Here is a 1153433-nt window from a genome sequence, read left to right on the forward strand (position 1 = left end):
CACAAAAAACAGGACAAATCCAGCCAATTACCATTCCATCAGACTACTCTCGGTCATCAGTAAAGTGATGGAGGGTGCTACTAAGCACCTGCTCACTGATGCCCAGTTTGGGTTTCACCAGAACTATTCCGTTCCTGACCTCATTACAGCCTCAGTTTAAATATGGACAAAAGAGCTGAATTTTGGAGGCGAGGTGAGAAGGACAGTCCTTTACATCAAGGCTGCATTCGACTGAGTGTGGCATCAAAGACACCTAGCAAAACTGGAATCAGCGAGCAACTCTCCTTTAGTTGGAGTTGGACCTGGCATATAGGGAGATAGCTGTGGTTGTTAGAGATCAGCCATCTCAGCTCCAAGACGTCTCTCCAGGAGCTCCTCAGGGTAGTGTCCTCTGCAGAAACCATCTTCAGCCACTTGAGCAATGACCTACTCTCTATCATATGCTCAGAAGTAGAAATATTTATCAATGATTGCTCAATGTACATCACCATTCATAACTCCTCAGATACTGAAGCAGCCCATGTTCACATGCAACAAGGCCTGGACAATATCAATGCATCAGCTGACAAGTGGCAAGTAACATTCATGTCACACAAGTGTCAGACAATGACCATCATCAATAAGGGACAATCTAACTTCCACACCCTGACATTCAATGGTGTTATCATCATTGAATCCCCCAATATCAACCTCCCGGGGGTTACCATTGACCAGAAACTCAACTAGATTCACCATATAATCACTGTAGCTGTTAGAGCAGCTAAGCGGCTAAGAATACTGCAGTGAGTAACTCACCTCCTGACTTCCCAAAGCTTGTGCACCATCTACAAGACACAAGTCAAGAATATGGTAGAATACTCCCCACTTGCAGCTCCAATAACACTCAAGAAGCTTGACTCCATCCAGGACAAAGCAGCCCACTTGATTGTGCATGTATTGCCAAACATCCACTTGCTTCACGACCAATGTTCAGTAGCAGCAGTGTGTACGATCCACAAGCTGCACTTCAGAGAGTTACAAAGATTCTTAGACAGCACCTTTCAGATGCAAGACCACTTCTATCTAGGACAGGGGCAGCAGATAAATGTGAACACCAGCGCATAACAAAAAAAATTGTGGTCTCTTCACTGTCGCTGGGCGAAAATTCTGGAATTCCCTTTCTGAAGGACATTGTAGGCCAATGCACAGCATATAGACTGCAGTGGTTCAAGATGGCAACTCACCACCACCTTCTGAAGAGCAACAAGAGATGGGCAAAAAATGCTGGCCAGCCAGCAATACACCCAAGCATGAATAAAAAAAAACGATCTCACCTGAGATCCCAGTGTGGTTGAATCCATAACGTACTGGCTCTGGTTTGGGGTTTGAGTAGAAAGTTACCAGTCAGGTGAAGTAACTTTTTAATTTAGAAAAAGGAACAGCCAATTTGCTGACATCAATCCTGCCAGATCTCAAAATTGTACAAAGCGTATTCTAAGAATAGGAAGTGCTGTGGGCAGGGCTTAAAAAAGAAATGTTTGCTTTAAGCCAACTCGTTGTTTTGGCTTAAATCTTGCAGATTATTTTTTAACCAGAATATTATTAGGTGCCGTGAGTTTTTTTTCAAACAAGTGCATGAAAGCCGTGTTATATTTACCTTGGGGCTTTGATACTACTGCTTTTATGTTCCAAAATTCTGATTTTTGTTTTGAAAGGCTTTTAATTACAATATAATCCAGGATTAATAGAAAACTTACTGAATTTCTTAAAGATAAGTTATTCTAAAATTGCAATGGCTTCAAACTATTTTTGCCATTTATCAATGACTACACGGGTATAGACTCCCACCAGAAAATTGTACCAGACCCAACAACTAAGTCACAATCCACTGAATAACAGCTGCATACATAATGTTAAGTATAAGTGACCCCTTTCTCAAAAATAAACATTGAAACAGATTTGCTTTAGAACTGAGCTCCAGATTCTCAGAATGGGAATCCAAAAGAAATTAATGTGTTTCTAACAGTTCCCTGTAGAGGTTGCTGTGGGACTGGCCATAACCAAGTTAGAAGCAGAGGGCAACAAGCAAATAGAAAACACTCAGAAAATGCAGAGTAGCTTACACTGCTGGCAACATCAATCCATCAAATGTTCTATTTATCAGGCTACCCAATATGGTGAACTTGTTTGGACACAGATCAAACAGAGAACATAAAAGCAAAGGAATGCATTGTGTAGTCACTGGGATGTGCCTGAGGATGAGGGAAGGTTCCCTTTTCAACAGAGACTCGAAGACTCTGTGCTTTCAGCAGGTTGAGAAGCTCAAGACGTGATCTGGGTTATGACAAGACAAAGCTTCCAAACTACATATTCTCACAGAAGTACAGGGCAGAATTTAGTTGAGCACATTGAGGCAGACAATGAAAGTGAAGGGGTGGGGGGAGAATTGGGTTGGGGGGTGGGGGTTTGGACAAGTGCATCTGATCCCACCCTGGGAAAAATGGTGTCCAACATTCTGACACTGGAAACGTGCCTGCTGGCAGCAGGATGCCAATGAAGATATTAATAAACTACATGACACCAATTGTTCATGAGCCTACTGGAATCCAGGTTTTTATTGGATTCACATTACTCTCCTTTAGCTCTTGAAGGCAAACTCAGCAAACTCTGTTGGGTAGATCACCAGGAGGATCCCTTGATCTCAAAAGCTCATCTTGCCTGTTCATACGTAGGGTTCGAATGAGGATCCTCAGGCTAGGATCCCAATGATACTGCCAGGAATGAAGAGCTGCTGGCTTTGGACTGAGTGGCTGGTAGAATTCTCACCACCACAGGGGCTTGACTGCATGGGAGGCTAAAAGTTCCTAAGGGAACCTAAACAGCATTGAGCTTCCTTACACAGATTAAATATGGGGCTCCCACTGGATCTCCAGTCTTTAGAGGGGCACTCCCATCACTGGAATTAAATGTCGGCCTGAGAGTCATTTTGGTACAGGGGACCATTCAGCCCAAAAAATTAATGCTTACAGTCCATGCAGCATTCCAGTCATTCCTATTCTCCTGTTCTATCCCCAGTAAATCTGCACATTTTATTTCTCTCATGGCCACCCAATTTCATTTTTTAAAATCATTGATTGTTTCCAATACAACTGTCCTCCTTAGGCAGCAAGTTCCAAATTATTACAATTCACTGTGTGAAAATTACTTGCATTCTCCCACACCTCTTTCCAAAAAGTGGTCTCTCTTGCTCCCCCTCTCTCTCCCATTGATCCATGTTCTTCAAGATATTTGCACAATGGAGCATACTACTTTCTCTTTCCCAAAGTTTCTGTCCAAATATCGTCCCTCTGACAGTTTATAACTTCCTCGGTCCTTTCTTTTGAACAGCCCAACAATGTTCCTCTGGTCCATGCTAAGTTCTGTACTCCCTGACAGTCTTTCTGATTGTGCAGCATTTGCTCAAATCTGTCGCTCCAGCAGCACAGTACACTGCCCTGCTTACACAGTAGGGCAGTGTACTCTGAAACATGCGGAGATAGCAGGAATTACAGATCCTGGGGTCAGACACAACACAATGTGGAGCTGGAGGAACACAGTAGGCCAGGCAGCATCAGAGGAGCAGGAAAGTTGATGCTTAAGGTTGGGAGCATTCTTCATTTCTGAAGAAGAGACCTGACCCGTAACATCAACTTCCCTGCTCCTCTGATGCTGCCTGGCCTGCTGTGTTTCTCCAGCTCCACACTGTGTTTTCTCTCTGAAACATGTTGCTATGGTAACTGGAACAACAGTACCTCAGTATGGTCACTCCAACAGTCCAGCACTCCTTCAGTATTGTCTCTCTGATAATGCAGCATTTCTTCGGAATTCTGCACTTGAAAAGCCAATGATGGATGACTGGCCCTAGTTGTGGGATTTGAAGCCAACACTTTCTTGACTTGAAGACAGGAGTGTTGCCCACTAAGCCACAATTGACACTTTCAAGATGTAGCAAAGCAGATTCAACACAAATGCTTCTATTAAATCGTGACAAGGATCCTGAAATTTGGCCAATTCTTGATGAAGACTCCATAAGGTCTTGAAGTGAAATACAAGGCCAAGATTTGGTTTAAGATGCATAATCATAATGATATTTTACTTGGTTCATTTCTTGTGCCTTTAATCTTGATACAGTTGGGACTTAGTGCTTCCCACGAGTTTCAGACAACTGAAGGCATAAAACCGATGTGTTCTCAAAAGGACACTTCTCTGAAACATGTTGCTATGGTAACTGGTGCTGAGAAATCCTTAACTGAAATACAGTGACTAAAATACATTTTCTGTAACAAACAATCTGTAGTTGATCCTGTGTATAATCATTGAAGGGTTTTGAAAAAGATCCAAGAAGGCATTCCAGTCAATGAGCAATTATCCAAATTCACTTGAGTCACATTTCTTTTAGATCATTTCTTTTCATTACCCAAAGTGTCTGCTACAACTACTTCCAAATGCACTGTTTAAAACATAATATCAGTGAGATTTTTTATTGAGCTCTTCATTCAGTGAGTAATTCATTGTCCATAGAAATTTGTAAGTGCACAATACAGGATGAGGTGATTCTGCCGATCATGCAGTTCGCGAGAGAAACAAAACAAATTTCCCTGCTCCTGCACTTTTCTCTGCTTATAGTATTTATCTAATTTTCTTTTCTATGGACTCATTTCTAAGGGCAATTATTCAATTTTCAAATTCCATCCTAGCCTTGACTCACTGTCTAAACTTTTACCACCTCCTGCCCTACAAAGCTTCAAGACCTCTGCTCTCATTAAATTCCAGCTTCCTGCTCATCTCTTGGATTTAAATTGCTATCCAATTGGATGCCGTTCTTTCAGATGTTTGGCTGTTTGTAATAAAATTCCTTCCTTTAACCTCTCTGAAACCTATCTCTTGACCTAGCTTTTGATTAGTTAGTATCTTATGTAGCGAGGTATCAGATTTTGTTTGATAATGACTGTATGAAATTTCACCACTTGGTTCATGTGACTGGTTTGCATTGCAGAGTGACGCCAACAGCATGAGTTCAATTCCTGCTTCTTCCCATGAAGGAATCTCCTTCTCAACCTTTTCGCTCACCTCAGGCACGGTGACTCTCAGGTTATACCACCACCACTCATCTCTGTTTAATGAGAGAGCAGCCCTATGGTCCTCTGGGCCATGGGGCTTTACCTTTTATCATGCAAATTTTGTTCCCCCATTTCGTTCTCACACCAAGACTCCACAAACAGCAATGTGGTAATGAATTTGAAAAAATACTTTCTAATGACTGACAACTATTAGCTGGGATAGCTGGGGAAGCTTGTCTGATCTTGTTTAAGTTGTTCTGCGCACCTTTTGTGTCCAGCTAAGAGTGTTGACTGGGCCTCAGATTAACATGGTCAAAAGGCACACAACACCAAGTTATAGTCCAACAGGTTTATTTTAAGACACCTCCACATCAGATTAACATGTGAAAGATAGCAGCCCAACTGTGTAATCTTCTTTCAGTGTGGTCCTTCCAAATGCCTCTATTAATACTGGAATTGTTAATGTTCTAACAGTGCAGCACACACTGCTTTTCTGACAGTGCAGTGCTACATCATCATATTCTTCTGTCAGTATGGCATTGCTACAGTACTGACTCTTCGATCATGCAGCACTTCCTCAGTACTGAGTCTCTGAAAGAGCACCCTCCCTTCATGCTGACCCTCTGACAGTACAGTGCACTCTCAGTATTAACCCTTCAACAGTGCAGTGGTCCCATGGTGTGATCTCTGTGGCAGCTCTTTGTTCCCTCAATAGTAACCCTCCAGTAGTGCGATGTTCCTTTAGTATTAGCACCATGACAGTGTAGCACTTCCTTGGTACTAGCAATAGAACAGGTACGCAAGTGATGAATAAAGGAAAAGTTTCACTTCTATCTTTATCTTTGTTGTGTGTAAAATTCTTATATTACTTCTATTTTCCAGTTTATTTTTAACAAAAACCATAACTTGTATTCAGGTAGTGCCTTTATTGTAATTAAACATCCTGATGTCTTCAAAGATAGTAGGAATTGCCTGTCTGGTTCACTGATGTGTTTTGGAGAAGGAATTCTACCATCCTTACCTTGTCCGGCCTACGCAACGCCAGACCCACAGCAATGTGGTTGACTCAACTGCCCTCTGAGCAATTTAGGAATGAGCAACAAATGTTGGCTTAGCCAGTAATGCCCAGATCCTGAGAATGAATAATCATAGAATCTCCTACAGTGCAGAAAGAGGCTATTTGGCCCCATTGCATAACCCTACGAAGAGTTTCCCACACAAACCCGACCACTGTCCCCCACCCTATTGCTGTAATGCCGCATTTACCATAGCCAATCCACCTTAACTGCACATCTTAGGACTGTGGGAGAAAACTGGAGCACCCAGTGGAAACCCGAGCAGACACAGACAGAACAAGCAAACTCCACACAGGCAGTCACCCCAGGCTGGAATCAAGTCTGGGTGTCTGGCACAAGTGCTAACCACTAAGGAAGGTTTTGGTCATCTGTCCTAATATCTTTATGTGACTCGGTGGCAAATATTGTTTGATGAACACTCCTTGAAGACAGCAGGGATAACCAGGTGTAGAGCTGGATGAACACAGCAGACCAAGCAGCATCAGAGGAGCAGGAAGGCTTACGTTTTGGGTCTGGACCCTTCAGAACCCTGTAGGAGATTCTATGATTATTCATTCTCAGGATATGGGCATTACTGTTAAGCCAACGTTTGTTGTCATTCCTAAATTGTTTAGACAGCAGTTGAGTCAACGACATTGCTGTGGGTCTGGCGTTGTGTAGGCCAAACAAGGTAAGGATGGTAGAATTCCTTCTTCAAAAGACTTTAGTGAGCCAGATGGGTATTTAAGACACTCAACAATGGTTAGATGGTTGTCATTAGGCTAACTTTTTCGTCCAGATTTACACTGAATTCAAATATTACCAATAACCATGACAGGACTCGAATTTATGTCTCCTGAGTATTGGCCTGAGGTTCTGGATTAGCAGTTCTACATCACTGTCAGTGAATATCCATATTTTTTATGATGGAGGGAAGGCCATTGAAGCAGCTGAAGATGGCTAGGCCTAGGACATTACCTCAAGGAACCCATAGAGTCATCGAGTTGTACGGCACTAAAACTCCTCAGTCCAACTCCTCCATGTCAACCAGATGTTCCAAATTAATCCAGTCCCATTTGCCAGCATTTGGCCCATATCCGTCTAAACCATTTGTATTCATGTACCCATCCAGATGCCTTTTAAATGCTGTAATTGTAATTCCTGAGGTAATGTACAGTCACTAAGATAATTAACCTTAAACAAACATAACTATCTTCCCTTTATATCAGATATGAATTAAACCTGCAGAATGTTTTCACCTTGATCCATATTGCCTCCTGGTTTGCGAGGGCTCTCTAATGCCACAATCTGCCAAATGCTGCCTTGATGTCAAAGGCAGTCATCCTCACTTTCCCTCTTGAGGTCAGCACTTTTGGACAAGGTCATACACTGAGCATCCCTGACAGAATTCAAACTAAGTGTCGGTGAATGCATTATTGCTAAGAATCATTTGCTGGCACTGTTGACGACACCTGTCTTCATTTGATTGGTTATTGAGGTAGACAGATGGGATGATAAATGTTGGGTTGAATTTGTCCTGCTTTGGGAGTACAGGACATTCCTGGGCAATTTTCCATATTGCTGGGTAGATGTCAGTGCTGTAGTTGTACTGGGGTAGCCTGGCTAGGGATGTGGCCGGTTCTGGAGCATGGGTCTTCACGACTACTGCCAAAATAATGTCAGGTCCATAGCCTTTGCAGGCTCCAGTGCCTTCAGCTGTTTCATAACAGCACACAGGAGGCGCTGAGGATGGCAAGGGCACAAAATGAACTCTGGGAGTGGGATTTCATGTTCACCACCAACAGTGGCTCGGCAGCAGTACGACTGACCAAGCTGGTCGGGTCTTCCAGGACACGCCTGCTAGACTGGGTCTGCGGCAGGTGGTGAGGGAACCAACAAGAGGGAAAAAACATACTTGACCTTATCCATACCAGTCTGCCAGCTGCAGATACATCTCTCCATGACTATATTGGTAAGAGTGACCATCACACAGTCCTTGTGGAGATGAAGTTCCGCCTTCACATCGAAAATAACCTCTATTGTGTTGTGTGACGCTATCACTGTGCTAAATGGGACAGACTTTGAACAAAGGTGGTAACTCAAGACTGGGCATCCATGTGGTACTGTGGGCCATCAACAGCAGCAGAATTGTACTCCAGCACAATCTGTAACCTCATGGTCTGGCACATCCCCCACTCAACCATTACCATCAAGCCAGGGGATCAACCCTGGCTCAATGGAGAGTACAGGAGGGCAAGCCAGGAGCAGCGCCAGGCATAGCTGAAGATGTGGTATCAACCTGGTGAAGCCACCAAACAGGATTACTTGCACACCAAACAGCAGAAACAGCCAGTGATAGACAGAGCTAAGAGATCCCACAATCAATGGATCAGATCTAAGCTCTGCAGTCCAACCCCATCCAGGCATGAACGGTGGTGGACAATTAAACAACTCTTTGGAGGAGGAAGTTCCACAAATATCCCCATCCTCAATGATTGAAGAGCCCAGCACATCAGTGCAAAAGATAGGGCTGAAGCATTCACAGCAATCTACAGCCAGAAGTGCTGAGTTGATGATCCATTTCATTTTCTTCCAATGGTCCCCAGCATTACAGATACCAGTCTTCAGCCAATTTGATTCACTCCATGTGATACTAAGAAACAGCTGGAGACACTGGATACTACAAAGGCTACAGGCCCTGACAATATTCTGGCAATAGTACTGAAGACCTATGTTCTAAAACTCTTTGCTCCCCTAGCCAAGCTGTTCCAGTATGGTTACTATCCTGGTATCTACCCAACAAAGTAGAAAATTGTCCAAGTATGTCCTGTACAATAAAAGCAGGGCAACTCCAACTCGGCCAATTACTGCCCCATCAGTCTATTGTCGATCATCGGTAAAGTGATGGAAGGTGTCATCAACAGTGCTATCAAACAGCACCTGCTCAGTAATAACCTGCTCAGTGATGCCCAGTTTGGTTTCCACCAGGGCCACTCAGCTCCCGACCTCATTATAGCCTTGGCTCAAACATGGACAAAAGAGCTGAATTCCAGAGGCGAGATGAGAGTGACAGCCCTTGATATTAAGGCTGCATTCAATTGAGTGTGGCGTCACGGAGCCCCAGGAAAACTGGACTCAATTGATATCGGGGGTAAACTCTCCGGTGCTTAGTCATACCTGACACATAGGAAGACTGTCGTTGTTTTTGGAGGTCAGTCATCTCAGCTCCAGGACATCTCTGCAGGAGTTCTTCAGGGTAGTGTCCTAGGCACAACCATCTTCAGCTGCATCATCAATGACTTTCCCTCAATCATAAGTTCAGAAGTGGGGATGTTTGCCAAAGTTTGCACAATGTTCACTACCATTCACAACCCTTCAGACACTGAAGCATTCTGTGTCCAAATGCAACAAGATCTGGACAATATCCAGGCTGCGCTGACAAGTGCCAAGTAATATTTGCGCCACACAGATGCCAGGCTATGACCATCACCAGTAAGAGACAGTCTTTCCTTGACATTCAATGGTGTTACTATCACTGAATCCCTTACTGTCAACATCCTAGGGGTTATCATTGACCAGAAACTCAACTGGACTCACCACATAAACACAGTGACTACAAGACCAGGTTAGAAGCTAGAAGTACTGCAGCGAGTAACTCACCTCCTGACTCCTCAAACCCTGTCCACCATCTACAAGGCACAAGTCAGGAGTGTGATGGAATACTCCCCACTTGCCTGGATGAGTGCAGCCCCAACAACACTCAAGAAGCTTGACACCATCCAGAACAAAACAGCCCCCTCGATTGGCTCTACATCCACACAGCATCAATCCCTCCACCACCAACACTCAGTACATAATGCTGCTGCTATCTACAAGATGCACTGCAGAAATTCACCAAAGATCCCCAGACAGCACCTTCCAAACCCACAACTACTTCCATCTAGAAGGACAAGGGCAGCAGATATATGTGAACACCATCACCTTCAAGTTCCCCTTAAAGCTATTCACCATCCTGACTTGGAAACATATCCCCGTTCCTTCACTGTCACTGGGTCTAAATCCTACAATTCCGTCCCTAATGGTATTATGGGTCAACCCACAGCAGGTGGACTGCAGCGGTTCAAGAAGGCAGCTCACCACCACCTTTTCAAGGGTAAGTCAGGATGGGCAAGAAATGCTGGCCAGCCAGAAGGTGTCCAGAATCCACAAAAAATGAATTTAAAAAATTGGATTTGATTGAGGACTGGCATCTTTGATTCGTGAGATGGAAGCTGATCGATTTGACAGTTCTGACTGAAGATGCTTGTAAATCCTTTAGCTTGCCCCTTTACATTGATATGTTGGGCTCTGCCTTCATTAAAGATGGTGATGTTTGTGGAACCTCCTTCTCCAGTGAGTTTACTAGTTGTCCACACTCATTCAAGACTGCAAGTGGCAGGATGGCAGACCTTAGATTCGATCTCTTGGGTATAGAATCATTTATCCTATCTCTCCGTTTGGTAGACAATAATTCTTCAGTTGTGGCATCACTAGGCTAACACCTCATGATCATGTATGACTAGAACTAGCCCCTGGTATGCCCTCTACACTGTTCATTAATCCAGGGATGATCTCTGGCTTTTGATCATGGTAGAGTGAGGGATATGCTGGGCCATGAGGTTACAGATTGTTAAATGCAATTCTGACGCTGCTAATGGCTTACAGTTCCACGTGGGTATCCGGTCCTGAGTTGCTATGTCTGTTATAAGTCTATCCCATTTCAGCCTGGGCGTAGCACAGTACAATAAAGAATATCCTCCGTTATGAGGGCAGAAATCATTTCCAAAATGTCTATGCAGTAGCCATTCCTACCAGGACTGACAGAGACAGATCATCTGCTGCAGGTAGATTAGTAAGGGCCAGGTCAAGAACTTTTTGACTTCTTGTTCATTCCCTTGCCAACTTTCCACAGACTCAGTCTTGTTGCTATGTCTATAGAGTTTGTCCACCCTGATCAGTCGAGGTACAACTGAACCACTCTTGATATCTGATATTGAAGTTCCCCAATCAGAGTATATTCTGTGTCTTCACTATCTGAAGCATGTCCCTTTTTAAAGCGATGTTTGTGGAGTAGTACTGATTCAACAACTGTGTAAAGGCGTGACAGTGCAGAGTAGATAGTAATCCACAAGAGATTTCACTTCCCATGTTTGACCTAATGCCGTGAGACTTCATGAAATTCAGAGTTAATACAGATGACTCCCAGAGTAACTCCCACCCAAATGAATACCACCAACTCTGCTGATGCTGTTTAGGATAATGTCTACAAGATATGATTCTGTGAAAATGACGTTCACGCTGTTGCCAGTCTATGGAACACCTCTCCCCATTTTGGAACAAGGTGATGGTCATTAAGGATCCGGATCAACAGGGCTGTGTGCTGTTTTCATTTCTGGTGCCTTGGTTATTGCTGAGTTGTCTGTCCATTTTATTCTTTTTGTCACACCTTATAGTAGCTACAACTGAATGCTGGCAGGGCCAAGTAAGCATCTAAGTGCTGTGGAATGGAATCACATGTAGACTATTCAAGGATAGCAGATCTTTCTTCCCTAAAGGACATTAGTAAATCAAATGGGCTTTTATACTAATCAACAATGGTTTCATGGCCACCACAATTCCAGATTAATTTCTTGGGAATTGCACCCATGTTCCTAGATTTTGAGTCTTTGGAATACTATTCCAGTGACATTATAACTGGGTGCCTCAATCAAAGGAGCAAGATTTAATGAAGATCTTAAGTCAGGGCAGTTTAGAGAAGGAATTCCAGTTTTAACAATTCCAACATGATCATGTCAAATGGCAGAGCAGGCTTGAGAGGCTGAGTTGTCTATTCCGACTCTGAGTTCTTGTGTTTCCTCCTTTAAGTCATAAAGCTACCTCTGACCACATTTGCACACCTGTACTAATATCCCCGCAGAGCTCAATGTTGAGCTTTGTTTGCTTGTGCCCAATTGTACTTTACACTATTGAAAGCATTGAATAAATGGATTGCTTTACTCACTGTGGGGAGGCACAAATACAATGACAGCGGCTGTTAAAGAGGATTGTGACTGGTAATTATGCAGCCCCAGTCACTGCCACATGCAAAACATATAATTGATCACATTCTGGGTAGTGGAAAGCTATAAATCACTCTACTCCCAAATAATCAAGGCTGGATTTTAAGTTTGTGATTGATAGGGGTTTATTGTATAGGGGTATTCAGTGTTACTGATTCAAGCTGGATAAATCAACAAGCAATTCAGAATAAACTAGAGTGGTGAGAATGTGGAATTCACTGCAGCGGTGAATTTAAAAGGAAACCAGATGTGGGAGAAAGGAACAATTTCTGTGATCCCTAAAATGCCACTGACAACATCCCAGCAACCAATCATTCAGCCATAAGTGTTTTTCAGGCCTTTTCGGTTCCTTGTCTCCAGTGATCAGATGGGCTCCTGGGAGTTTCATGGGATCATAAAATAGCTCTGGTTAAGGAAAGCCATTCAACCAGTCTATTCAGAACAAACCCTGCCCACCTGGTGCTGCATCCATTTGTTTCTTAAATGATATAGCACAGAGGTCTAAGTCCATACTTTGTGTAAAAGAATATCTAGGCATCGATGCTACATTCTACTGGGTTGAATCTGGTCCCCGCATTGTACCTGTACAATTTAAATTAAAGTAGATTCCTGGAGAAATGTAGTTGCTCATCAACTCCTTCTCGGGACAACTATTGATGGATAATAAATGCTAGCATTGCCTATATCTCTAGAACCACGAAAAATACAATCCATCCTTTTTGTGATAAGTTGGAGATGTATAAATATTGGATAATTTTATCCTAATGCCAGTGTGGAATTTGATCCTGTCTTATTACTGCAGTTACAAGGTAAATGGAATGACTATATGCTTTCAGTTGTTAGTCACATTCAAAGGTTATGCCTTCCACTCAGCAGGGGAATCTGATTAGAGACAATGGGAACTGCGGATGCTGGAGAATCCAAGATAACCAAATGTGGGGCTGGATGAACACAGCAGACCAAGCAGCATCTCAGGAGCACAAAAGCTGACGTTTTGGGTCTAGACCCTTCATCAGAAGAGCAAAGTTAAGACGGGGTTGAGCCTGAGGAAGTGTATGCGTTCACAAATATGGACCACCTCTGGTGGTCTCACTGTGATATTCCACAAAAATAACAAAGTTCATGGGGAAAGAGTTATTAAAATTGTCATCAGACCAATGAAACAGGGGATACCTTTTCTGATGAAAGATCTAGGCCCGAAATGTCAACTTTTGTGCTCCCGAGATGCTGCTTGGCCTGCTGTGTTCATCCAGCTCCACACTTTGTTATAGGGGAATCTGATTGACTACTTTGCACTATACTGGAATGGTACCTCCTTTAAGTCATTAAAGATGGTCCATTGATGTTCGGCACACTCCTGAAGCAAAGGTTGGAACCCAAACTCAACATCAGGATTTCCTTGAAGCTGCTGGCATCTGAGTTTCTGTTCTGTATCAAACCACTATAAGAAATAATGACATGGCCTATAAATTCAATGATGTAAAATGGGTTCTTGAGCATTGGCTGTTGGAAGGCAATGTGAGTGCTAATACAGGAAATTTACCCCCTGTTATGTTAGTCTGATGACAATTTTAATAACACTTTCCCCATGAACTTTGTTATTTTTGTAGAATATCACGGTGAAACCACCAGAGGTGGTCCATATTTGTGAACACATACACTTCCTCAGGCTCAACCCCTTCTTAAGTTTGCTTGTCTGTCCTTGATGTATTTTTCAGAGTGGCTGAGGGGATTGTATGGAACATTTTCTACTCCAGTATTCAGTTAAGTGATGTAGCATTTTATTGTCATTTTTCCTGCATCAAAAATCAACAATTTTCATTTGAGCTCAAACTAGACGAGAGAAGAATTTATTGGAGAGATTTTTACACCTACATGGGTTTTATTGGCTAGATGTCACTGATTTGACGAATGGGGTCACTTCACCAAACTATTCACTCACCCACATTAAAACAGATGTTTTACATCAATACATACTAACATGATACCCATTATAAATATTGTCCATTTGTCATGTGTCTATTTACACATAGAAAATATTTAACTATTTTGTCTCCAGCTTGATCCTTCCGACAAACAATTATCTGCAAATCATGTACAACTTAATTCTAAATTATGAAAAAGAAATTCCTCTTTACCCATACACAAACCTGAGACATGAAAGAAATGTACAACAGAAATTTGCAAAATTGTGCTACACAGTAGCATGGAGAGAATGAGAACAAGGGGTGGAAGGAGCAAAGGTTCATTAAGAGGATGTCTTCTTTAAGACACTACTGATGGTCCAGCGTTGGCCACTACACTTCTGAAGTATAGGTTTGAACCCAAAGTCATTGTCAGGACTTCCTTGAAGCTCCAGGCACCGCTTAGATTTTCTGTTCTGTATCGAACCACCCTAAGAAACATAAGGTCAAAACATTATGGCCTATAGATTCAATAATATATCCAATATTGAAGGGCAGTGTGACTGCTATATTGGTCTGGTAACAGCTTTTAACATATGAAACACTCCATGGTTTTTCACAAACCAAGTTTTGATCAATAAAGCAACTTTTAAAAAGGACAGCCTTACAAGGGGGATATTGAGGTATAGAGACTTGGAGGGTGGAGGAGAGAATTCCAGAGCTTGGGTCCTAGCCAAATGAAAGCCTTGCCACCAATGGTTGAGTGGTCTTAATTGAGAATACACAAAAGATCAGAATTTGCAAGTACCTCAGAAGTATTTAACGCTGGTGAAAATTAGAGATAGGGAGCACAAGGCCATGGAAGGAGTTGAAAACAAGATCAAAATTTTAAAACCAAGATGTTTGTTGACTTGAAGTGGATCATCATCAAGCTCAAGGGTTACTGGGCAATGAAAATATCTGTGAATGAACACACAATGAGTTTTGAGTGATTTCATGTTTATAGGGTACAATATGAGCAACTAACCAGGAGTGTAACTAGTCTGGAGGTATTGAAGGCATGAATGAGGGCTTCAGGAAAAGATGAGCTGATGACGGTGACGTCAAGAGAGTGACTGAGGGTGGAAATAGACTGTCTTGGTGAAGGTGTGAACACGCGTTTACAAGCTCAAATCAGGATCAGATGTGACAGTTTCATCCCAGATAATTGCTGGGAGAGGTATGGAGTCAGTAGCGAGAAACATGTTGTAGGGATATCCAGAAACAATGATTTCTGTCTTCCCAATACATAACTGGAGAAATTCAGAAAAAGAAGCTTCTAGGGACCACATTCGGTACTTTCTATTGAGAAGAGACAGCTTTTCCATATTTACCCTATCAAAGTGATTTTCTTTTAAACAATGCAATTTGTATTTACACAAATAATTGTCCACTTGGCGATCAATCAGAACACTTACAGAAAGTGTGGAGCAATATGTTTATACCATGGAAAGAAATGACTGTTGGCCCATCATGTCTATACTGGTCATCCATCATCTAGCTGTTCTAATCCCATTTCCCAGCACTTGGTATGTAGCCTCGTAAACTATGGTGTTTCAAGTACTCATCCAAATGTTACATAAATACCGCGACTAAATCTAAATACTACTAATGCAGCTGCCGTCCTTTCAGGAAGTGAGTTTCGGATCAGCTTTATTGGCAACCTTGTAACTAGAACGCAAACCATTTGAGTGCCACGCAAGCCTGACGCTGAAACAGGGCACATCAAAGCTTTCCTGTGAGATAATGTTTACTCCGATAATCATGCCTTTCTGTATATTGTGCAAACTCATGAATAGGCCCTAAGATTTTGTTTTTTTGGTACTTAAAAAGTGCCAGTCTATCTCACATTACCCTGAAGGTTAAAGTATCTCAAACGTTTGAGCAACAGGAGAAGTTAGTTGTTTCACACTGCTACTGTGCAGTAGCAACCCAAGTGTGTTTGCCACTAACAGATGTTGCCATCAATCCATAAAGACATTCTACCTATTACATGAACAAGTAATGTGGATTGTGAATGTGAGTGGCAGTGTGATACTATTTATGTGGGCCAGTGCTTCAAAAAACATTTTGCCACTGTGACCCTATTGCAAGGCCTAAAGTGTCACAACCCATCAGAATAAGGGCCTGTTAGAGCAGTAGAATGGCTGTTGTTACTTGATCCAAACTACATGGAAATCATTACTGTCTCCAATTTTATAGCCACAAAATTCTAGCTTGTAACCCCACATGGCATCCTGACACCCACCTTATGAGCCCCTGGTGTAGGCTGGATATCCCAAAGATCACTTCAAATAGCTGATTTTATTCAATCAGCTGATCACATCAAGATACCGAATGTAACCAACCAGCCTGTGACTGCAAAACACACAACACTGTCCAACTTTTAATGAAATTCATCAATTGGACAACATTTACTAAATAGTCAGCAGTGTGCTAAGAATTGTGCTGATATCCAATTTAATATTGTCAGTAAGGCTTGTAGTGTTTGTAATGGAAACCAAAACAATTATACACAAGGATAACAAGGTGTAGAGCTGGATGAACACAGCAGGCCAAGCAGCGTCAGAGGAGCAGGAAAGCTTTCCTGCTGTGTTCATTCAGCTCTACACCTTGTTATCTCAGATTCTCCAGCATCTGCAGTTCCCACTATCTCTGAAGCAATTATACACGGTGATTAGTTGTATCCACATTATGCTTAAATGAACAAACAGGTGATAGCTGGTTAATTTCTCAGGACACTGCATTGACAATCAGAGTCAAACTGCTCAATTTAAATTTAAGCAAAACCTAAAGTTAAATGTTATCCACTGCTATAGGAAGGATCTTATTAAATTGGAGAGGCTTCGGAAAAGATTTACCAGGATGTTTCTGGGAATCAAGGGTTTCAGTTATAAAAATAGGCTAGAGAGGCTGGGATTTTTTTCACTGGAACATGAGAGGTTGAGGGGTGATCTTATAGATGTTTATAACATCATGAGAGGCACAGGTAAGGTGAACAGCAAGAGTCTTTTCTCTATGGTAGGGGAGTTCAAAACTTGGAGGCATAGTTTTAAGGTGAGAGTAGAAAGTTTTCAAAGCGACCTGAGGGCAACTTTTTTAATACTGAAATGTGTGGACTGAACTGCCAGAGAAAATGGTGGATGCAGATACAGTTTCAACATTTAAAAGCCATTTGGATAAGTACATGAATAGGAAAGATTTAGGCAGATATTGGCTGATCACAGGCAAGTGGGACCAGTTTATTTTGGGAACATGGTCAGTGTGGATTAGTTGGACCGATACACCCTGACCTGTGAAAATAATTGAACAAAACTCCAAAATATCCACGAGATAATGGGAACTGCAGATGCTGGAGAATTCCAAGATAATAAAATGTGAGGCTGGATGAACACAGCAGGCCAAGCAGCATCTCAGGAGCACAAAAGCTGACGTTTCAGGCCTAGACCCTTCATCAGAGAGCTCTCTGATGAAGGGTCTAGGCCCGAAACGTCAGCTTTTGTGCTCCTGAGATGCTGCTTGGCCTGCTGTGTTCATCCAGCCTCACATTTTATTATCCAAAATATCCACAGCAGGTCAAGCAGCATCAGAAGAGCAGGAAAGCTGGCGTTCCGGGCCTAGACCCTTCATTAGAAATTTCTGATGAAGGGTCTAGGCCTGAAATGCCAGCTTTCCTGCTCCTCTGACGCTGCTTGGCCTGCTGTGTTCATCCAGCTCTACACCTTGTTATCTCAAATTCTCCAGCATCTGCAGTTCCTATTACCTCCAAAACATCCAATTATTTTCAGACAAATTCACAATTCCACTCTAGCTAGCTGCACCACAGATCAGAATGCAGGAAAGCATCCAAAATATTCCTGTTTGCTGTTTCTGGGTTGAAGTTTTGGCTGATGTAAGCACAATCTTAGTAACTCTGTCCATAATTCGATACAATCAGGTTAGTAGTTTCATGGGAAAAGTCAATAGCTCAGGCAGTATGATTTCAGGCCGGACTAATGTCAAGGGTTGAATGTCAGAGTCAGTGCAGCAAGGAACTAGTTCAAGGATTCAGTTTATTATCTTGTGCATTATTTACACATTGCAGCCACTTAAATTTAAAAGATTGTTTGCTTGGTGTTTTTTTTGTCAATTACATCATTCAATTACTAGAAAAGTCAATAGTCCAGCCTTTATTTATTACCTTTTCACAATGGTATAAATGAGTACTGGATTGGGTTGCAATTGAATTCAGAAAGCTTAATATTTGCTGAAGAGCAGAATCTCCTGTACAATTTACAATAAATAAGGGTAGGTTTTATACAATTAATGGTAGGGCCTTGGGTAGTGTTGTAGAACAGCCAGTCCTAGGGGTGCAGGTACATAATTCTTTGAATTTCATGTCACATATAAACAGGGAGGTTAAAAAAGCATTTGGCATGCTTGCCTTCATTGCTCAGTCCTTTGAGTAAAAGAGTTTGGAAGTCATGTTAAGGTTGTACGGGGCATTGGTGAGGTCTCTTCTGGAATACTGTGTCCACAGTTATATACTGATCGCACAGTTACAGAAAGGATATTTTTAAGCTGTGGGAGGGTTCAGAAAAGATTTACCAGGATGTTTCTGGATATGGAAGGTTTGAGTTACAAAGAAAGGCTGGTTAGGCTGGGATGTCTTTCTAATGGAGAGTAGGAGGTTGACCTGATGGAATTTTACAAAATAATGAGAAGTATAGGTACTGGGATGGGGGATTTCAAGATTAGGGGACACATTTATAAGATGAGAGGAGAGAGATTTAAAAAGACATGAGAGGCAATTTTTTTACATAGATGGTGGTTTGTGTGTAGAATGAACTTCCTGAGGAAATGGTGGATGTGGGTACAATTATGACATTTGAAAGACATTTGAAAAAGCACATGAGGAAAGATCTGAAAGGATATGGGCCAGGAGCAGGTAGGTGGAACTAGTTTAGTTTGGAATTATGTTCTTCATGGACTGGTTGGACCAAAGGGTCTGTTTCTGCGCTGTATGACTCTAAAATTTTTACTTTAGCAGCAAGACCACCTCAATAACATCTCACATCTCCATTGCTACAACAGCTCCTCTGTTGCTAGAATCTTCACGCGTGTTTTTGTTATTCTCATACTTGACTAGTTTTGCATGCTCTTGACTGTTTTCTCATTTTCTATCTATGTGATCCTCTATGCCCTTGTGCTCAAGCTGACCTTTGACATTGGTCACATGCAGGATCTAAGAATGAGCTTGATTAAACCCAGTAACTGGGGCCTGGTGTTGTGCAGGGAGGGTCCTGTGCATACATCTGGTGAGGGACCACTGTGTTCAGGTCAGAGAAAGGCCCTGTTGTGCCCAGGTCATGGGACAGAGTCACTGTTTGGGTCTGTGTTCAGGTTAAAGGTGGGGTGACTTACGGGGATTGAGAATCAGAACTGGAAATGGGCCTCTAGGCCAATTGTAGCTCCAGAGCCCATGATTTAATTTCCTCAGCTCCTTCATCAGCAATGTGTCAGTGTTAACATTCTTACCTTTGTTTACAAAACCCTTCATTGCCTCAGCCCTATTCCTATTTCTGTTACACAAAGCTAGCTCCACAACCACCCAATCTCTGCATTCCTTCAATTCCTGAACATCTCAAATTTTAATTGCACCAACACCAATGGTCACCATGTTTGAGACTAAGGTCCAAAACTGATAAGGGCCCATTTAGGCTCTGTATGGGTAGGCAATACAAAGGTGGCAGATTGAGGTTCAGGAGAAATAGGTTTTTTTAATGCCTGATTTAAACAATGGAGCTCCTATGTTTCTCCTGAGAGAGTAAGAGTGGGTGAAAGGAGGGGGGTTGAGGGAAGCCATTGCAAACGGGCTATTCTCAGGTGGTCTGTAGCTTGAACAGCTGACGCTTAGCTCTGTTATTGTTTCACAGGGCATGACAGTTGCTGGGTTGGCTAGCATCCGTGCCCATCCTTAGGTGTCCCTGAGAGGGTGAGAGTAAGCTGCCTTCTTGAGCCATTAAAGGTCTTGCGGTGTTGATTAGGGAGTTCTGGGATTTTGATGCCATGACAGTGAAGGAGCAAGTCAGGATGACTTGGAAAGGGAACTTGCAGATGACGTTCCTAAACATCTACCCTTGTCCCTACAGGTATAGAAGTTATAGGTTTGGAAGGTGCTATCAAAGGAACTGCGCACGGTTAACTAGTAGGGATAAGATGATGGCATAATGGACTGGATCTCTGCAGCACAAGTGGTTCAGACTGCTTCGCAGGGGACATTGGTTCAAATCCCATCATGTGGAATTTAAATTCAGTCAGGTAAAATCTGGAATGTGAAGCCAGTCTTGGTTTAATGGTGGCTAATGTTCATCATAAAAGCCGATCTCTTCCCATTCCCTTTAGGGAAGAAAATTTACCAACTTTGCAGTGGTCAGGTCTCCATGTAACTAGAGACACTGAAATGGAGTTGACTCTTAACTGCAGTAGAAAGTAGGGATGGCTAACAAACCTCGGCCTCAATGTCTATATTCCATGAAAGAATAAACATGGATACAAATGGGACACACTGCTGTTACTGTGATGGAAGGACAGCAACTCACACTGAAATCCCTAAAAGATTTAGTTTGGTGTCTGACCTGCAGACCTTAAAACTACTCATTTTGCTTTTGATGCTTTTCATGTACTTTTAGGATGCAAGATATCAGCCTTCTAAAACTGTGCATCTTGCTTCCATTTTAAGTTGGTATAATAGTATAACATTGGATAAAACCCTTCTCTCCCCAATCATTTTTACACGACTCAGTCTGATTGTGAGGACCCAACTAAATGCAATCAGGCAAGATTTTAGATTTTCATGGGAATACATCAAAGTAATTTGGCATCTTCCTTAATTGCAATCAAGTTAGATTTGCATGTAAAGTTTTTATATAAATAAATCAGTGTAAGCTTCAGCTAAGGAGGGATTGGGGGCATGGGCAGTGGATAAAGTTCAATCACTGCTGTGAAGTCCAGGAGACAAGCAGCTGAGGTAGCAAGGCATATAAGCGAATTTCTCCATCGTTTCGTCAAAATCTATGACAACGACATGACTAACATGCAATTATAAAGACCCAAGTCGCGTCATGAGTTTTCCCAAGCACTGAGGAATTATTTCTGCTGAATAGTCACTCCTTCTTGTAACGTAAGAAAGAAGGCAGCTCATCACATTAAGATTCCACAGGCATGAAGAGATCAATGACCAGTTAGTGTCCTGCTCAGGAATGGAAATGCCCAGAGTCTGCACCCACTCGATATTATGTCTGTTTCAGATGTGAGTAGTAGGAGAGCTGTAGTGTCCTGCTGGATCTCCTGCTTACTCGCTGAGAGCATTTCAAACTCATTCCGTTGAGAACACACTTAGGATGAAAATGGGAGAATTACAAGGCAGCACTTGATTGGTGAAGGGACAATACAGTGATTAAATTTAATATTTTGGAAACAGGAGCACGTTCTGCACAGCCTCCACCATTCTGTAGAGAACAATTCTTGAATGCATAGAATTAACTGGCCAGTCAGCAGTTTGCAGCAAGGCTTTGTGCCCCTTATAGGTCCCCACTGTGTGCAGAGTTACAACCAGTCCATTTTGGTCTGTATTGCGGAGTAAATCATCCAATTCCTGCCCTGTTATAATATTCCTCCAACCCTTTCTGTTTCAACTACCTATCAACTTGAGAAATCGCCTTCAAATCTTCTTTCATATAAATGAGAAATAATCATTTTACAGTATTATTCTGTAGAAAGTGTGCTAAATTTTACAAATACATAAATAAATTTAAAATGTTATGCCTACCAACACATTCTGTTAATTGTTTCCAATTTAAATTTCACTGTATTTACACGGTCCTGTCAGTGGCGGAGCTGAAGCACATTTGTACGTGACATGTTGACATAGGCTACTTCTGTTATAATATGGGCACAGAATCAAAGGCATAATCATCGACAGCACACATTCTTTACCAACAATTTATAATAAAAATATGGAAAGAGAACATCAAATTTTAAAGTAGCTACTAGATGAAATCTGTATCTCCTTAAATTAGTCTATGTTCTCTCATCCTATTGCCTCCAGAATGTAACACGAGAGAAGACTGACAAGTTTCAAAATCATTGTACTAATAAAAGGTTGCATGTCAATTAAAAATGCCAAAAAATTATGCTAAACCTTCATAAACTAATGGCTAGGTCTCAGCTGTTGTATTGGGTTAATTTCTGGGAAATGGAACAAGAGTGCAATGAAATTTATAAGCGCAGGGATAAGGACTTGGTTGTGTAGTGAGGGTGAAGTAGATGAAAGGAGAGACGTTTGAGAGGAGATTTAGTCGACACATTCAAAATCCTGGATAACAAAGTGTGGAGCCGGATGAACACAGCAGGCCGAGCAGCATCTCAGGAGCAACAAAAGCTGACGCTTCGGGCCTAGACCCTTGATGAAGGGTCTAGGCTCGCAACGTCAGCTTTTGTGCTCCTGAGATGCTGCTTGGCCTGCTGTGTTCATCCGGCTCCACATTTTGTTATCTCAGATTCTCCAGCATCTGCAGTTCCCATTGTCTCATGTTCAAAATCATGAAAGGTTTTGAGAGCATAAGTAAATGGAAACTCTATCCTGCCTCAGAAGGATGGGAACAAGAGGACACAGATTTACTGTGATTGGCAAAATAATCCAATGAAAGCAGAGTGCCAAGGCTTTTACTTTCCCTTTCTTTCACCCGAATAGTCAATAGCAATACTTTGCTGCCAATACTAACTGTCCCATAGCCGTGCTGCAGTCTAACACCAGTAATTCAGTGGCACTTACAGTCACTTGGGAAGATGTTAGTCAGGAAGGTTTGATTAACCAGCATCTCTCTCATCATCAGCAGCAGCACTAGAGGTTGCAACGGACTGGATTGGGAACTGCAACCAATCCCCAGAGTCAAAGGGCAAGAGTCGAAGGCCAGGTAATTCTGACAGTCTTGCAGCAGGGAGAGGAGTTAAGGACTGGGAGGGTGATGGTGCTCGTTAAGAGGACAGGGTAGAGGCAACAGAGGCAGGGCCCAAAACCTGTGCTAGGGCATATGGTGTTGAAAGGAGGCCACTGATGGAGGGGACCCCACCCTCCCTCCCACCCATGGCCAAGAAATGCCACTTTCCCCACTAACCATCGCCCACTCCTGAGCCCCTCCTACCGAGCTGAAAATTGAGAATTGCCAGGAAATTACCCTTTAAAGGGCAATAAATGGGCTGAGGTGAGTGGACCAGCTTAGGCCTCACCTGTCCTAGTGCAAAATGATGGAACATCAGGGTGGACAGGAGCTTATTGGGGAGGCTACTCAAAGAATTTTACCTGCAAAGCCAGCTGAGGCTTGTAAAATTTTGTCTGAAGAGAATTTTTTTTGAAGGCAGTGAGCTGTTATGATCTGGAGTATGATAACTGAAAGGATGGAAATATATTCAAGATTAGATTTTTACCTGAAATTTTAAAAATATGCAGAGCTATAGGGAAAGAGCAAGGAGAATGGGATCAACTGGGTTGCTCATTTAGTGCACTAGCACAGACATGATGGGCCAAATGTCTCTACTTATCCTCCATCTGTCCATGGAAATAAAACATCTCAACAGCAGCAGCTGCTCGCTGTATTCTTCCAATCTTTCTGCTTGCTCAGAATTCTGAATGAATAATTAAGCAGGCTGCACAGTAGAGATTTGTGGACTTATGGTCTTGTGCGTATTTACAAATGGAAACAAAAATTGATTCAGAAAGACACAGACGAAAAGAGTTTGTTTATCTCTTGCTCATCACTATCTCCATGTCCCAAACAGCCTGGCAGCCAATCAATTGTTTTTTTTTCAAAGTGTTGTCACTGATGTTATTAAAATACATTAAAAAACACTCAAAGTATCAAGAGATTTATCACATCTGTGAATCCCTGTAACCTTGCTACATGTTTTGAGTAATAAAATTTGCTTCTACATCCCATACCTCTTTAGAAAACTGAAAAGAGCCAAACAAGAGTTTGCTTACTGAATATAAATGACTCCATAAGTGAGTGAGTGACGCATATAGTCATTTCTCTGCTATGGCTCTTTCAGCCTCATCAGATTTACATTTAACTTTCTCATGTATATTCTTTACTGGGTTTTATTCCGCTCTGCATTCTCCTGCATGTGGGTACCAATTCAATTAATCAAAGCCACCCACACATCCAACACCTCGTCACTGCAGCTGCCAAAGACCAGCAATGGCCCTGCTAACGTGGATAAAGTCTGGTGTCTCCTGGGAAAATCAGTAACGCTTTTTTGCTTTATTATGGACCTAGAATGCCTGGGATGACAACAAATTCAGCAGGGCTAATGTCAGTGTCCGTTCCAAGCCAAAGACGAGTTATGTCAGGGTAATCTGAGTGACAAGGTAGAAACAATTGAAGTGACAGTGATTCAGAGGTCCAGCTACACAGATTGTTAAAATGTCATGAGCATGTGTAGAAAATAACCAAGACACTTGAATGGAATGCTGATCTTTTCCCTTGGGAACCAGAATACAATGTGTCAGAAGGCATTCTACAACAAATCCATGTTTAAACACATTTAGCAGATCTCAGCACCACACCTTTGGAAGGAAATATTAACCTTGCAGTGTAGCTTAACTTTAACAGAAAGACATACCTGTACATCAAAGGTTAAAGTCCAAGGAAACAGTGGACCTACTGGAGTTGTTTTCCATGCAATTTAAAAGATTAAGAGGTGACTTGACTGAAGTTTGCAAGACATTGAAGGAACAGATGGGGTGGATAGACAAAAGCTGGAGCATTTAGAAGGGTGGGCAGGGAAACTTAACAGGGTGGAAGGCATCTCTTCAGTTTCCTGATGGCAAGCTAATGTTTTGCTGTTGTGTTCTCAGAACCTTTCAGGAGGGGTCAATATTCCTGGGGTAATACTGTTAGCCAAAAAAGAGAAACAGATGCATTCACAAGCCTGACTGCGTTGAGGTAGGTACCCAGTGTGCTAGGCACCTGCCTCTTAGCTCTGGTAAGTACTAACATCTTTGCCTACTTGACTCCTTCATATCCAAGGCACATATTCTGAGTGTTAGGGATACAGTCTCAACCTCTCAACCTGCTTATGAGAAGTTTTAATGGTATGCAGTGTGGTTTGTTGTTAAATGTTCGCAATGTTAAGGTTAAAGCTTGACCAGGCCCAAGAACCTGCTCAAGAGAGGCAGCCAGACTGACTGATCTGAACCCCTAATGGGACTATAGTCAAAAAGTTATCTTTTGTGCCACTAACTTTGTCCCATGCACACCCTTGAAAAGCTATCAGATCTGTATATCTCCTCCTAGTTTGGGAGAAAGGTTTGTGAGCTGTTGAATGTTACTGCTCTTTATATTTTGAGTGTAGACACAGGCAGACATGCAATAGGCTGCGGACGCCATAGTGTTACGTTGATAGCTGCGTTGAAATGACAGACTTTGATTGCACTTTGGATGCAGAAATACCTGGCACCAAACTTTTTGTGTGACAATGCTGTGTGGTGCCAATCTTACAATGTTAGCTTACACTCAGAGGAGTTTGAAGCATTGATTAGACAGTGATAAATATTCTGGCAGGGCACAGCAGAGTGTTTATCCTCTTGCAGCATTGGAGCTAAGTTTTCTAGAGATGCTTGTAGGCAATGATCTCCACAGTCACCTCTGCCCAGGATAACTTGGCTAGTCAGGGTGAGCTTTCTTTGCTATCCATAGGGAAAAATGTGGTATTGTATCTCAGTTGGTACGTTAGTCCACCTTTTAAGAACCATGCTTGTGAAGTCATGCGACCCGAAGTCACCAAGATCTCAAACTACATCCTACCTCTGATATTTGAAGCACGATACCGTCCTGAAAGCACGCTCCTCTGGTGTAATCTAATACCTTAATTCTATCCAGACGCTTATGGACAAAACACTATATTTCTCAGGCACATAAGTTAGTTGTAGTAAAGGACTGTTGGATTCTTCAATTCCATGATATCCTTGACTAGTTTCTTATGCTAGGGGAGAGGATGTAAGAATTGTTCAATCAAGTAACATATCCTGTTGAAGGCAAGCATATTCTGGTGACCATCTTGAAAAGACTCCAAGATCTTGGAGCCAGACATTTGGAAAATTTAGTAGGACACTAATTGGACAACACAGAATTAGGACAAATGACAAAGAAGGAATTTGTTAGACTGCCTAATTAAAAGAGAGAAAATAATAAAGTGCACCTTTGAGCTGCAACACAAAGTTGGTTCAGTGCAATGTAGAAGCTGGAAGGACACTCTGTTCTTGATGGTTGGTACATAAGTAACAGTATTCACAGCAGCAGCTGCAAGCTGTATAACTAAACAAGGAGAAGTTTTTAATCTATGTTGATAAAGTCAGGAAAATATGACTTAAGATAGTACAGACGAACATTTTTAAGGAAGAATTATAGGTAGCAGAAATCTCATGATGGACTTGTCCAGTGACAACTTTTACTGAATTATAACTGTTCTATTTTACAGATCAAGGCAAATGATCCCAAAATGCGCTCTAAATATGTTGCTTACTATGGGCAAGTGGAGCCTTCACGGAATGATCACATCTTGTCTTCCCATGTTTGATCAGAAAGACTCAGAAAAGATTGAAAGGTTCTCAAAGACCAGCTAAAGTTAAGAAATGCCTTAAGGATAAACAGACTCCAACTCCTGTCATGCACATAGTAATCTCAAGAGTCCATTGGTCAGTTTGCCAGAAGATGCTGCAGCATAAAACATGACTGTGACTTTTCAATACAGTCCCTTTGGTCTGACTCATCCGCACCAACCAGATATCCTAAACTGATCTAGTCCCAGTTGCCAAAGAGGAAATGTCAGGGAGACTCATTAATGTGAAGACAATATCAGAAACAAAATTGTATCAGAAATGATATGCCACAATGATGCCACCCGAAGGTTGCAGGAACAGCAACTCATATTCCGCTTGGGAACCCTGCAGTCCAGTGGTATCAATGTGGACTTCACAAGCTACAAAATCTCCCCTGCCCCCACTGCATCCCTGGACTGGCCTATCCCCTCCCTACCTTCCCGCCTATAGTCTCCTCTCCACCTATCTTCTTTTCTCTCCATCGTCGGTCCGCCTCCCCCTCTCTCCCTATTTATTCCAGAACCCTCTCCCCATCCCCCTCTCTGATGAAGGGTCTAGGCCCGAAACGTCAGCTTTTGTGCTCCTGACATGCTGCTGGGCCTGCTGTGTTCATCCAGCTTCACACTTTGTTATAATGTGAAGACAATGACTAGTTCAATTGGAACTGTTATGCGGCATCATTTCGACACTATGGTGGATCAAACCATTGACTTATTAATTGAGGATAGATACAAGTATGAAGTCATAGTGACAGGCCAGTAATAATTACATGTTTTAGCCAACAATTTTGTTATCACAGAATCAGCAAAATGCACCAAGCAAACAAAAATCCCACTACAGATGCAGTTTGTCGCACCTATCAAAAATCTTTCTCTTGGTATTTGAAAAGCATGAAGCACCAAGGAACATTGGAAATATATATATGTAGGAAATCTGGTTCCAAAGGACCAGCTAAATCCCAGAACAAAACATAGTAATCAACATGATGCTACAACACCACAATGCTAGCAGCAAGGCAAGTGTATAAGTACGCACACAATGAGATTCAGTCAACCATGTAAGATGACTAAGTTTTTCATATTAACCTTACGCACCACGTTGATAGTGTTAGTTGGTCAAAAGCTTTTAAACAATTACGCCATATGTCCTGAAATGGTAGGATTACAGACACTAAAAACGAAAATCAACACAGGAGCTAATACAAACATGTTACCACAATGCATGACTTTAGCAAGCGGGACTCTGTGACACAGCATATGAGAGGCCGTCTCACAGCGTACAACAGATTGTCAATGTCATTCATTGACAGGATCACACTGCAGTGTCAATAAAACAAAAGCTCATCTTGGCTTCCTAAAATCTTCTCCTGGTAGATACCAAAGATCCAACAGTGACAGGACTACAAATATGTACAGACTGTGCAGAAATGATTCAAATCACACCTGCAGGTGATGCAGTCGAATCAGTCAGCAATCTCAAACACTTGTACCCAGGTGATTCGATGCCTTGTCCTGGTTCTGACTGTAACACAAAGTACCAGGTCAATGTCAGCCCGAAAAACACCTTTGAATCAATTTTCTCCACCTATGGAATCCACCCAAATCCGAGTATGATCAAGGATGTTGGCAAATACTGGCCCTACAGGATAAAGAGGATCTGCCTCAGATTTTTAAATTTCCTTTTTCCATACATTCCCAAATTCACAGACAAGGTACCTTCGCTGACTGATGTGTTCAAGAAGAATGCCCCCTATATGCACCAAGACAATATTTGATTCCGCAAAGCAGGTCCTGCCAACAAAATCTGCAGGACTATGACTCTAGGAATGTCACAAATCTTGGAGTAGGCATATTGCAAAATTTCCTAGGCATGTTCCAATTGCAAGGCAGAAAACCTTGCCTTTCATTGGAAAATTGTGTCATTCATCTGCATTAGCCAAGCATTCCAATCGAGGGTACGACATTATCTCCAGTATTTGGCATCATATAGTTTTGCACATCTACTTATTTGGCAGGAAATTCACCTCTGAAACAGATCATAAACCATAGGAAATTATATATTGCAAACTGCTGAAGAATACGCTGCCATATTTGCAACATATATTTGTCAAAATGCAAAGATATGACTAAACTGAGATACAAGCCAGTTATCAGGATGATGATGTCTGACATGCTGAGCTGATTATCAAACCCATTCAAAGACAAAGATATTCTTCTTGATCTATACTTTTACAGTTAGGGGAAGCAGTGACCCGGTGGTATTATTGCTGGACAAGGTAACATTCCCGGGACTATAGTCTGAATCCCATTATGGCAGATGATGGTATTTGAATTTTTAAAAAAATCTGTAATTAAGAGTCGAATGATGACCATGAAACAGTTGTCAATCAGTCTATCTGGTTCACTAATGTCCTTTCCATAGGGAAGGAAACTGCCATCTGGTCTATACGTGACTTCAGATCAATGAAGCAATGTGGTTGACTCTTAACTGCCTTCTGGGCAGACAGAGATGGGTAATAAATGTTGGCCTGGCCAACAACACCCACATTTTGAGGATGGATATTCAAAAAAGAAGATGTTCTCAAAGGTTGATCTGTTCCGCTTTGGAGCCAGTGTGAACAGTTGCAATCAGCTTCTACTGAAGATGAACACAACGAGAGAGTTCCAGGGAAGAAGTGACAGTGTTGAAGATGTAGCTGAGACATTTGTTTCATTTTGACCACTTGCTATATCATGACAAATCATTTTCAAGGGCAAAAAAAAACCTAATACCGAAAACATTATACTAAGATATCATGTCTATGTTAAACCAGGGATCCATGTGCACTAAACACCCAAGATGGCTAGCACAAGAATCTAGACCGAATAGGGATGCATCAGGATGTATATTTAATGACTCATGATTACATGTGAGACATGAACTGGCCTACCAACACTGCAGCAGAGGGAACCTCTACGCCCACACAATGTTCAAACCATTTCATGTACAAAAATAACTACAGTTCTCTTCACAGTGCATGGGAAAGGTTACATTCTTGAGATGGATTACTTCATAAATTTTCCATTATTCAACGACTTAGTAGCACAACAAGTGGGACATGACGAGTGCTATTTTGAATTTGTTCAGTGTCCCAGATCAAATGGTGTCTAACAATGGTCGCAAAACACTTGCAGACCATTTCAAGATGTCTGTACTTGGTCAGGAGTGACCCATATCACATTGTCATCCCATTATCTACGCTCAAACAGTCTAGCAAAATGCAGGGTACACATGACCAAATAAATGGTCACTAAGTGTTGAACAGCAAAACAAGATTTTTGTATTTCCAATAACGAATGGATAACCATCAGCGCAACATGTGCTCACAAGAAAGTGTGAATGATCTTGTTCAGCAGCTACTTGTCTAACCATTCTGAAGTAGAAGTCATTCTTCTTCATAGACAGAGCAGAATGAAACAGAAACATGACAAGTGAACAGGTAGAGAACTATATAAACTGTGCACGGGGCAGAGAGTGTCAAGGAGAAACTGGGGAGGTGGGGGTGACTGGCCTGGGCTGGAGAGGTTGTATGCAAGCACAGAAGGTGCAGGATAATGAGGAGAACTGTATAAAAGACCTATCTTAATGCTGTGACACTTTATCTTAACTATAACAAAACCATTCAGGCCACTGGACCTCACCCCTCACCCTCACTCACTTTCCTTGACACAGCCATATCCCCAACACTTTCCCGAAGACCCGCATGTCAAACGAGGGAACATCCATGTCTTGCTTCACCTACTGTGTACAACCAATGAGTCTTATTGTGCAATAGTGTATGTTTAAAAAGCTGAGAGGCTCCCATGACCAGCATGTAGAGTCTTTGTGCAGTCATGTCCCATTTTTTGCTGCAATATTGGGTTCCACACACATTTTGTAAAATTCAGCTAATTGATGGGCATTGATGGCTGTGATTAATCGATAACTTCACAATCATCATACCCCTCAATACCTGGATGGGAGAAAGTGAATGAGATGGACATTAAGTTTTTAGCAAATATATCTCACTTGGCAGATACTTTGACACTATCCTCATCTTTGTAACTATACTTCCTTATGAGACTTTGTAACTAACCCAACTATACCTGTACTACAATTAGAACAACATGCAAAGGCTTAAACCCCACCTCTTTCCATTCACAAATTAATGTGAAGGGAATTAAATATTTGGAAGAACAATTTGATTCCCTAAATTTTTGTCATATGTATTATGCACAAATATATATCACAGAATACAATTTAAAACTTGGAAATAATAAGCCAGTCCCAGTCAAAGTGACAATGAAACTGTGAGGTTGTCTGGAAACCTAACTCATTTTCAAATCAGCTTTAGGAAGAGAAACCTCCCACCTGTGTGCTGTCTGGGCCTATATGTGACTCCCATGTCACATCTACGTGGGTGACATTAAACTGCCCCAAGGAGTACCTCTCAAGACACTTAGAGTCACAGAGTCATAGAGATGTGCAACATGGAAACAGATCCCTTGGTCCAACTCATCCATGCCCACCAGATATCCTAAACAAATTTAGTTCCATTTGCCAGCATTTGACCCATATCCCTCTAAACCCTTCCTATTCATATACCCATCCAGATGTCTTTTAAATATTGCAATTCAACCAGTCTCTACCACCTCCTCTGGCACCTCACTCCGGACATGCACCACCCTCTGCATGAAAAATTTCCCTCATAGGTCCCCTTTAAATTATTTCCCCACTCACTTTAAACCTATTCATGGATCCCCAATCCATGGGAAAAGACCTTGTCTATTTATCCTGTCCATGTCACTCATGATTTTATAAACTACTATAAGGACACCCGTCAACTTTCGACCCTCCAGGGAAAATAGCCCCAGCCTACTCAGCCTTTCCCTATAGCTCAAACCCTCCAATCCTGGCAACATGCTTGTATATCTTTTCTGAACCCTTTCAAGTTTCACAACATCCTTCCTATAGCAGGGAGATCAGAATTGCATGCAATATTCTAAATGTGGCCAAACCAATGTCCTGTACAGGTGTAACATGACCTCCCAACTCCTATACTTGATGCATTGACTGATAAAGGCAAGCATAACAAACGTCTTCTTCACTCTCCTATCTACCTGTGACTCCACTTTAAAGGAACTATGAACCTGCATTCTGAGGTCTCTTTGTTCAGCAACAGTCCCCATTACTTACCCTTAGGTCTATAAGTCCTGATCTGATTTGCCTTTTCAAAATGCAGCACCATACATGTATCTAAATTAAACTCCATCTGCCACTCCTCGGCCCATTGGCCCATCTGATCAAAATCTTGTTGTGGTAACTTTCTTCGCTGTCTACCACACGGTCAATTTTGGTGTCATCTGCAAATTTACTAACCATACCTCTTATGTTCACAGCTAAATCATTTAGATAAATGACAAAAAGCAATGGACCCAGCACTGATCCTTGTAGCACACTGCTGGCCTCCAGTCTGAAAAACAACCCTCCACCACCACCCTCCGTCTCCTACCTTTGAGCCAGTTCTGTATCCAAATGGTTGGTTCTCCCTTTATCCCTAACCTTGCTAACCAGTCTACTATGTGGAATCTTGCCAAATGCTCTATTGGAGCCCAATAGATCATGTCCACTGTTCTGTCCTCATCAATCCTCTTCGTCACTTTTTCAAACAGCTCAATCAAGCTAGTGAGACACAATTTCCTACGCACATGTTGACTATTCTTAATCAGTCCTTGACTTTCCAAATACACGTAAATCCTGTCCCTCAGGAGCCCCTCCAACAATTTTGCCACCACTAATGTTAGGTTCACTGATTTAAAGTTCCCTGGCTTTTCCTTACAGCCATTCTTAAATAATGGCACCACGTTGGCCAAAAACCAGTCTTCTGGCACCTCACCCATGGCTGTCAAAGATACAAATATCTTACCAGTGGGCCAAGTAATGTCTTCCCTAACTTCCCACAGAGTCTGGGATGCACCTGATCTGGTGCCAGGGATTTATCTATTGTTATACATCTTAAGATCACCAGCACCTCCTCTTCTGTCATATGGAATTTTTTAAGACGTTGCTATTTATTTCCTCAAGTTCTCTATCTTCCATAACCTTCTCCATAGGAAACACTGATGCAAAATACTCATTTAGTATCTCCCCCATCTCCTTTGGTTTCACATATAGGTGGCCTTGCTAATATTTAAGAGGCCCTATTCTCTCCCTAGTTACCCTTTTGTCCTTAATTGTGGAATTCCTTTGGACTCTCCTTAACCTTATTTGCCAAAGCTATCTCATGTCCCCTTTTTGCCCTCCTGATTTCCCTCTTAAGTGTATTCCTACTGCCTTTATACTCTTCCAATGATTCACATGACCTCTGCTGTCTATACCTGACATATGCTTCCTTCTTATTCTTGACTAACACCACAATTTCTCTAGTCATCCGGCATTCCCTTACACCTACTAGCCTTGCCCTTCATCCTATTGGGAATATACTGACTCTCGACTCTTGTTATCTCATTTTTGAAGGCTTCCCATTTTCCAGTTGTCCCTTCACCTGCCAACATCCACCCCAATCAAATTTTGAAAGTTCTTGCCTAATAACGTCAAAATTTGCCTTCCTCTTAATTAGAACTTTCACTTTTAGATCCAATCTCTGCTGTTCCATCACTATTGTAAAACTAATAGAATTATGGGCACTGGCACCAAAGTGGTCCTCCACACCTCAGTCACCTGCTTTGCCTTATTTCCCAAGAGTAGGTCAAGTTTTGCACAGTGTATCCACATACTGAATCAGAAAATTTTCTTGTCCACACTTAGTTATACACAGAGTTGTGTCGTCTTCAGAAACGAGGGATGAGCAATAAAGTATTGGCATTTTCAGAAATGCGTACATCCTGACAAAAATCAGAGATTAATTGCAGATGATGCATTTTACTTTTGAAGGGATTCCAGAGAGAATAATGATAGCGGAGAAATCCATGCTGTATTTAATAAACTCACAAATATCCACAGACCTTTCCATTCTGTGTAGAGTCTTAACGGTCTTTTACAATAGTGGATAATGAGCCATTATAAATCAACAACCCACTTTACACCCAGTCTAAATTTCTTACCCATCACCCATCCTCCTCCCAAAATGCTGACAGTTTCTGGACAGCGTCTTGTGGAGTATAGCCTCTGTTCAATCCCAGTTTCAGTGGCTCATGGATAATGGATGTCAATTGGCTCACAAAGGGGCTAATTGATATTCTGCTGTTGCCAGCCAGAATCTGGTGTTGATCCCTTCCGCCTTCTGATTTAACTATGAGAGGTTTCCTCACTGAAGGAAGACTGACAAGGGGTCTTGTCCCATGATTGCGCTAGCTCATTGCAACGTGCTATACAAAATCCAGCACCTTGATTCAGAGCCAACATTATGGCAAAGCCTGTTTTTCAATTCTTCATTGCAAACAGGGATAGTTTAATATTAAGTCCCTAAGTCCCTTAGCTTCAGGCAGCTTATTCATCAGGGAATTGGTGTAAAGGTGTATGAATTGAGCAAAAGCATGAAAAAGTTGATTGAAGAGATGTTGAGTATGTGTTTTTTTACTGTAGGGAGCTTGTTTTTACTGCTAGGAATGGCTGTTCAAGCATATAAAATGTAACATCAATGATTATGAAAACAAATTCACAAATGAATCAGCAAAGCTAAGCAGGTAAATGATCCAACTGAGAATATTGCTTCAGAGTTGACACTGGTATGAACATTGTTTTACAGCCCATTTTATCAGGTGTATATCCTGTCAAGCAGCTCTACAACAAGGAATAAAACCATTGAGCCTGCAGAGACTAATGGCAAACAAGGAGAGACTGAAGAACAGAATTTGTTCTTAGGATGTTTTACTGGCGCATCTATATTTCTTAACCAGAGGATATTTCACACTTTACAGAGACAATACAGCAGAGAAATGGGTCATTCAGACCAACTAATTACAGTCCAGGCTAGTTTTCTTTTTTCTTTCATGGAATGTGCAACGCTAACACTTCTTGCGCACCACTAATTTCCCTTGAATAGAGTGACCTTCTGAACAATTTCGGAGGGCCTTCAAGAGTCAGCGTTATTATGGTGAGTTAGGTGTCATATGTAGGGCTGACTGTGTAAGAATGGTATATTTCTTTCCTGAAACAGCAAGAGTGAATCAGATGGGTTTTTACAACAATTGTTAATAACTTCCACAATCATTCACTGACTTTCAATTACAGATTTTATTAATTGAATTTAAAGCTCACCAGTCATCATAGTGGGATTTGAACCCATTTCGCAGAGTTTCTGCTTTTCAGTATCACTTTCTATGCCCCTCTCCCTCTTATGTCCTCATTTAGTTTTCTTGTAAAAATCACGAGCTATATACCTGAACTATTTTCTAGAGCAGCCAGTTCCACATTCCAGCTGCTGTCTGAGTGAGGAAATTTCTCCTTGTTTTCCTATTGGATTTATAAGTAACTATCTTGTATCTATGACACCTACTTTTGAATTCTCCTACCAGTAGGAACGTTCTCTTTCTATCTCAGGTGCCCAATCTATTCATAATTTTTAAGATCAATATCAGGGTGGGTCGAACATTGGGTTCAATTTTTCCTGACAGCGGTAAGCTTTGTCTGTTATGTTCTTGTGAAACTTAATTTGCACTTTTTCCAGTTTCTCTGTGTCCTTTTTATAGTAGAGAGATCAGGACTGTACACAGTGCCCTGAGTATGTCTGACTAGGGTCCTATATAACTGTAAACCTTGGGACACCATTGCACAATCCTGCCTATATACTTTATTGATAGCATGAAACCTGCAATCTAACCTACAACTCAGCATCCTATCTGACACTGAATTGATCTTCAGACTCCTTATCCTCTCCTTCACAAGGACCATCTATGTCTACCTCAAGAACATTGACCATTTCTAACCTTCCCTCTGCTCATCTACAGATGAAATATTCAGTCAAACTATTGTGACCAGATGATCTCCTGGCTGGTCTCCTATTTTCCATCGTCCACAGAATCATAGAAAATCAGATTGATGAAGCACAGAAGGAAGACAGCTGGATCTTTGAAAGAACAGGCAATTAGCTACTGCGTCCAATTCCGGTCTCTCTCCTATGGGAAAGATGTTGTTGTTCAACTTGAAAGGGTTCAGAAAAGATTTACATCAATGTTACTGGAGTTGGTGATACAGGGAGAGTCTGAATAGCCTGGCGCTATTTTCTCTGGAGTGTCAGAGGCTGAGGCGTAACCTTATAGAGGTTTATAAACTCATGTGGGGCATTGATGGGATGAAAAGCCAAGGTCTTTGTCCCAGGGTAGGGGAGTCCAAAACTAGAGGGAATTGATTCAAACAGCATGAAGATGGGCCCTTCAGTCCAACCAGCCCATGCCAACTATAAATCTCAACCAAACCAGCTACAGATGCCTGTGCTTGGCCCATATCCTTCCAAACCTTTCTTTTTCATGGATTTATCTAAATGTCTTTTAAATGTTGTAACTTTATTTACATTCATTACTTCCTCTGGAAGTTCCTTTCACAAACAAACCACACTGTGTAAAAAAATTGCCTCTCATGTCTTCTTAAGTCTTACTCCTCTCACCTTAAAAATATGCCTCCTCGTCTTGAAATCTCTCATCCTAGGGAAAAGGCCCCTGCCACTTACCTTACCTATACCTCTAATCACTTTATAAACCTCTATAAAGTCACCCCTTAACCTCCTACACTCCAGTGAAAAAAAGGTCCCAGTCTATTCAGCCTCTCCTATAACCCAAACCCTCCATTCCTAGCAACATCGTCGTAAATTTCTTCTGAACCCTCTCATGCTTAACAATATTCTTCTTATAACAGGGCAACTAGAACGGGACACAATACTCCAGAAGAGGTCTACAAGGCAAGAGGGGAATGTTTAAAAGGGACCTAAGAGGCAACTTTTTCACACAGAGAGTGGTGCGTGCATGGAATGAGCTGCCAGAGGAAGTGATAGAGGCAGGTACAATTACCACACTTAAAAGACATCTGGATGAATACATGAATAGGAAGCATTTAGAGGAATATGGGCCAAATGCTGGCAAATGGGACTAGATTAATTTAGGAAATCTGGTTGGCATGGATGAATTGCACTGAAGGATTTGTTTCTGTGCTGTACATCTCTACAATTCTAGTCCCACTTTTCCTGCTTTCATCATAGATTTGCAATTTTGCTTTTTCTTTCACATATTCTTGCTTTTGCAATTTTCTACTGAATCTGCCCCTTTCAGATATGGATGCAAAATGACAACTCAGTGTTAAGTAAAGTTATTAAGTATTTTTCTGAAGAAAGGTCTCGACCCGAAACGTCAACTTTCCTGCTCCTCTGATGCTGCTTGGCCTGCTGTCTTCATCCAACTCTACACCTTGTTATCTCAGTGTTAAGTAAAGTGTTTTTTTCAAATCATCTGTCATGTTCACAAGGCATGAAGAAAGGTCATAAAATGTTTTAAAAGCTATACTTTACTGTTTAATTTTAGACTGGACCTTGCTGGATTAAAACATGGCCATCACTGATCACATGATGCAAGTTGACGACAATATCTAGAAATTTCCAACCAGCAGTTACCAGGCTAAAGTTAAAACCACCATCCTCCTGGAATCTCATGACATTGCACTGTATGAATTTTGCATCAACAAACATAAAAGAATGGTTTCTACGTTGTCTGCCAATAAAGGGAAGCTTTTGAAACTCATGAGATAGCAAAGACTGCAAATGTTAGAAGACAGAGTAATAAAATGTGGAGCTGGAGGAGCACAACAGGTCGGAAAGCATCCAAGGAGCAGGGAAGTTGGGTTGGGAACCTTACATCACGACTTGAGAGTCCTGATGATGAATCCCGACCCAAAATATCGACTTTCCTGCTCCTTGAATGCTGCCTGACCTGCTGTGCTCCTCCAGCTCCACGTTTTATCGACTATTGAGACTAATTATGTATGAAGTGGCGCTAACAGCTGATCATTTGTCCCATACAAAGAATAATGGGCTTTGACTCAGGGCATAGAAGCTTAACCTTGTATATTTGTGGAGATTCCAACAGTCTCATTTCCCTCCTATGGTGTATACTGATCCCTTAGCCAGCTTGTTAGCAATCAATTGTTGCACTGAAACTGACTCTTTAATGACTCCATCACATGAAAACAAACTCCTCTGGCCTCTAGAGAGATTTATTCTAACTTTTGAACCATATTGCATCAGTCTGGTTAAAATCTAGCTTATTGCTTCCATCTGTTTTGCCCTATTGATATCCTGTCTGCCTACAAAACTCCCTACATTAAACCAGACTCAAGGCTGCACTAAGTCTGCCTCAAGTCCAAACCTCCTTCTGAGCCTATTCTGTGGAAGATGCCTGTTATTTCTCGAAACATGGTCCAAGTCTATGCAGAAGCATTATCTCACTGAGACTTTATCAACTTCAAAAGGAATTCTAAAACTTCAGCCAACTGCACCGACGCCTCTATGAGCTTTTACATGAAAGAAGTCTTGCTGATACTGGACATTGAGTTTCCTGAGTCAGAGAAAAATCATGTGAATTAAGTCCATATCTTTGATGTATAAGTTATTTTTAAGTTGAAGAGTTGTGGTGGAAGCTGAAGAGCCATGAGGCCGTCAGCAGTCTTCCAAGGAGAAAGATGAGACATTGCACAGTTGAAACATCACCTTTAGCATGCCACAGTGGTAGTGTCAGAACTTAATTGGCACTAGGTCCCAATAGATGTGAGCTAGGAGCAGTGCTCGCTCATTGACAATTTGTTGTTGCTCAAAATGCATGGGGTCCCTGTTTGATCCTATAAGCAAATGCTTTCTTTCAAATTAACTTTTTAGGTCCCGACCTGCTCCTCTGGTGCAGTTTGGCCTGCTGTGCTCCTCCAGGTCTACACTGTGTTGTCTCTGACTCCAGCATCTGCAATTCTTGCTAAATCTGCCTTATTTTTGTTGTCTTTTTCTCTTTGATTTTGCTATTGCTCAATATATTCAACCATTTGAAGGCTTTCCAGCATGTGACGCTTGTACAATGAACAATGAGAAGATATGCTACACTGACAATTGTGGAAAGAGTAGCACTACCTTAGACAGACTTCTTACATTGTATGATGCTGAGGATGGCTAACCTTAGTGGCTGGATTCTTGTAATTGCAGTTACACTGACTGTCAATCAGACAGCTGATGAATGGGAGTTTGTGTTTGCAATGACGTGTCACCCCTACGTCCAAGAAGCCTACAGAAGCTATTCGTTCTCATTTCCTTCCTGCAACATGAGCTGTAAAGTGCTGATTGTGGCTAGCAGTGCTTGACCTGCTGCACAGCTGAGCTTTAAGTATGCCAACACTAAGTCCCAGCAGTGACAAGTACATCTGCCCCTGGTGAACGTATGAAAGCCTTGTCGAGTCATGGTGTATACATAATGAGGTGAGCTCTGTACAATTGCCTGAGAAAATGTAGAGTTCTATGGAGAGTGCATCAGATGCCTTTGCCTCTATGTTCTATGTCCTAAAACTTGCTAGAGGTCACCGTGAAACCCTTCATGAAACTCCCTGAAATTCAGCCCCTTTTTGTTTTCTAATGCTGCTAAGATGATAGTTGGACATTTTATTATGTTAAAGGTGTTACATAAATAAAAAAAATGTTACTATTGTGTTATTTTCCCCTAATCAGCTCTTTTTTTTACCTTTTCCTTTCACCTGTCTGGGAAATTACCTAGTGAGTGTCCATGTCCTGGATGAGTCAATTTAATTTTTAGGGGACAGGATGGGTGAAGCAGAGGGGCATTGACAATTTAATATTTTTGTTCACTTGTTTTCTCCACATCTTTGTTGAGTTTATTTTTAAATTAGAAGCAAAAGGGATAGAGTAAGTATATCAACCCACCTAGAGCAGGAATGTTTGTGTATGAGTGGTATCTCAATGCATAACATGCCGTTCTACTGAAACTTGAGTACAAAAATCAAGGTGATGTTTTATTGTTGAGCTGAGAGACACTATAGTATTGGAGGATCAACACTGTGCGCTGTCATTGAGACAGCATTGATGGAGCATTGCACTGTCAGACTACCAGTACAGTGGGAGTGCTGCTCTGTCAAAGGGGCGATGCTGAGGGAGCACTGCATTTTTGATGGAGCAATACTATGGAGCACTACGTTGTTTGAGTGACCATACTAAGGGAATATTGCATTATTGTTGGTACTGTCCTTGGAAAAGAATGTTAAAGTAGGGTCTGTCTAAGGTGATTGCAAAGGTCCCCTGGCTACTCTTTGATAAACAGCGTTCTCCCTGCCATTCCTATCAAATTCACATTGTTGTTTGTGGGATCTTGCTGTGCACAGCTTAACTGCTGGCTTTCCTAATAAGTGCAGTGACTGCACTTCAAAACTACTTGGTTGTGACATAGTTTGCAATGTTCTGAGGTCATCAAAGGTGCTGAGTAATTGCAAATCTTTTGTTTTCAACACGAGGATCAATCTAACTGTGTTCAGCTTTTACTGATATCATGCAGGCCATATTTTTGGCTGTAGCTATGGATTCTTTAAGAAAGAAAAGATAGTTTAGCCATGACAAATCAAGAAATGGTGAAGATAGCTTGAAAAATTGGCTCCTGTTTTGCTGAAACAATACATTTCCACTGAGTGTGAACAAAATTTCTGAAGAAGGGACCCAACCCAAAACATCAACTTTCCTGCTCCTCTGAGGTTACTTGGCCTGCTGTGTTCCTCCAGATCCAAACTTTGTTATCGTTACAATAATTTTTTTCTTTAAACAGACTTGTGAGAAAACAAATACTGAAGAACTCAACATTTACTTACATTCATTATGTCCTAACATGCTTCACAATGAAAAATGAATTAATTTTGAAGTGAGCAGTGGAAGTTGATTTAAAAACCTCCATGAGTTACAACGAATTAAACTGTGAAATATTTCTTTAGCAAACGCTTCCTTTCCAAAATGGAACAATTAGAAGAAAAAGAAAAGACTTGCATTTTAATAGGACTTTTATAACCTCAGGGTGTTCTGAAGTGTTTATCAGCCAATGAGTTACATTTTGAAGTGAAATTATTGATGTATTCATAGAATCCCTGCAGTTTAGAAGCAGGCCATTCAGCCCATAAAGTCTACACTGACTCTCCAAAGAGCATCCCACCTAGACACACACCCCTACACTACTCCCATAATCTTGCATTTCCCATTGCTAATCCCCCTAGCTGCACATCCCTGGACAAAATGGGCAGTTTAGCATGGCCAATCCACCTAAACTGCACATCTTTAGACTGTGGGAAGAAATCAGATCACCCAGAGGAAACCTATGCAGACACAGGGACAATGTGCAAACTTGACACAGGCAGTCGCCTGAAGCTGGAAATGAACTGAGGTCCATGGATCTGTGCAGCAGCAGTGTTAACCACTGAGTCACCGTGCATGTAGGGAACATTGTAGTTAACTTGCGCACAGCAAACTCTGTCAAACAGCAATGTGATAATGACTAGATAATCCTGCGATCATCAGATAATGAGAGCACAGAACTCCCTCAATCCTGCACTGAGTGTTTTTTTTTATTTCAGACCCCTCTCCCCATCCCCCTCTCTGATGAAGGGTCTAGGCCTGAAACGTCAGCTTTTGTGCTCCTGAGGTGCTGCTTGGCCTGCTGTGTTCATCCAGCTCCACACTTTGTTATCATTAGCACTGAGTGTGACAACCTGGATTACTTGATCATGTCTCTGAAGAAGGCTTGAACTCATGACCTTCTGACGCAGAAGCAAGAGGTATAGATACTCACCGAGTCAAACATTTTGCATTCGGGTCTTCCATCCCACATGCAGTCAGCATGGTTTTAAAAGCCAAATCTGACTGCGTTTTATCGTTCGTTATCTCTTTCCTTATAATTCCTTCCTTTTGTATGTTCTTGCAACCTCACTGCTGCTACCCTACCTAAATCCTTCACTGGATTGCTCAAGGTAATAGATCAATGCTTTCATTTCAGTTTGCCAATCAAACTTTCACTGCAATCCAATACAAACAGAAAATACTACAGACGCTGGAAATGCCTTCCTGCTAAGCAAGGTCTAAACAATTTTTCCAAGTGATTTAAGTGTGCTTTTCAACTTCATATTCTTGGTTGGATTTCATGGCCACGGGTTAGATGGGCCGTCCCTCCACACTGTCCTGTGTGAAGGATTACTTTGGGTCAGTAATGCAATATCTTCATGCTAGTCTTTAAAATCACAGAAGATGAGGAGGCACCAAAATTTGAAGCACATCCATATACAGATGGATCATGGTTTTATAGAGCAATTGCTCTGCCCAGGACTGTAAGAAACTACAGAGAGTTGTGAACACAGTCCAGTACAACACATAAGCTAACATTCCATCCACTGACTCCACCTATACTTTTCGCTGCTTTGGAAAGGCAACGTAATCAAAGAGCCCTGCCACCCCAGTTATAATTTCTTCCAACCTCTTCTCTTGGGCATAAAATACAAAAGCTTAAACACATGTAGAAACAGATTCAAGAACAGCTTCTTCCCTGCTGTTATTAGACTTCTGAATGGGCCTCTGAAATTTAAATTTAACTTTGATCTTGCTCTTTGTGCACCTTGCTGCAACTGTAACATTGTATGCTTCACTCTATAGTACTCTTATGCGCTCTGTATTATATGATCTGCTTGTACTGCACATGAAATAAAACTTTTCACTGCACCTCAGTGCTTGTGACAATAATAAATCAAACCAAATCAAAAGCAAGACACTAGGCTTGTTTAAAGCCACCAGAATACAACTTTTCATTGTCTGCTTCACTTTGCAGTGGTGAAAGGGAGGGGATTTGGGAATGGCTGATACAATGAGGCAGTTTGAGAGCAGAATAAAAGACGTGGCACTGGAATTATGGGGTGCAGAAAGCTGCTGATACTGCAGTTATAGGTGGCAGCATCTGTATGATTTTTGAGATTTTTTAAGCCAAGAATTTTGAGAAAAAGCACGAAAGACACATTCAGACAGCAGGTGACATGTACATTTTTAACTGCTAACAACTTCCTGTTCCAGAATAACCCATCTGCTGTAAAACACCATTCTCTAGACTTCCAGCTGGCTGTGGAGCCTGCCATCGCATTTCTAATTAGCTGTCTTCCTGCTGGGCAGCTCCTAATGTTTGAAGGAAACAGCCATCAGTGATGCTGTAGGAGATTCACGATTGATTAGCCACACATAGGCAAAGTGTGAAATAGTTGGAATCTAGAAAAAACTAAGTCTGTTAATATTTATTTTAAGCGGTACAGGTCCATTCTATTACTAAGTTGCATTAGTGCACTCAGTGGTGGTAAGGAGATGCCTCAACTGAAATCTGATATTTAACGAATTAAATAAATGGATAAATAAATCGACGCATAAGGAATGGCTGGGCAGATGATGTGTCACGACTGCAGAGTGTGGGATGTTCTGGATACCAGTGTAATCCAGTACAAACATGTCTGTAGTAAATGTCTGTGATTTGACAAGTTTCAGCTCTGAGTCATTCAACTCAAGGCTGAGTCACTGAGAGTGCGACACATCAGGGAGAGGTGAAGTTACTTTTGTTTAGGGGCTTCTGATTTGGTCAGTGCACTATATTCCAATCCCAATCAGGGAGCAGCTCGTTCTAGACCTGGTAATATGCAATGGATCAATAACTTCATGGTAAAGGACATGCTTGTGATATTATCACTATATCATAGTATGCGACCTGAAGGTTTTAAGGTCTCAGACTGCATTTTAAGAGAGGCAACTTGGAACATGACCCTGATGAAAGCATGCTATCATTTGTAATCGAGTAGCTTCATTTAGCCCAGATACCCAAGACACCGTGACTGTAAAATCTGTATATATCAGAAGCTGTAATAACGTCTGTTGAATCTTTCAGTGTAGTGTTAGTAAGCAAGTACAGCAACTCATTAGGAAGGCAAATGGAATATGGCCATTTATTGCAAGGTCAACGAACATACAAGTAGGAGGCTTTTATGAAAAATGCACAGGGTCCACATTATGGAGTATTGTACATACTTTTGGTCTCTTTGAAAAAGGATATAAGGCAGAATTCTTTAGGGGTCTGAGCAATGTGGACTATGACTCAATGGAGAAATCTGTGGCAGAATTGGGTGACAAGTAAGGTAAGGCCAATCTCAAAGTCGTGATAATTTTGCCACATCTTTTATGTTCTACACAAGATTCTTACTAGGCGGCTGTGAGATGCCAATTGACAATTATTATTGTTTATTAAATATCTTGTTAACAACCCAACTCTGCTCAATAATATTCACCTTCCCATGTTATTGAATGCATTAAACAATCTCGACTTTGGGAAAACTAGACAAAGAAATCAGTGACCAACTGGCAGATTTGGCTTACCTCCTGCTCTGGACAACATCCATGTTGGACACCAGCACCAATATCTCAGGGCACACTCAATGGGCACCAGCCACATGCACCACATGTCCACGGTTGTTGGCATCAGATGTGTGCCAACCTCTAACAACACTCATGGCACATCTCTGACCCAAACACAGGAAGCTTCTGCACTTCAATACCCAACCCAGGGCTGCACTAACAACTCTCAATGGCAATGCTGCACTAAGGATACTCTGCATTCAGGGACACACATCCAGCTCATGGACTCAACCAAGCTGCACCTCCAGGCTCTTTGCTCATTCTTATAGTGCCCAATTTGTGCTTTGTGCCTTCATCAAGAGATACCAGTGTCATATTACTGTGGTCTTGCTTTGCCATTTAGCACAGGTGCAAAGCCACAAGCTTGTCATGGTAATCAGCAGGTCTCAGTCGAGTCAAGGAGAATAGCCTTCACTCTGGGAAACTCAGGATAGGAAGACAAGGGAAGCCACTGAAAACAGTCCAGGGCATGCTCAGGGAGGGCAGAGACAGGATCTTTGCCACAGATGAGGTGTAAAGAGCCAAATATCAGGCAGCCACCCGTCTTGACTCTTTCTGCCCTGTTGGGAAGCTTTCCTCTTGGAATGAGAGCGAGGCAGGTATTACAGGGGATACAAGAGGGTAGCACACCGGTGTGTGGTGAGGAAGTGTCCTCAGTGAGACATTAGGCAGTGCAGCGAGCACACAGGGTAAGTGACATTGGGGGTTGCGTGGGTGAGAGCCAATGGTCAGGCAAGAGTGAGCATAGTAGAGCATGACCCTTAGTGGGAGACAGGTATAGCAGCAAAGACAGAGCGTGAGGTATTGGAGAGAGGATAGTGGCATTTACCCTGGCAGCATGGGGAAGGACATCAAGCTTCATCTTACAATGCAAGCACTACTCCAGATAGCTGAAACTGCACTGACTCAGGTGGCATCCTCAGGCCAGACTGGCAATGGTCTGGTGTTATGGCCTCCACTGCTGGTCCTAGGGGAGAAGTGTGTCCCATCTTCGCACTACCTTATCCAGGAAGACCTCCAGGTCCCTGTCCACGAAGAACAATGTTGATTTCTCCCAGTCTGCTATGTCTGGAACAACTGTTAGGACTGTGCAGAACAATTCTGGACTGACAGGGCCTGTTTGGGCATACCACAGGCTTTAAACAATGATGGCAATCTTTTAATGCATGTCTACTGAGTGGGAAATTATTCCAGGGACAGCACATGGTAAGATGAGGCGGGGTGGAGGGGATGAAATCAGATATGAGAGACACCGTAGGGGTTTAATTGGTAATTAGTGAGACGACTTTGTTAAAATACAGGCAAGTGAACAAAAAGATTTGACATCACTCGGACTTAGCCAGGATTCAACCATAATTACTATCGAAGCAGTTCAGAGAAGATTCACTCAACCCTCCTTCCCCAATAGCCCCATCCTGTCAACATTTATCAGACTCCAGAAACTAATGATGATCCCTCGCTCAGTTCATCTCTGACAACAGCAACCACTTCTGATTGTGTTGGCAGTACTGAAGAGAGAGTGAGAGAGATGAGCAGCTCTCCAGGGGGATTCCTGTCTGACTGGGTCCTTGATCAGGCATGAGATCCAGTGCTGTCCTGGAAAATACATGATTTCACTTTAATAGTGTTGGGCCTCCCAGAGAAAAGCTTTAAAGGGTTTTCAATTGGTAGGTGGGACCCTTGTCACCAACAGTAAATTACACCCCATGTAAGTGGTGATAAAATTCTTAATTTCTGCTGAAGTGCAAACTTACTCCAATTTTAATTGACCCCCCATCAGTGACCATGCCCTCAATTGCTTAGACTCTAAGCACTGGAATATATATGGTCTACAAACACCTCAGTCTCTAAATCTCTCTTTTCTTCTTTAAAGCATAATGGTCATTGATCCTTTTATCTCCTCAGGGAGCTCAGAAGTGTCTTGGAATGTTTCATTAATTTAATGATGCTGTATAAATATAAATTGTCAAGAATAATTCATCCATTACTGTTGTATTCTCAAACTGTGTCAATTTGATAGCATGGTATTTTTCTGTCAAGCTTTGTTCTGTTGAGTCAAGTGCAGACTGCAAGACAATATTCCTGCTAATGTGTTAACATAGTATCTGCTGAAAGCTGGCATTAGATGCTAATTTAATGTTTGAGGTGCAATTCCATGATTAATTTAGTCTGTTGCATTTCAACCACTAAGACCTGATTATAGTAAACAGCATTCACTCTGACTGTACAGTAAGGATGTGTTAGTGACTGATCTGAAGGGACACTTCAGCAGCAACAATAATGGATATTTATGAGCTGTGAGCAGATTATTCAACAGAATCAAGGCATGTAATATGAAGGAAAATTCATAAAATCATAAAAGGAACTACATATAAAAGCAGAACCAAAAAGGTAATAATGTCTGGATTACCACCTCATCCATGAGCAAATTGGCACAGGGTCAACAAGATATGCAAAACATATGGCTGAAAGATTGAAGTGGGAGAAACAGGTTCCAATTCATGTGGTATTGGCTCCAGTTCTGGGGAAGGAGGAAGCTGTTCCAATGGGATGGGCTCCATCTGAACCACACTGGGACCAGAGGCCTGTGGATAAGATGCGTTTGGTTGCATGAAAAATTATGGAAAAACTTAAAGCGGGGTAGGACTCAGCGGAGGTCAATGAACTTTACAGAAGAAGCAATAGGGCAGAGAGTATGGAAAGGGTCAAAAGTCTAACATCAGGAACTGCAGATAAGGCGACAACTATGAGAAGGGGGCAGTCACCGCTGGACTGAGGCTGTTGTACTTAAATGCCTGCTGTATATGAAACAGAATAAACGAGCTTGCAGCAGAGATCTTCTTCAGGTTAGATGCTGCTTGGCCTGCTGCGTTCATCCAGCTCCAAACTTTGTTAAATGAGCTTGTAGTGCAGGTTGAAATTGGCAGGTATGATGTTGTGGGGATCACAGAGATGTGGCTGCAAGGGGATCAAGGCTGGGAGCTAAATAGCCAAGGATGCATGTCCTATTGAAAGGACAGGCAGAATGGGACAGGTTGCCTTATTAGTCGGAAATGAAATTAAATTGATGGCAAGAGGAGATATTTGAGTTGGAAGATGTAGAATCTGTGTGGGTAGAGTTGAGGAACCACAAAGGGAAATAGACCCCCATTGGGAGTTGTGTACAGACCTCCTAGCATTAGTTAGGATGCAGGAAGAAAATAAATCAGGAGATAGTTCCTTTCTTACATTCCTTTTCTATGACAATTATTATAGGGGAATTCAATGTGCAGGTGGACTGGGAAAATCAGGTTGGTAGCAGATCCCACGAAAAGGCATTCATGGAACGTCTGCAAGATTGCTTTTTGGACTGACTATAATATGATAGAACTCACCTGTGGTTTGAGAGGGAGAAGCTGGAATCAGACGTAATGGTATTAGAATTAAACAAAGGTAACTACAAAGACATGAGGGAGGAGCCGGCCAGAGCTGACTGGAAGGGGAGCCTAGCAGGGAAGACTGCAGAGCAGCGATGACAGAAGTATCTGGAGGAAATTTGAGAGGCACAGCAGAAACGTATCTCAAGGAAGAAGAAGCAGACTAAGGCGAGGTTGAGGCAACCATGGCTGACAGTGGAAATCAGGGACAGCATAAAAGCTAATGAAAAGAATATAATGTGATGAAAATGTGTGGGAAACCAGAAGATTGGGAAGACTTTAAAAACCTGCAGAGGATAACTAATAGAGCAACAAGGAGCAAGAAGATAAAATATCAGAGTAAACTAGCTAGTAATATAAAAGACGACTGGAACAAAGTGTTTTTAAAGGTATCTAGAAGGTAAGAGGAAAGTCAGCGTAGACATTGTTGTGCTGGAAAATGAGGCTGAAGAAGCAGTATGGGGAACATGGAATCGGCAGTGGAACTGAATAGATAATTTGAATCAATTTTCAGCGGGACACAATAGAATGTCAATGCGGTCAGAGGGCACAGGTGAGTGTACTGACCATCACTATGGAGAAGGTGATGGGAAAACTGAAAGGTCTGAAGGTGGGTAAAGCACCCGGACCAGAAGCACTACACCCCAGAATTTGGAAGGAGATAGTTGAGGAGATTGTCGAGGTGAACTAGACTTCCAGATTGTTCAACATGGAAGTGGAAGTGGGTGCTTGTGGATTTCAGTTCACTGGTGGTCACAAAAAGCCTCCATTTTGACCACCACATTTCAGCATTTCAGGACACAATCCATGGCCCCCAATCTTGTGTCCTCCTTGTCCATGAACACTGGCATCTGCTTTTTGCCAACTCCTCAGGATCTTCACAGCACCTCTCCAATCCATTTTCAGGAAGGCTTAGGAAGTATAGACCTACATCGCAGGTTACACTGGCAACTAGCATTGGAAGGCTGCAGCAGGGACACTTTGTGTGCAAGGACATGCACCCAATGGATTGGATCAGGCTCTATCTTAGGGCTGCTCACTAGCTGTTCTGGCACTCATTCACTTAGCACCTACCTGCTTGCTTGCAGCATCTCTTCCATTGCCATACCTAATAATATAGTCACACTGCCAGGCAGCTTGACTTGTTGGTCAGCATTTCTCGGTCAAGTGGCAGTACTTCTTGATGTAGTGCACTATACAACATCAATCTCATACTTACACTATAAGGTAGCAGCTTAATATGGCAAACACACAGCAGGTGTAGCAAGCCATGTCTCAAAGCCTTTTGGGAGTAGTACTCCCCCACGGAGCAAGATCCCTATGGCAGGCATCAACCTGCGCCAATGGAGGTAGCTGTGCCCCTAGCATGGATCCTCTTCTGCAGCATCTGGGCTAAGAGGACCATTACCTCCCAGGATCCCGCTGCTCCTGTTTCTCCCTTTGCATGTTGATGAAGTCTCTGTTTGCTGACACCACAGAGTCCTCTCCTGTCTGGGGTTGAGCAGGTGCCTGGCCTTCGATAGTCCTCCAAATGCTGGCAGCACTTTCTTCCTCGCCAAATGTGGGGCTGATGCAGTGAGCTGCTCACCAAATTGTATCCCCCGACTTTCTCGGTTCCCACCAACGGGTCAGTATCTGAGCTGGGAACGCGTGTAGAGGAATGTCTAATTCTGAGGAAGGGTCACCAGACTCAAAACGTTAACTCTGATTTCTCTTCACAGATGCTGCCAGACCCACAGAGCTTTTCCAGCAATTTCTGTTTCTCTTTGTGAAGAGGAACTGTCTTTCTCACAGATCGGAGATGTGCTTTGTAGCAGAGCTGGCCATTTCTCCACAAGTGCTGTGAATATGCCTTCACCTATCCTGGCTCTTCCTGACTCAGAATATGCTATTTGCTCCTGGAAAGTGAGAAAGGAACGGATTGAGGGAGATGAAAGCCAATGGTCTTGCTGTTAGTGCTGGTGGAAGTGGTTGATGGGCAGCAGAGGTCATGCAGGGCTATTGGTGTGGAATGTTGCTGGGATGAGGGCAGATATTGCAGGAAGAAGTGAGAATGACAGACCGTGAGCTTTAGCGGGAGGTTGGTGCTTGTCGCAGGGTTAACAAGGTAGCAGAGGGAAGAGTATGGCACTTACCTTGGCAGAGTGGGGACGGTTATTGATTTTCTTGCAGCACTGTTGGCCATTCCAAGTAGAGGCCTGCATCTTCACAGTCTCACCAGTTTGTTAACAGGGTCTCCTCCATTTTCTGTTGTATGGCTGATTGCTCCATTTGCACTAAGATCATTGCTGGAAAGGAATACTTTCCTAAGATTTTTTTAAGTGTTTCCAACATTCTAGCTATGTATGTTTATCTGCAAATTTAACTCCTGTCAAAACCAGAAGTCCGTCCTGACTTGGTATTTGGGCACAGTCTAATAAATTAAATGCCAGATTAGAGAATTCCAAATGAAATTTCTGTAGTCTTGTGTATAATTTACTGAATTCCATTATACTATTGTACAATACTTAGTCTATCTAAATCGGTCAAAATCTGACTAAGCCTGTGAAGGAATCAATAAGCCACTTATTATTAAATTTTACCCATGTAAGTAAACAATTTGACCAAACCTTCATCTGTGTTTAACTCTTCAGGTATCAATACTGAAAAAAAAACTTTGTTTCTTGTCTTGTTTCTTCATGGTAAGTAAAATACTAAGGCCACACTTTGTTTCATCTTTGATAAAGAAGTAACCCAGATCTTCATGGCTACTTCATTCTTCCATTGATCGTAAGGTTCTTTCACAGAAAACTGATGGGTAATCATACCTCAAAACTTTACACTTCATTTAACTATCCTCTGCTACCAATGTGCTGAATACGGTATATTAGCATGGATGGAGAATTGACCAACCAACAGAAGACAGAGAGTTGGAATAAAGTAATCAGTAAAGTGCCACAAGGATCTGTGCTAGGGCCACAATTATTAGGTTTGAAGGCAAGTGGTGAGGATGAAACAAGGTCTTCAGGATATTGATGGGTTAAGCAATTGGCAAAGATTTGTCAGATGGATTATAACGTGGGAAAATGTGAGATTATGCACTTTGGCAGGAAGAACAAAGGAGCTGAAATATCATTTAAATGAACAAAGTCTGCAGGAAGTTGCAACATAGAGGGGTTTTTGTGCATGACTCACACAAAGCTAGCATCTAATTCAATGGGTAATAGGGAAGGCAAATGGAATGTTGCCCTTTATTTCAAAGGTAATATTGTATAAAAGTTGCGCAAAACTTTAGAGGCACTTAGTCAGACCACAGCTGGAATATTGTGAACAGTTTTAGTTTTATCTAAAGAAAATATACTGACAATGGAGGGGATTCAGAGAAGGTTCACTTGGCTGATTATGGACGGACAATATTATAGGCACTGGTTAGATAGGATCGGTCTGTCCTCATTGCAACTTTAGAAGAATGAGAAACTTACCTCTTAGGGGGCTTGAAAAGGTAGTTGCAGAAAACTTGTTTCCCCTTGTCAGAGAGTCCAGGATCAGAGGACACATCTCAGAATAAGGTGTCACACATTTTAAGACCAACAAGGAGGAATTTCTTCCCTAAGAGTTGTGAAATAGTGAAATTTCTTTACCTCTGATACTGGTTCAGTATATTCAAGGCTTAGATGGATAGATTTTTAATCAGTAATCAACGGATATGGGGGATATGCAGGAAAGTAGAATTGAAGGTTATAAGATCAACCGTGATCTCATTGAATGATACAGGTGACTCATGGGCTGAATGGCGTACTTCTGCTCCTGTATCTTATGGTCTTAATTACACTCCATTAAAACCACACAGGAATAACTAGCTTTCATTTTTATACAAACAGTTCACATCCAAGTCAATTTTAATGACTATATCCATCATTTATTTCCTTGTTCCAATGGTTTGTTTCATTATACCTTCAGGATATAATAGATGGTAACCATTTAATTAGAATGTGATTGGACTTCTGTCCATTTCCTGGAGGAAGTTCCAATTCATAGCAACTCACCAAAGATTCTTTGACAGCACATTCCAAACCTGTGACCTCTGCCCCTTAAAAGACAGCACATACTTGGCAACACCACTATCTGCAGGTGTCCCTCCAATCCTGACATACGTAGCCATTCCTTTGCTGTCATTGGTTGCAAAATCCTGGAATTGTCTTCCTAACATCATTGTGGGTGCACCTACATCACACGCACTGCAGCAGTTCAAGAATGTAGCTCAACATCACCTTCTAAAGGGCACCTAGGAATGAGCAATAAATGCTGGTCGAGTCAGTGATGCGCACATCCTGTGTATAACAAATGTTTAAAATAAAGTTGGATTTCTGTTTGTCTCCTGGAGGAAGTTGTGCCTCAGAGCTGCCAGCTAGTTGGAGGTCTGTGGCTCTGCACCAAATTAGGATTATTATTGCCAGCTGCCTTGTATTTCAGGAGGCCCAGGAGGAAGAGAAACCATGAGACCCAGGGTGCTGGTTTGGCAGGACCAAGTGAGATGGTGAGACAGCATGGTGGATGTGACAGGGGACAGATTGGAAGGGGACAGCCAAGATTGAGGGGCGAGGGGTGTCTGAATGGCACAGGGGTTTGAGGAAGAAGGCTGCTTTCCCTACCCAAATTTCACGAATCAGCAACTGGTAGGGTTAAACCTGCTGCACTGCACCGAGGTCACAGATCTTTCCTACTGCCCGTTAAATCACAGCAAAGGTAGGATATGGCCTATAATTGGGAATTAATTGCCCATTTAAGAGCCTGAATTGGACCCAAGGGCAGGTGACCCAGCAATCTCTCCACCCCTACCCCTGTAAAAGCATGATGGGTGAAGGTGGGTGTGTGATTGGCACTGGGCCTCCAATAGCACATCGCCCTAATTTATAGGCCTGTCCATTTGTTTCCCACCCATGGGTGGGGCCTGCACATTCAGGGCCCAGAGTTAAAACTGGACCCATTGTGCATACATCCATTCACATTGGCAAACATTTCAAATGATGTAATTGTTCAGACTGTTTATGTATTCACATGAAATGGTGCAATTCATTCAATTCTCCCAGTGAACTAACATACAACTTCTCTTTGCTCCCTTAGCTACAATGAGCCAGTTCAAGGATTTTGTAGAGCCTGAAGATATTGTGGTAAAATCTCAAGTTTGAAAAATCTAAGGTAATGAGATTCCTATCTTTAAAAATTGAATTCACCACGGAATTGTGGGTTCGTTCACACAGTATTAAAATTGGGGATTTTAGAATTAGGTGAAGCAGTGTGTTTTTATCATATATATCATATCAACATCTTTTCACTGTCACTGGGTCAAAATCCTAGAACACCTTCCTAGCGGCATTATGCTTGAACCTACATCAAAAGAAGGTGGCCCACCATCACTTCTGCAAGGATAGTTAAGCTTTGGCAATAAATACTAGTGTTGCCAGCAAAGTCCACATCCTGACTAAAATATTTCTGAATCACTTTCTTCTTACTTCCATTAGCAAGAATTTCTGTGGTCCCTTGTTCTGAGGCAAACTTCTTGGAAGTTATGAGCTGTTAAATTTACAAATGGAGAGATGAGAAGCACCTTGTATTAAACTTGTGCTGGAATCTAGCCTGAGTCTCAGAAGTGAATATGGACTTCTCCCAAAGAATTCCACCCAATGACGCAGTAATAAGCTTCAATCAGCAATATTATGCAATGTTCGAGACAGTGCAAACCCTAATTGTAACTTTTTCCTTTCAAATTTATTGTTTGCGTAGCTATGAAAAGTTCTGATTACTATTGATTCTCATTGATTTATTGACATTTCCTTTCATATGACTGAATGTAATTCTCATTTCACCTCAAACTGGTAATGCTACTCAGTTACATCAATCATGAGCTAATTCCATGGAACATATGAGCATACGGATTAAGAGCAGAAGTAAGCCATTTGAGCTGTCAAGCCTACTCTGCCACTCAATAAGATTATGGCTGATCTGTTTGTGTTCTAAATTCCTCATTCCCATCTGCACCCAATATCCCTCGTATCTCTTGCCCCCCTCGTGCCCTAAAAATATTCCATGCTCCTGCTCTCTGTGGCAGAGACTTCAAAGCTCATGTAGCCTCAGAGAAAAATTGCCCTCATCTTTATTCTAAAAGGGCAACCCCTAATTTTAAGACTGTGTCTTCTGTTTCTAGACTCACCTGCAAGTGTAAAGACCTTTCTTGGTTCACCTTGTCAACAGTATTCAGGATCTTGGAAACATTAATCAAATCACCTCTGAGCTCCAATGAAAACAAATACGCCCTGTTCTACCTATGCTCATAAGACAGCCTGCTCGTTCCAGATACAGACCTTGTTTTCCAAGTATCCAGTTATAATTTTCAATGATTGGTCCTAATAATTTCCAACTGACAGATGCCAAGGTAAATGGTCTACAGTTTCCTGCTTTCTCCCTTCCTTGAATAGAGGGATCAAATTTGCTATTTTCCAGCCGAATGGAACTTTTCAAGAAGCTAAAAAACTTTGGAAAATTAACACCAACAAATCCACTAGCTCATTAGACAACTCCAAAGTCTAGGAAGAAGACCATCAGGACCCAGAGATTTATCAACATGCAGTTTCGTCAGTTGCTCCACAGTGACTGTAATTTTACGAAGCTCCTCTCTTCCTTCAAACTTCTAACTTAAAGTATTTTTTGTATCCTCTATGGTGCAGAGACAAGCAAAATATTTATTCATTGCATCCGCCTTTATTATTAACTATGATTACCTTTCCACTCTTACCCTATGCAGGACCAACACTCTCTTTACTTAGTCTTCATTTTTAGATAAACTGTAGAAAAACTTTGCTACCTTTCTTTACATTTCTAGATAGTTTACTCCTGTGCTCCAGTTTATTAGTCATGATTAATCTTTTAGTCACTCTCTGTCATTCTTTGTCTTCTGATCAGCCAATTGACTTGTCACTCACCTTTGCACAATTATATGGCTACTGTCTGGATGCTGGTAGGGTCACTCCCATCAGTGACTTCTTTTCTGTGTTATTTCTCATCTCAACCCAAAAAGATTCTATATTCTGATCTCTTGGAGCAAGGTCATCTCCAATTTTTGCATCAATATCATCATCAATTAAGAATGCCACTCCTCCAGTCTTACTCAACTTCCTATTTTTCTTAAATATCACCCCTCAATGTTCAGAGCCCAATCCTTATCAGCCCGAAGCCAGGTTTTCATAGAATCATAGAATCTGTCGGGTGTGGGTGGAAACAGACCATTTGGTCCATCGAGTTTGCATCGACTCTCCAAAGAGTTATTCCACCCTATCCCTGTAACCCCACATTTACAATCACTAATCCACCTAGCTATAATCATAGCATCCCTACAGTGCAGAAAGAGGTGAAAATCTGAAGCTTGAACAGATTAACAGAACTAAAAGAAAATAATCAGTTCCTGCAATTGTGTCATTTTCATGAATATAAGTTGACTGAGTCCAAAGTGAGAATTGATAAAGTAATAATATAACATTAACAATCCTTGCAAACACAGCCACATCTATCACTTCATCAGAATTACAAAATTGATAGTCTGTCTAAATCACAAATTAAACACCCCCACAGCCAATAACATTAGTTCATTTTAACATTCATTTGTAGCATATTTATTATCTCCATAGACTGGATGCATATGACATTTTAGTTTCACGATGAGGTGGCTTTGAATGAAAAGTCTTACTGCAAAACAAAACTCAGTTTGTGTTTCAAAGCAGAACTAATGGTGTTTTAGAACTTAGTACGGCTGACTAATATCAATTGAAAACAGTAATAATGTTTACATCTGAAATAGAGGGCCCATTTGGCGCAGACTTCAAAATTTAAACCAGTGAAACCTAATAAATATATAGAAATAGGTCTAAAGTTAGAAATGAGACATGAATTAATACAATGTTTTTTATAAACACCTATCATCAGTAATAAAGAAAATCACTGAGCTGAAATTTGTCAAATGTTAACAGATACCCTTTACTGCTATTAACAATGCATTAAAGCTTTTTCTGGGAGTGTAGAAACAAACAGGAGTGTATTCAAAGAATTTAGAGAGAAAGTTTCATTTACGTTTACCCTTTCAAACACAGGATAAGACAACATTTATTGCAAAGAGAGGTGTGAATAAATCGCAACATGCAATAAGAGGAGGACATCTACATATTGGCTATCAGACCATATTATTCACTTCAATATGGAATATCAATTCATAAAATTTGGTATGAATGCTATGTGCCTTTAGCTTGTCCTTTTGTTATCTGTTTAACATTTAGTTTTGACTGTTAATATCTTGTACTTTGTATCTCTTTGTCCCTTCCTATCATTATCTGACCTTCATTTTTCACATTATGATTTTGTTCACTTGCCTCAACTTAAAGCTCAAGCTGTGAAAATTACCCAGGCTTGATCCCTTAGTCTCATTATTTATTATAAAGTCCTCTCTAGTTCCCTTGTTATACAATTCATTAAAACTCCAGTCCCAGCATGGTTCAAGTATAGAAATCAGGGGAAATCAGCTGAATTTAACCATTGAAGAAAAGCAAAGATTCAGCTCTTCAATGTCAATTCATTTTGCTAGTGCCAGTTTCTGAGCTATCACAGTCTCATAAAGCTAAACACATAACATCCTACCAACATTGCATCAAGAAAGTGTTCTGACTACATGTTAAAATACATTGTGACTCATTGTCATATTGATACTTTTTGTAAATGTATCAAATAGCTACTCACTCCTACTACTTCTCCAGTGACACCTGTGCAGTGATTATGGCAATGTCAACAAGGCGCTTAGTATATGAATTCCCTGATTGGGGCTGTTAATCTGGTCTAATCAGGGACCCCTGACTGACTGATAAGAACAGGAGTGTCAGTCACCCTGTTCACTCTGAGGGCTGGCTCTGTGGGAACTGGATCAGTGTCATATTCTCACCACATGTAAATAAAGGGTGACTTGGTGACAGCATGCCACTCTGTGGAGTTATTTCAGCTCAGCTCTCTCATTCCAGGAGGCAAATGGCCCCCTAGAGGACAAAATGATGTAAAGGTGTGTTGTGGACTGCCCGATGTTTAGCTCCTCACCTCTTATGCATTGACCATCCTTATCCTGACCGCCCTGATTGGCTGACTGACCATTTCCAAACCTTAGACTGGTATCAAAGGTTGCTGCTGTTGTGCTGTGCCAGGACTCCCTAAGCCCCTACCAAATACCTACTCACCCTTACTTTGTCCTGGATGGTGTTAAGCTTTTTGAATGTCATTGGAGCTGCACCCATCCAGGCAAGTGGTGAGTATTCCATCAACATCTGACCTATGCCTTGTTGATGGTGGACTTTTGAGAGGCAGGAGATGAGTTGCTTGCTGCAAGATTCCTCACCTTTGACCTGCTATTGTAGCCACTGTATTTATATGATGCGTGCAGTTCAGTCAACGGTAACCCCAGGATATGTGGGGTTTCAATGATGGGGAATGTTAAGGAGTGGTGGTTAGATTGCCTGTTATTGGAGATGGCCATTGCCTGGTATTTGTGTGTTTTGAAAGTTGCTTCGCACTTTTCATCCCACTTTTCTGCCACAAATCTCACAATAGCCCATCACTCCAAGCTCTATAAGAGTCTGCCAATGGTGATTCGAGCTAGATTTCATTTTGGGATCTGAATTGTCCAGAATTCACACCAGCAGGGACCATAACAACAAGAAGAACAAGGAGTCCATAAGCTCCCTAGAAAATAAGATTCTAAATGGTGTAGATGAATAGGCAGAGCAAGATGTACAGATATACAAATCACAGAAAGTATAAGTTGAAGTAGATGCAGCCTTATGAAGGTAAGTCAAGCCCAGGGATTCATTTCTAGGGGGGTAGAATTGAAAAGTGGAGAAATAATGTTGAACCTTGGTTAGACTACACTAGGAGTATTGTACTTGCAGTGTAGCCTCTAAAGAAAGATGTGCAGACGCTGTAGTTGGTGCAAATCACAAGGATAGTACCATAACCAAGAAGGTAACCTATTAGCAAAGATTGGAAAAGCTGGCATTTTGTTCTCTACAAAAGAAATAGCTGAGGGACACTCTTAAAATTACAAGGTGTCTTGATGGGGCAAATGGATCAGAGATGTTTCCACTTGAAGGTAACCAGAAGTAGAGGCTATAAACAGAGGATCATCACTAAAGGAATTCAAGAGAGACGTCTTTACCCAGGGAGTGATAAAAAGTGTGAATCTCACTACCACAGGGAAGGGTTGAGTTGAAGAGTGCAGATAGATTTAAGAGGAAGTTGGATAAGCACAGAAGATAGTAGAAATTTCTTTCCCAATGGCTTTTGAGTCAATTTTCAAGACTGACACAGATTATTATCAGGTCAAAGAAGTGGAATAAAACTGGTGAATGAAGTTAGGGGAAAAAGATCAAGCATGATCCATTTGAATAAAAGTATACATTAGAGGGACTGAATGTCTTGTCCCTGTTCCTATGTGAATTATCCCTGTTCTCCAGTTGAAATGAACCTGGGTAGAGTGATACCCATTGGAGGTTCTTAACCGTACAAACACATAATTGAAGCAGCTTCTGGCTCCAGGAGCAAATGTAGGATTTGATGGTAGCTGTTCAACAAGGCTTGCAGCTCCCCAAGTCATATTTCGAACTTTGATTTAAGAATGGAAAAGCAGAATATTTTTGAAAAATGTGAAGCTCATAAATGTTGATGTTCACTGGGAATCGGTACAAGGAATACCAGAGGTTAGCATGCAGACACAAGAAGCAATCAGGAAAGCAAATATAACATTAGGCTTTATTGCATGGGAATTGAGTGCAAGAACAAAGCAGTCTTGCTTCCGTTGTAGGGGCTTTGGTAAGATTATTATACAACATGCCATTTTGGTCTTCATATTTCAGGAAGATGTACTTGCATTGGAGACAGTGTAACAAAGTTTCACAAGATTGGTTCCTGGAGTTAGAAGGTTTTCTTGTGATGAGAGGCTGGCTAAGTTGATTTATATCCTCTGGGGTTTTAGAAAAATAAAGGTTTATGTAACCGAAAAGAATCAAGATTATGAAGTGGCTTAACATTGTAGATTATGCTGTTTTCCCTGGCACAGCCTCAGGGGAAGGGGCTAGTCATTCTGGAGGCAGGTTAAGGGGCCAGTCATTGAGTCTTTACTCAAAGTACTTACTCAAATACTCAACAATATTTGAGGGAATAAGGGCACAGGGGAATGGGGCAGGTAGAAATGTGAGTTAAAGCCCAGATCAGCATTGATAACACCAAGTGATTGGGTGAGCCATGTACACTACTCCTGCTCTATTTCTTATGTTCTTTTGGAATAATAGCCTGTAGCCACTCACCAAGCACATTGCGTGGGACTTTAATCCCTTTGGAATGTTGGCTCCCTGAATGGCATCAGGTGGCTCCAGCTGCCAATTCTGACAGTGAATCGGATCACTGTCTATGTTTACCAGCACAACCCACCAAGCTCCCTTGCTTTAATTATGCTCAATAAAAACCAAAAGAACTGCGGATACTGTAAATCAGGAACAAAAACAAAGTTGCTGGAAAAGCTCAGCAGGTCTGACAGCATCTGTGGAGGAGAAAACAGAGTTAACATTTCGGTCCGGTTATGCTTACCCTGGCTCAACCATTCTGATCCCAAATATTGTACCAGTTTATTTACATGTAAAACATCTCTTGCTGTTTCCTTTAGTTTTAGACTAAAATGAAACAAGGTCTCTATCTGTCTTTGTCTGTCCGTACAAGAGGGGGGAATTTAAGTTAAAGTTAAGAATTTAAGTCATATAGATTTATATGTTAGTAATTAGATTCTTACCTAAAACCAACATATTTGCAGTAAACAGCTATTTTCTTATTCAGCTTCGAAATCTGGAGAGTGCTTTCTTTAAATGAGGGTTTATCAGTCAGGTCAGTTGGTGACTTAGGATAGTTTTTTTTTCCAATTTGTAAATACTCTGGGAATAGTGAGGCTTGATTTCCAGTGCACTACCTCAGTCTGTCATGACAACAGTTCTTGGGGGAAAAAAGATTGGGGAGTACAATTAATTGAATAGTTCTAACAAAGAGCTGGCATGGACACTGAGATGAATGATTTCCTTCTGTGCTGCACTATAAGTTAGGGTAAATTTTCCGTGAAACTGTTTTGTCAAGTGAAATTGATGGCAGCCAGTCTGGCGTACCTTAGAGCGACTTCTCTTACAAATTCTTCTGATCTTTACTTCATTATTCATAGACTTAGGTTCTTTTTAAAAAAAAAAATCATACAGGATGGGGGCCAGCATTTATTGCCATCCCTAAGAGTCAACCACATTGCCGTGGGTCTGGAGTCACTTATGGGCTAGACCAGTTAAGGATAACAGATTTCCTTCCCTATAGGACATTAGTGAATCAAGTGGATTTGTTGTCACGACCGATATGGTTTCATGCTCATCATTAGACTCTTACTTCCAGATTCTGTTTTTTTATTGAATACAAACACAAATACAACCATCTGCCATGGTGGGATTTGATCCCAGGTCCCCAGAACATTGACTGTCTTTCTGGATTAATAGTCCAGTGATGATACCTTTAGGCCATCATCTAAGGTGCTCCTTTTGGGTGCCTATCTCAGGGAATTGCTCAACTGGAGAGGTGGAAATATTTCCAGTTATGGGACCTTCCCGTAGTCATGTCACCGGTGCCATGAGTCCACGTGCATATCACTTCAGACACTGCAAATCACAAACCACCCCTCATACTGTGGTGCTTGACCATTATCTACAAGAACATGGTACAGAGGGAAGGACAGCACACTCCCTGCTTCACAGGCACAGACCTACAGATGTTGCTGGATGGGGCGGTAGAGAGAAGGGAAGTCCTTTTTCCTGAAGACCACCACAGGAGACTAGACCAAGCCAGCCTGGACCCAAACTGCAGCTAAGTTCAGTGCATGTCCTGGATGAACTGGGACATGCAGTGGTGCACGAAGAAGGTAAATGTATTTCCTGAGGTTAAATGCCACCATCTTCTCTCTGGTGCCTACAATCACACAGCCTCCACTCACCCTAACTCTACCTCTGCACTTGCCTCTCACCAAGGCCCATGAACTAAACTCTCAGTATTGCATGATCACAGCCACTCAAGAGCTCTTACCTATCTTATCCTCTCAAACTGTGAACCCTTACTATTCTGCTGCCCTTCTTCCTCACTCACTCAGCACACCTTACCATCCCATCCTTGTCAGGCCTTTGTCTCACTGCAGAAGACATTGGCTCAATACCAGATTGCAAAGGCCCAGATCCCTGGACTCTGGTAGGACTAAGCGCGTGACTATGGCCAACACTCAGGACTGGATTAGGACATACTCCTTGAGAGACTGCAGCAGTATTTTCAACTGACCACTGTCTCTCTTCACCCCACTGAGAACTGTTCCCCTTTGAATTTCACACACAGCCATTTGCAGTGTTTTCCCTGTGCAAACAAATGGCACATGCTGCAGGTGTGCTGTTGATGGAGTACAGCAATACGTCCACCCTCAGGCAGTGCCTGCCTCTGCCTCTACTCTAAAGAGCAAAGTGAACGCTCAAAGGTTAGAGCCAGTGCTGACATCACCAAGTGAGAGCAAAGGAAGCAATGACAAGTAGACCGAGGCTGGCAGCCTCCAAAAAACTACAAAGTGAGTGAGTGCGTGCTAAAAAAGAAGACTAAGAGCCATAAGATGCATTCTGTGCAAATGCTTGAGATGTATATGTGTCCCCTCGCGCAAAGTGACCTGGTAGAAGTGCACAAGGTGTCTCTGAGCTCCAAAGTAAACTGTTGAAGGGCTAACATGGCCTCCAAGTTAGTCCAAAAGCAGGTATAATGGTTCTGGTTGAAGCCTAAATGAACAAAAGCTCCAGGGTATTCATACATCAACTATAGTCATTTTCTAACCAAAGTATTTATGCCAAAATACTCACCTGAGTAAAGAGCCAGTAAAGCTTCATGCGCTTTGCTTTAGCGTAACTGCACTCAATCAGTCTAGGCTTGTTGTTCACATCCACCAGGCACTTGTTGTCATCGTCATCAATAGTGGGACTCAGTATCCCCACACGGATCTGCTGGTTGCTCAGGTAGTAAACATTCTGAAAGAGGAAGATCGAGAAACATTAGCTTCCACGGCCACACAATCAATGCATCCCTAAACATACTCATTTCATTCATTCTCTTGTTGCCCAACCCTTGTTGGCCCTGGAGACGTGGTGGTGGGCTTTCTTATTAAACCATTGATTGTGAGTTTGTCATTTCAGAGCTAAAGTAAGAGTCAAAGCCTGGAGTCACAATAGACTGAGTAAGGATGACAGGTTCTTTCTCTGAAGAACTGGATGGACTCATTGGATACAGTCAAGAGACTCACCTCAAAAACAGCAGGCTGACCTAAGGTGTCTCACTTCAACTGATTCTATAAGTTAAAATTACAAAAAGGTTAAAACAGTAGATTCAACAGGAAATAAAACAATGAACCCTTGTGGTATACATTACTGATAGAAGGCTTTAACTGAATCAGGGCATACCATAAAAGAGACCCATTTTGTAATTTCTCCAATGAAGCTTGGGCTGGGAAGAATCTGAAATGGCTTTGAAATCTTCATTTTCAAGAAACAGTGTTGATATTCAGCAATGGAGGAAAGGAGCCTGGAACTGGATATTGGTCATCCATATCTCTGCCAGACTTTGAGACAGGGTTTCCTGATCTTCAGCTGGAACAGCCCAGTCTCTCACCTGGTCCTCAAGAATGATCTCTCTGAACCTCAAATGGAGTTTCACAGATGAACAATGACATGTCTTCGGCATCCCTACCAGAAACTCCCTCCCTAAACCTCTCCAACATTTTCCCTGACATTACTCCTTTAAACATTCTTCAAAACCTGCCTCATTGATCAAAACTGTGGTGGCATGCTCAAATCTCCTTATGCTACTCAGTGTCAAATTTTGTCCAAGAGTCACTCCTGAGTATTTTTACCACTTTAGAGGCCTTACACAAATACAAGCTTTTGCTAAATGCAGTCAATATATTGTCTACCAATTATGATAACACATCTATTTAACAAAACTTTATTTAGTCAGAGCTGCATCTGAAAGGGTGAATGCTAATTGGGAGCACCCACTATGATGTTATGATGACTGGTAGTGAGAGTAACAAAGGATCTTGAAGGAGTTAGAGCAAAGACCACATCCTCCTAAGAATGTATATCATATCCTCACAACGTGTAAATAATTGCAGAGGACTGAATTTTGCCATAAACCAGCTAAGTCTCAGGCATCTACCTGACAATGTGTAAATTTGCCCATTTATGTCATGTACACAAAAAGCAGAACAAATCCAACCCAGCCAGCTACCGCAGTATCAGTCAATTCTTGATCACCAGTAAAGTGATGAAAGCTGTAATCCACTGAATTATCAAGCAGCACCTGCTCAGTGATAAACTGCTCAGTGACACCCAGTTTGGGTTCTGCCAGGGCCACTCAGCTCCTGACCTCATTACAACGTTGGTTCAAACATGGACAAAAGCCTGTGACTTGACTTCAAATCCTCACATGACGCAGTGGTATCAAGGAGCTCTACCAAAACTGGAAGCAATGGGTATCAGGGGGCAAACTCTCCAGTATTTGGAGTCAGACCTGGCACATAGGAAAATGGTGGTGGTTGTTGGAGGTCAGTCATCTCAGCTCCAGAACATCTCTGCAGGAGTTCCTCAAGGTAGTGTCCTAGGCCCAACCATTTTCATGTGCTGCATCAATAACCTTCTGTCCATCATAAGATCAGACGTGAGGATGTCTGCCAATGATTGTTCAATGTTCAGCACCATTCATGTACTTTGAACTAAGATGGCACCATGTGTGGCAACATTGTAAACTTTTCACTGTACTCCTGTACTTGAGTACATGTGGTAATAAAGCAAATTCTAATTCTGTTGCACATGGAATAAAAGTGTGGAAGTTTCATTGTCTAAGGGTGTGAATTGAGAAGTTCCTGTACTTGTGGGATCTTGGAAAGTGTTTGCCACTCTGCTAACTAAGGTGAATCTTTTCAGGCTGCAAGGCATTACTTGTGCCTCACAGCCATTAGTGGGATTGATTTAGAATGTTGAATGTTGTTGTCAAGAGTGTTTAGGGCCAGGAACTTTAGTAAATGTCAATGCATTAGGTGCTCACACAGCATTTTATGTAGCAGATTCTTTAATATGTGGGTGTCTGTTTAAAGCCATTGCCCCTTGTAGGGCCTCACATCACATGGATATTGAAACTCCTTCCTCAGGGAATGAAGCGCTTACTCTGCCCACTCCAAGCTTGGTGGCAGCCATTTTTACTTCCATTGTGCATTTATGGATTGGATAATGGTGGAAGGCAACAGCAGCCGTTCTGAGTGAGTCACAGGCTCAAACTCTGGTTGTGTGACTCTGGTTGGTCCAATCAAATATCACATTCTTCTTCGCTGCCCTCTATGTCAACTCCATCCACACCCCTATGTTCCCTCCCAGCTCTTTTATTTAACTGTCCAGCTCCCTACTTTACCTGCTGGGCCTCATGCGTATGGAGGAGTCATGGCAAACATAATAACATACTGTCCCCTCATCGAGACCAATACAGTGATCATTGTTGACGACCCCCTCCTGCAATACCCTTTGTCCTCCCATGATCTATCATTTTTACCCCCTTACATTTTTGAGTTGTTCTCCCCACATACAATTATTATTCCCTCTCTATCCCAGTGGCAACCTCTAATCCCCTCAACTTCCCTACTCCAGGAGTGTTCCCTGATAAAAACCCCCATGATTTTCTGTAACAGACCACCAGGACTTTGGGTTCCAACCACTTTGATCAACTTTAAGAGACAGCCCCAAATGATGAACGAACATGATGAGTAATGAATAATTGTGTAGCTCCCAAAATGACTGACCACGAATCCCCAAGCTGGTTGAACTGGACTTGAAGGACTGTCTGTGGTCAATTCCCCAGACTGTAGAAGTAGTAGAAGAATACTACCCACTGACCATATTCAAGCCCCTGGACTGATACTGGACAATACCCTTGACTTACTTTGCTGGTACCCTCTAACTGAAGGTTGTCTCCCTTAGCCTGACTGTGGAGACTTTGAGACACGGCCATTTGGTGGAAGCATGTGTTGCCACATAAACTGTTGGCACATGGTGCAGGTATGACACAGACGAAGCACAGCACTGTACAGCAACAGATGCACCCCTTGTTTGATCACTCCTTACAACCCACAACCACAACAAGCCCTTTGGCTTTGTGTCAGTGCTAAAAAGCAAGGTAAGACAGAAGAACTGTGAGGTTTTAAAGAATGACTGAGGAGACGAAGCTCAGAATGTTAAGGCAAGGCAGGAATGCTGCGAGCATCCAGGCAGGTATAAAGTGACTGAGCACTAAGAGAGTATCTGAGGAGCTCTGAGAGATGCCCTGGTTGAATCCATCAGTTGGGTGTCTGCCCCATGTGCAAAATGGCCTAGTGACAGTATTATAATGAATGGTGCCAATGCACTCCAAAGTGCAGCATTGAAGGGTAGAACTATATTGTAAGTTGGTTAGAGATATGCCATGATGAAGCTGAGCCCATGTTCAATGCCAATTTCAATGAATGGGAGGTGTAGGCAGATGCTGCTGCTGGAGGGTGTGCTTGGAGATATTGCTGACTGTTATTCAGGATGGAAGCCCAGAGGAGCTATCAGTGAGCTGGATCCACCAGGTACATGCTATGACTTTTGTGTTGGGAATGATCACCATCCGGGACAGCATGTTGGCTCAGTGGTTAGCACTGCTGCCTCAAAGCATCAGGAACCTGGGTTTGATTCAAACCTTGGGTGACTGTCTGTGTGGAGTTTGCACATTGTGCCCATGTGTGGGTGCTCTGGTTTTCTTCCCACAGTCCAAAGATGTGCAGGGTTAGGAGGATTGGCCATGCTAAATTTCCGATAGTGTCCAGGGAAGTATAGGTCAGCTCGCTTAACCATGGGAATGCAAGGTTTTAGGGATAGGGACAGGGGTTGAGTCTGGGTGGGATGTTCTTCTGAGGGGTGATTTGGATTTAATGGCACAATGGTCTGTTTCCACATTGTAGGAATTTCTATGATAGTTTCTCTCCAACATATGGGAGATAACAAAATGAATGTCAAGGGGGCAAGATTAAGTACGAACGGTATTCAATTTTTTTCTTTTCCTTTATTGTAGAGGTCAATTATTGAATATACTCACAAGAGACTGCCAAAATACTTTTAACGAAATAACATAAAAGTTTGTTACACAAAATAAAAACACAATCTACAAGACACTATACAAGAGCTCCTTGAACAAGCATATGGACGTACATGGAATAGTGTAGATTAGATGGGCTTCAGATTGGTATGACAGGTCGGCACAACATCGAGGGCCGAAGGGCCTGTACTGTGCTGTAATGTTCTACGTTCTATGTAATATCACAACAAACATCATAAATAAAGATTCATCTCTTTTACCCGAGCACTACCCTCATAGACACACAAACTCTAGTGAACATAGAGCATAGAACATAGAACAGTACAGCACAGTACAGGGCCTTCGGCCCACAATGTTGTGCCGAACTTTTACCCTAAACCTAAGGTCTATCTAACATCCACCCCTACCTTATATTATCATCCTATGCCTATCTAATAGTCGCTTAAATGCCCCGAATGAGGCCATTACCCTCTCCGGCAGTGCATTCCACGCCCTGACCACTCTCTGAGTAAAGAACCTACCTCTGACACCTCCCCTATATCTACCTTCACTCACTTTAAAACTATGCCCCCTCGTAATAACTACCTCCACCCTAGGAACAAGTCTCTGGCAGTCCACTCTATCTATACCTCTGATCATTTTGTACACCTCTATCAAGTCACCTTTCATCCTTTGTCATTCTAAAGAGAAAAGCCCTGGCTCTCTCAACCTTTCCTCGTAAGACCTTCCCTCCATTCCAGGTGTAGAGTCACCTCTATCTCCACTCTAAAGCTGCTTGCTCAGCTGGTATGGCTGCAGTTGGTTTCCTAATTCTATGTATTCACTTGGTGCTATTTTCTTTACCGAATGTCTGTCTCCAGACACTCTTAAAAATAGGTTGTTAACTCAATTTACTTATTAATTAACATAAGTTCCCTAAAGCATGCCTTCACAAACTTGTATCATGTCTTCCTTTCTGACACATCCCCTCAGTGTTCTGCTTCTTGAGCTTTCTTCTCACTGACTTCTAGGCAACTCAAGGGTTTCTCCCCAGCCTTAACAACTTGGAACTGTTAATAACAGCAGCTTTGCTACTATGGGCTTTGTTCCCCAGGATCAGCCTGTCTCTCTCTTTCTCACACTGTTCAGAGAATGTGAGAAACAGGGCGGCAAACACCTCAGCAATGATCTCTCTAGGTAGTTTTCCAGTTACTAAGCCAAAATCACTTAACTTCTTGTAAATGTTGTTTTGGATTCAAAACTCAACATTATTTTCTGAAATGAGGTCATATTTTCACAGAAATGGAAAACTCACATCCATTTTTCTACCTCAAATTCTCAAATAATAATGGCATACTAGGAGCCTTCATGATGTCATTCAGAATCTCTGGAGTCAAAAACTAGGAAATGAGTTCAAAATCCCACCAAGGTCATTTCAGAATTTGAATTCAATTGTCAGAAATCTGGAACCGTACAAATGACCAAGAAATGACTAGATTGTCATGAAAACCAATAATGTCCCTTTAGAGAAGAAAATCTTCTTCTGTTACCTGGTTTTGGCCGATGTGTAACTCCAGTGCCACATCAACCTGATGATTCCTAAATGCCCTCTGAAGTGGCCTGGAAAGATACAGTTGTACAAGGGATGAGCCTTAATCACCAGCCATTCTAGTGACACCAATATCCGTCGAATAATTATTAAAGCAACACTTTTCATGGTTTTGCTGTTTGAGAATTCTGAATTATATCAAAAATCTTCCAGAAGAATGAACTAAACTCTTGGAGCCATAGAGATGTACAGCATGGAAACAGACCCTTCTTGTGAATGAATGTATGTTGTATTACATACAATTAAGTTGCTTCTTCCCTACAGAACAAAGATCCCACCAATTTGACTCTTATCAGTACCCATGTTTTATATACTTGTCATTAATTACATGGACAGGATTGTCTCGGAAAGATTTTCTTAATGTCTGAAATTTACACCATGAGTCATATCATTTCACACCAATGAAACTAATTTCTGTCAAATTTTGTTTGACAGTTGTTCCTGTGGAAAACCTTAAGATATTTCACAATCGTAAATGCATTTTATAATTACAACTATCACTATTGCTGGCCCTGGTTAGAGATCAGAAAAGTTATAAGTCGGGAGATTGAAAAGGGACAACCTTGCAAAATTCTTGGAAATTCCTCTCTCTAAATCCTCTCCTATGACAGCCATTAATAGATGCCACAGAGCAAATCAGACTGTCAGGCTACTGTAGAGATGTTAAGTGACTGGAATAGAATAGAATAGCAGGGCAATATATTGTCATGTGTACATTCACAAATAAATTACAGCACAAACTTTTATACATCACTACATCATGCTTGCCTAAATTAATGAAAAGTCATAAATAAGATGGAAAAAATGTAACAGTTCATCACAGTTGGTGGCACGGTGGCTCAGTGGTTAGCACTGCAGCCTCACAGCGCCAGGGACCTGGGTTCGAATCCAGCCTTGGGTAACTGTCTGTGTGGAGTTTGCACAATCTCCCCGTGTCTGCGTGGGTTTCCGCTGGGTGCTCCGGTTTCCTCCCACAGTCCAAAGATGTGCAGGCTAGGTGGATCGGCCATGCTAAATTTCCCGTAGTGTTCAGGGGTGTGTGGGTTATAGGGGGATGGGTCTGGGTGGAATTGCTGCATAGGGCGGCGGGGATTTGTTGGATCGAAGGGCCTGTTTCCACACTGTAGGGAATCTAATCTAATCTAAGTTCAATTAATGGGTTACGTTTGAAAACTGGGCTGAGAACGCCAGCAAAGCAAGGCCGAGACCTCCATGGTAGGACTAGACCTCCACACTGGGCCATTGAAAGACCCAGATGCTTTCTACATAAGAAAGGACAAGGTTTCCACGCCAAGATGACCCCTCCATACCAAGACTAGACCTTCATGACAGGCTGCTGCAATAGCCGGAAGCCGCCAAAGATGACTTCCATAACAGAATGAGAGCACCACTCCAGGCCGAAACTGCCTCTCCTGGAGAAGACCGCCACACTGTGAGATTGTCATACCGGGAGACCACCACGCCAGGCCTGTACTGCCATTCTGGGACATCAGAAGCTATGTCATCACTGGGCCTGAGCTGGGAGAAGACACCTTCTGCCAAAGTCATTAAAAGAAGTTAAGCTACCATAATAAAATGAAACATTAAAAATGAGCAGAGAAAGAAATGAAACTAAAGTGGATGGAGCCAATGAACTCCAGGTTTGTGGGGTGAGGAGCGCACATGTTGCACTGGTGCTCTGTCGTCATATTGAATAAAAGGCTATTTTGCATCTTCCTATACACCTGCAGCTATTGCTTATGTTCTAGTTGAATATCACTGATGAGTATTGAGCAACAATATCAATATCCTAATATTAATGATTTCTTGGAGAGGTCATTAAAGAACAAAATTAATCGAGTTCCAGGTCCATACAATAATCATCCAAAGGTGATAAAAAAAATGGTGCTCAGCAACGAATAAACTTTTCATATTCTGCTTCCCACTTTTCCCACAAATACACAAGAAAGGGTAAAACTCGTGTACATGCCACTCTCATTTGAATATTAAGTACACCATGACCAGTGACAGTGTCTATTAGCCATTGCAGTCATCAGAAATGTAATTAGCGACATCCAACTTCTTAATTGGCTACTTGTATAACACTTAGACAGCACTAACTTCACCTGTCAGAGATTCTATACTTAGATTGTAACTGAGTGTTCTGATAGTAACTCAATGCCGTTAAGATTTGCAAGAATGGCAACTTGCTGCAGACTTTCAATTTACACAATATTCATAATAAATCTGAAAATAGATTGGTGCAAGTTAGCCTGAACAGTAGCAATCATGCACATTTGCAGAAACATAAAAACACTTGTTAATGATACTGCAGAACCCTCTCCATTAAGCAATTTGTACAATTGAGGTTTCCAGTCTCCGACAAAGGCTGACTGTTCGTTTCTTTCTACGTGTACAGATGTATGCAAATCTAGGTGTGCGAGCATATTATCAAGAAAGCAGCTCACACACACCTTCTCCAGGGAAATTAGGAATGGGAAATAAATGACGGTTTATCCAGTGACGCCCATGAATGAATTAAAAAGCAATTGTATGTATCTGTGTGTGTGTGTGTGTGTGTGTGTGTGTGTGTGTGTGTGTGTGTGTGTGTGTACATGTGTGTGTGTGTGTGTGTGTGTGTGTGTGTGTGTGGCGTACTCAAATATACTGACAATTGCTTGGATCTGTGTTAAGTACAAAAGTGCTTTGGTGTGTACTTGTGTTCACACCTGTCATATTTCAAGTATCATTGACCATTTTCCATGGAAAGTATTTTAACTTAAATGTTTGACTCAGCAATATAGTAGATCATTACAAGGGGAGAAGAAAAGTCAGTGATGGACCAAAGATTGTTAAGTTTCTGAATTAGCCTTTTGGTTGTGCTCTTACAATCAGTAAATAATAAGCAATATAATATTGTTTCATGGAAAAGCATTTTTAAATTCAATATAAACATGAGAATAAATCTCATATTACCACACTATTTTCAGTCTTTATTTTCAAAAACTGAACCGTTCTTTGCTTTCCAAACATTTTTGGCCAAATCTTGCTTTTTACAAAAATCGCATTTTTTATTGCTTTACTTTCAAATGAAGTTCCCAGCTGCTCTGAATAAATGGAAGCCTTTCTTTATTGACTTCATTTCTTGAGGTGTTTGTACCTGATTATTATGTTTCCCTGACTCCAAATAACTGGATTGGATATCAAAATCATGGCTATAGTGATTTCATTTAAAATGAAGCACCACCTTGGTAAAGGATCTTGAAAGCACCTTATTAGGGTCAGCCATGAATCTGTTGATTGGTGGCGAAGGCTCAAGAGGCCAAACAGCTGAGTCTTGTTCCTATTTCTTATGGTCTTAAATGTCTTTTGTAAGCTATAATCTTAGGGCGCACAAGGAAGCTGTTTGACCTATTATGTTTATAATGGCTGTTTTTGAGGCATTGCCCATTAATCTCACTTTTCGTTCTGCAATTTCACTCAGCCACATTCATTAATGAGAATACAATTTAAACATTGCCAAGCGATTTGCTACAGGAAAACAAGGGAAAGAAACGATTAGCTAAATTCACAAATTGAGATTAGATAAATATTCACAACAAAAGATTTTTATACGATGATGTTATCTTTGGGGTCCCAATAAATTCAAAACTGCTTCCAAATATTTCCGAACAATGAAAGGAACCAGGTGGGGGTACAGGTCCTGGAGGGTACAATTCTCCCAACGTTACCTCCTGTTTGTGACAACACCATTCGTGTGATCTGTTTCAATAAGCAATAATACTAATGCAACTTCACTGCGGTATGTGATGCTATAATAGCAAGTTTCCTCAATTGTGGTTGATGCATTTTTGTTTGATACATGATACATTTAATATTATTTCCCCATTTATAGCAAAACAGCTCATGCACTTTCCTTCAATGCGCGATACTATCTATATGAGTTCCTTGTGATATGTGATATTGTTATTGTGGTTTTACTATGTGACAAAAAAAAACTATTAAACTGAGTGAGTCCTCTCTTCAATCTCACTTGAGAGCCCTCATCTCCTCGGTATTAGCAGGGATTGCAGAATTTCATCACTGGATCTATCAATCTAAAAACAAGTCAAAGCCCTCAGTTTGGTTGCAATCAGCAGATCTTTTAAAGTGCAGGATAATAAAACAAAGACAGCAAAATAAAACAGAACTGCAGATGCTAGAGATCTGAAACAAAGCAGGAAGTACTGAAGAAACTCAGCAGGTCTGGCAGCATCCATGGTGAGAGAAACAGTACTAACATTTCGAGTCTGGTGACACTTTGTCAGAATTGAAACTCGCTGGGAAATGGTGATATTTACACTGATCATGGGCTAGGGTTGTGGGGAGGGAAGGGATGGTCAAATAGATGAAGATGATGCCTTCTCTTTCTGGGCTTTTCCATCTTTTCAACCCACTCAATTGCAAAATAACTCGGTTAGCTTGTCCATGATCATAACATAATGTTACGTTCCAATCCAGAATTGTGACAGACGTAACAGCTTTTATTCTGTTTTCTCTACCAAAGTCACTAACCATCTTGCAAGTCTCTATTAGGTCCCCTTGTACCCATCCTTGACAAAATCTATCAACAATGACTTGTATTTACATAGTGTATTTAAACAACCCAAGGCACTTCACATGAACATCATAAAACAAAACATAACACCATGCTACATGAGGAGACACCAGTGCAGATGGCCAAAGTAGTGTCAAAGAGGTAGAAGCATTGTAAAGGACAAAGCAAGATAGAGAAAGGGGGAGAAACGGGGATACTCAAGGAAAGAATTCCAGAATTTAGGGGCCAAGGCATTAAAGGCATAGCCATCATTGGGTGGAGTAACTAAAATTAGAGATGCTGAGCAGTAATAGAGGACCACAGAGATCTAGAATGTCAGTAGGACTTTGGGAGATTACATCCTATCAAACTTCATCTATACTGTTTCAAAGTCCTTTTGAAACCAGAAATGTTGGTGTCCATAAAATCCCAGCCCAAGCTAACAAGTGGTTTGTGACATTCTATTTACTTCTGAAGGCTTGTCCACCATCTACAAATCAGTAGTGTGATGGAATATTCCCTACTCGTCTAGGTGGATGCAGCTCCAACAACATTCAAAAACCATGACACCACCCAAGACAAAACAACCAACTTGACTGGCACCCAATCCGTAAGTATTCAGTCCCTCCACTTTTGACATTCATTAGTAGTAGCGTGTACAATCCAGAAGACACACTCCAGAAATTCACCAAAGTTCCTTCAAAAGCACCATCCAAACCCCAATCATCAATGTTTAGATGACAAGGGCAGGAGAAAAATGGAAAAACCTTCAGTTTTCCCTCCGAGTCATTCACCATCCTGGCTTGGAAATATATTCCCGTTGCTTCATTGTTGCTGGATCAAAATCCTGGAACTCCTCTCTATTGGCATTGTAGGTCTGCCTTCAGCATGTGGAATACAGTGGTTCAAGGAGACAGCACTCTTCCAACTTCTCAAAGGAAACTAGGGAATGGCAATTAATGCTTGCTCAACCAGTGAAACCTTAATCCCATGAATTCATAAAAAAATGCCTTGGCACTTACATGTTTTTGTCTGTCCATATATATAAGTGTTGGTGTGCATATGAGTAAAAATTAGCACATAGCTGGTTTTATTCTCATTTGTGGGATTGAAGCTGCTGAGAGAGAACAATGCCCCAATTAATTGATGGGAACTGTGCCACTGATCAAGAATGTGAAGAGGGGGAAAAGCAGGGAATGCTCTTAAGAAATTCAGAAAAATAAGAATAATGTGTAACACACTCAGGAATAATACACAAGAAGAGATGAATGGAAATGAATAAGAGGAAGAATAAGAGGAATTGATGGATAACAAAACCGTGAAGGCAGAGAGAGAGGAAGAATAAGAGGAATTGATGGAAAACAAAACCGTGAAGGCAGAGAGAGAGGAAGAATAAGAGGAATTGATGGAAAACAAAACCGTGAAGGCAGAGAGAGAGCCAAAGAGGGTAAAAAAAGTGTGCAAGAACAACACCAGCAAAAGAAAGGCTGAGAGAAAAATACAAATAGAAGTCAAAAATAGTAGGAGACAGATCTGAATATAAATGAACTTTATAATTCCATGTAGCAGAGGTTGAAAATTATGTCTTCAGATGCATAATTCGTTAACATTCAAGAACAGTGATCACAAATGATTGAAATACAATTTGCATTTTTCATAAATTTGCATTAATTGAATTGAGTGGTGAGTGCACACTGCATTTTAATTACACCAAGCTCTGTCTAAGACTTCTTACCAAAGCTAATAGACCTTTAATATTCTTCAATCAATATCACTAGTTTTAATCCGTGCGGGCTTCTGGTAAAAGAATGGAGGAGCAGAACTAATTGGATATCTATCTCAAAGTGATAACACTGATACAAGGGGCTGAATGATCATCTCTGCTGTATCCTTTATTATATAGTGGACTATTTCTCAGACATCACATGAACTGAGTAAACTGTCTGATTTGTACTCACATGGAAAGATTGTATTCCTTGGGAACCTGGATTGCAGAATTAAAGTAGAGCGCTATCCAACATCTAATCTTGATTTTATTTGACTGAGACTCCCAGCTGGTGGCAGTGGATTCAACCAGTTTGATCCACTCCATATAATACTGAGATATGGCTGAAGGCACTGGATACTGCAATGGCATGGCCCTTACATAATGATACTGAAGACTTGTGCTCCAGAATTTGCCATGCACCTATCCAGATGCTTTAGTACCGCTACAACATTGGCAACAATGTAAAAATCTGCCCAAGTGTGTACTGTACATAAAAGTAGGTTAAATCCAAACCAGCCAATTATTGCTTCAAAAATCTACTCTTGATGATCAGTAAAGTAATGAAAGAGATCATCAACATTACTATCAAGCACTTGCACTGCAATAACTGCTCACTGTTTCTCTTTTTGACTCAATAATCAGTGGATGAGTGAGTATAGGTCCAAAATTGGACACTTCAAATTGATCCACAGCCAGAGAAATTGGGCCCAATGGAAAATTGGCCAAACTAAATTAAATAGCAGCCAGCTACAGAGAATAATAGAAACTAAGGTCAAAGATCACATAATCCCTACAGTGTGATAACAGGCCCTTCGGCCCAACAAGTCCACACTGACGCTCAGAGCATCCCACCCATTCCCAACCCCCTGTGTCTCACCTAATCTACACATCTCTGAACACTGTGGGCAATTTAGCAAGCCCAATCCACCTAACCTGTACATCTTTGGACTGTGGGAGGAAACCAGAGCACCTGGAGGAATCCCATGCAGGCACAGGGAGAATGTGCAAACTCTGCACAGACAGTCGCCTGAGTGTGGACTTGAACCCGGGTCCCTGGTGCTGTGATGCAGCAGGGCTAACCACTGAGCCACCATGCCGCCACAAGCCACCATGCTGCCATTTACAAAGCTTCAAGGAGAACAAGTTACAACCCGCCTGAGGGTTGTTGACTGGAGAAGTATCAATCAGACTTTCTGGCACGTTGACCACCTGAGTATGTACACTTTACACCTCCCAGCAAGGCAACAGTGAAGGGTGTTGACATGACCCCATTGGATGATTTGAACCCAGTTCATAACCCCATTGGCCAAAAGGGACAGAGCATTCTGTAAGTTCTGGGCCTTGGGGATGAAAACACACACCTAGAATCCACCTCCTCAACGAAGACCAAAGAAGACTCAAAGAAACCCAAGAGAAGATCCACCACGACCTGGTGCAACCAGTCTATATGAAAGAGAGCCAGTACAATGTGGAGATGAAGGAGATTCCAATGGCCCAGCTTAAACACACGAATCATCCTTTCTCAGATGGCTAGTGCTAGATAGAAAGAAAATATTGTGAGAATTTGTGAAATTTGTAAATTTGTGGGACTTAGTGTGGCTCAACCTGATTTTATTAACAAAATATTCCTTATTAAAAACACGATGCAATAATTTGTGAAATTCTCACATGGTGTTTCTAATGAAGAATGTTTTGTTAATAAAATTGAGTTGAACTGCAAACTGAATACCTCTGTCCCTTTATCCACCTCACCAACAAGAGCACTTGGGTAAAGTGTTTTTAATACATAAATTGGTAAAAGTGTCCAAAACAAGGACAACAGGTTCAACCAGGTCCACTCAGCTCCTGACCTCAATGCAGTCTCGGGTCAAACATGGACATAAAAGCTGAATTCCAGAGGTGAAGTGAGAGTGACAGCCCTTGATACCTAGACTGCATTTGATTGAAAATGGCAACAATTAACAAAACTACAATCAATGGGGATCAGGAGGAGCTTTCCTTGTTTAGAGTCATACTGAGCACAGACAAGGTGGTTGCGGTTTTTGGAAATCACCCATTCAGCTCTGGGACTTCACTGCAGGAGCTCCTTAGGATGATTTCCTAGGCTCAATCATCTTCTGCTGCTTTATCAATGACCTTGCCTTCATTATGAGATCAGAAATGGGAATTTTTAAAAAATTATTGCATAATATTCAGCACCATTCACAAATCCTCAGATACTGAAGCAGTCCATGGCCAAATACACAAGACCTGCATATAAGTAACAAGTATTATTCATGCCCCACAAGCGTCAAACAATAACCATGTTCAACAAGGGAGAATCCAACTACCATTCTTTGTCATTCAATACAATTATCATTACTAAATCCCACAATATCAAAATCTTGGGTGTTACCATTGACCAGAAACTTAACTGGTCCAAGCATAAAAATACAATGCAAATCAGCAGCTAGAAATTCTTTGGTGATTAACTACTTAAAACCTGTTTACTATCTAAAAGGCACCAATCAGGAGAGTGACAGAATACTCCCCACTAGCCTAGATGAATGCAGCTCCAACCACACTCAAAAGGCTTGATACCATTCAGGATAAAGCAGACAATGATTGACACCACATCAATAAACATTTACTCTCTCCTCCATCAATGCTCAGCAGCAATGTGTGCTATTTACAAGATGCACTGCAAAATTCACCAAGGCTTCTCAGTCAGCGTCTTCCAACCCACAATAATTACCATCTAGAAAGTCAAGGGAAGCTACAACTTGCAACTTCCTCATCATCCTGAAGTGGAAATGTATCACTATTTCTTCACTGCACTGGAACAAAATCATAAAACTCCCTTACTAAAAGCATTGCACCTACATCAAATAGGCTGCAACAGTTCAGGAAGGCAGCTCGTCTTCTAACATGACAACTAGGAATGGATAACATTCCTGGCCAAACCAGCGATGCATCCAATCCTTGAACAAACAGTCAAAAGTCCTGTTGGGAAACAGCACAGAGAGTGGGTGAGGAAGGTAGGATGCAAATGGATGAGGGGGTAGAATGGCAGCGGGGTGAAAGAGGGGTTAGGGTGCCAGATGATTGAGGGGGGTAGACTGGAAGATGAGTGTGTGAGAGTAAGCGTGCCAGGCGTTTGGGGTTAAATATCCTGTTGTTGTGCCATAGACTTTATGAATTTCACTGAAAAATTCCTTCCTTGCAACATATGCCTAAGGCTCCTCCTTTGAACTGTGATAATTTAGTGTGACATATTTAGAGAGAACTTCAAGCACTGGATTCTGATTCTCATTAACTGCGGGATAATGTCAGGTGTGCAGGAGAGAAGCAATGTCAGCTCTTTCTGTTCTGTCTTATCCATAATGACTGGCCATCACCATGGAAACCAGCAATCCAACCAAGGTTGGCGTTTACTGTTCTAAATAATTAACTAAGAGAATACGGCCTGTGGGATGATTTATCGCGGCTCTGTTCAAACAGTGCTGTGTGGACTTAAGCACACAAACCTGTGAAGTCTGTTAATGATACAAAGAATTCATATGTTCCTACACTTCAATTATGCATAAGATGCTTTAACTGTTCAAATGTTGCTTTCAATGAAAACTTGTTTCACATTTAATCTCACAGAGTTACAACTGAATTGCACTTTACTTTAGGTATAATAGATGAGAATGTGATCGATGAGGTTTTACGTCACTGACCCTTCTCAATGAAGCTGTTGGTTGTACAGAAAGTTACTGACAATCCAATATGCTGGTGCAGATTGCTGGAAATTCTTAATTAAACAACGAACCGTCAATGTATCTGTCACACTAGTATATCCCTTTCTCATACTCAATCATTCAATAAGCCATTTTTCTTCCAATGCATTCCAAACCTTCTTTCGTGTTCCTTTCTCCACTGTCTCCTTTCCCTGCCTCAATCTGTACCAGTTTAAAACCTAGTACATCTCTTATTTCTTACTGTTCTGATCAAAGGTCATTTGTGAGAGAGGAGGATGTGTAGCATAAACGTCACCAGTCCAATAATCCAGAGCCCACGTTGATGTTATTGGGGACTTGCGCTTAAATTCTGCCAAGGCAGATGGGGAAATTTAAACTCAATAATTAAGGTAACATCTTGAATAAAAAAACTGGCCTGATGGCTATCGTACAACCACTATCTCTGCTGCCAACATCCCAGAGTTACTGTCAACCAGAAACTCCCTTCGGCTCACCATATCATTGCAGCGGCCACAACGGCAGGTCAGAGGTGAGGAATCCTGCAGCAAGTAACTGACCTCCTGACTCCCCCAAGTCTGTATACCATTTACAAGGCACAAGTCAAGAGTGTCATGGAATACTCTCCCACTTGCCTGGATGAATGCAATGCCAACACTAAGAAGCTTGATACATCCAGCCTACTTGATTGGCACCATATCCACCACCAACTCTCAGTACCAGCTGTGTTTACTGTCTATAAGATGCACTGCAGAAATTCACCAAAAATCCTGAGGCAGCACATTTCAAACTGTCAGCCACCTCCATCTAAAAGGACAAGGGCAGCACAGTTATATTTTACACTATCACCCCATGTAACCTCTTTCCGAGCCATTCACCATCCCGAAGTGGAAATATATTGTTGCTGCTTCATTGTCGCTAGGTCAAAATCCTGGAATTTCCTCCCTGAGGGCACTATGGGTCTATCTACAGGATGTGGGCAGCACCTGTTCAAGAAGACAGCTTACCACCACCTTCTCCAGGGCAGCTAGCAACGGGCAATAAAAACTGACCCAGCCAGCAAGTAATTAAAATAGTCATGTCAGTTGTTATAAAAATCCAAGATAACAAGGTGTAGAGCTGGATGAACACAGCAGGCCAAGCAGCATCAGAGGAGCAGGAAAACTGATGTTTCGGGCCTAGACCCTTCTTCAGAAATGGGGGAGGGGGAGAGGGCTCTGAAATAAATAGGGAGAGAGGGGGAGGTGGATATTTATTTATTTCAGAATCCCCTTTCCCTCCCCCATTTCTGAAGAAGGGTCTAGGCCTGAAACATCAGCTTTCCCGCTCCTCTGATGCTGCTTGGCCTGCTGTGTTCATCCAGCTCTATACCTTGTTATCTCAGACTCTCCAGCATCGGCAGTTCCCACTATCGCTGTTATAAAAATCCATCTTGCTGACTAATGCATGAAAGAGATAGAAATCTGTTCTGGCCTACTTGTGAATCCAGAAGAACAGCTGCATCATTGACTCTTAACTGTCCTCTGCGTAATTAGGAATGGCCCAGCAAGTGGCATCAGCAGACCATGCACAAATTAAAGTGAAGTCTGAAACATGAACAGTTGCTTTCACTAGAGGGGAGTAAGACTAAGACTAAGTACTGTGGGTAAGCTCAGTCACGTATGTTTCACAAACTGCAGTATGAGGAACCTTTGTACATGCTGTATAAAACTCTGAGTTTATAACTTTAGGAGCTCCTCCCTGACTTGATGAATATTTCCAGCAATTTCTGTTTTGATTTAATCACCCAACTATTTTGTAATAAGCGGCTGAAATAGAGAAATTCCGATCTGCAAACTTCTCCCATCCAGACCATTAGATATAGGAGCAGAAGAAGGCTAATCAGCCTGTCAACTCTGCTCTGCTATTCAGTGATATCAATGCTGATCCGATAATCCTCAATTCAATTTTCCTGCCTTTTCCGCATAACTCGCTGATTCCCTTGCTGATTAAGAATCCATCTTGGCTTTGAATATACTCAGTGACCCAGCCTCAACAGCCCTCTTCGGTAATAAATTCCACAGATGAACTATCCTCTGAGAGAAGAAATTCCTCCTCATATCTGTGTTAAATGTGTGACTCCTTGTTCTGAGATTATGCCATCTGGTCATAGAGACCTCTGCAAGGGGAAACAACATTTCTCCATCTTGCCTGTTGGGTTTTGTATGAATCTTACGTGTGCACCATATGTATCTACACCACATTAAACTTAAACTTATAATAACACATGCCCTGAATATAGCAAAATATCCACAGGCAGCATGTATGATACCGAGATGGATGCTGAATCACGTAAGGAGCTATTTGGCAAGTGCCCAAAATCTTGATCAATGAGGTAGGTTTTAAGCATCATTTGAAAGGAGGAGCGGGAGACAGGTTTGAAAAGAGAATTTCAGAGGTTTGTCTTTGTCGCTGCATAGCTGAAGTCATTGTCCCAACAATGGAGTTATCAAAATCAGGTATGTGCAAGATATTAAACTTACTGGAGTGGAGAGATCTCAGAGGATGGTTGGGCAGGAGGGAGAGCCAAAGCCATGGAGTGACTTAAAATCATGAATGCACATGTTCAAATCAAGATGGTTGGGGGTTTATACAAATCAGTGAGTTTACAGTTAATGGGTGAATGGGACTTGAAATAGGACTTGGAGTTAGGATACAGGCAACAAGCAATGATGAAGGCAAAGCTACAACTCAAAATGAAATTGTTGCACCATTTGACATAGGAGCTACCTCCCAACATGTCTCAGAGTGTAGCTGTTTAACAAGTCTGCAATTATTGCTCATATCTTGGTTCCCTGAGGACATTCAGTGTTGGCTACTTAGTTTGAATGGATTTACAGGTAGGTCAGGATAGGTAAGTGTCCCACATTGGTGAAACATTGATTTTAACCACAATCTGGCCCTTTTATGCCACTACAATTCACACAGTTCCAGATTTATTGAAATCGATTTGGCAACAATGTAAAGGGTGTGAAATATGAAAACAAATGACTTAGCTCCCCATGTTGTAAAAAAGTCATAAGGTGATACAGTAAGAAGATATTCACAGAACACACAGAACGCAGAATAGCCCATCATTCCAATTGCAGCTCTTTGAAAGAGCAGTCAATCAGTCCCACCGCCCAGAATTTCTCCATGGTCCTGCACATTTTACAAGTATTTATCTAATCTTCTTTCAAAGGCTACTATTGAATCTGCTTCCATTGCCCTCTTGGATCGCATATTCAAGATCAGATCAACTCACTGTGTAAAACAATTCTGCAACATCTTTCACTCCAGTTTCTTCTGCATTGTCCATTTGCCTGAGGGGTGTGGGGGGAATTGGTTGCTTTCAAGATTCAGATTTATGCTCTCCCTATCGGAAAATTTTCAAACCTTTGCTAATGTTGTGTGAAATATTCGCACTGCTCATATTTCTTATGAAATGACTTTCTCCTTTCAATTCCTAAAGAGCGCATTGACAGAGTCACTACAAGATGGTTGGAAATCCTGCAGCAACTTTTGTGAGTGGCCAGTAAGATCATGACAAAAAGGGGAGGGAGAGAGCAATTTCCTGGTTTTACTTTCCCAAATTGGCCCGAACCTGGTTTACTTTCACCTCTGTCAGAAGGTTACCTATTGTCTAGTGGATCAACCACATTTTGCAATAAATGAGAATTCAGTCTTGTGAGACAGGTTGCACAGACCAGAAGGTCTTTGATAGTCCCACGTTGTAGACATATGTATATTCCGTGTGTGTGTGTGTGTGTGTGTGTGTGTGTGTGTGTGTGTGTGTGTGTGTGTGTGTGTGTGTGTGTGTGTGTGTGTATGTTCCATATGTTTGTTTGTTCCTATGCGCTAATGTTCACACCATGATCAGACACACAGCCCTCTCACAGTGGCCACTGATATTACGGGCTTGTATCTCCATCATTCATCGCACATACCTGTGACACCATTCCATGGCAAACATACATAATTGGAATATTGTCCGTGTCCGGTCCCCGATCAAGGCACAAATCATTTTTCAAGGCATTTTTGAGCTGTAATATATAGAGAAATAAAACATGCTTGTATTAGGTGAGATTGCTAGGATTTACCACTGAACAAAATCAGAATTATTATAGAGCAGAAGGAGGCCATTCATCCATCATGTCTACACTGACTCTGAATGAACAATTCACTTAGTGCCATTCCACTCCCTTCCTCTCATAACCTTTCACATTCTTTCATTACAGATAACGGCCTCATTCCGTTTCGAAAGTATTGAGTGAACCTGCCAGCATCACACTCAGGCAGTGCATTCCAGGCCTAAACTGTGTGTAAAGGGTCCTTTTTCCTCACATTATTTGTGTTTCTTTTACCAATTACTTTAAATCTCTGCCTTCGCATTCTCAAGTGGGAATCGTGTCTCCCTGTCTAATCTGTCCAGACTTCTCAAAACAGATCTCTTAGCTTAGAGATAATAAGGACTGCAGATGCTGGAGAATCCGAGATAACAAGGTGCGGAGCTGGATGAACACAGCAGGCCAAGCAGCATCTTCTGCTCCTAAGATGCTGCTTGGCCTGCTGTGTTCATCGAGCTCCACACCTTGTTATCTCCTCTTAGCTTGTTTTTTTCAATCAAAACAGTCCTAACTTCTCCAATCTACCCTCATAAATGAATTCCTTCATCCTTGAGTCTTTGATGAATCTTTTCTGCATCCTTTCCAATCTCACATCCTCTCTAACCTGGGATTAAAACTCCAGCTGAGTCCAAATAAGTTTTTAATACAGGATCTTGTAGTCCATACTGCAGTTAATAAAGACTGCATGGTTTATTAACTGCTCTCACATCCTTGCTTTCACATTAAATAACATATCCATACAGTCCCAGGTCTCTTTGCCCAGCTTCCTTCTCAGAATTGTGCCAAATATTTTGTCTTGTCTCTCCATGTTCTTCCTACCAAAATCACATTTCCCATACCCTTAACTGTGAATTCACTACCCTCCCATTCATTGCCTCCCTCCCATTTGGTGCCTCTTTCCTCAACCCTTCTATTCAGTCCCTCTTTCCCTCGAGCCCCTTGGCAAGGAGCAGGTAAATCAGGGGTTTCGGTGAAGGGACGAGGAAGTGATTGGGAGGGTCAATGATCTGGAGGGTCGGGAGAGGGAGCAGTGGGGACGGACAGAGAATGGTCAGTGAGCTGGAGGGTTGAGAGAGGAGGCCGAGAGAGAAAGGGAATGTGAGGGACAATCGGGAGAGGTGTTGAGTGGGAGGTAGAAGTCAAAAGATAAACCAAAAGAGACAGTAGGTTATTAATGGCTTTTACATTATTAAAAGTTAGAAAGTTAAGATCATGGCAACTACTAGGTTTTCAATATAAAAATTACAAGTCAGGAATGGGACTTATTCTCATAAGGTATTTTCTTATAGGAAAGTTATTTTTATTTAGCATGTAGTTTTTTGAAGGAAAGCTCCAACTCAAAATGGTGTGAGAGTTGAAAGGCACCTTATAGGTGGTGGTGTTCCCATGCCTTTATCCTTCCTGGTGGTAGAGGCTGTGGGTTTTGAAGGTGCTGTTGAAGAAGTCTTGTTGAGTTGCTGCAATGCATCTTGAAGATGTTGCACACTGTTGCTGCTGTGCATCAGAGTTGGAGGGAACAAGTATTCCAGGTTGTGGATGGGTCGTCAAAATGTGGGCTACTCTATCCTTGACAGTGTCAAGTCTCTTAAATGTTGTTGGGGCTGCACTCATCCAGGCAAGTGGAGAGCTTATAGAATCCCTACATAGTGGAAACAGGCCCTTTGGCCCGTCGAGTCCACACTGACCCTCCAAAGTGCACCCCACTCAAACCCACCCCTGTAACCCTACATTTTGACTAATTCACTTAGCCTGCACATCAGAGGCAATTTAGCATGGCCAATCCACCCAACTGCCACATCTTTAGACTGTGGGAGGAAACCAGAGTATCTGGAGGAAATCCACACAGACGAGGGGAGAATGTGCAGACTCCACACAGACAGTCACCCAAATCTGGGATTGAACCCGGGTCCCTGGCAGTGTGAGGCTGCAATGCTAACCACTGAGTCACTGTGCTGCTCCACACATTCCATCACACTCATGACTTGCACCTTGAAGCTATTGGACAGGCTTTGGGAGGTCAGGATGTGAGTTTCTCATTGCAGATTTCCCAACTCTTATTTGGTGTTCTAGTACAGTGGTTATATGGCTGGTCCAGTTCAGTTTCTGCTACCTGTAACCCCAAGAATGTTGATGGTGGGAGGTTCACCTATAGTATTGCCATTTCTGTCATGGGGCGATTCCCTCTTGTTGGAGTGATCATTGTCTGGCACTTCTGTTTTGCTGATACTATTTTCTAACGATAATGATTGTTTTAAGTTCCACCATCCACGTTATTCCTGGGTTTTCTGTCATTCTTGAAATACTACTTGTCTTTTATCACAAAGATATAAACAAAATACTTGTTCAAAGGGTCTTCTATTTCCTTGTTTCCCACTAATTCCTCCAGTCTTATCCCTTACGAGATTGTTTTAGCTGCAATCTTCTACATTTTATAATTTTATATGCTCTTATATTTCTTGCTGGTACAGACTGGACTCCCCGCACAACCCTAATCCCTATCTCAGCATATAGGGAAGTAACCACTTTAGTGCAAATTGCTACAAGTTAAAGCCCAATTTACTTGTCTTTGTGTTTAGGCTGCCTGTGACACAGCCACTCATCCATTGACTAATGTTGACAACATTACATGGAATTCCAACTCTGGCAGTACCTTTAAAGGAAAAATTGAAAATTAATTTATTACTGCCAGCAAATGTGATTGTGCGCAGAAAGCTCGTAATTCCAGGAATAGTATGACTCATGAGTGCTTCAGAGAGTTTTAATAGAAGTGAAAAGTAGAAGAACAAGATAAATATTTAGGGGTTACTCTCAAAACACTATACAACTAATGAACTGTTTGGGAAGCTTAGTATTCATGTAACGTGGGAAACATGGCTGATAACATGCACACAGCAAGAACCCACAAACAGCAAAATCTCAATGACTTAGGTGAATGTGAGATAACAAGGTGTAGAATTGGATGAACACAGCAGGCCAAGGGGCATCGGAGGAGCAGGAAGGCTGACGTTTCAGGTCTGGGCCCTTCTTCAGAAATGGGGGAGGGGACGAGGATTCTGAAATAAATAGAGAGAGAGTGGGGGAGGCAGATGTAAGATGGATAAAGGAGCAGATCGGTGGAGAGGAGGCAGGCAGGTCAAGAAGGCGGGGATGGGGCCATTAAGGTGAGTGTAGGTGGGGTGTTAGGGTGGGGGTTGGTCAGTCAAGGCAAGATGGACATGTCAAAGAGCCAGGGATGAGGCTGTTAGGTAGGAGGTGGGGGTGGGGGTTGAGGTGGGAGGAGCGGATAAGTGGGAGAGGTGAATTGTGTTTTATATAATGTAGCTTGTGTTGTAAATATTGGCCAGGAACCCAGGGATTAACTTCCATGCCTTTTAGGGACAAAAGTGAGGAACAAGAAGGTAATTAATTTGTTAAGAGAAAATACTGAATAAATTAATGAGTTTAAATGTCAACAAGGCTCTAGGACTGGAGGGTCTGTACTCTGGCTACAAACCTAGTGGATCACTAGTTTGACCTTGCAGCATTCCTTAGATTCTGTGACAATCCCAGTGGATTGGAAGGTTACAAATATTTGCTATTAAGGGAGAGAGTGAAAACAGGGAACTACAGGTCTGTTAGCCTGATGTCAGTATTAGAAAATATGATATGCTAAGAAAGCACTTGGAAAATCATGATGTGATTAGTCAGAGTCAACATGGCTTTAAGAAAGGGAAATTTCTGGACATTCCAAACCTGTCTCAGGAGTACCCAAATGGCTGGAATTCTGTTCAGGGCGATTGTGGGAAGATGTGAGTTGGAGTCGGACCCTGGAAACAGTGTGGGAGCCTGAGGCAGGCTGTTTAACAGGGCCACCTTGATGTTCTGGGATTTTTGCATCAGGTGTATACCCCTCTAGCCTTCACTTCTCACCCACTCTCCCCCACACACCCCCAATCATGCCACCTTATATCCTTCACCCCATCACCGGCTTAAGTTAAGACCCATGAGTAATAGAAGGCTGTCCTTACCATACCATAGGCCACTGTATCCATGTATGTTCTCATCTCGGGGTACACATTGTGTAGATACCATCCAAAGCTCTTGCACTGTAATCGCTGCCTCAGAGCTTTTCTGTCTGAAATGTCTCCAATATCAATCCCTGAATTCTGCAGACACAAGAAGAAAAAGAACAAAGCACTCAAGTGTTGAATCCTCGCTGATAATTATAACTGGAAGAACTGCATATTAAAAAAATACGTTCCTGAATGACAGCATTTAGACAGTGTGACAAAACAATTAGCATTTATGTGCATCATAAAATGCTCTGAGACGCTTCACAGGAGTGTTGTCAAACAAAAGTTGACATCAAGCCACTGCAGATATTTGGACAGTTGACCAAAGGCTTGGTGAAAGTGGTAGATTTAGGGAGCTCTTAAAAGAGGAAAGGGAAGTGGAGAAGTTGCAAGTTTTAAGGATGGAATTGCCAACCTCAGAGCCCAGGTGCTTAAAACGTCTGCCACCAATGGTGCACAATGAAAATTGAGAGACCTAAATTAGAGAAACACAAATACTTCAGGGGGGTTAAAAGTAATAATAGAATAGGAAAGGAATGAGACCATGAAAGGAATCAAAGCAAGGATGAAAATTGTAAAATTGAAACATTGCTAAACTGGACGTCAGAGCTGTCAGTGGGGTGATGTGTGAGCAGAATTTGGTGTGAGTTAGCTAATCAAATCATTTAAAATAATACTTAAAGCAATGTTCAGATACAGGTTTGATTTTGTAATCAATGATCAGGGCTTAGTATATGACTGGTTGATGGATTCTTATAATTTGACAACATAGAATTACTTAATTCATACAATTGCTTGAAGATATCTAAATTGCAGTGTAGTGAAGAGTTAAACAAAGAGGTTGTGGCTTCTCCAATAATCTGCAGTTTCCTCTCTCTCCCCTCCCTCTCACCTCCTTCAGGGCCACCAATTAGATCATCCTTTTAACCTCTCTTTGGCTCATTAATCACTTTTCTTCATTGTCTTTGTGAAGCTTTGTGATATCATTCTGTACATTCAAGATGATATATAAATACAAGACTTTATTGTGGGCAGCAGGCTCGGTGAGATGTAGGGATGCTGAGTCAGTCATCTCTAATGTGAAAGCGTCGCTGCTTTAATTCATTTTTAAAGGCCATTTTAAAACTTCACCAACGTTATAAAATTGCAGCAAAACAATGAAAAAAAACTCCTTTACCTGGAAAACAAGAAATCACTTATATAGCATGCTTCATCACCAAAGTGCTTTACAGCCAATTCCATCCTTTGGAGGACTACTCACTGTTGTAATGTCGGGCAACCAATTTGTGAACAGAAAGCTTCGACGAAGGGCAGTGCAACAACAGCCAGATCATCTGTTTCACTGATGGTGACTAAGGGATAAACATTCACCCGGGATGCTGGGCAAATTTCCACTGCCTTTCTTCGAACAAGTCTCACTACATCTCTTATGGTCATCTGAGGGGGCCTACAGGGCCTCAGTTTAATGTCTGAAAAATGGCATCAATAACATTTCCTCAGTACTGGCACATCATCAAAAACGACAATGGGTTGGCTTTTGAATGGCACCATGGTGCCACTGCACCACTTCTCTCAGCAAAAACCTCAAGAGAGAGTGGCCTGTCCAGGCAAAGAATAGTGCCCTTGAGTCCATTTAACAGCCGATTGACTGTTAATAGGATGAAGACAGGATTTCCATTCCTCATGATGACAGGTCTCACAGAAAATCAGAGCAACCAATCAGCGGATGGCAGCTATGCAGTATTAGTGCCACTGGGAGCAAAGGCCACTGCTGGTACTGCGGTCACAGGTTGACCGGGCAAGTTATGCTCAAACACATTGTATGTGGTTGGGGTTGTCTCTGGGTGCCATTCTGGCGGGGTTGATGGGGGTAGTGTGGTGCTCACAGTTTGAGAGGAGGAGAAAATTGGAGGGAGGGGTGGTGTGGAAGATCAACTCTCTGGTGCTGGGGTAGGGGGTGCCTGGCCACATGATTTTAATTTTTTAAAAAATTTAACCTATTTTCCCAACTAAATCAGTCCAGAGCTGTTAGTACACACCTCTGGGGTAGGTGGGACTTCAACCACAATCTCCCAGTCCAGGGGTAGGGAAACTACCAGTGTGCCACAAGACAGCCACTCAAATGGGAATGCCGCCCAGCTGACTGCTTGGCATGGGCCTTTCCTGGCACCACTGGGAGCAGAATGAAGCTTTTAAGTGAACATTAATAGCCCAAATGATGGCTTCAATTGGCCAATGGTGTGTAGGCTGTTCAATGCTTCTTCGCAGTTGGTAAAATTGGGGTGGGGCGAGAGCAGATAGCCATGCCAGGTTGGATTTTACATACCCCTTCTTCTGTCAAACTCACTGGCAGAGGAGCACAATGGTGCATTCAAGTGACTGAACTAAAATTTGAACAGCGCGATGAGAAGCATTGCACATCCACTGAGCCGTGGCTTCCCCTGTGGTGATTCGAATCAAGACTTTGAACACTTCACTCAACCTTAATCCGCTTCAAATTACTTGTGCATCTCCTAAAATAATCCAGTGAATTACTGCTCAATACGTCTACTGTTCCCCAGTTATTTTATTGATAGGTGAAACTCTGATTAGGCAAAATTAAGAACAATGCACTCACAAAGTTGGAAATGGCTTTACATTAGGTGTACGTACACATATATGGCCTTCCGAAGCTATGTACGCAATTTCCCAAGGCTGGCGTAGCTCAGTCATGCCTGGCCTGATGCTATTAAACAAATTTATGTGCATCATTCAGGAGGAATTAGAGGCTTTTCAGACACGACGAGTATTTAAACTGAAAGATGACTTGCCCATTCTCAAATAGCCAAAGCCCTCACCACCTGACTCTCAATGGCACTTTGTAGAAGTGAAACACAGGTAGGATTCAGAGGAGCAGCAGACATGGGAGTTTTAACACCAAATAATCAGTGAGTTTGAGTTGAGAGTTTAAAGTGGGGTTAGGGGTAGGGCAAAGGGGAGTTCAAATCTTCAAGTTTGATTTCTGGCATACTGTCAGAATGCAGGGAATCAGATCCATCAAAGGAAGTAAATGGATTTGCAGATGTCTTCCTATTGACCCACCTCAATCGGAATGCTCCAGGCCATGTAGACATGACTTCTGAACTCGTCCATCCACACCTCTGCTACTCTCAGTGCATTTCTACGGACATGCACAGTCAGATCCTCAGTGTAGGGCTTGTGAGCTCTCTCAATATGAGCGAGTCTGGAACAAGGGAGAACCTCAACACTGCCCCCACACTGCCAGACCTGCAGAGAGACACACACACCAATCATTAACTCCTACAACAGAATTACATACTGCTCCAGTACACAATGCTGTAAAATATTAGGTTTTTATGACGATGCAGAAGCCATGGGATGACAGAGCCGGAGTTATCTGGAGAGATGCTCAAAGTTCAGGCATTTTGTTTCACAGGAAGGTTACTGCTGAACCAAAGCCTCACTCCTGTGTGGAGAATTAATAAATTACATTTCAAATGGAAGGACATTGGTATAATGGTAATATCACTGGACTAATAATCCCAAGGCTTGGGTTAACTGTTTGTGGGCATGGGTTTAAATCTCATTTCAAGGCAGCTGGTGGAATTTAAATCCAAATTATGAATAAATCTGAAATAAAAGGGAAATAACAAATAACTATCAAATTCTTGTAAAGACTTTGGTTCTAATGCCTCTTTGCAAAGAAAATCTGCTATCCTGACCCACTCTGAGCTACATACTGACCCCATACCCACAACAATGAGGTAGATTCTTTGAACTGATCCACCCAATTCCGCCACCCAATTCAAGAATATTAGCAATAAATAAGTGAATAAATAGATCAATACACCTCATGATCAATAAATGTTGACCTTGCCAGGGACACTTACATCCAAGAATAAATAAATAAAATCATGGTTACAGTAATAGTACCATGATCTCACACACTATTGCCAAGCCACATCAAGAACTTGTTTTACATAAACTGGTTACATGATAAGTGGAATGAACAGTCCATTAGACCCAATACATTTCTGTTCCATGTATGCTTTCTTCAACACTTCCTCATCTCCTCCATCAACATGTCATTTTCATAGAAACGTTAAATCACTACAGTGTGGAAACAGGCCCTATGGCCCAACAAGTCCACACTGACCCTCACAGCATCCCACCCAGACCCATCCCCCTAATCTACAGATCCCTGAACACAATGGGCAATTTAGCCTGGCCAATCCACCTTAACTGCACATCTTTGGACTGTGGGAGGAAACCCACACAGGCACAGGGAGAATGTGCAAACTCCACACAGACAGTTGCCCAAGGGTGGAATTGAACCCAGGTCCCTGGTGCTGTGAGGCAGCAGTGCTAATCACTGAGCCACCATGCCACCCCCTTCCTCCTGTACTTATCTAGCTTCCCCTGAAATGCATCTTAACAGCTCAGGTGCAAGTGAACTCTGTATTCTCACCAGTCTCTAAGTAAAGAAATTTCTCCCCAATTCCCAATTGGCTTTATGAGTGACAACCTTAGATTGATAGTCGCTAGTTCTGGTGCTCTATAACAAATGGAAATATATTCTCTACACTGACCTGATCAAATTCAATCATGGATTTAAAGGCCTTTATAAGAGTCATCTTTCAGCCTTCTCGTTTCGAGAGGAAAGACTTATAGCCTGTTTAATCTTTCAAAAATCAACTCAGGCAATTGCTCAGTCTGCCTTCAAGATGATTCTGTATTTGGAATGAATGCCAGAGGCTGCTGATTTAGGGTCTAGCTAAGACAATGCTGACATGCCAAAGCGAGTTTTCCTTTTTCACTTTGTAAACATGCCAGCCCTTAGAAGCACAACTTTCTGAACCTCGCTCATGATCTCCTGTTGGGGCTTTCAAATCTTACAATAATTGTTTTTCTTCTACACACAAACACACTGAGTGAGCAAAACAGGGAAAGAAACCAAAGGGGGTGGATGAGGACACAAAAAAAAGGGAAAGACAAGCCTCCCACTTGTACAATTGAACTGGAGTTAGTGCTAGACATGCATACATTACTAACAAAATGCCTATGCCTAAAGCTCCTGAAACCTTGGTTTTCGTGTTGGTGATGGGTACATCAGGTTTCCAGCAACAAGTCTCCCAGTTACAGTCACTCAGAGGGGGAGGGTCAGAAGCTCAGATACTCAGCAACAGTCCATTTGGACTCACACAGTGAGCAAGCTGTCTGACCAGCTCAGTTGTTTCCAGAAATTTCTGGACATTTTTTACTCATTCAGGAGGTGTGGGTACCGAAGGCTGGGCCAACATTTTATTGTCCAACTTTAATTACCCTAGACAAGTTAGTGATGGTGAGCTGCCTTTTTAAACTGTTTATAGTCAGTCTAATCATCGCTTGTTGGTTTAATATTTATAATCATGGAAAAGCTGTCAATTTGTCTTCATAAAATCTTTCACTGTGCTGTAATAATGTAAATTCTTCGTAGGGTTGAGAAACTGAGTTTGGTTTGGACATGATTGTACAACACACCTTAGAATCCCACAATTCCTGTACATTCTCAGTGAGGGAATTGGTGGCAAGGAAATTCATGTACTTCTGCAAAGTTATTTGTTTTAATTGAATTGAAAATCTCTTTTGAGCCTAGAGCAACAGACAGTAATCATGCCACATCACGTTGTCTGGGAAATGCACAAGTGATTCTCGGTGACAAAACACTGATTCTGATATATCAGATACACACAATCTCTACCATCTAGAAGGTAGATGCAGATCAGGTGCAAGGGGACAACATCACCCTCCAGTAGCCCTTCAAGCCACACACCATCCTGACTTGGAACTATATCGCCATTCTTTCATTATCACAGGGGTTTAAATCCTGGACTCACTGAGTAACAACAGTGTGGGTATACCTGTACCTCAAGGGTTATAGCAGTTCAAGAGGATAAATCACCATCACCTCCTCGAGGAATCAATGATAAATGTTGGTCTAGCCATTGGCACCTATATCTTAAATATGTAAAATATAAAATAAATATGTATCTTCAAACAATAGTTAGCTTGTTAATTGCATGTCATAAGTAACATCAAGTATCATTTTGATTCTGCCACCTTTTCTAATTTTCCAATTCCCTACCTCCAGTGTGCATGCATTGTGTAATTGTTCCGCTCAGTGGGATTGTTATTCCTAATGAGGCAAGAAGGCTGAATCAAACCCTGTTCAATGTCATCTTGAAGCGAACTTTCAGAAATGATTCATCTATCATTTTAAACATATGTTGTCAGAGTGTTAATGTCACATCCAGCTGCCTCAGACAGGATTAGACAGGAACAGAAAGGCCACAAACAGTCTGTTGTGGATTTGTAGAATTTTATGGCTGAGAATGAAACCATTCAATCCATTGACCCTGTGCCAGCTCTTTGAAAGGATTATTCAATAGGTCTCATATCCCTGCTCTTTACTCATAGCCCTGCAAATTTTTACTTTTCAAGTCTTTATTCAATTCCCTTGTGATTAGATCAATTTACACTGCTCTTGCAGGTAGCACACTTTGAAACAGAACAGATCTCTGTCTGAATATTTGGATCACTCTTAGGAGGTGAAATTTGACCTCCTTTCACTGACACATGCAATGTTGTCTTCCCCGGCCTCACAGAGGAAAGAAGAATACTTTTCTCATCCTTTTCTGTGTTGGGCTGGATCTTGTATGGAAAACCACACCTCGGGCTTAATTGTGGCTGAGTCCAGGCATATCGACAATTTGCATTTATAAAATGCCTTTTATATAGGGGCTTTTCACTGGGTGGGAAGGTGTTTATCAAACAACATTTGATGCCAAAGCACATAAGGACCATCTAAAAGAAGGAAACAGAGGCAGAGAAGTGGAAAGGTTTTGGGATGAATTTCCAGGAAGCAGTGACAAGGGAGATGAAGGTACAGCCAACAAGGGCAGAGTGATTAAGATTAGACATGTTCAGGGGATCAGAATTGGAGGGGTGCAGAGACCTTGGGCAGAGTGATTTAGATTAGACATGTTCAGGGGATCAGAATTGGAGGGGTGCAGAGACGTTAGACTGTTATGGGACTTAATGAGGTTATAGGCATGGGACAGAGTGAGGTTATAGAGGAATTCACAATTTTTAAACAACATGGTGTTCACCTGGCTTAATGTAGTTCATTGAGGACAGAGGTGATTGGTGAACAGGAGTTGACACAAATTGCGATATGGGCACTCAAATTTGCAATGATGTGAAGTTTATGGAAGATGGGAGATGGGAGGTTAAACAGGAGATTGTTGGAATAGTCAAGTCTCAATGTCCTAGAAGCACGGATGAGGGATTTCAGCTTCTACAGCCACACAATCTGATATCAGTAATCTGCCAATGTGTAGTTTTTATGATGAATATAGCTAACAATGTAACATTGACCAGATAATCTGTTTTTGTAATCTGTAATGTTGATTCAGGGATCGATATTGGCCAGGAGCAATGCTCCCTCTAAGCTGCTTGGTTGCTTAGAGTTACCATGCGCACTAATTGGCATGGCAAAGGCATTCCCAGCATGCACTACTTCTTCTGGAATTGGCTGCTGCGTACAGGCCCTGCACTCCGAGCAACAGGAAAAATAACTAGAGGCAATCTTGGCCAGAACACTGGTGATAACACCCAGCTCTACTTTAACAAAGCATCATGGAATCTAGCTGAAAAGGCCGGTGTTTAATGTCTCATCTAAAAAAGGAGCGTCAATGGCAGTGCACTGTTCCTTCAGTATTGTACTGAATGTCTCTTTGGATATGAACGCATAAAGACATGATCAAAGAACAAGAGTAGGCCACTCAGACTTTGAGCCTGCTCCACCATTGAATAATTTCAATTCTGATCTAATTTTTACATCAAGTCTATATTCTCGCACATCCCCATTAACCTTTCATCCCCTTGATAATCAAAAATCTATCTACCTCTAAAAATATTTACAGATTCCACATCACTGTCTTCTGAGGAAGGGAATTTCAAAGACTCTCAGCCCTCAGAGAGAAAATGATTTTCCACATTGCCGTCTTACATGAGTGAGCACTTATTTTAAAACCATGACTTGCTAGATCTATGTCCCCACTACAAGATGAAACATCGTTTCCATATCCACTTGGTCAAGTCCCCTCATGTCTTATATGTTTCAATATAGTCACCTCTGACTCTTCTAAGTTCCAGAGGATAAAGACCTAGCCTGTCCTTAAAAGTCAGTCCGCTCATTCAAGGACTTGATATGCTCAAGCCCTGGAGTTGGAAATGAACAACTGACACTGTGGTTCAGAGGCAAGTGTGCTGCTAAAGCCAGCTGATGGAGAATTATATTGTCTAGCATTGGCTGCATATGCTTTGATGTCTGCTCAGGAGATCTCATTGCAACTAGTTCCTGCAGGATTCTGTAGGATCCACCATGGGTAAGTTACTCAGGCTGTTTAACTTTGTACTCACCTGTTTAATGTGCTCCCATCGTTTAAACTACAAATTCATTGGATATGTACTCAGCTTAAATCAGGGGGCACTCTAATTCAGTTATGGCTCTATCATCTCATTGAAGGCAGTTCAGAGAAGGTTATCCGGGATGATCCCTGGTATGGAGGGATTGTCTTGTGAGCAAAGGTTAAACAGCTTGGGACTGTACTCACTGAAGTCTAGAAGAATGAGAGGTGATTTCATTGAGACATAGGATTCCTCGGGAGTTTGACCGGGTAGATGCTGAGAGGATGTTTTCCTTCATGGGAGCGTCTAGCACCAGACAGCATAGGCTTTGAATAAAGGGGTGCCAATTTAAGACTGAGATAAGGAGGAATTTCTTCTCACAGACCAAAGGACGTCTTTGGAGCTCTTGCCACTAAGACCTGTGGGGCAGATCCTTGTGTATATTTGAGGCTGACATGGATAGATTCTTGATCAGTAGGGGAATTGAGGGTAATGGGGAAAAGTCAGGAAAGTGGATGTGAGGAATGTCAGATCAGTCATGGACCTAATGAACAGCTGAGCAGACTTGAGGGGCCGAATGGCCTATTCCTGTTCCTATTTCTTATGATCTTATGGTCTTAGTACTTGTAGAGGGGGTACCACAGGATTTCCAGAGATGTCAAAAGTAGGCAGTTTACAAGGAAAACATACATTTCTAACTCACTTTCACAATTTTAGCAAGTCTCCAAGCATTTCACAGCTAATTAAGTGCTTTTGAAGCATAGAAACCAGAAGAACTGTGGATGCTGGGAATCAGAAATAAAAACAGAGATTGCTGGAAAAGCTCAGCGGGTCTGGCAGCGCCTGTGGAGAGAAATCAAAGTTAACGCTTCGGGTCCAGTGACCCATCCACACGACTTTTGAAGCATAGCCACTGTTGCAATGTAGAAAATGTTGCAGCCTATGTGTGCACAGCAAACTCTCACAAATAGTAGTGAGATGATGGTCAAATCACATTTGTTTAATGATAATGGTTGAGGGATAAATATTGGCCCAGGTCACTGAGATAAACCAGGCACCCCTTGTCTGCCACATTGCTCTTCTTCCATGGTATCTTTTATATCCAATTAACAGGTCAGATGGAACCTCATTTTAACATCTCATCCGAAGATGATACGTCTGACAGAGCAGCATGCCCTCAATCCCTGCCCCTCCAACAATGCAGCACTTCCTCATTAAGGTTCCTCCGACGTACAGCTTTCCTTCATACTGACCCTCTGATAGTGCAATACGTGCTCAGCAATGACCCCCTACGCCAGACCATGTGAGGATGGCAGAGTTTATCTCTCTAAAGTGAGCTAGTGAACATTGCAACAAACAACATTTCATTAGCTTTTTAATTCTGGGTTTATCAATATAATTCAAATTCCACCATCTGTCATGGAGCATTAACTTGGGTCTCTTGATTATAAGACTATGGCACAATCATTGTAATAACAGCTCCCCTTAATTCACTTCTCTGTAATGTCTAGGAGTACTTTCTTATAAAGTGCTTGACAAACACAGATTTTCATTTTGAAATGATATAGTCCAAGTTGATTTATATTTGGACACTAATTATGATATTCTGTGTGTTACTATGCTACTTTGTTGCCATTTCATTTTTGCTGGGACCACTTTAAAGATAAAATGAGGCCATATTAGGAAATAATTTGGGAATCCGTGACTTAGAAGGACAAGGGCAGCAAAAGCATAGAAGCAGCATCTCTTGGCACCATCTCCTCCAAGCCACAAACCATCCTGATTTGGAATAATACTGTCGTTCATTCACTCCCTGAGTCAAAATCCTGGAACTCCCCTCCTAACAGTACCATGGGTGTCCCTAGGCCCCAAAGACTGGAAGAGTCGAGGAGGGAACCATCATATGCAATTAGGGATGGGCAATAAATGCTGACCTTGCAAGCAATGCTGACATCAGAGATTTTTTAAAAATAGTGCACAGCAGTCTTCAGATTGCCTGCCTAACAATCAAACATTAATGACCTCATCAGTATCTGGTTGTCATGGAGAGCTGTAATGTACAGCTCATTCCTGAGAGCAGAAAAATGTCCTTAGTATTGTCATCAATTTCTTCACAAAAATTCTGAATTTCATTTGGTATGATTGATTAGCAGCCCTGCTTCAGGTACACCACAGGGTCAGCATTTTAAAGAAAATGTCCAATATACTCTTTCATTTGAAAAGTCTGATTCGATTCACCAAAAGCTCTTCAATATTTTTTGATGAACCTGGATTTTAAAGGCGGATTATGGTTTTAACATAGTCATGTCTCACTTGATTCGTCAGCTCTGAGCGATATTTAAAACGCAAGAAATCAGAAGCAAAAACAAACTCAACTTTAATCTTCAGTGTAAACATTAGTTTCTGCCTCAACCTCAATAATAGTACAAATGAATTGCACTTCATCACAACTGTATAAAAAAGATTCAACTACCCTTGCTTCTGAATCTTTTATCATTTAATCTTGTATCTCTGATTCCTCATCCTAAAGCAAAACAGCACCCAGTACATCAACCAGCACTTCATTGAGTTTTACAGGATATACCAAGAGAAAACATTTGAAAAAGAATTCAACAATAAAACTGTCAGGGTGATCACTCATTTGGATTGCTGCAAGTGTTTCCCAGGCTTGTATTGGGGCTGTGCTCATCTGAATCAAAGCACGAATTTCTTTCTTATTAGATAGATGTTAGCACATCTACTCAAAACAGTTAAAACATTACCATTTAGAAAAGAGAATGGTTTATTAAAATATACCTAACAGGTAGCCTAATCTTTCCTCTAAGCACAGCAACAAAGCTCTTAGTACAGTAAATGTCCCAAGGTGAATCACAGGAGCAATTATCATTATGACACTGGGCCATGAAAGGATTTTCAAGGACAAGGTAAATTTTAAGGAGCACGTTGAGATGAGCAAGACACAGACAGATGAAAAAGTTTAAGGAGTAACTTCCAGAATTGAGGAGCCAGATAGTATAGGCACCACCACCAACAGTGAAATGATTAACATCAAGGATGCAAGAGTTCAAAACTGGAGGAGCACAGAGACCTCAGAGGGAAACAGAGGAAACAGAGACAGGGAAGGGTAAGGCCTTGGAAGAACTTTTAAAGAAGAATGGGGAAATTTTGCATTGAGACGTATCTTAACCAGATACAAATGTTGGGCAGTGAGCACCAAGATGATGGGTGAATGACCTTTGGTTTGAAATAGGAAATTGGTATGGCTTAGCTGAAGGTTGTAAAGTGTGGAAGATAGGAGATCAGCCAGGAAGGAATTGAGATAATAGACTTTGAACAGTGAGACTTGCAGCGGATAGAACATAACACTTAACATGATACTTCAACAAACTTATGATTCAGAAAACACTTTCAAACAGTGGACATTAAGATTGACCATCCAGAGTTCTACAAGTTCATGATTAAAACAGTAACCAAATCTTTCAGTGAAGAGAAGAGAGTATTTTTTGACATGTCAGTTAGAAATCTCTCTACATTGAGCTGGAGAGTCCCCTGATGCAAAGTGAAATAAAGTAGATTGCAGAGAAAGCAGATTCTGAACAGCTGAACACTAGACATTTGACGTTCAATATTACAACAGCCATCAAAAACCTTTCTGCTAAAGCAGCACATAGTCTCAATAGATGTATGTTGTATTCCATACAAATGTGTTTGCATCAGATCTCTTTACTTAATGATAAAATGAAACCTCACTGAAATGTCTAATACACCATGCCATCTCTGTGTTTCTTCTGTTGGCATCTATTTCTTCATGGGATGAAGCCCTGTTTGGCTTTGAATTTGTTATTTGTTTCTCCATTATGTCAATATCCAAATACAACAACAGTTTTGGATATCTGTAGCAAAAAAAGGATTCAAATTATTCACTTAAAATGTAAATGTGTAACTCTTTCTTTTCAATTAAGACATTCCTTAAAACCTAGTTCTTTGATCAAGCTTTTAGTCACTTGTCCTAGTGCCTCTTACATGGCTTGGTATCAAATTCTGTTTGATAATATTTCTGTAAAGCACCTTGGGACGTTTTATTATGCTAAATATGCCATATAAATGTAATTATTTTGTTTAGGCTGATTAATTTATGTTAAGTAACAGAATAAAGTCAACGGGTGAGTCTGGAAACTCCAGCGACTGAAGATTAATTACTAGGTCACTGTTGTGTAGAAAAACCCCCAAGATAGGTCATAGAGAAGGCAAGCAACATTGTATGTGTTTTTAAATTTCCTTTGAAGGCATCTGTGTTACTAGTTTTAAAAATATCAGAGATGGGGAAAAAGCATAGCTGTGCTACAGTTATGAAATATTCATTTGGGTGTTGAAGATTCTTGGCTAGTAGAGGGGAGACCGTTTGGATAAATGATATTCAGGATTTGCACCGTCAGGAAGGAGAGATCAGACTGGAGTAAGATACTACCTGAGCGAATATATAGTTCAAGGACTTTGGGGGCAACATGGGAGTAGGAGTGGTGATGTTTTCTTTCCTTTCTCTATTTTAAAAGTTTAGAATTCAGTAATCTAGTTGAAAGGTTAATGAAGTAGCTGACTTGGCTGACTGAGGGGCAGTTATCTGCCTGCAATCTGAAGACTAGATAAGGATGCAGGAAGTGCCGATTTCTATTAAAGTTTAATAGTGTGAGTCATCTCAGGCTCACCTCAGCTTTATTTAAGAGCGGGCTTGTTGAAAATGCACAATCAGTAAGCTTTGCACACCTAGGAAGGAGAGATCAGATCCAAGTTACACAGCCCGAGTGAGTATATATTTTGGGGACTTTGGAGGAAGCATGAGAATTCGTTGCAAAGGAAGAGAGATGCATTTTGTTTGCTTTTCTGGCTCAGAGTTTGTAAGTTTTTGTTAAGGCTAATTGAAGCCCAGGGTCAAAGATCCCAGCACAAAAGAAAGAGTGACATCACAGGAAAAATGCAAGTTCATTGGTTGGCAATGGCTGCTTATTTATCTATTATAGGTTACTTTGAGATTGAAGGGAAATAGGACAAATATGTACAGATTACACACCAACACACCACTAAAAAATTAAATTAAAAATTGAGAACTAAGTAAACAAAAATAGAGATGCAGGGCCAGGCAGTGTGCTGTGCCTGCATGATAGGTGTGGTCCACAGAACACAACCTGGGTTTCTGGATTAATAATCTACCAATAATGCCACTAGGACATTGGCTCCCCTTTAAAATAACTTACAGTGACCATATTTGTAACAAGTGTTGGTTGCTTGAGGAACTTCGGCTCAGAGTTGATGAGTTGGAGCCTGAGTTTTGAATGCTGTGACACGTGGTGTGGGGGGTGTTATCTGGATGCTGTGTTTCAGGAGATAGTCACACCTTTTTGATTAACCACCTCAAATTCAGTCAATGGTGATGGATGGGAGAGCATGACTAATAACAAAGCAGGTAGAGGGATCCAGAATGTAGTACTAAAGGAGCCTCAGCCCTTGAGCTTCTCTAACAGGCTTGAGATTCTTGCTGTCTGTGTGGATGAGCATGGAGGTTGTAGGGAGGATGAACAAACTAACCATAGCGTCATGGTACAGTGAGCTATTCAAGAATGAGGGAGATAAGAGAAATGTAGTTGTAATTGGGGATATAGTGTATTCAGGAGAGTAGATGCTGTCCTCTGTTGCCAGGATCGAGACTCCTGAAGATTATGCTGCCTGTCTGGTGCATGGGTTCAGGATGTCTCATCTGGGCTGTACAGGAACTTGAGGTGGGAGGGGAAAGATCCAGTTGTCGTAGTCCACGTAGTGCCAACACTGTAAATAGAAAGAGGAAAGGGAATATGTGCAGCTAGGGGCTGAATTAAAAAGCAGAATCAAAAAGTTAATAATCTCTGGATTACTACCTGAGCCTAGGATAATTGGCATTGGGTCAAAGATTGGTGTGGGAGAAATGGTTCAAAATCATGGGATATTGGTGTCAGTACTGGGGAAGAAGAGAGCTATTCCGATGGGACAAGCTCCAACTGAATCATGCTGGGATCACAGTCCTGGAGAATCGCATAGCTAGGGCTGTGGGTAGGGCTTTAAACAAAATAGTAGTGGAGTTGGTTTCAGTTGCATGGAAGATTATGGAAAATGATCAAAGATGGGGGAAGGTTCAGCAGAGATTGACTCCCTACCCCACAGCCTATGCCACCATCAACTAGACACAAGTCAGGAATGTTTAGGAATACTTCACACTTCCCTGGACGGGTTTGGCTCCAACAACACTTGAGTAGCTTGACACCTTCGGGGACAGAGCAGCAACCCCTCCCTCCCCCATCCCAGCCCACGCTCAGTCGTCACCTCATCCCCCACCTTCAACATTCACTCTCTCCACCCCCGATGCACAGCAGCAGCAGTGTGTACCATCCACAAAACACACTGCAGCGACTCGCCAAGGCTCCTCCAACTGACAACACCTTCTAAACATGCCACCTCAATCTCTCCTGGAAGGATGAGGGGCAGGGTCTAGACCCACTGGAGGGTGCATGCTTCTCACTCCTTGCATTAAGCTCTGAACTAATCGGTTAGACATTTGTGTTTTATTTAGGGAGTACATATGAATAATGTCAGCAATCCTCGCTCTCCTGCTCAAACCAGTTTGTGGTGTTCCGGGTGGTCATCACTCTTTACTGTTCAGTCTCTACGCTAGCTTCCTGTAATTTGTTCTATTTTAAGAAAAAAGAAAATACTGATTAATAAAAAGATTTTGTACACTTCAGTCACCTCTTATTAGGACTTACAATTGCCACTCATAACCCTTGTATCCATCCATTCTCAATCTGAGGGATCATATTCCAATACTATGGAAATACTATATTGGGGCCTGGTGGCACATGAAATTTCCTAAAACTAAGTTCTGATAATCACTAAATACTCATCTGGGCTTCCCCCACACTAAGGAAGTCTGAGCAGACAGAGGCTGAGGAGCAATTTTTGGTATGGCAAGAGTGAAGTATGAGAAGAGATTAGCTCAATCAGGATGGACTAGGTTGCAGACTAAGTGCAGATAAATGGGATTGGTGGTTGACATAGACATGATGGGGTGACAGGCTTGTTTCTATGCTACACAGCTCTATATATCTGAGAACAAGTAATAGGGAAGGGAGTATGGAAAGGATCAGGAACCTAACTTCAGGAACAGCAGATAAGGAGTCAACTATGAGACGGAGGAATGCTCAGGACAAGATTGAGGGTACTTTACTTAAATACACACAGTAAATGAAACTAGGTAAATGAGTTTGTAATGCAGACTAAAATTGGCGAGTACAATGTTGTGGTTATTGCATAGATGTGGCTGCAAGGGGATCACGGCTGGGGACTAAACATCCAAGGATATATATTCTAACGAAAGGGCAGGCAAATTGGCAGAGAAGGCAGGGTTGTCTTGCGAGCACAGAAAGTAATTTAATTGATAGCATAATGTGATATAGGGTCAGAAAGGGTAGAATCGGTGTGGGTAGAGTTGAGGAACCGCAAAGGGAAAAAGACCCTGATGGGAGCTGTGTACAGGCCTCCTAGCAGTAGTCAGAATGTGAGAAAGAAAATAAATCAGGAGATGGGAAAGGCATGTAAGAAAGGCACTACTACAATCATCATAGGAGACTTTAATGTGCAGGTGGACTGGGAAAATCAGTTTAGTACTGGATCTCAAGGAAAGGGAATTCAAAGAACATCTACAAGATGGTCTTTGGAGTAGCTTGTGGTACACTCCACTGGGGAACAGGCTGTTCTGGATTTGGTGATGTGTTATGAGGCAGACTTGATTCGGGAACTTGGGGTGAAGGAACCTCTCGGGGGCAGTGACCATAATATGATAGAATTCAACATTCAGTCTGAGAAGGAGAAGCTAGAAGCAAATGTATTATAATTGAGTAAAGATAACTATAAAGATTTGAGGGAGGAGCTGGCCAGAGCTGATTAGAAGGGGAGCCTTGCAGGGAAGATGCTGGAGCAGCAATATCAGGAGTATCTGAGGGTAATGGGGGAAGCACTGCAAAATTTCACCCAAGGAAGAATAAACATACTAAGAGGCAGACGAGGCAATGGAAAAAGCATACAACGTGGTTTGGGAAGCCTTTAAAAACTAGCAGAGATCAACTAAAAAAGCAACAACATGGAAAAAGATGAAATATGAGGGTAAGCCAGCTTGTAATAACAAAGAAGTTTGCAAGAGTATTTTTAAATATATTAAAGGTAAGAGAAAGGCAAAAGTGGATACGGGATGATGGAGAATCAGGCTGGAGAAGCAGTAATGTGGAATAAGGAAATGGTGGAGGAACTGAACAGATACCTTACATCAGTTTTCATGGTGGAAGACAGGGGAAGAGTTAGGGCAGAGGTGAGTCTGGTGGCCATCACAAAGGACATGTTGCTGGGTTTGAGAGTTGTAGTGATCTGAAAAGGTTAAACAGGATGGGGCTCTTTTCTCCAGAGTTTTGTGGGTGAATGTTTCTCAGATACATTAAGGGAAAGTAAGAGAAGTACACGCATGATCTATTAACAAGTTGTGAATATTAATTGTTGTGAATGTTGTACTTCTTTTTGATATGAAGCAAACAATGTCATAACCAATAATTGGGCAGTGTGCCAGGAGATTGGGGTCCTTTGAATGACTACAGTGAGATGGTTACATTCCTCATGTGTAACCAGAATGTGAACTACACTGCAGAAATGAATGGAGAATCCATCTAGTGTGGCTGTTCTTGACAGATGCATTTGAAGTGGGATTTGAACTTGACTTTTGTCAGAAAATTGCTACTGCCAAGGCATGTTGACATTGTCTCCAGGGAATAAAATGATGCAGCTGAGTAGCTATAACACAGACAGACTGATCTCCTTTATGGCCTGGGTATTGACAGAGGTGCTTTATTCAGGTGGAGTTTTGGAGGAAGGGAGAGCAGATTCTGATTTTTTTATGATGGGAGCCTCACTCATATTTCCCTGAGTGGGGCAAAGGTCTGTAACCTACAACTCTAATATTTCAGCTGTGATAGCAGACTGTTTCCAGTTCAGTCACATGAGGAGTAACACTTAAAACTATTGTATCAAAAGAAGAAAGAGTTGTATATTTCTTTAGTTGTGGGAGAAAAAGCTGCTCATTTTGCTGCAGTTATAGCTTCAAATGGATATTTTAATGAAAATCAGTGCTCGAAATAAACTCATTTCAATGGTACAGTGGGACTATGATTATAGATAATATCTTAGATTTAAGGGCAAGTTTTATGATTGTATCCATTATTATTTCTCATATACCTGATACGATTCATTACTCTGATTGTGCTACTAGAACTTAGGTTATAAAATCAATAACTCAAAAATTACCTCTCTTAGGACTTAAAGATAAATGTTTTGGGAGCCACTTTGAGCAAAATTCCGAAGAATCATCAGACCTTGAATGTTTGCATTTATTGTTGCAAATTGAGAGATGCAGGGGTGGATGGGTGGGGGTGGAGATGCAAATAGGGCAGGTTGACCAGGCAGGCAGTAATGGATATGAGAGGTCAAGTGATGAAGCTTCTAGGGAACCATCCAATTGGAATTGGCCATCCTTGCTCTGATCCATGGCTGTCCAAAAACCCGGAGCACGAATGGAGCCCTGGATAGGTAGCCATGTATTTATACAATGTCTTTCAAGACTTCAGAAGGCAGATGGAGCCTAGATTTGGCATCTCATCTGAACAGCAGCACCTGCAACTTCAGCACTCCAATATTACTAACCCCCTGACAATATACATCCCTTTCAATACATCCCTTTTAACAATGCAACACGCCCTCAGTACTGTCCCTCTGACAGTGTGACACTCCCTCAGTACTATCCCTCTGACAGTGTGACGCTCCCTCAGTACTGCCCCTCTGACAGTGTGACACTCCCTCAGTACTGTCCCTCTGACAGTGTGACGCTCCCTCAGTACTATCCCTCTGACAGTGTGACGCTCCCTCAGTACTGCCCCTCTGACAGTGTGACACTCCCTCAGTACTGTCCCTCTGACAGTGTGACGCTCCCTCAGTACTGCCCCTCTGACAATGCTGCACTCCATCTGTACTGTCCTTCAGACTGTGCGGCACTCCCTCCCTCTGCCCCTCTGATAGTTTGGTACTCCCTTAGTACTGTCCCTCTGACAGTGCAGTAGTTCCTCTATATGCACTGGGATTTAAGTATGTCAAGTTCATGCCAGCTCTCTACACTCCTGCCTTTTCCCATATCCCTACAGTTTGTTTCTGTTTAGATAATTTCCTTTTGAAATCACAATTGAATCAGGAAGTGCTTCTCAGACTGTAAACACTTGCTACGTAAGAATGTATTTCTTCACTTTGCCTTTGGATGTTTTGCCATTTTCCTTAAAATGCCATCCACTAGTTCTTGATCCTTCCACCTACAGCAACACTCTGGTTCCTCCGATATTTACTCTGGCAAGACACCTTACAATTTTGACACCACTATCAAATCTCCTGTCTGCCTTCTCCTCTCCAAGGAGAAAAAACCCAGCTTCTTCAATATATCTGCATGACTGAAGTCTCCATCGCTGGGACTATTCTCACAAATCATTTCTGCAGCCTCTCCAATGGTTTCTCATCCTTCATAAAGTGTGGTGCACAGTTGAGGATGAGTTAGTGTTGTACAAACATTCATCGTAATTTGTAATTTATGTCTCTCTCTAAAGCCTCCACTTTTGAGGAACGTAGGAGCACAAGTAGGCCATTTGGTCCATCAATACTGCTTCACCTTCAGTGGGATTACAGGTTGACCTGGTTGTGGTTCCAGCTCCAGCTTTTTCTATGAATCCAAAAGCCTTGACTCCCTTTTCTAGTGACCTATAGGCCTCCCACTCTCTCCCTATTTATTTCAGAACCTCCTGCCCCTCCCCTATTTCTGAAGACGGGTCTAGGCCCGAAACATCAGCTTTCCTGCTCCTCTGCTCCTCTAATGCTGCTTGGCCTGCTGTGCTCATCCACCCCTACACCTTGTTATCTCACCTGTATCAGCCTGCCTGGCTGAAAGCAAAGCAAATAATTACTGGTCAGATTTTTCCATTTGTTTGACAGCTTTAAATCTAGTGTTTGCTTTTAGCATCCATCTAGCTCTCACAGAAAATTCTGTTCATTCATCAATAACAATAAGTAGCTGAATTGGAGTATTTTGGGCCAATCAGTGCTGGACTTTTGCTGAGGCACCAAAGGTTTTGTTAAACAGCTGGATAGCTGCTAAGACTGGCAATGAGTTTTTAAGGAAGTCCTGCCAAACTTAATGTTAACCTGACGTTAGTAAAGTTACTGCTGAGCTTTGCCTGGAATGAAGAGGGCAGGGACAGCTGCCTAATAATCAAATGGGCAGGAGCTCTTCAATTAGGCAGCACCATAAAATGTGACTTTGCTGTTGTATGTAAGGCGCCAAGGATGGCAGGGGACCAAGGTGTAAAGTAAATGATTTGTTGGTACAGGAGGGGCTTTCTAGGTATGGGGCTCGTGGGGAGAGGATGTCAGGAATTCAGAAGCAAGCACAGAGATGTGACGCTTAGTGGATTTTAAGACTGAGCTAGATAGGTTCTCGATTACCAACGAGATCAAGGGTCATGGGGAGAAAGCTGAAGAATGGGTTGGGGAACTTATCAGCCATTTTTGAATGGTGGAGCAGACTCGATGGGCTGAATGGCCTAATTTCTGCTCCTATGTCTTATGGTCTTACGGATATTCCTCAGTTCCTCGATCTGGCACCAAATGCCTTTGACGGAGGGGCCTGTACTAGCCCCTTCCCAATTCAGCTGACAGGTTTTTCCAGTCAGGCATGTGTAACAGCAACAGGCCCACTTGCAGATATTCCCAGTGGTGTCAGAGTAAGGCCTATGTGTTGTCCTTATGTAGCCATTTAAGGACCTCAGTTGGCGATTGCCAGGAATGCCCTCACTACCTGATGTCAGTGCTGATGGACCGGGGAAGACTTTGGTTATAACATCATCCTCCTTAATTACTGGAACAAAAACAGAAGTTGCTGGAAAAGCTCAGCAGGTCTGGCAGCATCTGTGAAGAAAAAAATCAGTGTTAATGTTTTGGGCCCAGCGACCCTTCCTCGGAACTAGACACTGTTTTGGATTCAAAGCGTCAACTCTGATTTTTTTTTCTTCCTAAATGCTGCCAGGCCTGCTGAGCTTTTCCAGCTACATCTGTTTTTGTTCCTGATTTACAGCATCCGCAGTTCTTTCCGTCCTCCCTGACTGCATGGCTATCCTACCACCAAACCCACCACTGCCAGGAGTACAAGGTTGTACCATGTCTTCATAATCAGAGCTGAACTTAAACTAATTCCAACACTTGCTCACTGAAACACAGCAAAGATCAGAAATTGGACACCAGTGTCCCATTAAATTTTAGTGTTTGCTGCCCAAACTTCAAATTTTAAATGCACTTAAAAAGGGAAGCAGGAAATATTGGCAGATCAGCTTTGTGATAATTACCCTGACACTGAGTTCCACGTTCTCCCCTCCATAGATCTCCATGCCTTCATCCAGTAAGCCAATCTCCTCAAAGTATAGTCTGTCTACCACAAAACATCCAATCAGTGCAGGGCTTCTACAAAACACACAAAGAAGGAAACAAAGCTGTGTTTAGATTCTCCTGCTGAAGATTTAAGATTATAAAATTTGTGCTGAGGTCTGACCAGCTCCTGGTCAAATGAACAAGAAAAAATTGAACATTTTTCATTTCATAAACATGTTGCAGATGTAGGTAAATCCAACATCAAATTCAGATTTGTAACATATTCAATATGCGCAGAGATGTTGTTCATAAGATTGTCATTTTGTCATCGACAATACAGCCAAAATAAGCAGGTGCCAAGTTGAAGCATGTAATTTTCAAATCGCACAGTGTTCAGATCAGACACAACTGACAATGAATCCAACACTTTGACTGGGAAATGATAAGTAACTTTCACATGTTATAATTGCCAGGTAATGACCACTTCCAACAAGGCAGAATCTAACCACCCCTCCGTGCTGTTCAGTGGAATTACCATCACTGAAGTGTCTGACATCAACATTCTGGGTGTTACCAATGACCAGCTCTATAAATGCTGTGGCTACAAGTGCAGGTCAGAGACAGGGAATTCTGCGGTAAGTAACTCACCTCCAGTCTTTCCAAAGATTGTCATCCATCTACAAGGCACAAGACATGAGGGTGATCGAATATTCTCCACTTTCCTGGATTCATGCAGTTCAAACAACATTCAAGAAGCTTGACATTATCCAGGACAATACAGACCATTTGAACAACATCCCATCCAGTACCCCAACACTAAGCCCCTCCAAAACTAGTGCATAGTGGCAGTATACTCTGAGCTGGGTATATCAGTGAAGTATGTATCCTGAATAGGGGATATATGATATGTGGTGTAAACTTCAAATGAAGTATATCAACGAGGTGTGTACTCTCTGTAGGGTATACTAATGATGGTGACTGTGTGTATGAGCGTTCGTGCATGTGTGGGGAGGGGTGGGGTTTGGGGCAGAGACAGAGAGAGACTGACTGGAGTAAGTTGTGGGTTGACAGTTGTATACTCTGAATGTGGTATAAGAATAAGGGCGTATAGCCTTAATGCAGGCAACAGTAATTGTTATTAAGTCTTGCTGTTTTCTACTATAAAACTGTCAAAAGCGATCTAATGATCCTGTCAATTTTATGTTAGGGAAATGTAGTCAGAAGTCACACAACACCAGGTTGTCCAACAGGTTTATCTGGAATCACACAAGCTTTCGGAACAGAGCCCTTTTGTCAGGTGCAGCGAGACAGCAGCACACACAGACACAGAGTTTATAGACAGAGAGATCAAGGGCAGAAAGATCAAAAGATCATACAACTAGTGTAAGTGCAGTGTCAAATGATAAGTCTCTGCAGGTGAACAAGTGTGTTAGACAATGCGTAAAGAGTTCAGAAAGTCAATGTCAGTGCTGTGCTGTCATGACAATCAGGCAGAGCCGTAGGAATATACAAAAGGTCACATCTCAGGTCAGACACTGAATTGTAGGCGTGAGGTCTTGTACAAAATCTGTCTCGGAGTTTTAACCTGGAATCAGGCTTGTTTTATTTTGAAAGCTGGAATTTATAAGATGCCACACTGCCTGGCTGTGACTACAACTTCAGTGTTTATTTTGAACAAAATTGAATGTATCTGCAAATAAACAAACATCTTGGAAGAAATGATTAAGGCCATAGATTTATATGTGTGTGGGGAGGGAGCGTGGTGGTGGTCTTTAGGGGAGTGACAGAGGCAGACTATAAGCTGGTGTTGCGTGACTTCTGACTTTGTCCACCCCAGTCCAACACCAGCACCTCCACATCATGGGGATACATAATTAGATGTTGCTCTGAATTTAAACAAAACAAGTGAATTTACTTTCCCAGGCTAACCATTTATCTGGCAACACACAATTTTTCAGATGTCCTCATTACATTAGGTTATGGCTCTGAAAGAATAAATTTTGAGAAACTACATTAAGCTTCACCCAATGATGTCAAAAGAACTTGGGTAAGGAAAAGCTGAACATTGCAGATCTTGTAAATGAAGACCTATATCTTTGGTCTCCTCATAGACATTGTTATTAAGACTATCTTACCAAAGGAATTTGTACCTGATTGCTATCATACAATAAACTATACCTCGATTAAGACAAGATCCTCTTTTTGTTCATGCTCATTTGTAGTTTGTGGCTATCGCTGTAAATTAAGTAGATCCTTAGACCCATGCAAGGAATCAGAACGGCGGCAACAAACTAGTGTAACCATCTGATAGTGGTTATCAATTGCAACATATAAACCAGACCTGATTTGTGCCCTGTGGATAGTGGACAGGACATGAGATGAGTTACTCATTTCAGAATTTTCAACTCCTTACCTGGTCTTGCGGCCACAGTTCCAGTGTGCCAGTTCCAGGCCCAAAGGAAATCTGTAAACATGTGAATAACAAAGGACACCAACCCAAACTCGTTTGAACTTAGTTACCTGATCGGAGCAGTCACATTTCCCAGAGTCCACCATTCTTTGGGAGGATTTAAGTAACGACACCATAATTCCCAGTCAAAACCTTGGGCCGATAGCGGATACTCTTCAATCTCAAAATTATCATACTTGATATTATCAAAGGAAGGAGATATGATACGTGTTCTGTCTTCCTTTATTCTTGAGAGTATTGGCTCAGCCCTTGAAAAGTAAAGAGATTTTGAGTGGGATATTTTATCCGTAAAACACCGGTGACATTGGCAAGGCCAGCTTGTAACTACCCTTACAAGCATAGGAACATAGGAACAGGAGTGGGCCATTCAGCCCCTCAAGTGTGCTCCCCCATTCATTGTGGCTGATTTGTGGCCTAACCCCATTTCCAGCCTTGGGGCCCATTCCCTTCGATATTTTGGGTTAATAAAACTTCGTCTATCTCAGGCTTAAATTTAACCATTGAATTAGCATTAATTGTTGTTTCACTTTCACTACTCTTTATATGTACAAGTGCTTTCTAACATCTCACCTGAATGGCCCAGCTCTAATTCTTAGATGATGCCTCCTGGTAATAGAATATTCAACCAGTGGAAATGGGGTAGACAAAGAGACATAATCTTTCCCGATTAATATCCTGAAGATCTCAATTAGATCACCCCTTAACCTTCTAAATTCCAGAGAACAAATGTCTCCTCATATCTTGTCTTTGAAGCTCAGGTATCATTCTTAAAATCCTGCTTCGATATCCCTCCAGGGCCAAAACATCCTTCCAAATGTATGGTGTCCAGATCTGCACATAGCATTCAGTACAGGATAGTACAGCACACAGCACAGTGGGGTATAACTGCATCATAACATTTACATTCTCATACTCAACCCCCTTAGATACGCCTTCTTGACTATTTTCTGCACTTTCTCATTGCACTTAAAGAGCTATGAATCTGAACTCCAAACTGCATTGGACATCTAGTGTATTTAACTTAGTGCCTTCTTTAAAAAGTACACTGATCTATCCTTGGTTCAGTACAAAATAGACAACCTCACACTTGTTTATATTAAAATCTACCTTCCACAGTTTTGCCCATTCATCTAATCTATCAATATCCTGTTGTAATTTCATGCTGTCGTCAACCCTGTCTACAATGCTGCCTAATTTTGTATCATTAGCAAATCTGAATATCACATTTTTTATGCCATTATCTAAGTTGTTAATGAACATTGTAAATAATTGAGGCCCCAACACAGATTCATGTAGGACACCACGAGTCATGTTATGCCAATTTGAGTACAAATCCGTAATTCTAACTCTGTTTCCCGCCACTCAACTGTGCATGTCAGTAACTTGCCCTCAGTTCCTTGGCCTTCCACCTAAGCTAACAGTGTCTTGTGTGGGACATTATCAAAAGCTTTCTGGAAGTCAATTGAAACAACATCCACTGACTTCCTCTGTCCACCACCTTTGTCACCTCTGCACTCATCCTTCATGAATCCATGTTGACTCTCCCAGATTAACTTAATTTTTCTGAGGTGATCAGTTTTTCTATCCTCAGTTGTAGTCTCCAACAATTCCCGCATGGCACATGACAAGGTCTGTAATTTCCCGGTTTCCCTCTGTCACTCTTCTTAAAGAGCAGAGTGACATGAACAACTTTTGATTCCCAGAGGTACACTCCCTGAATGAAGGGAACAATGAAAGATTACAGTTAGGACATCAGCAATGTGCTCTCCTATCTACTTTAACACCCATGAATGGAAACCATCAGGTCCTGAGATTTGTTACTCTCAGTTCCATTAATTTCTCCATTATTGATGATTTATTTAAGCAAATTTTATTTAGACACTGACCCTGATCATCTGTTAATTTCTTTGAGACTTTTGGCAAACTAGTCTCCTTTTCTGCTGTGAATATTGAGTAAAAATAATCATTTAGCGCATCTGTCATTTCCCCAAGGTCATTGATAATATCCCCACTCTCAGCCTTCAGTGGGCCAATACGACTCTTAATCATTGTTTTGCCTTTTCATAACTATAAAACCTCTTCTTATTGTCTTTTATGTCCCTTGCAGGTTTCCTTTCATAATCTTTTTCTGTGGGATCTGTACTGTTCTTTGCATTTTTGTCAGTCCTTTCTTTTAATTTTATGCTGTTCTTTGCCTCCTTAGATGTCGATGGCGTTTTTTGTGAGGCAGAGATTTTCTTTCTGATGGGTACAACTGCTTCTGAACAGCATTAAATATTTCTAAAATTTTAGCAAAGATTCATAGCTCGGGTTGAGGCTGAGGTTGTTGACTTGCTCACCAGGCTGGCTTGTTTTTGTTCAGATGTTTCGTCATCATGCGAGGTAACATTATCAGTGAGGCCTCCAATGAAGCAATGTTATTCTAATCTGCTTGGAATTTATACTATCTATTCCGTTGAGGTTTTAGTGTCATTTCTGGTTTTGATCTGTATGGGTTTGTATATGGGGTCCAACTCTATATGTTTGTTGATTGTATTGCGGATTGAGAACCATGCCTCTAGGAATTCTCATGCGTGTCTATGGGAATTTGACTTGGGCTACTATGGTTACCTTGTCTCAGTTAAATTGATGGCCTTCGTTGTCTGAGTGTACTGATAATAAGAAGAGTTCATCATGCAAGCTGACGTTTGTGTATTCTGATGGCTAGTTTCCTTCCTGCCTGTTCGATGTAATGTTTGTAGCAGTTGTGTGGTATACTGTAAGCCATGTTGATTCCGCATGTTGTGGGGAATGGGGTCTTTAATCGTTATGTGTGTTTATCATAGTGTAGCTGTGGGCTTGTGTGCCACCATGATTCCTAGTGGTCTTAGGAGTCTCGTTGTCAGTTCTGAAGTGCACAAATTTAGAAGGCCAGTTAAGAGTCAGTTGGCATTATGCATAGGGCAGATATGGTATGATCAGAGAGTTCCTTCCCTAAGAAAACCAGATAATTTCTTATGATAACTGAGTCATTTCTTTGCCACCAATGACACTACCTTTCAGCTCCAGATTTTTATTTAACAAATTGGTAGTGTCTGGCTACCTTAGAGGGATTTGAATTTATTTCTCTAGGTCTTCAGTCCAAGCCTCTGGATTATAGAGTCACAAGAGTCATAGAGTCATACAGCACGAAAACAGACCCTTTGGTCCAAACACTCCATGCTGACCACAATCCCAAACTAAACTAGTCCCACCTGCTTGCTCCTGGCCCAAATCACTCCAAACCTTTCCCATTCATGTATCCATCCAAATGTCTTTTAAACATTTTAGTTGTACCCACATCCATCACTTCTTCAGGAAGTTCATTCCAAACTCGAATCACCCTCTGCGCAAAACATTTCCCTCATGTCTTTTTTAAATCTCTCCTCTTTCATCTTTAAAATGTGTCCCCTAGTTTTGAAATTCTCCATCTTTGGGAAAAGATAACTACCATTAACTCGGTCTATACCTCTCATTATTTTATAAACTTTTATCAGGCCACCTCTGAACCTCCTATGCTCTAGTGGAAAAATGTCCCAGCCTATCCAGCGTTTCTTTATAACTCCAACCTTCTATTCAAGGCAACATCCTGGTAAATCTCTTCCAAACCCTCTCCAGTGTGATGATATCTTTCCTACAACTGGGCAACCAGAACTGGACACAGTATTCCGAACAGGCATCACCAATATCCTATACAACCTCAACATAACATCCCAACTCTTGTACTCAAAGGACTGAGTAATGAAGGCAAGTGTGCCAAATGCCTATTTAACCACCCTGTCTATATGTATTGCAGACTGTAAAGAATTATGTACTTACACCCCTAGGTCCCTCTGTTCCTCAACACTACCCCAAGACCCAAACATTAATTGTGTAATCCCTACCCTTGTTCTTTTGTACCAGAGGTAGAATGGCACGCTGATCTCTACATCACTGAAGCCAGATGCAAAGTCTATGACACTTCCTCCTACCATCCTGTTGAGCATGACCCCAATGATCACCAAGGCATCATCTCCCAGACCATCAACAACCTCATATCTTTGGGAGATCTCCCATCCACAGGCTCCAATCTAATAGTTCTCCAACACGGCACCGCCTGTTTCTATCTTCTTCCCAAAATCCATAAACCCAACTGCATCAGTTGACCCATTGTCTGTGCCTGCTCCTGCCCCACAGAACTCATCTCCTCCCTCCCCAACTCCGTTCTTTCCCCTTTGATCTAAGAGTTCCCTGCCTACATTCAGGACATAGCCCGCATCTTCTTCCTTTTCCATAACCTTTTCCAAAACTTTCAATTCTCTGTTCCTGAACACCTCTTCTTCACATGGATGTTCAGTCCCTGTACACCTGTATCCCCCACGGAGATGGCCTAAAAGCCCTCCGCTTCTTCCTTTCTCATAGCCCCAACAATCCCCCTCCACTGACACTCTCATTCACTCAGGGGAACTGGTCCTCACCCTCAACAGTTTTTCCTTTGATTCCTCCCACTTCCTACCAACCAAAGGGGTGGCCAAGGGCACCACATGGGCCTGAGCTATGCCTGCCTGTTTGTGAGATTTGTGGAACAGTCCCTCTTCAACAACTACACCAGGACCATCTCCCACCTCATTCTCCGCTACATTGATGACTGTATCGGTGCTGCCTCGTGCTCCCGCAAGGAACTCAAACTGTTCATCAACTTCAACACCTTCCACCTCACCCTCAAATTCACCTGGGCCATTTCTGGCACCTCCTTCCCCTTCCTGGACCTCTCTGTCTCCATCTCCGGTGACTGACTCACCACTGACATCCATTTCAAACCCATTGACTCCACAGTTACATAGACTACATATCCCATATTCACAATTGTTTCACTTCCGCTGCATCTGCTCCCAGGGTGCGGCTTTCTAATCTAAGATCTCCTAGATATCCTCCTACTTTAGAGAGTATAGTTTCCCCTCCGCTGTCATTAAGGATGCCCTCAACCACATTTCCCCCATTTCCTGCACTTCTGCCATCAAACCCTCACCCTCCAACAACAATAAGGATAGAGTCCCCCTAGCTGTCACATACCACCCCACCAACCTCTGAATACAATGCAACACCCTTTGACATTTCCACTACCTAGAATGAAACCCCACGACCAAAGAGATATTTCGCTCCCAACCCCTGTCTGCTTTTGGCAGGGACCATTCACTCTGTGACTCCCTTGTCAGCAACTGCTCTGCCCAGTGCCGTAAGAAACTACAGAACGTGGTGTGTACAGCCCAGACTATCACAGAAGCCAACCTTCCATCAACAGACTCTACTTACATGGCTTGCTGCCGCAGAAAGGCGTCAACATCATCAAGTACCCATTGCACACTAGTAATGACCTCCTACAACCTCTTCCGTCAGAGGGAAGATATAGGAGCCTGAACACATGCATGACCAGGGTCAGAGACAGCTTCTTTACAGCTGTTATCTGACTGTAAACTGGACTCTAGCCTTGAATAACGTAGCCTGCAATGTGACCTGTCTGTCTCTCAATCTTTCTGATCTGTACATCCATTGCTTGCTGTGATCTGCCTGTAAAGCTCAAAAGCAAAGCTTTTCACTGTATTTCAGTACATGTGACAATAAAATCAAAAAATCAATCAGCCCCTCCACCATACCCAGTGCCTTTCCCTCCAGCCGCAGGAGATGCCACACCTGCCCTTACACCTCCCCTCTCACCTCCATCCAAAGCCCCAAAGAATCCTTTCAAATCAGGCAGTGATTTGCCTGCATTTCATCCAACCTGATATATTGCTCCCAATGTGGTCTCCTCTATATCAGGGAGACTGAACGCAGACTCAGGGACCGGTTTGCAGAGCATCTGCACTCTGCACGCACCAACCATCCCGATCTTCTGGTTGCCATCCATTTTAACTCCCCCTCCCACTCCCCTGGTGACATGTCCATCCTTGGCCTTCTTCACTGTCAGAGAGTGAGGCCAAACATAAACTGGAGGAGCTACACCTGATATTCCACTTTGGGAGCTTACAGGCTGAATATTGACTTTGCCAGCTTCAAAATTTCTCCTCTTCCAACCTGTACATCTTCTGATTCACCTACCTGCTCCTCCTTTCCCACTGACCAACAATAATAAACTCCTACCTGCATCCACCAATCTCCATCTTATACCATCCCCCCAGCCCCAAACCCTCCCTCTATTTATTTCTGGGCTCCCCTCCCCGTCCCCAGTCCTGAGAAAGGATTTCGGCCCAAAATGCTGACTTCCCTGCTTTTCAGATGCTGTCTAACCCGCTGTGCTTTTCCAGTTCCACATTTATTGACTTGAACTGCGCCTGCCATTTTCCCACCCATTAACCCATTTGATCAAGATCCCTTTGTAATCTTAGAAGACTTTCTTTACTGTCTGCAATATCAACAATTTTGGAGTCAAGAGGGGACCTAGGAGCGATCCCAGAACTGCTCCCTGTGGAACAGGGACACAGGCCTCTCGTCCAAAAAGTAACCCTCTACCATCACTCTGTCTCCTGCCATTAAGTCAATTATCTATCCAATTGGCAAGTTCACCCTGAATCCCATGTGACATTACTTTACTAATTAGTCTACCATGTGGAACCTTATCAAAGGCCTCACTAAAATCCAAATAAACAACGTCTGCTGCTGTATCATCATCAATGTTTTTGGTAACTTCCTCAAAAAACTCAATCAAGACAGTGAGACACGATTTTCCTCTCACAAAACCGTGCTGGCTATCCCTAATCAATTTTTGCCTCTCGAAATGTCCATAAATCCTATCTTCTATAATCACCTCCAAAAATTTGCCTGCAACTGAAGTCAGACTCTATAGTTCCCTGGTTACTCCTTACAACTTTCCTTCAACAAAAGGTACAACATTAGCCACCCTCCAGTCATCAGGCACCTCACTCATAGCTATAGATGATGCAAATATTTATGCAAGGGGACTCGAAATTTCCTCCCTTACTTCCCACAACATTCCAGGATATGTTAGATCAGGTCCTGGAGATTTGTCCACCTATCTATTCTCTAAGACCTCCCGTACTTCCTCTTCTGTGATCGTACAAGTGCGATGCTAGAAACCAGAAATATAAACAGGAAATGCTGAAACACTCAGCAGGTCTGAAAGAGGAGAGAAGAACAGAGTTAACATTTCAGATCTGTGGTGTTTCATCTAAACTCATGTTTTTTTTCAACTAGTGTATTCAGCGAAAGTACCAATAACTCAGTTCCACATCTGGAATTATCTGTCAGTGTATAACCAGCAAGTTTGCCCAAATTTATGCCCATGATATGACAGCTTGTGAGGTAAGGAATCTCAGTTTACGTGGATTGGCATCAGGTGAAATGATCTTGGAAGTTTTTGGATTGCTGTAAAATCCTAACTGGCTCACAAGTGCCCTTCAAAGAAAGAAACCCCTGCTTGCTTTGGGCCTCCATGTGACTTCTGTCCTACACCACATGGGTGTCTCCTAAACCCCCTCAAGCCAACAAGTAACGTGCATTGAAGACAACCTGGTCAGAATCACCAAAGGCAAGAGAAAAAAAAATGTAAAATGAAAGTTGAATTTCAGTTTAGATTTTAAAACATGCTTGTTTGTGGAACCTTGCTGTGCAAGAAATTAGGAATCTGGTTCTCTGAGTTACTGCAAAAGTACGCAATCAAAAGTTGCTAGATTCTGCAGCATACCAGGCAACCTGACACACTCAAGACAGAAAAGTACTGAGAGAGTGCTGTGTGCTTGAAAAGTCAATACAAAAAGCGCAGTGTACTGTACGAGGGGACATACTGTGGGAGGGCTATGCTGTAAAAGGGATAGCACTAAGTAAGTGCTAAACTATGGAGTGGCAGTGCCTTACTGAGACAAGGTAGCTCAGAGAGGAATGCTGCAATGCAGGGTTGTAATATTGAAGGAGTGCAATGCTCGAAGGAAACTGCTGAGGGAGTACTCCACTGTTATAGATAACCAAGTCCCTTCTGTCCACTCAAGTTGATATGAAAGATCACACAGCACTGATCCTTTAAAAAGGAGTTCTTCCTGTGTCCTTGTCAATTTTAGTCCTTTGAACAACCACACTTTCACAAATGATTGTGTCATTACCAATGTTGGTAATTATGGAATCTTACTGTGTAAAAATTGATTGCTGTTATCCCTACATCTCAACACTACACTTTAAACTGTACTTCAGTGGGAGCAGACTTCTTGGGACATCTTGAGGTCATGAAATATATAATGCAAGTCGATCACTTTCTAAATTAATCCCGCAGTTAGGATCTCAAACAGAGCCAAGATTGTAATGAAAATCGAACAGCTGATGAAGGGTTCACTGACTTGAAACTTGAACTCTGTTTCTGTCTCCAACAGATTGAACTTGAACTGCTGAGCATTTCCTGCATTTTCTATTTTTATTTCAGCATCCGCAGCATTTGTAGACAGGTTTGTTCCTGAGTCTAGCTTCATGACACAATGCCATCATTCTGTCCGACAAGAGGATAAGTCGTTCTTTGAAATGGGCTGGAAAAAAACATCCTAAAATTAAAGAAATTATGGATGGCAAGCACATAAATAGGGCATGAATATATGAAGAGAACACCCCTTGGATTCATCCTAAATCCAATGGTAGGTTGCAATAGCTTTTCCTGTGAATAGTACAGTCCTCTCCCGTTTGCTCAGTTCATGTTAATTCATCAGGCTGCTCCATGACAGCAATAAATGAATATGTCAGCATCTCACAGTCTATTACTCTTTAGGCAAACTGATGTCACGTCACTGATATCTGAACAACTTTAGTTTCCCTACTCCATCAGCAACAAAAACAATTATTTTGAATTGATGCTATTTAAAGCTTCTATTTCACTTCAGATCATACAAATAGGATCAGTATTTGGCAGGATTTATTGAGTGTAGAATTTGAGAGTCCAGCCAGCAAAGCAGTGAACAGTCTGGAGCTAACAAATGCATGTGTTCCAGTAGCTGATGGGGCAGGACTGAGCCTGTTTTTCTGTTTCGCATGACAAAAATGTTTTAAGATGTGCAGCCTCAGTGTAAGCATGACAGAATAACATTGTTGCTGTGAACTCCTTTTGTTTAAGTGTAAGGTGATGGATTTAACGGATGTGGAACCAAGGAAGGTAGAAGGGGTTCAGACACATGTCATCTATGAAATGTATAACATCTAATTGGGCCTGATAGGATAGATGCTGAGAGGATCATGGAATGCCCTACAGTGTGGAAATAGGCCCTTCGGCCCAACAAGTCCACGTGGATCCTGCCTTTTGGCAGCCCCTTCCAAACCTGCCAGCTCTCCAAACTAAAGGACAGGGCATCAGATTTATGGGGCTATAGCCAACTGAAAGTTTCCTCCAAGATGATCACTATCCTGATTTGGAACTATAACACTGTCCCTTTGTGTCGCTGGATTGAAACCCCAGTGAGCCCTTCTTAAGATCAGCATGGATCATCCAATCAAATTGTCCATATAGCACTCAAGAAAGAGGTTCATCATCACAATGTCAAGTCTAGAAGTGAAATAAAAGAGGAGAAAGAAATATTGGATTAAAAGAGAGAACATAAAAGCCAGAAAGAAAAAAAACATAAGTTTTTTTAAAATATCTGACTATAGCAAATATCTGATGGAATGAGATGCTGCACTTAGTAAAAGTTCAATTTCTGTCTGAAAAGTTTTAATTGCTGCAAAAATAAACTATCACGATGAAAAGAGGCAGGACCCAATGAAGGAGCAGTGCTATGAAAGCTTGTGATTTCAAATAAACATGTTGGACTATAACCTGGTGTCGAGGAATTTCCAACTATAAAAAAAAGGGCTTAAACTGGATCAGACAAACTTACACCTTCTGTAGGAAGGTTCGTCTATGATATTCACTGAGGACTGCACAATGTTCAGCATCATTCACAGCTCCTCAAGTACAGAAGTTGTCCATGTTCAAATGCAGTAAGACCTGAACAATGCCCAGGTTTGGGCTGACAAGTGACAAGGACAGAGGAGTTCAAAACTGGTGGGCATAATTTTAAGGTGAGAAGGGAAAGATTTAACAGGGACCTGAGAAGGGCACTACCTGTGAGATCCTACATGCATGCCCACTACACACTGCCCTCAAAGCAGCTATGGGGCGTAGAGACTATCACACATCTCCCTCTGGAATGTGCCTTTCCAAAGGAAATCTGGTGAAAGATCCAGTGGTTTTCGTTGAAATTTATCCTGAGCAGCTCCATGACAAAAGACTCTGCGCTCTACAATCTGTTCCCCAAGATGCGCATCGAGACAACCTCGACTGTACCTGGAAGACCATCAACTCAGTGAAAGACAGTCTTTGGTCTAAAAGGAAACTTGCGGTCTTCCAGTGCAAGGGGTTAACCTCAACTGGCACATTCTAAGGCTTAGGATGATGAGCTGAGGGACACAAAAGCTTGGGGCAGCTGCCTCCAAAGTTCAGTGGGGAAAGGCCACCATCTAAGTTTTTTGGTCAAAGTATAATGGGTCCTGATCAGTTATCGGACTCTCTCGGTGCCTGAAATATATGTAAACAACATCTTGCATAAGTAAGGAATGCCTTGGTGTTTGTTGGAACAGTTGGGAAAGTCAAATTCCAATGTTTGTTTGTTTCTCCATATGCTAAAACTGTACAGAACCAAACTGCTTTAGTGACTGTGTATGTATATAAAGATTATTTATGAATAAACTATATATTTGAAATTTTAAAAAATTGACCAGAAACTGAACTGGTCTATAAATGTAAACATTATGGCTACGAGAGCAGGTCAGAGGCTAGGAAGTCTTCAGTGAGTAACTCATCTCCTGGCTCCTCAAAGCCTGTCCACCATCTACAAGGCACAAGTCAGGAGTGTGATGGAATACTCCCCACTTGTCTGGATGAGTGCAGCCCCAACAACACTTCAAGCTCAATTTGATTGACATCACATCCACATTCACCCCATCCACGACTAACACTCTAGCAGCAATCAGTGCGATCTACAAAATTTGTCAAAACTCCTTGGACAGCACCTTTCAAATGAACAACCTCTACTATATTGAAGGGCAGAAAATATATGGGAGAACCGCAAACCGCAACTTTCCCATCCAAGCCATCCTTCATCCTGACTTGGAAATACATCGCTGTTCCTTCAATGTTGCCAGGTCAAAATCCTGGAATTCCCTCCCTAACAGCATTGTGCTTCCACCTACGCCAAATGAACTGCAGTGGTTCAAAAATGCAACCCACCACCACCTTCTAAAGGGTAACTAGGGATGGATAATAAATTCTAGCCCATTCAGTGACCGCCATTAATGAATATTTTAAAAATTGCACCGTGACAGGAACTTAATGCCATTCAATGTATTTTAACAGGCAACGAAAATGTAAGGTACCCTTTTCAGGATGCACTTTAGATGCAACCACAGACATTTTGCAGTTAACTTTGATTACTTGAAGTTAGTGTCTGGTTTTCACCTAAACAATGGTGAGTGCCTGAGCCTCACTGTTGCAGGCAGACAGGAAGATGAAGCACCGTTTAACCTGTACTGACAGTCAGGGAAGGTGCCTGAGCTGCAATCTAACTGAATATGCTCACCTTTTCTTCGCATATCTTATACACTTCGTTCCTGTAATACTTAATACCTCTGGTTAACAAATTATCAATCAAACGCTTTTTAAATTACTAAATGACCTCACATGAATTGATACTTGCACAAGAGAATTCCAAATACTTCCTATCCTTTGTTGACATTTTCCAATTTCATTCTTAAAAGATATGGCCTTATCTTTCAGATGATCTGCCTCAGTCCTTGACTCCTAAAAACAATACAAATAGTTTCTCTTTACTTACCCGATCAATTATTTGGTTTCTACTAGTGATTTTTGGGCCATTGTATATTTTGCAGCAACTCAGATCTGCCATAAGGCACACCTCTACATCAGATTATGATTCATTAAACTATTAATCGACTCCACTAAGCTACTTGTCAAATTCACTACTCTTATTATGACTTATTTCACTGCAGGGAAAATTTCAGCAATTAAACTTCAGCCTCTCTCAAGAACATGTTGAAAGTGGGTGACATAATTCTTTGTCAGATGTAATTGCATCAGGCAGTGAGACTGATTGGCATCATCCATTAATGGATTGAACTCACCGACAGCTTATCAGCTTCACAGCTTTATTTAATTTTCAGGTCTTTCATCAACTAGTCCTACACTTGAAAAAGAAGTCAACCCCTGAAAATCTTTTTGAATCAGGTAGACACCTGGGCTTGCTATCCTCTGGGAAGAATTTAGGCAAGTATCATTCCTATAAGATTGTGGGGTTGAGCAATCTGCTTCAAAGCTGCTGTGTTAACCTCAGGGAATGTGCCAATCATTCAAAGGGCTTTCAACAGCAGTTTGTATATACAATAAAGATGAATAAGCAGCAAGGTTATGTTATCTATGATATCCATTGCACGTATAGAAAGTAAACTAAGGAATCACTTTCAGTAAAAAAACAAAGCAACAGAGAAAAAAAGTCTTGAACTTTTAGAGAGCCTCAACAGAGTAAAGCATTCCAAGGATTTTCATAAAAACAATGCATTTCAGTGTACCACACTGTGTGGAGCTGGAGGAACACAGAAGTTCAGGCAGCAGAGAAGCAGGAACATTGGTGTTTCGGGTGAAGAAGGGTCCGGAACCCAAAGTGTCAACTTTCCTGTTCCTCTGATGCTGCCTGACCTGCTGTGTTCCTCCAGCTCCAAACTGTGTTGTCTCTGACTCCAGCATCGGCAGTTCTTACTATCTCCGACATTTCACTGTAAGAAATATTGGGTCAAAGAGACCAAAAACTTCATGGTCAAAAAGGGAGTCTACTAAGGAATGACTTAAAGGAGGGGAGAGAAGTTTTGCTCTGCCTGCATTATTTATTCTTTAACTACTACGTTCTCAATCAGAAATTAAAATGTGTAATTAGAAATGGGAACAGCCAGTCTTAGACTGTATACTGTAAAGGATTAACTTCTAAACGTATACATGAAAGTTATTTTAATGATTAATGTGATAGATGATATGATAATGGCAAATAAAGAAAGAAGCAAAGGCCTAGATTTTGCACTAAACTGACTGAAGCTATTTAGTGTGATGTAAATACAGCACTACTTTGAGAAATCCTCATATTTTAGTAACATCCCTTCACTACACACATTGTCTAAGTCTCCACAGAGCAATAGAAACTGGATAAAAACAGTCTGAGAATTCCATCAATTAACGGCATAGAATGATATTTACCATTGAACATTGAATTCAACATGTGCGTCAAAGAGAGCAACAACAGGAGCTGTCGCTGCTCTCCAGCCACTGACCCGTGATCGGATTAACCCTTCTTGCTTTGTGTGTCTGATCACCTTTACAAAGCCTGGCTGACGTGTGTTTGTTTCATCAATGTAAGCTTGCAATTTCTCTTTGAGTTCATCTGCAAATTGAAGAAATATCAGTCATTATTAACATCATACTCAAGCCTCCGAGCCAACTGGAACTGCAATTTGCATTTGTATAGTGCCTTCAGCATTATAAAGCATGTAAGCCTTCTCCAGAGATGGTTCAGTTGCAAATTGCCATTGAGCTATTTACAGTTGCACATCGGGATAAAAGTTACATGCTCTGGGTATTGGAAACCTGAAATAAAAATAGAAATACTTAGAAGTACTCAGCAGGGTTGACAGAATTTGCACATTCCTTTCACCATCACTCCCTTCATCCTGTTATCTCACTCCATCATGATATTCCCTAACTTCTTCACATCCTTTGCCTTTGTACTTGCTTAAATCCAAATAATTATTTAATACTTTTCAGTCCTGGTTAAGGTCATCACCTTGAAACATTAGCATTGTCGCTCTATCCAAAGGTTTTGCTGGATCTGCTGTGTATTCTTTTTTCTATTGGTTTATGGGATGTATAGACATTGCTGGCTGCACAAGCATTTATTGTGCATCCACAACTGAAGAAAGAGATTCCTGATTTTTATTCATTGAATTTAAATATCACTATCAGGGTTTTAAACTTTAGAATTTTAACTTGGGGTTCTGGTATACGAGTACAGCGACATTTCCACTACTCCTCTAACGTGTCCCTCATTTGTAATACTTCTCGTACTTATGTCAGAAAATGTTAGGACAGATGACCAAAACACCTGCCAAAGAGGTAGGTTGTCAACAGTATATTAGAAGGAAAGAAAGACATGGAGAGGCAAGGAGGTTTACGCAGGAATTCCAATGCTTAGACACTAATATTTGAAGGGGAGAGAATTGAGAATGTTTAAGAGACCAGAGTTTGAAGCATGCAGAAATTTCAGGGGTTTGTAGAGCTAGAGAGGTTGCAAAGATAGAGAGAGGCTGAAGTCATGGAAGGGTTTGTAAACAAGACTGAGAATCTTATTCTAATTGGTCTCCCATGCTTTGGTCTGCAATGCAATGACTCTGTGTTGGTCTGAAGTATGATTACGGATTTCAGGGGATACTGAATCAACAGTATCTTTTATATCCTGCTCAATTTTTAACTCCCAAGAATGGTGTCATCCAATTGCTTCTCACTTTTCCTGTTTGTGACTGTGACACTGCTGTCCTATAGAAAGGTCATTTATCCTGTTTTTATTTAAGGGGGATTGTAAAGGCAGAGATGTCAAGGAGTCTAGGGAGCTAGGAAGCTAAAACAGTTTAACAATGGAAGGGGAGCAGCCACTTATCCCAGTGAGGACTTTCTATATTTTTTTAAGCTGTAGCAGTCACAAAATGTTTTGGGTCCAGAAGAATTGCAAGCTTCAGGAAAGGATTCCGAACTAACTTTATCTGAAATCTCTCTAGATGTTGTTCCCTACCGACTGTAAGAATCTGTGTTTGAATTTACCTTTTTGCCAAGTGGTGTGTTTATGGGATGTTGCTATATTGGAAGAGTTAATTAGTAAAGTTGCTGTATTGGGTTGGTTAAGTTTTCCAATAATTAAGTTACTCTAAATTCCTATTTCTTTTGTTTGTGTCTCAACTGTAGTGTTTAAATAAATTCTGTTTTACTTAAAGCCAAGTAGTTTGGCCAGTTCCATCACACCTGGAACACCCACTTCACATCTACCCTTAAAATAAGAAAAAGTTAGGGTCTAGGTTACCTTCTTAAAATATTTTGAGGTGGGGGGGGGGCGTGGTCTGGCTTGGTCCATAACTGTAACCAACAAGTAAATCACAACATTCAGTAGATGCAGAAATGAAGCTGAGAAATTATTATAGGTTTCTCAGTTTATTTATTCGTGTATCTCCCCCAAAAGACGATGGTAAAACAATTCAATCAGCAAAACTGTCTTCACCACACTGACTCTGTAAACAACGCCATGAACCTGTTTATTGTATGGGAGTGCGAGGATAGTTAGACAAGAGCTGAATACATCATTAATCAAATTTTTTCATTGTCTTCAGTGAATGATGACACCAGAAAACATTCTCCATGGAAGAGGCAGCACTAGTTCAATAGTGCAGCGTCAACAATTTCTTCAGTCAGCATTGCCTTTCTGTCACCCCTTACACCATTTCTGCTGGTCAGAATCCCCACAGGTAACAATGCAGTTATACAGCACCTTTAATGTAAACACTAAATGGACAAATTATCAAACAACATTTGACACGAAGCAACATGGGGAGTCATGGGGGCAGGTGGCCAAAGCTTAGTCAAAGAAGTAGGTTTTAAGAAGCATCTTAAGACAAAATGGAGACATTTAAGGAGAGAATTCACAGTTTATGACCTAGATGTGCATGTAACATACACTTGGGTCCTAAAACCTTAAATAGTAGATACATTAAAAATACATGTCATGTTTACAATGTAACATTAAAAGAAAATGATGTAAGTGAAAAGGGATAAAGAAGGAAGGGATGGAAAATTAATGGGAGAGGGGGTTGTTGAAAGCGTAAGCATAAAATAAACAGTTCTGCACACTCAGTATTTTCAATGGTGTGGAATGATAAAATGATAGATGAATCCCACTTTCCCAACACACGGCATGATCCACTAAGAATCTACAAATAACAAAAAATGAGTGCTCAAACTGATCAAGTTCATCTCATCTCTATGCTGTTCATATCAGGAAAGCTCATTGATTGTCCAAGAGACAGAGAGAGCTAACTGAAGGGGATCTGTCTGACCTGTCACTGACACTAAATGATTGTGTGTTAGAATGAGAGCAGTGGGCAAATCGCTTCCTTAAACAGCAATTTGTATTGATCCTGCACCTCAGTTAACTACTAAAACATTGACAACTTAAAAACTCTAACCTCTTTTTGAGACAATGCTGGATCATACATTCCTTTCTGATGATATTTTCAACTTTAGGTTGACAGACAGGCTCTAAAGACCTAAACAAGCTAATCTACCTCACTGGCCTTGGTGGAATTATTTTATCTGCTAATAAGCTAGCCCTTCACCATAAGTTTTTAATTTCCACAATGATACTGGATGTGGTAGTAGAACAAATGCCTTCTAGAAATTTAAGTACAGTACATCCACTAGTCCCTCTTTATCCAAGCACCTGTTAACTATTCAAGATGTCCAATAGATTGACAAACATGATTTCCCTTTCACAAAACCATGTTGACTCTGCCTGATTACCTTAAGTTTATCTAAGTGCCAGTCTTCAATTTTTTTAATAATACCTTCTGCTAACATTTTCCAGCGGTAGATGTTAGGCTAACTGGCCTGTGGGTTCCTGCTATCTATCTCCATTGCTTTTTGAATAAAACAGTTGAATTTGCCTTCTTTGAATCTAATGAGGCATTCCTTAAATCTAAGGAATTTTGAAGAATTAAAGCAGTGCACCAAGTACCTCGCTAGCCCCTTCTTTTAAGACCCTGTTATGAAGTTCATCAGGATCCAGGTACTTTTCAGCTCATAGTTCCGACAATTTACCACTTCCATCTTGGTAATCCACCACAAACCAATTCTCTACTATCACCATGTCAGCCCTGATCACTGCAAACCATGTATCAGGAAGCAAACACTTAGAAACCATAATCCCCAATTGTGGATTCCAAATGTTACAAGGGACTGTTGTTAATACAACTACCCTAGGGGTACAGAGATAGTAGGAACTGCAGATGCTGGAGAATCTGAGATAACAAGGTGTAGAGCTGGATGAACACAGCAGGCCGAGCAGCATCATAGAAGCAGGAAAGCTGACGTTTCGGGGCTAGACCCTTGTCCCATCAATTTAGGAGGGTAATAATGAATAAAAGCAATTTAACATGGGACAGTGAGGGGAAAGATTAGGAGGGAAATTAATGCCTTTCCACAGAGACTGGTTGAAGACACCATTGTATATTTTAGGGGAAAGTTGGATAAAATTTGTTGCAAAAAAATACAGGATTATGAGGAAGGGAGGAACATGATGGGGTTAATCTACTGGAAAACCAGCACAAAGCCTATTGGATGAATGGCCTCCTTCTTTCCTGATTCTGGGCCAAAATGAGAGCTGAGAAATTTCATCAATAAAATATTATGATAATGTATTTTTTGAGTTGTAATTCTGTTCAAAGAAATAATTCTTTAAAGGAATGTGGCTGTTGCAGGTGAGGCTAACATTTCTTACCATTGCCGGTGAACCACCTACTGGAGCCACAATATTCATATTCCACAGGTACACCCAGTGTGCAGGTGGGCAGGGAATTGTAGGAAACCTGACATATTACACCTCCTGCACACTATAACGTAACCCATCCCTGCCTCACCACCACCAGTAGCAAGCACACAATTCTGGCCCAAGCCATTCTGAACAAAGAAAACTGGCCATTGTTATCTGCTCATGCCACCAGGGACCGCCCTTACCCTTACTTACTATTTAAACAGAAGTCATTTCTACTCCAGAAAGTATTCACAAGCAGGGGGGGGTAGGGGAGGGATTGAGAGTAGAATGAATGAGCCACACTTCTCTCTATCCTTCAGTATGTTTGGCCCCAGGGCTCTGCTCTCAAGGAACAATCTTTAATTCTATTGACTGGCAATCACACAGAGCACGTCACTCTGTGAACTGAAAGTGGTTCCACAATCTTCCACAGACAGACACAAAGCTGGAGGGGTGTAAGCTGCTCCATGTTTCGTGTGCTGTGTGCAAGACCCAACTAAAAATAACAGCTACAAAGCAGATTTCAGTCACCGCAAGACCCTTGTCATGTGTTTTTCTGCATCAGAATCACCTCTTGGTGGCTCAGATGTTGTCACACTGGAGTGATTTTAAAAACACCTTGCTCGCCTGTGCACTACAGAATGTGAAGATTTTATATCATACACACCAGAATAGACACAGAGCTATTACTGGTAAATACTGAATCATCAGAACAGGAATAGAACATTCTCTCCAATGATTCACCATTTGTTAGTTGTGGCACTTAAAATAACTCCACAGAGGCTGATAGCCCATCACCAAGTCAACAGTTTTTTTGATTTAGAGCCCCAATCAGGGAACTCCCATTCTATCAAGCACTTGATGCACTGCTTTAATTCTTCAAAATTCCTTAGATTTAAGGACCTCCTAACAGTCATTACAGCACAGTCTTTAATATATTCAGTTCACTTTCCCTCTTCTTCTGTGTATTCATGAAAGGATAAGTTGCTGCCTGAATTTTAAATACCTGATTGATCTTGTGCTGCGATTTAGAATAAGTGTTATTCTCGCCTACAACAGCCACAATCCTTGAAAGAATTATTTCATTGAACAGAATTACAACCCAAAAAATACATTCTCGCTATACTTTATTAATGAGATTTTTCAGCTCCTGCTTTGTCCAGAATCAGGAAAGAAGGAGGCCATTCAGCCAATAAGCTTTGTGCTGGCCTTCCATGTTGTTGCTCCATTCATCATAATCCTTTATACTTTGAATCAAATTTTATCCAGCATTCCCCTAAAAAAAATGGTGTCTTAACCACTCTCTGTGGTAAGGCAATCTATCCCTCCCAGTCTCTCCCCTCACTGACCCAGTGACCATCTTAAATTGCTTTTTTTTTCATTGTTACCCTCTTAAATTGATGCAAAATAATAAATGGTAACTGTGCAGACCACAATTGGGGGGTATGGTTTCAAAGTGATTGCTTCCTGATACGTGGTTTGCAGTGATCAGGGCTGACATGGTGACTCAGTCCCTGGTGAGACCATTGTGCCAGCTAGAATAGGCATTCACATCCAAAATATGATGCTTGACAATGACCATTAAAGTGTATCAGCCACAATAATCAAATAATCTCTCATATGGTCTGCTCTTTATCTCATTATTTGCATACCCACTGCAGAGTTCCCAGCATATGAGCCATTCTTGTAGCTCCAGTATTTAGACGGCTGGACCAAACCAGAAGCTGAACCAGAACAGCCATAAAAGTCACAGGCTCAGAATTCATACAATCATAGAGACAGAGTCATACAGCATGGAAACAGACCCTTTAGTCCAACAAGTATGTGCCGACCATAATCCCAAACTAACCTGCCTGCGATTGGCCTATATCGCTCCAAAGTCACTTACTTATTTAAATGTCTTTTAAATGTTGTAACTGTTTGTGTATCCGTCACTTCATCTGGAAGTTCATCCTACACATGAACTACAATTAAAAATATTGCCGCTCATGCCTTTTTTAAATCTTTCCCCTTTCACCTTAAAAATATGGCCCATAGTCTTAAAATTCCCCACCCTAGGGAAAAGAAACCTGCCATTCACCTTACTTATACCCTTCATGATTTTATAAACCTCTGTTAGGTCACCTCTCAACCTCCTATGCTCCAGTGAAAGAAGTCCCAGCCGATCCAGCCTCTCCTTATGGCTCAAACCCTCCATTCCTGGCAACATCTAGTAAATCTTTTATGAACTTTCTCCGGCTTAATAATATCCTTCCTATAGCATGGCGACCAGAACCGCACCCAGTGCTCTAGAAAAGGCATCACCAACATCCTGTGCAACCTCAACATGACGTCCCAACTCCTATACTCAAGTGAGTAACATTCTGACTCACTAAAGCCTGCCCATCATGTACAAGGCATATCAGGAGCATGATGGAATACTCTCCGTTCACCGTACAGCTTTGCAAATACTCAAGAAACTTGGCATTATCCAGGACAAAGCTTGATTGTCATTTCATCCTCCACATTTGGCATTCACTCTCCAACTCCAACACATTGTCCACCACTGGCCTTATAATGCAATACACACTTTGTTGTAACTGTGCGTAACACCACAGGAGGTCAAATAATATTTATAGAATAGAACAAAGGACAATAATCACCATTGTAATTTACTCCAGAAGACTTTGAAATAAATAGAGTAGATTTACAGATGGATTTATTGAGATAAAGGAATAGTTAGAAGGAAAGATTGAGAATTCTACTAATGATTAGCTGGGCCTAATTAACACATGATGTACAATAAAAAGCTGTGATACATTCCAACCACAAACAATTACCACCCACTTACCATTGTTACTGTGGTCATCGACTAGCACAATCTCCTTGAGAAGGTGAGCTGGGGTTTTAGATATCACTGAGTGCATAGACCGTAGAACAACAGAAGGAGCTTCATTAACAAAGATAAAGACCACGCTGATTTGAGGGAGGTTCACTGGGTAGGTGAGGTTGTTGCATCTAAAACAACACAATCAGAAATAAAAAATTAGTCTTGTGGAATATAATTTAAAAACTTCTCTCTTTTTCACACTAAATTCATGTTCCATCTTGAAACTACAAACTGTAATGGAGTGTGAAGGAACTTTATTTCATCTCAATACTGAAGATATGAGCTTGATTCAGAGTCACATGTGGAAGATTCTCACATTGCTTTGCTCCAAAGTTCAGAATTGGCAATTTCAATTGAATGTTGCCATTTTAAAGAGTTTGTGAGAAAGGAGAGAGTCTGTGCAAACATTTTTTTATAGGTGGTAGGACGAGTTGAAAAAGCTTGGTATTGTAAGTAGAGACAATGAGTATGCAAGGAAAAAAAATGTAAACCTTTATAAAAAGATTGGTTAGTCCAGATAAAATATTGCATATAATTCTGGCAACTGCACTTTAGGAAACAAGTCAAAGTATAGGACAAGGTGGAGACTAGAATACTGAAGGGATGAAGCACTCCATTTAAGGCAAAAAGCTGAAAAAGGTTAAGGGTAAATTTGTCCTTTAAGGAAGGAAAACCTCACCTATAACCAGTCTGGGTATGTAGGTGACTCCAGTCACATATCAATGTTGACTATTCACTACTTTCTGAAATGCGTTTCAGCATCTCAGTTATACTAAGCCTCAGGTAGAAGACTCATCACGAACTTCTCAGGACAACTATTAATATTCTAAGATATCAACAATGCCCACATCCCAAAAACAAAGGTAAAATCAATTCACACAGCATCAAAATCATCAGGCCACTTTTGTCAGACCATTTTAATCCTTTCTCCATTTCATTGCTGCATTTTCATGCACTGGTGTGAAGAGCTTGCTTTTGTATCTTGCTGTCTGTGTGACATGAGTTGTAATCTCTTCATTCTGGAGTTACTTATTATTTTGAACCAGTTTTCACGAAACATCCAGAACTTTTCTGGATCTTTCTAATTGTCCATGGGAAGACCAGATGCGATGATCTTGTGAAGCCTTCCCTGGCAGAAGGCAAGCAAGGTTTTCAGAGTTACTTTCTCGGGATAGCTACCTGACCTCCAGTGGCTTTACTCAGAATTAGGTCAAGGGCTGGGTTGTAGTTATTTCAGGATATACAGCACCCTCCCACTTCCCACCTCAGCACTACATAATTAAATAGACAGAGGGAATGTTGTGAAAGCTCAGAGGTGGACACAGTAAAACTTTCACAAGATGTTAACTCTCACAGAGGCAGCCTTTAAACCAAATAAGCAATTAATTCTAGCTGTTCAACTGTGGACAATCTTTAGGTGCCAGAGCTTCAGGCTTCTATCCAGTCTTTACATACTCTGCAGGCAGATCATACCACACATCAGGTAGCAGAACAGAGTGCAAAATATAGTGTTCTTGCTGCAGAGAAGGTCCAGAGAGAGAGGTCAACTCTTGGGTTTTCTATGCCTGTTCACCCAGTATAACAACATACAGAACTAATAAATGTTACAATAACAGTGGCACATGTGAAACCACGAACAGCAAAATCTTCGTAAAAATTCTTCAAAAATGTTAATATAATGGATCATTAATGAATCGATAACAGAGACATCAAACACTTCATATCTCTTAACTCTGTGCAAATGAACAGTAAAATATCGACAAAAGAAATGTCACAAGGAATCACTTACTATAACTGCTTAAAGATGACAATCAAGCAAGCTCAACAGTTCTCTCCAGCAGCCAAAACAAACTCACACACAGGTAATAAAATGTGAGGCTGGATGAACACAGCAGGCCAAGCAGCATCTCAGGAGCACAAAAGCTGACGTTTCGGGCCTAGACCCTTCATCAGAGAGGGGGATGGGGGGAGGGAACTGGAATAAATAGGGAGAGAGGGGGAGGCGGACCGAAGATAGAGAGTAAAGAAGATAGGTGGAGAGGGTGTAGGTGGGGAGGTAGGGAGGGGATAGGTCAGTCCAGGGAAGACGGACAGGTCAAGGAGGTGGGATGAGGTTAGTAGGTAGCTGGGGGTGCGGCTTGGGGTGGGAGGAAGGGATGGGTGAGAGGAAGAACCGGTTAGGGAGGCAGAGACAGGTTGGACTGGTTTTGGGATGCAGTGGGTGGAGGGGAAGAGCTGGGCTGGTTGTGTGGTGCAGTGGGGGGAGGGGATGCACTGGGCTGGTTGAGGGATGCAGTAGGGGAAGGGGAGATTTTGAAACTGGTGAAGTCCACATTGATACCATATGGCTGCAGGGTTCCCAGGCGGAATATGAGTTGCTGTTCCTGCAACCTTCGGGTGGCATCATTGTGGCAGTGCAGGAGGCCCATGATGGACATGTCATCAAGAGAATGGGAGGGGGAGTGGAAATGGTTGGCGACTGGGAGGTGCAGTTGTTTGTTGCGAACTGAGCGGAGGTGTTCTGCAAAGCGGTCCCCAAGCCTCCGCTTGGTTTCCCCAATGTAGAGGAAGCCGCACCGGGTACAGTGGATGCAGTATACCACATTGGCAGATGTGCAGGTGAACCTCTGCTTAATGTGGAATGTTCCCACACCTCCTCCCTCACCCCCATCCCAGGCCCCAAGATGACATTCCACATTAAGCAGAGGTTCACCTGCACATCTGCCAATGTGGTATACTGCATCCACTGTACCCGGTGCGGCTTCCTCTACATTGGGGAAACCAAGCGGAGGCTTGGGGACCGCTTTGCAGAACACCTCCGCTCAGTTCGCAACAAACAACTGCACCTCCCAGTCGCAAACCATTTCCACTCCCCCTCCCATTCTCTTGATGACATGTCCATCATGGGCCTCCTGCACTGCCACAATGATGCCACCCGAAGGTTGCAGGAACAGCAACTCATATTCCGCCTGGGAACCCTGCAGCCATATGGTATCAATGTGGACTTCACCAGTTTCAAAATCTCCCCTTCCCCTACTGCATCCCTCAACCAGCCCAGTGCATCCCCTCCCCCCACTGCACCACACAACCAGCCCAGCTCTTCCCCTCCACCCACTGCATCCCAAAACCAGTCCAACCTGTCTCTGCCTCCCTAACCGGTTCTTCCTCTCACCCATCCCTTCCTCCCACCCCAAGCCGCACCCCCAGCTACCTACTAACCTCATCCCACCTCCTTGACCTGTCCGTCTTCCCTGGACTGACCTATCCCCTCCCTACCTCCCCACCTACACCCTCTCCACCTATCTTCTTTACTCTCCATCTTCGGTCCGCCTCCCCCTCTCTCCCTATTTATTCCAGTTCCCTCCCCCCATCCCCCTCTCTGATGAAGGGTCTAGGCCCGAAACGTCAGCTTTTGTGCTCCTGAGATGCTGCTTGGCCTGCTGTGTTCATCCAGCCTCACATTTTATTATCTTGGAATCTCCAGCATCTGCAGTTCCCATTATCTCTCACACACAGGTAATCCTTTTATGAGCCTGGGCTCTCAGCCAAGCTACACTGTGCATATCTGGCAGTGATTTGTGTGCCAGGATCAGTTGATTAAATTAAACATGTTTCTCTGGTTATTCATAATCCAGAGAATTCAGAATGTACTCAAGCAGCATACATTTGCAAAGTGCCAAACAAAATGTCTACAGTTCAGAGATAGACGCTGGAGAATCTGAGATAACAAGATGTAGAACTGGATGAACACAGCAGTCCAAGCAGCGTCGGAGGAGCAGGAAAGCTGATGTTTCAGGCCTAGAATCTTCTTCAGAGAAAGTGTTTGAAGAAGGTTCTTGGCCTGAAACATCAGCTTTTCTGCAAATGCTGCTTGGCCACCTGTGTTCATCCAGCTCTACACCTTGTTGTCTACAATTCAATGTGTTTCTGCTATTGGTCCACAATTACGAAACAATACTGAGCGCTCCAAAAACTTCACAACAATCATTTTAAACAACTACATTCATAGACAAGGATCCATTTTCTGAAAACAAAAATGAATTTGTTCAAGCCGAGTGTCTTTCTGAATTACCCAGAAGCCTGGGGAACTTAAAGTGCCTCATTGCTTTCTCCGTGGCAATGTCTTGGTGAATCAGTCCTGAAGAAGGGCAATACCTGAAATGTTGACTACTCCTTTCCTCCAGATGCTGCCCAGCTTGCTGTGTTCTTCCAGCCTCCTGTTTGTCTACCTTGGTCAATCAGAGTTAACTCACTAACCCATCAGAACCCATAGTACACATCGTTGTGGTTGTTTGAAAATTGACATTCTTCTGTCTGCCCTGAGAGTATAAAATGATGAGTTTCAGCAAAACATGCCTCTTTTCAGCAGTATTCAATCCTTGTTTTAGCAGATGCAGACTAATAGTTTGAATGATTAGTAGAAAGAACCTTGGCATTTTTTGCATGGAACGGATTAACATGCAGAATATGGTGCTTATCATGGAAGGGCTGATTCCTTTCTTGTTAAATATGTTGCTTGCATTTCCAAACTATAGTCATTGGAATCCCATTAATCACTCCATCACATTCAGGGCATTCAACCTGTCTGTTTAAATATACTCACCTTGCCCATTTATTTACCAGGCTGATGCCAAATGAGATGAACTTGCATCAGGAACGTTTCAACACAACAACAAACTTGCATTTCTATATTATCCTTAATGTAGAAAAGCGTCCAAGGTACTTTACAAGGTAACGGTCAAACTAAATTTGATTCCAATCTTATAAGCAGATATTTGGTCAGGTGACCAAAAGTTTGGTCAGAGGTTGGTTTTAAGGATGGGCTTAAAGGAGGAGAGTGGGGTAGAGAGTTTTAGACAAGAATTCCAGAGTTTAGAGTTCAGGCAGGTGAAGGCACCCATGTTAGAGCGGTTAAAGTCAGGGATGCACAAGAGGCCAGGATTAGAGGAGGCCTGAGATCTTGAAAAACCCTATACTATTAATTGACGATAATTACATGCGCACTCTGTCGCTGTTTGGATAGAACCTGTGTAACAGGAACTGAGTGGCTCAATAATTTATGAGCTCATTAGTAGTTTCTCTTTCCTTTATACATTCACAGGATGAGGGTATCGCTGGCCAGGCATTTACTGTCCATCCCTAATTACCCAGACGGCAGTTAAGAGTCAACCACATTGCTGTGGGTCTGGAGCCATGCATAGACCAGACCAGGTAAGGATGGCAGTTTCCTTCCCTAAAGGACATTAATGAACCAGATGGATATTTTCCTGACAATCAGCAATGGATTCTCAGTCGTCATTAGATTCTTAGTTCCCAGATATTTATTGAATTCAAATTCCACCATCTGCCATGGCAGGATTTGAACCCAGGTCCCCAGAATGTTATCTGGGTCTCTGGGTTAACAGTCCAGTGATAATACCACTTGGCCATTGCCTCCTCCACTAGTAAATAAAAAGAGAAGATGCAGAAAATACTCAGCAGGTCAGGCAGCATTTACGGAGAAAAAAGGTAGAATTAACATTTCAAGTTGATGACCTTTCATCAGAGTAGAACATCAGAAAGCTCCACTCCAAGCCAAACACCATCCTGACTTGTAACTATATTGCCATTCCTTCAATGCCAAAATCCTAGAACTCCCTTCCTAAGAACACTATGGATGTACCTAACACACATGAATGGCAGCAGTTCAAGAAAGCAGCTTTCAAGGGAAATTAGGGATGAGCAAGAAATACTGATCTAGTCAGTAACACCCAGATCCAGTGAATGTATACTCAAAAATTATTATTCGGAACCAGCATCCATATGGAAGAAAAAGACCAAGGCTGGTATTAGCTGGTGGCTTTGTGATATGTTCACGGAATCCCTACAGTGTGGAAGCAAGCCATTTGGCCCACTGAGTCCACACTGCAAACAGCATCTCACTCAGACCCACCCTATCCTTGTAACCCTGCATTTTCCATTCAGCTAACCTGCACACCCTAGGCAATTTAGCATTCCCAATTTACCTAACTTACACATTTTTGGGCTATGGGAGGAAACTGAGGCACCAAGAGGACAGACAGTTGCCCAAAGTTGGAATTGAACCCTGGTACCTGGAACTGAGAGGCATCAGTGCTAACTACTGAGCCGCAGTGGACAGTAGGTTAAGATAGTGGAGTTTCCCAGTTCCAGAATAAATAAATAACTGTTTCTTTTTTAAACAGCAACCGATCCACTTTCCGATGACCATGTAGGGTTAAAATCAATGTCTTGATTGGGAGCAGGCAGCCTGAAGACTGGCTACCAGTAATCCTTTGGCAATATCCCTCTAAATATGAGCTATCCAAGGAAATAAGCCCACATCTAGGAGAATTTGTTCTTTTATAGTTTGAATCAATATGTTCCCTTGATAAGTGCACTGATTAGCAGCAGAGCTGCAGTAATGACTATTGGCTTGTGTGTCACTGTTGGTTTTGTAGAGCTGTTAAGTGCTGGCTTTGGAAGAGGTACTGAGCTGTAATCCTATCCCTTCCTGGAACAGAGCTGTTTTGATTTTCGAGCACACAAATTGTTTCTTTCATTTAAAGAAATGCTTGGAGAAAAGAGCTAGTATCAAAGCATTTTGTTGTTTTAATTGAAAAGGGTTATGTTGCCAATTTCTTGTTTGCTTCAACCCAAAGCTCCTCTTTGGAAGGCATTTTTAAAATCAATTAACCTTCAGGATGAAAGAAATAGTTCCAGAAACACACAAATTAGACAGACCTGCATTTCTATAGCGCCTTTCATGAGTTCAAGACATCACCAAGTGCTTTGCAGCCAGTTTTAAGGTATAGTAACTGCCATAATGTAGCAAACTGAGCAGACAACCTGTACATAGCAAGGACACAGCATGAGAGAATAACCATACGATCTGTTTTGAGTGATGTTGGTTGAGGGATAAATATGGACCATGATATCAGGAAGAGCTCTCCTCCCTATGTCAATTTTATGCCTGTGGGATATTTTACACCCGTCCACCTTCAACAATTCACCTCCGTGATTGTCATCTGTCAACAGTACAGCATTCCGTCCGTACTGCAATAGAATAGACATGAACCCAAATCCTTCTGATTCAGGCAGTGCTTTCCAGTGAAGCGCAACCGACATGGGATTTGTTTCAACTGGGAAAGTCCATGATGTGGAGGTGACTGTTGGAATGGGGTGGAGAAGGCCAGAAATTGTACAACACCAGGTTATAGCCCAACAGGTTTATTTGAAAACACAAGCTTTCGGAGCCTCGGTCATTCTTCGGGTGCTAGTGAGAATTGGGAAAGGCACTGGGCTTGATTTTACCACCCAGGGATGTGAGCCCACAGGAGATGTGCTGATGGTAGCCGGGTGGGGGTGGGTGGAGACACAGCAAAATGAGAATCTGTCTGATCTCAAAATAGGGAAATTGACACCAGAGAGTCAGACTCCAGCTCTGATTTAGCACTCTTCCACACTAATTTGCAATTCTGGCTGCACACTTCTTTTTATCTAGAAAGTAATATGTTATTAAAAGGTGCTTTCTGCTGGTCATGTAGGACTAAATCTGGTGTTGAAACTCCAGTCCATGCCTTTGTAACATTCAAACTCAAATTACTTCTGGCTGCCTTCCTAACTTGCCTCCCTCCAGAAATATAAGCTCATTTAAAACTCTGCTGCCCATATTCTAAGTCACACCAAGTTGTCTTCAATTCTGCACCAGCTGTGCATTGAGTCCTTCAATTTTAAAATTCTCATCCTGCTTTTGCGGAGTAGACTTGATGGGCTGAATGGCCTAATTTTGTTCCTATATCAAATGGTCTTGCATTCAAGCATGCAGAGGGAATCAAATTTACAAAGAAGTACAAAAATTCTTAGAACAACATTGATATTCACCTATTTTCTGGCTCAGCTAACTCCACAATGTCACCTCACTTGGTCTGGGCCATCAGATCATGCTGTGGGCTCCTGCTTGACATAGAAGAGACAGCGACCCAAGATGAACTGGCACCAAAAGATCTCCAGCTGGACCAAAGACACAAGAAACATGGAATACTTTCTTTGCCATTAATGTCCCTGGAAGCAGGGGTTATGAAGTCTAAGTAAGTCTTGAGTTGGTTTTATTAGTTTTCAGGAAGTTTGGGAAAACCATGCCAAGTATATGATATTACATTGTAAACAATGTGTCAATATTGCTGTGATATCAGTCTAATAGAAATCCGAAACTTGTCTTTCCTAAGGAACCTAGCTATCAATTTGCACTTGCACCTTACTGCTATTATCCAACTCAAATTTAGTACCTCTTATTAGGACAAGAGGTGATACAGTTTCCAATTTTAGGATTCAATAGAACTCGTGATAACATGGAGCATGACAAACTATTCCAGGATGATGTTATGGACCAGACCAAACCCCCTCAAAATATATTAAGAAGATAGCCCAGATCCTAACAGTTTCATATTTTACAGGCAATTACCAGGCATTGCATTCTGGATGCCATTTGATTGGTCGAGCTATCAGATTTGAAGCAGAATACACTTTATTCATACACTATATTTAAAATACAAAACAAAAGAAAATGGAATAACTTAGCCCTACTGGAAAACTGAACAGAATTATAGATTATCTAACTATGAAACAATAACTGTTTTAATACAGTAACATCCCATAAACAGTCCCTTGACAAATGCAAATCCAGCAAAATTCTCAGGCAATTCTCTGGTCCAGGAAGAAAACACCAAGAGAAAACTCTGAGAGAGAGAGAGAGAGAGAGAGAGAGAGAGAGAGAGAGAGAGAGAGAGAGAGAAGAGAGAGAGAGAGAGAGAGAAAGAGAAAGAGTCAGGGAGAGATGTACTGCATCTTCCAAACCTGGCTTCAAGACCCCAATAACTGCTACTACTGAAAAACCAAAACTAAAAATCCTGGTTCTGTGGGAGCTTGCCCCACCCTTCATGCTGCTTCTATTGTTCCTACTTTAAAAAAAAATTCCCAAGGCCTCACAAGCTGTTTGTTTTATAGGCTTACAATAGACAACTTTGTACCTCTATCTCAAACCTCTCTTCAAAACAAAACAGGGCAAAGTACACCTCTTAAAGCCAAAGGATCGTCACATTAGTAAGACCAGAGGACAGGGGTCAGTTTGAAATGAATAAAATCAATCTACTCTGTGAGAAAAATATTTCAGTGATTGACGAGTCATTCGAGAGAACAATTTCCAAGGGAGATTGGAACTGTTTATTCAATGACCTCCAAGACTGATTGGTATCATTCAGCAAATAACATGTAACAGTGTCATGAGCAATTTGAAACATGACAAATGTAACAAGCTGGGAAGGGCCAGCTGATTTTGGACCTATACTTTTCAAAGATCTCCATCACTGAGGGTTTGCCTTACCTCAGATCTAGCTGTTTTGTTGACTCACTGACAGGTACTGATTAGTGTAGGTAACTTGTAAAGGAATGAGATAGTGATCTATATGATGCTGTACCAGTGACAGCAGCAGTCATGTATTCAACTCTGAGAAGACAACAAAGGAACAGTCTATTGCCAGAGGCCGATTTACCACCTCGCTGTCAGGTACGTATCACAATGTAAATAAAACAAAATCTGTGAGAGTCGGAATAGTCACTCTTAGGCAAGGAAACCTTCCCAATATATACCATACCATAAATTATCCATGGAGACATCCAAATAAGGTCCAAAAGTGGAACCAAACCAAGTCCATTATCATCTGACTACAGGGCTAGATGGACCTTGGACATTATTGGCAGCCAATTTTATTGTTCCAGTTGGGGAGAGCCTACTTCTTTCCTGTGGGAGTTCTGCCAACATCACACAGGAGTTAAGGCAGATGGTTTAAGTGGATCACCCCTCACAAGATCCCAGGAAATTCACGGTCACCTCTGTTCTGCTACATGCTGGAAAACCAAACAACTACACCATTGTTCTCCATACAACATACCCATCAGGTCGAAGGTCAGGGATGGACCTGTCCAATGGCAGCCGGTCGCTGAGGTAGCTATTGTAGCCATAGTATTGGAACTTCTTCAAAGCGACCCTCCGATTTTCAGGGGAAAGGTCGTGGCCCCAGTGAGTGAAGAGTAAGGAATCAGTAAAGGCATCAGCAGCTATGTTCTCCTCTAGCTTCTGTGGAACCTCTGGAAAGAAAGGGGAAAAAATTTACATTGATATAACGCTTTTCATGTCCTTGGGCCCTTCCAAAGTGTTTGCAGCTTTGAAGTGTGGTCACTGATGCACAGTGGGCATGTCTGATGGGTAAAATGAGGTAGTACATCAGAAATTTTAATGGCAAAAAGATGCTTAAGCAGATAAACAAGTTATTTCACAACAATGTGAGCATTGTTTATTCTTAAGCTGTATTTCTGGGTAATGCCACCAATAGGTGGAGCATTGCAGTCCCCGAGTGATGTGAGATGCTCGTCGACAAAGTGGCTAAATGACTTTGAGACTGAAAATCATTGGAAGCAGGGAACAAGTAACCAGTCAGCAGCAATTGCTCACATTAAATTTTAATCTAGCTATAAAATCCATGAAAGCATAGCAACAATTTATAATCAGTCTGCAAATTTCTTTGTAAATTGTTCTTCTGGTGACTGATAAGAAGTTTTGTCTCTGAGAAGTTGTAGTATGATGTTACCTGACCATTAATCAGCTTTCTTTTCACTGAAACTAGGGTCTCTCCTGCCAAAGAAATGTATAGACTATAAATACGATTTGTGTAATTGCTGCTGTGATTCCCTGGACCTGACAACTCATTTAAAATTTAATGTTGTAATGGCGTGATATCACAGGTGCTATTGGAATACAATGTCCGTTTTTGTTGTCAGGAACATACACTCCATTATTCTCAGCACACCAGGGTTAAATAGCATTTCTGCAGTAAAACTTCACCAACCAGACAGGCAGCATGGAAATGTAAACACTAGGATTTAAGAGTTAGAGACTTTGGACCCAAATTCCCACAATGTGGCTCTGAAAGCTGCAGATCCAGCCCATATGGGAAGTATAAATATTTGTTGAATTGTCCTTTTGTAAATATCACATTTAAACCCTTTGCTGCATCACCTTCCCGAGGTTATATGAGTGTGGGGTCTGAGAGTTATTGAAGAAGCATCAAGCAAAAATGTTCCAGTCACATAGGGAGGACTTTGGTTCTACTCCTGGCCATCAATTTGATTTGCTTGACTAAAACTTGCATTTCACTTGCACTTTTCACAGCCCTCCTTAAAACTCTCTGCATCTCTACCTTGCTCTCCTTCTTTAGGATGACCTTTAGAAACTACTTCTTGATCACATTTGATACCTGAAGTTCCTGTGAAGTGCCTTTGGTTGTCTAAAATGTTGAGGACAATGTATTGAGGAATATCATTTCTTACCATTCTGAGTAAAGCACTATCTCATCAAAATCAGTTGATCAAAGGGTGGTGGAAGGAAAGGTTTCAGCGTGGAACTGGGAGTTGAACATGAGGAATGGGGGGTGATTGGAGCGAGTCAGGAGCAGAAGAGCAGCGCTTGTTAGCAATGCTGCCTCACAGCACCAGAGACTCCGGTTTGATTCCACCCTCGGGTGACTGTCTGAGTGGAGTTTGCACGTTCCCTCTGTGTCTGCACGGGTTTCCTCCCACAGTCCAGAGATGCGCAGGATTGGTAGATTAGCCATGCTAAATTGCCCGTAGTGACCAGGGATGTGTAACTTAGGTGGATTAGTCACGGGAAATGCAGGGTGACAGGGAATAAAGTTGGGGGGGAATGGGTCTGAATGAGATGCGCTTCGGAAGGTCAGATGCAGACTCAAAGGGCCAAATGGCCTGCTTCTGCAGTGTAGGGATTGTCTGAGGATTTTGAGGTTGCAGTGAGTCGGGGGATGATTGAGATGAGTTGGGGGACTGAGACAGCAAGAGATTGAGAATGGGACTGTTGATGTAACTAAAGAAAAGGTGTCTTCTTTCCCTACTATAGCAATTGCACAATCCTAATCCATCAGTTTCCCAAATAAAACATGGCTTCTGAAAAAGCAAAACAAGACCTGAAAGGAAAAGCTTTAAATTTCGGCCTGGCCTTTCTGAAATTCCAGCTAAGATACTCAACTGCACCAGAGTGGGAATCTCACGTTGCAGCAGGAATTCAAGCTTTTGTGAACAGAGTCAGGAGACTGAAACTTTCTGACCCAAAGCCTCCCTCAGTCAAGATGTCTGTTACCGAGACATTTGCAAAGCTTAAAAACTAACAGCTCCTCAGATGTTGGATCAGTTAACAACAGGATATTTCTGACACAAAGGAAGTCTGGGTCAAGGTAATCCACAGCTGAAGGCAGTCTACTTTAATTAATTGTATCTCTGTTCAATGGGTTCATTGTGTGATCAACCTGATGCAAAGTGAATGAATTTAACATGAGTCGTATTCCCAACACCACAGTCAAAGCAAATCCTTCCCAAAATGACAAGGTAAATACCTGACAAGGTCATTATTTTAAATGCTGGGGAATGTAACATTCCTGTGCATGCATCTTGCAAAGAGGCTGCAGACATGTAGAAAACAAAATCAAACATAACCTTAGCTGAAGGAAAGTAAGGAATGAAATCATAAACTACCTCTCTGACTGTTCTGCATCCTACATCCACTCGAGAGAATTCACAGAAACTTTCTGTAAAGGTCAGTAAAGAGTAATGGCAAAGGTTAAACAGAAATTTAAAGAAAGGCTAGTTGAGGCTTAGTGGCTCAGTGGTTAGCACTATTATCTCACAGCACCAGGGATCTGGGTTTGATTCCAGCCTCAGGTGATTGTCTGTGTGGAGTTTGCACATTTTCCTCAAATCTGTGTGGGTGTGCTCTGGTTTCCTCCCACTGTGCAAGATGGGCAGTCTCGGTGGATTGGCTGTGCTAAATTGCCCATTGTGTTCAGGTATGTGTAGAATAGTCGAGTTATGACAGATGGGTCTGGGTGGGATGCTCTGAGGGTCAGTGCGGACTTGTTGGGCCAAAGGGCCTGTTTCCACACTGTAGGGAATCTATGAAGAGTGCTGACAGCTTCATGGTCACATTTACTAGGGCAGATTTTTAAACAATGAAATCTAAATTGTTAAAAGCCGACAAAGGATTTGAACTGTCAGTGTTCTGGTTACTAACACTGGAGTTTGAATGAACGCGCTGGTGAATGAATCACTTTAGCACTGCACCAGAAATCAACCTCCACTTCCATCTTTGTTCATGCATTGAGAACACTTTGTTTTTATTAGGTGAGTCCTCAAGAAATAGGACTTCAGTTACTTCAAATTATCCATAGCCTCAAATGATCTGTCACTTCAAAAAACATTGAATTGATCTAGCACCTTTCACAACTTCAGAAAGTTCCAAAACACATCACACAAATCAAAAGCCTCTTGAAGCCTAGTGCAAGAAATATCAGTCAGTTTACACATAGCATGTTCTTGCAAATAACAAACTGGTAATGATCAGATTATAAATATTTTAATTCTGTTGACGGTGACATAAATATTGCCCAGGCCACAGGAGGAAATGCCCTACACTACTTAAAGTTCATTAGAGAAGGCAGACAGAGCCTGGATTTTAGATTACAAGGTGTAGAGTTGGATGAACACAGCAGGCCAAGCAACATCAGAGCAGCAGGAAGGCTGACATTTTGGGCCTAACTTAGGTTTAAGTTCCTTCCAAAAGACAAAACCACTCCAACTGTTTACTTCCTGAATACAGCCTCTCCAACAGTGTCGCACCCCCTCAGTGTGGGCCGCTGACGGTGCAGTGCTCCCTCAGCATAGCCCATCTAACAGTGCAGCACACCCTCAATATTGCCCCTCTGACAGTACAGCAGTCCCTCAATACTGACCCTCTCACAGTGCAGCGTTCCCTCAGTACTGACCCTCTGACAGTACAGTGTTCCCCCAGTACTGACCCTCTGACAGTACAGCGTTCCGTCAATACTGACTCTTTGACAGTGCAGTGCTTTCTCGGTACTGACCCTCTCACAGTGCAGCGCTCCCTCAGTACTGACTCTCTGACAGTACAGCAGTCCCTCAGTACTGACTCTCTGACAGTACAGCGGTCCCTCAGTACTGACTCTTCAACAATGTTATGCTCCCTCAATTCCTTCTCTCCGGCAGAGCAGCTCCCTGGTACTGCATTGGAAGTGTCAACTAGATTGTAACATAAATATTCATGACAAAAAAATATTGCCCTCAAGTTAAACTGCAAGTTTCTCCTTACGTGTGTAGGAGGATGTAAGCTCAGGAGCTGGATTTCTGCAATGAACATGCATATGTTTGTATCAACAACTCTGCAAATGCGATCATGGATATCAACACTCAATTTTGGATCTAATTGTAAGCTGTACCAAAATATAAGACAACATCTGTTTTCCTCTAAAGCCTGCACATAGATGGAACGAACATGTTTCTGTTGCCAGCTGTTCATAGAAATGAGACATCACAAATGACAGCTGTTATAGGGATTGTAGTGTAATGGGAATGTTATTGGGTGTTGCTATGAACAAGTGAGGAGGGATGAATCAGCTTGCTTCTTTTTAAACTGCTTAGTCAGCCGCAACAAAGATATTTAACTTTTTTTTAGCAGGCAGCTCTGTTACATTTCAGAGAGTGTTGTTCCTGGATCAGTAGTTGATCCATTGGTGGTCAGAGTTGTTCTATTTCTGTTGTTTGGTTGCTGGGGATCTCTGGGTCTGATGGTCGCTGGCTGTTCTGTGCAAGTGGTGTGTTCAGCTCTTCATGGTCAGTTGCCTGCAGTTGAGGAGCCGCTCCTGCAGTCGGACTTAGTTGTCTTGCAATTCTAACAATGTAGCAATATGTTCACTCCCACTGAGTACTACCGAAGTGACAATTGCCCCTCTCAGGTGCCAAGTTACCACATGGGCTGGCCTTTGTTGAGGTGGTTGAATGCTTGTACCCTGACTGGGTCTCTTGTCCTCAACTCTGACAATGGGTTCGTCAAAATGAAAATGCAATGTCAAAGTGAAAATGAAATTTGGGTTGCTGCTATTTCACCTGAGTTTTTCCATTCACACAAGTCACTACTTCCAGCTTTAGTAGCATTTTTACTATTGGAAGAATAGTATGCCTTCAGTATGTGTGTTTCCTCATTCAAGAATTGCCTTGTATACATCTGTGTAGGATTTATCAGGTTTCCTTATGATCCCTTTCGTAATTTTTACTGCCACCTCAGCCTTTCCATTTGACCAGGGATTGTGTGGGAATGATGTGTCATGTTCAATTTCCCAGTTTTTCATGAAGTGACTGGAACCTTCTCCTCCTAAACTGAGGGCCTTTGTTGCTCATGACAATGTCAGGTATGCCATAAGATTGAACTATGCTTTCAAGCATTTGACAATCCTAGCAGTCGTCCTTGAAGTCAATTGGTCCACTTGCCAGCAGAATAGTAGTCAACTGTGACAAGTTCATCAATTCCTGAGAGAGTGAAGGGATCTTCTGTTATCAGTGTCCCTCAAGCTTACTTAGCTTGATACTCATTGTAAGCACTGCGCTGGCTGATGTGATCCTTGATTCTGTTGCTCATGTTCGGCCAGTAGAATATATCTTTTATTGCCTTCCTGTTCATTGCTGGCCTGCATGGATGAGCTTCGGCATCTCTCCTCTCAGCTCCTCCTTCAGGACAATGACTCTATTTCTTCTATACAACATGCCACCTTGTGCTGCCAAATCATCTCGATATGCCTAGTGTGCTGTTATAGAAACTGGTGTGTACTTGATTTTGTCTGGCCACTATTTTATCACTACTTCTTGTAACACTTGGTGATCTGTATTTTCTTGGGCAGCATGTTTAATATGGGCAATGTGCTCGTCTGTTAAATTGTCTGCTGGGTTGGGTTGATGACTTCCACAGTGTGATGAGCTGTAGCTTCACCTTGAGTCTGGAAGGTTTTACAATCTGTTGTAGCATTCTCCACTTTTCTCAGTGGGAGGGCTGCTTTTGACGGCAGTCTGCAATATGCATCTGCTTTCTTCACTTGTATGTTACATCCAAATTGTATCTCTGTAACTGGAATCACATTTTTTGCAGATGCTTTCGAACAGATGGTAATGGCTTGAGGAAAATACTCTGAAGTGCCTTGTGGATGGACTTGATTATCACTTTGTGTCTTCGAAGCAGCTATTGTTGAAAATGTTCACAATTTAGGACAGTGGCCAGGCACTCTTTCTCAATCTGGATATAACATCTTTCTGATTGTGTTAGCGCCCTGGATGTAAATATAACTACTGGACCTTGCTGCTTGAGGTTCAAGTCCTGCAGTCACTGCAGGGTGACTTCATCATTTCCTTTATTGTATTTCAGCATTGGCACTGCTATCACTAGTTACTTGATTCTAATGAATGCTGCTTCTTGTATTATGTCCCAATATCCCTGCACTTACTTGGCTGTCACTTAGTGTAATGGTTCACATTCCAATGATAAGCTGGACAAGAATTTTGCAAAATAATTAATGAATCTAACAAATCATTGTACTATTTTTTACAACTGTTTACAGTTGTATCACTGATACAGCCCTCACCTTTCTGGGGCAAAGATATTTTGCTGTCAGCACATGGCATACATACTCGACTTCAGGCATCTTGAATTATAATCTTTTCCTTGTCCAACTTCAGATCCAGCTGACAAGTTCAGTTGAGCAGTCACAATACATTTTGATCATGATCAACAATGGGTCCTTCTATTGTGACTCCACACCTATAAATTAGCAGATCATCCATTAGAGATTCCACACTGGGAAGATCATGTCTGCATTCTTCTGGAGCTGTGGATATGCCAGATGGCATGTGCAACAAGTCGTATCTCCTGCAGAATATCCAGAACACAGATGCTGCTTCCACCTAGCTTCATTTGTAAGAAATCAACCTTCACATCAGAGTGGTGAAGTTATTTGCCTTTGCAAATTGTGGCAAAATTCCTTCACTAGTTAGTGTTGATGGTGAGATCTCTTCGGGGATTTAGTTAGTTTTTTTTGGATGACTGCATGCTCTCAGCTTTCCACTGATATGATGCTGCTCATCCATTCTGTAGAATCTGTCACTTCCTTGATCATTCCTTTCCTTTTCTAGCTCTTCCATCTTATCTTTCAATCTGGCCTTGAGGGCAGCTGGAACTTTTCTCAGCAGATGCTAAATTGGTCTTGAATTCTCATCTACTTCAAGATGACATTCTCCTGGAGGTATGCAAAGCCTGTGAACACAAATGGTATAGGCCCGAAATGTCAGCTTTCCTGCTCCTGGGGTGCTGCTTGGCCTGCTGGGTTCATCCAGCTCCACACCTTGTTATGTCTTTGTGCTGATCTAGGATGTGTTCTAGGACCAGTGGTTTAATGTGCTGGAACACATTGCTAATCTTTGACGCATTAAGAGACACCAATTCAAGCTTTAGAGTCACTCCAACTCAGGTGAATGACATTTAGTAGCCACATGGGACCCCAGATCCTCATTGGCGTTATTACAATTGGCTTAAAGAGTAATCTATCCTCTTAGCATGCATATGGTGCCGTCATATATGTTTAACCTCACTTTCAAGGATTTCATTTTGAGATTGTCACTTTGCTCAGATCTATCAAGGTCATAGTGTTGCATGACTGTGTCTTTATGACATTTTATGTTCACCTGATGTTTACTCTGCAGTCCTTGTTCCAACAGTCACAAGACTCTGGCAGTCTGGACATTCCTCCTTCTATTGCATGATATTTTCTGAGACATTTACAACCTTCCCTTTGTTTGCGACTGTTCCGCTTTGTGTTGCTGGAGCATCTGTCAGCACAATGCTAGATGTGGTCTTCTGCCATGAATATGGTCAGTTAATTCACCGCTTCCATACTTTTGCAGACATCAATTGGTCTCCTGCCTGTAAGTTTGTCTTCTTGCAGTGGGTGTGTTTTTACTTTTGGATCTCTTATTTCATATGTAGTCCAGTCTTTAATTAGTGCATTCTTTAATTATATAAATTCATGGGTTTCTGCAAGCAATGCTGATCAACAGACTCTTTTTCATATTGTTCCCTAGTAATGAATAAACACTGTTCATAAGTAACAGTGTCAAAGTGTGTCCTCAAAGCTTTTATAATTTCTGCTGTTTATTTGTTCTGCTCTTCAGAGTGATTTTGGATTGAATTTTTGAGGAATTTTAGATTTAGGGAGGCAACGGCCTATTGGTAGTATCAATGAACTGTTATATCTAGAGACCCAGGTAACGTTCTTCGGACCTGAGCTCAAATCCTGCCTCGGCAGATGGTGGAATTTGAATTCAATAATAATTTGGAATTGAGAGTCTAATGATGATCATGATATCATTGTCAATTCTTGGGGAAATACCCATCTGGTTCACTCATGTCCTTTAGGGAACAAAACTGCTGTACTTACCTGGTCTGGATTACATTTGGCTGCACACCCACAGCACTATGGTTTATTCTCAACTTCCCCCTGGATGGGCAATTAGGGATGGGTAATAAATGCCCACATCCCATTAATGAATAAAAACAAAAATATATTTTGAAACAGTGTCCTCCCAGTGATAAAAGTGTAATGACTTGTACTTGTTCAGGTTTTCTCAACAAATCCATGGCTATTGTATAATTCTGCTGTTACTCATGGAAGGTCTCTCAGTTCATTTTCAAACCCTCACCCAGTCATTTGATCAGGAGATAAGGGGGAAAATCTGTAACCATTTTCTTGACAGTAATGTTTTCACTTTGATCTTCATTTTATTCTCCTTTCAGAGGCAGATCACAACTCTGTGACTGTGCTTTTTATTTCAGCTCTGGATATTCACCTCAGTACCTCTTCTGACGCATTGTTTTAAGTGTCAAACATATCAATATGTCCAACACAAGGATTTTATTGAGTTTATGGTTAAGATGACCTCATAAAGGGTGTGTGTCTCATGTTAGACATCACATGTCTACAGCAAGCTAGAGCAGACATTTGTGCATGATTGCATTTCAACCCAAACATAGTTAGTCCTCCTCTGCCCTTCACACCACACCCCCAAACCCTACTTTTTTCCTAAAACTGTTTTTTTAAGCTTCAAGGATCTATCCAATTCCTGTTTGAAAATTCTTACTGAATCTGCTTCCATGTCCTTTGCAGACAATGTATTCTTGATTAAAGTGTATTATTGTTCAAAGCAAATGTTTCACAAATCCCCATTTTTTTTCTTTAATTTGTGATTAATTTAAAGCCGCTCTCCTCTGGTCACTGACCCTCCTGCCAATGGGCTCACTGATTGGAATGGATTAACATCTCCAATCGGGGAACTCATGTTCTTCAGGGCCAGCTGACCCCGTCACAGTCATTACAAGTTGTAAATTCCTGAGACAAAATGCTTCTTTATTTTTGTCAGACATGACTCAGTGGAGACACTCTCATCGTGGGTTGAAGACTTAGTCCAGAAACTCAGTGCAGAACTGAGGGAGTGCCAACTGTAACAACATTAAATGGAGACCCTGTCTAGAATAGTACCATTGCTATAGTCACTGTTGTCTGTGCTCTGTCTCTGTTTTTCACACATAGGATCTAACAAGTATTTCAGTTTGACCTGCCACCTCTAAAAACTTGTGCACTGACTCCTCCAGCTCTCTCTGTTGCTGAATCCATTTCTAAATTGCATAATCTAGTTTACATTGCATCTCTTTATTTTTTCTACTAAAATGAGTCACATCACAATCCTCTGCATGAAATCTCATCCACTCTGTGTCTAGCAGTTCATCTGTTTATGTTGCCTGAAGATAGTTTACTACATTTCTGAGTTTAATGTCATCTGCACTCTTTGAAATTATACCTTGTCTATCCAAGTTTGAGTCATTAATATATAATGAAAAGAACAGTAGTTAAACTTCTGATCTTTGAGATCCCTCCCTCTAGTCTGAAAAATATCCTTTCAGCGCTATTCTCTGCTTCCCAAGTCCTAGTCAATTTTATGACAGTGCTGCCACAATCCCTTTAATCCCATGGGCTTTAACTCCACTAACAAAATTATTATGTGGTACTCCAGCACTTGCAAGTCCATATACATAATATCAATTATATTACATTCATCTATCCTCTGTTGTACTTTCAAGGATTCAAGTTAGTCAGGAACGGTTTGTGATTCACTAACCCAAGCTGGTTCTCTTTTATGAACGTATGCTTAACCAAGCAGCTACTGATGTCCTCCTTTTTCTTTGATTTGGGTGGAATATTTATAATTTCCAAACTCTAATTAAAGTGGGGGGGGGCGGGGGGGGGGGGAGTGGAAAAGTGTCTTTAAGCAAAGTATGGTTAGACAGTGGATGTTCTGTCACAAATTATTGCTGAAGAAGAATTCATCAATTCTTTCAAAAGGGAATTCAAGTTTTCAATTAGTCGAGGATTACAGGAGCTGAGTAGTGATTTAGGATCAAATCAGGTGGGGTATTAAACAATAGAAAATGAGATAGAGAATGCAATTAGTTTCGCTGTAACAATAAATAGTATGGGAAGTGAGCAGGAGAGTGGGATTAGATTAGTTGGGATAATAAAAGAAGGAAAGTAAATTGAAGAAGGGGATTAGGGTCTGTGGGATATTAAAAGGAATACTTTTTCTTGGTTAGTTCTGTTCAGGAACATTCCATAATTCATTCAGAGATAATGGGAACTGCAGATGCTGGAGAATCCGAGATAACAAGGTATGGAGCTGGATGAACACAGCAGGCCAAGCAGCATCTTAGGAGCACAAAAGCTGACGTTTTGGGCCTAGACCCTCTGATGAAGGGTCTAGGCCTGAAACGTCAGCTTTTGTGCTCCTAAGATGCTGCTTGGCCTGCTGTGTTCATCCAGCTCCACACTTTGTTATCTTCCATAATTCATTTTCTTATTACCACAGTGCTGTTATTTTTGCAAAACATTTTAAAAAGAATGGTGGGAATTTAGGAATAAAGTTTTGCAAGAGTGGAATTACTGGAATTACTGGAATACAGATATAAAGAGCTGTAGTTTGATAAGGTCTAGTGGCAAAGCTTTCATTAAAACAACCAAATAACACGCTGTTCTTGTTAAATAATCTCTTTTATAGTTTTGGCATCTGGTCAAATCTGCCACAGGAGATACAAATGCTTCATTCAGACAGGTTGATCTCATTTGAGCTCTCACCTGCACTCAAAACTTGCTCACATGTCAAGGAGGAAATGAGGAATTCAGACAAAGTGACTCAGTGTTCTGTGAGTTCAGTAGTGACAACACTATTATCCAAACTCCTCCAACAACTTCTTAAGCCAGTGTAACTTAGGAGAGAGAGTGCCTGTGTATTTAGATAGTGTCTGATTGCAAAGCATGGGTCATCTCAAAGCAACCTCACACAATCGCAATTCTCAAAGTGCAGAGAGCACAGGAAGATCCCACAAAATCTATTGAAAACAGAAGTGATTGAGAAACAAACAATCCATTCTCATGTGGAAAGAGATGAATTAATGTTTCATTTGTGGCATTGTATTTACTGTGAGGATGTGAAAAGCAGTATAAGTTAATTCCAACAGTTATCTCTAGTTTTGCTGATCATTGAGTAGCTCGCTTTATCGATTCAGCTAATCATTTTCATGTAGGATTGGACTCACAAATATCACAAAATTGGGTGAGGATGGCAGTTGTCCTTTCAGGAAGGATACTGGTGTCCTAACTAGTTGCTGAGTTGTATCAAACTGCTATAAAATGTCCAATAAAAGGCCGACAGTCAGCTTCTCAGAGCAGACAATGAAAGTGGTGAGTGTTTAACTCTCCTATATTTTGTATCAGAACTGAAGCTGAATTTTATACCCTCAGTGTTCATGCTTTACGCAATGGTCCATGACACTGAAGGGTTACTGCCTGCATTGTTACCAACTAGACAAAGGGAAAATAAAAATACGAACTGAACAAATCACCTATGGTCAACAGATGTGCTCTAATCAATGGGGAGTCAAGATTAAGACTGTCTGAATTCATATACCACGTCAGAAAATGAGCCATACTGATTCACTCAGCTCCTCTGGCTGGGGAGTCTAGGATACAGGTAACAGTATCAAGGTAAAGTGTTGACCATTTAAGACTGAGATAAAGAGGAATTTCTTCACACAAAGAGTTGGGAATCTTTGGGATTCTCTCCCCAGAGAACAAAGTTGTTAATTATATCTAAAGCAGAGGTGGATCCATTTTTGGACTCAGGCAATTAAAGAATATGAAGATGGAGTGAGAAGTTGGAGTTGAAGTAGAAGAACAGCTAATATCTTACTGAACGATGGAGCAGGCTAAAGGAGCTGAATTGCTATCTCCTGCTTCTAGTTCAAATGTTATTTACATTCGGCCAGTCAAACATTCAAACTTCCTAGCTCAGAATTTAAGACTCCGGCCTCTTCAGTGTAAATCCCAATCATTTTGGGAAGTCTGATTCGTCCTGTATCATAAAGTCTGGTGCAGAAATGTCCCACACCCAATAATATAAACACAAAACATTTTGGAGACAAAAGGCATGCTTGATTTCAAGATAAATGTGTAGTAAATTTTCCAGGCCTAAGATTTTACTGGCAGGCAATTCAAGACAAAGTCTAAACAATGCTCATTTGACTTTTGCATTTGCCACTTTGGCAGAGACAATTCACCATTCTAAAACAAAATTGAACATTTTGGCTGGACAAGGAGAAGTTTTTGATGAAAGTCCTGAATAGTTTCAAATCCATTTCCACTTTCCCTTTCCACTTGGTTTTAAAACTGAACAACAGCTGCGTTTGGTGATGAGCAGTAGTTACAATCTTCACAGCACTTTTGAAAGAGTCATAGGACAAAATCTTCCCGGCCACAGAAAGAATTGGAAATTGACAGGCTAGTTGGGAGAATTGTGGCATACGGCCAGGGAGGAGCTTCTTGCTGTTAAGAGCAGTAGTCCTGCTTTCAAACCATGTGCTGACTGATGAACTGAGACTCTTGCTAATAAATGGCGAGGGACCTACTTGCATGCATTAGCATATATTAATATCCTCAGTCTGACTTATCTCAGCTTATTGATATGCAGTTTCCATGGAACAAAATGATTGGCAACAATTTCCAATGTGAAAGTCAGAGGGGTACCTTGCTCCCCACTTGCCCCTCTGACCTTTGCCAATCACTAAGATCTCAGAACACGCTCCATGGACAGCAACCACATGCATCTCTGCCCACCAGCACCCGATCCAGGTCCCTATCAGCAAAGCAGTGTGCCAATTTGCCTCTTCCTGAGACGTCTAGGGCAATTGACAGGAGCCGTGCAGGGCAGCAACGCACTGGCAGCACTGGACTGCGTTCATGGCTGGGCTTTAAAGATGGCACTGGCTACAGGAAACCTGAGAAGTCCCGTCAGGAACTAATACTTACACCTGTGGCAAGTGGGAGAATATGATGAATAGGGCACAAAGGGGCATGGTGTAATGAGTTGAATCTGGTAAGGCAACATGTGAAAACTTGTAAGGCTGACAAAAAGAAAGCCTGCATGAAACACTGCCAAAAATTAGACATGGACAATTTCTCATAAGATTAAGCTCATTGAATTTTACAGCAGAGGGGGAGGCTACTCTGCCCATTATTTCTTTTTTAGCTCTTGGAAAGAGTTATCCAATTAGTTCTGCTCCACCTACCCTTTCCCAATAGCCCTATTATCTTCCCACACAAGTATTTATCCAATTGCCATCTGAATTGACTTAGCTTCATGAGCCTTTTAGGCAGTGCATTCCTGATTTCTCCATTTCCAAAATACAATTAGTTTGCCAACTGAAGTGCAGTGACAGATTGAAGGTAATTACAAAGTAGTGTTCCAGTTTGAAAAGCAGAGCATGACGAATTGGCTTTGCTTCTGTTGTGGTCACCACAGTCACAGGACACATAGGGCCACATTACAATCTCTGCTTTCAATCTGAAGGAACCTTCCAACTCAGAAATAATCAGGGCTTTTAATAAGAAAGGAAATCAACCTTTAGTTTTGGCACCAAATCTGCATCTCATTGGTTTTCAAGATGCAGGATAAGGAATCTACCTTGATTATCACAGCAAGCACACATACAGCCAACATTGAAACTTTACCTCAAAAGACCCAGTGAGCTGTCGGCCTTAAAGCTTCAGTTATCTATTCCACCCCATATTGCCTGATACATGCCTTGAAGTGTTTGCAGGATCAGCAAGAAGCCATTCGGCCCCTCAAATCAATCCTGTTATTCCATTATCTCATGGCTGATCTGAATCTTAAATCAATTTTTCTGCTTTGAACTCATAGCCCTTAATACATTTTTCTCACAAAAATCTAACAAAACAGAAATAGAGTGCACATTTCATCAAAGGCAAAATGTTAATTCTGTTTCTTTCTCCACTTGCTGTCCTGTTGACATTTCCAGCATTTCCTATTTTGATTTCAGATTTCCAGAGTATTTAATTTATTTATTTATCTCGGTTTTGAGATGTTAAACTGCCTTCCAGCCTCAGCAGATTTCATAGGGAGAAAAATCCAGATAATGACAGTTCTTTGTGTGTAGAAATACCTCACCTCCAAACAGCCCAGCTCTAATTTGGAAGACTTGTTCAAACTTCACCACCAGATAAAAGACTATTCAGAAGTTGAAATACCGACTCTGAGAATTAATTTAACCATTTTAAGTACTGTAATTAGTGCTTAAACTTGAAGGGTTTCAAGAAAATAAACAAAAGACACTTAATACTGTGCTTTTCACAATTACTCACTATCACTATTAAAGTCTTCTTTACAGCCAATTAAGTAGTTTTGATGTATAAATGATAATGGGAACTGCAGATGCTGGAGAATCCAAGATAACAAAGTGTGAAGCTGGATGAACACAGCAGGCCAAGCAGCATCTCAGGAGCACAAAAGCTGATGTTTCAGGCCTAGACCCTTCATCAGGGAGGGGGATGGGGAGAGGGTTCTGGAATAAATAAGAAGAGAGGGGGAGGCAGACCGAAGATGGAGAGAAAAGAAGTTAGATGGAGAGGAGAGTATAGGTGGGGAAGTAGGGAGGGGATAGGTCAGTCCAGGGAAGACGGACAGGTCAAGGAGGTGGGATGAGGTTAGTAGGTAGGAAATGGAGGTGCGGCTTGAGGTGGGAGGAAGGGATGGGTGAGAGGAAGAACAGATTAGGGAGGGGATGATCTGGGCTGGTTTTGTGATGCAGTGGGGGGAGGGAACGAACTGGGCTGTTTTTGGGATGCGGTGGGGGAAGGGGAGATTTTGAAGCTTGTGAAGTCCACATTGATACCATTGGGCTGCAGGGTTCCCAAGCAGAATATGAGTTGCTGTTCCTGCAACCTTCGGGTGGCATCATTGTGGCACTGCAGGAGGCCCATGATGGACATGTCGTCTGAGGAATGGGAGGGGGAGTGGAAATGGTTTGCGACTGGGAGGTGCAGTTGTTTATTGCGAACTGAGTGGAGGTGTTCTGCAAAGCGGTCCGCAAGCCACGGCTTGGTTTCCCCAATGTAGAGGAAGCCACACTGGGTACAATGGATACAGTATACCACATTGGCAGATGTGCAGGTGAACATCTGCTTAATATGGAAAGTCATCTTGGGGCCTGGGATGGGGGTGAGGGAGGAGGTGTGGGGGCATGTGTAGCACTTCCTGCGGTTGCAGGGGAAGGGGAAGGCCCACCGACTCCCACAGCTACCTAGAATACACCTCCTCCCACCCACCCTCCTGCAAAAATTCCATCCCCTATTCCCAATTCCCCCGCCCCCACCACAACCTCCCCAAGAGGATCCCCCTCATTCTCATACACCACCCCAACAATCTCTGGATACAACGCATCATCCTCCGACACGTCCACCATCTACAATCCGACCCCACCACCCAAGACATTTTTCCATCCCCACCCTTCTCTGCCTTCCGGAGAGACCACTCTCTCCATGACTTCCTTGTTCGCTCCACACTCCCCTCTAACCCCACCACACCCGGCACCTTCCCCTGCAACTGCAGGAAGTGCTACACATGCCCCCACACCTTCTCCCTCACCCATATTCCAGGGCCCAAGATGACTTTCCATATTAAGCAGATGTTCACCTGCACATCTGCCAATGTGGTATACTGTATCCATTGTACCCGGTGTGGCTTCCTCTACATTGGGGAAACCAAGCGGAGGCTTGGGGAACGCTTTGCAGAACACCTCCACTCGGTTCGCAATAAACAGCTGCACCTCCCAGTCGCGAACTATTTTAACTCCCCCTACCATTCCTTAGACGACATGTCCATCATGGGCATCCTGCAGTGCCACAATGATGCCACCCGAAGGTTGCAGGAACAGCAACTCATATTCTGCTTGGGAACCCTGCAGCCCAATGGTATCAATGTGGACTTCACAAGCTTCAAAATCTCCCCTTCCCCCACTGCATCACAAAACCAGCCCAGCTCGTCCCCTCCCCCCACTGCAACCCAAAACCAGCCCAGCCTTCTCTGCCTCCCTAACCTGTTCTTCCTCTCAGCCATCCTTTCCTCCCACCTCAAGCCGCACCTCCATTTCCTACCTACTAACCTCATTCTGCCTCCTTGACCTGTCCGTCTTCCCTGGACTGACCTATGCCCTCCCTACTTCCCCACCTATACTCTCCTCTCCACCTATCTTGTTTTTTCTCCATCTTCGGTCCGCCTCCCCCTCTCTCCCTATTTATTCCAAAATCCTCTCCCCATCCCCCTCTCTGATGAAGGGTCTAGGCCCGAAACGTCAGCTTTTGTGCTCCTGAGCTGCTGGTTGGCCTGCTGTGTTCATCCAGCTCCACACTTTGTTATCTTAGTTTTGATGTATAGTTGCTCAGCAGGATCCCATTAAAACACATTGTGACAATGACCAGATAATGTGATTTTGTGATGTTCGTGGAAAATTAGTATTGGACAAGGTAGCAAGCAGAAATTCCCAACCATCTTAAAATTATTGCCAATCCAACAGGCAGGAAGGGCCTTAGTTTAACAGCTCGTCATCAATTGATGATTGATTGATTGATTTATTGTCACGTGTACCAAAATACAGCGAAAAGCATCGTTTACAAGAGGTACGGGCAGATCAGAGTAAGCAAAGGATGTACAGATCAAAAAGGCAGACAGAGTCACACAAGTAACACTGCATAGGGCGTGTGCTAGATGAGATCAATTTTAACCTAGCCCTAACCCTAACCCTATCGCAGGTTGTCAGTTATTGTCAATCTGAGGAACTTGACGCTCTCCACCCTCTCAACCTCAGTTCCATTGACGTAGATGGAGTCGAGACCTCCTCCCTTCTTTCTGAAGTCAATGATCAGTTCTCTAGTTCTGCCGACATTGAGAGAGAGATTGTTTTCATTGCACCATGTCACCAAACCCTCTAACTCACTTCAGTATGGAACTGTATTCAAGATGAAAATTCTGACAGTACAGCACTGAAGGGATAGTATTGATATTTGAGCTTAAGATCTAGACTGGAACACAAACCCGTGACTCTCATGGAAAGTGAGAATGTTCCCAACTGAGCCAAAACCTAGATGACATATGCAGCCCTTGTCATTTCAACCTCTTCGCCTTGGTACCATTCTGGTTCATTTGTGCTGCACTCTCTACCAGCTCAAATGTCTCGTTCAATGCCTTCTTCAGTATAGTGGTTGTTAATCACAACTCAATCTCTATTATCTGTCAGCTGCATCAACATTTTTCCATAAATTCCTGCCCATTTTTCCCTTTACATTCACTCCATTGCATATTGTTCAAGGCTGCCTGTTCCCAATGTTATTATCACACCTTAACAGCCAGTTGCTAGGGTAATATAAATCAATACCCAATTGCCCCTCAGCATCCAACTTCAAGTGGAATGAGATACCTGTCCTTGGTGAGCTGGTTATGATGGTAATGTGGTTGATGTACACACTTATAACAGGCACTTGATTAAGAGCTTTGAAGTGAGCAAAATTGCAGCCCATAGATTAAAAGAACTATAGTAGTGTAATTATAAAATTGGCTAAGAACCAGACAATAGAGAGTGGTGGAATACTGATGTGAATTTTTAAAAATGGAACGGAAGTTAGAGTGGGACTCCCAGGAGTCCATGTTGATGCCACTGCTAGATTATACTCTCTTCCACCCTTTTCCATCGGGCAGAAGATACAACAGTTTAAAAACACTTACCAATAGATTTAAGAGCTGCTTCTTCCCTGCTGTTATCAGACTTATAAACTGGCCTCTCATACATTAGAGTTGATCTTTCTCTGCACCTTTTTTGTAGCTGTATATTTTGCATTCTGTTCTAGTACCCTGATGTACTTGTTCAAGGTATTATTTGTCTGGTTGGCACTCAAAACAGCACTTTTTTACAGTACCTCATTACATGTGACAATAGTAAATTAAATTAAGAGGGAAAGTTTAATTATACATAAATGAACTGTACTTGAGTTTCAAGGACATAATTTTCAGGGTTGCAAAAAACAAAACCCAGAAAAGTAGTAAACAATGAAATATCAGATTTCTTAAAGACTTAGGTAGACTTGCAACAATGGAAAATAAACATGTGGTAGTGCAATTTAACTCAGATGGATGAAGTGATAGATTTTGGAGAATGATGACATAAACCAAAATACATTTTGAAGCAGTTCACAGTCTGTGTTAAAATGGAAATTATACACCAGTTCGACAGTAACTAGGACTGACTACAACACCTTTTTGTTTGTGCCTGTCTCGAGCCATGTACAATGCATCTTTGAAGTTTCCAATTATCTTTACTCCTGCTCTGCTTAATGGTCTCTCTGCCTTTGATCTCTGATCCACAACTGCTGAGCCGATGACAATGTCAGGTCAGTGGGACTCCTAGTGTTGGATATGTCATGGAAGGTTATGCAGGCACTCTACACTGTCTGCACATTTACTGGAGGGAATCACTTTTTCTTGGAAGATTAATTGGGTGGGAACAGGCACAATGTTAAAATAAGAACTGCAGCATTGTGATTATGTTAACTGGACTAATACCAGTAGTGCTACATTACAATGGTGAGTATACTTCAACAAAATGCTTCATTGGATGCAAAAGGCTTTGGACACATCTTGGAGTTGCAAAAGGATCAGTGTAACCGTAAGTGTGTCACTTTTCAAGTTCAAAAACTTTGTACAATTGTTTTTCAATAAGATCTGAGAATAAATGGCCTGTAGTTTTTTTTATTGATTCTTTCTGCAGATCCAACAGAAATTTCAAACAAAAAAACTACAGCTAAGAAATTTCTGACACTAATTGGACACATCATTGTGCCTGCGATTCTGCAGCAGAGATTAATCAGCTCTGTGCGCTGGTGAACAGCTTGTAACCCAAGTGAGCAATCTCTTCATGTTGTAAACCTAACTGTGTAGAGCCAGTGCACATAGGGGGTTTGTGTAAAACAAGTCCTATCTTCAAAGCTGCTAATTGAATAGGAACTCAATTATTTAGTTATCTTTTGAACATAAACCACTATCTTTTTCACATTGCGACTATATGCCAAATTGCAGCCAGTTACATGGAGTTGAAAACTGATTGAAGTCTGACCATTACTCGGGCCCTTACAAATGGAGTATGGTGTACGTAGGCGTGTGTGTGCACGTGTGTGTGCGTGTGTGTGTGTGAGAGCACATTCCTGTGTCCATTCGTAAGTCCCAAACCTAAATGCCAGCCCTATACCCTCAGTGAATAGCACCAGACATTGGCAACCAGATGCCATTCAGTGTTCAAACCAGAAATAGCTGGAAAAGCTCAGCATGTTTGGTGGCACCTGTAGAGATAAAACAGAGTTGACATTTTGGGTCCAGTGATCCATCCTCAGAACTGCACTGAGGAAGGGTAACTGGACCCAAAATGCCAGCAGTGCTGTGCCTGCACACAAGCTATCAGACCTGCTGAGCTTTTCCAGCAGTTTCTGCTTTTGTTTCTGATTTCCAGCATTCACAGTTCTTAGTTTTTTTTGCCATGTAATGTTCTGCTCGCTGTACCTAAATCCAAATAAAACCTTCAACTTGACTTTATCTGAAAAACCAAGGCCTAAATCTCACTAAATGCCCAGCAGATGGATTCACAGTAAATCTGTAATTCCAAAGTTTGCTCATTAATAATACTAAAAACCTAAAGAAAAGCCTGATTTGCTACTGACCCTATCACCATCGAAGGACTCGAGAGCCAACTAAATTCTTGGGAGGTAATGTTGTGGGATTTCAATGTAGGATAAGAAACAGCCAAATTGTGCACAGAAAGCTCCCGCAAACTGCAAGGTGATAATAACCAGTTAACCTGCAGTTAATAATTTAATAGAGAGATAAATATTGGCCAGCACCCCAAGGATAACTCTGCTGGTGTTCTTCAAAATCACATGAAGAATTTGTTTTACATCCACCTCAGAAACCAGGTGGGTACTTGATAGAATGCCCAAGCCAAAACAATTGGTATCTTCAATACTGCAACGATCCTTCAGTGCTACATTGGAAGTTCAAAATAGATTAAACTTGCTGGAGGAGGATTTGAAGCCAGGACAGTTGTGCCAAAAGGCAATCCTTGTATGTCAGTTTACACCATTGAAGCACTGACTCAAGATTGAATAAACGCTGCCCACATTTAATAGTTATACAGACTGTATTATCACAGTCAACCAAGCATAAAATGAGAGCGACACTCGGCACTAACCAAAAAGGCTGTTGAGCAGAGGTTTGAGTTTTTCCTTTGCATTAAATGTGAGCTGCTTTCTATTTTAACACAAAGCCCAAAATTACATTGAATGCTGGAGTAGCCCCTGGTGGCACAGACACAATGGGCTTAATGGATTCCCACTAAGCTTTAATTTTGATGATGCCTTGATTTCTCCCTCTGAAGATCATTGACACCGAACTGCAGGTGAAAATGTTTCTGATTGAAACACATCATTTTATTTCAGGTACTGGGCAACTGAGCCAAATTGCACTCGGAGAATGGGTGTTTTGGCCATTAAAGGTCAGCTCTGAACATTCACTTGTAAGAGAGAGTCCTCAATTGTGAAATGAGTATTCAGTAAATTCATTGCAGAGGCTGACAAACTAAACAAAGAGGAAGACATGCAATAACACTGGGAAGAAAGCTCATTAACTAATTCAGCACCTTCAACAGCCAGAACTCCAGCTTAAACCGGTGAAAATATTCCTGCAATGAGGATTAATTAAAATGTTCAAATTCTTGAATGATGGCCATTTGTTTCTGGTCACTTAGGAAACAAAGAATCTTACAACGAAGGAAGAGAGAAAGAATGGGTAGTGCGGAGGAGGCCAGGCTGAATGCCTACATCAACCTTCCTTTTTACAGTTAGTTGTGATTTAGTCAGTAGCTCCCTCATCTGAGTCAGAACTATAGAATCCCTACAGTGTACAAAGAGACTATTCGGCTTATCGAGTCAACACCAACCTTCTGAACAGCATCCCACAACATCAGTCACCCACTTGATCCGCATAACCCTGCATTTACCACATCTAATCCACTTAGCCTGTATACCCCTGGACACTATGGGCAATTGAGCGTGGCCAATCCACCCTAAACTGCACATCTTTGGAGTGTGGGAGGAAACTGAAGCATGTGGCAGAAACCCAGACAGACATGGGGAGAACATGCAAATTCCACACACATTTACCCAAGGCTGGAATTGAATCAAATCCCTGGTGCTGTGAGGCAGCAGTGCTAACCACTGAGCCACTGTGCCGCCCTGAAGAACATGAAATTTTCGATCCATGGATTTGAACGCAATATTGGGTTGGCACTTCCCTAATGGTATTGTTGAGACAAGTAATCCAAAACCCCAGATAATGTTCTGTGACTTGGGTTCAAATCCCACATGGCAGATTGTGGAATTTGAATTCAAGAAAAATCAGGATGACCACGTACTCACTACCATAAAAAGCCCATCTTATTCTCTTCCTTTGGAGAGGGAAGTTTGCTGTCATTACCTGGTCTTGTCTCCACGTGACTCCATGTCCACAACAATGTGATTGACATTTAACTGCCCACAGAAAAAGCCTAGCAAGACTAAAAGGGCACCAGAAACAACACGGGGAAAATAAACTCCGTTGATGCTGCAAAGTCCCCCTTGCTGAAATCTGAAAGCCAAAGGCAAAATTGGGAGAATCGTCTCACAGACCAGTCAAGCAAAAGCCTAACCATCATACCCATGGATTATATCTTACAGACAATATTAAACACAACATCACTAACATCCTGAGGTATGTCCTGTCTTGTTTTACCCGCAGACAGGCCCAGTGCAGTGACAGAATTGGTGGGAGTGACCACCTCACCTGCTTGTGAAGGTGAAGTCCAGTCCTCACATTGAGCATATCCTCCATTGTGTTGTATGGCTCTGTCACTGTGCCAAATGAGGCAGACTTTGAACAGATCTAGAAAATCAAGACATGGCATTCATGAGGCACTGGAAGTCATCAGCAATAGCAGAATCATACACAGAATCTGCATCCTCATGGTCTGGCATATCTCTAACTCTACCATCGCCATCAAAAGTGATTCCTCAACCAATGGATCAGATTTAAGTTGTATAGTCTTGCCAACTCCAGTCATAAATGGTGGTCAACAATGAAACGACTCTCAGGAGGAGGAGGTTCTATACATATTCCTATCCTAATGATGGGGAGCTCAGCACATTAGTGCAAGGATAAGACTGAAACATTTGCATCAATCTCCAGCCAGAATTGTAGTATGGATGATCCATCCCAGCCTCCTCCAGAGGTCCCCAACATCACAGATGCCAGCTTGAGCCAATTCAATTTACTCCATGTGAACCTGAGAAACTGTTGAATACATTGGGTATTGCAATGGCTATGAGCCCTGACAACATTTCAGGAATAGTTCTGAAGATGTGTGCTCCAGAACCTGCCACCCCTCACTAAGTTGTAGTTCAGCTACAACACTGGTATCAACCCAACAATGTGGAAAATTGCCCAGGTATGTCCTGTACACAAATGAACCCAATCAATTACTGCCTTATCAGTCCACTCTCGATCATCAGTAAAGTGATGGAAGGTGTCATCAACAGTGCTATCAAGCAACACCTGCTCAGCAATAACCTGCTTAACAATGCCCAGTTTGGGTTCCACCAGGGCCACTCAGTTCCTGACCTCATTACAGCCTTGGTTCAAACATGGACAAAACAGCTGAATTCCAGAGGCGAGGTGAGAGTGACAGCCCTTGCCATCAAGGCTGTATTCAACCAAGTGTGGCATCAAGGAGCTCCACAAACCTGGAGTCAATGAGTATCTAGGGGATAAATATCCACTGGTTGGAGTCATACCTGACACATAGAGGAATGGCCATGGTTGTTGGACATCAGTCATCTCGGCTCCTGGGCCTGTCAGGAGTTCTTCAGGGTTGTGTCCGAGGCACAACCATCTTCAGCTGCTTCATCAATGATCTTCGTTCCTTCATAAGGGTCAAAAGTGGGGATGTTCGCTGAAGATTGCACAATGTTCAGCACCATTCACAATTACTCAGATACTGCACTGTCCATGTTCAAATGCAACAAAATCTGGACAATATCCAGATTTGGCTGAAAAATAGTAAGTATCATTCCCACCACATAAATGCCAGGCAACCACCATCTCCAATAAGAGACAATCTAATCACCACCCCTTGAAATTCAATGGTGCTGCCAACATTGAAGGCCTACTTTAAATTTGCTGGGGTTACCATTGATCAGAAACTCAATTAAACCAATGATATAAGTAGTGTGGCTACAAGAGCAGATCAGAGGTTAGGAATACTGCAGCAAGTAACTCACCTCCTGACTCCCAAAAGCCTGGCCACTATCTTCAAGGCACAAGTCATAAGAGTGATAGAATATTCTCCACTTGCCTGGATGAGTGCAGCTCTAACATCATCAAAAAGTTCAACGCCATCCTAGTCATGATTGACAGTACATCCACAAACCTTCAGTTCCTCTATCAGTGATGGTGAATAGCAACAGTGTCTGCCATCAACAGGAAGTACTCCAGAAATTTACAAAGATTTATTAGGCAGAACCTACTAAACTTTACTGTATAGAATGAAAAGCATGCTGATACATGGGAACACCATCACCTGCAAGTCGACCTCTGAGTTTCTCATTGCACAGACTTGAAAGGTATCAAAAATAAAACAAAGATTTGTGGATGCTGGAGAACTGGAGCAAATTCAAACATAAATTGCTAGAGGGACTCAGAGTTTCTCCAGCAATTTCTGTTTTTGTTGGAAATATATCGTACTTTCTTCAGTGTCGCTGGGTCAAAGTCCTGGAGCACCCTCCATAATGCTATTGTGGGTCTATCTGTAACAAATGGACTGCAGCAGTCGATGAAAGCAGCTCCCTGCCACCTAATCAAAGGGAAACTAGGATAAGGACATAAATGCTGGCCCACATCCTGTCAATAAACAAGAGAAAAAAAATTAAGCTGACACTCTGGTGCAGTCCTGAGGGATTATTGCACTATTGACAGTGTCACCCACGAATTAGCGTTCAATTGATGGCTCTATCAGATGAACATAGAAGAACGCTCTGCCGCTATTTCAAGGAAGGACAGGAGAATTTCCTCCTAGTGTTCTGGCCAATTGTCCTTTGTCAAACAGCATTGCTTAAAACAGATTATTCTTGTCTGACCCGAAACATCAACTTTCCTGCTCCTGGCCTACTGTGGTCCTCCAGCTCCACACTATGTTATCTTTGACTCCAGTATCGGCAGTTCTTACTATCGCTATTATCATTGCAATGTTTGCATGTGTGCGTGTGGCATGCAAATTTGTTGTTGCACTTCCTACCTTTTACCAGTGACTGCAATTCAATAACGTACTCCATTGGCTGTAAAGTACTTTGTGGTACTTCCTTGGGTTGTACAACCAGTTATATTTACTGATAATAAAATGTGAGGCTGGATGAACACAGCAGGCCAAGCAGCATCTCAGGAGCACAAAAGCTAATTTTCACTGATAGTCTTTTTTACTGTGTCAATTTGGCAATCACTTTAAAAACAGCGAAGGATTGAAATTCCGAACTGGGAACAGTGGTGAAAACAGCATTCCTTTTCACATTAAAAAGGGAGATAGACAACAGTTTGAAGGAAAGAATACAGACATTTTTAAATCATCTGGTTCAGACTTGCCTCTGGAGCTGGTGGGATTTGAACCTAGGTTTCTAGTCCAGATGGCAGGGGCTCTACTACACACGACAATGGCTTGCACGAGCAATACATTCACATTCCCTGGATTGCATCAGTGAACATGTCAATACATCCCGACCTGTCCACCAAGCAAGGTCACAGTAGATATTTTAATCTTTAACTACAAATATTTCTATATCAACCTGTTCAGGCATGTTATGACATCTGGAGCAGATAAGACTTGAGGTAGCCACCTTGCCGTCTGGCCCAGAGGTAGTGACAAATCCATTGTACCACAACAGCACGCAATGAATATTTATGCAACATAGCTGATTGCAATACTGTCAGGAACTAATTAAACAATCATTTGGTTAAATAGTGCAACCATGAGCTCGATTAAGATTAAATCAATGTTCACATAGTTGATGAATCATTAATGGTGAACAAAAACAGAAATTGCTGGGAAAACTTAGGATCTATGAAGGAAAAGCAGAGTTAATGTTTCAGATCGAGTTACTTTTCTTCAGAACTGTCAGTATCAGCAATTTGGACTTTTGTTTGTTTAATATTAAATGGTGATAGCTCTGAAGAACCCGATGAACTTGTTGTAATTGGTTACATGAGGAGTTTGCCTAAATAAAGAAGCTGACTGACAAATATTTCTAATCTTTTGAAGTAAAAGTATGGTCTAGCATTTGTGCTTAAATCTTCAGGTTCTTTTTCTAAGAACTAGCTTGTTACGTATAAGATTGAGACAAATGCATTAAAACTACAAAAAAGTGGGGATTCCTTAATATCGAGGAAGGATGCTAGTGTGATTTAATTAACATCAAGACAATACAGATATTAGCCTGGGTAATATGTTATCGCTGTAGCATATGGAAGCAGCTGAACATGAAGGTGATCCACAATGACCACATCTGTAGCAATTGCTTGACACTTAAGCAACTTTGGCTCTGAGTTGAGGAGTTGGAGTCTAAACAGCAGACTTTGTGCCACATATGGAGAGGGAAAGTTACCTGGCACATTGGTCCAGGAGGGGGTCACAGTGTGTGATTGTAGGTGAGGCTGGCATCGGGACACATGGAGTGGCTCTCAGATAGCCTCCATCCCTTAAACGGTCCAATGGTTATGAAGTTCGTGCAACTTGTGTAGAAGAGATTTGGGATTGTCGGAGGAATAGGTGAACTCATTTTGACACTATGTACACAGCCATTCGAATGTGAAGAGGAAATAGGAATGTAGTAGTAGTAGGGGGAAGTATAATTAGGGAAATGGATGATGTTGTCTGCGGTCGTGAGTGCGAGCCCTGAAATTTTTGTTGCTTGCCTGATGTCAGGGTTTAAGACATCTCCTCGAGCTGGAGAGGAATTTGGACTGGGAGCAGAGGGATCTAATTATCACCATTCATGTTGCTATTAACAAAATTGCTAGGTCTGGAAGGGAGGTTCTGCAAAAAGATTTTGAACAGTTTGGAGCTAAACCAAATAGTAAAATTTCCAAGAGTAATGATATCATGATTAATACCTGAGCCACAAGCAAACTAGCATAGAGTAAATAAAGGCAAAGAATTAAATACATGGTTTAAAGATTGGTGTGGGAAGAATAGACATTAATAGTGCAATAGCACCAGTATTGGGGTAGCTGTTTTGGTTGTCAAGTCAGGAAAATATCTAAGAGAGAATGTAACCATTAACATTGGAATGTAAATTAATGGACTAGGTTGTAAGATCCCAAGGCCTGATGGTAATGATGGCTGGTAAACATTATGAGTTCATGGGGAACCTAGAGCTGTCCATAGAGATGTTCATCATTGATCATGTGTTTACAGGATTGGATGTACAGATTGAGGGAACATGGCTAACAATGATATTGACGTTAAACGTAATTATTGTAACACAAAACATATAAAAATGCTGCATTTGACCGGGGCAGCCAGTGTTCAGTGAATATTGTTCCTGGAACCTCTCTCCTGCTGCATGTTAAGAAAAAAACTCTGAATAAAGATCAATTGTGGTTTGTCTGAACTGTGCTGAGACCAGTGCTCTGATGAATCAAATAACAATGTCTACAGAGGGGGCATTTAATTAATGGGGGTGAGGGTTTGAAAAGGGGTTTATAAAGCACAAGGCTCTGATGACATTGTAGGGCAATATTTGGATAATTATTCCTAGAGTGGGACAAGAAGGGACAGTGGGTACAAGCTTAATACAACAGATGCAAAACAGTGTCTGTTGGAGCAGCCAACAGGAAACGGCACAATATAACTGCCTGTGGTGTTGGCATAAAAATGATGGAGAAGATTTTTAGCAGTAGCAACACATGGTTTATTCAGTTTGACATTATGGTGAGATCGTAAGTTAGGACAATGGCAGCTTTTGAGAGTAAGATAAATTCAAGGTAACAAGGTCTAGGTGGAACAACGAATCTTAAATTAAAATACAAGGAGCTCTGTACAAGCCCACAGCTGCTGACAGTCTGATAAGATGATGTTTGGAACAAACAGCCCAAAGTTTGTAGTTAGGCGAGAATTAAAGGTAAAGTATGATTCCACAGCAATGAAGACTCTTTAGGTAACTGAGTATTGAGAAATTAAGAAATGCACTTTATACCTAACATTAAGAAATGAGGCTAAATTCCTTTTAAACTAAGGGCTATAGATAGGGGAGAGGAGTCCTCATCCTGTCAACAATGGGGACTAAATGATAAATGGGGCAAACACCCTCTTAAAGAGCACCATCATGACTTTGAGAAAATAAACAATGGCAGCTACATAACCTGAATAAGCCAACCTAAATAATAATGATTGAGACATCTCAAATGAATTTGTACATCCAAGGATCAAGGGAGGAAGGACAGAGACCAATGATAAGGTAAAAGGTTTGGGCGGCACGGTGGCTCAGTGGTTTTCACTGCAGCCTCACAGCACTAGGGACTCAGGTTTGATTCCAGCCTCTGGTGACTGTCTGTATGGAGTTTGCACATTCTCCCCGTGTCTGCATGGGTTTCCTCCAGGTGCTCCGGTTTCCTCCCACAGTCCAAAGATGTGCAGGTTAGGCGGATTGGCCATGCTAAATTGCCCATAGTGTTCAGGGGTGTGTGAGTTATGGGGGAATAGGTCTGGTTGGGATGCTTCAAGGGGCGGTGTGGACTTGTTGGGTCAAAGGGCCTGTTTCCACACTGTAGGGAATCTAATCTAATCTAAAAGGGAAATAAGAATACATCTTGTAAAGCCTTAGGAGTTCAGACAAGTTTACTGAGCTCTGAAAGTGATTGAGTTTTTTTTATTAATGGAATTTGAATTGATGTTGTCTTATTAAGTGAGAGCTAGTATAGAAATATTTAAAGTAAGGACGATAAATTTCTTCTTAGAAGCAATCTCCTGCTTAAAACAGACTTACACACGGCAAGTGAGTAGAAGGCATCATAGTTGTAGCTGCAAGCTGGGGGGGCAGTGTTTACCTCATCTTCTAAGGTCAGGTGAGACAGAAGTTGCTCACTACATGTTGATTAAAGAATTCTAATGTCAGGTGTAATCATGTAAGTTTATTTATAGCTAATGTTTTATTATAACTGAATATGAATTTTGTAGCAATTAGGAATTAGCATCTTTTGGATCCCCTGTGATTAGGATAGTAGGAAATAGAAGATGAGTAACAGAATTTAATACAGATAGCCACGAATAACAGAATTTGAACAGTGATTAGAGGAAAACAAGGCTAGCAAATGCCTGAGAGAAGATATAGCCGTTAACATTGGAAAGTAAATTAATGGGGTATGTTGTAAAATCCCAAGGTCTGATGGTAATGGTGCCTGACACCACAGGGAACCTAGGGCTGTCCATAGAGATGTCAATCATTGATCATGTGTTTACAGGGTTGGATGTACAACATGGAGGGACATGGCTAACAATAACATCAATGCTGCACATAATTATTGTAACATGAAATGTTTAAAAATGCTGTACTTGACTGGGATGACCAAAGTATTCCTCTAACATTTCCCATGCTGCATGGTAAAAGAGCTCTGAATAAAGTTCGATTGATTGTGCTGCTAATCACAGAACTCAACACTCCTCTTTGACATCCCCAACAAGGTCAAAGGATGCAAAATGGTAAAAAGGCAAAATTAATGGTTCTGAACTTAAATGTGCGGAAGACTCAGGACAAAAATAAATTATTTAACAGCACATAGAAGTCATTGATATAACCTAATAACGATGGAGGCATGATTATAAAGGAAGTAAAAACTGGGAACCAAATATTCAGAGATATCAGACTTTTGAAATGGACAGGGAGAAAAGAGAGTGGTGGGATATATTTGCTTTCACAAGATGGATTGTGGATTGGTTAATGTAGAATCCACATGGGTCGAGGGAAGAAAACAATGGTGGAAGTAATCTATAGACTTCTAATAGTAGCTGTTCTGTAGGACAGAGAATGAGTCAGAAGTTAATGATTTTTTTAATAGAATGGATAGTATTAATGGATTACATTAATCTTGGATAATATTAATGGATGACATTAATCTCAAAGCAGATTGGGAAAATCAAACTAGCAAAGAAAGCCGCAAAGAACAATTCATCGTATTTTCAGGATAGTTTCCTAGAACAATGTGTTGTGGATCTAACCAGGTTATTTTGAATTTGGTAATGCGTAATGAGACAAGTTTAATAAATGGTATCTGAGTAAAATATCCCCTGGAAACAGTGACCATCACATGTAGAATTTAATGTTCAATTTGAGAGTGAGAAACATGGGTCAGAAACAACTGTGCTACATTTTCATGAAGGGTAAATACCATAAGGTGACCAAAAATGGGGAGATAATAATCTGCAGGAAAACTAGCAATTAATAAGCTTTTTTAAAGGGAGAGAGGCCAAAGTGAACATAGCTCCCTTGGAGAATGAGGTTGGGAAAACAATAATAGGGAGCCACAAAACAGCAGCGGGAAACACTAGGGAAACTAATGAGGTTGAAGGCCAATACATTCTCTGGATCAACTGAGTTGGATCCTAGGATATTAGAGGAGCAGCTGCAGAGATAGTGGATACACTCGTAGTAATCCAAGGATCATTAGATTCTGGGTAAAGTCCCTGAGGGTTGGAGAACTACCAATGTAATACCCTCATTCGAAATTGGGGTGTGGGAGGGGAAGAGAGATAGAAAAGAGGTAACTATACATTTACCAGTGGGGAAAGTATTAGCATGCACCACAAAGAAGTAATAACAGAGTATTTAGAAATACATGCCTAATCAAGCAGAGTCAGCATGGCTTCGTGAAGAAGAAATTAAGCCTGACACACTTATTAAATTCTTTGTGGAGGTAACAAGCAGGATAGATAAAGGAAAACCAGTAAATGTAATAAGTTTGGATTTCCAAAGGGTGTTTAATAAAGTATAGCCCATAAGACTACTTAACAAAACAGGAACCCATGTTGGGTATGTGTACTGTCATGGTTAGAGGATCGGTGAATTATTAGAAGACAGATTTGGGACAAAGGAATGGCAACTTGTAAATAATGGCATGTTACATGGATCAGTGCTGGGGCCACAATTATTTGTAACATGTATATTAATGACGTGGATGACAAGGGAATGTACTATCACTATTTTTGTGGGTGATACAAAAACAGGTGGGAAGGCAAGTGGTGAGGATGATGTAGAGTATATGGAGGGATACGGACGGGTTAATTCAGTGGGCAAAAATGTGGCAGATGGAACATAAATGTGGGAAAATGTAGGTCATGCATTTTGGTAGGAAAAATAGAAGAGATGAATGTTATTTAAATGAAGAATGACTACAGAAAGCTGCAGCATGGAGGGATTATTAAAAAGAACTTGAAGGGTCTGGACAGATATGATAGACAGAAACTGTAGCCATTGGCAGAATAAGCAAGAACTAAAGGACAACAATTTAAGGTGAATGGCAAAAAAAGCAATAATGATGCAGCAGTTGTGGAAGCAAGGTCATTGGGGTCATTTAAGAGATTGCTGGACATGCATATGGTCACAGAAATTTGAGGGTGCATACATGAGGATCAATGGTCGGTACAACATTGTGGGCTGAAAGGCCTGTTCTGTGCTGTACTGTTCTATGTTCTATGTTCTATGATATGAAACAAAGCTTTCTAAATACAATGAGTGGTCGGGATCTGGAATACAGTGTCTAAGAAAGCGATAGAGGCAGATTAAGTTGTGTCTTTCAAGAGAAAATTGAGTGAACACCTGGAGGACAAGTATTTGGAGGGCTCAGGGAGAAGGCTACGAAAGTTGAACTAGCCAAATTGCTGTTGCAGAGCGTAGCATGGGCATGGCATACTGACTGGCCTCCTTCAGGCCTGGAACAATTCTATGATCTGCAAAAATGTTTTAAATTGTTCAATGTCATATTTTGCTCTTTAATCCCTCTGTAAGAAATGCCCTGAAATGTTTTATAATGTTAAGGAGCTGTGCAAGTAGTTGTTGTTGATGTTCAAGTATAGTTAAAAATGTAGGAAATGGGCATGCAAATTTCACATAATGAGATCAAATGAGAATGAAAGAAATGAGCAGTCACTCTGTTTGAGTTTTTTTGGTAATATTGAGCAAGACTGTAAGGAATAAAGGAACTTCGCTTAAATATAAGTCATGGTTCATTGGGACGTGCTTTCATTTCTTAAACAAAAGTTTGTGAAATCTGCTCCAGCGACTTTAGCTCGTAATTCACGCTGACAGCCCCAGTGCAGTTCTGAGTAAGTGCTTCACTCTCAGAGGGTGTGTACTGAGAGAGGTTTGCACTGTCAGATGGATAGTACTGAGGAAGAACTTCACTGCTTAAAGTTCCTTCTTGCAGATGAAAAGAAGTTGCAAGATGACCAGGTGAGTTCTTTCTGGTGTCCTAGTCAACATTTATCCTTTTAAAACTGATGACCCTGCGACTACTATTTGTCTGGTCATTGTTTGCCAATTACATGTTTCATGCTGTTCTGCACAAATCAATATTGAAAATATGCCAATGTCACATCTATGGTCAGTGATTTGGAATGGGAATCACTACAGCAAAGGATGGAGGAAATAGATTGACTGCATTCTATGAAATTGGTAGGAATTGACAGAAACAAGCATGTGGTGCCCTCTTGTAATGCCAAAACATGAAATAATCATCCACATAATCTACAAAGACCAATTGTTCCCAAGGCGTCTATCAATAATCCTTCCCAATGACAATCACACATTGATTATTTCCTTTGGCATCTAGTTCCACACCCCTATCACTTCAAATCCTCAAGACACATCTTGAGAATATTTCCATTTAAAAGCTTTCATTATCCGCACTAACACTTCAGCAGGTATAGCTAGGGCTACCCACATACATGTTGGTAGAATATGCACCAACACAACTAAAGCAGAAGCCCTCCCTACCTCCCCACCTATACTCTCTCCACCTATCTTCTTTACTCTCCATCTTCGGTCCGCCTCCCCCTCTCTCCCTATTTATTCCAGAAACCTCTCCCCATCCCCCTCTCTGATGAAGGGTCTAGGCCCGAAACGTCAGCTTTTGTGCTCCTGAGATGCTGCTGGGCCTGCTGTGTTCATCCAGCCTCACATTTCATTATCTTGGATTTTCCAGCATTTGCAGTTCCCATTATCACTGATGCAGTTTAACATTGGCTACATTAACAGCACTGTGTTCAGCAGTTCAAGAAGGTATTTGACTACTACCTTTGCAAAGGGGTTAGAGATGGGCAATAGCTGCCATCATTACTGCTCCTCCTGTGCAGTCCGCAGCCAAGTCATTGCACTCCAAAGTCCATGGATATGTGCTAAAGAATGAACAAAACAGGGGGCAACCTTTTTAAAAGATGCAATGAGAAAAGGCCTTTCAATTATAAAACACTAAGGGGGTGGAAATTGGGGAATACCCCACAGCCTGTATATTTGGCATGTAATGAACCTTGCAATGTAAACCATTATTGTGAATATAGTGACAATCATACTCAAAAAATTATTTTGGTTTGCACTTTATGTAAATGTTGTTTGGTCAAGTAATGCAATTGACTAAATTTTATGAATAAAGTATATTTTTGGGAAAATAATACTGCCTTTGCCGGGAATTATTCTAAGAATGAAAAATAATAAAACTTCAAAACTGTTACATTGTGCAGGATCTTGTCATGTGCATCTTGGCTGCTACATTACAAAATGAAGAACTCTTTTAAAAAAACTCTCATTGGCTATAAAACGCTTTGAGGTGTCCAGTGGTCATGAAAGGCATTATACGAATGCAAACGTTTCTTTTTCTACCTCTACTGGTTCCTTATCTTTTAATATGCTTAACTTAAAATGTTATCAATCTCAGTTTTCACATTTTTTAGTTACTTCTTATCCCAGATGTTTTATGTGGGAAACAGTCAGTTTTCCAGGAATCTATGTATTGTGAATTGAGTGGCCTAGTTTGAATTTAGGGTTCCGTTTCCACCAAAGAAAATCTAAGCTATCAATTTCTTTAACTACCTTAAACATTTCAATCAGATCGTCCCTTCTATGTTCAAAAGGAATACAAATTTCATTTGCACGACTTGTCTTCATAATTTCAATCCTTTTAGCCCTGATGTTACTCTGGTGAACTGTAATGTACATCTTCCATTGCGATCATACCCCTTCCCAAGATGCAGGCCCAGAACCGAATGTGGTTCCTCCAAATAGGGTGGAACTAGAGCCCTGTGGAACTGTAAAATTACTTCAGAGATAATGGGAACTGCAGATGCTGGAGAATTCTAAGACAACAAAGTGTGAAGCTGGATGAACACAGCAGGCCAAGCAGCTTTTGTGCTCCTAAGATGCTGCTTGGCCTGCTGTGTTCATCCAGCTTCACACTTTGTTATCTTGTAAAATTACTTCTTGAAAGGGCAACATTCTATTAGATTTTTTAAAGTGTTCAAGCTGTCCGATAGCTTTTAAAACATTTCTTACTTGGAGACCTAAATCTTTCTGCTACTTCACAGTTCCTGGTTTGTAGAACACATTCTGGTCTATCTTAGATCTAAAATGAATGACCTCATACTGTCCCTTAATGAACTCCAACTGCGCAGTTTTGACATTAAATTAACTTCAGGGTCAATTTGTGCTCCTATCTATGCTACTCACTCTGCCACCTGGTCTAAAAACATAATACAATCTCGATAAAAGAAAATTGAATAGGTAAGGTTTTGTAATGAGAGGTTCATTGCTTTACGAATAAGTAACACCATCATAGTAATTTTTTTTCATTGATCTTTCTCAGTACTGGGGTTTCAAGCTGTTATTGGCAGATTAGGAAACCTAATCATTGTATTGTAGTTCACATTGACCAGTCAAAAAATCAGTTCCTTGATTGAACAAACTGCCAAGAAGCTGCCAGTTCAGCTATGTGCAGAACATATTTATATATTGTACAATAGGTTATCAAATAGGAAGTTTCAGTCTGTTAACTTTTCAATACTTGTCAGTTTAATGACAGCAGTTTGATTCACTGCCTATTATTAAGAAAAAAGAAAAATAACCATGGATGCTGGAAAGCAGAAATTGCTGGTAAAACTGTGCAAGTCTGGCAGCAGCTATGGATCAAAAATAGAGTTAATGTTTCACTTCCAGTGACCATTCTTCAGAACTGAACAATTATTTACAACTAGGTTCCCCAATTGAACCTTCCTTATCAAATCTGTTTGATTATCGTTCCTTGAAGTGTTTGTCTACATTAATGTTGCATATAAGTGCAAGTTGTCATTCAATTTTTGACATATTTAACAATAGCTCAGTGGATAGTATTCCCATCTGAGAAGGTTGTGACTTCAAGTTGTAACTCCAACTCCAGGTCTTAAGGACAAACAACTAAGTTGATGTTCCCAGTTGCCTCACTGAGAGAATGCTGCACTGTAAAAGGAGCAGCTCTGAGGGAATACTGCACTATTGGAGGATCAGTATGCAGGGAGTGCTGTACTGTTGGAGGACTGGTATTCAGGCAGTGTTGCATTATCAAGGGGTCAGTACTAAGGAAATATTGGGCTTTCAGAAGTGTTTCAGCTAAGATGTTTCTCTTGGTGGGTGTGAATGGTTCCAAGGCACAATTTCAAAGAAGAACAAGGAATTTCTTCCTGGTATCCTAGTAAATACTTATTCCCCTCTAACAACGCTTCTAAACACGGATTAACTGGTCATTATCACATTGCAGTTTATGGGAGCTTGTAGTGTGCATTTTGGTTGCTGCATTTTGTTCATTACAGCAGTGACTACACTTCAAAAGCCCTGGAGTGGGACTCAAATCCAAAATCTTTTGACTCAGGCAATTGTGCCAAGTCAGGATGCACAAGGCACTTGGAGAAGTACAGAGGTCTCAGAAGCTTGTCAGTCTGCAGGAGATGGAGAAATAAAGCAATGGAGGAATTTGATAACCTGGTTGAAACTTTCAAAGAGTGAAATCAAACAATTCCCTTATTGTTTCCACATTGTGTTTGTTATATTAGGTTCATTTTAAATAAAAGTGTATAAATATCTGTAGCAGTTCATGAAGTCCCATCAATACTTTTTCACAACAATGAGGAACTGACAATAAATGCTGGCTTTGCCAATGTTCCTCATATAATGTTCCTCATATTGAATGAACAAATTAAACACGTTAACTACAATGCTCATCTTCAGTTCAAATAAAATTCTTGTTGTGTGGTTTAGGAGAATGAGATATGTAATTCCAAGTGATCTTGGCTGGATGGATGCTGCGAGGTTATTTCTCCTGGTTGAAAAGTCTAGAATACAGGGGCACAGTGTCATGATAGTGGGTTGGCTAACTAGAGTAGAGATTCAAATAAATGTTTTGAGTTCTGAATTTTTGGAATTTGATATCCCAGGGAGTTGTGGATGTTTAATTGTTACATATATTTAAGTCCAAAGTCAATAGATTCTGGGGCACTAATAGAATCAAAGGGCATGATGGTAGGAAAGAAAGATTGAGATAGAAGATCAACTACACGTTACCAAATTGTGGAGCAGGCTCAAAGCACCAAATGCAACTCCTGCTCCTACTTCTTACCATCTGTAGAAGAACTCGACAATGGTTGGAATATGCAAGCTACAGGAAGGAGTTGAGGAAAATAGAATAGTTGTATCTCCAGGCACTCTAAATAAAATCACAAGGGATTAATTAATAAAAGTATAAATTGATGGTATGAGATAAAACAGTTGGAGAAGGATTGTGTGGATATTAGTATGTACCATTTGGATGGAACTGCTGGAGATGCTTTCTATGCTGTAGATTAGCTATAACTCAAACAAATCCTCTTAAGATTTTGAACATTTCTATCAGCTATTCCTTTAGTCTTCTGTTTCCAGGATAACAATCCACCTTCTTAAATAAAGCATCATCTCCCTTTTGTGCATCATGATTAATTTCTACATCTCTCTAGTGTTCTGGAATGGTGTAATTTTGTAACTGTTCGTGCAAAGAATTTGGTTTCTCAAGAAAAGAGGATTGTAGAAAACTCCCAAGCAGTTGACTTCAACTGGATGCATTTTTCATCATACGTGAAGCAGATTGCCTCTTGCTATGTTGTTAAATCCACTCAAGCATTCACTTTTCAAAGTTTTTGGGTTTTGGGTTGAAAACCAACGGCTTAAAAACTTAGATAACAATGTGTGGAGCTGGATGAACACAGCAGGCCAAGCAACATCTCAGGAGCACAAAAGCTGACGTTTCGGGCCTAGACCCTTCATTATCACTGGCTTAAAAACTTGAACTGGACGGTTTATAACTGAACCATAATTGTGCTCATTCTGTTCTTTAGACGAAGATAGATTTCCCAACAATGTTGAGGAAATGCCAATTGAAACTAAAAAGAGAAGGGATTGTCATCGAGAATGAGTGTCTCTTCTTACATCCAAACTGGTAATTGTGAACCAGAACAAGCCACATTGTGTTACTGCCTCATTACAGCAAGAGCATTAATATGTTAAAAACCTGTTTAAGAAGGACAAAAGAACCGTTTAAATAAGTTTGGATGGAGGGTTTAATTTAACCACAGGTGTTGTAAGTTTTAAAAAGAGCAGAGCTGATCTTCTGGGTAATCATCATCAGTTATCACCGTAAGACAGTATTCATTAAAGCCCAGTGAGTCTTGCAGAAACAGAGGAGCTACTAGCCCTCTGATTAGATTAGGCATCTCATGGAGCAGAACCATCTACTGCAATGAGCAAGGGCAGGTGGAAGTCAACTTGTCCCCATCAGTCCAGCATCAGGTGGGGTCAAATGCCCTGGTTAAATCCAGGCCTCAGTTCTCAATAGAGAGAGAGAGAGACAGAGACAGAGACACAGACAGATAGACAGACAGACAGACATAGACACAGAGACAAACGAGGGGAGGGAGGGAGGGAGAGAGAGAGAGAGAGAGAGTTGGATAGAGAGATACAGAGACACAGAGGCAGAGACAGATAAGGGGAGGGCGAGAGATAGATAGATAGATAGATAGAGAGAGAGATTGCCACATTGCCAAATTTGCATTGCGCTTTCAACATTTTCGGCAGTTTTAAGGCATTCGATCCTGTGATACAATGGTGTTTTTCTCGTTTCCAGGATGTCACTGGTGAGGCCAGTATTTATAGCCCATCCGTATTGTTCAGAGGTCAGTTAAGAATTGACCACATTGTGGGTTCGGAATAACATGTAGACAAACCACGCAAGGATGATGGTTTCCTTACCTAAAAGCCATTTGTGAAACATTGGTTTTTTTCTGACAAACAACAATAGTTTCTCAAACATCATTGGACTCTTAACTTCAGATGTTTTTGTGGAATTTAAATTCTTCAAGTTGAGCAGGATTTGAACCTGGGTTCCAAGCTCATTTTCTGGATCTCTGGAATTATAGTCTAGTGAATGAGAGTGATCTGAGTGGGATGCTCTTCAGAGGGTTGGTGTGGACTTGTTGGGTTGAATGGCCTGTTTATGCACAGTGAGGATTCTATGATAATACCACAAGGCCATTGTCTCCTTTCATAGGGTCATATGCCAATAAATCATAGTGCTGTTTTGCTTATGGTTAGCATTTATTTATTTTAATAAATAGTACTGAGTTCCAAGAATGACCACAATGCAAAAATGTTAAACAACAGAAGCTTTACATATTTCATATTGATTTGTAGCAACTCCAGTTACACTGCATTTAATGTACAGAAACAGACCATTTGCCACAACTGGTCCATGCTGGTATTTATGCTCCATACAAGCTAGCACCTTCAATCTTCCTCATCTCATGTCAGAGTCCTTTCTCCATCATATGGTAACCTGTAATTCTGGTCTTTCACATTATTAGAAACACCTTCTCCACAGCCTCACAGTGTCAGGGGCCTGGGTTTGAGTCCAGCCTTGGGCAACTATGTGGAGTTTGCGCATTCTCTCCATGTCTGTGTGGGTTTCGTCCAGATGCTCTAGTTTCCTCCCACAGTCCAACGATGTGCAGGTTAGGTGGACTGGCCATGCTAAATTGCCCATAGTGTTCAGGGATGTGTAGGTTAGATAGATTAGCCATGGAAAATGCAGGGTTGCAGGAATAGGGTAGTGGGTGGGTCTGGGTGGGATGCTCTCTAGAGGATCGGTGTGGACTTGATGGGCTGAATAGCCTGATTTTACACTGTAGAGGTTCTACAATTTACCATTTTAATGATTTTAAAGGCGTCTATCTAGTCAACTCCTTTTGAGAGAATGAACTCCAGCCTGTTCAATAGTTTTTGATAGTTATAACAGGGGAGGCAATGGCCCCATGGCATTTGATTTGATTAACCCACAGACCCTGGGTTCTAATCACACTATGGTAGACAGTGGAATTTCAATTCTATGAAAATCTGGAATTGAGTCTAACAATAACCATGAATCCATTGCTGATTATTGGGGGAAATCCCATTTGGTTCACTAATGTCCTTTTAGGGAAGGAAACTGCCATCTTTACCTAGTCTGGCCTATCATGTGACTCCAGACCCACAGCATTGTGGTTGACTCTTGGATGGAGTGTCCAGCGACACCCTCATCCTGTGAATGATTAATTTTTAAAAATTCTCAATTTCATTATAATCTTTGATCCATGTCTTTATCTTTTTTAAAACTATACTGGGACCAGAGGACTGAGCGTTCCAAATGTGCGGTAATGAAGATACACTTCACCTTTAACATAACATTTCTGGATTTCAATTCCTTCCCTCTGGAAATAGCTTCAGAGCCTTGCTTTGCTCATTTGGAATAGTCTTACTTATCCATAATTGCAACTTTTAATGACTTGTAATTTTATTTTAATCTGATAATCTACCGGATGAGCTGTAAACACAACATGATTTGGAACCAAATTCCCCAGAGTTGCTGGCTGAGTTACCCTTTTTCTCCAGTCTGGTTGGCTGTCAAAGCTTGAGAGTTGGCCTCAGTTTTTCTGGAATGCTCTGGATTTGGTGTTTGGGCAGGGTAGAAACAAAAGCAAAACCAATTGGAATTGATTCCAAATCCAGTGGCTATGTACACACATATAATTCAGGTGAGGGCAAGATTTCATGGGACTGCAATGCCACTAAGAGTTGATTAGTCTCCTGGCACTCAACATCTATGGTTCACAGCATGTCTACTTGGCTGATTTATTGGAAGATCACCCATCAACAATAAAAGCCATCACTATTATATTCAGGGGACAGATGGAGACTGGCCAAAAGAGAATGACCTATCTTCTGAGAATCAGGGATTGGAGTAGAACAGGCAATCTCAGTGAGATTGCGCATCTGATTCCAGCGAAGCCTTTCTACAAAACAAAAACTGCTCAGGCCCCAGTTAGAGTATTATATCCATTTTGGAGCGCCCAGCTCTAGGAAGAATACTGTGGCCTTGGATGGGCTGCAGAGGAGATTTAATGGAATAGCATAAACCACGAGGGATTTCCGTTTATGGACACACAAGACAGCTCAATACCAGATTGCGAATAAGACATTTGATCAAAGTCAAAGTAATGAGGATTTTTGATGAAGAAGTCAAGGAAGACATGGTTTTCAGTGACAGGATGATCAGTAACCTGAGGCCACCATTTGTAAGGTATTTGGTAAAAGAAACAGAAGAAAAAGACAAGGAGGTTTTATTTTCAAATTCAGCAAATTGTTATGATCTGGCATGTGCTGCATGAAAGGCCAGTGGCAGCAGATTCAACAATAACTTCCAAAAGAAACCTATGTGTGCTTGGAATGTACTTTAAGGGCTGTTAAATCCTGAATAGGACTTGACCTGAAGCATCTAACTCAGAGGCAGGAGCACTACCCACTGCACCCAAGACTTTCAATTGCTATGCCTATTCTTTGGAGTAGCAACTAGAGACCTACACAAGTAGTCAAAGGCACAGACTGCTTTGATCAACAAGGCTTTAAGAAAAATATTCAGTTTGTTGTGATTTATCTTTCTTTAAAATACTCTGTAAAAATCCATGAAATGAGTGCAAGGAGAGAGACAATGAGCAGGAGAGAACAAGGCTTAAGCAGAGAACACGAGAGAGAAGGAATGTGACTGACAGAACATGAGGGAGGGTGCGCAGAAGGGAAAGAACTCAAGGGCAGCTTCAGTTTTAATTATGAGCTAGGATTCCTTGCTGATGTTTGGCTGCTGGGGCCCAGGACATTCTGTAATAATACTGAGGAAAGAACAGGCTGACTGTATAATCGGCAAGAACCTACACCTGTTACATCAACTCACCAGGATTTTTGCAGACCGCTGTTAAAACATACACACACCTGTACTAGATACAAATACACAAGAGACACTTTCTGCTCTGCCTCAGTTTATTTTTAACGGGTCATAATAATCTGCTTATTGCTGTGGATTATTTACCAGCGAGGCAAGCAAACCACTCAACCCATTGTACCAGCAGCTAACTAGTCAAACCAATGACAACCTGTGCTGTCATGATTAAATTAGATTTTTCACCAATGGAGATCTGCTAACAAGTTTAACAATATTACAAATAGTGAAGCGCACAGGAATGTATGGCTATATGTGCACTGATGCTAAAGCAAACTGTCCACCTCAACCAACTCCACATCAAGTGTACACCCTGACATTTCCTTTTTGTTTTGCTGTATACTTTTACCAGTGCCCACAATCTCAAAAAAAGGCTAAAGTTCTGACGAAGGGTCACCAGACCTGAAATGTTAACTCTGTTTTCTCTGTTTTCTCCTTCACAGATGCTGCCTGACCTGCTGAGCTTTTCCGGCTACTTTGTTTTTGATCTCAAAAAAAAGGGTTGGGGGTTCAAGACATAAAGCAGTTTTAGATCTTTTCCTGAACTGTAAAGAGACTTTACCTGGTTTGTTCCAAAATGCTAATAACTGACAATTGTAATGTAATCTGAGAATGAATCTTCTGAGTTGGACTACACCCAAGCCAATATGATAATTGAACCAACCAGCACAAAATGCAATAACGCCCATCATTCTGGGTGAGCTCTTTGAAATATATATATTAATCCCAATTCCCCCGCTCTTCTACCATAGTCCAACTACCCAATGCATAAATACCACATCATTACCACTCCGGTTCTTATGTTAATTATCTTAAATCTAAATCTTCCAATATTGAGCCTACTGTGACTGAAAACAGATTTTTCTCCTATATTGGCTCTCAAAGCCTTCATAATCTTGAATACCTCCACCAATTGACTCATGGCACAGCCACCAGTACAGCTCATGTTTATTGATGGGTCTAAGCCCAAAACGTCAGCTTTTGTGCTCCTGAGATGCTGCTTGGCCTGCTGTGTTCATCCAGCCTCACACTTTGTTATCTTGGATTCTCCAGCAACTGCAGTTTCCATTATCTCTAGCTCAGTTTTATTGACTGACTGACCCAGGGCCAAAAGCTATTTCAATCATTGTAGTCACTGTTGCAGCAAGCAAGCAGCAGCAAACAATTAGCTGAGCTCTAGCAGGGACTAATGGGTGTGAAGTTAGTGAAGCATGTTCTTCTGGGAGTAATTAACACCCAGCCTGTTACAAATCAGAAAATAAGTTGAAGTTTGGATAAAGCAACAGAGGAGCTGAGTACAATATTCTGTCAAGGGTCTCTGCTCAATTGAAAAGCTTATCATTACAGAAGTTGAGCCCCAATCTTTTTAATTGGTTATTCCCAAGTGAAAAGTTGTTTAGCTGCTAATCCAGTATCAACATTGCGTTCTTCTCTTCATCAATGTCTGGAATTGACTCTTGTTGAGGTGTCATTGATACATATGCACTGCAATATTTAATTCCCAATACTTGTTTTGCAAACATCGGCGCTTTCTGGAATCTAATAGAATTTGAGACCTCTGAAGAGTGGAGCAAGCTTTTCCCAACCTGTAGTTTCCAACACTTATGGATTTCAGCAAGGCGTTCGATAAGGTTCCCCACAGTAGGCTATTGTACAAAATGCGGAGGAATGGAATTGTGGGAGATATAGCAGTTTGGATTGGAAATTGGCTCGCTGAAAGAAGACAGAGGGTGGTAGTTGATAGGAAATGTTCATCCTGGAGACCAGTTACTAGTGGTGTACCGCAAGGGTCGGTGTTGGGTCCACTGCTGTTGTCATTTTTATAAATGACCTGGATGAGGGCGTAGAAGGATGGGTTAGTAAATTTGCAGACGACACTAAGGTCGGTGGAGTTGTGGATAGTGACGAAGGATGCTGTAGGTTGCAGAGAGACATAGATAAGCTGCAGAGCTGGGCTGAGAGGTGGCAAATGGAGTTTAATGCAGACAAGTGTGAGGTGATGCACTTTGGAAGGAGTAACCAGAAGGCAAAGTACAGGGCTAATGGTAAGATTCTTAGTAGTGTAGATGAGCAGAGAGATCTCGGTGTCCATGTACACAGATCCTTGAAAGTTGCCACCCAGGTTGACAGGGCTGTTAAGAAGGCATACAGTGTTTTAGCTTTTATTAATAGAGGGATCGAGTTCCGGAACCAAGAGGTTATGCTGAAGCTGTACAAAACTCTGGTGCGGCCGCACTTGGAGTATTGTGTACAGTTCTGATCACTGCATTATAAGAAGGATGTGGAAGCTTTGGAAAGGGTGCAGAGGAGATTTTCTAGGATGTTGCCTGTTATGGAGGGAAGGTCTGACGAGGAAAGGTTGAGGGACTTGAGGCTGTTTTCATTAGAGAGAAGAAGGTTGAGAGGTGACTTAATCGAAACATATAAATTAATCAGAAGGTTAGATAGGGTGGATAGGGAGAGCCTTTTTCCTAGGATGGTGACGGCGAGCACGAGGGGGTATAGCTTTACATTGAGGGGTGAAAGATATAGGACAGACGTCAGAGGTAGTTTCTTTACTCAGAGTAGTAAGGGAATGGAACGCTTTGCCTGCAATGGTAGTAGATTCGCCAACTTTAGGTACGTTTAAGTCGTCATTGGACAAGCATATGGACGTACATGGAATAGTGTAGGTTAGATGGGCTCGAGATTGGTATGACAGGTCAGCACAACATCGAGGGCCGAAGGGCCTGTACTGTGCTGTAATGTTCTATGTACTTACCAACATTAGAGATTTCCTCATCTTTGATCCGGACCAGTTTACTAATTGAAAGGAAAAACAGTACCTTCAGCTTTGTGGACATTTTGCAGAATTTGGGGCTTCAGTCCTTAGAAAAGAGGATAAGCAGCAATTCAAAGTATTCAAAATTGTGAGGAGAACTCCACAAATAGAAATTGTTCCCATTGGCAGAAGCACTGGGGAACAAAAGGCACTAATTAAAGGTGATGGTAAAAGAGCCAGAGGCCACAAATGTAGCCAGGATCTGGAATACACTGCTCAGGAGATTTAATTGTGACTTTCAAGGATGAATTGTCTAATTATCTGAAGAGAAACTTTTGCAAGGCAAGGAGGAAAGTATTTGCAAGGCGAGGAGACTGAAACAAGCTGGATTGGTCTCAGAGCCGGCATGCCACAACAGGCCAGATGTCCTTTTACATTGTAACCTTTCTGATTCTCTGAATCATTGGTCCCTTAAGTCATGTTCTGCCATTTGATTGAACACAGCTGATCAGTTTCTGAGCCCCATTTATCTACCCTTGCATCATGTCACTCCAATAGTTGTTAAGAAAATATCCATGTCAGTGTGACCGCTCCAATTGTCAGCAGAATTGTGGCCTGAAAATTATGTAATTATCATGTGTCTGCGTGGATTTTCCCCCACAGTCCAAAGATGGGCAGGCTAGGTGGATTGGTCATGTTAAATTGCCCGTAGTGTTCAGCAATGTGTAGATTAGGTGGGTTATAGGGGGATTGGTCTGGGTGGGATGCTCTGAGGGTTGGTGTGGAGTTAGAACATAGAACATAGAAAAGTACAGCACAGTACAGGCCCTTCAGCCCACGATGTTGTGCCGTGGAATAATCCTAATCCAAAAGTAAAATAATCTAACCTACATTCCCCTCAATTCACTGCTGTCCATGTGCATGTCCAGCAGTCACTTGAATGTCACTAATGACTCTGCTTCCACGACTTCCACTGGCAAAGTATTCCATGCGCTCACAACTCTCTGGGTGAAGAACCTCCCTCTGATGTCTCCTCTGTACCTTCCTCCTAACACCTTAAAACTATGACCCCTCTTGGCAGTCAATCCTGCCCTGGGGAAAAGTCTCTGGCTATCGACTCTATCCATGCCTCTCATTACCTTGTACACCTCGATCAGGTCACCTCTCTTCCTCCTCTCCAGAGAGAAAAGTCCAAGCTCAGTCAACCTCTCCTCATAAGACAAGCCCTCCAGTCCAGGAAGCATCCTGGTAAACCTCCTTTGTACCCTCTCCAAAGCCTCCACATCTTTCCTATAATAGGGTGACCAGAACTGGACACAATATTCCAAGTGTGGTCTCACCAGGGTTTTGTAGAGCTGAGAGCTTTTGTAGAGCTTTTGTAGAGTTGCTGGGCCGAAGGACCTGTTTCCTCTTTGCAGGGTTCTATGATCTTTGATCTTTGATCTAACTAGATGGACTTTTGGGATTTGTCCTTGCAGCTCACCCCAACATTCAAAGGAAATCAATGCAGTCAATTGATCAATTATATCCATCGATCAGAGATAATTTTCAACATGATTTACTTACACATCAAAAGATCTCACATTAACTTCCATTCTCATAATCTAAGAATGACACATGCTGCTTGACAATGTATACTCCTTTGGCAAATGCTCCAATAAACAAGACTCAGGAAATCTGTTAATCATTTTGATTTTGGATAATTAGAGAGCCATTGGGTTAGTTAAATAACTGTACATCAGTTGGTGCCCAGGTGTACCACGCAAATGCCCTATTGATTATGAATATAAGAAAATTCTGTGTCTTTCCCCTGCAGATGGCTGTAGTTTATTCATACTTTTGAATTCGAAGCTTGTTCATTTTTCTCTCGCAAATCTTCCTTAAGAAAGTTGCACATTCTAGCATCAATTGACACAAACTAAATTAAGACTCTGACTCTCCAGGATCATGGAAGCTTAGGGCATCAGAAGTTTTTGCTATTGTTTGCTCCCTTTATGCTCTTGCTTCCTACCACAGTCCCCAAGGGAAATAAGAATTTAATTAAATGTGGCATATCTGCAAACCATTACACGTTCACTGAGTTTCCTTGAATAATAAAAGCAGAAACTATTAGAAAGATAATAAAATGTGAGGCTGGACGAACACAGCAGGCCAAGCAGCATCTCAGGAGCTCCAATTGTGCTCCTGAGATGCTGCTTGGCCTGCTGTGTTCGTCCAGCCTCACATTTTATTATCTTGGAATCTCCAGCATCTGCAGTTCCCATCATCTCTGAAACTATTAGAAAGCCTTTGTTCTAAACCTGAAACCTTGACTCAGTTTCTTTCTCCACAGATGCTACTTAATCTGCTGAATACTCCCAGCAGTTATATTTATTTCAGGGATTTTCTGCTTCCACAATGTATTGTCCACTATTTGTATTTTTGTTCAGTTTGATCAAATATTTATCTTGACTTCCTTCTGACACAGTTACTCATCTTCTGATTCCACTTATAATATCCAGAATTCACTGGTACAACATGAAATTGGTATGCCAAATTTAGCTTGAATATTAAACTACTTATCACACTCCAATACATCAGTACCAAAATATAAAGAATGACACACAATCATATATTAGAGAACCTGAATATATGAAAACTGAAAGAATATAGGTCAAGTTAGATAGAAGTTAACAGTTCCAGTGACCATGCAGTCTAGAATGAAGGATGATGCAAAAAAATGCCAAGGTGAGATTTAGAAGAGAGAGTAAGGGAAACTTCTTCATATAGAACTGCAAAGTTGTGGGATTTTCTCCAAGCAGAAACTATCAGATTGAAGTGGTGAATGAACAAAAGGTTTTCAAAGAAATCAAGAAACAGGGAAGGTAAATCTGATTAGAAGGTTGCCCTGTTGGAGACTTCAGGCCAACCCTGACTGGATGGGCTCAATGGCTTCTTTCCACATCTGTTTTTGTGTATTTCTACCTGTTTATTTTAAACAGATATGAAAAATTGCAATAGATCTAGTCACAACTATTGGTAATGCTGTTCAAAAAGTAGAACTGATAATCCAGGTTCATAATGAAACGAGAAGGCAGATAAACCAATCCTCTGCAAATAAAGATCAAGACAACTCGGCCAGATTCGATCCTTTCTGATTTGGAACCTTTCTCCTTGGTCTGTTCTGGGTCAGGCAGCTTGTGGAATTACATACCTTTCCCAGCGCATTCGATCTAGCGAATCCCAGAGGAGCGAGAATCTATGATGTGCTCCCATGATCAACCATCACTGTGACCATAGGGGGTCCACATAAATTGCATTTACTTTTTAAAAAGTTCCTTATGAAGTTATGCTCCTTCTAGGACTTCCTTAATTTGGGCGTCCAATGAAATTTTCAAATTCTAGCTCTTTATGTGTGTACAAGTATGTGCTAATTTCACTCCTGAAAAGCCTGGCTTTAATTTTATACTCCGCCCCCCAGTCCTATATTATCCAATCAGCAGACATAGTTTCCTTTTATTGGGGATCAGTTACACAGCTGGCTGGATTGAAATCCATTTGTCACAGAGTTGCTGAATCGTTTAATCTGTCAGTATTTCTGTGTAATGTTATCCTTCTGTTTATACATTTTTTGGTATATCACTTGTGGTGACTGCATTGAGGTCAGCCAGCTGGACCTCAGAATGAGTTCCCTGATTGGACCAAGTTACCAGCCCCAATCAGGGAGCCTTGGCTGACAGATAAAAAAGAAGAATGTCAGACATTCTGATGTTGAGTACAGGCTCTGAAGGAGCTGGACCAGTGTCAACAATTTTCCATGTGTAAAATAAAGGGTGACTTGTTGATGGGATACTGGCTTCTGTGGAGTTATTATAACCTATCTTTGTGTCACCGGCAATATGGATGTCTAGCTATCACTCCCATTAAAAAGGTGAGTGATAAATATGATGAGTAATTGAGGCCCCAGTACAGATCCTTGCAGGAAACCACAAGTTACATCCAACAAATTTGAGAATCCCCATTCTGTCTCTTGTTGTTCAGCCAATTTCCAAACCAGATCAATAATTTCCCTTCATTTCCATAAGTTTCAACTTTAGTTGATGGTTCCTAACAGGGGCTTCACAAAATGTCCTCTGAAAGTCTACATAAAAGGCATCCACAGATGTTCCCTGTCCACCACTTACATCACCTGTTCAAAAATATTTGATTGGGTTTGTCAGACTCCACTGACCATTTACATGTCCAAGCTAACAAAGTGTGAAGCTGGATGAACACGGCAGCCCAAGCAGCATCTCACGAGCACAAAAGCTGACGTTTCGGGCCTAGACCCTTCACACTTTGTTATCTTGGATTCTCCAGCATGTGCAGTTCCCATTATTTCTGATACAAGTCCAAGCTGAACTCTTTGATCAGCTGAAAATTTAAGGTGTTCCATCATACCATCCTTAATTATGGACTCTAGAAATTATGCAGCAATAGATTTTAAGCTAACTGATCTATAACTTCTTAGGCTCCTTCCTTCATCATCTTAAGCAGCAAAGTGAAATGTGCAATTGTTGAATTTAAAACACAGTACCTGAACCAGAGTCCTTATTATAGTTAGGATATCTGCAATACTGTCACTATTTTGTTTGACATTCTGTGGTGGAGACTGTCTAATCCACATCTTGTGAGCCTTCATTTTCTTCTTTTCTATTAGTTTGCTTGTGCTAATTTTTATGAGTCCTTAATTCAATATTAGCTTCATTGAGATGTTCAGGACATCTACTATAAATAGTTAAACTCACTATTTCCATACTTTCCTGAACAACAACACTATTCAGTGTTCCGGGGGCCCACGTTGCTGTTAACCAAGCTCTTTTTCCGTTAAGCATTAATTTGCTTGTATGCAATATATTCAGGGGTGGCATGCAGGCTCAGTGGTTAGCACTGCTGTCTCACAGTGATCCAGGTTCGAATCTAGCCTCAGGCAACTGTCTGGGTGGAGTTTGTGCATTCTCCCTATGTCTGCGTGGGTTTCTTCTGGGTGCATCCCACAGTCCAAAGATGTGTGGGCTAGGTGGATTGGCCATGCTAAATTACCTATAGCATTCAGGGATGTTTATGTTAGGCGTGTTAGACATGGGAAATGCAGGAGTATTAGATCTGGGTGGGGTGCTCTTTGGAGGGGTGCTGTGGACTTGTTGGGCTGAATGGTCTGTTTCCACACTGTAGGGATTCTATGAAAAAAAACTTAAAAGCTGCCTTCCTTATACTAATATTCACAGGCCTTACCCAACACTGCTCTCTTGAGATCTTCTAGTCTTTTGTTAGAAGGAGATACAGAGTTTGGTCTTTCAGGGCAGCGGTGATTCACTGATGGGAAGTATGCTCCTGATTTTTAAATTACAGTATTGCATTTGGGTGGAGGAGATGTGGGCAGGCAATGACATCTCAGATGGTTGAACATGATTTAAAAAGTTTCAGCACATCAAGAAATTTCAGGACAGTCTCTGTGGACTGTTATCTCAAGAACTAATACTTTAATCAAACTTGTGTAGGGAAGATGTAGAAGAAAATATTTGTACAATAAAGCACAAAATGAAACCATGCAGCCCATCATGTCCATGTCAGCTCTCTGCAAAAGCAAGTCAGCCAGCCTGACACAGCCATCTTCTCTCTGAAGGCCTGTAAATTGACTATTAGAAGAGAAAAATGTCCAAAAAGATCTAGTATTTGATAGACAATAACCCTTTCACTCACTATATACTGTAGCAGATGCCAAACTACCTATGTACACTTAGCCATGAATAAATAGACTGGAAAATGACGTGGCCTTCATTTCACCCCAAATATGATGTGAGCTGCAGGAAGACGATTACATCTCTCATCCTTCATAGACACAGTGATTTAACTTGGAGATGGCTAATTCCTTCAGAGCACTGAGCCTTCAGTTCTGCTACTTGAATATCCTCTTGTCTGTCGCTCTAATTCACAATGTTGGATTAGCGGCAGATACAGATTAACAGGCTTTAAAGTTGAAAATGATTTTGCACTCCGGCAATTCAGCTGAAACTTGAAAAAGCACAGCAAGCAGTAAATTTTTAAATACTCACTTCAGCATGAATGCTAAGGAGCACTGACTGTACCAGTACTTATTTACCACTTTGGTTAAATATGAACTGTACACTTGCGTTTTTATTAATTCTTTAGATGTGGGTGTTGCAAGCAAGGGGCAGTATTTATTGCCATCCCTGCTCAAAGAAGGCTCAGTGGATTTCCTTCTAGAAATGTGTGGGACAGAGGTTAGTGGAAAACTGGTGCACTCTGTTTTAAAAAGCCTGATGTTAAGCACTATTTGAAAATTTCAAATTCAAGGTTGATAGACTTTTTATTTGGTCAAGGGTATTAAAGGATTATGGAGCCAAAAATGTTGCCTTCCCCTGGCTGATGAATGTGATTTGGAAGAAGCACTGAGGACAGAAACACAACAATGTATTCTGGGTAGGGGACTTCAATGTCTACCACCAAGAGAGGCTCTGTAGCGCTACACTGATCAAGTCCTGAAAGACAAAGCTGCCAGGCTGAGCCTATCATAATGTTGAGAAAAGCAACAAGAGAGGAAAACCTCTTTGACCTAACTCCCACCAGATGCTTCTATCTGTGGCAGTATCAGTACAAGTGACCACCACACAGCCCTTGTGGAAGAGATTTTACTTCACACTGCAGTACCATTCATCTTGTGAGGCCCTATTGTTATATATTGTTGTACAGCTGTACAAATGTGTAACCTTACAGCCAGGAGCTGAAGTGCTATCTACAACTGATTCAATCAGAAACATTTCATAGCTGCAACTTTAAAGCATATAATAAGGAACAGAGCCAGTTGGAGTCAATCTGATGCAGCTTGAACCCAGGGTCTCTCTGCTTACCAGCAGCTGGCAGAATTAAAGATGATATAGTTCTCTTTATTTGAAGCTTTAAGTGTGATTGTCCAAACATTACTGATCTATAAACATATCATGTTGGCAGTGTGTCCATGAATAAAGCAAATTGAATTTACTGCTGATTTGAAAAGGTGATTTTCAATATAGACACTGCAATGAGTGAGAGCCAGTTATATCCTTCTCTGGGTGGGAGATATTAAATTAATTTTATTCAACAAGTGGAAGTAATTGAAGAGGACAGCAAAATTCCATACAAGAATTTTGAAAGATCTAGCCAAATCTGAGTCACCTGATCTGGCAGTATGAATTTAAAGGCCTCAGACAGGATAGTTGGGCCCCATTTAGAGGATTGGGAGGAGATCTGGGCACCACACCGTAAGGATGCTTTGGCCGTGGAAGGAGTTCAATGTGAGTTTACAAGGATGATACTTTGACTTCAGGTATTAAATTATAAGGAGATACAAGACAAGTTTAGGTTTTTATTTCTCTAGAATTTAGAAGTTTAAGGGGTGATCCAATTCAGGTTTTCAGGTTATTAAGGAAAAAAAGACATTGTAGATAATGATTAACTATTTCGACCGATTGAAGATTTTAGAACCAGGAGACATAGTCTAAGAATTAGGGTCAGGCCATTCAGGAGAGACATTAGAAAACACTTCTACATGATAAGAGTAGTACAGGTTTGGAACTCTCTTTCTTACGAAGTTGATGCTAATTCAATTGTTTAATAAAAATCTGCCTATCTCATATATAAATTTATCAAGGGACATGGACCCAAGCGAGGCATATGGAGTTAGGCCAAGGATCAGCCAAGGTCTTATTGAATGGTGAACGACGCTCAAGGGGCTGAATGGTCTACTCCTGTTCCTATTCTCCTGTGACATGAATGAAGCTATAGGTAACTTAGTTAAAAGGTTTGAAAATGCACCCAGTCAATGTATGTTTAAGGACACCATTCAAAGGTAATGGGTCTAGGCCCGAAACGTCAGCTTTCCTACACCTCTGACGCTGCTTGGCCTTCTGTGTTGATCCAGCTCCACACCTTGTTATCTCCCATTCAGAGGTTGATAGTTTATTTAGTTTGTGGTCCGTGCATCCTGAAATTCAGCAAGGATTAATTAAATTCAGAAAGAAAAGGCAAGCTCACAATATTACAGGCTTTAGGCACTGTCAAAGCACTTGAAGCCACAAGCTGACATATGAAGACGCTGACTGCCCAGACAGCCAGCCTTTAGTTCAACAAGAGAAGGGCAACAGAGTTAATGCAGTGAAACTGAAGCAAAACTAGGTTCACCAAGCAAGATAAACACAGTAAATCACAGATAGAAGGAAATGTTCTGCATATGGAACAATCTGTAGAACTTGTGGAACAATCAATCTCTGGGAAAAGATGTGAAGAGCAAAGGAAGAAGTAATAAAAGAGTCACTGGATCCTGCACAACAAGGAAAAGGGTAAAAAAAAAACCAAGACAATTCATATCATGAGAAATGCCAGTGAGATTGAGAACATAGTAGACACGAGTACCAAAGAATTGCATGAAATGGATGGATGTTTCCACAGAATGAGATGCACACAAACTTTGTGATCACGGACAAACCAACTTGAAACAATAAACCTATAAGTGAAGATTGATACTGGTGCAGAGACTAACATCATCCTGACTGTAGTTCTTAGGTCTAAAGAGATCAAAGAGAACATGGTGAAATTGAGAACAGGGAACTGAGTTCGAAGGTCAGCCATTATCACACTGAATGCTGGAGCAGGCTGAAAGGGCCAAGGGCCTATTTCTGTGCCTATTTTCTATGCGTCTATCCTGCTCAGACTACACACCAGAAGATCCTTCCTGAATATTTGTTTTAAAAAAAGGTTATCCAAGGCCATGGCCTGCAACCAAACAGTGTCATTCCAAAAGCAAATGAAGGAACTGAGATTCAACAGATTGGAACAGCCCAAATCAGGGTTGAGACACAAAAGAAAAGAAAGTTAACTGTTCTTTCTATATTGCTGAAACACATAGTTCTTGCTACTCTGAGGTTGAAACATTGTAAGGAACTGCAGGTTATCACAAAAAAACGATGAGGTGAAGGAAGCAACACTGAGGTTTATAGATGGTCTCTCCTCTTGAAAAGCACCCTGCAAAGAAGATCTCGTGCAAATGAGCCGACACATTTTAATGAAATTGTTAGATAGTTTAAAGATTTTGGCTTTCAAGACACTATTGACCTGACAATGAAATCAGTGAAGCATCCCCAACATAAAGTACAATTAGAACTTAAAGGAAAGCTTGAAAGAAAGCTCCAAGAGATCAGTAAGGCATCTACCGGGCAACAAGTCCTGCTGACACCATTGCCTATCATCCCATAATATCCCTATTCATTCATGTCCAAAAGTGTTGGTGTGAATGAAGTGATCAGCAATGTCTGAGGCACGGAGAAACACAGCAAACATTTAGGATAGCCAGAGATTAGAGAGCCCACGTCCTGTACAGTACATGGGTCTGTGCCTAATGTTGTTTCACTTTTCAAAACACTGGATCCTACAGTCTCCTCCCTCACAGGAGGAGACACTTACCCCGCTCACAGCCATTTTATTTCCCAGTGCATATTTTCGATTTCCAGCATGATAGAAAGTGACAGTGAGCATTCCTCAGCCAGTATATTCCAAGCTCCACCTCTACGTGTCAGTGAGGCCACAAACATCTGGATCTCCTTCCTAACAGCGCTTTCTGTGGACCCAAATAGGCTGTGTACCTCCCTCAGTCCTCACCTGAGCTGTCCACAGGAACCTGCCTCTGTGCACCTGGAATGAGATAACCACTTCAAATGTGGTCATAAGCTGTCTCCCATCCCTCAGAGAAGATGTAAAGTTAATCAGATTTCGGGGACTGAAAGGTTTTCTGCTGTTTCTGTGTTGCTACCACACACCCTTCAACTCCCTTTCTCACCATTTACAAAATGTTATTGCTTCATTCCATTTCTCACTCATAATAGCCACCATCTGATGAACTCTAATCAGTCTTCAACAAAACAAATTTTCCAGTTTCCACTACAGCAACGTGAAAATCAGAAGTTCTCAATGGTATACAAAGTAGAATTAAACAAACAGATATGAGCTTAGCCTTTCCTGTTGTTTCAATAAATTGTCGTTTGGCACATTTCCAGACTTATACTGACCCCACATGCCATTACCAGCCTCTGTCTTTTGTGTTTTTATTTATAAAAGAGGGGTTTGATATTTCCGCCAAAGCAACAGATTTTACACTAAATTTACAGGTCATTCAATCAAAAAGGTCCATGTCCCACAGAAATCTCTTTATATTTCTCTTTATCTAGATCCTGTCAGCATATCCTGCTTTCATTTTTTCAACAACAATCTTCATTTATAAACACATCCCAAAGGCTCTGCTTGTTAGTTTTCAAACAAAATTGGCAATCAAGCCACACAGGGCAATGTTGCGACACATGACAAAAACTTTGGCTGCAAAGTAGGCCTTAGGGAGCGTGTGGAATTCCAGAGCTTTCCATTGGACTTGCAGCATTGGGAACACACCCAGCATCCCTGACTGACTTAATCCTGCTCCTTGGTCTTTAATTGGCTAGAGCATTGCAAAGTTCAATGGACATCCTAACTCTTACGTCCCCTCAAATCTGCCTGGCTGCCAAGCACAGAATGAAACTTCAATTCAAGATATCACTGACAGACACTGGAAACAACTTATCTCCCCAGACATGTGATCCAAGAGATAGTAGGTTATGTCACAACGTGCTCCAGGGTAAAGGGACCAGTAATGAAATGAAAGGTAGTAAGAACTGCTGATGCTAGAGACAGAGACAACACAGTGTGGAGCTGGAGGAGCACAGCAGGCCAAACAGCATCAGAGGAGCAGGAAAGTCGATGTTTTGGGTAGAGACCCTTCTTCAGAAACCAATGACCTTTGATTTCAGAAAACCTGCTGGAGTTATCATCTATAAAATCTCTACAGATCACACATTCACGAAATTCAGTTCAGCCATGAAGACAGATCAGAAAGGTTAAGACTGTTTTCTTTTGGGGGAAAGAAAGGCAGAGATGAGATTTTACAGAGGCATTCAAAATTGTGAGGGCTCTGTGCAAAGTATATAGGGAGAAACCATTCCCACTTCTGAAGCGATTGACAATGAAGTGGCACAAATTTAAATTAATTGGTAAAAGAAACAAAAGCAACATGAGAAAACAGAATTTCACACAGGGAGTGTTGAGGGTTTGGAATGCAGCGCCTTACATTGTGATGGAGGCGGATTCAATTGAAGCATTCAACAGAAAGTGAGGCTATTATCTGAAAGGGGGAGCATGCAAGGTTACAAATAAGGGGCAAAGGAATTGCAGTGGGTGAATTGCTCATTCAGGGTGTCAGGGCAGTAAGGATGGGCGAAATGGCTTCCTTCTGCACTGTTACAATTCTGTGGCTCTTTGTCAATCAATCCCTCCTGCTGAAAATCCACATTAACATCCAGCATTACTGCATCTGCTATTAAAGTGCAAATATAATGCAGTTAAAGCTTCTCACTCAACATCATAACAACTGTTAGCAAGGAACAATGGGAAATATGAGCTGATATGTGTTTGGGAAATTCACAAAGACAAACTAAGACCCTCAGTTTTTTAGTCCTGGGTTCATGGATCTGATGTAAAACTGCACAATATGCAACAACAATAACTTGCATTTATGTAGTATCCTTTTATGGGAGTATCCCGAAACAAAATTCATCACAGAAACATATTGGGAGAAATTACGACAGATGGTCAAAAACATGACAAAGAGATATATTTTAAAGGCAGAGAGAGAGAGAGAGGCGGAAAGTTTTAAGGAGGCAATTCCAGAGCTTAGCTTCCAAGCAGCTGAAGCCACCGCCATCCTAAAAATGTAATAAATAGGAGAAGGAGTAGGCTATTTGACTCTTGAGCCTGAGCCTGATCAATAAGGCAATGACGGGTCTGATGTGGCCTTAACTCCGTTTGCCTGCATGCCTCCTGTAACACTTGATTCCCTTGTTAATCAAAAATTTACCTCAAGCTTGAACATATTCAGTGACTCAGCCTCCACTGCTCTCAAGGAGGCAGAATACAAACACTAACAACTGAGGTAAGGAATTCTTCATCTCTGTGACGGAAGAAACCAGCATTGTTTCACATGTAGATTTTTGCATCTAAAAACTGATCATCCAAATCATTAACCTGTGGCTGTGGAACTTTGCAGCTTACTTCTTCCAAACATCAGCGTAATTAGTCACTGATGGAATACCCTCACCTCCTCTGTCATGCTGTGAGCTGTTGTGTAAGGGCTTCAGGTTCCTGGAACAACCTTGTAAAAATATCACTAAAGTATAAATAACACATTGCGGGAGAAGTTAAAACAGACTAGATCACTCTGCTCTAGAGACTACACTAAATTACACTGAACTACACACAGTAATCCAGAAAGATTGAGACAGTGTATGAGAATGAACGCAAAGGTTATGATTTGACACTTGTATATCTAAGATTTCTTCATGTAAAGCAGCGTTTAGTATGAAAGCATAATAAATAGTGTTACTTAATTGTCTAAGTCTAAAGAGAGTTCTTGAATTTGCCTTCTTCTTGGCCAGTCTGTCTTATAGCCAAACTCACTGTAAGGCACCAAAAACATGGTAAAAGATAACCATCACGTGCTGTATGTGTGTGGCATCCGTCAGTCTCAAAAGACCATGGATCTGTACCTGAAGAGTTTTGATTCAGCTGCTGGCGATAGCGCAGTGTCTGTTGTGGCTATACAGGCCTACGTGGGAGTGACAGTCTCAGTTGCAGCGACTGCATTTGAAGACACTCTCCTCCAGTGTTGCCATGTTGCTTTCTTTCCGTCGAGCTCATTTTTCCCCCAGCGGCAAGCCTCAGTTTCTTCTCTCCTCGCTCCAGCCCCCTGTGTAGTTCTCATCTCCAGCGTGAACGATCTTTTGATGTCCAGGTCCATTGACTTCATATCCCTTTGCAGACGTACTTGAAACGAAGATGAGGTCGTCCCCGTACAGCACATCTTTCAGGATCCTCCCGTCTGGCATATGGTGTACGTGACCCAACCAGCGGAGGCGGTGTTGTTGGCGTAGGGTGAAGAGGCTGGGTACCTGGGCACTGGTGATGTGATGTGATGCAAAATAACAAGTGTATGTCTGTGTGTGCTTCCATGTGCGTTTGTGTGTGCGTGTTTGCACTGATGTAAATGAAGTTACTATTCTCACCATGCTCATTTGTACCACTAATGTTGCTAAGACAGACTGGGCATTCTCATTTCACTGTTGGAAAAAATTCAGCAGAAAAAGCCAAACAGTTAAGGCAGCACTTAACGATAATAGTGGTGTTGTGCTAATGTAACTGGACCAGTAATCTATGACACCAGGAAAATGTTCTGTGGTTATAAATTCAAATCCCACCATGGTAGGTGGTGAAGTTTAATGTTTCATTCAAAATGTGGCAACTCGGATGTTGCAACAGTCCTGAAGTATCATGCTGGGAATGTCAGCCTAGATTATTGCGCACAGGTCCTGGAATGGACCCAAATGGAGGATTGCTGAATTTTCGCAAGTGGTCAGAGGCATACACCAAGATCACAACATTCCACTAGACAACACAGTGCAGAGCTGGAGGAGCACAGCAGGCCAGGCAGCATCAGAGGAGCAGGAAAGTTGATGTTTCAGTTCGAGACCCTTCTTCAGGCTTGCTACTTCCTCCAGCTCAATACTGTATTGTCTCTGACTCCAGCATCTGCAGTTCTTGCTATACCTGAGTCCACTAGACCAGTCTGTCTTGTCATCCTTTACTGGTGTTCCTTTCTCAGGATCTTCAGTATTCTTTCATCTCTCAGTGTAAGTAATTCAAGGACCAGGACTTTTTGACATCTAATTAATAACCTTTATTGATAAACAGAGCAGCACAAGATATCTACATCACAGTGTCCATGAGATTGGTGCATGCTCTCAAGGCTGATGAATCTCCAACATTCACTGTAGTTCCAAATCAGATAACACTGAGATCCTAGAGTGTCTTTGATACAATTCAATGTGTCAGGTTAGTGCAAGAACAGTCATGTTGAACAAGAAAGGGAAGTTACCATGTGCACTATAACTCAAGCTGCCTATTGTGCTCCAGACATTTCACGAGGTGAGACCTTGTGTGATTAATATTTCCTCTGTTATACTTCTGTATCCATAGCAACTCCAAGTAATTATATAATTAAGTAATTAAATGTAAATAAGGTATTGCAATTTTCATCAAAGTGTCTAATGTCTACAAGAATATAATTAACTCCATCAAAGCACCTAATCTCATTCAGACTGTTCTTGGAGAGATACCTGTGATAGAAACGCTCTCTCAGTCTTTTGTTATTTTTGTTCTTTTGCTCTCTCTCTCTCTCGTCTACGCACTTGTCACTTTCACTATACTCCCGAATTAAGCATGTGAGGTTAAAGGTTAAATCTAACCTGGCCATGGTCTTACAATCACTCTTGAAGGCTACAGTAGCTGCAAACAATGAACGTGATTCTGAACACAAAGCAGCCACCAAAACCATTCCCTGCCCCTACCTCCATCTCTCCAAGAACACTAGCAAATCCAGACCTTAGTTATATCTTCAGTTTGAAAGCTGTTTTAATTACACAACTGAACCTCCTCAAACACCTTCCCCCACTTACTCTATCAATGTTTGCACCACTCCTTTCTTTTAAGACCTTTGTTGGTTTCTCGACCTTCCTGAAAATCTTCCAGGATTTTAATTAGGACTACATTGTGGCAGCTACTTTTTAAAGCAAAAACTGTACAGCCAATCAAGATGAATCTTTCTCAACCAATTTTACACCATCAAGCCTGGGTCCAAGCCTTTTTACTACAATCAATGGTAATTGAACCAACTGCTTTTCATTAGAGACCAGAACTGAAGCTGTATCCTTAATCTGTAAATGTTCCTTCGTATAGGTTCTCAATCTAGCCAAGATCTTGTGCAAACTTAAGGGTTAGAGTCAAGAGCAAATTTTGTTAAAGACTTGTTTTGCGATCACTGAAATGCCTGCGCCAATATTGACTTCCATCAGAACTGGCCAACCGTTCAATCAGATGTTTGTTTTTATTGGTTCTGCTTTGGATGTTGCTAAACAATTTAACTGCTTCAAACCAGATATAGTTGGACTCTCCAGGGTGTGTACTCTGCTGGGTACCAACCTAGGAGTTGTCTTGCTCAGTTCAGGCCTCGTAGGACTCTATTGCTGTTGAGTCTGATACAAATTCCCCAGTACTCAAATTGTTGAGTGTAACCAATTGCATCTCAGAGTTGGAGGACTTTTGGAGTCATAATATTCCTTAACTAAATCCATCAAGTCTTGAAAGGTTTTGATATCTGGTCCCTCAGGAAAAGTTAGGTTCTTAATAACCAAAAAAGCTGTGGGTCCACAAGCTGTCAGGAAAATTACTGGTTGCTTTTCATCTGCCCCAATGTCATTTGCCCAGAAAAAAAACATTTTTTCCACACATTGGGGCCAGTCTTCGATAGCATAATCAAACAAGTTAAACTTCCCAAATAAAGACATGATGCCAGAAAAGCTTACCCCAAATCAAAGATGAATGTTGCAAACAAAATTCTTCAGGAGCATGCTGTTCTCTTGTCACCACTGAAATAACTCCACAGAGGCCGGTATCCCATCACCAAATCACCCTTTATTTATATATGGTGAATCTTGACATTGATCCAGCTCCCTCAGAGCCATTTCTCAGAGTGAACAGAATAGCTGACATTCTTGTTCTTACCTGTCAGCCAGGGCTCCCTGACTGGGGCTGTTAACCTGATCCAATCAGGGAAATCATATTCTCTGAGATCCACAAGCCTGACGTTGTTACACTACACGAAGAATCTCCAGTCCAATGAGCTTAGAGAATTCTTAAGCATTCTGGTGGATATGATTCCACTTCTGCATCAAACATGAATTAAATGTCACTTGCAAAAAAAATCATCAAACACTCTTAAAGGTCAAAGTGTATGGGAAGACAAACTGTCATCTGGTGTCCTTTTCTGTAAAGGTCCCTCTGACTCATCACAAACTCCATGGGTAGTTACAGCATGCTCTGAAGAAGTCTTTGTATTCAACTCCATGTTAACTCCATGTTCTCTCTCTATAGTTGCTGCCAGATCTTCGGAAAATTTCAAACACATTCTGCTGTTATTTCAGGAACAGCACTGGTTAAGTACAGAGGAAAGTTCCTGTTGTTTATACTGTCTCATCAAAGTTTTCCAGGATAGGTACAGCAGGTATAGGGTAAAGCTTCATCTACAATGTAGCTATCAAATGCTGGGTGGGCAGGTAAAGGGCAAGTTGGATGTAAGATAAAGCGGCCTCTGCACTGTCCCCTTCAAGAAGGGTGGATGTGAATAACATGTTGTGAGTTGAGGAATAAATAGTAACATTTCTCTCCCTTCCAACAGAGCTTTTGAGATCATTTACATCCAATAATTAGGCAAAGGTTAACATCTCAACCAAGAGACACCATTTCTGACATTGCAGCACTCCCTCAGTAACATGATAATAAACCCAGATTATCACACTCAAGTCTCAAACATTAAACCTCCTGATCTGGAGGTAAGTGAGGACACAATCCCATGAAACATCTTTCTACATGACCCACTCAATATAACCGGCGCATAAAATCCTCACTTTTAAGCATTTCATATGTTCATAGTCATTTTCATACCATAGTCTTACAGACCATTGGGCTGTATTAGAGAGAGAGAGAGAGAGAGAGAGACGGCTGGTGGTGGTTTGACCTGAAGTTCTCCATACCCCAGGCAAGGGGTAAGGGTGGGAAGGAGAAGTCTGCATGGTAACCTCAGCTAATGCAGAAACCAACACTGTTGCTGTCACTGTGCATTGCAAGCCAGCAGTTCAGCTAATTGACCCCATTATCAAACAGAACTAATTTAAAATAAAATGTTTTAATTTGCTGTCTGTCAATTTTAAACATTACAAGCTGGTTTCTGAATTTTCCAGTTCGACAGATGGAGAAGCATGAAAGGAATCAGCACAATCTGGATTTTACCCAGTAAATCAGTCCTCTCTGCATTGACCATTTTGAAAACAGACTGGTAAATGTTGCCTCTCCTAAGAGATATTTGCACTTTTTTTGAAAAATAACTACAACATCAAACTGTAAAGCACAAACAAATAGCCGCAAATGCATCAAACAGGCCAGTTAAATTCCTCTTCATGATTGCCTGTGAAAACTGATTGTTTGTCATCCAAATAAAACATGACCTCTCACACAGGAAACGCAAGAGCAGCTGTATACAAGTCAGATCTGTCCCCTCTCACTCTCTCTTTCCCTGAGTTCTCTGTTTCTGCATGTCACTCTCCATACATGTATCTCTGCCCTTTCATCTGCCTTTGTCTTCATATGCACATTCCTCCACCTGCTCCTTGTTTCTATCTGTAAGTCTTTTTTGCTCTCTCCCACCTTTCAGTTTACGTCCCTAATTTTTCTGTTTGTATGTCTTTCCATTTCTCTGTCTTTGTCCCTGTGTGTGTGTCTTATCTCTCTGTTACTGGGTCGTGTGCTTGTATGTCTTTCTGTAGGTGTGTGTGTGTGTGTGTGTGTGTGTGTGTGTGTGTGTGTGTGTGTCTGTGTGTATCCGTTTTTCTATCTCTATCTTATGTAAGCATTGTATGAGTTTTGTCCCTCTGTCCTCATGTTTATGTATTTCTGTTCTCTCTCTCTCTTTCTCTCTCCCCCCCTCTCTCTCTTTATGACAATTTCCTTGATAAGAGTAATCTGATTTCCATAAATATGGAACAATCTTTGAGGATGTAGTGTGATCAAGCATAGCAATATGTCAGTATTGATAGCAGAAAGATTTTCTTTACTCCCATCAATATTGAAGTCTAGGGTAGCCCGTTGTAGAGATATTTCAGCAGATTTGCTTTTATCACTGCTTCTAGGGAGACAGCCAACAACATTAAAAATGAAGATCCTGGGTTTTAAACATATCTTCCCACATTGTAAGTAATGATCCTGACAAGTGTAATAAAATGTGCTTTACAAGACTGATCCCACACTGTGATTTCTGGAGGAGAATGGCCAAGGAATTAAAGCCCACAGCATTAAGGAACCTTTCCAAATCTCTCACAGAACCCGTCTCTGAAACACAGGAGGGCACAAGTTTAAAAAATCCTCTCCACTTCAAAGCTAGTGATATCTGGACAGTTGACACTTGCATACATCTTAGGAACTAGACATTGTAAATTTAACTGCTGTTCCACCAGAGTGAGAGGATATGTGTAACAGGCTGAAAGTAACAAGGTGTTTTTATACAGCACTCTTAATTTGGTGAAACATCCCAAGATGTTTCACGTGAGTCCTACATGAGAATTCAACTCCATGCCACTTAAGGAGACACTGGGATTGGTAATCAAAAGCTTGGTCAACAGGTTTTGAGGAATGTATTAAACAAGGAGACTGAAATAAAATGACAGACAATGCCAGGGACCTTAGGTACCAGCTGTCTGAAAACACAGTTAAATCAAGGATGCATGAGATCCAGAGGAAAGTTATAAAAGAAGCAAACGGTCCATGCTGTGATAGATTTGAAAAGCTGCAGGGGAGGTTGTACAGGACGGCACTGTCGAAGAATCAACATGAGCACAATGAGACAAATGGGGCATACCCAGGTGCATCTGCACTTACATTCACTTTAGAAATACATCCCACAGTGTCTGCCCTCATTTTTCCCTTGACTGCACTGCACTGTTGAGGGACAGTACTGTAGGAATCTTGCTCTGTTAAAGGGACATTGCTGTGAGAATCCTGCACTGTCAGAGGGACAATGCTGTGGAAACCCTGCCCTGTCAGAGGGACAATGCTATGGGAATCCTGCACTGTCTGAGGGACATTGCTGTGAGAATCCTGCACTGTCTGAGGGACATTGCTGTAAGAATCCTGCACTGTCAGATGGACAATGCTGTGGAAATCCTGCCCTGTCAGAGGGACAATGCTATGGGAATCCTGCACTGTCAGCAGGACAATGCTGTGAGAATCCTGCACTGTCAGAGGGACTGTACTGGAGTCCTGAAACATTGAAATGGCGTGACTGAAGGAACACTGTTCTCTCAGAGGGGTACTACTGAAGGGGTGTTGCGCTGTCACAGGAACAGTACTTTGGGAGCTTTGCATTGTTGGAAAGGCATTACTGAAGGATTACAGGCTGCACTTTTGGAGTGAAGGTATTGAGCCAATTCTGCGTTGTCAGTAGGATCCTACCATACGGGGTCCCACTGCGCTCTTGGAGGGGCAATGCCAAGGTAACGTTACGCAGTTAGAGTGACATTACATAGGGAGCACAGCATCGTGGAAGACAGTACTAAAGAAGCACTAAAGAAAAGGACAAGACGTTAACTGAGGTCCTAGAAAATCCAATAGCATGATATCAAAGAATGGTAGTTGAGTTTTCACCAATGTCCTGGCATACCTTAAATCCTTAACCAACATCACCAATCATTATCTCATCACTTTATGTGGAATCTTGCAGTGTGCAAGTTGGTTCCATGCTTCCTACATTATAACAGCGACTTCACTTCAAAAGTGCTCATTGCCATTAGAGCCATTACATACACCTTGGGATATCCTAAGATTCTGAAGGGTGCTATAGAAATGCAAGGATCTTAGTCTGCCATGATGTTGGACTGCCCCTTTTACATTCTCAGTCACTTTCAGTGAACATTTCTAAATGGAGCTGCATCAATCCAAATTTTAGATATGTAAGTATGTAATTATGCTCTGACACACACAGGAGATTTAACATCTTGCACTATGTTCAGTTTCCCCACTCTGACTTCAAAAGGAGAGTCTGTTCGCCTGCGATTTAACTTCACCACTGGGCTCTGAGTCAATTCCATTGAAGGGAGCCTTTGATTTTTTTTGCAGGAATGGGGTAGTTTGAAACCACAGACACCTGTGCCCGTTTCCAAGTCATCCCAAGACAAGATAAGGATCTCATACTCACAGTAATGAGTCATGCACAACTGCAGAACCACTACATATTTGGTGGTGATGGCAGAACAGCTAGAAGTTTAGAGGTAAGGGCTGCTTAGGATCCTACAGGAAGAGGATTTGTGTTTCCTTTAAGGACACATGAGGAGGGCCATTTAATGTGGCCACTTCATTCCTCGATTGTCTTTCTCACTGAAGTTGAAAATGGGAAGCTGTCGCAAACCATGAAGGTGGAATGTGCCAGATCATTTTCTGTGGAGAAACGAGTAGAGGGCTTACCCCTAATTGATACTGTAGTAATTATAGGAAATATGGCAGCCAGTTTGCATACAACACAGGAAGAAGAGTTATTCACGCACTTTTTCTGCCACACTGACCCTCTGTAATTAGAATAAATACCACCTTTTCTGAGCTGTTATCATTTCTGAAGAAGGATCTCTGGACTCAATGTTAACTGTGTTCTCTCTCCACAGATGCTGTCAGGTCTGCAATTTCTGTCGTCCAAAGAACTTCAAGTGATGATGACTGAGGGATAAACATTGATGGGGTTAGTGTTCTTACTTCCAAAATCACAGCCACAAGATCCTTTACAAGGAACATGAGGGGGCACACACGATCTCAATTTAACATCAGCATCTCTGACAAGAGATCTAACAATGCAGTGCTCCCTCAGCACTGTCCCTCCAACAATTCAATGTGCCCTCAACTCTGCCTCTCTGACAGGGCAGCAGATTCTCAGTACAGTCCTGAGGGCTTGTTTTCATCTCAAGTACCGGGGTAGGGCTTAAACCCGGAACCTTACATCTCAGAAGCAAAGTGCCGCTATCTGAGCTAAAGCTAACACTACATCACAGAATCAAATGTTCTTCCATTCACTGCAGAGTGTTTGTGCTGGGTCTCTGAAATTACAAACAGAATACACAGTCCAAAGAGTCTGTGTTGGTGTTTGCATTCCAAACTGCTCCAATCTGAGATAACAAAGTGGAGAGAGCAGGAAGGCTGACGTTTCGGGCCTAGACCCTTCAACAGAAATGGGGGAGGGGGAGGGTTCTGAAGATTCGCTACAGTGTGGAAATGGGCCTTCAGCCCAACAAGTCCTCGCCGCCTTTTGAAGCATCCCACCCAGACCCATCCCCCTATAACCTGCACATCCCTGAACACTATGGGGCAATTTAGCACGGCCAATCCACCTAGCCTGCACATCTTTGGACTGTGGGAGGAAACCGGAGCACATGGAGGAAACCCACGCAGACACGGGGAGAATGTGCAAACTCCACGCAGACAGTTACCAGAGGCTGGAATCAAACCCGGGTCTCTGGCGCTGTGAGGCTGCAGTGCTAACCACTGAGCCACCATGCCGCCCTGAAATAAATAGGGAGAGAGGGGGAGACAGATCGAAGATGGATAGAGGAGAATTTAGGTGGCGAGGAGACAGACAAGTTAAAGAGGTGGGGATGGAGCCAGTAGAGGTGAGTGTAGGTGGGGAGGTAGGGAGGGATAGGTCAGTCCAGGGAGGATGGACAGGTCAAGAGGGCGGGATGAGGTTAGTAGGTAGGAAATGGGGGTGGCGCTTGAGGTGGGAGGAGGGGATAGGTGAGAGGAAGAACCCTCTCTGATGAAGGGTTTAGGCCCGAAATGTCAGCTTTTGTGCTCCTGAGATGCTGCTTGGCCTGCTGTGTTCATCCAGCTTCACACTTTGTTAGCTTAGAGAGGAAGAACAGGTTAGGGAGGCGGGGACCAGCTGGGCTGGTTGCAGTTCCTATTATCTCTGCTCCAATCTGAAGTGTTTTACAACTGCAAATGAGGGATTTCAAGGAACTGAAAACTAAAACCAATTTATTAGGAAGAAACATCGATGAGTATTTCTTTCAGTTACACATGTAATCATTATTTTACAGTACAGAGGAAGCTTATTCATCTCATTGCTCCATGCCTGTGCCTCTGAAAGGTTTTTTCTTTCCTTTTTCCTCATGTTCCTTTTTTTTCTAACTTTCAGTTAACCTTCTGCTCCAGAGACATTTTTATTTTGTTGCTTATTTTCCTGCCCCATTATACTTTCCTTTGGCCCCGGAGGACAAACTTATGTTGTTCAATGTCTCCAGACTTGGCGCTCTGTTCCAGCCTCTCCTTATGTCCTTGTCCCCGCTACCATTTGCTCATTTCTACGTTTTTATAATTCTAATAGAAGGTAACAGATCTCAGCCAATGTCTGTTTTTCCTTCCACAAGTAGTGACATAATCTGCTCAGCATTTCCAGCATTTTCTGTTTTTACTTCATGTTTCCAGTATCCACAGGTATTCTCCTTTTCAAATAATGTTTCTAATGGGCGTTTCGCTTTGTGAAAATAAACCTGCCCTAAATTGGCTTCACATTCTAGGTCGTTGGGGGCTTAACAATGCGAATGAGCCATTAGGATTTTGCTTTGTTAGTGTTCTGATGATCTGGAATTGGGAGGGTGGGCAGAAATCAACTGTTGTGCAATTCCAATTGGGGTGAATGAATTTTGATATCAATCTGTCAAATAAAATATCAATGCACAGATCCCAGAACAAAATCTGGAAATGTATGCCTGAAGTTGTCAAAATTAAATTAATTATGACTTCATGTGTTATGAAGGATTAACTGAATGTTGGGTGATTCCAAACCTTTATTGTGGTCAAGTCAAATGGAGGCTGTGTAAAGAAATAGATCATATAATATTTACAATGTGGGAGTTCTACAGATAGAGCATTGCACTGGACAGTGATGGCATAATATGAAGTAGTAATAATATTTGGTTAAAAAATACCTTTCAAGAAAATTCACAAACATATTTAAACAAGAGTCAGAAAAAGCTTGCAAACACAATCTGTTTAACTCCCTTCACAATAATGTGAATTCACTGATAAGGAAGCCCACACACAATACAGAAAATATAGTATTCTATGGTCCTCTCTATCATACTGGCATGTCAGCATCCAGTGCCAGCCCTAATAATTAATATCTCCATCGGATAACAGAAGATTAGGCCCCAATAGTAAGACAGTCTCTGTTTTGACTCTGGCTGTGTGGTGTGTTAACTAATCCATGAATGACATTTGGCAGCAATGTCTGTTTTGGATCAGTGTTAGAGCCTGAATAATGTAAATTTATTTTATTACTGATTTGGATGCAGGAACTGAATGCATGGTTGTTTAATTTGCTGATGATACGAGTAGGGGGAGTAAAGTGAATTGTGAAGAGCTCATAAAAAATCTCAGAATCAAACAAGTTTGATGGGGCAGAAGGAGGCTATTTGGTCCATCATGTCTATACTGGATCTCAAAGGAACATCGTGATTTAATACTAATCTCCTGCCCTTTCTTCATAGCCTTGCACACTATTCACATTTCTTTCTTTATTCATGTGATGAGGGGATCACTGGCTAAGCCAGCAGTTATTGCTCATCCCAGAGGGTGGTTAAGAGTCAGCCATACTGCTGTGGGTCTGCAGTTACATGTAGGACAGACCAGGTAAGGATGTCAGATTTCCTTCCCTAATGGACATTAATGAAGCAGATGGGCTTTACCAACCATCTGCAATGGATACATGGTCATCATTAGTCTCTTAATTACAGATTTTTAAAAATTGAATTCAAATTCAATCTGCCATGAAATTTAAATAGACTGAAATTACAGAGTTCTGAGGTATCAAGGGGTCTGGAGTTGCAGGTACATAAATCACAAAAAATTGTAGGTACAGCAAGTGATTAGGAAGGCAAAATGAGTGTTGTTTATTTTAGAGGTAATTGAAGATAAAATTAAATGTGTATTGTTCATTGGTGAGGCCACACTGGGATTGCTATGTGCAGTTTTGGTCTCCTTATTTAAGAAAGGATGTATATACATCAAAAGGAGTTCAGGGAAGGTTCACACAACTGACAGCTGAGATGAGAGGATTGTCTTACGAAGAAAGATTGGACAGGCTATATCCACTGGAGTTTAAAAGAATTAAACATATCTTACTGAAACATATAAAATCCTGAGGGGACTTGACTGGGTGCATGATAATAGGATGTTGCCCCTTGTGAGAGGAGCTAGAACTAGCGATCATATTTTGACAAATAGAAAAACTCTGATGAAGTGTTTCTTTTTAACTCAGCCAATCCTGAGTCTTTAATTCTCTTTGCACAAAGAGAGGCAGAGTCATTAAATACTTTGAAGGCAGAAGTAGATAGATTCTTGACGAACAATGTTTAATGGGGTTAGGTGGGAATGTACTGTTAAGGCAACATTCAGATCAGCTGTGAATTTTTTGAACACTAGAGGGGCTGAATGGCCTACTCGTGCTCCTGATTCACATGTTCCATTGCTTATTGTTTGCTTATTATCATCATTTGTCAATGTTGACTAGTTATGCCTGAGTCCAGAGTTGATGCAGAATTATAGGTAAACACTACCTTTTATTGGACATTGTCCTCTAAATATGTAAGACAAGACTTCGCACAGTTTCTAGATAGTTTTAGTAGCCTTGTGGTCTTACTGCACAGATGGTTTGGAATATCTTACCTACATATTAATGTAGGGATAACAAAGTGTGGAGCTGGATGAACACAGCAGGCCAAGCAGCATCTTTGTAAACCTTTATATTACAACCAGTGCCCTATATCCTTTGGTCATTGTTCCCTCTTCATGAGTACCCCGTATCCATGCCACCTAAAATTCCACAGGAATGCAAGAAAAGCACATGGTGTTCAACCTCTTGAGCGCAGTTCATTACTAAATGAGATTTTAATTGATCCAAGAAATAACTGTCTACTTTTGGCCCATAACTCATAATACCTAGGTTAAACAAAAATATCTCAATCTTAGTTTTAAATTTAACCATTGATCTAGCATAGTGCATGTGGAAAGCCAGTCCACCCCTGCTTGGAATACTCACAGGTCAGGGACTGCAGAGCCCAGCAAGGGTCTGTGATTACCCACTGTTCATTTGAAGCAAGCTACATTAAAAGGCTTATCTAGTGAATTAAATATATAATTCTACTTGGACAGAGGTGACATTTGAAGCGTCCCCCTTCTGTGTGTTTTGTAAGAAGGCAACGGTGCATTAAATAAGTTTTTTAAAATTCATTCAAAAGACGTTGGTGTCTCTGGTAAGGCCAGAATTTATTATCCATCCCCAACTGCCTTTGAGAACATAGTGGTAAGTCGCCTTCTTGAACTACAGCATACCATTTGACAAAACTGTGTCCATAGTGCTGTTAGAGAGAGGTTTTCAGGATTTTGACCCATCAGTGAAGAAGGAATGATGATATTCTGGAACGACAGGAGATGGGTGCGATAAAGAAACAAATATTTTGCATCAGTATTTACTGTGGAGAAGAACATTGAAGCCAGGGAACTTGCGGAAATAAACAGTGATGCCTTGAAAAGAGTTTGTATTACAGAAGACGAGTGGCTGGAGGTCTTAAGGGCATAAAGGTAGATAATTCTCTGGGACCTGATCAGGTGCATCCCAGAATTTTGTGGGAAGCTAGGGAAAATATTACTGGGTCCCTTGCTGAGATACTTGTATCATCGTTAGCTGTGGGTGAGATGCCAGAAGATCTGGGGCCTGGGATGGGGGTGATGGAGGAGATGTGGGGACAGGTGTAGCACTTCCTGCGGTGGCAAGGAAAGTGCCGCGTGTGGTGGGGTTGGAGGGGAGTGTGGAGCGGACAAGGGAGTCGCAGAGAGAGTGGTCTCTCCGGAAGGCAGACAATGGTGGGGTTGGAAAAATGTCCTAAAAATGTGGAACAGTCCCTCTTCCGCACCTACACTGGCCCTAAACACCACCTCTTCCTCTGTTACACTGATGACTGTATTGGCGCCACCTCATGCTCCCAAGAGGAGCTCGAACAGTTCATCCACTTCACCAACACCTTCCACCCCAACCTTATGTTCACCTGGACCATCTCCAACACATCCCTCGCCTTCCTGGACCTTTCTGTCTCCAAGTCAGGCAACCACCTACAAACCGATGTCCATTTCAAGCCCACTGACTCCCACAGCTACCTGGAATACACCTCTTCCCACCGACCTTCCTGCAAAAATTCTATCCCCTATTCCCAATTCTTTCGCCTCCACCACATCTGCTCCCAGGATGAGGCATTCCACTCCCGCACATCCCAGATGTCCTTGTTCTTCAAGGACCGCAACATCCCACTCTCAGTGGTCGAGAACGCCCTCGACCGTGTCACCCACATTTCGCGCACCTTATCCCTCACACCCCGCCCCCGCAATAACCGCCAAAAGAGAATCCCTCCAGTCCTCACATATCACCCCAACAACCTCCGGATACAACGGATCATCCTCCAACACTTCCGCCATCTACAATCCGACCCCACCACCCAAGCTATTTTCCCATCTCCACCCTTGTCTGCCTTCCGGAGAGACCACTCTCTCCGTGACTCCCTTGTCCGCTCCACACTCCGCTCCAACCCTACCACACCCGGCACCTTCCCCTGCAACCGCAGGAAGTGCTACGCCTGCCCCCATACCTCCTCCCTCACCCCTATCCCAGGCCCCAAGATGACTTTCCACATCAAACAGATGTTCACTTGCACATTCGCCAATGTGGTATGCTGTATCCGCTGTACCCGGTGTGGCTTCCTCTACATTGGGGAAACCAAGTGGAGTCTTGGGGACTGCTTTGCTGAACACCTACTCTTGGTTCGCAATAAACAACTGCACCTCCCAGTCGCAAACCATTTCAACTGCCCCTCCCATTTCTTAGACGACATGTCCATCCTGGGCCTCCTGCAGTGCCACAATGATGCCACCTGAAGGTTGCAGGAACAGCAACTCATATTCCGCTTGGGAACCCTGCAGCCCAATGGTATCAATGTGGACTTCACAAGCTTCTAAATCTCCCCTCCCCCACTGCATCCCAAAACCAGCCCAGCTCATTTCCGCCTCCCTAACCTGTTCTTCCTCTCACTTATTCCCTCCTCCCACCTCAAGCCACACCTCCATTTCCTACCTACTAACCTCATCCCGCCTCCTTGACATGTCCATCCTCCCCGGACTGACCTATCCCCTCCCTACCTCCCCACCTACACTCTCCTCTCCACCTATCTTCTCCTCTACCCATCTTCGGTCTGCCTCCCCCTCTCTCCCTATTTATTTCAGAATCTTCTCCCCATCCCCCATTCCTGATGAAGGGTCTTGGCCCGAAACGTCAGATTTTGTGCCCCTAAGATGCTGCTTAGCCTGCTGTGTTCATCCAGCTCCATACTTTGTTATCATGGCTTTGTGTCTTACTAACTTGACTCAGTTTTCCAAAGAGGTGGCAGGAAGATTGGTGAAGGCAGAGTAGTATACATTGTCTCCATGGATTTCAGCAAAACATTCAACAAGGTTCCACATGTTAGACTGGTTAGCAAGGTTAGTTCACATGGCATCCAGGGAAACTACCTGATTGGAAACAAAATTGGCTTTTCAGACTGGAAGTCTGTGACGAATGGTGTACCGCAAGGACTGGTTCTGGATCAACTGCTTTTTGTCAATTGTATAAATGATTTGGGTGTGCATATAGGAGGAATGGTTCGTAAGTTTGCAGATAATACTAAGATAGACCATGTAGTGGTGGGTGCAGAAGATTATCATTGAATACATAGGATCTTGATCAAATTGGGCTAAGTGGCCAATGAATGGCAGATGGAGTTAAATGTGAGGTGTTGCATTTTGGTAAGGCAAATCAGGGAAGGGCTTATACACTTAATGGTAAGGAACTGGGAGTGTTGCCAAATAAAGAGACCTTGGGGTGCAGTTGCATAGTTCCTTGAAAGTGGAGTCCCAGGAAGACAGGTTGGTGAAGGTATTTGGTATGCCTGCCTTCACTGGTGGGTGCATTGACTGTAGCAGTTTGGACATCATGTTGCGGCTGTACGGGATACCCGTGAGGGCACTTTTAAAGTACTGCATACAGTTTTGTTCACCCTTCTACAGGAAGGATATTGTTAAACTTGAGAGGGCACAGAAAAGATTTACAAGGATGTTGGAGGGTTTGAGCTAGAGGGAGGAGCTGAATAGGCTGGGGCTTTTTCCCCAGGAGTGTCAGAGGCTGAGGGGTGACTTTATAGATGTTTATAAAATCATGAGGGGGATCAATAAGGCAACTAGCCAGAGTCTTTTTCACAGGGTGGAGGTTTAAAGTGAGAGAGAAAAGATATAAGAGGGACTTGAGGAGTAACTTTTTCACACAGAGGATGATGCGTGTGATGGATTGATCTGCCAGAGGAAGTGTTGGAGGTGGGTACAATTACTGCATTTAAATGTCACCTGGATGGGTATATGAATAGGAAGCATTTAGAGGGATAAGGGTCAACTACTGACAAATGGGGCCAGATCAGATTGGGATGTTTGGACAAGTTGGACCAAACGGTCTGTTTCCATGCTGTATGACTCTAGATCATGATTTTCAACATAAAGGGAAGCAAGGAATAGGGAGGAAGAGATAATAGGAACTGCAGATGCTGGAGAATCCGAGATAACAAAGTGTGGAGCTGGATGAACACAGCAGGCCAAGCAGCATCTCAGGAGCACAAAAGTTGATGCTTCGGGCCTAGACCCTTCATCAGAGAGGAGGATGGGGAGACGGTTCTGAAATAAATAGGGATGGAGGGGGAGGTGAACCGAAGATGGATAGAGGAGAAAGGAGAAGATAGGTGGAGAGGACAGTATAGGTGGGGAGGGGACAGGTCAGTCCGGGGAGGATGGACATGTCAAGGGGGCGGGATGAGGTTGGTAGGTGGGAAATGGAGGTGCGGCTTGATGTGGGAGGAGGGGATAGGTGAGAGGAAGAACAGGTTAGGGAGGCGGGAACGAGCTGGGCTGGTTTTGGGATGCAGTGGGGGGAGGGGACGAGCTGGGCTGGTTTTGGGTAGTGGTGGGAGGGGAGATTTTGAAGCTGGCGAAGTCCACATTGATACCATTGGGCTGCAGGGTTCCCAAGTGGAATATGAGTTGCTGCTCCTGCAACCTTCGGGTGGCATCATTGTGGCACTGCAGGAGGCCCAGGTGGATCTCAATAAACAACTGCACCTCCCAGTCGCGAGCCATTTTAACTCCCCCTCCCATTCCTTAGATGACATGTCCATAAATACTCACGAGTAAGGAAAATGACAGAAATAAACTTAGCAGCTTGCATTCTTTAAAAAGGTGTATCAAATGTACACATAAACCTTCTCAATCCCTAAGAGTTTGCTCCCGGACTACACTTTAATTTTGGAACGTTCACAGAACTGAGTCTGACAAGGAAAATACAATAGGCTGTACAGGTGATGCATATATGAATCGAAATCATCCAACACCACTCCACCCCCCATTTTCAACTCGGATTTGAGGAGTGAGGAACAGACACGGCAAACGCAAAGCTGAAGTGTTTGTAATCATCTCCAGCCAAAGGTTCTGTGTGGATGGCCCATCTTGGCCTCTTCCTGATCTCTTCACCATCACAAATATTTATATTCAGTTCACTACGTGATTTCAAGAAATGATTGAAAGCACTGGGCATTGCAATGACAATGGGCCTTGACCACGTTTTAACAATAATACTGATGTCTTATGCTCCAGAACTACCTAGGTCTTAGGCCAACACGTTCCAGTACATTGGCACCTGCCCAGCAGTGTGGGAACTTCTTCAACAATATCCTTCTTAAAAACTGCAGGCCAAAACCAACCTGGCCAGAAACGGACAATAGTCATTGGCCTAGCTGCTGATAACCACTTCCCATGAATTAATTTTAAAAAGACTGAATTTGAAGTGTTTATAGTCTAAATGAGTTGATTTGTTTAAATGTTTTGTGCAGGATTTGAATGGGTGTGGCTCAATATAACTGATACCAGCTTTTATCTTTGACAGCCCCGAATCCTTGTTTGATAGAAATCGTTGACATCACCACTTCTTAAATACAACACCCATGTCTTCTCCTGCTGAAATTGCCACCAATTAGTTTGTTTTCACATTTACATCAACAATTACTTCCCTCACTAATTCCAAACTCTCCACAACACCCAAGAGAGAAGCAAGATAACTTTTTAAAAATAACATGCGTTCTTGACATATGTTTCTCCCTGCCAATGGACTCATTTATTGCCCATTTCTAGATGGTCTTGAGAAAGGTGGTCTTCAACTTTAATATTGACTTCCTGCCTTCAATAGTGGGTCCGCAGTACTGACAGTGAGGCGGTTCCCACATTTTGTCAAGTTTTACCAAAGGAACAATGATCACTTCTTAAGTCAGTGATAATGGGAACTGCAGATGCTGGAGAATCCAAGATAACAAAGTGTGGAGCTGGATGAACACAGCAGGCCAAGCAGCATCTCAGGAGCACAAAAGCTGACGTTTCGGGCCTAGACCCTTCATCAGAGAGGGGGGTGGGGAGAGGGAACTGGAATAAATAGGGAGAGAGGGGGAGGTGGACCGAAGATGGAGAAAAAACAAGATAGGTAGAGAGGAGAGTGTAGGTGAGGAGGTAGGGAGGTGATAGGTCAGTCCAGGGAAGATGGACAGGTCAAGGAGGCGGGATGAGGTGTTAGGTAGGAAATGGAGGTGCGGCTTGAGGTGGGAGGAAGGGATGGGTGAGAGGAAGAACAGGTTAGGGAAGCAGAGACAAGCTGGGCTGGTTTTGGGATGCAGTGGGGGAAGAGGAGATTTTGAAGCTTGTGAAGTCCACATTGATACCATTAGGCTGCAGGGTTCCCAAGTGGAATATGAGTTGCTGTTCTTGCAACCTTCAGGTGGCATCATTGTGGCACTGCAGAATGCCCATGATGGACATGTCATCTGAGGAATGGGAGGGGGAGTTGAAATGGTTCGCGACTGGGAGGTGCAGTTGTTTATTGCGAACCGAGCAGAGGTGTTCTGCAAAGCGGTCCCCAAGCCTCCGCTTGGTTTCCCCAATGTAGAGGAAGCCACACCGGGTGCAATGGATACAATATACCACATTGGCAGATGTGCACATGAACATCTGCTTGATATGGAAGGTCATCTTGGGGCCTGGGATAGGGGTGAGGGAGGAGGTGTGGGGGCAAGTGTAGCACCTCCTGCGGTTGCAGGGGAAGGTGCCAGGTGTGGTGGGGTTGGAGGGGAGTGTGGGGTGGACAAGGGAGTCACGGAGAGAGTGGTCTCTCTGGAAGGCAGACAAGGGTGGAGATGGAAAAATAGCTTGGGTGGTGGGGTCAGATTGTAGATGGCGGAAGTGTCGGAGGATGATACATTGTATCCAGAGGTTGGCGGGGTGATATGTGAGAATGAGGGGGATCCTCTGGGGGCAGTTGTGACTTCTTAAGTCATGTTGGTATGTATGATTCAGAGGAAATTTAGAGTAGATGGTTCCCATGCATCTGCTGTTCATGTTCTTCTAGCAATCAGAAGTTATGGGAGGTTTTGTCACAGAACCATATGATATGTTTGGTGCAGAATTAATTTGTGAAAATACTTCAGCGTTTTTTTTAACTAAAGTACTTAACTGATTTGTTATCACCAGAGTAGGTCATTGTTGCAATGCAAATGCCGTGGGATTTGACTGCTTAAACGTTGAGAGTACAATGGTTTAATTCATCTAGCTCTGTCACCTTCATTCATAAATTTTCAGTTTGTGATCCTATCTTGTGACGAGTGTAGTGAGTTAGGGAGGAATATATGATTTTGGCCCTTTAATTCTCAAAGTTCTCAACCACTTGGAGTTTTCCACATCTTATATCTGGGTCTGTGCTGGCTTACTGATTGTAGAGAGCAGCCAACAACGTCCTTATCATTCGATTATATGACTACAAGGATGGTAGAGATTAACAAGATGCCTCTGGGTTTGTTAATGTCTACATGCTACACATCACAACATAAATACCTCCTCTGCGCCATCTCAAAATGTTACTTTCAAGAAGAAATCCATTTGGAGCGGCACAGTGGCTCAGTGGTTAGCACTGTAGCCTCACAGTACCAGGGACCTAGGTTCGATTCCAGCCTTGGGCAACTGTCTGTGTGGAGTTTGCACATTCTCCCCGTGTCTGCATGGATTTTCTCCGGGTACTCCGGTTTCCTCCCACAGCCCAAAGATGAGCAGGCTACGTGGATTGGCCATGCTAAATTGCCTGTAGTGTTCAGGGGTATGTGGGTTATAGGGGGATGGGTCTGGATGGGATGCTTCAAGGGGGGGTGTGGACTTGTTGGACCAAAGGTTCTGTTTCCACACTGTCGGGAATCTAATCTAATCTTTACCACCTGCGGACAATTAATGTGGGCAACCTGAATTTGGCATCAACAGGTGAACTTTAAAAAGAGTAGGCAAGGATCAAATTAGAATACTTCCCGGGATGAGTAGTCATCCTTTAAACATGTGGTGTGAGGGCGCGGTAAATGATAATGATTCCTCTGTGAATCATCACAGTGTGGCGTTCAGACTTTATAGCAATACACAATCAAACAGGAAGCCAAGGACTGTGCCAAATGCAGGGGACTTTTTCCTCACTATAATGCAATCAGCTGGTGGCAATAGGGCGGATTAAATCAAAATGTACTCACCAGGATTAATAACAACATTGAACACTCAATTCCCAACTGCAAGTCTTTTACTGGAAGTGGCAAAATGCCTTTAGTTTCAGCAGAATGAATGACCATTTCATAAATTCTGGGCTTTTAAAATAGCAGTGTAAAATTACCATATGTATCCAATTAGTGCACTGTTGTTTCAGGATTTTTCTGATCACAGTGTAAGCAAGTTTTTTTATTCCTTCCTGGCAATGAAATAATTTCATCCTATTTACATTTATGAAACTCCCTCATAGCAGCATAAGTGAGTCTACTCTGCTAAAATAAACGTGTACACCGTACAGAAATGATACGGCCTGATTTTACCCTATTCCGAACTCTTTCACCTACATAGAGTTCAAATTAGGCCCAATATACTTATTGAGAGCTTGCAGCACTAAAACAAGCTACTTGGTGTTTATATTCCATCCCAGCTCCTGCCCTGACTATCAACAAAACCTTCTATTCTGTTTCCCTCTTGTATTTATTCACCATTTTTAATCTACCACTCCTGCCTAGCCCTCTAAATAAAGAAGTTATTCCTGAATTCCTTTTAAATTTATTAGCCATTATCATATTGATGGCTAGTCCTGGCATTGTTCACAGCGAAACATTCTTTCTATGATAATTATATCAAACATTTTCATAATCATAAAGACCTCCACCAGGTCACTCCTTAGACTTTTATTTTCTAAACTTATATGGAATATGATGAATGCGTTATTGAGATATCAAACTAAGGGTGTTATTATGCATGTTAACTGAATAGAAAAAAAGTTTAAGGAAAACTAAGTTATTGAGAAGGGGATAAGTTGATTACATTCCGCTCATATGAAATTGGCGATAGCCAGAGGATACTGATTTAAGGTGCTAAGTGAAAGAACCAATGGCAACATGAGGAAAATCTATCTTAAGCAGCGAGAGGTGGAGTTATATTTAATTGTGGTTTTTGAAAGGAAATCGGATTAGCTCTTGAAGAGAAAACTTTGTAAAGATGTAGGAATAGGGCCGAGGAGAGGGGCTAGCTAAATTGCAGTTGCAGAGATCCGCAGCAATGGAAGGCATTGGGGATCTTGGGTCTTTCGTCACCTGAGCAGCCCCTATCCCTAAGTGAACTCTTAAATCTAATTTGCAGTTAAATATTCAAGATATTGGTTTCAGTTCCTTCAGCATTACATGGGCAAGCGTGACTGAGATCATATTTGTTGCCTGCTGTCTCTGTCTCTTCCAAGACTGAGAATGGTGTATGTCAAGCATTCTGTAATACCCGTCTCAATCCAATATTATGGAAGGCATTGTACATGCATCATCCTTAGAGATAATAGCACAACAACAATGCATTGATAGTGCATCACTAATGAAGCCTCATTATCTGACAGACAGTGATGAGAACTAAAAGAAATGAAGTAAGTAAATGCTACAGGAAGCTATTATTAGTAAGGGCAAAATAATCACTAATTTTTCGTCTTCCAACTGCTGTTGTTAAATCAGAGAATACATAGGTTTGAACTTTAACCAGCAATATTTCATACTGTGCTCATTCAAATCCAGTCTCCAAGGCTCCTATTAAAAATAGTATTTTTGCTAATAGGCTTTTAGACTTGCTGCCTTATGATTTCCAGCCCAGTTCCCAGGCTGGAATTGGAAACAATTCCAATGAGAGTTAGTAAAGTTGTGTGCACTCCAGAAATCTAACTTAAATCCTTACAATCTTAAAAATATATAAAGCCAACACTTGTGGGACTATAGATTCAAACTTTTGATACTCAGACACTATGACCAGCTATTTCCACCACCCCTCCCCCCCACCTCAACTGCATTAGAGCCTAATCTGTATTGCATGCCTCTTCACTCACTCTGTTATCCTGAAACCAGCAGATCAATTCTGGTTACATTGAAAAGTGCAGGAGAACATGCCAGGAACTGCACCAAGTAATACCTAAAAATGAGGCACAAACTTACTAAGCTGACATACAGGAATAAATACATGCTAAGTAGTGGGAGTGGCACACCACAGCATCCCACAACCAACAGAACAGATCAGAGTGCTGCAGTTCTGCCTCATTGAGTAGTGAATGATTATGGACAATCAAGCAACTAACTAGAGGAAGCGACACAAATATGATGGGGAAGTGCAACATGATAGTGAAAAATGCAAGACTGAAGCATTTACAACTATCTTCATCCAGAAATACTGAGTAGAGGATCCATCTTGGCCTCCTCTTAAAATTCCCAGCAATACAGATACCAGTCTTCAGCTAATTTGACTCAGACAGTTAGTATCAAAAAAATCACCATATTTCCTGGCAACTTGCTGGCTGCATTACTGGGCTCTAGAATTGACCATGCTGCTCCAGTAAAGCTACAATACGGGCATCAAATGGACTAAAACAAAAACCATGGAAAATTACCCAGAAATGCCCAAGCCACAAAAACCAGAATAAATCCATTCTGGCCAACCACTGCCCCATCAATCATCAACAAACTGATGGGAAGTGATATCCTCAATGCTGTCAAGTGGCACATACCCAGGAACAATCTGCGCAAAGATTTGGGTTTTCCAATGGCCACTTGCTCCAGACCTTGTTAGAGTCTTGAACCAAGCATGGACAAAGGAGCTGATTCCACAGTTGACTTTAGAGTGACTGTCCTTGATATCAAAGGGGCATATGACTGAGTGTGGCATCAATGAGTCAAAGTGAAACTGAAGTCAATGAGAACCAGAGTGAAAACCTTCCACAGCTTGGAGTCATTCGTAACACAATGTGATTATTGAAGGGCAATCATCTCAGCCCTAGGATATCACTGCAAGTCTTCCTCAGTAGTGCCCTGGGCCAAACTACCTTCAGCTTCATCCAAGACATTCCTTCCATCGTAGGGTCAGAATTAGGGATGTTCTCTGACAATTCCACAATATTCTTGGTTCCTTAGATAATGAATAAATCGATGCCTGCGTGCAGCAAAGCCTGGACAACATTCAGGCTTGGCTGATAAATGACATTCATACCACATGAGTGCCAGGCAATGATCATTTCCAGCAAGACAGAATTCTATCCATCTCCCCTTAATTTTCTACTGCATTTCCATTGCTGAATTCCCACCATCAATACTGTGGGGTTATCGCTGTCTCGAAACTCGATTTGACCATATAAATACTGAGGCATTGGACGCTCGCCAACATAAAGCTGTGACCTGACTTACAGTGTGTGATTCAAGCTCCCAGGCAAACTTGTTTAATGAATTTAAACTCCACCAGCTGCAATGCCCAGGCCTCAGAGCATTAGGCTGTGCCTTTGGACTAATAGTCCAGTGACATTATCCAATAACTCAGCAATGCCCAAACCCGATTTTGCTATCATCTCACCAAACCGATAACATATCACTAACTCACGGTGAGTCAATGAGCTCTCCAATGCTGGGTAACAGGTTTGTTGTTGTCCTGTTCAACACAGAAACACAATACGCTTATTACCACAACACAAACAGTTAGCAAAGATCTGATCTGATACACCATAAAGGTATTTTAATTTGTCGTACCAAGACTTACAGGAAGGTGATTGACTAGTTGTGGTCAACGTTCTACTGTTAAGAATGATACTACTTGTTAACACCTATAAGTTTGTGTTTACACATTCTGAGGATTATTCAGTATTCTCTACTTCGGTTGAGATCACAACAAACAGATCAACCCTGATCTCACTGAATGGTACAGCAAGTTCAAAGGCTTACATTGTCTACTCCTGCTCAAGAGACCTATGTACCTAAGGGCAAATATCTCCAATCTCCATGAATTGACCATGCTCCAAAATATTTAATTCTGGTGCCAGTATCCTAAAGCCTTTTTAAAACATGCAACTCATAATGTATCGAATTATTTAATACATATGTTATAAGGCAGACTGAAGTAGAGAATACTAAACAATCCCCATAATGTGTAACCACAAACTTACAGGTGTTAACAAGTAGTCACAATGGGATTTTGATCAGATGGACCAATGGACCAAGGAGTGGCAGGTGGAGTTTAGATAAACGTGAGCTGCTGCATTTTGGAAAGACAAATCAGCAAGGACTTATACACATAATGGTAATGTCCTGGGGAGCATTGATGAACAAAGAGACCTAGGAGTGCAGGTTCATTGTTCCTTGAAAGTGGAGTCACAGGTAGATAGGAGAGTGAAGAAGGCTTTTGGTATGCTTGCCTTTTTCAGTCATTGCATTGAGTATAGGAGTTAGGAGGTCATATTGCAGCCATACAGGACATTGATGAGGCCACTTTTGGAATAATGTGTTCAGTTCTGGTCTCCTTGTTATAGGGAAGATGTTCTAAAGCTGTAAAGATTTACAAGCATTTTGCCAGGGTTGGAGGGTTTGGGCTACAGGGAGAGGCTGAATAGACTGGGGCTATTTTCTCTGGAGCATTGGAGGCTGAGGAGTGACCTTATAAAGGTTTATAAAATCATGGATGGCTTGGCTAGGGTAAATAGACACGGTGTTTTTCTCAGGGTGGGGGAGAGTAAAACTAGACAGCATAGGTCTAAGGTGAGAAAGAAAAGATTTAAAAGGGGTCTAAGGGGCAACTTTTTCATACAGAGGGTGGTGCATATATGAAATGAATTGCCAGAGGAAGTGTTGGAGGCTGGTACAATTACAACATTTGAAAGTCATCCGGATGGGCATATGAATAGGAAGGTTTTAGAGGGATATGGGCCAATTGCTGGCAAATGGGATTAGATTTATTTAGGATATTTGGTGGACATGGACAAGTTGGACCAAAATGTCTGTTTCCATGTTGTATATCTATACGACTCTATGTCTCTCTGACCCTAATAGGAAGCAGAGAGATTATACTAAACCTACATAGGGCACTGATTAGAATTCAGTGGAGTAGACTTGAGAGCAGCTCTGGGTGCTTTATTTTTGGAAGGACGTGAATGCATTGGAGAGAATTTGGAAGATGTTTATGAGAATGGCTTCAAAAATGAAACATTATGTTTATGAGGATAGATTGAAGAAGTTAGGAATGTTTTCCTTGAATGTTTTCCGAAACTAAGAGAGATTATTGAAGTTTTCAAAATCAAGAAGATTTTGGACTAGATAGGGAGAAACAGTTCAGAATTGTAAAAGGATGATGAACTGGCGGGCCACGTTTTGAAAGTAGTTTGCAAATGAAGCAGGTATAAGATGATTAAAAGCTCTGACACAGTGAGTGGTTTGATCTGGAATACACTGCCTGAGAGTATGGCGAAAGCAGGCTCAATTGAGGCATTTAAGCGGGTCCTGCATGATAATTTAAATAGGATCAATGTGTGGGGTTATTCAGAAGAGCCAAGAGATTAGCACAATGTTAGGATGCTCTGACAACTGGCCCTCTTTTGCACTGTAACAATTTTGTGATTCTGTGATCAAGGCAATAATTGGGTAGTCCCACAGTTAGTTCACAATGAGGTGGTGCATTGGGCCCAATAGTTAATACAACATATACAATTACCTCATCTAGATTAGAAGATTAATGTAATTATTAGTGACTGCCTGGCTTGTGTTCGGAAAGTCTGCAGGTCCTTGGTTAAAATGTCCTGTAGCCATGTTATAATATCTATTGTCATAGAAACATTGGCAATCTCACCAGATACTGTATGATAACCAGTACAGTTTATAATTGACAGGACCATTATTCTATTGAGAGGATCCACTGCTATACAAACTGTAATGGCTTTAATTTACTGGAGCTGATAAAACAGAACTAAGGTCAATCAATGGATGCATTTTCCTGATCAGGTCACAAAGAGATACTGAACACAAGATCCCTAATGTCACATCTATTTATTCCCGGGATAAGACTGCTAATACAACTAGGAACTCTGACAGTTACAGGGGGCATTCCTTCAATAACATGACCCCTGGGAATGAGTCAGTACACGCAAGGTGATTCCCAGGAATGTGTTTGTAGTTCCTCTTAAGACAAGGTTTGAAGTTCCTGTGCTGCAGTTTTAGTTGGTATTGATATATTATAGACTTGAGATCATTCACCTGCTTGGATGAGGTGAGATGAAGTAAGGGTAGGAGGAAGCTTGTGTGGAGCATAAGCAACTGTACAGAGCAGTTGGGCCGAATGGCCTATTTCAGTGGAGTAAATTTCTTTGCAATCCTACTATTTTAAGTTGGGTGCCAATGCATGGTCAGAGCTCAGAAGCCCCAGGACCGGGACTGGTTCGATATGTAGCACTTACTCCCTGACTGAGACATACTTAATGGGAAACAGGTCATGTCAAACAAAAGGGCTGTTTAGAAGCAGGGGAGCTGCAACACCAGTACCTCATAAATCAACTGCTGGCTGAAGCAAGAGCTAAAATAACTTGAGCTCATGTTTAAGAATTTTTTCTCAATTTGATTGATTTTGTTTCATACATGACCAACCATGCCCTCAAACTTTTACAGTGACATCTGTTCCTTTATGAGTTCTTGCTGCTGAAAGCATTATCAAACTATTTATGCCCTGAATAGGTTTGACAAACTTGCAAGAGTAATAGCTTAACCTTAAGGACTTTGCAGCAAGTAAAATACTAGAAAACAATTCTAGGAATTTTGAAATAATTGTCTGGACACTTATTTTTTGGTGTTCAATGCTTCTAATGGTCAGTAAGAAACACACTGATGATTGGGAAGCGATAGCTGTTTGACCAGGAGATATAGGATAGAGTAATGGAATATGATACACTAAGCTAGATCTCAAGAATCATCTCATCAGGAGATCCCCAGCTTGCATCTGGCTTCATGGACACTTGAGCAAGTCCTGAAAAAAGAAAAACTTTTCACCCTATATCTTCAGAGAATTGGTTCTGGTGTCCGAGAAACAGAATTTTTATATGTATTGATTGATGTACAAAATTCGAAAGGCAGAAAAATAGCTTTGAGGAGTACACAAACAGTATAAAATTCTTTTTTCATTATATTAACAGTTTAAAGTATGTTGATCAAAAGTTTGCTTCCTTGGTTTGCAATGGGATGAAACACTGGAGTCAAACAGTGACTCATTGGGGTAGCTTGTCTTAGTTCAAGTGCCACTTCCACAACTTCAGTGGTTTTGGTCTCAACGTTTCTCTCTAAATCAGTACCTAATACATTTTATTTGATCATTTATTTCATTACAGTACCTTGGACCTTACTGGGTGATGTGTCTGTTGCATTTCCCTTCATTACAATGACTAACCTCAAAAATATTCAATTGGCTGTAAAACACTCTGGAACACCTAGAGGTTATGAGCAAAGAGGTACAAATGGAAGTCCCTCTTTTCTTCAATTATAATTTAAATATGCTGCAAACAAGAAGGAAAGGTTTGATCAATAATGCTCTGTAACTGCTGTGTCCTTTAGTTTTCAGCTTATCCCTGGTTGAGATGGTGATTCCAGTCCAAGAGAGACACTCACTGTTGTTGCATCTGAAAAAGTATTTTAATTAGTTTGTTGTATGAGCACACAAGCTCATTACACTTAATATGCTGCGGGTCATGATGAAAGTTGCTGCCATTATCCTCTTTAAATGTAAGAAACTGTGGGGCCTGCTTTGTCTTATGGGGGGCAGGTAATTAACAAATATAATTTATTGCAATGTTAGCAACTAGATACATGTTACATTGATAGGTAAGGCATTGTTGCAGAGACTTTGAGGAGGATCAGATGTGAAGTAAGCTGCTCTTCCCATAAATCCACACAGCATCATCATGGTGGGCAGTGCTAATGACACAACTGAATATTAATCCTTTCCGACTCATTCACAACAATAATTGGATGTTTTGATTTTCAGACCCTCAAGATAAAAACCATTAAAAAAAAGTACAAGAATAATGTCAAGAGGCTAATCCAAACATGTGGCCATCTAGTGTTCAGATGACAATATGCAATGACTGTTAACGTTAATTCATCATTTGCAATATTTGGAGATTTAAAATGGAATAGCTGATTATACTTGAAGAAGAAAAGGGATTACATTGAAAGTGCTCAGTCTGGAGACAAGGCTTAACCACACACTGACAGCAGAATCACCAGCTGGTGTTTAGCTACCATTTTGGAACTGTTGGGAGCGGCTTCTCAGGGGCTGGCAACAGCAGTAGCTAGAACTGTGGTACTACAGCTGGCTCTGTTGTACAGTAGCGAGGGCTAAAGTGCAGCCAAGCGGTGGTAGTCAGGGACTCTATATGTGTTTCTGTGGCTGCAAGTGAGACTCCAGGATGGTGTGTTGCCTCCATGGTGCTAGGGTTAAGGGTGTCACTAAGTGGGCACAGAATATTTGATCAGCCAGATGTTGTGGTCCAGGTTGGTATCATTGACATAAGCAGAAAAAAAATGAAGTCCTAAAAAAGGAATTTAGGGAGTTAGGCAGCAAGCTAAAAAGCAGGACCTCTAAGTTTGCAATCTTGGGATTACTCCCTATGCCACTGAGGCCAGAAATAGGAAGATAGCAGCTGAATATGTGGCTAAAGAGCAGATGTAGGAGGGAGGGATTCAGATATCTGGATTATTGGGATCTCTTCCAGGGCAGGTGGGACCTATATTAAAAGAATGGGCAGCACCTAAACTGGAGGAGCCCCAATATCCTAGTCGGAATGTTTGTTAGGGAAGAATTAAACAATATGGCAGGAGGCTGGGAACCAGAGCAGCAGGTCAGCATGTGAGGGGATGGAAGAGGTTAATAGGATGAACAAATTGGACCAGCTTAATGAACAAGGTGGGACTAAAAAAAATGTATTGAGTAAGCCAGGAGGGAGAAATAATTTTAAAAATGCTGAAGGACAGCATAGCATGTACAGCCAAAATGAAATTTATTTACATAAAGGCACAGAATTTAAGGAGCAAATTGAATGAACCGCAGACACAGGTTCAAATTGGAAACTACGATATAGTAGCCATTACAGAGACATGGTCGCAGGATAGTCAGGGCAATGAACTAAACATACAGGTTAGAGATAATGGGAACTGCAGATGCTGGAGAATTCCAAGATAATAAAATGTGAGGCTGGATGAACACAGCAGGCCAAGCAGCATCTCAGGAGCACAAAAGCTGACGTTTCGGGCCTAGACCCTTCATCAGAGAGGGGGATGGGGTGAGGGCTCTGGAATAAATAGGGAGAGAGGGGGAGGCAGACCGAAGATGGAGAGAACCAGCCCAGTTCGTCCCCTCCCCCCACCGCACCACACAACCAGCCCAGCTCTTCCCCCCCACCCACTGCATCCCAAAACCAGTCCAACCTGTCTCTGCCTCCCTAACCGGTTCTTCCTCTCACCCATCCCTTCCTCCCACCCCAAGCCGCACCCCCATCTACATACTAACCTCATCCCACCTCCTTGACCTGTCCGTCTTCCCTGGACTGACCTATCCCCTCCCTACCTCCCCACCCATACTCTCTCCACCTATCTTCTTTACTCTCCATCTTCGGTCCGCCTCCCCCTCTCTCCCTATTTATTCCAGAGCCCTCACCCCATCCCCCTCTCTGATGAAGGGTCTAGGCCCGAAACGTCAGCTTTTGTGCTCCTGAGATGCTGCTTGGCCTGCTGTGTTCATCCAGCCTCACATTTTATTAAACATACAGGTTAAAAGGTTTACAAGAAGGACATAGAAAACAGCAGAGGGGTAGAGGAGCATTACTAATTATGGCAAGGGAGGATGTAATGAGGGCAAAGCAGCCAGTGGAGACCTTGTGAGGAACTGAGGAACCTTAAAGGAACTAAAACCATAATAGGTTTATCATACAGACCACGTGGCAGCAGCTCAGAAACGCTAGATCGTATAAATGATGAAATTAGGCAACTATGTAGCAAAGGCAAAGAAGTATTAGTGGGGGATTTTAATCTTAATATAAACTGGGAAAGACAGAAAAGCATCTACCAGAAAGGTTGTGAACTCCTAGAGTGTGTTGATGTAGTTTACTACGGCAGTATGCCTCGGATGCTACATGGCACCAGGTTATAGCTCAACAGGCTTATTTGAAATCACACAAGCTTTCAGAGCACAGCCCAATTGACAGGTGCAGTGAGAGAGAAGAGCACACAGACACAGGGTTTATAGGCTGCGAGATGAAGGGCAGAGAGATCAAAAGATCATATAAATGGTATGAGTGGAGTGTCAGATAATAAGTCTCTGCAGGCGACCAAGAGTGTTAGACGGCGAGTAAAGTGTCAACAGCTGAATAACCAGCGAAGGTCATGACCTATAATTCTATTAAATGAGGCAGAGAGATGATTACAAAAAATTTAAAATAAGGTGGTGCTGGAGACAAGCCAAATGACTGGAATAACACGACGGGTATAACAGTCGCATGCTGAGGGTCTATCCAAAGTCACAAGTAATTCAAAAGTGTCCAAACTAGTTAAGGTAGAGAAATCACAACAATTTATCAAGGCGATGGTGTCAAAACAGGACAGTGAGGAAGATTTTATAGATATAGAACAGTGTGGTGGGGTCACATGTAGCACGACATGACCCCAAGATCACGGTTGAGGCCATCTTCATGGATACGAAACTTGACTATCAGTCCCTGCTCAGAGATTCTGTGTTGTGTATCGTGAAGGCCGCCTTGGAGGACACTTATCTGAAGATCGGAGGTTGAATGTCCTTGACCGCTGAAGTGTTCCCTGACAGGGAGGGACCATTCCTGTCTGGTGATTGTCGCCTTAACTGGGAGAGACAGAAAAGCATCTACCAGAAAAGAATTCCTAGAGCGTATTAACTTATTACCTTAAATTACCTTAATTATGTTTGTAAAGTTTTGAATTACTTATTACTTTGGTTAAACCCTGGGCATATGACTCTTATACTTATCATGTTATTCCAGTCATTTGGTTTGTCTCCAGCACCCCCTTATTTTTAACTTTATTTCATTCTATTGTAAATAACATTTCAGAAACAAAAATGGCCTGGATTTTTCACTGGCCAGACCATCATTTTTCCAGTATAGATAACAGTTGCATGTGGAAACCCTGCAGAACTCCCATCCCAGAACACCCCAAAGGAATTGCCCAGGATATCCTCTCGGATTAAGGGTCTAGGCCCGAAACATCAGCTTTTGTGCTCCTGAGATGCTGCTTGGCCTGCTTGTTCATCCAGCTCCACACTTTGTTACCTTGGATTCTCCAGCATCTGCAGTTCCCATTATCACTGCCCAGGATATCGAATGTTCCACTAGGTGATTTCTCCATGCCTGGAGCCCTCTGAAAGTATCCATTTAAATCAGAGTCTTTAGAGGGTGCCAACTAAAGTAAGTAAAATAGTTACTCAGCAAAAGTTAGACTGTTAAATACATGGTGTATTGCCTGAGTGACTAATATCTATTAACACTACCCTGAGGGACTCCTGCAGAGATGTCATGGAGCTGAAATGAATGATCCATAACAAACATAACGATTGTCTTTTGTGCTAAGTATGACTCAGACCAGAAGAAAGCTTTTCCTCTGATTCCCATTGATGATAGTTTTGCTAGGGTTTCTTCATGGCAGAATGTGTCAGATGTGACCTTCATATCAAGAGCAGTCACTCGCAATTCCCCTCTGGGGATCACAGGACATTATTTACAGCATTAATGTACCAAGACCACATCGAATGTCCACCACATGCTTAAGTACAATGTCAGAGGTCTTTAATTCCAGATTGAAACTGGTAATTAAATGTATTTATGAATAAAGTGGCACAGAAGCAGAGAAATATTGTACTTTATCAATAGCACAATTTCTTGGAAAACTATAAAAGATGAAATTAATCCACAAGAGATCATACAATCTTTTACATTCTAATGGACTGCATTTGGAAGAAGTAGTTTTTCAAAATTTTTACTTAATTTCTTCAGTGAAGAAACTTCACAAGAGTCCATGTATCAATTCCAAAAACTATAACAAGAGCTAAAACTCCAAAAATGAAAAATTGAACCATAACATATGTTCATCATCCACTTTTTAAAAAATTAGTTACTCTGACAATCTAAAGAGAATACAAATGTCCTCTTCTTTGCCACAAGATTTATTTTAGTTCTCAAGCCAGCATAAAATAATGCCTTATCGAATGTACTTGCAGAGGCAGAAAAATGCTTTTATTCTCTTTAAAACAATTCAAGTGCAAGGGCTAATTTAAGTACACATGAACACAAAAGTGTGAGCATGTGCGTGCACACACACACACACACACACACACACACACACGTATTTTCATAGATACTTGCATGTTCTGTGTCTACACAACTGCTTTCACACACATGTAGAATGCATGTTCTAGGGTAGAAACTATATCATAGGTTACTCTGAATGATGTAATTGCTGCTGCACAGCAAACCATATTCTGGGTATTTGGGTGCACAGAATTCAGGAGTCTGAAACCTTCAAGTCTGCAATTCAAGCAGGATACCTGCAGGCAATGTTGGTACAGGGTTGATTCCATGCTGCATTCCAAATACTTAAACTGTTCCTGCATTATTCTTGCAGATGGTCTGGTTGCATTTAAAGGTCGCATAAGGACTGTCTGGTCACATACCTTGGGGATATATTGTACAAATGGAACACAGCGATAACATTCCACCTCTAGCACACAAAAATATTAAGAAACTTGACAAAGGATGCTAACATGTAACACTAGACTTTTTAGGAGTTGCTGTTATTGTGTTTAGCAATTGTAAATGAAATAACTAGGAATGATAAGTTTTTAGTGTTAGAGAGAAATCAGTAAAGGTCATACAGCTCTCAGACTTGGACAACAAAGGCTGGCGATAGATGGCGCTTTGTAAAATATTTCTACTGTTGGCATTTTGCCAACTGATTATAGTTAATGAAATATAATCACTATCATACATAAAATTAGAAAGTCAATGTGGAATGATTTAACTGCCCACGCTCCAACACATTAACATGATTAAATCTTAAAATCTTAATCTGCAGAAGTCACAAAAAGGCTATCTAGAACTACAGCAGACGATGATGTGCATAATTGCTGGAAGACTTCCTCTTGTGCACCAATGATTCTCACAAAGCATTATCATGCTGGAAATCTGACTAACAAACCTCGGCTGACAGATTTTGACCTCTTAAATCAGTGCGCCAGTGGAATTATACACCCAGTGCTTGGTTCCAGCATCCCCATGTCATTGTGTTTTCAACATCCATTTACCCAACACCGATGCCCCCCCCCCCCCGCCCCCCGCACCATTCCTCACCCAATTCCCTCCCCAGTGTCCAGGAATTGACAATACATCACTTTTTATTCAACACAATGGATAGTAATTAAACCCTTACACAAACCCAGCAGGCAGGCACAGCTGAGTGTATTTCCCATTCAATTCATTATTTTCTTTAAGAGAGCAAAACTCAAGCTGGTGTCTACTTTCAGTTCTTTCCTATCTGCTTGTTCTAACCCATTTACTGTACAGAGCAGATGCAATTTCATTGCCCTATTGGAATGCAGTCAGTAATTGAAATTGTAATCTGTGCATCATGAGCAAACAAATTAACATCTTAATACAATTTCTAGGCAGCAATGTAAGGTGTCTTAAATTCCATGTGCAGGTAAGTGTGATACAGCAAATGTAATCATGATTGAAACTGTTCCTTGTGACATTCAAAAGCTAATCTATTATTCAGAGCAGCCCGTTGAGAGCTCTAAATTTTCTTCATTAGCTTACATTCTACACAATGTTTATCAGGAATGCTGAAATAATCCATCACAAATGAGTTTTATGTACCATCCAAAAGTTCTCAAAATACCAAAAAGCAAAGACTAAATCCTATGAATTAAAATTGTGGTATTGATAATAGCCACTGTGATTTGTACCTGGGCTCTGATAACTGGCTAAATATAACTTGCTTAACTCTTCTCTCCTTGTACTGATGGCTATGCCCTTGATACAAAATATGTTGAGCTGTAGCTAATCAAGAATGTGATGAATGAATCCCATGGATTCTTTTTTGGGCTTTGAATAAAGGGCTGTGAAATAACTCCACAGAGGCCAGTCTCCCATCACCACATGGCCCTTTAATTTACACATGAAGAGGCCTTGACACTGATCCAGATCTCTCAGGGTGAGCAGAATATCTGACATGCTTACCCTTTCCACTCCCCCTCCCATTCTCTTGATGACATGTCCATCATGGGCCTCCTGCACTGCCACAATGATGCCACCCGAAGGTTGCAGGAACAGCAACTCATATTCCGCCTGGGAACCCTGCAGCCTAATGGTATCAATGTGGACTTCACCAGTTTCAAAATCTCCCCTTCCCCAACTGCATCCCTAAACCAGCCCAGTTCGTCCCCTCCCCCCACCGCACCACACAACCAGCCCAGCTCTTCCCCCCCACCCACAGCATCCCAAAACCCGTCCAACCTGTCTCTGCCTCCCTAACCGGTTCTTCCTCTCACCCATCCCTTCCTCCCACCCCAAGCCGCACCCCCATCTACCTACTAACCTCATCCCACCTCCTTGACCTGTCCGTCTTCCCTGGACTGACCTATCCCTTCCCTACCTCCCCACCTATACTCTCTCCACCTATCTTCTTTACTCTCCATCTTCGGTCCGCCTCCCCCTCTCTCCCTATTTATTCCAGTTCCCTCTCCCCATCCCCCTCTCTGATGAAGGGTCTAGGCCCGAAACGTCAGCTTTTGTGCTCCTGAGATGCTGCTTGGCCTGCTGTGTTCATCCAGCCTCACATTTTGTTATCTTGGAATTCTCCAGCATCTGCAGTTCCCATTATATCTGACATGCTTGTTTATATCTGTCAGACAGGGCTCCCTGATTGGGCCGGATCAACAGCCCCAGTCATATTCTATGAATTCCTCCTGGCTGACCTCATTATAATCACTATAAGCATGCGAAACTGCCAATTCCCTGAGGAATAGGTTCCTGCATGGGCCAGTTTGGAGGTGAGAATAAAACTATCTGTGACAAATAAAGGTAATTCAAAGCTTTTTCTGTTTCGGGACCCTGCAGCTTTCTGGACTCAATAATTGAGTTCAACAACTTTAGGGCTTGAGCTTTCCCATGTCCTAACCCCAACCCCAGTCTGCTATTATACACAACCCATTAATAGCTATTCAGCCTCCTAGCTGGGTCGTTATCCATTCCTTTATCTGTCCAACAAAACAGAAGTTGCTGAAAAAGCTCAGCAGATCTGACAGCATCTGAGAAGAAAAATTAGAGTTAATGTTAACTCTGATTTTGTTTTCTTCACAGATGCTGCTAGAGCTTTTCTAGCAACTGCTGCTTTTGTTCCTGATTTACAGTATCCACAGTTTTCAGTCTTTATCTGTCCAACTGCTTTCTCTTTTGGGCTCTATCCCCACCTACTGTTTACTCCTTACCCACTTCCCCTACTCTTTCTTCTGGATATAAACCAACATTTTCCTAGCTACTGTCAGTTCTGAGGAAAGGTCACTCGACACGAAATGTTAACTCTCATTTCTCTCCACAGATCTGCCAGTGCCAGACCTGCTGATCTTTTCCAGCAATTTCTGGTTTAGGTGGAGAAGCTGCATGGTCAGACAGCACCATGCAGCAAAAATGCTGACATATGACACAAAGGTTGGAGGTGTCGTTGATAGTATCGAGGGCTATTTCAGGCTTCAGCGTGACATTGACAGTATGCAGAGCTGGGCTGAGAAATGGCAGATGGAGTTAAACCTGGATAAATGAAAAGTGATGCATTTTGGAAGGTCGAATATAAATGCTGAATATAGGATTAAAGGCAGGATTCTCGGCAGTGTGGAGGAACAGCAGGATCTTGGTGTTGAAGTGCATAGCTCCCTCAAAGTTGCCACCCAAGTGGATAAGGTTGTTAAGAAAGCATATGGTGTTTTGGCTTTCATTAACAGGGGGATCGAGTTTAAAAGCCGTGAGGTTTTGCTGCAGCTCTACAAAACCCGGGTGAGACCACACTTGGAATATTGTGTCCAGTTCTGGTTGCCCTATTATAGGAAAGATGTGGAGGCTTTGGAGAGGGTGCAAAGGAGGTTTACCAGAATACTGCCTGGGCTGGAGGGCTTGTCTTATGAGGAGAGGTTGACTGAGCTCGGACTTTTCTCTCTGGAGAGAAGGAGGAAGAGAGGTGACCTGATCGAGGTGTACAAGGTAAGGAGAGGCATGGATAGAGTCGATAGCCGGAGACTTTTCCCCAGGGCAGGATTGACTGCCAGGAGGGGTCATAGTTTTAAGGTCTTAGGAGGAAGGTATAGAGGAGATGTCAGAGGGACGCTCTTCACCCAGAGAATTGTGAGCACGTGGAATGCTTTGCCAGTGGTAGTCATGGAAGCAGAGTCATTAGTGACATTTAAGGCAACTGCTGGACATGCACATGGACAGCAGTGAATTGAGGGGAATGTAGGTCAGGTTATTTTATTTTTGGATGAGGATTATTCCACGGCACAACATCGTGGGCCGAAGGGCCTATACTGTGCTGTGCTTTTCTATGTTCTATGTATGTTCTTTTTGTATATTATGTCCTTTCATAACTCCCAAGGGTCACACAACCTTTTGGCAGTGCATGTAGCTGCCCTGACCCTTAGTCTCAATATTTATAGTCAGCCACGTAATACTTTAGAAAGCCAGGTGAAAAAGTGCCTAATCTTTAACATTTTAAATGACAAAGACACACATGCAAGCATGCGCTTCCAAACCCAGCAACTACAGTTTCAGATGTAATGTACCATATATGCTGGAATTCTGAAATAAATGTGAATGAAGGAAATTCATTAAATGGGATATGACAAATAAACAGGCAAATAAATATCATTAGAGCTATTTGCTCATGAAGATAGCAAAAGGTCAACATAGCCTAATTGGACTGATTTCTCTGTTGTAGCTTCCATACATAGCTATTAAAAAAATGAGTTTTCATGATAAAATAACTGAGCACTGTTCAAGAAGCAGGGAAAGAAACTTTCCCAGGGCCCTTAGTCAACAAAGACAACCAGATTTTCTTTGACTTAAGAATAATTCATTGTAGATATGCATGGAGAAGTTTGTGAGAAAGATAATGAAAATCATGAGAAATTCTGAGTCTGTGACTCAAGGGTAGCAGTCTCACCAGATGGTAAGATTATCATGTTTGAAGTCCCAATTTAGAGCTGAAGCATAAAATTTCAGCTGTCATTCCAGCATAATACTGAGGGAGTGTTGCACTATCAGAAGTACCATCTTCCAGATGAAACGTGGAGCTTGTAAACGTTGGTATTCGGTAGGACTTGGATGTACTCAAATAACAAGCAGACAACATTACTGTCCATCTAAACCAAGCAATTAGGAACTCAAATCTTGTTGTTCTAAGCTGGAATGGGATTAGAATACAAGAAAAATGCATTGCTACAGTTGTACAGGGCTTGTTGAGTCCACATGTGCGATAGTGTGCAGAGTTTTGCTCTCTATATTGAAGGAATAATGTCTTTGTACATGGTCAGTACAGTGAAGGTTCACTAGATTGCTCTCTGGATAGAGCTTTCCGAAGATGAGAGGCTGAGGAAATTGTATTTGTGCTCTGTTGATACAGATGAATGAGATGTTATCTTATTGAAATATATAAAATTCTGAAAGGACTTGTTAGAGTAGACACCAAGGTGTTGTTTTCTCTAGCTGAGTGATTTAGAGCATGGAAGTTGATCATTTAGGACTGACATAAGCAGAAATGTCTTCAGCTACTTACTATTGCAGAACTTATGGCCGAAAAGAGAGGCATCTTTCTGAAGATTTTCTTCTTGATGACACAGGGATAAACACGAGAATACCAAATCTTAAGCAACAACAACAATGGAAACATTGGTTCCCCAAGCTCCCTAGCAGGTTGTGCATCCTAAATCAAACAGCATGATCTTTTGATTATTTGTAATAGATAGAGTAAAGAGTTTACCTCATTAGTCAGTGTTTGCCAATCCAAAACATAGGACCTACTGTTAGATACAGTTCTCTAACCAGTCAGCAGTAGCTAAATATTCTTGAGTGTGCTGGTGACACACTAACAAGCAGTTTAAAATTATCGGTCATGCTTGTAATGTGGCTCATTTACACTTGCAAGAAGTTACATATATTCATATGGAGGGACCCATTCTCCACAAAAGAAAAGGAATATACTGAAGCCTTCCATCTTTTCTGAATAGCTTGTGTGTCTATAGTTCCCATTGCCTTTTCATAACAATGCCACAATCAATGATAACTCGCCAATTAATCAGCAACCATTTTCTCCTGGAGTGTAAATTGCTGTACTCATTTGAAGTGTGACATTCTTGAATTTGTTCTGATCATTGCAGGATGAAAATCTTTCGCAACATAAATCCCTATCAGCAATATTCAAAATGAATAACACTTTGTAAAAAGGGCGCAGACATAGTGGAAAGGAAGGTTGGACTCTCTTAATTTATCATTATTTCTTATCTCATTTTAGGTTAATGTGAATGGCACCGTGTACATATGGTAAATGTACACGCTTTTCACAGTATTTTTACATTGAATACATGTGACAATAAATGATTCAAGTAGACTGAATTACCAAGTCATGGTTTCAGAATAGGACAAAGACTATAAAGGTAAGCTTGCCACAGTTTTGCTCTCTCATTAACAGAAGAGAGACAATTGGTGCCAGTTTAACCTGAGGGTCACTATGTCCTCAGGTGAAGATGAAAAGCAAAGTCCTTCATGGTAACCCCAGCTAGTGTAGGAATTGAACTTGAACTGTTGATGTTACTGTGTCACAATCCGGACATCTAGCCAAATGATCTAACCAATTTCCGAACGGACATATATGAGGAGAATTTCAATCACACCAAAAGTTGCATGCAGTTGTGTTTTATTACTTCAAAGAACTATGGATGGTGAGTCATTGAATGTCTTCAAGATAGAGATCAATACATATTTGGACAGTAAAGGAATTGAGAAGCATGAGGCTAGGGCAGGAAATTATAGCTGAAATCAAAGATTGGCCATGATATTGAATAGCAGATCCAATTTACTGGACTACATTGTCTGCTCCAACTCCTAATTCTTAAACATAGAGTTTGCTCTGGCAATGATAAAAATTGATTAAACTCTATCACCAAATGTTTCACACCAAGAGTGAATTATAATATTGAAACCTTTGGAACTTCTTGGTTTGGGATGAATAATTTACAGAGTCTGTTGATCTGTTTAAAGAGCAACAGTAATGCTTCTCCATCACGTGAAAGGACTATTTTTTCCTGTTCTAATACAGTAGTCTCCCTCCATCAAAGCAAACTTGTGATCAGTTTACTCTTAGAGACAGTACAGATACCATTTACAAAGAAAACTGGGCAGTGCATTCAGTCAGATATGGTTTGCAACTTTGCTTTTGAAAGTCTTGGGTTTTGTGCATGTTTCAATTATTGGATTACATTCAATTTGGACTGCCTCAATTGAAACCTGCTGTGGGCTAGAACCACAATTTTTGACCTGGGCAATATCTCACGGTCACTCATTCACTGTCAATTTCCACAGTCTGTGTTGGATTTTATCAGTTCTATCCAGTGTTCTTCACCACAGATACCACTTTGATCACAGGTGGGGCTGGCACCTCAAAAGCCCACAAACCACAGGAGAGAGGGGAGCAAAGGAGTCAATAAACTGTTTGCATTTAATGCTTCCCCATTGTACAGCTAGGAAAAATGACCAAGTTTGGGAGGACAAACAAACTTTTGGAATCCATATATCAATTGTCAGGACAAAGAAAGACTGGAACCAGGAAGTATTGGAAGAAAAGGCTAATGTGGCACTAAAGGGACAGACTGATGGGGCATTACGAGGACAATCTGATGGAGCTCCAGACCGATGGGGCATTGGGGGAACAGACAGATATGGCATTAGGGAAATTGACTAGGGCATGAAGAAGTCAGGGAGCGCTTTCGGGAGAGAGAAAGATGGGGCTTATAGGGGACAGAATCTGGGCATTGGGGCAAACAGATAGTGCTTTAGGGAGACAGACAAATGGTGCTTTACAGGGATGGACGGATGGGGAATTGGAGAGACGTGCTGATGGACATTAGAGCCAGACTGATGCAGAATGAACTGGTCCCAGAATTAAAAACACAACCTGGGTTATTACGAAATGGTCATGGGCCAAGGGTTTTTCATTAACATGAGACTTTCAGAATTGAATCAAGCTGGTCCAGGCATCTAGGTTATAGAAAGGGGTGGGATAAGAGAGTGAGAATGCGGAGAAAGGGAAGTTGCAGGTCACCGACTCTGCAGAGTGGATGGAGTTAAATCTTACCTTGTAGGTGTTGATTTACAACGCTCTCCAGTCGATCTAACCTTTCCCTCAGCCTTTGGTTCTCCCTCTTGTCCTCTCCCAGTTTAAGTTCAGGTAAGGGCGGCTGCACTTTGATGTATCCGCTGCCCTGGTAGTTGGTCATCCAGCCGACATAGATGAGGCACAGCAGATTGCTGACTCCGCTCAGGATCACACAAGTGGAGACCAAAGTTTTAGTTTTCCTGCCACAGTAACCCATGTTTGCAGCAGTACGGAGATGGAGCGACCTCTTTCTCTCTCCAGTCTCCTGGAATTTCACAGGTCAATTTCCGCAGCCAGGAAATTCCCAATCAGCTGGAAACTGACGCGGGGACATCCTTCCAGACCAAGATTGTTTACATTCTGCTGTAAATGTGGATCAACCCAACTCCTGCAGCGGCTTTTATTGTCAGGCTGCGAGTTCGGGGGTTCGGTTTCAGAGAGACTCAGTCTCTCTCTCCTTGTCTATCTCCCGCCTCCTTCCCCAATGCCTCTCGGAGATTAATCCGGAGGAGAGCAAGGTAGACCGGCTTGCAGGCTCGTGATTGCCGGGGAGCAGGCTCCCTCTGTTTCACACCCAGGTTTGAGGGTGGGTTTGGGATCCCGGGGATTTGGGGGTGGAGGTCCTGGGTGCGGGGGGGGGGGGGGGGGGTGAGCTTCCCCAGGCGGTAGTTCTCGGTAGGCAAAAGGCAGAGAGTTTAATGTGGGGAGAGAGGCTGACGACCCGACTCTAACACTGTCTCCCGCCGCCTCTAATCTCTCCGGCTGTTTAACTGGCTCCATCTGCGGGTTGAATGGACCATTTACTCGGGGTAGCAGAGCCCACTCCACACACACATCCATTTGAACACAGTGCTGTGAATGACGGTCTGGGTGATGGGTGTGGGGATGAGATTGCTCGGGAGCTGTAAACAGGGCATGAATCGCTTGAGCATTGAGCAACACTGAGGAAGGTCTCCTCTCTGAACATCTTTAAATTTGTGCCTATTATGTGGCCGGTTTTAATACTTTCCGTTACGACTCTATAAGTTAAAATCCACTCCGTGTTGGTGTTAACCATGTCATGTCATTGCAGAAGCCCAGTGTATCCAGAGCTCATCCTTCGAGCCTACAGTTTATTCTTCACACCATATTTGACTCTGTTAAAAAGTCAGTTTAATACATTTAGGATCAGTTCGCCCTCCTAGTGAAGTGACAACAATGCTCATCAGCATTTTACATATTCCAACAACCATGTTGTCCTTCCTTTGAATTCACTGCAGCAAAATATCCTTTACATTAGTCCGGATATTCAGTATAATCTGAAATAAACAAATGCAGATGGTGGTCTAAAACCTTCATCAGAAGAATCACTGGACTTGAAATGTTTGCTCTGCTTTCTTCCCACAGTTGATGCCAAGTGAGCTGAGTTTCACCAGCAATTTCTGTTTTTGTTCCAGATCTTCAGTGCTGCGTTTATAAAGATTCCAGCCTCTACCGCTACTGTGCACTGCAGTCTCCATCTAAACCAACAAGTGAAGATTTAATAAGTATGAACTATTGGACAGAGAACTGGAGAAGGGACAAGAATATGGCAAAAATATAATCAGATTATCAACACATATTTATATATCACTTTGATGAAACATCCCAAGATGCTTCACAGGAACATTAAATAAAATCCTGATTTTGAGACCTCTTGGTCAGCTGACTAATAGCTTGGTCAAAAAGGAAGGCTTTTAAGAAATGTTTAAAGGAGACAAAACCGAAACGTCAGCTTTCCTGCTCCTCTGATGCTGCTTGGCCTGCTGTGTTCATCCAGCTCCACATTTTGTTATGTCTAGAGAATGGAGAGGGTCAAGGGGTTAAGTTCCATAATTTAAGATCAAAGCAATTGAAGATATGGCAACCAAGGGCAGAACAATTGTGATTGGGAATGCACAAGAGGAACACCAAGGTCTCAGAAAATTGTGGGTTGGACAGGATCATAGGGATAGGCAGGGATGAAGCCATGGAGGGATTTGTAAACAAGGTTGAGGGGTGGACTTGTTGAGAGTCAGGACATGGGCAGCAAAGTTGTGATTGACCTCAAGTTTTAAAGAGAGTCAAAAAGACCAAAAACTACTATAGGTCAGGGTAACTGACAATACAACTGCTGCAAAACAAATTGCTGTGATTCACTAAACACACATCAGGCAAATACTTCATGATCCTACATAATAAATGGAGGATTATAAATCCATTAGCTTCCTTTAACAGTGGATTCTCTCGAGAGATGGTGTATTAAGAAAATACGTACGGACTTGCATTTCTATAGTAAAAGCAAAATACACTGGATGTTGGTAATTTGAAATAAAAACTGAAAGTGCTGAAGAAACTTATTATGTCTGGCAGCATCTGTGGAAAGAGAAAAAAACAAAATATTTCAAGTCCAAAATAACTTCTTCAGAACTAATATCTAATATCGAAAGAATTCTAAAGAAGTATTAAATCAAGCTTGAAACAGTAACTTGTTCCTCTTCAAAGTTGCTGCCAGATGTTTTAATTTCTTCCACTAATTTTTGTTTCTATTGAATTTTTGTGGTACCTATCACAACTTCAAGCCCCCAAATGATTTATAGGAAGTCCCTGATTTACAAGCATACAACTTACGAATGCTTGTACTTGGAATTATATTTTAATTTAAGTACAGATGACATGAATACAGTGAAAATTGTTCAATATTGACATTCCCTTTACCATCTTAGGTACAAAGCTACCTAGATACAAAATATTCGGTACAAAGCAGAAAAACAAAGAAGCAAAGTTAAAGGTTAAACATTACAGTCCTTTTTAGTATTAAGTGGAAATGCAAAGAAATAAAGTTAAAAGTTCAATAGTCTTTCTAAAGTGCTTAGCCATGCTTGAACTTACAAGGGTTCAATCTCCTCCGATTTGGTCCCCTCTCCAAGAGACCTCAGACTGCCTGCCTGCCGCCACCACTGCCACAAATGTCGGGGGAACGTCCCTTGCTGCCACCACAGATGCCAGGAGAACCTCCCTCACTTCCACCACAGATGCGAGGAGGATCTCCCTTGCTGCCTCCACAGATGCCAGGAGGACCTCCCTTGCTGCCATCACAGATGCCAGGAGGACCTTCCTCACTACCACCACAGATACCAGGAGGACCTCCTTCACTGCCACTGCAGATGCCAGGAGGACCTTTCTCACTGCCATTTTGGGCTCGCTCTTCCGACATTGGGCTTGATCTCCAATGTCAAAGTCCTGATCCAGGCCCCCAGCTGCTGCCACGCTCTGGACCCAACAAAGCCTCGATGCTGTTGCCACTTCTGCCTGCACAACCGAGCTCTCATTTAATTACATCTTGGCAAAGAAGCTGTGGCAGTCACATCCAGTCGTCAGCAAATTAGTCCGAGGCTCTACGATTGGGGATCCTGATGAATACAGAAAGTAAGCCCCATACAAACTACCACCATCTTGGTGCTATCATGAAAGAGTGAACTCAATTCCATACAGCAGTGTTTTAACATTAATTTTGAAGATCTGACATGCAAACATTTCTTCAGACTTATGAACAGTTATTATGGTCTGACTTACACACAAATTGACTTGCAAGTATAGTCAGGAAGGGACCTGTTTGCTACCTGGGGACTGCCTGTACAGTCAATAATGTATTTGGACGTGTTGTCACTGTGATAGTGTAGGAACTGTGGCAGCAAATTCACTCACAGCCTTGAATACTTAAAGACCTAGCATTGGCAGCCCTCTGTGATAAAGAATTCCATGGATTCACAACCATCTGAGGGAAGAAATTCCTCCTCATCTCTGCCTTAAATGGGTGACTCCTTTCTCTGAGATCATGCTTTTTGGTCCCTATCCCAGAAAGGGATAAAAACCTTTCCCTATATTCCCTGTTTAGCTCCCTAAGAATCTTACATGTTTCAATAAAATCACCTCTCATTCTTCTAAACTCCAATAACGACAGGCTCAACCTACTCAACTTCTCCTCATAAGACAGTCTCTTCATATCTGGTACCAGCCTGGTGAACCTTCTCTGCCAATATATTCTTCCTTAGATACGTGGACCATAACTGCTCACAGTATTCCAGCTATAATTGACTAGTGCCTTGTACAACTTCCTAAATTCTATATGCTAGTCCTTTTCAAATAAAGGCTAACAATCCATTTGTCTTCCCTATTTTCAGCTGAACTTGCATGCTATCTTTTTGTAATTTATGCACACGGACTCTTAAATCCCTCTGTCCTGGAGCTTTCTGTTGTCTTTCTCCAATTAAATAATATTCAGCACCTCTCTTCTTCTTGCCAAAGTGCACAACCTCACATTTTTCAGCATTATATTGCATCTGCTAAATTTTTGCCCAGTCACTAAACCTGCAATATCTCCCTATCAACACTTTGTGTCATCCTCACCTCTTGCCTTCCCATCTATTTTCATGTCATTCACAATCTTGGCTACAGTACATTTACTTTTCTCATCCAAATCATTTTTATATATTGTGAATAATTGTGGACCCAGCACTAGTCATTATGGCACTTCACTAGTTGCAGGTTGCCATCCTAAAAGTGTCCCCTTATCTCAACTCTCTGGTTTCTAATAGTTACCCGATCCTCTATTCATACAGATATACACCATGGGTTCTTATTAAATAGCCTAATGTATGGTACCACATCAAACACCTTGTAGAAATCCAGATACATTACATCCACTGATTCCCCTTTATCCAGTTTATTACTTCCTCAAAGAATTCTAGTAAATTTGTCATGCATAATTTCCCATTCATGAAGCTATGTTGGATCTGCTTGATTACAGTATGTATTTCGAAATGTACTGATAGCACATCCTTTATAATAAATTCTAACATTTTCTCAATAACATTTGTTAATCTAACTGGCCTACATGTAGCTATTAACCTTGAATTTGTTGGGTTAGCTGAAATAAAATGACATATGAAATGAAAACAGATGAAAGAGATAATGGGAACTGCAGATGCTGGAGAATACGAGATAACAAAGTGTGGAGCTGGATGAACTCAGCAGGCCAAGCAGCATCTTAGGAGCACAAAAGCTAACATTTCAGGCCTAGACCCTTCATCAGAAAAGGGGGATGGAGAGAGGGGGAGGCGGACCGAAGATGGATAGAGGAGAAGATAGGTGGAGAGGAGAGTATGGGTGGGGAGGTAGGGAGGGGATAGGTCAGTCCGCGGAGGATGGACAGGTCAAAAGGGCGGGATGAGGTTAGAAGGTAGGAAATGGAGGCGCAACTTGAGGTGGGAGGAGGGGAAAGGTGAGAGGAAGAACAGGTTAGGCAGGCGGGGACGAGCTGGGCTGGTTTTGGGATGCAGTGGGGGAAGGGGATATTTTGAAGCTGGTGAAATCCACATTGATACCATTGGGCTGCAGGGTTCCCAAGCAGAATATGAGTTGCTGTTCCTGCAACCTACGGGTGGCAACATTATGGCACTGCAGGAGGCCCAGGATGGACATGTCATCTAAGGAATGGGAGGGGGAGTTGAAATGGTTTGCGACTGGGAGGTGCAGTTGTTTATTGCGAACCAAGCGGAGGTGTTCTGCAAAGCGGTCCCCAAGCCTTCTTGATTGGAATGCTAATCAATTTGATGGTGTTCTAATGATTAGAAAAGTCACTGGTTGTAATGTTTCTGAAACAATGCGTGTGTTTAATTAGTGTTTAAACTCAGCTGTAATGGACTAAACTGTCACAGTAACTCTGAAACAAAAACTGAGGAAGGGTCACCAGACACAATACATTAACTCTCTTTTTTTCCTTCACGTATGCTGCCAGACCTGCTGGGCTTTTCCAGCAAATTTGGTTTTGTTCCAGTAACTCTGAAAGTCTGGAGTCCTGTTTTAAAATAGAAATAGTGAATCAGATGTGATAGTGCGACTATTATCAACCAAAAAGCGAGGGCTTGATCAGAAGAGATAGTAGGAACTGCCGATGCTGGAGAATCTGAGATAACAAGGTGTAGAATTGATGAACACAGCAGGCCAGGCAGCATCAGAGGAGTAAGAAGGCTGACATTTGATCATAAGATAGGAGTACTGCAACAAGTAACTCACCTCCTGATTCCACAAAGCTTGTTCACCATCTACAAAGCACAAGTCAGGAGTGTGGTGGAATACTTGCCACCTGCCTGGATGAGTGCAGCCCCAAACAACACTCAAGAAGCTTGACACCATCCAGGACAAAGCAGCCCACTTGATTGATACATCCACAAGTATCCACTCCCTCCACCACTGATACTCAGCAGCAGCAGTGTGTACTACCTACAAGATGCTCTGCAGAAATTCACCAAAGATCCTCAGACAGCACCTCCCAAATCCACGACCACTTGCGTCAAGAAAGACAAGGGCAGCAGATATATGGGAACGCCACCACCTCCAGTTCCACGCCAAGTCACTCAGCATCCTGACTTGGAGACATACCACCATTCCTTCACTGTTGCTGCTTCAAAATCCTGAAATTCCCTCCCTAATGGCATTGTGGGTCAACCCACAGCAGGAGGACTGCAGCGATTCAAGAAGACAGCTCACCACCGCCTTCTCAAGGGCAACGAGGGCTGGGGAAGAAACGCTGGCCCAGCTAGCAATGTCCACATCCCACAAATGAATAGAAAAACAATTGTGCTGTGTAAATATTAAACAGCAGATTAAATGGCATAAAGATGGCAACACCAGAGCAAGCTAAGGCTGAGTCTGAAGCTAGTTAAAATTAAGAGGTGAGCCTCTTCCAGAGAAAAAACAAATAAGTCCTAATTAATAATGGATCAAACTGATAGTAGAAAACATGGCACATTTGGACACATTTGTGATTTTTGCCAGTGGTCACACTGATCAAATTGCTGCAGACTGGACAGTGCCAAAGTTTGATCACATAGTCTTGCTTATATGGAAGAAAGTTCAACCAAAGCCTGCCAGATAGCAATGGTTAGCTAGTTCGGGACAGAGTCACCTGAGTAACGACTGGAGGTTCAGACAGAGCAGATCCTCAGGCAAGTCCACAGAAACCGGTTCACTGGTGCTTGTAAGCATTGTGCAGGTAAGTTTGTGATGAATGACTATTTTTCCAGTGTTTTGTAGTGTGCTTTGCTTTAATAAAGAACATTGGGAATATTCCGTTGTTAGGACTGCAGGGTTATTGATTTACAGGATAAACCCAACTGACCTTGGAAAATGGGGACAGAAGCCTGCCTGCATATATAGTTACACTTCTTTAGTCTCTTTCCGTTTTGAATAAATGTATTACATTGGAAGTTTACCAATCCTCTGGAACTTTTCCATAACCTAAGAATTCCTGGAAGATTACTACCAAGACATCCACTACCTCTGTAGCTACTACTTTTGATATCCTAGGATGTATTCCGTCAGGTGCAGGGGATTATTGGGGATTTAGCCTTATTAGTTTTCCTTGCACATTTTCTCTAGTAACAGTTATTGCATTTATTTTGCCTTCCTTTTTTGCCCCTTGAATGTATAGTATTTTTGGAATGACAGTCATGTCTTCTACAATAAAACCTGAATCTGTTCTTGTAGTTTTTCTAAGCTGTTAAACAGGGATCCAGGATTGTATTGGCCTTGCAACAATGTAAAACATCTTCTGTTGGGGTGAGAGTGGTTCAATGGGAGGAGAAGAAGGCTCCACAGTAAGCTGTAGGCATTCTGTTCCTTTTCTTTACAAACCAGTCTCTTTAGAAAGTAAAATCAAAAACAGGTTGTGACTGAAATCTCAAAATTCTTGAATTTGAATTTTAAAGACTGCAGGCCGACTGGTTACAGATGTTTGGCTTTGGCTCTGTCCTGCAGTGCCATCTGCTGTCGCTCCTGGCTTGTCCAGTTTTCATTAGATAGAGGAGAATTTGAACATGCAGACAGACAGACAGACACACACACAACACGCACACACACGCACACACACATACACACACACATACACACACGCGCGCGCGCACACACGCGCACACACGCACACACACACACATACACACACATACACACACACATACACACACACACACACATACACACACACACGCATGCACACACACAAGCACGCGCGCGCACACACACGCACACAAACACATACACACACACGCACACACACACACATACATACACACACATGCGCACACACACAAGTGCGCGCGCGCGCACACACACACACACACGCACAGACACACACGCACAGACACCAGAGTGAGACTGGATATTTTTCCATTTTCCCTCCTTTACTCAAAATTCACCAATCACCAGTCTCCACCAGCTCCAAAGATTTTCACTTTTGGATGTATTTTGTTTATGTCAACAACAAGTACACTGGAAAAATACTTCTTTGGCTGTAAAGTGCTTTGGGATGATCTGAGAGAATGCAGGCAATTGTAGAAATTAAAGTTTGGTTTTTTTAAATTTTAGAATCCTGCTGTTCATTTACAAATCCTTAGTTTCTCCGAATATGAAAATTTTACAGTAAAGAAGGAGACCATTCACCCTATTATGCCTGTTCCAGATCTTTGGAAGAGCTATCCAATTAATCCCAGTCCTCTGTTTCTCCTCTGCAAATTTCACTTCCTTCAAGTAATTGTCCAATTTTCTTTTGAATAATATGACTGAATTTATTTCTAACTCTTAACTTCTAACTGTTTCTGATTTACAGCATCCGCAGTTCTTTCAGTTTTCAAACAATTCATCAGTCTGTCTCACACCATGCTGACAAGCAACTGATAATTATTGGAGACTTTCTATTGTGCATTTCTTATGTCTCTCTTCCCCTTCCCGTCCAAACATCTCCATCCCCTGCCCCACCTCTCAATTATATAATCACCCAGAACAGGCAAAAAAGCAAAAAGACCCAGACCCAAGCATGAAAAGCAAACAATTTCTCACAAATTCTCTCAAGAAATCAAAACAAAATCCTGGAGATCACATTGTCTAAGCATTACCTATCAATTCAACTAAGTTTGCCAGAGTAGATCTCTCCGCTAGTCAGGAATTGGATGAAGTCCTTCTTGAAGCTGTAGAGAGAGTCAGCATCAGCTTCCATCCTATTCCAAACATTCATTATTCCTTGAGAAATGTTGAACTGCTCAACATCCAATGTATTTGTGCTTTTGCACCCTCACCCTACCCCTATTGCAGCTGTTTGCACATTTGTAGGCCTGCCTATCTGAATATAGCAATAGGCATAAGTGTATCAAAATAACAATCTCGACAGTCTAGAAAAAGAAGATAGCAGCATACACATATAGGAATGCCATTACCTGCAAGTCCGTCTCCAAGCTGCACACAATCCTGATTTGGTGCCATTCCTTCACTGCCACCAAGCAAACATCCTGGGGCTTGCTCATATGCAGCAAATATCTGACTCATTGTTTTATTCCCCAAAATACCCTAGATTTGGAGAAGACTCCATTAGACTGGAAAATAGCAATTGTAAACTAAGATAATAAAGTGTGAAGCTGGATGAACACAGCAGGCCAAGCAGCATCTCAGGAGTACTAAAGCTGACGTTTCAGGCCTAGAAATGTCAGCTTTTGTGCTCCTGAGATGCTGCTTGGCCTGCTGTGTTCATCCAGCTTCACACTTTATTATCTTGGATTCTCCAGCATCTGCAGTTCCCATTATCTCTGAAGCAATTGTAAACTCTTTTATTTAAAAGGAGAGGGAGACATAAAGCAGGAAACAACAGGCCAGTTAGTTTTAATCCGTAATTCGGGCAATGTTAGAAGCTATTTTTAAAGATATTATAACAGGGTACTGAGAAAAATTCAAGGTGAGCAGGCAGAGTCAACATGGTTTCGTGAAAGGATTTAACCAATTTATTGTAGTTCTTTGAGGAAATAACTTGCGTTGTGGATAGAGGGGAACCAATAGATTTACCATCTTTGGGTTTCCAGAAACCATTTGATTAGGTGCTACTTAAGAGGGTCTTGCAGAAAATAAAAATTAATTGCATATAAGGTAACATATTGGCATGGATAGAAGATTGACCTGCTAACAGGAAACAGAGAGTTTCCAGTTGATAAGATGTAATAAGTAGTGTGCCACAGGGATTTACAATTTATATAAATGACTTTGTAGAGAATAACTAAAGAATGCTTAGTAAATTTGTTGATGACCCAAATATGAATAGGCAAGTAAGTCATGAGGAGTACATGGGAGGCTATAAGGGGATATAGCTAGATTGAGTGAGGTGGCAAAGGTCTGGCACAAAGTATAATGTGGGATAAGATGGAATTGTCCATTTCTGCAAGAAGAATAAAAAGGAAGTATATTATTTAAGTAGAGAAGGATTGCACAGCTCTGAGATGTAGAGAGATCTGGGTATCCTATTGTATGAATTGCAAAAGGTTAGACAGGGTACAGCCAATAATTAGGAAGGTTAACAGATTTTTTATTTAATACAAGAGAAATTGAATAAGAGGGTGGTTATACTCAGTCATAAAGGGCATTGATGAGAGCTCGTCTGTGTAGTATTGGTCAACTTACATAAGCAAAGATTTAAATGAATTTTGGAAACAGTTGAGAGAAGGTTTATTAGAATCATAACTTGAAATGGAATTGACTTATGAGAAAAGGTTGGAAAGTCTAGCTCTGTATCTGTTGGAGTTTAGAGCAGTAAGAGGCAACTTAACAGAAGCATTCAAGAGTCTGAGGATGCTTGACAGAGTATCATGGAAAGGACTTTCCCTCTTGGTTTGTCATAATTTAGAACTAAGGGTCATTGTTTAAAAATAAGTGGTTGCTTGTTCAAGACCAAGAAAAGGAGTTTTTTTAACAGTTTCATGAGTCTTTAGAAGACCTTACCTCAAACGCCAGTGGAAGGAGAGTCTTTGCATATTCTCAAGGTAGAGGTAGATGGATTTCTGATAAGCAAGTGATAAGGATTATCGTGGGTAGGTGGGATCATGGACTAATCTAATCTTATTCAATGATCTTATTCATTACAGGAACAGGTATGAGGGGCTGAGTTGTCTACGCTTGGTCCTATTTCATATGGTCGCCTCCAATAATTAACAGTTTCTGGACATCATAATGTGAGACAGACTGAATTACCTGTTTATTTTCTATGTTCCCAAAATAGGGATTAGATGGTATAGTGTATCACTTTCCTATGATCACAGTGATTGCATGAATGGAATACCCAGGGCACCATGAACAATTTGTAATATTGCCTTTCATACAGATATCTAGACAAACCTGTTAGATTAATAACCTTAACTCACCATATGGTGGTGCCAGGACCTTAGAAATTAATGCAATAAAAGCCCATCGGAAGTACTACTCTGCACCAACTACAACAGTTGAAGTGGTGGCTCACAAATACCTTCTCAGGGTGATGTATGTTGATCTGGTCAGTAAGATCCACATGTTGTGAATAAATTACAAAATGATAATACGAGCATTTCTGGAGCACAAGGCACGCTGCCTTGTTTCTCTTGGTATAGAAGTGGCATGTTCAAAATACCCTGTCTCTTAGTAAGAGAAAAATGGGAGGCCGTAATTTGTCAGAATTACAACAAGACAGAAAGCGGAGAAGAAAATATCTGTGAGAAAGACGGCCTTTCCTCAGCTGGGGTCAGAGTGCATTCAACTGGGTAAGCCAGCCTGTTGATCCTGATTATAGTAAATGGGATTAATAGCTACATGCTAACAGCTAGATTGTCTCATCAGCGATGTCGGATCACATGGATTGGGACCAACCCTACCATTCCTCAATGCAGAGTGTAAATAATTCATAAATATTCATCAATTATACTATTATAGTGTCCAGCCCTCAACTGTTCCAAGGCTCCCAGCGCCTGCTTGTGATATTAATACATTGACTGGCCTACTGTCCTCCTACAGTCCAGTATTTCCTCAGCATTGCCCATCCAAAGTGCCTCACTTTCTCAGTACAGAGGAACAAAGGAACAGGAGAAGGCCATTCAGCCCCTTCGACCTGTTCCACCATTCAATAAGATCATGGCAGATTTGTGGCCTAACTCCATATACCTATATTTAGCCCATGATCCATATACCTTTACTTAATAAAAAATTGTCAATCTCAGATTTAAAATGTACAACTGATAAAATGTGCAGCCCTTCTTCAGAATTGCATCTCACAGCTTAATCTTCTGCTATTACTGACAGATTTGAAAGCGCAGTACTCAGTTGGTATTACCTATCTGACAGAGCAGTGGTCACCCAGTACGGGCCTCAGACAGGTACAGATCTCCCTCAGTATTGACTGAATGTCAGGTTTGATCATGTGCTCAAATCTCTACAGTAGGGATTTGAAAGGATCAGAATAGCCAGGCAAGTTCCCTCCCCCACACAACTCATCCAAATCCTCAACCTGTTTCAAACAATCTTTTGGCCAACATTTTTTCAACGCTTTCACTCACTCTGTCTGCAGCTGCTCTCTGTGAGTGCCAGGACCTGGGGCAGTGGGAGAGTTAACATGTCAGGACAAGCTGAAGGAGGCAGCTGGATTTAGTTTAAATCATTTAAAGACTCAATCCTCCAAAGCCACTGCACATGCAAGAAAATCTTACCATGAAGCAAAGCAACTACAAACTTAAATATTAGCCATGTTTTTTCACCTTTTGACAGCAATTATAAAACACGAGAACATAAGCACAAGAAGAGGTATTTTAATCCATTGAGACTATTCCACACCACAAAGAGATCCTGGCTGTTTTGTGACATAACAAAATATATTAATCTTTCCCAATAGTCTACCACTCTGACTTAAAATTAATAATGAATCCAACTTCAAATGCTATTTGCACAGGAATGCCAAATTTCAATGTAAACATGTCAAAGTGTTTCCTACTTTAATTCCTGAAAGTTCATTCCAAATCTTTAGACTCCGTTGCCTAATCTGACGCAGCAGAGACAGTTTCAATTTATTGATCAATGCCCATTAATAACTTGAATATCTTGATCAAAATAATGCTTAAATGTATAAGCACAAGTCTAGTTTTGCATAATATATCTATATGCCATGAGCTTGCAAGACAATTGTCTGTTTGTCATATATCTTTACTGAACTGCTTATAAAATTGATGCCTGCCATAAGTATCTCATGGTAAAGGTCACATGACTAAGGTTAGTCAGGGGAATGTTAATACAGTATTGAATTTGTATCCCAGACATTCCCCTTTTCACACAAAGAAATTTGCATGCATTATTGTTTACATTGTGAGTTACCCAAGTTACCAACAATGCACACAATTTTTCTCTCACTTTAGCAGATTGATACTCTCATTAATGTCTGCACATGCATGACACACATTACTTTTTAAATCATGCTGGTCTCTTAATGCTATGTGTGTATGTTGTCTTTGGCTGTTCATCTGAGTGATGTTTCTTCTCTGGGGATTGTTGTTCCAATGTCACTTGTTGTGGCAATACATATTGTTGCTGGGATATTGTGGAACTCTGGACTTGGCGGTTAATCGGTAGTAAGTGCAAATGGCCACTTGCAGTGATGGAACAGCCGCTCCAGTTGTGCATGTGCAACTGTGCTTTTGCGATGGCATATGTGGATGACTGGTAAACAGTGATGCGCCAGAATCTTCTGCTGATATCTCGCCAGCATGGGTCTGTAGCTGTTTGTTGTGCCTCCTTCTAGTCAAACACTTACGTATAAAATGATTTGTTTCCATGCAGTAAGAATACTGCTTCTCCAATGTTGGACTTGCCTCCTTTTCCTTTGATGAAGGCCTTTACAATATTTACGTCCTACCTTTTGTTCATGATATTACTGCCCTAGCAGCCTGGAATGATAATGCACATCTTGGGCTGTCCTGCCATGAATATGTTCCAGTTGCTGATTTACAGCCACGTCACTTCTGCACATCAATTGCTTTCTTGGGAGTTAGTTTCTCCTCTCTCAATAGACATGCCATTACTGTAGGATCTCCTACGCCTAACACTATGCTGTATCTAATTAGATTCTTTAGTCATGCAATCACAGGATTCTGTCAGTGCAGCTACATATTGATCAATGGATGGTTTTTTGACTTGGAAACTAATATTCATCAGTTAGATTCACTTGGAATTCAGAGTGTGCTTTTCAAAACTTCCGGCGGTTCAGAACTTTTTTGTGTTCTTTGGAGCAATTTAGGATGGAATAGATTCAAAAACAGTCTGTTCTCAAAAGTGATAAAAGTATAGATGTCTGGCTTGTTAATTAAATCTGTTGCAATCTTGAAATTTAGCCATTGTGCATGGAAAAACTGCCAACTCTGTTTCATATCACTTTTCATTTAGGCCACACCAGGAAAAGAAAGTTTGCAGCCTTTGGGTCTAACCTAGTGCTTTCAGCTACATCTTGCTTCTTGTTTTTCTTTCCCTGTAGCTTTCAGCAACTCTAAATATTCCTATGTTCTTCTTTTAGTAGCTGTGCTTCTACATAGTTCTTCAACAGTTAATCACAGTTCCATTCTGACCTCCTGTTACAAACTTATAGATCAATAGACCACCTTGGATAGTGAATGTAATTTACTGTCTTTAAGATAGATACTTGCAATGCATATCTCCTGGTAGAGGTTACATGGCTATGGAAAGCCAGGTAATACTATAGCATAATAATAAAATGTGAGGCTGGATGAACACAGCAGGCCAAGCAGCATCTCAGGAGCACAAAAGCTGACGTTTCGGGCCTAGACCCTTCATCAGAGAGGGGGATGGGGGGAGGGAACTGGAATAAATAGGGAGAGAGGGGGAGGCGGACCGAAGATGGAGAGTAAAGAAGATAGGTGGAGAGAGTGTAGGTGGGGAGGTAGGGAGGGGATAGGTCAGTCCAGGGAAGACGGACAGGTCAAGGAGGTGGGATGAGGTTAGTAGGTAGCGGGGGGTGCGGCTTGGGGTGGGAGGAAGGGATGGGTGAAAGGAAGAACCGGTTAGGGAGGCAGAGACAGGTTGGACTGGTTTTGGGATGCAGTGGGTGGGGGGGAAGAGCTGGGCTGGTTGTGTGGTGCAGTGGGGGGAGGGGACGAACTGGGCTGGTTGAGGGATGCAGTAGGGGAAGGGGAGATTTTGAAACTGGTGAAGTCCACATTGATACCATATGGCTGCAGGGTTCCCAGGCGGAATATGAGTTGCTGTTCCTGCAACCTTCGGGTGGCATCATTGTGGCAGTGCAGGAGGCCCATGATGGACATGTCATCAAGAGAATGGGAGGGGGAGTGGAAATGGTTTCCCCTACTGCATCCCTCAACCAGCCCAGCTCTTCCCCCCCACCCACTGCATCCCAAAACCAGTCCAACCTGTCTCTGCCTCCCTAACCGGTTCTTCCTCTCACCCATCCCTTCCTCCCACCCCAAGCCGCACCCCCCGCTACCTACTAACCTCATCCCACCTCCTTGACCTGTCCGTCTTCCCTGGACTGACCTATCCCCTCCCTACCTCCCCACCTACACTCTCTCCACCTATCTTCTTTACTCTCCATCTTCGGTCCGCCTCCCCCTCTCTCCCTATTTATTCCAGTTCCCTCCCCCCATCCCCCTCTCTGATGAAGAGTCTAGGCCCGAAACGTCAGCTTTTGTGCTCCTGAGATGCTGCTTGGCCTGCTGTGTTCATCCAGCCTCACATTTTATTATCTTGGAATCTCCAGCATCTGCAGTTCCCATTATCTCTAATACTATAGCATTATATTTCTATCCCAAATATTTTTCAAATAGGATTGTAGTTATTTTACCCAATATCTCCTTTTTTAAAATTCTGGAATGTGAGCATTATAGTTAAAGTAATCATTTCTGCCCATCCCTGGTTTCCGCTGAACTGATTGATTTTCTAGGCCATTTCAGAGAATAGTTAAACTTCAACCATATCCTTTTCATCTTTGTGGGTCTGAAGTCACATGTAGGCCAAACCAGGTAACAACAGAAGATTCCCTTCCCTAAAGGAGATGACTGAACCAGATTCGCTTTGAGAAGAATAGTTACCTGGTCAGCATTAGATTACTTTTTAATTTCAGATATCATTGAATTCAGATTTCATCATTTTCCACAATGGAATTCAAACCCATTTCCCAAGAAAAGCTTGGATCTATGAATCACTGGCTCGGTACCATCAGCACTATATCACCACCCACTTTGTGACTCATTAACATACTTTGTTTTATAATGCTGCTGTGAAGGGGCTTTGTATATTTTCATGTTCAACTCACTATATAAATGGAACAAAACAGAAGTTACTGGAAAAGCTCAGCAAGTCTGGCAGCATCTGTGAAGAAAAAAATCAGAGTTAACATTTCAGGTCTGGAGACCCTTGCTCAGAATATCAGTTTCAGGTCGGGACCCTTCAACAATCCTGATCCAAAACGTTGACTCTCCTGCACCTCTGATGCTGCCTGACCTGCTGTATTCCTCCAGCTCCACACTGTTTTTACTCTGACTTCAGCATCTGCTGTTCTGCTATGTCCAAGTGACTTAAAACACACAGTGCTGTTAGGAAGAGAGTTTGACCCAGGATGATGAAGGAATGGTGTACATTTCTAAGTCAGGATGGCGAGTAGCTTGGGCGAGATCTTTCAGGTGGTGGTGGTCGAGTGCATCCTGTAGTTTGTACACACTGCTGCATCTGTGTTTTGGTGCTGAAGGGAGTGAATATTGAAAGTGGTGATTGAGGTGCCAATCAAGTAAGCTGCTTTGTCCAGGATGATGTTAAGATTGTGCGTTATTGGAACTGCATCCGTCTAGGCAGGTGAAGAGTATTTCATCTTACTTGTTATAACCCATTTAATTCACTAGTTCCCTTTAGAAGAGGTAATTCTGCTGTCTTAATGTAGTCTGACCTACATGTGATTCCAGATGTGGTCGACTCTTAACTGCACTCTTGAATGGCTGAGCAAGCCATTCAGTTCATAGAATCATAGAATCCCTAAAGTGTGGGAACAGGCCACTTGACCATCAAGTTCACACTGACTCTCCGAAGAACATCCCACCCTGACCCACCTATCTACTCTATCCCTGTAAGCCTGCATACCCCAAGGCTAATTCACTGAATCTGCACATTCCTGGACACTATGGGCAATTTAGCATGGCCAACTCACCTAACCTGTGCAACTTTGGACTGTGAGATAGTAGGAACTGCCGATGCTGGAGTCTGAGATAACAAGGTGCAGAGCTGGATGAACACAGCAGGCCAGGCAGCATCAGGCAGCAGGAAAGCTGATGTTTCGGGTCTGGACCGTTCTTCAGAAATAGGGGAGGGGAAGGGGGCTCTGAAATAGAGAGGGGGGAAGGCAATGATGGAAGGTGGATAGAGGAGGGATAGGTGGAGAGAAGACAAACAGGTCAAAGAGATGGCGGTGAAGCCAGTAAAAGTGAGTGTAGGTAGGGAGTTGGGATGGGGGTTGGTCAGTGAGGAGGGAGGAGCGGATAGGTGGGAGGGAAGATGGACAGGTCAAGGAGGCAGGGATGAGGCTAATAGTTAAGAAGTGGGATGGGGGTTGGTCAGTGAGGAGGGAGGAGCGGATAGGTGGGAGGGAAGATGGACAGGTCAAGGAGGCAGGGATGAGGCTAATAGTTAAGAAGTGGGATGGGGGTTGGTCAGTGAGGAGGGAGGAGCGGATAGGTGGGAGGGAAGATGGACAGGTCAAGGAGGCAGGGATGAGGCTAATAGTTAAGAAGTGGGATGGGGGTTGGTCAGTGAGGTGGGAGGAGCGAATACGGTGGGAGAAAAGATGGACAGGTCAAAAGAGATGGAGACAAGATGGGCTGGTCTTGGGATGAGGTCGGGGGTGGGGAGATTTTGAAGTTTGTGGAGTCCACATTGACACCATTGGGCTGCAGCATTCCCAAGTGGAATATGAGGTACTGTTTCTGCAGCCTTGCGGTGGCATCGTTGTGGCACTGGAGGAGGCCAGGATGGACATGTTGTCCAAGGAGTGGGAGGGGAGTTGAAGTGGTTCGCGACTGGGAGGTGTTGTCATTTGTCATGCACCGAGTGTAGATGCTCCACAAAGCAGTCTCCAAGCCTCCACTTGGTTTCCCTGATATAGAGGAGGCCACATCGGGAACAGTGGATACAATATACCACATTAGCAGATGTGCAGGTGAACATCTGATTAATGTGGAAGGTTTTCTTGGTGCCTAGGATGGATGTGAGGGGGAGATGTAGGGGCAGGTGTAGCACTTCCTGCGGTTGCAGGGGAAAGTGCCAGAGGTGGTGGGGCTAGTGGGGAGTGTGGAGTGGATGAGGGAGTCAGGGACAGAGCGGAAGGCAGATAAAGGTGAGGAGGGAAATATATCGTTGATAGTGGGGTCAGATTGCAGGTGGCAGAAGTTGCGGAGAATGATGCGTTGAATCTGGAGTTGATGGGGTAATAGTGAGGACAAGGGGAATTCTGTCCTTGTTGCTATTGTGGGGAGGGGTGTGAGAGCTGAGGTGCTGGAAATTGCGGTCCTTGCAAAAGTTTGGACTGTGGTAGGAAGCGAGTACCCATAGGAAACCCGTATAGACACACAGAGCATGTACAAACTCCACACAGACAGTCGCCCAAGGATTGAATTGAATCCAGGTCTTTGGCACTGTGAGACAACAGTGCTAACCACTGAGCCACCATGCCATCTTCTTCATATCTTCATATAGGTCACTATGCCACCCTGGTTCAAGGACAATTAGGAATAGGTAACAATTGCTCACCTTACCAGTGACACCAATAGCCCATGAATTAATAAAACAGACTTATATTTATATAATTCCTTTCACAAGTATGGGACATCCCAAAGTGCTGCTTCACAGCCAATTAATTATTTTTGGAATATAGCATCCACTTTAGCATAGGAAACACGACAATTTGTGCACAGCAAAATTTCACAAAAGCTAATGCGTCAATGATGCTGTAACTCTTATACGTCGGATGGATGAGTTTTCGTCCAAGGCATGCAGGAGCGTTTCCCGACACAGTATGTCGAAGGGCCGACAAGAGGGGAGGCCACACTAGATCTGGTACTTGACAATGAACCAGGCCAGGTGTTTGATTTAGTGGTAGATGAGCACTTTGGAGAGAGTGACCATAATTCGGTTACGTTTAGTTTAGCAATGGAATGGGAGAGGAACATGCCACAGGGCAAGAGTTACAGATGGGGGAAGGCAATTATAATTGGGCAAGACTTACGAGGCAAAAAATCGGGTAGCCAAATGCAGGGGATGGGGACAATTGAAATGTGGAGCTGGTTTAAGGAACAGATATTGTGTGTCCTTGATAGGTATGTCCCTGTCAGGCAGGGAGGAAGTGATAAGGTAGGGGAACCGTGGTTTACTAAAGAAATTGTATCTCTTGTTTGGTGGAAGAGGGAGGCTTATGTGATGTTAAGATGAGATGGGTCAGTTGATGCGATGGAGAGTTACAGGTGAGCAAGGAAGGATTTAAAGAGAGAGTTAAGAAGAGCAAGGAGGGGTCCTGAGCAGTCATTCGCAGGTAGGATAAAGGAGAGCCGTAAAGTTTTCTAAAGGTATGTGAGGAATATAAGGATGACTGGGGTAGGAATAGGGCCAATCAAAGACAGAAGTGGGAAGTTGTGTGTGGACCAGGTAGAGATCGGAGAGGTGCTAAATGAATATTTCTCATCTGTTTTCACTGAGGAAGAGGAGAATATCATCGAGGAGACGACTGAGATACGTGCTATTAGACTTGAAAGGATTCAGGTTAGTAAGGAGGAGATGTTATCAATTCTAGAAGGTGTGAAGATAGATAAATCCCCTGGGCCTGACAGGATTTTTCCGAGAATTCTCTGGAAAGCTAGGGAGGAGGTGGCGGAGCCCTTGGCTTTGATCTTTGAGTCCTCATTGTCTACAGGTTTAAAACCAGAGGACTGGAGGATTGCAAATGTTGTGCCCTTGTTCAAGAAGGGCAGTAGAGATGACCCACGCAATTACAGCCAGTGAGCCTTACGTCTGTTGCAGGAAAAGTTTTGGAAAGGGTTATAAGAGATAGGATTTATAATCATCTCGGAAGCAACAATTTGATTGGAGATAGTCAACATGGATTTGTCAAGGGCAGGTCGTGTCTCACAAACCTCATGGAGATTTTGAGGAGGTGACCAAGCATGTGGATGAGAGAAGGGCAGTTGACATAGTGGACATGGACTTCAGTAAAGCCTTTGATAAAGTTCCACATGGTAGGCTATTGGAGAAAATACGGAGCCATGTGATTGAGGGAGATTTAGCAGTTTGGATTAGAAACTGGCTTTCGGTAAGAAGGCAACCAGTGGTGGTTGATGGAAAATATTCAGCCTGGAGTCCAGTTACTAGTGGTGTGTCTCAAGGATCTGTTTTTGGCCTACTGCTGTTTGTCATTTTTGTAAATGACTTGGACGCAGGCATAGGTGGATGGGTTATTAAGTTTGCAAATGACACTAAAGTCGGTGGAGTGGTGGACAATGTGGAAGAATGTCGCAGGTTGCAGGGAGACTTGGATAAAGTGCAAAATTGGGCAGAAAGGTGGCAAATGGAGTTCAATGCGGATAAATGTGAGGTGATTCACTTTGGGAGGAATAATAGGAAGGTACAATACTGGGCCAATGGAAAGATTCTTGGTAGTGTGGATGTGCAGAGGGACCTTGGGGTCCATGTACATAGATCTCTGAAAGTTGTCACCCATGTTGATAGTGCTGTGAAGAAGGCATACGGTGTGTTAGATTTTATTGGTAGAGGGATTGAGTTCCAGAGCTGTGATGTCATGCTGCAACTGCACAAAACACTCGTGCGACCTGTTCTGGTCGCTCCATTGCAGGACGAATGTGGAAGCATTGGAAAAGGAGCAGAGGAGATTTACCAGGATGTTGCCTGGTCTGGAGCGAAGGTCTTATGAGAGAAGGCTGAGCGACTCGAGTCTGTCCTCATTGGAGAGAAGAAGGCTAAGAGGGCCTTTAATAGAAACATACAAGACGATCAGAGAAAGATGAGTCAAGGTGGATGGTGAGAGTCTTTTTCCTAGGATGATGATGTTGGCTTGTACGAAGGGGCACAGCTACAAATTGAGGGGTGATGGATTTAAGAAAGATGTCAGAGGCAGGTTCTTTACCCAGAGAGTGGTAAGGGTGTGGAATGCCCTGCCTGCCAATGTAGTTAACTCAGCCACATTCAGGGCATTTAAACAGTCCTTGGATAAGCATATGGATGATGATGGGATAGTGTGGGGGAATGGGCTTAGATTAGTTCACAGGTTGGCGCAACATCGAGGGCCGAAGGGCCTGTTCTGCACTGTATTTTTCTATGTTCTATGACCTGATAACTTGTTCTTATGATGTTGAAGCAAGTGTCCTCCCTACTGAGCCACTGCTGACACACAGCTAATGAGGGTGGATGACTAAAGATTTGGTCAAAGAGATAGATTTCAAACAGTCTATAAAGATAAGGGAGTGGAAGGTAAGGAATTCCAGCCCTTAGGATTCAGGCATCTGAAGGCACCGCCACCAGTGGGGTAGTGATTTAAGTCAGAGATGCTCGAGAGGTCACACTTGGAGAAACTCTGAGATGTTGGCATACTTTAGGGCTGAAGGAAATTGCAAGAGATAGAGAAGAGTGAGAATCTAAAAACAAGGATGAGCATTCTAAGTTTGAGGTGTTGTCAGACTGTGGCTCGATGCAGTTCAGCAGGATCCAGGGTTAGAATTAACCGAAATTGATGTGAGTTAGAATATGAACTGTAGAATTTTAAATGCTGAGCTCAAGTTATATTGAGGGTGACAAGGTTGTGTTGGAATGATCAAACCTAAATCAAGGTAAAAAGACACCATTCGTGCTTAAGCAACTGAAGAACAGAGGCAGGTGGCTGTGAGCTGAATATATGTAGTCTTGGTTTTGAAGCATTTGGAGGGTAATCATGGGTTCAAATGGCATTGAGTTTAACCTCAGCAAGTGGTCACAGACAGCCTTAAAAATCAGAAAACAGGATTTGTGACATAGATTGAAGAGAGTGGTGTCTGTCCTTTCAAGGCGGTTTTAGAGGAAATGTCTGATAATCCAGTATTAGAGATGGTGAGAAATCTGATGCAGTTGACAGGAGGGAAAGCTGGGTATCTGCAGTGCAGATGTGTATGACACAGATTTTGCTGCAGTTTGGTACCTAATGGCACTTTTAATTGATTGGAGTCGCCTTTATTCGTTCAATTTCTGGAACAGCATCTTCCTGAAAGTGAGTGAGCTCTACAATTTACAGCAGCATTTGCCCTTTTCAATGGGGGTGAAAGGTGGAGGGGGCGGGGCTAGTGCTTTAGCCCGGATGCGGAAGTGTTGGTGGTGAGTCTGGAGTTTCGGGTGGGAATGATTCGGGTTGGGTACGGGTCTCGCATCCGGGGAGCGGCCCGGAGGCTTCTGCATCTCTCCCGGGCCAGGCTGTCAGGAGAATCGGTAACCGGGGAGGGAGACAGGAAGGCTGCTCTGGACCCGACCCTGCTCCCGTATCTGGTGTGTCCCCTGTCCAGAAAGCAGCTCAGGTTCGTCCTTGGGGAAGGTCAGAGACTAGGACAGGGGAGATATCCTATGTCTAGCAACAGGAGAACGAGTCGCTGAAAATAACTAGATTGCTGTTAAGAAGTGCTAGCACATTCTTGATCGTCTGAATGGTCTCCTCTTCACAATTCGGGATGGCGGAGCGGAATGGAGGCAGAGAGTAGGAACAATGAATTTGATTTTTGAGTTGAAGGGAACTGGAGCGGGTTCAGGGAAGGGATTGAACTGGCCTCAAAGCAGGATTTTGCAAAGTGAAAGACCGTTCCGAGGACCTTTAATGGAATCTGGGTTTCATTGTGGCCCTGGAGGAAGGTGGATAATCTCAGAGCACCTAATACTGCAAGGAGAGGACTCCCATCAGCTCTGTGGATGTTTCTACTGTGCAATGCCAACACAAAATGTTCTCTAAAATAATGCAAACAACTAGTATTTATATAGTGCCTCTCATTACCACCAAACGTCTGAAGATGTTTCTGAATTAGTGAAGTACCTTTCCACTGTTGTAATGTACAGATATGCAAACAAGGATGTGATATTGACCAGCAGTCTTTTTTCATGATGGAGACAGATGAACATTCTTATAGAAGAATGAGGGGGATTTATAAAAAACTTTTACAATTATGAAATGAGTCAATAGAAGCAAGGAGCATGTTTCCACTGGTGGGAGAAACTAGAACAAGAGGACATAGCCTCAAAATTACAGGAAGCAGATTTGGCACTGAATTGAGTTGTGAATTGGCAGAATTCTCTGCCCACTGAAGTAATTAAGGGTTAGAATGAGAGGGTGGATAAGTGGAGCTGAGGCCATGAAAATATCAGCGATAATCTTACTGAATGGCAGCTGGTCTACTCCTACACCTAGTTCTTATGTTCTGTGAATACCAGACAACTGTCCAGCTTTTTCTTTTGAATAGTACAGCAGTCCTTCTGTATTGAATTCCTGTCCCCAGATAGTGCCATGTTCCCTTAGTACTGTAGTGGCTGTATCCACCTAGGTTTGTAGACTCACATCTCTGGGGTGAGACTCAAACACCTGGTTTCCTGATTCTGATGTGAGTGTGCTTGCTAAGTGATGGGTTGTCAGCAGATTGACTGAACAAAAGCAGGATGTCTTGATGCCTTTAGACTGGAGGAATTTTTGTCTTGATTGTACACCAGAAACATTCAGAGTATTCAAATCAAAGGAAGTGGCTTGTGGGAAGTAAATAGATGCAATGGTTCTGCCTCCTTGATAGTATTGCCATTTATGTACTGTAGCCAGAGCAGGAATGGCTTTTTGGTTTGGGGCTGTTCGTTCTTCATTTTAGAAGCTCAGAACTGTTATACAATTGACTTCAATCCTGTTTAGTTAGAGGAGAGGGATGAAACGCCTACATGGATTCTTCATCCTGAAGATTTAGCAAGTATGTCTATGAGTGTCTTGACTGCAACACCATTCTCAATCAAATAGCTTACCATTTGCTTTTAAGATACTTGTGTAAATAATAATTTCCTTGTTGAGTCTAAGCTACAAATGATTGAAGAACTCCATCCCATCAAAAAGTAAACATCTTCAGGGAAGTGTAGAGAGAAGAATGGAAATACATACAAGATTAACAGTATCTGAACCAGAAAAGTGGGTTTGTTTAGCAGATCAATTCTGATCTCTGTACCAAAGGAAGTTGAGTTTAATAAAATTATCAGTTTGTTGTTAAAGATAACAATTTCCCCACATTTATTTTTCATGTTTTGTTTTGTTTTGTTTCTGTCCTGGCTATGTTTCACCTTTTAAATCAGTCAGTTAGCAACATACCCTCCCAAAGCTACAATTTTGCACAACAGCTTGGCAGTTCTCCCCACTGACCCTCGACCACAACACTTGTATTACATGCAATCAGCTGATGAAAATATCAGGTTTCTTGAGCTTGTGAAAGAAACTGTGTAAATGCAGAAGTGTTCGCTTGTCTTTCCAACTCTTTTGAAAATTGGAAATGTTTTGAGAATCATAGAAAGATATTGCCTTTTGAAACATAACATTTTCAACCAGATTAAAAGGGCAGACTCCAGTTCCAACTCATTTTGAATGAGCTGCAGTTTAATACTTTGCTTCTGTCACCTTTATAGATATGATGAATCCTCCAATCAGCTGATCAATGATGAGTTGGGAATAGCCTATCCTGTTGTCGATGGAATTCCCAACATGATCCCTCAGGATGCAAAGTTAATTCGCAAGAGTGAAGACACACCCAAGGCGGAAGAACTTTCACAGCAGTAAACGGATCACACATTGCTTCTGGAAGTGGTGGGGAACTCTGGAAGTTTGAGATTATTTTAAAGGGAGGGAGCTTATCTTGCGTATTGCAAGATAATGACAATCTATCTGTCAACTCTCACAGTGCTGGTTCCCCTGTTCTCTTTAGCTGGGCTGTTGTACTCAGCTGCATTTGACAAGGATTTTCCACAGGGCTGCACTAGTATGGCCAGCTTGTGTTTCTACAGCCTACTACTCCCCATCACTATCCCAGTGTTTGTATTTTTTCACCTATGGAGCTGGATGGGGATTAAACTTTTCAGGCATAACTAATTTGAGTTCAAAAGCTATTGCGTATGATGATGTTTGTGGTGACCTGACGGCATCAACCTCTCAAATGAAATTTAGTTTCAGTAACAAGGTTTTTCCATTGGCTTGGAGGTATTTAGAATCTTGAGTGTATTATTGGTGGAAATTGGCACTGTTTTGGTTAACTTGTTCCTTACACACAAAATGCGAGGCATTCACTTTTGCCTCATCATGGTACATTTTTCTGGTAATGTTCAGTTCCATTGGCTTCATTCCCAGTGACTGCAATGCAGGAGACATTAACAGGCAGTCCATTTGAACCAGTTCGATACGGATTTCTGTCTTGAAGAAACAGTGTAACCAAAGTCACATCAAATTCCACCACAATGTCAGATGCAAATAAACCATGGAAATTCATTATAACAAAGGTTTAGTTTTGGTGCTTTTGACCTTGCTTTCGAAGACACTTGCTGTTTGCCTGGGTATTTAGCCACACTTGTGGTCTGTATTTGAGTTTCCTTGCCTGTATTCTGTTACTTTCACACGTTGCTTGGTAGGTAGTACAATGATTTCTTGATTCAGAAGGTTGTAGTTTAAGTTCCATGTTTGCTGATACTCCAGTGTAGTACTGAGAAAATATCACATTGTCAAAAATGCTCTCTTTTAAATGTTAACCAAAGCCCTGTCTGCTCCCTTGTGTAGAAGTAAAAACTTCCATGGTGCTATTTAAAAGAAAAGCAGGGGAGTGTTCATTGGCTATCTGACTAATGTCTGTCCTTCAAGCAACAACATTTGAAAAAATAAACATGTTATCTGGCAAATATCATATCGATGTTTGTGGGAACTTCCTGGGCATATGTTGGCTGTCACATTTTCAATGGTTCAACCATGACTTCACTTCAAAAGTACTTCAGGATGGCCCAAAGTGTATTATAATTAATGAAATGCCTTATCAGGGGGAAGTAACAAAGTGCTGGAGGAAGCCTGGCAGCAGCTGTGGAGGGGGAAACAGAGCTAACATTTCAAGTGTAGAATGACTCTTCCTGCACTTGCAGTATTTTGCTTTTATTAGGACTGGGAGCCCTTCCTTTACTGAATTTTCTTCAGAAGAAGCTGGGCATAGAATAGGCTAGAATCAGTCTAGGTCAGAAGTTGCTGAAAACTTAATACAACCATGGAATGACCTGTCATTGTAAACTAAGTTACTGGTAATGAGCAGTTCGAGTCATCTACATGTTGAAAGCAGATGATTATTTCCATACCATGCAGTTTGAGTTATCTTTAAATAAAGCAATTTGAAGCAAATGTTTCATCTCCATCACTAGACTGTCTGGCTGTAGACTGGATATTTTTTACCTCAGTTAAGATGGGGTGAAGTTGACCAGAGATTGCAAATTCTGCTTCAATGGGATGCAGTGGGAGGAGGGGAGATATTGAAGCTGGTGAAATCCACATTGATACCATTAGGCTGCAGGGTTCCCAAACGGAATATGAGTTGCTGTTCCTGCAACCTATGGGTGACATCATTATGGCACTGCTGGAGGCCCAGGATAGACATGTGCATCCCAAAACCAGTCCAGCTTGTCCCTGTCTGCCTAACCTGTTCTTCCTCTCACCTATCCCCTCCTCCCACCTCCATTTCCTACCTACTAACCTCATCCTGCCCCCTTGACCTGTCTGTCCTCCCCGGACTGACCTATCCCCTTCCTACCTCGCCACCCGTACTCTCCTCTCCAACTATCTTCTCCTCTATCCATCTTCAGTCTGCCTACCACCCCCTCCCTATTTATTTCAGAATCCTCTCCCCATCCCCCTTTTCTGATGAAGGGTCTAGGCCCGAAACGCCAGCTTTTGTGCTCTCAAAATGCTGCTTGGCCTGCTGTGTTCATCCAGCCCCACACTTTGTTATTTTGGATTCTCCAGCATCTGCAGTTCCCTTTATCTCTGTTTATAAAAAGGAAATTGCTTGACAAATTCAAGGTTTGTTTTGATGTAACCAATGGTATAGACAAAGAGGAGCCACCTTGTTCTAGAAATCACCAGAGGAAACAATTTTTGTCTATCTCTTTATCATCTTAAACATTTCAATTCAACCACCCCTCAAATTGTTTTAATCAACCTATTCTGACGTTATCACCTTTGGAGCAGACGGGACTGGAATCCAAGCCTCCTGGCTATCGGCACAACCACTGTGCCAAAGGAGCACCTTTCTTAATTTTCTATAACTTGGCCAATAGTGATGTGGGAAACCTCATTTCATAATTTAACCTTCTATGTACTGGTTATCATTCTGAGGAATCTCTATTGAGTTACTCCAAGGCCAATATAGTAGAGGAGACAAGTGGTGTAATGGTACTGTCACTCGACAGATGGGTCAGAGGGTCAGGTTACTGTTTTGGGCACAAATGTTAAAATTTTACTACAGTGGCTAACATAAAACTAGCCTCCATAATGCTTTGTCAATTGTCATAAAGTCCCATTTGAACAAAGAATAAAACCACAGGAATGGAGCCCTTCGGCCCTCTAAACTTGTGGCCACTACATTTTGCTCTTCCATACTAAAACTGTCTTCACTTACAGGATCCATATACTTCTATTCCTTCCTATTCATGTATTCGTCCAGGTGCTTCTCGAATGCTGCTATTGTGCCGGATTCTACAACCTCCTCTGGCAGCACATTCCAGCCACTCACCACCCTTTGTGTGAAAAACGTGCCTCGCAAGTCTCTTAGAAAGTCCATCTCCTTACAAACCATCCCCCCCCCCCACCGACCACCACCACACCATGAACATGTGAACCCTTGTAACCGAGCCCCCACTCTGGGAGAAAGCTTTGCACTTTTCACACTATCTATGCCATTTACAATCTTAAAATCATATTGGGTCACTCTTCGACCTCCTTCATTCCAGTGAAAAATAAACCCAGCCTAGCCATATTTTCTTCACAGCTAGAATCCCCCATACCAGGCAACATCCTGGTAAACCTTTTCTCTATCCTCTCCAAAGCATCAACATCCTTCTGATAGTGTAGTGATCAGAACGATAAATAATAGGTCAAAGTGTGGCTTTACTAAAGTTCTGTAAAACTGCAGCGTAACTTGTCTATCCTTATACTCAATCTCCCTACTAATGAAGGCAAACATGCCATAATTTCTGAAGAAGGGTCCCGACCTGAAACGTCAGTTTTCCTGTTCCTCTGATGCTGCTCGGCCAGCTGTGTTCTGCCAGCTCCACACTGTTATCTCTGATTCCAGCATTGGCAGGTTTTACTATCTCTGATGCTATAAGCTCCTTTTTTTTTCAAAATTACCTTATCTACCTGTGCTGCCACCTTCAGTGATCTCTGGAACTGCACACCCAGATCCTTCTGCCTATCAATACTGCTAAGGGTTCTGCCATTCACTGTATAATTTCCACCTGTTTTTGACCTTACAAAATGCATCTCACATTTGTCCAGATTAAAACCCACCTGCCATTTTTCTGCCTCTGCCTCCATATCCTGCTGTATCCTCTGACAATCCTCATTATCTGCAACTCCACCAAACTTTGTATCGTCTGCAAACTTACTAATTAGACCAGCCACATTTTCTTCTAAATCATTTATGTAGATCACATCAGCAGAGGTCCCAGCACTGATCCCTGTGGAACACCCTGTCACAGCCCTCAATTCAGAAAAACATTCTTCCACCACTACTCTTTGTCTCCTCTGACTAAGCCAGTACTGGACCCATCTCGCCAGCTCACCCGATACCACGTGACTTTGCCTTTTGTACCAGTCTGCCATGAGGGACCCTGTCAAAGACATTACTGAAGTCCATGTAGACAACATCAACAACTTTTCCTTCTGCAATCATCACCTCCTTAAAAAACTCAATCAAGTTAGTGAGGCTTGACTTCACCGGCACAAAAACATGCTGACTATTGCTAATAAGTCCATTTGCTTCTAAGTTCATATACATCTTGTTCCTGAGAATCTTTCCCAATAATTTCCCTTTAATGATGTGAGACTTGGGCCTGTAATTTCTAGGATTATCTCTGCTATCCTGTTTAAATAATGGAACAACTTTGGCTATTCTCCAGTCCTTTGGGACCCTTGTGGCCAAAGAGGATACAAAAATGTCTGTCAAAGCTCCTGGTTCACTAATATCCTTTAGGGATGGAAATCCATCAATCTACACATGACTCTTGGTTCTCATGAATATGGCTTTCTCTTAACTATCCTCTGAAGTAATCTAACAAGTCATCGAGTTCAAAGGCAATTGACAAAAAATGCAGCTCTTGTCTTACATGGCCACATCCCACAGAAAGAATGAAAATCTGTTCTGAGAAGCAGTGCCCAGGGAGAACACTAACTTCAGAGATGAGAATGATGTCAAACTCTACTGAGCAATATTGTAATTTTAAATTTATTTTCAATATGTGGGTTCATTTTCTCGGACTGGATGCGGTCCTAGCGAAATTATTCCAAAGAATCATCTTGTTTCTTGTGCTCTGGAGGAATGACAGTGTTATATGGATGAACAATCTGAACTCCGAAGCCAGGTGAAGGTGACTGTTCCTGACACCCAGACAATGTGTGGCATCAAGAAGCCCGAACAAAATGGGAATCAGGGGCAAACTATCCACTGGTTGCCGTCATACCCAGCACAAAGGTTGTGTTCTTTTTGATAGTCAATTATCTTAATCCAAGAACATGACTGCAAGACTTCTTCAAGGTATTCTCCTAGTCATACTGATCTTTTGATTCTTCAGCGATCAGAAGTGGGGATCGTCATTAACGATTGCAAAATGTTCAGATAATGTGCAAAAATTCCTCAGATGTTGAAGCAACTTTTGTCTACTTGTAGCAAGACCTGGACAACAACCAGACTTGGGCTGATAAGTGGCAAGAAACACTCATGCCACACATATCAGGCAATGACCATACCCCACAAATAAGAATCCAACCATCTTCTCTCAACCATATCTGAATTCCACTGCTCTCAATACGCTGGGGGCTACCATTGACCAGAAATTGAACTGGACCAGCCATATGACTACTGTGGCTACAAGAACATGTCGGAGTCTGGGAATTCTGTGGGAAATATTTCACCTTTTGACTCTCAGAAATGCTTCCCAATCATTTAAAAACAACAAGCCAGGACGGTTAATCATGGGATGAGGCCGGGTGTGGGGAGATGTTGAAACTGGTAGAGGCCATGTTTAGGCCAATAGGCTGTAGGCTCCTGAGGCGGAATGTGAGGTGCTGCTCCTCCAGATTGCAGGTGGCATCATTGTGACACTGGAGGAGGCCCAGGATGTTGTTGTTGTTTGTCGCATACAGAGCACAGATGCTCTACAAAACAGCCTCCCACCTCACTGACCAATCCTGACCATTGCACTCACCTATTACTACCCCACCCACCTTCCCTAGCCCCCTCCCCATTTCTGAAAGGTCCTGACCCAAAACTTTCCTGCTCCTCTGATGCTGCCTGGCCTGCTGTGTTCCTCCAGCTCCATACTTTGTTATCTCTGTCTCCAGCATCTGCAGTTCCTGCTATCTCATAAAATTAATATATTTTTAAAATCTTGACTAGGCCTTGTAGTTATTGAAGAAGGTCATTCCTTCATTACAGTTCATGGGACCATACTCTAGGCAAACAGACTGCTCCATTTTCTAAATTACAAGAGTGATCACACTTAATATGTACTTCCTTGGCTATAAACCACTTTGCCATGTCTTGAGGCCGTGAAAGATGTTCTGAAAATACAAGTTTATTTAGAAGTACAGAAATTAATTTCTATTCCATGCTGCAGAAAACAAAACTAGCATTTTGTTGTCTTGGGGCATTCTTTGTAGAGCGAGGTGATCGCCAAAGGATCAAAGGTGACATGAGGAATTTTTTTTAACATTTTGAGTGGTTAGGATCTAAAACACATAGTCTGGAAGTATGGTGGACAGAGATTTATTTAGAGCTTTGAAAAAGAGATCAAATGAGCACCTGAACAGAAGAAATGTGCAGGGTTACACAAAAAGGTCAAAGGAGTAGGAGTTGCTAAATTGCTCCTGCAGAGAGCTGCCACAAACATGATGTGCCAGAGGCAGGTGTTCAAATCCCACCAGAGCTGCCAGAATTAGAATTCAGTTAAAGAAATAAAGCTGGAATAGAAAGCTCGTCTCAGCACTGGCGACTCTGAAACTACTAGACTGACATAAAACATTACCGACTAATATCCTTTAGGGATGAAAATTTGCCGTCTTTTCACCAGCCTGGGTCTGGAGACACATATATGCCGGACTGGGGAAGGATGGCAGATTTCCATTCCAAAAGGACAATGGTGAGAACCAGTTGTGTTTTATGATAATTCGGTAGTTTCAATGTTGTCACTTTCTAATTACAGCTAAGCTTGCTGTGCCATTTCAGAGGGCAATTATGAATTAATTGGGTCGAGCAAGCTCAGTTGTATTTAAGAAAGTGATGAGCTATGCCTTTCTCAAGGGTAGAGAGATAGAGACATGTAATAAATTCTGTCCTTACCGACGATGTTTATATCCTTTGAATGAATAAGACAAAGTTTGTATCAAGAATCTGGGGTACTTTGCTATTAAATTATTTTATTAAACTTGTGTTGTGACAGTATTTTTAGCTTTGGACACCACTAAAGTAATACCTTGACAAGTAGGAATTTAATTAACTTTTGCATTAATTATCTAGCTCTTCTTTGACATTGCTTTAATTAAATATTTTAAATCCAGAACACTTGCATTGCTTCTCTCTTGAAACCAAATCTAACAAGAGGGTGATAATTATCCTCAGTGGATCACAATCAGATCCAATTACTTTCAGAAGGAGGGAATAATCAAGGATAACAAGTAGCTGTCTTGAGGTTTTGCTCACAGATAATCTGGAGTCTGGTCGTAATATTCAGTAACAAAGGTGAAGCACTCCCCTCAGACTAAACCCAGATAATTACATCTGGCTGTAAACATCTGGAATGAATTGTAGCTATCTGCAAACCTACTGCCCATCCCCAAAACCCCTCTTGTGGCTCAGTGGTAGTGTCCCTATCGCTCAACCAGGAGGCCTGGGTTCAAGTCCCACCCGCTCCAGAGGTGTGTAATAACATCTCAGAACAGGTTGATTAGAAAAATAGGTTAATCAAATAAAAACCTATTGTACCCTCTTCAATGGCTACATTCATGCCTGGAAGCCCTTAGAGAGGGAGCATGACGATACACCAATTCTCTTGATTATTTTAGAGAAAGTTGGGCACTGCAAAATGCTTCATTTCCTCTTCCAATTCCATTTTGATTTAGCCCCTCCAACTCCTTTGTATTTTATGGTCTGCATTGCCCTCAATGGGCTTTGTACATAAACTCACCAACTGAAAAATATGGGTGATTTACAGATGGTGGTTAATAGCTGAAAAAGTACCACAGGTGAGGTTGTTGACTTGTTGCCAAGCTGGCTTGTTCTCGTTCAGACATTTTGTCTCCATGCTAGGTGACATCATCAGTACAGCCTCCAATAAAGCGGTGTTATTCTACTCTGTTTGGAATTTATACTGTTTGGTCTATTATGGTGAGTAGTGTCATTTCCGGTTTTGATCTGCATGAGTTTTTATATGGAGTCCAATTCCATTCCTGAGAAAGAAATCATAGTTTCACAAATTTATTCCTTGAAGGAGTTGTGGATGAAAGAGAGCCTGGAGACATACTGCATTTGGATTTCCAGAATGGGTTTCATAAGGTCCCAAAAGGATATTGTAGAAAATAAAAGTTTATGGTGTAAACTCAGAATGGTGAGCTGACAGTAATCAGGATGGATAAACTGGTATTTTTCTGATTGGCAGGATGAGTCACAGGAGCCTGTGCTAGGCCCGCAACCTTTTACAATTTACATCAAAGACTTAGATGAGGGGTCTAAACGCATGGTGGCTCAATTTGCAGATGCATAAAAATAGGTAGGAAAGTATGTTGTGATGGATGTAGATAAGTTGAATGAATAGGCACAAATCTGTCAGTTGGAGTATAATTTGAAGTTGTGGCAGGAAAAATGGAAAAGCATAATATTCCTTAAATGAAAGGCAATCATGGAATTCCATGGGGCAGAGGGATCCAGGTGTTCTAATACATAAGTCACAAACTATTATGAGGTATAGCACGTAATCACAAAGTGTAACAGAATGCTATGCTTTACTGAAAGAGGCATTGAACATAAAAGTAACATGTTACACTTCATTTAAACAGGACGTTGGTGAGACTATGTCTCAGATACTATTTGCAATTTTGGTCTGTTTATTTAAGGAAGGATCTATATAATGTTGGAGGCAGTTCCAAAGCTTCCTAGACTGATACCTGGAATGAATGGGTTGACTTTAGCAGATGATTTGGTCAGGTTGGGCTTGTTTTCACTGGAGTTTAGAAGACTGATATGCAATTTCATTAAAGTGTACAAGATCCTGAATGGTATTGTCAAGGTGGATATGGAAAGGATTTTTCCTTTTATGGATGAGTCCCGAGTCCCAAGTCCAGGGTATGTTGTTTTATCAGGGGTGGATGAGAATATGTAATTTTAATTTTCTTTCCTTACTTAGCAGATTGTGAATCTTTGGAATCCTGCAATCTAGAGAGGTGGTGCAGGTTTAAGGTCCACTCCTGATCCTAGTCACTCCTATTGCTACTTTGGTCTCCTTCAAATTTAATCAAGTTGGATTTTTTGCAGGTGTATTTATATGAATACAATGTTCTGTCTCATGAAGTTGTGTTAAAAGATGTGACATCAGTTTGGGAACAAGTTTTAATTAATACAAGATAAGCTGGAGGGTGAATGTAACTTTAAATAATTTCATTGCTATTGCTTTAAATTTTGATTTGAACTTGCACTGTGGCATTTGGAGTACAGCTCTCACACAGAAATCAGATAGTTGAGAGTTCAAGCCACACTACAGAGGAATCCTTGACAGAGTTGCTTTGATTTTTGCAACTAAAATCAAGCATTCAAGCAGAGTTAAGTGTATTAAGAAGTGCTGTGGAAGTAACTCAAATTACAAACAGCAGCCTCCAACTGTTGTGCATCTATTTGACTTCAGCTGTCAGTATGCCCTCAGCAGTACCTCAGGAGTGTCAGTATGAATTTTTACTTAAGTCTCTGTAGTAGAGCTTGAACCCTTGCCCTTCTGACTCAGTGCTGAGGTACTACTCACTGAATACTGCCTCTAATCCATGCCTCTCCTCTGAAAACAAAACACAGCCATCACAGTTCACTTTCACTAAATTTTAACAAGAACATCTGCCAGCCATTGAACAATCGGAACACCACATGAACACTTATATAACTTCCCAACAATATTTAGATCTGACTGCCTATGTCACAATCACTGTTTCACCATGGCCATCAATCAGTACAATATCCAGAATGCTTTTAGCAAACACCAAATAAGGCACTGGAACATTCGAGTAAATATGCAACATTCAACTGTGTAAATTCTATATTCTTGGCAAAAAAAAAGTGTCAGAAAGTGAATTAAAGGCTGTTATTTAACTTAAGTTGATGATTATAAAATGATAGAATCTCACTGCTTCAGTTTATTTCATGCAAATCTCATTGCAGCCTTCTGACACTCTTTGCCAATATAAATTGGTGCATGACTGAGTTTCATGTCTGCCATATTATTTTTTTTTATAAATGATCATGAGCTGTCACCATTGAAAGACACTTTGTATCAGCTCAGGGCTTCTTGCAGTGGAGGAAGAATTGTCCAAGGGACTGGCCAGCTCTAAAGGTGACACTGATACCTGCACCAAATCCCCCACTAGTTTCAAGAGATGCATAGCGTCATTCTGACTGTATGGATTCAATGGCAGAAAATAAACTTTAACAAAACCAAAACACTGTGGCTGCTGGAAATTTGTAATAAAAACCAAAAGATGATTGGAAAACACAGCAGATCAGGCATCATTTGTGGAGAGAAACAGAGCTAATGTTGGAGGTTGATGATATTTCATCACAATCGAAACTTTAATCTTCTTTGTGATAAAGCAGATTAAATATTCATGACATTGTAAACTCCTGCAATGACCAATTACATCGCTTTTCACTTCCTTTGTTTTTTTCCATTTTTTTTAAGCAATGGCATTCGGGGGTTTCTGGGTTTCCCCTGCCCTTTGACCTTAAAGAAGTAAGACTGGTTCAGAAAAGTCTGCACAAATTTCCCATCATAGTATCTTCTGTTATGTTTCTGACCATCTGAATATGGTAAGAATCTCAGTAGTTGACAATTATGTTGGCCCTCAGGTGGGGACAGAGGCAATGTAATATGTCGGCAGGAAGGGTTGATGCTATTTTCTTGGACATGTGAAATGTCAAGTATGGTTTTTAAATCAGTGCTATGCTTGGCTCTTAGTCTGGAAGGAAGACTAAGGTCAAGTGGCTCTTCACAGCACTGCTCCTCTTTCAGCCTTTGGCAGAACTGAGCAGTAGTAGCAAATGCTGGTGAACTGAAGAAGTCATCTGTTTGTGTTCCTTTCTCAGCTGATCTGCTTTTGGGTGACTTCGATCCACAGCAGTATAAATCAGTCATCCTTGTGTGTGGAGGTGAGCAGAATCGCGACCGCCTTCCATCCAGAGACCTCAGCTGCTCGCCGTGTTCTTCATCCACCATCTCCTCCACTGAGTAACTGCTGTTGCTGTTAGATTGCACAAAGGGCAGGAATTTCTTTTGTGTAATAAAGAGGTCTTGGCTATTGCCAAAATCCTCGATCAATTCAGGACTTGTTTTCATCTCCTGGTCATCTTTGCTGGTCTTCAGACAAATAGGTTCTCTACTTTGATGGACTGCAGTTAGATTGCAATGAGATGACTTTAAGCACCCAAGATGCCTGAGCAATGACTTATCCAGAGGTGCTGTTGGTGTGGAAGTGTTGGCACAGGATAGACAAGAAGGATTATGAATTCCATAATGAAGACTGCCAGGTGATCCTCCCTTCCTCGAAGCATCCTGCTCTATCATCTTGGTACATGAAGCTTCTTCCCAGTGCCTAAGAGTCTTTCCATCCTGTTGCATTTCTTTATCTTCTACTGGACTGCAAAGACTTTCCTGAGAATTTGGGAGGCACGAGTATTTATAGACCATTCTACCTTTAACTTGAAGATTGTTAACTGCTTCAGTGGCTTTGTCTTCCTCCTTGTGTTCCTTGTGCTTTGTTCCCATATAATGTGCATCACTAACTCTGACTGAGGTACAATACTTCAGATGGCATTTTTTCATTTTCACTTCAGCTGAGTCAGTGGATTGAGGGAGAGACTGGGGAGTCCATTGCTGCCAAAGCTTTCCTAGTTTTTGCAGTTCTTTCCTTTGGCTGCATTTCTCTTTCCTTTTAGATTTTTCCTTATTCTTTTTGCTTTTCTTGTGCTTCTTCTTTGATGAACTTTCTCCATTGCCTTCAGTGACGCCTTCAGTTAGAAGAATCACAGCCCTCCCAGGTTGTTCATTCTTCTCATTGGGAGGTAAAATACGAACTCTCTTTGAGTTTTTGCTTCTTTTGCGATGATTAGATTTTGTTTTCCTCATTTCGCTTTGGTCCAAGTCAACCTCCTCGGTGTCCAACAGTTTTACATACTCTGACACCTTATTTGGCATTCGTTCTGATGATTCAAAATGTGGCTCCTGTGAAAGAGATTAAAGATCATTGCTTCAGGTATTGCACTGTTGGCTAGGGAGGAGTTAGTAACACATAGGCAATAACTTCATATATCTTCAATTCTGTATCACATGCATATAAACATGTAATTCCACAATGCCTCAACCTTCCTCACCAGACTTTTATCCTTTGTTACAGCTATATCCCAGGTGATATAGATTATTGATGATATTCAGGGACTTTCATTTATTCTGTGACTTTTCATGATTTTCATCCATGAAGACTTTAACAGTACACCAGTGTTTCCCAAACATTTACCCAACTGTGACCCAATTTCAGGCTTGAAAATTGTCACAGTCCCTTCGTGAAAACTGAGAGTGGTATGGGGACTCCCAGGTTGGAGACTGCTACCTTGTAACTCACATTCTTCAATTTGGGGTCCTGACTCTTACTTTGGAAAACTCTGCAGTACATCCTGTGAAGAAACTGAGAAATTATTTACAGTAACATTTGGATTTCTGTGTTTAATCGAGTATGTAAGGAGTCTAGAAATCACTGTCAGTTTCTCAGAGTAATGATGCTAAAAACTGACAATTTCTTGGTCATTGCAACTGCAAAGTCTTGGCTACTGTACTTTTAAAATTCCTCAATATTTATCATTAAGGATTGCCATCTGCTGAAAGCTGCAGGTTCCCTTTTTCAGAATTAACCTGCTGGAGCTCAATAATTCTCAATCATTCATATATATTTCTACACATTCAAGGCAATGAAAGATAGCTCACCAAATCTTCCTGAGCTTCCTCCTTAATCCATGATAAAGGTGCCACAAGAGAAGTGCAACTAGCTTTTCGCTTTTTCTTCAAATGTTTTGGATTCATATTGCTGGAAAATTAACAGATTTTTCTATTGCATTCTTTATGACCTCAAAGTCCCAAAGCACATTAAAGACAACAAAGTACTTAGGAAGCATCAGTACTGTTCTACTGAATGAAATGCAACAGTCTGTTCATACACATCAATTCACCAGATAATCTATTTTAGAAGTGCGGAATAAATATTGGCCCTGGACACTACGGAGAATTCCCCTGCTTTGCTAACAGTGCTGTATTCCCTCAGTACTGCAGTAGACTATTTCTGAACTTTTTGAAGAGGGACTTGAATTCCACAACTTTTTGACTCAGACAAAACAGGGCTACTCACTTGGCCATGTTTGACTTTTTGATGATAATCAAATAACACTAGAATCAGAAAAATAAGTTGGTTCTGTTACTCAACAAATGACACAAAGATAGAAGTTCAATTTCCATGAGTTGTAATTTAACTTCAGTTACTTAGTTAAATATTTTTTATTCACTCATGGGACATGGGTGTCGCTGGCTGGCCAGCATTTATTGCCCATCTCTGGTTGCCCTAGAGATGGTAGTGGTGAACTGCCTTCTTGAACTGCTGCAATCTGATCCACAATGCTTTTAGAGAGGGAATTTCAGGATTTTGACCTGTCGACAGTGAAGGAGTGGTGATATATTTCCAAATCCGGACAGTGAGTGGCTTAAAGAGGAGCTTGCAGTGGTGTTGTTCCCATGTATTTGCTGTGCTTATTCTTCTAGACGGAAGTGGTTCTGGGTTTGGAAGGAACTGTCTAAGGATCTTTGGTGAATTTCTCGAGAGTATCTTGTAGACAGTACACAGTGCTGCGACTAAGCATCGTTGTGGAAGGAGTGGATGCTTCTTGATGTTGTGCCAATCAAATGGGTTGCTTTGTCCCAGATGGTGTAAAGCTTCTTGAGCGCTGTTGGAGCCACATTCATCCAGGCAAGTTCTGGCAGCCACTGTGTTTATGTGGCAGGTCGAGTGAGTTTCTGGTCAATAGTAACCACACGGATGTTCAGAGTGGGGGGAAATCAATGATGCTAACACCATTGAATGTCAAGGTACAGTGGGTAGATCATTTCTTATTTGTGATTGTCATAACCTGACATTTGGTTGGCACAAATTTTACTTGCCACTTCTCAGCCAAGCCCTGGATATTGTCTAGATTTTGTTGTATTTGCACATGGACTGTGAGGAGTTACGAATAGTGCTGAACATTGTGCAATCATCAGTGAATATCTTCTGATATTAGAGGGAAGATCATTGTTAAAACAATTCAAGATGACTGTACATGGGACACAATCCAGAGGAAGTCCTGCAGAGATATCCTGGAGCTGAGATGATTGGCCTCCAACAACCACAACTTTCTTATTCACCAGATATGACTCCAACCAATTTGCCCTTAAAGGTCAATTAGTCCCAGCTTTGCTAGGGCTCCTTGATGCCACAAATCGGTTTAAATTGGCCTTGATGTAAAGAGCTGTCACTCTCACCTCACCACTGGAATTCAGCTCTTTGTCCATGCTTGAACCAAGGCTATAATGAGGTCAGGAGCTGAGTGGCCCTGGTGGAACCCAAACTGGGCATCACTGATAGATGCTGCTTGACAGCACTGCTGATTAGACCTTACAGCACTTTACAGATGACCAAGAGTACATCTCTGGGGCAGTAATTAGCTTGGTTGGACTTCTCCTGCTTTTTGTGTACAGGACATACTTGGGCAATTTTCCAATTTGTTGGATAGATGCCAGTGTTGTAATTGTACTGGAACAGCTTGGCTAGGGGACTGGCAAGCTCTGGAGCACAGTCTTCAGTACAATTGCTGGAATGTTGTTGGGGCCCATAGTCTTTGCAGTATGCAGTGCCTCCAAATACTTCTTGATATCATGAAGAGTGGATTGAATTTGCTGAAAACTGATATCTGCAATGCTTGGGACCACTGGTGGAGGCCAAGATGGATCATCCCCTTTGTGCTTCTGACTGAAGACTGCTGTGAATGCTTCAGCCTTATCTTTGCACTGACGTGTTGAGCCCTTCTATCGTTGAGGGTGGGGATATTTGTGGAGCCTCCTCCACCAATGAGGTCTTTAAATTGTCCACCACCATTCACAACTGGATGTGGCAGGACTGCAGAGCTTAGATCTGATTTGTTGGTTGCAGGATCACTTAGTTTCGTCTGTCAGCTTTTGCTGTATGGTACACAAGTAATCCCGTTTGGTTGCATCACCAGGTTGACAATAGTGCTGCTCCTGGCATGCTCTCCTGCACTCTCTATTGAACCCAGAATTGATGCCTATAATAATTGAGTGGAGAATATAACAGGTCATGATTTTTTTCTATCATTTTTTTGGAATGTGAGCATCTCTGGCTGGCCAGCATGTATTGCCCGTTCCTAGTTGCCTTTGAGTCCAGCTCCCTTCTTGAGCTGCCTTCTTGAACCATGCAGCCCATGTGATGTAGTTTGACTGACAATGCCATTACAGAAGAAATTCAAGGACTGTGACCCAACAACAGTGAAGGACCAGCGACATAGTTCCATGTCAGGATGGTGAGTAGTTTGGATGGAACTTGATGGTACTGGTGTTCCCAAGTAACTGCTGTCCTTGTCCTCTTAGATCAAAGTAATTGTGGGTTTGAGGTTGCAGATTGTGCTGAAGTACAGTTCTGCTGCTGCTGATGGCCCACTTCACTTCAGGGATGCCCAGACTTGACTTGCTAGATCTGTGCAAGGTCTGTCCCATTGAGCACAGTGACAGTGCCACACAACACGATGACAAGTATTCTTGATGTAACAGCAGGACTTTGTCTCCACAAGGACTGTGCAGTGGTCACTCTTTCCAAGATTATCATGCACAGATGCATCTGCTGCTGGCAGATTGGTAAAGACGAGGTCGAGTATGTTTTTCCCTCTTGTTACTTCCTCCTGACCAGTAGGTCCCCAATAAGAAGTTTTTCTCTGTAATGGCAATCATCTAGCTACCAGACTGGTGTTAAAAACGCAACAGGTTTAATAACAGCCTTTAGAGAAGAAAATCTACAACCCTTAAGAGGTCCATTCTTTAAGTGACTCCAGACCTACAACAATATGGTTTATCTCTCTGAAATGCATCTCATAAGACACTGCTATATTCAAGTATGTGGCTCATCACCACCTGCTTAAGAGATGAGCAATAAATAGTGGCCTTACCAGCAATGCCCACATCCGGTGATTAAATCTTCTTTTAAATAAATTCAAAATCTGGGGAAAGTTGGATTTTCATTGGCTGACACAGAGTGATGAAGATTGGACGTGGTGTGACATCTGATCAGTCTGTCTTTGGCAAACTCCAAGCATTTTCAAACTGACAACTTTGTCACTAACTCTTCTGCTGAAAGAAGGAATGAAATCTGTAACAATGTGAATTTATTTGGATTGAGTTTAGATAATGAGTTATGATTAGGAATACATTGAATGGATAGAGGAAGCAGATTGAATTAAACTTTCCAAGGGTCTTGGATAAATACTTGAAAGGGAAATTTGCAGGGCTAAAGGAAAAGGGCAAGGTGGAATGGGTCTAATTGGATTGCTTTTTGAAAGAAGTCAACACAGACATGATGAGCTGAATGACCTCCTACGGTGTATGATCTAGTAAAACATTTACAATCATTACAGATACATAGGAAAATTAACTCTGAGCCAAAGGAAGCATGATCAGCTGGGATGCCCTAAAAGCTCAATCAAAAAGAGGTGAGATTTTTGGAAAATCTTAAGTTAAAGAGAGAGACAGAAATGGGAGGGTTTAAAGAGGAAATTCCATGATGGGGGAAGTGGGAAGAGAAAGAGAGGAGGAATGCAATGAGTCCCTTTGTGGATAAAGGTCCGGGAAGGTTATGGAGTGTTGAGATCATGAAGGGATTTGGAACCAATAAGAAGTTTAAAAATGAGGCATTGGAAGGTTTGGAGCCAACACGTAAGTAATATCTGAAGTGATGGGTGACTGGGGCTTTGTATGGAAAGGAAACGAGCAGGGTAAACTGAAGCTTCCAGGGATATAGATTGAAAGGCCTGTCTGGAACGCGGAACAGTAATCAATTCTTTTTATTCATTTGGCTGTAAACAAATGACTGACGAGCAGTAACAGGTGATGATACCTAGGTGGAGATAAATGTCTTTGTGCAGAGGAAAATGCAGGTTCAGAGAGTTAGCTCAGAATCAAGCTGGTCACTGAGATTATGAGCTGTCTGATTCAGCCTAAGAGTGCCCTGAGGAAGCAAGCTGGAGCCATCTGCAACAATTGGTGGAAGGAAATCAAGGTACATCAAAGACTTTATGCCAAATAAATAGGGTTGAATATTTTCAGCCCTGAGCAAAGTAAGAAGTGGCTGGGAAAACATTGCAAGATCTGAAAGATGAGATCCTTGATATTGAGAATATTAAGCTCGATTTTTCACCCAAGAATTGGACAGCAAGATGAGATTCTCATGCACGAGGATGGAGAGGCCAGTTTACCTTCTCCAACCTTCATGTGATCCTATTTCCTCTTACACACTGCTGGCGGCAGTGCCTTTATATTGTTAGTACCTAATCTTGATTCTTGTATATACAATTTTCTATTCTCCCATGTACTAGAGAGAAACTACACAATGACAATTACCACCCTGAAAGTCAGAGAGGACGCCTGATGGCTCCAGGTAGCTGCGTACACCTCTGAGTCTAAAAGTTGGACAGGAGTGAACAATGCACACTGCTCCCTCCACCGCCAACCTCCACCCCATCCACATAATTGGCATCAGACATGCATCAACTTCACCACTTCACGGCACATCTCAGACCCACTTACAATATAGTTCTTCACTTCAATGCTGCATTTAAAGATACAACATATTATTTAATCAGACAAAGAAAGGAAATGTATGTCTTGTGACAGGGAAGAATGTTTTATTGATTCTGGAGCCATCCGACAGAACAAAGGAGCAAAAATGAACAGGCCCCAACCCCACCTCTTCCTCCGGTACATTGATGACTGTATCGGCGCCGCCTCTTGCTCCCCAGAGGAGCTCGAACAGTTCATCCACTTCACCAACACCTTCCACCCCAACCTTCAGTTCACCTGGGCCATCTCCAGCACATCCCACACCTTCCTGGACCTCTCAGTCTCCATCTCAGGCAACCAGCTTGTAACTGATGTCCATTTCAAGCCCACCGACTCCCACAGCTACCTAGAATACACCTCCTCCCACCCACCCTCCTGCAAAAATTCCATCCCCTATTCCCAATTCCTCCGCCTCCGCCGCATCTGCTCCCACGATAAGACATTCCACTCCCGCACATCCCTGATGTCCAAGTTCTTTAAGGACCGCAACTTTCCCCCCACGGTGATTGAGAACGCCCTTGACCGCGTCTCCCGCATTTCCTGCGACACATCCCTCACACCCCGCCCCCGCCACAACCGCCCAAAGAGGATCCCCCTCGTTCTCACACACCACCCTACCAACCTCCGGATACAACGCATTATCCTCCGACACTTCCGCCATTTACAATCCGACCCCACCACCCAAGACATTTTTCCATCCCCTCCCCTGTCTGCTTTCCGGAGAGACCACTCTCTCCGTGACTCCCTTGTTCGCTCCACACTGCCCTCCAACCCCACCACACCCGGCACCTTCCCCTGCAACCGCAGGAAATGCTACACTTGTCCCCACACCTCCTCCCTCACCCCCATCCCAGGCCCCAAGATGACATTCCACATTAAGCAGAGGTTCACCTGCACATCTGCCAATGTGGTATACTGCATCCACTGTACCCGGTGCGGCTTCCTCTACATTGGGGAAACCAAGCGGAGGCTTGGGGACCGCTTTGCAGAACACCTCCGCTCAGTTTGCAACAAACAACTGCACCTCCCAGTCGCAAACCATTTCCACTCCCCCTCCCATTCTCTTGATGACATGTCCATCATGGGCCTCCTGCACTGCCACAATGATGCCACCCGAAGGTTGCAGGAACAGCAACTCATATTCCGCCTGGGAACCCTGCAGCCATATGGTATCAATGTGGACTTCACCAGTTTCAAAATCTCCCCTTCCCCTACTGCATCCCTAAACCAGCCCAGTTCATCCCCTCCCCCCACTGCACCACACAACCAGCCCAGCTCTTCCCCCCCACCCACTGCATCCCAAAACCAGTCCAACCTGTCTCTGCCTCCCTAACCGGTTCTTCCTCTCACCCATCCCTTCCTCCCACCCCAAGCCGCACCCCCAGCTACCTACTAACCTCATCCCACCTCCTTGACCTGTCCGTCTTCCCTGGACTGACCTATCCCCTCCCTACCTCCCCACCTACACCCTCTCCACCTATCTTCTTTACTCTCCATCTTCGGTCCGCCTCCCCCTCTCTCCCTATTTATTCCAGTTCCCTCCCCCCATCCCCCTCTCTGATGAAGGGTCTAGGCCCGAAACGTCAGCTTTTGTGCTCCTGAGATGCTGCTTGGCCTGCTGTGTTCATCCAGCCTCACATTTTATTATCAATGATATAGCCCTACTGTTTGGGATGGTGGTGTGATTATTCTTGATGTTTCCATCTATGGTGATACTCCTTGTTCTTCTCTTGAACTCTTGATGTTCTTCAAGAGATGATAGTTCATTCACCTGAATGCTTTTTTTCAATGCTGTATCATTCACCTGTCTGAAATCTTTTGGCCAATAGCCACGGGCACCTACTTGTGATACCAGATCAACCACTGTCTCCTTGTCCACCTTCACCTGAGTGATAGTTCTCTAATCTGAGGTCAACACTTTCTATTTTCCCAAACACTGCATTGGCAGTAGGATATACATGCTGCTGGATAAATTGTGGGCATCATTTCATTGGAGCAACATGACCACAGAGATCCTGATGCTTCTTGTGACTTTTCCTTTTATATGAAGATTTGAAGATCTAGTTACGGCTGCAATAGCAGCTAAATGGAATCTTATGTTACACAATAAATGCAAGGAAAATGTAGCTTTAAAAGGGACTCAATTTTCCAACAGAATATTTGAACCTGTTCCTTGGCCACTTTGGTCACAGGGATAGATACCCATCTCATGCATCAAAGCAGAGTGTACCTTAGGACTTTTTACTGGATACCCGTTACTTGGATGCTCGCATCACCTCTGTCTTGCCTTGCTGTTTAGCTAAGATACAAAGACAGGCAGCTGGTCATGGTTATCAGCAACAGCGAATCAAGTGAACATGTTAGCATATGGCATCATGCTACGTCAAACTATGCCAGCAATAAATGTGTCAAACATGCTTCATGTAGGTCAACCAAGTAGCTAAGCCACAAAGTGTAAGGAAGCAATCCTTGGTCAAGTCATTGGGCACTGCCATCAGTCAGGGGTTCCATCATAGTTAGTGAAAGGCAGCATCTAATCTACATTCAGGGGCCTGGACACTGTCAGTTAGCTGTTTGAGCAGTCAGAATCAGGGATTCCATATCAGTATTAACTAAGGAGTGGGCCAAAGTCAGTCCTGCAGATCCACTCCATTACAACCAGCCGCAGAAATCCATGGAACATAAGTTGGGGAGTTGTACAGAGATTGGTCAAGGATCTGACCACTCATTACTTGGAGCTTTCTAACCAACTTGCTTTGGGGATGGGCCTTGGTTATTCCTGGTATCCTGCTCACTGAAGTCAAGGTGGGGTATTGGGGCCATTGTTGTCATAGGGAACCTGTGAAGTCAATTATGGGATGATGAAGGGCTGGGACAGTGATAATAGTCATCCCAGGAGGAAGGTGAGGATATTGAGCAGGAGAATCATTACCTTCAGCTTATTAGAATGCTACAGTACCAGGTGCAACAAGACAAGCGGCACTTCACTGACATCCTGTTTCAAAAGATGTTGAGATGGTGCAGTAAATTTGTTGCTCAAAAGTCAATTGGTCCCTGTTTGTTCCCAGAAGCAATTGATTTTTTTTTAAAAACACTAACAACAACAAAAGTGGACATTTTCAATTATCTTGAGGCTTCTCCGCGTGTAATGCTCCCACATGAATAAGATACCGTATTACGCTAAATTGGGTAAGGGCAAGTGTTTCTCTAGGCTGGCTTCGAACACAGTCCGGTGCTAACCATGTAGTCTGTGTAGTTTGATTCTCACAGTGGCAGTTATAATGGCTGTTGATCAGACAGGTGGTGATATGAAAATAACAAGACATTTAAAAACAAACATTCCTCAGAACTGAGGTAGGGTCACCGTACCTGAAACGTTAACTGTGTTTTTTCCCTCACAGAAACTGCCAGACCTGTTGAGCTTTTCCAGCCACTTTGTTTTTGTTCCTGATTCACAGCATCCGCACTTCTTTTGGTTTTTATTTAAGACATTTACAGATGTGAGCTTGTGTTTGCAATGAGGTTTTACCCACGCCAACTGTTTTCAGAAACATTCCTTTTCCATTTTCCTCCCATAGCATGTCCTGTGAATGACATCTGGTGCAGCACTGTGTTTTTAAACATGGCACTGGAAATCATGGAAGGTCCTACCAGTGGTGACTACTTCTGTCACTAGTGAGCTCAGGATAGTATGCATACTGAGGTGCGCAGTGTCAAAATACATAAGAAAACTCATTGGGGCTCACAGAGGGATATCCTGTATGAAACGCCCCGAAATTGGCGTTTAATCAATTTTTGGTAAAATTCAGCTTCTGGTTTCACGAGAAGCGAGACTGCATACGAGGAACAGAAAGTGAGCTGATGGAGGTGGAACTGGTTTTCATCAATGTTTTTGGATGACCTTGGAATGTGGGCATTAATCGACAAGATCAGCATTTAACATCAATTTAAAACAAAGCTGACTGAAGAGTGCGTTGTCCTATTTCAGAGGTCAGTCCAGAGTTACCAACTCTTGGTGCAAGTCTTTGCATGCGTCAGGAGGAGGTGGGACTTGAATCAGAGCCTCCTGGCTCAGAGATAGGGACAATGCCATTGCACCACATAGCCCTCTGGAGTCACTTACAGACCCAGCAAGGACCTAGTGAATCCAAACGTTTCTTAGAACAGTCTAATAGCTTCACGGTCTCTTTAGCTGAACTAAGTGTTTTGTTCAAATCTCAACAATAATACACGAAGTCACATTTTACCTGACTATTAATCCAGATTCCTAGATTACTGGTCCTATAATGTAATCACTACTCCAGAGAGTTTACAAATGATATCACCAAGGTAAAACATCGAATTCAGGAAGAGGTCACGATTGATGTCTGAGGATGTTTCAGAGGCAATAATTCTCAGCCAAAAAAGTAGCATATGGAGCAAAACATTGGAAAATCATTACCAAAGAAATTACTTTTCTTCAGCCTATAAATCAGGAATGAACTATTCAAGCAACTGTTACTGTTCATTTTTCTACTGGAACTGTCTTCTAATCCCAACTCTATGAGCTTGCATTACATCTTTTCCATTCTTCAGTAGTTTACACTGGAGGATCATAAGTCAGGTCTCTCATTATAGAGACAGTTGGTGATGAATTTAACCTGAGGGTCACCATGTGAGGGGTGAAGTCGAGGCCTTCATGGTGATTTCAGCCAGTGGAAATTGAACGTCCACTGTTGACATCGAAAACCAACTGTCTAGCCAACTGAACTACGAGTAAATTACTGCAGATGCTGGAGTCTGTACTGAAAACAAAAGATGGTCAAATTCACAGGAGGTCAGGCAACATCTCTGGAGAAAGAACAAGCTAATGTTGAGTCTAGAGGACTCTTCAGATCTCTAACTGCCTCTCTGCATCTTTTTTTTAATAGATTAACCTAAGCCCCTTTTGCACATCCGAGTGGACAGCAAGCTGCATCCTCCCAGTCTTCTGGCTTTTGTTTTATTTCTCAACCAAAATTAAATTGTTTTGGCATGCCTCTTAATACAATTATTGGTCCTTGTGTGCAAATTACTTGCAAAATACAGAAAAGAATAGTCCACTCCAAAAGTTCCTGATGCTAAAATGTGTAATTTTAAAAAAACTCAGAATGATCGTCCTCTTACTCAAGATCAATCCAAGTGGACAACAAAGCAGAGAAATCTGGAATTAGGTTAACAGGTCAGCAATAATCTCACTGACTGATGGAACAGGTTTGAAGGTCCCAACACACACGAAAAAGGGAGAAATTCGAAAATAATGGCATTTTTTAAAAAATAAAGACGTATGTATACACACACACAATAATTACGTCCGGGTCGTGCATGAAACTATTATGTTTAAACATTAGTCAGATTTTCGTTGCAGTTTACCCTAAGAATTAGAATCAAATGAGTGGTTTATAACATTTGAAATGAATGATTTATCTTCTAAATAGCAGATATGTTCTTGGCACAGCAACATAATCCAGGCTGGTCATCAATTTAGCAGCATACAGTCAACTACAGGATTACACAATTTTTTTTAAAAAGTCGTTATTTTACCCAGAAGAGAAATAACATCTCATCGTTACAACTTATCTTGTTCCCTACCATCACTGTTTGATACACTGCAGGTCTCGAACCCTCTCTCCCCAAATTACTGTAACCAACAGACCACAGGCGATACAATATAGCCCAGAAACTCCCGCCAAAACCTTCCCTGGGTCACGCGGACGCCCGCAGCCCACAGTGCGCATGCCCAAAGGTGGAGCCCGGGCGCAAGTTCAATTGAGCGACTCTGTTTTTGATGTAATTGTGGGCACTGAAAAGGTGCCAGCTATTCTTGTTATTGGGGACTAGCTGTGGCGTCAATCGTCATTATAACTTGGGTTACCTATGGACGCAAGTCTTTTGCTCTTACTGGGGAATCCCAGTAAGTGCGAGATGTCGTCCCAACAATGGGAACCACGTAGAACTGCAGGTAGTTTATAGCTGAGGACTATTGGTGTTGCTGGGAACACCCGATGTGCAAATAGTTGTTGGTCATGCAAACACCGTACTAGATGTGACTTCTGTTACTTCTGAATACAGATGGGTGCAAATTGCTGGGTGAATAATAGGTAGAAGTTGTTATAGTGATGCTCTTCTCATTACAGTTGCAAGTACTCATTAATTTGAGGAATTGAAACATTTTCTGTCTTAACCATGGTGAGATCACACTTGGATTATTTTGTGCAATTTTGTTTTCTTTGATCAAAATATATATTTGTCATAGGGGGAATGTAGTGAAGGCTCACCCGACTGATTCCTAAGATGGCTGGTTTATTGCATTAAGAGAGTAGGAGTTGACTGGGACTGCACTCATTAGAATAATGAGAAGAAATTGTATTGAAATGTATACAATTTTGGCAGGACTGAACAGACTGGATGAAAGGATGATGCTTCACTGTCTGAGAGCTTGAGACAAGCTGTCTTAGGGTGTGTGGTAGGCTGTTTTAGACATGAGTTTTTTTCATTGAGTGGTGAATATGTGCAATTCACTATGATAGAATACTGTGGAGACGAAGTGACTAAATAAATTTAAGAAATAAATAGAATTGTAGAAACTAAAAATATCAAGAGGTATGTGGAGACAGTGGAATGAAGCATTAAGATAGAGAATCTTGATGATGGAGTGAGCTTGATGGGCTAAACAGCATATTCCTGCTCCTATTTTATTTTTATTCACTACTCAACTGAACATTTTTTCCATCACTAAGTCACGTTATTTTTTCACCTATTAATCACTTATGTGGTTAACCCCCTATGTTTTTCAATTGACTAATTCACCTGCAGAGCCTAATTAAGGGCGATACAATGATAACAAAGGTGAGGGACAAGCAAGGTAATAGAGCTAGCTAATCAGATTAAGGGAAACTATTTTATGTCCTTTATCAAAGTGCTAACGTAGAAACTAGATAGAAATGAGCAAGAAAGGAAGAGAAGGATATGTTTACAGGATGAGAGAGGATTTATGTGGACATAAGCACTGACTTTGACCAGTTGGAACAAATGGCTTTTTTGCTATAACTTCTAATAATAATTTCATTGTCCAAAATGGCGGTGGAGTAGCCGTGCTGCTTCTGAGCTCCTGGCTCAGGGCTAACTGTGCTAAATAGCTGCATCTCTTGTCCAATTTATGCAAACGTGCAATCTATAAGTGCCAGCTTGTCCATTGAATTATTTCTACGCAGTTCAATTCACCCCAACTTGTACAATTATAAACCAGTCACTACCTTTGTTACAATATGAAGGGCCAGTAGGGGATAAAATAAAGTACCCAGCAAATGGTCAGAGTGCTCTACCATTTTGAAACTCTCTCTCAATATCCTTTTCATCTTGCAAAATTTCTCCCTATGTTCAAAAATCTTCAAAAATAAACAGTTTAGTGGACAGGCTGGCACTTTGTAAGTTGTACATTTTGCATAAATTCTACTACAGAGGTTGAGCTATTTAGACCAGACGGTTGGAATGGTTCTTGATGTCAACTGCATAGTTTCGTCTCTGCACCAGGGATCTGCCTTTACTAGTTGCCATTATGCTAGTGATATTTACTCTGCTTTTGTAAACCGGTAGTGTAAACATTTTTCAATTAACACTAAATTTAACAAAACATTAGTTTTAAATCACTATTCCAGAAGGACACTCTCACCTGTTGTAACCTTTCACAGGAGAAATCAACATGCACCCGCGCTCTCTTGAAACCCAAATTCCAAAAATGGTATCAATACATGATATGATATGTATAATTTATCATATGTATAAGTTATCATTTATAAATTATGTGCAGTAATTTATCATGTTATCAGAGTGCCTGTGGGTTTGAAGCCCCACTTCATGGACTGATCAAAACTTTACTGCGCTAGAAACAGTGCATTTATTTTACATATGATTTATTAAATATGAGTTACAAAGACCAAGAGAGTGTGTTCTGTCTCAGTATGTTAGTCAACATTGTGCCCTCCACTAACACAAGCAATAACAGCAATTTGTATTAATAAAATTACTCTAATGTATTAAAATATCCTAAAGTGGTCAAACTCAACAGATTTGGCACCACCTGTGGGAAGAAAGTAGGGTTAACATTGAGTCAGTGATAATGGGAACTGCTGATGCTGGAGAATCCAAGATAGTAAAATGTGAGGCTGGATGAACACAGCAGGCCCAGCAGCATCTCAGGAGCACAAAAGCTGACGTTTCGGGCCTAGACCCTTCATCAGAGAGGGGGATGGAGTGAGGGTTCTGGAATAAATAGGGAGAGAGAGGGAGGCGGATGGAAGATGGAGAGAAAAGAAGATAGGTGGAGAGGAGAGTATAGGTGGGGAGGTAGGGAGGGGATAGGTCAGTCCAGGGAAGACGGACAGGTCAAAGAGGTGGGATGAGGTTAGTAGGTAGGAGATGTAGGTGCAGCTTGGGGTGGGAGGAAGGGATGGGTGAGAGGAAGAACAGGTTAGGGAGGCAGAGACAGGCTGGACTGGTTTTGGGATGCAGTGGGTGGAGGGGAAGAGCTGGGCTGGTTGTGTGGTGCAGCCCAGTTCGTCCCCTCCCCCCACTGCACCACACAACCGGCCCAGCTCTTCTCCTCCACCCACTGCATCCCAAAACCAGTCCAACCTGTCTCTGCCTCCCTAACCTGTTCTTCCTCTCACCCATCCCTTCCTCCCACCCCAAGCCGCACCTCCATCTCCTACCTACTAACCTCATCCCACCTCCTTGACCTGGCCGTCTTCCCTGGACTGACCTATCCCCTCCCTACCTCCCCACCTATACTCTCCTCTCCACCTATCTTTTTTCTCCATCTTCAGTCCGCCTCCCCCTCTCTCCCTATTTATTCCAGAACCGTCACCCCATCTCCCTCTCTGATGAAGGGTCTAGGCCCGAAACGTTAGATTTTGTGCTCCTGAGATGCTGCTGAGCCTGCTGTGTTCATCCAGCCTCACATTTTATTATCTTAACATTGAGTCTGGTGATTCTTCAGAACTGATCTGATTCTCTGATGAACAGTCACTTCGAAATAAACTGAATTCAAAAGTTGGGAGGCTTCATTTATTCAGGGCATTGGTGAGATTGCGTCTGGAGTACTGTGCACAACATGGGACACCTTATTTAAAGAAGAATGTAAACGTGCTGGAATCGGGTTGCAGAGAAGATTTACCAGATTAATACCCGGAATAGATGGTTTTCTTATTAGGACAGGCTTATCTTGCAGAAGTTTAGGAGAATAAATCTGATTTGATTGAAATACAGTCCTGAGGGACCATCACAGGGTCAATATGGAGAGGATGTATCTTTTGGGAGAATGTAGAATTAGGGGTTGCCCGTCTAGAACAGAGATTAGTGAAACTTTGAGGTTCAAAGTCAGAAGTCAAACAACACCAGGTTATACTCCAACAGGTTTTTTTGAAATCACACAAGCTTCATCCGGTGCAATGAGAGAGGAGAGTATATTTTACGGTCAGAGAGATCAAGGGCAGGGAGATCAAAAGATCATGCAACTGGTGTGAGTGGAGTGTCAGATAATAAGTTTCTGCAGGTGACAGACAGTGTTGAATAGTGAGTAAACTGTTTATAATGCCACTGTTAGTGCTGTGTTGTCAAGACTTCACACCTAAAATTTAGTGTCTGATGTAACCTTTTGTATGTTCCCATCACTGTGCCTGATTGTCATGACAGCATGGCACTGACATTGACTTCATAAACACTTTACTCATACTTTCTAATGCTCTTGGTCACCTGCAGCGACTTATCATCTAACACTCCACTCACACCAGTTGTATGATCTTTTGATCTCTCTGCCTATAAACCGTGTCTGTGTGCTCTCCTCTCTCACTGGACCTGATGATGGGGCTGCGCTCCGAAAGCTTGAGATTTCAAATAAACCTTTTGGACTATAACTTTGTGTAGTGTGACCTTCTGACTTTGCCACCCCAGTCCAACATTGGCACCTCAGCATCTGAGATTTATGAGACTAGAAACTGCTTCCACCATCTTTTCAGGAAGAGAGTCCTTGAATATTTTTATGGCGGACTTTGATATTTATGAAGTTAAGTGTTATAGGGTGCGAGTGTCACCTCAAAATGACAATTAGATTATTCATTATCTCAGAATTACAGAGACAAGCTTGAAGGATTGAATGGTTTTATGCCATTGAACAAATCTGATGCATGAGTGGCATCTTGAGATAGGCCTTCCATTTGTTTAATTGGATGTGATTTCTACTTGCCCAATTCTGAAAGGTCTAATTGAGAGGGAAACAAGGGTCCAGTGAGGAGGTGGTGAGGTACAGTTGGGTGTAGTAACATTGTAAAAGATCAGGAGTGCTGCCATCACGATAGAGATGTATAGCATGGAAGCAGACCCTTGGGTCCAACTTGGCCATGCCAACCCAGGTATCCTAAATTAATCTAGTCCCATTTGCCAGCATTCTAACCCCTTCCTATTCACATACACATCCAGCTGCCTTTTAAGTGATGTAAATGTATAGCTCATTCCATATATGCACCACCCTCTGTGTGAAAAGGAGGCCCTTTAAGACCCTTTTAAATCTTTTCCCTCTCACCTTAAACCTATGTCATCTAGCTTTCAACTCCCCCACACATGGCTTTTCACCCTACCTATGGTCCTCATGATTTTGTAAATTTCTATAAGGTTCCGAAGATCTAGCAAAATAGCCCTAGCCTATTCAGCCTCTCCCTAAATATCCCACCCTCCAACAGGCAACATCCTTGTAAACACTTTCTGAACTCTTTCAAGTTTCATAACATCATTCCTATGGCAGAGTGACCAAAATTGCAGGCAGTATTCCAAAGGTGGTCAAACCAATGTTTGCGGCTGTACAGGACCTGACCTCCCAACTCCGATACTCAATGCAGTGACCAATGAAGGCAAGCATACCAAATGCCACTTCACTATTCTGTCTACCTGGCCCTCTACTTTCAAGGAACCATGAACCTGCATTCGAAGGTCTTTTTATTCAGCAACACTCCCCAGAACCTTACCATGAAGTGTATAAGTCCTGCCCAGATTTGCCTTTCCAAAATGCAGCATGTTGCATTCATCCAAATTAAACTCCGTCTGCCACTCCTGGGCCCACCAGCCCATCTAGTCAAGGCCCCGTTGTGCTTTGAGGTAACTTTCTTGGGTGTCCACTACACCACCAATTTTTGTGTCATCTGCAGACTTACTAACCATACCTCTATGTTCACATCAAAATCCTTTACATAAATGACAAAGCAGTGGACTTTGCACCAGTCCTTGTGGCACACCACTGGTCACAGGGCTCTAGTTTGAAAAGCAACACTCCGTCTTCTACCTTTGAGCCAGTTCAGTATCCAAATGGTTACTTCTGCATGTGATCTAACTTTGCTAACCAGTCTACCATGTGGAACCTTGTTAAGTGCCTTACTGAAGTCCATATAGATGACATCTACTACTCTGCCTTCATCAATCTCCTCCGTTACTTCTTCAAAAAAACTCAAGTTAATGAGACATGATTTCGCACGCAGAAAACCATGATGACTATCCCTAATCAATACTTGCCTTTCCATATACATGTAAATCCTGTCTCTTAGGAACCCCTCCAACAACTCGCCCACCACAGATGTTTGTCTCACGGGTGTACAGTTCTGGTGTATTTCCCTCCCTCCCTGCAAAAGTTCTATCCATTTCAGCTGCCACTGATGCATTTCCTTATTTGCAAAGCTCTCCTTCCAGCCAAGGATCCCTTGTGTATGTAGTGGTGATAATGGGAACTGCAGATGCTGGAGAATCCAAGATAATAAAATGTGAGGCTGGATGAACACAGCAGGCCCAGCAGCATCTCGCTTGCTGCTGGGCCTGCTGTGTTCATCCAGCCTCACATTTTATTACAAGATAATAAAATGTGAGGCTGGATGAACACAGCAGGCCAAGCAGCATCTCAGGAGCACAAAAGCTGACGTTTCGGGCCTAGACCCTTCATCAGAGAGGGGGATGGGGGGAGGGAACTGGAATAAATAGGGAGAGAGGGGGAGGCGGACCGAAGATGGAGAGTAAAGAAGATAGGTGGAGAGGGTGTAGGTGGGGAGGTAGGGAGGGGATAGGTCAGTCCAGGGAAGACGGACAGGTCAAGGAGGTGGGATGAGGTTAGTAGGTAGCTGGGGGTGCGGCTTGGGGTGGGAGGAAGGGATGGGTGAGAGGAAGAACCGGTTAGGGAGGCAGAGACAGGTTGGACTGGTTTTGGGATGCAGTGGGTGGGGGGGAAGAGCTGGGCTGGTTGTGTGGTGCAGTGGGGGGAGGGGATGAACTGGGCTGGTTGAGGGATGCAGTGGGGGAAGGGGAGATTTTGAAACTGGTGAAGTCCACATTGATACCATATGGCTGCAGGGTTCCCAGGCGGAATATGAGTTGCTGTTCCTGCAACCTTCGGGTGGCATCATTGTGGCAGTGCAGGAGGCCCATGATGGACATGTCATCAAGAGAATGGGAGGGGGAGTGGAAATGGTTTGCGACTGGGAGGTGCAGTTGTTTGTTGCAAACTGAGCGGAGGTGTTCTGCAAAGCGGTCCCCAAGCCTCCGCTTGGTTTCCCCAATGTAGAGAAAGCCGCACCGGGTACAGTGGATGCAGTATACCACATTGGCAGATGTGCAGGTGAACCTCTGCTTAATGTGGAATGTCATCTTGGGGCCTGGGATGGGGGTGAGGGAGGAGGTGTGGGGGCAAGTGTAGCATTTCCTGCGGTTGCAGGGGAAGGTGCCGGGTGTGGTGGGGTTGGAGGGCAGTGTGGAGCGAACAAGGGAGTCACGGAGAGAGTGGTCTCTCCGGAAAGCAGACAGGGGAGGGGATGGAAAAATGTCTTGGGTGGTGGGGTCGGATTGTAAATGGCGGAAGTGTCGGAGGATAATGCGTTGTATCCGGAGGTTGGTGGGGTGGTGTGTGAGAACGAGGGGGATCCTCTGGGGGCGGTTGTGGCGGGGGCGGGGTGTGAGGGATGTGTCGCGGGAAATGCGGGAGACGCGGTCAAGGGCGTTCTCGATCACTGTGGGGGGGAAGTTGCGGTCCTTAAAGAACTTGGACATCTGGGATGTGCGGGAGTGGAATGTCTTATCGTGGGAGCAGATGCGGCGGAGGCGGAGGAATTGGGAATAGGGGATGGAGCCTCTCTGCTGCCACCTAGTACTGGAAGTGGCTGTGAAGCCTGGGTGGGGGCGGGGCGTGCGTCGATGTCCTGTGTACGGGGGACCGTGATGACGTCTGTGACGGCAGGCGGCGGACGCAGCGCGCAGGGGCCACATCCACCATTTTGGCTGTTGCCCGGGCGCCCGAACTGTGTGAGTTAGGAGGCAGGCCCACTGCTCTTTCGTATCCCATCGCGAGGGACACGGTGCGTTTTGGTTCAGATCATTTTCGGATCCGTTTAATCCCCACCGTGGCCGGCAGTCCGAGTTTCGCAATGATGTGTCCATCCTGAGAAGTCCGGCCCACCCCGGCTGTCCCTCTTCCCCTGCCTCCCCTCCCTTACCCCCCGCCCCCCCAAAACCTCGTCTTCGTCTCCAAGACATGGTGCCCAGTGAGGAGAACCAGCTGCTACCCACAGAGGTGAGGCCCGGACAGCTGTTGCAAAGCAGCTTGCGGCGGGGACCTGGTGATGTTATACTGTCTTCAAGGCACTGTATGAATGTTGAAGCTTGTGTTGGCGAGGGGAGCAGTCTCAGCCTTTGCTGCTATTCTCCCACCACACAACGCCTGAGCTGGCTTGGAAGGCAGGTAGCGTAGGTGACATATATCACCCCACAACCTTCGGGATCGGGGAGAGGGCTTTTGTTGCCCGCAAAGTTTAGAGCAACGATACCCTGCTATCCCTGTATTTGGGAGAAAGGGGGAATCAATTGCTACCCCCTTTTAAAGTAGGATGAGGGACCATTTGTATTTGTCGGTTTGGGGTGAGGATGAAGAGGTAGTGCTGAGGAATTGCTGACATTGAACTCCTCCCACAAATCCACAGGGAGCAATGATGATCTAGGGTGCAGGGGCTGATGCCCATTCCCCTGGATTTGGGTGGAGAGGGCAGATGTCATTTCTCTTGGATTTGGTGTGATGGTGGACTGATGCTGGTCCCCTGGATTTGTGGTTCGATTTGATGGGTTCGTGGGTGGGTAACTGATGTTGCTACTCCTAGAATTGTAGTAGTTGCATTGCTCTATCTTTATTTAGGAGTATATCTATGCAGCTATCGACTGCACCAGACTGGGCCACTGCTGACCTACACCGTCGCTCCCCTGCAGATGTGTTGGGCCCTATGCTGCTCCTGACTCTTGTGGATGAAGTGTTGTGGGGTGTTCTTTGCTGCTTCTACCAGTGTTTATACACTGCTGACTTTCTCACTATTCGTGCCCGAGTATAGATATGGCTATACCACTCTGCTTGAGGGCCAACTTGCTGCCCATGAGTAGAAAGGCAGTGGAACTCTCTTCTTCATTCCAGATGTGAGATGGGCTCCACTGTTCTGTCAAATGATTAGAAGTAGTTACTCTGTTACACCTTTTTTAGAGGAGCGGTGATGTTTCTCACCATGTGTTTGGATGTGCTAGTCACTGTTTGGAGGGGGGAATTGGTATGCTGTTACCTTTTTGATATAGGGCAGGGTTATGCTGCTTCCAGTTGGTTGGGGGTTTCTGTACAGTTGCCCCTCAGAATTGGAGGGGTGTCAAGAGGTGGGGGCACGGGAGGGTCCCCTGCTGTCTCGGAATTAAGGTTGTTATACTGCTGTCCTTGAGTGTGTGCTGGACTTACTACTATGGGCAGTTGAGGGCTATGCTGTAGCCCAAGGTATTGGAATTCATGAGCTCAGCTACTCTCGTGTTTTTGAAGATGTATATTTTAAGCGTAATCAGACTCTTTCAACATGTGGAATGCCATCATTGTGCGAAGATAAGCACTGTTACAAAGTGGTATGCTATTCTATCTGTTTCTCCCTGTGCATATGTATATTTATATCTAAAGCCAAGAGAGTGGACTCTGAATGCAACAAGCTTTTTGACTGGCATACCTTGTGTACTTTGTTCTGAGGGGTGCAAGAGAAACGCAGGCTCTTGACATATGGGGGAGCCCTTGTGTCAGGTAATGATTGTCTGTTAACAGCCGAGGACGCGTTTGCTTGAGTTAATTTGCTGTGTACCTTGTTTTTGTTCCCATTGGCTTGTAATGTTATCAGTGTATATGAAAGTTTGCCATATGCTTTTCATCTTGTGCTACTTGTTGAGCCATCGCTAATGCTTTTGGATTCTATTCTTCAGTGTGGTGCAAAGTGCTGTTGACTAAAAATTCTAATATTTTATTTCTTGCTACATTGACACTGTATATTAGATAATATGGTACGAGCTCTGTGGTGTTCAAGCACTTGATGTTTCATCCTTTGCATTGTATCTATGCATAACTCATTTGTTCCATTGTAACTGTTCAGATATTTGCTTCATAAATTCAGAATTAAGTAGTAATTCTTAAATGCAGGCTTTGTTTTCCACTTTCTCAGTCAAACATACTTTTGCATTTTCCAAGATTTCAAATCAAGGACAACTGCAGCTTCCTGCTGATTCATTACTGGACATACATGTGCCAAGAATTCTTTCTGTCACCAGCTGCATCCATATTTACTCCTTTTCATTTATTGATCTTTGGTCTGCTGATTCATCTTGCTATTTTTTTTACTGAGTTTGAGAAGACCTAGGATGGACACTGTCCTAATGAAACCAGCATCCTTTCCCTACATTACACCACATGGTTGATCAATCTATCATGCCTGTTCCCTCCTGGTCACCATGACTAACAGATGGAATGGCGAGCTGTTATTTTATGTGCCATAGCCTGTCTGTAAATGAGAATCTGACCATGAGCTAAGGTCATACAGCAGCGTTCCGCTTGAGCTATTCATAGCTAGTGTGAAGTTAAGCAAATAGAGGTTATTTGACCCACTATGAATGCTTGTTCCCCATCCCCAAATATTTGAATCAGTATACTGCAATATGCATTTAGACTTAAAGTTGTGCAGGAAAAGATGCTGTTCACCATGTCTGACATCAATCTCATCTCTGAGAAAGTGTTGTTTAGATAGAAACATCCCTTCAGAACATGGTTACATTATAAACTATTCTACTTGCAGAGAGTAATTATTTGCCTGCTTTGGTGGGTAGCGCAACTCTCCATTATCTATGTATATTGTAGTTAACAACAAGTAAGATGTTCCTAATACAAAATCTGAAATGGAATGTGTCGGAAAGACTCAGCCAGCCATCTCCTCCTGTGACCTTCAGGCTTCTCTGCCAAGGGTCACTGGACCCGAAATGTTAAACTCTGTTTTCTCTCTGGATGCTGTCAGATCTGCTGAATAGCTCCATAATTTCTGTTTTTCTTTGCTTTGGGGGAACCTGTTTCGCATATTTGTTTCTCTAATATTAGCTGTAAAATGCATCCTTTGGAGAGATTTATGCTCATAGTGCTGCTATAGCCTGCTGTTAAACTAATGTTGTAGCTAAAGTTCAAAAATGTTTGTCATTCAAAATGAATTTTGACAACTGCAAATGTTGCTTTTTGAGGTTAGCATAAGGATAAACTATTTGAATTTTCATGCTTCCAGTCTGAAATTCTCAGGTTGCATTATGTGCTGATTTAATATCTCAATTTCTAAATTTCAACCCTATCATATGTTGATTAAACTTCGATATCTTTGAAGCGTATTGAGCAAATTAATTGGGTTTATTGCTTAATGTTTTGTGCACTGTCATTCCTTCTTTATGGATTCAGTGTTTCAGCAGAATAAGCTCTCAATGTGATTTAACAAGCTGTCCTTTTTAATTAATGCATTGCATTCCATGCTAGCCTTGCTGTTTGTTGATGTTATTCATGATTTTGGATTTTAAGGCAGTTTGGATTAATCAATCTTACGATTAAAATTCTGCCTCTAATGGTTTTAATGAAACTTCTGCCTTTAGGTCTTTCACACTACAAAAAAATTGTTTTGTCTGGGTGTTTCTTGTGACATTTCCCAAGTCTATTTCTGTTTTACGTGCTTACATAAGTTTCCCTTTATTAATATTAAATACTTAACAAAAGTTATCTCAGTTTTATCAACCTGTTTAATTTTTGCTGCCTCAGCTTCATTCTGAGAAAAAGATTGAATACATGATTGCACTGTTTCTGTTTGTAGTTGGTTAATGTGCAGCATGTAGTACTGACTACACAAGCTAATTAATTGGCTAGAAGCCCTTAACAGTGATTGCTGGTCAATTTAATAAGTAACTGTCTCCATGTGAGAACTCACTTTATTTTTCTTTTGATGTAATTCAGCCCAATACTGCTTATTGCTGGAATGCAAGTAGTGCTGACGAAAGTTAATTTTAGATGGCGACCAATTATTTTACATCCATGCATTCTTCCCACTTGTTTTATTTTATTTCAGTTTTAAAGTTCAGGTTAATTACTTTTGCAGTGGCAACTTTCCATCTTGTAAGATATAAGCTTTCCCTGTCCTGGTCTATCATGTTCGGTATAACCTGGTGTTGCTTAGTGACCCAGTCTCATGATAGTCGCTGCATTATCTGCAGAAGAAAACAGTACACTCAGAATATGGTTGATTCACTGGCCTCTTTTCTCTGTCCATCTCTGCAACTAGCTGAGTTTTTAGTTTCTGCTCACCTCTTTCAGTCAGCGTCCAGATGTCACAGCCATCAGCAAATGTCCTGCAGTTGTCATTGTCAATACCTGCATTTTCATAACTCACTTGTAGATGACCATGGAACAGGGCTATGGATGCTTAGGAAATTTTGACCCATTTATCAGTTCACCATATGAAAGCTGTTTGGATATATGGTTGTTATCTGTCTGATGAGCGTGGCTGAGCTGGTGAAAATGAGTTTGACTCAGCAATGACTGTACGTTGTTGAATCATTGCACTGCAGGACCTCTGAGTTGGTGATCTTCTTGACCTAGAGAAGGTGTGTATATGTTCAAGACAGCGCAGGTGGAAACTGTTCAGCTTTTCCTCATGCCTAGCAAATGTTATCCAGTCCTTATTACTATAGAGGAGTATGCTGAGGACGCAGGCTTGATATATTCGCAATTTGGTATTCTCAGCCCAATTGCTGTGTTCCGCACTGTTACTTGGTTTTGACAAAACAGCTGTAGCTGCTTTTATGCATGTGTTGATTTCAGCATCAAGTGGCACGTCTCTGCTGATTGTGAAGCCTAGATATCAACAAATTTCAGTGTCACATTTTCAATACTGATTGGTGGTATGGGTAAATCCTGGTCCATGATATTTGCTATGTTGATGCTGTTTGAAAAGCTCCATAAACCGGAGAATCTGTCCATTTGCTGCTGAAGATGTTCCTTTGTTAATGCTAGTGCAGCACTATCAACTCCGTAACTTTCTGATGATTACTTGGCACACATTTGTCTCAAACGTTAGGTGAGTTGAGCAGAAAAGCCAACCGTCTGTTGTGCTGAGATAGTAGAAATTGTCGATGCTGGAGAATCTGAGATAGCATGGTGTAGAGCTGGATGAACACAGCAGGCGAAGCGGCATCAGAGGAGCAGGAAAGCTGACGTTTCGGGTCGAGACCCTTCTTCAGAGATGGGGGAGGGGAAGGGAATTCTGAAATAAATAGGGAGAGAGGGGGAGGCGGATAGAAGATGGATAAAAGGAGAAGATAGGTGGAGAGGAGATAGACAGGTCAAACAGGCGGAGTTGCAGCCAGTCAGTGATTGGTGCAGGGGTAGGGAGGGGATAGGTCAGACCTAACTCTCACCTACATTCACCTTCAAAAAAATAGGGGCATTATGAAAAGTACCCCCTCATTTTATTCCTACAAAATATTAGCAAATATTTTAAGAACTTTATGGAATGATAATTATGCAGATAATTTCTGATACTGTCAGTATTCTGGTTTAAAAGCTGCTTTTACAGTAAATGTTTAGGTGCAACCAGATCACCATTTTATAATGAGGATATATTTGTATGTAGTATGCACTCGACCATCTAAAAACTGTAAACCTAGATGTTTAGATGTGAGGAAATGAATAGCTAAATATATGAATTTGTACAACAGGAGTCAGATGTTGGCAGTTTGGGATGAGACAATAAGATACCATACACCAAGCTGTGTGAAAGCTGATGATGTATGCATACTGTTGGATTTTGTACGGTTTTGGCTTCCCTACTTTATAAAGGGTATTTATATAAACGACTGGGTTTGATCCTTAAACTTGAGGAAAAACAAGTGAAGAAAAATTGATGATCCTGAATCTTTTCATTTCTCAAAAATATGTGGAAGGGGAATCGCCCCATTACAGGAAGGATGTGGAAGCATTGGAAAGGGTGCAGAGGAGATTTACCAGATGTTGCCTGGTCTGGAGCACAGGCCCTATGAAGAAAGGCTGAGGGACTTGGGTCTGTTCTCATTGGAGAGAAGGAGACTAAGAGGGGATTTAATAGAGGCATACAAGATGATCAGAGGATTAGAGAGGGTGAACAGTGAGAGTCTTTTTCTGAGGATGATAACTTATGCTTGTACAAGAGGGCATAGCTACAAATTGAGGGGTGATAGATTTAAGACAGATGTCAGAAGCAGGTTCTTTACTCAGAGTGGTAAGGGCGTGCGACGCCCTGCCTGCCAATGTAGTTAACTCAGCCACATTAGGGGGATTTAAACAGCCCTTGGATAAGCATATGGATGATGATGGGATAGTGTTGGGGGAGGGGGCTTAGATTAGTTCACAGGTCGGTGCAACATCGAGGGCCGAAGGGCCTGTTCTGTGCTGTATTGTTCTTTCTATAATCACTTCTACGGAAGATTTAGAAAGGAAAATAATTTTTGAGAGGTTTGCCATGCCAGAGTGTGTTTTTTGTCAGATGCATGTTCGTGAATGTATCCAGCAGATCCATTCTAGTGTTTATGTTCCACACGAGTCTTCTCATCACCCTTCTTCCTCTCCATATCAGAATGCTGTTTTATTTATTTCTCCTTTGTGTTTATGTAGCTTTCCCTAAAAATTTACGCAATTCAGTTGAATTACTCCCTGTGGTAGCTCATTCCACATTCTTGCCACTGTCGGGTGATTCTGACAAATTATCTTTTGAATTTATTAGTGACCATCTTGAATATATGACACTTGATTTGCCTCTTAGTCAGCCAAGTCAAAATGTCTCACTGAAACTTATTTCCAGCATTTGTAATATTTCTGAGCACAACTACCAGCAAATTATTTGTTGCCTCACACTTTGTCAATGAGATTAATGTAACAATGTTATTGTGAGTCAAAAAGCCTGCAACTTTCTTTTCAGATTCAGTGTTATGTGGTCTCATCCCTATTTGTGTTCTGCAAATTGTTTCCAGTTTACGTTTTCCCCCCACTCTTCCCCTGAGCCCGTAGTTAAAATTTTAAAATAAGATGACTGAACAAAAGAATTCAATTCTTGTGATGGAGTTGTTCTATAAGTTGAGGTTAAGCAGGGTTTTGCCAGTGTTCATTGCAATTTAGAAAGATTGGAGGTATTTTTATTAGAGCGCAAGATTCTGCGGTAGCTTGACAGATGCTAAGAGCATATTTTTCCTCATGGAGGAATTTGTAATTAGAAAAGTAATATTAAAGTTAAGTTTCTCATATAAGACAGAGAAGAAGAATTCATATTCGGGATCTCTGGAATTCGCTACATGATAGAGCAATATAGGTTGGGTCATTGAATATATTTAATGCTGAATTGGATTGTTGATTTACAGTATAAGGGAATAAAAAATTAAAAATGATAGATTGGAAAATCAAGTTAAGGTCACAATTAGGTGAGCAATTATATTGCGAATAACAACCAGGTTTTATGGGCCGAATGACTGACTACCCTCTATTTCTTATGTTCTTACGAAATAAATGTTGATCTGAAGTTTTGACATTTCTACTCTCTCTCACTCTTACACTCTCTCTCACACACGCACGTGTGCGCGCACGCACACACCCCCCTCTGTGACCCTCCACCCTCAAAAAAAAAATTCATTTTAAAAGAAAATCTCAACCCATCATTTGGTGCAAGTATTGGAGGTTAACACTTGTTTAAATTTAAATTTTGGGGTCATGCTCACTTGCTATATTTGAAGACGTCATCTAGGATGGCAAGGCGATGTAGTTCTGAGGGAATTGTCTCGTTGCAGGTGCTGGCTTTCTGATGACCAGTTTGACAGTTCAGGTGGTTGTAAAAGTTCCTTCGGTACCACAGGAGGCAACCTCGCAATGTTGTCAGTAAACTGATCGGCATTTGTCTGTCATTCAATTCCACAATAAACAAGTTCACTGAGTATTTGTGGAGCACCTGTGGTGGATTCGCAACAAACAACGACACCTCCCAGTCATGAACCACTTCAAATCCCCCTCCCACTCCCTAGACGACATGTCCATCCTGGGCCTCCTCTAGCATTACAACGATGCCACCCGAAAACTGGAAAAATTGGAAGAACTCATATTCCATCTTGGAACCCTACAACCCAATGGTCTCAATGTGGACTTTACAAGCTTCAAAATCTCCCCACCCTGACCTCATCTTAAGACCAGCACCCCCCCCTTCTTCACCCACCTCCTTTACCTGTCCATCTTCTCTCCACCTATCTGCTCTTCTATCCACCTTCTTTCATTGCCTCCCCCCTCTATTTATTTCAGAACCCCCTTCTTCTCCCCTGACCTCTGAAAAAGGGTCCAGACCTGAAACGTCAGCTTTCCTGCTCCTCTGTTGCTGCCTGACCTGCTGTGTTCGTCCAGCTCCACACCCCATCATTGTGAGAAGGTACTGTGTACCATTACAGCACTGATTACATTTAAACATTACAGCATTTTGGGATTTGCAGCTAATCATTTTTAATATTTAAGCTGGGAATTTTATGTTCTTGTTGGGGAAATAAGGGCTGTTAAGTAGCCCAAATTTGGTCAGTGCTGTATTTATTCTGCAGATGTTTCTTAAAGCTGGGATTAGCGATAGGACACCAAAATTTGCCTTGTGTACAGCAATTTCAATGTTCCTTGTATTTTTTTGAAATGTTAAAGATTGTTGGAACATAATTTCAGCTCCCACTGTTGTAGTGATTTACTGCAAAATTTTTTTTCAGAAAGTGGCAATGTTTAATGTGAGCACTGGGGAATTGAAGCCATTGGATGGGTGCCATGTGATTGTCATTTGGTGGAACTGCTGCTTAATGGAATCACTACTTCCAGAATTGTTGATATTTTCTTTCAAGTTGTAAGATTACATACCAATATAACATTTGAATTCTTCATGTGGAAATTTTAAGTATTGGTAAAGTGATAAATATGCCACTTGCACATCACCGGCTTTTATCATTACTGTAGCAATTGCCTAGGTCCTAAACTCTAGGTTCTGTTCGTAAATCTCTTTCTGCCCCTTTCCCCTCCTTTTAAAATGCTCCTTAAAACCAACTTATTTTACTGAGCTTTTAGTCATCTTCTCCTAATGTATAAAAGCGGAAAGAACTGTGGATGCTGTAAATTAGGAACAAAAACAGAAGTCGCTGGAAAAGCTCAGCAGGTCTTGGCAGCATCTGTGAAGGAAGAAGTCAGAGACCCACACTGTTAACTCTGACTTTTTTCTTCACAGATGCTGCCAGACCAGCTGAACTTTTCCAGCAACTTTTGTGTCTTATTCCTAATATATCTCTGTGATCAGTGTAAAATTGAGGCGTTTTAGAATATTTTACTTCTCTAACTGCTGTGGAAATGCCATTTGAAGGCTTGGTTGACACTTCTTTTAAAATTTCAATATGAGTGTTTGGCAACATACTGTCACTAGGGTTTTGTTTTATGCAATGTAATCTTCCTAATTTACCATTTTGCTTTTAGTAGAAAAGAGCACTGTTGGACATTTGCACAGTGTGATATATTTTTGGGCCATGGTGAAAAGCTTTGCCAAATGTGTTTCTGACTTGATGTACAGCTTGACATTTTTGCTGCTTGTAATCAGTGATTCAGTGCTGCGTTTGACGCAATCTGAAAGAGGTCTAAAGTTCCATAAGCTAATGATTACCTTAAGTTTCTTGTAATGAAAAAATTAAAGGGAATTTTTGTAAGACTTGTTTAAGTGATGTTGTAATGCAGTGTACCCAAAACAAGTTAGTTGTTTTAATGAGAGATAATGGGAACTGCAGATGCTGGAGATTCCAAGATAATAAAATGTGAGGCTGGATGAACACAGCAGGCCAAGCAGCATCTCAGGAGCACAAAAGCTGACGTTTCGGGCCTAGACCCTTCATCAGAGAGGGGGATGGGGGGAGGGAACTGGAATAAATAGGGAGAGAGGGGGAGGCGGACCTTTAATCTTGTATATAGTATTAAATCTTTCCATACACTCTTGCAATGTTAAACATGCTGTGCGTTACAGCAAAAGTCTTTAGGGCCAGTTGCATCTCTTTGTAGGGACTACTCATTTGTGCTTTTGATACAGTGTATTGTCTCCACTGCTTTGAGCAGGTGTGTTTTCTTGTTCTGAGTTATCTTGGTATTGTATGTAATAAGCTGTGGTAAATCTGCCTGTCAAATGAGTTAATCAAATAAAACTTATTAAAAATGAGTCGCAGATGATCGTGACCTGTTGGTTAGAAGATGGAGCACTTTCTAACAATGTGTAAATGATTTGGACAAGCTAATTGTGTGGACAAATTCATAGTGCATGCAGTATTGTTTGGATAAATGAGTTTATTCAATTTAATAGCAAAAGCAAGAAGGCAGATTATTAACTGGCTATAAATTGAGAGAGGGAAATGTGCAACAGGGCCTGTGTTTCCTTGTGTGCAAGTTGTAGGTAAGCATGTAAGTGCAGTAGGAGGTAAAGAAGACTGATGGTATGTTGGCTTTCATAGCAAGGGAATTTGTGTACAGGAGCAAGGATGTTTTCCTGCAACCATACAGGGTATTGATTAGACCACACCTGGAGCATTGTGTACAGTTTTAGTCTCCTCATTTAAGGGAGTGCAGCAAAGGTTTGTTAGACTAATGGCAAGTTTGTCATATGAGGAAATATTGAATCAGTTAGGATTATAATCGCGAGTTACAAAGAATGAGGGACTCTCATACAAACCTGTAAAATTCTAACAAGACTAGACAGGACAGGTGAAGGAAGGATTTCCCAAAGATACGTGATTATTTACATACAAGGAGAGGAAGATCAGGTTAGGGAGGCGGAGACAGGCTGGGCTGGTTTTGGGATGCAGTGGGGGGAGGGGGTGAGCGGGGCTGGTTTTCTGATGCAGTGGGGGGAGGGGATGAACTGGGCTGGTTTTGGGATGCGGTGGGGGAAGGGGAGATTTTGAAGCTTGTGAAGTCCACATTGATACCATTGGGCTGCAGGGTTCCCAAGCGCAATATGAGTTGCTGTTCCTGCAACCTTCGGGTAGCATCATTGTGGCACGCAGGAGGTCCATGATGGACATGTTGTCTAAAGAATGGGAGCGGGAGTTGAAGTGGTTCGCGACTGGGAGGTGCAGTTGTTTATTGCGAATCGAGCGGAGATGTTCTGCAAAGCGGTCCCCAAGCCTCTGTTTGGTTTCCCCAATGTAGAGGAAGCCACACCGGGCAATGCATGAGGTAAGTTGGCTTTGGTCTTGATGGCCACAAACAACTTGTGTTTTTAGGGTGATGGCTTGTTTTGGCACAAAATCTTGTAATCTGCTGTGAGTAAGAAGTGATGCTGTTGTACTGAACATTGAACTGAAGGGATCTGTCTCTACTGTTGGCTGCTCACTAGTTCTGGGCGGTGAGCCAAGTCACTAGGTCTGCTGATGACCTGGAGAGCTGAAACCATTTTTTTAGCATTAGGTTAGTCTACAAATACTGCCACCCAGATTTGTGAAAAGATCATTAAAATCTCACATATACAGAAGTGAAGAAGATATTGTCTGTTCTGTATCTGGTTGAAATTATGTTTGTAGTATTAAATGGGAGACCCTTATTTTAGTAGTGATTTGGGAGGATCGTAAGATAATGGAGCAGAATTAGGCCTTTCGGCATATCGTGCCGCCTCCTCCATTTGATCATGGCTGATATGTTTCTTGACTCCATTCTGTTGCCTTCTACCCGTAACCTTTGATTTCCTAACTAATCAAGAGCCTGTGTTAAGCACATTCAAAGACTTGGGTGCCACAGTTTCTGCAGCAATCAGTTCCACAGATTTGCTATCCTCTAGCTAAATTTGTCCTCTTCTCTGTTCTAAAGGGTCAACCCTTAACTTTTTTTAAATGAATTCATGGTTGTGGGTGTCAATGGCTGGACCAGCACTTATTGCCAAAAGTGCAGTTAAGACTTAACAGAACCAAGTTACATGTAGGCCAGACCAGGTAAGGATTGCAGATTTCCATCTCCAAAGGATGTTAGTGAAACTCGATGGCCTTCCCCCCGACAATTGGTAATGGTTTCGTGGTCACCATTGAACTCTTCCTGATTATTATTGAATTTCATCTGCCGTGTGGGATTCAAACCCTGGTCCCCTAAAGTTTACCTGGCACCACGGATTAATATCTAGTTCGGATTCCCCTACCCTGCTGCTTCTAAGGCCATGCGCTCGAGTTCTAGTCTCTCCCACTAGGAGAAATATCTTCACCTTCATCACTTTATCTCGGCTTCTCAGTATTCTGTAATCACCTCTCATCCTTCTAAACTCCATTGATTGCAGTCCAAGAGTCCTCAATCGCTCCTCACATGACTCTTCATCCCCGAGATCATTCTTGTAAACCTCCTCCAAGGTTAGACCTCTTTCCTTAGATAAAGCCCAAAAGTGATCAAAATATTCCAGATACAGACTGATTATAGCTTTAAGCTTTAGCCTCAGCAATGCATATCTGCTCTTGCATTCGTTTCAAGGGACTAGAATACAAACATTGTATTAGCCTTCCTAACTGCCAACTGAACCTGCATGTTAACCTTGAAAACATTGAATCCCTTTGTGCTTCAGATGTCTGCAGTCATTCCCCATCTATAAAATAGCCATACTTCTCTTTTCCCTACCAAAAGACATAACTTCTTACTTACCCACATATACCAATTCCACATATTTTCCCACTCAGCTAATGTATCCAAGTTCTTCTGCTGCCTCCCACTTCCTCAACACTACCTTTCCCTCCATCTGTCTTTTGTGTCATCTGCAAATGTAGCAACATTCCCACAATTCCTTGACGTGGATAGTTGATGTACAATATGAATAGTTATGGACTTAACACTAACCCCTGCGGAACTCCAGCTACCATCCTGAAAAAGGCACCTTTATTCCCACTTGCTGCCTTTTGCGGGTGAGCCAGTCCTGTGTCTGTGCCGGTACCTCGCCCCTAACATCTTATTTTGTTTATCAGCCTCCTGTGTAACACCTTGTTAAAAGCCTTCTGAACATCCAAATAGATTGCATTCACTGGCTTTCATTTGTTTGACTTGCTCGTTACCTCCTCGAATAATTCTAACAGATTTGTTAGGTATTATCTCTCGTGCTGACGGGAAACCGTGCTAACTTAGCTCTATTTGAGTATGCACCTCCCTGCGCTCTGCAATCTCATCCATAATGGACTCTCAAATCTTATCAACAGCCAAAGTCAGGCTAACCAGACAAAATCTGTTTCCTGCCTCCCCAAAGTAGGGGTGTTATGTTAGCCATTTTCCAGGCCTCTGGGACCCTCCTTGACTCCAGTGATTCTGGTCTGTTCCCCAGGGTTCAGGAGTCTAAAATCACAGGGCATAGTTTTAAGGTGAGAGGGGAAAAATATAAAAGGGACCTAAGGGGCAAGGTTTGACAGAGGGTGGTCTTTATGAGCTGCCAGAGGAAATGGTGGAGGCTGGCACAATTACAACATTTAAAAGACGTCTGCATGGTTATATGAATAGAAAGGGTTTAGAGAAATATGGGCCAAATGCTAGCAAATGGGACCAGGTTTACATAGGAAATTTGGTTGGCATGAACAAGTTGGACTGAAGGGTCTGTTTCTGTGCTGCGTGCCTCCATGACTCTGTGATTAATGCCTCCGCAATCTCTTCAGCCCTCGCCTTCGTTCATCCAGTCTGGGTGATTTATCCACCCTCAGACCTTTCAGCTTCCCTGGCATCTTCACTTCAGCAGCCACATCAGTCATCTCTGTCCCCTGACTCTCTTGAAGGTCTGGTGTGCTATTGGTGACTTGCAACTTAAAGACTGTTGCAAAATACCTATTCCATTCTTCAGCCATTTCATTGTTCATTACTGCTTCTCTGTCCTTGTTTTCTTGCGACCCAGTGTCCACTCTAGACTGTCTCTTGGCTTTGATATATCTTAAAAATATTCTCCTTTTATATTACTTTATAAAGGAGTAATAAAGTATATATATATATAGAATATAGAACATAGAACAATACAGTGCAGAACAGGCCCTTCAACCCTCGATGTTGTGCCAACCTGAGAACTAATCTAAGCCCATCCCCCTACACTATCCCATCATCAACCATCTGCTTATCCAAGGACTGTTTAAATGCCCCTAAAGTGTTTACTTTAATATTTCTTCTCGCTTATTGCTATTTTAGTTGTCCTGTGTTAATTTTTAAAGGCTTCCCAATCCTTCCTCTGCTGGTTAATGTTTCCCAATCATTGCGATTTGTTTAGGACCAGTGTTGGATAAGCACTGAAATAGAACACTGCAACACACAAGGAGACTGTTTAGCCTATCAAGTTGGTGTAGGTTCCCGAGAACAAATAATTTCATCCCATTCTGTCCCTACATGCTTGCAAAGTTTTATTCTTATACACTACAGCTGTCATTATGTTCAAGAAATAACAATGCCAAATTAGTTGTTTTCATGTTGGCATATTTTGAAATTGTGAAGAAGTGAATAATAGATCTACTCCAAAACCTTGGAATAACGGAAGTTGTGGGCGCAAGTTGTGTACTGTTATTTTTATGTAAAAACTATTCCAGTAATTGCTGAACTCCAGGTTTGTACTGGCATGTTATTACTTTGGTATTAAACAATGAACTAGTTATAAATAAAGTACTAAGTAGTGTACAGATTCTAACTGAAGCTTTATACATCAGCATCCCTTTTATGCAGCTTCTCTGAGATAGAAAGTTGTCCTTAAATTGCTGCACAGAACTGTGTAATCAAGCAGAACTTGAAACCAAACCAAAGGAGGTATTAGGAAATGACTAAACACTTGGTCAAAAAGGTTGGATTTAAGCAGGGTTTTAAATATATAGGACCTGTTGGAAGTTTAGTGACAGAATGTTGGAGCTTTGGGTTTGGACGGTTGACTTTACAGCCAAAAGTGTTTAGAGGAATATTTAGATTTACTAGAAATAGAAATATTCTAGCATTAAAGAACAAAGTTTCTTGAGGGTTTTACGGCTGGATGTCTGGTTGCAGATATTCTAAGGGACAAGATGAACAATGATTTCTAAAACCAGGGTAATGGTTTCGTTAGTGCATAATCAGAGGCTAACTGAGACAGGTGTCCTGGTGGAAGTAGACAGTCTTTGTGACAAAGTGATTGTAATGCTCGAAAGTTAGAGTGGGGTTGAATAGATTCCATAAACTGTCTGATAAACGGATTAACAAAGTCTGAGTTTTAAATGACAGGTGTATGTGCTTCAGGAATTCTGCTGTCATTTCATTCAACCAGCACCTCTCCATGAGCTGCAAGTTACCAATTTGAAACCCAATTATTAAATAGTTGAGAGATACTTCCTCCACAGCTCAATGCAAAAATGAGGAATTCTTGACATCAGTTCTCAATTTTATTAGTGAACCTTTTATGAGTGATATTTTATGGATAACCTTGGGTTCCTTGTCCAAAAGTAATTTATTTTGATGGTGTGTTCCAAATCACCTCTTCGTAAAGCTTTATTTTCTCCGTTTCTAGCTTAATCTCTGTGGAAATACTCTTGCCTGAGACGTGAATTTGTGGCCACAGGCTTAAGCTTTATTCCAAGCTGGCATTTCATTCTAGATCTCAGTGTCATCTTTTAGATGAAACATTAAACTGAGGCTCCTATACTGTAAAAGATTTCACAATACTATTGGACGAAAAGGAGGAGCATTCCTCTGGTATTCTAACCAATATTTATTCTAAGCACCAACAAAACTGATTATCTGTTCAATTTATCTTGTTTTGTGGGACTTTGAATAGTCCCAAAACATTACCTCTACTTTCTTACAGCATACGCTGCCAAACCTGAATTTTGCCAACAAGTTCTGTTTTTCCTCCAAAAATTACTTTTTTGGGGTGTGAAATGTCTTTGGAGATCCCAAGAACATAACTGTTACGTAAATGCAAGTTATTTGAATATCTGTCTAGGTCACTTCTGTGGTTTCAGTTGAAAACAGTAACTTGCATTTATATAATGATTTCAGAGTATGAACGTACTCCAAGATATTTAGATGTTTTAAAACAAAAGAAAATTATACTGAATCACAAAATGAAATATGGGGTGAGGTGTTGTAAAGCATGGCTGAATGGTTAGGTTTTAAAAAAGCATTGTAAAAACAAGCAGGGAGGTGAAGGATTTGAAAGTTGAAATTCTAGATTGAGAGGTTTAGACCGTGCCTACCCAAACATTTTGCGACTATAACACCATGGCTTGAAAATTATTGCAACCCTTTGGTGAGTAGAGTGAAGGGTGGGAGAATTGGAGATGTATGAGAGCAGGGGAGCAAGACCATCCATTGAAGTGCAGAGATTAGGACCCCAAAATTTCAACTTGCAATTTTTCTCTGGGTACAATTCCCCACTTTGGGAAACCTTGGTTTCTATGGCTAAAACCATATTACTGTAGATGAAGGAAAAGAGGTAATGTGCCGAAATGATTTAAGTAAGTGGAATGGAGGGGATGTGGGAAGGGGGCTGGTGAAGGGTACAGACAAAGGATATTGAGATTTTTGGCAAAGCTGAGTGCGCTATCAAAAATACATAGGACAGATGGCCTGCAGAAAATAAACATGAATACTACAAACAAGAAGTGAGTTTCTTGAACTGTAACGCAAACAGTTAATTTTCCATTAACTGCTGCTCTGCAATGAGGGCTTCTCATACAGTCTGACACGTGCATTTATGTTGACAATGAAAAATATTTTTGCAGTGTATTCATATTCATTGCGTTTAGGCATTTACCAACGTTTGAGGATAAAATTGAGCTGCAGCGCAAGTCATTGCTAGAACACTGACAAAAATAGAAATTACTGGAAATGTTTTAGCAGCGTCTGTGAAGAGAAATCTGAGATAACATTCGGGTCGGTGACCCTTCCTCAGTACAGGCAGCATCCACAGTTCTTTCGGTTTTCATTGGTGGAACAAATTTGGGTATGGAGTTCGCTTGTGGGTGTTTTGGGGCAATGGCCATGTCCCTATTTCTGAATCACGTGGCCAGGGTTCAAGTTTGAACCTGTACTAGAGGTGTTGAATAACAACTGAACAAGTTGATTAGAATATATCTACTTGTGTTTTTGTCGGAACTATAAGCCATGAAGTTTTCTCCCATTTAGTTTTAAAAAATCAATTGTGCAAATGCTAATCTGCTTTTCACTGTGTGCATAAGTGTGTTAGATTGTAGTTGAAGGGATTGCACTGTAGGAAAGGTTTTTTTCTCAGCTGTCGCATTGTGCTGTAATAAATTATTGATTTCAGTGCTAATTTTGTATGTATGGGGGAGAGAATTAGTGCTGACTGTTCATGTTTTCAGAGCAACGTCTTGGCACATGGCACCCTCTGATAAAGTGCATAATTTATAATTGCTTACAATGCAACTTGCAAGTTTGAATTTTAAAATGGACACTACAGCTTGTCCATGTGTGCTTCAGAAATTAGTGGAAAAGTGATCTAAATAGAGCCTGAATGGAAGACATGCTGAGTTTGGGCCTTTGAAAAAAAGTCTATGTTTTTGGCTCAGCTCGGACCAAAGGGCCTGAATTCAGCTGTCTGCAGGCCTGATTTTGAGATAGGGCTGTTGAGCTAGATAAACATAGCAGGCCAAGCAGCAGACTAGGAGCAGGTCGCTGACATTTCAGGCCTAAACCCTTAGGCCCGAAACATCAGCCTTCCTGCTGGAATAATGCTGCTTGGCCTGCTGTGTTCATCTAGCTCTACACCTCGTTATCTCGGATTCTCCAGCATCTGCAGTTCCTACTATGTCTGATTTCATCTGCTTTTGGAACGATCTTCAGCTTTTAGGCTTTTTTCATTTTGGGATGTTTGGAGAATGGATATCTGACTTAGGTTTGATGCTTGTATTAAATTTTGGATGTAACTATAATACTGCCTGGGTGATAGTCCTACCGTGTATTCCTAGTGGTAATGCAGTAGTTATGAAATTATAACTGCAAACTTTAAAATATTTATATTTAGTTGAAACTTTCCAAGTATACATTGAGAATGCTATAAATTTTATTGCTTTGTTCTAACAATTGTTTTAAGGGGTTTTTAATTTTGAATTTTTTTTCTCACATCCCTCTTTGCTCAGCGGTTGTGTTCTCTGATTCTCCTTCATTTGTTTTCAATTGTTTGTGAACAAATTTCAACTTGTTTGTTACTGATTTGTGATTATGCATCCCTTCTATTATGCTTTGAGGTAGTGACCCTTGGCTTTCTTGTCACTGTTAGCCAACAGAATCCTAGTGTTTTAAATGATCTCTCTCATTGTAACTCACAACCACCCAACTTCATTACTACTATGCTTGGGAGAAACCACAGATCTCCTGCTAAGTTAACTTTTACCCACCCGGAAGTATGACTGTGTATAGTGCTTTAATGCTGCAATACTGTAGCGGTTCCTTTGGTGAGCTCCCTGTTCCACTGCTATTTATTCTTAATGCTATTCCTGATTTACATTCTTTTTGGTCATTCCTCCCTGCGCAACATTTAACGGCAAGCCCTAAGTAAACCTCACTATTTGAGTGCATGCAATTATGTGAATTCTATTTTTGATTTTTCCTTCAGCTATCAGCTTTCTGAAGTGAATACTTTTCTGAGATTTGCCACACTTATTTCTGGCTACGAAATATTTATATTTAGGTTTTATTCTTTTAGGACTTAAAACAGAAATCATTGACCTTACTGTCCATATTTTTAGTTGAGCAATGTACAGAAATTCCATTCTAACATCTGCCTATCCCACAATTCATTCCAATAGATTATTTCAAGCCCGTAAAGTTCCCATTTATGTGGTATTTTGTATTGGTGAAACAAAGCTTTTGAAATTATTGTTTTACTTATTTTTCCTGGTGAAGGTAGACTTATTTTTAACGCATACTGATGTTTAGAGTTTATTGGTTAATTAGAATTATTGAAATACTAGTTGGAAAAGATCAAATGTATTTCCAAAGGACAAGCATATAATGTTAAGGAAATGTCTGCATTTTTACAAGTAGTGAGATTTATATTCTGGCGCATCAGTCATGTATGCATGCAATAACCCTGTTGTCTTTAGGACGTAACTTTTCACTAGATCTTAAGGTGCTGTTTTGGCTTTATCCACTAGTGTGGAAGCATCACAAAAATCAGTGGTTTTCAAACTTCAATTTGGGGAGTTTTTTTGAACAAGATTCAAATAGACCAGAAAATAAGAATCACTGGAGTGAGGAGGGACACTTAAGTTGGCACAGGTATAATAGTCAGAATGGCCTTCTGCACTGTAAAGTTCTCTAAACTTATGAATCCAGCCACTCCTCCACGCCTTTGGGATTCCTCTTCTTAGTAAAAACATCAACAGGCTGTTTTAAAACTCCTTTATTAGCATAAATTAGAGATCAGCAACCTTATGGAATGAGGAATTTCTTTGGCCTGCTTTCTTTTTGAATGTTTCCACTAACTTAGCAATCAAACTACTAGGTGCTAAATTATTCTTGAAATGGATAACAAATTGTTCCTCCTTTCATGTGAGTGTCATTGGCATGGACAACATATAGAATCAGAGAGTCATACGGCATGGAAACAGACCCTTCGGCCCAACTTGTCCCCATCAACCAGACATCTCATTCTGACTTGGTCGCATTTGCTAGTGTTTGGCTGATATCTGTTTAAACCCTTGCTATTCATTTACTCGTCCAGATGTCCTTTAAATGTTGTAACTGTACCCACCTCTACCACTTTCTCTTGACAAATCGTTCCATACAACCACTAGCCTCTCCGTGAAGAGGTTACCCCTCGGGTCCTTTTATAAACCTTTCCATTCTTATCTTAAGCCTATGCTGTCAAGTTTTGGACTCCCCTACTCTGGGGAAGAAAAGACCTTGACTATTTACCTCACCTGCTCTCCCCACCCCTCTCGTGACCATAAACCTTTATAAGCTCACCCCTCAGCCTGTGACGCTCCAGGGGAAAAAAGGGTCCAGCCTATTCAGCCTCTCACTGTAGCTCAGGCTCACCGGCCCTCGCATCATCCTTTTAAATTTTTTCTGCATCCTCTTAACTTTAACAACATCCTACCTATAGAAGTGACCACAATTGTATGCTGTATTCTAAAAGTGGCCTCACCAGATGTCCTGACTCCTATACTCAACGTTCTGATCAATGAAGCATTGCAAATGCTGCCATAGCTACTCTCTCTACCTGTGACTCCACTTTCAAGAAACTATGCATCGGCATCTCCAGATCCCTTTGTTTGGTAACGCTCGCCAGGATCCTGCCATTAAGTATATAAGTTTTACCCTGGCTTGCCTTTCCAAAATTCAGAATCTCACATCAATCTAAGTTAAACTCCATCGGCTACTGCTCACCATATTGGCTCATCTGGTCACCGTCCACTACACCCCCTATATTGGTGTTATCTGCACACTTACTGACCATACCTCCTATATTCACATCCAAATTATTTATATATATGATGAAAGGCACTGAATCCAGTACTGTAGATCACAAGCCTTCAGTCTGAAAAGCAACCCTTTACCCCCTACCTTCAAGCCAATTTTGTATCCAGTTAACTAGCTCCCCCTGGATTCCTTGTGATCGTTACTAACCAGTCTGCCATGCAGAACCTTATCAAACACTTTGCTGAAGTCCGTATAGATATTGTCTACTGCAGGCTTCATCAATCGTCTTTGTCACCTTGTCAGAAAATCTCCAGTCAGGTGTGAGACATGATTTCCCATGCACAAAGCCATGTTGACTATCCCTAATCAGTCCTTGCCTTTACAAATGCATGTAAATCCTGTACCTCAGAACTCCCCCCCCCCCCCCCCCCCCCCCGGCCAAACCCCCTCAATAACTTAACCACCACTGATGTAAAGCTCACTGTATAATGGTTTTTCCTTATTGGCCATCTCTAAATGCCTTTGAACTGAGTTATTCCCTAAAGAACATTACTACTCTTGGCTAATTATTTCCTCTTTAAGATTGAACTGCCACTGTAGCTTCAGTCATTTGATTCCTTCATTCCCAGTTGCCTCAGATGTCAATCGCGACATAAACAACAATCAAAAAGCAATTCTTTGACATGGATAGATACTTTTAATATATTTTATTTTGGATCCTTATGGGCCAGTGTTTATGACGCAGGTCCTGCCCTTTTTGGTAAATCTCTGCAAATATGATCTTATTAAACGCCAGCTAGTATCCTAACATGCACAACCTGTATTTATCCATCACACTGAGATAACTTACGTATATTGGTTTTGTTCTTATTTAGTAATCCCTTTGTGGCCTTATTCTTCTATATCTCTGTAAACCCTTGTGGTCCTATAAGTTTTCAAACATCTCTGCATTTTTCCAAATCTTGTTCCTTGTATGTATTTCATTTCCATTCTTGGACTGGCCTTCAGCTAACTAAATTTTTGGCACTAGAATTTTTTTACCCTAAACCATCTACACTGTCTTGGCTTGGGCCTCACTCTGCTGAACGTTTTTGGCTATTCAGTAAGATCATAGCTGATCTGTTTACGTTTATACCCCTAATATCTCTGATACTGCTCAGGTAAGAAATCAATCTACTTCTACCTTTAAAAGACATTCAACAATGCTGTATGCGTTGCCTTTTGAGGTTTTCGCTGTACATCTTTCTCCAGCTGTGTCGCTGGGTCCCCACCCCTTTTTTTCTAAATTCTGGACTCCTCTTTTAAGGATGCAGGTTCTAATCCTCCTGGATCCACGACATGTCAAACTATTGTAGCACATCCAAACGTATCTCTACAGATTACTGCATATTTTCTTGGTAGTCTTGCAAAATCATCTCCTGGACCTGTTTTAAAAAAAGAGAACACAGTATCTAAAGGTCTTAATATTTTTGTTAGCGAAGCGAGTTGAATTTTAACTGTAAGAAGTTGTCTTTGAGAACTATCTACCTCTCCTTCTATCTCACTATCAGATAAGTCACTTTCCTAATTCTTCTAGCTACTTTGCATCCACCATTGAATTTTGGTTTTGGGCTTCACTGTGTAAAGACGGCAATGTCAGTACTCTACGGAAACAGGTCCTTCAGTCCAACTTGTCCATGCCAGCCAGATATCTTAAACAAATCTCGTCCCATTTGCTAGCATTTGGCTTATGTCCCTCTAAAACCCTTTCTATTCATGTACTCATCCAAATGCCTTAAATGTTGTATTTGTACCAGCCTCCTCTGGCAGCTCATTTCATACATGCACGCACCACCCTCTGCATGAAAACGTTGCCCCTTAGGCTTCTTTCTCCTCTCACCTTAAATATATGTCGTCTAGTTTTGGACACCCCTGCTCCAGGGAAAAGACCTATTCATGCCCCTCATGATTTTACAAACCTCTGGAAGATCACTCCTCAGTCTTTGATGCTCCTGAGAAAATAACCCCAGTCTATTCGGCCTCTCCCTGTAGTCCAAACCCTCCAAAGGTGGCAACATCCTTGTAAATCTTTTCTGAATTCTTTCAAGTTTCCCAATAACCTTCATATAGCAAAGAGTCCAGAACTGCATGCATTATTCCAATAGTGAGCTAATCAATGTCCTGTGCAGTCACAAATGACTTCCCAACTCCTGGATGCAATGCATTATATAATAAAGGCAAGTGTGCTAAACACTTTGCTAAATACTTACTACCTGTTCTTTCATTTTTGCCTGTGAAACTTGAAAATACTCTTGTGCTACCTTAGCACGTTCCTGTAAGTCTCTCGAAACATGGAACAGATAATTCAAAGTTGAGGATTGACCTTTTTGGTTGTAAACTTCTCCCTAATCAATTTTAATGGGCATCTAATCTCACGACCATAAATCAGTTCAAGCCCAGTAGAATCATTTATGGACTTTTACGTAACATGTAGTAAGTAATATAATCCTTTGTCCCAATCCTATGGATGTTAATGACAATATGCATTAAACGTGGCTTTGAGAGTCTGATGGTATCTCTCCAAATCTCGCCGTGTTCGCAGATGGTATGCAGTTGGCTCCAGTTGTTTTACACGCAAACTGCTAAAGATTTCCTGGAAAATATTAGACATAAAGTTAGAACCCTGATCAGATTGTATCTCAATTGGTACTCCATAACAAATAAAAACAAAAACTACGTCAACTTTTCCACTGCTCCCCTAGCTGTAATTGTCCATAGACGAATAGCATCTGGAAATTGGTTTGTCATAGATATGTAATGCTTTTGTTTTTGGTAGTGGTCCTACACAATTTACCAACACTCTGTGATAGCATCATACAGCACATCACTTAAATTGTTTTTCATAAACTGGTATGGGTCTTAAAAGTGCTGGTTTGATTACATGTTGAGGCTTTCCTGCCAACTGACGTGGGTGTTTTACAAACCTATACTACACTTTACCTTTGAATTATTGAGATTTCCCATTAACCCCTGCATCCTTTATTATAACTATGGGCTTAGTTGTTGTGATTGAAGGAAAAGGGGTTTTCTTCCCTTTAGGTAGAGATGCTTCATAGTGGTCATCCACCCTATCTACTACTTCTGCAAACTCAGCAGTGTTTACCTCTGGTTTCTTTTTTGTTACATCTAAAATCCATTCCATGCTGTTTTCCTGTTAAGTTTCCTTTTTGAAATTGAGTCTTAGAAACACCATTAAGTACCATGGATTTCCCTTGTCCTTCCAGCGTTCTGAATGAAACTGTCCCACTTGATAGAATAGATATACCACAGCTCCTAATTTCCACCTCCATCCACAGGACTTTCTCCAGTTCTCTCCATTGGGACTGTCTCCAACATGTGACATTTCCTGTTTCAACTGCACAACCTTAAGCTTATATTTAATGTCTGTCTGCTGGTGATTCCCCTTTGTAAAAGTATAGAGACTGGTGTTTTCATACACTTATGTTATTGATACTGCACCTAGACCTTCGTTACCTTTGCTTCAAAGAAACCCCTGATGTGCTCCCAAACTTTGACTCACTGGGGTGGCAAGTTGTAAATTGAGACCTGCCATTCCCCACTCTTTACAGAAGTTTAAAGATGTTATAAAGTAGGCAGAATTCTCCAATTTTCCTGACTTTTAGACGTAGGTTGACAGCATAATCATGGTTTCATATTTGACAAGAAATATTCTTTATTACAAATAAATAGATACCAACTACAGGTAAACAATTATGAACAGTTGACATATAACCTTACTAGTTAAGAGTAACACCTGACAAAATTCACCACGCACGCACGTGTGCATGCACGCCCAGACAGACTTAAAAAAATGTTATCAGTGCGGCAGGGGAAAGACTAGGGAAACAGTTCAGTGGTCTCTGTCTGCAGGGTTTGTTGAGATGATCACTGCTAATCAGGGCACTGCTGCTTGATCTTCCTTCTCCAGGTAGTTTCCCTTTTTTACAGGAGGCACAGGATGATTGGTTTATGCTTATGAATGTCCCCGAACTTACTAACTAAAAGACATGGCTTGCAATATCTGAAGAATCTAAATAGACTGGATATCAGGCTTGAGATGCTTTTTGTTTCAGAGCAAAAACAGCTCCTTTCCTCTGAGGTCTGATGGCTTTTGCTCCAACATTCACATCCCACACTGTTCACCTACCTGGGAGTCAGTCTTTTAGTTAGCAGACCACGTGGTCGTTTTCATTTTTGTGTGGACAAGTCACCAGTTATCAATTGGCTACATGTCAATAAATGTGGAGACGGAAAATCACAGCAGGTCAGACAGCATCCAAGAAGCAGGAAAATCAACGTTTTGGGCCGAATCCAGCTTTTCCAGCTCCACGTTTATTGACTATAGTTTCCAACATCTGCAGTCCTTACTGTCTCCAAATCAATTGGCTACTTGTTGCTGGCCAAATCTCCATTTGTGCACAATCGCCAAGCTCCAGCTTGTCTGTAGCTGGGCTTTAATTGTTGCTTGAACGAGCATTTGCAATAAGTGCCAGATAATTTGCTTTTAAACAGTGCACCAGTCCTGCTTTTTAAAATCCTATTTAAATCAACAATAGCAAATATAGAGAAATTAAAACAGAACAGAGAAATACCTTTACGTGGGGAATGCTGGGAATGGAACTTAAGGAGAGTGAAACTTGAGCAGTGTGTGGATAGGTTGGGACATTTTTCACTGGTGTGTAAGAGTTTGAGGGGCAACCTTTATAGAGGTTTATAAAATCATGAGGGGCATAAGTAAGGTGCGGGGTTTTCAAGACTGGGGCGAGAAGAGAAAAACTTTAAAAGGAGCAATTTTTTTATTCAGTGTGTGGTTCTTGGGTAGAATGAAGTTCTAGAGGATGTTTATGGTTACGGTGTTTAAAAGACTTTTGAATAAGTACATGAATGAAAGATGTTTGAAGGGATATGGGCTAAGTGCAGGCAGGTGTGACTAGTTTAGTTTGGGATTATGGTTGGCATGGACTGGTTGGACTGAAGGATTCTGTATGACTCTCTGACTCTGTAACTTAACTACTGCAGAGAGTATTTGCAACGAATGGCATAGATGGTTTTATTGAAAGCTAGATCATTACATAAGATAGAAAGCAAAAGGAGTTGGTGGAGCTTTGTCATAAAATCCCAGGATTACTACCCAGTGACTAGTGAGGCATACAAATGGCCTACAGGTAACTATGTTCCTATTATGTTTTTACTTTTATTTGATGGTAGAGGTCACAGAGCTGAGAGTTGTTGTGAAAGTAAGTTTCAAGCTTCTGTTTGTGTTACATTTAATGACAATGTGATAGTGGTGAGAAGGCTGGATACTGAGCTCAATGGTACGATTGAGTGAACTGGGATAAAATGGCTCTAATCTCCTCTTTTTGTCAACTCTTTGTAATTTCCTCAAGCCCCACTCCCGGCCATGGCTACCATCCTCTCTCAATTAGTAAATTGTCTTGGTGCAACAAAGCCATCTTTTCAGATTTTCCTCTCTAGCTTCTGTTTTAGTGTTGGATTCAGGATATGGCCCCTGCCTTTCTGTCCTATGCCCAAAATTTAGGCTTGGTTCCTCCATCCACATTTAGATATCAAAATGCTTTACTCAGTGTTAGTGTTGACATCTTGCTAGATAAACATGAATGAGCTCATGGTTTCAAAACGCTTGTATTTTTTAGCGGCTTTGCAGCCTTCAAGTTTGCCAAAATTATAAGTATAATTGAGAAAACAGTGACATTTATTACTACACGACATTCCAGAACTTGCAACATTTCTCTGTGTATAAACATGTTTCCTGATGTCCTCCTTTGGAACAACAATAAGTTGGCCAATGGATCTAATAGTCACTGAGTGGAGTTGCTGGCAGAGGGGCAACCTTGTTACCTTGTCAAGAATTGGCTCCAGATTCTGGACCAGGTGTTTTCTGCATCTAGCAAACTTTGTTTAAAGATTAATACGAAAGCACAATACTACAGATGCTGAAAATGTTGGAAGTACTCATCATGTTTGGCACCGTCTGTGCAGACCTTTTGAAAACTTGACCAACTTCTCACTTGACCTTTTACAAAGACAGTGACTGACTTGGGTTTTTTTTATTTTTCCACGGGATAAAGGCTTCAATAGTTACACTAGCATTCATTCTCCGGCCTAACTGACTATGAGAAAGTGGTAGTGAGCCACTGTTGCATGAGCAAGAATATGATAGTCATCTAATTGGCTTAGCACACCCGCAGTGCTATTTGGATGAGAGATCCAGGATTTTGAATCTGCTGAATGGATGATGTAGTTCCAAGTGAGGCTAATCTCTAACATGGAAGTGAGTGTGCATGAGAGTGGGCTCCAGTGTCTCTGATGTCTTTGTCAATCTGGTGGTACAGTTCATGGGTAGGGAAGGCACGATCAAAAGACGTTGTGAAGTGCTGCACAGTCTCTTATAAATGATTGCTTGCTGTCATCTTGTGCTATTGGTGGAGGAACTGAATGTTTTAAGATGGTGGAGGAGGCGCCAATCTAGTGGATTGCGTTGTCCAGGATAGTGGTGTTGGAACTGTAGCCAGGGGTGTTCCATCACAATCCTGACATGTGCCTTTATAGATAGTCAACAGCCTTTGGGGATGTTGGGCAAGTTACTCAGTGCAAAGTTCCCAGGCTCTGACTTGCTCTGATAGCTACAATATTTGTGACTGGTCTAGTCAAGTTTATGATCAATGGGTGTTGGGGATAGTTGGTGGGGTTTTAGTAATATCAGTTCCTTTGAATGCCAAGGATGAGCTGTTTAGATTCTATCTTGTTGGAGGTGCTCATTGCCTGGCATTTATGCTTCGGATCTTTCTTTAGCATTTATCAACCCAAGTATGAATGTTGTCCAAATGTTGCAGCAGATAGAAACTGTTTGCTTCAGCGTATTAGCAGTTCTGAATGATGTGTGCATTTCCACTTCTGTCTTTGTGATGGAGGAATTGTCCAGTACCTGCCATGAAAATCTCTTGCAGACCTTTCCTGGGGCTGTATTAATTGGCAGCCGACCACTACCATGATTAGCATAACAATGACTTGAAAGTTTACCCCTTGTTCCCGACTGACTTCAGTTGATGCCACACTCTATCAATTGCTACATTGTCAAGGGCAGTACACTCTTCAATTCTGAGAAAGTTTGGCTGTGCGTACAATTCATTCCAGAGCACAAGCCTTTAGTACTATTTCCAGAATTTTGTCAGGGCTCATAGTTGAAGAAGTGGACTGAAGACTAGCATCTCTGATGGGGACCTCAGGAGGAGGTCAACATGGATTATTCAGAAGGTGTCTCTAGTTGAAGATGGTTGATTCAACCTCGAGTTTTAAGCTCTGCTTTTGGATGATAGCTATGTTTAGGGAGATGCGCCCTGTGTTTGCTTAATTATCCACTATCATTTATAAGCCCATTAGCAAGACCATAGAACATTAATCTGATCTGTATTTAAGGAATCATTCTGTTTTGTAGCATATAGTTATATGGGCAGGTAATAAGATGCATTACAAATCCTGGTATTTGTCTTCACTGCAGTTGATTATTATTGCGTCGTGTAGGTTTTCTTTTCTAACACCTGTCTTTGTTATGACCAGTGTGTGTTCCACTCAAGTGATTTGTGATGATATTTTCATTTCTACTTAAATTACTGATATGATCCAAGGAAGTGCAACAAATTGTGATGAAACTCTAATGATATTTAGCCAGTGTACCTGAAATTGGATACATGCACACTACTGTTGCATCAGTTGTGCAGTAACTGAAAGGCAAAATTAATTAAGCCTGCGCCATTTCAATTGAAATAGAGGAGTGAAAACAACAACTATGTACTATTCATACAGAAATGTCCAACAGATAGTGAAAAATATAACCGATTTACGTACAGTTTATTTTCTGACGATATTGATTTGTGATAAATTTTGGCCTCTGTAGCCGAGTGTACCATTCACCCAACTCATGGCTGGCCTGTGCTTTTGAATGTTCGACGTCTATAACTAATGCATCTTGCGTGTCTCCCTTCTTTCCCTCCCAAGCTTTCACGACCACCCCTGCCATTTCTCTCCACCCCACCCAATGCACCCACTGCCTCCTTTCTGACTATATTAGTAATTCATGTCTGGTTGTAACCCACAATTTTATGACTTTGAGGCATGCTGTTATTTTAAGCTGGTGCTGACGTCTTACGCACTGCATCAGAGTTCTAAGGTTAGTTCCTCTTTTGTAAATAGCAGTATAAAAAAAGTGAGCAAACACTGAAACAGAAATTAGCTATGGTTCTTGTTTTGATTGGTTGTATGCAAATTAGCAGATTTCTATTGGTTGAGAGACAGGAAGTGGCCAAAGCAACAATTCATGGTATGAAACAAGGAAGTTAATTGAGTACATTGGTTTTAGTTTTCTTAAGGTGAACCAGTCTGGCAGCTGTTTCAGCTTACTGTTTATGATCTCCTACAAAGTTCTAGTATCGCTTCCCTTACCAGTGCTGCTGAAAAGGAAATGGATGTTCATTTACTTATTATGAAACGTTAAATGTAAAGGCTGTTTTGTGGCAATAACTCCCCCGTTTCTTCTTTACATTGATTCTGAAAATTATTACTGATGCCATCCAACTGTCGAGACTTTGTGACCTTCAGCAGCAATCAAGGCATTCTCTGTTGTGCAAAAGACTTGTAGGTCACAGTTTCTCTTACATTGGCAGTGTGGGAATCCATAAGGAAGCTCACTGTGTGGACTACTGATGTTCAAGATCTTTGGAGATGTTTTAATGTCATTCAGAATCAACCGAAAGAAGTGTCGTGTTCTGGATTCTCTGGTAAGTCTAAGGATTAGGAGGGAAAGTGAAGGGCAAAGGCCTGAAATGGTCCAGTTAAATTTGTATTTGGCCCACATTCTGACAGTTTTTTGTTCTGAACTTTTTAAAGAAAGATGTTCGTTGGATTCCATTTGGAATTAGTGATTTGTTGCATTTTAAAACTTCCCAGAAGTATTCAGCTGGATTTGCAAGGCGTCTAGACTGATGTTCTTTTATACATGGGAATCCAGAGTAAAGAGAGTAAAGAAAGTAAAGAGATTAAAATCTCTGTAGATCCATTTAGTATTAGGAAAGCTTAATTAAAACGGAAAATGAGTTAGACATTTTCATTAGACCAGAATTTCAATAAATTAGAAATGAACTGCTACGGTGTGCAAAGAGGCCCTTCGGCCCAACAAATCCACATGACCCTTACAGTATCCCACCCTGACCGATCCACCTATAACCCACCTAATCTACATACCCATGAACACTATGGAAAATTTTAGCATAGCCAATCCACCTGTCTTGCATATCGTTGGACTGTGGGAGGAAACTGGAGCACTGGAGGAAACCCATGCAGACGGATGGAGAGTGTGAAAACTCTACACAGACAGTCATCCGAGGGTGGAACTGAACCCGGGTTCCTTGTGCTGTAAGGCAGCAGCAGTAACTGCTGTGCCTCCCAAATGTTACCTAGCAGGAAATGTAAGATTCTGTGAGATATCTACTGATGGATGGCAAAAGCTATGGAAACCTCGATGTTGAAGTCTTTCTCCTCAGGTACCATGTCCTGTCACCAAGTAAAGCTGCTTGGACTTATTCACCTGAAAATGTCAAAAATGAAACTGACAGACTTTTGTTAAGCAAGAGAAAGAAGGGCAATGAGAACCTTTTGATTAAGGTACATATTAGCTATGATTTAACTGAATAATGGAGCAGACTTCTATTCCTGCGTTTCTACATCCAGACAAAACTTTCTCCTACATTAGCAGTGTCCTAGCAGTGGTTTGCGCCTTCTCTCATAATGGTGGAACAGTAATTGTGTGAGCAGCTTGATTTAAGGTCATTTTATTAGACGTTTTGCTGCGGTTTTAAATGAAGTAGTTTCACTTCATTGTATTGGTACCATCATTTGTACTTATTTTTGTGGGCACTACTGACTAGGCTAGCATTTATTACCCATCCTAGAACCATTGCAGTCCACTTCACGTAGGCTCACCCAGGATTTTGACTTAGTAACACAGCAATTTTATTTCCAGGTCAGAATGGTGAGTAGCGTAGAGAAATTGTTGATAATGTTCCCAGGTATTTCTTGTTGTTGTTCTCTTAAATGGAAGTAGTCATGGATTGTCATACTGTACTTAACACCTTGTCTTTAACAGCTGCTTAGAGTTGCATCTTTCGCAAAAGGCTGTTTTTAGCTTTTCTTCGGGCTCTTCACAACGTGTGTACTCCTTACCAATATGACTAGATATTTACAGTTCACTTATAGGCAACTGTTTTTGTGAAATTAATTGGATGATAACCATTGGTTTAATATCCTTTGAGTGTGCACTTAGGTAATATACTCTGATCAATTTCTAGTAATTGTATTGCAACTTAATCCTCCCCTCCCCCTATAGTTTGTGTTCATCCCATATTGCCAACTGTGCCTTCAGCCACTTGAACTCAACACTTCAAAAATTTCTGTAAATCAGTCTGTGTTTTTGTATCTCCCTCTTCCTTTGTATTATTCACCTCAGCTTTTTGACCAAGCTTTAGTTGCTCTTTTCAGTTCCCTTTTGACTCATCATTAATTTCTCTCACTAAGTAGCTTTGGATGTTTCTGTGTGTTAAAGGTATTATGAATAAAAGTTACTGCTGGATATATGCTGAAATTGTCAGTCTAAGGAGTACATAATTTTGTAAATAAGTATGAATTTGATCCAGATGATGGATCTGAAACATTTGTTATTCCTACGTTTGTGTGGCTTCTAAAAGCAATGGCTTGCGTATTCTGACTTGTACATTATTGAAGCACTAAGTATTTGCCATTGTTGAATTCTTACAAATGGCCAGGTGGATGACATTTAGACAATTGTCTAATTTTGGTGGAATTCTTTTCAACTTGTGTTGATCTCTATATATCTCACTCAATGGAGATACTTTCCATTCAGAGTGAAAATGAACCAAATAATACAATCTTATAGACCTGAAGGAGGTTATTCAACCATCATGTCTGTCCCAACATGTTGAAAGGTTTCATTTAGTCCCATTTCCATTGCTCTATCCCCATGGTCTGCACATTTCCCCCTTTTTAAGCATTAATCTAACTGCCTTTTGAAAGTTACGGTTTTCATCATACTTTAAACAGATTATCAAAACAAGTTTAAAAACGAATCCTCATCTCTCTCTCTCTCGCTGTTTCTTCGCCAATTATTTAAAACTTCTGCCATTTTGTACTGACTCTTTTGCTAGTGGAAATGTTTTCTCCTTATCTATTATTTCAAATACCTTGATTATTTAGAAAACCTTATTAAATTCTCCCCAACCATTTTGTTCAAAGTTGAATTATCCGACTTCCCCAGTCTCTTTGGTACTTTGAAAACTGTGAAGTATTTTCATTTTGCAAGGCAGTTAAGGGTAGCAGAACCAAGACGGTAGATAGTAACAATCCTGTATTGATGTACCATACCATCATCAATGAACCGTACTGACTGAAAACAGCATTGATAGAAGCTGTAAGATGTAAGAGATGAATAGAGTCATGATTTTTATTGTCACTCGTGTGTGAATAGTAAAACACAGACCTCCTCTCTATAGAATCATGTTAGTTCTAACCTATATGAAAATTTTCCTTCTGTTTTGAAGTAGGCTGATTTGATCCTGTCTAGGAAGCAGTGATTTTTATTTTGAAGCCCCTCAAGGTCAGACTTGTTTCTTCTGGAAAGTGTAATTTTTTTTCACTGTAATATTCATAATGTTTGAGCATCAAGTTCTTTCAGGTCAGTTGTTGCACAGCTACTTGCAGAACAGCTCTCCACTTCACCTCGCCAATGTTCCTGACCCAGCCTAACCTCAGTTTCCTATTAGTGTGATGTTTTCTGGTTACTTGTTTTGAGGTTACCATATGCAACAAATGCTGATATTTATATAGTACCTTTTAAAGGCTGATGTGAGTACTTCACAGAAATTCAGACTGAACCCTGAGGTGAAAAGCTTGATTGGAACTCAGGGAGTACTAGAGTTTAGAACCCAAGCAGTTGGGGAAGTGATTAAAATTGGAAATATTCAAGAGGTCAGAATTAAAGAAGTGCAAAAATCTACAAAAATAATAGTGAAATGGTAATATTACAGGACACAATACAGAGGTCTGTCGTGATGGATCTGTGATGTGGAGGTGCGATTTGGAAAGGTGAGTTCAAAATCCCATCATAACCACTGGACCTAACTTAATTCATAAATCTGAAATCGGAGAGTAGTCCCAGCAATCGTGGTCATGAAGTAAGATTGTGTTTAAAGACTTCTGGTTTGCTGATATCATTTACTGAAGGAAATCTGCACCCTTGTTTTTTTTTTCTGACATGCATATCACTCCATGCCCCCATGGTTTTCTTTTAACTGTACTCTGAAATGACCTAGCAAGACGCTTACCTATATGAAACTGCTATACAAAAGAAACAAAAAAAACTGAGCAAGCCATTTTGTATTGACCAAAACACTAAAAATAACACAAACATAACCTGCCTAGTCAACACTACAACATCCTTCTTGCTAATACTGGGGGCTTGTCCCAAAATCAGCAGAAATGCTGCATAGATTAGTCAAACAGTGACCTGCTGTTGGTGTAGTTATACCTTGCAGCCAATTCCCAGATTTTTCTATCAGAATCTCAGGATATTTCCTCCCCTGATAGCTGTTCATTATCTTGGGAGGTGGTGACATAGTAGTATACGGTCAAGGCGGACTATTCCTATGCCTTTTCAGCATTGAACTGCAGCAAATCTTTTGGCATGGAAGTGAGTTAATGCATTTGAAGTTGTTCAGAGGAAGTTTACCTGCAATGAATGGGTTCTTTTAGGAGGAAAGTGTGGACAGGGCGCAGTGTGTTTCCATTAATATTTTGACGAGAGAATGATGATTTGGTTGAAATTTTAATAAGATCCTGAAAGATCTCAAAGGTTGACCTAAAAATGATGTTTACTCTTGTGGTTCAGTCCAGAACTAGTGAATGCGGTTTTAGAATTAGTGTCTCTTTGAGGACAGACGCAGGCAATAGCATGGCAAAGAATGAGATAAGACTGATAAATTAAACTGCATTTATTTCATGCAAGAGGAATAACAGGTAAGGTACGTGAACTCAGGTCTCGACCCGAAACATCAGCTTTCCTGCACTTCTGATGCTGCCTAGTCTGCTGTGTTCCTCCAGCTCCACACCGTTAACTCTGACTCCAGTATCGGCAGTTCTTACTATCGCCGAGGATTTTTGGTGTCGTTTTGGCATTACAGACTCCACGCTCTGAAAGGCTGCTTCTGTACTGCATGATCCTGTGAACATCTACAAGTCATCCACCATCCTGACTTGCAAAAATATATCACCACACCTTCATTGTCACTGGGCCACAGTCCTAGAGCTTCTAACAAGGGTGTGCATCTACATACACCAAAATACTATAGCAGTTAGTGAAGGCAGTTAACTCCCACCTTCTCAAGGGCAGCTGTGGATACGCAGAAAGTGTTGGTCCTGTCAATGAAGTTCACATCCCATAAATTAATTTAAAATGTCAAAATTTGTCTGGTTCTGCACCCATCAGAAGAATTTTTAGAACATGTTGAAGGCACTACATTTAGGTTTTTGCTTTTGTAATTGTAAAGGCACTCAACTAGCATGCAAGAGATGAGCCACAAAGAGGTGCTGTTTTCGCTGCAGTAATTTAGTTAAACCCAAACTATTCTGAGATTGATTTATTGCAGTTAGCTAATAACGTCAGTTCTCCTGTGTTTCTGCAACTAGAAATGCATTTCAGAAAAAAAAGCTTCTTTAATTTGCATGAAAATGTGACACATATTGTTGAAGTGAGAACTCTTAAGTCAACAAACGATGTACAGGTGTGTGAACTGCATCATGCTTGCTTCAGCAATATAGAACTATTATCTGTTGTTAAAAATATGCCTAATCTGATAATACTGTCAACTTCATGGTACAAGAATTAAAGCTATAAGTGAAGCTGAAATACTTCTAATGTAATGCATTGTTATTTTTAGGAAGCTTATTGAAGAAGCCTGTAGCTTTAGTGATTTGTTTGACTGTTTGAACTGGGCAAATCTACTGCTTTATACCTGTGTTATGGAGTTAAGAGAGCAGAAATACTAAACAATGTAGCAAACTTGATAATTGTGAATATTGTGTCCAATCTATAGCTGAAGCCTTACTGACATCCTGATTAGCGTCTGCAGCATAAGCTCCCTTAAAAGCAAAAGAGCAGCACACACTTAAGATGGGAGTCTCTTCTGTCTTGCTGAATCCATGATTAGAATTGGGGTCATTCTGCTTAATATCTGTTGGGAGTTAGAGTAATGGAACTACAGCGCTGGAATCTGGATGATTTAGCAGTAAAGGAAAAACACCTAGATGGATATGTGAAACACAGACTCTTTTTCAGTGGAAGGCATACATTGGTTGCAATTATTTTCTCAAGTGATCTTTTCTGCATTGTAGTTAATGCTGTGAATTAAGAGATGCAATAATTTCAGACTGGTGTTTGTGTATGATTCAGCAAGAAGCTAATCTGCCAATACCACTAATCCACTTCAGACAGAAGTATTTACAGTTCAAGTTGCTTTCAGAACTGCATATGTGAAACCTGCTCAGGGAGATGTAACTAAGTGATCTATAATTCATATGGAGGCCAAAAAAAAGGATTTGAATGGAAAACATTTTTTCAAGTATGAAATATCTACTGGTTACAAGTGACCCCAATGGTCTCCATTAGAATCCTGTAGAATTTGAGTAGGGGGACATTCATTGGGCTACTTGCAGGTTGCCAGTGGTGGGAGATCTGAAAATTGGAAGAAACCATCAAATTCTGATGTGCAAAAATTGAGAGACCTGAGTTGGGGAAATATGGAAAATGTTTGGGAATATTTAACTAATTTGGTGGGATTCTTTGAGGACATTACTTGCATGGTGGACACTGGGGAACTTGTGGACATGGTGTATCTGGGTTTCCAGAAAGCATTTGACAAGGTGCCACACCAAAGGCTGCTACAGAAGATAAAGTTGCACGGTATTACAGGTAATGTATTGACATGGATAGAGGATTGGTTGACCAGTAGAAAGCAAAGAGTAGGTGTAAATTGGTGTTTTTCTGGTTGGCGATCAGTGGCTAGTGGTGTGCTTCAGGGAGTAGTGTTGGGACTGTTTTTAAGGCAAGGCTGGTTTAAATTTTTGTAAGGTAAAGGAATGAAGGGTTATGGTGAATGGGTGGTTAAGTTGAGCTGAGTCTCAAAGATCAGCCATGATCTTATTAAGTGGTGGGGCAGGCTCGAGGGGTCAGACGGCCTACTCCTGCTCCTAGTTCTTATGTTCTTATTTCATGGTTTTTTGCTCACTTAATGTCGAAGGAGTTTATAGTGTATCTGAGATGGTTTTTAGAATTATCTCATAAAACCTACTGAAGTATTGTATTCTTTTGGAACAGTTACTCAATGGGTATAATCCTGGAATTTCAAAACGTACTTGAAAGCATTACCAAAAGTTTAACACTGTTAGTGCTCATTGGCAATGGCTACTTTCATCAATAGTCTGCTTTGAATCCCCTGATATGCAGTTTACTCTTAGTAATATTAAATACTGTTCCAACAGTGTAGAAAATGCTGATGATAATTCTCATTTCTAGTTGATTAGTGTATAGGTGATTAATAACTAGTCCTGGTCTCTGGATGTTAAGTGAGTGGGCCAGTATATGAGAGATTATTGTGGCTACATACAAGCAAATGAATGACCTTGAATAAAGATGAAAATCAATGGGATATAATTTATTATCCACCAAAAAAATTTCTAAGCAAAAACTGAATGAACTGCAGATGCTGTAAAGCAGGAACAAAAACAAAGTTCTTGGAAAAGCTCAGCTGATCTGGCAGAATCTGTGAAATAGAGATCGAAGTTAACGTTTTGGGCCCGATGACCCTTCCTCAGTTCTGCTAAGTTCCTAAGCAACTTTTGAGACTGGCATCTGCAAGCTAGAGAAGTGTTGAAGCTTGAGGCAGGTTATTTTGATGTACCCAACTCTTATTCATCAAAACTATAATTGCTTTGAAGAAGAGTGACTTGTTTTCATTGGCTCTGTTAGGAGTGTTGTTCGCTCTTTAAAACAAGAAAGATACGGATAACTTAAATGCACGTTGGGCATTGAATTTGCCTCTTGGAACTGGAGAACAGACGTGATTAGGACTTCAATTAACATTTGCCTATTATGTTTTAGATAAGAGTTTTGCCATGATTAATTTTTTTGATTAGCCATCCCCTTTTGTTAAATGTACATGGTGCAAGCTGCTTATAGTCATCTCATCTGCTCTGATTGGATTCATTTTGTTTACAAATGTTTGTTGCAAATGGAAAACTTTATTTGACCGATGGTTCCAACATGTATACTGTAAGAAAAACCAAGTTGCTGGAAAAGCTCAACAGGTCTGGCAGCATCTGTGAAGGAAAAAAACAGTTAATGTTTCAGGTCCTGTGACCCTTCTTCTGAACTGATGGTAGCTGGGAAAATGTCAGTTTATATGCAGAAAATAGGGAGTAGGTGGAGTAGGAAGTAAATGATCAGATAGAGCTCAAAGGCAGTTGGACAGACAGAGGAGTTGCTAATGATCAGGCTGGGTGGGTGAATAGTTGGTAATGGGGACCGTTGGTGACTAACAATAGGGATATTCCGCTTGGGAACCCTGCAGCCCAATGGCATCACTGTGGACTTCAGCTTCAAAATCTCCCCTTCCCCACCGCCTCCCAAAACCAGCCCAGTTCGTCCCCTCCCCCCACTGCACCACACAACCGGCCCAGCTCTTCCCCTCCACCCACTGCATCCCAAAACCAGTCCAACCTGTCTCTGCCTCCCTAACCTGTTCTTCCTCTTACCCATCCCTTCCTCCCACCCCAAGCTTCACCTCCATCTCCTACCTACTAACCTCATCCCACCTCCTTGACCTGGCCGTCTTCCCTGGACTGACCTATCCCCTCCCTACCTCCCCACCTATACTCTCCTCTCCACCTATCTTCTTTTTTCTCCATCTTCAGTCCGCCTCCCCCTCTCTCCCTATTTATTCCAGAACCCTCACCCCATCCCCCTCTCTGATGAAGGGTCTAGGCCCGAAACGTCAGCTTTTGTGCTCCTGAGATGCTGCTGAGCTTGCTGTGTTCATCCAGCCTCACATTTTATTATCTGTGAGTAATGGCAGGCTATGTGGTAACAAGGCCTGGTGTGTAGGGTAGGGGACTGGAACATGGAAGAGTTTAGGCCCTAAAATAATTGAACTCAATATTGAGCGTGGATGTCTGCAGCAGAAAATGAGGTATTGTTCCTCCAGCTTGCGTTGAGCTTCGCTGGAACACTGCAGCAAGCCAGAGACACACATGTTGGCCAGGGAGCAGGATGGTGCGTTAAAGTGGCAGGCAACAAGTAGTTCAGGGTCTTTTTTGCGAGCAGAACATAGATGTTCTGCAAAACGGTTGCCAGGTCTACGCTTTGTTTCCTCAATGTAGAGGAGACCATATTGTGAGCAGCGAGTGCAGTAGACTAGATTCTGGGAAGTGCAGGTGAAGTGTTGCTTCACCTGGAAGGTATGTTTGGGCCCTTGGAGGTAAATGGGCAGATGTTACATTTTCACTGGTTACAGGGGAAGGTGCTGTAGGGCGTGGGGAGATGTTTGGGCTGAAGAAGTGTGGATCACGATGTCCTGGAGGGAACAGTCCCTGCGGAAGGCAGTTAGTGGGGTGAGGGGAATATGTGTCTGTCGGTGGCATCTTACTCGAGGTGGCGGAAACGGCGCCTGATGATCTTCTGGATGTGGATGCTGGTGGGATGGTAGGTGAGGATAAGGGGAACTCTATATCGCTGATATGGGATGGAAGAGAACGGATGAGGGTGAAAGTGCGGGAGATGGGTCGGACCTGGTTGAGGGCCCTGTTGACAACAGAGATAGGGAATTCTCGGTTGAGGAAGAAGGTGGATGTTTCGCAGGTTCCCAAATCTTAGTTGGCCTTATCTGAACATGTGCGATGGGGACAGAGGAATTGGGATGGAGTCTTTATAGGAAGCAGGGTGTGAGGGTGTATAGTTCTGATAGCTGTGGGAATCAGTGGGTTTGTAATGGATTTTAGTAGCCAGTTTATCCTTAGAAATGGAAACAAAAATGTTCAGGAAAGGTAGGGAGGAGTCAGAGATAGACCAGGTGAAAGTGAGGGCAGGGTGGAAATTGGAGGCGAAACTGAAATTTCCCAATTTCAGATGAGAGAGGGAAGCAGCCCCAATGATTTCATCAATGTATTGGAGTGTACTACTAGTGACTTAGGTTTTTTGGCACACAACAGAAGAAATTTAGGTCAAAAGACTAATAGAGAATTTTCAAAAAAGCTGCCATGGGATTCTAACTCCATATAGCCAACAAACACTTTTGCGCTATTCCCAATTAAAATTGATTTTGGGAATTATTTTCACTTGTCTGAGTATGCGCTAATGGAAATTGATGCCACATACCTCACATTGTGGTCTTTTTTGAATCCTATGTCCTTAACAATGAACAAAACCAACAAAAGTGATCTCGACTTGCATTTCGGTAGTTCTTTTCACAATTATAGGATGTCCCAAAACAATTTACAGACCAGGATTTATACTGATGATTAAATGGTGTGGATCACTTGATAGTATGAGGGGAATTGCTTCAAGAGCTACAGCATGATGCATGTCAGGTCAGTCTAAAAGCAGTAAACAATTCAAGTCTGGAAGAGCCTCCAAACCAAATTGAACTTTAGTGAGCATATTTGCAATGGAAAAAATATCCTAATTTCAACCTAGTTTGCTTTTATAAATTGTGTAAATGCTATTTTGGTTGTGCGTAAGTGATCTCCTTTCACCAGTAAACTTATTGTGGCTGACTGTCTGAACTACCGAATGTTGTTGGTATATTTATATTCCCAACAATGTGGAGAAGGCAGCACTATGTGACAAAAGTTTTGTGTTAAAAATTTATTTCCCCAATAAATTTGTTTTTCTTAAATTATGTAAGCATTTCTTAGCTGCTTAATATACAGATCTTAGAGATTTGTAGATTATGACTAGGGAAGGGTAGGGTAAGTTCCTATCGTTAGGTGAAGAATTTTCAAGTGCAAACCCCTTTGCCAAATAGAATTGTTTCAATTTGGAAGCATGCATACTCTAAGCTAATAGGGCTTTCTCAATAAAAACTGAAAGAACTGTGAATATTGTAAATCGGAAACAAAACCAGAAATTTCTGGAAAAGCTCATCAAGTCTACCAGCATCTTTGAAGAAAAAAATCAGTTAATTTTTCGGGTCTGGTGACCCTCCAGGCTCACTGGACCTGAAACATTAACTCTGATTTCTCTGCACAGATGCTGCTCGACTTGAGCTTTTCCAGCAATTTCTGGTTTTGTTTAGGCTGCTTCAATCTAGAGATTAAATTTTGAAGAACAGTCCAGATTCCGGTGCTATGTTCTTTTGCATATTGCCACTTATTTTTCATATTTCACTTTGCTTATTCTGTTTATCCTGATCTCAATCACTTGTATGAATTTGTAGTAAACATACCTTACATGGATCTAAATTGAGCAAAAAACACAATAGGTATCAGAAATATGGAAGTCAAACTGGGAATTTAACGGGAAAAGCTTGGCATCTTTGACACCTTCCCCTACCCACAAGAGCTAAAGTTGTTTGATCTGAAAAGTTAATATTACTTAACAGATGTTCTTTGACATAATCCCTCCCCAAACTATTCAGATTTTTGTTTTAGTTTGGTAATTCCATGTTGTTTGTAACACTCAGTTTTCCATTGTTAGCATTTCTGTCCTCCCTTCCAAATCATTATCGACATTGTTTACAATGAAGGCTTTAACACATCACTAAACTTTTTTTTCCCCAATCTAATGAGTTTGGACCAAGTGAGGTGTTTTGTTTTGCCGAGGATGGAGGAGAGTTTGGGGTGGGGGGGCGCGGGGTGTGTGAAAACTTAGATCTGTACAAGCAGATAACATTTAGACACATAGAAATTTCAAATATCCTTTGGTATTTCTATGTCAGTGTAAATGTATGGTGCAATAATGACATCCTCTATCTTGTGCTGGTGTTGTTGGACATTCACTGTGGTCAATGTATTTCTAGTTCAGCAGAGGTAATTTTCATTATGAATGTAGAGATAAAGTTTGTAGTGAAAGTTCATGGAGTCCACACAGATATTTGAAATCTTTTAGGAACTAAAGTAGGCCTTTGAGCTGTTTAAGCCTCTTTTACCATTCATAGAGTCATACAGCACGGAAGCAATCCATACCAACTATGTTCCCAAACTAAACTAGTCCCACTTGCTTACATTTGGCCTGTATCCCTCCAAACCTTTCCTATTCGTGCACAAATTGTCCAAATATCTTTTAAATGTTGTAACTGTACCTGCATCTACCACTTCCTCTGGCAGTTTGTTCCACACAAACCTAACGCATGAACCATTCTCTTTGTGAATTGTAGAGCAAAAGGGTCTATTTTGTATAATCTATCCTCATAACTTAACCCCTGCAGTCCAGCAAAGACTCTTGAGGTGCAGAGGTAGAATCCCTCCTGCTGCAACTAGCGACCCAGATTCAAGTCCCACCCGCTCCAGAGGTGTGTAATAACCTCTCTAAACAGGTTGATTAGAAAAATAGATTAAATGTTTTAAAAAAACCCTGAAGTCCAGATATCATTCTTGTAAATCTATATTGTAGTCCCTCCATGGCCAATTTTGCTCTTCCTAAGGGGTGCCCAGATCTACTTCTCTGAAGTGGGGTCTAACCATGGCTTTGTGTAACTGCAGAATGTTTTCTGCATTCTTATATCCCAGCCCTATAGATATAAAGGCCAGCAATCCATTAACTTGCTTCATTATTTTCTGCACCTGTTTGTGATGTAATGTTTTAAATATAGGCAGCTGGGCTGAAGGGGTGGGGTTGCCTAATTAGCGTGAAATGAAATTAAATCTGTAGGAAGAAACGAAGTAGGATCAGATGGTGTAGAATCTGTGTGGGTGGAATTGAGGAACCGCAAAGGTAAAAAATAATAGTTGAAGTTGTATGCAGGCCTCCAAGAAGTGGTCAGGAGCTGGGGCTCGAGATAAACCAGGAGATAGATAAGGTGTGTAAGAAAGGCAAAGTCACAGTGATCATGGGGGATTTTAATATGCAGGAAGACTGGGAAAATCATGTTGGTAGTGGATTGCAAGAAAAGGAGTTTGTGGAATATCTACAAGATGGCTTTTGGAGCAGCTCGTGGTGGAATCCACAAGGGAACAGGCAATACTGAATTTAGTGTTGTGCAATGAAGCAGACTTGATAGAGCTTAAGGTAAAGGAACCCTTAGGAGGCAGTGATCATAAGAGAATTTATGCTGCAATTTGAGAGGGAGAAGAGAGTTAGAGGTTACGGTATTACAGCCGAATAAAAGCAACTACATAGGTGTGAGGGAGCAGCTGGGCAGAATTGACTGGAAGTGGAGCCTTGCAGGAAAGACAGTGGAACAGCAATGACAGGCTTTTCTGGGAGTAATTCAGAAGACACAGCAAAATTTCATTCCTAGAGAAAAGAAGCATGGTACAGGGAGGATGTGGCATCCATGGCTGACCAAGGAAGTCAGGAATAGCATGAAAGCATATGACGTGGCAAAGGGCAGTGGGAAACCAGAGGATTGGGAAGTATACGAAGGCCAACAAAAAAAAGAAATAGAGGGAGAAGATTACATATGAGGGTAAGCTAGCCAGTAATATGAATGAAGACTGAGTTTCTTCAGATATATAAAGGGCAAAAGAGAGGCAAAAGTGGATATTGGACCACAGGAAAATGACGGTGGAGAGATAGTAGTGGGGAGCAAGGAAATGGCTGAGGTACTTAATAATTACTTTGTCAGTCTTCACGGTGGAAGGCACGAGTAATCTCCCAAAAATTCGAGAGAGTTGGGGCAGAGGTGAGTATGGTGGCCATTACCAAGGAAAAGGTGCTAGTAAAACTGATTGGCCTGAAGGTGGACAAATCAACTAGACCAGATGGACTACACCCCAGAGTTCTAAAGGAGATAGCTGAAGAGATAGTGGAAGCGTTAGTGGTAACCTTTCAGGAATTGCTAGAGTCAGGGAGGGTCCCAGAGGACTGGAAAATTGCTAACGTGACACCCCTGTTTAAAAAGGGAGTAAGGCAAAAGACAGGAAATTACAGGCTGATTAGCCTAACCTCTATTGTGGGTAAGATCTTAGAGTCCATTGTAATGGATGAGATTTCTGAATGTTTGGAAGTGTATGGTAAAGTAGGGCAAAGTCAGCATGGTTTCAGTGAGGGGAGGTCATGCCTGACAAATCTGCTAGCATTCTTTGAGGAAGTAACGAGCAGTGTAGACCAAGGAGAGCCAATGGATGTTATCTACCTGGATATCAAGAAGGCCTTTGATAAGGTGCTGCACAAGAGACTGCTGAGTAAGATAAGGGCCCATGGTGTTAGAGGCAAGATGCTAGCATGGATAGAAGACTGGCTGTCTGGCAAAAAGCAGAGAGTGGGGATAAAAGGGTCTTTCTCAGGATGGCAGCCAGAGATAAGTGGTGTTCTTCAGGGGTCAGTGTGGGGACCACAAGTTTTCATTTCATACATTAATGATCTAGATGAAGGAACTGTGGGCATTCTGGCTAAGTTTGCAGACAATACAAACTAGGTAGAGGGACAGGTTGTATTGAGGAGGCGGGGAGGCTGCAGAACGATTTGGACAAGTTAGGAGAGTGGGCAAAGAAGTGGCAGATGGTGTACAATGTGCAAAACTGTGAGGTCATGCACTTTCGTAAAAAGAATAAAAGCATGGACTATTTTCCAAATGGGGAGAAAATTCAGAAGTCTGAAATGCTAAGGAGACTTGGGAGTTCTAGTCTAGGATTCTCGCAAGGTAAACTTGCGAGTTGAGTCAGTAGTCATTGGCATTTATTTTGAGAGGACTTGAATATAAAAGCAGGGATGCACTGCTGAGGCTTTATAAGGCTCTGGTGAGGCCACATTTGGAGTATTGTGTGCAGTTTTGAGCCCCATTTCTCTGGAAGGATGTACTGGCCCTGAAGCAGGTTCAGAGGAGGTTTACAAGAATGGTCCCAGGAATGGAAAGCTTAACATATGAGGACTCTGGAACTATACTTATTGGAGTTTAGAAAGATTAGGGGGGAATCTAATTGTAACTTAAAGAACGCTGAAAGGCCTGGACAGAGTGAATGTTGGGAAGGTGCTTCCATTGGTAGGAGAGTCTAGCACCCCAGGGCACAGCCTTAAAGTAAAGGGAAGACCTTTTAGAACAGAGATAAGGAGAAATTTCTTCAGCCACAGAGTGGTGAATCTATGGAATTCACTGCCACAGGAGGCTCTGGAGGCCAGGTCATAGAGTATATTTAAGAATGAGATAGATAGGTTCTTGATCATCAAGGAGATCAAGGGTTATGGGGAGTAGCAGGAGAACGGTGTTGAGAAACTTATCAGCCATGATTGAATGGCAGAGCAGAGTCGATGGAATGAATGGCCTAATTTCTGCTCCTGTGTCTTATACTGTTATAGCCCTAGCCTTTGCTACACACAGTCATAGATTATAGAATCTGGCACTTCAGATCTGCCTCCAGGGACTTTTGTGCAGCACCTGTTACTGTTTTAAAACTGTTCCCCAGTTCCAGACATACAATCTCCACTGAGTGCTTTCCCCTCATTACATCCTGCCTCACCAATGAAGTAGTTTTCTTTCTAATCAGTCTGGCTACTTCACCTTCTTTGTCATTTTCCCTCTCTGTCCTGTTAACTTTATAACCTAGTAAATTTAATTCACAGTCCCAATCATCCTGCAGCCATGAGTAGTAAACTCACCAAGTTTGAAGCCATTTAAATGACCATTGGATAAACGTAGGGATAATAATGGGATAGTGTAGATTAGATGGGCTTCAGTTTGGTTTCACAGGTCAACGCCATATTGAGGACCGAAGGGCCTGTACTGCGCTGTCGTGTTCTGTGTCTCAGTAATGGTTACGATATTGTAATTTCCAATTTGTCTTTGTGCTTGTATCTCCTTTGAATTTATTCCTTACACTACATGCATTCATATATAGAATCCTTATGCAAGCCACAAACTAATCTTTCAGAAACTCCTATCTGTCTTCTGAACCACTCTTAGTTTTCGATTAAGAAGTCTTCCATCCTTGAAACATTGGTTTCCTCCTTTTTCTCCTATATTTCTTTATCATTAGTTTGATCATTTCTTTGGGATGTATTACTTGGTGTTTAGGTCCCTTTTAAATGTTAACTTGCTGTTTATATCTCAATTTTCTGCTCATTTTACAAAAAAAGCTGTCCTGTATTTCAGAGTCCTGGTTGTATTAGCTTCCTCCTGTGACGTCTAGCCTTTGTCATCAGTCAGGAAATGGCTATCCCAAAAGGAGAATTTAACTCTCTCCCATTTGTGTTAAATAACATTAACATTGCTGAATTCTCCACCAACCAGGTGGTTACTTTTGACCAGAAACTTAACAGGGCCAGCCACATAAATACTGTGATTGTAATATCTTGTCACAAGTTATGAATTCTATGTTAATTTGCCTTCTATCTCTTCAAAACCTGTCCATCATCCCCAAAGCAGCCCAGGAGTCTAATTGAACAGTTTATACTTACCTGAATGAGTGCAGCTCCAGCAATACCCTCAAGGCTCTGTGTCATACAGAAAAAGCAGCTGCTTGATTTCCCAAACTTCAGACCCACAGCCATGTGGTTGACTCTTAACTGCCCTTTGGGATGGGTAATAAGTGCTGCTCTGGCTAGTGACATCCTCGTCCTGTAAATAAATAAATAAATAACCACCTGCAAGCTTTCCATACCATCCTGATTTGAAACTGTATCATGGTTCCTTCACTGCTGATGTAAAAATCAGGAACTCCTTTTGAAAATTCGTTCAGTGAGCCTGTGCCATCTGGACTGTGATTCAAGAAGGTGACTCATCACCACTTTCTCATGAGTAATTAGGGGTGGGTAACAATTGTTGACCTTACCAGTGAGGCTGTCATCCCATTAAAGAACACGAAAAAGACTTTTATTAATCAGTTCTGAGGAAGGGTCACCAGATCCAAAATGTTAGCTCTGATTTTCTCTTCAGGTCTGGCAGCATCTGTGAGCTTTTACAGCAACTCCTGTTTTTGTTCTTGATTTACAGCATCCACAGTTCTTTCAGTTCTTATTTTGTTAATCTAACCTGACCAATCATTGATAGTAAGACCAAAGCAAAATACTATGAATGCTGGAAATCTGAAATTAAAAACAACAATAAAAAAATTGGAACTACTCAGCTGGGGCGGTGTCTTTGGAGAAAAGCAGAGTTAACATTTCAGGTTGATGGCCTTTCCAAAGATGATGTTCTGAGGTGTAATTTTCTATAATTTTGTATGAAACTTGAGGATCTGGGCTGTTGAGGTCACAGTTTTGGAAGATACTGTCAGAGGATGCTTAGTGAGTTGCTGGAGTGCAACTTATTGATAGTATATACTGCTTTTGTAGCATCACTTGGGCTATTTCTGGTGAAGATGGGACTTGTGTAAGTGGGACAGTCTGCATCTGAACCAGATTGGGACCAGCATCCTGTGGATGTGTTTGCTAATGCTGCTGGGAGGAATTTAAACTTGTTCGGCAGGGGAGGTGACACAACATGCTTCAGTGAGGGAACGAAGGCAGAGGTGAGGCTGGATGGCTTCTACTTAAATGCTAGGAGTATGATGGGTAAGAGAGATGAGTTAAGGGTATGGATTGACACATGGAATTGCGATGATTTTGCCATCACTCAGATCTGGTTGAGGGAGGGCCAGAACTGACAACTCAAGACATCAGAGTATGTAATCTTCAGGCTGGACAGGAGAATGTATAGAAGAGGTGGTGGTGGTGTCACATTTATTAATTAGAGTCGCTTGTTACAGTGAGGGATTTTGGAAGGATCTTCAATAAAATTTTGGGGTTAAGCTTAAAAAGGCACAATGACCATACTGCTGGGTGTGTATGGTAGTTCTCCAGTCAGTCAGCAGATAATGGAGAAGCCGATCATGGTAATTGAAGGTTCCTAAAAACAGTAGGGTAGTTTATATTTGGGACCTTCAGCTTCTGTGAGATTAATAGGAATAGTCATTGTGTAAGAGGTTTAAAGGGCAGATTTCTTAGTATATCCAGAAGAGCTGTTAATATATAAGCATGTGGATGGTCCAGCAAGGAGCATTGCAGTGCTGGACTTAATTCTGGGGAACAAAGCTGGACTGGTGTTCAAGGTGACAGTGGGAAAGCATTTTATTATTGGCAACTGCAACAGTACGTTGTAAGTTTGTTTTGGAAATGGAGAAAGACCATCTGAAGAAAAGGTTTTTGGACTGGAGGAATGCAGATTTTACTAATCTAAAGTAGGATCTAGGAACAGCTACTCCTGGATAAATCTGCAAGCGAACATTCAGAGCTATTCAATATGGAATTGGTGAGAGTACCAGCCCAATATGCTCCCTGTAGGAGGACGTCTTGGAGCAACAAGCACAGAGAATCTGGGATGTCAGTGAATATTCCAGACTGGATAGAAAGGGAAAGAGGTCAACAGATACAAAGGGAGCAAATCAGTGTAGACCCTAGCGTAGTATAAGAAGTGTGGAAGAGGGCGGGGACTTCAAATAATTAGAAAAGCAAAGAGTGAGCATCAAAAAATACTGGCAGATTGTCTTGTCATTCTCAAATCTTTCCATGAGTATCAAGAGGAGGAGGGTAACCAGGGAAAGAGTAGGGCCCCTCAGGGACTAAGAGGAAAATATGTGTGGAGCTGGAGGACAATGGTAGGGTGTTAAGAGTACTTCACATCTGTCATCACTTTGGAAAAAGATGATGTAGATCCAGAATTCAGTGACCGTGAGATTCATGAGCAGTTTGACATGAGGAGCAAGGAGGTTCTGGCAGGCTTAAAAGTAGACGCCTCTAGGTGCGGATTATTAAGGACCAGGCTTTTGTGGGAGATCAGGATGGAAGTTACATGGCTCTGACATTTTTTTATTTCTCTCTGGCCACAAGGTTAGCCCAGAGGACTGGAGTATAACTAATGTGGCTCCACTTTTCAAGAAGGGTGGTAAAGATAAACTAGAGAAATACAAACCAATGATTCTCATCAGTGTTGGGGAAACAGTTGAGGAAATTCAGAAAGATAATTAATCTCCACCTGGAGCAGCATGGTTTGGTCAGGGAATTGTCAGAGGGCTGTCACTCGTTACAAATTTCACTGAATTTTTTGATAAGTGACAAGGAGATGACAGTAGTGCAGTTGATGAAATACATACGGATTGCAATCAGACTTTTAACAAGTCCAATATGGGAGACTGATAAAGAAGGTAAAAGCACCTGGGATTCGGAGTAACTGCACAAGTTGGATCTCTGGTTACAAGTTGGTCAGAGAGAGAAGACAGTGGTAGAAGTCTGTGAGACTGGAGACCGGTTTGCGGTGGTGCACCACGGGGATCAATGCTGGGTCAGTTGTTGTTCATGATCTAAAACATACAGACGATAATATGAGGGGGGGGGGGGGGGGGTGGGGGCAATAAATTTCTGGATGACATGAAGATTGGCCCGGTGATTGACAGTGCAGAAGATGATCTTGGGGTTCAGGTGGATAAGGAAAAAGGGCAATAGGATACTTGATGAATAACAGTATGCTAGGAAGCTCAAAGGAGCAGAGGAGTTTTGGGGTTCTTGCCCACAGATCTCTGAAGGACAGGTTAAGAAAGCATAAGAGACGCTTGCCTTTATCATTTGTGGCATAGATTACAAAAGCAGGGAGCTTATTTGGAGTTGACCTTGGTGAGATCACAGCTGAATTATTCTGGGCAGTTCTGATCACTGCGCCATAGAAAGGATGTAATTGCACTGGAAGTGCTGTTGAGATTCACCAGGATGTAGCTATGAAAAAAGGCTCAATAAGCTCGAGTTTTCTTTGAAACAGAGAAATCTGAGCAGAGACCTGATTGAGCTGTATAAGATTGAGGGGCATGGACAGCATGGATAGAAAGCGCTTTTTCCCCGAGTTGAAGGCTCAGTAACAAAGTATAATTTTCAGGTGAAAGGCGGGAAGTTAGGAGGGGATTTGAGGAAAAACATTTTCACCTTGGGGTGCTGGTACTGCCTAGTAGGGTAGTCAAGGTGGGAAACCTCAGCCTTTTAAAAAGTACTTGGATGAGCACATGAAATGTCATAACATTCAAGGCAATGGGCCAAGTGCTGGATAATGGAACTGGCAGCACAGACTTGATGGGCTGAAAACCTACTTCTCTAACTGGTTTCAGTGATTTTATGATTGAGGTGTACTGCCTGACTCTGTATTTTGAGCATTTTGTTTTTACCTCCGCCATTGACAATGACTTCTGCAACTTGAGTAGCCTTAGTAGGAGTATTGAGGAAAGCATTCCTGCATGCAGATCCTGAATCCCTTATTCAAATTAACTTTTAAAGTTATCGACAAATTTTCCATTAACCGACAGCCACCTAAAAGCGTGACCGCAGTGTGCAAAATGGTTGAGAGTGGCACTTGAATGTGGTATGTGAGCATCCTGTGAAGCTGTCCTAAGTCAGCTGAATAGATTAGTTCATAACAGCTTTGAAATTGGAAAGAGTACTTGCAAGTTTTTAGTTTTATCCTAAATCAGTATTAAAAACTGGTAATTCTGACCTTTCATATGAAATTTGGTTTTATATTCAGTTGTAGGAAGAGAATGGCAAATTTTTTAAAGAATCCTTTGATACCAGTAACATTGTTAAGGTAGTTCTTTATCGGTGACAGAGCACCTGACACTTTGTAACCTAACATGCAGCCTCACTGAAAAGGGGTTTTAGTTCATTTGTGGACATTACAAGTTGTGAACTGTCGGCTTTCATCCCGAGTTTATGGATTCAAATTGTGCAAATGCAATCCATACTTGATTCCGTAACTATCAGCTCCATGGTACAATTTGACAAGTCAAATACTGTGAAATCCATGTTAAATTTCATTCCCTACTTTCAGACTCGTGCTTGTGAAGAGGGATGAAACAAAAAAGAGCATTGAAATATTGCAGGTGCATAGATTTGTTTTTGCATGCTTTATTTGAAAGTTAAATATAGATTCACAGTCTGAACAGTTGGGTTGCCATTAAATTTGATCTAAGAACTTTCAATAGAAACAAGACAATTAAGTTCTCAAATTTTTGATACACAGCTTTTACAACTTCAGAGAGACATATACTTTTATACTTGGTGTTGACAAATAACAATCTGTAATTTATGAAACAATTCTAATTGTCATTTGTTTGACCATTTCTTGTCCTTATTTATTGTTTCCAGGGTTTTAACTTGTGTGTTGATTTCATTGACTTTGTTTTGATAACCAGAATAAATTACAAGGTTAATTATTTTGCTGTTGAATGAGTTTTAATTAAGGCAGTCTAGTGCGGCAGAAGCTTCATCTTTACAAAAGGGGCTGAATCATCCATTTTTTTGCAATAACTTGACTTTAAGAAATTGCACTGTGCTATGTACTCTTTACTTTCTTTTAAAGATTCTTTTTTATTTAAAAAATCCTGCCATGTGTTTCCTATTGTTTCCTTTTCAAATCAAAACTACATTTTTTAAAATTTAATTTCATCAGATTTAAAATTTATAACACTTGTGCATCTTAGGGAATGTTCTGGAGTTGCAGACAAAGTATCTTTGATGAAATGAAGAAGAAGTTATCTCAGGTAGTATTTGAGTTGTATTGGATGGAAACTGAAAGCAGTATGTGAATAATTAGCATGCCGCAATGCAATTTTGGCTATGACGGGCATGGTCTCAGATTCATGGTTGCAGTGACAATACTAACAAAAACGCTGTATCTTAAATGTATGTGTAATTGCTTAATCTTGATTGAAAAAGTAAAGATTGTGTGTTCACTGTCCATTTCTTTAAGAATAATTATTGTGTCGATTAGTGATATCCTTAATCCTTAATATTTAATTTCCTATTCCTGCCTTGCATAAATCCCTGAGGGCTTTCACAATAGTGGTAACTCCTTAGCCGTGGCATTATTTTTCTGACTTGCTATTGCCAGACTGCCTTGTATGACGTCAAATAAAGCTATTAATATAACTTTTGATGATTTTTACTGTCCTATTATATTTTTGCTCCTCTTATGTGTACTTGATGTTGGATTCACAGGAATGCAAATAATAGGCAATGAAAATGTGGATTTTTCAATGGAGAACTTGAACGAGAACATGTGCACATGAGATTAGAAGAGTTCATTCTCAGTTGACACTCACAACTCTTGGTTCCGGGAGAGGTGCATCACGCCCTTTGGTGTCCCTCCACTTAATCTCTTAAAGGGATCCCAGAACACCATACTCTGAATATTTTAAGGGCTGCTTTTGGTGTAATTTCTGATTTTATTTTTACTGCTTCGATGCAGTGGTGCTACTTTTGCATTGTGTTCCTTTTGGGTTCAGCCTTTCAGCTGTAATAGTATGGACTGCTTTGAATCTAGTATAGGAATATTGGCTGTCTGGTGCCAAAGTTGTCTCTTGGCTTGGCATTCTGCTACTGATGCAATTTCTAAGCCACCATGATTAGCCACTGTTATAAGTAGATCCAACGAACCTTGCATGCTCGATTTGACATGCAGTACACCCAGTATTTACCTATATGCCAGGGTAACCCTAGGACATGTGCTTCCCTCTGCACCAACTACACGCACCTTGCCCCACCTCTGCTGCTGTCTGTCCATCTCTCTCTGTGCCTTTGTCTCCCCTGTTTCTCCCCCACAGCCCCCAGTGTCTGCCTCTCTCTCGCGCCTCCTCCCCTCTCTCGCGCCTCCTCCCCTCTCTCGCGCCTCCTCCCCTGTCTGCCCCTCTCTCGCGCCTCCTCCCGCCCCCACCTCCACCCATCCTTGTTGTCTCTATACCCCCCTCATCTGCTTTCCCTCTGTCTACCTGTCATCTCCACCACCATCTGAAATGCCAAGTTTAGGTTATTAAATTGATAACTGGACAGAAAGCTTGATTAATTTCTCCCTCCTACTGTGTGGATATTTAAAATTTCTTGGTCAAGACAATGCTATTCTGTTTATTTCCTGAACGATTACTTGAATGTGATGGACTCTTTTTATAAAGCAGCAATTTGATATTTCCTTTGAATGTTTATCCAGCTGTTTAAACTGTTGTGACATGTTTTATTTCTTCGGGATGATGAACTAAAATAGAAGTTGTCTTAAACACCAGATGTACTTTGCAACTTAAAAACAATAGAGATCCATGTATTCTTTAACTGTAGAATGCAGTTCTGCATTTTGAAGTAGAGGGAAAATTTGAAACTTGACACCACTGCGAGTCTTGAGTTATGAATATTCTGCTAGACCACGGCCATTTAGTTGAGCTGCAGGGAGTTATGAAGCTGTAAGTGCCAGGGCAGGAGAAAACCTCAAAAGTCTTCTAACAGAAAGGATCCATTTGCAGCTTCACATGCGCACGCGCAAACAGGGACTTTTGATGTTTGGAATTTTATTTATGTTATCTATACTGATTTTTTTTTCCAACGATAGTGTGTATAAAGTGTTTGGGATTCATGAAAGACTGGTTTAAGTTGCATAGTAGCTTAATAGAAATTGATTCTTCCCCTTGTTCTTGTTAGTTAGGTGCTATCCTGCATGGTATAAGTGTTTTTACATGGGTAAATGGGTATCTTCAGTCATACTGTTCCTATTATTGAGGACAGGTTTTAAGTGGACTCTGATGTAAAAGTGTAGGTTATTCCTGCCTTCCATAAAAGGGCAGCATTATTTCTAGTTACTCTGTGAAACATTGCAAGAACTGTTATATCGAAAAGACAGCTGTGACGTGATTCAGAGCAGGTAAGGAGTGGGGAGCCCTTTGGAATGTATTCAGAGTGGTGTTTTGCTTCACACTCCTAAAGTCTAAAGGCATTTTCACAAGGTTTATGTCAGAGCTTTTCCGAAATAGTTATAATCTCTTGTTGCTACAGCACTAAAAGGCCATTTGGCCCATCGAGTCTGCAACAACTCTCTCTTATACAGTGCTGTATAAGAGGAAGGTCAAAAAAGAGAGAAAATCCTATGGAAACACCATGAGGAGCAATGATCTCCATGTGGACTATACTAGCTTCAAAATCCACCCCCCCACCTCATTGCATGACCAACCAACCCCCCTCATCCCCCACCTTGACCCGTCTGTTTTCACTCTCATCTATCTGCTCCTCCCACCACTGCCTACCTGCATTCACCTATCACCATCCCGCCTACCTTCCCTAGCCTGACCCCGCTGCCCCCTCTAGTTATTTCAGAGCGCCCCCCCCCCACCCCACTTCCATTCCTGAAGAAGGGTCCTGACCTGAAACATCAACTTTGCTGCTCCTCTGCTGCCTGGCCTGCTGTGTTCCTCCAACTCCACACTGTTATCTCAGACTCCAACATCTGCAGTTCTTACTATTTCTGAGAAGCGTCTTCTTTGGTTTGGAAAGAGTCTTGGACCATTTTTGTGATTTGGGGTTTGAAAAGTGGACAGTCCTTGGTAAGGAGAGCTGTGAGATCAGAAAACATGGGGCTTGGGGATAGATCTAGCTCAACTGTTGCCATTGCTAGTTTGAGGCAGAACTGTTCCTTGACCTCTCTATATTTCATCCCACAAGTGGTGGAAAAGCTAATGATGGAGATTCCTTACTTGATTATCAAGCACTCTAGATAAGTGGGTGTGGATACAGGGAAACATTTGATAACATTTTTGGAAATACCCATGCACTAGGTCACTTGTGAGAAATAGAGCAAATACATGAATCTATGGTAAGATTTCATAGAATAATTCAAGACTAATATGACGTTTGATGAGAACTCGTCTACTGAGGTAGTATGGGCTGAGGTTAGAAACAGGAAAGTAGAGGTCACCCTGCTGGGAGTTTTCTACAGGCCTCCAAGAAGTTCCAGAGATGTAGAGGAAAGGATTGCCAAGATGATTCTGGATTGGGGTGAAGGTAATGGGGTAGTTGTTATGGGGGCTTTAACTTTACAGATATTGACCAGAAATGCTGTAGGTTGAGTACGTTAGATGGGTCAGTTTTTGTCCAATGTGTGCAGGAGGGTTTCCTGACACAGTATGTAGATAGGCCAACAAGAGGTGAGACCACTTTGGATTTGGTTCTGGGTAATGAACCAGGCCAGGTGTTAGGTTTGGAGGTAGGTGTGCATTTCAGTGATAATGACCACAGTTCGGTTACATTTACTTTAGCAATGGAAAGAGGTAGGTATATACTGCAGGGTAAGAGTTACAATGGGGGAAAGGCAATTATGAGGCGATTTAGGCAAGATTTAGGATGCATTGGATGGAGAAGGAAACTGCAGGGACTGGGCACAGTTGAAATGTGGAGCTTGATTGGGGAACAGCTAATGCGTGTCCTTGATGATAAGTGTGTACCTTTTCAGGCAGAGAGTAAGTGGTCAAGTGAGGGAACCATGGTTTACTGAAGAAGTTGAATCTCTTGTCAAGAGGAAGAAGGAGGCTTATGTAAAGATGAAGCGTGAAGGCTCGGTTAGGGTGCTTGAGAAGTACATGTTAGCCAGGAAGGACCTAAAGAGAAAGCCAAGAAGAGTCGGGACCGGACATGAGAAGCCTTTGGCATGTAGGATCAAGGAAAACCCTAAAGCTTTCTATAGGTATGTCAGGAACAAAAGAATGACTAGAGTAAGATTAGGGCCAGTCAGGGACAGTAGTGGGAAGTTGTGCGTGAGTCTGAAGAGATAGGAGAGATGCAAAATGAATATTGTCAGAATTCACACAGGAAAAAGACAGTGTTGTCAAGGAGAATACTGAGATACAGGTTATTAGACTAGACAGGATTGAGGTTCACAAGGAGGAGGTGATAGCAATTCTGGAAGGTGTGCGAATAGATAAGTCCCATGGGCCGGATGGGATTTATCCTAGGATTCGCTGGGAAGCTAGGGAGGAGATTGCAGAGCCTTTGGCTTTGATCTTTTATGTCGTCATTGTCTACAGGAAAAGTACCAGAAGACTGGAGGCTAGCAAATGTTATCCCTTTGTTCAAGAAGGGGAGGATGGACAGACCAGTGAGCCTTACTTCGGTTGTGGGTAAAGTATTGGAAAAGATTATAAGAGAGAGGATTTATAATCATCTAGAAAAGAATGATTTGATTAGGGATATTCAACACGGCTTTGTGAAGGGTAGGTTGTGCCTCTCAAACCTTATTGAGTTCTTTGACAAGGTGATCAAACAGGTGGATGAGGGTAAAGCGGTTGATGTGGTGTATATGGATTTCAGTAAAGCGTTTGATAAGATTCCCCACGGTAGGCTATTGCAGAAAATACAGAGTCATGGGATTGAAGGTGATTTAGCGGTTTGTATCAAAAATTGGCCAGTTGGAAGAAGACAGTGATGTTTGGGAAATGTTCATCCTGGAGTTCAGTCTCAGGTGGTGTACCGCAAGGATCCATCTTGGGGCAATTGCTGTTTGTCACTTTTATAAATGACCTGGATGAGGGCGTAGAAGGATGGGATAGTAAATTTACGGACGACACTAAAGTCGGTGGAGTTGTGGATAGTGCGGAAGGATGTTGCAGGTTACAGAGGGACATAGATAAGGTGCAGAGCTGGGCTGAGAGGCGGAAAATGGAGTTTAATGCGGAATAGTGTGAGGTGATTCAGTTTGGAAGGAGTAACAAGAATACAGAGTACTGGTCTAATGGTAAGATTCTTGTGGATGAGCAGAGTGATCTCGGTGTCCATGTACGTAGATCTCTGAAATTTGCCACCCAGATTGATAGGATTGTTAAGCAGGCGTGTGGTGTGTTAGGTTTTATTGGTAGAGGGATAGAGTTTCGGAGCCATGAAGGTCATGTTGCCACTATACAAAACTCTGGTGCGGCCGCAGTCGGAGTATTGCTTACAGTTCTGGCCGCTGCCTTATAGGAAGGATGTGGAAGCATTGGAAAGGGTGCAGAGGAGATTTACCAGGATGTTGCCTTGTATGGAGGTAAGGCCTTATAAGGAAAGACTGAGGGACTTGAGGCTGTTTTCGTTAGAGAGAAGAAGTTTAAAAGGTGACCTAATAGAGACATACAAGATGATCAGTGGATTAGGTAGGGTGGACAGTGAAAGCCTTTTTCCTCGGATGGAGATGGCTGGCATGCGGGGACATACCTTAAATTGAAGGGAGATAGATATAGGACAGATGTCAGAGGTAGATTCCTTACTCAGAAAGTAGTAAGGGCATGGAATGCCCTGCCTGCAACAGTAGTAGACTCATCAAGTTTAAGGGCATTTAAATGGTCATTGGGTAAACGTGGATAATAATGGAATAATGTAGGTTAGGTGGGCTTCAGTTTGGTTTCACAGGTCAGCGCAACATTGACGGCCGAAGGGCCTGTACTGCGTTGTCGTGTTCTATGTTCTATGTTCTAAAGGGACTAGATGGCATATATGAGGAAGAACTGGCAAAATTACAGCAGTGATATGAACAAACATGAAGATGTGACCTGAAATGCACTGTCCAGGTGGATGAAGGAAGTACACAAAGTTCTTGTAGTGACTTTCAAAGGGGAACTTTATAAATACATGAAGGAAAAGCACTTGCAAGGTTATAGGAAAGAAAGGGAAAGGAAGCAGGACTGATAGGAAAGCTCATTCAACGAGTAGGCAGTAGTGTGGTGTCTCCTGTACGATACTTGGATTCAAGGTTGCATCAGCAGTACAATTTCTGCAAAGATTCTGATCTGCCTTTGCTTTACAATTGATCATGTAATTTGCTTGCTCAGAATTTGTTTTTGTAATCCTGACTGTGTATTTTATTTGAATCCTGATTTTATTTTTGTTTTTGGGCAATGTAATTTATATAAGTAAGGTTTAAGTCTTCCAAGTCCTACCAGACCAGTGGGCTTCTCTTTCAATGGAGAGAGACAACTGGTGGTAGGTTAACCTGAAGGCTACCACATTGAGAAACAGTCTTTATAGTAACCTCAGTTTCAGGAATTGAACCCATGCTATTGGCATCACTCTGCATCACAAACCCAGCTGTCCAGTCGACAGAACTAACCATCTCCCAATTCGTATAGATATGGTGCTACCAAATGCTGCAAATAAAATATGTTGTTCTAAAAGGGCTTGGAAGATTAGATGTCCCAGCCAAGAAAACAGAGTTTGGAGAACTGCCTCAGAATAAGAGGCTAATTGTTTCGAATTCAGTTGATCTGAAATTTCAGAAGGTAAGTAATCTATGGAACCTCATACTCCAAAGGTTTTTGAATGTTCCATCATTAAGCTGAGACAGTTTTTTTTTAATTTGGAGGGAATCAAAAGATATGAGGAGAGGTTGGGAAAACAAGATTGGAACAGTGATCAACCATGATTGTATCGAATAATAGAGCAGACTTGAAGGGCTGGATGATCCATTCCTGCTTTTAGTTCTTATATTCTTATTGTAAATCTTTGATTCTGTTCACTGATATGTAATGACTGATCTTTGTTAAAAAACACAAAATTTCTCCATAGTCAGAGACTGCAGCAGATGAACCACGGGTGCTGTGCATTGTTCAGGACACCACCAATGCCAAGGCAGTTACTCAGCGGCTCACCCTAAATCTTCCTGCATCTACTCCGCTCAAACGGCTGTTTGATGACGTAGCATCTAAAGCGGGTTACGTTACTGGCACCTTTGAATTAGTCTGGACCAATGGTCTGAACAACGCTGACCAGGTGAGTTTAAAAATTAACCTTGGGCAAGGGAATCAAAAGGGTTTGTCCTTGTTGCATTGACATATAGTGCTGCTAAGTTATTTAGACTGGCACATTCACATTTGGGAAACCTTGTTTAAAAACTCAAATAAAAACTCCTTCATAGACATGTAGGCTGATGGCCGACGTTTGCATGCAGCGACCAATTCAGCGATAGTCATATGTGCCTGTCTCTCCATTTATATATTTTTCCACAGTAGACCAATTATTTTGCCATCTAAATTTGCCTTGTTAGCTTTGACTTATGGTGCTTCCTAACTCTCCTTCCCTTGTATAGCTTTGCTGTCTGACCTGTTGTCTGTTTAGGCTTGTTTATTTTTAGAGGACGTGAAGATCAATATATAGCTTGCTACTTAAAAGTTTGCTGGAATTCCTAAAGAATATCAGGTCCGAGTTTATTTTTTATCCTGTCTGTATATGTTTTTGTACTGCATTCATTTTATTACAAATTTTCTTTACTTTGCTGGAATTTTAGTGTATCTTAGCTTTTTATTTCATTAACAAGAAGTGGATGTTTCTGGCAAGGCCGTCATTTATTTGCTGTAATTGCACTGTTGTGTCTTTGACCACCGCCTTTGTTTGATGTTTATAAAATGTAGGCACAATTGGGCTGCTTGTTCGGCCATTTGAGATTGTTATTATGAATCAAGCATGTTGCTCTGAGTCTGAACTTGTACATAGGCCACACTGAGAAGGTTTTTCTTCCTAAAGAAGTGAGAGGACTAGATATGTTTTTGATAGTCCAGTAGTTTCATGGTGAACATACACTAATTTTTTAATTCGCAATTTTATTTGGTCAAAATAATTTAAAACTCCAGCACCTGTTGTGATTTGAAATCTAACCACTGAATTAAGGTTTTGGAGTAGATCTGTAGCTCGGGTTGTTTGGTGTTGAGGCTGGTTGACTCGCTGAGCTGGTTTGTTGTTCCACAGACGTTTCATTACCCTGCTTGGTAACATCCTCAGTGCAGCCTCTGATGAAGCGTCAGTGTGTTTTTCCTGCCTGCTTTTTAGGTGGGAAAACACACCAACGCTTCAACAGAGGCTGCACTGAGGATGTTACCAAGCATGGTAACAAAACGTCTGCGGAACAACAAACCAGCTCGGTGAGCCAACCAACCTCAATAACCACTGAATTATTAACCAAATTACTAGTTCAGCAATATTACTACTATGCTACCTCACTTGTAATAATTTTTAAATATTTTTTATTTTGATTGGCTTCCTTATTCTGCATTTTTTTAATTGCTTGATTTTTTTTCTTTTTCGGCATCTCTTCACTGATAGTGACTATGAATTATGGATAAAATAAGCATTGGCTATGGTTTTATCTTGCTGTTACAAATAGCTGTTCATGGGAATCCCTTGCCAAATGTAAAGGCTTTTTTTAAAAACTGTAGTAGGGAATATTGGAAAGGATGGAGATTGTGATCTGAGAGAAGGAGAAAAAAAAGATGATTTATTTCATTGTCCTAGCTCCTCCAGGCTGGTAGATCTGAAAATTCTTAAATCTCAGTAAGACAACATTACTGGTAGCCTATGCATCCATCATTGCTCCTCAGGTTACGTATGTCCAGTACTCTGTTCTACACTTTCCGTCTACCCTGATGATTCCGAAATTACTTCCCTGTGCGTACAAGATACTGAACAGTATTGTTTCCTTTTTATGGCACCAGTGTCTCCTAAATGACACTCAGTCCCTGGAGTGGTCTCCAAGTAATCCCAAAACTCGGATTGTTGTTCATTTGAGGATTCCATCTGTGCACTGTATGGTTAGATGGTGATTTCCTTCTTTTGAATGAACAGTACTTAGAATTTTTTTTGTTTATTCATTCATGGGATGAGGCCGTCGCTGGCCAGGCAATATTTATTGCCTATCCCTAATTGTCCAGAGGGCGGTGAAGAGTCAGCCACATTGCTGTGGGCCTGGAGTCACATATAGGCCAAACCAGTTATGTTTCCTTCCCTAAAGGGCATTAGTGAACCAGGTGGGTTTTTTCCAAGAATTGACAATGGATTCACGGCCATCATTAGATTCTTAATTCCAGATATTTTATTGAATTCAAATTCCATCATCTGCCATGGCAGGATTCAAACCCGGGTCCTTAGAATACTATCTGGGTCTCTGAATTAATAGTCCAGCGATACTACCACTAGACCATCACCTCCCTGTCTCTGTTGGATAAAGCTCACAGTAGAAATTCACTGGTCAGATAGCCTAGTTTAGTGCTTCACTATGGTGTCTCAGGCCCAACAATCTTCAGCTGCCTAAACAATAATGTTCCTTCCATCATAAGGCTGGAAGTGGGAATGTTTGTTAATAATTATGTAATGTCCTCCAATGCCAAATAAATCCTTGTCTAAATTCAGCATCACCTGGACAGCAAGAGAAAACGGGAAAAAGATTTATTAAGTTAACTCTTTCTTAAAAAAAAAGACCTCTGACCTCTGGGAACATTCTGACAAAGAAAGATCCGAGTACAATCCAAAACCCAGTGTCGGGCTGTTTAAATTTGTGCGAGCGCTCCCGAAGTTTAGTGAAAGGTATCCTGAGGCCATTTTGATTTTTTTCTATTGAAAAGATAGCTAAATAGATGAGGTGGATGAAAGAAAACTGGGCATTGCTCATTTAAGGCTGGTTGACAGAGCTTGTAAAATTTAAGCCGTGTTTTCTGCGTAGGCTTCTGAGAGGCCTGTAGGCAGAAGGCTCAGAATATTTGGAAGTAGCCTGGTCAGACTGTGTAGAATTTGAGAGGATTTAAAAAAAAATTACTTTTGGATGCATGCATTAAATAAAGTGATTATATATGAGACCCTTAGGGAAGTACTACTTTTAGAAGAGTTTAAAAATTCACTCCCTTCATTAGAATGAACCCACATAAAACTCGCACAGAAAACTTGCAAAGTAGCAGCAACAAGACAGTCAGTTGAGATGACTGATAATTACAAGGTAGTCCACAAATGTGTCACTCTCGCCAACCTGAGAAGAACAGATGGTGGAAAAGTGAAAGAAGGTCAGGTGGCCAGGGATGAAAAGGGACAAAAAGGAATGTTCCAGGATATCTCTGTTGAGCCAGAGGAACGTGCTGAGGATGGAAGAGAGTTTGAAGGTCTAAATATTTCCATCGCAAGCAGATGGGACACCTTTGTGCAGATAATTGAAAGTTCTCGGGTAAATCTACTGAATTTATTATCAAGGTCAGTGCAAAGCGAGGTACTGTCACTGAGAAGAGAACAAGTTATAGAGCATAGAACAGTGCAGGCCCTTCAGCCTTCAATGATGTGCCGACCTGTCATACCAATCCGAAGCCCATCTAACCTACACTATTCCATGTACATCCATAGCTTCGGCTTCAGCTGTGAGAACAAATTTAAACCTTAGCGAGAGGCCCCAGGTAGAAAGCAACGTACTTCAGAGTTGTAGGGAGTTTTGACAAAAGGAAACTTATTTGCTATTTATCAAATGAGACAAGTAAATTTACAGTCAGAGATACATAAGGGACTTAAGTTCTTTTATTGGTGAAAGGTATGAATTTTCCACCAGAAAACGACAAGCATGCCAAAGTTCTAGTAAACAGAATTAGCAAAAAGTATGACCTAATGCTTGGGATGTAAATGTCGGGGTTGTCCATAGTTTACCTTGGTCGGATTCGAATCACTCCTGCGCTATGAAACAAAGGTGGTATCTTTTCTAGTAGTAACACAAAGATCAAATGAAGTTAAGGAGACAGCAAATACACGAAAAGGATGTAGGAATTGTTCCTTCATGTGTGGTGACTTGAGCAGTGGCTAAATAAAGTCTATCATTGGAATTGACTTGATACTGCAGACAGATGCATAATTACGTTCTTTGGGATTTGGATTATCTGAAGGAGGCAATCAGTAATTCTTCTCTGAGGCTCAGCAGACCAATCTAGAGTTAAGTAAAGTAGCCTAATGAGCAGAAATGGAAGTTAAAATTGCTGGATTTCTGGAATGTTAGTATGTGAGAAATACGAGAAATGGAGACCTGCTCATGGACATGAGGATGAAGCGTATGTGGTAGTTCACCAAATAGAGCTTTTCTTTAAAAATACATTCGTGGGAAAAGGGAACCACTAACCAGGCCAGCATTTATTGCCCATCCCTAATTTCCCAGAAGGAAATTCAGTGTCAGCCACATTGCTGTGGGTCTGGAGTCACATGTAGACCAGACCAGATAAGGATGGAAAGGTGAGTGAACTGTATGGGTTTTTATGGCAATCAACAATGATTTCATAATCATTATTAGACTCTTAATTCCAGATGTTTATTGAATTCAAATTCCATAATCTGCCATGACAGGATTCAAACCTGCGCACCCAGAACGTTACTAGAGTCACTGGATTAATAGTCTAGTGATTATACCATGAGGCCAACACCTCCACTGCCTAATAATTGTTGAGAAATGTTGAGGCAGCACTGCTACCCACTGAGTCACCGTGGCTCCCTTACAGGGAAGAATACAAGGAAGGCTTACCATGTCTAACAGAATATGCACATGTTGCATTCAATGTGCAAGTCCTGGCATTGCTGTCAAATAAGTGACTTTCCTTAACTACCTCCTTGAAAGTCGCATCAAAGGCAGACAGGATGGTGAAGAAGGCATTTGTTACACTTGCCTTCATTAGTCAGAGCCTATGAAATTCTTATGGAAGGACATGTACGAATTTGGAAGATCCAAGCACTTAAGTCAACATTTTCACTGGACAGGTCTTCATAAGGGTGTATACAGTTCTGCAGAATGTGTCCTGCATGCTACCTGATGGGAAAACTATAACATGCAATGAAGTCAGCATTTTTCCAGTACCAGTTTTGTTTTGAGGAATTAAGTTAATATGGTGTTCATGGGTTGCGTGGAAACTTTACTGAAAACAAAAGCAAGATGCTGGCATATCCTTATAGCCTGGACATGGCTGCTTGATTTACTGAGGCACTGCCCTTAAGAATAATTACTGCTAAAGCAGGAATGGAGAAGCTAACTCAGGTTATTTTTTCATGAGTCTTCCTAGAAATCTCACAACATTAATTATATGTTTTGTTCTATTACCTTGATAGAGCTATTTGGAAAGTGAAGGAAAGTGCTTTGGTGATAATGGGAACTGCAGATGCTGGAGAATCCAAGATAATAAAATGTGAGGCTGGATGAACACAGCAGGCCCAGCAGCATCTCAGGATGCTCCTGAGATGCTGCTGGGCCTGCTGTGTTCATCCAGCCTCACATTTTATTATCTGAGAGTGCTTTGGTATTTGGCCTTAAGTTAAGGGAGGAGAAGCATGTGAGGCAGGGTTGTCAAGTTGATCTGAACAGAAAATCCACAAGTTCAGGATAAAACTTATTTTTTCTTTTGAAAGTGTGATTTAATGATCTTTGCAGTATTGTATCTCTTGAGCAGGCAGAGTTTAAAAGATTTCAGAAACAACTGTGCATGATTAGTGACTTGACTTGACATGCCAGAATAACAGCGAGCGACTTATGCACAGTCTTCACTTTATCACTTTGTCTTGAAGAATAATCTATTGGCTGAAGTGTATTTTTCAGCAGGCCAATCTACTTTTTTCCCCCCATTTTCACTTCACCTGAAGACAGTGTTTTGTGAATGTTTGGAGGCCTAGGGCAGTATTGTAGAACAGAGACACTTAGGGGTTCAGGTGCATAATTCTTGGAAGTTTGCATCATATATAGATGAGGTGGTTAAGGTGGCATTGAGCCAGCTTGCCTTCATTGCTCAGATCTTAGAGTATAGGAGTTGGGATCTTATATTGAGTTTGTACAGGATACTGGTGAGGCTTCTGGACTTCTGTGTCCAGTTCTGGTCACCCTGTTATAGGAAGTATATTATTAGGCTGAAGAAAGTTCAGAAAAGATTTACCAGGATGTTGCCTGGAATGGAGAGTTCGAGTTATAAGGAGAGCTGGATAGGTTGGGACTTTCTTCACTGGAATGTAGGCAAGAGGTGACCTTTTATAGAGGTTTATAAAATAATGAGGGGTATAAATAAGTTGAATGGCAGGTGTTGTTTCCCAAGGATGGGGCATTTAAAGATTAAGGGGCATATTCTTAAGGTGAGAGGAGGGGAAAAAAAAACTCAGATATGTAGGGAATTTTTTTTTTACCGAGAGTGGCTCATGTATGGAATGAACTTCCAGAGGAAGTGATGGATGCAGGTGCAGCTACAATGTTTAAAAGGCATTTAGATAAGTACATGAATAAAAAATGTTTGGAGGAATACAGCCGCAGACAGGCAGGACTAGTTTAGTTTGGGATTATGTTCGGCATGGACTGGGTAGGACTGAAGGGTCTGTTTGTCTTCTCTGACTCCGTAAGAGTATATATATATATATATATATATATATACTACTGAGTATTGATGCATATTCAATGAATACTACTTTTCTATTAAACCAATAATTGTGTTTCTTGAAAAAATTTGGTTGTGTTTTTATTGAAAAAAGTTAAAACCTGATTTGATAAAGCATTTATTTTTCCATTTTGGTATCTGGAAAAAGTATTTTTATTTTCATCGTGACACATTGAATTGTGGGACTAGAGCATCAGTGAACTCCGAGAGCCGAGGCCATAACACGCTGCATCCTACTTCATCAGGTTGGAGATTCCAGTGTCCTTTTAAACAAAATTACCTTCACTCAATTCTTTGAGCAGAACGAAATGGATTGCATGTTGTCATCTGCTGATTCTTAATCTTCACAGTCCTCAAGGAGGCGTGAAGTTGTATTCAACATTCAATTGGTTTGTATATGAGGAAGAATGTTTTCATCCAGCACGTAGTTAAGATCTTGAATACACTGCTTAAGATGTGGTCCAGGTGGCTTGATTTGAGACATTCAAGCGAGAATTGATTCGTTTTCTGATAAGGTAAAATATGTATGGCTACAAAGATCCCACAGGAGGTTGCCTGCTCCAAAGCTCTGCTTTATCTTGAATTTAAGAAAACAGTCTAAACGTAACTATCTTACACCACCCAGTAGCCAAAACAATGGGAATTGAACAGGGGTCATTTCACACAGAAGTTGCAGTAGTCCATAGGCTCCATAATATTCAAATCAGCTCCGTTAATTATTTTTCTGACTCTACCAAAGTCTCTACAATCATGCAGTTGTTGAATTGTACAGCAGCAAAGTTTGCCTTTCAGTTCTTTGATTCTGCTTTGGGCTTTTCAATGAGCAAATCAATTATTCCTACACTCTCATGCTTTTCTCATATCAGTGCCGTTTTCTTTGCTTGAAGTATTTATCCAGTATCTTTGAAAAATGCTATTGAATTTGTACCGACCTTGTATCAGGCAGTGCTCATTACATTTAAAAATAACCATTTATCCAAAGGATCTGCCTCTTTTGCCATTTTCTGGTGATCAACCGTCCATCCTTTGCATGCAGTTTACCTTTATTTAGTCCACATAAATCTTTCATGAGTTTCAAAAAAACCTCTATTCAGTTACCAGGTGTTAATAGACTGTGGTGTTGAACTGTTAAGTGTTTCTTTACCTGTTAGTAAGAAGGACTGTAATGTTGAACTTTTTAAACTTTGTTTTCCTTATTTTTCTATTTTGTATCTGTACCTAGGTACCTTTGTACCGAAGACAACGCTGTTAATGGCAACTTGTAAAATTTTCACTGTACTCCTGTGAGTACATGTGACCATAAACTTTTAATTCAAATCAACCCTTAGTTATCTCTTCCCTAAGGTGAGCAATACAGAGTTTTCCAGTTTTCCCACATAACTATTATTGCTAATCATTGGGACCATTGTATAAATCTTTTGTACTTATTGCAAAACTTTCACACCCTTAAAGAATTTGACACAGTTTTCCAGTTGGTGTATAGTTTTAAAATCTAGGCTTAGCCTTATCTTCTGGGCTTTACGCTGTGTGCCTATAATGGTGAAATCCCAGATTGCATACATTTTACTTCCTTTGTTCAGACATCTCCAGGTCGGTTAGTTTGTGCACCCACTTCAAAGTTATATCATTTAACAAGTCTTAAGTCTAAACCTAAACCTAATTATGCCCTGTTTCAGAGTCCCCTGGATTACTCTAGTGAAAAATCTCTTGCTGATTCTGGATTTGAACCAGGAAAGAAAAATTTTCTTCATCTCACTGATAAAGATGGCGAACAACCCCAGTTTGCATCGGTAGGTGGACTCTCTGTGATCAAAGCTTGTCCTAGGTGACATTTAGAATCTTGTTCAGCTTTCCCATTTGCTTCTCCAGTCAAAAACTGTTGACCTATAATTTGATTTTTTGAGATTCCTCGGGGGTGTGAGTAATTTAAAATAAGTCTTCAAAGTGTTCATTGAATGCACAGCACTTTAAATTGGAGAGGTTTTATAATGCCTATTGCTGATATTACTCAGCCTAAGTGATATATTTCTGTTCTTCTTTCAATCTCTAAAAGATGTGGATATAGGAAAAGAGGTGGGGAAAGAAATCTACTTGGCAGCTGCTGTTTTCCTGAATGCACACATTCTTTTACGTGGGGGTCGGAGGAGGAGGAGGAGGTGGGCAGGCAGGTGCAGGTGCAGGTGATGGTAGCAATGTCCCCAAAGCAAACTTAACAGCTTTTGTTCAAGGCACAGGATTTATAACTACTGTTTTACTTACTGTCCTTGGCATCAAAGTTATTTCATTAAATCTACTATGATGTGTTTGCTTGGGGAATAGAAAGTGTATCTGATAGTTGAAAGGAGCTGAATTACTGCTCTGTTAAAATGCTCATGAGTGATCTTAAAAAGTAGATATCTTCAAATAACTCTTTGAACCAAATGCTAGAAATTCTGTAGATTTAATGAAATAAGTGTGTTTTGACTTTATACAGTGGTGGTTTGTTTTCTGTAATTTACTAATTACTATGCATCATCCTTATTTAAGTTTTGTTTCTATGGACTTGGTTGTTTGGTCATAGAAAAGTATATCACTATATCTCTACAGGATGAGTCTGGTACAGCAGAAAGCAGTGGACATGATGACAGCGCTCAGGAAAGGATTATTGGCCCTCAGCTAAGGGAAAACACTGTGGGTTGTGGAGAGTACAGTAGTCAGAACTACTCCTACTCTTCTGTCCTGGGAAAGTCAGAAACTGGTGAGTGATTGGACAGCAAATATTTGAAAGCTTTTATTCCACAGTATGTTATCTGAAAAGAAATTTGGAAAAAAAAAGTGAAGTTTAAATGTCTTGCTGAGTAATTCTTATTAGATGAAAATGCTGTGTGAAAATTATATGGGGGGTTCATTAAGATATGAAATCTTGAGTTTCTGGTATATGTCACTCATGAAAGATCCTAGATTTTAGGCTGTTAAATATTTTATCCTGTTCTCCTTGGATTTGCTTCGTTGTAAAGTGATTATTTTGCTTGTTCATGTGTCGTTGACTTGATTCCTCAAGCATTTTTCAAAGGCATACTATTTAGTTGGTTATAAAGTAGAGACATGGTTTGTACCTGTGCCAGTTGGATTCTGTTAATATATACAGTGAGTGAAATTCTTTACATGTAGTAACCTGGCAATTGTATTTCTGTTGTGAGAGAGCGCAGAGATCAGAGTCATTCATTCAGCCACTTGAGTCTGCCCACCATTCAGTTAAATCATGGGAGGATTATCTGCCTTAGTGCCACTGAGGTAGGGGGAGGGGAGATTTTGAAGCTTGTGAAATCCACATTGATACCATTGGGCTGCAGGGTTCCCAAGTGGAATATGAGTGTACTTCACAAGCTTCAAAATCTCCCCTCCCCCTACCACATCCCAAAACCAGCCCAGCTCATCTCTGTCTCCCTAATCTGTTCTTCCTCTCACCTCAAACCACACCCCTATTTCCGACCGACTAATCTCATCCCGCCCCCTTGACCTGTCCGTCCTCCCTGGACTGACCTATCTCTTCCGTACCTCCCCACCTACGCTCTCCTTCACTGGCTCCATCCCCACCTGTTTAACTTGTCTGTCTCCTCTCTACCTATCTTCTCCTCCATCCATCTACGATCCGCCTCCCCTTCTCTCCTTATTTATTTCAGAACCCTCTTCCCCTCCCCCATTTCTGATGAAGGGTCCAGGCCCAAAACGTCAGCTTTCCTGCTCCTAAGATGCTGCTTGGCCTGATGTGTTCATCCAGCTCCACACCTTGTTATCTCGTATTCTCCAGCATCTGCAGTTCCGATTATCTAAATGGGCCACATTTGTTCTAGGTGAACATTTTTACATACATGAAGAAGTTTTTGCAGTCTGCCTATGTTATTTGGCTGGCATTCATATTCCCTTTTGCTTTGTTATTCAGTTCTTTGACATCCCTTGCTGGTTTCTAAGTTGCTCCCAGTCAGTAGCCTTACACCTTGTAAGTGACTACCTTTCATCTTATGCAATCTTTAACCTTCATTAGCCAGAATTGATTCACCTTTTCCTTTGGATGTTTGTGCCACAGAGCATATACATCTGTTGTAGATCATGGGATCTTTAATTACTTGTCACCGGCTTTTTCATGCATTCCCCGATCTTTTTTAGCAAACTTGCCTCTGCATTGTCATAGTTTCCTTTGTTCAGAGCATATTTATATTTAACCTAAGTACCTAACATTATTATAGTCACTGTTTGCCAAAGGTGGCTTTGCAGTAAGATTATTAATTAACCCTTTCTCATTGCACAATGCTAAATCTAAAATAACCTTATTTCTGGTTGGTTTATAGTGCCGTCACTGAAGATACGGCATCTGCGGAATAGCATAGTTTCCTGTGTCTTACTACACAGCCTCAACTACTTCCTGCTTCTCAATTACTCTATAAAGTTATAAACCAGATCATTTGTTTTTGTTTTGTATACCACTGTGACTATATGTAGACACTCCTTACTTCAAACAAGAAATTTATAGTTCCACCTATTGCTGCCTGAATTTCCATAAAATAAACTATGGCTTATTAGTATTACTGCATTTTGATTTAAAGTTCACTGAAATGTTGTAGGTCATGAGAAGAGAGGCCCAGATTTTTCAATGACTGGATGATCATTTTTGAGGCCTTGTTAAAAGCTCTCTGCCTGGAGACCCTGTGGAATCCCTGGTGTAGCAGACTCTAAAGGAAATGTATGAGAAATTGATAATTCAGCTGGAAGGTTTCCCGGCACCTGGAATCCTTTGAAAGTATCTATTTACATATGAAAATTTGGAGTGTTCTGTTGAAGTTAATTAATTAGCTATTCAGGAAAAGTTAGACAATCAAATACCTAGCTTGACTCCTGAATAACAGCCAACCTGACCCTCAAACTACCTCGCACACCCCCAACTACACCTCCATCAGGAGCTGTACACTGACCTGGCAGTCCTCCCTTCCTCCTTTATGTACAGGACATCACTGTCGCCAGCAACACATCACCAGTCATGACTTTTTCCCACTACCTCCCTAGAACCTGACCACCTCAGGGCCTGACCCTCTTTTCCTGTCACTGGACCCATGGTCCCCATCTCACCAACTGCTGCCGATGTGACTGTCTTGCCCACTCACTGGGCCTGCTGAACACTACAACCCTCCAATCTCTCATGTTTGGCTGGCCCTCTATTTGCTGGACACCCTACTCACTTGCCTGATGTGCTTGCCGCTTGACAGTGTCTGTCACTGTTTCTGGCTGTGATACTGGACCTTTAAATTTTTGAAGACAACAGCTGACTGCTGTAAGAAAGGAGGCATAGTTTCCCTTTCCATGATAGTTCTGTATCACAAGCGGCCTGTCAAAATAGAAGTATAGCTCTGCATTTCTGAAGGAATCCTGATTGAAATCTCCTGTCAGAAATACAGAGCTCTCTTTTTGTGCAGAAAAGGAAGACTAGAGTGACAATCTGCATTAAATTACCACTCCTTTTGCCATCTCATTTACTCTATTTTAGAATCACAAGTTCATATCATAAGTGGATAGCACATTGGCAGAATAATGAAGCAAGATGCATGCATTCAACATCTAGCCTTTAGCTTTTCTAGGGATTCAAGCGCAGCAAATGGAAGTGAGCCTGATCTTTTTTGCGTTGAAATTCTGATTGAATCAGTAAGGTTTTTACTTAGTCTGAGGTAAAATTGGGACAATACTGCTTAGGAGTCAAATGTGTTCGGGTGACTTTCTGGATGCTTGATTTGCACAGAGAAATGCAGTCTATTTTGCCCCTCAATTGGCCATAAAAAAAAATCCGCAGCCACCATATCAAATAAGAACAGAGGGATGTTCTCCGTTGCCCTGGCTAATATACTTGTCAATCAATTAACATCACAAGAAGAGATTATCTGGCCATTGTCACTTTGCTGCTGGGGCCCAACTATGTAAAACTGCCTAGAGTAATTTGCTAAATTACAATGGCTGCCCCTCAAGTAATGTGCTACTGGCTGCAAATTGCTTTATGGTCATGAGTGTTAATCTGTTGTTGTTTAGAACTAAGCTAAGGGTGTCCTGTTGAATGCCTAGACCCAACTGTATATGGATGATTTATCATGCAACTTAGTGACTATTTGATTTCAGTGAAAGATGCCAAGGTTCCAACTAAGTTGGAACAGTTGGCATCTCTATGAGTAATGTGATTAAAAATAGTTCCAGTAATAGAACCTTTCAAAGTATTTTTCTGGTGCTCTTTAAGTATATTGCGTAGTATAGAATTTATGAAGAATCATAGCATCATCTAGTGGTTGAAGGGTTTTGGTGCCTGTAATTATTTTAAGGTAACCTTAAAGGGGCAGCACGGTGGCTCAGTAGTTAGCACTGCAGCCTCACGGCGCCAGACACCCGGGTTCAATTCCCGCCTCGGGCAACTGTCTGTGTGGAGTTTGCACGTTCTCCCCGTGTCTGCGCGGGTTTCCTCTAGGTGCTCCGGTTTCCTCCCACAGTCCAAAGATGTGCAGGCTAGGTGGATCGGCCACGTTGAATTGCCCATAGTGTTCAGGGGTGTGTGGGTTATATAGGAATGGGTTTGGGTGGGATGCTTCAAAGGGCAGTGTGGACTTGCTGGGCTGAAGAGCCTGTTTCCACATGGTAGGGAATCTAATCTAATCTAATCTAATAACCTCATCCCAAAGTTAGAAGCATTTTTAAAAATGCTATTGACTTCCTCCTTAGATAATAACAAACAGGTGTATTAATTCATTGTTTAGCTGTTAAAACTATATTATTATAGTGCTAAGGTCACATCTCTTCCCAGCTGTGCAGTGCCAACGTAAGTAATTCCTGCTTCTGAATTATTCGAGGTTAGTTTTATTTTCATGTAGACTTTTAATGCATTCCTCAGCTTCCTTGCTGTGGAAACTAGTGCTACAGAGAAGGTCTCTACTGGAAGAATAAAAAATATAAATGGAGAGAGATTGCAGAACTTGATGGAACAGAGGAATCTTGGTGCCTGACACGTGAATCAAAAACAGTTTGTGTGCTGGTATAGCACGTGATTAGGAAGCATTTAGAATTAATGGCCTGCTACTGTTCCTAAGTCTGTCTTGTGCTGGATGACACATCAATTGCCACATGGTAGTGCAGTTGGCAGTTTCACTGATTGCTTATGGCAGCCAACTGCTACATATTTGGACGGTAGATTATTTCCCGTGATTGAGCAGCTCAGGAATGACACTACTTGAAATTACAAGTTCCCATAGAAATCAGTCATCTGCTTTGCAAGACGACATCCCCCAACCTATATCCATGGAGAGGTCAAAGAGGAAAATAAGGTGACATATCAATTTGGACAGTATTTTCTACATGCTGGAATACTAAAACTTCAGCTTGACCACCAGCTTTGTATTTTACAAATAAAAGATGATGAGATACTTCGTATAAATGTGATAGTTAAAAATTTGCCCTTTGAAATGCATTCTGTTGAGTTTTAACATAGCCTCAACTCCTGGTGAAAGAATTGCATTTATATGGTGCCGCTTTTAACTTTTGAACCAAAGCACTTGCAAATAATTAACTACTTTTAAAGCATAATCAATCAATGTTGTAGTGTAGACCATTTTATCAAATAATGCCTTTTCATTGAAGAACATATATGTATGTTGTAATTGTGCACAAATATGAATTAATGTTTATAGATTAAAATGCTGACTTTCTAGCTGTGTTCACATCCTGGGAAGGAAATCAAAAATCTGTTGAGGGAAAACCTTACTTGTAGTGAGTTAGGCTAAAATGATGCGTTGACATAAGGCCATAAGACAAAGAAGTGGAAGTAAGGCCATTCGGCTCATCGAGTCCACTCCGCCATTTAATCATGGCTGTTGGGCATTTCAACTCCACTTCCCTGCACTCTCCCCGTAGCCCTTAATTCCTTGTGAGATCAAGAATTTTATCAATCTCTGCCTTGAAGACATTTAATGTTCTGGCCTCCGCTGCGCTCCGTGGCAATGAATTCCACTGGCCCACCACTCTCTCTGGCTGAAGAAATGTCTCCTCATTTCCATTTTAAATTTACCCCCTCTAATTCTAAGGCTGTGCCCACAGGTCCTAGTCTCCCTGCCTAACAGAAACAACTTGCCAGTGTCCACCTTTTCTAAGCCATACATTATCTTGCAAGTTTCTATTAGACATGTCGAGCATGACTGACTGATGAAATTCTGTATTTTGCAGGATATGTTGGATTGGTGAATCAAGCTATGACCTGCTACCTGAACAGCTTGCTGCAGACGCTCTTCATGACTCCTGAGTTTAGGAATGCACTGTACAAGTAATGATTGACATTATTATTCTCATATGCATAACCAGAAATAGAGTATGATTAGATATTTAAGTTAGACTCATAGATATTTACAGCACGGAATGAGGCCATTTAACCCATCCTGTCTGTGCTGGTCAGCAAAGATCTGGCTATACTGATCCTGTTTTCCAGCATTTGGCCCATACCCCAGAGGCTATGGTCGTGCAAGTGAATATCTGAACACTGCTTAAAGGCTTTGAGTTCCGGATTCAACTACCCTTTCAAGCAGTATATCCAGATTCCCAAAGCCCTCTGGGTAAAAAAGAAGTTCTCCTCCGTTCTCCTCTTAGTGTTTTACCTCTTAAGTTAAATCTGTGCTCTCTGATTGTTAACCCGCATACAAACATGCCTTCCTACTAACTTCCTACTAACTAACCTCTGACACTTCAGCCATCTACAATCCGACCCCACCACCCAAGACATTTTTCCATCCCCACCCCTGTCTGCTTTCCGGAGAGACCACTCTCTCCGTGACTCCCTTGTTCGCTCCACACTGCCCTCCAACCCCACCACACCCGGCACCTTCCCCTGCAACCGCAGGAAATACTACACTTGCCCCCACACCTCCTCCCTCACCCCTATCCCAGGCCCCAAGATGACATTCCACATTAAGCAGAGGTTCACCTGCACATCTGCCAATGTGGTATACTGTATCCACTGTACCCGGTGTGGCTTCCTCTACATTGGGGAAACCAAGCGTAGGCTTGGGGACCGCTTTGCAGAACACCTCCGCTCAGTTTGCAACAAACAACTGCACCTCCCAGTCGCAAACCATTTCCACTCCCCCTCCCATTCTTTAGATGACATGTCCATCATGGGCCTCCTGCAGTGCCACAGTGATGCCACCCGAAGGTTGCAGGAACAGCAACTCATATTCTGCCTGGGAACCCTGCAGCCTAATGGTATCAATGTGGACTTCACCAGCTTCAAAATCTCCCCTTCCCCCACCGCATCCCTAAACCAGCCCAGTTCGTCCCCTCCCCCCCACTGCACCACACAACCAGCCCAGCTCTTCCCCTCCACCCACTGCATCCCAAAACCAGTCCAACCTGTCTCTGCCTCCCTAACCGGTTCTTCCTCTCACCCATCCCTTCCTCCCACCCCAAGCCGCATCCCCATCTACCTACTAACCTCATCCCACCTCCTTGACCTGTCCGTCTTCCCTGGACTGACCTATCCCCTCCCTACCTCCCCACCTATACTCTCTCCACCTATCTTCTTTTCTCTCCATCTTCGGTCCGCCTCCCCCTCTCTCCCTATTTATTCCAGTTCCCTCTCCCCATCCCCCTCTCTGATGAAGGGTCTAGGCCCGAAACGTCAGCTTTTGTGCTCCTGAGATGCTGCTGAGCCTGCTGTGTTCATCCAGCCTCACATTTTATTATCTTCCTACTAACCCTTTGCTTTTCCTTTGATCTTACACATCCCTATGAAGGGATCTATGGTTATGCACAAAAAGGGGTCCCTCTCATCTTCAGTACTTTTCAGGGTCTATCATTTACAGTGTAATCCTTTACCTTGTTCGACCTCCTCACGTGCATTACTTCACGCGTTCTGAGTTGAATTTGCAGCTGCTGTACTCACCTGACTCCTGTGTTACTATTTGCCTGCAGTTTATGGCTGTTCTCCTCATTATTTACCCATTCTAGCAATTTTTATGTCATCCACAAGCTTTGTTCCTACGCTGTCGCCACCCTAATCACCCTTTTTAAGTTCAAATCATTAAAGAACGTCATGAACAACAAGGGTTCCAGCCCTATGGAACTCTACTGGAAACAAACTTTCAGTCGCAGAAGCATTCCTCTACTGTCTGCTCTGCTTACTGCCTCTCAGACAATTTGGATCCTACATGCCACATTGCCTTTAATTCTGTGAGTTCTACGTTCTTGACCCGTATACTTTGAGATCTTGTCAAAAGCCTTGATAAAGTCCACAATAGACCACATCAAATGTCGACCAGTATCAACATTCTTGATTGTCTGAAAACATTTGGCCACACATCTTTCCTTCAAGAAATGCATGCTGACTACCCCTGACTAATCTGTGATCTCTGTATCTCCAAATGCAGATATACCGTGTTCCTCAGAATTCCTTCTAAAAATTTCTGTAGCCAGCAACTTTAGACTGACTACCTGTAATTTCATGGTCTATCCCTTCATCCTTTTTTTTTTAAACAGATAAATAGTCTTCTGGTCCTAACACCTCACTTGGGGACAGAGAGTATCTGAAAATTACTGCTAGAACCTGTGCTAACTCCTCCCTTGTTTCTTTCAATGGCCTGGGATACATCTCAACCAGGCCTGCAGATTTATCCACTCATATGGCTGCTAAACCCACTAGTGCCCCTCTCTATATTCACTTAATTTCACAGTCCTCCACTTGATGTCTATACTTGTTTCATCCTTTTCCATTAGACCTCAAGGCAGGACACTGAAGAATTGACAGTTTATTTCTATGTCTGACTGTGTTAAGATTTGCACTGGGACAGAAGTATCCAAATATTTGCCATTACTTGCTCCCTGAACGTTTTCTACAGAGCCTCGGGGCTATATATTAAGTTGATCTTTTCATTAAGGCGAGAATATCCAAAGCTATCAATTCCAACAGACCTCCATATTCTGTTTCAGGAATTTTACACCAGAGACTGTAAAATGAAGCACAATCCTTTCCAAACCTCTGAGCCTATAAAATTCACGCTTGAGAACTAGCACAATTGTTTACTGGGACCTGAGGTACCTTTTATAGAGATGCAGTTTGGATACACTTCCTTTACCCTGCATGTTTACCAATGTAGACCAAACTGAAATACTGGATTAGGAGAAAATCTGCTTGGGGAATGAACTATTTCACTTCCCACTGGTGTTCAACCTGTTGAGGAAATGTAATTTGTAATTTTATAATATTGGATCTCAAAAAACTGACTTATTTGTTATATTAGATCAGACCCAAAGGCAGCCATCCTAGGCTATATACTTTAAAACAGTATATATTATTTAAACACATTTATCAATCAAACTATTAATTTTTTAGCATGAATATTATACTTTTAACACGTACCCAGAGCTATATCTTCTGTCAATATCCCTTTAGTCAGCAGTACTTCAAGCTTCTTGGTTCACCCCTTGTGAGTGAATGAGCTGAATATGATTTTTAAATGTTAATTTTTAGATGGATGCATGGAATTGTCTTCTAGTATGTTACAGATTATTCCTGTGTGAATATATTCACAGGTGGGAGTTTGAAGAATATGAAGAGGATCCAGTGATCAGCATTCCTTATCAACTCCAAAGGTTGTTTGTGTTGTTACAAACTAGTAAGAAAAGAGCAGTGGAAACAACAGATGTGACTCGAAGCTTTGGCTGGGATAGCAGTGAAGGTTAGTTGTATTTTAAGGCTATTTTGCTCCTTAGTTGCAAGGGTAAAATATACTCAAAAGTTGTTCAATAGCTGAGCTTTTAATGTTGATCTTTCTGTTACTGTTGATTTTTTCCCTTACCAGCATGGCAGCAGCATGATGTTCAAGAATTGTGCAGGGTTATGTTTGATGCATTGGAGCAGAAATGGAAGCAAACTGAACAGGTAACTCCATATTAATTTTTCTTTATAATTTCTTGGGTGTCACTGGCAAAGACAGCGTTGCTGCCCATCCCTAATTACCTTTGAACTGAGTGGCCATTTCAGAGGACAGTTAAGAGTAGACCATTTTGATGTAGGTCTGCAGTCAGATGTAGACCAAACCAGTTAAAGATGGCAGGTTTATTTCCCTGAAGGACATGAGTGAACCAGATAAGTTTTTATGACAATGAATGATTGGTGACAATTACTGATGAGATTAGCCTGAGTTCCAAATTTGTTAATTGAATGTAAATTCTACCAGCTGCTATGGTGGGATTTGCCTCTGTGTCCCCAGAGTATTAATCTAAGCCTCTGGGTTAATGTTTTGGTAACATTACCACTACATTGCCACCTTTCCCTTCATGTTAATATAGTAACATTGACACAGCCTGGCCTTCCTCAAAGAGAATCCTGATCAAACATTTTATTTTTATTTCCTTCCACTCTTATTGTGACAGGTAAAGTTCAGAGCAGTGTTTCTTCATGTAATTGCAAATTAAAAACTGTGATACAGCCATTGTATGACTTTCAATACTTTGGCATTGCTGTTAGATATTACACTATTGAGTTAAAGATAATCAAAGCTTCAGTCTAGCTTTGAATGTGTTACTGTGGTTTTATCTGTTCTTTAACCATTTCTTTTGGGTTTTGTGATTTTGAAAACCAGAGGGAAATGCATGGTTTCTAATCTACTAGAGAGAGAATTTGTATTTATAACAAAAAAATATATAATCACCACACAAACTCTCAAGTCATTTCACACCTAATTAAGTATAACAGAATTAATGTAGTGCACAAAATACAGCAGCTAATTTGTGCACAGCTAGGTCCCACAGTGTCTCTTCTTGATGTTGGTTGACCTGGACACCACCTCTGTTACTCCTCAAATAATTTTCATTGGATGTTTGCATATTTGTGAGCGATATCCAGGGCTCCACTATCAGTCAGTGTTGACTGAGCAGCAAGATTATGTGCTCAAGTTTCCGGAAATGAACTTGGAGCCCAAAATCTTCCAACAACAATCTGATCTGCGAAACCATTTCCAATTCAGTTTATGTACCTATGCCTGAATGAGGAAGCAGAATTTTGGCACAGTATTTTTTATGGGTTACTGCTTTGTAGAAATGTTTGATTTTTTTTTTGAGTTTGTAAAGGTCAGCAAAGTTTTGTATTTTCAAAGTCTATTTGCTTCACCTGTTACCACTGAGCTTTTCAAATTAAAATGTTGCTTGCCATCAACCTTTCAGAAGTCTTTCTAAAATTTAACTTTTACATTCATGAAACCAGGATTCTGATTGTACTTTGTCATGTACCACAGGGAAGCATTCATCTCAAACCTCCCACTGTAATTTGTTGTACATCAGCATCAAGTTTTAGAATGTGTAGCTGCGTTCTACTAAGTTTCAGCTGTGCCCTTTACTGCTTTTCCAAGATATCTTCAATAGTGATTTGTGTTTCAGGCTGACCTCATCAACCAACTGTACCAAGGAAAGTTGAAGGATTATGTCAAGTGTCTGGAATGTGGCTATGAGAGCTGGAGAATTGATACATACCTTGACATCCCACTAGTTATCAGACCATATGGTTCCAACATGGCATTTAACAGTGTGGTAGGTGTTTGACTTCTGTTGCCCAAAGTGTCTCTTGATAATAAAACCTTGTAACAGTTGTAAGGATTGCCTATTGAAATTTCTTAATTCAGCTGCATTTTTTTGGTTGTAATTTTGGGAAGGCACGCAGTTGGTGTCAAAACCAGAAGACTTTATCTGCATGTGTTTAATGCTATTACTACATGTTATAACAAAAAGGCTGACTATTCCTACAGGGTAGTAGCAGCATAGTGGTAATGTCAATAGTAATCCAGAGAAGGGTCTAGGCCGGAAACATCAGCTTTCCTGCTCCTATGATGCTGCTTGGCCTGTTGTGTTCACCCAGCTCTACACCTTGTTATCTCAGAGAGACAGGCTGTTGTTCTGTGATAATGGTCTTGAATCTCACTGTAGCTTGTGGTGAAATTTTAATTCAATAAAAATCTGGGATTAAGGGCTAGCCTGATGTGATTCAGTAATGTCCTTTACAGAAGGAAATCTGACATACTTACATAACCTGGCCCATAGGTGACTCCAGCCTCGAGCACTGTTGACTTTTAAATACCCTCTGAAGTGGTCTGTTAAGTCACTCAGTTGTATCTAACCATACAACATCTCAACAAAGGAATGAAACTGGCTAGACTAGAGATCAGCAAATGATGCCATGCAAATGGCAATGACAAACAACCCTGTTGATCCTGTACATTCTTCCTTGCTATCTGAGGGTTGTACCAAAATTGGCAGAGTGGTCACATGGACTTGCCTAGCCCGACACAGTCATACTCATGGGATCATACCATCAACCATTTTCCAAACATCACTATCCCTTGGTGTATTCTTTCAGTGGTAGGACACATCTACCAAGGATGATAGCACCATGATATACAATCAGGAGAGATTGCCCTGAGAGTCCAAAACTCTGGACCCATGAAATCTGTTGTGATCACGTCATGCATATGTAGCGATGTCTGCACATTGCCACTGATAGCCCTTGGGTTGATGAATCCTAACGAGAGGGCATGATTATAGATTTAGTCTTCAGAACTACAGCTGGGAAAATTAAGTAGCAATGAGTTACTGTTTTGGAGATAGTGTTTGATTCAGCATCGTTATTGTAAAGTGATGAAGACAAAACTGAAATAAACATTCTAAATTTTCAGATGGCAAAATGTATGTAGCTGAGAGGTCATCTGACAAGTAGACTGGTTATATCTACTTGAAGAAAAGTTGGTGGAAAGTCTGAGAGGCATTGAAAAGCAAGAGTTTGAGAGTGCAGTATACTGCCAAATCTAGAGTCCCCTGGTTATTCAGAAGCATAAGGGGTAAGATGAAGCCAAACAGTGATCTTGTGACAATCTGAGAAAAGTAATACTTCAGGAAGCTTGGAGTATAGAAAGTGCAGGAGTAAAGCAAAGAGAGGATATGAAAAAGTGTTGACTGTAAAATTAAGGAAAATGCAAAAATATGTTGTATATTGAGTGCAAGAGAATAACTAAGGAAAGGTTTGGAACTATTAGTGTCGTACATGGTAATTCGTGTGTGGATGCAGGAGATATGGGCAGGATTCTTAATGAACCTCTTCTCTATGGCTTCACAAAGGAGGGGAGTGATGCAGATGTTCCACTTGAAAAGAAGTGTGAAATATTAGATAAAATAAGTGTACTGAGGTGGGAGGTACTGAAGGGACTGACCTCCATGAAGGTGAATAAATCACCAGGACTGAAAAAGTTGTATACTAGGTTGTTAAAGGAATCCAAAGAGGAAATAGCGGGTGCTTTCAGGATAGTTTTCCAATAGGCATTAAATACAGGTGAGGCACCAGATGCTTAGAAATGTGAATGTTGTACGATTATTCAAAAAGAATGAGAGGGATTAGTCAAATAGGCCAGTTTACATGGGTGGACGAATTACCAGAAGCAATCCGAAGAGAGACAATCAATTGTTACCCAGAAACGCATGGGCTAATCTAAGTACATCAGCATGGTTTTGTTAAGGAAAGATTGTATCTTAAAGTTTTTGTGGAACTAACAAAAGTGGATTAATGAATGTTGTGCAGTCAGAATTGGCTATGTGGATTTTAGTATGACAAGGTCACTTGGCAGATTGATCTATAAAACAGCAAAAAAATTCCGGGGAATGTAGCAGGCTGGATCCAAAATTGGCTCAGTGGCTGGAAACAATGCATAATGGTTCACAAACATTTTTAGGAATGGAAAGCAATTTCCAGTGTTATTTTGTAGGATTTTAATACTGCAAAAAAATCCAATAATAATTACTAATTTGGACTTGAATGAGAGGTGTGGTTGAGATATTTGCAAACCAAGAAAGTCATTGATAGAAAAGAGGATGGTTGTTGACAGCAGGATGATATCAATGGTTTGGTTGAGTGAGTAGAAAAGTGGCAAATGAGGTGCAGTCCAGAGAAGTGCAAGATTATGCACTTGGGGAAGGCAAGCAAAGTTAAGGAAGCCATTGTAATTTTTAAAAAAATCATTCATGAGTTAAGGGCATCATCAATAAATACTAGGCCATTTACTACCCATCCCTAATGCCCCAATGAGCAGTTCAGAGTCACCCAAATTGCGGTGGGTCTGGAATCACATCAGCCGGACCAGGTAAGATGGCAGTTTCCTTCTCAGAAGGACATTAGTGAACCAAGTGGGTTTTTCTAACAATCAACAATGGATTCTTGGTCATCATTAGGTTCTTAATTCCAGATTTTGTTTTATTAGCCATAGTGGGTTTCGAACTCATGTTCCCAGAATATTACCCGGGTTTCTGGATGAACAGTCCAGCGATAATACCACCAGGCCATTGCCTTCCCCTCCAAATAGGTTTTTGAGAGGGATTGAGGAAGTGAGACACCTTGGAATGAATGTCCACAGGTCCCTGAAAATTGAAGGGCAAGTACTTAAGATGGTAAAGAAGGCAAATGTATTGTTTTCCTTCATTGTATGAGGCATTGAAAACAAAAGCAGGATGTAATGGTAAGACATTGGTTAGGCTACAGCTGGAAACTTCTGTACTGTTCCAGTCACATTACAGGAAGGGCATAATTGAGTTATACGGTGTGGAGACAGACACTTCAGTCTAACTTGTCCATGCTGAACAGTTATCCTAAACTGAACTAATCCCGTTTGCTTGCATTTGGCCCATATCCCTTTATACCTTTCCTGCTGATGTAATTGTCCAAATGCCTTTGTGTTATAATTACACCCATCTCTACCAGTTCCACGGCAGCCCATTCCAAATACGCAGCGTCCTCTGTGTGAAAACATTGCCCCTCAGGTCCCTTTTAAATCTTTCCCATTTTACCTTAAACCAATGCATTCTAGTTTGACTCCCCTACATTTGGAAAAAGACCTTGGCAATTTACCTTATCTATGCCCCTTATGATTTTGTCAACCTCAGTAAGATCACTCTTCATCCTCCAAAAAACGCCCCAGCCCATTCCATCTCTCCTTATAACTCAGAACCTCCAGCCCTAGCAAAATCTTTGTAAATTTTTTTCTGTACCCTTTCTAGTTTAACAACATCCTTCCTACGGCAGGGTGACCAGAATTGTACGCAGTATTCTAAAAGTGGCCTCACCAATGTCTTGTACAACCGCAAGATGATGCCCCAACTCTGACACTAAATGCTCTGACCAATGAAGGCAAGCATGTTAAACCCGCCTTCAGCATCCTATTTACCTGCATTGCCACTTTCAATGAACAAAGTACCTGCACCTCTCGGTCCGTCTGCTCAACAACGCTCCCAGGGCCTTCCCATTAACTGTGTAAGTACTATCACGGTTTACCTTACCAAAATGCCACAGCTTGCACTTACCTAAATTAAACTGTATCTGCCCCTTGTCACCCCATTAGCCTATCTGATCAAGGTCTAACTATACTCTTGGATAACCTTCTTCATTGCCCACTATGCCACTAATTTTGGTATCATCCACAGACTTATTAACCGTACCTCCAATATTCTCATTCAAATCGTTAATGTAAATGATGAATAACAGTGGATCCGGAAATGATTCTTACAGCGAGAATCCACTGTGAATAACAACCCTCGAGCACAACCCTTTGTCTTCTACTGTCAAGCCAATTTTGTATTCAAATTGGCTATCTCTCCCTGGATCCATGTGACCTAACCTTATTAGCCACTCTGTCAGAGTGAGGGTTTTTCTAAAGTCAGTGTAAACAATGTGTCCTGCTCTGCCTTCATCTGTTTTCTTTGTAACCTCTCCAAAGAAACTTGATCCAGTTTGTGACACAATTTCCCATGTGCAAAGCCTGCACATGATACTGAGAAACAGCTGAAGGCACTGAATACTTAAAAGGCTATGGCCTCTGACAACATTCTGGCCTTAGTGCTAAGAATGGTTCTCCATAAGTAGCTGTGTTCCAATATATGTACAACACTGGCATGTACCTGACAATGTGGTACACACAAAGAAGGACAAATGCAATCTGGCCAATTGCTGCCCTATTGGACTGCTTTCAGTCATCAGCAAAATGGTGGAAAGTGCCATTGACAATGCTAACAAGCAGCATTTTCAAAGAAATAACTTCTTAACTTAATCTTAATTTGGGTTCTGTTAGACCACTAAGCTCCCCACCGTATAGCCTTGGTCAAAACATAAAGGAGCTGAACTTCCGAGGTGAGGTGATTGTGATTCCATTGATGTCAAAGCACTATTCAACCAAGTATAGCATCAAGGAACCTTAGCAAAGTCGATGGAAATTGGCTACTGCTGGATAGATGGAGTCATGCCTAGTACAATGAAAGATGGTTGTGGTTGTTGGGGGTCAATCCTGTCAGCCTGTGGACATCATTTCAAGAGCTCCATGTTGGTGTCCTAGGTCAGCTATCTTTAATGATCTTCCCTCAATCAGAAGCGATGGCATTAACTAATCAAGGCATATTGTTCACTATTTGCAACTGCTCAGACACTGAAACCATCCATCCCCTATGCAGAGAAACCTGGCCACCATTCATCTTTCAGTTGGGAAGTGAGAAGTAACATTCATGCCCATAAACAGCAATCAATGACCTGGCACAAGAAAGAATCTAGTTACACCTTGACATTCAATGGCATCAACCTCTAAAGCCTTCACAATCAATATCCTGGGGATTATTGTTGACCAGAAATTAACTAGACCAACCATGCAAATAATGTGGCTACAAAAGCAGGTAAAAGACCAAGAATCCTGTTTTCTGAAGAAGGGTCCAGGCCTGAAACGTCAGTTTTCCTCCTACTCTGATGCTGTTTGGCCTGCTGTGTTCATCCAGCTCTACACCTTGTTATCTAGGAATCCTGTGGTAAGTTCCTCACCTCCTGCGTCTGTCCTCCATCTGCAAGGTCCACGTCAGGAGTATGATGGAATACTCCTCCCTTGCCTGGATGAGTGCAGCTTCAACAACACTCGAAGTTCAACATCGTCCAGGACAAAGCAGCCTGCGTGATTGGCACCCTATACCACTTATAGCATTCATTCCTTACATCAACAATATTCTCAGCAGTAACACACCAAGACTCCGTAGACATCACTTTCCAAACCTATCAGCTGTGCCTCGTAGCAGTCTGGGACAGAAGATTTATTGGGACAACACCAGCTGCAAATTCACCTTCAAGTCACACATCATGAATCCGTTATGTCATTCATTCACTGTCACTGGATCAAAATCCTGCAACTCTCCGAAAAAAAAAATTATAGATGTCTCCACGCTCCAAAACTGCAATGGTTCATGAAGGCACCTTATCATTATCTTCTGCAAGGCAATTAGGGATGGACAGTGAATGAAAGACACATCCCAAGAATGAAGAAAGGAAAATCCAACTCTTGGTAAATGAAATCCTCACCATCAGCATGTTGACAACAACATGAATGCCAGTCATAAAAAAGAATATGAAGTCAATCAATAATAAAAAAAACGCATGCTTGCATTTATGATGTTTTTCCTGTCTTCTGATCATTTATTTCTGTTGCTAAATATAATCACCATTGTCATATGGACAAATATATCAACTTCATGTCAGCAAGAACCCCAAATAGCTGAGGGATAAATGATCAGCTAACCTGTTTGGGAAATTTTTGTCAAAGGATAGATGTCATCTGTTGTTGGATATCATGGTCTTATTCAAATATGCTTGGGAGGTTTAATTTAGATTTGAGTAGCCAAATATGTCCTTGGTTTAACATATCCAAAAGGTGGTAATTTCAGAGAATGCAGCATTTTTGTAGTACAGCACTACAGTATTGGCCTAGATGCTCAGCTCAGGCCCTACGTGGAGTCCAGAGCGCACAACCTCTTGGTCACAAGGACCCTGTTAACTGAGTTGAAGTGTCATGTAAAGAAAAAAGATCGTTATTTAAGGGCATTGACAGAATGAAGTGTTTCAATGGTGCTTCATCAAACACAATTTGACTTCAAGCAATATATATATATATATATATATATATATTGAGGGGCTAAGACAGATGACAAAAAACGTTTTCAAAGAGAGAGTGTCAAAAGGATTAGAGAGAGCTAGAAGTGGAATTCTAGGGCTGAGGACTAAGGCAGCTGATGACAGGGTCATCAATAATGATGCAGTTAAAATTGGGAGTGTTCAGGAAGCCGGATATCTTGCAGTTTTGTAGATCAGCAGGTGACAGATTAAGTAGTATTGTGAAGGTATTTCAAATTATGGATGAGAATTTTAAATTGAAACAAGGCTTATCTGGAATCTGCTGTAATTCATTGAGGTCAGGAATGATGGATGATTCATGATTGGGAGACATGGTTTGTGTTGAGATGTGGAGAGCAACGATTTGGATTACCTAAATCTATGAGGAGTAGGGCATGGTATATTGGTCAGGATTGTGTTAGAGTATTTTAAGTCTAGCCGTAACTGTGTAGTTATTACATCATGTAAACTAAGCTGAGATAGATTCTGCTAGGGATCTCACCAAGAATCAAATATGAGGAGAGCCATGGGTGATTTGATTAGGTATGTATTACTATGAATGTCTACTTATGTAGGTTGGTCAGTATTAACATGTGAACAATGACTGAGGAAAAGATCCTTTGCTGTTAGCAGCATTTTCCGCACTGCTGTGATACCATGTACATCACATTTTATATGTTCCCCACACTGCCCGAGACCAGTTAATCTTGTTGAAGATGTGAAAACCGGATGAAGATCTTGGCCAATTTTTTTTTGATTCCCTTGAGTGATCAAACTAGTCCAGAATATCACTGCCCCAGAATTCCCAGCTGTATCTCCCTCTTGTAAAGTGGAAATGTACATCCAATTTAGACGTGCCCAATCCTAATTCAAACCCTAACCCTCCTCAGGCGAGAGAATTCACCGCATGAGCTGGCATCCTGTTTTGAGATTTTCTATTCTGTAGGAGAAGAAGCACCTACTTGCATCTCACCTAGATTTGGCCCTCCAATAAACCGAAACGTGAGACTCCCACTCTTTAACCTACATAATAGAGAGTAGCTGTCCGCATGAGTAGAACTTAATTTCCTTTGTTGCGTATATTTCATTCATTGTTTGAAGAATGTCCAAGAAGTTTTGAAACTGTGGAACTCCCACGGTGTTGTCTATATTTATTTTTCTTTTTGATGGTCTCACACTAGGAAGAGGCGTTGCAAGCATTTGTTCAGCCTGAAACTTTGGACGGCCCCAATCAGTATTTCTGTGAACGCTGCAAGAAAAAATGTGATGCACGCAAGGTAAATGGTTTCTGTGATGAATACTGGCCAGTGTGATTTTAAAGCAAATTGAATCGTAGGTGACTTGAAATCTCTTTCTACAGGGGTTAAAGTTTCTACACTTCCCGTACTTACTGACACTGCAACTGAAGCGCTTTGACTTTGACTATACCACAATGCACAGGATTAAGCTGAATGACCGAATGACCTTTCCAGCTGAGCTCGACATGAGTCCTTTCATAGACGTGGAAGAGGAGGTATGTGCAATAATGCTGAGGGCCCAGATATTAGACACAGCCCAACAGTTTCAAAGGTCTGATCCTTCACAATGACACTGTGATGCTGACTGCAGGAGCTATAACTGGGATAGAACAAAGAGCATAAAATAAAGATACTAAAGGTGGAACAAACTGGCTTTTCTGTAGTTGCTTTCAAGACCTGTGGATATTCTAAGGCATTTTGTAACTTTATAATGAACCACTTTTAAGTGTAGTTATTATTGTAAGGTTGGAAATATAGATGCCTAAGTATGCAGAGCAAGACTGCACTAACAGCAGTGATAATCACCAGATAATCTGTTAAATTATGGTGATTGAATAACTTGAAATTTACAAATAAGGAAGAGCATTTATGTAAAATAATATCTCCATTCCATAATTTATGCATTTTGTTTTATTTTGAAGAAATCCCCTTAGATGGTTTTGTATCTAGAAGAAGCCAGGATAATTATGAATAATTTGGTTCATTAAAACTTTGTAAAAGCACTTTTCAACTTTTAACAAAACTTTGGGATGACTTAATAAATCTTTTTCTGAATACTATGCTATGTGTTGAATGACCTCCTTACCCAGTCAATGGTAAGAATATGGAACTTGGTTTTAGAAGGAATAGTTGTGGTGCGTTGCATGGATTATTTGAAAAGAAACTAGATAAATACACGGGAGGGAGGAATAGAAGGATAGAGTGACATAAAAAGTGGTGGAAGAGGACTTGTTGTGGAGTATGTCTGAACAGTCGCTCTAGACTCAGGACTATAGGACCAGTCATTAATTAGAGACAAATGACTGCTGGTAGTTTAACCTGAGGGGCACAATGCCTGGGGCAAAGGGCCAAGGTTGAGAAAGCAGAACTTCAGAACTAACCAGAGTTGGTGCAGGAATTGAACCCACTCTGTTGGCGTCACTCTGCATCGTGAGCGTGCTGTCTATCCAACTGAATGGACCTTCTGCCACCAGTCATTAAGATTTGCTTGACCTCAGGAAATATTCTATTTTCTGACTCATTCCAAGTCTTAAGATGAAGAATAATGAGTCATGGACTTGCCCACCATCGTCGCAAAAGCAAAATACGGCAGAGGCTGGTCAGACAATATGCAAGAAGGAAAAATGAGAGTTAGTCGGTTGAATTTCCCAGCACTATCATGGCAGCTCCTGACCTGGGGATGAGGAAATATCGGAGGGAGTCATGTGGAAAAAGCTCCATCATGTATTCCAGCCACTGACAAATGTTTTTGAGGGGTCTGGGAATAGAAATGGCTGGCTGCTCCCAGCAACCAGCTACGATGTCTAAAACCCAGTTACAAGAACCTTTACAGCCTCCTGCCATTTGTTGATGATAGAACAATCCAAGCTGCAGCCACATATGAAGTTGGTACCTCAATGGAGACAGCCTGGCAGTTTGACCTGGAAATTTGTTGTCCCATTGACAGGGCAATGGGCTTTAAAGGCCCCATCTATAGCCAAAATTGTTAGAGTTCTGCATCATGGCAAAAGGTCCTTCGGCCTATAGAATCTGCTTTGGTTAAAATTAACCACCTAACTGCTCTAAATCCCATTTACTCTATTCAACTAGAGGTATTTCCCCTCTTTTCTGGGGATCTTAATGACTTCACCTGTTATAGTTATTTAATTTAATTTCTTTGAATTTAATCCATGTCTCTGAAGTTACCTCCATTTTGAGGTGCCCTTATTATCTCTGATCTACCTATGCAGCAACAGTCTCAACTAGTAGAGCTGACAAAGCTCAACACAATTGCCTGCTCTCTGACCCTGTACTAAATTAGGATAGGGAGCATGTGGACCAACAGGAGGATACTTTCTGGAATAGTACACAATTGGTCTTGATCGATCAAGTGTGGAATTCTACACATTAACCAATGTACTAATGCGGTATATTTTTGCTGAAACTTACAAAAATATATTTTGATCCTGCACAATCCACACAATTTAATGACATTTCCAGTATTAATAACTTGCATTTATGCACATATATAAATGCAGTAAAACATCATAAGGTACTTCTTGGAAGAGTTATCATTTAAAAATGAGTACTAAATCAAAAAATAACATATTAGAAGAGAGGTGACCAAAAGATGGGTTTTCAGAATAAGCCCTAACAGAGAAGAGAGGGGTTCAAAGGAAGAAACTGTGGTGCATGACTTGATGATTGAAGGCATAGCTACCAGTGGTGAAATGTAGGGAGTGGTTTGGGGAGGCAGAGGAAGTCAGCAGATGAATTCTGCTTAACCTATCCAAGAAATTCTCTTTCCACAGAAATCTCCTCAGACTGAGAGCTGCACAGACAGTGGTGCTGAGAATGAAGGAAGTTGCCACAGTGACCAGATGAGCAATGACTTCTCAAATGATGATGTTGTGGATGAAGGAATATGCCTGGACAATAACAGTGGAGGTGAAAAATCCTTAAAGGCAGGGAATGAAAAGGTACATGTTGCTATGGGCTTGACTTTGATAGGAGTGAAGTTTGGGTCTTTCTAATTTTTATACAGAAGATTAAAACAAAAGTCACGTTCTACTCTTGTCCACGGCTTTTTTTAAACTAAACATTCCTGCACCACCCTTCGTCAAGCAGGATCTTTGCCAGCACAAACAACCCACTTGATTAATAGACTAATTTCTGCTGAATTATGTTCTTGGGCATTTTGGCACAGCCCATCTCCAGCTTTTAAAAAAATCCTCAATTATCCCACCTACTCCATCTTCTGAGGCAGCGAGTTCCAAAGTCACACAACCCCAAACAGGGAACAAGAAACTTCTTATCTCTGCCCTAAAAGGGTGACAACTGATTTCTAAACAGTGCCCCTAGTTCTGGACTCTAGCTCAAAAGGAAACATTATCTTGGCAAAACTGTTCAGGAACTCTGATATACTCTCAGTCCCCCTATCAATTTTGTGAACTTCCTGTGCCTTCCGTGCATTTGTATCCTCCTTTCAATAAGGAGACCAAAACTGCATACAAATGGTTGTACCAATACATAGCATCCTGAGTCACAACATCTTGTATGTTCCATTTTGTCTTGTAATAATGGACAGCATTTCATTAGCCTTTTTTATTGCTTGCTGTACTGCGTAAATACTTTTGTGACTCATGCACTGGAACATTTAGATGCCTCTGCACCTTGGAATTCTGCAGTCATTCTCCATTTATGTAATACTTTGCTCTTTTATAACTCCTGCCGGAGTGAGCAATTTCAAGTTTCCCCACGTTTGCACCATCTGCCCATTTAAGCTTACACACTTGGCTTATTATTTGCAATCTCCTCTTTACATCATACTTTTCTGCTAGTCTTTGTGTCATCTGCAAATTTAGCTCCTATGCCTTAACTCCCCTCATTCCATCATTCAGTGAATTTCAAAAAAACTGAGACCCCAGCCCAGACACCTGGGGAACCTCCTTTTTCACATGCCTGCAATGTGAAATAAGTCCATTTATGCTTACAGGCTTGCCAGTAAGCTAATCTTCCATCATTAAGAGTATGCTACTTCCTATACCATGTGTTTCTGTTTTTTGCAATAATCTTTATGTGGAACCAAAACAGAAATTGCTACAGAAACCCAGCAGATCTGGCAGCATCTTGCAAAGAAAAAAAGAGTTAATGTTTCAAGTCCATTGACTGTTCTTCCACATCTTTGTGGAACGTTGTTAAATGCATTCTTGAAATCCCAAACACAGTACGTCAGCAGGCTCCCACTTTTCAGTGGGAACAGTGCATGTCATTTTTTCCAACAGAGGCCAATAAATTGGGTAAACATAATCTCCCCTGCATAGAAATGTTGACTCTTCCTCATGTGTTGTGTTTTCATAGGCACAATTCTTAACCTCCTCAAAAGACTGATGCTGACCCCTTCAGCATGATAGATGTCAAGCTGTATGGCCTTCCGTTTCCTGTTTCCTATCTCCTAGCTCCATACCTTATTGAAAACTCGTTACTTGCACTCTGATGGAATTCTTTCCAACATCTAACAGAATTGGAAAATTAACCCCAATGCATAAGTTACCTCATTAGCCACTTCTTTTAAAATCCTGGAGTGCTGTCCATTGGATTTGGAAACTTGTCAGCCCTTTGCCTCATTGTTTGCTCAGTATCTTTTACCTGATGATCATAATTTCATCAAGTTCCTTTCTTCTTCTTTCCAATTCCTGAAGTATCAATACTGCTGAAAAGATTTTTGTATGCTCTCATGAAGATACTGTCCTAATCATTGTTCATTTAATTTCCATTGCCATCTAACCGACTATCAACTCCCCGGTTTCATTCTTTTGAGGACCAGTGATTATGTAATGTAATCCATTGTCTCAACTAGCTTTGTCTCATATTCTGATTTCTTTTCCCGATTAACCTTTTAGTCCGTCATTCTTTATATTCTAACCAATCATCTGCAATGTTCCATTTATGCTGTGGGTCCGCACGTACCCATTGGCATGCCGAAGTATTGACTTCTAGCTTTGGAAGTCGCTGCTACGCAGTGACCTCAGAGTTCCGTGCAGAAGAAAAGAAATGTAGTGGGAATGTAAGTCATCTGTTGTACTACCTAAGTCTTTGTAACCCCCTCCAACCAATAGTCTTACCATTGCTTTATACTCTTCCTCATCCCTGATTTTAATTGCACCATATTTGGGCGTGCCTTCACGTGCTTAGGCTTTGGAATTACCATTTCCTTATTTAAATTGCTTGTTAAATTTTATCTTTTTGACCAAGTTGTTGATCACTTTTTGGGCAACCGTGTCCTGCTCATTTGAGAGATTTTTTTATAGGCATTGTTCATGTGAAGCATATTAGGCTATTTTGTGTGTTAAATATGTGATCTAAATTAAAAAATGTTTACTTATTTTCTTCTCCTTTGCTCAGTTTGTTTGTTAATGATTTGTACTTCCTCAGGGTGCCTGGATTTATGAGCTCTTCTCGGTTATGGTTCACTCGGGGAGTGCTGCTGGTGGACATTACTATGCCTGTATTAAATCATTCAGTGATGGACAGTGGTACAGTTTTAATGACCAGCATGTTAGCAGGGTATGTAAATATTTAAGTGTCTCGTTACATGTTTAATTTCAAGTTGTTTTTATAACTGGAACATTCCTCCTAAACGTGATTGTGAATTTTTTAATCATATATTTACATTGTAGTAGCTGAACCCTTCCCCGAATGCAAAATCCTGGAACTTCCTCCCTAATAGCATTGTGGATTGACTTTAACTAACTGGACTTAAGTAGTTCAAAAAGCAGCTCGCCATCACCTTCTCAAAGGAAACCACAAATGGAAGATAAATGTTGGCCCAAGCAACAGTGCCTGCATCCCATGAATTAATGAGAAAAAGTTATAAATTTTGTTCAGTGGATAAATTTTTTTTGAGGTTAGTCAGCTGTCTGTCTCTCGAACCTGAGCCTCCAGCTTTAGATAGAGCCTTAAATTATAGATTAGCTGTATTCAAGTGCAGTTTTGTTTTGTGCACCCTCCTAATGTGTTTATGTCCTTCCTAAATACATCAGTTATGGCCAAACCAAAGTTTTCAAATGAGAATTAAGTGTTTGAAAAGGAGAATTTGCAGAACCAAGTCAAATGTAAACGAGCAGGATTAAAGATAACTATTACAGTCAAAGTAGTGTCTAAATGACCTTATTCTATATTGTTTGATTCAATGATAAAGAGAGAGGGAAATGTGAATATACTGGAAGCTAGGGCAGTTTGATGTACGTTTCCCATTTTCTTCCCTTCATTCTTATCTGCCTATCTGCTAGTTCTCCTTGGAAAAGCTCCATTATTTGTTCAAGTTATGGTTGCCAGTGGTTAGGCTAACATGTATTGCTTATACCTAACTGCCCTTGAGTAAGTGATGGGCAGCTGCCTTTGTGAACCACTGCAGTACATGGGTAGAATTGATACACCAAAAGTGCTATGGGAAGGGAGTTGATTTGTAACACAGTGATGGTATGTCACCATAGGAACAGACTGACTAACCAGATTCTACTTGTACAGTTTGTTTTTTTTCAATGCACTGAGCTTGACAATCAACAGTTCCTATTTCAAGCCCATGCCAGCCAAAGTCCAATCAATCATTATCTTTTTGTAATGCTGAAAAAAGCTTCAATTCTGAAAAAGGGTCACTGGACTCAAAACGTTAACTCCATCTTTTCTTCATAATGCTACCAGACCTGCTGACTTCCTTGAGCAGTTTCTGTTCTTGTTTCAGATTTCCAGCATCCTCAGTTCTTGGTTTTATTCTCTGCATAAATCACTGTTCCCTTCCCAAGTTTGTTTTCTTGCATCTGAGTCATGATGCATGCAGGATGACAGGATTTGACATTTGTCTCTTTTTAGCAATATTGGTAGTTATGACTCCAACCCAATGGCTAGTTTTGCGCCCCCCGCGCCCCCCCCCCCCCCCCCCCCCCCCCCCCCCAATTACCATTGACTCCTGTTTTACTGGGCTATTTGATGCCATATTAGGTCAAGTTCTGCCTCAATGCCTTTCTACACTTTCCTCTGGAGTTCATCTTTTTGGTCTGTGTTTCACTAAGGTGGTAATGAGCTTAACAGCTGAGTAGAATTGACAAAATGCAAACTGAGGATCAAAGAGCAGGTTATACAGGAGCAACAATTGCTTGATATTCTGTTGTTAACATCTTTTATGATTAGGAGTAGACTGAAACGGCAGTAATTCACTGGATTGGATATGTCTTGCTGCTTTTTGGACAGGACATTCTTAGACAATTTTCCACAATGCTGAGTAATTGCAGATTATTAGCTGTATTGGTGCCTTTACCATCCTGAGTGCTTCTTTCAACTGGTGCTCAACACAGGACTACTTATTCATTAGCTGAGGGTGAGTTGGGTAAGTAGGTAGCTATCAGCCAGAGGTCTCCTTGCTCCTGTTTGAACTCAGCCATGAGACTTACTGAATCAGAAATGAATGCTGAAGTTTCCCAGGGCTGCTGTCTTCCAATTCTGTACCATAGTGCTGCCATCTCTGTTGAATCTGTCCTTACTGTGAGACAAGACAATCCCCAGGATTGTGATGGTGTCTGGGAAGTTTTTGTGAGGCTCTGATTCCACAACTTTGACTATTTTGGGCTGTTGCTTGATGGGCCTTTGGAAAGGGTTTCTCCATTTTAATACAAGCCCCCAGGTGTTGGTAAACGGGGGCCTTGAAGGGTTGACAGATCTGGGTTTGCTATTGTTGTTTCCAGCATGTAGGTCATTGCCAGGTGGCCGATCTGAGGTCTCATTTTGTTAGACTTCAAAACAGTTAAGTACGACTGAGTATCTTGCAGGGCCATTTCAGGGCATATTTAAGAGTCAACAACATAGCTATTAGCTTGGAGTTACACATATTTGACTGGATTGATTTATCATCATGAGTACCTAAGTACAGTGAAAATCTTTGTTTATGGGCAGTGCAAGCAGATTATAGTAAGCAAGAAAATACACATCATAGCGCGAGAAAGAAAACTCATCAGGCTTACAGATTACATTGCACAGGGCACATATTAAGGATGGTAGATTATCTTCCCTAAAAACATTAGTGAACCAGATGGGTTTTTACAGCAATCGATAATGGTTTTATGGTCACCATTGATTAGCTTCAGTTCCAGGTTTAATTGAATCTTTAATTTGAATTTCCATCTACTACATTGGGATTTAAACCACAGAGCATTAGTGTGGCCTGTGGGATTGCTAGTCCACTGACAATATTACTATGTCATTCCCTCCGCTATATTCATGATAAGAGAGTAAACAGCTTTCACATGATGGCAGAATCGGGGACTGGTATGAGTGCAGTGATGATAGTCAAACCCATAACAGTATTGCTTGAAACCCGTAGCTAATAGAAATTTAACAGAAACGGCATATTGATGATCAGACATCCATTTCAGCAGGGCAGAAATTATCAAACGTGTTGGGGTGGTGAGTAAAGAAAGAAACAATGAAAAGAAAAGACAGCAGCCAGAAACCAAATAAAAGAATAAAAGCAACTTCAGTTAGTAGCGAGTTAAAAATTCTCAAGTGCGAATATGGGTATATAAAAAGCAGATGTATATCAATCAGACAATTAAATCACTTTAAATGCTTATTTATTCTCAGGTCTTTTTGTGTTTTTTGTTCACAGAAAATACTCAAAGGAATGAATAATTGAGGAACAATATTGTTGCCCAGGATTTAAGAGTGCTTATTCAGCAGGTTGTGTAGTTGTAGCTTGTATTTCCATTATAACCGGTCCATGTTAGACCTGGTCTGCCTTGAAAATACTTCTGCAAATAAAACACTTTCTGAATTGAATTATTTGCTGTGTGACTATTAAGTATGACTTGTTCAATTACTTTTATGATTTAAAATTTTGGTACCATCTTAAAAGCTTTTCTTATGAAATGAAAGTGAGAATAAAGCTGTTTCTTTTTCAGATTACTCAAGATGATATTAGGAAGACGTATGGTGGCTCTACAGTAACCAGAGGATATTATTCCAGTGCTTTTGCCAGGTAATCACATGGCACATTCTAAATGTAAATCACTGGGATCTTTGACACTGTCGTCGGTTTCTACTGATATATATTAATTCATTTGAGTTTCAGCAAAAAAAAATCATTTCTGTAACCCTAGGAGCTGGAGGAGGCTATTGAGCCTCTGTCTTAACTCCACCTTAGATCTGTAACCTTTAATGCCCTCACATAACAAAGCAATGTCTATAATTTGAAATTTTTAATCAAATCTAAGTGTAACCATTGTTTTGGGAAAAGAGTTCCATACTTTCAGTCTCCTTTTGTGAAGAAGTACTTGACACACATGAACAGCCTGGTTCTGATTCTGAGGTTTTTTTTTAATTCCTTCTTTTTCTGAGGAAATAGTTTCTCACTATCTATGCTATGAAATCATTCACCCATCTTAAACCATACATTCAAATGCAATCTAGCCCATATATTTGACCCTACAGTTTAACCTTCTAGTGCTGTAGCTGACTTAGGGATAGCGAGTTTTGAGAAGATTTGTAGCTTAGGTTGAGGTTCTGGATGTGAGTTTGCTCGCTGAGCTGGAAGGTTAGTTTTCAGATGTTTCGTCACCATTCTAGGTAACATCATCAGTGAGCCCCCGACGAAGCGCTGGTGTTATGTCCCGCTTTCTATTTATCTGTTTAGGTTTCCTTGGGTTGGTGATGTCATTTCCTGCGTTGGTGATGTCATTTCCTGTTCTTTTTCTCAGAGGGTGGTAGATTGATTTGGAGCTAATGTGTTTGTTGATGGAGTTCCTAGGATGGATGTGTTGTCCCAATCAAAGTGGTGTCCTTCCTCAAAATACCTTGCAAGAACTGTGACAAACACTACATTGGACAAACGGGCAGAAAGCTAGCCACCAGGATACATGAACATCAACTAGCCACAAAACGATATGGCCCACTATCACTCATATCCTTACGTACAGATGAGGAAGGACACCACTTTGTTTGGGACAACACATCCATCCTAGGACAAGCCAAACAGAGACCCGCATGAGAATTCCTAGAAGCATGGCATTCCAACCGGAACTCCATCAACAAACACTTTGATTTGGAGCCAATCTACCATCCCCTAAGAAAAAGAACAGTACATGACATCACCAACCCAAGGAAACCTAAACAGATAAATAGAAAGCAGGACATAACACCAGCGCTTCGTCGGAGGCTCACTGATGATACCTAGAATGGTGACGAAACGTCTGAAAACTAACCTTCCAGTTCAGTGACTTAGGGATCTTCTCTCTCTTCCATTCGCTCATTTCTGAGGCCACTCTGTGCCACACCTGAAGATGGACAGTGTTGCTTGCACATGGCATCTAACTTGAGCCTCTGTAATGTGCAAAATTCCCTTGAACTGAAGGCTAGTATTACAGTAGCTTTTATTTTTAAATCTTTCCACCATTTAATGATTTTCGTATTGTACTTAAATCCATAAGCCTCCGTTCTTCCCCAGTTTCCAGCATCTTTCCGTTTCTTTAAGACATTTTGCAACTGTTTTTAGTGCAAAGTGAATTGCCCAACACTTCATCTGTAAATCGATCATCTCAAGTTTCTTTCAATACACGTGTATATTAAATAGGACTAGATATTTTTGCTTCTGCTAGTCGAGTTGCAGGTTTGGGTCACGGTCTCCTTTTTAGTCGGGCTATGATATTGCTTATCTCACAGCACAGTCTGTTTTCACATGGGCACTATGCAATTTAAACCAAAGAAGTTAGTTAAATCAAATGCTTCCACAACAAAATATACACTTTTTTTAGCCTATCTAAAGTACACAGCAGCAGAATTCAGGCTGAATGTAGTGTTGCGCTGTTGAGAGGGCAGTGCTGCACTGTCTGAGCACTATACCATTGGACAAGCTATCTTTCGGATCTGGCACTGAACTAACTTCTGTTAGTTAAAATGAGGTGTCTAAATTTCTCTTTAGATATTTAAGGTGCCTGACCAAATTGTAACTCGAGTCTTAGTTTTAGGAGGACCTGCATTGTGAAATGGTCACAAGCGTGACTATGTCTGAAAGTGTAGTGCTGAAGTGTGAAATGATATATATTGGGGAGAAGATTAAGAAGGGGCAACTTTAAATGGTGGTGTAACTGAGAAACCTGGAATTTATGTATTTAAATGTATTCTTTAAAAAGAGTCTTTAAAAGCAGCTTAGATCCTTGGATTTATAGATAATTTCTATAATTAATTTTTGTTTTTGCATTTAAAATATCATAAATTGATGCAGTTAATATTGAGTGGAGGAACTATTTTATTGACCTCACTTTTTAACTTTGTGCAAGACAAAGTAAATAATGCAAGTGAATGCTGTTTTTTTAAAAGAAAAATATAAGTAAAAAGTGTTTGATAGTTTGGTAATAGACTCAGTATTAACACCTGTTCTGTGTGGCAGCAACAACAATGAACTGGTGTATTTTTCTCTGCATGATGTAGGCTTGTGTTAACTTTGCAACATGTGGGGTGAAATGGAAGGAGCAGAAGTTCTCCTTGTGCACCTGCTCCTGCACGTGGCTAAAGTGGTCATTTAATAGGTCCATGCAGCAGGCCATGGAGTGGGTCATTGTGCCTGACTATCTACCCATATTTTGTGGTTACATCTGCATTTGGATGTTCTTTGCGAAGGAGCATATGGTGTCCACTGGAGCAGTAGAGGTTTTTAGAGAACGGTGCATGCAGCAGGAGCTGGAATGTGTCATTACCCTGGATAACTTTTTTTTCTTTTATAAGTTTCTCTTAGCCATTTTGATTTGCTTTTGTTACAGTGCCTCATTAGGGGCTGTCACCCCTGATTAAAGTTTCATTTGAAAAAGTATCACAAAATATTGTTTGGCTTAAAGGAGCTATACACTTAGTCCTATAATTGTGTCCTTTCCTGATATCCTTTCAAATATTTCCTTTTCAAATACTTACCTCTTTTTCTTTATAGAGTAATTATGAATTCTACTTCCACTGTTATTTCAAATCAGGGTTCTGTGCTTAAGAGAAAAATTCATTTGTTCTTTCTTTCAATTGACTGCCTTGCATCTTCTAATAAAATCTAATGGATGAAATTGTTCCTCCTGACATATTTGATCAAAGCCCTTCATAATTTTGGACCCTGTTAGATCTGAGATCTGAACTGTTAATTACAGCTAATATAAATAGAGCAGAGTTCCTTATATATGGTAATCCATTAAAAAGACGTGTTACAGTGCCAGTCATTCAGCTCCAGTAGCTTTATTTCTGTGAACGTATTGTTTTAATTTATCTGTTCTGATGAGTCACTGGACTCTGTGTTAGCATTTGCTTGCTTCCAACAGATGCTGCCAGAATTGCTAACTTTCTCCAGTAATTTGTTCTTATTTCAGTTCTCCAGCATCTGCATTTCTTTTTGTTTTTGTTTTAATTTTATCCTTTCTCTGTGCTGTAATTGGAAGTTCATTTTGCCATGACAGTGTATATGTCTCAATGGCTTGACATCATAAATGGCTTGTGTATGTGTTAATTTTGGTATGGAAGTCTGAAATACTAAAATGGCAAATACGTAGATATGAGTAAAACCGAGATTTTGAATTCATGTAGTTAACTGACTTTTTTCCCCTTGCCAGCTCCACCAACGCATATATGTTAATTTACAGACAAAAAGAATCTACAAGAAATGCAAGTGAGTACTTTTGGGTATGTTTGTAAGTTTTTTTTTATTACAGCATCAGTGTTGTTTTGCTTTGCAAGAGGAAGACAAACATTCCTTAATAATTTAAAATTTGGCAAAGATTCGTAGCTCTGGTTGTGGATGAGGTGGTTGACTTGCTCACCGTGCTGGCTTTTTTTTGTTCAGACGTTTTGTCACCATGCTAGGTAACATCATCTGTGGAGCCTCTAATGAAACATTGTTATTCTACTCGAAATTTATACTGTCCCGTCCATTATGGTGAGTATTGTCTGTTTTTGATCTGCATGGGTTTGTATATGGGGTCCAATTCTATGTGGTTGTTGATTGAAGTATGACTGGAGAGCCATGCCCCTAGAAATTCCCTTGTGTGTCTGTGTTTGGCTTGGGCCACTATGATTGCTTTGTCCCAGTTAAATTGATGGCCTTCATTGTCTGAACCGATATGAAGGAGAGTTCGTCATGCCGTTTTGCTGCTGGTTGATGTTCATGTCTCCTGATGGCTAGTTTCCTTCCTGTCTGTCCAATGTAATGTTTATGGCAGTCATTGCATGGTATTTTGTAAACCGCATTGGTTCTGCATGTTGTGGGAATGGGGTCTTTACTCCTTCTGAGTATTTGTCATAGAGTGGTTTCGAGCTTGTGGGTCACCATGATTCCTAGTGGTCTTGGGAATCTTTTTGTCAGCTTCAATATCTTCTTGATGCATGGCAGTGTGGCCAGTATGTTAGGTCACACTCCCTTCATCAAAAATGTACTGGAACTGACAGCAAGACTCCCAAGACCACTAGAAATCATGGTGGCCCACAAGCCCACGGCCACTCTTATGACAAATACTCAGAAGGAGTAAAGGCCCCATTCCCGCAACATGCAGAACCAATGTAGTTTACAAAATGCTATGCAGTGACTGCCCACAAACATTATATCGGACAGACAGGAAGGAAATTGGCCCTCAGAATACATGAGCGTCAACCAGCAGCAAAATGGCACAACAAAATCTCATTAATATCAGTACACTCGGACAATGAAGGCCATCAATTTAACTGGGACAAAGTAACCATAGTAGCTTAAGCGAAACATAGACACGCACAGGAATTCCTGGAGGCACAGTTCTCCAACCGTACTTCAACAACCACATAGAATTGGACCCCATATACAAATACAAACAGATCAGAACAGGAAAAGACAGTTCTCACCATAATGGACCAGAATGTATAAAATCCAAGTGGTGTAGAATAACATCATTTCATCGGAGGCTCCATTATTGATGTTACCTAGCATGGTAATGAAACGTCAACAAAAACAAGCCACCTCGGTGAGCAAGTCAACAACTTCATTCCTTAATAATTTGACATGATCGTACATTAACTTGTGCAAAAGTTGTGCTACCTGCCTGCGGACAACCAGCAACATTTGGGCATTCTTAATCAGGCAAGATCCTGTGGTACTTCCATCATTCCATTCAGTAGACAACCTTTATGAATAGGCACTTATGTTGTGTGATGTCATAACTCCCTGGCATTGATAAATGCCTGAAATATTCATAAATTGGTCTCTTTCAGATGAAATGTTATAGTGGGTGATTTAAATTTCTCCCATTATTGAGTGAGACTCCCTTAGTGCCAGGAGTTTGGATAGGTAGAATTTATTAGGTGCATCCACGAAGTTTTCTTGAAATAATGTATTGGTAGTTCATCTAGGAAAAAGGCTGCAGTAGACCTTGAATTGGGGAATGAGTTTAACCATATTATCAAAGTTCAGTGGGGCACCATTTTGTGAACGATCATCATAATTCCGTAAATTTTAAGATAGTTATCCTTAAGGATAAATCTGGTCATCAGGTGAAAGTGATAAATTGGGGGAAAACTAATTACAACACTTTTAGATAGGAACTCTTAAAAATTAGATTTGGGGAATCCACATCAGGCATTTGCGAATCTTTTAAAGGCCGGTTGATCAGATATGAGGAACGAACATGTTCCTGTGAGGATGATGGCGAGATTTGGGAACCCTGGATGACAAGATTATAAGGTTTAGGCAACTGAAACTAGAAAATGTCCTTGAGGAATATAATAGGAGCAGAAAAGAACATAAAACAGGGAACCAGGAACCATGAAATAATTCTTGGCAAGTAGAATTAGAGAATGCCAAGGCATTTTATATGTACATTAGGAACAAGAAGGTAGCTAGGGAAAGAGTAGTCCAACCAAGGAGAAAGGAAGGAATTTATACATGGAGCCAGATGAGATCCTTAATGAGTACTTTGCATCAGTATTTACCAAAGAGAAAAACGTGGATAATGGTAAAATTAGAGAGAGAGCTATGTTGAAATTCTAAGGCATGTCACTGTTTAACGAGGAGGGGATGTTGAATGTCTTGAAAAGCATTGTGACAGACAGAACTCCATCTCCTGAAGGGATCTATCCCAGGATACTGACCAAGTCAAGGGAGGAGATTGCTGGGGTGTTGCCAGAGATCTTTGCATTTTCTTTAGCCATAGGAGAAGGTCCCAGGAGACCAGAGAATGGGTAATACTGTTCCCTTGTTTAAGATGGGCAACAACAGGGATAATTGTGGGAAACGATAGGCTGGTGAGTTTGGAATCTTTTTGAGAAGATTCTTGGAGAAGAATGAAATTTCTTGCATTTGGGGAAGAATGGACCTATTAAGCAAAGCATGGCTTTATTAAAAACCACCTATCTCTCACATTGATTTGAGTTTTCTGGGGAAGTGACAAAGATGGTTGATGAGGGTAAGGCAGCGGATATTATCTAAATGGACTTTATTGAAGCATTTCACACTGGCAGGCTGGTCCAGATAGTTGTAACTTAGGATCCATGGTGAGTTGATAAGTTTGATTGAAATTGGCTTGGTCACAGAAGACAGAGGGTAGTTGTGGAGGGGTAGTTTTCTGACTGGACGTCTGGGACCAGTGGTGTTTCCGCAAGGATCAATGCTGGGATCCCTGTTGGTTGTAATATCTATAAATGACTTGGATGAAAATGTAAGTGGTCTGAATTACAAGTCTGCAGATGAAGTAGAAATTGATGTAATTATGGTTAGTGAGGAAGGCTGTCAAAGGATAGAGATCAGTTGGAAAGTTGGGCCAAAGAACTGGCAGATTGAGTTTAATCCAGGCAACTGCGAGATGATGCATTTTGGAAGGTTAAATGCAAGAGCAAAATATATAGGAGCGTTGATACATGGAGAAATCTTGGGGTACAGGTCTATAGCTCCCTAAAAGTGGCAGCAGTAGTGGACAAGGATGTGAAAAAGGTATCTCTTGCCTTCATTGGTGGGGGCAATGAGTATAAAAGTTAACAAGTCATGTTGCAGTAATATAAAGCTTAAGCCAGGCTATATTTGAGATATTGCATGTTGTTCTGGTCACCACGCTACCGGAAGGATGTGGAGGCTTTGGAGATGGTGCAGAATAGTTTTACCAGGATGTTGCCTAGTTTGGAGATTTAACAATGAGAAGTTGGACAAACTTAGATTGTTTTTGCCAGAAGATCAGAGACTGAAGGGTGACATGGTAAAAGAATATAAATTTTTGAGAGGCTTGGCTAGGGTGGATATTTGGAATCTTGTTCCCAGGGTGGAAATGTCAAATACTAGAGGACATATGTTTAAGGTGAGAGGGGAAGAGTTTAAAGGAGATGTGTGAGGAAAGTTTTATTTTACACAGAGGGTGGTAGGTGCCTATAACATGCTGCCAGGGGAGGTGGTTGAAACAGGTATGATCACAATGTTTAAGAGGCATTTAGGCAGACACATGAGCAGGCAGAGAATAGAGAGATATGGCCCATGTACAGGCAGATGGGATTAGTTTAGAATGGCATCATCGCCAGCACTGACATGGTTGGCTGAAAGGCCTGCTCCTATGCTATACTGTTATATTTTCATGGCCCAATCTGCCTTTGTTAGGTGGACATCAAAGATTTAATGTCACCGTTTGGTGAAGAGCAGGGGAGTTCTATAGATAGCCTGACCAACATTTATTCCTCAATTAACATCACTAATCAAATGATCTATTCATGATCTGTACTGTTTTTTGGAGCTTGCTGTTTATAAATTGGCAGTCATATTATTTTACAATACTGTAATTACTTCATTTAAAGTATTTTAGGCTGCTGCAGTCTGGAAAGGCACTGTATAAATGAAAGTCTTTTTAACTTGCCACATGTGTAAATGTTGATCAGTGCAAACCATTGACATAAATAGTAGCCAAACCTGGAGCTTGAAATCCTTGTTGAGGTTTTGAAATTTATAATATGAAAGTTGATTTTCACTTCTGCCTTTTTTTAAAATTTGAACTACAAAGCTCATGCAGATTGGAATCGAGATGAAAGATGCAAGAATGAACTCCAAAGATGCTCTGTTGTATAATTCATGCTGAGCCATAGTTAGGAAGGATACTATGAATTGATTTTGGGTATCTCCGTGACTTGATTCAGTTATAAATTATCACTGAGATTTAAACTTTGGAAAGGACAGAATCAGAAAAGATCCCCCCACCCCCCACCAACTCCCAACATGCTATTGACACTCTGGAGAGTCCATTCAGTGTATTCACCACCTCTGCATAAAGAAGTTACATCTCGGCTTTATGCTTTTCTTCTTGTTTTGCATCTATCTCCTGTTTATAGAATGAGCAGAGTTCAGTTTATCCATTCTTTTGAGGACCTACACTGTGTGACTAGTCTGTACTTTATACAGTCTCATCATATGAAGCTATCGAGTTTTGAGAAGATTTGTAGCTCAGGTTGAGGTTCTGGATGTGAGTTTGCTCGCTGAGCTGGAAGGTTAGTTTTCAGACGTTTCGTCACCATTCTAGGTAACATCATCAGTGAGCCTCCGGTGAAGCGCTGGTGTTATGTCCCGCTTTCTGTTTATCTGTTTAGGTTTCCTTGGGTTGGTGATGTCATTTCCTGTTCTTTTTCTCAGAGGGTGGTAGATGGGCTCCAAATCAATGTGTTTGTTGATGGAGTTCTGGTTGGAATGCCATGCTTCTAGGAATTCTCGTGCGGGTCTCTGTTTGGCTTGTCCTAGGATGGATGTGTTGTCCCAATCAAATTGGTGTCCTTCCTCATCTGTACGTAAGGATATGAGTGATAGTGGGTCATGTCACTTTGTGGCTAGTTGATGTTCATGTATCCTGGTGGCCAGCTTTCTGCCTGTTTGTCATCGTTCTTGCAAGGTATTTTGTAGATGACGTTCGTTTTGCTTGTTGTCAGTGTAGGGTCTTTCTCAAACTTAGTATTCTCTCTTAACTCTATTTAAGCTGGATACAAATTTACTTTGCTATGCCAGCACCACCTCTAAGGTGGTGCCTCCCAAGCACTGAACTGAAATTTTGAAGTTGTGACCTTTTGAGACCACAGTTGGAGTGGCGGACTCTGACCAAATGTTACAACTCTACTCCCACGCTAGCAGTAGTCTGAGGGGTGTTAACAGTATCCAGGTCTTGAAATGGGGTCATAGAGGGAAAACGTTTGAAAGTTGGGGTTAGAATTATAGATGATAATTCGTATATAATGTCAATAACTTGCATTGGTATAGCCCATTTAACAACGGAAAATATTCTACAGTGCTTCACATGAACAAAATCAAGCAATTTGAGACTGATCCAGACAATGATCAAGTCAACCAAATGACTCAAATCGTTCTTTTAAAAAAAGCTTCGTGTTCACAAATTGGCTGCGGTCTTTCCTACTTTGCAGCATTGACTACGCATCAGAAATATTTTGTTGACTGTAAGGCACTTTGGGGTTTCCCAAGATTATGAAAAGCATTATACAAATGCAGGTTTTTCTATTTTTTTGTGTATATGTTTGCCAGGTCCATTATCATCTCTTGGGATTTGTGCTTTATCCCTCTAGTTACGTACCTTTAGGCCCCAATATCTTCCCATTCTTCCACACTGCATTTTTTTTTGTGAGCAATCATTAACTTGATTTAAATTCTTAAATTTTTCGTGCATTAGTGATCCAGAATGTAAACCATGAATTAAAATATTTATCTTTCTGTTTTCCTTTGGAAGTATAGCGGCTAATTTTTGTTCATTGATAGAGTTCTTGGAGGTCCATGAATTTCCTGAGCACATCAAGCATCTAGTCCAGAAGGAGAAAGAAACAGAAGAACAAGAAAAAAGGCAGCGGGAAATTGAACGTAACACTTGCAAGGTATGATACATAGTTGGGATCAAATATAACCCCTCCTTTGGTTCATATGACACAACTATCATGTTTTGTGGTATCTTGTGCTAAATTACTGTATTGCTTCCTAGTTACACGATGTTGTGTTTTAGGTATAATTGTTGATTTGAGGTGTGATTTGAGTTGTCATGACTTCAAAGTTAAGTACAGCAACAACTACATAAATTTAGAAACTGCCTTTAATGTGGAAACGCATCCCAGTGCACTGGAGTGGAGCTTTATCAAACTAAAAACTTTGCCTCATAGTGTGATAGTAGAGCAGGTTGCTAAAAACTTGGTCAAACAGAGGGGGCTTTAAACAGTATTTAAAGGTTTAGGTTGGGTCTTGCGAAACGAATGCATGATGACCAATGATGAAACAATTAAAATTGGGAATATGCAAATAAACCAGAATTAGAACAGTGCAGCAGAGGTTTGTAGAGATGGGTGAGATTACAGATGCCTGCTCACCGATGTCCACACAAGCCTGAAAAACATGTGTCTCTATGACTGTTGTCTGCTTTAGCATCTGATTCTCAATTAAGTCAACCTTCTTTCATCAGATTAGATCTAAACTCAGCAGTGTTGTAACATGCAGTCATGAATGGTGATGGACAACTAAGCCGAGGAGGTGGCTGCAAAAGCACATTCTCAACGATGGGTCAGCTGAACACCTCAGTATTAAAGAAAAAATGCAAATATTTACAGACCTCTTCAGTCAGAAGTCCAGAGTGATGGTCTATCTGTGCCATCTCCACAAGTCCCCAGACAAATGCTCTGTCTTGTCTCTTACAGTTACACAGGATCAGGAATGACTTTCTTAGGCTCTGAAGTGACTAAAATAGTCCAGTGTTGGGACTGCACACTCAGCCACAGCTTGGCAGGTGATGTTTGGTGGGTGGGATGCTCACATTTTGCTTTCCCTCTTTGTCAGAAATGCTGAAAATAGTTGGCACCTTACGATTCTTCTTCTGTTTTGGTGGCCTTGAGCAAGAGGTTTCCCTGAATTGGTAAGAATTCTGATTTTTTTTATTCAGGGAGGCCAACTCTGCATTCCTACCAATTCAGGGGAAAACTCTTGCTCAAGACCACCAAAACAGAAGAAGAATCAGAAGGTGCCAGCTGAGCTGTTACAGCCAAGATATTATTGGAGATCATAAGCTTTGCTGTCTATTGCCCTTAGGTATTTCTTCATATAGGGCAATAGACAGCAAAACTTATGATCTCCAATAATATCTTGGCTGTAACAGCTCAGCTGGCTGGTTTGTAATGTAGAGTAACATCATGTACAGGGTTAATTTCCCATACCGGCTCAGATTACCATGAAGCACTTGCCTCCTCAGCCTCACCTCTTACTTGAGGCGTACAACCTTCAAGTTTAAACCACCAATCATCTCTTTTTAATGAGAGAGGAACGCAATGGTCCAGTAGGGCAGTGGTGGGTTTTACCTTTCAATCCTGAAGACCTGCTCTCCAGAAATGGCCACATTGTTAGTAAATTGTTCAGGTATAATTGCAACCCTGGCATTTACCAACCAATCTGGAAAATTTCAGGATATACTGTCTACAAAAAGCAAAAAATATCCAATCTAGCCAGTTAAGAGCTCAACAATTTATTCCCAATCATCAGCAAAGTGACTAAAGGTGTCGTTTATAGTGCTATCAAGGACTACTTTTCTTTGTTTGTTCAAAGGATATGGGCATCCACTGGCTAGGCCAGCATTTATTGTCCATCCCTAATTGCCTTGGAGAAGGCAACATTGAGCTGCCACCTTTAATCGTTGCATTCCATTGGGATGTACCTCTACCTAAAACGATGTTAAGAAGTGAGTGCTCAGATTTTGACACAGTGACACTGGCAGAACAGTCATATAGTTCCAAGTCCGATACTTGTGTGACTTGGAAGAAAACTTGCGGGTGATGGTGTTCCCATGAACAGACCACCTGTGTCCTTCTAGATCTTTGACATGGAAGTTGTTGTCAAAGTAACATGTTAGTCCAAGGCACTTTATAATGATGCACATTGATGCCACTGTATGTTGATGGTGGAGGGAGTGAATGTTAAAGGTGGTGTTTGGGGTGCCAGCTAAATGTTTGTTCTGTATGGTGTACAACTCTTACAAAGAAGGACAGCAGTTTAACTGGGACAACGTACCAATACTAGGACAAGCAAAACAAAGACAAGCACAAGAATTCCTAGAAGCCTGGTTTTCAACCACTGGTACCATAAACAAACATGTTGAAATAAACCCCGTTACCATCCCACTACAGAGCAAAACCAGGAACCGAACTACCCTCCGTAACAGACTGAACCATATAAGTTCAGAACGGAGCAGAACAACAACGCTTCGAAGGAGGCTAGACAGCGCTGAGGATGTCACCTAGAAGGGGGACAAAATGTTTGAACATGACCCAACCAACAACCCCAGTGTACAACTACTTGTGTTAATATAGAACATAGAACATTACAGCACAGTACAGGCCCTTCGGCCATCGATGTGCCGACCTGTCATACCGATCTCAAGCCAATCTAACCTACACTATTCCATGTACGTCCATATGCTCATCCAATAACGACTTAAATGTACCTAAAGTTGGCGAATCTACTACCGTTGCAGGCAAAGCGTTCCATTTCCTTACTACTCTGCGTAAAGAAACTACCTCTGACATCTGTCCTATATCTTTTACCCCTCAATTTAAAGCTATGCTTCCTCGTGCTTGCCGTCACTATCCTAAGAAAAAGGCTCTCCCTATCCACCCTATCTAACCCTCTGATTATTTTATATGTTTCAATTAAGTCACCTCTCAACCTTCTTCTAATGAAAACAGCCTCAAGTCCCTCAGCCTTTCCTCGTAAGACCTTCTCTCCATAACAGGCAACATCCTAATAAATCTTCTCTGCGCCCTTTCCAAAGCTTCTACATCCTTCTTATAATGCAGTGACCAGAACTGTACGCAATACTCCAAGTGCGGCCGCACCAGAGTTTTGTACAGCTGCAGCATAACATCTTGGTTCCGGAACTCGATCCCTCTATTAATAAAAGCTAAAACACTGTATGCCTTCTTAACAGCCCTGTCAACCTGGGTGGCAACTTTCAAGGATCTGTGTACATGGACACCGAGATCTCTCTGCTCATCTACGCTACTAAGAATCTTACCATTAGCCCAGTACTTTGCCTTCCGGTTACTCCTACCAAAGTGCATCACCGCACATTTGTCTGCATTAAACTCCATTTGCCACCTCTCAGCCCAGCTCTGCAGCTTATCTATGTCTCTCTGCAACCTATAGCATCCTTCGTCACTATCCACAACTCCACCGACCTTAGTGTCGTCTGCAAATTTACTAACCCGTCCTTCTATGCCCTCATCCAGGTCATTTATAAAAATGAAAAACAGCAGTGGATCCAACACCGACCCTTGTGGTACACCACTAGTAACTGGTCTCCAGGATGAACATTTCTCATCAACTACCACCCTCTGTCTTCTTTCAGCAAGCCAATTTCTGACCAAACTGCTACATCTCCCACAATTCCATTCCTCCGCATTTTTTACAATAGCCTACTGTGGGGAACCTTATCGAACCCCTTGCTGAAATCCATATACACCACATCAACCGGTTTACTCTCATCTACCTGTTTGGTCACCTTCTCAAAGAACTCAATAAGGTTTGTGAGGCACGACCTACCCTTCACAAAACCGTGCTGACTATCCCTAATCAATTTATTCTTTTCAAGATGATTGTAAATCCTATCCCTTACGACCTTTTCCAACACTTTACCAACAACTGAGGTAAGGCTCACTGGTCTGTAATTACCAGGATTGTCTCTACTCCCGTTCTTGAACAGGGGAACCACATTTGCTATCCTCCAGTCGTCTGGCACTATTCCTGTAGACAATGACGAGTTAAAGATCAATATCAAAGGCTCCGCAATCTCCTCCCTGGCTTCCCAGAGGATCCTAGGATAAATCCCATCGGGCCCAGGGGACTTATCTATCTTCACCCTCTTTAGGATTTCTAATACCTCTTCCTTGTGAACCTCAATCCCACCTAGTCTAGTAGCCTGTATCTCAGTATTTTCCTTGACAACATTGTTGTTTTCTAGAGTGAATACTGTTGAAAAGTATTCATTTAGTGCTTCCCCTATCTCCTTTGACTCCACACACAACTTACCACTACTATCCTTGATTGGGCCTAATCTTTCTTTCGTCGTTCTTTTATTCCTCAAATACCTATAGAAAGCGTTAGGGTTTACCCTGATCCTATCTGCCAACAACTTCTCATGTCTCCTCCTGGCTCTTCTGTGCTCTCTCTTTTTAGGACTTTCCTGGCTACCTTGTAGCCCTCAAGCGCCCTAACTGAGCCTTCACAGCTCATCCTAACATAAGCCGCCTTCTTCCTCTTGACCAGAGATTCCATCTCCTTCGTAAACCGCGGCTCCCACGCTCTACAGCTTCCTCTCTGCCTGACAGGTACATACTTATCTAGGACACACAGGAGCTTTTCCTTGAATAAGTTCCACATTTCTAATGTGCCCATCTCCTGCAGTTTCCTTCCCCATCCTATGCTCCCCAAATCTTGCCTAATCTCATCGTAATTGCCTTTCCCCCAGCTATAACTCTTGCCCAGTGGTACACACCTATCCCTTTCCATCACTAAAGTAAACATAACAGAATTGTGATCGCTATCACCAAAGTGCTCACCCACTTCCAAATGTAACACCTGGCCGGGCTCATTACCCAGTACTAAATCTAACGTGGCTTCGCCCTTTGTTGGCCTATCTACATACGTGTCAGGAAGCCCTCCTGCACACACTGGACAAAAACTGACCCATCTATAATACTCGAACTATAGTGTTCCCAGTCAATATTTGGAAAGTTGAAGCCCCCCATGACAACTACCCTGTCTGTCTCACTCCTATCGAGAATCATCTTTGCTGTCCTTTCCTCTACATCTCTGGAACTATTCGGAGGCCTATAGAAAACTCATACTACCTCAGTTGACGAGTCCCCAAACTTCCTTTCTGCATCTGTAATACTGTCCTTGACCAACAATGCCACACCTCCCCCCGCTTTTACCATCTTCCCTGTTCTTACTGAAACATCTAAATCCCGGAACCTGCAACAACCATTCCTGTCCCTGCTCTATCCATGTCTCCGAAATGGCCACAACATCGAAGTCCCAGGTGCTAACCCATGCTGCAAGTTCACCCACCTTATTCTGGACGCTCCTGGCATTGAATTAGACACTTCAAGCCAACTTCTCGCTTGCCGGTGCCATCTTGCGTCCCTGAAACTTTATTTCGGACCACCCTACTCTTAACCTTTCCTATAGTCGAACTACAATTTTGGTTCCCATCCCCCTGCTGACTTAGTTTAAACTCACCCATGTAGCCTTAGCAAGTTTTCCCCCCGCCAGGATATCGGTACCCCTCTGGTTCAGGTGAAGACCATCTTGCTTGTAGAGGTCCCACCTGCCCCAATTATCCATGAATTCAAAACCCTCCCTCCTGCACCATCCCTGTAGCCACGTGTTCAACTCCTCTCTCTGCCTATTCCTCGCCTCACTAGCACGTGGCACGGGCACGTTGTGTTGTTGGTGTTGTACCAATCTAGGACTTGTAGAGTATTCCATCACACTCCTGACTGGTGCCTTGTAGGTAGTGGACAGATAGTGGGAAGATGGGAAGGAAATTAGGCATTCCTAGCCTCTAACTTAGTCTTGTAGCTAAAATATTTGTATGGCTTTATCCAATTCAGTTTTTGAACAGTAGTAATCCCCAGAATGTTGATTGTGGAAGATTCAGTGATAATAATACCATTGAAAGTTTAGGGCTGATTTATAATCTCCCTTAATGGAAATTGAATTGTTGCCTGATGCTTGTGTGGTGGGTGAATATTACCTGTCACTTAGTAATATAAGCCTGAACGTTGTCCGTCAGCAGCAGGACCTTGACGAACTACTACTTTGAACTTATTATGGAGAGAAAGTCATTGATGAAGCATCTGAAGCTGGTTTATCTGAGGATTACCTTGAGGAACTCCTGCAGAGATGTCCTTGAACTGAGATAATTGACCTCTAACAGCCACAGCTATCTTCCTTTGTTTTAGGTAGATCTCCAACCAGCACAGAGCTTTGACCCCGATTCCTACTGACTCCAGTTTTGCTAGGCACCTTGATGCTGTGATCAGTTAGCTGCTCCCTTGATGTCAAGGACACTTACTGTGCCCTCACCTCTGGTGTTCAGCTGATTTGTCTATTTTTGTACCAAGACTGTGGTGAGGAGAGGATTGTGTGGCTCCAAAGTGCATGTCAGTCCACGTATTACACCTTTGTAAGTGCTGCTTCACAGCACTTTGGACAACTTTTTCCATCACTTCCCTGATGATTAAGAATAGACTTAGTGGGTGGTAAGTGGGACTGGGATAATGTGAACTGCAGATGCTGGAGAATCCAAGATAACAAAGTGTCAAGCTGGATGGACACAGCAGGCCAGGCAGCATCTCAGGAGCACAAAGCTGACGTTTTGGGCCTAGACCCTTTATCAGAGAGGGTAAGTGGGACTGTTGGATTTGACATACCTGCTCAATTTTCCACAAGTTTGGGGTCGTTGCCAGTCTTGTAACTGTATAGAATAGTTTGGCTAGGTGCGCAGCTAGTTCTGGAACACAAGTCTTCGCAAATGTTAGAGTCTTGTCAAGGCCCATTGCCTGTTCAGTGATGTTAGCTGTTTCTTGATAATGCTTTAGAATGACCTTAGAATGTTGGCTGTTTTGCACATCGTACAATTTGCAAGTGGAGATCTTCAGAACTGTCTTTCTATCACAGATCAAGCTGTTCTGCATGCATCCTGTGCGGCAAGTAATGATGGAAAACAAACTGGAGGTCCATAAGGACAAAACATTGCAAGAAGCGGTGGAGATAGCATACAAGGTATGTGGATTTGAATGAGTATTTCTAGATGACTAGATAAGATTAGCTGGATAAGACTAAAATCGGGGAAAATATTTCCTGTCTGTAGTTCAATTACTAGAGATTATGGATCCAAAAGATTGGGAAGGGAGATGAGGCCAAATTGTTCTATTTGGGTGTCAGAATCTGGAGTCCTTGACTGGAAATTGACTCCAATAAATAATTTTAAAGGGATTTGGTACGGGCTGTTAAGAATGAAGAAGTTAAAGGCTTGCACATGTAAAGATAAAGGTTGTGGGACTATATCCAACTGCACTCACAAAAAAAGCCAGCACAGACATGACAGGGTAACTGGCCACCTTTTGAGTCTACTTATTAAGACTTGTTATAGTTTGTTGTAATCCTTTTCTAACAGATAACAATAGTAACATTAGCATTAATTATGCATGAATAGTTAGTAACAGCCTCTGTTTCTGTGTCCTCATTGGAAGCTGATGGATTTAGAAGATGCAGTTCCAATTGACTGCTGTCGTTTGGTCAAGTATGACGAATTCCATGATTACTTGGAGCGTTCTTATGAGGGAGAGGAGGATACCCCAGTTGGGCTACTTCTGGGTGGAGTTAAGTCGTCATATATGTTTGATTTGCTTTTGGAAACAAGACAACCTAATCAAACATTTCAGCCTTACAAATCTGGGGGTAAGTTACTTTCATGAGTGGCAGGAAGAAAATGTAATTTTAATTAGAAAAAAATGTTGATAATGTATTTGGAGCCTGCGACTTCGTAGTTAAAATACAATTTTATGGTGCCACCAACAAATCAGTCTGAATACCCTCCGACATAGCAGCACTTCCTCAGTGCTGACCCTCTGGCAATGCAATGTTCCCTCTGTGTTGTCGCTACAGTGGTCCAGCTCTACCTCACTGCTCCCTCTCTGACAGCCAGTGTTCCCTTGGTGCTGCCATCTTGACAGCATGGGGTTCCCCTGGTGTTGCATCTCTGTCAGTGCAGCACTGTCCAATCAGTCCCTCTCTGACAAGGCTGTCCTCTCTGGGCAGTTCTCTAATTGTGCAATAGCCTCCTGACACTACATCCTCTGTCAGCACAGTGACATCTAGGCGTTGCACCCCTGCCTGCTATCCAGGTGCCATTCGTCCAACAGTGTAGAGTTGCCTGGGCACTGCTTCTCTGCCCCAGGAGCAAGGCACTATCCTCTACCCCAAGACTGGCCTTTTTGTTTGGATCACATGCTTGAGCCTGTAGTGCACCCAAAGCCACTTGATAAGTTTTGTCGAATAAGTGAAGCCAGGACCATGACTCAGTACTCAGGCCACAAAACAGTGTGATCGGTGTCAGAAGAAAGATGTTATTATTGTTTTGTCCATCTCACTGATGCGTATTTTTTGTTTTAGAAGTGATGGTGAAAGTACACGTGGCCGACCTAAAATTGGGAACTCTGCTTCCACCCATCAGCATCCGTGCTTACCTTAATCAAACAGTCACAGAGTTCAAGCAGCTCATTTCCCAGGTAGGAACACAAGCAGTGTTGTTTCATGTGCCGACTCCGTCAGAACTGAAAGATGAAAAAGCAAAACTCCTCAAGTGAAGGCAAAGTTATGAGTGTTGTAATTGGAAGTTGCTGGCCATTGATTTGAATGTACTGACCTGTTCAGTAGGGAAACAAGAACCTGGTAAACAGTGTAGGTTGTGGGAAAGCAAATTAAAAGAACGTGACAATAGGGTAGTTTGAAAAAACAGATTCGTCTCAGTGAAAAGGCCAAACAAAAATTACAGGCATAGAAGCTCTGAAAAGGAAGGCAGAATGCCTTCATTGCTGCCTAAAAGTGCAAAAACACAGGTCAGCACAGCAATTTTCTAGCCATTTAATCCATTAATGTATTACTTTGGAATTTTATCCTATATGTGGTGCCTGAACACTAGTGTTTGGATTTCTATTTTCATTTTTAGTGCTGACCAATATGGGAGTTGAAAAGTTGCCTGCCTTTTTCATTTCACCTTTCCCAGAGCTCATTGAGAGTGGACTGTAAACAGAATCGACTCAAATCCAGCGCCAGTGTGGGCATTAACTGTAGTATTGCTGCAAACAAAAGTGCATTTTTCACTTTTTAATTGACTCTTTACATTTTCTTTGAAAAGATTCGTGCTTAAGTTAGTTCTGAGGGTTGAGAAAAATGATTGAAATTGCAAGTACTTTTAAACAGGAGCTAGCATATTTACATTGCTTCCTCTGTATGATTGAATTTATCTAACTAGAGCACAAGTGCCGGGTTTTGGTAAGTTAAAGGAAGATGGATATCTTTCAGTTTTGAAACGTTATAGAAAAGCCTTCAAAACTCGGACTGCCATTGCCTTTCTGAAAAACAAAACATAATGACATACCTTTTCAGCAGTGTCAGATCTACTCGCGCTCTTGCGCGCTGTCGCTCTCTCGCGAACTAGTGAGTAAGCACAGCTGTTACTGCTTGGAATAAACAGGGAGACGGGGCGAGTAGCTGGGCGACGGGGCTGCTAACCGAATACCATTTAGTTTAGATTACTCACTAGTTTATGCCATAAGGTAATCATGTTGAGGATTTAATTCATTGCAAGTATATTCTGTATTGGAGTCAGAGTTGTACAATGTGGAAACAAACCCTTCAGTCCAACTTGTCTACTCCAATCTGATACCCTAAACTGTGTTCTTGGAAAAAAACACACCATTTGTCGGAGCAAAATTCGGAAGGAAAGTCAATGTAAATGGAAGGCAAATTTTTTTACTGAATGAGAAGAGAATACTGATTTGGCTAGCTAGTGGACTGTACTTGATAGTCTAGTTGGTAGACGCCAGGAACAGCAGTCTGTTCTCCCTGTAACAATGTCATGCTAGAACGATCTTTGTCCAGTGAGTGGCGCTCTGAGCATTCACATCACCAAAACTCATTAACAAAATAATTTATCCAGTGTTTTGATAATGATGAGCTTAATTTTGCTTTGATATGTCTCGCGTGATAAATTAAACTTTTATATCTCAGAGAATTTGGAAACTGACTTGTACATAGGTCCAGTTTTATCAGCCTGATCAATTACTTGTGCAATTTCACTGTGACTATACCTAAATAATTTCATAAGCAATGAATGTTTCTCAAATGATTATCTAACCATAAATTTTCCTTCTAATTTGAATCATGTTGACTAAGATTAATAATATAATGCCAATTTGACAATGATCTTGAAATATCTCCTGAAAATGCATGAATCTTGGAACTTTTTGACCCCCATTAAAATAGCAATCAGCTGCTTTAATACCTCCTGCTGTTGGTTCTCTAATGAGTAACTCTTAAGCTTAATAGTGTTGTGGTTGAACATATTCCTTTTGACCACAGAACAATGTACTGGTGTGGATCAGCAGTTTTATTTTTAAGTATGTTAAATATGCATGATTGTTTGTGTGACTGTGGCTGTTCACATCTCATAAAGGTCTGTCAGTAATGTGATCAGTTAAGGTTTACAGTGTAATTTCCAGGATGTCATTGCATTGTGTAGTATATAAGAATAAAATGTAAAGTTTTCAAATAATAAACCATTTTGTCACTTAACACCCCACAGGTGGGGTGAGGCTAAGGAACAGAATTTCTATATTACATTCCTTGACTGATAGCATTCCTGTAATGACACGCCAAAGCATGATAACAAGAACTTATGGGATTTTCCTCAGCTTTAAAAGAATGTGCTGTTGTGAAAAACTGTTGTTTGATAGGGACCATGTCTTCTGTTTGATCCTAGGCCACAGGGCTCTCCTGTGAGACAATGCGTATTGTACTGGAACGTTGTTGTAATGATCTGCGGTTGCTTTCTGTACCTAACAAAACACTGAAGGCAGAAGGATTCTTCAGGAGTAATAAGGTGAGTTTATAAAGTGAGTTTTGCAATAAATGGGTCAATTGCCTGTTGCAGAACCAACTGGAGGGAGCTAGAGTGTTGCAGTTGTTCTGGGTGGTGAATCAAAATTTTAAACAATTTAATTCCGGCAGGAACAGGTACAATAACTTAACTTATCAGAATCTCATAAACCTTACAGCACAGTACAAGGCAATTTACCTCATTTTGTCTGCACCAGCTCTGCGAGTGAGCATTGATTTAGTAGCATTCTCCTGCCTTTTCCTCCTACCTTCTCTCATCATTTCTATTTAAGTAATCATCCGATGCCCTCTGGAATTTCTCAAACAAACCTGCCTTCCGCAAGCTTCCAAGGAGTGCATTCCAGATCCAAACCACTCAAGTGTTTTTCATCACAGTTGCTTCTCTGGCAAATCACTTTTTCATCTTTTTACAAGCAAGGATAGCTCTCCCTATCTCATCTCTTCAACCCTCTCGTGATTAGAAGATTTCTATCACATATTAGCCTTTCTCTCTCCAAAGAGAACAGTTGCAACCTGTCCAATCTATTGTCATAACTAAAGTTTCTCATCATTGGGACCATTTTTGTAAATGTCTTCTGTCATCTTGCCAGTGTATTCACATTCTTCCGGTAGTGTGGCACCCATAACTGTACACAATATTCCATTTGTCTTGTACAAGCATTATCTCGGAGTTAGCACTGAGTTCCATGAATTTTATTGCGTTCCTAAACAAAAAAGTCATGGGACTGGATGTTGACATTGCTTCTGTTTGTGTTTCCCCAACACTTTGTTTTTATCTCAGAATCTGAAGTATTTTGCTTTTATTTCACACCATCTCCTTGCACTTGTATTCTAGGCATTATTAATAGAGACCTGCTGTATGCTTCACGGTCTGCTCTTTCCACCTTAAAAGATCTGTTCTTATATGCACCCAGGTTCCTCTGTTCCTACATCCCTTTAGAATTTTAGTCCTTACTTTATATTTTCTGATATACTTATCAAAATGCATCACCTTACACTTATGTGCAATGAACTTTGTGCCACCTGTCTGCCCATTCTACCAACCTTGTCACTGTTGTTCAGAAGATCTGCACTATTTTCCTTCCAAGTTTTGTATCAATTGAAAACTTTGAAATTGTCTCCTACACAGCAAAATCTAGGTCATTAATATAGATCAGGGAAAAGTACAGATCCCAGTAGCCCTGGGGAACTCCACTACAAACTTTCCTCCAGCCCAAAAATGTTCACTGAACATTATCCCACATCCTAACAGTCAGTGAATTTGTATCCGTATTGCTACTGTCCTTATATTCCATGAGCTAGACATTTTACAAGTCTGTTAGTGGTATGGTTTTGAATTCCTTCTGAACGACTACATCTACCACACTAAGTGTTATACTGTCATTGCCCCTTTGTTACCTCTTCAAAAAAAAATACTCCTCCAAGTTAGTTAAAATACTGTTTCCCCTTTTAGAAGTACATGCTAGCTCTTCTAATAAACCCATCTTTTCCATGCGACTTCTAATTCTATACTGAATAATTATTTCTAGAAGCTTCTTTCCTCTGAAGTTAAACTGATCTGTAATTGCTGGACCAATCCTATAACATTTTTACACAGTATGATGTTTGTAACTTACCAGTCTTTTGGCACCACCTGTAGACTAGGAAAGGCTGAAAGTTTGTGGTAGGTGCCCCTTCCAATTTTGCACCATTTTCAATGTCCTTGGCACGTGATTTTAGTTTCATAACCAAAAAGTAAAATTAAATTGTGAAATGCTGTTTGGCTAAAGGAAAATATGATATTTTAAGATAAAACATTGTTTAATTTAGTTTGAGATTAAGTTGGTTGGTAGCTAATGCACTGAATTATAGCCTGTATTAATGTAAGATCATCCACAATTCCGAACACATTTCTATTTGGGGAGCTTAAATCAAGTGTTTTCAACCTCTACTTAGATATGTTTCGAAAGGATTGAGCGTTACCTTGAAATATGCGTTGTGTAGACCAAGGAAAAGCAGAGCATTTGGTATCTTGCTGAATGTACCACAGGCAGCATCCTAGTGTGGAAACGAAGACTTGCATGTTATAGCACCTTCTCATGACCTCAGAGCATCTCAAAGTGCTTTACAGCCTATAAAGTAGTCTTAGGTGTAATCACTGTTGTAGGAAATGGGGCAGCCAATTTGTGCAGTGTCTCTCTCAACTCATTTCAATGATGACTAGATAATCAATTTTAATATTGCATAGATTAATGTCAGCAAAGAAACAGTTTTCTTGTTCTTTAAAATAACAGCATGGGACCTTTTACCTTTGAAAGGCAGCACCTCAGTGCACCACTCCCTCTGTACTGGCACTGAGAGTATCACCCTGGATTTTGTGCTCAAATCTTGAGAATGGTGCCTGAGCCCGCTATTGTTCAAGTACTTTAGATGGGTCAGTTTTTGTGCAATGTGTGCAGGAGCGTTTCCTGGCACAATATGTGGATAGGCCAACAAGAGGTGAGGCCACATTGGATTTGGTACTGGGTAATGAACCAGGCCAGGTGTGAGATTTGGAAGTAGGTGAGTACTTTGGTGATAGTGACCGCAATTTGGTTACGTTTAGTTTAGCAATGGAAAGGGATAGGTATATATTGCAGGGCAAGAGTTATAGCTGGGGGAGAGGCAATTATGAGGCAATTAGGCAAGATTTAGGATGCATACGATGGGGAAGGAAACTGCCGGGGCTGGGCACAGCTGAAATGTGGAGTTTGTTCAAGGAACAGCTACTGCATGTCCTTGATAAGTATGTACCTGTCAGGCAGAGACGAAGTGGTCAAGCAAGGGAACTGTGGTTTACTAAAGAAGTTGAATCTCATGTCAAGAGGAAAGAAGGAGGCTTATGTAAATATGAGGCGTGAAGGCTCAGTTAGGGCACTTGAGAGTTACAAGTTAGCCAGGAATGACCTAAAGAGAGAGCTAAGACGAGCCAGGAGTGGACATGAGAAGTCTTTGGCAGATAGGATCAAGGAAAACCCTAAAGCTTTCTAGAGGTACGTCAGGAATAAAAGAATGACTAGAGTAAGATTAGGGCCAGTCAAGGACAGTAGTGGGAAGGTGTGTGTGGTGTCTGAAGAGATGGGAGAGGCACTAAATGAATATTTTTCATCAGTAGTCACACAGGAAAAAGACAGTGTTGTCGAGAATATTGAGATACAAGCTATTAGACTAGACGGGATTGAGGTTCATAAGGAGGTAGTGTTAGCAATTCTGGAAAGTGTGAAAATAGCTAAGACCCCTGGGCCGGATGGGATGTATCCTAGGATTCTCTGGAAAGCTAGGGAGGAGATTGCAGAGCCTTTGGCTTTGAGCTTTATGTCATCATTGTCTACAAGAATAGTGCCAGAAGACGAGAGGATAGCAAATGTTATCCCTTTGTTCAAGGAGGGGAGGAGGGACAGTCCTAGTAATTACAGACCAGTAAACCCTTTATTTTGGTTGTGGGTGAAGTGTTGGAAAGGATTATAAGAGAGAGGATTTATAATAATCTAGAAAGGAATAATTTGATTAGGGATATTCAACACTGCTTTGTGAAGGGTAGGTTGTGCCTCACAAACCTTATTGAGTTCTTTGAGAAGGTGACCAAACAGATGGATGAGGGTAAAGCAGTTGATGTGGTGTATATGGATTTCAGTGAAGTGGTTGATAAGGTTCCCCACAATACGCTATTGTACTAAATGCAGAGGAATGGAATTGTGGGAGATATAGCAGTTTGGATGAGAAATTGGCTTGCTGAAAGAAGACAGAGGGTGGTAGTTGTTGAGAAATGTTCATCCTGGAGTTCAGTCACTAGTGGTGTGTACTGCGAGGGTCTGTTTTGGGGCCACTGCTGTTTGTCATTTTTATAAATGATCTGGATGAGGGCGTAGAAGGATGGGATAGTAAATTTGTGGATGGCACTAAAGTCAGTGGAGTTGTGGCTAGTGCGGAATGATGTTGCAGGTCACAGAGGGACGTAGGGAAGGTGCAGAGCAGGGCTGAGGGGCAGCAAATGGAGTTTAATGCGGAAAAGTGTGAGGTGATTCAGTTTGGAAGGAGTAACAGGAATAGTGTGTTCTGGTCTAATGGTAAGGTTCTTGGTAGTGTGGATGGGCAGAGAGATCTTGGTGTCTGTGTGCATAGATCCCTGACGGTTGCCACCCAGTTTGATAAGGTTGTTAAGCAGGCGTATGGTGTGTTAGGTTTTATTGGTAGAGGGATTGCGTTTCGGAGCCAAGAGGTCATGTTGCAGCTGTACAAAACTGGTGCGGCCGCACTTGGAGTATTGCGTACAGTTCTGGTCACCGCATTATAGGAAGGATGTGGAAGCAGTGGAAAGAGTGCAGAGGAGATTTACCAGAATATTGCCTGGTATGGAGGGAAGGTCTTATGAGGAAAGGCTGAGGGACTTGAGGCTGTTTTCGTTAGAAGATTAAGAGGTGACTTATTAGAGACATAGGAGATGTTCAGAGGATTAGATAGGGTGGACAGTGAGAGCCTTTTTCCTTGGATAGAGATGGCTAGCACGAGGGGGCATAGCTTTAAATTGAGGGGTGATAGATGTAGGACAGATGTCAGAGGTAGATTCTTTACTCAGAGAGTAGCAAGGGTGTGGAATGCCCTGCCTGCAACAGTAGTGGACTTGCCAACTCTAAGGACATTTAAATGGTCATTGGATAAACATATGGATGATAATGGAATAGTGTAGGTTAGATTGGCTTCACATTGGTTTCACAAGATGGCACAACATCAAGGGCCAAAGGGCCTGTACTGCGCTGTAATGTTCTATGAGCCCATAACCTTGCACCTCAATGGTGCGAGTGCATCTGCTTGAGTCACAGCTGACATCCCAATGTTAAGCATGCGGAATGTACCATCTTAAAAAGAAATCCATCTGATTTTAAGAGTTTTCTGAACTGTTGTGTTGCCTTAATTTTATTTCAGGCGTGCTTGCACACCAGTGATTTTAATCCATGCTAACTTTAATTTTAATGTATTCTAGATATTTGTTGAAAGCTCAGACATCCAGGATAATCAAACGACTTTCACTGAGTCGCAACTGTGGCATCTTCTAGACCAGCATGCCAATACAATTCGACTATATGTTTCATTGCCAGTACAGTCACCGGGGTCCCAAGGACTAAGGTATCATCACCAAAAAGCTGCAGGGGATCCAGGCAGCCAAGAGGACAGCTATGAATGTGCAAAAGCGTCTCCAACCCACAGGAAACCTGTGGAAGCCATTTTAGAAGAAAGCACAGAGAAATTGAAGAACTTGTCATTGCTACAGCAGCAGCAGTCATCCTGCGCTCCAGGGGAAAATGGTGACGGTCTCAAAAGTGCAGAAGGCAGTGATTTTGAAACCATTGAGTCGCCATCACAAGAGGCTGACTCTTTAACCTCTGTGGACAACAGGGAACTGGAAAACCGGATTCCCTCCTCTGGTCCAGAGACCCCACTCCAGTCAGAAGAACGGTCAGATTCTGATGTAAACAATGACCGGAGCACGAGCTCCGTGGATAGTGATATCCTCAGCTCTAGCCACAGCAGTGACACTTTGTGCAATGCAGAAACAGCCCCTATGCCCCTGACAAACGGGCTGGACTCTCACAGCATCACATACAGCCGCCGCTCAAAGGCCAATGAAGGGAAGAAGGAAACATGGGATACGGCAGAGGAGGATTCTGGAACAGACAGTGAATATGATGAAAATGGGAAGGCCAGGGGATTGACACGGTACATGTACTTCAAAGCAGACCAGTGCACTTCTGAAAATGAATCAGGTGATGGACAAAAAAAGCATGTTGTGTTTCATGTAAGGTGCATATTAAAGAAACTTTAATATGTTTATCTTTGGTGGTAGAATTGCTAACAGCATACTTTTTTATCACTGTCAACCTCTAAATATTTCATAGTTTGATTTCAAAAAGACTGAAAGTTCTATTAGTCACGTGACACATGGGCATCTTGCTGTGTTTTCCAATTGCTCCGTCCTGCATAGCATGTCAGTACTCAGCACAATTCAACTCAACTGATATGTTGGTGTTGAAATTCCACATCACCTACCCACCACTGTTATCTAATTCCATCATCAAATTCTCCTCATCCTTGCTCCAGCATGCATTTATCAACTCTGAAGAAGAGTCATCCAGACTCCACATTAGCTTGCCCTCTCTACCTGGATGGTGCCTGACCGGCTGTGATTTCCAGCATTTTTGTTTTAAGCACAAATTCCAGCATTTGTAGTATTTTGCTCCTGCAATGTGTTAATCATGCTTCCTTATGTTCTCTAAAGTTCAGAAGAACAAGACCTGACTTCATTGTAATATAAATGCTTAAGGGTCTGGCAGGGTGAATGTTGGGAGTTTGTTTCCTCTAACTAGAGAACTCAGAGCTAGGGTCTTTGGTCTCAGAGTAAGGATTCAGCAATCTTGGGCTGAAGTAAGGTGAAATCCATTTACTTACAGTTGTGACTAATTAGGATTCTATGTCCCTAAAGATCAGTTGTTGAGCACATTCAAGACTGATGTGCATAGGTTTTTGGATTTGAGGGGAGTCGGTATATAAAGTCCAGAATTGTTGGGGAGAACTGAAAGATTGCAATAATCTTTGTGATTGATTCAGGATTGAAGGGCTGAATGGTGTACTATTTTGTATTCTTGAATGCATTTCTGCTGTTAGTCTCAATTGTTGTTTACGGTTGCAAATTCCATATTCACACCACACTCTGGGTAAAAAGGTTTCTTGTGAGATCTCAGTTAAAATTATTGGTGCCCATCTTACAGTAATGACCTCTATTTCTGGGCTTACCAATAGGTGGAAATGCATTCTTTGCATCTACTCCATCCAAACTTTTCATATCAGGTTACTCTTCGTCTTCCCTTTCCTGGAGGTGAATGCCTCACTGTTTCCTGATGGTATATATGAGTATCATTCCAAAATCTTTTTTTATATATGCCTTCTGCTATGTGTCAAAATAATGCTATACTTTGAAGATCAAGACTGTTCACTGTACTCCCTGTGATCTAATCAAAATGCAATCCAAATTTCATGTAACTTCTGTTTGTTTTTAAATTGTATCCCCCTAGATGTGAATTCTTTTTTTTTTGTTTGCTTTTCTCTGCCATATTAATCTGTCACTTTGGGATTTATGTATCTGTACTGCCAATTTCCTCCGATCCTACCAAAATAACACCACATCGCTCTTGTTTTAAAGTCAATTTTCCAATTGCCCTTCCCAACCTGCAAGTTAATTTGAACTGTTTTCTGAATCAGTTTCTGTGGCAATCTCTCTGAAGCCTTGTGCACCAAGCAGGACTTAAACTTCATTTTTGAAATCATTTGAAATTAAATTTGTCTCAAGTTGAAGGCTGTATTCAGTAAAGCTTGATGGTACTTTAAATATTCAGTAAATTTGTATTACAGTTCCTTTAATACTTTAAAAGAAGTACATGTCACTCTCTTTACAAAAGGGTTTAATTTATATTTCATCCTCAGGTTATGCATCATTCCCAATCAAGTGCTTGGTGCCGTTTGATGGATGCTTGTGTGGCTGACTGAGTATTATATCATCTTCGAATTTATGGCCTGTAGTTGTATGTTCCCACAGTGGGGTGCCTGACACCAGTAACTTGGAAGATGCAACCGCAAGCACATACAGACATCCTACTATTTTTTGCATCCCCTGCACCCCTGATGCTCCGTACATTTTGTCAATTAAACTGTCTTTGCTGTAACCATTAGACCACTATTATTCCCTATTCCCTATTATTTCTTCAATTGTAATACAACAAGCAACTTGCCATTGGGCGCAAAACTGTAATTCTGGCCTCCTGAGAGAGGAAGGGCTGCTTTTACAGGTTGGTTTCATTCTCTGAACATGAAACATTTTCCATAGAGTGCCCCACTCTGTGGCCCAGATTGCAATTGTATCTTTTTTGAGCTTTTAGTCATGTGCAAATTTTGTTTTTGCACCAGATCACTAAATTTAAGGCATGGTGTGATGGGGTGTGTTTGGAATATCAAAGTCTCCCATTGTGTCAACATAAAGTAGGTACATTTCAAACTGTTTTAGAAAGATCATACTCTATTTGGAATGATCATAATTTCTATTATTTTCGAAAATCCAATTGAATAATTCTCACAGTATTTCTGAAAAGTACAGAATACTGTTTCAAATTACTGAATTGTAAATCATTATTAAATGAGCAGTATATTTCTGACAGCATCCACAGGCTCCAGATGACTGATGGTCCCTACAGCTGCATCTGCTTTCTAATCTGGTCTATACAAAAGTGCAACACCTTTAGACTTTATACTTCAGACAAAATGTAGTACGCACACGCAAGCTATAAATCTTGTCTGTGTGCCCTAAGGTTTGTTATCACATTGTTGGTACTTATGTCAGTATAAAAATTGAAAGGAGTATAAAGTATGTTATTTTCTATGGGTTTCTCATTTAATCAAGGAATTGAAGCCTTAAAAGCAGTTGCAAGTCCAGGGACAACTCTCCTAACAACAGAAGATATCCAATAATTAAGCTTCTATCTGCTCTATGTTCTATTTGCAACAGAAAGTGTGTTAGACTGTGAAGTCTTTGAAATTGACTAGATCATATGTTTTGGTAATAGACTGCACAGTATTTTGCTCCTGTCCTTATAAAAGTTAAGAAAGCCAATTCAGTATTTTCCCTCTATAAAATTCCTATACAATATATTGTACTTTGAGGTTTTCATACAATCTCGCCTCTATGTTGAAATTGTGCATCAACATGGCTATTCAAAAATAGTTTATAATTTACATAAATTATGTTACCAGTTCTGCTGGAGTAGATACAGAGAAACCTTTGCGCTACCAGAATGTCAGTAACTAGAGGGCACAGATTTAAGATAATTGGCAACAAAGTCCAAAAGAGAGATTTGTTAAAAATGCATCAAGTTATGGTGATCAAGAATGTGCTATTTAACGGAATGATGGAAGTAATCAGTAACTTACAAAAGGATATTGTGTCTCTATGAAGGATGAGCAAGGGGAATGAAGCTAAGCAGATAGTCATTCAAACTATTTTTGAAATACTTCGTCCTGTGCTATACGAATGGCTTCACAATGTTTTTAACTGGTTTTACCCACTTTTGTATTGAGAATTGCTATCAGGATTAGTCTGTTGGGCTGAATTGTGTTTCTGTGGTTTAAATCTAATATAATCCCATACAAAATGCTGCCAAATTTGTATGGAAAATGGTACGAATGCTTGTCCTATCCAATCATATCTATTTGTTATTCCAAATACTTAGTGAAATTTACATTTATTTAAAGCATCATTCCCCTTTTAATTCAAGTTTCATTGACATCAGTTCTGATTTATTTAAAACCATAGAAAAGTTATGACAGAAGCCATTCAGCCCATCATATCAAACAACTCACTGGAGGACGAAGCTCCACAAACATCCCCATCCTTTAGTAGATGAGCCCAACACATCAGTGCAAAAAGTAAAGGCTGAAGCACTCACAGCAATCTTCAGCCATAAGTGCCGAGTGGATGATCCATTTCTGCCTCCTTCAGTAGCCCCACTCATTGCAGGTGCCAGTCTTCAGCCAATTTGATTCATTCCACATGATATCTAAAAGGGTGAGAGACACTAGATGTTGCAAGGCTATTGACCCCAATAACATGCTTGCAATAGTACCGATGACTTGAGCTCCAGAACTTACTATGCACCTAGCCAAGCTGTTCCAGCACAATTACAACCCTGGCCATGTGGAAGCTTACCCAAATTTGCCCCATACACAGAGCAGGACACATCTAACCTGACCAGTTGTCACCCCCATCACTCAACACTTAATCATTAGTAAAGTGATGGAAGGTGTTGGCAACAGTGCTGTCAAGCACTTGCTTAGCAATAACTAATTCATTGCTCATTTTGGACTCCATAAGGACCACTCACTTAATTCGTGACCTCATTATAGCCTTGATTAAAACCATGGACAAAAGAGCTGAGTTCTAGACACGAGAACAACTGCCCTCAACATCAAGGCCACATTTTACCAAGTGTGACATGAAGCAGCTCTAGCAAACCTGGTGTCAATGGAATTGGAGAAATATTCTTCTATGGATGGAACCATTAAGTGGCACAAAGATAAAAGGTTGTGTTATTTAAGGTCACTAGTCTCCGTACAGAGCATTTCTTCAGGAGTTCCTCAGGATAGTGTTCTTGGCCCAACCAGCTTCAGCTGTTTTATCAGTGACTTTCCCTCCATCATCACATCAAAAGTGAGGATATTTGCTGATGACTGCACAACATTCTCAGATACTGAAGCAGTCCATGCCCAATGGCAGCAAGACCTGGATGATACCCAGATTGCTGTTCCTGAAGTGTTACTGGGTCAGAATCATGGAACTCCCAAATAGCATTGGTTCAAAGAGGCAGCTACTATTACCCTCTCAGTTGAAATTATCGATGAATAATAAATCTGGTGCAGTAAGTGACATCTACATTCTGTGAATGAATTTAAAAAAGCTTTGTTTATGTTCTATCCCTCTTTCTGTTACTGCCTCATTCAAAAAAGGACAGCATTCCATGTATTTTCTTTATCATCTTATCTACCTATTAGTAACACCCTCTTGGACTTATGGACATGCATTCCAAAATTACTCACTCTCTCTACCCTATTCAAAATCCTGTTTATTACATATTGTCAAGCTTTGTTTGCCTTTCCCAGATGCATTACATCACTTCTCTGGATTGAATTCTACTTGCTACTTTTCTGGCCACTATTAGTGTAGAAGCTACCAAATGTAGAATCTTTTTGGGAATTTTTTTGGGGGGATGGGAGGTTGTCATTTGTTTATTTTGATCTATGGTTCCCCACCCAGGGAATACAAGAAGACTGTAGGCCTGTCCGGGATTGATTTGATCTGAGTTTGCCTCCAACATGGTGTTTCTACCTAGTGGAGCAATGCTTATGAAATAAAAACTAAAAGAACTGCGGATGCTGTAAATCAGGAGCAAAAACAAAGTTGCTGGAAAAGCTCAGCTGGTCTGGTTGCATCTGTGAAGAAAAAAAGTCAGAGTTAACGTTTCTCAGAGAAGGGTCTGAGGAAGGGTCACCAGACCCGAAAAGTGAACTGATTTTTTCTTTCTTCTCAGATGCTACCAGATCCACAAAGCTTTTGCAACAACTTTGTTTTTGTTTAATGCTTATGTAACGTCTGATAAAAAAGAAAGCGAATGTAAATATTTTGGTATTCAAGAATCCACTTGATATCTGTTTTCAGTTAAGAATTACATACAAATGTTACATTTTTCAGGCACATCAGTGTCTTAGCTAACCTGGAGATGTTAAGCTACAGCATGCTTCCAGTTGCATGTCAAGCTTCTGGAGGTCTGAGGCAAGGGGGAATACAAGATCTTTATCTTCTCCGCTCATGTGCAGTGACGTAGTAATGATGATGTAATCATGTTTCTTAAATGCACATTGACAATAAAACATAGCACCAACCCTCCAGTTTAAATTAGTTTAAATTGGCTGATAGAACAGTGGACCGCGCTGCTCAAGGTATTTTGTTAGGAAAGGGCTTCACAGGGTGTGCTCAACACTCTACAGAACACTAATATAATACAGAACTATAATAATTGTATTTAACAATTAGAGGTACTAAGGTGGAAATGTATAATTGAAGAAAGGAAACTAGCCATACTACTATAAAATTTGCATTTGTTAAACATTTTGATGCCTCACTAATACTATCCCAGTGTTCAGACTGCATAATCCAGTATAGATTTTAATAAATAATTAAAGGGTGCAAAGCCAAGGTACTGCTGTACATAAACCACAGCCCTGTTGATCCTGGGAAAGTTCAGAACCAAGAAACATGGCCTGTTTAGCCTCTACTCTTAAGTTGCACATGTTGCCAGCTGAAACAATGTGATTGTGAACTCTCAAATTTAGAGAAGGATGGAAACAGTGTCTTAAAGCTAGATTTTATAAGATTTCCGAATAACACTGTTTGTGCTGAGGCTTTTTTGTTTTGTAAATACGATGCATCATTGTTTCCTGTGTAATACGTGATGTGCCAGTTGTTAAAATTATTTTGTTGTCAAGAACTTTTGAGTGTTATTGTAAAGAAAAATATAGCTCAGTATTGGTAAAGCTATTTTCCAAAATGGGGTGGGGAGCAGCGTGATGATCTTTGTTTCGGAAGCAGCACAATAACGAGAATTTATATCAGTTGCAAACAGTACAATTGTACTTTTCTTGGCTGTTAGTAAATAATGGTCAGTGTGACGTGGCAACCCTTGAACTTAAACAATGCCCAACAGAAAGGAGTAAACAAAAAACGGGAACCTGATGTTGCAGCAGAGGAAATGCACGAAACAAAAACAAAACTACTACTGTAAAATTGAAGAGTGCGGCAACAGTGTCCTGCTATCAAACTCGTGGTGGATTTAGGAACAGAGTTCTTTCCTATCTGACGTACTCTGTGATTAATGAAAGGAATAATGTGGAACTATGGAATGTCATGTATGCTGAAGGGAATGGTTGTGTAAGATACATTTGTGGTGGGCCATGTTAAGTGAAATTTTCATTCTATATATCAAGTAATGGTTGATTTTGTGGAAAAATTGATCTAACTTTTGATGAAAAATCTAAACTCTGTTTACCCCTTTCTCACTGGTGAGGTCACATTCAGTCAAGTTTACCACCTCAATAGTGTGTGCTGCATTCCCACCGATCCTACCTTCTAATATTTGACTAAATGATAAGATTGTGCAGCAGCTAGAGAAGACATGATGTTGGGACAGACTGTTAGCAATTGGAGGAAGTTTTCAATGCTCAAGTAAAGATAAGTAAACAGAGGAAGGCCTACCAAGTGGCCACAGTTGGAAAATGAGGCTGCAAAAATACATCAATAACTATTGCCAGAATAGACTTTCCACTTCTTGCAGATATATCTGAATCTTTGGCTCAAAGCAAGCAAAAACAAAGGCATTGCACGTTTCAAAGCCATCCAAGCTGACATCCTAGATCGATGAAGAGAAACAACAGAAGACCAAAATTGCACAATTTTAATAAAATTTCAGTCATAGGAATATTATTAATTTACTTTCATGCTTCTGGGGTGGATTTGGCAAGAATAGTCTCTGACCTAAGAATGAAGCTGGATTTCAGCCCCTTGCAAATACTACTTGGGCAAAAGTCAACCCTCTGTTTTGGCCAAACATTCACTGTTACAAATGTGATTTTTACCAGTAAATATGATTTGTCTGTTAACACTCAGTTTGTTCATTTGAATTCTTGTTTAAGTTTAAAAACTACAGTAGGTGGAGTCTTTGGTAATCTCCTCTTTGGAGTTATTTGGTAATTTTGATTATTTTTCTCTATGATTGCCCCCACATAGATTGTAACCAAATAGGCTGGCCTGACATTTAGTAAGGTTGCAGGTGACCTCTTGTGTTCACAGTGCTGAATTAGCAACTTATAGGACAAAATGTTTTTGCGCTGACGGGTTCTAAAATGGCACTCAGACAAAATCTGAATTAATATTTTTGTAAAACTGTATTTGCCTGATGCTAACTAGTGCACGTCATCGTGTTTATTTTGTTCTTAATACTGACCAGGGTGAGACCAGGTAATGCAAAATAGCAGTGTGAGTAATGTTAAAAGTTTCTTTAGTGATAAAAGATCTCTGTTGCAGTACTAGTAGTTTTATTGCAATGTGTTGTGCCACTGGGATTCTTGTAATTCAGCTTGATGAAGTTTAGCAATGTCTACTTAACTGTAAATAAATGGAAATGATTTGAGCAAATGTGTTAAAGTGGGATTGGAGGATCACCTTTCCTGTACCATGTTTTTATATTAACTTTATTCTTACAGGTTTGTTGGTGTTTGTTGATAAACGCATCACGTTGGCTGCCTTTAAGCAGCAGTTGGAGCCATATATTGGAGTTCCATCATCCCAGTTTAAAGTCTTCCGGGTGTATGCTAACAATCAGGAGTTTGAGAGTGTTCGATTAAACGAGACTCTTTCCTCATTCTCTGATGACAACAAGGTGAGACATGCACGTTAAGGACACATATGATCTGATCATAAAAATGAGGTTGAGTGAATCAAAGACTGTCCAAAGTGACCAACTATAAATATTTTTTACAAGCAAAATACTTGGGACCGTTAACACTTCAATTTAAAAAGAAAACAAGGTGGTGGAAGTTGTAGTCATTGGTATAGAGAGACATGAGTTATTGGTTCAGGCTCATGACCATTCAGGAAACTTAGTGGTTTTGGAAGTTTCCTTTAAATCAGAAATGTCAAAATCTCTGACCTCGAGCCTACAGATTAATTAAGGAAATAATCAGTGATGCTGTTTACTGAGACACCAGTTCCTCAACATGATTAGTGTATAAATAGTTAAGGGTATCGGTTAAGAGATAACAAGGTTTAGAGCCGGATGAACACAGCAGGCCAGGCAGCATCAGAGGAGCAGGATAATTGATGTTTCAGGTCTAGACCCTTCTTCAGAAAATAGATCCAAATCATCAGTTTTCCTGCTGCTCTGGTGCTGCTTGGCCTGCTGTGTTCATCCAGCTCTAGACCTTGTTATTTCAGATTCTCCAGCATCAGCAGTTCCTACTATCTCTATAAGGGTATTGGTTAATGTGCTACAGTATTTTGTAAGTTTAATATTTCTTCAAAACGCAGTAGCTCATCTTTTCTGAGATATTATCCCAATTTACTACTGCTGTTGTTTTTTCTTTGTCTCCCTCTCCCTCTCAGTCACTTTTATAAACAACTCCTGAGCTCCTGATCATCTGCACGTTGCACAAATCCACGACCACAATGGCTTGGAGGGGAACCTGCAAGTAGAGGTGTTCCCATGTATTTGTTGCCCTTGTCCTTTTAAATGGTAGTGGTTACGAGTCTGAAAGGTGCTGCCTATAAAACATTGATGAATTTCTACATTGCATCCTGTAGAAGTGCATCAATGCTTCCTAGACACAGCCTAACAAGACAGAAGTTGACAGCATACATGGAATCATTTTGAACTGTCATTGCTGTCCTGGATCTTTGAAAGAGCAGTTACAGTCTGGAATTTCCTGCATAAATCTCTCTACTCCTCTATTTCTCTCATTTAAGATGCTCTTTGAAATCTGTCTTTTGAGTCCAGCTTTTGGTCAGCTGCAATAGGATTGTCTTCTGTGTTAATTTTTGTTTTGTAATACTCTTGGAAGCACCTCAGGATGATTCATGAAGTTAATGGTGCCATTTATATTCAGTTCTTGTAGTTCCAGTGCCCTGCTTTTTCTCTATAATATTGTATGTTCCTCTTTCTGATGTATCTGCCTAACTCCCTTTTTTAAAAATTATCTATAAAATCACCTCCAATTATCCCAGTGGAGTTTTCCTTAGCTTGGCATCTGAGTCAACAAATTCTCCTTGAGCTTTTACCAGTGACATGGCACGTTCTTGGGGATATTTAGAGATTAGCAGTAAATGCTGGCCCATGACATCCACATACCATGAATGAATTTTCAAAAATCACGAGCCACTTCCAAGCAGTAACAGACTTTTCTCCCCATTTCCATATTGAAATCTTTTATCTTGAAGTCTCTTAACTTGAAAAGGTCTATTAGCTACCTTTTTAGCCCTTCTTAGCATTCTTGAAATCTGTTTCTTCTTATTCCATGCATTCAAAGCTTAAGATGTTACCTTGGCTTTTACAGATGCAGCAGATGCATGTGAGTAGATTCCTGACTTCCCTCCATCCCCAAATTTGCCAAAAGCCAGATCAGAAAAGGATAGAATAAAATTCAAATGCTGTGAAGAGGATAGTTTTTCCTATAGGGAAAACATGTCATATGCATTGCTTTAATGCATTCATTGTTTAACTGTTCAGCACTTTCATAGAATGCAGAAAATGGTTGTTAGATAAATTTATGAAGTGTAGTGATTTCATCCTGCTTCCATCTTAAAACATTTCAAATATCACAAAACTTTTGATAGTATAACTGGGCTATATTAAATTGACGTATGATCCCAGTACCATATTGTATCAGTAAAGATTATCATTAATGGAAACCACTATTCTGCATCACAGGCAGTGGTGCCTTTGCACTATGCTTCCTAGCTGAAAAAGCTAGAAGTAAGAGACCTTTAGTTCATTCGGGAACCCTGTACAAAAATTTCTGCGCTGAAACCTCAGACAGTCAGGAAATTCCAGAAAGCACCGACCTGCCAGTAATGAGCAAAATCATATTACTCCTTCAGTTGCTTTTCAGAAGATCAGCAAATATCTTGAAGGAGTTCAGACACTTCTCATGCTCTTGGAACCCTGCCACACAGGTTAGTTTTATTCGGGAAAATATGCAAACTTCCAACCATCGAGCCTTGCCCAGTAACAGTTTTCATTTATAGAGTACGTTTAATGCAGTAAAAGCTTTTCACAAGGGTGCAAATTTGCCACTGAATCATATAGACATTGAGGCAGGTGACCAAAAGCTTGCTCATGGAGATTGCTTTTCAGCAGCATCTTCAAGGAGGAGAGAGAAATGGAGAAGTTTAAGGAGGGAATTCTGGAGTTTAGAACTCCAGAGAACTGAGAGTGACTAAGAAGGGATTTGAAAAGAATTTTTGAAATTAAGTAATTGATGGAATACAGGTCAGTATTATGGACATGAGAGTAATGATGGACAGTCCAGGCAGCAAAGTTTTCATCTGAAGTAGAAGAGTTCACTACCCTCCGGACTTTGCATATTGTCAATTGAACATTTATTGAGATAAAATCATGGACAGTTTCACTTTTCCCTCGAGGCCGAAGTGGCAGGCAGATCTCCATGTGTTCATGCACAGAATGGTGCTGTCTGTAGTTACATACATTATGTTCCACACTGAAGTGAGGAAAAACAAGACCACTCTTCACTTGTTTCACTACTCGTGCAGCCAGTTACAGATGAGCATGAACATTAGCTGTACCAAAAACAAAAATTGCTGGAAAGACTCAGCAGGTCTAGCAGCTTCTGTGGAGAGATATTAGAGTTAACCTTTAGGGTCAAATACCCTTCCTCGGAACTGGTGGTACCTTGGCAAATGTCAGCTCTGAGGAAGAGTCACTTGATCTGAAACAATTTCTCTCCACAGATGCTGCCAGACCTACTGAGCTTTTCCAGTAATTTCTGTTCTTGTTTCTGATATACAGCACCTGCAGATCTTTTGGTTTTTATTTAACATTTAGTTGTATTTTTTTTAAGGATTTTATACCCATATCAAGTTGAAATTAATATTTAAGAATATATCTACAGGTGACTATTCGACTTGGAAGAGCTCTACGGAAAGGGGAATATCGTGTGAAAGTGTACCAACTACTGGTGAATGATCCAGAGGTAATATTGATTACTTTGACTCAGCCACTTTCAGTGAATAATAATACATTTGCATTTAGTCTTAAATCTGTGAAAGCATTGGGAATGCTTGGCTTAGATTCTGTGTTTCAGTCTCTGCATTGGACTTGAGCATAATATCAGAATCAACTGCAGGAGTTTCACTTTTCCTGTTTCCTTTTCAATACCTCAACCTTCTGTCTAGGTTGAGAACGTGACCCATTGAGCCATGATGGACACCTTATGTCAGTTAGGTATAGGTGAAGTAATTTTCAGTTTTCTGGGAAAAAAGCTGTTTTACTGCTTATTCGGTAGTTTTAATTATCATGGCAGTTGATACTGTCAGATTAAATGTTCGATAAGGCTGATAAAGATGTGATTTCTGTCTTGTGGTATTTTTGGCCATGCCTTTGTCCCTCATATCTTAAATTTTGCTTGAGTTCAAAACATTTTGACTTGTGTACAAAATCACAGCTCAATGACTACACAAAAGCAATACTAACTAGTTCAGTTAGTTCGTGCCATTTGATAACTAAATTTGAAATAACATTCTATTGTCACAAATTACTAAATACTGTAATGAGCTGCACATAGTAGCTGAACAGTATTGACCAACATGCACACATTAAAACTCAACTGAACTAGAAGGCTTCTGGTGAACATTGTCTGCTACATCTTTGTCAGTAGACATCTCCAAAAATTAACTTACCAATGGATCAAAAGCGGACATATTTGGTGAGTGATTGTGTAGATACCATGGGACTGGGTGATCTCCTTCCATTCCGTAAATCCTTTTGTTCTACCAAGGAAGACAAATCATCCATCCCCTTGCAAATATCTTTTGCTTTACTTCAAGTGTATTTACAGAATAACCTGTGTGACAAAGGAGCACAGCAACCTGGTTAAGGAGTTAGGCACCTAACTAGCAAAATATGATTTCAAATTCCACCTGTAAATCTGAATTATAGAAGATCATAGAATGACCACAGAACAGTACAACAAAACACAGCACGGGCAAGCCCGTTGACCCAATATGTCTGTGATCACCGTGATGCCATTGTAAACTAATCTCATCTGCTGGCACGTTGTCTGTATCCATCTATTCCCTGCCTGTTCGTGTGTCTGTCTCAATTCCTCTTAAACATTGTGACTGTATCTGCTTCTACAACCTTTCCTGGCAACGTGTTCCAGGCACCTACCACCCTTTTTGTTTTTAAAAAAAATCTTGCCTGGTATATCTCCTTTAGACTTTACTGTTCTCACCTTAAACGTCTATCCCTTAGTATTTGAGATTTCCACCCTGGGAAAAAGCCTTTAACTGTCCAAGTCTCTCATAATTTGATATACCTCTATCAGGTCACCCCTCAGCCTTCAGTGCTGTAGCAAAAACAATCCAAGTTTGTCCAACCTCTCTCGATAGTTTATACACTGGAAATCAGGCAAGATCCTGATAACGAAAACAGAAATTGCTGGCAGATCTCAGCATGTCTGGCAGCCTCTGTGGAGAGAAATCAGAGTTAATGTTTTGGGTCCAGTTTCCCTTCCTCAGGACTGATGATAGTGAGGAAGAGGTTTTTTTAAATGCAGAAGATAGGATGGGAGCGGGGATAAGGAGTGAAAATAGGTAGAGCTACAGCTCAAGGAGAGAGAAAAACAGTTGGACGTACAAAGGCATGGACAACGGTCAGTGGGGGAGAATAAATAAATGTGAATGGGAACTATCAGTGGCTGATAATGTGTAAAGTGTAGCAACAAATTTAACTGTATTTGATGAACTTGAAAAAAGTCCCTTGATAACTGAAGAAGTTAACCTGGAAAAACCTAAGATTTGTATACTTCTAACCTCCAATAAAATTCCAATTCTAGAATTATGTTTGAAGAAAAGACTGTTATGACTGTATTCTGTGTACTCTTGTATTGCAGCCCTGTAAATTTCTGCTCGATGCTGTGTTTGCTAAAGGAATGACAGTGCGCCAATCAAAGGAGGAACTCCTTCCTCAGCTGAGAGAACAGTGTGGGTTAGATCTTAGTATTGACAGGTAGGAATTGACATTGATCTATATTGTAATAATCAATTGAACACCGATCAGCACTTGCTTATAGAATAACTAAAACCTGGTCACAGGAGGTGACACCACGATTGAAAGCCATTTGTCCCATATTGTCTTTTCCAGCATATCATTATTCGTTGTGTCCTCTGTTGGATTTACATATAATCTTTAACTATCTGAATTCTATTTTAAAATTGCCTTGCCGCAATACCAGCAGAGCTAAAATTTCAACCTAAATCTAGCAAAGAAAACAAAGTGTGAATGAAAGATTTCAAATTCCTTTTGTCATTTCTGGCTGAGGCATGGAGATAAGTGTAACTGTCTAGATTGATATTTTGATCTTTCATTTGAAATTATATTTGTTTCAGAAAAGAAATGAAATTAAGTAGCAACTTAGATATAACTAACCTAAATTTCACGTTACCACTGAGAGATTGTGAACACTACAAAGCATTTGCTGAAAGGACAGGTCTCTTACTTTATTAAAATAGTAGTTAGATTATTGTGAAGAAATTGATTCAATATCGGACTAAAAGTTGAGAATTTGCATGTGTAATCTTGCATCAATTAGAGCATCATTTTTACTTAACTTGCTGAATTTTGTATCAGTTACCTGCGTCTCAGATTGGAACAAAATTTCATTCCTGGTTGTAATGGGCCTACTGACACTAATCAAAGAAATATTTTCTCTTCTGCAAATAAAAATTGGCTTTATTTTATATTTCCTCGCCTTTCAACTCCACTTTACTTTAGTGTGCAGATTTGATCGGTGAGGACTGTTCTTATGTTAAACATTGTACAGGAAACTTCATCTGAGACTTTTTTTTTAAAAGCTGTAGCAGTCTCACTTACAATTTAACTGCATTAAATCTCTGCCAGAGGACTGAAGATAGGGTTTCTTTTCAAATGCAGCCTTTCAGTTCTGTGACTACAGATTTTGTAAACATCTGTCTGTCTTCCACGCTGTTTAGTTTTTGTTTTTAAAGCACACAATGCTTTTTGCAAATGCAGGTATCACTAAACACTTTTTTATTTACAATTTAATTCTTTTACAAGTTGCTGATGTGACTGAATAAGACAGCATTTATTGCCCATTCTCAGTTGCTGTTGAACAAGTAATCTCATTGCTTTGAAACATTACAGTCCATGTGATGTTGATACATTTTCAGTGCTAATAAGGCAGAAGTTCAGGATTTTTCCCATTGAATGTGAAGGAGTAATGATATAGTTCCAAGTCAGGATGATATTTAACTTGGAGGGCAACCCATAGGAGATGATGTTTCCAATGCATCACCTTCCCTTCTCTTTCTTGGTGGTTGTAAGTGTTGCTGAGAATTAAGTAATCATTGGCAAACATTCCCACTTCTGACTGTGTGATGGAAGAAGGTCATTGACACAGCTGAAGCTGGTTGGATCTAGAACACAACACTCAAGACTCCTGCAGAGATGTCCTGTGACTGAGATTATTGTCCTCCAACAACCATGTTATCATCTTTCATATTTGGTCTAAGGAAGTATTTGCTTCCATTTTATCTTGCCTTCTGTTGGACCACTTTTCCTTGAGAGATATGATGTAGCTCGGTCAAACAATTGTCACTTTGAATGATTGGTAGCAAGCTCCTCCACTCAATGTTAGTACTGCTATGCTTAAAGGGAATTTTAAGTTTCTTAGCATTTCCTTTCACCTTGCCTGGAATGCTGACAATGAGAATTAAGAAAACTGATCTGTTGGGAGCGATACATATTGGCTGTTGAAAAGGTATTCATCCCATTGAACTGGATTCTGCAGGAGAATTGTCTGAATTCTTGTGGAGCTGCCTTCAAGAAGAGCACTAGTATTTGTTTGACAGCCCTCCTATTGAATCCAGGGAATGCAGCAGAGGCACTGCCGATTTCTGTACCACTCTGATGTGCTGTTACTGCATAGTAAATTTCTCTTCACCAACTTAATATATGTGAATTATTAATCCACAATTGTGACGTGACTGTTAGATTCTGCGTGAGATCCTCTTCACATTGACATCAGGGCAGGTCTTATACAGTTTATGGTAGGGCCCTGGGTGGTGGTGTCAATCAAGACTAGAGCGCTCAGGTTCATAGTTGTTTGAAAGTTGTGCCATGGGTAGACGGTTAAGGCATTTAGCACGCTTGCCTTCATTGCTCAGACCTTTGAGTACAGGACTTGGGACGTCATGTTGAGACTGTATAGGACACAGGTGAGGCTATTTTACAAGTACTGTGTACACTTGTTGCCACTCTGCTATAGGCAGGATATTATTAAATAGAGGGTTCAGGAAATATTTACTGAGATGTTGCTGGAACAGGAGGGTTTGAGGCTGGATACGTTGGGACCTTTTTCACTTGAACGTATCAGGTTGAGGGGTGACTTTGTACAGATTTATAAAATCATGAGGGGCATAGATTAGGAGAATAGCAAAGGTTCTTTCTCTAGGAGTGGAGACTTCAAATCTAGAGGGTATATTTTTAGGGTGACTCAAGAAAGATTTAAAAAGGGACCTGAGGGGCAACTTTTTCCACACAGATGGTGGTGGATATATGGAATGAACTGCCAGAGGAACTGGTAGAGGCAGGTATTTAAGTTAAAGAACACAGTACAGTACAGGCCTTTTGGCCCACAATGTTGTACAAACCTGTTATCCTTCTAAGATCAATCTACCCTGCACATGCCACATTTCACTATCCTCCATGTGCCCATCCAAGAGTTGCTTAAAAGTCTCTAAAGTATCTGACTCCACTACCACTGCTGGCAGCACATTCAACATGCCCATCACTCTCTGGGTAAAGAACCCTACAACTTCCTCCAATCATCTTAAAATTACGCCCCCTCGTAATAGTCACTTCCGCCCTGGGAAAAAGTCTCTGACTATCCACGCTGTCTATGGCTCTCATCAGCTTGTACACTTCTCACCCTTCTTCGCTCCACTGAAAAAAAGCCCTAGCTCCCTCAACCTTTCCTCATAAGACCTGCCCTGCAGTCCAGGCAGCATCCTGGTAAATCTCCTCTGCACTACTTCTAAAGCTTCCACATCCTTCCTGTAATGAGGTGACCAGAACTGAACACAATATTCCAAGTGTGGTCTAACTAGGGTTTTATAGAGCTGCAGCATAACCTCACGGTTCTTAAACTCAATTCCCCTGCCAATGAAAGCGAATGCACCATACACCTTCTTTACAACCCTATCAACTTAGGTAGCAACTTTGAGGGATCTGTGGACCCAGACCCCAAGATCCCTCTGTTCCTCCACACTGCCAAGAATCCTGCCATTGCAAGAGTGCAGCACACTTCTACTCTCAATTGAATTTAGCCTCGTGTGCGGTCTAAAATCAGCTTGCAACATTGAATACAACGGTCCAATAAGACAACATTCCCAGCTACCAACAATTACAACTTAAACAGGTTCAACGCCGACCCAATATGTTCACTACACGTCTTGCAGCAGAGGGCTGCATATCAACACAGTGGGTAACTCCAGGGGAGAGGCAATGAAACTTCAAGAGGTTTGGGGCAGAGAAGCAGGGAGAAGAAACTACACTGATGTGGCATCTTTACCGTGATGGTGTGGAAATGCGGTCCAAAGACATTTGGATGGGTACGTGATTAGGAAGCTTCAGAACAATATGGGGCAAATGCAGGAATGTGGGAGCAGTTTAGTTTGGGGAAAGTCGGTCAGCATGGACGAGTAGGACTGAACGGTCTATTTCTATGCTGTATGACTCTGATTCCAACTGGTGGAGAGTTTTCTACCTGATTTCCAATTACTTCAATTTTGTTTGGGCTCCTTGATGCCATACTTGGTCAAATGCTGCTTTGATGAGTTTCAGTCCCATAATGAATCGGTGTTGTTATTGGGTCTCCAAGGTAGTTTCCACTGTTTGTTTGGAAAATGAAGAACTCCGATGTCTGTGACCTGGGAAAGAAAGTCATAAAGACAAGTAGGGCAGCCAGTTTGTACGCAGTAAGTTTCCACAGGCAGTAGTATAATAGTGATGTTGATTGAGAGATAAATATTAACCCAGGATGCAGGGGATATCGTTTATGCTCTTTAGAACAGTGCCTTGGACTCTTCTATACCCACAGAAGATGATAGATAGGGCCTTGCTGTATTGAAAGCTAGCGCCTTTGACAAAAAAGCACTCTCAGACCTGTACCAAGATGTTAGCCAAGATTGTATGCTCGAGTCGCTGGAATGATTCAGATCTGAAAGTATCAGTCACTGAAACTTGACTGACATAATTATAAAGATCATTGCAAGCAATCTTACAGTGATATTAATAAATTATATGGAAACAAAGTGGTATGCTTTATTTCCTTGTTAAATATTATATGCCTCTAAGTTAATAATAACTAATGCAAGATTTATTGGAAAACACTGAGCTGGTGAGACCAAGCACTTTAATTGATTTGAATCGTTTTTCAGGCTGCCAAACACAATACTACACTGTCATTGCATTAACACAATATAACTTGACTGATATAAGGCTTCCTTTAGCTGATGATGTGCATTGTTTTTTAACAGGTTTAGACTGAGGAAGAAAACCTGGAAAAATCCTGGGACAATATTTCTGGACTACCATATCTATGAGGAAGATATCAACATATCCAGTAACTGGGAGGTTTTCCTTGAGGCGCTCAATGGTAATGCTTCTTCAAGAAATTTTATATAAAGGAACTTTATTATTTGAACAAAACTCCTGGTGCTTCACGTAAACAAACATAAATAAAAAATAACACTGCACCACTTAATGAGATATTAGAGCATATGATCACAGAGGTAGATTTTAAAGAACTTTGAAAATAAGGATAGAGGTGGAAGAATATAAGGAAGAATTCCAGAGCTTAAGCTTTCAGTAACTGAAGGCACTGCACAGATGGTGGCATAATGGAAATCAGAGTTCATGTATTTCAGATGGATGTGCAGTTGAAAGAGGCTACAGAGGTGGAGAGAATTGAGGCATTGGACAGATTTGATTAGAGAGAGGATTTTAAAGTCAAGTTTTTGGCAACTGGAAGTCAGTGAGGAAGTCTTTAGTACAAGTGCACAAGAGGATAATGGGGTAATTGACACAAGGTAGGATGCCGGCAGTAGAAATTAGGTCCAAATGATAAATGGGAGATCAGCCAGGAAAGGATTGGAAAGTTGTTTCTAGAAGTGACTGAGGCATAGTTTAGAGTTTCAGTAGCAGGTGAGTTGTGGCAGAAATGGGCAATGTTACAGATGTGGATGTAGGCAGTCTTGTTGGCAGAGCGGGTAAAGGAACCTCAGTTCATGATCACATAGCATGTTATATTACAGGAAGCATCTCAGGAGCACAAAAGCTGACGTTTCGGGCCTAGACCCTTCATCAGAGAGATGATCAGAGAGCTCTCTGATGAAGGGTCTAGGCCCGAAACGTCAGCTTTTGCGCTCCTGAGATGCTGCTTGGCCTGCTGTGTTCATCCAGCCTCACATTTTATTATCTTGGAATTCTCCAGCATCTGCAGTTCCCATTATCTCTTATATTACAGGAAGTCAGGTTCAGTCTCAATCCATGGAGAGAACTGGAGTCGGTGACTAGTAAGCGGTTTGTGCTGGGTACAGAAGGCATTGGATTTGGTCCTTCTAATATTTAATGATTTGATCATTTCCTAAAATAATTTGAAACAATGATGAGATGTGGAAAAAAGACTGCATTGGTTAATCACTGACCTTTTTTCTGTCTACCTTTCCAAATGTCCTGCATTAACCCTATGCCTTGGGACAGTCATTGGAATTGTAAGGTGGAAGAGGTTACAGAGATGAGGATTAGTAAGCCTATGATGGGATTTGACTATTAGAATATGAATTCTTCAACTACAGGCTTTGAGGGACCTGACTTCCTGTGGGTCAGCTGGACTCAGTGCTGGTTACCGTTACCTTGCAAAGTAATTCTGTGGGCCAGTGGCCTCCTTAATTCTACAGACAGTTATAAGTAACGTACTGCTTTATAGCCACTTAGTACTGTGTGTGCTTCACATCTGGTCTGGGTTTGAATTACTTATTTGGTTTAATATTATCCATATGTTTATGCTGACATTGCTTGTTTTGCTTGTCACATGCTCAAATGTCTCTAACCTTAAGGTGAAGGAGAAATTGACAGCATCTGGTGCCATTGATATAATGGGATCTTTTTAATCTCTCAATTCATTTTGGAGATGTGCATATTTACTGGCTTTTATATCCCACCCCCAGTTGGTCTTGAGTCACCTTGAATTGCTGTAGTCATTAGGGTGAAGACGCTCCTGAAGTATCAGGGAGAGACTACATGTCAGGGTGACAGGAGACTTAGAACATAAATAGGAGCCATAGAATAGTTCACACGATCACTTGAATCTGCTTCCCTGTCCAGTAACATCATGATTGATCTTCCTTGTTAATCTCAATTCCATGCATGCACTCAGAAATGTGATTCCCTGTGATATCTTTGCTCACCTTCAATACATGCAGTGACCCTGCATCTAGTAAATGAATTCCAGAGATTCTCAGTGTGAAGAAATTTCTTAGTCTCGATCCAAAATGCTTTGACGACATGCTAAGATTTTTTTTGACTCTGACTAGTTGGGGGAAAGAAAGAAATGAAAGCTGTTAAATATTAAAATAAACCAATGCAAGTGGAAATGGGATTGGAAGGAGAAACCCAAACTGTAATAATAGGCTTAGCATTTAAAATGGAAATTGGGACACCAAGAAACTGCATTTACAATTTTTTGACTAATTCTTGGGAAGCTGGCTGTGCAGGCAGAGTTAGCATTCATTGCTCATCTCTTGTTGACTCTTGGGAAAGTGGCAGTAAGTTGCCTTTTTAATCCATGGCTATGCTTGTACTAATGGTGCTGTGGCGGTAGGGAGGGATGTTTTTGATAGGGTGAAGGAATGGTGCTATATGACTTGATCAGAATGAATAGGGAAGACTAGGAGGTACCTGTGTATTATCTTGTTTCTTGTATCCTTCTCAGTGAGTTGTCAGGCTGGGAGATGATGTATTAAGCTTGGGAAGTTGCTGCTTTGCTTCTGGTAGAATATAGTATACCCATAGTGATCCAATAGTGAATAAGAATGCATTGGAAAGGCAGCCAGTTTAGGTGCACTGAAGAATGATAACCAAGTCCTGTAGCAAGTTCTCATGTTCTTTTTGGTCTTTGCCTCAGAGCCTGAGAAGATGAAGTCTCTGTCACAGTTGGCAGTGTTGACCAGACGGTGGAGGCCATCCTGCATGATGCTGGAGCCCTTTAAAGAAATTGTCCTGGAGAGCAGCAGTGTTGAGGAGCTGAAAGAGAAGGTTTGTCACTTAAGCAGCCATTTCATTTTTTTAACAAAATAAATTTGATGAGATACTTCATTAGACACAAATATTTTCTAACTGCAGGGCTGCTTTGATAATGAGCTGAATCTTCTTTGAAGAATAATGGTTAACAATTTGTGCTGTTTTTAATGCACAGGTGGACCAGCATGTTCAGGTGGTGGAGATATGCCACTTGTTGCAAATCTCCAGCACTAACTGGTAGATTTACACAACTCCCTCTTAAGTTTACACAAATGGAACTTCTTCGATTTATCAATTTAAATCCTCATTGAACATGTTGCAGAAAACTAGTGCTTCTGATTAACAGTGCAAGTACCATTTTAATACCATGTCGATTCTTGTTAATTAACCTCCCTGGCCTACGAAGTTAATTTAATTGATCAATCTCATTTCTGTCAGGTAATCAGTTAATAAGATTCAGAAGATTTTACAAATTTTGAACTTGCCCCTTTGTGTCTTTTTAGCCTGTTAATCTAATTTTTATCCCCTTTCTCTTTAGTACTTTTTCTTAATCTGATTTGACCCTAATTAACCCTGACTGTCATTCCTGTTTCTTTCTCACTCCTTTGTTCTCATTAGCTAAACTCGACCCCTCACCAAACTTCATTATCAGCTTGTGTTCTCACCAAGTTATGCCATGTATTGTTTCATGTTTACATTGGGCAAATTGGTGAATGAACAATACTGGACCTTTAGGATAAGTCTAATGTCCTTTTACGAAAGGAAACTGCCGTCCTTACCTGGTCTGGCCTACATGTGGCTATAGACCCATAGCAATGTGGTTGACTTTTAACTGCCCCCTGGGCAATTAGAGTTGGCAAATACTGGCCTAGACACTGATACCCTCATCCCATTTTAAGAAAAGTAATTGGTGCAAAAGATGATAAATCCTGGTTATGATGATCAGAACTTGATATTGGAATAGGGATAAATGCAACATCTCCCTTTAACATCGCAAAACAATATCAAAACCCTTAGATATTTTTGCTGCTTTTGTCTGTGAAGCCAAGTCTATTCAATCTCTAAAATTCCTTCTCTTCATTTTGTCACTTACAAGAATATTTTTGAAATAAAACTCAGGAGAAATGTAGAGGCTGTAGAGCTCTAATGAGAGTATATGTGTGATAAAGGATAGGAGAATGGCCAATGTAATGCTCGTTTTTACAAAGACCTCATTTAAGCGACCTTTAGCCATTTTAGCATCCACGATAAGAAAGATTTTAGGAAATAAAATTTACTATGTATGTCACCTCGTATGTCCGGTTAAAGAGAAAATAGTTTTCTAAAGGAGAAAAGTTAACATGAATTTCAAAAGGGATCATTGAGCTTGACAAATCTGGTGCCATTGCATATGGTGATGAGACATGGGAGATGAGAGAAATGGATATAGAGTACGTGGAAGTTAGAAAAGACCAAGGTTTAGGCAAATAAGTGCCAAAATGTGCATATATTTGCATAATTTGTGCTTTCATTGCTGTTGAAGGCAGTGTTTTCTCATTCTCCAAAGACGATGAAGCTATAAAAGCATGTTTGAAATTTGAGGAAATTACTGAACTGCTCTTGAAAAGAAAAAGATTAAGTATTTGAAAGAACAAAAATTTTAAATGGATGAGATGCACGAAAGTTGGACTAAAAGGATTGCTCTTTCAAAGAGCCAGCACAGATATGTTGGACCAAACATAGGAAGGAAAAGGGAAATTGTATTAAGTGGAGTACTTAAGAGATCTGTTTTGAGTGCACTAAACTGAATGGTTGACCGTCTGAGGTGCAAAATTGAGATTCGAGAATTGATGTTCACTTTGAGCTGCCAGTTATGGCCACTGCTGTTCCAAAGTGTTCAGGCAAACTATATGCCCTAACTACTAAAAGGGAAGGAAAAATGTTTCAGCTTACAACTGTACCATTTCGCAACTGTTGCTTTTCAAAAGAGGATGATAACTGGTACTGCTTTGGCATTTAGATATGATCTCCTGTTGGCAAAGATAATCACATTGAAAATTGATTAGACCAGTTGTGGGTAAATTTTTTTGTAGTAATCATGTATTTAATTAGAACTTTTGATCTGATCTTTTGTATGTTTTTGTTTACCAGCTACACACAATCAGTGAAATTCCTATTGAAAACATAGAATTTGCGAAGGTGAGTAGTTTAAAAAGAATGGCTCAAAGTAATCATTCAGTTTGTGCAAACACAATTGTAGAATATAGTGTCATTTTTAATATTATTTGGAATTTGAGTGTGAACCCAGGAACACACTTGACAGGCCTTTGCTGGCTTGATTCTTTTTTACACTCTACTTCATCTCATTCTAACAACGTCTCATATTTTAATGCACTAGTAGTTTATTCCTAGTCTTTTGGGTAATCCATTCTAAAGTCATGCAGAAGGTTGTAGACATGTTTGCCAAGCCAGTGGGTTTAGTTGCAAAAGTTTCATTACCCTCCTAGGTAATATCGTCAGTGCGCCTCCGGTGAAGGGTCGGTGTTCTATCCTGCTTGTTATTTATGTGGTATTTTGTGGAAAAGTTAGGCACTAATTCTCGGTAAACATTTCCTTTCTCTTTTCCCCTACTTTGTCCCCCTCACTTCCCAAATCCCCAGTCTTCTGCAACAGTATGCTTTTTCCACAAATAACACTTCTGCGAGTCAATCATTTAATTGCTTCTATTAGCATTAAGGGAGCGTCACTGGTAATTCACTAACATCACTGCATATTATGAATTGTGCAGGGCCGGGGAACATTCCCATGTGATATTTCAGTACTGGAAATTCACCAGGATTTAGACTGGAATCCTAAGGTCTCAACTCTGAATGTTTGGCCACTTTACATCTGTGATGATGGAGCAGTCATCTTTTACAGGTAAAAGAGTTCACTAACTGAGCAGGGCATTATAACATCTCATTTTAGTTACTCCAGATTAGTTACAGCTATAATTGTTGAAATAATCCCTTTCTGGATGAATACAAGACTTGTTGTATGGTGAGTTTTGCAACATCCATGTCTTAAAACACTTTAAGAACTTTTGAAATGTAATGACTGGTTACAGTGTTGAAAATGCAGTAACCAGTTTCCACTTAGCAAGTTCTTCTCAAACAGCAGTGTAATAATGACCAGGTAATCTGTTATAGTGTCATTTAATTTAGATATAAATATTGATCAGGACATCAAGAACTTCCTCCTCTTTAGCATGGTACTGTGGGATCTTTTATGTCCACCCAAGAAGGCGAACAGTGCCTCTGTTTAATGTCTTCCTAAATGACAACATTTCCAATGGTTCAGCACTAGCACTTTATTGAAGAATGACAGCCTGGATTTTTGTACTCATGATTCAGGGGTGGGACTTAACCTCCTTTGAATTTGAATTAGAATGTATTGGCGAATCTCCACAGAGGGCCTTCTAGTTCTTCTATCTGGTTTAAATTCACTTGTTCATAACAATACCAGATAAAATGTTTTGTGTTTGGGCTCAGCTATGTAGAATCAAACCCACTATAAATTCTTTAATGCATTACTTTAAAATGGCTTTTACATTGTATTGAGTAAGATGATGACAAGAGAGAGCTCAGAAGAGCCAGGAGGAGACATGAGAAGTTGTTGGTGGATAGGATCAGGGTAAACCCTAACGCTTTCTATAGGTATTTAAGGAATAAAAGAATGACGAAAGTAAGATTAGGCCCAATCAAGGACAGTAGTGGTAAGTTGTGTGTGGAGTCAGAGGAGATAGGGGAAGCACTAAATGAATATTTTTCAACAGTATTCACTCTAGAAAACGACAATGTTGTCGAGGAGAATACTGAGATACAGGCTACTAGACTAGGTGGGATTGAGGTTCACAAGGAAGAGGTATTAGAAATCCTACAGAGTGTGAAGGTAGATAAGTCCCCTGGGCCGGATGGGATTTATCCTAGGATCCTCTGGGAAGCCAGGGAAGAGATTGCCGAGCCCTTGGCATTGATCTTTAACTCGTCATTGTCTACAGGAATAGTGCCAGACGACTGGAGGATAGCAAATGTGGTTTCCCTGTTCAAGAAGGGGAGTAGAGACAATTCTGGTAATTATAGACCAGTGAGCCTTACCTCAGTTGTTGGTAAAGTGTTGGAAAAGGTTATAAGGGATAGGATTTATAATAATCTAGAAAAGAATAAATTGATTAAGGATAGTCAGCATGGTTTTGTGAAGGGTAGGTCGTGCCTCACAAACCTTATTGAGTTCTTTGGGAAGGTGCCCAAACAGGTAAATGAGAGTAAACCGGTTGATGTGGTGTATATGGATTTCAGCAAGGCGTTCGATAAGGTTCCCCACATTAAGCTATTGTACAAAATGCGGAGCAATGGGATTGTGGGAGATATAGCAGTTTGGATCAGAAATTAGCTTGCTGAAAGAAGACAGAGGGTGGTAGTTGATGAGAAATGTTCATCCTGGAGACCAGTTACTAGTGGTGTACCGCAAGGGTCGGTGTTGGGTCCACTGCCGTTTGTCATTTTTATAAATGACCTGGATGAGGGCGTAGAAGGATGGGTTAGTAAATTGCAGACGACACTAAGGTTGGTGGAGTTGTGGATAGTGACGAAGGATGCTGTAGGTTCCAGAGAGACATAGATAAGCTGCACAGCTGAGTTGTGAGGTGGCAAATGGAGTTTAATGTGGACAAGTGTGAGGTGATGCACTTTGGTAGGAGTAACCGGAAATTAAAGTACTGGGCTAATGGTAAGATTCTAGTAGTGTAGATGAGCAGAGAGATCTCGGTATCCATGTACACAGATCATTGAAAGTTGCCACCCAGGTTGACAGGGCTGTTAAGAAGGCATACAGTGTTTTAGCTTTTATTAATAGAGGGATCGAGTTCCGGAACCAAGATGTTATGCTGCAGCTGTGCAAAACTCTGGTGCGGCCGCACTTGGAGTATTGCGTACAGTTCTGGTCACCGCATTATAAGAAGGATGTGGAAGCTTTGGAAAGGGTGCAGAGGGGATTTACTAGGATGTTGCCTGTTATGGAGGGAAGGTCTTATGAGGAAGGGCTGAGGGACTTGATGCTGTTTTCATTAGAGAGAAGAAGGTTGAAGGGTGACTTAATTGAGACATATAAAATAATCAGAGGGTTAAATAGGCTGGATAGGGAGAGCCTTTTTCCTAGGATGGTGACGGCGAGCATGAGAAGGCATAGCTTTAAATTGAGGGGTGAAATATATAGAACAGATGTCAGAGGTCATTTTTTTACTCAGTAGTAAGGGAATGGAACGCTTTGCCTGCAACGGAGAAGATTCGCCAACTTGAAGTACATTTAAGTCGTCATTGGACAAGCATATGGACGTACGTGGAATAGTGTAGGTTAGGATGGGCTTCAGATCGGTATGACAGGTCAGCACAACATCGAGGGCCAAAGGGCCTGTACTGTGCTGTAATGTTCTATGTTATCCTGATGTATGCCTTATTTTTACCAAGCAATGCAAAATCCCATTCTAGTCAAGGGTTCTAATTAGTTTTTCTGCACTCCTTTGCAGGGACAAGTCAGAGGCCCAGATGGAGATGAGCGAAGAGCAACGCAACGGGCTGCTGAAGAAAGAAAGCAGCCGGCTGCAAAAATCAGGTCACCGGGTAAATTATTCACCTCGCAAAGAGAAAGCACTGAAGATCTATCTGGATGGTGGCCCCAGCAAAGACTCCAACCAAGACTGAGACTTGGCTCAGCCAGGCCTAGTTGGGTCGTCCCTGGAACTGAAATTTGATTCACCACTGCTGTGTAGAACTCCTGTGGCTGTCCCATTCATCATTAGGTTGTCCTAATGACACCAGCACTGATTGGCTTATTGGCCACCAATCAGAAGCCCAGTGCCCCGTTGGGGATCACTGTCTGACTTTGAATCATGTTGTGCACTATAGTCTATTGTACTGTAAAGTTAAAAGGGAAGTGCAAAAAATGGGGTTAAAATGATCGAAGATGATGTGGACTCTGCACATATTTGCTGGAAATACTCGACCCCTGTGCCCAAAGGGGATTTTGTAGCTAAATAAAAGCTGTGCACAGTCCTAAGAATTTGTCATTTATTTTATTCATAAGTGTGCACATACCTTATAAATTTAAAAAAAATGCGTACTCTATATGGGATAGGGATGGGAGGTATTGATGGTTGATAAATGGCGATGGAGCACCATCAGCAGTGTAGAAAGAGGCAATTCTTGATTATAAATGGAATGAATACTATCTGCAACTTTGACTTGGCCTGGAATTCTGTGTGTTTTATAAATCTGCACTCACTCATTTTGTCTAGGAGTGACTGTGACAGGTTTACTTTTGTGTGCCAGGTTGTAGATTTTGAGGTTCCAGCCCTTGTAATGTTTCTGTGAATATACAGGCATTGAAGTAAGCTGCAGCTTGGCATAAGTTAAGAGTCCTGGGTGAAGGTGTTGAAGATTATTTGCCTCCAGCGTCTTGGAATACGCAGATGCACGTGTGAACATGGCAGGCATGACATCGAACCACGAGGAAAATAACATTCACACCACATGTCCAGACACACACTTTGTGCACGCGCACCATGCAAGTGCTGCACACAAGATATAGTGTTAGAAGGCTGCTTGAACTGTTGCATTATAGGTGCTTTCTTTCTCATCTGTTCTGTTGGTATCTGGGCATTAATTTTATGCCTTTGCTCAAACTTTGATTTTTACCAACCTTAGAGGCATCTCGCTTCGAATTATGTATATTATATTGTGATCCAGTATCAAAGTTTAATTACTTCGTGAATCTTGTTCCATGAAGAAGCAAGGAAAGGTTTTAATTTTCTGCTGTATTTAATTGACTTGACCTAAGAGGTAAATCATCTTAAGTATGAATTTATTTTCAGCAACTCAAAAGAAAGCACATGGGATGACAAGCTTGTTTCATGGTGAGATTCACTTTACATACACAACTGAAGAGCATTAGGAAATGGAAACTTTAACTGCTGCATAAACTCCATCGCCATTTTTCCCCCTCGGATTTCCCAGGTGGTCTCAATTTTTAATGAGACAGTTTTCTTTTTGGTTAAAGTATTTTTTCATGGCCAATGCTGTTCACAATTGAGTAACATGCCAATAAAACATTTATTCATTCTATTTGGATTCTGAAGTTTACATTTTATGTGGGCAATTTTGAACTGCCTTTCACTAAGGTTACTTTTTTGCTAGTATTTGGATGTTGTGGAGGGTCTCAATATAGTTATATCTCTATCAGTATTAGACTTTGTGCAGATAGTTTGGGATTTAATGTAACTGCAACACCAATCATTTACACACACAATTGTAAATGCACCAAGTAATTGTGGTCTGGATTTTTTTTAAAAGTGATTTATTAAATCACTTTTTATAAAACACTATTTTAGGTCTCATCTGGAACGTTGTCTCTAATTCTGGGCACTACATTTTAGGAAGGAAGTCAAGACCTTAATGAGAGTTCAGAGGAAATTAACCTGAATGGTACCAATGAGGAATGAGGGATTTCTGTTCTGCTAAGATCAGAGAAGGTTTGTCATGGTTATTAACCAATATATGGATTTAAAATAACTGGCAGGAGGGTTAAAAGGGAGCTGAGAATTTTTTTCACTTGGAAAAGTGGCCAGCAATCAGCATCACAGGGAGGCAGACTCTGAGAAGAGTGGCCTATAGTCAGTTCTTGTTGAAAGAAACAAGTGTCATCACAAGGTCCATTGACTTGTATTGGAAAGGGAGAATTTGAAGGCAGGAATATTTAAACAGAGCATCAATTCAAGAGTTGATTCAGATGCTTGTTTATCAGAAATGTGTCTATTAATTGTTTGCTTATTTTATTCTCAACCTTGGGCATAACTTACATATTAGTGGTAAAGTTAATATATAGAAAACAAGTTAAATAATATTAAATAATTAAGAATGGCAGTACAGGTGCTGTCAAAGCTACAGTACATGGGAGCTCAAGAATACTATTCTGATCCAGGGCACATCAACTGTATTAAGTGAAGTTCAAGCAGCTTCAGCTCAAGAATTTAAGCTGGAAGTTGAACTACAGGCACTGTGATACATCATGGAGGGAGAAGGTTACTTGAATTCTTTACATCAAGAAGCAGTCAGACCACTTAGTGTTTTGATAAGGTGAGGGACAAGAAGGTGTGACTGCAAGTGAGGCAGGGTCAGTCTCTGTCTCTGTAAGTATCCAATAGATTTGAGGTTCTCTAAGCTTGTTTGGATAGGAACATAGGCTGTGCGATGGATGAGTAATGACACAGTGAGGTAGGAAATTGAGTTGTGTAGAGGACAATAAGCAGCCTCCAAAGGGATATAGGTTGTCAGTGGGCAAAGATCTGCCAAATTGCTTACAGTATTAGAAGGTGTGATCTTGTCCATTTTGGCAGAATAAAATGAAGCATAAATGGTGACTGGAGGGCTTTAGTACATGAATCCCAGAGGGTTAGTATGCAGTTAAAGTAATCAGGAAAGCTCACATTATTATGGTTTATTGCAAGGGGTATTAAATACAGATTAGGAAGGTTATACTCCAGTTATACAAAGCATTAGTGATCTCATTTGGAGGACTATACGGTACTGATCTTCGTACTTACAGAAGGATGTTGATGCATTTGAAACAGTTCAGAGAAGGTTTTGTAGAATAATGCTGGGATGGAGTGGATTGCCTTATGAGGAAAGGCTAGTAAAGGCTCTGGAGTAAAGCATAAATCATACAAAAACTCTGGAGTAAAGAAGAGTCAGAGGTGACTTAGTTGAAACAAACCAAAATGTAGAGGTGAGGTTAAAATATGATCAGCTATGATGTTATTGAATGGCAAAGCAGGCTTGATGGGCTGAATTGTTGCCTCTTGTTCCTTGTTCCTATGGAAGTTGAGAACCAGAACTTACTGCTTGAAGGGGTGGTAAAGTAGAAATCATCGTGTCTAAAAATAATATTTGGACATGCGGTACCGTGGCTTTAATGCTGCCTCGTAGTGCCAGGAACTCGAGTTCGATTCCAGCCTTGGGTACCTGTCTGTGTGAAGTTTGCACATTGTTCTGCTGTCTGATGTTTTCCTTCGGGTGCTCCAGTTAATTCACAGAATCCAGGTTAGGTGGGTTGGCCAAGGTAAAATTGTCCTGTAGTGTGCAGGCTAAGTGGATTAGCCATGGTAAAAGGATTATGGGGTTAGGGTGGCATGTTTGGAGGGTTGGTGCAGACTTAATGGGTTGAATGGCCACTTTTTGCACTTTAGGGGTTCTGTCATGTCTTCTATGATGCACTTTGAGATGCTGTAGCATACAGGTCTACGGACCAAGAGTTTGAAAGTGGGCTTCAGATTGCTTTTGGATGAGTCAAAGGCCACTTATTGTGCACATTGAAAAGTTGGAGATTTAGTAGAGGCATTTAAAAATAAGTGGTTATGATTGAGCAAGGAAAATCTGCTTTCAGTGGAAGATGGTAATGAGGATATACCTTTAATTGCCCCACAAAACCTGGAGAAGGATGAAGAAAGTTTTTATGCAGCATGTTGAGATCTGGAGTGCATTGCCTGGCACAGCATGTATGAAGAATTGAAAAGGAAATCTTTGAGGACTAGTGGGGAATAAAGCAAAAGTAAGCAAATTAGAAAGCTCTGTCAAATAATCTCCCTTTGTATTGAATAATTTTATGATCTAGTAACCTCTTCCTTGATTACGTCCCTAGAGCAAGAGCAAGATTTGTTTTAATGCAACGTGCCAAGCATAATTTCTGTTTAGCACCTCGGTTTGTTGCAGGACATAGGGGTGGCCATGGTGGCTCAGTTGTTAGAGATAATGGGAACTGCAGATGCTGGAGAATTCCAAGATAATAAAATGTGAGGCTGGATGAACACAGCAGGCCAAGCAGCATCTCAGGAGCACAAAAGCTGACGTTTCGGGACAAGATAGGTGGAGAGAGTATAGGTGGGGAGGTAGGGAGGGGATAGGTCAGTCCAGGGAAGACGGACAGGTCAAGGAGGTGGGATGAGGTTAGTAGGTAGATGGGGGTGTGGCTTGGGGTGGGAGGAAGGGATGGGTGAGAGGAAGAACTGGTTAGGGAGGCAGAGACAGGTTGGACTGGTTTTGGGATGCAGTGGGTGGAGGGGAAGAGCTGGGCTGGTTGTGTGGTGCAGTGGGGGGAGGGGACGAACTGGGCTGGTTTAGGGATGCAGTCGGGGAAGGGGAGATTTTGAAACTGGTGAAGTCCACATTGATACCATTAGGCTGCAGGGTTCCCAGGCGGAATATGAGTTGCTGTTCCTGCAACCTTCGGGTGGCATCATTGTGGCACTGCAGGAGGCCCATGATGGACATGTCATCTAGAGAATGGGAGGGGGAGTGGAAATGGTTTGCGACTGGGAGATGCAGTTGTTTGTTGCGAACTGAGCGGAGGTGTTCTGCAAAGCGGTCCCCAAGCCTCCGCTTGGTTTCCCCAATGTAGAGGGAGCCACACCGGGTACAGTGGATGCAGTATACCACATTGGCAGATGTGCAGGTGAACCTCTGCTTAATGTGGAATGTCATCTTGGGGCCTGGGATAGGGGTGAGGGAGGAGGTGTGGGGGCAAGTGTAGCATTTCCTGCGGTTGCAGGGGAAGGTGCCGGGTGTGGTGGGGTTGGAGGGCAGGCTCAGTTGTTAGCACAGTTGCCTCACAGCGCCAGGGACCTGGGTTTGATTCCACCTTTGAGCGACTGTGTGGAGTTTGCACATTTTCCCCGTGTCTGCATGGGTTTGCTCCAGGTACTCCAGTTTCCTCCCATAGTTGAAAGATGTGCAAATTGGGTGGATTGTCCATGCTAAATTGCCCATAGTGTTCAGGGATGTGTAGATTAGGTGGGTTATAGAGGAATGTGTCTGGGTGGGATGCTTCAAGGGTTGATGTGGACTTTTTGGGCCAAAAGGCCTGTTTGCACACTGTAGGAATTCCATGATTTATGCTAACAGGGTGGGATCTGTACCATTGGGATCAGATAGTTGTCAACGGCCATAGGTTGGTGACTGAGAAGAGAAAGAAATCACAGGAAGAGGATGACAATTGTTAAACACCTGATTCCCACTGACCTGATTACCTTATTTCCTGAATGAATTCAATGTCACTATAGACTTACCAGAAATGGGGCTGCTTTCATTAGAGACACAACTGGTGATCATTAAACCTGATGATTCCCATGCTGTAGGCAAAGGGAGGGATTGAGGACAAGAGTCCTACATGGTGATCTCAGCTGGTGCAGGATTTGCACCTAGACTGTTGGGGTAAATGTCCATTGCAGATCAGCTGTCCAGCCAATTGACCTAACAGGAAGTAATTGCATGGGGAATGAAGCTGGGTTGTGGATATTGGTCTTGATTTGCAAATCTACTGGAAGCAGATCCTATTCTGTTATTGCATAGGCCTATGTGTGTTCACTGAGGACAAGGATATAGCGGTCAAGATTTCTAGACACTTCATGATTCTTAACATATCTATCAAATTTCTTCTCAAACTTCTCTTTATATTGTATTGAGCCTAAAAGATTCGGGTGAGGTGATCAACCAATCCAAGTTCACTGACAATACAAAGCTAACCAGAAAAGTGCACTGTAAGGAAGGAGAGGATTGTAGAGATATATAAAGTGATTGAACATTGTTGTGGTAGATAGAATACTAAAGTGAGAAGACATTGAATAATAATGATCAACTTTGGATAAACAGAAAAGCAGAATTTTTTTTTTGAAGATTGCAAGACTGATTTTAGTAAGGCTGATTTTCAGAGGATTTTGAGGGTTCTGGAGTGCAAATTGGGCACTCGGCAGATAGAGCAAGCAATAGGAAAGTAAATGTTATCCTGGCTTTTACTGAAAGTGTGACAAGGTAGCCAGCTAAACCAAATCAGCCTTTCCATCTCTATTTACAGCACAATAAAACTGAAATCTTTAAAGACCTGTATAAAATGACCAGAGATAGTAGGAACTGCCGATGCTGGAGAATCTGAGATAACAAGGTGTAGAGCTGGATGAACACAGCAGGCCAAGCAGCATCAGAGGAGCAGGAAAACTGACATTTCGGGTCGAGACCTTTCTATAGCAAAAAAATGAAAATCACCCCAATGTTTCTAAACCAGACTTTCTGGAATCCAAGTTTGAAGTAATCAATTCTCAAGTGGTTTGTAGCTTAAAGAAAAGACATACTAAAAGTTACAACATTGTTAATAAATTACTAATGCAAAATGATCTAATTGATGTCTGTGTTAAACCCAATAACCTTTGTTTTCAGCCGCATTCTCTCAAAAGACAGACGAACAGTTAAAAGATAAATAATAATAATGGCTAGGTTACTTGTGGTTTTCATGATGCGTTGTTCCACAGGCATATATGATTGTTTCTTGGTTGATTTTCTGACAATGTTGGTCAGCACCACCTTTGTTCCTTCTGAGGAAGTCAGTGATACTTAAACTGTGTTTTTATTCACTAAACTTCCAATAGCTGTGTTCTCTGGTTCCTCTTTAAACAAGTTGCAGACAACTCTGACCAGAATGTTATGAATGAATTCACCCATGTGTCTCACAATACCAAAGCAGTCAAATCAACATGGACATAAGGCAGTATCAAAGCAAAACATTCCCACCTCACTAGGAACAAAATTACAATAAATTTTAATACTAAACATGCTATCCCTAATCCTATTTGGCCCTTACAGTTACAATACTTCCCAAGTCTCTTGTAAATATAAGACGCTCTGTCTCTGGGTCTGCAAAGCTGCCTTCTGCCTCTGGATGGTCAGCTAGTCTCCTCAGACTATCCCGAGAGAGGTATGCAGGAGGACTCTGTTTTTATATCTATTACATGGTCTTCTGGAATTTACTGTAATTCTAACCAATCAGGAAGATAGACTTAATAGTTTGAAACAAGAGACATTTAGACATAACAAGAACTGCAAATGCTGGAGTTAGAGACAACAAAGTGTGGAGCTGGAGGAACACAGCAGGCCAGGCAGCATTAGAGGAGCAGGAAAGTTAATGGGGGAGGAGGAAGGGAGCTGGGAAATAAATAGAGAGGAGGGCTGGGTACGATATGTGGGATGGTGATCGGTGAGTGCAGGTAGGGAGTTGTGTGAACTGGATAGTGAGGTAGGAGGGGGCAGATAGATGGGAGAGAAGGTTGACAAGTTGTGTCAGGTCATGGAGGTGGGGATGAGAGGGAGGGTTGGACATGGGTGAGGCCGGGGGTGGGGAGATTCTAAAATTGGTGAATTCTACGTTGAGGCCATCAGGCTGTAGGCTGTGAATGTGGACTATGAAGTGTTGCTCTTCCAGTTTGTGGGTGGTGTCATTGTGACACTGGAGGAGGTCCTGGATGGACATGTCACCTGTTGTGGGGGGTTGGGGGGAGAGTTAAAATGGTTGGCGACCAGAAGGTGTTGTCATTTGTCATGCACAGAGCGCAGATGCTCTACGAAAAGGTCTCAAAGTCTACACTTGGTCTCACTGATGTAGAGGAGGCTGCATTGGGAGCAGTGAATACAGTAGACCAAATTGACAGATGTACAAGTGAACCCCTGTCAGATCTGAAAGGTTTGCTTTGGACCTTGAATGGAGGTGGCGGGGGAGAGGTATAGGGGCAGGTGTAGCACTTCCTGTGGTTGCCGGGAAAGGTGCTGGGTGTGGTGGGGTTGGTGGGGAGTGTGGAGCAGATGAGGGACTCCTGGAGTGAGCGGTCCCTGCAAAAGCTAGAATAGGAATAGGGAGGGAAATATCTGGTTGTGGGGTTGGATTGTAGGAGGCAGAGAATAATACGTTGAATACAGAGTTTGATGGGATATGTAAGAACAAGGAGGATTGCGTCTTTATTTTTGTTGCAGGAGGAAGTTTGAGGGCAGAAATGCAAGAAATGAAAGCAATGCAGTTGAGGGCATTTTTGATCAGTCGAAGGGGGAGGTTTCGGTCCTTGAACTAGGAGGATATCTGGGATGTACAGGAGTGGAACACTCCATCTTGGGAGCAGGTGCGGCAGAATTGGGAGCACTGGATAGCATTCTTGCAGGAGGGTGTGAGAGGAGGTATCAGGTAGGCGCTGTGGGAGTCGGTGGGCTTGAAATAGATGTCATTTTTACGGCGATTACCAGAGATGGCGACAGAGAGGTCCAGCAAGGAGAGGGAGGTATTGGAGATGGTCCAGGTGAATTTGAGGTTGGAGTGAAAAATGTTAGTAAAGTAGGTTAGGCAGGGAGCTTGTTGCATCAACAGCCAGAATCCTTTTCACAGAAAATACTGTCTGAAATTTAGGTCAAACTCTGGTGCCTCCCTTTCAGACTGACCATCTCCCCACGACATTCCAGTTACCATTCAATATCTACCATCTGCATGAGCATAAGGTCTCCCCTGCTGCTGAAGCATCTGTAGAACACTTTGACCAAAATCCAAACTGCTATTAGCTCCCAGGCCTGGCCTAACAAACTACAGTTTGTTTGTTACAACACTTTGAAGAAGGGTCCCAACCTGACATGTCAGCTTTCCTTCTCCTTTGATGCTGCCTGGCCTGCTGTGTTCCTTCAGCTCCACACTGTTGTCTCTGACTGCAACATCTGCAGTCCCTGCTATCTCACCGCTTGTTTGTTTTCTTTTTAGAACACAACCTGCTGTTCAGTTGAAAGGTCACTTTTAAGTTCTCACTTCTAAAGTCACAGCCCCAAACCAAATTGATAAAATAAAAATGAAAAGTCAGCAAGGGTTCCAACAAAGAAAGGATTGCAGTTTAAAGGTAAGCAAATCTTTCCTGTGTTACACAGAGCTTTGGTTCGGCCACACTTTGGTTTCCTTAGCTAGAAAAACATATACTTGTCTTAGAAGGGGGACAATGAGCAAAAGGCCTTTTGCAGTATTTTGCAAACCTTTTCCTTGGTGTCATCCCATTTTATTGCCTTAATTTGACTTGATTTATTATTGTCCTATGTACTGAGATAGTAAAAAGTATTATTTTGTGTTAACCAGATAAATCATACCTTACAGAAGTACATTGGGATAATAGAACAGAATGTAGAATATGGTGTTACAGTTACAGAAAAAGATCAGTTCAACTATGAAGTCCATTCAGAAGTCTGATAACAGTCAGAAGAAGCTGTACTTAAATCTGTTGGTATGTGTTTTCACATGTTTGTGTCTTCTACCTGATGGAAGAAGGTAGAAGAGAATATGACTGGGGTGGGAGGGGTCTTTCATTATAGATCATTTGGCCCATTTCCCTGTAAACCCTTCCTATTCATACATCTATCTGGATGTCTATTAAATGTTGTATTTGTCCCAGCCTTCACCACTTCCCTTGGCAGCTCTATTGGGCCACACGTCACTTTCCGTGGAAAACGTTGCCCCTTGGATCCCTTTTAAATCTTTCTCCTCTCACCTTAAACCCTGACTTTAGACTCCCACAGCCCAGGAAAAAGACTTTGGCTATTTATCCTATCCATTCCCCTCATGGCTTTATAAACTTCCATAAGGTCACCCCTCAGCGTTCGCCTCCAGATAAAATAGCCCCAGTTTATCCCGATAGTTTATACCCTCCAACCCTGGCAACACCTTTGTAAACCTTGTCGAAACCTTTTCAAGTTTCACAACATCCTTCCTTATAAGAGGGTGACCAGAATTGCACATAGCATCCCAAAAGTGGCCTAACCAATGTCCAGTACAGCTGTAACATAACCTCCCAACTCCTATACTCAATGCACTGTCCAGTAAAGGCAGGCATACCAAATGCCTCTTTCACTATCTTGTCTACCTGCAACTCCACTTGAAGGAACCTGCACTCCAAGGTCTCTGTTCAGCAACACTCCCTGGGATGTTACCATTAAGTGTATAAGTCCTGCCCTGATTTTCCTATCCAAAATGAAGCACTTCACATTTATCTCAATTAAAATATCATGTTGGCTACTTTCCTGTGGCAGCAAGAAGTGTAGACAAAGTCATTGGAAGAAAGGCTAGTTTGCCTGATGGACTGGGCTACATTCACAGCTCTCTAATTATTTGCAGCCTTTGGCCAAGCAGTTGCCAAAACAGGTTGTAATGCATCTGGATAGAGTGCTTTCTTTGTTCCATCTATTAAAATTGGTAAGAGTCATTGTGGATATTCCAAATTTCCTTAGCCTCCTGATGAAGTAAAAGCATTGGTGTGCTCTCTTGACTATAGCAGCAATGTGGATCTCCAACAAGACAGAATCTAACCATTGCCCCCTTAACATCTAATGGCATCACCAACACTGAATGCCTCTCTATTAGTAAGCTGAAGTTACCATTGACAAGGAAACAATTAATCATATAAGTACTGTGGATATAAGTGCAGATCGGAAGCTAGGAATCCTGCAGTGGTTCTCTCACCTCCTCACCATTTTGAGATTCACTGGTGGTTTGTTTGCCTTATTTCACAGGCTCAGGACTTATGGGTTAGAGTTTCAGTGTCCATCTAGAGTCCACAATATAGTTCCATATATTAGCTCCTGCCCTGGGCAGGGGGGGGGGGGGGGGGGGGGAGTTCAGCACTTGTGATGGTGAACTTGGTGCTGTGCTAGCCAAAATCACATTAAATAATCTTATTATCAATCTTCTTTGAGTTCACTGCACAAAGAAATTTGATCAGAATAACAAATAACAGGGGTGATGAATGTTTTAACAAGGTAATTTAAAACAAACTTTTTTCATTGAGGGAAACAAAATTGAAAAGTTCTGTTAAACTTGTTGAATTTTGATTACAACTGTTTTATTCCTCTGAATGTGTTCTAAATTCCATATTACGAAAAGGATATGGAAGCACTGGAAAATATGCAAGACCATATTTAAGGATTAAACCAGAACCAAGAGGTGGTACTCCAGCAAAAATTGAACCTGCTGAGTTAGGTTCTTTCTCTGGAATAAACCAATATTGATTAGAGATTATAAAGAGGTTGATATGGTAGGCATGGAAATGTTTCCATTTGAAGCTGTAATCAAACAAACCAAAAAGGGCCACATATAAAGCAGTCAGTAATAAATCCAACAGGGAATAAAAGGGAATCTTCCTTATCCAGAGAAAATGTGCATCTCAGTAATATAGGGAGGAGGAGGGGGAGGTGGTGAATTAATTAGACTGTAAGACCACGAAAAGTAACAACAGCAGTAGGCCATTCAACCCCTTAAGCTGCTCCACGATTGGATTATGGCTAACCTGACATTCTTCACATCCACTTTGTTGTATTTTCCCTGCAAACCGCGGTGATCACGAGTCACTCTCAGCCTTAAATATACACAATGACTCCGCCGCCACAGCTCTCCGTGGCAAGAAGCTTCGAAGACGTGCAACCCTCAAAAGAAATCCCTTATCTCGGTCTTGAATTGGTACCCCTTTAATCTGAGTCAGTGGCCTATGGTCCTAGACTCTCCTATGAGGGGAATCATCCTCTCAGTATTTATTCTGTTCAGCTCCTGAAGAACAGATTTGTTTCAACAGTATAGATGCACAAGGGAAAAACAAATAGAAGGATATGCAGATGGAATCAAAAGGTGCTAGGAAGCTCACGTGGTGCATAAACCTTGGCAGGGTTCTGTTGGCCAATTCCTGTACTGTTATAAATAACACGCCAACACATTATCCAATGTCACAACTGAAAAGGTGTCTTTTTATTGATTAATACAATCAGTTACGTACTTAGAAAATATTTTAGCGAGGAAAAGCCACAACCTGCTGATTATTTGCTGTTTTCTGGGCACATATTTCAAAAGAATGGAGCTGACTTGAGACAGCAGAGCAGATTTCACCAGTGTTCAGTTCTCACAAAAGGTAAACAGCTTGTATTCTGCAATGCTCCAAATATGATAAACCGTACGACATGTAAAACCCCACAGCTCAAGAACACTGACATGCTCAGGACAGAGTTACAGCCTGCATCACTAAACAAAGCTATCGAGGGCACAGTGTAGATAGAATGCCCATTAGAACTACACATCATATTGTAAAAATAACCCACTATTAAGCCTCTAGTTGCTTTTGGTTTTCCTTGCGCACAGAAGGGTGACTGAGGCGTCATCAGACACCTGGTTTGGACGACAAAGAAATGTTAGCGTTTCCAATGGAATCCTGCCCTCTTAGTCTGCCGCCCTCTCCCTGCGGAATCCCTCACATGTGTCGGGATCATCGTGTTCATCTGGGCTCCCCTTGTTATAAAGATCAGTCAGTGAATCCAGCCCTGTGGCCTGCAACTCTTCCCCATCTGGCACTGTGTAGGTGTAGTTCTCCACATCACCAGGATCTTCCAAGGCTACAAGTTGGAGAAATGGAGCCTCTTCCATTTCCATGTACTGAGACAGGTCTGCAGAGATCACCATCTGCTCAAGATCAGACTCCTTACACACTGACAAAAAGACGTTACTAAGGGAAGGGGGCAGAAAGAGTGACAGAAAAATATAATTCAACAACCTGCTCCATCATTTCTGTAACCATTTTCAATCATTTTATACACATGTACATGCAGGATAACATCTAGTACACATCTGTTACACCCCAAGACATGAACAGAACGTGATTATTCAGCACCTCAAACCTACTTCTCATTCAGTTGCATCAGTTATAGCTGATCTATACCTCAGCTCCATTCACTTGCCTAATTACTGTATAATCAGTAATTATTCACAACACCGATTACAAGTTAAAACACAATGTGCCAATTGATAAACAAAGAGAATGAACAAAATTTCCAGTCGTCTCCCAAATTTCTTTAGACAGTACCTACCAAACCCACAACCATTACCAACACATAAACACCACCACCTCCAAGATCCCTGTGAAGTAACTCACAATCCTGACTTGGAAAATATATCGCTGTTCCTTCACTTTCCTGGGTCAAAATCCTGGCATTCCCCCCCAACACTAAGAGCATAGTGGGTCAACCCACAGCACATGAACTGCAGCGGTCCAAGAATGGCAGCGCACCAGCACCTTCTCAAGGGCAACGAGGGATGGGCAATAAATACTGGCCCTACCAGTGACATCCACATCTTGTAAGTGAATTTTTAGAAGTCACCTTTGTGAAACGTCAAGCCACTTATCAGTTAGCAATGTTATATAAATGCGCTAAACGTGGAAGTTCTCATTGACAAATGCTTTGAAATATTTAATCCAGAGAAACTGCACTTAGCTAACCGCTCAGAGTTTTAAATTAATTCAATTTTTAAAAAAAATCAGAGTGAAACTTTAGGATGAAATTTATTTTAGTCAAAAGCTTGAATTTTCTTTTAGAGAAACATTTTCTGCCTGTAGCCAGAGTCTACATTAGTAAACTTTATGTGGTAATATTTTAAAACTGACTCTAGGTCATTAGCAAGGCCGAGCACTCGAAATTCGAGGGGCTTGCCAGGCCACTTCACAGGATAGTTAAGAGACAACTGTGTTGATGTAGGACTGCAGTCATAAACAGATCCAGGTCAGGAAAGGATGGCATGTTTCCTTACAGAAATACCGTTGTTAAACCAGCCAGGTGTATATGATAATCCAACGATTTCTCCTGCCACCAGCTTTTTAAGTTTCAGATTTGTTTAGAAACAAACTGATTTCAAGCTTCCAAACTGGATGGTGGTGAGATCAAAAAGGAGGCAAAATTAAAGGCAAGATTCGGGTCAGCACATTAGGGACAGAGTTCATGGTGCAAGATTCTAAGCACAGCATTCAGTCCAGATAAGGTGCTGCTGCTTAAGTTTGTGCTGAGCTTCACTGGAAATGGTAGAAATGTGAATGGGAGAGCAGGATGTGAAATTAAAGAGTCAGGAATCCAGATGGTCAGGGCCATGCTGCAGTTTGAGTGGTGATGTCATTATCGAATAATGATTACCCCACCGTGCTGCTCTACCCAGCAAATACCTGCTCTAACTGTTGGGTGTGTATAAAGCCTTGGATTATAGGGAGAGGACGTTAAAGGGTTGGCATTACACAGGCCGCGAGTGTGCAATAAGATGGTGTGGAGGGAGCTAAAGTGTTAGGGCTGATAACGAGTAGACCCAGGTGCCACAGAGGGAAAGTATCAGAGATAATGCGAACTGCAGATGCTGGAGAATTCCAAGATAATAAAATGTGAGGCTGGATGAACACAGCAGGCCAAGCAGCATCTCAGGAGCACAAAAGCTGACGTTTCTGGCCTAGACCCTTCATCAGAGAGGGGGATGGGGAGAGGGTTCTGGAATAAATAGGGAGAGAGGGGGAGGCGGACCGAAGATGGAGAGAAAAGAAGATAGGTGGAGAGAGTATAGGTGGGGAGGTAGGGAGGGGATAGGTCAGTCCAGGGAAGACGGACAGGTCAAGGAGGTGGGATGAGGTTAGTAGGTAGATGGGGGTGCGGCTTGGGGTGGGAGGAAGGGATGGGTGAGAGGAAGAACCGGTTAGGGAGGCAGAGACAGGTTGGACTGGTTTTGGGATGCAGTGGGTGGGGGGGAAGAGCTGGGCTGGTTGTGTGGTGCAGTGGGGGGAGAGGACGAACTGGGCTGGTTTAGGGATGCAGTAGGGGAAGGGGAGATTTTGAAACTGGTGAAGTCCACATTGATACCATTGGGCTGCAGGGTTCCCAGGCGGAATATGAGTTGCTGTTCCTGCAACCTTCGGGTGGCATCATTGTGGCACTGCAGGAGGCCCATGATGGACATGTCATCTAGAGAATGGGAGGGGGAGTGGAAATGGTTTGCGACTGGGAGGTGCAGTTGTTTGTTGCGAACTGAGCGGAGGTGTTCTGCAAAGCGGTCCCCAAGCCTCCGCTTGGTTTCCCCAATGTAGAGGAAGCCACACCGGGTACAATGGATACAGTATACCACATTGGCAGATGTGCAGGTTGAACCTCTGCTTAATGTGGAATGTCATCTTGGGGCCTGGGATAGGGGTGAGGGAGGAGGTGTGGGGGCAAGTGTAGCATTTCCTGCGGTTGCAAGGGAACGTGCCAGGTGTGGTGGGATTGGAGGGCAGTGTGGAGCGAACAAGGGAGTCACGGAGAGAGTGGTCTCTCCGGAAAGCAGACAGGGGTGGGGATGGAAAAATGTCTTGGGTGGTGGGGTCGGATTGTAAATTGCGGAATTGTCGGAGGATGATGCGTTGCATCCGGAGGTTGGTAGGGTGGTGTGTGACAATGAGGGGGATCCTCTTTGGGCGGTTGTGGCGGGGGCGGGGTGTGAGGGATGTGTTGCGGGAAATACGGGAGACACGGTCAAGGGCGTTCTTGATCACTGTGGGGGGAAAGTTGCAGTCCTTGAAGAACTTGGACATCTGGGATGTGCGGGAGTGGAATGTCTTATCGTGGCAGCAGATGCTGCGGAGGCGGAGGAATTGGGAATAGGGCCTAGCTGAACTCGTCCTCACCCTCAACAACTTCTCTTTTGACTCCTCCCACTTCCTACAGACTAAGGGGGTGGCCATGGGCACCCGCATGGGCCCCAGCTATGCCTGCCTCTTTGTAGGTTACATGGAACAGACCCTCTTCCGCACCTACACAGGCCCCAAACCCCACCTCTTCCTCCGGTACACTGATGACGGTATCGGCGCCGCCTCTTGCTCCCCAGAGGAGCTCGAACAGTTCATCCACTTCACCAACACCTTGCACCCCAACCTTCAGTTCACCTGGGCCATCTCCAGCACATCCCTCACCTTCCTGGACCTCTCAGTCTCCATCTCAGGCAACCAGCTTGTAACTGATGTCCATTTCAAGCCCACCGACTCCCACGGCTACCTAGAATACACCTCCTCCCACCCACCCTCCTGCAAAAATTCCATCTCCTATTCCCAATTCCTCCGCCTCCGCCGCATCTGCTCCCACGATAAGACATTCCACTCCCGCACATCCCAGATGTCCAAGTTCTTCAAGAACCGCAACTTTCCCCCCACAGTGATCGAGAACACCCTTGACCACGTCTCCCGTATTTCCCGCAACACATCCCTCACACCCCGCCCCCGCCACAACCGCCCAAAGAGGATCCCCCTCGTTGTCACACACCACCCTACCAACCTCCGGATACAAAGCATCATCCTCCGGCACTTCCGCCATTTACAATCCGACCCCATCACCCAAGACATTTTTCCATCCCCACCCTTGTCTGCTTTCCGGAGAGACCACTCTCTCCGTGACTCCCTTGTTCGCTCCACACTGCCCTCCAACCCCACCCGGCACCTTCCCCTGCAACCGCAGGAAATGCTACACTTGCCCCCACACCTCCTCCCTCATCCCCATCCCAGGCCCCAAGATGACATTCCACATTAAGCAGAGGTTCACCTGCACATCTGCCAATGTGGTATACTGCATCCACTGTACCCGGTGTGGCTTCCTCTACATTGGGGAAACCAAGCGGAGGCCTGGAGACCGCTTTGGAGAACACCTCCGCTCGGTTCGCAACAAACAACTGCACCTCCCAGTCGCAAACCATTTCCACTCCCCCTCCCATTCTCTAGATGACATGTCCATCATGGGCCTCCTGCAGTGCCACAATGATGCCACCCGAAGGTTGCAGGAACAGCAACTCATATTCCGCCTGGGAACCCTGCAGCCATATGGTATCAATGTGGACTTCACCAGTTTCAAAATCTCCCCTTCCCCTACTGCATCCCTAAACCAGCCCAGTTCGTCCCCTCCCCCCACTGCACCACACAACCAGCCCAGCTCTTCCCCCCCACCCACTGCATCCCAAAACCAGTCCAACCTGTCTCTGCCTCCCTAACCGGTTCTTCCTCTCACCCATCCCTTCCTCCCACCCCAAGCTGCACCCCCATCTACCTACTAACCTCATCCCACCTCCTTGACCTGTCCGTCTTCCCTGGACTGACCTATCCCCTCCCTACCTCCCCACCTATACTCTCCTCTCCACCTATCTTCTTTACTCTCCATCTTCGGTCCGCCTCCCCCTCTCTCCCTATTTATTCCAGTTCCCTCTCCCCATCCCCCTCTCCGATGAAGGGTCTAGGCCTGAAACGTCAGCTTTTGTGCTCCTGAGATGCTGCTTGGCCTGCTGTGTTCATCCAGCTTCACATTTTATCGTCACAGAGGGAAAGGCCACTTTGGACTGCAGACAGAGGAGGGAAGAGGGAGTGAGGTGACGTGGCAGGAGCATGCTGGATGGAGATGGCAGAAATGACACAGGATGATTCACTGAACTGGTGGGATGGAAACAGGGAACAAGGGACCTCTGCCACAGTATTGGATAGGAAGTAAACAGGGTGGTGACCTTCCAGAAGTGCAGCAGCAAATGAGCTAAGCATGTAGCACGCATAACATAGTATTCGTAAGTGATTTTAATCTGTATACAGATTTACTTAAACCATTTCAGCACTGAACGCATGGAGGCCAAGTTTCTGGATGTGTCTGCAAGATGGTTTTCAACAACTATATGTTAAGGAGACAGCTACAGGACATGCTATTTTATATGTAGTATTATGTAAGGAAAAAGAGCTAAATCTTGTTGTAAAGGGATAAGACCACGATATGATAGCGTTTTTCATCATGTCTGAAAGTTGAAGGAATTTGTTCTAAAGCATGAGAGTTAAATGTGAATAGGACACATTGTGAAGGCATGAGGCCCAAATTGGCCAGAATGGATTGGGAAAATAAATAGGGAATTATACATTCCTTCCAGGTGCAAAAAAACACAAAAAACTCACTGAACCATAGCAAACAAAGCAATTTCAGGATTGTACAAGATTTTAAAAGGCCAAACACATTAGTGATAGTCTTAGAATTGGAAAGTTTATCAACAACAAAGGAAGATCAAGAAACTTGTAAAGAAATGGAGAATGGGCTATGAATGTAAATAAGCAAAAAACGAAATTGGACTGTCGAAGTTTTGTAGGTATGTAAAAAATAAATATTTGGCTAAATTAAATGAGGACCATCACAGGCAGAGTCAGGAGAACTTATAAAGGGGGAATTGAGAAGGGGCCGAGAAGCTGAATAATACCTTCATTAAAAACTAAAAGAACTGCAGATGCTGTAAATCAGGAACAAAAACAAAGTTGCTGGAAAAGCTCAGCGGGTCTGGCAGCATCTGTGAAGGAGGGAGGTGGGTGGGATAGGGAGGAAGCGATAGGATAGAGCCCAAAGGGAGAGAATGACGGATAGACAGACACAGGCGTTGCTGACCATCAGGCTGGGAGGGTGAATAGCTGTTAATGGGGGATGGCAGTGACCAACGTGTGTGTGTGTGTGTGTGTGTGTGTGTGTGTGTGTGTGTTATTGAACTCAATATTGAGTCCGGAGGGCTGTAGGGTCCCCAAGCAGAAAATGAGGTGTTGCTCCTCCAGCTTGCGCTGGGATTCACTGGAACACCGTAGCAAGCCAGAGACCGAGATATTGGCCAGGGAGCAGGGTAGTGCATTGAAGTGGCAGGGAACAGGTAGTTCAGGGTCCTTTTTCGTGAGCAGAACGTAGATGTTCTGCAAAGCGGTCACCAAGTCTGAGCTTCGTTTCCCCAGTGTAGAGGAGACCACATTGTGAGCAGCAAATGCAGAAGACTAGATTCTTGTAAGTGCAGGTGAAGTGTGGCTTGACCTGGAAGGTATGTTTGGGCCCCTGGATGCTGGGGAGGAAGTAAATGGGCAGGTGTTGCACCTTCGCCGGTTACAGGGGAAGGTGCCTTAGGGCTGTGGGGAGGTGTTGGGGGTGAAGGAGGTATGGACCAGGGTGTGCCAGAGGGAACGGTCCCTGCAGAAGGCTGACAAGGGAGGGGAGGGGAATATGTGTCTGTTGGTGGTATCCTGCTGGAGGTGGCGGAAATGGTATCTGTGCGGGAGTGAAATGCCTATTCCCAATTCCTTCACCTCCACCGCATCTGCTCCCAGGATGAGGCATTCCACTCCCGCACATCCCAGATGTCCGTGTTCTTCAAGGACCGCAACATCCCCCGCAGTGGTCGAGAACGCCCTCGACCGTGTCTCCCGCATTTCCCGCAACACACCCCTCACATCCCCTCCCCGCAATAACCGCCCCAAGAGGATCCCCCTCGACCTCACATGCCACTCCACCAACCTCCAGATACAACACAACATCCTCTGTCACTTCCGCCATCTACAATTCGACCCCACCACCCAAGACATTTTTCCATCCCCACCCTTGTCTGCTTTCCGGAGAGACCACTCTCTCCATGACTCCCTTGTCCGCTCCACACTACCCTCCAACCCCACCACCTTCCCCTACAACCGCAGGAAGTGCTACACTTGCCCCCACACCTCCTCCCTCAGCCCTATCCCAAGCTCCAAGATGACCTTCCATATTAAGCAGATGTTCACCTGCACATCTGCCAATGTGGTATACTGTATCTACTGTACCCGTTGTGGCTTCCTCTAAATTGGGGAAATCAAGCGGAGGCTTGGGGACCGCTTTACAGAACACCTCCGCTCCGTGTGCAATAAACAACTGCACCTCCCAGTCGCGAACCACTTTAACTCACCCTTCCATTCCTTAGATGACATGTCCATCCTGGGCCTCCTGCAGTGCCACAATGATGCCATCCAAAGGTTGCAGGAACAGCAACTCATATTCCGCTTGGGAACCCTGCATCCCAATGGTATCAATGTGGACTTCACAAGCTTCAAAATCGCCCCTTCCCCCACTGAAACCCAATACCAGCCCAGCTCGTCCCCTCCCCCCAATGCTTCCCAAAACCAGCCCAGCTCGTCCCCGCCTCCCTAACCTGTTCTTCCTCTCATCCATCCCCTCCTCCCACCTCAAGGCGCACCTCCATTTCCCACCTACTAACCTCATCCCGCCCCCTTGACCTGTCCGTCCTCCCCACACTGACCTATCCCCTCCCCATCTATTCTCTCCTCTCCACCTATCTTCTCCTCTATCCATCTTCAGTCCGCCTCCCCCTCTCTCCCTATTTATTTCAGAACCCTCTCCCCATTCCCCTCTCTGATGAAGGGTCTAGGCCCGAAATGTCAGCTTTTGTGCTCCCGAGATGCTGCTTGGCCTGCTGTGTCCATCCAGCTTCACACTTTGTTATCAAGGAAGATGTGAATTGGCTTTACGATTTGGATTTGGACAGGTTTATTTCATAGTCAAGACATGGGAGGAAAATGGGAGGCTATCCACTTTGGTAGGAGAAACAGACGTGCACGGTATTTCTTAAGTGGTAAGAGAAAATATGGATGTACAAAGTGACCTAGGTACTCTTGTCAATAAATCACAGAATGCTAAAATGCAGGTTCAGCAGGTTAATTGAATGTCCGCCTTTACTGTAAGGGAGTTTGAGCACAGGGGTTGTGAGGTCTTGTTTCAATTGTATAAGAGTTTATTTGGACTGCACTTGGAGGTACTGTATGCAGTTCTGGTCTCTATCTCAGGAAAGGTACTATTGCCATAGGGCATGCAACGAAAGTTTACCAGACTTGTTCCCAGGATGGAGGGACTGTCCCATGAAGAGCCTGTGGGCAAACTGGGTGCATATTCTGCAGCGTATTCTCCAGAGATTCAGTGAGAGGTGAGCTCATTGAAACTTACTAAACATTTAAAAGGATAGACTAGGGTAGATGCGGATGTTTCGCCTGGATGATGAGCCTGGGACCCGGGACAAAGTTCAAAAATAAGAGGGATTTGCTTAGGTCGGAGATGAGCAGAATTGTCTTTTTTACACTGGAACATTGTGAACCATTCTCTACCATCGAGGGCTGTGGAAGCTCAGTGAGTACATAAGATAGAGATCGATAAGATTTCTGATTATCAGTGATGTTAAGAGTTTATGCGGATGGGATAGGTAAATAGCACTGAAGTTCCAATAAGACATGATCTTACTGAATGGCCTACCCCTTTATCAATGTTCCAATGAGAGTACTGAGGGAAATGCTGCATTATGCTGAGCTTGGATTGTGTGTTGAAGACACTGCAGTGGGACTTGACCTTCCTGACTCGGAGATCAGAGAGGTGCCCACTGAGTCAGGCTGACACATAATTTTATTCTAACCTCCATCAAACATTAAGCAGTATTTCAGATATAATTTACTTCCATTCCCTCTTGACAAGTAGAGCTGCTAGGAGGTGCCTTTTCATTAGGCAGAGTCAGAGGTGGTAGGTTTAACCTTACAGTCACCACACCCCAGGTGAGGGGAGACACCAAAAAGCAGGATTTTCCTGGTAACCTTAGCTAGCGCAGGATTTGAACTCATGCTGTTACCATTGCTCTGCGTCACAAACCAGCCACCCAGCCAACTGAGCTAACCGACCCAAAGCATACTCATGGCAATATTTGTGCATTACTTAAAAGTCAGAGAAACCAAAATGTGACTTACAAATATGAAGTGCAGGATTAACATTTTAAATTATACCATAAAAAGGAACAGCACAGAAAACTCAGCAGGCCTGCAAACAGAAAAGAGGATTAGCATTTCAAGTCCAGTGACCCTTCTTCACAATCATCACTGGACTCAAAATGTTAACTCTTTTCTCTTAACACTTGCTGTCAAACCTACAGACCTTCTCCAGCTCTCTGGTTTTGTTCAGATTTCCAGCATCTGCAGTTCTGTGTTTATTACTGTGAAATAAAAAGAATTGTTGCTGAAAAATAGCAGGTTGTAGACTGGTAGTTGCACTGTCGTGTGATTACAGCCAGTACCTGACCTCCAAACATGCCCACTAGCACATGCCAAAAATGGGAGACAAACCCACTAAGATGTTTACTCTGCAGATGTGATCGGATTTTCAGTGAGTTAAAGTCAGACCCATTCTTTTTGTTAAAAACTGAACAACTAATCATTCGAAAGCAAGAATTGCAGATGCTGCAGTCAGAGTCAACATCAGAATTCTGAAGATAGTCCCAACCCAAAACGTCGACTTTCCCATTCCTCTCATGCTGCCGAGCTTGCTGTACTCTTCCAGCTCCTCACTGTGTTGAAGCCAACCGTTATGCACAGTCACTTACCCTTCAGGTTGGCACACTAGCCCCTTCAAGCAGGGACAGCGGTCTAAAGCTCCTTCAGGCTCCATTTCCCAAGTGATGAGGTCCAAACTTTGGAGTGTGGGATCACGGCAGGGTTGGCCCTTGGTGGGCAGTGGGGTGCACACAGGAAACAAGAGATCTGAGTGAAATTAATAGAGACTTTGTGACAGCAACACCGTGTCTGCAATGTCAGTGATGATTCAGTACAACAGGCTCTTTCACAAGTGTTCCAACCTCTCTCAACAATGACCAAACAAGCAAACTTGTTCTTCCACAGTGTATCCTTAAGAGCAGATGAATGTTTTCAAACATATCCCATTTTTCTTCACAACAGGTAAAACTGTAGGAATATAGGACTAGGGAGCAGGAATAGATCACTCCCTTCTTTACTGTTCAGTAACATCATGGCTGATTGGATAGACTTCCTTCCTGCTTGGCTCTCATAAATGACAACTCCCTCAATCTATCAGAATTCTGTCTCACTCAACTTTCAGTATATTCAATGACTCTGCCTCCATTCATTCTCTGGGAGAGAATTTTGCAGATTAACAACCCTCACAAAAGAAAAATCCTCATCGCTCAAAAGGGAAACCTCATTGTTAAACCGTATCTCTTAGTTCTAGTCTCTTTCATAAAAATATAAAAGCAAATATATTTGCTTGGCCTGTCTCTCTCTCACCACTGTGGTTAGTCATGATGTGGAGGTGCCAAAGGGGCTACACTCCAAAAGCTTGTGATTTCAAATAAACCTGTTGGACTATAACCTGGTGTCGTCTGATTTCTGACCTAAGTTAATGTAAGTCAACCCAGTCTGGGGCCAGAATTCAACTATACAGCCAGTGGCTGATCAGAGCCAAATTATTCCAGGTTGATACAGCCAGAGACCTATTGGAATTTAATCACTATTTGGGGTGAAAACTTCACAGCTTCTTGAACACTTGTATTTCTAGGTCTGGAAAAAACAGCTCTAAAAGGCTTTTTTAAACTATATGAGAGAAACAGGCTCATTGAGACTTGCCCTTAGTAACAGGGCCATTTTCCAAGCTAAGCTGCATTTTGTATATCATGTGAGTTATTAAACTGATACCTGTTAAACTTGACCATATGCCCTCACACTTACACATTTTAGAAGCCCAGCCTTAAGAGCTTGGGAGGGGGAGGGGTTAAACTAAATCATCACGTTACTTTTTGTAACTCACAGGTATGGAAGGCACAACATAGCTCCCCACTGCAGTCATGCTGCTTATCACAGATGGAGCCCGTTTCTCCTTTTACGGCACCCATTCTGCATTGTCCCCAGATACACAAAGAATCCGAATTACATTCTCCATCTCGAGTACAATTCTAAAGAAATTCAGAACAAAACGCACAGTCAATATCCAACTCAAAAAGCTTCTAGGACAAAAAGCATTCTGAATATAGACAACAAACAATTCATTTTTTGGTTGTTGCTGGTAATATCACAGTTCAAAAGAAAATCAGGTGAATGAGGAGAGACATAAGGATGGGAAGATGTGATGAAAAGCTAAAATGATGTAAACAGAATGGAAACAGACTAATGTGCAGTGTTCACATCAACAGTGAATAGTTGGGCTGAATGGCCTGCTTCTTTGTTTTATAAAGTAGTTACGTATTCCAGGGAAGATGATTCCAGGACAATATAAAAATTTAAACTTGTTTTAATAAAATCTGGATCTAAAAACAAGTGAACCAGATGGGTTTGCACTCAAACTGGAAATGTGCTGTTCCTACACAGTCCAAGCCTGTATGTAACCCCAGATCGACACCAACAATGCTGACTCCAAACTGTTAACTAGCTTACTGCCAGCAGCACAAGAACACCCACCATCACCTTTTCAGGGCAACAGAAGGCTAGCGACATCCATCCAGATCCCAAACTGAATGTGAATGAACCATAACTCACCTCCTCCTGTCCTCTCTGGGGAAGGCACTTCGACTCCAAGACATCGACCCAGCAGAAATGGTCTTTCCTGCAATCCTCATCAACAATACACTCCTACGAGAAGCACAGTCCATTCAGTAGGATGTTAATTAACAACTTCTACTGTTCTAAACACAATTCACTGCTCCTGGGCAAGGAAGTACTGATGATGGCCTTTCTACAGCGTGTTTGTTTATACAGCACCTTAAACATCCCGCTGCATTAGCGAGGAAAACCTGATACTTATCCACCTAAGCAGGTACATCAGGACAAGTAGCTGAAAGCTGGTTAAACAGACAGCTTTGAAGGAAGGGAGGTGGAGAAATTTATGGAATTTTGGATTTTAAGACTCAGGTAATTGAAAGCACTGATGGATTAATATGAATTAACGATCCTTAAGAGGTAGAATTGGAGAAACATTCCACGTGAGCTGTGGGATCTGAAGGAGGTGATGGACATTAGGAGGGGCAAGCGACTTGAAAACAAGTTTGGGTGTTTGTCTCTTTCTTACTCAAGTTAGAAGGTTGTGGGTACAACCCCACTCCAATGACTGGAGAACAAAGTCCAGGATGGCAAACAAATGCAATACCAAGGTGCCATTTTTCAGTCTCCTTGGCCACGTGGTCATCATAGATCTCATGGTACTACTCAAAACAAAACTGGACCAGTGTCCGGGCCACTATTTAATGTCAACCAATACAACTACAAAATTATGTCATCACGTGTCAAATTGCTGTTTGTTGGACCTTGCTGTGTATAAATCAGTTGCTGCATTTCATACACCCCTCCACTTCACAATGCACTTCACTGACTGAAGTATTTTGGCTCACCCTCTCAATGGCCCTGTTTCTCTGAGGATATGAAGTGCAAGCTCATCCATCCGTTACAGCTAATCTTGTCATGTAGCCACCGTTGGAAAGCACAGAACACAGGCGGCTGATTTGTGCACAGAAAGATCCGACAAAATGGCCACAAGTGTTTAGAGATGGGTTTGGCAGAGAGTGGAATGTAGACCAGCAAGGTTCCTTCAAAAAATTTTAGGGAATACTTCACGTCCAGCTGAGGAGAGGGGGCTGATTTTGGTTGAACATGTCAGAGTAGCAACACGTCCAACGCTACAGTTACTCCTTCAATGCAGGGTGGAAAAATGGCTCAAACCTCATGGTGGAATTGAACCCACGGCCTCCAGCCTCACAGAAAATATGACAACCCACTGAGTGAGCCACATTTTCCATTCAGAATTCTGCTTTAGGTATAATAGGACAACATTATCTTTTTTTAAAAGATCAGATAGGGCCCATTCTCAACATGCTACTTATTCTTCACCGTTAACACAATTTCTTCCGCTGACATTTTCTCTAATAACTCCATTCCTTACTGACACCAGCCCACACAGGCTTGTGAAATTCCAGGAAACTGAAGATTAAACACCACGACATTGCTTCGAGCAAAACCTCAGCTGAAACCCACAGAGTGAAACTGAACTGTTTTCATCTGTCAAAAAGTTACTCTGAACACTGTTTGTGGGAAAAATATCCATGATGCAGGAGCGGGGAGGTGAGAGTGCGGGGTTGGGAGACATCGTTTGATTCAGTTAACAATCAGTAAATGAAAAGCCCGTGTGCTTTTTGATCAGCTATGGGGAGGTGGGCGAACACCTCAGACAACCAAAGACAGAACAGTAGAGAGGTAAAGCCTCTCATAGCATTTGGCGACTGGACACTGGGTTTGGTTCACAGCCTCCCTCTGCACCACCTCCAGTATCCGGCTGTTTCAGACAGCAGACGGAAAGCAAGATTCAAGGCAAGGGGTCCAAACAAGATTCCCACACAGCCCCACGGCAACTTCAGACTCAGAGTCAGCCAATACGTTCTTATGGTTGGGCAGCGAAATAACTGGCAGCCTTTGAAGGAAGATTAATCCAACATTTAAAAGAAAAAAATGAAGGCAGTTGGCTTTCCCAACTCACAAAACCCCGAACATACCCCCTTCCATAACAAAGATATAGTTAGAGATCAAAATTCTCCTGACGTTAACCTACTCAGCAGGACAATGATAAGGGAACTGCTTACTTCTTGTAATTACAGTAAAATATTTTCTCCCCAAACCTGACATTATGTCAGTGAGAGGGGGAAAAGGGTGAGGTAGCAGGTAATTTTTACCATGAGGCTCTATTTAAGGCAATGTTGGAACAGTTACATTATATTCCAGTTCTGTGTGGTGTACGCTTTTCAAAGGATCACCATCTTGGAAACTTGCACACTGAAATGCACTGGCCAATGAGTTGTCAGCATTTCACAAGTTGGACTAAGGTTCTTAGAGAGAGATCAAGATGGAGTCTACAACATCCACTACATTAGAAACTAGCTGGCTCTTCTGGAGAAGCTGGCTGCAAGCCATTTGCCGTACTGCTAATGAAGAACGGAAGGATTACACACGAATGCAGATGTACTAATCTGACGCAGATGCAACTCCTTAAAGCTACAATGTGTAGCTGCTTTTGAGTGTTATTTAGGAGAGGTTAATCATTGTTAGTTACATCAAAGTTATTTTAAGGACAAAATTATGCAACTGCTAAAGAAACCGATTTATTGAGCTTCAATTATTCAGTTCTCTATCCCTTAAAATTCTTAACAGAATCTCTCATTTATATTTGGATGAATCAGTCCTCGTCTCCATCAATTCCTAACAGAGCCCATTTTACAGATTGATCACTCAGTGGAATACTGTTAAGTTAGGAGGAGGTCATTCAGCCATCCTGCTCCACTATTCAATGAGATCATGGCTAAACTTAATCCCAACTTCCCCTCCTCTCCGTCTCCCATGATTCTGTTGCTCACCCCAAAAAACATTGATTGCAATCTTCAAAACTCCAATCAATCAGGCCCTCCATCACCTTCACACTGCTCCCCACCTCAACTTCATTCACACCAAGTTACAAAAGGAAGAATTCCAGCTTCCTACTTCCCTGTATGTGAAGAACACAACTTTTTCACAAGTGACCTGGCTCTAATTTTAAGATCATGTTCAATGCTCCATCTGATTTCCCTGCACAATGCACAGTCTATTTGATGCACTGTTCAGTATCAGAAAGGTGCCAATTCTGTTTATTTGCTTGTCTTGTGTCTGTTAAGGTCTGGACTGCTGCTGTCAACACCAGAACAACTTGAGGGGAATATTAATTATGTCCTGTTGTTTAAGATTCCTCCAGTGGAGGAAGTAATCTGTCATCCACCCCACCGAATTGTTTTAACATTTTAAATACATGGCACAGTGGCTCAGTGGTTAGCACTGCAGCCTCACAGCACCAGGGACCCAGGTTCAATTCCACCCTTGGGCAACTGTCTGTGTGGAGTTCGCACATTCTCCTGTGTCTATGTAGGTTTCCTCCCACAGTCCAAAGATGTGTAGGCTAGGTGGGCTGATCATACTAAATTGCCCATAGTGTGCAAGGATGTGTAGATTAGATGGGTTACAGGGGGACAGGCCTGGATGGAATGCTCTGAGGGTCAGTGTGGACTTGTTGGGCCAAAGGGCCTGTTTCCACACTGTAGGGATTCTATGGACTATGATTCAGATAGCCCATAATCCTCTGAGCTCAAGGAAATACACTCTGGTTTCTACAACACATCCTCACAGTTTAACTCTAAGCTCTACTATCAATCTGCTACAACCATCCAAAGTCAATACCTCCTGAAATGTGGTGCCCAGAAACAAAGTTACTTCAGACAGTATCACAGCAAAGACCCCACAGCTGAATGGTGAACTTGCTACACTTTACATTCCAGTCCCATTGAGATAAAAGGCAGCATTCCTTAAGTCTTCTTGATTGTATTTGTCTACTGCCATTAATTACTGGATGTAGCTAGAACAAAGAAAATTACAGCGCAGGAACAGGCCCTTCGCAAGCCTGCACCAATCCAGATCCTCTATCTAAACCTGTTGCCTATTTTCCAAGGATCTGTATCCCTCTGCTCCCTGCCCATTCATGTATCTGTCTAGACACATCTTAAATGACGCTATCGTGCCCACCTCTACCACCACTGCTGGCAACGCGTTCCAGGCACCAACCACCCTCTGCATAAAGAAATTCCCATGCATATCTCCCTTAAACTTTTCCCCTCTCACCTTGAAATCGTGACCCCTAGTAATCGAGCTGAGCTTCCATATTTCTCTGATCCTGAGCAATCCTTAGTTTGTTACCGTTTAGATCATATTCCAATTTATCTGTTCAGCTCTGTGATAACCTCACACTTCTCCAGCTTGAATTCAGCTTGATATAACTTTGTCCACGCAACCTGCTGCTCCCATCTACACCAATGACCCTCTTAACTTAGTGTTATTTCCAAAAGTCACGATACAACCTTGCGTTCATTCACACAAGTTATTAATAAATATGGTAAAAAGCTGAGATCCCAGTTGAGATTCCAAGCAAAACAAAAATCACTGATGACTTTTTATGTATTCCTAAGGGAATCAAAAGGATATGGGGATAGTGTGGGAAGGTAGAATCAGGTACAGGATTCGCCACAAATATGTTGCATTCCCAGCAGGTCTGAAAGGTTTTGAGATAACAAAGTGTGGAGCTGGATGAACACAGCAGGCCAAGCAGCATCTTAGGAGCACAAAAGCCGATGTTTCGGGCCTAGACCTTTCTCTTGGCCTGAAATGTCAGCCTTTGTACTCCTAAGATGCCGCTTGGCCTGCTGTGTTCATCCAGCTCCACGCTTTGTTATCTCGGATTCCCCAGCATCTGCAGTTCCCATTATCTCAGGTCTGAAAGATTCAGTGGCTAGCTTCAACAAACAGCAAATCCATCTGAAAGAACCTGCTGACAATGTTTTGAACAGCACCAAACAATGAGTCAGTTCAAGCGTAAGTGATTGGGAAGGCGGGGTGTTTTTGTGCAGAATCCCTTGGAATCAGGCTTTCAGTTCAGTCTGAATCAAGGGAAATGGAATTCTCAATCTTTTGGTTGCTGCTGTGTGGCCCGACATCAAACAGGAACCCTCAGTCCCCAGCCTATGAATCATAGAGCTACAAATAAGAACAAGATGCTGATAAAAAAAACACACACACCATGACCAGCACAGATTATTATGCTTGGAACAAATGGGTTGTGGGGGTTGGGGTACATATTCTCTGGACTGTCCTCACCACGAAACAATATCTACTTTGACTGTTATTTAAACGTATTACTGGATGAGGGTTCAATCCTTCGAATGCAGGGATCCACATGGAGTTGGGCACCAAATTTCTTTTTAAAATTGTACACCTAAGTTTGCTGAAAGTTGGGAGGCACAGCAAGTTATACAGACAAATGACGTTTGACGATTACCAGCTTCCAAAACACACCCAGTTAATGTGCACTGCTTAATTCTACTGATGTACATCAGCAGCAAAATATTCACCTTGGATTTTTCTTTAAATTATAGGTTCCTTTGAACATCCGCTCTGTTTGTGAACCCGACTGCAAGTTAAGGCAGCAAACTTGCAACAGCCTTCCCCTTGCTGATTACATTTTAACCAAAGCGTTGGAGTTTGCTGTGAAAGTCTGCCACATGTTCGAGACTATCCCTCCTCACGGAACAATTTAAATGTGACATCACTTGGTTGGGATGGGAGCAAGAAGTTACGAAAGAGGCAGACGCGCACAAAGAAACAGTCGAAAAACAAGTAGGAGTTGATTGTAGCGAGGTTCAAAATCACCCAGACTGAGCTGAGCCATCATGTTTAGTTGTGTGTTTGGGGGGGGGGGTGCAAAATGAGTTGGGTACAGATACATAAAATCACTACGGAGGATAATCATCTTCAGTTGTACAGAGCTTTGGCCAAACTCCAAGTGAAGTCACTGCTCTGTTCTGGGCACATCAGGAAGGATAAATTAGTTCTGGAGAAAATACAGCATAGATTCGTTAGAATGTAAATGTTTCATCTCCAGATTTTCAATAAGACAGGTTACATTAACTAGGCTTGCATTCTGTGAAGGTTAGAAGGTTGAGTCTAAACTGACCAAGTTATTTAAAATAATAAGTAGATTGGATAGGATACCTAGAACAGACAGATAAATTATTTCGGTTGGCAGGGAAATCCAGAGGCAAACAAAAACAGAACAATGCTAGAAATACTTTGCAGCTCATACCGTACTGTGAAGAGGCAAAAATCACAGACTTGAAACACAAATTCTGTTCATCTCCCTCAATCTGCTGAATACTTCCAGCATTTTATACTTCTACTTCAAGCTTCTAGCATCCACAGTATTAGTGGGTAAATGGAAATGAGGCACAGATCAGCCATGATCCAGTGGGTGGAACAGAACAGGGGCTGGAAAGGACACTCCCGCTCTCAAATTTCCATTTCTGTTGAAGTTGCTGATATGAACAGACTCTGTGGTTTGTAAGTACTCAGGTAACACCGTGAAAAACAGCACTTTCCAAACTTCTAGAAACATAAATCTCAAACACAAATAGAACAAATCAATAGCTACAACAAGGACATAGATAAAAAAAGAGTAAATTCCAGTTCTGTGTTCACCACAGGGCTTTGGGTTGAAACTGCATTCTGTAATCCTGAATCCAGACCAGTACCTCAGGACTGCTGCACTGTCCAGGCTGTGAAGAGATTTGGTCTGTCCTGAAGTAGCTGGGAGAGGTTTTGTTTTCAAATGTACCTTTCTCAATAAAAAAAAGTTAAACCAAAACACTTTGGGGTCGATGATGCAGATGGCCACAGTGTGGCCTCAGGCTGGAATGGAGAATGCAGAGGAGGTTTGCTGACTTTTGTGGTCACTGACATGCTTCTGCAAGTTGGCCTGGGGCTGTGCTTTTTTTTAAAACTTCATTTTCTAAAGGAAACCACGGTGGTCTGAATCACAGTTTCCAGACACGGGCAGCAACAAGCTGAGTTTGGGAATTCTTTCCACAGTCCGAAAGAGAAAAAATTGTTCAAGCAGAAAAATTATTTTGTGTTAGTTCCCCTGCTCTTGAATGTTTCCAATCAGAGATGGCAGTGCGGGAGCAACAGAGAGTGTGAGTCTAGCCTAACGTTCCGAGACTAACGACTGCAAGATTGTGTAAATTTACTCACAAGTTGGAACAAAAAAGAAACTTTAATTCCTTTAGTGCAATTCATGATTTCAGAATGTCCCACAGCTTTTTTACAACATATGGAGTACTTTGGAATACAGTCCCTGTTAGAATCTAGGAAATGTGACACAGCAAGCTTGTGTAAAAGGTAGCAAGATTACAAACAGATCATTTGTTTCTGTAATGTTGATTAAGGGATAAATATTTAACCTGGCAATCCCATCTCAAGGATGGCTCCTCCAAACACTTGGCACTTCTCCCTCCAACCAGGCAGTATTCCCTCAGGACTGTAGTTTGAACCTCAACCTGGGTTATGCATTCAAATAAGTGGAGCTGGATTTGAGTACCATTTAATGCCTTAAGAGTATAAAAACTGGAATCACACTGCACGTAAAGAGTTACGTTCTTCAGAAATCTGCCCTGGTGCTGATAAGAACAAAGAAAAAAGCGAATCATCATTCTGGGTCAAAGGAATTTATCTGAACCAACCTCCCTCCCTCACTGCTCCACAGACACACACACACACAGACATACAGTCTTGAAGAGGTTGTCCAGTTAGTGCATGCATAGCAAGATAAATGGAATCAATTTACTCTATGAAGCATCTGTCAGCAGGGGAAAAGGAACATACTTTGAATATTTTGCCTACAGCAGTAGAATCAATTAAAAACCTCACCTACACAGAGGTCTGTATTGGAATCACTGGTCCTCTTGAAATAGAGTAATGACCCAGCTTAAACACAACATAATTTCACACCTGGCAAAGACACGAAATCTGTAAAAAGTGGTAAATTATGAGGAGGGGAGCAGCAAGTTTCTGAAGAAAAGAGACAGACCAGTGAAATTGGCTGACGTGTGGTCAACAAAATTTAAGAGAAAATTGAACTGAGGTAGCTTTATTGACACTTGCTCTCAAATGAGTACAGTGAAAAGTATGTAATGCAGCCTCTGGTACTATCTTAGGTACAGGGTAGCTGGGTACAGCAACTTAATATGTGTTACAGGCTTGAAATTATCATAAATAAATGTTCAGCATAAGAATAAGGACTTTTTTTTAAAGTGTACTCAAGTTTTAGTATTTTCACAAGTCTATGCCAGCACCAAACCTTCACACTGCCCAGGCCAACTGTCTAGATCACACTGGGCTTTGAAACTCAAGGTCTCGCTTCCAGTAAATCTGAAATAATACAATTTGGTCAGAGGAATGGAGAAAAGCAACTAAAAAAAAATGAATTACACAATTTTAAAGGGAGTATAGGAATGTAGGAATAAGATCTATAAGGGAGTGAGCACCGAATAGCCCGAATGGAGGGACCAGTACTATATTAGGTAGGAGTGGACTGAGGAGGACCATGTGGCCAAGGTTAGAGCAAAGACAAGAATGCATGCATGTAAACGCACAAAATGTGGTGAATATGGTTTATGAGCTACAATCAGTTGCCAGGTGGGAATATGATGTTATAGCAACAGAAATGTGTCCTAAAAATGGAGCAAATTGCACACAAAATAGTCAAGGAGATAAAGTATTCATAGAAGATACAGAAGGAAAACAGACTGCTGGGTTGTCAGAGATAGTGGGAACTGCAGATGCTGGAGAATCCAAGATAATAAAATGTGAGGCTGGATGAACACAGCAGGCCAAGCAGCATCTCAGGAGCACAAAAGCTGACGTTTCGGGCCTAGACCCTTCATCCTAGGTCTAGGCCCGAAACGTCAGCTTTTGTGCTCCTGAGATGCTGCTTGGCCTGCTGTGTTCATCCAGCCTCACATTTTATTAGCTGGGTTGTCAGCATTGTTTAGGTAAAACATTGTAAATGTTGAAAAGAAAATGCCTTGAAAGTGAGGACAGAATTCATTTGGTAGAGTTAAGAAGCAAAAGCGAGTGCTGCATCGGTATTCAATAAACGGAGAGAGATGGATGAGCAAAGCTGCCGCAATATCACAATGGCGATGCACAAGAACAAGGGAGTGGCAATACCGAAGGACTTAATTACCTTAATATTGTTTTGGATAGTGTTAAAGTAAAGGGAAAGGAGGGGGAAGGAATCTCTGAAATGTGTTCGGGAAAACTTCCTTTATTGACTTATCAGTGATCCATCTGGAAAGGAACCATTGCTGAATCTGCAGCTTCTGAATGTAGTAAGCCAAACAGACCAAATACCATTGGGAGACTGCTGAGTGAGAGGGATCATCGGGTTTAGATTAGTAAAGAAAGAATCAACAAAATTACAGAATTTAAAATGGGTTAACTGCAGTGGGATGAGAAGCAATTTCACCAAGGGAAAATGGAATCAAGACTGACAGAAAAGACCGATGGGTGACCTTTGCATGGGAGGTGTTTTACATACTGGCTAGGTACACTTAAGTAGTAAATCAAAGCTAGGGCACCTTGGATAATGACTGACATACACAATATCTTGAAACAAAAGCCGAAAAAGGCAGAGTGTATAAATCACTCAAAGATAGCAAGAACTGCCGATGCTGGAATCAGAGACAGCACAGTGTGGAGGTGGAGCAACACAGCAGGCCAGGCAGTATTAGAGGAGCAGGCAAGTTAGCATTGTGGGTCAGCTGAATGATCTGCTCGCTGCCCCTGAAACTTTAACTTTCTTTCCCTCCACAGATGTACCAGGCCTGCTGAGATCTTCCAGCAATTTATCTTTTTGTTTCCGATTCCCAGCAGTTCTCTCGGGTTTTTTGTGTATGGCAAGCGTCTGGTGGTGTCTTCAAGTGAGAACTGGGCCAAATTTAATAAGCTGAGGGGGGAAAAGAAAACAGGACTGCCAAAACGGAGAATATAACAAGACAGAAAGAGTTAGCCTAAAGGTAATGCATACATGTTCTATTAGCATTAAATAATAAAGTGGGTAACAGATGGGTATGAATTATTAGGCGAAAAGGAAGCCAAGTACATTTAGAGGTGCAGTAGAAAGCTGGAATAGTTACTGTACTTTGGAATCAGCATTTACTAAGAGAAGAGAATGCTGACAAAGTGGGAGAAAGTAAAGGTATTGGATAGAGAAATGATTTCTCTTCCCAACTCCTCAGCTCCCTAAGCAAGCTGTCAAAATATGGAAAGAGTTGTCTGAAAGGGCAATGCAAGAAAATTCAACAGTGACTTTCAAAAGGGAACTGGATAAATATTTGAAGGACAAGTAGAGAGTAGAGGGAGTGGGCCTAACTAGACAGCTCTTTGAAAGAGCTAGGACAGACAAAATGCACTAAGGGGCCTCCTCCTAAAAATGATGACTTGCATTGATAAAGTGTTTTTCAGGAGCACCTGACATCCCAAAAGCAAGTTGAAGGGAATGAAGCATTTATAAAATACAGCCATTCAGAATATAGGAAACACAGCAGTAATGTGCTGCACAGCAAAATACCGCAAACGGTAACATGGTGATTATTATATGACTGGTTACTGTGATGGTGACCGAGGAAGAAATATCAGGCAGCCATCAGGGGTAATTCCCTTGCTATTTTACGAAGTAGTGCCACAGCTTCCTGTACGTCCAGTCTAGCAGGCAGATGACAGGCCATTAACATTTCATCCAAAAGCTGGCACTTCCAACAGCGCACTCTCCCACAGTGAGACCGTGAACCTACATTCTTGGAAGTTAGAAATGAGCTCAGTGCCAACACAGCCAGAATCAGCACAGCGCTGACTCCTGTATTGCACGTCTCTTCACTTCGTCACTGCGCCTCACCTCGCCACAGCTCGTTATTTTTTCTGCAGAACGGAAACAGGCCTTCAAAGGAAAAGCCTTCCTGTGAAATTCAGCAACAATCTGTCAGAAGCTCTGTCCTATCGAGGAGGCTGGAATTTCCAGTGAGCTTACCTTCTTGTTTTCCAGCTGAGTGCTGATTGTCAGGTTTCTCGCCCTGGAACGCGTGTTGGATTTGCTGTAATTGGCAGATACACTCTCCAGATCACGTAACATCCTCCCTTGCTTCAGCTCCATCTGTGGTTACATTTAGAAAACAAATCCCTACTTTTAATCAATTGAGAAGACTGGTGAGGACAGGCTGCATAGACTTGGTTTACATTATCTCGAGGTTAAAAGGCTGAGGGATGATGTTACTTCTCTTGTCTAGAGTACCCTCCTGTATTGAAAGGTGCCATATAAACAAGTCATCTTCAACAGTAATGTGCATCATATAACAGAACACCCATAGCCCAATAAGCCACCCCAATCAACTTCAGAAAGGTAATATAAGACAAAATGTAACATCAAGCCACTGAACGGCATTAGAACAGATGGCAAAAACTTTGATCAAACAGCTAGGGTTTAAGGTGAAATTTAAAAGGACTGAGGCAGAGGCTGAGAGATTAAATGACGAAGACGTAGAGTTTAGGAACCAGGTAAGTGAAAGAATGGCCATTATTACTGGAGTGACTGAAGTCAGGGAAGGTCTAGAGACCAGAGCTGGATCAGTGCAAACATCTCAAGAGTGTTGAACATAACCTGCATGAAAATCAGAAGAATCTATTAACACTGGCACAGAAGTTAAAAACTGCTGAATTTTGCCTGAGGTTAGAAGATTAAGGGTAATCTGATAAAGGTTCTGAATTAATGATTTGATTGGGTGAATACTGAGAGTCCTGAATAAAGCGTCATCTCAAACTTAGTGGTAGGCAGCACAGGGGAGGGATCAAAAACACTATTCCACTCAAGTTAGATGTGGAAATCTAGATCCATCTCCCAGCTAGGGGGCAATTTCTGATTTCAAGACTGACAGATTTATTCCTATTGATACTGGTATGAGGACAATGCTGAATGGCTTCCTTCTGTTCCCATCAATGACTGGCTTTCACTAAGTCAGCATGCATTTGCTTCAGCACAAGGTTCCCTGTTGTTAACAGATAGCTACAAAAGCCTTAGAGAGTCTCATGTAGAGACGTTAAATGATGACTGCACAGTATTCAGTACTATTTTGACTCCTCGGGTCCTGAAGAGCTTTGTGTCCACACACAGCAAGGCCTGGACAACTTTCAGGCTGGGTCTGTTAAGTGGCAAGTAACATTTCCAGCAAGAAGTAATCCAATCATCTCACTTTGACATTCAATACAGGCACCACCACTGCATCCAACCTAACGATATAGTAAGGATTACCATTGACTAGAAACTTAACTGGACCAACCACATAAACACCTCGCCTGCAAAAGCAAGTCAGAGGTTTGGTATTTTTCTGCGAGTAACCCATCGAGACTTCCCAAAACCTGTCCACCATCCATAAGGCACAAGTCCTTGATGTGATGGAATTATCCCCTCTTGTCTGGATATACACAGCTCCAACATTACAAGAATCCTGACACCATCCAGGGCAAGGCAGCCCATCCCTTCCAGCAATTAGAACATTCAATCCTCCCACCACTGACAGGCACTATATTATTTCCAAAATGCACTGCTATAACTCCAACAGGGCTCTTTCAACAGAACCTTCCAAACCCACACGGGTTCACCTGGGATGACAAAAATGCAAAGAGCATGGGAACGCCACGACCTGCAAGTTCACCTCAAAGCCACACACGTTCCTGACTTGAAACTGGATTGTATGCATCACTGTCTCTTGTCAAAACCCTGGACCACTATCCCTTGCAGCAGTACAGTACCTAGTGCAGGGACCGCTGTGGTTTAAGAACGCAGCTCACTACCAGCTTTTCAAGGGTAATTAGGAATGGACACCACATTTCAGCTCAAACAGAATCTCCAGTTTGCCTTTTTAGCCAATTAGATTTAAGATTAGAAAAAGAAACAGCACATGCAGGAAATTAGATAAACCAGAGCCAAATGAAGCACAAAAAAAGAGAAATAAAATCAGAGAAAGCCAAGAGAGTAAAAAAGGGAAATAAGTGTTTACATTTTAAGCGTAAGGAAGCTTTTGAGTAATTTAGACTTGGAGGAATGAGACTCCACAGTTTCAAAGGCTCTCCTTCTGGGCGTTCAAGTTATATGTGAGGGCTATACAATCACGTCAAAAACAAAAACAAATTTGCTGGAAAAGCTCAGCAGGTCTAGCAGCAACTGTAGAGAGGAAAAAACAGAGTTAATGTTTTGGGTCCGATGACCCTTCCTCAGAAGGGTCTGTCACTCAGCCGGGTCTGTATCTGTGCTGTTACAGTCCCTTTTATTCCATGAGTTCTAACTGTGCTGTCAAACCTGTTGTGTGGCACCTGATTTACAGCAGCCACAGTTCTTTTGGGGTGTTTTTCACATCATTGGGAATCCTTACATTATGAAATCACAACTCTGAATTAAACGGCAGAAACTTTAATTTTTATTGATACCATAAATCCAGCAATTTGTGGATAAAGATAGATGATTGACAGAGAGATTTCACTTGTGCCAAGTCAACATCAGACTGGTGCAAAATGCCCTTCAATTTGAGCTGATTCACAACTTGCAATGTTTTCAGTTTTCACAGTATGGATTTTTATTTGTACACAGATAAAGGCAGTCATTGTCCAGGGCAAAGCTATCAGCTGCTTCTATGGCCTTCACACCATCAAAATCAGATGTCTGTAGATGAATGCACAATGTTCACTACCACACATAACAACTCAAAAATTATGCTATACAAGAACAAGAATCTAACAATCGCTCCCATCATATTCAATGATATTATCAGTGAACTATCCCACAATCAACGTAGTGTGGTTACCACTGTCCAGAAAAAGAACTGTAAGTGGCCATGAAAATATATAGTTACAGAGGAGGAGCAAATTGTTGCAATTGCAGATTCTGACTTCTGTACTGAAAACAAAAAATTCTGGAAATCACAGCAGGTCAGGCAGCATCCATGGAGAGAGAGCAAGCTAATGTTTCGAGTCCAGATGACTCTTCATTGGGGAAGAGGGGCGGAGGGAAGGTAGCAAAGTGGAGTTAATGCCACAATCAGACCAACCATGATCATATTGAATGGTGGAGTGCATCAGATGGGCTGAATGGCCTAATTGTGCTCCTATTTCTTATGTTCTTATGGCCACAAATGCAGAACCACCTCCCCTGAATGGAATAACAAAACAAACGCAGGTTGGTTCAAGTATGAGTATGCCTGGCGATGGTTTATTTAGAACGCTGACTAATCTGAGGGTATAACAAATAAACATAATCAATGCAGCAAGATTGGAATGATTACAGGTTGGAAGGAGCTTGTCAGGTCAGCCAGATACCTGTAACAGTGAATCAGCTTGTTCCACACATCAGTCTTTCCTTGTAGCTTTGTCAATTTTTTCCCCTCACGTGCTTATCCAATTCCCTTTAAGGCCATGATTGAATTGGTCTTCACCAATACCTTCTCAGTGTACTCTAGATTCTAATTACTCTCAGCATAAAAACGCTTTTCCTCATGCTGTTATTTCAGGTGTTTGCCAATCACTTTAAATCAGCATTCACTTGTTCTCAATCCATCCATCTTTAGAAACCATTCTCCCCCATTTAATCAAATCCCTTGTGATTTTAAACATCTTGATCAAATCTCCTTGCAGCCTTCTCTACTCAAAGGAGAACTCTTTCCAAGTAACTGAAGTCCCTCATCCCTGGAATCATTCTCTTGAATCTTATCTAAACCCTTTCCAATGCCACTGCATCCTTCCTAAAGTGCAGTGCCCAAAGACTGGACTCAATTCTCCAGTTCAGGCCAAACCAATGGTTTATAAATATTAACTGCAACTTATTCTATGTCTGTTCTCTATTCTTACACCACTTTTAGAATTAAATGTTTCAATCTGTGTTGCTGCGTTCCTCCTATCTTCACATTTCTCTTTATTAAATTTAATCCACCATACGGTAGAATTTAGAAACAGGCTACATTGTTCAAATTTAGCATTAACTTCCTCACTATTCATGAGACTTTCATGTTCTGTCTCATCTGTAAATATTAAAACAGTGACCATGACTCCCAATTCTACACAATTAATATATAACGAATAGTGATGGTCTTGATGCACGCTCATGAGCAACCACAGTATAAATTTTCACCCTGTTTGAAAAACAGCAACAACACTGGTTTTCTGTCACTCAGCCGTGCCTGTATCTTGCTGTCACCGTCCCTTTTATTCCACGAGCTATGACTATGCTGTCAAACCTGTTGCATGGCACCTTACTAAACACCTCTTGGAAGTCACTCTACACCATCTCCGCCATATTGCCTTTTTAGCTGTCCCCCACTTCTTCTCACCCCCATCCCCAGCCCACCGTTATCTCAAACGACTAAGTCAAATGAGCTAAACTCAACCTTTTTAACAAATCTGTGTCGGCTTTCCTTCAATAATTCATACTGCCACAGTCACTGTGCTTACCCCTTACACCCCTTATGTAACAAGTGTAATCCTCCAGTCCTCTAATAACATTCCTGTACCTAAGGAGGTTTGGAAAATTATGGCAATCTGACCTTAGCTTCTACTCTTGCTTCCTTCAATATCCTTGGACACATCCCATTCAACCTTGGTGACAGAGTACAGTTAGCCTCCTCTCTTTCAATTTTCAGCTTATCAAGTTTCTCAATTCACCCTCTTTCATCACAGGTTTGACAACACCTTCTTTGGGAAAGGTCAATGCAAAATACCCAGACAATTCAGGATTAGAAAAACCACTTGGAAAGTTTTAAATTTAACAAGATGAGTAGCTCCCTCATGTTGTGGCTTGTAGTTGGTAAGACCTGCAGCACAGTTGGAATATTGAGCTGTCTAATCCTTTCAAGACTATAATTCAAATGGAATACGACATCTTTCTACCCTACAGACTGCGTACAGAAAGTCGGCAAGTGAAAAGCAACACTATAGCCATTGTACTTATGTGGCTAGTCCAGTGAAGTTTCTGGTCAATGGCAGCCCCAGGATGTTGACAGCAGGGATTCAGTAACAATGATGCTTTTAAATGTCAAGAGGTGATGGTTAGGTTCTCTCTTGTTGAAGATGGTCACTCCCTGGCATATGTGGCATGAATGTTACTTGCCACTTGTCAGTCCAAGCCTGGATATTGGCAACATCTTTCTGTACTTGGGCTTCAGTATCTGATGAGTCGTGAAAGCCGCTGAACACTGCAGTCAGTGAACATATTCACCTCTGATCCTTATGATGGAGGAACGGTCATTGAAGCAGCTGAAGATGGTGGGGGCAAGGACATTGGGATCAGGAACTCTTGCAGGGCTGAGATGTTTGACCTCCAGCCACCACAACCACCTGGCTTTGTGCCAGATATGACTTCAACCAGTAGAGAGGCTTCCCCCGATTCTTACCGATTCAAGTTTTACTACAGCTGTAGACAGAGAAGGAATCAGGTTTATGAGGAAAGGCAGAAAAGTACAGTTGAGGATTATCAAATCAGGCATGATCACATGCAATGATGGTGTAGATATGTTGGCCAAATGACCTACTTCCGCCCCTACCTCCTCTAATCTTACCAGGTCCTGATGGACTTCATTCAAGACCAGACTGGTCTATGCTGACCATGGTGCCCACTCAGCTATTTCCAATTACCCACATTTGGTCCACATCCCTCTAAACCCTTCACATCCATTTACCTATCCAAATGTTTTTAAAAGTGCTGTTGTACCAGCCTCAACTACTTTCTCTGACAGCTCATTCCATATACGCACCACTCTGTGTAAAGAAGTTGCCACTCAGGTCCTTCTTAAATCCTTCCCCACTCACCTGAAACCTATGCCCTCTAGTTTTCAATTCCCCATCCCCAGGAAAAAGACTACATGCATTCATCCTATCTTGGATCGGAAATTGACTTGCTGAAAGAAGACAGAGGGTGGTAGTTGATGGGAAATGTTCATCCTGGAGACCAGTTACTAGTGGTGTACCGCAAGGGTCGGTGTTGGGTCCACTGCTGTTTGTCATTTTTATAAATGACCCGGATGAGGGCGTAGAAGGATGGGTTAGTAAATTTGCAGACGACACTAAGGTCGGTGGAGTTGAGGATAGTGACGAAGGATGCTGTAGGTTGCAGAGAGACATAGATAAGCTGCAGAGCTGGGCTGAGAGGTGGCAAATGGAGTTTAATGCAGACAAGTGTGAGGTGATGCACTTTGGTAGAAGTAACCAGAAGGCAAAGTACTGGGCTAATGGTAAGATTCTTAGTAGTGTAGATGAGCAGAGAGATCTCGGTGTCCATGTACACAGATCATTGAAAGTTGCCACCCAGGTTGACAGGGCTGTTAAGAAGGCATACAGTGTTTTAGCTTTTATTAATAGAGGGATCGAGTTCCGGATCCAAGAGGTTATGCTGCAGCTGTACAAAACTCTGGTGCGGCCGCACTTGGAGTATTGTGTACAGTTCTGGTCACCGCATTATAAGAAGGATGTGGAAGCTTTGGAAAGGGTGCAGAGGAGATTTTCTAGGACGTTGCCTGGTATGAAGGGAAGGTCTTACGAGGAAAGGCTGAGGGACTTGAGGCTGTTTTCATTAGAGAGAAGAAGGTTGAGAGGTGACTTAATTGAAACATATAAAATAATCAGAGGGTTAGATAGGCTGGATAGGGAGAGCCTTTTTCCTAGGATGGTGACGGCGAGCACGAGGGGGCATAGCTTTACATTGAGGGGTGAAAGATTTAGGACAGATGTCAGAGGTAGTTTCTTTACTCAGAGAGTAGTAAGGGAATGGAACGCTTTGCCTGCAATGGTAGTAGATTCGCCAACTTTAGGTACGTTTAAGTCGTCATTGGACAAGCATATGGATGTACATGGAATAGTGTAGGTTAGATGGGCTTGAGATCGGTATGACAGGTCGGCACAACATCAAGGGCCAAAGGGCCTGTACTGTGCTGTAAAGTTCTATGTTCTATGTTCTATGTACGCCCCTCATGATTTTATATGCCTCAATAAGGTCACCCTTCTTTCTCCTACTTTCGAAGGAATAGTCCCATCCTGCCCAACATCTCGCTATAATTCAAGCCTGCTAGAACTGGCAACATTCTCGTAAATCTACTTGGCACACTTTCCAGTTTAACTAGATCTTTCCTGTAACAGGGTGACCAAAATTGTACATAATACTCCAAGTGCAGTCTCACCAAAGACTTAGACAACTGTGACATGACATCCCAACTCCGAGACTCAATGTCTTGACTGACAAAGGCGAGCCTGCTAAATGCCTTCTTCGCCACCCTGTCCATCTGTGACGCTGCTTTCAACAAACTATATACTTGTACTCCTAGGCCCCTCTGTTCCACAACACTCCTCAGGACCTTGTATAAGTTCCACCTTGGTTTGACTTTCCAAAATGCAACCCCTCACACTTACCCGTATTGAACTACATTTGCCAATTCTCAGCCCACTTCCCCATCCCAATCATTTATGTAAATACGAAATAACAAAGGTCCCAGCACTGAGTCATGACACATGGCCAGTCATAGGCCCCCAGTCCAAGAAATAACCTTCAACCATCACCCTCTGCTTCCTACCATCCAGCCAATTTTGAATCCATTTAGTGATTTAACTTCATACTGTCTAGAAAGTTCCCTGATCTACTCTTTTCCAGTCCAAAATGGGTATCCTTATGCTTGCTTACACTGAAATCAATCTGCCAGTTTTGCTCATTCACCTAGAATAAACTTACAAAGGGATGTTAATGGATTATCTACATTATCTACAGTGTTGCCTAACTTTGTGTCATCAGCAAATTTGGACACATTACCTTCCATGCAATATCCAAGTCATTAATAAATAACATGAATAATTGAGGCCCAAACACAGATCCTTACAGGACAGGACAGGACAGGTCACATCCTGCCAATTTGTTTAGCTACCCATTATCCCTACATTTTGTCACGTACCACTCAACCAGTTTTCCAGCGACATCAGTAATGTTTCTTCAATTCCATGGGCTTCTACCTCAAATAACAGTCTCTTATGTGGGACTTCACCAAATGTCTCCTGGAAGCCTACATAACCAACATACGTAAACAGTCCCATATCGACCACCTTAATCACCTCTTCAGAAAAAAATCTATGAGCTTTGTCAGCTATGACCCACCTGTCAGGAATCCATACTGGTTCTCTGTGATTAACCAAAGATTTTCAGGGTGTTCAGTTACATCATCCTTGATTTTTGACTCCAAAAGCCTCCCCGACACAGATGTTAGTCTGACTGGTCTCTCGTTTCCTGGTTTTCCTCTCTCACCCTTCTTAAAAAGCAGAGTGCAATTTTCCAATTCAGAGGTTCAACTCTTGTATTTGGGGGATCTCAAACTGTAGCTAGGGCCTCTACAATGTCCTCCCCTATTTCCCTTCACAACCTCGGGTGGAAACTGTAAGGTTCTGGGGATTTGTCATTCTTTAATTCCATCAAATTTCTCATGACCAATGTTTACTTACATTAATTTCATTCAGTCCCTGTTCCCAATCCACTATTAATTTCTCAGGACTGCCATCAAGCTATTCTACTTTTCTGCTGTAAATACTGAGGCAAAGTAATTATTCAACATGTCTGCCATTTCGCCACAATCATTGACAATATCCCCACTTTCAGTCCTTAATACAGCAAGATTCCTCCTGGTCACCTGGCTTCCTTTCATGTAACTATAAAAATTTTTCTTAGTGATTTTGATATCCCTGGCAAGTTTCCTTTCATTATCCCTTCTACTAGTTTCTATAAGTGGGGAACTACACGGCACCTTAGAACATAGAACAGTACAGCACAGAACAGGCCCTTCAGCCCACGATGTTGTGCTTTGTTGAGGAAATTAACTATTGAAATGAAGGAAACTGTGTAGTTACTAAACTTCAATGGTGATGAAGTGCTTCGGACACCCACTGTGATTGTGAATGGTGCTGCAGAAGTGCAAACTTGTATGTTTTTTGTATTATGATCACCTTCTCAACGTGGAATGGCTTGATTAACTATACAAAGTGAAGCGAGTTTACACGCTCTGATTCCCCATGGTATGAAATTTCTTCCAGGATTTTTTGGCTTACTGCCTGGAGTTTCACGAAACCCTCTGCTGAAAAGATGTCTTTGTACACAATAACATTCCTGTCTGGCGCAACTGATTTCGGTTAACTTTTTAACACCTCCAGTTGAAGTATACATTTTCCACCTTATATTTGGTGAGTTAACCAATTTTAAAATCAATGCTTAAAGCTGGCTATCTTTACACAGTAATTACAGCACAGAAACAGGCCTAAGGGACCAATTTTTTTTATACTCCCCATGAGCCTTTTACACTCAACCTCACCTCAAATTATCAACATTCCTTTCCATTCCTTTCTCCCTCACGCATTCATCCAGCTTCCTCTTCAGGACTATTGTATTCAATTCAACCACATGCTGTGGTAATAAGTTCCAAATTATAAACACTCTCTGGAAGAAAAAATAGGTTTCTCCTCAATTCTCTATTGAATTAATTAGTGCCTATTTTATATGTCTGATTTTTAGTTCTGATCTCCCAGATAGTGGGAGAGATCTCCTCTATTCCCATGTTAAAGGTTTCGATCAGGTCACCAACCAGGTGATTCTCTACACTACAGAGAAGGACCACCAAGGCTGTTCAATCTTTCCTGACATGTGTAATCTCTTAATCCTGGAATCAGCCTTATAGATCTTTTTTGTACCTTCTCCAGTGCTTCTCTATCGCTTTCGGCAATTGACAAACGTGCTTAGGACTCCACAAGAGATCAAACCAAGGCTAGATACAAGTTTAATACTACTTCCCTGCTTTATAATTCGATTCCCTAGAAAACAGACTCTGGGTTTTTGCTTTTTCTTAAATGATCTCATAACCCTTAGCGATTTGTCTACCTGCACTACATAACAGAACTGTTCTCTACCCCATTTGGGCACTAATTTCTTTGGCATATATGGTTCTATCATACTGTAGTAATGAAGTGCCTAAACGCATGTCTTCGGCTCATTTCTCCATGCTTTGAACACTTATATTTCTAAGAACCTTCCATTTCCAACTTCAAATGAACAACATAATCAGGGAAAAGAATGGGACCCTTTGCTGGGTCTGGTTTAGCTTGCAAAAGGACACAGACTATCAGAGAGATAACTGGTGGTTGTTTAAGCAGCGGGTCTCCATCTCTCAGTTAAGAGGAGAGGTTGTGGAGAGTCCCTCATGCTAACCCCAACTAGTGTGGGAACTGAACCCCAATTGTTGGCACCACTCTACATTACAAACCAGCCATCCAGCCAACTGAGCTAACTGACCACCTTAATTTTGCTTTTAATTGAATTTATGGCTGAATCCCCTGAGCACTACTTGTGTTTTGGTATTCTAGTGATAACACCACTTTGCCATTGCCTCCCATCATCACACTTAGAGTGTCTAAATTGAAACTGCTTTGCATTAAAAGAGAAAAATCATTCCAAAAGACAGTGAGCAGTAACTGAATAAATTACCCCCAAGGTGTGTTTTCAGTCTCTCATTAAAATTATGATCAGGATTAACAACTACTACTTACCATAGCCAGGCAGACTACTCTTTAGCAATGAAAGGAACCGATTAAACTTCAAAGGTTAGATAAAAGATCAGTTTTTTTTGTTAAAAAGAACAAAAATTGCAATCCGGAAACAGCTGCACAGATTGCAAGCACCTCCAGGGCTAGAAACAATCCACCCACTACCAACAATATCTCTGCCCTTCAAAGTCGGTTTTCTTGGGCACCCAATTCCATCTCCCATCACTTGTGCCTTCAGTCGTTGGGGCCACAGGTTCTGGAATTTCCTGGTTAAACATCGCCCATCTTTACAGTTACCACCTGAAAGGTCTACCACTTAACATCTCCTGAAGTGATGTGGTATTAAATTGTAAGTTTAAAATCTACAAGTCTAAAATCTCTGAAATCTCCAAGTGCTATCCGTTGATTAGGGTTGAACTGGTCCAGCCATGTCAATATGACTAGTAAGAGGATCAAGGGTTACAAGACAGAGGCAGGAGAATGGAGTTGGGAAACATATTAGCTATGATTGAATGACAGAGCAGACTCAATGGGCCGAATGGCCCAATTCCATTCCTAGATCTTATGGTGAGAGGCTGGGAGTTCTATGGTGAGTGACCAACTTCCTGTCTCCCCACAAGCCTGTCCACTATCTCCAAGTCTGAAGTCAGCAGTGTGATGGAACAGTCCCCATTTGCCTGGATGAGCGCAGCTCCAACAACATTCAAGGAACTTGTCATCATCCAGGACAAAGCAGACCGCTCGACTGGCATGCCATGAAAAAATCCTCAATTTTTACTTCCACCACCACCAACAAACTGTGGCAGCGATGTGCACCATTACAAGACGCACTGCAACAATTCACCAAAGCTCCTTCAATGGCACCTTCCGAACCTGGAACCTCTACAGCTCCTTCACTGTCACTGGGGTCAAAATTCTGGAACTCCCTTCCTAACAGCCTTTTAGGCTTACCTACCTACCTCCCCTCCCCCAACTATTTACTGCAGTAGTTCAAGAAGATAGCTCACCACCACCTTCTCAAGGACCATCAGGATCGGACAATAAATGGTGATCTGTCCTTCATCCTGTGAAATGAATAAGTATATATATTTTTGAAAGTGCTGGAGAAACTCAGCAGGTCTGGCAGCATCTGTGGACAAGGACATAGAGTTAATGTTTCTAGTCTGATATGACTCATGTCCATTTCTGAAGAATCAAACTGGATTGAAGCTATTAACTCCCTAACATTTCTCTCTCCACAGATGCTGCCAACCTGCTGAGTTTCTCCAACATGTTCTATTTGTTTCACTTTTGAGGAGTTGCAGGAGATTAGAGATGGGGATGGAGTATGACCATGAGAGATTTGACTAGGAGGAAGATCAGAGAAGTTTAAAGTTTGAAAAAACTGGTCAAGTAAGACCCATTGCAGATCATCCAGGTTGTTCATCTCATTTTTTTAAAAAGACAGCCAATTGCGTTTCCAGGAAAAACACATCAAAAAATCCCAAACCAACAATTACAACTAAAGCATTTACAGCTTTACTTCATTGGGAGAGTCCAATGGACTGCATGAATAACCAAATTTGTTTGACAGGGAATCACTTTCGAGTATTTTTTTGAAAAATCACTGGATGGTTTGGAGACAAGGACCGCAGATGCTGGGAACTAGAATCAATGAATGAGGAGCTGCAATAGCACAGCAGGTCAGACAGCATCGAGGAGTGAGGACTTCCCTGTATCTCGGATGCTGTCTGACCTGCTGTTCCAGTTCCACATTCATTGATTCACTGTGAATGGTATTAGGGGAAAAATACTAAAAACATGAAAACGAAGCAAAACTTTGGACACTCGAGCGTTAAGTCCGGACCACTTTCTAAAACTGCGCCGTAATTCTCTTCTCTCCTAAAATCCATTATCCAAAAGCAAACAGCTTCGTGTAGAAGAAAGCCAAAAATATCAATGTTATTGAGCAAGTTGTGTAACTGGCAGGTTCTGATTTCTCCACTTAAAACTGCAATGGTTTCCTTGCAACAATTTTTTAACTTATTACCTTAGTCTTATATCAATGGGGTGACTGGCTTCAGAGCCATGAATAACCTGAAGATAGATCCAACAACTTCCTTACACAAGTTACACTATCTTGTGTAAAGAGTCGGGAGATTGAACTTTACAACGTAATTTAGTTACAATAATAACTCACATGTAATTCACAATAGGGATATATGAGTAATTGGTCTGACAGCTGCAATGCAATAGAATTCAGAAACTACAAAAGATAGACTTCCTCGACAGAAAACGGTAGCGGTACATTTCGTGAGTTGCACTGACTCAGAGACGCGTTCAATATGAAATCGTTTACCTCCCGAGCGGCTCCTTGTAGCTTTTGTTGTGTGTCCTCCATCAGCTCTTCCACCTCCTTAAACATCTCCCTGAGACTCGTTTGGTCCAAGCTGCCTGTCGCATCTTCCTGGGGTAATTCCCTGGGCAAAGGGGGGATGCAGCGAGCAAAAGGGGCCAGGGACAGGAACAAGAGGAGCGCGGTGCTCTGCATACTGCACGATGCGCCAGACCGCTGTTGTAGATCCGTAAGATGCACCGCCCCAATGCAACAAATCTTTGCGAGATTCACTGCTCCTCTCTACTACACCATGCACCGCTTCCCTCGTTTTCCCGCAGTCCCTCACCGTGCACCGCCCTCACTCTCTCCGCTGCACCGTGCACCGCCCCTCACTCTCTCCGCTGCACCGTGCACCGCCCTCACTCTGTCCGCTGCTGTCCCTGCACCTCCCCTCACCCTCTCTGCTGCAGCCCCTTCACCTCCCCTCACCCTCTCTGCTGCAGCCCCTTCACCTCCCCTCCCTCACTCTCTCCGCTGCTGCCCCTGCACCTCCCCTCACCCTCTCTGCTGCAGCCCCTTCACCTCCCCTCACTCTCTCTGCTGCAGCCCCTTCACCTCCCCTCCCTCACTCTCTCCGCTGCTGCCCCTGCACCTCCCCTCACCCTCTCTGCTGCAGCCCCTGCACCTCCCCTCTCTCTCCGCTGCAGCCCCTTCACCTCCCCTCCCTCACTCTCTCCGCTGCTGCCCCTGCACCTCCCCTCACCCTCTCTGCTGCAGCCCCTGCACCTCCCCTCTCTCTCCGCTGCAGCCCCTTCACCTCCCCTCCCTCACTCTCTCCGCTGCTGCCCCTGCACCTCCCCTCACCCTCTCTGCTGCAGCCCCTGCACCTCCCCTCTCTCTCCGCTGCAGCCCCTTCACCTCCCCTCCCTCACTCTCTCCGCTGCTGCCCCTGCACCTCCCCTCACCCTCTCTGCTGCAGCCCCTTCACCTCCCCTCCCTCACCCTCTCTGCTGCAGCCCCTTCACCTCCCCTCCCTCACTCTCTCTGCTGCAGCCCCTTCACCTCCCCTCCCTCACTCTCTCCGCTGCTGCCCCTTCACCTCCCCTCCCTCACTCTCTCTGCTGCTGCCCCTTCACCTCCCCTCCCTCACTCTCTCTGCTGCAGCCCCTTCACCTCCCCTCCCTCACTCTCTCCGCTGCTGCCCCTGCACCTCCCCTCCCTCACTCTCTCCGCTGCTGCCCCTGCACCTCCCCTCACCCTCTCTGCTGCAGCCCCTTCACCTCCCCTCCCTCACTCTCTCCGCTGCATTGTCTCCTGTTTCCGATCCCCGGGAGTTTCGCACCTCCGGGTTCCTCTGGGCTCCGCCAAACTGCGGCTTCACTTCACCGTTCCGTGTACTATTTCTTCCAGAGGCACAGGGTAACAAAAACTTTCCAGGAACGAGTTTGCAGGAAAATGTTCCCACATTCTAGCAGCACATAGTGAGTTTACACCTGCACAGTTTCGTGGTGATAGATAGTGGCTAGGCAGTAATAGATAGCGAGTTAGCAATAGTATGTATTAAGTTGACAGTAATAGGTAGTGCGTTGGAGTAATATGGACGGAGTTTGCAACGTAAACCTTTCCTGATGTGAGTCTGAATCTGGTAGCAAGTTGAGCAGAATGCTACATAGCAAAAAGTCACGCTGAAGTCTTCTCACAGGCAACAAAATGTAAATGCCCTGTATTTGTGTTTTCATTTTAAAATTTCAGTGAAATACATTATAATGATTGAGGTAATGCAGAACTGAAATAATAATAAACAAACCTAAATATATCTGAAATCTGTGGTGTTTTGATCATAATGTTTGAGAGCCAGTAAATGTAAAATTAGCTTCTTGCTATCACTGAGGATGAATAGCTAATTATGAAGTTACTCGCCATTCAGTCTAGTGGGATATTATCCAGGCACCCTCTAGAGAAATCGAGACAGCCACATTTCCACAGAGTCTGAAGAACTGAGTGGGCTGAGAAGGGGTGCTGTGATGGAGGCCTGTCACCAGCTGTGTTCCACAGGAGTGGGGACTGGGTCCACTGTCATATAAATGGTTTCGATCAGAATGTAGGAGTATAAGTTTGCAGATGACACCAAAATTGTTGGTATAGTGGATAGTGAAGGAGCTTATCTAGGATTATGAAGAGATCTCGATCAGTTTCAATGGGCTGAGGAGTGGCTGATGGCGTTTCATTTCAACAAATGTGAGGTGTCGCATTTTGCTAAAACAAGCAAGGGCAGGACTTGTTACAGTTAATGGAAGGGCCCTGGGTAATGTTGTAGAACAGAGATCTATGGGTTCTGGTATATAATTCTTTGAATATTGCAACATGTAGACAGCGTGGTTACGGACCATTCAGCAAAATTACCATCATTGCCCAGCCCTTTGAGCGATTGTACAAGGCATTGGTAAGGCTTCTCCTGAACTATTGTGTGCAGTTGTGGTCACCCTGTTATGGCAATGATGTTATTAAACTGGGCCGGTTCAGAAAAGATTTACCAGGATGTTGCTAGGAATGGTGGGTTTAAGTTATAAGGAGAGCCTGGGATAGCCTGGGACTTCTTTCACTGGAGTGTAGGAAGTTCAAGGGTGACCTTATAGCAGTTTATTAAATCATGAAGGGCATATATAAGGTGAACAGCAGAGGTCTTTTCCCAAAGTTTAAAACTAGGAGGCATATTTTTAAGGCAAGAGGAGAAAGATTTACAAAAGATCCGAGGGGAAATTTTTTCTTATATAGTGATTCGTGTGTGCAATGAATTACCAGAGGAAGTGGTGTGCAGATACAGTTACAACATTTAAAAGATATTTCGATAATATATGAATAGGAACGGTTTGGAGGGATATGGGCAGAATGCAGGCAGAAGGGACTAGTTTAGTTTGGCAACATGGAGAAAGTGGATTAGTTGGACCAAAGGCTCTTTTTCCATGATATATGACTCTGATTCTACGGCTCCAAAGTCATTTAAAATTTGCAAACAGGACAAGATGCTAAGATTCCCATTCCATTCTCATTGCCACCAGTTTTTATTAATAAACATGCAAATAGTGTGTTCACACCCTCCACGTTTGAATTGACTGGCTCCATTGTGAGATTTGCCATCTCCTAATCAATGTCCATTTCATGGAATTGGACCAGCTTCGCCATCAGAAGTCATGAACCAAAGACTGGATTTGGGAAGCTTTTGGAAAATTGAAAGCACAGATTCTTATAAAACCAGTGTGTGAGTGTAAACACAGGTGCAAAGAAATGTTGACAAACAGGAGGCTGAAAATACATAGTAAGCCAGGCAGCATTTGGAGGAAAGGAGAAGTCAATGTTTTGGGTATTACTCTTCTTTAGGACTAGAAATGTTGAGTTTGCTTGATTTATATCTTTATGACATTATAATAAGCTTTTTCCCCCCAGTGATCCTTTGGTCAATGTTTCATTTAACTTAGTTTTCCAATCAACATGTCCAGAGATGTAATTACACACCTTTGGAGCAGGCAGGATTTGAACTTGGGCCTTTTGGTTCACGGGTAGGTAACACTACCACTGTGCCACAACAGAGCCCCGTTTCATTGCTTATTTGCACAAGGTTAAACGTTGTCAATTGTTTCAAGCCTCTGTTAATGATCTGCTTCATTAATACTTTTACAGGGTTGTAGGAACAGAATACAATCATGAGTAAGTACTTTGTTCTCCTATGCTGTTCATGTTATCATCTAATATGGTTTGAAGAAATGCCTAGGACCTCATGGAATGAAAGAGCAGATAATGGATATTCTAATTAAAAGGTAATTGAGTTTGAATTGGTTGTTTAATAAAGCAATCTCATTATCATTTTAGGGTGAGTTTTATGGACTGTGGTTAGCTGAAATATAACTCAGGTAAAAGTTTGAGCTTCAATGCTGTTTAAATACAGTTGTCGTTTGAAGTAAAATGTTGGTAGCATAGGATGCTTGAATCAAAATGTAAAGTTTGCATATGATTACCCATCTGTATTCTCTGAAAATGAGTCTTATAACCTGTGGAAAAACTAAGTTATGATGTGGGCCTGGGTTACTTCTTTGCCAAAGACAATACGAGCAATTTTGTTTCCGTACAGAGTTTCATTTTGGAATTAGAGCCTGGTAATTTTAACACAGATGAAGGTTCGGACAGATTGTTAACTCACATCAATAAAATTTGTAAGAAAGCTGATCGTTGACTGCTTTTCAGGTGTGATCAGGTTTTGACAAATTTGGAGAGACTGATGACAGTATTATGGAAGTTGACATCATTAGAATTTAGGAGGTTGTATGCTAGACTGCAGAAATGTCATTTGGAAAACCCCCAATCTGTGCTGCCATTTAAATTGTTGGACTGTCCCAAAATATCAAGAATGGGCAGTTTTGATGCAATTTAAATTAGTAGATGAATACGCACTGTTAGAACAAATGTTGGAAACACTAAGAAAATGTCCAAGGAAAGCATTCCTTCCCACCAGCATCCATAGCTCAAAGGCAGCAATCAATGATACAACACAAAATGGAGGGTACACTGTTAACAAACTGGCAAAACCATTTAAATACGGGTTGTAGTCAACAGTACAAAAGGAGAATTATAACACATAGAAATGAGTTCAAAAGTATTGTTGATAATTTTGATAAGTGAAGTGGATTTTGGAGTTGCAATAAGTAAATGAACCCCAGAAATGTTCATGATGTAGTCAACACATCTTTCAGGAATTCAAAGTATCACAAGACCACGAACTGTCCTAAATGCTATAATACACAAAACCAAATGTGATGTGGTGGATTCTGACAAAGATGCAGTTACAAAGCAAACAAAAGCCATTGTGATGGTCACAAGACGTTTCAGCCCAGTGATGAATACATTGTGGCAAAGTCTTTCAGTTGTGCGTATTGGACAGGCTACTGTCTGTGAAATAGAGACAGGAGAAACTGGCGATGCTGGAGAATCTAATGTAACAAGGTGTAGAGCTGGATGAATACAGCAGGCCAAGCAGCATCAGAGGAGCAGGAAAGCTGATGTTTTGGGTCTAGACCTTTCTTCAGAAATGTGGGAGGGGAAGGGGATTCTGAAATAAATAGGGAAAGAGGATGAGGTGGATAGAAGATGAATAAAAGAGAAGATAGGTGGAGAGGAGACAGACAGGTCAAAGAGGTGGGGTTGGAGCCAGTAAAGGTGATGCTGATTTGATTAAAAAGCTCAAGCCCCACCCCCATTTCCTACCTACCAACCTCATCCCACCTCCTTGACCTGTCTGTCCTCCCTGGACTAATCTATCTCCTCCCAAACTCCCCACCTAAACTCACCTTTACTGGCTCCAACCCCGCCTCTTTGACCTGTCTGTCTCCATTGTGAGATAAATGATAGATGTGAGATTTGTAAGAAATATTAAAGGATCACATCACAAGGTATAGTAAGTCTTCCTTTAGCATGAGATCTCCTTCTCTTTCTCTTTTCATCACTTTATCTCATTTTATCCCTCCCTCTCTCTTTCTCTCTCCCCCTACCCCAACAACACCATCAACATAAATTCCACCTTTTCCTAGCTGCTTCTAGTTCTGAAGAACATTCTCTGGACTCAGTGTTAATGATTTATCTCTGTAAATGCTGCCAGACCTGCTGAGATTCTCCAGCAATTTCTCCCTTTGTTTATCTAATGTATATGTATTGCTCACTACCAGCAGAGTGCAGTATCAACAAGTTGCACTGCAGAACTTTACCAAGGCTCCTTAGCACCTTCCAAACTCTCAACCATTTCCATTTAGATGGAAGAGGGAGGAGATACATGTGAACACCACTGCAAGTTCCTCTCTAAGCCGCTCCCTATACTGACTTGGAAATATATCAGCATTTCTTCAGTGTCACTGGATCAAAACCTTGTAATTCCCTCCCAATAGACCTACAATGGACTGCAGCTGTTTACACATTTTTTCTTTGTATATTTGTTCATGGGATGTGAGCAACACAGGCAGTGCAGCATTTATTGCCCATACCTAATTGTCCTGGAGATGGTTGTGCTGAACTGCCTTCTTGAATTGCTGCAATCAATGGACTGTAGGGACATCTGCAGTGAAGCTAGTAAGGGAGTTCCAGGATTTGACTCAGTCACACTGAAGAAATTTACCAGATTTCTCTAAATAGGAATGAAATTACCACCTTGATACTAAAATATATCTCATTGTAGGTATAGTCCTCTGCGGGAGCACTGGGATAAGACGATATTAGCTTTCTAACTCACACAGTTAAGATAATTGTAAATTCTAATTAAAGCTGGATTGACCCTTAGTGTTTAATTTGTGAAAAATGTTTAAGCACATTTCTCAATCCTGCAAGAATGAAGGAAATGACTGTGCAGTGCCAAGATTCCAAAGAGTGGGGCAGCATGACTGAAGTTTGGACTTTGTGTCATTAATCTTAATTTTTATTGTTATTTGATGACATTTTTCTGGAGATCCCGAGTCCTCGAATATTTAAGATTATCTTTTACGAGCATGTGTTGTTCCTTCTCTCCGAAGCTGGTATGCGACTCTTCCTCAAAAGGTAGTGGAGCAGAGTCTTTCAATATTTTTAAGACAGAGTTAGATAGTTTCTTCATAGCCAAGGGGGTGAAAAGTTATTGGGAGTAAGTGGGAATATGGAATAATCGTATCATGGTCCCATTGAATGTTGGAGCAGGTTCGAGGGGTCGAGTGACTGAATTCTGCTCCTAATTTGCCTGTTCATATATTATCGGCTTGCGTGCATGTGCACAGATTCCACAAACAATTTTGAAGGAAAAGAAATGGACAAAAATGTGGTGAATTCAAAGATTTTTCACATTGTCCATTGAGTTTGCTCTTAGACACTTAAACGATCCAATAAACATTGCTCACAAACACCTAGCACTAGGGACTATGAATGCAAAAATCAGGAAGAGTGTATAATCTGCTGCTGGGATTGCAAACGCCCCAGCAATATCCTGGATTCTTTAGTATTTGAGGAGAATCTGGGGGACCCATGAGAAACTTCAAGAATGTAAAACTCCCGACCTGAAGTGCTTGAGGGAACAGGACAGATTCATCTAAAAGTGAAAATGTTGTCTGTCTGAATACTGGTTGAATCTTCTGCACTTGATTGTGATTAAAATTATACAAACATTGAATGTTTTTGTAGTGGTGTTACTTAAGTGGCTTCCATGTTTCCTGCACAGTGACTACACTTCATTCAGTGATTGGGGAATCTCTGGAATTCTTTGCCTGGGGTGGCTATCGAGGCTCCATCGTTAAATATGTTCGAGACATAGATTGATAGATTTCTTGATGTTAAAGACTTCAAGGGATAACAGGGACAGTGCAGATGAAGTATTTCATTGGCTGTGAAGCTCTTTGGGAGATCTAATGGTTGCAACAGGTGCTAAGGAAATGCAAGTCTTACACTTTTCACAATACAGTGCCTCCGACTGACTAATGCCTCTCTCTGGGAACGACTTTTCTGGGATGGAACTTGTACTCAGCTGGTGAGATTCTGATGGGTCGAATGACCCATTGCACACCTCTACACAGGAAATTTTGAGGGGCAAATGGATCTCTGGTGGAAAATAAGAAAGCGGCCCAGAGAGAATTTGCTGGTTTTCCTCCTAATGTGGACTCTGTTTCTCAACACTGACTCTGACTCTGTTCACAGCGAAACCACTCCACCTCACGATGTCCCAGCCTGGACTGCCAGTTGGATGCAGGTCCCCTCTACATTGGGGAAACCAAGCGGAGGCTTGGAGACCGCTTTGCAGAACACCTCCGCTCAGTTCGCAACAAACAACTGCACCTCCCAGTCGCAAACCATTTCCACTCCCCCTCCCATTCTTTAGATGACATGTCCATCATGGGCCTCCTGCAGTGCCACAATGATGCCACCCGAAGGTTGCAGGAACAGCAACTCATATTCCGCCTGGGAACCCTGCAGCCTAATGGTATCAATGTGGACTTCACCAGTTTCAAAATCTCCCCTTCCCCCACTGCATCCCACAACCAGCCCAGTTCGTCCCCTCCCCCCACTGCACCACACGACCAGCCCAGCTCTTCCCCTCCACCCACTGCATCCCAAAACCAGTCCAACCTGTCTCTGCCTCCCTAACCTGTTCTTCCTCTCACCCATCCCTTCCTCCCACCCCAAGCCGCACCTCCATTTCCTACCTACTAACCTCATCCCACCTCCTTGACCTGTCCGTCTTCCCTGGACTGACCTATCCCCTCCCTACCTCCCCACCTATACTCTCCTCTCCACCTATCTTCTTTTCTCTCCAACTTCGGTCCGCCTCCCCCTCTCTCCCTATTTATTCCAGAACCCTCACCCCATCCCCCTCTCTGATGAAGGGTCTAGGCCCGAAACGTCAGCTTTTGTGCTCCTGAAATGCTGCTTGGCCTGCTGTGTTCATCCAGCTCCACATTTTATTATCCCCTTTTGTGGCTCTGCTTTGCCGTGCTGAGACAGCTGGGCTGGGTGTGAGCAGATTACTTACCTTCGATTCTTCATCCTTGCTGAAAACTGCCAACCCCAGCTCAGTGAGGCTGTCTGTTTCCGTATCATTGTCCCACTTCACTCCAGCCGCGGTTTATCGACTCTGAAACCATACTTCACGTCTTTGTTACCTCTAGACTCCGCTTGCAAACACCTTTGGCTAAATTCGCATCTTCCATCCTCCTGAATTTGAACTCAACTAAAACCTTGCCTCTAACCCAGCACATACCAAGTCCCTTTCAAGCACCACCCCTTCATTTACTGACCTACAGTGGCTATCAGTCCAGCAACATCTCAGTTATATGGTTCTCATCTTTGTTTTCAAACCCCTTAATGACATCTTATTCTTCCTATCTCTGTAACTTCTCCAAATCCACAACTTTCTGAGATATCCGCACTTCTCTAATTCTGGTCTGTTTAGCAACCCTGATTTTAATTGCTATATCAATGGCGTCCATGTCTTCAGATGGCTAAGCCCTAAAAATTCTCTCCATTACTTTTTTAAGTTTTACTAACTTTCTTTCTTTAAGATTTTTTTATTTCCTTGATCTTATTCAAACTTGCAGAATTTGTACAGAGCTTGAATGGGTGGGTGCTGAAAGGACATTTCCTCTGGCTTGGATCAGGGGTAGGGTTGCATGTCTAGAATCAGGTGCCACACTCAGAATGAAAGGGAAACCATTTGGGGCTAAGATTTCTTCATTCAGTGATTGGGGAATCTCTGGAATTCTTTGCCTGGGGTGGCTATCGAGGCTCCATCGTTAAATATGTTCGAGACATAGATTGATAGATTTCTTGATGTTAAAGACTTCAAGGGATAACAGGGACAGTGCAGAAAATGGTGTTGAAGATTATTATGAACCATGATCTCTCAGAATGGCGGAGCTCATATGATGGGCTGAATGGTCTCATTCTGTTCCTATTTCTTCGATATTTAATGGTCTTTGACCAAGTTTTTGGACATTTGATTTTGTTTGGCTTCTCATGTGGCTGACTATCAACTGTTTCTTGGGTAATGATCCTGTGAAGTGTAATGAGATGTTTTACAATAACATGCTATGTAAATGCATGCTTTTTTGTTGCATTTGTATTTCACTTTTCACAACTTCAGGACATTCCACAGCACTTCAAAGGGAATTAAGTAATTTTGCTAAGCAACAAAGTATGGCTGCCAATATATACAAATGAAATCCCACAAACAGTGATGAAATCTAATTTAAATCGAACTTAATGATATTGTTTCAAAAAATAAACATTGGTCACACTTCCTGTTTTTTGTTTTAAAGTAGTGCCCTAGAAATTGTACACCTACCTGATAGCTTACGTGAACCCATTGTTTTGAAAGACAGCCACCCAATAGTACTGTCCACTCGCAGTCCAGTGTTCTTCCCATTTCTCCATTGATAGGGCAGCAGTCCTAGACTCATACAGCGTACAAACAGAGCCTTCGGTCCAATTATCCATGCAAATCAGACTTCCCAATCTGACCTCATCCCATTTGCTGTCATTTGGCCCGTATCCCTCTAAATGCTTCCCATTTAGATCCCCATCCAGGTGCCTATTAAATGTTGTAACTATACCCATCTCCACCAAACTTCTTGTGGCAGCTTGTTCCATACATGCACCGCCCTCTGCGTGAAAATGTTAACCTTCGGATGCTTTTAAAATCTTTCCCCTGTCATCTTTAACCTATGCCCTCTAGTTTTGGACTCCCCTACCCTGGGAATGAAGACCTTGGGTATCCACCCAATCAATGCCCCTCATGATTTTATCGATGCCACTCTAAAAATGCAGTGTTGGCCCAGTGCTGTCTCTCTGATGTTGAATACACACTCAGCACTCAGCCTCCATCAGTTGAGCAGTCCTTCAGGACTGTGCCCCTGACAATGCAACACTCCATATGTACTGCCCCTCACACTGCTAAGCACTCCATCTATATTGCAGTGCAGTGCAGTAATCTGTTAGTCTTGCCACTGATAATGCAGTAGTTTAAGATACTGGATCATGGGATTCTGGGTAAAACTGTAGCAGAGAGTGAGGATTGCTTAATGGACAGGATGCCGAGAGTAAGATAATACAAGATGGACTATGATTAGTGGAATGACATAAGAAGCAATACTACAGCTTCAGCTATTTACAATCTTTATTAATGACTTTGACAAGGCGATAAAGCGTTACATATCTAATTTGTTGACAATGCAAAGACAGGCAGGAATACAAGTTGTACAGATGATCGAAGATGAAAGAGATGTGGAGAGGTTAAGTGAGCAGGCAACATGGGAAGATAATGTGGAGATTTGGTATTAAGAGTATTTTGAAATGTTTCAAACCTTTAAATGTTGTTGTTCAGAGTGACTTAAGTTTACTCAGATACAGAAAATTACCATCAAGCAAACGATGAAGGAAATTGTCATATTGGCCTTGATTGCAGAACAAGAAAAAGCAAGTCTTGTTACAGTTGGACAAGGCTTTGAGACTGACCACACCTGAAATACTGTTGCAGTAATGGTCTCCATGTTGAAGGAAGGATATATTTGCACTGGAGGCAATTCACGTAATTGATTCCTCGGATGAGCAACATCTCGTGACAAGCGAGCTGAGTGAATTGGATTTGTACTGTCTGGAGTTGAGAAGAAGGCAAGATGATATTGGTTGTACATTGATATGAGGAACACGGATGATGCTAGTTTACGAGTGTGCAACACGTTATTTTGTGAGCTTTAAAATAGTTTCAATAATAGTGACCCTGTATGTTTTGCCATAATACCCACCCAGTTGAAGGCCAGTTAGAAATGGACGACAGATGCCAGCTCTATCAGCAATGCCCACATCCCATGAAAGAATGGATCACGCTTTTCCCAACTCAGGCTTTGAGCAGCATTTCTTTTACTCAAGCTCTGAGTAATAGACCTAACTGATCACGCACAGAAAACTGTACATCAATTCCCAGACTCTCATAATCAAACACTGAACAATTGAACCCTACATTTTAAGTAGTTTGACAGCACTGCCCCTCAAAATGAAGCATTCTTTCAGTACTGCCCTGAGAGTGCAGTACCCATCCAGTTCATCACTGCCCCTCTGAAAATGCATCATTCCCTCAGTACTATCTTCGGAAACACAGCCTGGTTTATCTGCCCACATCTCTGGAATGGGACTTGGACTAGCAATGTTGTGACTCAGAAGTGAGAATATTAGGCATTGAGTCACAGTTTGGATAAACAGATGGGGGGGATGTTGACATGACCAACATTGAAACAAGTAACACTTTCAGGATAAGGGAACGTAAAAGGAACAGCTTCATTGTGAAGTATTCCTTAAACAGATGCTACCATCTTGTGGGTGTTTTGATATACTGCATGCCTTTTAATCTTTTCTGGCTCATGGAGTATCCCGGAGCTCTGCCTGCAAAGTTGTGATTTTGGAAGCCGTTTTATACATTTTTTTAAAACAAAACTTAGATTGTCTGTTTTAAATTGTAAAGCTATAGTTATCATGAAATGTTTTCTGTGTCCACCTTTGTAACATTGTTCAATTTCTCCCCTCTCTTAGTTCATTTGCCACTGCACATCCTAATTCAGGCCTTACACATTATTCTGATACTCTCCTGCTTGACCAGCTACATTCTATCCTCTGTAAACTTGTGGTCATCTAAAACTCTGTACTTATCTATGTCTTAAGTCTGAATCTCCTATCATCTATGTATTCACTGATCTACATTGACTCTTGCAAGACAGTGCCTTGGTTTTAAAACTTTCATTTTTCTTTTCAAATGTTCTCAAAGCCTACCTCTGTTATTTCCTCTGGTCCCACGACCCTCGAATATACTTGTCATGTCAGATATTCTGTCCTTGAAGGCAGTTTCTTATCTTTGTCACTGAGACTTCATCCTGAACTGTTACCTTGGCAATTTTATGTCAGTGAGGGTTTGCCATTGCATCCCATTCTCTCAGGGGCAGGGTGAGGAGGCAGGGTCCCAGGATAGGCAGGATGGAAAGGGCGATGGGGTGACATTGGTAGTCAGAGCAAGTAGTAGTAATCAGTGCAATAGCAAGGAATGACCTTGAATCAAATGATGTAGAATCCAAATGAGTGGAGGTGAGCAATAACCAGGGGCAGAAAACATTGCTGGCAGCAATCTATAGGCCTTCTAACAGTAACCAGATTGTAACACTGATAATAGATCAATAGGTAATGCTAAGTCAAGAGAGACTTTAAACCTCATGTAGATCAGGAAAAATCAACAAATGTAACCATGACGGAAAATTCATAGACTGTATTTGGGACAGTTTTCTAGAACAAAATGTTGTGGATTCTAGGGTTCAGGCTATTTTAGATCTGGTAATCAAGGACAACAAACCAAACTAAATCAGCCTCATTATGAAATTAAAATATTCAATTGTTCACTTGATCCTAACCAGACTTTAGGATTGACTTATTTTCAGACATCAAGTTTATGGCTTAAACAAAAGTTAACATTTTATTATCAATACTGTAACTTTAGCAGAGCAAAGCTAAACAACAAAGTAATTTAATTTACCTCTGTGATTTAAACCCAATCGTGTTTCCTTGTAACCCTTGTTCACTCACATGCAGACCCGAACAATTCAGCAATAAATCAGAAAGAAAATAAGAGTTGTAATTTTCCAGTTCAGTAACAATTAGACAATGCCATTTAGACAATGAGTTACCGGGTTTTTATGGAGGCGAAAATAAACTGAGGGGAAACTAGCATGAAGTATCAAAATGGGCAGCTTCTCGAAATACATAAAAGAAGGAGAGAGGCCAAAGTGAAGGTAGCTACTGTAAAGAATGAAGTTGGGGAAATAATAATGGGACTGGGAAATGAGTAATTACTTTGCATCAGACTTCACAGTAGAAGAAATTGAGTCTTTGGAGGCAGTGTCCTTGTGTATATGTAGGGCTGAGATAGATAGACTCCTGATCACTCGGGGAAATCAAGGGCTTTGAGGAAAGGGCAGCAAAGTGGACATGAGGAATGTCAGATCATGATCCCATTGTATGGCAGAATAGGCTCAAGGGGCCAAATGGCCAACTCCTATTCATTTTTCTTATGTTTAAAGTCTTATTAATGGCATTCCAAGCATACTAAACAATCAAAGGCAAAATTTGGAGCTTATAAATAAAGTAAACATTCCTCAGAGCAAAGGTACTAGGTAAAGTAATAGGTCTAAAGGCTGATAATCTGCTGGACCTGTTGAGCTGCAGTAATATTCCAACAATCTTTAGATTCTGGAAAAGTCCCAGCCAATATAATATTCTTATTCAAAAAGGGGAGGAGACAGCAAAACGTAGCTATAGGCCAGTTATCTTAACACCTGTCATTGGTAAAATATTAGAATCTATCATAAAGCCTGAAATAGCAGACCATACAAGACATAATTGAGCAGAGTCAGCATAACTTTATGAAGGGGAAATCGTACCTGACAGATTGATTAGAATTCTTTGAGGAGGTAACAAGCAGGATAGATAAAGTTGGTGGATGCAATATATTTGGATGTCCAAAACACCATCATTTCAGTAAGATGAGCACTGCATGTAAGGTAATTGAATAAAATACTTGCCATGATGCTGTGGGTGGATAGAGTGGGGATGTGTGGATAGAGGATGGCTAACTAATGGAAGACAGTAAGTTGGGATAAGGGGTGCAAATTTGTGGACAACACAAAAATAGGTGGGAAGGCAAGTGGTGGGAATGATAAATAGGGTCTGCAAAGGGATATAGACAGGTTAAATGAATGGATACAAACTTAGTAGATGGAATATGGGATGGGGAGATGTAAAGTTAAACACTTTGGCAGGATGAATAGAGCAACTGAATGTTAACTTAAATAGAGAAAGTCTGCTGAAAGCTGCAGGACAGAGGGATTGGGGAGACCTCATGTATAAATGACAAAAAAACTAGCCCACGAGCTCAGCGGGAAATAAGGAAGGCAAATAAAATGTTGGCCTTTATCTCAAAGGGAAAGGAGAGTAAACTACAAGGCAGTAGTTAGATCATGAGATAACACAGTGTGGAGCTGGAGGAGCACAGCAGGACAGGCACTATCAGTGGAGCAGGAATGTTGATGTTTTGGTTCTGGACTCTTCTTCAGAAAATGTGGACAACTCAAAAATAGGTGGGAAGGCAAGTGGCGAGAATGACAATTAGAGTCTGCAGAGGGATATAGACAGGCTAAATGAATGGGCACAAACTTTTCTGAAGAAGGGTCCTGACCCAAAATATCGACTTTCCTGCTCCTCTGACGCTGCCTGGCCTGCTGTGTTCCTTCAGCTCCACATGATGTTGTCTCTGACTCCAGCATCAGCAGTTCTTACTATCTCTGAGTAGTTAGATCATACTGTGAACAGCTTTAGTCTCTTTTATCTAAGGAAAGAAATACTGCCATTGGAGTCAGGCCGGGGCAGTTTACTGTATTAATCAGATCACAGAATCCCTACAGTGTAGAAACAGGCCCTTTGGCCCAACAAGTCCACACCGCCCCTCGAGCATTCCACCCAGACCCATCCCCCTATAACCCCCACATCCCTGAACACTATGGGGCAATTTAGCATGGCCAATCCACCTAGCCTGCACATCTTTGGACTGTGGCAGGAAACCAGAGCACCCGGAGGAAACCCATGCAGACACAGGGAGAATGTGTAAACCCCACACGGACAGCCACCCGAGGGTGGAATTGAACCCAGGTCCCTGGTGCTGTGAGACAGCAGTGCTAATCACTGAGCCACCCAGGCACTGATTCCAGGTATGGAGAGATTTTCTTGTAAGGGGAGGCTTTGTAGGTTGGGCCTTATTCCTGGGTGTTTAGAAGAATGGAACAGAAGATTATTTGGGGGGCTAGACAAAGTAGATGATGAGAGTTTGTTTCGCTGTTTGGGGGCACCTTGGACCAGAGGCATAATCCCTGAGTAAGGGGTCGCACATTTAAGACAGCGGTGAAGTGAAATTTGTTCTCTCAGAGGGTATTAAATCTGCGGAATTATTTACTGCAGAAGGCTGCTGGGGCTGTGTGTCTCAGTAAATTCAAGGATGGGATGGACAGATTTTTAATCAGTAGAGAATCAAGGGTGTGGGCAAGAGACAAAAAAGTGGAATTGAGGATTATCAGATCAACCGTGACTCCCATCGAACGGCGAGCAGTCACAATGGACTGAATAATCTATTTCTGCTCGTATTGGCCAGCACCTGCTAAACATGCAGCCAGTTGAGTTAACCTGTCCCAACCTGAAGGTGATGCCTTGTAAGACAAATCATTTTCAGCCCTCTCTAAAGTTTTCCGCAATTGAACTTCTAGAAGTTTGGCTCTTAGGCGAATTTGAAATTGTAACTTGAGATTGGAGGAGTCCTGACTCTTATTTTCTAGTGCAATCTCTTGCTTTCAAGGTATTGCTATTAATTATTTTGCCAGCTTGGATTATTTGGTTTTTGGTGCAATTCTGTCTGCAATGTAGATTCTAGCCGATATTAATAGCAGACAACACCATGGGTCCCTTATCATGTGACCCTTTTCTTAAAGAAAGTTACTTATGTTGGTTCCGACTTCCTGTGATGCTGATTTAATATCTTGAGAGTTTGAGGCACATATCATCTTTGTTTTTGAATTACCCAGTTTGATAATATCTTTTTAAATTGCTTTCAGGTAGATTTGCCCAGAATGTTCCTTCTTGAGATAGGAAAGTGGTTTCGATCTGTAATAGAAGTCAGGTGACCCTTGGGCATCCATATTTTTCAGCCTTTTGTGTGCAGTTTTAAAATATAGCAGTATTGACTGAAAGCTCATCATATACTGGGAAAAGATTTTGTGCACAAATTGGTTGCCATGTTTCCTACATTGCAAGAGTGATTACACTTCAGAACTACTTCATTGACTGGGAATTGTTTTGGGATGTCCCTAGGTGGTGAAGAATACCGTTGAAATGCCAATTATTCTTTCAACACATAGTCTGCATTTATTTGCTGGGTCAGCATTTAAAATTCACCTTCTTGAGAGCATTGCTCCTTTGTAGTTCAAGAAGAAAAATAATAATTCTTCAGAAATTTGAAGGTGATCTGCAGTATTTCCTCACTATCACCATGAAAGTCCCGCTTTCTCAACCTTGCCCCTGAGGTGTGATGACCCTCAGGTTAATCCACCACCAGTTTTCTCTTTCTCTCTCTCTGTGACAAAACAGCCCTATGGTGCTCTGGGGTGACGGTGACTTTACCTCCTCCTCATAAACATCTTATTAACTACTGCTTTCATACGTCTCTTTAACACACTAAGGGATTTGGGCATACCGCTTGTGTAATTGAGCCGAAAACCACAAGAATTCATTTTAAGCCCTCAGTTCAGGCACATGTTCATGAGATCACAGACGCAGAATCCCAGACACAGTTAAGTCGCATCAGTTCATCAATCCGTTCCCATCACTGTAACTTTACCCATCCAAGATCTCCCAGCTCCTTCAATTTTGGCCTCTTACACATCTTCAGATTTGTTGCTTTGCTGCTGAAGCATATGCGTCAGCTAACTGTGCCCTAAGTTCTGGAATTACTTCTTCCTCTCTCCCTGTCGCCCCTCCTGAAGATTTTTCTATCCTTATTTTTGGCCAATTGCCCTATGATCTCCGTAAGCGACGCAGCATCAAATGTTGCTTTACAACAGTCATGTGAAACTCCGTGGGGTGTTTTACCACAGTTAAAATGCGTGTAAATGCAAAAAGTAATTGATGTCTCACTATGCCAGCATCTTTCCTCCTGAGTTGAGTGGGAATCTTGGGAGAAGTGCGTCTGGGTTTTTTGTTCCAAAGGATTTTTGGACAGAATCCAATCATCCAGCCCCTAGATCCAGCCATGTGTGCAGCTGAGTGCTACACTAGGCTGTTGAAAACACTTGCCTTAGTTCTCTTGAACTTTTATCAGTTGTTTCATCAAATATTATGGTCCCTAGCCCTCAATTCCTCATTACCCCACCACCCACTTCTAATCAGCCCATTACAACCTAATGCCGACTCGTGCTAGCATTTTTAAACACCTTGATTAGAGAACCCTTCAATCTTAAATTATTAAAGGAATAAAAGCTTGTCTGTGCAATCTGACCTCATAACCTGTGCTTATTTTAGACCCAGTGGCTCAATATCACATTCTCAAGCACAGCTAGGAATGGGAAGAAGGGACTGCTCTAATCAGCAAGCCCCACATCCCCCATGAAGAAATAAGTCAGGAAAAAAAGCATTGTGAAATGTGAGATGAGTGGAAGAGGAGTGGCTATGGGGCATCAGTGAAGTAAGATGATAGGATGCCATGGAATTGTTTGAATGTGGGGCTAAGGTCCTGAAAATCATTGGAGCAAGAGTTGGAATGCAGTGTAGTTTGTTGAGGATGAGCGTGCAGTTGAATGAGCTAAAATTTTTTTGGAATCCAATTAGGAGAGTTTAAGAAAATCTAGCTTCAAGAGAATTGTCTTTTGGAACCTCAGAATGGTCTATAATCCTTTGCAGCTCTTGATGTGTGGGCACTATTTTAGAGCATAGCAAGCTCCCACAAATAATGACCTGATTAACTGCCCTTTTTGTTGATGTCCAGTGTCTTCATATTGGCTTGGGCATGGTGAGAATCCTCAGCTGTTCTTCAAGTAGTGGCCGTGGGATCTTTTTACATTCAGCTGAGAGGATAATTGGGGCATCAATTTAACATTGCACCTGAATGACAGTACCTCTGACAGTTCAGCACTCCTTCCATACAGGGAGCGTCCATCACAGATTCCTCACTCAGAGGCAAGCTTGCTTCCCACACTGAAAAAATTTACATTCAATTCAATCACTAGGCAGAGTTTTTTCAGGGTCTGTAATCCTGTGACCTGTCAATTGTCTCTAAGTTACTAAAGTGATGTGAATGTATACACTTGGGGAATTTTCTTACAGGTAGCTATGAAGTGTTGACATAGTAGACTGTGGGGAACTGTTTAAATCATCTGTTTTCAACAGACCATGACAGGCTAATCTCAACAAAGATCACCGTTCCCCCCCCCCCTCCCCCGCCAGTCCTGGTCAAACAGGAAATGCTTCTCTGTCACATGATGTAAATAAATCATAGACATTTTTAATTAACCTGATGTCACACACCTTTAGAGCAGGTGAAACTTGAACCCAGGCCTACTGGTTCAGAGGTAGAAACACAACCACTGTACACAGAGCCCTCGGTACCAAAGTTTTATTTTTACTTCTACCAAGAAGCAGGACCAACACACGCTTTATCTATTTCCAAGGATACAAAAGTAGTGTCAGTGTTTATCCTGAGTGAAGGCAGATGCCCTAAACAAGACAGCGGCTTAAAGAGGAGGAACAATGGTATAAAAAGAGAAATTACTTTTCTAGCTTCTCTTCCACATGAAGATGATTGTCTCTCATTTCCCCCTGGACTTTCTAAGGGTTGCGTTACAAATTGGGTTTTCTATCTGTTCAGCGCAAACGCACTTTCAATGCTTCTTTTTTCTTGCTCCAAGGTTGATCAACGAGGGAAGCGATGCTGCTGTTGATGGTGAGTTATAAGTGTTTTTTATGAGGCAGACAGCAGCTGTTTCTTCAGTTTGCCAGGGCTGATCTGCTGAGGCATGTCTCCGTGTCTCTCTCTTTCTCTCTTCAGTGTGAAGACTTGCACACCTCTTGGTTGGGACATACTGTCCTCCTGTTTGATGGGTAGCACACTTCTTAGCTCCTGCCAATATCTGCTCGCCTCCAGCTCTATCCCCGTTACCTCAGATTATGTAGGGTGTTCTTTGCGTGCTTGACCCTGAGCTCAACTCCATCATCACAGCGACATTTTCTTGCTCTAAGTATTGTGCGTTCTCACAGTATTGTAGGTTTGAGCTTCTGTAACTGGTGAGAAGCCTTCAATTTCTTTTCCAAATCATTATAAACAGGAGGCAAAGAGAATTGGAAAGAAACATCTTTGCACAAAGAACATTGGAGCACCGAACGGTTAATCACAGGGAATGATGGAGGCAAAATCCACATATTTTTGAAGGGTGTGATGAGAGAGCAGAGACTGCTACAGAGCTGTGTAGACAGTACGAGGCAGTGGGATTAAGTTACAGGGAAAAAAGAAGAGAGTGGGGCGATAGGATTAGTTTGGGATTGATACAGGAGTGTAGGGAGAGTACCAGACAGGGGTATTAGGTTACAGAGGTCACAGGGATATAGGAACAGAGTGGGACAGTGGGATCAGTTTGGGATTTATACAGGGCTCTGGGGAAAGAGCAAGTAAAAGGACTGGTATGGCTGTGATTCGGAGCTATAGGGAGAGTGTGGGGCCAGCAGGGCATACGTGAGATTGATACAGGGTGGCAGAAATCAGTAGGATTAGTTTGGGATTGCACTAGGGAGCCAGCCCAGAAATGTCCCAAATGTCAAGGGTCTCTGAGTATGGGAGGAAAGGTTTTTTGTAAAACATTTCTTTGTCCACTCATCTGAAATGGGTGTTTTTTCAAAAATATTTTTGAAAGGATGTAAGGCCAGCATTTGTTGCCCATACCTAATTGCTCTTGAACTGCATATCTAGGCAACTTCAATGGGCAGTTAAGAGTCAACCAGATTGCTGTGAGTCTGGAGTCACACGTAGGCCAGACCAGGCGAGGATGGCAGATTGCGGTGGGTCTGGAGTCACATGTAGGTCACAGTAGACAAGGATGGCAGATTGCGGTGGGTCTGGAGTCACATGTAGGTCACAGTAGACAAGGATGGCAGATTGCTGTGGGTCTGGAGTCATAGGTAGGCCAGACGAGACAAATATGGCAGACTTCCTTCCCTAAAGGCTGTCAGTGAGTCAGCTGGGTTTGTACAACAATTAAGGATATTGCAATCCTTAATCCCATCTCCTAAAGAGTAACTAGGGATGGGAAATAAATGCTGGCCTAATTAGTAACACCCACGTACTGCGAATTAATTAAAAAGACCCATTACTTTCAGATTTATTGATTGAAATCAAATCCCACCACTCCTTCGTGGAATTTGACCCCAAGTCTCCAGAACATTAATCTGGACCTTGGGTTTACTAATCCAATGACATTACCAGTATGCTACCATCTCTATATGTTGACCCAGTTACTTATATAAATGAAAATCTCTGAGGAAATGCAATGTGAAATGAAATTGTTATTTATTGACCTGATATTTAAATAATAAACAAGTTGTGAATTGCAGCTTTGAATGGAGTACGATTCAAACTCTGTGTGTGTGTGTGTGTGTGTGTGCGTGTGTGGACCATCAGTAGAGGGAGCTGGAGATGCACTCCTGCTGAGACTGATCTTTCCATAACTACCTGTTGACCATGTGGAGAGTGACTATGTACGTCAATATCAGTTTATCAAATAACACTCTGCTCGCTCCCACAGAATGCCTGATCCAGGAATATGTCTCACGTCAGGTAGAAAATGTACATAACAAACTGGGTGGTGTTAATCCAGCCCTTTAATTAAGATAGCAGCATTTTGGAAAGGCTAATCTTTCAGGCATGTTTTCATTTGTAGACGATACATCAGGATCAAGTGGAATCCTGGTCCAAGTTCATCATAGCTTGGCAAACTATTAAGTGGATGAGCAGATCTGATTTCTCTTCATCCTTAACTGTTCCAGGGTTTTCTCAGAACGAGGTATTTAGTGCAGGGGGTATAAAATTACACTAGCTTGTTGTCATTAACCCTTTCAGTGTTACTTGATTGTAGAGAGAAAGGCACGCTCTTCATTTCTGTGGAGCCTCTGAACTTCCCGAAGTACTTTACAGGCAATGAAGTATCTTTGAAGCTGTAGTCACTGTAATGTAGTAAGTGAAGGAGTGAATTGTGTACAAGTTCCCACTCACAGCAGTGAGAGAGTATGTTTTAGTAATGTTGGTCGAGGGATAAATTTTAGCGCAGGCCACCAGGACCCCCTGCTCTTCCTGGCAATAGTGTCTTGGCCACTGACCTCTCAGTCAGAAATCTCACCTAAACCTACTGTCCTGTACTCTCCTTTAGCAACTTGAGAACATGATCTGGGGTAACTCATGGGGCAATATTGAGGGAGTGCTACACTGCCAGAATAGCTGTTTTTTGAACGTGAGATTAAACTCAGGGCTGTCATGTCGCTGCTATTTGAAGAAGCGTGATCGTGAAGCACACTGGATGTCCCAATCTCAGGAAAGCTGCTAAGTAATCACTCTGCAGTTGGTGTCTGCGTCTTCATCTGTCTAGCCTCTGAACTCTGGAATTCTTCTCTTCCAAGCGACTCAGTCTCTTTCTTCCTTTAGAATCCGTTTCTTTGAGCAAGTGAATGGGTTAGCGGTCCAAACATCACCTTATATGTCTTGGTGCCAAATTTTATCTGATCATCATTTTTCTGAAACTCCTTAGGATGTTTCATTAAATGCAATAGGTCAATATATGGTGTCATTAACAACTTTGCAAGATCTCTGAGGAGTCTAAGAGGTTGTGGATTCCAGTACAGTCAGCATTGGATCAATGTCATGACACAAGATTAGGAGAGCTATTTACTTGGAACCACAGAAGCTACAACACCGACAGTCAATTCATGCATTGTGGCCCCTCCTTAGAAGTACAGCCTTATTGGTCCCATTAAATATCCAATTCCCATTTTCCATCATCTTATTGAATGGTGGAGCAGACACAGAGCAGTCTGCTTTTCCTCCTAATTCGCATTTTTATATGTTATAATTGAATATGCTTTCAGCTGCGTATTGCAGATCATAAGAAATCACTTTATGGAAAACATGGTTCTGTTGTTGGGGACGAGCTGGGCCGGTTTTGGTTTTCGGTCTTCTGATTCTATGATCAATCATCTTTGAATCTGCATCGTTAAGATGAAAAATCTCCTACACTGGAAACAGTTTTTCTTGACTTACTGTCTCAAGACCCTAAAACCTCTGGTGATTTTGTTGATTGTCGATAAAACCCATCAGGTTCACTAATGTCCTTTAGGAAGGGGAACTGCCATCCTACTGGGTCTGGCCAATATTTGACTCCACACCCACAGCAATGTGGTCGACTCTTAAGCCCTCGGGCAAAATGGAAATGCAATACATTCTGACCTTGCCAGTGAAGCCTTTACCCTGTGAATGAATAAAAAAAAATTAGAGCATGTTCGTCAAATCTCCTTTTAACCTACTTTACCACATGACGTCTTTATTGGGATGTTTGAACTGACAACAGCACCAAATTAAGTGTCGCAGTTCTGCTAAGATGCTCTTTGACACCTTCTGTCACTAGAGCTGGCTCTGTCAAAAAAAACAAGTGCTTCCAGCTTGCATATCCAAAGTTGTCCCTTTAATTGCTTGTGTCTATTTTTGCTTTCAACTGTTAATGTAACACTCAGGCCAGAACTGCTGCTATTAAAGATAATGCTTTGACCTTCTCGCAGGGCCTGTGAAGTCAATGTGACATCAACAGGTTTGTGAAGAAAAGGTACAAGCTGTCCTTTTGGGGGGTAAAAGTCCAGGGTTTGTGGTTAGCGTACCTGACAGCAGCCTGGAAGACACAGAAAATTCACTAAGTGTTTCGGAAGGTGACGCACCATCTTTCTCCCAATGACACTCCCACAACATTTGTCAGAAAGCACAGTCTAGAAAGGCTGGGATGAGGCACCGAAAGGGGTTAGCATGCACCATCCCAGATAACAAAGTGTGAGGCTGGATGAACACAGCAGGCCAAGCAGCATCTCAGGAGCACAAAAGCTGACATTTCAGGCCTAGACCCTTCTTCAGAGAGGGGGATGGGGAGAGGGAACTGGAATAAATAGGGAGAGAGGGGGAGGCGGACCGAAGATGGAGAGTAAAGAAGATAGGTGGAGAGGAGAGTATAGGTGGGGAGGTAGGGAGGGGATAGGTCAGTCCAGGGAAGATGGACAGGTCAAGGAGGCAGGATGAGGTTAGTAGGTAGGAGATGGAGGTGCGGCTTGGGGTGGGAGGAAGGAAGAGTGAAAGGAAGAGCAGGTTAGGGAGGCGGGGACGAGTTAGGCTGGTTTTATGATGCAGTGGGGGGTAGGGGACGAGCTGGGCTGGTTTTGGGATGCAGTGGGGGAAGGGGAGATTTTGAAGCTGGTGAAGTCCACATTGATACCATTGGGCTGCAGGGTTCCCAAGCAGAATATGAGTTGCTGTTCCTGCAACCTTCGGGTGGCATCATTGTGGCACTGCAGGAGGCCCAGGATGGACATGTCGTCTAAGGAATGGGAGGGGGAGTTAAAATGGTTCGTGACTGGGAGGTGCAGTTGTTTATTGCGAACCGAGCGGAGGTGTTCTGCAATGCGGTCCCCAAGCTTCCGCTTGGTTTCCCCGATGTAGAGGAAGCCACACTGGGTGCAGTGGATACAGTATACCACATTGGCAGATGTGCAGGTGAACATCTGCTCAATAGAACATTACAGCACAGTACAGGCCCTTCGGCCCTCGATGTTGTGCTGACCTGTCATACTGGTCTGAAGCCCATCTAACCTACACTATTCCATGTACGTCCATATGCTTGTCCAATGACGACTTAAATGTACCTAAAGTTGGCGAATCTACTACCGTTGCAGGCAAAGCGTTCCATTCCCTTACTACACTCTGAGTAAAGAAACTACCTCTGACATCTGTCCTATATCTTTCACCCCTCAATTTAAAGCTATGCCCCCTTGTGCTCACCATCACCATCCTAGGAAAAAGGCTCTCCCTATCTCCCTAACCCTGTGATTATTTTATATATTTCAATTAAGTCACCTCTCAACCTTCTTCTTTCTAACGAAAACAGCCTCAAGTTCCTCAGCCTTTCCTTGTAAGACCTCCCCTCCATACCAGGCAACATCCTAGTAAATCCCCTCTGCACCCTTTCCAAAGCTTCCACATCCTTCTTATAATGCGGTGACCAGAACTGTACACAATACTCCAAGTGCGGCTGCACCAGACTTTTGTACAGCTGCAGCATAACCCCTTGGTTCTGGAACTCGATCCCTCTGTTAATAAAAGCTAACACACTGTATGCCTTCTTAACAGCCCTGTCAACCTGGGTGGCAACTTTCATGGATCTGTGTACATGGACACCGAGATCTCTCTGCTCATTTACACTACCAAGAATAATGTGGAAAGTCATCTTGGGGCCTGGGATAGGGGTGAGGGAGGAGGTGTGGGGGCACGGGTAGCACTTGCTGCGGTTGCAGCGGAAGGTGCCGGGTGTGGTGGGGTTGGAGGGGAGTGTGGAGTGGACAAGGGAGTCATGGAGAGAATGGTCTCTCTGGAAGGCAGACAAGGGTGGGGATGGAAAAATGTCTTGGGTGGTGGGGTCGGATTGTAGATGGCAGAAGTGTCGGATGATGATGCGTTGTACCCGGAGGTTGGTGGGGTGGTATGTGAGAACGAGGGGGATCCTCTTAGGGCAGTTGTGGCGGGGTGGGGTTTGAGGGATGTGTTGTGGGAAATGCAGGAGACGCGGTCAAGGGCGTTCTCGACCACTGCGGGGGAAAAGTTGCGGTCCTTGAAGAACGTGGACATCTGGGATGTGCGGGAGTGGAATGCCTCATCCTGGGAGCAGATGCGGCGGAAGCGGAGGAATTGGGAATAGGGGATGGAATTTTTGCAGGAGGGTGGGTGGGAGGTGGTGTATTCTGGGTAGCTGTGGGAGTCGGTGGGCTTGAAATGGACATCAGTTACAAGCTGGTTACCTGAGCTGGAGACTGAGAGGTCCAGGAAGGTGAGGGATGTGCTGGAGATGGCCCAGGTGAACTTGAGGTTGGGGTGGAAGGTGTTGGTGAAGTGGATGAACTGTTCGAGCTCCTCTGGGGAGCAAGAGTCGGCGCCGATACAGTCATCAATGTATCGGAGGAAGAGGTGGGGTTTGGGGCCTGTGTAGGTGCGGAAGTAGGACTGTTCCACGTAACCTAAACCATCCCCTTCTGTTGTGACAACAAGAAGGTTGAGAAAAAGCCAATGTTGCTGTTTAGGAGAGAGTGCAGCTGTGTGGGGTGCGGCAATTTCTGGCCATGCACTGTGTGTATTTATGGTTCACCAACTGACACATGAAGATGAAAGAGAGAGAGGAAAAATACAGGCTTGGGAAAAATAAGGTTCAAGTCACCACACAATTACCGTCTTCAACAAGAAAGAATCTTTCCAACTACTTTCTTTTGCCTTTGATATTCAACAGCGTTACCATCACTGAGTCATCCAGTGTCAGCATTATGCAATTCAGTAAGGACTAGAAACCTAAATGGACCAGCTTTATAATTACTGTGGCTGCAATAACAGGTCAGAGACTGGAAATTCTGTGAGTCACATATCTCCTGACTCTCCATAGCCATCTGGAAGGTATTACCTAGAGCTGGCACAGACACAGTGAGCTGAATGGCCTCCTTCTGTGCTACATCATTCTGTGATTCTAAGAAAAAGTCAGGAGTGCAGCTCCAATAATATTCAGGATTCTTGACACCATCTTGAGCAAGGTGGCACACTTAATTGCCTTCTGAACAGCCACCTTAAGTATTCACTCTCTCTGATGCACAGTGACAACAGTGTGTGCCCACTGGAAAATTCACAGCAGCAATCCACAAGGACCTTTTTGACCACAGCTTCCAAACCTCCCATCTTGAAGGTCAAAGGTAGCAGATGCATGGAAGCTTCATTCACTGCAAACCCCTTTCCAAGCCACGCACCATCCTGATGTGGTATTATATTGTTGTTTCAAAGAACAAAGAAAGTTACAGCACAGGAACAGGCTCTTCGGCTCTCCAAGCCTGTGCCAATCGAGATCCTCTGTCTATGCCTGTCGTCTATTTTCTAAGAGTCTGTACCCCTTTGCTCCCTGCCCATCCATGTACCTGTCCAGATACATCTGAAAAGACACTATCGTGTCTGCGTCTACCACCTCCACTGGCAATGCCATCCAGACACCCACCACCCTGTGTAAAGAACTTTCCATGCATATCTCCCTTAAACTTTCCTCCTCTCACTTTGAAATCATGACCAGTAGTAATTGAGTCCCCCTCTCTGGGGGAAAAAACCTCTTGCTATTCACCCTGTCTATACCCCTCATGATTTTGTAGACCTCAATCAGGTCGCCCCCTCAATCTCCATCTTTCTAATGAAAATAATCCTAATCTACTCAATCTCTCTTCATAGCCAGTGCCCTCCATACCAGGCAACATCCTGGTGAACCTCCTCTGCACCTCTCCAAAGCATCCACATCCTTTTGGTAATGTGGCGACCAGAACTGTACGCAGTGTTTCATCAGTGTTGCTGGTCAAAATCCTGGAACTCCTTCCTTTACAGCACCATGAATGTTCCAATGCCACGTAGAATGCAGTGGTTGAAGAAGGCAGCTCCCCACCACCCTTGCAAGGGCAGTTAGGGTAAGGCAACAAATGGTGGTCATTTTGACAATGCCGACCACCCATGACCAAATTTCAAAAATCACAAAGTTGGAACGAACAATCAGCATCTGAACTCAAAACAATGGTTGACCTTTCATTGGGCTACAAGCCCTGAATTTTGCCTGAAAATAGATACAGATAAGCAGGATCAAATTTAATGGGGGAGCAGGCTTGAGAGGCCGAATAGTCTCATGTTCTGGTGTAACAGACGAGCAGCAAGTCATGATCTGGGATGTGCTTCCTGAAGGGCGGTGGAAACTAAGTTCCAACACAGAATTGGATTAAACACTGCAAAAATCAAAAATAATAGGACTTTTGGGGAAAAAAAGCACAGGTAGTGGGACCAATTGGACAGCCCTTTCAAAGAGCTAGCACAGACAGAATGGAGTGAATGACCTCCTTCTGTGGAACATCATTCTGTGATTCTAAGAACACACTGTTCATGGCCAGATGATAGCAGATGTTTTCATTCAAGTATATTTGTCCTAGAGTTATTATTTTTGTTTTTGAGACTGTTACAGTTTATTGACTAAGAATCCCACAGTGTATTGCGTCAGCTCAGCACCCATTTTAGATTTTCCTGTGGGATTTGTTGCAAGGTAGAAAGCTCTCACTCAGTCATGTATAAAGCAGCAACATTTCTTCCAATTGTCCTCTTAACCTGGTTGTTTTTCTTCACCAAAAGCAATTTACCACATTTATTCGTACTGGAGTTGCTACATTATGACTTCTTAAAAATCTATACGTATTTCCCTGAAAGTGATCTCACACAATGTCGAATTAATCCCCTTTTTTAAAATTTTAGCAGATGTTTTGCCTTTGGCACTGCAAGTAAAACATAAACAGTTTGCTCTTGACTTCATGCCTTGTGCACACTTAAGAAATCCACCGTGTATGAAAGGAATAATGAAACTAATTCAATTCTCGCATGTACCGTTAAAATCTGGCAGTTTAAGAAAAGATCAGCCTTTGGATGGGAGGATCATGGGTTAGGGCAGCATTTATTGCCCATGAGAAGATAGTGCTGAGCCACTGGGTTGAACTACTACAGTCCGTGTAAATTTTGAAACAGCAACTTTGATAAGACGGTGATATAGTTCCGGGGTCATGATGATGTGTGCCTTGGAGGGGATCTTCTAGGTGGTAGCGTTCCCATGTGTCCACAACTATTGTCCGTCCAAATCGGTGGTCTCCAACCTTTTTATCTTAAATAAGATCACTTTGTTTGAATATGTGGAACCCAGGATCTACACCTAAGAAAATAGCGAATAGATAGTTTATTTGAGTTCTATATAAGTCCAAAATCAAGTATACATTATATATCTATTTCTGTATAATTCATTTTGTTTTCTCATGTAACACTTGTGACTCCACATTATCTGCCAGTGTCCTTAAGCCTGGGTTGCACCTTAAGGTTGCTAGTCACAGAGTCCATCGAATGGGTATCTGAGGCAGATGCAATATTTGGACTTAATAACCTTCATTTGGCAGAAAGCTGTCACAGACAAATGTGGAGTCAAAGTAAACTTTCACTTTAGAAGCAGTTATTTTTCACTGTCCCTTGATCTGACTTTCAGTTCAGTATCATTTTCTATAGTAATTACCTCCATATCTACTCAATTGCTTTGTAAATCAACACTTTGATGGTAAACTCAAAGTTTACTCAAAGGAATGGATTTGATACAACGTGACTATCTGCACCATCACAGTGAATTCCTGAAACCTCCGGTTGAATTCCTCTGCTAACTTCCTCAGGTGTGTGTGGCGGTTTTCTAATTGGATCCATTTTCCTTTGTCTCTGATGTTTTCATCAGATTCAGGAAGCGTTGCAATGTTTTGTTATTTTCATTTGGGAGGGCCAGACTCAGTTTCAATTTTAAAGCCTTTACAGCACTGAAGATGCGTGCTAATTCTCTGTGCTGTTTTTCATGAAGTTTACAATTCAGCTTGTTCAGTTGTCATTTAAGACCATAAGGAACCTAAATTCAAACAAATGAACATTGACTGCCAGCTCAGTGCGTGCCTGATTTAACAAAAGTGGCTTATTTGGGCCTCAGATCTAAAAAAATGTTTCCTACAACTTAATAAAATGTGAGGCTGGATGAACACAGCAGGCCAAGCAGCATCTCAGGAGCACAAGATGCTGCTTGGCCTGCTGTGTTCATCCAGCCTCACATTTTATTATCTTGGAATCTCCAGCATCTGCAGTTCCCATTATCTCTTTCCTACAACTTAACCACCTCACACCAGCATGGCACACAAGCTCACTATAGAAGCAGCATCTAGTTCAGGAGCTTTCAGCCAGTGTGATATGGCAAGGAGAGAAATGTGCCATGAAATGTTTGGGAATCAGTGCTGCTTTATGTGAGTGCCAAGTCTACGTCTATGCTTCTGATCTCCTCGGTGTCTATTACTGAAGGCAGAACGAGCTAACACTAAGTGAGCCTAGCACCCAGAGGAAAACCAACAGGAAGGAGTGCTGGTCAGTGGAGCAAGAATTGTAGGCAGCCCTCTCATCCGAATCCTGTTCAGATCAAAAGACTCTGTGCCCTCCAGCAGGCCTCGGTTTCCCACTAACAAACTAAATTGCAATTTACTTCGCAGTTTGCTCTGATCCACTGATCATGAATAGTTAGAAATAGCTGAGCAGATTTTGAAAATATGCCTGTGCTTGCAATCAAAGACAGTGTGTTTTTGCTGTCAGATTTGATCCTCCACCTGTAGTTTGTTGCACACACAATTAGATTGGATTAGATTAAATTCCCTACAGTGTGGAAACAGGCCCTTCGGCCCAACAAGTCCACACCGCCCCTTGAAGCATCCCACCCAGACCCATCCCCCTATAACCCACACACCCCTGAACACTACAGGCAATTTAGCATGGCCGATCCATCTAACCTGTACATCTTTGGACTGTGGGAGGAAACTGGAGCACCCGGAGAAAACCCACGCAGACACGGGGAGAATGTGCAAACTCCACACAAGCAGTCGGCCGAGGTGGGAATTGAACCCAGGTCCCTGGTGCTGTGAGGCTACAGTGCTAACCAATGAGCCACCGCCCACCCATGCGATGTTGCATGCCTCTCTAATAAGGCCATAACCATAGTAAATGGAGGTAAATGTGATGTTCGTGAGCAATCAATTTAGCTGCAATATGTGGGTGTGCCTTGTTATTAAAAAGGTTGGGAATCACTGATAACACAGTGTGGAGCTGGAGAAACACAGCGGGCCAGGGAGCAGAGGAGCATGAAAGTTGACATTTTGGGTCAGGACTTTTCTTCAGAAATGAGGGAGGGGAAGGGAGCTCTGAAATGAATAAAGAGAGGAGGGGTGGGGCTGGGGAAGGTAGGTGGGACGGTGATAGGTGAGTGCGGGTAGGGAACGGTAGGGATTGGTCAGTGAGGTGGGAGGGTGGATAGGTAGGAGAGAAGATGGACGGGTTGTATTTGGTCAAGGAGGTGGGGGACATGGGACGAGGCCGGGGGTGGGGAGATTTTGAAACTTGTGAAAAAACAAAGATCTGGTTTGTCAAATAAGGATTTAAACACGCGAAGGTGCCTAAAATTTGAATCAAATTTAAAATCTGAACATGATGAGAGAGGTCCAAACCTTTTGTCATCAATGCTTACAGGTGGATTATACAGTGGTAATTGACAGAAGAGGAAAAAAAACAGAATCATTTCTGCAAAATGAAAGAGAGACTAAATTTTGTGCCAAGCATGAGTGGTGCACCATTACTTGTTGAAGGTGTTGATTGGAACAATTTGCTCAGGCAAGTACTTTTGGCCACCCTTGTAGATATCCTTACACTTGTTTTTTTTTCAAAAAAAGGAGCAAAAAGGGTAAGGCAATCCTTGTTAGCTGTTTTTGTATACGTGGATTTTTAAGGACATGACAACCATCTGAACTGGAGGTCATGTTGATTGATTCATTGAACTTCAGTAAGAAGTATTCACAGACCTTCAGGTTGCTGCTGGAAGACATCTTTGCAGAAAGATCCCACTTGCTATTGTTGAAGCACCAAGTTCCAGGCTTTAAAATGCGATTATTGTTTCCTCTGTTCCTTCAAAGTCTTTGAATGGAGTGAGTTATAGCTGCTTAAATTAAGCATCTGTGAATGATTTCTTGTGTTTTGCCAGAAGATGGTAAATACAAATGGATGATTACTTTTGTCCTGCTGGTTTGGGGAAAAGAAATACTGTTGAGTTTCCAAAATGACCTTCAACTTTCCGCATCTGAGCCACATTGTTTGAAAAAATTATTTTACTGTGTGTCATTATGTGTGTTGTCATGTTAAATTCCCTTTTCTACTTGGCAATGTACTTTGTCATAAGGCAAGTGCTCTTCTCTTTTGTGGTTGTGAACAGAAATTTATTTTCCCATTCTGCGTGAAAGTTGTGGTTTTTTAATTCTTTATCGTGGTCCAGGTTCATCACTCATCATTATTGCTTCACCTCTGGACCTGCACCTATGCAACATACCAAGTGATGCTGGCTGCTTTTAAGCATCGATGCATGGCACGTCAGAGCTGTGCTCATGATTTGTTTCCAAGGTCACTGGCTGGCCTTTGCTGCTTGGATATTGGATGTGGGGCATAGCTGCATTTCCTGTAACTTCTCTTCATCCTGCATGGACTTTTTAGATAAGCAGGGGAAGAAAGAAATTGCAAGCCTACGGAGAATGGGCAGTGGAGCAAAACTAGCCAAGCTCCTCTTGTAGAAATTCGACATTGGGATGATGGGCTGAATAGCCTCTTATGTTTCTAATACTGTAATATACTGGTTTCCCTAGTTTCTTGTAAATTTCTTTGTGTTGCCAACACAAAACTCACCTTACCATGTAAAGATAGTTCATCTGGGCCAAATTCAAACAGGATGCAACAAGCTGGTAAAGCCTGTGAAGCACATTTCTTTGGCCATGCTGCTTTCAGATGCAGAGGCCACTGCAGTAGCATGATGACCAACATGCAAGCAATATGACAGGATGCAGGCAAGCCGTCAGATTGACTATCAGATTCTGTGATTCACCAATTGATTGCAATGTATTTGTTGGAGACAGTGGGATGAGGGTTTGGAAGGTGCTATCAAAGGAGATTTAGTGAGTTACTGTTGTGCACACTGCTTTCACTGAATGCTGATGGTGAAGAGAGTGAATGTTTAAGGAGTTGAATAACATGCTCCCTAGTTAACATTGAGCATCATGAGTGTTGTTGGACCCGCATCCATCCAGCCAAGTGGACGGTATTCCATCAAACATTTCATATTTTCTACATATGACCCAAATGCAACTTCTCTGACAAATGGGTCAATGGGTAACTTGCTCATTTCAGAGTCTAGGAGTTCCATCCCAGAGACTTCAGTCCAAAACCAAAGCTAATACACTTTGAAGGAGTGCCGCACTTTTGGCAGTCTGACTTCCAGGTCCACCCTGATTCAGGAGGATGTTTAAAACTCCACGGCAATATTTCTGAAGAAAAACAGGGCGTAGTTTGTCCTTGGTCTGATGTTTCATGTTCGAAATATAACAGGCTTGTAGTTCCAAATTAGAGTGGATTTCCATTTAGTGTTTACAACCTACCCACACATGAAAGGAATTAATTCACTTTCACATCTCCAAGTCAATATGTGCTCAAGGAAGCCAAGAAAGAGAGTTTGCAGATAGATAATTAAATGGTTAGGGATTGAGGCTGATGTTTCATTACACAAAGGCTTACAGAGAGGTGGCATTCACTACCTGGTTCATTCTCAAGGTAGAAATTGTCAATATTAATTCCTTCACTGTGACTGGCTCAAAATCCTGGAAATCCAATCCAAGTTTTATGGGCTGCAGTGGCTGACCATCATAGAGTCAGAGTCATACAGCACAGAAACAGACACTTCAGTCCAACTCGTCCCCACCGACCAGACATCCCAATCTGACTGAGTCCCATTTGCTAGGCATTTGGCCCATATCCCTCTATTCATATACCCGCCCAGATATCTTTTAAATATCATAATTGTAATTGTACCCACTTCCACCACTTCCTCTGGCAGTGGCGCTTCCTCTGACCCCACCTTCTGTGAAAGTTACCCCTCAGGTCCTTTTGAAATCTTTCCCTTGTCACCTTAAACCATGTCCATCCTTGTAAATCTTTCCTGCACCCTCTCAAGTTTAACAACATCTTTCATATAGAAGGTAATTTAGGGATGAGCAGTAAATGCTGGTTTTGCCAGTGACAGTGACATTCTCATTTAATAAAATGAATCAGTTTAAAAAAGTCAGGTCTAAATTGGATCGATGATGAAATAAAATGGTTGATTAGATAGAGGGAATAAGATTGGTAAATGTGATCAATACAAATTTCACAGGTGGAAGGTAGACTGATCTAGACTGGTGGGGCCAAAATGAACAGTTTTGTGTTGTCCCATTCACCATCATCCTTATGCTTTTTGGCATTGGGTTATGTCCCATAGTATATCAGTATACTTTGAGACATGCTTATGATATCACTGATAGGACATGCGAGTACAAAGATCTCAAACTCTACCACATCTTAGGTCACTTGAAACATGGCACTCTACTGGAAGCTCAGTTGCAATGTAAAGTTCGTATATAATCGACAGCAGTCGTAAATGTCTGTGGTATTGAATAATTCCACAATGTCCAGGTCTAGTTTCTTAAATAGACCATTATATATTCACAATGATGCCTATTGCATGCTGTTGCTACATCAAGTAAAATATCCTGCTGAAAGCTAAGTCATATCATGTTTAGCAGTTGTGGGTATCTAAAAGTCATGTTGGTAGATGTTTGAAAAGCTAATTAGAGACTATCTGGTCAGCAGCTGTGCAGATCAGAGAATTTGGATAATCAACAGCATCAATTTCAGTGATTACATGCAGCCATACAGATCTGTTGATAGGGCATTAACCTGCAAGAATATAGAGATAATTTCCTTTTGATCATAATATAAATTCTTTTCAGATACAAGAAACTCTCAAGTATGTTTCACTTAAAATAAAAAGGCTGCAGGTACAAATATATTCAAAGCTAAAAGCTATACAAATGTACTAAAGCACAGTGAGCGCTCTAATTCTCTTTTAAAAAAGATCTGAATTGGGAGAAATAAAGCAACTAAATGCTCCTTAATCACAGCTCCAAAGCACTCTTGGAAGAAAGTGTAGCCTAAAAAGTGCTAAGAAGCACCTTTGAAAGGCCTTACCTGTGTTTGTTGGTGTCACCATTTTCTTCATCCAAATCAGTGCAAAACTTAAAAAAATACACCACATTATGGCCACCACCCCTCACTAGAGACACCATCTCTCAGAAACCTGTTCCTAAAAGCCTGCAATTCCTATCAGAGTTAAAAGGACCAAGGCAAGTGGAGCAGCAACTGAGGAAAAATATAGAAAAACAAAGCGACCAAAAAAAGGAAAGTAGAAGGAAAATATTCTGCCTGGAAGTCAGTGGTGAGTGGTGTTCCACAGGGCTGTGTCCTTGGGCCTCTACTGTTTGTAATTTTTATTAATGATTTGGATGAGGGGATTGAAGGATGGGTCAGCAAGTTTGCAGATGACACGAAGGTTGGAGGTGTCGTTGACAGTATAGAGGGCTGTTGTAGCCTGCAGCGGGACATTGACAGGATGCAGAGATGGGCTGAGAGGCAGCAGATGGAGTTCAACCTGGAAAAATGCGAGGTGGTACAGGATTAAGGATAGGAGTCTTGGCAGTGTGGAGGAACAGAGGGATCTTGGTGTGCAGATACATAGATCCCTTAAAATGGCCACCAAAGTGGACAGGGTTGTTAAGAAAGCATATGGTGTTTTGGCTTTCATTAGCAGGGGGATTGAGTTTAAGAGTTGTGAGATCTTGTTGCAGCTCTATAAAACTTTGGTTAGACTGCACTTGGAATACTGCGTCCAGTTCTGGTCGCCCTATTATAAGAAAGATATGGATGCTTCGGAGAGGGTTCAGAGGAGGTTTACCAGGATGCTGCCTGGACTGGAGGGCTTATCTTATGAAGAGAGGTTGACTGAGCTCGGACTCTTTTCATTGGAGAAAAGGAGGAGGAGAGGGGACCTAATTGAGGTATACAAGATAATGAGAGGCATAGATAGAGTTGATAGCCAGAGACTATTTCCCAGGGCAGAAATGGCTAACACGAGGGGTCATAGTTTTAAGCTGGTTGGAGGAAAGTATAGAGGGGATGTCAGAGGCGGGTTCTTTACACAGAGTTGTGAGAGCATGGAATGCGTTGCCAGCAGCAGTTGTGGAAGCAAGGTCACTGGGGACATTTAAGAGATTGCTGGACATGCATATGGTCACAGAAATTTGAGGGTGCATACATGAGGATCAATGGTCAGCACAACATCGTGGGCTGAAGGGCCTGTTCTGTACTGTTCTATGTTCTATGAAAGAAAAACAAAACCAGAGCAAGAGATAGACAACACTGCACTGTCTTAAAAAGAAATGTCAGAAGTCACATGATACCAGGTTATAGATCAACAGGTTTATGTGAAATCACAAGCTTTCAGAGCATAGCCCAGTCACCAGGTGAAGTGAGAGGGAAGCACACAGGCACAAAAATTTATTGGCAAAAGATCATACAAATGGTGTGATTGGAGTGTTGAAACATAATAGGTCTCTGCAGGTGATCGAAAATGTAAGACAGTGTGAGTAAAGTGTCAACAGCTGAATAACAAGCAAAGAGGTGACCTGTAATCCGATTAATTGAAGCAGAGATAATTACAAAAAAATTAAAAGTGGTGCTGGAGACAAACCAAGTGACTGGAATAACATGATGGGTATAAGGGTCGCATGCTGAGGGTCTAACCAAAGCCATTAGTAATCCAAAACTGTACTAACTAATTAAAGTTGAGAGATCATAACAATTTATCAAGGTGTCAAAACAGGACAGTGAAGAAAGATTTTATAGATAGAGAACAATGTGTTGGGGTCACATATAGCGTGACATGAACCCAAGATCTTGGTTGAGGTTATCTTCATTGATTTGATACTTGACTATAGTTTCTGTCAGCGATTGTGTTGTTGTGTATCTTGAAGGCTGCCTTGGGAGGACTCTTACATGAAGATTGGAGACCTTCAACCGCTGAAGTGTTGCCTCACTGGGGGGGGGGGGGGGGGGGGGGGGGGGGGGGTGGACCGTTCCTGTCTAGTGATTGTTGCGTGCAGTCTATTCATCAGTTGTCATAGCGTCTGCATGGTCTCACCGATATACCATGCCAGGGGGCAACCTTGCCTGCAGGATATGAGGTAGACAACGTTGGCCGAGTCACATCAGTATCTGCCGTGTATGTGGTGGGAAGTTGGATTGCATTAGATGCAAAAGGAGGCATATAAATTGGCACGAAAACACCATAGACCTGAGGTTTGGAAACAGTCTAGAAGTTAGCAAAGGAGGACCAAGGCATTGGTTAAGAAGTGGGAAATGGAGCATGAGGGTTAGCTTGCAGGGAATGTAAGAATTGACTGTCGAAGTTTCAATATATAGAGAGAAAAAAATTGAAAGCTAACATAGGTCCCCTACAGTCAGATCTGGGGAACAAAGAAACAGCTGATGAGCTAAATTCATTCTCCACTTTTGTCTTCACAAAGAAGGAAACAAATAACATATCAGAAATGATGAGGAACACAAGGTTTAGAGAGAGGGAAGAAATGAAGCAAATCCTGTATTAGTAGAGAAATGGTGCTGCAAAATTGATGGGATTGAAGTTAGATAAATCCCCAGAACCTGATAATCCACATCACGGAGTAGTTAAGGAAGTGGCCCTAGAAATAATGGATGCATTGGCAGTCATCAAAGATTCTTCAGACTTTGGAACAATTCCTACAGATCAGAGAGTAGCTAATGTAACTCCACTGTTTAATGAGAGGGAGAAAAAAAACAGCATTTATAGACCAGTGAGTCTGATGCCAGTAATAGGGAAGGTACTGGAGACCATTATCAAGGATTTTAAAGCAAAGCACTTAGAAAACAAAGGTGGAACTGGACACACAGTCATCATGGATTTACAGAAGGGACATTATACTTGACAAATCTACTGAAATTCTTTGGAGGATATAACTAATAGAGTTGATTGAGGGAGCCAGTGAATGTGGTTTATTTGGATTTTCAGAAGCTTTTGACAAAGTCCCACATAAGAGATGAATTAATGTGTAAAATTAAAGGGCAGGGGATCAGAGGTAGTGAATTGAGATGGATTAAACAAAAATTGATTAGCAAATGTGGAATAAGGCATAAGAATAAATCAGTATTTCTGAATGGTAGGCAGTGACTAGTGATACTGCAGTGATTAGTACGGGGACCCCAACTTGTTACAATGTATGTTACTGATTGAAATGAGAGAACTAAATGTAATATCTCAAAATTCGCAGATGACACAAAGTTGGGTGGAAGGGTGAGCTGTGAATTGTGCAGAGATGTTGCTGTCAAATTTGGACAGTCTGAGTGCAGTATAATATAGATTGGCAGCTAAAACAGGAGAGCAGATTATTATTTGAATGGCTGTAAATTGAGAGGGAGAGAGGGTGTCCTCACACACCAATTGCTGAAAGTAAGTACGCAGGTGCAGCAGGCAGTGAAGAATGCAAACTATACATTGTCCTTCGAAATGAGAGGATTTGAGTGCAGGAAAAAACATGTCCTGCTGCAATTATACAGAGCATTAATGAGGCTACACCTGGAATATTTTTAACTCTCTCCTGTTACACTTCGATTATCGTTGCCTCTTTACTATCCTGCACATCCTCTGTCTCAATCCTTTTTCAATTTTTTAAAAAAAACTTTTCTACAATTGAACCCTCTCTGACTAATTAGAAGGAAGCCCACAATCCTAGCGATGTGATCCATCCAGACACTGGTCCCAGGACTGTTCAAATGAAGCATATCTCAACAAAACAGCTCTCTCCTTCCCCAGTACTGGTGCCAATCCCCCATAAATCAGAACCCGTTTACATTCATACAGCATGGGGACAAGCCCTTCGGCCTAATACATCCATGTCAACCAGGTTTCCTAAACCAAACTAGTCCTATTTGCCTGCATTTGGCTCATATCCCTGTAAACCTTTCCTATCCATGTATCTGTCCAAATATCTTTTAAATGTTAGAATGTACCAGCCTCCACCACTTCCTCTGGCAGTTCATTCCATACACGTACCGGCCTCTGTGTGAAAAAGTTGCCCCTCAGGTCCCTTTTAAATCTCTTCCCCTCTCACTTTAAACCTATGACCTCTAGTTTTGGTCTCCCCCACCCTGGGGGAAAGAACTTGGTTATTCACCCTGTGACCCTCACAATGTTATAAACCTATTCCACATATGAACCACCCTGTGTGAAGAGGTTGCCCCTTAGGGAGAAAGACCGAGAGAGAGAGGGAGCGAGAGACAGAGGGAGAGACTCAAAGAGACAGACAGAGACAGTGGCACCATACTAATCTAGAGAAAGACAGAGTGAGACAGAGACAGAGATGGAGAGAGAAAGAGCGAGACAGAGACAGAGGGAGAGACTCAAAGAGACAGACAGAGACAGTGGCACCATACTAATCTTTCTCTTCAGGCCAAAAAAGATGCGTTTAACCCTGTCACCTGACATAGCAACAGAGTCTTTTTTTGAAGCGAGAATAGTCTTGCTCAGTATGCTGTCCCCGATTACTATCCTGCACTTGAACAGTGTTTTGGACCCATCGTGCTGTGGTCAGTTCGCTTTCCCTCTCTGCTGTCTGTGTCCTTGCCTCCACTCGGAGAAGGAACCATGTACCTATTGAATAAGGAAACTGTCAGAAGCTTATTCACCGCTAAATTCTGGATCCATGTCTGTAGATTCCCTACAGTGTGGAAACAGGCCCTTTGGCCCAACAAGTCCACACCGCCCCTCGAAGCAACCCACCCAGACCCATCCCCCTATAACCCACACACCCCTGAACACTACAGGTAATTTAGCATGGCCAATCCACCTAGCCTGCACATCTTTGGACTGTGGGAGGAAACCGGAGCACTGGAGGAAACCCAGGCAGACAAGGGTAGAATGTGCAAACTCCACACAGACAGTCGCCCGGGACTGGAATCGAACCCAGGACCCTGGTGCTGTGAGGCTGCAGTGCTAACCACTGAGCCACCGTGCCGCCCCCAAAAAACAAGACTTCCCGAGGCTCAGCCCTAATCTGGGCAGGAAATAGGCTGCACCCAGACTTGAACTCGGATCGCAGGGTTCAGAAACCAGCCTGCTGACCATTACACCAGGGAAACCAGAGCAGTTCTTGCTTCACTCACAATTGCTGCTCCTGTCACTGAACATTGGGCAATTTAATTTAATTAATCCAAAGCAGTTGAGGCATGACTGTTTCAGGACAGTGTTCAGGTAACTCTCCCCCTCTCTGTGTTGCAGTGTCCGCACCTTGGACTCCAGCTCATCAACTCTGACCCAGCCAAATACTTGTTGCTGATGTGATCGCTGGCATTCCAGTGGATTGTGCTGGCATTCTGCAACTCCCTCGCAATACAGCTGGCAGACATTGCCCACTGAGCTCTCTCTATTCCAATTAATTAACTTGGATGTCAAATGTTTTAAAAGTGATTTTTTAAAAACTGCTGTTGAGCTTCATTCTCCTCTCCTGATTTAAACTGCTTGACCAATTACAAGAGGCATGGAAAACGTACCAAATGCCTCCCTACTTTCCTGCATCATCGAGATTTGGCTGTCATGGCAAATGTAGGTTGCAGGTGCTATTTTTTAAAAATTATCTTCTACCACTGCTGCCCTTCCACATTTCTCCTTATGAAGCTGCTGTCCCTGTACGCTCACTATTTCGGAAGCACAGGGTCATCATCTCCCTCTCTCTCTTTCTGGTGCTGGTGAAGGACTCCAGGTCCTTGACTTTTTCATTCCGTGCTGATTACCCGACCCAAACAAGGACCAAGTTATTCTTCTTAGTTAATACACTAGACTATGAAGTTGATGTTTTGAAGGTTGATTTGTTCCACCATGTCCCAAGCCACTTGTGTCCCAGATCAGACAATGTTAGCCGACAGACTTTCAGTACAATGACAAACATTTAAACAGGCGATGGCCTAGTGGTATTATGGCTGGACTGTTAATCCAGAAAGCAGGCAACATTCTGGGGACCCAGGTTTGAATCCCACCGTGGCAGATTTGAATTCAATAAATATCTGGAATTAAGAATCTAATGATGACTGTGAATCCATTGTCAATTGTCAGGAAAAATCCATCTGGTTCGCCAATGTCCTTTAGGGAAGAAAACTGCCATCCTTAACTGGTCTAGCCTACATGTGACTCCAGACCCACAGCAATGCAGTTGACTCTTAACTGCCTTCTGGCCAGTTAGGGACAGGCAATAAATGCTGCCAGGCCAGTGACACCCTCATCCCATGAATGAATAAAGGGAAAAAATATGCAGTATGGAGTAACACTTGGACATACACACCCCTTATCTGTGACAGATAGTCTAGCAGCACCTATGGAACACACCACTGAATTAATGATCACTACGTGTCAGCAAAACAAGCCAGGTATTTTGCATTTGATAGTTGCATTTCTTTGTAAAAGTATTCAAGATGGGATTACGACCCCCAAGTTCATCTTATATTTGACAGACAAGTGTGAATAGTACAGCCCAATAAAATTCATAAGCATTGTCACATCATGTAACGTATTCTGTTACCACACTTGAAAGTAATATCGCATCAATTGATCAACATTGAATCATGCTCAGTTTCCGCAGATATCATTAGATAATGAATGAGAACAGAAATCCCTGATATTTTCCTATTAACTTGAAGAATGGAGAGCGAAGATGTCAGCTGCAATTCAATGGGTATTGATCTCAACTGTGAATCAGTAAGTTTTTTTGATTCAAGCTCTGCTCAATGTAATCATAGAATCTAGGCTGACATTCCCAGGGGAATACTGGAGGATTGCAGTATTGTCAGGGTGCCATTGTTCCTATGAAAATTTAAAGCAGGTTCCTGTCTACTCTGAACACAAAAATTCCCACAGTTCTTTTCCAAAGAAGAGGAAGAACATTCTCCTTGGTGTTTTGGGCCAGTATTTATCTCTCAACTAATATTGCTATGACAGATTATCTGGTTTGTGGGGTCTTGCTGTGTGTAGTTAGGATGCCCAGTAACTACTCTTCAAAAGTATTTCATTAGCTGTAAAGCACCAAGACATTCTGAGTTTGTGATAGGCGATATATAAATGCAAGTCTTTCTTTCTTTAAGCCAGCGGTGTTTTGGGCTGATGGGGCCTTCGTGACACCAGCTTTGGAAGCCTGTCACATCACCCACCAGGAACTGGAAAGAATTCCGAACAGTAAGGACACAAGAACACCGCTTTCTGCTTTGTGCATCAGCAGATGTTTTGAGATTTATTTTCAGCTGAAGGTTGGCAGGGGTTGTGGAACAAATGACAAGGTACCTCTCATTTTCTTGGTACAATTCTGGCCATTCTGACGGGGGTGCTATCTGCCTTGGACGTGTTAATCAGAAAGTGAGGAGCAGAAATTTTCAAAATACACACAGTGTCAGCATTATCCACAGGACATTTAATGAAACAATTAGCAGTGACCTTTCCACTTTCTCCCTAAACGTTAGCAATCTGGTGCAGCGCCCAGCTGTTTGTTGTGAACGAGCAGAGCAGCGACGAGGGAACACTGGAGGCTGTTTGTACAAGTGGTGACATCATTTGCAAGCTTGTGAATCAGATTCCTTAGAAACGTTCTGGAAACTTCCACTTTACAAAGTATATGGACAAGGCTGTCATGCAATCAGGACAGAAAGTTAAAAGGTTAAAAAAAACATGCATTACTCCTACCTTGCCCACGACAACTTTTAACTTGCTGGCAGAGTGCGGGCAACGTCAGTTGTAATACTCCCTAGCTTCTGATTGGGCACTGCTCTGTGATTAGCCATGCCCAAAGCTAGTCACACACAAACTGTGATAAGTTTTTTCAAACTTGTTTGTTTGTGTGTGTGTGTGTACATGAGGAACTGATGATTTTTCGTACTGGACTGGGAGCAAGCTCTCCCGGTTCAGTGGTTCCCCCGCAAGGCTTCAGTTAGCTGCCAGCGCTGCAAGAGAAATGTGCTAAAACGTGCTTCATCTTAACAACTGTTAAAAACCATCTGCTCCTTGAAAGTATCAGCAAATAACAACGAGCAACCCTGAGGCTCTGCTGATGTAAGTACACACACAAGCTTATTTTTCTTTGAAAACTCAGTTCAAAGCAAGTGTCACTCAGTCAAGTCTGGCTAATTAAACTCTCAGTTTCATCTCCATTCATTTTGCAAAGCGATTTTATTCTTTAAACTGGGGAGCAGCTAAGTTTACAAGCAGCTTTGAGTTTCCAGGCTGTGTCAGGTTCCCAAAGTATTGTATGGATTTGCTCAGAGCCAGACTTAATACCATGTAAAAGTGCAGCTGCTGTTTAATAATTAACTCTCCGAGCTACCTTATCTTGCTTCTTTTTACACCAGAAATGAACAGCTCAGCATTGCTATTTATGGTGTCAGCTATTAATACACCAAATACGCTGGAGGTTTTATTTGGCGATGGGCATGGGGAGAGAAAAAAAAAGCTGATAAATTGACTCCAGTACTATAACTGCCAGTGAGAATCATGCAAAACCTCAGTGGAAAGAATCTGCATTTCTATAGCACCTCTTCCCAATGTCAGGTTGTCCCATTGTGCTTTACAGCCAATGCAGTGCTTGTAAGGTGTAGTCACAATTTAGGAAAATCCGCAGCTAATGTGCACGCTCCTACAACAGTGACATTGACCAGTTACACTTTTAAAAAAATGATATTGGTTGAGGAACAACTATTAGGAACGTAAGAACTGCTCTTAGTTCTTGCTCAAAATAATGCCGTTATCAGTTTTTTAACATTCACCGGGAGGGCAGAGTAAACTTTGGTTTAATACCTAATTTAAAGGTCACAATGCCTGACAGTGCGGCACTCCCTTGGTACTGATCCTCCGGCAGTGCGGCACTCCCTCGGTGCTGAACTACAGTACCTCCCTGCAATATCTGCTCAAGTCTCTGAAGATGTTTTGTGCTCACAATGTTCTGTCTCAGGTGAGGTTACTACCACTGATTTTTCCTTTTGCAACTTCTGTCAGAGTAAACATGTCTGATCTTCTCTGTGATGCCAAATAGCCAGCCACAAGCATGTATGTGATATTGAATGATCTTGACAAGGTAGAAATGGAAAAGATGTTTCGCCTTGTGAGTCAGTCCCGAAACTGGGGACATTGTTTTAAATTTAGTGTTGCTTTTTGTTAGAGGTGAGGAGAAATATTTTCTCACGGGGGAATGTGTGACTTTGGAACTCTTATGTCAGAAAGCACATCAGGTGGGGTCATTGAATGATTTTAAGGTGGAGCTAGATAGATATTTGTCACGCAGGATAATTAGGCGGTTACGAGCTCTGGCTTGCAGACATATTTGCAAAGTGAATATTGTGGGGTGTAAGATGGAACAGTGTATTGTCAAATTCAATGCTGTAATGGACTACATTATAATGAGTTTCATCCTATAGAAGACCACAGTGTACTGAGTTCCACGCTACAGTGAACGAAATTACACTGTATCAGACCATATTAGACCAAGGACAATATTATACTGTTTGTAATCACAATGTTTTTTTTGGAGAAATTCGGGTTAGTTGGGTGACAGCACAGGCGTGATTTTGCTTCTGTGTTTGTAACTTTGTTCATCCATGAGACCAATTGCTGTAGGAAAAAAGAGCACTTGTAGGCAATGCTGTTCAGGGAGTGACTAGCTGGATCATACGGTTTAGCAGTCAATGCTCAGTGTTTTAGTAAAGGAATTCACAGGTTTGGGCTGGCATCCTTCCATCTATGTACACTGCTGGAAGATAATTCTAATCACACTGTTCAGATAGTTTTGATACATTTGAAGCAGGTGGGACTTGAAGCCAGGCCTCCAAGCTCGGAGATCAGGACACTACCACTGCGCCACAAAAGCCCTACAAACACTAATGTGGCAAACAAGTCCTTTTCAGGCGAAGCATTTTCATTCAACTCTGACCTTAAAATGTTGGAAAGTCAGAGAGAAGGCTCATACTAAGGCTGGTACTAGAAGGCCAAGATGCCTCAAAGGTGACTTCGTCAATGGTTTCTGCAGGAATACAGTTATAGAAAATAAGGACTTGTATTTTTATAGTGCCTTGAGTGACCTCAAAATGTCCCTAAGTTTCTCCATGCCAATGAAGTATTTTTGAAATGTGGTCATGTAAGGAGTCATATATATGAAATAGTTGCAAACACTGAGTTCCTGGTATAAGAGATAACGGGAACTGCAGATGCTGGAGAATCCGAGATAATAAAGTGTGGAGCTGGATGAACACAGCAGGCCAAGCAGCGTCTCAGGAGCACAAAAGCTGACGTTTCGGGCCTAGACCCTTCATCAGAGAGGGGGATGGGGAGAGGGGGAGAGGGGGAGGCGGACCGAAGATGGATAGAGGAGAAGATAGGTGGAGAGGAGAGTATAGGTGGGAGGTAGGGAGGGAATAGGTCAGTCCAGGGAGGACGGACAGGCCAAGGAGGCGGGGTGAGGTTAGTAGGTGGGAAATGGAGGTGTGGCTTGAGGTGGGAGGAGGGGATAGGTGAGAGGAAGAACAGGTTGGGGAGGCAGGGACAAGCTGGGCTGGTTTTGGGATGCAATGCGGGAAGGGGAGATTTTGAAGCTATCAATGTGGACTTCACAAGCTTCAAAATCTCCCCTTCCTCCACTGCATCCCAAAACCGGCTCAGCTCGCCCCTCCCCCCACTGCATCCCAAAACCAGCCCAGCTCATCCCCGCCGCCCTAACCTGTTCTTCCTCTCACCTATCCCCTCTTCCCACCTCAAGCCGCACCTCCATTTCCCACCTATTAACCTCATCCCGCCTCCTTGACCTGTCCATCCTCCCTGGACTGACCTATCCCCTCCCTACCTCCCCACCTATACTCTCCTCTCCACCCATCTTCTCCTCTATCCATCTTCGTCCGCTTCCCCCTCTCTCCCTATTTATTTCAGAACCCTCTCCCCATCCCACTCTCTGATGAAGAGTCTCAGCCCGAAACATCAGCTTTTATGCTCCTAAGATGCTGCTTGGCCTGCTGTGTTCATCCAGCTTCACACTTTGTTATCTCGAGTTCCTGCTACAACACAGCCTGCAATAACCCATAACATGGTCTACTATAGTTTTGATCACAATGCAATTGGGCCAAATGTGACATTGTCCATTATAGGGCATAACGTAGAATAATGCAGTGTGCTATAGCATAGGCCTTGGTATAGTATCATCTGCTGTAGTACAGGACCCAGTGTCACTTGTTCCATTATTGCGTGGAATTCAGTGTAACAGTCTTCTGCAGAGTGCAACTCAATACAATTTGATCTTTAACTTGGCATAGTGCAGTTCTGTCTTGGACCCCAAAATATTCATTTTGCAAATGTGTCCACAAATAGCCTCCAACTTTAACACAGCCACCTAGTTTTAAAAGATTAATATAGCCATTTAATTATTTAGTTGATTTTACACAACACCTGTGTTATCCATTAACTCTGGAGTCCTAAGATTGGAAACTGTAAGGAAATACCTGGAATATTGGCCCTGACAGTGACAAGATCAAGCCGGAGCTCTAGGCACCAGCAATGAAATACCACAGTTTCACATACAGCACAACATACAGTTATAAACCACAGACTACATTACAGTGGGGTTTATGTGCAATTCCAATAAGAAATAGAGGAGAAACATCTTTACTAGAGAGTGGTGAGAGTGTGGAACTCACCACCTTAGGGAAGCAGTTGAAAATCTTGAAGAGTTGTAGGGCCCAAAGAAGTTATGGAGGTAGGGAGAAACCAGACTCTGGAGCAATTTTGAGCCTAAATAAAACTGAATCATTTCCCATTTCAGGGTCATCATTTTGCAGCATTGCTGGAATCTTTCATCAGATGAAATTGGAGGGGTGAGGGAGGGAAAGCTTTCTGCTGTTTGATCCCAAAATATGAAATATACTTCCAAAAGAGTCACGTCAAAAAACTTTCAACAATCCTGAGATAGTGTGAACTAGTTAGATTCTTCATAAGTGAGGGATAAACTTTGATTAATGCCCTCACCACCTAGTGTACCACCTGAATTAGTTACATTTGATTTCTCATGATGGATAATGTGATTTCCTGTGGGATTACTGTTGGAATGTAGTGTGCATCTCAGTGTCTGTGACAATCCACTTTTTCTCACATTGGCAGTTAGCATGAATGTGAATGCAGAGCAGACCAAGTACCGGGAAGCCTTCTCCACTTTGATTGGGCATTTGGCTAAGGATGAACTGTGGATTTATGCCACTCAGTGCAACTGTTGTATACTGACAGTATGATGGGTCAGTGACTTTCTTCAGGCCTGACTGCACTTTGACCCATTGTTGTATTGTTTATGAAGAGCTAGGAATTGATTAGTCAAGAACCAATTACATTAGTAAATCAGAGATAATGGGAACTGCAGACGCTGGAGAATCCAAGATAACAAAGTGTGAAGCTGGATGAACACAGCAGGCCAAGCAGCCTCTCAGGAGCTCAAAAGCTGACGTTTCAGGCCTAGACCCTTCATCAGCTTTTGTGCTCCTAAGATGCTGCTTGGCCTGCTGTGTTCATCCAGCTTCACACTTTGTTATCATGTATTTGTAAGCATTCCAGTGGGGCCACATTCATGGTTGCACTGAAGAGTTGGGATTGTGTAACATGACACAAGCCTAGGCAGTGTCATCTAGCCAAGCATTACTTAAAGAGGAGATAATGGGAACTGCAGATGCTGGAGAATCGGAGGTAACAAAGTGTGGAGCTGGATGAACGCAGCAGGCCAAGCAGCATCTTAGGAGCACAAAAGCTGACATTTCGGGCCCCCACCTTTCAACAGCAACTCATATTCCGCGTGGGAACCCTGCAGCCCAGGGTTCGCAAGCGGAATAGGAGTTGCTGTTGAAGGGTCTTGGCCCGAAACGTCAACTTTTGTGCTCCTAAGATACTGCTTGGCCTGCTGCATTCATCCAGCTCCACACTTTGTTATCTCATTACTTAAAGAATCTCTACAGTGCAAATAGAGGCCAGACCCTCCAAAGAGCATCCCAACCTCTACCCTAGCCCCATAACCCTGCATTTAAATTAGCTAACATACCTAGCCTGCACAACCCTGAAAACAATTGAATTAAAGACAAAAGCTTTCAGAGTATGACATGATTATTTCAAATACGTGGGAGCCAGGAAACAGACAGATACTGTTGGAAGTTTTGTTAGAAATGGCAAGGGAAACGGTCAGTGATGGAGTGTTTGGTTCAGTGATAGATATTCCTTCCTGGAGTCAAAAAGTCTGAAATTCTAACACAAATAATCCAGTAAGATCAAGTGTTTGTGGGTGTCCCATTTCCAATGCATAGACTGTAGCAACTCATAAGCTCTTCGTTAATCGAAGTAGAATTAAGCCCCTTGTTCTAAATTGACTGCTATATAGATGGTCATGGCCCTAGAAGGTGTGCTGTCAGAGTGTTAATTACCCTGTGAATCCTTCCAGTACTGGACTCAGCTCTCCAAAAAGCAGAAATCCAAGAGGTAAGGACAACAACATCAAATGCAGAAAGTTGATGTTCTGAGAGAAACCCTAACATTCCTTGCAGGAACACCAATAGACAATTGAGATTCTCCAATATGAAAACCCAGCATGCCACTCTGCCTATTGTATACCAATTCAATGTGGCTTTGAGTCATGTATTCATGACTGTGTATTCAGGTGTGACCTGACATGACTACCAATCTTCAACATTGTTTCAGCTTGCCATCTGAACATACTGTAAACAGACAGACATTGCATCATGTCATTTTGCTTCTGTGAGGCATTAGATTGGAATTATTGTCTTCACTGTAATCTGCCTGTCACATTCATCTTTTCAAACTTGCCATCACAATTAGAAGTGTGACTACGTGTGTGTGTATAGATAACCCCGAGCAACTAGAGCATTCGATTCCTGTGTCACCTCAACTCTCTGCTGGTTGCAGCGACTGGGAACTTTATAAACTTTATATTTATAATGTGGCATGTTAGCTCATTCTCGACTTAAGAGTTAATGGATATGTTGTGACTGAGTGCATTCTTCATGCTTAGATATGGACAGTTATATAGTTCAGATTTGCCGAAGTGCTACTTTGAAGAAGGCTAACCCTTAACTTCAAGTTTAATTCTATTCACAAAATCAGATAGAGCTGTGTGAACCTTGACCTTAATATCACATCAGGCCACATTGAGATTAACTAGTTATGTTGGAGATTGCTAATCTTTGGCAAACCATCTCCACCTATTTCAGTGCTTTTTGGAAACTTACTGTATACCACAATGTCATCTCAGGTACAAGCTGAAGTGGCTAAGTGTGGAGCTGGATGAACACAGCAGGCCAAGCAGCATCTTAGAAGCACAAAAGCTGACGTTTCGGGCCTAGACCCCTTCTAGGCCCAAAATGTTATCATTCCTGCTCCCAAGGATGCTGATTGGCCTGCTGTGTTCATCCAGCTCTACATCTTGTTATCTCTATCAATGCTCGTAGTCCACCTCCACTCCATGAACCTGGAGCATGTGTCACACTTTATTGAATGCAATCCAAATATGCTGCATCATCTGATCTTTATTTATCTCCATAATTGTTCCTCAAAAGTTGTAATAAATTTTTTAAGCACTATTTCCCTTCTATGAAACCTTGTTTATGAAATCCTTCACTGAAAGGCTGTGAATGCATTAAGCTGTCTAGATCATACTCTGAATTACTGAGCACGTTGTTAATGTTTCTTAATAATAGATTTCAGGAGTTTTCCAACATCTGATCTAAATCCAACTTGACCTGTATTTAACTTGCTCCGTTTTCCTCATTTGTTTTTAGAAACACCAGTGTTCCATTTGCTAAGAGTGTTGCAGAATTTAAGGCCAAAATTTTATAATTGCAAGGATCACGTTAACAGGGGCTGTAGCCCGAGATTAGGCCTAATGATGTGGGTACACCTACTTGCCCCAGCCCTGACCCCACCACAGTTTGAGTGTGGTGAGAGAGAGGCCACAGGTGAGCCACCTACACTTGGCTAATTCAGATGGTACATTTGCATTGGCAGACAGTTGGGCGGCGGGGGCGGGGAGAAGGGGGGGTGGGGGAGGACGGGGCAGCTCATTTTGAAGACCGACAGGTTTCACATGTTGTAATACTGGCAGAAAAGGGGTGGGCACCTCCTCTAGGTGCCACCCTGGTATAAGAGAGAACTCCTCCATCCCAAGGTCTCGCTCTATCCCCAGACTTTTTCCAGCCCACCGTCACTTCTTTTCGCCACTTTACTGAGACCTCATGTCTTAGCCAAAGTGATAACCCCATCCTCCAATGAATTACCTCCCCATCTGGCTTCAAAAATGATCTCTACTGGGGACTGAATACAGCCATGACAGTAGCCACTGCTCCTGATGGAGCTCTGGGACTGGAGAGCTACTGACCAGTTGATTGGCTGGCACTCCAAGAGATAGAACATCCATCTCCGATTTTGCCCCGAGTGTCTTACCATTCCTCCAAATGCAGGTCAGGCTCACTGATTTTCATTGGGGAATTAGGGAATTATCTGTCCTTGGAAATTTTGGGAGACTCTAAACTGTGGCTCTCCTGTACCTGCAAGTACCTCTTTTTAACCCTAGGATTTAGCCTCATCAGGTCTTCGGAATTTATCAATTTTAGTCTCTTACGTTTCACCAATATTTTCTCTCTGCTAATATTAACTGCCTGTTCTACATGTGTGTAGAATGTGAATATGTCTGTGTGTAGAGTATCAGATATCCAGATCAGAATATCACTGCAGTCGGACAGCATTCACTTTAGGTTCTCACGCATAATTGCATTCACAATTCTAACACCACTGGGAAAGGTTTATAATTTATGAAATGGTGTCAGTCTCTCAGCATCATATTACAGTACATGGTGACTAATGTGAGGTAATAAAAGATTAAAGTACTGCTAAGTAGTTTACTTTAAGACCTAACAGATTTTAATAAACTTTAGGGAAATTGACAGAAGTTTCCTTTTAAAACTGAAGCCAAGTATAACTGTTTAAAATTTAAAAAATGACTTTTTTCCCTGAAGTGATGCTGAGATGGAGAGTCAGCTTTTTTCCACAGACATCATGTGGTCAGTGAACTGAATGAGTTTTCTCTTTGCTATAGCACTGAACTGTTACAACTCCTATAATGTTAAATAAATCTTTATCTTTTGCACACTGTTCCTTGTGCAAAATAGGATAGGTTTATAAGAATAAATCTTACATTTATCGAGCACCCTTCACAATCTCAGGATGGTCCAGTGTGCTTCACAGCCAATGAAGTTTGCTCGCCCAAAATTAAACTTTATTTTCTGCACTTTATTCAGCTCCTCAAACTTACCTCAATGCAACCTGTGTTGTCAGAATTTATAGATATTTTCTTATCAAACTTCTATAACATAACTCTGGAGAAATCCAGACCATCTGGCCTAGAGGTAGGGATAGATATTTTCAAATCAACCTGTTTGAAGATGTTTAAATCACATACCTGGAGCCAGTGGGACTTGATTCTGGGACTCATTGACCAGGGGTAGGAGCACTACCAGCACACCACCACAGCCCTATTGGGCAGAGTTTGTATCAGCAACTCTGTTGATTTTTTAATATCCAGAAATGGTCTTTTGTACAACGGAACATCTTTTATTCCCCATCAACATTTAATTAATTCAAACTGTTAAACCCATTTATTGGTGGTCGTTAAACTTGAAAGAAGGCCATTAAGATGGACCTGACTCATGATCATGAGTGAATTCATAAGTTTTATTCCACAACTCTGTTCTAAGTTAAACCCAAACTGCAGGGAGAAACTGATAACCTGGGGAGTAGCAACTGATGTTGGGTGGTAAGTCTTCATACACAAGAGGTCAATTTTCACTCCTACCTGTCAATTTTAAAGATAAGAAATGGCGTCAAAGTGGTTTGGCCCATTTAACGGCAACAAAGAAACACAAGTCCTGCCTGTTTCGGACCCTAGGAGCCTTTAAATGTGCAATTTAGGAATCATAGCATCGTACAGAACGTAAGGAGGTTATTTGGCCTTTTGTTTCCTTTCACCTCTCTACAACAACAACAACTGTGCTACTTCTGCTCCCCATCTTGTTCCTGTAACCATGCAAACTTGCTCTCTTCAGATAATTACCCAATTCCCTTTTGAAAGTCACAATTGAATCTGCCTCCACCAAGTACGATCTAGAATCATAGATACCCTACAGTGTGGAAAGTGTCCATTTAGCCCATCGCATGTGCACTGACACCCCTCAAGCATTCCCCACCCATATCCTGCCCCACCATCTATCCCCGCATTTCCCATGGCTAATCCACCTAGCCTGCATGTCCTTGGACTGTGGAAGGAAAGCAGAGTACCTGGTGGAACCTCATGCAGACACAGAGAGAACATGCAAGTGCCATGGAATTGCACCTGGGTCCCTGGGCTGTCAAGCAGCAGTGGCTAACCACTGAGCAACTGTACATTTGAATGTTTTACCATTTTAAAGGCGCTATGAAAATGCAACTTGTTGCTGTGGTCTCTTCGTACAGCAAAGGAAGAAATTTGAAGTTTTTCAAGTGGTGGGCAGGGGCTGTAAAGGAGGGAATCATTGGTTTGTGCAGTAAAATTAAGTAGATGGGGCAAATAGCTTCCCTTATCTGTATTTATCTCAGCAAAATACTTTTTTGTGCTTTCAGAGAGTACAGTTAATGTCCTTCATGTTCTTGTGCGGTGACAGTACTGTTGGAGAGAGAACAGACTGTAATCTTCCCTCCCCTGTTCCCATTTAACACAGTAACCTTTACTTATGTTTTTGAATGCTAATCAGCCAAACTCAAATGGTGAGAGAGATGAATCTGTCCACTTAAAAAGAAATTTCCACTGAGAATGACGACAGTTTTGCAATCCACTCTGCCGTCAAACGTGTTTCTACAGCAAGAGTGGCATCTCAAAAAGTTTATCCCAAGGAGGTAGCTATGTAATTGTATCTCAACCAACGAAACAGAAGGTCATCCATTTATGCATCTCACTCCACTCCCGGTCATGACACCTTGCAGTGTGTAAATTGGCTGCTATTGTAGATTTTTGAAGTGGTGACTACATTTCGAATGTCAGCAATAAAAGCACTTCTGTATACCAGAACGCTGAAGGCAACTTCCCTGTTCTTCTTCAAATTAGTGCTATTATTTACCTCTCCCTGAGAGGGCAAACAGGACCTTAGTTTGACATGTCATAGGAAAGGAGGTACCTCTGACAGTGCAGCACTCCTTCAGTTTTGCATTGGGAATGCAAGTTTTGATTCTATCCTCGAGTTTTTGGATTGGGTCAATGAGTGCCTTTCCATCTGACTTTAGAGGCAAGAGAGTGTTACCCCTTAGGGTACTGCTTATCTGCAGTTTGTGGTGTTTGAGTATGAAATCCTGGAGAGACTGTTTTAATGTAGTGTGCAGCCTTTCTCATAGATGAAAATTGCAGTTGAAATATGAGCCCTCCCTTTAATAGGTAAGATGAGGCTAGATTTGACTTGTATCACAGATGTTGGCACATATTGCACCCATCATTTGGGCAGACAAGGATTAGCAACTTGTTTTTTTGTCTGATGGATTAAGCAGCAGCTGTTCAGACCAGACCCATTGTTGTTTTTGATTGTGGTTTGTGGGTAGGAAATAAAAAATACATCTACATGTTTTCAGAATGAATAAAAATTGAAACAAAATCAAACATCATCAGCAAGAAATGGATAGTCAAAGAGCAAAAAGAGAAATTTCAGGCAAATATATTAAATATTCACGTATTGATTTCTTGTGGCATAACTACAAACCATTATCTCATCCAACATCTGACACTCTTATTGTATATTCTTCTCTGAATAACGTTCTTCAGTTTTACAACTTAACATGCTGGGGTTTCAACTCTAAGGCTGTGAAGACCACAATAGCATTGTAATACAGAAAAGTATGAGGTGATGCATTTTGGCAGATGGAATATGTGGAGAGACAATATTTACTTAATGATGCAGTTCTAAAGCGTGTACAGGGTACAAGGATTTTAGAGGGGGGAGGCCAAGTGCATAAACCTTTGAATGTGACAAAACATGTTGACAGAACAAAGTAGCCAGCAAAGCAGATGGAGATCTTTATGAATTGACATAGTGAATACAAAAGCAAAATGTGTACCTTTTGTAAAGTTCTGTTCAGTCTAAAACTACATAGTTGAGTCCAGTTCTGGTCATAGTTTATGAAGGACGTGAAGGTCCTTGAGAAGGTGTAGAGGAGATTTACCCAAAATATGAAAGGTTTAGGTGACAATGTCAAAGAGAATCAGATAACACAGGACCATGGATGTAGATTTAAGGTTTTGGGGAAGCAATGCACAGGAAATGTGGGGAAGACCTTTTCACATCAAGTGATAATCTGGAATTTATTGCTTCCACTTCCACCTCCCACAGCAGCGTTCAAAGATTTCTAAAGGGAATTGGACAGGCATTTAAGCAAAATAAACTGCCAAGAGCTACAGGAAGAGAGTGGTGATATTGGTATGGACTCGATGGATTGAATTCCCTGCTTCTGTGTCGTTATGACCCTACATTTCTCATACTAAATATTCCATGGTTTTAAGAAAAATCAACCATGCTTATTGGATTTGCCATGTTACATGAAGTCTTACTTTTTGTAGTCCTGCATTTTTACTTATCCAGGTCTTCTATCAATCTACAAACGAATTGAAAATTTCCATTTGAATGCAATTACACCCTTCCAACAATGGTGGTGATGTTGTACCAGCTCATTGACCTGCACTGCAGTACAAATTTATAATCCACTCTACATTCTAGGGATGTTAAAGAGCTTCCACTTTTTGACCACTTCTATGACCAGGTAAAGAGGGCTGAATAAACTCCCCTGTTTTTAACGTACCCACCCCTCCCGTCCTGGTTAACTTCAACAAAGACTTTAAATTCTCTTTTGCAGCTGTAGTTCCTCAGTTCAAGATAAAAGGGGTTATTGCAAAGTTTTCTTTAGTAAAAGAAACAGGAATGTTATTGTTTAATAACACAAAGAACAAAGTAAGCTATGACATCAAGCACACCCACAAACACTGTTATAAGGTTTAATCAGGGGAGTGTGTCTAGTACAAAAAGGAAGATCAAAGTATGCAGCTTAGAAATGTCCTTAGAGTTAGAGCATAGAACAGTACATCTTGAAGTGTTAGGTTTTAACCTGAGATCATGGTTGGTCAATTAATGACTGGTTTCCTCAGCAGTGACAAAATTTGTAGATATTATTTAGTTCACAGTAAAGGTATTTCCAATTTGTTTTATCATCTGGTGTTATTTTCAACAGGCTGAGAGAAAACTGGAAGAAAGAGAATCTACCGGTTCTGCTGTTATATATTTTCTCACTCTCTCTCTGTTCTGCCCCAAACGGTTATCTGCTATACAGCACAGTTGTATATTTCTGTGTCTAGTTTCAATGTTCTTCCACACTGTGTAGTATTTGTGTAATTTTTTAATACCAATACGGGTAGCTCCTCCTATAACGCAATGGTTGTGTTCTTGTGTGACTATACAAAATCGCCATAGAAAATCGCTTTATCGTGAAATCACTGTAGAAAATCGCTGTACCTGCCCAGCTGAAAGTTCACGTTACCCAAACAGCATCCACTATTCACCAATCACGTTATAGTCAATTCGCGTTAACGAAACACGCATATAGTCAATTCGCGTTAACGAAACACGCATAGTACCTGTATGTGAAAATTTCACAAGGGTATAAATCAGATAGGAGATAGAAATCTGAATGACTGGTTTCAGTCATTTTGATGACATACTCTTTTCAATTTAGACACTGTCTTATTATTGATGCTTTCATTAAGCTTGTCTCAAGCTGTGATCATGTGAACACTGAAGCTACCTTAAGGATTTTTCCTCAAAATCTGATGCCACAAAAAATCCTGAATATTAAGTATCAGATGTTGGATATTGAAAATTAGTTGTTCATTTTTACCACTATAAAAATGCTATAAATAATTATGTTGCAAAATATTATATAAAAATTAGAACAGAACATAGAAACTGGGACTGAATTATATCTAAGAGCCTTATTCTAATCCTTCAACAGGAATCTACCCTTGGTCAACTTTCCACACCATGCAAAATTGATTGCCTCTATGTCGAAAAAATGTCTGTTATAGCATCAAGTCAGGTTCAGGCGTGGCACAGTGAGTTTGAGCATATAATCTACGGGACCACTGCAGTGCAGTGCTGAAGAGTTGCTGACATTAAACCGAGAATCAGTTTGCCAACTTACATGCATATAAAAGATAACACGTTGATGGGTAGCAAGGTCTCCTTGGCGTCCAGGTTTATACATCAATCAATGCCACTAAAGCATTTTAAGTATAATCACGTGTTGTTACAGTTTGGGTACAAATTAGTTACTATGCTTCCTGCATTGTAACAGTGAACATGCTTCTGAAGTAATTCATAGGGTGTAAAACACTTTGGAACAACATAAGGTTGTGTAAGGTGCTATATAAACGTAAGTTATTTCTTTTTGTGACATTTTCATGTTAGATTTGCCACAAATTGGGGTTTATATGTCTCATGTCGAAAATGTCAGTCCTGCAAGTCCAGGAGAATATTCAACACTTGAGAAGGACCAAGTTGTTTCCCTAGCACTTTGCATATCACTCTTAAGTAATGCTATTTTAAGCTGTTTGATGGGGGAGATCGAGGCTGTATGTTTTGCCCTGTGTATGTTGTAATAAGACTGCCTTGAACTTGCTATACAGTATCCTACAAAGACTGTATTGTCTTAACAATAATGCTATCATCACAGCATTTAAGTACAGTCTTCAGCCGTTTCTGAACATCTCTACTCCACTGCCCCATCTATATTTGACCCCATTTGTTTCCACAAATCTATTAACATCCGTGTCAAATATACTCAATGGCTGAACATCCACATCTCTCTAGGTAAAGAATTCCAGACATTCACCCTGATAATTTGCAGCTTGGAAAATAATGCAAGTCTTCCACTCTTGCAGTTAATATGTTGAATATTATTTTAAGAAACGATGACAGGAAAACGCAGGATGTTTTCCATTCAGTTCAAGCTACTACAGATCTGGGAATGCGTATGTGAGCCATTTGAACTATTTTTGAATTTGAATTAATTTAAAATTAAATGAAGGGTATTGAGTTAGTCAATGAAACACAATTAAGTGATTGATGGATGCATGTTAGCAGTAGTTAAAACTTCTTGCTCAGATAAAGCATACATTTACATGTGGAATAAAAACTTGCTGAGAAATTATTGTTCTTCTTGGTATATTTAAAACATTCCTGTGGCATTCCTTGCATCCTGTGTTTTAGTGTAGGCAGTGACTCAGTTAAAATAAATAGATTAACGCCCTCGTTAAAAAATAGGAACATCAGTCACAACTTATATATTTCTTCATTAATATTTGTGACATTGATTTTGAGGCTTTCGTCTTTCATTAAATGACAATAACAATTTGCATTTGACAGAAACAAAATACAAAACAAACATTGAACAGAATGAGAAGTTGTCTGAAGGGATAACCAAAATCCTGTTCAAAGAGCTGGATTTTTAGAAAGATCTTAAAAGAGAGGAAAGGGAGGTGGAGAGGATAGGAAGGGAATTACAAAGCGTGAGATCTTATTTATCTTATGCAAAATAACCTGAACACAGATATAGAGCCGTAGAATCATACAGCACGGAAACAGACCCAGTCCATGCTGAACATAATCCCGAACTAAACTAGTCCCACCTGCCTGCTCCTGGCCCATATCCCTTCAGACCTTTCCTATTCATGTATCTTCAAAGTGTCTTTCAAACACTGTACTGTTAAATTATGGAAAAATGCACAAAGAAATCAGAACGACACCATGTTGAAGGAGGACTTCGGAGCAGGCAGCTGAAGGTAATGGTGGAGCAAAGGGAGTGAGGGTGTAACCCATGCAGCACCACAGCAGCAGGAGGCCATTGGGCCCATTGCATTGTTGTCAGCTCTCTCAAATAACTATCTAATTAGGGGCCACAGGTCCTGCGCCTTCCCCACAACCCTACAATTTTTATTTCCTTCAAATACTTCTCCAATTCCATTTTTTTTTTACTAATAGATCTATTTCCACTGCTATTTCACGCAGCGCACTCCAGATTATTAACAGCTCACTGTGTGAAAAGTAACCTCCTCCCCGATGGAAATTTTGCTAATTATTTTTACTCTGCGCCCGCATATTCCCTCCCCGGAAAATTACTTTCTGGAATTACTTTACCGAAACCCTTCCGAATTTTGAACTCTTCCTTCAATTTTTTTCCTTCACTTTTTCTGCTCTGAGCTTTTCAGTTTCTTCACAGAAGTGAAATTCCTCAACCCTTGGGCAGTTTCGTACATTCCTTCATCAGCCCCTCCACACGTTACCTTGGGGTCTTTGCTGTCAAAAATCTCTGCGTTAGCTTTTGGTGAAAAATTAGGTTGTTATTCGAGAGCTGCCAATAAAATGTCTGATAATGGTGAGTAGGGTGAATGTAATTCACCAGTCCCTTTACTCCTGATGTCTGAAATAACAGTGTCATGACTCATAGTCATACAGCATGGAAACAGACCCTTTGGCCCAACTCATTCATGCCGAACAGGTTTCTTAAACTGAACTAGTCCCATTTGCCTGCATTTAAGACCATAAGACATAGGAGTGGAAGTAAGGCCATTCAGCCCATCGAGTCCACTCTGCCATTTAATCATGGCTGATGGGCATTTCAACTCCACTTCCCTGCACTCTCCCCGTAGCCCTTGATTCCTTGTGAGATGAAGAATTCATCGATCTCTGCCTTGAAGACATTTAACGATGAAGACATTTGACCCATGTCCCGCTAAATCATTCCCATCCATTGATGTGTACAGATGTCTTTTAAATGTTGTAATTGTATCTGCCTCTACCACCTCCTCTGGCAGCTCTTTGCAGATATGCACCCCCTCTCTGTGTGAAAAAGTTGCTGTTCAGGTCATTTTAAAATCTTTCCCCTCTCATCTTAAACCTATGCCCTCTAGTTTTGGATTCCCCTACCCCAGGGAAAAGACCTTGGCTATTCACTTTATCTGTGCTCCTCATGATTTTTTATAAATATCTATAAGATCACCCCTCAGCCTGCGATGCTCCAGGATTCCTACAATTCTTGTGTAGCTCTTCATATTGTGTTAACTCGCTGCTTACCAGAATCACCAGCTGTGACCATGTTTTGCTTTGTTGTGGCAGTGACAGATACTTTCTGCTACTCCTTCTCTGACTCTTTTGTATGTTCAGGTATAAGGGGCAACATCTCTGCTCTGAATCAGAAGATCACGATTTAGCTCAGGAGACCTAAGCAAGATATCTTATGGCACTTACACCACCAGAACTAAACTTAACTAAAAGACAACACTTCTAACAGAACTGCACTGGGACGGGTCAGCCTGGCTTTTCAACTCCTGGAATCATCTGAAACAACTCCACAAGATCTTCCCAGAATGTTGAAATTCTAGAGAATGCTAGTCTACTCTGTGCAAGTTGCCTGCCAAATTCAATCTTTTTGACCCTGGTGTTAACCTGTTGAAGTCCTGATGACTAATATCTCACTTGGGAGGAGTTTTGAGCCTCAGTCTGGTCCAAGTCAGAATGCTGGACAGCTTAGGGGAGCCCTCAGTGTGCCCAAGTGCACCACATTTTATCTGGATAACGGCTGAGTCCTGTGGTTTGGAAGAGGAAGATGTGGTAACTGGGAAGAATTGGATCAGACTAGTTTACTGTCACACAAATTTGGTTTCCATAGAGTTTTAAACAAAGTAGCGCTTAAAGATTTTTTTTTCACTTGAAGAACCATGATTGGTCTCCCCCATTACTACTGGTCTTGTGGAAAGACAGACCCTTCAAGCTTACAATGAACTCCAATAACAGTCCCAAGCTTGTTAAGTATCACCATTCAAAATAATTATGCTGAATATCCTGAAACATCAATAAGATCCAGCAGAGATTGTACCAAGCATTAAATTTATTCAGAAACCTTCAGTATATATTGTGAGAATTTCAGATCACAAATGACCGTAAGTATGAAAAACACAGTTTGACAAACTGCACTCACTTTCCCAGTTAAATGCTCTGCACTGCCTGCCAATGATCCAACTACCTGTTGTGAGATAGCAATGTGCTAACCCAGCGCTAACTTACTGGTGAGCTCACCTTCAGCGTGAGAACCAACCTTTCAATATGACTGTGCATGTGTATGTACGTTTGTGTACACGACATAGCATTGCTGCTCTGCCTGTGGTTCACTGAGAATGATAATTTGGCTGAGAGGATTAAATTATGAGACTTAAGCTAATTTACCAAATTAAATATTACGTCAAGATTCCAGTGTGCTGTCACTTCAGTGAGGATCTGTAGCGTGCTCAGTGCCTGTAAGATCACAGAGGAATAGGAGTCACTGTTCTCATTTAACAATCCCCCAGCAGCTCTGGAGACGGTGAAGGTGATCTAGTTTTTATTGACAACTGAAATAGCAAGTAAACCAAACAAATTGTAATGGGTCTAGCAATGCAGCAGATATTTTTTCACTAAAACTAAAAGAACTGTGGAAGCTGTAAACCAGGAACAAAAACAAAGTTGCTGAAAAAGCTCAGCAGGTCTGGCAGCATCTGAGAAGGAGAAACCAGAGATAACGTTTCGAGTCCGGTGACCCTTCCTCAGAACTGGTGGTGGCTGGGAAAACGTCAGTTTATGTGCAGTTCATATGGGGAAGGATGTAAACAATAGGATAGACCCCAAAGAGAGAGAAAGACAATTGGATAGATAAAGGAGTTGCTAACGATCTGGCTGCGAGGGTGAATAGTTGTTTATGGGGACTGTTAGTGACTAACAAGAGGGGGTGTGTAGTGGCAGGCTATGTGGTAACAAGGCCTGGTGTGTGGGGTGGGGGGCTGGGGCATCAGGGAGTTTAGGCCCTAAAATTATTGAACTCAATATTGAGTCTTTTTTGCAAGCGGAATGTAGATGTTCAGACATGTACTTCCCTCCCCTCCCTTGTCCGCCTTCCGCAGGGACTGTTCCCTCCGGGACGCCCTGGTCCACACTTCCTTCACCCCCAACACCTCCCCACAGCCCTAAGGCACCTTGCCCTGCAAACGGCAAAGGTGCAACACCTGCCCATTTACCTCCTCCCTCCCCAGTATCCAATGGCCCAAACGTACCTTCCAGGTGAAGCCACACTTCACCTGCACTTCCCAGAATCTAGTCTCCTGCATTCACTGCTCACAATGTGGTCGCCTCTACACTGGGGAAACGAAGCATAGACTTGGCGACCATTTCGTAGCACATCTATGTTCTGCTCGCGAAAGAGACCCTGAACTACCTGTTCCCCGCCACTTCAATGCACCACCCTGCTCCCTGGCCAACATCTCTGTCTCCGGCTTGCTACAGTGTTCCAGTGAAACCCAACGCCGGCTGGAGGAACAACACCTCATTTTCGGCTTGGGGACCCTACAGCCCTCCAAACTCAATATCAAGTTCAATAATTTTAGATGCTCCCAGCCTGATCATTAGCAACTCCTTTAACCGTCCAACTGTCTTTCTCTCTGTTTGAGGTCTATCCTATCGTTTACTCCCTGTCCCACCCACCTTCCTATTTTCTGCATATAAACTGATGTTTTCCCAGCCAACATCAGTTCTGGGGAAGGGTCACCAGACTCGAGATGTTAACTCTGTTCTCTCCTTCACAGATGCTGCCAGACCTGCTGAGCTTTTCCAGCGACTTTGTTTTTGCTTTTTTTTTATAAATTTATTTATGAGATGTGGGCATTACCATTGAGAAGGGGCTGCCTTCCAGAACTGCTGCAGGCTATTCATCATTAGGGAGGGATCGTCATTATTTTGATCCAGAGACACTAAAGGAACAGTGATATATTTTCAAGTCCTGATGGTGTACGGTGTGAAAGGCAACTTGCAGACAGTGGTGTTCCCATTTGCTGCCCTTATCTTTCGATATGGTAGTGGCCATGGGTCTGGGCGGTGCTGTCCAAGCAACCATGGTGGATTTCTACAGTGCATCTTGTAAACAGTACACACTGCTGTGACTGAGTGTCATTTTGGAAGAGGGGCTGAATATGTGTGGATGTGGTGCCAGTCAAGTAGGCTGCTTTGTTCTGAATGGCTTTAAAAGACTGTTAGCAAGCTGCTTGTGGTTTTACAATAATTTGATAATTTTATCATTGCTGTTACTGAGGTATTTAAATAGAATAGAACATTACAGCACAGTACAGGCCCTTTGGCCCTCGATGTTGTGCTGACCTGTCATACCGATCTCAAGCCCATCTAACCTACACTATTCCATGTACATCCATATGCTTATCCAATGACGACTTAAATGTACCTAATGTTGGCGAATCTACTACCATTGCAGGCAAAGCGTTCCATTCCCTCACTACTCTCTGAGTAAAGAAACTACCTCTGACATCTGTCCTATATCTTTCACCCCTCAATTTAAAGCTATGCCCCCTCGTCCTCGCCGTCACCATCCTAGGAAAAAGGCTCTCCCTATCCAGCCTATCTAACCCTCTGATAATTTTATATGTTTCAATTAAGTCACCTCTCAACTTTCTTCTCTCTAATGAAAACAGCCTCAAGTCGCTCAGCCTTTCCTCGTAAGACCTTCCCTCCATACCAGGCAACATCCTAGTAAATCTCCTCTGCACCCTTTCCAAAGCTTCCACATCCTTCTGAGAATGCAGTGACCAGAACTGTACACAATACTCCAAGTGCGGCCGCACCAGAATTTTGTACAGCTTCACCATAACCTCTTGGTTCCGGAACTCGATCCCTCTATTAATAAAAGCTAAAACACTGTATGCCTTCTTAACAGCCCTGTCAACCTGGGTGGCAACTTTCAAGGATCTGTGTACATGGACACCAAGATCTCTCTGCTCATCTACACTACTAAGAATCTTACCATTAGCCCTGTACTTTGCCTTCTGGCTACTCCTACCAAAGTGCATCACCTCACACTTGTCTGCATTAAACTCCATTTGCCACCTCTCAGCCCAGCTCTGCAGCTTATCTATGTCTCTCTGCAACCTACAGCATCCTTCGTCACTATCCTCAACTCCACCGACCTTAGTGTCATCTGCAAATTTACTAACCCATCCTTCTACGCCCTCATCCGGGTCATTTATAAAAATGACAAACAGCAGTGTACCCAACACCGACCCTTGTGGTACACCACTAGTAACTGGTCTCCAGGATGAACATTTTCCATCAACTACCACCCTCTGTCTTCTTTCAGCAAGCCAATTTCTGATCCAAACTGCTATATCTCCCACAATTCCATTCCTCCGCATTTTGTACAATAGCGTATTGTGGGGAACCTTATCGAACGCCTTGCTGAAATCCATATACACCACATCAACTGGTTTACTCTCATCTACCTGTTTGGTCACCTTCTCAAAGAACTACCCTTCACAAAACCGTGCTGACTATCCCTAATCAATTTATTCTTTTCCAGATGATTATAAATCCTATCTCTATAACCTTTTCCAACACTTTACCAACAAATTCCTAAACTACCAAGGTGGGATTTGACCTCATATCTTTGGATCATTAATCCAGACTTTGGGATTATTTGTCAGTAACATAATTGTTATGTTATTATAACCTCATTTGGGGAGGCATGAACTTGGTCACTGTTTGATTATGGCTGGGAATTCAGACACTTAAACTGGACACCATGGTGGCTCACTTGGTCGTACTTTTGCCGCTAACTTGCAACGTGCTACGTTCAAGTCGAAACTTTAGGGCTTGTTTCAGCTGCAGGCGATCTTTTGGCTCTCAGGTGAAATGATATGTCAAGTCCCAATCTGCCTACCAGAAAAAAGCTGCAGATGACTTGTCCCTATTCCTCCAGCCAATATTTATCCCTCTATCGACATCACAAAAAACAATTATCTGACCATCACATTACTGTCTGAGAGTTTCCTGCGCATATAATTGCTGCAGTGTATCTTACAGTACAACAGTGACTACATTTTAGAAGTACACAGCAGGCCAAGCAGCATCTCAGGAGCACAAAAGCTGACGTTTCTAGGCCCGAAACGTCAGCTTTTTGTGCTCCTGAGATGCTGCTTGGCCTGCTGTGTTCACCCAGCCTCACATTTTATTATCTTGGAATTCTCCAGCATCTGCAGTTCCCATTATCTCTGATACATTTTAGAAGTACTTTGGCTGCAAAGTGTTTTGAGATGTCTACTCGTGGAAAGACCTCATAATATTTAAATAATGAGTTTTATGATTTAGTTATTGGCATTCCTGTTGGTTACTGTCAAACATCAGAGCAAATGGTTTAAAACAATGCTGTCTTTTTCACATAAAGTTTCACATTAGTCAATGCTGATTTATATTGCTGACTATCATATAATGAATCTAAGAGAGTTTGTACTGTGAGAGGGTTTAAACAAGTAAGTGCATCCATTTCAGAAACATGGGTTAAGTCCATTTACTTCCAGTCAGGAATCTATGTTTCTGGATATGTGAGGCAGCTGGACAATAATGTACCGTTTATTTCAATAAATGAACAAAGTTTTATCCAAGTTAATTTCAAACCTGGGTCCAAGGGGTTTATAAAATTAGCTTGCATTTATATAGTGCCTAGGTCCTTAACAGGAGCAATTTTAAACAAATTTGAGTTAGAGGAAAAGAAAGTGATATTAGGGCAAATGACCAAAATGATCAAAGGAATTGTTTTAATTAATTTAAATGGAGAAATGTGTATTGGAGAGGTTTAGGGAGACAATTGTGTAGTTAAGGCCTAAACAGTTGAAGGCATGGTTTCAAATGGACCAATTACAATCTGAAATTCGGTCAAGGCCAGAATTGGAGCAGGGCAGATATCTCAGAGGGTCGAGGGGCTAGAGGACATCACAGCGGTCAAGAAGGGCGAGGCTATGAAAGTATTTTTTAAACGGAATGAGAAACAAAAAGACGCAATCAACCATGGCTTACACAGCGTCTTCTGATAGGATAGGGACTCGCGTTTGTTTTTTACAAAGACTGTTTTGGAACACCACTGGTAAAGTACAAAAGAAGAAGAATGTAACACATGTCATGGCAGAGAATAATTGCCTCCTGATCACTGCTCATTTTTAACAAGTTCTTCCGTGTGTACCTGGGAATGAATTGATCTATCATCCTGCACTCAGTGATGAAAGCTCTGGTGTTTCAAATAACATGAACGTTTACTCACCATTTTCACCAGTTTGCCACTTGCTTTGTGCTGGGAGGACAGAATCGCTGGCTGTAGTATCATAGAAACATATAGTGCAGAAGGAAGGCTTTTGGCCTACCATGCCTCTACTAGGTTTCTAATTAGTCCCACTCCCTTCATTTTTCTCCATATTTAACGATGACATTGATAGACTCTTGATCAGTAGAGGAATCAAGTGATGGGGAATAGGCAACGAAATGGATATGAGGAATGCCAGATCAGCCACAATCCTATTGAATGGTGGAACAGGCCTGAGGGCTTGAATAGAACATAGAACATAGAAAAGTACAGCACAGTACAGGCCCTTCTGCCCACGATGTTGTGCCGTGGAATAATCCAATCCAAAAATAAAATAACCTAACCTACATTCCCCTCAATTCACTGCTGTCCATGTGCATGTCCAGCAGTCGCTTAAATATCACTAATGACTCCGCTTCCACGACTACCACTGGTAAACTGTTCCATGCACTCACAACTCTCTGGGTGAAGAACCTCCCTCTGACATCTCCTCTATACCTTCCTCCTAACACCTTAAAACTATGACCCCTTGTGGCAGTCAATCCTGCCCTGGGGAAAAGTCTCTGGCTATCGACTCTATCCATGCCTCTCATTACCTTGTACACCTGCTCTTGTTCCCAATTCTTGTGGCCTTTACCCTTAATGTATTAAGTATTTATCCCATTCCCTTTTGAAAGCTATTATTGAATCTGCTTTTACTGCCCTTTAAGTCAGAACTTTCCAGATCACATTGCTTACTAGGTACAATCTCACTGTCCCCAACTCTTCCCAAGTGCTTTTGACAATTAACTTAAACGTATGACATCTGGTAGTTTTCTTTCAAACAGCCCATCCAACGCATGATAGCACTTCTCTGGTGCAAAAGAGACATGGACTCAGGGATTTGGGCCAAGAGGAAGGGACACTACCTCTGGGCAACAGCAGCTCTTGCCCTCCAGTTACTGACCCTGTCGCCACTGGAAACATCTGCTCCCTTTTTATCCAAATTCTTCATCGAGTCTGACATGCTCAGGAATATCCTGAGGTTCTGCAAGGCAGTCACGAGCTAGAGCCTGTTTCTATCAGATTTTGTAAGCTTTTGTTTAACTTTGTTGTGCTGTCTGCCGTGCCATTACAAATTGCAGTCATTTTACACTTCCTTGTTTTGCATTGTTAATTGACAGTCAGGGAGAGTTGCCATGGCTCCCCAGACAGGGTGGAGCGAGGAGGGAATGCCTGAAGTCTTCCGTGTCAAACAAATGACAGTCTCTATCTACCTTCTCTGGTGGATTCACATTGTGAAAATGTGGACAGGAGCCAAGGCAATAGTGGAGACTTGGCTTCCTGCCTGTCAGTCTCAGTTTGCAGGTATCGTTCAGTGTCAGACTGAAATAGCAAGTAAATATTTTTGTTGATTTCTTCACTGACGTTAACTTTCCATTGACCTCAATCCCAGACAGGAATAGCCGTGCAGTAAAACAAAGAGACAATTTTAACCATCCCTTTTCCCCATCCAGTGAGAGTGACGAAAAATGGGGATATGAACATGTGACAGTCTGTCCTAGTGACATCACTTAAGGGATTAATGTTGGTCGGATTGCCAGAGAGAATTCCAGTGTCAAGTCTGTATAACCATTGTGTCAGTTGCATCTCAGTCAGGAGCACTTTTGACCGGAAGCCTGAAAGATTTTGGGTTCAAGTCCCAATGTTATATTTGAGTGTAAGAGTCAAGGCTGACAGTCCAGTGGAACTCCACACTGTCAGAGATGTGATGTTAAACTGAGGTCCCAATGGCCGTAGAGTCACACAGCATGGAAACGCACTCTATGGCCCAACTCACCCATGCTGACACTCTTCCCAAAGTAAACTGGTGCCACCTGCCCACACATGGCCCATATCCCTCCAGACATTTATTATGAGATATAAAAGATCACATGGCACTATTTTGAAGAAAAGCAAGGGAGTTATTACTATGTCCTCATTAATTTTTTTGTCAGTTAACACAATGAAATCTTCACCACACTGACGTTTGTGGGAGCTTGTTCTGTGTAAGTTTGCTGCTGCGTTTCTTACAATTTAACCGTGACATTAAAAGTACTCCATTCACCGTAAAACTCTTTGGGATGTCCTGTGGTTGCAAATGACACTACATAAATGCAATTTATTTTCACCTGAGGCAGCAGGGCAGGCCTTGGTTTAATATCTCATTCAAAACACCGCTCCCACGATGGTGCAGCACTCCTACAGCACAATAAAAACCGCAAGAACCGTGGATGCTGTAAATCAGGAGCAAAAACAGAAGTTGCTGGAAGAGCTCAGCAGGTCTGGCAGCATCTGTGAAGGAAGAAACAGGGTTAACGTTTCGGGTCCGGTGATCCTTGCTCAGAACATTCCTCGTTCTAAGAAACGGTCACCGGACCAAAAACATTAACTCTTAAAGCACACTGGGACTTTCAGCCTAGGTTGTGTGTTCAAGCTTTCAGAGCGGAACATGAATCCATAACTTCATCGCACAGAAACTTACAGTGTTACCAATGCAGACCAAAAAATACACCAACTAAAACTGAAGTCAGGGCACCCTATATTGAAACGCCTCTTACAGGGTGTGAACGTATCACTCAGTGAATGTAAATTGACCATTTTGCTTTTACTTTTGAGCTTTACTTTAATTGCAGATTACTTGACCGTTTTCTAAACCATGGGCAGAATTCTATGAGCTACCAATGTGAAGCAGGATTTGTTTAATATAATTGCAAGATTGTAAGATCAGCCAAAAGCTTAATTAAAACAAAAAAAAATGTGCAAAGTCGATTCTGATTCCTCCTACTGAATCTCAGCAAAAAAAGATTGGTATTTAAGAGATTAGAATTCTGTCTGCGCTGTAGTTAATTCTTCTGAGTTTTGGCACAGGACAGAGAATTCTACAACAACAAGTAAACACATTGTTTTCCAACAGTCATGTGTTTGTCCTGGTATGTCCCCCTTCCTTCTGCTTTAGGAGTTATTAAGGCCAGGCATGAGTAGGTGCCAAATCTAAGGAGATCTTGCTCTAAAAAAATAGTACGGGTGTTTAAAGAGTTTTAGGGTCATGACACATACCCATCATTGTGAGGTTGGGCACTGTGTGTGTGTGGGAGGCCACCCTGTGTAATCTCCAGTCAGCCATAGCTCAATGTGTACGCCCGCCTCTAAATCAGAAGATTATGGATTTTAGCACAACTCCAGTGACTTGTACACAAAATATAGGCTGATACGCCCTGTGCAGTACTGAACAACTGCTACATTGTTGAAGCTGCCGCCTTTCTGATGAGAGGGTAAATCATGGCCTCATCTGAGGTCTCCAGTGTACATAAAAGACCCTGTAATACTACTCAACACAGAGTAACTGAATTGTCTCTGGTGTGCTGGCCAATTTTTTTTTGGCCTAAATTAACATCATTAAAACAGATTATCTAGTCAATTGACTTTGCTGTTTGTGGGACCTTGCCATGTGCAAGTTTAAGAACATAATTCCTACATGATAAAAGTGACTATTATTCAGAAGTGGTTAATTGTCTATAAAACACTTTGGGACACCGAGAATTATGAAAATTTTCTTGTCCCATTGGGAAGATGGCATCTCCTATAGGGCAGCATTAACTCACTTCTGACCCTCCAACAAAGCAGCAATTTTCTCTATACTGGCCTTTCAACAGTGTAATACTTACGAGTGTGAGCCTTCCAACATTGCAACACCCCCTCAGTACGGACCCTGTGACAGAAAATGGCTGAGGGAATACCGATCCTCCCACAAATTACCCTGTCTCAGTTTTGTCCCTCTGATAGCTTATGCTTCCTCAGTACTGACCCTTCAACAATGCAGCACATTCTCAGTACTGTCCTCTGACAGTTCAATGCTTCTTCAGTATTGACTTCCCCAACACTGCAGTGCCCACTTAGCTCTGACCCTCTGACAAGGGCTCACACAGTACTGATCCACAGGTTCGTTTTTGCTTTGCTAATGGTTGAGGATATCGCTGTCTACACAAGTATTTATTGCCTCTCCCTAATTGCCCTTGAAAAATTGGTGGTCAGTTACTTTCTTGAACTGCCTTAGCCTATAACCGTTAACTGCTCCCTAAGTAATGTTAGAAATGAGTTCCAGGATTTTCACTGAGTGATAATGAGTGAGCAGTGATATCTTTCCAGATCAGGGTGGCATGTGGCTTGGAAGGGAACTGGCACGTCCGGTGCTCCTATGCTTTTAGGTGGGAAAGGCCTTAGATCTGGGAGGTGCAGTTAGAGAAGTGCTAGGGAGTTAGTGCAGTACATCTTGTCGATGGTGTATACTGCTGACACTGACCATCAGTAGTGGACTGAGTGGATACTTAAGATGTTGGATTGGTGCCAATCAAGCAGGCTGCTTGGTCCTGGATGGTATCATGCTTCTTGAGTGTTGGTGGAACTACAGTAACCCAGGCAAGTAGAGCGAATTCATTAGACTACTGACTTCTGTTTTGTAGATGGTGGGCAGACTCTGGGAAGTTAGAAAGTGAGTTGTTTGCCACAGAGTTCCTAGATTCTCATCTGTTTTGTAGCCACAACCTTGTACGACTGGAGCAGTTCAGTCACTGGTGGAAGGTAACTGCCAGGATAACAAAGTGTGGAGCTGGATGAACACAGCAGGCCAAGCAGCATCTTAGGACCACAAAAGTTCTCCTAAGATGCTGCTTGGCCTGCTGTGTTCATCCAGCCCTACACTTTGTTATCTCGGATTCTCCAGTATCTGCAGTTCCCATTATCTGTAGTAACTGCCAGGATGTTGGTATTGTGGGATTCAGTGATTGTGATTCCATTCAATGTCATGCAGAGGTGGCTTCATTCTCTCTCGTAGGAGATCATCATCACCCACCACTTGTGTGGCACAAGCATTACTTGCCACTTATCAGCTCAAGCCTCAACGTTGCCCTGGTCTTGGTGTGGACATGGACTACTCCAGTGTCTGGGGATTCACGAATGGTGCTGAATATTGTGCAATCATTAGCATAACATCCCCACTTCTGATCTTATGACGGAGGGAAGGTCATTGATGAAGCAGCCGATGATGGTTGCCACGCCAACATTACCCTAAGGAACTCTGTCCCACAGTGCAACACGTTCGTTCAGTGCACTGGGAGTCTCGATCTGGATTAGGTGTTCAAGGTTCTAGAGTGGGCTTTCAACCCACCATTAATGATCAGGGGTGAAAGTACCACCCAATGAGTTACCTTTTAAATATACTGCAAAATTCCACAGTTGAAGTTGAAACAATAGAATGAGTGTGTCAGGTGATAGGAGACACTGCCAGAATAAACTAATGTCATTCTTGGTGTAGTAAAACAACAACAACTTCCTGCCTGGAATACTGCCGGAACAGGAAGTAATGTAATGTGCAATGCAATATTTGAGTGTAATACTGAGTCATACAAGCCATCATGGACCTACTTTACCTCCTGAGAACAGAGAAAGTTACGGAGAGATTTGATAGTGGCATTCAAAACCATGAAGGAGTTTGATGATGGTAACTTTTAGAAGAGAATTGGATAAATACACGAGAGGCAAAATGATTGCAGGGTTATAAGGAAGGAGCAGTGAAGTAGGACAATTTAGATGGCTCTTTCCAAGAGCTGGCACAGGTGCAATGGGCTGAATGGCATCCTTCTTGCCATGAACAAGAATTGGGACATCTAGCAATGGAAAGAACACAATGTCCCACCAGCCCCAAAGTTGCTCCATGTTATGTTTATCTTGATTTGAATTAAACAAAGATTTGAGCTCACATTGTAATCTTCATGATCATGAGACTTTGAAAATAACTTGCCAGCAAATGAAGATTCTACACACCACAATGTGATACTCACAAAGTTAGCATTAAACAATGTTGGATGGGACAAATATTGGTCAGGAGAGTGGCAGAGATTCAATGCTCTTCAAAATACTGTCATGAAATCTCTAGAGGCCATTTGAGAGGTTAATTGGGGCTTCACTTTAATGAGCCATCTACAAGATGGTATCTTTGAATTGCAGCAATCCCTCATTACAGCACTGAATGTCAAAGTGGATTATGTGTTCACATTCTTGGAGCGGTAGTTGATTCCTCAGCCTTCTAAATCAGAGGTGAAAACATTACCCACTAAGCATGGGCTCACATCTGTGTCTATAGGGGGAAAATCCTAGATAAATGTCACGCTGTAATTACACCCTCCTGGCAGTGGGACTGCTTTGACAACCCTTGTTATGTCTTCTAGCTCCTCACTTCACAAACAAACAATGAGACCATGATAATCTCTACCTCTATGCAAAGAGTAATTTTTATAAAAGTACAGAACAAATTCCTGTTGCATTCCCTGCCCAAAGACATGTCCAACTATCAGCATCACCGATAGGGTAAGCAGACAGGTCCCAGATTCAGCCTAGCCAAAATGGGGTAAAAATCCCTGCTGTTAACACCAATCTGATCCTCACCAAGCTATCCAGTAGCCAAAGGAGTCAAAGTTGTTGTGGAAACATATACAGTTTAGTCTGGAGTTACATAGTGAAAGTAGATGCGCCAATTTCTTTCTATCACATGGCTAACCAGGAATTTCACCAAATTTTACTGTGTGCCATTACAAAATGTTGAAAGCATTTATGAGTTGACACTCAGCCTGGTTGGCTGTGGTATGAACATACCTTCCTCAGATGTCAGGACTTAGAGTGGGGCTTGAACCCAGAGCTTCTGACTCAGAGAGCTGAATCCTACCAAAAATCTGCTCAATGTCACTTTCATCGAGTTTCATGGAAGATTTCTGTCTGTGAAGCTTGAAGAGTTTCCTTGTGCAATTGGCTGAAGTTCACCCTTCTTCATTGTACAGCAGTTAACTGTATAACTGTGGTGCCTCTCTCATCTAATGCTAGCCTGGTTCTCCCTTTGCTGGAAGCACTTACTGCTGATACCCAGGTTCCCTGGTGCTGAGGCTAACATATATCACCAGCTGTGCATCTGGTCAAGAATCAGCAGTCTAGAGTTATTGTTCACCAGGAATTCGATCCTGATGACTGCAACTCTTCTGTTCCATGTCGAAGAAGACCATTTCATCCTAATTTTCACATTCTCTCAGAACTGCCTATGTCATTCAGGCCTGGTAAGATTCACACAGAGAAAGGGACTCTACCACTGCACCACAGACTACTAATTGATAGATTTTATGGCTTTAGAGTTGGAACTGAATTCCATCCGCAAGTCTTCCATCAGCAGACCCTAACTGCTGTTCCTATTTCTTCTGGCCTGAGCAAGGGAATCAAGGGTTTTGGGGAAAATTCAGGGAAGTGGCCACGAGGAATGTTTGGATCAGTTATGATCGTATTGAATGGCAGACAAGGTTTGAGGAGCAGAATGGCCTACTCCTGTTTCCATTTCTAATGATCTAATGGTCAAGTTCCCTTCCCCTATTTCACTTGAAGATTACACTTGCTCTTCATTATTCATATGCAATGCTATGGAAGATGCATCATTAATCTTGATTTTAAAGTTCTCAGTTTTGTTGTCAAATCCTTCCCTCCCTATCTCTGTAGTCTCTAAACCCACAACATCTGCACACATTTGAATCTGGACTCATGAACACCCTTGATTTTAAAGGCTTCACTATTCATGGCCACACCTTCATCTGCTTGGAACCTATGATGTGGAAATCACTCCTGAAACCTTTCCACATTTCTGTTCTCCTTTAACACACTGGTTGACTCAAACCTCCCAGACCCAAAGTATCCTTATGTGATTTGGCGTGTGATTTACATGCTGCTGTGAAGTGTCTTGAAACAATGTTTTATATTAAATGTTATACAAATTAAATTCTGAATATCATGGTCGTCACATACACTCCCTACAGTGTAGATGTCCCACCTCACTCATAACGCAGACCCACCCATTATGAGCAACATTACAGGAGATTTGTCTGTACTTAAGTTAATTTATGAACTCAGTCAAACATAACAGCAATGATCTTTCAAAAAACAAACTATTTTAGGAATCAAATTGGGAGTGCCTTGGGTTGGACAAAAGATAATTATCTCTTTCAAAAATGATTCTGGAGATACTAGTATGTTGACTTCCTGGAAATATTTATTGTTGAAGAGAAACTGCTCGTGTATTCTTGTTTGCAAATTTTGTTTACCGCAGGTAGGGCATTCCACCGACAATTGCAGGCTTGTGCCCCAATGTTTTTTGATAATACTGTCATAAAGACTTAAGTTGCCAGTATTTGAGCTTTGATTCGTTAATGTACATCTACCCTGTTAGTTTAGATCACTCTGCAGAGATGATGGACCAACATTTCAGAGAAAATCTTGATGCACGAGCAAGTTTTTTTGTTCTCAGCCCTTTGCTTTTGACCTTGCACAAGTAATGGATGTTCTGGGGTAAAGCTGATGTAAAGATTTTGCCATCTTTTCAGGGAAGGGTTTGTATGAAGTTCAGTCCAACAGTAATTGTGGTGGAAAGGGTTAACTCCACTTATATTTTAATAATAGCTACTGAGCATATGCGTGAAGAGCGACATTAACGTTGATGTCAGAATAAGATTGGATTGGGACCTAAGTATGTCGGGTCTCATACAGAGCTGTCTCTTTACCAACTTCAGTACCTCGTGGTCAATAAAACCTGATAATATTCACAGAATTGAATGCAGACCTAATCTTACACTAAAGTCTCATTAACAATATTATCATGTCAATGTTTTATGCATTTCTGTCAGTTCCATCCTTTGCTGTTCGATGGAGGCATAAGTCTGTTTAAATGAGCTTACAAACAGAAAATGCTAGAAATACTCGGCTGATCATCACTGGAGAGACAGAGAAACAAAGTGAGCCTCCACCTGAAATGTCTCACCTGCTAGATGTTCTTGGCAATTTCTGTTCCTAATTCATCCTTCTAGCATCCATAGGCTTTGTTTTCAAATTAAACAGCTTGTCAGCATGTTAAACTAGTGGATTGAGGATCACGACGCAGTTGCACATTAACATCACCCACAGTCACTCCAAGTCTTACATTTAACGTCATAGATTCAGAGTTATAAAGCACGAAATAGACCCCAGAGTCTAAGTTGTCCATGCTACCCAGATATCCTGCATTGATCTAGTCTCATGTCCCAGCATTTGGCCCATATCCCTCTAAACCCTTCCTCTTCATATACCTATCCAGGTAGGCAGAATCCTGATGAAGGGTCGTGACCCAAAAAGTCAGCTTTCCTGCTCCTCTGATGCTGCCTGACCAGCTGTGTTCCTCCAGCTCCACACTGTGTTATCTCTAACTCCAGCATCAGCAGTTCTTCCTATCTACCAATGTTGGTATCATCTGCAAACCTACTAACCATACCTCCTATATTCACATCCAAATGATGTCAATAAATGAAGATGAGCAGTGGACCTAGTACCGATCCTTGCAGCACATCATTAGTCACAGGCCTCCAGTCCAAGAAACAACCCCCACCATCACCCTCTGCCTCTCACCTTCAAGCCAATTTGTATCCAATTGGCTGGTGCCCTCTGGATGTCATGTGATCTAACCTTGCTAACCACACTATCATGGGGAGCCTAGTCGAATGCCTTGCTGAAGTCCATTTGGACAATGTCTACTGCTCTGTCTTCATCAATCTTCTTTGTTACTTCTTCAAAAAACTCAATCAAGTTAGTGAGACACAATTTTCCATGCACAAAGCTACGTTGACTATCCCTAATTAGTGTTTTCCTTTCTAAATGCATGTAAATTCTGTCCCTCAAAATCCCTACCAACAAATTGCCCACCAATGATGTCAGGCTCACTGATCTATAGTTCCCTGGCTTTTCCTTCCTAGCTTTCTTAAAGGTGGCACCACATTAACCAACCTCCAGTCTTCTGGCACCTTTATGTGTGGCTATTGATGGTACAAATATCTCAGCAAAGTGCCCAGCAATCTCTTCCTAGTTTTCCACAAAGTTCTGGAATACACCTGATCCTGGGGATTTATCCACCTTTATTGTTTTAAGATGTCCAGCAATACCTCCTCTGTAACAAGGACACTTTTCAAGCTATCACTATTCATTTTCCCAAGTTCTCTTGCTGCCATATTCTTCTCCAAATAAATACCGACACAAAATACTGGTTTAGTATCTCCCATATCTCCTATGGTTCCACACATAAATGGCTTTGATTATTTTTAAAGGGCACGATTCTCCCTCTAGTTACTCTTTCATCCTTAATGTATTTGTAGAATCTCTTTGGATTCTCCTTAACCCTGTTTGCCAAAGATATCCCATGTTGTTTTTATTGCCCTCCTGATTTCCCTCTTAAGTATACTCCTACTGCCCTCGTACTCCTCAAGGGATTCACTTGATCCCAGCTGTCTATACCTGACATATGCCTCCTTTTTCTTGACCAGAGCCTCAATTTCTCCAGTAATCCAGCATTCCCTACATATTCCAGCCTTACCCTTTGCACTAACAGGAGCATACCATCTCTGAACTCGTGCCATCTCATTTTTGAAGGCTTCCCATTTTCCAACCATCGCTTTACCTGTGAATAGCCTCTCCCAATCAACTTCTGAACGTTCTTGCCTAATACCATCGAAATTGGTCTTAATCCAATTTAGAATTTTAACTTTTAGATCAGTTCTATCCTATTCCATGACAATTTTAAAACTAATAGAATTATGATCACTTGCTCCATGGTGCTCCCCCACTGACACCTCAGTCACTAGCTCTGCCTTATTTCCCAAGAGTAGGGCAAGTTTTATTCCTTCTCTAGCAAGTACATCCACGTATTGAATAAGAAGATTTTCTTCGCGCAGAACAAATTTCGCTCCATCCAAGCCCTTAACACTATGGCAGTCCCAAGTCTATGTTTGAAAAGTTAAAATCCCTGACCATTACAACCTTGTAGAGCAGGAATCCCAGCGTGATCTGACCAGTTCTTGTCAGAAAAGGAAGGACGGTTTGTGTTATTGTTGAAGGGCATGTATTATTCTGCAGGCAGGGCGGGGAAGCTGCTAGGACTGGAGTGAGAGGCAAAAATTCCCTCCGGTTAAAGGGAGTATCTCAAGCAAACACAGCAAAGAGTTTAACTCTCACCAAGTTGGTATCCAGCAGCATGGAGAACTTGACGGAATGCAGGAGGGGGAAATCTGGGGGGAAGCTCTGCTTTGTTAGGGCACGTTTGGGTAAAAGGGGCGATCAACATTCCAGGAGAAATCATCGGTCAAACCCTCCCCCCATCCCCCGCCGCCGCCGACACCCCTTCCCAGTTGAAGGGCTCAGTCATCCCCATTTAAACTGCCTGCTCCAGGGAAATTTTCAGACAGGTTGAAGGGGAAGGTGAGATTTAAACCTCATTCTAGGTGACCGAAAAAAATTCACAAAAGTCCGAAAACTAATCTTCTCGAAAAGAACTGAATCAGAATAGCTGCTGAGGCATGACAGATGTTCGGGGGAAGATTTTGATTTTTTTTCCCCACATTCTTATTTCTTTTAATATTAGGAAGCCACTGGGATTTATCTGCTTGCATCTTGCTTTACAGTGCAATGCAGATGGATGCTAGCATGTCACCTGAAAACGGAGAATTGGACAAATTTCTGACGACGAACAATTTACAAGGTTAGGCAGAAAGAGGGGGAAATAATTGGATAGCTCTTTCAAACAGTTCACACAGGCACAAGGAGCTGAATGGCTCCCTTTAACGCCTGTCTTGACCTTCCACTTTTGTAACAGCAAGGTTATAGACTTGCTAACATTTGTAGCATTTGCAAGGGCAGCACACCTGACAATAAATTTGTTCCACGAGTTGTGTGACAATTTCTAAAAATTCTTTCACAAATTGCTGGCATTACTGGATAGATGACCCTTAATTACCCATCTCTATGTGCTCTTGAGAAAGGAGGGGAGGACCTACCTTTTTAAACCTCTCCAGTCCAAGTGGTACATACCCCAGCATCCCCCTGCTCTCGGACAATGGGTGTTGTTCATCAAGCATAGAGTTGGCTAACATTCTTAGTGGTGTTGACAGAGACTGGAAATCTGAAAACTTTCCACACCGCAAAATAAGACTCTGCATGCCATGGACGAATTAAAATCATTGGACAGTTGGGACAGATTTTTGTTCGGCAAGGGTTTTCATTGATATGGATATAAAGCCATATTGAGATACAGATGACCCATTAGCTAACTGGATTGCGGGATAGGCTTGGAGAGCAGAATGGTCTGTTTGTTCCCTTGTGTTTGTTAAGGTCATCGTAAATATTGACTATCAAGTTTTAGTTTTCATCATCTCATTACAATACCTGAGACCTATCCTTGACTGAAGCTGTTTTTATTTGAAACAAGGACAAATACAGATCTAAAATGGCTGCTGTGATTGCTTGACCAACAGACTGAGGCAAGTCCATGCTCCATTCTACCTAACAACATTGAAATCAAACATCTGAGTCAGGAGTCAAGAAAACCCGATTTGTATCTACTGTTTTCATTCACACTTCTGTGAGAGTTTCATGCATTGGGAATTGATAGGCCTCCATTCATGGTTTGCTGGGTTTGAAAGACAGTGTAACCAGGCTCATGAATCCACACTAAACTATATTTCAACAATTGATTTGCAACAGCAGAGCAGAGGGAAAGAACATGGATTTAGTAACGCAAGAATTGAAAGATTCTCTCTGTCTCACCATTCTGGGTAAAAGACAACTGGTTACCCAACCATAAGTTAGGAACTCAAAGATATCCGCAATAGGACCATAAGATGTAGGAACAAAAGTAGACTATTCAGCCAATCAATTCAATGAGATCATGGCTGGTAACCCTCAATTCCACTTGGCTGCCTTTGCCCCATACTCTTGTTCCCTTACTAATAAGTTTTTTGTCTATCTTAACCTTCAACATTCTTAAAGATCCAGCCATGGTAGCCCTCTGTGGTAAAGAATTCCATAGATTCACCAACCTTCAGGCAGAATAAAGTTTTCCTCTTCTCATTCTTAAATGGAGGTCCCATCCTCTAAGATTATGTGTGTTTCTAGACTTTCTCACAAGAGGAAATAACTTCTTTCCATCTATACTGCCAAGTCCACTAGGAATATTTTATATTTCAATAAGGTCTCCTCTCATTCTTCTAAACTCCAACCTACTCAACCTCTCCTTATGAGAAAATCCCTGCATACCTAGACTGAAACTGGTGAACTTCCTCCGAACAGCCTCCAATGCCAGTATATCTTTCCTTAGACAGGGGGCCAAAACTATTTAAAGCATTTTAGGCATGGTCTAACTAGTGCCTTGTATATTTTAGTGAGATTTCTCTCTGTTTATCCCCCGCCCCTTTGAGATAAAGGACAACATTCCATTTGCCCTTCCTATTACCATTGAACTTGTATCCAAGTTTTTTTGTGATTTCATGCATGCGGACCACCAAACCCCTCTCTACTGCTACTTGCTTCAGTCTTATTACAATTAGTTTTCCCTTTCCCTATTCATCCCTTCTATTATTCCTTCCAAAGAGCATAACCTAACAATTTCCCACATTCTATTCCCTCTGCAAAGTTTTTGCCCACTCACTTGATATGCCTATATCTCTTTGCAGACTTATTGACATCCTTACCACTTGCCTTCCCACCTATTTTTGTGTCAATGCAAATTTGTCAATAATACATTCAGAGATAGTAGGAATGCAGATGCTGGAGAATCTGAGATAACAAGGTGTAGAGTTGGATGAGCACAGCAGCGCAAGAAGCATCACAGGAGCAGGAAGGCTGTCATTTCGGGCCTAGACCCTTCTTCAGAAATAGGAAGAAGAATTTCTGAATAAGGGTCTAGGCCTGAAACGTCAACCTTCCTGCTCCTCTGGTGCTGCTTAGCCTGCTGTGTTCATCCAACTCTACACCTTGTTATGAATAATACATTCACTTCCTTCATCTCAAGTCATTAAAGTATGGGTCTTCTGTAAGTTAGACGTCTCTGCATGCTAGGTCACTACTTCCAACACCATCTTATCTTATTAAGTACTTAATATAGCCTTATGTGCATCATCTTATCAAATATCTCTTGGAAATCCAAATAAATTATATCTACTGATTCTGTTATCTATTTCGCTTGATACCTTCTCAAAGATTTTAATAGATTTGTCGTGCATGATTTTCCCTTCGTGAAGCCATGCTGACACTGTGTAATTATATTATACATTACTAAATGCTATTACACCCTTTATAACGGACTAACATTTTCCCAATGTTACGTAAACTGCCCTTTGCACCTATTCTAAACTTGGTCGTTGCTGGGGATATCAGTCAACAAGTAAACAACTGTGGACTCAGTTTAAAGATCTAACACTTGACTCGAAGAAATTTTAAACCCGTTTAGTTTTCCTATTTGGGCCGAACTTGCTGTCCTTTTCAAACGTAATAACTTTGTGTGTGCATGTCATGTTTTATTACGATGCTTCTTAGAGTAATAGAATCTTTGTAACTGGCTCCTTTAATTTTGATTAAATTAACTACCCCTTGAGTTGAAGTGTGATAGCTGTGTGCTAAATAGAAATGTAAAGATTATTGTGACTCACAAAAGAGAGTTAAAAGGAGGGGAGCCAAATTACCTCTCCTCACCTGGTTGTAACATTTTGCAGACAAATTGATGAACATCATTGCCATGTAACAACAATGGTTGCACTTCATTAGTATTTCATTGACTGAAGAGCTTTTACAATGTCCGTAACGGGTTAAAATGTATCCCAGAGGGGTGTAGGCGCTTAGTTGTTGTGTCTATTCAAGATTGAGATTGCCAGATTTTTGGGTAGTAAAGGAATGAAGGGATCTGGGGATGGTGCAGGAAGGCGAAGTTGATGTAGAAGATCAGAAGATCATATCGAACAAAGGGACAGGTCTGGCAAGCCATGTGAACTGCTCCTGCTTCTGTTTCAGATTGTATGTAAGCAAACTCCTCCTTGTTGGCAGCGTGAGCAATGGAGAGGAAGCAACCTGCTAGAAATGACTCTTCATGTCATTTCACAGGAAACGCTGTTTTAAGAGCAGATTAGTAGCAAATCAGTGGGGCTCAACCACTAATTGACATAAGCAGTTCCAAAAAGTCTCTTTTTCTAAACAGAAAGATTTTCTTTGTGTTTAATGAACTCCTAAAGAAAATCAATCAGTTTTTTCTTAATTGAATGATTGTGGAAACTTAATATCCAAACTTGTCACTGCACAGGTTCAAAATAATTGACTTTGCCTGTAGATACCTTCATTTTGTACTCTCCAATCATTCTTTTATTTATTTCCATTATTTGCAATTGCAGTACAGGCATCATACTTAATGCAAGACCTATTAAATACATGTAGAACTATTTCAACTCCAGTCTGTATTTACATAATGTGATAATAATAGCTGGAATATTTTTGTCTATTTATTTAGAAATTAAAATGTGGAGCTGGGAGATACAATGGATCAACCACTGACTTTTCACCTTCACTCCACAATATAGAGACAGGAAAAGACCATTCAGCCCCTCAAGCTTGTTCTGTCCATCATTCAGTTTGATAAATGCTAACCTGTATCACAGCTTTTTTTTCATCCACACCATCTAATAACTGTACCCAAGCAAAACCTAACAGTTTCAACGTTAAACATTTCAGTTGACTCCTGAAACTTCTCAGGGAATAGAAACATAGTTTATGCAGCCAGTAGCATGATGCAATTTTTTTTTAGCCCAAATACCCTTCCGGTGAATCTGCGTTGCACCCTCTCTCATGCCAATACTGTATACCATTTGAGAGATCTGGCTGACCGACAATGGGCTAATACCATATTGACAGTAGATAAATGGAAGAACATTTGGAATTGCTCTACTTCATTTCCAGCACCCTATCTACATAGAAATAGAAGAAAGACTTGCATTTGTGAAATGCCGTTCACAAACGTGGGACACGTCAAAGCTTTCCATTTGTCAATGGAGTATTTTGTAAGTCTCAAAATCAGAAATTGCTGGAAAAACTCAGCAGCTAAAGCAGCATCTGTGGAGAGAAAGCAGAGTTAACGTTTCAGGTTGAGTGACCCTTCAGAACTTTTTAAGGGTAGTGACTGCTGTAACGTTAGAATGTTTTTTGAGTTTGAGAATGCCGTGCCTGTCCTGCTGTCATCATATCTGCATAAGTGCCATATGTTTGAATTTCAGAAAGTCTTTGTTTCAGCCAAGAGCACTGTGCTATTTTGCTCCTGTATTAGTAACTATATACTGGGTACATCTAAGGCAGGCTACTGCTCAGAGGCTGGGGGGCCCTGTTTCAAATTCCCAGCTTTGCCACAAAAGTTTTCAAATATTTCTGTGGACTCTGGAAGTTTATAAAAAGGGGGTTCCAACTATGAAGTCTGGCTCATGACTGCAGGACTGGAATGCAGGGTCTTACAATGCAGTATTTAACTCATAATTGCCGGATTAAGTGTCACATATTTCTCTTGAGTTCTAAAAAAATATTTCTCGCACTATACTGTTTCAATCATTGCAGATGTTTTGCAAAAAATGCCTTTCATGTCATAAAATCATGCAGCACAGAAGAAGGCTATTCAGTCATTGTGCTTATTAAATCCCACCCCACGGCTGTTTCTAGAGAGGCCCACAATATTTCTTTTACCAGTATCTATCCAATTCCTTTTTGAAAGCTCTTTTTGAAACTACTTCCACCAGCACATTTCCACGTCTCAACAAGCTCACTGTATAAATAAAAACTTGCTCCTCTGATTCTTTTTGCAATGACCTTAAATCTGTGTCCCTTTAATTGCAACTTTCCTGTCATTGGAAACAGTTTATCTTTCTCCTTATCCACTCTTGTAAATGCCTTCAAGACTTTGAACACCTCTGTTGAACCTTAGCCTTCTCCGCTCTGAGGAGAACAACCTCAGTTTCTCCAGTCTCTCCACAGAGCTGAAGCCTCTCTCATTGTGAAAGTGGTCCTGGAGAATCTCCTCTGCATCCTCTTCAGAGTGGCCATTTAAAGTCCAATCTTCTTGTGTATTATGTACTCATTTCCTCATTGTCCCTGAGCTTAAATCCTGAAACCCATTGAGGCCATCCTCCACCCACTCATTCCTTGTGCTGCAATGACTCTATAACTGCACTGTGAGAGTACCTTCACCACATGGGCAACAGCAGTTCATGAACGACTCACTGCTGCCTTCTCAGTAGAGATTAGGGATGAGAAATAAATGCTGACCTTACCAGCATTGCTGAAATTTTATGCAGGTGTAAATAAAATTCTTGCCTCACTTTGAGTGGTGCAGCCATTAGTCATTCTGGAGATGTGTGACTTGGCGTACAACTATTACTCAATCTTTATAATGCTTTTGAACAGGGCATTCCCATATTGATGTTATTGACCTTCATATTAATCATTCACATAAATGGCTCAACCACTTCAAAGGGTATTATGATTCAACAGTGCAGTCACATGTAGGTCAACGGAAGGCCTCCCTTCCCTGAAGGATTGCATTGAATCAATTGAGTATTTGTAGCATCCTAAATCTTTTGAACCAGCCTTAAAATGAGCCTTAAGTTGATTGAATTCAGTTCTATAAATGGCTGTGTTGGGATTATAAGTTCATATGCTCTGCGTACCCAGTAATTGGCTCATGCATCTAGAGAGGTCCTGTCAATTCTGTCATTCTGATGTTAAAGAAAGATTACTGAACTTGAAGCTCTTTTGGAATGAAGTTGCTGTTGTAATGTAGGAAATGTAGCAGCCAAATTGTGGGCAGCAAGATCTCTCAAAAAAAGCAACAAGATATTGATTTGATTTATTGTCATGTGTACCTAAGTACAGTGGAAAGCTTTGTTTGCGAGCAGTACAGGCAGATCATAGTAAGCAAGAACATACAGATCGTAGGGTGAAAAAACTTGGACAGAGTAAAACATAGAGGTTCCACTGTACAGGATGAATGCAAGACATGATCAACATTAACAAGATCAGCATTATTGAAGTTAGAGAGCTCATTCATCAATTTAACAATGACAGGGAAGACACTGTTCTTGAACCTGTAGGTTTGCATGTTCAAGCTTCTGTATCTTCTGCCTGATGGAAAGGTTGGAAGACGTCATTACTAGTGTTAGATGGGTATTTGATAATGTTGGCAGCCTTTCCAGGACAATGAGACATGTAAATGGAGACCATGGATGAGAGTTTGGCTTCTGTGATGGTCAGGGCTGTGCACACCACCTTCTGTAGTTTCTTATGGTCCTTTACAGAGCAGTTGCAGTACCAGGCTGTTATGCACCTGGACAGTATGCTTTCAAGGGTTGGTGAGGGACGATATGGAATGCCACATTTCCTGAGCTGCCTGGGGAAGAAGAGGTGTTGTTGTGCCTTCTTGACAGTCGCATCCACCTGGGAAGTCCAGGACGTGTTGTCAGTTATCATCACTCGTAGGAACATGACGGTCTCAACCCTCTGAAAGTCGACTCCATTAATGTAGGTGGGAGCATGCTCTCCTCCTTTCTTTCAGAAGTCAATGATCAGTTCTTTAGTTTGGTCGATATTGAAAGAGGTTGTTATAATTGCACCATGTCATCAAGCTGTCTATCTCCTTCCTGTATTCTGACTCATCGTTGTTTGATATCCATCCTACCACAGCGGTGTCATCAGCAAATTTTGTAGATGGTGCTCATTCAGAATTTGGCAACACAGTTGTGGGCGGAAATGGCATCCGCTGTGGACCTGTTACGTCAGTAGGCAAATTGCAGGGGATCGAGACAGGCTGGGACACTAGACTTGATGTGGGCTATGAGCAGCCTCTCAAAGCACTTCATGATTATGGAGGCCAGAGCCTTTGGGTGGTAGTCATTAATGCAGGTAGCATGTGCTTTCTTAGGTATTGGGATGATGGTGGTCTTCTTGAAACAGTTGGGAACTTTGGCTTGTAGGAGGGAGAGGTTGAATATGTTGGTGATTACCTCTGCCATCTGGTCAGATTAGATTCACTGTTGTCAGTTGACAATAGACAAAAGACAATAGGTGCTGGAGTAGGCCATTCGGCCCTTTGAGCCAGCACCACCATTCATTACGATCATGGCTGATCATCCACAATCAGTATCCTGTTCCTGCCTTATCCCCATAATCCTTGATTCCACTATCTTTAAGAGCTCTATCCATCTCTTTCTTGAAAGTATCCAGAGAGTTGGCCTCCACTGCCTTCTGCAGCAGAGCATTCCATATATCCACCACTCTCTGAGGTTTTTCCTCAACTCTGTTCTAAATGGCCTACCCCTTATTTTTAAACTGTGTTGAAGGAATAATTGAGGAATAAACATTGGCCAGGAACCAGAGAACTCTCTGGCTCGTCTTTGAAATAATCCGTCAGACCTTTTACACTGTAAGTAGAATGGAACTAAATGCGATGGACATTCCCAATCTTGTCTGGCCTGAGACTAGGCCCAGATCCTTTAAGCATATAATCAAGGCTGACACTTTTCAGATGAAACATTAAACTGAAACCTTGTCTGCCTTCTCTGGTGGATATAGAAGATCCCACCCACATTAGGTTGAAGAGTGGAGAGTTATCTTCTGTGCCTTGGCCAGTAGATTTCCCTGAACAAACATCATTAAAACAGGTTACCTGGTCATTACTACATAGCTGTTCATCGGAACTTGTAAAGTGCAAATTGGCTGTCACACTTCTTTCATTACAATAGTGACTGTATTTCAAAAAAGTACTTTATTGGCTGGGAAGTATCCCCTAGTTGAGAAAGATGCTACAAACATGCAATTTTTAAAATATAATTCTCCTTGGGAAAGCACATGCATTCAATGAAGATGGAAAATGGTACAATCAGAAACGAAACCAAACCCCCAAATTCTATATATACACCCCCTAGTGGCTTCCTGTTGCTTTTCCATCACATAGTAACCACCTTATTCCTAGCTCTTTTTGTGAGTAGGGTTCCTCCTATTGGGCAATTAGCCACTCCCACTGTGCCTTTGTGCTTGTGCAGCAATTTAGGGTGAAAGTGATGTTGCAACATGGCCTCTTCCCCCTAATACCTTCCTCAGGAGAATTGTGCAAAATGGAACATCTCTCTTGCAGATATAGAAGCCCCCTTCCCAGTCTTGGTGAACTGTGACCACTGGACAGGAAACAGGTTAACGGTATTTACAAGTGTAGGATGGGAGTGTAAGAGTGTCAGGGGACATCCAGCATCCTGTATAAACGTTCCCTGAAAGGAAAGCTGCAATAATCCTTTGCATCATTCTGAGATTCAAGACTGTGCCACTCTTGCTGACAATATGACTGATTATTTATTTTCAACAGGAAGAGATGTTTTGACAGTCAGGAAGTAGTGAAGAGTTTGCCTCTGGCTGTGAACTGTGGTTGGAGAAGGTGCTTATCAAGCTGTTCTTTGAAAAGCAATGATTCATTATATCCAGTACTTTTAAGTTAGATGTGGGTTTTCAGTTGTGATCTTTCCTGCATACTGTGTTCCTGGGCAGCAGCTGTGTCACAGGTCCCATGCTTCCGAGAGGAAAATTCAAAGGAATGAGGCAACCTGGTTCGATCGGGAAAAGATCAGTTCACAAAGTTTCTGTCTCAAAGGCCGTGTAAGTCCAAGATAGAACTTGGCCTGTATATAAAGCCTTCAAGCGTTTTGCATCTAATTGTGTCCCTTTGAAATGTAGTGACTGTTGGAAACGTGGCAGCCAGTATTTAGATAGCAAGCTCCCACAATCAGCAATGAGATAAGGAGCAGACAACCGATTGTAATTTGCCGGCCTGGGAACAAATATTTGGAGAGACTTCCCTGCCCTTGTTCAAAATTATGGGACCTCCTACATCTACCTGAGAAAGCAATGAGTTCAGCACATTATCTGGAAGATGACACCACTAAGAGTGTAATAGTGTGTTTGTCTGATCATGGACTTACTCTGCATTGAGACTTGCACACCCGGATTTCTGACACAACGTTAAGAGTGCTGCCCTTAAAGCTAATGTTGATGTCCAAACTGTCACAATCCAATTCAAAGTGAACTGTGTCACAGAGTTGTACAGCGCGGGAACGGCCCTTTCGGTCTAACTCCTCCACACTGACCGGGACGTCCCCTCCCAACCCACACCACCCCACACCACCCCAGTCCCCCACACCACCGCATACCAGAAGCCCCCCAACCACATCCAACATACCATTCACCTCACCCCCCCAACCCCCCACATACCGCACCCCCCGACCCACTTCACCCTGCCCCACACACTGCCCCACCCATCCCACCCCATGTACTGTGCTCCCCATCCCCCATACCACCCCCTTCTGCCCCACACGCTGCGTCTCCTCACCCCACTCTACGTACTGGACCACCCCAAGCCACATACTGGTCACCCCCGCCTCCCCCCCCCCCCCCCCCACCCCACCCCCTCAATTCCATCCCACTTACCTCTTCCTAGCCCAATATTTGGGTACCCTACTGGCCTGCTTGTGTCAGACCTATGGAAATGACTCAAGATCTGGGTGAGACTGATAAATATTCTGAATAGAGAGAATAGGAGAGAGGATACGAAAGACCAGGGTGTAGCTATCTAATTCACCTTCTACAGTTCCAGTAGCTCAATGATCAATTCAAAAGGATTTGTTGACCAGTCACAGCAAAGAAAATTTATCTATCAATTTACAAAAATGAAGTGACAAAAATCTTCCAGGTTGGAGAGCTTTGAGAACTGTGTATGCAAAGTCATTTTGAGATATCTGCACTGATCCAATTCTGGTATGTTCCACATCTCTGATTTGAATTGCACCATCATTAGTGGTTGTGTTTTCGGATACCTGCGCCCTAAGCTCTGGAATTTCCTTCTTATACCCATTTTTTGATGGTCTCCTCCTTTAAGCTCTTAAAATCCATCTCAACCAATCTTTTGGTCATCTGCCCTAATATCTCCTTACGTAACCTGATGTTGAATTTTACTTAATAATAAACTTTTGAAGTTAAAATTATACAAACACGTTGGTGATATTGTTGCTGTCATTCCTTAAATTACTAATTTTTGATATTTCAAAAAGATACTACCTACTTTTCATTTAGATGAATCTTTCAGTCACTCTGTCGACTTTCCTGTGTCAATCAGTTATTGGTTTAAATTGAGGTGTGCAGCATGGAGTAGTTCAATCATGTTGTTTTGATATGCAGGCTCTATATTTAGTACAGTAAACCTATCTGAGCAACATGCCAAGTGAGATTTATGTGCCCTGCTATTAGACAGGACAGTGTCTTCAGTCTCAAGCTATATGGTTATCACCTTTGTAATGATTTGCACCTTCTGGTTTGTTTGTTTACACAAATTAAAGCTGGAATGCCCCAGGCCATTAAAAGGATAACGACTATCTATATCCGTCCCTTGGAGACTACTATTTCAGCTTTGATCACCTCACCCAGCCCAGATGGCAATTTAAATTGCTGGAGAGATTTTGTAATTGGAAACAACACAACTGACTGTGCTTTACAATTTGCTGCTACTTGCGTTGGTCCCTGAATATTCCCCTCGAGGGCTGTTTCCCTCCCTCATGCTCTGTCTCGCTCTTTCTGTTATGCCCCTTCTAGCAAATGTGAAACTGGCTCCTGTTACAGGGGCTTATTGCAGCTGGCATCATAAAAGTAAGATGGACACATGAGACTACCACCAGAAATCATGTCAGACCACTTGGAGTGCATTGGATGTTTTCCTTGTGTGTATCAGCCTGTTTCTTTCTCTTGCCATTCTCACTAGTGAGACCGTCATTTCTTGCCCACCCCTCTGAGAAGGTGAGGTACTGGGTCTCCTGAGCCACTTCACAGTGTAGTTAAGAATCTCACACATTGGTAGATTCTGGAATCACTAATCATCCCAATCTGGGATGCAGTGTTGGACCCAAAAAGACGTGAGTGAGCCAATTAGTTTTTGCGAACAAATTACTGCAGATGCTGGAATCTGTGCTGAAAACAAGTGCTGAAGATCACTGCAGGTCAGGCAGCATCCATGGAGAGAGAGCAAGCCAATGTCTCAAGTCTAGGTGACTCTTTATCAGATCTGAGCCAGTTCTGATGAAGAGTCATCTGGACTTGAAACATTGGCTTGCTCCGTCGCCATGGATGCTGCCTGACCTGCTGTGGTCTCTGGCACTTGTTGTTTTCAATTAGTTTTCAGACTAGATTTTTATTCCCAGGTTTTGTAAATTAAATTAAATTCTCTAAGCGATATCCCAATTAGCTGATAAGCAAATAAAGTTCAGATTTGTCAGTATAACTAATCCTAACCATCAAATTCAAATTCCTTCAGCCACCAGATATAGCCAGCTAACAACAATTATTGTTGAAATATATTAGTAGTTAAATTACTACAGAACATTTCCATTTGTATCTTAAATTAGTTAGAGTTGTGTTAAGGTTTAAAATATAATGTGGCTGTCCTGCTGAATGTGATGTTTGAGTGGAGGAGGTAACTTTATATCAATAATACAGACTTCAATCTTGTCCCTTGCTCAAGCCACTAGGTATTTGAGAATAAATGGTCATTTGGGAAGCAACAACAACCTTATGTATCTCTTTTAATATGGAAAACCTCCCGAGGTACTTCAGAAAGAGAACAAGTCAAAAATCAACATCGAGCCAAAGAAGGAGAAAGAAACATCTTGTATTTACATAGTGTCTTTCAAAGCATTAGGACATCCCACAGCATTTTAGCTCTGCTGACAAGCTTCTGAATTGTTCGAGTTTGGGAATGTGTCAACCAATTGTGTCCCTCACAGCCCCACAGAGATATGGGAAGACCACATCAACTGTTTTTTGATATGTTGGTTGAAAGATTCATACATCTGGATACTATTCAAGGTGAGAGAATTTCATGGAGGGGACCCCAATGCTTAGTGCCTTTATGTTAAATGGAGGGAATGGGTGAAGTACGATGGCACTGCCCAAGGTACAGTGACTTTAGTGGAGAAGGGAGGGTGTGCGTTGCTGGAGGAGAACAGGAACATTGGACTGGGCATGATGATAGGGCTCATTGAGTGGAAATGTGATCTGTCAAGCTTTGTTTTAAAGACAGCGTGCAGAAAATTAGAGGCTGCAATAGAGCAGAAACCAAAGGTCCAGGACAGCAGAATCCAAATACACTTGGTACCTGATTTAACAGAACCTGCGACAAAAAGAATGTGTGCCACCAGGAGAGAAGTGAGGCCGGTCAAGGCCAAGGGAAAACAATGGGCTAATAAGACCTACATATGTACATGTTGGTGATGACAATGAGTCTGACTGTTAGATGCTAGGTTTGTTGATGTGCTGAGAGATATAGCTAGGGTTGAAATATACTATTAGTCTTTGAGCAAAAAGTCAATTTAGAATCGTTGTTAGGTAAGGCAGCAAAGATGTAGAGTTTGGGCTGATTTGTGCTGCCTGGGAAGGAAGAGAAATTGTGACCTAGATGATAGCCGATCTAATGGATCCTGAGTCAGAAAGGCTCAAAGTGCCACTCTGTTAACTGTAGCCCTTATCCTAGCTGACACTCCAGCACCACACTATGGGAGCACTGAACTGTCCGATGTATCATCTTTCAAGTGAGGCATTAAACAGGAGCTCAGTCTGTCTTGTGATATGAATGCAGAAAATTCCCTAGCCACAATTGGACGAAGAGCAGGGAGATAGCCCAGTGCCCAAGCCAATGTTTTTCTTCAACCTGCGTCATAGAATCAGAGTATTTAGTGATTCACCATAATGCTGTTTTTCAAAACTTTCTGTACACAAAATAGCTGATGCATTTCCTGTGGTACAATTGTGACTTCCCTTCAAATTTACATCACTTGTTATAAAATGCTTTGCAGCAGCTGATGTTGTGAAAAGCACTATATAAATTGAGTCTTTCTTTCATTCGTGTATAAATAATCTGGAGTGTGTTCTGAGGCTATTAGAGTAGAGGAGTTCCGATAGCAAAAAGGAGATTGTTTAGGCTCATTGGTTCTTTGTGATAAATAGACCACTGTGTTTCTTACACAATAGACACTGAGGAGGTGATAAGTGCTACACAAATGCAAGTTCACTCTTTCTCACTGGAAGTGGTTAAATATTGAACAGTATGTGCTGACATTGTGCTGAACAAGCAACAACTTGTGCAAACACGTTGTTCATCAGGCACAGATGTCACTCGGTCTATAGATACAAACCTTGAACTAAAGGGTCATTCCTTTTGTTTACTTCTGAACTGATATTTCCAAGCTTCTGCCAGCCAAAAATCTGAAGCCTGAGTGCTTGATAGCAGCTAGTCATGCTTTTGCTGCCGTGAATAATGCTTGCCTAGTTTGTAATTACTGCTTCCGATTGTGAGCTTTAATTATATCTTTTAATTGCACTCTGGGAGGGAGGATTCACGAAGCATTACACAATGTTTGCCTAATAAGCTTTTTTTTCATTAAGATCTCTGAAGTTAATCCTGCGATCTTTTTTACATTTCCTCGCTCCAGTTTTTGTTGTTTGAAATTTCGTCTCCTCCTCCTGTAGCTCTTGACTCCCCTAGCAGATTAATTCCCTCAATGGTTGTCCCGATTGGATCCCAATGTCACATGTGGGATATCTCATACTGTTTTGCAAACAGTTTGCATGAATTCATGATATATAATCGAATTGCTCACGCTGTCAAATAGTTCTCTGTCAGATTCATTGAAACAGCTCTAATCCATGCTTTTGTTCCATGTTGCTGGAACTTTATTGGCTAAGATTAAGCACCCACTATACTCAATGTGGGTAGTGAGGAGCTGGGAGAGATCACAGGGAAAGGTGGTATAGGTCAGTACTATGATAGGATCATGTGCCCAGGATTTTGTTGGAGTGCGGTATCTCATGGCTAATGAGACACTTTTGATCAGCCTTCAACTTAAGTAATTATTTGTCCCGTATCTTGCTGGGATAATTAGCTGATAAATGTGTGGCCACAGAACTGGGGACATCTGGGACCTTAGTGAGTGATAACACCAATTGTCTGTCTCCTAAGTCAAAGGCATTTAAGGATTGAGAAGGATATCAAGTGATTTAGAATTGAATCGGATTCAGAAATGAGAGAGGGGGTAAGAAAGTTGGAAAAGAAAGTTAGGAAAATAATTAATAATTTAAAATAATTCAACCTTTTAATCTTTTGGGTACCGCTGACAACAATCTTCTACTTGCAGGGATAAAATCAGATAGCTTAGATGCTAAATTGTTCCCTTCCTCTGCTGAGAGATAATTCACAGTAATAATTATCATGTCAAAAAACTGCTTGCATGGGGGTGGGGGCGTGGCCAGTTAGCTCAATTGGCTGGACAGCTGGTTTTCAATGCAGTGTGAAGCTGACGACATGCGTTCAATGCACCACCTCGCCCCTTGCATGCTGATTCTCTGGTTAAACAACTATTAGTCATCTCTAAGAAGAGCGCAGTCGTTTGGTCTGGGAGGACAATGGCAACTTTACCTTACTTGCACTGCTAATTATTAGTTGTAACTTTCTTCAGCATTAAATGAGAAATCAAGTTGCAAATTCAGTCTTTTTTTAATATAAATGAGGTGACCAAGGGTAAGAAATAATCTGTGTGAAGGTAATGATGGAGCAGGCCAAGCAGAAAGTGATGGTGATTCTTAATGTGAAATGCATCATCTCATTTGTTAAACTTGCTGTCCAATTTACCCATTAACAATGGTGCGTGTGACATCAGTTACAAAGAGATTTGTCCAGGATAACACATAGCTTTCTACTTTGTTTTCATTGCCCTAATATTTTCATTTTGCCTAGGGTCACTGGCCCAGGAATTCTCTGCAGCCAACCCATCCCAGGATAGTCACAGTAATCCTGTAGCATTGAGGATTCAGAATGACCTGGCCTCCTATTATCTCCCCACATCCTGAGAGAGATCACACGAATTCTGCTCAGTGTCTCCCCAGACCAGTTCAGTAGAGACTGAGGCTCATGGAGGTGTCGTCAATACATGGTACAGTGACAACACCTCATTATAGAGGTCAACTATTTTAATTGTTTTAAGGTCCCTTTGGCTGCTGAGGACATGTAAGCATGTGTGTTTTGAAAAGGTAAACCCTTTTCTTTGTTCTAATTCAGGTTACAGGTGTTGCTGGTAAGACTGTCCCCAATTGTCTTGGAAGGTGAAAGTGGCCCACCTTCTACAACTGTTGACAACTGAGTGGCCACTTCAGAGGAATTTGTTTTTGGACTGGAGTCAGGGGTCTCGGCCCAGATAGGGAAAGGATCGCAGACTTTCTTCCCTAATGAAATAGAAGTGGCCCTGTTGATTTTAGTGTCCGTCCAATAGTTTAGTCACTTTATTGAGGCCACCTTTTAATTTCCAGGCATGTTTGGAAATTAGTCTGTGAGCCTGAAACCACTGTATTCAGTTCAGTTCCATAACCCGATGCACCAGGGTACCTATAGCTCAGATCCCTCACTCCTTCTCTGCTCTCTCCCTCTTCAGACATTGACCTGGACTGGTTGATTCCCTGATGAGGTGAAGTGTTATTTGCAGTTCTGTGAGCTTTGCTGCAGCCTGTGTGATGGAAGTCCAACATTGCAAAATCAGGCCACTGCCCCCCACCCCTCCACACCCCCATCCCCCCAACCTCTGGGTTTTAACTTAACACTGGAATCGCTCGTCGGTGAATTAAATTTATCATGCTGAGTTCAGGATACAGAGGGAGCCAGAGTAGTGAGTAACACACCCATCCCTACTCAGTTATGAAACTTGAGATGACTAACATGGTTCTGTGATCAATTACCTCAGCTAATAACAATGTGCCATATTACAACTCAGGCTGCCTTTGGCCATTCACAGGACAGCACATGAAACGTTTTCTGAGCCTGGCTGCTTTATGACGTTTCACTTTTGGAGCTCTTTACAAAGAGGCAGGGGATGCTTAAGTTATCCAAGTTGGCTGAAGCGAATTTAATTGGCAAAAATTAAGGTAAGAGTAAGATCTGAAACCTGAGGGGAAAGGAATGCTGAACTTTAGAATCTGAATTTTGTTTTTACAACGAGATAAGTCCACAGCTTTCTTTGAGCAAGTGAGTGATTACGAGGCATAAGGATTGTTGTAATCTGTTTCTCATTTTATTGGCATGATCCTGTATATTAACAGCTGTGGTAGTTCATTCAAGGAAGACGTTAGTTCAGAAGAGGCTTGCATGAAAACTGTAGTTAAACTTTTACTTATTGATGGCGGATTGTGTTGTCAGAAAACATGAACACCTCAACCAGGAGACAGCTTGTTATGTGTGGCTTCTGGGCAGGTGTAGAAGTCCAATACTTTGTGGTTTAAATATATCACGGTGTTGAGAGGGCGGATGACACTCTTCAAGTGCTTGTTGTTTTCAGAATGAACTGTACCTTAGTTCAGAGGAAAGTCTGAGGCAGTTTAACAGGAGACTTTCCCAACCCCCCCACCCCTCACTTTTTAACGAGACTGTACATCGTGTTCCAGTTTTAAAAGAAAGACTCATACTGTGGTCGACCTTTGGCAAGTCCCGAAGCATTTTGTCAGTGATACACCTTTAAAGCTTAGTCACTGTGGTAATATCGGAAACATGACAGTTGGTTTTTGCAGAAACTAAGGGGGCTCGCAGAGTCAGCAATGTGACAATGGCAAGATAATTTGTTTTACATTGTTGAGGGATCCGTATTGATTCGAGGAATTTGGGGTGAGCTCCCTTCCTCCTTGTTATCGCGGCTAGGTTAGTTTTTATATCCATCTGTGTGGGCAAGCAAGATCTTGACTTCAAGCCTTCATAACAGTGGCAGCTTTGGTTATTTGTGGAAAGACTTCTGAAATGTACAAACATAGCCTGAAGTTCTTGAGTCCAGAAGTATACATTGTAAACTATGATGACAGTTCAACAGTTGATTAGCGGCAAAGCATTTTGGGATCGTTCTGTGCCTGTGCTAAACAAACGTGAGATTTCCCTCTTTCTGATATACATCCTTAGGGAGGGAGAGTCTTTGTTATGGCTGTGTATGATTGTTTACACAACCGTTTTAGGTTGCTGAGTGTTCTTTGAGTTTAAGGTACCTTTTAACTCTGCTTAGATAAAGAAGCAAGTTGAGGAAAGAGTTAATGAGCCAAAGGAAGTTACTTTGTAATAAGTTTCCTTTAGCTGAAGTATGGTAACACGTTCTTCAACTCTGGGAGACGTGGGGTGAGTAGCAGGCACTTTTCAAGTGATTTCAAAGGAAAGTTACATTAAGCTATCTTGTTAATGAACGTGTGATATCTCAATTCATCTGAGCTGTTGGATTATTTGAGGAATACTGTTCAGGAAAAATTCTCAAAACTTAACATTATGTTATGGTCGAAGGTGCAGCGCTAAGACACTGCAGTGTTGGATGGATAATACTTGAGTGTGTTTGCACTTGGAGGGTCAGTGCTGAGGGAGTGTGGCGCTGTGGGAGAGTCAGTGCTGAGGGAGCGCTGCACTGTCGGAGGGTCAGTGCTGAGGGAGCGCTGCGCTGTGGGAGAGTCAGTGCTGAGTGAGCGCTGCGCTGTGGGAGAGTCAGTGCTGAGGGAGCGCTGCACCGGCGGAGAGTCAGTGCTGAGGGAGTGTGGCGCTGTGGGAGAGTCAGTGCTGAGGGAGCGCTGAGCTGTGGCAGAGTCAGTCCTGAGGGAGCGCTGCGCTGTGGGAGAGTCAGTGCTGAGAGAGTGTGGCGCTGTGGGAGAGTCAGTGCTGAGGGAGCGCTGAGCTGTGGGAGGGTCAGTGCTGAGGGAGCGCTGCGCTGTGGGAGAGTCAGTGCTGAGGGAGTGTGGCGCTGTGGGAGGGTCAGTGCTGAGGGAGCACTGCGCTGTGGTAGGGTCAGTGCTGAGGGAGCGCTGCGCTGTGGGAGAGTCAGTGCTGAGAGAGTGTGGCGCTGTGGGAGAGTCAGTGCTGAGGGAGCGCTGCGCTGTGGGAGAGTCAGTGCTGAGAGAGTGTGGCGCTGTGGGAGGGTCAGTGCTGAGGGAGTGTGGCGCTGTGGGAGGGTCAGTGCTGAGGGAGCGCTGCGCTGTGGGAGAGTCAGTGCTGAGGGAGCGTGGCGCTGTGGGAGGGTCAGTGCTGAGGGGGTGCTGCACTGTTGGAGGGTCAGTGCTGAGGGAGCGCTGCGCTGTGGGAGAGTCAGTGCTGAGGGAGTGCTACACTGTTGGCGGGTCAGTGCTGAGGGAGTGTGGCGCTGTCAGAGGGTCAGTGCTGAGCGAGTGCTACACTGTTGGAGGGTCAGTGCTGAGGGACCGCTGCGCTATTTTGACAGTCAGTGCTGCATCTTTTCAGAGAATCGTAGAATGCTTCCACTGTAGAAAGAGGCCATTTGGCCCATTGAGTCTGCATCAACCCTCCAAAGAACATCTCACCTACCCAAACCCCATAACCCCACATTTCCCACAATTAATCTGCCTAGCCTGCATGACCCTAGACACTGCAGATAATTTAGCATGGCCAATCCATGTAGCCTGCACATCTTCGGACTGTGAGAGGAAGCCGGAGCACCCAGAGGAAACCCAGGCAGACACAGGGAGAATGTGCTCACTCCACACAGACAGACGCCTGAGGGTTGAATCGAACCTGGATCCCTGATGCTGCGAGGAAGCAGTGCCAACCACTGAGCTACCATGCCACCCAGCTTCAGGGGGATGTAAAGGATTCCATGGTAATTACGTTGAAGAATTTAGAGCCAGTTAGGCCTGATCAAAGTCCTTTAACATAATTATAATCAAATATCTTGTAATTTGTCTCATTGCTGTTTGCTGGATCTTGCTGTGCACAAATTGTCTGCCATGAATCCTACATTACAAAAGTACCCACACTTCAAGGCGTACTTAGTTGGTGGTGAATTGTTTTGGGTGTCCTGAAGTTGTCAGAGGTACTATATACATGTAAGTTCTTGATGTAGAGTGGTTTGATTGTCAGCACACAGTGAAATGTCAGCGTAAAGACAATTAACATCACTCCAGGCACCTTGCTGAATTTGAGGTGCAGCTTAAATCATCAATGAGGATTCTTGGGCAGACTCCAGGGGTGTGAAATTAAATTCACTGTATCTGCTCCTTGTGGCGAGTCACACTTTGCAGGGAGATTTGCTCAGAAAATTATTCGAGGAGCTTGAAAGTGAAAAAAACTTCTCCTGCGGATATTAAAAAGCTCCAAGAAAATTTTGGAAGACGTACAAAGTTAATTTAACTTGGCTATATTGACTGAATAAGCAGATCCCACTCACTGTGAATAGTTTGTTTTAATATGTGATAAGAGATTGAAAATGTTTTCTCTTCTCTTTAAACAAATGAAAATAGTATTCAGCATGCCGAAAGCCCTGATTTAATCACTTGTAAGATCGTCTTACTTGAGTTACTTTTTGCTGGATTAATTGTGCCTTTGTTTTGGAAACTTTTCAGGTTCGCAATGTCTGAAAATAAACATTAGTGCGTCCTGTCGATTTACGAGTCCAACGTTCTTCTCTTGAGTGGGGGCCACAATCAGACCATGGGTGAAAATGATAACGATAAAAACAGCCAAGCTGGACAGCTGTTTGAGAACTTTATTCAAGCCCCGACATTCAAAGGCACACTGCAGGCATTTCATATCCTCTGCCGTTATCTGGACCTTGACCCTTTGGATCATCAGATGTTCTACTCCATGCTGAAGTCAAAGGTCAACACGTGGAAGGCAAAGGCATTATGGAGCAAGCTTGACAAGCATGCCAACCACAAGGAGTACAAGAAGGGCAAGGCTTGCTCCAACACACAGGTGAGCACAGTTTAACCTGACCAACCTCGAATCACCAGTAGGAACACAAAAAATAGGAGCTGGAACAGGCCATTCAGCTCTTTAAGACTTCTCCGCAATTGTAAATAAATCTTCCTTCAAGTACTGAGCCCTAATCATTCAAATCTACATTTTTAACCTTCTGCCTCAGAACAGAAAGTCCTCTCTCTGCACCATTGGCTGATGGCTCATCTTCCACAGCAACTTTACCTTTCCACAGCATCCTCTAATTTCCTTCATATCGGTATAATCAATCGACTCTGTCGGCACACTGTCCAAGCTAGAGAATACTGAGTGAAGGTATTTCCGCTCCCCTCACTCCTGAACAGCTAACCAATGATCCAAACAGGTTGACAGCCCCTTTTCTAGATTCTCCAGCTAGACCGATTATTTTCTCAGCAATCCACTCTGTCAAGCCGCTGAAGAGTTTTCTGTGTTTCTACTCAGGGCGGCACGGTGTCTCAGTGGTTAGCACTGCTGCCTCACAGCATCAGACACCCGGTTCAATCTCAGCTTCGGGTGATTGTCTGTATGGAGTTTGCAACATTCCCTCTGTGTTAAGGTCTGGGTTCTCCGGTTTACTCCCACAGTCCAACAATGTGCAGGTTGAGTGGATTGGCCATGCTAAATTGCCCATAGTGCCCAGGCATGCATAGGTTAGCTGATTTGGTCATGGGAAATGTAGAGTTACGGGTACAGGGTGGGGGGACTCGGTACAGTTGAGATGCTGATCGGAGGGTCAGTGCAGGCTTGATGGGCTGAATGGCCTCTTTCTGCACTGTAGGGATTCTGTGATTCTAAATGCACTCCTGAAATCCAGGTAGAAAACATTTGCCGCTGCATCTGTATTCAGCAAACTTGGTGAATCTCCAAATTTGCCCAATAATCTGCCCAATAACTTTGTCCTTCGAAACCCTTCTGCAGTCAGCTCTGAGGAAGGGCCACCCGACCTGAGATGTTAACTCTGTTTTCTCCTTCAGAGATGCTGCCAGACCTGCTGAGCTTTTCCAGCAACTTTGTTTTTGTTCCACTCAGACCCGGCCTTTCAACACCAGTCTTTCAATGAAATCCTATACAATGTCCCCACCCTCAGGTTCACTAATCCATAAGTTTGCCTGTGTTTTTAGGAAAGGGGTGAACCACATTTCTACTTGTGGGATGTTGTTTGATTTCAATGATCTCTGATGAGAGGCTGCTCTGTGTGAACCCCTCTAGAATTTTTCATCATCTTGGGAAGTGTTCTGGGAATGTGATAGCAATAAAACATTTCTGCACTGACTTTGTTGCCTCACTCCCCTGAGAACTGAGTGCCAGAAGTAATCAATGCTCAGTTCACTCATTCTGTCGTTGAACTCAATCCAGCTTTTTCTCTTCCAAGTTCGTGGTCAGTGGGCAAAGGTTTAACTGCTTGTTGCTTTTGAGAACTTTGCTGCATTTGCTGGAATTAAAATAGCAGCAATCCCAGAGATGAATGCATTTCCTTGGAAACTATACTTATTTCTTCAGACCCTCCTTAAAATCTACCTGTTTGTCTTTTGGGCTTCTCTTCATATCTCCTCATTGCTGGGATTTTCTGTCTGGTTATGCTCCTATGGGGATGTTACATGGCTACATTAATGGTTCTACATAAATGCAAATCTTCGTGATTCAGAGGGGTGGTCTGGGAGTACTTAAAAGTTGTTGGTGAGAACTGGAGAGGATGCAAGTGCAGAGCCGTTAGCTGTCTTCTCCTTCCTTGTTATTTTCTTAGTCACTTCCTCTAAACAATGCATCAGTGCCAGCTGTGGTGTTAAACTATAAACAGGCAGAAAGAGGAAGCTACCATCAGTTCTCATTCTTTATGTTATAATCCAGACCTGGACTAGCAATAATAGATCCTTCTGAATAAGGAAGTTATGGTAAACCATTATATGTCACCGGCTAGGCCTCAGGCGGAGTGTTGTGTTCAGTTGTGGGAGCCATACTGAAGGAACAATGTGAGAGGGAGCAGAGGAGATTGGCTGGGATGGTACCAAGAATTGGAGAATTCAGTTACGCAGGGAGACCGGAGAAACTAGGATTATTGTCCTTAGAGCAGGGGAGATTAAAAGGAACTGCTCTGAAGAAGTTTTACATTTTAAAAAATATTAACCTATTTTTCAAACCAACCTGTTCAGAGATGTTAGTACATACCTCTGGAGCAGGTGGGACTTGAACCCAGGAGTCCTGGTCCAGGGGTAGGGACTCTACCACTGTGCCACAAGAAGGCCTGAAGAAAGTTTGTCTTGATCTGAAATGTTAACTTTGTTTCCCTCCACACTGCCTGACCTTTTGAGCATCGCTAGTATCTTCAGTTGTCATTTAAAGTTTAACAGAGGTGCTCAAAATTCAGAATGGTTTCAAGGGAATAAATGATGAGGAGCTGTTTCCAATGACACGAGGGTTAATAAGCAGAGGACGTAACTATCAGGATAACTGATTAAAGAACCAGAGGAGAGATGATACAATCTTTTTAACACAGTGAATTGAAATCTGGAACATGCTGCATGAAAAGAATGGTGCAAACTGATTCAATAGTAGTGTTCAAATCAATGAAATACCTGAAAGAGAAAAGTTGCAGGACAGTGGGGAAAGAGCAGAGAACACAGTCATGATGAGCTGAATAGCCACTTTCTATTAATGTGATGATGGAAGGAAATATTTAATTTGGCACACACAGAGAAAGTAGACCAGAATTGTTAACTTTGTAATAGGGATGGCTAAAGTCAAAGAAGTTAGAATCAGAATAAACCCTGGACTTCAGCTAGTGGATGCAATAGAAACCGATTTAGACACAAATTCCTGAATCTTGCATTGGTCCTTAACACAAGGAAGAGTGCAGGGGTTCTGTGTGAAGAATGTAGAATTGATAGAAGCCAGATTTACTTATGGAAAAAGAGTGCAGTGATCCTGCAAAGTGGTGTGATAACCCCTGCATTCTGAGGATATGGATTAGCACCTTAAATGGGCACAGTGGTAGAGTGGCAGTGCTGTAGGGTTAGGTCCTACCTTCATTCCTTACATTCTCAGCTCTGTGCTATTTCAAACCGATAATGACTATATTAGGGGCTGAGTTCCAAGTAACCTTGTACTGTGGGGATTGAGAAATGAGTGTCAGATGATGATGCAGAGTAAACAGCACCAGATTGGGACAACTCCCTCTGCCTGCCAATGAGCCATTTATCATCATTAGAAAGAATGAAAGTCTCAATTTGCCTTTTACAACCTTGTGACATCCCAAAGTGCTTTATGTGCTAGTCATGACTCAGTGAGTAGGAGTCTCATCTCTGATTCAGGTGATTCAAGCCTCACTCTAGAACCTGAGCAAAGTAATCTAGACTAGCAACTCACAAGGGCTGAATGGAGGATGTACTGCACACTGAAGTAGACAGAAAAGGTTCCATGGCTCTATTTCCAAAAAGAAACAGGGTAATTTCTCCCAGTGTCCAGACAATATTTGTTCCTTATCAATATCACTTCAATGAATTGTTCAATCCCTTCAGCCTGCTTCATCATTCAGTTAGAACATGGCTTCACTTTTATGTTAACTTTTTTATGTAATCTACCTGCCTTGCTTCTGTTTCCCTTAATACCCTTACCAGCAAACATATATCTACCTTGGTTTTAAATTTTCTGGTGAGTCTCTTGCACCCTCTGCCCCCTCCCTCTCATAGTTTTAATGCTTTTTGTGAGATTGAGTTGTAGATTTCCACTTTGCAGGAGAAGGTGTTTCCTGACATCACTGCTGAATGGTGGAACTCTAAATTATAATATCCTGTGCTGTTGTTCCATACTTTCAGAGGAAGCGTTTTAATGTAGTTCACTTGGGATTCAAGCAGGAAGCAGTAGGACAGAGAAGATGGCTCGCTGTTAATGCTTAATACCACAAACTGGCACGTTACTCCTGTTACATAGATCTATAGAAAAAAGGACAGAAACAGGCCATTCAGCCCTTTGAGCCTGCTTCTATTTATTGTAATCACAGCTAATCACCCACTCAATAACTTGTTTCTCAACTAACCTTTGATTTCCTTTCACACCAAGTGCCACATCCACCTCCTTCTTGAAATGATACAATGTTTTGGCCCCACTGAGTTCCACAGGCTCACAATGCTGTGGGTGAAGAAATTTCTCCTTATCTCAATCCTAAATGGTTTACCCTGTATTCTTAATCGGTGTCTCCTGGTTCTACATTCCCCTGTCATCGGAATCATCCTTCCTGAATCAACCTTGTCTAGTCCTGTTAGAATTTTATAGGTTTCTATGATATCCCAACCCCCTCCACCCCCCATTCATCTGAACTTTAGTGAATATAACCCTAACCAATTAAACCTGTCCTCTTACACCAGTCCTGCCATCCCAGGAATCAGTCTGGTAAATATTCACTGCACTCTTCCTAGATCAAGAACACCCTTCCTCAAATAAGGCAAACAAAACTGCACACAGTGTTCCAGGTGTGGCCTCACCAATGCCTTGTATAATTGCAGCAAAACATCCCTACACCTGTACTCAAATTCTCTTGCTATGAAGGTCAACATATCACTGCCTTCTTTATTGCTTGTTACTCCTGCAAATTTACCGTTGGTGACTAGTTTATGAGGACACCGAAGCCTCATTTCATATTACCCCCACCCCTCTCAATTTATAGCCAATCAAATAATAATTCACCCAACTCTTCTTCACATAACCTCACGTTTATCCACGTTATACTTCATCTGTAACGTATTTGCCCACTCACTGAGCATTTCCAAAGCACACTCTAACATCTCTGCATCCTCCTCATAGTTTTGTGTCATATGCAAATTTGGAGATATTTAGTTACCGGATCTAAATCATTCATACATTTTTGAAAAGCTAGGGTCATAGCATCAATCCCTATGATACTCCACCCATTACTGCTTGCCATTCAGAAAAAGACCTGTTTATCCTGCTCTGTTTCCTGACTGCCAGCCAGTTTTCTATCAATGTCAATACACTGCCCCCAATTCCATGGCTCTTAATTTTACACACTGATTTCTTATGTGGGACATTGTCAAAAGCTTTCTGGAAGTCCAAATGAACTGCATCCATTGAATCCCCTCATCATCTCTGAGTTACATCCATGAAGAATCCCAGTAGATTTGTCAAGGCAGATTTACTCCGGGTAACTGAAAAGTTACAACACCAGGCAGTAGCCCCGGAGTTTAATTGAAATCACAAGCATGCAGAGTGCTAGATAACAAAATGTGGAGCTGGATGAACACAGCAGGCCAAGCAGCATCTCAGGAGCACAAATGCTGACATTTCGGGCCTAGACCCTTTATCAGAGAGAGGGATGGGGAGAGGGAACTGGAATAAATAGTGAGAGAGGGGGAGGTGGACCGAAGATGGAGAGAAAACAAGATAGGTAGAGAGGAGAGTATAGGTGAGGAGGTAGGGAGGGGATAGGTCAGTCCAGAGAAGATAGACAGGTCAAGGAGGCGGGATGAGGTGGTAGGTGGGAAATGGAGGTGCGGCTTGAGGTGGAGGAAGGGATGGGTGAGAGGAAGAACAGGTTAGGGAAGCAGAGACAGGCTGGGCTGGTTTTGGGATGCAGTGGTGGAAGGGGATGAGCTGGGCTGCTTGTGTGATGCAGCAGGGGGAGGGGACGAACTGGGCTGGTTTAGGGATGCGGTGGGGGAAGGGGAGATTTTGAAGCTTGTGAAGTCCACATTGATACCATTGGGCTGCAGAGTTCCCAAGCGGAATATGAGTTGCTGTTCCTGCAACCTTCGGGTGGCATCATTGTGGCGGGCAGGAGGCCCATGATGGATATGTCATCTGAGGAATGGGAGGAGGAGTTGAAATGGTTCGCGACTGGGAGGTGCAGTTGTTTGTTGCAAACCGAGCGGAGGTGTTCTGCAAAGTGTTCCCCAATCCTCCGCTTGGTTTCCCTAATGTAGAGGAAGCCACACCGGGTGCAATGGATACAATATACCACATTGGCAGATGTGCACGTGAACATCTGCTTGATATGGAAGGTCATCTTGGGGCCTGGGATGGGGGTGAGGGAGGAGGTGTGGGGGCAAGTGTAGCACTTCCTGCGGTTGCAGGGGAAGGTGCTGGGTGTGGTGGGGTTGGAGGGGAGTGTGGAGCGGACGATGGAGTCACGGAGAGAGTGGTCTCTCTGGAAGGCAGACAAGGGTGGGGATGGAAAAATAGCTTGGGTGGTGGGGTCAGATTGTAGATTGCGGAAGTGTCGGAGGATGATATGTTGTATCTGGAGGTTGTTGGGGTGATATGTGAGAACGAGGGGGATCCTCTGGGGGCGGTTGTGGCAGGGGCGGGGTGTGAGGGATGTGTTGCGGGTAATGCGGGAGATGCAGTCAAGGGCGTTCTTGACCACTGCGGGGGGGAAAGTTTTGGTCCTTGAAGAACGTGGACATCTGGGATGTGCGGGAGTGGAATGCCTCTTCCTGGGAGCAGATGCGGCAGAGGCGGAGGAATTGGGAATAGGGGATGGAATTAGGGAGTCCATACTACCAACCAGTCCATACTGACCATTATCCTAAACTGAACTAGTCCCACATGCCTGCTCCTGACCCATATCCCCCGAGACGTTCAGTATTCATGTATTTGTCCAAGTGTCTTTTAAATGTTATAACTGTACCCTCCTCCACCATTCCCTCTGGAAATTATTCTACCCACGAACGACAAAGTTGCCCCTATGTCTTTTTTAAATCTTTCTCCTCCCACAGTAAAAATATGCCTGTTAGTCTTGATATCCCCCACCCTAATTTGCAGAGTACTGCTCCTTCGTCAACTGGAATGGTAAATTTGGTAATTCCTTTGGTCTCTTTTGGTAAACCCATGCTGACTCTGCCCAACTCCGTCATGGTTTTCCAAATACTCCCCTATTAACGCCTTTATAATGGATTTCAGCATTTTCTGTACTGCCGTTGTCAGGCTGATTGGTCTATAATTCCTGGTTTTCTCTCTGCCTCTCTTTTGAAACAGTGGGGTCACATTACCTATGCTCCGATCTGTAGAAATTCTTCCAGAATCTCTAGGATCCTGGAAGATAACCACCAATACATCTGCTGTTTCTAGGGCCACATCCTTAAATATTCCTCAATAAAGATTATCACTGGAATTCCTATGGGTCAGAAGGTCACTACATAGAGCACACCCCCTCTCCAGAGAAATAATCCAGACAGTTACCTGCAGTGTAGGACTAAGCTTCGCCATCTTTCAGCTGAGCTGTTAATCAAGGCCCCATCTGTTCTGTTTAAGATAACATGGGATATCTTGAAGGAGAGCAGGAGAGCTCTTTCTGGGCCTTGGACCAATATTTATCAATCACCTAATATCATTTTTAAAGAGGTAACAAGATGTAGAGCTGGATGAACACGGCAGGCCAAGCAGCATCAGAGGAGCAGGAACGCTGATGTTTTGGGCCCAGATTGAAGCCCTAAACATCAGCTTTCCTGCTCCTCTGATGCTGCTAGGCCTGCTGTGTTCATCCAGCTCGACACCTTGTTATCTCTGATTCTCCAGCATCTGCAGTTCCTACTCTCTCTGAAACTGTCACTTTTAAAACCAGATTATCTGATCTTTAGTGATAATGGGAACTGCAGATGCTGGAGAATCCAAGATAATAAAATGTGAGGCTGGATGAACACAGCAGGCCCAGCAGCATCTCAGGAGCACAAAGGCTGACGTTTCGGGCCTAGACCCTTCTTCAGAGAGGGGGATGGGGTGAGGGTTCTGGAATAAATAGGGAGAGAGGGGGAGGCGGACCGAAGATGGAGAGAAAAGAAGATAGGTGGAGAGGAGAGTATAGGTAGGGAGGGGATAGGTCAGTCCAGGGAAGACGGATAGGTCAAGGAGGTGGGATGAGGTTAGTTGGTAGGAGATGGAGGTGCGGCTTGGGGTGGGAGGAAGGGATGGGTGGGAGGAAGAACAGGTTAGGGAGGCAGAGATAGGCTGGACTGGTTGTGTGGTGCAGTGGGGGGAGGGGACGAACTGGGCTGGTTTTGGGATGCGGTGGGGGAAGGGGAGATTTTGAAGCTGGTCAAGTCCACATTGATACCATTGGGCTGCAGGGTTCCCAAGCGGAATATGAGTTGCTGGTCCTGCAACCTTCGGGTGGCATCATTGTGGCACTGCAGGAGGCCCATGATGGACATGTCATCTAAAGAATGGGAGGGGGAGTTGAAATGGTTTGTGACTGGGAGGTGCAGTTGTTTATTGCGAACCGAGTGGAGATGATCTTTATCTCACTTCTGCTTGTGGGACCTTTCTGTCTACAAAATACCTGTCACACTTCATGTGTTACAATAGTGACAATGTGTCAACAGCATTTTGTCAGCTGTAAAGTGCATCAGGAGATTGAGCAACGAATGCTGAATAATTTTTTTTCCTCTCATTTAGAGTTATAGAGGCGTGCAGCACAGATACAGACCATTCGGTTCAACCAGTCCATACTGACCATTGTACTAAACTGAACTAGTCCCACATGCCTGCTCCTGACCCATATCCCCCGAGACATTCAGTATTCATGTATTTGTCCAAGTGTCTTTTAAATGTTATAACTGTACCTTCCTCCACCATTCCCTCTGGAGATTATTCTACCCACGAACGACAAAGTTGCCCCTATGTCTTTTTTAAATCTTTCTCCTCCCACAGTAAAAATATGCCTGTTAGTCTTCCCACCCTAGGAAAAAGACACCTGCCATTTACCTTATCTATGCCCCTCATGACGTTAAAAACCTCTATGAGGTCACCTCTCAACCTCCTATGCCCCAGTGAATTTACCCAGCCTCTCTCTTAACTCAAACCTTCCAATCCCAGCAACATCCTGGTAAATCTTCTACAAACCTTTCCAGTTTGAAAATATCATTCCTACAACAGGACAATCAGAACTGGACACAGTACGCCAGAACAGGCCTCACAAATGAATCCTACAACCTCAATGTGACTTCCCAACTCCTCAACTCAAAGGTCTGAGCAATGAAGGCAAGTGTGCTAAATGCTTGCTGGACCAACCTGTCTAAATGTGATGCCAACTTCAAAGAATTATGTACCTGAACCCCCTAGGCCTCTCAGTTCTACAACACTGCCCAAGGCCCTACTTCTAATTGTGAAAGCCCTGCCCTTATTTGTTTGAACAAAATGCGATATTTTGCATTTATCCAAATGAAACTCCATTTGCTACTCCTTAGCCCATTGACCCAATCCATCAAGATCTCTTTGTAATTTTAGAAAACCTTGAAGTTATCTTGAGAAGAGAAAATAAGCCGGGCTTTTCAATGGCACTTAGGCACTGGTTCTATAAAGAGACTGTGGCAGGTGTCCCGTACCAGGGGGTTTCAGCTATGGTCACCCAGTCTCTGTTATTGTTAGACAACAAACATTCCATGTTTTGTAGAAAAATTTGTTTCCCTTTGTCTTCACAAACATGGTGACCCACTCTGGAATAATGAGAGCATACCCATTTGAGATGATTGAAAGACAAACCAGAGGGGAGATGGGAGTTTAACTTTAGTTGCAGTAAGTTCTTGTGATTTGAATTGAACTAATTGCAAGGGCAAAGGAAGCAGTTTAAATTGTAACTTTTAAAGAAGAATTTGATACATACTTGTGAGAAAAGTATTGGGCTGAGATTTGTTCGCAATTTGTGAATCCTTGCTTTCCCTCAATATCCCCCTGATTTTCATATAGTACCTTAATTACCCGTTAAACCAGCCACAGGAAGATCAGGTAAGTAATTTACAGAGTAATGGTTGTTCAAATGCAGTCAGATTTATCAATGGTTGCCAAGTAATCTCCCTGGCCTAGGATATGGAAAAATTAAGAGAGTAAAATTTCATTCACTTAGTCATGTTTGTCATTTATATAAATGATTTGGAAGTAAGTATAGGAGGTATGGCTAGTGAGTTTGCAGACAGCACAAAATAGGTGGCATAGTGAACAGTGAAGAAGGTTATCTCTGAGGACAATGGGACTTTGATCAAATGGGCCAATGGACCGAGGAGTGGTAGATGGAGTTTAATTTAGATAAAAGTGAGATAATACGTTTTGCTAAGACAAACTAGGGCAGGACTTAGACAGTTATTAGTAGGGTGCTGGGGAGTGTTGCTGAACAAAGAGACCTCAGGGTGCAGGTTAGTAGTTTTTTTTTGAAGATGGAGTTGCAGGTAGACAGGCTAGTGAAGAGGGCATTTGGTATGCTTGCTTTTATTGGTCAGTGCATTGAGTATAGGATTTGGGATGTTGCAGCTGTACAAGAATTTGGTTAGGCCACTTTTGGAATATGGCATTCACTTCTGGTCTCCCTGCTATGGGAAAGATGTTGTTAAACTTGAAAGGGTTCAGAAAAGACCTACAAGATGGTTGCTAGGATTGGAGGGTTTGAGCTGCAGGTAAAGGCTGGAGATAGGCTGGGACTATTTTCCCTGGAGTGTTGGAGGCTGAGGGCTGACCTTATAGAGATTTATAAAATAATGAGGGGTGTGGATAGGGTGAATAGCCAAGGTCTTCATTCCTACAGTAGGGGAGTCCAAAACTTGACGGCATGGGTTTAAGTTGAGGGCGAAGATTTAAAAGAGACCTAAGGGACAACATTTTCACACAGAGGGCAGTGAGTGTAAGGAATGTGCTGCCAGGAGAAGTGGTGGAGGCTGGTACTATTACAACATTTAAAAGTCATCTGGACGGGTATATGAATAGGAAGGGTTTAGAAGGATACAGGCCTATTGCTGGCAAATGGCACGAGATTAATTTAGGATATCTGGTTGGCATGGACGAGTTGATCCAAAGGGTCTGTTTCTGTGCTGTATAACTATAGTTTGAAGCTCACTTTCTCTTTACTTTTTTTTAAACTTCTCTCAATCCAATCTTCCTGTCTTTCTTTCTGAATTGAATTCAACCATAGTTAATTCAATTTCCTCCTGCTGTATCTTTCTCAGTTGAAATACCTTCACAGAGGCTGATATCCCATCACCAAGTCACCCTTAATTTACTTGCGCACAGTATGCGGCCTGTGGCCAGCCAGTCCCCTCAACTGAGGAAATGCTCAATCTCCTGGTTATTTTTTTTAAACTGACAAGCTTCTAATCTCCTGCTTATTTTAGTCAACCAGGGCTTTCTTGATTGGCCCAGGTTAACAACTCGATTCAAGTCTCTCGCAGTCAACAACATCCAACTGTTTCCAATCACTACACCAGTCTTTGAATCTCATTGGTTAAAGAGACAGTTCATCACATCATTCACTGAGGTTTCAGATGTACCATTACAAATGTGCTGCGTGGTTACCCGCTCCCACACCACACCAGTTACATTACAAATCATACAGGAGATGAGAGTGATGGTAGTTACTAAACTGGCTGGTTGATGTACATAATGGCCCAGTGTGTATCATCTCCTGCACTGCTACCCTGGGGTCCAGTGGAAGAATTTGTTTTAATAACAGATGGTAAATGTTTTGATTGTTTCCATAGGACAGTGAACTATGTAAATTTGTGGAAAAACTTGCTACACAGTTGAATGGTATTTGTTTTTTAGAAAACCGGATTCCGTTGGGTAATATGTGATATGTGGTTTGTTGACTTTTGAAACAGGAAGAAAACCGTCTCATGTTTTATGTCAAGTCTTAAATTGGCAAGTGATACTTGCACCTTCTGAGTCCAGACCCATGCTAATCTTCAGCATATAAATAACCTTTACAACTGTGAATATCCCAAAGCTGCGAGTTTTAATCAGTAAGGGAATTGAGTGTTATGGAGAATAGGCAGGAAAATGGAGATGGGGATATCGGATTAGCCACAATTTGATTGAATGGTAGAGCAGACGTGATGGGCTGAATGGCCTGCACCTACTCCTATTTCTCATGATTTCATATATAAAAGAAACTGAAAAATTAGTGGTCATTTTGAATTCTTCATTGTGTAGACCTTCTCCTGTCTATTTATTTATTGTGTGTGTGAGTGATTAGTGAAGCTGCTTGTCTCTCCCGCCTCCTTGCATTGAAATCCTATGTTTAAGACCTGTCTGAATTAAACTCTTGTGTTGCCACCTTGTCTGTGAATAATTCTGTTTATCTCACTGACCTTTTTTGCCTTGCAAACTAATAGAGATTTTCGATGATTAGTCAGCAGCTGATGGCTTAATTAGATTGGCTACATGAGCTGGCTCCATTCATCCCTACTCTAAATACCGCTTGACCGCAGACTGAAAGAAACAAGTACATCTTGGTGTACGTCTTCACCCCGGGATTCTTGTACTGGGGAAGTTTACAAAACTATTCAGCGCACATTCTTTCTCAAAGTGTCGGTTTCAGCTCTGATTCAGTGGGCAGCACACACTCACTTCCAGATCAGGGGGTGTGGGTTCAAGTGAGGAGAAAGTAGAAAAGTCACTTTGACTCTGAGTCCTGGCCACAACAGGGGAAAGGGAGCCAGCTCCAAGCCCTTACTGAGGGAGGGGGGTAATTTGCTGATGGAAGGTACCATGTGACCAGCTCTATTGAGGGCAGGATTTAATGATGGTGACTGGCCCCTGACATCAGGTGTCTGAAGAAGGATCATTTGAATAAGACACTGCTGTCGCATTGATAATATAAGAGGTGCTGGTACCTTACAAGCTGACAGTGGGACCCTCCCCTGACTGCTTTCTCCATGGACAAAGTCAGAAGCCACACGACACCAGCTTGGAGTCCAACAGGTTTACTTGAAATCACACTAGCTTTCTGGGTGCAGCTCCCTTGACGAAGGGACCTTGCTGTGAAAGCTTGTATGATTTCAAATAAGAGGTAGTAAGAACTGCCGATGCTGGAGTCAGAGATAACAGTGTGGAGCTGAAGGAACACAGCAGGCCTGGCAGCATCAGAGGAGCAGGAAAGCTGATGTTCGGGTGCGGGCCCTTCATGAAGCCTGACTCATGAATGAGGATGACAGTTGCTCATGGCAGGAATCTGCATGGAATCTTTTCACATGGTGAGGGTGTTGCTGTGGGACCAACCTGTCACCTTAGCTGACCAGTATTCTCCATCAGAGTTATCAGAAGGGTTGCAGACTGATAATTGACCTGTTTGACACACCTTCCCTAGCCATGAATTCCTGAGGTGGGTCTTGAACCTGGAGCTTTAACCAGACTTAGCAATATTTCCGCTGTGCCACAAGAATCTGCTTAGATTGTGTAGACGTTCCCCACTCACTCCACGATCACTGTCGTGGCTGGAGTTACACTCTCAGTGAAGACAGTGTGGCTAGTTATAACAGTTTATAGTTACACAGCACTGGGAGGAGTAGGCAAAGGAACCCTCTGGAGATGTATACTTATTGTTAGGTAACTGTGCTCTGGAATTTTCAAAAGTAAATTGTTTAGCATGCCTTTTTAAAAAAAATTCTCTAACGATAGAATGGCTCTAACCATCTCACCCACAGAACTTTGTCAAATAAAACTGTAACGAAGCATAGTATTACACAGCACAAAATAGACCATTCAGCCCATCGTGCTGTGCTGGTTCTCTAAAAAGTGATCCGTTAGTCCCACTGTTTCCTTACAGCTTTGGAAAACTGCTTTTAAAATGTTGTCGACCATAGCCGGAAAACTGAGAGTTCTGGTCACTGCACTGTTAGGAAGGATTGTTTGTCCTGGTGGATGTGCAGAGGAAATTCACCAGGATGTTGCCTGGGTTGGGGTTCTGAGGAGCGATTACACACAGACACAGACACACGCACACGCACACACAGACATACACACACATAAAGAGGGATCAGAGTGCCAACTGTGTTCCATACCCTTATGTTGTGCCCAAGCCCAGGTTTAGAAGGAAACAAAATTCACCCCAAAGGGTAGTGGGAATCTGAAATGCACCACCTGAAAGGGACGTAGAGACAGGAGATCTCACAAGTTTTAAACAGTAGTGCATGAGCATGTGAAATGTCACAACATTCAAGGCTATGGGCCTAGTGCTGGAAAGTGGGATTGGTACTGATAGGTCATTGCAAACCTGATGGGCCGAATGACCTCTTTTGTGTTGCCTGACTCTGACTAAATGTTTTCTTTTGAAATATTTATTCAATTCCTGTTTGAAAGTTAGTTGTGGAAGTAGATTCAATTCTGTTTCATGCAGCTCATTACAGATTATAACAACATACTGTACAAAAAGTATCACTTCATCATCCACCTTGTTCTCTTGCCAATTACTTTAAATCAGTCCCCTCGGGTCACTGACACTCCTGCTAGCACAGACACCTTTTCTTTGTTCCCGATTTTGGACACCTGCTTCATATAGCAATATAATTGCCTCTGGCCCCAGGAACAGTCTCAGCCTGTGCTTGAATGCCGGAGAATTCCTTGAATTTGGACTGGGGTCTAAATCACTTTGTTCATATAACAGAAGGAGTAAAGGGGACTTGGCGCTGGACTGGCAAAATAGTGAATTACCAGGGAAGCATTGTAAGTCCTTACCTCTTAGAACTTACTCCCTAAACCTATCCCTCTTCCTCTGCCCTAAGAACTTTAAATCCTACTTCTGTGACCTTGTATTGCTGTTTCTGTTCAGTTTTGTATCTGAAGCGTGTTCTATGAATTGCCGTGGAGCGTTTTAACTAGCATGAAGATGCAATATAAAGCTGATCTGCTCGTCTTAAATTCGGTGTCCACTTTTTCACGATCACACATCTGTGAACTGCCCTGGAATGTTTTATTATGTTCAAGATACAGGTACTTACTACATGGTTGAGACCTCTGGGAACTATGAAATTCATGTTGTTTGTTTTATTGGTGGAAAAGGTGAATCAGCTAAGATAATTCCTTGTCTATATCCACATGGCTCACTGGTCTGAAGGATTTCCTCAGGCTAATAATATTTTTGTTTCTAGTCGTTGCATGATTTGAGATATTAAATGGAATTTACATGGTAGCTTGGGCAGACTGGCAGCATCTGTGGACAGAGAAACGGAGTTAATGTTTCAGGTCTGATATAACTCTTCTTCAGAACTGTAGAATGGTAGTATTCGACTTAAAACATTGACTCGGATCCTCCCGCCTTGGATGACAGCAACAACCTGCTGAGTTTCTTCAGAGCCTTTTCTGTTATTATTTCAGATTTCCAGCATCCACAGCACTTTGTTTTTAACTGGCACCTACCATCCCACTGTGCCTCCATTTTGCGAGCTGCAGCAGTGATGTTGGGTGGTCCGCTCACCTTTTTGAGTCAACAGAGCCCTTGAAGGAAAAGCAAAATCAGCAGATGCTGGAGATCTAAAACAAGCACAGAAAGTGCTGGAGGAGCTCAACAGGTCTGGCACAATCGCAAGTTAATGCTTTGAGTCAGCTGTGACCCTCTTTTCCAAAGAAGAGAAATCCTGGACTCGCCATTAACTCTGTTTTTATCTCCATGGGTACTGCCAGACCTGCTCTCCAGCATTTTCTTGTGTTTATTTTAGAAATGGCTTAAGTGGCCAATTTAAGACCACAATGGTGTCCTCGTGCCACCTCTTGAATATAACCTATGATGGGAAAGGGTGAAGGGTGATCAAGGGTCACTTATCACCTCCTTTGGGGCAGGTCTGCCATATTACTTGACAGTTGAGCTTTGAGTGGCCCGTGATTGCCTTCCCCTGGATTGCAGAGGCCTGTATGGCCACTGCCAGAAATGCATCAGCATCTTAGGCCACACGTCACTGAGGGTGCGAAGTGCTTGCAGGTGGAGGGATGCAGCTCTCAGCAGTCACCTTCACCTCTTGCAGCCAAAGTGCCAAGTCCTCTGATCAAGTGCTCGGTGCCTTTGAATGAGTGCCTTCTCCTTCTAGGCTTCTCAGGTGGTGATAACCCACAGAAATGTGGGCAAAGTACCAATCAGGGACATTAATTGCCCACCTAAGACCCTCAGCTGCCTTCGAAGCCAGAAGGCTAAATATGACCATATCTGCCCTGGATTTGCTTAACCCAGAGGCCTGAAGGTGTTGGATTTCCCAAATGGCACTGTTCCTCCCTCCCTATTAAATTCCAAACCCACCTCACTGGAGGACATTATATCCCGCTCCAAGTCTTGAGGCCAGCAAGTTTCACCTATTGCGCTGGGGCTGGGGAATTCGTGAGTTTGTCTCCTTTATGTGCCCGTGTGCCCAATAGAAGGGACTCGACTCGATTTGCTTTGTTTAATGTTAGTACCTCTAGCCCTCAAACCTCAATCAAATCATTAATTCATTGTTATTTGTGAGAGCTCACTGTGCGCAAATTGGCTGCTACATTTCCTACACTAAATGCTGAAAGTACTTCATCGACTGTCAACTACATTGGGTGTCAGGCTTTATAGAAATGCAAGTAATTTATTTTTCTTCTTTTAATCTCCATCCAGGCTCTGTAAATCTCGTGAAAGATGCACAATGCCAGTAAGGGAAGTACCCTGGGAAATTCCTTCCTGACACCTTAGGCAATTGGATACAGTTTAAGAGATCATACTTGTGTGTTCCCTGTAAATATCAAACACAACATTGAGCCTACCGTCTATGTCTCTACTTGCTGCAAGTATGAGCCTCCCCAGTTTAGCACTAGCACTACATCCTTGTAGCCAGAAAATGGTTGTAACTATAATGCAGATTTAACTAAGGAGATTTAATTGTGAGCAAATCGAAGTCATGGAACTACACAGCACAGACCTTTGGTCCAACTTGTTTATGCCAGCCATGTTTCCCAAACTAAACTAGCCCATATCCCTCCAAACTTTACGTGCCCAAATATCTTTTAAATGTTCTAACTGTACCTGCATCTACCACTTCCTCTGGTAGTTCATCCCACACACACACCACCTTATGTGAAAAAAAAATGCCCCTCCATTCTTTCTTAAATCTTTCTCCCCTCACCTTTAAAATTATGCTCTGGAATGACTCCACAGAGGCCGATATCCTGTCAAAAAGTCACCCTTTATTTACACATACGTAGTACACTGGCACAGCTTCCTCAGAGCCAGCTCTCAAAGCAAACACAATGTCTGATGTTCTTGTTTATATCTGTCAACCAGGGCTCCCTGATTGGGGCTGTTAATCTGGTCCAATCGGGGAACTGGCATTCTAGGATGTCCACCTGGCTAATCTTGTTACAATCACTACACCCCTTGTTTTGAACTCCCCCACTGTAGGTAATAGATCTTTGCTATTCACCTGATGTATGCCCGTCATGATTTTATAAACTTCTGTAAGATCAACTCTCAACATCCTACGGTCCAGGAAAAACAGCCCCAGACTATTCAGCCTCCCCCATAGCTCAAACCCTCCAATTCTGGCAACATCCTTGTAAATCTTTTCTGAACCCTCTCCAATTTAGTAATAACTTTCCTATAGTGGGTAGGAGGGTGGGGGTTGTGCAGAACTGCACACAATAGTCCAAAAGAGGCCTTAACTGTTTTGTACAACATCACCATGACGTCCCAAATCCTTTACCCAATAGTCTGTGCAATGAAGGAAGCGTGCTAAACGCCTTCTTAACTACCCTGTCTACCTGTGATGTAGCTTTCAAAGAACTATGAACCTGAACCCCAAGGTCTCTCTGTTCTACAACACTACCCAGGACCTTGCCATTAATCGTATAAGTCATGCCCTTGTACCAAAATGCAGTATCTCACATTTAACCAAATTGAACACCATCTGCCACTCCGCAACCCATTGGCACAATTGATCAGATTTGTAATCTTAAATAACCTTTTCCACTGCCACTAATTTTTGTGTCATCTGCAAACTTACTAACGATGCTTCTATATTTCCATCTAAATCATTTAAATAACTGTCAAACAGCTGTGGACCCAGCACCATACCTGTGGTCACAGATGTCCAGTCTGAAAAACAATTTTCAACTTCTGACTCCCACCATCAAGCCAATTTTGAATGTGTCTATACATCGAGGAACAAAATCAAAGCACTAAGAATATCCACAAGGGGATCTGTTTCATATTTCTTTTTAAACAATTTATTTGTCGTCTTAGGTTGTGGGTTCTATCCTACTTTTGGAATTTGTGTATTGTGCAATGATGAGGGAATGCAGCACTGTTGGAAGCTCAATTTTTCAAATGCGATGCTAAGCCAAGGCTCTGACAAACCCTCTCTGGTGTTATAGGTCAATATTTGCCCCTTGACAAATTCCTTTAAAATCAGTGGTCTAGTTATTAACACATTGTTTTCAGTTATGTGTAAATTGGTTAACGTATTTTATGCCATATAATGATGTAACATGGAATTATAGAACCCTACAGTGCAGATAGAGGCCATTTGGCCCATAGAATCTGCGCTGACCCTCCAAAGAGCATCCCACCCAGACTCATCCCATCCCAATAACACTGCATTTCCTATGGCCAAACCACCTAACCTGCATATCTTTGGACTGTGAAAGGAAACTGGACCTCCGGGCAGAAATCCATGCAGATGCAGGGAAAATATTCATAGTCCATAATGAGAGTAAAAACAGCAGCTAAGAAATGCAGACATTGAATCATGTTAAAAAATTGAGGATGACATCGGAAGACTCAATACTAAAGCTCAACTCAATCAAACAACTCAATAAAATGCTCAACTTTTCTATTCATTTGTGAGATGTGGGCATTGCTGCCTGGCCAGCGTATCTTGCCCATCCCTAATTGCCCTGGAGAGGGTGGTGGTTAGCTGCCTTATTGAACTGCTGCAGTCCTCCTGCTGTGGGTTGACTTACAATGCCATTCGGGAGGGAATTCCAGGATTTTAACCCGGCCACAGTGAAGGAATGGCAATGTATTTCCAAGTCAGGATGGTGAGTGGCTTGGAGGGGAACTTGGAGGTGGTGGTGTTCACATATGTCTGATGCCCTTGTCCTTCTAGATGGAAATGGGTTTGGAATGTGCTGTCTGGATGATCTTTGGTGAATTTCTGAGTGCATCTTGTAGATAGTACACACTGCTGCTGCTGAGTGATGGTGGAGGGGGTGGATGCTTGTGGATGTAGTGCCAATCAAATGGGCTGCTTTGTCCTGGATGGTGTCAAGCTTCTTGAGTGTTGTTGGGGCTGCACTCATCCAGGCAAGTGGGGCGTATTCCATCGCACTCCTGACTTATGCCTTGTAGGTGGTGGACAGGCTTTGAGGAGTCAGGAGGTGACTTACTTGCTACAGTTCACATAATTTCTGACCTGCTCTTGGAGCCAATCTGTTAATGTGGTGAGTCCAGCTGAGTTTCTGGTCAGTGATAATCCCCAGGATGTTGATAGTGGGGGATTCAGCGATGGTAACACCATTGAATCAAGGTGTGGTGATTAGATTGTCTCTTATTGTAGATGATCATAGCCTGGCATTTGTGTGGCATGAATGTTACTTGCCACTTGTCAGCCCAAACCTGGATATTGTCCAGAGCGCGTTGCATTTGAACCACTGCAAGGAATCCAGGCTGAAACTGTGTTATGGTACAATCAGTCAGAGTGAGGTGTCAAGATGCGTGTTGAAAGTCATGCAGAGGAGAATCTCTCAGAGAATCTCTCTAATGTCTATATTTATCATTCTGAGCGATTGGTAGCAAGTTCCTTGTGATCATTGGGATCGTTGCTACTGCATTTTGATTAGGGAGGAAGGGTGCGCTGTTGAGCGTCTTTGAAGTGTTTCTTTGTCCTCCCCTGCAACATTTGACATTTAAGAATTGATTAAACAGGACCTAGTTGGGGATTGAAATTGTATCAGTGATAATGGGAACTGCAGATGCTGGAGAATCCAAGATAACAAACTGTGGAGCTGGATAAACACAGCAGGCCAAGCAGCATCTCAGGAGCACAAAAGCTGATGTTTCGGGCCTAGACCATGGATGAAGACTTTGTTATCCTAGTTGGGGACATTCTTTGCAGCTATCCCAACACAGTGTCCAGCCCATCAAAGTTTTACAGGAGTTTAGCCCACATGTTATTGGAGCTGCCTTTTCAGAAGAATGCTAGTGTTTATTCTGCAGTTATTGAATTATAGAATCCTTACAGTGCAGATAGAGGTCATTCAACCTGTCAGGTCTGCACCAACTCTCCAAAGAGCATCCCACCCTTACCCTGTACCCCCACGTTTATCATAGTCAGTCCATCTGGGGTGCACTTCTCTGAACACTGCGGGCAATTTAGTATGGCCACTTTATGTAACCTGAACATCTTTGGACTCCAGCTGAATGTGGGATGTGGCGGAGGCGCTGCTGTGTTCCAGTCCAGGTGCTCCTGCAGTACAGGAGCATGGTTATAACAGCTGTTCTGTACATGACACCTTCTGGTGAATTGTGGAGATCTGTAGTGTCCGACACTCCCTTCTGTAGACTGAGAAGGCTCAGCTGACAGTTGACCTGGTGTTGGATTTCCTCATCCAAGGTAATATTTGAAATATGCGGCTGCCAAAGTATGGGTTATCATAATCCTAAATGTCTCTTCCAACGTGTGAGGAAAGTGAAATATGTAACTAACCAAATTGTGAGCTGCAGTTGGGATTCTTCAGTCAAACTACACTAGCATTGAGAAATTGATTTTCTTCCTCTTGAACTTTGGACCTTGTGGTAGCTTGGTACTTTCTTGTCAACTGAATCTGTCCAGCAGGTATCAGACCCCACATGGGTTGAGGATGAGTAAAGCTATTGCAGCTCTGGTCAGGAATAAAAAAGGAAGCATATGTTAGATACAGACAACTGGAATCAAGTGAATCTCTTGAAGAGTATAAGGGGTGTTGTGGCATTCTTAAGAGAGAAATCAGGAGAGCAAAAAGGGGAGAGAGTTCAGTATTACAATTAGTTTGGATCATAACAATATGCTGACCCTGTCCTTAATAAAGTTATATTGTGTATATATATTTATAATAACTATCCTTTTACAGATATTCAACTCCAGAGAAATTTCACACTTACCTGACCTCTTCAAATTTTTACTTAACTAACTCTTCTCAGTTCCTTTTTCTTGGACTATGTAAGCAATTATACATTTTTTCCCAATCCTCTGGCTTGAACCTTTCACAATTTTGATGGCCTAAATTTCTTCAATTCTAAGAAATGGAAGCTTTCTGTTCAAATCCTCCTCGCTTAGAAGTACCACAGACCTGGAACGCTTAGGCTAGCATGATTGGTTATTTTAAACTAAAAGCTTCATTCTCTGACAAGGAAAAACTCTTCTCTCTTCTGAACTGAATTCCAAGCTGAAACAGATGTCTTTCTGATCTGTTGTAAACTCAGCAGTATAATCATTTCACCTATTATCAGTGCAGGGGTCCCACCAGTCTCGTGCATTCTTGGAATTAATGCCTTTAGTTCACTGTCCCAAATTTCTTTGACTGGTTTAAGAAAAAAACCTTTGTGGAACTGACCCACATCCTTCTGTCTCGGTTTTAAAATCCAAGTTTCAAAATAAATATATATATAATAACACACATTGGATATATATTTATAGTACACTTTATGTCACAATATGAGCACAGAAGATGTTGGCATATTTGGTGCAGTTGAACTGCCATGAGACTTCTATTATTAATATTGTGTTGCTTGGAAAGTCTAGTCAAAATTTTATTCCTGATGGCAGAAGAAACTCCACGGATAAAAGGATCATTTTTCTTTTCCTGTGGAAGATGTATCCCCACTGCTTGTTCCCTCAGCTGCCCCACCCCATTAAAATGGATCCCACTGAGGATGACAGTATCAGTTTGGAGCCTCAATAGTTCACATGGTACAGTTCCAGTTTTTCTTTCTGGATGTTCATTCGTGAGATTATCCATGATTTCTTTCTTTCAATTTCCTTTCCTTTCTTTGATCACAGAGGTGATAATCCCACTGTGAGTGAGTCCCCAGCCACAAGGGCAGTCTATTTCTGAGGTGTCTTTTTTCCAGCTCCTCCCCTACTGGGGATGACAAGGAGGATTCAGTCAGGAAGGTTGTTCAGTTACAGATGCTATTGCCCAAGGGTAGTGCCATCCCACCATGGGTGTTACACTGCAGCCTCATGGCATCAGGGACCTGGGTTCGATTCCAGCCTCGGGCAACTGTCTGTGTGGAGTTTGCACATTCTTCCCTCATCTGCGTGGGTTTCCTCCGGGTGTCCAGTTTCCTCCCACAGTGCAAAGATGTGCAGACAGGTGGATCGACCATGCTAAATTGCCCTTAGTGTTTAGGGCTGTGTGGGTTATAGGGGGATGGGTCTAGGTGGGATGCTCCAAGGGGCGGTGTGAACTTGTTGGGCCGAAGGGCCTGTTTCCACACTGTAGGGAATCTAATCCAATCTATTCTTCATGATTCTTTCAGCCATTTGCTAATTCTTAATGTTATCAAGGTTCTTAAGGCTCCTAGGTTCAGAACCCTGTCCCCATTATAAATTCTCAATCACCACAGAACCTGGCAAATGAACCCTGATAGAAGCTTTCATGTGACTTTATTTAATGTGGAGACCTTGGGCAGCTATCACTGTCCATATGATCTCGATGGGTTGGTAATCAGGTTTTGATGACATGTCAGACCGTGGTGACACCAGCCACCATTTTTAAAAATTATTTATTCATGGGATGAGGATGTCATTGGCTAGGCCAGCATTTATTGCCAATCCCTAGTTGCCCAGAGGGGAATTTAAAAGTCAACCACATTGCTTTGGGTCTGGAGTCACACGTAGGCCAGACCAGGTAAAGATAGCAGTTGGTGAGCCAAGTGGATTTTTCCAACAATCGACAACGAATTCATGGTCATCATTAGACGCTTAATTCCAGATTTTTTTAAAAAAAAGCTGAATACAATTTCACCATCTGCCATGGTGAAATTCGAACTCAGGTCTCCAGGATATTACTTAGGTCTCTGGATTGACAGGGTAGTGATAATACCACTAGGCCATGGCCTCCCCCTGCAGCCTAGCTGCTGTTGGGATCGACAGTTTGTCTGTGCCTGTTGGGCCATTGAGAACCTTTTGGACTACACTTTGTCTGGTTCCTCTTACTCTGACCAGCCACCGTGGCTGACCCTACAAGGAGCTCCTGACAGTGTTGCTCAGAGAGTGGCTGGAGACCACAAACCTCTCAACCATGTCAAGGTAGCAGTCCGCGGAGAAAGTGCACCCTTCATAAGGACACAACTGTGTGGATGGGAGCTCAACTCATGATTTGATGTAACGTAAATTTGTGAACGGTCAAACTTAGTGGCTAGGGGACAGAGTTTGTGGTTGGGGTCAATCACTTTTCTGTTTGTCAACTCTTGGATGTTGGACATGAACATGGGTACATGGATCAGGTAACAAAGGATTAGTATCCATAGATTATTTACCCAAAGGGCGATTGACTTGGAATACACACAAGATGGGACAATCGGGGTGAAACCTCTGGAATGATTTCAGTAACTGTTTTTAGATGCTGCAAGAGAAAAAAACATGTGATTCTGGACTGATCGTTCTGCGTATTTATGGCTATCTTGTGATACTGTTAAAGAAATGGACTGGGTGAATGGTTATTTCAAACCCGTCAGGAGTTGCCTGAAGGATATTTAAATGCAAGTAAACTTTCAAACTCTATGAATAACATGTTTTTAATTTTTTGTAGCTGTCGTGAATGTTTTTCATCTCAATGTGTTTGAAGACTGATGCTGTCCTACAACACACACCTCATGACAGGGCAGACACAGTACATTTCCTCACTAGACCATCACTTAAAGGAAAACAGCTTTGTTACAGGGCGAGAGATAGTAAGAACTGCTGACGCTGGAGTCTGAGACAACACAGTGTGGACCTGGATGGTCACAGCAGGCCAGGCAGCATCAGAGGAGCAGGAAAGTTGACATTTCAGGTTGGGACCCTTCTTCAGGCTCCCGACCTAAAGCATCAGCTTTCCTGCTCCTCTGATGCTGCTTAGACTGCTGTTTTCCTCCAGCTCTGCACTTTGTTATCTCTTATTTGTTACAGGGTGCATATTTACATTGAACAAAGTGAATGGAGAGGGGAAGGGTTTGAAGACACTGTCAGGAAGTAGAGTGTTCAATAGCTTTTAGAAAGCAGCCAAAGAACAAGTTCGAGGGAAAACAGAAATTGCTGGAAAACCTCAGCAGGCCTGGCAGCATTCGTTGAGAGAGATCAGTGTTAATGTTTTGGGTCCAGTGACCCTTCCTCAGAACTGATTAATTGTGGTTAGGAAATGTTTGGTTTTTATGCAGACAATAGTGGGGGGGGGAGAGGGTAAGCAGTGAACAATAGGTGGAGATAGTGCCCAAAGACAGAAAAACAGTTGGTCAGCCAAAGGAATAGATAATGATCAGGCGAGGAGGATGATTAGCCACTAGTGGGGACAATTAGTGGCTAACAATGGGATATGTGTAATAGCAGACTATGTGATAACAAGGCCTGGTGTGTGGAGTGGGATAAGGACAAGGGAGAAGGTGCCTCAAGTTGTTGAGTCCATTTAGAGTCCAGATGGCTGTTGGGTTCCCAGGTGGAAAAAGAGGTACTGTTCTTACAGCTTGCGCTGAGCTTCATTGGAGAACTGTAGCAAGCCTGAGATCACTTGAGGCCACCTTCTCAGGCGATCCCACAGATGCTGCCAGACCTAATGAGCTTATCCAGCAATTTCTGTTTTTTGTTTATCATTTCCAGCATCTGCAATTCTTTCATTTTTCAGAGGGATTTTGGAAAAGAATTGAATGGAGCAAAGACATATGGTTGAGTGCATAGTTAGGCACAAACGCAGTGTCCTCATTAGCAATGTGTGCAAGAGCTGGACGTTACATTGAATTTGAGAAAACCATTAAATCAGCTTTAGCTGAAGAATTGCATCCAATTTTGGTGTCATGCTTCGGAAAAATGTGATGCCTTTGGAGAAAGCACAGAAGAGATTCATAAGAATGGCTTCGGGATTAAGGAACTTCAATCCTGATGATAGATCTGAAAAATTAAGGTTTTTATTTTGGAGAAAAGGCTGAAGGACAATTTTTGAAAAAAATATGAAAAATCATAAGAGGTTTAGGCAGAGTAGAAATAGATAAACTGTTCCCATGTAAGTCCCTGGGGTCTGATGGCCTGCACTCTAGTACATTGAAGGGAGTGACAGCAGAGATATTAAATACATCAGCTATGATATTCCAAAATACTTGGATTCTGGAAAGCTACAAGTGGATTGGAGACATGCTAAAGTGACAACCTTATTCAGTAAAGGAGGTAGTCATAAAATGGGAAACTACAGACAAGCTAGTATGATCCCCGTAGTGGGTAAGTTGCTGGAGCCAATCATAAAAGAGGAGATAACTGAAGTTTGGAGCAACAAAGCTCAATTCACCAGTGCCAGCACGGTTTCATGAAGGGTGAGTCATGCTTGGTAAACGTTCTGGAGCCCTTTGAGAACATAACCAGCAAAGTGGACAATGGGGATCCAATGGATGTGTGTATCTAGACTTCCAGAAAGCATCTGACAAGATGTCACATAAAAGACTAATCAGAAAGTTAAATCCCAGGGAGGTTAGGGGTCAAGTATTCGCTTAGAGGATTGGCAGAGCATCAGGATAAATGTGTCCTTCTCTGGATGGCAAACTGTAACTAGTGGGTTGCAGCAGGGTTCACTTCTCAACCTCAACTATTTATAACTATATCTGTATAAATGATCTGCAAGCAGGGACGGAGGCTAACAGCAAAATTCATGGATGACACTAAAAGGTGGGAAAGCAGGCTGTGATGAGGAGATAGAGTTTACAGATGAATATTGATAGGCTAGGAGAATGAGCCAGAGTCTGGCAGATGGAGTTTAATGTGGATAAGTGTGAGGTTGTCCATTTTGGCTGGAAAAATAAAAGAGTGAATTATTATTTAAAGGGGAAGTAGATTCAAAGTGCATCAGTGCAAAGGGATCTGGGTATCCTTGTGCAGTATTCGCAGAAGGTGGGTATGCAGGTGCAGCATGTAATAAAAAAGGCAAATAGAACATTGGTATTTATTGCAAAAGGACTGGGTTGTAAAAGTAAAGAAGTATTGTTACAATCATATAAGGCATTCGTGAGATCAGACCTAGAATATTATGACCAATTTTGGTGGTATTCTTTGAGGAAGGATACAGAGGCACTAGATGCAGTTTACAGGCGATTCACCAGGTTGATTTCAGGGATGAAAGGGCTGTCATATGAAGAGGAGTTGTATACTTCAGGCTGATACTCAATGGAGGTCAAAGGAATGGGGGGATATTCTGATTGAGGTGTCTAAAATGCTAAAAGGAATTGATAAGGTGGATGTTGAACAGATGTTCCTCTTTGTAGGACAGCCTCAAACAGAAGACACAGATATAGAGTGAGAGGAGGTAGGTTCAAAACTGCGATGAGAAGAAATTACTTCTGTCTGAGGAAGGGTCACCAGACCCGAGACTTTAACTCTGATTTATTTTTCTACACAGATGCTGGTGGATCTGCTGAGCTTTTCCAGCAACTTCTGTGTTGTTTCTGTCAGGGCTTGTGAATCTGTGGAGCTCTCTTCCCACAGAGGGCAGTGGAAGCAGAATCAATCAATAGATTCAAGAAAGAAAATAGATATGTCTCTGAAGACAAACGGGATAAAGGGCTTTGGGGAGAAATCAGGAAAGTGGAGTTGAGACCGGGATAAGATCAGCTATGATCATGTTAAATGCTGGAGCAAGCTCGAAAGGCTGAATTACCTACTCCCGCTCCTAATTCCTGTGTTCCTGCATAAAAGGATCAAGAATGAGAAGACATGGATTTAAAGTAATTGATAAAAGAATCAAAGGTGACATGAGCAAAAAGAAATGTATTCATGCAGCAAGTTGTTAGGATTTGGAATGACTGACCGTGATGACAGTTGGGAAACTGAAGTATTCAGAGGAAATTATTTTAAAAAGTAGAATGTGTTAGCATACAAGGAGAAGTTGGGGGTGCAGATTAAGTAAAAAGCTCATTTGGAGAGCCCCTATAGATAAAGGGACTGAATGGTCCACTTCTGAGTTTTGATAGTTCTGTGAATAGGAGAGCTTCAGAGAAAACACCTCCTCCTTCAGTTATGAGAAACAGAAAGCACTGGCGAAACTCAGCAGGTCTGGCAGCATCTATGAAGAGAGAAACAGGATTAATGTTTCAATTTTTATGTTCAATTCTGAAGAACAATCAGACTTAAAACAGTAACACTCTTTCTGTCTTTACAGATGCTGTTAGACCTGTTGAGTTTCTTAGGCATGTTCTGTTTTTATTTCAGATTAGGCATCTGCAGTACTTTTCTTTTATGCTGCTTTAATTAAACGGACTGATGAGAGAAACTATTCTTCTTCAAACAGGGAAGGTTAAGAGGAGATTTAATTGAAGTGTTTGAAGTCATGAAGGGGTCTGATTATAGTATGTAAAAAGAAACTTTTAATTGGCTGGTGGATTGGAGACTAGAGGATAGTTTGAAGATAATTAACCAAAACCAAAATGGGAGAGGAGGAGAAATCTTATGCGCAATGAGCTATGGTGATGTGAAATGCTCTGCTTGAAGGGATGGTAGAGGAAGATTCAGCTTTCACTTTTCAAAGGGCTGAGTGATCTTCAGCAGTTGCAAAATTCTATCATTCTCTGCCACTCCATATTTCCATTTCTATGTCACTTTCTTTTAGATGTATTTTTATTTGAGTTAACTGGTCAGTTTTGCAGTGCATTTAGTGCTGAGTGTATGATGAAAGATCCTCTCCACCAATAAGAGTGGGAAACCTTGAAGCCTGTCTGACTAGGCCGAATTTGAACAAATTTTTTAAAAAAGTCAGTGATTTCCCCAGCTGTCTAGCAATTTTCTTTAAAAGACATGCTACTCAAGCAGATGGTATTTGTTTTTTGTCAATGTATTTTAAATTTTGTGTGTACATTTGTTTTGAAAAATAATTATCCATCTGTGTAATTCTAATTCTGTAATTTCAATGGAAGTTGAGTAGGATGTCTCATGGGTTCCTGTATATCTTTTGTATGTGGAGATAATGACTACAGGAAATTTATGAGGTTTGTGGGAGATTTATTTGGCATAGAAGGAGCTAGTATTGAGTTTCAGTTTCTGAATGAAAGCTGGAAGTCTACCTCTGAACACAAGCTGATTTAGCACTGGGACCACTTTTCAAACATCAGTCCTGAAGAGGAGGGCATTGTTGGCCAGATTGATATATATTGTCCACCTCCTTGTTGATGTGAGGGGATGATGATGTGGTTTCTTGTTGAGCAGTCATTCTGTGTATCTGCTTTGACACAACTGTGGGGCTTACTAAGGGCTGGCATTTAAGAATCAAACACTTATGACATGGGACTGTGCCATACCAAAGGTGTTTGACTCTGAAGTACCATTTAAGTTGCGTCAATCTGAATTTGTGGTCACTTCTACTGACCAAAATGTTTTATGTTCAGATTTTTAAGTCGGACTTCAAATTCTGAGATTATCAGAGTGGGATTTGAATTTGTTCATTGGCTTCGAGGACCAGGTCAAGGTCCAGCAATTACACTGAGGATATTTCAGAGCAGTTGCAATGGAGCACTGCAATGTCAGCTGGAGGTGATCTCAAAATTTTTCTGGATGTTTTAAGACAATTGTTTGTTTTAAGACAAAGATGCAGTTTTGTTCGGACCAAGTTATTACAGGATGAAAGCACTGTTTCGAAAACGACAAGAACCTTAACAGGAGCAGAAAGTCTTTCTATCAGTAAGGAGTAAGAATGAGTTACATGTGAACATTTAAACCGTTGCTGGGTGTAGCCAGGAGCCACACTACAAAACAAGTGGAAACTATTTGCTGTGGGCACTGGGAAATCTCCCAAGCAAAACCAGCAATGCTAAATTTGTAAAAGTTTGCAAAGATTTATGAGCTTTGTTCCAGTATTTTCTTTTTTTTGTAACAAATATTCACTTGAGAACATTCCTGTCTGACCCATGAATAACTTTGCAGCTACATGGCGCTTACAAATCTTTTAAATGATTCATTCATCATTCTGCATTAAGAAATCGAGCAGATACGTTGGGATTATTTTCTAATTAATCAACACTAGTCAGGGCATCTCACAGAAAACCCTACATCTTCCTTATTGTAACGATTAAAATGATGAATTATTTGAATGCTTTGTTCATTTACTAACTATGTGGCACACATAATATTACAAGCTATTTAACACCACAGAAACCAGACCAATCAGCAGAACTGATGAAGGGTCTAGGCCCGAAACGTCAGCTTTTGTGCTCCTGAGATGCTGCTTGGCCTGCTGTGTTCATCCAGCCTCACATTTTATTATCTTGGAATTCTCTAGCATCTGCAGTTCCCATTATCTCCAATCAGCAGAACTGCTGTGTGCCAGTGTGTTTGTACCACAGAACCTCCCGACACCTCTTTTCATGTTACCCTATCAACATTTCCATGGTGTTTATCCAGTACCCCCTTAAATGTGTCTATGGTTTTCACTTTGGTGCTCTCTGCAGTATTGATTTCCACATTCTAACCTCTTCCTGGGTAAGGAAGATTCTTCTGAATTCTCTATTGAGCTTATTCGTGAATGTTTCATATTGCTGGCTGCTACAAATTGCATTAACCTTCCCGCTAAGCAGTAAGGAAGTGATTCATTTTTTTACCCCAATGGATGGCATTCGTTGGTTGATATATGTTTTCTGACTCTGACAGGCTATGAAACAAATGCGTTTCACAGTGAAACTCAGTTTTGCATAAGAGTCAAGTATTGTGGATCCTAAATCCGAAACAAATACAGAAGATGCTGGGAAATCTTAGCAGGTCTGACACCTTTGGTGGGGGTGAGAAAGTGAGTTACCATTTCGAGTCCAATTTGTCCTCTTCAAACCGAAGAGTCATACCAGACTTGAAACGCTAACTCTATTTCTCTCTTCACAGATGCTGTCAGACCTGAGGGGTTTCTCCAGCGTTTTCTGTTTTTATTTTCAAGTTTTGATGTGGGTTTTGTGCTGCAATCATAGCTCTAATCTTGCGTGACACTGACATTGCAGTGATAACATGACTCATTCTGCAGTCTGAAGCATAGTTGTGATATTGAATGACTAACCTGGCTTGTCCCTTTTAAGGTCAAAACCGAGATATCCACACCAAGAAAATTGTCTGAATAAGTCCAGAGGTTATTTTAGGGACTGACTACTGTTCCTATTAAAAGTTTCTTTGTAGAGTTGTCTCACATGCAAACAGATCCTTTAGTCCAAATCATCCATGTTGTTACCTCAATTTCTACTTTTCACTCCTGCTTGGAAGGTCTTCAGGTTATCTCTAGATCACAAAAAAAAACAAAGTTCAGCTAGTTGATCACTAGATTTTGTTCCCAGTTTTGGTCAACTACTTTTTTTCTCAAGAAATATTGTTCCATGGTTATTTTGTTTGTGTTTTAGAATACTGTCTGAGCTGTGTCTATTACAACTTCCATATAAATATTAATGGGAGCCACATTTTGCAAAGGATGCCATGGCCTTGGAGAACCTGACTAGAATGGTTGCAGAGATGAGGAACTTGAACTGTATGAAGAGACCAGACAAGCTGTGTTTGGAGAATGACAAGAGAAAATTTACTGGAGGCATTCAAACTCGGAACCTGTTTAATTGCGATAGTAAAGAAAAGCTCTTTTTACACTAACTGAGGGATTAGTGACCCAAAGATGTACATTTAAAATAGTAGCCAATAGGACCATAAGGAAGATGAGAGCCTGCTTTATGAAAAGAGTTATGGTCTACAATGCAGTACCTGTAGGGCCAGTGGAAAGTAACCGTCAAAAGAAATTGGATAAGTGAATGGGGGGTGGGGAATGGGATAAGTAATGCTTTTTTTTCTCAAAAGGCTGAAACAACCAGGATGGGCTTTACAGCCTCCTCTGTTGTTTCATTTCATGAAGGCCATTCAAGGGGAGCTGATGGCCTGCTGGTATTATTGCTGGACCGTTAACCCAGAGACCCAGATAATGATTTAGGCACCTGGGTTTGAATCCCACCATGGCAGATGATGGAATTTGAATTAAAAGAAAAATCTAGAATTAAGAGTCTAATGATGACCATGAATCCATTGTTAGTTTTTGGCAAGGCGCACCTGGTTCACTTATGTCCCTTAGGGAAGGAATCTGCCATCCTTACATGGTCTGGCCTACATGTGACTCCAAATCCATAGTAACATGGTTGACTCTTAACTGCCCTCTGTGTAAATAGCGATGAGCAATTAATGCTGGCCTAGCTAGTGATGCCCACATCACGTGAATGAGTAAAAATAATTCCTTTCCACACTAGTTCATTTAATCTAAATCTGGAGGAATGATGGTAATCTGAGCAATGCTCTGTGCTGGGTTGACTTCTCCATTTCAGTCAGCAAAACTCCAACCTTGAAGTCACTGTGCACTCTGAGGAACTGTAGGCTTGTGTTGTGAACGTGACAAATAGGACCAATTTCTTCAGGGCTACATAGAATTGAATGGAATACACAACACAAACATTTAGCCATTTGGTCCATCTGCTCCTTGCAGTAATTGTGCTCCATGTGAGTTTCCTTCTACTTCCTCTGTCACACCATATCACCATATCCTTTGCCTCATTTCTCCCCCAGGGAATTATCTGTCTTCTCCTCAATGCAGGATAAGTGGTAAACACTCTATATTATACTCTTCTGTTATCCATTTCTCAATTAACAGTGCCAGCCACTCAACCAGAGTGCCAATTTGTAGAAATAATGACACTGTCACTCTGTTTAATTTTCTCGTGAATCCTCCCTTTGCTTCTCACTACTTTGCTATGCTAAGAAAGAGTATGAAAAATAGTTTGATTTGGAGACTAGTGATGTCTACCCACGAATGATAGGCACTGGTTTACTAAAAGGAGAATTTGATCTCAACTGGAGAAAGCTTTGAATTGAAGAGAGCTCTAAGAAATAGTTGTTGCAAGTTTCATAAAACAAGTTGATTTAAAGGATAAGGAAGGCTCTTCCTTTGGGAGTTTGCTCTCTTTAGAATGGAATAGCAAGCAAATAATAATTTTCAGTGCAAAGTATTTCCGTATGCTGTGGCCAGCACTGATTAGTTTTCCTGCTACCTAAAGCTGGGAACAGGAACGGGCCAATAAAAACAGGATAATCAATTATTCACTTCCTGTGGAGTTTGTTGTAAAGATGATGTCACTAAGCTCCTAGCAAACTCTCTCATTTTAAAACATGCCCCACAGACACAAGAATATTTACAATTTGAGTAGAGACCTAAAGTCTTCCGGTACTCGAACTTCTCAGTTCCCAATCTGTAACCTGCTGTCTGCAGTGGGTTGTAGAACGTTACCATTGCTGCCTTCCCAGGCAGATTAGAGATGGGCAATAAATGCAGGCCTTGCCCACGTCCTGAAAATGGACTTTGTTCACAGTTAACCTCTCAGCAAGCATTAAGCTAATGTGGACAGCTGTGCCTTGGTAGTTTAGAATCCAATGATGCCAAGCATGCTGGCATCTCCATGACGAGCGTTTGACACCATCAGAACCACAGAACATTCTAAAATCAGCTGAAGCAATGTGATGGCATGAAAAAGCAGTAAACGCATCAGAGGAAATTATGTCAAGTTACTCTAATGAACTCAATGAAACAGAATTTGATGCCCATCGTTTGTTGTTTATCCCTAATTGTCCTTGAGAAGCTGATGGTGAAGAAGAAGATTAACCCTAGCAGAGTTTGCATCTCACTATGGTGTTTGTTTAGCTCTTTAGGTAGCAATCCAGCCTATGGGTCAGTAAGTCCTTGGTTCAAACCTCACCACCAACACATGAGCAGAAAATCAAAGTTAATGTTCTTGAGCAGTGCTGAAGAGGTGTGTTGTGAGATGTTAAACTAAAGCCAGTCTTCCCTCTTAACTAGACATGACTGATTCCTGTACTGCATTGTAATGTACTATGTAATGTTCATCTTTCACCTAAAAATCAGGCTGTCTTGTTTTTAATCTGAGTTGTTTATGCAAGCTTGCTGCCATGTTTCCTGCTTTACAGCAGTGACTTCACTTTAAAAGTAATGTGAGGTGGTGAAAGGCACTATAGAAGTCAAAACTTTATTCTTTTTAAAACAAATGCTGTTTACCTGGCATTCAACCCAAATTCACCCAGAGACTCCAATGGCATAATAATTGCCCTTGCTTTACCCTGGGAGACTGATTAAGCTTCAGAAAATAAAGTTAAAATGTATCAAAAGTATACAGTGTACAAGTCTCAATGATTTTTTTCAATCAATTTATTTAAAAAAACTGAATCAAAAGCATAGCATTAATCAAATTGCAATCACTAACAAACAGTTTTTAATTTTAGTCTTGGTGTGAGCATCGCTGGCAATGTGATTATTTAATGCCTGATGCTAACTACCGTTGAGAAAATGGTGTTGGGGTTTCTAGTTGAAATAAGCCACTCACCAGGTCATTTGGGAGGGGAGTTCAAGACTTTTTGAACTATCATTTGGAATATTGGTAACAGTAGAAAGGCGATTGGACATTATTTATTCCAACCGCACTCTTCTGGAAGGAGTGGAAGGGCTGTGGATAAAATTACTCAGTTCTTCCTGAGGTTTCAGTGGGAACAAGTGGGAATGGTTTTGGGCTATGATAGGATGCAAGGAAGAAAGGGGTTGGTTCTTTAGTGAATTGATTTGAAGCCAGCAAAGCTCTTGGTGAGGTTAACCCTTCATTAAATAATGACTGAAGACTACACTTTGTTACAGCCAGTTAAACTACACCATCTCTATTCATAGTTGCCCCTCTCAAGCCGACAGTTTGCCCTCTTTGTAATCAACAGTAGAATTACTGCGGCGAGAATGAGGCTGATTATAAAAGAGTGAGGGGCAGGGAGTGACAGAATGAGAATGAATGAGTCAAAATGAGAGTGTGACGGACAGCAAGCTACAAACTAGCAGCGAGAATGAGATTGAGAGACAGAGCAAGCACCCAAACTCAGAACACTTCATTTGCTTTTGAGTGGGATGACAATTTTACACTCATTCAGTAGCAGGGTCACTACCTGCAGATTGATGCCTAGATGGAACCTGACCTGCTTTTCCCCTCCTCCACCTCCCATTCCCTCACCTCCATCCTAAACTCCCCTCTTAACCCCTTTGGAATTGTGAACTTGACGTAGAACTTCCGATGTGAACCTTTCCACAGCTGAGAGAATGGCATGGCCAGACAGTTCAAGATGAGTTCCCAAGAAAAGCCATATTGAAACATTAACTTTGCTACTCTGTCCAAAGATGCAGTGTGGCCTGCTGAGTTTCTTTAACATTTTCTGTTTTTATTTCATATCTGCAGCATCTGCTGTTTTTATTTTAGTTAAAGATGTCAGTTGATTTTGAAAAAGAATTAAAATTCAAATGGCATTGATGTGGAATTTGTGTGTGTGTGTGTGTGTGTGTGTCTGTGTGAGTGTTGGGAGATGTTTATACCATGAGATGCTTTGATAACGTGTCTGAAATCCTGCACGATTATGTCATTTTCTGCTACATTTACTAACTCACCAAAAAAGGCAATAACCCCCCTCCTGCTCACAAGCTGGATATTTGGCAATTCCATATGGTTCTTAATGAATCAGTAATACAGAATTAAACAGTGCATCATCCACTAATCTTACAATCCTGGACCAGCATACTTTCAAATCACTTCATCCTGCTAGGGGAGGAGGCAGAAAACAATATTTGGGAATAAGGATGAGGCGACACTTCTTCAGTCAAAGGGTTGTGAATTTTTAGAATTCCAAAGCGCTGTAGATGCCCAGTTGTTTAATATACTCAAAACAGAAATTCATATATTTTTGTGAACCATGGGAATTATGGAATATGGGGATGCTTCAGATAAGTGTACTTAAGATAGAAGAGCAATAACAGTCTTACTGAATTGCAGATTTGGCTCAGAAGTTTGGATAGCCTATTCCTGCTCTTCCTATGAGCAGGAGGAAAGTGGGAAAGGGCATTTGGCTCTACATTTCCTGCTTTGCAGAGATGGAGGTAATTTGAAGGGGAAAAGCAAGGGAAATGTAGCAGACTTGCATCAGGATGAATCCCTGGTACATTCTGACCTAAGGGATCCTTTTCCATGGCAGCTGGGAAGAGTTATGTGCCCACTACAGGGCTGCAGGCAGCCAGTTAGGGTAATTGAGGTCCCACTTAGGAGCTAACTTGCAAATAATGATGGTGCAGAGTCAGAGTGGGCCCTCAATGTGTGTGGAGGCCCCTAGTTAAGTTAATGTGGCCTCAATGGTAGGCCAGAGGTGCTGTCAGATCTGGAAAGTCTGTGCCTTCTACAGGGGTGTCCCTTCACCCCCTTGGTCTAGCATTGTCAGGCCCCTTCATTTGCTGACAAATATGCCTCCATGTTTCTGCACCCTGTCGTCTCTGACCTGTCTCAGCAACATCCGTCCCCCTCAGTAAGCCAAGGCCTCTCCTTGGGCATCTATTCCTCTTTATTGGCTGAGGCTCCTGAAAGCTGTTTCTCAGAGATTTGCAGTGGAGCATCCAATGACAGCCACTTCCAAGTTTCTGATCCAGGAAGTTGGGATCACAACCCAATCTGGAAAATCTAATCCTTTGATTCACAGGCATGTCTCACCGAACACCCACCTCCCTCCAGATTTCAACACTCCCAACAACTATGGGGTCCAGATTTAGTGGAAGGAAAGAACTTGCATTCACAACGCCTATAAGGCTGTCACAAAGCAATTTGGTCAATAAAGTACTTTTGAAGTGGAGTCAGTGTAGTTGTGTAGGAAATGTGGCGGCCAATTTGGACACCAGCTCCCATAATCAGCGAGTGATAGCGACCAGATGACCGCTGTTTATCATATTGATTGTGAAGTTTTGTCCAGGTCCCTGGGGAGAAATCCTTGCTCCTGCCTGCTCTGTCAGAGGGTCAACACTGACAGTGTGTTGAACTGCGAACTGTCTAAAGAGACTTTGAACCAGAGTCTCACGTGCCCTCTGTGTTGAATGTAGAGGACATCATAATGCTGTGATGGGGAAGAGTAGGGGAATTCTTCCCAATGTCCTAACCTGTAGTTAACCCTAACCGCTGTCACTCAGAAAAAAAAACTGTGCTTTTTGTGGGATGTCCTTGTGTACAAATTAGCTTCTTCAGTCCCTACCTTCCCACAGGACTATATTTCAACAAAGTATTCATTCAGTGTAAGGGATTAAATAAATGCATGTCTGTCATTTTCTTTTATTCCTCTTAGCTTGTCTCTTTTTCTTAAACAATCTCTTCTTTCCTCTCCCTTTTTTCCTCTCACTCCTTTTTTTTCAATCATTCTCTCTTTCTCAATCTCTTTTTGTCACTGCTTCCCTTCTCTCTCTATCTTTCTGTTTATTTCCCACTGTGCTTTTCTCACATAATTTTCTGTCCCTTTTGATCGCAGCAGACCTGCCTTGCTTTTTTTTAACTGACGGATCTCTGTTTCTGTTTCTAGTGTTTGGTTATCGGAGCTGGTCCTTGTGGCCTGCGTACCAGCATTGAACTGGCTTTCCTGGGCTGCAAAGTCGTGGTGATAGAGAAGAGGGAGACCTTTGCCAGGAACAATGTCTTGCACTTGTGGCCGTATACCATTCAGGACCTGCGCTCTCTGGCTGCAAAGAAGTTTTATGGCAAATTCTGTGCAGGCGCAATAGATCACATTAGTAAGTACCTTGCAGAACTCCTACTTGATAACTAAGCTCTTGCTCCCAACTTTTGAAACATTGGAAATGATTTAAAGGGAAGCCATTGGATGATGCAGCACAAGAGGAATGCAGTTCACCTATTACATAGAATCACTGAATCGTTAGTGTGGAAGCAGGCTATTTGGCCCATCAAGTCCATGTTGCCCCTCGACAGAGCATGCCACCCTCTGACCTATCCCTGTAACCTTGCATTTCCCAAAGCTAAACTATCTTGCCTGCAATTCCCTGTACATTGTGTGCAATTTAATATGGTCAATCCACCCAACCTGCATGTCTTGGGACTGTGGGAGAAAACCTGAGTATTTGTAGAATGTGTAGAGTTTGCACAGAGCATTGCATGAGCTTGGAATTGAGCTCTGCTGTCTGGCGCTGAGAGGCAACAGTGCTAACCAGTGAGCCACTGTGCCATCCAGACATCACTGGCAGACCTTGCAAAGAACTTTTCGCATAATTCCATCCAGTCTGCTCAATTCCCATAGCCATCTAATGTTGTACCTGTTTACTTTTGCATTGTTTTAACGAACAGAGCATTCGGAAAATAAATTCATAGTTATTTTTCCGATCAGATGATTTTCATCTTGAAGTGTGTGTTTAGTTTTGTATTTTTACAGATGTAATATTTTGCTGATAGGCATTCGGCAGCTACAGCTCATACTGGTTAAAGTTGCATTGTTACTGGGTGTGGAGATCCAAGTGAATGTGGAGTTTGTGCAGTTACTGGAACCCTCCGAGGATCAGGAAACCCCAAGTGAGTTTGCCATTTCTCATTCTCTCCTTCTGCCTCTTTTCTTTCCTCCCCCGCCTTTCCCTCATTCCCTCCCTGTTCCGGAAAACACTAACCATCTCCCTTTCAGCGCTGCAAGTGGCAACTAGTATCATAACCCCAGGTCCTTGCATCGTATGCTTCCCAGACTTCGCGAGCTACTTAACCACGGCAGGTCTCATCCATTCATCAGCTGATAGATTTCCACAGGACCCCATCCTAGTTGGATTGGTCAGGTCGCTCACATGCACTGTAGTAACATTTCCTATGGCCCACAATGCACTGAGGCTAGCTACCAATCCCCTACGGTCAACCTAATTGAATTGCAGTAGCCCATTTGCCTCTCAAACACTAGATTGTGGGTTTAAGTCCTACTCCAGATTCTTCAGTACTAATGTCGAAGCTGACTCTCCCGTGAGAAAGCACTGCTCTGATGGTGATCTGGTTTTCGGTACCCTCATCTGCCTGCTTGAGTGGACGTACAAGATCTCGTGGCATTGTTTCAAAGAAGTTATTCCTGGCCCACATAGCTCAGTCCATCTCACAAACCGATCTCCCATCTTTGAGTTTATCTATACTTCCTACTGCATTGGGAAAGCAACCAACATAATCAAAGAGTCCTCCTGCCCTCATTATACTCTCTTCTGTTGGGAAGAAGATATATAAGTTTGGATACATGTACAAACAGATTCAACAACAACTTTTTCCCTGTTGTTATCAGACTTTTGAATGGATCTCTGATGTTAACATTGATCTCTCTCTGTACCTTCTCAGCAGTTGTAACGTTGTATCCTGAAATGTGTTCTGTTATCCTGATGCACTTTGTACATGATCTGCCATGAATCATGTAAGACAACACTTTGCACTGGGCCTTGGTACATGTGACAGTAATAAGTCAAATCAAGTCAAAGCAGCAAATTAGCTGGCCATTATCTCATTACTGTTGTCACTGCTTTGTGCAGGTTGGCACGTTTCCTGCATTACGACATTTGGCTATGCCTCAGAGGTCGACCTTGAGATACCAGTCTTTAGAAATTTGTTTTTTTTATTACCCTGCAGACCCAGAGATCAAAGTTTGCTCTCGAAGTATGGGAGAATTAATGACCTTTGTCTCTAAATGTTGCAGTTTTAACATGCTACACTTCAAATATGTGAACTTAGAATCATAGAATCTTACATTGCAAGAGGAGGCCGTTTGGCCCATCATGACTCTACTAGTTTTTTGAAAGAGCGATTAAATTAGACCAATAATTTCCTTTCTGAATATTTATCCAATTCTTTTTTGAATGTTTTTATCGAATCTGTTTCCATTGCACTTGCAAGGAACACATCCCAACTATTAACAACCAGCAGCATTAATGAGTACTTTTCATTCTCTCCCAGTTTTTTTTTTGCCAATTACAAAGTTCTCTTCAGTTTGGATTTCAGACATTCGCTACTCATGATGGAAAATGTAATTGGACTCTATGGAGTTACCAACGTTATGTGAGGACCATGAAAAATGATAATGTGGTTCTGTGTCTGGCAATCCTGTATATCCTCCAAATCCTGCCAAGGTCAGCTTGCCAATATTGCCACATGTACAGTGCTAAACGATTTGAAGAATAAGAAATATAAGGTTAACTTGTCTTCCTCAAAAATCTGATACTAAGTATGCTTGATCATCTAGTTGAAGACTTGGTTAGTCAGATGACCTCTGGTTTCAGGGTTATCCCAAGCAAGGCTACTGTCTTAACAGTGACTGACATATTTAGCTCCTGTTTTAACTCCATCAGGTCCCAGAGTCTTTGGTGTACAATAGCAGCAACTATTGTGTTTCTGATATAAATAAGTGATCCAATGTGCTAAATAAATGCAAAAACATCGAGTCAGAGGGCAGATTTACAGCACAGGAAACCTATGTTTTGTTAAAATGATTCCCGAAACATGGGCCTAACAGACAAAGACAATGTTTGTTTATTGTCTGTCCCTAGTCTTCCTGCAACTGTGAGCTGCCACTCTGAACTGCTGGTTAAGAATTTAATACACTGAGTGTCTTTCCAGGGAAGTTTTATTTTTAATTTTCAAAACTGTATTTTTATTTATAAAAATATCTTTGTATACATAGTAACAGAAGCAGCTCATTTCTGTACAGTAGCATGTGAAGAAACAAACAAACATGGGAGTTTAACTGTATCCAACAAACAAACGAAAGGCATTTTTTGTACAAAATACTATTTAAATATGGATGAGCATATGGACATACATGGAATAGTGTAGGTTAGATGGGCTTCAGATCGGTATGACAGGTCGGCACAACATCGACGGCCGAAGGGCCTGTACTGTGCTGTAATGTTCTATGTTCTATGTAAATACGCTTGAGGCACTGGAGGGCCCAGTAACTGAACAGACTCCCATTTAAAGATAATAAAATGTGAGGCTGGATGAACACAGCAGGCCAAGCAGCATCTCAGGAGCACAAAAGCTGACATTTCGGGCCTAGACCCTTCATCAGAGAGGGGGATGGGGAGAGGGAACTGGAATAAATAGGGAGAGAGGGGGAGGCGGACCAAAGATGGAGAGTAAAGAAGATAGGTGGAGAGAGTATAGGTGGGGAGGTAGGGAGGGGATAGGTCAGTCCAGGGAAGACGGACAGGTCAAGGAGGTGAGATGAGGTTAGTAGGTAGATGGGGGTGCGGCTTGGGGTGGGAGGAAGGGATGGGTGAGAGGAAGAACCGGTTAGGGAGGCAGAGACAGGTTGGACAGGTTTTGGGATGCAGTGGGTGGAGGGGAAGAGCTGGGCTGGTTGTGTGGTGCAGTGGGGGGACGGGACGAACTGGGCTGGTTTAGGGATGCAGTAGGGGAAGGGGAGATTTTGAAACTGGTGAAGTCCACATTGATACCATTAGGCTGCAGGGTTCCCAGGCGGAACAGTCCCTCTCCCGCACCTACACAGGCCCCAAACCCCACCTCTTCCTCCAGTACATTGATAACTGTATCGGCGCCGCCTCTTGCTCCCCAGAGGAGCTCGAACAGTTCATCCACTTCACCAACACCTTCCACCCCAACCTTCAGTTCACCTGGGCCATCTCCAGCACATCCCTCACCTTCCTGGACCTCTCAGTCTCCATCTCAGGCAACCAGCTTGTAACTGATGTCCATTTCAAGCCCACCGACTCCCACAGCCACCTAGAATACACCTCCTCCCACCCACCCTCCTGCAAAAATTCCATTCCCTATTCTCAATTCCTCCGCCTCCGCCGCATCTGCTCCCACAATAAGGCATTCCACTCCCGCACATGCCAGATGTCCAAGTTCTTCAAGGACCGCAACTTTCCCCCCACAGTGATCGAGAACGCCCTTGACCGCGTCTCCCGCATTTCCCGCAACACATCCCTCACACCCCGCCCCCGCTGCAACCGCCCAAAGAGGATCCCCCTCGTTCTCACACACCACCCCACCAACCTCCGGATACAACGCATCATCCTCCGACACTTCTGCCATCTACAATCCGACCCCACCACCCAAGACATTTTTCCATCCCCACCCTTGTCTGCTTTCCGGAGAGACCACTCTCTCCGTGACTCCCTTGTTCGCTCCACACTGCCCTCCAACCCCACCACACCCGGCACCTTCCCCTGCAACCGCAGTAAATGCTACACTTGCCCCCACACCACCTCCCTCACCCCTATCCCAGGCCCCAAGATGACATTCCACATTAAGCAGAGGTTCACCTGCACATCTGCCAATGTGGTATACTGCATCCACTGTACCCGGTGTGGCTTCCTCTACATTGGGGAAACCAAGCGGAGGCTTGGAGACCGCTTTGCAGAACACCTCCGCTCAGTTCGCAACAAACAACTGCACCTCCCAGTCGCAAACCATTTCAACTCCCCCTCCCATTCTTTAGATGACATGTCCATCATGGGCCTCCTGCAGTGCCACAATGATACCACCCGAAGGTTGCAGGAACAGCAACTCATATTCCGCCTGGGAACCCTGCAGCCTAATGGTATCAATGTGGACTTCACCAGTTTCAAAATCTCCCCTTCCCCTACTGCATCCCTAAACCAGCCCAGTTCGTCCCCTCCCCCCACTGCACCACACAACCAGCCCAGCTCTTCCCCCCCACCCACTGCATCCCAAAACCAGCCCAGCCTGTCTCTGCCTCCCTAACCGGTTCTTCCTCTCACCCATCCCTTCCTCCCACCCCAAGCCGCACCCCCATCTACCTACTAACCTCATCCCACCTCCTTGACCTGTCCGTCTTCCCTGGACTGACCTATCCCCTCCCTACCTCCCCACCTATACTCTCTCCACCTATCTTCTTTTCTCTCCATCTTCGGTCCACCTCCCCCTCTCTCCCTATTTATTCCAGTTCCCTCTCCCCATCCCCCTCTCTGATGAAGGGTCTAGGCCCGAAACGTCAGCTTTTGTGCTCCTGAGATGCTGCTTGGCCTGCTGTGTTCATCCAGCCTCACATTTTATTATCTTGGAATTCTCCAGCATCTGCAGTTCCCATTATCTCTGAGACTCCCATTTAACTTTGGCAGAAAGACCTTGGTGCTGTGGGGAAAGACCACTGTCTTTGGTGGAAGCTGCCCCAAGCTGTAGTGCATCCCTCAGTGCCTTGTCCAGGAACTTGGAGTGTGCCAGTCTGCAACACGCGGTTGGGGGTCAACTCCTTGCTCTGGAAGACCAACAGGTTTCGGGCAGACCAAAGAGCGCCTTTCACCAGTCAGTGTTTGTCTCGGTGTGTGCCCTGGGGAACACCCTGTAGGGCCCTGCTTGGGATGAACATTGACAAGCCCCACTGCACCTTTCTCCAGACCTCCTTTGCAAAGGCAGGCACATGTCAGAAGGGTATGTGTGGCAGTCTCTACCCCACCACAGCCACCTCAAGGGCAGTGTGCAGTGGCACAGACAGACAGGTCGTCCAAGAAGGATCGCACAGGTAATGCCCTTTTCACCACCAGCCAAGCGATGTCTTGGTGCTTGTTGGAAAGTTCTGGTGATGAGGCATCCTGCCAAATGGCTTTGACCGTCTGCTCAGGGAACATCCTAACAGGATCCAACCACTCCTTTCCCTGCAGGGTCTCAAGGATGTCACATCCTGATGACATCCTGATGGCCTTGTAGTTAAAGATGTTTCTCTTTGCAAATTTCTCCGCGAAGGGCAGGTGATACAGAACGGCCCAACTACTTGGGGCATTTAATGGCAAAGATCCCATCCTAAGCAACACCAGGGACAGGTAGAAACTCAGTACAAGGTGACAGTTGGTGTTTGCGTCCTGAGGGTCTAAGCACAGTTTGCTGCAGCCACACACGCCACGTACAACAACAGAGAGGAAATGGAGAGTGAGTAGCGCTCTCAAAAGCCCAATTTTTGCCTCACTTTGGCGATGCACTCCTCCCTAGACTTTGTGCATGCCCTGGACCCTCCGAACCATTTTCCCAGCTCCTTCAGGTAGTCTGTCCTGATGGTGAAGCAGATAAAGGATCGGTCAGCCCAGCTCCCAAAGAACAGGGTCTTGCTCTTGCATCATTTTATCTTGGCTCCCGAGGCCAGTCTGAACTGGTCACCGATGCTCGTGAGTCTGTGCACGGACTGCGGATCTGAACAGAAAATGGCGACATCATCCATGTACAGGGAGGCTTTGATCTGCAGGCCTCCGCTGCCTGGAATAGTCATCTCTCTCAGACTCACATCCTTCCTGATGGACTCAGCAAAGTGCTCTATATAGTACACAAACAAAGGGTGTGATGGAGATGACTGGTTTCTTTCTGTAAAAGACCACAATTGAATCACTTGTGTTTTGATGATGATCTGACAGCTTCACAATCACGTTTACTGAAACCAGCTTTTTATTTCCAGATTTTAGTATTCCTGCAAAAAAAACAGGCAGTTTGCCAGAGATTTATGCCTGACACTCCTTAGGACAATTCTCAATAAATATAAATGGAAACGAAAACATCGTTTCTACTGTATGAGAGAAAAAGTGATGATTGATTGGCAAGTGGACTCTTATTAGTAGAGGCATTGTCATGGAGAATCTGCCATTTAGATAATCACTGGCAGTTAATTGCTAATTAGTTTAAGTTTTGAGACAGGCTGATTGACTCTCTTGATGAAGGCATTACCCTGGAAAATTAACCAAAGAACATTTATTCACCTAATTCATTGAGGTGAAACAGAATGTCTGAATATGTACTTGCTGTTTGCAAAGAAAATGGCCCTGTCCATTAATATATGTAGCTTTCATTATGTACATTGTGAGCCTGACTGACATCCTAGAATGGTTGCCAGTATAATTCTTTACATGCTCAGGCTTATTCAGCAATTGTTGTTTAGTTTCAGAATCATGCTATATTGAGCACTGTGCTTTGAGTTTTGCACGCACATGATTGTGCTTGGGCAAGGGATTAGATTAGATTCCCTACAATGTGGAAACAGGCCCTTCGGCCCAACAGGTCCACACCGCCCCTTGCAGCATCCCACCCAGGCCCATCCCCCTATAACCCACACACCCCTGAACACTATGGGCAACTTAGCATGGCCGATCCACCTGGCATGCACATCTTTGGACTGTCGGAGGAAACCGGAGCCCCCGGAGGAAACACACGCAGACACGGGGAGAACGTGCAAACTCCACACAGATAGTCACCTAAGGTGGGAATCGAACCCCGGGTCCCTGGCGCTGTGAGGCTGCAATGCTAACCACTGAGCCACCGTGCTGCCCAATATGCTTTTTGATCTAATCCTTCTCCTTTGCAGACAAAAAGTACAGGTACAGACACTGTGACCCCACCCCACCTTCCCCTGTTTATGGCTGCTCTCCATCAACTCTGATGAATCCATTATAATCTTGAAAGCCTCAATTTGGTCACTGTCCTCTCACAACCTTCTAACTTGAAGGAAATATGAGCCCAGTCTACATATTGAACAGAGAATTCCAACTTGTGTCTGGAGAGGATGTTCAAAAAAAAACCTTGTCACCATCTCTCCTTGGGCATTTATTGCCTTCTGTAAAGAAATTGTGACGCACACCAGGGTATCTATTTCATCGTCTGTGCTGCTAGTGTCATCTAAAACCCTCCATTTGTTACATTGAATCACAACAACAAGATGCACTAACGATCACGTACACATTAACCTTATCCATGCATGTTAATTATGCTCAAAAACACAGTGCTCAGAATATCTTGATAAACCCATCAAGAGTTCTTCAGTTATGCTTACATTTTTTTTGTTTAAAAGTGCTGCATGTTTCTCAGTCCCTGGTTAGGCATTTCCCTTACTGACTCACTTCTCTCTGGAGATAAAGTCTGGACAAACCCAGACAGCTCCCTTCGACAGCCAGCCTACTGCACCTTCAGTTCAGGCAGCAATCTTTCTTCATACAAATTCACTAGAGCTATCACTTTCTCTGCCATCCACTATCCCCAAAATAAGGAAGAACTTGCAATTTTGTACTCCCTTTCAAACCTTCGGACACCTCAAAGTATTTTATAGCCAATTAAGCAATTTTTTAAAAATGGAGTCTCTACTGGAAGAAGTAGGTTGATTTGTACATATCACGATGCCACAAACAGCATTCTGATAATGGCCCAGATAACCCGATTTTACTGATGCTGATTGAATGATAAATGTTGGCTCAAAGCCTAACAGAGAGTACGCCTACTGCCTTAACATTTTCTCTGGGTCTTCTACATCCATTTGATTTTGCAGACTGTTTAATGTTTCATCTGAGGATCACACCTCTGAACGCAACGCACACTTTTAAAATGGCACTGGGAATGCTGGCCTAGATTTTGTGCTTGAATTTTGGGATTAGGACTTGAACCGACCACCTTCTGACTTTGGAGAGAGTGTTAGGAGAAAGTCTGGTTAAGAACAGTGGATAAATATAGCAAGGGGAGAAATTGGGACAGAACAGGGCAGAATGGCACTCGGTGAATAGTTCTTTCTAAGAGCTAGCTTAGGCATGAAATGTCAAATGCAGTCTTTTGTGCTGAATGGTCCTCTGAATCTGAGCGTTCTACATCCTGGTCATGTTGTATCTGCAGTGTAATGTCTAGGTTTGCTCACTAAAATGTAAGGAAAATATTCAAGCCCTAGAGATTCAACAGAGATGAGTCATGAACATGATTTCTGGAGTTGAGTGATGAGGAAAGATTGGAGAAACCAGGGCCCCTTGGCCATAAACGGAGAAGGGATTGATTGTCTAAATCACCTAAAATTTCTTGACAACCTCCTCACCGCTCTCATAGTTTTGTATCATCAGCAAACTTGGAAATATTTTCATAAAGGATTTTACAAATTGGTTTAGCTTGAAGACAACCCAACGTCTTCATGGTTACTTTCACTTAGCCAGATCATGAATATGATCAGTAAATTAATGACTTACAGCATTTTGGGGTTTTTATGTGGGATTTCTAGTGTGCACAGTATTTTCAAGGGGTAGATAGTTTAGGTTTTATACTCTACTTTTGGGGCTTTTGAAGAGACTGGTTAAATGGAAAGTTGGAGTTGGAGTGTCTTAGTGGGCACACGTTGGAAGATTTTATTTTCAAACTTTATTGAAGTACATGGAGCTCAGTAATAATGTATATATATTTCTCCGGGAGTAATTTGCATACTATTCAATAGATATGTGGCAGTTGCCTTGCCTGTGGTACTCAGATGTTTCTAAATATTTCACGCCAGGGTTTTCCCCACCCCAAGAAATGATGGGAAAAGTGGCAGGAAGGCCAGGCAGTCAGGTGGGGAGATACTTCTTTGTTCCTGCCACGTCAGCAATTAAGTTCTGGTGGAAAGATTGGGCCTTCTAACCCACTGCTAATTGAGGCCTTTAAGTGTTCAATGAACAAGCAGTTAAGGGCTAAAAATAGAAGTAACTGGAAAAGCTCAGCAGGTCTGACAGCATCTATGCAAAGAAGATCGGAATTAACATTTTGGTTCTAGTGACCCAAAATGTCAACTCTGATTTTTCTTCACAGATGCTGCAGACCTGTTGAGCTTTTCTGGCAACTTCTGTCTTTGTTCTTGATTTACAGCATCCGCGGTTCTTTCAGTTTCACTTAAGCAGCCAAGGGCCCCTTCCAGTCGCTGCCCCAACAGGGCTCCTGTGGTATAGCTGTAGTGTGCTTACCTTTAGGCTAGGAGACCAGAGTTCAAGTCTCATTTGCTCCAGAGCTGTGTCGTAACATTTCTGAACATGATGGTTTGGAAAATATCTCCACTGCCCCAATTAGCTTTGTTCCTGGCAGGCCAGAAACGTGGAAGCTGCTTCTTCTGAAGAAGTAGTCATACTGAACTCAGAGCATTAACTCTGTATCTTTCTTGACAAATGCTGAGTTTTTCCAGCACTTTCTGTTTTTATTTCAGATTTCCAGCAGCTGCAGTACTTTATTTTGAGTTCCTAGAGCACTAGTCTAGTCCTCAAGATGACTAGTCCAGTGAGATGACAACTACACCATTATAAACACTTAGAAAATCAAGAGTGCATAAAAAGAATGAGCTGTTTTAGTTCAAATTCTTTTATACATATTTGAAATCCTAGTGTTTTTAGAAAAAAGCTTTTGCACATCCCTAATACCAAAGGCACTGGTGTGCCAATTTCTCGAACTGCTGCAGTCCATTTGGTCTAGCTACGTCTAGAATGCTACCAAGAAGGGAGTTCCAGAATTTTATCCCAGCAGCTGTGAAAGAACAGTGACATAGTCCCAATTGTGGAAAGTACTTCTGATTGAGTGGGGGTGGTGTTCACCTGCCCCTCTCCTTGGGGTGTTTTCAGATGCTTTGCTGAGTTTGGTGCTTGTGTGACTATTCAAGAATGTGTGTTGTCTGACTGGGGATCTGCAAGAAATTTACCCGGGCTGCTTGTCTCAATTTTTTGGTGTGTTCATCTCCAAGTGGATAAATATAGTGCATCGCACGTCTGCAAATAGGAGCCGGGCTTATCCCTTGTTGGGTCCAAAGTGGTCAACTGAACCCTGATTATAACTTTCTCAAAGATAATAATAGTCACTGCCTGGAAAGTATTTCTGGCATGACAGGAATGTCAGCCAGCAGCCCATCCAATCTGCCTTGAAGTTCTGAGTGGCCACTTCAAGTTTGCCTGAATGTCTAGCACGTACTTCAAGTTAGTCTGACACTGTGTGCCCATAAGTCGTCACTGCAATAACTGCCCAGGAGACCATTCCACATAAACACTTGTCATAATCTAAACAAAGCTATGAATAGAAGCACTGCTTCCCTCGACTAGTTAACCTCTTAAGCCTCCTTTACTCAGTTTGCATTAGAATGTGACTTCTTTGGAAATGAGAAAAGATTTAACTATCAACTGTCTGCTCACTAAGCAAAGGAAGAAATTTCTACAGTTCTCAATCTGCTGTGAAAAACGTTAAAGCGTGGTGAATTTTGCCAGTTTTTGAAAATAATTCTCAGGATGTGCCTGTTGCAGGCAAAGGTGATGCTTATTGCACTTTGCTCAATGTCCAGAAAGCTGATGGTGGTGCAGAGGGAAGCTGCCTTCTTGAAGTGTTGATTGCAAATTTGATGCTGCTGTGTGTATTGTTAAGTCACTTCAGAAAGGGCAGTTACGCAGAATGCCTTTTGATATAGCACTAGAACCACATTAAACCCAGAATGGATAAGGACAGTGCCTCTCCTCTAAACTGACTTGAGTGATCTAGTTGATTTTTTTTACATCAATCTAGCAGCTCATGGTCACTTTTGCCAATATCAGTTTGTTATTCCAAATTTTATCAACTGGTTGCAAATTCTTGAAATGGTAGAAGGTATTTCAACTCCAGTTCTCTGCATAAATAGTCCAGTTACATAGATCGCTACACTATTATACAGTTATTTATTTTTTATGTTTATGGATCAATATTAAGGACTTGCAAAAATATCTGCTAAGATTTGATCGCTTTCGCGTGAGAATTCTGAGAAACTGCTTTAATGGCTTTATTTATTTACGAAATCTAACAAGAACAGATTTTATTGCACACCACTATTTGCTCTTGAGAAGGTGGTAGTGAGCCACCTTCCAACTGATGTACGTCAACTCCCACAGTGCTGTTGAGGATGGACTTCAGGTTTCTAGCCTAGCAACAAAGAAGGAATGGCCGATATTATTTCTAATCAGTGCGTTATGATATGATTGTCCATGAATGAATTTTGTTTTAAAAATCTGCTGAACGATTTCAGGTTTCTTGAGTGTTTTGGAGCTGCACTTGTCCAGTCAAATCGACAGTATTCTATCTCACTCCTGATATGTCCACTGTCTGCAAGGGTCAGGCTTTGGGAAGTCAGATGGTGTTACTCAGAGAATTTTCAGCCTCTGTCCTTTGTCGCTGCTGTATTTACAAGGCTGAGGAAGGGTCACTCGACCCGAAACTTTAACTCTGATTTTCTCTTCACAGATGCTACCAGATCTGCTGAGCTTTTCCAGCAACTTCTGCAGTTCTGTCAGTTTTGACTTTGTCTTTGGTAACTCCCAGTTTCTGTGCATCTTTCCTTACAAAAATAAGTTGGTACTTTTTAAAAATTTTATTGTTTTGCCAACTAGTCATTATCAAATATATTTTAAATTTCCATGGAGCATTTTAATTTTCAAGCATTTGAAGATGTCAACACAATGACTTATAAACAGGAACAACTGTATGTTGATGGGGTTAAAAATTACAAACATATTGAAGTGTAAAGTTCTCTCACAGTGGAATATTGCATTTGCCAATGTAACTAATTACCCCATACTATAATTTAGGACCAGGATGGCGAGCGGAGGTGCGACCCAGTGATCACCCTGTCTCAGACTTTACCTTTGATGTTATTATTGGTGCAGATGGGCGAAGGAGCAGTTTACAAGGTGACAAAACTTTAACAAAGATTGCTTGCTATCACCTTTCCCTTCATTTTCACTTTTTCCCCTTTTCTCTATATCTATTGCTTTCTGTCTGTCTTTTTTCTCCCCCTCTCTTATCTCCTTCCTTCTCTCTTCTCTTCTATATCTTTTTTTTTTGGCCTGGTCTCTCCTCTTGTCTCCCTTTCTCTGTCTTTTTAAATACCCCCTCCTACTCCTTTCCCATGATGTCAGTGGAATAGAGGAGAATAAAATGGAAACATTGACATTGAATGATAGTGATATTCCATAGGACCTAGCCTATATGAAGAGGCCCTCCTTATTGACAGTAAATTTCCTTTGTTTAAAATGAGGGATTTGATGGTGTAATAAGAGAAAATATTTCCTTTAGGAAATCTGGAATAACATCAGTAACATCACACTTTTAACATAATACAATGTGCCAGGATGTTCCATAATTGTGCCATCAAACTGGTCACATAAGTAGATATTAAAGCAGATGCTTGGTCGAAGAAGTAAGTAAAAGGAGCATCTTAAAGAACAAAAGTGAGCAGACAGGTTTATGGAGGCAATTCCAGAGCTGAGGTCTCAGGCAGGCAGGCTGCCATTGGTGAAATGATTAAAATGCAGAAATGCTCAAAAGCTGAGAAATAAAGGAGTGCACCTAACTCAGAGGGTTGTGTCGCTGTAGGGGATTATACAGATAATGCTGAGGGAAACCATGGAAGCATTTTTTTAAAAAAAAAGGACCAGAACCAGTGCAGGTCCAGAAGCACAGTGATGACAAGTGAGTAGGATTTGGTGTGGGTTAAGATGCAGGCAGGAGCATTTTAGATGAATTCCAATTTATAGACGATTGGAAATCAGCCAAAAAAATGCTGGAATAGCCAAGCTTAGTTGTAACAAAGGCTCAATGAGAATTTTAGTTGTGGGTGGAATAAGGATGGTCTGGAGTTGAACCATGTTACAGGAATAGAGAAATAGGAGGTCGTGGTGATGGAGAGCATATGAGGTTGAAAGTTTATCTGAAGGTCAAACTGTATGCCAAAGATGTGAGCATTTGTTGATTTAACATTAAAGTACACCTATTTGTGTGAAATCCGGAAGCATTTCTTCAAATGAAATGTCGATCAAAGTTTGGAACTATTTCTGACAAGTTGAGGGGTGGCCAATTGAAGCTTTGAAGAATTAAATAAATAAATTTCATGTAGAACAATTACAGCATTTAAAAGGCATCTGTGCGGGTATATGAATAGGAACAGTTGAGTGGGATATGGGCCAGATGTCAGCAAATTGGACTAGGTCAGATTGGGATGTCTGGTGGGCGTGGACGAGTTGGACAGAAGGGTCTGTTTCCATGAAATAAATATCCTGATCAACTTCATACCAAGTATAAACTTTTAAAAAGAAATGTTTCATCAACTTTAAGCAAACAACGTTTTCTCTGAAAAGAAAGGAATTAAACAGTTTGTTCATCTTTGGGTCTGGGAGATGCAATGATTAGTTGTGGAAGAACAACTGAGAATTCATCTCAAAAGGACTGCTGTGGTTGGATGAATACAGTGCTGTAGACTGTTCAGTTCCCTAGTTATTTCAGATAAGTTCTGCAGTTAACCTTTCCAATGACAAACCCCGACTCGATGTTTAAACCCATTCCTCACTCAAATATGAAGAAATACTGCAGATGCTGGAATCCTGTGAAAAGAGAAACAGAAAATGCTGGAGGAATTCAGCAGGTCTGTCAGCATCTGGGAGAGAAACAAGAGTTAATGTTTCCTGTCCGAAGACATTCGTACTGAATATAGCAGGAAAAGATGATCTTTGTGCTGTTGACAAAAGTTGGAGAGGAACTAGTGAAACAGATAGTAAGGACGCCCAGAGCAAAAGACAAATGGAGTGATAATGGTGGTAAAGGAGTGATTTATCTATCAAATAGATGTATACTATAGGCATGAAAGGAGAAAATAGTTCACTTCTGCTGAGAGCAAAGTCAACAAGACAGAAGCAAGATGAGAGTTGGAGAGGTGGTGTGGTTGGGGCTGTGGTAATCAAAATGGAGGATAGTGTTTAGCATGTTGTTGAACTCAATGTTTGTGTTTTGAAAGCAGTAAGGTGACTGAATGGAAAATGAGGTGCTGTTCCTCCAGCTTGAGTTGAGCTTCCCTGCAGCAGATCTAAGGCTGTTGGCATGGTGGTAAGGTGGTCAACTGGAATGGCAAGGAACTGTCATTTTTATAGAGAGAGCAGAGGTGTTCCACTTAGGAAAAAAGCCTGTCGGGAACAGAGTGACCTAAATTTGAACACATGAAGTTGCAGTAGATTCAATGTTCCAGGACACAGACTAATTATAACGTGGTGCAAAGTTCAACCCTGTTTGGGCTCTTGCTGATTCATTGCTTGCGTCTGGGTTTCTATCTGTCTCTCAGTCACTCCATGCTGTTTTTTTTGTCTCTCACTGTTTTCTTTCTGTGATTCTCTTCCTCATGTTTTCACACTTATTCTCTCATTTTTATTTTCACTCACATTCAAACTCTCAAACTCACACATGCACGCAAACAAACTGTGCAACTGGAACCTAACAGAGAATGTGAAATTGGGTTTCAGATTGCATTATGGAACCTGTAGCTCTACAGTTAATACACTCTGGTCTAGAGATGCTAACATCAGGTGACAGCAACAGGAAGTGTTCAGCTTCCTAGTGTCACATGGACAATTACAGATTAATCAAAATGAAGCAAGTCAAGCTGCTGTCCAAATTTGATTTTAAAATATCTGCTGTTGCTAACAGTATCAAGTACGAATGAAAGTAGTCTATCATAACACACTTAAGACAGCAACAAAATAAAAGCATCTGTAAAAGTTACGGCATAGGGCTTGTTTCTGTGATCATGGTTGAAACAGCTGTGATAATATATTTCAGGATTTAGAAGGAAAGAGTTCCGTGGGAAGTTGGCCATCGCCATCACTGCCAACTTCATCAACCGCAACACAACAGCCGAGGCGAAAGTTGAGGAAATTAGTGGCGTCGCTTTCATCTTCAATCAGAAATTCTTCCAGGACTTGAAAGAGGAAACAGGTGGGTGTTGATCTGCCTCACTAGGCACTCCAAACCAAACAGTCTTGTGAAAAAACACAAGACGATACTTCCGGTGGAGTGAAGGTGAAAGTTTCAGTTCTCTGGCTGCACAACACTCCTGATGACAACAGCAGTCTAGCTTTCTACACCGGTCTATCAGCTCCATATCTCACAGTCCTTAACACAGTGAAAACCATCTGTCATCTCTGCAGCAGAATGATGGAGTCAATGGAAGGCATATTGTATGAACAAAGAGCAAGAGCGGGCCATTCGGCCTTCAAGTCTGCTATGCCATTCAATATGATCATGGCTGATCTGGTTGTAGCCTCAAACCTGCATTCTTGCTTTCACTCCCTTAGCAAGAAAAGCTTCACTGCTGTCTTAAAAATATTCAAGGACTCTGCTTCCATCATCTTTGCAGGGAACGAGTCCCAAAGATTCTGAATAAAAACGGAAAGAACTGCAGATACTAGAAATCAGAAACCAAAACAGAATTTGAAGGAAAAGCTCAGCGGGTCTGACAGCATCTGCGGAGATGAATCGGAGTTAACGTTTTGGGTCCAATGACTCTTCTTCAGAATGGTTCTGATTTCTCTCCACAGATGCTGCCAGCTTTTCCAGCAATTTCTGGGTTTTTTTTGGTTCCCAAAGATCCTGAACCTTTTTGAGAGAAACAGAATCGTCCAGTTTCTGCTGTAAATGGAAAACACCTGATTTTTAAACAGTGACTCCTAGTTATAGATTTCCCCCATAAGAGGAAACATGCTGTCCACATCTATCTCATCAAGTACAACCACCGCCATCCCCCCACGATCTTATGTTTCAATCAGTCAGTCACCTCCTAATCTTCTAAGCTCTAATGGCCACAAGCCTAGCCAGTACAAATAAGACAGCGTGCACATTCCAAGACTGAGCTTTGCAGCTAGGAGAAAGGAGTAAGACTTGGAAATGAATTAAACAAATTGCACAGAAACTGACAAAGGCTGCTCAGTACCTACACTGCACATGAGCCTCCAGCCACTCAAACAGTTTCCTCCCACTGGATGGAGAGTCCAGGACTAAGGGACATTTTCTAAGTACTTGGAACCAAACCCTTCAGGAAGGCAATTAAGTAGCACTTCTACACATGAAAGACAGTTGTAGTTTGTAACTCTCCTGCAAATAGCAATTAATGCTAGTTAATTTTAAATCTGGGAGGAGTAGATTTTTATTAAGCAAAGGTGACAGATCAACTGTTGCAGTTGGTTGGCTCGCTGAGCTGGTTTGTTGTTTCACAGATGTTTTGTTACCATCCAGGGTAACATCCTCAGTGCAGCCTCTGAAGCATCGGTGTGTTTCCCCACCTGGTTTTTAAACTCTGGCGTCCGTTGCAATGGATTGCCTCACTTCCAGGTTTCCTCCTTAGTATAATGCACATGGGGCCGAGTTCAATGTGTTTAGTAATAGCATGCTTCATGGAGTGCCATATTTCCAGGTGTTCTCATGCTTGTCTCTGCATAGCCTGTGCCAAGATCTTGGTGTTGTCCCAGTCAAATTGGTGGTTCTCCTTGTCCATGTGGATGGAGATGAGTAAGTATTGGTCGTGTCTTTTTGTAGCCAGTTGGTGTTCATGTACTCTTTGATGCAAAGACTGGAAAGGACCACCCTTCCGCAAATGCAACCTACACTATGGATACGCAACGTAGACCACACCTTTGTCATCATTAAACGGACCAAATTAGAAGAGACACACAAACTCGTAAACAACACCCTCACTGAAATAAACTTCACCAGAGAGGAGGAGAAGAACAAACAACTCCCATTCCTGGATGTCTTGGTAGAGCTGCAAACGAAAGTACACTGAAAAGCCACAAACAGAGACCAGGTATTGAACTTCAATAGTAACCATCCCAGCACACACAAATGAAACTGCGTGCAAACACTGTTTAAAAGGGCAACAACACACTGCAGCAACACGGAACTACACCAAGAGGAGAAGGCATACCTCTTCCAAGTGTTCAAGGATAATGGATATCCAAACAACTGGGTCAGGAGATGCCTACAGGAACAGCATCAGAAAGATTCTACATGCCCCTTTTATTTTGGTGAGGGTGTTGTTTATTGGTTTGTGTGTCTCTTCTAATTTCGTCCGTTTAATGATGACAAAGGTGTTGTCTATGTAGCGTATCCATAGTTTAGGTCGGATTTGCGGAAGGGCAGTTTAGGTTGGATTTGCAGAGACTGTGAGAAACACTAGATCGGACAAACGGGAAGGAAACTAACAACAAAAGTACATGAACACCAACTGGTTACAAAAAGACACCACCATTACGCACTCATCTCAATTCACATGGACAAGGAGAACCATGACTTTGACTGGGATAACACCAAAATCCTGGGACAGACTAGACAGAGACAAGTACGAGAATTCCTGGAAGCATGGCACTCCATGAAGCAGGCTATTAATAAACACATTGAACTCGACCCGATATATGTTCCACTGTGGAGGAAACCCGGAAGTGAGGCAATCCATCGCAATGGACCCCAGAGTTTAAAAACCAGCTGGGAAAACGCACTGCTTCATCAGAGGCTGCACTGAGGATGTTATCAAGCACGGTAACTAAACATCTGCGGAACAACAAACCAGCTTAGTAAGCCAACCAACCTCAACACCCACAACCCGAGCTGCAAAACTACTCCAAAACCTGAGAGACCACCTATTGTGAAACAATACAAATTTGAGGGTGTGAATAATTTTGAAATATGGAATTAAGCCAGTAAGTGGAGTTATGATATGAGTCGCTCCAAGTCTAATTGAATGTTGGAACAGATCTGTGGGCTGAGTAGCCTCCTGCTGTTTTTGTGAGCAGTTTCAGTGGTGAAATTGATCTTGAGAGTGATTTGATTGGTGAAAAATTCTACATGCTTCTAATGTTGAATTTTATGTTTTTTTCAGGAATTGACCTAGAGAATATTGTTTATTATAAGGATAACACACATTACTTTGTAATGACAGCAAAGAAGCAGAGTTTGCTGGACAAAGGAGTGATTGTCAATGTAGGTATAAGCTTTCTTTAGCGGAAATGGTGTTATGTATGAAGAATGTAACGGTGTTCCTATTTTCCACTAATAACGGGGGCTCACTGTCCAAAATTATCAAAGATTTCACTTATCCTCCTGACTGATCCCACAACTGCGCAAGGCTCACTACTCTATCCAACTTGACAGTGGAAATACTGCTCCAGGCAAAGCCTTGTTGATCCCAATGCGTTAAAAAAAATTAGCTATATTCAGAAACCCCACCTCACCCCACTGTGAAACTACCAATTACAATCACAATAGAGTGCTACCTCTGACTCTCATTGGTTTACACAATGTTTCTGTCACTCTTGCCTAGGCTTCACACTGTATTGCCTTTTGCTTTTTCCCTGACTGATGGGCTTGTGTGAATTTTTTCTTATTTTTGCTCCTTTCTCTTTCTTTTCATTTTCCTTGTCTGCATCTCCTCTCAGACAAAATATAAACTGAAAGAACTGCAGATTCTGTAAATCAGGAACATAAACAAATTTGCTGGAAAAGCTCAGCAGGTCTGGCAGCATTTGTGTAGGAAAAGACAGAGTTAATGTTTTGGGTCCGGAGACCCAAACTCTTCCTCTTTTTTTTCTCTCTCCTCTCAGACTGCCCTGCCCAGCCTCTCTCTCCCTCCCTCTGTGTCTCTGTCTCTGTCTGTCTGTCTATCTGTCTGTTTCTCTCTCTCTCTCTCGCACTCTATCTCGCACTCTTTCTCTGTCGCTCTTTCTCTCTCCATCGCTCTTTCTCTCTCCCTCTCCCTGTTCTCCCCCCATTCCCCTCCTCCTCCCCAACCCATCCTCCTCCTAATCTTGCTGTTGTCTCCACCGTTGCTGCTCATGTCCCATCCGACAGGTATCTTAACTCAATCTGGCCACTTTGGTTCTGAAGCCATTGATTCTTTTCCCCAACAAAGCTAAATCTCTGATAATGGGAACTGCAGATGCTGGAGAATCCAAGATAATAAAATGTGAGGCTGGATGAACACAGCAGGCCCAGCAACATCTCAGGAGCACAAAAGCTGACGTTTCGGGCCTAGACCTTTCATCAGAGAGGGGGATGGGGTGAGGGTTCTGGAATAAATAGGGAGAGAGGGGGAGGCAGACCGAAGATGGAGAGAAAAGAAGATAAGTGGAGAGAGTATAGGTGGGGAGGTAGGGAGGGGATAGGTCAGTCCAGGGAAGACGGACAGGTCAAGGAGGTGGGATGAGGTTAGTAGGTAGGAGATGGAGGTGCGGCTTGGGGTGGGAGGAAGGGATGGGTGAGAGGAAGAACAGGCTAGGGAGGCAGAGATAGGTTGGACTGGTTTTGGGATGCAGTGGGTGGAGGGGAAGAGCTGGGCTGGTTGTGTGGTGCAGTGGGGGGAGGGGACGAACTGGGCTGGTTTAGGGATGCGGTGGGGGAAGGGGAGATTTTGAAACTGGTGAAATCCACATTGATACCATTGGGCTGCAGGGTTCCCAAGCGGAATATGAGTTGCTGTTCCTGCAACCTTCGGGTGGCATCATTGTGGCACTTGCAGGAGGCCCATGATGGACATGTCATCTGAAGAATGGGAGGGGGAGTGGAAATGGTTTGCGACTGGGAGGTGCAGTTGTTTATTGTGAACCGAGCGGAGGTGTTCTGCAAAGCGGTCCCCAAGCCTCCGCTTGGTTTCCCCAATGTAGAGGAAGCCACACCGGGTACAGTGGATGCAGTATACCACATTAAGCAGAGGTTCACCTGCACATCTGCCAATGTGGAATGTCATCTTGGGGCCTGGGATAGGGGTGAGGGAGGAGGTGTGGGGGCAAGTGTAGCATTTCCTGCAGTTGCAGGGGAAGGTGCTGGGTGTGGTGGGGTTGGAGGGCAGTGTGGAGCGAACAAGGGAGTCACGGAGAGAGTGGTCTCTCTGGAAAGCAGACAGGGGTGGGGATGGAAAAATGTCTTGGGTGGTGGGGTCGGATTGTAGATGGCAGAAGTGTCGGAGGATGATGCGTTGTATCCGGAGGTTGGTGGGGTGGTGTGTGAGAACGAGGGGGATCCTCTTTGGGCGGTTGTGGCGGGGGCGGGGTGTGAGGGATGTGTTGCGGGAAATGCGGGAGACGCGGTCAAGGGCGTTCTCGATCACTGTGGGGGGGAAAGTTGCGGTCCTTGAAGAACTTGGACATCTGGGATGTGCGGGAGTGGAATGCCTCATCGTGGGAGCAGATGTGGCGGAGGCGGAGGAATTGGGAATAGGGGATGGAATTTTTGCAGGAGGGTGGGTGGGAGGAGGTGTATTCTAGGTAGCCGTGGGAGTCGGTGGGCTTGAAATGGACATCAGTTACAAGCTGGTTGCCTGAGATGGAGACTGAGCGATCCAGGAAGGTGAGGGATGTGCTGGAGATGGCCCAGGTGAACTGAAGGTTGGGGTGGAAGGTGTTGGTGAAGTGGATGAACTGTTCGAGCTCCTCTGGGGAGCGAGAGGCGGCGCCGATACAGTCATCAATGTAACGGAGGCAGAGGTGGGGTTTGGGGCCTGTGTAGGTGCAGAAGAGGGACTGTTCCACGTAACCTACAAAGAGGCAGGCATAGCTGGGGCCCATGGCCACCCCCTTAGTCTGTAGGAAGTGGGAGGAGTCGAAAGAGAAGTTGTTGAGGGTGAGGACGAGTTCGGCTAGGCGGATCTCTGTTTTGAAGCTTTCGAGTAACACCATCCTCCATAGTACTTTGATGGAGAGAGTTCCAGATTTCCATCCCACACCCCCACCCCCACCCCCAATGGTGAAGACATCTCTCTGAATCTTAAGGAGAGGAGAGCTTTTCTAATGCCTTTTGACTCTTGTGTGTTCTTCCTGCAGGATTATGTCGATACAGAAATGCTCCTGTGCAGTGAGAATGTGAATCACGAGGCCCTCTTGTCCTATGCCAGAGAGGCAGCTGACTTTGCCACTAATTACCAGCTACCTGCTTTGGACTTTGCAATGAACCATAATGACCAGCCCGATGTGGCCATGTTCGACTTTACCTGTATGTATGCTTCGGAGAATGCTGCATTAATCCGGGAGAGATTTGGCCATCGGCTGTTGGTAGCTCTTGTTGGAGACAGCCTCTTAGAGGCAAGTGGTTTGTAAACTGCTTTTTGCTTTTTTTGGACGGGAAAATATGCTTTTTCTTTTATGGATCTACACTCGCAATAATGGGCTTTCCAAATCAGGAGCACATGGGTTAGAAATTCACTGCAGGGGTAGTTTCCTGGATACCTGAGATTTATAGAGCAAGATAAAAATTAATGGAACACAGCTTTAGCAAGGCACAATCAGTTGCCTGAACCTATTAACCGTTTCAACAAGTATTGGCTGGTCTGTATCTCAACTCCATTTATCTTAATAGTCTTTGACAAGAAAATAATGTCAAAAATACAGGGGACCAGCAGCAAGGATGAGCTGATGGTCATAACATCCTTATAATGCACTCAACACTGCCTCACCCACAACACTGACTTCTCAAGGCCACGTGCACAAGACAAAGGCAACAGCACCCCAATGCCAACCAAGCCAGACAAAGCAGCAGGAGTTGACAAGATTTACCCTGAATTCCTGAAGAATATGAGATCACTGGGAGGAAATGACTAGCAAGGCTGTTTGCCAGCATTCACACAGCAGACAACATTCCAAACATCTGACACCAGTGGCTAATTATGTCCGTTGCGAGGGAAGCATGCTGGGTGCAGTAACATCGCACTTAAAGAGATGGACTAGCAATCAAGGATCATGAATTCAACTGGAAGTAGTTCAAATGAAACTTAGCAAATTACAGGTGTAACATGGTACCAGGAACGTTAATGCTGAAACCCTACAAATTCATCATTAAAAACCCAACCTTTACTATCTGTAAGGGAAATGAATCTCTTATCCCTGTCTGTTCTGACCTGCAGATGACTCTGCCCTGACTATGTAGTTTGGTCTGAAGTAACTGAGCCAAAGTCTTAGCAGAAGAAACAATTGCTTTTCAAGAAGACACAATGCGAATAGGAGGAATGAACAATAAATTGAGCCTTTACTAGCAATGTTTACCTCACTTGAATGAGTTTTAAAGTTATGCTGGAGACATGGATTTAGAATGAACACCTGGTCACAATTTTCCATGCTAGAATAGGAAACCTGTTAAGACCAAAAAATCCTGCTTATTCCTACCCCCTTCAAAAAAGCAAGACAAAAGTTTGCTTACAACTTCTTGCACAATGCAAGGTTTACCTACTTGCTTTACCAGCTAATTAAGCCCTTTTGAAGTGTAGTCATTGCTGTTTTGTGGAAGATTAGTAGCCAATAATGTACAGCAGTTCCAGGAACACGCCCTCAGCCCTGCATCATGTGCTAAAGTCACTTCAACCCATAACAACTGCACCTCCCAGTCGCAAACCATTTCCACTCCCCCTCCCATTCTCTTGATGACATGTCCATCATGGGCCTCCTGCACTGCCACAATGATGCCACCCGAAGGTTGCAGGAACAGCAACTCATATTCCGCCTGGGAACCCTGCAGCCATATGGTATCAATGTGGACTTCACCAGTTTCAAAATCTCCCCTTCCCCCACTGCATCACTAAACCAGCCCAGTTCATCCCCTCCCCCCACTGCACCACACAACCAGCCCAGCTCTTCCCCCCCACCCACTGCATCCCAAAACCAGTCCAACCTGTCTCTGCCTCCCTAACCGGTTCTTCCTCTCACCCATCCCTTCCTCCCACCCCAAGCCGCACCCCCAGCTACCTACTAACCTCATCCCACCTCCTTGACCTGTCCGTCTTCCCTGGACTGACCTATCCCCTCCCTACCTCCCCACCTACACCCTCTCCACCTATCTTCTTTACTCTCCATCTTCGGTCCGCCTCCCCCTCTCTCCCTATTTATTCCAGTTCCCTCCCCCCATCCCCCTCTCTGATGAAGGGTCCAGGCCCGAAACGTCAGCTTTTGTGCTCCTGAGATGCTGCTTGGCCTGCTGTGTTCATCCAGCCTCACATTTTATTATCTTGGAATCTCCAGCATCTGCAGTTCCCATTATCTCTCTCAACCCATAACCTTCTGGTTTGATAGTGAGGGTGCTACCCATGAGCCAGAGCCACATTGTGAATCAATGAGTGAGACTGCTTGTTATTGCATTTCCATTGCTTAACTGGTCCGACATTAAGTTTATTGATGCTGATTGGTGTGTAGCAGAATCCACTCTTCACTACTTGTGGACTTTGCATTTCCAAGGACCCTGAGAAGCCATGTGGACATTCTGACTGAAAGTGAATGCTATAAGTGCTTGTGTCTCATTATGTTTGATAGCCAGTGATGATGCGGACCTTACTGCTTACATGACTGTATGTGCTCTCCAATTAATTGTAGCCATTCTGGCCGATGGGAACTGGTTGTGCCCGTGGATTCCTGGCAGCCTTGGACACAGCATGGATGGTGAAGAGGTGGGCAGAAAACATACCATCGCTGGAGATCTTGGCAGAGAGGTGAGAGAAAGTATTGTCTACCAAGTCTGTTGTCTGATTCTAGCAGAAACTTCCAAGTTTTTCCATACAGCAACTCTGCTAAAGAATAGAGTGAGGGATGATCCGAAAGAGACCTTTCTGATTATGGAGGGCTTCAGATTTTGTGGAGGGCCACAAATATAAGACAGTCACTAGTAAATCTCAGAGGAAATTTAGAAGAAACCTCCTTACCCACAAAGTGGTGAATGTGTGAAAATTGCTGCCAAGGGATGGCTGGGATTAATCAAATTTGCATTAAAGAGGAAACTGGATGAATATATGAGAGAGAAAGGAAAGGAGGATGTTCTGATAGGGTAGGATGAAGTAAGATAAAAGGGAAGCTTGTGAGGGAAATTTGGGCTGAATAGTCTCCTTCTGTTAACTTCATGCAGTTTGATGTCCGTTACAGAGTGAGTGGTTACTAGGTGGTAACGGAATGTTTTGAACAATAATCAGTGCATGGGCTTTGCAGTGTTATTGTAAGGATTGCCAACTGGGAAAACAAACCGAGAAGAATTATTACAAACCAACACCAAACATAGACTGGAATTTCGTTTGCTAATCTGTACTGTTACAGTGATGAAGTTGGATAAACCCTTAATATCCAGACTGTGAGTCTGAACTAATTCCTGGGGTTTGGTGTGCCAGTTAAGTGAAAGGAGCAGGACTCTTTCACAATGACCTGTTTAAGGTTTTCTATGCTGTGTTGTTGGGGTGTTCAGGGAGGGATTGAAGAGTCTAGTACTTAGGGGGGGAACCTGTGCCACTTCAGTGGACATTAGGTATCAACTTTGTAAAGTGGGTCCTTGGAAAGGTGACAGGTCCTTTTCTATGGAGAATATTTGTGTATCAGTTAGATTTTTAAGGGAAGCGATATAAGTACATGAAGAAGAAAGGAATAGAAGGCAAGAAGAGATGAAGAGTGTAAATACGAGGCATTAATGATGTCATAAAATTGTTGGGCTGAATGGCCTGCTTCTGCGCTGCAAATTTTATGTAGTCTATGAAAGTTCAGTAGTTTTGCTTTCTTTTGTAATCTGAATCCAGTTACAAATTGTGTTTGACTGAATTAAGATTAATTTAAGTTTGCTCAGGTGCTGCATGAATTTAGAGCATCATAGACTCTGCATTATTATGTCAAGTTCCATCACAATAGCCCAGAACCTGTTGTTGGCACCACCAGCACCTAATGTAACTGAAACTAATATCTTAACCCATTCATGTCAGTCCTAGCCTTCTTTTCCAGCAGAACTATTAAGCCATTCTAATTAAAGTGACCAGGGCTCAAAACAGGTGAGGGTTATCATCTCAATAAAATGATTGCACGTAGTAAAAGAGAATTTATTTCCTCCACATGTGAGGGGAGCCTAGAACCAGGTTATTCAGGGATTGTGTACAAAAGTATTTAGAAAAAGGAAGTAGTGACTTGCATTTGTATAACATGTTTCACAACCTTGATGGCCCAAAACGCCTTACAATGAATTAGTTTTGAAGGGTAGCCATTGTTGTAATGAAGGAAGCACAGCAGCCATTTGTGCACAGCAAGATCCCATAAAACATGGTATTGAACGGGTAATCTGCTTCACTGGTGCTGGTTGAGGGATAAATATTTGTGAAATTATTGGAAATTATTTCAAAATATAATAGTGGAATTATGTCACCTGATGATCCCCGCCTGCTTTCTCAGATGGGCAGGGTTTACCATCTCATCCAGTTGACCATATGTGTAATGGGACTGCATTCCCAGTGTCGCACTGGATCATTAGCCTAGATTTTTGCACTTAGGTTATTAGAGCATGAATTGAGGCCACAATCTTCTGATTCAAAGAGAGAGCGCTGCCCATCGGGCTATAGCTGGAATGATTTATTTTCATCCACAAGATGATAAAAATCAAGATCCTTCTCCCTCAGAGCCCTCGAATATCATAGAACTTTTGTTGAAATTGGTAGATTTATTGTTGGATAAGGAGATTGAGGAATGTGGGCCTAAGGTGGGGAATGTGAGGAACAATTCAGGATCTAATCGAATGGTGGAAAAGGCTAGGGGTCAGTGGGTGGGGAGGCTCAATGGCCTCCTCCAGTTCTTAAGTGAATAATGGTATTTGATTGCTATCAATGTTGGCAGTAACGCAGTGAAACTTCCTCACAGTCCTGATTTCGGCTGCAAGCTCTGAGCTGAGAATGCAAGGAATGAAGCCGTATCCAAGGATCCTTTGGATTGGAGTGGGACCATCAAGACCAGGAGGGAGTCCAATATGGCTCCTGACCCTTAATCAGGCAGAACACAGGAAAACACTCTGTTGTGAAGGCTCAATTGTGTTCTTTGGACAGTTTCCAGGAATGAGCTTGTGATCTACAGAGTGTGTTATTTGAACTGATTCTAGTCAGATTCCAGATATGTCAAGAATTTTATTCTTAGCAGAAGTTATGATAGATTTTTGAAATGAAACCTCTGTTATCTCCATTCCAATTATCTACGAAGATTTTGAAAGCCTCGAGCAAAAAGTTAAATCTCCGTATGTTTTCATTGGCATCTCCCAACTGATCTATGATCTCACAACTAGGACTGATGCATTGTACAGACAAGCTCAAATGTTGTACAGAGAGAAGGGGAAATAGAGAGAAGATGAGGGGTGGGTGAAGGAGGAAGGGAGAAGAGAGCATTCTTTAATACAAATGGATCTTGCTGTAAGTATAACAGTCCATTAACAACTTAGGCTGTTATTAATGCATAAATCAGTCAGCCAGTTATGGGAATGAAGTGATTTGCCCTGCCTTGTGAAGCAGAACTTGCTGGTAATTTGTACTGCTCCACACGTACCCTCTGAGAACATCCTAGCTGTCCTGCTAAAAGTTTGTTGGATTTGCACAAACATCACTTAAGGCAGCTGGAGATAGTTAGGGCCTGTTTAGACCTGTTATGACACAATTCCATGGTCTTCACATGGTGACTTTGGGCTGGACCTTCTGGCCTAGAGATAGCGATACTACCCTATATCACAGGATCCTCAATTGGGGCTGTTATTCGCCAGTTTATGTGACATGATAATTGTTAATACAATGTCAATCAGTTGCTAGAAATTGAACACCACAGCACAGGAACCACCACAGGCACCATGTCTGTGCTGACAACGATGCCATTCTAAACTCTCCCGCACGTGGACCACGTCTCTCTATTCTCTGCCTTTTCATGTGTCTGTCTAAATGCCTCTTAAATGTTGCTATTGTATCTGTTTCTACCACCTCCCCTGGCAGCACGTTGCCACCACCCTCTATGTTTTAAAAAAAAACTTGCCTCACACATCTCAGAGTCATACAGCACAGAAACAGACCCTACAGTCCAACTAGGCCTTGCTGACCATCATCTCAAACTAAACTAGTCCCACCTGCCTGCTCCAGGTCCATATCTATCCAACTGTTTCCTATTCATATACTTATCCAAATGTCTTTTAAACGTTGTAGTTGTGCCCACATCCACCACTCCCTCAGGAAGTTCATTCCGCACATGGATCACACTCTGTGTAAAACATTTGCCCCTCATGTCTTTTTTAAATCTCTCTCCTGTCATCTTAAAAATGTGCCCCGGTCTTGAAATCCCCCATCCTAGGGAAAAGGCAACTACCATGAACCCTATCTGTACCTCTCATTATTTTATAAACTTCTATCAGGTCACTTCTCAACCTCCAACACTTCAGTGAAAAACAACCCAGCCTATCCGGCCCTTGTGTGTAACTCAATCCTTCCATACCCGGCTCCCACCTTAAACCTCTGCCCCCTACTATTTGATATTTCATCCTGGGATAAAGACTCTGACTATCCACCCTATCCATGCCGCTCATCATTTTATATACTTCTATCAAGTCTCTACTCGACCTTTTCATGCTGTTGTAATACAGTGCAACCTCTCCTTTATAGCTTATACACTCCAAATTGGGCAGCATTCTGCTAAAGCTTTTTGTTGCACCATCTCTAAAGCTTCCACATCCTTCCTTTGGTGTGATGACTAGACTACGCACACTACTCCAAATATGGCAATTGAACTTGCAGAACATCAACAGTCATAGACCTCCAGTTAGAAAAACATCCTCCGCAGCTATCCTCTGCCTTCTATGACCAAGCTGATTTTGTACCCAACTTTACCAACTCACCATGGATCCCATGTGACTTAATCTTCTGGACCAGCCTTTCATGAGGGACCTTTATCAAATGCTTTAGCAAAGTCCATGTAGATGCTATCCATTTCAAAAACCTTTAATCAAATTTGTGAGACAAAATCTACCCCACATAAAGCCTCACTGACTATCCCTAATAAGTCCATTCTTTTAAAAATATGAGTAAATCCTGTCCCTAAGAATCTTCTCCAATAATTTCCCTCCCCACTGACTCATTGGTGTATAATTTCCTAGAGTATTCCTGGTGGCACGAGACCCAGGTTTGATTCCAGCCTCAGCCTCTGTCTTTGTGCGAGTTTCATGTTCTCCCCATGCCTGTGTGGGTTTCCTCCAGTGCTCGGTTTCAACCCACAGTCTAAAGATGTGCAGGTTAGGTGGATTGACCATTTTAAATTGCCCCATAGTGTCCAGTGATATGCAGGTTGGGTGGATTAGTTATGGAAATTGCAGGGATAGGGTGGGATGCTCTTCAGAGGGTCAGTGCAGATTCAATGGGCTGAATGGCCTGTTCCCACACTGAAAGATTCTATGAGGACAACCTCTTGAACAAAGGAACAACATTCGCTTTTCTCCAGTCTTCTGGGGCCTCCCCTGTCACTGAAGAGGTTAAAGATCTCTTTCAAGGCCCCAGCATCATCTTCCTTGCATCCCTCAGTATCTGGAGTAGATCCTATCAGGTCCTAGGGGCTTGTCTATCTTAATATTTTTCAAGACACACAACACCACCTCCTTAATATCGACAAGCTGTAGAGTAACATCTCCCTAATCTGAGCACCATCCATGTCCTTCTCCTTTGGTAAATACCAATGCTAAGTACTCATTAAGGGTCCCACCCTCTTCCTCCCGTTCCAAACGTAAATTCCGTCCTTTGCGTTTGAATGGACCTTTCACAAGTGACCCTCTTGCTCCTAATATGAGTGTAAAATGCCTTGACATTCTCCTTAATCCAATTTACCAAGGACATTTCATGGCCATTTTTAGCTCTCCTAATTCCTTCTTTAACTTTTCCCTGCTTCCCCAAAGGCCTTGTCTAATTTCAGTTTCCTAATCATTACATATGCTTCCTTCTTCTTTTTTGACTGAACTTTCAATGTCTGTTATCATCCAGGAATGTGGCCATCCTTATCTTTTATCGTGACAAAAATGTGCTAGCCCTGAATTCCTATCAACTGGCCTTTAAATGAGTTTCAAATGGTGGATATGGGTTTTCCCCTCAAACAGCTGCCCCCAATCTAATTTCTCCAGTTCCTGCCAAATACTGTAATTAGACTTGCCCCAATTTAGCACTTTCACCCAAGGACCAGTCTTTATCCTTGTTCTTAAAGCTTCCAGAATTATGATTACTGTTCCCAAAATGCACCCCACTGAAACTTCAATCACTTGTCCAGGTACATTCTCCAATACAGGGTCTAGTATGGCTCGTTCCCTATGTGAGCTATTTACATATTGTTTCAGGAAGCCTTCCTAGATGCACCTAACAAATTCTGCCCCATCTAAGCCCCTGGCACTAAGGGAGTCCCATTCGACATTTGGAAAATTAAAATCACCCATAACAACAACAACCCTGTTGTTATTACATCTTCCTGCAATCTATCTACATAATCTGTTCCTCTGTCTCCTACTGGCTTTTGGGAGGCCTGAGGTGTAACTCCATCATAGTGATTACACCTTCCTTATTCCTGAGTTTGACTTAGATGGCCTCGCTGGAGGAGCCCTCCACAATGTCTTCTCTTAGTTTAGTTGTGACATTCTCCTTAACCAGTAATGCAACTCCCCTCATCTATCCCCCTTACCCCGCCCGTAGCACAGGGTGGTATGTGGGGAAGGTGTGAAAGTTTGTGTATTGGGTCACCTCCCTAACATGATATTGCCTCACAGCAATCTCCCTTGAGGAAGATTCAGGATGTTAACGGGTAGCCAATTGTTAGCAACTGAGTGCCTAATTGGAAGCAGCATTGTCATATCACTAGGATCTTCCTGACAGCAGCTGAAACTCAGCAGTTGGCTGGAGGTGCCCTTCCTGCTGGAGTCGAGGGGAATGGGATGGGTTGGGGGTGCAGTTACCATTGAGGCCTCTTCTAATTTTACCCACCTTACCGTGGAGCCAGGACTTAACGTGGCTGTAGGCCGTGCTTTGGAAAGTTTCTCCCTCCTCATTGATAACTTGCTATGGTATATGTTTTTTTTAAACCAATTTTTAAAAAATGAGTTGCTTAGAGAGTTCCTCCATCTTAAAGCATCCTTGTTGCCCCCTTCCTATGTTGGTGGGGCCCATTTCACTTACTCTCACTTCCCTCTCTGTCTCTCTCGGTTAAGCTGCCAGCCACCAAGGCCTCGAGGTGCCTCGGGGAGGCGATGGCCTAGTAGTATTATTGCTGCACTGCTAATCCAAGTTATGTTCTGGGACCTGGCTTCGAATCCTGCCATTAGTTGTTGAAATTTTAATTCAATGACAAAAATCTGTAATGAAGAGTCTAATGATAATCATGAATCCACATTAGGAAATACCTATCTGCTTTACAAATGTCCTTCAATGAAGGAAGCTACCATCCTTATCTGATCTCCCCTCCATGTGACTCCAGACCCACAACAATATGGCTGACTCTTAACTGCCCTTTGAGATGGCCAATAAAAGCTGGCCTATCCAGCAACCCCCCAATCACTTGAATGAATAAAATAAAATCCAATTGGCCCATTCAGCCTGCAGAGCCCATCTGATGGCCCTCATTGGATGGGGATTCTGGTGGTGTCCTGGTACTTGGCCACATGGGAAACTATGTAGGACTCTGGCCTCATCACAGTCAGAACTATGTCTGATTTGGTTCTAATTCATTCACTTTCCTTTATCACAGACCCTTTCTTCTTTCCCAATCCCAAAAACTTGTTGCTTAAGGGCCTGTTGTTTCCTGAAGTCTCAAGAGTTTCATTGTCCGCAACAGATCATTACTGGCTGCCACTTCCTTTAAGTTAAAAACGGGCTGCTCCCGTTTCCTCCCACAGTCCAAAGGTGTGCAGACTAGGTGGATCGGCCATGCTAAATTGCCTGTAGTGCTTAGGGGTGTGTGGGTTATAGGGAGATGGGTCTGGGTGGGATGCTTCAAGGGGCGGTGTGGACTTGTTGGGCCGAAGGGCCTGTTTCCACGCTGTAGGGAATCTAATCTATTCTAATGAGACTCATCATTTCAAGCTGATAGATGTGGGTAGTAATCTAAGATGCACTAGTCCAGCCCAGGCACTGTAAAATGCTGCTATCTGTTCGGATATGTTAACATTTCTAGTTTGATTCCCATTCAGTATGGAGTCCCTCCAGGACTAGGATTAACACTGAACATTTCACCCTTCAGCTGTTAGCCAGAGAAAGCCTCACATAATTTAGGCCAGCGCAACCAGTGCATTACTGAGGGAGCATTGTACTGTCAGAAGAGCTCTTATGGATGAGGCATTAAACTGAGGTCCCGTCTCCTTTCTGAGACAGGTGTATGAGATCCCTTGGCACTACTTCTAAGGAAAACAGGGAACTTTTCAATAGTACCTTCATCAATACTGATCCCTCAACTAACATCACTAAAACCTGATTAATTGGCCATTCTCTCGTGGCTGCTTGTGGGCTCCTCTTGTGAGCAAAGTGGCTGCCACATTTCATATATCACAATAGTGATTATATTAGAAAAGCACTTCTTTGGCTGTTAATTGCTTTGTGGTATCCTGAAGGGGCTGCAGGTGCAACAACAGAAATACAGGTTCTTTGCCAGAGTTTAAAAAAATGTGTTTGAATTTTCTGTGCCTCACTTTCCAGAGAAAGTATTTATCGACTGCTACCTCAAACCACTCCAGAAAACATCAACAAGAACTTTGACCAGTACACAATAGATCCAGGAACGCGGTACCCCAACCTCAACTCAAATTGTGTACAGCCTTACCAGGTACGACCACAGTGACACACACAGACTGGGTAAAACCTTGTGTTCACAGAATGTTACACTGTACGTGGACGCCATTCACCCCTTCATGCCTGTGCTGACTTTCAAGTAGTGTCTGTCCCACAATCCAGTTCTTTGTCAATAAATTTGTGAGTACTTCCCTTTTATTTGAAGGTTATTATGGAATTGACTTCCATTACCCTGTTAGGCAGTGCATTCCAGATTACGCTAGCTTGCTTTGGTTTTTAAAAAAACCACATTGCTTCTGCTTTTGCTACTCACCAGAAATCTGGGCCTTCTGGTTAATAACCTGTCAACCACTGAAGACAGTTTCACCTTATTTGCTCCATTTAGACCTTTCATGATTTTGAAGAAGTCTTTTGAATCTCCCCTTAACCTTCTCCTCTCCAAGGAGAACCATTTCAGTTACTCCTGTCCATCTGTATTATTGAAATCCCTCATCTGAGGCATCATTCTCATATGTATTCTGTGCAGTCACTATTTTTTTCACACCTGGCATGTGAATGTCACGGTGAAGCCAAGTGTTTATGGCCTTTTCCTAACTGCCCTTGAGAAGATGTTGCTGAGACAGCACCTTGGACCACAGCATTCTGTGTGGTGTGGGGATGGCTACCATAACTGTTTATAGGGAAGGGCCTCCAACATTTAATCCCGCAGCAATGGAGCATCCACAATATTGTTCCAAGTCAGGATAGAGTGTGCCCTGTTGGGTTGGTCGGGTAAGTACATAGAGATGGTACTGTTCTAAAGAGAATAAAAGGAACCTTTGTTTCTTAAACGTCCTTCAGGTTCATGAGCTGTACATCACAACAGATCTGAAGAACTGCCCACTAGAGAGAGTAAACTCCCTGCGAAAATCTATCAAAGTGTCACGTCATGGTGAGTCACATTTACCAGTCTTTGGTGATCCCCTGTACACTGGGGAGAAGAAACACAGACTGCTTTGACTAACACCTCCGCTCTCTTGGTTAAAAAAATGACCCTGAGCTTCCAGAGTACAACAGGACCTTGATCAGATGGGCTGGGCCAAGGAGTGGAGTTTAATTTAGGTAACTGTGAGGTGTTGCATTTTGGTAAGGCAAATCAGAGCAGAACTTATACAGTTAATGTTCAGGTGCTGGCAGCGTTGCCGAACAAAGAGACTGCGGGGTGCAGAGTGCACAGCTCCTTTAAAGTGGAGTTGCAGGTAGGCAGGGTGGTGAAAAAGGTGTTTGACGCGCTAGCCCTCATTGTCAGTGCTTTGAGTGTAGGAGTTGGGATGTCACATTGTTGCTGTCCAGGACATTGGTTAGACCACTTTTAGAATACTGCATTGAGCTCTGTTCTTCCTGCTAGAGGAAATATGCTGTTAAACTTGAAAGGGCTCAGAGACAATTTACAAGAATGTGCTGGGACTAGAGGGTTTAAGTTATAGGGAGAAGCTGAATATGATGGGGGCTTTCTTCCCTGGAGCGTCAAAGGCTGAAGGATGTCCTTATAGAGATTTATAGAATCATGAGGGACCTCGATAGGGTGAACACCAAAGGTCTTTTTCCAGGGTAGGGGGTTCCAAAATTACAGGGCATAGGTTTAAGGTGAAAGGGGAAAGATTTAAAAGGGACTTAAGGGACAACATTTTCACACAGAGGGTTGTGCATGTATGGAATGAGCTGCCAAAGGAAGTGGTGGAGGCTGGTACAATTACAACATTTAAAAGGCATTTGGATGGGTAGATGAACAGGAAGGGTTTAGAGAGATGTGGCCAAATGCTGGCAAATGCAACTAGGTCAGTTTTGGATATCGAGTCAGCATGGACGAGTGGGACTGAAGGTTCTGTTTCCGTGCTGTATGTCTGTATAACCTCCAGAGATCACTAGTGTAGTTCCTGCCCTATCCTCTTGACTATTCGTGTATTTAGAACTGAGGGTGCAAAATGTTTGCACTTAAATGGTTTCTTAGAATCTTAGAAATTTGCTATCCCAGTGAACAGTGGCTGCTTTGAGTTGAGGATATTTTTGTCCACTAAGGGAATCAAGAATGATTCAGGAAAGTAGAGTTGTGACAGAAGATCAGCCATAATCTTACTGAATGCTAAAACAAGCTGAACGGACCAGCTCCGGCTTCTAACATTCTTATATCAGCAGTTTTACTTTCATTATTGTATCTGGTGCTGCAAAAACATTGCAGGATTACAGAATTGTTCTGGCACAAGAGACCATTCAGTCCATTGTGACCATGTCGGCTCTCCGAATGAACAGTTTACACTGTGTCATTCCATTGCCTTCACCCGAAAACCTGTATGTTCTTCCTTCTTCAGATCATAATCAGTTCGCTTTTGAATGCTTTGATCAAATCCACCTCTCCCGTGCTTTCAGACAGAGCACACCAGATCTCAACCACTTGCTGCATGAAACTGTTTCTCCTTAAGTCTCCATTGCTTCATTTGCCAATCATATTAAATCTGTGTCCTCTCATTCTCAGCCTGTCCTTAGGGAGAGTTTCTTCCTATCTACTGCGTGCGGACCCCTTTTAATTTGAAATATCTGTATCCGTTCTCCTCCCAACCTTCCCTTCCCAAAGAAATATGGTCCCAACTTTTCCAATCTATCTCTGTAACAGAAGCACCTCATCTCTGGAACCATTCTTGTGAATGCAATTGCTGTAATTTTACTGAAGTACTGACCTACAATTATTCATACTTCAGGAAAAGACTAAAGTGATGATCCCACACATTCAACTTCTGATTCTAGAAAAGCGAATAGAAGAAAGTCTTGGGAGCTTACAGTTTTTGGCATCAGTGCCAGCCCTTTGCAGATTACCTGTTTTACAGAAGGAGGTCTTTAGGACAGGTTGACAGTGCCTTGTCTCTGCGCCAGAAACTCTGGTTTCATGTTCCACTCAAGGACTTGTTAGCAATGGAAGGAACATTTATGAAAAGGTTCAATATGGTTGGTTAAAAGCCTGTTCATCCTTGCAACTTTTCCCCAATACTCTCCAAAGAGGAAATAGAAGTTCTTTGAGATATGAAGCAAAAAGACATATCACGAAGTGTTTATAGAGTAAGACAGGCCTTCCACCTAACTTTTCATGTTGCTATTTATGAAGTACACAAGCTTCCTCCCACCCTACCAATGTATATGTAGATTACATTTCGTCTAAGGATTTTCAGTCAATTTCCTAATATACCTCAATGTGTAACGCTGGTCTGTGCTCTACAAGAAGAATGTTGAAGCCGTGGTGAAAAGATTTACAGCTACGTAAACTACAGTTGGTTGTTTGTAGCTTTCTGGGCAAGCTGGCGCTCACTACTCAGGGAAAGAGGTGACTTGATACAATCTTAAAATTTGCGAAAGTTTTCGGTAAGCTGAACCTGTAAGTGAACCCAGAGAAGGGAGTACAGTCATTAACATCGATTAAGTTCAGGAGGAATTTCTTTATGGGTAGAGTGGAGGAAATATCAAACTCTGCAGCATGAAGTTGTCACGTGAATAGCATTGGTGCCTTTTAAGAAAGGCTTGATGTGTATATATAGAGCCATACACCATAGAAACAGACGCTTCCCAAACAGACCATGTTCCCAAACTAAACTAGTCTCACCTGCCTGCGCTTGGCCTATATCCCTCCAAACTGAAGAAGAAAGAAATATACAGACAGAGTGGGAGGTAAGAATTAGAATTAGATTTTATTGTCAAATGTACTTGACTATAGGAATGTAGGAGTGCAGTGAAAAGTGATACAAAGTCGCAATTCTCCAGCACCATCTTGGTTATGGACTTGATTGCAAAACCAAATTAAAAACCCAGTAGAAATAAAGGAAACAAAGTCAAAAGGAATGAGAAAGGACTGTTATGTTATCTCCATGCAAGCACCAGTCCAAACCACAGCTGGGAGTCTTGTGAGAAGCTGAGTGCTTGCTGCTGATGTTATCTCTCTCCCCCTCACACACATACTCTCTCTCACCCCCTCTCGCACACAGGCAACACACACATTCATACCAATGGGGTAAATCTGTATTTGCAGGTACATTCTATTTTGTTTAAAAAGCACACAATTTATAGACAGTCAGCCAATGTGGCGTTTTATGAATTCCTACTCTAGAAATAAAACTAGTCTGACTCCAAACCAAAACACGCACAGATTCTAAACAAGGCTTCTCACCTAACATGCATTATTTGACCTAAAATGTCATCTCTTCTTTACACTAATAAAACCTTTAGTTCTCTCAAGACTGTGACTTGAATTTGGGGATTTACAAATACGTACTGTTAACTGATTAAAGATTTAACAGCATCTTAGATTTGTTTAATATATCCTCATCAGTGTTGTGACCTTTTGATCTTTTACTTATAAATTCTGTGTCTGATATTATCTCTCTCACTAACACCTGTAGGAGGAGTGAGGCTCTGAAAGCTTGTGTTTTCAAATAAACCCCTTTGGACTATACTTTGGCGTTGTGTGATTTCTGAACATGTTACCTGAAGAATCTCATGGAGCCTAAGCACAAGTGGGGCTGACTGGCTTATTTCCTGTAAATGTATGATCTGGAAATGCTGATTGCGCCTTTGACCAACCTGCTTATCGATTGTTTTGTCTTATCTCTCAATCCTAGAGTCGGAGGTTCGTCCCAATAGGCTTTTAACCTGGTGCCAGAAGCAAACCGAGAGCTACAAGAATGTAGCAGTCACTGACTTGACCAGCTCCTGGAAGAATGGCCTAGCTTTGTGTGCAATCATACATCACTTCTGTCCACATCTAATGTAAGATTTACTTCTTGCATCATCTGTAAGAGTCGCTTGATGCTAGGAACTTGAACATTTTGGGATCCAGCCAAAGTCCTGCTGACTTTGTTTGGTTCCTGTATATCTAGGAGTCTGTTGGAGAGGACTGTTGGAAATACAGGGCATGAATGTGTCTGTTTGCCTTAAGAATGAAGGCATGAGTTCGCACTCTCCGAATCATAGGCTGAAACAACAGTTTCAAACAACAGAGGCTGGTCATTCAGCCCAGCATGTCCATTCTAGCTACTTCATACAATGGGCCCTGGTCTTTACCCATTGTGCCAATTCCGACTGCTTGTCCATCTCTAACACTCTTTATTCCATCACTAATAGTGATGCTTTCTCCTGTCTTGCTCCTCTAACCTCCTACTCCTCCCTGATGGCTCTGCCTCCTCACCTTTCTTTCCTCCTTTATAGAAAAATACTCCTTAAAACTGGCCTCTCTGACGAAGTTTATAGTTACCTGGCCCAGTAACTGTTTATGTAGCTCAGTGTTAAGCTTTCTATTCTGATCATGTCCCTGTGAAACATTATGGCATGTTTTATTCTGTACAAGATTCTATGTTAATGTAACTTGTCATCTTTTTTGTAAGTTTTGGGTGTGTTCCACTTCTATGGTGCAAAGCGTTTTGACCATGCTGCTGAATGTTCAGTATTATTGAAGCCTGTGATTTGGTACCACAGGAAATTTACTTCCAGCCCCCAAACCCCACACCCACCCCACCCTCCAGCCCATCTTTCACTCCCCTACCCTGATGATATGATTATTCTTCATTCATCCCCAGTGACTTTGATGCACTGAATGAAGAGGATGCTGCCAAAAACAACCAGCTGGCCTTTGATGTAGCAGAACGTGAGTTTGGGATCTCTCCAGTCACCACAGGGAAGGAGATGGCTTCAGTCCACGAGCCCGACAAACTCAGCATGGTCATGTATCTCTCCAAATTCTACGAGTACTTCCGTGGAAAACCACGCTCAATTTCCTGTGAGTGTTCCAGAGTGTGTCAGTGAACATTTGATAAGCTCCAGTATTGATCATAATGTCAGCCAGGGCTCAAATGGCTCAGAGCATTGTGGGTTCAGTGTGAGTTCACAACAAAGACTTGAACACCACCAGCCCTACACTTCGTATGCTGTACTGAGGGAGCGCTGCGCTGTTGGGGAGTCTGTACTGAGGGAGCGCTGTGCTGTTGGGCGTTCTGCTTTTCAGAGGAGATACTTAAACCAAGGCATCAGCAGCCATCTTAGGTGTATGTACAAGTTACCAGTGCCAGTATTTTGGAGAAATAAGGACATGGCTTTTAAAACTTAACATTTGACAGCTGGTATCGGTCAGCAAGCACAATGGTGTTTGTGCTTTCTTGGAATATGAGCAATGCTGACAGGACCAATACTGGTCCATTGAGTAAGTGGTGGACCTAAAGGAGGCTGGTGAGTGAGTGGATATGTCAGGCTGGATGACTGTGGAGAAGGGCTGCTGAGTACATGTGTGGAAGGAAGGGGACTGAGATATGTGCCTCAGGGGACAAGGTGCATTAATATGATTTATTGTTGTAAGTTGATCTATAATACATGAACTTTAACAGTTATCATAGAATCCCTAGAGTGTGGAAACAGGCCCTTCAGCTCAACAAGTCCACACCGACACTCAGAGCATCCTCCTCATCTGCACATCCCTGTACACAATGGGCAATTTAGCCTGGCCAATCCACCTTAACTGCACATTTTTGGACTGTGGGAGGAAACCCACACAGACACGGGGAGAATGTGCAAACTCCACACAGACAGTCGCCCAAGGGTGGATTCGAACCCGAGTCCCTGGTGCTGTGAGGGACCAGTGCTAACTACTGAGTCACCATGCCACCCTAACTGTATACCGACTGTTACTAATCTGCTTTATTGCTAACTTGTTTTTTATTGGCATCTGGGGTTATGTTAATTGTCACATGTTAAACTGAGGTTATATTGGAAAATACTTTGCAAAGTCTTGTGGTAGGCCATTTCAGAGGCAGGTAAGAGTTGATAGAGGTCTGGAATTACATGTAGACCAGACCATATAAGGTTGGCAGATTTCCTTTCCTAAAGAATATTCATGATTCAGATGGATTTTTTTTCGTGATAATGTAGGAGATTCATGATCATAATTGACGGAACTAACTTTTGGTTCCAGATATATTGAATTAATTATTTTCCCCAGTAAGGGGACAAAATGTCCACAGTCAAGCCTCCCAGCTCAGCAAACACACCAACATCTACAATTAATTGATGTTTAAGTTCATTTGCTGTCTTTTTGGAATTTGAATTCTTGTCAAGATTGTTTGCTCTGTTGTTAATGTGCTGGCTGTTTGAAAAAGCTTTACCATTATTGCTACGCACCCCACCTTTTCCGTAACCCTCTAAACATTCCCATTCATATGTTTATCCATTGTTGAAAGTTGCTTTTTACTTTGCTGCTATATCCCTTCCAGGCAATTTTATTCCCAATCATAAGGCCCCTTTAAAATGTCTTCTCATTTTTTTTTTGTCAATGGAAAGAGTTTAAAGTAATATTGACACCTTTAGTTTGTCTTTTTTGTCGTTTTCCAGCAGCATTATTCAGACAGGATAGCAACAAAATGCCTGCACCTTCAACCAGGCAAACAAATTCAGTCTTCAATGGTGTCAACTTGTTGCAGAGGAAACGGACACCAAAGGTAAGGAAATTGCGTTATTGGATGCGTAGAATTATTGGAATTTGATATAAGAAAAAGATCGCAGACATGGAACAGATGTTTTCACTTGTGAATCAGACTAGAACTTGGAGACATAAATACAAAATAGTCGTTAATGTATTTCATGGGGAATTCAGAAGAAACTTCTTTCCCAATAGAATTAGAAGGTGGAATTCACTACCAGAGGGAGTGACGAAAGTTATGTAGATTTAGAGTATAAGGGCAAGGAAGTGATGCTACATGTCTACATTGGTCAGAGCACATTTGCAAAGCTGTGTTCTGTTCTGGACACTTTATTTAAGGAAGGATGTTAAAGCCCTGGAGGGAGCTCAAAAGAGATTTGGTAGAATGATACCATGAATGTTAGATTTTAGAGGGATTTTAGATACAAGGAAAGATTGGAAAGATAGAGCTTATTCTCCTTGGAGTAGAGAAGATTAAGAGATAACCGTGTTGAGGTGTTCAAAATTATAAACAATTTTAACCAGGTAAAGAAGGATTTTTTTTCCACTAGTCAATATGTCAGCAACTAAATGTTACAATTTCAAGACTGTCAGCAAGAGAGTTAGAAGAGTGATGAGGAGAAACTTCTTTACCAGAGAGTTGTTGGGATTTGGAATGTGCTGCATGGGAGAATGGTGGAAGTGGATTCCAGAAGAGGTTCAAAGAGAGTTGAATATATATTTGCAAGTGATGAATTTAGAGGGCTACGCAGATAGGGCTGGAGAATGGGACTAGCTGGGGTGGTTGTTTTGGGAGCTGGTACTGACATGATGGGTCAAATGGCTTCCTTGTGGACAATAAGATTCTATGATTCTAGATACATTTAGGGGAAGCTAGATAAACTGATAGAGGATAACAAAGAATATGGTCAGTATATGAGTTGAAGAGAGATAGGAGGAGGCTCTTCACAAGGTACAAGTAAGGATAGGCCACACTACCCAGTGAGACTGCTCCCTCAGTCAGTACAATCATGCAGATCTGGGTTCCAACTCCATTGTTCCATCTTCTTCCTTTACCTCTCAATTCCCTAAGAGACCTGAAATCTTTCTATCTCATCCTTAAATAGAATCAGCGCTGAAATATTCCCAACTCTCATGAGGTAGAAAATTCCAAAGGTTCCCATCTGAGAGAAGAAATTGTTTCTCATTCCCAGTCCTGAATGATCAGCCCTTATCATGAGATTTTGATCCCTTGGTCTAGATTCTACAGGCAGCAGAAACAATCTGTGTCTACCCTGTCAAGCCCCTTCATAATAGGCCAAATGACTTGCTGTTGAGCTGATATTCAATGTTACAAACAGCTGGAATGTTTGCACAGCAGCAGACCCATCTGACCTATGTCCCATAATTCTGGTCTCCCCCCTTCCTTTCGGTCCCACATTTGCACAACTTAATTTATGTCATTTTTAAAAATATGTCTAGCATCTCTTCATTACCATTAGCAACCTCCTTGTCTTTAGCTGTAAACAAGCTTATGGTCTGCTGCACTCATTCATCCTGACCCTCTGCCTACAGCATTAAAAAAACCCAATATTCCAACTCTTTCTGTTCTGAAGGCAAGCCACATCAGACTCAGTGTTAACTCTGTTTCTTCCTCCACAGAAGTTGCCAGACCTGCTGAGTTTCTCCAGCAATTTCTGTTTTTATATCGGACTTCCAGCATCTGCAGTATTTTCCTTTACATCGTGGAAGTTTTGGTTTTCTGTAATAGAAAGTCAGCACTGATGTGATGGGCTGAATAGCCTCTTTTTGAACTGTATGCAGCAGTGAAACAGATGTTGGTTTAAGTAGTTGCTGAGTTACAATGTAATTGTGAAAATATCAGAATATCCACCACCCTCCTGTGCAAAGTGTGTTTAATATTTATCTTCCTTTCCAGCATGAAAAGAAAAATGAAGACAGTGATGCCACAAGTAAGAGGAGGAAAAAGACTGGCATGCTGTCTCAAGAGGTTAGTGAGATAATGACTATTGCATGACAGTAACAAACCGAAGGAGGGTTTTAAACAGACAAGATCTGATTGTTTTCTTCCTGAGCAAGTTAAATCCTTCACTGGTTCAGTGATGTATAAGATTGGCCCTTTCTGTGAGTGACAGCCCTTCTATTCATGGTCATCTTCAAAAGATGAGAGGCAAGAACCCACTTGTGTCGAGTCACTTCTGGCTTTGTGCACAGTTGTGTGCCTGGGTGTATCCAGATATGTAAAACTGGTGCTTTCCCATCCTCACATGGCAGACGGGATATCTAGGTTGAGTTCTACAGGTCCTGGTGATGCATGTGTTGTTATTAAGGAGAGAAGAGGCATGAACCAGCAAGTACTAGTGTCATTTTATTACCAAGTTGGTTAGATTAAATGTATATAACTGTAGACCTGTTCGAAAGTGCAGTAGGATCGTTTTAGGGGTGCTTTCACGTATTTGCCAGAGAGGTATTTACTACATGTTCATGATGGGGAAGTAGGTTACTCACCAACACAAAGCCTGCTCCAGCTTTCGCAAGGTGTGTTGCTGCCTCTGGATCTGTAGGAAAAGTTCAAGTTCTTTGCCATCCGCTTGGTTAACTCAAAGCCAGGCTCATCCTTGCTCCCTGACAGCAGTAGTAGGCTGCCAGGCAATGCAGCAAGTGTATGCGGCATCTTCCTATGTGTGTGTCATTTCATCCGAAACCCATATGCCACCCCCATGGAGGCTCTCATCTGAGTCCTCTGCAGCAGTACTGTCTGCCACCTGATCCTCCAGGTAAGATGGCAAACAAACCATCTGTGCCCCTGGCATGGCTGCCTGGTGACTGAGCATCTCCTGATCCCAACTTGAGATACATGCAGTTTCCGTATCTGAGCTGGTGGCAGTGAGAGTCTGTTCAAGCGATGGGCTACTTCACTAGGGCTGCTATTCCCTTTGCATTCTCCTGGGACCAGTGTGTCCAGGCCGGTGGCAGTTATTGGGTGTCTGAAAGCAAGTCAAGAGGGAAGGGGAGTGAAACTGAAGGGTAGGAAGCAAGAAATCCATGGTCAGACCATCAGCAACTTGCTCACACAGCAGGATGAATGTAGGCTGGGAGTTCAAGAGGGCCTTTAAATTGCTGTAGAAATGCAGATAGCATTGTGGAGCTGGAGGGGCACAGTAGGTCAGGCAGCATTAGAGGAGTCCTGCTGAAAGTTGTCTGTAGAAATGCCAATTGATTCTGTTCCATTTTCACCAATCCATACCTTCCCCACATTTTCCTGACATTCCCGTCTTGCTGGTGACATGTTTCGTTTGTATTCGTTCGGGTTTTCTTGGAGGACTTGCCTCTGATTGCTTTCAGTACAGGTCTGATCTTTCCCGGGCAGGAGGCGAATCCCAAAACAGATGAAACAAAAAGTGCTGGGAACCAAAACAAAGTGAAGTCGATGGCTACCCAGTTGTTAGCAAAGTTTGAAGAGAATGCTCCGAGCTCCTCACTCCGGAGACAGGTGAGAAATTCTCGAGATGGGCCCTCAGTTTGGAGCGCCGTACAGGGGTGAGCAGGATTCTGTTGTCCAAACACTGGATTCTACCCGGCTGTGAGTGCAAATGTGGGATGAGTTATTGCAGTGAATGGGATGCCATCGGCCAATTGGGGGATCCTGTGCTGGTGTGAGTGCGAGTCATTTGGCTGGTCATCAAACCCTGTGCCGTAGTCAGTGGGATTCCATTATGGATTATGGATTCTGAACCAGTATGAATGGGATTCCACTGTCGGAATGCTGGATCCTGTGCAGATGTGCATGCACTTCCATTGGCTGGTCATGGGATGATTTATGGATGTGAGTGGGAACCCGTGGCTAGGCAGTGGATGATGTGCAGGCATGAGTGCAATTCCATTGGACGATCACCAGATCCTGTGCTGTTAAGTGGGAATCCATCAGCCAGTCACAGGATCCTGAGCATGTGTGGGTGGAATGCTATTTTATTCCAAATCCAATAAAATTTAATAAGAAGTGATTCTTAGTTTCTGGTGTGCGCACAACAAATAGCGAACTGGCGTAAAATTGCTCCTACATTAAGACAATAATTATTCCTTTTAATAAGGAATGTGTTTAATGCTCTTAAATAATAGGAACTATTAACAATGTTTTGGTGTTGGTTTAGGTATAATATCGGAAAACAATTAAAGAAACCACAGAATCAGTCTGATTTTAAACACCAGGATGGAATGAACTACTTTAGAATCAATGATATTCTACTGAGGTGTAGACTCTGTTGTAATCAAAGAAGCATTGTTGCCAGTCTGTGCATAGCATGTTCCCACAAACAGCAACATTAAAATGAACACCTAATCTATTTGAGTGGCGTTCATAGAACATAGAACATAGAAGACCACAGCACAGTACAGGCCCTTCGGCCCGCGATGTTGCACTGACCAGTGAAACAAAACTGAAGCCCATCTAACCTACACTATGCCATTATTATCCATATATTCATCCAATGGCCATTTAATTACCCTTAAACAGTCTTCAACTGTTGCAGGCAGGGCATTCCCTGCCCTTAATACTCTCTGAATGAAGAACCTACCTCTGACATCTGTCCTATATCTATCACCCCTCAATTTAAAGCTACGTCCTCTTGTGCTAGCCATCTCCATCTGAGGAAAAAGGCTCTCACTGTCCACCCTATCTGATGTGATAATAAATCTAATTCTAATTCTCAACTTATTCTGCCAGTGTTGGTTCACAGCCTAGCTGAAATCTTGCACAAGTTAAAGGGCTAGTGTCCAAGTGAATTCTGTTAAAAACTGGTCTCGCAACCGCTGATATGGCGGCTCCGGTATCATCTTCCATTTGACCCAGCTGGCCATTTAACCAGTTGTTCATCTTGATTGGTTCTGATTTAGATGTTGGAAGCAATTTAAATGTTCCAAACCAGATGCAGGTGGAATTTCGAGAGTATGAACTCTTCTGGGTATGCTCCCAGATACTGTCCTATGAGTTTTGTTGCTCTATTTAAATCTGGTAGAACTCTGTTACTATTCCAAATCTGCAAAATGACTACAATTAACAATGGCTTTTTGGGCAGGATCCTGAAGAAAATTCCAGCTATTTGGCAAAGACTTGGCTTTGTTTTGGGGTTTTACAATAGCCAAGGCAATCTACAGTTACTCTCAGCAGGATAATTCCTGATCAAGGCTGTGCAGCTGCACTCAAGTAGTGTTCCCCAAGCTCAGGCAGACTTGTGAGGCTGTCCACTTCCATCAGAATACCTCACAGGTCAAGTGTTACACTTATTGCATTTTTCAATGCTAAGGCCAGCTGAAACGCCTGTTTGAAGTCCAGTTGAAACAGTAGGTATTTTTGCACAGTCACACGTTAATCACACTTACTAGATGGTCTCTAAGCATTTCATCAAGGGTTAAACCAAATTTACACACTTCTGCCAGTCGTTGGGATTAGAGGAGGTGTGGGGTCGTAATATTCCTTAACTTTGTCAGTCAATTCTTGAAAGGTTTTAGACTCTGGTGCCTCAGGAAAAGTCAGACTCCTAATGACAGAAAAAGCAGCTGCTCAACAGGCTGCCAGGAAGATTGTCATTTTATTCTGTCTGCCACAATGTCATTGCCCAGAAAAAAAATGTATTCTTTCTACATACTGGGCTATGTCCTCAATGGCAGGATCAAACAATTTGGCTTCAAGGTGATCTCCCCTGCTTTTCTCCAGAATACTGCCATGTCATCTTTTATAGCCACCTGAGAGAGTGTATGGGACAATGGTTTAACACCCCATTCACAACACAACGTCTTTTGACAGTGCACTCCCTCAACAATGCAATGGGAGTGTTGAACTAGATTTTGCATTCAAGTATCAGGAGTGGGACTTGAAACCAAAACATTCTTACCTGGAGCTGAGAAGCTAACCAAAGCTGACGGACAGCTGACCTTTAAGGTAACTGTATATCAGACCAAAGAGGGAAGAACAGAAGGGGTAACTAATAGCATGGTCAAAACGGTGAATAATTAAGGAAAGGCATTAAGACAGTGGAGATGGTGAGGTTTAGGGAGGGAATTACAGCGCATGGAGCCTAGGTAGGTCAGGGTGAAAATCATGCTGAAATCCAAGGAACTTATTGTTTCATAGATGGAGTGTAGAGCTGGTGGAGAGTAGAGATATGGAAGATTGTCGTTCATGAGCTTGTAGACATTGGTGACAGGGCTGGCATCTCCTGTTCAAAGGAAGGTAGAGGATGGAAGATCAATGAGGTCATTGAGGCAATTGAGTTTGGGAGATGATAAAGACATGATTGAAGAGTTTTGAGGCCCCTGGGTTGAAGTGAGTGCACAGGTGTTGAAGTAAACTTTAGCCTCCAAACACTTTCATTTGATTTGCTGTTTGAATTTCCTGGTCCAGAAGGATCACATGAAGTTTGATTCATACTTTTTGTCATTGCTGGATGAGCCAACAACCAAAACACCAGAATCAGTAGGTATGAAGTAGATGGGATTTAATGGTATTCCATCCTGTGTTTAAGCACCCTTAATGATGCAGTAGAATTATTCAACAACATTTTCTTCTAAGTCAATAAGGACATATTAGGGATGCTGAATTAAATGCCTGATCAAAAGATGTAGGTTTTAAACTGCATCTTAGATGATAAATAATAGGTAAAGAAACATGAGTTAGAGGAGCAAAGAGACCTCAGAAGGCTGTCAAGATGGAGGGGTTTATAGATAGGCCCTGGAGAGATTTGAAAACAGGGTGAGAATCTCAAATTAAAGGGATTACTCATCTGGGATCCGGAACAGGTTAATGGACACTTGGGTGAAATGAATTTGGCAGAGTTTCGAACACAGATGACAAAATTTTAGATGAGCTCAAATTTGGAAAGGTGTGAGGTTGACCAGGAGGGCATTGAAATAGTTGAAACCAGAGGTAGTGAGCGGTGTGGATGAAGATTTTAGGAAGGTGAGGTGGAAAAATGCAGGTTTGCAAATTAAACTTCTGCTGCCGCTCCAAAGGTCATCGCTGTTAAACCAATATAGATGCCAAGCTTGAACTATTGACATCTCAGACCAGCAGTGAATCACTGTGCATCAACCTTTTTCCTTCAATGCTAATATCTTTTCGTTTTCTCACAATTGTAACAATTGCCAATTCTCTCTTGTTTGCTTTCCCTTCCTGTCCTTTCTCAATGTTTCATCGTTTCTCCTGTCTATTACCTGGAATGTAGATATCTGTGCCTTCCTGTGTTACAAAACCACCACTGCCCGTGTCTCCCAAAGGTCACACAAACCCTCGCTTTCTTAAACCTGACGACCAAGGTGGGGCTGTTCTCTGTTCACGGAAAATGAAGGTACGAAGATTTGTGATGTGTTATTAGTCATGAGAAATAAATGAGTACCTCACACTTGATATTTCAACATGAATTGCCAACGTGCAATGCAAGTTTTAAAATAAATCTCAGTGACAACAGCTTTTATTCATGACTGGCTCTGTAAGAAAATCAAACCAGAGATGGGAAAAAGATTGTCAAGAATAATTTTAAAAGTGCTACAGTGGATTGTAATCCAAATTTTTAAACTGGGACTGTGTTACTCTGCCCTCGCTGGTGGAAGCGCTACCAAAGGTGTGTGTGTGTGTGTGCGTGTGCGCTACACGTGCCCACAAATGTAATTTGTACTGTAAATGTGGACACTGGGAATCTATAAGAGAAATATAAATAATAGACCTAATGTACAGATTTTTTTAATGAATTTTAAATGAGATCTGCTCATCCAGTACAATTTAACTCTGTGGTTTTAGGCCATTTCACCTTAAAAACTAGCAGGCCCATGTTTCCCGTGGCAATATACAAGATCGTCGACGCTGAGGGTGTATTAAATTTTCCTGTGAATTTACTGGCACATGGTGTAAAAGATCAGGTGACCACAACACGAGTGTGTCATACAGTAATAGTGATACATTTGACTTCCCTTACACCTTTTACACTTGTCTACCCCGTCCCTGTCCCAGCTCATTTTAACTGCTTGGTGAAGTGACAAAGTGTAGTTGTATCCTGACCCCTCTCTTCTCCTTTCTGTGATGCCCACTTGAATAAGGGCATACAATTAAATGCAGGATTTAGGTTAAGTAGGAATCAACAGTAATTGAGGTTTTGCTGCAAGTTTTTAAGCAGTTTTATTTTTTTTCCTCACTGAGATCTGCTCTGCATTCCAGTTTTGATCAAATCCAGCTTTATGGTACACTGTGTAAGTCACATTAAAAATTGAAATGTTTCCCAGGTTACAGATTCTTAAATGTGCATGGATAGTGGTTAATTGGCTAGAATCTTTTAAAAGTAGGCATATATAGCAAGTTCCACACATGCTTCAGCCCTGATTACTTACTTTAATGTTTATGCCCCTTCATTAATTAATGAGATCGGCAACAAATTTCTGAGCATTTTGACGGTGCGAAAATTGGGGTAGAATATTGGCCTTAATTGTCACATAAAATTCCAACCCTGCACAAAATGTTCCTGTTAGAAATTCCTACGTCCACATTTATCATAGGAACTGTCAATGTCAACAAGCCACACTGTACTTACACTTTCCTGCCAGTCGAGGCACTATAGCATCACATTGGTGGGAAGTTGGAAGTAGTGATGACCCCATTTGGATGGATACTTTGTATGATATGTGGGAATTTGGGAAATTTTATAATGAAAATGTTGAAATAGGTATTGTGGTCTGAAAATGGCAAGTGAAATATATTGACACGTTCTAGCCCAGTTGTCTACTGCTGAATTAATCTGCTTCATCAGAAGACTACAGTATGGTCTTGAACCCCCATGAGCATACCACAGGAGACATACATTATACACTCATATTTACTTGTTTCCCTGTGGTGGTTTTATTTCGCCTGTGTTAATCCTGTTGTGTCTTTTCTTTTTGTAGTCTGACCTGGTGGTCAATGCTGAACAAGTAATCAGAGAAGCAAAATACATTAAGAAAGTTGAGAGTCAGGCAGGGGCTTCTAAACGTCTGAATGTATCTCCTCACTCCGCTTTTGCTCTTACTGGGGTTCTCCAGCGCCTTCAACGTTTAGAAGAAAAGCTCGATCAGGTGCTGTCTTCTCTCCCTCTCTCCTCTTCCTTCCTTTCCCTACCCCTCTCCTTCCCTTCCCTTCCATTCCTCCTACCCTTACCTGTGTTTGATGCTTCGTACTAATCATTTTGCTTAGTGCTGGCAAAAGAATTCAATTTTAAACAAAAAACAGCCACACAGTATGAGTCCATTCAGCCCAACCTGCCTGTGTCAGAGAGCTACCTCATAAGTCCCACTTTCCTCTTTTCCTATTAGGCATTGAAACATTTTCATTTCAGATATTCATCCAGTTTCTTCCAAGTTACTTAAGATTCCTTTGCTCTTTCAGGCAGTACATTCCAGATCATAACAAATCAATAGTCTGCTTACCTCCCCTCTGTCTGTTTTACCAATTGCCTTAAATCTGTGTCTTCTAGTGACCTTCATGCTACTGGAAACAGTTTCTCCTTAATTAGCCTCTCCAAGCTTTCATCATTTTAAACAACTCAATTGAACCGCTTCTGAATTCCCCACTTTTGAGGGTGACCATGCATTGTTTTTCCAGTCTCTCCATATAATTGAATTACTGCAGCTTCTGCTTTCTGTCATGTGACTGCAGGAATGAGATTTACAGGAGACTGCAACTGTTGCGTTTTTAATTCTGCCTCCACTCATCTTGGAGTATCAATGTGGGCCTTTTAGTTGGATAATCTTAATCACTGAATTTAGGGATCCCTGTTGAAAGAAATTTGTGTTTTTTGTGAATCTGATATTTGGTTGACTGAGAGTCTAATATCTGTGCACATGAGTACAGATATGTTAGAATGTTATGCTCCCAAGGAACTACACCAGGTAGCTAGTTTACAATAAAACAAATTGTGTAATCATTTTTAGTACTAATTCCCAGCTTTATTAGCTTGTCCCCTAATTGTCCTTGAGAGAGTGGTGGTAAATTGCGTCCTTGAACTCCTGCCACCCACAGTGCTGCCATGGAGGGTGTTGCAGGATTTTTGACCTCCACGTTGGAAGGTGTGTAATTTGGAGGGAAATGTGCAGTTGGGTCTGTCCATGCGTCTGTTGTCCTTGTCCTTTTCGGTGTTGAAGGTCAGTTTTAGAAGGTTCTGCTGAAGATATAGATGGGGAGTTGCAATCGGTACTAATTGTGGTGTGGTGATGATTTGACAATGCTGCTAAGTTCAAGGAATGCTGCTCTTCTTGCATGATCTCCTCTTGATAATATGTGGCGGGTGTGCTGATCGGTACATTGTTTGTTTTCAGTGCCTGGACCAGAATCTGGCAAAGCAATCTGTGACTTCTACAAGCCTTGCTGCCACTGGGAAAGAATTTATTTATTCTTCCAAAGTGTTCATAAATTTTGAAATGCTCAAGTCTTCTAACCACCTTTGCTGTAAGGAGAATAATCCCAGTCTCTCCACAGAATTGAAATATTTGCTTTTTGTCCTGCTTGGTATTCCATTGAGATCAAAAGGATGAAAATAAGTTGCACTATAGGACTAACCACTCAGGTCTGGAGACAGCACCTTGAGGAAGATATATTGATATTGAAAGGTTTGCAGCACAGAATAAAACAGGGATTTAGAGGTTTATGTTGTGAAAAATGGATGTATGGAACAGTGCTGGTTATAGAGGTTTAAGGGATTGAAAGTTTAAGATGCTTAAGGGATTCATAAAGTAGGTTAAGAGAAATGATTTCCTCTGGTGTAGAGAACAAATGGATATAACCTTAAAATAGTTTTGAGCTATAAATCAGTCACTCTGTTCAATTCATTTCAAATTCAGGTTATTTGTGTGTAAACAGTGGATATATTAAATTTGTATAAGATATCGCTTATATCATATCAACATCCTGATCATTACAGTATGTATGGAGGCACTGGAGACTGTGTAAAAATAATTCACAAGGATGATAGCAGCAGTGCAGGAGATATACCCATTGGGAGAGCAGACAGACTGGGCTTGGTGGTGATGACCAAATGGAGAGCTTTATAGTTATGAGAGATTTTGATGCAGTGGACGCAGAAGGATTTCATTGCTGGGGAAGAACTAAACAAAATGCTATTAGTATAGGATAGATCCTAGGAATTGGGAATTCTAAAGAGATTTTTTCACTCTGAGAGTGGGAACTTGCTTCCACAAGGACAGGTCAGAGCTGAGGAGTATAGATGTTTTAGAGGGGCAACTAGTTACTGGGATGGAAATAAAGGGTTAAACTGATAGGGTGAGACAAGAAATAGCAGGAAATAGCTTGGGTGGAGCATAAATGGTTTTGCATCGGCTGGTTGGGCTGAATGGCCAGTTTCTGTGCAGTATATCCTATGTATGTGAACAGGGTTAAGAATTTGCGTAGCCTCTTCCTATGAGTTCTACAATGAACAGGAAATTGCTGTGCCAAATAACTTCCAGCCTGGAGAATTAAGATGTACCTTATTGAGTTTGACCTTTTACTGCTGATAGTTACCAGTGATTTGCCAGACTGTGGGTCCTACGTTGGCAGCAGCACCACCCACTTCCCTCAGTTTACAATCGGTACTGCAGCTGTCCACGTCTGACCCACTCTATCACCACCTCCTTTTCTGTTCTGTTTCTCTTCTGTGTCTTAAATATCTCTTGCCTTCTGCACCCCAGAGGAAAGCTCTGTCTCTTGCACAAGGTGATGTCCCCTTTAGCAGGAAGAGCATAAAGGAGAGAGGAGCTCATCTGACTGCCCTCTTTGGGGGCAGGACTCTCAGACAGCAGGTGTGTGCTTTCTTGGCTAATCTTTAATCTCATTTGAAATGATTACACTGACTAAGCGCTCCTTTCAGAGCAACAAGATATTGCAGCCTCTGCATTGCAAAGTTAAAACTGAAGTTTACAAGCAAACGCCAGGGTACTAAGAATCAAAAAAGTGAAAAGAAAGTCCTTGAAGGTGTACAGCAAGGGCTAAGTCCCAGGACAAGATAAATGTGGGGGTCCTGGGCGAGGGAGGTGGTGGAGCACTCATAGGGGGCAGAATTTATGGGCAGTACATGCGATGAAGAAAGGAGGCTGTTGATGCTGTAACATTATTCCTTCCCACTGATGGTTACTTTCTGAGCATCTCCCCTGCTCCTGAATACCCCCCTCCAGCCTGAAAATTAAGGCCGCATGAGAAACGTGCCATAAAGTGGACATTAACTGGTTACTGAAGAGTCTCAGTTGAGGCAAAGGTAGGTGGAACAGCCTCCGCCTTGCTCATCCTACAATAACGTAGCAAAGGACTTGGTGTTAGGTGGGACGTTGGTGAGAAAGATAGCCAGAGAACTTTACAGGCTCCAAAAACCGCCAGGAGGGAACATAATGTTCTGCCCCTTACGAGCCATTTAGTCCATCATGTCTACATAGGCTGGAGAGGAAACAAACTTGCTGCTGATTGCAACCTAATCTGTCGGCTTGCAGGTTGCAGGTGTAGCGTTTAAGTACCTTTTTAATGAGTTAGATGCTTCTGCCAAATCGGTCAGGGAATTCCAGCTACTCACCGCCCTCTGAGTGCAAAGACATTCCTTATGTCCTATCTATTCCTTCCACCAGTCACTTTAAACCTCTGCCCCTGGTAATTGATCTCTCCACAAGTTGAAACAGGTCATTCATATCTAATCGACCCAGACATCTCATCATTTTGTATACTTCAAATGATTTATCCCTCAGATCTTCTGTTCTAAGCCAAACAACTTTTCAAGCTGTGAAATATCATTGTAAATCTCCTCAGTACTCTCACCAGAACAGTTTTACCTTTTCCGTAATGTGGTGACCAGAACTATATACAAAGTTCCGTGTAGCTGTGACCTCACCAGCATTAGAACATAGAACATAGAACAGTACAGCACAGAACAGGCCCTTCAGCCCACGATGTTGTGCTGACCATTGATCCTCATGTATGCACCCTCAAATTTCTGTGACCATATGCATGTCCAGCAGTCTCTTAAATGACCCCAATGACCTTGCTTCCACAACTGCTGCTGATAAGCCCTCCAGTCCAGGCAGCATCCTGGTAAACCTCCTCTGAACCCTCTCCAAAGCATCCACATCTTTCCTATAATAGGGCGACCAGAACTGGACGCAGTATTCCAAGTGCAGTCTAACCAAAGTTTTATAGAGCTGCAACTAGATCTCACGACTCTTAAACTCAGTCCCCCTGCTAATGAAAGCCAAAACACCATATGCTTTCTTAACAACCCTGTCCACTTGGTGGCCATTTTAAGGGATCTATGTATCTGCACACCAAGATCCCTCTGTTCCTCCACACTGCCAAGAATCCTATCCTTAATCCTGTACTCAGCTTTCAAATTCGACCTTCCAAAATGCATCACCTCACATTTATCCAGGTTAAACTTCATCTGCCACCTCTCAGCCCATCTCTGCATCCTGTCAATGTCCCGCTGCAGCCTACAACAGCCCTCTATACTGTCAACGACACCTCCAACCTTCGTGTCATCTGCAAACTTGCTGACCCATCCTTCAATCCTCTCATCCAAGTCATTAATAAAAATTACAAACAGTAGAGGCCCAAGGACAGAGCCCTGTGGAACACCACTCACCACTGACTTCCAGGCAGAATATTTTCCTTCTACTACCACTCTCTTCTTCTGTTGGCCAGCCAATTCTGTATCCAGACAGCTAAGTTCCCCTGTATCCCATTCCTCCTGACCTTCTGAATGAGCCTACCATGGGGAACCTTATCAAATGCCTTGCTGAAGTCCATGTACACCACATCCACAGCTTGATCCTCGTCAACTTTTCTAGTCACATCCTCAAAGAATTCGATAAGGTTAGTGAGGAATGACCTGCCCCTCACAAAGCCGTATTGACTGCATTTAATCAAGCCATGCTCTTCCAGATGGTCATAAATTCTATCCCTCAGAATCCTTTCTAACACCTTGCAGACGACAGACATGGGACTTACTGGTCTGTAATTGCCGGGGATTTCCCTATTTCCTTTCTTGAAGAGAGGAATTACATTTGCCTCTGCCAGTCCTCAGGTACGACTCCAGTGGAGAGCGAGGATGCAAAGACCTTCGCAAGTGGCGAAGCAATTGCACTTCTCGTTTCCCAAAGAAGCCGAGGACAAATCTGGTCCGGGCCTGGCAACTTGTCAATCTTAATGTTGAACAAAATTTTCAGCACATCAGCTTCCTCCATCTCTATCCATTCCAGCATGCACACCAGCTCTTCAAAGGTTTCATTCACTACAAAGTTTGTTTCTTTCGTAAAGACAGAAGCAAAAAACTCATTTAGGGCGTCCCCTACCTCCTCAGACTCCACATACAAGTTCCCTATGCTACCCCTGTTTGGCTCTACTCTTTCTTTGACCATTCTCTTATTCCTCACATAAGTGTAAAATGCCTTTGTGTTCTCCCTAATCCGTTCTGCCAAGCCTTTCTCGTGCCCCCTCCTGGCTCTCCTCAGACCATTTTTGACCTCCTTCCTCGCCTGCCTATAATCCTCTAGAGCTGAGCTTGACCCTAGCTTCCTCCACCTTATGTAAGCTACCTTCTTCCTTTTGACGAGAAGCTCCACCACTCTCGTCATCCAAGGTTCCTTTATCTTACCCCTTGCCTGTCTCAGAGGGACATATTTATTCATCACTCGCAACAACTGTTCCTTAAACAGTCTCCACATGTCTATAGTGCCTTTACCATGGAACAATTGCTCCCAGTCCATGCTTCCTAACTCATGTCTAATTGCATCATAGTTTCCTCTTCCCCAATTAAATATCCTCCCATTTTGCCTAATTCTCTCCTTCTCCATAGCTATGTAGAATGTGAGGCAGTTATGGTCACTATCACCAAAATGCTGTCCCACCACAAGATCTGATACCTGCCCTGGCTTGTTTCCGAGCACCAAGTCTAGAATGGCCTCTCCCCTCGTCGGCCTGTCAACGTACTGAGTTAGGAAACCCTCCTGAACACACCTTACAAAAACAGCTCCATTCAAATCTTCTGCTCGAAGGAGGTTCCAATCAATATTGGGAAAGTTAAAGTCACCCATTACAACAACCCCACTACGTCCACACTTTTCCAAGTGCTTTTCGCAACACATCCTGCTGCTTGTATTCTGCACCTCATCCAATAAAGGGATATATTCCATAGCTTTCTTTATACGTTTCGTAGACTCGCTCACCAAGGTCTTTGCCTTCCTCTACCCCTCTCAATATCCTACCATTAATTGTTTTGTTTGCCCTCCCCCAATGTGTAGCCTCACTCCTCTTTGGACTGAATTTGATTTGCCACCTTTCTGCCTATTCAGCCAATCCATTGAAATTATCCTACAGTTATCAGCCATCCTCTTCAGTCGCAATTAACTGCAAATATTGCACATTTTCCAATCGTGCCAGTCACGTTTAAGTTTTGTGTGCAACAGGCAACAAAGAACCCAACAATGAGCCTTCTGGAACACCACTGGAAACTGCTTTTCATTTGCAAAACATCCAATGACATCACCTTTTGTTTTGGGCCAATTTTCAACCAACTCACCGCATTCCCCTGCATTCCTGGGCTTTTACTTTTCTGATCAATCCGCCACTTCGATCCTTGTCAAATGTGTTTTGAATTGATACCTTTCCTTTGGAAGGGCAGGTCAACTTGATACTGTTGCCAGTCACAGTGACACGGCCAGAGTAGAGCATCATCTAACTCTTGCTCACTGTTTACAAAGGGAAGCATCGACTCTCCAACTCATTCCTAGCCTGTGATGTCAAGATGAAGAGCAGCAACACGTGTCAACACCCCCTGCCTCTTGCCACCCCCCCCAAAAAAAACACAAACATGACCACCCCTGCTTCCTGCACCAAACCCCACCTCACTGTGACTTCCTCCTGTTTTGGCTCCCCATACTGTGGCACACCCAACCTCACATAGAGACTCCAACCACTATCCCACACCAACTCATCCCCTTTTTTTGGATTCATTCATGGGATGAGGGCTTTGCTGGCTAGACAGCTTTTATCGCCCATCCCTAATCGCCCAGAGGGCAGTTAAGAATCAGCCACATTGCTGTGGGTCTATGGTCTCATGTAGGCCAGACGTAGTAAGGATGGCAGCTTCCTTCCTGAAAGGAGATTAGGGAATCAGATGGATTTTTCCTGACAGTTGACACAGTCACCATTAGACTCTTAATTCCAGATATTTAATGAATTCAAATTCCACCATCTGCCATGAGGGGATTTGAACCTAGATCCACAGAACATTGTCTGGGTCTCTGGGCTAACAGTCCAGTGACAATACCACTCGGCCATTGCTTTCCACGTAATAGGGCTCTCCCCACCACCCGAAGCACTTGACATTTTCTGTCACTACCATTTTCTTGACTATATCCCATAAATCAAAGTTTTGGATGTTAGCTACGGAACTGCCTCTGTTTTCTGGCTTATAATATGTTGGCAGCTAACATGGATTCCCATATCATTCCAACTTTGCTTTGAATAGCAGATTTAGTGAACATTTTCATTCCTGCCTTTCCGCCTGTGGACACCTTGGCAATTGTCGTGTAAACCAGTGCAGTTCATTGATTTATTTCTAAGGAAGGCAATGTGCTGACTTTAGTTGGTTGTGACTGCAAACCCATGGTAATGTGTGTGGCCTCTTGAAATGGCAAAGCAAGTCAGTCAATAGATGGATAATTGGGGATGGACCACAAATACTGGCCTTTCCAGGGACACCCATATCTCATGCTGACGGCATTGGTTACCTCAATCTATCCTATCAGTCACCACTATTTATTAAATAATTTTATAGAGTAAATTCAATTGCTTTAGAAGGAGAATTAGCAGTGAAATCCTGAATTACATCTGTGTTTGATTTTCAAGTACTGGTCATATCAGGTATTGCAGTGTTCTAAATAACTCTCTATGGCTTTTTGCATCATTCTGATAACACAATGCTTATTCAGCTTTGGTCTTGTTTTATTTCTTCCGGGCTATTTTTCTTCCATATTTCCATCATGTGTTTCAACGCTGGCCCTAAACAGGTGCCTCTGTCCGATGCAAGCTCATCCCATTCTCTGTCCAACACCTCTCGCTCTACTCATGACTCTGCTTCTTCTTCGCTGTCTACCATCGCTCACCTAGCCGATCCACCAACACAGGTATTGCCTATCTGGATCTGTGTGCTGCTGATGCTGAGCAACATTGTGCAACTTTTTAAATTGTCCTTCTGGCGTCTTAAAAACAGAGGATATGTGCGCCAAAACTGAAACTTTTTGAAATGGGTTATTAACGTTAACTAGAGTCCGTTGGCACTTCCTAAACTAATGATGGAAAGTTACAGATCATGAAGCAAGTGGGGGGGGTACTCTACCTATCATACCTGTGCTAAAAGTTCTGTCCAATTCGTCCCCCCTTCTGTATTTTACCTTTTAAATTATTACTGACAATGAGTTATCCAATCCTTTCTGGAAACTTGTTATCAAATCTGTTTCCACTGTTACTTAAAGGCAGGACATGTCATATCATAGTAATCTGCTGTATAAAAAAAGTTCTCATTTCTGTCTTAATTTCTGTCAGTTTTAGTCAGGTACATTTTAGGGGTTGTGTGTAGAAAGTTAAGCAGATTTTAAAATCTTTTCTTAAAATAGCAAAAAGAATTATCAGATGGAGACATTAAGCATTCCTTATGCTAATATTGTTAACTCCTAATCTTATTCTTTACTGTGTTTTTGCTCTTCATATTGGTACTTTACATATCTCTAATTTTCTTGGCCTTTTTCTCTGGTCTTTCTCCTTTTTCTTTCTTTCAATCCTGCTTCTGTTCTGCTGTCCATGACCTTTGTCCTCTGAGATCAGCTACGCAGTGTGAAGGCGGCAGCTATTAACTTGGAAAAGATGTTTTTAAGCAGTCAGAACCAATCGAGTAGCCAGATCAAGGCTGAAGCAGAGGTGAGTAGTCCACCTCGGTCTTTATGATCATGCAATAACATCAAAGAGAAGTTCAAGAATAGACTCAAGTAGGACTCAAGTAAGCAGTGAATAAGGAAAAGTCCTTTCACTCCATGTTTTATTTACAAAACAAAGGAATTTGTGCAGCTTAGTTGATACCAAATTACTATTCTATTCCTTTCTCCCTCCTGTTTATCCAACTTTGCCTTAAGTGTGTCAGTGCTATGTAATGGAATCAGTCCATGGAGTAGCAAGTTTCACATGTTAGCCACTTCCTACTGGATTTAGTAGTAACTATCTCCTATTTCAGGCCCCAAGTTCTCATCTTGCCCATAAATGGAAGTGTCTTAATTTAAATCTACTTTATCAGGGCTTTTAAAACTGATGATTTGTCAGGGCACTCCTCAATTTTATTTTCTTATCTGTAGGGACGAGTCACAGCTGTTCAACTTTAGCTTCTGTTAGCATTACACATCTGCTTCTGGCGTTGTCCTCATAAATTTCCTTTGCATCTTTTCTGATGTCTTGATAGCCTCTTTTGTCCTTTCAAACACAGTACAGTGAAAACACTTTTCTTTTAAATTACTAAACTATGTAGTTTTCTAAAGAACGAATAATAAGTCTCTGTTTGCCCACGTGGATAGAGCTTTACTTTGTAATTAGAAGACCATGAGTTCAAGTCTGCTCCATAGGTGAAGCTGGCATTTTACTGCCTCGCAGGACTGTATTGGGCTGGATTGCCCTTTTTGAGCTGGATAGTGAGAGTCAAGAGTTTACTCCTTGGTCTGCCAGCTACAGGGTAAAGTGCCCATAAGGGCAGGGCTTCCATTGCATTTAGAGGGTGCTGGGCAGTGGGTGGCAGGAAAGGGCTGCATTTGGGCCAGCTGGACCTGGAAACTGTTTGGAAGTTGCCACTGGGGCTATGAGTACTGATGTGGGTTGTTCAAATGACCCATCTTGGTGCTGTGGAGATTCATCTCAGTTTTAATAATTATGGCCATCACACATCAAACCTCCTCACATCCACACGCACTCCTGTGACCAATTTATACCACCTCATGCTTTCATCTAGCCTCAGTGCCTCTCCCCTCAATGCCAAGCTATAACCCCAACCACCCTGTATGCCAGCCTGTGGCATTTTCATGCCCTTTTAACTGCAATACACTGTAGAAATAATGTTCACCATTTTCACAGTACCATGTTTCGTTTCTTTTAGAATTGACAACATTACACTCTCTTAAAGTCCATTTCCTTACAGAAAAATAAGTGTCAGTCATCTGGATCTTTTTATCAATAGTTAAAACTGCACGCACTTGGAACATCTTAACCTGTGTAACAAAATAGTAAATTGTGAAACCAAATTTAATTCATTGGCTAGCAGTAAAATGTCAAGGAGAGTAAAAAATGCCCCATAAGAGAAAGGAGCATGTTCCCCCTACAGGATCTAATCCTCTCTTTAATGTTGGCTAGTATCCTGCTGGAGAGACCCATATTACAGTCAGCCACTGCACAGTGATTCACCTGTTCAAAACATCGCTAACAAAATGCTGACCTTCCTAGTGTCAGCTACACCCCCTAGCAGATGTATTTTTAGATGTATCAATATTGGTTCTCTAATCTGTAATTATGCAGATATAGGGATGTTGTGTTAAAGATTATAGAATCACTAAGTGCAGAACGAGACTATTTAGCCCATTGTGCTGATGCTGCTGTCTTTAAGAGCAATCCAAACAGTTGCACATCCTCTGGTCCTTCCCCATAGCTGTGCAATTATGTCGTGTTCAAGTACTTATTCCCTTTCTTAATGATTGTATTAAATCTGCTTCCCCTCCTCCCAGCATCACCACCTCAGGCACAGCTGTCCAGATGACAGCAGCTCAGTAAAAAGTATTTTTATATCTCTCCCTCTAGATTTTTAGCCAATTATCTAGAATAGATGTCAGTCAGTTTCTAACCTGCCAGTGAAAACAACTTCACCTGATTCACTCTCTCAAAACATTTAATAATGTTAAACGCTTCTATTAAGTTTCCTCTTGGTCTTCTCTAGTGTAAGAAGAACAATTCTAATTTCTCCAGACTCTCCACGAAACCACGAGTTTTCCCCCAAATGTCAAACGAGCTTTTAACTCAAATGATAACACTGGAAAGAGGGAAGGTGTGCAAGCTAAGTCATATAATGGGGTCTAAAAATACCCATGTTCCTGAAGCCATGAGTGCTGTGTATTCTGCCCTCTTTTAGGTATCTACACATGATGAGCCTCGTGCTGTAGTCTGCCATTCAAGTGAAAGCAAATCTTCTCAATCTCCAAACTCTGGCCAGCACTGTCCCACTCAGGTAGATCAAACCTGAGGCACAGGTCATCTGCTGTAGTCAAGCATGTCCTCCCTGCACCTGCTGAAGGATGCATGACGAGCTACAAAGTAAAAATGTCTGCAGCACCTCCGAGAGAATTTCGTGTCAGTGAGAGCATGTCAGTGCTTGATGCCTGCTTTGTCCCAAAGAATGAGGTTTGCCATGTCCAGCATGCCGATGTTGTGCACTATTTCAAGAGACAGCAACAGCTTGTATTTGTATGACTCCGTTCAGCTAGTAAAGTGACCCAAGGCACTTCCTGGAAGACAGGACACTTTATTAGGACAGGGATCAAAAGCTTAAACAGAGAAGGGGCTTTTCAAGAGCATTTAAGAGGAAGAGAGTAGGTAGAGAGGTGGAAACACGTAGCGAGGAAATTTCAAAACTCAGGCATTTAGTTACAAGGTTGTGTTGCCCAACTTGTTTGATGACAAGAAAACCCTTTGGATCTGAAATGTTACATTTCTTCTTTATTTTGTAATGGTTTTAAAAGCAGCTGGTTGAAACTATTTCATTTATTTGTATCAGAGAGAGAGAGAGGGGAAAAGTAGGCAAGACTAGAGAGGGTTGGATAGGATAGATAGAGACAGAGACATTAGAGGGGTAGATCAACCAGGTTAAAGAGGGAGAGTTAGGGGGATATGCAAAGAGGTTGACAGACAGACAAAGAGAGAGACAGACAGACAGTCAGACAGAGGGAGAAAGGAAAATCGACAACGCAGAGAGCAAGGAAAGAAATAGCAGAAACTGACAGGGGTAGAAAACTCAATGGCATGATGGGCAGAGTAGGAGTGAACAGAATTGAGGTAAATCCTGAAGGACTGTACCACCATACCGGCAAGGAGGGCAGGACTGGATGGACATTACTCCAGGTTGACTTGGGTGTGTAAGCCAAACTGTTTGCTAGTATTAAACATTCATATAAATAAGGTGTTTTGTGAAGAAGGAAAGAACGTAATTGGATCCATAGACCATCAGTCATTACCCTCTCCCTCTCCAAGCTGCAGACAATTCTGTTATGGAGGCTTTCTGTGTGCAATATCATCATTTGGTAAATAGGAAGAGATCATTTGCATTCCTGTAGCACTTTTCAGAATCTCCAATCATCCTAAAATGTTTGCAGCCAATGGAAGTACCTTCTGAATTGTTGTCACTGTTGCAATGTGGCAAGTGTGGCAGATAAATTGGATATTGGAAGATCCCACAAACACTGATAACCAGATTATTGTTTTGGTGATGTTGATCATATATTTTAGGAGTCCCCAACAACAAGCAGTCTAAAAGAATTGTCATCACCAGGACTCAAAGGTTTAAAAGACATTTCACCACCACTGCTTTTCAAGGGCTGCAATGGACAGAAAACAGATGTCAGCCTTGCCATCATCATTCATACCCAGACAGCCTAATGAGCAAAAGCCTCTCTCATCTGCTGAAATGGTGTGTCAGTATTGTGGGCAATCTGATGATACAAGGGTATCATAGCTTTCTGTGGCAGCACCAATGTCAACTTACTGAACTTGTTGAAGCTGGTGATATTGAAGTGACATTAGCATAGTATAAAGCATCTCCTGGCTCTGAGAGTTCTGTGTGAATAAAACAAATAATGTTTATTGGTGCCAGGGTCAGGAGCCAGTTCATGGAATGCCAGTTTCTTCCAGAGCTGCCATCCATTAAATATTAGCCACCCGTTAGCTTCTGAAGTAGAGGGGCCGGTTTCTGAATGGCCAATTTGGAATTGCTCAGAACTGCAGAGATGAAGAACCTATGCTCAGTTTTGAATAGAAGCCCCATCTTTCCTTAACTACAATAACTTGCATTAGTTTTCAGTACCTTGTCAGCAGATTGTCAAGATTCCATGATCCCTACCCACCCCATTCCCAGTTTACTACTCCCCCCCCCCCCCCCCCCACCCCATCTCCTCCTCTAATGATTCTTGTTGGAATATTCTTTATCATCTAGGTAGAGTCAGAGGTTTACAGCGTAGAAACATGCCCTTCAGCCAAATTTGCCCATGTTGCCCAGTTTTCACAATTAAACTAGTCCCATTTGCCTGCATTTGGTCCATGTCCCTCTGTGCTTTTCCCATCTATGTACCTGTCTGAATGTTTCTTAAATGACAAAATTGCATTCGCTTCCACTGCTACCTCTGGCAGCCCACTCCAGACACTCGTGAAGTAGGTGTAGTTAACATTTCCAACCAACTAGAAAAGGCCAAAGGTTGCTGCATCTCTTCAGTCATGACAACTCTTCAACCTCAACTCTCAATTTTTTCTTGCCTGTCTGAGCTACCTTGACACCCTGGCCACTTAGAGCCAAATATTTGCCACTTAGTCCTAGCTGATGCTGTAGTGCATTGTCTGAGGGATTGCTGTGCTCCACTATACCTTATGCTCCATCGACCTGTTCAATAAAAAATGCTTTTACAAAAGAAATCACACGACAGTCTTTATGGAAGAACAATGAAATACTCTTGTTGTCATGGCCAAGGCTCATTGTCTTCTAACCAATAACACCAAGACCACGTGATCTAGTCATTCACCTCATTGGTACTTGTTGGAGCTTACAGAACACAGATGGGTGTCACCTTTGCCCAGCTACAGATGACTTCATTTAATGATTGACTGACAAATGTTCGGGACCTTTCTCAGAGACCTGAGCTGCTCTATGTTACAAGTCTTTCTAATTCTTAGTGTACGAATGACTTTGTAAAGAATTTGGTGCTTTGAATTGTGTCCAGCTATGTAAAATTGAGGTTCCGTTGAACAACCTTTAAATTCAAGGAACTGGACCACTAGATTTTGCCTTCTAATCAGAAGATCCCAAATCTGAACCCTGTTTTGTGGAGTGAAGCCAATAAAGATCAGAGCTTTTTCTCTGAATTCCTGATTCACACCCAGTGGATCCTCACTTTTTTGTAGTTTTATGGGTTACCCTCTTTTCTCATCATACAAGTTGTTGACGTTTATAAAACCCCTCTCCGCTACATAGGACTAAACTCTTCAAATTACCCAGTGGTGATGCAGTGGTAGAGTGTTGATATTGAGTCTGTCAAACCAGGTTACAGTGTACTTGAGCAAACAGTTTTTATATTTTCACACCATGTTGCGACAGGCTACTGTTGTTTGACCTACATTGCTGGTGACTAACAAGCACCAGTAAACATTTAAGTGCAAACAATAACAGATGAGCGAGATGTGTTATTCTGGTTAAATGAAATGGTTTCTAATCAATTACTCAGCTGCTAAACTGGAATGATTGCTTTGCTTCGGCAGTGAGCAAAATGTATTTTTCTTTGCTCCTCCTCTCGAAGCTGAAGCAAAGGATAATAGCTTTAGAAGCGACTAAACAAAATGTGAGCAGAAAATAATTGTACACAAAGCAAATTGAAGCCCCTCATTAATACAGAAATTGCTGAAATTACTCGGCAGGCCAGGCAGTTTCTGTGGAGATAGAAAGCAAACAGTTGACCTTATATATAGCCTGCTGAGCAATTTCAGCAATTTCTATATTAATGAGGAGCTTCAGTTTGCTTTGTGTACAAAGCAATCATTCCAGTTTAGCAGCTGAGTTTAAACCCATCGTACAGGGAACCCCCAGCTTCTGTCGCGACACAACAGGTTTCTTACAGGAACCCAGCACCCACAGACCAGTTGAGCCAGGAATGTTCCTAGTCACAATGGACGTTTCGGCACTCTACATTCACATCCCCCACAATGATGCATCACCTCAACAGCCTCAGTACCCAATGCCATGAACTGCCAATTTCCAGATGCCATCCTACAACTCATCCGCTTCATCCTCAACCACAACATCTTCACTTTCGACAACCAGTTCTTCATCCAGACGACAGCCATGGGAACCCCAATAGGCTAACATTTTCATGCACAGGTTCAAACAAAACTTTTTTGCTGTACAGAGCCTCCGACCAACCCTATACACCAGATACATTGACAATATTTTCTTCCTTTTGGACTCATGGCATAGAATCACTGAAACAACTACATAGTGATATCAACAAGTTCCATCCCACCATTAGACTAGCCACAGACTATTCTGTAGAATCAGCTTCTCCAAGCATCTCCATCAAGGAAGGACACTTCAGTTCCTCACTCTGCTGCGAGCTCACAGATAGCCTCATGATGCTGCGCTTCTGTAGCTTCCACCCTAAACATATTAAAGAAACTATCCCCTATGGACAAGCCCTACACATACACAGGATCTGCTCAGATGCAGGGGCACACGATGGCCACCAGAAGGTGTTGAAGGATGACCTCATGAGAATGGGATGCGATGCTGAACTCATTGATTGCCAGTTCTGATGCGCCACAGCGAAAAACCTGTAATGACCTCATCAGAAGACAGACACAGGGTCCAATACGTCCAATAGGATGCCCTTCATCGTCCAGTCCTTAGAGCAGAGAAACTACATGTTCTTTGCAGCCTTCAACGCATTATCGATGACGATGAGCATCTCCCCAAGCGTCTACTTCTCACCTTCAAACAACCACTAAACCTCAAACAGACCGTTGTTCGCAGCAAACTACCCAGCCTTCAGGACAACATTGACCACAGCACCACACAACCCTATCATGGCAACCTCTGCAAGGCATGTGAGCTCATTGACATGGTGACTACCATCACACGTGGGAGCACCACCCACAAGGTGCACAGCAGATACTCACGTGACTCGGTCAATATTGTCTATTTCACATGCTGCAGGCAAGGATGCCCCAAGACATGGTATATTGGTGACACCATGCAGATGCTACAACCACAGATGAATGGACACTGTGCAACAATCACCAGGCAGGAATGTTCACTATTAGCTGGGGATCACTTCAGTGAACAAGGACATTTAACCTCCAATCTTCGGGTAAGCATCCTTCAAGGCCGCCTTCAAGATACACAACAATGCAGAATCACTGAGCAGGGACTGACAGCCTAGTTCCGTACCCATGAAGATGGCCCCAGCCATGATGTTGGGTTCATGTCGTGCTACAGGCGACCCCACCACCCTATATACTTTTGCGAGCGTGCGTGCAGACAGACAGACACACACACACACACACACATATATATACACGCGCACACATACACACACGCGCGCGCGCACGCATACATACACACATATGCGCGCGCACACACGCACTCATATGCACATGCGCGCGCACACACACACACACCACACACACACACACACACACACACACACACACACACACACGTGAATTATTTCATCCAAGATGTTTGTGTATTTGCAGACACATTCTATTTTGTTCAAAAATAACCCAACCTGACTCCAGAGTAAAACACAGACAGATTCTAAACAAGGCCTCACTTCAAAAATGCATTGTCTGACCTGAGATGCCTCCCCTTGTGTACAGTGATAAGACCTTTAATTATCTCAGGGCAACGCCTTGAAAGAAATTCTTGGATTTACATTTTGATCAATAGGACCCTGTGTCTCCTTTCTAACTGATTAAAGATTCAACAGAAGGCAGTCAGTGAGCCATTTTTAGTGTTGTTACCTTTCTGCTCATAAATTCTACATCAGTATACTTTCTCTTCCATGAGCAGAGATTAAAAATCTAGTGTTTTCAAGTAAACCTTTTTGACTATAGCCCGGTGACGTGCGATTTTTTGACCTGGCTAGAAAATGTCCAGTTACTCAGCCTCCACAAATTTTGCTCCAGGTTTGGTGCAGTTCACAACAATTTAGTGCACTGATGCACTTTCCACAGTTTGCCTTGACAGAGTGTGGAGAATGGAAATCTGCAGTAGTGTTAATGTGATTATTTCCATCATTGTCATGTCACTAATCTTGTGTCGATTTCCCATTCCTCTCTGACATGTCGCTCTGGCTTTACAGGTATAATTTACAGCAACTCTTTTGAGATGCTTGTGTGTAATTTTGTGTTGTTGTTTGTTTAAGTTCATGACATGTTTAAGTTCATGACATTTGCTTCCCAGGCCAATGTCTCAGAATGCCAACCTAATCTTAGGCTGTGATCTCTGCCAGGGCAGCAACAGGGCTGCTTCTGTTTCTTTGAAATCATGTGGGAACGGAATGGAGTGGATCAGACCCCCTGCTTCTGTTGCTGCCCTCGTAATCCTTTGTACATGAGTCAGAACTTGATTTCTGTATCAAGTGCCCAACAAACCCAATGACAAATGCTGCGTAAATTCTCCAGTATTTTGAAGGGCTCGGAGGAAGGTCCACTATATTCCTACTTAGAAACCTCAATTGTCAAAACAGTCTTGGAAAATTAAGAACAGATGCTGGAAATGATCAGTTCTTTCTGTATAACATTCTGTGACGGGCAGAAGAAGTCAGAAGTCACACGATACCAGGTTATATTCCAACAGGTTTATTTGAAATCACAAGCTTTCAGAGCGCAGCCCCTTAGACAGGTGCACTGAGAGAGAAGAGCACACAGACACAGAGTTTATAGACAGAGAGATCAAAAAGTCTTATGAATGGTATGAGGGGAGCGTCAGATAATAGATCTCTGCAGGTGACCAAGAGTGTTAGACGGTGAGTAAAATGTCAACAGCTGAATAACCAGCGAAGGGATGACCTATAATCTGATTAATTGAGGCAGAGAGATAATTACAAAAAAATTAAAAATAAGTTGGCGTTGGAAAGAAACCAAATGACTGGAATAACATGATGGATATAACAGCCGCATGCTGAGGGTCTAACCAAAGTCACAAGTAATTTCAAACTGTACAAACTAATTAAGGTGATCATAACAATTTATCAAGGTGATGGTGTCAAAACAGGACAGTAAGGAAGATTTTACAGATACAGAATAGTGTAGGTGGGGTCACATGTAGCGTGACATGACCCCAAGGTCATGGCTAAGGTCGTGTTCATGGGTATGAACTTGGCTATCAGTCTCTTCTTGGTAATTCTGCATTGCTGTGTATCTTGGAGGATGCTTACCTGAAAATTGGAGGCTGAATGTTCTTGATATGTTTCCAACTGGGAGGGAACATTCCCATCGAATGCATGTTGCGCGGTGTTAACAAACTCTGGCAAACTCCCCTCCAAATTCCAGTGGTGATCGAAGTTACATGAACCAAGTGTTAGAGGCAAAAAGTCTCATTGCTTTTTTAATCAGATTCCATCCCAGCCCTATTGTAACTGTAATTAGGACTGCTGTCACCAGTTGAGACATTGTGCCTCATGAAGGAGTTGAGAACTTCAGTGGGTAGGAACTGATGAGAATTTCGAAGAATAGAAAATTTTCCAGTTGTTTCCCTTGGAAAAGTTTGCCACTTGTTTCCGTTGTGTGTCCAACCGCGGGCTTTGCCTTTTTGTGAAGTTGTGTGTTCTGTTGTGCTCTTTCTGGGCCTTGCTGACTGACTATTGTGAAGTCAGTCAGACCACAGTCTAGTGTATCGTGTAGTCTTGATTAGTAGTCTCTAACTCTTTCTTCACTTGATTTTCAGATAACCTAAACCCTCTCTTACTTTCCTTTAACTGATCTTTGTCTCTTTCTTTCTCTCTCTCTCTCTCTCTCTCTCTCTCTCTCTGTCTGTCTGTCCATCTCTTTATTGACACTGTGATGGTTAGATGACAGTGGGGAAAGTATCATCTGTAATCGGTGCAATGGCAGAAATTTTGGTCACACTTTACCAAACTGATCACAGGCCGAAAGGAGCAGTAACCTCATCTGACTTGGTAAGCTTCAAAGTAGATGTATTCATCAGTTGAATACGACTCTTGTTCAGAACTGGAGGAAAGTAAAAATGTAATAGGGTTCATGTGTTGAAAGGGGGAACGGGATGAAGAACAAAAGGCAAGGTCCAGAATTGGTAGAAGGTGGGAGAGATTAACTGACAAAGTGTCCCTGAGAAAAAAGCAGAAAGGGAGATAATGGGTGTAGCAAGAAAAAACAAATCATTTTTCTGGAGTGTGTGTGAATAGCAGAACAGTTCTGACTAAAAGCAAGATGAGCCCCGACACAGGGCAGAAAATTAAAATCAATAGTGGGGAACAGAATTCATGGTCTGAAATTGTTCACCTCACTATTGAGTCTGCACAGCTGTAAATGCATAACTGGATTGTGAGATGCTGTTCTCTGCATTTGTGTTGTGAGCTTTTCAGGAACATTGCAGCAGTCTGACAGTAGCCTGGACATCAGAGCGAGGTGGTGAGTTAAAATGACAAGTGACCGGAAGCTCAGGTCCGTGCTCGGGGCTTTGTGGAGCTGCACTGCAAAACAATCATCCAATCTGCTTAGCTTCAGGTTTCTTGTGTTTAATTCACTGCCTTGCTCCCTCACTGCTGTTTCTGATCTTTAATTTGTCATATTAAGGGGTTCAGTTGGCAGTTGGGCAGGACGGTTAACCACGGGATTTCCCATCCAGAACGAAACTCTGGCAGAGGCAGGAAAGAGCCAGACTCAGGGAGAAGACCACCCCACCCTCATTAAGTGGCCTTTCCACTTCCATGTGTACAGTCATTGAGCACCAAAGTTCCTGCTCACACTGCATAATGACTTCAAAATTTTCCAAGTTTTTGATGATTCAGGAATGGATTATGCAACATGGATAATGCTGAAGAGTTCTTGTTTCTCTGTGAAAGATTCTTCTTTAATGGGACTGTTGATTTATACAATTTTAATCTAACAGTACAAATTACTTTGGTATTAATCTGATGATATAAATTACTTGTAATTATGTTGTTGTTTAAATGTTTGCCAAATTCATTTCAACAGACGTTAGATTCTTTAAATAACAATTCCAGTAAGCTTGGGCTGAGACAACTTGTAATGAGTGGATTAAAGTTTTGTGCAGTAACAACTAGGGAAATATTTTCAACACACATTGTTGAACAGCGTTTGACTCGACCAGAGAATTATATTTCGTCCCCAAGCCCCATTCCGAGCTAGTTTAATGTCCCATTCCAGAGATGTCAGTCTTCAGCCTAGGCTGACGCTCCCCAGTTTCAAGTGAGTGCTACACTATTAATGCTGCTGACTTGCAGTGGAAAAGTTAAACAGAGATCCCATCTATCAGGTTAACGTCTTATGGACATCGAAACTGCCATGATGGAAGTCAGCAGAGACTTTTGGGATCTTTGTAGACTTGTATCCATTTGGGAGCGATACTGTTCAGGAGCACTTCATATTCTTGCAAAACGTTCTGTTTCAACCTCTGTAATGTTACACCTGTCTCAGCTCATCTGAGCTTGAGACCTCCATTCATGCCTTTCTGTCTAAGCTCAGCTATTCCACAGCACTCCTGGTAGATCTGCCATGTTCTGCTCTCTATGAAAGTGAAACCATTCAAACTTCTTGGCCATGTTTTGCCTTGTAACAAGCACCATTCTTTTTTTCCACCTTTTGCTCTCGGACCTATTTGATCCTGGTCAAGCAATTGGTTTTAGAATGCTGTTATCAAATCCCTCCATGGCCTCACTGCTCCCTATGTCTGTAAAATCTGCCTGCCACACAACCCTCTGAGCTATCTGCATTCATATAATCCTATCTCTAGGAGCATCCCTGATTTAAATTGCCCTACTGTTGGTGGCCACACTTTCACTTTTCTAGGCTCCAAGCTTTGGAATTCACTCCCCACACCCCTCTGTCTCTCTACCTTACTTTCCACCTATAATTCATTCCTTAATTCTTATCTCTTCTGCCCTAATATCTTGTGATGTGGCTCAGTGTAAAACCACATTCGATAGTGCTCCTGTGAAGTCCTTGGGACATTGTAATATGTTAAATCCGCTACATGTGCAGAAGAGATCCCATGGTATTTTTCAAAGAACAGCAAGAAATTCCCCAGGCAGCCTGACCAAAAATCCACTCTCAGCCAGAATCATCAGTCATAATGTGGGATCGCTGGTTGCCCGTCTTCTAAGCTGCTTCTAGATTGTTGCTATACAAGGTTTGGCTGTGCAGTTTGCTTTCGGTCAAGTACCGTTAACATGGTGAGTCTCAGATCTGACACAGCTGCAGTGAAATATTCCTCGTGATAACTCATGTGAAGCCAAGGGTGTCACTGAGGGACCGTAATTGCTAAGATTACAATGGTACCCTGGCCACACAATAGCAAGAGAGAGGTGGAAACTGGCTGGAAAAGGGGGTTTTGGTGGATTGACAAGAATGAATTAAACGCTGGTGCATTTTTTTGTTTTAACTTGCTTGGAATTATTTTTTCCAATCTTGTAGGGGTCACTGCGGAGAGATTTCCCCCAGAATCTCGGAGGCAGTGACATCTGCTACTTCTGCAAAAAGCGAGTTTATGTCATGGAGCGACTGAGTGCAGATGGTAAATTCTTCCATCGAGAATGCTTCAAGTGTGAGTTCTGCTCAACTACGCTGCGGCTCGGAGCCTATGCTTTCAGTGTTGAGGAAGGTAATTGCAACCTGTTTCCTCTTGACCCCACAGCTCCGCAATCTCAACCGCTCGGCAATTATATGCTGTGAAAGGTTCCATTATAATGATTGTTTGCAAAGGCTAGGATTACATTTGCTGCAAATAAAGAAGATTCAGAGGATATACAATTGGGACTGTTAGATTGATGTTGCTAAAGGGTATGGTAGTATAGGTGGGAAGGGAAAGTATTTCTTTTGGTCTGATTGGGGACGGGGTGGGGTAGTCCAAAACATAGTAACAAATCACAAAATTAGTGCCAGGCTGTTCAGATAGCAAGTCTTCACATGAAGATTAATGGAAATCTGGAATCCCCAAATCCAGTATACACCACCACTGCTCCCCAACAGCACCACCAAAACAAAGAGCTGCTGAGGTTAGAGATCAACTGGAAATTCAACTTAGAGATTATAGATTTTTTTTCTGGTGAGTGATGGAATGGAATTTACAGAACCACTTGTGAATAAATGGAGATAAGATGTGGACCTGCCAGTGAGCATGGAACCATCTTGTGGACCTCAATGGCCTCTTGTGTTTCTGTGTTCCTTGTCTCCCTTGAAACTTCTTGTTCCTCTGTTCGAGAGAAAGCACACACAATGGTCTTATTTCTGGTCCCAGTATTACTCCAAACAACAGTGTATGGAAAATAAATCTCGAAGCATTAGAGAGAAATTTTCCATTTGGCAATTGGACCAAGGAATATTTTACAGAATTGTGGAAAAATATTGATGAATAAGGCTAATTAGATGGCTGTTCCAAAGTGTTGGTACAGGAGAAATGGGCTGAATGGTCCCATTTATACTGCATGATTCTATGATTCCTTCTTTAGCCCTAAAACTGTGTTAAATTCAAGGATAACACTGTGTGGAGCTGGAGGAACACAGCAGGCCAGGCAGCATCAGAGGAGCAGGAAAGTTGACTTTTCAGGTCAGGACCCTTCTTTGGAAACCTCCTGACCCGAAATGTCAAATTTTCTGCTCCTCTGATGCTGCCTGGCCTGCTGTGTTCCTCCAGCTCCACACAGTGTTATCTCAGACTTTAGCATCGGCAGTTCTTACTATCTCTATAAAGCCAAGGATCTTTTTATTAACAGTATTTTCAACTGGTCACGTCACTTCAAAGATTCATATTGATAAAATTCAACCCCCTTTAAAACTGGACTAATTTGTTTACAATATTACCCCTCCTAGTACACTTCTTTTAAAGCTCAAAATTGTTAAATGTGTCTGCCCCTTTCACCAGTCTGTGTGCCCGTCTGAAGTCTGTTACTATTCTCCAAACGTTTACGACATTTCCAAGTGTGATTTCGTCTGAAAACCTCGAAGTTTTGTTCATGTTTCTGTGTCCAGATCATTAACAGAAATCTTCTACACTGTTCTCCCCACACCCCCACCCCCCAAAAAAAAGAGACCTCTGTGGGTCACTTCATGTTTTCAACATTGGAATTGAAGGATTTCTTTTCAACTTGTTGAGTGGGATGAAGGGATTTGGAGCAAAGCCAGGAAGTTAAATAGTGGAACAAACTCAAAGGACTGAATGGCCACAAGGTTGACATGAGAAATTTCTCCTTCCAACCTTCTACCCTTTAGACAAATCTATTCATTTTGGACTAGCATCTGTTTTTGAGCCTTCCTAGTGTAGCGCTCTGATTCCTTCTCGAGTCGACAGTCATTCTGCACTGTAATCTATGAAACTTTGTTTGTTGTTTTACTGTAACCTACTCTGATCTTTTGTTCACTCAGGAAAGTTTTACTGCAAACCTCACTTTACTTACTGTAAACTGAATAGCAAGGCCAGGAAGAGGCGGAATCATCCGACAATGTCAACAGACAGAAAGGTAGGCACCATCTCGGCAGTGCCCTGCTGTAATAACAATCTTGTGAACAGAGGATGTTTTGCCACTGAGTGCACTTTCTACCATGCTCTCATTTTTCAAAGTCTAAATAAACATTATCTCAAATTTGGCAGTGTGGAAACACGTGCAAATGTTTATCTTATCCCGGGGTCTCCTGCTCTAATTATTGACAGAAACCACCCCCCCCCCCCAGGCTAGATTGAGAAATGCAATGGGATTAACTATTTCCACTGAAGCAAGACTCTAGGACCGGAGGATATGGCTTTAAAATTAGAATCGGGTTATTTTTCTATTATTTATTCATGTGCTGTGAGCATTGCTAGCAAGGGCAGAATTTTTCACCCATTCCTGATTATCCTTGGGAAGCTGGTAAGGAACCTTCCTCTTGGTCCTCTGCAGTGCACATGGCATAGGTACAATCAGTGCTGTTAGGGTGTGAAGTCTAGGATTTTGACCCAGCAACAGTGATACAGTTCAGGACGGTTGGAAGGGAACTTGCAACTACAGGCACAAGCATGGGCTGAATTTTGCAATTTTTTTTGACTTTAAGTCCAAGTTGCCTCAAGTTTTTTGGACGCTTGCTGTCTCAGTGACCTAATTGGTTTTCTTGCCATATCGTACCAAACTCACCTCGCTAATTAACTACCCCATGGCATTTCTCGTGTCCACTTTTTGCCCCATCTTATCATGCACCATTTCTTGAATAACTCACCGCTCTCAGCAGATATCCCAGAACTCACCAGGCAACATCCATTGTGCATGGGTCCTCTTTCCGATGTCATTGTGCTCCTGGCCAATCACTGTGAGCCTGAGCCTAGCATCTCTGACTGAGATGCAATGCAATGCAAGGCAGAGATACTTTCTTTTTCACTCATGACCAGCATTTATTGCCCATGCCTAATTGCCGAAAGAGAAGTTAAGATTCAATCACATTACAGTCACATGTAAGCCAGACCATATAAGAATGGCAATTTCCTTGCCTAAAGGGCATTAGTGAACAGATGGTTTTTCTAACAGCAGACAATGGATTCATGGTCATCATTTGACTCTTATTTCAGATTTTTATTGAATTCAGATTCCACCACCTGTCATGGCAATGTTCGAACCCAGATCCCCGGAACATTAGTAGTCCACCGATTAATACCACTTGGTCACCACCTTCCCTGAGGTGTAAGTTTCAATGTGGCATCTGTGAGGTAGTGCTATGACAATGAGCAAAAAGCCCAAAGATACAGCCTGGCCCAGTCCAGGAACTAGGTGTGTGTCCCTGAGTGTCCTTGCTGCAGCATTACATCAGTAGTTGCCAGACATCTGAGATATGCCATCAGGGTTCTTAAAGACTGGCGTATGATGAATGCCAATGTCCATTGATGTGGGATGTGTGTGCCTGGTGCCCATAGAGCATTCTCTGAGGAGGTTTGGAACTAGCAGCAAGCTGAATCTGCCAGGTGCTCCCTCTAGTTTTCTTGTCAAAGTTTCCCAACATGGTGCTTATTTGGCAACAGGGGGGTCTGAATATTAATGAGACAAGTTATACCATTAACAAGCTGTTTAATAAGCATTAATCCCCGTCCATCAGCGTTTCACCACTGCCTAGCAAGAATTCACGGTGCCCCTTGTGAAGAACACGATAAAGATGGAACGAGATTATCTCAGCGCTGAGATGTCACATGATTCTGCCACACATTTCATGATACACCCAAATGATAGGCACTCAAAGCCCCATAAGATTCCATCTCATGTGCCTGCTGCCTGCGTTCGTTCGAGGAAGCTCTGGGCTTGCAAGACGCCACTGTCTCACAGCACCTGGGACCAGAGTTCAGTTCCAACCTCCGATGACTGTCTGTGTGGAGTTTGCACTTTCTCCCCGTCTCTGCGGGGGTTTCATCTGGGTGCTCCGGTTTCCTCCAGGTGCTCCGGTTTCCTCCCACAGTCCAAAGATGTGCAAGTTTGATGGTTTGGCCATGCTAAATTGCCCAAGGTATCCTGGGATGTGCAGGTTAGGTGAATTAGTCTGGGAAATTTAGGGTTTCAGGAATAGGATTTGAGGGTGAATCTGGGTGAGATGTTCTTAAGAGAATTGGTTTGGACTTGTTGGGCTGAATGGCCTGTTTCCACACTGGAGGCATTCTATAAGTCTGAGTCTTGGCACAGTGCACTGCAGCAATGTGGAGGCAGCGCCATTACAATGAGATGAGGAGCAGCTAAATATTTCCCCTCTCCTCCACTCTTCGGTTGACTGCAACAGGATTTGTTTTAAAATGATATGCTTGCCAACTCAGTGAGTGTTTGACTGTTCTTTACTTGCTATGATTGTAAAAGACACAGATAGGTTTCCTTGATATGTTTTCAAAGGAACAGAATAGTATTTATCATACTTGACCCAGTCAAACAAAATGATAAAGTATTCGAACTTTCACAAACTTACTTGAAGTTCTCTCACACACAACAGATTACAGAGCGGAAGAATAGTTTAAGTAGTTTCAAGTCCCATAATGTAAGATGATATATGACTCTCGAGGTTTAGTCACTTGGCTGGCTTCACATTGAACTTGATGGTCCTCCTAAATTCGATGTTGAGTCAGCTTAAAGATGTAGACACAAGATTTATCTCATCTTTTGAAATTAGCAAATGTTGATTTGAGAAGTTTTGAAAGCCTGCAGCAAATAGAAAGTAAAAAAACAGGAGACAGAGTTCGAAATAAGCTAGTTATCTGGTCAGAAAGAACAATTCACCCTTCATCAGCACCTTATGTACTTTCCCCAACCTGCAAAGATGACATATCGAGTTTTGAGAAGATTTGTAGCTCATGTTGAGTTTCTGGATGTGAGTTTGCTCGCTGAGCTGGAAGGCTAGTTTTCAGACGATTCGTCACCATTCTAGGTAACAGCATCAGTGAGCCTCCGGTGAAGCGCTGGTGTTATGTCCTGCTTTCTATCTAAACCTAAACAGATAAATAGAAAGCGGGACATAACACCAGCGCTTCACCGGAGGCTCACTGATGATGTTACCTAGAATGGTGACGAATCGTCTGAAAACTAACCTTCCAGCTCAGCGAGCAAACTCACATCCAAAAAGATGACATACACTTGAAAACACAAGAGGGTAAACTAGTTTGTCACGAGACTCCCTCTCTTCATGTGCCCAGTTACACCAGTCTCTTGGTGATATAGTGATGGTATAGTGGAATGCTGGTGACTGGTTTATATGATTTGAATTCCATCTGAGCCTATTTTATTTTCAGAGAGAGAGTCACAGTGTCTAAATGACTATTTTAATGGCTTGTCTCCACCCAGTTGAGTATGCAGGTGATGATAGCCTGAATGTTTTGCTAATGGAATATGATATAGCCCCCTCTTATACTCATTCAAAACAAATGTTCCTGGTGAGGCTTTGTAGATAAAATTCATGGCCTTGAAATATAGAAGTTACAGTGATATTAATGTGCGCCCATCTTTGACAGTGATTTCAAGTAATTGGAATGTGACTTTTGTCTTTCTCAAAATTCAACTAAAGCTTTCCATTCAGTAAATTTGTAAATTTCATAAAGAATTATTTCACAACATTACACACAACTGCCACGATGCATTGATGGTCATGGGAGCAAATAGGGAAGATAAAGATTGAAGCACAAGTAAACCATGCAGCTTGTTGAGTCTGCTGTGCTGCTCAGTATGACAATGGCTGGTCTAGTCATTGTTCCACACTATCCCCATATCTCTTCATTCCCTGAAAGACTAAAAAATCTGATTCAGCTTTGAATATAGTTAATGCTGGAGCATCCATTATCCTCTGAGGTAGAGATTTCCAAAAGTTTGAAATCCTCTGAGTGAATTAATTTCTCCTGTGACCGTACTAGATGATTGGTCCCTTAGCCTGTGATGGTGTTTCTCAAATTTTAAATTCCTCAGACAGTGGAAATAACCTCTCAGTGTCTAACCTGTCAAATCCCTTCAGAGTTTCATACTTTTCAACGTGTATATCTCTCATTCTTCTGCATTCCTGAGCATATAGACTCAAGATCTCACTGCAGGACCACTCTCATCTCGGGGATCCGTTCAGTGAACTGTACTGCCCGCAGTGCATTTGTATAGATTGTAAACAGCTGATGGCCCAGCACTGGCTCTTTATTACAATCCTGACTCGGATGACGAAAGGGAATGTGCTATCGCTAGTTTTGTGGATGACACCAAAATAGGTGGGAAGGCAAGTGGAGAGGAAGACGTCGAGTCTGCAGATGTTAGAGATAAGACAAGTGGGCAAAGACTTGGCAGATAGAATATGGTATGAGAAAATGTGCGGTTATGCACCTTGGCAGGGAGAATAGTGGAGCTGACTATTATTTAAATGGAGAAAGACTGCAGAAAGTTGCCATGGAGAGGGAATTGCGAGTCCTTGAATATAAATCATAAAAAGCTAGCATCCAAATTCGGCCGGTAATGGAGAAGGCAAATGGAATGTTGGCCTTTATTTCAAAGGGAATGGAGTATAACAATAGGTGAGGTCTTACCAAAACTATACATGGAACTAGTCAGACCGCCCCTAGAATTTTGTGAAGACATTTGGGCCCCTGTTAGAAGGAACAATACACTGAAATTGGAGGTAGCCCAGAGTAAGTTCACTGGTATGACACAGGTATTTCTGCTATTATGCATGGCTTGTTTACGCAAATTAGTTTTAGCGCAATTGATGAATGGTGGATGCCGTTTGGATAATGTGAACTTTCTGCTGTACAGGTATAATGATTTTCTGCAGTGATTTCCTACAGCATGATGTTCTATGGTGATTTTCTATAGCACAAGGTCACGCAAGAACAGAACTATCGTGTTATAGGAGTACTACCTGTACCAGTTATGGAGGACTGTATCCTCCAGAAATTAAAGTTGAGAATAAATTTCTTAGCTGAGGGTTGTGAATCTGTGGCATTCTTTAGAACAGAGGCCTGTCGAGGCTCAGTCATTAAGTATATTCAAAGATGAGGTAGATAGATTTTTAATGAATGAGGGAACCAAGTGTTTTGGAGAGAAAAGCAGGAAAATGGAGCTGAGGATTATTGGAATCAGTCATGATCTCAGTGAATGGTGAAGCAGACTCAACAGGCTGAATACCCAACTTCTGCTCCTACGTCTTATGCTCTGACTGCAGCCTATAAACTTTAAACTAGCCAATTATACTTACATTTTGCTTCCTGTCCATTTACCAAACCTCTATCCAGGTTAAGATATTTCCCCTTGCTCAATGAAACATTGCCTATTAACTGTTTCTGTGATACCTTACTGACTGCCTTTTGGAAACCAGGCATACATTAACTGCTGCCCCTTTATCTACCCTACTAGTTGTAACCTTAAAAACTCTTAATGCTAAACATAATTTCCCTTTCATAAAAATCACATTGACGTTGTACTATTGTTATAAACCAGACCAAATACCCTCAAAACATGTCAAGGAGATAGCCTCGGCTCGAACATTTTCTTATTAGATTGGCAAGCACCAGGTTCCATTCTGGATGCAATTTGATTGGTCAAACTATCAGGCTTGAAGCAAAACATGCTTTGTTCATACACTATAATTAAAAAAACAGACAAAACGCAATTGAAATGCTGAACAAAATAATAATTTGTTAATCATTAACTGTTCCAATAGTAACATCCATTAGGCACACCCTTGGCAACGGCAAATTCAGTAAAATAGATAGTCTCACAAGCAATTCTAGCTGTGGACGGAGAACCCCAGCTATCAGCTCTAACGGAGAGAGGAATAAGAGCTTCCACATCTGGCTTCATGCCCCAGAAAGTGCTGCTGAAAGCTAAACTAAAAAAACTCTTGGATAACCAAGTGTGGAGCTGGATGAACACAGCAGGCCAAGCAGTATCTTAGGAGCAGGAAAGCTGACATTTCGGGCCTAGACCCTTTTCTGATGAAGGGTCTTGGCCCGAAACAACAGCTTTTGTGCTCCTAAGATGCTGCTTGGCCTGCTGTGTTCATCCTAAAAAAAGCCCTGTTTCTGTGGGAGTTTGGCCCCACCCTTTCAGGCAGCTTCTATTGTTCCAACATTAAAAAAAACCCCAAGGCTTCACAAGCTGTTTATTTTATTGGATTTGGAGCAGATTGTTTGTTACTTTTTTCACAACCTCTCTTCAAAAAAAAGGACAAAGTACTCCTCTTAAAGCCATAATATTGCCACACTATGAGCGATGTCAGGTTAATTTACCTGAAGTTCCCTGATTTCTTTCTACATTCTTTCTTCAATAGCAGTATTTCTCTGATGAGCTGCAAAGATTGTTCCAGAATCTGGGAATAAATGCTTATTTTAGTAAAAGACGGTGCCTAAAAAGTGATCAGCTTTGCCCTGGATGGTGTTGAGATTTTTATGAAAATTGTTTCATGGGATCTGAATGTTGCTGCATGGCCCTTCCCTTTATTGTCGTTAAATGGAATGGCATGCTAGGTCATTTCAGAGGGCAGATGGAGTCAGCTACATTGCTGTTGGTCTGGAATCACATGTAGGGTAGACCAATTAAAGGTGGCGTTGTCCCTTTCGTAAAGCGAATTCATGAGCCAGATGAGGTTTTTAAGACAACGGTCCCATTGTCAATATTATTGACACTGGCTTTATATTCCTGATTTATTGCATTGAATTCCAATTCCACCAGCTGCTGTGTTGTGGTTTGAACACATGTCCCCCAGACTTAGCCTGGATCAAAGGTTCCTGTCCGTCAAGAAAGCTGCATTCTTGCAGTCAAATATAGAGCATATCATCACATTTCTGAATTGCTGCATGTTGATGGTATAGAGGTTTTGGAGAGTCAGAAGCTGAGTTAATTGCAACAGAATCCTTGAACTCCAATCTGTTCTTGTAGCAGCAGTATTTATATGGCTGGTCCACTTACTTTTCTGGTCAGTGGTAACTCTCCCAAAAATGTTATATGACCATAAGAAATAGGATCAGGATAGGCCATTCAGCCCTTCGATCGTGGCTGATCCAACATTCCTCACATCCACTTTCCTGTATTTTTCTTTGAAAACGCTCCATGTTGATAGTGTAGGGGACACATCCACATATTTTAAATTAAGCAGACTATACAAAGTGCTAGCTGCAGTTGTAAAAATCATGTTTCCTGGAGCACATTGTCAGTGCTTTTACAATGTTATTTTCCTTGGAACGATGGGAGCAAACACAGATATACGTAGAGCCACATGATGCTGAACTAGGAGGCAATGTCTTGCAAATCACCTGTTTAAAAAGGAATAAAACACCTGCTTGGACAGTGGAAAGACAAATTCACAACCAGTGGAGTAAAAGGGAACATTGATATCTAAACAACTTTGTCTCAACAGCAAACCTCGGAAAGGAAGGAACTGAAAGAAGCAGCTCTTCAGTTCCCATGGTCCAGTCACTTGCTGTCAAGCTGTTTGTCTGTTTCATTTTCATTTGCTATCCTTAATATCGTCTTTATCTTTGTATACCCGTTTGCAAAGTGAAAAAGGGGGATGAATTTCAGAGAGATAAGTTAGTAACTCATATTTTATAATTGCCATTGATTAAGTATAAATTGCTTATAATAAACAGCCATTCTCCCGGTAAGTACAGAAAATGATAAGCGTTTTATTTTAACCTGAGTTTGTCAGTTGGGTAATCTGGGGACATTGAACAACTTAATTAAATTTTTACACATTTGTTATGGTTCTGGAAATGGTGAGACTTGATTTCCAGGGAGTCATGATAGTAGCGGAGGATTCAGCAAAGTTCATAACTGTGATGGGAAATGGCTAGATTCTCTGTCACTGGGGATGGTCATGCCTATGAATTGTGTAGTGGAAATGTTATTTTCTGCTAGTTCAGCTTTTTCTGCTTGTGACACTGTATGAACTCAATGTCTGGAGAAGTCATGAGTGCCATTATCAGTGAACATTCCCATTTCTAACCTTGAGGTGGAGGGAAGGTCATTCATGAGCAGTTGAAGATAGTTGTAAATAGGACACTACCCTGAAGGACACCTGCAGCAATATCCTGGGGCTGTGGGCTCTTATGGCACAGTAATACTGTCCCTGCCTCAGAGCCAGAAGACCTGGGTTCAATTCCCACCTGCTCCAGAGGTGTGTCACAATGCCTCTGAACAGGTTAATCAGGAAAATATATCCTCAGCTATTCCGGTCTTCAACAACCAAAGTAATTTTCCTTTAAACTAGGTATGACTCAATTCCCATTAACGTTAGTTCTGCTCCTTGAATCTACACTCATTCAAATGCTATGTCCATGTCAGGGGCAGTCACTCTCACCTTATCTGTGGAGTTTAACTCTCTTGCTCATGTTTGGACAATGGCTGTGTTAAGATCTAGAGTTGAGCTGCCTTGGTGGAATCTAAACTGACCGTAAGTGTACTGCGTGTTGCTATGTAAGTGTCAATTAATAGTGCTGTCAGCTGGATCTTCCATTGTTTTGTGATGATGGAGAGTGGACTGATAGCTGCATTGGATTTCTCTCCCGCTTTTTGTGGACCTTTCAGGAGTGAAATTCGGAAACACTTTCCCACACAAAGGCTGGAAGAAGTGCAAAACTCTTCTGCAAATGGCAAGTGAGGCTTCATCAGTTTTTAATTATAAATTGAAGGTTGACAGGTTTTTGTAAACTTGAGGGCTGTTGTAGACTCCTCCCAGGTCGTGTTTTCCTATTTACACATTCACAGAGCTTCTTTCTACAACTATTGGTCCTCAAGTCAGCAACAGTGTTATAATTTCACTAGATCCATTGAATACAACGTCAGTTGCTCCTTTTTATTTTTCAGAGTGAGACTGGGCCTCTGAATAAATTGGACAGTGAGGCTTTGATGAGTGCCGAAAACACTTGCTGCATTAGTTCTTCATCTGACAAGCCCCCAGGTACCGTGACTTCATTGCCTCGGAGAATCCTAAGCTGGCCTCTGCAGGCCACCAGGGTGCTGCTTGACGTCCCCAGGCGCCTATCTAACTGGATGCATGGTGTTCTGCATGCCACTAGCTGCCACTTGAGGGACAATGCATACAACTACAGCTACCTGTATGAGTTACTAAGTTTGAGCGTGCCTCTGCTGTATGTGCAATATGAAGTCCTCCTACACATGTGCCAAGAAGCAGACTCCTCAGCAGATCACCTGACTGAATGGGTGCACAATGCCCTCAGGTTCAAAACGAATTGAAGTGGCGTTTACTTAACGTAATCCCACCTGATATTCGTGTCAGATTTTGCAGGTTTGATTTTAATATAAGGTGACAAAATGCAATCGTACTGAAAGTTATTTATTTAAAATTAAAACCACCAAATCACTGTATTTTGCAGCATTGGACAATCAAACAGTGTATCAGGTACACAAGGATTTTTGCAATATTGATATATAATTGCAGCAATAATGTTTGTGATAATTGTGTTACCAAAACTCCCACAGTTTTGTACAACATTCAAGCTGATATTGTTCTTCATTAAATTGTTTACATTTTTACATTAGGGGCCTTTGTAGAGAAGGATGTAAAGACATTTTTATTCCATGACTGAAATGTAAAACCAGAAAACAAAATTGAATGACTATAAATTTCTTCATTGTTTACTAAGCTAACTAGTAAGAGAAGTGAAAGTACCTCTAATGAACAATATCAGTTTACCTATTTAGGTAGTTATCATCACTAAAACTAGTACAAGTTCCAGAGCAATTAGATTAAGGTTTTAGAATTGGCAAGTAGTCCAACTGGCGCATTATACAAACGCTTGACATTTTAATGATGTTCGACATTAGCTACAGGTTACAGAGATTTATTGATGTGTGTTTACATTGCAAGCATACTGTTGGTGTGAAGCAGTTTTCACCCACATTCATGCTGAAGTGGTGGAAAGCCACGCTGGATTTGGGGACTGGCTGGGAGTCGGAGTGATTTAGAGTGAGACTCCTTTTCCATCCAGCTAGAATGCCCAGAGGGTCATTTCTGACCCTAGATTTTAGTTTAGTTTAAGTTACAGCTGCAGCTTCACCTGCAACATGAATCCACTTCTTGTCAAGTGCAAAAGTAGCAAATAACTTCTATTTTGTTGGTAAACAATGTGACACTTGTGAATGATTTTATTATTGCTGTGTAGCTTTATTTCAATCAACTATAATAACGTGTTCCTTGCGCCTGATACTGTGGGTGCTTTTTAACTGATCAAACCCTCGAGGTCTGTGCAATCATTTTTAAATTGTTGTTACAAGTTGTTTTTGCAGAGTCTGCCAGTAGAACACTTGATCAGTATTTGATTGCTGGAATGTTGTGTGAAAGGACTACTCAGCCAACACACAAAGCAAACCAAAATCTCACAGTCGTGAAATTGATCCGTTCAAAGTGTGGGTTGAGCTGCCTGGAATCCCTCTTGTTGCTATAGGGTAGGCAATGAGAAGCTGGAATCCCTTGGTGGGAATCACAATAGGATCAACATGTATCTGGAATATTTGGTAACAGATCGCAATCAGAATTTGCACTGACTGGATCTGCAGTAGATATGTTTTTGAAGACTGTATGATCACGAGAGACGAGATGTGTTCTATTATCAGTGCCCTCCTGTTTACTAAGACTAATTGAGATTGTACTGTGTTTTACAATCCCGTTCTCTTTGTTTCTTTCTTTGCCTGCCATCTCCTATTGCTTGCAACTTGTTGCATCTCCCTCCATGCTGCAAGGTTCTGAGTAGATTTGCTTCTTGTTGTTGGTCATTGGCCATGTTGTGGACTTTCCATCAAACCTGCATAACTCATTGTACCCTGTGCCACCAACCAATGCATGAGTCTGACAGTCTTTTTCTTTCCTTTCTAACCTCTTGACATTTAGTAATTGTGGCCTTAACCAAAAATAAAATGAATAACTTCCAGCCCTTTTTGAAGTTTCAAAAATAAAAAGAAGACTTTGTGAATAATTGGCCTAATTACAGATTGCCTTTGGATGCAAAAGCCAATTTCAAATTCCTGTTACCACCCTGTTCGTAAAATTTAATAAATCTTTTCAATAGACTTTTTAATTTTCTTTAAAAAAAATCAGGGGAGTCTACCATCTTCTTTCAGAAGCATGTAAAATACTAATCAGATGCAAGACTTAACTTGTCTTTTAATAGTAACAATGCTTAGCTACAACATACTTTTAATTTCACTACATTACGATAGAAATGCAGGACTAAAAAAAGCTCTGTGTTCTAAATCAGAAGAAAAATTGTTTAAAAAAAAGTTATTTTCTAAATTTGAAGAAAAATTGGAACAAAAAATACTTTACCCAAGATTTGCATCCTGAACTTGAGGAAAATACAATAAAATGGTGGGGGAGAGGTTAGGTGTTTTTTGCCTCCTAAATGTACCTTGTTGCTTCTGAGCAGTGTTTTAAATTTAATAAAACATTCGAAACTCCACCATATGATAGTTAACCATACGAGCATTGGGTGAAACGCCTTGTTTTAATTGCAAATATTGTTAGTTAGCTCCCTCCGCTGATTACTGGAGTAAGGAATTTAAGACATCCACATTGGATGCACTCATGCTAACCAACTTTGACTCCCCTTCCTCCAGACAGTGTGATTTCAGTGATCTGTGACTCTTCCTAACTTAATTACAGTCAACCCTGTGATAAATATCTTCCTGAGCGAAAAGAATGTACCAAAACTCCATTTGCACCTGGGAAAAGATCCTGTTTGATTTTATTGGGTTTAGCGATGAGGAACATTTTAACAGCAGAAGCACTGTTTGTACTAACTGACTAAATGAGCTTGCATTATCCCATTGCATCCCTTTTAATTTATTGCATGATATGCAAAATGCTCATCTTCATTTACAATTAAACTTATTTCCACTTTCAAGCCAATGCACTATATATTTTCCTGTGTCTTCTGTTACAGACTCCACATACCTTTAAAGGATGAGAATCAAAGGATATTTTAATTCCAATTCATCTGAAAAAGGTTTAACAGAAGGGTTCCTATTTCATAACAGAATGCAATTAAGGCAAATGTTTGTGAATACATTTTTTTAAGAAAAGTGTATTTTTTTTTAAGTTTCACAATCAGTCCTGTATTTTGCACATGACGGAATGTGTAAAGATTTATTTATGAAACCCAAGCCTGTAAGCGTATAATAAATTAAAATAGATGCTTTGTAAAGTACGCTCTGTCTCTTTCTCTTCTTTCCTGATGAATTTGTTCTCCTGTAAGTTACCCTCCACACCTTGCTCCTAAAGTCATGGGTGAGCTCTCAATTCCAAACCATGGACAGCCATAAAGAGTTTTTTTTGTATCAGACTTCACCTAAAGAGTCACTAAACTGTGTAATCGTAACCTGAGATTCAGTCATGACTTGATATTTGTTTAGGTAACAAATATGTAATGTCACTGTTAAAGCTGTTTGTAAATGGGTTAAAATTGGCCAATGGTAATTTGGTGCAGCCAAGGTCCTAAATTTAATTTGAGGTGCATTTCAGCATCCCCCAGCAACTTTGCAATTTCAACCCTCCTGTCCCACTTTGTTACATTTGAGGAAGATTCCTTGTTACTCTTGCCCAACTTGGATTGATCCATTCAGTCTTAACATTTTCAGTTGAAGTTAATTAATTACTTTACTGAGGAGAGAGTGCCATGTCTTGGCTACCCTACGATTTCAGGATCAAAAGACAGACTGATGCTTCAATTTATTCATCCCATGCCCACCAGTCACCAGATGCCCCCTTGGTTTTCATGTGTCTGTCCTCAGCACAATATCAGTCTTTCTGTTTTCAGCTGAACCATGAACTATGGTTCACAATTTTTTTGCTAGCTCTTGACCTGCCAAGAAGAAACAGAATTGAAATTGAACAAAAGAAAGGCCTACATTTCTATGGCACCTCAGGACATTTCAAAGTGCTTTACAGTCAGTGATGTAGTTTTGCGTTTTAGTCATAGTCACTTGCCAGTGTAGGAAACACAGCAACAAGTTTGCGTAAGAAATGAGATAAATGACCAATCAGCTTTTACAGATATACTCTGTCAAAACCAGCTGCAAAAAACCAACTCCAAGAGACAATTGACCCAAAGGACCCTGCCTAAAGTCAGAGGTGGCCTCAGTCCAAAAGTTGCTGGATTTGATAGTGTTTCCATAGTCATACAGTCATAGAGATGTGCAGCATTGAAATAGACCTTTCAGTCCACATGTCCACGCCCACCAGATATCCTAAATATACCCAGTCCCATTTGCCATCATTTGGCCCATATCCCTCTCAACCCTTCCCTACCCATCCAGATGCCTTTTAAACGACACAATTGTACCAGGCTCCGCCGCTCCTTCTGGCAGCTCATTACTTGCACTCACCACCTTCAGCATGAAAACATTGCCGCCTGGATCCCTTTTAAATCTTTCCCCTCTCACCTTAAACCTATGCCATCTAGTTTTGGACTCCACCACCCTGGGGAAAAGACCTTGTCTATTCACCCTATCCATGCCCCTCATGATTTTGTAAACCTCTGTAGGGTCACCCCTCAGCCTCTGACACTCCAGGGAAAATAACCTCAGCCTTTACAGCGTCTCCCTATAGTTCAAACCCTCCAGCCCTGGCAACATCCTTGTAACATTGATTGAGTGATAAGTATTGGCAAGAATACAGGTACAAAATCTTCTGCCCTCCTTTCAATTAGTGGCTGTGATAGCTGTTAAATTCACCCAAAGGGCAGAGAGGATCTTGATTTTATATTTCATTTGAATAGCATAAACTACAGTGGTTCAAATTTTCTCACACTGTTCTATCTAAAGTGCGGCACTCCCTCAGCACTGCCCCTCCCACGGTGCAGCGCTCCCTCAGTCCTGCTCCTCTCACAGTGCAGCTTTTATCAGTACAGTTAACACTCCTTCGATTGTGCTCCAATGATGATGTAATGCTCTGTCAATACTGCACAGAGTTTGTCAGGGCAATTCTTCTGAAAGTGCAGCATTCTGTCAGTACTGCCCTGCAACTGTGCAATTTCTCTCCCAGCTCCACCACCCACAGGGCAGCGTTTCCTCAGTAATGCCCCTCAATGCGGTGTACCTTTGTTTCTGCCTCTCCAACTTGCAGTGATCCCCCTTAACAGTACAGTATTCCTTCGGTGTTGAACCTCCGACAGTGCCATCCCACGAATGTAATGCTGCCTTAGTGCTGCACCTCGCGATTGCCTCAATAGTGCCCTCTGACAGTGCAGCACTGCCTCGATGTTTCCTATTAGCGTGGATGTTCCCACAGCAGTGCACTCGCTGTACTGGCCTGTACCCTGTGCTCAAGTCTTGGAGTGGAATCTAATCAGGTTTTGTTTTGAACCCTCATCGCCCCTCCTAAAGATGTGAGAATCCAGGATTTTAAAAAATACCCAATCGTCTTAACACTTTTACCTATAATTGGTCTAATTTGACAAGAGAAAACAGCTGAACAATGCCTTAGACACAGGCCAATCTTGCAGCTAATCCAGTCAGCAAGTAGACCTGATAACGTTATCAAATGTTTAGAGCAAAATCCTTCCAAAATTGTCACATGTTGAATATGAGTCATGGCTGGATCTGAAGCTCCCCTTGGTTGGTCACTTTTGTGACTATGCCAGAACTAATTTGTGCTCACTCACGTCTTCTAACAACAGTGACCAGGAGTCCTCTGTTGTTATTAATCTGCGTTGCTTTCCTCTTGAAGCAGGTGACCTTGGTGTGGTGTGCTGCATGAGATCCCTCCAAGCGGCTCGGTACAATGTTTTTACTGATACAGCTCTGTTCAATTCTTGCTTCTGGTTTGGGGATTTTTCTTCATGAACTCCCTCTGCTGTGTTGAGAGCCACAATGAATCTTCTCCAAGTAGCTCTGTGCACCGTAGGTTTACCCTTGCACCAATGGTATGACAAGAGACTGTATGTGCAGGTTGTAAAGTCATAGGATTGTGCCCGTATCAGCTCTTTGAATGAGCTACCCAGTTAGTCCCATTCTCTTTCTCTTTCTCCTTTCCACAGTTCCACAAGCTACAAGTGCTTTATCCAGATTATCATTGAATGTGCTTCCAACTCTGTTCAACTTGTATCGCAGATTATTGGAACATGCTGAGTATAAAGATTTAACCTTCTCTCTCCTCCAGTATACTGTGTCCATAATCCCTAATTCTAAGTCCTTACTTTTCTCTCTATCTTGTCACTGGAAACAGTGTCTCCTTATTAACTCAATTAGGCAGTTGGTCACTGTATTCACTAGACAGTTGCTTTGCAATGCAGAGTGCTGCCAACAGTGAGCGTCAACTCCCACACAAACTGAGGTTACCATGAAGAATTCTCCTTCTCAACCTCTCCCCTCACCTGAGGCCTGGTGACCTTCAGGTTAACTCCACCAGCAGTCATCGCTCTCTGATGAGAGAGCAGTCTATGGTCTGGTAAGAAAATGGCAACTTTACCTTTATTTACTCTATTGCAATATTGAACAGGTCTATTAAATCTCTCCTCCTTCCCATGGAGGTGAATGATTCCAGCTTCTTCCGTCTTTCAACATCGCTAATGTTCACTGAAACCCTTACAACAAATCTCCTAAGTACCCTCTCTAAGGCCTCAAGCTCCTTCTAGATTTCATCCATTACCTTGTACAATGGTTCCTTAATTATGATATTGACCACAAGAGATCATGAAGGCTCATGGCTCAAGAAGTAAATCCACCCTGAAGACTCAGGGTCACTCAGAGTGGGGAATAATTGTTGACCTAAGCAGCACTGTCCACATTCAATGAGGAATATGAACAAGGTTCCCACATGATTGCAAATAATGGATTTATTTGTGAACTTAAGGAGAATAGTGGAAGAACAACAAATTCCAGAAGGTGGAGCCTCAAAATCTGATAAAAGCACAAGTGGTTCACAGGAGTTGAAAATTAAATATTTTTAGGTTAGTCTTTTGGCAATATTAATTAACGATAAGGCATTCATGTGATAAGGTTTGTGTAGACTTTCAATACATAACTTGTGAATTATGCAATTCTGAGTAAACCTGTGGAGTCTGCGGCCGATGGAAACGTTTATGAGACTGAAACAAACTGATAGATTAGGAACCATTCCTGGTGAATCCTCCTTCCTTAACTTCCAAAAGAACTGGTAAAAGGATTTGAAGGGAGTTGGAGTGTTTTTTTCTGAACATTCAAAGGTTGGCATGAGTCTGAAACTCACAGCCCAAGTTGCAAACTGAGGCAGAAATGCACTTCATGTAAGAATAACACTTGGAAATGCTTTTGAAGTCCAAGAGCTAGAACGTGGGATTAGGCTGCATAATTTTTCAGATGGCACAGAAATGATGTGCCAAATGGCCTGTCGTGCTGAAGAAAAGAAATTCCATGTTTGTTATTGGCACCACCATAACAGTTAGAACTAGAGAATGATGCAGCACAGAATGAAGTCATTCACTAGAATGCCATTGCCAACTCTATGTAAGACGTTTCTAATTAATCTCATTCTCCTCCAAATTCCTCATCATCCTGCCTCTTTTTTCCTTTCTTTTGAAGAATTAATTCAGTTTAGTTTTGAAAGTTATTGTTGAGCATGTTTCCACTGCCCTTGTAGAGGCACAGAAGATTTTATTCCTCACCTTTGGAGGGTCAGTGCAGACTTGATAGGTCGAATGGCCTGCTTCTACAGTGTAGGGATTCTATGATCTCCCAAAGTTACTTTCACCACTCACCTTTAATCTGTATCCTCTGATTTTTGGTGCCCCAAGTAATGGGAATAGTCTCTTTTTGATTTGTGCTTCTAATCTGCAGCCTGCTGAGCTTGGCTTTTATAAAACTCTATTGAAGAACTAAACTTTAGCAGGAAAGATTGGTCAATTGGTTACTAAGGAGTGGAAGGATAGTTTAAGGATTAAGTAAGATGTTTATAATGTTGCAAAGAACAGCTTATGAGATTGTTTCTATTGTCTGGGGAATCTAAAACATAAGGTAGTTGGGTTACCATCTCAGTATTAAGGCCCTATCATTTAGGGCTGAGATGAGGAGAAATTCCTTGCTCAAAGAGTTGAGAGTTTTTGGAAAAGCAGAAGATTATAGGTGCTCCATCACTGATAAGCCTGAGGATGGGGAGTGTTTTTGAAACCAGCAAAAAGACTATAAAGTTCATTTGGAAAATACACTTGAGAATATATCAGTTAAGAGTATTAAAATGGATTATGAAATTTAAACAGATATAATAAAATGAACAAGACAATGGTTAATTAGAAGCAGAGACGGAGAAAAATGTATGAACAAATATTTTATGTCATAATGGAAGTCACATGTATCATGCAAAAAATAGTTGGCAATATGAGGAGCGCACAAGTGAGGAAATTAAGGGAATCAACATCAAAGAAAAATAAGGGACTAATGTCTGACAAATTCTCAAAGCCTGATGTCCTCAATTCTCAAGCTTTAAAAGAAAAGCTGCAGAGATAGTAGAAGGTCTGGCTGTAATTTTCAAAAATTCCTTGGAATCATGAAGGATCCCAGCAGTTTATAAGTTGACAAATGTATCTCAACTACTTAAGAAAAGAGAAAGGGAGAAAACAGACCAACATAGTTGTCAGAAAAGTGATGAAGCCTGTTGAAGGACGTTTAAACAATGTATGTAGAAAATCATTGCATGGTACAATAACACAAAATTACATCGTTTTATAAAAGGTTAATCACATGTCCGACAAACACATTAGCATTTTTTTTGAGGATGTGATTACTGGGAAACAGCGATGCACTATATCTGGGTTTACAAATAAGCCACAACCAAACAGTAATTTACAAGTTAGGGAATCACGGAGTTGGGGTGATATATTGACGTGGATAGTGACTGGTTAATGGACAAGAAGTAGAGAGGATGGATAAGAGGCATTTTCAATTCGCCAGATCGTGACATGGAGTGTCATAAGGATCAGCATTGGGGGCTCACTATTACAAACTGTATGAATGACTTGGACAAAGAGGCAAGACTTCTGTGCCTAAATTTGCTGATGATGCAAAACTAAGTTGGATTGCAAGGTAGATATAGAGAGGTTAAGTACTGCGTAACATAATATGTGGATTTTTGCATTTTGGTCAGAAGGATAGAAAAGCAAAGTATTTTTTAAAAACATGAAACTTGTAAATATTGTTGATCAGCGAGACTTGAATGTACTCATGCATGCAGCCTAAACTTCCATTCGGGAACAGAAATCAACTAGGAATTCAAGTGCCATGTTTGCTTTGTTGCAAAGATTGCACTACAAGAGTAAACTACAAGACTACAAAATGTCTTGGCATGATTGTACAGGGCTTTGGTGAGATCACATCTGGGACGCTATGTGCAGTTTCGGCCTCCATATTTAAAAAAAAGAAATATGCCTGCATTACAGGGAAATTATTCTAGATGATCCATGAAAAGAGGATGAAAGGTTGAGTAATTTGGGCCTATATTCTCTAGAGTTTAGAAGATTGAGAGGTAAACTCACTGAAATATGCAAAATTCTGAAGCAGCTTGGCATGCTAAACATTACGAGATTGTTTCTATTGTCTGGGGAATCTAAAACATAAGGTAGTTGGGTTACCATCTCAGTATTAAGGCCCTATCATTTAGGGCTGAGATGAGGAGAAATTCCTTGCTCAAAGAGTTGAGAGATTTTGGAAAAGCAGAAGATTATTGGTGCTCAGATAATAAAATGTGAGGCTGGATGAACACAGCAGGCCAAGCAGCATCTCAGGAGCACAAAAGCTGACGTTTCGGGCCTAGACCCTTCATCAGAGCTCTCTGATGAAGGGTCTAGGCCCGAAACGTCAGCTTTTGTGCTCCTGAGATGCTGCTTGGCCTGCTGTGTTCATCCAGCCTCACATTTTATTATCTTGGAATCTCCAGCATCTGCAGTCCCCATTATCTCTGAGATTATTGGTGCTCCATCACTAAATATATTTAAGATTGAGACAGATAGGTTCCTTGTGTCTCAGGGAATAAAGAGATAAGAGGTGCAATCAGAATTTGAATCCAAAGATTAGACCTGGTTGTATTGGATGCTGAGCGGGATTGATGTACCTCAACTCTCATTACCTTTCTTCCTTCATTCTTTTTATTATTAATGGCAGTTCATTTAATAAGAACCTGGAAGCTCTTGAGCAGGACATTCTGGGATTCAGCACCCTAACATCAGGGTTAATTGTGGATGAGAAACTCACACTGTGACAAAAATCGGTGAAGAATTTATTGATAATAAAGGGTATTCAGTTCTATTCTAAGTAGAAGCTAGTGGTTTGCTTAGACTTTCAGTAAGGTTGCAGAGAAGAGATTTCCATGTTAAATTAAAGGTGTAGTGTATTACATAGATAGAGATGTGGTTGGCAGACAGGAAACAAAAAGTAGAAATAAATGGGTCTTTTTCGGAGTTGCAGCCAGTGATGAGTGGGGAGCTGCAGGGATTAGTGCTTGGATCCCAGTTATTTACAAAATGTATTAAACTAACCATAATATTTCCAAGATAACTACGTGTCAAGCTGGATGAACACACCAGGCCAAGCACGATCAGAGGAGCTTCAGAAAATTTTCTGAATAAGGGCCTAAGCCCAAAACGTCAGCCTTCCTGCTCCTCTGATGCTGCTTGGCCTGCTGTGTTCATCCAGCTCCACACCTTATATATCTCAGATTCTCCAGCATCTGCAGCTCCTACTATCTCTGTAATATTTCCAAGTTTTCAGACTGGACCGGAGGGTGACCTGTAAGGAGGATGCAAGAGATGCTTCTGTGTTTTAGACGCAATTGAGTGAGTGGGAAAATGCATGGTAGATGAAGTATAATATGGATAAATGCGAGGTTATCCACTTTGACAGCAAAAACAGGAATGTAAATTATTACCTGAATGGTCCTAGTTTGGGAAAAGGAGAGGTGAATGATATCTGAGAACCTTTGTACACCAGTCTCTGAAAGTAAGAGTGGAAATGGCAGTATCTTGTTCCCGCTTTATCCCCAGAACCTTTAATCCCTTTATCCACAAGAAATAAACTAACCCCTTCTTGAAAATGTTTAATGTTTTGAGCCCTACCACTTTTTGTGGCAGAGAATTCCACAGGCGCATCATCCTCTGGATGAAAATGTTTCTCCACATCTCAGTCCTAAACCGCTTACCCCTGTGCCCTTAGACTGTGATCCCTGGCTATGGACTCACCAGTTATTGGGAACATTCATTGTTCCTGTTTCATTGAACATTCATTGAACCTGCATTGATCCTGCTCAGTCCTGCTAGAATTTTACAGGCCTCTATGAGATCCCTGTGCCCCCACCCTCCATTCTTCTCAACTCCAGCGAATACAATCCTAACCAAAATGGTCTCTCTTCATACCCTAGTACTACTGCCCCAGGGATCAGCCTAGTAAACCTTTGTTGTGCTCCCCCCACAGCAAGAACATCCTTCCTCAGATAAGGAGACCGAAATGAGGTCATGGGGTCATTGGGTCATAGCCAGTTTTCCACCAATTCCACCTTCCAACACTGCGCTGATATCCCTTCATTCTCAGCAACCCATTGAACTTCCTCTGAAAGATATCAATTGGGTGGAATCTCATGGAGGTGACTGTGGTCTCAGCTGCCAGTTGGAGAAGCTGGTGAGGCCTCATGGTGCCTCTTTGTAAGAGGTTAATCCCCAGGATCGAGGATCATGAATTTCCACCCACTGAGCACTAGCAGCTTATCAGAGACTGGCAAATCCTCTGTAGCATGGGCAGGGTGGGAGTAGTGGAGCCAGTAGTAGATTAATTACTGAATCAGGGGGGCTAGATGGCTTATGAAATGTCTTTTGGGAAAAACAACAGAGGTGATGTCGCGTGGTATCAGCAATGAGCTGGTAAGATGGATACAGAGCTGACTTCGTCACAGAAAACAGGGGGTTGCATTGGAAAGGTGTTTTTCTAACTGGAGATCTGTCACCAGTGGTGTTTTGCAAGGATCAGTGCTGAGACTCCTGCTATTTTTACTGCGTATAAGTGATTCGGAGGAGAACACAGGTGGCCTGATTAGTAACTTTGTGGACAATGCAAAGATTGAGCTGCCAATAGTGAAGAGGATGCTGGAGGATACAGCAGGATATAGATAGGCTGGAGACTTGGGCAGAGAAATGGCGATGGAATTTATGCGAGGAGATGCATTTTGGAAGATCTAATGCAGAAGGTGTACAGTAAATGGTAGCACACTCTAAAGCGTCAACATAGAGAGGGATTGAAGCGTATAGGTCCTCAGTTCCCTGAAAGTGGCAATACAAGTGGACGAGGTGGTCAATAAGACATGTAGCATGCTTGCCTGCATTGATTGGGGCACAGAATATAAAAATTAGCAAGTCAGGCTGTAGCTGTATAGAACGTTAGTCAGTCACATTCGGAGCATTGTGTACAGTTCTAGTTGCCACACTACGAGAAAGTCGTCGAGGCTTTGGAGAGGGCACAGGATGTTTACCAGGATGTTGCCTGGTATGGAGGGATTTAGGCTGAGGGATGACCTGATAAAAGTTTCTAAAATTATGAGAGGCATGGATAGAATGGATAGTTGGAGTATTTTTCTCAACATATAAATATATCAATTACTAGGCAATGTAGATTTAAGGTAAAAGGATGTGAGAGGCATGTTTTATACCCTAACATGAAACATGGTGGTAAATGCCTGGAATGTGCTGCTAGAGGAAGTGGTAGAAGTAGATGTAATTGCAACATTTAAGAAGTATCCTGACAGATATATGGTTCAGAGATAGTGGGAACTGCCAATGCTAGAGAATTTGAGATAACACGGTGTAGAGCTAGATGAACACAGCAGGCCAAGCAGCATCAGAGGAGCAGGAAGGCTGACGTTTCGGGCCTGGACACTTCTTCAGAAATGGGGGAGGGGAAGGGGATTCTGAAATAAATAGACGGGGGGGAAGGTGAATGGAAGAAGGTGAATAAAGAAGCAGATAGTTGGAGAGGAGAAGACAGGTCAAAGAGACGGGGATGAAGCCAGTCAAGGTGAGTGTAAGTGGGGAGTTAGGGTGGGGCTAGGTCAGTCCAGGGAGGACGGACAGGTCAAGGAGGCGGATGAGGCTGGTAGGTAGGAAGTGGGGGTGGGGGTTGAAGTGGGAGGCGTGGATAGGTGGAAGGAAGGACGAACAGGTCAGGAATGCGGGCATGAGCTGGGCTGGTTTTGGGATGTGATTGGGGGAGAGGAGATTTTGAAGTTTGTGAAGTCCACATTGATACTATTGGGCTGCAGGGTTCCCAAGCGGAATATGAGTTGCTGTTCCTGCAACTTTCGGGTGGCATCATTGTGGCACTGTAGGAGGCCCAGGATGGACATGTCATCTAAGGAATGGGAGGGGGAGTTGAAATGCTTCGCGACTGGGAGGTGCAGTCATTTGTCATGAACTGAGCATAGGTGTTCCGCAAAGCGGTCTCCAAGCCTCCGCTTGGTTCCCCCAATGTAGAGGAGGCCACATTGGGAACAGTGGATACAGTATACCATAATTCAGTATCCTATTCCCCTTCCCCATCTCTAAAGAAGGCTTCAGACCTGAAACATCAGCTTCCCTGCTGCTTGGCCTGCTGTGTTCATCCAGCTTCACACCTTGTTATCTCTGACAGATATATGAATAGGCAGGGAATAAAGGATTACAGATTGCACAGAGGCAAAAAGCTATTAGTTTAGAAAGACACTGTGTGTCAGTGTAGTCTTCGTGGTCAAAGGGCCTGTCTCTGAGCTAAACTGTTCTTTGGTCAATGATGCCTCCATCATTGGTAAAAATTTCTGCCTATCTAGACTGCGTATGCCCCTTGTAATTTTATACAGCTCAATCATGGCCCCGGGTCTCCAGTACTACACAGACCCTGAGGCCTTAGACTGAGGCCCAGGAACAGTTGAGTGATGATGGGGCAAGAGGATTGGGCAGGGGTTGGGGGATCACAGCAAAAACAGGGGCAGTCTTTCAATAGCCCCCTCCCAGTCCACAATACCATGTTCTTCTATCAGGCACTGAATGAACAAGGGACCACATTCCATACTGGCAAAGGCACCAGGAGTTTATTTATTATTCTCCACAGCACAGGGACACCTGGGTTAATATCTGGCATGGCAGAATGAAGCCCTTATGCAGGTATTCAATTCCCACATAAGAGATGGTGAGATGGGATAGCCATCCTTTTTGCCTGATTAAATACCCGCTGCTACAAAGCTGGCGAGGACCAGTTCATAGGATTCTGCCTAATGGTTGAGCATAGTGCAGAATTTCAAAGATTCACAACCCAACAAGGTATCTTTTCCCATCTCAATCCTAAATGGTCAAGTCCTTATTCTATGCAACCCTTTATTCTAAATTTTAGCATGTGGAAACATTATTTCAGTATTTATGCTATCAAGTCCTTCAAAAGCATAATAATTTCAAAGTAGATCACCTTTCATAATGGAATACTAAATATTGGTGAATGACATGTTCCCAATACTTCATTGAATGGTGCCATAGTTTAACATCTCATCTGACAGCACCTTCAACAGTGCTGCATTTCTTTTGTACTGTATCAGGAGCGTCAAATTTTGATAGAGTGGGTCTTGCACCTCCAACCTTACAACCTGGATGTATAATCACCGAGCACTGATCCAAGTCTGACACAGTTTTTAACAACTGAAGTCTGTGTAGCATGACAGAATTTGATTATGTTTCTACAAAGATTGTGGCATAGCAAGAAACCCTGAGTTCAAATCGCGTCATCAATGGGAAATCTGGAAATTTATGGAGTGGCACAAAATTATTAAACGAACCGGACAGAGGAATCTGCCCACCCATATTCTGACCTATCCACAACATCAATACCAGCACAAAGGGTTGACTTTTACCATCCTCTGAGGTGGGTGAGCAACACACAGTTGCAAGGGCCATCATCCATAGCAACCAGGCGTGAAGATTCCCCCCTGAATTATGAATGTAAAGGCTTACACCCGTGCTCTAGATCCATTGGCTTTAAAACAGTAAAGCAGCACAAGGCACTTCACAAAAAAGTGACTCCAAATCATTTTAAGAGATACAAAGGTTCCAAAAGCTTGGTCAAAAGGTAGACTGTAGGGAGTATTTTAAAGAAGAACAAAAGAAAGAGAGAGATGAAGAGACACGGAGAGGTTGAAGAAGGGATTTCTAGAGCTTAGGGACTTTACAAATGACAGCACAAGCACCAGTGGTAGAGCTATGAAAACTGGGAAAATCAAGTGGACTGAGATGGTGAAACACTGTGTTCTTGGAGGGATGGAGGAAGTCATGAAGATACAGAGGGATGAGGACATAGACACTTTTAAACACGAGGACGATCATTTGAAAATGATGCCAGTGTGGGTCAGCAAGCCTGGGGATGAAGGATATTTAGACTTAGTGCAGTTAGGAGTCATTGGTCTTTGTCACTTCAGGAACATAGTTTCAGCTACATGGAAACTCGAAGCAATATGCTCTGAGTAACCTTTCAATGTTTTAACGATGTCGTCTGCTGTATGATATCGATTGTTACTCAAACAAATGCTGACTCTTCACAAAAGTGATTTTTTTATGTGGGTGTGGTTACCAGATGTATAAATCCATCAATGTTAGTTTAAAGAGGGAGGGAGCTGAATAATCCCCACTCCATCTTGGAGAATGGGGATTGATGATGCAGTAAAATAGTGCATTTAAATGGCTCCCGGGCACATTCCCACCTCTAGGGGCAAGTGAGAAGAAAGGCAGTACTCCTAATGAGGTAGGAAGACCTTTACACCTTTAAGAGCTGAATTAAAGGCCATTTTCCAATGGAGATGACATATACCTGGCTTTGGAGCAGCACTCCCATCCTGGATGGAGCCTTCCAGCTTTGGAAACACAGAATCCCATCTCTGAGGTGGAGTAGCAATTTGTATAAGGACCATCACTGAGGGCAACCACTTCCTTCCGATAGTAGGTGGAGCCTGTAGACACAGCATCGTAGAGTCAGAACAAGGAGCTATCAGAGGCAACGGTGCCATACACCAGTAAAGCCAACAGCAAGTCAAAGGCCACCTCCAGGTCCAAATCTGGTCCTTTAGAGAAGTTGCCCAGCTCCAGTGGGCCTCTTCAATCTGACATCTCTGGAAGGCATCATAGCGCACACCCATGTTGAGATGCCCTTACAGTCAGTGGTCTCCCACAGCAGCATCCACCTCTCTTGCCAAGGCTGCCAGCCTGATATCACTTGGGCCACACTTGGGTTTCCCGATTTCCTGGTCTACCTGCCATCCCTAATCAGATGGGGCAGGCTTCCAGAGACCCAATGCGCTGCTTCGACCATTTCCCAGTTCATGACTGCAAATCAAGACTTATTTCAGGATTGTAACTTGACCGAGAAAATGCAACTCCAGAGCTGTGTTTTATATTAGATAGAGACGATTTTCATCAGGGAAAGCAAAATCTGATCTAAAAGACAGCTTAAATGCTTCACCAAACTATGAATAATACAGAAACTCACCATTCAAGATAAATGTGTGAAATGCAAAATTTTTTTTGTGTATTTTCAATCACACAGTGTTTATGCCCTTGTCTAGTTTTAACAAGTTGATATGTTTGATGTGGCAGTCAATGCCCAGTGGGCTTTTCAGAATTAGAAAGTAATCAGTTTAGAATGGAGCACAACATCTAGGCTGACACTCTGAGGGCAAGGCAAAGGGAATGCTACACTGTCAGAGGTGCTTCCATTCAGGTAAACAATGCTAAACTGATGCCCCACCTTCTCAATCAGGAGACAAAGATCCCTTGGCATCTATTCGAGGAAGAGCAGAGAAGTTTTCTGACTTGTCCTGACCTATATTTATCCCTCAGCTAGCACTATAAAGACAGATAATCATGCTGCTCTTTATGGGAGTTTACTAAGCACAAATTGGCTCCAGTGTTTCCCACATTACAACACTTACCACGCTTCAAAATGATTTCATTCACAGTAACAATACTGTGTAATGCCTTAAGACCACCACAGATGCTCCAAAGATGTAAGTCTTTCTTTTAGACATTACTCTTAATTATAAACCAAAAAGAAACAAGTATCTTTTTTTTACCACTCGTTTCAATCACTGTTCTCCTGAATTCTTGTTGTTGAACCGTTCCATGAACATTGTCAGACAATACTGTCTTGCTCACTTGGCTAATTTTCACATCTGTATTCAGATAGTGAGTGTTAGCATTCCGGCCAAATCAGCTCCTGTGGGCATTGTCTCCAACTTGTCTCTGATCAGCAGCCTTTCGAAATGCTGTTGTGGTGCTTTGGTTGTTTAACTCTGTGCCAAAGGTTCCAGGTCTGGATCCAATGCCAAGATATGTTGGCCATGGGGGGTTTGCATTTGCAGTGTGGCCAGACAAGTGTGATCATCAGCTTGTACATCTTTCCAATTCACCTGAGGTAGGTGGTAAGTGAGGGAGAGTCTGCTGGTCAACTATTCTGCAGAAGGCAATGACAGGCCACTGCAGTACTTGTAAATGTGGCCCAATCCAACAGACATTTGTAACCTAGCCCTTAGCAACAAGGATGAGAGAGAAGAGCCATATTGTCCAGAGGAAAGGACAGCACTTTACAAAATACTTGCAGTTTTACAGATTTGGAGTTGGTTTTATTTGATTTGACAGAAAATTTGCTGTTCCAATTATGCTAATTAATTTTAAAAATCTATCAATGTGAGATAGTCACAAACAATTGGCCTTGAATTTGCAACTAATGTAAGCAAGACGTTAAACGTGTTCACGCTTATTAAGACCAATATACTTTGTGATGAGGATGAGATTCCCTGTGAGTTGCAAATGTTACTGTATGATTTGCACTTCTCCACATGTGACTCTATTCTCACAGCAATATAGTTGATTTGTAATTGCCTTCTGAAATGGCTGAGCAAGCCATTTAATTCAATGATAATCAGAATGGACAATAAATTCTGGCCTTGCCAGTAATGTTGTCACAGAAAATAGAACATAGAACATAGAACTGTGTAGCACAGTACAGGCCCTTCGGCCCACGATGTGGTGCCGATCTTTTACCTTAAACTGAAGGTCTATCTAACCTCCACTGCTACCTTATACTATCATCCATATGCCTACCTAATAGCTGCTTAAATGCACCGAATGAGGCCGACTTCACTACCCTCTCCGGCAGTGCATTCCATGACCCTACCACTCTCTGAGTAAAGTACCTACGTCTGATGTCTCCCCTGTATCTACCTCCACTCACCTTAAACTTATGCCCCCTCGTAATAGCTACCTCCACCCTAGGAACAAGTCTCTGGCTATCCACTCTATCTATACGTCTGAAAATTTTGTACACCTAACATTTTGTCATCCCATTAAAGAGTTTTCTTTTAAAAACTCATTGAAAGTTTGAGTCTATGCTTTTCTCCTTTTTAATGCAATTTTTCTTTCCCTGTCTTCATTTTTCTTTCTGATCCAGCCTTACTTTAATCCCATACAATTTCCTTCTTTATTATTTCTAGATCTTTCTTCGTCGTTGAGACTCTGATTAAGGATGTACATGTTGTACCCCATCTTTTATGGGAGAACCAGATATCCTGTAGCCCTGTTATCAATTTTCATGCCCAGCAAATTACAGGACATTAGAAGTTCAGCTTGAAGGGTGAGGGGGCAATGTCCAAATTCCAGGTTGCACAGCAAGACGTCCCATTCAAGCAAGATCTAGACCAGTGTAATAATAAAATGTGAGGCTGGATGAACACAGCAGGCCAAGCAGCATCTCAGGAGCACAAAAGCTGACGTTTCGGGCCTGGACCCTTCATCAGAGAGGGGGATGGGGGGAGGGAACTGGAATAAATAGGGAGAGAGGGGGAGGCGGACCGAAGATGGAGAGTAAAGAAGATAGGTGGAGAGGGTGTAGGTGGGGAGGTAGGGAGGGGATAGGTCAGTCCAGGGAAGACGGACAGGTCAAGGAGGTGGGATGAGGTTAGTAGGTAGCTGGGGGTGCGGCTTGGGGTGGGAGGAAGGGATGGGTGAGAGGAAGAACCGGTTAGGGAGGCAGAGACAGGTTGGACTGGTTTTGGGATGCAGTGGGTGGGGGGGAAGAGCTGGGCTGGTTGTGTGGTGCAGTGGGGGGAGGGGATGAACTGGGCTGGTTGAGGGATGCAGTGGGGGAAGGGGAGATTTTGAAACTGGTGAAGTCCACATTGATACCATATGGCTGCAGGGTTCCCAGGCGGAATATGAGTTGCTGTTCCTGCAACCTTCGGGTGGCATCATTGTGGCAGTGCAGGAGGCCCATGATGGACATGTCATCAAGAGAATGGGAGGGGGAGTGGAAATGGTTTGCGACTGGGAGGTGCAGTTGTTTGTTGCGAACTGAGCGGAGGTGTTCTGCAAAGCGGTCCCCAAGCCTCCGCTTGGTTTCCCCAATGTAGAGAAAGCCGCACCGGGTACAGTGGATGCAGTATATCACATTGGCAGATGTGCAGGTGAACCTCTGCTTAATGTGGAATGTCATCTTGGGGCCTGGGATGGGGGTGAGGGAGGAGGTGTGGGGACAAGTGTAGCATTTCCTGCGGTTGCAGGGGAAGGTGCCGGGTGTGGTGGGGTTGGAGGGCAGTGTGGAGCGAACAAGGGAGTCACGGAGAGAGTGGTCTCTCCGGAAAGCAGACAGGGGTGGGGATGGAAAAATGTCTTGGGTGGTGGGGTCGGATTGTAAATGGCGGAAGTGTCGGAGGATAATGCGTTGTATCCGGAGGTTGGTAGGGTGGTGTGTGAGAACGAGGGGGATCCTCTTGGGGCGGTTGTGGCGGGGGCGGGGTGTGAGGGATGTGTCGCGGGAAATGCGGGAGACGCGGTCAAGGGCGTTCTCAATCACCGTGGGGGGGAAGTTGCGGTCCTTAAAGAACTTGGACATCTGGGATGTGCGGGAGTGGAATGTCTTATCGTGGGAGCAGATGCGGCGGAGGCGGAGGAATTGGGAATAGGGGATGGAATTTTTGCAGGAGGGTGGGTGGGAGGAGGTGTATTCTAGGTAGCTGTGGGAGTCGGTGGGCTTGAAATGGACATCAGTTACAAGCTGGTTGCCTGAGATGGAGACTGAGAGGTCCAGGAAGGTGAGGGATGTGCTGGAGATGGCCCAGGTGAACTGAAGGTTGGGGTGGAAGGTGTTGGTGAAGTGGATGAACTGTTCGAGCTCCTCTGGGGAGCAAGAGGCGGCGCCGATACAGTCATCAATGTACCGGAGGAAGAGGTGGGGTTTGGGGCATGTGTAGGTGCGGAAGATGGACTGTTCCACGTAACCTACAAAGAGGCAGGCATAGCTGGGGCCCATGCGGGTGCCCATGGCCACCCCCTTAGTCTGTAGGAAGTGGGAGGAGTCAAAAGAGAAGTTGTTGAGTGTGAGGACGAGTTCCGCTAGGCGGATGAGAGTGTCGGTGGAGGGGGCCTGGTCGGGCCTGCGGGACAGGAAGAAGCGGAGGGCCTTGAGGCCATCTCCATGCGGAATGCAGGTGTACAGGGACTGGACGTCCATGGTGAATATGAGGTGTTGGGGGCCAGGGAATTGGAAGTCCTGGAGGAGGTGGAGGGCGTGGGTGGTGTCACGGACATAGGTGGGGAGTTCCTGGACCAAAGGGGAGAAAATGGAGTCCAGATAGGTGGAGATGAGTTCGGTGGGGCAGGAGCAGGCTGAGACGATGGGTCGACCAGGGCAGGCAGGTTTGTGGATTTTGGGAAGGAGATAGAAACGGGCCGTGCGGGGTTGGGGAACAATGAGGTTGGAGGCTGTGGGTGGGAGGTCCCCTGAGGTGATGAGGTCAAAGATCTAGACCAGTGCTTGCTTGAGAGAAAGGGGTCTACACACTTAAAAGCTCATAAGGAGAAACCTGTAATAAAAGTCAAACTGTTGCCAAATTTGTTCCTTGCTCTCTCCTGCTTGAGGATTTATGTTTCCTTTTTAAGTTAAGTTTCCCTCTTGGGACAATTTTTCATAAGTTGTAACATGCAAAAGTGTAATTATTATTGATAAAGGTCTAAGGGTAGAGCTGTACTGAAACGTTTGCAGAACAACTTGTACTTGTACGACAAGGCCTTGAAATGACAAATCTCCCAGAGCCATAACTTTATTTATGTGTGGGATGGGAGACAGGGAGAAAAAAACTTTTGTTTCTTGACACGAGTTGTCTGAATTGCAGAGTTTATCAGTGGTTGCCATCTCTCTTTCATAATCTCTCGCTATCTTTTCTAGGACAAACATTCTTCAAATTTTAATCATTCTGGAATACTGATCAGATTGTGGCAGCTAAAATTCAAAGAGACTCCTCTTTCATTTCTTCCTGTAGTGTTATGGACCCTTCCATTTTATTTTAATTTCTTGTTAATTCATTTAGATTTAGGATAGTGCTCACAGGCTGTGTTGTTGAAGGCGAGATCTTTCAAGGAGGACTTTTTAAATAAATTCTCTATCTGCTTCTTATGTGGAGGCAAAAGGTCCCATATGAGATGTTTCCTCATATGGTCCTAAAGGGCCATCTGCTCATGTTTCTCATTGCTGTATCTGGGGTCTTGATGGGACCAAATTGGCTGCCATTGTCCCTACACAAAAGTGACAACTCTTCAGAAGTAATTCTGAAGCATTTTGAGATGTTGAGGTGCTGTAGAGTTGCAAGAATTGTTTTTATAAAATTTCAAAGAGCAATGTAATTGTCACGGCCTTTCCCTTTTAATGTGCATACCTCTGATCTTTAAATCACTCTGTCGCGGTTTCTATCTCTCCCAGTAACTCCTCGTGGCAATGTTAGTTTTGGCAGAAGAACAGACATTCCAGGGTGACTGACTCAGTCACTTTATCTCTCAGAGAACACACTTGTGGTATCCAGCCAGACCATCAACAGTATAATGCAATGATTTGGACAGACAAAGTGAAATCCTTTGACCCAGTTTGATGTGCTGGTCAACACCAGGTCGTGCAGTCATTATTTTTCTGAAGTAGTAATCAGAGGCCTGAGACAACGATCCAGAGAGTGAATTCAAATTTCAAGTTTGAGAATTTAAATTCAGTTTAAAACTAAAATCTGTGTATAGAAGGCTGGTCTCAGTATAAGTGACTGAGGAGCTGTCAGATTTCTGCTAAAAAAAACCTAACTGGTTCACTAAGGTCCTTTTAGCAAAAGAAACCTACTCATACAGTCTGGATCTTAGACAAAAAATTCAGAACGCCACCAATGTGATCAGAGTTTTAACTAGCCTGGAAATGACCCAGAAAGATACTGAGAAATAACAAACCAGGGCAGATCACAATGGGCTAGTTTTATTAGTGATAATCACATGCCAAGAATTAATAAAAATTAAATCACTTGGAGTCAACAGCAAAATTGCCTCTTCTGTATGTAATATCACGGTCTTGCAATTGCTAGTTCATGCTCACGTTATCATAAAATCACGAAGAGAGAATTGTAGAGAACAGAAAGCAGTTCCCTAGCCCATTTTGTATGTGCTGGTGCTTTGAAATTGCTGAGCTTAATCCTAACCTTAACCCACTCCCTGCTTTCTGCCAAAAGCCATAAAAATCTACACTTTTTCAGTGGTTTCACTGAAGTGCAGAAGGAGACCATTTGGCCCGTCAAGACTACACCGACCCTCCAAAAAGCATTTCACCAAGACCCCCAATCCCACATTTACAATGGCTAGCCCACCTAGCCTGCACATCCCTGGCTATGAGGCAATTTAGCATGACCAATCCGCCTAACCTGCACATCTTTAGACAGTGGGAGCAAACCGGCACCCAGAGGAAACTCATGCACACACAGGGAGAATGTGCAAACTCCACACTGACAGTCACACAAGGCTGGAATCAAATCCGGGTCCCTGGTAATGTGAGGCAGCAGAGCTAGCCACTAAGTCACCATGCCACCCTGGTTTATCCAGTTTCCTTCTGAAAGTTATTATTAAATCTGCTATCACAGTCCTTTCGGGCAGCGAATTACTCAAACTGCAATGAGATAAGGACCGGCTAACCTGTTATTGTTCAGGGATAAATATTGGCTCAAAACACTGCAAAAAGAGGATATAAGATAGCCTTGGCAAATAAGGCTAAGGATAATCCAAAGAGATTCTACAAGTATGTTAAAAGCAAGACAGCAACTAGAAAGACACAAGAGACTCTTGAAGATCAAAGGAGTCGTCTTCACGTTGAAACTCAGGAGATGGAAGAAATGTTTTCAGGCGATGAGAAAGATATTTTCAGGAGAGGGGGAGATATTTAATTAATATTTTGCATCAGTATTTTTAATGTAGAGAAAGGAATGGAGCCTCGAGAACTCAGGGAAATAAATATTGATGTTTTGAACACAGTTGATATTACAGAAGAGGATCTAAAGGTCTTAGAAAATATAATGGTGGATAAATCTTAAAGACACGATCGAGCATATCCCAGGATTTTGTGGGAAGTTAGGGAGGAAATTGTGGGACCCTTTGCAGAAATATTTGTATCATCTATAAATACAGGTGAGATGCCAAATGACTGGAAAGTAGCTAATATTATGCTCAGAGATAATGGGAACTGCAGATGTTGGAGAATCCAAGGTAACAAAGTGTGGGGCTAGATGAACACAGCAGGCCAAGCAGCATCTCAGGAGCACAAAAGCTGACGTTTCGGGCCTAGACCCTTCATCAGAAAAGGGGGATGGGGAGAAGGGTGTAAAGAGAAGCCCGGGAGCTAGAGACCTGTGAGCCTGACTTCAGTGGTGGGTAAGTTGTTAGAAGTGATTCTGAAAGATAGGATTGACAGGCATTTGGAGAGGCAAGGAATGATTCAAGATAATCAGCATGGTTTTGTGCGATGGAAATCATGTCTCAAAAACTTGATTGAGATTTTTGAGAAGTAGCTAAGAAGGTTGATGAGGGCAGAGTGATAGATATTGTTTACTTGGACTTCAGTGAAGTCTTTGACAAGGTTCCATATGGTAAGCTAATTAGCAAAGTTATGTCACATCGGACTTAGGGAGGGCTTGCCAGTTGTTCACAAAATTGGCTTAATGGCAGGGAGACAGAGAGCACTGGTGGAGGGTTATTTTTTGGACTGGAGATCTGAGACCAGTGGTGTTCCATAGAGTTTGGTGCTGGGCCCACTTCTGTTTGTCATTTACATAAATGATTTAGGCGAACATTTAGAAAGCATAGCTGGTATATTTGTGGATGACTCCAAGATTAGTGGTATTCTGGACAGTGAAGAAGGTTATCTAAGATTATAAAGAGATCTTGATCAATTGGGTCAACGGGCTGAATAGTGGCAGATGATGTTTAATTTGAATAAATGCGAGGTATTGCATTTTGGTAAAACAGACATAGGCAAGACTTATACAATTAAAAGTAGGGCCTTAGTGTTGTACAACAGAGAGACCTAACAGTTCAGGTACATAATTCTTGGAGGTTTGCATCACATCTAGGTAGGGTGGTTATGAAGGTATTTAACATGCTTTCCGTCATTGCTCAGATCATTGAGTATGGGAGTTGGCACATTATGTTGAGGTTGTACAGGACAGTGGTGAAGCCTCTTCAGGTGTACTGCGTCCAGTTCTGGCCACCCTGTTATAGGAACGATATTATTAAGCTGCAGAGAGTACAGAAGAGATTTACCAGGATGTTGCCGGGAATGGAAGGTTTGAGTTGTAAGGAGAGGCTGGATAGACTAGGACTATTTCCACTAATGTAGGAGGTTGAGAGATGACCTTATAGAGATTCATAAAATAATGAGGCATGCAGATAGCATGCTGAATAGCAGGTGTCTTTGCCTTAGAGTGGGGAATATCAAGTAGGGGGGCATATTTTTAAAGTGAAGGAGAATGGCTCATGTGTGGAATGAACTTCCAGAGGAAGTGGTGGATGTGGGTACAGTTACAACATTTAAAATGCATTGAGATAAGTACATAAATAAGAAATGTTTGGAGGGATATAGGCCAAGTGCAGGCAGTGGGACTAGTTTACCTTGGCATTATGGTCAGCATGGGCTAGTTGGACCGAAGGGTCTGTTTCTGTGCTAAATGACTCTATAACTCCACTGCTGTTCCTTGATTAGTTCCATGGGATCTTTATCATCAATATGAAAGGGCAGTTGAGACCTCAATTTAACATCTCCTGTAAAAGACAATGCAGTCCTCTCACTCTGAGAAGTCTGTATCTTGCTCCTGTCATAATTTCCTTGTTGGTGACTGGTTGAGAGTTCCTGCAGTTTTTTCTCTAAACAGTGCAGTTTGCAACCATCCTAGACTCTCCTATATCTTTCTATAAGCAGTAAGACATGGGAGAATACTGACTGTTTCAGAATTGTAGTCACTCAATGTTTGGAATCTCACTCTACAGGAGTTTTAAGTACAGGCCTGTCTGGGAATGACATTCTTTGTTTTACAGGCTCTGATTTATAAAGCATTCAGAGTTTGAATTTCTTGCCTCTCACTTTGTCCCATGAAGGAGAGGTTACAGGGATGAATTGAATTTGCAGTAAAACAGAGCGTGTAAAGGAAAAGATATGAGAAAAGACTATTCTGTCCATCCATTCTCACCTGGCCACTGATTTCTGCTTTGCCCATTCCTCTCTAACTTCAGAGGCTGATGCTAAAGTCCGTAGATATTGAGGAGCCATTTGTTGACCACAATGAACTTTCTGCTTGTGGTGTTGCTTTGAAGTGTTCAAGGGCCACCAAACAAAACTAATCCTCAGTCAGAAAACAAGAAATGACTGCAATATTAGACTTCAACAACAGAGCAATTCTCTACAGCATTTCACATTTAAATGAGGTGGCTGGATGAACCCCCTCGTGGAAGGTTTGATCTCTATTCTGTATGTCTGGGGCAGATTAAGGAGCTGACTCCTTGCTCAGCCCACAAACGCCCATAGTGGAATTTGCAGTGCTCTTTATCAGGCCTGTCTTCAGGAAGAGAAGAAAGCTTAAGAAAAAGCAGGCAACAGGAATATACCGTATAGATAGAGAACTAAGCTGGATGGTGGGAGGTTTGCCTGTTTGTCGAATATTGCTGGGCCTTGGAATAAGTTTACAGCTCAAAGCTTCACTGCAGACAGAGCATAGTGAGCCAAATAGGTTCCGAGCAAAGATTATTATTACAAATTACACAAGATGGCACAGTGGCTCAGTGATTAACACTGCTGCCTCACAGTGCCAGGGACCCAGGTTTGATCCCAGCCTATGGATGTCTGTCTGTATGGAATTCCTACATGCTCTTTATGTCATCGTGGGTTTCTCCTGGGTGCTGTGGTTTCCTCTATAGTCCAAAGGCGTGCAGGTTAGGGGGATGGGTCTGGGTGAGATGCTTTTCAGAGGGTCAGTATGGATTTCATGTGCCAAATGGCCTGCTTCTATACTATAAGGATTTTCTTCTAAGTCTAGCTAGATGATGTACCTCACAATGACTGTTGTCTGCTGGAACTTGTTTCCATTGCCTTTGGAGTGGGGGGAGGATTTTCCCTGATTATTCCCCAAAGGCTTTATTTCCAGCTGTTTTTTGCCTCTCCTTGCATATCGTGTGACTAATAAACGGGATCGTTGTTATAGCGGTGGGGAGTGGGGATGTTGTCACAATGGAACATGATATTATGGGACATAACTAATGAACCAACTACTTTTTCTGTGTATCATTTTCAAATTTTCATAGGTACAGTCCAGCATGAAGAGAATATAAGGAAGCTGGGCAAAGCGTGAAAAAATGTTTTCAAGGATTAAACCACAATTGTTTATCAGGCAAGGCTGAACAGGCTGACGTTTTATTCTACAAGAAAGAGAAAGCTAAGGGGTAACTGGAGTTAAGACTGAAAAGTGTGTAGACGTAGAGGAGTTACTTTAACTTATGAATGAGACCAAATATGGTGCGTAAATGTAAGATGAACATAAATACATCCAGCAGGGATCAGGAGAAAATTCTATAGGCAGACAGGAGTAAAAAGGTGTAACTCATTAGCAGGTCGAACGGTTGAGGCGAATAGTGGATGGGCAATAAATCCAGTAAATAAAAACCGCAAGAACTGCGGACGCTATAAATCAGAGAAAAAAAACAAAGTTGTTGGAAAAGCTCAGCAGGTCCAGCAGCATCTGTAAAATAAAGGTCAGAGTTAAGATTTCGGGTCCGGTCACCCCTTCTCAGAACAACTGAAATATTAACTCTGATTTATTTCATCACAGACGCTGTCAGATCAGCTGAGCTTTTCCAGCAACTTTGTTTTCCCTTTCCTGACGTATCCAATGACATCCTGATCACATGAATGAATTTTTTAAAAAGTACAGATACAGAGACCACGAGGCTCCTATGACCACTGGGCATCAGAGTGGCACACAAACCCACATCAACCCTTTGCCAACTGCTCACCCAAACCAAAGACCCATGACCCATTCTGGACAGGACCAATGTCACATATAAGATTCCTGCAGAGACAGTGACAAACACTACATTGGACAAACAGGAAGGAAATTAACAACAGGGGCACATTAAAATCAAATGGCAACAAAAAGACACGACCAATACGCACTCATCTCTATCCACATGGACAAGGAGAACCACCAATTCGACTGGGACAACACCAGGATCCCGGGACAAGCAAAGCAGAGACAGGCATGGGAATTCCTAGAAGCCTGATACTCTACGAAGAAAACCATCAATAAATACATAGAGTTAGACCCCATATACACTTCACTAGGGAAACCAGAAGTGAGGTAATCCATCCCAACAGACCCCAGTGATTAAATAACAAGTGGGAAAACACAATGGTGCTTCATCGGAGGCTGCACTGAGGATGCTACCCAGCAAGGTAATGAAATGTCTGCGGAACAATGAACCAGATCAGTGAGCCAAGCAACCTCAACATCCGCAACCCAAGCTACAAATCCAATCCAAAACCTTAGTACAGATACATTGACACTTAACTGTCAGACTTTGTTTAATATTTTAACAGGGCAGATTGACTCTGATTATTCAAGGTATTGCTGTCAGAAATGAACAAGAGAACAGCTGCTAGTTGTTTTGTTGAATTGAAACAGGCACAGTGTGTGTACATGCATCTGTAAAGACCAGGGTACTGTTTATTAATATATGTAGCTTCCACCAATACACACAAGTGCACCACAATGTGAGCCCAACTGACCAGCCTAACCTCATGTTCAGCCTAATTCTTCACACACTTAGTATTGCTTAGTTAATGTTGTCCAATTGTGGAATCACATGGAATGGTGGACATCATGTTGTGACCTTCGAGGGTGGGCTCAATGACCTAGTTCACCTCCTACATCTCATGGTCTTATAGGTGATGTGTTCCACAAATGTAGTGGTGTCCATGGGGAAGAACTGTATTGACATTTGAGAATGACAATACCAATGCATGGAATCTCTGACCCATTAAAGACAGTGATTTTGTCATGTAGGTTTCACCACATATTGTCATTTGCATGCATATTGATCGTCTTGGATGTGTAATGGAATAAGGTGAGCATTCACCTTTATGTTGACATTGATGTGCAATTCATGCCGTCTGTTGTTCATCAGAGGCACAACCTGACCATAGTAGATGACCTAGCTCCTGTAAAGTTGAAAATATGCTTTGTTCAGATAGACCACATGTACAGTTTGATTTAAATCTGGAAGTTATTATGTTACAGGTGCTTCCTGAACTTCATCCACATGTTTGTGCTTTAAGGGTGTAACCTTGGCAAAATTCTTTGCATTGGACTTTGGCTGAACCCTTTCAATATTTTGTTGTTAAACTTTATGCTGCATCTTGGGCTTTTCCTGAGATTAAAATGGCAATGTTTTGCCATTGCCCGTTTGTAGCACACAGTTTGCATGTGTCATAGAATGCTGGACACTAATTCAGTTAATGAGATAAACTGCACTTCACGCGTGACTATTATGGATTTTGTTTACAGTTGCTATTGTTGTCGAGGAGTCAAGAACTTTGAGGTGCTGCTGACCTACTACAACAGCAATGGCTTCAAATGTTCATCCATCGTCCATCCTTTTCACATGAAACAATGTATCATTTAGCTTTATCTTAAGAATTTTTTGAATGACTTTATTGTAGAAGCAATCACCAATTCCTCGAGTCTTTCAGCCAATTCTCTGCTGACATTACACTCTGTTCCTTTGCACCAATATATGCCTATAATTGGTCAATTGTTTCACTTGATTGCTGCCTGTAGGACGTCAGTTCAATTCTAATGTTCTAACAGTTGAATTCTACAATTTTCCTCATCTCTGAGCCGTTGAGATTAAAGATCTTTTCAGGGTTTTTCTGAGTATTGCCAAATAAACTTGAGGAAGTAACTCATCTCAGACCTTCATTTCATTGACCAATGAAGAAATTAACACTTTTCTTTTCTTGGTCAACTATTTGGTGGTCATGAAAGTGAAATATCATCCTTTGTTTGAATAATTGGAACTCTGCTATTAGGTCAGTAGTTTGTCACCGAATGTTGAGAATTTTGTTCTGTTATGTGTAATATAGTATATGGTTGCTCCATCTTTACTGTGTTTGAAGACGTTTCTGTGGAACTGCTTCTGAATGGACGTTAGCTGAAATGAACCGTACTGCTTTACTGCAATGGCAACTGTTTCTTGTCACTGTGCTGAAAAGACTGGATATAATGTACAACTCAGTGATTGTTGCTATCTGTGGCTTGCAATCTCATTGACTTCAATGGGACTTAAGATGGCCAACATTTTGTGTGTCTTGCTCGATTTCATGCTTCTTTCCAAAAGTCAAAAAGGCAGAACTGAGTGACGATTCATTGCAGAAAAGCCTTGAAAAGCAGGATAAATACTCCTGCAGCCGTGTTTGTGCCGTGGCTGAAGCTTACTTACTGCAGCAGAGTTAGATTGCACATTCATATAAACCGTCGTTTTTATGCTGTTGGGTCTGAATCAATACTGCACTGCTCATTTTTTCTAACTAGTGGGTCAGTTCCACTGAAGCACTTTAATTAAGAAGTTGGTCAAATGCACTCATATCAGATAGGATGACTTCACAAATGAGGTTGCTATGCTGCAAAATGAGTACAAACACTCTAAGTTGACTCTTAGATAACAAAGTGTGGAGCTGGGTGAACACAGTAGGCCAAGCAGCATCTCAGGAGCACATGAAATGGTTCGCGACTGGGAGGTGCAGTTGTTTGTTGCGAACCAACTGCACCTCCCAGTCGCGAACCATTTCAACTCGCCCTCCCATTCCTCAGACGACATGTCCATCATGGGCCTCCTGCAGTGCCACAATGATGCCACCCAAAGGTTGCAGGAACAGCAACTCATATTCCGATTGGGAACCCAATGGCATCAATGTGGACTTCACAAGCTTCAAAATCTCCCCTTCCCCCAATGCATCCCAAAACCAGCCCAGCTCGTCCCCTCCCCCCACTGCATCCCAAAACCAGCCCAGCCTGTCTCTGCTTCCCTAACCTGTTCTTCCTCTCACCCATCCCTTCCTCCCACCTCAAGCCACACCTCCATTTCCTTCCTACCACCTCATCCCACCTCCTTGACCTGTCCATCTTCCCTGGACTGACCTATCCCCTCCCTACCTCCTCACCTATACTCTGCTCTCTACCTATCTTGTTTTCTCTCCATGTTCGGTCCGCCTCCCCCTCTCTCCCTATTTATTCCAGTTCCCTCTCCCCATCCCCTTCTCTGATGAAGGGTCTAGGCCCGAAACGTCAGCTTTTGTGTTCCTGAGATGCTGCTTGGCTTGCTGTGTTCATCCAGCTCCACACTTTGTTATCTTAGATTCTCCAGCATCTGCAGTTCCCATTATCACTAAGTTGACTCTTTCTTACTTGCAGACTTCTGCCTTGGGCTAAGTAACACAGCTAGCTTGAGGATACTGGTCTTCTTGAGTTAAGCCAGGGAACTTTCTTTGGAGCATTAGCTATGAAGCAGTCTTCTAAAAACAATGTTCCAATGCTACATGTAAGCTATCATCACAGCTGACTCTAGGTTTTAATATTCACTTGGCTTTTGTAACATGAATACTGAGAGTGGATTCATAATGGAAAGAAGTATCTGAAGATTTATTTACAGACCATTTACCACTTTATCACAGATGTTAGTATAGCCTGGGCTGTGTCACTTAATAGACAGCTGGACTTACTGACTTCCCTGATGGATTATGCAGCACGGCAGCCAAAGCAATAGCTATTTAAGATGGATTTGATATCTTTATGCAAGATTACCAAATGGCATGATGTAACACAGCATCTCTGAACTCTCTTAATGGTCTATACTTGTCTGATGATGGATGCACGCAACAGCACGACCCTCTCTCCAGATGTGCTGTGCTCGTGATTCCTGCTCTCTTGTCAGACTCCGCTCTCCAGATGTGCTCTGGGGCTCATGCTCAATATGCATAAATGTGACTTACTAAATTCCTTCATTAACCCAGATGGAGTTTCACTGATCAGAGACGATACACTAGGCACTATTTTGTTAATTAACTTGCACATTTCTACCTCATGGTATGTCACTTCTAAAAGCCCCTAGCCCACCTGACTCCTCCCATTAAAGGTCATGACCTTTCTCAGTGAAATCCCACTCACCCTCACCACTGTCAATTGCTCTCAAAGTGCAGAATTGGTATGCAAACGCAAAAGAAAGTGACTTGTTAGGACATAGGATGACACAGCGGCTCAGTGGTTAGCACTGCAGCCTCACAGCACCAGTGACCCGGGTTTCATTCCATCCTCAGGTGACTGTCTTTATGGAGTTTGCACATTTTCCCTGTGTTTGCGCGGGTTTCCTCCAGGTGCTCCAGTTTCCTCCCACAGTTCAAGGATGTGCAGTTTAGGTGGATTGGCCATGCCAAATTTCCCATAATCTCCATGCATGTGTAGGCTAGGTGCATTATCCATGGGAAATGCAGTGTGAGGGGGTTAGGGTAGGGGATTGAGTCTGGGTGAGATGCTCTTTGGAGGAATCAGTGTGAACTGAAAGGGCCAAATGGCCTGCTTCTACGCTGTAAAGATTCAATGGTTCAATGAAAATGAGAAGATACTGGTCAGGGTATGGCTGTGGACATTAACAACAGGCCTATAGACCTGAAGATTGCTGCTCCTTTAATAGTCACTGCACTAGCCAATTTGTTCCAGTACAGCTCAGCACTGGCATTTACCCAACAATGTGAAAAATCGCTCAAGTACGTCCTGTCCTCAAGAAACAGGACAAATCCAATCTGGCCAATTGCTATCCTATTGGTCTTCTACTTTCAATCGTCAGCAAAATAATGCAAGGCATCATTGATATTTCTGTTAAATAGCATTTGTTCATCAACAACCTGCATCCAATGCTCTGTTTGGGTTCCACCAAGGCCACTCAGCTACACAGCCACAGAGCACATTCTAATCCTTGTTTTAACATGTACAGAAGAGTTGAATTCTAAAGATGAGATGACAGTATCCCTGACACCAAAGCAACAATCTAATGAATAGACCATCAAGGAGACTTGGCAAATTTCAAGCCAATAGTAACCAGAGTGAAACATCTCACTGGTTTGAGACATAACTAACACACAGGAAAATTGTTGTGCTTGTCGGAAGTCAAATAATCTCAGCACCAAGACTTTGCAATAGAACTTCCTTAGGATAGTGTCCTAGGCCCAGGCGCATTCTCTAGAAACAGAATTAACACTTGGAGTCCAAGAACTTTTCTTCAGACATTAACTTTGTTTCTCTGTCCGTTGATGCTGCCAGACCTGCTGGGTTCCTTCAGCATTTTCTGTTTTAATCTCAGATTTCCGGCGTCTGCAGTACTTTGCTTTTATTTGAGTATGATGGAACGCTCTCCGCTTGACATGATGAGTGCAGATCCAGCAACTCACAAGATGTTCAACACTGTGCAGGACCAAGCAGCTCATTTGAATGGCACCCGATCCACAACCCTAAACATGAATTCCCTCCACTGCCAGTGCACAGAGTCAGAAATGTATTTCATCCTCAACAGTGTGTCTTGAACCTTTTCCCACTGTCGTCCCTGTTCAAGGCTTGGAAATACTTGGTGAACAATGAAGGAGGAGGAGAAGACCTATTCGGACAAAGAAATGTGGGATGGCCACTTCTGACGTGCAGCCTATGTCCCCATTCTTTCAGCTCGTGGCTACACTTGAATCCACCCCCGTCCCCTTTCTACATTGGAAATCTTGTTTTGAAAATGTTGTATGGCTACCTGTCAAGGTTCCTTCAGCAGTATTTTCTAAACCCATGATCTCTGGCTCCTAAAAGGACAAAGGAAGCAGGTGCATGAGCACCATCACCTGTAAGTTTCCCTCCAGGTCACACACCATCCTGATTTGGAACGTTATGTCCATTCTTTCATTAAGACTGGATAAAAGTCTTCTCTCCTTAACAGCACTGTTGGAGTACCTACACCACCAGGTGTGTAGCAGTTCAGAACAAGAGCTCACCACCGCCTTCTCAATGCAAAATATAGATAAGCTACAAGTTCCGTTCTTACCAATGGAACTGGAAAAATGTTTGCAATAATTAAAGGCTCTGAGGTAGATCCTGTTCTATTTAAGGACGAGCCACCTTTATCTGCCAGAGAGGTCTGGTTTCTTCCATTGAGATACTTCCAGGTGGATGAGGTCATCTGACCCTGAGTCAACGCCTTGATTTATATTGAAATAACTTCAGTCAAGAACTCAGTCAGCTTGCACCTGGGGAATTGGCGTCCTTTCCAACCCGAGATGTGTATCAGCAATTGTTTTCACTGACCTCAGAACACTGCAGCAGCTGTGATTTGGGTTAATCCTTTGAGTTGGGAAATGAATGGGAATTACTTAACCATCTCCAGGGCAACATCAGCAAACAGTTTGACTGGCTGGCCTTCTGAACACATTCGGTTTCCTGACCTCCATGAAAAGGCTAGTTACAAACCAAAACATTTCACTATCTAACTAATCAGAGAATGATGCTCCACCTGGTTGGCAAGGGGCAGCATGCCTTCCTCCACAAGTGATCTCAGCTGGAAGCTGGAAGGAACCAGACATCTGAGGGGTGTCCAGAGGAGAACTCCTGAACTTCCTGTCCACCAGGGCACATCAGAACAGTGATTGAAGGTTTCTTCCTGCTTCTCCTCTGGATTATATAGAATGGGTCTGTATTCTCAAGATGGAGTTTAGGAGGGTGAAACATATGAAATCCTAAATAAGCTTGAAAGATATTGAGAAATGTTTCCCTGGCTGGGCAATTTAGAACACAGGGTCAGAATGGCCATTTAGGTGGTAAATGAGGAAGTTGTGAATCTTTGAAACCCTCTTCCCCAGACAGGGGTGGGTATTTAGTCATTGAGTATAGTCGAGATGGAGGACAATACATTTTTTTGGACACAAAAGGAATAAATGGGCTACAGGGATATTGTGGCAAGTTGGAATTAAGGTAAGATCAATCATCATCTTACTGAATGCTGGGAGTGTCATGAAGGGCCATTAGCTTATTCCAGCACTGTTTCTTATGCTCCCCCTTCCCTTACTATTTCTCCATTTTGGATCTTCAGTTAACATAACAACTCAGGCCTGGGAGACGTCCAACATGGCCATTAACGTGTGTGTGTGTGTGTGTGTGTGTGTGTGTGTGTGTGTGTGTGTGTGTGTATGTCAGCAAGTGTGAGCATGTGCGTGTGAATGTGAGCATGTTTGTTTGTGTGTGTGTGTGTGTGTGTGAACCTAAGCATGTATTTGTGCATGTGTGTGTGTGTGTGTGTGTGTGTGTGTGTGCTCATGCCTATGTAATTTCCCCTCCTGTAGGTGCTCAAAGAGGAGGTGAGAAGGTGAGAATGGGAAAATACTGGGTGAGTTGGTTCTGGAGATATCCTCCACCTTGTGCCCTCAACCCGATTTCTAATCCCATGAACCCTGTCACCACTTGAGCAACTAAAAGCTGGTGAGCACTTTCATGGGATTTTTGACTCACCAGCAATTAAAGCCCTCAACTTGTCACATGCCTGATCACCTGCCCCCTTTAATGGAGAGGAAACGTGGCTAGCTTTCTGACTGGGAAACCATGGCGATGCGCCTGCTGGCCTTTGATGGGGTAGCTCCCTTTGGCCCGGCGTGTGGACAACTGGAGTCAAGGAAGGAGGGCAAGGTGGTGGCCCCTCGGAAGTCATATCCTGGATCTTGCATGTGACCTACCAACCTCAGCTCCCTGCAATTCCCTACCATGCAAGAAGAAGATAAGCAGATTTAACTTCTTGCAGCTGCAAGGCCTGGGAGTGGGCCTTGACTATTTGCTGAGATGGCTGAGCCAATGGGTTATCTCTTTGGTGTGGGGTCATCTAACATGCTCACCCCCACTTAGAATAAAAAGAGGGGGAAATTACACACCCCCCCCCCCCAGTGTGAGAGGGAGAGTGTGTGTGCGGAGGGGTTAAGTGTATGGTTGTGTATGGTTGTGTGTGTGTGTGTGTGTGTGTACACGTGTGTGTGTACATGTGTATGTGTGTGTGTGTGTGCGTGCGTGTGTGTGCGTGCGTGTGTGTGCGTGCGTGTGTGTGTGCGTGCATCTCTGTGCATCTCTATGCACGTGACAGTGTGTGCAGTGAGTATTTAGAGCAGGTGACTGAGTCCTCACCCATGAAGTTGACAGCCCTGTGTTGCACCCTGTCCACAAGGACCACTGGGCGCCAGCATGGCACATCGGTGTTAGGCTTTCCGCAGGATTGAGCATTTCTGCCATTGGAGACTGGCAGCTGTGCGCTGCTCTGGGTAATTCACTGACTGGAGACTCAGGCTTGCCAAGGTTTGGTGAGTGTTGGCAAGTGGTGTGGAAGTCATGAGAGGAGTTTGTGGCTTGAGCGGGGAGTTTGCCCTCAGTAGGTCACCCCTTTCCTAGTGCCCACTCCCTATATCAAGCCCTGGTGTTTTTGAACGTGGAATCCCTCTAGGTGTTGGAGTTCAAATGCTTTTAACACTTCCTTCATGGGGAGTCCCTTTGTCCATGGCAGCAGGGGGTAGCCCTTTGGTTGGCATTCGGAGCCTCAGTAGGCAAGTGGATGAGAAGGTAATTGTGGGTTTCCTATCGCAGACATAATTGAGAAAGAGGCAGAAAGGTGATTGGGTCCCTGCCTGACACCTACCCACTTAATTAAATGCCCCCAGCCACAAGCCCAGCCTCAGGGGAGAATATTAAATACGCACCGCGTGTGTGTGTGTGTGTGTGTGTGTGTGTGTGTGTGTGTGTGTGTGTGTGTTCATAAAGCCTGTTGTTGAGAAATAATACATCTCCCTAAAAAGTAGCACAAAAATACTGAGGCTAAAGGTTGATAATCTGGGAGTTATTGCTAGTCTGCGTTTAGGAATGAGCTCCGTTATCATTGATAGTGGCTGACGAATCTCAGAGAGTTGTTGATGACTGTATTTCCTTTTCATTGCTCCAGCAGTTTCTCTGCTCCAATCTGGGTCTGTTGACTGTAAAAGAACTAAATGTGCACCTGGAGACTTCGATCTGTGTGAAACACTCGCCACCACGGAGAGACACTCACCTCAAAAATCACCCGATAACCTCCTAGCAATCCGAGTCATGGTGACTAGTGATGGCAGCAGGTAATTTTGACGTTAATCTTCCATTGTATGAAGGTTCCTTGCCTCAGCGATCTGCTTTGCCCTGGAAGCCACTTCCATGTCTATTCTATAGGCCCAGGAATAGAACCTATGTGTTGGAGGGTAGCTACTGCAACCCCACTATTTAAAAAAGGTGGTAGAGAGAAAACAGAACTGTAGTCCAGTTCTCCTGACATCAGTAATAAGGAAAATGCTGGAGTCCATTTACTAGCAGAGCATTTGGGAGATTGTGCCAGACGTGGACAAGAAGTGAAACGGTGCTTGTCAAACCCACTGGAGTTCTTGAGGATGTAACCTGCTGAATTGATAAGGGGGAACTGGTAGATGAGGTTTATTTAGACTTTCAGAAAGTATTCAGTAGGTCCCACGTAAGAGATTAGCTAAAACATGAAAGGGCATGGGATTGAGGGTGGTGGTCTGACATGGATGGCAGGGACAAAACTAAGAGTACGAATAAAGGGGTCAGTTTCTGAGTGGCAGCCACTGACCAGCTGGATACCGCAGGGATCACAGCTTCACCCTAGCTAGTCACAATAATGATTTAGGTAAGGGGACTAAATGTAATATCTCCAAGTTTTCAGACAACATGAAGCTCGAGGGAGGAACAGAACTTTTTCAAGGTGGGCATGCCTGGAAGTGATGTGGCACTGAGTTAAACACAAAGTAAAAACTGAAAGAACAGCAGATGCTGTAAATTGGGAACCAAACCAGAAGCTGCTGAAAAAGCTCAGCAGGTCTAGCAGCATCTGTGATGAAAACAATCTGAGTTAATGCACCGGGTCCAGTGACACTTCCTCAGAATGGAAACAGCCAGCGGTCGTAGAATGTGTTGGCACTAATAAAAAGGGATAAGGCCCTAAAAGCAGAATATAGAGAACTAGGGAGAAAATATGGGACTCAAAGATAGTTATGTCAGGATTACTGCCAGTGCCACAAGCCAGTCAGAGTAGAAACAGCAGGACATATGGGATTGACATGTGGCTGAAAAGATGTTGTGAGGGGGAGCTTTGTGGGGCATTGGGACTTGTTCTTGGGGAGGTGAGACCTGTGCAAACTGGATGGGTTACACCTGGGCAGGACCAGGGCTGATGTCATCATCATCATAGAATTCGCACAGTGTGAAAACAAGCCCTTCAGCCCAATAAGTCCACACCGACCCTTGCAGCATCCCACCCAGACCCATCCCCCTGTAACACGCCTAATCTACACATCCCCGAACACTATGGGCAATTTAGCATGGCCAATCCACCTAACCTGCCTATCTTTGGACTGTGGGAGGAAAGTGGAGCACCTGGAGGAAACCCATGCAGACATGGGGACAATGTGCAAACTCCATACAGACAGTCACCTGAATCAAACCCGGGTCCCTGGTGCTGTGCAGCTGCAGTGCTAACTACTGAGCCACCATGCCATCCCAACCACTGAGTCACCATGCTGCTGTATCCATGGGCGTGCGTGGGGTTGGGGGGTACTTGGGAGAGTGGTTGGGGAGGGTTTAAACTGGTGTGGTAGGGGGTTAGGAAGAGTAGGACAGTAAATGCAGAAATTGAGAGAGTGGGAGAAGCCAAGGCAAAAATTACCAAGAACAAGAACGGGCAAGGAAATACTACTGAACAGTGCAGGGGAGGTGCACTGAAGTGCACATGTTTCAATGCAAGAAGAATAATAGGCAAAGTGCATAAACTCGGACCATTAGTTAATACTTAGAATTGTGATGTTATTTTGAATGCAGAGACTTTGCTGAAAGAGGGACAGGACTAGCAGCTAAATGTCCCATGTTTTAGATATTTCGGGTCTGATAGAAAGGGAGGTAAAAGGGATGGGGGGAGTTGCATTACTGGTAAAGGAGTATCTCACAGCTGTACTAAGGGAGGATACATCAGAGGACTCATATGGCAAGGCAAATGGGTAGAACAATAGGCAATATGGGTAGAAGCCAGGAATAGGAAAGGTGACATCGCAATGGTGGGAGTATACTACAGGCCTCCCAACAGCCAGCAACTGAGAGAGAATACATGGACAGATTTTTTGAAAGATGGAAAAACAGCAAGGTTGTCGTGCTGGGTGATTTTAACTCCTCTATATTGACTGGGATTCATTTTGTGCTAGGAGCTTGGATGGGACAGAATTTGTAAGGACCATTCAGGAGGGTTTCTTGACACAATATGTAAACAATCCAACCAGGGAAAGTGGTTGTACTGGACCTGGTTTTGGGACATGAGCCTGGCTGGATGAGTGAAGTTTCAGTGGCAGAGTATTTCGGGAATAGTGACCATAATATCATGAGTTTTAAGATACTCATAGATAGGGACAACAGCAGTCCTCACATGGAGATGTTAAACTGGAGGTGAGTTACAACAATATTAGGCAGGGTCTGGAGAATTTTGATAGGATGTGGTTGTTTGAGGGTAAACCCATATCGGACATACGGGAGTATTTCAAACGGCAGTTAATAAGAGTTTAAGAGCAGCATGTTCCTACGCGAGTGAAGTATAGATATGGCAAATGAGGGATGTTATGACCTCGGTCAAACAGAAAAGGGAAGCATACGTAACGTCTAGGAGGATGGGAACCGACAAAGCCCTTGAAATATATCAGGAAAGTAGATTAAAAAAAACAAGGTATTAGAAGGGCTAAAAGGGGTTATGAAAAGTTGTTAACAAACAGAATTAAGGAGAATCCAAGGCTTTTTATGGATATATAAAAAGCAAGAGGGTAGCCAGGGAAAGGGTTTAACCATTCAGGTACAAAACAGGGAGCCTATGTGTGGAGCCCAAAGCAGTAGGTGAGGTCCTAAATGAATACTTTATGACAGTATTCACCAAAGAGAAGGAACTGGTGGATGATGATCTCAAGGAATGGAGTGTCGAGTTTCTTGGCCAAGTTGCTATTAAAACAGAAGGGGTGTTGTGCACCTTAAAAGTATTAAGGTTGGTAAGTCCTCGGGTCCTAATGGGGTCTATCCCAGAATCTTGAGGGAAGCAAGAGAAAAAAGTACTGGGACATTGCCAGACATCTTTGAATCCTCTTTGGCCACAGGTAAGGACTGGAGAATAGCCAAAGTTGTCCCATTGTTTAAGAAGGGTAGCAGTGATAATCCAGGGAATTACACACCTGCGAGTCTCATGTTAGTGGTAGGGAAATTATTGGAAAAGATTCTCAGGGACAAGATCTGTAACATTTAGGAGCAAATGGATTTATTAGTGATAGACAGCATGGTTTTATGCAGAGGATGTTGTGCCTCACTAACTTGATTGAGTTTTTTGAGGAGGTGACGAATCTGATTGCAGAAGGAAAAGCGGTTGATGTTGTCTACATAGACTTCAGGAAAGTCTTTGACAGGGTCCCTCATGGCAGACTGGTACAAAAGGCGAAGCCACGTGGTATTGGGTGAGCTGTTGAGATGGATACAGAACTGGCTTAGTCAGAGGAGACAAGGGGTAGTGGTGGAAGGAAGCATTTTGGAATTGTGGGGCTGTGACTAGTGGTGTTCACCAGGGATCAGTGCTGGGACCTCTGCTGTTTGTGGTCTACATAAATGATTTGGAGGATGATACAAAGATTGGTGGTATTGCGAATAGTGAGGAGGATTGTCAGAGGATACAGCAGGATATAAATCAGGTGAAGGCATGAGCAGAAAAATGGCAGATGGAGTTTAATCCAGACAAATGTGAAATGATGCATTTTGGAAGGTACAAGTGAATGGCAGAACCCTTAGCAGTATTGATATGCAGAGGGACCTGGGTGTGCAGGTCCACAGATCACAGAAAGTGGCAGCACAGTTAGATAAGGTAGTAAAGAGGCTTATGGCATGCTTGCCTTCATTGGAAGGGGCATTGAGTATAAGGATACAGAAGTAAGACTGAGGTTTTACAGAACTTTAATTAGGCCACACTTGGAATGTTGTGTGCAGTTCTGGTCATCACACTACCAGAAGGATGTGGATGCTTTGGAGAGGGCACTGAAAAGGTTTACCAGGATGCTGTATGGTATGGTGGATTTTAGCTGTAAAGAAATGTTGGATAGACTGGGTTTGTTTTCAGTAGAATGCAGGAATTTGAGGGGTGGCTGGATAGAAATTTATAAGATTGTGAATGGCATGGTTAGGTTGGAAGTATGAGGCTTTTTCCCAGGGTGGAGGGGACACAGGTTCAAGGTGCGTGAGGGGAAGTTTAAAAGAGATGTGCAAGGCACATTTTTCACACAAAGGGTGGGGAGTGCCTGGAATGTGCTGCCACAGGAGGTGGTGGAAGCAGACATAACAGCAACTTTCAAGAAACAACTGGACAAATACCTGAAAAGGAAGGGAACAGAGAACCTGTAAGTCAAGACAGTTTTAGTATGGAAGGGCATAATGTTGCAGTGCAGGCTTGGAGGGCCAAAGGGCCTGTTCCTGTGTTGTATAGCTTCTTTGTTCTTTGACTGGAGTGTCACTGCCTTTCCCCATAGTCCTGTGATTATGTGCTGTGGAATATTAGCACTTCAGCAAACTACAAGCATAAGAACACAATATCATCAGGACTAGGACTAAAGTGTGGGAACAAAGGAACACGTGGAGATCACAAAGCCCCTTGAGCCAGCTGCTGCATCCTTCACTGAGATCATGCCTCAATTAGCACCTTGGTTCTGTGACCCTTTGTCTCCTAATCTAACAAAAAACTGGTGGTCTCAGCCCTGAGCTCTCACATCTCCATCAGCTTCTGAAGGGGGAGACCTCCAGTAACCTCTCTGAGTGACTGAGTTCTAACTTTAAGGCATTTCCTGCTTGTTCTGGATCCCCCACCAGAGGAAATTGTTTCTCTCTGTCAATCTATTCCGTTAATCACCTTGGACACTTCAACCAGAATACTCTTAACCATAGCCTACTTTGACTTGCTCACCGAGCTGGCTTGTTCTCGTTCAGATATTTCGTCACCATGCGAGGTGACATTATCAGTGGAGCCTCTGATGAAGCGATGTTATTCTACTCCACTTGGAATTTGTACTGTCCGATCTGTTGTGGTGAGTACCGTCATTTCCCATTTTGGTCTGTGTGGGTTTATATATGCAGCACTGCAGAACTACACAGGAAAGAGGAAGAACACTTATACAAGATCGTACTTCAAATGGATATCCCCGCGACTTCATCCACAGATGCCTATATAACAGACAACAACAGGGGGACTTGACACACTGGCCGCACTGCCCTACGTCAAGAACATATCGGAACTGACAAGACACCTAAGACCACTAGGAATCATGGTGACCCACAGCCACTCTACGACAAATACTTACAAGGATTTAAGACCCCATTCCCACAGCATGCAGAACCAACACTCATCCACAACCCGAGCAACATTCATGGTAACCTACTCTGTTTTGTATCTTCTTCTCCATGTCCCTGACCTTGCCTTCCCCACAGATCTGTAGGTACACTGAATCAACACTGAATGAGCTGGCAAATTCTCCAATCCAGCAAGAAATGAAATCAAAGACAGGCAACTAACTCCATTAGACCGATGACACTGTGAGCCACCCAGAAAGATATCCCACTCAAAGACTCATGGTCAGCCTCTCCCTTGCCTGTGACTATAAACATGGGACAAAGTGTTGCATCTCCACCCCGATCACATTAAATGGTGATCTGCTGTGGCTGGACAGCTCCCCTCCCCTTCCTCACTCCTGATGAAGCATTTCAGCCCGAGACGTTGACTTTCTTGCTCCTCTGATGCTGTCTGATCTGCTGTGTTTGCGAAGCTCCACGTTTATTGGCAAAGAAAGAAAGAGTTTGAATTTTTACACACCTTTAACATCATTTCAGTAGGGAAGAGATCCTGTCAATCAGTGAGCGGTTTGACTGGGGAGTCCTGATTTATTTTTAGGCAAATGCAGCTTCAAGAGCCTACGAGTAGTGATTAACTAAATAACTGAATAATGTATTTTTCAGTGATATTGAGTGATGAGTAAATATTGGTCAGGACACAGTCAAGAACTCACTTGCTCGTCTTCGAAATAGTTCAGTGTGATTGTTTGAAAGTGAAGACTGTTAGTTTGGGTGAATGTACCCTAGTGGGTGACACAGTGGTTCAGTGGTTAGCACTGCTGCCTCAGTGCTAGGGACCCAGGCCCGATTCCAGCCTGTGGTGACTGTCTGTGTGCAGTTTGCATGTTCTCCCCGTGTCTGTGTGGGTTTTCACTGAGTGATCCAGTTTCCTCCCACGGTCCATACATGTTCAGTTTAGGTGGATTGGCCATGCCAACTTGCCCTGCAGTGTCCAGGGATATACAGGCTGGAGGGGTTAGCCATGGGAAGCGTGGGGTTACTTGATTAAAGTAGGGAGCCCAGTCTGGGTGAGATGCTCATCAGAGGGTCATTGCAGACTCGATGGGCTGAATGGTTTCTTTCTGCACTGTAAGGATTCTATGATTCTTCAAACATGACTTGCTTCATTGACAGAGCACAGAAGTCATACGAACCTGCTCACACCACAGGTTTCAGCCTGAGTAGAGTATTGTGCCTAATTCTGGGAAAGATATCAATGTCTTGGAGATGTCTAGAGGTTGGTTCAAGGAATGAAGAGCCTCAAAACCTAGGATTGTTGACCTTTAAACAGAGAGTTGAAAATTGTTAAGGGTTTTGATAGATTAAATAGTAGAGTATAGTGACCAGAGAAACCAATCTTAAAGTAATTTGTAAAAGAACCTGAAGATAACCGAGAGTGGCTTTAAACATTGAGTTGTTGTGATCTGGAACGCAATGTCTGAAACAGCAGTGGAAGTAAATTACATAATGTTCAAAGGTAACGTTACAATGGAAATAATTGTAGCAATATGGAAGGGAGTGACATAATTGTAATGAGTAAAATGCCTCCTCCTGTGTTGTTAAATCAAACAATTCTAGCAGCCTGCTGTGAATTTCCAAAGCCATCCCGACACCAGAGCACTTGCACATCAACTTCATCAGTTGTGCAAAGTTTTAAATACAGGGTACACAGAAGAATATGCCTCCTAATAGATTCTTCTCCTGCTCTGGCAGTAACACCATTTCCTCTGAGATCAGAGTTTGAATCCCACTTCAGGATTCGTTCGCTGCAGAAGTACCCTCACCCCAGGTGCGGTCAGGTTTGACATGTTTTGGACCGAGATAAATGAGGAGTGTTCACACCAGGCTGGGGAGAAAGCCCAAAAGTCGGGGAGAGTAATCAGTTTCTCAGCCTTTTGCAATCAAGTTTGAACTTGTGGTAGCTGAGCTAAGCACAGATTTTTCTCTGAAGCTACATAGTTCTGGTTCCAATAGCCTGTAGGTTCGTTTGACATCAGATCATTTAACATGGGTGCTTACCTCACTGCTGATTAACTTGAGGTTAGAAATGAGTCATTCAGTCTGGGAGCTGGTGAGTACACTCCTCAGAAATCCATCTCCCAGATTCTGTGCCTGTACAGACCTCAGGAGGTTATATTAGTGATTGGACTTTAATAAAAAGATTATTGGAACCAGAAGCTCAAAAATGTAACTCTAAACACTGTGGTAGACACTAGGAAAAATATTAGTTCATACTTTGTCGGATGATGTAGAACCGGAGATTTTTTCAAATGTTTTGCCTTTATTTCCTGTCCTAATGGATTCATCTTGACTTTGCTTCAGACCATTGGAACAGGAGACCATTGAGAAGACAATTACCCCACTCCAGCTCCTATTTCATTTGTGTGTTCTGCTTCCCAGTCGTGTATTGTTCAATTGGATCATGAAAAAATCAGACGCTGCATTGTTCTCTAATGAATGGATTGCTCAAATGATGTACATAAAATATATAACAAAAACAATCCTATTTATATTGCACCTTTATCATAGTAAAGTGTCCCAAGGCATTTCATAAAAGCATGATGGAACAAAATTTGACACATAAGGTGATCTTAGGTTAGGTGACCAACAGCTCATTCAAAGAGCTAGGTGTTCAGTCATGTCTTAATGAAGGTGAGAGATGAGAGCGCCAACTGTGTCTTAGTGGATAGCACACTCTCTTATGAGTCATAAAGTACTGGATTCACCCCCACTCCTGGGCCTGAGTGCAAAGTTTACTGCAGGGCTAAGGGAACATTGCATTGTCACCTTTTACATAAGATCTTAAATCAAGGCTCAAATTGCTGGCTTAGGTGAATGTAAAACACCTTGCTGTTTTGAAGAAGTCCAGGATCGTCGCCTTTTTCTGAGCCCTAATCGTTCCTACAAAATAATAGATTACTAGCCTGTTACATATCACTAACTACAGTCATAAATGTTGGCAGACCATTTGCTGATACAAGTAAACAAGAAAGAGAGGCTTTGAGGTTTAGGGAGAGACAGGCAACAGAAAGCATGACTGCCAATGAAATGGGACATCGAGGTTCTGATTTGGATCTTATAGGGTTGGAGCACATTGCAGAGATAGGGAGGAGGTAATTTGAAAACAACGATAATCAAGGGAGTCCATATAGGTCAGTGAGGAGTCTGCAGTGTTTTTACAATGAATAAAAAAATACAACATGGGACCAAAAGTGAGGATGTTTTAATAAAGAGGGTGGTCATTTGGCTCATTGTGCTCTTTCAAATGGCTATCAAATTAATCCAGAAGGTTCTGACCAAATGATGATGATGACGACGATGATGGTTTTGATCCAATGATGATAAAGAAATGGTGATGTATTTCCAAGTCAGGATGGCATGTGAGCTGGAGGGAAGCTTGCATTCTACATTTTCCCACGCACCTGCTGCCTGAGGTCACCTGTTTGGGGAGGTGTGAAGTATACTATGTTGGTGAGGAGCCAAATTCCACTAAAAAATGGCCAGAGGTACCTCTCTGCATTAGAGAAAGACAACTGGTTATGTTGCGATAATGCTAACCACTCCAACAAGCTACAGGGCAAGGTCAGGATGCTTCTATGAACAAACACAGCCAGAACAGGACCAAAAACAGAAATTGCTGGAAAATCTCATCATCTGTGGAGAGAAAGCAGAGTCAACGTTTCAGGTTCAGTGACCCTTCTGAAGAAATTCTGTTTTAGTTTCTGAATTCCTGTATCTGTATTTTTGGGGGTTTTTTTTGTACAGCCAGTTCAGCGACAAAACCTGTGCTGTTTCCTTCATTCTGCACCACTCTCTAGTCATTTAACCAATTGAGCCCACACACTATGGGAAAGGCACTACATAAATTCAAGCTTTTGTTGATGCTGAAGCGCTGTTACTGATTCCGATTTCAGGCAGAAGGTCCCAGAATATTTCGCTACAATCAGTTTAATGTTAAGAATCTACAGTCTTGCTGTATAAATTTCTGCACTGCTCGTACTGAAAGCTAGGCTGTGATTCATTTAGTCTCTCAAATTCTTTTCTTTTTATGTTTTTACCTGAATAGTTCTGAAGGTGAGAGAGAGGAGCCTTGCACTGACCCTTCTGACCATGAAGCAATGATCCCCTCTGGCCTGGGAGGCTCCTTACCAGAAGCAGAGGACAAAGAAATGAGACAGAGGCACCATCAGCCACAGAGTAAAGAGGAATCACAAGCCGGTCAATTCAACCCAAATTCCAAAGCTCAGGAAGGTAAACTCCATAATGTCAGCCTCCAAGTTTGACATTTTCTTCTGGACTCATTCTCCTGCACACCCAAAACCTTTCACTTTGGCTGTGTACCTCGAAGCACAGATTGTGTCATTAAACTGCTTTTATTGTGTCGATGGGATTTGACAGATGCTGGCAGTCTCCCTCTGAGAGAACCATACCATCAATGTTTGACCATGTGCCCACAAGCCTTCACAATTATTCCAGCAAAACTGCTCCCAGCTTCCACCTTCCCTCACCTCCCCAGCACACACCCCACACGTCCCCCAGCACCACACTCCCACAGCCTCTTCATTTTCAATCACCCAGTCACTTTGAGGCCAAGTTCAAATACCCCCATATCAAGATTCTTTCTTTAATCCCAAACTGCAGGGACCAGTCGATCAGGAACCCCACATCAGCCCTCTCTCCCCCAGTCACCTCAAAGAAAAAGGAATGGGAAATTGATTGAGATCAGGAAAGTTGTGAAGGAGTGATAAAGTAAGCAGAAGGGATTTATTTTCACACAATACATTTTGCTGTGATCCAGGCTGTGCTGCCGGTGAAGGAGCTGGAAGCAGATTCAACAGGATCTGGCTCAAGGGAATTGGATAAATATTTAGTGTGGTCAAACGAGCAGGATTATGAGGAAAGATCAAGTTGTCAGGGGCTAATTCAATAGCTTTTTCAAACATCAAGCACAGCTATGATGGGCCAAATGGCCACCTTCTGTGCTTATAGGTTTCTATAGCTCCTCTTATGTTTGTCTTATTTTAATTAGCAGCAATAAAATATAGCTATATAAGAAAATGGCTGATAACCTGCAGAAATGATCACATCCACATTGTAGCAGAGGCTGAATTATTATTTCCTGAACATTTTGCAGCAATCTAAGTGTGCATTTGGAATAAAAATGCAGCATTGGGGTGGAACGATGTTCATTTTACACAGCTTTAATGTAGGCCTGAATATCTGAATGAATCTCCTTGGAGGGACAATCTATCACTGCTGTATCTCTGTGCCAGCTCTGCCTCAGTAGGCAACCCTCTCAAGTGGATGCCAAAGTTGCCATTATTCTGAAAAAACATCAGAGCAGACCCCTCACTCTCCCCAGTTCTTTGGGGCAGTATTTTATCTCTCACCAACATCAATGAAACTGATATAACAAGGTGTGGGACTGGATGAACACAGCAGGGCAAGCAGCATCAGAGGAGCAGGAAGGCTGACGTTTCAGGCCTAGACCCTTCTTCAGAAATCTTTTCTGAAATCATTTCATTTCTGAAGAAGGGTCTAGGCCCAAAACGTTAGCCTTCCTGCTCCTCTGATGCTGCTTGGTCTGCTGTGTTCATCCAGCTCTGCTTCTTGTTATCTCAGATTCCCCAATATCTGCAGTCCCCACAGTGAAACTGATGCTCTGATTATTATCATATTGCTGCTTCTGGGAGCTTGCTGTGCCTAAATTGGCTACTACATTTACAAATAAAAGCAGCAACTACACTTCACAACGCACTTAATTGGCTGTAATGATCTTTGGGATGTCTTGAGATGAAAAGCTTTATAATTATTTAAAATCGTTGATGAGCATTTAGTGTAACACACTACCATCTAGTGGTAAGATGAAGAACTGATCCACTCATTCCAAGGGCAGGATTTTATGCTCCATGAGTGGATTTGAAAGTTCTGGGATCCAGAGAGCAGCTGACCTGCCCCTGACTTGGCTGAAATTTTACAGGAAGTGGAGGAGGCGTCAGAGAGTTTGCCTCTCAACCATGCTTGGGCCTATAGACGTCATTATCTTTTTATTGCAAAAATATACTTTACTCATAGGAGGAAATCAGTATAATTCTGCTACAATGTGGATGTGATCATTTCTGCAGGTTATCAGCCATTTTCTTATATAGCTATATTTTATTGCTGCTAATTAAAATAAGACAAAACATAAGAGGAGCTATAGAAACCTATAAGCACAGAAGGTGGCCATTTGGCCCATCATAGCTGTGCTTGATGTTTGAAAACGCTATTGAATTAGCCCCTGACGACTTGATCTTTCCTCATAATCCTGCTAGTTTGACCACACTAAATATTTATCCAATTCCCTTGAGCCAGATCCTGTTGAATCTGCTTCCAACTCCTTCACCGGCAGCACAGCCTGGATCACAGCAAAATGCATTGTGTGAAAATAAATCCCTTCTGCTTACTTTATCACTCCTTCACAACTTTCCTGATCTCAATCAATTTCCCATTCCTTTCTCTTTGAGGTGGCTGGGGGCGAGAGGTCCAACCCAAATCCTTAGACTGTGATCCCTGGTTCTAGTCACACCCACTATCAGGAACACCCTCCCTGCATCTACCTTGTCCAGTCCTGTTAGAATGGTACAAGTGTCTATGAGAAGCCCCTCATTCATTTGAACTCTGGCAAAAACAATCCTAACCTATTCAATCTCTCCTCATATGTCAGTCCTGCCATCCCCAGAATCAGCTTGGTAAACTTTCGCTGCACTCCCTCAAGAGCAAAAACATCCTTCCTCAGAAAAGGAGACTAAAACTGCACACAATATTTTAGGTGTGGTCTCACCAACGCCCTGTACAACTGCAACAAGAGATCCCTGCTCCTGTCTTCAAAACTTCTCGCAATGAAGTCCAACGTACCATTTGCCTTCTTTACCACCTGCTGCACCTGCATGATTACCGTCAGCGACTGGGGCGCCCAGGTCCCGCTGCACACTCCCCTCTACCAATTTACAGCCATTTAGGTAGTAATCTGCCTTCTTATTTTTACATCCAAAGTGAATAACCTCACATTTATCAAAATTATGCTGCAGCTGCTATTGATTTGCCTACTCACCCAACCTGTCAAGATCATGCAGTGGGATCTCTGCATCCTCATCTCCGTTCACCCCCCCCCCCCCCCAACTTGGTATTGTCTGCAAACTTTGAGAAATTACATTTTGTTCCCTCATCCAAATGATTAATATATATCATGAACAGCTGAGGTACTAGCATCAATCTCTGTGGCATCCCACTCGTTACTGCCTGCCAATTTGAAAAGGACCCATTAATTCCTACTCTTTGTTTCCTCTCTGCCGACCAGTTTCCTATCCATCTCAATACACTTCCCCCCAATCCCATGCGCTTTAATCTTGCATATATTTAATGTCTTATGTGGGACTTTGTCAAATGCTTTCTGAAAGTCCAAATACACTACATTAACTGGCTCCCCCTTGTCAACTCCACTAGTTGCAACAAATTTGTCAAGCATGATTTCCCCTTTATGAATCCAAGTGATTTTGTTTGATCCTGCCATTGCTTTCTAAAGGCTCTGCTATAAAATCCTCAGCAATGGATTCAAAAATTTTCCCCCTACCAATGTTAGGCTTACTGATATAATTCCCTATTGCCTCTCTACCATCCTTTTGAATATTGGAGTGACATGAGCTAACCTCCAATCTGCAGGGACCATTCCAGAGCCACAGGCATCTTCAAGCAACTAACATTGCTCCCAGCATTAACACACTGCACAGCTGCCATCAAGATCTTGGGCAGGTTCCTGCAGACATTTTAACTTTTAAACCCACAGTATCTGTTGCTTTTTGAGGCATAAAGTTCCAAATTGCCACCTATCCTATGTAGAAATGCTCTTTGATTTCATTCCTAAATTGTCTGATGTTAATTTCCAGGTGAAATCATCTTGTTCTCAATTTCCTTCACCATATGAAGTAATTGCTTTGCATCAACAAATAGAAAACCTGCATTTCTAGATTAACTTACATCACCTCAGGTCACTTCAAGCCAATGGAGTACCTTTGATGTGTGCTCGCTGCTGTCCAGAAACTGGTATTATAGAATAGAATAGAATAGAACATTACAGCACAGTACAGGCCCTTCGGCCCTCGGTGTTGTGCCAACCTGTCATACTGATCTGAAGCCCATCTAACCTACACTGTTCCATGTACGTCCATATGCTTATCCATTGACGACTTAAATGTACCTAAAGTTGGTGAATCTACTACCGTTGCAGGCAAAGCATTCCATTCCCTTACTACTCTCTGAGTAAAGAAACTTCCTCTGACATCTGTCCTGTATCTTTCACCCCTCAATTTAAAGCTATGCCCCCTCGTGCTCGCCGTCACCATCCTAGGAAAAAGGCTCTCCCTATCACCCTATCTAACCCTCTGATTATTTTATATGTTTCAATTAAGTCACCTCTCAACCTTCTTCTCTCTACTGAAAACAGCCTCAAGCCCCTCAGCCTTTCCTCGTAAGACCTTCCCTCCATACCAGGCAACATCCTAGTAAATCTCCTCTGCACCCTTTCCAAAGCTTCCACATCCTTCTTATAATGCGGTGACCACAAGTGTACACAATACTCCAAGTGCGGCCGCACCAGAGTTTCGTACAGCTTCACCATAACCTCTTGGTTCTGGAACTCAATCCCTCTATTAATAAAAGCTAAAACACTGTATGCCTTCTTAACAGCCCTGTCAACCAGGGTGGCAACTTTCAAGGATCTGTGATTCTTAATAGAGCCATCTATCAGCTAAAATATATTAAAGCAATTTCATCTCCTGACAGGGGTTCTGCACATGTTACAAATGCTGTAATTATGATTCCTGAAATACCAATTAAGGAACTTAAAGATATGATCAAAATGAAAGAAAAGCTTACTGTTCTGTGAAAATTAATGGTAGGTCAGAAGATTGGACGTGATTTAAAAATCAGCAAAGAATGACAAAAGATTAATGGAGAGGGAGAAACTAAAGTGTGAGAGGAAGTTAACCAGAAATAAAGTAAGAATTTTCAGAAATCCTTTTAGAAATGAGTAAGTAAAAGTGAGTGTGGGTCCTTGAGAGAATGAGCCTGGAGAATTAATAGTGAAAAATGAAGAAATGGTGGTGGAGCTGAATAGATATTTTATTTGTCTGCCTGCTCGATAGAGGACACAGTTATTTGTAGGTCAGGAGGTGAAAAGGAGGAAGCAATATAGAACAAGGAAAGAGCATTGAGAAATCTATTTGAACAAGTCACCAGGATGATCTATATCTGAGGGACCTAAAAGAAGAGACGCTGGAGATAGCAGATAACCTTGCAACTTTCCAAAATCTCCTCAATTCTGGAAAAGTCCTGTCAGACTGAAAAAAGGCAAATGTAACATCTGATCAAGAAAGGAGGAAGGCAGACGGCAGATAACTATAGGCTGGTTAGCCCAACATTGGGGAAATGCTAGAATCTAACATTAAGGGAGCCACAACAGGGCAGTTAGAAAATCTTAATGCAATCGGGCAGAATCAATGTAGATTTGGGAAAAGCAAATTACATTTAACTAATTTATTAAAGTTCTGTTAGGATAATGTGGATAAAAGGAAACCTGTACATCTGGTGTCCATGGATTTCTATAAGGTGTTTGATAAGGTGCCTTATGAAACCTTTTTGAACAACATAAGAGTTTGTCATGTATGTGTAACATACCATCATGGATAGAGAATTGTTTGGATAATAGGAAGTGGCAAGGAAGATAAATGAGATTTTTCAAGTTGGCAAGCTATTGACTACTGGAGTGCCACAGTGGTCAGGGTGGAGCCCTGAACTATGTCCAATCTACACAGGATTACATCAACATAGTCCTACCTGACCATAGGGCTGCTCTCTCATTAGGCAGAAACGACTGATGGTGGATTAACCTAGGGGTCACCACACACCTCAGGTGAAGGGGGAGGTTAAGAAGGAGAGTCCTTCTTTATAACCTCAGTCTTTATAACCCATGTTGTTGGCATCACCACTCTGCATTGCATACCAGCTATCTAGCCAACTGAGTTAACCAACAACCCCACAATCTATGCAAATAACTTGGATGAAAAGATCAAATGTGTTGTTGCGAAGCTTACTGAAGACACAATGACAAGTACAAAAGTAAATCATGACAAGGACATAAAGAGTCTGCAAAGGAATGTGAACAGGGTAAGTGAGTGGTTGGCAATAGGAGTATAACATAGAAAAATGAGAACTGATCCACTTTGGCAGGAAGAACAGAATAGCAGCAGACAATTTAAATGGAGAGAGATTTCAGGACTTGGCTGTATAGGAAGATCTTGGTGTCCTAGTACATGAATCACAAAAAGTTGGAATGTAGGTACAGCAAGTGATTTAGAATATTGCAATAGAATACAGAAGGAAGAATGGAGAATGTCCAGGACCACACCTGGAGAACTGCCCACAGCATTGGCCTCCTCTCTAGATAAAAGATACAAAAGCATTAGGAGCACTTCAGAGAATTGTCATTCGACCAATTCACACAGTTAGTTATGATGCAGAAGAAAGTCCTTTAGCCCGGGTGATAAGTTTATCCTTGGACAAGTTGGGCCTATATACGAGATAACAAGGTGTAGAGCTGAATGAACACAGCAGGCCAAGCAGCATCAGAGGAGCAGGAAGGCTGATGCTCCGAGCCTAGACCCTTCTTCAGAAATCATCTGGTGTACTCTGGCATATCTGCTACTTTTCTGCTGACTTTCTGTTGTCCTCTGGGGAAAATAGGAAAATGTGTCTGTATCTCTTTGTCCATCTTCAACAAGCCCCTTATGGGCCATAATCTGATCCTGATATTTCCCAAGTTTCTGTGTATACAAAGTGAATGGTGTCTTGTCATTTTCTATGGCTTGCTCAGATTCTGTCAGGGCATAGATAGTGTCAATTAACCTTGAGGAAAGCATCCCAACAGTTTAGTTTCTCGGTTGTAAACTAACGGTGTTTCCATCACTACCTATCTACCCATGCCATTTGTATATTTTGCCCTTCTCTTTTCTAATATACCGTGCCCACTGGATTAACATTTATTTTTGATCCCTTTTACAATGCTGTACATTTTCTATGAAATCTCAAATTTAATGAATGCCCTGCAATTTGTAGGTTGAGCACTCAAAAGGTCAGAAAAATTGAAGCAAATTATAATCCCTTTCCAAGCAGAGTGATAGTTACTCATTACTGATGGAGTTTTTGGGTTTCTCCGAAAATCAATTGATATGGACTGTAACCGCCAGTGATTACAATGAGTTCTTTACCAACACTGCCCACACCAGGTCAGTTATCAACTTGCAATTTGGTTGGTCTGCTAACATTTTAGGAAACATCTAATCTCTCACTGCATGATTTTTTTTCTAAAACTCCATAACGAAAGAGAATTTCTGCTTCCAGTGTTCACTACCAAAAGTACAGGTTTCCACACACATCCCGAAACTCTTCATCAGCAAATTCCCCACCTTGTCAGTTAGGAATTTAGCCAGTGTCCTCAGTTCAGTTCCAATCTGTTTCTCCATTACCTTTCCCATCACAGCACTTTCTCTTTTACTATATGTTGTTATAGACTGACTAAATCTAATTTCCAAGTCTATGAACTGCAAGAAGAAAACTTTATTTTTCCTCATCCATTGCTTTCAAATCTATACTAATGCTTCCCATTAGCATAGCATTCCCCATGCTAATGGGAAGTTCACAATGGGCAATGGTGGAAACTGCTTCTAAATTGTTTAGATGACAGATTTATTGTTGGTCTCTTCTATGTGTTTACTGTACATATAGCCCCTTACTCATGTACCCTTTAGCAGGATTTTTAACCTCTGAGCTGATAGATGGGTGAACTACTGAGGTCATTTTAAGGTAATTTTTTTTTCTGACCAAGTATCAATGGGCAGAAAATATAAACAGTTATTCCCTTTACAGATGCTGCCACATTTGCTGAGTTTCTCTTGCACTTTCTGTTTTTGCTCCATATCTCTACTTCATTTCTCAATCACTCATATGGCTCAACTTCACAAAACATCAACGGGTGACCATATTTCAACATGTTACACTTGGTTTCAGCAATCGTCCCCAAAAGTAACTCAAATTTGCAGCCTTTCATCTGAAAATAACTCTAAAATTTACAATGTTCTGCTGCCAAAGTCGAATTAGAACAGGGAACTAGAACATAGGATATCAAGTCCTTGTGCATAAAGTTTATTGACTACTCAGTCACGCACCTCAGTCCACACTCAATACCCCTCATTATCCCTTTATATTTTCTCAGTAACTTCATTCGTCAATTAACCCCAGTCAGTAGTGAAATAACTCCATGAAAGCTGGTATCCCATCACCAAATCACCCTTTTTTTACACAAGCACAGTACATGATATTGGCTCAGCTAGCTCAGAGCCAGCTCTTGGAGTGAACAGAACCCCTGACACTCCTGTTCATATCTGCCAGCCAGGGCTCCCTGATTGGATCAGATTAACACCCCCAATCAGGGAACTCATATTCTACGAGGTCCACCTGACTGACTATTGCACCAAGCAGCTTAACTTCTTCGTCTACAAGCAATCTGTACATTCATGAGTATACATGTTCATATGCCTCTGCTGGTGAGAGGCTGAAACTATAGTATGATATGTTAACACAGGCAGTTCCTCTTATAAATGTTGACCAATAAATTAGAAATATAAAAACAAGGTAGGGATGTACGACTTCAAATTGGGATCTGAGATAAATCTGTACATTTGGTCAAATTATCCCTTACTCTTTAAGCCTGCATTAATCAAAGACTACACCTGGCCACAGCATCCCTGTACGTGGCACTGTGAAATATTATCTAGGAATGCTTATAGAAATTCTTCCAGTCATTTTTAAGTGACTCTTTCACACTGGAGTTTTCTTTAACCCAATTTTTTCTGTTTTATGCCGCAGCACTAAGGCGAGCTCAGAGTTTCAGTGCTCCAAGAAACAACAGGCAAGAGACGTGGAGGAAGATAATCCAGACCAGTAAGGAGAGAAATATGATGAAAATTCATTTTAATTCTCTATGCTTGCCCTTGAACAGCCAATATTTTTAACTTTCAATAATTGGCAGCTGTGCCTTCAGCTACTGGGCTCTTGAGTCTCATCTTTCCTCTCACAGTCTCTCTGCTTTCTCTCTTCTAAAACACTGCTTAAAACCTATCCTTCTTGGGCAAACATTTGCTTCCAGATCCTAACATCTTCTCATCAGTCTGTCAAATATTGTCTGATAAAGCCGCAGTGGGACATCTTATTGTCGTAAAAGCACTATGTAAATGCAAATATAACATGGTGTGGAGCTGGAGGAACACAGCAGGCCAGGCAGCATCAGAGGAGCAAGAAAGTTGACGTTTCAGGTTGGGATCCTTCCTCAGCCCTAACCCTAAAACCCATTTCTGAAGAAGGGACCCAACTCGAAACATCAATTTTCCTGCTCCACTGATGCTGCCTGGCCTGCTGTGTTCCTGCAGTTCTACACTGTGTTATCTCTGACCCCAGCATTGGCAGTTCTTACTATCTCTGATATAAATGCATATGTTTGTTTAATGATTTGTAAATGTGTGAAGGACATGTACATTTCATACATTTGATGTCTGTAATTTGTATGTTGATTAATGGAGTTTAAAAGTCCAAACTTCTCAACTTCAATGCGGCTGAGATAGTAATCTTGGTGTTTAGGAAACTTGTCACAGCTCAAAAACATCTCAATACATTTCCCATACATTGCTGTCAACATGCAGTGAATTTGGTTATGCAGGCATTTGGGGGAACGTTTGGACATAGATACACTGAATAAACAGGATTAGGATGTGGCAGGGCAGCAGTCTATCAGTGATAATGGGGACTGCAGATGCTGGAGATTCCAAGATAATAAAATGTGAGGCTGGATGAACACAGCAGGCCAAGCAGCATCTCAGGAGCACAAAAGCTGACGTTTCGGGCCGAGACCCTTCATCAGAGAGGGGGATGGGGGGAGGGAACTGGAATAAATAGGGAGAGAGGGGGAGGCGGACCAAAGATGGAGAGTAAAGAAGATAGGTGGAGAGAGTGTAGGTGGGGAGGTAGGGAGGGGATAGGTCAGTCCAGGGAAGACGGACAGGTCAAGGAGGTGGGATGAGGTTAGTAGGTAGCGGGGGGTGCGGCTTGGGGTGGGAGGAAGGGATGGGTGAGAGGAAGAACCGGTTAGGGAGGCAGAGACCGGTTGGACTGGTTTTGGGATGCAGTGGGTGGGGGGGAAGAGCTGGGCTGGTTGTGTGGTGCAGTGGGGGGAGGGGACGAACTGGGCTGGTTGAGGGATGCAGTAGGGGAAGGGGAGATTTTGAAACTGGTGAAGTCCACATTGATACCATATGGCCGCAGGGTTCCCAGGCGGAATATGAGTTGCTGTTCCTGCAACCTTCGGGTGGCATCATTGTGGCAGTGCAGGAGGCCCATGATGGACATGTCATCAAGAGAATGGGAGGGGGAGTGGAAATGGTTTGCGACTGGGAGGTGCAGTTGTTTTTTGCGAACTGAGCGGAGGTGTTCTGCAAAGTGGTCCCCAAGCCTCCGCTTGGTTTCCCCAATGTAGAGGAAGCCGCACCGGGTACAGTGGATGCAGTATACCACATTGGTAGATGTGCAGGTGAACCTCTGCTTGAACCCCGCCCACGGCCGACGCCTACGGAACCCCGCCCACGGCTGACGCCGACGGAACCCCGCCCACGGCCGACGCCGACGGAACCCCGCCCACGGCCGACGGAACCCCGCCCACGGCCGACGGAACCCCGCCCACGGCCGACGACCTCATCGCCCCGCCCACCACCTCCACAGCCTGCAACCCCAGCGAAGACAGCCACACTGAGCCCTGCCGCATCTTCACCATCCCCCCAGACCTCCCACTGACTGAGGACGAACGGTCAGTCCTGAGCAAGGGGCTCACCTTTGTTCCCCTACAACCACACATCAACGAATACCAGTCACGGACGGACATAGAGCAGTTTTTCCGCCGTCTTCGCCTGCATGCCTACTTCTTCAACCGGGAACCCAACCCTCCTTCCACTGACCCCTTCACCCGCTTCCAACACAAGTCCTCCTCCTGGACACCACCCCCAGGCCTCCTACCCTCCCTCGACCTCTTCATCTCCAACTGCCGTCGAGACATCAACCGCCTCAACCTCTCCACCCCTCTCACCCACTCCAACCTCTCCCCCGCAGAACGGGCAGCCCTCCGCTCCAACCCCAACCTCACCATCAAACCCGCAGACAAGGGTGGCGCAGTGGTAGTATGGCGCACTGACCTCTACATCGCCGAGGCCAGACGCCAACTCTCCGACACCACCTCCTACCGCCTCCTCGATCATGACCCCACACCCGAGCACCAAACCATCATCTCCAACACCATTCACGACCTCATCACCTCAGGGGACCTCCCACCCACAGCCTCCAACCTCATTGTTCCCCAACCCTGCACGGCCCGTTTCTATCTCCTTCCCAAAATCCACAAACCTGCCTGCCCTGGTCGACCCATCGTCTCAGCCTGCTCCTGCCCCACCGAACTCATCTCCACCTATCTGGACTCCATTTTCTCCCCTTTGGTCCAGGAACTCCCCACCTACGTCCGTGACACCACCCACGCCCTCCACCTCCTCCAGGACTTCCAATTCCCTGGCCCCCAACACCTCATATTCACCATGGACGTCCAGTCCCTGTACACCTGCATTCCGCATGGAGATGGCCTCAAGGCCCTCCGCTTCTTCCTGTCCCGCAGGCCCGACCAGTCCCCCTCCACCGACACTCTCATCCGCCTAGCTGAACTCGTCCTCACACTCAACAACTTCTCTTTTGACTCCTCCCACTTCCTACAGACTAAGGGGGTGGCCATGGGCACCCGCATGGGCCCCAGCTATGCCTGCCTCTTTGTAGGTTACGTGGAACAGTCCCTCTTCCGCACCTACACAGGCCCCAAACCCCACCTCTTCCTCCGGTACATTGATGACTGTATCGGCGCCGCCTCTTGCTCCCCAGAGGAGCTCGAACAGTTCATCCACTTCACCAACACCTTCCACCCCAACCTTCAGTTCACCTGGGCCATCTCCAGCACATCCCTCACCTTCCTGGACCTCTCAGTCTCCATCTCAGGCAACCAGCTTGTAACTGATGTCCACTTCAAGCCCACCGACTCCCACAGCTACCTAGAATACACCTCCTCCCACCCACCCTCCTGCAAAAATTCCATCCCCTATTCCCAATTCCTCCGCCTCCGCCGCATCTGCTCCCACGACAAGACATTCCACTCCCGCACATCCCAGATGTCCAAGTTCTTTAAGGACCGCAACTTTCCCCCCACGGTGATCGAGAACGCCCTTGACCGCGTCTCCCGCATTTCCCGCGACACATCCCTCACACCCCGCCCCCGCCACAACCGCCCTAAGAGGATCCCCCTCGTTCTCACACACCACCCTACCAACCTCCGGATACAACGCATTATCCTCCGACACTTCCGCCATTTACAATCCGACCCCACCACCCAAGACATTTTTCCATCCCCTCCCCTGTCTGCTTTCCGGAGAGACCACTCTCTCCGCGACTCCCTTGTTCGCTCCACACTGCCCTCCAACCCCACCACACCCGGCACCTTCCCCTGCAACCGCAGGAAATGCTACACTTGTCCCCACACCTCCTCCCTCACCCCCATCCCAGGCCCCAAGATGACATTCCACATCAAGCAGAGGTTCACCTGCACATCTACCAATGTGGTATACTGCATCCACTGTACCCGGTGCGGCTTCCTCTACATTGGGGAAACTAAGCGGAGGCTTGGGGACCGCTTTGCAGAACACCTCCGCTCAGTTCGCAAAAAACAACTGCACCTCCCAGTCGCAAACCATTTCCACTCCCCCTCCCATTCTCTTGATGACATGTCCATCATGGGCCTCCTGCACTGCCACAATGATGCCACCCGAAGGTTGCAGGAACAGCAACTCATATTCCGCCTGGGAACCCTGCGGCCATATGGTATCAATGTGGACTTCACCAGTTTCAAAATCTCCCCTTCCCCTACTGCATCCCTCAACCAGCCCAGTTCGTCCCCTCCCCCCACTGCACCACACAACCAGCCCAGCTCTTCCCCCCCACCCACTGCATCCCAAAACCAGTCCAACCGGTCTCTGCCTCCCTAACCGGTTCTTCCTCTCACCCATCCCTTCCTCCCACCCCAAGCCGCACCCCCCGCTACCTACTAACCTCATCCCACCTCCTTGACCTGTCCGTCTTCCCTGGACTGACCTATCCCCTCCCTACCTCCCCACCTACACTCTCTCCACCTATCTTCTTTACTCTCCATCTTCGGTCCGCCTCCCCCTCTCTCCCTATTTATTCCAGTTCCCTCCCCCCATCCCCCTCTCTGATGAAGGGTCTAGGCCCGAAACGTCAGCTTTTGTGCTCCTGAGATGCTGCTTGGCCTGCTGTGTTCATCCAGCCTCACATTTTATTATCTAGCAGTCTATCAGTACTGCTCAGATAGCACCAACCTGGATTCTGTGCTCAGCTCTTGTTTGGATCTTGAACCCATAGCTTTCTGATTCAGAGGAGCCACAGGTGCATCAGGCAATTTGTTGCAATTGGTCACTACTTTTTATCCATCTCTACTCTCCCTTGAGAAGCGGAAGAGAATCATCTTTCTGAACCGTGTGCTCATGCATGCCGCATAAAAAGGAAGACTAAATCCATTCTAGTGCATTAGTGACAGAGAATTTTCTTACAATCTATAGCTTTATAATTCTTTCACTGGGGATTTATGTAAAATCACACTCAAGACAAACATACACAAGTTCCATCTGTAGAATTTTGTTATGCATTCAAGAGAAAGTTGAAACCACCACGACTATATAAGGTTTAATTATAAAACAAAACATTACACTGTGAGCAGTGCAGTGACAATGATACAAAAGATTATCAGAAATCTAAAGGATGACCAGTCCTTGTCTTTTTGAAATGGTTCACAGATGTATGGGTGTCACTAGCTAGGCACAGTGTTTATTAAACATCTCTCATTGTCCAAAGGGCATTCAGGAGTCAATTACATTGTTGTGGATCTGGAACCATACATAGGCCAGACCAGGTAAGGACAGCAGTTTTAACCACAGTGGGATTCAAACCCAGGATCCCAGAACATTGGCTCTATCTCTAGGTTAAAGGCCTGGCAATAATACCACTAGGCCATCTGCTCTGTAAACAAGTGTTAGCAGCTCAATCCTTCTGCTGAGATGACAGGCCATGTACTCGCCTCCTACCTGCACCTCCATGAAGAGTTAAACAAACGTAGTGAGTGATAGTATGATATGACCAAATGTCTACCCAAGAAGGTAAGTTTTAAGGAGCGTTTTAGAAGAGAGAAGGCAGAGAAACGTAGGGAGGGAAGACCAGACCCTAGGGCCCAGTAGCTGAAGATACGCAATATCATCAAATCTAGTGAATTGACAGTTCAACTTTAAACTCTGGTTGGCCAGGTCACTACACCCCGACTGCAGTAAAGAAATTCTGCAGCCATTGGCTTTTATACCGTTTAGCTTTCTACCAGTGCAGGCAGTTTGTAAACAGGTCATCATTTAATGATGTTCGTTGGACATGGCTGGGTTGGTGTTGCTAGTTGTTGGTGTGCATTTTTGTTAGTCATAACGTGTTAATTCTCAAGGTCTGTTCCTTCATTCCAAATACAGATGTCTCATCTCTGAACACAATAACCTTGTTCAGTTTGATAACACAGTCTGAAAAAGAAGTTTACCACAGAATAGGACAGTTCAACAAGTTTTAACAGTCACAAGTGCTTTTCCGTCAAGATCCCTCAGCATCTCAAATCATAACAGCAACATGGTTCAAGGCATCAGTGCAGTAATTAAAATCCGCACTTTCTTAGCATCTGTTGATGTTAAAGACATTCGTTTCTAGCTAATCCTGTGGCTACAGGTAATTTCAGTTGAAAAGTCATTTGATCGTTAGAAATAAGACTTATGAAATCAGCATCGGGCTGACTTTTTAACTTCACAGGCAATGAGGTTTTTGAAATTAAAACACTGTCACGATTTGGGAAAGGTGACACCCAATTTTCACAGAGCCAGTTCTCATGAGCAGAAATTGCTAATAGAGAGATAATGTGTTTTTAGTAATGGTAATTGAAAGATAGATATTGTCCAGGGAAAATTTCCTATTCTAAACAGTGCCAAATGAGTGGACAGGGCCTCAGTTTAATGTTTCATTCAAAACACAGTGCTTCTGACAGCGCAGGACTACCTGACCAGTGCTGCAATGGGAATGTTCACCTGGATTTTGAGCTCAAGACTCTGGAGTGCAAGTCAACCCCACGGCCTTCTGACTCAGAGACAAGAAAGTGCAAGCTACTGAGCCATGGCTTGATGTTTATGGGGCAATTCCTGACATGTTGAGATTAAAGAAATTGTTATGGCTTGTCTGTTACTAGATTAATTCATGTTACCCTCAAACACCCCTTATTACCTTAAATGCTTGAATTCTGTAATTTGATTTCGAATAATTGTTGTATTAAGTAATTTCCCTAAGAGAGCCAATTTAAGTGAAACAATGATGAGCAAGTCATATTTCCCATTAAACCCAGTCTAACAGCTTTAATTAATTTCTACAGCAAGCTCCCAACAGAAAAAAATGTGTTATGATATTATGCCTGGTGAGTTTAAGTAGTGTATCTTGCTAAATTAGAATGCTGGTAAATTGCAATAAAGAGTAGCATCGAGTTGCAAGATTTTGGAGATAAGTCATGAACTACCAAGGCGGTGAGTTGGAGGGTCAATGCGAAGGAGGACTGGTGAACAGGAAAAGTCAGAGAGAGCAACAGTCAGGAAACGGAAGATTCAAAGAGGAGGAGGACTATGAAATAGAAGGGTTGGCGAGGCAGCGTCCGGGAGCGTGAGTGAACTCCACCACATGCAGGGTCCCCTCCAGGCCGCAGGGCGTCCTGACTTGGAATTATATCATCAGCGTCACTGGGTTGAAATTCTGGAACTCCTGAAGCATAGCACCTTTCCAAGGGTATACAACAAATGTTGGGCCAGACAATGATAATCACGTCTTGGACAATTAAAAACAAAAGACCAGAACAGACAAAGTTGTCATTTTCTTCACTGTTGTGCCTTTAACTGCCTTGAGAGGGCAGTGATACCTCACTGGTCAGGACTGAAATAATCCTGTATTTTTTTTGTTCAATTGACTTTGTGAGTAATACGCATCAATTTCTGTTAATAATCTTACATAAACTCTAATTTTGACGATTAAAATTACAGTGCGTAGCTTATACAAGTGAGTTGTTTTCTATCAGCACCTTAAAGTCACTGATCATACTTGAAAGCGTGCTGAGAAATGTGATAATATTAGGAATTGCGAACCCACCAGGATTGCCTCGGAGTCTCCAGGGATCGAACATTAATCTCTCGGATGAGATGGCAATGAAAGCCTGTGTGAAAAATCACTGAGTGGGGCAAACATATTTTTGTGTTTTTGCAAACATTCTCTTTGAGAGTTTTTTGTTGGGTATACAATGTTGGTGATGGGGAGATTGTGCTATGAGCGTGAGTCAAGAATAAGCCTATCAGGCAATGTAGAAGTTTGCTGGCCTTCTGGTTGGCTGAGGATCCACAAAAATGAACAAATGAGGGCAAGGCAGCTGAAGGTTGTATGGTAACATCTCTGGGAATTGGCCCAATTGGCAACCTCTAGATTGTGTGCTTTATACATTTCTCATTCTTCAATTAGTTTTCAAATCAAAATTATAGTCGGATTGCTGAGAGTTAAAATCTTCCATTTTTCTATTAAAGAGCTCCCTTTGCTGCTGCGGAAAAAGATTGAACCAGCAATGAGAGAAACTACCTTGAATCAAACGAACTCCAGTGAGAGTCCAGACCATATCACCCAGGTATGGATAGTCAGTTGGTATCTAGTGGCACTTGCTTTTCAGATTGATTCATCATCATTTAGGAACCCAGTTAAGAGAAAAGAAAGAATCTGCATTTCCTTAGAGCCAAGCACAACGCCAGAATGTTTCAACACAGTTCACAGCCAATGAGTTACCTTTGAAACATGATCACTGTTGTAATGTGGGAAATGGCAGCTGCTAATTTGTGTACAATAATCTCAATGAAACAACAGAGTAATAATTGGCCGGCCAATCATCTGCTGGTTGAGAGATAAATATTTTCCGGGGAAAGGAAGAATGCACCTTGTAAATCGTGGCTGTCAGATCTTTCATCTTGAACTGCTGGGGGAATTCAATAAACTGGCTCACTCGATACGTAGCAAGTCTCACATTACAATATTGCTCTGTTCGGCACAGATTCTGTCAGCCTAGATTTCAGGCTTAAGTCTTTGCGATTGAGCTGATTCAGAGGAAATATTGAGCCTTGGTTGACATAGAGAAAAATCACCACGGACAGTCTGGTTGGTCCAAAACTGGAAACACAGGTGTCACTAAGTGTCTCTTGTGGAAAGCAATGCATTGAGAGGAGGAAAAGGAGATTGTGAAATTTAAATTAAAGCCTTATTGACAGCCACGAAAATGTAAATACGAATATTTACAATGACGGTGACATTCTGCTGATCTGTGCAGCTGAGATATTGAATATGGCGAGCTCTTATCAGTCTCCAGTGCTGCTCGTGGACTTGAATGCAAGCAGATTGGGGCATTGTTAATGAACAAAGCCAGTGTAATCTCTTAATTAGCACAGAATGTTCCTTTGTCTCATGGTCCTTGGAGACATGGCATGAACTGGCTCACTTTCTACTGATTATGGAGGCTCAGCAGATTTATACACTTGTAGTTGAGGCACAGAATAGAAATCTCTGAAACAATTTGCTGGTGCATTTCCCAATCATCAGTGAAACATACTAAAGGAATGACAGGCAATTTAAGAATGTTCTTCTTCCAAGATCTCGTTCCCCCTTTACATTCTTTGATATTGGAGATACTGGGAACTGCAGACGCTGGAGAATCCGAGATAACAAAGTGTGGAGCTGGATGAACACAGCAGGCCAAGCAGCATCTTTGATATTTCTTGTTTTGGTCCGCTGTCTGTCTCATGGGTCCAGGAGTCTGCCACAATGCAGTGGGACGATTACATATCCTTGTGAATGTGCCCGGTTAGACTATTTGACAGCACAAGCCATGGAAATATGTTCTTAAAGGGACAGGCCAGGTTAGTGAAAGCTACACTCCAGCTGGTGAGCAAAACCACAGGAGATCTGTTTGTGCTGATGGAAATTCCTGTGTCACCTCAGTAAATTAGGGTCCAGAACCGAATCCCTGCAGGAAGTAGAAGGTCAGTCTTAGTTTAACCTGAAAGGTTGATGAAGGGTCTCGGCCTGAAATGTCAGCTTTTGTGCTCCTGAGAGGCTGCTTGGCCTGCTGTGTTCATCCAGCCTCACACTTTGTTATCTTAGGTTGATTTCAAGACCAGTTTTACACTAATCCAACCTTGTGTTGAAGACTATCAAATGTGTGATTGTGCGTGTCAGAGTGTGCTTGCATGCGTTTGTGGGCCTGTAGGAGCATATCTGTGTATCCGTGTGTGGTACAAGTGTGTGTGAGAGAGTGTATGAGTGCGTAGGTGTGGGGCTGTGCAATGTGGTAGTGACTGTGTGTGGCTGAATGTGGATATTGAGTAAGTTTATTTGAGTAAGTATGGGGTTGTTGTAGGTGTGTGATTGGCTCAGTGTAGGTGCCTTTACCACTAAGTACCAACTGGTATATTGTCTCAGTGGTTTAGATCAGGCTTTCCCAATGTGGGCATCAATGCCCACAATGAAGCTCTGATTGAGTTGTAACAGCTGCACTCCTGCTGTAATGCTCCCCTACCTCTCCTAGGTCTCCAATACTATGTTCCTCCCTCCTCACCTGATCTCACTAAGGGAGTCGTGAAAGTTTGCAAGCCTTGCAATGTTTGTGAAGCACCGGTTTAGACAGTGAGTTTCGCCAGGCAACGTGGGGTGGAACAATTCCAGGTCAGCCCAGTACGGTTCATTCTGGGGAACCATATGCACCTAGATTTCAGCACCAGTGAATGGTCAGCGATCAGGAACGGGAGTCCTGGCCTTTGTTTTCCTCTTGTGCACTGTGCAAAATTATTACCCTATTCCCTAAACTGGCTATCACACACAGCCTCAAGTGATCTATGACCTTTGGTAGAGATCTGTTTTTTTGTGTACCCTGAAAAAAAATCTTTGCGAGCTGAAGAGGAACTGTAGCAGGGCTGTGCCTAATTTGATAGCTCTTTTAAAGAATATAACAGACATACTTGGCCAAATTGCCTCATTTTGGACCGTATGGTTAGTTGAGCTCAAGGGATAGAGATTGGAATCTATTGTAAAAGCTGAGATTAAGTATTGCACATGGGAAATATCATAGAGGACGGTGGCATTATTCAACATATGTTTCCAAAATCAGGAAAATTCCAAATAAGTTATCAATTGTGTCAGCACTTTCTGGCAAGTTCCTCATTCCTTAGGCGGCAGGACACCGACAGTCAAATTCTGGTGCCATGCTCTGTTTGAAAACAACCTCCTATGCATAGAGCCCACCCCATGTTATGGATATATTCAATGAACATGACTGGAATTTTATCTGTAATGGCTGCAGTTGTGCCATTTCGATCTGACCCCCTCTTCAACTTTATTGGAGTTTCCTCTTGACAAGGACAATTCTGTCTGTCCAATAAATTTTGGTCTTGAAATCTGTCACTCACACCCAAAGAATTAATTATCAATTAATCAGTTTTCAAACACTACTGAGGGATGATCAAGAAGCTAAATGCAAGCTCATTGAAAATTTTAATTGTACAGTAAGTTGAACTTTTATTCAATTCACCTCAACACATTGTCAGCTAATAAAAAAAAGGTGATTTAATTGGCGAGGAATTTTTTTACGAAGGTTTTCTGTCTGCCGGGTGCTTGTCATGCGCTCAAGTCTCACAGCTTATTATAAGTGCAAAGCAATCTGAGAAGAACCACAGTCATTTCGTGCTGAGATCATCTGATCTGGAGCCTGAAATTTACAAGAAACTGCAATTATCCTTTGACTGACCTTGGGAAATTGGTTGTATAGATTTGCCTTTATAAATCCTTTCTCTGCAGAGAAGACTTGGGCACGATTGATAAGAACAAATAATTAGCAACAATCACTGAACAAGACATAATTCCAAGTTTACTTGGGATGTGATTTGGAGAGGAACTTTCAGATGGTGTTCCCATATATTTCCTGGCTTTATCTTTCTAAGTCTTCTCAAGATTTCCTGTTTGGAAGATGCTGTTAAAGGAGGTTTGACCAGATACATCTTGTAGATATTCGCACCTGGGAGTTCTTTGTCTCATTTGTAACACTATGGGCCAAATAGTCAGGCATTGCCTGGCAGGGTTAAAGAAATGCCAAGAATCTGTATTGTTGAGTGTCCCTTGGGAACTGGACCTCAAGAGTCAGTGAAAGGAAAATGGGAAAAGGCTTTTAGTTGTTGCTCTCCAGCATAGATTCTGCAGAAGACAGGGGAAGAATAAAATTGATTGGAGGAGAAAATGGGATTAATCAGAAGGGAGAATTGAGTTAACTGAAGGTGGGTTGGTGTTAATCAGAGTGGGAATGGGATTACCTACGGTCTCATTGGAATTAACTAAAATATGTAGGACAGGAAGGAATGGCTAGCCTTGTGATTTACTGACTTTTAACCTTCTTTGCACCCAGGTTCCCTCTGTTCGCAGCCCGTCTCATTTGACGAGAGGGCATTCTTTACCAAGCTGGTCACTATGGCCACAAAAAGATCTCAAGATTTCAAAGCTCTCTGTCAGAGTTTCTCCACCTCACGTAACCAACAACACAGACATCCGACTGACAAGCAGTGAACTCCATCCAGCTCCAACATCCCACTCCACCAGGACAGCCCACAAATTGTCTGTTTGGTGTAACAGTGGCTCAGAGAAGGAACGACAAGAGGCTGTGATTGGTGCATGTGTCAGAACTAATAGAATTACAAAGGATGAGAACACACTCATTTCAGAAGTCTCTACTTCATCAGACCAAGAGACTAATCAGGCTCCTCATCCGAAGCTTACTTTAACTGGGACTGTTGGAATGGGCGATTCAATGTTACAAAAGCCACCACCGCTGAATAGACAATCACACCATGCGGTGGAAAGATCGGTTCACTCAGCAACACAACCATCGCAGTCACTGGATTGGAATTCCTCAGTCACAGGGAAAGCAACCATGGAGGGCTTGGAGGAGACTAAAGAGGTGAAAGTAATTGCGGACCCTGTTGAAAAGATTCATAATACAAATCTCGACTCAAAGAATCCAAGTGAGACTAAAATTGAATCCTCAGTTTTACCTCAACCAAGCATTTCAACAAACTCAGATCTTCACAGCCCACCAAAGGCTTCTCATGTGGGAGGGTCTTCTTCACCCAGTGATCATACTTCAGGTAATGATTCTCCCAAATCCCCGTTGAGTTTCTTAGTCAATGCGTTTAAGTCCTTCTCTTATGGAAAGAATCCAGTGTTACCAGGCAGTGTGGAAAAGACTCAAGATAAGAAACCCAAGACAAAATGGGCCAGGACTCTTGCAAATAATTCTTTCCATGGATTGTCTCTCAGTAGGTTCCATAGTTTCACACAAGGGGCACCTTCGTCCCCCCAGGATATTGAACAACCAAGTTCAATTCTACCGAGTTCTCCGCTTACAAATCAGCACATGGATGTATCATCAGAGCCTGCCAACACACCAGGTCACAGAGATTTTCACAACACCTCACCACTGAGCAGTGCAAGTGAAGATTTCAGCAAGGTTACCAGGAGTGAAAAGCAACAGCAGAGCACACTGCAAAAGAAGAAAGATGCAAATCCTAGGGATGACATCTCAGTAAAGAGTATTGATTCCAGTCAGATAAAGTCAGAGTTCAACTCTTACATCCAGAGGAACAATGCACTATTTTCTTCGCTGAGATTGGGAAGCACAAAAGCTGAAAGTAATGAGAAACCAGTCTTAGAGTTGGATAGCTCTATGGTGACTGGATCAAAGAATGACACTTGGACAATCTTTGCCAGTTTCAAGAAGAAGAGCATTAGGAGGACAGAAATGAAGGAATCTCTATCTAGTGTATGCACCACGTCAGGTTCTCCTAAACTCCAGCATGTTAAAGAATGTAACAGACAACCAGGTAATCTTTCTCTCTTTTTGGCAAAAATCAAAATATTTGGACCTTGAAGGATAGATCAGTAAATAAATGGAGAGAAGTTAGGAGCTGTAAAGAAGTGGAGAAATTTAGTAATCCAAATGCAGAATCTAGTAGACAGGTACAACTATTAGTGGAATGAAATTTTTAATAGAATTTATCTCAAGGGGCTTATAATGGTGCAGTGACAAAGACTTTGGACTACAAATCCTGAGTGCTTTGCGAATACAGGTTCAAATCCCAACAAAGCTGCAGGAATTTAAATTCAATCAATGAATCTGGAATTGAAAACGAGATTCAGTAATGGTGACTGTGAAGCTATTGTCAATTGTAAAAATCCACCTAGTTCACTAATGTTCCTCACAGAAGAAAATATGCTATCCTTAGCCACAATGGCCTCCATGTGACTTCAGACCCATAGTAATGTGGTTGACTCTTAACTGCCCTCTGAAATGGCCCAGCAAGTGCATCAATTTGAGGGTATTTAGAGCCGTGCAATAACTGCAGATTTTGCTGGATTTTAGGGGGAATTTGACGGTGTTCACAATAGTGACACTGGATTAGTTATCCAAAGGCCCAGACTGAAGCTTTGGAGATGTGGAGTGGACTATTCTTACCAGATACCTTCACCCCATCTGGTTTGAATGTTTACTTTGTATATTTATGACTCAAAACTTAGAACTTGCCCAAACAATCATACCTTTATCGACTGTGGTTTATTGTACATACATAGTCCAGTAATGCTGCAGACAGGAGTTTCAACACTCACACTGTGCCCTAATTGTTCAGTTTCCCTGAGATACAGACAGACAGTCAGCTGGTCAGTCTGCCTTCTGCTGTTTTCTTCTTTGAGTGGCTAGGCTATCCCCTTCTTCACCTTCACATGCAGATTCAGCAGCAACATCCATGAGCACTGTAATGGAATAGGTCTCTGAAATATGGCCAATCTCCTTCTAAACTTGTAATTTTTGTCTGATCCAGTGCATGGGCAGTTTTATATCCTTCTTTCTCTTCATCTGACATGTTGTGACTGGAAAGATTTACTCCCCCCGCCTGTAGACAGCTTTGCCAAGCATGCCATAGGATCAATTATAAAATGCAAAATTTCCACTCATTCAATAATATTATTATTTAGGTTACAGCAAAGGCCAATCAGGCATCACAGATTTGGTTTATATGTTTTGTTTTCTTAGTGTTGGGAATTATGTGACTACAAGCATACTGTTTTTGTAATGCTTTTTCCTTAAGGTAAAGGAAATGCTGTTTTGCGTAGAATATTATTAAATTGCTTGCTATTATATGGCATCCACCTTTATAAATGTTGCATCTTATTTAGTGTTTATTCTTCATATCAAACAATATTGAATTAAATAACTATGCCCGTGGTCCAATCCTTAATTCTCAATATAGATACTCAATAGATTGGTGGTATGACAATTATGAATATTTATGTTCCCCTGTGTTGTATGGTGGAGTGTTATTAATATTTCATCACTGTAGATTTGTTACCTGGTATCCTTTTGAAATTTTTATTTCAAAATTTAACTAGACAATATGACGCCAATTGTTTTACGTCTAACAGATGTTCACAGTGTAAATATGCTTCCCAGAAATATAAAGTGCCCGTGGCTATGTTGTTTGAAGCTGCATCGCTTAACTGTACTGAGAAGCCCATAGCAACTTAAAAGGCTGTTTACACCTCCCACCATTTTTTCTGAAAATATCAATTCATGTGATTTATGTATTTCAGCACAAAATTGCATGGGCAAGGTTTTCTATTGTGCTAGCAGAGGTTCAGTAGCTAAATCTTGTCTTAGTGCGGCAATGTTGAACAGTTGGTGGTTATCTGTTTCCCTTGAACAGAAGTAAAAGTAGGGACAGATGTAAACTATCTAGTGAGTTGCTATTGCCTGCTTTACACAATTACTCAAAGCCAATACCTACTTTATCCTCTGAGAGGGTGTACATACATACAGACAGACACATATACAGAGAGAGGGAGACAGAGAGACAAACTGTTTCCAGTCACATGTGGATCAATAACCAAAGACTACACATTTGCAGAGCAGGGTGACATCTGGCAGTGGAAATAATTGGATAGTTCTTTCAAAAAAACTCAAATGACCAGAATGGCTACGTCCTGTGCTGTATCATTCTGTAATAATATACTTGCATGCATTTCCTTCATTTTTCCGTTATTAATTCATTTGCAATTTATAATGAAACCAATTATAGGAAGGATGTTATTAAACTGGAAAGAACATAAGAAAGATTTACAAGGATGTTACCGAGACTGGAGGGTTTGAGTAATAAGGAGAGGTTGGATAGGCCTGGAACATCAGAAAATGAGGTGTGACCTCAGAGACATTTATAAAATCATGAGGAGCATGAATAGGATGAACAGCCAAGGTCTATTTCCCCAGAGTAGGGGAGTCCAAAACTAGAGGCATAGGTGACAGTGGAAATATTTAAAAGGGACCTGAGGAGCAACTTCTTCACACAGAGAGTGGTGCATTTATGGAATGAGCTGCCAGTGGGAGTGGTAGAGGCAGTTACAATTACAACATTTAAAAGACATTTGGACAGGTACATGAATAGGAGCAGTTTAGAATGATATGGGCCAAATGCAGGCAAATGAGAGAGGTTCGGTTTAGGAAACCTGGTCAGCATGGAAGAGTTGGGCTGAGGGGCCTGTTTCCAAACTGTATGACTCCATTACTCTACATTAATGTGTTATACTGTTGTTACATTCCTACCCCACTCTCCAGGGGAGTTGCTGCAATGTTGAAAGTGTGTAATTCAAGCGTCACTAGTTTACAGAGTGGTATTCCATGTTAAGAACACAATAAGAAGGAGCAGGAGGGGGAGATACATCCCCTCAACAACCCTCCCCCCCGACTCCCCCAAATCTATAAGACCATGGTTGATCTGTCCCAAGTTTTATCTCCTCTTTCATGCCAGCTCCTCATAGCCCCCAACTCCTCAATTTTTTTAAAAAATTGTCGACCTCTTCTTCGAATACTTTTCATGATCTAGCCTGCAGAATTCTCTGTGGTACAGAATTCAAGTCAATCACTCCTCTCTGATGGAAAAAATTCCTTTGGACCTCAGTTGTAAGTAAGCGTTCCCTCATTGTGTAACTATGTCCTCTAGTTCCCTCACAGGTGGAAATATCCTCTCGATATTTTTCAAGACACCTTAAAGCCCTTTGTGTTTCAATAATATCACTCCTCATTCTTCCAAATTCTAATGAATAGAAGCCTACCCTCCTTTAAAATTCCAGATATCTCAACCCTTCATCCCAGGAATCAGCCTAATAAATCTCTTTTGAACAGCCTCCATTAGCAGTGTATCCCTTCTTAAATATGGGGACTGAAGCTGTACTCCAGCCTCAACAATACCATGTACATTGTTAAGCCTCACTGAGATAGCAAGCTGAAAATCAAGCCTGCTATTCCCAGGGTCATGACAATGGTTAAAGATTTTTAAACAATGCAAAGTTCCCCAACTTACCTGATTTTCAGACACAGATTGACAAAAAGCGTGGATTAACTTTCTGTACTTAACAAAAAATGCGATTAATTAGACTCATTCTATGGGTAAACTATTATGAACCAGCCACATATAATTCTACTCATTAAAAATTTAATCCCGGGTGTAGGCTCAATAATCCCTGGCAGTTCAAAGGTTCCTGGTCAGACAGTGGCTAAAATTATTATTTACTGATCAGATCACTGCTTCTCAATCATCCTTCTCCGGATGCTTTCACTGGTTTGCGGGTGGCCTATGTGAATGCAGGCACTTGGGAACATCACTGCCTGCAAGTTTCCTTATCAAGCCCCACACTCGCCTGATGAGGAAACAATACAACTAGGTCTAAATCCTCCCCGCACCACACATACTGCAGCAGTTTGAGAAGGTGTCCCACTACCACCTACTCAAGTGCAATTGGGAATAAGCAGTTAGTACTGATGCTCTCAATATAAAGAAAAATTCTCCCTGAGCAATTCCCCTTTCCATCACTTTCCCCTTCTTTTTGGTGTTCTTAAAAGGTGTCCCACTTTGGGTTTTGGTTTTGGTCACCTGTCCTAATGTGACTTGGTGTTGAATATTCTCTGATAACCTGCCTGTGGAGCACTGTGGGACATTTCTACTGCATTAAAGACAACAAAATAAACGTGTGTTATTGTGTTGTTGAAGGAAGAACTACACAGAGCCTATGGCAGGGACTGTTTACAGTGAAAACGAAATGAAACGGAACAAATTAAATATTGAGTGAGGCACAATTAGGCTGTTGACACATGCTGACCTGAGCTGTGATTTGCTCATATTCTTCCTAGGCATCCAGGATCTCCAAACCTACACCCATGCCATTGAAAGTGAATCTGAGTCAACCAGTGATGCACCGTCTGAGGAGATGTTCCCATTAAGGTCACAGGTAAGAACAATGTTATCTAATTCTACGCATGCACCATCCCACCAACAGTTAGACTATGAAATGCTGCAAGCAATCAGAAGTAAACTATTCACCAAGGAGATTGATATAGACAATGGTAAACTAAGGGAGGGGAATGTTGATATTCAGTATATATCAATATTAAGATGGAGGAGGCATTGGGTGTCTTAAACATCATTAAGGTAGATGAATACCCAGAACCTGATGGGATCTATCCCAGGATACTGAACGAAGCATGGGAGGAGATTACTGGGACCTTGACAGAGATCTTCATATCCTCTTTATCCACAGGAGACTGGAGAATAGCTAATGTTGTTCCTTTGTCAAAGAAGGGCAACAGGGATAACCCAGGAAATTTTAGGCTGTTAGGCCTTACATCAGTGATCAGGAAATTATTAGAGAAGATTCCTGGACACAGGATTTACTCCAGTTTGAAAAAGAATGGAGTTCTTAGGGATAATCAGTGTGGCTTTGTCCAGGAGAGGTCTTGTATTACAAATTTGATTGAGATTTTTTGGGGAAGTGACAAAGATGATTAGTGAGGGTGGGGAAGTGGATGTTGTCTACATGGACTTTACTAAAGCATTTGACAAGGTCCCCCATGGTAGGCTAGTCCAGAAGATTAAGTGACATGGGATCCGTAGCGAGTTGGTAAGTTGGAAACAAAAGACTGGATGTCTGTGGCCTGTCATGCTCCGCAAGTGCTGGTACCTCGGTTGTTTGCAATATATATAAACAATGTAGTTGAAAATGTAGTCAGTTTTATCAATAAGTTTGAAAATGACACAAAAATTGGTGGAGTAATGGATAGTGAGGAAGGTTGTTAAAGGATCTAGCTGCTTATTGATCGGATGGAAAGTTGGGTGGAGAAATGCAGATGGGGTTTAATTCGGACAAGTGTGAGGCAATGCATTTTGGAAGATCAAAAGCAAGAGGAAAGAATACAGTGAATGACAGGAACCTTAGAAGCATTGATATACAGAGGGATTACGGGGTTCAAGTCTATTGCTTCCTGAAAGTGGCAACACAATTGGGTAAAATTGTGAAGAAGGCATAAGGCACGCTTACCTTCATCAGTTGGGACATTGCAAAAAGTTAACAAGTCATGTTACAAGATAATAAAATGTGAGGCTGGATGAACACAGCAGGCCAAGCAGCATCTCAGGAGCACAAAAGCTGACGTTTCGGGCCTAGACCCTTCATCAGAGAGGGGGATGGGGGGAGGGAACTGGAATAAATAGGGAGAGAGGGGGAGGCGGACCGAAGATGGAGAGCAAAGAAGATAGGTGGAGAGGGTGTAGGTGGGGAGGTAGGGAGGGGATAGGTCAGTCCAGGGAAGACGGACAGGTCAAGGAGGTGGGATGAGGTTAGTAGGTAGCTGGGGGTGCGGCTGGGGGTGGGAGGAAGGGATGGGTGAGAGGAAGAACCGGTTAGGGAGGCAGAGACAGGTTGGACTGGTTTTGGGATGCAGTGGGTGGGGGGGAAGAGCTGGGCTGGTTGTGTGGTGCAGTGGGGGGAGGGGATGAACTGGGCTGGTTTAGGGATGCAGTGGGGGAAGGGGAGATTTTGAAACTGGTGAAGTCCACATTGATACCATATGGCTGCAGGGTTCCCAGGCGGAATATGAGTTGCTGTTCCTGCAACCTTCGGGTGGCATCATTGTGGCAGTGCAGGAGGCCCATGATGGACATGTCATCAAGAGAATGGGAGGGGGAGTGGAAATGGTTTGCGACTGGGAGGTGCAGTTGTTTGTTGCGAACTGAGCGGAGGTGTTCTGCAAAGCGGTCCCCAAGCCTCCGCTTAGTTTCCCCAATGTAGAGAAAGCCGCACCGGGTACAGTGGATGCAGTATACCACATTGGCAGATGTGCAGGTGAACCTCTGCTTAATGTGGAATGTCATCTTGGGGCCTGGGATGGGGGTGAGGGAGGAGGTGTGGGGACAAGTGTAGCATTTCCTGCGGTTGCAGGGGAAGGTGCCGGGTGTGGTGGGGTTGGAGGGCAGTGTGGAGCGAACAAGGGAGTCACGGAGAGAGTGGTCTCTCCGGAAAGCAGACAGGGGTGGGGATGGAAAAATGTCTTGGGTGGTGGGGTCGGATTGTAAATGGCGGAAGTGTCGGAGGATAATGCGTTGTATCCGGAGGTTGGTAGGGTGGTGTGTGAGAACGAGGGGGATCCTCTTGGGGCGGTTGTGGCAGGGGCGGGGTGTGAGGGATGTGTCGCGGGAAATGCGGGAGACGCGGTCAAGGGCGTTCTCAATCACCGTGGGGGGGAAGTTGCGGTCCTTAAAGAACTTGGACATCTGGGATGTGCGGGAGTGGAATGTCTTATCGTGGGAGCAGATGCGGCGGAGGCGGAGGAATTGGGAATAGGGGATGGAGTTTTTGCAGGAGGGTGGGTGGGAGGAGGTGTATTCTAGGTAGCTGTGGGAGTCGGTGGGCTTGAAATGGACATCAGTTACAAGCTGGTTGCCTGAGATGGAGACTGAGAGGTCCAGGAAGGTGAGGGATGTGCTGGAGATGGCCCAGGTGAACTGAAGGTTGGGGTGGAAGGTGTTGGTGAAGTGGATGAACTGTTCGAGCTCCTCTGGGGAGCAAGAGGCGGCGCCGATACAGTCATCAATGTACCGGAGGAAGAGGTGGGGTTTGGGGCCTGTGTAGGTGCGGAAGATGGACTGTTCCACGTAACCTACAAAGAGGCAGGCATAGCTGGGGCCCATGCGGGTGCCCATGGCCACCCCCTTAGTCTGTAGGAAGTGGGAGGAGTCAAAAGAGAAGTTGTTGAGTGTGAGGACGAGTTCCGCTAGGCGGATGAGAGTGTCGGTGGAGGGGGCCTGGTCGGGCCTGCGGGACAGGAAGAAGCGGAGGGCCTTGAGGCCATCTCCATGCGGAATGCAGGTGTACAGGGACTGGACGTCCATGGTGAATATGAGGTGTTGGGGGCCAGGGAATTGGAAGTCCTGGAGGAGGTGGAGGGCGTGGGTGGTGTCACGGACATAGGTGGGGAGTTCCTGGACCAAAGGGGAGAAAATGGAGTCCAGATAGGTGGAGATGAGTTCGGTGGGGCAGGAGCAGGCTGAGACGATGGGTCGACCAGGGCAGGCAGGTTTGTGGATTTTGGGAAGGAGATAGAAACGGGCCGTGCGGTGTTGGGGAACAATGAGGTTGGAGGCTGTGGGTGGGAGGTCCCCTGAGGTGATGAGGTCATGAATGGTGTTGGAGATGATGGTTTGGTGCTCGGGTGTGGGGTCATGATCGAGGAGGCGGTAGGAGGTGGTGTCGGAGAGTTGGCGTCTGGCCTCGGCGATGTAGAGGTCAGTACGCCATACTACCACTGCGCCACCCTTGTCTGCGGGTTTGATGGTGAGGTTGGGGTTGGAGCGGAGGGAGCGGAGGGCTGCCCGTTCTGCGGGGGAGAGGTTGGAGTGGGTGAGAGGGGTGGAGAGGTTGAGGCGGTTAATGTCATGTTACAGTTGTATAAACTTTTAGTTTCTCTGCATTTGGCGTATTGTGTGCAGTTTTGGTCCACCACACTATAGGAAGGATGTAGAGGCTTTAGAGAGGATGAAAAAGAGGTGAACCAAGATATCGCATGGATTGGAGTGTATTCGCTGTAAAGAGAGGATGGACAAACTTGGATTGTTTTCAGCAAAGCATCAGAGGTTGAGGCGTGACCTGACAGAAGTATATAAAAATTATGAGAGACATCAATTGGGTGAATAGTTGGAGTCTTTTTCCCCCAGGGTGGAAATGTCAAATACTAGGGGGCGTATGTTTAAGATGAGGGGGGCTAAGTTCAAAGGAGATGAGTGAGGAAATTTTGTTTTACACAGAGGGTGGTAGGTGCCTGAAACACACTGCAAGGAGAGGTTGTAGAAGCGGATACAGTTGCAACATTTAAGGGACATGTGGACAGACAAATGAACAGGCAGGGATTAGTTTAGAATGGCATCAGAGGTGGCGGGTCAAAAGGCTATTCCCTTACTGTCCTATGTTCTATGAGTGGAAGAGGGGAAGAAAATCAACCAATCCTTTACCCACGCCCTGTTTTACTTCAGGTCTTCAACACGGTAAAAGACCATTCAGCCAAGCTGGTCTGTGACTGTTTACTTCACATGCAATCCTCCTCCCTTTCATCTCACTTTATCAGTTTAACTTCACATCCCTTTCTTTGCCATGGACTTCTCCAACCTTCTTTTAAATATGTTTGTTAGTTGACCCTACCCGTCCATGTTAGAATCAGTTCCAAGTTCTCATCAATTCCGAGAGGTTTCTTCTGATAAATGAATTGGATGCTTTGGTTCTATTTTTGGCCCCAAGTTTTTATTTTATTTCATCCTGGGTTGTGAGTGTCCGTGGTTGGGCTTGCATTTCCTGCCAATCTATAATTGCCATTGAGAAGGTCTTAGTGAGCTGCTTTCGTGAATTGCTGCAGTCCATGTAGTACAGGGATACCCAAGGTGTTGTTAGGGAGGGAGTTCCATGACTTTGACCCAGTCACAGTGCTGCAACAATGATGCTTTTCCAAGTTAGAATGCTGGTGAATTGGAGGGGAACTTGCTTTTTCATGCATCTTGCTAACACGTACAAATTTCTCTTCTGGGTCTAATTGATTGAACCCTTTTGTAGCTCTGAGGATCTTTGTCAGGCTTCCTGTTCAGCTGTTTGTTTGCAGAGAAAAGAACTCCAGCCTGTTTAGACTTCTCTAAAAGAATCTCAATTATGACTTAAATTCCTGTGAATCTGAATCCCACCTTATCTGGTGTTGCTGTACACCTGTATTAATATAAAGTCCTGAACAGCACACAGTAAACTAACTGAGGTCAAATCAGGGACAAAAACAGAAGTTGAAGGAAAAGCTCAGCAAGACTGGCAGCATCTGTGAAGAAAAAAATCAGAGTTAACATTTCGGGTCGGGTGACCCTCCCTCAGAACTTCTTTAAGGTTAGATCTGAGTGCACGGACTGCAGTCAGTTCGGAGGGAGATAGGTTGGAATTGGTGAGAGGGTAGAGAAATTGAGGTGACTAATATTACATCGACAGTTCTCAATGAACAGATTGGGCGCAGGTACAAGGCCAGAGGGAGCGATCCAGGTGGATGGGAGAGTGTTGGAACTGGGCAAAGGGGTCTGTGGGACAGGGAGAGGACTCTTGTCTGAAGAAATGAGCACGGAGGCGAAGACAGCGGAAGAAGAGTTCGATGTCATATCATGCCCAAAATTCGTTAAGGTGGGGATGCAGAGGAATAAAGCTGAGGCTTTTGCTGAGTATAGAGCGTTCAGCATTGGAGAGTGGAAGGTTAGGAGGGATGGTGAATAGCCGACAGGAGGTAGAATTGGGAGAGGGGATAGAATCAGAGGGAAGGAAAGGGTAGGAATGTTCCAGGGGGCCATGGGTATCTTTGAGTTGTTACAACTTGTGGGCCTTGATGACTGAAAGGAAAAGGTAAAGTTTCTTGTTAGCACAACGAATGAGCCAGAGGATGAAGTAGAACTGCAGAGTGGTGCAGCCCTGAGCCAGTGTGTTACAATGCTGTTGGAGAGAGAGGTTGAGAGTGTGCATGTGACTCTGCATGGGACTGAGTATGGATCTCAGGATGCGGCAGGAGCAGCTGTCCATGGAACGTCGAACACCATGGAGATATCTGTGATTCTGGGAGGATTCAAAACCTGAGGGATAAAACTTCAGTTGGAATTCACGTGGGGTGAGACTGAGTCGAAGGCAGTCACTGAGGAACGTGATATGGCTGTGGAAATAAGTTTTAGCAAGTGCTTGGCCAAACACCAGGAGTGACAGAGAAATTAATGTCGGTGGGCAAGAAGAAAAATTGGAATGGAAATCCGTCAGCGAGAGGAGCAGAACTCCTTCAAGGTGGGCATGCACAGAAGAGACTTAGCAGTGAGTTAAATACTAAATACAAACCAAAAGAACTGTGGATGCTGTAAATCAGGGACAAAAACAGAATTTACTGGAAAAGCTCAGCAGGTCGAGCAGCATCTGTGAAGAAAAATATCAGAGTTAACATTTTGGGCCCAGTGACCCTTCCTGTGGTCAAATCAGGGCTCATTTCAAGTTTAACATTATTCCTCCGAATATTAATTGACTCCCACCAGAAATGTGATCCTATTGTCGAGAATCTTTGGTTTACCATCTTTTTTCCAAGTTTGACCTATTCTTATCGTAAGATGAGACACCAGTTGTGAACCATCAGGACACAGACAGCCTTCTGATAGGTGTTGTTTCCCTCTGTCGATGGATGGTGTTTATATTCTAAATGGATGAGACCTCTCTGGTGGACATGAATGATCCCATGATATTAGTTTGAGGAAGTGCAGGGTGCTTTCCATGTCCTGGTCTGATCATTATTTATTCCTGAAACAACATCTTTAGGATATAACAGATTATCTAGCCTATGTCACACTGCTCTTGTGGAATCTTGCTGTGCACAAATTGCCTACTGCACTTGATATGTTATGACTACACTTCAACAGTGTTTGGGAATGTCATAGAGTCATACAGCGTAGAAACAGACCCTTCATTTCAACTAGTCCATGCTGACCACGTTTTCAAACTAAACTAGTCCAATCTGCCTGCACTTGGTCCATATCCCTCCAAACCTTTCCTACTCATGAACTTATCTAAATGTCGTTTAAATGTTGCAACTGTATCCACATCCACTAGTTCCTCTGGAAGTTCATCTCACACTCGAACTGCTCACTATGTGAAAAAAGTTGCCCCCTCTCCCCGTGTCCTTTTTAAATATATGTCCCTTAAAACCTTAAAAATATGTCCCCTACTTTTGCACTCCCCCACCTGAGAGAAAAGACGCTTGTCATTCACCTTATCTACGCCCTTTATTTTATAATCCTCCATAAGGTCATTCCTCAACTTCCTACGCTCCAGTGAAAACTGTCCCAGCCTATCCAGCCTATTTTTTTTATAAGCTTCTTAAAGGCTCTAAAGAAATGCAGGATTTCTTTCTGTCAACTTCCTTTCAATTTCAGTTTTGCTGAAAATTCCAACTCATTTTCATAAACAGCAGCTTTTATTGGTGATCCCAAGCCTTATGAAGCATGGTCATTTCGGTTGAGTATATTGTCAACATTCATTGTAAACATATCATGAGAACATATACATCTTTACTACCTCAGGGGACAAAAAATATTAAAGACATATATAAAGACAGGTTTTTGCATAAACTACAATGGAGCATAACAGAATGAAGGAAGGAGGGGTGGGCAGCAATGTTATCGCATGAGTTATGAATTTTTAACTCTGAAACAACATTATTTAAATCAATGATCTGGTCATCGTCAGATAGCTGTTGTGCAAGCTTGCTGTGTGCAAATTGGCTGTAGTGTTTCCTACATTACTACAGTGGCTCCAAATCAAAAACTACTTACAAAGTATTATGGGATGACCTGAGGTGAATGATATTGATTCAATATAAGTTCATTCTTTTGTTCTTTGAAATGAGTGATAGGTCTCGGATGTATTGATGGCTTTTGTCTTCTCCTCATTCAGGCTTATCAAAATATCAGAAAGAAGAGGAAGATGCGGAATATGGCACTGCAGCAAATGAAGCAAGAGGAAGTAAAACGACTCCATAGGGCACAGGTAAATCCAAACATGAGCCAGTGTCACCTTCAGTAACAGGGAAGAGTACATGAGGAATGCTCATGTATCTCAATGAGTCCTTCTAGTTTTGAGACTTGAGAATATGGCAAAGTAATACGACTAGAGGTCTATGAGTTGTAAAACTTTGAGAATGATTTTAATATTTTCACGGTTGAAAGCTGTTCTGTCCATCATGTCTGCCTTGTTTTAATTTATGGATGAATAGCCTGAATTCATTTAAGATGATAGTGATGCATCTACCCACACATGTTGCAGTGGCTCAACACCACATCACCACGGCACAATTAGAGATGGAAGTAAACGCCAACATCCGTGGACAAATGGAAAATGTTCTGTACAACTGGACCTGATGATTCAAGCACATATTCCCTCATCTTAAAATCTGTTGACCACACAATGAGGAGCTTTAATAGTCACATATTAGTTATCTTTGTGAACTTGCATATCTTCAGTGCTCCTGATGGTTTACCTACTTTGGAGTGAGTTCTATTTTCTCTCTCATGCTGTATTTGGTGGTGGAGAGGGTATTTAATCATAAAGAAGTGTGGCATATGAGTATCCACCTGATGCCATCCCACCTCTGGTGAAATTATGTTCAGGGTGCAAAGGCTCACAGTCAGGATTCCTACCCAACCATCAATTGAGGCCCTTAAGTCGGCAATTAATGATTACTTGAAGGCCTCTTCCTTCCTCTACTGGTATTAAACTTAATGGTGGGAAAGACAGCCATAGCACTGCAAGCAAACCCATACCAACTATTCATAGAAGTAGGATGGACGGTACCATTAAATGCCTGATTGAGGGATTTAGCATTGGAAGTTGGGTGGGGTGGGGGTGGGGTTGCAGTGGTGGCAGGGCATCATGCTAGCTGAAAGCCATATCCTGTTCTTGCTGCCAAACCTGCTCCTCCATCCCCTTGCCCTGCAAACCTCCCTAACTGCAACCCTCTCGCTATGACTCCCCTCTGGCTTAGGCTGCTCCTTGATCCTGGACCTCCGGATGATGACATTTCTACAGCAGGTAACATCTCCTCCATGATGCTGAGGGAAAAAAAGAGCTAAGGGCCTCTGATCGGCCAGCAGCTCGCAGTGGGCAAGATTGCTATCCTCGGGGTCTAGCAAAAGCCTGTTGTGCCTTTTTAAGTGCCTGAGAGACACTTAACCCCAGCAGGCCTACCTGGAGAAGACACCATCTTTGTGTTACCACCTTTCCAACCAGCGGGTGAGATGCTGCAATTCCCACTTAAAATTTTACCCTTTGATTAAATTGTCTCCTCTCAATCTAAGTTAGTACTTTTTTCTGCCTTGTGAAGGCATTTTCTGATAAAGAGGGGTCCTCCTCATTAGTACATCAGCCTCCAGCATCTTTCACCACCTTTCCACTCCTTCCATATTGAACATTTGAATGGGTTCGGCTGGTTTTCTCCATAGAAGAGTGAGAAGTAACCTGATAAGTTTCAGTAACATTTTGAAGAATTATGATAGAGTGGATGTGGAGAAACCATTTCCTAATGTGGGTGAGTCCAGAATAGTGGGGAATAGAAATTAGTTTATATTGACATGATGTAACTCTACATCACATGGAGCGGATAAGGTGACTGGCGCATGCATTTAATGGAAGGCTTAATACATCCAGGAGGGAGTACCAAATAGAAGGCTATCAAAGGCACCAGGAATGGGATATTTAGACTGGGAAGAGGCTCATGTGGTATCAAAAAACCAGCCTGAATCAGTTGGGCTGAACGGTCTGTTTCAACACTGTTTCCTCATATTGTTTAATAGGAATTACTGACCAGGACGGTATTGCTACATTTTTGAAACAACCTGATCAGATATGTTCAGACACACCTCACAATATACACTGATATTGGAAAAGACATTTCAAACTCAATCCAGAGTGAACGAACTTCACCGACATGTTTATTCACCTGATAAATCTCAGCGACATTCAGTGGTCAAATAAATCAATCCCAATGATCAAAACAATTCTCACTCCATTATCTGTATCACCATTTCCTCAAAAAAATGCCCATAGAGATTGAAGTTCATGTGCTATGTTAATTAATATTGAGATCACTTGATGACACTATTCATGCTTTTATTCACCAATCCGCTCTGAAATTTGCCATTTCTTTATCCTTGGTTAAACACATGGGTCTCACAAATTAGATGACTCTCTTATCAAATCAATGGGGGATCATTTTATCTTAACTTACCAAGCAGGAACCCTGTGGGACCTTGTCCAACATGGCTGCAAAGGAGAATAAAAGCATGGAGCATTGGATGTTGAGAGGTGGCCTGATAGACATTTAGAAAATAATGGGGGTATAGATAGATTTAATGGTCATTGACTTTTCCCTAGGATTGGGGATTTCAAGACTAGGGGCCACATCTTTAAAACAAGAGAAGAGAGATTTAAATAAGACAAGAGGGGCAATTTTTAACACCAGAGGGCGGTTCGCATGCGGAATGAACTTCCTTAGGAAATGGTGGATATGGGGACAATTATAATGTTTAAAAGACATTTCGATAAGTACATGAATAGGAAACATTTGGAGTGAAATGGGTCAGGAGCAGGTAGGTGGGACTAGTTCAGTTTGGATTATGTTGGACATGACTGGTTGAGCTGAAGTGTCTGTTTCTGTGCTGTGTGGCTCTATGACTCACTGACTCTACATGAGATGTGTTTCACCTGGTCCCATCAATTTGCTAGCAGGCAGGTTCGGCTACAATTAGCCGCATTATGCGTTTCCTGCGTAATGTTTCTTCAGTAACACAAGTAATGCTACTGACGTTCCCGAAACCAGCAGGAACTGGAGAGTTCACCCAATTGTTTGAGAAAGCTCTGAGTTTTTTTTTAACTGAAAATATCCTGTGTATGTTGAACACCTGCTTAAAAAGGATTACTCTGGCAGATCATTCAGCGTCAGCTGCAGGAGGTGGAAGAGAAGCAGCGAGTGCTGGAGGAACGTGGTGTGCTGTTGGAGAAAGCTCTGCGGGGCGAGTCAGGTACTTACCTCTGCTTGGCTTCTATTCTGTATGGACTCTCCGGTTGTGAACATCACTGGGAAAGTTGATCTTTACTGCCCATCCCTGTTTGACCTTCAGCCAATGGTAGTAAACTGCCTTCTTGAACCATTGGTAATTTAATGCATCCGATTGGTTTTGCTGGGCTATTTCAGGGAGCAGCTAAGACTCAATTTAAAATGTGTGGATCTACAGTCATATACAGGCTCAGATGAGTTAAAGATGACAGATTCTCCTTCTTAAAGTTTCATTGGTGAGCCACCTGGGTTTATAACTTCAGGGTTCCTGTACTTTTTATTTCCAGGTTTCTTAATCTGCCACAGTGCTTTATGTTTTGAGATCTTGTAAATATTAGTCCAGCAATTTAAGCATTACACATTTGTCCCTGGTTTTTCTGCATGAGGCTTTGTTCTCATTTCTATTAAGTTTTAATCAGTTTTTATTATTTACAGCCTACAGTTTGTAAAAACAAAACTGAACAGAATGCATAAATTGTCCCCTGATTTCATGTAACCCGCTGAGATATTTTACGCAAATTTCTAAATAAGGGCTAAATTCTAAATTGAGGGATCTTGTAGCACACATGGATGTCCATTGAGCCTATACCAACATTTTGAAACAACTGTCCAATTAACCTGACTTCCCAGACTTTCCACAGAACTCTGCAAACTCGTATTCTCCAAATCTCCTTCCCAAAATCCACAAACCTGCCTGCCCTGGTTGACCCATCGTCTCAGCCTGCTCCTGCCCCACCGAACTCATCTCCACCTATCTGGACTCCATTTTCGCCCCTTTGGTCCAGGAACTCCCTACCTACGTCCGTGACACCACCCACACCCTCCACATCCTCCGGGACTTCCAATTCCCTGGCCCCCAACACCTCATTTTCACCATGGACGTCCAGTCCCTATACACCTGCATTCCGCATGCAGATGGCCTCAAGGCCCTCCGCTTCTTCCTGTCCCGCAGGCCCGACCAGTCCCCCTCCACCGACACCCTCATCTGCCTAGCCGAACTCGTCCTCACCCTCAACAACTTCTCTTTCGATTCCTCCCACTTCCTACAGACTAAGGGGGTAGCCATGGGCACCCGCATGGGCCCCAGCTATGCCTGCCTCTTTGTAGGTTACGTGGAACAGTCCCTCTTCCACACCTACACAGGCCCCAAACCCCACCTCTTCCTCCGTTACATTGATGACTGTATCGGCGCCGCCTCTTGCTCCCCAGAGGAGCTCGAACAGTTCATCCACTTCACCAACACCTTCCACCCCAACCTTCAGTTCTCCTGGGCCATCTCCAGCACATCCCTCACCTTCCTGAACCTCTCAGTCTCCATCTTAGGCAACCAGCTTGTAACTGATGTCCATTTCAAGGCCACCGACTCCCACAGCTACCTAGAATACACCTCCTCCCACCCACCCACCCTCCTGCAAAAATTCCATCCCCTATTCCCAATTCCTCTGCCTCCGCCGCATCTGGTCCCACAATGAGGCATTCCACTCCCGCACATCCCAGATGTCCAAGTTCTTCAAGGACCGCAACTTTCCCCCCACAGTGGTTGAGAACGCCCTTGACCGCGTCTCCCGCATTTCCTGCAACACATCCCTCACACCCCGCCCCCGCCACAACCGCCCAAAGAGGATCCCCCTTGTTCTCACACACCACTCCACCAACCTCCGGATACAACGCATCATCCTCCGACACTTCCGCCATCTACAATCCGACCCCACCACCCAAGACATTTTTCCATCCCCACCCCTGTCTGCTTTCCGGAGAGACCACTCTCTCCGTGACTCCCTTGTTCGCTCCACACTGCCCTCCAACCCCACCACACCCGGCACCTTCCCCTGCAACCGCAGGAAATGCTACACTTGCCCCCACACCTCCTCCCTCGCCCCTATCCCAGGCCCCAAGATGACTTTCCACATTAAGCAGAGGTTCACCTGCACATCTGCCAATGTGGTATACTGCATCCACTGTACCCAGTGTGGCTTCCTCTACATTGGGGAAACCAAGCAGAGGCTTGGGGATCACTTTGCAGAACACCTCCGCTCGGTTCGCAATAAACAACTGCACCTCCCAGTCGCAAACCATTTCCACTCCCCCTCCCATTCTTTAGATGACATGTCCATCATAGGCCTCCTGCAGTGCCACAATGATGCCACCCGAAGGTTGCAGGAACAGCAACTCATATTCCGCTTGGGAACCCTGCAGCCCAATGGCATCAATGTGGACTTCACCAGCTTCAAAATCTCCCCTTCCCCCACCGCATCCCCAAACCAGCCCAGTTTGTCCCCTTTTCCCCACTGCACCACACAATCAGCCCAGCTCTTCCCCTCCACCCACTGCATCCCAAAACCAGTCCAACCTGTCTCTGCCTCCCTAACCTGTTCTTCCTCTCACCCATCCCTTCCTCCCACCCCAAGCCGCACCTCCATCTCCTACCTACTAACCTCATCCCACCTCCTTGACCTGTCCGTCTTCCCTGGACTGACCTATCCCCTCCCTACCTCCCCACCTATACTCTCCTCTCCACCTATCTTCTTTTCTCTCCATCTTCAGTCCGCCTCCCCCTCTCTCCCTATTTATTCCAGAACCCCCACCCCATCCCCCTCTCTGATGAAGGGTCGAGGCCCGAAACGTCAGCTTTTGTGCTCCTGAGATGCTGCTGGGCCTGCTGTGTTCATCCAGCCTCACATTTCATTGTCTTGGATTCTCCAAATACATGTTCTATTTAATATAAAATCTTATTCCCAACTTCAAGTGGCTTTGTAAATGGCCACTTGTTCTGGTTTTCCCATCAGTGAAAATCTTTACACCATTAAAATCCTTTCTTATTCTTAAGATCTTTTATCAGGACAATCTTCAGACATCAGTTCTCAGCTGCAGATTGGAAGAGACGTTAGTTCTTGTCTCTGCCAACCCAACCCGGGAAAAATTGCTCTAGAATTTGGAATTTTCAGTCTGGGGCCAGGGTTGCTGGGCGTCAGGCTGAATGACCCCAGATGACTGGGGAGGCTGCTGGGTGCAAAGGTAGGCTGATAAGAAGGCCACCATGTTGAAGGTCTTAAATAAATAACAAAGCCAGCCTAACACCTCAAACTGCTTCATTCACAGTGTGGAAGCAAGCCATTTCGCCCATCAAGTGCACACTGACCCTCTGAAGAGGATCCCACTCAGACCCACACCCCTACCCTATAACCCTGCACTTCCCATGGCTAACCCACATAGCTACACATCCCTGGACACCACAGGCAATTTAGCACAGCCAGTCCACCTAGCCTGCACATCTTTGAACTGTGGGAGGAAACTGGAGCACCCAGAGGGAACCCACACAGACATGGGGAGAACATGCAAACTCTGCACAGTCGCCCGAGGCTGGAATCAAATCCCCGTCCCTGGCGCTATAAGGCTGTAGTGATAACCACTGAGCCACTGTGCTGCCAGTCACTGTGCCACTCCTCATGCCCCATTCATGATAGCCCCTATCACTTCATAAACCCCATCAAGTTACATAGGCCATCATACCATCCATCTCAACCTATTCCTTTCTATCCATCCCCATAATCCCCATGCACCCCATCATGCTTTATCCTTACAGAACATCCATTACACACTCTGGGCACACTACAGGAGCACATGCTACTCTGAAGTGAAATAAAGTTTTCAGCATTTATTGCAGATTTAATTTTTAAAACAACCATCCTCCCTAAAAATTCATTTACTACATCTACATTTTTTAACTTACATAATTACATAAAAGGATAATCATTAATTCAGATGTATTAAGCTTAAAATAAACAGGCATTGGAATTCACACAATCCTACTTCAAATGGTCTATAACAACTTGGAACTTTCAATCAAGAAAGGTACTACTGTAATAATGGAAAATTATGAGATCAGTGACATAGGCTAATCACGTAATGGAAACCCTCAGCCTTACATCAACAGACAGAAAGATATAGCAAGCAACAATTATTTTTATCACTCAATTTTTTGTGTGGCAGTTTTAAAACCTTGATAGTTGTATTTGACAATTTTCATAATTGCTTTTGACATTCTTGTCAGTTCCAATTAGCTTGACAGTTTACGTGCTTTTAAAGCACATTCATGTCTGCTTTTAACAATTCTAAAGGATACATTACCTCTCCTAAGGGATACTTGATCTTTCTGAAAGGACAGTTTACCTCTCACAAATGGCAGATAATCTCCCTCAAAGGTGTTCCAGGATTATATCCAAAGAGCTATTCTACCTCTCCTAAAAACTAATCAAAGTTTAGACCTGCGTCTACCAGATCTAATCTGTACATGTTGGCTGTCACACACCAACATTAGATGTAAGTGGAAGTGCCATATTTATATGGACAGCTGACAGCATGAAGTGCCATGTATGGAACCTGACCTGCCCCCAACAAAAATAACAGGTGCCATATTCGGGGATGGTATTTCCAATTTTCAGCCTCATCTACCATTTCTACAAAAGAGAGGCTCTATGTGACTGTAAAAATATAGGCCTCAGTCTTCTTTCTGGACAAAAGAGCTCCACTTTCCTGATAAGAATAACAACTTGGTCCTGATGAGTCCTTATTGTATCATTTCAAAACATACCTCTACATTAATTTTTTTCTAAAATGGAGACCAGAACTGCACACAATACTGCAAAGTGGGGATGAATGAAAGTCCAATACAAACACAACAGCAATTCCACATGTCCTGCAGCAATTCCAGTTTCTCAGTTCAATACATTTAGAAACAAATCAGTATTTGTTGCTCTTTTATCACCCTATTAACGGTTCATTATTTTTAGTGACTTATGCATCTTTAATAACAACTCCATTGTTCATTTTAATTTCCCTACTTAGATTGCTACTTACAAAATTAACTATGTAGCTTCCTCCAATTTTCTGCCAAAATGCTCTACCCCATGCTTCTAAGCTTCAAGTTTATTTGCAAGGTGTATACCTCATAAAAGGCTGGTTAGCTCACCTGGCTGGACAGCTGGTTTACAACATAGAGTGATGCTAACAGCATGGGTTCAATTCTTGCACCAGCTGAGGTTACCATGAAGGACTGGCCCTTTGCCTGAGGTATGATGACCCTTAGCTTAAACCGTTATCAACTGAGAGAGTAGCTCTATAATCTGGTAAGACAATGGCAGCTTTATCTTTATTACCCATTTCACAAGACTATTGATGACTTCCTATGTTTTATTGCTGTCCTCCTCTGTGTTCCAAAACTGGATAACATTTGAAAATTTTGAGAGTGTGCTTCTAATTCCTGAGATTACAATGGTGATGAACGTTTTCAGTACTGATTTGTATGGAGCATCATTTCCCACTATTTGTCACTGAATCTTTTAACCCCTACTCGATTTTTTTTCCAATATGTAGCTAGCTTACTATTCATTCTGAATAGTATCTGTCACCTGATGCCACAAACTTTAATGTTATTCATAGGCTTATTGTGCAGTCCGTTTATTGTGTACTCCACTGATTAAGATGCTTTGGAAATTACCATGGCTATTGAACACCAAGGGCTAACTGTCCAGAGATAGTTACAATAGCAATACAGAAAAATAGTTTTTTTTCATCAAGGCCATTTCATACATTTTTCAACTTTCTGAAAGCTGAACCTTGTCATATCTATCTTTTCATACTATTATGCTGCTTTGACAATCTGTCATACTATAGGATAGGAATTTTGACAGCACATCTTGCTATTGCCTGACAATGTTATTTTTCTTTAATTATAGTCTCATATTCTCTGTGTTACATGCTGCATCCTGCTGGCGCACTCTTCTCCAACTCGGTAAACTTTGGTTTATCTGCTGCTGTCAGTGTCAAAACGTGCACCAAGTCCAATTTGCTCATTACTTCCGTGCATGCTGACCTAAATCGGTTCCAAATTAAGCAACGCCTTCATCTAAAACTTCTCATCTTTGTTTTCAAATCCCTCTTGCCCCTTCCTATTTCTTCCAGCCCCATGACCCTCAAAGATCTCTGTGCTGCTATAATTCTGGCCCCTGGCACATTTCAGATTCCAATCACTTCACTTTTTGCAGCTATGCCATCAGCTGTCTGAACCGTAAGTTCCAAAATTCTCTTTGCAAACCTTTCAAACTCTGTGCCTCTCTCTCCTCCTTTGAGATCTTAGATTCTATTCTTTGCCCTCTTATTTTCTAACATGCCTGATAACATTCTTATGACACAACTTGGGATACTTTGCATGTTTTTCGTGGGATGAGAGAATCACTAGCAACAGCTGTTGTTATTCCCCATCCCTAACTGTCTTTGAGAAGAGAAAATAACAATGAGTTGCCTTTTTGAAATCCTGCAATCCATGAAGTTAAAATATGTGTTCCAGTTGTTGTTGACAATTAAAGCCTGTGGGACAGATTAGTAATGAATTATTCTTTTGTTGTTAGAAATTAGCGCATTGCCAGAGCGAATGGGACTGAGGCAAGCAAGCTGATAGAGGGCACGCTGTCTAGGGATTGCCAACTTTGGCAGCATGCACGATGAGTTTCCACCACATGACCTATCATTTCCAACCAGCATCAAACTGTCTTTTTGGGTTTCATTCCTTTTTGTTTTGATTTCTTTCATTTGTTAAAAAAAACATTTTTTTTATTGCCTCGGATTTACTCAGACACTCACCTTTACATTCCTGGACACTAGATGCTAGGGAATCAGCAGCTTTGACCCCAACAATTTAGTGCGATAACTGCCGAACTGTGATCTTCAGTGAACAATTGACATTTTCTCCACCGAAACTAGAACAATGCAACCTACCATTATGTAATTTTGCAACGTGATTGGCCTCAAAAGACAAAGGAGTTTCCTGTGTGCCATTAGATGACCAGACCTGTGTTTTATATTTTTTTAGGTCAATGTTTGTTTTATGTAATGGTGCACAGTTCCTGTTTTGGCTGAGGGTTCATTGTTTTGTGAAATATTCTTAGGTGACTCATTCTGCTCACTAATCCAAAACATGAAGATTCTTTCAAATTGTAATTTCAGCTTTCCTTTCATGTTGTAAAGTGGTTTTAAAAGCCTGGCGTGCTGTGTTAATTCCCACAAGCAGTGCTAACAGTCAGGAAATTGAACAGAAACACATGATTTTCATAATTTAAAATTCCGTGTGACAAGGAACTGTGAGGTGGTCTCAACAACAATGGACCTCCATTCATGTAGCACCTTTTGAAATGGTGAATCATTCCATTGCAGAAGGGGAATTAGAAACAAAATTTGACACCAAGCCACAAGCAAAATTTTGGCACTGAGACACACAAAGAGGTACCAGAACTAGTAATATTGGTCAAACAGATGGGTTGGAAGGCACACATGTTCAAAGAGCATATTCCACATTCAGGGGCCACAGGCACCTGAAGCCTCAGCCAGCAATGTTGAGCAAACAAAATCAAGAGAAGCATGAAAGGCCATAATTGGTCGCTGCAGAGGTAGAGTCTGTAGAGAAAATTAAACTGGTGGATGAGAATTTTACCTCAGCAAAAGCATTAAGAAACTTTAAAAACACAAAAGCTCATTTTAAGGACAAAATGCAAATAAATTATTGTGAAATATCCAATTGAGTGAAATGTTTGTGTTGATTAAACATTTATTTGGAAATTAGAAATTTAAATACTGAGGGAAAATAAGAAATTTTCAGAAATTCCTTCGTCAATTTGTGGGGATCTAGTGTAATAGATTCTAATCATAATCATGATCACATTGTGACATATTTAACACTGTAAATAACTATCTCAATGCACACCACTAGAGTACTCTGTACTGTGGGTGCTTTAAAACATATTTTTCATAACAGGCACTACATTTAATGCATGATGAATATGTTTTGCAGAATTGTGTGACTTGCATGAGAGAACACATCTTTTACTAACTGGATATTTTTAATCTAAATGTTTAGAGCTCAACTCAAAAGAAGAACCTCAATTGATGCAAAAGTGGTTCAAGCTGGTGATGGAAAAGAATGCCTTGGTTCGCTATGAAGCTGAAATGATGATATTGTGAGTAATCTATTTAATGCTTTAGCGTAGAGTATTAGTGCAGTTCTTAGTACTAACTAAAGCAAGAAAAAAGTACAGTCGAGTAACGATGGGGGGACATTTTAGAGCACACAGGGCCAGGAGTTATAGTGTGCCAGATGATTTAATTAAATGGGTGTGACCTCTCAATACCCTGATGGCTGATTAAGATGCAGAGATATGGACAGGTCCAGCCTCACACAGGCCGAAAACATTGCATCATCTCCTTAATGCCATTTCCCACACTATCTTTCTTTATATTCCCTCCCTCCCCTCTTAATGTCATTAATGTTCATAATCCTATAGATTTCTGACTTGAACCCACTCAGTGATTGAGCTTTCACAGCCCTTTGGATAACAAAAAGTTTTGATTTATTTCATTTTATCTGATTTATTTATTGTCACATGTATCTTGTTCCAAAAATATTGTATAGTGTTGATACTGTCCGGCTCCAGCTTAAAACGTGGAAAAGTAAACCAAAACACAGAATATAAAGGCAGAAAATTTGAAGAAATAAATAAAGACAGAAAAAAATTCTAAGACTCACTCAGTGAAATTCCACATCATCTCAGTCTTAAATATCCCACTCTTTATCCTGAGATGATGTCCCCTGGTTCTAGAGTCACCAGCCAAGGGAAACACCCAAACTGTAAGAATTTTGTAAGTTTCAATGAGATCACCTCTCATTCTTCAAAACTGTAAATAACACACCCAACCGTTTTCCTCAGTCTTTCCTCATAAAACAATCCCAGGGATTAACCTGGTGAACCTTGCTGCCCACCCTCTGTGACAAGTGTAAACGTCCTCAGATAAGCAAAACCAAAACAGTGCACAATAATCCAGGTTAGATCTCTCCAAAGATCTATACAGCTCCAACAATACATCTTTACTCTTGTACTTAAATTCCATCGACCTGATGTCAACATATTGCTTGCTTTACGATTTGTCTTCTGATCTGCATGCTGGCTTTTAGTTATTCCTAGAAAGGGGATTCCTAGAAACCCTCAAAGCCTCAGCCCAAAGTCCTTGTGGAGCTCATTGAATGGGTTCACTTGGTAACAGGCAATGGTCTGCCTAGCTGGAACTCATCACCTGCGCTCTTTATAAAGCATTACCATGGAGGAGGCCATATCTGCCATTTGTCTGCCCCTCTTTAACTGTTATATTCATGCCTGAGGGTCCATGGAGTGGGAGTATGAGGTGTCCACAAATGCTCTTGATGCCTTCAGAGAGACGTGAGTACTGTGAGGTATACAGAGCTTTATTTCCCCATCCAACTTCGTTTTGATTTTGTCCCTTTCTGCTCTCCCTATCCCCCCTTCACTTTTGATGGCTCACAATCCCCATAATGAGCTTTGCTTGTTAATATTTAGTTGGCTGCATGGGTGATGACTAGTAAGTTTAAAAAAAGTCAGTCACTCAGTTATGTTTGATAGCATTTCTGGTATAGAAGAAAAAGTTTTTGAAAAGCAGATCCAAGATAGGGCTGTTGTGGTAGTGTCCATACCTCTGAGTTGGGTGCGTTGGTTCGAGTCCTACCTTCTCCAGCTGTAGTAACATCTCTGAACATGTTGATTAGAGAATATCCTTTAAAGCAGGCCCAGGGATGGGCCTGCAGACTGTCTGTCCTGGGCTGGTACCAATCCATGTATGCCATGCATAGTGGCTATAATTTAGTGTTCAATAATATATGATATTCTTTTCCAGTCGGGCTTCCTGAATTATTAGAAGGACTTCGATCCTTGGGGACACTCGGACTTCCCGATCTTTCACTATTTAAGAAATAGTCAGCCTTATTTATCTTATACTTCCATCTGCATTGTTCTAACTCATTCATTTAGTCTGTCCAAGTCCTCTTGTAGACTCCTTTCATCCCCCTCACAACTTGAATCCTTACCCAATTCGGTGTCATCAGCAAAATTTGCAAATGTCATTATTCCCCACATTCAAATCACTTAGATAGCTTGCAAATAGTTGTGGACCAGCACTGATCCTGTCATACCATGATTTTATTAGGGTTGTAGATGTCACCTCTCCATTTTAATTTCCTTTAAGATGTAAATATCACCTTCCATTTAGGATTCAGATATCACACATCATGCCTGATGCAAATATCTACATTCCTTTTGTGATATACATATCGACCTTCCTTGAACAATATAGTTTTGGTATTGTTTCTTCTACATACCATGTAATCATCACCATATATTTTGTAGTTTAGATATTACTTCCACTAATTATCTCTCTACTATGATATGGCTACCATCTCTGCATTAATGGTGCTGCAGCACTTTTGTGTGGGCAGAGAGGACTGTTAGGAGTCTATGAATCTACCAAAAGACAAAAAGAGCTTGTGCTGGTATACTACGCCTAAAACGTTATTTATCTCTCCATCTTACTGGTTAGAAATTCAGTTTTAACTCCAGATTCAGATTTGAAAATTCTTATTCCGTTTTCCCATACTCATTGTGTCCTGGACTTTTGTCTGAGCATTGTGTACACAATCTGGGGTGAATTCCCAGCTCTGTGTGAACATGATTTGTTCACAAACATGGATGTTGGAAGATGGCTACTTGGATTTCTTGGGGATGCTACATTGGGAATAGCAGTGGGTGATGCCAGAAGCAGTGAGGAGGATATTGGGTGCAGAGGAGGGACACTGGTGTCCAAAGTGTTTAGACAAAAACATGAGAAAAACCTCCAGGGTTCACTCAAATAAAAGCAAACTACTGTGGATGCTAGAAAATGGAAATAAAGACAAAAGGTGCTGGAGAAACTCATCAGGTCTGGCAGCATCTCAGGCTAGAGAATCAGAGTTAACATTTCAAATCCAATGCTGGCCTCAAGCGTTAATTTTATTTCTCTTTATGACTGAATTTTCCCAGCACTTTGTTTTTACTTCCTCCAAAATTCACCCCTCAGAATCCCTAATGGATCTACAAACACACACTACTGATGCCACATTCATGCCAACCCATGCCACCTCATGCATTGCACCCATTTCCCACAAATTCCCTATACCATCCATGCCACGTTAGAGGGAATATAGGTACCAGGGGGTGGAGGTAGGGCAATTTTGACATTCAGTGCCCAACGCCTCCAACCCACTAATTCCCCACCCATGTTCCTGAGCATTCCCATATTTGGGTAGATTGAGGTCCCTTAGCCCAATCCAGCAGTTAGGCCACCTCGTTTCTCCAGCTGGAAAGACTCTGCTTTTCTAACTTGGCTGGAACACAGTATATTGGTGGCAAGATTTATTCTTAAGTTGTCATATATTAGTTAGAGGCATTTCTTGGCAATGGATTGGGAAGGTCACCCATGAAATTTCCCACCCAGAACCTAATTCCTGAGGTGGCAGAAAGGGGTTGGGTAATTTCCTGGTGCCAAATTGTCCAATTTTTTGACCTTTTTGCCATCTCCCCCATCACTTCTAGAGAGAAAAATATCCTCACCTACGTGTCTATTGTTAATCCTTGCTCATGTCACCAATTCTAAGTTTGTGGCAAGGAATGTGAATGGATAATCCCACACTTATAGGCAAGGCAGTGCAGTGGTTTACCAACATCTGCCGCAGCATGGCTGACCAAGAAATTCTCCCACCATTACCACCTACCACCAAGCACATTGGAAGGATTTTAATCGCTGATAAACATGTTTGCCGATATTACAAACGCCTTAGTCAGCAAATCGTGGAGTGGGACACAAAAAATGTGAAACAATTGGCCTCCTATTATGATAACTAATGATTGTGGAATCAGTCATACAATGGTAATCCAGATATAAGAAAAAACATGTTTATGTCAGCAGACAGAGTGAAATAGCTAGAGATTCTATTTAACACTCCAGAAATATTTGCTTCAAATATTTAAAGGACAGCATGTTTAAATGTTTTGACAAATTAATTTGACGGTCACTTTACCATGTCCATAAGACTAAACGACATGCCATTCAGCCAATTGAGAATACTCTGCTATTCAATGAGATTATTGCTGATTTAATAATCCTCAACTTCACTTTCCTGCCTTTTCTCTGTAACATTTAATTCCCTTCTGCCTAACTCAGCCTTGAACATACTTAACTAGCCAGTCACGACTGTCTTCCGTCGTAAAGAATTTTACTACCCTCTGAGAGAAGAAATCTTCCCTCATTTGTCTTCAATATGCAACCCCTTATTCTGAGATAATGCCCTCTGGTCCTATACTCTCCTACAAGGTAAAACCATCTTTCAGTATCCACCCTGGATACTGTCAAGTCCCCAAAGAATCCTGTAGGTCTCAATAAGGTTGCCTCTCACGCTTTTAAATTCTAATGAGTACAGGTGCAACCTGTTCAATCTTCCATAAGACAATCTCTTCATACCTGGTATCAGCCTAGTGAACCTTTTCTGAACTGCCTTCAAAGCCAGTATATCTTTCCTTAGATAACGGACGTAAAACTTTTCATAGTATTCCAGCTGTGAACTGACTAGTGCCTTGTATAGTTTTAGCCAGACATCCATACATTTATATTTTATTCCCTTTGAAATACAGGCCAATATTCTTATTACCTGCTGAACTTGGACGCTACCTTTTTGTGCTTTGTGGATGAGTGCTCCCAAATCCCTCCTATCTGTGGCTTCCTGTTGTCTTTGTCCATTTAAATGATGTTCAGCAGTTCTTCCTGCCAAAATGCATGACTTCATGTTTCGTAATATTATATTCCATCTTCTAAGATTTTGCCCATTTACTTAACCTGTCCTTATCTCTCTATAAACTTTTTGTGTCATCCTCACTACTTGGCTTTCTCACTAATTTTAGTGTCATCCATAAATTTGGTGATGGTACATGCACTTCCCTCATCCAAGTTATTAATATACATTGTAAATAATTGTTGTTTCAGCATTGATCCAGGTGGCACTGCACCAGCTACATGTTTTCATTGTGAAAATGCCTCCTTTGTTATACTAGTTAGCCAATCCTCTACCCATGCTAGTACACTTCCTCCAACACCATGGCTTCTTATCTTCTTAAGTTGTCTAATGTGTAGTACCTTACCAAACGCCTTTTTGGAAATCCAAATATATTACATGCACTGCCTACTCTTTATCTATCCTGTTTGTTACTTCCTCAAAGAATTCTCATTAGTTTGTCAGGCATGACTTCCCCTTTGTGAAGGTACACTGACTCTGTTTTATGTATTTCAAAATGTTCTGCCATTACATCCTTCATAATACTTTCTAATATTTTTCCAGTGACAATGGTTAAGCTAACTGATTGATAATTTCCTGTTTTTTGTCTTTTTTTTAGTTAAAGGTGACACATTTAGTTTTCAAATCCACTAGGATTACCCAAATCTAATGATTCCTGCAAGATTACTACTAGTGTATCCACACTGTCTTCTCAGTGACTTCCTGTAATGTGCTAGGGTGCATCCCATCAGGTCCAGGGCACATTTTGGTCTTGAGGCTTGAGGGCCTAAATGGCCTGCTCCTGTTCCTGTGTTTAACCCTATTAATTTCCTTCATACTTTTCTCTCGTGATTGTCATCATTTTGATACTTTTGACGGATCCTCATGACAGTTGCTGTAGCAATTTTTCAAGATTTATTTTGACAGGTCTGTCAACATTGCCAATGAGCTTGCCAGTGTAATTTTACACGCATTCATATCTACTTTTCACAATTCACAGGATACCTGCTGTCCCCAAATGTATTGTTTGGCTCGATCTAAAAGGCAGCTTTCCTCTCTGTGGGAATATCCTGGCTGTCCAAAGAAATGTACAAAGTTCCAGAAGTGCTGGAGATCACAGCAGATTAGACAGCATCCATGCAGAGAGAGCAAGCTACCGTTTCATGTCTAGATGACTCATCATCAGCAGTAATGAAGAGTCATTGAGAAGCAAAATGTTAGCTTGTTCTCTCTCCGTGGATGCTGTCTGACCTGCTGTGATTTCCAGCATTTGCTGTTTTCGTTTCAGACTCCAGCATCTGCAGTAATTTGGTCCGACAAAGTTCAGATCCATTTTTACCAGGGGATCACTGTACCTTTTGGGTTCCACGCATTCCACAGTCATCAAGATCTGACCTGAGTGTGGGCAGGTGCAGATTTAAATGGCCAGCTGCCCCTATAAACAGTGTGTGCAGGCATCACAGACCTTCACCATTCCTGCCCCTGTGAAAATGGGAAGTGTGACGAGGATCTTTGTCACAGTGAAAAACCAGGTCTGTGTGTGTCTGATTCCACTGCCCCAGCAATTGCAGTAGCTGAACCATCCATCCCATCACGACTGCACCAGCTCTTTGCAGGGGTAACTCACTTAGTCGCAACCCCCACCCTTTCCCCATAGCCTGTCATTTTTTTTCACTTCAGGCACTTATCCAATTCCCCCCTGAAAGCCCTGATTATGTCTGCCTCCATGAGCTACAGGATCTGCAAACCATGTGAGAAGATTAATTGTTGGGTACAGAATTCCCAGATTGGCAGCATTCCCAACTTCTCCCTTTTGTGTCTTTACAGTGCTCGCGAATTGGAACTGGAAGATCAGCAGAGCCAGTTAGAGCAGCTGCTTCGTGATCGGATGGCAGTTGACGGTGAGCATTATAGCTAGTGATGGGTCTTAATTAAATTACTCAGGTCTTGGCGCTGGGAGGATAATTGCAAAATTACCCAGCAACAAGCTGCCATGCTTCTCCTGCCAGGGCTTAATTAAAACAGGGGCTGTTAGCAATCTGTGTAATCACATTGGTCTTCAAAGGAGTTAATTCAAACGTGATCAGAAACACAGCAGACCTGCACAATCAACATTTGAGTACTGCCCTAAGTGTTCACTACTGGCCCACTATTATTGGTAACCAGCATTGTGTCAGGTTGGACTGCTGTGCACGTGAAACTGAAGTGGTTTGTGTAGAATAACGCAGAGAAAGCACCATCCAGAAAAATAACAGGCCATCTGACCAAACAGATCAATGCCAAAATTTCTGTTTCACAAAGGCCTCCTCCCACTCTGCCTCACCTAACCCCATCAAATTATCCTTCTCGTCCTTGGTCCCTTCATGTATTTATCTCACTTCCCCTTAAATTCATCTTTGTCATGTGCCTCAGCTACTTCTTGTGGGAGTGAATTCCACGTTCCACTATTCAATAAAGAAGATTTTCTTGAATTCCCTCTTGGACTGATTAATACTTATGGTCTGAGATTATCTACTGCAAGTCTGAAGCAAAGAAATAATTCAGACCCATATATTTGGTGGCAAGGAGCATCCACCTGCTGTTGAGTTGTGCTCAAGTAATTTTGTTTTTGCTTTCATGGGACATGAGTGTCGCTGTTGCTTTCCATCATTTTCCTTGAACTAAATGATTTGACAGGCCATTTCAGGAAACAGTTAAGAGTCAACCACATGACTGAGTCTAGACTTACACATATGCCAGACCAGATAAGGATGGCAGATTTCCTTCCTTAATGGATATTTCTGAGCCATGTTTACAACAAACAATGATAGTTGTAATAACATCAAGAAGCGTCTGTGGAGAGAAAGCAGAATTAATGTTTCAGGTCTAGTGACCCTTCTTCAGAATTGATAGTAGCTAGGAAAATGATTGGTACATATGCTGAAGACGGGTAGCAGAGTAAAGAGTACACAATAGATGGAGACAGAACCCAGAGGGGCAGAAAGATAATAAACCAGAAAAATGGATAGTTGATAGTAAGCCATGAAAGGAGAAAAGCTGTTAATGAGAACAATGAGGAGGTGAAAATGGGTTGGCTGAACTAAATGCAGCCCTGGTCATGACAGGGCCTGAGTATGGGTGTGACTATAGGACATGGAAGGAGGTGTTCAGGCTCTAATATTATTGAACTCAATATTGAGTTGTGAAGGTTGCAGGGACCCCAAATGGAAAATGAGATTCTGTTCCTCCAGCTTGTGCTGAGCTTCACTGGAGCATTGTGGCAACCCCAAGACAGAGATGTTGGCCAAGGAACATGGCAGTGTGTTGAAGTGGCAGGCAACCAGAAGTGTCATTTTTGCAGATGGAACAAAGATGTTCTACAAATGGTCACCTGGTCTGTGTTTCATCCACCAGTGTAGAGGAGAGCACAGTAAATGTCTTCAGCATATATACCACTGTTTTTAGCTACCATCAGTTCTGAAGAAGAGTCACTGGATCGAAAACATTAATTGTTTTTCTCTCCACAGATGCTGCCAAGCCTGCTGAGTTTCTCCAGCAATTTCTGTTTTTGTTTCAGATTTGCAGTTCTTTGTTTTACTCCAATTATGGTAATGGTGACCATGACAACTAACACTGAACTCATATTCCAGATTTACTATTTGCAATGGTGAGATTTGAACCCATGGCCTAAGAGCATAAACTGGATGGTAAAATGGGAGGCTGGATGAACACAGCAGGCCAAGCAGCATCTCAGGAGCACAAAAGCTGACGTTTCGGGCCTAGACCCTTCATCAGAGAGGGGGGAGGGAACTGGAATAAATAGGGAGAGAGGGGGAGGCGGACCGAAGATGGAGAGTAAAGAAGATAGGTGGAGAGAGTGTAGCTATCCCCTCCCTACCTCCCCACCTACACTCTCTCCACCTATCTTCTTTACTCTCCATCTTCGGTCCGCCTCCCCCTCTCTCCCTATTTATTCCAGTTCCCTCCCCCCATCCCCCTCTCTGATGAAGGGTCTAGGCCCGAAACGTCAGCTTTTGTGCTCCTGAGATGCTGCTTGGCCTGCTGTGTTCATCCAGCCTCCCATTTTATTATCTTGGAATCTCCAGCATCTGCAGTTCCCATTATCTCTAAACTGGATGGTGTCTGGATTATTAGTGCAGTGAAATTACCATTATTCCATAATTTCTCTCCCCTTTGTAGCATTTGTCCTGGTCTTCAGTAGCACAGCAATCAGAGTAGCAACAGGAAACTCTTACAAAATGCTCTCAGGGACTGGGATTGTTTAAATCAGCTGCCAACCTTAGAACCATTCAGAAAACTCAGAACACATGTCACCCGTTTTCCTGCACAGCATTCCCTTGCTCCCCTTGATGCTGCCAAAGTTCTTTCCCTTTGGGACAATATTGGGGGAAACAGTTGCCCAGGACAGAAACAATGAAAATCCTGTTCCGCTGCAATGGGGAAACATTCCTTTCCAACCACCCTGGCTGGAGTACTGCACACCTTTCACTGCCCCATCACTAAACTGGAATTAACAGCTCATTCTCTAAAACAACAGCGGGACCACAGAATTATTACAGTGCAGGAGGAGGCCATTCGACCCACTATGACCACACCTGTTCTATTGCCCTCTGCCAAACTCCTGCCTTGAGCCCATATCCCTGCACACCATTTCTATCCACAACAAGATTGTGCATTTACAATGTTTATGGACCATGAGCTTCTTGGGTGCCACCACGGAGATTTGCATACAAGTGGGTAATTTGGTCCACCAAGCTAATGTTACAATTCACTTACCTACCTTTGCTCCATATCTTTCAGTACTCTTATGCAACAAAAAAAATACCAACCTTTGTTGTGAAGTCTTCAACTGAGTTCTGTGACGAAGTTCTTCCCGAATTCACCCCGAATGACTCAAATTTAATTTTTAACATAATGCTCCCGTATTCTGGATTTCCCTCATCAATGGAAAGTGTCTCTCTATATAGCCTATCAAATATACAATTTTTAAGAACCTCAATCAGATCATCCTTCAACTTTCCAAGCCAAGAAATTGTAAGTGAATGAAATGCTTAAGTGTTACTCTGGTAAATTTGCACAGCACCAGTTCCAAAGCCAATATATTGTTCCTTGGCAACTGGCCCTGAACATTACTACTTCGGGCAGTGGACTAACCAAAGTCTTTTAATTGTGGCATAACTTCCACCCGTTTTTAATTCCAGCCATCTTGCAATGAAGGCCAGCGTTTGTCTTTGCTGATTCTCTTTGCTGATTTCCGTTCTTGTACCATCCCGCAGACTGGTTTGTAAAAGTTAGTTCCCGGTTTGAGGAAGTTAACACTTGTTCACTTTCCCAATGTTATCATTTCTACACAGAATCCAAGAAGGTGGAAAAAGATGTTGCTGAGGAGAAGCAGATTCTGGATGAAATGACGGACGTGATCAAACAGAGAGACAAACTGGTCCTCCTGCTGGAAGAGCAGGGACTGCAGGAGAAGGAAGAAGATCGAGATTTAGAAAGTTGGTTGGTGGCCAAGGGCTACAAATTCAACTGGTCATGAATAACTTGGCTATCAGACTCAGCAATAGATTCAATGGTTTATAAATGCACAGTCTGTACAAGAATTTTTCACTGGAAGTAATGCAATGTAGAAGGGACTGGTGGCTGGAGAGTACAGTTTTTGCCCATGTTGAACCAGGTGAGATTCACTGCCTGCTCTTCATCAAATCCAATTTGTTCTCCACTTTGAGTTGGAAATTACTGATTACAGAAAGGACTGGTTATGTCCCAGCTGGATATTTGTGTCCAATTCTAGATTTCATACTTTAGCAAGAACGTGAAGACTTTGAGGAAGGGTTGCAGAAGTGTATTATTATAATAATATCAGGGATGCGGATAGCCCGAAGAAACAGAGATTACTCTGAGAGCAGATAAATTTGTGGGGAGATGTAATAAAGGTGTTCAGAACTTTTCAACAGAGAAAACAATGGAAAACTCTTTTTACTGCCATTGCACACAGATGTGCATTAATCACCGAATAAACCAGTGGGAAAAAATAAGACTTATTTTAAAGTGGTGAATTGTTGTGATCTGGACCTTGCTGCCTGTAAGGATGGTGGAACTAGATTCAACTGAAACTTTCAAAAGGGAATTTGTAAAGTATCATACCTGCAAAGGAGAAAAATATTGCAGAGCTATTACCAAACCACAGAGTGAGAGTGGGACTAATTAAATAAACCTTTTCAAGGGAGCTGGCAGAAACATGATGTACCAAATAGTTCCCTTTTTTTCCATATAATTTCATGATGTTGATGGAGCTAGGTAAAAATTGAGCTCATTAATCATTAAGCAGTGTCTGACTTGACTGAAATACTCACCACTTCTGGATGGTCCTACTGTGAACCTCTTTGTTCATTAATTAGTAAAGCTGCTTGGGGTAATATTCTCACGTACAAATGTTTTGTGCGATGTTTTATAATGGGTTATTATATCTGGAAATTATCTTTTATCGTGGACCAATGGTTCACTGACCAAAGCTCAGTGGAGAGCTTGCTGTTAAGCTTTTTGCCAATCACAGCTTATGACCTCAAGTTGTAGTTGACAACTTGGCCTGTGCATTTTGTTCATGACTATGAGGCATCAGATTGGAATTGCTGTTTAAAGAATATCAGAATGTTTTAACACTAAACTGTACATGCACTGAATGTTGACTGGAATAAACATGATCACAACATCTGTGTAATATCCTGTTTTATTTCTGCATTTATATGGAATCACCTAAGGAGAAAAATCTTCTTGGCCATTATTAAAGGGAAATCTCTTCTTATTAAAAAGATGTGCATCCTATTGAATAGGCTGACAATCTTATTACAATTATGTAAAGCAGAGAAAGTACCATTCCATCAAGCAATCAACGCAAGTGTTTATGGTCCACAGGAGCATCTCTTCATCTCCTGCTTTGAATGCATCCTCAATTCTTTTTTCCCTGTGTTTTCCAGATTCCCTTTAAATGTTTATGTTTAATTGCCTGAAGCACACCATGTGACCATGAGACCCACATTCCCCGATTTCTCCTCTTTTTTTTGAGTTATTTATCCTGCTTAAAACTTGCAGTTTTGGATTCATAAAGGGATTGAGTTATATGTTCATTGGTCTCTCTGGCTGCCAGTTCCTGTCAATCTTTGATTTATCAGATAGTCTGGATGTGACCAAGTCAAAGTTGCCTGCAGCTCCTTTGACATCACTTCAAGGAAAACTGTATGCATAATCCACATTTACATCTCACATGGAACTGTATGGTTTTGCAGAGAACAAAGTTTGAGGCAAAATATTGTGAAGGTGACCCTTGAGAATAGGCTTTTATTTTTTATAGGGAGCAAACAAAGGGCTGTGGAAACTATGATGGCAGGACAACTAATTTACATTAAATTATATGATAAGTGTAGCACAGAAATAGGCCATTCAGCCCACTAGGTCAATTCCAGAGTTTATGTTTCCCAAGAACCCTGTCCCAACATTCTGCATCTCATCGTATCAACATATACTTAATCCTTTCTCTCTTATCATTGTCATCCTCTTAAATTCACCTATACCATTTATTTGCCTTATCTATCCCATGCTGTAATGAGTTCTCACCACTCACTCATTGATTCATTGTTGCTTATTCTGAGTGAATCTGCCAGGGCAGTACGGTGGCTCAGTGGTTAGCACTGCAGCCCCACAGCACCAGGGACCTGGTTTTGATTCCAGCCTCGGGTGACTGTCTGTGTGGAGTTTGCACATTCTCCCTGTGTCTGTGTGGGCTTCCTCCAGGTGCTCTGGTTTCCTCCCACAGTTCAAGGATGTGCAGGCTGGGTGGATTGGCCATGCTAAATTGCCTGTAGTGTTCAGGTATGTGTAGATTAGCTTGGTTATAGGGTAATGAGTCATTGTGGGATGCTCTGAGGGTCATTGTGGACTTATTGGGCTGAGGGGCCTGTTTCCACACCGTAGGGGTGTTCGATGATCAAATTATAACTCTAACTCTGGAATATTGTGATTTATTTTACTGCTGTTTCAGTGTCATTCTGTAATTATATCCTTTTGCTGTATGTTGATAGCTCAATCATTAGCCCCAGTTGTGAGGTAGCTCAACATTACTTACCTCTCATTTGACAGACAAGTCAGGAAAAAAAAACGCTAGAAGTGTTTTACTCAAACCTGAGAGCACACACTGGTGCAACAGATTCATTACCTGGTGGTAAATGTTAAATTAGTTTTTCCACATAACAAAACCTGTCCATTGAAGCATTACCTTCATTAATATTTCTATGGAACATTGTGTATAACCAGAGTTTAGCAGTTCTGCATAAATGTTACCCTGCATTGTCCACAATTATTTAACTGCACTCTACTGGAAAGACAAGAAATCAGATGAATCACCTCTAACGTTGAGTAAGTTCTTGAATGTCAAACCCAAATGTAAGCAGCAATCTCATTTATAAGAGATAATGGGAACTGCAGATGCTGGAGTATAGGTGGGTTTTGTGGCCTCCTATACATTGGGATCCACTGTAGCCATTGTGGCTTCCTCTACATTGGGGAAACCAAGCGGAGGCTTGGGGACTGCTTTGCAGAACACCTCCATTCGGTTCGCAATAAACAACTGTACCTCCCAGTCGCGAACCATTTTAACTCCCCCTCCCATTCCTAAGATGACATGTTCATCCTGGGCCTCCTGCAGTGCCACAATGATGCCACCCAAAGGCTGCAGGAACAGCAACTCATATTCCGCTTGGGAACCCTGCAGCCCTATGGTATCAATGTGGAATTCACAAGCTTCAAAATCTCCCCTTCCCCCACTGCATCCCGAAACCAGCCTAGCTCATCCCCGCCTCCCTAACCTGTTCTTCCTCTCAACTATCCCCTCCTCCCACCTCAAGCCGCACCTCCATTTCCCACCTACTAACCGCATCCCACCTCCTTGACCTGTCCATCCTCTCCGGACTGACCTTCCCCCTCCCTACTTGCCCACCTATACTCTCCTCTCCACCTATCTTCTCCTCTATCTATCTTTGGTCCGCCTCCCTCTCTCTCCCTATTTATTTCAGAACCCTCTCCCCATTCCCCTCTCTGATGAAGGGTCTAGGCCTGAAACGTCAGCTTTTGTGCTCCTGAGATGCTGCTTGGCCTGCTGTGTTCATCCAGCTTCACACTTTTTTGCCTAGCAATCTCATTTAGCTTATATCTGAATAGTTATTAAGGTTGTCAGCTGGGCTCAATTGGTAGCATTCTCTTTCCTAAGAGTTGAAAGGCTCAATGTTCACGCCACAGATTTAGGCCCATAATCAATGTTGACATTCCCCGTGCACTACTGAGGGTGTGCTATTCTAACAGAGATATTGAGTTTCAGATGAAATATTTTAAAAAGCCTCAATATTCCCTTTCAGGTGGATGTACAAGATTTCAAGGATACTAATTTGAAGAATAGGAGAAAGGGGGTTAATCTATTACCTTGATCAATAATTACTCCTCGGCCATCATCGATCATCTGATCATTTTCACATTTTTTTGTGGGATCTTGCACAGCACAAATTGGCTGCTCTGTTTCCTGTGTTACCATGGTGACTATGCTTCAAAAGTACCTACTTGACTGTGAAGTGCTTTAGGACTTTCTGAAGTCATGAAAATGTTCTATAGAACTGGGGGCAGGACCTCACCAGGCCATGAATGAAGTGGGCTATGGCAGAAAATCCTGGAAAATCATGTGAAGTGTCGAGTGAGGCCTATCTCAACATCAGGAGCAATTTTCCAACAGACTTCTTGCTATTGTGACAAGATTCTTGCTAGGTAGCAGGGATTATGGCTTATGATAATAAGATCTTAAGATGTAGGGGCAGAAGTAGGCCATTCAGCCCGTTGAGTCTTCCCTGCCATTCATTAAGGTCATGGCTGATCTGATAAACCCTAACCCACTTTCCTGCCTTTGGCTGGCATACAGAGGGAGTTCCAAAACTGAAAGGGGGCAACTTAATATATAAAGGAAGGAAACAATACAGCATGTGTGGGTAAGGAGTCATATGGGGGAGCGGGCATCATCAGTGTTGAACAGCACCCTGACTCCCATGGTGGGGCAGGGGGATCTCTGTGAACTACAAGACCCTGTAAGTTAACCTCATATGCCTGGGCAGAAAAGTGGCAGATGCACCATAGGATGGATGGCATGGGTGGGGACTCGAGGGGGTGTGAGACCAATGGGTTAGACTGTGAGGGGCACAGGGCACTAGATATTCATGTTTGTGTGTTGATGAGGCCGCGTCTGGGATTTACAGCCTAAGGAGCAGCCGCAATTGTCTCCCATCTTCCTGTTAAACACAAGTTCACCATGGAAATGAAACTGGCTGCAAGCGCTCCCAGAGTGGGAAGGGTAAATACTGCCATTTATGAGAGAACGGTCTTTTCAAAGACAAAACAAACACACCCCACAGTGAATCTGAAAGACATTTGCAAACTCAACATTCCTTGTGACCTTATGCAGTTACAAACTGTTTAGAGTCCAACTCCGGGGATTAGAGTGTATGTGTACCCTCTTTAACTCCTGGGGGCAGTGGCATTATCCCTGCCTTGAGCCAGGAGGCCCGGATTCAAGTCTCAGCTGCTCCAGAGGTGTGTAATACCATCTCTGAGCTTTAGAAAATAGTTTTATGTTACCCTCCTCAGCCTGGACTCCCACAAGATTATGGTGTTATGGACAGTGAAGAAGATTATCTCAGATGGCTCAATGGGCTGACGAGTAGCAGTTGGAGTTTAATTTAGATAAATGTGAGGTGTTGCATTTTGGTAAGACAAACCAGGGCAGGACTTATACAGATGATGGTAGGGCCCCTGGGGAGTGTTTCCAAACAAAGAGACCTTCGAGTTCAAGTGCATAGTTCCTTGAAAGTGGAATTGCAGGTAGTCAAGGGTGGTGAAGCAGGCATTGGGAATGCTCTCCTTTATTTGTCATAACATTTAGTATAGGAGTTGGAATGACATCTTGCGGCTGTACAGGACATTGGCAAAGGTCACTTTTGGAACACTGCTTGCAAGTCTGGTCACCATTCTCTTGGAAGGACGTTAAACTTGAGAAGGTGCAGAAAAGATTTACAGAAATATTCCCAAAACTGGAGGAAATGAGTTATAGGAAGAGGCTGAATAGGCTGGGGTTTTTTCCCCAGGAGCATTGGAGACTGAGAGATGACCTTATAAAGGTTTATAAAATCATAGGGGGTGTAGATAGGGTGAATAGCCAAGAGCTTTTACCTGGGGTTGTGGGGGAGGGGGAAGGACAGCGGGGAGTGGTGGAGACCAAAATTAGAAGGCATACGTTTAAGGTGAGAGGGGAAAGATTTAAAAGGACCTGAGGGATACTTTTTCACCCATAGGATTGTGCATGCATGGAACGAGCTGCCAGAGGAGGTGGTAGAGTCGGGTACAATTCCAACTTATAAAAGGCATCTGGATGGGTTTATGAGTAGGAAGGGTTTAGAGGGATATGCATCAACTGCTGGCAAATTGGCCTAGGTCAGATTGGAATGTCTGGTTGGCATGGAGGAGCTGGACTGAAGGGTCTGTTCCCGACTGTCCCACTCTATAAGACTGAAGCTGGCAGACATGGTGAGAGGAGAGCTTGAGGATCCTTTATGTGATGCCTTCTCTGGCTGTGTGCCTACTGGCGCTACACTTTCTCTTTGTGAGGAAGGGCACCTGGAGTGAGAACAAGGTTCCCCATCCTCCTGTCACCTTGCCATTCATACTGGGCACCAATGGCTGTGGTGAAGAAGTACAGGCCAGTTGTGTATCCAGCAGACTCTGAGTCTATGCTGGGCCTGACCTTACCAGAGCAGCCACAGAGCTGTCCATGGAGGCTGTCAGATGATCCCAGACCTGAGGTAGCCTGGTCCCCATGGTGTTATTGGATCCCTGCAGCTGTTGTGCTGTGGTATCCATTGCCTCCCATAAACCTGCCAGCTGCTCCACTGTTGCTTGTGCTTTTTGACAAAGTCTCTCATTGCTGACACCATAGTGTTCTCTCTGGCCTGGGGCTAAATAGTTGCCTGGGCTTTGCAGTCCTGCAACTACCAGTGACTTGGGGCCTTTCTTCCTGAGAGTGGCAGTGATGAGTTCACTAGTGGGTACCCCTGACTCTAATTTAGATAACATGCCCAGCGAGGGGTCAGTATCTGATCTGGGAGAAGGTGCATGAAGCAGCCTAGCCAGTTCTTTCTCTGAGACATCTGTGCTCTCTTCCTCAGAGTTGCTGAAGGCAATGCCATGCAGGGAGGTCCCCTAGACCACAGCTAACATGGACTTAACACTGGTACCCGCAAGACACGAATAAGAGAGTGTCACGATCAAGGTTATAAATTGTGGTAGGTATAAAAGACATTGACAGGAGGGTTAATGTGAGAGTTGCTCTACAATGAGTGATGATTCTTAACATGATGGACTCTACATCTCTGTGGAACCTGTCCCAGTCCTATCCTGCAAAGCTGAAAATCCTACCCTCCTGGTGGTTGAGGAGATAAATGTCGGGTATCATGCAACTCACCTGGCCCTCTCAGTCTATTAAGGACCCTTTACTCCTGCAATGAGAGAGGCGGAGGGACTGAGCGAGATGGCATTGGGTGGCACAGCTGCTAATGCTGGACTGGTGGGGCGTCGGGGTTGGGCGATGTGGTGAGGTGTCCAGAGTGAGAGAGCTGGCAATGTGGGACCTGCAGGGTCTGTAGTCTAGGGATATTGGGGTGGAGGAATGTGAGAGAAGAAGATGTTGCATGCTACATTCAGAATGTAAGCATGAGGCTTGTTGTGAGGTGGGTGTTGCAGCAGAGACAGAGCGAATGTGATGTAGCAGAAAGATGATGGCAATTACTGTGGGAACGGAGAATATCATTGACCTTCATCCTGCGTTGCTGTGTGTTCCTCTGAATCATGGGGAGAATCAGATACAGGAGCAGATTTAGGCCATTGAGCCCATTGAGTCTGCTGTGCCAATCATTCATTGCTGATACGTTTCTCAAACCCATTCCCCTGCCTTGTCCCTGTAACCCTTGATCCCATTACCAATCAAGAACCTATCTACCTGTATAAAAATACATTCAATGACCTGGCCTCTACAGTCTGCTGTGGCAATGAGTTCTATAGATTCAGTACCCTCTGGCTGAAGAAATTCCTTCTTATCTGAGTTCTAAAGGGTCATCCCTTCATTCTGAGGCTGTGCCCTCAGGTCCTAAGCTCTCTTGCTACTGGAAACATTTTCTCTATGCCCACTCTATCCAGGCCTCTCAGTATTCTGTAAATTTCAATAAGAGCACCCCCTCATCCATTGACTACCGATCCAAATTCCTCAACCACTCCTCATATGGCAAGCCCTTCATTCCCGGGATCATTCTTGTAAACCTCTTCTGGACTCCCTCCAGCACATCCTTCCTTAGATATGGGGCCCAGAACTGCTCACAATATTCCAGATGTGGCCCCACTAGACCATTATATACTCTCAGCAGTACATTCTGACTCTTGTATTCTAGTCCTCTTGAAGCGAATGCTAACATTGCATTTGCCTTCCAAACTGCTAACTGAACCAGTATGTTAACCTTGCAAGAATCCTGAGCTAGGACTTCTAAGTCCTTTTGTGCATCAGATTTCTGAAGCCTTCCCTCATTTCGTAAATATGCTATGCTTCTATTCTTCCTACCAAAGTGCATGACCTCACACTTTCCCACACTGTATTCCATCTGCCATTTATTTGCCCACTCTCCTAGCCTGTCCATGTCCTTTTGCTGCCTCACCACCTCTTCAGCACTGTCTGTCCCTCCACCAAGCTTTGTGTCATCTCCAAACTTAGCAACAATGTTCTCAGACTACATTGATCCTGGTGATGACCTCAGATCAAGCTGGCAGAGTCTGGTGGTGTGATCACATCTGGCAATCTTGGGGAAAGAGGATGTCCCCTCTTGTATAGAATTCATCAACCATGACCTCAAAGTCCCTGTCAGACACTACGTCCACTAAATTGTGTACAGCTTCCAGAATGCCAGTGTTTATCCACGTGCACAACAGCCTTTTAAAAATGGCACTTATGCCAGGGATAGCTGGCAATATTAAGAACTGGGGTAGTGTGATGGGTCAATGAGTGGTACTGCTGCCTCACAATGCCAGGGACCTGGGTTTGACTCCAACCTCAGGTGACCGTGTGGAGTTTACACATCCTCCCCATGTGTCTGTGTGGGCTTCCTCCGGGTGCTCCACCTTTCTCCCACAGTCCAAAGATCTGCAGGCTAGGTGGATTGGCCATGGTAAATGTGGGATAATGTGGATAGGGTAGTGGGGTTGGTTTGGGTCAGATATGCTTCAGACATGCTGGGCTGAATGGCCTCTTTCTGCACTGTGTGGATTTTATGATTCTGGTTACAGTAAGTGGGAGAATTTGGATAGCATCAGATGAGCGGGCATACTATGGGTTCAGGATCAGTAGTTAATGAAGCAGTTTGGGATGGTTGTGTGTGAAAACTCTCCAAAATTAGAGAAACACTCCAAATGGAAAGGCCCTGGGGAAAATTGATGCACAGAGAGATCTGGGTGTTCAGGTCCATTGTACCCTGAAGGTGGCAACGCAGGTCGATAGATGGGTCAAGAAGGCATATGGCATGCTTTCATTCATTGGATAGGGCATTCAGTTCAAGAGTTGGCAGGTCATTTTACAATTGTATAGGACTTTGGATCGACCACATTTGGAATACTGTGTACAGTTCTGGTTGCCACATTACCAAAAGGATGTGGATTCTTTGGAGAGGGTGCAGAGGAGGTTCACCAGGATGTTGCCTGGTATGGAGGGTGCTAGCTATGAAGAGAGGTTGAGTAGATCAGGATTATTTACATTAGGAAGATGGAGATTGAGGGGGAACCTGATTGAGGTCTTTAAAATCGTGAGAGGTATAGACAGGATGGATAGCAAGAAGCTTTTGCCCAGAGTGGGGGACTCAATTACTAAGGGTCATGATTTCAAGGTGAGATGGGAAAAGTTTAAGGGAGATATGTGTGGAAATTTCTTTATGCAGAGGGTGGTTGGTGCCCGGAATGCATAGCCAGCAGAGGTGGTAGGGTCAGGGACGATAGCATCATTTAAGATGTATCTAGGCAGATATGCAAATGGGCAGGGAGCACTCGGATGCAGATCAATGGAAGATAGGCAACAGGTTTAGATAGAGGATCTGGACCAGCGCAGGCTTGGAGGGCCGAAGGGATTATTCCTGTGCTAGAGTTTTCTTTCCTCTTTGTTCTTGATATTCAGCAAAACTGACATTTCACTGAAACACTGTTAGATTCAGCCCTAAGTGTCTTTCTCTCTTTCATTGGGTAAGGGGCATTGTCGAAGTGAGGTCAGGTCCTGTGACATAAAGTTTGGATAGGATTGACAGTCCTGAAAAACATGTGGACCACATGAAAGCTGCAACCTCACAAACGGGACAGGAGCAAACCGTACCCTCAGAACAACTAGAAAGGCTGTTGCAACCCATGCGTTCTCTCCCTCTTCAAACATCAAAGAAACCTTGGAGTCTGAGATAGACATAGCAGATGTCACAGCCTCGATGCGTTTACCACCTGAAGAACAGGATTAATCTCCTCCGAGGTGCTCCAGGTGCAAGAGACAGATTATAGTCTGGAACGTGCTGCCCATATCCAAGGCTGCGTCAGAGAAATTAGACCCAGTGCAAAAACATCCCTGCAGAGGTTACAAGAAAAGGAACAATCCTAAATCCCCAGACTTAGATGGGGAGGGATGTAGTGATTGTCATGAGGTCAACCAGGTGGACCTCATAGAATATTGTTCGCTGATTGGGGCTGTTAACTTTGTCCAATCAGGGAGCCCTGGCTGACAGATATAAACAGGAGTGTCAGCAGCTCTGCTCATTTTGTGAGCTAGCTCTGAGGAATTTAGACTGGTGTCAAGTATTGTGCATATGTAAATGAGGAGTGACTTAGTGACAGGACACTGATCTCTGGAGTTATTTCACTTTCCTTTCTTTATCCTAACCTCTGAGGATGAATATCTGAACATTTTTTCCTTAGTCAGGTTTCTCCTGCAGTGACAAACTTCAGCCTCCACCAAATGATGGTGATACCTTGTCAGTGATACTGTGCCACTCTATTGAGGTAAATGTTCATCATCAAATAAGCTCAGGCATTGAGCTGTCACTGCATGGGTGTTAGCAGCCTACAGCTTATGGGATCTAAAGGTTTGGCTGAGGATCTCCAGATCCAATTGAGTTAGCCCAAAGGTGAATAGTAGAATAACCAAGAGTTACTGGTTTGTCCACTGTTTGCCCTGATTTTTGGGGTTATGCTGAATATCTACTAACTTAAGTATCATCTTTTATGATGCTGATGATTAATCATCCTCCTCCAATCCTCACTCCCATTTGAGGTCATAGGTCAAAGCAGACCACTTGCTGCTGAACAAAGATGATGGCTGTAAATAATATCAAAAAACAGTCTATTTGCCTAGACTGCAGTTTGCATGGTGGCCTTCTTCACCAGACACTTGTGTGTAATCCAAGCCAATACTTGCAATGCTGTATTGAGGCAGTCCTGCACTGTTGGACAGACTATCCACTTGTCCCCTCAATTGAATGTAAATTATCTGTTGCTTTTTTTTGATTTAATACCATGGGAGTTCTTTCCATTTCTTTCCCCCCACCCAGTATGCTGTTGTCAACTAACCTTCTAAAACCAGATGATCTGGCCATTACTGTATTTTTGTGTGTGGGGTCTTGCTTGTGCAATATGGCTGCTGTGCTTCAGTAGTTCTTCAAAACTTGACAAGTACTTAACTTGTTGGGTAGTGTTTTGGAACATTGGAAATTGTGAAAAGTGACAAATGCAAGTTGTTCTTTCACATTGCTTTCAATCACAATTGCTACAGTGAACGTGGACACTGCCCAGTCCATTATGTCTGCATCAACTCTCCAAAACAGCATTGTGACTTAATGCCATTTTAAAACATTGCACATTGTTTCTATTCTTCTAATGCTCTTTTGAATGCCTTGCTTGAACGTCACTCCTTTGCACTTTCAGGCTCTGCATTCCAGGTTCATCTTTCTCACCATAGCTTAAAGTTCCAAACCTTTTTGAATCTTCCACGCAGTTTTTAATCCTTAATGTCTTTTGCTTGGTACACCTGCTCTTCCTGTTTAATGTCTCGATGCCTTTTCTCTCTGATTACACCCTGGTCCTTGCCTACCTCCTTCTGGGCTTCCCCCTCATGTCAGCGGATCGAGCATATTGTTTCTGGATTCTGCTTCATGGCTCAACATCAAATTTTGTTTTATTGTCTTAATTCTTCTCTTGACCCTGTTCCACATTCCATCCTCTCTCTCCAGATCGCAGCCTCTGTTTATTTACTGATTTGAGATCCTTTTGTTTGAGGTTTACTGAGATGTTTCCTCAAAAAATTATGGCTTTCACAATCTCTCGTGTGGTTTTAGCTGTGGTGCAGCAAGTCCTGACTGAGTCAGAATGTCATGAATTCAAGTCCCACTCTAGATGCTTCAGCACAATGACCAGCCTGATATAACTGTGCAGTTATGCGGTGAAGTGATGGCCTTATAGTATTGTTGCTGGACTGTTAATCCAGTGAGCCAGGTATGTTCTGGGAACTTGGTTTCAAATTCTGCCACAGCAGATGGTGGAATTTGAATTCAACTGAAACAAAGCTAGAATTAAAGGTCTTTTGACCATGAAACAATTATTGGGGTGGGGGGTGAAATAAACCATCTGGTTGATGGTTATCCTTCCCCAAAGGATAATTAATCTACTGTTGATTGCAGGGGGAAAACCCATCTGGTTCACTAATTCCTTTTTGGGAAGGAAACCCCTTTTTACCTACATGGGGCTCCAGACCCACACCAATGTGGTTGACTCTTAACTGACCTCTGGGAATTGGCATTAAGAAAATGTACTAAGGAGCACTGAACTGTCTACACTTCAAAACTTTAGCTGTCAAGCTCTTTGAGCTATTATGAAGGTTACTCTCGAAATCCAAACCTTTCTTTCCAAATGCTTGCCCACCAATCAACTATCGTCACGTCGCGGGCTCCCACAAACAGCAGCCAGTGACCGAGATGAAATGGTTTGATGTTCGCTGATGAGGGGGTAAACATTGGCCCTAGGTGAATGAAAACTGTAACCCAGCGACAATACTGCGGCTTCCTAACTGCTGCCTCGCCGAGCACATGTTGCTAATGACAAAACCCCCTTCACTTTGGTTTTCGAAGCTGCTGCCTACCACATTTTCGTTTGAAAATAAAAGCTCCCCTTTGTTGATGCAGGGCTTTGAGATAAAATCTGCTTTAGCAACTTTTGTTAGGGGAGTGTGTCAATTGTAATGACAGAAATGGCGATGATATGACTATTTGTTTTTGATTTTTGTTCTTTCGGGCCAGTCTGAGAAGAAGCTGGGCTGAGAGTTTCACGCAGAGCAGAGATTTCAGTGGGAGTGGTAGGAGAGACACAGGCGCAGTCTCGCCCTGCAGCGTTGTGTTTAGATTCTCGCTGCCTCATAGCCCTGGAATTCAGGACTCGCCGAGAATTCTGTTTCCGTCCAGGGTTTTTTTTATCCCCCCTTTCCTCTCTCTCGGCTAAAGGTGTAGCGCGTACCCATCAGTCTGCACAAACATTCGTCCCCGCTGATCCGGACAAATGGCCAGTTCACCCCAGAAATCCCCATCCATCCCGAAGTCCCCCGTCCCGAAATCCCCCGGCTCCAGGAAAGAGGATTCCTTCCTGGGTAAACTTGGAGGAACTTTAGCCAGAAGAAAAAAGGCCAAAGAAGGTAATTCTTTCTTCTTTGTTTTTAGAAAAAAAACTTGTTTCATGTAAATTGTTCACGAACGTCCTGAAAATGTTGCCTATTTACTTGAAAGAGAAGTTTGCAACAAGTTTCGAAAACTTTTGCAATTTCAGCTGAAAGTGTTCAACTTGGTTTTGCTTTGTGGCTAACGTAACAGCTTCTAAGGCTGCAATGTGAGTGATTTACTCCCTTCATTAAATACTTCATTGTTTTGCAGCCTAAAAGTGGATTTTTGTTTTGTGGAGTTCACAGTTAAGTTCTGGGCTGGGTGTAGCTGGGCGTCCTGTGGAATGTTTTCCGGTTCAGACTCATTTGGTTGGCAATATAAGTTCTGCGGTTGAACTCGAAAGCATTTTCCGAACACCACCCACCCCCCTCTCGTTATCTCTCTGTGCATTGCACAGTTATTGATCAAACACCAAGGTTAAGACCGCAACTCAGGCGGGAGCTGCTTATCTGCACCTTACAGGGGGCAGGTATGCAGGAGTAAGCTGGATTCCTGTCTGCAGGGAAACCACGCCATGTAACAAAACCAAACCCTAGAGCAATAGAATTTCCACTGGCAATATTACACAGCTGTTGTTATCGTGAATGAAAGAATAATGTGTATTTTTTAAATTTTGAATCTTGACTATCTACATTTGTTGTCGGAAATTTAAAAGACAGTACAGGAAAGCCATTCAACCCCTTTTAAGGCTGTTGAAATCATGTTACAACTGCACAAGACATTGGTAGGGCTACATTTGGAGTACTGCCTACAGTTCTGGTCGCCCTGCTGGAAAGGGTGCAAGCATTTTTTTAAAAGGATGTGACCGATACGGAAGGTTTGACTTACAAGGAGAGGCTGAGTAGGCTGGCTCTGTTTTCTGAGCACCCTTAGAGGCTGAGGGGTGACCTTGTAGAGGTTCATAAAATCACGAGAGGCCTAGATAAGGTGAATAGCCGAGGTCTTTATCCCCAGGTTAGGGGGGGAAAATTAATAGGGACCAGGGGGGCAGCTTTTTCCACACAGGGGGTAGTGCATATATGGAATGAGCTGCTAGAGGAAGTGGTAGAGATGGGTACAATTAGAACATTCAAAAAACATTTGAACAGCTATGTGCATAGGAAAGATTTAGAGGCATACAAGCCAAACAGGGGCAAATGGGACTAGTTCAATTCAGGAAACCTCATCAGCATGGCTGAGTTGGGCCAAAGGGCCTGTTTCAAGGCTGTATGAGCCTATGATTCTAATTGGAGTATGGCTGATCCCACATGCTTAAGTGGAGAAGACTTGTGTGTTAAGTAGTGGTAACTTGAGCCAAATGACTGCTTTTTGCCCTGTGTACTTGCTGTAATTCTTCAATTCCATTAGTCTGTCTTCCTGTCCATGTTCTACCTTTGTGTGAGTTCTCTTCTGCTCAGGATTTGGGTATACTTGACTTTGTACTGAATCCATACAGACCAGGGTGCACAGCATGATCTGCTGTGCCCACTGTTTACACGGCTGGTATGTTAATTGGCACTTCAAGCGGTCGTGCCTCGGCTCAAAAATTCAACAAGTAGAAATATAGTTGGGCTGCGCTGAGAGCGTGTTTCTCACAATACTGTTGTTGTTGTTTGACTGCTGCACAAGTTATGCAAGACCTTTATGAAACCCTGCTTGGGCCCATCCTGGGCTCAATCCGTAATTGTTTGAGAGAGGTAAGTGGTTATAATTTTGGGGGGTCACCACTCTGCATCAAACATGGCTGAACAGAAACCTAACCCACTCTTTACTGCCTACATTTGATTACCAACCTACATGACCATGTCACAAATGGTGTTTCAATGGTCAACAAGGTCAATGGTGGATGTTAACTCTGAGCTTATGGCTCAGACAGATATCACCAACTGACATATAACGCCCTGTCCTCAGCTGGTGTATTGTGCCCAGTTCTGGAAAATGATGTCCAAGCCGTTGAGAAGATGCAAAGAAGATTTTATGGAAATAATGCAAGTGATGAGATATTTGTTTTCATCTTTAAGATAGAGGTCTGGAGAGTAGGTGAACAGGAGACTTGGTAGAGATTTTCAAAATCAGGAATTTGATAGGGTGCATTTCCTCTTGTAGGAGGGTCAGTAGCTTGGGGACACAAAAACATTAAACATGGTTCAGAGATAATAGGAACTCCAGATGCTGGAGAATCCGCGATAACAAGGTGTGGAGCTGGATGAACACAGCAGGCCAAGCAGCATCAGAGGAGCAAGAAAGCTGATGTTTCGGGCATAGACCCTTCATCAAAAAAACGGGTTTCATTTGGAATGCATTGCCTGAATGGGAAGTGGAAGCAGATTTAATAGTAACTTTGTAAAGGTGGTTGAGTATTCAGTTAAATGGAAAAGCTCTCAAATCTGTGGGGAAATAGTGAGGTGTTGGGGGAGGGAACTATTTGTGTAGCTCTTTGTGACACCACAGAATAGACTAAATGATTGTGCTCTCAAGTTGCAAGGTTCAGTGATTCTTAATCTTGCATATTTCAGCCTGTTGTAGAGATGAATCCCTCTTGCAGAATTAAATCCTGATGTCCGCAGAGGTTTGTTCTTGATCATTCTTTAAATGTCATTTTTACCAGAGAAGGGAGGGGCTAGGTGGCAATTCAAGCTGAAAACATTTTGTAGGATTTTCACTCAGACCTCTCAGTTACCTGTTTGGACAAATGAGTAAGAGACATAGAATCATAGAATCCTTAGAGTGTGGAAACAGGCCCTTTGTCCCAACATGTCCATGCTAACTCTCACAGCATCCCACCCCCATTCCCCAATAACCCACCTAATCTACACATCCCTGAACGCTACAGGCAATTTAGCACAGCCAGTCCACCCAGCCTGCACATCTTGGGGCTGTGGGAAGATATGGAGCACCCGGGGCAAACCCACGCAGACACGGGGAGCATGTGCAAACACCATACAGACAGTCGCCCAAGGGTAGTATCGAACCCGGGTCCCTGGCGCTGTGAGGCAGCAGTGCTAACCATTGAGTCACTGGGCTGCCCCGATTGTCCGGGCCAATTGTCAAAATTTGGCTACTTCAATTTGACAAATATTTGCTTTATTATTATGGAGGTTAGTGGGAGGGTGTCTCCTCCCTTCACTCAAAAGGTCATGAGTTATAAGCTCTACTGTAGTGAGTTGAGCACAAAATTTAGACTGCTATAGTCCAGGATGGAGGGAATGCCATGCTGGCCTGAGGGGCATGGGGGCACATATTTTTGAGAGGAGAGAAATTTTAAAAAGTCACAAAGGGCAAATTTTTCAGAGTGGGTGGATCACGTGTGGAATGATCTTCCTGAGGAAGTGTGGATGTGGGCACAATTACAATGTTCAAATGACATTTGGATACCTATGTGAATAGGAAAGGTTTGGAGGGATATGGGTCAGGAGAAGGCAGGCGGGACTAGTTTAGTTTGGGATTATGTTTGTCATGGACAGGGTCTATTTCTGTACTGTATGACTGAGGTATTAGGGAATTGAGGGATGTCGGGAGCAGGCAGAAAAGTGGAGTTGACACAATCTCTCTCACACAAATGTATACAGAATTAGAACTGCAGTAGGCATTTCAGCCCCTCGGGTTTGCTGCACCATTCAGTTGGATCATGGTTGATCTGTTTTTGTTTTCAATTCCGTATTCCTGCCTGATAAGAATCTAACCACCTATGTTTTCAAATATTTAATGACACTGTATTCCACCAGCCCCTCACCCAAAGTGGAGAGTAAAAAATGCTCTGCATTTCTGTCCTAAGGGGTAACCCTTATTATTCAAAATATGCTCCATAGTCCTGGGTTGACGGAAAAGAATAAACTTTCCACATCGACCTTGTCAAGATTTTCAGGCTCTGATACGCTTCAGATCGCTCCTCGCTCTTTTAAACTTCACTGGAAACAAACCCAGCCTGTCTCTTTATCCTCACAAAATAACTCACTCATTCAAATCAGATCCAGCTTTAAAAAAGACCTAAACTGTACACAATATTAAAGATGTGGTCTTATCAATGTCTGACTGAAGCTTAACATTCTTAATTTTATGTTCAGTTCTTGTTATTATACAGGCTAGCATCATATTAAGTACAACAGCAAAAACAGAAATTGCTGGAAAAACAGCACATTTGGCAGCATCTGTGGAGAGAAATTCGAGTTAATTTTTCAGGCCCAGTGACTCTTCAGAATGGACCCTTTTAGCTTTCTTGATTACATGTCATATTTGCATCTGAGTTTTTAATAACTCATACACCTTGGAATTCTATAGCCATTTTCCATTTAATTAATATTGTACTGTTTAATTCTTCCTACAGAAGTGAGTAACTTCACATTTTCCGACATCCCAGTCCATCTAGCAGATTTTTTACCCACTCAAGTTATTCGTATCTGGATGTGAGTTTGCTCGCTGAGCTGGAAGGTTAGTTTCAGACGTTTCTTCACCATTCTAGGTAACATCATCAGTGAGCCTCCGGTGAAGCGCTGGTGTTGTGTCCCACTTTCTATTTATCTGTTTAGGTTTCCTTGGGTTGGTGATGTCATTTCCTGCGTTGGTGATGTCATTTCCTGTTCTTTTTCTCCGAGGATGGTAGATTGGCTCCAAATCAATGAGTTTGTTGATGGAGTTCCGGTTGGAATGCCATGCTTCTAGGAATTCTCATGTGTGTCTCTGTTTGGCTTGTCCTAGGATGGATGTGTTGATTGGGACAACGCATTCATCCTAGGACGAGCCAAACAGAGACACGCACGAGAATTCCTAGAGGCATGGCATTCCAACCGGAACTCCATCAACAAACACATTGATTTGGAGCCAATCTACCATCCCCTGAGAAAAAGAACAGGAAACATCACCAACGCAGGAAATGACATCACCAACCCAAGGAAACCTAAACAGATAAATAGAAAGCGGGACATAACATCAGTGCTTCGTCGGAGGCTCGCTGATGATGTTACCTAGAATGGTGACGAAACATCTGAAAACTAACCTTCCAGCTGAGCGAGCAAACTCACATCCAGAACCTCAACCTGAGCTACAAATCTTCTCAAAATTCGTTATTCATATCTGTCTGCAGTTTTGTCATGTCCACTTCTTAATACACTCTCCTACCTATCTTGGTGTTGTCTGTGAATTTAGCCACTGCATCTTTGCTGCCTAAATCATTGATGTAAATTGTACAGTGGTGAAGACTCAGCACAAACACCTGCGGGACTAATATCACCAACAGTACCTTCCTGCAGTAGTTTCTTTCAGAGTGAGTGACCATTTACCGTTTCACAGGCCAAACCTCCGTTATGTAATAGCCCATCACAAAAACTATTTTGTCAAACTTTTGGATTTACTTGTAAAAAGATTGTCCAAGGTTGGTAGTCTGTTCTAGTTACAAGGGACCAGATCTGTTAATTGGCTTGTAACAGTGTAAAGAGTCCTCCTTTGAACTTATGTCTTTAGAATCTTTGCAGCATTTCAAACCATACAATTCTATAGTTTAGGGGTGTCCTTTCTCAAAATGAAAATTCTCTGTAAATAAAAATCAAACATTAAGTTGTGACAAACTGCTAGCACTTGAAAGCTGAGAAATGTAACTAGAGATTTAAAAGAACTAAAGATGGCAAGTTGAGCCAGTTTTGGATCCAATGATAGGAGACAGAATGGTGGTGGAAGGCTCTGTAACTAGAGACCAATATCTGCTGGAAGATCACAGGCATCAGTACTGGCTCCCTTATTGTTGTGATTATGTATAAATGGTTGTAGATGAGAATGTAAGGAGTATGATTGGTAAGTTTGTGGTTGACACACAGATTGGCTGGGTGCTTAAAAGTGAGGAGGAAAGTCCTGGTTACAGAAAGATACAGACTAGTGGGTCAGATGGGAGATCAGTACAGATGAAATTTAACCCTGAAACGTGTGAAGTGAAGCACTTTGGAAGAAGTAACAGGTCAAGGCCGTACTTAATGAATGATGGGCCACTAGCAAACTCAGGACCAGAGGGATCTTGGCGTACTTGTCCACATGTTGCAGAAAGTGGCAGGATGAGCGAATAGGTTAGATAAGGCATATGGCATGTTTGAATTAATCAGTTATAACATAACCTCCCTGCTCTTATAAGCTATGTTAGAGCTGTACAAAGTTTTGATTAGGCAACATCTGGGGTTGTGTGTGTAATTCTGGTCACCACAGTATAGGTAGGAAGTGATGGGGGTGCAGAAGAGATTCACCAGCATGTTACCTGATGAGTGCTTTAGCTTGGAAGAGAGGCTGGATAAGATTGGGTTGTTTTCTTCGGAGCGGAAAAGGTTTAAAGGGAACCTGATTTGAGGTGTATAAGATTGAGGGGCATGGACTTGGAGGGGATAGTTGAAGGGTTAATAATGAAGGGACGTAATGTTAATGTGAACAGCAGGAGGGGATTTAAGGAAAACTAGTTTCACCCAGAAGATGGTTGGAGTCTGAAATGCACTGTCCAGAAGGGTAGCGGAGGCAGTAAACCACTAACTTTAAAATGTACGTGGGTGAGCACTTGAAATGTCGTGACATTTAATTTTTTTCCTATACATTTTGTGGGATGTGGGTATCGCTGGCTGGCCAGCATTTCTTGCCCAACCCTATTTGCCATTGAGACGGTGGTAGTAGACTGCTTTCATGAGTCGCTGCGCTCCTCCTCCTGTGGGTTGACCCACAGTGCTATTAGGGAGGGAATTCTGGGACTTTGACCCAGCAACAGTGAAGGAACTGTGATATATTTCCAAGTCAGGATGGTGAGTGGCTTGGAGGGGAGCTTGGAGGTGTGGTGTTCCTATATGTCTGCTGCCCTTGTCCTTCTAGATGGAAGTGGTCATGGGTTTGGGAGGTTCTGTCTGAGGATCTTTGGTGAATTTCTACAGTGCATCTTGTAAACAGTACACACTGCTGCTACTGAGCATGTATGCCAAGTGCTGGTAATCAGGATGAGCGTTTTTTTTTTCAAGGATTTTATTTTTGGCACGGACTCGAATAGTTGAAGGACCTCTTCTGTATTGTATGATTATGATTCTAAAAATTAGAATTACATCCTCCAAGTCAGGCAGGGATCCAGTTATGCATGCTCTGTTTATTACTAGCCAGCCAATCTTCTATCCACACTAAAATATCACCCCCTACACAATAGACTTTTATTTCCGGTAATAATCTTTGCAATATCTGGTCAAATAACTTATGGAGGCCCAAGTATCACTTATGTCTAAAGGCTCCTCTTTATCTGTTGTGCGTGTTATTCTCAAAGAATTTCAATAGGATGGCTAAACATGATTTTCCTTTCACTAAACCATCCAGACCCTTCCTGATTTAACGGCACATTCCCTTTGATACATGTCATGCTTTCCAACCTATAATTGCCCATTTTACACCTCCCTTCCTCCTTGAATAGAGGGATTATATTTGCTGTTTTCCAGTCCGATGGAACCTTTCCTGAATCTAGAAGTCTGTAAAATTATTACCAACATATCTGCTACTTCATTAGCAACCTGTTGTAAGACCCTAGGATGAAGTCCAAATGAACCTGGAGACTTGTCAGCCTAGAGCACCATCAGTTTGCTCAGTACCACTCTCTTGTAATTACAATTTAGCTCAGTATCCTTCTCTCTTGCTTCTGTCTTCGGATTTACAGCTATTACCGGAATTTTATTTATGCTCTAATGTGAAGATAGAATCAAAATATTTTTGTGTACCATTTTCTTATTATCTAATATTAACTTCTATTCTCTCTAACCAGATGACCAATATTCACTTTACCTACTCTTTTCAATTGTCTGTAGAAACTCTTGTCATATATCATTACATTCCTAACTAACTACTTCTCATGCTCTTTCTTTTGATTAACTTTCACCTTGTTCTTTGCTGATCTTTATACTTTGACTAATCATCAGAAGTGCAACTCATCTTTACATAGTTATGTTTTCCTTAAGCTTGATACTTTTCCCTAACTACTTTAGTTCATGTTCACACTGAGTGACAGAGCAGTCTCAAGGAACTGCGTGGTCTGCTCATTAATCCTATTGCTGTATTTTTTTTTGCTTTCTCCAGTCCTTCAAATGCACATTTTAATGGAAGAAGTTTGTCTTTTGTGCTATCAGGAAGCTATAGCCCAGCAACAGAGTTTAATCAGAGCTGGGGGTGGTGATCACAGACCTTGAATTAATCATCACTATAAGCTGGGTATATCCTCTTTGCTGTGTTCCTGTGGAAATTACATACTGTTAATAAAATGTGCATTGTGTTTGAATTCATGTTCAAATTAAATGTCTTGTCAATGACTGATGCTGGATAGCCCTAACAATGGAAAACATCATTAAGTCAGCAAACACATTGTAGACAAACCTACACGGGAACTAACATGTCTTCTCATTATTATCACTTACTGTTTGGGAGGACCTTGCCGTATGAAAATTGTCTACCTTAGAACTGTGACCATGCTTCAAAATTAGTTTTTGATTGTTTTTTTAGTCACATGTACCAGAGTACAGTGAAAAGCTTTGTTTATGTGCAATACAGGCAGATGATAGTAGGCAAGGATGTACAGATCAAAATTGGTAACCAAAAAACTTGGAGGCATACAAGTTACATTGCACAGGGTGTGTGCTCGGCAAGATCAGAGTCATTTGAGGCTAGAGAGACCAGTCAATAGTCTAATAATAGCAAGAGGAAGCTGTTCGTGAACCTGATTGTGTGTGTTTTCAAGCTTCTATAACTTCTGCTTGACAGAAGAAGTTGTGACAGATCATTAAGGGAGCCCAATGGTTCTGTGATGTTGACTGTGAGCTGTGTAAATAGAATATATAGATGGAAGGTTGGCTTCCGTGATGGTTTGGGCAGTGCAGACTACCTTCTGTAGTTTCTTACGGTCTTGGGCTGGGCAGTTCCCACACCAGGCTGTTATTGCACCCGGACAGTATGCTTTCGATAGTGCACCCTTTGGAGCTGGTGAGGGTCCCTATAGACATTCCAAATTTCATGAGCCACCTGAGGAAGAAAAAACATTGTGCCTTCAGTACCATTGCATCTATGTGGGAAGTCCAGGACAGGTTGTTAGTTATCATCACTCCTCCATCTCAGCCTCAGTTCTGTTGATGTAGATGTGGGTGTGTTCTCCTTTCTTTCTGCTGTAAATAGGAACAGGAGTAGACCTCCAAGCCTCTTGACCCTCCTCCACTATCATAATCAGTTTACTACAGTATCCACACATCCCTCTTGGACTATTGATCTCGGTCTTGGAGATACACAATGACTGTGTACAGCTCTGAGGTAGAAAACTGCAAAGGTCTACAACATTGAAGAAATTTCTTTTTATGTCCTTAATCTGAGCCTATTATCCCCACTTCCCTTTTGTATGAGATGCCTAGTTTGGTTATCCAGTTGCCTGATTTGGTGAATGTGTAAATAGGTATTTCCTTCCACGGTGGACAGGTTGAGATATGTTCCACATTTCAGGATTCATGACCACCATTGCATTTTAACTTATCCTTCACCTTTCTCTAATGGAGCACGTGGTCACATGTTTTTTGTCAAGAGTGGATTTGGTTGTGAACTATTTTAGGGGCAGGTTCCCTGCTGTTGGATCAGTGACTTGCTGGTTTTTCATGCTGCACGCTTCCATTATTCCATCTATCTGGATAGTGGGTTGATACTGGTTACACTTATATTAGCTACTGCTTCCCAGAACAGCCAGTGTTGATTTTGAACATGATGAGGTCTTGGTGTTTTAAGTCTTTGTAAATGAAGAGGCCAGTGTAGCTTCTATCATCATTCAAAACGTGAAGGCAGGATAGTGTGGGACAGCACTGACAGCCATTAAATTAGAGTGGACTTAGCATCCTCAGAATTCATGGGAATGTCCAGCTGCAGCTTCACAATCTTCTGTGATAACAGCAAGACTATGGGAAAGAATGGTATTCTGCAGTGAGGTGAGCTAGACTGTTGCTTTGTGACTGTGTTTCCCCCATGATATTTTGTACTTAGCTGGACTAGGCTTTACTATTTTGTGCAGTGGTGGTGAGAGGTTATTAGCTGTGAGAATGTCTTAGTTTGCACCTACACGTTATGATGGTTAAGTCAACTACTACTCTGTTAAATGTCTTTTGTTTTCTTAAATGGTATGATTGTTCAGGTTGAACTCCCAATGCAACTGTCCTGGCTCAGGCTGAGGTACAGGGTCAGGAACCATCTTTCCAGTAGATCAAGTTAGTGATGAACTTTATAATCCATTGTCTTTCCGTTCTCAACCGTTACACTGTAAAGTCCCTTAAGAATTTTGGATGTTTCAATGAAACCAGCTTATTCTGAACTCCAGATAGGAGACCGATTCTAAACGACCTCTGCTCAAATTGCTCATCCCAGGAAATAAAGTTGCACCACATCCAAGGCCTGTAGATCTTTCTTTCGTTAAGGAAATTGAACTGTGCATAGCACCCAGGTACGGTCTCACCAAAGCCCTGCTATACCTGTGTGATAATCTGATTTGTTACATGGACTCCAAATTCCCTCCGAATGCTAACATTTAAGAATTTTTTTTTACCCTTTCACAAATCAGTTGCTTTTCTATTCTTCTATCAGTGTGAGCATCCTTACACTTCCCCGCATTTACTCCAGTTCCCAACTTCTTGTTCAATCACTTAACTGGCCTGTTTCCCTTCCCAGTCTCTCTCCATCCTCCTCTCAGATTACTTTCCCACCTCCTTTTGTATCATTGGCAAACTATATACAAATATGTGATATTGACAAACTAAATGGTTTCAAATTTGGCAGATGGAATATAGAGTGAAAATATTAGATTGATCCTTTTGCCAAAGTTGACTAAGTGCAGAATTTTATTTAAATACAGAGAGATTGGGAAGACTGCAGTACATAGGGATTTAGATGTCCTTATACACAAAGCACACAAAAACAAATTGTGAAGTTACAGCAAGTCGTTAGGAAGGCAAATTGAATGTGGATCATTATTGCAAGGAGATGTGTATAAAGTGGGAAAGCCTTGGTCCAGTAGCATACAGGTATTGGTGAACACACATTTGGAGTACAATGGTATCAGAGATAATGGGAACTGCAGATGCTGGAGAATCCAAGATAATAAAATCATCAGAGAGCTCTCTGATGAAGGGTCTAGGCCCGAAACGTCAGCTTTTGTGCTCCTGAGATGCTGCTTGGCCTGCTGTGTTCATCCAGCCTCACATTTTATTATTTTGGAGTACAATGCACAGTTTTGTCGGCCTTTCTTAAAGAAGGGTGTGTTTGAAGTTTAACAAAGTTTTGGTAAGCTGAATTCTGGGATGAAGGGTTGCTTTTGGAGGAAAATTTGAATAGTTTGGGCCTATATTATTGGATTTTAGAAGAACAAGAAGTGATTTTGTTTGAAATACAAGATTCTGATAGAACTTGACAAGGTGGATAGCAGGAGGATGTTTTCCCTTATGGGAGAATCTAGAACTCAGAGCACCATTTTGAAATGGGTCTCCCATTTAAGATGGAGCTGTGAAGGAATTTATTTTCTCAAAGGCTGTTAATCTTTGAAGTTTTCTTTCAGAGGTTAAAAAAGTTTGGTCACTAAATGCGTTCAAATGTCCACATAACTCTACCTCAGTCAACAAAGAAAATGCCGGAGTTATGCAGACAGCAGGAATTGAGGAATGGGGTTGAGGCCACAATTAGATCAGCCAATGATCTTACTGAATTGGCTAGAGGCCCACTGGGCTGAATGGCCTCTTCCTGATCTTATAAAACAGTTTCCCATCTCAATGTTATTAACACAGCAAACGTTATTAACTGACGCCTATGCCACCAGGTGTACCAATTGGTCAATGTTCTGGATACTCGAAAGGTTACACATCACCGCAGTAAACGCTGACCAAGTGAAGTTTGGAGACATCAACATTCCTCAATCTGTGTAAAAACAGTTTTTGAGATATTGGAAACATCATGCAGGGAGTACATACACCACCGTTACACTTTATTTACAGCATAAATATTCGCACGTCGCAGTAAATTGCGATATTTAAGGTATAGAATTCTTGCCGGTTTATCATGAGTACCAGTTAAAATTATTATTTACCAGTTAAAATTTGTTGTGTATTTATCCAGTTCCCCTTTGAAAGTTACTATTGAATGCTTTTCCACTGCTGTTTCAAACAATATATTCTGGATCATAAGTTGATGTGTAAATCACCAAAAACAATTCTTACCATTCCCTTGCTTGTTTCTATCTTAAACTTGTCTCCCTTGGAGATTAACAATCGGTGTTGGAAACAATTCTCCCTATCAGTTCTATCAATGCACTTTCTAATTTTGAACACCTCAATGCACATGTACATTGACACTCAGCTCTCCCTCACCAACATATCCCTTGACTCCTCCACCATTGTTGAATTGCTTATCTGACATCTGGTACTGATGAGCAGAAATTTCCTTCAGCTAAATATCAGGAAGACTGAGTCCATTGATTTTAGCCCATCCTGCTCCATTCCTGAGCTACTGACCCTATCCTCCTCCCTGGAACAGTTTGTGAGTAAGTCAGTTTGTTTGCAAACTTGCTGTCAGATTTGTTCTAAAATGAACTTCTGAACTCATGCATGCTCCAGCTATTTCCATCCTCTGTAAAATCGCCTGACTTTGCTCCCAACGCAGCTTATTTGATGCCGAATCACACTCTCATGCCACCCTGACTTTTGAATTATCAAGCTTTTCTTATGAACATAACAAGTAATCTTTCTTTTACATTTTGCCACAAATTTTGATAGAATTACCAAACCTTCCTCAGTGCTCTGAGAATACTTTATACCCGATCCTGCCTCAAGTGAAGAGTGACATTACCAACTCCATACTTTGCTGTTTTTTTTTCCTCCTTGGGAAAGGTATAAACTCATGTCTACATATCCACTTTATTTTCCATTGATGGTTAAACTTCACAAAACATTATTGAGAAGTCATATCCCAAGACTTTGCACTTGGCTTCAGTTATTTTACTCCAAAGCAACTCAAGCTGTGCACTTCTGACTGAAAAGGACTCTTACTCTCCAATCTTGACTATGAGCAGCCATCTTGTGCTACCAATGTCAATCTGGATACAAGCCAGTCAGCAAGACAATCACAAACACTTTGTGGTTAGTTTATGAATGACGGTCTGTCTTTTCCTTCTCTTTTAAACCCAGAAGTGCTGTTACGCGCACCTTGTTTTGTCTCCATCACCAAATCGTTTTAATCTAATAAGCACCACTAATAACACCCTCTTTCTCTAGTTGATTAACTTACATGGAAAACACATTAAAGGCCAATCAAGATCATCGCAGGTGAGGGAGAAGTAAGAAGAGGAAAAAGTGGCACAAAAATTATCTCACACTTGTAAAGTTGGTGGGACTTAAACCCAAGCCTCCTGAATCACACTGGGGACACTACCACTAAGACAACACCACCCTCTGTGCAGTCTTACAATTCCTTCCATATGCCAGTCCCACCTGTTTCACTTCTATTGCTATCTCTGAAAGAGGTTGATTGGAAAATGTTATGTCATGTCTCAGGAGCAGGTGAGACTTGAATCGGGATCTCCTGGCTCAGAAATAGGGACAGTCCCACTCTCACTTTCACCTTTAGCTATTTTAATCAACATGTTCAGTGATGTTGCTACACACCTGAAAGAACAGGTGGGAGCTGAACCCAGGCTGGCCTGGTCTCGAGATCAGGACATTACCACTGTGCCACAAGAAGCCTGCCCTTTCACTTGTATTCCAACTAGTTAATTAATTAATCAATCCCTGTCACCAATTTAACTACCTGCTGTGTGAACATAGTGCATAGACCTGGGCAACATTCAGGCTTGGACTCATGGCATGAATTTTACTCGCCATTTATGTAAGTTCCAGACATTGATCATCTCAATAAGCAATTGAACCGCTTCTCCTTGGGATTTAATGGCTTTACCACCACTTAATTCCCTTTTATCAACATTCTGCGGGCTTATGATTGACCAAAATCTTAATAGGACCAGCCCTATAGAAACTGTGGGTCAGGGAGTGGGAATTCTGCAACAAGTAACTTGTGCCCCAACTCCCTCCATCCTACCATTTTCGGTAAGGCTCAAGCCAGGAGTTTGATGAAATACTCCCATTTGAGAGCATTAACTTCACCCACTGATCCACAGCGGTGGCAGAATGCGCAACCTGCAAGATGCCTAGCAGCACTTTGCTGATCTGTCTTAGATAATATCTTCCAAACCCATGGCCAATCATTGAGAAGACCAATTGCAGTACGTGTTTTAATTTTCTTTTTGTAGGGTGTGGGCATTGGCAAGGCCAGCATTTGTTACCCCTCAATGATAAGGAGCATAGGAACAGGAGCAGGCCATTCAGCCCGTGAATCTGTTCCACCATTCCGTGAGATCATGGCTGATCCATTATCTTAACTCCATAATCCTGCCTTCGGCACATATCCCTTAATACCTTGGCTTAACAAAAATTTATCTTTCTCCAGTTTGAAATGAAAAATTCATTTAGCATCAGTTGCAGTTTGTGGAAGTGTTCAAAGCTTCCATCAACCTTTGTGTGTAGAAATGTTCCCTAATGTCTCTCCCGAATGGTCTGACCCTAATTCTTAAACTATGCTTCCTAGTCCTAGAATTCCCAACCAGAGGAAATAGTTTGGCTTTATTTTCCCTATTTTTTTTTATCCCGTTAATACCTTGAAGACTTTAATCAGATCAACCCTTTAACTTTCGAAATTCTGGAGAAGACGGGCCTAATTTATGTAACCTGTTCTCGCAACTTAACGCCCAGGTATCATTCTTATAAATTTAAATTGGCCTTGGGAGGGAGTACGATATATCCTTCCCAAGGGACGGTGCCTAGATCAGCTCTCAGTTCTGCAAGTGATGTCTAACCAGAGCTTGGTATAGCTACAGCGCAATTTCAGCACCCTTACATTCCTGCCCTCTAGGTATAATGGCCAGCATTCCATTGGCTGCTTTGTTTACTTTCTGCGCACGTACATGGCATTTTTAAGATCTATTCACTGAACTACTCTGTCTCTTTGAGCAAATACTGTATTTAATTTCATACCATCCAGAAAGTACACTGATATGTGCTTTTGTTTTGTCTGAAATGGATAACCTGTCTGCATCAATCGTGCTGAGATGGAGATGGTCAACAGCATCAAGTTCCTGGGTGTGATGATAACCAACAAGCTGTGCTCATCCACCCGCTGAATCCATGGTTGAGACAGCATAATATCTCTACTTCGTTAAGAGGCTCAGCAAGTTTGGCATGTCCACGAGGATTCTTGCTCATTTTTATAGACGCACCTACCTGGATGCATCACAGCAACTGCTCTTGCCGAGATCGCCAGAAGATGCAGAGATTCGTGAACACAGCTGAATCCATCTCTGGAAAGTGATCAAAGACCCCTCTCTCTCTGTTTATACTCTCTTCCACCCTCTTCAGTCAGGCAGAAGATATAAAAATTTGAACACGCATACAAATAATTAAGAACAGCCTCTTCCCTGCGGTTATCAGATTTTTGAATGAATCTCTCATGTTAATTCTGATCTCTCGCTGCACCTTCTGTGCTGCTGTAACATTGTATTGTATTCTGTACTCTGTTCTGCTATTCTGATGCCCCTTGTACCATCCGCCTGTATACCATGCAAAGTAATGTTTTTACTGTATCTCTGTGCACGCGACGACAATCAGTCAATCACATACTTGCTTACATTTAAATCCATCTGTCATATTTTTGCCTATTCACCTAATTTATCAATATCCCCTTTTAATCTTACACTATCGTATGGATGGCACGGTGGCTCAGGGGTTAGTGCTGCTGCCTCTCTGCACCAGGGATCTGGGCTCGACTCTAGCCTTGGTTGTGGAGTTTGCACATTCTCCCCATATCTGCATAGGTTTCCTTGGTCCAAAGATGTGCAGGTTAGGTGTTTGGCCATGGGGATTGCAGGGTTGTTGGGTAGGGGGTGGGCCTGCCTGGTATGCTCTTCAGAGGGCCACTGTGGACTCGTTGGACCGAATGGCCTGTTTCCACACTGTAGGGATCTATACAATGCAATCTAGCTTTGAATCATCACCAAATTTATATATATGACCATCTATGCCATTGTTAGTCATTAATAAATAATGTGAATAATTGAAGCCCTAACACCACTGGTCACATCCTGCCATTTGAGTACCTATCCATTATGCCTACTTCCCGCTATCAATTTCTTTACAGTTTTTCAATTTCAATTACACAGCTAATTTCCAGCTGTGTCAGTAATTAGCCCTCAATTTGTGGGCTTCTACCTCAGCCGCATCCTCTTATAAACCTGCCCAACCCTCAAAAACACTGAAGATTCTTTTAAAAAATGCATTTCTATAGCACTTTTTAACGCAACAAAATGTCCTGAAGTACTTGACAGATGAAGTACCAAACTGAGTTTGACACTGAGGTAAGGAGGGAAACATTATGAAGGGTGACTAAAAGCTTGTTCAAGGAAGCAGGTTTTAAGTGGGAAGAGAGAGATGTAAAGAGGGTTCTAGAGCTAAGGAGCCAGGCATCTGAAGACATATCTGTCGTTGGTGGAGTGATTAAAATCAGTGGTGCTCAGGAGATTGCAATTTGATGAGTGATGAGTATAATTGGAGGAGATAACTAGAAATGATTGGCTAAAAATCAGTGTTCCTCCTTTTCCATGATTTTCTTCATTCCCCCACCTTAATTCTGCTTATTGATTGCTCTTTGATATATTTCCTGATATCAGTGCCGATGTTGCCTTTGACCATTAGTACTCCATTGTCCTCTCCTGCAGTCATAGAATGAAACCGCATACACCTGGTACTCCCATCAGAGATAACAAGGTGTAGAGCTGGATGAACACAGCAGGCCAAGCAGCATCAGAGGAGCAGGAAGGCTGACGTTTCAGGCCTAGACCCTTCCTAAGAAAAATAAAGAAAGTTCTAGGCCCGAAACGTCAGCCTTCCTGCTCCTCTGATGCTGCTTGGCCTGCTGCGTTCATCCAGCTCTACGCCTTGTTATCTCAGATTCACCAGCATCTGTAGTTCCTACTATCCTGTTGCTTTGAATACACTTAGACACCTCCTGCTCTTACTCCACAGTCCTATAGGTGTGTTTTTCCTTTCTAAGTACTCAACCAAATCACCTTTGCAAGTTGCTATTAAATCAGCTTCCGCCACACTTTTAAACCGCATCACATAACCTCATAATCATTGCAGAAAACAGATTCTGCACCTGATGCAAGTTCAGTAAAAGCCCCACAGTGTTGCTGTTTGCTAATGTTGACTGGTTCTGTACCATGAATCTGAGAAGTTGTAAATGATAACCTTGGCACAGAGGATAAGTGCTTTCACAGGTTGAAAGTTCAGGTTCCATGTCTTGAAAGAATGCTGCAGGGTGACCCTCCCAGGTCAGTGCCGAGATGGCCTTGCATTGGTGGAGTTACGTCTTTTGGGTGAAGCTAAGATCCTGCCTGATCCCTCAGGTGTCTGTAAAGGATCCATAAAGTATTTCGTACAAAAGCAGAAGAGTTCAGATCAATACTGACCCCTAAATTGCTTTTATTACATTGCTACTTATGCAAACCTGTGTGCAAATTGTTGGTCACGTCTCCAAAAAGTGACTATTATGCTTCAAAACTACTTCGTTATCTGTAAGGTGCTCTGGGACACCCCATGGTTGTGAAAATTTTTTTTTAAATAAATGCAGTTTTTTTTTACAAATTTAGCTTTTGGCAAATAGGAAGCACTGATGAGGATAGTGGGATGTGGCTACATTTAATATTAAATCAATAGATTTTGGTTATCCTTCACCCAAAATGCTGCCATTGCATTGCTATCAGCCCAAGTATCTTTTAAAAAAGTGATGATAATAGCAAAAATTTGCATTCGGGTAGCAGCTTTACTGTAGTAGAATGACTCAAGACACGTCACAGGAGAGTGATCAGACTCATTTTGACATTGGGTGATGTGTCGAGATGTTGTACAGAGAGAATCGATAGCTTGATTAAAGAGGTAAATATTAAAGAATGGGAGATGAAGCATGGAAGATTGTTTTAGGGCAGCAGTTCCTGAACCTGGGGCTAAGGGAGCTGAAGACATGGTCAAAAATGGAAGAGTGATTAAAATCATTAAATGTGTGGAAGCCAGAATGGGAAGGATGCAGATACCTCTGAGGGTTTTGGGGCTGGAGGAGATACTAGAAGTGTATGTGTGAGCCGCCACAAAATGGAGCCAGTCCGAAACTATCGACTACAAAGCCTTTTGGAACCCACTGGATGTGATTTAAATCTTTCCTACTTTTTCTGGAATGCTGTGCTTTGAATGGCACAGGTTTTGACAAAAAGTGTGAATCACAGCTGATGGGGCAGTGAATGTTCGGGTAGCAGAGCCGCCATGGTTTGACCTCACTCAAAAGTAACAATAAATTATGCTTAAACCTGTTAACCCTAACCCCTCAAATGTCCTTTAAAACTGACATTTCAAATCATCTCTGTGTGTAACTGAAGGTCATCCAAATCAAACTTCACCACACTATCAATGATTGGGACCTATATCCCAGGGGCCTCCAGGCCATCCGTCTAACAGCGCACACGGTGCTGTTGTGACTGGTCTGTCCAACTTGGTTTTAGTGTAAAGCTGCCTTGCAAGTACTCGGTCATACCACTGCCAAAAGGGGAGGGTGGAGTATATGGATTTTAAAAAAAAAACTCAGGACACCATCATTTGGAGAGACAGAAGGATCGGTTGTCTGGCAAAGGGGATGGCAAGGAGTGTGCCAGGTTGAGCAGGCAGCCAGTTAGGACACGTTAATAGAAAGAATCAGAACTGTTTGCCCATAAGTGCTAGGTGATGTTGAAAGCTGGGTTACAAAAAGTGAGGGTTGAGAATGTAACACCAGGTCAGAACCCTAGAGGTTGCACCAAATTGGCCTGTGTTTGATGAACTCGTGGCAAAATTTGATCCTGGCAACACAGAAAGATTGCACCCAAAATATGTGTTTGGAACTTTACACTAAAATTCCAGTTGAAACTGCCACACTAGTCACTCCTCTGTTAAATCAGCAGAACTAATTGTACAGCACTGGTTATTAAGTTTTAAAATCAAGATGTTGGGCATTTTGTCGACCCTTTGTGCTGGTTTACCTTGTCTCCTGATTTAGTTTCATTTTGCAAAAATCACTACGAGTCAAAAAAAAGGATTTCTGCCCTATAGAGTGATTAGCATTAAAATTTCCTTTTCCTTCTTTGAGGCATATGGGCCAGGAGCAGGCAGGTGGGACTAAAGTTGTTTCAGAGATAGTAGGAACTGCAGATACTGGAGAATCTGAGATAACAAGCTGTAGAGCTGGATGAACACAGCAGGCCAAGCAGCATCAGAGGAGCAGGAAGGCTGACGTTTTAGGCCTAGACCCTTCTGGGATTCTGTTCGGCATGGACTGGTTGGACCAAAGGGTATGTTTCCGTGCTGTATGCGTCACTGACTCTTCAATGCTGACATTTTATGCATTGTACAAATTATTGACAAAACAGGAAAAAAAATCTCAAAATTATGAGAATAAAATAAGTTGGTTTCAAGATAATAAAATGTGAGGCTGGATGAACACAGCAGGCCAAGCAGCATCTCAGGAGCACAAAAGTTTCGGGCCTAGACCCTTCATCAGAGAGGGGAATGGGGTGAGGGTTCTGGAATAAATAGGGAGAGAGGGGGAGGCGGACCGAAGATGGAGAAAAAAGAAGATAGGTGGAGAGAGTATAGGTAGGGAGGGGATAGGTCAGTCCAGGGAAGACGGACATGTCAAGGAGGTGGGATGAGGTTAGTAGGTAGGAGATGGGGGTGCGGCTTGGGGTGGGTGGAAGGGATGGGTGGGAGGAAGAACAGGTTAGGGAGGCAGAGACAGGTTGGACTGGTTTGGGGATGCAGAAGGTGGAGGGGAAGGTTGTGTTGTGCAGTGGGGGAGGGGACGAGCTGGGCTGGTTTAGGCATGCGGTGGGGGAAGGGGAGATTTTGAAGCTCGAGATGTCCACATTGATACCATTGGGCTGCAGGGTTCCCAAGCGGAATATGAGTTGCTGTTCCTGCAACCTTCGGGTGGCATCATTGTGGCACTGCAGGAGGCCCATGATGGACATGTCATCTAAAGAATGGGAGGGGGAGTGGAAATGGTTTGCGACTGGGAGGTGCAGTTGTTTGTTGCGAACCGAGCGGAGGTGTTCTGCAAAGCGGTCCCCAAGCCTCCGCTTGGTTTCCCCAATGTAGAGGAAGCCACACCGGGTACAGTGGATGCAGTATACCACATTGGCAGATGTGCAGGTGAACCTCTGCTTAATGTGGAATGTCATCTTGGGGCCTGGGTTAGGGGTGAGGGAGGAGGTGTGGGGGCAAGTGTAGCATTTCCTGCGGTTGCAGGGGAATGTGCCGGGTGTGGTGGGGTTGGAGGGCAGTGTGGAGCGAACAAGGGAGTCACGGAGAGAGTGGTCTCTGGAAAGCAGACGGGGTGGGGATGGAAAAAAGTTGTCTGAGTGAATATTAAATTCTTCTGTGTTTCTGGTCTCACCCTTGACTTCTGGTTTGAGCCTAATATAGAAGGTAAAAACTGCAGCCCTGACTCATTATCACAGGGCAACCTCTCACACCCTGTGAAATGCTGTCATACTCATTATCCCATGTATTGTTGGAATGTGGCCAGACTTGATATCATTTAAATCATCACCCAGAAGGTCACTGCTGTAAAACATGGAGGATTTTAAAAACCAAGTTCCTTTAGACTTATTCTGGTAAGAAAATTTTGCTTTTCTAAAGGATCTTCTGTATCCTCACAAGTCCCAAGACACATTAATCCGTGATGTATTTTTGAGGACAAATGCTGGCCAGTTCACTGAGGTCAAACGTCCTGCCTTTCTTCGGCATTGTGTTGTGATGGTTTGTTCCAGTGGAGTTTGGTCTCAGCTAAAGGACAGCGCTACTTGACTGTGCTGCCCTCTCTGAAGTAAGCATTAGAAGTATACACCAGACTTTATGCTGAAGCTCCTGGAATGGGATTTGACCCCGCAATATAAACCAGAAGAACTGCGGATGCTGTAAATCAGGAACAAAAACGAAGTTGCCGGAAAAGCTCAGCAGGTCTGGCAGTATCTGTGAAGGAGAAAACAGAGTTAACGTTTTGGGTCCGGTGGCCCTTCCTCAGAATTTCCTCAGTCCTGCTGACCTTTGCCAGCAACTTTGTTTTTGACCCCACAATGTTCTGAATCTGAGCAAGGAATGCCACCTCCTGAGCCACTGCTGACATTAAAATGGCACTGACCCAGAGAGTGGTGGTAATGTGGAACTTGGTGCCCTATGAAGTGGTAGGTGTTTGTTTGTTAAGAGTTGTAGGGGCAGTGGGGGTGGATGGCTTGGTGGTGTGATATGTGATGTATTGGCACCGGCAGAGAGCGGAGCAGCTGAATGGCCTGTGTCTCTGCTGTAGGTTCACTATAAATCCAGCAAGTGGCCTCTTCTGCATCATTGCCACCTTTTAAACATCTGAACAAATGATCTTTGGACTGATTTTAGAGCAGAGTACATTGTAAGAAAGGCTAATTTCCATGTCACTTCACACTTCCCTCTTCTTCAGGTTTTGAGTAACGTTGTCCGAACGGTGCAGGCCATTAAGTGGATGTGTAATGGCAAAGGATATCCAGAATCATGGAAAAAGTGCTGATGTATAGGAAGTCCTAATCACTTGCCTCCAATTTGGCAGCAGATCAGAATGTGGATAAGATGCAAGAAGCAGTTAACGTAATCCGTCAGTGCTATTTATATCCACATCTAAGATTGTCCTGATTGGATGAATTCCTGTGGGGAGGGGTCAGTGCTGGGACTGGGCTGTAATCGGAACTTCTCGCCTGGGTGGGGCAAGATTTTTGGGCTCTCACTTCCCAAAAGACAGCCAACACAGGAAAGCTGTCTTCTCATTGTCAGGCAGGCCGATCACTCTTCCAGCTGCTAGGCAAGTTTCAAAAACTCTAAAAGATGATTCAGAATCTCTAGGGCATTTCAGAGCATCAGCTGATTCTAGAGAAGACTTTCTTCCTGGTGACACATAAAGGACTGTGTTGGCCTCTGGATATAATCCAGAGATACTTTGTAGTGATCACAGATAATGCGAACTGCAGATGCAGGTGAATCTTAGATAACAAAGTTCGGAGCTGGATGAACACAGCAGGCCAAGCAGCATCTTAGGAGCACAAAAGCTGACGTTTCGGGCCTAGACCCTTCATCAGAAAAGGTTTTCTGATGAAAGGTCTAGGCCGGAAATGTCAGCTTTTGTGCTCCTAAGATGCTGCTTGGCCTGCTGTGTTCATCCAGCTCCACACTTTGTAGTGAGCAGTGTACCTGTGTCCCAGATGATCTGGTAGGCTCCTGCAGAATATGACCTTCGGTATTTGATCTAAAGCATCTTTTTGTTTACAGTTTGTCATCCTGGTGTCTGCAGACACCTTTGGGAATATCTATATATATCTTTAAATATCACTCTTCTGTTACTACTTTAGCTCATTTCCTGTTTATCTAAAACTTTATTGGACGCTATCAATTTCAGTTCCTTCATCTGTGTGCCTCCACGTTTCATTCCCAACAGCCTTTCTGGCTGTACTGTATCTTGGCATGCTGTTGACTTGTGTGTTTCTCTTTGTATCTTTCTCTCTGTCTCTTCCTGTTTATCTCCCTCTGTGCGCCTCTCTGTCTGTCTGCCAGTATACATCCATCTTATTCTTCTCTTCCCTTGTTGCCAAGGTGTGTGTGTGGGTATCCGCCTGTCTCTCCTTTCTGTGAGTCTCCTCCAGTGACTAATTTCCATTTCTGTACATTTCCCTTTTACCCTGCCCCCTCTGTTGGTCACTCACTCTCATTTCCTCCATTTCTGGCTCTCTAAGCAGCTTTCAAGACAAATCCATCTTATTCAATCACTGTAACTTTCTTCTATCGAGGTAAGTGACCAAACTGTGGGCTGACTGTGTGGTTTTCCCACTGTGCTCCATATTTGGAATTCCTGCAAACTAAACTTTTTCAAAACCAAGGAAACCCTTCAAGGAACCTCCCGTCTCCCACAGGATGCACTTGCCTTGGGTGCTTCCTGTATGCAGCTAAATAATTCTCTTTCTCTACCTCCTTGCAAGGTAAAGGTCCATCATTGTTTCCTTTCCAAGGCCCAGCCAGGTGTTTGTGATGCACAGACTTAAGACATTTGAACTCTCATCTCCCTCCTGTTTTGAGAGATGCAGCTGCATCCTGGTTAAAAACGCTGTCACCTGTGACTTGTAACCATTTGGCATCATACATGGCAAACAAAAAATTGGTCACTTCTGAAACATTCAATCTTAACGTTATTACTGAATTCAGAATTTAGAAGGTTGGATTAGCAGGGTTGGCAGAGATTTAGAGCATAACTATAGATCTACATTTATTTTCATGTTGAAAACAAAGAACTAGCTTTTCTGTCGTGCCTTCCGCCACGTCGACTTATTTAAAAGCAATCTGCGATCAATAAAGTACCTACTGAAGTGCAGTCACTTATGAATGTTGGAAATTCCAGCTGATTCTGCATAGAAAGTTCCCACAAAAGTCTCTGCAGAAATGACAGAACTTTTTTTTTTATTGGTATTGTTTTCAAGATAAACCCTGACCATACCACCAGAGTGAACTCTCTGACTTGCTTCAAAATATTGCTGGAAATTGGTATTTTAAGGGGCCACATTTTAATGTTTTGCGCTATAAACAGGAATGCAAGTTGGGCAATGCTATATCGTTCCAATACCAGGAGAGTTTTACAACTCCAAATTCAAGCGGGATGATGTTGCACGTTTGCAGCTGTATGAGATTGTCGTTTTTGGAGCAGAGAGGTGGTGTCACTGTGGAAGCAGCAGCAAAAGCTGTTGGATTGATCCCGTTACAGTTTATCACAAAAGCTCTGTGTCTCTGTCTCTGTGAGTGAAAAGGAAAATGAAAAACAAGCCACTAGATACGTAGAAGAGAGAATGCTGGTGTAAGACAAGATCAAGATCCACCCAATCAGCTGTTGAATCAAAGATTAAAAGTCATTTCCCTTCAACCTTGTTTCATCATTGTTAAAATCAAAAGAACTGTGAGAAATGACTCTCCAACTTGTCTAGAGTTTGATCCACAGAAATCACTTTTGCACCGATAATATTTGTATTAAGCTGTCTGTTCTATGTGTGAGGGAATGTGTCTGCTTGGTGTTTGAGGTGTACAGTTTAAGTAGCATAGGTTAGTGATCTTTTCTCTGCTGTTTGTTAAAGATTATGTTTGTTTACAATAATTAGATGTTTACTCCTAATGAGACAGATTAATGTGAATTGTTCTTTTGTCTTGAACAGTAACCAGTCAGGCAAATTTTTCACCTTGGTGATTATTTACATGTTCATATATTTGTGATGGCTTATGGAATAGTGGGTTCTATTTATTGGTGCACTCTGTTCAATGAGTGAGTCAGGGTAATGGGAGAAAGTGGGCAGTGGGATTAGATTGTAATTGGTACAGGACTAAGGACTTGAATGGAACAATTGGATTAGTTTGGGATTGATACAAGGATGGGGGAGAAAATTGGGTAGTGAAATTGGCACAGGATTATGGGGAGACAGTGGGACAAGAGAATTAATTTTGATTTCCTTTTACACAGACATGAATTGAATGGCTTTGGTACTGTAAGCATTTACCTTTGTAAATTTTTATTTTGTCCTCAAAAATATCGCTGGCCTTACCGACGTGTAGCCCAAGAGAACCCAGAAAGACAATGCTTAATTTTGCTCTGGTAAATTCTTTTCCAATTATACCACATCACAAAGTAATCTGATGGGCACCACTGAAAGATGCAGTGTCTGCGGTGAGATGAATTCACCATACTTGAAAACAAGTTTTATTTCATGTAAGATGTGTTCAAAACTGGTCACTCTTCCTTTCTCCAGTAATGGCCAGTATCTTTAGCCTTGGGCTAACAGCTGAAAGGGATCTCAAACAGACCCATGCATAACTTAAGATTCCATCAATATTAAAATATTGCATCAATTCACATAAAATCTACAGAAGTATCAATTCAGTCCAACTTGGTTCATGTTAATGTTTACGGTCCATGAGACCCTGAATCCTCACAATCTCATCTCGCCTCAACTTTTTTTTACTTGTATTCTCCCTAATGCTTATCTAATTTCCCCAGAAATACATTGTGCATCTGTCTTCAAAAGAGCTATCCAATTTGTCTCACGCTCTCAATGCTTGCCCCCCCCATCCCTGAAAACTTATTCCCTTTCAAATATACATCCAAATGATTTATGAGAGCTTATTTGTAAATCTGCTACTTGAAGTCTTTCAGTCAGGGAATTGAAAAATGTTCTTATCTTCTCGAATTCCCTGCTCAATTAGTTTAAATCTGTGCCCTATGGTTACTCTCGCTCCTGGCAGTGGAAACTATTTCTTCTTCAATACTGAGTTTCTCCAACTCTCACCACTCTCCATCATTACATTCAATAAGATTGTAAGGACCCACATTTTCCATAAGGAAAAATAAACTGGAAAGTAGAAGTTAAGCCCTCTAAATAACTAAAAGCGACAAGCGAGATTTGGTAACTTGAAGGTCAAATAGGTTTGTGTGGCATAAACTTTAGCAATGCTACGTAATGTCACTTCTCAGAGTATTGAGGTGGATACATGATGTGACAGAGTGACACCAAGAGTTTTTGAGTCGAGGAAAACTGCTTTTTGGATTTTCATTTTGAGTTGCAGTTTCACAGACTGCACTCAAAGATATCCAGAAGGCAGCAAACAAGAAATATTTTTCTCTCTCTTCTTTCTCTCTGAGTGAAAAAGGTGAAAAAAAAACCCCTGGCGATACTTAGAATTTTGAGCAAGAATAGACCTTGATCTGTCCAGTCAACTATTAAGTCAAAGGTTGTTTGCAGTTTTGCAGACAACACAGTGTAATCATTGCTAAAATTTAAACTTATCTCATCCCTCCCTTGTGAACTGAACTTTTGATCTACAGAATTTGATTCCCCTGTTTATATTTTTCCACACAAATGCTTGCATCAAACCATCCCCTTTGTGTGTCTTATTTGTGAATATCTGTCAGTCGGTATATTTGGGTTTTTAAAAGGGATAAAGCACAGATTGCATAAAAGTACTTCACAATCTGATCTGGTTTGCCATTTGTCAAAGAGTAAGTGCATTTACAATAAATGGTTGTTAATGACAACACCTGATGTGAATTGCTTTTGTCCAGACCAGTCAAGCAAATTGATCACCTTGGTGATTTAGTTAGGAGTTACACATTTTGTAATGGCTTGTGGAACAGTACGGCTCATTAATGGCTCACTATTCTCAATTGGCAAATGATATGTTAAGTAAGCACTGGCAAACTATAAGAAATATTTCATAATCCCTGAAATATGCATTCTCTTGAGGAATGAAATCTTCTAAAAGTGATGGCTAACTAGATACATTAGGTTTAGAGTTATATTTAAAGAGATTTACTGTCTTGCCCATAAGACTAAAAGAGTTCCAAAATATCTACGAGATTCTTTTTTAATTCATTCACGGGATGAGGGCATCGCTGGCCAGGCAGCATTTATTGCCCATCCCTAATTGCCCAGAGGGCAGTTCAGAATCAACCACATTGCTGTGGGTCTGGAGTCACGTGTAGGCCAGACCAGGTAAGGATGGCAGTTTCCTTCCGGCAAGGACATTAGTGAGCCAGATGGGTTTTTTTCCCAACAATCGACAATGGATTCATGGTCATCATTAGACTGTTTAATTCCAGATATTTATTGAATTTGAATTCCACCATCTGCCGTGGCGGGATTCAAACCCGGGTCCCCAGAATATTGTCTGAGCCTCTGGATTAACGTCCAGCGTTAATACCGCGAGGCCATCGCCTCCCCATAATAAAAAATTTTAAAACTTGAAGCGATATTGCTATTCCTTCACAAATGATGGGTCAAATAACTGGAACTTTCTCCCAAAAGGCGGTGTGGATGTACCTCCGCCACTCAGGCTGCAATAGGTCATGGAGACAGCTCACTACCACCTTCTTGAGGATGATGAGAGTTTGGGCCCATTGGTAGTTGAAGGCACAAAGTCCACTGATGAAGCAGTCACAATTGAAGATGTTCAAGAGGTGAGAACTGGGAGAGTGGAGGGGTTTCAGAGCTGGAGGACGTTGCAGAGATAGTTAGGGATGAGGCCAAGGAGATGGATCAAGGCATTGCTGGACTGGGAGCCAGTGTAAGTCACTTGGAATAATGGAGTGACCAGCTGAAAGGGATTTCTTTTTTGGTAAAGTTTTGTTTCAGCCTTGGTGAATGTACAAGCTGCTGCCTTCTCCTCATTTGTCAGTAAGTGTTTGTGCCCTTGACATTGTTTAGTTCTGAACCTCACTGAGTGTGCTTATCCTTTTCCCTTCTATGGTAAAAAGTTGAGGAAATTGAGACCAGATTTAAATTCTCAGACATCAAATGTTGACTTGAGTCAGTGTCTGGTCCAAATATGGTCTCGGCTACATCAGCTGTTGCCCTTGGCTTGTAGTTTGAATTTAATAGAAGTTTCAGGCCAGAATCAACAAATACACCAAGATTACATCGAAAGTCTAAAGCAATCCACTCATTAAATTGAGATCGACTAGAGTTGGGGCCTGTAATCCAGAGGAAGGAGCCTGGTTCTAATGTTATTTCTTAACAGTAGCACTTCATTAAAATAGGTTTACTTAACAGTATTGCAGCATGTTGGCTGTACTCCAACTTCAGGAATATTGTGTAGCAAAATCCTGAGAATCATTGCATAGATAACTCTCCCTTGTGTTCTTATACTGTAAAACCTGGTGCGTAAGCCATCTTTTAGTTCTTGTTTGTTAGCTTATTAACTTGCTCCTGGGTTGGTGCCAAGGATTAAGGGTTTATGGCCACCATGAAGCACTTTGACAATTCAGGATTTTCTTCCCTAGAAGGTTACAGTTTTAAGGGTATACTGACGGCATATACAATGCTGGATTACTTCCACTAGTTGATGAAAGAGAAATGAGAGGATGATAGCAATCTGGATGTCTTTGTTGCAAAATGCTGTTAATGCAGAGTTCATGAATTCTCATAAAAAGGAATTGAGTTTAGTTGAAAAGGAATATGAGTGTGAAGTATTGAAGGATACAGGGAATGAGTAGGACAGTGGGATTGCACTGGGTGCAATACAGGCTGTGTGGAATAAGCAGGGGATTGTAAAGTACAAAATCTCTGAATCATAAAGCTTAGGATGATGCCATTTGGTCCATTGAGTCCGAGCCAGCTCTGAAGTCTGAAAGATGTTTTCATTTAGTCTTGCTCTGCTGCCTGTTCCCCATGCCCTTTAATGTCTAACCCACTCTAGTCCTATTCACCTGCTTATTTGCAACTCTTTTTAGTAGCACAGCAAAGTTTGAATTTTGGAAGGAGCCTTGTTTTGCATGGAGTGAGAGCAGTTTCTGTTAAGTCTTTATTAATTTATTCACTGTTGGTAGAAAACATGACCATGAAACCTTGTCATTAAAGCTTAAACTGCTTCATTGGTGTCTGTTCTGCCAACTCAATCATGTCTAATCTTGTTTGTATCTGCAGCTTCAAGCTGCTCATGGTTGTAAACAACAGAGCTCAAAAATAAGGTTGATTGCCGTGCTTTGAGTAGCTGGAGATGTGAATGTACAAAACTGGCAGTTGACTTGGCTACTTCTTACCATTATGGATGAAGCATGGATATGTCTTCTTCCCTCCTAGTCAACAAAAAGTCAATAAGGCAAAATGTATTCTAGAAAATTTCTCCCTGTTCTGCTTGGGCAATCAGATCCAATCTGGGAGACCACATTTACTGACAGTTCTCCATAAAAGTGGTTACCTCCTTAATGATGGCATCTCTGTTGAGATAACAGTCCAGCTCTCTCACCAGCTAGCAACAGGAGACTCGCTACTAGATTAGATTCCCTACAGTGTGGAAACAGGCCCTTCGGCCCAACAAGTCCGCACCGCCCCTTGAACCATCCCACCCAGGCCCATCCCCCTATAACCCACACACCCCTGAACACTGCGGGCAATTTAGCATGGCCGATCCATCTAGCCTGCACATCTTTGGACTGTGGGAGGAAACCGGAGCCCCCGGAGGAAATGCACGCAGACACGGGGAGAATGTCCAAACCCCACACAAACAGTCACCTGAGGCTGGAATTGAACCCAGGTCGCTGACGCTGTGAGGCTGCAGTGCAAACCACTGAGCCACCGTGCCACCCCTGTCTGGGAAAGAACAACCTATGATGATGATAAATGCCAGCCTTGCCATCATCAGGAACAAATAACAATTTTCTTGGCACAGCAAAGTAAGGCAGAACGTAGAACACTACAGCGCAGAACAGGCCCTTTGGCCCTCAATGTTGCGCTGACCTGTGAAAACAAACTGAAGCCCATCTAACCTACACTATTCCATTATTATCCATATGTTTATCCAATAACCATTTAAAGGTGGAATGAAAGATGATTTCTCCTGAACTAGCTTGCAAGAAATGAGCAGAATACAATTATGACATTATTCTGAGAGACAACGAGTGTAACATACAGGCTGATTCCTGACAGTGGTACTTCCCTTTATCATCTTGGCTAATCTGTACCAATAGATGGAGAAAATATCAAAATTAGAGCAAAAAGGTTTTATCGTCATGGGGAACACCTAACTGATACACTAATGACTTCTACAAAAACAAGGTGGTTATCCTTACCTGGTGTACATCTGTATGTGACTCTGGTCTCTCACTAACATAGATAACTCATTACGGCTCCTTCAAAGAGCTAATGTGGGCACAGATGGGACACTTGCCAGTGACAATCGTAACTTGAGAATTGATGAAAACAAGGCTATTCTCCACAATATTTGGTAGGGCAAAGGGTGAGGAGCACCAGTTGAATGTATGGCTCTGCTGGTCTCTCTCTGACTGTACCGTGCCTGTTAACTACAGAATGCCAACAGCAGCTTATGTTTAAACTAAAACAAGGAAGAGTGCATGGTGGAGATCTGAAGCAAACACAAGAAATTGCTGGAGAAACTCAGCAGGCCTAAGAAGAAATAGAGTTAACATTTCGTGTCCAGTGACCCTGCTGCAGCTTCTATCTGTTCTTGAGGTGTGGGCAATGCTGGCAGAGCTGATCCCCTAATTACCACTCTCAAGCCTTTTTTTGATACTCGGAGAATCAAAATAGGAATGGGGCAGGAAAGTGAATTTGAGGTCGAAGCTTGGCCATAATCTCATTGTATGACAGAGTGGGCTGCTTAGATTATGGTGGGATCACCTTTTCAAAGGACTGCTCAAAGAAACAACTTGTATTATATCACATCTCTCACGGGCTTGGGACATTAAACAGCGATTTGCTGCCAATGAAATAATTTTCAAGAATGCAATTAACTATGCACGTCCGGAGAAAGATGTTTACGGCTTGTAGCTGGAGTATTGACACTGTGGCTTGTCAAACCTTAACTGCTTCACCCCATTTGCCAATGGATGAGATTAGGTTATGATAACAGCCAACATGTGATGGATTCTTAATTCCTCTGTAGCAGCCCAAAATCACTTATCAGAGCAGCACGAGCAAAGCAATAAATCCGCACTGATGTTGCCAAATCTTGAGGATGAGTTAAATGGATCCTGACTATTAATACTGTAAACACACAAAGTTTCTTTCCTAATCTCACGCATTGTAATAGTTTAGAAATGCCTAATAAATGAGATAAGATTCAGCCAATCTTTTGTGCTGTGCTTCAACTATTTTACCAGTACTTGGGCTGTATCTGAACTATACGTTCATGCAGAAAGATTTCAGTTCTAAAGCAGCTTTCACTACATGTGGACACTGCAAAAGACTCTAGGATCAATAAAATATGGTTTGAATGTTAAGCGCAGCTTGCATAAAAAGAAATTAAGTAAGTGATCTGCTTTAGAAATGTTGATACCATAAAAATAAATGGTGGCCTGAATGTTAGAAAGCATTCCCCTTGTTTCCTAGAAATAATGGGCATAAAGGGAGACAGTGGCATAGTGGTATTACCACTGGGCTAGTAATCCAGAGACAGGCTAATAGTCCAGGGACAAGTTTGAACCCCACCAGGCAGGTGGAAAAACGTTACTTCACTTAATCATAACTATGAAACCATTAGCAATTTGTCATTTTAAAATATATATATATATGCTAATGCCCTTTAGGGAAGGGAAATCGGCCATCCTTACCTAGTCTGGCCTATATGTGACTCTGGTAAATTCCATCTAAAATGACAATTATGTCAAACTAGGAGAAAGTCAGATGGAAGGATTAAAAGGGGAGACACCACCTCGCACAGACCAAGGCAATGGAAATGATAACAGCCCTGTCCGTCCTGCAAAGTCTTCATTGCCAATGCCTGTCTGAGGACTTTTGCCAAAAATTGGAAGAGTTGTCCCACAGACTAGTCAAGCAACAACCTGACATTGTCTGTAAGTCACTCTCTCAGATTTGGGGCTTCATATTCAGCATCACCTGGAAGAAGCTGATGGTGCTGAATGTACTATCTGTCTTGGTCTCCAAACCCCAACCATATACTACTCAACAGTGTTCCTTTATCTAACCCCGAGGTAGGTTTTAATCATTTGAGATTTAAAGTTTTAAGTTAGAACTGGGATAGATTCTTCCTGGAGCTATCATACATTTAAACTTCATGCACTGAGATTAATAAGTCACTTCTGGATTTCTATCTGGTCAAGAGCTAACGCTAACTCTTCACTCTAAGGACCTAACTAATTCCACCCATTAATTCTTAAGCATTGTTTTATACAGCCAGCGTGTTCCAAGGTCTTCTCAGGACTAAAACACATCATCAAACGTGAAACTAAGTTTTTCTCTCTCTCTCTGTCAGGGATGCCTGCCCCAAGCTTAAAAATAATCCAGATATCTCTCTCAAACCTTTTGAAGTCCTATTATTTGCCATTCCAGGTCACAAGCAATCTGAAATAAACCCAAGTCCATTAATGCGTAAAGCCAATCCACTCTACAGCTTGGTGTCAACAACAGTTTTTAAACAAAATCATCATGGTTACAGAAATTGCAAGGAGCTGATTATCTTCAGATACACTGAAAACCCCACTAGTTACAGAAATCCAGGCAACTAACATGGAAAGTTGTGCATACAAATCCCATAGTTTACATGGCATGCCACCTAGGGAGACAAGGACAGCAGATACATAGGAAGACCATTATCTGCAAGCTCCCCTGTAGACCACACACGTGATCCTGACATGGAGCTAAATCACTGGTCCAAGTCTTGAATCTTACTTCCTAACAGTAGTGTGGGTGCACTTACAAGGACGGCAGGATTCAGGAAGGTGACTCATCGTTATCTCTTCTGGGGCAATTAAGGATGTGGAATAAAGCCAGTGATTTCACATCCCATAAATGAATTTTTTACAAAACAAAAATCTTTGTTTTAATGTCTACCGAGAAAAGCAGAGAAATCTTGGTTTTATATTTCATCTAAGATAAAACGCTGGCAGCTGGGTATAGAAGCGAGAGAGCCAGATTTTATGCTGGTCTCTCCTGGAATGAGTGACCTCCTGATGACCTCCTAATTTCAGAAACGAGCCTGCCACTTTAACACTTAATGACCTTGAGTTTACCACTGTCCCCTCCCTTGTGTTGGTGCTGTTCACACTTTACCCTCATGTGTCATTGATATCGGGTAATGTAGTTTTCTGAATCACTGCACTAGGTGGCACTTTTACTCCATATATTGAAATAAATTGGCAGAGTCTTTGATAATCTGGGATAGTCTGTATTTACCGAAGTGCAAGCCTGCTTTGCTGCATTCTGTATTCCTAATCTTTGCATAAGAGGCAGTATCTTTCATTGTTCTACTTTGTTTGGTTTGAGAGTATGCTGTTACATTTATAGAAGAAACTGCTTTAGAATGGTCAGAACACTTTTTATTACCGGTACCCCAGATTGCATTTAAATTTTTGTGCTTTGAAATTTGATCAAAAGTCACACAATACCAAGTTATAGTCTAAGAGGGTTATTCGAAATCACAAGCTTGAGAAGTGCTGCCCCTTTATCAGGTGAAGTGAAGAGAGGACCCAAGCACAGACTTTATTCATTCAAAAGATCATACAAATGATGTGAGTGGAGTGTCGACAGGCTGAATAATAGATCTCTGCAGGTGACTTTCACTCACACTGTCCAACATTCTTGATCACCTGCAAAGATCTATTATTCAGCCTGTCAACACTCCACTCACACCATTTGTATGATCTTTTGATCTCTCTGATTATAAAATCTGTGCCTGGATGCTCTATTCACTTCATCTGACAAAGGGGCAGGGCTTCGAAAGCTTGTGATTTCAAATAAACCTGTTGGACTCTAACAGGAGTTGTCGGAGAAGCTCAGCAGGTCTGGCAGCATCTGCGAAGAAAAGAAAATCAGAGTTAATCAGAAGCGTCACTGGATTTGAGACGTTAACTCAGACTTTTTATCTTCGCAGATGCTGCCAGACCTGCTGAGCTTTTCCGACAACTTCTGTTTTTTGTTCCTGATTTATAGCACTCACAGTTCTTTTGGTTTTAATTCTGTTGTAGGGTTGTGTGATGTTTAACCTTGTCCACCCCAGCCCAACACCAGCACCAGCACCAGCACCGAAATTTGGTAACACACAATAATGTCTGCTCCCGCACATTGTTTGCGATCTCTTCTTTAATGTTACTACACACACAACAATCTTCAGTTGCTCTCGGATGAGGTCCAGTTGTGTACACAGATTTGCAAAGGGGCATGCACATCTACATTTCGCCCAATCCTCAGTCTCCTTGGAAGGATAGAGAAAAAGAAGAGCGTGTTGGCTTAAATTGGGGGCATGAAGATTCCAACAGAAAATGTTGGAAGGAGAGAGTTTCTTTGTTGACAGAGTTCATGGGTTATAGCTGTATTTTATAAGGAAGAGCATTATGACAAATAACAATATTGCTATGCAGTTTTCTACTGATGCCTAGCTTTGTGTTGCCTTAAGGCTTCAAGGTTGAACTGCCTCCCTGGGTCAGTTCGAGGCTAATTGCATACAGCCAAATCCTTGCACCAATTTAACACCAGATGTAGTTATTTTTATTGCTGCAGGAACCATTAAAAATAATGAAATACTGATTTATTAGGATAATTCGTCTGGACTGTTCAAATGATTGAATATTTTTATCCGTAGTTTTATTTATTTTCACTCATTTGAAGGATGTGGAAAAGCTGGTCTTTGTCGGCCATCCCTCCTTTGTCCTTGAAGGTTGTAGTGAGTCACCTGAAATGACTGCTCCTTGGGTGTACACCGACAGTGCTGTTAGGGACAGAGGCCCAGCGTTTAGTGAAAGATTAAGGTCTGATTTGTTGGGGAACTTGTGGCTGGTGGGTGTTCCTGAGTTTTCACGTTTGTGAAACTTTGATAACAACAAAGTCTAATTCAGCTTGAAAGAAGGAGCGTATCAGATCTTTTGCAATATAAGGAAACAATTACTTACTATAATCAAACACTTTTTAACAAGCAGCAAGAAAGAAACATGAATTGTTAACATATAACAATGGAAATTAAACTCCGCCCTTAAAAAAGTTCCCATGCGCACACAAAGAGATAAAGAAGGACATTGAGGTAGAAAAAGAGAAAAGCGAACAAGAAACAGTTTGAAAGCACCAGTCCTGACCAGAGGAGTTATGTTTTTTCAGCTTGCTCCTTTCAATTCTTTGCCGCTGGGGCAAGGTTGTTTGCACGCTGATACACCTTTCATTCATTGTTCGTAAATATGTCCCTCCCAGTGCCTGCGAAGGTGATTTATTTTACCCCTTTTTCATTTCAGTGGGCAATCTGGGAGAGATTTGTTACTGGGAAATAGTGAGCAAGAGTGATTTTCTGTTACTTTTCCACAAAGGTTGCGAGTGAGAGCGATTGAGCTGCTCTCTCTTTGTGGACCAGTTACAGCTTGTCCACATACGAAGCTGTAAGCACTTGCCCAAGAACCATTCGAGTGATTGTTACTGTGTTGAGCCCTCCTGAACTCACAAGTTGATCGATTGTAAAACCAAACAAAGGAAACCAAGCATCGCTGCCCTGAACATGTGCACACTCGCACGTGCACGCACATGCCCAAATTGTTTAGTATTCAGCCCCAATGATTGCACAAGGTAACATTCTAGAAACAGTGCTCAGTGAGTCCCAGTAACTCCAGTTTTCAAACTAAAACATCATCTTCCACAATTTCCTTGGTTTAAAGCCATTTCATTTCCCTTGCGGTCCATAGTCCAAAAAAACAAAAATGGGCTCCAGTGAGGTTTCAACTCAGATAAAAAATGACATGTAGCATTTCATCCAAATTAAAGTTGTAAATCAGGAAAGGGAACTGTGTGCTGAAATAGAGACTGATTTTAATAAGTGTTTCGGGAGGGTGAAGGCAAGAGGAAATCCGTTAAACCTTTGCCATTAAATTTTGGAGGAAAAGGGCATCTCATTATCTTCTGCTGCACCCCCCTCCCCGCCCAAAATTCAATTTCAGGAGATATGTCTGTGTCTGTGATGGCTTCGTGAATAGCCCAAGATCCCATTTGTGCTAAATCTTTTTCATCTGCTCCCTGCAGGTACAAACGGTAATCAGATCTCAATACCCACTTGAGCTGTTGGATTAGCAGGTGAATTCATGTATCGTGGGCATTGAGTGCTGAAAACCAGAAGCCAGGTTGTCTTGGCAACGTAATTGAATTTATTTGAGATGAGGGTGGGGGTTATTTTGGAGAAGCAGCTGAATATCAGCTTGACTTTGTCTTGTGCAAACGCTTAACACACTCTCCACTGCTTGAATAAGTGCAAAATGCAACAAGTGATTTTACCTCTGTTACAACACTGTACATTTGTGTAGCGCCTCTAATGTGGTAACCCAAGACATTTCGCGGGACTGATTGGCTAACATATTATGACATCAGCCCACATAGATTTGATGCCAAAACACGAGTCAGAGAGGTAGGTTTTAAGGAGCACATTTAACAAGAAAAGTGAGGTCAAGAGTTAGGGACCATTTGCAGGTTCCCTGCAAACCTCTCGCTTTGCTGACCTGGAAATAGATCGCCATTTTTCAGTGCTACTGGGTCAAAATCCCGGAGCTCCCTTCCTGACAAAAGGGTGGGTGTCACTCCATCTTGTGTACTGCAGTGTTTCAATGAGGCCACGTTCTCAAGGCTCCCTTCCTTCGAGACAGGTATGGAATGTTTACCTAGTCGGCCTAGTTGCCTAGAAAGAAAAAAAAACTTCAAATCCGGATTAGCTTGCACTTTTAAAGTATTAAAATCCCTGGAGTACTCTCAGAAATGTAGGAACAGGAGGAGGCAATGCTGTATCTTAGGCCTGTTCTGCCGTTCAACTAACTTTACTTTGACATCAGTAGTGATAGTAAGGTGAGGTGAGCCCTATTTGGGACTTAAACAGACCTGTTGAGCTGAACAGCTTGGTTCTATACTCGATTGTTTTTAGCTTACAGTTTTCGAGTGTGTTCAGGATCTGTTGTCTTGAAGGTTTCTTTCAAAGGAAGATGAAAATTCTTACCCCAACTGGAGGCTAATTTTCAATGGCCGACAGCTGTGGTCTGTCTTTAATGCTCTTTATTTTTGTGATAATTTCATCACATCCTTTATAATGGAGAAGCAAACTTCTCATCAACTGTAATTTTGAAAAGCACTACATGATCATGCTGGCCCACCGTTGGATATGGCTTGGAAATTGCTAAAGGTTTTCAATCAAAAACACACACACACGCACACACACACACACGCGCACACACACACGCGCACACACACACGCACACACACACACGCACACACACACGCACACACACACGCACACACACACGCACACACACACGCACACACACACACACACACACACACACACACACACACACACACACACACACACACACACACACACACACACACCATCCATGGCTGCATTAAATCTTTAGAAATTGCAATTGTATCTCAACTAAAGTATCAGGTGCAGTTTTGAGCACCATACCTTAGGGAGGATGTTAAGGTGTTAGGAAGAGATTTGTGAGTATTGGATATGGGACTTCAGTGATATGGTGATGGTGGGATTGTTCACCATAGAGTTGAGATGGTTTGATTTAAGGTATTTGAAAAAAATGAGGCATTCTGATAGACAAAATAAGGACAGTTCATTTCCACTGGCAGGCAGGTAGGTGAGGGGATAGATCCAAAATCAAAGAACTGACTGCAGAAATGGGGAGAATTTATTTATACATTGAGCTGCCATGATTTGGAATGTGCTGCCTGAAAAGGCAGTAGCTTCAATAACTTCTAAAAGGGAATTGCTTAAATCTTCAAAGGACAAATTTGCAGTGCTGTGGGGGAAGAACAAGGGAGTGTGGAACAAATTCTTTTAAAGAACTATCACAAAAAATGATGGGCTGAAAGGTTTACTGCGATGCTGTTAGATTTCATAATGTCTACATGTCATTACTTCAACTTTGATTTCAGCTGAAACTGTTATAACAAAAACATGGGAGAGTGGTACAAATCATTTCTTTATTATAAAATGAGGGTCAAGATTGGATATGAATGACTTCATTTGACAGGCTGCCGAATAACAGACTTGGAATGATAGCATCTTGAATTTTTGCCTTGAAATTTCAGCCCGTTTCTCCAAATTATCCAATAAAGTAAGATTTACATCTCAAACCTGGTCCTTGAGTTTTCGAAATATAGTTTATTGAACTGAACAGCTGGGGGGGGGTAGGCTGATTGGATGACGGCTTTGCTTCTGTTACTTCTCCATGAACTAAATTGTGTAATGACTGATGTCAGCTCTAACCAGGTTATAAATGATGAAATGAAGGGATTTAGATCGCTCCCCATTTTGAGCCAAAGAAATATATTTCCACTGCTATTTTCGTGATCATATCAACGTTACCTGTTGTTCCCTAACATTGATTTTCTTTACATCTGTGCTTGACAAACGTATGGTACCCAACTCCAGCTGTGAAGCCCCTCTTCCCAATCTGTTACCCCGTTGACAGTGTGTGAGGGAGAGATAACAAGCACCCAGCTATCCATTTCTAACTCTTTGCTTTCAGGGAAAGCATGATTCAGAGACCAGCACTCTTCACTCAGTCAAGAGGTTGGGAGCTCAAGGCCCAATCAAATTTGATTAAACAATGTACGCTAATATTCATGTGGCACTACAGAAGGGCACTCGCAGTGTTGGTCAAACAGTAACGAGGGACCGCTGGGGTGGGGGGTGGGTCAGTAACAAGGGAGTGCCGTCAGGGGGTTTTAGTACCAACTGAGCACCACGATGTTATAGGTGTTGTTTTTCACATGCGGTGTTAGATGAATTCTGCTCAAATGGATGTAAAAGGTTTCTCGGGTATTATTTTCATGAACTGAAGTGGAGTTTTAGCCCATGCCTGAGTGACACCATTAAAAGAGACTGATAACAGATCAGTATTACATAGCTGTCTTTGGCAAGCTTGCTCCCATAACTGTAAGGTTCTTTGTGAAATTCAGAGCCTGTGAAGGTACTTTAAAAACGCACGTTTTCTTTCGGTTGCCAGTCTGTGTGTCGGAGGGCGCGCCCTCGGCCCAAGCTGTCTGGCAGCACTGTGCTCCCTCAGCAGTGGCATGGGGACGAGCAGTGTACATTGTTTAATCTAAGCTGGTGCTGCCAGGCTGGGGGGTCAGGACTCAGTTGCTGATCTGCATGAGCCCAAAGTAGTGAGGTTGAATGCTATTCCAGTGGCAGTGGTGATCCTGCGTGAGCCTTGGAAGAGACCACAAATGATTTCATGTGGGGAGCTCGTGGAATATTCCTGCTTCTTCTAGGCTTGCACCACTGAAAACACACCCATTCCTGGGTTTTTGCCTGAATGAAATTTATCAAACCCTTTCAGGCTGACTGCATGGTTCTGCTGTCTGGGCCCCAAATTATAGAACTCTATCCTGCTTTACTCTCATTTTCAGATGCTCCGTAAAACTCACCTCTTTGGTGAACCTTTAGGTCTCCTGCCCTAATATCTCTGCTGTGACTTGTGAACACATTTTGTTTTGTGTTGTATATACTTGAGTAATAATCAAGGTCTTGTAAAACTCAACGCCTGACTTTAGGCAAAACCATCCAAATTCTTTCCATTTCCTGCCCCCTTAAACAGTAGTCAAACTCTTGCTAACACAAATACACAGAATCACAGGAGAGCACACCATCAAAAGTGGTGTTTTGCCTCCCTGTCTATGCAGTTTAACAGGTGGGTGCATTCCTGCTAATCCCCGCCTCTGATGTGGCAACATAGTTTGAAGATGAAATGATAAATACAGTTTAATTCAAATTTAGAGAGCTTCTGCAGGACTGTTCTGAAGAAGAGTCATTGATCTTGAAATGTTAACTCTGCCTTCTCTCCCACAGATGCTGCCAGACCTCCTGAGTTTCTTTAGCAAGCAGTTGTTTTGTTTTATACTCAGACATTTTTCAGATATTGTCTGCATTGTTTTGCATAGACCATCTTTACTGGCCTTCTGATTTATTTGATCTTTTGCCGTAATTGCCTAGTTCAACCACTTGCTGAACAGATGATCTTCCCAGAGACCAGCTGCTTGGTATTGATGTTACATTTGAGGAGAATAGCAAGTTGAGGCATTGTCTTGCGGTCCCAGCTAGTCTGGGCTGAACCGTAGAGACTGAGCAGATGTCTGGATCGTATCCAGTTCCATTGTTAGTGTTAGTGTTATGTCGTCCCCAGGATTTGGTGACAGGTCATGTCAGGGATGTTGGAGATATGACAGTCAACTTCACTGATTCCAGGAAGGGTAAATGGGTGGGAATACTGGCTTGAGATTCCACTTCACATTCTGTCCTATTGGAGCACTGATTCGCAAGCTATGTATAATAGTGCCTTTCCAAAGGCACACTGTTCTGTAGAGCTTAATGTCTCTCACTGTGCAAATCCAAGACACATTATTTCTTTGTCTCTTTCCTGTCATTCCCACTCATGTAAGGTGGGAGAGAAGAGGGCTGGAAATTGCCAGAATGAGGAAGGGGAATATTTTGTATTGCAACTGACAAGGTGCTTTGAATATGGGAAAGGTGCTTTTTCAAATCCTGAGTGAATTATGTCCCATGCCACTTTGCTCCTTGCCACATGGGCATCAATAGCTCAAGTGCAACAATGCTCTTTCTTGTTACAATGTGAAGGGTAGGAGAGGGCAGAGGTTAAGTCCCCATGTGCTGGACGAGTAGAGATTGGTCTCGAGAACTGTCCTAGAGGGCCCTGGCAATCTCTAAATCTCAGGGAGGAAACGGACCATCATTTAAAGATTCAATTCCATCAATTGAAACAAGTGACCACTGGACATCTGTAATATCACCTTGCTGGAAATGTCTCTCCAAAACTTGAGGGAGTGCAACTTTCAAATGCTTTTAGCCTTAATGCAGTTTTGGCTGTGCAGTTGGTTCTGATGTAACAGTGCTGAATGTTATTTCGCAATTTTAGTCTGTCTTTGGGAACTGCCTGACACTAAGATGGCTGCAGTCACTAACTATCTCTAGTTGCCATTAAGAGTGGTATTCAAGTCATACACCAAAAAAGAGGAGATTTACTGGAATGGTAGCCAGGCTAGGGAGACCTTTGGCTTTCCAAGAAGTTCAGCAAAGTTAGGACTATACTTCTTTTGAGAAGAGATGGGTAAAGGGCAATTTAAAAAATCTGCTCAAAGTTTTGGGGGGTTTTGATGGATTAGAAACTGTTTCCAGTGGCAGGAGGGTGAGTAACCAGAGGGGACAGATTCAGATAATTGACAAAGGACCCAAAGACAATCGCTTGTTTTAAGTGCATCAAGTTGCTGTGATCTGGAAAGCCCATGTAAGCGAGACCCATTTGTAATTGTCAAATGGGAATTATGTAAGTACTTTAAAAGAAAAACTCTGTGAGATCCCTCTGCGCAGAGAGAGGGAGATTAATTGGATAGCTCTTTCAGAGAGCATTCGTGGTCTTAATGGATTGAATGACAACCTTGTTGAATGTTTTTAATTTTTCAAAGATGATTTACTAAGCAAAAGTAAGTACTTCAAAGCATTTGTCCAACTGTCCAAGACTCAAACGTTGATGGGCACCTAGTGTAATGTTACCGTTAAGCAAGAGTGTTGTATTTTCAAAAGTGCACATTTCAGGTTGACTTTAACTGAGGCCTTGTCTCCCCCCTTGGGATTTTTCATGGCAACCGAAAGCCATTCATCAGAGGTGTTCTTTTGTGGTTTGATCAAAATATCACTCCAGCACAACTCATCATTTTGCTGTTTGTATGACCTTTGTATTGTGCAGATTGCCAGCTGTGTTTCCTACATTTAGAGTCTTGGCTGCATTTCATCGGTTATGAAGTGTTTCAGTAAGCCCTGAGGTTGTGCAAGTTGCTATGCAAATGCGAATTCTTGAGAAGCAATTGTGCTTGTTTGCAAATTTCCACCTCCAATTCAGAAGAATGTAGCATGAAGTGACGGTTCTTTTCATAAAAATGTTTTGTTGTAACTGTTTAGTATTCAAAGAATGTCTGGAATGCAGCTGCTCTGCTCTCGTTGGAAGATCTATCTGCCAACCATCTTGGTGGTTAGAGTCCTGATCAAACCTAGGCTATTAGAGCTGGAGGATGGCTTTGAGATCTGTGTAGAAAGTGGATCAGGGCATGGAAATGGGCTTCAATTCCCATTTCAAACTCAGACATTCTTTCTGTTGTCTTGACATTATCGTTTATGAATTTGACCATGTTTGTAATGGGCGCTGACTGTAAACTTGCAATGCTGTCATTGCATAGTCCCATTTGTGATGATGCAACAGCATTTTACAGCTGACGTTGCCCAAAATAGTAAAGGAGATTTATACAAGTGCGAGTAGCTGTGTTCCTGTAGCAACACCCAGCTCTTACACAACACATTTTAAGTTTGCGCATCTTTCTAAGGTACTTAATAGCAATATAAATTAGACAAAATTTGCCACTAAGCTACGCAAGATTTTAAGAAGACAGGTGACCTGATCTAAGACTCTGGTTTTAAGGAACATTTTGAAGGAGAATAGACCCTTAGTTAGCCTTTGTGCTCCTGAGATGCTGCTTGGCCTGCTGTGTTCATCCAGCTTCACACTTTGTTATCTTGGATTCTCCAGCATCTGCAGTTCCCATTATCTCTGAGTTAAGGGAGAAGTCGTTTAGGGTAAGGACAAGTTTGGTTCGGTGGATAAGAGTGTTGGTGGAGGGGGACTGTTTGGGCCTGCGGTAGAGGAAGATGCGGAGGGCTTTTAGGCTATTTGCATGGGGAATGCGAATGTACGGGGATTGGATGTCCACAGTGAAGATGAGGTGTTGGGGGCCAGGGAATCGGAAGTCTTGGAGGAGGTGGAGGGCGTGGGTGGTGTCCCGGACATAGACGGGGAAGTCCTGGACCGGGGGAAAAGACAGTCAAGAAAAGACCTGAAATGTCAACTTTCCTGCTCCTCTGATGCTGCTGGCCTGCTGCATTTCTCCAGCTCCACACTCTTGACACTACTAGATTTGGTTTCTTGAGACAGTGGACCAAGTAACTTAACAAGTAGATCAAGCCTGGGGTGGGACATTTAGGGGTCAGTGATCATTGTGTCTCAAAAAGAGTGCGCAGTCCGCAGTCGGAACAATTAATTGGGGGCAAGATAACATCAATCCAGCAAGAAGGGAGCTGGACTGGGTAGACTTGAGCCAGAGGTTGGTAGGAAAGTGCGTCACTGAATAATGGACTACCTTCCAAGAAGAGGTGTTTAGGGCACAGTCAAGATAGACTCTGCCAAAAGGAAGGGAAGGGCGAAGAAATCCAAAGCTTCCAAGGTGAAAGAAATTGGCCTTAGTGCATAACTAGAAATGGAAGAATTAATGGGACTGAACATTGACAGATACCCAAGACCCAATGACCTTCATCCTAGAGCATTTAAAGAGATGCCTGCAGAAATAATGCATGCGCTGGTGATCATTTTACAAAATTCTGTTAATTCAGCAATAGTGCCTGTAGATTGGGAGATTTCAGATGTAACCTCACTGTTTAAGAAAGGAGGGAGCAAGAATACCAGGAACTACAGACTGTTAGTATGAAGTCAAAAGCAGGGAAAATAATAAGATCTATTATAAAGGTTGTGATTTATGGATATTTTTAGAAAATAATTGTCCAATTGAGCAATTAACATGGATTAATGAAGGAGAAATCCCGTTTGAAAAAATTGTTGGGATGTTTTGAGGCTTTTACTAGCATGGTCAATAAGTTGGGGTGTATTTGGATTTCCAGAGGCTATTGCAAAAATTCCACAAAGAAAATTAATGAAAAAAACTAAAGTGTGCAGAATTGAGGGATAATAACTCGCCCACTGAACGTGGAAACTAGCTGTGTGTGGTTCATGAACTTCCAAACCCCTCTGTTTGTAGGTTCCTGCAATCTTTCTCCATGAAAATAATATTCAGTTCCTCCACTATTCCTACCAAAGTGCATAACCTTTCAATTATCCCACATTATGCTCTATCTGTTCTATCTTTGCCCACTTGCTTAACCTGTTTATGTTTCTCTGCAGACTCTATCATCCTCACACTTCCCTATTTTTGAGTCATTGACAAACCTTTGTATAGTACATTCTCTTTCCTCCTCTAAGTCATTCATATATGTTGTAAATAATTGTGGCCCTGGCACAGATTTCTCCATTAGTTACATGTTGCCATTCTGAAAATGCCTCCTTTTTTCTATATGTTAGTCAATCCTGTGTTCATGCAAGTATTCTACCTCCAATACCATGAGATGTTGTCTTAATAATATGTGAAATCTTATCAGTTTTTCTGCTGAAAGACTCTTATGATCTTCTGCAAATCCAAATACATTTCATGTACTACTTCTGCTTTTATCCATCCTACTTGTTATCTCAAAGAGTTCTAGTAAATTTGTCAGGATTGATGTTCCCTTCATGAAGCCATGCTGACTCTGCTTGATCATATTATGTATTTCGAAATGCTCTAATATAAACTCTAAAATAATAAGACTTTAGCATTTTGCCAATAACAGCCATTAAGCAAATTGGCCTCTAGATTTTGTCTCCTTCCCTTTTCAAACAAAGGTGTTACATTGGCAGCTTTCTACCCTCTGGAATTTTTCCAGATCTTAGGATTCTTCAGTTATTACCAGTGCATCCACTATCTCTGTAGTTGCTTCCGTTAATATCCTGGTTTGAATTCAGGTGTAGTAAGCAGTTCAGAAGTCAAATGGGATGCTCGTTTTTGTTGCAAGAGAATTTGAGGTCATGAGCAAAAACGTCTTGATTTAATTGCATAAGAACAGGAGCAGGACCACATTTGGAGTTTTACAGGGCAGCACTGGTCTGCTTGCCTATGGAAGGATAGCCTGTTCTGAGAGGGAGTGGAGCAAAGATTCACCGAACTGATTGCACAAAAGATGTTTCCTCTGGTTGGTGGGTCTTAGAACCAGGGAACACAGATTCAAAATGAAAGGCAAACCATCTAAGGACCGAGATTACAAAGTGTGAAGCTGGATGAACACAGCAGGCCAAGCAGCATCTTAGGAGCAGGAAAGCTGACGTTTTGGGCCTAGATCCTTCATCAGAAATGGGGGAGGGGAAGAGGGTTCTGAAATAAATAGGGAGAGAGGGGGAGGCAGACTGAAGATAGATAGTGGAGAAGATAGGTGGAGAGGAGACAGACAAGTTAAAGATGGAGCCAGTAAAGGAGAGCATAGGTGGGGAGATAGGGAGGGGATAAGTCAGTCCAGGGAGGAGGGACAGGTCAAGGGGGCGGGATGAGGTAAGTAGGTAGGAAATGGGGGTGCGGCTTGAGGTGGGAGGAGGAGATAGGGGAGAGGAAGAACAGGTTAGGGAGGCGGGGACGAGTTTGGCTGGTTTTGGGATGCAGTGGGGGGAGGAGCAATTTTAAAGCTTGTGAAATCCACATTGATACCACTGGGCTGCAGGGTTCCCAAGCGGAATGCTGCTTTTCTTGTAACCTTCGGGTAGCATCGTTGTGGCACTGCAGGAGGCCCAGGATGGACAAGTCATCTGAGGAACTCCCCCTCCCATTCCTCAGACCTGTTCTTCCTCCCACCCATCCCCTCCTCCCACCTCAAGCTGCACCCCCATTTCCTACCTACTAATCTCATTCTGACCCCTTGACCTGTCTGTCCTCCCTGGACTGACCTATCTCCCCTCTACCTCCCCACCTACTCTCAAATTTACTGGTTCCATCTCCGGCTCTTTAGCTTGCCTGTTTCGTCTCCACCTACCGTCTCCTCTATCCATTTTCGATCCGCCTCCCCCTCTCTCCCTATTTGTTTCAGAATCCTCTTCCCCTCCCCTGTTTCTGATGAAGGGTCTAGGCCCGAAACATCAGCTTTCCTGCTCCTAAGATGGTGCTTGGCCTGCTGTGTTCATCCAGCTCTACACCTTGTCATCTTGGATTCTCCAGCATCTGCAGTTCCTATTATCCCATATAAGGACCGAGATGGGAGGAACTTCTTCCCTATGGGTTGTAAGTCTTTGGAATTCTCTATCCCAGAGGCTGGTGGCTGTTCAGTAATTAAATAAGTTCAGGATGGAGCTTGATAGGTTTCTAGTTACTACTGATATCAAGGGATGGAGGAAATAGTGTTGGAATATGGCATTGAAATAGATGACCAACCATGATTTAAAATGGCAGAGTTGACTCGAGGGGCTGAATGGCTTATTCCTGCTTCTGTGCCCTATGTTTCTAAGAGGAGATTTGATAGATGTTTTCAAAATTAGGAGAGCTTGAACAGAGTGGATCAGTAGAAACTGTTCCCACTCATAAAAGGATTGAGTGTGAACATATTTAAAGTAGCTGGCATAAGAAGCTAACTTCATTAGTTTGGGTCTGCAATGTATTTCCTGGAAGTGTGTTGGAGGTAGGTCCAATCTAGACATTCAAGCAGAAATGATGTAATTATTTCAGAAACAATATTCCAGGATACAGGGTGAAGGCAGGAGAATGGCACTGAATCAGAATGCTTGTTTGGACATCTGATATGGACAAGATGGGCTGAATGGTCCCTTCCTGCATTGTAACAATTCTGTCAAACAGATGCTTCAGAATGCTTTCAATGAATCTTGCATGAGCTTCAGGAGCAATTTGAAGTTCTGCAAAATCTGAATTTCCCAGGACTGATGTAATTGTATAACGCAGAGATTTCAACAACGGAACTTGCATTGCCTTTTAAATTAAAAGTCACATTATGAAAATGCATATCAGTTGGAAATCAGTTTGGTCTTATTCAGTCCCTGATCCTTGGGTGCAAGTCATTCCCCCCCCCCACCCCCAACTTTGATACAGCACCTCCCAAACCCACAGGCTGCACCACCTTAAAGGACAAGACCAATCGAAACATAGATCACCACCATCTGCCACTTTCGCTCCAACTCGCACACTATCATGACTTGGAACAATCTCACTGCTGGGTCAAAATCCTGGAACTTCTTTCACAGCGATTTGTGTTGGCTCTGGAAGTAAGCAGATATCTAGCTCAGACTGTTGTCTTCACCCTAGTCTCTGATCTATTACTAAGAGTTAAAATTTTGTAATTTGGATTTGTTTCTTTTTGTGAGAGGTAGGCTTAAAGATTTGAAGGGCGCTGGTTGAATTGATTTTGACAGGCAGGTGGAGAAATGGCTGTTTATCTGTTAGGAGGTACGAAGTAATCTAGAGGATGAAACGGCTAACTCACTGGGATTTGCAGTCAGCGAATTTGATTTGTAATAGTTAGAGTAGAATCCCTGGTAGCATCTGGTCTCATTAAATGTGCAGCAAGTCTGCTTTAGCAGCAAAAGAGAATGTAAGGGAGCAGGGTTTCTAGCATTAACACTTTTCCGATTACTCATATTAAAAAGTAATTTAAAGGACTGCATTTATTACTGAGCTTGCAGGCAAAGCTCCTGGAGACAGATTGAGGCAAAGACAGTGACTCATCGTGAAGGTTATTAATATTTCAGACTATTCCCAATTTGCAGAGAGAATGAAGGTGAATTGGCTTGAGGGCAATGGGCTGTGGAGCACTTTGTTGTAAAGGTAAGATGTTATTTGCCCTCGATTATTTTAAGCGTTGAATAGTTCATTTAATCATAATTCCCATTTACTGCAGCACTTTTTGTTTGCATGCATCTACGCTGTTGGCCATAAACTCATAATAGAAGCTCTTTGCAATCCTTGGGAAAATGTGAGCATTTCTCTTTTAAAGAAACAAAATAAAATTGAAAGCTTTGGCCTAATAAATGCAACCTTGTTATACTCTGATATTCTCAATCTCTTTTGTAATCTTGACAATTCATCAAGGTAGTCCATGGAAACACTACTAAATATAGTTGAATTTTCTGTATGAAGTTGTAACAAAAAGTTTTATTTGTCTGCTGTGGAAAAACAAGAAGAGAAAATGAAACAAAACCCAGTTCTCTTATAAGTGGTTAATTTGTCTTTGTAAATTACATTGTACAGCATAGCTGTTAAAACTACATCTCGTACTGTGTTAAGTAAGTAGGGGACAAAACCATTGTGCAATTCAGCATTGAACAGGCTTTGATGCTATTAAGGTTACTGGCAAAAAACCAGGGTGAATGAAAATGAAAGGGTCACAAGAAATGTGCACTCCAGATTTGTGCATTCATGTCATGCCAACATTAGCAGCACATAATTGTAGCTTTGTGACTAGATTCTGTTTACCGGAGTTTCCATTTTTTTTGTGTCTTGCAGTATGAGTAAGAAAATCTTTTAACTTCACCTTCAATCCCAGTACTGTAACATTTCTGGGATCAATGAGAGACAGGAAAGAGGACTGGGGGTGGTGGTGGATTTCCTGTGATGTCCATCACTACTCATTTAGCTCAGCACAGTATTGAACCCAATAGGTGGCTGATCTTAGATCCGGCAATATGACTGTTGTTGGGTGGTGAGCAGATCCAGTAGGTGACAGGGTCTGAGTCTTGGCGACAATTGGGGCTTCAAACTTTAATCACAATTCACGGCACAGTGAGGTCATTGAGGGCACAACATACCGATGCTGCCAGTCACATAACTGGCCACCACTCCCTGGCCACTATCTGACATGTAGCATGAGTTGAATCGGGTACTTGAGAATGTTTGACGTTTGTGAATCTGTAAACCAGTGCCTTTGAGGGGTGGAAGGGTAGATGTAATGAGGAGGGGAATGGATAAGAAATCACATTAGCTTTGGTAATTTATGAAATAATCTGTTTGACTGAGAAGAGATTGAATTTCCAGGAATGTTTGAATTCAGTGATTATAATAATTGGTACGGGAATCTTTTAATGTCCTCAAGTTCATTTGGAGATTGATAGCACTGTAGTGTTCTTGCTCAAGTTGTAACCCAGAGACCTGGACTGATGATCTGGATGAATGGGCTTAAATCCTACCATGACAACTGGGGAATTTAAATTTTATTTAGTTAAAATGTGGGCTAACGTGCTTGTAATGATAAGCGCGAAGTTAGTGAATTGGTGTTAAAAACCTGTCTGGGTCTTTGATATCCTTTCAGGAAGGAAACCTGCCTACCCTTACCTGGCCTGGCCTGCATGTGATTTCAGATCCAAAGCAACTGCCCTCTGAAACGGCCTAGAAAGTTACTCGGTGATGGAAATATGGGACATTATATTAAATATTGACCTTGCCAGAAATGTTCTCATCTTGGGAACCATTAAGAAAATTAAATGTAGGGTTTTGAAATGTAGCTAATTTGAATTAAGAGGAGCAGAATATTACTGGACTGGAATTTAAGCTCCTATTCTTGATTGTGAACTGTGCATGGTCACCAGGAGGAGTTCTGTGCACATTGTGGCTGTGAAGTGCAACAGGAAACCAGGTTATATTCATCACTTCAAATATCCTTTGCAGAAACAGGCCATTCAGTTCCACCTTCCTTCCTTCCTTTCTCATCTATATTGTAGCCCTTCATTCCAGTGATTCTCAAACATTTCCCCCTTCTTAATGTCCCAGACTCGGAGAGTAATTGGCTGGGTGAGGACTGACTGTTATCGGCTAGATGAGAGATGAAGTAGATTTGGAGGTGTTAGTTGAACGTAAGAAGTGTTCTGTCTGTAGGGTTTACCCTTTCACAGGCTTCTTTTTTGTAGCATGAAGCAGACCTCTAAGATCTATCCACTAGGCCATGTCCACTGTAAGAAAACATGAGGGTTTAAAGGAGTTTCACAGTTATTAACAATGAGTTCAAGCGCATGTCAGAGTTTGCAACCCCAAAATCTCATCGCTGACCTCACTGGGAGAACTCATACGTTCTAATCTCTCTCATTCTTGTCTAACTTTCCCTTAAATGCACCTATGCTGTTTACCTCAACCAGTTCTTATCATAGCAAGTTCAACAGTGTTACCACTCTTTGGATAAAGAAACTTTCTTTCAATTTCTGTTCTGGATTTCTTGGTAACTACCTTATAATGATGACCTCATTATGCTCCTCTCCACAATAGCAGACTTCTCTGTATCCACTTTGTGTACTGTATGGGCTTGACTTCTGAGGCTTGAGCCAATGTATAGAAATATAAATGGTTATGCTACTGAATTAGTAATGCAGAGAACAAGAGTTTACCCAAGCCGTCTGAAAATTTGAATTGTTCTGAAAATGGAAAGTAACCCTCAGAACAAGTTAGAAAAATCTAACCAGTTCACAGATGTTCCTAAAAAGAAGGGAACACGCCATCCCTATTGAGACTGGGCCTAGGTGTGATTCCAGTGCTATACCTTAATGTGAGTGACACTTACTGTCTTCTGAAATGTTCTAGCAAGGCCTTACCCAGCCAAAAAGTTACCTTCTCAGGAAAAAAAACCAGTAGGGCAACCAATTCCTGCCTTGTCTAACAATGTCAACTCCACAAAAATGAGCTTTTAAGAAGGGTCATACAAACATTCTTTTAGCTTAATGTAGGATACACCAGCCAAGTGAATGGTAGTGAGAATGTTGAGAAAACTCCATGAAGAGAAAGGTAACTTTTTCTTAGCCCCAACTCTACCTTGTCACTTTCAACCACTTTTGTAAATCTGTTTACCACACGCCAGCGCATGGACTGAATGACCATCTTCTTTCTTGTATGAAACTTTCACCTTAATATTTGTTTTTCCTTTGTGCCGTAAACCAGCCAATGTAACTGATGTAACAAGGTGTAGAGCTGGAGGAACACAGCAGGCCAAGCAGCATCAGAGGAGCAGGAAGGCTGATGTTTCGGGCCTAGACCCTTTTTCAGAATGGGGGAGGGGAAGGGGGTTCTGAAATAAATAAGGAGAGAGGGGGAGGTGGATAGAAGATGGATAGAGGAGAAGATAAGTGGAGAGGAGACAGTCAGGTCAAAGAGGTGGGGATGGAGCCAGTAAAGGTGAGTGTAGGTAGGGAGGAGAGAGGTCAGTCCAGGGAGGACGGACAGGTCAAGGGGATGGGATGAGGTTAGTTATAGGAGATGGGGTGGGGCTTGAGGTGGGAGGAGGGGATAGGTGGGAGGAAGGACAGGTTACGGAGGTGGGGATGAGCTGGGCTGGTTTTGGGATGTGGTAGGGGGAAGGGAGATTTTAAAGTTTGTGTAGCCCACATTGATACCATACATCGTCTGAGGAATAGGAGAGGGAGTTGAAATGGTTCGTGACTGGGAGGTGCAGTTGTTTATCACGAACCGAGCAAAAGTGTTCTGCAAAGCGGTCACCAAGCCTCTGCTTGGCTTCCCCAATGTAGAGGAGGCCACAACGGGAACAGCGGATACAGTATACCACATTGGCAGATGTGCAGGTGAACATCTGCTTGACGTGGAAGGTCTTCTTGGGGCCTGGGATGGGGGTGAGGGAGGAGGTGTATGGACAGGTGTAGCACTTCCTGCGGTTGTAGGGAAAGGGCTGGGTGTGGTGGGGTTGGAGGGGAGTGTGGAGCGGGACAAGAGTTGTCCCTCTGGAAAGCACGTAAGGGTGGGGAGAGAAAAATGCCTTTGATGGTGGGGTCCGATTGCAGGTGGCGGAAGTGTCGGAGGATAATGCATTGGATCTGGAGGTTGGTGGGTGGTGGGTGAGGACAAGGGGGATTCTGTTTTGGTTGTTATTGCAGGGAGGAGGCATGAGAGGTGAGTTGCGGGAAATGTGGGAGACACAGTCGAGGGCGTTCTCGACCACTGGAGGGGTTGGACGGGGGCGGGGGGTAGTGTTGTTGCAGTCCTTGAAAAACGAGGACATGTCAGATGTATAGGAGTGGAATGCCTCACCCTTGGAGGAGATGCGGCTGGGCGAAGCAATTGGGAATAGGGGATGTTATTTTTGCAGGAAGATGGGTGGGAGGAGGTGTATTCGAGGTAGCTGTGGGAGTCGGTGGGCTTCAAATAGATATTGGTTTCCAGGTGGTTGCCGGAGATGGAGGCAGAGAGGTCCAGGAAAGAGAGAGAGGTATTAAAGATGGTCCAGGTGAACTTAAGGTTGAGGTGGAAGGTGTTGGTGGAATTAAGTGATGTTCCTGTACTTGAACTAGATTCTGATTAGGGAGCAACTGACAGTCATGTTGACCATAATAGGGAAATAGTTTGAAAATGCTATTGTTTGGTGAATTTGTGTTAATGGACTGATTTCAGCATTGAAAAGTGCATGCAGCTCAGTGTTATTTGATTTACGAATGTTTGGCTTGGAGTCAGCAGCTAATGGAATGATTATAATGTTCCTTTCAGTAAAGAGCTTCCTGTCCAGTCTAATAGAATATTTGACCAGTGATGGTAAGCAGCCCTTGTCCAATGTTTGTGTTTTGAAGTGACAGTGCAGTGCAGTGCAGTGCAGGTGACAAAATAGTTCATGTCGAATTTGGAAAGGGTTACCACCTGATCAAAGTTCCCTGCTGATGATGCCCGTATAAAAAGGGCAAAATAACTACAGGATAAATGACTGCTATGGCATACCTTTGACTTTATCATTTGCATCCTCATGTTCAAATCCCTCCACAGACAAAGCTTGTAACCAACATCTCTATAAGGTTCCTTCAACTCCACAACCCATTAAGATCTTCATGCATCTCCACCTTGTTCAGCCATGAAGTGCTCACTGACGTTCAATTTGGGATCTGCTGCCACCCCCCGCCCCCCCCCAACCCCACCCCAGCAAACCCCTGATCCTATTATAGCTGTGATCTAAGCATGGACAGAAGAGCAGAGTAAACAGGGAAAATGAGGGTGACATCAAGACTGTATTTGCCCAAAGCGTGGCATTAAGGAGTGTGAAGAAAAATTAAGACTGATCATGAAGTGCTGGCCTAATGAAAGATATCCACATTCTGTGATCAGATAACATAAATTTGTGGGGAGGTGATGGACTATTATCGCTCATAGTATTATCACTAGTCTATCAGTTCAGGGATCAAGGTAATGTTTTGGGGACCTGGTTTGAATACCACCATGCCAGATGGTAGAATATGAATTCAATAATCATCTGGAATTAAGAGTTTAATGATAACCATGAAACCATTTCTGATTGTCAGAAAAAATCCATCTGCTTCACTAATGTCCTGAAGGGAAAGAGATCTGCCGTTCCTACATGGCCTGGCCTATGTGTAATGCAAGACCCACATTCATGTAGTTGACTCTTAAATGGCCTCTAAGCAGAAGTATGGGTGATAAATGCTGGCCTAGCCAGCAACAGCCACATTCCATGAAGGAATTGTTTCATTTAAAGAAAAATCACAGTCCCAACTTGTGCCTTCTGTTTGGTGGGCAGGCCTTGAAAAGTCGGATAAGTTACTTGCCACAAAATGCCTGGGTTCTGATCCACACCTGTGGTTGTGGTATTTCTATGGCTGGTTTAGTTATGTTTTTTGTCAACACAGGATTTTGATTGTCAGGGCTTCAGAAATGGTAGCAAAAACTTGTATTTGGCACTTTTGACAAAATCGAACATATTATTGCCCTGCAAAATACTTCACGTACACTTTATCAAAACAAAACTTGACACTGAGCCACATGAACCGTGCAGGCAAATGACCCAAAATGTGATCATAAATGTAGTTTTGATGATGCTCAAGTATTTTAACTTCTCTCCCCTCCTCTCCATCCTTTTGTGGGCAGAATTCTAGGGCTTTGGGCCTAGGGAACTGAGTATGTGACCAATCAGTATTGAGGTGGTATGTTCAGATAGACCCAAGAGGATAGAATTGAAGGAGGGCAGATACCTTGGAGGTAAGTAGAGCTGGAGAAGATTAGAGATAGGGAGTGATGAGGCCATAATGGAATTTGAAAACAAATGAGATTTTGAAATTCAGGCATCATCATGCCCTGTAATTGAGAGAAGATGATTGGTACAGCAGATGAAGATAAGTAGAATTTATCCTGAATTTAGAGATCTGACCTACCTCCCCCTCGATTATGACCCCACCCCTAGCCACCAGACTATTGTCTCTCACCATTCCTAATCTCAACACCTCAGGTGATTTCCCACCCACAGCCTCCAACCTCATTGTTCCCCAACCCCGCACTGCCCGTTTCTATCTCCTTTCCAAAATCCACACACCTGATTGCCCTGGCCGACCCATTGTCTCCGCATGCTCCTGCCCCACCGAACTCATCTCCGCTTACTTTGACTCTGTTTTCTCCCCCCAGATCCAGAAACACCCCAGCTACAGCCGGGACACCATCCATGCCCTCCAACTTCTCCAAGACTTTCAATTCCCTGGCTCCCAAAACCTCATCTTCACCGTGGACATCCAATCCCTGTACACTTGCATTCCCCACGCAGATGGCCTAAAAGCCCTCCGCTTCTTGCTGTCCCGCAGGCCCAACTAGTCCCCCTCCTCCAACACCTCATCCACTTAACTCAACTCGTCCTTACACTTAACAACTTCTCCTTCAACTCCTCCCACTTCCTACAGACTAAGGAGGTGGCAGTGGGCATCCAGAAGGGTCAGAGCTATGCCTCTATCTTCGTAGGATACGTGGAACAGTCCCTGTTCTGCAGCTACACTGTCACTATCCCCCACCTCTTCCTCCACAACATCGATGACTGTATTGGCGCCGCCTCATGCTCCCACAAAGAGTTTGAACAGTTCGTCAACTTTACTAACACCTTCCACCCCAACCTCAAATTTACCTGGGCCATCACTGATACCTCCCTCCCCTTCCTGGACCTATCTGTCTCCATCTCTGGTAACCGCGTCAACACCGACATCTATTTCAAGCCCATCGACTCTCATCGCTACCTGGACTACACCTCCTCTCACCCACCTTCCTGTCAGGATGCCATCCCCTACTCCCAATTCCTCCACCTCCGCTGCATCTGCTCCCAAGATGGAGGGTTCCACTCCCAGACATCCCAGAAGCTTCTTATTTCAAGGATCACAATTTCATTCACTGATCAAAAATGCCTTCAAACACATGTCTTGCAGTTCCCGCACTTCTGCCGTCAAATCCCCTCCCCTCAACAAAAATAAAAATAGAATCACCTGGCTACTCTCATATGAGATCAACAACCTCTGTACCTAACATATCATTCTCTGCCACTTCCGCCACCTACAATCCAACCCCATGAGCAAAGATATATTTCCCTTCCCTCCTCTCTCTGCCTTTCATAGGGACCACTCACTCCATGATTCCCTTGTCTGCTCCACACTCCCCACTAGCCCCACCACACCCGGCACCTTGACCTGTAACTGCAGGAAGTGCTATACCTGCCCCTATATCTCCCCCTTCACCTCCATTCAAGGTTCAAAATAAACCTTCCATATCAGACAGGAGTTCACCAGCACATCCTCCCACTTGGTCTACTGCATCCGCTGCCCTCGATATGGACACCTCCAAATCGGTGAGACCAAACATAGACTCGGAGACTGTTTTGTCAGGCATCTGCTCTCTGTATATGACAAACAAAAGTGCCTGCCAGTTGCGAGCCATTTTAACTCCAGCTCCCACACTCTGGGTGACATGTCCCTCCAGGGCCGCCTCAGTGTCACAATGACACCACTCACAAGTTGAGGAGCAACACTTCACATTCCATTTCGGGAGCCTACAGCCCGATAGCCTAAACTTGGAATTCCCCAGTTTTAAAATCTCCCCACTCCGCTGGCCTCATCCCATGTCCAAACCTCCCTCTCATCCCTGCCTCCTTGATCCGACACAACCTATCCATCATCTCTTCCCATCTATCAGCCCCAGCCTTCCCGCTGACCAATTCCCACCACTCCCTACCTGAATTCCCCTGGAGTCCCATCCCACCTACCTTCCCTAGCTCCAACCCCTCCCCATTTATTTCCCAGCTCTCTTGCCCCTCCCCATTTCTGAAGAAGGGTCCCGACCCGAAACATCAACTTTCCTGCTCCTCCGATGCTGCCTGGCCTGCTGTGTTCTTCCATCTCCACACTGTGTTGGCCTGCAATGATGTCCTTGAGCTGAGATCCTGGGCGTCGCACATTCACGACCATCTACCTTTGTGCTATGTTTAATTCTAACTAGTTTTCCCGCTGTTTCCCATTGATATTAGGTTCGCTAGGGCTTCTTGATACCATGCACAATCATATGTTGCCAAAGGAAGTGACTCGCTTCTTGCCTTGAGTTCACCTCTCTTGGCCATGTTTGGACAAGGCCATGATAAAATCTGGAGCTGTCTGCTCTTGTTAGAACGTAAACTGAGCATCAATGTGCAGGCTACCTCTGAGTACGGGCTGCCTGGTCGCTTTGTTGACAGTGTCTTCCACCATGTCGCTGCTGGTTGAGTGTAAACGGATGTGAGCTAATTGGCATGAATTGATTTATCCTGCTTTTTGTGAGGGTATGTCTGGGAATAGGTGCAACCCTATGGAAGAAGTCTCTAGAACATGCAGAGATTGCTAATTGTGTGATCGCAGCTGCTTAAAACCAGACAAAATTTAGGTTCTCACTCTGTACCATCACAAGGATTACAGTCAGTCACTCGGTAATTGAGGAGTTTCCCAGACTTTTCTTTTCCTCAATTAATTTGTTGCTCGTTCTGTTCAAATGGACGTTAATCCTTAATTAAGGAAAGATTAATCCTTAATTAAGGAAAGCTCCAGGATAATCCTGGAATGTTGGCAATCTCCTAATTAACACTGGGTTTTTAACCTTTTTTAAGCTGCACCGGAGAGATCATGTTGCTTCTGGAGAGAAGGATCAGGACCATGTTGGACAGGTTCAGTTGATCAGCCTGTCTCTTCCTGCCACTTGTTTTCAATATCACCAAAAGGTGCAGACAAATCTGGCTGTTTAATCTAATGTTTCTCTTTCTCTCTCACACACAGTATCAGAACTGCAGGAAGAAGGGAAAAATGCCATCAACTTGCCACTCAGTCCCATTCCCATCGAGTTGGATCGTGAGGACACGATGCTGGGTAAGAGGCTCCTTCTTTAAATCAGCTTTACATGCTAGCATCAATGAATTGGTGGTGCTTGAGTACTGCTGCTGTATTTACAGAATAATTATTTATTTCCCAGAGGAAAATGAGGTTCGGACGATGCTTGACCCAAACTCAAGACATGACCCTAAACTACTCGAACTGATGAGGGTAAGAACAGAATAGTAAAAACTTGCCTTTTTTTATGACTTTGGAAACTTTAAGACATTCCAAACACAATGCATCCTAATAACGTCCCTTACGTAGTTGCGGGAAGGGGAGGGGAAGTGGCCCCTGTGTGCACATCAAGCTCCCACAAATCACAGTGAGATAATCGTCAATAACTGATACTCACCTTTGTGTTTCATCAGAGCTACGTGATCTGTTAACCTCATTAAAGCCTTGATCTAAACATGGATACAAGTGCTGAATCCAACAGAAGAGGTGAGACTGTCTGTCCTTGATATCAACGCAGCAGTTGGCTGAAGTATTGTATCAAGGAGTCAATGGGAATTGGGGGAAATCTCTACATTAGCTTAAGTCATACCTGGCACATTGGAAGATGTCTGAGATTGTTGGGACAAATCGTCTCTGCACCAGGAGTTTCACAGAGTGGTGTCCTAGGTCCAACCATCTTCAGTTGCTCCATCAATGACCGTCCATCCATCATAATGTCAGAAGTGGGTAGGCTTGTTGACTACTGCGTAATGGTCAGCAGCATTTTCAACTCCTCAGATAATGAAGCAGTCTGTATGCAAAAACAGCAGCTGATGGAATCTGAGACAACAAAGTGTGGAGCTGGAGTACCACAGCAGGCCAGGCAGTATCAGAGGAGGAGGAAAGTTGACATTTCAGGTTTTCTTAAGAAGGGTCCTGACCCAAAACGTCAAATTTCCTGCTACTCTGCTGCCTGGCCTGCTGTGTTTCTCCAGCTCCACACTGTGTTGTCTCTGTGTTTAAGTTCAGCCAGGTCTAGATAATATCTGGGTGTGGGCTGACAATTGGCAAGTAACATTTGTGTCACTGAAGTGCCAGGAAATGACTATCTATGTCTCCTTGACATTCAACTGCATTATCGTTGCTAAATCCCCCATTATTAGTTTGCCATTGATCAGAAACTAAACTGGGCTAGCCATATAAATATTCTGGTTACAAGAGCAGGTCAGATGCTAAGAATTCTGCAACAAGAAACCACTTCCCTGTTTCCCCAACATCAGTCCACCGTCTTCATCAGCTGTCTATCCCTCACTCATCTGGATGAATGCAGCTCCAACAACAATTGAGAAGCTCAACATCATCCAGGTTGAGGAAGTCTGCTTGATTGACACCCCAACTAAAAAGCAAACGTGAAGTCACCACAATCCTACTGGATCAAAGGACTACTCTCTCCCATTGAAGAGAGATGACTGGTGGTGGTTTAACCTGAGGGTCACCACATCTCAGTTGAGGGGAGAGGCTGAGAAAGAGAATCCTTCATGGAAACCTCAACCAGTGCAGGAAATGAACCTACTCTGTTGGTGTCACTCTGCATCATAAACCAGCCATCCAGCCAACTGAGCTAACTGACTAACACCTTCAACATTCACTCTGCCTCTCAGTGCCTTCAGTGTGTACCATACGCAAGAGTGCAGCAACTCACTAAGACTTGTTCAACAGTACATTTCAAACCCATAACCTCTTTACACTGAGGGACAAAGGCAGCAGATGCATGGGAACACCACTACCTACTATTTATCCTTCAGTCCACACACCAGCCTGACTTGTAGCTATGTTGTTGCTCCATCACCACCACTAGATTAAAATCCTAGAAGTCACATTTTAACAACATTATGGAAATGTCTAAATCAGATGAACTGCAGGGGTTCAAGAGCATGGCTTACCAGCACTTCCTCAACGGTAGTTAGAAATGAGTAACAAACCCTGTCTTTGCCAACAATGCCCACATCCTGTGAAAGAAAACAAAACTCAATTTCATTTCCTTGGAGCTTACAATGATACATCACAGGTGGCCATTTGGGTATTTATGCCAGTGCCAGCTATTCCAATCATTATTTGATTAACTCCATTCTCTTCATTTCCTTTTTCTTCGTCTATTTAGTAAATTTCATTTCAAAAGCTGCTATTGAATCAACTTCCTCCGACCTTTCTGTTTGAAGGTGCATTCCAGATCACAACAGCTCTCTCTTTTAAAAAAAGGTTTCCTGAAATTGCCTCTGCTTCTTTTGCTAATTGTTTTAACAGTCTGTGTTGCCTGGTTACTGTCCCCGCTGCCACTCGCAACAGCTTCTCATTATTTACTGTAGCAAGATCCTCCATGATTTTGAACATCTTTAAAGCAATGGAATGTTGTGTGTGCCCAGGTTTTAATTGACTGGATCAATGATGAGCTGGTAGAAGAGAGGATTATTGTGAAGGATTTGGCTGAAGATCTCTATGATGGGCAAGTGCTACAGAAGCTGTTTGGTAAGACTTTTAAGAATGGAAATCTTACGTTGATGGCAGATTGGGCTGCAAATATAGGATATTGGGTTAAGGGTTGCTGTATTTAGTGGTTTGTGACAAAGATCTGATCCAGTTAAAGACTATACACAAAGGGACTGCACCCCATTGTACAACAGATGCAACCATCTGCATTGCACTTTGTTCCCCAGTTACTTTGTTCTTGCTCCCATTGTTTGCTGCACCGCATATAGGAATCTCATCAAGAGTGGGTTCTTCAAATTCTCATCCTCTGCCACTGCCAAACCTTGGCTGAGCAACAGCAGCCTGTGATGGCACTCTGCAACAGAAGTGAGCAAAATGGGGCTCTCTATCTTTAAGAAGCAGCGCCCTCACGTGTATTCTGCTAATGCACTAAACCCTCCTGTTTTTTATTTATAAAATCTGTTTGTGAGTTTTTGTTGTTTCTGGGCAGAGTGTCCTTTACTGCCTTGATTAGTGACATTGACAGGCCACCATTCTAAACTGGAAGCAGTAGGCTATGTCACTTCAGCAGAGAGAGAATCACACAATCCCTAGAGTGTGAAAGCAAGCATTCAGCCACCAAAACCATGCTGACCCTCCAAAGAGCATCTCTCCCAGACCCACACCCCTATCCAGTCCCTGTAACCCCGCATTCCCCGTAGCTAACCCACCTAAACTGCACATCCCTGGATACTCTGGGCGATTTAGCGAGGCCAGTCCACCCAGCCTGCACATTTTTGGGCTGAGTTGACTGTCTTGCAGTTTGGAGACAGATGGGGTAAGAACAACGCATACAAAGAATAACTTTTCCAAAAGAAATTTTGTCAAAAATGCCCACGGTGGGAATTTGAGCTCATGTTTCCTGCATTATACATCCAGCCCTCCAGATTAAGGGTTGAACAAAAAGGCGATTACACTACAGTACCATTTGTGTTTAACCAAAGATGTCTTATTGTACATTTGCCAACCAGACAAGTCCAACCAGTCATATACTTGGTGAATCCTTGAAATCCATATGAAATGAATCCCTGGTAAAATGGTGCCAACTATGCATTATTAGAACTAGCCTTAAATGTACAGCTGCACTAAAAACAATTTGCTTAGGTTTTGGGCAATGTGCAGAGAATGTTAAAGGGAAGTTTAGCAGAGATACACAAAATTATGAGGTGTTTAGATCAAAGTAAATAAGGAATAATTGTTTCCAGCATCGCAAAGATTGCTAGCCAGAACACACAGATTTAAGTTAATTAGCAAAAGAACCAGAGGGGAAATGGGAACTATTTTTTATGCAGCATATTATTGTGATCTGCAATGCGCAGTCTGAAAGGACATCAATAGCAGATTCAACAATAACTTTGAAGAGAGGAATTGGATAAATACTTGAAAACACAATATTAACAGGATTGTATGGAAATTGCGAGAGTGTGGAGAAATAATTGGATAGCTTTTTCAAAGAGCCAGTGCTGACACAAATGCTGATAAATTCTTACCGCACCAACAGTGACCTACATTCTATTTGCAAAGAACCCAGTTTAAAGCTCCTCTGTATTTATCGACGTCGCTAGCAGCAAAATTGAACCTACTTTCTCAACCCCACTCCCACCCCTTTTCACCTAATTTAGTGAGCACTTTAAAAGTATTCTCAGTAGTTATTTTGCCCCTCCTGCCAGCGTACTTTAATGTGTGTATGTGATTAAACTATTGTCAATGATGTAGTTTGGCTTCATCATGAGTAATTTGTGACAAATATGCAACTTGCTTCTGAAGATTTCTTTTCCCCCCACAATTCCTGCTTCTTCAAATGTAACTGTTATTTTCCAGAAGTATTTTTTTAGACATTTACTACAGAATCATCTTAATATGTAATCTTTCTTTACATTTGTTGCAGCTCAAAGTGGCAGACTGTGTAGCATAGTTACATTTTCAATCCTTTGTGCCTGTGCCATTCTTTAAGCGAGCTATTTGAGCCATTCCCCTGCTCTCTTCTCAGAGCCCTACAGATCTTTCCCTTTCAATTATCTACCCAGTTTTTAAAGTTATTATTGAATCTGCTTCTCCACTTTGAGAAAGTAGCAACCTGCTTTGCAGATGTGGAAAGAAATTGTCATTTTCCCCTTTTGGTTTATTTTGCCAGTAACCTTAAAAGTATGGAGAAAAATATATACAAAATTTGACAATTCTTGATCACTTGCGGCTGGAGATTTACAAGTGTATTTCAACTTGCAAACTTTATTTGCTGAATAATGATTAAACTCCCAGGAGTTTAACACTCTGGAGTACAGGCGTTACATTGCGAGGCACAGGTGTACTTTGTTTTAATCTTTAGATCTTAATGCAACCAACCTTCATCCCATGAGCAAGTAAACTTGGCACTTGACTGAATGGAAAATCAATTAAAAATGGTTTTGAATATCACCACGAGCTGTCCATTTTATATAGAGGAAGTCATAGTTCATTCTTCTGAGCCAAGTCTTTTTTAGGTGAGTAAGCGCATGTACCTAGAGGGGGAAAGTATGAGCTGTTTTTTTTGATTGGTTCCATGTTTGAGAATCCAGCTAGTGTAGTTGAGCTTAGTGTTCATTTGAGATTGATATCATTTGCATCTACCAGCGGTAATAATGGGTTCATTAACACGAGGTTTCATCAGCTTGAGATTCTGACCATTATGTTATCAATTGCGTGCTGCTGTGATGAATTTTTGTTATGATCTGACTTGGTCGAGCATAATCTTTTAAATAGACTGTGCCGAAGAACCAAGGTAAGGAAATTAGCTGCCTGATTCCAGGTTTGAATGGAAATGTTAGAAAGTTCAACGACCTTAAACACAGCAGATCTAAGTGATTAACATAGAAACACCATCGCTTGCAAATTCTCCTCTGAGCCGTGCACCATCTTGACTTGGAACTGTGCTATTATTTTTTCACTGTCACTGGGTCACACACTCTTCTGGCAACACGGTAGGTGGACCTAACCCTGTGGACTGCAGTGGCTTGGGAAGGTAGCTCACCTCCATCTTCTCAAGGGCATTAAGGGATGGGCAGTACATGCTGCTTAGCCAGCAATGCCCACATCTGATTAAAGAATTTGTTTTTAAAAAATTATTGAGTGTACTGAGATAAGACCATGTTTTTAAGCCACGTACACTATCTACAATCTAAAATTCATGATTAACATGAGATAAATGTGATTTAATAGAAACTGGTTGAACATCCTGTAGACTGTACTTTAAATTTTTGAAGAGGTGCATACGTTAATGACACTGTATGTCACAAAACACCATTAACTCTGTCTCCTTCACAAGTGACTCCAATTCTTCACTTTCGAAAATCTAGTCTTGGAATGCCTTCAAAGTCTCTCCAAATCAGATTGCCTGAGGGACTGACTGCGTGTGTTGGTAGTTTAATCTCTTCTCAGAATGAGCTCCCAGGATGCCCAAGAATGCTTCCAATCATTGGTAGTTTTTATTTTACAGTTTTTTATTTTTACAGACATCTAGCTGCTGCTAAATTTCACTAAGCTCCTGTCTTTCTTTGCTGCATCAAGCATATAGTGCTTGTGGGCTTCCCTCACTCACTTTCAACTGTGCAGAGCTGTCAATGACTCCCATGGTCTTTTAAGCTTAATCCTTTTCCATGGCACAAAGCCACTACGCCCAGTCATCCTCCTCAGACCTAACTGCATGGTGTTTGCTAACAGCAGCACGTGTACTAACTGTATCCATTTCTGCTTCAGCACTCTCCCAGAAACCACACATCCTGATAAATTGAAACAGAGAACCTTTTAGTCTCTACTCGAACCATCGCCATGACAATATTGCCTGCTTTGGGCTGACCTTTGCCTGACTTTATCATCATTTATTGACTGCTTTTAGACTGTTACCTCAATATGTTTTGATAAATGGATTCAATACACAAGATTTCTGCAGACAGTGACTCTGACCATTATATAGCAACATGTGCACTGCGATGATCCCAGATTTGAATACTGGACAAGCTGAATCTTTGTAATCTTGCTTGACAAACAGTATCCTATTTAAAGAAGGATTGAACGTAAAATACTGACAAGCCATCCAGACACAATGGGTGGAATCTTCCCAGCCCCTGAATAATGTGGGCAGTGGTGAGTCATTTGGCAAGTTGACGGTAATGACATTCTCAACATCAAAAACAATGAAATATGATTTTGCAACCAGCTGTTAAGCAGAGAGACAGGTTTCTCACGAGTGAATGGCAGAAGCTGATTTGTGTGTGATTAATATTTAATTTTGCCTCATTGATATGCAGTTTCTTCTCTCACATCGATATTTCCCGAGATTAATGTCAGAGAGGGCATCTGGTGACTCCAGCTCGCCATGTGCTCCTGCTGGCCTCCATTTTGGATAGCAATCACCAGTGTCTCAGGACACACCTCTGTTGGGCAGTCACTGCCTGTGTAATCACACTCTTTTCTCCCCACCCCCCCACCCCAACTGCTCCTCTGTTCACAAACATTGACATTGGACACTTAACAGTCTTTCCATATCATTGTGACACATCCTTGATCCACTTAGAGTCATAGAGACATGCAGCACTGAAACAGATCCTTTGGTCCAACAAGATAGGTGAAATTAATCTCGCCCCATTTGCCAGCATTTTGCCCATATCCCTCTAAACCCTTTCTGTTCATGTACCTATCCTTTTAAATGTTGTAATTGTCCCAGCCTCCACTACTTCCTCTGGCAGCTCGTTCCATACATGCTGTCTAGTTCTGGACTTCCCCATCTGGGGAAAAGACCTTGGCTATTCAACCTCATGATTTCATAAATTTCTATAAGGTCACCCCTCAGACTTCAACGCTCCAGGAATAATAGCCTCAGCCTATTCAGTCTCTCCCTATCGCTCAAACCCTCTGACCCTGGCAACATCCTTGTCAATCTGTTTTGCTGCACCCTGTTTCAAGTTTAACAACAACTTTCCTGTTGGAGGGAGACCAGAACTGAATGCAGTATTCTAAAAATGGCTTCACTGATATGTTGTGGCTGTACAAGACGATGCCCAAACGGCTATGCTCAATGCAATGAAGCCAAGCCTACCAAACACCCACCTGCACCATCCTATCTACCTGTGACTGCACTCTCACGGAACTGTGCACCTACATCTTTAGGTCTCTTTGTTCAGCAACAGTCCCCAAGACCTTGCCATTAAGTGTATAAGACCTGCCCTGATTTGCCTTTCTAAAGTGCAACGCCTCACATTTATCCAAATTAAACTCCATCTGCCCCTCCTCAGCCTTCTGGCCCATTTGATCAAGGATCTGCTGTGCTCTGAGATAATCTTCACTATCCACTACAACACCAATTTTAGTGTCATCTGTAAACTTACTAACCGTTCAGCCTATGTTCACATGCAAATCATGTACAAAAATGATGAAAAGCAGTGGATCCAGCACCAGTCCTCACAGAACATCACTGGTAACAGGTACTGGTTACATACGGTATGGTCCTGCACTTCAGTGTACCGGTACCACCTTATTGCAATGCTGCTGGCAGGGTTACCTTGTGCACAGGGACAAGCACCCGTCTCAAACATTGGTGCACTTCGGGGCACTGACTCATTTTGTGCACACTTGGATACTGATGACAGCTTCCCTGCCTTGCCTTGCCTTTTTGAGCTTTGTCCCTTAAGTCATTGCTTAAAAGCTGACAGTTCTTCCATCTTGCCTTGCCTTTCAGCGCAGACACTATGCCAAGCAGCTTGTAATGGTTGTGGGTTGTGAGCAGTGATCAGACAAGGGGGTGGATCTGTTGCTCTACAGCACTGTGCCACGTCAATGTTATACCTTCACCATGTGCCAGTGGTTTATGTGGCAACACACATGCTTCCACCAAATGGCCGTGTCTCAAAAATGAAGGGGAGTAGTCCTCCTTCACATCTTTAGTCAGGGCCTCCCAGGCCGGTCAGTCTTGGGCACAATCAGGATTGGGCTTCTATATCACTACACTCTGAGGAGTGGACCACAGTTAGTCCTGCAGGTCGAGTACAACCAGTGTTGGGATTCTTGGTAAGTCATTTGGGAAACTTCATAGGTGACCAGGCCTTGGGTACATCTCTGCCACTGGGGAGCGGAGGGCTATCCAAATCAGTCTGGTGGTGGGTGGGGTATCAGCTCAAATGAATTTAAGGGGTTTTATCAGCGGCCAATGCTGTGGTAAGGAAGTTAGAGAAATAAGTTCTGGGGATTGGAGGCATGATTGCAAAGGAGCATTCATTCCGAAGAGGGAAAACTCAACATACAAGAGAGGGGAGATAGTTGGAGGGTATAGGTTATTCCAGAGTGGGTATTGACAGGGGTCAGTGCAGTACAGTGATTGTAGGGTTGGAGGCAGAGGATAATGTTGGGAGATGAGGTTGCACTTCGGAGTTGTGAGCGGGAACATGTGAAAGCTCAATACTAATGCTCTCAACAGGGAATGCAAGGACATAGGAATGTGAAGGTTCAGGGAGGGATCTCCCTGATTATCAGACTTGCTGTGCCCAGCATGACCCGTATTGTTTTCCATATTCATGTGAATCATAAATGTGGCAGGGAAATGGACAATGATTGCGACCACATTCGGATTGGGTGGAGTAAGTTTTTTTTTGTTCCTGTCTAAGCCCCCCAGCTCCACTTGCCATTAATGTGAGGCCCTACAATGTCTAGTTTCATTCAACAGGCACTTTTACAGCACAGTTTGAAGACATTTTAAATTCAGAATCCTGCATGAGGAGGTTCAGGGAGTGGAGGCGTGGGGGCTCCTTGATTATCAGAAGCATTTTTGTTTTGTTTGCCTTCCCCTGTTATTGTGTGCACTGCAAAGGGCAGCTTGTGCCTGGTAGCACTTGGCACTGAAAGTGGCACTGTCACTGGTAGCCCTGGCAGTGCTGAATCCTTCTGTCATTGCTGAATGGAAGATAGCTCAAGCCGAGCACCAGAGAAGTGTGATGTCTACCTAATGAGACAAAATGCAGAGTGTAGCGTAACAGAACTCTCTCAGGCTCGCAAAGAGAAATCCTGTGTGAAAGTCGCCAAGATTAACACTTGGCCAATTACCGGTAAAAGTCAGCACCAAAGATGCCAGCTAACTGAGCTCACTTTCTGCTTTATAGCTGCACCCTTTCTGTTCTAATTCAGTTAAAAAGACCTGGGTAACCTTCTGAACTGCCAGTTTTGTGTTTTATTTTCCTTTGGCAATCACTAGAACCCAACAGTTTAATTATTTACCTTCCTAACTGTTAACCTCTGAAAGCAACACGACCCCAACCTTTTACATGCACTTGAAGATACTTTAGTTGCATTTATTCCATTCGATACTGTTAAACTTTAATTTCTGAAACTAAAAATCGCCCACTAGGGCGTGTGAACCGTGAACGAGATATTCACAACGCAACTGTTGCTGCTGTGCAGAGTTTTTCCGCGTAAAGCCCACACCCTGAACCTGAGTGGAGACAGAAAGAAAGGCTGAAGTGAAGGATTGACTGAAAAGAAAAGTACCCACTTCTTCTAGATCCCGTTGTGACATTGGGACATTCCAAAGTTTGCTACAGTCAATGAGAAACTTTTTGACATCTTGTAAATTTGTGCAATTTCCAGCAGTCAATTCGCCCAACAACATAAATGAGCAGATACTATTTTTTTATTTTTAGAAATTGGATTGAGAAGTAAATATTGTTCAGAACACATGAGGGAAATTCATAGATCTTTGATTGCCCTGCTCTGGTATTTAATTTTTCACATGTTGGGTAGGTTTTATGATCACAAGGGCAGACGTAACTCAGACTCCAGTTTAAAAACTTTCGACTCAACCATTCCCATGCCCTCCCGTCTTCCAAACTCTGTAAACTTGAGGTCATGCAAAACTCTGCCGCCTGTGTTCTTGTTCACATGAAGTCCCATGGAACCAACACCCACTGTGTACTGTTCTCAGTACAATATTTTGTATCTTTGTCTTTTAGATATTCCATGTCCTCAACCCTCCCATTCTCTAATCACCTCCTCCTGTACTACCTTAAGATGTCCAAACTTAACCTCTGGTGAAACAGGCTTGAAGGGCTGAATGGCCTACTCCTGTTCCTGTGTACACATTTTACTGCGTAAAAGGTGCAATGTAAATATATATCATTGTCAAAAACAACAAATTACTCATGCTTTTGTTTACTTTGCGCAGAGAAACTGGAGGGTGAAAAACTGAATGTAGCTGAAGTGACGCAGTCGGAAATTGCCCAGAAACAGAAACTGCAGACCGTTCTGGAAAAAATCAATGAAACGCTTAAACTGCCACCCAGAAACATCAAGTGGACGATTGATAGTGAGTGATTTTAACAGGGGAGGGTATGCATTCTTAATACTAATAAAAATCTGGTCACTGAAATGTTCAATTTGAAGACCTTTTACCTAAAATCGCTCTCAACTTCTCTTCAGCCTCTGTCTCAGTGAAGACCAGGAGAGTTTTTGCTGGCCACTTGGTCCACTATTTGTCCCTCAACCAGTGTCATTTTTTAAAAGTCTGGTGATTATCCCATTGCCATTTCTCTGATTGTATTGTGCATTGTAATTCTGGTATTCTTACATTGTAATCGTGACTATGTTACAGAAAACATAATCTGTCTTTAAACCTATGTGAACAGGGTTATATAAATACAAGATAACAAAGTGTGAAGCTGGGTGAACACAGCAGGCCAAGCAGCATCTCAGGAGCACAAAAGCTGACGTTTCAGGCCGAGGCCCTTCATCAGAGAGGGTCTGGGCCCGAAACGTCAGGTTTTGTGCTCCTGAGATGCTGCTTGGCCTGATGTGTTCGCCCAGCTTCACATTTTATTATCTTGGATTCTCCAGCGTCTGCAGTTCCCATTATCTCTTATATAAATACAACTTTTCTTTCCTTGTTCAAACCTCTCATCTTCTTAAGCCACTTAGCGATGGCTGACTGACAAAGTACATATAACCTTCTATTGCTTGTGCCACACTATGGAAAAGGATAAACCTTCCATAAAAGTTAAAGTTTTTAATTGGACTAAGGCAAATTTTGATGGTATGAGACAAGAACTTTCAAAAGTTGATTAGAGTAGACTGTTTGCAGATAAAAGGATGGCTGACAATTGGGAGGCATTCAAGAGTGTGATGACAAGAGTTCAGATGCATTATATTTCTGTTAGAGTGAAGGGTAAGGCTGGTAAGATTAGGAGCAATAGATGAATAAAGATATTGAGGTTCTAGTCAAAAATAAAGGAGAAACTTATTTTAGATATAGACAACTTGGTTCAATTGAGTCTCTTAATCAATATAAAGAGTGTAGGGACATTCTTAAGAAATCAGGAAGGCAAAGAGGGGAATTTTTTTTCTTTATTCATTAACTGGATGATGGCATCGCTGGCTAGGCAGCATATATGGCCCATCCCCAATTGCCTAGAGGGTAGTTCAAAGTTAACCACATTGCTGTGGTCCTGGAGTCACATGTAGGCCAGACCAGGTAAGGATGGCAGTTTCCTTCCCTAAAGGACATCAGTGAGCCAGATGGGTTTTTCAACAATCGACAATGGATTGATGGTATCAATAGCTTCTTAATTCCAGATATTTTATTGAATTCAAATTCCACCATTTGCCATGGTGGGATTCGAATCTGGGTCCCCAGAACACTATATGGGTCTCTTGATTAAGAGTCCAGCGACGATACCACTAGGCCATTGCCTCCCCCTGATATGAGAAAGCATTGATAGATAAGGTTAAGGATAATCCCAAGAGATTGTGCAAATACACCAAGAGCAAAAGGATAACTAGAGGGAGGGTAGGGCCTCTTAAAGATCAAGGAGGTTGTCTTTTTGTTGAATCAGAGAAATTGGGAGAGATACTAAATGACTATTTATGTTAGTTTTTACTGCAGACAAAGAAATGGAGGCTAGAGAATGCAGAGAAATAAATTTTAATGTTCTAAAATCAATTCACGTTACAGTAAAGGAAGTTTGGGAGGTATTAAAGAAAATAATTTGGATATTCTCCAGGAACTGACCTAAAGGATCCCAGAACATTGAGGGAATTCAGGGAAGAAATTGTGAGACCCCAGGCAGAAATATTTGCATCCTATGTGACTATGGGTGAGGTGCGTGATGACTGGAGAGTAGCTAATGTTCTACGTTTGTTTAAGAAAGGTTGTCGGTTGAACTGGGGAACTAGAGACCTGTGAGTCTGACTTCAGTTGTAAGCAAATTGTTAGAGGTGATTATAAAAATGGGATTTATGGACATTCAGAGAGGCAAAAATTGATCAGGGATAGTCAGCATGGTTTTGTGTGAGGAAAATAGTGTTTCACAAAGTTGATTGAGGTTTTTGAGGAAGTTACCAAAAAAAATTGATGAGGGCAGAGTAGTAGATGTTGTTAACTTGGACTTTACTAAAGCAAACGACAAGGTTCCACATGGTAGCCAAATCAGTATAGTGAAACCACGTGGGATTCAGGGTGAGCTTGCCAATTGGGTACATAATTGCCTTAACAGTAGGAGACAGTAAGTTGATTTTCGCACTGGAGGCCTGTCACCGGTGGTGTTCCACAGGGATCAGTTCTGTGTCCTGTTTTGTCGTTTATACATTCGATTTGGATGAGAATGTAGAAGGTATGGTTAGTACATTTGAGGACAACATCAAAATTGGTGGCATAGGAGACACCAATGAAGATTTTCTAAGAATTTCAAAGGGATCTTGATCAAAAGGGTCAATGGCCTAAAAAATGGCAGTTGGAGTTCAATCTGGATAACTGTAAGTTGTTGCATTTTGGTACAACAAACAAGGGTGGGGCTTATGTAATTAATGGTAGGGCTTTGGGCAGTGTTGTACAACAGAGGGATTTAGGGGTTCAGCTATGTAATTCTTTGAAGTTTGCGACACACAGACAGCATGGTCAAAAAGGCATTTGGCATACTTGCCTTCATTGCTCAGTTCTTTGAGTACAGGAGTTTAGAAGTCATATTGAGGTTGTACAGGACATTGGTGATGTCTCTTCTGGAATACTGTGTTCAGTTCTGGTCACCCAGTTATAGGAAGGATATTATTAAGCTGGAGCGGGTTCAGAAGAGATTTACCAGGATGTTGCCAGGTTTGGAAGGTTTGAGTTATAAAGAAAGGCTGGGACCTTTTCCACTGGATATATGAGCTTGAGAGGCAACCTGAAAGAAGTTGATAGAATAATGAGCGATACAGAAAGCATAGTTGGTTCTTTCCATAGGATAGGGAATTTCAAGACTAGGTGGGCAAGTTTTTAAGGTGAGAGGAGAGAGATTTTAAAAAGAAACAAGGGCAAATGGTTTACACAGGTAGTGGTTCACATGTGGATTGAACTTCCTGAGGAAGTGGTGGATGTGGGCACAATTACAAAATTTAAAAGACATTTGGAGAAGTACATGAATGGGAAAGGTTTGGAAGGATATGGGCCTGGAGCAGCCAGATGGGACTAGTTTAGTTTGGGATTACATTCATAGACTGGTTCGACTGAACGGTCTATTTCCGTACTGTATGACTCTATGACTCTACGTGAGTCCTAATGGTACAGAATCTCAAGAGACTCCTTTCTCAATCCCTTAAAATGGTCAGTAAGCTCTGACACCAATTCAAAAGCAGCAATGGGTAGTGTTCAGACCGTACAACCTCACTGTCCCTGTCTTTACTGTTCTATACCTTCTAACTGTACAGAATAATACAATCTTTACTCTATTCCTAGAGGTCTGCATTCATATAAGTCTGTGTACTTCAAGACTGCCAAAATGAAACTCTTATGTATGGAGAGAGTTTTAGCCTGCTATCACTTTGCACCAATTCCAATGCTTACATAAATGCTAATAAAACCTAGAGGAAAGAAAACAAAAGTATTGAAAACAAAGCTAACTACAGAAATTAAACATATTACTAGATGAAGCAAAGAAGCTTACAGTGTCGCTAAGAAGAGTAGTAAGTGTAAAGATTGTGAAGTTTTTTTTAAAAAAATCAGCAAAGTGTTGTCAAAAACATTAATGAAGGGGGGAAAAAGAATAAAGTTTGAGAAAGAACTACTGTTATTCCTCTGCATGTGCGAGGGCTGTTTCTGAGAACCCCTGTGAATGATGAAATTCACAAGTGTGGAGCTCATTTAAAGTACAGGTTAAAAGTCATGCATATGCGAGTTTGCCCATGGATGTTGAATTTTGATGCTATTTAATTTTTGGCACGGATATGCAAACTCAGGAATCGTCATCTCACAGCTGCAGGGAGTTTTCTGTAACTTGAACTTGTTTTTTAAAGAATCTCAGAGATGTCACATATTTGCCAAAATAAGAAAAAAAATTGTAAGCATGGATCTCCTAAGTGCAGGAACTGGAGGAATTAAAATTGGGAATAAGGAAATAGCAGGGACATTTAAACAAATATTTGGTGCCTGCCTTCACAAGGAACATACCAGATATTGTGAGGAACAAAGGATCAAATGAAACTGAGGAACATGAAGAAACTAACGCCAGCAAAGAAATAGTGCCAGATTCATCAAGGAAACTAATCTCCAAGGACTGATGGATTTTGAAAGAGGTGACAGGAGAGAATGTCTCTTGGTTCCCCAAAGAATTGAAATGCAGCAAATACAAACCTGTTCTTCAAGAAAGAAGAGAATAAAAAAAGTGGGGAAACTACAAGATTTGATTGGCCTGAAAGCAGGAGTGTGAGGAATGCCAGAATCCATTAATACAGACATAATGACAAAGCACTTGAAAAATTGCATTAAAGTTAGATGGCATCAATATGATTTTATGAAAGGAGATCATGTTTGAAACATATTGGATACTTTTGAAGTTATAACTTGCAAGGTAAATAACAGGAAATCATTATATGTATTTGAATTTTCAGAAGACATTCAATAAGGAGCCACGCAAAAGATTGTACTCAAGTTAAAGGCTAATTAGGTTGTGGGTTAGTATGTTGGAATTGATAGAGTTGGTTAATTGACACACAACAGAGGATGGATAAATGGGACGTTTTCAGGATGGAATCATATTGTGTTGGAGATTTATCACAAGGATATGTTTACCTAACCTCAGCTATTTATAATGTATATTAATTACTGAGGTGAGAGGACCGGTTACATGTGTAATAGATTCAAATTCACTGAAGCATAAAGATACCTGGAAAAGCATGATGGGATGGAAAGAGAGATTTACAAGATTAAAGCAGATTAAATGATTGGGTGAGAAGGTGGCTAATGACGTCTAACTTGGTGAAGTATGATATTTGCCACCATGACAAGGAAAAGGAAGTAGTGGAAATTTTTTTTAAAACTGAGAATAGGTAAAGCTGGCAGATCAAGTTTATTGTGGGAAAGCCTGAGGTCATCCACTATTGATCTGAGAAGGATTAAACAATATTTTGTGAATGAGAATCCAGGAAGTGCAAAGGGTTTTACTGCACACTAAAAGCTATCGCGCGGATATATGCATTAACAGACCAATGGCAGTTAAATGTGAACACAGGACTTTTGGAAGTAAATGTGATGAAAGTTCTTGGAATCCAACCAGGCAGATTTGGTAATGTTGCCACACTGTGACGCGCACACACGGGTGCAAACTTGTGAACCTAGTTATATGCAAGCAAACGTTCATGCTCTGGTATAAGTACAACATTAGTCTCTTCAACACACCCTGTGTGTTCTACGTGCATTGCAGAAGAAAGAAAACTAGCAAGTTCTGGACATCAAAACAATGCCATAAAATCCTGTTCTGAAGAAGAGTCAAATCGGACTTGAAACATTGACTTGGTCACACTCTCCAGAGATGCTGCCAGACCTGCTGCTAGAACTGCTGAGTTTCTCAAGCACCTCCTGTTTTTATTTCACATCCTGTATCTGTTGGCGCTGAAAGTTCACATTTGCATCTAAGTACCAGTTACCAGTACCAACAGAATTCTCAAGACTAACTCTTTTTGAATTTTAGATGCTGATATGTGGATCTAGTGTTGTACGTCTAGAATTGTCCACTTTTATTTTCTTGCAGACATTTTCTCAGTATATATACAGCTGTGTTTTACAGCTAATGTTTTATAGCTATGCACCTTTCTCTCCCAAATTAACTGTCTGCTTCTGTCATAAAGAGTGCACTACATTCTGTTGAAGACAGAATGGGAATTCTGAAAAGATCATGTCGTAACAGAATTGAGGAAGATTGAACACAAATTACCTACTCACCTGTACACCATGAGTGGAACAAGATTTCTCCAGTCAGGTTCAACTCCTTGGTTTGCAATTCCAGTTTACACAGAAGGAAATGAGTAGTCAACAGTCTGGAAAAGCTGACCGGAGATGGGTTGCCACTCATTTTAAATGCCTTTTTCCAAAAGTTGTCAACTTTATCCCACAGAGCTTCCTGTTTATTGCTGAGGGATTTACAGAAAATTTATCCCTGATGCTCTCGGATTTATTGTCTTCAGAGTCCTTTTCCCCCTTTGACCTTAGTGCAATGAAATTAAGAGCAGAGCCTTCCAAAAGCTGGAATTGAGCTCAAACGTAGTCTTCCTGTGTGAATGCCAGGAACAACAGCTGTCGCATTCTTCGAAAATCTGGAGGCTTTGTGCAGAAGCAAAGCTTTCCACAGCCATTCTCCTCCCTGTGAGCCAGGTTTACACAGACGGATATGATTCCTGTAACTGTTGTCCGTATATGCAGAGATTCAATTGAGCAGCAAACCAGTCATGGAATCAGCCACTCTTCCAAGAACTAGACAAAAATACAATTTTAAAATGAGAACCTGGCGATTGGATTGAAATCAACAAGCACTTCTTCATTCTAGGGGTGAAAATCTGGAACTATTTGCCCTGGAATGTTGTTGAGACTTTGGTAGGGGACAATTACAAAATTTTTTCAGAATTTTGTGAGACAAGAGTGACTGAGTCATGGTGAGTAAGTGGGATTCGGATACAGAACAGCCATAATTTAATTGAATGAGAGTACTGGTTGCAGGATTGAATGGCCTCCTCTGTTTCCAGTGTTCCATACTGCATCTCCATATCTTGCCTGGCAATTATTGGGTAGATTTGTCAAGTTGTTCCGTATTGGAGATATTTTCAACTGCATGGACTGATGCTGAGAGAAACGAGTTGTTTAACTTGAGAAGTTTTCACAATAATGGGCAAAAGCAGCAGGAGTGGCATTAATTGGATAGCTACTTCAAAGAATCAACCCATGCTTTGCAGTTTGAATGGCCTCCTCTGATGTCACAGGAAAAATTCCTTTTTGTGGATGAATGTCAGAATCATATTAGTTCATAGAAAATGTTGCTCATTCAAACAAGTGCACTGCTGTTATCACAAAGGTTTTCTTAATGCACTTTTCACAACCTCATAATGTTTCAAAGTTTTTTGTAGCCAATGAGGTCATTGGAAGTGTAGCCACCAAAGGAAGTGCAACAACTAATTCACATAGAAAGCTCAAACAAGCATTTGATCACTGGGGGAATTCACTTGAACTTCTTCAAATAGTGATGTGAAACTTTTTGCACCTACATGATGTGGAATAATGGTCTTAGGTTTAATATCTAATTGGAAAGGTGGTTTCTCTGACACTAAAGCTCTTATTAAGTGCCATACTAGGAGTGGTAGCCTCGATCCTTTTGCCAATGTCACTGGAGGGGAACTTAGCTCATAAAACTCAGACTCTAAGGTGAGTGTGCTAACCCTGAGCTTTGGAAAATTTTTCTTAGTTACTTCCAAGGAGTTACTAACCCATTGCAAACAAATTTACTTAATACCTCACCCCCTCCCAGCCTTTCTAAAATAAGGCACAAGTGATTTCCTAAGGACCAGTTGGCTTAATGTGTTTACTACTTCACACTCTGTAGTTCCAATGCATCAATGTCTCTACTGAGCAGCTTACTTCTGCTGTTCAACTAAAATTTATATGATTTATCCGGTCCTGAGGTGATAACATCTTTTGACTTGGTTTTTTAAAAATTTCACGGCAGTAACTGATCAAGTGTTGAAGCCGTGGGATTTTCTGACACAATTTCCCATCTGGTTCATGTGCTTGAGTGTGAGAGGCTGCTCTTATTATTTGTTTGCTACTCTGCTTAACCTCATTTATTGCGACACTCTCTGAAACAATGCTGTTCATAAGTGTCTTTATGGTTCCTTAGGTGTTCATATGAAGAGTCTGGTTGCCATTCTCCACCTATTGGTTGCAGTTTCCCAATACTTCAGGGCTCCAATCCGACTCCCGGATCACGTCTCTGTTCAAGTGGTGGTTGTCCAGGTAAGTGACTACCAGAAAGGAAACCTCTGAAGGTTGAGATAACAAGGTGTAGAGCTGGATGAACACAGCAGGCCAAGCATCATCAGAGGAGCAGAAAGGCTGACGTTACATGTTAACTGATATGTTAATTCTGCTTTCTCACCACAGATGCTGATCTTAACAACCTCCCGAAAAATGTTTCTCCTCATTTTTTCTTTACTCCAGTGAGTTTAAATCTGCCAACCCGTTAGCATGAAGTGAGTTACTGTCTGCTACATCACACGTTTATAATACTTTTTGTCGGCCTCCCTTATCCTTCACCATTGAAGGAGAAGAACCCCAGTGTTGCCATATAACGAAAGCACCGCATTCCTGATACCTTTTCCAGTAAAACTCCTCTGGACCTTCTCCTTTATTGGAGTGTACTGTCAAAATTATACAAAATTCTCCTGCTGAGGCCTAACTAATGAAAGATACTGCTGCGTTTTACAAAAAATATAATAGAATTTCTGAGATAACAGATTTCTGAACCAGTTTATCTATTTGTCAAGGATTGTACCGTCTGCCAACTTTGCAGTTGTACACCCCATACCCAAACCCAGATCATTTATACAAACAATCTAGATAATTGTGAAGTGGAGCATTTTGGAAAGGCAAATCAGGGCAGGACTAATACACTTAACAGTAAGGCCCTGGGGAGTGTTGCTGAACAAGACACCTTGGAGTGCAGGTTCATAGATTTTTTGACAGTGGACTCACAGGTTGACAGGATCGTGATGACAGTGTTTGGTATGCTTGCCTTAATTGGTCAATGCATTGAGTTTTGGAGTAGGGAAGTCATGTTGGGGCTGTACAACATATTGGTTAAGCCACTATTGAAATATTGCATGCAGTTCGGGTTTCCCTACTATAGGAAAGATGTTGTGAAACTTGAAAGGATTCAGAAAAGATTTGCAATGATGTTGCCAGGTTTGGAGAGTTTGAGCTACAGGGAGACACTGAATAGGCTGGGGCTATTTTCTCTGGAGCGTCTGAGGCTGAGGGATGACCTTTGTAGAGGTTTATACGATCAAGAGGGGTATAGATAGGGTGAATTGCCAAGGTCTTTTCCATGGGGTGGGGAGCCCAAAACTAGAGGGCATAGGTTTAAGGTGTGGGGGAAAGATTTAAAAGGCTCCTAAGAGGCAGCTTTTTCATTGAAGGTGGAGGCTGGTGCAATTACATTATTTTAAAAGGCACCTGGACTGTAATATAAACAGGTAGGGTTTAGAGGGATATGGGCCAAATGCTGGCAAATGGGACTAGATTAATTTAGGATATCTGATCGGCATGGACAAGTTGGACTGAAGGGTCTGTTTCCATGAGGTACAGCTCTATAACTCTACGAAAAGAGAATCAGTTCCTTTGTGGGAAGGAGGTGAGAGAATCACTGCACTCTTAGGAAGGGTGGGGTGGGAATAGGTAGAGCTGCAGAAGGGCTCGTTATGAATGGATTAGAAAGTGACAGTGAGAATTTTAAAATGTTGATAATGCTGGATTGGAAGCCAGTGTATCCAGCATGATGAGGAATGGAATTTGGGGTTATGGGGTACTGATTGTTTCAAACATTGACTGTTTTTAACTTATTTCTTTCCCACAGAAAAGAGAGGGAATTCTGCAGTCTCGGCATATCCAAGAAGAAATCACTGGCAATACTGAGTATGTAAACACAGTTGTTCTGTAATCGAAGACAGATGTAAGAGTTTGACACGTGATTGCTAATCTGTGTTCTGTTAACTGTACAGGGAGCTCAGCAGTTTCTGCAATAGCCAAGGAAAATAGAGCTGGCAGTTCTCAAAATTTCACAGTAAATCAAAACATCTCCAAAAGGAAAGCTGCTGAGAATGAAAACCTTTCAAAACATCCAGTAATTCCCAGAAAAGTTATCCCAAGAGCTTGTCAGCAGGGTATTTTTAGGCTCTCTCTCAGTTTGCTTCCTCCCCACCCCTGTCTCGCTGTACAGTCACTAAAATGTTGCACATTCTCCTCACGGCAAGTTGGTTTATTTTAATTTTATGGAATGAAATGTAAAAACTGTGCTTCATTCTGTTTTTGCTGATTTGAGCCGAAATGAACTACAAACCTCCGAGTAGAGTTTGTTTGTGAGATGTCTTGAACCACTGCAGTATGTGTGGTGTAAGGTACATTCAACGTGCCATTAGGGAAGGAATCCTAGGATCATGATCAACTTAACTTGGATATTTGTGACATAGCTTTTGGATGCATGCTTAGTGCTATTCCTTGACACACATCAAACACACTCCCGTTGTAACCTGCAGATCAGGTTTTGAGAGGCTCAATTTTTCTCTTTAAAGCAAGATATTTAGAGGGAGAAAGGTGTTCAAAATTATGTTTATTGACTGTTCCTACTTGCCCTTGAGAGGGTGTTGCTGAGCTGCTTTCTTGAACAGCCGTACTTCATGTGCTGTCGGTAGATCCACAACGCCCTTAGGGGAGAGTATTCCAGGATTTTGACCCACCGACAGTGAAGAAATGGTAATGCATTTCCAAGTCAGGATGGTGAGTGGCTTGGAGAGGAACTTACATTCCCATGTATCTGCTGCTCTTGTTCTTCTAAAAGTGGTTGTTGGGTTTGGAAGATGCTGTCTTTGGTGAATTTCTGCAGTGCATCTTGTCAGTATTACACGCTGCTGCTACTGAGTGTAGGTGGTGGAGGGAGTGGATGCTTGTGGATGTGATGCTAGTTAAGAGAGCTGCTTTGTCCTGGATGGTGTCAAGCTTCTTGAGTGTTGTTGGGGCTGCACTCATCCAGGCAAGTGGGGATTATTCCATCACATTCCTGAATTGTGCCTTGTAGATGGTGGCCATGCTTTGATGAGTCGGAAGATAAGTTACTTGCTATAGTATTCTTAGCCTCTGACTTGTTTTTGTAACCATGATGACACGGCTCAGTGGTTAGCACTGCTGCCTCTTAGCACCAGAGACTCGGGTTCGATTCCACCCTGGGGCGACTGTCTGTGTGGAGTTTGCACATGCTTCCCATGTCTGCATGTGTTTCCTCCAGGTGCTCCGGCTCCCTCCCAAAGTCCAAAGATGTGCAGGCTAGGTAGATTAGCCATGCTAAATTGCCCATAGTGTTCTGGGATGTGTAGATTAGGTGGGTTATAAGGGGATAGGCCTGGATGGGATGCTCCGAGGGTGAGCGTGGAGCGTGGACTTGTTAAGCCAAAGGGCCTGTTTCCACACTGTAGAAATTCTATGAATGAACTACTGTGTCCATATGGTGAGTCCACTTGAGTTTCTGGTCAATGGTAACGCTCAGGATGTTGCTAGTGGGGGATTTCAGTGATAGTAAAACCATTGAAAGTCACAGAGCGATGGTTAGATTGTCTGTTATACAAGATAATCATTGCCTGGCATTTGTGTGGCATGACTATTACTTGCTAATTGTCAGCCTACTAAGCCTTGAAATTGTCTAAATCCTATTGCATTTGAACGTGGACTGTTTCAGTATCTAAGGAGTTGCAAATGATGCTGGACATTGTGCAATCATCAGTGAACATCCCCACTTCTGACCTTACGATGGAGGGAAGGTCATTGATGAAGCAGCTGAAGATGGTTGAGCCTAGGACACTATTTTGAGGAACTCCTAAATAGATGCCCTGGAGCTGAAATGATTGACTTTGCACAACCACAACCATCTGACTCCAACCAGCAGTGAGTTTGCCCCCTGATACCCATTAATCTCAGTTTTGTTAGGGCTCCTTGATGCTACACTCAGTTAAATGCAACCTTGATGTCAGGAGCTGTTACTCTCACTTTGCCTCTGGAATTCAACTCTTTTTGTCCATGTTTGAACCAAGGCTGTAATGTGTTCAGGAGTTGAGTGGCCCTGGTGGAACCCAAACTGGGCATCTCTGAGCAGGTGCTGCTTGACAGCACTGTTGATGACAACTTCCATCACCTTACAGATGATCAAGAGTGGTCTGATGGGGCGGGAATTGGCCGGGTTGGATTTGTTCTGTTTTTTGTGTGCAAGACATTCCCAGGCAATTTTCCACATTGTTGCATAGTTGTTGTAAAAGTTGAGAGGGGAAGAATCCAAAACCAGTCATTCTGGTATTGGTGTACAGGTAGAAGATATCAGTGTCAATTGGCGAGAATCTGAGAGAGTGAGTTAGAGGTGGCCAGTCTCTATCCTTCATCATGATGTGGAGGTGCTGGTGTTGGACTGGGGTCGACATGGTCAGAAGTCACACAACACCAGGTTATTGTTGATCAATTGATTTTAGGGAGCACTGCTTCTTCATAAGCTGACTTCACTTGATGGAGGAGCAGCGCTCCAAAAGCTTGTCATTTCAAATAAACCTTTAACACCAAAGTATAGTCCGAAAGGTTTATTTGAAACGACAAGCTTTTGGAGCGCTGCTCCTCCATCAAGTGAAGTCAGTTTATGAAGAAGCAGTGCTCCCTAAAATCAATTGATCAACTATAACCTGGTGTTGTGTGACTTCTAGTTTTGACCATGCAGATTGTAGGCAGGAATTCATGCTTGGATTGAAGAGATCAAATTGGGGGAATTTAAGTAAGACTCTTGTGACTATGTGAGAGGAGAACTCTTTAGGTGACTCTTTCACCATATCAGTCAATTTGGGATTTAAAGTTACTTAGCTGGAAAAGGGAAACAAGCCACTGGGAACTTCAAGATAATAAAATGTGAGGCTGGACGAACACAGCAGGCCAAGTAGCATCTCAGGAGCACAAAAGCTGACGTTTCGGGCCTAGACCCTTCATCAGATGAAGGGTCTAGGCCCGAAACGTCAGCTTTTGTGCTCCTGAGATGCTACTTGGCCTGCTGTGTTCGTCCAGCCTCACATTTTATTATCTTGGAATCTCCAGCATCTGCAGTTCCCATTATCACTGGGAACTTCAAACTGGTTCCAGGAAAATGACATGCCCACTTAAGGGACAAAGTATAATCATGCAGTGGAACTTCTGATCATTTCTAAAGTTCAGTGAGGGATCTTTTGTATTGTTTATATTATGAGTTGCCTACTGAATACTCTTAGTCAAGTTTTCTTTTGGTTGGTTTATTACAGTAATAATACTGGAATCATGTGATTCCTCGAATCAAGTTGCTGGATATTCAATTCTTTTTTCAAATGTTCTTGATTTCTTTGGGGATTGTAAAATATTGCTCAGCTGGAAATACTGCCTTTCAAATGTTAACCTGAGTCCCTGTATCCTGGACTCAAGGACCTGACCTCATTGCGCTATGTGAAGTTACAGGTGAGCTTCTTGTTTGAACTGTTGCAATCTGTATTGTACGTGAGTTAATGTAGTGTGCTGTTGGGAGGGAGACTTGCAGTACCTCCACTGAACAGTAATGAGGGAAGTCATGTGGATCCAAGTAAGGTTTGAATGTATTATTGAGCCTCCACTTGCAAAATGCGGAGTAAAATTATTTCTAACACGTGTTTTATGTTTAATTGCAGAGCTTTGTCAGGGAGACATGGTAAGTGTTCCATGATTTTCTGAAAACTGTTTGGGCTGTTTAGTTGAGCATTTGTGTTTATTTTTCCCCGGTGTGTTTCCACATTTTTTGACATGATTATTGCACTGAGTTGCTGAACTTCGATGCTGGGGATTTAGCAGAATACAATTCCCACCGATCCTCTTACCCTAAAGACAGAATAAAAAGAGATCAGTAAATCCCAGGTCTCAGCTTCACACCACAAAGTTAATGCTACATGTGATCAGTGCCCAGATGTCCGGAGTAAAGGGTTATTTCTGCATTTAGTCAAGGAATAGCAAATAACAAATAGCAAAAGCAGCTATGTCGTGTTGATTTCAGAACACATGGAAGCGGATCCTGAATCTGCATGTTTCCAGGAAGATGTTCATTCTTACCATCTCTTCTGTAGACTTATGTTTAATTTAGCTTATTAGTGTTCACTCATGAGTGTAGTCCTGAACTTATTGCAGGATGGTGTGCTAGTCTTGTTTCCAAATCTGGAGGAAATATTATTTAGGAGCTTGAAGTGATCTCATTGAGATGCTCACAATTGTAAATAGAGAAGGTGCAGACAAACTATTTCCTCTGGTGGGGGGGGTCTGGGATAGCTGAGCAAAACCTTTAAAATTAGAGTTATTTCATGTTGGACTGATGTGAGAAAGCAATTATTTTCAAAGGGCTGCGGAAAACAACGAAAACCAAGTTCTGAAGAATCACATTGGACTCAAAACAGCTGGACCTGCTGAGTTTCTCCAGAAACATTTTTATTTCTGTGAAAATCAACCTATCAACCTCACACTCTGATTTTAAAAAAACCCTTAAAACGTATCTCTTTACTAGGTTTGGCCACATATCCTAATGTCTCCTTTCCTATTTAAGGGCCAGATTCTGCCTGACCTATGCTCTTACAAAATGTCTTGAGTTGCGTTGCATGTTTGAATACAAAAGGGAATTTCTGTGATTTTTACAATCCTGTCTTGCTTGCCCCATGTGTAACTCTGGTCATTCTCTTTCAGAAAGGGATGCCTTTGATACTCTGTTTGATCACGCGCCCGACAAGCTCAATGTTGTCAAAAAGGTTTGATATACTTTTACTCATGTGAACTGTTGTGACTTTCGTGCAATTATAAATTGGACTTGGAGAGATGGCACAGAGTATCCACCGCATAAAATACTTCATTAAGTAACAAGGCGTAGAGCTGGATGAACACAGCAGGCCAAGCAGTATCAGGGGAGCTGGAAGGCTGATGTTTCGGGCCTGGAACCTTCTTCAGAAAAATGTCAGCTTTCCCGCTCCTCTGATCTGCTTGGCCTGCTGTGTTCATCCAGCTCTACACCTTGTTATCTCAGATTCTCCAGCATCGGCAGTTCCTACTACCTCTACTTCATTAAGTATTTTGATGAATAGATGCAATGGATTCAGGGCATTTTCTGAACACTCTGGAGACTGAGATGTGAATCAAACTCTTAGGTCTCCCAGAACTCAGTCCAATTTATTTGCATTTTTTTCTCACCAACTGGATTGCCTATTTAAATTTTCATGCAGTTGAAGCTAAATAGTCAATTTTGATAGGGTATTACGTTAAAGCCACCAAGGTTGAGTCTGGTCCCACCTGATACATATGTATATGCACTCTCCAGCATTCATAAACAAATGCTTATGTGCATCTTCACTTGCTCACTCAAACACGTACATGTACACATGGAACATGCAGACAGCAGTGCGCAAGTGCTCATGCAGACATGTCCCCAAATACACATGCTCATACATAAATGAAGTTTAAAATTTTGATTGAGTCTTTCATCCCCAGTGCAGGTTTTAGGAAGGCTTGTGTCAATTTAGTGGGTTGCCGACAGAACTAACAATGAAGAAAATGAGATTTCAAATCCCAGCTTTGCAGCTCAAAAATTCTTAATTCAACTTTTTCCTAAAATCTGAAAATCATACAATGCGGGTTTTAATAAACATGACGGTTAAGCTGTTGGATTGTTTTAAAGAATTAAATGATCCATTCCCATTAATTGATTTCCTTTAGGGGACTAAACTTGCGATCCTTAACTGGCCTGCGTCCACATGTAATTCCAGACATAGCAAGCTTTCAGTTGTGTGAAATCTGTTACCAAGTGGTTTAAAAAGGAGACAGTGCTACTACGCAGGGAAACTGGCCAATGATAACAAGCAATCAATGGCAGTCTCACAAAGAGCATCCAACCCTAGAAAATGAACGTTTAGAAGGATTATAAATTCAGCTGCTTTTTTTTTTAAACTTGTGTTCACAAAGTACCTTTTGACCTTTAGATGTCCCCAGGTGCTTTACAGTCAGAAATGGCAATGTGATATTGTGTGAGCTGTCTGGTTTTAATTGTTAGATTGGGGATAACTATTGGCCAGGGCACAGATCTGTCACCTGGGAGATGCTGCTTAGAAACCGGGTACCTCTCTGCCTTTGCCAATTTTATCTTAATCCAGTGCAGTGTGGCTGTAGATGTTGTGGATCTTGACTCAGTGAAATACATCAAACTGAGAGGCACCTCCTGCATGACAATAGGATTTGAAGTAAGTTAGTCTGTTTTCTCTCTACAGACACTGATCACATTTGTGAATAAACATCTGAACAAATTAAACCTGGAAGTTACAGAATTAGAGACACAGGTAAGTAGAATGTTGAACCCACAGGACAGATTGTGTTAGAGCAAGATGTTAGACTGAAGACGTGTTTGATGGTAGCATGGGTTTGGGCCTCCTGCAGGTTCCTTATTGACGGAAGCAATTACTTACTCCCAGAAGGGCTTGTAACCTGTTAGGGGACACGACAGCTTGGTGGAGTGCTGCCATGGAATCTGACTGTGCGGGACACTGCTGACATGGATGTTGCGTCTATGGATATTGCGGCTCCATATGTGAATCCCTCTGTTTGCTAAGTCTGGCCTCCATGTTGTGTCCCAAAGACTTCTCTCCCACTCTCACCACCAGCCAGCCCATGGATCACTATCCTTTTGGAATCCTGCTTCAGCTTCAGTCAGTGAGCTAGGGTATATAGCCAGTCACTGAACTGAATCATAACCAGCATGGGTCAAATCATTATGGAGCCTTGAGCACATAATTCAAGCTGACACCCCAGGGTCCGAGGTGCCAACTTGAGAATAGGACATTAAGCTCCTTTCCAGTCTTGCCCACTAAGGTAGAGATAAAAGATTGCACAACCACTATTTTGAAGAGCAGAGAAGTTCTGCTTAACATACTGGCTAATATTTAATCAGTATCTCATTGCTGTTTTGTGGGTGAGTGCTCAGCCAGTTGACTGTAGCCATTCACAATGTTACAGACTGAACAGCAGTGACAGGAGTAAACAAAAACAAAAAAAAAACTGCTGGAAAAACTCAGCAGCTCTGAAGAACTGAAGAAAGGCCACTGCACCTGAAATGTTAGCTCTGCTTTGTAACCACATATGCTGATAGAGCTGTTGAGTTTTTCCTGCAATTGCTGTCTTTGTTTCATGACGCCCAGCATTCACAGTTTCCCTGGTTTTGGTTTGAGCAATTGCAGTAGTTTTTGTTAAGATGGCCTGAAGATTCTACATCAGTAAAAGTTTATTTTTCTTCCTTTTAAATCATTCAACAAATATTTTCCACTCATTTTAATTTACTTGATTTTCTTTTCAGATGAGCTAACTGACTGTGGCAACATAATACAGAAAGCCATTCAAGAGAAGGGAATAAGAAGGAATGTAGTGATAATAGGGGACAGTATAGTGAGGGGGATTTTGCTAGAAAGGGTGGAGTCCAGACCCTATACTGTCTGCCCAATGTCAGCATTCAGGATATTTGCTTAGGGCTGGAGGGGAACCTGCAGTGAAATTGGGACAATCCAGCATCTTTGTCCATGTAGGTACCAACGACATAGGCAAGACCAAAAGGAAGTTCTGCAAAAGTCAGTATTTGGAGTAGACAGCAAATTAAGAAACAGAACCACAAAGGTCTATAATCTTGGCATTATTATCTGTGCCACATGCTTTTACTAGACAGCAAATCAGATTAGAGAGGTGAATGTGGCTCAAAAGACTAGCGTGGGAGAAGTGAGTTCTGGTTTATGGGGCTCTGGCATCAGTACTGAGGAACATGGAATCTATACTGTTGGGACTGTCTTTATCTGAACCATTCTGGGGCCAGTAAGGATTTAAAACTAGTGTGAACGAGGGATAAAATTGGGAAAGATATGGTAAGTCAAAGAGAACAGTATTAAAATGGGAACAGACTGTGACACAAGGGATACAGGGGAAATATCTGAGACAACTGATGGACGAGACTAGAATTTACAAAGAAGAGTAAACAGATAAAACTAAAGGTGTCAATCTAAATAGATATAGCAGTTGAAAACAACAGACGAATTGAAGAGACAAATAGAAATCAATACATTTGATTTGGTTGCCATTGAGGAGTCAGAACTGCAGGATTTGAACCTCATTCTAAAGGACGTGGAACATTTAGGAGCGACAGGAAACCAAGAAAAGGTGGGGGAGTGGCTATGCTAGCTAATTGTTGTAAGTACAATAGAGAGGGAAGGTCCAAGTACAGGAAATTCAGATGGGGAAACAGTTTGGGTAGATGATAAAGAAGCCCCTTTTGTGAGAGATGTTCAGGCAACCTAACAGTAACAACGCTGTAGGATGGAGCATAATGGAAGGAATTACGAAAGCTTCTTAAAAAGGCACATGATAATCCGGGGATCTTAATCTATATATATAGACTGGAAGGATCAGATGGACGAAAGTGGCCTCGATGAGTAAATATTTTCAGCATAGTTTCTTAAAACAGCTTGCTCTGAAATCTAATCAGAGAACAGTCCATACTAGACATGGTATCAATTAATGATTTCATAGTGAAGGCTCTCTTAGTGACAATAATATGATTGCATTATATTCAGTTTAAGGGAGAGAGGAGTTGTTCAAGATAATTTTTAAATATTTTAAAAAGGACAATTATGAAGACATGAAAGGAGAGTTAGCTAAAGTGATTAGGCAAATTTGGTTAAAGGATAGGTTAATAGAGATGCAATGGCAGCTATTTCTGAATAAACGAAAGAAGTGCATTCTAATGAGTAAGAAAAATTCCAGGCGATGAATACACCATCCATGTTAAAAATAGAATTGAATTTAAAAGCAAAAATATAATTATGCAAAATGACGGAAAAATGAATAAGGGAAAAGTTAAAGCATGAGGAAAAACTAGCCAGTAATATAAAAATAGACAGTAAGAGTTTCAATAAGTATTCAACAAAGAATTGAGATGGGTTGATAGAACGTGAAAATGGAGAATTAATAATGGAAAATGAAGGAAATGGCAGTTGAATTGACCACATATTTTGCATCAGCCTTCACTGTTGAGGATTTAAGTAACACTCCATAACAGCAACATATCAGGAAATGGAAAACAGGGATAAACTCCAGAAAATCTCAATCGCCAGGGAAATGGCACTGAGTAAATTGTGGGAGCTATGAGCTGATTGGATCTGGGTCCTCATGGACTCAATCCTAGTATCTTAAAGAAATCACGAGTGAGATGCACTGATTTAATTTTCTAGAACTGACTTGATTCTGGGAAAGTCCCAGTAGTTTGGAAGACAGTGAATGCTTTACTTACAAGACAAAAGGCAGGAAACTACAGTTCAGTTAATTAAGATCTGTCACAGGCAAAATATTAGAAACCTATTACTAAAGAAGCCAGAATCGTGGAATCCCTGTAGTGTGGAAGCAGGTCATTCAGCTGATTGCGTCTACACCAACCCGCTGAAGAGCATCCCACCCAGACTCACTTCTGTACTGAATCCTGTAATTCTGCATTTCCCATGGCTAATCCACCTCGCCTGCACATCCCTCGATACTATGGGCAATTTAGCATGGCCAATCCACCTAACTTGCACATCTTCGGACTGTGGGAGGAAACCAGAGCACCAGGAGGAAATGTATAAAATCCTGAAAGATCTTGAGAGTGTAGATATGGAGTCGATGTTTCCTTTCATTGAAAAATCTAGAACAAGGGTCATTGTTTACATATCTGAGTCATCCATTTGAAAGTGACATGAAGAAAAGATGGTTTTTCTCAGAGTTTCGAGCCTTTAAAACTCTCTTCCTGAAAAGATACTGGAAACAGAGATCTGGAATATTTTTGAGGCAGAGGTTTTGTATTCTTGTTAAGCAAGGGGAAGATTGATTGACCAGACACAGACAAGAATGAGGATTTGAGGTTACAATCAGATCGCTCATGATCTTCCTGAATGACAGCAGGCCTGAGAGGGTGAATAGCCCACTCTTATCCCTAATTTGTATGACATCTGTTTTTTTTCCCTCAGTAACTATTGCTCATCCTGTAATTTAGTGACAATTTTAGATTGTGGAGTTTAGTCACCTTTTGGCCAGCTGGGTTAATTTCCTGATAAATGTAAAAGAATCAGTTTGTGTTTTATGTCTTTTTTTCTTCTCTGTAACCAGCTCAGAATTAGCAAATTTAGTTTACAAAAAAGGCGCTCTCTTTGAATGCGCAGCCTCTAGTTTGGTCCCAGGGGCCGGCTAAGTTTATCACACTGACAGCTACAATGTGGAAGAGAGAGTTGTCTCTTCATTTCACTGGGTCTTTGCATCGTGATATTTTCAATAGCCCTGTTTATCATAACAGAAGTATTTGGACAGCTAGGTGCAAGTGTTTATGTTCCACACAAGCATCTTCCCACTTAATTTCATATCATTCAATCAATATCCCATTCTAGACCTTTCTGCCTCACTGTTATCCTGTTGTATCTGTGATTTTTAACCCAATCACTCCTTGGTTGAGCGAGTTTCATGTTCTGATCAGTCGCTTGGTTATAGGAATTTCCTCTGAATTCATGATTGGTTTTATGAGTGAGCACCTTATACTTATGGCCCTCACCCCCGGGGTTTTGACTTCCTCTGCTTGTGAAAATGTTTTCTGTATGTTACCTTACCTTATCCAATTCTTTCTTAATCTTAATGTCTGTCAAATCACCTTCAGTCTTCAATTTGCTGGACAAAAGAACCTCAGTCTCTGCATCTTTTTGTGATGGTTCAATCTTCCTTCATCCCTTCTCCAGTACCTTTTCTTTTTAATAAAACACAGATTAATGTACATGATATGTTTGGGTATCACTTAAACAAGGCTCGTCATAAGATTTTGGGATTTTTCCTGAGCCACAAGACCGGAAGTGAACTACAGTAGTTGAATATGATATTTACCATTTAGAAATCGTATTGTCTTGAAAGATCTGATTGTCATTTCAATTCACCCTCAATGTTGGAGTCCCATGCAGGTCTAGAAATCTTAGTGTCCCTTTGAAAAAGTCCTAATGGCTGAGGTGGTTCTTTGATCTTATTTGAAGCAGTCTGTAGTAATGGTGGGCCCATTTTTGTGTGTTCATCTGTTGATGCCTCCTATCCTGTGCACATATTGATGTCTTGATTAAATTCTCCCTTACAGTTTGCTGATGGTGTCTACTTGGTGCTCCTTATGGGACTCGTTGGGAACTATTTTATACCTTTGCACAACTTCTTTCTCACCCCAGACAGCTTTGAACACAAGGTAAATATTTATTTTGTCTTTATTATGAAAAAGAAACCAAAAGAACCTGACTCTAGATTGACAAGAGGGTGAATTTGTTTTTGTTCTTGCTGGACAAAGAAGATTTGGAATAGTGGTCCACACCTGAGCCACTTCCTGTTTATCATGTAGCTCTGAAAGTGCCCTAGTCCAACCAAAACCTAAATGCTTGTTGCCTTATGCTCAATGCCTGATTGAGCTGACATCTTTTAAGAAAGTAAGAAATTGGAACAGGAACAGGAGCAGGAACATTCAGCCCATCAAGTCTACTCCACCATTTAATAAGATAACAATTGATCTTCTCTCCCTGAACTCCATTTCTCTACTTGATCACAAAATCCTTTGATTTTCTTAATGCCCAAAAATTTACAAACCACATCCTTGAAGGGAGAGGACTTGATCGGAGCTTGGCATTCACAGCAAATGTTCAACTCTGGGTTCACCAAGCCGTGCTCTGATTCTATTGGAGAGGAACATTAAACGCATACTCTGAATCGTGGAGCGTGACAGTGGGGAAGGGAGAAAATCGCAATTGACTTTGAGAACCTGCAGCCTGAAATTTATTCCAGCTGTTACCACTCATGAGTCTCAGTATTAGAGAGAGCTAATGTTTCATAACTGTATGCTAGGTGTATGGTTTGGATTGAAATGGAGCACATGTAAAACACATTATAAGATGAACTTTTTTCACTTTCTAATCCAGAACCCACACCATCCTTAATTTGTTTCAAAAGCACTTTAAAACAGTCTGAAGAGCTGAGGCTAATGATATTCACAGGACTGAAATTAAACCCAGTGGGCTAAAGCTTGTTTGTTTCTTGTCCTTTTTCTCACTCTCTCCAATAGGTCCATAATGTGTCCTTTGCATTTGAGCTGATGCAGGATGGAGGTTTGGAGAAACCGAAGCCTCGATCGGAAGGTATGTATGAGTTGTTTCCAGCACATTGCAAATCTATATTCCATACACATCATATTATCTCTGTAAACCTTTCTCTCTATTCAATCTAGTTTATAATTATAAATCTGTAATTCTCTCAAAATTAAACAATTGGCAAAAGAAACAGAAGAAAGGGATAAGAAGTAAGGTGGTGCAGCCATTTGGAATTCTGTGTCTACAAGAGAAGCAGATTCAATAAGGAATTGCATATATAATTGAAGGGAGAGAATTCCCAGATTAATGAGGAAAGAGCAAGGAATGGGACTAATTTGATGGTGTTTCAAAGAGCCATTATAGGTACAATGGAATAAATGTGACCTTGCTGTTCTATACTGTATTATTCCATCATGTTAGGTGACTGTTAAAGCAATTCAACTGCCCATTAGTTCTCTCACTGTATGTTTCTGGGGCTGGATGGCTGGCTTGTGATGCAAAGTGATACCAACAGCATGGATTAAATTCCTGCATCAGCTAAGGTTACCATGCAAGACTCTGCACGGTCTCTCCCTTCACCTGAGACGTGGTGACCATCAGTGCTTGGAGACAGCAAGAACTACAGATGCTGGAGTCAGGGTCGATACAGTGTGGAGCTGGAGGAACACAGCAGGTCAGGCAGCATCAGAGGAGCAGGAAAGTCAACGTTTCAGGGTTACACCCTTCATCAGGACAGGTATTCCTCCAGCTCCACACAGTATTGACCCTGACCGACAATCCTTGCTGTCTACCTCCTACAAGAGGACAGCCCTGTAGCCCTTAGAACAATGGCGACTTTATCTTTATATTTCTGGGTCTTGTTCGGGCTCAATAAATTTGGTTACATTTTGAGGATGTGAGATGGGTGTAGTGTACCAGTGTGATCAGAACCAAGAGCTTAGGAAGCAATCTTGAGAGGGGCCATACTGGTCAAAGGGAGTTATGATTGACCCAAGTTAATAAGTCTGTCTGTTTCTAAAGGTGGAATGATACAGTATAGAATAGAAAGACCACATTTATTTCACTGTAGCTATCATGTCTCTTTGAAAGACCATCCGATTTGGCATTTATTGAGATCATGGAGAAGCTTGACATACATCTTTTTGCTTATTCCTATATCTTCCTTTTTGCTTGCTTTTTCTGTGCTCTATACCCAGCACCACAGTAGTTGCCATTCCCTGCCTTGAAAGAAGGAACTCCACCCCTTTCGACACACATGCCAGTGCAGCTCTGCACCCTAAGTCTGTGCCTTTTGAATCCCAACATCAGTATCTACTCAAGGCAATTGGAGTTTAGATAACAAATGCCAGCCTTGCCCAAATCTTGAAAGTAAATTTAAGAAAAAAAGTGCAGAGGTCAGTACTTCACAGATACTGCCTCAGTGCCCATCGGATTAAGCTGAAACGTATCAGAAATCTTGTGAATCTCTCTTCGAACAATATTGAAAGGTGAGCTGAGGAACTTGGTAAAATCAGAATGAAGTGTTGGTTTGTTCATGCATTCAGGGCTCATATAAATCAGGAGTCAAATCTAATCGATATGTACAGTAAGATCTGCCCTTGATAGTATCTAGGACATACAGTAAACATAGAAAAGAGCGAGAGTATTCAAAAGGCCTGACAACACGTGTAGAGAGAGAGAAGCAGGATTTATCGTCCAGATTTTCTGAGGTTTGGCAATTTCCAGCAGCTTGCTACTTCTCTCCCTTTTTATGACATGATCGAGAGCCACATTTTGGACGTGAGATTCTGCTCAGGGCTTCCTCACTAGAGCCTCTCTTCCATTTTGATAGTTCTTTTGTAGTTCAGCACTGTCAGGGGACGGCAAACCATACGCACTTTTCACAGCACTCAGCTGGCGTATTTTGCAAGCTAAAGGTCGCGACGGCCGCTTTGCCAACTGCTGTCAAGTGCGTGGGGTAAGTCTGACGTTAGGCTGCTAGAAAGGAAGGATGCTGAGGGTAGATCACCAGATGAGCAGGGATTAGGGTGCCAGGTCAATATGGCATAGCTAGGCAGGGATTAGGATACCAAATGGGTAATGGGGTCGGGCACGAGATGGTCAGGATGCCAAATATGTAAAGTGCCATATGAACAGAGGTAGGATGCCAAGTGGGAAGGCTGCAGTGTGGCAAGGTAGGTGATGCAGCATTTAGGGTAGGTCAGTCAGCGGGTGACGTTTGTGTGGAGTTGGCAGTGGGAGCATAGTGGTGACAGCCCTAACAGCAGGGAAAGGGGTTTTGCGTGAGGGGTATAGGAGTCATTAGCAGTTTAAGGGAGAGCTATATTTGGGGGTATATGAGGTAAGTATGGAGTCTGTTCAGTAGTTACTCAGGAGTCAGACTATGTATTTGATAGTCTAGCCTTTTCCAAGTAACTATTCTGTTTAATTTCGGAACCCTCTGAAGTCTCCAGTTTAAATGGAGACCTTTAGAAGGTTCCAGGTATAGAGGAATTGTCCAGCATAAAACTCGATTTCCCAAAGAAACCTTTCTCATTGTACAGTGATGGGGATTCTGCAGGGTCCCTGTGCTCAACTCCGAGCGACACTTGAATAATGATTATCTGGCCAGGGAAAAATCCATGCCAATGTTTCAATTTAGTGACCCTTGCTTGGTATTTGATCAACTTCCCTACAATCTTGGGGTTGTCCTCCTGGTGTGGCTTCACATGTCTCATGTTGGCCTCACCCATGGCCTCTGGACTGACACTGCTCCTTCTCCTCCTAATTCACCCTTGGTGGGACCTGTCAGACCCATGTCAATGAAACAACTCCAGTTATCTCTTCTCTAGCTGTTCCTGTTCCTAGGTCTCCTGCAGACCTAGCACCTCCCAGAGCAACGGCTGGCACTGCTGGGCCTGAAATACATTAAACCTTCTGATTGGCCTGCAGCTGTTAGGAATCTTGATTTCCAAACAACCCAAGAACCCTAGTGATAGACAGCAGACAGACTGATGGGCAATTAATCCTTTCGTGGCTACAACAGGGTTTCTGCTGGCCTCTGTTTATTTAAATTTAATCCAAAGCTTCCACCCCTGCCGCACTGGGGTAATGATTGAAGGAGAATTGCTTAGTCCATGAGCAGTACCATCAGTTCTAAAATTCCTTTTGCACAATAACCAAGATAAATGGCTTGGAGCTGCAATGGAGGCAGATTTGACTGGGCTTTCAAAGGGGCATTGGAATTTAATTGCAATTAAATTGGGCACTTAATTGAAACGGCATGCAGGGATATGGGGAAAAGGCAAGAGATTGGCATTAAGTAACAAATTCAAATTCCGCCATCTGCCAATGCAAATCCCAAATTTGCATTCAATAAATATCTAGAATTAAGAATCTAATGATGACCGTGAATCCATTATCAATTATCAGAAGAACCCATCTGGTTTACTAATGCCCTTCTGGGAACGATACTGCCATCCTTACCTGGTCTGGCCTACATGTGACTCCAGACCCACAGCAATGTGGCTGACTCTGAACTGCCCTCTGGGCAGTTAGGGATGGGCAATTAACACTGCCTAGCCAGCGATGCCCTTGTCCCATGAATGAATAAAGGATTAACAGAAGCAGTACAGGCATAATGTGTTGAATGGCCTCTTTCAGCACCATAACCATTCTATGATAAACGGAGAATACAGATATTTGTTCCACATGGAAGCCTTCTGATCCAGAGCAAATTACACAATTATTTTGGTGCAGGAAATAATTGTGAAATGTCTAAGCAGAGATTTAACTGTGGTGTTTACAATGAAATAGCGTTTCTTGCAACAGGAGGGTCAGTAACCAGAGGATTTTCATTTAAGATAACTGACTGTAGAGGCAAGATAAAGTGACTTCCTTCCACACAGTGAGTTGCTGTGATCTGGAAATGCACTGCCTCAAAGTATGTTAGAAACAGATTCGTAAATAACTTTAGGAAGGAAATTGAGTAAATATTTGAAGAGAAAAAATATCTAGGACTATGGGGAAAGAACATGGGAATGATACTAACTGGATCGCTCTTTCGCAGGGCTAGCATACACACAATAGCTGCTGCGCTGTACAGTTCTGAGATTTTGCCTATAGCAATAAACTCGTGTCAAAAGCAATGCATTGTCTCTTCCAGATATCGTGAACTGTGACTTGAAGTCTACCCTGCGTGTACTCTACAACCTGTTTACCAAGTACAGGAATGTAGACTAACCTGAGGGCAGGTGGTTCTCTCCAGGAACCTGAATACTATGCTGTCATAGCAACACCAACTTCATTTCCAGGAGCCCTCTTCCAGCAGTGGGCTGAACAGCTAATCACTCTCATCTTGTAATATTCAAACCGTGGTATTTCAAGATTCTTTGTCGGTTACAAGATTGCTAGTCCTTTATAAATATATACACACACACACACACACACACACACACACACACACACACACACACACACACACACACAGTACCTAGTGAAAAGCACTTGAACTACAAAAACTAGAATCAAATTGGACTCAGCGAACACCAGTACGTTGAAGGTTAAGATCCTGATGAGAAATAAAATTCAATTAATGTGGAATCTGACATTGGAGGTTTTTGAAAATGCCTCTGATACAAATACCAAAGAGCTGTTGATGCACTGAAGAGTTTCCCAGATCCAATTTGACAGCCAATATTTCAAAATTGCCATTATCCAGTGAAATCAAAGTTACATTGTGTGTTTAATGTTATTATTGATCTTTTGTGTATACATCAATTGGGACGGAATTCTTGGATATTGAGGAACGTCAGAAATAGCAGGAGAAGACAATTCAGCCCTTCGAGCCTGTTTCACAGTTTAATACAATCATGGCTAATCTCAGCATGGTTTCATCTCCAGGAAGAAAGTACCCACATCAAAATTAACCTACTCTTGGTCTTCAAGAGCTAATCAGATTGTTTCCCTGTGTAATGTTACAAAAATCTTAAATGTAGAGATTCTACAATGAACATGTGGATAGTTTGAACATTCATTGATATTAAACTTTATTTAATTTATATTCTGCTGCAATACAAAGTCGTGGTGGCTTTGTCCTTACAGAACTGGCTCTTGTCATGAATTCAAGTCCCACCAATATAAGGTGAAAACTGAATTCAATAAATTTGGTGTCTGGTTACAAGAAAGAAAAGTGACCATTAAATATGTTGTTTTGACATTTTAAAAAAAAACAACTGTTAATGTCCCTCAGAAAGAGGAACCTGACACCCTCACCCAGTGAGGTCTGGGCATGACTACAATCTCAAATAACAGATTGACCCTCTGAAGTGGCCTAGCAACCCAATTAAAATTAAAATTCTGGAAATCTGAAATAAAAACACAAAATAGTGTAAAAACTAAGCTGGTCTGACAGCACCTGTGGAAAGCGAAATATAGAGTTAACATGTCTATCACTATGACTCCTCTTCAGAACCCCTTCCACCTGGATTACTGTGTGCAGTTTTGATCTCACATGAGAGGCACATATTTACCTTGCAGGGATGTGCAACAACAAAAAAATGACTCGACAAGTTCCTGGACAATGGGCTTTTCCTATGAAGAGAGCTTGTGTCCAGTTCAGAATTTCCTGAAGTTTAGGAGAATGAGAACCAATCTCATTCAATCATTTTTAAAAAAATCTCCGGAAATTGACAAAATAGATTCAGTGAGGCTGTTTGTCTGGTTTGGAATGATAGAACATGGGGTCACAAACTCAGAATAAGGAGTCGTCCATTTAGTATGGTACGAGAGATTTCTTCATTTTAAAGGATTGGAATCTTTGGAGTTTCTAACCTGGAAAGCTTTGGATGCTGAAATGATATTCAAGGTGGAGGTTTTTGGATACAAAGGTAATTAAAGAATTTAGAGAGAGTGTTCAGGTAGAATCACAAGCATGTTATAAAATATTGAGTAAGGTGAAATATCTTTTCATAAATTTCAGTTATTCTTGCATTAGTAGTCATCAAATTAGGAGCGGGAGTAGGTAATTTGGCCCTTTGAGCCTGCTCTGCCGTTGAACATGATCGTGGCTGATCTTATCCTGGTCTCAGCTCCACTTTCCTGCCTGCTCCCCGTAGCCCTTTCACCACTCTTATCATCAGAAACATATTTGAATCTGTTGATTGATTCTGCCTCCACTGCACTCTGGAACTACTTCTGAGAGAAGTAGTTTCTCCTCCTCTCTGTATCTTGTTCCGCAAGGGAGGACATCTGTTCAACGTCCACCTTATCGATCCCTTTAGGCATTTTATACATCTCAATCATATCCCTCATTCTTTTGAACTCCAGTGAGTACAAGCGCAAGCTATTCAACTCCTCATATGACAGCCCTTTCATCCATGGATCAGCCTGGTAAATCTCCAACACATCCATCCTCAAGTAAGGATGCCAAAACTGGACACAGTACCCCAGATGTGGTCTCAACCATGCCTTAAATAATTTGTAACAATGCCTCTTTACTTTCATAATCCACTCCTGGTGCAATAAATACCAAAATTCTGTTTGCCTTTTTTTATTACATGCTGCACCAGCATACCCACCTTCTGCGAATACTGCACAAGGATACCCAGATCCCTTTGCACTGATGCACTTTGAATCTACTTCCCGTTTAAATAATAATTCACTGTTTTATTTTTCCAGCCAAAATGGACAACCTCACACTTATCCACATTAAACTCCATCTGCCAGACTCTGGCTCATTCTCCTAGTCTATCAATATTCATCTGTAAACTCTATCTCCTCATCACAGCCTGCTTTCCCATCTATTTTTGTGTCGTCCATGAATTTTGCTGTTACCCCTCTGTCCCTGCTTGCAGTTCTATTTATATCTGAAATCCAAAACATCTGAATCTCAAGATCAATATTTGTTCAACTCCATTTGTATAAAATTTTAATGTAATTTACAAAAGAACCAGAATGGAGATGGGCCAAAAATGTTTTTGTGTTGTGGCATCACTTTAAATGGCAGTATAAGTAGATTCAATGACAATGTTCAAAAGGGAATGGGATTTATCTTTGGAGGTAGACCATCTGACATGAAAATAAACCATTTGGTCTCTGCTGATATCGATGTTCCAAAAATCCCTTCTTCATCTACTCCTGCTCCTTTTTCTCTAACTACATTTACTCAGTTTATCCTTAGATAAATAGTGTGGATGCATTTTGACCTTGTCATATGGTATGAATTTCAACATTTCTAGCAACGGAATAATTTGCAGGGCTATGGGTGACTCTTTCCCTGCTTTAAGTTTTACTGGACTTGAAATTCCAAACGTGTCAGATTTTTATCATGCTCTATTAAAATAGTTTGTGTGTAGATTTTTCAGAGTCTCTCTGCCTCTGCCCAAAAGAAAATTCAGCAAAGTCCAGATAAAACATTGAAATAAATGGAGCGAATTGTTAATGCACAAAGCTTTTCCTTCATTGATCTCCTGATGGTCCCAAAGCAGTCAGGCCTAACCACCAGCATCAAGGCAGGCTGTGTCCTCTCCGTGTCTCAATATTCAACATTTAGTTAAAAATCTTGGGCTTTGCAATGATGTGAAATGTAATTTTTTTTAAATTTGCCATTAAAGATAGAAAAAATAAAATCCACAAAGTCATGGCTATTGGTCAGAGACAATAGGGTTAATGAGAGTGAGGTTGAGGTGGGGAGAGACTGGAGCTGTAACTATTGTTGACAAGCGATGGATATTTTAAGAGGGCTCAATCTGTTTTTTATTTGTAAGACAAAGTACTGTTCCTTTTTTGTCTCTTTACGAGGAGTTGATCCAGGGCACAAATAACTGAATTTAATCCTGCTTCAGATATTATGACAGTACAATATATTAAATGGCAGCTGCTGTACAGGAAACACAATCAGGATATCACCCTAATAATTCCAGCAAGTAAATTGCACTTGTCCAGAAAGACAGTGATAGACTCTGGAATCTTCCAAGACTCCTCCATTCCATTTTATTTTTGCAGCCGCTTCTCTCTGAAGTTGGATGTGGACAGTGTATCTCTGTTTCAGCTACATATTATTTGAAAGACATTTTTCAAACCCATTTTAATAACACAAACAAGCCTCTGATTTGATAATTATGGTGTATTAGAGCTTAACACAACATTATTCAGCACTTATGAGAAAGCTGGGTCATTGACAATAATGTAGAATAATGAATGGCTTGAAGGGAGTTGTAACGTAATTGAGAGTTTGAGATGACATTGTAAACCATGAGAGTGAAACATGGCAAGTTTTATATGAGACATCTGATCTGGAGATTGCGTTTGTGCTGTGGGCACCTGCAGGAAGGATGAAGCGGGGAGATAGAATGAGAGTGGGGGAGATGCAGGATTTATGCTCTTTGTCTGTCTCTGTGTATTTTCTGTCTCTTTCTATGACTGTTGCTTACCTGCTCTCTCTGTCTTCTTTCTCTCCTCTCTCTCCCTCTCCCTCTTTGTCTCTTAACTGGGTTCTGCATTGTGATTTAATAATGGTCTCGTTTATGTTTTCACAAAATGTATTTATTAATGTGCATTGGCCATGATAGACCAGGGTTTTGTTCTGAATTTCAAAGAAGAAGGCACTTGAGATGGGACATAAGGGGATAATGAGATGCTCCGAAGTTACCCTTCTCGCTGCCACTCCATTCTTTCATACTTGCAAAGACAGTAAGTTAAAGTTTGAGTACGAACTCCAGAATCCAGTTTTAAATTCCCTTTAGTCAATGTGGTACAATATTAGTTTCCTTTTAAACTGTTCAAGAATGTCATTAGTCTTATACTTCTGTGTTAACCATGTAGTCACTGCACAGTGCAAACAGCATACCCCATGTTCAATGACAACAGCCAGCCCATAGCACAGGCTAATGTAGGTAAGCATATGTATGATACCCAACATCGCCTGAGTAACAGTATGCTGGGTTGCTAGGCTATTTCTTGCAATTAGATGTTAGCTTTGGATTTTTAATATATTATAATAATCTTGTTAACATAACTTTTTTTTCCCCACAATGGACACAAACAGAATTAAATTTAGATCAAAGGAGTTTTTATGCATTCAACCTTATTCCAAATTGTGCTGTTGCTTTATTGTCAATTCTGACTGTGTGGATGCATATATCACTTGCTTCTCTCATCACAGCATTGAATAGAAGCATCAGATTAAGCAGTCTTTCATGTGGTGATGTTAATATTTGAAGCATTTACTACATATTCCTACACAGGCAAAAGAACATTGTTATTGTGGTATGATCATGTAAAAAATGAAAAGAAATTCTGAATAGGTTGTAAATTGTACCCTTAATATCTGAACTTCTGAATGCTGGAATGAAATCTAATATGAGACACAAGTGAAAACTCCAAAGCATTCTTCCCTTCTGATAGTTATGCATCACCTGATGCACAGCTATGCATAAGTCTATGGTCTCTTCACAATGACATTGCACCAGAATGTGGTTCAGGAACTGAAGGCAAAGCTGTTACAAAGTTTAGTAAATTTCCTGCATTTACTAATAAAGTTCGTTCATTGTTTTATTTTTGCGTTAGTGATAATTCAATTGTTATTATGTCATTTTGCATTCTGAGTTTGATTTTTCTGGCTTGTGTTTCTGCCTTGGTCTCCAATCCGTAGAACTGATCTCTCTGAACTTTGTCTCTATATCTCTTTCACCTCCTTTAAAACACTCATGAAGTCTAATTATTTGACTATGCTTTAGGTAACCTGTGCTTTCAGTTACAGGTTGTCTTTGGTTAGCTTGATGGTTACGTTACTGAAAATCACCACATTAAACAACACAGAGTGAGTCTTTGAGGAAGAAACCAAAAAGATTGATGAGGATAGAGTGATAGATGTTGTTTACATAGACTTTACTAAAGCCTTTGAAAAGGTTCTGCATGGTAGACTACTTAGTAAAGTTAGATCACATGGGATTCAGGGTGAGTTTGCCAGTTGGATATAAAATTGGCTTGACAGTAGGAGACAGAGGCTGGTGGTGGAGGGTTGCTTTTCAGACTGGAGGCCTATGACCAGCTATGTTCGACAAGGATCTGTACTGGGTCCACTTTTGTTTGTCATTTATATAAACGATTTAGAATGTGAATATAGGAAGCATGGTTAGTAAGTTTGTGGATGACACAACAATTAGTGGTATGATGGGCAGTGAAGAAGGCTAGCTAAGATTCCAAAGTGATTTTGATCAATTGAATCAATGGGCTGAGAAGTGGGAGATGGAGTTTGATTTGGAGAAATGCGAGGGATTGCATTTTGGTAAAACAAGTACGGGGAGGACCTATTACAATTCATGGTAGGGTTCTGGATAGTGTTGTAGAACAGAGACCTGGGGTTCAGGTATAGAGTTCTTTAAAATTTTGCAGCACAGATAGACAGTGTGGTTAAGAAAGCATTTAGCACACTTGCTGTCATTGCTCAGATCAATGAGTATAGGAGTTGGGATGTCATGTTGAGGCTGTACAGGACGTTGGTGAGGCTTCTTCTGGAGTACTGAGTGTGTTCTGGTCACCCTGGTACAGAAAGAATATTATTAAATTGGACAGGGTTCAGAAAAGATTTACCAAGGTGCTGCTGAGAATGGAGGTTTTGAGTTATAGGCTAGGTACGCTGGGCCTTTGTTCACTGGAGTGTAGGAGGTCGAAGAGTGAAGTTTATAAAATCATGAAGGGTGCAGATAGGGTAAATAGTAAGGGTCTTTTCCCTAGGTTCAAAATTAGAGGGCAGATTTTAAGGTGAGAAGGGAAAGTTTTACAGAGGACAGGAGGGGCAACTTTTTTTTTACACAGACAGTAGTTTGCGTGTGAAATGAACTGCTGGAGGAAATGGTGGTACAGTTACAGCATTTAAAAGACATTTCGATAAGTATGTGAATAGGAAAGATTTGGAAGGATATCAGCTAAACATGGGCAGGTGGGACTACTTTTATAGAGTCATAGAGATGTACAGCACAGAAACAGATGCTTCGGTTCAACTCGTCCACGCTGGCCAGATATTCTCTCTAAATCTAGTCCTATTTGCTAGCCTTTAGTTTGGAAACATGGTTGGTGTGGACTAGGTGGACTGAAAGATCTGTTTCCATGATGCATGACTATATAAATTACATAATATAATAGAAACCCATGTCAATGTTCAGATTACATTTATGGGGCCTTAAGCAAGTATAGAATACAAGCACAAACTTAATATCAAGCATCAAAATAGGCATAAAAAATGGAAGAATATCTTTTCATATCACTTGCATCATAACCAGGATTGTTTACCTGGATGTAGAAGGCTCTGGATTGTCACCTGATTCAGTGGTAGCTCTGGAAGCTGAAGGTTGAGGATTATCAGGCTCATTGCTGCTTTGGAGGTGGAGACTTGAGTGTGCTTGGGACAGTTTTAAAAACTTACCCAGCCTTCATTGAACCAGTCCATGGCTGAAACACTTTGAATAACACCTGCCCAGAATGTTGAGGCTTAGTGTGTATTTATTCCTGTTTTGTGGGGAGTCAAGCAGCATGCCTGTGAATCAGATGAGTGTTAATGAAATGACAGGTACTGAAGTGAAAAATTGGTTCATAGTAACACATGTTAATTGAGAATTACCTGAACCATAAACAACACAGATAAAACAAAGAACTGAGGGTACTGGAAATCAGAAATGAAAACAGAAATTGCAGCAGGTCTGACAACATCTGAGGTGAGAAAGCAGAGTTAACATTTTGGATCCAGTGACCCTCCTTCAGAACTGTAACATCCTGCAGTGTCAAAATTTGCTAATGGCAGCCAGTCTATCTCTGCATTCAGTGCTGGTCCTCGATATGATAGAGGTACATGGCCTTGCTCACCCTGACTTATAAGCCTCCTACAATTCATTGGAAACTGCTTTTCACTTGTTCTGATTCCTCCACATCTTGATTTAATCACTCCATCACTGGCAGCAATACTTTCAGCTGTTTGCACCCTACATTTGGGAATTCCATCCCCAAGCCTCACAATCTATCTGCCTCTCTTTTCCTCTTTAAGGAAGAATCATAGAGTCATGGCACGGAAACAGACCCTCCAGCCCAACTTGTCAATGCTGACCAGGTTTCAGAAACTGAACTGGTCCCATCTGCCTGCATTTGCTATCCCTCTAAACCTTTTCTATCCATGTACCTGTTCCAATTACTTCTAAATGTTGAAACTGTACCTGCATCTACCTCATTCTGCTGGCACCTCATTCCGTATACGCACCACCCTCTATGTGGAAAAAGTTGCCCCTCAGGTCCCTTTGTAAATCTTTTGTCTCGCACCTTAAAAGAGCAACCTTTTGCTTACTTTTACAAATATCTCTTATATGGCTTAGTGCCAGTTTTTGTTTGCTAACTGCTGTTCTGTGAATCTTTACATATGTTTTATATGGTAGAGGTGCTGAACAATACAAGTTGTTGTTCATGCAGTTGTGACTAGATGGAGGAAGTTACTTAATTTGTTACAATGTGTACTCTGTTTCCCCTCTTTAATGAAGGTTCACCATATGGTTGTTACCAGTTCAGCCTGTGGCTGTCACTGCTGTAACACCAGCTGCACTACCCCTGGCACAAGTTGAAGATGAGGATAGCTGTGTCTCTGACACAGATTGGAACTGCTCAGAGAGTTAACTGTTCTGATGATGAAACACAAGCATCGTTTCAATACGAAGTTGTGAATTAACAGTGTATTTTCAAATGATTGTCTATATCAGCTGGTTTTGGAGTCTCAGTCAGGGTGCTGAATTCTAAAAGCTTTAAAAACCATACACACAAAATATTGCAGATGCACAAATTCTGTTTGTATTCCCTGGAGTTCAGAAGGCTGATCCCATCTGGACTGACTGTGTTCAGTTCTGGGCACTGTGACTCAGAAAGGATTATACTGGCCTTGGAGAGGCTACAATACAGATTCACCAGGATGGAAACAGGGCTAAAAAGAATTAAATTACAAGAACACATTGCTGAGATGAGGTTTCGAAAGTTGAGGAGCTTTGTAATCTCGACCTTCGAAATTGTGTTAAGGAATTGAGTTTCGGTACACTGTGGCACGGCAAGGAGACAGCTCCTAAGCCTAGCTCAAATAGAATGAGAATCAACTGCAATGCGTTGGCCTCATTCTGAATCATATGTATCCAATCCAGTCAACTGAACTATCTGCGTTTCCCCTCTCCCCCAACACCCCAGTGATCTGGAATGCAGTGCTACAAAGAGGGATGAATGAAAGTTCAATAGTTGTTTTACAAGAGAATAAGATAAATAGTTCAACAGGGAAACTTTGGTGGTTTACGTATTTTCTAAACACCAAGTTCAGAGATGACACCTCTGGAGCATGTGGGATTTGAACCTAGGCATCCTGGCCCAGAGGTAGGAACACTACCACTTGACTAAAAGAGCTTACTTTGGTGCTCTACTGGAGTGGGGAGTTGGAGGGCAAGTGGTGGGCAGGGGGATGGGAATATGGAATCAATTAAATAACTGCTGTTTGAAAAAGTGAGCCAGTTATTAGCACAATGGCCTGATGCTTTATTTCTGTTCTACATGACTGTAAATAGTTCCATTCTGTTTGTAGAGTCACATAACAGGGACTTTCTCAACTCATCTGCTGTAAACTTCTTTGTTTCCCCTCGGCTCAACTTTTCCTATGCACCCCTGGCTGTTCTACATTCTACTATCCCTCAACATGTCTTCTAAATCTCTGCTGTCCTTGATTTATCTTGCGGCTAGTGCTGTTTCTATTATCATTCCAGTACTCGTGGACACATGTAGGCTCCTTGTCAAGAAACATTTTGATTTTAAAATGCTCACCCTTGTTCTCAAATTGGTCTGTTACCTCTTCCCTCCTTATCTCTGCATATATGTCATCCTCACAGCCTTTTGAGATATGTGTTCTTCTAATTTCTGTCTCTTGTGTGTTGACTATTTTAATTGCTCCTTCATTTTTGTCTAGATCCTAAACTCTGCAGTAACCTCCCTAAACTTCTCTATCCTTCTATCCCACTTGCCACTTTAAAGATTCTCATCAAAACCTAATGTGATTCAGTATCATTCCTTGTTTTATAATACTCTGGTGAAACACCTTGGGTATGCTATTACATTAAAGGTGCTATATAGATAAGTTCTGTGTATAGCTTAAAAAACATTAGTTATCATATTGCTGTACAAGCAATACACAACTCCCTAATTTTAGCTTTTTCTTAAATTACATGATTTAAAATGTATTGACAAATGAGAAGTTGAGGTTAGAAATAATAAAAACACAAGTTTAAACAAGTTGTATAATTTACTTTTTACAAACTCCAATTTGCACAGCTTGAGTAAAATATGTAAAGTGGTTCTGGATGTGAGTTTGCTCGCTGAGCTGGAAGGTTAGTTTTCAGACGTTTCGTCACCATTCCAGGTAACATCATCAGTGAGCCTCCGATGAAGTGCTGGTGTTATGTCCCGCTTTCTGTTTATCTGTTTAGGTTTCCTTGGGTTGGTGATGTCATTTCCTGTTCTTTTTCTCAGAGGGTGGTAGATTGATTTGGAGCCAATGTATTTGTTGATGGAGTTCCGGTTGGAATGCCATGCTTCTAGGAATTCTCGTGCATGTCTCTGTTTGGCTCGTCCTAGGATGGATGTGTTGTCCCAATCAAAGTGGCGTCCTTCCTCATCTGTATGTAAGGATGCTAGTGATAGTGGGTCATGTCGTTCTGTGGCTAGTTGATGTTCATGGATCCTGGTGGCTAGCTTTCTGCCTGTTTTGTCCAATGTAGTGTTTGTCACAGTTTTTGCAAGGTATTTTGTAGATGACGTTTGTTTTATTTGTTGTCTGTATAGGGTCTTTTAAGTTCATTAGCTGCTGTTTTAGTGTGTTGGTGGGTTTGTGGGCTGCCCTGATGCCAAGAGGTCCGAGTAGTCTGGCAGTCATTTCGGAAATGTCTTTAATGTAGGGGAGAGTGGTTATGGTTTCTGAGCCCGTTTTGTCTGTTTGTTTGGGTTTGTGATTTAAAGTAGTTTGATAAAGACAAAGACAGTGACATGTTGTTACTGAACTAATAATCTAAAGACATCTCAAAATGCACCAGACTGTAGACTGTAGCTGAGGAATTTAAATTCACTGAATTAAATAATAGTATTATTTCACTAATGATGACCATGAATCCAACAGATTGTTATTTGATTGTCTTTTAGAGAATGAAATGAGCCAACCTCTCTGGCCTATATATAACTCACCACACTGTGGTTGACTTTTAATTGCCCTCTGAAATGGCAAACTACTGTGTTGCCTGCAAGAAGCTATCCCACTATCACAACCTTCTCGAGGGCAATCTGGGTTGGGCATGACATCTAGACCTTATGAAGAAATGTCCAAAGGACCATGAATGATGGGTGAAACCAAAAGATTCCAAATTGGAGATGATGCAAGTACAGGCCTAGTTTCTGTGAGAAATCTGTGGGAAAGCTGGGATCAATGATAATCTATTCACTGTGGTAAAAGGAAATGAAATATTCCCTAGTTTATTTCTAATTCTGTTTCAGAGTACAGCCTATGGATTGTTGCCTTTCTCCAAACTTGAGAGCTTTGTTTTGTTTCAAAACTCTGAATCAGATCCATTTCAGATGGAATAGTTATTGAGCGTCCTAGCTCCTGAGTGGAAATGTAAAGATCTTGCCAAGTATCAGTTGTCAACAGTCATAATTTCTAGTGAAATTACTTCTACCTTTGCAAATAAACATTTAGCAACACTTTTTGTATTTTTACATATTCAGCATGTATAAATTTGCCACTGTTTTCTTGCATTCCTTAGTAAGGAATTCAAATTTCATCAGTAGGTTGTAACTCTATTTGGTATTAATACAGGAACAAGGAGTCAAATGCTCCAAATATGGACAATATAGTTTAATTCCAGAAGTAAGGCAAGATTGACTGTGCTTAACTTCAGACCCTAACAAAACTGAAGTCTATGGGAATCTAGTTTGAGTCACACTTAGCACAAATATGGTTTCAGCTGTTGGAACCCAATCATTTTAGCCATGGGCCATCACTGCAGGAGTTAAGATTAGATTCCCTACAGTATAGAAACAGGCCCTGTGGCCCAACAAGTCCACACCGCCCCTTGGAGCATCCCACCCAGACCCATCCCCCTATAACACACACACCCCTGAACACTGGGCGATTTAGCATGACTGATCCACCTAGCCTGCACGTCTTTGGACTGTGGGAGGAAACTGGAGTACCTGGAGGAAACCCACGCAGACATGGGGAGAATGTGCAAACTCTGCATAGACAGTCGCCCGAGGCTGGAATTGAACCTGGGTCCCTGGCGCTGTGAGGCTGCAGTGCTAACCACTGAGTCACTGTGCTGGAGTTCCTGAGAGTAAATATTTTTCATCGCCTTGCTCAAGCATGTTATGATACACATCTGGAGCAGATAGGACTTGAACCCAGACTTTCTGACCCAGTGGTAGAGACACTACCATTGGTCCACAAGAACCCTAGTTTCTCATAGTAAACATTTTCTAATCAAGTTGTTCAGAAATGTTATTACATACCCCTGGATAATTGGGATTTGAACCCAGATGTCCTGGCTTAGAGGTATGGGCAGTACCCCCATACCACAATGTGCATTTCCTCATATTTTTCATCAGCCTATTCAAAGATATTATTACACACCCTCAGAGCAGGTGAGACTTAAACCCAGACCAATGTGCCAGATGTAGGATCACTGCCCCTGCACCACAAGAATGCAGTTTCTCAGAATAATGCCTTAAGTCATACTATCTTCAGCTACTTTTAATAATTTTCTTCTCCACCATGAGGTCAGGGTAATTATTGCAGTGTTCAGGACCATTTGCAACACCTTGTACAATGGAGCAGTTTATTCTCACATGCAGCAGATCTGGACAGCCCTCCTGGTTGGAACATAAGTGAGAGACAATGTTTACAGCACACAGGCCAGACAATGATCATAAGCAAAATCTGACCCAAGTTTTATTTATATAAAACATTTAATATAATGAAACATCAAAGTATTTTACAGGAACATTATATAATAAAATTTGACACCAAAACTACAAAGGAGATAGAGCCAGATGATCTAAAGCTTAAACAAAGAGGTAGGTTTTAAGATGTGTCTTAAAACAGGAAGTGAGCATCTCGTCATCTCTTGATAGTCAATGACATTACCATTGCTCAATTCCCGATCATCAACATCCTGGTGAATACTATATGCCAAAACTGGGCTGGAAGAGTAGGTCACAGAATAGCAATTCCACAGTGGCTCAATCACTCACCGCCTGGCTCCCCAAATCTTGTCTGCCATTAACAAGATAAGTCAGAGTGTAATGGAATACCGTTCACTCGCTTGAAAGATTGCAGTTCCAAAACACACGAGATGTTCAACACTATCCAGGACAAAGCAGTTCACATGATCAGGAGCTTGTACTTAAATGTTTAATCGCTACTCTGCTGGCATATAGATGTGTCATCTGCAAGGCGCACTGCAGCCAAGACTGTTCCAATGGCACTAGAAGAGAAGCAAACATATAGAAATGCCACCACCTACGATCTCCCCTAAACCCACATCATTCCAACTCAGAATTGCATTTTTACTGAGTTCAGGGCACCCGGGTCAAAAATCTGGAATTCCGTTCCCAAAAATACTGTGGATGTACCTACTCCATACGGACTGCAGTGGATCAAGAAAGTTGCTCACCTTTGCCTTCTCAAAGGGAATGTACAGTACATGCCAACCTTATCGGAGATACCCCCATCCCACAAAACTCAGGGCATGCATTTAAAGTGAGAGGGGGAAAGTTCAAAGGAGATGTGAGGGCTAAGTTCTGTTTCACAAAGTGGTAGGAATGTGGAATGCATTGCCAGGGGTGGTGGTGGAGGCAGATACCATAGGGGCGTTTCAGAGACTTTTAGATAAGCATATGAGTGTGCAGCGAATGGAGAGATATGGACCAAGGGCAGGCAGAAGGCATTAGTTTAATGGGCTGTCACGTTACAACACCGTGGGCCGAAGGGCTCGTTCCTGTGCTGTCCAGTTCTATGTAAAACTACCCATACGGGTAACATCTAGAAGCATCATGAATTTACTGAAATATTAACTCTGCATCTCTCCACAGATGCGAGGCAGCTTGGTTTGCTGACTAATTCCAAAGTTTTTATTTCGGATTTACAGCATTCTCCTTTCGTTGTCTCAGCATCTACCCCGTCCAAGTCCCTTGAGGATTTCGTGTTTCAGTTACATTACTTCTCTGAACGGCAGGGAAAGGCCGACTCTACTCTATGTTTTGAGGGCAACACCTTATGTCCCAGGAATCCGCCCATTTATACAAAGTCTGATATAATTTCGTTGCGTTTCCATTCTCGAAATTAACCCAAAGGTTTTGTCCGCTTTTACGACGCCCTTTGTCACCCCATGTTGCTGCCGTGACTGACGTGTGTCTGTGCGACTGAACCCTTTGTTCCTGAACCCTATCGAGGCATTTTTCTTAACAAGTGTGCTCGCTCCCTATTCTTCCAACGAAAATGTACCACATCGCAGCTGTCTACTTCTTTTTGTTTGATACGCACCCAATAAGGCCCAATGATTCGGAAATGAACACTACAATTTGTATTAAATACTTCACCAATAAAATGAGTTACATAAATGTCAAGTCGAGTTACTTGTGCATTGCTGAGATTCCACTAGATGGCGACGACCCATATGATGTATTTATCGTTCATTAATTAACCCGAGTTTAAGGTTTAAAATCTGGAAGGTTACAAGTTGTCGTCTTCGTTGAAAATAAATAAAATAAAGAGGAAATAATTGCTTCGTTTTGCTTTACCATTTTGGAGTAACTCAGACATTGATATGGGGCACATGGGAAGTGCAATTAATTTAGAGAACTGCATAACAATGTTTGGAATCAATGGCTCCCGTTTGACTGTCCCTCTGAAACAACACCAGATATCCCAGCTGACGTAGTGTGGAGTTGCAACAGGCAAACGAAGCTAGGGAGGGAGGGAGGAAGGGGAGATCTCTCACAAAATCTCTTCCCGAGAGAAGAACGTGTGGATAAAACTGAAGACTGAAACCTGTTTAGAATTTTGTAAAACTCCCAGCATTGGCTGCGCTGACCTTACATTCCAGCTCCATCGTTAACCGCAGCCTGGGGCAAACTACCTCAATACGTTCATTGTGTAAAACTGCCTTTAGCAAAAAGTATGTTGGCCTTAAGTTGTACATTCGATTGAAAGACGCGTGAAATAATATGTGAATGACTCCGCTAGTTGAAAAAAGTTAATCTCGATCGAGCGTTTCAGAAGTTTGGAAATCTGAAATTTATTTAAAATCTTTTTCCCCCAGGCAATATAGGCGATTGTTAAAGCAAAGGTTTGTGGGGATTGTAGTTCCCACGCTATATTTTACCTAAAGAGAGGCCACTGGACTTGAAGCGTTAACTCTGCTTTTTGACCACGAATGTTTCCAGAGTTCCTCCAGCAATTTCTATTTTTGTTTCAGGCCTTCAGTATTAACAATTCTTTGTTTTATTATTTAAAAACCGAAAGTACTGCAGATGCTGTAAATCAGAAACTGCTGGAAAAGCTCAGCAGGTCCGGCAGCATCTGTGGAGAGAAATCAGAGTTAACGTTTCAAGGAGTTGTGTGACCCTGCCCGTTCTAAGGAAGATTTTGCTCCAAAAATGTTGCCAGACTTGCTGAGCTTTTACAGCAATTTCTGGGTTTTTTGTTTTATTATATTTTATCTTGAATTTATTTTACAGCATGACGAAGAACTTTGGGTTTATTTTAAAATTAATAGGCTTAAGCTCTAAGCTAGGCCTTCAAGACAAAGAAATGTAAAACTCAAATACGCAGATGCTGAAAGCCTGAAATAAAAACAAAAATGCTGGAAATATTCAGCTTTGGAAGAGAGAAACAGAGTTAATACATCCAGGAGTTTTATTAGAAAAATATTCTGAGATGCTAATGAAATGGTAAACCTTTATTCAAGAGGGTCCAGGTATAAGAGTAGGGAAGTCTGGCCAGAACTGCACAAGGGGTTGGTGAGACCTCATCTTGAGTAAGGAGGCAGATTAGGGAAAGATATCATTTCATTGTAGGTAGTTCAGAGAAGGTTCAATGGATGATCCCTAGTCTGGAGGGATTGTTTTATGAGCAAATGCTAAACAGGTTGGAACTCTGTTCACTGAAGTTCTCTGAAGTGAGGGGTGATCTCATTGAAACATATCAGGTTCTTAAGGAGCTTGACAGGCTAAATGCTGAGAGGATATTTCCCCTCACAGGGGAATCTAAGAGCTGGGGCACAGTCTTAGAATAAAGGGGCATTAACTTAAGACTGAGGTGAGGAAGAATTTCTTCTTTCAGAGAGTTGTGTGTCTTTGAAACTCCCTGCCACAGAGAACTGTGGGGATAGAGTCCTTGTTTATGTTTAGGGCCGAGATAGATTTTTGATCAGTACGGGATTCAAGGATTGTGAGAAAAATGTATGTGAGGAATGCCATGATCTTAACAAATGGTAGAACAGGTTAGAGGAACCAACCAACCTACTCCCCTCCCGATTTCTTCTGGTCTTATGTAACTCACAATGCCTTGATGATTTTGCATGTAAGTTAGGTCATACATTGTAAAATATGGACTATTCCAAAGATCAATGAGAGACTGACTACCCTTAATAGATTATGCAGTTGCTTGGAGATGAGACAGGTTTCTATTGCATTCTTTAAGTGTGTCTTAGGAAATCAATTTAAAGTTATGTTAGTGGGAACAAAGGAACAGGTAGAGGACATTCAGCCCTTTCAGCTTGTTCTGTCATTCAAGTAGGTCATGGCTGATCTGTACCTCTTCTCCATTCATCCACTTTAACCCAGCAAAAATCAAATAATCTCAGTCTTGAGAGCTCCAAGGGATGCCCAGTATCCACAGCTTACTTTGAACAATTCAGATTTCTTATGTGAGTGATAATGGGAACTGCAGATGCTGGAGAATCCAAGATAATAAAGTGTGAAGGTGGATGAACACAGCAGGCCAAGCAGCATCTCAGGAGCACAAAAGCTGATGTTTCGGGCCTAGACCCTTCATCAGAGAGGGGGATGGGGAGAGGGAACTGGAATAAATGGAGAGAGAGGGGGAGGCGGACCGAAGATGGAGAGAAAAGATAGGTGGAGAGAGTATAGCTGGGGAGGTAGGGAGGGGATAGGTTAGTCCAGGGAAGATGGACAGGTCAAGGAGGTGGGATGAGGTTAGTGGGTAGGAAATGGAGGTGCGGCTTGGGGTGGGAGGAAGGGATGGATGAGAGGAAGAACAGGTTAGGGAGGCAGAGACAGGCTGGGCTGGTTTTGGGATGCAGTGGGTGGAGGGGAAGAGCTGGGCTGGTTGTGTGGTGCAGTGGGGAAAGGGGACGAACTGGGCTGGTTTGGGGATGCGGGGGGAAGGGGAGATTTTGAAGCTGGTGAAGTCCACATTGATACCATTGGGCTGCAGGGTTCCCAAGCGGAATATGAGTTGCTGTTCCTGCAACCTTCGGGTGGCATCATTGTGGCACTGCAGGAGGCCCATGATGGACATGTCATCTAAAGAATGGGAGGGGGAGTTGAAATGGTTTGCAACTGGGAGGTGCAGTTGTTTATTGCGAACCGAGCAGAGGTGTTCTGCAAAGCGGTCCCCAAGCCTCTGCTTGGTTTCCCCAATGTAGAGGAAGCGACACCGGGTACAATGGATACAGTATACCACATTGGCAGATGTGCAGGTGAACCTCTGCTTAATATGGAAAGTCATCTTGGGGCCTGGGATAGGGGTGAGGGAGGAGGTGTGGGGGCAAGTGTAGCATTTCCTGCAGTTGCAGGGGAAGGTGCCGGGTGTGGTGGGGTTGGAGGGCAGTGTGGAGCGAACAAGGGAGTCACGGAGAGAGTGGTCTCTCTGGAAAGCAGACAGGGGTGGGGATGGAAAAATATCTTGGGTGGTGGGGTCGGATTGTAGATGGCGGAAGTGTCGGAGGATGATGCGTTGTATCCGGAGGTTGGTGGGGTGGTGTGTGAGAACGAGGGGGATCCTCTTGGGGCTGTTGTGGCGGGGGCGGGGTGTGAGGGATGTGTTGCGGGAAATGCAGGAGACGCGGTCAAGGGCGTTAACCCTCACCCCATCCCCCTCTCTGATGAAGGGTCTAGGCCCAAAACGTCAGCTTTTGTGCTCCTGAGATGCTGCTTGGCCTGCTGTGTTCATCCAGCGTCACACTTTGTTATCTCAGATTTCTTATGCGATTTGATTTCTGTTTAGGTTTCATGTCCTTTTGTTGTAGGTTTCCCTATCAGAAGAAAGGCTTCTCTCTATCTATTCAATTACATTTGTTTAAATTCCTTAAATTAGGCACCTTATTTGGGGCATGCCTCAACCTTCTAAACACAATAAAGTTCAAGCTTCATCCATGAAATCAGTTAAGCACTACCATTTCATTAATGTCTGATTTGTACTCGTCCACAAGTTTTTAACAATATGTTTCTTGATATCCAAATACCTATCCTCTTCTACAGCTATGTCTCTTGCACCTAAGAAAATTCTGATTTTTGAAATTGATGATCCCACATTGAACTCCATTTATTACACTTTTGCCCAGTCACTGAATATGTCTGTCCCTTTGTGGCTTACTGCTCCAATTTAAACCACACAATGAGCTTCCTAAAGTTCCTTCATACTTTGCAACTGATTGGCTCTTTTCCGTTCTTATTTTCACAAAGGTGATTAGTAAATCAAAGTTTACTGACTTCCAGCTTCTGTGTAAGATAAATGAAATTACCCATTTTACAATAGTGCCTATATTGAAAAAAAACACTTTATTAGCTGCATTGTGAATTATAAGACATTCTGATTAAATCAGACCAAAAGTACAGTGAAGAGGTTTGAGAACAACACTTTGAGAAAAATACATTGGCTTTGGAGGGAGTCAGTACAGATTTACCGAAGTGCACCTGGATCCCAAGGGTTAAGTTATGAGGAGCAATTGCATAAATTAAGGTTGTATACACTGCAATCTGGAAAGCGAGCCAAGCAAATTTATTCAAATGTTAACGGGAACAGATAGGGTAGATGAAAACTATTACTGCTGGTTGTGGAGTCTGGAGTTAGGGGCTTGGGCCAAAAGAGCGAAATTAGGAAATATTTCATCACATGAAGAGTGAAAAGGTTTTGGAACACTCTTCTGCAAATAGCTGTTAATTTTTCATTTTAAGACTGAGATTGATAGATTATTTTTATTCAAATGTGCTAAGATTTCGGGGTAAAGGGATCAACCGTGATCTCATTAAATGGTTTGTTCCCATTGCAGTATTCCGGGGGCTATGAAAGGTATTAGGACAATGGCAAACCTTTTTGTTTAACCTTCATTTTTTGATATATGAGTTTGAATATGACACTTGAAGTGTCATAAGGAGGAAACATTCAACATGGTGAACAGAAAATGCATGCTGTTTATGCTGTTTCATAATAGTTAAAATATTTGTACATTAATGGACTACCACATCATTGCTCAGCTGTGATCTCGGGACTGGAAAACCACTTTAATATTTGCTTGCTTCTGTATCATAAAAAAGAGTTAACAACAGTCACTGAGGTCAATCATGGGCAATCGTAACTGATTGTAATTTTCAGGCTCCGGTTTAATGACTCGTTTACTATTGCTAGCAATAGTTTTAATCTGTATCAAAGAATTATGTCTGATGTGTATCATCTGGAATGTGACAAATGTGTGACAGATGCAAATCTACAATTTTCAAGCTTTGTTGCTTGTGAAAACTTATTTATGGTTTTGAAGGTTTGGAACAATCACAGAACAATTAGTCAGTGAGTGAGAGATTTTCAGTACCAGAAAGTGTTATGATTATCAGTTGTCATTTATTTTCCATTTTTTACATTTGCAAATTTCAATTGTTTTGTATTAAGCACAATCTTCTTTCTAAAACACAGAATTCTGCATTGATACTTGACATCCTATCCTAAACTGCATAGGATAAACAGTTATAATTCTACCAAGATTCTGGTTCCTCTGGATGTTGTGCTTTAATATAACCCTTATAGGGGATCCCCTTTAATACTGGTGTTGGAAACAGTTATTTAATCAAATCAGTTCTGATGGTACTCATTGTAATTATATGAATGCCAAAAAGGCATTTGAATAATTACTAACATGTTGCACAAGGCCAATTATCTCAATTTTTAAAAATTTTCCCAGCAGGTATGTTTTTTTTAAACAATGGCAACAGTCAAAGAATAGTTTCATATTCTTACCTCCTAATTAAATCATTGAGGCAGAGTATTTTTTTTCTGATTTGCCTTTTTCAAACCTTGGAATAAATGCAAAATGCATTGTACTTATATAATGAAATGCTCCAATGCTAAAGTCATCATCCTTCATTGCCTGACTTTTCTCTTCTCAAAAATATTCCAGCCAATCCTTCTTCGGTCCAAAATGAACAACCTCACACTCTCCTTTGTTGACCTTTATCTGCTACAGTTTTCACCATGCACCTAAACTATTAATGGTCTTGTCTAACCTCTGCTCACATCTACAGCATTTACTGTACAGACTAACCGAAACACATCAACAAAATTAGATACAAAGTTCTATATTCCTCCATCCAAATAATTTTTAAATGTTCTGAAAATGTGAAACCCCAGTGCAGACCTCTGGGAGACACTGCAAGTCAACTTGTCAATTTGAGTACAAATCTATTACCCCTACTGTGCAATACCTGCCAACCAATTCTCCATCCAAGCCATTGATCATATTGCACACATATTTTGGTTAACAGGTTTGTCTCGGGAACCTTATTAAATGGCTTCTGGAAGTCCATGTATTTAACATGTGTATGACATTTTCTCATCTCACTAACCTCCTCAAAATATTCAACTGGTTCATTATATTTTGGTTTACACTTTACAAATCTATTCGGGCTCTGACTGATCAGTTTGTGGTTGTTTTTTCTTCTTATTTTTCACTAAGTTTCACTGGCTAGGCTCGAATTATCAGCCAACTAAATCCTGGAACTCTGCATTAACACCGCGGTTGTCTCTGCATCCCATAGGTTGCATTGGTTCAAGAAGACAGCTCCATATAACCTTCTCAAGGGCAGTTAGGAATGGGCAGTAATGCTGGCCTAGTCAGTGGTGGTGGGTCAATGCACTTCATGCTTTTGTCCTACTCGGTGGTAGAGAATGCAGATTTGTAACACGCTGTTAAATGAACTTTGGAGCATCACTGCAGTGCATCTTGAAATATATATAAAGTGTTCTAATCACTTTGTCCCTAACAATAAGCTCTGGTAAAATCCCTGCTTGTGAAGTTAGACTAGTAGCTCTATAACCTCCTAATTTATCTCCCTTTCCCTTGTTAAAATGTGGAGTGGCATTGACAATATTAGAGTGCCATTCACAATAGTGGAATGACATTGGTTTCATAGATTTCTTGTTCACTTTATGTATTCCTATGAATCTCTGAATATCTGTTACCATTTGTACCTAGGCTTTAATGACATGTATGTTCGTACAAAAGTAACAGGAAGGATTTATTTGTTCTGGAGGCTGACTAAGCAGATTAATTAATGTTACATTGTGTTGTCAGCTTGGCTCAGTTGCTAGTAAGCACGGTTTGTAATATTGTGAGATCAAATCCCATTAAGAATCTAGAATTTTGGTGCAGTTCAGTGGGGTTGCGAAGCCACACTCTAGGGATTTGAGCTGATGTCCAGTACAGTGCTGACGGAGTACTGCATTATTGGAGTTTCTGTCCTTTGGTAAAGACATCAAGCTGAGGTCCAGTCTGCCCCTCTCAGGTGGAGTTTAAAGAATCACAGTACTGTTGGAAGAAAGGCAAGGGAGTTCTGCCTGACCCTGGCCAATATTTATCCCTCAACTAAGTAACATCTACAAACAAATGATTTAGAAGCCTCAGTGCTACCTTGTTGTATGCCAATTAGCTGCTGCATTTTCATATTTCCCTTCATTACAACAGTTGCTACAACTGGAAAGTAATTAACTGACTTCTAATTTAGACATGCAGGATGGCTCTGTCTGATCAGCTCACAATGTACAATGTACTCAAGTAATTCTGACCATAATAACAGATTTTGTAATGTTAAGGCTGAAGTTATGAAGACTGGTCTTCCATAGACTAGGCTTGTTTGCCATTCAAAGGAAATTAGGGAGTTATGGTGGCAATTTAAAAACTTTCCAATTTCCTGGTCCTAATTGTCTCCTTACCAAGATGCAACAAAGAACTATGGATGCTGGAGATTCAGGGATGGCAAGGTGGATCAGATGGCACTGCTGCCTCAACGCTAAGGGCCTGGGTTCAATTCCACCCTTGGGCAACTGTGTGGAGTTTGAACATTCTCCCTGTTTCTGCATAGGATTCCTCTGGATGCTCCAGTTTCCTCCCATAGTCCAAGGATGTGCAGGTTGGATGGACTTGCCATGCTAAATTGCTTGTATTTTGCAGGGATGTGCAGGCTAGGTGAATTAACCATGGTAAATGCAGGGCCAGTAATCAAAATATATATATTTTTAATGGGCTTCCTGGGAGCTGAACAGCTTGGGATTGTGGACAAGACTGTGAAAAACCATCAGAACTTTTCAGGTTCAGAAACTGTTCCAGAAACCTTTCTGCAGTAAATACTGAATTTATTTTTCCTTAGCAGTTGCTATAGCTACAGCTTTTAATTAATAAGTCAGATACCTCCAATAAGTATGGACCAGTCTCCGTCGGCATTGTACAAACAATGGAAAGGATCCGGAGAAGGAAGATTAAGAAGCAGCATACTGATCAACAAAGAATCATCTCAGTAAATTCCGTGAGCAGGGACAACTAAACTACCTTCCCAGTTTTTCCTTCCACCCATAACACTCATGTATGTTTCATATCTGTGTTGATCTGCACGTGTGTAGGAGAGGAGTTTATAAGAAGATTAAATTTTTACTTGGTAAAGTTATATGTTGACAATTCATAACTAAATTAATTCATAAGTAAATATCTGCAGCTAGCTTCTATTTATTTGCAATACACAGTAATTCTAGTTAAATACAGAAACCTGGTCTGTGCTTTATGAACCTGGGTCTAAAAGACAGGTAATTTAGGGAAATCTGCACATTTAAAAAAATATTTAAATTTTGCAATGACTTGAAGAATAGCAAGACTTGATCTTCAGCACACTGGTGGGGACTAACAATTGGCTAAAAACTAATATTCATTATAAGCCAGCTGACTTACATAGTAACCCTAACTACACTTCCTCACATTCTGCACCCTGTAAAGATTCCATTCCATTTTTCCAGTTCTGACATCTCTTAATGACTCTGCAACAATACTTTTAAGATATTTTCCCTCTTTCCTCAACTGAAGATTCCCCCACTGTGTTGATAGGGTTGTTAACCTTATCAGCTGCATTTTCTGCACTAACCCTTTTTGCTCCTTCCCAGAACCGTGATAGAATTCCACCTTGTGCTCACCTTCCACCACTCCAGTCTCTGCATTCAAAGGATAATTTCCCACCGTTCTTGCCATTTTCAGTGTGATGCCACCAACAAACACATAATCTGCTTCCTTTCCATTCAGTATTCTGGAGGGCTTATTTCTCAGTCACTTCCAACCCGCTATTCCCTTCCTTTGGCACCTTTCCGTACAAATGCAGGAGTTGTAGCACATGCCATTTTACCTTCTCTCTCCTCAACTTTCAAGGCCTCAAAGGCTCCTTCCAGGAAAAGGAGCATTTTATCTGCACTTGTTTCAATCAAGTCTATTGCATTCTCCTCTTTCGATATAGTTTATCCTAAAATGGGCAAACCAGATGCAGTTTGGGTCACTGCTTTGCCAGAATAACTCAATTCTGTTCACAAGCATGATCTTCTGGTGCCTGTCATTTTAATTTTCCATCCTACTGTCATGCTGATATTTCTGTCCTCAGCTATGCACTGTTCTGATGAGAATCCATGAAAGCTTCAGGAACCACTCTTGTTTTTCAAATAGGTTCTTTACAGCTACTGGACTTAATATCACATTCAATAATTTCAGATCATAAAAGGTGTTCATTTTTATTTCCTTCACTTTGGTTATTTTATTTATTTTTGATTGGCTGCACACATGCTTCAGGAACATCTTTTGCTTCATCACTTGTTTTCTTGCCCCGTCTCTGCTATTCTCTTTGCTTTGGAGAACTTTTTTATGTCATTAAATCTCTCATGATTTCCATCCAATCACAGACCTTCCTCCTATGTTTATCCAAAACCACTGTTAGTCCCCACCAGGGTAGTGTGCTGAAGGTCAAGTCTTGCTATTCTTCATGTCATCGCAAAAGTTAATTTTTTTTTAAACATGCAGATTTCCCTAAATTACCTGCCTTTTAGACCCAGGTTCGTAGAAAGCACAGAACATGTTTCTGTATTTAACAAGAATTACTGTGTATTACAAATAAATAGAAGCTAGCTGCAGATATTTACTTATGAATTAATTTAGTTGTGGATTGTTAACATATAACTTTACCAAGTAGAAATTTAAAACGTCTCTATCTTGCCCCAGTTCTAATGACGGGTCACAGATCTGAAACATTGTGCAGAGTTCTACAGGGAGCAGACGGCTCACTATATCGCCTCTGGAAGGAAAGTCAGCAGCCCACTGACAGGCTCCGACCAGGCAGAAGTGCTGTGAGTTTGCTAAATGAGAACAGGGTGAGAATTCTGCCTTTCAGTACGACTTCCTTATATCTTAGCCAACATTCCTCCTTCAAACAACACCCATAAGCACATAATTAATTTTCATTTAAAATGTTTATCCAATTTAGAACGTCATCTTTTCAGAAAGCATTCTATGTCCTGTTTACTTATTTATAGGAAGTGGGTATCTAGTGTTTATTGCCTGTCTCTAATTTCTCAGAAGAAATTGGCAGTTAAACGGTCAAACATACTGTGGGCCTGGAGCCACATGTAGGCCAGAACAGGTAAGAATGGTAGAGTTCCTTCCCTGAAGACAACAGTGATTTACTTGTCCACAACAATTGAGAATGATTGCATAGTTGCCATTAGTCAGTTTTTAAGATTGTAGAGTTTTAATGAATCCAATTTTCACCATCTGCTGTCAGGGAGTTTGAACACACATCTTCAAAATATCAGCCCAAGGCTTCTGCTAAACTAGGATGATGACATTGCCACTACAACATCACCCAACCCTATGTTGCTGTTAGTGAGCAATAACATGTAAAGTAGTAACAAGAAATAAATTTTGTCCCAGCTCCCTTACCCCTTCTCTGTCCCGAAGCACAGAAATGAATAATTGGTCATTATCATGCATCAACCATGGCTCATTGGCAGCTCTCTTGCATTTGAGTAACAAGGCCAGGACTTGAGCATAAAAATCAAGGATGACATTCCAATTACAGGATTAAAGTAGAGCTCTGCTATTAGAGGTACTGTCCTTTGGATGAGACCTTAAACCAAAATCCATCAACCTGCACGCTGAATGCAAACGATCACATGAAAGAAGGGTGGAAGCATAATGCCAGGGATTTAGGCTAACATTTATCCTGCAATAAATAACACACATAAAAAATGATCTTATCATTACCACTGCTGTTTGTTGAAGTCAGCGTTGTGCAGATTGGCTGCTTCAATTCTTGTGTTACAACAGTAACTGCAATTTAAAAGTACTTAATTGGCTGTAGGTGTGCTTTGAGAAATCCAGTTTCCATAACAGTTCTGGGGTACCAGACCTGGAACGTTAACTCTGATCTTTTCTTCACTGATGCTGCTAACCTTTACCAGCAACTTCTGTTTGTTTTACTGTTCTGTGGGAGCCTGCTGTGCGCAGTTGACTACCACGTTGTCCGCAATCATGACAATGTCAGTGCTTTGTAAATGCTTCACTGACTCTGAACAGTTTTGGGATATCCTGATGTCTTGAAGGATGCGAGGTAAATACAAATCCTTTCCCCACTCTCCCCCTTACTGTATTAGCTCAGATTTGGGACTACAAATCCCAGAAGGCAATGCCTACCGACTCGGCGCATGCGCCCTTGTGCCCTTTTACCCGCCACCCCGTCCTTTACCCCAGCCCAAGAGGTGATGACGTACCTTCATTGACTCCCCCCCACCCCCCGCCCGGATGGGTCGGGCAGTGCGCAGACTCGAGTTCGCGTTCATTTCATTCCAGTTCTCATTCCTGGAATTCTTGCGAGTGCTGTGCCGTTCACCAGCTCTGCAACTCACTGCAATAAAAAAAACACACCCCAACAAAAAAAATACACCCCCTCAACAGCAAGTTACCAAACTTTTCTTTTTCTTTAAAAAAACTAATATTTTTTATGCATTTATAAGAGCTTTTAAAAAAATATCCTGAGGTGAGTTTGTATCATTTTTGTTTGAAACAATGTATCTATTTTTAGTAATAATGTATCTAATTTTTGCAACAAGCAAAATATAATTGATACTTCTGGACGTGTGGGAAAAAAAACGAGGAAAAGAATTTTCGGATCGATTGATTTGCTTTGAAAATAAAACAATTTGAGGGAGTGTTTGCCCTGGATTTGGGCTGCAGCCCGCTCCCCGCGCCCAGGCAAATCTGGCGCAAAAAAATCTTTGACATTTTTAACATTTTTCCCCCTCTCTCTCTCGCGCGCTCTCCCTCTCTCTCTCTCTCTTCCCTCTCTGTAAAGCAGAACTTCCGGACGCAAGACTTTAGAGGGGGAGAGATTTTATTTTCAAAAAAGGAAAATTTCGTTTTCAATAAATAAATAAGCAAAGTAGTTATTTACCGGCGAGAAGGGTTGTATATTACAAATGTGTGTAGATTTTTGTGCATGCTTTTTTTCCCTCGCTCTCCTGATGTTTTGGTAATGAAAGTAAAAAAAAAATGCGAATTGAAAGTCGGAATTTCGTGTCTTTTTTTTCTTCTATTCCTGGTGCAGGGGGAAGAAAGAGAGAAGGAGCGGCGGAGCTGGAGATTTCTTGTTGTGTGGGGGGTGGGAGAGAGGGAGAGTATTCACCGCTTGGGCCTGGCCTACTCAGCTCTGCCTCACCGCCGACTTGTTGCAAATCCCAGGAAAACTCGAGAGCTTTCCTCTTTCTCTGTCTCTCTCTGAGTAAGTAGTTCAGTTCCTCTACCCGTTTCTCTCCCAGCTTTCTTAACGCATACGGCAAATATTTGCTTAGATTCTGACGTAAGGGGTGCAGTGATTTTTCTACAAAGTGCATTCACACGCACATCTCTTAAAATCTCAGCCCTGCACTTCTCCTATAATTTTACACGTTTCTGCGTTTAAATATTATCTTCTCTCAGGACTGCCTAGTTTGAAAAATACCATTGTGGTATGCGGGCCGGGGTGGAGGGGGGTGCGGTGTGAAGAGGGGGTCTGATAGTGCGGAACTAAATGAAGTTCAGTAATACAAAATAGAAGAAAGTACATGTTCTTAAATGTAAAAAAAACTCTTTTCCCTAATCGAGATCGTTTACACTTCTTGTATTTTTTTAAACAAAAGAGGTTAAATTGATTGTCTGACTCTACTGTAAATGCTTTTGATCATTCTGTAGTCTCTAGAGGATTGTTAAATAATTTAGTACACTAAACGGGCTGCTGTTGAATGAGGATGGTCGATGATTGTACTTGTGTGAAGTTTCTTTTTTAATTGAAATTGATTGCTTTGGAAACGAGCATTTCTGGTTATGGCAGTGCTGAAAAGTAGTGGCAATCCGGAGTCGTGATCTAAATGTGTCAGCCATGGTTTAAGGGTCTGTCTGGGGAATTAAGAAGCACATTTCTCAACACCACGGTTTCAGAAATTGGTAACTTGGTTGTATGAAGTCTTCGGAGACTTCGGATGGATCTGCATGAAACTCTGCTTGCCTTATGGTTTTTTTTAAATCCTTAAACTCGCCTGAGTTTTGTTTCCGTGTCTGTTTTGTATTGTAATTCATCCCAAGGCACAGTGTGAAGCTAAATGCTGATACAGTTTTGGTAGCAGGAAATTGTTGCTTCATGGATTAGAAGTCTTTTAAATATTTTTAAAAAATGATTCATTGTAACAGTTAATTGCAAGGATGCAATAATACAATAACTAACAGGATGTTCAAAATTATAATAAAAATTCAGAAGACTGGAGTCTTTGGATTTTTCTTATCATATTTTTATCACATTCTCTCTCGCTCCATCATCTCTTTTCCCTGTTTTCCTATCTCTACTTTTTTCAAACATTTTCTTTCTCATTCTTTCAATTTTCTTTTGTCTCTTACTGCCTGCTCTAATATTTCTTAGCGTTCTGGTAGATATTTTGCTCAAATCATAAGTTGATTTTCCCTTCAACTTGAGAGAAAGGAGCCAAGAATTAATGAACTTTAAAATGGAGTTCAGACATTGTCCGTGCCAGTGTCAGTTACCACAGTGTTGTGTGTCTGGTTTTTGAATGGCTGATTGTGGAATAGTTCCATGTTTTATATAAATGACTGAACTTCTTACAGTCATTATCTTGGACATGATAAAGGTTGAAGGAAGTGCATCTTACGTAGGGGAATGGCATGTGATTCTTGATCAGAAGGATAGTTTTAAGTAGTGGTGTTAAGAATCAGAACTGCTGCTTATAGGAAAACAAAACCATTTTTCTGTTTCGTAAATGTTCTACTCTGAGCACGTGTGTGTGTTTATTAGCCTGTGTGGTATTTAGCTGCTAAGATGCTTAAAATAATGGAAGCGTTGAAAAAGAGTCTGAAATACCTTTGCCTTGAATTCAGAATCTTTTCATTAATTTCATTGAATATGAATAATACCATCCTTAAGCTTAAGAGGTTCAAAAGCTAGGATATTTTATTGCCGTTTAAGTAGTTCCAAATTTGTAGGTTTTTAAGAAAAATCCTAAATTAACCTCTTTTTAATTGTTTTTATTGGAGTCAGTGAATGATATTTTTGCATCTTGGCTGTAAGTTAGTTTCCTCATTTCGATGTACGAATGCTGTTTGGAAGACCTGATTTCTAGATGTCTTATTCTCATTCTTTGCCTCACTGCTTGGTCATTCACAGAGCAGTGCCATCTCTTCATGTTTTCCAAAAGCTACTGCGTCCACTCAGGCATGTAATTATAGGGAGATTATTTACAATGGACTGTCATCATCAGTACTGTTCTCAAAATGGACACCAGTTGCATGCTTTATTTGATTACTTATCATTGAAATAGGAGGAGACCATTCAACCCTCTGAAGTCTGTTCCACTATGCAGTTAGATCATGGCTGATCTGTAAATTAACTATATCTGCTCACTTTTTAAATTCCGTATTGCTTAATACCCTTTGCCAGAAACAACTAGCAATCTCTGTTGAGTTTTCAGTTGACCCATCCACCCTCAAACTTGGCTTATTGTTTGGACACGAAGGCTCCTATTTCCACTGCATTTTTTTTTGACTAAGTGCTTCCTGACATTATACCCAGTGGCCATGCTGTAATTTTAGTGTTATATTCCTTGTTACAGCTCTAATACTTTGTCTCACTCTTGGCTCGCGATCTCACGTTCTCTTTCTTAACCCCCACCTTAATTGTTTCCCTTAAACTTCTTCATAAGCCTCAATTTGTTTCACCCTTAAATGTTACAAAGGAAACCCAAACTTAGCCTTTGCAACCGGACCTCGGAATTTAACCATTTTAAACCCAGTATCATTCTAGTGAATCTGTATTACACACAAAAGCGGACACACATCCAGTGTACCTTTACAGAGGTGTGGTGCACAGAAGTAAACACAGTACACTGGGAGTGCACTACGTTTGGATAGAACTGTGATCCAACTTCCACCATTTGCTTTACAGCCCTCTTGAGATAAACACCAACATTCTAGTCACCTTGTTAATTCTGAATGATCTAGCTCAACCTTTAAGGTATGCCTCCTTGTGCTAGACTCTGCAAGAAAATGAGGGGGGTTTTGGGGAAACATGACAGTTAACTTCGCATAATTGCGAAGTCATTCAGAAAAGCTTATGTTATAAATAGTACCTGAATCTATACATGGTCAGATTTGAGACTTCTTTTTATGCCCGGATTCAAAAATCTTTTAACTGTATATGAGGATTTCTGCAGCTGTTCAGCCTGTATCGTCACAGATTGATACAGCACATACAGGGACCATTGTGACATCATGATTTTGTTGGGTCTTCACATGGAATATCCTAATAGTCCTGAACTACTTTGCCCAAAACCCTGGGAATCATTTCCCCTCATGCTTTGCCAATTATCCAATTTCCCATTTGAAAGTTACCATTGAATCTGCAGCCATCTCTCTTTTAAGACAGTGCAGTCCAGATGATGTTACTCATGTCACTGGTGTGTTAGTCACTTTTCAGAAGATCCTGTCAGTTTGAACTAGAGGTTTGCAGCATTGGACCAGGGCCAGTGAATCTAGCAGTGGGGATCACTGGCTGACCCAACAGACCAATGAATTCATCTTGACAGCAATCTGTGCTTGTTGCTTTGTGCTTTCGCGTGCATGAAATGTCTAGTGCTGGATTCTCTTTGCAAACTGCTCCTAATATGTGTGAAAGATGACTCTATAACACAGGGCCACTGTTTCTTGCTATGGACCAGTGCCTCTGTCAACTTATGGTTCTGGCAGCCTAATTTCAAGCTCTGGTGCACTCCAGTTTAATTCCAAAAGTCCCGGCAGTAATAGAGGAACTTGTACGAGAAGCATAGTAACTAAAATTCACAACTCGCCAACATGGAAATCTGCCTGTTGTGTGTCAAGCAAAACACTTCAGTGTAACACAAGTTGAATTGACAGGTTAGAAAAACAAAACACTACCTTTTTTTGCGAACCAGGTTGTAATCAGAGTATCCAGAGCTGAATCTACACTGTATCAAGTTTCATATTGACAGCAAGCTGCCTTATAAACGACATTATGTGTTTGTTCTGTAACTTGGAGCTGTGGTGCTCACTGTTTATTGCCTATAATACTTTGATTTATTAAAGCCTCCAGAAACTGAACAGAATAGGTTTGACATCTCCAACCTTCTGCAGTAGGAAGCATCTAAACAATGTTTATTAAAATTCAGTATCTCAGAAGATACCTGTCTAAATGAGGGATCTCTGGGAATTTCTTTTAAACTGTCAATGAAATGGTTGAATCTGAATTATAAACTGTAAAACAAAATGTGTAAGACTTTTTTTTAAAGGAAAGGAAATATGCTTTTTAAATAGATCCAGTTGTGTGGTTTGGAAAATCTGGATTTTGCAATGTTTTTGCTAATTGAAAACTCTGTCTTTTGTTTCAACGGATTTCCTGCAGATCGTTTTGTTTTTTAAAAAAGCCCTGTTAATGTTTCCCTTTATGCTCTTTCATGATCATTTACTGCAGTAAACAAATTTACTTAACTCCTGACACGGGAAGAAGGTGAGAATTAAATCTGTTTGTTGAAGGAGGATGGGTGGGGGTGTTGGGGGTGTATTGATTGTAATTGAGACTTGTTTTATTGTAGACTGTAGAGGTGTAAGCAGCAGGCACTTCATTTTACTGTAATCAAGGGGAAGAGTGGACGTAAATCTTTTTTGTTCAGTGATTAATTGCTGTATTTTTATTCATGTTATATGTTTTTTCATTTACTTCAGTAATTTGTAGGATTTTGACTTAATTCAGTAACAGTTCAGATTTTGGAATTACTCTTTAAAAGAAAATGTATTTGAAAGCCTGAAAGTGATACTGTCAGGCTATTGTTTAATTAAAAACAAATCAATTCAGTACTCTTTGAAAGGAGGAGAACGTAGTCTCGTTTCCGCCCTGGGCCTGTGTGTGACTCTAGAGTTTCCCATGTTGTTATAAACTGCTACCAGCTGTTCAAGAAGAACAACTTGACTAACTTTCCACGGCGCCTCTGTTTTGTTCTGGGGGTTGTGGTGTCCCATTGTTCCCAGCCAGAAAATTGATTTTGATGTCCTGAAAAGATATGAGGGGGAAAAAATTGAGCTGAAATACTGTTTACAAGATTGCATTTCTGTTGATTAAAAGCTGTAAGATTGTACATCAATGTTTTTTTCGACCATGTTGACTGTTCCCCCATCTCTTCACCCCAACTTCCCGAAGGTAAGACACTGTTATTGGACTGACAGTGAAGGAAATGTGTCTCCAATTCATAGAATTGCTGCCAGAATTTGTTATACAAGATCGTGAGAATGGCTTCACCCATTGCTCCTACAGCTTGTAGTTACGCTATATAAATACAAGTTGTCATTGATCAGATTGTTAGTAAAATCCAAAAACGGGGCAAGAGTAGTATTTTGTCTGTTGGATGAAGTGCAGGTGCATCACTGAATGTGACACTTAAACACCATAAAATAGTATCGTTTCTAATCTGGGGTTGTCACCCTCATTGCTGAAGATGGAGCTCAATTGAAAATTTGAAACCCGTAACTGCTAGATTGCTGTTAGACAAAGGTATTAAGAATTATAGAATGAGGGCAGGTAGATGGAGTCAAAATGCAGATCAACTACAGTCTGATAGCATTGTGGTATAGGTTCAAGATGCTGAATGGCCTTACTATGTAATAACTGGCAGAAGGCTTAAAAGGCTGAAAGATAAACTTCTGTTTCTACATTTCTTGTAATTGCTTGACACAATTGCTTGAAATTGTTCTGTTCAAGTACCTGAATTTATAAATTATAGTTGTACTAATATGTTTTAAAGTTACCATTTTCCACATATTGAGTTAATACAGTACTTGGCTTCCCCTTAAAAGACTTTGAGGTCACTTTTGATTTTTTTTTGTGCTGAGCTTTTTTGTCCTAATTCAATACAGTTATGCGTTTGCGGGAGATGGCGGGGTGGGGGGGGGGGGGGGAGTTTTAAATATTAATCCTTCTGTCAGGCAGTGACATCCAACATCAGTATATAGTGGTTTGGGATTCTTGAGATGCTGCAGTTAATTAGATACAAGCCCATGATCATTTTTAGAAAATCATCTTTGAAGACGGTAAATTGGCCATTTACAAAATAAAACTTGCTAGGAGGAGGGTAGGGTGTTAGAACAGCTCATAACCCCTTTAATTCTGGATCCAAAATTAGTCTGGGCAGATGGGGCAGGAACGGATTGAATGTGAGGCGTTTGAAATTGAAAGGCGTTTGTTTGGTAGGGATTCCATTGCAAAGATCTACTACTGACTGTGACTCGAAATGGGCAGTTTGATGTAGGAGTCGGCATAGGTAGTTCCTGAATGCCAGCAAGCTTCAATGCTGCACTAGATTTCATGTTGTTCTTTGTTTTGGGGGTTGAATGCCTTCCCACCAATTTTGATATTGTGAAGATACTAAAGGTGAAGGAAAAGTTTGGATTCTCATTTTGACCCAAAGCCCGGGAAACGGTGCATTTTACCTCACTGAGATGGTAGAAGGATCCTGAGTCTGATCTTTCACATGGAAGACAGGGAAGCTTTTCCCAATGACCTGACCAATGTTTACCCCTCAAAGAAAATCACTTTTAAAAAAACTGTTATCACATTGCTGTTTGTGGGAGCTAGTTGTTGAATTTTCTCCATTGCAAAAATTATTCAAAGCCATTTAATTGGCTCTGAAGTGCTTCGGTCATAAAAAGTATGATAATTTGTTCTTATTTTCGGGAACAGTCTGACTCTGTTAGAACAGTGACTGGAGAAGTGAATAAGGAATATTATCTTGTACATGATGCAGAAAAACTTTCCTATATGGCCAAAGTTAGTCTGGGCAGAGGGGGTAGGAACTGACTGACTGTGAAGCATGTGTTTGTGTGTCCCACTTTGGGTACATATATGCACGCGCACACAGACATGTGAGGCACGATGCATGCTGTGTGTGTACGCGCGTGCGCTTGCATGTGCCTCGCTTACGTTCGCTTGTGCAGCTTGCTGTTTGTGTGTGCACCTCTTGTTTGTGTTTGTGCATCTCGCTGTATGTGCAGAGTGCAGCGCGCACTCTACGTGCACCTCACTCTGTGCATGCCTCTCGCGCTCGTGCATAGCTTGCTTGTTTGTGCATCTCTCTCTGTGTGCCAGTGCACACGCACACAAGTGAAGCATATGTGCAAACAGCACACACAGAGCATGACGTACACTCTGTGTGTACCTACGTGCATGCATCCCGCTCCCTGTGCGCCTGATCTCTGCACCCATGCACTCCTCGTTTTGTGTTTGTCTTGCTGTGTGCGTGTGCCATTCACTTTGTGCACAAATGTATGCGTGCTTGGGTCTCTGTGCCTGTGTGCACGCATCTCACTGTGTATGCCTGTGCATCCGCACACAAACAAACGAGGCATGTATGTATGCGCCTCACTCCGTGTACGTGAATGCACAAACAAGCGTGGTATGTGCATGCATGCACGCACGTACGTACACAGCGTGACACATGCTGTCTGTGCGTGTGCCTGCGTGCACGAATCCCACACTGCCTGCACGAGCATGCCGTCTCTTGCTGTCTGTGCCCAGGCACGCATCTTGCTGTCTGTCCTTGTGTGTGCCGCTCTCTATGCAGGTGACTGTACGTGAGCGCCTTGTTTGTGTTTGTGCATCTTGCTGTGTGTGCATTGTGCCTTCACTTAGGTGTCTTTTTGCCTGCGCGTGCGCACGTATCATGCTCTGTGTCTCCCGTTCAATGTACATATGTGTCTCGTGCTCTGTGTGTGCATGTGCATGCACATGTCCTGTGCGTGTCTTGCTCATGTGTGCATTTGACTACACATGCACCTTTTGCTTTGTGTGTATGCGTCTTGCTCTGTGTTTGTGTGCATGTGTTTCGCTCTGTGTTTGCATGTAACTGGTGCTCTGTGTGCGCCTTGCTCCGTTTGCATGCGTGCGTGTGTACCTTACTCCATTTGCATGCGTGTGAGCATGCCTGCTGTTGAGTATGTTTGTGTGTGTGAGCTCTGCGTGTGTGCCTCACGCACTTGTGTACTTTTTTGCTTGCATCTTGTCCTTGTGTGTTTGCTTGTGCATGTGCATCTCCCTGTGTGTGTGTGTCTGTGCGCACATCACTCCATTTTTGTCTGCATGAGTCTCGAACTGTGTGCGCGTGCATGTTGCACACTGTTTGCATTTGCGCATGTCTCGTGTGTATGTTTGTGCGTGTCTGTCTGTCTCGCACTGTGTGCTTATGTGCACACAGACGAACACATATTTCATTCTGTGTGTGCACATCACACTGTGCGTTTGCATGCATCTCGCTGATTGTGTGTTTATTTATGCCTTGCTCTGTGTGCGTGTGTTTCTCTCGGTATGTTTACGTGCATCTCCCTCGGGTTATGTATATGTGTGCGTGCATCTTGCTGTGTGTGTGTGCATGTGTTTCTGACTGGTGCATATCTCGCTCTGTGTGTGTTCATGCGTCTCACTCTGCATGTGTGTGTAGGTCTCATTCGGTGCGTGCACATGAGAGTGTGCATGTTGCTCTGCGTGTGTGCACATCTCACTCTATGGGCACGCACATGTGCATCTCACTGTGTTTGTGCGCATGCACCTTGCACATGTGTTTGTTTGTGCGTGCGCGCCTCCTGTTGTGTATGTGTGCGCATCTCGCTTTGTGCTTGTGTGTGCCTGTATCTTGCTGTTTTGTGTGTGTGCGCGTGCGCTCAAGCGTCTTGCTGTGTGAATGCCTATCTTCTGTGTGCGCGCGTGCTCCCATGTGTCGTTCTGAGTGTATGTGTGCATCTCGCTGTGTGCGTGGCTTGCACTCTGCGTGCATCTTGCTTTGTGTTTGTGCATGTGTGGCGTACATCTCACTGTGTGTGCCCTGCGTCTCTCGTGTGTGTGTGTGTTTGCTTGTGTAACTCGCTCTTGTGTGTGTGTTTGTGTGTGTGTGTGTTTTGCTGTGTGTGCATGTGCACATCATGCTGGGTGTGTGTTTGCACGTGTCTCATTCTGTGTGCATGTGCGCACACCTAGTGTGTGATCCCACCATTTGTGTGCATGTCTCACTCTGTTTGTGCACACACATCACGCTGTGTGTGTGTTTGTGTTTTGTGTGCGTGCATATTTCACACTTTGTGTGCGCACGTCTGGCTCTGTGAGCATGTGTTTCTCACTTTGCATGTCTCATTCTGTGTGGCCATGTTTGCTTGTATCATGCTATCTGAGTGTGTTTACATGTGCGCGCGTCTCACCCTGCGTCTCTGTGTGTGTGTGTTTGCATGTTCTGTTTTCTTGCACATGCATGCACGCGCATTTTGCTCTTGAGTCTGTTCATGCATGCGCTTGGGCCTCTGTCTGGGCATCACTCTCTGTGTGTGTGTGTGTGTGTGTGTGTGTGTGTGTGTGTGCGTGTGCGCGCGCGCGCACGCGCGCTTTGGGGGTGGGTCGCTCTTTACCTCTGTGTAAGTTCATGTGCCCCATCTATTCTCTGTACCTCCTCCACCTTCTACTCTGTCTCCATCTGTCTGTCCTTTCTCCCCCATCCTTTCTGTCTCTGATCTTTGGATGAATCTCGAAAGCTAGACAGCCTGCGTCTGTAGTCGACATCTGGTTTACTCTCTTTATTCACCTGTTACATAAAATGCAAATATAGAAGTGCACGATTGCTCCCCCCCCCCCGACCCCTGCACATTCATGCTAATGACCTTTTGTCAGACAGTGCTGGCAATCTCGTTCTCTGGTGATCTATTGTTATTTAAGCAACAGGCAGCACAGGGTTTGACACCATATGGTTAGTGTATGCTTCGGATAAGCTGCCCGTTAATTTTGCTTATCAATAGCATTTTTGATATGCCACATGGCTTGGTCGCCAACCAGCCCAGCCTCACGCCTGAACACTTCTATAAAAGCAGGTTTGCTCAGACGTTCCTTTTCTCTCAGTGGAATCTCTTCATTCCTTTGTGATTAAAATGCCAGAGCGGGACAACTATAATCAAGCTGTGGAGTATCAGTGATACGCAGTGTTGTGTCACCGTGCTGTGTTCGATGTACGTGTGTGTATCTGTTTTATTATTAAAACATACAATACAGAAACACAAAAGAATTTGACCATAATCATTTATGTGACTTTTTTTGAGCAATGACACTCCATGTAGAGTTTGTTTTTCAAAATTTCAAAATGGACTGTGTATAAAATTTGAAGCTTTCTGACATCCCTAATCCTCTGTACGTGAAGAATCTATGTAGTGTGCAAAAATGAAACTGTTCTGTGCTGACAATGCAGATATCTACGAAGAGGGGTTTGGAATCTTACTGGACTGCTACCCAAAAAAAAGAGTCAGTCTGTAGAAATTCTCATTAGCGAAGAAAATCACCAATTGTTGCACAGCTCTTTCAAAACCTGAATTGCCCAAATCTCTTTCTCTGAGGTTAATTTTTAAGTGAGTGCCCTGCTTTAGAACAAAGTAGTATTGCATGATTCTGTTGAACACAGTCTGCTTTCACAGAGCCCTGCAGGAAAACTTTTGGTACATGTTTGTTGCTGAAGTTGAGGTGGGTATTTGTGAGCTGTGCTGAACTTGAATACTGAAAGAATTAAATCTCTGGAAAAATAAACCAACAGAAAACAGGAATGCTTCTGAACTATGAGATGCATAATGTTCTGCTCAATGCTTGAGTGGAAAGGCCAAAACTTCAGTCTGGAGATTTTTAAAACCTTTCGCAGTAGCCACAATGGAAACATCTGTAAAAGTACAGCTTGAATCAATTTGTCTGCTTCCCTGTTTTGCTGTTCAGTTGTGAAACGATTGGCTGTATGTACTGTTCTTTAAAGAAAAGTTTTCTGATTTTTGCAGGTGAAGTATAATGTACATTTTCTTTTCTCTTTTTGTCCTAGTAAAAGCAACTTCCAGATTGCCGTTTGGTCAGATTCAAAACTTTGCCTTTATGCTGTCAATAAGTGATTGGTTGGGATGGTATAAATTGCAGCATACAAATTGCTAATGAGGGAAAAAAGCAAGTTGCCTTTTCATTAAAGGCACAGTGTGAGGCACCCCATAGAGGATATATTCAGGGGCCTCTGCTGAAAACAATTTAAACCATAAACTTCTGACCCCAGGTGAGTCAGCTACCTACGAGCTGGTGAAAGGTGGCGCTCGTGCATCAAGTATGGTCATTGGTTTGGTTTTAATTCGGTTTGATTTATTATTGTCACGTACCTAAGTACAGGGAAAAGTTTTATTTTGCGTGTAATACAGGTAGATCACAGGATGATTGAACAGAGCGAAGAACACAAAGTTACGGCTATAAAGAAGGTGCAAAAACAGCAAGACTAACATGAGATTTGAAATGTGAGAGATCCAAACTGTGGAGTCCAATAACAGCAGGGAAGCAGCTGTTCTTGAACCTGTTCGTACCTGTTTAAGCTTCTGCATCTTCTGCCTGATGGCAGAGGTCAGAAGAGATTATAACTGGGCTGGGAGGTGTCTTTGAAGTTGGCCACTTGTTTGAAGCACCAAGAGGATGGAATCAATGGATGAAAGCTTGTGTGATAGACTGGGCTGTGTTCGCAACTCTCTGTAGTCTTCCGGTCCTGGGCAGAGCAGTTGCTGTTCCAAGCTGTGGTGCATCTGCAAAATTTGGTGAGGGTTCTTAAGGACATGCCAAATTTCCTTAGCCTCCTGAGGAAGAAGAGGGTGTTGTAGTGCTGCCTTGACCATCGTATCAACATAGGTGGTGCAGGACAGATTGTTGGTGACACTTTCAACCACTGCCACCTCAGTACCATTGATGTGGATAGGGACATGCTTGCCCCATGCCTCCTGAAGTCAATGGTCATCTCTTTAGTTTGGTTGATGTTGGGGAAGAGATTGTCACTTTAACACCAAGCCACCAAGCATTTTATCTCTTTCCTGTATTCTGTCTCGTTGTTTAATATCCAGCCTTCAACCGTGGTGATGTCAGTGGACCTGTAAATGGGTGGAATTTGACCCCACGGGTATGAGTATACAGGGGTAACAAAAGTCATACAATGCCTGTGGAGTGACTCAAATAGGGAGCTGCTCATGATGGCTGCAGTTTCTGAGGAGGGGCATCAAGGGTATTTATAGATTATTTTTGGTCGGTTATTGCACCTTTGTTTTACTGGTCTAAATTTCTCTTTGAGATCATCTACAGTAGTGGGTGCAGGATGGAGGGAGAGAAGAACATCTGTCATTGTTTGATGTTTGCATAGGGATATTGGCAGTTGGTAATGGGGTTGTTGATGTTAAATGGGTTCCATTGTGATTTTTCAGTTTTTAAAGTGGCCTGTATTGGCTTCCAAATGTAAAATTTAGATAACAAGGTGTAGAGCTGGATGAACACAGCAGGCCAGGCAGGAATGCTGACATTTTGGGCCTAGACCCTCCTCCAGGAATGTCCTGAAGAAGGGTCTAGGCCCGAAATGTCAGCCTTTCTGCTCCTCTGCTGCTTCGTCTGCTATGTTCATCCAGCTCTACGCCTTGTTATCTCAGATTCTCCAGCATCTGCAGTTCCTACTATCTCTGGTAAAATTTAGGTAGTTTCCCTGATGCGTTTGTGAGTTCAGTGTTTAATTTGCTCCTGCTTTAATGCTTGCAAATTGAACCAAAGGCATATGTTTTTGTATTGAGCAATAATTGGTGCAGGGGACAAAAAGTCTTGAATTTATACACCTCCCCTCATGACTTCTGGACATCTCAAATGATTTACAACTAATGAAGTACTTTGGAAGTAAAATCGCTGAGGTCGAAAACACAGCATTTTAATTTTGGTTCTGATTTCACTAGATTTTCTTTAAAACCATTATTTTTGCTCTTTTGCTTGCTGAATTTCGTTATCTTGACATTGCATCCCTTAAAATTCCCCACAGTTTAAATAAGTGCCAGTAATCAAATTCCCCCCTCAAAATCTACCTTAAGAGAAACCGAGGCAAAAGCTTCATGCTCCTGTTGTTTCAGTAACTTTCATAGTGTGTTTTCATGCAGTAAATAAGGAGAAACTGTTCAGTGGCAGGAGTTTCAGTAACATGAAGTTATGGATTTGAAATAATTCACAAAAGAACTAGAGGGGAATGAAGGAAAAGTTGTTTTTCATGCAGTAAGCCATAATGATTTGGAATGGACTGTCAACGAGCAGTGGGAACAGATTCTGTAGCAACTTTTAGAAGGGAGTTCCATAAATAGTTGAAGGGGAAAATGACAGAGCAATGGGAGGATTGGGCCAAATGTCTCTTTCTGTACTGTGTGACTGCTAGTAACCTCAACATTATTCCATGACCACCTGTTCTCCCTTCAGCTCTGGATTCTGTCTCCAGACATGGAGGGAGAACAAAACCTGAAACTGTATGAGGCACGAAGGGTAGAAAACTACAACAAAGCAATACTTGGCATAAATGGGGAGAGTGAGTGAGCAATAGAGCGACCAGACAATATAGAAACAATTCAGTCACTAAATGCAATAAAGAAAATACTCACCAAGTTCATTTGCTCAAAACTTAGCAAATCTAACTGTTGCATTTAATTAGCTTTCTACCAGCTTCGAACAACTGCTACATTACCAAATCCACATACTGTATGAAGCACATTTTGTAATTGCTGTGATTAATAAAATGTTGTCTGTGTTGTGATATCTTCCGACTTGCTGTAAACACTTTCTGTCAACACTGCCTGGACCTATGACAAGTGCATCAACTTCTCAGTCATGTCGCTTTTCGAGCTACCTATTCCTTATCATTAGTGCAGTAAATTTAGGACACCAATGCATTAAGTAATTTCTCACCCAAAAACTTGAACTGCTAACAAGTTTGCCTATTTTTAGTTTAGCTATCCCTGCCCAATACAAGCTTGCTTTGCATTCAGTATCTCCCTCCCTCTGTGAGAAGGGGCTGTATTTTCTGACTCAGCCATACTCATGAAGTTTCCATGGACTTCTGAATTATTGCCCAAGCTCCTAGCTCGTTCGATGTTAATTTACAGGCTCTGATAATTGACCCATGCTGCATCAGATATTGCACAGTAGAGAAAGATACCACTTAATCAATCTGATTGATACCAGTGTTCATGTAGCACAAGTGTTTCCCTCCCACCTTTTCAGCTGTCTTTGTAACTGACTTCATTTGTGATCATTGGGGACTTGATTTAAAAGCAATGTGTGGTGGATTACCTGTTGTGCTTGTGTGGTGAATAAAACTTTATTTCAGAAAGTTAATGCTCTCTTCTCTTTGCCTGTTTTGGTATCTGCTTCTACCTTCCAGAGACAAGTAACATTCTATTATCAAAATGATTCAAATTCAGCCCCGTACAATCTAACAAATCTGTTTTAAAACCATAACTGGAAGATGACCAAGATGACACTTTGACCTTCTCTTGTTACTGTCGTTATGATTTCAGCTACTGTTAATCTCTCTGTGACCTATTTTTGTACAGTGCAATTTTCTTTACACGGCTAGTATTGTCAGTGGAATAAATATGGCGGCAGATGGCTGCAGCATTTTAGATATGCTTCAAACTACTCCCTGCACAGCATAAGAACCAAATGAACTGCGGATGCTGTAAATCAGAAGCAAAAACAGAAATTTCTGGAAAAGATCAGCAGGCATGGCAACATCTATGGGGAGAAATCAGTTAACATTTCAAGTCCAGTGACCCCTACTCAGAAGGATCTGTTCAGCAAAAGTGTCACCAGTTCCAAAACATTAACTCCAGTTTCTTTCCACAGATGCTGAGCTTTCACAGTAGTTTCTATTTTTGTTTCTCGCTACATGGGTTATTGTTTGTTCATGTTGTAACTTATGGGAGATTGCTGTGCAGATTTTGGCTGCTTTAGTTCCAACATTACCATAGAGGGTGCGCTTCATAAAAATACATAATTGGCTGTGGAATGTTTTGGGGTGCCCTAATGCTTTGAAAGGTGCCATAGAAAAACTAATTTTTCTACTGTGTGTTTGGGTTTTTGTTGTTTCTCAGTAATGAATAGTTCAGTTTACAGTTGAAAAATTTCACTGATTTATTTTTTAGATACTCATTGATCTGGACATTTCTGGCAGCGCAGAGCATTTCTCATCTATCTCTGGTTTCCAGTGAGGTGATGTTGGACTGCTGGTAGTGATACAGTACAACAGTATAGTTCACTAGGCTACTCCAGAGGTCAGTTAAGAGCCAATTGTATTGGCATAGTGCATGTCCTGTTAGAGATAATTGGACTGCAGTTCAGAAGCAGAAAATCTGGTAAGTTCATGATTACTTTTTAAAAATCTCGTATTGCCATTGCCAAATTTGTTCTGGCATTCTCTGTAACTCCTGTGCTTAAACTCGTAAGCAAATCAGTTTAACTTTAACATTGAGCCACATATGGAGGTCTGAGGAAGGGTGACTAAAAGCTTAGCTGAAGATCTAGATTACAGAGTTTCCCTAAAACTGAAAGGGTAAAGGGAGAGAGAGTGATGGGGAGATTTAGGGACGGAATTCCAGAGTAGGAATCCTAGGCAGCTGAAGCATCCAGAACTAATGGATGCACAATTGGATTTTGAAACAAGATTATGCAACTGTCACAGTGCCATAGAGCTGTACAGCATGCAAACAGACCCTTTGGTCCAACTCATCCATGCTGACCAGATATATCCTAAATTAATTCAGTCCCATTTGCCAGCATTTAGCCCAAATCCCCCTAAACACTTGCAATACATATACACATTCAGGTGGCTTTTAAATGTGATAACTGTACCAGCCTCCTCCACTTCCTCTGGCAGTTCATTCCATATCCTTTCTCTCACCACAGTCTCCATTCTCCAACTGGTTTTATCTGATCAGAGAGACCAGCTGCCCCAGGATTTGTTTAATACTTCCTTGCTGACTGAGTTCCGTGTGTTTGCACAATAAACTCTAGTCAGTGAAGCACTGAGGGCGAATGATGCTGTTGGGACACTCTGCCTTTTTGGTGAGGAGCTAAACTGAGGCCCCACCAGTCCCCTCGGGTGAAGGTAAAAGATCTGGAGGTCCAAATTTGAGGAAGAGCCAACTTTCCAAGAATAATTAGATTTCATTTTCATATGTACTCAAGTGCACAGATGCAGGAGTACAGTGAAAAACGTACAATGTTTCAATTCACAGTGCCATCTTAGGCACCTAGGTACAAATCTTATGTAAAACGTAGAAAAATAAAGGAATAAGTTTAAAAATTGAACATTCGGTATCAAGTAGTAAATAGCAAATAAAGTTGAAAGTTTCAGATTATGGCCCTTCTTTAGCCTGGCCCTGCAGTTGCTCCATGCTGTGCTTTCCCCACAAGGGCTTGATCTCTCTATCTCTTCTCCAGCCTGCCACGCCATGCTGGGCCTGCACCCCACCCCCGCTTTGCTGGCCTCGGTCTCTGCCCTCTGTGCCTGTGCACTGCCATTTGCCAACGACCACCATCTGGGCTCATCTGCCCTCTGGCCACAAGCTGCCAGAGTCCTATTCTGGTGACATTCCAGGCTCCCAGCCGCTTCTATGATGTTGCCCGGGCACACCAGCTGCCTCATGGCCAACTGGCGAAGTCCTAACTCTGGTGATTTCCCCCCAAGCCACTGCTGTCACTGTCTCCGTGATGCAGCTCCCTCGAGAGCTGGTCTCTTTGCTGTATGGGGGAGTTTACTGTGTGCAGATTGGCTGCTGCATTTCCGACAATACAACAGTGAGTGAGCTTCAAAGAAACACTTCGTTCACTGTCAGTTGTTTAGCAGCGTTAGGAATCATATAAGTAAATGCAAGTGTTTCATTTTTTACTTTCGTGGGACTTGGAGGATTAAAAGAATCGACTGTTCTTAGTCTTGCCGATTGACTGACAGTTTTAAACCCTTGATCAGAGCTGCCCATTAATTTTGTTCCCTGATACTCGTTTATTCAAAGCCATAAAGACCAAAGCTCTAGGGGGAACTGTTCTTGTTCCACTACTTCAGGTTTCAGTCTGAAGAATGAAGCAAATTCTGTCATACCCATTCACAAGAGGGATGGCTAAGAGGGGTGGGTTTGGGTGAGAGTGAAGTTCAAACCTGGGTTAGTACATTTAAAAAAAGAAAGACAGGCATTAAAAAAAAGTTAATTTCTTTGAACACTGTCATTATTATATGATTATTGGAGCTGGGCAGAAAGTTACACAGGGAAACCTCTCAGGAAAGAGCCATCCAAAATAGTCAATACGGAGTTTGAAGCCAGGATGGTGGTGTGCATGTGGTGGCATTCTACTATTTGCATGTGCCTTGGATGAAGGAACAATATGTTTTGAGACCAGGAAGATTCAGTAAAACTCAGCATTTCCATCTTTGTTGTTTACGTGCTTTCCACACCATGACTTGTTTCACAGCAGTGAATCATTCAGTGAGTCAGATCCTGAACCTCAAATGAGTGTTTCAGTTCTGGGGCTGTACTACCAAAGGAAGGAAATTGGTGCATTCACAGATTGAATAACTTCCTCTCTCAGTATTGACCATAAGAAGAGTTAGTGGTTAACATTGTGGTGTGCACCAAGCAATAGGAAGATGTTGTATGACTGAAACAAAGCAAATCTGATTACTCGGGGATTCTGCTTGTAGCAAATGAAAGTATTTTTAAATGTTTACTATTTCTTCATTTTGCTCCCTCCTTTTTCTACTTGAATGTGGCTTCTGTCACTGTAGTCGTTTAAATGCTGTCCCCAGCCTCTTAAAACATCAACATGTAAAATGATCAGTCAGGAAACCAAGGAGCAATAACTACTGCCTATGTACTTTAACCTCTGTTTCAGAGTTAACTGGTTACAGCATGCTGTGTTTGTTTTGGACAGAAACAGCTGTGCTGACACACCTGTGATATTGCATGAACAAACTACATGCGAAAAGATTCTGCATGTTTTTCCAAAAAGTCTGTTCAACAAAAACAAAAGCTTTGTATGCATTAATTCAAGATATTTAGTCTTAATGAAGTATCTTAGTATGGTACAGCAGAGAAGGAGACCATTGAATCTACTGTGCCTATGTTGGTCCTCTGAAAGAACTGCGTCATTCATATTTGGCTCTTGTATTTCTGCAACTTCTGGTGTTTCTTTGAATGGCTTTGAATTCTATTTAACATATGCCTTTAATATAATCAAATATCCTGAAATGTTTACTCTGATTTCTGTCTACTGATGCTGCCAGACCTGCAGAACGTTTTTTTTAGCAATTTCTGTTTTCGTGCTGGAAATCAATAGTTTTTTTTTCAAAATAAGATGAGGAGAGTTGAGTTTGTGCACTTGGGCGACTAACACAACACCACAGAACTTGCATTTTTACAGCGCTTTCAATGTCATAAAAGCACAATGCAGTTCACAGGAGTGTTTTGAAATACAGTTTCACTGCCAAACCAATAATGAGATATTAGGACTGTTGCCTGAAGCTTGATCAAGGGAGCTGGATGAAGAAATGGGAGAGAATTCTAGATCTTTAGGGTCCAGGAAATTGGCAGATAGGCAGGGTCAAGGGAATAAGAGATTGAACATGAAGATAGGATTTCACAACATACCTGGGGTATTGCGCAACCATGTCAAGAGCTGAATATGGAAGCCAGAACTACACACAACCACAAGAACTCTGTGTGATTTAACCAAGGCTGTATACAATTTTTGCACCTTTCTAATAATTGTTTTTTCTTTGCATAATGTCATATGTTCTACCCTATTATTGATTGCCCATGCCCATATTAATAATAGAAACTGCCCACATTGATTTCTGATAGTTGGATCGCAGTGCCCTCGCTGGTGTATGATACTTTTAACATCAGTAACTGTCAGAATGAAGGAGAAACAGCCATTTGTAAGGGAAAATTGGAAGGACACACAGTTACAATTCAATTTACTTAGAGTTGGGTTGGACCTATTTTAAAATAGTACAGGAAAATTGGAAGGGTTCAGATTTGTTTTTTTTAAAAAAATGGTAAAGTGGGGTGGGGGAGAAGAAACACAAGGAGAGGGAGAGAGATGGATGACTGGTTGAGATTTAACCTGAGGGCCAGCATGCTTCAGGTGAGGGGAAAGGTTGACAGGGGGTGGGGGGGGGGGTGCCTTCTCGGTAACCTCAGCAGAACCCACACGGTTGGAACACTCTAGATCACAAACCAGCCAATTTGGGCTTGTTGTCCACTGACATTTTTAGAAAGTATAATTTAAGTATTTAAGTCTCTTACCTTTAATCTACCATAGCCCTGCTGCATCTGTTGACATTCTTGAATTTGCTAACTCCTTGGACATTAAGTGAAACTCTTGTATTTCCATTTCTAAAGCTGCTTCCAAGAAGCTCAGTTTGATATTTCATGCCAAACAATTTTCCTTCAGCAACTTTTAATCTCAAACCGGATACAGGAAAAAGCTTGTCTGTTTGCTTCTTAACCTCCTGTTTCTCTTTCTCTTTCCCCTCACCTCATGTACAGATTATTTTCCTTGTGTTGTCTGATGTACAGGCCAGCTCTGTAGTCCTGCTTTATCATTTTTATTTCACCATGGTGCACATTGGTACTGAGTGACCATGTTACTTGAATTTGGCCGCAGTGGAAGCGGCTCTGACAGTGACAACCATTGTTCAAGTAACGTAATGGGAAAATACAAGCTGTAGCTGTGAATTAATCAATTCCCACATGAACCTTAGCGCATTGCAGGACTGGTCTGCGTGAGATGACTTTTCAAAATTATATATTGATTATTAGCCATGTCTGCCGTTCTGCTTGGATGTCATTCTTCAAAAGTCTATAATTAGCTCCAGCCTCCAGTTGTCCTGTTGCCATCATTGGTTGTTTGAAATGTCTACCTTCATGGCTCTGACTTCCCCACAGTCAGCAGAACGGTGAGCGAGCACTTTATTATTGTTTCCTGATTCCCATCTCTGATATTAAAAAAACGCTTTGATTTGACCACTGGGCTTTGCTCAGCTGCATATGGGCAAGTCACGTTCAATTCCAGCGTACACCAAGATGACCGGTACTTTGGTGAATACTATTATTAGTGACATTGTATAGCACAGGAGGCCATTCGAACCATCATGCCTGTGTAGGTGTTACACTCACTGAACTTTTTCTTTCCTGATTAGCCTTTGGCATTGACCCCCTGAATTCCATATTTACAATTGGCTGGAAGATTTAAATGCCACTTAGTTGCCTTTCTTCTGATAACTACTGTACAAAATGTGCTTTTCTGCCCTCTGGAATTAGGAATTTAACCCGTAGATTAGGAATGACAACTGTAGACATTAGGGTACTTGGGTTGTTGTTAGTTGATTTTTCTGCCTCTATGCCCGTGACATTCCATTCTGATTGGAGTCACGTACGGCATAGATGTTTGCCTTTGATTCTCCATACCTGTGAAATCGCTTTAAAAGCAATCTAATTACTCCCATACCTTCTTATTTTTTCCTGACAGCTCTGCATTTCTTCTCCCTTCAGATATTTATTCATTCTGTTTTTTTTTTGAAGGTTGCTTTTGAATCCGCTTCCACCACCCTTTCGGACAGCAAATTGCAAATCATGGCAAATTGTGACTTTTTTCAAATACTTCCCTTGATTTCATAGTATGGACATAATCGACTGAGTGGCCTCCTCCTGTGCTGTAACCATTCTGTGATTTCTCCCACTGACACATTTTTATCCACTGTTACTGATCTTGCAGTTGGAGGAAGTGTTTTCTTCTTATTTACCACTTCAAAACCCTGCAGATTTGGAACGGCTTTATTAAGTCTCCCTCTTAGCCATGTCTGCACGAAGAACAGTCCTGCTTCACTAGTCCTTCCATTGAGCTCTTCGTGGTAATTTATTTCACTTGCAATGAATTTTGAGGTAAAAAATAATTGAGCTCTCTGAAGAAGCTAAAACTCTGGGGAAAATTGAAATTACTTGGAAACAGTTGGTTATTTTGAGCAGGATGTCCACGAGATAGCCCAGCCATATTCAGCTGTTACATCAATGACTTTCCCTCCATCATATGACTGGAAGTAGGGATATTCACATAGCGTTCAGTCCTGTCCACAACTGCATTGGATGCAAAAGAAGTCCATGCTCGCACGCAACCAGACTGAGAAAAATGTCCGGGCTTGAACTGGTAAATAGTAAGTGATATTTGTGCCATGCGAGTGCAAGGAAGTTATCACCGATAAAAGCAAAATGCCAGCATCCATAGAAATCTGAAATAAAAGCACAAACAGCTCAAACTCAAATCCGGTGGAATCTGTGGAAAGGTGAACAAAATCAGACATGAGTGTCCTGGAGGAAAATCATATCGAACGTGACGTTAACTCTGTTTCTGTCTCCACAGGTGCTGCTAGGCCTGCTGAGATTTTCCAGCACATTGAGTTCTTATCTCTAAAAAGATAATGTCATATTCTTCTTAACATTCAATGGCAGTGTTTACTGAATCTGTTACCGTCAGCATCCTGGGGTTACCTGACTTTAATATTCCATCAGTTATGTTCAGCTGGTTACACTCTTGTTTCTGGATAGGATTTGAATCCCCAAGCTTAAGCAAGCAATGCTAATCTCACTCCCCTAAACCACAAAAAAGAAAGAAGAGACTGCACTGTGGAATTGATGATAAGAGATAACAAGGCGTAGAGCTGGATGAATACAGCAGGCCAAGGAGCATCAGAGGACCGCGAAGGCTGACGTTTCGGGCCTAGACCCTCCTTCAGAAAATGATTTTCTGAAGTATGGTCCAGGCCCGAAACATCAGCCTTCCTGCTCCTCTGACACTTTTTGGCCTGCTGTGTTCATCCAGCTCTGCACCTTGTTATCTCGGATTCTCCAGCATCTGCAGTTCCTACTATCTGTGGAAATGATGAATTGTTGAAGTTTTCTCTCTATTTGACACCCAACGATTGGTCTGTCACTGAGAATGACAAAAAAAAATTGGTCACCAAAAAGGCTATGGTTTCGTTGTGATGCCAAATATCATTGTGGAAGTAGAATATCAAAACCAAAATGAATTCTCTTCTGTGTGGGAGAGTGAAGGCATAGATTCTGAGAGGGATCAGGAAAAGGTGCAGAAATTTGGGAGAAGAGAAAACTTTGTTGGGGGTTGCAGGGTAAGACTTTGGGGAAGCAACTGTTGTGTGGTGTCATATGGAGAGGGACAGAGGGGGGAAGGAGAAAGAGGACTGGCGAGGGAAGCGGACAGTTGCCAGGGAGAGGTGGTAAAAGATTGCATGGAAGGGTGAGGATTCAAGTTCGAATGGGAAAATGTCTGTAGTCTGAATGTTTCCGCCGTGGCAGTGTTGGGTCCAGCTTGACGAAGCAGCTCGGCTGTCTCTGCCAGTTAGATGTTGAAAGCAAAGGTAGAGTTTGTTTTATTGCTGGGTCAAATACAGGTGGCATGTACAGTGTCACCGAAGACTAGAGTGATGTGAGATTATCTGATATGTTCCATGGATGCGAATGCGTCTTTGACATGACTGTGAGCCACAGTTTAGTTATGTGGGCTGAAACCCTGACATAGACCAGTGACCAACTAGTCACTGATGTTGTTGAAAACTCTTGTTAATCAAGGCTATTTTTCAAGTGACTGAAATATTTGTTAGACATAAATGCATTGCTCTGGTGTGCAAACTAGATTTAGGGTCCTGCAGGTTTTAGATTTATCTGAATCTGTAGGCTGAGATCGTACTGCTCACTGATTGATTGGTTAATTAAACGTCAATTTCTGTGGGCTTGTAGACATCATAACCTAGATTATCTTGTATTAGCTGTCAATTCAAGGTTGACTGCCTCTCTCCTTGGGGAACATCTTTTTCTTGCTCAGATCGGTATTTCTAACAAAGTGTTTTTTCACAGATCTGATTTGAGTGTTAGCATTGAAGGCAGAAAAAGAATGCATTCATCATATAGTCTGGGCTCTCCAAAGAACTTTGCAGACCATAAAGTACTACTTTAAGTGTTGTCATGTTGGGGAAGGGGACAGTCTATTGCACACGCCACACTCACCCCAAATAGCGATGATGTGGAATGAGGGATTAAATATTAACCCAGGAGAGTTCCCCTGCTGCTCTTTCTAACAATGATTTTGGATCTTTTATGCCCACTTGAGAGGGCAGAGACATCTTTGTTTTATTATCTCATCTGAAAAACAGCACCTCTGTTAGTGCAGCGCTCCGTCAGTAGTAGCACTACGTGAAAAACAGCCTGGATATGTACTTGAATCGCAGGACTGGAACTTTCGGGTGAAGTTTTGAGTAAAGCTCCCAAAAGCCTCTGGGAACACAGCATTTCATGGGAGCCTGAGGCAATTCCGTCTTTGCTGTGGTTACTTGCAATCTGGTTTTCAACCAGATGGTCCATTTTCCAGCCATTTGGCTTCCAGCAATTTCTGAAATACAAAACAAACGTGTTAAGCTTGTAAAACAGCAGACTAGTTTTTCCATTGCACTCTTAAGTCTTCTATGTGAAGCCATTAGTTGTTAATGTTGCAATTTTAGTATTTTCTGGTTTTTTTTGTTTTCTTTTTCCATCCTAAAGATTTTGGTTCATCTCTTGTTGCTAGTTACTTCCCAACTTCTTCCTGGTGCCTTGTTAAGTCACATGAAAAACATGGCTGTCTTTGGTAAATGGCTTAATAGCGAGAGAATTGCACTCAGTTCCACTTTCATACCTCCTGTCATTCTGTACACTGCTTCATTTGGTTTTGTTGTGATGGTACAGAAGGATAACCTCAAAATTAGACCAAGGCCATACAATATCGGGAAACATCTCTTCTCCCACTGTATCTCTCACACAGGCATACACATCCTCAACAAGATGTTGTGCCCTATTGAAAATTTTACATTTGAGTTTATCAATTTTCATTAGGTAAGCACGTTAAGGGGAATGGAACCAAAGCGAATAAATGGAGTTAAGATTACAGCTCATTTGCAAGTGGAAGACCTGCTATAGGATAACGAGGTGTAGAGCTGGATGAACACAGCAGGCCAAGCAGCATTAGAGGAGTAGGAAAGCTGATATTTTGGGTCTAGACCCTTCTTCAGAAAAAGGGCCTTCTGCTGAAGAAGGGTCTAGACCCAAAACGTCAGCCTTCCTGCTCCTCTGCTAGGTATCAAACTTGGTATCTTCCTGGAGTGTGTTACAGCCTTTTGCTGGATTAATTTTTTTTTAATATTGAGGAGGCCTTTATCAGAATTTTCCATTAGTCATCTTTTTTACGGAAGAAAGTTTTCAGGTATTTTCAGTTCATTCTCAACCTCGGTGTCCTGAATTGCTTTCTAAGTGTGCAGTGCTTTTAAAGGAAACATTTTGAGACACTTCATGTGGAAAATGGATTGTGTGGAGAATTAGGAGGTGCTTTTACGTGGAGGGCTTGGAATTAGTGAGGAGGGCATAGGGAAAAAGTTAGTTGAAATTTGAGCAGAGGAGGATCTTACCTGATTATATAATCTTTGCCAGCGTTGAGGCTGCTTGGTAAAAGTAGCTGTGGGGTAGGCTAATGGGAGACACAGGTAGCCAGAATTTTAGAAATACAGGACTTGGTAAATGACCTTTGTAATTGTGGTTCAATGGCTAAGATTAAGACCATTGATTTCCTGTGGATTTGTATTATGTAAAGCATTCGTTTCTTCATTAGTTTTAAAGAAATATGCAGAGGCACGCTTATCTTTTTGTGAAGTACAGTAAGTTTTGTATTCATTTAACTCCACTGAATTTGGGGATAGGAGGAGGGTTGTTGAGTATTGGGGTTGGGGGGGCATGATGTAAGGCAAAAAATGATTGTTTTGATTTGGCTTTAATTTTTTAAAATCTTTTTGGTGGATCTGAAAATTCCATGACTGGCTTTTCTTCCTGTCGAACTGAAGCGTGTTAGGCAGGTATTAATAGACTTTCATTGTTGTTCCCTTGTGTCCTAATCCAATTCATTTTTACCTTCTTTACCAATAATTTTTAAATGCTATTTGAAGGGTAGGGTTATATAATTATCTGTTTGACAGCTGCAAATGCTAGGATTTCCAGTGGCTGATGAATAAGTGACTTTCCTGTCCTTGACACACTCTGGGTATAATTACATTGAACAGCTCATTGTGTTTTGATAAGCTGCCACTTTAAGCATTGCAACTGAAACACAACCAAATCAGTTTCGTCTGCAGAGTGCTTGAATGTATAGCTTTGTAACCTTGGATTTGTAAACAAGCAAGGCATTGGACACTTTTCAAATCGAGCTAAACAGAACGAAGACCGTTAAGACCATTGTCTGTGTGCTGGGTCTGAGAAAGAGTTGTCCGATTAATCACACTCCTTTCCATTCTCTTTCCTAACAGCCCTGCAATTATCAAATGCCAGTTTACATGGTGAAACAGTTTCACAGGCATTTCAGAGAAAATTAGATAACACATAAGCGATAAATGAATAGAAGGATTTGCTGATGGCTTTAAATGTACTAGTGTGGAAAGGGACTCATGGAGGAGTACAGCACAGACTTGTTGAGTTGAGTGGCTTGTTTTTGAGCTGAGCGCTTCATTAAATTCCAGCACAGATTTGTTCAAGACAAGTTGTTTAACTGACTTGAATTTTTTTGATAAGGTAGCAGAAAGGTCATTTGTGATTAATGTAGAGCACTGGGAATTCCAAAAAGTGTTTTGATGAAACTGTCAGACAATAGACTAGTGAGTAAAATAAGATGGTAGCAACATCGATGCAAAATTGTCTTAGTGACAGGAATTAGTAGTTGGGAACAGTTGTTCTTTTTTTTGTCTGGAGAAAGGGTGAGAAGTGGTCGGCGGTCACTGTTGGGAATCCTACTTTTTTTGGTCTGTATTGATGGACTAGACTTTGGGATGAATCTCTCGCTTTCAAAATTTATAGATGATGCACAACTGGAAAATATTGAAAACTGGGAAGTGGATGGAGCTATATTGTAAAGAGACAATAGACTGTTTGGTAGAATTGATTGGTGAATGATGGATTGAATTTAATACAGTGAAGTGCATTTTGGTAGGAAGGAGGAGGACAGCGAGTATAAAATATAGGGAATAATTATCTGGGGGTAACCTGTGCACAAATCAATGACAGTAAGGTGGCAATTTCAGCAAGTGGTGAATAACACAGTTGTCTATACTTTCTAAATAGGAGTGTACGTACAAAAGCAAGGAAGACGTTCCAAACCTGTATGAAACATTGATTTAACATTGACAAGAATTCTGGGCAACACACATTAAGAAGGAAGTGAGGGACTACGTGAGAATAGAAAAGATTCTCTAAAATGATTCCTGAGACAATGAGTTTCAGTTATGTTGATAGATTGGAGATTCTGGAGCTGTTTTCCTTGGAGATGCAAAGACACATTGGAATTGATTGAGATAATTCAGATTCATGAGTCTAGGCAGAGTAGATAGGAACAAACTGTTTCCGTTAACGGAAGTATTGAGAACTGGAGGGCACAATATGTAATGATGGTGTAGTAACAATGAAACCATGAGGAAAAACTCCTTTTGATACAGCAAATGGTAAATGTCCTGGCGTACAATGACTGACGGTATGGTCCAGGCATTTTCAGTCTTCCTTTTCGATCTGGAATTAAATTGTTATCCAAAGAGGGAAAAAAAAGTTGCAGGACAATGGGGAAAAGCCAGAGGAGAGTTGGGACTAGTTGAGTTGTTCCTGAGGAAACATGGCATTAACACATCAGAAGAAATGGCCCGCAGTTGTGCTGCAGGCATTCTCTGTGGGAGTCACCACTTTGGACACAAGGGCATTAGCCTGAGCTGAGCAATGTCAAGTTTAATATTTTGCAGTTTCTGTCCCACTGATGTTTCTTGATGTTAATAACGATCTTATGGTCAGCTGGGGCCAGTAGAGTGTATATTTGTCTCTGACTCAAGTTGTGTTGGATCCTCAACAGTAATTGTATAATCTGTGCTAACCAATGTAGTACTAAGGAATTTCTAACTCAGAGGTGCTGATCTTTCTGTGCAGTGTTAAATTAAAGCTATATCTCCCTTCTGGTGGCTCTTGGAAGATCGCATAGTGCTATTAACTGGGAACGGTAGTATAGTGACTGGATTACTTGCAATCCACAGAATAAACCCAACTGGTTCACTGATGTCATTGTTGGAGGCTTGGGGTGCGGACACTTCATATTTGGCTCATGTGTAAATACAAAAGCTTTTGGAATTTTGTTTGAGCTGAACATGGATTGGTACCTAATTTTAGATATTTACAAGAATTTCAAAGCACCCAACTTGACATTTCCAGTTGGTGTTAATTCATCTGCATGTTTGTGGCAGAATTTGGTTAGCTCAGTTGTCTGGACAGCCAGTTTGCAATGCACCGTAATGTCAACAGTGTTGGCTCAATTCCCACACCTTCCAATTCTGGGGCTACCATAAAGGACTCTCCCCAACCTCTCTTCTCACCTGTGACATGGAAACCCTCAGATTAAACAAGCACCGGTCACCTCTTGTCTTCTGAGACGTTACCTACTGTTTGTGGTAGAGTACAGTGCATTTCCAAAAATCACATTGGAATGGTGCTCAGTGTTCTGTTGGGGAGTATGCCTGGATCACACTGTCAGTCATTGTATGACAGGTCCTTACCATTTGCTGCATCAATAGAAATTTTTTTATGATGTGGCACACTTTACCTGGAAGAAGAGGAGAACATGGAGAAATATGGTGATGAATTTGGAAGTATACAGGAAATGTGTTATAACATTACTCTGATCATTCTCAAATTCCTACATGCCTTCACTGTTCCCTATGTTTTGTAATCTCTTCTGCACCTAATACTGACAGCTCTCAGCATCTCTCTAATTCTTGCTTTCCATAAATGCCTTATTTTAATCACACAAGCATTATAGCCTCTTGCTAATGTCCTTAGGTCTGTAATTCCCTCCCTAATCCCCTCTGCCTGCCTATTCCTCTCGCTCCCTATAAGACACTCCTTAAAACCTGAAGAAGGGTCTTGACCCGAAATGTCAGCTTTCCTGCTCCTCATCTGCTCGGCCTGCTGCAGTCATCCAGCGTTGCGCCGTGTTATCTCAGATTCTCTAGCATCGGCAGTTCCTGCTGTGTCCTTAAAACCTACCTGTTTGAGCAAGATTTTGGCCACCCGTCCTAATGTGTCTTTACGTGGTTTTCTACCAGGATTTCCTTTATGAAGTTCCTGTAAGGCATTTGGGAAATGACCTTTCTAAACATATGATGTTTCGATGGAATCATTCTCATTCTTTAGAAGCTCCATGTCTCCTTTGGTGGAGGCGGGATTAAAGGGCCACACGGGCCATGTTTTGCTACATTACATTAGCCATGGCACTTCAGAATTGCTTTTATTGGCTGTGACTGACTTAAGGAAATCCTGTGTTGTTGAAAGGGTGTGTGTCTGTGTGTCTGTGTGTCTGTGTGCGCGCCTGTCTGTGTGTGTATGAAGATATTAGCTACTGGAGCAAAAGTAGAAAATAAGTACAGGTAGTTCTGCTATGACAGGTTTCATTAACGTGATTTAGCTGTAATGCAATTGATGAATAGCGGATGCAGTTTGCATAACACGAACTTTCTACTGTACAGGTATAGTGATTTTTTTCTGTAGCAATTTCCCTATTATGCGGTTTTCTATAGTGCAAGGTCACACAACAGCACAACCATCATGTTATAGGAGAACTACCTGTATTGAATGGAAGGTGCTTGTGTGCTGTTTTGCCCATTTTGATGCTTGAGCTACTCTTAGTTAATTGCATATTGCTCAGGTTTTAATAGCATGGAATGTGCCATTTGGCCCAACAGGCCTGTGTTTGTGCTCCACATGAGCCATATCCCTACCTACATCATCAAGCTCAACAAATCTTTCCATTAATTTGTCCTTCATGTTCATCGAGTTTCCCTTTAAATACATCAATGCAGTTTATCTCATTCATTCCCTGTCTTACAAGCCCCAAATTCTTGACACTCTGTGTAAAGGGGCATCTCTTGAATTCTCCTGATTTATTAGCAATTCTCTTATGCTCATCATGCCCAATTTTTCTTCAAGCTGAAGCATCTCAGTGACTGCCATGTCAAAACCATTTGTAAATTAAAAAACCTTTTACCCACCATCCCTCCATTTTCTTTTTGCCTGCTCTATTTAGTCCTCCAGCTAGATGTAACCTCAATTCTACTCCTTTTCCAGTTCCTCCAGTGCCTGTATATCCTTTAAAATAGACTTTAAATAAAATGCAAGGTATTCCACTGGTATTTTCTACCCAAGGTTCTACTCAAATTTAATAGAACTTTCTGGCTTTCAATTTTTATTCCCCTTGCCATGACCCTCCATACACTGTAGTAAAAATATTCTGTGATTATTTTATTACCTTCATTGAGAAAGATGATGAAGGGATGTTATATACAGATCAAAATGTTTTCTATTTTATCTGCATTCAGTCACATCTCAAGATAATGTGCATCTCAGTTCCATCATTTATTCTTTTATGGAAGGTCTGTAACTAGTCAGAGAAGCTGAAATGCAAAGTATAGAAAATCTCATCTTTATCTGTGTCTTTATTCCAATACACGACAAGGAACAATGAAAATAATGCAGTAAATTGAATGATAGAGCATCTAGACACTTTTCATAGATAATGATTAGTGCTTGCGGCGAAGGCCACTTATTGTAACTAAAGAAATTGGAATGTGCAGAGTTGGTGTTAGCTGGGTACTATGGCAAGGAGATGGCACAGAATAGAAGACGCATGTTATTGAAATGCAAAGTAGTTGTGAGATGAAAGCACAGGAGAAAGCAAAAAAAAATTGTAGGTCACCATTTGCTTAATGTGTCTGCAGTTCATTAATGAGTTTTCAGATTGTGTGTTGCTTTCAGGTAATTAATGAAGATCCTGACTGATCTGATTTTCCTTGTTTGGCTCCATGCCTGACTGCATTTATTGAACATGTTTATGACATACCACCCTGTTATGTTTCTCTCCCTAGGAGAATTTTAAACTCTTGAAGACATAATTTATATTAAAAAAAAGCCAAAGGTGTTGGCATTTAGTAACATAACCACCTGCTGTGTTCTATAATTCTATAAATCCCTCCTGTTTGGATTAGTTCTTTGAAAGAGCTCTCCACTGAGATTCACTCACCCGTACTCTTGGTCTGGAGCCCTGAAATTTTTACTACTACAAATATTTACCCGGTTCCCGTTCGAAAGTTGCCACTTGAGTATGTCTTTGCCATCTGTTTCAGGTACAGCATTCCAGAGCAAAATTATCTGTTTAAAAGACGTTTATTCTCCTGATTTCCCTTCTGGTTCTGTTTCCATTCTCCTCTCCACTATAGAAGATCTGTGGGAGTGATATTTTTGCCCCTCTTAGTATGCAAGTGATATATGTCAAAAAAACTAATGGATGGATTTCAATAAAACTAGATACATTGGCTTTGCCTAAGGGAAAAACTGATTAGATTTTGTGCACATTCTAGGATTCTGAATCCTAGAATGTTTAAAAGGATCCTTTAACTTTAGGAGATAGAGGTGGGGAGGGAAAATTGACTTTTCTTTTTAAGAATAGTGTATGTTATTTTGTTAGATCGTTTTAGATCTTGGGATTATTTGAGCTGATGTGATGGATTTTGTTATAGTGTCCAAACATGAGCAGAGTTCTCACAACAGATGGTTAGTTGTGTATGGTCCTGAATCCAGTCAGTAGAATAGCTGAGTGTGTTGGATATATCCACTCTACTGGGTAGCTCTTTCACTTGTTTTAGATATACTATTTAATTATTGCTCTTTTTGCCAGAGGAAATAGTTTTTCCATTGTCTACAGCATCCAAGCCACTTATGACTTTACCCATCATAATTATTTGTGCTTAAAATGTTCTGCATAAGGAGAACAGTGCCAAACTCTCCATGAATGAGATCCCTCATCATGGGCAAAATTTTTAAAAATTTCCTTGATACTGTCTCCAGGACCAGTATGCAGCGCATGCCATGTACAAGATGCCAAGGATCCTTCAGATCTTCCAAACCCGTGCCCTCTACTGTCAAGAAGATCCAGGGCATCAAGTGGGAATGCCACTACGTGCAAGCTTCTCTCCCAACCATGCAGCATCCTGGCTTGGAAAATGTTCCTGTTCCCTCACTGTTGCTGAGTCAACACATAAGAACTCCTTACCTGCACGATGGCAGCAGTTCACAAAGACATCTCACCACTCAGTGCAGTGTTGAGATTCAGGTTTACAGCCAGATGTGTGATATTTCAGATGAAATATTCAATCTATACTTGTCTGTTCTCCCAGGTGGGTGTGCAAGATCATGTTGCACTATTTCAGGGACAAACTGTGGAATTTAATCTGGTGGCCTGCCAGCATATTTCACACTTGATCAAGTTGCCACAACAGGTTATTTGGAGACAGATGCATGCACGCACGCACAGGTGACCAAAAGCTTAGTCAAAGCGATTGGTTCTAAGCAGTTCCTTAAAGGAGTAGAGATTGTGGGAAAGGTGCAGGGAGGCCACTACAGAAATTAAGCTTCATACGAATGAAGTCTCAGCCAGCCATGTTGGGATCACAGGTGAGCAAGAGGGCCAGTAACTGAGAAAACAGATCTCTGTCAAGTTTGATTCTGAAGCTGGATTACTTAACTGTTGCATGGTTATTTGCCTTTGTTGGGTTGGTGATCTTGCTTTAACAACAGGGGAATATGAATTAAAATGAAGTTCTTTCATTATCGTCATCTCCAAGGAAACATTGTTTCCTTCTAAGTGATAAGTTTTTCACATTTTCTTCCCCACCTCCCCTTTGAATGCCCACCCTGAAGGATTCTTGCTGACTGCAGAGCTCAAGGGCTTGTTTATTTTTGTGCTGCTTTTCCTTCCCTGAGCTAAAATAGAAACAGGCCTATGTCCCCAGTCAGCATTGAGGTAGTGCCACACTGTCAGAGGGGTAGCACTGAGGGAATGCTGAACTGCTGGGGAGACAGTCTAGAGGAAGCTCCACACTGTGGGAGGTCAGAGCAGAGGAAGCGCTATATGGCCAGTGGTGATGTCTTTGGATTAGATTTAAAACTAAGGCCTCGAGTCCGCTCAAACGGACATATTGGCATTGTTTCGAAGAAGAGCAGAGGTTTTTAGAACGCATTTATTCCTGCAACAACATCAAAAATTGATTATCTAGTCATTATTGCTTTACATTTGCACTTGCTGTGTGCAAATTAATTGACTATTGTATTTCTTAAAACATAGATGGCTGCAGTTTAAGAGTACTTCATTGGCTGTACTGGGAAGTCCTAAGGTGCTGTAGAAATGCTAGTACTTTCCTAGTTGTGACCCATTTCTTCAATATCAAAATAGCATTATGTTTTACTGCTTTTGCTATTGCTCTGTGTTAGAAGAAGCACTTGGTTTGAGGCAAGGTTTAATCTTTTTTTTAAGGATCTTCAGGTTTTGTATTGTTTTCCTTTCTAGTTTTTTTTTGCATTAATATGTTAACTATTAAAAGGTTAGACTTGTGCACGCTTCTTACCGTTGTGGGTTGAAGTTATTTTCATCTGAAAAATAACCTTTGGAAAATATTGTTCCAAGCATTTAAAGGGCACAATGTTAAACTTCTATGAAGTTGTAAGTTTACTAACGGTCTTTTATCATTTGATCCGAAAAGTGAAGATTCTATTGCTCGTCCTCAATTTGTGTCTTCTGCTGCGAGTGTGTGAGTGTGACTGCTTTTGACTTATTTAGCTTTCTGTGCTTGTGGCAGAATTCACGTGCAGTGGCCGATAGCCTACTGAGAGACTGTGGTGAAACTCTCAAGCTAAGTGTTTTGAATAGAGTTTGTAGAATCCAAGGTTTTACAGCACAGTGAGAGCATTCAGGCCATCAGGCTGGTGCTGTAGTTTTTTTTAGTCTTCGAACATAGAACATAGAACATTACAGCTTGTTCTCCTATTAGTCTCACCACCCCACTTCCCCGACTTCTGGTCAAGCCCTTTACAAATCTGCTTTTGATATACGCCTCCACTTCTCTTTTAAAGCTGTAATAGACTCTGCTGTGCCACTGTTCTTGTCAGTTTGTTCCATGTGTGAACAGCTCACTGTGCTAGAAGAAATCTGCTTACCTTGCCCTTTGTGATCTTGTCTTAGATTGATGCCTTCTAGTATTGACTAACAGATAAATGCAAATTTCTTTCTCTCTACTGTTTCCATGATAAATCCTCAATTTTGAAGTGAGCTGATTTGGTCTTGTTTCTCTGTTTAAAAAAAAGTGCCCTTTGTTTCCTTTGGAATCAAAATTCCTTCCCCCGGCTCTGATTTGACTGAATCTCAGTTTCCTAAAGTGGAAAGGAGACAGAACTTTGACTGCAGAAGCACTTTACAAGCAATGAATTGTAAATACCGTTGTCATGCAGTAAACACAGCAAGATCCCATGGGAGGAAGGGTTGCAAGCTCTGCCTTAGCTGTGTCAGTTGACAGTAGATATTAACCAGGACACCAGGTAGAGTTTGGAACAAAAACAAAGTTGCTGGAAAAGCTCAGCAGGTCTGACAGCATCTGTGGAGGAGAAAAGTAGTTAACGTTTTGGGTCCAGTGAGCCTTCCTCAGAACTGGTGGAGGCTGTGAAAACGTCCGTTTGTATGCAGAAAATAGGGAGGTGGGTGGGTGGGGGGGTAGGGAGTGACCGATAGGATAGAGCCCAAAAAGAGAGAGAGACAGTTGGACAGACAAAGGAGTTGCTAATTATCAGGCTGGGAGGGTGAATAGTTGTTAATGGGGACTGTTAGTCTGCCACTACACAACCCCTGTTAGTCAGTATGTGGCAACAAGGACTGGTGTGTGGGCTGGGGGGCTAGGTCATGAGGGAGTTTAGGCCATAAAATTATTGAACTCCATATTGTGTCTGGAGGGCTGTAGGGTCCCCAATGGGAAAGTGAGGCGTTGTTCCTCCAGCTTGCGCTGGGCTTCACTGGAACACTGTAGCAAGCCGGAGACAGAGATATTGGCCAGTGAGCAAGGTGGTGCACTGAAGTGGCAGGGAACAGGTAGTTCAGGGCTTTTTTTTCGTGAGCAGAACATAGATGTTCTGTGAAGCGGTCACCAAGTCTGAGCTTCGTTTCCCCAGTGTAGAGGAGACCACATTGTGAGCAGTAAATGCAGGAGACTAGATTCTTGTAAGTGCAGGTGAAGTGTGGCTTGACCTGGAAGGTATGTTTGGGCCCTTGGATGCTGGGGAGGGAGGAAGTAAATGGGCAGGTGTTGCACCTTCACCGGTTACAGGGGAAGGTGCCATAGGGCTGTTGGGAGGTGTTGGGGGTGAAGGACGTATGGACCAGGGTGTCTCGGATGGAATGGTCCCTGCGGAAGGTCGACATGGGAGGGGAGGGGAAATGAGTCTGTTGGTGGCACCCTGCTGGAGGTGGCGGAAATGGTATCTGGCGACTTCTGGATGTGCATGCTGGTGGGATGGTAGGTGAGGATAAGGGGAACCCTATTGCTGTTGCGGGAGGGAAGAGGAGGAGTGAGGGCAGAAGTGCGGGAGATGGGTCAGACCTGATTGAGGGCCTGTCAGCAATGGAGCTGGGGAATCCTCGGTTGAGGAATAATGTGGACGTTTGGGAGTCTCCCTTGTCGAAGTTGGCCTCATCTGAACATATGCGACGGAGACAGAGGAACTGAGAGGATAGGATGGAGTCTTTCCAGGAAGTGGGGTGTGAGAATGTATAGTCCAGGTAGCTGTGGGAGTTGGTGGGTTTGTAATGGATATTAGTGGCCAGTCTATTCCCAGAAATGGAACCAGAAATGTCAAGGAAGGGAGGGGAGGAGTCAGATAGACCAGGTGAAAGTGAGAGCAGGGTGGAAGTTGGAGGTGAAATTGATGAGGTTTTCCAATTCTTGACCAGAAAGGGAAGCAGCACCGATGCTATCATCGATGTATCGGAGAAAGATTTGTGGGTGGGGGCTGGATTAGGACTGGAACAAGGAATGTTCCATGTACCCTACGAAGAGACAGGCATAACTCAGGCCTGTGCGGGTACCGATGGCAACCCCTGTTACCTGTTGAAAATGAGAGGAGTTGAAAGAGAAGTTGTTGAGGGTGAGGACAAGCTCGACCAAGCAGAGGAGGGTGATGGTGGGAGGGGATGATTCAGGTCTTTGCTCGAGGAAGAAGCGGAGACCCCTAAGACCCTCCTGGTGGGGGATGGGTATGTAAAGGGATTACACATCCATAGTCAAGAGGTGGTGGCTGGAGCCACTGAACTGGAAGCTTTGAAACTGGCGTGAGGCGTCAGATGAATGATGGATGTATGTGGATAGGGATTGAACTAGTGGGGAGAAAACTGAGTCAAGGTAGGAAGAGATAAGTTCTGTGGGGCATGAGCAGGCTGAAACAATGGGTCTGCCTGGACAGTCATGTTTGTGTAGGTGATAATGGGAACTGCAGATGCTGAAGAATCCGAGATAACAAAGTGCGGAGCTGGATGAACACAGCAGGCCAAGCAGCATCTCAGGAGCACAAAAAGCTGACGTTTCGGGCCTCTGATGAAGGGTCTAGACCCGAAACGTCAGCTTTTGTGCTCCTGAGATGCTGCTTGGCCTGCTGTGTTCAACCAGCTCCGCACTTTGTAGTCCTGTTTGTGTAGTTTTGCAGGAGGTACAAACGAGCTGTGCAGGGTTGGAGGACTATTAGCTTTGAAGCAGGTGGAGGGGGGATCACCGGATGAAATGAGATCCATAACCGTGGTGGATACAATGCCCTGATGTGCACATCAGATGCTGCCAGACCTGCTGAGCTTTTCCAGCAACTTTGTTTTTCTTCCTGATTCACAGCATCTGCAGTTCTTTTGGTTCTTCACCAGGTAGAGTTTTCCTGCCTCTTCATTGTGGTGCAACAGCATCTTGTACATCCATGTGTGAAGGATCTTGGTTTTTATCTCATCTGAACAATAACAACTCCACCAATGCAGAGTTTCTTCAGTACTGCATGAAGGGTGTCCATGTAGATTACATGTGAAGCCTTGGAGTAATTCTGACTTCCTGAACCAAACTGACCTCATCCTGTCATGTAAAGATTGACAAATGTGCAGCAAGATGAAATCTATGGTGTGTTCTGTGGGTTTAATTGCGGTGCTGGATATAGAAGCATTTTCTTGCAGAAATTCTGATTTAAAAGATTGGGGAGGCTAGGGAGTCTGCAGTTGCTGTTCTTAGAGCAGTCAAGATTATGGGTAGATATAATTAGGTGCTCAAGTTGAGGAATTTTGTGAAGTAGGGAGAACCTGTTTCCACAGGCGAGGAGGATCAGGAACCAGAAGGCAGAGATTTAATGTAATGGGCTGAATAACCAGAAGAGGAAATGATAAAGTATTTTACACAGCAATTTACACGTTGCCTAAAAAGGTGGTAGAAGTATATTCAAAAGGGAATTGGATACATCATTGAAGGGGAAATATTTCATTGCTATGAGGAGAAAGCAGATTGAAATGGCTAATTCTATTCCTCCTTCAATGAGCTGGGACAGGTAGAATAGACTGAATGATCTCTTGTGCTTTAAGAAGATAAATAGACCATATGGCTCATTGCGCCTGATTTGTCATTCAGCATAACAGACACTGATCTTGGGTTTCATCTCCACTTTTCCATCTGATCACTGTATCTCTTGATTCTTTGAAGGACAAACAATCATCTTGCTCAACATTAAATATATTAAATGATGGAGCATCCACAACCTTTTGGGGTAGAATTCACAACTTTTTGAAGAAATTTCTCCTCTCAGTCCTAAATGATTGACACCTTATCTTGAAACTGTGGCCTTTTTTTTTTCTCGATACCTCAGGCAAGGGAAGCAATGGGATAATATCTTCCCTGTTAAACCCATTCATTATATTGGATGCTTTCAATGAGATCACCTCTCATTTTTCTAGACTCCAGAGACTGTAGATCTGATTTACTTGGCTTTCTTCATTCAACAGCCCCCTCATCCCAGAGAGCAATCTAGTGAGCCTTCACTTGCTGTCTTACCTGAAGTACATGTATGTATATTTTTAATCAACCTGACTGGCCATCTTATGATGCATCTCCAGGGCAGGTGGGGCGCTTGAACCTGGACTTTCTGGCCCAGAGTTACAATATCACTGTGCTCCCTTCCCTCTCAAAAGATGCAACATGTCCTATGGATTGTAATTAGGTAGCTAGTTAATTGTGTTTTTTCTGCCACTTCGCGCAGTCCAGACAAAAGTAAGTTTTATTGCTACATAAATACATTTTCGGAGCTGTTTCTGTTATCTTGGAGGTGGGTATGGTGTACTGGGTAACTTCGTGCTAATGGTATGATAATTGGCCAATAATTGCTCTGTAGTTTATCCCATTAGCTGGAGGAGTTTGATGTGACCATCTTCATTGTTTTGTTTTTGTTGAATATAAAGCCCATATTATAGAATAAGGGAAACATTGATCAAATCCTTGCTTCCCTTTTATAGATCCTGTAAAAAAAGTTTTCAGTTTAAACATGTTTTGACTTGAACAGTTTAAAGTTAAATTCTGTTTCCATCTAGAAAATCAGTTTTACTGGAATGTGCTCCATATACATGGGTTTACTGAAGGTGTTGAGCTGTGCTTAGAAGAAAACAGAAAGTGTTCAAAATGCTGAACAGATCTGGCAGCCCCGATGGAGAGTGAAACAATTCATGTTACAGGCCATTGTCAGAAATGGAAGACAGTAAGTAGGAAGTAGGAGTGATTAACTGATCAAAAGGATGATGTTGCAAGGCAAAAGGAAATAGTAATGGGATATGCAAAGAATGTAAAAGATGAGTCTAAACCCAGGCTTCCAGTTTGAGGTGTCGTGGGATTGCAATCTCCAAGGCTGTCTTGGTGGTCTGATTGAGTTCGAGCAAGTAACACCAACTAAAAGCCTCTGCTTGCAATAGTGTTCCTCACACTCTCAGATCTTCCCCCCCCCCACCTCCTTCATTGTTCTCACTTGGCTGTTGCAGTAATTTTCAAGCCCCAAAATGATGTCACAGTGGAAAAAGATTCGGCAAGGCAGGACTTTTATAGTTGATGGTAGGGCCCCTGGGGTGTGTTGCTAAACAGAGACCCAGGAGTACAGGTACATAGTTCCTTGAAAGTGGAGTTACAGGTAGACAGTGTGGTGAAAAAGGCATTTGGCATGCTTTCCTTTATTAGTCAATGCATTGAGTACATTAGTTGGAATATCATGCTGAAGCTGTACAGGACATTGGTTTGGCTGCTTTTAAACTACTGCATTCAGTTCTAGTCTCCCTATATAGGAAATAAGTTGTTAAACTTGAGAGAGTTCAGAAAAGATTTACAAGGATGTTGCCGAGCTTGCAGGGCTTGAGCTATAGGGAGGGCTGAATAGGCTGGGGCTGTTTACCCAGGTGCGTAGGAGGCTGAGGGGTGGCCTTGTATATGTTTATAGAATCATGAGGGGCATGGATAGGGTAAGTAGTCAAGCTCTTCCTCCCAGGGAAGTGGAGTCCATAACTAGAGGGCATAGATTTAAGGTGAGAGAGGGAAGATTTAAAAGGGATCTGAGGGGTAACTGCTTCATGCAGAGGGTGGTGTGTGTTTGGAACGAGCTGCCAGAGGAAGTGGTGGCGAATATAATTACAAGTGTGAGGTGATGCACTTTGGTAGGAGTAACCAGAAGGCAAAGTACAGGACTAATGGTAAGATTCTTAGTAGTGTAGATGAGCAGAGAGATCTCGGTGTCCATGTACACAGATCCTTGAAAGTTGCCACCCAGGTTGACAGGGCTGTTAAGAAGGCATACGGTGTTTTAACTTTTATTAATAGAGGGATCGAGTTCTGGAACCAAGAGGTTATGGTGAAGCTGTACAAAACTCTGGTGTGGCCGCACTTGGAGTATTGTGTACGGTTGTGGTCACCGCATTATAAGAAGGATGTGGAAGCTTTGGAAAGGGTGCAGAGGGGATTTACTAGGATGTTGCCTGGTATGGAGGGAAGGTCTTAACGAGGAAAGGCTGAGGGTCTTGAGGCTGTTTTCATTAGAGAGGAGAAGGTTGAGAGGTGACTTAATTGAAACATATAAAATAATCAGAGGGTTGGATAGGGAGAGCCTTTTTCCTAGGATGGTGACGGCGAGCACGAGGGGGCACAGCTTTAAATTGAGGGGTGAAAGATATAGGACAGATGTCAGAGGTAGTTTCTTTACTCAGAGTAGTAAGGGAATGGAACGCTTTGCCTGCAACGGTAGTAGATTCGCCAACATTAGGTACATTTAAGTCATCAATGGATAAGCATATGGGCGTACACGGAATAGTGTAGGTTAGATGGGCTTGAGATCGGTATGACAGGTCGGCACAACATTGAGGGCCGAAGGGCCTGTACTGTGCTGTAATGTTCTAAAAATGTTCTAAATGTTCTAAAAAACATTTAAAAGGCACCTGGATGGGTATATGAATAGGAAGGGTTTAGGGGGATATGGGCTAACTGCTGGCTTGGTCAGATTAAGATGCCTGGTTGGCACAGTCTAGTTGGACTGAAGGGTCTGTTTCCACACTCTGACAATAAGTGCTGGTTTACATAAACTCTGGCAAAACTTTATAAAGTACTTTTGTAATGATGGAGAGGCTTTGATGTCAATTAAATTGAATTGAGTAAATGTATTAAAAGGAAGGCTATTACAGAGAGAAAGACATTGCATTTATGTCATGCTTTCTTTAAACTTGTGGTATTCCAAACGCTTTAAAGATAATTAGGTACTTCTCTGAACTGTTGATGTTATAGTTGCAAAATCTTTGCATGTGACAAACTTTCAGAAACAGCAGTTAAGAATTTTTTAAGTGTTAGTTGAGGGATAAATATTGACTAAAATTTCAATGTTCCTCTTCCAAAAATAGATCTTTGCCGTTTTGGGAGTGCTTGCAGTTTAGAGAAAAACCAGGGAAATAGGATTGTAATGGGCATATAAATTTGACAAAGGATCAGAGGTGGAACACAAGACCTTTGAGCCATTTAATATGATTGTAGCTCACTTTTGACTTCAAATACACTTTGCTTACTCTTTTGTTTTTTTTATATCCCTGAGACCAGAAAAGTATTTCAGTCTCAGCCTTAAATATATGTGCAAAATGGAGCATCTGATTCCATCTTTGGTTGAGAATTCCAAAGATAAACAATGAAGAAATTCTCTACTTCATTTCAGCCCTTAATGATCGGCCACTTGCATTCTGACAGTGTGACACTAGATATTCCAGCCAAGGAAATAACCTCCCTGCTACTAGCCTTTTAAGCCCCTTCAGAATCTTGTATACTTCCTCACCCTTGGATTAAAGCACATTTTATAAGAAGAAGGCTATTTGATTTTCAGAGGCTACTTTTTCCATTCTCTCTAGTTGTGTTTGTGTTGACACTGTTTATTTGGACTTGTGTAGTTGCAAAGTTAGTAGTTTATCAGTATCCTCAATGACTGTCGACTTTCCATTCGACTTGAAGCCAAATCTCGCAAAGAAAATGTTAATTTCCTAGAAATGGCAGTATTTAAATTGGTATAAGATAAACAGGCATAAGTTAGGAACAAATGTATACTTTTCACAATAATTGACATGCACTTCTACACACAAAATAGCCATCGCCCCAAACACATCTTGACAGACTGAGAGGTCAAAGCTAATGTGTTTTTATCGTACATACTCAGATCTCAATTTCCGATTTAAAACTAATGAATAGGTTTTCATTACAGAAGATCCCCTATGCCTTTTTCCTGATTATAGTAGCTCCTGAGCTAACTAGAGGTTACACATTCTTTTTGGATCCCAGTTGATGAGTACCCCTTTTTGACAGATTTAAAATTTTTCTCTCCTTTTCAGCCTCCCTTTCCATGCCTTGCAACCTCCTTCCTTCCCTTCGCTGTTATAACAGCCCCTCCTTCTCCCAGGCACCCTTTGCTGCCGCCTTCTCTGTTGTAAAATGTATTTGCAGACTTTGCCACTCAAGGCCTGGGAGACTGAACTCCTGCATCCAGCAAAAGGAGAACCCCAAATCTACCTTCTGCAAGAAGGTGGCCTCTGATCACAAGCTTAATGGCCTCCAACTCCAACCTTGGTGAATGACAGCCATTGATCCCAATGGTTCCTTCACCATTATTGTTCACGTTGCTCGGTGCTTCTCCGTTTACAGATTGTTTCTCGTACGTGTGTGTTGCTGAAGGAGAGAGATCTAACCAATGATTAGAGGAGTCACTTCTTACCGCTCCTTCCATGCTCCTTACAGGATTGACCTTTCTCTCATTGGTTGCCCATGAGTGAATTTTCCAGTGCTATTTGGAGTCTTTAGTGGGTGCATATGCCCCTAACTCCATGTATCCTGAGTGTTGCTCAGCTTGTCATCAAAGAATGAACTGCCTCATCACAGGGACTAATCCTGTGAACCTTCAATGTACTGCCTCCAGTGCAAGTGTATCCTTCAGTGCGAAGACTAAACCCCAGCACAGTATTCCAGATGTAATTCCCACAAAGCCCTGTACAGATGTAGCATCATTATTTATTTTTGTGCTTCAATCCCTTTGCAATAAAGGGACGTTTCCATTGTTGAACACACATTTCTATTTAAGGATGAAGTGTAGGAAATATGAAGAAATAGAATAATTTGAGCATTATCTGGGTGGACCTGTTTGTATGATCATGTGTTCCACAATTTGTGGGCTGTGACCCACTGGCTAATGACTCTGTGAAAAGGTTGAGAAGTACTTTTGCATAAAATTTTAAAACTTGGGAGTCCAGTTGCAGTAGTATCTTTATTATCAATACGAATGCCAATGCTAGGCAATCCACTGAGCTTCAAATGAGCACAATTTACATATGTTTTCCTTATCAGTTCCAACTTATTGTTATTGAAGTAGGCAAAGGCCACAGCACAGTGGCCTCTGGTGGGCTGATCATTCTGCATTATAATTACTGTAAAAGAGCACAGACTTGGTATTGCCTTTCTGGATATGGTAAAGAAAGAAAGTTTGTGCATGTGCGTACGTGTGCGCATGTGTATATTTCCTAATCTTGCCATGCTAAGCCATTGTTTGTCCATGCTTTGGCACCCAAGCTGCTGGCCCTGATTGGCAGTCTAAAATAAATCCAAATTTTACACCTTCGCTTTAATGCCTACTGTAGGGCACCTACAGGTTTTCTGGAAATCAAGTGACTTTGGAAGAGAGCAAAGCATAATTTTCAGGGAGATATGAAATAGAATTTATTGCTGTCATTTCTGGTTTTGAGATGACTAGAGGCTATGCTAATGTTTGCTTAGCAACCCTGTCTGGTTTGAGAGTTCTTTTTTGCCGACCCAGAAATCTGGCTGTGTTTAGAAGACAGCCTAGAATCTACAGTCTCTCCTGAGGTCCTGTTTCTTTGAAGACATCACTGTGGATGATGATCACATTTTGAAAAACCAGTATTTTCCATCCACCTGTCAGAACTTGAAGTAATGAACTGTGACCAATTCTCACTAACTCTAATCCAGATTTATTGGACTTGAAGCTGAGCATTTATCATCAATCAGTCACTGTCAACAAGAGCTCTTTGGCATAGTCGAAGTGTCCTGCACCAGAAATGTCTCACCACATGTCTCAGCAGGTTGATTCAAAACCTGTAAGGTTTTGTGATGCAGTGATAGTGTCTCTACCTCTGGACTAGGTCATTCAGGTTCAAGTTCCACTTGCCTTGTAAATGTCCTATAACAAACAGATGAAATGTTTTCAGGGCTCTCGTGGCACAGTGGATGGTGTCCCTATCCCAGGGGGGCCTGAGTTCAAGTCCCACCTGCTCCAGAAAAGTGCCATTACAGGTTCAAACAGGTTGATTAAAATATTAAATAAGAACCAAAAGAACTGCAGATGCTGTAAATAAGGAACAAAAACAAAGTTGCTGGAAAAGCTCAGCAGATCTGGCAGCATCTGCGGAGGAGAAAAAAAGTTAACATTTCGGGTCCAGTGAGCCTTCCTCAGAACTGATGGTGGCTGGGAAAATGTCAGTTCTATGCAGAAAATAGGGAGGTGGGTGGGGTAGGGAGTAAACGATAGGATAGAGCCCAAAAAGAGAGAAAGACAGTTGGACAGACAAAGGAGTTGCTAGTGATCAGGCTGGGAGGATGAATAGTTGTTAATGGGGACTGTTAGTGACTAACAACAGTGGGTATGGAATGGCAGACTGTGTGGTAACAAGGCCTGGTGTGTGGAATCGGTGGCTGGAACATGGGGGAGTTTGGGCCCTAAAATTATTGAACTCAATATTGAGTCCGGAGGGCTGTAGGGTCCCCATTGGAAAAATGAAGTGTTGTTCCTCCAGTTTGTGCTGGGCTTCACTGGAACACTAGCAAGCCAGAGACAGATGTTGGCTAGGGAGCAGGGTAGTGCACTGAAGTGGCAGGGTGCAGGTAGTTCAGGGTCTTTTTTGTGAGCTGAACATAGATGTTCTGTGAAGCGGTCCCCAAGTCTGAGCTTCGTTTCCCCAATGTAGAGGAGACCACATTGTGAGCAGTAAATGCAGGAGACTAGATTCTTGTAAGTGCAGGTGAAGTGTGGCTTGACCTGGAAGGTGTGTTTGGGCCCCTGGATGCTGGGGAGGGAGGAAGTAAATGGGCAGGTGTTGCACCTTCACCGGTTACAGGGGAAGGTGCCATAGGGCTGTTGGGAGGTGTTGGGGGTGAAGGACGTATGGACCAGGGTGTCTCGGATGGAATGGTCCCTGCGTAAGGTCGACATGGGAGGGGAGGGGAATGTGTCTGTTGGTGGCACCCTGCTGGAGGTGGCGGAAATGGTATCTGACGACTTCTGGATGTGCATGCTGGTGGGATGGTAGGTGAGGATAAGGGGAACCCTATTGCTGTTGCGGGAGGGAAGAGAAGGAGTGAGGGCAAAAATGCAGGAGATGGGTCGGACCCGATTGTCAACAATGGAGCTGGGGAATCCTCGTTTGAGAAAGAATGTAGACGTTTGGGAGTCTCCCTTGTCAGAGGTGGCCTCATCTGAACATATGCGACGGAGACGGAGAAACTGAGAGGTTGGGATGGAGTCTTTCCAGGAAGTGGGGTGTGAGAATGTATAGTCCAGGTAGCTGTGGGAGTTGGTGGGTTTGTAATGGATATTAGTGGCCAGTCTATCCCCAGAAATGGGAACCGAAGTGCCAAGGAAGGGAGGGGAGGAGTCAGATCGACAAGGTGAAAGTGAGAGCAGGGTGGAAGTTGGAGGTGAAATTGGTGAAGTTTTCCAATTCTTGACGAGAGAGGGAAGCAGCGCCGATGATATCATCGATGTATCGGAGAAAGATTTGTGGGTGGGGGCTGGAGTAGGATTGATTAAAATATGAATAGCAAAGTTTGGTCCAGATAGAAATGTCAAAGCCCCTCCTGTGATCATTGGACTTGTACCGCAGTGGCAGTGTGCCTGAAGTTCTGGGGTCAAGTCCCACCTGACCCGATTGTCTGTCATAATATGTCTGAATGGGTTGATTTAAATTAACTAGTTGCCAACAGTTTGCAATATAGAAACTGGAATGGGCCACTCACTATGTTCCTGGATGATCCAACCTTTTACCCTCCCCATCCTCAAGAGTCAATCTGTCAATCTCTACCTTAAACATATTTAGTAGTTTTTCTGCCACAGACAATTGTGGAAGATCATTGCAGAGATTGATAACTAAGTTTAAAAATTAAAGTTTCTCCTCCCCATCGACCCAAGTGGCAATCCCATTGCTTTTAAATTGTGCTGTCGCTTCTAGACTCCCTAATCAGGGAAATATCCTGCATTTATCCAACCTGCCCATCTCTTTCAGTATTTTGTAAGTTTTACCTTGCTGTGAAATGACCTCTCATTCTTCAAAGTTCGAGGGAATACAGGCCCTGTTTGTTCAATCTCTCTGCGTAGGACAGTCTTGCCATCTTGGGAACAGGTGTAGTGAACATTCGTTGCGCTTGCCTTTTGCAGCATATCTTTCCTGAGATAAGGAGACCAAAGTTACACACTGTACTTCGAGTGCAGTCTAACCAAGCTCCTATTCATTTGAAACAAGACTTCACTGCTCCTGTAATCAAATCCTCTTGCAATAAATGCTAACAGTTTATTGGCCATCCCGATATCTTTCTACACCGACATGTTAGCTTCAGTAACTTATTGACAAGGGCATCTCTGTCCCTTGTTACCCTCCTCCCGTCAAAGTAGATGACCTTACATTTTTCTACACCCTTTTCCAAGTTCCACATTTTCCAGCTGCATCGACAGGAACTTCAGTGGATGTGAAGAATTACTATATTTTATCCTTTGTTTCCAGAATTGCCCATGGGAATTGTTTTCCCCTTTTTTCTTTTAAAAAAAACAGGCATCTCTACAGAGACCTATTTTTGTGTTGAGATTAAAGGAGAGGTAGTCTTATTTCAGGGTCATAGTTGAGCTGCTGTTGCTATTACTTGCTTGGGTTTGTTCATGATGAACTCAAAAGTAATCTGTTCATTAAAGAAATCTGGTCAATGTTTCTTTTATTCTGGTTAGCAATACAAAAAAAGTGGAAATTATGTTGCAACAAAGTGATTATTTTGGTTATTCAATCAACATTTACACTCGTGGTGCAACAGGTGGAATAGTGGGGCTTGATTATTACTGCATTCCTTCTGTCACAGTTGTAACACCAGTCATTTTCCTAATGACTTGTTGCACTGACTCGCTAACTTTTTGTGTTCCTTGTTTAGATGGGCGCCCTTACAAATTTCATGCTTTTTTTGAAACAATTCTTTCCAAAATAGTTTGCTGAATATACTCTCAATTTCCCATATTATACTCACTTTTCCACTTTGTCATGTACTTGCTAAACTTGTTCCATTTCCAGACCCAGCATTGACATAATAGGCTGAATGATCTCCTTAGATATTATAAAATTTTACAGCATCTGTTTGACTGGCACTTGTTTAGCTCTGAATTCAGGAGGTAGGAACATGAGATACAGAATCTGAATTTAACTGTGATTCCAACTGCTGGATTGTTTATTATGAGAAGCTGGTACTGTGACCTGGATTCAGCAGTGTTACAAGGGATTAGGCTCTGCGGGCATAAAGTTGTCAGCTGTCCCTCCATTCAAGGATGTTGGCTCAGGGTGTTAAGTTTCTGCTGTGGATCTTCATGGGACTGAACAGGCTGATTTTGTGCTCTTTAGGCACATGAGACAGGATGTCTCATGGCGTAATTGCATCCAGAGTTCATGATTTGCTTCCTTTTCTTCATGCCCTGCATCCTCATTTGGGCATTGGGCATTAAAGCAAGGTGCAAATTGATGGACAGGTAGTCAGCAGCATGAAGTAAGGGTCATTGTGAAGCCAGCGTTGGCGTTGCAAGGCTTACTGTCTACATTTGCCCATTGCATTAATTAGTTCACATTTCTTTCTTTTTATATCCATCTCCATAACTTTATTCCTTCCTTCCCTTCTTTCTTTCCACGCACGCGCGCACACAATCGTTCCTGGCTGTTGGTCCAACCTTCATGGCATCCCTTGTTTTTCTATTCTTTTCTCCCTTCCTTGTTTGAAATCATTTTCCCACCCCCTGTTGCATGAGGCAAGGGCTCTGAAAGTGTTCATGTTGAAGCTACATCAAGCTCTATTAAATTGATGATGTCGCACAGTTGTTGGAGAACCAGAATCTCGTGTGAGATCCGAATTGAGGTGGATGTGTAATTTCTGGCTCTTGATGGTTATTGTAGTTATGCCCAGCTGCCCTGTGTAATTTTCACCTATTGTTGTCGCACAGTATTGTTTTGTAAAGCAGGTACATCTTCTTGTTAAGACTCAATAGAGGTTTATCCTCTATTGACAATGAGAGAGGCTCTGAGATGTAGAGAAGAGGAAATTGGGTTTGTGGTGTAACGGTAGTGTCCCTACTTACAGGTTAAGGTTCAAGTCCCAACTGCCACATAATTCTGTGTATAACATTTCTGATTAATTTATAATTGGGAAATGATGGCAGCATTATTGTCTCAAATTATCCCAACCACAAATATGGTTAGTCCTGCGAGATAGCACAATGTGTGCACTTGTTTGCCCACCCAACCTCACGATCATTGTGCTTGCATGTTCTCATTTCCTTCATGGGATGATGCCTTCTTCCGTGACCCAGCCTTGCTCCTTTTCAGGAACAAAAACAAAGTTGCTGGAAAAGCTCAGCAGGTCTGGCAGCATCTGTGAAGGAGAAAACAGTTAATGTTTTGAGTCCAGTCACCCTTCTTCACAACCCCTTTTCAACTATTTTTCTGTCCCTTTCTCCAATTCACTCCATCTTTCTTTTTTTCTTGCTCTTTTTGTATTTTCTGTCCTGTCAGTGCTTCTTGTTTGTTTCTTGGACTTCCTTTCTTTTCTCCATTTCCCCAACACTAGCCACAGAATTCTGCACTATTAGCTGATTAGCGTTAAATTCCCAATCTCTTAACAAGGGCAGTACTTACACTTCCTTCTTTTTCAAATATATTTGTGAAGGGATAGTTCACTGCCTAACGCATTTGTCCTGCTTTCTTTATTGAAGTAAAATTGTTAACCTTGACGTCAGTTACACTGAACCTGTTTGAACGTGGGTGCATGCAGTGCTTGCTATTTTCCTTATATGGATACCAACATTTTCAACAAATCGCCTTCCATACAAAACAATGTGGCAAGAGGAAAAATGTTACATCCCATAAATGTTGGGATTTCAAAGAGAGGAGGCAAAGAGGCACAAACTAGAAGGATTTTAGTGAATAGTGTTCTGTGAGAATGAGAGTAAGCACTGGCTTCAGAAAAAAAATGCATCTATACCCCGAGGTTAAACAGAGCTTGAAAGGCTAGTTTTTCCAGTAATTTTGCGGCATGGTTGGTCTTTACGTGTCTCATAAAATAACAGCAATTCAGAACTGGTATTGTGCAACAGTAATGCAACATGTTGTAGTGTTAGGTAATTGGAATGCAAATGAATGTAATCAACTTAATTCTGATTAAGATCAGCTGTCCTGTTTGTACAGCAGTCGCACATCGAACTCTCCGAGATCCAATGAGCACTAATGAAGCATTGCAAATGAACAAGGATTTTGGTGTGTTTTGTTTCAGACGAACAATTAGATGGTAGCACGGGGAGACAGTGTAAAACACTGGGCTGTGTTGCTGATTCTTTATGTAGCCCCTTTTATTAATTCAATCTGTTCTGAAGTAATTCATAGCAAATGTAAAATACCTTTTGAAGTGGAATGACTGTTGAAGTGCCGTCAACTTGTCCCGAATAAATGCCCATAGACAGCAATGTCATTGTGACCAGATCATTTGATTTTATTGATGTTGGTTGAGGAATAATTTGCTGCTGATATCTTCCTTGCTCATCTTCGAAACAGTGAATAGCGGATCTTTTACGTCCACGGAGAGTGAATATGAGTCTTTAAGTGTCTCATGCAAAAGACCACACTGGAGTGTCAGCCTAGATTTTATGTTGAAGTATGAACTGGCGTAGTTGATCCCATTGCCTTTTGAATTTAGTCATTACTGCTACTCATTGAGTGATGGCAGACAGCAAAGTTTAGCCATTCAGTGTACACTGAAGCTTGTTCAATAAAAATAACAAAAATTGTTAAAAACAATGGGCGAATTTCCCAGTAAACAAATGAAATTTTATCCAATCAGACTGTCATAGGTTGATTCTACCCCGATTTGCAGTCATTTTCCAGCTTTGAAATACATCTTAATATTTTAATGGGGAAGAAAAATGCAATCCTTGTCTGTCTTCTCGGATTTGAGAATTCACTCATTTTGAATGGGATGAGTTTAGGTTACTGGAGAAACTAAGTTTGGAAATTTGAGTCTCTGTCCACGATGATGCAATTTTCTTAAGATACACTTTTGTGTCTGGAGTCCTGAAGATTGCAAGAGATTTAAAAGGTGGATTGGGATTGGTTTGGTAGCAAGAGACCGGTTGGTCTAATGCCAGTGCTGTCCAGAGTTCTATAGGCAACAATCTAGGATCAAATTATCGTCCTAAGCAAAAGTGTAGACCCTCTGAAAGAAGAACTCTGTTGCAGACTTGATTGTGTTGTCTGAAATAATGGAGAGAGTTGATGTTGTGAACTTTCAGAATGTGTTTGTCAGAGTACCACATAATAATTGTTGTGTTCTCACTTTGTGAAGTGGTGTCAATTCTGAGCCTTGATGTGCCCCTGAAGATGAAATGCATACAGAGTGAAAACTAAAGCAGCTACATTAGATAATTACTAAACTATTTACAAACAAACATGAGGTGTTAGCTTGTTCAGTTGGCTGGATAGCTGGTTTGCCTTGCACAGAAACACCAACAGCATGGGTTCAATTCCTGTACCAGCTGAGGCTATCACGAAGGACTGGCCTCCTCAACTTCTCCCCTTGCCTGAGACATGTTTACCCTCAGATTAAACCACCATCAGTTGTATCTCTCCAGTGAGAGAGCAGTTCTGTGGTCTGCTAAGATAATGGTGACTTTGCCATTACTTTACCTTTTACATAGAAGAAGAGATTGAAAAGAATGAGAGTTTCAGATCTTATCAGGGTATAATCTTTCAGCGGTCTGGACTTCACATTTGGGTGTGGTTAATTTACATGTGTGTTAGTTTCGTGTGTTATCACGTTGGGTTCTCACACCTTTATTATCTGTGTGTGTGTTCTCTGCATGGTTGAGGTACTTTACAGCTGTCTGTGTTGGCTTCTGTTTCTCCTCAGTGTTGCTCCTTTTATTAGTTGTGACTTTGTAGGATCTAAAATGATTGCACACTTTGACTGTGTCTGTGGGTAACCAGGTTCCTTGGGTCAGATGTTGGATCTTCTGCCCAGACATGGATGAGGCAGTTTTATACCTATTAGATCGATCATGCAATATCTTTGGCGTCTTGTTTTTGAAGACATCCATCCTGTACTTTTGAGAACTTGAAAAAGCTAGCCAGGATTGTCCTAGTTTGCCTTTCCAATGTGATCTCTGCGATGCGATGGCAAGTTCGTAGTCAGAGGTGTAACCCTTTGCCGAAACATTGCAAGGTGAAGATCCTCTTTGTGATAAGTGCTTTAATAGTATGAGCTATTCACTTGGTGAGACTCTTAAATGTGTGGTCATGTTATGAGGCTGCAATATGTTTATGCTGCATTTGGTACTCATTTTCCTAAAAGATCTTCCAGTACTATTGTGGTTCATGAGTCAGATATGATCTCTTTAGGTGTATCGATTTGACTGGATATTGCACTCATTGTGTCTGCTAAGGAAGCACTCTTCAATTGTCTGACAGTTGGAAATTTGGAAAGGTATGCAGTGACCGGCAGAGAATCATTGCTGTGTATAATGAATGAATCAGTTGCAATTGTTATTTTAAGCAACTGATAGAATCTTGTGAGACTGTTTGTGTTGCTGAGTCTGGCACAGCTTTCAAACCCTTACGTTCTCAATATCATTGTTAATTGGTAATTGAAATGCAGGATCCTGTGCTAGGTATCATGCTGATACCATGACCACTTCCATCTAGGAGGACAAGGGCAGCAGGTACACAGGATCACCAACACCTTCATGCTCCACTTCAAGCCACTGACTGTACTGAATTGGAACTATGTCACCGTTCCTAGGTCTAGGCCCAAAATGTCAGCCGTCCTGCTCCTCTGCTGCTTCGCCTGCTGTGTTCATCCAGCTCTACACCTTGTTATCTCAGATACTCCAGCATCTGCAGTTCCTGCTACCTCTGAATTGTTTGAGAAACCTGGTTCATCTCTATATGGCAAAAACATTTGGAAATGGCTGGCACCTCTTGTACTGTCATGTCTGATTATCCCTCAGTAACACTTGCAATATTGCTTTTAGTTGTGGATAGTTAATTATTTAATCTTGAAGTTAGTCCCATCTATGCTGACCAGAAATCTTCACTCGACCTTATGTCCATACTGCTTGCTTGTAATTCTAGGGAAATTTTCTGCTTTTCATTTTAGATTAGATTAGATTCCCTACAGTGTGGAAACAGGCTCTTTGGCCCAACAAGTCCACGCCACGCCTTGAACCATCCCCCGATAACCCACATACCCCTGAACACTACAGGCAATTTAGCATGGCCAATCCACCTAACCTGCGCATCTTTGGGCTGTGGGAGGAAACCGGAGCACCTGGAGAAAACCCACGCAGATGCAGGGAGAATGTGCAAACTCCACACAGACAGTCGCCCAAGGTGGGAATCGAACCGGGTCCCTGGTGCTGAGAGGCTTCAGTGCTAACCACTGAGCCACCGTGTAGCCCTTTTGTTCAGACTTGTTAATTTGCTTTGTGTGTCCAAGGTAAGATTTTGGGAGCAGGCTTGAAGAGACATCAAAGGTGAGCAAAAAATAAAACAAAGAACTGCACATGCAGGAGATCTGAAACAAACAAAAGATTGTCCTTGCTATAGAGGGAGTCCAGTAAAGATTTCCCAGATTCATTCAAGGGATAGTAGTACTGGTGAATGAGGAGAGATTAAATCAGTGTGGATTATATTCACTGGAGGTCAGAAGGATGATGGGGGTATCTCATAGAAACTAAAACAATTCTAACAGGACCAGACAGTGTAGAGTCCAGACCCAGGGATCACAATTGTAAGGCTATGAAGTAAGTGATTTAGGACTGAGATGAGGAGAAATATCTGCACCCAGTGAGTCATGAGCCTGTGGAATTTGCTACCACAGAAAGTAGTCAAGGCCAACCCATTGTATGATTTCAAGGAGGAGTTGGATATGGTACTTGGAGCTAAGGGGATCAATAGATGTGAGGGAGGAACAAACACAGGCTATTGAGTTTGAAAATCAACCATAATCATAAATAGCAGAGCAAGTTCGAATGGCCTACACATATTTATCGATGTTTCCTGGACAGAGAAATTGTTTCACACTTTGTCTGAGAAATATTGGATAACACTTGTTTTAGGCCATGTTACAATGTTGAGTGCTGTATGCTCTAGTAGCCCTTCTGTCGCTGGATGAATTATTCCATCAGATGGTAGACTTGTGGTTTCCTTGCAAACTTTGTCACTTCATTGTGAATGTACCATGTAAAAGATGGGTGACAGATTATATGCAGCTGGTTTTGCTGCTGTTGGTTGTTGGACATCAATGATACAATGTAGCTATATATTCTTCAGAATTCTGACTGGTAGAATATTTTCACTAGCTCCTGTGCCGACTTTGTGTGTTTGCCAGTTTTCTTTGGCCATAAGATATTGGTGGAAGAAGCTTCAGACTATCGAACTTGATTCACAAAATGTGTCACTTCACTATGTGGAAAGCCTGTTCACTTTCTGACTGCAGGTTCTTCCACTCTGATTCTTCATCTTGGTCAGTTTAATCATTAAGCGCTTGTTCATATGTTGGTCTCTGGTGCGCTCCTTGTTGCTGCCGGTGTGCTACGCATGTTTTTTATTTGGTTGCATCTTCGGAAACATATTTCTCCCAATGGTGAGCCCAGTGTCCCTTTGCATTACGTGCCTTGCAGATATCTCGGACAACTTTGCAGTGAGTGTGGCAGCCTGCACTTCACACTTAGCTTGCTTTCTGCAACCTGGCTACCATGACAATAGTGGTAATGCACATAAATGCTTACCAATATTGTTGTCCAGCTACAATGCTTAATATTTTCTGCCGTATTACAGTGGTCTGATGTTATTTCACTTTCTCCAAGAGGTCTTTAAGAAAATCTTGGATATTGAAGTTATGATCATGTCCATAATTCACTTAGACAACTCATTACAAAGAGAAGATGTTACTTTCCGTGGTCACAGCAAGTACTGACAATCTGCCACTGACTTGCCTGTAGGATGTCAACTCTGAAATGGTGCATTCTAAAGTTGGCTTTTACATGAAACCAATCCTGTAGCATTTTCTGTGACTTGGCAGAATCTCTCGGGCCGTCTGCTTCAATGGAACCCCTTGATTCCAGTGGCTATCTTTATTAACACTGCTTGCTTATTTCCTTCTGTAATGGCCAAGTCTAAGATGCATTGCTGTTTTCTTTGCTCAAAACTCTAAATTCAGATGGGATATGTGTGGCCTTCCAATTCATTCTTGCGAACTTCCTTTTCTATTCATTAACTGGATGAGGGTGTTGCTGGCTAGGCAGCATTTATTACCCATCCCTAATTTCCCAGAGGGCAGTTCAAAGGCAACCACATTGCTGTGGGTTTGGAATCACGTGTAGGCTAGACCACGTGAGTATGACAGTTTCCTTCCGTAAAGGACCTTATTGAACCAGATTGGTTTTTCCTGGCAATGTACAATGGGTTGTTGGTCATCATTAGATTCTTAATTCCAGATTTTTTTTATTGAATTCAAATTCAAAATTGAATAAAAAAAAATGGTAGTCATCTTTCTGATGTTTCCTGACTTTTGCAAATGTTATCAATGTGTAGAGGATTTATATTAGCAAGCCACTGTGTGAAGATTCAGTAATGCAGTTGCTGTGCTTTGCTTTTGAAAAAAATATTTACCTGTGGTGTTTTTGCCCATTGCTTAAGCTTTCTTGTTTTGGACACTTTATTTTTGCTTGTGTAGGTTGTCTCAGTGCGTCTGCAGCTTCTACAGCTCCAGTTGGAACTGCACAAATCATTGATCTGGTCAGCTCAAACATAAAGTACTCGCTTTAGCCTGTGCCATTTTTATAGTGATTTGTTTTACTGGGTCTCAGTGTAAGTGCAACATCTGCGCTGCTTTAAATCATGTCTGAGACTTTTTCCTGTGGTTTTCAAGTTTGTCTCACTGCCTTCATTTTTATTTTGAAGCAGCTTAGGGTATTTAAAAATAAAGTTTGTACTTCTTGGCTTTATAAGTTGATGCATAGAACATAAAAGCTGGGGCGTTTTAGTAAACTATGTAAAAAAAAGACACTGAGCCTGAGTGTGAATAGTCTGTCCAAATCTGGGCCATTATCTTGGGAAAAATGCCAAGTCATTGGAAGTTGCTAAAGTGGTTTACCAGGTTGAGAAACTGAAATTATTTCTCTTAGAGAAGCTTGAGAGTAGGTGTGTTCGAAATCAGAAGCTATTTTGATGAAGGAGAACTGGTTTTCAGTGGTAGATGGGTCAGTAACCAAGGGATACAGATTGAAGATGATTGTTGAAATAAGGGACTGAGGAAGCATTTTTATAGAGTGAGCTGTTATGATCTAGAATGCATTGTCTGAATGGGTGCTAGCAGTAGATTCAGTTGACACTTTCAGGAAATGGAAGTGGATGCCTGTTTGCAAGAAAAACATTGTTTAGGGCCATGGCAAAAGCACAATTGGGATGTTTCCTCTAAATGGCTGGCACAGTCATAATGGGCTGAAGGGTGCTACGGTACTATCATTTGCAGCAATGTATATTCATTGTGACGTAATGGTGGATGGATTCCCCTCAAGAGGGAGACAGCTTTGGAGGTTCACATTGTAGTACAGTGTTTTAACATACCTAAGTAAAGTGTGTTAGCCGGTGGGCATGCTTGAGAGCAGTAATGCTGAACTTTCCTTTCAATTTCCTTCATGGAATTGATTAACCTATTGGACGTATGACCTTATTTATGTGGAAATTCCATTTTTTATTAAAAAGCAAGACAGATATTGTCCTCTCTGGTGGTCAAGGTTCAACTACAATTGCAAAACTGAAGTGCAACAAAGTTGTAGTGGTACTGTTAGCAAAACAGTTGCATTACAATTTAATTTGGTCATGAAATAAGGTGGGAGGGAATTTTTAAAATCCTCTTGCACTGTTGATCTGGAGTATAATTAATTCATTAATTTTACACTGGTTACGTGGGTGTGTGTAATCTTGTGGTGAAAAAAGCTTTTAAATTTATATTTGCAATGAAAATAAATTAACATAACTGGCATAGGTTCATCATTTATAATCTGACTCATTCCCTATAGGCTAGGAAGTATGTTTGCAAATAGAGTGGAAACTGTAAGCTTTATTGTCTGATGGATGTGTCACTGTGTAAGTTTTGATGTGTAATAGCTGAATACCTTTAACCCTTTTGAACTGATTAGTTTTAAAAAATATATAAAAGTTGGTTTGCTTCTAAGAACAGGAGGAAGCAGTACAACTCTGCAAGGCAGCTCTGCCATTTGATTATGTTGTTCATCTTGATCTCAATTCTGTTTACTTATGTAACTCTTAATGCTGTTAGGTGATAAAATATCTAAAATAGGCTGGTAAATTTAATCAGCTTCATTTTTATTCAAATACAGAATACATTGTGACACTGAAAATCTGAGAGTAAAATAAAGTAAGTGCTGGAGAAACTCAAGAGGTCTGGCAGCATCTATGGAGAGAGAAACTGAGTTAACGTTTCATCCAGTGTAACTCCTCTTCACTTCTAAATGGCTTGCCCCTTATTTTGTGATTCTGTCCCTGAGTTTTAGACCCCAGCCACGGAAAACATCCTCCCTACATCTGCTCTATTGTTTCCTCAGAATTCTGTGTGTTTGAGATCATCGTTCATTCTTCTAAACTTGAGAGAATGGTGGTCGAATTGATTTAGCTGTACTTATTCTTGGAATGGAGGGATTAGTTTGATGAGTTCCTTCTATGGTGGGTTCATCTTTCTGTAGTTAGGAGACCAAAAGTGCATACAGTACTCTGGGCATGGTCTCACCAAGGCTGTAGATAATTGCGTAAGATATATTTGCTCCTACACTGAAATATTTATATTATACTGTGTAATACAGGCCAACCTGCTGTTTGCTGCTTTAAGTACCATCAGTGGAATATGAGCACCAGTTTGGTCTAGTTAGTTGGCTTGGTGAACTGTTTTCATGGTCTGTTGTTTGCAATGGTGATGTAAAGATGAGGGATCTGAATAAACATGGTATAATGATTTGGATAATTCAGGCACTGTGGGGGAACTTCATTCCAAATACCTCCATGTGACCATTGTTAATGAGATTGATATTTTTCATTTTATAATTTTTGTTTATATTTTTCACTGTTTGGCACAATATAACACATTACTGAATAGATTTCACCTTTCTTGAATGTGGGAACAAAAGGAGGCCATTCAGCTCCTGAAGCCTGTTACTCATTCAGTTAGATTATGGCTGATCTGTACCTAGTACATAAAGTCAAATAAAATCCAGTCTTGTTTTGATACTAAATTCCTCACTTACGTTGGCTATCCAGCCGATGACTCAATCATTTTCCAGAGAAATGCATCCTCTTTTAAATTTGTCTTTGTTCCGGTAGTGTCTCTAGTCTGCTCCAGAAGTGAAACAAGCTTATTGCCTATCCTGGAACATTATGCTACTGGTTGCTGGCAAGATGACAAAGTCAGTCAGTAAAACAATATAATTAGGATTGGTTCAGCATCATTTCCTTAGTGCCAGAGATAACATGGTGTAGAGCTGTGGATGAACGCAGCAGCATGGGAGCAGGAAAGCTGACGTTTCGGGCCGAGACCCTACTTCAGAATTAGTGCTAACGAGTTTTTAAGGAAGTCCCCACAGTGAATTTTGACCAAGTCTGTAAACCTATTTACTGAATAAAGATTCCCCCTTTGATATTAAAGGTGCTCAGCCTTGTACAATTCATTTACTTAACTTCTGAAGTGGAGAAACACCTGCATTGAAGTTCTGAAGTTGTTGGTAGACGATTGTTATACAAGGATTTCATTTACATGTTAAAGCAGCTTTTGTAAGCATTTAAAATGGGCAAAACTGTTTCCTAAATTTCATAGCTACTGTTTGTTTAAGTAGTAAGGATCTGAAACAAAAAAAATTGTGCCAGAGAAGCACAGCAGTTTTGGCAGCATCTGCAGAGAAAACACAGTTAATATTTCCGAGTCCAGTGACTGTACTTAAAGCATTAACTCTGTTTTCTCTCTGCAGATACTACCAGACCTGTTGTGCTTCTCCAGAGTACTCTGTTTTTGTTTCAGATTTCCAGCATCCAGAGTTCTTTTGTTATATTAATATAAGGCCTGAATCTTTATTGAATAGAATGTACTGCATAGAAACAGCCATTTAATCCCACTGCTGTTTATGCTTCACATGAGGTCTTCTGCCACTGTTGTGTTCTCCCTCAGTGTGTATCTAGCTTACTTAACTAAAAGAACTTGCAATGTCCTTCACAATGCAAATTTAGGGAAGTATTTTTTGACGCGATCAGTGTATCCTGGTTTTAAACCAAAGTTCTTTGTGATCCATTAGAATATGGATCTGGGCCTGTACTCTATTTTTTGTATATAGCCCAGTAGGTTCAGTGGTCTCTCTGGGCCAGTGGGCAGGATTTGGGAAAATGTTCTTTGCAATTGCAGCAGTTCAGAAATTTAGACCCTCAAGTCCATGCATGTTTGTGTTGATGGGTGAAATGATAGTGGAAAGCAAACTGAGCTGATTTCAGTGGACCTTTGTCCCAATCTATTTTCACTTGTGTCTTAACGGTAATCCTGGTACCATTACCAGATTCCTGGAGCAGCTTGGCTCCGTGTCACACATTGTTGTGCAACTTGAATGGCTTTGTTAATGTAACATAAACAAGTCTTCTTTAATTAACTTCTAATGGCTCTGACATGTCAGTTTTGATTTTGTCAGTAAAAACTGTAAGAACTGAGGATGCTGTAAATCAGAAACAAAAACACAAATTGCTGGAAAAGCTCAGCAGGTTTGGCAGCATCTGTGGAGAGGAATCAGAGTTAATGTTTCGTTCCAGTCCTGAGGAAGGGTCACTCGACCCGAAATGTTAATGTTCAGCTTTTCTAGCAATTTCTGTTTTCGATTTTATAAGTGATTGTTTGAAACTCAGCTAAATTGGGAATTCTTTTGTGGCGTACTTCAGTTCTTTCCATAATCCACACTGACATTGATGGAGCTGTAACCTCCTAGGGGTGAGGCTTTGCATTGAGCAGAAACCCCTCCTGCCTCCTCGGATGTGTGGAAGATGATGCGTTACTTTGTGACAAAGAGCAGGGGAGTTTTTTCAGTTGTGTATGGATTATCCATAATATGGACCATGTCATTAATCTTTATCAGGATGGCAATTTCACCTCAAAGCACTCCTTTGGCTGTGGAGTGCATGGGAACATCCTGAGGGTTTGAAAGGTGCTCTACATGTGGGTCATGTTGCCTCTTAAAGTAATAGCTTTGCCAGGATATTATTTTTCTGAACTTTCAGTGTACATCCAGTGGATTTTTTTTGCCTTAATGCTTAGGCCTCAGTCAGTGAGTTTCTTAGAGACATTGAGACACTGAACACATTGCACTTATTGTCTACATTCACCATCTGAGTGTTCTCAACACTGACTCCTTTTCCTATCAGATGAGCCATTTAAATAGTGTCATTTCAAACTGTGCTCCTTCGAGGCAAGATGCATGGGTGATTGTGACAGGTGACAACAACCCACGCGTCAACTAACAAGGATCACTTGCATTCAGAAAGTGTTTTAAATTTAGTACAATGTAAGTAGAAGCAAAATTTATTTCCTCTTGCACTTGGAATCAATGAATATGTTTCATTTGGTAGAAATTCAAAAGTATGCAATTGGATGCAAAGCAGTTTGGGAGACGTTGTGGTTGTAAAAGGTGCTATGCAAGTAGAAGTCCCTTCCTTCTGAACTTCCCTTCCTTCCCCCATGCTTTTGGAACTTGAATACTACTAAAAGATTGCAGCAGCAGACACTAGTCAATACCTGGAGAAAGTTTTGCTCAGAGTTAATGCATTTATAAACAAGAAAGAGCTATTGTTATAGATGTTCCACAACTTTAGTGTTTGTTAACAGCAATCAATCTCATTACTAGAATCAATAGATCAATTTGATTTTCTCAGAATGTGTAGTATGGGGGTGAAATTACACTGGTTCACTTCACTGTGACATGTTGTGCCATTCATGGTGTCATTCATTAGTTAACCAGTGCTGCCTTAGTCCAATAATGGTTTCTGAATTAGTATGTTGGTCTCACAGCCGCTGTGTAGGGAAGAAATGTTTGAGACTGGTTTCAGTGTTGGCTCTGAAGGGAACTGATATTGTGTACGGTTAGTATCAGCTATATGAATCTGAATTTGAAGTTCTGGGGTTCTGTAATAACGACACAGAGGCCAGATCTCGTCACTCAGTTACCCTTTATTTACTAGTGCACAGTACACTGGCTGTGGGCAGCCAGCTCGGAGTCTGTCCTCGTTTGAGGAGACTATAATCTCTTGGTTAAATTGGTCAGCCAAGGCTTTCCTGCTTGGCTGGTTAACACCCCCCATCAAGGACCTTGTAGTCAATGTGGTCCACCTGGTCCCAATCACTGCAGGTTCAAGACCCACTCCAGGGCATTCAAACGTAAGTCAAAAGCTGGCACTCCCATGTGCAATATCATGGCAACAAATCCAAGTAAACTGTGTGGATGTTATCTAATGTTTTGACCAATATTTATCTCTCATTTAACAGATTATCTGGTCATTATCACATTGCTGTTTTTGGGAGCTTGTTTTGTGTGAAATGTCTTTTGCATTTCTTAAATTACAACAGTGCGCTTCAGAATTACTTAATTAACTGTAAAATATTTTCACATATTCTCTGCTGATGAAAGGGAATACAAATGTAAATCTATTTTTCATTAAGATTTTTGGGAGAGCCTTCTTATCAGCAAATTTCCATGTTTGTACATCACAATTTTTAACCACAAGTTTGAAATAATCTTTAAAAGGTTTGTTTTCTTCAAACTTACCTTCTGCCCTGTATGTACTGTAACTATCCCATCCATGGTGACAAATGGAAATGTATACCAACACAGAAGCCTTTGTGGGCTCTGTGATGATAGGTTGTCTGCCTGACTCAGTGAATAACATTGTCACTCCTGTTACAGAAGGTCTTCGGTTTGAAGTCCGCACCAGATTTTTGTGCAGAAACACTGAAGGTGCTTCCATTGGATGAGATGTTAAATCAAGATGCCCTCTGCCGTTAGGTTTACTCATCCTCACTGCCAACACCTAAAAACACAATTTCTGCTGTCAGAAGAATAGTGCCAATTCAGAAATTAAAGTTGTAAAAGTGCTTTAGAGCTCCTTGACGTCATGAAAATACAGTTTGTTTTCTCTTTTTGATCAATTATCCTTTCCCCATGCTGTTTTGAAATTTTCTTTTTCAAATAGTTAATAATTTAATGCTTTCCTTGCTATTATGGCTTCTGCTCATAGTTTTTTTTTTCTTGCTGTGTGCTATAATTCATGTCCTTATAACCCTAAGTATCAATATAATGCTCCTTTTAATCACTTCCGTTTATCCATTTGGTTATGATACTATGTCAATGCTCTTGAACCCCTGCAGTGAGAGGAGGTCTTCTGATCTCGTCGTCAGAAGTTCAGAGTTGAAGATCTGTATTAGATCTCTCAACCTGGCAAGTTTTGATTAAAAAGAACTTCAGTTTTTCTGGCCCTTTGCCTCTCTTTGTAATAAAAGTCTCTCAACCCTGATGTTGTACAGTATTATTTTCCTCTCCAAGTCCTTGGCATCCTTCCTGAAGTATGGTACACAAAATTGGAGGCACTATTCCAGTTGAGAACTAATGAGCAATTTAAAATTTTAGCATAACTTCCTTGCTTTTGTACTTGTTGCCTCCTATAAAGCCCACGGTTTTGTAAGCTTTTAATTCTTTCTAACTAGGTGGATGGCCTACATCCAAAAGGGCCCTTTTCCATTTTACTTCTGAGCAACCACGTCCCTCCCATTACTTCCTCTGCTGTCGGCCATGCTCAGGAGCAGCATTTTATAATAATCTTTCTCGCCTGTTTTTGGCCATGCTGATCTTTTTGCAATTAACTGTGTCTCCTGCTTAGGCTCTATCTGCAGGGGAAGATAATTTTTGGTTATGATATTTATGCTCCTGGTGTTATTTACCCTGTGATATTTGCATTCCCCACTACCTATTTATCCAAGTTGGTAAATTAAGATCTGCAACACATTGTGTGCCAGATGGGCTTGGTTTGCAAGTGCCAGCTGCTCATTATAACTTGACAAAGTTGCAGAAATAAATCCATGGTAGTTTCATGCATATTTTAAGGTGTGTGCCAATTTGCTGTGAATTGGTTTTACCCTTATTGTATTAAAGAAGTAAAAACCATTTGTTTATTAAATATTTAGTTCTTTAGATCTTTGCTGCAGTGCTTGGAAAGGTTAAAAAAAATTAACACGGAAAGTTGCAGCAGTGTATGTGTGCGTGTTTCTCTCTGTGCTTCAGCACCAAGAAAGATTAAAAGAGACTTTCACATAGTGTTTCAGCATAACTTTGTGGAAAGTGGAGGAGGATGTTGAAACAATGACCCTTTCAGATATTGAGCCACTGTGGTGACAACCTGTTTGTGTAAAGTTACAGTGTGTGAAGGACACATCAAAGAATGTGACCTATTTAATCCAAACTGTTGTTTTCCACTGTGACAATCCTGAAGAACCAGCGCTGCCCAAAAGGAAACCTCACAGAAAAAACCTAAACCCTCAAGAGTTAATTTGATTGCTGCTCGTTTTACTTCTTAGTGATAAGGGATATACTCACACATTGCTCCCTAATTAAGGCCTGAGACAAGCATTGTGCAATGCACCTCATGTTCGGGATGTAAATATATCTTTGAGACATGCCCATATGGGATTGCTGTATCCTAGACCATGACCTCAGATTAAAGGTCTTGTGCTCTATCTTACCTTGGATCACTTGAATCTTTGTACTGAAAGCATGTTACTTTGTGTACCCAATAACATAATGTTAGCTCAGACACCTATCAGCCTAAAGAATATAATATTTGTACACAATGGCTTTTGTCGTAAATGTTTGTTGGATTCTTCAATTTTGCAGCATCCATTTTCAGTGGGAGACAATGTAAGTATTGTGACACTGGTGAAATATCCATTTGGATGCAAACTCTCATCTTGGTAGCAGTGATGGGTGTCTGTAAAAGACTTCAATGTCTCGGTTGCAGCTATTTGAAAAACCAACTGAAGAGTAACTTGGCAACATCTTTGGATGGAGAATTTGGACAAAACTTTATACCTTTTAACCAGAGCCAATGTGAACAATTGCCATTGGCGACAACCAACACTGAGCCGTTACTGGATTTGCACATATCATCAATTACCCAGGGGTGACCTGGCAGTATAAAGAAGCACCTGAGTAGATTTGTTTGTTTTGGCCAATCAGATGAACTTGGAGTATCACCAAATAATTTTCCAGGGCAAACAAGTCTTAATGCCAAAAGCATTACTCCAAGATATCATATTAATGTTGCACCAAAGATACATGGCTAATGAATGCACATAATAGCTCACACATGAATCTGTGCACTGACCAAGGATGAAACAGGATATTCAGTGACTCGTGAATGTATGTCTGGGGGTAAGTTGTCCTCTTTGGAGAAAAAGGAAAGTTGCCTATTGTCTAACAGATATCAGTGTACCTTTAAGAGACATGCTTATGGTGTCATCACTATCATAACATGTGGTCTGAGGGTAAAAAGATATGCTACTCCTCAGGTCATTTGAAGCATGGCACTCTACTGAAAGCATGTTGCATTACCTTAATGTTTGCCCAGATGTGCGAACGCCAGAAGAATTAAATGTTTGTATATAATAGTCATCTGTTATCCGTTGGATTCTTTACAACAATATACATGCTCAGTTTCTTATGTTACAGAAGATAGCATAAACATTATTGAACCTGGTAAAGCATTCTGTGGGGGGGGTAAGCTCTCACCAATGGACATCACATGATTATGTCCCAGAGCGCTTGTTAGTTACATGAGAGGCTGAGGAAGAGAGAGACAGTCAGCTGCAGCATCCTCTATTATCTATAATACTAAGTTTGGTTTGAAAAAATGTTGCCTGACAGGGTCATAGCGACATATTGGATAGTATCTTTAAATAGGGATATTTGAAGATTTACAAAGTAGTAAGGATTCCTGCAAACCACATTGTTTATGGCAGACTGGATTTCTTTTTGAGAGAGCCCACGCAGTCTCAGTGGGCTTAATGGTCTACGTCTGTGCTATATTCTTGCAGATTCTTGTGAGAGCTAGTGCTCTTAGAATAGGCTGAATGACCTCTGGTGTAGGACCTCATTACGAGGTGAGAAATAAAATTATAATAGAAAATTAGTGAAATTATATACGGATGGATGCAACAAATCTGCTTAAACTTTTCTTTCCTAGACTTGATGTAACTGGAAGGCTACCTGCCCTGCATATGTTACCAATTCTGAGTACTTGTTTAAGTATAATGAGCAGAAATTTAAAATAGACAAGCGAGACATTTGATTCCAATCTCCAATGTGCTGGAAATATTGACTGTTTTAAAGCATGGAACGGTGGGGATATGATGGAATAGAATCTCTTGTTACATGGAGAAATATGCTGAAGATCAAAGACTCATACTAGTCTTAACACTGGACTCTCATTTCTGTCATGTGGAGAACTGGAATTCTACCAGCGTACAGCTACTGGTGAGAATTACATGGTGTTCTTCAGCACAGGATCATCCAGCCATTCACCCTTACTGGCCTACGCTGGTTTTTATGCTTTTTTAATGTGTCTGTTCAGGTAGGGAAGCTGCACGTGTTGCTAAGCTCGTTTTGAGACTGGTGGTCACTCTCCTTATCAACTTATCACTTCTGAGTTAGACTGCACTGTCATTTGAAAGGCCAAGTGGGATACTGCAACTCCCGTTCCTTTCTTTACCTCAAGTGCATAGCTGTTACAATCTATATTAGACAGTTTAATTGAAGCAAATGCTCTCTTCACCCCAGAGGCATTGAAATCTCCAGAAGTTACTTATGAAGTATAGATGAATGCACTTACAGTCTACTTGAACACTGTTAGCCATGGCTCATTGTATCATTCTGTCTTGTTCCTGATTATGGAGTTGTAGTTCCACCCAAGAGTTAAACGCAAAATTGGGGCCGACACACTCATTGCAGTACGAAGATGGTGGTGCACTGTCAAAGGTGCCATCCTTCAAACAAGATGTAATAATAAAATGGGCAGCACGGTGGCTCAGTGATTAGCAGTGCTGCCTCACAGCGCCAGGCACCTGGGTTCAGTAACCTCGGGTGACTGTCTGTGTGGAGTTTGCACATTCTCTCCATGTCTGCTTGGTTTTCCTCTGGGTGCTGCAGTTTTCCTCCCACAGTCAAAATGTGCAGGTTAAGTGGATTGGCCATGCGAAATTGCCCGTTGTGACCAGGGATGTGGAGGCTAAGTGGATTAGCCATTGGCAATTCCGGGTTACAGGGATGGGTTAGGAGGTGGGTCTGGGTGGGATGCTCTTCAGAGGACTTGTTGGGCCGAATGGCACGCTTCCAAACTGTAGGGATCCTATGATATGGACATCCCTTTTAGTAGGTGCAGTAGATGCTAAAGATCCCATCCCATCCCATCCAAAAGGATTAGGGAAGTTCTTCCTGATACTCTGACCAAGAATTATCCCTCACTCAAATAATTAAGTGGTCTTTAACCTGATTGTTTTTGGGAGCTGACTGTGTGTATACTTAAAAATTCGCATAGAGCAGTTGTGCCAAATGATCCACTTCTCTGTTAATTCATTTGATGTGATGTGATTGTCATCCTTCTAAATTCTTTACTTACTCATTTACCTGAACTCTTGTACTTGCATAAGCTATAAATTGGAGTGATGTTTGAGATAAATGATTTGGCATTGAACTTAAAATCAATTCTCATTTCTGTTCTGTGGCAGGATATAGAATTACAAGTTTTAAGCATCAGCCATTGCAATAGGATTTATTGGTTGATATTGAAGTATAACTTGTATTGTGTGTTGGACGCCTTGAATGCTGAAGAGTTGTGTTTTCTGTACAAAACAGATGTGAAATAATTCTAGTATATTGTCAAGAGCTAAATGTTGACCATGTGACAATCCAGATTAATTGTGTCACTGGGTAAAGTACTGTACTCTCTCTTTGTAAAGCTGCATAGATGCCAGTGCGTGTATTTGATTCAAATTACATTTCAAAATTTGATACTTTGTTCAGGATGCAGTTCTTCTTGGCTGACATATACAACTAAAATGAAGCCATTTGGTTTCTGGGAGGGAGTCCTTTGCTGATGGAGCTTGCTTTGAATCTGTATTTAAGAGTGTTGTTTATTTAACAAAACCAATAACACTGATTTTAAATCAGATGGAGCCTCCATGTCATCAATAACAACTTGCATTTATGCAGCACCTTTGTATTAAAATGTCCCAGCGAGTCTCTTGAGAGCTTTATCAAACAAAATTTGACTCCTAGTCAAATAAGGAAATATTAGGACAAGTGATCAAAAGCGTGATCAAAGAAGTGGGCTTGAAGTAGCACCTTGAAAAGTGAAGCAGTGGGAGAGAGACAAAGGTGTAGAGAGAAAATCCAAAGCTTAGGTAACAAGTTATGACCACTAATATGGTTTCAGAATTTGGTGTTAGGATGTGAATGTTGCTGGTAAGGGCAATATTTGTAACCCATTCTGAAATATTCTTGAGAAGGCAAAGTGTGTAGTTAAAGCTGGGTGTTCACCAGGCCATAATTAAATGTACGCATATCTTGCAAGGTTGTAATTCTGGAGTGGATTACAAAGACAACGAGGTGATAAAGATAAGGTGAGACCATGGAGGGATTTGAACACAGTTTAGAACTTTAAAATAACTGTTTTGCTTAACTGAGAATCATTGTAAGTCAACAAGCACAGGGACCTGGGGCAAAAACTAGGATCTGGACAGCACAGTTTTGGATCAGTTTAGAGCCTACCTTGGCCTGCCCCCATCCCAATATCTCCTTATGTGGTTTGATGTTAAAATCTCTTTGATAATCATTCTGGTGAGGGTTCTATATACATCTTACTATGTTAAAGGTGGTGTGTAAATACAAGTAATTGTTTTAATATGACTGTATAATGCCAGCAAAATATTCAAGTGTACTGTTTAAAACATTTGAATTGGGTGAACTGAGGCTGGATGGTTGAAATACAACTTAATCTTGGGCATAATATGGTTGGTAGTAAATGGCACACCATGCATGATGTTAGTAGAAAGGAGTAACAAGTGAGTTGGTCTCATTCTCCCACTGATGTTATATTTCAGACCACCTGCACCCATTCAGGTGCAGCTTTACTAATGTGATAGCAAAATTTTATCTTATCAGGGTGCGTCCAATTTGATGGAAACAGGACATTCTCCCTGAGTCCATGCCAATATTTATGCACAAGAGCCCCCACCACACCCTACCAATTTCAACTAATTGTATGAGCTCATGCTATTATCAAAGATTCACTTTAGATTGATCCATGCTAGTTACCTCCAACTCAAGTTGGGTTTCATTGAACTTTAAAAATATATAATATATAATAATTCATTAGATGTGTGCGCTCTGGTCAGGCCAGCAGTTATTGCTCAACCTAATTGCCTTTGAAAAGGTGTGGCAGCCTTCCTGAATGCAACTGAGTGGCTCGTGAGGCCGTTTGAGCAGGCAGTTAAGAGTCAATCACATTAATACGAATCTGGAGTCACACGTCGGTCACACCAAGAAGTGACGGCAGAGTTCTTTCCCTGAGGACATTAGTGTACCGGATGAGATTCTCCAACACTTTCGTAGTTTTACAGTCACTGTTACAGAGTCTACTGAGCTTTTTATTCCAGTTTGATTTAAGTAATTAAGTGTAAAATTCCAGCAACTGTGGTAGGATTTGAACGTCTGTCTGTGGATCAATTGTCCAGACCTCGTGATTACTAATCCAGTAATGTAACCACCCCGCTGCTGTATTCCTAATTTCTCTTATTTCAAACTGGCGTGGAAGGGTGAATCAACTCCCCTCTTTTTAACCCGCTTGATTGGTCTCAACAAAGATTTTTACTCTTTTTTTAAGTATGTAGCTATGTCATGTTTCAGTTAAAGTGTAGCTGTTATTGAAATAAAGGAATCGTTTGTTTGGCTTTCTTGAATGAAAAATTAATTGCCATCTCAAAAAAAATAAAATCCAGCATCAAAAACGCAAACACAAGAATAAGCTTTTTAAAAGGTGGAGTGTGTCTGGTACAAAACAGTCAAGAATTAATGGTTTAAAAAGTCTTTGGAGCCTTTGGTTTTACTTTAGTTTTTAAATCAAGACCACAGTTGGTTAGTTATCTTGTACAGTATCCAAACCAGTGACAACATTTATAGATGACCTTCAGTCCTCGGTGAGTACACATTTCTCCAATCTGCTTTATTACTGGGTGCTGTTTTTCATGAGGCTGGAAGAAACCTGGAGAAAAGAGAACAAGCCATCAATTCTGAGATAACATGGAAGGGTCTCTGAAGAAAGGTCTCGACCCAAAACGTCAAACTTTCCTGCTCCTCTGCTGCTTGTCCTGCTGTGTTGATCAAGCTACATACCGTGTTATCTCAGATTCTCCAGCATTAGCAGTTACTACTATCACACTCAAGCCATTCAATTCAGCAGTTATGAATCCACCATTCTTTTTGCCGTTGCTTGAAAATGCTGTTCCTTTATGTATTCTTGTCTCTGGGCTTCGTTGTCTTTCCCAACCTGGTTACCTGTATGTGACTTTTGTCCCAATATGTGAAATTCACAGAAAGGTTTAAATAAAACAACAAGGATACAAATCCAAATACTAGTTTGTCATGTGATTACATATTCTCAGTTTAGATTGGCCTTGTTTATTGGTGTTGTTATAAACTTGGCTCAGACTGGTAAGGTAACCATTATGGCTATCTTAAATAAATGTTTTTTCCCTTTCAAATTTTAGTCCATGTAAGGTTCCAGGTATTAAAAATCAGATGATGGAAGTCAGAAATTATAGTTTATTTTTAGGAAGATCGTAATATCAAATTACAATCACACTGACATTTCAGACTGCTTTTATTAATTTTATAATTTTTTCAAGTTTGATTTCAGTTGAAAATTAGTGTGAATTTCTTGCTGGTGATACGATGTGTATCTTTCACAGAAAGCACTTAGTTTATTACATAGACTTGAAAATGCTGTTGCATCATTCAGGGACTGTGCTGTATCAGATACAAAGAGCAGAAGGATAAATGACCATAATATCTGGTTATTGGTTTATGCTGTTGTATTCAGAATAAGTAACTCCCCTGTGCCGCTTTAAGCAGTAACAAATTAGTCAGATTTTATGTCAGAAGTCAGAGGGAAGACTGGGTCTAGGTTTGGAACTTTGTCTGACATTCACAACTTTTAACAATGCAGCACTCCCTCATGACGATACTGGGATTGTCATCCTGGATGAAATGTTCGTGTGCCAAGATTTGAATAGAAATCTTGAAACTTGGAAATGTGCAGCCAACTGTTGAAGCGCAACTGAAGGAAGGGTAGATCAGGAAATCTTGCTGCTGTCAATTGATCAATCATGAATTTACATCAATTCTAGGCAAAGTCCAAACTGTACACCTCCATCCTGAATATTGTAAATGCACAGATGGGAAAGAGAACACATATTTTGATTTTTTTTAAGTCCGAGTTTCTTCTTCTTGAGGTTTATTCTCTAATAATAGTTATTGAATTGACTCCAGCACAATGAGTTAATTGTTCCAAGTTCTGGCTATTCTTCTTTATCACTTTCTGATAATTCATTTTCTCTTTTCCAAATGGACAACAATGTAGTTTCTATTTAAAATGTGAGGGGATTCTGTACTATAGCAGAGGAAACTTAATGGGAACATTTTACTAGTGTGCTCCTTCATGATATTTTATGATGAAAAACTCATTTTCTTCTCTTATTATTAACATTAGGGTGCTGTTAAGGGATAAATGGCTGTATTATGTTCGCTTGAAAGTGATTACTGTTGTTTTCAGCTCTTTTTGCTATGATGAAGGATTGAGAGGGAGCATTTTCGTCGCAGGAATGGAACGCTGTGAGCCAGAAATGCGCTGTCAGCATTCAAGTTACAAAAAAAAGGAATTTGCTGAAGGCTGTTCATTAGCATTCTGCTCTCTCACTTTAGTGCTTTCACCTGGCTTGCTCTCCTGCCCCCACCCCTCAATACAGTTCTTTTGAGTCCAGGCAATGTAGAACGAGAATGTATGGTCTTAGCTCACTTTAACAAGCTGCTGCCTGTGATTTTTCAGCTTACAATGCATGAACAGAATTATTTTCAGCAGAGAAAGAAAGGAAACTGAAGTCAGGATCAAAATGAGTAGCAATTTTTTTTCAGGCACGTTCTGTTTAGTTGCACTGTGATGCATGTGTAACTATTTCAGTTGAATTTTTTGAAATCTTAACTGCTATGAAAACATTTAGATGCATCAGATTCTGGAATTTCTCTATCAGTTGCACATGTTGCAAATGATGCAACAATTCAAAGCTCCTGGACAACCAATGCTGAATGAAGCATTCCCCATGCAGTCACACTAGCAATGGGCAGTGCCTTCTGTTTCACAAGGAGTCAAGTGCTTGGGTGGGGAGGCATGGATGGATGCCATAGCTTTGATCCTAATGCCACACAATAAAAGGTGACTGGAGTTGAGTTCTAGGCTGATGCAGGCTCTATTTCTACACCCCCAAAGCCCCACATTTTGAATGAGCAGGTAATGGCCTTGTGACTAATTGCTAGACTATTAACCTACAAACTCAGTTAATGTTCTGGGGACTTGGGTTTGAATCCTGCCATGGCAGTTGGTATAATCTGGATTCAGTAAAGAATCTGGAGTTAGAGGTCTGCTGATAACCATGAAACCGTTGTCGATTGTCAGGCAAAACCCATCTGATTCACTGTCCTTTTGGGAAGCAAATCCGTCATCTTTGCCTGGCCTGGCCCAAATATGATTCCAGACCCACAGCAATGTGGTTGACTCTTAGCTGCCCTCTGAGCAGTTAAGGTTAAGCAATAAATCCCCATTTAGCCAGAGATGCTGACATCCCATGAGTGAATTCAAAAGAAGTGCACTATGGTAGGAGGCTGCTGTCCTGAATTTCCCCTACATCAAGCTGAGGATTCTAAGTTCAAATTATTTCTGTACTACACTTCCATTTATACCTTGGTGAAACACTTGGATTAAGGTGTGGTATCACTGTGATAATGTTACTAGAACAGAGAAACGGCCCTTTGGCCCACTGTAAGAGAAAGATATAATGGTACCAGTCATCCAGAGGCACAGGTTCAAATCCTGCATTGACGGTCAGGGAATTGATGTTAATTATTGATTGCCTAGGACTACAGTTCAGATGTACTTCGTTGGCTATAAAATCCTTTGGTACACATTGAGGTAGCAAGAGGTGAAAGCTTGTTTATTGTGTACAAGGGGAGATCAGATACGACTGTCTGACTGTCACGAGAACATGTAGAAAAACTGTAGTTACTGAAGAAATTCACAATGTAATGGATATGCTTAAAATTAATCAATATTGATGAAGATCTTGATAAACCAAATATAGAAAGCATATTTTCTTTAGCAAGTGAATCAATAACTAGAAACCATTGATTTTAAAAAAATTAGCTAAGCCTAGAGAGAAAATGAGCAGATTTATCATTTCTCAAATTTTAAAATCTAGAACGTGCCACTGATACCTACTAAAGGTGAAGGAAACAGATTCATTGGGAGTTTCACAAGGCTAGTCAGCAGATAGTAAAAGATGACTAATTTTCATGGTTATAGGGAGTTAAAATTGGGGGCACGGACTAAATTTGACAGCTATTTCTAGGAACTTGCATAGGCAGGATGGGTCAAATGTCTCCTGTGTTTTGTACGTGCTGTCAGCAATACCTTCTCAGTGCGTGTTCCTCAAAGGCCCCATGTGATCTAGTTTGGATGAGGATAGCACTTTCTGGTCTAACCAGGAGAGTCTGTTGGAGTAAACAAGAGCTAGTTAATTGCATCTCTGCTACTATTTACATGTTACAAGGTCATGGCATAAACTATTGCAGAGTCTGTTTGGAGTCCTGGTCATTGTTCTTATTCCTTCAGTGCTGTCTTCATAAAATCACCTCAGTGGTTCGTGCTTATGGCATGCAATCAATATCGGCCCTTCCAGGCCTATATTGTAACACTGGGCTGCAAGATTCTATGATTTTCAACCTGCAAGAAAATTATATCAATTTGAGGACACTGCAACTGACCTCACTTAATATTTATTAAATCCTGTAATTCTATACGCTTGCTGGATTATACATCTGATCTTTAAATGTTATCCAGAATTAATGAGTGGTGAATCTCAAATGTAATATGATACTGGCTAGTAGGCTGCATCTCTGTTTTTGTTTAGGCTGTGTTTATCGCCACTCCAACTGCAGGAGCCAAACTCTCTGCCTGTGCACTTATAGTACTTGAGCTGTCACTGCCAGCAATGCTGGAGAGAGGTGCCTGCATCAGAAACAAGTAACAAAGTTAGAGTTTTGCAAATCTCTTAGATTATTTCAAATTCTGTGCTTGTGATTTGCTCACTGTCCCACTTGACACACTTGCTGCTCCAGACTCCTCAACCTTCCTGCCACTGTCTGCCATTCAGTCTCCCTGGGAGCGAGGGAGGACAACGCAATCAAAAGTTGCGAGTAAGTGACCAGGATGCTAGCAAGTGTCGTGATGAGCATGGTGCTGGCCACGGCACAGAGTGTAGGGGTGAGAAGGGGAGTGGGAGGAGAGAGATTGGAATGGCAGAGCTGGGCACCATGCATGTACAGGAGGACTGTAAAGGCCTTGAAGAGTTTCTTGGGCATCACTGGCACCCTGCCCACACAGTGACAGTCAGCACCAGCTTCTGGCTCAAAGCGCACATTGATGGCATCAGCAGCACTGACCTCCTTTGCGATTGTGGTGGCAGGAGACGTTCCATTTAGGCTAAACCAAACTGAAGAATATCATGACCATACTGTAACTATGATGTGACCCAGCCACCTGAGCATTTCGTTACCTGCAAGCTTCAAGAAAAGCAATATAAACTGGCGTTTGCTTGGCAGCTTTGATGGAATAAACCTCCCCAAGGACCTTCACAGGAGACTCACCACTAAATTTGATACCAAGCCACATGAGTTGTTGGTATGGTCAAAGGTTTTAGGTGGGGTGAGGGGGGTTTCGGGAGGAAAATCCCCTCTGTCTGGCTCGAGTTTTTAGCTGCCAGGCCTGTAAGATATGGGGATCAGAATTGGAGGAGTGCATATGTTGCAGTAGGTTGTAGAAAATGGGAGGGGTGAGGCCATCGACAGATTTGTAAACAAGGCTGACACTTTTCAAGCCATGGTGTGGTTGGTAGTCTTGGAGCCAGTGTGAATCAGCAAAAATCGTGATGACAGGCAGATTGGATCTGATGCAGTTAGAATACTGGCAGTACAGTTTTGGATGACCAAGTTTGAAGGTGGAAGATACGAAGCTGGCCAGGAACGTGTTGCAGTTATCAATTCTGAAGGTAGCAAAAAGCATACTGAGTATGCCATACTGTGTTATCAAGATGTGCCACTGTGATTTATAATTGACGTACTCTTTTTCTTTGTGAAGTAGTCCTAAAGATTCCACAAAAATCAAGTGAGATCAATGATGCAATTTGATGAAAATATGAACTTGTTACCATAAAATTGGCCATTAATCTGTCAACTTCAGGAAAGAAACCTGTTCTTTACTTAGACTGGGCTTGTGTAATATCAGACCAACTTAAACCAAGTTAAAGACAGAACTGTTTTTATGTTGTTCATTAAGGGAAGAATATTTTTAGGATTGCAATAGTTTCCTATTCTTCAACAAAATAATATCCTGTTGAAGGGGCTGGTGCAATCTTGATCTTTCGTCACATCTAAAAGCCACACCTCTAACCATTCCATGCCTCCTTGAGAGGCCTGCCAGTCTGAACTGTTCTGAGAGCGTGCCACCAATTGAACAGGATTGACAGCAATCACCCTGACTTTGTGTTGGTAGAGAGAGTTTAGTAAAATAGAAGCACTGAATCATAATTCTGCAGCTCAGAAGGCATTTTTTCAGTCAATGTAGTTATTGATGACTCTTGGAGAGTCTGATCTATATAGTTATGTTTCCTTGACCTTGCATGTAAAATTTTCACTTTGCCAAATATTTATCAGCTTCCCATTTTAAAAACGCATATGGCAAATTCTACTTATTGTGCTGCCTCTGGCTGGACATTCCATATGAATGTGTCAAAAGTGAAAGGCATATGACTCCAGGTTTGTCAGCCTGAGCCTGACTGAATCAATGCCTTGCCGATCATAATGCAGACGTCCTTCAATCCTCTCAAGACTACACATGTTTTAAAACTTTGACAAAGAAGCAATACTTAAGCAATCATAATACAAGAGTTAATAGCAGTCCTGATTAACGTTACACTATTTGTACGCGGTGATTTCCACCTCAATCATAAATGACCCCGGCTCTCGCTCGAGGGGAATAAGCATGTGCCTCATATGATGACTTTTCCATAAGCCTGTATCCTAATGACTTGCTGATTTGTTTGAAATGTACTTTCGTACTCTCTCCTTTGCACATTTTGATGGGCCTCTTGATGTTATGCTCTCTGATGTCAATTGGTCAGGCAGGAAGGCAACAATTTCTCAATTCATTCTTTCAAATTCTAGTACTTCTGTACACTTCTGTCTGATGCCCTCTTAACCTTCGCTGAATTCCTTGGCAGGAGCTCGGTAACTGGAAAGTGCAGTTTTTACCTGACTGGTAGAAGGAACAAGAGGGAGAAATGCAAAGTTTTTTTTTGCACAATAACATTTGGTAAATAGGGATGTACTGTCTGGAGGGTTAATGGAAGCAGATTTAAAAGTGTCTTTAAAAAGGCAATCAAATTAATACTTGGAGTGGAAAACTGTTTTTGAGGGGCTATCGGGCAGGAGCAGAGTGTGGGAACAATTGATTAGCTCTTTGGAAGACCCAGCAGGTTGGGTGAATTACCTCCTAGCTGCTATGCTGAGTCCTGGTGCAGTAGTTTTTTTAGTGAGAGTTGGCATGAGACCTGGTCATTTTGATGGATTCTCTTGTCTTCCTTCATCTTTTTGATGTAAAGGTCTAAAGGGACTGAGGAGCTGTGGGATCTCTAGCTGGAGGCACACAAGTGGCCAGAAGTGGCAAAAGGTTAATATGACTATTTTAAAGAATAAAAGTTCTGATTTCATATCTGGAGGGAATAAGGTTGAAAAGCAAAGTTCATCTTTTATAGTCCTTCCTTGGATAAAATTTAAGAGTACCGTTCACGTTTTTTGCCTCCATATAGTAAAAAAGAGTGAAGAAGCATGTAGATTACTAGAATTATGCCTGAATAAAGAAACCTTGACCAAGGCTCTGACCTGAAATAGTCCTTAAGGTTAAGAGTATAAAAGTGTTAATTGGAATAGACAATTGGAACAAGGGGCCATCAATAGAAGATAATTTAAGAGAAACATTTTTATCAAAAGAGTGTTGAATATGAAATCTGAGTTTGAAATGAAGAACGTAGGTGCACTTTTAAGGAGAACTGGATAAATACGCGAGGGAGGAAGAAATTGTAGGATATGTTGATGAGGTTAGATGCAGGAGGGTGGCAGAAGGTTTATATGAATCAAACACCACCACATACCGGTTGTACTGAATGATTTGTTTCTGTTCTATAAATCCAATGTTTAACATTCTTCTTAAAGTAAAACTATTAAGAGGTTGTTTGTTATGTATATGTTTACAGTGAGAAAATCAACTTGAAAGGAAATGCCCGTTTCTCAATTTGTGTGTTTTTAGAAAGATATTTTTTCTCTCTCTAGAATTTCTCCTGGTTGGGCTCCAGGCTTAAGGCTTGGAGAAATCCACTGGCGCCATAGATTCCAACAACTGGAGCGGCAGTGAAAGTCCTGCCGAAAACCTGGAGAGGATGACGGATTCAGCTGATAAGCCGATGGACAACGATGCAGAAGGTGTCTGGAGTCCTGACATAGAGCAGAGTTTCCAGGAAGCCCTGGCCATCTACCCACCATGTGGAAGGAGAAAAATCATTCTCTCAGATGAAGGCAAAATGTATGGTGAGTCACCAGAACTGTAGAAAAAGGAGACGCTTTTGGGACCAGATGGTTTCACTGCTACCAGCTGTGCCTCTCCCCCTCTCCCCCTCTGTGTGTGTGTGTGTGTGTGTGTGTGTGTGTGTGTGTGTGTGTGTGTGTGTGTGTGTGTCTTTGTGTGTGTGTGTCTTTGTCTTTTTCTCGTTCTCTTTTTTGCTCTCTCTCTTTCTCTGTCTCTCGTTCTCTCTCCCCTTTTCCCCATCACCTCCCTTCTCCATCTCCACCCCAATCCAATGCCAAATGACTCCCAACATAGCTGTCATGTGAAGTAATGGAAATCAGAGAATTTTTTTCACACATGATCTACATCCCTTTGCAAGTCTCTATAACGGCACTTTGCCACTGTGCAGCTGTCATTCTGAACAAATTGCATTTTTAAAGAAAAAGAATATTGTGCTCTTGAAAGAAGTCTTGCAGCTGCTGTGGAGGATAATACTAGGCCAGAGAAGAGAGATGCTTGAGGGGAAAGGTGACTGGGTTAAGTAGCTTGATAACATTGTAAAAAATATTTAAAGTGCAGACCATATTATCATTTCTAGTTTAGCAATAACACTTCGTTTGTGAAATATATTCAAAGCTGTGAGTTTGAGGAAAAATAATGTTTTTTTTTCCCCAATTGAAAAGGCAGCTTACTGATTCAGTGTAATGCTAATCACTTGAAGTTATGACTGGACCTGGATTTCTGACGAGTCTACTTCAAGGGTTTGACAGAACAAATGGGGAGAAATCCATTCTAACTGAAAGGCAGCCTGTAGCCAGAGAACATAGATAATTGGCAAAGGGACCAGAGGGTGGAATGAGATGTTTCTTTTGCATAGTGAGTTATAATGTGAAATGACTTGCCTACATTAGGGTCAGTAATAACTTCCAAAAGGGAATTGGACAAACATGTGACAAAGAGAAATTGAAGATCTTTGTGAAATGAGCAGGCAAGATGAGACTGCAGCTTTCTAATACCTTGCAGAAATAAAGTGGGCCAAATGGCCCTTTTCAGTTCTGAATTGTTCTATTTAGATACTGAGGAGTGCTTCATGTAGATCATGTTTACTGCTATGGTGAGTGCGTGGATAGAGGGCAGTCATGTCTGTACACAGCAAGATGCCATGAGCAACAGCAACAAGATTAACGACTGCTTGATGTTTTTGGAATGAATATCAGGCAGGATGCTGGAAGAATTTCCTATTCTTCATAGTGTTACCAAGAAGTCTCAAGTAGCAGATGCAGGATGCTGAAGACCCAAATTGAACATTTCATCAGTGAACCTTCCCTCAGTGCTGCCCTGAATTGGCATTCAATGTTACCTGCTCAAGCCCCAGGAGTCCTGTCCACTCCACCTACATACGAGTCACTTGTGTTCAGTTTAAAAAAAAGCATCAAACCAGAAAATGCTGGAGAAACTTAGATTTGGCAAAATTAATGGCAAGAGAGACCCACACACAGTTAATGTTTTGCATCACGTGAGGTTTTTGTGTAGGAACACATATGTTTGTCTCTTTTGACTTGGCTAGTGCTCGCTATCTGTTAAATCCAAATCATTTAATGATGATAATCTCTGAACTGGTATTCTTTCTCCACTATGGCCCAAGTATTTTTGGTAGCAGTTTTGTTTGCTTTGTGTTTTGAAATACTTCCTTCTAACTTACTCCATCACTCCCACAACACCGTGGCGCTGCAGAATATATTAACAGTTGATTAAGGGGAAAGGTATTTAAAAGGGAGTTTTGAGAAAACTGTTACATCTTGTGTTCATTTTGCAATAACATGACAGCTATCTTGAGTGACATGGGCTTAGAAACTATATTGCTCCTAGTCTTCTTCACCCATGATCCCTGTGCTTTTTAACTTACTGCTGGATCAGAAACCCAGGTTATCTCAATTCTTTGTGGTCAGATCCTTTTAAGGTCTCACTACTCTTTGCCTCAGCAATCTCCTTCCTGAACCATAGAATTAACGTGCTCCATTAATTCTGATCTCTTGAGCACCTCAACTTAATGGCTTGCCACAATTTGGTCAAGGACCGTAATAGTTAGAAAGGAATCGAACTGACTTCCTCTCAAATTGGCAGCACGGTGGCACTGCTGTCTCTCAGCACCAGGGTACGATTCCACCCTTGGGTGACTGTCTGTGTGGAGTTTGCACATTCTACCCGTGTCCGTGTGGGTTTCATCTGGGTGCTCTGGTTTCCTCCAAAGATGTGTAGTTAGGTGGATTGGCCATACTAAATTGCCCGTAGTGTTCTGGGATGTGTAGCTTAGGTGGGTTACGGGAGGATGGGTCTGGGTGGGATGCTCTGAGGTTCAGTGCAGACTAAGTTGGGCTGAATGGCATGTTTCCAGACTGTAGGGATTCTAAAAAGAAATTGAACTGCACTACAAGATTTTACTTTTAACTAAAGCACATCTTATTGTCTATACTGGAATTAAATAACATAAGATATTAACATAAGATATAGGATTGGAGTTAGGCCATTCAGCCCATCAGGTTTACTCTGCCACTCGGTCATAGTTGAAATGCTTCTCAACCGGGTTCTCCTGCCTTCTCCTCAAAATCTTTAATCCCCTGGTTAGTTAAGAACATATATATTTGTGCCTTAATTATACTCAATGACTTGGCCTCCACAACCTTCTGTGTCAACAGATTCACCGCTCTCTGGCTGGAGAAATCCCCCCTCATCTCGGATCTAAAAGGTTGTACCTTAACTCTGGGGCTGTGCCTCAGGCCCTAGTCTCTTCCACTAGTAGAAACAACTTCTCCATGTCCACTCTATCCAGGCCTCTCAGTATTTTGTAAGCGTCAATCAGATCCCCCTCATCATAGTAAACTCCATTGCGTACAAGGGCAGAGTCCTCAGCCGTTCATCAAATGACAAACCCTTCATAGGATCATTTTTTGTAAATCTTTGTTTTAACCCCATCTAAGGCAAGCACATCCTTCTTTAAATAAAGGGCCCAAAACTGCTTACAATATTCCAAATGTGGCTGACCAGAGTCGCCATCACCCTCAGCAGTGCGTCCTTGGTATTGTATTCTAATCCCTCAAAATGAATTCTAACATTGTACTTGCCTTCCCAGCTGCTAAATGAACTTGCACATTAACCTTAAGAGAATCATGAATTAGAACTCTCAAGTTCCTTTGTGCTTCAGATTTCTCAAGCCTTTCCCTATTTAGAAAATAGTCTCTGCCACTTCTTTCCACCAAAATGCGTAACCTCTCACTTTCCCATTTTCTGTGCTGTCTGCTACTTTATTGCACACTCTCCTACTTTTGTCTGAGTCTTTATGCAGCCTTCCTGCCTCCTCAACGCTACTGGTGTCATGTGAAAGCTTAGCAAAAATGCTGTCAGTTCCTTTGTCTGGATGGGATTGTTAATGTATAATGTGAATAGTTGTGGTCCAACACTGATCCCTGTGGATCTCCACTAGTCACTGCTGTCATACTGAAAAAGATGCCTATATCCTTGCTCTGCCTTCTACCAGTCAGCTAATTGTATCCATGCCAGTATCTTGCCCTAACACCATGGGTTCTCACCTTATTTAGCAGCCTCCTGTGTGGTACATCGTGGAAGGTCTTCTGGAAATCTACTGGCTCTCGTTTATCTAACTTACTCATTACCTCCTTGAAGAATTCCAACAGATTTGTCAGTCATAACCTCCCCTTGATGAAGCCACGCTGACTCAACTCTATTTTACCATGCCTTTCCAAGTATTCCACTGTTTCATCCTAAATAATAGATTCTGAAATCATGCCAATGACTGAGGTCAAGCTGACTGGCTTATAACTTGCTGCCTTCTGCCTCTCTCCCTTCTCAAACAGGATTGCTACATTCGCCATTTTCCAGTCTTCTGACACCCTCCCTGACATCAGTGATTCCTGAATGATCACCACCAAAGCCTCCGCTATCTCTTTCAGAACTCTGGGGTGAAGTTCATACAATCCATGAACCCTGATGCACAGTTTCTCTGCTATTTCTTTGCTCCCCGTTACTACTACTCCAGCCTCATCTTCCAGTGTTCCAATGTCCACTGTTAGCTCTCTTACCTTTTGTAAATCTTAAAAAAAACTCTTACAATTTTCTTTTATATTACTAGCTAGCTTATGCTTCTATTTTGTCTTCTGTCCCCTTTATTGTATTTTTTTGTTATCCTCTGCTAGTTGTTAAAGGTTTCCCAACCCTGTGGTTTTCCACTAATCTTTACCATATTATCTTTCGCTTTTATGCTCTCCTGACTTCCCTTGCCTCATCATCTCCTTAGTAAGTTTCTTCTTCCTTGGGATGAATTTCTGATCTGCCCCCTGAATTACCCCCAGATACTTCTGACATTGCTGGTCCACAGCCTTGCCTGCTAAGCTCCCTTTCTAATCAACTCTGGCCAGCTTCTCCCTCATGCCTTTCTAGTTACCTTTATTTAATTTTACACCTTGACATTTTGACCCAGCTTCTGCCTGTTAAACTTAAGGGTGAATGTCTCTAGGGATTCCTTCACTTTAAGCTCCCTGATCAAGGTCGGCTCTTTACACATCACCAAATTCAGAATTGCCCGTTTCCCTAGTGGGCTGTTACGCAAGCTACTCCAAATATCAATCTTGCAGACGTCTCTCAAATTCCTTCTCTTGGGATTGGCTGCTGATCTGATTTTCCCAGTCAACCTGCATATGGAACTCCCCATGATTATTATAATAGTACCTTTCGTATCTTCTGATTTATTTTCTTCCCCACATCCTTAGTACAAGTAGGAGGCCTCTGCACAACTCCCATCAGTGTCTTCTTTTCTTTGTGATTCCTCAACTCCAACCACACACGCTTTATGCCTTTCAGCTCCGGATTGCTTCTTGTTCTCTCTTTGATTTCATCTCTTACTAACAAGTCATCCTCACCACCTCTGATCTGCCTCTTCTTTTGTTAGGACACATTCTTGGATATTTAGTTCCCAATTCTGAATCCCTTGCTGCTGTATCTCTGTGGTAACCACAAAATCGTATCAGCCAGTTTCAATCTGTGAACAAATTCGTTTACCTTGTTTTGTAGACTGCACACATATAAGTACAGCACTTGAAGGCCTGCATTGATCATCCCACCCATCTCTAAGTTGCCCTGTTATCTGGTGTGCCAGAAGTTAGATTCCTGACCCTTCCCACACCCTGTCTTATTACTTGTTTTGGAAACTTGAATGACCTCTACTGAGCCCTCCTCCCCTTTAACTTTTTCTGTAACTTTTCTTGCACCTGAACCCATCGCTCCACGATTTAGTTTAAAGCCCACTCCACAGCTCCAGTTATGCGATTTGCCAGAACTCTGGTCCCAGCATGATTCAGGTGGAGCTCATCCGTCAGAACAGTGCCCTCTTTTCCAGTACCCTGTGCCAATGTACCATGGCTTTAGCCCTGTTTCTTCCTCACAAATCTTTGAGTCACATGTGTTACCTCTTTAATCTTGTTTACTCTGTGTCATTTAGCTCAGCTGGTCATCCAGAGATTATCATCTTTCCAGTTGTCTTTTCACTTCAGTCCCTGGCTGTTCATTTTCCCTCTGGATCTCTGTCTACTTATATCGTTGGTATGTATGTGGACCATGACAACTGGATCATTCCCCTCCCACTCCAAGCTCCTCTGCAGCCCAGTTAAGAGCATCCTGAACCTGGGCACCTGGTGGACAACACAATCCTTGGGGCTCTCAATCCTGGCCACAGAGAACAGCGTCTATTCCCTAGACTATGTTATCCCCAGTATGAAAGTAACCAATGATAGACAATCAAATTAGTAGCCATCACCAATCAATGAACTTAGTTTTCCTGTGATGTCACTCTGCATGCTCAGCCCCTGATCCTGAGCTTCAGTTTATCCTGTTGAAAAACACCTTACAAACAATGAGCAAAAAAAGACTTAAAAGCACCTTCTCCTCTGCACCGAATTCCCATGCTGCCTCCAGAGTCACCAAGCTATATAATCACTCGGGCTGTGTCCCTCTCTGGATCTGATTTCTCCTTCCAGACTCTGCAAAGCTTACTGATCATGTGCTTTCAACAGGCCATCTCGTAAACAAATTTGAGGTGAGCCTGAGATGACTCACATTATTAAACTTTAATAGCAATCAACACCTCTTGAGCCCCTATTCAGGCTTTAGACTGATAAGTGTCCTTCAGTCAGCTGAGTCAGCTACCCTATTAACCTTCTAACTAGATCACTGAATTCTAAACTTTTAAAATGTAGAATGAAAAGAAAGATTTACCAGGTCTCTCCTCTTACTGCCTCCAAAGCCCCCAAACAATATCCTTTCTCAAGTCGTGTCGCACTTCAGTCTGATCTCTCCTGCTTGACCATGCAAAGATTATTGATTAGAGCTCTATTAACTAAATGATATGGTTTATCACTACAGATGTTATGCATATAAGTTTACTTAGTACTTTTGCAAAGTCTCTTAAAAGATGCATCTGTCTTAAATGTTATTTACTTACATAAGGACCACACAAAATTGCGCCACAAATCTTTGCAAAATTCTCTTCAGGTCCACCCGTTCTCATGGTAAAACTTTCACTTGCTGCCCCATCATGACGGATATTCTGATTACTGTCAATACTTCCTAACCTAATCTGGTTTACTGCTTCCTTTACTGTAACATTCTGTCAGGACCACTACATTTTCCCACTAATTTCAGACCCTGAACTAAGCAATTTTTGAGCTTCATTTCTCCTCGGACAGAGATTAGACTTCACCACCTTACACATGGCCACTGATGAAGTTAGTCTTTTACTTTGTGCTTGGTGTAGGCCTAACGAGGTGAAAACAATAAAACCAAACAGCTACTAACTTTCCAAGCAAGCATTCAGGTAATTTAAAACAAGAGCACGCACCTAAGCTTCACACAGCTCTGTGATGATGCATCCTGCTCTGGGCTGTCCTCAAACTGACATTTTTCATTAAAAATCATCAGTTTATAATTGCTCTTTTTGATCTGATGAAGTAAGTAGGTTTAACAGGCTTCCAGAGATTTTTGAATGCTTTTAAACTAACTTAACTGTAATTCCTAAAACAAAAGAATATTTCTCAGGATTCTATTATAGAACATAGAACATTACAGCACAGTATAGGCCCTTCGGCCCTCGATGTTGTGCCGACCTGTCATACCGATCTCAAGCCCATCTAACCTACACTATTCCATGTACATCCATATGCTTGTCCAATGACGATTTAAACGTACCTAAATTTGGCGAATCTACTACCGTTGCAGGCAAAGCGTTCCATTACCTTACTGGTCTCTGAGTAAAGAAACTACCTCTGACATCTGTCCTATATCTTTCACCCCTCAATTTAAAGCTGTGCCCCCTCGTGCTCGCCGTCACCATCCTAGGATAAAGGCCCTCCCTATCCACCCTGTCTAACCCTCTGATTATTTTATATGTTTCAATTAAGTCACCTCTCAACCTTCTTCCCTCTAATGAAAACAGCCTCAAGTCCCTCAGCCTTTCCTCGTAAGACCTTCCTTCCATACCAGGCAACATCCTAGTAAATCTCCTCTGCACCCTTTCCAAAGCTTCCCATCCTTCTTATAATGCGGTGACCAGAACTGTACGCAATACTCCAAGTGCGGCCGCACCAGAGTTTTGTACAGCTTCACCATAATGTCTTGGTTCCGGAACTCGATCCCTCTATTAATAAAAGCTAAAACACTGTATGCCTTCTTAACAGCCCTGTCAACCTGGGTGGCAACTTTCAATGATCTGTGTACATGGACACCGAGATCTCTCTGCTCATCTACACTACCAAGAATCTTACCATTAGCCCTGTACTTTGCCTTCTGGTTACTCCTACCAAAATGCATCACCCCACGTTTGTCTGCATTAAACTCCATTTGCCACCTCTCAGCCCAGCTCTGCAGCTTATCTATGTGCAAAGATTACAGACAGCATGTCTCCCATTCTTTAGCTAAATAAACCAGTTGGCTGTTTTAAGTTAAAAGCAAAATACTGCAGACGCTGGAAATCTGAAACAAACAAAAAGAATACTGGAGAAACTCTGGCAGTGTTTGTGGGGAGAAAAACAGGTTAACACTTCAGACTGGTATGATACTGTTTCAGAACCTTAAGGACTTTAGTTCTGAAGAAGAGTCATACCAGATTTGAAGCTTTAACTGTGTTTCTTGCTCCACACATGCTGCCAGGCTGTCTGTTTTGAGGCCTCGACCTTTCCACTTGTTAACCTATTAAGGGAACCTACCTTTGTTACAGGCCTACTGTAGTGTTCCAGCAAGACTCAGTGCAAGCTGGAAGGACAGCATTTTATTTCCACTTGTGGACCCTGCACTCTTCAGAACACACTATTGAGTTCAAACGTTTTAAAACATGAGCATTTTGTCCCATGTCCTTTACCCACCCGCACATCCAGGACCTGTCATGACATGGGCTGCTTTTCAGCTCAGCCACCTCATGTTCACCACCTCATTGTCCCCAATGTCAGACTTTCTCCTTCTGTGGCTGACTGTCATCAATCCCTTTGTCTTAGAATCGTAGAATCCCAGCAGTGCAGATAGAGACCATTCAGCCCATCAAGTCAACAATGATCCTCTAAAGTGTATCCCACCTAGACTATAAACCCCATAACTGCTAGAATAACCATGGTTCACCCGCCTAGCCTGTACTTTGCTGGACACTGCAGGGCAATTTAGCATGGCCAGGTCAGCTCACCCGCACATCTTTGGACTGTGGGAGGAAACCCACATGGAGCGGAAACCCGCACGGTTATAGGAGAATGTGCAAACTTCACGCAGACAGTCACTCGGGGCTGGACTTGAACCCAGGTCCCTGACACTGTGAGATAGCAGTGCTAACCACTCTCTAATCTACATTGTCTGGCTAACTGTCTTTCAGTATCAGTTCTGAAGAAGGATCACTGGACTTGAATGTGAACTTTGCTTTCTATCCAAGGATCTGATTTTCTCTAGCAATTTCTGGTTTTGTTTCAAACTTTAAAGTGTAATAGGTTCCAAGTTTTGCTGTAATTGTATTTATCTCATTTTCTAAATTTGAACTATTAATTACTAAAACTAAAATGAAAACTGAAGCATGAGAACAATGCACAAGAAAAGTACCAAATCTAGTAAATTCACTGAAGAATAACTTCAGATTGAGACAATACTGCACTAATTGGATGACAAGAAGTTGGAATAACATTTAAAAGGTTAAGTGCTGCATCACTGCAGCCGGCTATACTGAGAGGGGTTAATTTGCATCCCACAGACTGAAGAGAGCCCTGGGGGAGTGACAGGCGTATTTAGATTTTTCCACTGCAGACTATTTTATGTTGTCTTTTATTGCATTGGAAAATATTAGCAAACTGAAGTCAATTGGATAAAATAAATAATGGAATAGATCATTTCCTACGTATCCACTCAAGTGGACTTAAGTTCCCATATTCATAACATCTTCCTTGTGTTAACTTCTTAAATCATCTTTCAATTGACTTTTAGATATCTGATCCATTTTTACTTTGCTATCTGTTGGAGCTTCCTATGTTCAAATTGGCTGTAGATTCTTATGACTGACTACACTTCAAGAGTACCTTATTAGTTCTGGAGCAGTTTAGGATGTGTCAATGTGAAAGTTGCTATGTAGAAGTGTCAAAGCTTTTTCCGTTTTCCCTAAGGGCGAAACGATTAACCAATTTGTGTTTTGCCATTCGGTGTTGAGCATATGCAACCTTTTCTGCCAGGCTTTAGTCAGCTTCTGAGCTGTTATTTAAGTCAGGATATAATTTCCTTCATCAAGTTACCAGTAGCATTCTGACGTTGAACAATAAAGATGTTTGCTGAGAGTTATCTGTCTACTAGGTGTTTGCAACGTTAAGGTTCTCAGTAGCATTGTCCTATTTTGAAGGCATCAAAGACCACAGAAGCAAGAGGAGGTATTTTTACTTGTTGATCTCTGTACTCTTTGGTTACTTCCTGTCAGAAATAATGACCCGTCTCCACAGATGGTGTCACACTTGAGTATTTCCAAAAAATTCTGTTTTCATTCCTTATTAATGTTCATGTGCAAACTACACCACAAGGCAACTCTGATTTGGACCTTTACAATCTTGGGATTTTGTGATTCAGTAACCTACACTTCAGTTGAGGTAGGCGATTGCAACTGCTATTGTACTTGTAAGCCTATTTGTACCTTACTGCCATCCTCAAGCACTGCGCAGTCTTTTTAAAAAATATATATATTGCTAAGCAAAAGTGTAATGGTGCTGCACAATATCAAGCAACTATAATCTGACAAGTGTTTAAACCTGCAGCCAATAAGAGCCCTTTTCTTTGTACTGTGTATAACTCAGTGCCAGCTCCTGTTCAATTTCACCAGCAGGTATCTGCTGAGTTTGGGTTCCTTTTCCATTGCCTCATTAATCATTGATAGCTTTATTTTATTAGCCCATTCACTCTTTGCCCTGTCTCCACAGTTCACACTGCAATCACTCTCATTCTAGCTCTATTTCTCTACTTTTTCTCTCCTAGTGCCACTTTTTCTTCCTATCTCTTTTTCATCAGTCATTTTCTGTTTCGAACCTCTTTTTTTATTTAATGAAAGCTATGGTTCCTCTTATCCTGTCCACCTCTGCTTTGCTTTACTCCCTCTGTGTCCCCAAGGTTGTTTCTTCTCTTCCTTGAGTTACAAGGACAAGCACAATTCTTAATGGCTGGATGGACCTTGCGCTTCATGCTCTGTCACTGTGTCTGAAAACCTAGAATTATCAAACTTCAGTTATGTGTAGTGAGGATCCTGGGATTGCGTTTGAAGCACCTTGAGGGATGCTTGCTGTGGTTCTGAAGACAGTACCGATTACCAATGTGAATGTTGTTTGTATCAACTTTTTTTACTCTTGCCAGCTATATCAGATTGCATTACAATGTTGTTGCAAGCATGGACAAAAGAGCTGAATTCCAGAGGTGAAATGAGTGGCAGCCTTGATATCAAGGCTGCATTTGACTGAGTGTGGCATCAAGCTGCTCTAGCAAAACTGGAATCAGTGGCAGTCAGGGGGCAAATACTCTAGTTGGAGTCATAGCTGGCACATGGAAAAATGGTCATGGTTGTTGGAGGTCAGTCATCTCAGCTCCAGGACATCTCCGCAGGAGCTCCTCTGGATAGTGTCCCAGGTGCTACTGTCTGCAGCTATGTCATCAAAGACTTTCCCTTCTTTGTAAGAACAGAAGTGGGGATATTTATTGCATAATTGCACAATGTTCAACACCGTTTGTGACTGAAGCAGTCCATGTTCCAAGCAACAAGATCTGGGCAACATCCAAGCTTGGGCTGCCAAGTGGCAAGTAATATTCATACCATACAAATGCCAGGCAATGCCCATGTCTAATAAGAGGAAGTCTAACCACTAGACATTCCATGTTGTTACCACCATTGAATCCCCCACTATCAACATTCTAAGGTGTTACCATTAAGCAACAACTCACTGAACATAAAGGATATTGAAACTCTGGAAAACTCTTCTGAAACAAGTAGCTGTTGAGCTCATGTGGTTTCGGATCTACAAAATGAAATGGATAGATTTTTGTTTTGTAGTGGAGGTGAGAGTTACAGTACCATGACCATTAATTGAGTTGCGATGCCGATCATCCAACTGAATGATGCTGCAGACTCGAGGAACTGATTGACCGCCTCTCCTTATGTAAAAACATTGAACACTTATGCGGAAACAATTTTCAGCATCAGTCTTTAATACACAAAAATGTGGTAAAATAGTGCAACTTTACAGAGAATACCGTGTAGCATTTTAACTAAGTGTGGGAGTTTATCAACTACCCTGTTAACTTCGCACTAAGTGCTAATTGCACTAAGTATTAATGGCTGCTAGATCTTTGATAGCATCAGGAGTTCAATAGGGTCTAATTCTAAAGGGTAGACAGTCTGTTTTAGGGCCAAAGAGAGTAAAAACAATTTCTCTAGTAGGTGGGGTTGCTGTAATTTGGATAGTTAACTGTTAGCCCCAGTTAATCTGGTTTAAACCAGTTCCTGAACTAACTGAGGCAGGTGTAAAAGAAAATGCCTCAGAAGCCTGCAAGATACTGGAGTGTAGCACTTTAAGTGTGGGAATTAGGTGAAGTGGAAAAGGGAGGTTTTTTTCCCCTGCTACTCAGGACCTGCGAAATTAATAAGGGATTAATTGAGAGGCACTCAGGGAAAGGAAAAGTCTGAGAATAAGAGGAGGAGACTAAAATTAAAATAAAGGGAACATATTTAAGATTACATAAATAGAAAGTTAGCAGGTAAGATTGTGTAATTTCTTGTTTAAGTCATGGTAGGTGAGGTCAGTTGGCTGGGATATGTAACCTATCATATGAGAACTTACTCACCTGACCAGCTTCCCACTTGTGCAGGAAGTACTCCCAATGGCAGAAACTTGAGCTTTGTGTTTTGAAGCTTGATCCATGGCTGGAAACAACGTGACATATCCGTGAAGCTAAGAGTTACATGGATAGCATGCTTGGAGAGGCAGTCACGCTGCAGCTGAAAGGAATGGGTGACCACCGAGTAACCAAAGAGCATGAGTGCTTACAACTTGGTTTTCTATTTTGGTAGTTGATGAGGGTGTTAGTTCCTCAAGGCAGTGCAGACAGAGCCAAGCTTCTGTTACCACTGACTCTGCAAGAGTGGTAGGAAGAAGTGTATTAATAACAAACCCACAGAACCTTGGATGTCTAGGAATATTCAGGATTGGGTAGGAAGGAAAAGTGAGACATCTAACAGAAAAGGAGCAAATCAACGAAGGTTGTGGTAAATAAAGTGCAGGGGTGAACTTAGGAAAGTATTTAGGAGAGCAAAGCAGGGACATGAAAAAGCTTTGGCAGGTAAAAGTAGGGAGAACCCAAAGACATTCTATCAGTATATGAGAAGAAGGGGATAATCGGAGAAAAAATAAGGTCCATTATCAACCAAGGGGCAATCTATATATGAAGTTGGAGGACATTGGCTGGGCATTAAATGAGTGCTTCTGCCTTCAGTTAGGAGAAGGAGGATGTAAATATAGAATGTGGTGCAGTGGTACTGTCCCTGCCTCTGAAGCATGAGGCCTGTGTTCATGACCTCCCTGCTCCAGCGAAATGTTATTACATCTCTGAACAAGTTGATTTTTAAAAAAAAAAACCTGTACAGACAGAATTTGGCAAGAGGCACGGAGAGGTTCTTGGAGAGTTGGCCATAGGGAGTGAGGAGGTATTGGACACTTCGGTGAGTTTAAGAGCAGTCAAATCCCCAGGCCTGAGAGTTTATCCCAAGCTACTATGGGAGACAAGGGAAGAAACTACAGTGGCTCTGACCCAAACTTTTAATTTCTCTCTGGCCACAGGAGGTGCTAGAAGACTGGAGGACAGCAAATCTGTTCCATTTTTCAAGAAGGTGGGAGATGTAAACCAGGGCATTACAGATGAGTGAGTCTCACATCAGTAGAAGGGGAAACAATTGCAGAAAATTCTGAAGGAGAGAATCAATATCTATTTGGTTTGATCAGGACAGTAAACATGGCTTTGTTTGAGGGAGGTCATGCCCCTAACAAACTTGATAGTATTTTTCAAAGAGGTGACCAAGTGTATGGATGAGGTTAATGCAGTTGATGTGTTTTATATGGACTTAGCAAAGCTTTTGATGAGGCCCCACACATGAGACTGATAAAGAAAAGAAAAACACATGGGAACCAGGCTAATTTGGAAACTTGCATTCAAAATTGGCTTCGTGGTGGGAGACAGGGGGGTAGTGGTAGACGCTGCATGTGTGACTGGAGACTGGTGCCCAGTGGCATGACACAGAGATACATGCTGGGCCCCTCATTATTTGTGATGTGTATAAATATTAGAGATGAAGCAATATGGGGAGATTGGTATGTTTGCAGGTGACATGAAGATTGCCTGGGTGGCTGATGTGATGAAGATGATGTTAGAATACATAAGATAAGAGATGGATTGTTTAAATAGATTAATGAGAAATGGAATTTAACCCTGCTAAGTGTGGGGCCATGCGCTTTGGAGGAGGAAGTAAGGGCGGGGAGTACTTGAATAATAGGACACCAGGAAGCTCAGGACCAAGTGGATCTTTGGGATGCTTATCCACAGAACCTTGAAGAAGGCAGGAAAGGTTAACAGGGTTGTTAAAGAAGAATAAGGGACACTACATCTTTAGCAGCGGTGGCATAGATTATCAGAACAGGAAGTTAATATGGGATTTGTGCAAGACTTGGGTTAGGCCACAGCTGGTGTACTGTGTGCAGTTCTGGTCACTGCACTGTAGGAAGGATATGATTGCACTGGAGTGGGTGCAGAGGAATTTCACTTGGATGTTACCCAGAATGAAGCAGTCTAGCTATGAAGAGAGGTTGATAAGCTTAGGCTGCTTGCTTTCGAGCAGAGAATGCTGAGAGGGAACTTGATTGAGGTGTTTAAGATTATGATGAATGTGGACAGGGTGGATGGGAAGCAGCTGTTCCCCTTCATTGAAGGGTGGCGAGCATAATTTAAAGATGAAAGGCAGGAGGTGTTGAAGGAATTTGAGGGTAACTCAGGATGGTGGGAATCTGGAATGCGCTGCCTTGGGAGCGTAGGAGAGGTGAGAAACCTCACAACCTTTAAAAGGTATGTGGATAAACACTTGAAATGTCACAACATTCAAAGCATTTAGCTAAGTGCTGGAAAGTGAGACTCGTGGAGGTTTAGAGAAGCTTTTGTCAGTGTATACACAATGGACTGAAGGGTCTTTTCTGTCCTCTGTGACTCTATGATATTCTATTATAATGGCCTTGCAGATATGACCACCTTTTTTGTGTGAAACTTAAGGCATGATGTTAAGAATGGGATCGACCCTGGAAACCCTCTCAGCAAGAGTTGATTTTATTTGTAAAAAACCGAAAGAGCTGCGGATGCTATAAAACAGGAACAGAAATAGAGGTTGCTGGAAAAGCAAACAGGGAGAGGGATGGGGTAGGGAGTAAACGATAAGATAGAACCCAAAGAGAGAAGAACAGTTGGACAGACAAAGGGAGTTGATAACAATCAGGCCGGGAGGGTGAATAGCTGTTAATGGGGACTGTTAGTGACTGACAATAGTTAGTGTGTAATGGCGGTCTATGTGATAACAAGGCCTGGTGTGTGGAGAAGTGGGCCAGGACTTCGAAGAGTTTAGACCCTAAAATTATTGAACTCTATGTTAAGTCTGGACGGCTGCAGAATCCCCAAGTGGAAAATTAGGTGTTGTTCTTCCAGTGTGCGTTGAGCTTTGCGAGAACACTGTAGCAAGCCAGAGACACAGATGTTGGCCAGGGAGTAGGGTGGTGTGTTAAAGTGGCAGACAACAGGTAGCTCAAGGTTTTTTTTTGGGAGCAAAACGTAGATGTTCTGTGAAGCAGTCACCTCGTCTATGCTTCATTTCCCCAATGTAGAGGAGACCGCATTGTGAGCAGCAAATGCAGGAGACTAGATTCTGGCAAATGCAGGTATGTTTGGACCCTTGGATACTGGGGGAGGGAGGAGGTAAGTGAGCAGGTGTTCACCTCTGCCAGTTGCAGGGGAAGGTGCCATACAGCTGTGTTGGGGGTGAAGGAAGAGTGGACCATGGTGTTCCAGAGGGAATGGTCCCTGCAGAAGGCGGACGAGGGAGGAGAGGGGAGTATGTGTCTGGTGGTGGCATCTTGCTGGAGGTGGCGGAAACGGCGTCTGATGATCTCCTGGATGTGGATGCTGGTGGGATGGTAGGTAAGGACAAGGGGAACCCTATCACTGTTGCGAGAGGGAAGAGAATGGTGGAAGTGCAGGAGATGGGTCGGACCTGGTTGAGGGCCCTATCAACCACGGAGCTGGAGAATCCTTGGTTGAGGAAGAAGGTGGATATTTTGGAGGCTCCTTTGTTGAAGTTGGCCTCATCTGAACATATGCGACAGGGACGGAGGAACTGAGAGAATGGGATGGAGCCTTTACGGGAAGTGTGGTGTGAGGATGTATCGTCCAGGTAGCTGTGGGAGTCCGTGGGTTTACAGCGGATATTGCTGACCAGTCTATACCCAGAAACAGCGATGTCAAAGAAGGGAAAGGAGGAGTCAGAGATAGACCAGGTGAAAGTGAGGGCAGGGTGTGTATTGGAAGCAAAATGGATGAACTTTTCCAATTCCAAATAAGGGAGGGAAGCAGCACTGATGATATCATTGGTACATCGGAGAAAAAGTTGTGGGTGGGGACCAGAATAGGACTGGAACAAGGAATGTTCCATCAAGAGATAGGCATAACTCTGGACTATGCGAGCACCCATAGCCACCCCCTGACCTGAAGAAAATGAGAGGAGTTAAAAGAGAAGTTGTTGCAGGTAAGGCTGAGCATGGCCAAGCAGAGGACAGTGCTGGTGGGTGGAGCCAATTTAGATCTTTGCTCCAGGAAGAATCAGAGAGCCCTAAGACCTTCCTGGTGGAGCATGGACTTGTAAAGGGATTGCACATCCATGGTAACGAGGAGGTGGCTGGTACCAGCAAACTGAAAGTTTTAACAATGGCGTAATGCATGAGAGAAACCATGAATGTAGATGGACAAAGATTGGACCAAGGGAGAGAAGATGGAGTCAGTGTGTGGGAACCTAATGTTTGTTTATAACAGTGAACTGCAGTAAACATTTTGTTAGATCCTGCAATACTATGTTACCTCTGTCCAGTTTCACCTGTTATGAGAGATGACATAAGCTGTACCAAATAAAGATGCTTTGGTGGAGGCAGACTGTCATTTGGATTCAGTAAAAGCTTTCAAAAGGGAATTGAATAAATACTTGTTTAAAAAAAGCCTTTGCAATTCCTTGGAGAAAGTGAAACTTATTGGACACATCGACAAAGGACCCAGTATGGACAGTCTTGTGCCATGTGATTTCCTGATTTGAGCACTCGCCCTGTTGGAAACCCACACTCTCTTCACAAGGTCGTGGCCCCTGTCTTCCCTTCTCTTCAGTTCCCAAAAGTGGGAATGGCTTCTAAATCTGTGTCCATCTTTCACACAGATCCATTCTAAATTTTCTGATGAGATTTCCTTCATGTTTCAATGCTGAAATAGTGTTAGTCAAATTCAAAAGTAAGTTGCAGTCTAATTGAAATGTTTGTTGGAGGGTGATGAGCTGTTTTAATGTGCTCGATTTGTTAGTGGACTTATAATTTTGAGGATTAGCTTTTGAGAATTAACAGAAATTTATCTTGCGAATTGAGACCACAGTGGTGGCCTAAATACACGGACCTTGGTTCATCTTCCAGACAATGAACTTTTCTTGTACACTGCCTGCATTAGTAAATCTACTGGATAGTGTCACATTACCTGTAGAAGGCATGTGTGAACATGTAGGGCAGAATTTGACATAGGTGACGAGGCATTTGCTAGATTCAAAGCTATTCCCTTGTAATCCAGTTCTAAATGATATGAGAAGATGGGCATTTTTGTGAAAACTTCAGCCTCCTAAAAACAGGTAGATTCTCATTTGCATTCTGTATAACCTGCTGTGCAGTGGATTTGAGGCCTGCTGTTAATGTGAGGCATTTTGAGAAGAAATCAGTGTCTAATTTTCCCAGAGAAGGGAACTATTGAGAAACATTTCTAACAGAATGAAGAGAAATATATAAAATCGCATATCGATCCAAATACATTCACACTCGCACATATAACTCAACTGCTCATTCTCATGAATACTGATTCTTACATATGTATACTCCCGTTCATGTATTCATGCATGTATTCTAACATTGTTGCATATATGCACATTTACATGTTCTCATTCACTCTTCCATGCATTCGTTCTGACTTTCTCACATTGTTCCCCATTTATACTTCTCTCATACTTACTTGTATTTGCTCTTGCATGCATGTTCTTTCAGTTTCTCATTCTTGCATGAAACTATTATAGCTCCCCCTCACTCTCTTGTGCACAACTTCTCATGCTCCCGTTGCTTACACATGCTCACATAGCTTCTGCCTTCTCACGTGTACCTCTGCATAGTACATTTGTATACCTGCTGTCATACAGCTACTTTCACTCAATCACTTCCTCATGCTCAACCCTGTGTGTACCATTCTTGCACGTCAGCTCAGGTGTGATTGTATCATTGTTCATGGTGAGTGAGATGCGTGCGAGGTGGTAAACATGGCATGAGTGGTATGTATAAAATTTGTAGGAACTGTACACTTATCCAAAATTTGAATAATTTCTATAGCATTAAGTAACCTTTTGAACAAAGACTGAGAGATGAGGACATGCTGCTAGTTAATGTGGTTATTCTTTTGGCTCACACCCAAATTTTAATATATTCTTCTCAGCGCTCAGGAAATATGAATAATTTGCATTCCTTTCTCCCATTATTAATAAATTAAAGTTTAATCAAAATAATAAAGTGGCTATTTGAGAAGATGACTAAGAGCTTTCTGTGAAAATTGATGTTAAGCTTGTATTTTTGTAAATTTCTGATTTTGAAGCAAATTTGTTCTGGAGAAACCTTTAATTTAACAAAGATATTAACTCTGCAGACATGTTTACAGAAGTAATTGGGAATTCGTAAAGAACTTATATTGCATTTGATATCCTCCTTTCGTGACATCCCAAAATGCTTCACATTTCGTAAAATACTTAAGAGATGTGCTGTCATGTTTTTTTCTGCCGACGAATATAGCCGCCATGGCTTTTCACAGCAATGAGTAGATTGTTGAGTAAATTTGTTTTTTAGCGATGTTAATAGAGAGAAGAGTGATGACCACTGCCCCAGGAGAAGCCCCTGTTCTTTGAGCACTGTCTTGGAGCCACGAGTATTGGGTTAGGCAGATGGGTCCAAAAGTAAGTGAAAGAACTGGTACTTTATCCACTAACTCCCATCATGAAGGGATATCCTTCACAGCTGAATTCTAAATTATTATGTAATATAAGAAATGCATAGCAAGGTCTCACAATCTGATAAACAACCAATTGTAGCGATTTTGGTTAAAGGGTTATGTTTTTGATCAGAGCACCATTCTTTGAATTAGACTTGGAAAGGACAGCAGGGTGCAAACTTGGATTTAACTATCAGCTCTAAGTTTCGAGGTGAGTGTCTAGTTTCTGTTCAAACCAGGTTTAGTGATTCAGTCACAAGCAATAAACAGTGGCGATGCACGTCAGGATCTACCTCAGATTGAAAACTGAATCTGCAACGAGCGAATTTCTGGTTTGTTGCCTGTGGGGTTGGTGCATGAGGCATATGAAAGGTGTTTGGGCGTGTATTTCAAACTAGAATTTATAACTTCTTGTGGTTCCCTTATGTTATCTATTCCTCAGTTATTTAACTTGAATCATTAGTTGTCCATTTCACTTTATAGTGAAGCTGTATCCTGGGAAAACAAACATGAAAATTTGCTGTTCACAACTTGTCTTCATGGCAAAATGTGCGTTTCTAAAGCACCTTTAACAATATCAAGATATTACAAAGCACTTTCCAGTCAATGATGAGCTTTATTGAAATGTGGTTACTGTTGTGTTGAAGGAAAATGTAGCAATAAAGGTGGCAAAGGCAAACTGGATTTTTATTTTGTTTTTCCACAAGGCGCACTGTGTAGTTCAAGACCATAAATACAAACCTTTCTTGGGAACGATGGGCAGTGACACACACTGCTGCAACTTTCAAAATGTTCTTGATTCCTCCACAGGTTTCCTTAGTCACAAACTGTAAAGTGGCGGTGGGGGGGGGAGGGGTGGTTGTAGGGTGTTTTTAAAATACGTCTTGAAATCCCGCATCAACTCATGGAAATAGTATGAATGAAGTAATGCAACTTTCCTGAAGTCCTCATAATGGCAACCCTCCTCTTGGAAAAGAGGTAGGTGAACATTTTGCACCGAAGTACTTCCCAATCCGCGAGAAGGAAATGCTATGGGGTCAGGGAGGGGCAGGTCAGTTGATTCTCTTGCAAAAATAAAAGGAAATTCAGTGTTCTGCAACCAAAACTTTCAAGGACACAGAACCTGACTGTTGATATACAAATATTCTGAAATACTCATCTGCTTAATAAGAGAAAAACCTTGAATACATATGCATCTTTTCTCTAAAGTGCTTTAAAGCCAATAAGTACCTTTCTGAGGTTTAGTCAGTGGTGTAATATAAGAAACATGATGGCAAATTTGTTCACAACAAGCTCCCAAAAAAGTAATATAAAGACCAGATCAAATGTTTATTGGCTGATGCTAAATCTTGGTGCAGAACAGCGGGGGTGGGTGTTGTGGCAAACTCCCCTACTCTGTCATAAGATCTTATACATCCATCTGAGAGAGACCTTTAGTGTATCTAATGTCATCAAGGTACCCCTTAGTTTTAACATTTTAGTTGGAAGATGACATTTCTGACAATGTGGCAGTACTATTCTGGAGAGTGTCACATTAGATGATGTGCTAAAATTCCTGGAATGAAGCTGTTATTAACTCTTAAAGATTTGACTCATTGGCTGTTTTATGAACTGCAGTAAGATTCATTCCCCAAAAGTCCATCCCAAGAAACTCTAGAGAAGGAGCCACGTTTTAGTATTCTTCCTTCTTTAGCTTGTAAGGCTTCATCTTTATATGTAGAGTATGGTTGACTGCGTTAATTTGTGTATTTCTAAAAACTGGCGTTTTAAAAAAAAATTGTTGCATTGTCCTTTATTCCCTTTGCTATTAAACATGGGTGTTGGCAAACCGAGAATCAATGCAATTTCAATTGTGTTTGATACTTTGTTGTCATGACTTTAGAAAAGTAGCTTCAAAACTGCATTGAAGGATCAAGCATTTTCTAAACATTTGCTTAGGGGATTGCGAATATTGTTGATGAAGCCAGCATTTATTTGCTTCCTTGTGAAGTGAACTGTCCTCTTGAGCCATTGTGTGTAGTTAGAGACAAATTACTGTAAGGAAGGAAGCACCAGAAGTTTGACTCGGCCATGGTGAAAAGAACAGTGATAACTTTCTGAGTCAAGATAGTCCAATGTAGTGGTGTTCCCATGCTGCCCCTGTACTACAAGTGAGTAGAGATCCTGGGTTTTGGGAAGGGCTGTTGAACCAACCTTGGCAAGCTGCTGGATACATGTGGGAGAAAAGAATAGAAGGATATGCTGATAAGGTGCAATGAAATGGAGGTCAGAAGAAATTTGTGTGGAGCATAAATGACTTAGTATAAACATCGATCAGCTGTATTTCCCCATTCTATTTTCACGGTGGGTTTTACAACCTTAGTAAATACTTTGGCATGTCTGTTATTGAAGAATAGCAGATTACGTAACATGTTATGCAGTGTAAAGTTTGAGTTACTGCCTGCTTTGGCCGTGTTGCCTTTGTCCTGTTCTGCTGTTGGCTGAATACAGTTAATTAGCAACTGTTTCCATGGTAACTGTTCTCTAATCCAAAACAATGTCTTATTTTTCTTTCTCTGTGCAGTCCTTATCTTCTGTTTACCTGAAGGCTGAATTTTTTTTGTCCCTCAGTCTCCAGCCTCTGCCTGTCCACTGAGAAGTTAATTTTTCTTTTTGCAAACCATAGAAAGCATTGGCATTGTAAGGCACAGAAAGCAGGTTCCAAAACGATAATCAGCAAAAGCGGCTGCCTGCAGATTTCATAGTTTTTTTTCCTGAAAAAATATGTAGAAAGGGGGAGAATCTGTTCTGACAACAAGGATAAAAATGAACATTCAAGCTCGCCCAATTAGCTCTTTCTTCATACTGTAACTGTTTGGACCTTTGGAAGGATTCCAGTGGCACTGGTAGGGAGGGAAGTTATTCACAAGGATTTGCATTTGAAGTTTCAATTTGATTTGGCAGATAAAACAGTGTCTTTCATGCTGTAGATTATGTAGTCCTTTTATCCAGAAAAAAGCTTTGAAGAGACCACCCTTAGATGGTTCTAACATTTAATGGAACCCAAGATAACTGCTTCAGGAAAACGCTGCACTGTGTGCTTGCCATTTTTAGACAAAACTCTGGGAGAATTTGAACCAAATTCATGTGTTTTTCCCTAAGCGTACGTCTCATTGTTTGATGTATTCTTTATCAGAGAGTGCTGCAAATCTGGAACTTGCTACCATATTCTATTATTTGAAGTAAATACAATAGCTGCATTGAAGTAGTAGCCAGACAAGAACATGAAGCACAATGGAATAGAAAGGTGTGCCAGTAGGATGGGATCAAGTTGTGTGAGAAGTGCGTAAACAGTGGCACAGACCAGTCCCTCAACCTTCCCTCCTGCATAAGGTCACTGAAGATTGAAGCAATCTGTAACAGTATTCAGAGCCTGAACACCATTAAAGCTTGGGCTAATAGGTGACTAGTAGCATTTGTGCCAGGTAATGGCTATCTGAAATACGAGAGAATCTAGCCGTCTTCCCTTGACACTCACTGACATGATCAATGCACTCACCATCAACCATGCTGGTGTTACCATTGACCAAAAATTGAACTGGACTAACCACATCAATACTGTAACTGGAAGAGGCTTGGATTTCTGAATCAGGTTAATCACATCCAGACTTCCCAAAGCTCATCCACTGTCTACCAGGCACAACCCAGAAGCGTGATATTCTCCAAATATCTGAATTCTCTTGCTATGTTCAAGAGGCTCCACGCAATCCAGGACACAGCAGATCACTTAATCAGCACCCATCCACAATCTCAAACATTGGCTGCAATGATGCACAGTAGCGACAGTGTGTTCCTTGTATATTAAAAAAAAATTGCCATTGCAACTCAACAAACCCCTTTGGATGTCACGTCCCAACCCCTGACTTCTATCACCTGGAAAGACCAAGGCACCAGATGCATGGAAACACTACCATGTACAGATTTCCTTCCAAGTCACCCATCATCCTGACTTGTAACTGTTATCGATGGTCATTCAACATTGCTACGTGTAGAATCTTCCGAAGAGCATTGTGGGTATATTTGTACCAGGTGGACAAAGAAAGTTCAAGAAGGCAACCGAGCACCACCACCTCAGACGATCAGAAATGGGCCAGAGATACTCTATTGCCAATTGCACACTTGTCCCAAGAGCTTACTAAAAAAAAGATGAGGCTAAATGACCTATTTCTGTACAATAAATTCTAGTTCAATTAATTATCTAAAATAATTGTGCTAAACTGTGTGCCTTGGTCTACGGAGGCTTTGGAGAGGCAAGGAGATTGGGCAAAGAAACGGCTAATGTGGCTATTTTCTAAATGGAGAAAGGCTTTGGAAATCCGAAGCATGAAGAGTCTTGAGTCCTAGTTCATGATTATTTTATGGTCAACGTGCAGGTTTGCTTGGCAGTCAACAACGCAAATGTGGTCCTTGGCTGAACCATATGATTTACTGGTACATAATCGAATGCTGCAGCATTTCACAGAAGCATTATCCGACGACATATTTGCCACCAAGCTGCATAAGGAGATTTTTGTTCAAAAAATCAAAAGCTTGTCCAAAGAAGTAGGTTTTAAGGAGAGTACAAAAAGAGGAGAAATAAAGAAGTCTAGTGAGGGAATTCCAGAGTTGAGGCCTGGGGCAGCTGAAGCCATAGCTGTGCCAGTTAAAATTGGAGATGGAAGTGTCTATACGCATAGCACCAGGATTCGTGAAATGCAAAGATCTAGGAGAGTTGTTGGAGGACATCACAAAGAAGAGGCCATGAGGGATTTGAAAGCAAGGAGGAGTGTTTTACCATTGAGGTATTACTTGACTAGGAGCCAATATAACAAACATGGGGTGTTGGGATGATGCACTGCCTCAGTACTGCTCTGAACTGTCAGTCCTGATCTGTGTTTCACCACAGGAATTGAGTACAATTTTCTAACTTAAGCGGAGACAAAATCTAATTACAATTACCCATGTTTTGGCCAGTGTTGATGGCAGTCTAGTTGACCCTCTAGGTATTGAAGCCATTTTGCGAGAGAATGTTTGCAATACTGCCTGCTGTAACTCAGCAAAGAGACATTATAGAAGTGAGAATTCACTAGGCAAAGTATTATTAAATCTGTAGTGTTCGGCCAACATTTGAGTAATTATATCTTTTCCCTGAGGACTTGTGAATAACACCAAATTCAAGGATTCTGTATTTCTGTCTAAATGTTAATTGCGTGGTTTGGAGTTTTAGTTAGCTTTAGTGAGTAACTTGAGATGGCTTCTTTCATATTAATGAATTGATTTTGCCAACATTTGAGCTGTTTTCACGATGCTGTTTCCAATCAGGATCTGAGCACAGAATAATTTTGGCTTGATTTTGAGGTGTGTTAGCTGTCATGGAATTGTAGCAAAGGGAACAGGAAGGGTCTGGACATCAGCTGGTTCCAGCCAGCTGACGAAATGGCCAAGACTCAGAAGATTTGGCCCCTCAGTCTTCATTGCCTATGTGGTTGTGATTTAAGTGGAGTAGAAATTAAGTTGCTTTGGTGAAATTATTGGTCTACAGTATTTCTGCTTGTGGACTATGTCCTCAGTGCTGTTGTGACTGAAGTGGTATGATGGACTGGTGGAGACTATCTTGGCATTTGCCTTTAATAACCTGTGCTCCTCTCTAAATGTCTCTGCTACTCCGCCAGCTCCATTTCCTTTTAAGACACTCATTAAAACCCAAAACAAAAGCAAAATACCATGAATGCTGGAAACCTGAAGTATAAAGCGTACTGAAAGAATTCAGCAGATCTAGCAGTATCTGTGGAGACAGAAACAGATTTAGTTCCTCAGAACTGATAATCAATGGAAAATCATGGGTTTTAAGCTTTAGAAAGTGGAGTGCAGGAGTGAAATAGAAGGGCAAATCAGGAACAGTTTAAAGGAGATTGGAGCTGAGTACATTTTATTCTTGTATTTGTGTGCAATTTCCTTCTGGAAGTTGCTGTTGAGCCTTCTCCTGTGACTCTTTCAGGTAGCACATTCCAGATTGTAACAACCTGCTGCTTCAACAATAAAACGTTTCCTCATTTGTCCACACCTGCCCCATAAACCCGTCTCATCAAGTTAATGACCACCCTATAACTTGACCACCCTACCAATGAACGTTGTTTCTCCCTGTTTATTTGAACAAAACCCTTCATCGATTTGGAACCCCTCTTTTCAATCTCTCCTTAACCTTCTCAACTCTGGAAAGGGTTCCCAGCTTTTGAATCTCTCAGTATAGCAGTCCCTCACCCTGAATGCTGGTTAAGCTCATCACGAGCATTGTCTCCAAGGCCTTGAAATCATCCTTTTAGGGGGTGCTGTCTAGAATTGAACATAGTGCTCAATGTGGTCCCAACCACTGCATAAAAATTAAATCAAAAGTTTGTTTTCATCCTGACAGTGTTGCTGCAATTGTGTTAACTCGCGATTTAAAATGGAGCTGCTAAAATGGTGACATGCAAGTGCTGTGAATGAGTGACAAAAGACAAGATGTGCACAATTTATAAAATAGGCATCTATAGGATATTTGTCACAATTGTTTGAGTGAGATTATGTATTTGTGGATTCTTCCTCTCCCCCACAGACTCACTCTCTGTCTCTCTCACTCACTCATTTGCTTGCTGTCACACGCGCACACTCGCTCCCTTGCTCCCTCTTGTGCGCCCTCGTTCCCTCACTCCCTCTCACCCCACCTCCCTCTTGCGCGCCCGCTCGCCCCTCCTCCCGCCCGCTCGCCCCTCCTCCCGCCCGCTCGCCCCTCCTCCCGCCCGCTCGCCCCTCCTCCCGCCCGCTCGCCCCTCCTCCCGCCCGCTCGCCCCTCCTCCCGCTCGCCGCCCCTCCTCCCGCTCGCCGCCCCTCCTCCCGCTCGCCGCCCCTCCTCCCGCTCGCCGCCCCTCCTCCCGCTCGCCGCCCCTCCTCCCGCTCGCCGCCCCTCCTCCCGCTCGCCGCCCCTCCTCCCGCTCGCCGCCCCTCCTCCCGCTCGCCGCCCCTCCTCCCGCTCGCCGCCCCTCCTCCCGCTCGCCGCCCCTCTGCTGGCTCACCGCCCCTCCGCCCGCATGCCCCTCCGCCCGCATGCCCCTCCTCCCTCTTGCACATCTGCCCCCACAATTTCCACCTGGGAGAACGATGGAATGGCTAAAAGAGCAGGTTGTGAAGGAGGGTTCCTGAAATGCAGTCTGTGTAACTGTAAATGGTGCTTGAGGCCTGAAGCTGAATTTGTGCCATTTGCTGAAAGCTCTTGAAATATTGAAGATATTACAGGTCATTCATGTTGTACAGTACTTTTTTGTCTCTCCAGTGAATTTTAATAATTGACATGTTTTTGTCTCTGCCTGCAGTTTAGTTTATGTAGCACACTGGTTGTTTTACCAGCCTCTTGCAGTAAATGTCTTTCGAACTCTGATCTCCCTGACTACCATTTTACCCAGTCTAAAACTAACCAGTTAGGGTGTGTCCAGGAGTGAACTACAGTGTAAATTTCTGCGAGGCAGTGCGTGGGTTGGTTTCAGATTACACCATTTACATAGGTTCCTGCTGTACTGAACTGTGCTTTCAGCTGTTGCCTCTTAAGGCCAAAAAGTTAACTATTTCATCACTGAACGCATTTTCCAGAAATAAACTGAGTGTGCAGCACAGAATTGGGCCATCAGACTCAATTGACCTGTGCAGATGTTTATACTCCACCTCATCCTCTGCCCACTCCTCTTTTGAAGGGCATGTTAAATACCAAGATAATGTTTCTGATTCCTTTTAAAGGAGTCAAAGATTTGTCTCGGCCACCAAACTTGGCGGTGAATTCAACATGCCCACTACCCTGTGGGTGGATAAAGAATTCTCATGTTGCTTCTAACTCTTCTACCCGCCACCTTCAATCTGTGCCCACAGTAATCGACCTTTCTGCCAAGAGAAACTTGTCTTCTCTGTCCATTCTGTTTAAATTCCCTCATTATTTTGTAACCTAAATTAAGTTATCCTTCAGCCTCTGTTCAAAGGAAACCTATTGTATGCTATTCAATCTTTTCACATAACAGCAGTTTTCAAACCCTGGTCATATTCTCTTACATCTGTGCCCCCTCTGTCTATATCAGTTGGGTGTTTTGTGTACTGTAGTGATTAGAGGCGTGCACAAGCTCTAACTGTGGCCTGAACATGTCTTGTGTAGTTCCAACATTCCATCCCTGCTTTTGCTTTGAGTGTCTCACTCAACGAAGGAAAACATCGCACCTACTTTAAAGAGAAACAGAAAATGCTAGAGAAACACAGGCCTTGCAACACCTCTGGAGACAGTGTAAAAGTAAACAAATTGACCATGATACTGGAAGATTTAGAATAGTTATGGGAAAGAATAAGAATGAATAAGGGATAATAGTTTTTAAACTGGGACAAGTTCATTTTACCCAAGGTACGATACAATTTGGCTCAAGTGGATTGAGAGCAGCTACTTGCAGGTAAAACTGTCAGAACATTGAGATGCGTTCAGAGAGGGGATAGTGAGTGTGTATGGCTATTATGCTGACAAAAAGTGGGAGCAAGACCTCAGAACACTGCATTTAGGGACATAAAAGTTAGGGTAAAGAGAAAAAAATAGAAAGCTTATGGGTACATACTAAGAGCTGAACATGGCAGAGTCCCTCGAAGAGTGTAAAAAATACAAGGAGGAAATTAGGAAAATAAAGCAACTCCACGAGAAAGCCTTGGCAGAAAGAAAAAAGGAGAAAGCAATTTTTTAAAAATATGTGAACAATGAGAAGTTAACTAGGGAAAGAGAGAGACTCATTCGGGTCCATTGAGATAACGTACGTGTGTACCAGGAGTTTATGGCAGAGTCCCCAACAAATATTTTGTGTTGGTCTTCATAATAGAAATGTTGCAGGACTAAACATCAGCATAGAGACGGTGAAATATTAGAAGACATTGAGATAGGGAGCGGGGTTGTACTAGTGAGTTTAACAATATTAAAACTGGATAAATCTGCCCACCTGAATGAGACGTGTGTCAGGCAGTGGAGGGAGGAGATACCAGGGACTCTGGCAATGATCTTGGAATTCTCACTCTCCATAGGTGAGGTACCAGAGGACTGGACGACTGCTAACATTGTCCCATTATTTAAAAAAAAGGAGATAAACCTGGAAATGACAGGCCGGTTGGTCTAACCTCACTGGTAGGGAAGCTATTAGAAGGAATTCTGTGGAACAGAATTTATCTGTACTTGAAATTGGAGAGAGACGGGTTAATCAGGAATTGTCAGCGTTGATTTGGTTGATTTAATCACATTATCATCAGTGAGTTTCTTGCTTACTTTGGTAACACCTTCTGATTTCTTGGCATCAGATATTAAAATTATATTACTTTTCTTGGTTACAATGTATTAGCATTTCTGAAGAGTGTAATTGCTCGATAATATCCGTGTAGCCTTCGCATCTTTTGTTTTTGTTTCATGTGAACTTGCTGTGCACCACTTGGCTACACTATTTGTCAGCCTTACATCAGTGTTCATTTGTGTAATTTTCTTGACTGTGCAGAGCTCTGGAGTATCTTGAGAACACAGAGGTTGCTCTATAAATGTCAAGTTGAGTCCTTCCTTGCTTTCTGATTGCTTAACTGAGAAACAGTATTTGAATGGGGATTTGACAAAATAAGTTTTTCTGGAGTTAAAAAGAGACTGTATGTTGTTTAAGATATTAAGAATTCAGGGACAGGATCAGGACATTTGAGACCCGAGCTGCCTTCCAAATTAGACTGTTTCAACTCCGTTCAATCTCAGCTGATATTCACCTCCCAAATCCAGTCTGTTTTGAAGAACATTTCTAATAGCTGAGGCTTTACCCAATCTGGTCCAATACAATGTGGAAGATTGCCCAGGAACGTCCTGCTGACAAAAAAAATAACAAACCCAGCCCCACCCAATTACTACTCAATCAGTTTATTGTCAATAAACAGCAAAGTGATGGAAGCTGCCATGAGCAGTGATCTCAAGTGCACCCAACTCAGCAATAACCTGCTCACTGACAGTCTGCTTGGATTCAGCCAGGGTCAATCAGTTCCTGACCTCATTGCACCTTTGTCCATTATTGAGTATAATCTGCATCACTCATTGTGGTGATGTCATAGAGCATGGTGGGAGAGTAACTGAAGGATCTTGTGGGGAAAAGGCCTAAGTCCTGTTGACAGTCTTTGTCTTAATGTAGAGTCTATTGTTGTACCTTGAAATAGTTCCAGAGGTGGAGTCAAATATACCTTTTTTTAATGTCTTATCTTGAGGCCAAAGGTGGCTACCTTCCATCACACTGGACCATTGAAGCTCCAAAAGAACCCACACGCTTAGATGATGTGGATGGCAGCACAGATAACAAACTTGAGGAGAGTTAAGTGAATGTGATTGCCCAGACCATGGTGGTAACACGTACTGAGAGTGAAATTAGGGAACACAGCAAGATTGACTTAATTGGAACCGGGAGGTTGGCGAACTCCACTCTGGTTGAAGTTTACATAGGACGAAGAAAAGACCAGAGGCTAGTCACCTCGCATTCAGGATATTACTGCAGGAGTTCGTCAGGACTCTTGTCCTTCGGCCAATCATAGTTAGTTGCTTCACCGGTGATTGTCCTACCAACAGAAGGTCGGGAGTAGGTGAATTCAGCAATGATTGCACAGTGTTCAGCAGTATTCACATGCCTCAAATACTGAAGTGATTTGTGTCCATATAAAGCAAGACCTGGACACCATTCACTCTTTGGCTGATAAGTGGCCAGTAGCATTCATGCCACACTAGGACCGGACAATGACAACATTGAACGGGAGAAAATGCAGTCACCTCTCCTCAATGTTCAATGTAAAGTCCCTCATTATCATCATCTTGGAGGGAACCATTGACCAGAAAATGAACTGGATCTATCATATAAATATTGTATCTGGGAATTTTGTGGCATGTATCTCCTGACTGCCTGAAGTCTGTCCGTCATCTAAAAGTCACAAGCCAGGAATGAGCTGGAATGCACTCCACTTCCCTGAATTGGTGCAGCTTCGACAACACTTAGGAAGCTTGATGAGATCAAGAAAAAAGCATGCTGCTGAATTGGACCTGGTTCACCACCTTCAACTATTTTGTCTACCATCAATTTTGAGTAAAAACAGAATGTACCATCTAAAATATACACTGGAATGATTCATCAAGCCTCCTTCAGCAGACCCTTCCAAGCCATTGACTGCTGCCACTTAGGATACATGGGGACGCCATAAGATTGTAGGAAATAAGGTCAGGAGCAGGCCATTTGTCTCCTTAAGCCGTTCAGTAGGATTATGGCTGATCCGATATTTAACATGTCTACTCTCCCACCATTTGCCCATAATTCTTGATTCCGCCACTGATTGAGAATCCATCTCTCTCAGCCTTAAATATAAACAGTGACTCTGTCCCTCTTTGGCAAGGCATTCTAAAGACCCTAAGCCCTCCGGAGAAAGCCCTGTTTTTCTGAGTGATAAATTTGCACCCCTGTATTCTAAGACAGTGTCCTCGATGTCTGCTACCTTTTCTCCAAGCTGTTGTCTGCCCAGACTTCAAACACATCATGATTCCTTTTCTGTCACTGGATCAAAATCCTGAAACTCCTTTCTTACCAGCAGTGTAGGCCTGCCAGGTCGACTATAATGGTGTAAAAGACGATCCACCCTCTGCCACTGGAATAAAAAGCTACTGTCTGTAATGGTGACCGTGTGACCAGCAGATTGTTGTTAAAAACCCGTCAGGCTTAATGATGACCTTCCTTGGCCTGGTCTTTGTGACTCCAGGCTAACTTCTGAAATGCCTGGTAAACCGGTCAATGTTAAAAAAGGTGGCTCAGTGGGAATTGACCCTAAGTGCTGCATTTGTCTGCAGTACCCTCATCCCATGAATATAGAAAAGAAGAAATTATCCTGCAACCAACACTAGTTTGTCTTGTCAGTAATCATGTTGCTGCTTTTGAGACCTCGCAACATGTGAATTTTTTACCTCCTTTTCTGTGGTAAGAATGACTTAATTTACAGTGAAGATCTCTATAATTCATGAGGTTATGTATAGTATAGTTATTTAAAGTACTTTAGGAGTCCTATTGATAAAGGCAGTAATAGATGACAAAATTCATCAATGTTCCGTATGTGCCAGCCCAGACTTTGGCTAACTGAAGAAGAGTATTTAGGACCTGGATTGTAAAGATGAAATGAAAAGCGTGCTTTACCAGACAGCATCCTATGTGTTTCAGACTCTTGAGCAGATTTTGCCAGATCCTTTGAAACTAGAGAGGAAGAAAGCTGGCCCAGGAGCAGCATCTTCTCCCAAAGCATCTACTGTCAATTGGCAGTGCAGTGCTAATTACTCCAGAGTAGCTCTGTTGGAAAGGACGTGCCATTCATATCCCTGCCACGGGACTCCTGAGGCTCTACTCAGAATTTGGTTGTGACAGGAGAATCGTAGAAGGACATCAGAAATTCTCGGGACTGAAGAGGTGAAATATACCTGTCAACTCAAGGGATACCTTGGTGTGTAACCCATCAAAATTGAAAAGGCACGTTTATGAAGGACGGATATCTTGAGGGACATAATTCGGAATGTGCACAGGCGATGTTGGATGAAGTACACCAGCATCCAACAACCTATCCACGCAATTCTTCAAGCACCACCTGTTCCATGTGTCAAGAGACTGCAGACGGTACGTTGCTTCCAAAGTACCTGACAAGTTGATGACAAGGTCATCCTCAGTCCCAAGGGATTGCCTAAGGGAAAGGAGATGAAAATGGACTTTCTTTTGGCCCTCTTTCTGTACCTTCACTTGGATGCAAGTTCTATCCTACATGTCGTCTGGTCACATTGATTCACAGCACTTTTCGTATTCCCAAGAACTAAGCAAGTTTCAAAATAACAGCCGTGAAAGGTACTTAAATGGTTGTAAAGGAAAGTTAACAATGGTCAGGCTTTGTTTGTTGTCTTGTTCCAATCTCTCTCTTCACAATATCACAAGCTTTGTTTTAGAAGGCAAGGCTTGTGATGTTGTGATGTTCTGAGTTCCATTTTTCATTTCAGTGTTTGGGTGCAATTGGGCAAAGGAAAATAATGGTAAAAGATTGTTTCTGCTGCGTATCCTTTGGCTGTAGATATTGCCCTAATTTCCAAAATATATTCCAGTTTCAGAGAATAACGACAGGGCTACTACCAGTGTTTTTTCTAGGGACCAAAGCAGTTGTAGGCAAATGATGTATATGTGCTTCAAATGAAGTTGCCCTCTGCATTGAATTCAATAAATAGTGGATGTGAGTTTGCTTGCTGAGCTGGAAGGTTCATTTTCAGACGTTTCGTCACCATTCTAGGTAACATCATCAGTGAGCCTCCGATGAAGCGCTGGTGTTATGTCCCGCTTTCTATTTATCTGTTTAGGTTTCCTTGGGTTGGTGATGTCATTTCCTGTGTTGGTGAGGTCATTCCCTGTGTTGGCGATGCCATTTCCTGTTCTTTTTCTCAAAGGATGGTAGATTGATTTGGAGCCAGTGTGTTTGTTGATGGAGTTCCGGTTGGAATGCCATGCTTCTAGGAATTTTCATGCATGTCTCTGTTTGACTTGTCCTAGGATGGATGTGTTGTCCCACTCAAAGTGGTGTCCTTCCTCATCTGTATGTAAGGATACAAGTGATAGTGGGTCATGTCGTTTTGTGGCTAGTTGATGTTCATGTATCCTGGTGGATAGCTTTCTGCCTGTTTGGACAAACAGATAAATAGAAAGCGGGACATAACACCAGTGCTTCATCGGAGGCTCACTGATTATGTTACCTAGAATGGTGACGAAACGTCTGAAAACTAACCTTCCAGCTTAGCGAGCAAACTCACATCCAGAAACTCAACCTGAGCTACAAATCTTCTCAAAACTCAATAAATAGTTCCATCACTCCTTGATCTATATTTGCTCAAGGTTAGGCAATATCTTCATGTGAACATTTTTAGCTTTATTTTCAAACCCCTTCATGATCTTACTATTCCCTAATCTTGTATCTTCCTCCACACACTGTCAGACCTCTGTGGTCCTTCAAATTCAGCCTCATGTGTATCCCTGATTTTAATCACACCACTGACAGTTGTATCTTCATTGCCCTGAACTCTCTAAATCCCTCCCTATACCTCATTGACTGCCCATGTGTCGAGAGACTGTAGACGGTACATCAGTTTCAAAGTTCCTGACAAGTTCATTTGAACTGGAATGGAAGCAAGTCATCCTCAGCCCCAAGGTATTGTCTAAGAAAAAGGAGATGAAAATGTAAGGTAAGTTCCATCCTACTTGTTATCTGGTCACACTGATTCACAGCACACTCTTCATTTTCCCAAAAACTAAACACGTCTCAAAAAACCAGTTCCTTCTGGGTGGCTTCTTAAAACCTACTACTTTTACCAAACTTTACGACACGTATGTTAATATTACTTAGTGGCTATGTCTCAAATTTTGTTTCATAATGGTCCTGTAATGCATCTGGGATGTTGCATTACTTTAAGGTGCTATGTAAATGCAAGACGTTGGTCTGGTAATGTGAAATGCCAGTTCTGAGAAATCAAGTAATTATTGTTTTTTGCCCCAGTGGACATTTCCGTTCTTAGCCAATTAACACTGCTTGTCTATGATTCCATTGGGCCTAATGCTGCAACAGCTTTGGTAATAGTCCTGTCATCGTTCTCCAGAATTATTCTGTCAGTTAACTTGAGTCAGTGTTGGACCATTTGATCTTGGCCTTCTCCAAGACACGTTACAACACAATAGACTTGTTCTGTAATAATGTGGTTGATGATGTAGTTAGTTCTATCTAATTGATAGTGATTCAGGCTTTGATGGATGCTACTAATTGGTCTCAAGGGACTGAGAATCGATCAGGAAACACTGACCATGTAAGGTTACTGATTAGTTTTCAAAGCTATTGCAGTGATGAAAATGTTGCCTTCCAGCTGCAACTTTTAACTCTGGTATTTAGTAGGATTGTTTGTGGGAGTCTCGAGTTGGAAAGCTCAATTCCATTCTTGTGTTTGAATGCCTTCATGACCTCTCTCTCTCTCTCTCTCTCTCTCTCTCTCTCTCTCTCTCTCTCTCTGTCTCTCTCTATCCTAGTAGCTTTGTCCAGTTCTGTGACCTTTTGAGAAGTCCTCTATATCTGACCTTGTGTGCAATTCCAACTTCTTTCGCCCGGACCCAAACCCTGGGATTCCCTCGCTGAAACTTTGTGTGTATGTTTGATCATGTCTTTCTGTCTCACATAGTCCATTTAAAATGCTTGTTAAAATCTGTCTCATGACTATGTGTATTGTTACTCATCCAGGTATCTAGCTGATAAGATGTAGGAGCAGAAGTAGGTCACTTTTTGGCCATCACATCTGCCACACCATTCAATGAGATTGTGGCAGAAGTGAAAATCCTTAACTCCACTTTCCTACTGTTTCCCATAACTGAGTATTCCCTTACTGGTTAAAAATCCATTTCCGCCATAAATATACTTTATAACCCAACCTCCACAGCCCTTTGCAGGAAGGAATTCCACAGATTCTCTACCCTCTTGGAGAAGAAATTTCTCATTTCTGTCTTAAATTGGCAATCCCTTACCCTGAGCTTATGTCCTTTGGTCAAAGGCTCCTGTTCCATGAAGGGGACCAACTTCTCCACATTAACCCTGCCAAAACTGCTATGAATTGTATATGTTTCAAGAAAGATGACTCCCTATTCTAAACTCCGGTGAGTACTGGCCCAATCTCTCCTCATCAGGAAATCTCTCTGGGATTGATCTCATGAGCTTTCTGTTGCCTGCCTCCAATGCTGTCTTCCTTTGATTAATGAGCCAAAACTCATTCCAGCATTTTAACTGTGGTCTGACTAGTGTGCTGTGTTGTTTTGTCAAAACTTCCCTGTTTTTACCACATTCTGTTTGAGCTAAAACTGAAAATTCAATTTGCCTTCCATTTTACTCCAAAAATTGAATGATTTTTAGTGATTCGTGCAGAAGAACCTCTCAATCCTTCTGTACTGCAGCTTTCTGCAATCTTTCTCTACGTAAGTAACACTCAACTCCTCCTCTTCCTGCCAAAGTACATTCACTTTACCTGTCAGTATCAATCTGTGGACTCTCAATATCATTCTCACTGCTTTTTTCCTATCTGTTTTTGAGTTGTGCATAACCATGGCAGCAGTACATTCACATAGTTTGTAAAACAGTTTGTCATCCTGAAAATGCATGCATATCTCAACTGTCTTCTTTTAGTTAGCCAATTCTCCACCCATGTTAATGCACGTTTTGAATCAACTTGTTCAGACACATTATGACATGCACTGCAACAGGTGGGACTTGAACCTGGCCTTCTGACCCAGAGGTGGGGGATCAGCACTGCACCAAAAGAGTCCACTGTCCATGCTAATATACTATCCAAACACTATGGACTCTTACCTTATTGAGCAGCATTACATGTGGTATCTTCACAAATCCAAATGTTTTGCAGCTACTGCTTCCATTTGTTTCACCTGCTTGTTACTTCCTTAAAGAATTCTAATAAATTCATCCAGCTGATGACCCCCTCCATGAAACCATGCTGACTCTTGATTGTAAATGTATTTCTAAATGCTCTGCTTTTACATCCTGTTTAATAGACTGTTAACATTTTCACACTTGTAATAGTATGAAATCTCGTCATAGGCTGAGTGAATGCCACAGCATGCCTGAGTTGATTAATTTTTAAAGAAGCCTTCAGTGATATACTGAGATTTCCTAGGTTTAAGTTTTGCAATAATGTTGGTTCAGCGCAGTTGACTACAATTGGCGTTGGGGATTACAGAAGTCATGGATTGATGGGCTTACTCCAAGAGCTGAGCACTGAATAAGAATTAGAATTGGGCTTGTCACACTTACTCGTGAGTACAGTGAAAAGTTTACATAGCACCATCTTAGGTACAAAAGTACCTTGGTACAGAATCTTTGGTGCAAAGTGAAAAAATAAACAAGGTTAAGAAGTTAAACGTTACAGTCCTTCTTAGTAAAAAGTAGAAAAACAATGAAGCACAGTCCATCAGCACCTAGGCATGCTGGGCTCACACTCAGCACAAGGACTCGACCCACCCCCACCCCCCCGTTGCCTCCAGGCCTGCCTGGTCCTGCTCTTGCCGACTGCCATCGACGCCAGGGACCTCTCTTTCCACTATGTTGAGGTCATCCTTTCTTCTCTGGCTCAATCTCTTGTGCAACAATCTCTGCACTGCACAAAATCACAACTGGGGTAAGGTAAGTAGGTTAAACTGAGGGGGAAAAAATGCAGTGAAGGAAGAAAAATAGTAAAAGCAGATGAGCTCTGAAACATAGCCTGCACGCTGCATTGCTAATCCACTGCCATCTTGAGGATGTTGCATATGCCCAACAGTTCAATGTTAATTTACCACTTCCACTATGAGCCTAAATGTGTGGCCCTTACTGCCAGCGCTAGCTTTCAGAACTGCTTGCAATTGCAATCTTCTTTCTTGTACGTTTGTTGCTGATAAGTTCGGAAGTGAATCTATAATCACTAAACAGGGAGGAAACAACCTGCGATTGGAGGAGCAGTTTCTCACTAATTCTTCTTGCAAGACACATCTTGCTCCAATTTTCATTCTGTGATCTAATATTCCTGAGTGTTTAACCAGTTGCCCCTGTGTATTTTGAAGGCTGCCTCAAATAGTACTGAACACTGCACTCATCATTTGTGTACCCACTTCAGACCTAATGATGCAAGGAAGGTTACTCATTGTTGAATCTTATACACTGCTCTGAGGAATTCCAGCTGATTGGCCACGGACAACCGCAGCAACCTCCTTTTGCGTAAAACATGTCTCCAACTAGGTAAGGATTTTTAATTAGAGATGAACAAACTTCACATGTTGGAATCCAGGTAGACAAACGGCCAGCTGGAAGAACACAGCAAGCCAGGCAGCATTTGGAGGAAAGGAGTGGTCAACATTTCAGCTGTTATCCTTCTTCAGGACTCAAGCAGAGAACTTCTTCATTGTGGACATCCTTTGAAGAGACTTCGCAGTGGTAAAACTTAGTTAGAGACAGAAGAAAACTGCAGATGTTGGAATCCAGGCAGACAAACAGGAGGCTGGAAGAACACAACAAGCCAGGCAGCATCTGGAGGAAATGAGCAGTTGATCTTTCAGGTATCATCCTTTTTCAGGTTTGTTTGCAAGGATTTTTGATGATTGTGCTCAGTGAAATGTTACCCTGATCTCCGGAGCAGTTATTCTCATCTTGTCCCTGGAATTCAGCTCCTCTCTTTGTGGTTAGGCCTATGCTCAGGGTCTGGAGCAGTGTGATCCTGGCAGAACCCAAACTAAGCATTCATTTGATGAGCAAATGCTGCTTGATAGCACTGATGACATCTTGTATGACTTGGCAGTGGGCAGAAATTAGCCAGATTGAATTTGAAGTGCTTTTTGTGGGGTGGATGTAACTGAGCAACTCCATTTTGAAAATATTGAAGAGTGAACTGATAGTCTTTCATATTCTGAAAGAATTTGAGTTACACGTTGAGAAAATGTTTCTCCTTGCACAGAAGACCAGAACAGGAAATGATAAATAAAGTTAGTTTTGAATAAGTTCAACAGTGAATTCAAGAGAAAAGTGAAAATGCTTTAAATGTATACTGGATGAATCTTATGGAAGATTGACTTATGAAATACATTAGGCTTGACGGAGATCATTCACAGAATCATAGTGCAGAAGCAGGCCAGTCGACCCTCCGAACGGCATACTGCCCAAACCTACCCTGTGCCTGTAACTTTGCATTTCCCATGGCTAATCCACCTAGTCAGCACATCCCAGATACGATGGGCAATTTAGCATGGCTAATCCACCTAACTTGCCCATCTTTGGACTGTGGGAGGAAGCCAGAGGGCCTCGGGAGAATGTGCAAACTCCACATAGATAGTTGCCTGAGGCTGGAATCAAACCTAGGTCACTGGCGCTGTGAGGGAACAGTGCTAATCACTGAGCTACTATGCCGCCTGTAATTTTATCACAGCTGAAATGCTATCATTTTCTTCTCCTAGAGTTGCTGTGCTTTCCCAGTCTTATCTTAATATTTCTAATACCTATGACCAATAATTATTTTCTTTCATCGTGTCCTTTAACACATCTCATTATGAGAGTATAATTCCTGCACTTTCCCAGTGGTCCTCTGTTTGTCAGCTGTGGCACCGAGGATGGCATTTTCTCCCACATCAGAGGCTATGTTGACATCCTATTCCAGAGACATGAGCGCACAATCCAGGCTAATGTTCCGATCACAATCCTGAAGGAGCGCTGTTCTATCAGAGTTTGCAGTCTTTCAGATGGGACACCTCAGCAGCGTCTGTTGTTAGGTGGACGTTGACAATCACTTCAAAAAAAGCATTAATTGTTCATTGTCATATTACTGTTTGAGTGAACTTGGTGCGTGCAAATTGGTTGCATGTCAAAAATTACATCATTGCCTGTAAAATATTTTCATACTGAGATCATGCATGGTACTGTTAAAAAAAACCACTGCATTGTTTAGTAGTTTTGTTGCTTTTTTGTCTATCTTTTCCCTTCTCCATTTTCCATCTTGTATTTTCCTGCTTTCCATTATTTCTATTTTCAACACTTAGTATGTTAAAAAGTATATGTAATTACCACACTGGTTATTTAATCTTTCCACGTTGTTTCATTGCAGGAATTCATTTCAGTGTTCCTCATTGACTTCTGGGGAGATTCTTGCTGTACTGTCCCAATAGTCCATTTAATTCTTCCTGCATCTTGTAAACCTCCTGTTGCTGACTGCATTGTTTGCTACCAAAGGCAGTCATCTTAAATATCCAGTCATAATTCCATCTGCTTCCTGGCTGACCGCAAATGTCAGGGAATGGATTGTATTGATCCAGAAATTTCTCTTAATATGTTTAAACTTGAATTGATGTGGTTACCGTTGATTTGAAGTTAAATTCCACTGACAGGTTCAAAACTAGGTTTTAAAAAAATTAAAGCCCCACTGAAGGTTCCAATTGAAACATGAAATCTTTGTCGTAAACAGTCTTAAAGTATAATGATGTGAGCAATTAATAACCGGCTTTTCCCTTTTGCATTGATGTTATGCTTGTACTAAATGAGTGCTGCTGTTGTGTTGAGAGTTTTCTGACTTTATCTCCATACTTGATTAGTCCCATGTTCTTCTGCCTGATCTTGCATCTTTCACACTCCAGAAATTTGAACTCACTAAAGCTGCTGCTAATATTCTAATTCGCACCCTGTTGCAAACAAGAACTATTTTCTAATCAATCTGTTCAGAGATGTTTTGTATACCTCTGGAGCAGGTGGGACTTGAATCTGGGCCTCCTGGCTCAGAGCTAGGAACGCTAATACTACAGCACCTGTGGTGCACCCCTGTATTCGCTGACCTAATTTGGTTCCCAGAGCAACAGCACTTTAATTTTAAAAATTCTCATACTTGTTTTCAGATTTTTCCACGACCTTCCTGTTCATTATCCTGCTCACCATCAGCTTCCAGCCCAGTGAGATCTCTGCTCTACCCAAAGTCTGCCATCTTTTCACATTTCATCAGCTCCTCTGTACCATTATTGGTTGCCACATCTTTGGCCTCGGCCTAACATCTTGAACTTGCTCCTTTTAAACATATTTCTTCCTTTTGTTTCACATTCTTCCTTCTCTATCTTCTATGATTCTTAAAACCCCACCTGTAGAATTAAATTTAGCCATCTGCCACAATATCTGCTTCTTTGTCTTGGTGTGGGTTTGTCTGATACAGTTATTATGAATTGTCTTGGAAAGTTCGATTCCATTCAGAGTTCCATAGACTTGGAACTCATTACACTGCACTCTGGAACTCTTTCCCTGCACATCCATCCTCTTGGTTATGTTTCACGTTACTTTGAAGGACCTCCTCTAATCTTGTTTAACCTTGAGATCTTTTTGAACTCAAATCCTTGGGCTTGGTTTAATCTGTGTGAGCACCTGGATATGTTTTCTGTGTTCCTTGTTTCATTGTGAAGGACAACTGATTCCAAATGGCTGTTGATACACAGCCCAGCCTGTGACATTTGTCATAGTAAATTCCTTGTAGAAGTGAGAGTTTTCATTTTGTGTGCAGGTGGGCACAATGGCTGATTTAAAAAGTGTACACCTCCATGTAAAACTAGGCATTTCACTTCCCTACAAAGCCATGCACCAACACGTTTGCCAATTTTATTTCACAAAAAAAAGTAGTGACTGTGTTTAACTTCCATTCATTTTATCACAAATTCCTTTTTAATCCTTCACCTCAAAAGTTTCACAATTTGCAGGTGTCGCCATATAGATGAGTTATGGTATCATCAAATGGGTAGAACAGGTTTAAGAGATGGAATGTCTAAAATCTTTTTTAACCTTTTAATGTGGTGATCAGGGTGAAGGATAGTAATAGACTTCAGGAGTATGTAATCGAGCAAAATTATATAAACTTTAAAAGATGTTAGGGAAAATGGAAAAGCCTGTTAAAGCAAATTGGAGCCTTGGTTTTATATAGAGAAATATACTAATAAAGTAAAAAATTTAAATCTATAAAATAGATTACACCTGATGTATCATGTAGCTGGCCAGCTATTTTCATTCTGAAAGTGCTGAATTTATGAAAATTTAGCTAGAAAATCAATGATTATATTTTGCATCTTGAAATCATCTGCTTCTCAACTGTGTATGTAAGCATACAAACGCCTTTAAATTATTATTCTCTGCTATGCTTTCCAATGTGTAAACATGCTGTAATGTGTGCTAGAATTATTTCATTCACCTCCGCTGGATGTGAATACATTTTCACCAGTAAGTTAAACATTTTGGAAATTTGTTTATGGTCTCAAAAGGAATTCAACATACTTTGATAAAATCTTCGGGAAACTGAAGCTTAACACATTTTGACATTGGGTGCATTGTTTACCACCCCCTGGAATAACATTACACTGCACCTAAGTGCTATGGCATCCTGTAATCCAAACCATTCAGTTAAACAAAGCAAGTCAGCCAAGCTCATCATTTCTAGCTCATCATGCAAATTCAGTAGTGATCATTACAGACAGAGTGAAATCTGGGTATTGTACATTACTGGGCAGTGAGCAGAAAACACATGCGTCTGCCCTTCCTTTCAAAGACATGTTTGGAAAGGGACTTTTTTCAAAAAAAAACTTTCACTTCTCTGCTTTGTGCTGCATTATCGGGATATCACTTTTTTAAAAAAGCATTTGAAGAGTAGACACTGTTCGTACCTGGAATTTGAACTTGAACTTTGCACAGTCCAAGGAACAACAGAGAGGTGAATGCCTGAATATTCAAGTTACTGGAAATGGAGGTAAGAATGAGGGCCAGGTGAATCTTATTAATGAGATCCTTGTTTGGGGTTGTTAACCTGGGCCAATCAAGGATCTTATGATCAAAAGATCCACGTGGCCTCCCTTCCAATCACTACATTGGCCAACAGGAGAATGTTGACAAGGACAGTTTTTTTGAGTTTCCACATGGGTGATCCTTGCATACACCTGAACAGGTAGAAAAAGCCTTACTTGATGTATGGTGCCTTTGATAGCCCAGCACTCAGATACTTCAACCTCGATTGGATCAAAACCCTTGAAGCCATAATCACTTCTCAGTGTGCTGCCACTTCAGCCAAGTTGGCATTCAGGAGGCAGAGACTGAGATGGTGTTACTGAGGGAAGTAGTTTTAGAGAACGAATGAAACTTATGATGGTAAAGCAGTGGGATTCCAAATGAGAGAGAATTTGTAATCATGCAGGACTTTCCATGAGCTCAGAATGCCTCAACAAGCTTTACAGACGATGAAAATTTTCTGAAGAAGGATCTCGACCCGAAACGTTAACTTTCCTGCACCTCTGATGCTGCTTGGCCTGTTGTGTTCATCCAGCTTCACACAGTGTTATTACAGACGATGAAGTAGTTTTTGACATGTAGTCACTGCTACAATGCGCATGGCAAGTGGCAGGCAATTTGCGTACAAGTAGCAGTGTGACAATTACCAAATAGGGTCTTTGCAATATTGCTTGAACTATGTTTCTGGGCCCAGGCCATTGTGGTTAACACCTATCCCCTCCTTCAAATGCTGACTATGGGATATATTATGCCTACCTAAGATGCTCTCTTGACAGTGCAAGATGCTCTCAGTATTACCCTGACAGTGTCAATCTGATGCCCAGATTCTGGAATGTGACTTGAACCCACGGCTCCTTTAACAGGGGATGTCCACTGAGCCATGGTTGACATGACCTTTCTCTTACCCAGCATGATTTTTGATGGTGGATGAGAGACAGACTTCTCCATAACACCCTGGAATTTCTAATTTTTCTTCTCATCCATTTCCTGTCAGTTTAAATGACGAATGATCGTGTTTTCCTGTGTAGTATCTACCATGGGTTGCCTTTATTCTTTTCTTTTCTCTTCACATTTGCTTTCTGCTGCAATTCTCCACCCCCCCACCACCTCTATTCCTCTCAAACAGTTGTGCCTTTGAACATTGTTGACTTGTTTTGCTTGACTCCTATCTAAAAGGATGTCAAGTTACTCTTTGTTGTTCTCCCAAGTAGTAAATGTAGACATTAAACTTGTTATTTTAGTTAGTTTTTCGCACTAAGGTTAAGTTGAGTCTGTGCAGTGTTTCTCATTGCCTGAAGGTATTAGAGATTGATCACTCATTTGAGTGCACAACAACAGAACTGACAATCTTCGCTGAAAGCCTTTTCATCCAAGTAATTTTTTAAATAAGTACAGTTTGTGGATGACTAAACCAGGTTTCTGTTATCTTTCTGAACTTCTATCTTGCTGAACTTGACTCCTTGCAACCATTGGCAACATTTTGGATTTGTTTCAAGGTGGGCTGAGGGATTGAGATAAGGGTACAGAAGGCAAGTGTAGCAAAAATCACCTACTGTGTTGCCAATTTACCTATGCTCACTCAACTACTGCTTCTCATTAACTCTTTTTAATCTGAATGATAATGGACTGACATCCATGAAAATGAAAACTGAACTTGGGTTAGGCACCTGTTGGAGAAAATTATGATATTGGCCCATGGTCCTTCCATCAGAATTCGAGGAGGTGAGGAGCCTTTCATTGAAACCTTGCATTGGGAACGGTTTGTAAATATTTTCTGTCTCATTTCAGCAAATTGTACCATTGAAACTCCCAACACCCCAGTTAGAGAAAATTGGGCTGCATTTGGGAGCAGGTTTTTGAATGTGGAGTATTTCCCACCTCGATATAAATGTAGTTCCAAGTATGCACCCTTCAACATAACAGTCTTTCTAGTAGGTAACAAAGTGTGAAGCTGGATGAACGCAGCAAGCCAAGCGGCATCTCAGGAGCACAAAAGCTGACGTTTCGGGTCTTTCTAGTAGGTTTTTTTTAATCAGTCCATTCGCACGCCTTTAGAACAGGTGGAACTTGAACCCAGGCCTCTCAGCTTAGAGGCACGGATGCAACCACTGTGCCAGAAGAATCTCTTAAACATTTGCAGTTTGTGCTGCGCTTCTGGGTCAGAAGGGAATTGACCCTGGGCTCAGTGGAATAGATAATACCATTACACCATGAGCTGCTGCTGTCTGTCTAGCAGATACTTCTAATCAATCTGTTCAGAGATATTATTACAAACCTCTGCATCCTGGGATCTCTGGCTCAGATTTAGGAATACTACCATTGTGTCACATGAACCTTACAGTTCAATCACTTTATCTTTAATCATGCTTCCTTTTTTGTAAATTCTATCCACAACTTTAAATTAGTTGATGTTACTCCATTGCTTGAGTCACAGGAAGATTCTTGTATCGGTGTAAGGTGGATCTTTCTCTGTTGTGGCATCTGATCAACTGCAGGATCCAAATCCATTGAATTGTATTTGAGTCTTACCCATGCATAAATTTGCTGAATGGACTGTTGGGGCTAGTTGTTTTAAAGAGCAATGCGGATGTGGTGGCTCAAATACACACCTTTTAAGAAAAACTCAGAGGAAAGATTTAGCTTGGCTAGGATTGGCTAATTACTGTGCAATGTAAGCTTAATTTTTCAGTCTCTGTTTGAAGAAATATTAAATTGTTGTTAAAATTGTCAAATGCAGTTCTTTAGTGGGAAGAGAATATCTTTCCTCCTTACTAACACACTGCAGAGGATTCGGAATGTTTGGATTATCTGTCTACAGTTGTGAACTCTCATCTGTGTCATCTCGGAAATCACATGTTACCACCATAAGTAAAGAGCTGGTGAGAAATGTTGGAGTTAAAATCAAGACCAACCGTAAATTACCTATGCCACCTGAGCAATAACTGAATAATTTATAATTAATCTGTAACTATTATAACTATATAATATATTCACACACTGACTGCAATGTGTAAAATTGGCATTTAAACTAGAAATAATAATGTTTTGTAATGAGTGGTCTAAAATCTAAATGTCTTCAAATCAGTGTGATCATGATAATAAAGCAGATATTAAGTAAAACAAAAGCCACCTGTTTAAACCAGTCCATTGAACTGATAACCTTAATGTCAACATCTATTTGATACATTCAGGGGATGCTTTATTCTTTCAAATCAGCAGTGACCTCCCTTTCGAATTATTGGAGGTGTCTGTGCAGGTGAAAATGAGGATGTTTTTCTTCATGTCTGGTAGCTTGGAGGGCTAAATACATCCTGTGAAGCTCCCTACGCGTTAATTAGATGCTTTCATCCTGTATTGTACTGATCAATATGAGTTGCAAACCATTCAGAGCTACATAGCTGTTGGGTGAGAATGGGTGATGGGTTTTAAGTTGAAACCCAGGTGCTTTGCCCTCTAGAGAGATCCACAATAATTAGTTCCTTGAACCTGTTACTGTGGTGCAAGCATCAGATGCATAATTGCACAAAGTAGATTGATGTTCTTTACTGAAATGCTCTGCCTGTTTTCAACACAGCTGGATGGATGTTTTGGGCTACAAGGTAATGACTTGGGCTTTCACCTATCACTCTTCTTGTATTTGATAACTTACATTATCTCCCGATTTGGTAAGCTCCCATTTCAAAATTCCATCCTTACACTCAAACTACCCCGTCCCACTTAGTGCTCCTGTAGTTCTGGCCCCTTGCACACCCCCGGTTTTCCATCGTTCCATCAATAGCAGGAATTCCTTTTTGCTGCTTAAATCCTACACTCTGGAACTGCTTCCCCTAACTCTTTCCCCTTTTTAAGACTCTTTATTAAGACCTGCCATTTTGCCAATCAGTGAAGCCGAGGGTGGTGCCTTTGTGTAATAGCTGATCTGAAAGACATCACCGACAGCGTAGTGTTCCCTCACTACATCACAAGAGATTGTCAACTGAGATTCACCTCTGTGGAGTTGGGCTGCAGCCCATGCCCTCCTGACGCAGGCAAGAATTTCAGCCTAGATTTTCTTTTATTTGGCTCTTTGTACTTCCCCCAGTAACTGATGTTGACATGTTTCTCTGTTGAATGATCTATATTCAATTTATCCCAATGTAATTTCTGCCCAGATAACATCAGCCTTAACAAGACACCATCTCTCTGGCTCACGTCCATATTATGATAACCTCAACACCTCAGTTCCAAAGTTGCAGTGATATTTCTGTGCACTTCTCATTTGTAAATCCTTTATTTTTAAGCTTGTGCTTAAATCTTTTCTCTAGGCTTCTAAACTTGAAATGATCCATTTTCCTCACATTACGGGTTATTTCATTTGACAGCAGAGTGACTCCAGTTATATTTAGTGTAGTTGTCAGCAGCTTTGTCCAGCTAAACCTTATGAGGATTTGCACCACTTTTTAACAAGTAAGATTATGTGTAAATCCCTTTCATAAAATGAATTTCACTCATTCAAAACACGACTGCTGCATGCCCCATGTTGAGCACTAGTTACACTGCAGTAGCTTATAAATATCCCTCAAGATATGCACCAAAATCAGTGTAGCATTTGATTGCATCTGCCAGTGCAAAGTCTCGCTTTAATGCATTTTCTATTTAACTCTTGTTCTTCCAAAACTCATGAGCTGATGAAAGCACAGCATCTTCTATTAAGCTGTTGAGAAATTGGTTTGCACTGTGAGGGAAAGAAAAGTAATTTGCGTTTCTCCAGTATATTCTGTGATCTCAGCATGTTCTGAAGAGCTGTACCAGCTGATATTTGTTTTTGAGGTCTGGTTGCTAGTGCAGTGTCGGAAATTCACCAACTAGTTTGTACACAGCAATTTCCCAAAGCCAGAAGTGTGATAATGACTGGGCAATGTGTTTTAGTGATGCCCAGGACATTGGGAAGAACTCAACATCTCTGCCTGCAGTCATGGTGTGGTACCTTTTAAGTCCTCCTGAGTGTTACATATGGCTCGGTTGGTGGTACTTTCATACTTCAGTTACAATGTTGAGTTCATCGCCCCGCCCAGTACTTGTCTCTTGAGTAGGTCAAATCGCTGGGGGTAGCTGGTTTGCAATGCATTGATGCCCACAGCATGGGTTAGTTCCTGAAGTGGCAGAGGTTACCATGAAAAACCATCCTGCTCAATCTCTCCGCTCGCCTGAGCTGCAGTGATTAAACCACCATCACTTGTTCCCTCTGTCTGTCTGAGAAGAGAGCAGCCATATGGTGTGGTAAGTCGATGGCAATGTCACATTACTCACCTCTCAATCACCAGTTTTCTAAAAAAAAGCCAATTTCTTTATTACATTGTTGTTTGTAGGAACTTGCTGTATGCAAGTTCATAGAATCCCTACAGTATGGAAGCAGGCCATTTGGCCCATTGAGTCGTGCTGACCCTCTAAAGAGCATGCCATCCAGTGCCTGTAACCCTGCATTTCCCGTGGCTAATTCACCTTGCCTGTACGCCCCTGAGCACTGCAGGCATGGCCAATCCACATCTTTGGACTGTCGGAGCATCCGGAGGAAATCCACGCAGCCATGCGGAGAATGTGCAAACTCCTAAAAGACAGTTGCCTGAGGCTGGAGTCGAACCTGGGTCCTTGGCCCTGTGAGGCAGTAGCACTGACCGCTGTGCCACCACGCTGCTTAGTTGGCTGAACATCACACTAAAATAGTAACTAACTTTAAGAAGATGTAAAATACTGTGAGATGTCTATGGTTGTGAAAAGCATTGTATAAGTGGATTATTTTAGGTTGCCTCACTGATGTATTTCGAAACACTTTCACAGGTTGTCTCAGTCTTTTATACCCAGAGCCAGCGACAAGCACTATAATAATGTAAAACTTTGGGTTGGACAATATTAACTCTCTGGGGGGTGGTGAGCCTGCATCAGACGATGAAGGAGGCAGGGGATGGAATGTCCATTATCTTTCTGCTGATATTTAAGATAGCAGATGGCTCTCCCATCCACAGGCTAATTGAACCACAACAAAGTCAAATTAAAAAACACCTCTTCATGCCATTTAGACCATTGCTGTGTGGAAATCCTGCCCAGTGATACTTAGTGGACTTGGAGGGGCTATGGGCATCATTTGGGCACTCTTGGCTCATGTAAGGACTCCATTCACCAAACTACACCACCACCCCAACATCCACCCTCCACCCTTCCTGTCCTGCCCCACCCCCACCCTTCCCATTCCCACCCCCACCCTTCCCGTCCTGCCCCCAGCCCCCCACCCTTCACACTCTCATTTCCCTCGGCTCCACCCCAACTGTCGCCCCTCGCTGACCTGCGACCCCCCCTCCTCTCTCTGTGTTCCCCTTCCTGTGTCTTGCATTGTTTTAAATTAATTCTCTTCCCTCATTTTTTCAGAGTTCATTTTCTTTCATTCATTCTGTATGTGTTTTACTGCACAGTACTATTTACAAAAGGAAGTTATAAAAATGGCGCTGGACGCGAGTCTGATGGCAGGCGAGACTTTTAACTGGCTTTTAATTCTTCAGAATAAAGCACAAGGTTTTGAAAAGCTTTGTTCTTTGCACTAGACCTCCTAGTGTAACGCTCTATATTGCGTATTTTTTAGTCCATTGTAATGTTAATCTAGGCTTGAGCCTCTGGAGCCCTTCATCATGCATGACAAGACAGCCAGCCCATTGTCCATTTCTTGACAGGATTTGTGAAGATGCTAGACTCTCTACCAGAGAGGCCTGGACAGATGGATAATGGATAAAACAGGGAAAAGGCTATTTTGGTCTGACTTTGTGTACCATGGAATTAGCATCTCGATTAAGATTTCCATAAATTTGCGCCAAAGGCGCTTGACTTTATTTTTTAAATCCTGCAGTGTGTAATTCCCCAGCCAGAAGATAGGGTGTGTCCACTATTTTTTTTTGGTTCATTTTTAGCCCATTCACCACTGAGGGTAAAGCAAAGGGTGTCCTGAAGACAACTGCCCTGCCTGATGCTGATACCCAAAGATATTTCTGTCCCAACTTGGGTGTCCAGCAACATGCCTTTCATTTGTTGCCTGTGACAGAATTTTGACAGGGGCTGCCAGGACCTCAGCCCTGTTGCTGTCGCCGGTTCTCCATCATAGTCGGACTTGGTAGAGGAGCCCTGCTCCAAGGCTGTCTGTGATTCTGATAGTACTCTGAGGTCCACTTGCTAAGTGTTGTCCACACAATCCTGACTGGTTGCTGCTGTGATTTTGATACCATGTTGAGCCGTAATGACTGTGGCTACCTTGCTGGTTGATGGCATCTTTGTGTCCTGTGAAATGCACAGTCCTCTTTTGCCTTTTCTTATGCCTTTGTGGACCACACTTCATTTGGCACCGCACCCTGATCTTGCAACAATGGGTGGCTCCATCAGGAATGAGAAGCTTCTGACAATATTACTCAAGGGATCTTCAGAAAATACACTGCTGTCCACAAAGCCAAGGTGGCAATTTCGCAAGGTTGAGCTGAAGAGTAAGATTTGATTAAAAATGGAAAGAACTGTGGATGCTGTAAGTCAGGAACAAAAATAAAGTTTCTGGAAAAGCTCAGCAGATCTGGCAGCATCTATGAATCAAGAAACAAACATAACGTTTCGGGTCTGGTTACCCTCCCTCAGAACGGGTAGTGGCTGGGAAATAGTCAGTTTATGTGCAGAAAATGGGGAGGTGGGTGGGGTAGGGAGTAAATGATAGGATAACACCCAAAGAGAGAGGAGTGAAAGGCAGTTGGACAGACAAAGGAGTTGTTAACAATTGGGTTGTGGGAGTGTGGGCTATGTTGAGTAAGATTTGATTGGAGTTTTCGTGATTATGATAAGCAAGCTGTCTCAAGAAGCTGATGCTGAATGTGCCAGATTATGTGAAAGCCTTTTTGGTAACTCTTAATAGTTAAATAATTTAAATAACCTCTGTTACCAACACTTCACACTGTCCAGACTAATACTGTCATTCCAGTACTGATGAGTGCTGCATTTCAGAAATGTTGAGACCTCAGCCAAAGGCCTCGCGCCTGCTTCCCAGGTAGAGTCGAGTGCTCTTGAAGCTACTTGAAGATTAGCAATGGAATCCTTCTCTGTGACTGAGAACATTATTTATCAATGCAGATTATTTAGTCATGATCTCGTTGTTGTTTGTGGAACTGTGCTGTCTGCCCGTTGTCTGTAGTTTCTTATGTCATAGCAGTGACGTTATTTCGTGGCAGATGCACTTGCGAACTGTTCTGAAATTGTGAAAAGTGCTTAATAGAAAGAAGCCAATCAAAATTCCAGCTTTTAGTTGATACCCAAACATTTATAGATGCCGTCACACGCACGCAGCGCCACCCTGTCCAACCTCAAAGCATGCCTGAAGAAAGGGTACAGTTGATCAACAGGCAGTTAAGAAGAACCAGTTAATCAGGGGACCCCTGAATGTGTCTCACCACTCAAGTATTCATTTCTCAATCTGACAAAAGGGATGGTTCATCTGGGGAGTGCAGCCAAAGCCAGCTCCTTGGCAATGTGCTGGTTCAGTTGTGCAGGAGGACACTAGAAGAGCAATAGTGATTGGAGATCTGATGGGGGGTGCGGGGTTGGGTGGGTGCAGGCAAGGCTTTTCTGCACTTGCAGATGAAAGATGTCAGAATGGGTGTGGATTTGAGGTGGCATGGGAGGGAATGTGAACAGCTTGTGGTTATCATCGATGGATGTAGTGTATTCTGGATTATTCTGGAATTTACTCACGTAAATTTGGATTAGGAAGGCTGAGTAGATTTGTGCTAGAGAGTTGGTGCAGGAGAGAAGGCCGTTAGATTTTTGGAATTTTGGATAGCTCTTGGAGAAATGGGAGCCGTACCAGCTGCATCTAAACATAGACAACAGTGATTCCTGTCTAAACCAATTTTATAGTACAGTTGAGAGAGGTTTAAACTAACTTGGCAGGGGTTTGGGACCCTAAAGGTAATATTAGAGATACCGATGTGCAAAGAATATTGGAACAAACAGATAGCGCTAGAGTAGGAAGTGGTAAGGTATTAGCTGAGTTCAGCCTAAAATGCAAAGTAATAAACTCCAAACTAGAATTAAGTGCATGATTGTGAATGCACAGTGTAGTAATTAAGGTTATTGAGTTGCAGATGTACATGGCCTTGTAGAAATCTGACAAGGTGATAACAAACCTGGCTCAAGGAAGGGTATGACTGCATCATACGCATTCCTAGATACATGAAATTGTGAAGGAAAGAGCACAGGTGTAGTGGAAGCATTCATTAAAGAGAACATCACAGTGCTGGCAAGAAGGAATTCTTCACTGGGGACTGGGACAGATTTGACTGGAACTAAAAAACAAAAAATGTGCAGTGATATTGCCTGTTGTAGTCTTTAGGTCTCCATCCAATGGGAAAGATGTAGAGGAACAAATGTACAAGGAAATTACAGGGAGATGGAGGAATTAGAGGGTAGTTACAAAAGGGAATTTTAATTATCTCAACATAGACTGGGATAGTAGTAAAAGAGACAGGTACAAGTTCCTGAAGTGTGATCAGGAGAATTTACTACTAAAGTGCTGGGCCTGCTTCCTGTGGATGAGCTAGACAATTGGTCAAGTTTCAAGAGGGGAAAATTTCATTGAATGTCAGTTAAATAATAATGTTTAGGTTAGGAGCAGAAAAGCACAAGAAACAAGTACAGAGTAAGAAAGGTTAACAGGGGGAAAGTCACTTTCAATGTGGTCAGAATGGATCTGGTCCAAAAATATTGAAATTGAATGATGAGCAGGCAGAACTGTTACTGGACAATGGGCTATCTTTAAAGAAGAGATAGCTCAAGTATAGTCTATATATATTCCCGTAAAGGGAAAAGGTGGGGAAACAAGTCCATTACTCCCTGGATGATGAAGAAAGAGGTGAAGATAAAGCAGCAACTGTGTGTTTATGACATTATTCAAATGAATAACATCATTGGGAATTAGGATGAGTATAGAAAATTCAGATGGGAATTAAAAAAACACATCAGAATAGATAAAGAAACAGAATGAGAAAGGATTGTTAAGAGATTGCTAACATAGGGCATCCAAAGCCTTCTATCAGCATATAAATAAATGTGTGAAGAGGAGAAGTGAGGTTGCTTAGGAGCAAAAAGATAACTTGTACGTGAAGACGGCAGACATGGCTGAACTACAAAGTGATTCGCATTGCTATAATATCAAGATGTTGCTGAGGTTATGGTGAAAGAGGGAGTAGTGCAGACGCTTGAAGGATTTAAAATTGATATGGGAGCAGTATTGGATAGAATCTTTGTATATAAATATTCTGAAGACAACCAAATGAGATGAGGTGTATTCAAGGAAATTAAGGAAGGTAGTGTAGAAATTGCAGGGTGATGCATGTTAATTTTTCTAGTTTTCCTCAAATTAGATTGTGCCAGAAAACTAAAGAAGGAAAATGCTACCCCTTGATTACAGAAGCCCAGCAACTACATCCCAGACAGTTTATCTCTGGGGTGGGAAATCTTTTAGGAATGATAATTCGAGGCAAAATTATTAGCAAGCGTGGACTCATTAAGGGTAAATTATGTTTAACTTGCTTGAAACTTTTGATCTAACGGAAAGGGTTGACAGATAATGCTGTTGATGTGGTGTACATGGATTTCAAAAAGGCATTTTACGAGGTGCCGTGTTACAGACTTGTGAATAAAGTTAAGAGTTCATGGAATACAAAGCGCAGCGGCAACACTGATATGAACTAGCTGAGTGCCAGAAAACCAAGAATGCATCGAACAGTAACAGCCTTTTGGCACACCATTTCTGCATCTGGCCCAGATCCTTCTTCCCTGCTCACTCATGTCTTTGTCTAAATACCACTTAAACATTGCTATCATATCTGATTCTGCCACCTCCCCTGGCAGCATGTTACAGGCACCTATCACCACCTGTGTAAAACAAAAACTTGCTTTGCTCATCTCCATTAGACTTTCCTCCTCTCACAATAACCCTGTGCTCTCCGGTACTTGACATTTCCACTCTGGGCGAATGACTCTGACTCTGGACTCTATCTATGCCTCTCATAATTTTATGTACTTCTGTCAGTTTACCCCTCAGGCTCGGATGATCCATCAAAAAATAATCCAGCTTTTCCACTATCCTTAGATGTATGCTTATAGCTAATACACTGCAATCCAGGCACCTTTGCAATCCAAAGCCTCCACTTTCTTCCTATAGTGGGGTGACCAGGACTGCACGCAAAACTCCAAACGTGGCCTAACTAAAGTTTTATAGAGCTGCAGCATAACTTGCCAACTTCTTTACTTACTGCCCCAACCAATGAAGGCAAGCATGCCATATGCTGTCTTTACCACTTTATCCACTTCTGTTGCCACTTCAGGGGAGTTATGGGTTTTTAACCCCAAGATCCCTCTGTACATCGATGCTCCTAAGGATACTGCCATTTACTGTATTCTTTCCTCTTGCATTTACCTCCCAAAATGCATCAACTCACTTGTCTGGATTAAACTCTGTTCACCATTTCCCTGTCCACCTTTCCAACTGATCTATATCTTGCTCTATCTTTTGACAATGTTTTTCTATTATCCACAACTCCACCAATTTTATGTCATCTGCAGACTTATCATTCAGACCCCTACATTTTCATCCAAATCATTCCTATATGTTAAAAGCAACAGTGGTCCCAGCACTGATTTTTGCAGGACACTACTGGCCACAGACATCCAGTCGAAAAGACACCCCTCTACAAATACCCCGTGTCTTCTGTAACCAAGCTAAGTTTGTATCCAAATTACCAACTCACTGTGAATCACCTGTAACTTGATCTTCTGGACCAGCCTACCAAGAGAGAGCTTGTCGTATATTTCAGTAAAGCCCATCTAGACACCATCCACAGCTCTATCCTCATCAGTCGTTGTCGTCTTCGTCAGTTCCTCAAAAATAAAACTTGATCAGATTTGTAAGACAAGGTCTCTTTAGCACAAAGCCATGCTGACTGTCCCTAATAATTCCACTCTTTTCCAAACATAAGTTGGAATGAATGCTTTTCAGATAAGATTGAGGTTTGTAGTAGTGTTCCCCGGGATTCTGTATTCGGGAATGGGCAAGCAACTGACTGAAATCAGTGTGAAAGGATTAATTTTGGTAGGAAGAATGCAGAAAGATAATGAAAAAAGGGTGTGATTCTAAAAAGGGTACCGGTTCTAAAGGGAAGTGTGTGAGCTTAAATCAGTCAAGATGATAAGACTGGATGTGTGAGTGGCAAATAAAGCATACTGCATCAAGGGCTTTTATGAATATGGGCAAGAGCAAGGAAACGGTGGAAAACTGGTTCAGACTCCATTGGAATGTTGCATCTGAACCTGGGCACACTATAAGGAAGGATGTGAAGACATTAGAGACATTACAGAAAGTAGCCAGGAAAATGGCTCCAGAAATGAGGAACTTCGGTCTCTCAGAATGATTGCACATGTTGAGGTTGCTGTCCTTGCACAAGATGAAGTTGCGAGGACATCTGTCAGTGGAATTCAAAATCATGAGTGGTTGAGACTGAGTAAATGGGAAGAACCTATATCCATTGGTGAAAGGAGTGAGAACAAGGGGACGAAGATTTAAGTTAATTGGCAAATAATGGGGAAACGTGAGGAAAAAATTCCTTTGTGTAGTGATTGATTGGGATTTGGAAAGCACTGTTTTGAGAATGTGGCGGAGGCAAACTCAACCAATGCATTCTAAAGGATAAAGGGAATGTTGTCATGATATGAAAAAGGAAAATGGACAAGTCTGTAGGGAAAAGGTTCTTTCAGGCCAGCAAAGACATGACATGCTGAATAGCCACCCACTTTGCTGTAGCCATTCTGTAATTATTTATAGCACAGAAACAGGCCATGCAGTTCAGCTGCTACTCTTGGTGACCACTAAAGCCTCTGCCCACATTTCTTACTGTACCACTAAATCCTTCAATACTTTCCTCTAAAATGTACTTATCTAACTTCCCCTTATATACATCATCTTATATTCCTCAATTACTGCTGCGACTGATGAGTTCCACATTTTCACCACTTGCACCTGAATTCCCTGTTGCATTTATTCATAAATTGATTACAATTTTAAATTTATTTATTTGAAAATATCTCTTATTTTTGGTCCATGTTTAATTTTCCCATTCAACTGGATATCTCTCTCCATCCACCCTTTCGGTAAATCACACCTCAGTCTTTTAGAGATGCAAGTTTGTAGACCGTGTAGATGCTTGTCCCTACTTTTGAACCAGGAAACCTGGTTTCACGTCCCCCACCTCTGGAAATGTACAATAACGTCTCCAAACAGGTTGACTGGAAAATAGCTAAAATTACAAAGTGGCATTGATAGACTAAGTGAATGCAAAAATGTGGCAGATAGAGTTAGGTGAAAACAAGCGTGAGGTTATCCAGTTTTGAACTGAAAATGGGAATGGTCAGGGTACTGTTTCGAGGATATGAAGTGAAATGCTATGCATGTCCAAAGTCACTTATAGGTTCAGGTGCATAGGCCTTTTAAAATGTCATGAACAGGTGTGGAAATCAAGAAAACTAATGGAAAACTAGCCACTATATCTCAAAGACTGGAGTACAAGTTGCAGTAGTCATGCTGCAGATATGCAAAACCCTGTGTAGAACCTACTTGGAGTACTGTGAGCAGATCAGACACTACACCTTAGAACAGATAAATTGGCCTTGGACTGAGTACAATGTAGGTTTACAACAATGATACCAGGACTGCAGAAGTTAGGTTATGAGGACAGATTATGCAAATTGGGTCTGTTTTCTCTAGAATTTAGAACATTAAGAGATGATCTGATCAAAGTCTTCAAGATATCAGCAGGAAAAGACAGGGTAGAAAAAGGTAGACCGTTTCCACTGGTTGGTGATTCTGGAACTGGGGAATTAGTCTGAGAAGTAGGGCCTGGACTGTTCAGGAGAAATGTTAGGAAACACTTCTACACAAAGGGTGATAGATGTTTGGAACTCTATTCCACAGATGGCAGTGGACGCTAGATCATCCGTTAGTTTTAAATCTGAAATAGACAAGTTTTTGTAAGGCAAAAGCAGGTCACAGATCAGCCGTGATCTTATTGAAAGGTGAAACAGGCTTGAAGGGGCTGAATAGCCTACTCCTGTATTTCAGTGTACTGAAAAGTGCCTTGATAAGTGTATTCTCCATTCTAGTGTGAACTTTGTCGCACCTTCTCAACTACTTCTTTATCCTTTATGTTGGTGAGCAGCCACACAACTCCAAAGAATGAAGCTTTTCTGTTATCAAAAATACTGTACTCAAACAGCAAGACGTAACAATGTCCCATGTACTCAAACTAAAGTGAGTACACAGTCTGTTCAGTGTGCAACATTTGACAGTATAAAGAGTTATCGTTTTGCAAAGATTAATGAAAAGTTCGTGGAAAAAAAATAGCCAGAGTCAGACTTTGTGAGTGAGTATGTGTGGGTGTGTAGTTAGAACGTGATGCACACTAATTAAGAATTTTTTAAAAAGTGGATTAATAGTGGCTGTACATTTTGAACATTACAAGTAATTTCCCCCTTGTCTTTGAACAGCTATTAATGTGTTCTGTTTTCAAAATCACAGCAAAGGAGAAGACTGCAGACTGGATTCCCAATTTGAACATGTGCCAACTTGAACTGAATCGACTTTGTCATTTTGGGGCGTGAGCTTACTTCGTAGATCGAATGTTTTATAGTGATTTTCCCTTTTCCTAATGGGAACTTAGAGGTTTTGTTATGACCATATTAGGAGAGGTGACCAGTTTGTATTCCTTACCCAGTTCTCCAATGATCACAGCAAAGTTTGAATTTTTGAAAGGAGATGATATATCCAATTATATACATTGTATAAAAGTGTATGTAGCTTATTATCAGAAACTAAGTCAGCCATATTCCTGAAGCAGCAAGAACAGGTTTATTGCAAACAGATCTCACGCATGCAAAGATATAAAGATTATGAACAGAAGTTTGTCTATGCAAATATATATACCAACCATCTTGAAAAGTAGCATACAAATGAATACACAGTCTCCAAGTCTGGGGAAAATATAAAATCTATCTAGACTGTGATCTAAAAAAATACTTTGGCCAAGCAGCAATTAAATTCAGAAAATAAGAATTATTGACAGATTGTTCACACATCGCTCTGCAGCTGAATACATATTGCTCACAGACTATCAGCCCAGAGATTTCTTCCTGGATCAGGTGTGGCTGACTGAGTTTTTTTCTGGAGCCAGCAATGGTAGATTCCTGATTCTCTTCTAAGAACACTTCGATTGCAGCAATGATCTGTTCATTTTGGTGTTGAGGCACTCTGGTAGCTTTACAATTCTCAAAAAAAGAGGGCAAAAGAGCGAGAGGCCAAAGGCTATTGCTGCAGGCAAATTATTTCAGACTCTGTGTTCAAAAACTTGTTAAATTTATTACATCCTCAAACTGGAACGTCTGACCTCTGAAAGACTGTAACTCCAGTTACATGGCTAGTGTTCTTTGCAAAAGCAATGTTTTCCCTGCTACAACCAATCTCTCCTTGGCTTTGTGAAAGTTCTTTCTAAAACTTGCCAGATAATCTGAGCTAAATTTTCAGATAGGACACCTTTCATAGCAGTTTATAATCTCTTAACATGGTTTTTTTTGTCCCTAACATACACTAGCTGTATCTCTTGAGATTTTTCCCTCACAGCTTTCACTGTTGCTGAAACTTTTATTTGCCTCCAGGCTGATTGTAATGTTCTCCTGGTTGTCCTTCTGTTCTTTCCCGTCCTTACATAACATTGGCTCACTGAAGAAATGACTTTCGGCAGGATCCTATCGCAGTTCCTGTCACCCCTGATTTCACCCCCCCCCCCCCCCCCCCGTATTAAGTTTCTTCATGGCTTTTCACCTCTCTATCTTCCTAATGGAATGTCACAACTCTTTACTTTGCCTCTTTTTCAACCTCTGGTGCACTCCTTCCCTTTCTGTTTCCCCATCTCTGAGAGTCACATCATCAATTTAGTCACCACGCTGTGGAGTTCCTTGCCTCAACTGTAGGCCTTTTCATGCTTTTGTGAAAAGCTAAGCTCTCTGATTCCATTTTTTTCTGCTATAAAACTAAGACTAACAAAATAACTTGATAGAGGTTTCTAAAATTATGAAGGCCTTTGCCAAGGTAAATAGAAAAGTTTTCTATTTGTGAGTCAGTGACTAGAAGATGTAGGTATAAAGCAGTCATCGATATATTTATTTGGGAATTCAGGCAAAACTTTTTTTATCCAGACAGTGGTGAGAATGTGCTGCAAATGGAGTGATTTTAGGTCTTTACATTTGTCCTTTGTTCTTGGACGTTGTTGTCATTTATTAGGCCAACATTGTTGCCCACTTCCAAATGTATTGGAGAATGTAATGCTAAGAGTTGCTGCCTTCAATCAGTGCAGTCCTTGGGACACATCCAGTGTTAGGAAGAGTGTTTCTGGATTTTGAAGGAACAGTAAAATAGTTCCAACTTGGGCTGATGGGTGGCTTGGTGGAGTTTGCAGATGATGGTGTTTCCCGTACATCTGTAGCCCTTGCCATTCTAGATGGCAGAGATCACGGGTTTTAAAAGGGCCCTCAAGGGACCCTTGTGGCATTGCTGCAGTGCCTCCTATAGATGTTTCCACTGCTGCTGTGGTCTGACAGGATTGAAGATGGCGTTTGGAGTGCTACTCAGGTGGACTGCTTTGGCATGGATGGTGTCAAGCTTCAAGTGATGGTTGAGTTGCATCCATCCAAGGAAATGTTGAATATTCTACGACATGGGCATTTAGAAGGATGCTGGATAAACACAAAGGACTAAAGAGTATTAGGGTGAAGTGTATCATGAATGCTGGCACAGACCTGTTGGAATGAATTATCAGCTTCTGAGCTTTACGTTCACAAGACCCCTAGAATCATCTGACACCAAAGTAGATCGTGTGATGCATTGTTCTAGTAATGGATCTTTGTTAAAGTGATCCAACTTGTTCCATGTCATGTTCTTTCCTCATTGAAACTTGCACTTCCTGACTTTTTTCTCTCCTTCAGATATTATCCAATCCTCTTTTGAAAGTTATCATTGAATCTACTTTCTTCACCCTGTCAGACAGAGCTTTTCAGTTTGCATGAACTCACTATGTTAAGCAAAATCATCTGTACTCGTTTTGCCAATTAAATCTCTGTCTTCTGGCAACCGATCGTTCTCCACCTGGGAATAATTTCTCCTTAATGTTAAACAACTGCAAATGCTGGAGTTCTGAAGCAAACATGAACAGAAATTGCTGGAGAGGCTCAGCAGGTCTGGCAGCATCTGTGGAGTTAATGTTTCGAGTCCAATGATCCTCCTTCAGAGCTAGTCTGAAACATTAACTCAGTTTTCTCTCCGCAGATGCAGTCAGACTTGCTGAGTTTCTTCCCAACCTTTGTTATTCCCTACTGAAAATAATTCCAGTGTAATCTCTCCAATATTAAAACTGTAGCATGCAACTGGCAAATAACCTCTAATCTGAAAAAAACTTTCTTTGACCAACAATTGAAGTCTTTAATGGCAATATCTTTCAAAAATATTGTGTCTTATTGCTGCTACTGTTTGGATTCAGTATTAAATTCCTTTTAAAGAGCGCCAAAGGCACTCAAATGGGTTTGTATTGAGCATAACTTTATAAACCCAAGTATTGGCCTGTCGAATGGAAGTCTCGAGAGCAATTGATATTCTCTAGGACATCTTGGATCATTCATATTCAGGGAAGCTGCTCTGAATGACAAGGGAAGAAGTGAGGGGGGTGGGGAGACAAGCACATAGCCCTGCAGCTGCTGAACAGCATGTGTGCGCTCTGGGGTCAGGTCACAAACAGCTTATCTTGTCCCAGCTGCTTTGATTGGCGGCAAGGCACCTTCCAGAATCCGAATGTCAAATCTGTTCTGGAGACTGGCCGTGTGGGTACAGCGCTCTCACATGCATGCACGCTCGCTCGCTCTCTCTCTGCCCATGAAACACACAATGAACTGTCAGAGCTGCCGAAAAATTAGGGGGCAGGTGGTATTTATATTCCTCTTGCTTTCCCCCCGCCATTGCTCCACAGCCCCAGACCCAGCCCCACCCCCCACCCCACTCTACGCACCTGTTGTTGCTTAGAAGACCAGCTCCTGTCTGATAATCCCTAGGATCTGTTTCCAGGCAGGTTTCTGAAGTCAGGAATAGATTTTTATTGTTAGAGATGGACTTAACAGTTGATAATTTACTAAAGGTCTTTACGAATCTTTATTTGAAGATGATTTCTGGAATCCTATTACCGATCCATTTCTCACTCGCTGGCAGCTATTGTAAAATGCCTTTTCTAATGTATTCTAATTTATACAGTGGTTCTGGTTCATGAATCCATTGTACAGCAACCATTGTGTGTGATTTTCTCCACGACAGCCTCATCGTGCCTGGAGCTATTCCTTTACTGTCCAAGGGTGAGCATTGGATAATGCATTTGTCTAGCTTGCACCTGCAACTCAATACAGAGAATTGTTGAAACTGTTAACCATAATGTTCCTGCTCCTGCCCTAGGCCCCCCCCCCCCCCTCAAATATCTTGACAAAAAGCAAGTTCTCAGACATGTCCACTGAGGCCTTATTCCCTTTTATCAAAATGCCCCAAACTGTTAACGTAAAGATGGGGTCTCAAAGCTTTAATGATTCCTCGTGTCTAGATGATGCTTCACGTAATATTCCTCAGTCTGTTATTTTAACACAAAATGGACACTTGCCTAGTGATATAAAACTGCTCACAACTTTGTTTTAAACATTGGACAGAGCAGTAACATAAGTTACTTGCCTTTCAGCCTACTGCACCCAGCAGTACTGTCTGAACTATATGCTAAACTGTGCCACAACTGCTGAGTTGGAGCATTATTTAAATAAGGAAACAAAAGTTTTCTTGATCCCACCATATTTTCCTTTCTTTTCCCTCTCTTGTTCTTTCTCTCTTGCATTGCCTTTATTTCCCCTCTCAGTCCCTTTGCTTTCTTTTACTCATCTGTTCTTTCTTGTGTTTGTTGTCTTGCATGCGATTTCTCTATATTTTAGTCTTTTTCTTTCAACTTTTTCACTGCTAAGCAAAGCTAGCCAAAGGCCGAGGAAAAGAACTTCAGGAGAAATGCCTTGCCAAGACTAGCCCAGAGATGGGCAGTGGCCACTAAGACCCACATTTCTGTTGGCTCGGATGCTGGCTCCCTTTCATTCCCTTGTTTGCTCATTTGCTCACTCTTGCCATCACTGATTTACGTAAAGCATTTTACAACTACTTTTGAGGTTTAGTCGCTGCTATAAATGTGAGAAATACAGCAACCAGTTTCCACAAGACCCATAAACAAATATGTGTTAATCACTTGCTGTATAAGAGCAGATAATCTGTTTTTGTATTATTGGTTTAAGGATGAATGGTAGCCGGGACACTAAAGAGAATCTGCCTGCTGTTTTTCTAATAGTACCTTGGGGCCTTTAAAATCCACCTTTGGGACCTATTTAATTGAATAAGTCAAATTGCATTATTATTAGGAGATTTTGCCTTTGTTTCTTGGAAGCTTATTCTGCATTTCTCACTGACACAAATTCTGATTTAGTGATGTGGGATTCTTGGATTTAGTTTCCTTGCTGGTGATTGAGCTGTGCAATTCCATGGAAGCTGTAATACCTGTGGCCTTGCAAGGAGATTACTGATTCATGTGACTGACCTGTAACATGAAATCAACATGATAATATTCTGAGCACTGGATGCAAGAAGCTTGTGACTTGAACAGCAATCTTCTGTCCATACCATGCATCATGCAGCATGTTGGTTTCAGCAGTCTTGCTTCTGAATCAAGAAATAATAGATTTAAACCTCGCTCCAGGGTCTGTCTTTCATTCACTGATTTCCCTGAACAGCCGTAACCACTCTTTCTGTTACCCTCGGATGGACGAAGTTGACAGGATGCCTTATGAGGGGAATTAGATGAATATGAGGAGCATCCTTTCTTACTGTTGCTTTAAAAAAAATGGAAGCACGACCATCAGAAATGTAGCAGCTGGGACTTCTAAGAACTTCATAAGGAAACTGTCTCAAGAAGCTGGTTTTGGACATTTGAGGTTATGAAGAAACCTTGAGTGTCGTTTCAATATTGAATTAATTCATAAAAAACTCCTGAGATCTGAGCACTGATGTCAGGCTGACACTTCAGTGCATACTGTGTTGCTGAAAATTCCATATTTCAGATGTGCTGGAAGAATTTACTGCACTATTTCAAAGAAGAGCAAGGAAATTCTCTCCAGAATCCTAATCAATACTTATTCTTCATTCACTCTCACAAGAAAGTGATTAAATATGGTTATTATGTCGCTGCTTGTTAGAGCTTGCTATGTACACGGTGGCTGCTATGTTCATTGGTGATTGTTTCAAAAGAACCTCATAGGCTACAAAGCACTTTGGGATGGTCAGAGATTGTGAAACGCACGATACAAATCCCTGTACTGCCTGACTTTTCTTTCCATGAACTTTGTAGTACTGGTCAATGGTAATGTATTAATTTGTAAATTACAGAAACTAAGACTTACTGCTTGGTCTGTTACAAAGTCTAACTTGATTTCCTAGTTAACATTGAGCAATTTTTAATTCTGCACTTCATATTGCACTGCCAGTAATTTCCATACATTTGAAGTGACCTTTATATACCCCAGCCCTTCTAGACATGTTTAAGTCTCTAATCTTTGTCTTAGTCACCTTCTGTTTTCTTGTGATCATTCATCTGGTCTAAAGTAATGTACCAACCTGCCTGTTGGTGCCTTAGGTTTAGTTAGTAGTCCTTTCTGCACCAACCCATAAGCGATGTTAGTGGCTATGAATTATTAATTTTAAAAAATGTCCTCATGTTCAACACAACAACTTGTATTTATCTGGTGTTTTCAACACTGTAGGGCAGTGCTTGGTTGCCTTAGGAAACACATTGATTTTGGAAGGAGAGAACCATGGATTTGCCAGAATGCTCTCTGGATCCTAGGATTATATCTCATGGAGAGACTACACAATTGCAGTTGTATTCTCTTGAATTTAAAAGATTAAATGGTGTTTAACTCAAATATACAGGATAAATAGAAATTAATACTGCTAATTGGGAAATTTAGGACTGGGGTCAATGGATCTAGTCTAAAAAACAGAACTAGCCTTTCAAGAGTGAAATTAGGAATTGTGTTTAAGCACCAGGGATGATAAAAGCTTGGGATTTTCTTCTGCAAAGGACAATTGTTAATAGATCAATTGTTGATTTTAATACCGAGCTAGATGAATTTGTTAAAATTGTCGCTGGACATGGAGCAATGATGGTATATTGATTTAAGTTTCAGATCACCCTTTGTTTCATTGAACATCCAAATGGGCCCAGGTGCATTAGTGGCTCCCTTCTGTTCTGGTCTCGCTGTGATTTGATCCCACAATGTTAGCTGTTGGAATTTGATGCAGTATCACACAAGGAGATATTAAACAGGTGTCCAAAAACATTGGTCAAAGGGATAGGCTTTAAAGGAAGAGAGAAAGGCAAAAGAGGGATTTGGGTGAGGGTGTGGGAATTTGAGTTCAGGGTCCTGGCTGCTGACAGTGGAGTGAAGGAAATTAGGATTGCACAAGAGGCATAATTTAAAGGGATGCAAATCTCTAGGAATATTGGACGATGTTACAAAAATGTCCTTTTGTTTTATTTTGGACCTTTTATTGCAAAGCTTGTGGAAACTGATGCAAAAACAAAAATCCAAAGAGTGTAACTAATTGAATAGTCCAAACAAAACGTCAGCATAGGGCTGAATCATTTTATGACTACATGATTGAAGTACATCTTTTAATTTGTCTGAACATTATGTTCAACACATTTCACAACAGGATGTTCTACACAGAGCGGAACATAAACAATGTGGATTTATGTATGCCTCCTCTTCCCTTCTCCTTTTTCTACTGGGTTCTTTTAAATGCCTGACGAACACTGGATTCACACTTTAAATTAAGCTAAAAGCCCGTGTTGATATCGGGCAGCTGGCGTTCACTTTGTGTGATCCTGTTCTCAGCGACTTACTGAGAGCTCAGGGAGGTGATTTCATCTGGAAATGATTTCTCAAGTGGCTTTGAATTCCAAGTTAGAATTTATCCTTTTTCCGGCTCCTAACTATTGAAAATTGAGACCTTCCGTTAAAATCTGACCAAAAGCAATTGCTTGTATATTTTATTTGTGGATCTGTCTGTGCTAGTGTGCGGTATGTTAGTTAACATTCAGTTACAGAAGGCACTTAGGAAAATGAATGCTGGCCTTGATTGCAAAGTGTTTGAAGTAAAAGTATGACCATTTTGTCACCTAACACCTTGCCTAATTTGCTGCCCTGGTTTTCCGAAAGATGAAAACAGAAAATGGTGGAAATAGTCAATTCAGGCAAATCACCTGTGAATGTTCATGTTTAATCAGAACTGAGGTAGTAAAGAAGAATGTTTTGACACACAGACAGTGCAGCGAAAATACATGAAATTCATACTTGATATGGTAGAGTTCCCCATTGTCTTAGCAGACACTGGCTGCTGTCTCATGAGAGAGAAATGACTGATGGTAGCTTAAGCTGAGGAATGTATAGCCTCAGGCGAGGGGAGAGTCCTGAATCCTCAACCAATGGGGCAGTTGAACCCCTGCTGTTGGCATCACTGCATCACAAACCAAACATCCAACCAACTGAGCTAACTGATCCCCCTTACTGAGATGAGAGGGCTACTGTATGAGGGGAGATTGACTAGAATTGGTTTGTGCTCTCTGAAGTTTAGAAGAAAAAGAACTATCTAATTGAAAAGTCTAAAATTCTTAAAGGATTTTACAGTATAAATGCACAGGCTGTTTTCCCTAAATGGATATTCTGAAGCTCATTACTGCAGTCTTTAGCTAAATGTTCAATCATTTAGGACTGAGATCAAAATTTCTTTTAGTTATTGAATGTTGATCTTTGGACTTTATTACCCCGAAAGTTTGTAGATGCCCAACTGGTGAGCATCTTTGGATGAAAATGGCTAGATCTTCGGGCACTGGTAAAATTGAAGGATATGGGGATAGCACAGGAAGGTGGACTTGAGGTAAATTAGGAATTAATTTGAATAGTGGAGCAGGCTGAAGGAATTTTTATGGCCTACATCTGCTGTTTCTTATGTTCTCATGTCTGTCTGTAATTTTGTATGCCTGGTGGTCTGTCATTCTGTGTATATACCTACATGACTGTGCACCTCATGCTCACTATTTACTCTTACTGTGAATATGTATGTTTCTGTATCCATCTTTATTTAGGTCTATTACTAAAATACCAACTTTGGTAATGACTTTGATTCCCTAATCTTTAAAAGAGCACTAAGTTAATTACATACAATGCATTTTTTAAAGCTTTAGAATATTTATTAAAAATGATTGCGAATTATATGGAATAATTGAAGAATTCTGCTTAAAGTTTTGAAGATTTCAGATTCTGTAAACTCTTGAGTGGAAGTAATAGTGTTGGATTTATATTTGTAATCTGCTATTTTTAAAAGGAAACTCAATAAATGGCCAATCAGCTATGGGGCTGTGGAGCCTAATTTTAGTTGCTCTAAAATCGATGATTACAGACGGGAGTTTATGGTGACTGAATAAGTAAAAAGCATTTTAGTATCTTGGCATTGTGGTTTCTCTTTGCCTCTTTCCTCCTCCCTCTCCTCCTCCACCACCCCTCCGCCCACTACCACCATCACCATCAAAATAAAAGAACCTGTAATATCTGTGAATTCTGACTACAGGGTATTTTCCAATGATAATGCCTCTTCATTGGGCAAACAGTACATAAGCTTAAAACTCGAGCTAAATCATTTGGGGTAATGAAGGGAGGTATTTTGTCATTAAAAGGGGTAGTGGAAATATGGAACACTCTCTACTCCAATCTAAAATCATGTCTTCTATGCTCAGAAAACATTTCAAATAATGAATATCTCTGGCAAGACAGAATGTTAACTAACAGTTCTTGACATTCAATGGCGTTACCATCACTAAATCCTCACTATCAACATCTCAGGTTACAATTGGCCAGAAACTGACCTGGACCCAGCCATGTTAAAACTGTGGCTACAAGAGCAAGTCGGAGGTCGGGAATTCTGGAACTTGCACCTGAACAGCAGTTTGGATGTACCTACACCCCATGGACTAGAGTCTTTCACAAAGGCAGCTCACCTGCACTTTGTCAAAGGCAGTCAGTGATGGGTGGTCAATGCTAACCCGGCCAGTGAATATCCTGTGAATGAATAAAAAGAAAATTGTAGAATTGGGTTTGTCAAACTGCTCAGGTAGGAGAATTGTTTCCGGAGAGACGCACCTCCTGTTTTGCTGACGTTCACTGCCATCCATCTCCAAAATAACACCACTGAAAAAAACCTCAGCTTCACCTTGCAAACACAGCTGGAGCTGCGTTCTACTACAATTTCTGTCTGAAAGTAACACCAATTAGATGCACAGTGGGCTAAATGCCATTTTTCCCTTGATTCAAAGTTTGTGAGCAAATTTAAAAGGTCTACATTGCGCCAGTAAGATTTTTTTTCAGCCAGTTCAGGCAAGATCTGTAATCTATGCGGTTGTGTTTTTAAACAGTATTTTACAAAATAGGATACCAGGATTTCCGTGGTTTATCAATAATATTGATTCAAGTTACTGGTTTCTTTAAGTAATATGAATGAGGGAAGATTTATGAGGGGTGTTTGAAGGATGAAGGACTAATTTACTTGAAGAGGTTAGAGAAGCTCGAGGACCTGAGCTTTGAGTAGGATAGTTAAGGGAAGATTTTGTAAAGGTTTTCAAACTCATTAAAGGTTTTAAGCAAATCAGGAAAGGCAGACTGTTTCCATGTGCAGCAGTGTTGTAACCAGAGGATGCAGACATTAGGTAATGGGCATAATAACCCGAGGTGAGAATGGAGAGAATTTTTGGGATGTAGCAGTTTGTGATGTTCAGTGCAGTATTTGAAAAAGTGGTGAAAACAAACTCAATAGTAACTTTCAAAAGATGTTTCAAAATGAGAAGTTTGCAGCACAAATTGTCAAGAGCTGGGTTATGGGATTAATTGGACAGCCCTTTGAAAGAACCGTAGTAGGCATGATGGGCCGAATGGTTACCACCTGTATTGCGAGTCCTCCTGTGCTGTAGGATTCTAGGAAGTCTGTGTCTTCGACATAGTTGTAACTTAACAAACTGCACGGGATGTGGTGGGGGGGTAGTTGGGGTTGGTGGTGGAGGGAGGGAGTGGGGGGAAAGGAGCAAAAGCTTGCCAAGTCCTGCTGAGTGTTTTTTAAAATCTTGTGAAAGGAATGAATTATTCAGCAGTAAGCATGCTTACAGCTGGTCATTTGTGTGCTTTGATCTGTCTATTAGGAGGCTGCATTGAATGCCTTTATTCTGGTGTTGTGTGTACATAGTGTGTTATTGAAAATGCTGATCCTCATCTGGTAGAGATTACAATGCAAGCATGCTGGGAAAAAGGGCTGTAATTGAACGTCCCCAGATGCTGTTTATTTGGTCCCTCTGTCACGTGGTCTTGTTGTTAGCCTGGACTCACCGAGGGAAAGCAACCCATCCCCCTCCTTCTCACCAACCCATCAACGCACCTCAGAAAACTCCCCCTGCAAGGCTACACAAACACCTGCTTGCGGGAATAATTTCTTAAAGCCTTTGACAATGTATCATTAATTTTTAAAGGGGAAAATGCCGGTGTTTGTTTGCAATAAAGAAACTACAGTACATGTCAGAAATCATATTTACACAGTAATGTATTTGTTCACACACTTGCAGCCGTCTCACTCAGCAACATGTTAGCTTTATACATTTAATCAAAGGTGCTAATGTGGTTGAATACAGCTGTGATTATAGAACTTGTAGCTTCCTGACTTTTTCAGCCAACAGGGTGATTCATTAAGAACTGTAATTTTTTTGAAAAAAAAGAAAATGTTTTAAAAAAAACACCTTTGATTTGACTCTTTTAGCATTGTGGTTGACATTGCACCTCATGGAAACTTGAACTAATTTCAAAATTTGCTGCCTCTTGTCCTAACTCTCAAACTCTTCTAGCCCAACAACTACATTTTTTGTTTACTACGGAGAGGTGGGCGTAATTGGTGAAGCCAGAATTTGCCGACCATCCTGTAATTGCTTACCAGCTTTGCTGAACACAGTTGAGTTGTTTGCTAGAATATTTCAGACAGTAGTTGAGATTTAACCATATTCCTGTGGACCTGGAGCCATATGAAGGTGAAAATGATTAAGGATGATTAAAGGGGTGTATTTGCTTGCTTGAAATGTGTTGTAGCGCAGTGGTAATGTTCTTAACTCTGGGGTCAGAAGATCTGGTCTCCAGTCCCAGTGAACAATTTGATTAAAATAACTAATTCCTTTCGGAAAAGGACATAAGCTATCCAGGTGGCTTTTTACAACAATCTGGTAATTCCATGGCTACTATTGCTAATATTAGCTTTTTACTACCAGATTTTAGTTAATTCATTGTATTCAAATTCCTCTAGGTATTGTGATGGGAATTCACTTCCTGTCTGAGATCTCCCAGCTTATTGGTCCAATGCAATGACCTCTGCACTACCAACCTCTCTTATCCTCCTATTTTGATTTCTTTTACTTAAATTCAATCTCCACACCACAGCTTCGGCTGCCAATGCCCTAAGGTGCAGAATTCTCTAATTTTTTTGTGACTGTATTGCTCCCCTGTCATCTTAAAGATGCTCTTGAAACCATGCCTCATTGATCTTGCTGTGAAGAAGTTGAAGGTGACCTGGGTGGTCTTCCTGATGCCACAAGTGTAGCTCTCCCAGGGGTCAAATATGACACAGTCATGCAAACACCTGGGCTTAGCCTCTAAACAGTTGGCGTGGAAAGGGACGGAATCGATGGTTAGAGCATAGACTATAGTGGGAGCCAAAGGCAGTGGCTTTCGTCTGCCCAATACTAATTTGGAGGAAGGTTCTGTTTATCCAGTACTAGATGTCAGGTAAGCAGCCTAAAAGTTTACACGTGAATGAGGGGATTGAGACAGATGAGGGTGGGACAGAATTGTATGTCGTTAGCATTTGTATGAAAACTAACGCTGTGATTTTGTTGAGTGGCAGCACGTAGATGAGAAATAGAAGGAGCCTTGGGGTTGGCAGAGTTAATAGTACAGGAACAGGAAAGAGGGCATTTCATGTGATTCTCTAGCTGCAATTTGATAAGAATAGAAGCCTGTGTAAGGGCCATGCCACCCAGCTGGATGACAGTTGCAAGTCTCTGAAAGTGAAGGACATGGAGTAGTTTATCTGTATCATTTAGAGCGTGCCAACTGTAACCATAAAAGTCATTTGATTCCTGTGGGACGGACAAAAGCCGATCTACTATCAGGATGTCTTAATTTACATACCAAATTGCTCAAGTGTTTGAACAACTAGTAGCTAATTAAGTACTGTTTGAACCAATTACCAAACACAGATGTAACTGGAGAACTTTATGACCAATTTAAAAGTGAATCTGAGATGACACCTTGAAGGTGGTAGCATGCTGACCCTGTAAGGCTGCAAATGCATTGCAGATGTGAGCTTGACTGCAGAAGCTGTCAAAACTATATTCGAAGTGAAAATTAATTTCATGAATGCCACCATTTCATTTTAGTCATTGAACATAAGGGAGGGCCAATAATTGTGCCTCAACAAAATGTTGCTGAAAAGATGAGAGCAAAGTACCGTGGATGTTGTCAGTGTAAAATTTGGTTGAAAAGGCTGGGAAAACTCAGCAGGTCAGGCAACAGCACCTGTGGAAAAAAGCATTTAAAGTTTTAGGTCTAATTTTCAGAAGCTGAAATGTTGGGCAGAATCCTGAAGGGGTATGAGTGAGATTTGTGGCAAAATTTGACAAGATTCTAAACATTGGGAGCAACTTGCTGCATCTTTTGCGCTTTTGTCTAGCGAAGCAACTTTCTTGCTAAGCAATGGTAAATTTCCCCCTTGGCAATATAGGTTGTTAAATGTAGCAACTCACTCATCAGTATTCAGCTACCTGCTAGATGTTGAGAAATCTTCATGTGGAACTTGGAATGTATCCTCAGTGATTTCTGCATGCTGCTGGTGGCAGGGGTGTGGGAGGAAGTGTCTTGTATGGTACACTGAGTAAGTGGTCTTTTTAGTACCTACAGTATGTGCCAGTTGCATAAATGGCAACTATGTTGCATGCGTTTTCAACCATATTACTTATATCAGAAACTAGATGGAGACTGGTCCTCAGTCAAGTCAAGAGAGGCCACCGCTACCTGGGTGATAGTCAGTTGCCAGCTTGGGACGGTCACTGTCAGGAGACGTGTCAGGGAGTGGATAATGGCCTGTCCAGTTGGGTCAGCAGCAGCAGCCTGGGGGGTTTGTGTAATGTCAGGTGGACAGCTGCAACTATAGCGTACTGGTATTCGATCAGTGATGTTTAGGTGCTGCTTGTTGAAGTTGATCAAAGACCTGGGACAAATACAGCCCTTGGAGTAGTCCGTTGATTGTTGAGAATGGTGCAAGAGCGACCTGTAGGGCAGTAGGGTGATTACCCCCTTAGGTGGGAGGTTGGGGTGTTCAGTTTGGAGGGGGTTAGTGGGCACAATTCTACAAGTGGAAAAAAGGATGCTGTCGTTGGAGAGGGGTCTGTGCAAGGGTATGCAGAACAGTATTGGAGGTTGTGGAAAAGGATTATTGGCAGAGAATGCAACACAACACAACAAGGTGAGTGGAGAGGAGCAGAGTGTCATGTTAGAGGCAAAGGTTGATGTGATGGGATTTCCCATGGTGGGGATGGATATGGGTGGGGTGTTGGTCAAAGGGGATGTGAAGACTATTTTGGAGGTTACCTGGTGACCGGGCAGAGCTCCGTGCTGACTGTGCCCACCCTGAGCTAGGTTTCCTGCTGTTACTTGGCAGTCGACAGATATGATCTACAACAAGAAGGTAGGACAAAGCTCATTGTCACTTTGGGTAAAAGTATGAGATAAGTGTCAGCTCGATGCTTGGATTTTGAAGGAACAAGCCCATTTGCAAATGTTTATTACATGTACACAATCCAAATGTTGCTGATGCGTCAAATTTTGGTCAAAAGTGAATTGCGCAGTGTGATTGGTGCCAACCAAACTAACATTAACATCTCAATGCAGAAGTTTGAAACATTAACTTAAAAAGAAGCAAATGAAAAGTGCCCCAACACTTGTGGAACTATCAAGGATGTTATGAGGGGAGCAAGGCTGTAGATATACCTGTAATAGTGGACTCAAATTAATGCAGTGAAAAGAGCTCTTTTATGGATCTGAGATAGAAAGGAACTCAGCAAAGCAGACGCTCCCTTTTCAATGTTATATATGGTCACTTAGCCAGCACAGTACCTTCAAGGAGAAGCACATGATGAAACCAGGTCCATGATGGAGCAGATGGTAGGGATTTTTGTAATTCACTCCTAGGTCATGGATATAGCTGGTTGGGCAGCATCTATTGCCTGTCCCTTCTGAAGATACATTTTCATAGCTTGGATGAGTCTGGGGAGTGCCTTCCGATATATTCCAGACAGAGTGTTGCACTGTGCTGGCATTCTAACCTCTGCATAATTGAAGCACCCAACGAGCTGACGTTGACGTAGATGCTGAGCAGCCAGAGAATGCGAGCAGTCGTCAGAGGAGAAAGTTAAGGACATTGAGCTGAAGAAAATTCTCCTTTTGCATGACGAAGCCCAGCTGCATTTGTGTCTGCAAGTCAGACAGGACCTATCTGCCACCTCATACCAGTAGATATGAGCTGGATGCCGATGATCATCATGGACTGTCGAGGTCAAGGTGCCAGCATTTGGTTTGAAGTGTTGGGGTTGAGCTGCAGCTTAAGTTCGTTTTCTTTGTGTCCCCTTTTTGCTGGCTGTTAATAAAAGCTCATGTTTGGACATGGCCGACAGCTTGCCTGCCTGTGATGTTCCCGTCATGGATGACAACCAGATGGAGGAGCTCTCTGGGTATTTGGGAAAGAAAAGCATGGACTCAGCGAGTGATTAGATGGGATATAGCTAAGGACAGGCAAACCGTGTAGCTTGGCGGTTACACAGTGGCTTGGATGAGATAACAGGGTTGTATGAGAGTGTCACTTATGTCCCATGGGCAGCACAATTTTGTGACTGCTGTGCCACTGTATCGACAATGAGGGACAATACCAGATTACTAACAGTGATTGTCTGGATGTGCAGCGACCTTTCAGGGTTGTTGTGGGAACGAGTCTTTCTTTGACGGAAATTCAGTGATGACGAGTTGTTCTGGGACCAGCATGTAATAAAATGGGGCTGGAATTGGACATAATTGATGCCATAGGGCAGGTTAGTTATTTAATAAGGCAGGGTTGGCAATATTTTATAAGTTGGTAATATATAAAAAGTCTGAATTGTTTCAGAGATGAAAATCCCCTCCCCAGAAATATCATTGAAGTTGAAACTTAGCATGGAAAAGATTTGGCTTTTAATCCTACTTTTCTTCACTGGTGCTAACTGACTTAAGTTTTCCAGTTTTCTTGTATTTTTGTTGTTCAAAGGAACATTTTCTGGTCATTGCTACCAGTGTTGATTGTGGAGGTTTTCTGTGCACATCAAAAAAAAAATTACAGGAACAGGCAATTTGCTCTAAAGAGTCTGCTTCACCAATCATTAAGATCATGTTTGATCTGATTCTGCTTTTGAGCCTGTCCGTCCCAATGCTATTGACTGCCCTGTAGATCACATTTTAGTCCATCTGTACTTTGAAAATATTTGGTGAACCAGCCTCCACTGCTCACCAGAGAAGAAAATTCAAAAAATTAACAAAGTGTGGAGTTGGATGAACACAGCAGGCCCGGCGGCGTCTTAGGAGCACAAAAGCTGGCATTTAGGCCTAGACCCTTCATCAGAAAAGGGGGATGGGGTGATGATTCTGAAATAAGTAGGGGGAGAGGGGCAGGCGGACCGAAGATGGATAGAGGAGAAGATAGGTGGAGAAGAGAGTATGAGTGGGGAAGTAGAGAGGGGATAGGTCAGTCCAGGGAGGTCAAGGGGGCGGGATGAAGTTTGTAGGTAGGAAAATGGGAGTTGTGGCTTGAGGTGGGAGGAGGGGATAGGTGAGACGAAGAACAGGTTAGGGAGGCAGGGATGAGCTGGGCTGGTTTTGGGATGCAGGGGGAGGGGAGATTTTGAAGCTGGTGAAACCCACATTGATACCATTGGGCTGCAGGGCTCCCAAGTGGAATATGAGTTGCTGTTCCTGCAACCTATGGGTAGCATCATTATGGCACTGCAGGAGGCCCAGGATGGACGTGCCGTCTAAGGAGATGGGAGGGGGAGTTGAAATGGTTCATGATTGGGAGGTGCACTTGTTTATTGCGAACAGAGCGTAGGTGTTCTGCAAAGCGGTCCCCAAGCCTCCGCTTGGTTTCCCCAATGTAGAGGAAGCCACACCGGGTACAGTGGATGCAGTATACCACATTGGCAGATGTGCAGGTGAACATCTGCTCGATGTGGAAAGTCATCTTGGGACCTGGGATGGAGGTGAGGGAGGTGGTGTGGGGGCAAGTGTAGCACTTCCTGTGGTTGCAGGGGAAAGTGCTGGGTGTGGTGGGGTTGGAGGGCAGTGTGGAGCGGACAATGGAGTCACGGAGAGAGTGGTCTCTCAGGAAGGCAGACAAGGGTGGGGTTGGAAAAATGTCTTGGGTGGTGGGGTCGGATTGTAGCTGTCGGAAGTGTCGGAGGATGATACGTTGTATCTGGAAGTTGGTGGGGTGGTATGTGAGGACTAGGGGGATTGTCTTTTACTAACCTCATCCCGCCCCTTTGACCTGTCCGTCCTCCCTGGACTGACCTATCCCCTCCCTCCCTCCCCACCCATGCTCTCCTCTCCACCTATCTTCTCCTCTATCCATCTTCGGTCCGCCTCCCCCCTCCCTCCCTATTTATTTCAGAATCCTCTCCCCGCCCCCCTTTCCTGATGAAGGGTCTGGGCCCGAAACATCAGCTTTTGTGCTCCTAAGATGCTGCTTGGCCTGCTGTGTTCATCCAGCTCCACACTTTGTTATCTTGGATTCTCCAGCATCTGCAGTTCCCATTATCTCCGTCCAAAAGTTAACTATTGCCAGAGAAAACTATTTCCTCATCTCCATCTTAAATTGGATTATTCTGATACTGTTTCCTAATTCCAGGTTGTCCCCATGAGGGGAAACATTTTTTATGCTGACAAAGTCCTCTCAGAAGTTGAATAGTTCTGTATTAAATCAGCTCAATTTTTCCTTAGAAGACAACCCTGTGATCCCAGGAATCAGCATATTAAACCATCTTCGAGATGCCTCTCATGCAAGTATATCCTTCATTAAATAGCATTGTTTTTCTTTAAGTTTTGCCTCTGTTGTGTGGGATTGTTCTAAAGGTAAAGACACAATAGTCCTACCAGTCAACAGACTCTTTCATCATTCGAGAGATGCTCTGCCATTCAGTGAGACCGTGCCTAATCTGAAAATCCTCAACTTCAGTTTCCTGCCGTTTCCCCATCACCCTCAATTCAATCACTGATTAAAAATCTGTCTATCTCACCCTTGAATACGCTTAACAACCGACCCTTAACAGTGCAGTATTCTAAAGAATTCCACAGATTCGCAACCTTCTGAGAGAAGAACTTCCTCCTTATTTCTGTCTTAAATGTGTGACCTCTAATTCTAAGATTATGCCTTCTTGTCCTAGACTCTCCAACAAAGGGGAGCCATCTTTCCACATCTACCTTGTCAAGTCTCTTGTGAATCTTAAATGTGTCCATAAGATTGCTTCACATCCTTCTATATTCAAAGGCGTACAAGTCAAGTCTTCCCAACATCTCCTCCTATGACAGTCCCTCCATACCTGGTTTCAGCTGAGTGAACCTTCTCTGGACTGCTTCCAGTGCAGTATATCTTTCCTTACAGTTGACAGTATTCCAGCTGTGGTATTGCTTGTGTCTTGTACAGTTTGAGGCAAAACGTCGTCATTTCAAAGAGAATGGAGTACAAAAGCAAAGGCAGATAGTCCATTTGTCTGCCTTATTACCCCCAAACTTGCATAGTAGCATTTTGTGATTCATAGACGAGGACAACAACCTGCTTGCAGTGGTAGAAAGTCGAATGAAGTGGATAGACAATAATTGACTGCGATCTTCTACTAAAATTAAAAATTTCCCAGTGTCACATGGGCCCCATTGCACCTCTGCAATTCAAAGGAGCTGGCTGCACAGCAGAAGGTCAGCACTGTGTCAGAGCTTTCTGACCTTTAGGACATAAACTGACAAGGCTGGAATCTTGCATTGCATAAGAAACTTCTGGGGACCAGTGTCTCTGGTTGCACGGGGATTGTAGTTGGTGCTGTTGCAGTCCTTCCATCAGACTTTTTAATGTTTCTAGTGAATCTCTTCTGCGTTCCCCTCAGCAGCCTAGTCTGTGCAGGCAGAGTGACCACAGAATCAAACCCGTAGTTACTGTCATTACAGAGATAACATAGCAGTGAACTGGAGCACAGTAAACAGCAGTGTGACAGAATAAATTGTTATACTGACTGACTGGGGGATAAGTATTTTCCAAAATGCTACAGAGAACTTCTGAGCTATTCTCCAGACTCTATCATGGGATCCATCTGGGAAAGGGCAGACCAGGGCCTTGGCTTGATATCACATCCACAAGATAGCACTTTTAGTAGCGGCACACTCTTATATTGAAGTATCAGCTTGCAATATATGTTCAAATACACTTGATTTATGACCGGAATTGAGACAGATGTATCTATGCCCGATTTCTAAATAGGATATAAAGTTTTGGATTTTGTTCTCACTTTCCCTAGTCTTTTGAGTTTACTGTAGATATCAATAACTCAAGGTAGGTTTAACAGCGGAAAATACAAAAATCTTACCCATACAACGCCTAAAATCGCAAGTGAACCCTTTTACATGGATTTGTCTGTAGCTAGAACAGAACTGGTGATCAGCTCACTCCATCTCAACTTCTTGTCCATCAGTTGACCTCCACCACCTCGGTAGATTTTCTTACATGAGGCAAGCTGCTTTAAACACTTGCCATACATAGGATCTCTGCGTTTATATGTTTTAACACTATCCCGTCTCCATAAAATGCTCAACCTGACAAATGGCAGACATCACAAATGTATCACGTTTTTGAGGTTGGTTGGATCAGTTAACTCATTAAGATTTGTTTGTGTCTCTTTGAAAACACACTTACATCTCGTCCATAATGACTCTTGACACAAAACTTGTCATCACTGTTCACCACTTGTTATCCAATCAATTAAATAATATTTACACAACAGAATTCGATGACAATCGCAAATTCGATGACAAAAGTCCACATTATCACATCTGATTCACTGTGTCTGTTGAAACAGAATTTCAACTTTTCTGAAGTTACTGGCCTTGAAGGAGCAGAGTTCTTTAATTGACATTGGCAGTGAAGTCAGTAAAAATGTGGCCTGCCAGCAACAATCTTTCAATTAAAAGTATGTAATTAAAATTATCCTGTTTTAATTTCTGTTAGACTTTTTCAGAAGGAAAATCTGCAATTTCATTGTGGCAACAAAAGTTTCCTCTTCCACTTGTCAGACAATATCTGGTGAAGACGAGACTAATTGGGGTAGATCTGCACCATCAAAGTACCTCAATAGGGTTGTGGGGATGACTTCACCTGAGATAAATGGGGGTGGAGGTTTCTCTGTAGCTATGCAAAGCCCTGTCTGGACCACAAATGGAATACTGTGAGCAGATGCAGCCACCACATGTTAGAAAGTTTATATTTGTTTTAAGGAATACATTACATACACCTCAGAATACTACCAAAGGTATGAAGAAAAATTACATTAACAAGGCTTCTATTCCTTGTTATGTATGATTTTACAAAGGGATAGAGTAAATATTTTTTAGGATTTTGAGAGAAGTTGATTGGGTACACAGATAAACGTTCCCAATTGTGGTGTGTCCTCTGATGAAGATAATGTTAAATTGACTATTAAGGTGTCAGATTGTTATAAAATCTCAACTGGTTCATTGATGTTCCTTTAGGAAAGGAAACCCATTGTCCTTGCCTGGACTAGACCCATCTGTGCCTGCTGTACTATACCAAAAGGGTCACTGCTTTCATAAGACCGAGTGAGACACTCCATTATGTAAAAGCAGTCCAGGTTTGAATACAAAATGTTGGTGTAAGAACTAATAAAAACAAAGCTTCTTAAAAAGTTTTCAAAAAAATTGCATGTCATGTAAAAATTTGATTACCTATTCAGTAGTTCTGCGTCTCATCATTTGTGATATTTTGAATGATGTAGCACGGAAGCAATTCACCCCATTTACCCTGTGTTGGCTGTTTGGTCAGAGCTATCAAATCTGAAGGATACCACTTCCAATAGCTCAACACTAGAATATCAGCCGAGGGACTCTGTTCAAATTGCGTTTAACGCCTTGACCCTCCAGTCTTCAGGTTAAACCTGCAATGGGGTTATACTGGTAGAGCTGGACGAAGAAATGAAAGAAACCCTAGCTCTGATGAAGAGCCGATCAGAAGGATACTGCCTGACCCACTGTGATGTCCGGCATTTTTTTGTTTTCCGTACAGATTCCAGCATCTGCAGTAATTTGCTCCCACACTGAGTTTTCGCTGATGCCCTGACACACACTAATCGCTCAACAAAGGTTACTCAAACAGATCTTTGAACTTCTCTCTTACGTTGTTTCTGTGAATTTGTTGAACGCAGATTTGCAGTTGCACTTCCTATGGCGATGTGGCTACACTTTCAAAAGTATTTGATTGGATGTAATACTTTCAGACATCTGAGGACATAAAAGGTGTTTTTGAAACGTTTTCTTTCTGTTTGAATTTTCTAATTCAAAAATATCATGTATCAGGATATTGAACAAATGAGTTCTACTTGTTTGATTTTGAATACATTATAGTTTTAGTGTATCAAAGTGAAAAGAAGTAGGAATATGTATAGCTGTAAGCTGTGGTGAATGAGAAATGTGTACAGTGACATACACTGCTTATGTGGCCATTTCTAAGTAGTGCTGTCCTGATGCATCGTAACAGAGTGAGGTCATTTAGTTACCTGAAAACTGAGCACATTTCCTTGTGACCTCGTCAGTGCAACATCCACAACAGTTAAAAGTCAAAAGTAACTTCCAAGGTAAGAAAGTTGAATTAATGCCACAGTTGTACAGTCGGATCTGATTGTTACAATAACAGCTTGTATTTCTACTAGCACATTTTACAGACTGGAATGTGCCATGGCACCTCACAGAAGTGAGTATCAGATGTTTGACGCTGAGCTCTACAAAGTAGACATTGGGTTCGGTGACTAAAGATATGTTCAAGGTGACAAGTTTCAAGGAGTGAGTGAGATAGAGGGATGGAGGGGTGGTTTAAGAGTAGATTTGGGGTCTCAAATGCATGATGTCATGATTTTAAAATTGTGGAGATGCAAGAGACCAGAATTGGAGGAGCTCTGATATCAAAGCAGGAGACATTGCGAAAATGGGGGAGTGAAGACCACGGAGAGATTTGCGACCTAAGATGAGAATTGTAAGTGTGTGAGAGTGTTGGACCAGGTGTCCACTGAAGTAAGCAAACATGGGAGTAATGGATAAACTGGTAAGGAATGCAAAGTCTGTGTCTGAGTTCACATTCTCAGAGGGTAGAAAATACGTAACCAATGAGGTATATGCATTTGATTACAGTAATGTCCTAATGATTCGAATGTCAGAAAATGTGCCCACAGAAAAGTAGAGCTTTGGGATAGCTGAAGAGGATACTACATAAACTGATATGCCTCTAAATGCGGAGCGTCAAAAATGCCGCATTAAAAGACACTGTAGCAACCAATGTTAAATGTGTGAAAAATGTCTTTACTGTTAAATTGATTTAAACTTTCAATAGCCTCACTTTGTACATGACTTTGAAAAATGCTGAGACTTAGCTCCAGGAATGCTAAGTAATTTTTTTGTTTTCGCTTGGTGCATTGTCTCTGGGTGAGTGCAATACGGTCTACCATGTCATCAAGTAGTGAGAAATGTTTTTGGTGTTTATACGCTGTAGTATCAAATCCTGGAGTATCTCAGTGGCCTTGTAGATTTGGTTAAGAAAACAGACTGGTGAGGAGGTGTTTATCAGTGGACTCCTGGAGGTCGCCAGTCTCTTGGCTGAAGAATATGCTGTATCCACAGTAAGCTCATCTGTCAGTTCCGCGATGCAGTATGCACACCTTCACCTAGTTTCCATGGTTGCTTCTGCCGGAATTTCCAAGCTGGCTTCCTCTATATTGTCAGCTTCTTTCGCAGTTGTGGCCCACTTGAACTCAGCGTGGCAGAAGCAGTTGGCAACTGTGGTTTCCCTTCCCATCCTTCCATGTCATCTTCAGCTTGAGCATGGCCTCTCAAGCAGTTGGGTTATACTCCTTCTTATCAATAGCTTCAATAATCCAAGAGATCATCTATCATCAACAGTTAGGTTTCTGGTTCCAAATCACCCCCTGATCCATTGGCTGGTGCTTGGTCTTGGTGTTGGGAGGCAAGACATCTGCATGATATTTAAGATCAGCAATATGAGGATGTAAAAGCATTGGGATGTTTTGTGTACTATTTTGATCCAAGCTTCTAAAAATGCTGGTGGTCACCCAGGTAGTTTTGTTAGCTTCATTCTGAGTTTTGACAGAAGCAGCACCTTTTCAGGGCCATCCATGTTGGCACAGAATGTAACAATGACACGTCCCATGGTCCAGTTTTCACCATTGCACGTTTCACCTTTAAACATAAAACGGGGATTTGTCAAAGGTCGGAAAACGGTCTGGGTTCACTTGAGTTAAAAACATCTTTTAGTGCGTTTTTGTTCAGGATCTGGGTGAGAGTGTTTTCGAGCCAGTCATCCATCACTGCTATGGTAACTGTCACACCCTCACGGTTTACTGCACAGAAGATAATACTGTGTCTTATCTTGTATCGGCCCAGCCACCCATTGTTGCAAGTGAACACCTTGTTGTCCAACAGCTTTGTAAGGTGACAAGCCTTTCCTTCAGGATTGGATCAGAGATGGAAACGTTTTCTGAACCACGCTAGTTAGAACTTCATCAATGGCTGGTTATGAAGCTGGTCTCCTCATTGCTTGCTGGAGAGCATGCCCACTTGTTAAACTGTTCCAAGGTGTTTGTCTTGTGTTTCAGAATAGTGGACAAAATTAGTGGTGGAGCCATGGTCCCTCACGCTGCCCACTTGTCACTCCATGCCCTGGTTTTCCTCTACTTGTGTCAACTTCACCTTCTGTTTGCTGACACTTAACTTTCACACAGTTTTGGTTATCCTTTGAGAATTTGAGTTCCCTTTCGAGGGAAGTCCTGATGTCAAATCGATGCCTTGCCCAGCACTCAGTGATTTTTGCATTCCTATGTTGCCTAAGTCCACTTGCTCTGATTGGTCAACATAGTCATATGACAAACTGAGTCAGCTTTATCTGATCAGGAGTTAGCAGGGTTGGATTTCTGTTCGCCACAGGCTTTATTCCCTTGGATTTGCTGTGCTGCCTCTACCAATGGTTGACAACTTCATATCAGAATTTCACGGCCATCCGAATTTGAGTCTGATTTCAAAGTCAAAAGGTGGCAAAGTTATAGATGACGTGTGACAGGTAGACAACGCTGTCTTGTTACAGATGTGAAATGAATGGCCTTTGGATGTGTGGGTGGTTGCTCATTTCCAGATAAAGTGTGACACCCAAAATTAATACAATAAATGCATTTTAAATAAAACTAAAATACTACAAAACGCACAGCTGTTCAGGTAGGACCCGCAGAAGGAGAAACTGGTTGTTTTTAAGATCCATGAACTTTAATCAGAATTGGAAGAACTGGAATGATTTAGTGGTTTTCAGGAGCACACAGGGTTCGGTGGAAACTTAAAAATAATGGAAAAGTAATGGGGTGAGTGAAGAGGCAAAAACTGCATCCCGTCCAAATTTCTTCTCTTTTGCTGGGCCAAAATTGCTGAACTCACTCCTAACAGTTGACTGCGAACGTTCAGGAAGGTGGATGACCATTACCTTCTCAGGACAGTTGGGGCTCAGTCATAAATACTGACCTTTCTACATACCCACATCTGGTGGAGGGAAAATGCACTTTTTAAAAAGAAAATGCTGTATTTAAATTAATGGTTTAAAACTGCGGTGCAACTGTGTTCGTAAGCTGCACTGCATCAAGAAACTGGGACTTGAGGGGTTTATATGGAGGGCTGGTTATATAAAGTAGCATTGTATTGAGTATTAAGAGTTGACTTGATTGAGGTTAAAATGTTGTTCGATAGGATAGATATAGAGAATGTGTACCTTGTCGTAGGAGAACCCAGATCAGTGAAATTAGAAATTTAATATTAGAACCAAACTGTTTACAGATCATGTAGGAAATATTTCTTCACAAAAAGGATACTGGAAATGTGAAACCACTTCTCCCAAAAGTGCTGTGGCTGCTGGAGTGTTAATTACAACTTGCAGCACTGAGATTGATTGGAATTTTGATTGGTAAGCATATTGGGGAATTTGGGAAGAAAAAGCTGAATAATTAAAATACACATGAACTGTGATCTAGAGGAATGGCAGAGCAGGTTCAAAGAACTATTGTTTCCACACCTCCTCATCTAACATTGCTCACCAACCCCTTTATTCCTGTATTTACCTAGTTTCCCTGTAAATGTTTTTTTTTGCTTGAACCATTTCCTGTGGTAGTGAGTTCCATATTCTCACCATACATTAGGTAAAGATGTTTCTCTTGGATTCCCAGTTGGATTTGTCAGTGACTGTCTTGAAATTTATAGTCCCTAGTTTGCAGCTCCCTCACAGTGGAAACATTCCCTGAATTGCACTTAAACAAACCTAAAGTTAGTAGAAAGCTTTTAAATTTCTGCTTAGGGACCTCTGCATGCTGGAAGATGCTAACAAATTTTCCAGTCATGGGTTATTTTAAAAACACTTGCTTGAAATGATTGGGCTTGAGCTTCATATGACAACCAGGAAAAGCTGGAAAACAACACTGCATTCAGGAGGTAATAAAATGTGAGGCTGGATGAACACAGCAGGCCCAGCAGCATCTTAGGAGCATAAAAGCTGACGTTTCGGGCCTAGACCCTTCATCAGAGAGGGGGATGGGGAGAGGGAACTGGAATAAATAGGGAGAGAGGGGGAGGCGGACCGAAGATGGAGAGAAAAGAAGATAGGTGGAGAGTAGAGTATAGGTGGGGAGGTAGGGAGGGGATAGGTCAGTCCAGGGAAGACGGACAGGTCAAGGAGGTGGGATGAGGTTAGTAGGTAGGAGATGGAGGTGCGGCTTGGGGTGGGAGGAAGGGATGGGTGAGAGGAAGAACAGGTTAGGGAGGCAGAGACAGGTTGGACTGGTTTTGGGATGCAGTGGGTGGAGGGGAAGAGCTGGGCTGGTTGTGTGGTGCATTCAGGAGGGCCATGTGGAGAGGAATGAGTACCAGTTGTTTATAAATTTAGCTGCAGGTTACAACTTTCTGATATCCCTGCGTCTCCCAGTGCTGACATATTTGGCATTTGTTGTTTTAATGCTCCACTGTTGGTGGCCAAGCTTCCAGCTGCCTGAGCCCTATATCTGGACTCCTTCAAGACACAACATAAACCATGTCTTTGGCCAATCCTTTCAGTCCTCTTCCCTGATCAGTGATGTCAGATATTGTCCAATAATCCTCCTTTGTAAAGCTTTAGGATATTGGCAATCCAGTTTTTATCAATTCGCTTTTGTGTCTGAACTGTTACGTTTCGTATTGTCATAGATTTTCCTTCATTCCCCACAGCAGCCACCTCAGATTGATGGGAGTTTTCACTGAGACTGGCTCAAACTCTCACCTTTCATTCTTACCTGCATCCCTTTCCCTGCCCATTTCAGACAAATTGATGGAGTGGATCAGCAGGTCTAGCAGCATCTGTGAAGAGAAAACAGTGTTAACATTTGGAGTGCAGTGACCCGTCTTCAAAATCACCTACATTGCTTTTCTCTGAATCTCCCTGCCCTCTGCCCAGGATGATCCCCATCAAACAGGTGTCAGAGAGAGAGAGTATGTGTATGTGTGATGTGCTGCAGTCTTCTCATCATCTGCAAAGCAACAGCTGGGTTTCCACAGCAAGTGGGCTCCGGTCCACTTCACGTACAGATGTTGACTTTTCCATCAAAAGCAACTTCTAATCCGCTGTGATACGTAGCACCAATTTGATGTTTTTTTAAAATTTAAGCATAAAATCATGCTACCTTTGCTACGTTGACAATAGGTTGATATATTATTTTGTTGGTAAGTTAGTTGCTAACCCATATACTTAATTATATGAATGCTGAAACATTCCTTTAATTGTAGGCTGTGTGAAATAGGATCCATTTTCATTACAGAGCCTTTAATTTTAACAAATGTAAACCTTTCTTTAATTAAGGTAGAAGACTAAATTAGTGTAAAAGAAGTTTTTCTGGCATTATCTTTGCATCCTGTTTGACCTTTTAAATTAATTTCTAAGTAAATTATGAGCTATAATGGCATGACTTCTTAGTTTGATACTAAATGAATGCATTTACTGAGTCAGACTGGAAGCATCAATTATATAAATGGTGATAAAAATTAAATGTTGCTTGCATAATTATGGTGTCATTGTATGCTCACCTCTTAGTCAGGAGGTCGTATGTTCATAGAATTGGTCCAGAGCTTTGAGCACTGAATCAATGCTAATATTCCCAGGACAGAACTGAGAGATCCTTGATCAGTTGGAGAATCAAGGATTGTGGGGAAAATGCAGGAAACTGGACATGAGGAACATGATCCTGTTGAATGGCGGAGTAGGCTGAAGGACCATACTATTTCTTATGGTCTTAGGGAAGAGTGCTGCACTGCCATCTTTCTCAAAATGTTAAATCAAGGCCTCGTTTGCTTTCCCAGGTGGACCTGAATGGTCCTGTGGCTGCTGTTTCAATGAGCAAGGGGAGTTATCTCTGGTGTGTTGACCAATATCTGTCTGTACAGCAATTGAGCCGCTGTGAGAACTTGCAGTGCACAAATCTATTGATCTCTCTGCTTTCCAGCAGGGATTATACTTCAAATGTATTTTATTAACGAAAAAAGTATTACGGGACATGCAGAGATGTGAAATGTTGCAGAGGAGCACAGTTTTGTTAATTTCTTTATTTCATTGCATGTTTTGCTCTCTCACCACATTGGTCAGAAATGTCTTGAAGCACGTCCAGTGGACTAAGTTAAGTTGAATGTTGGGAAGCCAAAGTTATTGTGTGTTGCATACAGCAAGGTTAATCCAATATTCCTGAGCTGAACAATCCCCCTCTCGTGGTATTGATTCAGAAAGGAATGCTGGGCCCTGACACAGATAACTTCCCTGTGACACAAATCCTGAAGCCACAGTAAGGAGCAGAAGAGATTCAGCGCTTCAATCACAAAGGTTTGAAATTGTACTGGCTCCCAGGGAGGGCTAGTAAAACCACGAAGAACCAGCTTGGCTTTGCAGACATGCACTGAGTTAGATTCTGTTTCAGAATTGTTTCTGCAAAATACCTTAGAATGTTTTGTTATAGTGAAGGCACTGTATAAATGCACAGCCTTTTGGGAATTTTACCAATGGAAAGACTGAAAACAAGCAGGCTGCCACCTCAAGGGAGCGCTTGGTCAACTTGCATCAGTCAAGGACCTATCAAAGGTCATCCTTCCATTCTGTTCGCAGCCAGACGCTCCGCCATGAGAGGAAGCTCCCACTTTTAAGTGGATGGGGCCCAGTAGCAGCACTAGGGATTGGTGGTGGGAGAGGCTGCAGGCAGGGATTGAGACCCCACCAACTTCCTCCTGGTTGTTTGTCGGCAGGGGGCGGGGGTCGCGGAGGGGAAGGCAGGTGAGGTTCCTCTCCAAAACGGGACTGCTTAAGTGCTTTAAAGTTTGGGTTAACTGCCTCGCCTTGCCAGCCCCCTGCTGTAGGCAGCTGCTGGCACATCCTCCTGGCGCTGAATAGCTGCTAGCTGGGGAACGGGTTGTCAGCACAGCTGCACCAATAGCTGGTGCTATTAAAATCCAGGGTCAAGTACCACCGGCTGTCCCTGTGTCGGATTGGTGCTATGTGTTTCCTTTCCTTTCCATTGCTGGAAGGGTCAGCCTGGATTGAGAGAGACGTGGGATAACAAACTAAACACTTTACATTTTTACCAACTGAGTCCACACCTTGGGCACTTGAAAGCTGTTCTGTAAACTCAGCAAATAATGCTTCCAGGAATTTGAATTGAGACTACAGTTGACCAGCTGTCACAGGTGCTTCTGGAATCTGAACATTCCCTCTTTAATATACTTCCTCCTGTTACGCAGCAGGTAAATTATTTACAATTCCTTGGGCTAGGGTTGGTGTCTCATCCGACAGGGTGGGGTAGGAATGGACAGGTGGGGAAACCACAGATCAGTGCAGTTCTGATGAAATGTTTGTGCTTTGTGGAAGTAGTTGCATATTTCTGTGAAATAAGTTGTTGTAAATGCATGTGCTGGAGCACTTAAAAGGCAACGCGGATGCCTCATTGTTCTTGTATGCACAGTCAGTGGTACAATGGCAGAACATCACACTGGAACCACTGCACTCTGCCTCAGTGCAGGGACCAGCAGAGGTCCTCTCCTTCGATCTCAGCCAATGTTCTAATTGCCAAATGGTGGTAGTTACCCCCCTCCCCCCCACCAAATCCTGCACCATCAAACACTTCGCCAAGTAGAACAAACTTGAGGGAGAATCGCCATGCAGCTCTGCACATGCGAAGCAGCCCACTGGAGGGCAGTGTTGGGGGAGGTTGGAAGTAAGTTCCAAGCCTGCCCTCAGCTGGGGAAAATACAGAATGGTAGGATGGAAGAAATGGTGCAACTGGCCTCCGTTTGTCACCCATGACACAACCTGCAATTTCACACACGAGTCTGACTTACAGACGCTTGTATTGGTTTCCAGTTTCTCAACCTTTAATTTTAAAATTCCCATCATTATTCTGATATTATTCCCTGGTCTTGTCTGTCCCTGTCTCTGGTACCTCCTGCAGCTCCACAGCCCTCTTGAGATTGGCACCCTTCCACTTTTCGTCGCTCACTCCAGTTATGGCCCTGCTCTCAGCTGCCTGACCTCAAGTTCTGAAATTCACACCTACACTTTTCTGTAAGACACTCCTTCATACTTGCGTCTTTGGCCAAGGTTTTCCTATTCTGATTGAGGAATGTGGCTCTGTGTTAGAGTCTCTTTCAGAATCTCTTCTCTGAAATGTCTTAGAGTGTTTTATTGTATTGAAGGTACTGTACAAATGCATGTTGTTGTTGTTAAGTTATTTTAATTGGGCCAATGGATACGTTGATTGTGACTCAAGTTCAGTGAATTGTGTCTTGCCAATCAAGACTCAGACTATGGCATCATGTTATCCTGCACTTGAAGCTCAAGCTCCTGCTTGATACTTAAATTCTGCGCTTTGATTAAACTTTAGTTGCGACCTTGCAATTTCCCGTTCCAAAGCTACACTCTATGCAACTGGAGGGCGAGACTGTCTGGAACACGTAGCCTGAAAGTCTAGTGGAAGCAGCATTAATAACACCTTTCAATAGTGAGCCTCACATCAATTACAGCAAGGAAAAATTGTTTTACAAAATTCCAGGGAAAGAGCAGGGAAAATGAGACCAATGGATCGTGCTCTCAACGTGCAGCATAGGCATGATGACCATCTCCTGCTTCAATGATATTGAAAACTGGCTGTAACAGATTCCAGAACAAAGCTCCGGAATAAATTCACACTGCGACTCTGCATTTACAGCTTAATCCCAAGGCACTTTGAGACATCCTGAGGTTGTGAAAAATGTAACATAAATTTAACAGTTTTGTCGCAGTCCCAATGCAGACATTGGTGTAAGCTCTATTTTGAGTAATTTATTGTATAAATATGCATCAATCTTTGTTTCAAGAGGAAATGCTTCACGTTGCGAGTGATCAGCAGAATTATTCCTTGTAAATTATTTGAAATGTGTATAATTTCACCTCCTGCAAATCCCTTCCCCCACCATTGTATTTTCACCCCATTCAGTTTGCTTAAAATCAATTAAATGAGTTCTGCAAAGATTTCTAAATGAGAGCAAAATAAATATGAGGGAGAAAGAATGGAAGCATATGGTGATAAGCAGAGATGAAATAAGGACCGGAGGAGGCTTGTGTGAAGCGCGAACTGTTACATCGACCTGTTGGACCAAATCATCTGTTTCTGTGATATAAAATATTGTGCGAAGATCAGCTTACTATTCCAGCAGAGAATGCATTTATTTTTCAGCTCCAAATAAAATTTCTTTGCAAACTACAGTACCACAGAACCCAGATCTTTAAGAACAATGTGTGTATATAGAGTTTTTTTAAAATGTAGGAGCAGGACTAGGCCATTTGGGGCCCTCAAGTGTACTTGGCAGTTCAATCCAATAATGGCTGATCTTTACCTTATCACACACCTTCCTTTCTGTCTCTGTAACACTCAAATTTCCTTGTGTATCTAGGAATCCACTGATTTATGACTTGATTATACTCTCTGACCATACAAAATCAACAAGTCTTTCTCTGAAATTGTGGAATGAAATTCCTATTTTTGCAAAGATACGTAGTTCTAATTTGGTGTGTTTCTCTTTTTGCAGGTCGTAATGAGTTGATAGCCAGGTATATCAAGCTAAGAACAGGGAAGACACGCACTAGGAAGCAGGTAAAATAGATCGTTGGGCATATATGCATGTTGAAGACAATTGGGGTAGGTGTCACTCACGTTGGCTGAGCTGGCTCTGTTGAGCTGTTGTTTATCATTGGCTTCTTCTGTTTAATTTTATAGTTTGCTGTCATCACTGCAGTTACGTTCACGTAAAACAGAATAATTTCCATCATCCGTGAGCGTTTCTCAATTGTATCTTAAGTTGGTTCAGAAATTAGGATTTTCTTTGTGAACATATCGAGCAAATCAATGTTTGTTTAAGCATTCTGGTACCTACTTCCCAAATACAAGTTTGCAAGACCCAGTTGTGATCATGTTATCAGGAGACAAACAAAATGCTGAAGTAAAGGATTGATGGAGCATATTAGAGAGAAACTGGAAGTCTACGACTCGGGGACTAGGGTCTAAACAATTGTGCTGGATCTTTCAGGAGTGAAATTAAGAAATGCTTCTGTGCACAGAGTCAGGGAATTGTTAAAATCGCTTCTGCAACCAGTAGTTGATGGTGGGTAAATGTTATTTAAAATCTAAATTGAATAGATTCCTGTTAATCAAATAAACTAAGGGATACAAGGAAGTGTAAAAGTGACAGATCAGCAATGAACAGGCTTGAGGGGTGAAATGATGGCCTTCTCATTCTGTGTTTGGACAAAAGACTACATCTTTGTGTATGGTTATCATTTTGAAGGTTTGCTTTTGGGTGGAGTCGAAAAGATGTAACCTCTGTGAATAAATGCATTCAACTTTTCAAATCAATAATGTCTCCATGCAAGTGATACAAATGCTGATTTTTTTTTTTAAAAACGTGACCATCTGGAAATTCTTGAGAATGGCAGCGAATGCAATAAGTCATGCATTGATACATGGCCATATAATGTGGTCAGTTGAAACCACCTCTCTGTGTTTTGCTGTTTTTCTCTATATCACTACACTCCTCCATTTTAAAACAGATGTTTGGAATGTATTGCCAGAATAAGATGATATGCATGCATATGGAGGGAAGTCTTGATTTGCCCAGTCGTTATAAAGAGAAAGCTTAAAGGTTCTTTTTTATTTCAGAGAAGATGCTGTAAGTGAAGGACTGATAATTAAATCAAAGGATGCTTTCAGTTTTAATGCCATTGCATCAGTTCCTGTTACAAACAATTCCACAAGATATATACAGTGGAGTTCAAGTATTCAGTGCCTCTAAACCATCCTGGAATGTAATATTTAGTTAGTTATTGAATGATTTGAGGATTATCTTCTATCCAGAAAATGCTTCCATGCTCTGACGTGCAGGTTTTAACTTGGAAGTTTAAATTAACAGTATAGAACTTGCCTCAATCAATTTTTGTTGCAAGAAATGAAAGCCTCGAAGATTGTATTGAGTTGAGTGTCAGAACAGTCTTGAGGGGTTGAATGGTCCCTTCCTAGTTCTAAGTAATCTGATGTTAAAATTGTATTTTGCTGTCACCCTTTTCTTGAGGCTGATAATGTATGTATGTTTCTGAATAGTTGAATTCCATAATCTCTGGTCTTCAAAATTGGATCAGCAGAATACCATATCTAAAGAATTCATTCATAATTTGTGAAATTGTGAATATGACAGCTGCACTAAATGCAATCAATACTTATTCACTTGGTCTGTTTCTCTATTGATCAGCCTCCAGTCTCAATTCTATACTTTATTAGTAAATAAATCCCATTATTTTAATCCCATATGCCTCTTCATCAATGACAGTGATTGCTGGTGAATTTGAATAACCCCACTGTTGGTAGAATATTTAAATCCAGATGCCTAATCTCCCAGTCCTCTGCTATTTGGTACACTTATATGAACAACGAAGGACAAGTGAAGCCTCTCCAGTCTATCCAAATTGTGAATATGTCACTTGTGGTACATACATTCCCTGTCCAGCTCAAAAATATTCCAAGTACCGTTTATTGAGATGAAGACAGTAATAGAATTCAAGAGGGCTTAGACAGACATGAGTAGATGTAAGGCTGATGAAATAGCATGCATTGAGGGATGAAGTGATGCATCTTGCAGGAAGAATGAAGAGACACGGTGATAAAACTAGTGCTTACAGAAACAGGAGGACCCAGGGTTGTCTTTTTTTTAAAAAAAAAAGAGACTTAACAAGAAAGTGACCAATAAAGCCTTTGGCAACTTAAGCTTTATAATAGAAGCATAGCTTTGAAAAGCAAATAAGTTATGATGAACCTTTGTAAAATGTTGAAACAAAAAAAAGCAGAATTTGCTGGAAAAGCTCAGCAGGTCTGGCAGCGTCTGTGAAGAGAAATTAGAGTGAACATTTTGGGTCCAGTGACCCTTCCTCAGAACTGGACCCAAAACGTGAACTCTGATTTCTCTCCACAGATGCTGCCAGACCTGCTGAGTTTTTCCAGCAATTTATGTTTTCGTTTCGGATTTCCAGCATCCACAGGTTTTTCATAAAATACTGATTTAATCTCAACTACAGTATAACATTGCATCCAATTCTGTGCCCCACACTTTAGAAGGCTGTGAAAGCGTTGGAGAGGATGCAGAAAATATTTACAAGAATGGTTACTTGAACAGTTTAAGAAGTTGGGCGAAAGGGAGTTGGAAAGAGAGTTGATATTTGCTCAGATTTGTGATGGGACTGGACAGAGTGGATGAGGAGAAGATATTCCCATTGACCAGGATCAAGCACCAGGGTACACTGATCTAAGGTGGCCGGATAATTACGTGAAGAGGAAAAAATTTTTTTGCAGGGCAACAGAGGATAAAAGTAATGTAAGATTAGTTGATATGCTCTTGCAGAAACTAGCACAGACAGGAAGGACTGACTGGTCTCTTCAGTGTCATAACCAATCCATGATCCTATAATTCATCCCCACATCAACCTAAGTCAGATCACACTCCTGTCTAAACATTTTGGAAGAGTACAGTCCCTACTCTTTAAGTCTAACTTGTTGATCAGAATGCATTAAAGTTAGAATTTGTGTGGTGATATTTCAGTGCATTGCAAAAGCTCAGCAATCTCATCCAGAATTGCTGCGATATTTTGAGTTTATATTTAAGACTGAGGATTTAAATCCAAGTTGTACCTTTATTAATGTACTCATTACATCAATTAATTGATTGGGAACTGCTTCATTTTGGTTCTTTATAAGCAGCTTAAGACAGTTTTCTGTTCTGAATTTTGCATGCTTTTTTTTATTGGTCTATTTGAAGCCTTATTGAAGCTGATAGTATGCCTTCTATTTTTGTAATTGAAATCTTGTCTGCTGACAGCTGTGGTTTTTTTTGTTAATATCACTTGCATGGATTTCTGTGTAACTGGCTCTGAAAAACTTGTGTTCCAATCTGATTAATTGATGTCAGTAGTGTTGGAGGCAGTAAGGTGAAGTCAGCCTTCCAATTTCACAGTTTTCAAAAAGAATAAGCAGTAGCTGCACATCTTTTTCTACAAGAAGGTTTCTGCAGTGATGACACTTGGTGCTGCAATGGTGTATAGTTGCCTGCTGGGAATGCAATTACCTCTTAAGTGCTAAGCTCATTAAAAAGGAACGAATAATGTTTTCCAAAAAAAAGCCAACAACCACAGTCAGAAGACATGTTTCACCTTTAATTTCCCTTTTGTTTTTTTTTCTGTTTTACGGGTTGCACTGTGTAGGTGTCTAGTCACATACAGGTGTTAGCAAGGAAGAAAGTTCGGGAAATTCAAGCTGCCATAAAGGTACGTCTGGCTCGCCTAGTTGCAAGGGGCTTTTGTTTCCATGGTTACAGGCTTTTTTTTCTCTTTGTTTTCCTCCCTTCCCCTACCCTTTAGGTGTCTAGTCACATTCAGGTTCTTGCCAGAAGGAAATCTCGTGAGATTCATTCCAAGCTAAAGGTATGCGCTTGTCTGCTTTGGGCTTGCAGTTGCTATGCTTCCGACCTCTCTTATTTACCTCTTCCACAGAGAGTGCCCTTATCCTATGTTGAAACTTTCTCTGACTGTATCATTCCTTTTGCATGCTCTGTCTGCTTAGCTGTTTCAATTTAACACTGAGCACATGCATGTTTTAAAATTAGGTCAGAACAATTAAACCTTTCATTTGGTTGCTTGGTTTTGGTGGGTGGTGGAATTGTGGGGTGGTATCTAATATTGAACTGAATCAACCTCCAGCTCCCAAAATTAAAATCTGCTTGAACTGCATGTGTGGAAGCTTGGCTCTTGCATCATGTGTACGAATTTATAATGAGCTTTGGACAATGCAATTATTAGCACTTATTAGCAACTGTTAAGTAAAATGCGCACGCACTTTCTCACACAGTTTGTACGTAAGACCTTTCTCACAACTTTTGAGATTAAGATAAAGTATACTTTCTAAAATGGGTGTTTCATTACTAAAATGGCCATAAGGCAGGCTTTGATTCATGCAACACAATTATCAGTAGCACAGAAAAGAATACAAGCAATTGGGTGGAAATAATTTGCCTCTGTGTAAATGGACACAGTTGCTTAGAGGCTTAAAAATGGTGACACAGAAGAGAAACAAAAATAGGCAGTTTTTTAAAAAAAAACAATTCCAACAGATATGCTAAATTACAGGATGAAGATAACAAGCTGGCCTGGCTCTGTTGGGCTCGTTAAATACAGGAGGCATCTGGTTTTTTGAATGTAGTGAGAGGAGCATGCTGGCAAAGGTGATTGGCAGCTGGTGACTGACTCAGAATCAGTTCTGTCTTAACCACGTAGCTTACAGGGAAGCAGTGGGAATCCATCACTTTCTGTACAGATGGCTCCTTAAAACAATGTACATGCGCTAGGAGGTGACATAGTTATTCAGATCCTCTCATGCTAAGATCGTAATTCTTTAGAAGAATGGTTTCAGTTTTATTGAAGCACTGGCTTATTTGCCTCTGGCATTACACCATCTAGTGGTGGGGAAGAAGAAGTCCAAGTGCTTTACTCTCCTTTCCCTCCAGCCTCTGCATCACCAGATACACTTGGCATGCAACAGGGAACAGCCTTTGCACACTCAGTAAGCCAGGCACAGAGTCCCATCAAATAATGGTCATTTGACCCTCCATAACCTGACTCCATTACATGTATTCCCACCCCACCCCCCGACAAAGCACCAGAACCATATAGCTCCTCCAAAAGGTATTTCAGCATGCTGCCGAGTCAGTTGTAGTCCAGGTGAAAGATTTGGATTTTTTCTTTGATATGTAATGAGATAATTGGTACACAAATAAACCAATAATTTTTTGTGAAGAGCTTTGGGCTTTCCAAGCCAACTGCGAGAGGAGGCGTGGGGAGTTAATTACAACTTCTTCCCCACTAGAAAGTGAAGAGAAAGGTGGCTCTTTTGAACATTGATCATGGGCAGCTCTTGTAAACAAACTTGATTGAGGGCATTGACACCACATTTTAATGAGGCAAGATGAGACAAAGGAGAAACAACAAGGGGTCATCTTCAAGGGGTGGGGAAATTGTTACATTAAGGCACCCTTGATATTTCCCTTTTTAGAACTGGTCTGATCTTGTGTAAGCCTGGATCTAAGTTTGCCAGAGCATACCAGAAATATAAATTCTCCTCCTATTCACTGCCTGAGAGAGATGTGGATGCTCAGCCATTGAATCTATTCAAAATACATGTTGGTAGATTTTTTTTAGGGATGAAGGGAATTGAAGTATAGGAGGATAGTGCTGAACAGTAGAGATGAGCTCGACGATTAGCCACGTTCTCTCTGAATGGCAAAACTGGATTGAGGGGTCAAATGGGCTATTGCAACTCCTATTTCTTTTATTCTTGTGTGCTTATGCATTAGGAATGCACAATGAAAGTGTTAGTGTGAGTCAGAGTCCCTCCCAACGCAACCACTGTGTCATTAGAACATTTAGGAGAAAAGCTTAAGCACTTCCTAATTAAAAATAAATACACTTTTCAATTTGAGCTATTATATAGATTCACAGAACACCAGGACTAGCGAAGGCATTATTGAGGGAATTTGTTTTGTTGTAGTTCACTGTAATCAGATCCTATTTTACATGGTGATAATGCATATGAAAACGTTACTTGGCTAGACTTGCATGACTGTGGCAGTTTGCATAGTCAGAGGTTAAAATAGGAGTTTGTAAAATTTGACTGTCGGTGCATATGTACTTGATGCTCACCTGATTTACCCGGTCATGATTTATTACATTTTACAAAGATTAGCGCTTAGCTGTAAGTACCGAAGGAATTAATACAAGACCAGCAATTTGAAAAAGCTTTTATAAAGTAAACAGTCCAACTGAGATTTGTACTGGTCCCTCAAAGTGAAATTTTCTGCAAACTTCCCCACGCTCTCCATTCAAACAAAAAACGATTCTATGCAAAGGTGTTGTGAGTTGCTCGGAATCCAGGACAGCCCCAACCCCAGTAGTGCACCTTAAATTCTCATGCTTGTGCCTGCACTCTCCCACTGCCAGCAAATTATAACATTTAAGATTTATTTTTGCCATGTAAGCCAGACTGAAAAGTAAGATTACAGTGCTCCTGAATTGTTCAAAAATCAATCGGAAAACAAGAATGTAGCTTGCTTTGGAGGAATGAGAATAGCTGTAAACAAGACGTGAGCCTCTGCTCTCTTTGCTACCTTCATCCGAGCACGGTACACAATGTATTTTGATACTTCACCCAGTTATTAAGCATTCGTAAGGCAGTGCCAGAAACTTTCCACTAACGTTACTAAAAGAAGAGGGTTTTAATAATTTATACACAAAAAGAAAAACAACTCCTTGAATGTGAGGTCAGCAGCGTTTTGCTACACAATGAAAAGGATTAATTAATGCTCATTATGCATTATGTTGGGGTAGCTATGTATGCACGCTCTTTCATGGGTATTGGCTGTTGCTTGGCTGACACAGCTAGCTTTTTTTTGTACTAACCGCTTTCTTTCCACTGAAAAGCAAATTAGAAAGCAGATCTAGAGGGAGAAAAAAAAGAAACAAATGCTGTACACCACTCTGTTTTGTTTACATTTGCTCTAATAGAAAGTTACTCATAGCATAAAAGGCAACAACAGGGCACAGGAGTTATTCAGTAATTTTTGAGAGTCTCTGCAGCACAGTTTATGTAAAACTTTCCGTATTCTACCGGGGAAAGGGAGAATGCAAAATTTATCTGGTTTAACAAAGTTGTAATGATTCAATTCATTTTTGAAAGCAATTTCAAATATTTCAAGAGCTTTAAAATTTCTGCTGATATTGATCCCAACTGTCCTGGATTTTTACTGTTTCATAAATATTTTTGAACCTGTGTTATACAAAATAAATGGTATTAAAGAACTGGAGTTTAAGGATTTATTTCCACTCCCCTTTGTTTATTTCTGAGACATGTTCCCGTTTATGTTGCAGATATTTTAAATTTATGTGAAATTGTTCTTTATCTCATTTAAAAGGTGTCAGGCACTGAAATGTACCCTGAAGAATCTCATGTTTGGTAGTTGTTTTAAGTCCCACTATTGGCACAGATTTAAAAAAATGCAAAAAGAATGACAGATCTTCGGAAAGAGCGCTAAGAAAATTTATTGAATGTTAGTTACTGGGGATAAAAGTTTTGAGTTATGAGCAGAGGGTGGAAATACTGGGATTGTTTTCCTGAGGACAGAGAAGTTCAAGGAGAAATTTAACGGAGGCCTTCAAAATTGTGAAGGATCTCGATAAAATACGGAAGGAGAACCCTTTGCAATGACACAAGTGTTGATAATGAAAGGACACAAGCTTGCTAAAGTTTATGGAAGAACCAGGTAGGGTTTCACAAAGTGAGGTAGAACGATCTGGAATGTGCTTGTTAAAATGGGGAAGTAGATTTAATAGGAAACTTTAAAAGTGCATTGGATATATGTACAATTTTTAAAAAAGTTCAAGGCTGGGAGGGGAGAAAAAGGGAATGGGTCTAAGTGGATAGCTGTTCCAAAGAACTGGCATAGGTACAATGGGCTGTATGGCCTCCTGTGTAGGTCTGTGATAAGAGTGCAAAAATGAGCTTCAACAAAAACAAAACTCTTTAAAAGAAAAGCAGAATGTTCTAGCAAATTGTCCACTCAGTCGATTCCTCATGTTGGTTGCTGAAGTGATTTTTTTTTGCCCTTTAGCATCTGTCATTAAATCCACTATTTTGGAATATTACTTTTCCTGGAGCGATGAGTTAGAGATGGGAAGCAGAGCAGTTGCAGTTTTCCTCTGTTTTTTGGGTGGACTGGTGGTGCTGATGATGGTTGAAGGCAGAAGAGGGCAACGATTATTAACTTTAAGTGACGAGAGCAATTTGTAACTACGCAGATCAAACAGTCAGACAGCTGGACAAAGCTTTTAAAACCAACAAGAGCAATTTTGCTGCTATTTCTTCCCGTTGGTGCTGTGATTTGAATTGGACATTTACAAGCAGGCAGCTGATGCTGGTGCTGAACAAATGGTAACATATGGACTATCTGTGTGTCATTCATAAATAAAGGGGCAGTATTTACTGATGTCATTAAATTACCCAAGTATAGGAGAAAATCCAGAGCAGTTTTGCCATTTTGTATCGATTTGCTGTTGAGTTTTTATTTAAAAGAGAAACAAATGTAATTTGGTTTTACTTACTCTACCATCCAAAAATATTTTAACAAACTATCTATTATTGCAAACAGGTAACCAACATGGTAAGTATTTTCAAAAGACTGACACTTATTCATTTTGTTCTTTATCTGAGTGCTTGGATGTCTGGGAGAAATTGTCATTTGCTTGGCAAATTAGAATTGTGTGCGTGAGAGAAGTTTATACTCACGGGGAAGGCTTGCTGCTGCCTGCCTGCCATTCTGAAACAGTGGTTGCGTGGTCCGCATGCTGGCCTGCTCATCCCTTGCCACCCCTGCATGTCCCCTGCTCCCCGCCCTGCCTTGCCTTGCCTTGCCTTGCCTGCTTCCCATGTCTGAGCTAATTGTTTGACTCTTGTGCTTAAACATGTTCATCTCAAGCCCCAAAATGAGATTGATCCCAAATTTAGAGGCTGTGTCCATCTGTTGGAAGATTTGAACATTTGTGCGTGCTGGAGGCCTCTATTATTGACAGAGTTCCTCTGATTGATTTAAGACACCCATGTCGTCATTGTAAGCTATTTACTCTGGTTTTTGGGAAGTAGAAATGAAGAGCATCAGTTAAAGGTTGGAGAATAGGCTCTTCAAGGGAAATGCCGAAGAATAGTTCTCCCCACGCAAAAGGCAGCTCTTGGGCAACTTGCTAATTTCAAGACAGATTGATAGATTTTTACACCAGCAGCACACTATAAAAATCTGAAATTAAACAGAAAACCCTGGAAGTACTCATCAGGTTAGGCAGCATTTGTGGAGAAAGAAGCAGAGTTAACATTTTTGGCTCTGACTGTCCTGAAGAAAGGCCATTCACACGCTACAGATTTTTGATAGTGAAAAGTGTTGTTAGATGTTATGGAACCAAGGGGTCTTATTGGACTCAAAGTGCAAATTACCTGTTGATCACCCGAACTGAATGCCAGAGCAGGTTTGAGGGGTTGACTACCTGTTCTCGTATGTTAATTTGTTGGTGCATAGAGGTCTGCTGTATTTGGATGACAGAAGCAAGATTGTAATGAATGAAATTGTGCTTTTTGGAGTAGCATGTTAGCACTTAAAAGTTTTCAAACACTGATTCTAGCTTTTCTGTTCTGACTGAGCAATGCACGAGGAGCCATCAGTATGTGCGTGATACAGAGCAGTGTTGGGAGTGCAACAAATTTTAGACAGAAAATCAAAAATAAGTATTTCCATAATCACAAGTACAGTTTTACTTGGTAATGGATTCTACACTGGGCCTTGATCTTTTACCTGGGACAAAGAGTTGGGCGGAGGGGAGTTAACTGGAGTTCTTGCTCCGGTGTGAATGACTTGAAGTGGGTGACAACAACTGCAACAAATTGCATTGAGGTAGCACCTTTACCGTACTAATACTCCTCAAAGCTTATCAGACAGAATTTGGTACCAAGCAGAAGACCAAAACTTGGTTAAATAAACAGCTTTTAAAGAGTAACATAAAGGCTTGGGGGGTGGTAGTGTTTTTCGGAGGAAAGAAGAGGAGAGCTTTGGCAGCTGGAGGTAGCTCCAGAACATAGGGCCGAGAGAGCCCAATGCAGTTGGAGCAATTAGATTGTTTTGCATTGGATGCCAGAATTGAAGAAGTGCTGAAATCTTGGGTGAGCTGGTTGAGGTGTTGGAGAATGGGAAAGGGAGGGATGAGACCACGCAAAGATTCGAAACGAGGTTAGGAGTTGTAAATTTGAAGCACTGGTGGACCTGTGGCCAATGTAGACCAATGAGCATCAGGATGATGGGTAAAAGAGATTTTGGATGAACTCATGTTTACTGACCAAATTGATGTTTATGCACTCAAACAGCTTGTTAACACTCTAGACTTGCAGATAAGACAATGGTCGTTGGACATGATATCGAGTATCCTTCTGATAGTTGGGGGATTAGACATTAGGATGTCATTGCACTGCAGGATGAGAGGAGAATTAAATTAGAATTTCCTTTTATTTTAAAATAAAAAGCACACATTACATGTATGACTGGATCTACATTACATTAGTTCACTGAACGATTTGCAACGAATGTTGACAAACCATGTTTAAAAAGGCGTAACTGTGAATTAAAATAGTCAATATATTACCTCTGCTGTCCACTAGTCAGTTTTTTTTCAATCATTTATTGTAATGTTTTGAAGCAAGCTAGTTCATGATTTCAGTTAATTGTGTTGAAGAATCTTATTTTAGTAATTTAGTTATTTTAGTAGTAACTTCAGTAAAATCAAAAATATTTTGTTTGATTCTTTTTGATCTTGCATTATGTTTAAAAGATGTATCAATAAATGTCACAGAACGTGAGGCCATTGGACCCATCTTGTCTGTGCAGGCTGTATGAAAGCTATCCAATTACTTCCACTCCCATGCTAATCCCTTATCGGCAAATGTTTCCTTTTCAAGTTGGGGAATACAATTCCTGTTGTAATATGGAAAATTGCATCAGCAAAGTTTTGCATAGCAAACTGCGTTGAAGTAAATGGCTAGTTTTAGATCACTGAGAAATAAATATTAGCTAAATAGAATTCCTCTTTAGAATAACGCCCATGGGATATTTTACCTTCAACCAAGGGGGCCGACACCAAGTATTGGTTTATTATCTAACCTAGAAGTCCACTAGTCTGACAGTACAACATCCTTCAGGGCAGTGTGGATGGAGGCTGAGTCAATTGTGCGATGACCCTTTGTCATTTCCCTGATGTTTCCGCACCGAGACACATTGAAGAGTCTATTCCACCATTTTGATAAAAGCTGCTAAACTTTTCTGGACAGCTCAACTATTGTCCTGCTTTACTTTTATGTTGTTGCGGCAAATCAGTTTTGATTTGGATTTGCATCTGCATCTACAAGAAAGGAAACCTGACCACCATTCTGTGGCGCTCAAATGCATTACTTGTGTTGAATTTTCCATCAACATTTGATAGAAACTCAACAGGATAAGTCACATAACTGTTAACACTACAAAAGCAGGTCAGACACTAAGACATTTGTTGTGAGTAACTCATTTCATGACTTACCAAAACCAGTCTATCATGTACAAAGCACAAGTTAGGACATTTGAGCAATAATCTTCATTTGCTTGGACAAATGCAGCTCCAGTACTTGAGCTCAGCACCACTCGGATGCAGAATGTTGCTTGATTGGCACCCTAGGCACCAATTTAAGTATCCACTGCATCCACCCATTTTATTAAGTATGTAAACATTAGTGTTACAACGGAAAGCCAACAGAATACCTTAAATAGTTAGCATGTGCTATCATTTGGGAGCAAATTCTGAAGCATCTGTTCTGTAAAAGTAGTTCCAGGTCATTGAGTAACAACAAATAGTAGTTAGAGCCTCCAATTCTGCACCTGATGTATATCTAATTACAAGGCTGGGTTAAAAAAAAATTTGGCTTGATTATTTGAAGGGTTTTAATATGAGAAGATGGTGAGAAACTCCAGTTTCAATTGACAGAAGGCACAGTGAACAGAGGAGACAAGATAATTGAGAAAGGATGGGCAGTGAGATATATATTTTCTTACAAAGTGAGATGGTTATAATTCGGAATACTTTTGAATTGGAATGTATGTTTGAAGGGAAATTATTTGTGGGGTAATGGGAGAAGAGCCGGGATAGTGGAATTAGAGGACAGCTCTTTCAATGAATTATATAATCATTGGGGCTGAGTGGCCTCCTCATGTGCTATTTCGTTCTATGAACTCATCTCATCTTGCAAAACAGAGAAGATGCAAAAGGAGGCCTGGCAGAGGGAACTTAGTTGTGGGAATTTTAGTTGAGTTTGTGGGATTGACTGAATCACCATTCGCAACCAGATTTAGTATCTTTGTCCATTTTAAAGACGATTCTGTGTATGGATAGGAAATTAATTGCTTGCATTTGGGTAACTGAGTGAAGCATGCAGCTCTAGATTTGGGGAGCAGCACATTGCTTTGTGTTGCAACACAGATGTAAGAGTGTGTTGTGTTTTGTTGTATTCAAGGATCAAGCGGTGAAGGATAAAGCCCTTCAGAGCATGGCGGCAATGTCTTCTGCACAGATTGTATCAGCAACAACCATCCAGCATAAGCTGGGCCTCCCAGGTATTGCTCGCCCATCCTTTCAAGCAGCACCTGGGGTAAGTGAAGTAGTTTTAAGGCAAGGCAGTATCTCCAGTTGGGTCCAAGATAACAAAGTGTGAAGCTGGATGAACACAGCAGGTCCAGCAGCATCTCAGGAGCACAAAAGCTGACGTTTCGGGCCTAGTCCCTTGGCTCTGATGAGGGGTCTAGGCCCAAAACGTCGGCTTGACCTGCTGTGTTCATCCAGCTTCACACTTTGTTATCTTGGATTCTCCAGCATCTGCAGTTCCCATTATCTCCCTCCAGTTGGGTCTGTCTGATACTATTCTTTATTATTGAGAGTTGCTTAAAGGGCTAAGTTATGAGCATAGGTTGTCTAAACTTGGTTTGCTAAAGATGCTATTTAAATATAAGTTGTATTCCCATGGAGTTGAGGGGTGAACTGATTGAAGCATTTAAAATGAGAGATTTCATTGAGTAAGTAAACAGGAAATATTTCGTCTAGTAAGGAATATAGAAGAGGAGGATGCTGTGTTAAAATTGAAATCAGGAAACAGTCTTTTTCAGAGAAATGTCAGTGGAAATCTTGAACTCATTATACCCCAAAAAGCTACAGATCATGGAGATCAGTTGATATATTTGACACCAAGGTGGAAAGTTTTTTTTGATCATTAAAGATATCGGAATGTAGAGTTCATTCATAGCATGGAAACAGACCCTTTGGTCCAACTAGTCCATGCCAACCTTAACTAGTCACACTTGCCTGCATTTGGCCCATATCCCTGCAAATATTTCCTCTTCAAGTCTCTATCCAAATGTCTTTTAGATATTGTAACTGTACCTGTATCCACCACTTCCTCTGGCAGATCATTCCACACATGAACCACTCTGTGTCAAAAAAAAAGTTGCCCCATGTTCTTTTTAAAACTTTCTCCTCTCACCTTAAGAATATGCCATCTAGTTTGAACTGCCCCACCCTAGTAAAAGGCTCTCACTGTTCATCTTGTCTGTTCCTCTTATGATTTTATACATCTCTATAAGGTTACTCCTCAACCTCCTACACTCCAGTTTCAAAAGTCTCAGCCTTTTCAGTCTGTTTTAAAACTCAAACACTCCATTCCTGGCAACATCCTAGTAAATTTTTTTCTGACCCCCTGTTCAATTTAATATGCTGTCTATAGTTGAGATGGAGATCAGACATTGTCTAATAAGATTACAGTACAGATTCAAGACTCTCGATGGCCTCAGTCTCCCTATGTTCCTAAAAGAAATGTTTTCTCCTTGCCTCCTTTTGTCTGTTGCCTACTCCCCACCTACATGCTTGTGGTCCTCCCTCAGTCTTCACATGAAAGTACTACTGATGTAGGAAATCAACAGAGAGAAAGCAAAACAATTGAAGGAAAATAGAGGGGGTGAGGGACCAGAGCAACTCCCCCCACTCCACTGCCAAAAGTTTCAAAGAGCTGAATAGATTCATTCAGTCAAATGCAGACATTGGATTAAATAAGCTCCAGGTAAAGGTGTGCTAGCAAGACCTTAAGTGCGGGAAGGCTGAATAGTCTCCAGTTTCTTCCTCTCGCTCTCATCACTGGCTGCATCAGTGATGTCCAAACCATTTTAAAAGTGGCCAGGTAAAAGCAAAGTATTTGGCCTATTGTGTATAAAGTTTCCAACTGCTCTTTCTGTGAGACAAGGCAAGTGCAGTGGACCAAATGGCCTCCAGTGCTGCTGGTTTCTATGACTCTGTAGAAACTACATCCGAAAACTTAGTGATTCCCTGTCAGCATCTGACACTGTGTTTTGTGATTTACTTCTTTATGTTTTTAGAAGGTCTATTGTAAGATTGTTCTCTTGTTGACTGCTGTATGTTTGTTTAACATGTTTTATGCTTTCTTTAGTTCTGGCACAGTGTGATACCAACAGGACAACCAGGATCCTCACAGGAGTAAGTAAACAGTGCAAGTTGTACCAAAATTTATTTGAGCTGTGAGTGAACTTAAAATATTCCCATTTAAGTCCCACTTTCCTCCTCCATGTCCCCTGTCCAGTTGGATGTCATGTCGTTTATTCAGTCAAGGTTTCTCCAGCATTGCCAGAACCTCGACCTTTCCCAGATTATTTACTTTATATCCAATATTTACTTTGATCTTTTTTTAAACCAAACTTGAAAACCGATTTCCTGTTTATCCGCTGAGTTTCCAGAAGTTTGGGCATTCCTATATCTGTGTTGTGATTGTATGATAAAGCAGCTCAAAAAAAAAGGCCAGTCGGCCCATTGTGCCTGTGCTAGTTCTTCAAAAGCGCAATCCAATTAGTTTTATTATTCTTCTGCTCTTCTACCGACAGCCCTGCAAGTGTTTCCTTTTCAAATATTCATCCGGTTTCCTTTTGAAAATTGCATTTGATCAGCTTTTAGTAGTCCGTTAGATATTGCATTCAAGATGATCACAATCGATGTTTAAAATAATGCTGAATGTGCAAATTTGGATGTGTTTTAAAATTGCTGGGTTTGACATGGGACTTTGTGTAGATGTCAGTTTAGTAGGTGGCATTCTCATCACTGAATTGGAAGGTTGTGAATTAGATGCCCACTCTAGAAACTAGAGCATGTGACCCAAGCTGACACTGGTATTGTTGTACTGAGGGGAATACTGCTCTGTTGAAGATGCTGTTTTTCTGATGAGCAACATTAAATGGGCCAAGTCTGCCCCTGATGGTAGCTGTAAGTAAAACTCGTGACACTATTTCAAATAAGAGCAGGAGAGTGCTTCCTAGTGTCCTCACCAAAATAACCCACCTCCTGCACCCCCAGCCAACAGATTATTTTATGATAATTACATTGCTGTTCGTACAAGCTCTCTGTGCACAAATTGGTTCATGAAATTCAAACAGAGTAATTCGACAAGTCAGAATAGAAAAGCCATTTTGATTGCAATGTCTGACCATATTTCCAGTATTGGGAGTTAGGAGCCACATTAGTTTAGTTTCCGTTGTGGGACAGTTCTTGAATGAACCTATGCACTACATGCTAATATGAAATTTAGAGAGCAGAGTTATTTGTTGAGGTTTAAGCTTGTTGTGATAATTGACACACAGTGATGTTTACTTTGTGTTCCCTCAGTGTGAAGCCCTTTGCTCAACAGCCATATGCAGGCCAACCAGCAGTTACAACACCCATTTCAGGTAGGAAACTCCTTTTTTCTTCAAAGCTTCTGCATCTATATTCCTATTCACTTCACATTCTGCATGCCCACCCTCTTTGCTCTTCTGTCTTTTGCTGCTTCTCCTCTCTCTATAACCCTCTCAAGATTTTTAAAAGACCTGCTCAAGACCCGAACCATTTGTGATATGCCCTCTGATCATCCTTGCTTCAAACGTGCAGTGGTTAGCTGATTATCTAAAATAGTTCTTTCTCCTAAATTTTGATGTTATTCAAAACTGTGGTTTCCTGGAAAGCACAGTAGTTGGCTACTGTGTTCCTGAATTGCTTGATGGAGTTTGATGCAGCCAAGTGACCATGTGGAACGACGAAAAGATAATTCTGTCAAAGAGCCAGTGCTGACAGAGCATAACATTTAGCCTTATTTGCTGTATGATTCTATGGTCTTATTTTGTGGTTATATGTATCTAAGGACAGATTTTTGTTGTATCTTGCATACGCAGGTTACGAATCCGCAGCTGCCCCAACTCCCTCAGTCCCAGCATGGCAAGGCCGATCTATCGGAACATCCAAACTTAGACTTGTGGAATTCTCGGCCTTTCTCGAACAGCAGAGGGACCCAGACTCAGTAAGTCACTGACAGACCATTTGAGTCTATCAGCTTTCCTTTGAACTGTAGGTTATGATTTTGCAACTTGTACATCCAACACTGCAACATGTCCATCTTGAATATAGCAACCTGAAGCATCATGAATTTTTGACTTGAGTAACTTCTCTTTTTAAAAAAAATGCAATGAAAGATTCCCTCAGTTTTTCTACACAAACGTGTTAGTTTTAAAGGTAGTGATGTCCTGCATAGGAGCTTAAATGAGCTTCCACCAAATCATCCCATCCATACCTCCCAATAGCTCTCGGAGCTATTATTTTTAGTAGCTTGAAATCTCCGTTGAAAGAGCAGGGATGAGACCCTGGCATTGCAGTGTTAAATGTCAGGGTTGTTACATTGCTGACTGATCTCCACCATTATTCTCAAACCTAGTTTAATCTTGAAGTTTGTTTTTAAAGTACTAAGTCTAAAATGCTGATCAACAGTGGAATGCAATATTACAAAAGGATGCATGTAGATTACTTAATTTGGTAATGGTTTTGGAATCAGTGGCAAGACTTCCATTTATTTCTCATCTTCAGTCTCCTTTATTGACTTGTAATGCCATTTCCAAGACAGTTAAGAGTCAACTGCATTAGTATTGCTCTGCAGTCATGTGTTAGGGCTAGAATGAATAAGGATGGTGCCTTCCCTTCCAAAAATGGACATTGTTGAGCCAGTAGGGTTTATCTCATAGGCGTTCAGGTTATGGTCACTTTCACCAATTTCCTAGACTTTATTTATGCTGAGTTAGATTCACACTGACACTACAGGCTCATTCTTTGGATTATTTGCTGAAACATTTGAAATACATAACCGTTCTATGACCTTCTAGTTTGCAAGCCTACGGTGTTGAAATGACTCATGTAAAAGTGATAACTTTGTAATGTTTTATTTTATAACAGTACAACAAACACCTCTTTGTACATATTGGACAGACCAACCATTCCTACAGTGACCCTTTGCTTGAATCTGTGGATATTCGCCAAATTTACGATAAATTCCCAGAGAAGAAAGGTGGCCTTAAAGAACTATATGGGAAAGGACCCCATAATGCTTTTTTCCTTGTGAAATTCTGGGTAAGTGTGAGAAGTGCTGAGGGAAATACTATCTTTCAGGTGAGACAATGAACCAAGCCCCTATCTGCCCTTCAAGTGGGCATAAAGGGAGATGTTGTGAAAGAAAAGGAGGATGTGCTGATACTGCTAGGTGAAGAAGAGCGAGAGTAGGATTGTGTGCACACAAGTGCAGGTGCAGGCCACCTGAGTCTCGTAGTCTGTTTCAGCATTGTGACTTCCTTGTAAAAGATACTACTCCACTCAGTGGTGAGTGGAGTTCCACAGGGCTCTGTCCTTGGGCCTCTACTGTTTGTAATTTTTATTAATGACTTGGACGAGGGGATTGAAGGATGGGTCAGCAAGTTTGCAGACGACACAAAGGTCGGAGGTGTCGTTGACAGTGTAGAGGGCTGTTGTAGGCTGCAGCGAGACATTGACAGGATGCAGAGATGGGCTGAGAGGTGGCAGATGGAGTTCAACCTGGATAAATGCGAGGTGATGCATTTTGGAAGGTCGAATTTGAAAGCTGAGTACAGGATTAAGGATAGGATTCTTGGCAGCGTGGAGGAACAGAGGGATCTTGGTGTGCAGATACATAGATCCCTTAAAATGGCCACCCAAGTGGACAGGGTTGTTAAGAAAGCATATGGTGTTTTGGCTTTCATTAACAGGGGGATTGAGTTTAAGAGTCGTGAGATCTTGTTGCAGCTCTATAAAACTTTGGTTAGACCGCACTTGGAATACTGCGTCCAGTTCTGGTCGCCCTATTATAGGAAAGATGTGGATGCTTTGGAGAGGGTTCAGAGGAGGTTTACCAGGATGCTGCCTGGACTGGAGGGCTTATCTTACGAAGAGAGGTTGACTGAGCTCGGTCTCTTTTCATTGGAGAAAAGGAGGAGGAGAGGGGACCTAATTGAGGTATACAAGATAATGAGAGGCATAGATAGAGTTGATAGCCAGAGACTATTTCCCAGGGCAGAAATGGCTAGCACGAGGGGTCATAGTTTTAAGCTGGTTGGTGGAAAGTATCGAGGGGATGTCAGAGGCAGGTTCTTTACGCAGAGAGTTGTGAGAGCATGGAATGCGTTGCCAGCAGCAGTTGTGGAAGCAAGGTCATTGGGGTCATTTAAGAGACTGCTGGACATGTATATGGTCACAGAAATTTGAGGGTGCATACATGAGGATCAATGGTCGGCACAACATTGTGGGCTGAAGGGCCTGTTCTGTGCTGTACTGTTCTATGTTCTATGTTCTAATCAGGAAAATAATATTGTGGTTTTGAAGTACATACTTTGGGGTGTGTTTAGGATGTGAAAGGCACAATATAAATGCAAATTTGTTCTTACATTCCTAGTTTACTCCACAACGCTCAGCTACAGTATTTTAGATGTTGGAGCATCTTTCCATTAATGTCGGTTCCTTCTGGAATTCTAATCTTGCAGGTGAAATCTTTTACATTAAGCGTAGCAATGGACTGGTCAAGTCAAGTTTTATTAACTACAAGAGTTTGTCTCAGTTGGATTTAGTGTTTTACCCTGACGCTGGTATATAAAGTTTCTTCCAACAAGTGTTAAAAATATGTACCTGCACACCGACATGACAACAGCAAAATATTTCTTCACACAATTAAGGATATTTATCTGATATTGCCAGTCATCTGGCACTGGTAAAACGTTAACTAAATTATTTTCCTGCTGCTGGACCTTACAATTAATTACCTTCATGCAGATTTGTGAAGCGCTGCACGTGTATTTTTAGGTGATCAGATAGCTCAGTTGGCTGGATAGCTGGTTTGTGATGCATACCGATGGCAAAAGCTTGCATTCAATTCCCATACCAGCTGAAGTTACCATAAAGGACTCTTGTTCTCCGTCTGTCCCCTCAATCAGAGGAGTGGTGACCCTGAGGTTAACCATCACTCTTACGGAAAAGGGGAGTTTAAATGAAAGAAAATCCCTGATGTTCAGTTTATAAGCAATGAGTAACAATTTATTTATTTAACCTTAACAGTGAACCAATTAACAGAATTACTAATAAACTGAACAATGCCCCCTTTACAACTAACTATTCCCTAACTGAACTAAATTCTACTGGTATGTCATTCCAATAAACACAAGTAACAAGAAAATAAATTAAAATTTAGTCTCTCAATGTCTACATGTCTTTCTTCTGCTGTTCGGTCATAAATGCCTTTCTTCCGCTGATCCAGCTGTCAGGGATGTTTTCTCTGTGAAGTCTTCTGTGAGGATTCTTAGCTAGAAGTGTCATGTCACCTTTAATGTATCGATGATGCCTTCTTAGAGAGCCTAGCAATTTCTTCTGAGAGTTAGATGCTTATTTCTCAAATGGAAGTTTGTTTTCTCACCGATTTTCAAAACACCTCTCCTTATATACCTTGACGACATATCAATTTTCTTACAGTAGCAGTGATCCAAAGTTGTCAAAGCCATCAGACTTAAATTCAATTGGCTTTCAGTCGTTAACTACTTGGTTTAAATTAATTGGCTAATTCCAGTTAGTTGCCAAAACATCAAAATGAGCCTAAAGTTTCCAATCACACAGCAATTGATACTTGTTTCAATTTCAGAACTGACTGTACATCTTCCGCAACATACAGACACCTTTTTTTCTCCTTAAAAATCTCTATGCTTAGAAAAACAATTTACCTCTTAAAGGAACCGCGCACTCTTCTTCCTTTTTTTTGCAAACAAATCCTGGGTTCCTGCCTTCTAATTCACGATTACTCTACACAACTTCATGAGAGATTCAGCCATATGGTCTAGTAGGACTGTGGCAACTTTACCTGTAATGTGTCAATACAGTTTGAGCCACACGTACATCATCTCTCGGCCTGCCACTTCCATTATCCAAACTGCCCATCCATGCAGCGCTTTGCCTTCCAGTAGCCAATCGGAAATCAAATGAATCCCTTGCTGTCCAACTGGAAGTGGTTCTTGACTGAGGGTCTCCTTAGAGCATTTATTGGAGGTGTTCAGTGTTGTGAATCTGTTTGTTGGAATAGGCATGGGGAAATCTTTTACAGCAGTAGAAGAGTCAGTTAACCAGTACATAAAGAAGAAGAAAGTGGTAAGATGAAATTTTGTTTCATGTGGCACATTGTTGTAATATAAATGTGGTATCTGAAATGGCTTTGGGAACAGATTCAGTGTAAACTTCAGAAAAGAATTTGTTAAATATTCAGGGAAAACTTTTTCAGAGCTATGGGAAAAAGTTCATGACTAATTGAAATGCTCCTTCAAAGAGCTTCCACACGCAAAGGAATTGAATAGCCTCCTGTGCTTTCTGATTTTGCCATTTCTATAAAATTCTTTGAAAGAACATAAAGGGAAACAAAATCTTCTGACATTTTACGCCCACAGCAATCCTGTTTGGCAGTCCCTGACTGTGACTGCAACAAGAATGTTTTACTTCTGGCCTTCCAGGAAGTTTTGATTTTTCTAAGCCTTGTTAAGAACTCCTGAGTTTTATTCCATCCTGGCTGCAAAGAGCTCCATCTTGTGGCCTGTTTAAGAGCTCACAAAATGGCATCAGGTCAACAAAGGCTAGTTCAGATGACACGCTAGGCTGGGAATTTGAGCCCAATGATCAAGAGAAAACCTCATGACTGTACTGACTGACTTGTTGACTGACTATCTTTCTGTTTGGGGTTTGCAAGGTTTGTAGCTCAATGCTTTTTCAGCATGATTTTAGATTGGGAAAAAAAAGTGATGTCTACTTGACAGCCATAAATTTATATCTCAGCACCGAAGCAGGGAACTTGGTCCGTTGTGGCTTTGCCAAGTCTTTGAAAGGGTTATCCAGATAGATGCACCACCTCCTCCTCTTTCCCCACAGCCTACAAAATATTTCCCTTTCAAAGTCAAAATTCCTGTACTCCTGAAAGCGACTATTAAGTCATCTTCCTCCGCGCACAGTCGAAGTTGCTGAGAGTGATAGAGCAGGATTGTTGGCTTTGCAAAGATAAATTCCCACCAACTGAAGATTTCAACAACAGATTAAATGGGGAACAGGACAGGCCAACTTCCCAAGAGGTGAAAGATGTAAGTTAGCAGCTTCATAGTGATCTAACATGTTTGAATATGGTATGTTTGTTCATGCTCTTGGAGGTAGAAAAACTATGTCATGTTTTACTGGCCGTTGTCCTTGATAAGAGAAATGTATTTTGGTGAAGATGTACTAGTTATGTAGAAATTAACTGGAAGACCATAATGTCGGAAATATGAGATGAGGGCATTGTTTGGAATGTTATATTTTGTACACAGTGCACTAAGGTTCAGTTGTGTATTATGTTTGCACAAAATAGCTCATAGAATCAAGAATTGCTGTTTCTTCATCTATCAAATCTTAATTTATACCATGACTACTTATGTATTTTTCACAATAATTAAGATCTGACAAAAATGCAATTTAGTGCAATCTATTGTAGCATTGATGCTTTTAAGGGAAGCTAACTGCACTTGAGAGAAGGAAATAGATGGATATCTTAATATAATTAAAGGAAGTAGAATGGGAGGAAACTCATGTGGAGCATAGACTTGTTGGGCTGGTGACTGCTTCTGTGCTGGGCATTCTATTCAGGGTGGAAGAGGAAATTTTAAATGACGATTTTGAAGTCAGTGTGTTGAAGGATTGTTAATTCTGGTATACGAAGGGATGATGGGCAAACAGGATGCAGAGATTTGGATAAAATAAAGTTTCTTTCAATACTGCATGGGTGAAGACGGATTGTTCAGCAGTCACAAGGTATGAGGCACAGGTTGAATTGTTGAACATTTACAATAATTGGTTTTATTATTAAATTTAGTTCATTGATCCAAGGTTTAACTCACCAATCCTGTTAACCAGAGTGAATTTCAATTGTATTAATACACAAATCATTCTTGTCCTTCAAACTTGGAAACTTTTTTGTCTACAGCATTTTAAAGCCAGCATCTGTTGAATCTAAGTAGAAAATCGTAGTTCTGGTAAAACTTCTTGGACGATCAAAAAACTATAATTTTGCTAACATTTGGAGAATTACTTTACAAGGCCTGCTGTTCAGCTCACAATTTTTCTGGTTAATATATTTGATATTTACTGACACAGGAAGTTGCTGTTAACTCATGACCTATTCACGCCGTCAAGCTGGAGACCATGTGAGTTGCATTGAACAAATGAACCATTTGGGTGCAAAATTTACATGAAGTGCTCTTTACAGGGATGTCCACAACAAATAAAAACATGTTCTTTTGCAGGGGATTAATCATTCCATTGTTGTAGTTGATTCAGAATAAACCTGTAGACCAATAGCAACTAGGAAAAAGGGGTATTTATACTGAAGACAAGGTTGCTATCATTTCTGAAGAGTCAGTAAACTCAAAACGTTAACTCTGCTTTCTCCCTATGAAAGCTGTGTTTCGCCAGCAATTCCTGTTTTGATTATATTCCAACTGCCTTAGCTCCAGGTGCCTTTGTCAACCAAGATGTTCTATCAGATTTTGAATGATCATTTAATAGTTTTTGAGAGAGTTTTCACATTTCTTGCATGAAGAAATGTTTCCTACGTTCTCTCTGGAATGGCCTGGCACTGAATTTAACTAACATTCCCTTCTCTTTGTCCCATCAGTGGGAAACTTCCTCCTTAATTCCAAGTTTGTGTAATCTCTTTCTCAACACCTTGTGATCTTCTATTCACTCCTATGAAGCATCTTACACTGTCTTGTTACGTACTGTTAGAATTTAATACTGAGCCAGTCAAGGAAATACTAGGGCAAGTTGGTTTATGCTTAGTGAATGAAAGAAGTTTCATAGAACATCTTTTTTTATTGGTATGTCAGATGTGTGTATCTCTAGCTTAGCCACAGATTTATCGCTCATCCCTAAATGTGGTGGTGATGAGCTGCGTTTCTAAACTCCTGCAGTCCTTGGTATGTTAAAAGGGTGTTTTCAGGGTTTTGACCCAGTGACACTGAAGGAGTGGGGAGATAGTTCCAAATCAGCATGATGTGTAGGTGGGAGAGAAACCTGTGGGTGATGGTGCATCTGTCCTTTCTATTCTTGTTCATCCAGGTGATAGAGCTAATAGGTATGGAAGCTGCTGTTGAAGGAGCATTGGTGAGTTGTTGTCTTATATCTTGTAAGTGGTACACACTGTTGTCACTGTACACTTGGTGGCAGAGGGAGTGAATGTTGTAGTTGATGGGTGGAGTGCCAATAAAGAGGATTTCTTTGACCTGAATGGCATTAGTCATCATTAGTAATGTTGTACCTGCACTCATCCAGACAAGTGGAAAGACGTCCATCACAATCTCGACTTGCCCTTGTAGGTGGTGAACAGGTATTGGGAAAACAGAGGTGAGCTTCATGCTACAGAATTCCTAACATGTGACCTGCTCTGTAGCCATAGGAGATGGGTAGAGGCATTTGTGTGGGGATTTCCAGAATTTAGTGTCTGGGCACCAGAAAGTCACAGCTGCCATTGGTGGGGATGAAGGAAATGGAGATTTGGATGAGCACGGACTTTAGGTTTAAATATCTGACGGGGGACTTGAACGCATGACATTCTTACTGAGAGGAACAAATGGTTTACGAAGGAAGTGGAATCTCTGGTCAAGAGGAAGAAGAAGGCTAATGTTAGGATGAGATGTGAAGGCTCAGTTAGGGCGTTGGAAGGTTACGAGGTAGCCAGCAAAGACCTAAAGAGAGAGCTCAGAAGAGCCAGGAGGAGACATGAGAAGTTGTTGGCCGATAGGATCAGGGTAAACCCTAAGGCTTTCTATAGGTATTTAAGGAATAAAAGAATGATGAAAGTAAGATTAGGGCCAATCAAGAATAGTATTGGGAAGTTGTGTGTGAAGTCAGAGGAGATAGGGGAAGCACTAAATGAATATTTTTCGACAATGTTGTCGAGGAGAATACTGAGATACAGGCTACTAGACTAGGTGGGATTGAGGCTCACAACGAAGAGGTATTAGAAATCCTACAGAGGGTGAAGATAGATAAGTCCCCTGGGCCAGATGGGATTTATCCTAGGATCCTCTGGGAAGCCAGGGAGGAGATTGCAGGGCCTTTGGCATTGATCTTTAACTCGTCATTGTCTACAGGAATAGTGCTAGACGACTGGAGGATAGCGAATGTGGTTCCCCTGTTCAAGAAGGGGAGTAGAGGCAACCCTGGTAATTATAGACCAGTGAGCCTTACCTCAGTTGTTGGTAAAGTGTTGGAAAAGGTTATAAGTGATAGGATTTATAATCATCGAGAAAAGAATAAATTGATTAGGGATAGTCAGCACGGTTTTGTGAAGGGTAGTTCTTTGAGAAGGTGACCAAACATGTAGATGAGAGTAAACCGGTTGATGTGGTGTATGTGGATTTCAGCAAAGCGTTCGATAAGGTTCCCCACAGTAGGCTATTGTACAAAATGCGGAGGAATGGAATTGTGGGAGATATAGCAGTTTGGATCAGAAGTTGGCTTGCTGAAAGAAGACAGAGGGTGGTAGTTGATGGGAAATGTTCATCCTGGAGACCAGTTACTCATGGTGTACTGCACGGGTCGGTGTTGGGTCCACTGCTGTTCGTCATTTTTATAAACGACCTGGATGAGGGCGTAGATGGATGGGTTAGTAAATTTGCAGATGACACTAAGGTCGGTGGAGTTGTGGATAGTGACGAAGAATGCTGTAGGTTGCAGAGAGACATAGATAAGCTGCAGAGCTGGGCTGAGAGGTGGCAAGTGGAGTTTAATGCAGACAAGTGTGAGGTGATGCACTTCGGTAGGAGTAACCGGAAGGCAAAGTACTGGGCTAATGGTGAGATTCTTAGTAGTGTAGATGAGCAGAGAGATCTCGGTGTCCATGTACACAGATCATTGAAAGTTGCCACCCAGGTTGACAGGGCTGTTAAGAAGGCATACAGTGTTTTAGCTTTTATTAATAGAGGGATCGAGTTCCGTAACCAAGGGGTTATGGTGAAGCTGTACAAAACTCTGGTGCGGCCGCACTTGGAGTATTGCGTACAGTTCTGGTCACCGCATTATAAGAAGGATGTGGAAGCTTTGGAAAGGGTGCAGAGGGGATTTACTAGGATGTTGCCTGTTATGGAGGAAGGTCTTATGAGGAAAGGCTGAGGGACTTGAGGCTGTTTTCATTAGAGAGAAGAAGGATGAGAGGTGACTTAATTGAGACATATAAAACAATCAGAGGGTTAGATAGGGTGGATAGGGAGAGCCTTTTTCCTAGGATGGTGCTGGCGAGCACGAGGGGGCATAGCTTTAAATTGAGGGGTGAAAGATATAGGACAGATGTCAGAGGTAGTTTCTTTACTCAGAGAGTAGTAAGGGAATGGAACGCTTTGCCTGCAACGGTATTAGATTCGCCAACTTTAAGTACATTTAAGTCATCATTGGACAAGCATATGGATGTACATGGAATAGTATAGGCTAGATGGGCTTCACATCGGTATGACAGGTCGGCACAACATCGAGGACTGAAGGGCCTGTACTGTGCTGTAATGTTCTATGTTCGAATACTACCCACTGAAGAATTAATGTGTGGAAGACTGTTGTCGTTTATGTGAGGGCATTGACCATCAAAAACAAACATCTTGATTCCAGGAAAGCTAGAGGAAGAATTGGAAAAATAGGAACTTGTATTTGTGGGGTGATTTTAAAACAAAAACTAAATCCAGTACTGTGCATAATAACTTCGTTTAGGCTGGCTTGGTTTCCAAAAGGACTTGGTGTTTGAATTTCATTATTCAGTTTGACAAAGTTCTAGTGTTATTCTCATCCAGGATTTCCATCAGAAGACTTGTTGTTTATGCAGCTCCCTTCTTCATGGCATGTATTATCCTGTGACCAGTGTCAACTATGTATTTCTTTAGAATGTTCAGTACTAATAATTTGTCTGTAAAATATCCAATAGATTTGTTGTGAAAACTGAAGCAGGTTAAACAACATGTTGTTCATTGTTGTGGGCGGTAAGGGTGTATAGTATGTGACAGCCTTCCAAAAGTAATTGTACCAGAGCTGGCAGCAATTATTGCCAAAGTCTAAGACACTGGCAGTCTGATCTCAAGCTTGCTCGCTCTCGCTCTTTCTCTCTCTTTCCCTCCCCTTCTCCTGCCCCCCACCCCCCCCCTCTCTTCCACCCCCCCCCTCTCTTCCACCCCCCCCCTCTCTTCCACCCCCCCTCTCTCTTCCACCCCCCCTCTCTCTTCCACCCCCCCTCTCTCTTCCACCCCCCCTCTCTCTTCCACACCCCCCTCTCTCTTCCACACCCCCCTCTCTCTTCCACACCCCCCTCTCTCTTCCACCCCCCCTCTCTCTTCCACCCCCCCTCTCTCTTCCACCCCCCCTCTCTCTTCCACCCCCCCTCTCTCTTCCACACCCCCCTCTCTCTTCCACACCTCCCCCCTCTTCCACACCCCCTCTCTCTTCCACACCCCCTCTCTCTTCCACACCCCCTCTCTCTTCCACACCCCCTCTCTCTTCCACCCCCCTCTCTCTTCCACCCCCCTCTCTCTTCCACCCCCCTCTCTCTTCCACCCCCCCTCTCTCTTCCACCCCCCCTCTCTCTTCCACCCCCCCTCTCTCTTCCACCCCCCCTCTCTCTTCCACCCCCTCTCTCTCTTACACCCCCCCTCTCTCTTCCACCCCCCTCTGTCTCCCACCCCCCCCCTCTGTCTCCCACCCCCCCCCTCTGTCTCCCACCCCCCCCCCTCTGTCTCCCACCCCCCCCCTCTGTCTCCCACCCCCCCCCTCTGTCTCACACCCCCCCCTCTGTCTCACACCCCCCCTCTGTCTCACACCCCCCCCTCTGTCTCACACCCACCCCTCTCCCCCCCCCCCTCTGTTTTCCAGCCCCCCTCTCTTGTTACAATTTCAGTTGAGCAGAATAGCCAAGTGACATGAGAACAAACATATAAAATTGTTACTTTGTACCCTGGGTATTTACATGAGTAATATGTTAATCTCAGCAATTAACTAATAAAGCAGTGCCTCGAACCAAAGTGTTCCAAAGATATTGTACATCCTGTGTTTATTTTATACAAGCTTTCAAACATAGAAGCATCACAAATTGTTACAGGTGCAGATTAGCTTCAAAAACAGCAAATCTGCAGTTATTAAACGCTTTCACTAAATCATGTTAGAGATTTGAGCTTGTGATCTAGGTTTTTGAATGTAATAGTGAGGAAATCCGAGGCCAACCAAGAACCCTCTCTGATCAGTCGAATGTAAAAAGGTCCCACCGAACTAGTTTAGCCGGGGGAGGGAAGCATTTTTCCCCTGACGTTCTTCAATCTGGATTACCAAATTAGGTGAACCAGCGATCCATCTGAATTGCTGTTTGTTGGATCTTGTCATGTACTGATGGGCTAATGTGAATGTCAAAGTAACTCTGACTGAACTTCAGAAGCAGCTCATTGACTGTTGAGCACTTTGCCATCATCCCGATTCTGAGCTGTTTTGTTTGTATTACAGAATGATTAAATCCCTACAGTGTGGAAGCAGCCTGTTTGGTCCACACTGGCCCTCCAAAGAGTACCCTACCCAGGCTCAGTCCCCTACCCTGTCCTTGTAACCCTGCTTTTCCCAAGGCCCACCCACCAGCCTGTACATCTTTGGACTGTGGGAGGAAACTGGAGCACCCAGAGGAAACCCACGCAGACACGAGGAGAATGTGCAAACTCCACACAGTTGCCCGAGGCTGGAAGTGAACCCAGATCCAATACGCTGTCAGGCAGCTGTGCTAATCACTGTGCTGCCCCAAGATTGTTGAAGTCTTTGCTGTGGCTCAGTGGATAGTACTCCTTCCTCTGAGCTATAATGACATGGATTGGAAATCCATCCAAGAGATTTGTGCACAAAATTAAGTGAAACTCCTGACCGTATTGAGGGAGCACCGCACTGCCTAACGTGCTGTCTCTTGGAAGAGACATAAACCACCTGCCCACTCTGGGCATGAAAAATACTGTCGTATCGCATTGACAAAGTGCAGTGCAGTGCTGTCTGGTTGCCTGACCAGTATTTATCCAGCAGCAAGCATTGCTAAAATAAATTTTTTTTTGTTGTTATGGAGACCTTGCTTTGTACAAATTGACTGATACAATTCCTATATTACCACGATTACTGCATGTATAAAGCACTTCTTTGGCTCTTAAGCACTGTAATGTTCTGTCATTGTGAAAGGAATAGTAGAATTGCCTGTCTTTTCAGAAGCATGATATTTGCTTCCTCTTCTGAAACTTTGTGTTGTGATTTAAATCTCTCTTTATCCAATAGGCTGACTTGAATTGCAATATTCAAGATGATGCAGGAGCATTTTATGGAGTCACTAGTCAGTATGAGAGCTCAGAAAACATGACAATCACTTGCTCAACCAAGGTTTGCTCATTTGGAAAACAAGTAGTTGAAAAAGTAGAGGTGAGTTTGTTCAAGATAAAACAACTTGGATGCAATAAACTTTTATTCTGCTGTTTACAAATTCAAGAATCTCTCCTGTTAATTTAGCTGCCTTTTCAACTTGAAGACTTCATATTGTTTATAATAGACTGCTATAGAGGCTTTGTTTTTAAGTTAACCTTGATGGAACAGACTAGTTGAAATGAATATTAGTGTTCCCAGCTCAGTGTACTTAAATGGATTTGTATGTCTTTGTTTCTGGACTGCTATTATGGGAATTGCCCTGCATTTATAGACCTTTCTTAGTCACCTTGAGAAGCAGAAGTAAATGACAGACAATCATCTACCCAACACCAACCCAACTTGCTAGTGACGGAAATGGTGGCCAATGACTGATGTGCTCAGGGGCTACTTGAACCACTTAGTGACCAATCAAAGCCCATGTTGTCTCTGGGCATTGCACTGATGATGGGAGGGCCACCCTTCTTATGTAAGGAGAGGTCCCAGTATGATTTGGCAGCTTCACACAGCGCAGAAGTTTAGGAACGTGGGCTCCTGTTCCCATGTACTTTGGAGTTGCCACGTCCACTCGTCCATAATAGCTGCTGCCATTGGAAGGGTGCTGTCTTTGTCAGGTGAGAATGTGGCCAGCGTTTGTTTTTTGTGGGTGGGTGGATGCGGGGCAGAACTAAAATACATTCTTCTGTTCCACATCCTCACCTTTGTTAAATATATTCCGACAACATTATAAGTACAAATGCTAACACCATGTTCACGGGCTTCAAGAGTGGATTACATTCTACATGGTTGGCCCCTTGCCTTCCCCTCATGACCTGACCGTGCCTGAGAAACTTAAATCCAAGCTAGGACTCAAAATCAAATGTTAAGCAAGACTAAGATTGAATTTACCACTTAAAATTATTGGTAGTGCAAAGCAAGATTTTTTCATATGTGACTTGCAAATTTTCTGTTGTACTTCATATTTTCCACAGACCTAGCCCTGATGGAGTGTGGTGTAGAGTCACAAGACCAATACCAGGCTTCTCTGTTTTTATATTTTGAACGGGGGTTAATTAAGCTAGGTTTATCATTCCATGGAATGTTGAAAGTTGAAGGCTAATTTGATTGAAACTTTATATAGAATTTTCAAAGAAATTGTTAGGCCAGGAATCAAAATGTTCAGCAAAGATTCATTTGTATTAAAATATTTGACAGAGAAGGTGTAACGGAAGTGTTTCTGTGTTTAATCAGAAGCAGAATTAAGAATCATGAGCATCAGGTAGTCAGTAATGAACCCAATAGTGAATTCAGGAGAAAGGACTTTAATCAGAAAGCCTTGTGAACATGGATGTCACTACCACAGGGAGATACAGAAAGCGAAAATAGAAGATGTGCAAGAAGAAGCAGGGAATAAATGAATATGCTGTCAGATTTGGAAAAGCAGATTTCAGAGGAGACTTGTGTGGAATTTAAATCGCAACACGGGCCATTTGCATCAATAGGCCTAGCTCTGTGTTTTATATTTTTAATTCTGTGTTGAACAAGAAACCTGTCCTGCTGGTGAGTAAGTCAGTAAGACAAAGGGGATATCATCTTAAAATCAGGGCCAGGTTATCTAGGAGAGAAGATAAGTAATTCTTCAAACAGGTGGTAGAGTCTGGAGCTCTTCCTTCCATTACGCACAGACACACATAGCTAAAGTCTGTATCACGTAGATGGTATAACGTTGCGACCCACCAAGGTCCTTCGACACCAATTCCAAAACTTGTGATCTCTGCTATCTGCAAACCAAAAGCAGTAGGCGCACCAGAATGTCGTTGTCATTTCCAGTCTTTCCTTCAAGTCTCACAACCATTCTGGATTGGAAATATTGCACTGTTCCTTTGTTATTGATAGGTAAAAATCATGAAACTCGACCCTTAACCTCAGGGCATATCATCACCATGTGGGATATAGCCTGACAAGGAGGTGACTTAGTACCACCTTCTCAAGGGATAACTAAAACTGGGGTCCAAACGTAAAAAGAAATTAAGTGTTCCTGTTGATAGAAATTGAGATTTTCAATGGAGAACAAGTTATGAGAGCTGACCGTATAGATATCAATTTAATAAATCTAAACTACTATTTCACCTAACTGGAAAGGATGTGGGTCCAAGCCAGAAGGTGGTAAATTTCGACCAGAAAGCTTCACAGAGCAACTAACACGTGGACTTGTCCCTGAAATAAATTAATAATCAATGCAAACAAGATGCAGATCTAGAGCTCTGCCTGGATAGGTTAAGATGATCTAAATGACCTTCCTTCCCTTTAGTTATCTTGTGAATTTATTTTCTCTAGTTGTCCGCAGCGGTTAGGGGAGCCTTAATGCAGGCATTAGCTATATGTGTAACGTTGCAAAACCGATCCTTGAAATTTCTGATGAATTGGATTTGAGCATGTCTGAAGGGAGACTCAACCTTATCGAAAGTTCTTGTGTTAATCATTTCTTTCTTCTTTTCTCCTAGACTGAGTATGCAAGGTTTGAGAACGGGCGTTTTGTGTACAGAATAAACCGTTCTCCCATGTGTGAATATATGATCAACTTTATTCACAAGCTTAAACACTTACCGGAAAAGTACATGATGAACAGTGTTTTGGAAAACTTCACTATTTTGTTGGTGAGTTGTCTTTTTGAGCTAATTTAAAACTCCAGAATTCTGATTACTGACGTTACCTTTATTGATATTGTACCCTTGAAGAAACTCTTGTAGCCCCTGAGCTTGAGTGAATGCTTAAATTGACATTAGTTCATTTTGTGGCTAGAATCCTCCTCTCAAAACAGACCCTGTTGCAGAAGCCTGAGTGCAAAATTTAGGTGGAGGCTTCTTTTCAGAACTGCGGGTGCACCGTGATGAGGCAGCACTGAGGGGAATCACACTCTCATGGAGGCAGGTCTTGCAGCAGTGCTGGCTCCTCATCAGCACAGCCCTCCTGAAGAGAGAGTGAAACCATTTCCTTTAGTTTTTGAATTCAAAATGAGGTGGAGCAATGATATTCAATCTTAAAATTGGAGCTGGGCCGAACCAGAGTGGAAATACAGAGCACTTTTTCACATAACAAGCAGTGGAAAGCTGGAACACTCTCAAAATGTCTGGCACCAGAGCAATTGGAATTTTCAAGAGACTTTTAAGAGATTTTCAAAAGACTAGAGATGGGTGATAAACACAGGCTCAGCAAGCAATTTCTCTATTCTATGAATAAATAAAATAAAACAGCTGAAGCCAAGGCTGCAAATGGTGGTACAATGAGAATTGGGATTAAGCTAAAACTAGAATTAGAACAGCTTGAATATCTTGAGTGCTGTATGACTAATAGAAGCTGCTGGTATAGCGTAGGGTACAGGCCCATGGATAGATTTGAAAGCAAGAATGGAGATCTTAAATGGTTTTGGAAACATGTCCTAACACTTCCTTGTATGACTAGGGTCAAAATTTGCCTGAAAATCATCTTGGGGTACTTTACCGCATTAATGTCCATATGCAGATTGCTGTTTTGTTTTCTATAATGCAAAAAAGGTGCTATGGTTTTATTGTTTGTTTGCCATAGGTGGTAACAAACAGGGATACACAGGAGACGCTTCTGTGCATGGCGTGTGTTTTTGAGGTCTCAACCAGCGAACATGGAGCACAGCATCACACCTATCGGCTTATGAAGGAGTAATCCTCGGAAGATTCATTCCGTTCTGGAGAGAAAAGAAACACACAGCTGCAGCTCGATAGACTTAAAACCTCATTACATGTGGCAGTGCCTCAAATCAATTGATACACCAAGAACACATCTGAGTTTTGATGTGGGTAGCCTTTTTAATGTGTGTGAGTGTGAGCGTGTGTGTATATGTACATCAACAGCTGTGAATTATGGTACCTTGTGATAGCTTTTTATATTGAATTACATGTGCTTCAAAATGTTTTTTTAAAGAAAAATGCCTGTTTGTTGGATACTACATTATGAAAATTGGACTGTCATGTCTGAAAAAAATTTCTTTTAGTAATTGTGGGGGTGTCGCCTAGTCAGTACAGGTTTTTCTGTGGCAACAGAAGATACAAAAAAAAGAACATAATGATTGTAGACACAATGCATTTAACTGTGGGATGACTGTCTGCCTATGTAAAGATAATTTATTTAAAGAGGTTTTTTCCCAAAGATGGTATATTCACAGGTATATATTTATCAAGATGTGAATATGCAGGAGATAGCATCAGGATGAAGTTCGTGGCTTCAAGTCAACAGGTTTTGCAATGTTGCTGAGAGAATGTCAGTCATTTAACAGTCACCAGATCTGTTTGTTTTCAGGTTCCTTTTTTTTAGTAAAAATAAAAACACACACTCCTTATTTTTTAGATGTTATTTAAATTGGAATACATAACATGCAATACTAACTATATGAAAAATTCAATCAAAACCTACAGTAAAAGCAGCCAAACAATCTTCAAAATGACGGTAGATGCTATGTTTTTAGAACTGAGGGGGCAGACCTGCAACAGAAGTATATCCATTATTGATTGGTTGATTCAATCTGTTTCAGCCACTTGATGTGACAATATTCTTCACAATATCTTCAGAGAATGCACAATTTTTTAAAACTTTTTAATTGCAGAAAAAACGATGTTATTTTCAGAGCCTTGTTAGGGGTAGCTTCCCAAACATGTGTAAATGCAAAACTGTTCAGGCACTACAACGTTTCTGAAGATTCAAGCTCTTTGCTTTGCGAATATACATGGAAACGTTAAAGTCAGAGTTCTGATATGTAAAAATAAAAAAGTTCACTTTTCACAGGAAAAACCAAGCATTTGTCCACCTGGCCCTTTCCGACCCACAAATAAGTCTTGGCTCAGTCCTGGTGATAGTTTGCAGGGGATATATATTTGTATGCAGATAGGTGGAGTATTCTCTTAGATCTTGGATCAGGATGAAATGGGGGCTTTCTAATACCAAAATAAAACAATGACCATATGACAATTTTTGACAATACTGTGAAGTAGAAAAAACACAGCACAGTGTGTTAGTACATTTCTATAATTCTATTTTGTAATAGTCTTTGGAAATTTACTTTGGAAAAAGAAAGTGTATTTTTTGCGCCGGGGAGAAGTGAATGTTTAGAAAAACCACAGGGAGTTAGTTCAGTGCTCAAAAATATGGTCCCAATTTATGTTTGTAAAGTTGCTCCCTTCAAGAGGCTTGCAAGTGAACCAGTGTGATTTGTGTTCTTAAGTTGATGATTGTTCGGTGGTGTTTATTTCTGTGGGCTAAAAGAAACTGCCAGCGAGAATTGAGCAGCATTACATTCAGGCATATAAGGGGACTAAAGAGGTTTCTCTGTCCTGAGCACTTGATTCCTTTCGAGATGTGAAATTCTCTCGTGGGCTGTCTCAGTTTTTCTTGTGTCTCAACTTTGGTACTTGCATGTGTGCATTTTCCACGTTAACTCAGCAGGTAAGGTAATGATCATGTAAACAAACCCAGTTTAATGTGTCAGCTTTTGTATTTAAGTTGGAACTTCTGTAATTCGGAATATTTGGCAGTGGCACAGTCACTAATTGTTCATTTTTAGGGACTTGAGAAAATGCCATGGTTTTAAAGCATTTTGTCTTCACACAATTAAACTTGTAAATGAAAAACACTGTTGTGATCACAGTTCATTGTAAGAAATCAGTGAAATCCAAATAAGATGTTTTTGAGGCTGAGAGTTCTTTCCTATGCTGGAAGTTTCTAATGCGTTATTAGTAACGTTTTTTCCTGATATAATTTTAATTCAGTGCTGCCAAAGCGTAGATTAATCAGTGCCTTAATAGCATACAATGAGAAATACAGACCACCCGTAGGTCTGGATGTTTAAATTGAAGAATTTGTGCTTTGAGATTTGTTATGTGCTATGTCTTGTCGCTTGGTAGTTTCCAATATACCTGTCTTGTGATTGGTGAATCCAAACACATTTTAAAGGTATGATGAGAAGTTTTTACTTAAAGTGCATTACATTGTTGCACCAACTATATACCAGTGACAGATGATCACTTTCAATTCAGTCACACAAGGACCTTATTTCACAGTTTGGAATACAACCAGCGCAGAACAGATTGTAAGTGTAGCGAGCTGTTTTGTCACATGCCTTTACTAACTAATGACCAAATAACGATCTTCATACATTTCCTGCACTCCAGCACGTAAGTGCCTTTGTTTTCTGATATTCCAGCCTAGAAAAGATCTATGTTCAGTCAAGTGAAAATCAAATTGTGTGCAGACCAGAAACCAAATAAGAAATAAATAAGTGGTCACCTTTAATGCCTTTTACTGAGCTGAGTATTGCAAGCAAATTGAAATGGAATAAATCTGATGTTGACATTTAGAAGTGTGTTCAGAGAAATAAGTTGGATTCAAAGACGTTAAAAAATTGTACAGCGGAAGCAAAAAAAAACAAAATTATTGTAATTTATTTTTTTAGCGTATGTTGTAAAGTTTGAATCTTAGTGGATTTTCACAGTTGTATGAGAAATCCTGAAAAGATTATTGGATAAAACTTTGCTGTACTGTATCAGCATCAAGACTGCATGGATACAGTGCTTGTTGTGGAAGTAGGAGAATCTTTGGATTGTATATTAAATGATCCTGATTAAGTTATCCTTTTAAGAAATATACAGTGCTCGCCTCCAACGTGATGTAACTACAGATTAAATATTGTTTTTATTTTACATAAAAATAGGTAGAATATACAGCACAAGTACAAACCCTTGGCCACAACCAACCCAACCAGCCTCCTTCATCTCTCATCTTCTTATCCACCTAGCGGATCCTTGTATTCCTTTCTCCTTTGTGTGATTACCCAATGTGCCCAATACATCTGTCTGTTCACCCACTTTCTGTTGTAGTAAAGTCCACATTCTGTCACCACTCTCTGGGTGAAGAATTTTCTCCCAAATTCCCTGTTGAATTTATTGGTAATTACCCAGAGCAGATTGGGTAATAAATATATCAGGGTCATTCATAATTTTGAGAATCTTGATTGAATCTTTCTTTAGCGTTCTCCACCCTAAGGAGAACAATCCTAGCTTCTGCATTCTCTCATAATAATCTGAAGTCCCTGAACCCTTGTACCATTATTTTGAATTTTGTCTTCAGACTGACCAATGGACTGTTTAATCCGTGAGCAATCAGGTCTAGGTTTAGTTAGCAGTAGTTTTGTGTTCTTCCTATGTGCTGTTGATCTTTATCAATTTCCATCTGGAGATTCCACCCATCACAGCAATGACTTGGATCTTGATGTATGTGTATTCACTTGGGTTTTAAGGCTGGAAGATGCTTGGCTCTTTGTGTTTGTATAGACTCTGCAGCACAGAAGCAGACCATTTAGCCAATCGATCGGTGCTTGTGTTTATGCTTCACAACAGCCTCCTCTCACCAATCATCTTCTAAACCTATCAGCATGTTCTTCTATTCTTTTCTCTTTCGTCTGTTTACCTAGCTCCTCCTAAATACCCCTTTGCTATACACCTCAACTAATTCCTCGTGTAAGCAAATTCTTCATTCATGTCACTCCTGTCATTCTGGACTTTTCACAAGCAGAAACATTATCCCTACATTGACTGTCATGAACTCCTCAAACATGTTAAGGAGCTCCTATAAGCATTGCCTCTGAGCTTTCCCTATTCTATAGCATGATGGAAATCATTGTCCATTATTGGTTGGATAGGTGTAATTTCCAAAGTACAAGAAGTATACTCTGAAGTCCTGGGAATTCTGGTTCAGAGCATCCTATTTGACAATTTGTCAGTTATTGAGTGCTTTCTGTCTTTGAGCTTAAAGAAAGAACAACTTAAAAACACTTATACAATTTTTTTTATGACCACTGAATGTTTCAAAGGGCTTTACAACCAATAAGATAATGCTGGAAATGTAGTGACTGTAATAATGCAGAAAATGCAGCAGTCAATTTATTTACAGCAGGTTCCCCACAAAGAGCAATGTGCCCATGGCCAGATAAGATGTTTTAGAGATGCTGATTGAGTGATATGTATTGGTTAGGATTCTGGGAATAATTCCACTGCTGTTCTTCAGAATCATGCCATGGTATATTTTATGTCTACCTGAGATGGAGGGGTTGGGTTTCAGTTTTAACCTTGTTCCTACAAGAAACAAGTCAAGAATGTGGTGGAATACTCTCCATTTGCTTGGATGAATGCAGCTTCGCCAACAACCAAGTAACTCCAGAACATTCTGGACAAATCAGTTATTGTGATTTGACACCCTGTTCGCTACTTTAACCCGTTCATTCCACCACCAGCTTGCGGTGATAACTGTATGGCATCTGCCACTTGCACTGTAGCAACTTAAAAAGAATAATTTGACAGCACCTTTGAAATCCCACAATGCCGACCTCTTAGAAATATAAAGGTACCAGACATGTGGGAACATGTCCAGCTGCAGGTTTCCATCCAAGTTAATTCATCCTGATTTGGAATTATGTTGTCATTCCTTCACTGTCATAGGGTCAAAATTGTGGAACTTGAACCCTGACAGCAGTACGGATGTCACCTACTCCTCAAGGTGTGTAGCGGATTAAGGCAGCTGCTCGAAGGGAATATTGGATGAGAAAAAAATGCTGGCATGGTCACAATTCTCACATCCTATGAGAAAAAAAGACTTAGTTACAAGGCAGCACCCCGTCTGCATGTACTGCTCGCAAATACTTTTTGTACAAAAGTTGCTGGATGGGACTTGAACCTGGAAGTTTGTGATTTTGTGGTGAGAATGCTCTTGAGTGAATCTTTTGGAGGGAACGTGGGAGGACAAACAGCAGAGAAAACCTCAAAGTGAATCATAAATCACTCCACTCAATGCCCCCCCCCCCCTTCCCCATTGCTGATGTGGAATAAACCACAGGAAGCAATCAGAAGCTTTTGCAGCCCTTTTCAATGTAGCAGGGAAGCACTGTGAGGAGTGTGCGTAGATGCAGACCCCTAATGTAGAGAGGTAAACTTACCAATATGTTTCATATTACACGCTACAGTAGATACTGAGGCTATGACAATGACTTTAGAACAGCTGGGCAATAGAATATAAGTAATACACTATACCAATATATAATACACTATGAGAAAAACAGCTGAAAATTAAGGATCTGTTTGTTGGATGAATTTTGAATTCTTCTAAAGCCTCATTCCTGTTTCCTTCTGTCAAACCACGTTTCAGAAAAATATTTTATTTAATCACTAGTTACATGCGTTTTGGAGGTCTGCAGTACTTTTTCTATGCCCGGAATAACATTTGTGTTTCAGATCTATTGTGTGAGGCTTTTCAAATTAAAAGTGAATCTGTTCATGGGAGTGGCACACAGACATGAAGACGCACACACTCAGACATATTTGTGCATGTTGACACAAAGACAGATGCTTGCACACGTGCACAACTCAAATAGTTGAGGTCTCAATGATTGAAAAATACAAAACAAGCCTTATTCGTATATGTAAGCTGTTAGTCACTATGCTATTTTGACAAGGTAGCAAATTGTGAGGGCACGGGGGTGGTGATGAATGATTACTGTTGTTCTTTAAATGCTAATAGAATGTAGAATTGGCAGTTTTCATATGGAGCATTGCAAAATGGTTTATGTGAGTTTCTCTAACCTTTGTGACCCAGTGCAATCAAGTGCATGGTAGATGGTCATTAGAACTATGTATCTCGTTTTGTGGTCAAGTATTCTGCAAATTTATTTATAGATTTCAGCTCAACTGTTCTTTTTCCAGAGCAGCCCCTCTTACCTCCTCACTGGCAAATGGTTTTATTGCAGCCCGTGTGCAGTTGTGACCTGTGACATGATCAAGTGAAGATTAGCCAGGGAGAAAATAAATGTGCCTGAGTTAAGACAATAAAAGGAGTTCAGTATCCTTTAAACCTAAGTAGCCTTTCACTTTTTTCCTATCAACAAGTTCCTTCTGTAAACAGTTGTTTATTGCCATGTGTGTCTGCTCACATTTATAAAGTAACTCATTGAATTTAACATTTGCTTATTTTTGTGTGTTGTACGTAATGTGTATGAAATGGTATTGTGGCTTTAACTGATGTTTTGAACTATGGTCAGTGGTTACTTTTAATAACACATACAGCTGGTAAATTTGATTAAAATTCTTTTTTGATATATAAATCACCCAAAAATGAATTAATACTAAAACTTCTCACATCCCTTGAATTCAAAGGCGAAATTCACATCTTCACTGATTTCAATACTGGGAGCTCTGATATATTTGATCATCATACTGTGGTTCTTCTGTTTTTTCAAAAAAAAACTTTTCTGCTGAACATGGATAGGTATGTTTGCCCTTTTAATTTATGTCAAGCACTTGCCTCAAATCCTGCCCTTCTGCAAATATATCCCAATGATCTTTGCAGCTGCTTACAAGGACACTAACTTACCAACTATCAAAGAAGGAGATTATCTCAAACTTGCAAGCTGTACTGTATGTTTGTATTGCTGTTAATGTGCAGGTACTGGTACCTTTTTTTTGGTTATAACCATTTAAAATGTTGGCTTCAATGTAAACTCATTACTATGGATAGTTATATGAAATTTATAGGGTTTGTGTGCAGAGAATTTTTTAAAGGTGCTTTGTATAAAGGATGTATCTTAGCTTTCTTGGTACAGATGTGTGATAACCTAAATATCCATGACAGTTAAGTGCAATTATTTGATCATCACTGAAACACAAGTTGTGTGCCCTTTACAGCAAATGTTTGACACATTTTAATGACACATTTTAATGCCTTCCTAATAAAAGTGGTAGACATTTTGTAGCTTTCTAGAACTTTGTATTTGTATTCATACAGTATAAATCAACAATAAAAAGGAAAATAACGTATCACTTTTCTTTTTACTGTCCAGCAGTGCTCCAGCTTTTTTACTTTGTCTTGTTTGATTCATGCCTGAATGTGGATTGGGTACATCTATATATCTGTAACAGCAACAATATGCATTTATGTAGCACCTTCCAAAGTAACAAAATATCCTGAGGCGCTTCACAAGAGCATATTAGGCCAACTTAGTAAGGACAGTAGGTGAAAAGTAACATCTGAAATGAGAAGTAAGAAACATTGAAGTTCAGAGAGGGAATTCCAAAGCTTAAGGTGGAAGTGGCTGAAGGTAAAATCACTGTTGCTGGAGCACTTAAAATTCAGTGTGTGAAAGAGCCCAGAATTGGAGCAATGCTAAGGTCTGAGAGACTCGTCAGGTTGTAGGCTGTTTCACAAAATCAGATGGTTTTGTTACCATCAGTGCTGTTGGTACATCTTTTGATTTAAACATTTGCTGTAACTTTTTACATTTCAAAAGTACTTTGTTGACTCAACTATTTTCGGCATCCTGCGCAGAAAAAGCACAATTTAAATACAAGTCAGTTTTTTTCCAGACGTAGCTGCAAAGAGGGTCTGAGGCCATGAAGGGATTTTAAAATGATGAGAATTTAAAAATTGAGGCATTGCTGAATTCAAGGTAGCACAGGTCACCAAACACAATGGGAAATGGAGGAATGGGATTTTAGGCAAGTTAGGAGGTGGCGTGTAGAGTTTTGGCTGAAGTTAAGTTTACAAAGGGTAGGATGTGGGAAGCTGACCAGCAATGCATTGCTGAACTGTCACGCCTAAAAGTAGCCAAAGCATGAATAAGGATTACAGAATCTGAGTTGAGGTGAATTTGAAGGCTGACAGCCTTGTGGGAGTGAAATTGTTTGACCTGAGTAGACTGGAGTTTAAGAATGAGTGAAAATATCTAGACATATTACAAATGATGTTAAATTGTTTTAGGTAAATGTTTGAAGCTTCTAATTTGTATTGTTAATGAAAGATATTCATTTATTGGTTGCTGTGTCTCAAAGGACTTCACGTACATTAAGATTGTGAAGCAGCTTGATAGAAACAGAGATGGTTACTTTTGATTCCAGAACATGGGCCACACTCAGAATAAAAGGCTAAACGTTTAACTGAGATGAGGAGTAATTTCTTCACTGGGGCTTGTGAATCTTTGAAACTCTTCCCCTGAGGGTTGTGAATACTCTATTGTTGATATTTTTAAGACTTGGAGTTTTGATATCTCAGGAACTTGTGGGATATGATAAACTGACAGGACAGTAGAGCTCAGGCAGCAGATCATCCATGATTGAATTGAATGGTGAAGAAAGCTTGAGGAACTGAATGATTTACTCTGCCCCAGTTTTCTGATCTTTTTATGTGACTTTCATTGTGGCTACCATTTTACTTGGGCAGAAAAATAAATGGTGATATTTAGGACTAAAAACCTGTCAGTTTTAGAATAATGAAGTTCAGTTACTAAGTCTTGCAACACCACAATACACAGCAAGCCAACTTAGCCCAAGGAGTCTTAAGTGGGTGGTGTGCATATCCCTGGATAGCTTGTACACTTGAGCAAGGAGAGCTCTTCTGCTGTGTTAGTGTCCCTATCTGTGGGCCAGGACCAGGGTTCAAGACCCACCTACTTGAGGTGTACAAAAACATCTTTATCAAGTTGATGTGGAAGTAAATAAATGTATGCCTGCACAAGAAGTTCTCTTGTGGTGCAATGGCACCGTCCCTGCCTTTGAGCTAGGAGACCTGGGTTCAAGTCCCACCTGTTCCAGAGGTCTGCCACAACTTTTCTGCACAGGTTGATTTGAAAATATTGCTATGTCTGAACAAGTTGATTTAAAAATATCTGTAAACAGAAGACAGGTGTAGAGGGAGCAGTATTTGAAGTGATCTAACTAGATCTGATATTTAAATAAATAGCACAAACTATTTCCTGTGGTTGGAGGCAAGTTTAGAATGAGGGGCGCATGACATTAATATTATAACCAAACCTATGGGAACTAAAATACTTCACATAAAATCTATTAAGTCTATTCAAAAACAGTAGATTTCTAATGTGATTATAAACAGCGTGCAATGTGAAAGAAAAGAAAATACACAATGTGGAAAAGATTTATGGTAAACTCGAGGATTGATAAAGTTTTAAAAGCCAGTAAAAGAATTTTTAAAACTGGAGAAAATATGGTACAAAGGACAAACTAACAAGTAAAAAAATGAGAGAATGAACTTCAGAAAGCGAGGCCAAAGTGAACTTAGGCCCTTTTGAGGCTGGAGAAATATTATGGAGCCAGGAAATAGTTAAGCAGTTGAATAAATACCTTTCAGCACAATTGCATTTTCAAAAATACAGAATAATGAAGGGGCTGAAGAACGGGAGGATGTAAAGTCAATAACTATCCCTAAGGAAAAAGGGAGAACTAATGGGAACAACAACCAGCATCTCCCCTGAACATGATGGGTTGCAGTGTAGGATTTTTAAAGGAAATGGCTACCAAAACAGTAGATGTGCTGGTAGTAATCACACAAAAATCCTTAGGTTCTGGCAATGTCCCAGAGATCTGGTAAACTGCCAATATCAAAACCTTTATTTAAAAAGGGGAGGTGACAGAAACAGGTAACTCTAAGCCAGTTTCCTTAATATCCATATGAGGAAACTGCTACAGTCTATTATAAAGGATGTATTAGCACAGGATTTAGAAATACATTATTGAGTAGAGTCAGCGTGGGTTCGTGGAAGGGAAGTCATGCCTGACAAATTATTAGAGTTCTTTGGGGACGTAGCAAGCAGGATACAGAATGTAAATGTAATTTTGGATTCCCAAAAGACATTCAGTGAGATACTGCACTTAAGGATAGTTAAAGAGCCCCATGGTGTTGCAGGTAGTATATGAGCACAGTTTAAGGATTGGCTAACTCATAGACTACAGAGTTGTGGTAAAGGAGGCGTTTTTAGAAAGGCAGCCTGTCACCAGTGGAATGCCATTGGGTTCAATGCTGGGCCACAATTATTTGCAATTTAATTGCTTGGGTGAGTAAATTGAATATAGTATTGATGTTTTTGAGGCAGATACTAAAAAATAGGAACAAAGGCAAGTTATGAGTGTGACACAAAGAGTCAACTGAGGAATGCAGGCAGGTTAAGCAAATGGACAAAAACTTGCCAAATGAATATAATATGATAAAATGTGAGGTTATGCACTTTGGCAAGATTAGAAGAGCTGAATATTATTTGAATGGAGAAAGCTATAGCATAGAGGGATTTGGAAGTCCTTGTGCAAGAATCACAAAAAGCTAGGAATACCAGTTCCACAGGTAAATGAAAGACAGATGAAATGTTGGACGTTATTTTGTAAGGAATGGAGAATAAAAATGGGGAGTTATTACTAAAATTGTACAAGGAATTGGAAACCAAAAGAAGCGCAGATGCTGTAAATCAGAAACAAAGAAGTTGCTGGACAAGTTCAGCACGTCTGGCAGCATCTGTGAAGTGAAATCAGAGTTAACACTACAGGTCCGGTGACCCTTCCACAGAAGGAAGGAATTAATCATACCGTAGCTGGAATGCACTGAATACCTAAGGAAAGATATACTGCCATTGGAGGCACAACAAAGCAGGTTCGTTGGATTGATTCTGGGCGCAGAAGAATTTTTAAGTTGAACAGGCTGAGCTTGTAATAATTGAGTTTAGAAGAATGAGAGAAGACCTTGTTGAAATGCTAAAGGGGCCTTAAGAGTGTAGATGCAGAGAGATTGACTCCCTTTTGTGGATGAGTCCAGAACCAGAGGGCATGATCTTAGAGTGAGGCATTGTTGATTTAAGGCAGGTGATTTTTTTTTTACTCTGAGGGAGTGAATCTTTCGAATTCTTCACCACTGAAGACTTTCGAGACTGGGTCCTTAAAATATTTTTAACCAGTTTGAAAATCAAGGGTTATGGGGCTGTGGTAGGAAAATAAAGTTGAGGATTATCTGATCTGCGGTATTGATGGGCTGAATGGCCTACTTCTGCTCTAATGTCAAATGGTCTTGTATCATCTTTTCATAACCAGCAGATATCTTGCAATGTCAGTCAGGCTCATACTTAAAATGTGATACTGACCAGATAATGCTTTTGTGATATTGATTGAAGGGTAAGTACTGCCTGTTCCCTGCTGTTCTTTGAGGACGGGGCTGCATGTTCTTTTATGTTTACCAGAGCAGGCAGATGGGGGCTCCAGTTAACATTTGAAAAGCAGCACCTTGCACAGTCAGCACATACATTGTACTGAGGGATGTGCTGTGGTTAGCTTTGATGCTTGTGTTGCAAGCATGTAATGGGAGCTGAACCCAGGACTCTGTCAGAGAATGGGTGCTACCAACTGAGCCACAGCTGACACAAAGGTAAATTTTACCTATTGAGATGAGTACGAGGTACAGATCAGCTAAAGCCTAATTGAATATCAAGAAAATTAATGTCCTACTCCTGTTACAGTTCTGTGATACAGCAGCAGTTTGTATTTTCTCTTTTCTTTTTAAACAAAATCAAAACCAAAGCCTGACTACAAGTTATCCATTGTTCTTCAGTAATCTATATTTAACTACAATTACCTTCATCTGTTGAGTTAGATCATGACCTCTCAGTATAGACTTTAGTCCACTCACGAACAACTCCAGGGGCCATTTATTTTTTAAAAAATCATCGTGCAATACAGGGATAGAAAGAACTGCAGATTCTGGAGTCAGAGATAACGCAGTGTGGAGCTGGAAGAACACAGCATTAGAGGAGCAGGAGAGTTGACATTTCAGTTCAGGATCTTTCCTCGGAAAATTGTGCATACAACTGGGTATAATTCCAAAGTAGAATTAATGGACTTTAAACAGGGGAGACATCAATTTTACTGATGGTACTGGAAGCAAGGCAAGCAATGGTTACAGATAGCCTAAAGGGAGGGTGTGACCTGCTTTTACATTGTAAGTTCCAATGTAGTGCCTGATAAGTGAGCTCAGAAATGGATTTAGTAGTAACTTTAAAAGGCAATTGGCTGGACAGTCATAATGAAAAGTTTTCAGAGTTGTGAAGAAGAAGAAAGTGATGCAAATAATTGTATATCTCTTTCAAAGAGCTAACATGGGTACAATTGATTGAATAATATCTGGAGTATATGGTACCTCTATTAAAATATAATTCTGCTGTATTATCCGTACTGTATGAAGTTAAATCTTCTGCGGTGGCTACCTGAAGTGCAAAAGCTGCTGCAGAAATTATCTCCCAAAAGTAACTAATTTCCACCTCAAGGAAAGAAGTGTGCCTAATTGAATCCAAAAGGGAGACAACTACTTAGTATTTAATTTGTTAATATATTCAAGGAATGCCTTTTCTAATAATTATTTATGTTTGACTTAAGTGGGACCTAAGACTTGAAACAAGAATCTGAGAGTGAAATTTGAATAAATGCTACAGGATGTTGTATTTCTTCCTTGTTGTATGTATTCTTTGTTATTGCACTGCATTTAAGGAATGAAATTAATTGGCTATAATTCTAATTTATTGCTTATTTCAACTGTAACTCAAAACAGTTCCAGCAGTCGTACAGACTCCTCCTTTTAACACACTTTTTGGAAACATTGATATATTTTGTGACTGTGAAAATAGCAGCAAACCTAAACCAGCAACAGTTAAGGAACAGTGATATGTTTCCAACTCAGGATGGTGAGTAGCTTGCAGGGGGATTTGTAGGTGGTGGTATTCCCATGTAATTGCTGCCCTTATCCTCCTTAATGGTAGTGGCCGTGGACTTGAAAGGTGCTGATTAAAGAGTCTTGATAAATTTCTGCAGTGCACCTTGTAGATAGTACATACTGCTGCTACTGAGTGTCAGTGGTGAGGGAACTGTATGTTTGCGGATGTGGTGCCGGTCAAGAGGACCGCTTTATCCTGGATGGTGTCAAGCTTCTTGAGCATTGTTGTAGCTGCATTCATTCAGGCATATGGGGGGTATTGTATCACATTCCTGACTTGTACCTTGTAGATTATGGACAGAGTTGTGGAATCAGGAGGTGAGTTACTTACTGTAAGATTCCTAGCCTCTTACCTGCTCTTGCAACCATTGTATTTATGTGGCTAGTCAAGTTCAGTTTCTGGTCAGTGGTACCTCCAGATATTTTGACAGTGAGGAAATTCATGATGATGCCATTAAATGTCACGAGGTAACGGTCAGCTTTACACTTGGAAAGATGGTGATATCTTGGCAGTTGTGTGAATACTTGCTGTTTGTCAGCCCAAACCTGGATATGGTTCAGGTCTTGTTGCATTTGGACATGGATTGCTTCAGTGTGTGAGGAGCTGCAATGGTGCTGAAACTTGAGTCCTTCAAACATTTTACTTTATGATGGAGGGATGGTCATTGTTGAAGCACCTGGAGTGGTTGAGTTGAGGACACTATCCTGAGATATATTATACTTCTTGCCACTTTGTATCACTTAGTTTTTGATTATTTGCTCTCCCGAATCAACTTTGTTAACTACAAGTGGCTCATCCTTCTTACTGAGTCCTTCTCTTTGACCAGCATAAATTTTTGGTGAGCACTATGAAGTATCTACTTAATCTCAGCTATTGAATGTCAGCTTAGTCTATTTACTAGCCCAATTGTTTATACCCCTATCATTGTATTCATTTAAGTTGAAGAAACTGGTTTGAAGATACCACTTGCTCTCCCTCAAACTGAGTTTCAAATTCTGCCATATTGTTATCCCTACTTCCTAAAGGATCCTTAACAATGAGCTCTCTTATTAATCTGACCTCATTACACATTAGTAGATCTAAAGCAACCTGTTATAAGGTAGGCTGTACGATGTACCACTGCAAGAAACAATCCCAGCTGCACTCTACTGTTTTGTTCTCCATAGCCCCTTACCCATCTAATCTGTCCGTTCGCTATGTAGATTAAAATCACCCGTGACAATTGTATGCCTTTTTTACATGCCTCTTTTATTTCCTGATTTTTATATTGCCCTACATTGAGGTAATATTTCGGGGGACCCGATAAATGACTCCCATCTTTGATTTCTTCCCCTTGCTTTTCCTTATTTCCACCCAAACTGATTTCACGTCACAATGTATTGTTCCTATGTCATTATCTACCACCGCAATGATAACTACTTATATTAACAACGCTATCCCATCTCTTTTTCCTTTTTGTCAATCTTCTGAAACATTGAAAAGCCTTGGAAATTGAGTTGCCAGTCCTGGGAACTCTGCAGTCATGTCTGTCTATTGCTATCAAGTTTGTATTCACTTTTTTCTATTTGTGTCCATCAAGTTAACTATCTAGATACAAATAAAGTGCACATTCAGATAAAAGAACCGTAGATATTGCTATTATTACTTATTTTGGTTCTAATTTCTGTAATGCTTGGATCTTGAACTCATCTTGGTCCACACATGGACATGTGACATGAATTCCAGGTGGAGGTTTGAGGGCTCCCCTTTGACATCAAGGCAGCATTTGACTGAATGCAATAAAACTTACGCTATTCAAGATGGGGAAGGACTTTTCATTGTTTCCAGGCACGTGTGGCATAAAGGAAGATGGTTATGGTAGCTGGAGGCCAGTTATCTTATTCATAGTACATTAATGCAGGTGTTTCTCAGGTTGTGTCCTATCCCTAACTAGTAGCAGCAGCTTTGGAAATGAGCATTCCTCCATCATAAGGTTGGATGTGGGGATTTTCACTAATGAGCAGTACTATTTATCAGTCATCAGATACTGAAGCATTCCACACTCAACTTGCAACATAATCTAACCATCATAGGTGTGCTGATAATAGCAATATAAAGTTCAAACCACAAAAGTTGCCGAACAATAGCCATCTGCAACAAGAAAGAATCCGACTTTTCCCCTCTTGATATTCAGCAATGGGTTACTATCATTGAATTCCTCACCAGTCACATCCTGGGCTAACCATGGATCAGGAACGTAACTGGACTAGCTATGTAAGCGGGGGTAATGGGAACTGCAGATGCTGGAGATTCCAAGATAATAAAATGTGAGGCTGGATGAACACAGCAGGCCAAGCAGCATCTCAGGAGCACAAAAGCTGACGTTTCGGGCCTAGACCCTTCATCAGAGAGGGGGATGGGGGGAGGGAACTGGAATAAATAGGGAGAGAGGGGGAGGCGGACCAGCTTGTAACTGATGTCCATTTCAAGCCCACCGACTCCCACAGCTACCTAGAATACACCTCCTCCCACCCACCCTCCTGCAAAAATTCCATCCCCTATTCCCAATTCCTCCGCCTCCGCCGCATCTGCTCCCACGATAAGACATTCCACTCCCGCACATCCCAGATGTCCAAGTTCTTTAAGGACCGCAACTTCCCCCCCACGGTGATTGAGAACGCCCTTGACCGCGTCTCCCGCATTTCCCGCGACACATCCCTCACACCCCGCCCCCGCCACAACCGCCCCAAGAGGATCCCCCTCGTTCTCACACACCACCCTACCAACCTCCGGATACAACGCATTATCCTCCGACACTTCCGCCATTTACAATCCGACCCCACCACCCAAGACATTTTTCCATCCCCACCCCTGTCTGCTTTCCGGAGAGACCACTCTCTCCGTGACACCCTTGTTCGCTCCACACTGCCCTCCAACCCCACCACACCTGGCACCTTCCCCTGCAACCGCAGGAAATGCTACACTTGTCCCCACACCTCCTCCCTCACCCCCATCCCAGGCCCCAAGATGACATTCCACATTAAGCAGAGGTTCACCTGCACATCTGCCAATGTGGTATACTGCATCCACTGTACCTGGTGCGGCTTTCTCTACATTGGGGAAACCAAGCGGAGGCTTGGGGACCGCTTTGCAGAACACCTCCGCTCAGTTCGCAACAAACAACTGCACCTCCCAGTCGCAAACCATTTCCACTCCCCCTCCCATTCTCTTGATGACATGTCCATCATGGGCCTCCTGCACTGCCACAATGATGCCACCCGAAGGTTGCAGGAACAGCAACTCATATTCCGCCTGGGAACCCTGCAGCCATATGGTATCAATGTGGACTTCACCAGTTTCAAAATCTCCCCTTCCCCCACTGCATCCCTAAACCAGCCCAGTTCATCCCCTCCCCCCACTGCACCACACAACCAGCCCAGCTCTTCCCCCCCACCCACTGCATCCCAAAACCAGTCCAACCTGTCTCTGCCTCCCTAACCGGTTCTTCCTCTCACCCATCCCTTCCTCCCACCCCAAGCCGCACCCCCAGCTACCTACTAACCTCATCCCACCTCCTTGACCTGTCCGTCTTCCCTGGACTGACCTATCCCCTCCCTACCTCCCCACCTACACCCTCTCCACCTATCTTCTTTACTCTCCATCTTCGGTCCGCCTCCCCCTCTCTCCCTATTTATTCCAGTTCCCTCCCCCCATCCCCCTCTCTGATGAAGGGTCTAGGCCCGAAACGTCAGCTTTTGTGCTCCTGAGATGCTGCTTGGCCTGCTGTGTTCATCCAGCCTCACATTTTATTATCTAGCTATGTAAGCACTGTGATTACAGGAGCAGATTAAGGGCTAGGAATCTTGTGGCAAGTAACTCAATCCTGACTACGTGAAATCTGTTTGCCACCTGTAAGTCACAAGTGTCATAGAGTCATACAGCACAGAAAAAGACCCTTCGGTCCAAATGGTCCATGCCAACCATGATCCCAAACTAAACTAGTCCCACCTACCTGCACCTAGCCTATATTCCAACAAAGATTTCCTATTCATGTATTTATGTAAATGTCTTTTAAATATTGTAACTGTACCCATGTCCACCTCTTCCTCTGGAAGGTCATGCCACGCATGAGCAGCTCTCATCTTTTTAAATGTTCCTCCTCACCTTAAAAAATGCCCCCCTAGGAAAAGGATACCTATTATTCTCCTTATCTATACCCTACAAGTTGAGAATGTGGTGGAATAGTGTCCATATGCCTGGTTGAGTGCAGCTCCAAAAACATTCAAAAGGGTCAACACCATCCAGGCCAAAGTAGCGTGCCTGATGAACACCTCATCCTTCACCTTAAACATTCACTGCCTCACCACTGACACACAGTGACTGCTGTATATATCAGACCTCCTTACTAGCATCTTTGCAACCTATAACCAAGTAGAAAAATAAGGGCAGCAGGTACATGGGTACACCCTCATTAGCAAGTTCCCATCCAAGTCACACAGCTTACTTATTTTGAAATGGTGCCATTCCTTTATTGTCCCTTAGTTTGAATTTTGGTACTCCTGACCTCCGTTGGGTGTACTTACACCAGATGCACCTGCACTTTAAAGAAAGCAGCTCACCAGCATTTCCTCAAGTACAACACTTTCAACCCACAAGTCATTGAAATCTATTATATATTGGGAGAATAAACGACTACTTTTAATGCTGTTGGAAGGTATTCATTGGGAATCCCCAGAGGTTAGTACTAGGATGACAGTTTGTTGTGATCTGTGTTACTAGTTTATATCAGTTGTATGGATAGATTAGGGAAGTTGTTGGTATTCTGAGACAGTAAATAAAAAGAAACCGGTCACTAGACAAAAAGGTCAAGAATCAAAGGACAATTAGGCTTTTGGTTTATTGGAAAATAAAGGCAACATAAGTAAATAATATTTAAACAGTGATTAAATCTGGAATGTACCACACAGAAGGAAGATTGAGAGAATTATTTCAGGCTTTGGAATACTAATTAGATAAGTTTGTTAAGAAGGACAAAATTGCAAAGCTGTGTGAAAAGTATAGGGAAATTGGCATATTGGATTGCTCTTCCGTTAACAAAAGAAGCCATGTAGCTTATTGAATCTACTCTGACATTCAAGAAAATACTGATGATCTTACCATGGCCTCAGCTCCATTTTCCTGCATGTCCACATAACCCTCAACACTCAGCATTTAAAAGTCACCTTGACTCACCCTTAAATACATTCAATGATCCAACTTTCAAGAGCCAGTATAGGCTCAATGGACTGACTAGTATTTACTACACTAAAAGCCAATCTTTGGAGTAGAAGAAATTGTTTTGATCATGGAATCAAGTTGGTTTCCATTGAAAGTCAAGTCAGTTTCAATTAAGGATCAAAGTTTACCATGTTGAATAAAATTTAGTTTGTTATGGAGTGAAGATTACAGTTAAAAGTTGGAAATTTGCAATTCAATTGAGAATTAATGTTTACAATTTCAAATCATCTGGGAAGACATTGAGGCACATGTCAGTTCAGATTACTGTAAACTTGGTCAGAGGTAAGTTTTAATAAATGTCCTAAAGAAAGAAAGCATGGATATGTTGAGAGCAAATTCAAGAGCTTGAGGCAGTCATCTGAAACCATGCCTAAAAATGATGGAGTGTTTATCATTGGAAATCAGATCACAGGAGATCAGTTGGAGAGGAGTGCAGATCTTTTAGATGGTTGTGTAGAGGACATTACAGTGATAAGAGGGAAAAGGGCATACATGAGGTACTTGCAAACAAGAATGAGAACTTGAAGTAAAGATAGCAAGAACTGTAGATGCTGGAGTCAGAGACAACACAGTGTGGAGCTGGAGGAACAGAGCAGGTCAGGCAGTATCAGACGAGCAGGAAAGTGGACGTTTCAGGTTGGGACCCTTCTGGATAAATAAAGATGTTGCTCAACTGGGAGTCAACATGAGCACAACGGTTACAGTGGAACACTTTTAGTTAAGAGTTAAGATGACTGAGTTAAGCTGAACAGCTGAATTCTGGATAACCTCAAGTCTACGGAAGGTGTAATGTGGGAGATCAGCTGTAGAAGTAACAGATATGAATGAGGATTTCAGCAGTATATGAGCTGAGGACAAAGTTGAGTGATATTACTGAGGTGAAATTGGTGGTCTTAGATGGCATGTAAATGAGATCAGAAGCTCATCTCTGGATAAAATGTAATGGTGAGACATTGAACAGACTGACCAAATTTCAAATGTTTTCAAGGAACAGAATGGAATTGGGTGCAGAGTCCAAAAACAATGTCTTCAATCTTTCTAATATTTAAGTGAGGAAGTATCTATCCATATGGAACTGGATATCCCCCTTAGCAACAGTGTAGGATTTGAGAAAAGTGGTTGTGAGGGTGTATAGTTGAGAGCCATCAGTATATGTGTGAAAACTAAACATTGGATGATACTGGCCATGGTTTCACTGTGATGAGAGATAGGAAAGGGCCAAGGATATATTCTTGAGGTACATTAGAGGTAATTGGAACAGGAAAAAAAGCCAGTGTGATTATTCTCAGGGAATTATTGGATGGATAAGGACAGAATCATGAGAGCTGTCTCTGGATGATGGAGTAATTCAAAGAAGGAATATGTGATCAGTAAACACTGCAGACAGGAGAAGATGGAAGAGGAGAAACAGTTAACTTTTGTCACAATCACTTGGAAAGATTTTTGAAACTTCCCAACAGAGTGGGGTTGTGGATCCTAAGTGGCAGGATTCCCAACCTGAAGTTCTGGGAAAGATGAGATTTGGGAGTTAACAGCACATTCAAGGACTTTGGAGATGATATGGAGGTTGGAGATGAGACAGTATTTTTCTAAACCAATGGGTTAAGGATTATTTTCTTAGAGGTGGAGGCGAATGGCAGTGGAATTAAAGAAGAGGACTACGCCTGAATTGTTTGCAATATCAGCTAGTGTGGGGCCAAGAGAGGAAGGTGAATGATCAGTTCATTCAGAATAGGATTGAGGGAACAAGAGATGAGTCTGATAAGTAACATAAAGAGACAATGACCCAGTGATAAGATCACTGGACTGTTAACCTGGAGAGCCAGACAACATTCTGAGATAACAAGGTGTAGCGCTGGATGAACACAGCAGGCCGAGCAGGAAGGCTGACATTTCGGGCCTAGATTCTTCTTCAGAAATGGGAGAGGGGAAGGGGATTTTGAAATAAACAGGGAGAGAGGGGGAGGCGGATAGAAGATGGATAGAGGAGAAGATAGGTGGAGAGGAGACAGATTGGTCAAAGAGGTGGGAATGGAGCCAGTAAAGTTGAGTGTAGGTAGGGAGGAGATAAATCAGTCCAGGGAGGACAGACAGGTCAAGGAGGCGGGATGAGGTTAGTAGGTAGGAGATGGGGGTGGGGCTTGAGGTGGGATAGGTGAGAGGAAGAACAGGTTAGGGAGGTGGGAACGAGCTGGGCTGGTTTTGGAATGCAATGGGGTGGGAGGGGAGATTTTGAAGCTTGTGAAGTCCACATTGATACGGGGCCTGGGATTGATTCCCACCGTGGCAGATGGTAGAATTTGAATACAATTAACATCTGGAATTAAAGAGTCTACTGATGACCGTGAATCCGTCGTAATGTCCTTTAGCGATGGAAACTGCCAACCTTACCTGAAATGGCCTGCGTGTGACTCCAGACCCACAGCAATGTAGTTGACTCTAACTTAACAATTAGGGACGGGCAATAAATGCTGCCTAGCCAGCAACACCCTCAATCCGTGAACGAATAAAAAAAATGCTCAAAGAGGGTATGAGATAAGATAGGAAAGAAACTAGAGAAAGATGCAAATTCAGGACTCGGGCAGGGAAACATTAAAGAAATTTGACAATTTGGGATAATAACAGTGAAGATTACAGTTTCAGTTAAAGGAAGTGATATCCGTTTTGGTCAGAGGAGGGAGGCAGTAAAGTGATTTCCACTTTCACATCAGCAGAATTAATGGTTCTGTTCTCAGCAGCCTTCAATCTCATAAGAAAATGATTTGTACCATGATGGTCAACTCTGTGTTAAATATTAAACAAGGAACTACACATGCTGAAGATCTGAAACAAAAACATAAATCACTGAAGGGTACTAGTATTGAAACATTAATTCTGCTTTCTCTCCACAGATGATTTCAGATGTGCTGAGTTTTTCCAGCAATTTATATTTTGGTTTCTATATTAAGCATCATCTGGTAAGGCTCAATAATGCCACTTTGGCATACTCTATTTGCTGCAGTGGCAAACAGTGGGCTGAGAGGGTGCAGCATTCACTGGGTTTTTTTTTCCCTCCATGTCGTCTTCTCAGCCAGCTGAGCTTTATGTTGCTGCTCACCTCTTTCAGTAGTGGTCCAAACAGTCAACACCCTGAGGTAGCTGTATCCTAGTTTGTGTTTTTAATATACTTTATCTTTGTATCTCACCTACAGGTGTCCTTGAAACAGAAGTATGGACCCTTAGATTCTTACCCAGTGGCCAGTTCACTGTACAGTTGGATACATGGCTGTACTTCATCCAAAAAACATGGTGAAGCCAGTACAGATGTTGTTGGCTTAACAATGAGAGTGTGCTGGTATAATTGGCACTGGAGTCTCATCCTGGATCGCTTGTGGCTGGTTGAATACCCTTTTTCTGGGGATAGTAATGTAAATTCAGACTTCTTCAAGAGCTGTCTACTTGTGATGATGAAGCCTTCCAGTGAGTTTTCAACTTAAAAATGTTGATGAGAGGGTTTTGAAAGAAAAATAAAGAGGGTTTCTGAGTTGATGATGCTGTCCGAGCAAGAGATGTTGAAGATGCATCTAAAATGATACTAACTGTTCAGCCTCTTCTTCTGCCTAGCATACGCTGTCCATGTCGCAGTACTGTCAAGTTCGGAGGATGTAGGTTTCATAGATGTGTAGTTTGCTGTTTTCAGTCACTGTCGTTCCATGCTCGCTTACACAGCTTAGACATAAGCCCAGTTGCCACTTTTGCAATGCACACATTAATTCCAGCATCAAATAATAGATTGATGGGGAAGTTTTAGTAAAGCTGGCAACAGTAGATTCAGTTCTGAACTGATAATACTGTCGGAAATGTCAGTAAAACTTGTGGCTTTGACAGTAATACTGGTAAAAGTGGAATTGAAACATATAGAGCTACCAAATGGGTTATTTTTCCAGTTTATTGAGTGATTCTCCTGTTGTGAACTGTTTATTACTGCTGCATATATATGTTGCAAGCTTGAATGAGGCTCAACTGATGTCAGTAGTTGACTGAAAAGGTGCAGTCCTTTCTCACTGTGAGGGAGAGAATGAAGGTGCCCCAGATTAATATATGGGATTTGTCAGAACTTGAAATGGCACACTCTGTCCAGGCAAAACAGTCAAAATAAAGGTTTGAGTATAGCTTTACAAATTATGAAGCTATGTTATCCAAAATATTTATTTGAAATATCCGTGGTTGATCGTATATATTTTATAGCTCCATTTTTGTTTTGGGAAGAACGCTTTATGAAACAAAAGACATTGGTTAAGCAGCAGTAATGTTGCATCTATATTTTAAAAAAAACAAGCTGCTTGGACAGAGACATTGAGTCTGTGACATGTTCAAAGAGAGATCATAACAGCCAGGTTGTGGGTGTAAACTATATTCATTTAAAATACAGACTGAACTTGCCATGGGAGAAACAGCCCTTGCCCTGTCTCTCTTTCTGAAACCCTTCTCATTGGAGTTTGAATAGAAACCCATCATCGTGACATCATGTCCCTTCGTATTCAGTAGCATTACTATCACTGAAAGCCCACTATCAAGTTCTAGCAGCACCATTGGTACCAGCTTGGATGTAGGAGTTTCCGGAAAGGTGACATGTTTACACCATCTGCCTTTGAGCTTCTCTCCAGAGGGTTTCTCTTTGCCAAGGTTTACTCCCTTTGCCTTTAACCCTTTTGAGGCATTGACAAGATAGTATGTACAGTGGTTGAGCCCACAGGAAAGTCTGCAAGTTTCCTCAGGATGCTGACACTCAGGGTGGAGTGGAGATCTTTGCATGGAATATACTCCTAAGCCCTGTTCCGACCTTGTTTTTCAGTGCTCTTATGACTATCACTTCTCAGGCTCTCAGCTTGTTCTCACTTCCTGAGCTAGTGGCTTCTGCCAACCCTGAGTTAACCCACTCACCTTGTTCTGATGACCCTTCTCTGGATCCTGCTGGATTTTAAGGAGGGGCATAAGTGCGACTGAGAGGCTGAGTGCGTAAGGGTGATTGGAGAGTGAATGACTGACAGTGAGGGAGTATGTATGTGTATGGGGGTGTCAGGCTACACCACGCTGTCAGTCCCCAGTTCAGAGCTCCCTGTGGCCGGTAATGCACAACTAGTCACAGCCCAGCTC

At 42.0% G+C, this 1153433-nt stretch overlaps 8 protein-coding genes and 1 long non-coding RNA gene across 18 annotated transcripts; 7 read left to right on the forward strand and 2 right to left on the reverse strand.

Moving 5' to 3' along the window:
• Nucleotides 1–14005: 14005 nt before the first annotated feature.
• On the reverse strand, nucleotides 14006–236737 carry LOC125459330 (polypeptide N-acetylgalactosaminyltransferase 18-like). 2 transcript variants are annotated; one of them, XM_048545669.2, is made up of 12 exons: nucleotides 236081–236737; nucleotides 162011–162109; nucleotides 139687–139882; nucleotides 129701–129867; nucleotides 122502–122685; nucleotides 109273–109470; nucleotides 106731–106845; nucleotides 88861–89046; nucleotides 85735–85872; nucleotides 81548–81643; nucleotides 61659–61823; nucleotides 14006–14626 (listed from the first exon to the last, which is right to left on the reverse strand). In XM_048545669.2, the coding sequence occupies exons 1-12, from the start codon at nucleotides 236316–236318 to the stop codon at nucleotides 14480–14482; spliced, it is 1929 nt and encodes a 642-aa protein (XP_048401626.1). In that variant the 5' UTR covers nucleotides 236319–236737; the 3' UTR covers nucleotides 14006–14479. The 2 variants fall into 2 exon arrangements, with proteins under 2 accessions (XP_048401626.1, XP_048401627.1); XM_048545670.2 differs by lacking the exon at nucleotides 162011–162109 and having other exon boundaries at nucleotides 236081–236736.
• On the forward strand, nucleotides 147519–238463 carry LOC132210689 (uncharacterized). Its single transcript, XR_009446849.1, has 3 exons — nucleotides 147519–147619; nucleotides 203789–203862; nucleotides 237538–238463. It is a non-coding gene; the product is annotated as an uncharacterized LOC132210689 (long non-coding RNA).
• Nucleotides 238464–243131: 4668 nt separating this feature from the next.
• On the forward strand, nucleotides 243132–440077 carry usp47 (ubiquitin specific peptidase 47). Of its 4 annotated transcripts, XM_048545666.1 has the most exons (29): nucleotides 291714–292061; nucleotides 342021–342080; nucleotides 348886–349089; nucleotides 357185–357298; nucleotides 358095–358245; nucleotides 363732–363828; nucleotides 367086–367231; nucleotides 367355–367434; nucleotides 368931–369080; nucleotides 376683–376778; nucleotides 376862–377014; nucleotides 379310–379477; nucleotides 381933–382064; nucleotides 385451–385527; nucleotides 389129–389184; nucleotides 395263–395375; nucleotides 402214–402318; nucleotides 402789–402996; nucleotides 403711–403826; nucleotides 406082–406201; nucleotides 411218–411998; nucleotides 420091–420266; nucleotides 423511–423591; nucleotides 425512–425627; nucleotides 430178–430296; nucleotides 432826–432956; nucleotides 435072–435119; nucleotides 435709–435839; nucleotides 438484–440077. In XM_048545666.1, the coding sequence occupies exons 1-29, from the start codon at nucleotides 292023–292025 to the stop codon at nucleotides 438656–438658; spliced, it is 4143 nt and encodes a 1380-aa protein (XP_048401623.1). In that variant the 5' UTR covers nucleotides 291714–292022; the 3' UTR covers nucleotides 438659–440077. The 4 variants fall into 4 exon arrangements, with proteins under 4 accessions (XP_059508066.1, XP_048401623.1, XP_048401625.1 ...); XM_059652083.1 differs by lacking the exons at nucleotides 291714–292061; nucleotides 342021–342080 and adding an exon at nucleotides 243132–243155; XM_048545668.1 differs by lacking the exon at nucleotides 342021–342080.
• LOC125459331 (protein preY, mitochondrial-like) lies at nucleotides 252607–260816 on the forward strand. The gene is made up of 3 exons (XM_048545671.2): nucleotides 252607–252662; nucleotides 258355–258546; nucleotides 260666–260816. Exons 1-3 carry the CDS (start codon nucleotides 252607–252609, stop codon nucleotides 260814–260816), a joined length of 399 nt encoding a protein of 132 aa, XP_048401628.2.
• Nucleotides 260910–261927, forward strand: LOC125459332 (phosphatidylinositol N-acetylglucosaminyltransferase subunit Y-like). Its single transcript, XM_048545673.2, has one exon. The coding sequence runs from the start codon at nucleotides 260910–260912 to the stop codon at nucleotides 261123–261125; it is 216 nt and encodes a 71-aa protein (XP_048401630.1). The 3' UTR covers nucleotides 261126–261927.
• Nucleotides 440078–450562: 10485 nt separating the features above from the next.
• Nucleotides 450563–528448, reverse strand: LOC125459454 (dickkopf-related protein 3-like). 3 transcript variants are annotated; one of them, XM_059652090.1, is made up of 6 exons: nucleotides 528337–528448; nucleotides 473711–473833; nucleotides 462772–462864; nucleotides 462047–462191; nucleotides 460830–460986; nucleotides 450563–451329 (listed from the first exon to the last, which is right to left on the reverse strand). In XM_059652090.1, exons 2-6 carry the CDS (start codon nucleotides 473831–473833, stop codon nucleotides 451047–451049), a joined length of 801 nt encoding a protein of 266 aa, XP_059508073.1. In that variant the 5' UTR covers nucleotides 528337–528448; the 3' UTR covers nucleotides 450563–451046. The 3 variants fall into 3 exon arrangements, with proteins under 3 accessions (XP_059508073.1, XP_059508071.1, XP_059508072.1); XM_059652088.1 differs by lacking the exon at nucleotides 528337–528448 and adding an exon at nucleotides 486617–487001; XM_059652089.1 differs by lacking the exons at nucleotides 462772–462864; nucleotides 528337–528448 and adding an exon at nucleotides 486617–487002.
• mical2a (microtubule associated monooxygenase, calponin and LIM domain containing 2a) lies at nucleotides 528400–803240 on the forward strand. 4 transcript variants are annotated; one of them, XM_059652084.1, is made up of 37 exons: nucleotides 579650–580096; nucleotides 582316–582667; nucleotides 619045–619252; nucleotides 619926–620042; nucleotides 631811–631912; nucleotides 634827–634982; nucleotides 637918–638018; nucleotides 640853–641110; nucleotides 643385–643500; nucleotides 651487–651613; nucleotides 652420–652510; nucleotides 656220–656367; nucleotides 657174–657373; nucleotides 658975–659081; nucleotides 660981–661052; nucleotides 662433–662555; nucleotides 666283–666405; nucleotides 667988–668155; nucleotides 670763–670873; nucleotides 676121–676237; nucleotides 676935–677027; nucleotides 679267–679362; nucleotides 686960–687067; nucleotides 689565–689751; nucleotides 691512–691606; nucleotides 700412–700505; nucleotides 736972–737134; nucleotides 746521–746705; nucleotides 755415–755489; nucleotides 763328–763425; nucleotides 767236–768706; nucleotides 773062–773159; nucleotides 780699–780791; nucleotides 783727–783820; nucleotides 791765–791864; nucleotides 798380–798453; nucleotides 801907–803240. In XM_059652084.1, exons 2-37 carry the CDS (start codon nucleotides 582404–582406, stop codon nucleotides 802089–802091), a joined length of 6018 nt encoding a protein of 2005 aa, XP_059508067.1. In that variant the 5' UTR covers nucleotides 579650–580096; nucleotides 582316–582403; the 3' UTR covers nucleotides 802092–803240. The 4 variants fall into 4 exon arrangements, with proteins under 4 accessions (XP_059508068.1, XP_059508069.1, XP_059508070.1 ...); XM_059652085.1 differs by lacking the exons at nucleotides 579650–580096; nucleotides 666283–666405; nucleotides 667988–668155; ... (3 more) ...; nucleotides 679267–679362; nucleotides 686960–687067 and adding an exon at nucleotides 528400–528702; XM_059652086.1 differs by lacking the exons at nucleotides 579650–580096; nucleotides 736972–737134; nucleotides 746521–746705; ... (7 more) ...; nucleotides 798380–798453; nucleotides 801907–803240 and adding exons at nucleotides 528413–528702; nucleotides 703507–703751.
• Nucleotides 803241–814794: 11554 nt separating this feature from the next.
• parvaa (parvin, alpha a) lies at nucleotides 814795–914121 on the forward strand. Its single transcript, XM_048545593.2, has 13 exons — nucleotides 814795–815381; nucleotides 871798–871887; nucleotides 871991–872061; nucleotides 874251–874353; nucleotides 882536–882676; nucleotides 890499–890614; nucleotides 892233–892291; nucleotides 896089–896108; nucleotides 897125–897186; nucleotides 898693–898761; nucleotides 903597–903698; nucleotides 904563–904635; nucleotides 908732–914121. Exons 1-13 carry the CDS (start codon nucleotides 815249–815251, stop codon nucleotides 908806–908808), a joined length of 1116 nt encoding a protein of 371 aa, XP_048401550.1. The 5' UTR covers nucleotides 814795–815248; the 3' UTR covers nucleotides 908809–914121.
• A 20643-nt stretch (nucleotides 914122–934764) lies between these two features.
• Nucleotides 934765–1137344, forward strand: LOC125459178 (transcriptional enhancer factor TEF-1). The gene is made up of 13 exons (XM_048545230.2): nucleotides 934765–934968; nucleotides 935536–935709; nucleotides 1010067–1010321; nucleotides 1097467–1097531; nucleotides 1101335–1101397; nucleotides 1110096–1110230; nucleotides 1112073–1112119; nucleotides 1113296–1113357; nucleotides 1113838–1113962; nucleotides 1114886–1115059; nucleotides 1126319–1126459; nucleotides 1128943–1129095; nucleotides 1130024–1137344. The coding sequence occupies exons 3-13, from the start codon at nucleotides 1010174–1010176 to the stop codon at nucleotides 1130135–1130137; spliced, it is 1227 nt and encodes a 408-aa protein (XP_048401187.1). The 5' UTR covers nucleotides 934765–934968; nucleotides 935536–935709; nucleotides 1010067–1010173; the 3' UTR covers nucleotides 1130138–1137344.
• The last annotated feature ends 16089 nt before the right edge of the window (nucleotides 1137345–1153433 follow it).

The sequence above is a fragment of the Stegostoma tigrinum genome, chromosome 17 (genome assembly GCF_030684315.1).
Source record: "Stegostoma tigrinum isolate sSteTig4 chromosome 17, sSteTig4.hap1, whole genome shotgun sequence".
In the NCBI taxonomy this organism is placed as follows: domain Eukaryota; kingdom Metazoa; phylum Chordata; class Chondrichthyes; order Orectolobiformes; family Stegostomatidae; genus Stegostoma; species Stegostoma tigrinum.

What these genes read in the sequence shown, in the direction of transcription:
- LOC125459330 (XM_048545669.2), bottom strand. Translation starts at nt 236,318, where the DNA reads ATGGGTTACTGTGGCAGGAAAACTAAAACTTTGGTCTCCACTTGTGTG. An exon ending in TGTAAATCAACACCTACAAG is followed by an intron (nt 162,110 to 236,080) that starts GTAAGATTTAAC and finishes TTGATTTTCTAG; the next exon opens with ATCTGTTCAAAGTCTGCCTC. An exon ending in TTTACTGGCTCTTTACTCAG is followed by an intron (nt 14,627 to 61,658) that starts GTGAGTATTTTG and finishes TATGTTTCTTAG; the next exon opens with GGTGGTTCGATACAGAACAG.
- LOC125459331 (XM_048545671.2), top strand. Translation starts at nt 252,607, where the DNA reads ATGGCGAGTAGCTTGGGCGAGATCTTTCAGGTGGTGGTGGTCGAGTGC. An exon ending in GTGGTCGAGTGCATCCTGTA is followed by an intron (nt 252,663 to 258,354) that starts GTTTGTACACAC and finishes GTTGGTGGTGAG; the next exon opens with TCTGGAGTTTCGGGTGGGAA. An exon ending in CTGTCCAGAAAGCAGCTCAG is followed by an intron (nt 258,547 to 260,665) that starts GTTCGTCCTTGG and finishes TCACCTTTATAG; the next exon opens with ATATGATGAATCCTCCAATC.
- LOC125459332 (XM_048545673.2), top strand. Translation starts at nt 260,910, where the DNA reads ATGACAATCTATCTGTCAACTCTCACAGTGCTGGTTCCCCTGTTCTCT.
- usp47 (XM_048545666.1), top strand. Translation starts at nt 292,023, where the DNA reads ATGGTGCCCAGTGAGGAGAACCAGCTGCTACCCACAGAG. An exon ending in CCTGGGAAAGTCAGAAACTG is followed by an intron (nt 358,246 to 363,731) that starts GTGAGTGATTGG and finishes TGTATTTTGCAG; the next exon opens with GATATGTTGGATTGGTGAAT. An exon ending in TCAAGCAGCTCATTTCCCAG is followed by an intron (nt 403,827 to 406,081) that starts GTAGGAACACAA and finishes GTTTGATCCTAG; the next exon opens with GCCACAGGGCTCTCCTGTGA.
- LOC125459454 (XM_059652088.1), bottom strand. Translation starts at nt 486,808, where the DNA reads ATGCAGAGCACCGCGCTCCTCTTGTTCCTGTCCCTGGCCCCTTTTGCT. An exon ending in CTCAGCTGGAAAACAAGAAG is followed by an intron (nt 462,865 to 473,710) that starts GTAAGCTCACTG and finishes TGCTTCTCGTAG; the next exon opens with GAGTGTATTGTTGATGAGGA. An exon ending in ATGTTGTGCCTTCCATACCT is followed by an intron (nt 460,987 to 462,046) that starts GTGAGTTACAAA and finishes AATTTCACTCAG; the next exon opens with ATCTCTTGTTTCCTGTGTGC.
- mical2a (XM_059652084.1), top strand. Translation starts at nt 582,404, where the DNA reads ATGGGTGAAAATGATAACGATAAAAACAGCCAAGCTGGACAGCTGTTT. An exon ending in GGACTTGAAAGAGGAAACAG is followed by an intron (nt 634,983 to 637,917) that starts GTGGGTGTTGAT and finishes TGTTTTTTTCAG; the next exon opens with GAATTGACCTAGAGAATATT. An exon ending in AAATTCCAAAGCTCAGGAAG is followed by an intron (nt 746,706 to 755,414) that starts GTAAACTCCATA and finishes TTTATGCCGCAG; the next exon opens with CACTAAGGCGAGCTCAGAGT.
- parvaa (XM_048545593.2), top strand. Translation starts at nt 815,249, where the DNA reads ATGGCCAGTTCACCCCAGAAATCCCCATCCATCCCGAAGTCCCCCGTC. An exon ending in GAAATCACTGGCAATACTGA is followed by an intron (nt 892,292 to 896,088) that starts GTATGTAAACAC and finishes GTTTAATTGCAG; the next exon opens with AGCTTTGTCAGGGAGACATG. An exon ending in AGCTCAATGTTGTCAAAAAG is followed by an intron (nt 897,187 to 898,692) that starts GTTTGATATACT and finishes TTCTCTCTACAG; the next exon opens with ACACTGATCACATTTGTGAA.
- LOC125459178 (XM_048545230.2), top strand. Translation starts at nt 1,010,174, where the DNA reads ATGACGGATTCAGCTGATAAGCCGATGGACAACGATGCAGAAGGTGTC. An exon ending in CCTTTCAAGCAGCACCTGGG is followed by an intron (nt 1,110,231 to 1,112,072) that starts GTAAGTGAAGTA and finishes TGCTTTCTTTAG; the next exon opens with TTCTGGCACAGTGTGATACC. An exon ending in AAGTAGTTGAAAAAGTAGAG is followed by an intron (nt 1,126,460 to 1,128,942) that starts GTGAGTTTGTTC and finishes CTTTTCTCCTAG; the next exon opens with ACTGAGTATGCAAGGTTTGA.